This window comes from Pleurodeles waltl, chromosome 8, assembly GCF_031143425.1.
Source record: "Pleurodeles waltl isolate 20211129_DDA chromosome 8, aPleWal1.hap1.20221129, whole genome shotgun sequence".
Lineage (NCBI taxonomy): Eukaryota > Metazoa > Chordata > Amphibia > Caudata > Salamandridae > Pleurodeles > Pleurodeles waltl.
In genome coordinates, this window is record NC_090447.1 from 328,461,376 (window position 1) to 329,609,200 (window position 1,147,825).

The 1,147,825-nt window shown below is 46.2% G+C and overlaps 1 protein-coding gene across 2 annotated transcripts; it reads right to left on the reverse strand.

The window, feature by feature from the left end:
- Positions 1-31,413: 31,413 nt before the first annotated feature.
- On the reverse strand, positions 31,414-740,970 carry KDM6A (lysine demethylase 6A). 2 transcript variants are annotated; one of them, XM_069204189.1, is made up of 30 exons: positions 738,921-740,970; positions 738,696-738,759; positions 633,045-633,153; positions 617,792-617,841; positions 611,408-611,466; positions 586,412-586,532; positions 574,800-574,854; positions 562,672-562,706; positions 553,743-553,836; positions 514,955-515,081; positions 483,791-483,889; positions 463,991-464,210; positions 463,351-463,485; positions 462,768-462,923; positions 407,352-407,447; positions 398,197-398,301; positions 385,120-385,506; positions 357,841-358,619; positions 356,053-356,182; positions 334,823-334,928; positions 325,766-325,971; positions 306,593-306,657; positions 306,436-306,510; positions 284,175-284,323; positions 264,576-264,690; positions 187,121-187,308; positions 114,511-114,652; positions 61,338-61,464; positions 32,326-32,496; positions 31,414-31,866 (listed from the first exon to the last, which is right to left on the reverse strand). In XM_069204189.1, exons 1-30 carry the CDS (start codon positions 739,403-739,405, stop codon positions 31,837-31,839), a joined length of 4,680 nt encoding a protein of 1,559 aa, XP_069060290.1. In that variant the 5' UTR covers positions 739,406-740,970; the 3' UTR covers positions 31,414-31,836. The 2 variants fall into 2 exon arrangements, with proteins under 2 accessions (XP_069060290.1, XP_069060291.1); XM_069204190.1 differs by lacking the exon at positions 463,351-463,485.
- Positions 740,971-1,147,825: the final 406,855 nt, after the last annotated feature.

Below are 1,147,825 nucleotides of genomic sequence, written 5' to 3' on the forward strand. Positions count from 1 at the left end.
TTCCACGCCAGTCTACGCGCAGATCCGGAGAGAGCTACCTCAGTCATTTTTTTGACTATGTCAACACTTTTGTCGAAGTTTTTGATGAGTTCGTGGATGCGTCGAGGGATGTCCCGCAAGACCGGATTCAAGCCCTGCGACTCCTGTCACCAAACTATGTTGGTGACGGATCTGCACCTCGTGTGTCTTTGATGCCTGGAGCGCGATCACGACCCAAAGCCATGCTCCGAGTGTCAGGCCATGAACCTGAAAGCTTTGAGGGAGTGGTTCCTAAAGTTCATATCGGCCTGACACTCTACTCCGCGGCGCTCATGGTCCCATTCGAGAGGAAGGTCTCGAGACCGCCGCGGAGTCATCACCACTCCTTGTCCTCCAAGTCATCAGGACATTCGGGTCACAAAAAAGAAGTCGTCGAAGAAGGACAAGCCTTCTTCAACTTGACCCCGTCAATCGGATGATACGATGCGGGAAGAACGTCGATGCCTTAGGCCTCCATCAACAGAGCCTTCATCTGGGTCGGCTCTGCGCTTCCCAGACTTCCCGGGAGCCAGAGCCACCCCTGCCCAACTTAAAGAATTTTACGAGGCCATGAGCCTCATTTTTGGGCAGTCCGACCCGCCTTCGGGCACAGGTGAGTCGGTTTCAAAGCCGTTGGCTTCGGCCACTGCTCTGGAGGGCCCCTCCAGATCCAATCGCGGATCCGTCCCGGTGCAGGTCGTGCCACGGCGACCTTCCCTGGTGTCAGATCACCGACGTCAGTTGGACCCACAATGGACATCGATCCCATCCTCATACCCGACAACCCGGAGCCGGCACGATGTCGATCAACGTCGATTCCATTCTCTATGGGCTCTCCTGGGCCCAGGGTTGATCAAGACCCTTATTCTTGTGGGTATGGATACAGGGAGAGTATCGAGGGGACGCTGGACCCTTCAGAATACTAGCTTGACCCCCAAATGGCTTGGGTGAAGGAATTGGGTGTTGCCAGTGGTCTAGACACCTCCCCTGACACTGGTATGCTCTACCCTCCTAGCGTGGCTACGAAGGAGGGTGCTTCCATGATGGTGAGAAGGGTGGCTGAGGTCCTGGACCTCAAACTACCTTCTGTGGAGTTTAGACCTAATATCCTAACCCTTCTACTGACAGATTTCCTTTTGGGTACTTGGTCCAGACCGAGCACAGGGGCTCCTGTGAATAGGACGATTGCCAGCCGCCATCGGCCTGCACCGTCAGACCTGTAATTCCTCACTCAACACCCCACGCTGAGAGCCTTGTCATCCAGGCTTCTTCTTCATCTGGCGCATTCCCTGCCGCACCCCCGGATAGGGAATCAAAAAGACTGGATAATTTGGGGAAGAAGTTGTTTTCTTCAAACAGTCTAGCGCTGCGGTCCGTGAACACCGCATGCTTTTGGGCCGCTATTCCCATACTCTCTAGGATACGGTGGCACAAGCACTACCTGCAGTTCCGGAGGAGGCCCGGATTGTCCTTTCCCAAGCCGTAACAGATGGGAGGGATGCAGTGAAGTTCATGATTCGGTGTGGCCTGGATATAACTGACTCTCTGGGCAGATTGTTGCATCGACGGTAGCATTGAGACGCCATGCCTGGCTGAGAACATCAGGATTTTTAGGGGATGTCCAGCAATCCTTGATGGACATGTCCTTTGATGGCACACGTCTCTTTGGAGACAAGGCGGACTCGGCACTCGAGCGCTTTAAGGATTCCTAAGCCACAGCCCAGTCCCTTGGCCTAGCGCCCACACCTAGACTCCAGCAGTCCACCTTTCACCTTTTTCGTGGCTACGGAAAGGGCACCCTACCACGTCCTCCCACCTCCCAGTCACCGACCCGTGTATGCTGTACAGCCCCTACATGGCCGCGGGATCCCACGCCCCCAGAGAGCAGGGAGCCAGCGGGTCACCCAGTCCAAACCCGCTCCCTCTTCAGCCTCCAAGCCTTCCTAGTCCGCAGGTACATCAGGAGCCAGTGGGTGGCAGGATACGCCATCACCTGCCCCAATGGGAATCCATTACCTCGGACAGGTGGGTCCTCCAAATTGTCCGAAGGGGCTATTCTCTCTCCGACACATCTCCTCCAGCCATGCCACCTTCGTACAGTCGGATATCGGAGGATCATATGGCGCTTCTTCACGAGGAGGTCCAAGCCCTTTTGGACAAAGGAGCTATAGAGAGGGTTCTGTTGCCAGAAGTAGGTCATGGTTGCTATTCCCTCTACTTTCTGGTTCCGAAAAAGGACAAAGGTTTTCTGCCTATATTAGATCTTCGGCCCCTCAATCTCTTCCTCAAAAAGGAGAAGTTCAAAATGTTGATATTGGCTCAGGTCCTACCTGCCCTGGATCCCGGAGACTGGATAGTAGTGTTGGACTTGCAAAACGTATACTTCCACATTCCCGTCTTGCCGACCCACAGACGTTACCTATGATTTGTGGTAGGTCACGAGCACTTTGTTTACCGTGCTCCCCTTTGGCCTTACCAGTGCCCCTCGGGTGTTCACGAAAGTGATGGTAGTGGTGGTAGCTCATCTGCGCAGGTTAGGGGCCCCAGTCTTCCCCTACCTCGACGATTGGCTGTTGAAGGCAAACTTGCCCCAGACCGTCGTCTCCCACCTCCAGACGACGGGCAAACCTTTTGCATTCGCTGGGGTTCACTATCAAAGTGCCGAAGTCACACCTGACTCCTTCTCAGACGCTCTCTTTCATCAGAGCTGTGCAGTTTCGGGCATATCCTCCCGAAAAGCGAGTCCAGGATATTCGGGCTATGATACAGATATTTCAGCCTTTGTCCTGGATTTTGGTGAGAATGACTCTGAGGCTGCTGGGCATGAGGTCCTGCACCCTATGCGGGCTCTGCAGTGGGACCTGAAGTTCCATTGAACGTAGCATCAGGGAAATCTCTCTGACAAGGTCCAGATCTCGGACGGATCCCTGTCCTTTCCCCTACCAGATCTTACAGTCGTGACAGATGCGTCACTCCTGGGATGGGGGGCCACATGGGAGAGACAGAGATCAGAGGCATCTGGTCTCCGGCGGAAACTGGGCTCCATATCAATCATCTGGAGCTCAAAGCGATTCGACTAGCATTGAAAGCATTTCTTCCCTTTCTCAAGGGGAAAGAAGCACAGGTGTTCACAGACAACACCACCGCCATGTGGTATTGCAACAAACAAGGCGGAGTGGGGTCGTGGACCCTTTGTCAAGAGGCCCTTCGCCTCTGGACCTAGCTGGAACATCAGGGAATTTCCCTGGTGGTTCAACACCTGGCAGGCTCCTTGAATGCCAGAGCAGACAAACTCACCAGACGATGCATGGTCGATCACGACTGGCGTCTCCATCCGGAGGTGGCGCAAGGTCTCTTCCTGCGGTGGGGAGAACCTTGGTTAGACTTGTTCGCCTCCGTAGAGAACACGCAATGTCAGCTGTTTTGCGCGTTGGAGTTTCCAAGGCGGCACTCGCTCGTCAGCGCTTTTCGGCGCGAGTGGAATTTAGGCCTCCTGTACGCCTTTCCGCCTATACCACTTCTGCCCAGAGTTCTGAAGATCAGGCAAGACCGGGCCCAAGTAATACTTTGGGCTCCGGACTGGGCACGAAGAGTCTGGTATCTCGAGCTCCTGTACATGGCTATAGTTCCTCCGATCAGACTGACCCTTCAGGGGGGATCTTCTGTCGCAGCAGCAGGGGAGGGTCCTCCGCCTGAACCTGTCAACTCTGCTGCTTCATGCGTGGAGATTGAGCGGCGACAGTTGACGCCTTTTGACTAGCCACCCAAAGTCTGTGACGTTATCTTGGCAGCCAGGCGTCCCTCAACCAACACTGTATACGCCTGTCGTTGGAAGAAACTTGTGGCATGGTGCATCAACAAATCTGTCGATCCTCTATCTGTTCCTCTTTCTCAAGTTCTTCTCTTTATTCTTTCCCTTGTCCGGCAGGGTTCCACCTTGGGCACTCTTAAGGGATATCTCTCTGCTATCTCCGCTTTCTTGAGGTTACCAGATCAGCCTTCCTTATTTAAATCTCCCATAGTTGGGAGGTTTCTTAGAGGCCTCACACATCTCTTTCCTCCTATCCCATTCATCATGCCCCAATGGGATCTCAACCTGGTCTTAACATACCTTATGTGTACCCCGTTTGAACCACTTCACAACTGGCCTTTATGACTCTTAACTATAAAGACTGTCTTTTTAGTTGCCATTACTTCTGCTCGCAGAGTTAGTGAACTCCAGGCTCTGTCATCAAAGCCACCTTTTCTTGCCATACATCCTGACAAAGTGGTGCTTCACACGAATGGCTTCTTTTCTACCTAAGGTAGTGACTCCCTTCCATGTCGGACAGTCCATCTCCCTGCCTACCTTTTATGCACCCCCACATCCCTCTCATGAAGAGGAGAGACTCCACCGTCTGGACCCAAACAGAGCGTTGGCGTTCTATCTTGATCGACCCAAAGACTTCCAGGTGGACGATCAGTTCTGTGGGATATGTGGGTGCAAAGAAGGAAAAGGTGGAGCAGAAGAGGACCATTTCATAAAGGGTACTTTTATGCATCAAAATGTGCTATGCTCTGGCTAAAAAGCAACCTCCCGAAGGTTTGCGAGCTCACTCCACCACAGCGCCTCCTGCTACCACAGCACTAGTATGGAGCGTTCCAGTCCTGGATATCTGTCAGGCAGCAACGTGGGCATCTCTGCACACTTTTACCAAACACTACTGCCTAGACAATCAGGTCCAAAGGGACGGTTACTTTGGCCGTTCGGTCCTGCAGGACTTTTTGGTGTGATCTTGTTTCACAGTCCACCACCGGGGACGGTATTGCTCGGGGGTCTAGTCAAAGGTAAGGAATCTGCAACTATAAGTCTCTATCAGATGTAAAAGTTAATTACCTTCGGTAACGAAATATCTGGTAGAGACATACTGACCCGCCCATCCTCACCGCACTGCAAACTGATTTCTAGGGACAAGAACTTTCCATTAAGGGCCCTTGTTTTGGCGCACTACTCTGTTCTTCATGGCTCCGTTCTACTGAATGGAAAGTTGTGAAAAGAAACTGATGTCAGCACACCAGGGTGGCGCCTATGTACGACCGCGACGTCATCACGGCAAGCACGACGCCAACGACACCCGCAGAGGTACTGCTCGATAAATCTGTGGATCTAGTCTTACATCTGGGGAAATTCAAAGGTAAGGAATCTGCAACTCGAATATGTCTCTACCAGATATTTTGTTACCGAAGGTAAGTAACTTGTACAACATAGCCGGAATATCCTGGACTTACCGCTCAGAAGCATAAGCCCAAAACTGGGTCCAAAACTGTTCCGATGTAAGGGAGCATCTGAAAGGGAGTCAGGTGCTACACTGGTACCCTTAAAATGAACCCCAGTGAATGCAGGTGGTCTGCCGTAGTCTGGAGGTGGGAGCCGACAGCCTGGGGTGACCCCACCTTCAACAGCCAGTTGTCGAACTAGGGGAAGACTGAATCCCCTCATTTCCGCAAAAAAGCTGCAACCACTGCCATAAACTTGGTGAACACCGAGGGGTGCTGGTTAGGCCAAAGGATTAGCACTGTGAACTTAAAGTGCTCGTGGCCTACCGTGACCCGTAAGTTACATCTGTGGGCAGGCAGCACGGGTATGTGAAAATAAGTGTCCTGCAAGTCCAAAGCTACCATCCAAGCTCCTCAGTCCAGGGCAGGTAGAACCAGAGCCAGAGTTAGCATCTTGAACTTGTCCTTCTTGAGGAAGAGATGAGGGACCGAAGGGCGGAGGCCCAATAGCGAGAATAGCAACCAAGACCTACTTCTGGTACTGGAACCCTCTCTATGACTTCCTTGGCCAAGAGAACTGTAACTTCCTTGCAGAGAAGAGACAAGTGATCCTCCCTCATCCGACTGTAGGATGGTGCCATGGATGATGAAGTAGTTTCAAAGGAAAGGGAGTAGACCCTTCTGACTATCTGCAAAACCTACCTGTCTGACATGATGGATTGTATCAAAGCAGGTGAAGGCAGACTGGGGAGGGGGTGTGGGGTCACCGCGAGGCCCAAGTACCTGGCCGTAGCCCAAAAATCCTTGAAGCACTTGAGCGCAGACTCTGCCTTGTCTACAAAGAGCATGACCATCAACAAAGCTTGGACATCCCTTGAAAAGCCAGACGTTCTCAGCCAGGTGAGGCGCCTCAGGGCCACTGTCGAAACCGCAAGTCGATCCTGTTGAGTCCGCAAGGGACTGTGAACTTCACTGCACCTCTCCCATCAGTAACTGCCTGAGAGAGTACAGCCTGGGGCACCTCCAGGATCTGTAGCATCACTTATGCAACCGTATTCCACAGCGTGAGAGAATATTAGGCCGAAAGACATAAGGTGTTTATGGACCGCAATGCAAGGTTGGTGGAAGAAAACATCTTCTCAAGTGAGACCTACCTTTTGGATTTCCTATCTAGGGGAACAGAAGGGAAAACACCCTGGGAGGTGGAGGCTTGGATAACAAAGCTCTCAGGGGGCGGAGTGTTTCATAAGAAACTTAGGTCGCCTGGGGCATGGCAATGGTGGCGAGCAGCTGTCCTGTTCACAGGAGCCCCTGTGCTGGGTTTGGACCAGGTACCCATAGGACGTCTGTGAGGGCCTCATTAAACGGGAGCTGGGGTTCTGAGGAGGAAGCTCCCAGTTGTAGCACCTCTGCCAAGAGATTAGTCATGATGGCCACCAACGCAACTCAATGTCCAGGACCTCAGCCATCCTCCTCACCACCACAGATTAAGAAGTTTCCTCCTCTGTAGCCACGGTAGAGGGAGAAAGTGGTATCTGGAGAAGCAGCCAGTCTGCTGGCTTCACCCAAGTCTGTAGGCCAGTCCATAGGTTCTTCATGAAGCTTGAATTCTAAAGGGTCCAGCGACCCCTTCCATTCATCTTCAAAACCTACCCTATAAGAAAAGGGCTCAGGATCCGACCTAGGAGGCAAAGCTCCTGCCAGCGTCGGAATCAGCATTGTACAACGCCCATCTGACTCTGTGTCGGAGTTCGGGATTATATTGGGGATGGCACCGCTCGTGGGTACGGACAGAGCCTGGAGTGTTGGCATCAGGACTGGTGTGGTGGAAGGTAGTGTCGGGGCAGTAAGACTGATGCTGGTCTGGATCCAGGACTGGATCCTTGGGGGCCCCTAAGCGCAGAGGCAGAAGCTGCCAGGGTGGAACTCGAAGGGGCCCCTCCTGACTCCGTGGGGCCTGAAGGCACTCCAGCAGCGTCAGGCTGCCTAAAAATGAGGTGCGTGGCCTCATAAAACTCCCTGATTTGGGCAGAAGTCACTCCTTTCAGAAATGCAGGGAGGCACGTTCAGCCCAGGCGCATGTACAGCAGAGCGAGTGTCTTACAACGTTGACGCTCCCACATCTGGTCCGCTGATATACTAGGAAAAGTCAAAGAACATTTCAACTTCTTAGACTTCTTGTGCCTCGATTTACCCGATCACCTAAAGACTTGGAGTGGGACGATGACAATGGAGGACTCTGACAGATCCCAGGACCTTCCTTTTGACCGAGGTCCCGACTTGCACGGAGTTGAGCATCGGGCCGCCATCAGCTTTAGGTACTGCTCCCTCAAAGCCCTCGGATGCATGGCCCAACACTGAGGAGGACTTCAGGTCATGGTCACGCTCCAGGCACCAAAGACACATAAGGTAAGGATTTGTCATGGACACAGGGCCTGAAGCCAGTCTTCCTGGATGATACCAGTCAAAAAGTGACTGAGGGGTAGCTCTCTTCGGATCAGCGCTTGCTGGCGCAGAAAGAAAGGAACTGAAGTCAGTGTGCCTGGGTAGAGCTTATATAGGAACTGCAACGTCATACAGTGCTGATGAAGCTAATGACACGGAGCCGATCAATGCCACCTAACAGCACGCAGTGGTACTGCTCACAAAAATCTCTGGCATACAGGACCAGAGGGCACAGATTGCTCTTGAGGGGACTGCTGGGCATTGCAGAATTGTCTGAACAAGGAGCTGCCTGATGAAGCATGCCACTGAGATAGGTGGGTGAGGGCCCTTGCTCCTAAATTTAAATATTCTATCAACCTCACTTCCCTGAGGCTACACTAGCGGCGTTTTGCTCTTAGGTAATAAAAGACTTTAATGACCATGGTGAAGGAAGCAGGTTTCTCTGTGAATCGGCCATGCGGAGACAGGTCAAGTATATATCCCACTGGCCTCTTGTAGGTTCACATAAAATGTCATCATATGGTGGGGAGAATTCAACACCATCATCACAAAAACCTTGCTTGCATTGGTTAGAGGTCAAGCTGAACAGTTATTAGGGATCTGAGGGACGGCTCGGAGGTAAAGTTATAGTCTTACAGTCAGAGTGAATGCAGGCCGGACGCATAGAAACTGAGCTAGAACGTGATTTCAGCTATGTTCGAGATGGAATTAGCTCAGTCTGACAGAACAATGTGATTGCTGTCCTCCTCTAGTGTCACCAGTATCTTTGCCAGCATTAACATGCATGGACTTGGTATGTGTCTTTATGCCAGATGGGTTCAGGTGGCAGAATGTGTGGAGGGCTTGGGGCTCAACTGGAGGCCTCCACAGATTCATGGGACGTAGAGGATGCCAGAGAGAGACCGAATAGTGCAGGTGTGGGGTATGGCCACATTAAAAACCCTAATTTGTTGTGGCGTCGACAATGGACACAGACATTTGGTGACCCTTGATTTTGTTGCAGTGACGAAGATGGAGAGTTACGAGGCTCACTTGGTCTTCTTTTTAGAGTTTAACTTACCTAAATACTTTGACCACGACAATCACCTGTTGGAGAACTAGCCCTGAGAGCAGGAATGGGTCCATTTCATTGACTTCAAACTACAACTATGGAATGACTAACTATGGTGCTCGGCAATGTACAGCTTTGCTTTCCAGTCGCAGATAGTCTTCAGGTGCATCAAGGCTCACTCCTCATAGGACTTGTAGTTGGGGCCAGGCCACAAATACCAGTGACATACCTCAAGGAGATCTATCACAGAATCTGTTTGCAATAGACCTAACAAGGCTTAAACACTGCCGTTTTAAGAGGGGACATGTTGCCTTGCATACCGGATAGACATTATGAGAGGAAAAAAAAAAACTCTGTACAGGGGCTTGGAAATTAAAAAACTGAGGTGAAAGCACTGGGGTGGCACATGCATCTGGCTTCTTTTCACAACTTTCCATGCCAGAGAGTGGAGCCACAAAGAAAACTGACGACTGATGTGGAAAACCAGGGCCCTGGAAGGAGAAAACCTTCATCTTAGAAATCTATTTTCAGGGAGAATGGGTGGGTCGCTAAAGAATCTGCGGATGGAGTCTCTACTAGATAAGATGTTACAGAAGGTAAGTAACTTGTTCATCTGACAGACTCCGAGCCGCAGATTTTCTACCTTGGACTAGTTACCCAAGCAATATCTTCCGGGAGGTGAGTCTGAAAACATGATTTAAATTAGAAAGTCCTGAAGGAACGAACGGCCAAAGTGATCATCTAGATGGACCGGACTGTTCAGGCACTTCTGTTTCATGAACATGTGCAGTGAGGCCTGTGTTGTTGCCTAGAAGAAGTCAGGGACCAGAACTCTGCATGCTAACATAGTGGTTGCAACCTTCGCTTTGGTAGAATGAGCATGCAAACCCTCTGGGTGGTGCTCCTTGGCCAGTGTGTAGCAGATTTAAATGCAGAGCATGATCCATGGGGAGATGGTCCATTTCTGCATGGTCTTCCCTTTCTTGGCCCCAACATACCCCAGGAAGAGCTGGTTGCCCACCTGGAACGGTTTTGTGCAGTCAAGGTAGAACAACAATTCTCTTTTTGGGTCCAGCTGGAGGAGTCCCTCCTCTTCCTTAGAGGGATAAGGTGGAGCGTAAAAGGTATGCAAAGCGATGGGCTAGCCTATGTGGAACAGGGTGACTACCTTTGGCAAGAATGATGCTCGCGTTTGAAGGACCAGTTTTTGGGGAAAACTGAGATTTAGAGAGGCTGAGAAGACAGTGGCTGTAGCTCACTGACTCTCCATGCAGATGTAATTGTCGTAAAAAAAAAAAAAAAAAAAAAAAAAATCAGTCTATCAGTCTTGATGGTGAAGAGCCAAAGAGTGCAAGAATGAAGCAGCTCAAAGAGAGTGCACATTATGAAAGAAATAACCAAATTAGGGTCCCATTGAGGCATAACAAAGGGAGCGGGGGGGAAACGTGTTGTAGACCTTTAAGGAAACTATTTACAATGGGGGACTTGGGGAGAGGTCTGACCGGGCAGCCGCAGAAAGGCAGAGATGGTGGAAAATAACCCTCCAAGGTGTCCAATGCAGATCACTTCTGGGCTAGGGTAAGAATAAGCACAAAAACCTGGGAAAGAGGAGCAGATAAGAGATCAATTTGTTTTCTCAGCACACCATGCCAGAAAAATGTATTTCAACAGCCAGCATATACCATCTTGGTGGAAGGACGCTGGACTGCCAAGACAACAATGCAGGTTCAGGTGGAAGGTCAGAAGCTGTCAACTGTCACCACTCAATCTCCAAGCATGATGGCAGAGCACTGACAGGTTTGGGTGAAGAACCCTCCCCTGCTGCTGCAACAGAAGATTCTCACAAAGGGGCAGCCTGATTGGAGGACCAATGACCATGCTTAACAGCCAAACTCTCTGAGGGCAGTCTGGAGCCAAAAGTATGACTTGGGCCTGATAGTTACTAATCTTCTTGAGAACTCTGGGCAGAAGTGGTACAGGCGGAAAAGTGTGCAGGAGGCATGAGTTACATTCGAGACAAAGTGTCTCAGAGTGACAGGTGCCTTGGAAACCCATGTGCAAAACTGCTGACATTGTACGTTCAACAGTGGCGATCAGACCCAACCAAGGCTCTCCCCATTGCTGAAAGAGACCTTGCACCACCTCCTGATGGAGATGCCATGTGTGATCCGCTCTGCAGCTTCTGAATTCATCCACCCTTGCGTTCTGAGAGCCTGCCAGGTGTTGAACCATCAGGCCACTTGACAAAAGGTCCACAACCCTTGCCTTCCCTTGATGAAGGTAGCAAGGCTTTCAAATCCAGCTGGATCACTCAGAGCTCCAACAGGTTGATCTGGAGTCCGGATTCTGCCAGAGACCAGAGGCCTCTGATCTCCACCTCTCCCTGGTGGCCCCCCCATCCTAGGAGTGATGCATCCATCACTTCTGTTAGATTTGGTTGGGGAAGTGAGAGGGGTCTGCCGCTGACCCAATCACACTTAGTTAGCCACCACTGCAAATCTTTTGCAGATCCCTATCAGATCTGGACCATGTCAGAGATTATCCTGATGCTGCACCTACTGGAACTTCAGCTTCCACTGCAGAGCCCGCATGTGCCAACAGGCATGTGTCACAAGCAGGTTCCAGGAGGCTGTGAGGACCAGCAGCCTTAGAGTCAGTCTCACTGAAACCAAGGACAGAGGCTGACACATCGGTTTCATGGCCTGCATATCCTGGATTCGCCATTGGGAGGATAAGCCCAAGACTGCTGTGTCTAGAACAGCTCTGATGAAAGGGAGCGTCTGAAAGGGAGTCAGGTGTGACTTCGGCACATTGATAATGAACCCCAGAGAGTGCACTGTCTGGAGGTATGAGACGACTGCCTGGAACGAGTCAGCCTTCAACATCTAATTGTTGAGATAGGGGAAGACTTAGACCCCTGATCTCTGCAGATGGGCTGCATCTGGGCTGACGCCTGACTGCCTGACCCAAAGGGTCTTTGGGTGCAGCGTCTTCAGCCATGCAGGGGCTGGGAAGCATGCCGGCCATGGTGGCTGGGCGGGTAGAGGCACGACTGGAAGCTCCTTCCATGGCCATGAAAGGAGGAATGAGGTTGGTGTGGGGTCATCATGGAAAGGACCTAGCCGTAGCTCTGCTGTCCTTGAAGTGCTTCAGCGCGGAGTCCAGGTTCTCTCTGAAGAGACTGGAGCCATCAAAGAGTATGTCCGTAAGCAAAGCTTGGACTTCCTCAAAAGCCAGTCATCCCCAGCCAGGCGTGGCACTGTTAAGGCTACCAACGAAAAAACTGCTCTACCTAGCGAGTCGGTTGTATCCAGCCCACATCTGATTGCGAACTTTGCTGTGTCTCAGACATAGCTTGGGAAAGTATGGCCTGGGCCTCCTCCGGGACCATAGGCAGTACCTGTGCAACCAAATCCCAAAGGAAATGGAAGTAACGGCCCAAAAGGCATGCAATGTTCACAGACCACAATGCCAGGCAGGTGGAAGAAAACATTTTATTTCAAAGGGGTGCAGCCTTTCGTACTCCCTATCCAGTGGGGCGGTAGGGAATGCACCAGGATTACACAAAGTTGAGGCTTGGACCACCAAGGTTTCCATAATAGGGTGTTAGGTGAAGAAAGAGGGGTCCCCTGGGGTGGGCGATGGCTGTGGGCAATTGTCCTGTCCACAAGAGCCGCTGCTCAGGGCTTAGACCAGATACAGAGCAAGACGTCTGTTATCCCGGTCAGCCATTGGGTGGTCTTGCCCCAAATCTTTTGCCTGCTTGCCTCCATCTTGTTTGGATTTTTGCTCTGTTTGCCTTAGGACTCTGTGCAATTTACCACTGCTAACCAGTGCTTAGGTGCATGTGCTCACTGCCCTAAACATGGTTTGCTTGGCATATACCTGATTGGCATATCTAATTTACATGCAAGTCCCTTGTAGAGTGGTAGGGCCTTTAAATTAAATGCTAGCAGTGGGCCTGCAGTACCTGTTGTGCTGCCCACTTAAGTAGCACCTTAAAACTTATCCTAGGCCTGCAATAACAGCCTGAAGGCAGTGTCCCACTGCCATGTCGACTTGGCATTTAAAACCCCTTACCAAGCCTTAAACTCCTCTTACTATATATATGTCACCCCTAAGGTAGGCCCTAGGTAGCCCATAGGGTAGGGTGCTGTGTAATTAAAAGGTAGGACATGTACTTTTTAGTTTTACATGTCCTAGTAGTGAAAAAATCCTAAATTAGTTTTCTCACTACTGAAAGGGCAACCCCCCCCCCCCCCCCCAATATGGTAACATTAAGGATTCCTTATTAAAATTAATAGATTGAAATTCCTAAACAGAGGTGGTAGATATGTCATGTCTGATAGCTATTAACTTGTAATAATAAACCCTCTTTAATGGTAAAGTCAGAATTATTATTAAAAGTTAGAAAAAGACACTTTTTAAAAAGTTGGCATTTTCCTGCCCTTAGCCCTCTGTGCCTGTAACCTGCCTTAGGTCACATGACTGGGTGTAACTCACTGTTGGGCCATTGTGAATTCACCACAGACAGTTATATGATAGGGGATTAGCAGAGCCACTGACTGACTTGATGGGAGGAGGAGTGGTGGGGGGGGTGGGGTACTGGAGCTAAGCACAGCCCCACTTGCAACTGAATAGGCTGGGCTCTGCCACCACACAATAGGCTTAACAACCCTGTATTGTCAGTGAAGCCAGCTAGGAGTTAGGGCAGGGGAGGCAGGACATTTCTGGAACTTCAGAGACTGCTCCCAACTTCTGGAAACTTCACCCAACTTCTAGTAGCGGGACACCAGGGAATAAAAATAAGACTCTCAAACCTGCTCCTCACTTCACTACTGGACGTGCAGAAGGGCTCTCAGATGACTGCCTGTTGCTGTGACCTGCTGTGCACTCAGGCTGCTGCTGTACCTGAAAGGAGTGCTTTGCTGCCTGAAGCCTGCTTGGAACTTTCAGAGGCCAGGTCTGCTTTAGAGCCCTGCACCACTGCCTACACCCAGGACACCAGAAGTGACTCCAAGGGCTAATTTAGCTGGTCTCCTGTTCTGAGCCACAGGGACTTAACATGCTCCCACCATCTTCGGACTGCACCTGGACCCAGCCTGAGGGAGTCTTGAACCTGTAAAAGATCTCCATCCATGCCTGGACCCTTGGATGTGGTGCTAAAGGTACCCAGATGGTCATTTTCCAAAACTGAGGACTAGCTATTTTGTACCATAAACTTTACAAATTCAGACCTCTGGTTCTACTAATTTGATGTTTATGGTTTTGGAGTCAAATATTATTACAATTTTCTCTATTTTTCTAAAATTCTTTGGGATTTTTATTGTGTTGCTGTTTGTGTACTGCATTAACACATTGCCTCTAAGTTCAGCCTGACTGCTTTTTGTGCCAAGTTACCCAGGGTTAAGCACAGGTTAAATCAGTGACTTTGTGGTTCACCATGCAAGGGATTGTGGCTGTTGCTTGACCAGAGCTCACATCCCAGTCAACCAACAACCCAATTTCTCACTTTAGTGTTCAGCAGTGAGAATCAGGGCTTGTGTCTGTGCAGTGATACACACAAATCCCAGATAAATAGTTTTGCATCAGAACTGATTTCTTAAAATTCTCCTTAGTTTTTTTCTAAATAGAGCTACCAATACTGACAATCTCAGCAGGGCTGAGCTGCATAAGCTCCGCAAGGAGGGTGGGGGGAAGGATGGGGGGTGAATGGGGGCACAAATGCTTCCAAAGTGGACCTAGAGATAGCCCTCCAGGCCGATGAGGAGGTTGTGGGAAACCGGCACCCAGTAGCAGTACCCCCCCCTCCCACCCCCCCACACACACACACTTTTGCCTGGTTTCTGGATGCAAGTTCGAGTGCACTAGGATCCTGCTAACCAGGTCCCCAGTGCTGGTGTTTTCTTTCCCTAAAATTGCACAGGTACTGATACAATTGGCAACACCTTTAGCAGCCACTATAAGTTCCTAGTAAATTTTACTTAGGTACCCAGGGCATGAGGTACTAAGAGTAGGCCCCCAAGGGCAGCAGCGCATTATGTGCTAGCCTCAAGGGCCATGTATCCAGATGCACCCAGCACTGCCATTGCAGGCTTTGTCCCCAGGTGCAATCCCAAAATGCAAGCTCCACATGGCACATAGCCTGTGTGCCCCATCCACTATACACTGCATGCGTAAGTCACCCCTCTGGCAGGCCCTCTAGCCCTAGGGCAGAGTTCACTATACTGTATATGAGGGCATAGCTGCATGAGCAATACACTCCTACTGCCCCTTGCCAAACAGGGGACATGGTAAGTGAACAGAGCAGCCATTTTAAATGCATGTGCCGGACCCTGGTCAGTACGAGTTTCCCTCCCAGTACATGATGGCTACTCTGTACCCTGGGTTGTTTGATATCAAACAACTCAGAATGATAAATCTTAACTGGTACCAGTATTGTAATTATTACAGAATGTACCCAGGAGTCACCTTAGAGGTGGCCCCTGCAAAAACTAACCACCCTGGCATGGTTGCAGGCCTGTTCCAACCAGCCTGCCACCACCAGACAGGATTCTGGAGCCCTGGTGAGAGAGCTATTGCTCTCTGGGGCCAGAGAACAAAGCCCTTCCTGGGCAGAGGTGCTACCCCACCTCCACCAGGAATGCGTACAGCCCTGTCTAAGAGCTTCAAAAGGCTTACCCCTCTTGAAACTTAAACCCCAAGCCTGCTGCTAGAAGCAGATGCCCACCCATTGAAAACCCCTACTTTTGGCAGGAGTAATGGTGGGAAAACACACAAAGGACAGGAGGAATGGTCAGCACCTGCTTGGACCACCCCTAAGGTTTTGCATGCGAGGTGACATCTCCATTTTTTTCCTCCATCTTGCATGGCAGGAAAATAGCCAATCAGGTGTAGGTAAGTGATCCCTGCCCACAGGAAGTGGTCACTTAGTGGGTTTAGCCACCCTAAGATAAATTACCCATTGGTCACTACTAAGTACCCCCAAAATGCCCACTAAATACAGTATTTACTGGGCATCCGTAGACCAAGAAATCCGATTCTAAGGACACAAGAAGACCAGCAACAAAGAAGACACAAGGCTCGAGAACTGAAGACCTGCTGCACAAAGAAAAGGTGCTAAACCCTGCCTGCTGCAGCCAGGACTCGACATCGCCGCTGAGGGGTTGCTTGGATGGACTCTAGAAACCCCCAGAGGACTTCCACGCTTCTAAAATCGCCAAAGATCTCCTTTCAGAGTGAAGGAATCACTCAAAAACCACAAGGAACCAACAAGCCAGCGAGGTCCACTTCACTGACCAGCTGCTGGCCGCCGAACCGGACACCTCAGCCAGACCAAACTCCACTCGACAGACTGCAAGGACAAACCCTGCAAGTGGGCCAAGTTTGATGGCACTGCGTCCTCCAGCAGCTGAGCCATACTATTGCCCTGGGTAGTGGTCAGTTCACGTCGTACACCAAGAAGGACAGTCCACTCAGGACTGTAAAAAGACCAGGAGGAAGCCTCAGTCGAGAGACTTGAGAAAACATCAGGACCTCCCACTAGAGTGCCCCTGTTGACCTGTAAGCGACCTAGCTCCTGCTTTCAAAGGACATCTTTACGCACAGCTCCTGGCTCACCAATTTGCTCTGTACCCAGCTGCCCTGTACCAAAGATCCAGCTGTGCTCCAAGGGTCACCCACCCCTTGTGACCTCAACACTCCAAGGGGACCTACCTGACTTACCTTTAAGTCTGCCTGTGTAGTGCTTTTCCATGTAGCCTCTAGCAGGCCTGGCACCAGCTCCAAAGACCACTTCTCGCTTCTCCCGCTGGAGCCGGGAGCTGTTCAAACTTATGCAGCTGACCAATAGTGGCCACCAATGGCCTCAACTTACTTGCAAAAGGAGAACTTGGAAAAAGTACTGCCTTATTTTATGTCATTTTAAAGCATATCCACCATTGATTCCTATGGTGCGTAACTATGCACAAAAAGACTAAGTTTATTCAGCTTAAAAAATTAATAACTTAAAAATTACTTACCCGATTTTGATGATCCTGGTCTTAAAATGTTTATAAAAATCAGTAGTATTTTTGAAAATTGTTCTTGAGTTATTCTTTTGAGTATGGCTTGATTTAGTCATACTGTGAGTACAACACATGCTTTGCACTTCTCCAAGATTAGCCTAACTGTTTGACCAAGCTACAATACAAATTTGAGCATTAGGTGGTTTAGTTTTCACCCCTGTAAACCAACATGTGGTTGCCCAGACCCTCTGCACAGTGTGTCAAGTTTTGCACACTACATAGAGGGCCAGCCTCCTACAGAGGACAAGAGGATGCAAGCTCAACAGAGGAGGATGATCCTGAAGGGGACCTGGGACCAGATGAGGAAGACAACCCAGAACCTGAGGAGAACCCAGAGCTGCAAGAGGAACAGCCCTGCCCCCAGGATGGGGCAAGGAGCAGTCGATCTTCTAGAGGCCTTTCACAAGTAGAGTTAGAGGACATGATGGAGGACAGGAAGCTCAAGTTGAAGCTGGCCAAACTAAGGATGAAGGAAAAAAAAAAAGATCGTGCTGACTAACGAACTGAGTCTGAAGGAGCTGCACAGAAGAGCCAAGCAAGTGGAGTCCAGCAGCAATGGTGGTAGCGAATCAGCAGTGTCTACTGGAGAGGTGAAAGTTTGTATACCCAAAGACCTGGTGCCCAGTTATAGGGTGGGGGATTATATAGATTAATAGCTTTCAGCCTATGACGTAGCCATGAAGGCACACAGGGTTCTAGAAAAGCACATGGGGGTGGGGTTGCTTGTAAAAGTATGTTCCTCTGGTGGGAGGAACACTCCTGACACGGGAGATAGAAGACTAAACCAAGTATGCCCCCATGAGGGTCTCTGGGTTGACCCCTGAGAAATACAGCCAAAGGTTGAGGGACAGCCACAAACTTCCAAACCAGTCTTTGCTGGACTCAATTGATTATGCCAGCAACGCACTGAAGGGCTGGGTAAGGGGCAGCAAGGTAGGTGATTTCAATGGGCAGTACAGCCTAATTTTGAGAGAGCACATGCTTGATATCTGTTTTAGAACTGCACCAGCACCTAGTAGACAGCAAGCTGATTGAACCCATGAAGGTTGCTGAGGATGCGGACCTCTGGGTCACCACCAGTGTCCAAAAAGGCATCTGTGGTAAAGGGAGCAGGGACTCCTAAAGGGGTGGTCAGGCAGGGTTCCCTCCAGAAGAAAGCAGAGGGAGGTAAAAAGTAGTCACAAGGCCTTCAAAATAGTTATAGCAGGAAAGGGTCCTAATCCCATTCTGGCCACCAGAGAAGCAAGGCTTCTCAGACAAGAACAAACTCAACTCCAAGTGCTGAGGGTGTCATGACTGTGAGCACTACAGAAGTGATCCTAAGAGAGCACTGTCTCCCACTGGAGGTAAAACCCCATTGTTGGAAAATTGATTATTGGTAAAGGCAGGTAAGTACCTACACTTAGCAATAGGCCACTAATCTCCACTTAGGTCCGGTTAGGTCTCAATAAATTAAACCCAGCTCAATCCTTGGTAGCTTGGCAACGAGCGACAAGGCTTAACAAAGCAGTAAATAAGTAACACACAACAAAAATCTAACACCAATGTAAAACAGATTATATTTGTATCTTTAAAATGACACCACAATGATTAAAATTGGATAAGGGGAACCGGAGATGTGAATTTTTAAAGAATTAATGCTTTTTAGAGCATAGAAGCAACTAGCTCTCAAAGGATTAAAAAAGGTCACAATGGAAAGGAACAGAGTTCAGGCCACCCACAAGGTAACACTGTCACACTTTCAGAAGCGTTTCTTGATTCAGGAAAGTGGTCCACAGCACCAGCCAAGGGTCCAGAGGCTCTTGTTTGCCTCTTGGGGTCTGGGTCTACAACTCCCACAATGCACCTCTTCAACTTATGGAGTTGCTCCAAACGTCTCCAAACTTCTGGCTCTTCTTCCAGAGGTCCTTTTTGGGTCCTCGAAGTGTCCCCAACTTGAACCAAGGTTCCAGAAGCTCTGAGTTTCTCCTTGGGAGTTGGGACTACAATTCCCAGAATGCACCTGGTTAAAATCCTCAAATGGACGCTGGTTAGCTGGGCTCTGCTTGCAGGACTTGATGCAGGGACTCTGGGCAGCTCCTTTTTACCTGTAGCAAACAGGGAGTCCCTTCTTGAAGCAGTAGAAGACAGGCAAATACCTTTTATCAGAACATTGGAATGTTGGCAGCTCCATTGAAAACAATGGAATGCTCCGGGCTTTTACTGGCCGGTAAAAGCCCACAGCGCCAACATTCCAATGTTCTCTTTGTTCACAGCAAGAGCTGTGAACAAAGCCTCACGGAGCCCAAGGGGATTGTTTTATTTAATAGAACATTCTGCCATGAGTGGCAGAATGTTCTAATAGCCTTAGAACCCGCCGTAGCGGGCTCTACCGGCTATTAAAGGCCCTCTCCCTTGTTAAAGGCCCTTGCGGCCTTTAATAGCCGGTAAAGCCCGTTACGGCAGGTTCTAAGGCTATAGTGGTGATGCCCAAGTGTGCAGCTGGTGCAGTCCTTCATAGCACAGTTTCCAGGTGCAAGTCAGGGGTCCAGCAGGGCAGTCCTTCTGACGTTCTTCCTTGTTGGGATCTGAGGTGTGGGTGCAGGTCTGCCAGTTTTATCCTTGCTCCTGGGTGAAAAACATGGGGGTCTAGTTCTCCAATCAGGTGCAGGGTCCTTCCACCTGTGAGGACCACTTCCTGGAAAGTGTGGCAAATCAATCCCAAGAAGCAACATTCCTCAAAAATCCATCATGGCTGAAACGCATTTTTGGAGGTTACATCTGGCTGAACCCACCCACTGGTGTGGCTAAACATCTTAAACACACCCTCATCCTGCCCTCTCCTAATCTCATCAAGAAGGTGCCTAGTTGTGTGGGGTTGCAGGATGGGAGGGAGGTGATGGGCTACTCCAAATGTCCTTCCCTGCTTTTGAAGACCAGTTTGGCAGCCCTCCCCTCTTCCTGCTTCTCCATCTGCTGATGGAAGTTCTCCTCCCCCAGGCACATTCCTTTGTGTTCAGCCCAGGCTACCAGGCTGCCAGAGGCTGGCCAATGAGAGCAGAGCACTACAGGGCTGAAGTTGGCAACTTTTTAGGTAGAGTTTAAAACTCTTTATCTGAACTTGTTATATTAAATCCAACAGTTGTAAGTTAATTGGATACCAAACATGAGGTATCTGACACTTAAGGGGACTTTATGAATTAAAATAAAGTCTCCCCATTCTAGCCTATGGAGGCCATTCACTACAATGAAAGAAAAACTAATTTTGCTGCCCCCCCCCCTATAAAACTATTTCTATAAGGTCCCTGCTTATAGTTACATGGCGCCCAGCCCTAGGGGCACATAGGGCACACTTTAGGGGTGACATATGTACAAATAAGGTAGTTTAAGACTTTGGAAGTACTTTAAATTCCAAAGTCGAATTTGCATATAACTAATTTAAAAGCAGCCAGCAAAGCAGGCCTGCCTTTAAAATGACTCTGGACACCTCAGCAGTGCATGTATGTGTGCACTATCTATGCTGGGGTCCCTAAACCTACATGCCGTACCGTATACTAGGGACTTGTAGGTAGCCTAATTTGCATACTCATTTTATACAGAGCACAGGCCCTGGGACTGATTAGCAGTACCCAGGGCACCATCAGTCAGGAGAACACCAGCAAAAAGTGAAAAATTAGGGCAAAAAGTTAGGGGGCCTCTGCAATCAGCCCTGTTTTCTCACACCCAGGGTTAGTGAGTGTAGTGCTTGGGGGAGGAGATGGCCCCAGTTAGTTTGGGGGGGATGGAGGGGGGCAGGGGGGTTTGTCAGTGAGCTTACCCTAGTGTCCCTGGGTGATGAGTGTGCCAAAGTCCACATGCCTTCCAGTACTGCAAAATATAGGCAGTGAGCCAGAATGACTATGGTAAGGTGTCCTCAGAGCATGTAATTCCCAATACATTCCACCAGGGTGTAGTAGCAGATAACTGGGAGAACCACTACCTTATGGCTCAAATTCCCTTTGATAGGGGTGTCTCAAGTCTTCCGAAATTCACTATGAGCCCTGCCATGCCTGTAGACTGTCTACTAGGAAACGCCCTGGAGCTCACTCCCTGCAAGGAAGTGAAGCTCAGTTCCCACCTGGGAATTTTGGGGTTGCCTGAGTGGGTCTATGTGACCACCAGGTTCATGGCTACCCAGAAAGGGAGTCAAGAGGGTCTGGAGATGAAAAAATGGCCCAGACAACTGCCAAAGGAGGGAAGGGCAGGGGTTGTGGGAAACTAGCCCCCATTTGTCTCCCAGAGGAGGTAGCCAGAAGAGGCCACCCTTTAATCCAGTGAGGAAGACATTGCCTCCCTTGGTGACCTACCTGTGCTTGCAGGATGGCAAGCAGAACAGGGGCCCACAAAGGAAAAGTTCTGTAAAGCACAGGAGTGTCAACCCTGGAGGGCATTAGCCAGCAGGCTGAAGCCTAGGCAGCTGCTGAAACCTCTGGAGATCACCACATTTACTGGGAGAATGACCTACTGTACAGTGAACCCAAGGCACCCTTGCACGGGGCAACCAGAGATCTAGTTGCCCCCCAGTGCTAGAGCTTTTCTACTAAAGTTAACCCATGAGATTCCCCTGAGATGACATATTGGGCAGGACAAGACCTTTGCCTTGCTTGTGCCCCACTTTTACTGGCCCAGGATGAAGGTGTCCTCAGATGCATTCTGCAGGACTTGCATGTCCTGCCAGGTCAGTAGAAAGTCAGGGAAGAAGAGGAAAGCTCCCCTGCAAACCTTGTCATTTGCACCCGCTTTGAAAGGGTGAGCACCATCATCATTGGGACTCTAGACCCCAAGATAGCCTCAGGCAACAGGTTTATCCTGGTCTTGGTGGACCATGCTACAAGGTATCCAGAGGCTATACCTTTAAGAACCACAACTGAACCTGCAGTAGCCTAATTGTGATTTTTACCAGAATGGGTTTCCCAAAAGAAGTGGTGTTTGACAGGAGCACCAACTTTGTCAGCATATATGCAATCTTTGTGGAAGGAGTGTGGGGTTACCTTTACGTTCTCCACACCCTATTACCCACAAAACAATGGGCTTGTTCAAAGGTTCAACAAGACGCTGAAGGGCAGGATTGGGGGCCTGCTTGACCCCCTAAGGCAGAAGTGGGACTCCCTCCTACCATGCCTGCTCTTTGCTTACAGGGATGTACCACAGAAGGGGGTGGGTTCAGCCCCTTCAGGATTCTGTATGGTAACCAGGATGTGGTTAGTTATATGCTAACCTTCAGGAACAAGATGGCCAAGTTCTGGAAAAAGGCTGCTGAAAACTTAAATGCAAGCCAGGAGGTGATGAAGCAGTGGTACGACCAGAAAGCTACCTCTGTGGAACTCCAGCCTGGACACAAAGTGCGGATGATGAGGCCAGTAGAGCTCTGGGCCCCCAAGACCACTGGACTGGGCCTCATGAGATAGCAGAAAAGAAGGCGGATGCCACCTATTTGATGGACATAAGAACCCCCACATCAACCGCCTCAAACCCCACTATGAGAGGTCGGAGGTCACCATGCTGATAGTGACAGATAAGAAGTGGAGAGTGAACCTCTCCCTGACCTCTTGTCATCAAAAGAGCAAGATGGGCCAGTGGAGGGTGCAAACCTTTCCCTTACCCTGACCCCAGAGCAACAGAGAGACTGTCACCAGTTGTTGGGACAGTTTGTTTTCCCTCACTCTTGGGCTTACACTTTTGTGTACCCATGACATTGATACAAGAGAGAGCCCCCTTGTCTAAAACAAGATTTACGGACTGTCTGACAAGGTGAGGGTCAACATCAAAGAAGTCATTAAGATGTTGGGGTGATTAAGCTATTCGGTATCCCCTGGTCCAGCCCTGTGGTGCTGGTACTAAAAGCTCCCCCACGGGGCAGCACCCCAGAACTCTGGTTTTGTGAGGATTATAGGGGGCTCAACTCTGTCACCAAGACTGATACTCACCCTCATACCGAGCGGAGGAGCTCATTGATAGGATAGGTGCTGACAAGTTCCTAAGCACTTTTGACCTAAAATAAGGCTACTGGCAGATTGCCCTAACTGAAGGGGCCAAGGAGAGGTCAGCCTTCTCCACCCCAGAGGGCCACTATCAATTTAAAGTGATGCCCTTTGGGTTAAAAAAAAAAAAAAAAAAGCCCCTGCCACCTTCCAAATGGTGGTAAACTAAGTACTGTCTGGTATGAAGGCCTTCAGTGCTGCCTACTTAAATGACATAGCTGTCTTAAGTAGCAGCTGGAAGGACCACCTCCAGGAAGTGCTTCAAACCATGCAGAATGCAGGACTGACCAGTAAATGCCAGATGGGGCAGGGGTCCGTGTTTTTTTTTTTTAGGACACCTGGTGGGTGGGGGTAAGGTGCAACTCCTCCAAGCCAAAACAGAGACTATTTTGGCCTGACCGCCTCCAAAAACAAACTGAGGGGAGTATCAGTGTCTTCGTAGGGCAGACCTGGGGTTTTAGGAGAGTACTGGATTGGGGAGGAGGCGGCACAGGTCGGCACCAAACACACCCACAGTGGCACAGGGGGAGCCAGATCCAGAGTGCAAACTCAGTGTCATGCTCCCAATGCTTTTGAATGGGGGACCCCACGGGGGTCACATGTAGGCTGCAGGATGGGTCCAGGAGGTCCCCCTATTCAAAAGCTTTGAGCCCGATGCTCAGATGCACCCTGCCGCCCCTATGCCGCTGAGGGTGTTTGGTGCTGACCTGTGCCTCCCCGTGCTCTCCTAAACCCTCCCAGGTCTGCCCTAAGAAGATACGTGTACTTACCTGCTGGCAGATCCAAATCCAAGTGCCCTCCATAGGAACCCATTTTAAATCTTGCAGCAACTTTGACCTCTGCACCCGTCTGGAACTGTGTTGCTGGTGGTGATTGTTTGGGGTAAACCTAAATCCCAACCTGTGGACATCATAACCCCCAGACACTGGAACTGCAAGACTTGTACTTACCTCGAAACTGTACTGACTTTTCTCCCCCCCTAGAACTGTTTGAAAATTGCACTGTCATCTTTTAAAACAGATTACTGCTATTTATTTGAAAACCGTTTAACTTGCCAAATTGAAACAAAGTGGTGTGGATGCATATACTTGCTACTTACTTGCAAATGTACTTACCTAAAATCAGAATCTTGTGGTTCTAGAAATAAAGTAAAAATATATTTTGCTATATATAAACCATTTGTCTGGAGTTAGTCATTGAGTGTGTGCTTCTTTTATTGCCTGTGTGTACAACAAAAGCTTTGTGTAGGAATGTACCCTCTTTTTGTCATGGTTACCCACATTTTTGCCTGCTGCCGGTGTTCACTGGGATCCTGCTAACCAGGAGCCCAGTAACTGTGCTATTTACCTCTCAATTTGGTTACTTAGGACTTAGCACACTTCACAATTGGCATACTGGTGCCCCCATGTAAGTCCCTACTATATGGTACCTACGTACCCAGGGCACTGGGGCACCAGAGGATCCCCATGGGCTGCAGCATATATTATGCCATTGATGGGAGCCCATGGAAAATGTGTCTGCAGGCCTGCCTTTGCAGCCTGCGTGAAAAGGTGCATGCAGCCTTTCACCACAGTTCACTGCACCAGGTCACTAAGTCATCCGTATGGCAGGCCCTCCTAGCACAGAGGGCAGGGTGCAAGTACCTATGTGTGAGGGCACCCCTGCATGAGCAGAGGTGCCCCTGCAAACTCCAGCTCCATTTTCCTAGACTACATAAGTGCGGAGAAGCAATTTTACCAATGTACTGAACACAGGTCACTACCTCTGTCCAGCTACATAATGCTAACTCCGAACCTGGGCACGTTTGGTATCAAACATGTCTGAATCATACCCCAATACTGTTGGCAGTACTGACTGTATGATCCATGCACTCCAGGTGCTCCTTAGAGGACCCCCAGCATTGCTCCTACCAGATGACTTCTGTGGTTTTCTGGGCAGCCCACGCTGCTGCCACCCCACAGACACGTTTCTGCCCTCCTGCTGCTTAGCCTGCTCAAGCAGAGGAAGGAGGTACAAATGATTTACTTTGGGAGAAGGAGACAACACCCTCTCCCTCTAGAAATAGGTGTTACATGGCTTGGTAGCGGTAGCCTCCCCAAGCCACCAGTATGCTTTGAAGGGCACATTTGGTGCCCTCCTTGCTAAACTGGTTTGCACTAGTCCAGGAACACCTGGTACCCGCTCTGCCATGAAACTGGACAAAGGAAAGGGGAGTGACCACTCCCTTGTCCATCACCACCCCAGGGGTGGGGCCCAGAGCTCCTCCAGGTGGCCACATGATTCTGCCATCTTGAATCCAAGGTGGGTAGAAGCCCCCGGGAGCATCTGAGTGGGCAGGTCAGGCAGGTGACGTTACAGTCCCCTCCTGATAGGTGTCACCCTGCTAGATGACCAACCCCCCTTCTTGGGCAATTTAGGGTCTCCCTCCAAGATGGGTCTTCACATTTGACATGCAAGATTCCAGCGGGACTCCTCTGCATCGTTTGCTTCATCTTCTAGCCACCGGGACTGCTACAACAGTCTATGATTTCAACGACGACGCCACTCTGCAACATGGTTTCTCCGGCTCCTTCCAGCAACTGCAACATTTCCCTAGCTGTGCATCCTCTAAGGGTTATGAGTCTTCAGCCTGCAGAAGAAGCAAGAGGGAATCTGCCTTGGAGTGAAGGGGTCACTGCTCTGCATCCGCAAGCACCAACTGAAACGGCGTCCAGATGTATGGATCTTCTTTGCTGGAAAAACTGCGTGGGGCCTGCCACACAGGTGGTGGTCTGAAGTGGTGACCTCGGTCCTCTCTACCGGCTGTCCAACTTGGGAGATGGTGAGCCCTTGCGTCTACTTTCAGGACAGTACCCCCTTTGCACAGCGACTCTTGCAGCTACCAATATTGGTTTGTTCCTCCTCCAAGGGACCTTCAGGCTCCTTGTAGCCCGGGCCTCCAGCATTCTTCCCTGCAAAGTAGTCTCCAGCCTGCTGATCCAGCAACGTGGGACTCTTCTCCAGGAGTGCAGAGTGGCCCTCACTGCAACTCCTGTGCTTGCTGCCTCAGATTTGTCTGTGGGGGCTGCATCCTCGTCTTCCGACTCTCCTTACTGCTGAGGGTCACCTGGGAATCCCCCTCCTTGGGTTGAGTCCCCATGGACCTTGTTGGTCCCCGGCAGATCTGCAACGCATCTGCGACTTTTGCCTTTGCTAAGGCTTGTTGGTGATTCTCCAACACCACTGACTGACTGCAACTCTTCTTCCATCGTGGGATAGTGTCTGCATCACTTCTGAAACTCTTCTCCAGCTCCAGTGCTGCACAGCTGACTCCTTGTTTTCACCGTTGACCTGGTCCTGAATCTCCAGAAGGGTGGGTAGTGGCTTCTGCCTCAACCGGACACTCCAACTCGAACTAGACTTGGTCCCCTTCTTTTGCAGGTCCTCTTCTGTTAGGACACACCTTTGGTTTCTTCTAGTCTTGCTTGGGTTGTGCACAGTCCTTTTCCAAAGCTTACGTATGGGTTTGGGGAAAACGAGGTAGCTACCTCTTCTCTCCTGGTCACTTGGGGCACCCTGGTGCTTAACGTTTGGGGTTCCTAGTTCCTCCAGCTCCCCCCTACAGATATCACTTACTTAGTATATAGTTTGGGCTCCCTCTTGAGTCTTCATTATTTTCTGTTATTTCACTGTTTTCTATTGCTTTTCATGCCAATCCCTGACATCTAATGTGTATATAATAGTGTGTTTACTCACCCACTAGTGGAGTATTGCCTATACCATATTTTAGTAGTCTTCTTACCATAATAAAGTACCTTTATTTATGTAACACTATGTGGTTATTTTGTGTGCAAGTGTTGTGTTACTGTAGTGGTATTGCATAAGCTTTGCATGTCTCCTAGACAAGTATTGGCTGCTCATCCACAGCTACCACTAGAGAGCCCTGGCTTACTAGACACACTGCCTACACCTTACTAATAGGGAATACGTGGGCCTGGTACAAGGTGATAACACCATATTCGTTCACCACACACCAGGCCAGCTTCCTACACTTTGCACTACCCTCTGATAAGCTTAACTGCTCGACCATACTACCACAAAAGAGAGCATTAGTATTATCTACTTTAGCCTCTGATAAGCCGCTGAGGAACCCCTAATATAAACTTTATATCTCACCTAACTTTGGAATGGCATTAAGAGAGGGGCCTGGCCGTTGATTAAGGGTCATTTCTGATCGACACTGGAGGCGCTATGAAGGGTATGAACATGGACATGCCGTACAGCCTGCCAAAGGGGACCTAGTGCAAATGCCCTACACGGCGTTAAGAAACTCTGCAGTATCAGACCCCGGGGATGGGAAGCTGCAAGTAGGGAGCATACACCAGAGGCCTCTTGGGCTTGGATCAGATCAACCATAAGCTCTGGTGGTGGCACTGGCAGGGGTTGCAGGAGGAGGTAGGGGGTACGTTCATCAGCAGAGCTGGTTTGGAAGGTCCAAAATGTATTAAACTCCATCTACTATGATAAAGATCCTGTGAGTGTCAGAGGGTGCCTGGGTGACTTTACTCTAGCAGCACCTCGTTTTTTTTTTTTATGCTTCTTCTGTCCACTCCAGGAGTATAAAGATGGGGCCCGAGTGGGCTCAGAGGTAATGCCCATGTCTTTTGTTGTGGGCCTGTGCCATGAAAGGTTTTGCCTCCCTATCCCTAATTGTCTTGCGTTGCATACAGAGGCAAGACTCGCATATCTTAATGGTCTGACCTCAGACACCACAGCAAACAGTCAAGGTGGTGATAGTATGCAATCTCTCAAAACTTAAAGCTCAAACGCTTCATGGCAGGCATTCTAACACTGAGTGAGCGAGCTTTGGATGTTCATCAAAGGAAAAAAGAAAAAAAAGGGAACTTCTCATGCTGAACAAGCTGTTCTATGACGTAACTGGAGTTGTTTCTGGGGCCGACATGGATCCAGTGTTACCTATCAACGTCAAAGGCCTTTGCAGTTTTCCAAGTGCAGTTGGATGCCTCGGATAATTCAAAAGGTGTGCAATCTGCAAGTATAAATATCAAAATGCCCTTTATTGGCGTACATCATGCAAAAATGTTTCTGATCAATTGCTTCTCTATAGTGCTGAAAGGATGTGAAAAAGTTCATTGTTCAAGAAGGAACTAGTGGATATTTAAAATGGTTCGGGTGGAACCTCAGTCTAAGTTCCACCATGAAGGAGCTGAGGTATAGCTATTTCTTCCTGGTGCAGTATTTTGAAGAATCCCAGAAAGAGCAGCACCTGCACTTACACCAGAACATCTTGGGAGACTTTGGAGGAGGAAAGAGCAGGAGACAGAAAGCCTAGAATCTTGAAGTAGTGGCCAAACCACACGTCTCTGCAGGCACATAGTAAAGTCTCTCTAACTAGCAAATACAATAAGTCCCAAACTGGGTTAATATGCTCCCAAACCCCTGGGCCATAGTGCTTGCCTTAGTCTTGCTTCTATTTCTGAATGCTAGAGGAGTGTTTATAGATGCTACTGTACAACAACTGGATGCTGGAAAAGTGATATTGATGGCTTGAGTGGTTATCACTTACCACAACAAGCTGGAATTGTTTTTGTATGAAGCAGATGCTGGAGAGTAATGTGGCTTGAAGGTCAGAGCCAATAGAAATCAAAATAACAGTGTGCTGATCTGTAAAATTGGGAACGTATTAGTAGACTTTACAAGTCCTTTCAACAGAAAGTGGGTGGTTGGATAAGTGAGGAATCTGCAGTTAGATATATTCTACCAGAAAAGTTTTTCTTGAAGGTAAGTGACTTGCTCTGATAAGAGACTTCTAACTACAGATATCTCAACTTTTGAATAGATACCAAAGCAGTACCTCCCCAGTTGGCGGGTCTGGAGTTTAGTCACTCGCCTTGCCTGCCGATAGGGACTACACATCAGGTAAGTGAGAAACAAATTAAGGTCCCACTGAGGCATCAAAAAAAGTGTTGGTGGGGACATGTGGAGCAGCCTTTTAAAGAAACTCAGCACAAAAGATGATTTTAAAAGCTAATGCTGATCTGGCAAATGTAACCAGGACGAAAGATAACCCTTAACTGTAGCCACAACATGGCCTTGCTAGGCAAAAGACAGAAAATAAGGTTTTAGACAACTTTGCATCCAAGGGATGGATGTTACAGGGAACACCAGGCAAAAAAACGTTGAGAGAGATCAAAAGCATCAACTATCACAGTTCTCACTCCAAGCATGGAGGTGCAGTTAGTGTAGGCTGGGAAGCAGGAACCAGCCATTCTGCTGTGACAAGAGGTCAATTGGCCAAGAGAACCTGAACTTCAGAATATTGACAAGTAGTCCTTCAAGAGCTGTTGTGGTGTGGGTTGCAGGTCTGGGGGATGTGACAAGAAGGGCAAGGGGAACCATATTCCACAATCTGGAGCAAGCATTTGTTGGATGTGATACTACTCCACCCAGGGAGGTAGAAGTAATGAGGCCTCCCACCGAGTGATCATCTGCTGCTGAGGGTGACATAGGAAGTTTGGGGAGTGGAGTGGAAGGTGCTAGTATTTGGGAAGCAGGTAGTCCATGGGGCACTGGACGCTGTCAGCGTGATCCCCGGTCTCGGCCTCAAAAGGACTAGGATGCCTGTTGATGATGCAACACATGCTGATGTAACTCTGCCGGTATCCCCTACTGAACCCTCCATAAAGGCAAGATTGCTGGGGGAACTGTAGCATAGGCAGAGCTAGAACTAGAGAGCGAACAGTAGCTTTGTTCTCCTTAAATCTTTCTAAGACAAAGTCAGCCTTCTCTCTAAAGAGCCTAGAGTCACTGAAAGGCATGATTATGAAGGATTTTGGACTTCAGACTAGAAGCAGATGAAGTGTACAGAGGCCTAGCGGTGAAGCACCACACTGGTCCAGATTGCCCTATTCAGGTGGTCACATCCAAGCAAAAGCAAATTGAGTACTTTCCTGTGTCCTAGACATCCGTAATGAGGTGTTGCACGATTGGCCATGTCATCTTGGTCAATTGGCAAGCTATGCTCCACTCTGTCCCAAAATGCATGCAAACATACTTGGCATATGTCTTCATGTCCCTCAGATCCGCTTCATGAGGTATTTCTTCATGAGGTGTGTAAACAGCAGGTAGAAGTATCCACCAAAATGAAAAGTTATTTACCTTTAGTAACAATCTTTCCTGTTGGATACTCTACCTACAGATTCCAGAGACCCTGTTCACCTCCCCAGTTAGGTGTGTGAATGTTCTTTAGTAACTTAGTTCCGACTGATTATCTGCACTGGACTTCTGTTTCTTTCGGTAGCCCTGTCCCAAAGGATGGGAACTGACAACAGCACAATGGGTGGTGCCTTTTACGGCTCTGTGATATCACGTCTGTCCAAAAGCCAGAATGGGCACCGACAAGGAGCCACTTGGTGGCGCTGGAGAGCCATGTTACGTTTCAATTATCAGTCGGCAGCATAGGAGGATTCATGAGGTAAGGAGCCTGCGCACAGATGGATTACTCACCAGAACGATTATTACCACTGAGTAGCTTCTTCGTTGCTAAGCCATAGTCTTGTTTCATACTTAAAGAATCAAATTGGTTAATTTTCGATTTTACAAAATACAGCAGTACTGCATAATGGGCTTAAAAAAAAAAAAGAGATCAATGTAATATACCGAAAATGAAACCGAGTTGCGCTACTGCATGTATTCTAGTTAGTAATCAAACACCAACGAAGAATAACATTAGAGATCCTTTAAGATCCAATATCTCTATCTACATTACTTTACTTACAACCATGCTGTAGTTTGGGTTGCTATATTTTTCAAGCAACAGTTTATTACATTATTGCAATGAGCGTAATTTGACAAAACAGTCAGATGGTCTTAGAGATACATACTATATATGTATGTATATAGTTAGAAATTTTAAAAAATGTTTTAAGCTATACTTTACAGTAGACACCAATCTACCATATATGTTACAAACACCTTCAATGAGAAAATATAGATCTTTTGAACAACTTATAAACACTTGCAGATATATATTTATATATATATATTAATATAAATCCAGTCAGTTAAAAAAAACACAAGGCAGGATACTGTACATAGATTCTTGTTAAAACTCAAACAATAGAAACTCTTTAAACATTAAACAATTTTAATAAAAGTTTCTGTACAATGCTAAGCAGTTTTATTTACATATAGAAAATGTAATAGGAGAAGTGTTTGAAATTACACAACTCCTTAAAATTTCAATGGCAGGTAATCTGGAAAAAATAACAGCATTCCATACACAAATATTTTCAAGCAATAAATATGTATTTATAAATAGTGTAAATTTACATCAAGATTAGAAACAAATCACAAATCTGAAATTTATTCCTTAGTCTATGTGCAACCCATTTATCTTTGTGACTTGGCTGTTAATTTTTTTTTTTTTACATTTATTTTATTTAGGAAACCAAAGCAACGACCATCATGGTTTCAAAAACAAGACCGAAAAACATAAAAGCTTTAAAAAAAATTATCCCACCTAATTTTCACATTAAAAAAGTTGTCCAAGAAGACTTAAAATTCTCATCTATCTTATAAAGAAATGACCAACTAAGCTAGTACTTTTTCCAAGGGAAAAGATGAAAGGGTAGTGGAGGGTGAAAAAAAAAAAAAGAAATGGATGAAAAAATTGCAAAGAAAATGAGAAATACAAAAAGGTGGTCTTCAAGTCAGTAGTTTGTATATTGGTGCCAGTTTTGTCAGATATTTACAAAACATGGAATTATTATCTGAAGAACAGCTGGATCAGCATAATTTCAATAAAGTCCTTCTTGGATAGGAGCAGTACTTTGTCCTGTCCAGGTGGTTGACACTCCGCACATGGAAGGTTGCATAGACACAGCTTTCAGCCAGCAGCCTTGTGGGGAAAGCAAAAAATCCTTAAAAAATTAAAGTGGTGCAGAACTTCATAACTTCCTGAATATCAGAAACAATCTCATTTACTGTCCATGGAACAATGTCAGGATGAGGAAGATGGCAAGGGAGGAGCCTAAAAAAAAAAAAAAAAAGAAACAAATGGAATAATTTTCCCCACTGCAATCAAAACAATATTTAGGCTCATAAAGCCAAGTGTCTTTCTAGGCAATCATACTTCTGTAAAACAGTATCTAAACATTTATGTTTGGATTTATAGTTTATGTTAAACACTTTACACAAAGTCTTCACTGGGGAGTGACTGATATTTTGTCACTTTGAATGGCCCTTCAGCTTCCACACACTACAGAATTAGAAAGTGGCATCTATCACAATACTGCACTTTACCATACATGTAAATACATCAGCTCGTCTCATCTCTGCTTTACATTCCAGTGCTGACCCATTGATAGGTTAACATTAGAGCATAAGAGAATTTTTTTTTTTTTTTCTGTGCTCACGAGATCTTAGATGGGATTGATATTTCACCCATAAAGTGCACCTTTCCATAGACTCACGGCTTGCCTTTACTTACTATTGTAAACTGGTCGTAGATTTGCATTAGGTCCTCCAATTTGTATTGTTCTAGCACCACAAAATTTTCCAAGCCTCTACACATCTTACGTGCACAGTCGTGGCAATGTACGATGTAGGTCTTCTCAAAATTGCTCTCCTTAGTTACAAAAAGAAGATCAAAGACCTCGACCTATTGGAAACAAAATATTGACATTTTAGGGCTCTTTTTAATACTCAACAATTAATATGTGAGAAAACAAGCCTTATCAGCTGTGGACCTACATTATTAACTACTTCTCTAGTATTCTATTCCCCTGGGAAAGAGGATCCCACAATTTGGCTTAACATTAATAAACAGACTTAACGGAGATGCTGACATGAGTCTTGCATTAAAATCGTAACAATACCACCAGTATCCTTGTGAGTAATGACCAAAACAGGCACAGTACTTAGGGGCAGGGATGCTGAAAGGGAAAATTGATTAAACAGCAAAGGTTTACAAAGTATGTCCTGCCACATCTGGCATCAGCCACATACCAGAGGTATATATGGAGGACCATTTAGCAGTCTTACAGATTTCCAGGAGTGCAACTGCCAACAAACCTAAGATCCTGAATGTTGCATATTTGCCTTTGTTTCCATGCAGCAGACTCAGAGGCAATGTTTATGCTTTCCAAATGCCACATAATCCGTTTAGAGGCCTTTGAGAGTTCAAGAAACAAGAGAACAGAGCAAAGAGATGCACTGGGCTATCATCTATCATAGAAGCTATTTGGCTCCAACAAATAAGTTACTTACTTTTGTTAAAGCTTTTTCTGGTAGAGACTATCTAACCGCAGATTCTTCACCTTTTAAATACTTCCTTAAGAGTCTGACTGGATCTGGACACTTCTGAGTAGTATCTCTGTGCGGTAAAGTGGTGCCATGAGACACCACACTTATGTTGTTCCGCTCTGGAAATGACATGCAGAGCATGTACAGGCATTACTCCTGCACACTGAGGTCAGTGGCTTTCAAGACTGTCTGTGCCCAAAAATGTAGCCCCAGCAGCAGACTGACACTGACTAGTGTGCAAACAGGGATAATGGGTGGGTCGGTGAGGAATATGCAGGTAGACAGAGCCTTTATCAGAAAGAACATTACCAAAGGTAGGTCATTTGTTCGTCTGACAGATTTCTAACTACAGATTCCTTCCCCCCTGAACAGATACCAAAGTAATACCCATTCGGAGGTTGTTCTGTGAAGTGGCTCACACCAAAGACTCCTGTAGGACTGAGTGGGTGAACTGTCCATCACGGCGATCCTGTCTGTCCAGACAGTAGTTCTTCATGAATGTAAGCAGAGACGCCCAAGTAGCCGCCTAATAAATGTCCATGACAGGAACTTCGCTTATCAATGCAGTGGTAGCAGCCTGGGCTCTGACAGAATAAGTCCTTAACACTTCCCGAGGCTGCTTCTTAGCCAGTATGTAGCAGATCTTGATGAAGAGAAGGATCCAATTCTCTTCTGTGAACCCGACAAAGAGCTGATTGTTCACTCCGTGTTCTCTGGTATTATCAATATAAAAGCATTCTCCTCCTCTAAGAAGGGTGAGCTGGAGCAAGGAAAGTGATGTTTTTACTAATGTAGAATGGCATCGCTACTTTTGGAAGAAAGGATGCCCGAGTTCGTAAAACCAGTTTGTCTGGGGAGAAAGTGATATATGGTGGGTTGGGTCAAAGAACTTGGAGCTCACCAGCCATTCTGATATTATGGTAATGAGACACTTTTTGAAGGTGAGAAGCCAGAAGGGATAACTGTGCAGCAGCTCAAAGGGAGTGCGCATCAAATCTTATCAGGTTATAGGATCCCACTGTGGCATACATAGCAAAGTGAGAAATATGAAACAAATGAGGAGTCCTTTCAAAAAGTGCATCACAACAGGTGGTTTAAATAATAAAGGCGGAGCCAGCAACCGTAAGATGGCTGAACAAGCCGAAAAGTACTATTAAACTGTTCCCAAAACAGAGCCTTGCTGGGTGAGGGACAGATCAAACAAAACATCAGATAACCTGGCCTAGAAGTGGGGTCTATCTGTTGTGTACTGCACTAACAAATGCATCCCAACAGGTGTACACAATCTTTCTCTAGGGACCCATGGCTGGCAAGACGACATCAACCACCTCCAAAGGAAGGTCCAAGGTGTTCAACTATCGAAGCTCAATCTCCAAGCATGGAGGTGTATACTGCAGAGGGGCTGCTACAAGACCCTGCTCTGCTTCTGTGATAGTAGCTTATCTCAGAGAAGCAGCCTATCAGAGTACAGATCCAGAGCCACTAGAATGACTTGGGCCCGGTCAGTCCGGATCAGACTGTCAGAATTCTGCGCAGGAGAGGTATTGTCAGGAATGCATACAGGAGTCCAAGTTCCACTCAAGACTGAAGGCTTCTCCGAGGGACAGACACCTTTGGATATCCAACGTGGAGAACTGCTGACTGTGCGTTTTCAGTGGTAGTGCAGATCTAGCACCAGTGTTCTTCCCGTTAATGTAAAAGGCTTTACACCACTCTGGGTGTAACTGCCATTTGTGATCCACTATACCTCGACAGCTAAGTTGGTTTAAAGATCCCGCCACATGGTTAACCACCAGTAAGAGTCCTTGATGGCCCAGACATTTCCAGAGGTGCAGCACCTCATGGCACAAGGTCCACAATGCCAAACGCCATACAGAATCAGTACCACATGGTGGTGGTGTTGTCAATGAGCACCTGCACCAGCCTTTTCTTGATTGGCAGCAGGAAGGCTTTCAATGCCAAGTGGATGGCTCTCATCTCCAGAAAGTTATTGTGAAGCCAGGCTTCCACCGCATACTAGTGGCCTCTGATCTCCACCTCTCCCAAGTGTCTTTCCTAACCCAGAAGCGAGGAACTTTCACTGGTTGGGGAGGAAGACTGGTCTTCCGCAGACCTAATTGCGGTCAAGTAACCACCACTGCAGGTCTTTTTCAGTCTCCTCTGAGATCTGGATGTGATAGAGTTCTATTGATGTTGAATTCACTGAGTTATGCCACCTGGCATGCTTAGAACAGCAGGATGCAGGAAGCCATCAGTTCCGGCAGCCTCTGTCAACCTCACTCAAATCCAGGTGAGAAGCTCAAAGATCAGGATCATGGATGTAATGTCCTGGACTCTCCTTTCTGGTTGAAAGACAATACCAGAACAAGTCAAGAATGGCTCAGAGGAAAGGGAGCATCTGAAAAGGAGTCAGGAGAAACTTTATAGTCTGGAGGTGGGTGATGGCTGCATGGGATGAGCTTGCCTTCACCAGCTAGTCTTTGACACAGGGGAAGACTAACTCCCAAGTTATAAAGATGTCCTGCAACCATTGGCATCACTTTTTTGACACCAGTCAAGTCGACAAGGGAGGACAGCAAACTGCAAACGCTCCTGTACCACCATGAATTCCAGACAGCGCCTGTGGGCCTTCAGGACGGGGATACGAAAATAAGCATCCTGCAGGTCCAGTACCTCCATTCAGTCTCCAGAATCCAGGGCAGATGAGACCTGAGCCAGGGTGGTCCTGACAAAGCCGCAGAAAGATTGAAAAAGTCTGATGCAGTTGGTGTGGCAAAACCAGACAAGCCCAAGGAATGTGCTGTGACCTGCTTTCTTTGAAATGCTCCAGAGCAGAGTCTGCTTTATCTCTGAAAAGGCAAGTCCCATCAAAAGATAAGTCCATAAGGGGCGATTAATAATTGCCAGAGAAACCCGTTGACCTTAACCAGGCGTGCAACAGATAGTGACGCAAGTACCAATGGCTCATCCAATGTAATCCGTGACATTCAGGCCGCAACAGATGGTATATTTAGAAATGTCACAGCCATCTTATTTGGCTTGGGTCAATACCAGATGGAGATCCTCCGGGGCACCCAGAGGACTTGAGCTACAGAGTCCCAGACACCGTTGAGCGCAGTAGCCCAGAAGACAGCTGGCACTGACCAACAGGAGAGCTACATTTATGGAATAAAATACCCTCTTACGATAGGTCTACTCTCAAACTACTTATCTGACTTGATGGTTAGTCAGGAGTGTATATGAATTTGTCTTCTTGAGCTTGGTGGAAGCTTGCACCACCAAGCTCTCAGGGGATGGGTGTTAAGTCAGAAAAGCGGTGTCACCAGGGGCAGGATGATGGCACTGAGCTATCTGATGATTCACTAGGGGACCAGAGCAGGGTTTGACCCAGGGCTCCAAGGGTGTCTTTGAGGGCCATCAATGGGCACAAGGGGACCAGTACTGGAATGTTAGTCTTAACATCAAAAAGAAAAAAGGCACACTGTTGTCAGTTGTCTGTGATAAGAAGACCAAATAACCCAGTGGTTGATCAATATTTTTCATTATACAAGACATCATAGCCACGCCAACGTTATTTTACAATAAGCGGAACTTCAGGGCAAGCGATCTTGTAATACTTCACTGAATTCCATCCTCAGTTACATTGCGTGTTCGATTTCACATGATACGCGCTCCTGTGCTGAAACTATGCCATGAGACATTTTAAATCGAGAGAAACAGAAACAACTCTTTACAAATGAGGTTCCAAAGCGAACAGAATGGTTTTATTGTCCCTTACCAAAATGCGGTTTCGGCGATAATCGAGTGTGATTTTTTAGGATTGTATAAGAGCGTTCACCTCTTTCTGACATGTACAACATGGCTGTAAAGAAATGGCTCCCTGTTGCAGTTACCCCCCACTTTCTGCCTGATACTGATGCTGACTTGACTGAGAAGTGTGCTGGGACCCTGCTAACCAGGCCCCAACACCAGTGTTCTTTCACCTAAAATGTACCATTGTTTCCACAATTGGCACAACCCTGGCACCTAAAGAAGTCCCTTGTAACTGGTACCCCTGGTACCAAGTGCCCTGATGCCAGGGAAGGTCCCTAAGGGCTGCAGCATGTCTTATGCCACCCTAGGGACCCCTCACTCAGCACAGACACACTGCTTGCCAGCTTGTGTGTGCTGGTGGGAGAAAATGAATAAGTCGACATGGCACTCCCCTCAGCGTGCCATGCCAACCTCACACTGCTTGTGGCATAGATAAGTCACCCCTCTAGCAGGCCTTACAGCCCTAAGGCAGGGTGCACTATACCACAGGTGAGGGCATATGTGCATGAGCACTATGCCCCTACAGTGTCTAAGCAAAACCTTAGACATTGTAAGTGCAGGGTAACCATAAGAGTATATGGTCTGGGAGTCTGTCAAAAACGAACTCCACAGCTCGATAATGGCTACACTGAATACTGGGAAGTTTGGTACCAAACTTCTCAGAATAATAAACCCACACTGATGCCAGTGTTGGATTTATTAAAAAATGCACACAGAGGGCATCATAGAGATGCCCCCTGTATTTTAACCAATTGTTCAGTGCAGGACTGACTGGTCTGTGCCAGCCTGCTGCTGAGAGACGAGTTTCTGACCCCATGCGGTGAGAGCCTTTGTGCTCTCTGAGGACAGAAACAAAGCCTGCTCTGGGTGGAGGTGCTTCACACCTCCCCCCTGCAGGAACTGTAACACCTAGCAGTGAGCTTCAAAGGCTCAAGCTTCGTGTTACAATGCCCCAGGGCACTCCAGCTAGTGGAGATGCCCGCCCCCTGGACACAGCCCCCACTTTTGGCGGCAAGTCCAGGAGAGATAATGAGAAAAACAAGGAGGAGTCACTGGCCAGTCAGGACAGCCCCTAAGGTGTCCTGAGCTGAGGTGACTGACTTTTAGAAATCCTCCATCTTGCAGATGGAGGATTCCCCCAATAGGGATAGGAATGTGACCCCCTCCCCTTGGGAGGAGGCACAAAGAGGGTGTACCCACCCTCAGGGATAGTAGCCATTGGCTACTAACCCCCCAGACCTAAACACGCCCTTAAATTTAGTATTTAAGGGCTCCCCAGAACCAAGGAACTCAGATTCCTGCAACCTAAGAAGAAGAGGACTGCTGAGCTGAAAAACCCTGCAGAGAAGACGGAGACACCAACTGCTTTGGCCCCAGCTCTACCAGCCTGTCTCCCCACTTCGAAAAGACACTGCTCCAGCTACGCTTTCCCCAGGACCAGCGACCTCTGAATCCTCCGAGGACTGCCCTGCTCTAGAAGGACCAAGAAACTCCCGAGGACAGCGGCTCTGTTCACCCAAGACTGCAACTTTGTTTCCAAAGAAGCAACTTAAAGACAACTGTGTTTCCCGCCAGAAGCGTGAGACTTGCAACTCTGCACCCGACGCCCCCGGCTCGACTTGTGGAGAACAAACATTTCAGGGAGGACTCCCCGGCGACTACGAGAACGTGAGTAGCCAGAGTTGCCCCCCCTGAACCCCACAGCGACGCCTGCAGAGGGAATCCCGAGGCTCCCCCTGACAGCGACTGCCTGACTCCCAGATCCCGACGCCTGGAAAAGACCCTGCACCCGCAGCCCCCAGGACCTGAAAGATCGGAACTCCAGTGCAGGAGTGACCCCCAGGAGGCCCTCTCCCTTGCCCAGGTGGTGGCTACCCCGAGGAGCCCCCCCCCTGCCTGCATCGCTGAAGAGACCCCTTGGTCTCCCATTGATTCCAATTGAAAACCCGACGTGTGTTTGCACACTGCACCCGGCCGCCCCCGTGCTGCTGAGGGTGTACTTTCAGTGCTTACTTGTGTCCCCCCCCGGTGCCCTACAAAACCCCCCCTGGTCTGCCCTCCGAAGACGCGGGTACTTACCTGCTGGCAGACTGGAACCGGGGCACCCCCTTCTCCATTGAAGCCTATGTGTTTTGGGCACCACTTTGACCTCTGCACCTGACCGGCCCTGAGCTGCTGGTGTGGTAACTTTGGGGTTGCTCCGAACCCCCAACAGTGGGCTACCTTGGACCCAAACTTGAACCCCGTAGGTGGTTTACTTACCTGCAAGAACTAACAATTACTTACCTCCCCTAGGAACTGTGAAAATTGCACTGTGTCTAGTTTTAAAATAGCTATATGTGTTTTATTTGAAAAGTATATATGCTATTGTGATTATTCAAAGTTCCTAAAGTACTTACCTGCAATACCTTTCATTCAAAGTATTACATGTAAAATTTGAACCTGTGGTTCTTAAAATAAACTAAGAAAAGATATTTTTCTATACAAAAACCTATTGGCCTGGAATTGTCTCTGAGTGTGTGTTCCTCATTTATTGCCTGTGTGTGTACAACAAATGCTTAACACTACTCCTTTGATAAGCCTGCTGCTCGACCACACTACCACAAAATAGAGCATTAGTATTATCTCTTTTTGCCACTATCTTACCTCTAAGGGGAACCCTTGGACTCTGTGCATACTATTCCTTACTTTGAAATAGTGCTTACAGAGCCAACTTCCTACAATGGCCAGTTATTGAAAGTTATTGGGAGATCAGGAGGAACTCGTTTAGCAGTTTAAAGGGTCCAATACATCATAAAAAACACATGAACCGAATAGTTGCGAGTTTTCAAGTAACCAAATGCAATGTTTTTGACCACATGGGTTTGTCTCATTTATGATATGACACGCCTATACATTTAATATAATTGGGAGATGGTGCTGTATTTATGGGGCTGACCAAACAGGCTTATTATATACGTGCACTATTTGGCTTTATTTACTATCCCTCAAATATAGTAATATAACTTGCCAATTGATCCCAATTGATAGTGTACCTGAAAATGGTGTTTTATTTGACCTTGATAGCTTTATTTATGAACTCCCTGATGTATTGACGTAGAGTTCATCAAAGTGATTTAAATAGAATGCACTTATATGCTAATGTTTATAACACTGTAATTAACTTTCATGTTTTAATGGCATAAGTTTTGAATTCATTAGGTTATTCAAAGATAGAGTGTAGCTTCATTATCACATGGCGTTTCATATGAAACCCAACACACACAGTAACGGAGGATGAAATACTGGGTTTGCAATAAAATATGCCAAGATTGCTTCCCCTGTTCCCCTTCTGTGAAGGAATGAAATGTGCTGGCTATAGCTATGATGTTTTGTATAAAGAAGTATAAAGGAGAACGTACGGTCTTATCATAAACGACAGACAGTGTGCCTTCCCCCATTTTGACAAATGAACTTGGGCTACTTCAGGTTGCAGTTGTATTTTGAACATCTGAATATGGGTTGAAGGAGCATCTGTAGCCCGCATCTACATGAAACTATTCAGGGTTGTGCTGGGTTACCATTCTCTCCACAGCGGAGGATTTTGTGTATTCAGAATGTCGGTTCTGACCTACACTGTGGAAATCTGGAGGTAGGAAACCTCGGCTACCATCTGCATAACCATCACGCATTGGTACATGAAGGGACCCCATGGGCTACAATATGTATTATGCAACCCAAGGGAGCCCATGCACACTGTCTGCAGGCCTGCCATTTGTAGCATACGTGAACAGGTGCATGCACCCTTTCACTGCTGGTCACTATTTTACACTGTACTTCCCCACAAACTCCAGATCCATTTTCCTGTACTTTGTGAGTGTGGGGAAGGATAAGTTACTTACCTGTAAATCCTAGTTCTCTTCCAGGGGTATCCTCATCAAAGTCATAAACATTGAATATTCCCGCCCTTGTGCGGGGACCCCGGAGCATATATATATAAAATACATACATATTATCATGTGTAAAACAGCAATGCAGGCTATAATCATAAATAGGCTAAAATGCTTTATTTCTATGCAAGTTTTTTTTTTTTTTTTTATATTATAAAATCACAATAGATCATAAATATCTACCTAAGCCCCCAAAAACTGGACTTAGGGAAGTAAACAGCAGTAAATAGCAGAGAAAAATAGAAAAAACTACATTGAAAAACAATGAAGCATTCTTAGCCAATAGGCTGCATGCAGGTTAACACAGGAGAACCATAAAACTTTGGCACCGTGCCTTTAAGACCCTGAGCACCTCCAGTATCCCACCATGCCTCAGGGGTGAAGGGAAGGTGACAGTTGGTTCACAGTTAGGTCAGTACTTTTTTACGGTGACAATCTGTGTAACTGATTAGAAAAATAATCTGTCCTGCACTTCTAGGAGACTTGAGTCCGTGGAGGAGGGTGGGTTGTTTATGACTTTGATGAGGATACCCCTGGAAGAGAACTATGATTTACAGGTAAGTAACTTATCCTTCTCTTCCAGGGGATCCTCATCAATAGTCATAAACATTGAATAGATTAGCAAGCCCATTCCTAAACTCTGCGGACTGTCTGAAAGAAGTGCAGGAAAGAATATATATTCATGCAAATAGATTTCTAAGAGAGGCCTGCCCCACCTGGGCATCCGAGTCTAAACAGTAATGCTTAGTAAAGGTATGCACAGACTTCCATGTAGCAGCCTTACAAATCTCGGAAATTGGTACATTGTTAAGGAGGGCAGCAGTAGCCGCTTTTCCCCTTGTGGAATGCGCTTTTGGCCTAGCCAGTAATCGCTTATTAGCCAGTTGGTAAGAGTTAACAATACAAGACACAATCCATCTTGATATCGTTCGTTTAGACGCTGCCTCTCCTGTTCTTAAATGACCATAATTTAGAAACAAATGGTTAGAATGTCTAATCGGTTTTGTTTTGTCCAAATAGAATTTCAGCACTCTTTTCAAGTCTAAAGAATGCAATGCTTTCTCAGCCGGAGTCTCCGGATTGGGAAAGAAAGTCGGTAAAGATATAGTCTGATTGATATGGAATTCTGACACCACCTTCGGAAGGAAAGATGGGTGAGTTCGCAGAACCACTCTATTATCGTGAAAAACCGTGTACGGTTCTCTGCAAGACAGAGCCTGAATTTCGCTGACCCTCCTCGCTGAAGTAATGGCCACCAAAAAAGCCGTCTTCCACGTAAGGTGCTGTAAAGAGGCCTTGTGGATAGGTTCAAAGGGAGGGCCCATAAGCTTTGACAGGACTACATTCAGTTCCCATGGAGGAGAAGGTCTGCGAATGGGAGGAAAAACCTTTTTCAAGCCTTCTAAAAAATCCTTGACTACAGGTATCGTAAAGAAGGATTCCTGAGAAGGCGACTTACGATACGCTGTAATTGCAGACAAATGAACCTTAATAGAAGATACCTGCAGACCAGACTTCGCCAGATGAAGCAAATAGGACAGTATGACGTCCTCCTGAGCTCGTATGGGATTTATACCTTGTTGAGAGCACCAGATGTAAAATCTCTTCCACTTAAAAGCGTAAGAACGCCGCGTGGAAGGTCGTTTTGACTCTTTCAAGATGTTCATGCACTCCTGTGAGAGCCCTAGGTGCCCATACTGTAGGAATTCAGGAGCCATGCTGTCAAGCTCAGAGAGGGAAGGTTGGGATGTAGGATTCTGCCTTCCATTCTGCTCAGGAGATCCGGTCTGCACGGCAACCTCCTGTGAGGTTTTTCCGATAAGTTGAGTAGGTCCATGTACCAGAATTGGCGGGGCCATTGTGGCGCTATCAGAATCATTCTGGTTCTGGAGTTGTAAAATTTGTTGATTACTGCCGGTATGAGGGGAATCGGTGGAAAGGCGTAGAGAAATGTCCCTGACCAGTTGATCAACAGGGCATTCCCTTGAGATCCCGGACGGCAGAACCTGGATGCGAAGTCTGGGCATTTCTTGTTTGTTTCGTCTGCAAAGAGATCCAACTGGGGTCGACCCCATTGACCGAAGATGTCCTCGACGACTTCGTCGTGTAGGACCCAGTCGTGCGCGTCTTCTAGATGTCTGCTCAGGAAATCTGCCTCTACGTTTTGCTGACCTGGCAGGTGTACCGCTGTGATAGACATTCCCCTGGCCAGGAGCCAATGCCATATCGTTTGGGATTCTCGAGACAGAGGTAGTGATCTTGTTCCTCCCTGTTTGTTCAGGTAATACATTGTGGTTGTATTGTCTGTCTGAATTAGGAGAGATTTCCCCTGAACCAATGGAGAGAAAGATTTGAGAGCCAGATGGACTGCTCTGAGCTCCAGTAGATTTATGTGATAGTTCTTTTCCTTGTCGGACCACAGACCCTGAGCTTGGAAGGAACCCAGATGAGCACCCCAACCCTGAAGAGACGCATCCGTTACCAGAATGTCGGCTGGAATTGTCTGGTGAAACGGAGAACCTATCGACAGGTGAGGTCTGTGCATCCACCATTGTAGTGATTGAAAAGCCACTGCTGGTAGTCGAACTCTGTCCTCCCAGTGACCCGTCTTTTGGCTCCAATTGTTCTCTAATGCCTCCTGAAGGGGCCTCATGCGTAGCCTGGCATTCGGGACAATGAAGATGCATGAAGCCATGGAGCCCAGAAGCGATGTCACCTGACGAGCAGTAGGTGCATCGGCTGTTAATAGTTGTTGACACTTCCTGTGGATTGATAAAAGTCGTTCCTCCGAAGGATACACTCTTTGGAGCTCTGTGTTTAGTATCGCTCCCAGGTAGTGGAGGTTTTGTGTTGGAATCAGGGTTGACTTGTTGTGGTTGATTTGAAGACCTAGAGACTCGAAAGTTCTTAGTACGATGTCTCGATGTTCTCTCGCCTGATCCGGAGAGGAGGCCTTCACTAGCCAGTCGTCCAGGTAGGGGTAGACGAATATTTTTTGTCTTCGAAGATGTGCCGCTACCACTGCTACACATTTTGAAAAGACTCGGGGTGCAGACTTCAGGCCGAATGGAAGGACTCTGAATTGGTAGTGCTGTGACGCTATCTGGAAACGTAAAAATTTCCGATGTTTGGATGCTATTGGGATGTGAAAATATGCATCCTGTAGGTCGATGGAGCACATCCAGTCTCCCTGATGCAGTTGCGGGACAATCTGGTGAAGGGCTAGCATCCTGAACTTCTGTTTTCTTATGTACTTGTTCAGGAGCCGTAAGTCCAGAATTGGCCTGAAGAGGCCCTGTTGACCTTTTTTCGCCACCAGAAAGTAACGGGAGTACACCCCTTTTCCTTTTTGTGCCGGAGGAACCTTTTCTACAGCTTTCTTTTGTAGGAGTGCGAGAACTTCCTTGCGTAGCAGGCTGAGATGAGAAGGAAAACCTCTTGCTGGCGGCAAGTGTGGAGGAGGTTTTTTGAAAAGGAGAGAATAGCCATGTTCGACAATATTGAGAACCCACTTGTCTTTTGTGATGGAGTGCCACTCGTGAAGATGATGCGTAACACTTCCCCCCACCGGAGTGGTGCACAGTGCTGAGGGAAGCAATGCCTCATTGCTTTGTTGGTGTCTTTGCTGTAGACTGTTGAGGTCTACTTGACCCTCGGTCTCTTGTGGGTCTACGTGCCTGAAACAGGGGACGTCCCTGTCGTTGTTGTGGCCTCTGAGACCAGTGAGGGGTTTGAACCCTCTGCTGGAATGGTCGTCTGTCGTACGGCCTGTACCTCCGCCTGAAGTCTTTCTTACGTTCCAGGCCCACTGCCCTCATCGTGTCCACTTCCGTTTTCATTCGGGCCATCTCTTCATCCGCGTGGGTACCGAACAACGAATTGCCGCTGAATGGGAGGTTTAAAATGCGTTGCTGTGCTTCCTGCTTCAGACCCGTGAGCCGTAGCCAGGAAGACCTCCTAGCGCAGATTCCGTGCGCATACCCATGCGCAGCCAAATCCGCCCCGTCTGCCGCCGCGCTGATGACCTGGTTAGATACTAGGCCCCCTTCCTGCAAGATTTCCTGGAAGTCCTGTCTATCTTCCCTGGGCAACTTTTCTGTAAATCTGTGGAGTGAGTCCCACAGAGAGCGGTCATATCTGCCCAGAAGTGCTGAGGCGCTGGAGACCTTCATAGCAGATGCCGCCGTACCGCACATCTTTCTCCCCAGGGAGTCTAGGTGTCTGCTCTCCTTATCCGGGGGGACTGTGGAAGATGATGCCACAGAGTGTGTTTTTCTGGCTGCGGCTAAGATCACAGAGTCCGGTGGCGGATCCTTCCGCAGGAATAAAGGATCTTGCTCCGGAGCTTTGTATTTCTTTTGAATCCTAGCCGGGGCAGACTTGAGAGTGGCTGGAGACAGAAAAGTGTCCATAGTAGGTTGCAGCAAACCCGGTACTAGTGGCAGCAGTTTTCTCGAGACTGATCTGTGTTGTAGGGTCTGAAAGATAACTGAGGATGAGGTGGCCGGTTCCGGTACCTCAATATTTAGCTTCTGCGCTCCCCTTAGAAGAACCTCATTAAAAGTGGTGATATCATCCACCGGGGAAATCCTAGCAGGTGGAGAATCTGTGAGTGTGGGGGAGTAGCGCCCAACAGACGATCCTGAAGAAGACCAAGAAGGTGATCTTCTGCGTGGTGTTCGCGACCTGGTTCTCCTTCGGGAACGGGACCTGCTCCGAGAGGCTGTAGCAGAGTGTGCAGGTCTTGTGGTCGGCTGACGAGAAGCAGAACGAGCCCGTCCTGCTCTAGCTGTAGGCGATGGCGTTCTCGGTAATGAGGCAGTAGGAGAATACATCCTAGAGTATTGGGAATCCGGGGATGCTGCCGGTCTATTCAGGCTCTCTAACCATCTGGGTGATAGAGTGATGGGAGAAACATGCCCCGATGAGACCGCTCTGGAATGGGATGATGCACTCCTTATAGAGACCACCGGTGAGGGAGCTTTGTCCGCTGGCTCTACTGCCTGTGACACAGCTGAAGGTTGTGTCGACGTCGATTGTATCCTCGACGTCGAAGGTTGCGATGGCTGGTCTGTTCTCGACGTCGAAGGCCTTGACGTCGAAGGCCTTGACGTTGAATGTCTTGACGCCGATCGCGGGACCTGGACCTACTCGCCGTCGTGTGTCTCGACGTTGAGTGGCGAGTGGTCGACGGCGGATGTTCATGCCGTCGTGGTGGTTTTGGTGTCGTGTCCTTCGACGCCAAGGGGTGAGACGTTCTCGACGGCGAACGGGAGCGCCGGAGATGGCTCGACGCCGAACGGCGGCCTGCCGTCGACGGAGATGTACCCCTCTGTCCATGCTTCGACGCTTTGTCCTTCGACGTCGGTCTGGTCACCGTCGACGGCGATCTATGCCGGTGAGACGGTGGTGCCGATGACGTCGATGGAGAACAAACAGGCACAATCCTACCTGTCGACGTCGATCGGGCCATTCCTTCTGTTGTAGGTCTGGGAAGTGAAGAGGATGTTGACTTTTTCCTCTCCTGAAGCCCATGTAGCCTGATCTTCTCTCTGTCTTTGAGAGTCCTCCTTGACATGTTCTTACAATACTTGCAGGTGTCAGGACAGTGACTCTGTGGCAGACAGACAATACACAGAGAGTGTGGGTCTGACTGGGCTTTCTTCTTCCCACAAGAAGGACATTTTACAAAAAGAGATGGCATTTTCTGTCAAAAAAACTTCCCAACTCAGACAAAAGATGTTATCTGTCGAGTAAACAGGAAAAACACTATTTTTTAAGGATTTTTCTGAAGAAAAACTCAGAAAAACTGAGAGCTCAATGCTCCAGGATCCTCTCAGAAGAAGCCGGAAAAAAGAACTGACCTAACTGTGAACCAACTGTCACCTTCCCTTCACCCCTGAGGCATGGTGGGATACTGGAGGTGCTCAGGGTCTTAAAGGCACGGTGCCAAAGTTTTATGGTTCTCCTGTGTTAACCTGCATGCAGCCTATTGGCTAAGAATGCTTCATTGTTTTTCAATGTAGTTTTTTCTATTTTTCTCTGCTATTTACTGCTGTTTACTTCCCTAAGTCCAGTTTTTGGGGGCTTAGGTAGATATTTATGATCTATTGTGATTTTATAATATAAAAAAAAAAAACAAAAAAAACCAATTGCATACAAATAAAGCATTTTAGCCTATTTAGGATTATAGCCTGCATTGCTGTTTTACACATGATAATATGTATGTATTTTATATATATATGCTCCGGGGTCCCCGCACAAGGGCGGGAATATTCAATGTTTATGACTTTGATGAGGATCCCCTGGAAGAGAAGCCATTTTACACATTTACTGGACATGGGTCACTACTTATGTCCAGCTACATAATGGTAACTCTGAACCTGGGCATACCCCGATACTGATGCAAGCAATGGAAGTGTGAGTCCATGCACTCTGGGGGCTCCTTAGAGGACCTTCAGCATCGCTACCACCAGACTTACAGGGTTTTCCAGGCAGCCCAGCTGCTGCCAACCCTCAGACAAGTTTCTGCCCTCCTGCTGCTTGATCTGATCAAGCCCAGGAAAGCAGAACAAAGGATTTCCTTTGGGAGAGGGAGGTATCACCCTCTACCTTTGGAAATAGTTGTGACTGGCTTGAGAGGAGTAGCCTCCCCAAGCCACTGGTATGCTTTGAAGGGCACATTTGGTGCCCTCCGTGCATAAGCCAGTCCACACCAGTTCAGGGACCCCCAGTCCCTCCTCTGGCGCAAAACTAGACAATGGAAAGGGGAGTGACCACTCCCCCCGTCCAACCACCTCAGGAGTGGTGCTCAGAGCTCCTCCAGAGGGCCCCAGGGTTCTGCCATCTTGTTTCCAAGGGTGGCAGGGAACTCTGGGAGTATCTGAGTGGCCAGGCCAAGCAGGTGAAGTCAGAGGCTCCTCTGATAGGTGGTCACCTGGCTAGGTGACCGAGGCCACTCTTAGGGCTATTTAGGGTCTTCCTCTGGGGTGGGTCCTCCGATTCGACGTACAAGACTCCAGCAGGACTCCTCCTTTACTTTGACTTCTGGCCACTGGAACCGCAACTGGACTTCACAGGAACCTACAATCTGCAGCTATAGCAACGACTCTGCTCTGCAACATTTTTTCTCCGGCTCCTTCCAGCAACTGCAACATTTCCCTGGCAGTGCATCCTCGGAGGGTGGCAAGTCTTCAAGCCTGCACCAAAAAGCAAGAAGGAATCTCCCTTGGAGTGAAGGAGTCACTCCCCTGAATCCGTAGGCACCTACTGCAATGACTGGCTGCGTGGATCTCTTCTCATCCTGAGCTGCTTGGATCCTGCATCACGGGTGGTGGTCCAGAGATGTAGTCTTGGCCCTCTCTGCCGGCTGTCCAACTTTGGTGGAGGTAAGCCCTTGGCTTCCCATGCTGGGCAATATTCCTGTGCACCGTGTTGCTTGCAGCTTCCAAGGCTTGTTTGCATCTCCTCCGAGGGAACTTCAGGCTATGTACAGCCCCAGCCCTCAGCACTTCCTGTGGCGTGGGATCCCTTTCTTTAGTGCTGCGTGGGCTCTTTCTGCAACATGTGTCCCCATCCTGTGGGACTTCTGTGGGTGCTGCCTTTGCTCCTGTGCGCTCTCTGTGTCGCTGAGGGTCCCCTCTGACTCGTCCTCCTGGGCCTCGCTGGTCCTCCGCAGCACCACTTTTCCATTAACCGTGAGTATGCCTTTTGCCAAGGCTTGTTGGTGGAATACGGACACCCGTCTGCAATCTTCACTACAACGTGGGAACTCTTCTGCATTCTTCAGGAGTTCTTCTCCGGCTCCAGGGCTACAGTGCTGACCTGTTCTTCATCACTGTCGACCAACTCCCGCAAGTACAGATGGGTGGGTATTAGCTCCTACTCCTCCTGGACTCCACTGTGACTCTTGGACTTGGTCCTCTCTCTCTACAGGTCTTCCTCTCCAGGAATCCACTGCTGGTTATTTGCAGTCTTGTCTGGGTGTCTTCTTTATCTTCCTTTTGGGTGGTTTGTGGAATTCCAGTGACTTACCCTTGCTTTCTTGGTCGCTGGGGGTTACTGTGTTACCTACCTCTGTGGTTTTCTAGTACTCCCAGCTCCCCTCTACACATTCCACTTACCTAGGTGGGGGTCCTGTGTTCGCATTCCTTTTTTTTTGTATATGGTTTCAGCTTCCCCTACGGTCGCTATTGGTTATTGCTATTTGCACTGTTTTCTAACCTATTCTATGCATATTACTGTTTACTAGTGTATATAATTAGTGTCTTTTTTACCTCCTATTAGAGGGTTGCCTCTAGTATTTTGTGGTGATTTGTTCCAAAAATAAAGTACCTTTATTTTGTACAATTGAGTGTTTTCTTTCATGGTAGTATGTGCTGTGTGACTACAGTGGTTTTGCATGAGCTTTGCATGTCTCCTAGATAAGCCTTGGCTGCTCATCCACAGCTACCTCTAGAGAGCCTGGCTTCTAGACACTGTCTGCACTTCACTGATAGGGGCTACTTGGACCTGGTATAAGGTGTAAGTACCTTAGGTACCCACCACACACCTGGCCAGCTATCTACATCCCTGCACTCTTCAGGAGTGAATTTCCAACATGTTGCATCAGCATGGGAAGAGATCTGCCAGGAGTTGGTCAACATAATTATGCAAGTTAGTTTGTAGAGGTGCACATGGCGTTTCAACCCTCGTACTACCAGTTTCCACCTACTTGCCAACTCCTGTATTAGATTTGAGGAAAGATATCAATATCAGAATCAAAGTAGACTCCAAATCCTGGTATGCATCCTAAAATACGAGAGACTATTATCAGAGCTCTGACATAATATGAACAATATCACCTTACTGTATGACACCAAAAGGGACACAAGTTTTTTTTTTTTTTTTTTTTTAAGTAGAAGAAGAATTCTGAAGCAGCCTATCACAAACAGATATTCTATAAACTCCCAGACCACTAATTCATTTTGATTGAAAGGTCTCAGTTTACTGGTGAAAACTGAATTAGGAGTAAAAATATAAGTACCCGCATGTCCCAAGAAACTTCATGAATAGTTCCACTGCAAATATGACTATTAATCTATACAGGAAGCAAAACATCAAATATTTCACATGCCTTAGAGGAGACACATACTACAAAGCATGTAAAAAATGTCTTGTGTAAGCATATATGGCACACATGAGCAATAACATATTTCTAACTGAAGCTGAAATACGGCAAAGTATCCAAAACATACAAAGAAACCTACCCAAAAACAGTAAACCATGTTTTATTCTGGAAAAATTGTGCTGAACACTTTCATTACATCAGGATCATCACCAATGAGGTTTATGTATTCAAATTCTCGCCTTTATGAGCTTGGCTCTCAAAACCAAGCATGCTGTCTGAAAATGAGGATTGTGTAAGCCCTCGGGTGATTGAGGTGTTCATTCACAATCCACTTAATAAGAGCAAACATGAATCTCTGCAAAGAGGAGGCCATAATATAGTAATGTTTCTGACTATCCACATCATCCACGTTATCACAGACACTAGAGGAGAAAGCAGGAAGGCAATGAATAGGGTGAAAATAGATTTCACGGTGAGTCTTCCTACATAACATGGCAGAAGCTATTGTTCCTAAACTTCACAGATTAGCACTGTAGGAAAATGCCTCTCATGGCATGGTTACCCCCTAACCTTTTGCCTTTTGTTGATGCTAGTTATGATTGAAAGTGTGCTGGGATCCTGCTAACCAGGCCCAAGCACCAGTGTTCTTTGCCTAAACTGTTCCTTTGTCTCCACAATTGGCACAGCCCTGGCACACAGATAAGTCCCTTATGAACGGTTCCCCTGGTACCAAGGGCCCTGTGGCCACGGAAGGTCTCTAAGGGCTGCAGCATGTATTATGCCACCCTGGGGACTCCTCACTCAGAACATGCACACTGCCTCACAGCTTGTGTGTGCTGGTGGGGAGAAAATGACTAAGTCTACATGGCACTCACCTCAGAGTGTCATGCCCACAACCCACTGCCTGTGGCATAGGAAAGTCACCCCTCTAGCAGGCCTTACAGCATTAAGGCAGAGTGCACTATACCACAGGTGAGGGCATAGTTGCATAAGCTCCCTACAGTGCCTAAGCCAAATCTTAGACATTTTAAGTGTAGGGTAGCCATAAAGAGTATATGGTCTGGGAGTTTGTCAAACACAAACTCCACAGTTCCATAAAGGCTACAATGAATTCTGGGAAGTTTGGTATCAAACTTCCCAGCACAACAAATCCACACTGATGCCAGTGTGATATTTACAGAAAAATTCACACAGAGATGCCCCCTGTATACCAGTTCAATTCCTAGTGTAAGGCTGACCAGTTCCTGCCAGCCTGCCACATCCAGACGGGTTTCTGGCCACATGGGGTGTGTGCCTTTGTCACTCTGTGGCCAGGAACAAAGCCTGTAATATGTGGTGGTGCTTCTCACCTCCCCATGCAGGAACTGTAGCACCTGGCGGGGAGCCTCAAAGGCTCAACCCTGGTGTTACAGCGCCCCAGGGCACTCCAGCTAGTGGAGATGCCCGCCCCTCTGGACACAGCCCCCACTTTTGGCAGCAAGTCCGGAGGAGATAATGAGAAAAACAAGGAGGAGTCACCCACCAGTCAGGAAAGCCCCTAAGGTGTCCTGAGCTGAGGTGACCCCTGCCTTAAGAAATCCTCTGTCTTGTTTTGGAGGATTCCCCCAATAGGAATAGGGACGTGCCCCTCTCCCCTGAGGTAGGAGGCACAAAGAGGGTGAAGCCACCCTCCAGGAAAGTAGCCATTGGCTACTGCCCCCCAGACCTAAACACACCGCTAAATTGAGTATTTAGGGGCGACCCTGAACCCAGGAAATCAGATTCCTGCAACCTGAAACAAGGACTTATGAATGGACCTGAAAGCCCAGCAGACACGATGGAGACAACAACTGACTTGGCCCCAGCCCTACCGGCCTGTCTCCAGACTCAAAGAACCTGCACAGCGACGCATCCAGCGGGACCAGCGACCTCTGAGGACTGACCTGCACCTAAAGTACCAAGAACCTCCTGAGGAAAGCAGCTCTGTCCAAAAACAACAACAAGAAACCAACTTTAAAGAGACTCTTGCCTCACTCCGGGACAGTGAGTCTTCACATTCTCCACCAGACGCACCCGGCTTGAGTTCAGGAGAACCAACACCGCAGACAGGACTCCCAGGCGACTACAACGATGTGGACACCCTGAGTTGACCTCTCTGCACCCCCACAGCGAGGCCTGCGGAGAGGATCCAGAGGCTCCCCCTGACCGCGACTGGCTGGTAACAAAGGAATCTGACACCTGGACAAAGCACTGCACCCGCAGCCCCCAGGACCAAGAGGAACCACCTACCAGTGCAGGAATGCCCAGCAGGCAGCCCTCATCCTAGCCCAGTCGGTGGCTGGCCCGAGAAGCCCCCCTCTGCCCTGCCTGCATCGCCAGAGTGTCCTCCCCCCCCCCCAAAAACCCCCGGGGCCCTCCATTGCTTTCAACGCAAAACCTGACACCTATTTTGCATACTGCACCCGGCAGCCCCTGCCTGTGCTGCGGAGGGTGTATTTTGTGTGTCTGTGTCCCCCCCCAATCCCCCCCAGTGCTCTACAAAACCCCCCTGGTCTGCTCCCAGAGGACGCAGGTACTTACCTGTTAGCAGACTGGAACCAGAGCACCCCTGTTTCTCCATAAGCACTTATGTTATTTGGGCCCTCCTGTGACCTCTGCACCTGACCGGCCCTGTGTTGCTGGTGCTGAGGATTTGGGGTTGCCTTGAACCCCCAACGGTGGGCTGTCTGTGCCCAGGAGACTGAACTTTTAAGTGTTTTACTTACCTGAGAAACTATTACTTACCTCCCCCAGGAACCATTGGTTTTTGCACTGTGTCCACTTTTAAAATAGCTTATTGCCATTTTTGCCAAAACTGTGTATACTACTGTTTTAATTCAAAGTTCCATACTTACCTGAGTGAAGTGCCTTACAATTTATGTACTTACCTAAATTCTGAATTTTGTGGTTCTAAAATAAATCAAGAAAATAATATTTTTCGATATAAAAACCTAGTGGCCTGGATTTAAGACTGAGTGCGTGTTCTCATTTATTCCCTGTGTGTGTACAACAAATGCTTAACACTACCCTCTGATAAGCCTACTGCTCGACCACACTACCACAAAATAGAGCATTAGTATTATCTAATTTTGCCAGTATCAACCTCTAAGGGGAACCCTTGGGCTCTGTGCACACTATCTCTAACTTTGAGATAGTATATACACAGAGGCAACTTCCTACAAGCACTAAAACATTTTTTCATTATTTACTCATGAACCGGTTGTGTAATCTGTCACAGAGAACTACTGGTATTTTCTTGCCTAATGAAAAAGCAAGTACAAAGGACTGCAGAATCTAGGTACTAAGAAGCCGCTATTTGTAGATGTGTTACATCCCTCTTGCTCAGTTTCCAAAAATATAAACACGGAGAACAAGTTACTGACCTTGGGTAATATCCTTTCTAGTGGATACTCCAACCAATTAGTCCTCAACTTACTCCAAGGTGCCAGACTGGATCAGGAGATGTGTTTAGCAATGCTCCTGCATGCTGGGAGGTGGCTCCAGGTGTGTCTGCAGTGACTATCACGCTCCCACCCTAAGTCAAGAAGCAGATCTGCACAAATAATTCAACCCTGTACGGTGATGTCAGTTTCTCAATCCTTTATCTTTCATCCATAAGACATCGATCATTTCAAACAAAATATTGATGACAGATGGGGGATGTCTAACTTGAGCCCTTAGACTGAAAGGAGTTCATAGAATGAGGAGGAGGGAAGGAAGTGAGGAATCTATAGCTAGAGTACCCACAAGAAAAAGCTTTACCAAAGGTAAGTAACTTGTTGTTCTGATGGATACTGCAAACCGCAGATTCCTCGCCTTTAGATACAACAGCAGTATCTTGCAAAGGTGGAGGTTCAGAGGAGGGGACTCAAATGAGGTGTAGGTTATGAAGGCTTGGTGCAGGACCCTGACCTGTTGCTGTGAGACGAAGTCATCCCGCAGTGCATTTCTAATCAGGGGTAAATGGTGACCAAATTCAGCATTGATGCATTCTGAGCCTCGTAGTCATTCTCACTGCAACCCACAATGGAGCCCCATGGGATCCCAACCTGAATGTCCTGACCTGCTATGTCGCATGAAAAGCCTTGAACACCACTGAGTGCTGGATAGCCCCAATAAAGAGAATCTTCTGTGTGGGGATGGGGTAGGGCTTCAGCTTGTTTATCGTAAAACCTAAAGAAGTTAGGAGTTTGTTAGTCATAGAAGACTTACTGAGATAAGCTCACCTTGAACAACCAGTCGGGGAATGTGTACATGTATTCCTGACCTGAAGGTGGGCAGCAACCACTGCCAATGCTTTCATGAACACCTGAAGGGCCGAATTAAAGCCAAAGAGATTTCAATGAATTATGTGTGCTCCAACCCCACTGTCACCAGAATGACATGCCTGTGGGGCTGCAGGACAGGTGTATGAAAGAACAAGTTACTTACCTTCAGTAACACCTAATCTGGAAGAGACATTCTAGTTGCAGATTGCTTAAATTAGAATTTCCCCCAGGTGTCAGTTTGGATCCGATGGATTTTTGTCAAGCAGTTGCCTGAGCACCATTAAGTGGCTTTGTTCAGCTCTGATAGCATTATCACTTTCCATGCCAGAAGCCATAAAGACCGACTCTGGTGAGCCAGAACTAGGGCCCTGAAAGGGAAGCCCCTGTCCCTAGAAATCAGTTTGCAGAGCGAGGAGGATGGGTGGGTCAGTAAGGAATCTGCAGCCACTAGAATATATCTCTACCAGATAAGGCATTACCAAAGATAAGTTACTTGTTTATCTGATACAGACTTCTAGTTGCAGATCCTTACCTCAGAATAGATACCCAGGCAATACCATACCCGGAGGTGAGTCTGCAAACCAAGATCATACCAGGAAGTCCTGCATGACTGAACAGGCAAAGTCCCCAGCCCTCCGGACCCGACTGTCCAGGCAGTAGTGTTTTGTGAACGAGTGTAGTGATGCCCACGTTGCTGCCTCACAGATGTCCAGGAATGGAACTCCGCATGCTAATGTTGTGGTTGCAGCTGTTCCTCTGGTGAAGTGAGCGTGCAAACCCTCCAGGAGTTGCTTTTTAGCTAATGCGTAGCACATTTTAATGCAGAGAACAACCCAGCTAGTGAGGTTTTCCTCTGCACTGCCTTCTCTTTGCACCCACATAACCCAGGAAGAGTTGATCGTCCACCCGGAACTCTCTAGTATGATCAAGGTACAACGCCAATGCTTTTACTGTGTCCAGGCAGTTGAGTCTCTCCTCTTCCTTAGAAGGATGTGGGGCTGCATAAAATGTAGGAAAGGTGATGGATTGGACAAAACGAAAAGGCGTTGTAGGAAGCTGGCTTGGTGTGTGGTGAGTACCTATGGTGTTATCACCTTATACCAGGTCCAGGTATCCCCTATTATTGAAGTGCAGGCAGTGTCTAGGAAGCCAGGGATCTCTGGAGGTAGCTGTGGATGAGCAGCCAAGACTTATCTAGGAGACATGCAAAGCTTATGCAACTATGCACTAAAATCACACAGCAATTACAAACATTAAAGAACCACACAGTGTTACAAACATAAAGGTACTTTATTAAAGTAACACAAATACTAAAATACTGTATAGGCAATACCCCAACTTGAGGTAAGTAAACACACTATTATATACACATTAGCAATCAGTAAACTGCATAGAAAGAAACAGGCATTGATTAAAGCAATAGCAAACAGTGAGGGCCCTAGGGAAGGGCCAAAACATATACTAAAAAAGTGAAATATGAAAGGCAGCCTCGACCCAAGGAAGTGGAATCAATAGAAGGGAGCTGCAGGAACTAGGGACCCCAAGAGGTGATTACCAGAATTACCCTCAGCGACCAGGAGAGCAGAAGTAAGTACCTGGTTTTCCCCAAAACCAACAAGAGGACTTTGGAAAAGGATTGTGCAAGACCGGGACAATACTGGAAGAACCCAAAAGTGGATTCTGACAGAAGAGAACTTGCAAAGGAAGGGGACCAAGTCCAGTTCATCATGGAATGTCTGGTTGTGGCAGGAGCCACTACCCACCGTTCTGTAGATGCAGGACCAGGTCGTCAGTGGACAAAGAAGGTCAGCAGTGCGGCAAGGGAGCAGAAGAGGAGCTCCAGTAGTGATCCAAGTGATATCCCACATCGGTGTTCGTGATGCAGTCGGTCAGTGGTGCAGGAAAAACAAGAAACAAACCCTGGCAAATGCAAGAGTTGGAGAAGAAGGTTTTCATTTTGCAAGGCTGAAGAGGCCAAGCAAGTTCCAGGGGTCTCGTCCAAAGGAATGGAGCCCGGGGTGACCCTCAGCAGCTGGGATAGTCACAAGAAGAGGAGGCAGCCCCCACAGACGACCCACGTGCAGCAGGCATAGTAGTCACAGTGAGGACCACTCAGTACATCTGAGGAGGATTTCCACATCACTGGAGCAGCAGGCAGGAGACTGTGTGTTGCAGAAAGAAGTGCTGGGGGCCGGGGCTACCCGGAGCCGGAAGATCCCTTGGAGGAGGAACTAACAAGCCTTGGTAGCTACAAGAGTCGCGGTGCACAGGGGTACTGTCCTGCAAGGAGAGGCAGCATGCCAGAGTCAGGGGAGGTGTCAAGACCACTGGCTTCACCCAATTCATCTTCTAGCTGGAATTCTAAAGGGTCCAGCGACCCTTCCATAGTTTCACCGTAAGGGTCACGATCCAAAGTGGGGGAACAAAGTCCCAGTTGAAGGCTGATTCAGTGTTGAGTGACACCATTACCGCTCCAGATCGGAGTAAGGAATTAGTATGGGATCGACATTGATCGTGGGACCGAACAGTGTTGGAAGAGCTTACGTCCTTACTGGGGCCGGGGAAGGTTGCGATGGCACGACCGGCGTCAGCACGGATCTGGTAACAGATCCTGGGGTGCCCTCTGGAGCCGAGGCAGAAGCCACCAGCATGGAACCCACTGTGCCCAAAGGCGTCGCAGGATGGTCGGATTGCCCAAAGATGAGGTTCATGGCCACGTAAAGCTCTGAGTTGGGTACGGAAGGCTCCAGCTCCTGGAAAATTCTATGAGGCGCAGAGCCAGCCCAGAAGCAGGCTCTGAGGATGGAGGCCTAGAGTGCCAACCCTACTTCCACATTGCATCATCTGAACGATGGGGTGAAGTCGCATAACGTTTAGCCTTTTTCGATTTCTTGTGACCCAAATGTCCCGACAACTTGGCGTGGGAAAAGGACTAGTGGTGATGGCTCCGAGAACTGTCTTATGACCTTCTTCTTAAATGAGACTGGGAGCATGGCAGAGCCAAGCACCAGAAAGCTATTAGCTTTAGGGACTGCTCCTTCAAAGCATTTGGGTTTGTGGCACTCCGAGCAAGACTTCGGGTCATGTTCGAGCTTCAGACACCACAAGCACGAGGTGCGGATCCTTCACAGACATCATGCAGTGACATTCGACAAAAGGTCAAAAAGTCAGTCAAAAATTACTGAGGGTAGCTCTCACCTGGATCTGCTCATAGGCTAGTGCAGAAAGAAAAGAACTGACGTCAGCGTGCCTGGTTGGAACCTATATATGACCAACATTATTACGGCGACCACAACGCCAACGAAAGATGCAGAGTCGACTAACACCACCTGACGGTGCGTAAGGGTACTGCTAGAAGAAAAAACTCCAGATCTAGTCTGGCGCCTGGGGTAAATTCTAAGGTAAGGAATCTGTAACTACAAGTCTCTGTCAGATAAAAAAAAAATCTACACAGTCCTTTTAGCAAGGGTAGTCCTTCCAATGGGGTTTATAAATTATGTGGTAGAACCCTTTAAAGGAGCGCGCTCTCTCTCTCTCAAACGAGAAATATTTTGGCTTCTTACTCGATGATGACATTAGGGTGCCCAGTGGCAACGCCCCAGACGCTATATGCAAATGTTGTACTGATCTGACAGGAACATCTTGAAACACTGTCGAAAGAGCTTCAATCCAAAGACCATAGGTGGTGAAATAGGACCTAGAAGCATTCCATAATTTAATACCAGAGGAGCTCAACATGTATAGGTAAAGCACAGAAAAACAGGAGCCATCACCAGTCTTTGTCTTATATAGTCCGATGTTGTCATTTCCTGGACAGGACTGGACTCAAGTGGCGACAGACAGCTACTGCTGGAGGATAATTTAACAGATCTAGTTTTGTGCCTGGAGATACTCAGAAGGGGACAAGTATGTGGGAAGAGGTATATCACAAACAGGTCTCATGCATTCTAAATAAGACGAGTGGCCTTCATACACAAAAGTATTGTTCCAGTGCACAAAAATTTGGGTAGACTAATAGGCCAGGTGCATGCTATCCTTCAAAGACCATGAACAACATACTCTGCACATGGGCAAACACTATGCCGAAATAGTCAAGATTTTACTGAAAAGCTAGGTTCAGCCAGTGATTATTTTGGCTAAGGAACCAAAAATCATCCATCTACCTATGCGTTAGGTATGAATTTCTTTTAAGTGATTTACCAGTGCTGCATATACCATCAGAGTAGCTTTTACAAACGGATAAGAATGCATATCAAGTCTATGAAGCCCGCTACCGCATCTACACTGAGGACAGGATTTGCAACTTCACAGTTGTCTATGACATAAAAAGTGAAAGTCGAAGATCCTAGCAGCAACTGCTTTCTTGCCCAGGGCATAAAAAGCGGGAATCACTAGTCTTTTGAAAGGCGCGTCTTTTCTTCTAAACTTCTCAAAGTTTTAGGTCCTTCTCGTCCTTGAATAAATAACTGGTAATAGTGGGCATTGTAAAGACTCTATGAGAGAACTGTGGAAGAAGCACAGTGTCTAAAACCACGCCTGACTACTGAAAGAAATCAAAGTTCTTGTGTGCTATTCCTCCAAATGCAGCAAGCAAGGATTGTTTCTGATAGTAGGGTGGTGGCAGCTGGCTTTTTTTTGTGTGCAACTGCAGGATGAGGAAAATAAGCCAACTAATGATTCTGTACAGGTCTGCCTCGATTGAATTGATATACAGTGAGGTCTGGAATGGCAAGGAGTACACCTGGAGAAAACTTAACTGAAGGGCAGGTCATGCCCAGTCTTAGTATAATGAGTGATAATGCCATCATTTGAAAGTGCAAAAGCATAGATTTGCATTAATGAATATATTAATTACATCCTGTGCAAGTACAGTCAAAAGGATGACTACATTAAGGTCATATGCAATAGTATTCACATGTTCAAATGGTGAACTCAAGGTGTTAAAAGCTGTGTATCGGAAATCACACTCTTTTGGGGCAGGGGGAGGTAAATTAGAAGCTGGACATAGAATGCACAAGCTTGACTGCTCCACTTGACCCTCTTAACAATTCAAGGGTGTTTACTGAGGGCAGGAAATGAATCATTAAAAGCTAGTTCTAACCTATAATAGATTAATTCAGTTTTCAAGGGCTTATCCTTTCTGTGGCCAATAAACAACAAATCATGATGACATGTGGGGGCGGATTGTAGAACTCAGTAAGGTAACACGTTGAATGACTGCATTCGATACAGAAATCTGTGTGTAACCCGAGAGTCACAGGTTCCAAGCCTGGTGGGATGACTTAGCATGAAATCGCCCTAAGACTGAGTTTTAGGTAGTAACACCAATTATTAGTGCCCTGAGATGATTAATTTTGTACAACAAGCAATATATCATTCCACTTACGATTTCTCTGCGAATACAATACACAAAGAATCAACACATATGCTGTTTCCTCAGTCATTCAGAGGATTTACAGTGCCCAAAAAACTGACAATACAAAGAAAAAGAATGTATGTGGAAAATCTAACTGGTATTTGTTGATACTCAGCAGAAAATTAAGGTGAAACAGACTAGGCCAAATGCAACAGAAATAAAGCAGAGCTTTAGATTGTCTTGAGAACTCAAAATCTTTGCCAAGTAATAAGAGTGGTGACCACACATACTTGCAAGTAGCTAAATGATTTGAAAAAATTGAACAGAAGAATTCCATACAGGCCACGCTGCAACACCTTAAACAAACATGTACATTAGAAATGGATGCAAGCCATACAAGAAAGCAGGCACCAGGAGTGACTCACAGTGAAAAAACTACACTTTCTATGTAGAAAGGAGGATTGTTCATCAGTGTGCGTTGCACAGTCACTTCAACAGGAAGCAACATAAGCAATCCGAAATAAATTTGTTGACTAATTGATACAAAATAAATATCGAAAAGTGAATGACTATCTGGTGATTACTGGACATCATCACAAAACAATATCTAAGAGGACTGGATTCAATGGGAATCTTACTCTCAATACAATGATTAGTGAGTGTGCACTTAGACAAATAATGCGGTAGTCATTTAAAATGCATCTGCTCTTTAAAGTCCTACAAATGTGAACATTCACACCCCAATAGACTTTCCAAATAAGTGACCTCAAGCTTTGGAGTATCCTGTGTAATAGACATGGAGACTCCAATAATCTTGACAAGATTAGTGGTGCTTGAAGAAACTGTAAAGGTTTATGCTCCGCTTTCTAATAGACATACTTTGGGGAAAAAGGTCAATTGTTAATCAGAAAAGGGAGCAAAAATATTAATTCAGCACAGAAAATCATTTGGCATTGGTCACAGGATATGTGGCCCCCTAGCAAAGAAAACATAATCCAGATTCTCCTTAATACTGTGATAATTAAACATCACTGTAAACCTGATTATTAGAAAGTACTCCGTAAAATTGATGTATGCTGCATGGTTACAAGGAATAAGGAAACAGAAGAGCATGAAAAATGAATGTGTCCATATACTGACATAATTGGAAATTAAATTTGAGAAATGTGGGACTGGCTCAAACCGGGAAAGCAATGACAAATGACATTTAAAAAAACGAAAACAGAAAACCACATCACACTGCAAGTCCAACAGAGCAGATGGAACCATATCTAATGCTGCAGTCTATGCTCAAGAGCAGATGTAGAGAAAATTAAAAATCCTTTAAAGAAAGGATGCTGGAAAAAAGGGATTTTGGAAAAAAAAAAACCAAGCATATTGATAGACCACCTTTTAAATGGAATACAAATGTAAGCTAGTTTAGACAAAATTAGAAAAAGAGAATGCCATCTTGATCCAAAGTGAGGAAAATGGAGGTGGCGAGGTGGATAAATAAACCACATGGGGCACAAAGCCCAGGAAAAGTCTTCCATGTAAAGTCTCTCATGAAAGCGAGTTGTCCGTCTCCATAGATGGACTCACCTCAGATCAAGGGCTGTAGAAATGACGAGCGGATGCAGAGGTAAGGGAGAAGGAAAATGAGTTAATACCTTTTAAATACTGTTTCATCAAACCAATTTCTTGATGCAGGAAGTATCTACTCACCTCACAAATGTTACAGTAATGAGCAGGCTCATCCTTTGTTCGGCCATGCCATGCAATCTCTTTACCAGGCGCAATCAGCGACTCCCTTAGTGCCTGACACTGCTTCAAAGTTCTCAACAAACAATACCTATAACAAAATGAAAGTCAATGGCATTTACTAACAAAGGAATGAATCTTAACCTGGAATTTCCTACATCTTTTTTAAGCATAGAATTTAGGCAGCTTGCACTATTTTGCCAGCCTCATGGCTTCTCAAAAATTAATAATAAAAATACACATGCACTAATACTTACAAATATGGGCTTCAAATGAGGCCTCTATCGAATGGTATTTACAAGTACCATTCCACCTACCAGAGTATTCAGCACGGGTCAATGGGTCAACTTCATCCTGTGGCTGTGTTGTACTGTACGTGATGTAAATTTGCCTGACCAAGTGAACAAAGTTGCAGAAAAGGAGTGCACTTCAGTGCAAAGGCAGACACCTTTTTTTCTTTTGTATGTTGTGTCTGTTTTCAGAACCAGAAAAAAAGCCTTGCTTGACGAGGCCAGACCTATTAGTGTTGCCAATGCTTGCTCAGTCTGTCCATAAGCATTCATATCCAACGCCTGAACTTCATGTTACACCGTTAATGAATTACTCAATGATCTATCTGCAGAGTGCCATTTCCAAAGAGTTTGATCTCAAAGTTCTGAATGTGCCAAACATAGATTCCTCACTAATGGGCCCTGCACCTTCATGAAAAGTCAATGAACATTAAGAAACAAGCAATCTCAATATTTGGACTACTCATAAGTTAGGTGGGCCTCTAAACGTTTGAAAAAAAGGAATAAATTATTTCCAAAACATTTCACAAAATAAAGACGGCCAATGATGGAGATTCAAGTAAATATAAGAAAATCTAAAAGCAATAATTATCCGGATAGCACAGTAACAGGAGTTATCCGTCACAAAGTATCCAGGTGTCATTTTAACAAAACATTGGTTATCATTCTACAGTAAGTTCTCCAGCATTAACTTTCTTCTTCTAATAACAACATAAAATATATATGCAAACAATTGATGCTATTGTAACCTGGTGTGCACATTGTAATAGTTTAAAGTGTCATATTTTGAAGAGCAGCAATGTGCCACACCAGTGAGCTTTCATGTGACAGAATAAGTGGAAGACTAAAGGAATCTCACTGTTAAGTCAAGCCTCTTTCTTTTTAGTAAATCATTTTTATTAAGTTTTTCCAAAATAAAACAGCAACATATTCCCAACGCAATATATGTCACAGAGAAAAACACATCAATGTATAACGAAGAGTAACTGTCTATGTTCAACAGCCGCCAGTGTAGATTTAATGATATACTTCAGTAATCAATGCGTTAAAGACAGCAGCAGCATACTGTGACAGGTGGATAAATGTATGCATGCCGTAGGGGATAAAGGCAACAGTCTTAATAAAACGGATGGTGACAAACCCACGGTAGGGGGAGGAAGGACAGCAGGACATAGTGGTGGTTGAAGTGGGAAGAGAAAGGGGGATGTGAGTAGCACAGTAAAATGGACCTACTGGGCAGACGTAGTGTATGCCTTTTAAGATGGTCTAGATCTCCGGCTATGATGAGGATAGTGGGCTGTGCTGGCACGGCTAAGGGGGCAAGTCATCATCATTCTTTATATGCTAACTAAACTCCATCAACAGTACCCCAGTTTGGGGATATGGGTTGCTTGTGTAAGTGGTGAACTTCCTCGCAGCTGAGAGCATACTCCTACGCCACTGCCAATTTACACACTGCACCATACCAGGCCTCTAGCGGAATGGTGGTTGGGGTTCACCAGTGGAGGATAAGTGTGAGTTTAGCAAGGAGTGCCAAGGAGGCAACACGGATGCTCACTTTGGAGCGTTTTCAGTGTTTTAAAAATGCCTAATGAGCATGCTTCTCAGGTGTAAATGTCAGGCAGTTCTGTGACTGTCCTTAGGACGTCGTGGATTGTCTTCCAGTAGCACTGAATAGTGGAGCAAGTCCACAGCATGTGTTTCAGGTCCTCGTCTGGGGTTTGGCAGTGCGGGCAACTTGCTTGCACATCGAGGAAGTATTGGTTAATTTGGGTTGGGGAGAGGTATGCTCTGTGTAAAAGAAAGAAACAGTTGTATATTGTTAAAGCAGGAATTTCTCAAGGCCCGCTGTAGAGATTTGAGGGCCTTCTTAATCATGCAGGACTCTCCCAAATTCATCCTCCCATTTGTGTCAAAGTGAAGCCAGAGGATTCACTGACAGGTCTCTGATGGCTTTGTAGAGCCAAGTAACGAGATGCACATTCCCATGTTAAGCGTGGTTTGTACAACTAGAGGTGTGGGTTCTGTAACTATGGTGTGCCACAAAATTCAGTAAGCATGGACTGTGAAGGAGGAATTCACCTGGCAGAAAATGATATTCTGTCACAAGTTGTTCGAAAGATAGATGGTGGCCATCTCAAACAGGTCACCTATGGCATGCAGTGACTGGGTTCTCCAAGACAACATGACACTGCATATCCAAGGCAACATGTCACGCTGCGTATAGGTACCAGGGAACCTTGGGAGACTAAGCAGCAGAAACACCAGCGCATATGCTAGGGCACCCTTAGCTAGGCGACATGTGCTTGAGATGCAAGTCCAGGTCACCACTGTCTGCAACAGTTGGGATGTTGTGGGTATTGACCTTGGGAGAAAAAAAAATCCCGGATTGTGGATATGGAGAGAACTCCTGCATCACCACTAATCCCGCCCATATATCGTCCAGCAGTCCACCAGGAAAGCCACTGTATTGAGCTGATAAATAGTAGGCTTCGAAAGAAGGAGCACCTACCCCTCCCGGGTCCAAGGTAAATTTAATTTCCAAAGAGCCACCCAGTGCCTTGAGATGACAAATTGAGTTAACCAGCACGGTATCCAATTCCTGAAAGAAAGTGTGGGGTGGAATAACGGGAAGATTGGTAAAATAATAGAGGAGGTGGGGTACCAGAACCATTTTTGCCAGGGCTATCGGCCCAATTGGGGCCATGGGGAGTGATTGCCAGAACTGAATTTGTGTTCTAATACCCGGGAATGCCACGTGGAGATTACCTTCATACAGATCTACCAGAGTGTGATTATAGTCGTATCCTTAGGTAGTGGATAACCGCTCCTTACCAGCAAAGGGGGGTTTCTCCCAAATAGACTGGTTGTGCCTGTTGGGTTAGAATAGGGGGATCTATAGCCAACTTTTCCCAGTTAACGCACAGTCCTGCGGATGCAGCAAATGCAGCCAGGGTTTCTCGTGTAAGGGAGTGATCTAGTGCGATACCACAGAGATAGATCAGTAGGCCGTCCGCATATAAAGACACCAAGTGAGTCCTGTCTTCCAATGGTATACCCCCCATTGCGACCCTCCTTCCTTAATCATATGGCTAGGGGCTTCATCGTAATAGCAGACAGGGGTAGACAGAGGGCACCCCTGTCCGGTTTCCTATTGGACCTGGAAGGAGGCTGAGACGAAGCGTCCCAATTGCACTAGGTGTTGTTTTGTTGTATAATTTAGTGTAGGCCCGTACCTTGGGCTCACAACTAGCCAAGCAAGCACCTGAAAGAGGTAAGGCCATGTTAGGGTATCAAATACCTTCTCCAGGTCTAAAATTAGGCTTTTGGAAACCATCCTTTGACGCAGTCTTGTACATGAAAGGTGGCAAATAATTTGTGATGTACTTCATCCTGGGACAAAGCAGTTATGCTCCACGTGTACAAAGACCAGGAGGGCTTGTGCATTCCAAACGACAAAGGTTTTCCCCAGTAACTTGTAGTCCGCGCTAAGATCACTACTGGGTGAAACAATGGCAGTGTGTGGGGGCTGTGCCCAGTTTGCATAGAGAGACTAAGGAATTTGTACATCGAGGGAGGAAGTTCCCTAGGGGTCAAGACTGCCTCGTACAGTGCAGCCAGGTGGGGCACTAGGTGCTCTGAAAAGGTGCTGTAATACTCCAGACGAAGGCCATTCAGTCCCTGTGTCTTGTTACGGGCTAGATCATGGAGTGCCTGAACCACGTTCTCTTCAGTTATCTTAGCATCCAGGGCATGGCTAGTAGTGGTGGGGATACAGGGCAGCTCAATCCGGTAGCTCTGGTGAATAGCCAAGACTTATCCAGAAGGCAAGTGAAGCACATGCAATACTACTGTAGTCCCCCGGTCACTTATCACACATGAACGGAACCACACAGTGTTGCAAAAATAAAGGTACTTTATTATAGGCACACCAAACTAGACTACCATTGGTATACGTCCCGCTGGAACTATAAACACAACAATTACACACAGGTAAGTAATTAGGAAGAGCATAAATTAGCAAGAGCCCTACAGGGGGGCCAAACCATATACTAAAAAATGGAATGTGAACAGGTGCCCCCCACCAAACGGTATGGTGTAGTAAGAATCGCTGGGACAGAAGGAACCCCAAAAGGTAAGTATCTAGAAGATCCCCGGTGCCTGGGTGCAGAGAGATAAGTTACTTAGTTTTCCCATGGGGACGTCGTGATTGGAAATTGCAGAAGCAGGACTGGACCAGTGGAACCCAAGGGCGGATTCTGGGTGAAGAGGACCTGCAAAAGAAGGTGGCATAGTCCAGTCCATGCAGGAGTGGCAAGGAGCCAATGCCCACTTCTTCTGTAGTTGAAGGTACAGGTAGACGGTGATGGAAGAAGTCCAGCTGCGGGGTCCAGGAGCTGCAGAGAAGTCCCTGAAGTCACCTACAAGCTGTCCCTAAATGGTCGCTGGATTGCAGACAGGTCAGTGGTCAGGATGGCCACCAACAAGCAAATACAAGAGGAGCTGTTGGATGTTTTGAAGAGCTGTGGAGGACCAGCAAGGTCCTGGGGACTCGACCCTCGGAGGGGAGTGCGGCCTGACCCTCAGAAGACAGGAGAGCCAGCAGAAGCAGTCGGAGTCTCCACAAGGAGCCAACTGGCAGCAGGTACAGTAAGTTGCAGTGAGGGAAAGTCATCATACCTGAAGAGGAATCCCATGTCACTGAAGGAGCAGAGAGGAGACTGTCTTTGCAGAGGTAGAGTGCTGGGGGCCGGGGTTACTAGGAGCCCGAAGATCCCTCAGAGCAGGAGTCAACAAGTCTTGGTTGCTGCAACAGTCATGGTGCACAGGGATTCCGTACTAATGGAAGAGGTAAAGGCTCACCCTCTCCCACGTTAGGCAGAAGGCAGAGAGGACCCAGGGGATCCCTCAGAACCACCACCTGTGTTGGACAATATTCGCAGATCCGGAGGACTGATGATCCCACTAGCCGGACGCCGTTGCCTTAGGAGCCTGTGGACGCAGGGGAGTGACTCCTTCACTTCAAGGGAGATTCCTTCTTGCTTCTTGGTGCAGCTGACGTCTTGCCGACCCCAGAGGACGCACAGTCATAGAAATGTTGCAGATTGCCAACAGGAGCAGCGGAAACAATGTTGCAGGGAGATGTCTTCTCAGTCTTGTTCGGTTCCGGAGCTGCCCAGCAGCGGTTCCGGAGGCCAGGAGTAGAAGAGGTCTTTGCAGAGGAGCCCTGGGGAAATCTTGCATAATGAATCTGGGGACCCATCCTAAAGGGAGTCCCCAAGTAGCCCAAAAAGCACGTTTGGTCACTCTCTGGGGTGACCACCTATCAAGAGGGGTCTCTGATGTCAGGTACCTGGCACCCCATTAGATGCTCCCAGAGGCTTCTGCACATCTTGTTTCCAAGATGGCAGAACCAAGTGGCTATCTGGAGGAGCTCTGGGCCGGGAGTGGACACTCCCCTTTGTGTGTTTTGTGCGAGAGCAGGGACCAGTGGTCCCTGAACTGGTGCAAACCGGATTATGCAAAGAGGGCACCAAATGAGCCCTTCAAAGCAGTTTGGTGGTGCAGGGAGGCTACCCCTAGCCTTTTAACACCTATTTCCAACGGAAATCTCCCACAGAAAATCTTTTGTTATGCTGTTCTCTGTTTGAGCTGGTCAAGCAGAAGGCGGGCAGAATCATGTCTGAGAGGCTGCAGCAGAGCGGGCTGCCAGCAGACCCTGGAAGTCTGGAAGGAGCAGAACTGGAGGATTGTAGGAAGCTGGCTCTGAATATAGTAAATCAAAGTGATATATAGTGTGCACAGAGTCCAGGGTTCCCTGGAGGCTTGACAGAGGCTTAAGTAGACAATACTAATGCTCTCTTTTGTGGTAGTGTGGTCGAGTAGTTAGGCTTATCAAAGGGTAGTGCAAAGCATTTGTTGTAGACACAGACAATAGAAGAAGCACACACAATGACTTAACTCCAGACCAATGGTTTTATGTAGCAAATATATATTTTTTTAATTTATTTTTAGAACCACAAGATTTAAGTTGCAAGTAAGTACCTTAAAAGTTTTGTATTTCACACAGGTATCAACAGTACTTTGTTTGAAATAAGTAATACAGTTTTTGAATCACTGGCAACAATCTGTTTTACAAATGGACACTTAGTACAATTTTGAGAAACAGTTCCTGAGGGAAGAAAAGTTGGATTGTTTTACAGGTAAGTCAACACTTACAGTTTTAAGTCTCCAGGTTTTAGGAAGTCCACCGGCTGAGGTTCAAGTTAACCCCAAACACCCACCACCAGCAACACTGGGCCAGTCGGGTGCAGAGGTCGAAGTTAAGCAAATTCAACACGGGCTCCTATGGAGACAGGGGGTACACAAAATCAGGCATGCCCGCGGCTCGGAGGGCAGACCGTGGGGGGGGGGGGTGGGGGGGGGATTAGAAGAGCACTGAAGGGGCCATAAGTAGGCACCAAACACTCACCCTCAGCAGCATAGGGGCAGCCGGGTGCAAACAGGATGTCAGGTTTTCAAGGCTGGTCTATGAGGAGACTCCGGGGGTCACTCAGAGGCTGCAGACGAGGTCCAGGGGGGTGTCTTGGGCACAACACCAGTTGGACAGGGAGCAGGGCCGCCTGAACGTTGAGGCACCAGGGTTCGGGTTCTCCAAGGACTGGGGGCTGCAGCTGCAGTGTGTTCTTAGGTGTCGGTTATCTTCGTCCGGAGCTTCATGGTCAGGGGGGTCCTCGGGATTCCCTTTGCAGGTGCCGTGGTGGAGAGGTCAATCCAGGGTGGGCACTTGCTTGCAATCCCCTGGGGATTCTTGCTGGTTGGACCACCTGGACACAGGCTGTGGGCGTCGGGGGTACAGGGGTCAAGACTTGCGCATCTGGAATGAGGTGAGAGTCCTTGGTTGTAGGTTTCTTAGAGCCACTGTCCTTGGGAGTTCTTGATCCTTTTGGGTGCAGGGCAGTCCTCTGGAGTTGGGCAGAGGTCGCTGGTCCTGCCGGACGCGTCACTGGTCTTTTGAAGGTTCTTTGAAGTAGGAGACAGGCCGGTAGGGCTTGGGCCAAAGCAGTTGTTGTGTTCCTTCTTTTCTGCTTGTGGTTCCAGCTTAGCCGTCGTCCTTCTTGTAGGGCACCAGGAATCTGATGAGCTGGGTTCAGGGAGGAGGCATCTCTACTAGCTGGAGTGCCCTAGGGCACTGTAATCCGAGGCTTGAGCCTTTGAGGCTCATCACCAGGTGTTACAGCTCCTATAGGGGGGAGGTGTAAAGCACCTCCACCCAGGAAAGGCTTTGTTTCCGGCCACAGAGTGCACAAATGCACTCACCTCATGTGGTCAGCAACTTGTCTGAAAGTGGCAGGTTGGCACAGACCAGTCAGTCCTACATTAGCAGTTTGGCTAACATACAGGGGCATCTCTAAGATGCCCTTTGTGTGCATTTTTCAATACATCCCACACTGGCATCAGTGGGGGTTTATTGTGCTGAGAAGTTTGATACCAAACTTCCCAGTATTCAGTGAAGCCACTATGGAGCTTTGGAGTTAGTAATGACAAACTTCCAGACGATATTCTCAATATGGCTACATTGCACTTACAATGTCTAAGAATGGACTTAGACACTGTAGGGGCATACTGCTCATGCAGTTATGCCCTCACCTGTGTTATAGTGCACCCTGCCTTAGTGCTGTAAGGCCTGCTAGAGGGGTGACTTACCTATGCCATAGGCAGTGGTTAGTGGGCATGGCACCCTGAGAGGGGTGCCATGTTGACTTTGTCTTTTTCTCCCCACCAGCACACACAAGCTGCAAGGCAGTGTGCATGTGCTGAATGAGGGATCCCCTAGGGTGGCATAACGCAGGGTGCAGCCCTTAAGAGACCTTTCCTGGCCACAGGGCCCTTCGTAACAAGGGTAACTTTTACAAGGGACTTATCTGTGTGCCAGGGCTGTGCCAATTGTGGAAACAAAGGTACAGTTTTAGGGAAAAAACCCTGGTGCTGGGCCTGGTTAGCAGGGTCCCAGCACACTTTCAATCAAAATTGGCATGAACACTAGGCAATGTATGTATTTTCCTCTGCCCTCTCCTCCAGACTGTGGACTTGGTTCTGTAGGTCTTGGATAGCGCATGTTTTGCCTGGTATGCCTCTCAGATGGCTAATGCAAACGAAAGGTGAGAACTCTAAACTTTTGAAGTGGTCCATATCCCCACAGGGAATGGACTTTGTAGTGGAAGACAGACCTGGGACTGCCCAGGCCAATGCAGATGGCCTTTCCAGTTTTTTCCACTTAGACAATGAAGACTCTCTTGGGGAAGGTTAGTCTCATCCTCTTTTGTTTGGGGAGGAGGAGCGGGTTGTGTAGGAGAGTGCCTCTGTTGGCATGGTTACCCCCCACTTTTTGCCTGGTGTTATGAATGGTTGCAAAGAGGCCACTATGTTTATGGTGATCATCACCAAGGAACTGATTTCTGTGGCCAGCATGTGAAACCTTGTCTTGACTGAGACGTGGGAGTGTCCTGTAGTGGTCAATACTTGATTTAGTTTGTCGGATGTGGGCATTGTTGAGGTAACGTCTTTCTGCGGTGTAGCAGGAGAGGCAGAAGGCAGGCTGCGCCAGTAGAGGAGGGGCATGGGGTGGCTGAGCGGAGTCTACTCATAATGTAATAGAGACCACCAGGGAGGTGGAGATGAGGAAGTCGTGGCCGCTCATAACAGTAATGCGATCCCTCCCCTCTTGCACCCCAAACTGAGCGCCAATGCAGGGGGGAGGGAGGACGATGGAAGCTGATGGCCACTAAGTATTCATTGGCTCGGCACACAGTGACATATTCCTGGACTGTTCACTTTTCAATAACGTCCGTTGGTGCACCAATGTCCAGGCACTACACACCGGCAGGTTCATTTAAGGATGTCACCACAAGGGCAAAGTAGGGGCCCACCACAGTGCCGGGGACAAGTTTCCAGAGTTATATCCCCCAGCACACACTGATGAGCGTCGATGCAGGGTAAGGGAAGAGGTGAGAAGGCACCAGGCAGGCACGTGAGAGGCCACGCTGATTTTAGGTCAGAGAGCAGGGGATAAGCGTTGCTGCTCATCTTCATTTCCAGGATGCGGAGGAGGCAAGGCCCAATGTCCTCTGTAGTGGGCAGAGCAGCACCTGCACAATGTCTTCCGGACTCTCAGCAGGCAAGGCGTTCCACTGCAACGTGGAGTTTGACCAAGGTGGGACGCAGGTCTGGTGGGCCATTCCCTGCCTGTGCCCCCATAAAAGCACCGACCACAAGGCACGAAGTGTAGAAGCCCCATCCGTGTGGTTCGGGCCGGGAAGTAATCAGCCACTCGGGTCTGACACTGCATGGGGAGCCCGATTTTCACCGCTAGTGCTCCAGCTTGGTCAAGTAGTAGTTGCTGTGTCATAGCAGGGTCCCCTGCAAGGAAGGAGGCCTGGTTCCAGAAGGTAGACAATTTGTGAGCTGGCGAGTGGAGCCCTTAAAGTTTCACGTCCACCATCTTGGCAGGTCCAGCCACACACCCCCAAGACAAGCCTCTTATTTATTTTTATGTGAACATTAAACTAAAATGGCTCTCATTAAGAGTGATCTGAAATTCCAAAATGGGCAGTAATAGAAGCTATCTACTCCATCAGAAAGTAAAAGTTTGCAGGACCTGTGTAAAAAGTCAGCTAAACAAGTTACTTACATCCTGTAATGCTCTTCTAGTGAATGTTCTATCTAACCACAGACTCCTCACCTTAAGAATATTCTCCAGCCACCAGACTAGAACCAGACGTTTTCATGTGAGTGCCATGTGACTCCTCATGCAGCTTCTGGGGAGGACTTAATTCCTCCCAGAAGTGATAGAGCAGAGCATCAATCCTGTGCGCCGACATCAGTTTCATAGTTCAACTTGAGTCATTCTGTGTCCTCTGACACAGAGCATAAAACAATGGGGGTACCAGTCTTCAGCTCTCTAATTTACTATTTTTTTGGATGGTAAAAGAACACGTTACCAACCTTAGGTAATTATCTTTCTGGTGTATAACCCACAGATTCTTCACCTTGTGAATACCGACAACCTTGATCCGATGATGCTCTCAGCAATTCCCTTGCGTGTCAGTAGATAGCACCGTGCGGGTCCGTCTCACTGTGGAAGGGACATCGGGGCCTCTGCAGAACCACTACCTCTGTGCGAGGACGTCAGTTTCTATATAATTTGGCTACACCATCAAACAGAGCCGTTAACATCAGAGTGCAGATCTTATTTGCATGCACTTGAAGACCCCATTCCACAGAATGGGGAGGGGAGTGGGTCAGTGAAGAATCAGCGTTGAGATACAGTATACACAAAAGAGATCATTACAGAGGGTGAGTAACTTGCCCTTTTGATGGATACTTCGGACTGCAGAGCTTTGTTGAAGGGGGTGGAGATCTTTGGAAGGAAGGCAGCTTTTGTTATAAGAACCAGCATGTCTGTAGAAAAGTTGGTATTCGGCTGCTGGACTAACAGAGCTTGTAGGAAGCTGGCTCTAAGTGGTATGTCAATAACTAGATCCACTGTGTAAAGAGTCCACAGTGGTTCCCCAGTGAGTGGACAGGGGCTTGCTATGCAATCCCAAAGTGCTCTATTTGGAGATAGTGTGGTTGAGCAGCCTTAGGCCTAACACTGGTGTGCAAGACATTCACAAATATACGCATAAGTCAATAAATGAGACAACACTCAAAAAGGAGATCCACACTTATTTATAAAAATAGCAAGTATCTTTATGTATGTTTAGGCATAAGAAAAAATAGTTTGGGTAAGTATGTTTTTACATAGGAATTCGTTTCACTTTAAAAAGTGGACACAGTGCAATTTCATGCTATCCTAAGGGAAGAAAAAAGTTCTGCAAACACAGAGTACAGCGACTTACTAAACCTATCTCAAGGAGTTAAGGTGAGTGGTGGGCAAGGTCCAAGGCAGCACCAGCAGTACACCACCAGTGACACAGGGGCGGCCGGGTGCAGGGTGCAAAACAGAGTTGGGTGCCCAGAGCATTTCAATGCAGATCGGTCACTGCGAAGAGAGGCTGCAGGCTCTGGCCAGGAAGCCAGTCGGTCTGAACCAACAGCAGGACTCAAGCCTCATGATGCTCAGGCACAGGTAAGCACCTTTGGCCCTCTCTCCATGGCTCAGGGATGACTGGTGCAGAGGTGCCTTCAAGTGTCAGGTTTTCCTTAGTGGAGCGGTCGCAGTAGAACCGTCGGGGAATACAGGAGGGGGTGAAACCACAATGGACTCAAACTCTGGAGGGCTGGGGAACCTTGTTGGCACCCGTGGCCCACTTCAACTTGAGCCGTAGGCGACGGGTGCAGTGGTGGCTTCAGTTGACAAGTTTTGGTGGTTCTGGAGACTTCAGAGTCCCTTCTTTGCAGTTTGGAGGAGAACAGATCGCTGTTCATGGGAGGTCTTTATTGAAGGCAGGCAGTCTTCCCAGGTTTGTGGAGTCAAAGCTGCAGGACAACTACTTTGGTGCACATTTCGACAAGGGATGAAGGCAGGACGGCGGGGTTGGTACCAGGTCAGCTGCTTCTTTTTATCCTCTTCTGCTTTTGAGACTCTTCGGTGCCCTTGGTCGTCTTAGGTCATCAGGATTGGCTTCTCTGGTGCTAGGGGCTCCCTTAAGTACTGAATTTAGGGGCATTCCGGAGAGTGTAGGATGGATACACCTCTCCGAAAACTAAAGTTCCCGCCTGTCCAGGTGCAAAATGGGCCCTGGGGCAGTGGGTCAGCATCTCCTTTGTGAGGGAAACCTGATCTGCATACCAAGGGTGGTGGGCTTCCTTGAGGCTCCCCGCCATGGAATGCAGATTTGCAGGCCATCCTGTTGGGTGGCAGTACGTAATATCCCTCCCAGAACAGGCTTTGCAGCTGACCACCCGAGAGCAAAGGCTCTACCCTTAGGAGGTCAGACTCTTGTCTGGTGATGGCAGGCTGCCTCAAACTAGTCCGCAAGCACACCAGAGGCTGGTAGGTTTTCAGGGGACACCTCTAATGTGCCCACTGGGTGCATGGACTGATAAATCCATCACTGGCATCAGTGTGGGTTTATCAATATGAGATGTTTGATCCCAAAGACCCCTATCTTCAGTGAAGTCATCATGTAGCTGGGGAACTCGTAGTGACCAGTGTCCAGCACATGTATTTAAAATGGCTTCACTGTTAACTTACTATGTCTGAGAATTGACAAAGACATAGCAGGGGCATATCTGCTCTTGCAATTATGCCCTCACATGTAAAAATGTGCACCCTGCCTTAGGGATGTAAGAGGTGCTGTATGGGTGACTTGCATATACTGCATGTAGTTTTAGGGGAAATAGAGCACAGGCTGTGTGCCATGTTGTGTCTTCACTTTTGTCTGCACCAAGACACAGCCTAAAATAACAGCTTGTTCATTGTGGGAAAGTACCCTCTTTTTGGCATGGTGGGCCCCCACGTTTTGCCTGCTATCAGTATGCTTAGACTGTTTTCACTGGAACCCTGCAAAACCAGAACCCCAGTGATTCGGCTCTCCCTCTAAATTTGGTTGCCTAGGACTTTACTCACCCCACATTTGGCATACTGATGCCCCTTCTAAGTGCCTAGTATATGGTACTTGCGTACCCAGAGCACTGGGGCACCAGGGGTTCCCCATGGGCTGCAGCATGTACTGTGCCACCCATGGGAGCCCATGCAAAATGTGTCTGTAGGCGTGCCATTGCAGCCTGCTTGAAAAGGTGCATGCACCCTTTCACCACAGGTCACTGCACTATGTCACCCCTATGGTATGCCCTCCTAGCCCAGAAGGCCAGAGGGCCAGGTGCAGGTCCCAATGTGTGAGGGCACCCCCTACACCGGCATAGCAGCCCTTGCGAACTCCACTTCCACTGCACTGGACTTCGTAAGTGTGCGGATGTGGGCACTACTGAGATAACGCCTCCAAACCTAGGGTTGTTTGGAATCAGAAACATGCCGGAATGATACCCCAACACTAATGCCAGTACTGTTGATTTCATGCACTCTGGGGAATCCTTAGAGGACCCCCCCAGTATTGCTCCTACCAGTCTTCTAGGGTTTTCCAGGCAGCCCGCGCTGCTGTCACCCCTCAGACAGTTTTCTGCCTTCCTGCTCCTTGACTAGCTCAAGTAGCTTAAGGCAATGAAAAGAATTACCTGTGGGAGAGGGAGGCAATTCCCTCTCCCTTGGAAATAGGTGTTACAAGGCTTGGGAGTGGTAGCCTCCACAAGTCACTGGTTTGCTTTGAAGGCCACATTTGGAGTCTTCCTTGCATAAAACGGTCTGCACCAGTCCAGGGACCCCCAGTCCCTGCTCTGGTGCTAAAAACTGGACAAACGAAAGGGGAGTGACCACTCCACTGTCCATCACCACCACAGGGGTGGTGCCCAGAGCTTCTCCAGGCGCCACTTGATTCTGCCACCTTCAATCCAAGGTGGGCAGAGGCCCCTGGGAGCATCTGAGTGGCCAGGTCAGGCAGGTGACATCACAGCCCCCTCCTGATAGGTGGTGAACCTGCCAGGTGATCAATCCTCCTTCTTGGGCTATTTAGGGTCTCCTTCTTGGGTGGGTCCTCAGATTCGATATGCAAGATTTCAGCAGGACTCCTCTGCATCATTTACTTCATCTTCTGGCCACTGGGATTGCAACTGGACCCTCAAGGAACCAACAATCTGCAACCTCAGCAACGACTCCACTCTGTAACATTGTTTCTCCAACTCCTTCCAGCAACTGCAAAATTTCTCCGGCTGTGCATCCCCTGAGGGAGACGAGTCTTCAGCCTGCACAAGAAGTAAGAAAGAATCTTTCTTGGAGTGAAGGATTCACTCCCTGCATCTGCAGGCACCAACTGCACGACGACTGGCTGCGTGGATCTTCTCTCCTCTGGACCTACTTGGATCCTGCATCACAGGTGGTGGTCTGGAGTGGTCCCCTTGGTCCTCTACCAGCTGTCCAACTTGGGAGACGGTAAGCCCTTGCCTCTCCTTGCAGGACGGTACCACTGTGCACCGCAACTCTTCCAGCTATCAAGTCTTATTTGTTCCTCTTCCAAGAGATCTTCAGGCTCTGTGTAGCCCCGGGCCCTAGCACTCCTTCCTACACAGCACAGTCTCCTGTCTTTGGCTCCAGCAATGTGGGACTCCTCTTCAGGTGTGCTGACTGGGCTTCACTGCGACGAAAGAAGAATGGCAATTCCACTGACTGACTGATGTGAAATGGTGAAACCACTTTGGATAGGAATTTTGGGTTTGTCCTAAGTACTATTTATTCTTGTGAATTTGGAAGAAAGGTTCTCCTAAAGTAAATGCTTGGATTTCACTAACTCTCCTTAAGGAACTAATTGCTACTAGAAAAGCAACCTTCCATGAGAGAAATCAGAGAGCGCAAGAATGCATGGGTTTCAATTGTGGAACCATATGTCGTGTGAGCACGATGTTAAGATTCCAGGCACGAGCTGGTGGAACCCTAGGTGGAATAACTCTTAAGACCTTCCATAAGAGCTTTTAGGACAGGTATTTTAAACAAAGAAGCATGCGGTCTGTTTTTGAGGTAAGCTGATATTGCTGTTAAATTAATTTTAATAGATGAGTGTGCTAGATTTGCTTTTTGTAAGTGAAGCAAAAAACAATATCCTGTACTGATGCTTTTAGTGGATCTCTGTTTTTGGGTTGACAGTAGTATACAAAACGTTTTCATTAGCTGCATGGCACTGTCTGGTTGCAGGTTTACGGGCTTCTTTTAGAATGTTCATACATTCTGATGGAAGCTGCAGATATCCAAACTCTATGACCTCAGGAGCCAAATCGCCAGGTTCAGCACACTGGGATTGGGATGTCTGATTTGACCTTTGTTCTGAGTTAATAGGTATGGTCTGTTTGGAAGTGTGTGATGTGATACTACAGAAAGATCCAACAGTGTTGTGTACCAGTGTTGACGTGCCCACGTGGGAGCTACGAGTATCATAGTGAGGGAAGTGTGACGGATCTAGTTGACCAGAAATTGAATTAGTGGGAGAGGGGGGAAAAGCAGAAGCAAATATCCCTGACCAATTGATCCATAGAGAATTGCCCTTGGATTGAACATGTGGGTACCTGGATGCGAAGTGTGGGCATTTTGCGTTTTCGCTTGTTACAAAGAGATCTATGTTTGGTGTTCTCCACATGCGAAAGTACTGTTGAATCACTTGTGGGTGAATCTCCAATTCGTGTATTTGTTGCTGGGTCCTGCTTAAGAGGTCCACCATTTGGTTGTGTATCCCTGGAATGTACTCTGCTAGTATCTGAATGTAATTGTGAATTGCCCATATCCAAATTGTCTGTGCTAGAAGGAACAATTGAGATTAGTGTGTCCCCCCGTTTTTGCAAATAATACACTGTTGTCATTTGTCTGTTCTTATCAACAGTGTGTGTGTGTGTGTGAGATCTGTGGTTGGAATGCTTTGAGTGCTAGGAACACTGCTAGCAATTCCAAGTGATAAATGGGGTAAGTTTGTTGAATTGAGTCCCATTCTCCCTGTATAATTGAGAAGGGTTCCCCAACCGGTCATTGATGCATCAGTGGTGACTATGGTCTGTGGCACAGGGTCCTGAAACAGCCACCCTTTTGATAAGTTGGTATGATTCCACCATTGTAGAGAATTGTAAGTTTGGCAGTCCAACAACACTAGAACATGAAGTTGACCCTGTGTCTGAGACCATTGTTGCAAGATTGCAAGAGACTGTTGTAGGTGTCGCATGTTTAGACGTACATTGGGTACTATTGCTATGCACGATGCCATGATTCCCAACAGTCTCCCATTCGCCCCCCTGACCCCTCCCCCACCCCTCCTACCTCATATGGCGGCCGCTGCGCGATTGGCGCGCCGGAGGCGCGCCAGAGGCAAGCCCGTCTGCGCCTGGCCCGCGCCCAGCGCCACGACCCCTGGTCCCCAGCTCTCCCAAGCCCCGCTGACCCGCTACGACCCCACCACCCTCCACGTCCTCAACCTAGGACGCTCCAACACCTGCTTCCAAGCTCACCCCAAACGCACCCATGGACCCTTCGCCTGCAACTCCTGCAAACGCACCTTCCACCACGCAACAACCACAACCACAAGCCCACGCGCCATCAACGACCTCAAGTGCATCCTAGTCAACGCTCGCTCCGTCCACAAACACGCCATTGAACTCTGGGACCTCCTGGACTCCATAGCACCAGACGTCGCCTTCATCACGGAGACCTGGATGAACGCATCCTCGGCCCCTGACATCGCCACTGCCATCCCCGAAGGCTACAAGATCTCCAGAAAAGACCGCACCAACCAGGTAGGAGGAGGTATCGCCATCGTCTTCAAAGACTCCATCAGCGTCACCACCTCCACCGAAGACACCCCTCTCGCCGCTGAACACCTGCATTTTCAGATTCGCACCGATCCGAGGACCACCCTCAGAGGATCCCTCGTCTACCGTCCTCCCGGCCCACGCGCCCCTTTCAGCGACGCCATCGCCGACTTAATCTCCCCGCACGCCCTCGCCGGACTACATCCTCCTAGGTGACCTCAACTTCCATCTGGAACAAAACAACGACCCCAACACCACCACCCTGCTCGACAACCTCGGCCTCAAACAACTGGTGAACACCGCCACCCACATCGCCGGACACACGCTTGACCCCATCTTCTCCGCCAGCAAACACGTCTTCTTCAGCCACGCCTCCGCCCTACACTGGACCGACCACAGCTGCGTCCACTTCACATTCCGACGCGAGACCCGCCACCTCCGCACCCAACCCATCCCTCGTCGACAGTGGAACAAGATCCCCGAAGAGCAACTCTTCTCCGCACTCGCCGCCAACCAACCCACCCTCACCACCGACGCAGCCCTCAACCTCACAAACTGGATCTCCAACTGCGCAGACATCCTTGCTCCCCTCAAACGCACGCATCGACAGACCAACACCAAAAAACCTCTCTGGTTCTCTGACACCCTCAAAGAATCAAAGAAAACTTGTCGCGCCCTTGAGAAAGCCTGGCGCAAGGACCGCACCACTGACAACATGACCGCCCTCAAGAACGCTACCCGCGAAAACCACCACCTGATCCGCGCTGCCAAAAGGAACTTTTTCACCGACAGACTGGACAAAAACAGACACAATAGCAGAGAACTCTTCAGCATCGTCAAGGAGTTCTCCAACCCCTGCGCCAACGCCGTCATGCCCTCACAGGATCTGTGCGAATCCCTCGCCACTTTCTTCCATCGCAAGATTAGCGACCTCCACGACAGCTTCGGACACCAGACCCAACCATACACCACCGAACCGCCATCCACGGCCATCACCCTCAACAACTGGTCCCACATCAACACGGAAGAAACCAAATCCATCATGAACTCTATCCACTCCGGCACCCCTTCGGACCCCTGCCCGCACTTCATCTTTAACAAAGCCGACGACATCATCGCCCCGCACCTCCAGACCGTCATCAACTCTTCTTTTTCTTCTGCTACCTTCCCCGAATGCTGGAAACACGCCGAAGTCAACGCCCTACTAAAGAAACCTACGGCTGACCCGAGCGACCTAAAAAACTTCCGCCCCATCTCTCTTCTGCCTTTCCCAGCCAAAGTAATAGAGAAGACCGTCAACAAACAGCTGACCACCTTCCTGGAAGACAACAACCTGCTCGACCCCTCACAAACCAGATTCCGAACCAACCACAGCACTGAAACCGCCCTCATCTCAGTCACTGACGACATCAGAACCCTGATGGACAACGGTGAAACAGTCGCCCTCATTCTGCTCGACCTCTCGGCTGCCTTTGACACCGTCTGTCACCGCACCCTAATCACCCGCCTCCGCTCCACCGGGATCCAAGGCCAGGCCCTGGACTGGATCGCCTCCTTCCTCTCAAACCGTTCCAAAGAGTTTACCTCCCTCCGTTTCGCTCAGAACCCACCGAGATCATCTGCGGCGTACCCCAAGGCTCATCACTCAGCCAGACACTTTTCAATGTCTACATGAGCCCCCTCGCCAACATCGTACGCAAGCACGACATCATCATCACCTCCTACGCCGACGACACCCAACTTATACTCTCCCTCACCAAGGACCCCACCAGCGTCAAGACCAACCTACAAGAGGGTATGAAGGACGTCGCAGATTGGATGAGGCTCAGCCGCCTAAAGCTGAACTCTGAAAAAACGGAAGTCCTCATCCTCGGCAACACCCCGTCCGCCTGGGACGACTCCTGGTGGCCCACGGCCCTCGGCACCACACCGACCCCCACAGACCACGCCCGCAACCTCGGCTTCATCTTGGACCCTCTTCTCACCATGACCAAGCAAGTCAACGCCGTGTCCTCCGCCTGCTTCCTCACCCTCTGCATGCTCCGCAAGATCTTCCGCTGGATCCCCGCCGACACCAGAAAAACCGTGACCCACGCCCTCGTCACGAGCCGCCTGGACTACGGCAACACCCTCTATGCCGGGACCACAGCAAAACTCCAAAATCGCCTGCAACGCATTCAAAACGCCTCGGCCCGCCTCATCCTCGACATACCCCGCAGCAGCCACATCTCCGCACACCTGCATTGGCTCCCTGTCAGCAAAAGGATCACCTTCCGACTTCTCACCCACGCACACAAAGCCCTCTACGACAAGGGACCGGAATACCTCAACAGACGCCTCAGCTTCTACGTCCCCACCCGCCTCCTCCGCTCCTCTGGCCTCGCACTCGCTGCTGTCCCTCTCATCCGCCGCTCCACGGCGGGTGGGAGATCTTTCTCCTTCCTGGCGGCCAAGACCTGGAACTCCCTCCCCACCAGCCTCAGGACCACCCAGGACCACTCCGCTTTCCGGAGACTCCTAAAGACCTGGCTGTTCGAACAGCGATAACCCCCCCTTTTTCCCCTAGCGCCTTGAGACCCGCACGGGTGAGTAGCGCGCTTTATAAATGTTAATGATTTGATCTCATGATAAACCTTACCGTGTAAGTTTAATTTTATTGTATTTGAGATATGAGACTGTGGAAATCGAGAATTCTCTGTGGGTTTGGGTATGCTAATGCTGACTGAGTATTCAGAATTGCTCCCAGATACAGCTGTATTTGGCTGGTTGGAGATGGGATTTTTGGTAATTGATTGTAAGGAAATGGCTCCCTGTTGCAGTTATCCCCCATTTTTTGCCTAATACTGATGCTGACTTGACTGAGAAGTGTGCTGGGACCCTGCTAACCAGGCCGCAGCACCAGTGTTCTTTTACCTAAAATGTACAATTTTCCCCACAATTGGCATACCCCTGGCACACAGATAAGTCCCTGGTAAAAGGTACCAGTGGTACCAAGGGCCCTGTGACCAGGGAAGGTCCCTAAGGGCTGCAGCATATGTTGCGCCACCCTAAGGGACCCCTCACCTAACACATGCACACTGCCATTGCAGATTGTGTGTGTTGGTGCGGAGAAAAAGGCAAAGTCGACACGGCATCCCCCTCAGGATGCCATGCACACAAAATGCTGCCTGTGGCATAGGTAGGTCACCCCTCTAGCAGGCCTTACAACCCTAAGGCAGGGTGCACTATACCACAGGTGAAGGCATAGCTGCATGAGCAATATGCCCCTACTGTGCCTAAGTCTATTCTTAGTAATTGTAAGTACAGTGCGGCCATATTAAGTATATGGTCTGGGAGTTTGTCAAAAACGAACTCCACAGCTCCATAATGGCTACACTGAATACTGGGAAGTTTGGTATCAAACTTCTCAGACTAATAAACCCACCCTGATGCCAGTGTTGGATTTATTACAAAATGCACACAGAGGTCATCTTAGAGATACCCCATGTATTTTACCCAATCCTTCAGTACAGGACTGACTGGACTGTGCCAGCCTGCTGCTGAGAGACAAGTTTCTGACCCCCTGGGGTGAGAGCCTTTGTGCTCTCTGAGGCCAGAAACAAAGCCTGCACTGGGTGGAGATGCTTAACACCTCCCCCTGCAAGAACTGTAACACCTAGCAGTGAGCCTCAAAGGCTCATGCTTCGTGTTACAATGCCCCAGGGCACTTCAGCTAGTGGAGATGCCTGCCCCCTGGACACAGCCCCCACTTTTGGCAGCAAGTCCAGGGGAGATAATGAGAAAAACAAGGAGGAGTCACCCACCAGTCAGGACAGCCCCTAAGGTGTCCTGAGCTGAGGTGCCCCCTGCCTTTAAAAATCCTCCATCTTGGTTTTGTAGGATTCCCCCAATAGGATGAGGAATGTGTCCCCCTCCCCACAGGGAGGAGGCACAAAGAGGGTGTAGCCACCCTCAAGGACAGTAGCCAATGGCTACTGCCCTCCCAGACCTAAACACACCCCTAAATTTAGTATTTCGGGGCACCCAAGACCCCAGAAGGGCAGAAAGAAAGGGAAGAAGGGAAGAAAGAAGGACTGCTGACCTACAAGCCTGCAGAGAAGGAGGAAGACGACAACTGCTTTAGCCTCAGCCCTACCGGCCTGTCTCCAACTTCAAAAACCTGCTCCAGCGACGCATCCGACAGGGATTAGCAACCTCTGAAGCCTCAGAGGACTGCCCTGGACTACAGGCCCAAGAAACTCCCGTGAACAGCGGCCCTGTTCAAAACCAGCTACTTCTTTGCAACAAAGAAGCAACTTCCAAAGACTTCACGTTTCCCGCCGGAAGCGTGAGACTCTACACTCTGCATCCAATGCCCCCGGCTTGACCTGCAGAAGACCAACACCTCAGGGAAGACTCCCCGGCGACTGCGAGCCCGTGAGTAACCAGAGACGGCCCCCCTGAGCCCCCACAGCGACGCCTGCAGAGAGAATACAGAGGCTCCCCCTGACCGCGACTGCCTGTAACAAGGGACCCGACGCCTGGAACCAACACTGCACCCGCAGCCCCCAGGACCTGAAGGAACCTAACTTTGACGCAGGAGTGACCCCCAGTGGACCCTCTGCCTTGCCCAGGTGGCGGCTGTCCCAAGAAGCCCCCCGTGCCTGCCTGCACCGCTAGAATGACCCCCGGGTCCCTCCATTGAAACCTATACAAAACCCGACACCTGCGTTGCACACTGCACCCGGCCGCCCGTGCCGCTGAGGGTGTGTTTTGTGTGCCTACTTGTGTCCCCCCACCCCCCAGTGCTTTACAAAAAAACCCTGGTCTGGCCCCCGAGGACGCAGTTACTTACCTGCTGGCAGACTGGAACCGGAGCACCCCTGTTCTCCATAGGCGCCTATGTGTTTTGGGCACCTCTTTGACCTCCGCACCTGACCGGCCCTGAGCTGCTGGTGTGGTAACTTTGGGGTTGCCTTGAACCCCCAACGATGGGCTGCCTATGCCCCAGGACTGAGACTTGTAAGTGTTTTACTTACCTCCTAATCTAACCTTTACTTACCTCTCCCAGGAACTGTTGATTTTTGCACTGTGTCCACCTTGAAAATAGGTTATTGCCATGTTTACAAAGACTGTACATGATATTGTTTTCATTCAAAGTTCCTAAAGTATCTAAGTGAAGTACCTAACATTTAAAGCGTTTGATGTAAATCTTGAACCTGTGGTTCTTAAAATAAACTAAGAAAATATATTTTTCAATATGAAAACCTACTGGCCTGGAGTGAGTCTGAGTGTGTGTTCCTCATTTATTGCCTGTGTGTGTACAACAAATACTTAACACTACCCTCTGATAAGCCTAACTGCTCGACCACACTACCACAAAATAGAGCATTAGAATGATCTACTTTTGCCACTATCTTACCTCTAAGGGGAACCCTTGGACTCTGTGCACACTATTTCTTACTTTGAAATAGTATATACAGAGCCAACTTCCTACAGAAACCTAGACTGTGTAAGGTATGGATTGTGTATTGTTGATGACAGGTTTGAACAGGGCTGGCTTTTATGAGCCAGTCGTCCAGAGAGGGAAAGACATGTATATGTTGCCTTTTGAGGTATGCTGCAACTACTGCTAGGCATTTGGTGAATACCCTTGGTGCTGCTGTTTCTCCAAAGGGAAGCACTTTGAATTGGTAGTGCTTGCCTGCTATGACAAATCTTAGGTATTTGCGATGAGCTGGATGTATGGTAATATGGAAGTAAGCATCTTTTAGATCTAATGCTGTCATTTAGTCCTGGTTTTGTAATAGAGGAATGACATCCTGAAGAGTGACCATATGGAAATGCTCTGAGAGAACATACTGATTGAGGGGTGTGAGATCTAGGATTGGTCTGAGCTTACCATCCTTTTTTGGTATAAGGAAGTATAGAGAATATACTCCTGTCCCTTATTGAGGTATAGGTAACATCTCTATTGCACCTTTGAGTAGAAGTGATTGTACTTCTTGTTTTAACAAGTTGAGGTGTTGTAGAGAAAGACTGTGCGAGCAAGGGGGAATGTTTGGTGGAGTAGAGATGAGTTCTAGGCAATAACCATTCCGGATAATTGACAGCGCCCATTGATCTGATGTAATGTTGTGCCATTGTTGGTAGACATTTTGCAGTCTTCCTCCACAGGAGATGTATACTGTGCAGGGGTGCGTAGAAAGTCACTGTTTGGAAGAAGTGGAGGCACCCCCTTGTGGATTTACCTCTACCTCTAAAGTTGTTCCCTTTGTAGGATCCTCCGAAAGATCCTCTGGTGTAATATTGTTGTCCCTGCTTTTGTTGGGACTTACAGGGCTCTGATGTTGATGGTTTAAAACCACTTCTGAACGGGGGCCTACGTAAAGTACCCCGAGCAGGTGTTGTATAAAGGGCACCTGTACCCTCAGCTGTTTTAGAGTTCTTTTTTAAAAATATTTTTTACGGTGGTATCCACCTCTGCTCCAAATAATTGCTGTCTGTTAAAAGGCATATTGAGGACAGCCTGCTGTATCTCAGGTTTGAATCCTGAAGTTCACAAACATGCATGCCTTCTGATGACAACACTACCAACAACCATGTGAAGAAACAGGGTGTAGGTGAGGGTGGTGGAGTATCAGGTGGTGGAGAAGTGGGAAGCAAAGGAGAATGTGGTGGTGAAGGCTGATGTACTGCCTTTGGTTTCTCCTTGTGCTTGAATATTTTGGCAGGTGAAGGTCCAGCTTCTAAAATCTCTTGGAATGAAAATGTCACTTACCCAGTGTACATCTGTTCGTGGCATCAGTCGCAGTAGATTCGCATGTTCTGCAATAGCTCGCCATCTGGTGTTGGGCCGGAGTGTTACAAGTTGTTTTTCTTCGAAGAAGTCTTTCGAGTCACGGGACCGAGTGACTCCTCCTTTTGTCTCCATTGCGCATGGGCGTCGACTCCATCTTCGATTGTTTTTCCCCGCAGAGGGTGAGGTAGGAGTTGAATTGTAGTAATAGTGCCCATGCAATGGAGTGACTAAGTATACACCTATTTAAGGTTGAGATGATACATATATAAATAATTGAAGGTAACTTCCAAACTGCTACAGGCTCCCGGGGAGGCGGGTGGGCACATGCGAATCTACTGCGACTGATGCCACGAACAGATGTACACTGGGTAAGTGACATTTTCAGTTCGATGGCATCTGTCGCTGTAGATACGCATGTTCTGCATAGACTAGTAAGCAGTTATTTCCCCAAAAGCGGTGGATCAGCCTGTAGGAGTGGAAGTAGTCTGAAATAATGTCCTTAATACAGCTTGACCTACTGTGGCTTGTTGTGCGGATAACACGTCTACACAGTAGTGCTTGGTGAATGTGTGAGGCGTAGACCATGTGGCTGCCTTACATATTTCTTGCATTGGGATGTTTCCTAGAAAGGCCATGGTAGCACCTTTCTTTCTGGTTGAGTGTGCCCTTGGTGTAATGGGCAGCTGTCGTTTAGCTTTAAGGTAGCAGATTTGGATGCATTTAACTATCCATCTGGCTATACCTTGTTTTGAAATTGGGTTTCCTGCATGAGGTTTTTGAAATGCAATAAAGAGTTGTTTAGTCTTTCTGATGTTCTTTGTTCCGTCAATGTAATACATCAATGCTCTTTTGACATCTAATGTATGTAGTGCCCTTTCAGCTACGGTATCTGGCTGTGGAAAGAACACTGGAAGTTCCACTGTTTGATTCAGATGGAACGGTGAAATAACCTTTGGCAAAAATTTAGGATTGGTCCTTAGGACGACTTTATTTTTGTGTAGTTGTATAAAAGGTTCCTGTATAGTAAACGCCTGAATCTCGCTTACTCTTCTCAGGGAAGTAATGGCGATGAGAAATGCCACCTTCCAGGTTAGGAACTGTATGTCGCAGGAGTGCATGGGTTCAAAAGGTGGACCCATAAGTCTAGTTAGGACAACATTTAGGTTCCATGAAGGAACAGGTAGTGTTCTTGGTGGTATAATTCTCCTAAGGCCCTCCATGAATGCTTTAATGACTGGTATTTTATATAGGGAAGTTGAATAGGTAGTTTGCAGGTATGCAGATATTGCTGCAAGGTGAATCTTAATGGAAGAGAAAGCTAGGTTAGATTTTTGTAAGTGAAGCAAGTAACCCACTACATGTTCTGGAGTTGTGTGTAATGGTTGTATTTGATTAATATGGCAGTAGCAAACAAACCTCTTCCATTTACTTGCATAGCAGTGCCTGGTGGATGGCCTTCTTGCTTGTTTTATGACTTCCATACATTCTTGGGTAAGTTGTAAGTGCCCGAATTCTAGGATTTCAGGAGCCAGATTGCTAGATTCAGCGATGCTGGATCTGGGTGTCTGATCTTTTGGTTGTGCTGTGTCAACAGATCTGGCCTGTTGGGCAATTTGATGCAGGGTACCACTGATAGGTCTAGCAGCGTTGTGTACCAGGGTTGCCTTGCCCAAGTTGGTGCTATCAATATGAGTTTGAGTTTGCTTTGACTGAGTTTGTTTACCAGGTAAGGAAGGAGAGGGAGAGGAGGAAAAGCGTAAGCAAATATCCCTGACCAGTTCATCCATAGGGCATTGCCTTGGGATTGTTTGTGTGGGTATCTGGATGCGAAGTTTTGGCATTTTGCGTTCTCCCTTGTCGCAAACAAGTCTATCTGAGGTGTTCCCCAGAGTTTGAAATAAGTGTTCAGAATTTGGGGGTGAATTTCCCATTCGTGGACCTGTTGGTGATCTCGAGAGAGATTGTCTGCGAGTTGATTTTGTATCCCTGGTATAAACTGTGCAATTAGGCGAATTTGGTTGTGAATTGCCCAATGCCAAATTTTTAGTGCTAGCAGGCTTAACTGCGTGGAGTGCGTCCCTCCCTGCTTGTTTAGATAATACATTGTTGTCATGTTGTCTGTTTTGACGAGAATGTATTTGTGAACTATTATTGGTTGGAAAGCTTTTAGTGCTTGAAAAACTGCTAGAAGTTCTAGGTGATTGATATGCAGTTTTGTTTGATGTACGTTCCATTGTCCTTGTATGCTGTGTTGATCGAGGTGTGCTCCCCACCCTGTCATGGAAGCATCTGTTATTACGTATTGTGGCACTGGGTCTTGGAAAGGCCGCCCCTTGTTTAAATTTATGTTGTTCCACCACAGAAGCGAGAGGTAAGTTTGGCGGTCTATTAACACCAGATCTAGAAGGTGACCCTGTGCTTGAGACCACTGTGATGCTAGGCATTGTTGTAAGGGCCTCATGTGCAGTCTTGCGTTTGGGACAATGGCTATGCATGATGACATCATGCCTAGGAGTTGTAATACCATCTTTGCCTGTATGTTTTGTGTTGGATACATGCGTTGTATGATGGTGTTGAAATTTTGAATTCTTTGTGGACTTGGAGTGGCTACTCCTTTTGATGTGTCTATTATGGCTCCCAGGTATTGTTGTACCTTGCGTGGCTGAATTTTGGATTTTGTGAAATTGACGGTGAACCCTAGTTTGAAGAGGGTTTGTATGATATGATTTGTGTGATTTGAGCACTCTATTAACGAATGGGCCTTGATTAGCCAGTCGTGTAGATATGGGAACACATGTATTTGCTGCCTTCTTATGTGTGCTGCGACTACTGCTAGACATTTGGTAAAGACTCTTGGTGCGGTTGTTAATCCGAAAGGCAGTACCTTGAATTGGTAATGTATTCCTTTGAATACAAACCTTAGGTATTTCCTGTGCGATGGGTGTATTGGTATATGGAAATAAGCATCCTTGAGGTCTAAAGTTGCCATGTAGTCGTGCAGTTTTAGCAATGGCAATACTTCTTGTAGTGTGACCATGTGGAAGTGGTCTGATTTGATGAAAGTGTTCACTACTCTGAGGTCTAGGATTGGTCTCAGCGTTTTGTCCTTCTTTGGTATCAGAAAGTACAGTGAGTAAACTCCTGTGTTTATTTGTGTGTTTGGCACTAATTCGATTGCATTCTTTTGCAATAGTGCCTGCACTTCTATCTCCAGGAGATTGGAATGGTGTGTTGTTAAATTTTGTGCTTTTGGTGGTATGTTTGGAGGGAATTGTAGAAATTCTATGCAATAACCATGTTGGATAATTGCTAGAACCCAAGTGTCTGTAGTGATTTCCTCCCATGCTTTGTAATAATGACCTATTCTTCCCCCCACTGGTGTTGTGTGGAGGGGGTGAGTGACATGTGAGTCATTGTTTAGTAGTAGGGGTTTTGGGGCTTTGAAATCTCCCTCTATTTCTAGGGAATTGCCCTCCTCTATATTGTCCCCGAAAACCTCCTCTATACTGTCCCTGGTAAGTGGACGGTGTTGCTTGTGAGGTGCTGGCTTGTGTGCTTTGACCCCGAAACCCCCCTCGAAAGGGCGTTTTACGGAATGTGCTGTAATTCCCTCTGCTCTGCGGGGAGTAGAGTGCGCCCATGGCTTTGGCAGTGTCCGTATCTTTTTTGAGTTTCTCAATCGCTGTGTCCACTTCTGGACCGAACAGTTCTTTTTCATTAAAAGGCATATTGAGAACTGCTTGTTGAATCTCTGGTTTAAATCCAGACGTTCGGAGCCATGCATGCCTTCTGATAGTTACAGATGTATTAATTGTCCGTGCAGCTGTATCTGCAGCGTCCATGGAGGAACGTATCTGGTTGTTGGAGATGGTCTGTCCCTCCTCAACCACTTGTTTTGCCCTATTTTGGAAGTCCTTGGGCAGATGTTCAATGAGATGTTGCATCTCGTCCCAGTGGGCTCTGTCATAGCGCGCAAGTAGTGCCTGAGAGTTCGCGATGCGCCACTGGTTTGCAGCTTGTGCTGCGACTCTCTTACCAGCTGCATCGAACTTGCGGCTTTCTTTATCTGGGGGTGGTGCATCTCCAGATGTGTGAGAGTTGGCCCTTTTCCTAGCTGCTCCTACAACAACAGAGTCTGGTGGCAGCTGTGTAGTGATGAAAACCGGGTCCGTAGGAGGCGGCTTATACTTTTTTTCCACCCTTGGTGTGATTGCCCTACTTTTGACCGGCTCCTTAAATATGTCTTTTGCGTGCCGGAGCATACCAGGGAGCATAGGCAGGCTTTGGTAGGAGCTGTGGGTGGAGGAGAGTGTGTTGAACAAGAAATCATCCTCGACCTGTTCTGAGTGGATGCTTACGTTGTGAAATTGTGCTGCTCTAGCCACCACCTGAGAGTACGCGGTGCTGTCTTCTGGTGGAGATGGCTTTGTAGGGTATGCCTCCGGGCTGTTATCTGACACTGGGGCGTCGTATAGGTCCCATGCGTCCTGATCTTGGTCACCCTGGCTCATGGTGGTGTGAGCTGGGGAGTGTGATGGAGTTTGTGCTGGTGAAACGTTAATCACGGGCGGAGGAGAGGGTGGTGGTGTAACTCTTTTCACCACTTTTGGTTGTGGTGCTTGTTCCGTCTGGAACTCCAACCTTCTCTTTCTCCTAATGGGGGGAAGGGTGCTTATTTTTCCTGTCCCCTGCTGAATGAAGATACGCTTTTGCGTATGGTCCACATCAGTTGCTTGTAGCTCTTCCTCAAACCTATGCTTTTGCATTTGGGAGGTTAGCGAGTGCTCTTCTGTATAAGAGCCTGAAGCTGGGTCGCTTGCAGTTTGTTTCGGCATCGAAACTTTGTGTGCGTGTTTTTTCGGCTCCGAGGTGACTTTTTTCCTTTTCGGGGCCGAAACCTCTCGGCGTCGATCTGTTTCGGTGCCGCTGTCTCGGCGTCGAGCCGTGTCCACACCGGCATCTCGGTGTCGAGGCTTGTCTCCAGCACTTTCTCGGTCCCGAGAAGGCTGCGTGCCGGTGTCTCGACCGGAGTCGGACGATCTCGGCACTGTTTGGGCCTTTTTCGGTGCCGACGGTCGGTCACCGAATTTATGGGTCGAGCCATGGCCTGGTGGCAGTGGCGTCCCCTGGGCCTTGTAAATGTTTCTTTGTGTGGTTTTCGACGTCTTACTCACGGTTTGTGTATCGTCGAATCCTTCGGAGTCTGAGTCTTGGATCGAGAAGGTACCTTCTTCTTCCTGTTCCTCGAACTCCCGTTGGGCTGTCGGTGCGGACGCCATTTGAAGTCTTCTGGCTCGACGGTCTCGGAGTGTTTTTCGGGACCGGAACGCACGACAGGCCTCGCAGGTGTCTTCGCTGTGCTCAGGTGACAGGCACAGGTTGCAGACCAAGTGTTGGTCTGTGTAGGGGTATTTATTGTGGCATTTGGGGCAGAAACGGAACGGGGTCCGTTCCATTGGCGTTCTTCAGCACGCGGTCGGGCCGACCAGGCCCCGACGGAGGATCGAAAAACTACCCCGAAGGGCACCGGAGCTCTTCGATCTTCGATGCGGTGTGGAATCTAAGTACGCCGATCCCGAACGCAACAATACCGACGAAAATCTTCCGAAATTAGCTAATTTTCCGTTCCGAAACTCGGAGCGACAGGAACACGTCCGAACCCGATGGCGGAAAAAAAACAATCGAAGATGGAGTCGACGCCCATGCGCAATGGAGACAAAAGGAGGAGTCACTCGGTCCCGTGACTCGAAAGACTTCTTCGAAGAAAAACAACTTGTAACACTCCGGCCCAACACCAGATGGCGAGCTATTGCAGAACATGCGTATCTACAGCGACAGATGCCATCGAACATATAATTTCCTCTTAGTTGTAGAAGGAGGAAAAGCAATAATCCTTCCAGTATCTTTATGGATGTGGATTTTGTGCTGTTTATCATCCATCACTTCAAGTATGGGTCTTATCTCTGAAATTTCTTCTGCAGTTGGAGCATATTTCTTCCCCACAGGTTTTAGCTCTGAAAGTTAGGAGACTGAGTGTTTTAATTTGGCCGAGAATGTCGGCTCCGAAATAGATGGTAGCTTTTACAGCTCTGAGGTAGAAGATGGATGTTTCGACTCCAAGGTGGAAGCCTCCACTCTGAGTCGATCTCGAAACAGGTGTTGAGCGCTGTTCGGTCAACGCCGGATGTATCTTGGACCTTTTCGGTGCCGAACCAGAGGGCTGGTCATCGAGATGTATCTTTCGGGTCCGACCATGGCTGGCAAGCAGTGGTGGATCCAAGACCATTTGTGATTCTTTTTGGTTGGTTTTTGGTGATGGGAAGGGGCTGGCGTACTCATGTACTGTGCCACTGGCAATTGGCTGTCCCCATCGAAGTCTCGGTCAGAATCTGCAATGGAAACTGTAGTCTGTGCTTGTTCCTCTCCAAAAATGTCAGGCGTTTGCTCTGACGACTTGGATGTCATCTCTAACGTGCTCTTCGATCCCACAGAGTTTTCTTGGACCGGAAGGATCGACACGCCTCACAGGTTTCCTCCTTGTGATCGGGAGAGAGGCAGAGGTTGTACACCGAGTGTGGGTCGGTGTATGGGAAGAGGGCAAAAGCAAAACTGAGTCCGATCCATCAGCCTGTGTCGAAGTAGGCCCGAGAAGGGCACGGTCACCCGAAAGGGCATTTAATCGATCCCATCTATACAATTGGATCGAATATAGTTAGGCAATGCGATCGAAAAACGATATTGGTGTTTAGAGAAAGAATAGAAAAGTTCAGGTAGTACTGAATCAAGATCTACCGGAGCGAGAGGGAACACGTCCGAACCAGACGGCAGGAAGAAAACAATCTAACAAAGGACTTGATGCCCATGCGCACTATCACCAAGAGGAGTCACTCAATCTCGTGACTCGAAAAACCTTCTTAGAAGAAAAACAACTTTTAACACTCCAAGCCCAACACTAGATGGCGGACTTATGCAAAGCATGTGTATCTGCAGCTACACATGCCATCAAACATTTATATATACACACATACACTGCACTTACCGCCAGTTGGGGGGACTGCCTATAAGTAATTCAGTGTTGTGTTACCATAATAAAGTACCTTTATTTTGGTAACACTGTGTGGTTTGTTCATGTGTGATAAGTTGATGTGTGGCTATAGTGGTATTGCATAAGCTGTGCATGTCTCTTCGATAAGTCTTGGCTGCTCATCTGCAGCTACCTCTAAAGAGCCCTGGCTTCCTAGACATTGCCTACACTTCACTAACCGGGGATACCTGGGATAAGGTGACACCCCCATAGGTGTCCACCACACACCAGGCCAGCTTCCTACAGTCATGTGCTTGGTAAGGGGTCCCTCAGTGTTGCACAATTCAAGCTGCAGCCCTATGGAAGCCTCTTTAGTACCTCAGGCTCTTGGAACAAGGGGTACCATTTACTAGGGACTTACAGAGGGAGCTAAAGGGTTTGCTAATTAGGGAAACAATGGTACAATTTTGCAAAAGGGATCTGGCACTGGGGACCTGGTTGGAAGGAACCGATTGCACTTTCAGTCAAAATCACATCAGATACCAGGCACAAAGTGGGGGTAACCATGTCAAAAAGAGGCGCTTTCCTACAGAGCTTTTAAGTTGCTCATGTGAAATGCTGATGTTATTGCTATGATGACTGTAGTTTTAATGTGTCAAGAGACATAAGGACCAACTGTGCATTGGTTCAAACAGGACACACAAGTAAATTAAGGTCCTACTGGGGCATCACAAATGTTGTTGGCAGATACAGAGAGCAGCAACCATTAACATGCAAGGCTCTGTAGAGCTAGAGAAACACAGAATCACAGAATAACAGTATGTCAGTATGTTAAGGGAAGAGCACCAAACAACAAATGTTCCCAGCGTCCCACTGTTATACTGTTTTAGTTGTGTTGGGGCAGGGGGTGGCGGGGGGAGGGGGGAATGCCTGCCAAGATGATCATAACTACTACAGGAGGAAAACTGAAAGCCACCAACTATCCCTGCTCGAACTTCCTGCAGGGAGGTGGAAGCTGTGCAAGCCCCTACACCTCTGCTACAACAGGACAGAAGTTCATGAACATAAATTCCAGACAACACATTCTCCTTGCCCAGTCTAAAGCCACTAGGATGACTTGAGCTCAGTCACCGTTGATCTTTTTTGGAACTTTGGACAGGAGAAGCAGAAGCGGCAAGACATACAGGAGTCCTGAGCTCCGATCCAAGTGAAAGGTGTCAGAGTGAGAACTGTCTTGGGAACCCCAACAAGCGAAATAAATGACTTGTGCTTGATAAAGCCTTTTCTGGTAGGGAGCATCTAATAGCGGAGTCCTCTCTTAGAATGTTTCCCACTCGCCAGAGAGGACCTCAAAAATCTTGAGCAATAACTACAAGCGGGTAGGTGACGCTGGTGACTCCGTGTCAACATCATCCGCTTTGGATGTGACGTGTGCAGTGCATATAAAGGTGCAATTCTGTCACACTGACATCAGTTTCTTTTGCGACTATTTCTGCACCAAAAACACAGAAACATGAAAAAACCAATGATGAACCAGTGTGCAGTGTCTAAAGGAATCTTTTAGGTGAAGTGCCTAGTTTGCAGAGCAGGGAGGACAGGAGAGTCGGTGAGGAATCGTTTTTCAGACAAAGTCTCTGCCTGAAAAAGTGATACTGAAAGTAAGCAACATGCTTTTTTGATAGAGAACTCTATTTTCAGAATCCTTACTTTAGAATGTTGTAAGGATCATGCCTTCTAGAGCAGACACCCTTTTTTTTATTTCAGTCTGAAGACATTATTGAACATGTAACAAGTGATGAATTGCTATTTCATCACATGCATGTTTCTGCATGTACTTTTATTACTTAATTTACCCTCCATAATTCTATTTTATCTATTTTTATTAACTTGCTTTAGGCTTCTTTCTCTTAGTTTTAGGTTCTTAAACATAGGTTCCATTTTAGTTATAGTCTCAGTTTTAGTTAGCCTGTCCAGCTTGTTTACCTTTGGCTTACATACTGCATGTCATTATAATGTAAAATCTTAAGTTCTGACTCCATTTTAAATAGGCCCAAATCCATCTGAAGCAATGGGAGGCCGCCATCTTGGGCAACAGGAGGTCACCATTTTTCCTCAAGTTATGCAGAATCATCTCTGCCTTTTACACTTTCACAGTTGGAAAGATAGACAGAATCTGCATCAAAGCCATTCAGATATAGACCTCAACAAAAGCCCCAGTGTGACACCAGTCTGGGACAGGTGCCTTTTTCAAGGTCAAATAGCCATAATCCAAACAATGTAGTCTATATTGGCATATTTTTACCTTATTACATCCACTGATGTATATGATTGTCAAAACATTTCAGAGATGACATTACAAATTCCATCTCAGATAGGATACTATATTTAAGGACTACCACTTGACCACTCAGTTGGGAAAGAAACTTTATCCAGGTCACCGATCCAGAGGAGCACATCATCAGGTTCCATCTCGACAAAAGAAGCCTCCAGCAAGACTCCTGGGGCTCTGCGAAGCATTTAATTCTGTCTGTCTTACTGAACTGGTGTCATTCTCACACAGACGCAATCTCCTAGCTCTTGGACCTGTGCTTGAAAAAGCTAATTAGCTACTCCATCATATATCTTTTTTTTTTTTTTTAAACCTATTTTAAAATAAATATGCTGAAATATATATCCCTTTTCTAGTGATCTTGTGTCTAAATCATTAATGAACAATTGTTTGGATTACCACTGCTTCCAGTCAGTAACTTAAAAAGCAATGTCACTATCGCATTAATGTGACCAAATTAAAGTCCTACTGGGGCATAAGAAAAGGAGTAGGCGTGAACAGATACTGTAAGCCTTTAAGAAAATTTCCCAAAATGGATGACTGAAGCAGAGAGGGCTGATGCAGCAACTGCAAGGGATGTGCAAGAGGGTCAAATGTGTTGTGAGGGGCACCAAACCACAAACTTGTTTTAATGGCAGGAGCATGCTGTCTTTGTTGAGGGATACTTGGCTGCCACAATAACATTCTAGATTTCGTAAGATTAAGGACGCTCAACTGTTACTACTCAATTTCCAGACATGAAGGCATAGAGTGCGCAGGTGAGTGTTTTAGACCCTGCCCTAGTGTTGGGACAGGAGATCCTCCTGAAGGGGCAGCCTTATCAGAAGACAAACACTCAAATCCAGAAGAACATGTAACTTAGCTTGGGTAAGGCCTCATCTGGTAGGGACATATTCTAGCTGCAGATTCCTTACCTTAGAATTTCCCCCAGGCGTCAGTCTGGATCCAGAGATTTTTCTTGAGCAGTACCTCTTCACACTGTCAGGTGGCGTTGGTCAGCTCAGTGTCCGTCGTTGGTGCTGTGTGCGCCGGATATGACATTGTGGGTCCTATTAAGGGACCACTCTGGCGTGCTGTCGGTTTCTTTTCACAACTTTCCATGCCAGAAGTGATGAGCCATGAAGAACATGGACCACTAGTGTGTAAGAACTAGGACCCTGAAATGGAAGCCCCTGTCCCAAGAAATCAGTTCGCAGAGTGGGAAGAATGGGTGGGTTGGTAAGGAATCTGCAACTACAATGTCTCTACCAGATAAAGAATTGCCAAAGGTAAGTAACTTGTTCATCTGATAGAGACTTCTAGTTGCAGATTCCTTACCGTAGAATAGATACCCAAGCAATAACATCTCCAGAAGTGAGTCTGCGAACCAAGCTCATACTAGGAAGTCCTGCACGACCGAAAGGGCAAAGTACCCGTCCATACGGATCAGACTCTCCTGGCATTAGCATTTGGTGAACGTGTGCAGAGATGTCCACGTAGCAGCCTGACAGATTCCAGCATGGCCCCTCCCCCCCTTACCTATTATAAATGTAACTTGCCCTGGGGAGGTGGCGGTCCCAGGGCCTAATATATGCCCTAGGAGATGGGCCCTGTGTGCCCCTTCCTTTTTTTAAGCCCCCGGGGGCATTTTGCATTCCACTTTATTAATATATGGTTTGCCCCCCACCCCACTAAAGGGCCCTGTACATTTTATGCTACTTCGGCTTATTCTTTGGTGTATATAGTGTATGTAGATATCTCCAAAGGGCGATGTACCAATGCTGGACTAGTAGTTAATGCTGTAATAAAGAATCCTTTATTTTTGCAAACACTTGTGTGGTTCTTTCTTGTGTGAGAGTTACTGACTTCTGAGGCACTGCAAGTACTTCACATACCTCCTGGATAGGCATCACCTGCTCGCCTCAGCTTCCGCTAGACAGCTTTGCTATCTGGACACCTAAACACTCTCTCTAAAGGTTGCCTGGACTCAGTATAGGGTGCCACACCATAAACTGAGCAGCCTCCTACAATTGCTGAATATGTTGTCCTTATCATAAATGAGTTTGAACAAGTTACTTATCTTTAAGATCTTTCTTTTCAGGTTCTACCTGCACATTCCCACCCCACGAATCCTGCAGGCTCCAGAATGGATCGGAAAACGTTGCAAGCAACTCTCCTGTGCAGATAGGTGGTGCTTGATTCTGTAGATGTGTGCTTCCACCCTGGACATCACATACCTGAAGCCATCAGGACACCACCCCAGGGCCCTAAATTCAGTGATAAATTGACACAAGTGCCATTCTTCTCCCAGATGGTGGGTCTAATGAAATGGTCACACCAAGAAATACTGCCACACAGATCTTGGAAAATGGCCATCTCTACGGATTTTCGAGTCCAAGCAATAGACCCATGTAGCAGCCTGACAGCGATCTAATATAGAGACGCGTTTGAACAGTGCAGAAGAAGGCACAATCGTCCTGGTAGGGTGGGCAGATACTTCAGGAGGTTACTTTTTGGCAGGCATAGAGCAAATCCTAACACAGTACAAGTCACCTGGACTATGCCCTGCTATAGACAGCCTTGTTTTTTGGCACCAACACAGCCTATGAATAGCTGTCACCAGTACGGAAGAAGTCACTTACCTTTGGTAACTAATTATCTGATAGAGACATGTTCTAGTTGCAGATTCCTTACCACAGAATTTCTCCCAGGTGTCATACTGGATCTGGAGATTTTTCTTCCAGCAGTACCCTTGCACGCCATCAGGTGGCGTCGGTTATTGGTGTTGTGGTCGCCGGGATGTCGCGGTAGTATACTGGCGCCACCACGGAGTGCTGACAAATTTTTTTTCACAACTTTCCACGTCAGAAGCGCAGTGCCATGAAGAACACAGACTATGGTCAGCCAGAACTAAGACCCTGAAAGGGAATTCCCTGTCCCTTGAAATCAGTTTGCGGGGAGGATGGGTGGGTCAGTAAGGAATTTACAACTAGAATGTCTCTCTACCAAATGATTTGTTACTGAAGGTAACTAACCTGTTCATTTGATAGAGACTTGTAGTTGCAGATTCCTTACCTTAGAATAGATACCCAAGAAATACCATCCCCGGAGGTGGGTCTGTGAACCAAGATCATATTAAGAAGTCCTGCTGGACCAAACGGTCAAAGTAGCGGTTCCTGCGGACCTGACTGGCCAGGCAGTAGTGTTTAGTGAACGTGTGCAGGGACACCCACGTTGCTGCCTGACAGATGCCCAAGACTGGAATTCTGCATGCTAAGAGTGGTTGAAACAGTTGCTCTAGTAGAATGAGCACTTAAACCCACAGGGGGTTGCTTAGCAAACCATAGCACATTTTGATGCAGAGAACAACCCATATAGAGGTGGTCCTTTTCTGCACCACCATTCCTTTCTTCGCACTCACAGAATCAACAAAGAGTTGATCGTCCACTCAGAAGTCCTTGGTACAATTAAGGTAGAACACCAATGCTCTTTTTGGTTCCAGACAGCGTAGTCTCTCCTCTTCACAAGAGTATGTGTTGTTGAGTGAAGGGTAGGAAAGGTGATAGATTGGCCTGCATGACAAGGCGTGACCACTTTTAGTAAAGAGGCCCTGGTACGAAGCACCACTGTGTCAGGATGGATAGAGATGAAGGGTGGCTTCTAAGAAAAAGCTTGCACCTCACTCAATATGCACAGAAGAAGGCAGTTTTTAAAGTGAGAAACCAAAGAGGACAATTATGAAGAGGCTCAAACATAGTACACATGAGGAAAGTGTGTACCAAGTTCAAAACCCACTTGGACTTTATTAACGGGGTAGGTGGAAACATGTGGTAAGACCTTTGAGGAATCTCCCAACAAAGTGAGATTTAAACAAGGAGGGTTGACTAGGTCAAACGAGGAAAGCAGAGATGGCAGACAAAACCCTTAAAGGTGCCCAAAGCAGAGACCTGCTGGAAAGTACAAACAAAAGAACCTTAGACAGAGATGCAGTAAGGGGATCAGAAGACTTCTTGTTACACCTTGGCACAAATGTATTCCAAAAAAAGGCTTATGCCGTTGTGAAGGTTCTCATTATCCTAATGAGACTACTGGATTCGGGCGGCAGAATCACTTGCATTGCGGGGGACTGAGTCTGATCCCACACCAGGTGACACCTGTCGGCCTAATCCAGGTTTTGTTCTGGCTAGTTAGCAGTGCCTCATCTCCACCCAAGATCAGGGATGGTTGGGCAATTGAGCACATGACACAAATGACTCCTCAGGAAAATCGTGGTCATTCAGATCTCATCTGTTTCTCTCAGTTACATTAGTCTCACATATGCAAGGACAATCACAGGGAAAGTATAATTCAATAAGGTTTTATTGGAGCAACTGCATCTTAGATAATAAAGCACGTATGGCAATAATTAGAACGATGAAGCATGACAGGATTAAAATTGTGAAAAGGAGAGTAAAACACAAAAATAACGCTTCCATGTTGTCACTACGGTTTTCAAGAATAGTTCCTACCTAGACTATGTTAGAGCACAGCATGTCAAGCACTATTTCTGCTCTTCAGGTTCCCCTGGGAAGACATCTCTCATACCCAACCAAAAGGCCTGTAGTCTATATAAGCAGCTGCAGCGAAGCACTCAGCAATGAGCATACAGTCGTGGTCATCTGGCTGGAATCTCCCTCTAACGTATATGGGTCAAAGAAGTGTTTTTATAATAAAACAGCTGATGTTCCAAGAAAGGATCCCCACATAAGAGTATGTTTCTGTGAACATTAGAGACAAAGCATACCACTGTTGCCGGCATCTGTCTTACTGCAGCATTGAGAAAAGCACAGAGTGAAAGAAATGTCTTGTTTAAGAACACAGTGCCAACCTAGGCAAAGAACAGCTAGATGGAGAAAATAAAACAAGACCACAAATGTGGCTATTGTCAAAATAATAAAAACGAAGCTGAATAAAATATATCTACGTTAAAGTGCACAGCGACAGGCCTAGTATGCTCAAATTTTGTGTATAAAACCGTAGCTAAAATGACTACACAACACAGTTTGCTGGAGGGATGCTTGGCTGCCAAAATAACATTACAAACTTCATGCGGAACGTTGAAAGCAGTAAAATGGCACCACTCAATCTCCACGCAAGAAGATGGAGCCTGGACAGTTTCGGTGAAGAACCTTCCACTGCTGCTGCTACTACTGAAGTAACACCCGAAGAGGCAGTCTGAGTAGAGGATCAATGGCCATGCTCAGGATATCATACCATTCATGCCCAGTCCAGAGCCAACAGAATGACTTGGGCCTGGTTATTCTTGATCTTCTTGAGAAATCTGGGCAGAAGTGGCATTGGTGGAAAGGCGGATATGAGGCCCGAGTTCCACTTGACACAAAAAGCATCACCGAGCGAGTGCCGTCTTGGTAGCTCCAACACACGAAACAGCTGACATTGCGCTTTCTCTGCAGAGGCAAACAGATCTAACCTAGGCTCTCCCCGCTGCTGAAAGAGACCGTGTGTCATCTCCAGATGGAGACACCATTGGTGATTGACCATGCATTAACTGCTTAGTTTGTCTGCTCTTGCATTCAGGGGGCCCGCCAGATGTTGAACCACGAAGGATATGCCCGGACGTTCCAGCTACGTCCAGAGATGGAGGGCCTCTTAAAGGGTCCATGACCCCACCCTGCTTGTTTCAGTACCACACGACAGTGGTGATGTCTGAACACCTGCACCACTTACCATTTGAGAGAGGGAAGAAATGCTTTCAATGCAAGGCTGATCGCCCTGAGCTCCAGAAGGTTGATGTGGAGCCCAGACTCCGCCAGACACGAGATGCCACAGATCTCTGCCTCCCCCATGTGGCCGCCCCATCCCAGGAGTGACACATCTGTCACTACTGTGAGATCTGAGTGGGGAAGGAAGATGGATCTGCCTTTGCCCCAGTCACGGTTTCAAAAGCCACTACTGCACATCCTGCACAGTTCCCAAGAGATCTGGACCATGTCTGAGAGATTCCCCTGACGCTGCACCCAATGGAACGTCAGAGCCTGCATATGCCATCTGGTATGTGTGACCAGCAGGGATCCAGGAGACCATGATGCCCAGCAGCCTCAGAGTCAGAGTCGTTCTCACTGAAGCCTAGGACAGAGACTGAAACACTGGTATCATAGCCTGAATATCCTGGACTCACCCATCGGGACTATAGGCACGAAACTGCAGTGTCCATAACAGCTCAGATGAAAGGGAGCATCTGAGAGAAAGTCAGGTGTGACGTTGGCTCTTTATATTCAACCCCAGTGAATGCAGGAGGTTCGGCGTAGTATGAAGGTGGGAGATGGCAGCCTGTGGCGAGCCCGCCTTCAACAGCCAGTCGTTGAGATAGGGGAAGACAAACCCCTAGTCAGCGCAGATGAGCTGCGACCTCCGCCATTACTTTCGTGAACACCAGAGGGGCACTGGTTATGCCAAGGGGGGCACAGTGAACTGTAAATGCTTGTGACCTACCACGAACTGCAAGTAACGTCTGTGGGCAGGCAGGACGGGAATATGGAAATGTGCATCCTGCAAGTCCAACGCTACCATCCAGTCTCCTGGGTCCAGGGCGGATAGGATCTGAGCCAGAGTAAACATTTTGAACTTCTCCTTCCTGAGGAAGAGAATGAGAGACCAGAGGTCTAGGATAGGGCAGAGGCCCTTGTCCATTTTGGATACCAGAAAGTAATGGGAATAACAACCATGACCTACTTCTGGCACAGGGACCCTTCCCTATGGCTCCCTTTGCCAAAAGCTGTAACTTCCTTGCGGACAAGTGCCAAGTGATCCTCCATCATTCGATCATAGGATGGCGGCATGGCCGGAGTGGTAGTCTTGAAGGAGAGGGAGTAGTCTCTTCGGACAATTTGCAAAACCCACCTATCTGTCGTGATGTACTCCCAGTGGGGCAGGTGATGGCAAATCATGCCGCCAACTGGTCCGTGATGGAGTGATGGACGAGGAAGGTTTGGAGGCTGCAGGTGGAGGTACTGGGTTGACTGCTGGCTCCTGGATCCACAGGAACGTTGCCTTCCACATCCTCATCCATGCAGAGGCTGAGCAGCGTGCGCAGCATGGTGGCTGGAGGGAAATGGATGCGGCTGGGTGCCCTTTCCACAGCCACGAAAGGGGCGAAAAGCAGAATGAGGGGGACGAGGAGGAGGCCAAGGGACTAAGCCGAAGCCCGGACCCCTCAAAGTGCTCGAGCACAGAGTCCACTTTGTCTCAGAAGAGATGAGTGCCATCGAAGGGCATATCCATAACCAGTTGCTGGACATGCCCCGAAAAGCCATACGTCCTCAACCAAGAGTGGCGTTGTAGGGCCACATCTACGCAACTGATCTGCCTAGTGAGTCGGTTGTGTCCAGCCCACAACGAATCATGAACTTAGCCATGTCCCTCATGTCAGCAACAGCTTGGGAAAGCATGGCCCGGGCCTCCTCCAGAACCTGTGGCAGCACCTGCATGACCATATCCCATAAAGTATGGGAGTATCGGCCCAAAAGGTATGCAGCGTTCACGGATTGCAATGCCAGACTGGAGGAAGAGAACATTTTCTTCACAAGTTGGTCCATGTAATAAAGTAACATCTTTCTGACCTAGCTACCCCCACTTTTTGCTTAGTGTCGGTGTAGTTTGACCGTAGTGCACTGGGATCCTGCTAATCAGGACCCCACGTGTCTGTGCTCTCTTCTCTAAATTTGGTTGCTGGTAAACCTTTTACACCCACAATTGGTATATTGATGCACCCATGTAAGTCCCTAGTCTATGGTACTTAGGTACGCAGGGCATTGGTACACTAGGAAAACCCCCATGGGCAGCAGCCTGTATTGTGCCACACATGGGGGACATTGCAAACTGTGTCTGCAGGCCTACCAGCCTGCGTGAAATGTTGCATGCATTTTTCACTTCAGATATAAGGCTGGACTTATTTCATGGTCACTGCACTTAGACACTAAGTCACCCCTCTTGTATGCCCATCAGCCAAAAGGCAGGGTTAATGTCCCTAAGTGTGAGGGTACCCCTGCATGAGCAGGGTATTCCTACAAACTCCAGACTCCATTCCCTGGGCTTTTTAAGTGAGGGGAAGCCATCTTAAGGCATGTAGTGGCATGGACACTGGGCAACACAAGTGGTTCAAGTAGATAATGACTTCTCTGAATCTAGGTATCAAACATGTTGGAATCATGCAACTGCACCAATTCCAGTGATAGTTGCATAATCCCATGTACTCTGGGAGCTCCTTAGAGGATCCACCAGTTCTGCTTATGCAGCCTTACGAGGTCTAGCTGCCATTTCACGCAGGCTGCCATTTCACGCAGGCGGCAATGGCAGACTTGCAGTCACAGTTTGCATGGGTGCCAAAATGGATGCTGCAGCCCATGGGGGGACTCCTTATGTACCAATGTCCTGGGTAACTAAGTACGATATACTAGGTGTTGTAAAGTGCCCCTTGGGCATGGTTACACCCCCACGTTTTTCCTGATATTGATGCTGACTTGACAGAGTGTGCTGGGATCCTGCTTACCAGGGCCCAGCACCAGTGTTCTTTCCCTAAAAATGTACCTTTGTTTCCACAACTGGCACACCCATGGCACACAGTTAAGTCCCTTGTAAAAGGTACCCCTGGTACTAAGGGCCCTGTGGTCAGGGAAGGTCCCCAGGTGCTGCAGCATGTATTATGTCCGCTGGAAGATCCCTCACCAAGCACATGCACACTGCCTTTGCAGCTTGTGTGTGAGGGTGAGGAGAAAAATACAAAGTTGACATGGCACCCATCTGAGGGTGCCATGCCCACAAACCACTGCCTGTGGTATAGGTACGTCACCCCTCTAGCAGGCCTTACAGCCCTAAGGCAGGGTGCACTATACCACAGGTGAGGGCATAGCTGCATGAGCAATATGCCCCTACAGTGTCTAAGTCCATTCTTAGACATATTAAGTGCAGAGTAGCCACATTGAGTATTTGGTCTGGGAGTTCATAATTATGAACTCCACAGCTCCATAATGGCTTCACTGAATACCTGGAAGTTTGATATCAAACTTCTCAGCACAATAAACCCACACTGATGCCAGTGTGGGATTTACTGAAAAATGCACCTAGAGGGCATTTTAGAGATGTCCCCTGTATGTTAGCCAAACTGCTAGTGCAGGACTGATCAGTCTGTGCCTGCCTGCCACTTTCAGACAAGTTTCTGACCACAAGGGTTGACAGCCTTTGTGCACTCTGTGGCCAGAAAAAGTCTGTCCTGTGTGGAGGTGCTTCACACCTCCCCCCTGCAGGAACTGTAACACCTGGCAGTGAGCTTCAAAAGCTCAAGCCTTGGGTTACAGTGCCCCAGGGCACTCCAGCTAGTGGAGTTGCCCACCCCCAGACAAAGCCCCAGTTTTGGTGGCAAGTCCGGCGGCAAAATTAGGGAAAAGAGGGAGAAGTGACCACCCCACAGCCAGGACCACCCCTATGGTGTCCAGAGCTTAAGTGACCCACTCTCTGAAGATTCCTCCATCTTAATTTGGAGGACAGGGACCAATAAGGTTAGGTCTGTGCCTCCCTCTCCAAAGGGAGTGGACACAAGAAGGGTGTAGCCACACTCGGGGACAGTAGCCATTGGCTACTGCCCTCTAACCCCTGCAACGCCCCGAAAATCCAGCATTTACAGGCTTCCCTGAATCCAAGTCGTCAGATTCCTGGCGACCTGACAAGAAAGGAGGACTGCTAAGCTTAACCCCCAGCAGAGAAGAAAGACGCTGCAAACTGACTTGCCCCCAGCCCTACCAGCCAGTCTCCTGCTTCATAGAACCTGCAACAAGAAGGCGACACATCCAGTGGGACCAGCGACCTCTGCCAAGCTCCAGAGGACTGCCCTGCACCCTAAAGGACCAAGAACTCCTGAGGACAGCAGCCCTGTCCACAAAGAAACTACACCAAGAGACTCCAGAGCCTCCCTGGATCCGTGAGTTTGGACCACTCTGCACCCGACGGCTGTGGCCGGTGACAAGGTGGCTCAACCAGCTAGAGGGAGTCCCCGGGCGATTGTGGGCAAGTGCCCACCCTGGGTTGACCTCTACACCCCTCCATGATGACACCTGCAGAGGGTATCCAGAGGACCCCCCCTGACCACGTAGTTCTGGATGGAGATATCCGACGCCTAAAAGACCACTGCACCCACAACCCCCAGGCCTCCGGTGCAGCTATGTTCAACAGGTGGCCCTTCTCCCTATTCAGCCTGCAGTTTGTCCAAGTAGACCCCATGCACCCAGCCTGCAGCTCCGTGACCCCCTCCCCCGTGCTCCTCTAAACCCCCCAGGTCAGCCCCCTAATGTCGCAGGTACTTACCTGCAGGCAGGCCTGATTCAGAGTGCCCCCAGTCTCCATAGGAGCCCATGTTACATTTGCCTCAACTTGACCTCTGCACCCGGCCGGCCCCGTGTTGCTGGTGGTGAGTGTTTGGGGTTAACTTGAACCCCAACCTGTGGACTTCCTAACCCCTGGAGACTGGAACTTTAAGTCAAGTACTTACCTGTAAAACATTCTAACTTTTCTGTCCCCCCAGGAACTGTTTCAGAAAATTGCAGTGTGTCAACCTTTAAAACAGATAATTGCCAATATTTTAAAAACTGTATAACTTATCAATTTCAAACAAAGTACTGTTGATATATGTGTGAAACACAAATCTATTGTAGTACTTACCTGCAACTTGAATCTTGTGGTTCTAGAAATAAATTATTTTTGCTATATAAAAACCATTGGTCTGGAGTTAAGTCTTTGAGTGTGTGCTTCTTTTACTGCCTGTGTAACCTGTCAGAACCCTGATGGACAACGGTGAAACAGTCGCCCTCATTCTCCTTGACCTCTCGGCTGCCTTCGACACCGTCTGTCACCGCACCCTAATCACCCGCCTCCGCTCCACTGGGATCCAAGGCCAGGCCCTGGACTGGATCGCCTCCTTCCTCTCTAACCGTTCCCAAAGAGTTTACCTCCCTCCGTTTCGCTCAGAACCCACCGAGATCATCTGCGGCATACCTCAAGGCTCATCGCTCAGCCCGACACTCTTCAATGTCTACATGAGCCCCCTCGCCAACATCGTTCGCAAGCACGACCTCATCACCTCCTACGCCGACGACACCCAACTTATACTCTCCCTCACCAAGGACCCCGCCAGCGCCAAGACCAACCTACAAGAGGGTATGAAGGACGTCGCAGATTGGATGAGGCTCAGCCGCCTAAAGCTGAACTCTGAAAAAACGGAAGTCCTCATCCTCGGCAACACCCCGTCCACCTGGGACGACTCCTGGTGGCCCACGGCCCTCGGCACCGCACCGACCCCACAGACCACGCCCGCAACCTCGGCTTCATCTTGGACCCTCTTCTCACCATGACCAAGCAAGTCAACGCCGTGTCCTCCGCCTGCTTCCTCACCCTCCGCATGGTCCGCAAGATCTTCCGCTGGACACTAGAAAAACCGTGACCCATGCCCTCGTCACGAGCCGCCTGGACTACGGCAACACCCTCTACGCCGGGACCACAGCCAAACTCCAAAATCGCCTGCAACGCATTCAAAACGCATCGGCACGCCTCATCCTCTACGTACCCCGCAACAGCCACATCTCCGCACACCTGAGACACCTGCATTGGCTCCCAGTCAGCAAAAGGATCACCTTTCGACTTCTCACCCACGCACACAAAGCCCTCCACAACAAGGGACCGGAATACCTCAGCCGACGCCTCAGTTTCTACGTCCCCACCCGCCTCCTCCGTTCCTCTGGTCTCGCACTCGCTGCCGTCCCTCGCATCTGCTGCTCCACAGCAGGTGGGAGATCTTTTTCCTTCCTGGCGGCCAAGACCTGGAACTCCCTCCCCACCAGCCTCAGGACCACCCAGGACCACTCCGCTTTCCGGAGGCTCCTAAAAACCTGGCTATTCGAGCAGCAGTAACCCCCCCTTTCCCCTAGCGCCTTGAGACCCGCACTGGTGAGTAGCTCGCTTTATAAATGTTAATGATTTGATTTGTGTGTGTACAACAAATGCTTTGCACTACCCTGTGATAGGCCTAACTGCTTGACCACACTACCACAAAAGAGAGCATTAGTATTATCTACCGTAACCTCTCTGTTAAGCCTGTGGGGAACCCCTGGACTCTGTGTACACTATATCTCTTTTTGATATAATATATACAGAGCCAGCTTCCTACAGATGGTCACCCCACAATTTTTGCTGTCAGATGCAATGGTTTTCGGCCTGGCAGTGTACTGAGGCCTCCTAACCAGGCCACAGTATTAATGCTCTTTCCCTTAAATTGTATGTTGAATTGCATAGGCCGATTGGCAAGGACCTTAACACCCCTGTAAGTCCCTAGTAAATGGTACCTAGGGTATCCAGGGCAAGGGAGGTAAAGGTGGTCACCAGGGCTGCAGCACTGATTGTGCAACCTTGAGTACTCCAAGTAAAAAAAGACGGCAGAGCTGCCATGTCAGTCTGCATGAGCAGCCTGCTGCTGGAGTGAGACTTTGCCTATACCACGTGCAGGCAGAGTCCCTGTTACTGCTCATGGACAGGTCAGTCACCCCCTAAGGCAGGCCCCCTCTAGCCCAGGAGGCAGGTTGTACTGTCCCATGAGTGAAGACCTATGTGTAGAAGCACATATGCCCCGTGCTGGCATTTAAAACGCAATGCTGGCTTGTGTAACCAGAGGTCCATTGGATAACATGGGGTATCATCTGCCCACTGCTCAGAGGTCCAGCTCTGCAATGGCCCAGCCGAAACCCGTCGTGCTTGGTATCAAACACTGTGCTTTTTAACCCTGAACATGATGCCTATGTTTAGAATTAAAAAGCGGGTGCCCACCAAGTTAGAGTCCTGTACTGTTTTGGCAGGCTCTCCCGAGCCTCTGCTACCACAGACAGGAGTCTGACAACCTGCTGGTGGTGCTAGCACCTTGGCAGGACTCACGACAAAGGGGGCCTAAGCAGGAAGGTCACACCTCCTCCCACCCAAGCAGGCTAGTGAAATAAGAATCAGGGTGGTGAGCCTCAAAGGTTTCCCCCACCTTTGATGTGTAAGTAGCTGTTCCCCCAGTGGAGGACAAAACCCTTTCCACCCTGCCCGGCGAGGCAGGCAGGCCATTAGCTATGCAGGAGGTGTGCACCCCCAAAGGACTAGCCACACCTTGAAGGTGGGCTAGGAGGTCTACACAGCCAAGGGAGAGTTCTGCCATCCAGAGCAGACTCTGAGAATAGTGGGTTCTGGGTTTATAAAGTGACGTACTAACACAGGAAGTCGTCACTTCAGGGGCGGATTAGCTGCAGGGACTAGTAGCCTGTTGGCCAATGTCCCTCACACCCTTAAACACCCCCTAAACCAGGACTTAAGGGGCTCCCCTGGCACCAGAACTCAGATCTGACCTGGAAAAGAAGAAAGAAGCACAACAACAGGACCTGGACTCCAGCCCCAGCGCAAAGAGAAGGACACAGAGTGGACTAAGGAGACCAGTACTGGAACCGTGCCCCCAAAGTGTGCCCAGGATGAAGACTCGTTTGTCCCAGCAAGAGAGACACCAGTGGACACCGAGAATCCAAGGAAGACTTCCCTGACTGGTGGTACCAGTCCCCTGTAAACTGCAGGAGTAAAGGTGGGCTGAGATTTAAGAACTGTGACCAGACACGCTCTGCATGCCTGAGCTTAAAGAAACTCTGTGCCCAGCATCTAAAGAGTGGGAGTAAGGCCTGTGCCAAGTTTCAAACCTCTACTCCCTGCCAAACAACCTCCAGCTCCCAGAAAACCTGTGGACCACCCTTGCAGTTACCAAAGCTGGTCTATCGCCTGCCCACAAACCGACAGCCACATGAAGTTTTCAGACTCCAGGGCACCCCTGCAGCATAGACACGGATGTCAATATTGACCCCCCTCCTGTGGGTTTGCAGCCTAAAGGAAGTGACTTCGACTGGAAAAGCAAATCTTCTTTGGTAACACCAGCCTAGTGATTGGCAGCTAGAAACTATCTCTGCACCCAGAGCGACCGGACAAGGTGATGAAGATGTATCTGTCGATTCCTAGTCACCAAAAGACCTCTACATCTGAAGGGTAGAATGTGAGTCCACCCCAAGTCCAGGTTTGCAACGGAGTGCCAAATGCACCAGCCACTGTGGACCGTTCAGCACCAAGGACAGCAAAGTCACCTCTCCAACTGGACTCCCTAGGCAAGTTAGCAAAAGTCTGACTGTTGAGTTCAGGCAACCGCAGAACCTCAAGTTCACGCGGGTTTGTATGAAATCACCCTACAAGTGCCCACTGCTATTTTCCCCACAGACTTCAATGGAAGCCCTTTAAATCTACAAAATACTGTATTTTCTAAAGCCAACCGAGAAGCAGGCTGTAAGGACGGAGGCCTAGAACGACAACGTTCCTCCCATGTCACATTGTCCAAGCGAAGGGGTGAAGCTGAAGAACGTTTGTTCTTCGACGACTTCTTTTTGTGACCCGAATGCGTCAAGGCCTTAGAGGACCAGTGGTGATGGCTCCACAAGTGGTCTTGTGACTTTCCTCTCGAGTGATACCAGGAGTGACACAGAGCCGAGTGCTGGGCCGCCATGAGCTTTAGGGACCACTCCCTCAAAAGCCTTCGGGTTCACGGCCCAGCACCACTCCCTCAAAAGCCTTCGGGTTCACGGCCCAGCACTCGGAGCACTGCTTCAGGTCACGCACCAAGCACATGAGGTGTGGATCTGTGTCTGACATCATGCCATGACAGGAGTCACATGGCTTGAATCCGGTCTTGCGGTAAGACATCAACGCACCACAAAGGTCAAAACTTTTACAAAAATGTTGAAAAGTCAAACAAAAAGAGTCTAAAAGGTAGCTGTTCTCCAGATCTGGCCATAGGCTGGCACAGAAAGAAAAGAACTGACGTCAGCACGACAGGGTGGCGCCTATATATGACCCAAACATCACTGCGACCACAACGCCAATGATGGAGGCAGTCGACTGATGCCACCTGATGGCGTGCAAGGGTACTGCTCAAAGAAAAAACTCTGGATCCAGTCTGACGCCTGGGGGAAATTCTAAGGCAAGTAATCTGCAACTAGAAGTCTCTATTAGATTTCCCAGACTATGTACAAGATGACAGCTCCAAGAGGGCCGGCACTATGAAACCTGCTCTCGTTCCACTGAGGAGGGGAAAGGGTAAAATATAGGCAGGTTGATGGACTGACCCACATGAAACCAGGTCGCCACCTTTTGAAGGAAGCAGCTTGTTTCCTCAAAACTCCCTAGGAAAAGGGAGGCTGACTATGTCTGCAACTCACTTACACAGAGCCGAAATTATAGCAGCCAGGAATTGTGTCTTTGTAGTCAGTTAACTGCTGTAATGGGCAGCAATGCATGAGCTCAAACTGACACCCAATGAGCAAAGTCAAAAGCAAATTAATTGTCCCATTGAGACATAATGAACCCTGAAGGGGGAAATGTGTAAAACAACCTGTTCAGGCACTGCACAACTGGGGAGTTGGAACAGGGAAGGTTGGTCTGGTACATGAAGGCTGAAAGAGCCGAAAAGTAACCTGAGCCAAGTGAGAAACTTTGCTGCGCTAAGAACAAAATAAACCCTACCACAGGTATGCCTCAAGGGGATCAATTTTCTCCCCAGCACTCCAGGATAGAAAACTAGCCACATGCTGAGGGTAGACAGATTTTATAGAGGTGAAGTGTGCCAAAAGATTGACAAACACCTCTGTCGGTAGATGGAAAGGACACAGAATGCCTCAGTCATTCTTCAGGAATGATGGGGGATGTTGTGAATCTGCCCCTCCGACTGCTGAAAAGGTTGATCCTGAACAGCAGCAGTGAGAGCGAGAGGAAATATGTATTGCAGGAGAAAGTCCCAGCTCAGATGGAACACATCTCCTGGAGCTCTTTGCAACATAATCTGGAGGGCGCAGAACAGTGGGCAACGAACACTGACACTAGTGGGGAAAATGTGCACCAGAAAATGTCCCAGAGAACAAAGATGGACTTTACAACCTCTGGATGCAGGCACCATTAACACTCAGCAAGACACAGACTCAGGATATCGGCCTTCCCATTCAGGGAGCCTATTAGTACTTGGCAACCAGCCAGATTCCATGAGACCAAGCCCACAATTTCAGCACTTCTAAGGGATTAGGGGTGAACTCACGCTGTCTGCTTGTTGACAAACCACACTGCAGTAGTATTGTCTGTAAGGATTTGGATGGACCAACCATAAGTGGATAAATGACCAGAAGCTCCGTTAGACTGATATGGCAACTCTGCTCTACTGGAAACCAGTCACCTGATCTCCAGGTTTTGAGATGCCCAACAACTCTAGGTTGGAGGTATCGGTCACCACTGTGGAGAAGGGCTGAAGGGTCTCCCACAACAGATTCTGCCGTACCATCCACCAATCAAGATGTGTTGCTCCCTCCAGGGTGATCCAGATGTCTGCCAATGTGCACCAATAATGAAAACAGTGAATGTGGAGACACCAGTGAAAGTGGAGACATCTGTGAAGGAATCACATGTATAAGAGCATGAGTGACTAGAAGCACGTAAAAAGCCAGAAGACCCATCAGGGCAAGGACTGTCAGGGCAAGGAGAAGAGATCCATCTGAAACATCCAAATCATATCCTGGGTGTCCAGAATCCTCCGGGGAGGTGGGAAAGCTCTGAGAAAAATAGTGTCTGCACCAATAAAGGTGCTGCTAGGGATTTAGCTGAGACTTCGGTAAACTGATGGAAAACCACAAGTTGAACTGCAGGGCAGCTGTAGGATACAGAAGACCCAATGCCATAAGCGAGGGGTCTGCCTCCACCAGCCAATTGGCATGGTATTGCAACACTGATATCCCCGCCATGCGTAAGTGCGACACTGCCATTATCATGGTAGAAACTAGGGGTGTTGATGTCAATCTGAATGGGAGGAGTGGGAATTAGTACTGGATGGTGCCTCGAACAAAGACCAAGTACCTCCTGTGTAACTGTAGGATGTGGATGTGAAAATACACGTCCTGCAAGTCAAGGGACAATATCCAGTCTCCTACTACCAGAGCCAAAAGAACCCATACGTGGAACAACATCTTTAATTTCACTCTGTGGAGACGTGTATTCAAGATGCTGCAGTGGCGAATAGGCCAAAGTTCACAGTCCTTGGCTATAGGAAAATAAGGTTAATATCCCAGCCCAGTCTCTTGTTCTAGGCACAGCTCCAATGTTCAGCAGGGCCAAGACTTTCTGTTGCAGAATACAAATGTACTAGTCTGACTGAGTTGAAAGGATGAAGCCTGGAAACTACCTGGAAATTAAAGACTTAACTTTTCTGTGATTTGCAGGACCCACCAGTCCGTTGATGGCTTGCCAAGCACTCATGTGGTGATAACCTACATTCCACAGGTCGGGTGTCTTCCCTTGATGGGGAAGCTAAAGTGATTCTGCAGTCGGAGTAGGGGAGGAAGACAAGTGCTGGTATTTTTCAGTCCTTGGATCTGATGCACCCTCTATACTGCCAGAGAAGTTGGTTTGGCTCCTGCTGTACTGGTGGAGAAGGCTGACGAGGGCAAAAAGGCATGGAGTATCCACAAAACTGTGTAAAATCAGTGTGCAGAGAAAGCCAATATGAGAGAATGAGCCTTGGCCAGACCTTATTGAAAAAGTTCAAGGGAAGAATCTGCTTATATGGCAAACATGCAAGAGCCATCAAAGGGCATGTACATCAGCTTTGTCTGTGCACCCCCATCAAGCCTGTAGAGCAACGCCAGGCAAGAGTTCTCATGGCTACTGAATAGCCCATTAACCTTGCCATTGAGTTCAGTGTCCAAATCTGCTTTTAAGATTTGCCACACAAGGGTGGACTGAAAAGCCGAACTGCCAGATGAAAAAAATATACTTCCCTTCCTGCCCTCCCCCACACACACAGACAACTGTATCTTTTTAGAGTCCACCTCAGGACGTGCATTGAGTCCAGGGTCTGCTTACTGCAGTGTGACATCTGCACCATCAAGATTTCAGTAAAACTGAGCCAAGAGAATGCTGGTATCACCTGGGAGGCAATCATGTGACATGGCTCACTACCAGGGAGAAAGATGTCTTGCCCCAAACAGTCAGAATAGGCTCATTAAATGGGAGCTATGCCTCTATCAAGCGACTTGCAGAACAATCTCTAAGAGATTAACGAGGTTATGTTCCACAGAAGGAGTTCAAGGACCTCCGCCGCCTTCTTCAGGACTGCCATATTTGAAGCCACTACTGCAGAGTGAGACTGAGAAAGGCACTCCCATTCCACTTCTGGGAAGGTATCTAGTTCACTAGTATTAGAGGGCTAGGTAGTTTCGGGAGTCAGTATTTTTAGGAGGGAGCAAGTAAGCCACTTCATTATCACTATCATGATCAATGATGTCCAGCTTCTGTATGTGGTCAAAATATGTACAAAAGACATCACCCAGATAGTGCTCATTTCTAGGGAAAGGTCAGCTCTGACATTCTTACAGGGCTTCCTCTGCTAATCATTGCACCTGCCACCCTTAAGTCATGAGGACTTATGCTAGATTTTGGAATAGGATCTGAAGCATGTGTCGTCAGTGGTGTTGGGGGCCAGTGGATGAGCTACCACCAGAGCCTCTGGCACAGCATAGGTTCAGTATGGAGTCAGCAGGGCTCTTTGAGGAGGGTCACTTGGGTTTATGGCCCAGATGAAGAGACTGACTGTGGTTGTCCAGTCAGGGGCCATGCTGGATCCCAGACGCCCAAGGGGAAAGTACAGCGCTACAAATCAGCACCAACTTGGCCTAGCTGAATGCCACAATCTGCATCAGAAAATCCTGGTACGCCAATGAGGGGGTACTGAATAAGAGCCAGCACTGCCGCCAGGGTGATCACTGGAGGCAATGCAGGATCAGATGCCGGGGTGACCTCTACCAACTCAAGTTCTGAAGAAAATTCTGACACTTAAGTAGGAGAATTGCAGAGTGCCCTACCCCCTAAAGTGGGATTGGTATCTTTACGCCCAATAACATCTTCTGCAATGTTTCACTGCTTTCTCTTTTTGTCATTAGATGACCTGGATGAAGCTGAGAACCTGGACTTCAAGCACAGCCTAAGCACAGCCTGGTGCTCATCACATGCCTGCAGCATTAAGAGCTTTACCTCTCACTCTTTAATGGCTTTACAGTGCATTAAAACATACTGGTCCCACTACATCGAGTCATGCTTTGACCCAAAGGAACAAAGACAGACATTGAGAGGGTCCAAAACTAACAGTTATCTATAGCAGGCACAACAGGGTTTGAATGCAGACTTTCCTGGTGGAATCATCCTGCCTAACACTGCAAAATATAATTTTCTTGGTATAAAACATTCCAAAGAAAGTCACTGTAGATGTGCATTGAAGGCTGCAGTGTTATCTTGTCTAGGGTGGAACAAGACATCAAGACAGAGCAAGTGCCGACTACTGACAGTCGAACCTTTTACTGATCCAGATTAGCAGCTGGAGAGAGTCAAGATGTGAGCAAACTGCAGGTAGAAGTATCCATCAAAAACAAAGTATTTTTTATTACAAACCAGTTTCGTCAATACTGAAGAGAGCTACAGTGAGTTTTCCTGCAGAGGGTAAAATACTGAAATAGGTGGGCCACGTGAGATCTTGGTCTTCAACTTTTTATTTACTGGGATCTCTGCCTTTTCATGCTTCTTTTAGAGAGTGGAGGTGGCGGTTCATTTAGCACTGCTTACTCAGAAGATTAAGGATAATGTCTCAGTTGGCTCTTCGTTTTGCAGAGCAGCTCTGTCAGAGTATTTTTCTTTTTTTTATCTCAACAGGCAAAACAATCAACAGCAGTAGGAAACAGGTCCCAAAGACCAGAACTACGTATTGTGTCATCTGGCAGGACAAACGCTCCCAAGTTGAAAAATATCTTACCTGACCTTACCAGTAGCACAGTCTAGAGAACATTCTTTTTTAAAGTTCTCAGCAAACTGTGCTGTATAATTTGTTCAGAAAGAGCACAATCACCTTTCACTTGGAGGTTTTGAATTGTGGCAATCTCGGATAGAAGTGGAGTTCAAAGCCTCCGCATGTCCTTAGCATACTACAAGATCATACAAAGAGGAAGAAATACATTGTGCAACATGAAACAAGTGTATTCCCTTTCAACTGCTGTTAACTATCTCCCAGTCGGACAGCTTTATGTTTGTGAATTTATGCAAGATCCAATGCCAAAAAACAAGAGACCGTGATCTCATGGGAAAAATACATCACACTATATGACTTGAGTTTGACAATGCATTCTGTTTTATTGTGAAACAATATTCACAAACTCTGGAATGAAACTGAGATTTACAAACAAAAGTAGCTGAGATGGTTTACTCACTTGACCATTTCAAACAGTTTTGGATCCGATATCTTGATATTGCGTGCCATGTTCCAAGAAAGATGAACCATGGGAACCAGAGATTTTACACACTGTAATTTGTTCCATTCGTATCGTTCCACTGCCAATTTATATTGGTAAGCTACAAAAAACACATTAATACAACAGATTTATCAAATATATTTGTTCAGAAACTTATCAAGTTCAACAGTCTCATGCTCTTAGAACATCAAATGCTGAAAAATGTATTATCTATGAATGGAGAATTTTGTGGTTTACAAAAGATTTATTTAAATTTTGGTCTATTTGTGATTTATTGCTAGACATTTGCACTCCAAATCTGCTCACTAAAAAATTACGATATGTTTAGGCCATAACCAAGGTACACTAATGTGTCCATATTTAATAAAAACAGAAGAACTGAGCTTAAATATGCCACAGATTGTTTGAAAATGGCCCCTGATAGATGTGACCACTGCTAATGTCTATAAAGTTTTCTTACCTAAAATATTGAAAAGCCATAGGCTGATGAACCATATACACAAACAGGATTTGAGAGATTAAAACATGAACTTAAGTATAACTTGCAAATTCGTTTTTTCTTTTCACTACTGAAGCCACTAAAACATGATGATTTCCCAAAACAACAATAAAGAGGACTTTGGTAAATGTTACATATGAATATGAAAGGAAAAGACCAAATCAAACCGAACAACCAGATGGAGCAGGACATAAGCACCACATGTAAATACAAAGAATCCCTCTACAGACAAGCTTCTATAGATTCATGTGCTATTTGAAAAGAATGGTTATATGTGCTTTACAGGACAAAAGAAACCGAAGAAAGTTTGAAAAGCTAATCTTGACAATTTTTTTTTTTTTTTTTAGAATCACGAATGGGTTTCAACAGGTTGATGTAACTAACCTAGTGAAAGCCTTTCCTTAATGAAAAATGTCATTCTTCAGCCTGTCTTAGGCTCTGGTGAGGCAGGGTCCCATTACCCCCTCTTTTCCTTTTTATTTGTTCAAGGGGGGGGAGAGGGGGAAGGGATAGATGGGGAAATCAAGCTACCTCGCCTCCTGATCCATTCACCAACACCCCTACGTTCCAGGCCCATTGTGCTTTTCTCCTCTCCTGTTTTACTCCTGATTCTACCTCCCAAAGCTCAAGCCACACCACTCCATCCTCTATACCCACCCCTTTTCACCTCTCTGTCACGCTGTCCTCTATCTTCCAGCATTGCCTATTTTGTAGGTAGCTAATAATGAAAGGCTAATCGCAGAGCTTTTACTTATTTTTTTATTTTTAATAATAAATGAGCATTTACCCTTTCCTCAAAGATATTTTATTTTCTGGGGAAAGGCATTTTATCGTTTTAACTACATTTAAAATGAAGTTCTGTGAGGCAGTTTTCATGAGGCTTACTTTCTTAGATTTAAAAATATGTCACAATGATGGATTAGCAAACAGAATAGCAACAGTGCAGGCTGAGAATGAGATGAAGCATCTGATTAGATCATTCAGGCTTCTTATCAAATGCTAGTTTTAATAGGGGGATAAAGCATCCAGGAATGATGTGCTACATTTCTGTAACCATTTCCATTAGGCTGCCTTGCAAATTTCATTCAGTGGCATTTTGCCATGAAAGCCATCCTAGTCTTCTGACTGCAGGTATATACAGAGGAAACTGTCTCACGACTGTGTAGAACTGGCACAGAACAGCATAAGACTGAACCAGACGATGAAAATAAATCTAACAATGGAGTTGATGAAAATGCACATTACCAGCAAGAGAAGTCATCAAACTACCATGTGACTCAAAAGACTTTCTGCAAAGAAAAACAACTTGCACACATTCGAGCCCAACTCTAGATGGGAGGTAGGATTATGCTAAGCATGTGTATCTACAGCCACACATGCATCCAGCAGAGCGTTACTGAACGTAAGTAATTTGTTCTGAAGTCAAAAGACACAATAATAACCGTATCAGCTCGAAGGGTCTGTACATGAGAAACGTTAAGAACAAATTAAGATCAGCATCAGAAACATCTATCCTTCCTTTTAGAAGTTTCATCACAATAGAGGATTTAAACAAGGATGGTTGACCCGGCAAACAAAGAAAGGTTGAAAGGGCAGAGAAATAACCTTTAATAGTGGCTACTGGAAGGCCGTTGGAGCCAAACATAAAACAAACAAACATCCGACAGCTTGGTTTGGAAAGAGTCAATCATATAGACACATCACCAGACCACAAATCTTCCACAGCACCTTGAATCAACAGACTTTTTGAAAGTTCTTCTAGAAAGGAGAATGACACCATTACCTCAGGAGGCAGATCAAACAGTCAACTTCTGCTGTTCAAATATCCACGCATCAAGGTGTAGATTACGCAAGATCCGATGCTGGACCTGCTGCGACCCAGAAGTTCCAGGTGTTAAACTCTCCTGGCCAAAACCAGGGCCACTAAGATGGATTGGGTCCAGTAACTCCTGATTTTGTTTCAGAACTCGAGGCAAGAGAAGCGATGGCGGGAAGTTTGACAGGAGTCCCATGTCCTATTCCAGCTGAAATGATTTGGTGTTTTTGCAGAAACTCTAATGCGCAAACCTTTGTTACTGTGGACTCTCGTGATTGGCAAATAGATGTAACAAAGATTCTCCACACTGTTGGAAGATGTCCTGTGCCACTTAGGGATGAAGACGCCATTGGTGATTTGCCAGATTCTGCCTTGTTGGCTCGCCCACTATGGCATTCTGTCAAGTACTACGCAACCAGGGAAACACCCTGCTGTGCCAATCAACTCCAGAAGTAAAAAGCTTCCTGACACAGGAATCTGATTTTCCCCGATTACTGCAATATAACATGCTTGTGGTGTTGTCGTTTAGGACCCACACCAGCCTCCCCCTGATGAATGGCAGGAAATCATTCAGTTAGACAAATGACCTGCAGTTCCAAAAGATTGATATCCAGCAGGACTTTAGTCTGAGACTAGTGTCCTCTGATGCCCACCTCCCACTAACAATCTCCCCAACTCAGTAGTGACATGTCTGTCATCACCGCTTGTTCTGGCTGGGAAACAAGAGGCTAGTTACTGGGCCAATTGCATTTGAGAAGCCACCACTGCAAATCATGAGTGGTCTCTTCCGAAATCTAGATGTCATTCTACAGATTTCCTGCAGAGCACACTGGAACTTCAGATTCCATTGCAGAGCCGCATGTGCCACTTGATGTTGTTGACCAGGAAGATGCAGGAGGCCAAGAAGCCTCAGAACTTCTCCAGAAGAGAGATCCAGGACTAGTGATGATATATCAGGATCATAGCACGAATGTACTGAACTTGCTGCGATGGAGAAAGGCCTTTAACTGCACTGTATCCAAAATAGCTCCATTGAATGACAGCCTCTGCAAAGGAGTCAGGTGTGATTTGGGCTAATTGATCATGAATCCCAACAATATCAAGAGGAATGCAGCAGCTGAGGAAGTGGTCTAGAACTGCCTGTGGTGAGCCCACCTTCATTATCCAGTCATAGTCTTCAAGGTAATGGAAAAATGGTATCGCTCAACCTCAAAAAGTGTGCCATGACCACTGCCATCACTTCCATGAACATCCAAAGAGCACTGTTGATCCTGAAGAGAAGCACCTCAAACTGAAAGTGCTCCTGGTCAACCTTGAACCACGGGTAATATCTGTGGGACTACGGGACATATACAAGAAAACACGTCCTGCAGATCCAAGGACACCATCCAGTCTCCTAGGTCCACAGCAACCAAGGTCTAAGCCAGTGTTAGCATTTTGAATTTGTCCTTCCGCAAGAAGGTATTCCGGAGATAATGGTCCAATATAGGCCATAGGCTTCAGTAAAATGGAAAAAGTAAGTAATCTCGCATCTTTCTCACTCTGAAACCCTCACAATAGCACATTTGAAAAACAACACCTCCATTATTAGAATATAGAGGTGCTCCTTTGAAAGATATTCAGACACAGGTGGAACATTTGGCAGAGCAAAAACAAAGGGGTAGGGCATAGTTCTTCTAAATGATTTTTAGGACTCATCTGAGGGACCTGATGGATTTTCACTGCAGCAGAAAATATTGAATCCTGTCCCTATTGGATGGGTGTGCACCGGCTGCAGGGGAAGGCGGACAGAGGGAATTGCTGACCTAGGTGGCATGGGTGCTGCATGTCCGATCCACGTCCCCAGCTTTACTAACAATTGGAGTGACTGCTGCAGCAGTTGGGGGCAAGTGTCGCTGTCTATAAGGCTAGTCCCAAGGAGACACTTCTGAATTTTCTTAACTGATGTGGGAATTGCCTGGCAGGGCTCAAGAGACCAAAGGATAATGTTGTGGCTCTATTGTCTTTAAAATGATCTAGGGCAGAATCAACTTTCTCACCATAAAGACGTGAGCCATCAAAAAGGCATATCCATGTGAGAGACTTATACATCAACAGAAAAACCTGAGCAACGCATCCACGCTTTGGCACACGTAGCCCAATGCTGGTGCAAATCACCCATCCCAAGCAATCAGAAGTAATCAAGTTCAGCATAAATCATGTATTTGGACATATCCTGACCATTATGAATTGTTTGTGCCAGAAATATTTTCTAGGGTGTTCCAGGACTGCTGGCAATATCTTGCGAGCAAATTTAACAAATAGACTGGTCCAAGTGGAAAATCTAAGTGTGTATCAAGGGAGGTCTTTTGTATATTCATGTTAAAATTGTCACCATTATCTCCCTCTAGTGGTTGTGTGAATAATGGAGCCTCTGCTGGTGCATCTGTGCTGGTAGAGGCATTGTTACAGAGTCAGATTGCATTACGACTGGTTACACCTTAGTAATTGTAGGAAACTGTGTTTTTGTTGCAGTAGTCCCCCCATGGTTTGCCTGGTATTTGATGCAACTTTCCTGCTAACCAGTTCCCCAGTGCTCCTTCCCCAAAAACAAGACAACTGGTCACTTGATCCCTAGTAAGTGGTACCTTTGATATTTAGGGCATATGTTATAAAGAGGGTCCCTTAGAGCTGCAGCATAGCTTGTGCCACTCTAAGGGACCCAGCACCAAACTCATACAGAATGCCACTGCAAGCCACGTGACGAGGTGCTCTAAAAAGTGAAAACACAAAATGACACACTTGTGTGCAATGGCCCCAAACCCTTCTGTATACTATTTGTAAGCCACCCCTTCACCCGGCCTTCCAGCCCTAAGGAAGGGTGCATTATATTACATGTGAGGACATATTTGCATGAGCAGATATGCCACTGTGCTGGCCAGTTCAATTACTGTCAGTACAAGTGACCAGAGAAGCCATTTTGAACCATGTACTGGACGCAGGTGAAAACGAGTTTCCCAGCTACATAATGGCTTCACTGAAACCTATGGTGTTTGGTATCAAACACTGCATACTAATAAACCCACACTTATTTCAGTGTTGGATTCATTAATACATGAAACCCAGAGGGTAACAGAGGTACCCCCTGAAAACCTAACGACCTCTAGTGATTTGCTGACTGGTCATGGCCAGCTTGCCACCACAGACATGTTTCTGACCCTCTGGAGGTAAAAGCCTCTGATTTCCGAGGTCAGAAACAAAGCCTACTCCAGCAGGAGGTGCTATCAGCTTTCCCTACATGATGGCTAGTAAAACTGCATACCAAGGTCAGGGACTTCAAAGTCCCTGCTGCCTTTGATACGCGACCCCAGCTTCCCGCAGACCTGGGAGAGGCAACCTCCTGCCCTGAGGCCCATCTGGAAATAGGACAGGTAGGAAATTAGCTATGCAGGAGGTGTGTTGCACTGCCAGGCTGGACACACCTCTATGGTGACCAGCCTGAAGAGAATATGAAATTAGGAATTCCACAATCTTGTGTGTGCTGGATTACAGAATTCTGGGACAGGGTGAAGCCCACTCCCCACAGGTAGTGGTCATCCAGGGGGTGTAGTGACCCCAAGGGTAAGTAGCTCTTTGGCCGACTACCTTTCACTCCCTTAACACCCCCTAAATTGAGTACTTAGGGGACCCCCTTGATACCAGAACTTAAGATTTCACAACCAAGGAGTGCAACTGACTTGTGCCCAACCCTGCCAACCTGCCTGCTGCACCAGGTCTTCGTGGAGCAACTGACTCGTCCTGCTGCCGTGCAGTCTCCAAGAAGCACGGAGAGCTGCCAGTGCTTCATCAATTGCCAAAGAAACTCCCTTGGAGTAGAGGAGCAACTCCCCTGCAGTCCCGGGCACCAAACAGAACCAATACCTGAAATACCAGATCCCTTGCAGCAGTCAGGGTTTGTGCTGTCCAGACTGGGCACAAACGACAAGGAAAACCAACCTGCACATCAAGGGACAGTGAGACCCACATTGTGAGTGGCCCAGCTGTCCCGTTTGCCCCTCTTCAGCAGAAACGAAGACAAAGAAAGAGCCTCTGACACCTCAACGTGCCTCCGCACCTGTGCCCCACAACTCTAAAATTTGGTTGCCTAGCACTTTTGTGCATTCTACAATTGGCATACTGGTGTCCCATTGTAAGTCCCTAGTATATGGTACTTAGGTCCCCAGCGCATTGGGACATCAGGGGTCCCCCATGGGCTGCAGCATGTATTATGCCACCCATGGGAGCCCATCCAAAATGTGTATGCAGGCCTGCCATTGCAACATGCGTGAAAAAGTGCATACACCCTTTCACCACAGGTCACTACACCAGGTCACTGTAAGTAACTTCTACAATACGCCCTACCAGCCCAAAGGGCAGGGTACAGGTCCCTGTGTGTGAGGGCACCCCTGCACGAGTAGACGTGCCCCTACGTACTCCAGTTCCAATGTACTGGACTTCATAAATGCAGGGAAGCCATTTTACCAGTGTACTGGACACAGGTCACTACTGTACCCCCCCTGTTTTTGCAGACAATATGACCACAATGTATTAACACTATTTTGTTTGTGATTTGTGTCAAACGCTTTGAGTGCTATGAATACTGCTAGTAATTCCAAGTGGTTTATGTGATAAGTCGGATTGAGTCTTATTTCCCATGTATAGTCAGGTTGTTGAGATGAGCTCACCAACCTATTATTGATGCATCTGTTGTGAGTATGGTCTGAGGCACAGGGTCCTGAAAGGGCCGCCCTTTTGATAGGTTGGTGTGATTCCATCATTGCATAAAGTGGTAAGTTTGGCAGTACAACAACACCAGATCCTGAATTTGACCGTGTGCCTGAGACCATTGTTGAGAGAGACATTTCTGTAGTGGCCGCATGTGAAGTCTCTCATTGGGCACTACTGCTAAGCATGAAGTTATCGTGCCTAATAGTTTCATTATTAACTTCACTGTATAAGTGTGGTTGCATTGTAGTTGTGATATGTGAAATGCTTGAATTCTGACTGGATTTGGGTATGCTAATGCTGATTAAGTTTTCAGAATTGCTCCTAGATACGGTTGCATTTGTGATGGTTGCAGGTGAGATTTTTGGTAATTTAAAGCGAATCCTAGATTGTATAGGGTGTTTATAGCGTACTGAGTAGGTTGTTGAGAAATCTGAATAGTACTGGCTTTTATGAGCCAGTCATCGAGGTATGGGAAGACATGTATGTGTTGTCTTCTGAGGAATGCTGCAACTATGGCTAAGCATTTGGTGAACACCCTTGGTGCTGTTGTTACTCCGAATGGTAGCACTTTGAATTGGTAATGTTTTCCTGCTACAACGAATCTTAAATATTTTCGATGTGCTGGATGTATATGAATGTGGAAATAAGCATCCTTGAGGTCTAATGCTGTCATGTAATGCCATTTTTGTGGTAGGGGAATGACTTCTTGTATAGTGACCATATGAAAGTGTCCTGACAGTATGTATAGATTGAGGGGTCTGAGATCTAGGATTGGTCTGAGAGTATCATCCTTTTTTGGCATGAGGAAGTATTGTGAATATACTCCTAACCCCTGTTGGGATATAAGTACTATCTCTAAGGATCTATTGAGCAGTAGTGATTGTACTTCTCATTTTAATAGAATGAGATGCTCCTGAGATAGTTTGTGTGAACGAGGTGGAATGTTTGGTGGAGTGGAAATGAGATCTAGACAATAACCATGTTGGATAATTGATAGAACCCACTGATCTGTAGTGATGTTGTGCCATTGTGGATAGACATTTACCAGTCTTTCTCCGACAGGAGATGTGTGCTCTGTGGGGATGGTAAGAAAGTCACTGTTTATTTGATTGAGAGGAACCTCTGGAAGTGGACTGTTTACCTCCCTCTATTGTTGGATCCTCTATAGGAGGCTCTAAATGATCTTCTAGTGTAGAACTGTGAGGATTGTTTTTTTTTGGGAGGTTGCTGTTTCCGTAGCTGATGGTTTGAAACCCCCTCTAAATTGTAGTCTACAAAAAGTACCTCTGGTATGTATGGTGTACAACGCATCCATGGCTTTAGCTGTTTCCGAATCTTTAAGTTTGTCTATGGTTGTGTCAACCTCAGGGCCTGTAGGAAGTTGGCTCTGTATGTGCTATTTCAAAGTAAGGAATAGCATGCACAGAGTCCAAGGGTTCCCCTTAGAGGTAAAATAGTGGTAAAAAGAGATAATACGAATGCTCTATTTTGTGGTAGTGTGGTCGAGCAGTAGGCTTATCCAAGGAGTAGTGTTAAGCATTTGTTGTACATACACATAGACAATAAATGAGGTACACACACTCAGAGACAAATCCAGCCAATAGGTTTTGTTATAGAAAAATATATTTTCTTAGTTTATTTTAAGAACCACAGGTTCAAATTTTACATGTAATATCACATTTGAAAGGTATTGCAGGTAAGTACTCTAGGAACTTTGAATCATTACTTTAGCATGTATACTTTTTACATAAAACACAATAAGCTGTTTTAAAAGTGGACACAGTGCAATTTTCTCAGTTCCTGGGGGAGGTAAGTTATTGTTAGGTTTAACAGGTGAGTAAGTCACTTACAGGTTTCAGTTTTTGGTCCAAGGTAGCCCACCGTTGGGGGTTCAGAGCAACCCCAAAGTTATCACACCAGCAGCTCAGGGCCGGTCAGGTGCAAAGGTCAAAGAGGTGCCCAAAACACACAGGCTTCAATGGAGAGAAGGGGGTGCCCCGGTTCCACTCTGCCAGCAGGTAAGTACCCGCGTCTTCGGAGGGCAGACCAGGGGGGTTTTGTAGGGCACCGGGGGGGGGACACAAGTCAGCACAAAAAGTACACCCTCAGCAGCGCGGGGGCGGCCGGGTGCAGTGTGCAAACATGCGTCGGGTTTTCAATGGAAGTCAATGAGAGATCAAGGGATCTCTTTAGCGTCGCAGGCAGGCAAGGGGGGGGCTCCTCGGGGTAGCCACCACCTGGGCAAGGGAGAGGGCTTCCTGGGGGTCACTCCTGCACCGAAGTTCCGTTCCTTTAGGTGCTGGGGGCTGCGGGTGCAGGGTCTTTTCCAGCCGTCGGGAAATGGAGTTCAGACAGTCGCGGTCAGGGGGAGCCTGGGGATTCCCTCTGCAGGCGTCGCTGTGGGGGCTCAGGGGGGACAACTTTGGTTACTCACAGTCGTAGAGTCGCCGGAGGGTCCTCCCTGAGTTGTTTGTTCTCCACCAGTCGAGTCGGGGTCGCCGGGTGCAGTGTTGCAAGTCTCACGCTTCTTGCGGGGAGTTGCAGGGGTCTTTAAATCTGCTCCTTGTAACAAATTTGCAGTTCTTTTGGAGCAGTGCCGCTGTCCTCTGGAGTTTCTTGTCTTTTTCGAAGCAGGGCAGTCCTCAGAGGATTCAGAGGTCGCTGGTCCCTTGGAAAGCATCGCTGGAGCAGGTTTCTTTGGAAGGCAGGAGACAGGCCAGTAAGTCTGGGGCCAAGGCAGTTGGTGTCTTCTGTTCTTCCTCTGCAGGGGTTTGTCAGCTCAGCAGTCCTTCTTCTTGTTAGTTGCAGGAATCTAAATTCTTAGGTTCAGGGGAGCCCTTAAATACTAAATTTAAGGGCGTGTTTAGGTCTGGGGGGTTAGTAGCCAATGGCTACTAGCCCTGAGGGTGAGTACACCCTCTTTGTGCCTCCTCCCAAGGGGAGGGGGTCACATCCCTAATCCTATTGGGGGAATCCTCCATCTGCAAGAGGGAGGATTTCTAAAAGTTAGAGTCACTTCAGCTCAGGACACCTTAGGGGCTGTCCTGACTGGCCAGTGACTCCTCCTTGTTGTTTTCTTTGTTTCCTCCAGCCTTGCCGCCAAAAGTGGGGGCCGTGGCTGGAGGGGGCGGGCAACTCCACTAAGCTGGAGTGTCCTGCGGTGCTGTGACAAAGGGGTGAGCCTTTGAGGCTCACCGCCAGGTGTCACAGCTCCTGCCTGGGGGAGGTGTTAGCATCTCCACCCAGTGCAGGCTTTGTTACTGGCCTCAGAGTGACAAAGGCACTCTCCCCATGGGGCCAGCAACATGTCTCTAGTGTGGCAGGCTGCTGGAACCAGTCAGCCTACACAGATAGTCGGTTAGGATTCAGGGGGCACCTCTAAGGTGCCCTCTGTGGTGTATTTTACAATAAAATGTACACTGGCATCAGTGTGCATTTATTGTGCTGAGAAGTTGGATACCAAACTTCCCAGTTTTCAGTGTAGCCATTATGGTGCTGTGGAGTTCGTGTTTGACAGACTCCCAGACCATATACTCTTATGGCTACCCTGCACTTACAATGTCTAAGGTTTGGCTTAGACACTGTAGGGGCACAGTGCTCATGCACTGGTGCCCTCACCTATGGTATAGTGCACCCTGCCTTAGGGCTGTAAGGCCTGCTAGAGGGGTGTCTTACCTATACTGCATAGGCAGTGAGAGGCTGGCATGGCACCCTGAGGGGAGTGCCATGTCGACTTACTCATTTTGTTCTCACTAGCACACACAAGCTGGTAAGCAGTGTGTCTGTGCTGAGTGAGGGGTCTCTAGGGTGGCATAAGACATGCTGCAGCCCTTAGAGACCTTCCCTGGCATCAGGGCCCTTGGTACCAGGGGTACCAGTTACAAGGGACTTATCTGGGTGCCAGGGTGTGCCAATTGTGGAATCAAAAGTACAGGTTAGGGAAAGAACACTGGTGCTGGGGCCTGGTTAGCAGGCCTCAGCACACTTTCAATTCAAAACATAGCCTCAGCAAAGGCAAAAAGTCAGGGGGTAACCATGCCAAGGAGGCATTTCCTTACACAACCCCCCCCCCCCCCCAAACGAAAGAGGATGAGACTAACCTTTCCCAAGAGAGTCTTCATTTTCTAAGTGGAAGAACCTGGAAAGGCCATCTGCATTGGCATGGGCAGTCCCAGGTCTGTGTTCCACTATAAAGTCCATTCCCTGTAGGGAGATGGACCACCTCAACAGTTTTGGATTTTCACCTTTCATTTGCATCAGCCATCTGAGAGGTCTGTGGTCAGTTTGAACTAGGAAGTGAGTACCAAAGAGGTATGGTCTCAACTTCTTCAGGGACCAAACCACAGCAAAGGCCTCCCTCTCAATGGCACTCCAACGCTGCTCCCTGGGGAGTAACCTCCTGCTAATGAAAGCAACAGGCTGGTCAAGGCCATCATCATTTGTTTGGGACAAAACTGCCCCTATCCCATGTTCAGAGGCATCTGTTTGCACAATGAATTGCTTGGAGTAATCTGGAGCTTTTAGAACTGGTGCTGTGCACATAGCTTGCTTCAGGGTGTCAAAGGCCTGTTGGCATTCTACAGTCCAGTTTACTTTCTTGGGCATTTTCTTGGAGGTGGGTTCTGTGAGGGCTGTCACAATGGATCCATATCCCTTCACAAACCTCCTATAGTACCCAGTCAAGCCAAGGAATGCCCTGACTTGAGTCTGGGTTTTTGGAGCTACCCAGTCCAGAATAGTCTGGATCTTGGGTTGGAGTGGCTGAACTTGGCCTCCACCTACAAGGTGTCCCAAGTAAACCACAGTTCCCTGCCCTATCTGGCATTTGGATGCCTTGATAGAGAGGCCTGCAGATTGCAGGGCCTTCAAAACCTTCTTCAGGTGGACCAGGTGATCCTGCCAGGTGGAGCTGAAGACAGCAATATCATCAAGATAAGCTGCACTAAAGGATTCCAACCCAGCAAGGACTTGATTCACCAACCTTTGGAAGGTGGCAGGGGCATTCTTTAAACCAAAGGGCATAACAGTGAACTGATAATGCCCATCAGGAGTGGAGAATGCTGTCTTTTCTTTTGCTCCAGGGGCCATTTTGATTTGCCAGTACCCTGCTGTTAAGTCAAAGGTACTTAAGAATTTGGCAGCCCCTAATTTGTCTATTAGCTCATCAGCTCTAGGAATGGGATGAGCATCTGTCTTGGTGACAGAGTTGAGACCTCTGTAGTCCACACAAAACCTCATCTCTCTCTTTCCTTCTTTGGTGTGAGGTTTGGGGACTAAGACCACTGGGCTAGCCGAGGGACTGTCAGAGTACTCAATTACTCCCAATTCCAGCATCTTGTGGACTTCCACCTTGATGCTTTCCTTAACTTGGTCAGACTGTCTAAATATTTTGTTTTTGACAGGCATGCTGTCTCCTGTGTCCACATCATGGGTACACAGGTGTGTCTGACCAGGGGTTAGGGAAAAGAGTTCAGCAAACTGCTGCAGGACCTTCCTACAGTCAGCCAGCTGTTGGCTAGAGAGGGTGTCTGAGTAGATCACTCCATCCACTGAGCCATCTTTAGGGTCTGATGAGAGGAGATCAGGGAGGGGTTCACTCTCAGCTTCCTGGTCCTCATCTGTTACCATCAACAGATTTACATCTGCCCTGTCATGGAAGAGCTTAAGGCGGTTCACATGGATCACCCTCTTGGGGCTCCTGCTTGTGCCCAGGTCTACCAAGTAGGTGACCTGACTCTTCCTCTCTAGTACTGGGTAAGGGCCACTCCATTTGTCCTGAAGTGCCCTGGGAGCCACAGGCTCCAGAACCCAGACTTTCTGCCCTGGTTGAAATTCAACCAGTGCAGCCTTTTGGTCATACCACAACTTCTGGAGTTGTTGGTTGGCCTCAAGGTTTTTACTTGCCTTTTCCATGTACTCTGCCATCCTTGAGCGAAGGCCAAGTACATAGTCCACTATGTCTTGTTTAGGCTCATGAAGAGGTCTCTCCCAGCCTTCTTTAACAAGAGCAAGTGGTCCCCTTACAGGGTGGCCAAACAGAAGTTCAAAGGGTGAGAATCCTACTCCCTTCTGAGGCACCTCTCTGTAAGCGAAAAACAGACCTGGCAAGAGGACATCCCATCTCCTTTTGAGTTTTTCTGGGAGCCCCATGATCATGCCCTTTAATGTCTTGTTGAATCTCTCAACAAGGCCATTAGTTTGTGGATGATATGGTGTAGTGAATTTATAAGTCACTCAACACTCATTCCACATGTGTTTTAGGTATGCTGACATGAAGTTGGTACCTCTGTCAGACACCACCTCCTTAGGGAAGCCCACTCTGGTAAAGATACCAATGAGGGCCTTGGCTACTGCAGGGACAGTAGTCGACCTAAGGGGAATAGCTTCAGGATACCTAGTAGCATGATCCACTACTACTAGGATGTACATATTTCCTGAGGCTGTGGGAGGTTCCAGTGGACCAACTATGTCCACACCCACTCTTTCAAAGGGGACCCCCACCACTGGAAGTGGAATGAGGGGGGCCTTTGGATGCCCACCTGTCTTACCACTGGCTTGACAGGTGGGGCAGGAGAGGCAAAACTCCTTAACCTTCTGGGACATATTGGGCCAGTAGAAGTGGTTGACTAACCTCTCCCACGTCTTGGTTTGTCCCAAATGCCCAGCAAGGGGAATATCATGGGCTAAGGTCAGAATAAACTCTCTGAAACCCTGAGGCACTACCACTCTCCTAGTGGCACCAGGTTTGGGATCTCTTGCCTCAGTGTACAGGAGTCCATCTTCCCAATAGACCCTATGTGTTCCATTTTTCTTGCCTTTGGACTCTTCAGCAGCTTGCTGCCTAAGGCCTTCAAGAGAGGGACAGGTTTCTTGTCCCTTACACAAATCTTCCCTTGAGGGTCCCCCTGGGCCCAAGAGCGCAACCTGATAAGGTTCCAGCTCCATAGGCTCAGTTCCCTCAGAGGGCAGAACTTCTTCCTGAGAAGAGAGGTTCTCTTTTTCTTGTTGTGTTGCAGCTGGTTTCCCAGCTGACTTTCCTTTTCTCTTGGTAGGCTGGGCCATTCTTCCAGACTCCAGCTCTACTTTTTCACCCTGAGCCTTGCACTGTGCCCTCGTCTTGACACACACCAGTTCAGGGATACCCATCATGGCTGCATGGGTTTTCAGTTCTACCTCAGCCCATGCTGAGGACTCCAGGTCATTTCCAAGCAAACAGTCTACTGGGATATTTGAGGAGACCACCACCTGTTTCAGGCCATTGACCCCTCCCCACTCTAAAGTTACCATTGCCATGGGATGTACTTTAGTTTGATTGTCAGCATTGGTGACTGGATAGGTTTGTCCAGTCAGGTATTGGCCAGGGGAAACCAGTTTCTCTGTCACCATAGTGACACTGGCACCTGTATCCCTCAGGCCCTCTACACTTGTCCCATTAATTAAGAGCTGCTGCCTGTATTTTTGCATGTTAGGGGGCCAGGCAGCCAGTGTGGCTAAATCCACCCCACCCTCAGAGACTAATGTAGCTTCAGTGTGACACCTGATTTCCTCTGGGCACACTGTTGATCCCACTTGGAGACTGGCCATTCCAGTTTTAGCTGGATGGGAGTTAGAAGTGGTATCTTTCTTGGGACAGGCCTTGTCTCCAGTTTGGTGTCCAGACTGACTACAGCTACGACACCAGGCCTTTTTGGGATCAAAGTTTTTACCCTTGTACCCAGAATTGTTTTGTGAAGAGGCTCTGGGCCCACCCTCCTGTGCAGGTTTTTGGGGGCCTGTAGAAGACTCTTTACTATTTTTGTTTTTGGCTGTCTCACCACCTTTCCCCTGGGGAGGTTTTGTGACCCCTTTCTTTTGGTCACCCCCTGTGGAAGTTTTGGACACCCTAGTCTTGACCCAATGGTCCGCCTTCTTTCCCAATTCTTGGGGAGAAATTGGTCCTAGGTCTACCAGATGCTGATGCAGTTTATCATTGAAACAATTACTTAACAGGTGTTCTTTCACAAATAAATTGTACAGCCCATCATAATTACTTACACCACTGCCTTGAATCCAACCATCTAGTGTTTTTACTGAGTAGTCTACAAAGTCAACCCAGGTCTGGCTCGAGGATTTTTGAGCCCCCCTGAATCTAATCCTATACTCCTCAGTGGAGAATCCAAAGCCCTCAATCAGGGTACCCTTCATGAGGTCATAAGATTCTGCATCTTTTCCAGAGAGTGTGAGGAGTCTATCCCTACACTTTCCTGTGAACATTTCCCAAAGGAGAGCACCCCAGTGAGATTTGTTCACTTTTCTGGTTACACAAGCCCTCTCAAAAGCTGTGAACCATTTGGTGATGTCATCACCATCTTCATATTTTGTTACAATCCCTTTGGGGATTTTCAACATGTCAGGAGAATCTCTGACCCTATTTATGTTGCTGCCATCATTGATGGGTCCTAGGCCCATCTCTTGTCTTTCCCTTTCTATGGCCAGGATCTGTCTTTCCAAAGCCAATCTTTTGGCCATCCTGGCTAACTGGATGTCCTCTTCACTGGAGTTATCCTCAGTGATTTCAGAGAAGTTGGTCCCTCCTGTGAGGGAACCAGCATCTCTGACTAGTATTTGTGGAGTTAGGGCTTGAGAGGCCCTGTCTTCCCTAGATAGGACTGGTAGGGGGGAATCTTCCTCCAATTCACTATCTTCATCCTCTGTGTTGCCATCCACAGAGGGGTTGGCTCTTTCATACTCTGCCAACAGCTCCTGGAGCTGTTGTTTGGTAGGTCTGGAGCCCATTGTTATTTTCTTTATTTTACAGAGTGACCTTAGCTCTCTCATCTGTAGATGGAGGTAAGGTGTGGTGTCGAGTTCCACCACATTCACATCTGTGCTAGACATTATGCTTCTAAAAGTTGGAATACTTTTTAAGAAACTAAAACTAGTTCTAGAATCTAATTCAAACTATTACCAAACTTTTAAACTCTAAAAGAAATGCTAACAGGGACTAACACAAGGCCCTAGCAGGACTTTAAAGAATTTAGAAAAATTTCAAATTGCAAAAATCAATTTCTAATGACAATTTTTGGAATTTGTCGTGTGATCAGGTATTGGCTGAGTAGTCCAGCAAATGCAAAGTCTTGTACCCCACCGCTGATCCACCAATGTAGGAAGTTGGCTCTGTATGTGCTATTTCAAAGTAAGGAATAGCATGCACAGAGTCCAAGGGTTCCCCTTAGAGGTAAAATAGTGGTAAAAAGAGATAATACTAATGCTCTATTTTGTGGTAGCGTGGTCGAGCAGTAGGCTTATCAAAGGAGTAGTGTTAAGCATTTGTTGTACATACACATAGACAATAAATGAGGTACACACACTCGGAGACAAATCCAGCCAATAGGTTTTGTTATAGAAAAATATCTTTTCTTAGTTTATTTTAAGAACCACAGGTTCAAATTTTACATGTAATATCTCATTTGAAAGGTATTGCAGGTAAGTACTCTAGGAACTTTGAATCATTACTTTAGCATGTATACTTTTTACATAAAACACAATAAGCTGTTTTAAAAGTGGACACAGTGCAATTTTCTCAGTTCCTGGGGGAGGTAAGTTATTGTTAGTTTTAACAGGTAAGTAAGTCACTTACAGGTTTCAGTTTTTGGTCCAAGGTAGCCCACCGTTGGGGGTTCAGAGCAACCCCAAAGTTATCACACCAGCAGCTCAGGGCCGGTCAGGTGCAAAGGTCAAAGAGGTGCCCAAAACACATAGGCTTCAATGGAGAGAAGGGGGTGCCCCGGTTCCACTCTGCCAGCAGGTAAGTACCCGCGTCTTCGGAGGGCAGACCAGGGGGGTTTTGTAGGGCACCGGGGGGGGGGGGGGGGGACACAAGTCAGCACAAAAAGTACACCCTCAGCAGCGCGGGGGCGGCCGGGTGCAGTGTGCAAACACGCGTCGGGTTTTCAATGGAAGTCAATGAGAGATCAAGGGATCTCTTCAGCGTCGCAGGCAGGCAAGGGGGGGGGGCTCCTCGGGGTAGCCACCACCTGGGCAAGGGAGAGGGCTTCCTGGGGGTCACTCCTGCACCGAAGTTCCGTTCCTTTAGGTGCTGGGGGCTGCGGGTGCAGGGTCTTTTCCAGCCGTCGGGAAATGGAGTTCAGACAGTCGCGGTCAGGGGGAGCCTGGGGATTCCCTCTGCAGGTGTCGCTGTGGAGGCTCAGGGGGGACAACTTTGGTTACTCACAGTCGTAGAGTCGCCGGAGGGTCCTCCCTGAGTTGTTTGTTCTCCACCAGCCGAGTCGGGGTCGCCGGGTGCAGTGTTGCAAGTCTCACGCTTCTTGCGGGGAGTTGCAGGGGTCTTTAAATCTGCTCCTTGTAACAAAGTTGCAGTTCTTTTGGAGCAGTGCCGCTGTCCTCAGGAGTTTCTTGTCTTTTTCGAAGCAGGGCAGTCCTCAGAGGATTCAGAGGTCGCTGGTCCCTTGGAAAGCGTCGCTGGAGCAGGTTTCTTTGGAAGGCAGGAGACAGGCCGGTAAGTCTGGGGCCAAGGCAGTTGGTGTCTTCTGTTCTTCCTCTGCAGGGGTTTGTCAGCTCAGCAGTCCTTCTTGTTAGTTGCAGGAATCTAAATTCTTAGGTTCAGGGGAGCCCTTAAATACTAAATTTAAGGGCGTGTTGAGGTCTGGGGGGTTAGTAGCCAATGGCTACTAGCCCTGAGGGTGAGTACACCCTCTTTGTGCCTCCTCCCAAGGGGAGGTGGTCACATCCCTAATCCTATTGGGGGAATCCTCCATCTGCAAGATGGAGGATTTATAAAAGTTAGAGTCACTTCAGCTCAGGACACCTTAGGGGCTGTCCTGACTGGCCAGTGACTCCTCCTTGTTGTTTTCTTTGTTTCCTCCAGCCTTGCCGCCAAAAGTGGGGGCCGTGGCGGGCAACTCCACTAAGCTGGAGTGTCCTGCGGTGCTGTGACAAAGGGGTGAGCCTTTGAGGCTCACCGCCAGGTGTCACAGCTCCTGCCTGGGGGAGGTGTTAGCATCTCCACCCAGTGCAGGCTTTGTTACTGGCCTCAGAGTGACAAAGGCACTCTCCCCATGGGGCCAGCAACATGTCTCTGTGTAGGCTGACTGGTTCCAGCAGCCTGCCACACTAGATAGTCGGTTAGGTTTCAGGGGGCACCTCTAAGGTGCCCTCTGTGGAGTATTTTACAATAAAATGTACACTGGCATCAGAGTGCATTTATTGTGCTGAGAAGTTGGATACCAAACTTCCCAGTTTTCAGTGTAGCCATTATGGTGCTGTGGAGTTCGTGTTTGACAGACTCCCAGACCATATACTCTTATGGCTACCCTGCACTTACAATGTCTAAGGTTTGGCTTAGACACTGTAGGGGCACAGTGCTCATGCACTGGTGCCCTCACCTATGGTATAGTGCACCCTGCCTTAGGGCTGTAAGGCCTGCTAGAGGGGTGTCTTACCTATACTGCATAGGCAGTGAGAGGCTGGCATGGCACCCTGAGGGGAGTGCCATGTCGACTTACTCATTTTGTTCTCACTAGCACACACAAGCTGGTAAGCAGTGTGTCTGTGCTGAGTGAGGGGTCTCTAGGGTGGCATAAGACATGCTGCAGCCCTTAGAGACCTTCCCTGGCATCAGGGCCCTTGGTACCAGGGGTACCAGTTACAAGGGACTTATCTGGGTGCCAGGGTGTGCCAATTGTGGAATCAAAAGTACAGGTTAGGGAAAGAACACTGGTGCTGGGGCCTGGTTAGCAGGCCTCAGCACACTTTCAATTCAAAACATAGCATCAGCAAAGGCAAAAAGTCAGGGGGTAACCATGCCAAGGAGGCATTTCCTTACAGGGCCAAATAAATATTTAACAAAAGGCATGTTTAACACTTCCTGTTGTATTTCAGGTTAGAAACCTGAACATCTTAACCAGGCATGTTCTTCTAATAAGGGCACTGGTGTTAACTGATGACACAGCTGCATCTATAATAGATTCAATAGTCTTATTAGATATTGCTTGCACTTCATTTACTATTTGTTGTCCCCTACTTTGGAGTTCTGGAGGGAGGTATTGTAATAGCTCCTCCATTTCATCCCAGTGTGCCCTATCATATATAGCCAAAAGAGCTTTTGAATTGGCTATTCTCCAATGATTTGCAGTTTGTGAAGCTACTCTTTTCCCAGCTGCATTTATTTCCCTACTTTCTTTACTTGGAGGAGGGGCATCTCCTGTAGCCCTTTTTCTTGCTGCACTAACTACAATTGAATCAGGAGGTAATTGGGTTCTTATAAACACTGGGTCTGAGGGTGCTGGTTTATATGTTTTATCCACTCTAGGAGTGGCTCTTGGAAAATATCAGAAGCATGTCTGAGCATTCCTGGAAGCATTGGAAAACATTTGTATTGTTTATGTGTAGACGCTAATGTGTCAAAGAAAATCTTGCTCTATTTGATCTGTATACATTTGCACATTATGATAGGCCGCAGCTCTAGCCACTAATTGATTGTATACAGTATTGTCTTCTGGTGGCGCGGGTCAAGCAGGATATAGATGGGGGTCATTTGGTAGAATGGCATCAGAGTCATATGTATCACATGGATCTGCATCCTGCTGGTCATCACGAATATCCCTATGTGGTGATAATGAGGATGCATGTGGTGGTGGTCATTTTGCTTCATATGTGGGTGATGGTGGTGGTGTAGAAGGAATAACAGGAGAATGTGGTGGTGAAGGCTGTTTACGTTTTATAGCCTCTTCCTGTTTATCTTTGAAGACCTTTTTTGATGGAGGTATCTTTAGAAGTTAATTTCCTTTTAAAGGACATTGATTGGAGGGGAGGCAATTATTCTTCCAGTGTCCTTTTGAATGTGTATTTTTCGCTGCTTAGCGTCCATCACCTCTAAAATAGGTTTTATGTCCATGGATGTATGAGTAGAAGTAGTTTGCTTACTACCCGTGTCTTTCGACTCAACTTTAAAAGTTTGTGTTTTGTTCGAATCGAAAGCATCGGCTCTGAAGGTGGTGTCGATTTTTTCGGCTCCAAAGACGTGCTTTTTGATTTTCGTAGGAGTCTGTTTGGTCAATGCTGAATGCACTTTAGTCTTGAATCTCGGTGCCGAACCGGATATACATGTCTATACTTCAGAAGATTACTTTCTTATTTGACAATATTCCCTCACATTTTGATAAAGAAGTTATCCTAAAACTGCAGGCAAAGATCTCGTCATTTATTTGGGCCAGCAAAGGTATTTGCCTTTCCTGGAAAAAATTGAGAAGGAAGGTGGGTGTTGGGGGTCTGGTCCTTCCTGATCTACAGTTGTATCGTTGGTCTTTTCAATTAAAGAATAATAGGATGCTGTTGTTGACTCCAGACCGCTCAATAATGGGGTCTATGTCCAGGGCAATGTTGAGAGGCTATCCTGTAAGCTGCTTCTCCTATAAGTTCGGGGCTCCAAAATTTTACAAAAAATTTACACTGAAATATCTACGAGCAGCTGCCGTTAGTTGGTACAAAATAAGATCCTTTCTTGGTATCTGTTACTATGGCAAATTAGCCACCATTTGGGATTCACCAGGGACCCCAGAGTGTCTATTGGATAGCTTGGCAGTGCCCTTCAAACACAGTGGAGTTACTAGATGGGGACAGTTAACTGAAGATGGGCAAACTTTGAGCTGGGAGTTTTGGAACAATAAGACAAGGGACCATATCTAGATTCATGATTTTTCAGGTGAATGGGTGGCTTAAAGGTCAGGGGGTCTTGGCCCAGACCCCACCCCAATGGAGCAGGATTTGCAGGTAGCTGGCGAATAAAGGAAGGAAGTCTCTCAATGGTATCAACATCTTCTATCGAGAGTAGAGAATGTGTTGCAACCATTATATAAGAAAAATGGAGTGGATTTCTGCCTGAGGAGGAGCTGGAATAGTTATGGCAAGTATCCTTGGCTACATTATATTCAGTGGTCACATCAGCAGCGTTAAGAAGGAACCACCTTTTTACCCTTCACAAATTGTTTTGGACCCCCGGGAGGTTGGCAAAGATAAAGAGAAGTGTCTCAGCATCAGAGTGTAAACGGTGTGGTAGCTTAGAGGCAGATGATGTTCATATGTTTGCCACCTGCTCGAAATTAAAAGGATTCTGGTCGGCGGTGGGTAAGAATCTCTGACTCTCTGGGTTCTGTAGTTGAAATGACACCCACCTAATTATGTTTGGGATTCTGACCTTGGACACGGACCCTCCCTCCTCTTTTCCTTTTCCTCTTCCTTTCTCCAAGTTATATCAAAGAAAGCTGGTGTTTATCTAATATTACTTGCAAGAATGGAATTTGTTAAAGTTGGGCTCAATCCCCCCCCCCCACAAACTGGAAGAAGTGTAGGTCTGTTCTTTTCTTTAAAGAAGTAGATAGAAGAGAAGCAAGGCGGTTTGGGAATCAGATTTGGGAGCTTTAAAGATATGAGGTGTTTAATATGCATATTTTCTGATTATGTATTCCTGACCTGGCTAGGTTGGGAACTGGTCTCATCCTATGACCCAGAGGGTAGTGTCTTCCAGGACACATGAGGTAGGCGGCACCTGACCAGAGTTCAATGGTGAAATTTTTAGGAGGAGAAAAAAATAAAAAATATAAAAACAAACAAAAAAAAAAACTAAATGATCTGCTGGCGTCACAATTCTCTTATCGATGATCTACAGATAGACACAGATTACACACGGAATGTTGATCGGTGTACGGAAATTTAGCACAACACCGAGGGCTGAATTGAAACGGAGCTCATTTCATTAGACCTACATTGAAGTAGGCCCTAAAAGGGCGATGCCCTTGTAAGGGTGAGAAATTCGACCCCAACTGTCTAAATCGGCTCGAGTATAGATGGAAACAAGATCAAAACAATAACGACGATATTATAGAAAAGGCAGAATAAGGTCAGAAGTACGGAACTGAGATTCACTGGAGCAAGATGAAACACGTCCGAACCTGACGGCGGAAAGAAAACAATCTAACAAAGGACTCAATGCCCATGCGCACTATCACTGGAAGGAGGAGTCACTCGATCTTGTGACTCGAAAACCTTCTTTGAAGAAAAACAACTTATAACACTCTGAGCCCAACACTAGATGGCAGACTTATGCACAGCATGTGTATCTACAGCAACACATGCCATCAAATATATACACATGGAAAATGTCACTTACCCAGTGTACATCTGTTCTGAGTTAACAGGTCTGGTCTGTTTGGAAGCTTGTGATGGGGCATTACTGACAGATCCAGGAGTGTTGTGTACCAGTGTTGGCGTGCCCACGTGGGGGCTATAAGTATCATGGTGAGAGAAGTGTGACGCATTTTGTTGACCAGAAACTGATATAACGGGAGAGGGGGGGAAGCGTAAGCAAATACCCTGACCAATTGATCCATAGAACATTGCCCTTGGACTCAGGATGTGGGTTTCTGGATATGACGTTTTGGCATTTAGATTTTTCGCTTGTTGCGAAAAGGTCTATGTTTGGTGTTCCCCACATTTGAAAGTAATATTGAAGTACCTGTGGGTGAATCTCCCACTTGTGTATTTGTTGTTGCATCCTGCTTAGAAGGTCTGCTAGCTGGTTGTGTACTCCTGGGATATATTCCGCTAGTACGTGAATGTGATTGTGATTTGCCCATTTCCATATTGTTTGAGCTAGAAGGTACAATTGGGATGAGTGTGTACCCCCTTGTTTTTTCAGATAACACATTGTTGTCATGTTGTCTGTTCTTATTAAGACTGTTTAGTGTCTGATCAGGTTGAAATGCTTTGATGGGCAAGAACACAGCTAATAATTCCAAGTGGTTTATGTGGTAAGTTGATTGTACTGAGTCCCATTCCCCTTGTATCGTTAGATTGTTGAGATGGGCTCCCCAACCTGTCATTGATTCATCCGTTGTGATTATGGTCTGTGGCACTGGGTCTTGAAAGGACCGCCCTTTTGTTAAGTTGTTGTGATTCCACCATTGCAGAGATTTGTAAGTTTGGTGGTCTAACACTAGATCCTGTAACCAACCCTGTGACTGAGACCACTGTCGCGAGAGACACTGTTGCAGTGGTCTCATGTTTAGTCTCGCATTTGATACTTTTACTATACATGATGCCATCATTCCCCATAATTTCATGACAAATCTTACTGTGTAAGTTTGGTTGACCTGCATTTGTGCTATGAGGTGCTATGAGGTATTGAAAAGCTTGTATCTGTTGTGGATTTAGGTATGCTAATGCTGTTTGGGTATTGAGAATTGCACCTTGCAAGATGGAGGATTTCTAAAAGTCAGAGTCACCTCAGCTCAGGACACCTTACGGGCTGTCCTGACTGGGGAGTGGTGACTCCTTGTTTTTCTCATTATCTCCTCCAGCCTTGCTGCCAAAAGTGGGGGCAGTGGCCTGAGGGGCGGGCATCTCCACTAGCTGGGATGCCCTGTGGCGCTGTAACAAAGGGGGTGAGCCTTTGAGGCTCACCGCCAGGTGTTACAGTTCATGCAGGGGGAGGTGAAAAGCACCTCCACCCAGTACAGGCTTTGTTACTAGCCACAGAGTGACAAAGGCACTCTCCCCATGTGGCCAGCAACATGTCTGGTGTGTGGCAGGCTGGCAAAAACTAGTCAGCCCACACTGGAAGTCGCGTATGTTTTCAGGGGGCATCTCTAAGATGCCCTCTGGGTGTATTTTTACAATAAAGTGCACACTGGTATCAGTGTGCATTTATTGTGCTGAGAAGTTTGATACCAAACTTCACAGTTTTCAGTGTAGCGATTATGGTGCTGTGGAGTTCGTGTTTGACAGACTCCCAGACTATATACTCTTATGGCTACCCTGCACTTACAATGTCTAAGGTTTTGCTTAGACACTGTAGGGGCATAGTGCTCATGCACCTATGCCCTCACCTGTGGTATAGTGCACCCTGCCTTAGGGCCGTAAGGCCTGCTAGAGGGGTGACTTACCTATGCCACAGGCAGTGTGAGGTTGGCATGGCACCCTGAGGGGAGTGCCATGTCGACTTACTCATTTTCTCCCCACCAGCACACACAAGCTGGCAAGCAGTGTGTCTGTGCTAAGTGAGGGGTCCCTAGGGTGGCTTAAGACATGCTGCAGCCCTTAGAGACCTTCCCTGGCATCAGGGCCCTTGGTACCAGGGGTACCAGTTACAAGGGACTTACCTGGGTGCCAAGGTTATGCCAATTGTGGAGACAAAGGTACAGTTTAGGGAAAGAACACTGGTGCTGGGGCCTGGTTAGCAGGCCTCAGTACACTTTCAAATCATAACTTGGCATCAGCAAAGGCAAAAAGTCAGGGGGTAACCATGCCAAGGAGGCATTTCCTTACACACCTAGATAAGGTTGAATTTGTGCTGGTTGAAGATGAGATTTCTGGTAATTGATTGTGAACCCTAGTGTGTGTAGGGTATCTATTGTGTGTGTTGCTGGCATTGTAGAATGGTGCTGTATTTTATTATCCAATCGTCTAGATAAGAGAAGACATGTACGAGGTGTCTTCTGAGGTATGCCGCTACTACAGCCAGACATTTTGTGAAAACTTTCGGTGCTGTTGTTACTACAAAGGGTATTACTTTGAATTGGTAGAGGCTGCCTGATATTACAAACCTTGGTACTTGCGGTGAGCTGGATGTATGGGAATGTGGAAGAAAGCGCCTTAGATCTAACACGGTCATGTCATCTTGTTTTTGTAGCAGGGGAATGACATCCTGTAGAGTGACCATGTGAAAATGTTCTGACAGGATATATAGATTTAGAGGTCTGAGATCTAGAATGGGTCCGAAAGTACCATCCTTTTTTGGTAAAAGGAAGTATAGCGAGTATACTCCTGTCCCTTGCTGTGAGATGGGAACCATTTCTATTGACCTCTTTTTTTTTTTGTAGACCAGTGTATTCTGGAGAGAGTCTGTGAGAACTAGGGGGAATATTTGGTGGAGTGGAGATGAGTTCAAAGCAATAACCACTGCAGATAATTGAGAGTACCCACTGACCTGTGGTGATGTTCTGCTAGTGAGAATGGAAATGTTGCAGTCTTCCTCCCAAAGGAGGCGTATGGGATTGTGGGATGTTTGGGAAGTCATTGTTTGGTGGGTGTGGAAGCACCCTTTGAGGCTCTAAATTTTCCTCTGGCCATGAGTTTCTATCCTCTGTAAGAACCTCTTAAATGTCCCTCTTGAATAGTACTGCTGTGCTTGTTTTGGATGGGAGGTGGAAGCTTCTGCTGTTTGGGTTTTAAAACCTCCCCTAAACTGTGGTTTCCGAAAGGAACCTCGAAAAGGTGTGGTATAAAGGGCTCCCATGGCTTTTGCAGTATCAGAGTCTTTCCTGAGTTTTTCAATGGTCGTGTCTACCTCTGGTCCAAAGAGATGCTGTTTATCAAATGTCATATTAAGTACCGCCTTACCTTAACCATGCATGTCGTCTTATTGTGATGCTGGTATTAATTCCTCTAGCTGCAGTGTCAGCTGAATCTAGAGCAGACCTAATCTGGTTATTTGTTATAGCCGGACCCTATTCTACAATTTGCTGTGCCCTCTTTTGGTGTTCTTTGGGTAGGTATTGCAAGAATTCTTCATTTCAGCCCAATGCGCCCTGTTGTATCTTGCCAACAGGGCCTGGGAATTGGCAATACATCATTGGTTGGCTGCCTGTGTTGCCACCCTTTTACCCGCAGCATCTAATTTTCTACTTTCTTTGTCAGGGGGTGGGGTATCCCCTGAAGACTGACTATTGGCAAGCTTCCTGGCTGCACTGACCACAATATAATCTGGTGGTAGTTGTTGTGTAATGTAGATTGGACCGGTTGGTGCAGTCTTGTATTTTTTGTCAAACCTTGGAATTAGAACCCTAGCTTTAACTGGTTCTTTAAATATGTCCTCTGCGTGCCTAACCATACCAAGAAACATTGGTAAGCACTAGTATTGCTTATGGGCTGAGGATAGTGTATTCAAAAGAAAATCCTCTTCTAAAGGTTCTGCATGCATTTGGACCCCATGGTATGCAGCTGCCCTAGATAACTTGGTTATAAACCGTACTATCCTCTGGTGGGGATGGTTTAGTAGGGTAGAGATCTGGATCATTAGATGGTATAGGATCCAAATCGTACATGTCCCATGGGTCTACAGTGTCTCTCTGTGAATAAGTATGGGAGAGTGATGGTGACAGTAGTGTTGGTGGAGTGATGGGTGGTGGTGAGAAAGAAAGCTGCAGTGAATGTGGTGGAGAAAGCTGAAGAGGTGTTGGTTCTTCCTTTCACTTGAATATCTTTGCCGGTAGTGGGGCAGTATCAGGAGTCTCTTGAAATGCTAACTTTCTTTTAGTCTGTGGAGGTGGAGAAGTAATAATTTCCCCAGTCTCTTTGTGGATTTGTATTCTTCTCTGCTTGCTGTCCATAACTTTAAAAATTGGTTGAATGTCAGATTCCTCTATTTGATGTTTAGAGGTTGTTTTTGTGCCCTTAGAGGAACGTTCAGTGGATGTTTTGGGCACATGTTTCATTCGGGTCGAAAGTCCTGTTTCTTCCGTATAGGATGTTGTTTTCAGCTTCAAAGTGGATCCGAGGTGTTTCAGTCCCGAAGCTATTAGCCAAGGTTTCGGCTCCGAAGATTGTGGGCCTCTGCTCGGTTCGGAGGTTGAGGTTCGTATTTTCTTGCTCGACTCCGACACCGAAACAGACGTGGGCTGTTGATGGGGTGTTTTGGCCTTTTTCGGCACCCAACCCAGGGGCCGGTCGACGTTTAGTTTTTTTTCGGGTGGAACCATGGCTTGACAGCAGTGATGCACCCAAGGCCTTGATTGATTTTTTAAAAGTGGGTGTTGGGGCAGGTGTACATACTGCGCTGCGGCAATTGGCTGGCTGTTGTCTTCTGATCCTTGTTCGGAGTCGTAGTCTGGGATCGAAACTGCCGTCTGTAACTGCTCCTCTTCAAGGGTGTTGGTGGACTCTGTGTGCTTCAACACCATCTCCAGTCTTTGTGCCCTTCGACCGCGTAGTGTTTTCTTCTATTGAAACGAGCGACACGCTTCACAGTTTCTCACGATGTTCAGGAGAAAGGCAAAGATAACAGAGCAAGTGCTGGTTGGTATATGGAAATTTAGCGTGGCACCGATGACAGAATCGGAATGGAGTCCGATCCATCAGTCTATGGCGCAGTAGGCTCGAACGGGCCCAAGGAAAGAGCATTTTCTTGATCCCAACGGTACTATCAGATCTATTGTAGAAGAAACAGCATTCAAAAACAATACTGACTGTATGAGAAAAGTTATTGTTAATATAGAGTTTCCGAATTTAAAGTCTCTGAGCGAGAAGGAACACGTCTGAACCCGACAGCGGAAAGAAAACAATCTAACAAAGGAGTCGATGCCCATGCACACTATCACCGTGAGAAGGAGTCACTCGATCCCGTGACTCGAAAAAGGACTTCTTCGAAGAAAAACAACTTGTAACACTCCGAGCCCAACACTAGACGGAAAGATATGCACAGCATTGTGTATCTGCAGTTACACATGCCATCGAACACACACATATTTTTATATATATATATATATATATATATATATATATATATATATATATATATATATATATATATATATATATATGTCACTTTCCCAGTGTGCATCTGTTCGTGGAATGTTCCGCTGCAGATTCACATGCTGTGCACTGTTCCTGCCATCTAGTGTTGGGCTCGAAGTGTTACAAGTTGTTTTTCTTCTAAGAAGTCTTTTCGAGTCACAGGACCGAGTGACTCCTCCCTTTCGGCTCCATTGCGCATGGGCATCGACTCCATCTTAGATTGTTTTCCTGCATAGGGTGAGGTAGGAGTGGTAGAATGAGAATAGTAAAGATGTCCATGCAATGGAATAGATATGTATGTACATAGTTTAGTCTAAAGGAATGTGTATTTACATATATACAGTTTTCTAAATGCAACTTAAACGACTACAGGCTCCCGGGGAGGTGGGAGGGCGCATGTGAATCTGCAGCGGAACATGCCATGAACAGATGTACACTGGGTAAGTGACATTTTCCGTTCGATGGCATGTGTAGCTGCAGATACACATGCTGTGCATAGACTACAAAGCAGTAATCCTCCCAAAAGTGGTGGTCAGCCTGTAGGAGTTGAAGTTGTTTGAAATAATATTCTTAGTACAGCATGTCCTACTGTGGCTTGTTGTGTTGCTAAATCATCTACACAGTAGTGTTTGGTAAATGTATGAGGTGTGGACCAAGTGGCTGCCTTACAAATCTCCGTCATTGGTATGTTACCTAGAAAGGCCATTGTTGCCCCTTTCTTCCTAGTGGAGTGTGCCTTTGGTGTAATGAGTAGTTCTCTTTTAGCTTTTAGGTAACAAGTCTGTATGCATTTAACTATCCATCTGGCTATACCTTGTTTGGATATAGGGTTACCAGCATGGGGTTTTTGGAATACGACGAACAATTGTTTAGTTTTCCGAAATGGTTTTGTTCTGTCTATATAGTACATTAGAGCTCTTTTAATGTCTAACTTATGCAGCGCTCTTTCTGCTACTGAGTCTGGCTGTGGGAAGAAGACGAAGTTCCACTGTTTGGTTTAAATGAAACAGTGAAATGACCTTTGGTAGAAATTTTGGATTTGTGCGGAGAACCACTTTATGTTTGTGTACTTGAATAAAGAGTTCCTCAATAGTGAAAGCCTGTATTTCGCTAACTCTTCGTAGTGAGGTGATAGCCACTAGAAATGCTACTTTCCAAGTTAAGAATTGGATTTGACAAGAATGCATGGGTTCAAAGGGTGGGCCCATGAATCGTGTAAGTACAATATTAAGATTCCACAAGGGTACCGGTGGTGTTCTTGGCGGTATGATCCACTTTAGTCCTTACATGAAGGCTTTAATAACTGGTATTCTAAATAGTGATTTTGTGTGTTTAATCTGCAAGTAAGCAGAGATTGTAGTGAGATGAATTTTGATGGAAGAAAAAGCGTGATTTGCTTTTTGTAGGTGTAGTAAATAACCCACAATGTTTTGTATGGAGGCATCCAACGGTGGATTTCGTTTGCTTGGCAGTATAAAACAAACCTTTTCCATTTATTAGCATAGCAATGCCTTGTGGTAGGTTTTCTTGCCTGTTTAATGACTTCCATACACTCATTTGGAAGATTTAGATAGCCAAACTATAAGACTTCATGAGCCAGATTGATAGGTTGAGCGTTGCTGGATTGGGGTGTCTGATCTGTTGTTTGTGTTGTGTTAACAGATCTGGTCTGTTTGGGAGTTTGATGTGAGGTACTACAGAGAGGTCCAAAAGTGTGGTGTACCACGGTTGGAGTGCCCACATTGGTGCTATGAGTATTAGTTTGAGTTTGTTTTGACTCAGTTTGTTGACTTTGAAAGGAATGAGTAGGAGAGGGGGAAAAAGCGTAAGCAAATATCCCTGACCAATTGATTCATAGAGCATTGCCCTTGGGGGTGTGGGTACCTGGACGCAAAGTTTTGGCATTTTGCGTTTTGTTTTGTTGCGAACAGATCTATGTCTGGTGTCCCCCACTGGTGAAAGTATTCTTGTAGTATCTGGGGATGTATTTCCCACTCGTGAGTTTGCTGGTGATCTTGACTGAGATTATCTGCTAATTGATTGTGAATGCCTGGAATATATTGCGCTATTAGGCAAATGTTGTTGTGAATTGCCCAATGGCAAATCTTTTGTGCTAGGAGGCATAGTTGTGATGAGTGTGTCCCCCCCTGTTTGTTTAGGTAGTACACTGTTGTCATATTGTCTGTTTTGGCAAGAATGTGTTTGTGAACTAGAAGAGGTTGAAATGCTTTTAGTGCTAGGAAGACTGCTGGCAGTTCTAAGTGATTTATGTGTAGTTGTCTTTGTTGACTGCCCCACTGCCCTTGTATATTGTGATTGTTGAGGTGTGCTCCGCACCCAATCATTGATGCATCTGTTGTGAGAATGGCGTGAGGCACAGGGTCTTGAAAAGGCCGCCCTTTGTTTAAATTTACAAGGTTCCACCATTGAAGCGAATAGTGTGTTTGGTGGTCTATCAACACTAGATCTTGGAGTTGACCCTGTGCCTGCGTCCATTGTTTTGCAAGGCACTGCTGTAAGGACCGCATGTGTAGCCGCGCGTTTGGGACAATTGCGATGCATGATGCCATCATGCCTAGGAGTTTCATGACAAATCTGACTGTGTAGTGCTGGTTTGGTTGTATGTTTGATACCATGGTTTGGAATGATTGTACTCTGTGGGCTTGGAGTGGCAATCGCTTTTTGAGTGTTGCTCCCAAGTACTGTTGCAGTTGGGATGGTTGTGAGATTTTTGGTAATTTATAGAGACCCCTAGTCTGTGTAGGGTATCTATTACATACTGTGTGTGATTTTGACACCGTTGTTGAGTGTTGGCCTTTATTAGCCAATCGTCGAGATATGGGAATACGTGCATGTGATGTCTCCTTATATGGGCCGCTACTACAGCGAGGCATTTTGTAAACACTCTGGGTGCTGTTGTTATCCCGAAGGGCAAAACCTTGAATTGGTAATGTTTCCCCTGTATGACAAATCTGAGGTATTTTCTGTGAGAGGGATGGATGGGTATATGGAAATACGCATCTTTTAGATCCAGTGTTGACATGTATTCTCCGTGTTTTAGTAAGGGGACTACATCTTGTAGTGTGACCATTTGGAAGTGTTCTGATTTGATGAATAGGTTTAGAGTCCTGAGATCTAAAATTGGTCTTAGCGTTTTGTCCTTTTTGGGAATAAGGAAATATAGGGAATAAACCCCTGTTCCCTTTTGTTGGTGAGGTACTAGTTCTATGGCTTGTTTTGTTAATAGTGCTTGCACTTCTATTTGTAACATGTCTAGATGTTGCGCCGACAGTTTGTGCGCTCTTGGGGAATATCTGGAGGAAAATGTGTGAATTCTATACAATAACCATGTTGGATAATTGATAGGACCCATGTGTCCGTGGTTATGTCTGAACAATGTTTGTGGTAAAATGTTAGTCTTCCCCCCCACTGGTGATGTGTGTTGTGGAAGGGTGACAGGCAAGTCACTGTTTGTTATTAGTGGCCTGCTTAGTGGGCTGAAACTTTCCCCTTGACCTTGGGAATTGTCCCCTGAAGGACCCGCAAAACCCCCCTCTCTGATATTGGGATTGGTAGGTGGGTTTTGCTTGAGAGGTGGAAGCCTCTGAAGGCTGTTGTCTGAAACCTCCCTATATTGCGGTTTCCTGAATGTCCCTCTATATTGGGACGAGTAGAGCACGCCCATGACTTTGGTCGTGTCAGTGTCTTTCTTCATATTTTCGATGGCTGTGTCCACTTGTGGCCCAAACAGTTGTTGCTGATTAAATGGCATGTTCAGTACTGCCTGGTGTATCTCAGGTTTGAACCCTGAGGACCTTAGCCAAGCGTGCCGTCTAATTGTGACTGCCGTGTTCACTGTTCTTGCAGCAGTGTCTGCGGAATCCAATGGCGAACAAATTTGATTGTTCGATATTGCCTACCCTTCCTCTACCACCTGTTGAGCCCGTTTTTAATATTCCTTGGGGAGATGCTGGATGATATCACTCATCTTGTCCCAATGAGCGCGGTCATAATGTGCGAGGAGGGCTTGAGAATTTGCAATACGCCACTGGTTGGCAGCTTATGACGCCACTCTCTTTCCTGCTGCGTCAAATTTCCGACTCTTTATCTGGAGGTGGTGCATCTCCTGATGACTGTGAGTTGGCTCTTTTCCTTGCAGCACCAACCACTACACAGTCCGGGGGAAGCTGTTGTGTGATGAACACTGGGTCCGACGGGGTGGCTTGTACTTCTCCACCCGCGGTGTGATGCCTCTCCCATTCACAGGCTCTTGAAAAACTTGCTGAGCATGTTTAAGCATGCCTGGGAGCATAGGCAGGCTTTGGTAGGAGGCATGCGTGGAGGCCAGGGTATTAAAGAGGAAGTTGTCCTCCAATGGCTCTGAATGCATGCTAACATTATGGAATGCAGCAGCTCTGGCCAAGACCTGGGTGTATGAGGTGCTATCCTACGGTGGAGACAGTTTTGAAGGGTAGCACTCAGGGCTACTGTCCGAGACAGGGGGACCGTAGAGGTCCCAGGGGTCTACATCATCTTGCGACTGCACAGTGTGTGTGGGTGACTGTGCAGTGGGCGTGGCAATAGGTGACCCAGTCCTTTGTGGCGAATGTGGGGGAGAAAGTTCTGGCGAAAAATGGCGAGTTAGCGATTTTTCCCTGGCCACTTTAGCTCTTGGCTGATCAGTCTCTGATTGTTCCTGGAAAGCCAGCTTTATCTTGAATTTGAGAGGAGCGGCAGGTTGGATCTTCCCAGTATCCTTTTGGATCTGTATCCGTGCCTGCGTTTGATCAAACTCTTCAATTTTAAGCTCCTCCTCAAATCTGTGCCTCTCTTTTAGCTGCTTAGAGAGCCCATGTTCTTCTGTGTACGAGGTCTTTTTTGGCTCCGAAGCTGGATTTCTCGGCACCGAAATGCCCATGCTGATGGAAGGCCTCAGCTCCGAAAGGCTCTTTCGAGGCTTAGTTGACTCGACAAGACGGTGCCGAGGTTTTTTGACACCGGGCTCTCGGCTCGAGTCCGAAGACTTTGACACGATTTTGCCCTTTTTCGGTGCAGAAGGTGTTGCTTGGTCACCGCTTTGTTTTTTATGAGTCGAGCCATGGCCTTCAGGCAGTGGCGTCCCCGAGGCCTTATGTTTCTTAGGCTGACTGTGGGGTTGGGTCGGGGCAGGCGTACTCACTTGTTGGACTGCTGTAGGTGGTCGGTCTCCGTTGGAGTCGTCAGAGTCCGATCCCTGGATGGAGATAGCCATCTCCTCCTTTTCGACGTGTTCCGAAGTTTGACGCCATCTGCATCCGCCTCGCCCTCCGATCCCTCAAGGTCTTCTTTGATCGAAAGGACTTGCAGGCCTCGCAAGTATCTTCTCTGTGCTCCGGTGACAGGCACAGATTACAGACCCGATGCTGGTCTGTATAGGGATACTTAGCGTGGCACTTCGGGCAGAAACGGAAAGGGGTCCGGTCCATTAGGCTTCTACGACGTCTGTGGTCGGGCCGACCAGGCCTCGGCTGGGCACGGAAGCCCCGAAGGGCCACCGAAGCTGTGTCTCGTCGGTGTCGATGGAAGATGTTTCCTGATCGCAAACAATACTGTTGCTTTTCGAGAATTTATAGTATTTTTCCGATTCGAATAACGGAGCAAAGAGGAACACGTCCGAACCCGATGGTAGAAAGAAAACAATCTAAGATGGAGTCGATGTCCATGCGCAATGGAGCCGAAAGGGAGGAGTCACTCGGTCCCGTGACTCGAAAAGACTTCTTCGAAGAAAAACAACTTGTAACACTCCGAGCTCAACACTAGATGGCAGGAACAGTGCACAGCATGTGTATCTGCAGCTACACATGCCATCGAATATATATATATATATATATATATATATATATATATATATATATATATATATATATATATATAATGTCACTTACCCAGTGTACATCTGTTCGTGGCATGGGACGCTGCAGATTCACATGCTGTGCATTATCCTGCCATCTAGTGTTGGGCTTGGAGTGTTACAAGTTGTTTTTCTTCGAAGAAGTCTTTTCGAGTCACGAGATCGAGGGACTCCTCCCCTTTCGGCTCCATTGTGGATGGGCGTCGACTCCATCTTAGATTGTTTTCCCCGCAGAGGGTGAGGTAGGAGTTGTGTATATAGTAATAGTGCCCATGCAATGGAGTAAGTATGTATGTACATAATGTGTCTAAAAGTGATATATATTTACAAATTTACAAGTTTTATCAACATATATATATAATTTTATCAACTTATAACGGCTACAGGCTCCCGCGGAGGCGGGAGGGCGCATGTGAATCTGCAGCGTCCCATGCCACGAACAGATGTACACTGGGTAAGTGACATTTTCCGTTCGATGGCATGTGTAGCTGCAGATACACATGCTGTGCATAGACTAGTAAGCAGTTATCTCCCCAAAAGCGGTGGTTTAGCCTGTAGGAGTTGAAGTTGTTTGAAATAATGTCCGTAATACTGCCTGTCCTACTGTGGCTTGTTGTGTTGTTAACACATCTACACAGTAATGTTTCGTGAATGTATGAGGCGTAGACCATGTGGCTGCCTTACAGATTTCTGCCATAGGTATATTTCCTAGAAAGGCCATTGTGTCGCCTTTCTTTCTAGTGGAGTGTGCCTTCGGTGTAATAGGCAGGTCTCTTTTAGCTTTAACATAGCAGGTTTGATTACACTTTACTATCCATCTGGCAATGCCTTGTTTGGATATTGGATTTCCTGCATGAGGTTTTTGAAAGGCTACAAACAATTGTTTTGTTTTGCGAAATTGTTTTGTTCTATCAATGTAATACATTAGTGCCCTTTTGATGTCTAATGTATGTAATGCTCTTTCGGCTACTGAGTCTGGTTGTGGAAAAAAGGACTGGGAGTTCCACCGTTTGATTTAGGTGGAACGGTGATATAACTTTTGGTAGAAATTTGGGATTTGTGCGTAGAACCACTTTATGTTTGTGTATTTGTATAAAGGGTTCTTGTATAGTGAATGCTTGTATTTCACTTACTCTTCTAAGAGACGTGATAGCTATTAGGAAGGCTACTTTCCAGGTTAAGTATTGCATCTCACAAGAATGCATGGGTTCAAATGGTGGACCCATGAGTCGAGTTAATACAATATTGAGGTTCCATGAGGGAACTGGTGGTGTTCTTGGAGGTATGATTCTCTTTAGACCCTCCATAAATGCTTTTATGACCGGGATTCTAAAGAGTGATGTTGAATGTGTAATTTGCAGATATGCAGATATTGCTGTAAGATGTATTTTAATGGACGAAAAAGCTAGCTTTGATTTTTGTAAGTGTAATAAATAGCTTACAATGTTTTTTGTGGACGCATGTAGTGGCTGAATTTGATTATTATGGCAGTAATAAACAAATCTTTTCCATTTATTTGCGTAACAATGTCGTGTAGTAGGTTTCCTAGCTTGTTTAATGACCTCCATACATTCTGTGTAAGGTCTAAATGTCCAAATTCTAAGACTTCAGGAGCCAGATTGCTAGATTGAGCGATGCTGGATTCGGGTGTCTGATTTGTTGTTTGTGTTGAGTTAACAGATCTGGCCTGTTTGGTAGTTTGATATGAGGTACTACTGACAGATCTAGTAGTGTCGTGTACCATGGTTGGCGAGCCCAAGTTGGTGCTACTAGTATTAGTTTGAGTTTGTTTTGACTCAATTTGTTTACTAGATACGGAAGAAGTGGGAGAGGGGGGAAAAGCGTAAGCAAATATCCCTGACCAACTCATCCATAACGCATTGCCCTTGGAGTGAGGGTGTGGGTACCTGGATGCGAAGTTTTGGCATTTTGCGTTTTCTTTTGTTGCGAATAGGTCTATTTGCGGTGTTCCCCAGTTTTGAAAGTAGGTTTGCAGTATCTGGGGATAAAGTTCCCATTTGTGTATCTGTTGGTGATCTCGACAGAGTGTCGGCCAACTGGTTTTGAATTCCTGGGATGTATTGTGCTATTAGGCGAATGTGATTGTGAGTCGCCCAATGCCAAATCTTCTGTGCTAAGAGACACAGCTGCGATGAGTGTGTCCCTCCCTGTTTGTTTAGGTAATACATTGTTGTCATGTTGTCTGTTTTGACAAGAATGTGTTTGTGGGCTATTAACGGTTGAAATGCTTTTAATGCTAGAAACACTGCTAGTAGTTCGTTGATTTAAATAAAGTTGTCTTTGTTGAGTGTACCATTGTCCCTGGATGCTGTGTTGGTTGAGGTGTGCTCCCCACCCTACCATGGAAGCATCTGTTGTGATCGCGTATTGAGGCACTGGGTCCTGGAAAGGCCGCCCTTGGTTTAAATTTATAGGATTCCACCATTGAAGCGAGGAGTGTGTTTGGCGGTCTATCAACACTAGATCTTGAAGTTGACCCTGTGCTTGTGTCCATTGTGTCGCTAGACACTGTTGTAAGGGCCGCATGTGTAACCTTGCGTTTGGGACAATGGCTATGCATGAAGACCTCATTCCTAGAAGTTTCATCACAAACCTTACTTGATACTGTTGATTTGGGTGCATGCTTTGTACTACGTTTTGGAATGCTTGTATCCTTTGTGGACTTGGAGTGGCAATCCCTTTTTCTGTGTTCATTGTTGCTCCTAAGTATTGTTGTATTTGACACGGTTGTAAGTGTGATTTTAGGTAGTTTATTGAGAACCCTAGCTTGTGAAGGGTTTCTAAGACGTATTTTGTCTGTTGAAGACACTGTTTCTGAGTGCTGGTTTTCATTAACCAATCGTCTAGGTACGGGAATACGTGTATGTGCTGTCTTCTGATATGTGCAGCTACTACTGCAAGGCATTTTGTAAATACCCTTGGTGCTGTTGTTATCCCGAATGGTAACACTTTGAATTGGTAGTGTACTCCTTGGATTACAAACCTTAAGTATTTTCTGTGGGAAGGATGTATGGGTATATGGAAGTAAGCATCCTTGAGGTCTAATGTTGACATGTAGTCTTGTTGTTTGAGCAAGGGAATCACGTCTTGAAGTGTCACCATGTGAAAGTGATCTGATTTGATGTAAAGGTTTAATGTTCTGAGATCTAAGATGGGTCTCAGTGTTTTGTCCTTTTTTGGTATTAGAAAATACAGGGAACACCTGTTCCTTTCTGATGGTTGGGCACTAGTTCTATTGCCTCTTTTTGTAAGAACACTTGGACTTCTAGTTGTAATAGATCCAAGTGCTGTTTGGACATGTGTGCTTTTGGAGGCACATTTGGTGGTAATTGTAGGAATTCTATGCAATAACCATGTTGGATAATGGCTAGGACCCATGAGTCCGTAGTTATGTCTTCCCAATTTTTGTAATTATTTGTGAGTCTCCCCCCCACTGGTGTTATGTGTTGGGGATCTGTGACATTGGAGTCACTGTTTAGTTTGTGGGGTTTTTGGGCTTTGGAATTTCCCTCTTGTTTTAGGAAACTGTCCACCCCTATATTGACCCCGAAAACCTGGTATGTGGGTCTGGCCTGTGAGGTTGAAGGTTCTGTGCTTTGGGCTCGAAACCCCCCTCTAAAGTGTGGCTTCCTAAAGGTGCCTCTGCTCTGTGGGGAGTAAAGCGCGCCCATGGCTTTGGCCGTGTCCATGTCTTTCTTTAGCTTTTCTATAGCTGTATCCACCTCCGGCCCAAACAACTGTTGTCCATTAAAAGGCATATTAAGCACAGCCTGCTGGATCTCTGGCTTAAATCTGGAGGTGCGTAGCCATGCATGTCATCGAATAGTGACTGCCGTGTTCACTGTTCTGGCGGCTGTGTCCGCTGCATCCATAGCCGATCGTATCTGGTTGTTGGAGATACGTTGGCCTTCTTTCACCACTTGTTGTGCACGCTTTTGAAACTCTTTGGGAAGATGTTCAATGAAATGGTGCATTTCGTCCCAATGAGCCCTGTCATATCTTGCCAATAAAGCTTGGGAATTGGCAATACGCCATTGATTGGCTGCTTGTGCTGCAACCCTTTTACCTGCTGCATCAAACTTTCGACTTTCTTTGTCGGGTGGTGGTGTATCCCCAGAAGTCTGAGACTTTTCTGGGCTGCCCCTACTACCACCGAGTCAGGTGTTAGTTGTTGCGTGATGTAGACAGGGTCTGTAGGGGGATGTTTGTATTTCTTCTCCACCCTAGGTGTGATGGCTCTGCCTTTGACGGGGTCTTGAAACACCTGTTTCGCGTGTTTTAACATACCTGGTAACATAGGCAGACTCTGGTATTGGCTATGTGTTGATGACAGGGTATTGAATAAAAAGTCATCCTCTATAGGTTCTGCATGTAGTGCTACATTGTGAAAAGTAGCTGCTCTGGACACCACCTGCATGTAAGCAGTACTGTCTTCTGGTGGTGATGGTCTTTCCGGGTAGCAATCCGGACTATTGCCAGATACTGGTGCATCATATAGATCCCATGCAACTGGGTTATCCGGGCTCATCCCTGTATGCGTTGGTGATTGCATCATTGGGGGTGTTGCAACTGGTGACAGTTGTGGTGAGTGCTGTGGCGAAAAACGTGGTGGAGTTTTTTCTTTAGCCACTTTTGCTTTTGGCTGTTTTTCTGTTTCTTGGAAAGCGAGTTTCCGTTTCATTTTAATTGGGGGAAGAGTTCTTATTTTCCCTGTGTCCTTCTGAATATGGAGCCTTCTTTGTGTATAGTCTGGCTCTCCCATCTCTAATTCTTGTCCAAATTTATGGCCTTGTAGTTGTGATGAAAGGCCTTGTTCTTCTGAATATGAGCTCTGTTTCGGCTCCGAGGCTGGGTGTTTCGGCACCGGAACCTTTTCCGCAGACTTTTTCGGCTCCGAAGCCACCTTTTTCGGTTTCGGGGTACCGATATCTCGGTGCCTAGTTTGGTCGGAGCCAGTATCTCGGTGCCGAGTATACTCTGTGCCGGTATCTCGACCGGAGTCGGATGTCTTTGACACGTGTGTGCCCTTTTTCGGTGCCGATGGTTGGTCACCGTGCTTACGGGTTAAGCCATGGCCTGCCGGCGGTGGCGTCCCCTGGGCTTTCATTATCCTTGTGTGAGTTTTGGCCGGGGCAGTTTTACTCACGGTTTGTTGCCTCGCCGGCTGCTCACTTTCGGCCTCGTCCGAGTCCAGAATGGAGGAAGTCTCCTCTTCTTCGACGTCGTGGTGTCCTGCTGGCGTCGACGCCATTTGAAGCCTTCGAGCTCTCCGGTCCTGTAGCGTCTTCTTCGACCGAAATGCCCAACAGGCCTCGCAAGTATCCTCCTTGTTTTCGGGGGACAAACACAAATTACAGACCAAATGCTGGTCTGTATAAGGATACTTATTGTTGCATTCGGGGCAGAAGCGGAATGGGGTCCGTTCCATGAGCCTTGAAGACGCACGCGGTCGGGCCGACCAGGCCCCGCCGTGGAGTGGAAGCCCCGAAGGGCTACCGGAGCTCTTCCTTTCTTCGGTGTCGATCCGCTATTACTAACCCGATACCGAACGCAAACAATACCATCGAATTTTCCGAGATTTAACTAACTTTCCGAACCGAAACACGGAGCGAAGAGGAACACGTCCGAACCCGATGGCGGAAAGAAAACAATCTAAGATGGAGTCGACGCCCATGCGCAATGGAGCCGAAAGGGGAGGAGTCCCTCGATCTCGTGACTCGAAAAGACTTCTTCAAAGAAAAACAACTTGTAACACTGCGAGCCCAACACTAGATGGCAGGATAATGCACAGCATGTGTATCTGTAGCTACACATGCCATTGAACATATAGATCTATATATTGTGTGTACTTACCTCCAGTTGGGAGGACTGCCTATAAGTAATCTAGTGTGATGTTACTATAATAAATTGCCTTTATTTTAGTAACACTGTGAGGGTCCTTTCATGTGTGATAAGTTGCTGTGCGACTTTAGTGGTATTACATAAGCTTTGCATGTCTCCTAGGTAAGTCTTGGCTACTCAGCCACAGCTATCTCTAGAGAGTCCTGGCTTCCTAGACACTGCCTACATTCACTAATAGGGGTTGCCTCGACCTGGTATGAGGTGCCAACACCATAGGTGTCCAGCACACACCAGGCCAGTTTCCTACATCAGGGACGTGATGAGTTATTCTAAAAACCAAAACTTAAGACCTTAAATAAAAACAAGTTGAAATATTCCAACCCAACACTAAATGAAAGGACAGCGCATAGTATATTATCTACAACACCGCCTGCAAAAAAGGAAACTTTAGAGGACGATCTAGTGGAAAAGCATGCATTTATTTACAGGTCTTTCATTCTTTTATGTGTGAATTCAAAAAAAGCTGGTCAGTCTATCTACCTTTGATTTGTCAACAGAAAAAGAAGCAGAGAAAATGGCAATACTGCTCATGGAACCGCTGTTTAAATCTTTGACACTGAACATGCTTTTAAGGTAGAGTTAGCTTGCTACTATATTCTACCTTTTATGAATATCAGATAGAAAATGGAAATGATACTTAATTGTGATTCTATAGTTCTTGACTATGCGTATTCCCTCTGCAGTAATACAAGTCCAATTCACCCATCAATTTTAAGGATCACAGATCTTAAATATGTAACTGCAGCTGGAAATTTTCCTTATGCTGCAAAAACAACCTGTCACTCTGGTAGGCATGAGTTGAGAGTACAGGCTTCTAAGGTTCTTAAAAAGGACATCTACCTGGGGAGAGAGTTCCAATGTTTGGGTTGTCATTTGAGAAGGACTGTAGGACTGTGCCACCATGGTTTCCTGAAGGAGAGAATTTCAGGGCACTGACTGCTTGCAAAATGCTAGGGTCTATTAAGGCTAAAGGATTAAGTTACCAACCATCGGAAGCCCTTTCTGGTGAATACTCTATCCACAGATTACTCATCTGGATCCAGAAATGCCTGCATGCTGAACAATGGCACCACTGACCTCTGCTGGTACTTGGTTACGCTGACTGAAATGTACCACTAAGCCGTATAAAGGAGCCATCCCTGCATACTAAGGAAAATGTCACTTACCCAGTGTACATCTGTTCGTGGCATTAGTCGCTGCAGATTCACATGCTGTGCATAGTCCGCCGTCTGGTGTTGGGTCGGAGTGTTACAAGTTGTTTTTCTTCGAAGAAGTCTTTTCGAGTCACGAGACCGAGGGACTCCTCCTACTTTGGTTCCACTGCGCATGGGCGTCGACTCCGTGTTAGATTGTTTTCCCCGCAGAGGGTGAGGTAGGAGTTGTGTATGTTAGTAATAGTGCCCATGCAATGGAATGAATAAGTATGTACAAAATGAAGGTTAAAGTAATATATTTACAAATGTACAAATGTTGAAGATTACTTCCAAACGGCTACAGGCTCCCGGGGAGGCGGGTGGGCGCATGTGAATCTGCAGCGACTAATGCCACGAACAGATGTACACTGGGTAAGTGACATTTTCCGTTCGGTGGCATGTGTAGCTGCAGATACACATGCTGTGCATAGACTAGTAAGCAGTTATCTCCCCAAAAGCGGTGGTTCAGCCTGTAGGAGTGGAAGTAGTTTGAAATAAAGTTCTTAGTACAGCTTGACCTACTGTGGCTTGTTGTGCAGATAACACGTCTACACAGTAGTGCTTAGTAAATGTGTGAGGCGTAGACCATGTTGCTGCCTTACATATTTCGTTCATTGGAATATTTCCTAGAAAGGCCATGGTAGCACCTTTCTTTCTGGTTGAGTGTGCCTTTGGTGTAATAGGCAGCTGTCTCTTTGCTTTAAGATAGCAGGTTTGGATGCACCTAACTATCCATCTAGCTATACCTTGTTTTGATATTGGATTTACTGTATGAGGTTTTTGAAATGCAATAAATAGTTGTTTTGTTTTCCTAATTAGTTTTGTTCTGTCAAGGTAGTACATTAGTGCTCTTTTGATGTCTAATGTATGTAGTGCTCTTTCAGCTATTGAGTCTGGCTGTGGAAAGAACACTGGCAATTCTACTGTTTGATTTAAGTGGAACGGTGAGATGACCTTTGGTAAGAATTTTGGGTTGGTTCTTAGAACTACCTTATTTTTGTGTATTTGAATAAATGGTTCTTGTATAGTAAATGCCTGAATTTCACTTACTCTTCTTAGAGATGTAATGGCAATGAGAAATGCAACTTTCCACGTTAGATATTGCATTTCGCAAGAATGCATGGGTTCGAAAGGTGGACCCATGAGTCTTGTTAAGACAATATTGAGGTTCCATGAAGGAACAGGTGGTGTCCTTGGTGGTATAATTCTTTTTAGGCCTTCCATAAATGCTTTAATGACAGGTATTCTAAATAGGGAAGTTGAATGAGTAATTTGCAGGTATGCAGATATTGCTGCGAGATGTATCTTTATGGAAGAGAAAGCTAGATTTGACTTTTGCAAATGTAGTAAATACCCTACAACATCTTTTGGAGATGCATGCAATGGTTGAACTTGATTATTATGGCAGTAGAAAACAAATCTTTTCCATTTACTTGCATAGCAGTGTCTAGTGGATGGCCTTCTAGCTTGTCTTATGACCTCCAAACATTCCTGTGTGAGGTTTAAGTGTCCAAATTCTAGGATTTCAGGAGCCAAATTGCTAGATTCAGCGATGCTGGGTTTGGATGCCTGAATTGTTGCTTGTGTTGTGTTAACAGATCTGGCCTGTTGGGTAGTTTGACATGAGGTACTACTGACAGGTCTAGTAGTGTTGTATACCAAGGTTGTCTTGCCCATGTTGGTCTTATTAGAATGAGTTTGAGTTTGTTTTGACTCAATCTGTTTACTAGATATGGAAGGAGAGGGAGAGGGGGAAAAGCGTATGCAAATATCCCTGACCAATTCATCCATAGAGCATTGCCTTGAGATTGCCGGTGTGGGTACCTGGATGCGAAGTTTTGGCATTTTGCGTTTTCTTTTGTTGCAAATAGATCTATTTGAGGTGTTCCCCAAATTTGGAAGTAAGTGTTCAGGATTTGGGTGTGAATCTCCCATTCGTGGACCTGTTGGTGATCCCGAGAGAGACTGTCTGCTAGCTGGTTCTGGATCCCTGGAATAAACTGTGCTATTAGGCGAATGTGGTTGTGAATTGCCCAATGCCATATTTTTTGTGTTAGGAGACACAACTGTGTTGAGTGTGTCCCCCCCTGTTTGTTTAAATAATACATTGTTGTCATGTTGTCTGTTTTGACCAGAATGTATTTGTGGGTTATTATGGGTTGGAATGCTTTCAACGCTAGAAATACTGCTAACAATTCGAGGTGATTGATATGAAACTTTCTTTGATGTACGTCCCATTGTCCTTGTATGCTTCGTTGATTGAGGTGTGCCCCCCACCCTGTCATGGAAGCATCTGTTGTTATGACGTATTGTGGCACTGGGTCTTGGAAAGGCCGCCCTTTGTTTATATTTGTACTGTTCCACCATAGAAGCGAGATATATGTTTGGCGGTCTATCAACACCAGATCTAGAAGTTGACCCTGTGCATGTGACCATTGTGATGCTAGGCACTGTTGTAAAGGCCTCATGTGCAATCTTGCGTTTGGGACAATGGCTATGCATGAGGACATCATGCCTAGGAGTTTTAATACCATATTTGCATGTACTTTTTGTGTTGGATACATAGCTTGTATCACCTTGTGAAAACTGTGAACCCTTTGTGGACTTGGAGTGGCTATCCCCTTTGTTGTGTTGATTGTCGCTCCTAAGTATTGCTGTGTTTGACACGGCAGAATGTGTGACTTTGTATAGTTGATGGAGAAACCCAGTTTGCAAAGGGTTTGTATAACATAATCTGTGTGGTGTGAACACTTTGTTAGCGAGTTGTTTTTTATTAACCAATCGTCTAGGTACGGGAACACGTGTATTTGCTGCCTTCTGATATGTGCAGCTACTACTGCTAGACATTTCATAAAGACTCTTGGCGCGGTTGTTATTCCGAATGGCAACACTTTGAATTGGTAGTGTATTCCTTTGAATACGAACCGTAGGTATTTCCTGTGCGAGGGATGTATCGGTATATGGAAATACGCGTCTTTTAGATCTAAGGTTGTCATGTAGTCCTGCTGTTTCAGTAGTGGTATTACGTCTTGTAACGTGACCATGTGAAAGTGTTCTGATTTGATGAAGGTGTTTAATGTTCTGAGATCTAATATCGGTCTCAGAGTTTTGTCCTTTTTTGGTATTAGAAAGTACAGTGAGTAAACTCCTGTGTTCTTTTGTGGACCTGGTACTAATTCTATTGCGTCTTTTTGCAGTAATGCTTGAACTTCTAGTTGTAGAAGGTCTAAATGCTGTTTTGACATATTTTGTGTTTTCGGTGGGACGTTTGAAGGGAGTTGGAGAAATTCTATGCAATAACCATGTTGGATAATTGCTAAGACCCAATTGTCTGTTGTTATCTCCTCCCAAGATTTGTAGAACTGGCTTAGTCTTCCCCCCACTGGTGTTGTGTGAAGGGGTTGAGTGACTTGTGAGTCACTGCTTGTTTTGAGGGGTTTTGGGCCCTTGAAATTTTCCCCGGTTTCTTGGGAATTGGCCCCCTCTGTATTGGCCCCGAAAGCCTCCCCTTTGATACTGTCCCTGGTAGGTAGACGGTGTTGTTTGTGAGGTGCTGGCTTGTGTGGCTTGACCTCGAAACCCTCCTCTGAAAGTTTTGCGAAATGTGCCAAATGTGCCTCTGCCCTGCGGGGAATAGAGTGCGCCCATGGCTTTAGCTGTGTCAGTGTCTTTCTTTAATTTTTCAATTGCAGTGTCCACTTCTGGTCCAAACAATTGTTGTTCATTGAACGGCATATTGAGCACTGCCTGTTGTATCTCAGGTTTGAAGCCGGATGTGCGCAGCCATGCGTGCCTCCTTATCGTTACAGCAGTATTTATAGTTCTTGCAGCTGTATCTGCTGCATCCATAGAAGAACGGATTTGGTTGTTGGATATGTTTTGTCCCTTTTCAACCACTTGTTTTGCCCGTTTTTGGAATTCTTTGGGGAGGTGCTCGATGAGATGCTGCATCTCGTCCCAATGGGCTCTGTCATATCGCGCTAGGAGTGCCTGCGAGTTGGCGATGCGCCACTGATTTGCAGCTTGTACTGCAACCCTTTTCCCGGCTGCATCAAACTTTCGGCTCTCCTTGTCTGGAGGTGGTGCGTCGCCTGATGTGTGCGAGTTGGCTCTTTTACGAGCTGCTCCTACGACAACTGAATCTGGTGTCAGTTGTGATGTAATAAAAGCAGGGTCTGTGGGTGGTGCCTTGTATTTCTTCTCCACCCTTGGGGTTATTGCTCTGCTTTTAACTGGCTCCGTAAAGATTTGTTTAGCGTGCCTTAGCATTCCCGGGAGCATAGGAAGGCTTTGATAATTGCTATGGGTGGAGGACAGGGTGTTAAAACGGAAGTCATCCTCGATAGGCTCTGAATGTAGCGATACGTTATGAAACTCTGCTGCCCTAGCTACCACCTGAGCATACGCTGTACTGTCCTCAGGTGGTGAGGGCTTAGTGGGGTACGACTCAGGGCTATTGTACGATACTGGGGCGTCATAGAGATCCCATGCGTCCTGGTCATCTTGGCTCATGGTGGTATGAGCTGGTGATTGTAACGGAGTCTGTGCCGGTGATATATGAGTTGCCGGTGGTGGAGAGGGTGGTGGAGTTACCTTCTTTACCACTTTTGCTTGTGGTGTTTTTTCTTGTTGTTGGAAATCTAGTTTCCTTTTTCTTCTGATTGGGGGAAGGGTGCTGATCTTCCCTGTACCACTTTGTATAAAGATCCGCTTTTGCGTGTGATCTACAGCTGTTGTTTGTAATTCCTCCTCAAATCTGTGTTTTTGAAGTTGGGAGGACAGTGATTGTTCCTGAGTAGGAACTGGCTTTCGGTTCGGTTGCTGGGCGTTTTGGCACCGAAACCGTGTCTTTTGTTGTTTTCGGCTCCGAAGAGATTTTCCTCTTTTTCGGTGTCGTACCTTCTTGGCGTCGACCATCTTCGGTGCTGCTATCTCTGTGCCGAGCAGCTTCGGTGCCGCTGTCTCGGTGTCGACCCTTTTCTGCGGCAGTTTCTCGGTCCTGAGATTGCTACGTGCCTGTGTCTCGACCTGAGTCGGACGATCTCGGCACCAGCTCGCCCTTTTTCGTTGCCGATGGACCGTCACCTACTTTATGGGTTGAGCCATGGGCTGTCGGCAGTGGCGTCCCCTGGGCTTTGTCTGTTTTTCTGTGTGATGCTTGTTTCGACGTCTTACTCACGGTTTCTTCGACGTCGAATTCTTCGGAATCCGATTCGTGGATGGAGAATGTTTCTTCTTCTCCCTCTTCCTCGAACCGTTGTTGTCCTGTCGGCGTGGACGCCATCTGCAACCTTCTGGCTCTTCGGTCTCGGAGCGTTTTTCTTGACCGAAACGCTCGACAGGCCTCACACGTTTCTTCTTTGTGCTCGGGTGACAGGCACAAGTTACAGACTAAATGTTGGTCTGTATAGGGATATTTACTGTGGCATTTAGGACAGAATCGGAACGGGGTCCGTTCCATCAGTCTCGATGTTGCACGCGGTCGGGCCGACCAGGCCCCGACGGCGGATTAAAATTACCCCGAAGGGCTACCGGAGCTCTTCAAGATTCGGTGTCGATTCTAATCTAACCCGATACCGAACGAAACAATACCGACGAATCTTCCGTTGATTCTGACTAACTTTCCGACCCGAAACACGGAGCGAAAAGGAACACGTCCGAACCCGATGGCGGAAAAAAAACAATCTAACATGGAGTCGACGCCCATGCGCAATGGAACCAAAGTAGGAGGAGTCCCTCGGTCTCGTGACTCGAAAAGACTTCTTCGAAGAAAAACAACTTGTAACACTCCGACCCAACACCAGACGGCGGACTATGCACAGCATGTGTATCTGCAGCTACACATGCCACCGAACCTTAAGTTTAAGAACTGGACACTTCATAGCCAAGAATACAGAGCTTGACTAACAGAATTGAACTTTCACTAGCAGTGAATAACAACCAACTTGGGGCCTTCATATACAAAAGTCTGCTCCACAGAATGGGAAGGAAGTCAGTGAGTAGAGACAAATATACTAAAAAAAATTCTTGGTCTCTTTTGGGCCAAAAATATATAGTGTTTGTTTTTTAATACATCAATGGCGTTTCAACCCAGGGGGAGGGTTAGTTAGGTCGCATCAGGACAAGCAGCAACAAGGGGGCCATCTGAAACAAATGATGAAAATCTAGACTAAGAATTTGCAAAGGGTGGTCTGATAAGAAATGTTGAATCAATTAACTAATACTACCTGGCCCCGAGGTAAAACATCAGTCCCACTGGTCAAAAATTAATAAGCAGCCCCAAATATAATAAAATATTTTTCCTCTACTATAGTTGTTTGCTAAGAAGAAACATACCTGTATTTGTTTTATGTATGGTTATTGTTCTTCAAATTCACTGAGGACATTGTGCATTACATTTTATGTGATCATTGGATGAAGAATTTTGCATTGGTTTATGGAACAAACTTTGTAAGGAAATGCCTCCTTGGCATGGTTACCCCTTGACTTTCTGCCTTTGCTGATGCCAAGTTATGATTTGAAAGTGTGCTGAGGTCTGCTAACCAGGCCCCAGCACCAGTGTTCTTTCCCTAACCTGTACCTTTGTCTCCACAATTGGCACACCCTGGCATCCAGGTAAGTCCCTTGTAACTGGTACCCCTGGTACCAAGGGCCCTGATGCCAGGGAAGGTCTCTAAGGGCTGCAGCATGTCTTATGCCACCCTGGGGACCTCTCACTCAGCACAGACACACTGCTTACCAGCTTGTGTGTGATGGTGGGGAGAAAATGACTAAGTCGACATGGCACTCCCCTCAGGGTGCCATGCCAACCTCACACTGCCTATGGCATAGATAAGTCACCCCTCTAGCAGGCCTTACAACCCTAAGGCAGGGTGCACTATACCACAGGTGAGGGCATAGGTGCATGAGCACTATGCCCCTACAGTGTCTAAGCAAAACCTTAGACATTGTAAGTGCAGGGTAGCCATAAGAGTATATGGTCTGGGAGTCTGTAATACACGAACTCCACAGCACCATAATGGCTACACTGAAAACTGTGAAGTTTGGTATCAAACTTCTCAGCACAATAAATGCACACTGATGCCAGTGTACATTTTATTGTAAAATACACACAGAGGGCATCTTAGAGATGCCCCCTGAAAACATACACGACTTCCAGTGTGGGCTGACTAGTTTTGCCAGCCTGCCACACACCAGACATGTTGCTGGCCACATGGGGAGAGTGCCTTTGTCACTCTGTGGCTAGTAACAAAGCCTGTACTGGGTGGAGGTGCTTCTCACCTCCCCCTGCAGGAACTGTAACACCTGGCGGTGAGCCTCAAAGGCTCACCCCCTTTGTTACAGCGCCACAGGGCATCCCAGCTAGTGGAGATGCCCGCCCCCTCCGGCCATGGCCCCACTTTTGGCAGAAAGGCTGGAGGAGATAATGAGAAAAACAAGGAGTCGTCACTGACCAGTCAGGACAACCACAAAGGTGTCCTGAGCTGAGGTGGCTTGGACTTTTAGAAATCCTCCATCATGCAGATGGAGGATTCCCCCAATAGGATTAGGGATGTGCCCCCCTCCCCCCAGGGAGGAGGCACAAAGAGGGTGTAGCCACCCTCAGGGCTAGTAGCCATTGGCTACTAACCTCCCAGACCTAAACACACCCCTAAATTGCATATTTAGGGCCCCCCAGAACCTAGGAAGATAGATTCCTGCAACCTGAAGACGAAGAAGGACTGCTGACCTGAAGCCCTGCAGAGAAGACTGATATACCAACTGCTTTGGCCCCAGCCCTACCGGCCTGTCTGCCCACTTCAAGAAAAACTGCAACAGCGCCGCGTCCCCCAGGGTCCAGCGACCTCTGATGCCTCAGAGGACTACCCTGCATCTAAAAGGACCAAGAACTCCCGAGGACAGCGACCCTGTTCCACAAAGACTGAAACTTGCAACAAAGAAACAACTTTTAAAGGACTGCACGTTTCCTGCCGGAAGCGTGAGACTTTCCACTCTGCACCAGACGCCCCCGGCTCGACCTGCGGAGAAACAACACTACAGGGAGGACTCCCCGGCGACTGCGAGCCCGTGAGTAGCCAGAGTTGACCCCCCTGAGCCCCCACAGCGATGCCTGCAGAGGGAATCCAGAGGCTCCCCCTGACCGTGACTGCCTGCTTCAAAGAACCCGACGCCTGGTAAAGGCACTGCACCCGCAGCCCCCAGGACCTGAAGGATCGACCTCCAGTGCAGAAGCGACCCCCAGGTGGCCCTCTCCCTTGCACAGGTGGTGGCTACCTCGAGGAGCCCCCTCCCCCCTTGCCTGCCTGCTTCGCTGAAGAGACCCCTGGGCCTCCCATTGAAACCAATTGCAAACCCGACGCCTGTTTGCACTCTGCACCCAGCCGCCCCTGTGCCACTGAGGGTGTACTTTTTGTGCTGACTTGTGTCCCCCCGGTGCCCTACGTGTCCCCCCTGGTCTGCTCTCCAGAGTCGTGGGTACTTACCTGCTGGCAGACTGGAACCGGGGCACCCCCTTCTCCATTGAAGCCTATGCGTTTTGGGCACCACTTTGACCTCTGCACCTGACCGGCCCTGAGCTGCTGGTGTCGTAACTTTGGGGTTGCCCTGAACCCCCAACAGTGGGCTACCTTGGACACAACTTTGAACCCTGTAGGTGCTTTACTTACCTGCAAAACTAACCAATACTTACTTCCCCCAGGAACTGTTGAATTTTGCACCGTCTAGTTTTAAAATAGCTTATTGCCATTTTTGTCAAAACTGTACATGCTATTGAGTTGATTCAAAGTTCCTAAGATACCCGAGTGAAATACCTTTCATTTAAAGTATTGTTTGTAAATCTTGAACCTGTGGTTCTTAAAATAAACTAAGAAAATATATTTTTCTATACAAAAACCTATTGGCCTGCAATTGTCTGAGTGTGTGTTCCTCATTTATTGCCTGTGTGTATGTACAACAAATGCTTAACACTACCCTGTGATAAGCATACTGCTCGACCACACTACCACAAAACAGAGCATTAGAATTCTCTTTTTGACACTATCTTACCTCTAAGGGGAACCCTTGGACTCTGTGCATGCTATTTCTTACTTTGAAATAGTACATACAGAGCCAACTTCCTACAAACTTGATAAGCTATTGATTCAAGCTCAAGGTGGCCATATATTGCATTAAGTGCTGTGGGTTATTTAACTTCATATTTTTATCAAATGATACCTAAGGGCACCAGAGTATAGTTGTCAATTTCTCCCCAGGTTCCCTGGGTTTATGGGTAGCTCTTGTTTGAGGAAGATGTTTAGTCTTGAGGCAGACATTCTGAGGGTGAGTCAATGACATATGCTCCTGACACGAGCAGCACAGCTTGAAACTTGTGTTGAAGAACTTGAAGTCAGTGAAAAACCAAAATCAGTAGTCCGGAACGGAAGACGTACACAGTGCCTATACAGCGGGCCACCATTGTGCACTCTGTTCGTTTTCGTGACTTAGTTCAGGAGCGCAGAGCCACAATGAAGACTGACAACTGGTGTGAATGTCTAAGGACCTTAGAAGGGTCACCCATACAATGTAATTAGTTTGTAGAGCAGGGAGGATGCAAGGGTCAGTAGGGAATCTGTCACTAGATAGTCTCTACCAGATAAGGCATCACAGAAGGTAAGCTGTTCTTCTGATCGAAATTTCTAGCTGCAGATACTTACCCTTACAATAGATATCCAAGCAATGCCTTCCCGGAGGTGAGTATAAAAAACTGATTTAACCAGAAAGTCCTGCAGGACCGAATGGGGAAAGCTCTTGTTACAGGAGACCTGTCTGACCAGGCAGGAGTGCTTGGTAAACATGTGCAGAGATGTCTCTGTTGTTGCCTGACTGATGCCCACGAGAGGAACTTTGTGAGCTAATGCAGTGGTCGCAGTCTTGGCTCTGGTGAGGTGAGTACTCAAGCAGTCAGGGGGTTGCTTCTTTATGCAAAGTACTATCTTGAGATGGTCCATTTCTGCACAGTTTTCCTTTTCTGGGTCTGGCGTATCCTACAAGACATGATCACCCACCTCTCTTGAGTGGCTGAGGTAGAATGGCAATGCTCTTTTTGGGTACAGACAGTGGAGCCTCTCCCAACGCACACAACAAAGGAAGAGGAGGTAAAGTTTAAAACGAAGCACCACCCCACTATGGGAAACCATAAGTATTTTAAAATTGCCCTCACCCACTAAATAGTGGCATGCTTCATCATTGGGCGTGCGACAACACTCTTGCGCAGACCAACGCTTTGAGTAGAGCAACTTATTTTTTTTTGGGGGGGGAGTTAATTAACAAGTTAATAACCTTCAGTAATGCATTATTTGGTAAAGACTACCTAGCCACACATTTCTTATCTTCAGAATTTCCAGGTGTCAGCTTGGAATCCTGAACTTTTGCTGAGCAAAACCCCTGCGCGTGCCATCGTTCAGATCCGTCTCATTGGAGCGGTCTGTGTTGTCACAGTTGCCTATAAAGGCACCACCCAGGCGCACGTACGTCAGAACTTTTCCACCAACTTCCACATCAAAAGCGCAGAGCCAAGGAAATAAATAGTCTTGCCTATGTGAAAAACTAGAGAGCCAAAAAGGGGCAAACCTTAACCGTAGTAAATAAGTCAGCAGAGCATGGAGGCATGGGTAGGTGCAAGGAATCTGCAGCTAGATAGTCTCTCTGCCAGATAACGTGCTACAAATGGAAGTAATTTGTTCATCTGATAGAGACTTCTAGCTGCAAATTACTTACTTTTAAAATAGATAACCAAGCCATAACCTCCTGGCAGTTTGCTGTGGACTAATTCACCTTAAACTAAAAAGTCCTGCAGGACCAAACAAGCAACGTTCCCGTCTCTGCGGACCTGACTGTCCAGGCAATAGTGTTTGGCAAATGTGTGCCGAGATGCCCACATTGCAGCCTGACAGATGTCCAGGAATGGCACACCTCTTGCTAACGCAGTGGTAGCAGCCTTTTGGGATTTCATGGGTTCTGGGAGGGCTTCTGTGTTCACAGTGACCATAGCTAGTGTAACAGGCACTGCAGCTTGAATGTGTGTGTTTGACACTTATTTACTGCTGATCTTTAGCAGCCAATCATTCAAATATGAGAAGATATGAATGGCGTTGCAGAGCAAGTGTGCAGCCACCAATGTTGGGCAAGATTTGGGCTGTTGTGTTCTCAAATGGCAGAACTTTGAACTGGTAGTCTTGCCCACTTACCAAAAAGTGCAGGTAGCAACAACGTGCCGTAAGTATGAGGGTGTTGAAGTAGGCATAATGGAGATCGAGGTTCCCCATGTGATCTCTTGTGCAGAGTAGCAGTATGACATCCTGCACAGTAGTCATTTCGAAGTGCTCTGAAAAGGTGTAATGGTTCAATAGCCTGAGGTGCAGGACTGGCTGTGAAGATTCACCCTTTTTGGTGATGAAAAAGTAGCAGGAGTAGACACCCAGCTCTGCTGGTGAGAGGGCAACAGACTGATAGTACCTATGGCAAGAAGCACCTATGCTCCCATTCTGCAATAGTTTTAGATGGTCTTGAGACTGTTCGGCAACAAGGTTGTATGTTTGGTGGGCTGTACTTCCAAGAGGACCCACTTGTCCGAGGTAACTTTATTTTGTTGTGAAAGGAGTAACCTTAAGCACCTTTCAACACACCCAGATGGAGTGTTGCAATAACGGTGGTATGATGGGCAAGTCACTGGAGGTAGAAGCATCTGTGCAAGAGCACCCTCTCCCTTTCCTATACAGTTTCCACTGTAGCGGCCTCACCTGAAGGCCTGGGTCCCTGGCAATCCTGAAGGGATTTGGGTTGCTGGTATCCTTGCTTTAGAAAGGGTTTTAAGTCTTGGCACCTTCTCTTGCCTGCTGCTTTCAAAAGGGAGACATGGGTAGTTTTGTCTGCAGAGCATCCACGGCCTTAGCAGCCTCTTTATCACCCCTGATTTTCTCAACAATGTCTCTCCTTAAGCGCCAACCTGATGCCTGCCATCAAAGAGGATGGTAATGAGGTGCTACTGAAAATTCGGTATGAACCCAGACAATTTGAGTCATGCGTAGGGCCTCAGCAGAACACTAGTATTTTTCTCCCTCGAGGCAGTGTCAATGGAGTCCAGAGGCATGGCATATTGGTTGAGAAACTTTTTTCCATTTGCTACAAGTTCTGTTCCAGTTTCCAATAAGCCTGAAAAGGGAGTTTGACCAATTCCTCCATCTATAACAGTGGTTGTATATAAAGAGCAGTTCAACTTAGTTGGCGGCCACCCAATCTTCTTCCCCTCCTTGCCTGGAGAATGTGCATCATCTGGTGCTTGGGCAGAGGCTCTTTTCCTGGCTATGTACATCACCAAGAAATGTGATGGGACATATCCCCTAATGTGCACTTGGACGTCTGAGGCAGCCTTACATTTTTTTCTCCACCCTTGGGGTGATGACTGTTTCCTTGACTGGATCTTCGAAGATATCAGTACTGCAGTTGGTCAAGCTTTGCTTTTTAGCACTGGCAAGTACTAAATAGACATCAGTATTAGGGAGAGTCTATACTAAGAAGCCTTCTTCCTCTTGAGCAACATGCAGCGTAAAACTTGTAGTGCTGTATTGCCCATTGGATAACTGCATGATACACAGGTGTCATGTGGGGTTGGCCGGGTGGAGGCTTAAGCAATGTAGGGCTCTACGACTACGACAGCACTCTCTCTTGGGTCCACATAATACCAAGGATCACCCATAACCCTGAGTGGCAGAGAATGTTGGTCTCGGTCATGTGGATCATAAGGGCTCCCTGATCTAAAGCAACATGGTCAGAAGAAACAGACAGCTATTGTGACTGAGGGGGTGGCCATTTCTGAGGTTTTGGGTGACGCTGGAGCCTAAAAGGAGCGAGCTGGATGGTGGACTAGCAACTACGCTTTTTGGGGGAATGGAACAAACCACAGTATCTCCAACATCTTCTCCTCAAAGGTGAGTTTCAGCTTTTTCCTTGGCTGTAGTGGGAGAATCCTCCCATGCGGGGCTGAGCAAGCTCATATTTTACTGATAGAGGGAAGGATAAAAATATTTTGCTGTTTAAGGTCAGGCACCTCTGGAAGCTCAATGGTGACAAGGGATTTGTTCTATCAAAGTTTTGATGTTAAGAGTTGTCTCAGAGCTGGTTTCGGACTAGATTTAGATTCAAAGGGTATATGGCCCTTGACTGTCAGCCGGTGTAGGTGGGTGCTGATGCTCAGTGCCATTTGCTGAAGGATTCTCTGGAATCAGGGTTGCGAGGTCCTATGCCGGTACCCTCACCCAAAGGTCAGTGACTCTTTTGGCTTATCTGGGGGCTCGAAAATCAGCTCCCTCTGGGGAGGTGCTCGTCCTCGAGGTGAGAGCATTAGCTACCTACCTGTAATTCCAGTTCTCCAATGCTGGTATCTTTCATATATTCACACGCTTGAATCATTTCCCTTTGTTAGGCTGGTCAAACACTGTTGTCGAGGCCTATGGCTATTTTAACACTGTTTACTGCTATTTAACATGGGGAATAATTCAAGCATGTAAATATTTGCATATATGAAAAATCCAATGCTGGAGAAGCTGCATTGAAGTAGAATCCATGTGATCACCGATACAGCAGTTTGTTTTTCATTCCTGGGCCTGAATCCCTACTGGCATGCACCAAAAGGTCTTGAAGTTATAGACTATCCTAAAGCTGGAACAGGAATGTCCAAAAGAGTTAAAAAAAAATAGGGTGGAATCTTTGATCTGGTATATTGTGGGCTAAGGGAGGAGTCACAAGATATCTTAAGGTTGCAGAAAAACAATGTGAAAACTTCTACAGCCAAAATTAGATGGCAGTACTATGAAGAGCATGCATATCTACAGCGGCACATGCTACACATGTGACTCCTAGCCCTTCTTGTAGGATTCTTCTTTAAGACAAACAATCCACTTACCTCCCCAACTCAATATCAGGATAGTATACTGTATAAAGTAGGAACCCTGAGTCCCCACTAAAATGAACAGGAGAACCAGATAATGCAAAGCACAATGGGACGTTAAAGCTGATAGACGTATTAAAGAAATTGCCCTCTAAAAAAGTTTCTTTTAATTTAGATCTATTTTAACCATGTGTTTCGATATAGGTTCTTCAGATAGGGTTTCTGATGTTCGGCATCGCAAAACTAGGATTTAAAAAAACGAAGTATCCCTCTTGAATCTTGCATAGTGCAAGGTCTGTCCGACAACATTAGGCTAGTATTCTGGAAACCGCTACCCACTAATAATTAAATTATACAATAAAATCATGTACGTACAGTCAACATAGGTCACTTAGGACAAGTCAAAACAATGTCTAAGCATGACTGGAGTATATAGAAAAATAGTGAACTAGCTTATACTTTGAGTTAAGCAGAAGAAACATCAAAGTACCATTCAGAAAGTTTTAATGAGCTAAAGCTGGTGGAATCTGCATTTAAACACAGTATACAGAATACTCTGTTGTGAAAGAGGAGGAAGAAAATGAACTATTGGTGATGATCCAAAATCTGTAACAACAAATATATGGAAAGAAAAGCAAATTGAGAGTGTGGTACAACTTCAATTTTTAAGGAATGAGGCAGTGTATAATTTGGTTATGTAACCACTTGTTATAGATTGCAATTGTTACCAGTCTTCATTTTAGAATAATACTGGAATAAACAAAGCCATGGCATTCCAAATCTTCGATACCTACCACATTGTAGTAATTCAGTATTGAGTAAACTTAATGGGAAACTGCCCAGTAAGAGCACAAAGTGACAATACAATGAGCAAACAGCAAAATGGACAAACACACAATAATGGGAAATATTGAGACATGTTTTGAGAAATCCATATAAACAGCAATACAAAGAACAAATACTGATTAAGAAATATAGCTCTTTATTTTCTACAGACAGGCCAGAAGTATACATGGAAACTAGTCACTGGAGTGCCCCTTAATTCTCCAACAAAATAGATACCTCAAAAAGGGAGGATATATTTATTGGTAATGCAAAGAGTTCCATATATTTATTTGATCATTTCGTTCTGTGTTTCTGCCTTCAACACTTCTATGAACAAGCATTGGCAAAGCTGATAGGTCTCACCTTTGAGACCTATTGGCATTGCCAATGCTTTTAGTGATGCTGTACATCATGGGTTTTGTAAACATTTTCCCAGGGGCCAGAATCTATGGTCTGTGGTGTGGCCAAGGGTAGCACTGCTACCAGCAGAGAGTGGGCTCCAGAGAGAGGTCGATTTAAGGTGAGCATAGGCGTAGCAAAGCATGTACATGGTGTGGACTGTTAGTCATGGAGTTACTTTGAGGGTTTCATTCTAAACTGCTAACTAAAGTATGCCCCTAGTCTCTTGAAAAGACAGATTTCACAATAGTGCTATGCTGTATCTTAATAACTATCCTTCTACAGAGTCCCAGTTTGTTATCGCTACATTCAGAGAATCAGGCGGAGGAAGGAACTACAGTGATTACTGAATTGGAATGAAACAATATTGGGCCTCAGTCTGCTTATTTATCCAGTTGCTTACCTGTAAACATTAGGAATGCATCAAAGTTGGTATAAAGTGCCATGAAAAGTATTTGACAAAGACCCCAACCCCCCCTCCCCCCCAATCCCACCTTCCCCCCAAATCAGCCCTCTGCCAACTTTGCTGAAATATGCACTGTAAGTGCTGTTGGTAAAAGAAGCATTTTGGGTAGTTCTTCCAATTGTTGTTTGCAAAGTCCCTTAACAGGCTTCCTTTATTGTTTTTGATTATATCACTGTATTTTTTGATTGTTCAACAAAGTCCATGAATGTGTCCCATCACTGTTTTCAGTGGGTTCCATTAATATCAGTTATGTTATTTGAGATGTGAATTACAAATGGTAATACAGTAATCTGTACATATGCTTTACTGATGAAGACTAGACTTTCAGCACTTGTGTGTTAACACTCAATACTGCCGTAAAAGCTGAGAAACACACACCAGATATTTAAGTAAATTATATTTAAATTAAAGTATATTACTTCCTTCAAAACCTGTGTAGAAACAGGATAGTTAAAAAGTCGAATACCAACAAGGGCTCATACTTGAAAGACATTTTGTAACTGATATGCACCAGTGGTGCTGGAACACTTTTCAGAGAGGGGCAGCTGCTATTAATGAACAGCAATATTCACTTCCAAGAACCTTCCAAACGCTTCTTTGCTGGGTTCACACTAGTACACAGAGCAGGGGCCACACCTTCCCGTATCCGGCCCCTAAAGCCTGGAAAGACCTCCAGCAACACATCAGAGCCTCATCATCTCTTCTTGACTCTTGCAAGAAGCTGAAGACCTGGCTTTTCGAGTAAGCCCTCCAGGGAAGACATCTCACACTTGCTACAAAGCACCTGGACACATTCACGGGTGATTAGCATGCTATAAAAACACAGATAATGCAAACTTTTACAAACTTTTAAACTCTAAAAGAAATGCTAACAGGGACTTCCACAAGGCCCTAGCAGGACTTTTAAAAATTTAGAAAAATAGCTCAAATTTCAAAAATCAGTTTCTAATGACAATTTTTGGAATTTAGTCAGGTGATCAGGTATTGGCTGAGTAGTCCAGCAAATGCAAAGTCTTAGACCCCACCGCTGATCCACCAATGTAGGAAGCTTGCTCTGTATATACTATCTCAAAGTGAGAGATAGTGTGCACAGAGTCCAAGGGTTCCCTTTAGAAGTAAGATAGTGGCAAAATTAGATAATTGTAATGCTCTATTTTGTGGTATTGTGGTCGAGCAGTAGACTTATCAGAGGGTAGTGTTAAGCATTTGTTGAACACACACAGGCAATAAATGAGGAACACACACTCAAAGACTTAACTCCAGGCCAACAGTTTTTATATAGAAAAATATATTTTCTTAATTTATTTTTAGAACCACAAGTTTAAGATCTGAAGTAAACACATAAAATGCAAGGTACTCCGCACAGGTAAGTTAGGAACTTCGTATTAGAGCAATAACATATGCAGTTTTTGTTAAAATGGCGATAAGCTATTTTAAAAGTAGACAGTGCAAAAAATCAACAGTTCCTGGGGGAGGTAAGTATTGGTTAGATTGTGAGGTAAGGATAAGTTACTTACCTGTAAATCCTAGTTCTCTTCCAGGGGTATCCTCATCAAAGTCATAAACATTGAATATTCCCGCCCTTGTGCGGGGACCCCGGAGCATATATATATATAAAATACATACATATTATCATGTGTAAAACAGCAATGCAGGCTATAATCATAAATAGGCTAAAATGCTTTATTTCTATGCAAGTTTTTTTTTTTTTTTTTAATATTATAAAATCACAATAGATCATAAATATCTACCTAAGCCCCCAAAAACTGGACTTAGGGAAGTAAACAGCAGTAAATAGCAGAGAAAAATAGAAAAAACTACATTGAAAAACAATGAAGCATTCTTAGCCAATAGGCTGCATGCAGGTTAACACAGGAGAACCATAAAAACTTTGGCACCGTGCCTTTAAGACCCTGAGCACCTCCAGTATCCCACCATGCCTCAGGGGTGAAGGGAAGGTGACAGTTGGTTCACAGTTAGGTCAGTACTTTTTTACGGTGACAATCTGTGTAACTGATTAGAAAAATAATCTGTCCTGCACTTCTAGGAGACTTGAGTCCGGGGAGGAGGGTGGGTTGTTTATGACTTTGATGAGGATACCCCTGGAAGAGAACTAGGATTTACAGGTAAGTAACTTATCCTTCTCTTCCAGGGGATCCTCATCAATAGTCATAAACATTGAATAGATTAGCAAGCCCATCCCTAAACTCTGCGGACTGTCTGAAAGAAGTGCAGGAAAGAATATATATTCATGCACATAGATTTCTAAGAGAGGCCTGCCCCACCTGGGCATCCGCTCTTGCATCCGAGTCTAAACAGTAATGCTTAGTAAAGGTATGCACAGACTTCCATGTAGCAGCCTTACAAATCTCGGAAATTGGTACATTGTTAAGGAGGGCAGCAGTAGCCGCTTTTCCCCTTGTGGAATGCGCTTTTGGCCTAGCCAGTAATCGCTTATTAGCCAGTTGGTAAGAGTTAACAATACAAGACACAATCCATCTTGATATCGTTCGTTTAGACGCTGCCTCTCCTGTTCTTAAATGACCATAATTTAGAAACAAATGGTTAGAATGTCTAATCGGTTTTGTTTTGTCCAAATAGAATTTCAGCACTCTTTTCAAGTCTAAAGAATGCAATGCTTTCTCAGCCGGAGTCTCCGGATTGGGAAAGAAAGTCGGTAAAGATATAGTCTGATTGATATGGAATTCTGACACCACCTTCGGAAGGAAAGATGGGTGAGTTCGCAGAACCACTCTATTATCGTGAAAAACCGTGTACGGTTCTCTGCAAGACAGAGCCTGAATTTCGCTGACCCTCCTCGCTGAAGTAATGGCCACCAAAAAAGCCGTCTTCCACGTAAGGTGCTGTAAAGAGGCCTTGTGGATAGGTTCAAAGGGAGGGCCCATAAGCTTTGACAGGACTACATTCAGTTCCCATGGAGGAGAAGGTCTGCGAATGGGAGGAAAAACCTTTTTCAAGCCTTCTAAAAAATCCTTGACTACAGGTATCGTAAAGAAGGATTCCTGAGAAGGCGACTTACGATACGCTGTAATTGCAGACAAATGAACCTTAATAGAAGATACCTGCAGACCAGACTTCGCCAGATGAAGCAAATAGGACAGTATGACGTCCTCCTGAGCTCGTATGGGATTTATACCTTGTTGAGAGCACCAGATGTAAAATCTTCCACTTAAAAGCGTAAGAACGCCGCGTGGAAGGTCGTTTTGACTCTTTCAAGATGTTCATGCACTCCTGTGAGAGCCCTAGGTGCCCATACTGTAGGAATTCAGGAGCCATGCTGTCAAGCTCAGAGAGGGAAGGTTGGGATGTAGGATTCTGCCTTCCATTCTGCTCAGGAGATCCGGTCTGCACGGCAACCTCCTGTGAGGTTTTTCCGATAAGTTGAGTAGGTCCGTGTACCAGAATTGGCGGGGCCATTGTGGCGCTATCAGAATCATTCTGGTTCTGGAGTTGTAAAATTTGTTGATTACTGCCGGTATGAGGGGAATCGGTGGAAAGGCGTAGAGAAATGTCCCTGACCAGTTGATCAACAGGGCATTCCCTTGAGATCCCGGACGGCAGAACCTGGATGCGAAGTCTGGGCATTTCTTGTTTGTTTCGTCTGCAAAGAGATCCAACTGGGGTCGACCCCATTGACCGAAGATGTCCTCGACGACTTCGTCGTGTAGGACCCAGTCGTGCGCGTCTTCTAGATGTCTGCTCAGGAAATCTGCCTCTACGTTTTGCTGACCTGGCAGGTGTACCGCTGTGATAGACATTCCCCTGGCCAGGAGCCAATGCCATATCGTTTGGGATTCTCGAGACAGAGGTAGTGATCTTGTTCCTCCCTGTTTGTTCAGGTAATACATTGTGGTTGTATTGTCTGTCTGAATTAGGAGAGATTTCCCCTGAACCAATGGAGAGAAAGATTTGAGAGCCAGATGGACTGCTCTGAGCTCCAGTAGATTTATGTGATAGTTCTTTTCCTTGTCGGACCACAGACCCTGAGCTTGGAAGGAACCCAGATGAGCACCCCAACCCTGAAGAGACGCATCCGTTACCAGAATGTCGGCTGGAATTGTCTGGTGAAACGGAGAACCTATCGACAGGTGAGGTCTGTGCATCCACCATTGTAGTGATTGAAAAGCCACTGCTGGTAGTCGAACTCTGTCCTCCCAGTGACCCGTCTTTTGGCTCCAATTGTTCTCTAATGCCTCATGAAGGGGCCTCATGCGTAGCCTGGCATTCGGGACAATGAAGATGCATGAAGCCATGGAGCCCAGAAGCGATGTCACCTGACGAGCAGTAGGTGCATCGGCTGTTAATAGTTGTTGACACTTCCTGTGGATTGATAAAAGTCGTTCCTCCGAAGGATACACTCTTTGGAGCTCTGTGTTTAGTATCGCTCCCAGGTAGTGGAGGTTTTGTGTTGGAATCAGGGTTGACTTGTTGTGGTTGATTTGAAGACCTAGAGACTCGAAAGTTCTTAGTACGATGTCTCGATGTTTTCTCGCCTGATCCGGAGAGGAGGCCTTCACTAGCCAGTCGTCCAGGTAGGGGTAGACGAATATTTTTTGTCTTCGAAGATGTGCCGCTACCACTGCTACACATTTTGAAAAGACTCGGGGTGCAGACTTCAGGCCGAATGGAAGGACTCTGAATTGGTAGTGCTGGGACGCTATCTGGAAACGTAAAAATTTCCGATGTTTGGATGCTATTGGGATGTGAAAATATGCATCCTGTAGGTCGATGGAGCACATCCAGTCTCCCTGATGCAGTTGCGGGACAATCTGGTGAAGGGCTAGCATCCTGAACTTCTGTTTTCTTATGTACTTGTTCAGGAGCCGTAAGTCCAGAATTGGCCTGAAGAGGCCCTGTTGACCTTTTTTCGCCACCAGAAAGTAACGGGAGTACACCCCTTTTCCTTTTTGTGCCGGAGGAACCTTTTCTACAGCTTTCTTTTGTAGGAGTGCGAGAACTTCCTTGCGTAGCAGGCTGAGATGAGAAGGAAAACCTCTTGCTGGCGGCAAGTGTGGAGGAGGTTTTTTGAAAAGGAGAGAATAGCCATGTTCTACAATATTGAGCACCCATTTGTCTTTTGTGATGGAGTGCCACTCGTGAAGATGATGCGTAACACTTCCCCCCACCGGAGTGGTGCACAGTGCTGAGGGAAGCAATGCCTCATTGCTTTGTTGGTGTCTTTGCTGTAGACTGTTGAGGTCTACTTGACCCTCGGTCTCTTGTGGGTCTACGTGCCTGAAACAGGGGACGTCCCTGTCGTTGTTGTGGCCTCTGAGACCAGTGAGGGGTTTGAACCCTCTGCTGGAATGGTCGTCTGTCGTACGGCCTGTACCTCCGCCTGAAGTCTTTCTTACGTTCCAGGCCCACTGCCCTCATCGTGTCCACTTCCGTTTTCATTCGGGCCATCTCTTCATCCGCGTGGGTACCGAACAACGAATTGCCGCTGAATGGGAGGTTTAAAATGCGTTGCTGTGCTTCCTGCTTCAGACCCGTGAGCCGTAGCCAGGAAGACCTCCTAGCGCAGATTCCGTGCGCATACCCATGCGCAGCCAAATCCGCCCCGTCCGCCGCCGCGCTGATGACCTGGTTAGATACTAGGCCCCCTTCCTGCAAGATTTCCTGGAAGTCCTGTCTATCTTCCCTGGGCAACTTTTCTGTAAATCTGTGGAGTGAGTCCCACAGAGAGCGGTCATATCTGCCCAGAAGTGCTGAGGCGCTGGAGACCTTCATAGCAGATGCCGCCGTACCGCACATCTTTCTCCCCAGGGAGTCTAGGTGTCTGCTCTCCTTATCCGGGGGGACTGTGGAAGATGATGCCACAGAGTGTGTTTTTCTGGCTGCGGCTAAGATCACAGAGTCCGGTGGCGGATCCTTCCGCAGGAATAAAGGATCTTGCTCCGGAGCTTTGTATTTCTTTTGAATCCTAGCCGGAGCAGACTTGAGAGTGGCTGGAGACAGAAAAGTGTCCATAGTAGGTTGCAGCAAACCCGGTACTAGTGGCAGCAGTTTTCTCGAGACTGATCTGTGTTGTAGGGTCTCAAAGATAACTGAGGATGAGGTGGCCGGTTCCGGTACCTCAATATTTAGCTTCTGCGCTCCCCTTAGAAGAACCTCATTAAAAGTGGTGATATCATCCACCGGGGAAATCCTAGCAGGTGGAGAATCTGTGAGTGTGGGGGAGTAGCGCCCAACAGACGATCCTGAAGAAGACCAAGAAGGTGATCTTCTGCGTGGTGTTCGCGACCTGGTTCTCCTTCGGGAACGGGACCTGCTCCGAGAGGCTGTAGCAGAGTGTGCAGGTCTTGTGGTCGGCTGACGAGAAGCAGAACGAGCCCGTCCTGCTCTAGCTGTAGGCGATGGCGTTCTCGGTAATGAGGCAGTAGGAGAATACATCCTAGAGTATTGGGAATCCGGGGATGCTGCCGGTCTATTCAGGCTCTCTAACCATCTGGGTGATAGAGTGATGGGAGAAACATGCCCCGATGAGCCCGCTCTGGAATGGGATGATGCACTCCTTATAGAGACCACCGGTGAGGGAGCTTTGTCCGCTGGCTCTACTGCCTGTGACACAGCTGAAGGTTGTGTCGACGTCGATTGTATCCTCGACGTCGAAGGTTGCGATGGCTGGTCTGTTCTCGACGTCGAAGGTCTTGACGTCGAAGGCCTTGACGTTGAATGTCTTGACGCCGATCGCCGATCGCGGGACCTGGACCTACTCGCCGTCGTGTGTCTCGACGTTGAGTGGCGAGTGGTCGACGGCGGATGTTCATGCCGTCGTGGTGGTTTTGGTGTCGTGTCCTTCGACGCCAAGGGGTGAGACGTTCGACGGCGAACGGGAGCGCCGGAGATGGCTCGACGCCGAATGGCGGCCTGCCGTCGACGGAGATGTACCCCTGTGTCCATGCTTCGACGCTTTGTCCTTCGACGTCGGTCTGGTCACCGTCGATGGAGAACAAACAGGCACAATCCTACCTGTCGACGTCGATCGGGCCATTCCTTCTGTTGTAGGTCTGGGAAGTGAAGAGGATGTTGACTTTTTCCTCTCCTGAAGCCCATGTAGCCTGATCTTCTCTCTGTCTTTGAGAGTCCTCCTTGACATGTTCTTACAATACTTGCAGGTGTCAGGACAGTGACTCTGACTGGGCTTTCTTCTTCCCACAAGAAGGACATTTTACAAAAAGAGATGGCATTTTCTGTCAAAAAAAACTTCCCAACTCAGACAAAAGATGTTATCTGTCGAGTAAACAGGAAAAACACTATTTTTTAAGGATTTTTCTGAAGAAAACTCAGAAAAACTGAGAGCTCAATGCTCCAGGATCCTCTCAGAAGAAGCCGGAAAAAAGAACTGGCCTAACTGTGAACCAACTGTCACCTTCCCTTCACCCCTGAGGCATGGTGGGATACTGGAGGTGCTCAGGGTCTTAAAGGCACGGTGCCAAAGTTTTTATGGTTCCCCTGTGTTAACCTGCATGCAGCCTATTGGCTAAGAATGCTTCATTGTTTTTCAATGTAGTTTTTTCTATTTTTCTCTGCTATTTACTGCTGTTTACTTCCCTAAGTCCAGTTTTTGGGGGCTTAGGTAGATATTTATGATCTATTGTGATTTTATAATATAAAAAAAAAAAAAAAAAAAACTTGCATAGAAATAAAGCATTTTAGCCTATTTATGATTATAGCCTGCATTGCTGTTTTACACATGATAATATGTATGTATTTTATATATATATGCTCCGGGGTCCCCGCACAAGGGCGGGAATATTCAATGTTTATGACTATTGATGAGGATCCCCTGGAAGAGAAGTAAGACACTTACAAGTCTCAGTTCCTGGGCGTAGGCAGCCCAACATTGGGGGTTCAAGGCAACCCCAAAGTTACTACAACAGCAGGTGAGAGCCGGTCTGGTGCAGATGTCAAAGAGGGGCCCAAAACACATAGGCGCCTATGGAAAACAGGGGTGCTCCGGTTCCAATCTGCCAGCAGGTAAGTACCTGCATCCTCGAAGGGCAGACCAGGGTTTTTTTGTAGAGCACTGGGCGGGGGGGGGGGGGGGGGGGGGGGCACAAGTAGGCACACAAAACACACCCTCAGCGGCACAGGGGCAGCCGGGTGCAGTGTGCCAAGCAGGCGTCGGGTTTTGAATAGGAATCAATGGAGGGACGGGGGGGGGGGTGCACTCTTGCAGTGCAGCCAGGACACAGGATGGCTTCTCAGGCTAGCCACCAACTGGGCTAGGCAGAGGGTCGCCTGGTGGTCACTCCTGCACTGAGGTTCTGTTCCTTCTGGTCCTAGGTGCAGCCCTTGTTACAGGTAGTCGCGGTCAGGGGGAGCCTCTGGATTCTCTCTGCATGCATCGCTGTGGGGGTCTAGGGGGGTCGTCTCGGGCTACACACGAGATCGCAGTCGCCTGGGAGTCCTCCCTGTGGTGTTTGTTCTCTCTTACTCGAGCCGGGGGAGTCGGGTGTAGAGGGTGAAGTCTCATGCTTCCGGCGGGAAGAATAAAGTCCTTTAAAAGTTGCAAAGTTGTTGCTGGTGTTGAGCAGAGCCGCTGCTCACGGGAGTTTCTTGGTCCTTTGGTTCAGGGCAGTCCTCTGAGGTCGTTGGTCCCTGATGGATGTGTCGCTGTTGCAGGTTTTCGAGTCAGGAGACAGGCTGGTAGGGCTGGGGCCAAGCCAGTTGTTGTCCCTGCGGGGCTTTTAGGTCAGCAATCCTTCTTTCTCCAGGTTGCAGTAATCTGATTTTCTAGGTTCATGGTCGCCCCTAAATACTCAATTTAGGGGTGTGTTTAGGCCTGGGGGGCAGTAGCCAATAACTACTGTCCTGGAGGGTGACTACACGCTCTTTGTGCCTCCTCCCTGTGGGGAGGGGGGTACATCCCTAATCCTATTGGGGGGGAATCCTCCAAAACAAGATGGAGGATTTCCTAAGGCAGGGGCCACCTCAGCTCAGGGCACCTTAGGGGCTGTCCTGACTGGTGGGTGACTCCTCCTTGTTTTTCTAATTATCTCCTCCAGGCTTGCCGCCAAAAGTGGGGGCAGTGGCCAGAGGGGCGGGCATCTCCACTAGCTGGGATGCCCTGTGATGCTGTATCAAAAGGGGTGAGCCTTTGAGGTTTACCGCCAGGTGTTACAGTTCCTGCAGTGGGAGGTGAGAAGCACCTCCACCCAGTACAGGCTTTGTTCCTGGCCACAGTGACAAAGGCACTCTCCCCATGTGGCCAGCAACTCGTCTGGTTCTGGCAGACTGGCAGAAACTGGTCAGCCTAACACTAGAAATCGGATTGGTATACAGGGGGCATCTCTAAGATGCCCTCTGGGTGCATTTTGCAATAAATTCCACACTGGCATCAGTGTGCATTTATTGTGCTGAGAAGTTTGGTACCAAACTTCCCAGATTTCAGTGTAGCCATTTTGGAACTGTGGAGTTCTTGTTTGACATACTCCTAGCCCATATACTCTTATGGCTACCCAGCACTTACAATGTCTAAGGTTTTGCTTAGACGCTGTAGGGACATTGTGCTCGTGCACATATGTCCTCATCTGTGGTATAGTGCACCCTGCCTTAGGGCTGTACGGCCTGCTAGAGGGATGACTTACCTATGCCATAGACAGTGTGAGGTTGGCATAGCATTCTGAGGGGAGTGTCATGTTCACTTACTAATTTTCCTCCCCACCAGCACACACAAGCTGTGAGGCAGAGTGCATGTGCTGAGTGAGGGGTCCCTAGGGTGGCATAAGACATGCTGCAGCCCTTAGAGACCTTCCCTGACATCAGGGCCCTTGGTACCCCTGGTACTATTTACAAGGGACTTATCTGAGTGCCAGGTCTGTGCCAATTGTGGAAGCAAAGTACAGTTTAGGGAAAGAGCACTGGTGCTGGGGCCTGGTTAGCAGGGCCACAGCACACTTTCAATCATAGCTTGGCATCAGCAAAAGGCAAAAATTCAGGGGGTAACCATGCCAAGGAGGCATTTCCTTACAACCACACTTTCAAATTACAAAATGTGTTTCATTTGTGCTTTCACAACTGCTGATATATTCTTAAATATTAGTACAGGTTATTTAAAGGCATTTACATTTTCTTGTGTGCTAGAAAGATATGACATCCTACAACCTTTCCTAAATATGACATCCTACAACCAAACTAGATTACTATAGGCACACACCCTTCTGGAGGTAAGGTCACACAAAATATACACAGGTAAGCATTAGGAAATAGCATAAAATAGCCAGGACCCTATAGTGGGGGCCAAACCATATACTAAAAAAGTGGAATGTGAGAATGGGTCCCCGCCACCAAAGGATATGGAGTAGTTACCAAGGGCTGGTAGAGAGTGGAACCCCAGGAGGTAAGTATCTAGAAGACCTGCAGAGATCAGGAGAGGAGAGGTAATTTACCTGATCATCCCATAGGCTAACATGGGGACTCATAAATGGAATACTGCAAAAGAAGGACCAGGCTGGTGGAATCCAATGGTGGATTCTGGAAGAAGAGGACCTGTAAAAGAAGGGGACAGAGACCAGTCCATGCAAGAGGATCACCAACAAACACAAGCAAAGGCAAAGGGAGCTGTTGGGAGATTTGCAGAGCTGAAGAGGACCAGCAAGGTCCTGAGGACTCGACCCTTCGAGAGAAGTCCGGGCTAACTCTCAAAAGACAGGAGAAGCCAACGAAGCAGTCGGAACCCCCATGAGCAACCCACTGGCAGCAGGCACAGTAAGTCACAGTGAGGACCAGGCTGCAAACCTGAAGAGGAGTCCCATGCCGCTGGAGCAGCAGAGAGGAGACTGTCCTTGCAGAAGTAGAGTGCTTGGGGCCAGGGCTACTTGCAGCTTGTTGACTCCTGCTCCAAAGGACCTTCAAGCTCAAACAGTCGCGGTGCACAGGGATTCGGTCTTGGAGGAAGAGGCAAAGACTCACCGTCTCCCAAGTTGGAAAGAAAGCAGAGAGGATCCCTCAGAACCACCACCTGTGTTGGAGAATCTTTGCAGCTCCAGAGGACAGCAGATCCCAATAGCCGGAAGTTGTAGTCCTGGGTGCCTGCAAAAGCAGAAGAGTGACTCCTTCACTCCAAGGGAGATTCCTTCTTGCTTCTTTGGTGCAGCTGAAGTCTTGTCAACCCAAAGGATGCACAGTCATGGAAAAGTTATAAGTTGCTGACAGGAGCAGTGGGAAAAATGTTGCAAGGAGAGGTTGTCTCTGGGTTGCAGTCTTGTTCTGTTCCTGTGGAGTCCAGCAGCGGTTCCGGTGATCAGGAGCAGAAGTGGTATGAGCAGAAATGGTCTTTGCAGAGGAGTTCTGGTGGAATCCTGCATGACGAATCTGGGTACCCCACCCGCAAGTGAATACCTAAATAGCCCAAAAAGGGGCTTGGTCACTCTGCAAGGTGACCACCTATAAGAGGTGATCAATGACATCTGCCTAACCTGACCAGTCAGATGCTCCCAGAGGCCTCTGTCCATCTTGTTTTCAAGATGGCAGAAACAAGTGGCCACCTGGAGGAGCACTGGGCAGCACTCCTGGTGTGGTCATTGCCAGGGGAGTGATTACTCCCCTTTCTTTTGTCCTGTTTCACACCAGAGCAAGGACCAGGGTTCCCTCGACTGGTGCAAACCAGATTATGCAAGGAGGGCACCAAATGTGCCCCTCAAAGCAAACCTGTGGCATGGGGAGGCTATCCCTCCTAGCCCTGTAACACTTATTTCCAAAAGGAGAGGAGGTTGCACCCTCACCAACAGGAAATCCTTTGTGCTGCCTTCCTCTGCCTCTGCTGGTCAAGCAGCAGGAGGGCAAAATCCTGTATATGGGGCTGCAGCAGCATGGGCTGCTCGCAGACCCTGGAAGACTGGTGAGAGCAATACTGGGGGGGGGTCCTCTAAGAAGCCCCCAGTGTGCATGGAATAATGCCACCAATACTGGCATCAGTATTGGGGTATGATTCAGACATGCTTGATACCAAACATGCCTAGGTTCGGAGTTACCATTATGTAGCTCGACCATAGTTAGTGACCCATGGATAGTACATAGCTAAAATGGCTTGCCCGCACATAGGAAGTCCGGGGAATTGGAAGTGGAGTTTGTAGGGGCACCTCTGCTCCTGCAGGGGTGCCCACATACACATGGACCTGCATCATGCCCCTTCGGCTGGAAGAGCCTACCGTAAGGGTGACTTAGTGACTTGATGTAGTGGCCAGCAGTGAAAGGGTACATGTACCTTTTCACACAGGCTGCAAATGGCAGTCCTGCAGACAGTTTTCATGGATTCCCAAGGGTGGCATAATACATGCTGCAGCCCAAGGGGGACCCCTGGTGTACCAATGCCCTGGGTACCAATGTTTCATATACTAGGGATTTACAGGGGTACACTAGTATGCCAATTGTGGGATGTAAAGAGTACCAAGAAAACCAAATTTAGAGGAGACAGCACAATAACTGGGGTTCTCATTAGCAAGATCCCAGTGAAAACAGTCTAAGCACACTGACAACAGGTAAAAAGTGGGTTTTAACCAAGCCAGAAAGAGGGACTTTCCTACAAACATATGTTATCCAAGGGATATGCAAGCCCTTATCTTGGGAGAGACAATCCATTATTATTTCCTTTGTTAAAATAGGCTCTGGATTTTTCCAGATCGAAAGCCAATGTACAATCTGGCGAATCTGAATCAGATCCTCAAGATAAGGCAACTCAAGTTCTTTATGACTAATGTAGGTAGCATCGGATGCAGGGAGTGATAATACCCTGGGAAGGAATCTATTTTCTTCTTTTTTGAATTCCCGTACAATTTGATGTGCCCCAAACCTCAGCAGCATAGACAGAAATTGGGACTTATAAATAAGGAGCAATAACATTAATGAACCTCCCCCCAGAGGGTTGAGGGAGGCTACATAAAGCCCTACCAGCCTTAGAAAATACGCCTGTGTGATGGGCAATGCTAGCTGACCAAAGGACACCTAAATACGGGAAAGTGCATTTACTAGTCAGAGAGTCAGGACCAATAGACAATGTAGTCAGTATTTTACACTTTTAGGGCCAAAGGACATAATATGGGACTTGGTGAAATCAGTCCTAAGATCAAGTGAGGACATAAAATTAACAAAGGCCAGCACAGGGCGGCGCAGCTCCTTTGGAGTCCGTGCCATGAGCACCATGTCATCTGCTTACAAAACAGCTAGAATGGGCTTTCCCCCAATTATTTTAACATCTTGAGTAGCACCTGTATATATAAACCAGAGGGGCCAGCACACAGCCCTGCCTGACACTGCAGTAAATTTCAATATCTCCAGAGACCTCCCCTGATTGCCTGATGAAGACCCTTGCCTTCATTCCCTCATGCAAGAAGGCTAACATATGTACCAGGACATCATCAAGCATCCCCAATCAATCAACATGAGCCACAATTTAGCACTGTTGACGCAGTCAAATACCAAAGTCAGGTCCATAAAAGTGAGATGCATGGATGATTGTTTATCCACGGTATATTCGCATAACACCAGGTTAAGGTATTGTTCTATGGTGCCTACTAACGTCTGAACCCAAATCGAAAACCATTTAAAATGGACCCAGCATCCACCTACACCATGACCGATATATATAATCCGACCAAGTAGTTTAGCCAAGCGAACAGTCCCCCTTTTTAAATTTGGGGACTTAAATAGACATTCACCATGAAGTTGGTAAGGTGGCATGCAGCAAACTATTAAAGATTTTCATGAGAAGTGGGGCCCAGAAAGGGATATAGAATCTGATCAAATCAATAGGTAACCCATTTGGGCAAGATGCCTTACTACTTTTACTTAATTTGATTGCAAGCTCTACCTCTAACGATGTAACAGAAAAATGAGAAACTAATGACAAATCGCCTATGAATGAGGCAGCAGAAGGTGGTGCCGGGTACATTTCTCTGAAATGCTCCTCCCACTTACTACTAGTAATATTACAAGATATTTAATTCAGAGACAATGGCCCAAAGTAGCTTCCAACAACCCTGATGCGAAGCCTGTAGGAGCATCCTTTGGTCCAGCCATTAATGCAGTTAGAAGTGCCCTATTAGCTGCAGAGCATTAAGCATTAAACCATCTAGAATTATCAGGGGTTGGTTCCACCGACATAAGTAAGCTCTCCTCCATCTTGCCGCAAAATTTAACAAATGCCTCAACCAACTGGATGCCAGAGTCCTCATCAGATAAACATGAAAATACTAAACTCAGATTGTCCCTGATAAGTGTATTAAAAAACTGATCTGCATTACACAATCTTCAAGCCACCCTCAGATTATCGGTAGAGGGCTAGAGATTATAAGCATCCACATCCCACCTAAATTTGTTCTTATGTAAGACAGCCAATTCAATTGCTATTTGATTATGGTCACTAAAGGTCTCCGGAACGACTGTACCATGTTTAAGATGGTCAACCAAATTGTCAGTAACAAAAACAATCGATAACAAACGGGCTCACATTCCCCTTAAATGTAGGAACTTTACTGCAATTTGGAGACAAAACCGCTAGTACATTAACCATACTTGCAACATCAAGAAAGTATAGTAATTCATGGCCTCAAGAATCAGTCCCAGAATTTATCGTTGTATGAGCAGGTTTACCGCGGGTCTCAGATATACTGACCACATGTACATTAACACCATCAGCCAAACATAGGTAAAATAAATGTCCCGCTGTCACTGTCCACTAAGTCTGAAATACATTCAAATAATAATGGAAAATTTGAATTCGGGATGTGTAAGGAAATGCCTCCTTGGCATGGTAACCCCCTGACTTTTTGCCTTTGCTGATGCTAAGCTATGATTTGAAAGTGTGCTGGGACCCTGCTAACCAGGCCCCAGCACCAGTGTTCTTTCCCTAAACTGTACCTTTGTCTCCACAATTGGCACAACCCTGGCACTCGGGTAAGTCCCTTGTAACTGGTACCTCTGGTACCAAGGGCCCTGATGCCAGGGAAGGTCTATACCACAGTTGAGGGCATATGTGCATGAGCACTATCCCCCTACAGTGTCTAAGCAAAACCTTAGACACTGTAAGTGCAGGGTAGCGATAAGAGTATATGGACTGGGAGTTTGTCGAACACAAACTCCACAGTTCCATAATGGCTACACTGAAAACTGGGAAGTTTGGTATCAAACTTCTCAGCACAAGAAATGCACACTGATGCCCGTGTGCAATTTATTGTAACATACACCCAGAGGGCACCTTAGAGGTGCCCCCTGAATACCAACCCGACTTCCAGTGTAGGCTGACTAGTTTCTGCCAGCCTGCCACACACCAGGCATGTGGCTGGCCACATGGGGAGAGTGCCTTTGTCACTCTGTGGCCAGGAACAAAGCCTGTACTGGGTGGAGGTGCTCCTCACCTCCCCCTGCAGGAACTGTAACACCTGGCAGTGAGCCTCAAAATCTCATTCAAATCCTGAATGACAAAAGTTTATGCCTCAATAACCAATATTTAACCTTCTGCAGAAGTCTACTCCATGACTCCTGCTGGCCAACTTTCAGGACAGGAACCTCGGTCCCCACTAATACATAGGGAAGCGCTGCAGAGGGAAAACTCAAAATATCTTTACATGGAGCAGAAACAATCAATAGATGATTGACCAGAACGGTTACCAAGACGTACGAGAGGGCCAGATTGAATCACAGGGGCCAGTGAATGACCAGTAACATTAACATTATTAATAGCACTAGTAACAGATGACCTCTCAGGGAACCCCTCAAGTGGAGGAGAGGTTGGGAGGTCTCTGTGAAGGTCTGAAGATGAAGATAACTACACAGACAGACAGGGGTACTTTCTCCTCTGCATCAGGCTGGACAAAGAGGGAGAAACCAGAAGAAAAGCTGGCATCAGCTGCTGGTGCTGTCTCTGACGCCGCTTATATCGACAGTGGACAGAAACGAAGTGGCCCATCATGACTGGTGGGTTTAATATGAAAATAAGTAAGCAATGGGAGGAACTCATTCCTAGGTAAGCTTTCAGTATGTTCCCAATATGCCTCTGCAAACAGACAGCCGCACTGTCTGGTAGGATTTGACCTAAAATCAATGTCGGTTAACCAGTCTTTTGTGGTGATTAAAGACACTTTGCATTACAAATAATTTCAGTTTTGCTTATATGCAGTGAGATTCTTAAAGTATATGCAGTGAGATTCTTAAAGTATATACATAACAAAACATACTTAACTGTCAAAAGCTTTTGTTGTAGGACTGTGGATCACCCGGGCAACAACTAATAATATATCTGTTTAATTCAAAGACTTTTCCAAAATATTTCTATCTAATATATATAGTGTATTGTACCTGTTAGAGGACCAACATTCCAAGCAATATTATTGCACCAGCCAATTGCTTGTACCCAATGAACTGTTCCCGCATTTATCCATACTAAATCACCAGGGCGTTGAATAAATCTGTAAACTGGGACATTCGCTTCATAGAGATCTTCCAGGTTGGGCCACCAAGACCCTAGTAAGAAGTTGATATTATTTCTAAAACAGAAAAGAAAAGGGTAGCATTAAGCATCATTAAAAAGCAAGCGAAAAAGGACCCAAAACAATATCACTGTCTATTCACAGTACACACATTCTCTAAAATCACAATCATATCAAGATAATGCCATGAGTGAACATTTTACCACTTGTACTAAAGTTGTATGGATACATTTAGCAAGAAAACAGTTTCAAGTCTTCTGGACTAATTTCCTGTCTTTGCCAGTAGAACACTGGGAGGCTGAATACACACAGAGAACAAAAACATGAGATCTTCCCTGATCTAATTTAGAAAAGGAAAAACTAGCCTAGAATGTGACTTCCAGGCCTGCTTGGTGGAAACCAGAATCTGACCTTTTTCCATAATGTCTTGTGTGGCACTGCAAAGGGATGTTTTTAGTGAATAAGAGCATAAAGGATCTTGCAGTCAAAAGTAAAGTGTACTGTCATCAACATACTGGTAAAGTTAGACAAACGGACCACACGCTTAACACTTAACTTACATTGCACGAAGAAGTGTACTTGGCTGCTACCAAATAGGTGAGTCAAGTCACCCGAGCAGGGCCTTTTCAACACAGAACACTGAAAATGAGTTGTATCCTCTCCAGTGGGCTCGAAGAAGTTATAACTAGATACAAAGAAGCACTGAGCATTACCTAATTTCTGCACGCAGTGTCATAATGATCCTCAAGTGACTTGGTCAAGAGAAGAAACAAACATATTGTAGGAAGCTGGCCTGGTGTGTGGTGAGCACCTATGGTGTTTTCACCATATATCAGGTATCCCCTAATAGTGAGGTGTAGGCAGTGACTAGGAAGCCAGGGCTCTCTAGAGGTAGCTCTGGATGAGCAGCCAAGATTTATCTAGGAGACATGCAAAGCTTATGCAATACCGCTGTAGCCACAGCACTCACACACAAAAGAACCACAGAGTGTTACAAAAATAAAGGTATTTTATTATGGTAACACAAATACTAAAATACTGTATAGGCAATACTCCTCTAGCAGATCAGTAAACACAATATTATATACACATTAGATGTCAGGAATTGGCATAAAAAGCAACACAAACAGTGAAGTGACAGAAAATAATGAAGACCCTAGGGGGAGACCACATAATCTACTTAGTAAGTGGAATGCGAGAGTCAGTGCCCTACCCAAGGAAGTGGAATATGTAGAGGGGAGCTGGAGCAAAAGGTAAGTACCAGAGACTCCCCCCCCCCCCCCAGAGACCAGAAGAGAAGAGGTAAGTACCTGGTTGTTCCCCAAACCCACAGGTAAACTTTGTAAAAGTTCTGTGCAACACCCAAGCAAGACTGGAAGATGGACCCTGACAGAAGAGGACCTGCAAATGAAGGGGACCAAGTCCAGTTCGTGTTGGAATGTCCGGTTGGGGCAGGAGCCACTACCCACCCTGGCGGTGAGCCTCAAAGACTCAAGCATGGTGTTACAGAGCCCCAGGGCACTCCAGCTAGTGGAGATGTCCGCCCGAGACAGCCCCCACTTTTGGCAGCAAGTCTGGAGGAGATAATGAGAAAAACAAAGAGGAGTCACCCTCCAGCTAAGACAGCCCCTAAGGTATCCTGAGCTGAGCTGAGGTGACCCCTGCCTTAGGAAATCCTCCATCTTGCCTTGGAGGATTCCCCCCAATAGGATTAGGGATGTGCCCCCACAGGGGGGAGGCACAAAGAGGGTGTAGCCACTCTCAAGGACAGTAGTCATTGGCTACTGCCTCCCAGACCTAAAGACACCCCTAAATTTAGTATTTAGGGACGACCTTGAGCCCAGGAAATCAGATTCCTGACTACCTGCAACAAGAAGGACTGCTGACCTGAAAGCCCCGCAGAGACAAAAGACAACAACTGACTTGTCCCCAGCCCTACCAGCCTGTCTCCAGGTTCAAAGAACCTGCACAGTGATGCATCCAGAGGGACGAGCGACCTTGGAGGTCTCAGAGGACTGACCTGCACCCAAAGGACCAAGTAACTCCTGTGGACAGTGGCTCAGCAAACCATCTTAAAAGGGACTCCAGCCTCACTCTGGAAGTGAGAGTCCCCAACACTCTGCACTAGACACCCCGACTCGTGTTCAGAAGAACTAACTGCAGAGAGGACCCCCAGGCGACTCCCACGACTTGGACACCCTGAGCCGACCTTCCTGCATACCCACAGCGACGCCTGCAGAAAGGATCCAGAGGCTCCCCCTGACTGCGACTGCTTGGTAACAAAGGAACAAGACTCCTGGAAGAAGCACTGCACCCGCAGCCACCAGGCCTGAGAGAAACCAACTACTGGTGCAGGCGGCCCTCATTCTTGCCCAGTTGGAGGCTGGCCCAAGAAGCCCCAATGTGCCCTGCCTGCATCGCAAGAGTGACCCCAGGGTCTCTCCATTGATTTCTACCTAAAACATGACACCTACTTTGCATACTGCACCCGGCCGCCCCTGAGGCTGTATTTTGCGTGCCTGTTTGGGACCCCCACCCCCTCCTACCCACCCAGTGCTCTACAAACCCCCCCTGGTCTGCTCCCCGAGGATGCAGGTACTTAGCTGCTTGCAGACCGGAACACCCCTCGTCTCCATAGGTGCCTAAGCTAATTGGGCCCTACTTTGACTTCTGCACCTAACCGGCTCTGTGTTGCTGGTGCTAGGTGTTTGGGGTTAACTTGAACACCCAACGGTGGGCTGCCAATGCCACAGAGACTGAACTTGTAAGTGCTTTACTTACCTGAAAAACTAACCAATACTTACCTCCCCCAGGAACTGTTGATTTTTGCACTGTGTCCACTTTTAAAATAGCTATTTGCCATTTTTGCCAAACCTGTGTATATTTGTTTTAATTCAAAGTTCCATATTTACCTATGCCAAGTACCTTACAATTTATGTACTTACTTGAATTCTGAATCTTGTGATTCTAAAATAAATTAAGAAAATAATATTTTTCTATATAAAAACCTATTGGCCTGGAGTTAAGTCTGAGTGTGTGTTCTCATTTATTGCCTGTGTGTGTACAACACATGCTTAATACTACCCTCTGATAAACCTATTGCTCGACCACACTACCACAAAGTAGAGCATTAGTATTATCTTTTATTGCCACTATCAACCTCTAAGGGGAACCCTTGGATTCTGTGAACACTATCTCTCATTTTGAGATAGTATATACATAGCCAACCTCCTACAAGGAGGAATATTGACGTCCCACCTGAGGCGGCAATAACTGGGAAGGGTGAGGAGTAAAGGTGGTCAATGATAAGCGAGTCATGATACTCCTGTGAGGAATGAGACCCACACCTGGTTAAACAGGGCTACCTGATCTTGTAGGTCATGGGTGGCTATTCGAATCATTGCCTCAATCCACTCTTCTGGGGCAGGGAAAACCGTTGACATCCAGTGCCGAGAGGATGCAGATCTTTGCTGTTGCTAGCGCCGTATGCAGCAATCTCTGTTGCGGTCGCAACAAGGTGGAGAGAGGCCCCATGCCATGTAAGAATATGAGAGAGGGTAAGCAGTGACTAGAGTGGTATGGAATCTTTTAGGGAGGAGCTCACTGTTTCCCATAGGGGTTGGGTCGATGGACATTCACATTTGATATGTAGTAAGTCACATCGGGTCTCTGGGCATTGCCAGCAATTCGCATGTGGCAGGAGTCCTGCTCTGTGCAGTTTCAGAGGAGTCCAGTACTAGTCATGGATTACCTTACAGTCGGGCTTCCCGAGTACCTCTGTCTAGGGCGCCTAGGATGTCTGACCAGTCCTTCGCGGTATAGTCTGTCTACAGTCAGGTCTGCCACTTTGAGTGCAGTGTTTCAAGGAGGGGTTGCGAATAGAGGTGACGCATAATTACTTCGTCTAGGCCTGCCATTAAGCCTTTATGGCGACCCCATGTATTTAGATAGGTAACCACAGGTGAGGTCTTGAGCTCCCAGGGGGCGGAACCATATATTGTCGGAGACAGTATTTGAGTTGCAGGTAATGCCATTCTTGCCTTGGGTGGAGAGTACTCCTCTCGTAGGTTACCAAATGACTTGGGTGTCCCCTCTTGTATAACCTAGGCTATGCAATCAATACCAGCTTGGCTCCACTGTGGCCAATTGAGGGCAGTTCCCCCTATCCACAGGTTATTTCCCAAAATGGGGGCCTGGGCATGTAGAAAGGGATGTATTTCTAGTAACTGGTGTGCCCTGCACCATGCTGCACGCACCGCTGTTAGTATTGTGTTGGCTGGGCTGGACTGTGAGGGGCCATTACAATACAGGCCACTAAGACTGCCAGGACGGGAGAGCAGCAGTTTCTCTGTGGTTAACCATTGTGGTTGTCCGGGTAACATGTATGCCAGTTGGAATAAATGGAGAGCAAGGGAGCAATGTTCCACCGAGGGAAGTTCTAGGCCCCCATAGGAGCGACGTGTAATTATCTTTGCCGGTGTCAGTCATGGGCGTGTAGAATCCCACACGAAAGTCCTGCAGCATCTATCTGCCTGAGGGTTGAGAGGGGCACCTGAAGTGGGAGAATACCTAGAACATAGGTAAAACGCAGAAGCGTGACCATTCTCACCACCTGGACACTACTCCACATGGAGAGGACCAGTTGTAACCACTTTGCAAAGTCCACTTTCATGCGAGCTACGATGTGGTCCAGATTATCTGTCACCATACATTCTAAATCCCAGGTGACAACTACACCCAGATATTTGAGACGGGTCGCGGCCAGCGGAACTGATATCCATGTATTGCGGCTCTCGTCGTCATGAGTGAAAGGGGCAGTGCTTCGCTCTTGTCCCAGTTCACCCGATAGCCAGATAGAATGGCAAATCCATATATGATCCCCAGTAAAGCGCAGGGATCTCATCAGGTCAGTCAGGGTGAGTAGTATGTCATCAGCGTATAGGTATACTGTGGAGGTCCCACCTGTCAGGGGTATTCCTGTAATCTGTTGAGATTGGCGGATAGTAGCCGGGAGGGGCTCCATTGCTAGCAAAAACAAAAGCGGCGAGAGAGGACAACCCTGCTGCGTCCCCCCTGTAGGAAGTTGTCTCTGCATATACTATCTCAAAGTGAGAGACCGTGTTCACAGAGTCCAAGTGTTTCCCAGAGAGGTAAGATAGTGGCAAAATTAGATCATTCTAATGCTTTATTTTGTGGTAGTGTGGTCGAGCAGTAGGCTTGTCAGAGGGTAGTGTTAAGCATTTGTTGTACACACACAGGCAATAAATGAGGAACACACACTCAAAGACTTAACTCCAGGCCAATAGTTTTTATATAGAAAAATTGCTTGTCAATTTATTTTTAGAACCACAAGTTCAAGATTTGAAGTAAATACATAAAATGCAAGGTACTCCACTTAGGTAAGTTAGGAACATTGAATTAGAGGAGTAACATACACAGTTTTAGTTAAAATGGCAATAAGCTATTTTAAAAGTGGACAGAGTGCAAAAATCAACAGTTCCTGGGGGAGGTAAGTAATGGTTAGTTTGTCAGGTAAGTAAGACACTTACAAGTTCAAGTTCCTGGGCATAGGCAGCCCACCGTTGGGGGGTTCAAGGCAACCCCAAAGTTATCACACCAGCAACACAGGGCCGGTCAGGTGCAGAGGTCAAAGACGGGCCCAAAACACATAGGCGCCTATGAAGAACAGGGGTGCTCCGGTGCCAGTCTGCCAACAGGTAAGTACCTGCGTCTTCGGAGGGCAGACCATGGGGCTTTTGTAGAGCACTGGGGGGAACACAAGTAGGCACACAATACACACCCTAAGCGGCACAGGGGTGGCCGGGTGCAGTGTGCAGAGCAGGCATCGGGTTTTGTATAGAAATCAATGGAGGGACCTGGGGGTCACTCTAGCTGTGCAGGCAGGGCACGGGGGGGGGGCTTAAGGAGGTGTCAGGTTTTAGGTAGAAATCAATGGAGAGACCCTGGGGTCACTCTTGCGATGCAGGCAGGGCACATTGGGGCTTCTTGGGCCAGCCACCGACTGGGCTAAGCAGAGGGTCGCCTGATGGTCACTCCTGCACTGAAGTTCAGTTCCTTCTGGTCCTGGGGTCTGCGGGTGCAGGTCTTGGTCCATGCGTCTGGTTCCTTGTTACAGGCAGTCGCGGTCCGGGGGAGCCTCTGGATTCTCTCTGCATGCCTCGCTGTGGGGATCCAGGGGGGTCATCTCGGGTTACTCACAAGGCCGCAGTCGCCTGGGAGTCCTCCCTGTAGTGTTGGTTCTCTGGAGCTCAAGCCGGGGGCGTCGGTGTAGAGGGTTAAGTCTCACCCTTCTGGCAGGAAGAGTGAGTTCTTAAAAAGTTGATTCTTTGTTGCAAAGATATTGCTGTGGCTGAACAGTGCCGCTGTTCTCAGGAGTTTCTTGGTCCTTCGGGTTTCAGGGCAGTCCTCTGAGGCTTCAGAGGTCATTGGTCCTTGTCGGATGCGTCGCTGTGCAGTTTTGAGTCAGGAGACAGGCCAAAAAGGCTGGGGCCAAAGCAGTTGTCTCCGTCATCTCTGCAGAGCTTTCAGGTCAGTCCTCCTTGTTTCAGGAATCTGGTGTTCTGGGGTGCACCTAAATACTGAATTTAGGGGTCTGTTTAGGTCAGGAGGGCAGTAGCCAATGGCTACATGTGTGCCTCCTCCCTGAGGGGAGGGGGGCACATCCCTGATCCTATTGGGGGAATCTTCCAATCTCAAGATGGAGGATTTCTAAAGGCAGGGGCCACCTCAGCTCAGGACACCTTAGGGGCTGTCCTGACTGGTGGGTAACTCCTCCTTGTTTTTCTCATTATCTCCTCCAGCCTTGCTGCCAAAAGTGGGGGCAGTGGCCGGAGGGGCGGGCATCTCCACTAGCTGGGATGCCCTGGGGTACTTTAACAAAAGGTATGAGCCTTTGAGGCTCACCCCCAGGTGTTACATTTCCTGCGGGGGGAGTGAGAAACACCTCCACCCAGTACAGACTTTGTTCCTGGCCACAGAGTGACAAAGGCACTCTCCCCATGTGGCCTGCAACTCGTCTGGTTGTGGCAGGCTGGCAGAAACTGGTCAGCCTAGCACTAGGAGTTGGACTGGTATTCAGGGGGCATCTCTAAGATGCCCTCTGGGTGCATTTTACAATAAAGTCCACACTGGCATCAGTGTGCATTTATTGTGCTGAGAAGTTTGATACCAAACTTCCCAGACTTCAGTACAGCCATTATGGAACTGTGGAGTTCGTGTTTGACAAACTCCCAGACCATATACTCTTATGGCTACCCTGCACTTACAATGTCTAAGGTTTTGCTTAGACACTGTAGGGGTATAGTGCTCATGCACATATGCCCTCACCTGTGGTATAGTGCCCCCTGCCTTAGGGCTGTAAGGCCTGCTAGAGGGGTGACTTACCTATGCCACAGGCAGTGTGAGGTTGGCATGGCACTCTGAGGGGAGTGCCATGTTGACTTAGTCTCTTTCTCCCCACCAGCACACACAAGTTGTGAGGCAGTGTGCATGTGCTGAGTGAGGCGTCCCCAGGGTGGCATAAGGCATGCTGCAGCCCATAGAGACCTTCCCTGGCATCAGGCCCTTGGTACCAGGGGTACCATTTACAAAGGACTTATCTTGAGTGCTAGGGCTGTGCCAATTGTGGGAACAAAGGCACAGTTTATGGAAGGAACACTGGTGCTGGGGCCTGGTTAGCAGGTTCCCAGCACAATTTCAATCATAACTGGCATCAACAAAAGGCAAAATGTCAGGGGGTAACCATGCCAAGGAGGTATTTCCTTACAGTCCCACTTCGAATTGGGAAGGGATCTGTTAGAAAGCCCCTGCAGTTGACCTGTGACATGGGGTGGTCATAGAGCAGGCGAACTTTGGCAATTAATGAATCTCCCAGTCTGAATTTTGACAAAGAGGCGAACAGATTAGCCCATTCAATGCGGTCAAACGCTTTGTCAGCGTCTAGGGACAGGGCAAGAGCCTTTTCCAATATGTTCCTGGATTCCCAAGAGAACCCAAGTGGTTTCCAGAGGGGCGTTCCAGCATGAACCCCACCAGAGTGTGGTGGATCAAGGACAGGATAACTTTACGCAGGTGGCCCGCCAAAACGCTAGCAAGTATCTTCATATCCCCATTCAGGAGAGATATGGGTTGAGCCATCTCGACATTCCTCACTGAGTGCCTCATGGACAGCGTTAATTGTCTGTTCGCCGGCCCACTTGTAAAATTCCACAGGGAAATCATCTTTACCTGGCGCTTTATGGTAGGGGAGATTGGAGATGGCTTGCTGTATTTCTGTCCTACTTAACTCTCCATCAAGGAGGGTGTCGCAGTCAGCCAAGAGGCAGGGCAGATTAGTATTATTTAGGAAGGCCTCTATTTGGGCGGAGTCAGACAGATTCCAGGGTGTATAAACGTTGATAGAAAGTCACTAATTCATTAATGTCCTGCGGGCATGTGATTATCTCCCCATTTGTGGATGTGATGGCCAGGATGGTTAGGGCAGCCTCTCTTTGACAGGGCTGTGCCGCTAACAATCGTCCAGCCTTCTCCCCTTGCTCATAGTGCTGACCCTGCAGGCGTTAGAGCATATTGGCTTGGGACGTGTAGAGCTCGTTATGTGCAATGCAGGCGCGTTCCAGGGAGAGGCACGTTGACAAGCTTCCCTGTTTGTCTAGTGCCGCATCTCACATCATTTATCCTCTTAGGGTCGCTTTTGCTGCAGCCCATAGAACCCTCTTGTAGGCGACAGTGCCGATATTTTCACATGTGTGAGTGGACATATGGGTTTGCAGGCACACTTTGCCCTGGGGAGATCTGTAGCGTTGAACAGTAAAGCACCAGGGTTTGTGTCCTAGATGCGTCAGACCTAATTTGATTAATAGCTGAAGTGGAGAGTGGCCCGAGAGAGACCACATTCCAGTATGCAAGTGTCTTGTATTTGGGTCATTATGTTGGGCAACACTAAAAACATAGTCCAGTCGGGATTGAGTTCCGTGTACAGGCGACAGAAAAGTATATTCCTTGTCGGTTGGGTGTGTAAGCCCCCAGCAGTCCACTAGTCCAGTATCTGCCATCACATCAATTAGGAGAGCTCTGTCATGATTATTAACATCGAGAGGACCTGTCCTGTCCAATACCACGTCTAGTGCCAGGTTCCAGTCTCCACCTATAATATAGCAAGTTGCTCCTATTTCGGCCAGAAGGCGGATGAGTTGTAAGAAAAACAATCTTTTAGGACCGGTTGGTGCGTATATGGAACCCATACAGATCGAGGAGTCTCCCAGCTTTATTTTGGCAAACACATATCTCCCTTCTGGGTCCACCCATGATTTCTTGACAATTATGGGCAGCGTCTTACGTAGCAGTATCACAACCCCGCATTTCTGTGGGGCGCCACCCCCGACTCCTGTTGCCTAGGGCAACACCTGAAGAGTACCTTTCCCACCTAGTCTCTGCGCAGTTTACTGGATTCTACGCTGGCAAGATGCGTCTCTTGAATAAGAGCTATGTCAGCCTGTTTGGATTGAAGGTAGGACAATATTTTTTTCCATTTTACAAAATGCATCAGGCCATTAACATTCCAGGAGACTATCTATAGTGGGTGGGCCGCATTAGAGACAGGGCCAGCCATGGTAATGGGATCAAGATGAATTATGCAGGTAGAGAGGAAGAGGGAGGCGCCCTGCAGAGCAATGTAGTTAGTAACGAGGTGGATTAGGGGAAGGGGGAGTGACCGGGACAGTCCCTTGGTGTGTGGAGGTATATGGGGGAGGGTAAAGGTAGAGGAGGGGGGAAGAATCCGGGTGGGATAGAGGGAGGGGGGGGGGGTGGGGGGGGAGGAAGGGAGAGAGACCGAGGTAAGACTGAAAGGAAGGAGAAAACTGGGCTAATGAAGGAAGCAAAGGAGCAAAGCTCCAAGGGACCGGATCTGTGGACTGCAGGTCCAAACCTAAGGGGCCTACACACACACAGCTAAGTGGACCTCGACCAGGGATGGGACATCAACAGCCCGCCACCACGGAAAATCGCAAAAGAATAGTCTTTCGGGATTGAGCATAGCCTTGGAGGACCAGAGAGGGGTGAACTGCCTGGAGGGGGCGAACCGCTGTGTTAAACAATTACTTCCAGGGCAGGGATTTTAGAAGCGTGGGGTGGGAGGTCAGAGAGGAAAAGAAGGGTGATGGCAGTCCTGTTAACATGGGCATACTACATGGTCGTGAGTGACAGTGATACCCCTGGATCGTGTGGTTGTAATGACTGTGATAGGACTAGAGAGGGTTTGGTCTTCCTAATGTCGCCAGTAGGGTGAGCAGACGGCATGTCAACAGGGCTGCATCGCTGTAACATTGTTCTTTTTAGCACTCTCTGTTTTGGTCTTTAGAGAGTCTGTGGTCCGTACGTCATGTCTAGGAGCCTGCTCGTCACATGTGTAACAATACCATGTATGGGTTGCTATGCATCAGTGCCATAGCTGCAGCATGGACTTAAGAGGTCATCTGGATGGTGGTCCCTCTCAAAAAGGTTGGGGGGTGGGGGGATTGGTGGGGGGGGGGGAGGAGTGGTAGTTAGAGTAGATCTGGAGGTCACTAAAATGGAGCAACTGCACTACAAGGAACAGCTAACAGTAGAATACGGTACATGTGCCAATGCATACATAGCCGACAGGTAAGGCTCAATCTAAATCTGATTGTTACACACTTAGAATGTGATAAAAGGTACCAGAAACATAACATCGTATCATCAACATGTGGTCAGATACTCATCTGTCTCATGGTCCTCCAGCCTCTCGCATTGCAGCTGCAATTTCAGGTGGAAGTCGAGATGGGCTTCAGGGGAGAACAAGATTTGTCTCTGTCTGATAGCTGTGTGTGGAGAGCCACTGCTTGTAGTACCTGCCCCCTGTCGTCATGTGTGTTTACAAGTCTCTCTAGGTCTCTGCCTCTAAGACAGTGGTCTGATTTGCATCGGTCTGTTCCTCCCTGGATGTTTGGTGGAGGTGAAGTACTTCGGCTGGCACTAGGTGGTCTCAGAGGCCGGACTGGGATGGTTCTTGTTTCCATGGATTGGGGCTGTAGGCTGTCCAGGAAAAGTCGCAGATCCTCTGGATCAAAGAAGTCCTTGGATACGCCGTTCTTGGTGATCCACAGTCTTGCTGGTTCAAACAGGCCATATTTCACTTCCAGTGGTCGCATCCAGGGTCTGAGAGCTAGAAACTCTTTCCGACAGTCTCCTTGGAGAAGTCAGCCATTATATGAATCTCATATCCTTCCGCACGGAAGTGTCCATGCGCTCGGGCCGCTAGGAGTAGTTGACGGGCCTGTCCATGTCTCAAGAGACAAGCGATGATCGGACGGGGCCTGGAGGTTCCATCTTGTCTCTTTGGACCCAATCGGTGTGCTCTCTGAAATTCCAATGGCGGGTCGAAGGTTATGTCGGTCAGTTTGGGGAGGACGGCTCTAAGGAAGGCTGATGTGTCTGTACCTTCTGCGTGTTCCGGAAATCAAAAAAGCGGACGTTGTCCCTGCGGCTCCTGTCTTTTAAGTCTTTAGCTTACTATGGAGGAACAAGAGGTCCTGGTCCTTGTCTAGGACTGTGTGAATATGGTCCTCCAAGGTCGTCATTCGATGCGCCAGTCCTGTTACTCGAGACTGGAAGCCTGCTATATCTAAGCGCATAGAATTTGTCTCCATTGTCAATGAGGTTATAGTAGTGTCCATACCTTCAATTCTACGGCTCACCGCTGTGATCTCCTGATGTATTCGTTCCATGGTTACCACCTACACTGGGTCGGTCATGGTGTGGGACTGTACTGGCGGGTGCGGTCCTGCGGCGGGGGATGCAGGCTTTGAAAGTTGGAGGGCTTCAGAAAAGAGTAGTAGTCTTGCTGGTTTCCCTGAGGATTTACCTGTTTTGCCACCGGGCATCACAGGACTTTGGAGTGGAGATAGCCCTCAGGGCCTGAGGTTTAAGACTCAATCTGTGGTCCGAGGCTATCTGGGGCAATGAGAGCACATACAGGGCACCAGGTTCCCAGTACCCAATGTAGCCATTATGGAACTGTGGAGTTCATTTTGACAAACTCCCAGATCATATATTTAATATGGCTACCCTGCACTAAGAGTGGACTTAGACACTGTAGGGGCATAGTGCTCATGCAGCTATGCTCTCACCTGTGGTATAGTGCACCCTGCCTTAGGGCTGTAAGGCCTGCTAGAGGGGTAACCTACCTATGACACAGGCAGTGGGTTGTGGGCATGGAACCCTCAGGGGGATTCCATGTCGACTTTGCCTTTTTCTCCTCACCCACACATACAATCTGAACTGGCAGTGTGCATGTGTTAGGGGAGGGGTCCCTTAGGGTGGCACAACCCATGCTGCAGCCCTTGGGGACCTTCCCTGGTCACAGGGACCTTGATACCACTGGTACCTTTTACAAGGGATTTATCTGGGTGCCAGAGGTGTGCCAACTGTGGAAGCAATGGTACATTTTTAGTGCAAGAACACGGGTCTGGGGCCTGGTTAGCAGGGTCCCAGCACAATCTGTCAAGGCAGCATCAATATCAGGCAAAAAGTGGGGGGTAACTGCAACAGTGAGCCATTTTCCTACAACAACTTATGAGGTTAAGCTCAGGGAGCAAAGGTAAGGAACTGGGCACTGATCAGCACCACACCAACAAGTCACATGGGACAGCACTGGGGCAGCCGGGTGCAGACATGCAATAAGGTGTTGGGTGCTCAATGGGAGTTGTATCTTGTGACAAACAGGCTGCAGGCTCTGGTTAGGAAGCCAGTCAGGCACAACAAGCAGAGAAAGTAGGAGATTTGGGGTCCTCAGGGACGTGGGTGCATCTTTGGTCCTCTTTCACTGTGTCCATGGGCGACAGATGCAGGGGTGTCTTTAGGGGTTGTGTTTTCTTGTACGGGAGCACTCGCAGTCAGGAGGTCCAGTATGTTGAGGCTGCAGGCGTCATCGCGGAGTGCAAGATGGGTTAGACCACACTTGGCTCGGTCTCCAGGCAGCTGGGGAACCGCATTGGCACCTAGGGTGCAGTGGTCACTTCAGGTGTCAGGTCTTTGGGGTTCAGGCAGCTGAAGATTTTTTTCCTTGACATTTTCGCTGCAGGGCAGATCCGCTGCTCATGGGAGTCTTGAGTCTTAATGGAAAGCAGGACAAGCCCTTAGAGGTCAGCAGGCTGTCTGGCATGGTCAGATGCTGCTTCTTTTCCTCTTCTGCGGGAGCAACTCATCTTTGTCCTCATTGTCTTAGGTCATCAGGATCTGAGTTTCAGGGTTTAGGGGCATCACCTAAGTACTCAATTTGGGGGCATTATAAAGAGTGCCAGGTGGCAGCCAATGGCCTGCCCACCTTTAAGGTGACCACACCCTTTCTATGACTACTTCTGCTGGGAAGTCGGCGTAACCTTAGTGGCCTAAGATGAGACTCGCCCCCCTCCTCTCTGACCCCACACCTACCCAGTTCCCCAGTGATCCTCCCTCAGCCCTACTCTATTCAATGTCTAAATGGCCCGCTGGCCGTCATCGTCAGAAGTTAGTCTCCTACGCCGACGACACCTAACTCATCCTCTCCCTATCCAACAAACCCAAAACAGCCAGGCACAACTTCCGCAAAGTCATGGAAGCAGCCACCAACTGGATGAAAATCAGCTGCCTTCAACTCAACGCGAACAAGACCGAAGTACTCATCATGGGCCCCCAACCCGACACGTGGAATGACTCCTGGTGCCCACCCACCCTTGGAAGCCCACCCACCCCCTTGAACCAAGCCTGAAACCTCAGGATCATCCTGGGCTCCAGACTCAATATGGACTGCCAAATCAGCTCAGTCACATCCACCTGCTTTCGCACCCTCTGCCTCTTACGCAAGACCTTCTAATGGATCCCCCTCGAACACAGAAAGAACGTCACACATGCCCTCATCACCAGCAGACTGGACAATGGCAACGCGCTCTACGCCGGGATCAACAAGAAACTCACCCGCAAACTACAGAACATCCAGAACGCCACCTCCAGGCAGATCCTCGGCCTGCCCAGACACTGCCACATCTCTCAACACCTGCACACAGTTCATTGGCTTCCAATAGAGAAAAGAATTACCTTCAAGATCCTCACCCACGCACACAAAGCCCTCCACAACACTGCACCAGCCTACCTTAACTGGCGACTCAACTTCCACGTACCCCACAGGACCCTACATTCAGCCCAGCTCTCTCTTGCTGAAGAACCTCGCATCAGGAAAAAAAAGAACCAGAACCTCTAACCAGGACTGCTAACCAGGATGCCAGTGACTGTGCTCTCTCCTCTAAATTTGGTTACTGATAACTTTTTCTCCCCACAATTGGCATACCGTTCCTCCCATGTAAGTCGCTGGAGTATAATACCTAGGTACCCAGGGCATTAGGGATCCAGGAGATCCCTATGGGCTGCAGCTGTTATTCTGCCAACCATAGGGAGCCCATGCAAAGGGTTCTGCAGGCCTGCCATTGCAGCCTGCGTAAAACGGGTGCATGCACCCGTTTTCACTACAGGTCACTACACCAGGTCACTGCAAGTTTCCCTATAGTAAGCCCTCTCAGCCCACAGGGCATGGTGCAGGTACCTGTGTGCGAGGGCACCCCTGCACTCGTAGAGGTGCCCCGACAAACTCCAGATCCATTTTCCTGGACTTTGACAATGTGGGTACGCCATTTTATGCATGTAGTGGACATAGGTCACAACCTATGTCCAGCTACATAATGGTAACTCCGAATCAGAGCATGTTTGGTATCAAACATGTCGGAATCATACCCCAATACTGTTGCAAGTATTGGAAGTATGATTCCGTGAACTCTGGGGTTTCCTTAGAGGACCCCCTGCATTGCTGGCACCAGTCTTACAGGTTTTACCTGGCAGCCTGGCTGCTGCCACCCCTCACACAGGTTTCTGCCCTCCTGCTGCTTGATTTGATCAAGCCCAGGAAGGCAGAACAAAGGATTTCCTTTGGGAGAGGGAGGTAAGACCCTCTCCCTCTGGAAACATGTGTGACTGGCTTGGGAGAGGTAGCCTCCCCAAGCCACTGGTTTGCTTTGAAGGGCACATGTGGTGTCATCCGTGCATTAACCAGTCCACACCGGTTCAGGGGCCCCCCAGTCCCTGCTCTGCCACGAAACTGGATAATGGAAAGGGGAGTGAGCACTCCCCTGTCCATCACCACCCCAGGGGTAGTGCCCAGAACTCCTCTAGGTGGCCACTTGATTCTGCCATCTTGAATCCACGGTGGGCAGAGGACTCTGGGAGCATCTGAGTGACCTGGTCAGGCCGGTGACATCACAACCCCCTACTGATAGGTGGTCACCCTGCTAGTTGACAATCCCCCTTTTAGGGCTCTATAGTGTCTCCTTCTTGGGCGGGTCCTTAGATTTGACATGCAAGATTTCAGCAGGACTCCTCTGCAACGTTTACTTCGACTTCTGGCCACTCTAACCACAGCTGGACTTCACAGGAACCTACAATCTGCAGCTCCAGCGATGACTTAGCTCTGCAACATTGTTTCTCTTGCTCCTTCCAGCAACTGCAACATTTCCCCAGCTGTGCAACCTCTGAGGGCGGCTAGTCATCAGTCTGCACCAAGAAGCAAGAAGGAATCTCCCTTGGAGTGACAGTCACTCCCCTGCATCCGCAGGGACCAACTGCAACCGGCTGCGTGGGTCCTCTTTCCGGCAACTCTGCGTGGATCCTGCAACACAGGTGGTGCCCTTGAGTGGTCCCTTTGGTCCCTTCTACCAGCTGTCCAACTTTGGAGGTGTTGAGTCTTTGCCTCTCCTTGAGGGACAGCACCCCTGTGCACTGCGACTCTTGCAACTACCAAGGCTTGTTGGCTCTTCTTCCAAGGGATCTTGAGGCTCTGTGTAGCCCCGGCCTCCAGCACTCTTCCCTGCAACATGTGGTCTCCTGCCTGCTGCTCCAGCGACGTGGGACTCCTTTCCAGGTGTGCTGAGTGGGCCTCACTGCAACTCCTGTGCCTGCTGCCGGTGAGTTGCCTGTGGGGGCTTCATCCATGACTTCTTGTTCTCATGGCTGCTGGGGGGGGGGGGGGTTGGGGGCTGGGACTCTCCTCTGAGTTAAATCCCCTCGGACCTACCTGGTCCCCGGGCAGCTCTGCAACTCTTGCCTTTGCCAAGGCTTTTTGGCGTTTTTTTCATACCACTGACGGACATCAATCCTTCTTCCGACATGGGACATCAACTGCATCACTTCTGGAACTCTTCTTCTGCTCCTGTGCTGCATGGCCGACCCCTGGTCTTTACTGTCGACCTGGTCCTGCACCTCCAGAAGGGTGGGTAGTGGCTCCTGCCCCAACCGGACACTCCAACGCGAACTGGACTTGGTACCTTTCATTTGCAGGTCCTCTTCTGTCTGGATCCATCGTCTGCTTCTTTAAGTCTTACTTGGATCTTGCACAGTCCTTTTCCAAAGTTTTTCTGTGGGTTTGGGGAAAAAAAACAGGTTCTTACCTCTTCTCTCCTCTTCTGGGACCACCGCTAAACTCCAAAAACCCCTGCAACGTATTCAAAACACCTCGGCCCGCCTCATCCTCGACTTACCCCTCAACAGCCACATCTCCACACGCCTGAGACACCTGCATTGGCTCCCAGTCAGCAAAAGGATCACCTTCCGACTTCTCACCCACGCACACAAAGCCCTCCACAACAAGGGACCGGAATACCTCAACCGTCGCCTCAGCTTCTACACCCCCACCCGTCTCCTCCGTTCCTCTGGCCTCGTACTCGCTGCCGTCCCTCGCATCCGCCGCTCCACGGCAGGTGGGAGGTCCTTCTCCTTCCTGGCAGCCAAGACCTGGAACAACCTCCCCACCAGCCTCAGGACCACCCAGGACCACTCTGCATTCCGGAGACTCCTCAAAACCTGGCTTTTCGAGCAGCACTGACTCCCCCTTCCCCCTAGCGCCTTGAGACCCGCACGGGTGAGTAGCGCGCTTTATAAATGTTAATGATTTGATTTGATTCTCTCCTGGTCGCTGGGGGGCCTTTTTGGTACTTACCTTTTGGGGCTCCTGGTTCCTCCAGCTCCCCTCTGCATATTCCACTTACCTGGGTGGAGGTCCACCATTCACTTTCCATTTTTTTAGTATATGGTTTGGGCTCCCCCTAGGGTCACTACTGTCTATTGTTATTGCACTGTTTTCTATCACTTTCTATGCTCATTCCAGACAACTAAGGTGTATATATTAGTGTGTTTACTCACCTGATAATAGAGTATTGCCTATATAGTATTTAAGTATTTGTATCACTAAAATAAAGTACCTTTCTTTTTCGAACACTGTGGTTCTTTCGTGTGTGAGTGCTGTGTGACTACAGTGGTACTGCATGAGCTTTGAATGTCTCCTAGATAAGCCTTGGCCACAACCACAAGCTACCTCTAGAGAGCCTGACTTCCTAGACACTGACTTCATCTCAATAATAGGGGATACCTGGAACTGGTAAAGGGTGATAATACCATAGGTACTCACCAAACACCAGACCAGATTCCTACATTCTTCTGCCAGAATCCACCTTTGGGTTCTTCTAGTCTTGTTTGGGTCTTGCACAATCCTTTTCCTAATTTCTCCTGTTGGTTTTGGGGAAAACCAGGCTCTTACCTCTGCTCTCATGGTTGGCACTCTGGTACTAACCTCTTGGGGTTCCTAGTTCTTCCGGCTCCCCTTTAACGACTCCACATCCTTGGGTGGGGGACTGTACCTTGCATACCACTTTCTTAGTATATGGTTTGGCCATCCCCTAGGGCCCTCATTATTTTCTATTACGTTTGCTAATGCTTATTGCTTTTTATGCACTTTACTGATTGCTAATGTGTATATAATAGTGTGTTTACTTACCTCCAGTTGGGGGGACTGCCTATTAGTATTCTAGTATTTGTTTTAACCTAATAAAGTACCTTTATTTTTGTAACAATTTGTGGTTCTTTCATGTGCGATAGTGCTGTGTGACTATGGTGGTATTGCATAAGTTTTGCATGTCTCCTAGGCAAGTCTTGTTGCTCATCCACAGCAACCTCTAGAGAGCCCTGGCTTCCTAGACACTGCCTACACTTCACTAGTAGGGGATACCTGGACCCGGTATTGGGTGATAACACCATGGGTGTCCACCACACACCACGCCAGCTACCTACATCAGCTACTTAACCTGACCAGTCACATGCTCCTAGGGGCCTCTGCACACCTTGTTTCAAAGATGGCAGAATCAAGAGGCACCTGGAAGAGATCTGCGTACCACCCCTGGGGTGGTGATGGACAGAAGAGTGGTTACTCCGCTTTCCTTTGTGCAGTTTCGCAGGGTCCTGAACTGGTGTAAACCGGATTATGCAATAAAGGCACCAAACAAGCACTTCAAAGCAGTCTGCTGGCGTGGGGAGGCTACCCCTCCCCAGCCCAGTAACATCTATTTCCATGGGAGAGGAGGTTGCATCCCCTCTCCCACAGGAAATCCTTTTTTCTGCCTTCCCCTGGGTGAGCTGGTCAAGCCGCGTGAGGGCAGAATCCAGTGAGGATCTGCAGAAGCGTGGACCCCTGGTATACCAAAGCCCTGGAAACCTAAGTACCATATACTAGGGACTTACAGGGGTACACCAGTATGCCAACTGTGGGGTGTAAGAAGTACCAAAGCAACTAAATTTGGTGGAGAGCGCACAGTCACTGGAGCCCTAGTTAGCAGGATCCCTGTGAAAAGAGTCTGAGCACACTGACATCAGGCAAAAAGTGGGGATAACCATGCCAGGAAGGGGCGACTAGCCTACAGACTGCATCCTAAAAAAACTTTGACGTCTTATATCTTGCCCAAACTACAAAAGTCAGCATGGACATCATGCCACAGGATATGGCGGGCATGAGATCGGACATGAATCAAATAACTGACAAACTGTCCGCAGCTAAACAGTGCATTAGCAACCTTGATGACAAATCTCTATCTGTAAAACAAAGACCTTCGCTCTCTCCAAAAAACCTCAACATTGGTCCAAAGCTCAATCCCTGAACTGAAAGACAAATATGAGAAGCAACATAAAACTTCGGCTTTCCTGAGAATTGTGAAAGACAGCATGGTTCTTGCATCATCTTTCTGAAGAAATGGATCCCTTGCCACAATAAGATCTCCTTTGATAACCGATGAAGCTTGAGAGAGCACATCGCATTCTGACCAGAGGAAACAACCAGGAAACTCCATCTGGGCCACCCAGACCGATCATCTGCAAACTTCTCCGGTATCAACATGATGAGCTAATTTTGAAATTCATATGCAAAAACAGATCCATTACCTGGGAAGTCCAATGAATCACCATCTCCCAAGACTATGCCAAACCCACTGTCCAAACAAGGGAAGGCTTCCTCTCTCTCAGACCCAGGCTTCAGAGCATTAACATTCTGTTTTCTTTCTCAGGCCCTGCCAGATTCAGTTTGATCTATAAAGGCACCCCACACATCTGTTCCATGATAAACGTGACTTGACCACCTTTCCTTGACAACATCCAAGAGGCTAAGATGGACACTTCTTCTAACACAGGGATGTTGTTATGTATTAATACCTTACCTAATACCTCTATTGCATTTCCTACTACAAAGTCAGTTTCTTATGGGCTTTAACATCCTATGTTTATCACAAACAGTCTCCATTTGATTCCCTTCCTACACATCTAGATATTTTAGTTTTTTCTCTAAGATATATCTCACAACACACACAATGTATATACTAGCATTTCTAGCCGTCTATGACCACAGTTTTCTCATCTTAACCATCAAACAGTCTTCACGCATGTAGGCTGCAATCATGGTGCTACACTATCATTAGGTTATCACTAGATAGTCAATATAAAGCACACTACTACTACATGACGAAACGTTATGCTACTAAAGTCTGTTTGACAGATGATTACCTCTAAATGTAGACTGATTTCATGATGACATACAGTTAAATGTCATGCTGTTCATAAAGTTTCACTGTTCGACTCTAATGCTGTAACCCTCATGATAACCGTTAATTGTTGTAACTTGCCAAAAATAGGATCAGCTGGTCCTATTCCATGATCTATAACCAGTATTATTCAGTAGCTTTCAGAGCTTCATAGTGATATGTAACGCCTAATTGCGGCAGCTTTTTTAGTTTCACAATAACCATTCCCTGTCATAACTTACCAAATGTTGGATCAGGTGGTCCTTTATCATGCTCTATAAACAGCCTCACTTCTTGACAGTAGCTTTTCAGAGCTTCCTACTTAACAACTTAGTTATTTAATTTTTGTTTGGGCTCATTTACACATACACGAAAACATACTGTGGCGCCCTGGAAGAGGTCTAGCCCCTTCCACTGGGTTCCGCGCATTATCCTATTCCAGGTGTGTGTGTGTGTGTGTGTGGGTGTGTGGGTGTGTGTGTTGGCAGGGGGGGGGTGTGTGTGTGTGTTGGCAGGGGGGGGGTGTGTGTGTGTGTTGGCAGGGGGGGTGTGTGTGTGTGTGTGTGTGTGTTGGCAGGGGGGGGGTGTGTGTGTTGGCGGGGGGGTGTGTGTGTGTGTGTTGGCAGGGGGGGTGTGTGTGTGTGTGTGTTGGCAGGGGGGGGGGTGTGTGTTGGCGGGGGTGTGTGTGTGTGTGTTGGCAGGGGGGTGTGTGTGTGTTGGCTGGGGGGGCGTGTGTGTGTTGGCTGGGGGGGCGTGTGTGTGTTGGCTGGGGGGCGTGTGTTGGCTGGGGGGGCGTGTGTTGGCTGGGGGGGCGTGTGTTGGCTGGGGGGGCGTGTGTTGGCTGGGGGGGCGTGTGTTGGCTGGGGGGGCGTGTGTTGGCTGGGGGGGCGTGTGTTGGCTGGGGGGGCGTGTGTTGGCTGGGGGGGCGTGTGTTGGCTGGGGGGGCGTGTGTTGGCTGGGGGGGCGTGTGTTGGCTGGGGGGGCGTGTGTTGGCTGGGGGGGCGTGTGTTGGCTGGGGGGGCGTGTGTTGGCTGGGGGGGCGTGTGTTGGCTGGGGGGGCGTGTGTTGGCTGGGGGGGCGTGTGTTGGCTGGGGGGGCGTGTGTTGGCTGGGGGGCGTGTGTTGGCTGGGGGGCGTGTGTTGGCTGGGGGGCGTGTGTTGGCTGAGGGGGGCGTGTGTTGGCTGAGGGGGGCGTGTGTTGGCTGAGGGGGGCGTGTGTTGGCTGAGGGGGGCGTGTGTTGGCGGGGGGGCGTGTGTTGGCTGGGGGGGCGTGTGTTGGCTGAGGGGGGCGTGTGTTGGCTGGGGGGGCGTGTGTTGGCGGGGGGGGCGTGTGTTGGCTGGGGGGGCGTGTGTTGGCTGGGGGGCGTGTGTTGGCTGGGGGGCGTGTGTTGGCTGGGGGGGCGTGTGTTGGCTGGGGGGGCGTGTGTTGGCTGGGGGGGCGTGTGTTGGCTGGGGGGGCGTGTGTTGGCTGGGGGGGCGTGTGTTGGCTGGGGGGGCGTGTGCGTGTGTTGGCTGGGGGGGGGGTGTTGGCGTATGAAATGAGTGGGTTCTATTTGCTTATTTTACTCTAGGTCGAGACACAAGCACTTAGATCTGTTAAGTATTGTGGGCCTTTAACCACGCCCACCTCAAGCCCATCACTTTCACTCATTCATGGGCTTGTCTTTAAAAAAATCCCTGGATATCATTGGTAACTGCACTACGTTTGTCCTTCCTTGGGCAGTTTTGTTACTGCCTTGCAGACTGATCCTGTTACTTGAATAATTGCATGATTGCCGATACACTTCAACATGGGTGAACTATTTTTTTCTTTTGTCTCTCCCCTTCGTGCTCCATGGCATTCAAGTCCCACACAGCGCCAGAAGCGCGAACTTCATCAGCAGTATTGGAGCGCTGGTCACATTGTTCACACTGACTGTAGAAAGTTGGCCTGGTGTGTGGTGGATACCTATGGTATTATCACCTTATACCAGGTACCCCCTTATTAGAGAAGTGTAGGCAGTGTCTAGAAGCCAGGCTCTCTAGAGGTAGCTGTGGACGAGCAGCCAAGACTATCTATGAGACATGCAAATCTTATGTAATAACACTGCAGTCACACAGCACTTACACACATAAAAGAACCACACAGTGTTACAAAAATAAAGCTACTTTATTTTAGTGACACAAATACTAAATTACTAGATAGGCAATACTCCAATAGAAGGCAAGTAAACACTATAGTATGTACAGTAGCAATCCGAAATTGGCAAAAAAACGTGATGGAAAACAGTGAAAAGCAATAGGCAATACTGAAGGAGACCAAACCATATACTAAAAAAATGGAATGCGAAGGTCGGGTCTCCGCCCAAGGAAGTGGAATTGGGAGAGGGAAGCTGGAGGTGCGAGGAAACCCAAAACGTAAGTACCAGAGTGCCCCCCAGCACCCAGGAGGAAAGAAGTGAGTTAGTGGTTCTAACCAAACCAACCCACTGGACTTTAGAGAAGGATATTGCAAGACCCAGACAAGACTGCAAGAAACCAAAAGGTGGACTCTGGAAAAGGAAGATCTGGAAAAGAAGGAGACCAAGTCCATTTCACAGAGTGTCCGGTAGTGGGGAGCCACTGCCCACTCATCTGTGGATGCAGGGGCTGGTCGATGGTGAGACGAAGACTGTCATCAATACAGCACTGGAGCAGACAGAGTTCCTGGGTGATACAGTTGACGTCCCATGCCGGATGAAAGATTGCAGTTAGACTGTGGTGTAGAAAAACCACCAACAAGCCTTGGCAAAGGTAAATGTAACGGTTGGCGTAAAAGTGGAGCTGCCAGGGACCAGCGAGGTCCAGAGGGACGTCCTAGGCGACACTTAGCAGTGCAAGGAGTCAGAAGAAGACAAGGCAGCCCCCACAGATGGCCCACAGGCAAGGAGCCTAGGAGTCACAGTGAGGGCCACGAGGCACACCAGATGAGAGGTCCAACATTGCAGGAGAAGCACACAAAAGGCTGTGCGTTGCAGGTAAGAGGGATGGGGGTGGGAGCTACACGGAGGATGAAGATCCCTTGGAGGAGATGCCAACACGCATTGGTAGCTGCAAGAGACGCAGTGCACGGGGCTACTGTCCTGCGTGGGAAGGCAAGGACCTACCTTCACCAAAGTTGGACAGCAGGCAGAGAGGACCTCGGGGACCACTACAGACTACCACTCAGGATCCACGCAGCTCAGGACGAGAGGAGTTCCACGCAGCTGGTCATCATTGCAGATTTTGCCTGCACATGCAGGGAAGTGACTCCTCCACTCTACAGGAGAATCCTTCTTGGTGCAGGCTGAAGACTTGCTGCCCCATCAGAGGATGCACATCCGCAGAAATGTTGCAGTTGCTGGAAGGAGACGGAGAAATAATGCTGCAGGGCGAAGACATTGCTGTAGATTGTAGGTTCCTGTGGAGTACAGTTGCGGTTCCAGTGGCCAGAAGTCGAAGTAAACGTTGCAGAGGATTCCTGCTGGAGTCTTGCACGTCGAATCTGAGGACCCACCCAAGAGGGAGACCCTATATAGCCCTGGAAGGGGGACTGGTCACCTAGCCAGGTGACCACCTATCAGAAGGGGCTGTGACGTCTCCTGCCTGACCTGGCCACTGAGATGTTCCCGGAGGCCACTGCCCTCTTTGGATTCAAGATGGCAGAATCGAGGGGCCATCTGGAGGAGCTAGGGTACCACCCCTAGAGTGGTGATTGACAGGGGAGTGGTCACTCCCCTTTCCATTGTATAGTTTCACGCCAGAGCAGGGACTGGAGGTCCCAGAAGCGGTGCAGACTGGTTTATGCAAGGAAGGCACCAAATGTGCCCTTCAAAGGATACCAGTGGCTTGGGGAGGCTACCCCTCCCAAGTCACGTAACACCTATTTCCAAAGGGAGAGGCTGTTGCCTCCCTCTCCCAGAGGAAATCCTTTGTTCTGCCTTCCCGGGCTTGAGCTGTTCAAGCAGCAGGAGGGCAGAAACATGTCTGAGGGGTGGTAGCACCTTGGGCTGCCCGGAAAACCCCAGAACGCTGGTAGGAGCAATGCTGGGGGTCCTCTAAGGAGTCCCTAGAATGCATGGAATCCTACAACCAATAATGGCAACAGTATTGGGGTATGATTCGACATGTTTGATACCAAACATGACCAAGTTCGGAGTTGCCATTATGTAGCTGGACATGGGTAGTGACCTATGTCCAGTACACATGTAAAATGGCATCCCAGCACTCACAAAGTCCAGGAAAACGGGGCTGGAGTTTGTGGGGGCATGTCTGCTCATGCAGGGGTGCCCTCACACACAGGTACTTGCACCCTGCTCTCTGGGCTTGGAGGGCCTACCATTGGGGTGACTTACAGTGACCTAAAGTGAAAGGGTGCATGCACCTTTTCACGCAGGCTGCAGGGGCAGGCCTGCAGACATTTTACATGGACTCCCAATGGGTGGCATAATATAGGCTGCAGCCCATGGGGAACCCCTGGTGCCCCAATGCTCTGGGTACCTCTACTAGAGACTTATAGGAGGGCACCACTACGCCTAATGTGGGATGCTTGTGGTCCAAACAAGCAAGTTTAAAGGAAGAGAGCAGTCACTGGGGTCCTGGTTAGCAGGATCCCAGTAAACACAGTCAAAATGTAATGACAGCAGGCAAAACGTGGGGTAACGATGCCAAAAATAGGTTACTTTGTTACAGTAGGAAGCTGGCTCTGTATATACTATATGAAAATGAGATATAGCGTGCACAGAGTCTAGGGGTTCCCCAGAGGCTTAACAGAGGCTAGAGTGGATAATACTAATGCTCTCTTTTGTGGTAGTGTGGTCGAGCAGTTTGGCTTATCAGAGGGTAGTGCATAGCATTTGTTGTGCATACACAGACAATAGAATAAGCACACACTCAATGACTTAACTCAAGACCAATGTTTTTATATAGCAAACATATCTGTTGTTAATTTATTTCCAGAACCAAAAGATTCAAGTTGCAGGTAAGTACATAAATTAATACGTATTTCACATATGTATCAATACCACTTTGATTGTAACTGGTAAGTTGTACAGTTTTTGAATAAATGGCAATAATCTGTTTTAAAAATTGACAGTGCAATTTTCAGAACAGTTCCTGGGGGGAAGAATAGTTTGTACGTTTTGCAGGTAAGTACAACAATTACAGTTCCAGTCTCCAGAGGTTAGGCAGTCCACTGTTGGGGTTCAAATCCCAAACACCCACCACCAGCAACACGGGTCCGGCCAGGTGCAGCGGTCAAAGTTGAGGCAAGTTTAACATGGGCTCCTATGAAGACAGGGGGCACTCCATTTCAGATCTGCTGGCAGGTAAGTACCTGAGTCTTCGGAGGGCAGACCTAGGGGGTTTAGAGGATCACTGGGGGGGTACCACAAGCAAGCACCAAACTTATACCCTCAGCGGCGCAGGGGCAGCCAGGTGCAGTGCCAAACAGAGCTTCGGGCTCCTAATGCATTCTATGGGGGACCCCGGGGATTACAGGGATGCCGCAGGCTGGGTCCAGGGGGTCGGTTTGGAAAAACCACAGGCTGGATAAGTAGGAGGGCCGCCTTCTGAATGCTGCTGCACTGGTGGTCAGGTTCTCCAAGGCCTGGGGGCTGCGGGTGCAGTGTACCTTTAGGCGTCGGGTCCTCTGGATTCACACTGCAGGCGGCGTGAGGGGCAGGAGAGGTCAACCCAGGGTGGGCACTTGCTCGGAATTGTCTGGGGATCCTCTCTAGCAGGCTGGACCACCTGGACATGGGCTGTAGGTGTTGAGTGCAGAATGGTCAGGGCTTGCGGATTCAGGGAGGCTCTGGAGTCCTTTGATGTTGTTTCTTTTAAGACAGGGCTGCTGTCCATGGGAGTTCTTGCTCCTCTGTGATGCAGGGTAGTCCTTGGGAGCGTGCAGAGGTCGCTGGCCCCGCAGGATGCATCAGATTCTTTTGCTGGTTCTTTGAAGCAGGGTACAGGCCGGTAGGGCTGGAGCCAAAGCAGTTGCTGTCTTCTCTCTTCTCTGCTGGGGCTTCAGCTTAGCAGTCCTCCTTCCTTCTTGTGAGTTCGCCAGATCTAACAAACTAGATTCAGGGGAGCCCTTAAATCCTGGATTTAGGGGCGTTACCAGGGGTCAGAGTGCAGTAGCCAATGGCTGCTCTCTCTGAGGGTTTGCTACACCCTTGTGTCCACTCCCTTTGGGGAGGGGGACACAAGCCTAACCCTATTGGTCCCTGTCCTCCAAGCTAAGATGGAGGATTCTGTAGGGAGGGGGTCACCTCAGCTCTGGACACATTAGGGTTTGTCGTAGCGGGGTGGCCCCTTCTCCCTGCTTTCCCTAATTTTCCTGCTGGACTTGCCAAAGTGGGGCTTTGTCCGGGGCGGGCAACTTCACTAGCTGGAGTGCCCTGGGGAACTGTAATAAGAGGCTGAGCCTTTGAAGCTCACAGCCAGCTGTTACAGTTCCTTCAGGGTTGAGGTGTGAAGCACCTCCAACCAGGACAGGCTTTGTTTCTGGCCACAGAGAGCTCAAAGGCTCTCACCCATGTGGTCAGAAACTAGTATGGAAGTGGCAGGCTGGCACAGACTGGTCAGTCCTGCACTAGCAGTTTGGCGAACATACAGGGAGCATCTCTAAGATGCCCTCTGGGTGCATTTTTCAATAAATCCCACACTGGCATCAGTGTGGGTTTATCGTGCTGAGAAGTTTGATACTAAACTTGTCAGTATACAGTGAAGCCATTATGGAGCTGTGGAGTTCATAATGTCAAACTCCCAGACCATATACTAAATATGGCCACACTGCACTTACAATGTCAAAGAATGGATTTAGACACTGTAGGGGCATATTGCTCATACATCTACGCCCTCACCTGTGGTATAGTGCACTCTGCCTTAGGGCTGTAAGGCCTGCTATAGGGGTGACTTACCTATGCCACAGGCAGTGTGGTTTGTGGGCATGGCACCGAGAGGGGTGCAATGCTGACTGCCTTTTTCTCCTCACCAGCACACACAAGCTGCAAAGGCAGTGTGAATGTGTTTGCTGAGGGGTACCCCAGGGTGGCATAATACATCCTGCAGCCCTTGGGGACATTTCCTGGCCACACGGCCCTTGGCACCATGGGTACCTTTTACAAGGAACTTAACTGTGTGCCAATTGTGGAAACAAAGGTACAGATTTTGGGAAAGAACACTGGTGCTGGGGCCTGGTCAGCAGGGTCCCTGCATACTCTCAATCAAAGTTGGCATCAATATCAGGCTAAAAGAGTGGAGGGTAACCATGCCAACAAGGGCACTTTCCTACAGACGTGCAGCGCAGTCAGGTTGTGGCCAGGCAGGTAGATGCCTGGGTCAAAGGCTGCTCCTCTTCTTTGGTACCCCGCACCCTCTCTTCTGCGGCAGTCTTGTACTCGGCACCCCTGACATGGGCCTAGATCGGGCAGCCGAGCAGGCCCTGCAGCTGATTTGGCTCCACCCGTGGCTCACACTTAGCGCCGCAGGGCTGATCTGGGCACTGAGAGCACCTCCACAGTTGGACCCTCCTCTATGCACTCTCTAGCCTGCATCTGCTCTCACCTCGCCTGCCTCCTGGGGCGGCATGGCGCCCGCACAGGTCCTGTCCAGCCCACGGCCCCCAAGGGTCAACCACCAAGCCTCCGTCGGCTCCGTTTCTCACCTCAAGGGTCTAGAAGCTCTAAGGGCCGTCGAGCACCAACCTAGGCAGGTCAATATGCCTGTTCCCTCGATATGGCACAGCAGGCAACGGAGCCCGCTCATAACCTCTAGGGTCTCCGCTGTTCACAGCACAGCCCAGCCAAGACTATGCGCGGTCACCATTTTTTTTAGTCCGCTGGGGAGTTCCCTAGGCCTCTCATATTTTCAGGCTCAATGGTGTCTTTGTGGTCTTCACCTTCATGTTTCCGTTTGCAGGGAATCAGGAGACCAGGACACGCTGTTGAATGCCAAAGTAGGGCCCGAAATTCAGACAATTATAATGGATTGTGCCCCGGCCTCAGAAGCCTCAAATGTGCGGCCATCTTGCGTGCTGGCTCTCTGACACCCCCACCATTCAGTCCCTTTTAAGTTCTCTCATGGCTGGAACTTTTGTTTTACAGCTGAGGCTAATATGTGTTTTAAAGGCCTTGTTTGTAATTTTATTGCTGTAGGCCTGCCAGCCCTGAAAATGTGTAATGCATTACACCCTCTAGGGGCTATGTATATGGTTACATTGCAATACTTTGTAATTTTATTTTTACATGGTTATGCCCTCTAGGAGCTAACTATATGGTAACATGACCATGTTTCTTACAAATGACATTTTCAATGTGGTGTCCTTTACGGGCTGTTCTGAGCATTGCAGTCTAATGCCAAACGTTTATTTCTGATAAAGGTTTTTATTGGGTTTATATGATAATAGTATATATTTTATTAATCTCTCCTTATTGCAATTATGGCCATGATTCAGATTAACTTTACATCTGTATTACACTATGACTGTACTAACACCCTTGATATGTCTGGGTGACCGTTATAGTTTATTTCTCTCGGTACTCCTCCTTGGCGGTCTTAGTTTGGGAATTGTGTTAGCCAACCAGCACCTCGAATGGTAGGGTGGTGAAAGTGGTATTCTATTGGAATTAGCATGGCAGATTTAAATTAGGATGCTGAATGGCAACATTTTCATTTTTGGGTGGAGATAGAGAAAGGTAAATGGAAGTGCTTTCATTATGTGCAGAGCCACTAGAATTATGTGGCTGGAAAAGACCAAATTATGAGGCAGGGTTGACCAATTTATGTAGAAAGAAAGGTTCAGTTATGAATTTACTACGCCAATAGCTCTAATGCGAGATCCATTGTATTGCAAAAGCTAATGTCTCTTTCTTTTTGTCTTTTCTTTCCTGGTGATTATCCTAACCTCTGTTTCAAGCTGAAGACAACCCAATTTTGCAAAGAGCACAATGTCAATCCCAGCAGGTTTAACATACTCAGTAGGGAAAATGTTATTTACCAGCAGACATCTGTTTGTGGCATGTTGTGCTGTAGATTCACATGCTGTGCATAACTCGCCATCTAGTGTTGGGTTCGGAGTAGTACAACTTGTTTTTCTTCGAAGATACTGAGTCACAGCATTGAGTGATTCTTCCTCTTGGTAATAATGCGCATATAGAGGGGGCATATTATTAAATTGCAACATCTACATGCGTCGGGGGAGGAGGAGGGGGCATGTGCATCTACAGCATTATGTGCCACTAACAGATGTCTACTGGTAAGCAACATTTTCAGTCCAATGGCATGTGTAGCTGTAGATACACATGCTGTGCATAGACTGTAAAGCAGTCCCTCCATAAAGCAGTGGCTAGAGTGCAGGAGTTCAAAAAAGTATTTTAAGTACAACTTGTCCAACATTTGCCTGTTGTAGTGCAAATAGGTCTACACAATAATGTTTTATAAATCTATGTAGTGTGGATCATGTTGCTGCTTTACAAATATCTGCTATGGGTATGCTACCTATAAATGCCATAGATGCACCTTTTTTCCTAATTGAGTGTGCTCTAGCTGGTATAGGCAATTGTCATTTACCTTTACTATAGCAAGTCTGAATACATGGGACTATCCATCTAGCTACAGTTGTTTTAGATATAGATTCTCCTTTGTGTGGTAAGGAGAAAGCCACAAAAAGTTTTGTTTTCCTACATTTTTTTGTTCTATCTATATAATACATAAGATCCCTTTTAACATCAAGAGTATGTAGAGCTCTTTCTGCTACTGAATCTGGTTGTCGAAGGAAAACTGGTAACGCTATTGTTTGATTAATACGGAATTGTGAAATTATGTTTGGACGGAATTTTGGATTTGTTCTTAACAATTTTTTCTTTATGAACTTGAAAGAAAGGGTTCTTCTAAAGTTAAAGCTTGAAGCTCACCGACACGTCTAAGGGAGGTGATAGCGATTAATAAAGCTAATTTCCATTAAAGGAATTGTAGGGAACAGGAGTGAAATGGCTCAAACAGTGGAGACATAAGCCTTGTGAGTACAATATTAAGATTCCAAGATGGGGCTGGAGGAATTCTTTGCGGAATTATTATTTTTAGTCCTTCCATAAATGCTTTGATAACTGAAAATCTAAAAAAAAAAAAAAAAAAGAAATATGTGTTTTGAGGATATGCAGCTATGGCTGCCAAACAAAGAATAAATGAGTAAGCTAGATTTCCTTTTTGCAATTGTAATAAATATTGTACAATGTCTCGTACTGTTGGTTTGAAAGGGTCAATGTTTTTTGTTTGACAATTGCAAACAAACCATTTCCATTTTGCTGCATAACATTGTCTAGTTGTAGGTCTGTGTGCTTGTCCAAGGATATCCATACATTACTGTGGTAGCTGTAAATATCCAAATTCTATGACCTCAGGAGCCATATCGCTAGGTTGAGTGATTTGGGATTTGTATGTCTTATTTGACCCTGTTCTGTGCCAGGAGGTCTGGTCTGTAGGGAAGCTTCTGTTGCGGAACAACTGAGAATTCCAAAAGCGTTGTGAACCATGGTTGACGTGCTCATGTATGGACCACTAGAATCATGCTGAGGGAATATTATTTTATCTTCTGGACCAGAAAGGGCAAGAGTGGGGGTGGCAAGAGTGGGGGTTGAGGGGGGAAGCGTAAGCAAATATCTCTGACCAACTCATCCACAGAGCACTGCCTTTGGACTGAGGGTGTGGGTACCTGGAAGCGAGGTTATGGCATTTTTTATTTTGCTATGTTGCTAATAGGTCTATTTGAGGTGTTCCCCACTTCTGGAAGTACTGAAGAAGAACTTGTGGGTGGAGTTCCCACTCGTGTGTTTGTTGCTGCATCGTGCTTAGCAGGTCTGCAAAGTGATTGTCTTTCCCTGGGAGATACTGTTCCACCATGTCAGTGTGGTGATGAATTGCCCATTTCCATATTGGTTGTGCAAAATGGGACAGTTGATGAGATTGTGTCCCCTCTTGTTTTTGATGATAGTATATGGCAGTCATGTTGTCTGTACGTATCAACACTGTCTTGTGTTGCAATTGTGAAAGGGATGCTTTCATTGCAAAGAATACTGCTTGCAGTTCCAGGTAATTGATGTGAAAAGACTGGTGAGTATTGTCCCATATACCCAGAACTGTGACGTTGAGGAGATAAGCTCCCCAACCAGTGTTTGAGGCATCTATTGTAAGAGTGAGCTGAGGCACAGGGTCTAAAAAGCCCCCCCCTTCATGAGGTTTGTGGTGTTCTACCAATGCACACAGCAATAAGTCTGGTAGTCCAACAACACTAGGTCTTCCATTTGACCCTGTGTCTGAGACCATTAACAAGTGAGACATTGTTGAGGAGGACGCATATGAAGTCTGGCATGAGATACTATGACAATACACAATGCCATCATCCCTAACAGTTTCATAACAGTTCTTACTGTATATGTTTAATTCTGTTTCAATGTAGCAATAAATGTTTGAAAAGCCTGAACTCTGTTGCAGATAGGAATTGGTGCAGTTTATGGTGAACCCCAGAGAATGTAGGAGACAAAGTGTAGTTTGAGTGTGGCTTTGACACTGTGTGAATGAGTTGGCTTTGATGAGCTAATCATCTAACTAAGGGAAAACATTAATTTGTTTTCTTCTGAGACGAGCAGCAACTACTGCAAGACATTTTGTTAATACTCTGGGATCGGTTGTGACTCCAAATGGCAATACTTTGAATTGGTAATCTTTGCCTGCAACTACAAATCTTAGGTATTTCCAATGTGCAGGATGAATGGGAATGTGAAAGTATGCGACCTCTAGGTCTAATGTTAAATAGTGACCATATGAAAGTGTTCCGATAGGATGTAGTGATTTAAGAGTCTGAGAGGCCCGATGTTCTTGGGTATTAGAAAATACAGGGAGTAAATTCCTGTTCCTTGGTAGTGTAGTGACACTGGTTCTATAGCCCCTTTTAGAAGAAACAAACGTACTTCTTTGAGAAGAGTGAGATGATCTTGTGAGAGTTTTTGAGTTCAAGGGGGTATATTTGGTGGAGTGGAAATGAGTACCTGACAAACATTTTGAATAATTTGAAGTACCCATTTATCTGTGATAATTTGAGACCATTGGGGGTAAAAAAAAGTTGCAACCTTTCCCCTACAGGAGTAGTGTGGGTTATGTTATGTTTTGTTTTAAGTCATTGTTTAGTAGCAGATGAGGAACCTCTAGCTGTAGATGGGCTTCCTCTTCCTTTGTTATTGCTACCTCAATAGGATCCTCTAAAGTAACCTCTGGTGTATTGAGAGGTGGGCTTTGTTTGAAAGAATGTTTCTGAAATGATGATCGAAAGCCCCTCGTAAATCTGGTGCGACGAAAAGAAAAGTACCATTATGTGTGCTGGCTTGCAGAGCTCCCATAGCTTTGGTAGTGTGATTGACTTTTGTTTTAATTTTTCATGTGTGGTATCCACTTGTGGCCCAAATAAATGCTGTTTATAAAAGCGTATGTTTACAACTGCCTGTTGTACTTCCGGTTTAAACTCTCAACATCTGAGCCAGACATGGCGCCTTATGATGACACTGTTAACATTGCGTTCTGCTGTATCAGCAGCATCAAGAGCACATCTAATAGAACTGTTGGAAATTGTTTGTCCCTCATTTACACTTTCTACCCCCCTCACCCCTTTTCGATGCTCTTCTGGTAGATATTGTAATAGCTCCTCCATGGCATCCCAGTGTGCTCTATCATACCGGGATAACAATACTTGTGCATTTCCAGTTCGCCAGTGATAGGCTACTTTAGCTGCCACTCTTTTCCCTGCTGCATACAATTTTTAACTTTATCAAGAGGAAGTGTGTCTCCTGCTGATTGGCTGTTAGCCCTTAATTTTTTTTTTATAAATAAAGGATCAGTGGGTGCAGCCTTGTATTTTTTTTTGATCCAGTCTGGGAGTGATAACCCTTGATCTAAGTAAGCTCTTTAAATATTTCATCTGCGTGCCTGAGCATGCTTGGAAGTATTGGAAGGAATTGACTTTCTTTACGTGTTGCTCCAAGGGTGTCAAATAAGAAATCCTCCTTTACTGGATCTGGGTACATATATACATTGTGAAATGCTGCTGCTCTAGCTATAACCTGTTGATATGAGGTGGAATTCTGAGATGAAGACCTAGCTTGGTAAAGATCTTGATCATTTGGCGTAATGGATCCGGATCAAACTCATCCCATGGTACTCTAATGTATGCCCTAAATCCTGAGCCCCACCAGGTGGTTAACTAGATGAGTGAAACCTAAAGAAGGGGGAGATGTTGGTGGAGAACTATGTTGTGGAGATGGAGGTGGAGAAGTTTGAGTATGAAAAGGAGTCTTTTCTTTGGTACTCTTTTTTGGAGACAGAGAGGAATCAAGACTCTCTTGGAAAGTTAATTTCCTCTTTAACGGTGGCGGAAGTGAGGCTATAACCCGCCCTGTTCCTTCTTGAATTTGAAGCTGGCGCTGCCGAGCACCCATGACTTCTAGAATTGGTTCCACCTGTGATGTAGTGGTGGTCATAGACTGTCCAGAGTCACTGAAAGTCTTTTCTGATATTTTTGGTTCCAAAGTTTTTTGTGGACGGGAAATCTTTGGTGCTGAAATTATAGCTGGATGTTTTTTCTTTTCTGATGTGCTGAAGTGGTCGGAACCAAAGTTGTCAGCACTGAAGCACCATGTATTTTCAGTCTTGTCGGAGCCAAAATGGAGGCACTGGAGTTCGATGCAGAAGATTTCTCTTTGTTTTTTTTTGGTGCCGAGCTGGAATGGGAGGGCATCCAAATGCTTTTCTCAGCTCTGACCATGGATGGAAGGAAGTGGCAGACCGGTGACCTCTTTTGATGGTGTTTTGATTGATGGAAAAGGAGTCATTTTACTCAGTTTGTGTTGCCTGCAATGGCCGACTCTCGATGTCCAACTGCACATCAGAGTCAGAATCTTCAATGGAAAAGGACCCCTCCTGTTCCAATTCTTCTTGTGCAAGCTCATGGCCCAAGGAGTCCAGTTTGTCATCTAGATGTTGAGACGCTATTTCCATCCGACGAGTTCTTTGATCTCTAAGTGTCTTCTTTGATAGAAAAGAGTGCCACGCTTCGTAGGTCTGCTCAATGTGGTCAGGAGACACAGATTACACATCTGGTGGTGGACGGCGTGTGGAAATTTTGAGTGGCATTGAGGGCAGAACCGAAATGGAGTAAGTTCCATTAGGGCAGCATACTTCGATGTCACGTGGAAGAGTTAGGCCTGAAAAGGTCTTGAGAGGGCCTGTTTTCACCACAAAGGGCAGATTTTCTTTTATTTTGAGTGTAGAAATGGATCAGAAAAAATAAAGTACTGAAGAATACGCAATCAAAAAATACTCACGATGATAAAAAGGGGGAAAGAATCTTATTTTAGAATGCATGGAGCCGAGAACTTAAGGTGAGAGGAACAAGTCAACCAGATGTCAGAGAGAAACAATCTAACAAAGGACTTGATGACCATGCGCAGTATTACTGAGAGGAGGAGTCACTCAATCCCGTGACTCGAAAAGTTTAGTCAAAGAAAAACAAGTTGTACTACTCCAAACCCAACACTGGATGGCGAGCTATGCACAGAATGTGTATCTACAGCTACACATGCCATAGAACATAGGTGTTATATGTCAATTCCATTAGCTGGTTCCGCATCCCACAACACATGGGGATGACCCTAACCATTCATGATTTTCAGGACCCTCAGCACATCTATGTCAAAGTGTGACTCCATAAAATTCTTTCATTTAATACAAAAGGGCTAAACCATCCGGTAAAAAGGAGGAAAATTATCGAATACAACTACAAATTCAGATGTGACCTTATACTACTACAGAGGTCTAAACTAGCTTCCTCAGATATATCCTCTTTTAATGCCTCATAGTTTGCTGAAATCATAGGTTCACCCACACATAAAAAGAAAAATGGGGTTCTCACCGTCATCACTAAACAAGCAGATATTACTGTTCCAGATACACTCGGATCAGAACGGAAGATGGATACACAACAAACTTTAAAAATCTGACAAAAAAATTGTATCTACTCAACATTTGTGTGCTGAATACTAAAAATATAGACTTCTGGAAACACACTGACAAACTGATATCAAATCTCCGTAATGACTCACATCTGACAATAGGCGAAGATTTCAACCTTTTACATGGCCCCAGCATCAACCGTAGTTCCAGAGCCAAATTTAGACCATCTCTATCTCAAAAACGACTTCGGAAAATATGCTTCAGCTTTTTCCATGTTGATGCATGCCGCACACCCAGAGAACTAGGGACTATACGTTTTATTCCTCATAACACGTTCTCTGGAATATACCAAATATTGGTATCCAATAACATAGCAATGATGATCTCCATTGAACTCACATTGGTCTCTGATTACACTGCCTTCTTCGGACTGGGCCACAATCACCCCAAAAAACAAATCCTGGAGACTTAACTTTGACATTTTACAAGATAAAAACCAACCTAAAAAAGACACAAAAATCAGAGATGACTGGTCTCCTCAAGTTCGCTGGGATTTGTTTACCACCACCATCAGGGGGGTAGTCATAGGCATCAGCACTCATTAATATATCTGCAAAGGTCAGTTGGTAACATTAGACACCAAAATAAAACAACTAGAAATCCAACTATATTCAGAGACAGGAACACTCGTACTGGACACCCTAAACAGTAAAATATGACTATAAAACTTCTCAGCTCCAAGGCAGGCCAATGGGAGACAAAATTCAACTCCATAAAAACTATGTGCTGGCAATACCACTGGGAGACTCAGAGCGTTACTTAAAAACCAAACAGAATACCTCACAAATGACCCAAGTCAGACACAAACAAAGTAAACAACACTTAGATGCAGGATTGATGTACCCTAAAAAGCTAAATTTACTCAAACTAGATACCCATTCCCAGTCCTTGCTCAACCAGACCACTGCAGATTCCAAACAGTCAGCACAGGAAAATGCAACTCATGGCATGGTTACCCCCCTAACTTTTTGCCTTTGGTTGATGTTAGTTATGATTGAAAGTGTGCTGCAACAATCCTAACCAGGCCCCAGCACCAGTGTTCCTTCCCTAAAACTGTACCTTTGTTTCCACAATTGGAACAGCTCTGGCACACAGATAAGTCCCCTGGTACCAAGGACCCTGTGGCCAGGGAAGGTCTCTAAGGGCTGCAGCATATATTATGCCACCCTGGGGACCCCTCACTCAGCACATGCACACTGCCTCACAGCTTGCGTGCGCTGGTGAGAACAAAACGACTAAGTCGACATGGCACTCCCCTCAGGGTGGCTTGCCCACAACCCACTGCCTATGGCATAGATAAGTCACCCCCTCTAGCAGGCCTTACAGCCCTAAGGCAGGGTGCACTATACCAAAGGTGAGGGCATAGTTGCATGAGCACTATGCCCCTACAGTGTCTAAGCCAAACCTTAGACACTAAGTGCAGGGTAGCCATAAACAGTATATTGTCTGGGAGATAGTCAAACACGAACTCCACAGTTCCATAATGGCTACACCGGATTCTGGGAAGTTTGGTATCAAACCTCTCAGCACAATAAATCACACTGATACCCGTGTAGGATTTATTGAAAAATGCACACAGAGGACATCTTAGAGATGCCCCCTGTATACCAGTCCAAACACCAGTGTTAGGCTGACCAGTTCCTGCCGGATCCAGACGGGTTTCTGGCCACATGGGGTGAGTGCCTTTGTCACTCTGTGGCCAGGAACAAAGCCTGCACTGGGTGGAGGTGCTTCTCACCTCCCCCTGCAGGACCTTTAACACATGGTGGTGAGACTCAAAGGATCAAGCCTGTTCCAGCGCCCCAGGGCACTCCAGCTAGTGGAGATGCCCGCCCCTCCGACACAGCCCCCACTTTGGCGGCAAGTCCGTAGGGGATAATGAGAAATACAAGGAGTCGCCGCCCACCAGTCAGGACAGCCACTAAGGTGTCCTGAGCTGAGGTGACCACCTGCCTTAGGAAATCCTCCATCTTGTTTTGGAGGATTCGCCCCCCCAATAAGATTAGGACTGTGCCCCCCTCCCCAAAGGGAGGAAGCACAAAGAGGGTGTAGCCACCCTCCAGGACAGTAGTTATTGGCTACTGCCCCCAGGCCTAAACACACCCCTAAATTGAGTTAGGAGCGACCCAGAACCAAGAAAATCAGATTCCTGCAACCTGGAGAAAGAAGGACTGCTGACCTACCGGCCTGTCTCCAGACTCGGAGAACCTGCACACAGCGACACATCCAGCGGGACCAGCGACGTCTAAGGACTCAGAGGACTGACCTGCACCTAAAGGACCAGGAAACTCCTGAGGATAGCTGCACTGTCCAGAAACAGCAACAAAGAAACCAACTTTAAAGAAACTCTCGCCTCACTACGGAAGTGTGAGTCTCTCAACTCTGCACCTCCCCCCACCCCCCCCGGCTCGAGATCAGGAGAACCAACACCGCAGAGTGGACTCCCACGCGACTCCAACGAAGTGGACACCCTGAGACGACCCCCCTGCACCCCCACAGCGACGCCTGCACAGAGGATCTAGAGGCCCCCCTGACCGCAACTGCCTGGTAACAAAGGAATCCAACGCGTGGACAAAGCACTTCACCCGCAGCCCCCAGGGCTGAGAGGAACCAACCAGCGGTGCAGAAGTGACCAGCAGGCAGCCGTCATCCTAGCCCAGTTGGTGGCTGGCCCGAGAAGTCCCCCTTGTGACCTCCCTGCATTGCCAGAGTGACCCCCAGGTCCCTCCATTGATTCCAATACAAAAACAAACGCCTTGTTCACACACTGCACCCGGCCGCCCCTGTGGGTATATTTTGTTTGTGTGCCTGTTTGGGACCCCCCCAGCGCTCAACAAACCCCCCCCTCTGGTCTGCTCCAGACGACGCAGGTACCTATCTGCCGGCAGACTGGTACCAGAACACCCCTATTCTCCATAGGTGCCTATGTTATTTGGGCCCTCCTTTGACCTCTGCACCTGGACAGCCCTGTGTTGCTGGCGCTGAGGGTTTGGGGTTGCCTTGAACCCCAAACGGTGGGCTGCTTATGCCCGGGAGACTTAACATTTAAGTGCATTACTTACCTGAGAAACTATTATTTACCTCTCCAGGAACTGTTCATTTTTGCAGTGTCCACTTTTAAAGTAGCTTATTGCAGTTTTTGCCAAAACTGTGTATACTACTGTTTTAATTCAAAGTTTCATACTTACTTGTGTGAAGTACCTTACAATTTATGTAATTATCTAAATTCTGAATCTGGTGGTTCTAAAATAAATTAAGAAAAGGATATTTTAATATACAAAAAAACCCTATTGGCCTGGAGTGAAGTCTGGGTGTGTGTTCTCATTTATTCCCTGTGTGTGTACAACAAATGCTTAACACTACCCTCTGATTAGCCTACTGCTCGACCACAGTACCACAAAATAGAGCGTTAGTATTTTCTAATTTTGGTACTATCAACCTCTAAGTGGAACCCTTGGACTCTGTGCACACTATCTCTCACTTTGAGATAGTATATACAGAGCCAACTTCCTACAGTCAGCAATTAAGTCCCTCAAGGTTAGAAAGACCCCTAGACCAGATGGTCTCACTGCACAATTCTACAAGTCATTCACTGAAGGATTTTGTCTGCCTCCTTTGTTTCTTCCATGATTATGCAGTCATGGGTTACACTGGAGAGTCCACAGTTGAAGCCACCATAGCTCTACTCTCTAAGGAAGGTAAAGACCACACATATCCCCCCAAAAAATATGGAGCAATTTTTGGTCATCATTTTAGACTGCAAGCGCTACGCTAAAATTCTGGCTATGAAGGCAATAGTACCGCTCCTGATTGGTCTGAATCAAGACGGCTTCCTCAAGGGCAGACTCTTCAATGATAACATCAGGCTCTTAGGACATGTACTACAGGTTTCCAAATCCAATAATATTCCAACTGTGCCATAGCACTTGACGCAGGAAAAAGAATTCAATAAGGATGCATGGCCCTTTCTGAAGTCCACAATGTCCTGCTTTAACTTTGGTGTTTCATTCATAAAAATGGTTATGGCCTTATATTCAAATCCCAGTTCCAGAAGCAGGTCTAATGGAGTACTATCTGACACTTTCCCTCTCAAACAGGGTTCAAGTTAGAGATGCCCTTTATCACCCCCCCCCCCTACCCCCACCCCCAACTTTCTTCCTAGCTATCTAACCACTTCTGGTGTTACTTAACTAACAGCAGAACTCTATAGGGTTAAACATCAATTGTAGTTATTTCAAAACCACAGCATACATGAGTGACATACTTATTGTAACTAAGCACGCAGGCATTGCCATCCCTGAAATTATGATCAAAATGGAGGAATACGCTGCAGTTTAGGGCTACAATCTTAAAGATAAATCAGAGGTCCGTCCATTCAATAGTATCTGCATCAAGAAAGTGCTGATAAACTCTGGTTTAGCTTGGAAACCCATATTTCTCAAATATGTAGGTCTCAAATTTAATGACAGCCTCACTGAGCCAATCCAACAAAGTATCCCTAGTACTCCAGAAAGTACAAAAATGCCTAGAAGGATGGTCACCAATATTAATGACCTGGTGGGGCAAACTTGAATCCAATAAAATGGTTATTACTCCGATCATTATCTACTTACCAAACATGTACCTGATTCTGTGCTTGGATCAACATTTTCACCACAGACCGCTTTCCAAACAAATTAATTTGGAATTCTAAAAAACCCACAGTTCCCTAAATAAACTTAACACCTAGGCAGTGCCAACCTTACTGACTTTTGAAAATACCTACTCGCCTTATTAGTGGCCTCAAGGTGCAAAATAGTTAAACACTCCTGACTTTACTCTCTCATGACTCTCTTGAACTATTAACAGACAACCTGCCCTTAACATCCCTTGGCTGTCCACAAAGACCATCCTATTCTTGACAACTTGATTCTAAAACATACTATACAGACTATCTCGATATTAGTCTGTCAGATGTTAAAATAAAACAGTCCTTCCAGGCCTCAATCTGGTCAATGACAAGAAACTTGACCCTAATCTCTCCATCGGTGACACATGGAGGTCAAAGAAAATCTCTACGGTAGGCAATCTTGGCTTCAAACTTCACCCTCTACTGTTCCGCAATATTTCATAAACATTTGAAATATCACCTTCTGAGTTTTATGAATTTCTCAAACTTAAAGTAGCCATCTCAAAACACAATTGCTTCTTTTTAAAACTGCCTCGCTCCCAACCCACCTATATGTACTTAAGAGGGGTGGTCATTTAGGCTCTAAGATCTACACAAAATCTAGATCCATAACGACTTCAGTATGTGACACTGCCCTACCGAAACACAGGGACTAGTCTCATGACAGCTTATCTAACCCATTGGACATCGAATGGCCTAGATTATGGGCTTACCCATTCACCTGTAACACTACTCCAAATCTCGCACAGACCAAACTACATATCCTAGAAAGAACTTTCTATACTCCACACCGACTTATCAAACTAGGTCTTATGGACAAGGGTTCTTGGTAGAGCGGCTAATGAGGACCTTCGCCACATGCTGTATGACTGCCCTTTGGCACACATTTATTGGACTAAAGTCCACAACACCATCAACAATATTTTCCAAACTACCCTTTCCAGGAATATTTCATTCTCAATCTGCAGCACCATTAACCCCTCCCAAACAATGGGCCTGGAAATTGAAGAATTATTACTTGTTCACTTACTAGTCACCCTTGCTCACAAAACCATCCTCTCCTCTTGGAAATCATTGGGGAATGTCTCCAATACCACATGGTGGGAATGGCTGAGATATGTTAGAGGTGCAAATTCTATTCTCTCCACACATTACCCATGGATATCGGCTCATAGGGCCCTATAGAACTACCTTGACTGCTACCTAGAATTAATTAACTTCCCATAAGAAGAGTTGTCTACACTTCTCCTATCCAGTTCATTTACAGCTCACTACACTGGTTCCTACCCGTATCCTCTACATTTTATAATGCTACATTACTGAAAGTACCGGACACGTCTGGACAAACAGCTATCCACCTCCAAATCAATGTTGGATAATCACCTTTCTAGTCTTTTCCTTTTCGCCTTCCTTCCTGCTAACTACCTTTCCTACTTTGCTGCCACTCATACTATTTTTTCTCATTATGGTTGTGCATAAGAGACAGTAATACATCGCTGAGTCCTATGTTACATATGTAACATCAACTTACCTTCAAACATGCATCTCTGTGTTAATATGTTATGTAAAGAATACATTTAGCTCATGATTATCAGCCAGTCGTTTTTTATGAATTAAAGTACTTAAACATGTTGTAATTAAAAAAAGACTGGTTTATCAGAACACCAGGGATATAAAAATTGCAAAGTAGAATTAAAATGTACAACTTTTTCAAGATTTGCATTAAAGATCAAGTTACTTACCTTCGGTAACACATTATCTGGCAGGCAGAGACAATATCTTGCTGCAGATTCCTTACCTTAGAATTTCTCAGACGTAAGAGTGGATCCGAAATGTTTTCACCTGGGCAGTACCCCTGCGTGCCGTCGGGTGGCTTAGTTCGGTTCCGCATGTAGGAGTCACTGGCACCAGAAGTAACGATGCAGTCACCTATAAAGGCGCCACCCAGTCGCACGGAAATCAGTTACTTTTCACGACTTTCCACGGCAGAAGCACAGAGCCATGAAGTGAACTGACGAGTGTGTGTTCAAACTAGTCCCTGAAAGGGGAATAACCTTAGCCCTAGAAGTCTGTCCGCAGACTATGGAGGCATAGGTGGGCCTGTAAGGAACCTGCAGGTAGATATAGTCTATACCAGAAATCGCGTTACTGAAGGTAAGTAACTTGTTCAGCTGTCGATTTTTTTTATCTAGACTAAGAAGTTCTGCAGGACCGAATGAGCAAAATGCCAGTCTCCATGCCAGACTGTAGCTCCATGAGCCCACACTGTAATTGCAGCTTTTCCTCTGGTAGGATGGGCTTTCAAGCTCTCAGGAGGTTGTTTTTTTTAGTCAGGGTGTAGCAGATCTTCATACAGAGAACAATCCAATGCAAAATGGTTTGCATCTGCACTGCCCAACCTGTTTTTTTTTTTTTTTTTTTTTTTTTTAGCTCTGACACAGCCCATGAAGAGCTGGTTGTCCACCCGGAACTCTTCTGTGCAATCTACGTAGAATGACAATGCTCTTTTTTTGGTTCAGACTGTGGAGTCGCTCCTCTTCTTTAGAGGGGTGTTGAGGAGCGTTAAAGGTGGGCAGGGTGACAGATTGTCTCAAATGGAATGGGGTCACCACTTTCGGGAGGAAAGAGGCCTGAGTGAGAAGCACCACCTTGTCTGGAAACACAGTAACATAGGGAAGCTTGGATGATAAAGCCTACAGCTAACTAGGTCACTAAGAAGGATGTCTTGATGGTAAGCAGCCGGAGGGGACACTTATGTAGCGGCTCGAAAGGAGCACACATAAGGTAAGTGAGAACCAGGTTCAGGTCCCACTGAGGCATGAGGAACGGCAAAGGAAGAAAAACATGTACAAGCCCTCTGAGAAACCAATTTACAATTACGGACTTAAATAAAGAGGGTGGGTCAGGCAGCCGCAGGAAAATGGACAGAGTAGAGCGATAACCCTTAAAAGTGCCCAGAGCAGAGCCATGCTGGGCAACACTAAGAATGAAGAGAAGAATATCAGAAAGAGGGTTGATAGACTTTTCTGTACAATATTTTACAAAGTGTTGCCTTTGGCAGTGCAGGAAAGTGCCTCTTTTGACATGGACCCCCTCCACACACACTTTTTGCCTGGTTTCTGGTGTGATTTTGAATATTACTGCAGTGGGTCCCTGCTAACCAGGTACCCAGTGGCAGATCTCTTTACCCAAAACTGCGCGATTGTTTAGCACAATTGGCAAACTCTTTAGCTACCACTGCAAGTCCTTATTAAATGGTACCCCTGGTACCTAGAACCAAGGGTATTAAGGAAAGTCTGAGGGCTGCAGCGGCAATTGTGCCACCCCCAGGTACCCCTTACCAATCCCACACAGTGCTGCCATTGCAGAATGTGTGTGTTGGTGCAGGCTAAACTGAAAACACGACCTGCAATACACCACTGTGGTCCAGATCCTGTGACACTGCATGTGCCGGGTCCCAGTCACCCCTAAGGCAGGGTGCATCCAGGCACATGTGAGATCATGTATACATGTGGAAATATGCCCCTACTATGTGTGTTGATTCTGTGACATAGTAAGTTTACAGGGAAGCCATTTTAAATGCATGTGCTGGACACTGGTCATTATGAGTTCCCCAGCTACATAATGGCTTCTCTGAATTCTGAGATGTTCGATATGAAACATCTCTGAATAATAAACCCTCACTGTAGTAAGATGGGTTTCTGGTTGTAGTACCCCCCCCCCCCACACTTTTTTTGGCTAGTGTCACTGTGTTTAGACTGTAGTTCACTGGGATCCTGCTAATAAGGGCCCAAGTGTCTGTGCTCTCTCCACCACAAAATGTGGTTGCTTGGTAACATTTTACACCCACAATTGGCATACTGGTGCACGCATTTCAATCCCTAGTATATAGTACTTAGGTATCCAGGGCATTGGTAACCCAGGGGTCCTCAAGGGGCTGCAGCATGTATTGTGCTACCCATGGGGGCCCATGCCAACTGTGCCTGCAGGCCTGCCATTGCAGCCTGCGTGAAATGGTGCATGCACCCTTTTCCTACCAAACCTGATCACTGCACTAAGACACTTAGTCACCCCTCTGGTAGGCCCTTCAGCCCAAGGGCAGTGTGCATGTCCCTATGTCTGAGGGTAGCCCTGTATGAGCAGGGAGCCCCCTCCAGACCACAGGCTCTTTCCTGGACTCTTTAGGTGTGGGGAAGCCACCTTAAGGTATGTAGCGGACACTGGTCAACACAAGTGGTCCAACTACATAATAGCTTCCCCGAACATAGGCATGTTTGTCATCAAACATGTTGGAATCATGTCACTACACCGATTCTAGTGTTAGTTACATGAAGCCATGTACTCTGGGGGCTCCTTAGAGGATCCCCCAGTTCTGCCTGTGCAGCCTTATGGGGTCTAACTGCCAGACCACCCTGCTGCTTACACCAGACTCTGTTCTGCCCTCCTGCTGGTGAGCCTGACTCAAGCTGGAGTGGCAGAACAAAGGATTTCCTGTAAGGGAGAGGTGTGACCACCTCCTCCTGTGTATTAGGTGTCTAAGGGCTGTGGTTGGGTGGCCTATGAGCGCCACCAGACTGCTTTGAAGGGCATATTTGGTGCTCTCCTTGCATTATCTGGTTTGCACCAGTTCAGGAATCCCCGGTTTCCGCTCTGGCGTGAAACTAGTGGGGACAGGGGAGTGACCACCCCCCTGTCCCGCACCTCCCCTGGGAGGTGCAGAGAGGTCTGCCAGGTGGCCACATGATTCTGTCATCTTGGAAACAAGATGGGCAGAGGCCCCTGGGAGCATCTGACTGGTTAGGCCAAGTAGATGACGCCCCTGACCCCCTCTAATAGGTGGGTCACTGCAGAGAGTGACCAACCCCCTTTCTGGGTTTCTTAAGGACTCCCTCGCGGGTGAGAACCCAGACTCATCGAGCAAGCCACCCCAAGCAACTCTCTGCAAGACAGTTTCTGTTCCTGGTGTCAGGAACCACTGCTGGGCTGCTTTAGAACTGAAATACTTCTGCTAGGAAGGCTCCCATTGCAACATTGTTTCTCCGGATCCCGCAAGAATTCTGCAACATCCAAGGCTGTGCATCCTCCAGGGTCACAAGAACTATGTTTGCACCTGGAAGCACAAAGGAATCTCCCTTGGAGTGAAGGAGTCACTCCCCTGCAACCGCAAGAACCTTAAGACTACATTGACCGGCTGGTGGAGTCTGCTGTTTCACATACATTGAAAGGCTCTGCTTCACAGGTGGCTTCCTCTGGGTTCTGCTCATCTTCTGACCAACTTGGAAGACTGTGGGCCCCTGTTCCTGCCACTGGACTGTAATCCCTGTGCCCAGCAACTGTTTCCTTACCAAGGTTTGTTGACTTTTACTTCAGGTGATCTTCAGGCGCCTAGAAGCCCCAGCCTCCAGCACTAGGCAACTTGAAGATCAGCCCCTGTCCTACAACACCTGCGATATAGGAATTCTGCCTTGTGCTGCTGAGGCCTCCTTGTGACTCAGTGTCCTTTGCCTGTGGGTCACTCCTGGGGGCTCTATCAACTTCTGCTGGCCATCCTGTGTGCTGAGGGCCAACCTTGACTCACCCTCATGGGAAGGGTCTACTGGACTATGCTGGTCCCCAAAACTTTGCAAATACTTCTCAGCTCCTGCTTGCAGTTGCCAGTGCTTGTTGGTGACCTGGCTGGTCAGTGACCCGCCTGCAATCCGACGACCGTCGAGGGACAGCTCGTAGGCGACTCCTGGGATCTTCTGCAGCTCCTGGAACTCGCAGCTGGACTTCTTCCACTGACTTGCAGGAACTTCACCTCCAGAAGGGTGGGCATTGCCATGCCACCTGCACAACCTGGACACCTCCAAGGGTGCTGGACTCTGTCCCCTTCCTTTGCAGGTCCTCCACGTCTGGATTCAGTCCCTGGGTTGCACCAGCCTGGTCCATGGGTTGTGACAGAAGCTGGACAATCAGAGGCTTCCACTGACTTCAGAGAGAGTCCCTTCTCCCCTCTACATCTGGGTCCCTGGTGTAGGTACTCCTGTCTTCTGAGTATCTGGGGGTGGAAGCACTTCATCATTCCTCTTGTCTGCTGGTTTCCTCTGGGTCCACTAAGAAGGGTTCTGAATTCCACAAAATCCAACCACTACTTCCTGTGTTAGCCTATTGGACGACTGGGTGGGTTAGTACCTTGCACCTAGTCACTAGGGTACCTACCATACTTCTGCCCCAGCTAACTACTACCTTTACCTTGGTTGGGGTCACTATTTCACATTCCACTTTTTTAGGATATGCATATGGCCCTCCAACGGGGCCCTGTAAATTTCTATGTTATTTCTGGTGGTTATTGTGTGTACATATTGGGTGTACATATCACCAAAGGGGGATATACAAATGCTGGTCTAGTAGTAGTGCGGAATTAAAGTATCCTTTATTTTTACAACGCTTGTGTGGTTCTTTCTTGCGAGTGAGTTACTGTCTGACTACAGTGGTATTGCAAGTGCTTTACATTCCTCCTGGATAAGCTTCAGCTGCTCGCCTCAGCTACTCCTAGAGCGATTTTGCTATCTGGACACCTACTCACTATCTGTAAGGGCTGCCTGTACTCAGTATAGGGTGCCACACCATAGGTGTACACCATAAACTGAGCCAGCCCCTACACTCACTGACCGCAGTGAGGGATTTATTTAAAAAATGCACCCAGAGGTGCCCCCCAAAAACCTACTCAGTTACTGCTGTGTTCACTGACTGGTCCAAACCAGTGCAGCCACCCTAGACAGGTTCTGCTCCCCTAAGTTTAGTGCCAAAGCTCTCAGGGGCTCAGAACAAAGGCCTGCTCTGGACAAAGGTGATAACACCTCATCCAGAGCAAACTGGACATTCCAGGGCAGGGAGCTTTAAAGGTCTTGCCACCTTTGCCATTTGGAGAGACCTGGGTTACATTTCAGAGATGAGCAACCCCCCCGTCCTGACCCCACATTTTGTGGCAGCACAGGTGAGAAATTAGGCAGATTGGTGGTGTGCCCACTTCAAGCCAGTCCCACCTCCAAGGTGAACGAGCTGCAGTGGACACTACTTTTCAAATTCCTCCATTTTGTTTGGAAGGAATTAGGCCATTAGGGTTATGCCCACTTCCCAGTGAAAGTGGTTCTAGAAAGGGTGTAGTCACCCTTAAGGTGGTCAGTCCACTGGCTATCGCTCGGCACTTCCTGTAACACCCTGTAGGAAAATGGCTCCTTATTTAAGTCCCCTGCCATCTCCACTCGCCCCTACACACTTTTTGCCTAATATTGACGCTGACTTGACAGAGTGCGCTGGGACCCTGCTAACCAGGCCCCAGCACCAGTGTCGTTCACTAAAAATGTACCATTGTTTCCACAATTGGCACACCCCTGGCACCCAGATAAGTCCCTTGTAAAAGGTACCAGTGGTACCAAGGGTCCTGTGACCAGGGAAGGTCCCCAAGGGCTGCAGCATGTGTTGTGCCACCCTAAGGGACCCCTCACCTAACACATGCACACTGCCACTGCAGATTGTGTGTGTTGGTGGGGAGAAAAAGGCAAAGTCGACATGGCATCCCCCTCAGGGTGCCATGCCCATATAACACTGCCTGTGGCATAGCTAAGTCAACCCTCTAGCAGGCTTTAAAGCCCTAAGGCAGGGTGAACTATACCACAGGTGAGGGCATAGCTGCATGAGCAATATGTCCCTACAGTGTCTAAATCCATTCTTAGACATTGAAAGTACAGTGTGGCCATATTAAGTATATGTTCTGGGAGTTTGTCAAAACTAACTCCACAGTTCCACAACGGCAACAATAAATACTGGGAAGTTTGGTTCAAACTTCTCAGAATAATAAACCCACAATGATGCCAATGTTGGATTTATTAAGAAATGCACACATAGGGCATCTTAGAGATGCTCCCTGTATGTTTCCCAATCCTTCTGTGCAGGACTGACTGGTCTGTGCCAGCCTGCCACTGAGACACGAGTTTCTGGCTCCCTGGGGTGAGAGCCTTTGTGCTCTCTGGGACCAGAAACAAAGCCTGCACTGGGTGGAGGTGCTTCACACCTCCCTACTGCAGGAACTTTAACACCTAGCAATGAGCCTCAAAGGCTCAGGCTGGTGTTACAATGCCCCCAGGGCACTCCAGCCAGTGGAGATGCCCACCCCCTGGACGAGACCCCACTTTTGGCGGCAAGTCCAGAGGGACAATGAGAAAAACAAGGAGTCTCCCCCTCAGCCAGGTCCACCCCTAAGGGGACCAGAGCTTAAGTGACTCCCTCCTTGAGAAATCGTCCATCTTGCTTTGGAGGATTAGGACCGATAGGGATGCGCTTCCCTCCCCAGAGGGAGTGGGCACAAGGAGGGTGTAGCCACCCTCAGGGACAGTAGCCATTGGCTACTGCCCTCTAACCCTAACACACCCCTAAGTTTATTATTTAGGGGCGACCCTGAATCCAGTTCTTCGGATTCCAGATGACCTCACAAGAATAAGGACTGCTGAGCTGAAAACCCAGCAGAGAAGAAAAGGAGACGATAACTGACTTGGCCCCAGCCCTACCAGCCTGTCTCCTGCTTCAAAGACCCTGCAACTAAGAAGCGACGAGTTCTGCAGGACCAGCGACCCCCTGAAAAGCCTCCAGGGGACTGCCTGCATCACCGAGGACCAAGAGCTCCTGTGGGCAGAGGCTCTGCCCAACAACAAGAAGAAGACAGCTATCTTTAAAGGGACTCCTACTTCACTCCAGAAGCGCGAGTCCCCAACACACTGCACCCGATGCCCCCGGCCCGTGTCCAGAGAAACAACTATCCAGAGAGGACCCCCACGTGACTCAGATAACATGTGTACCCTGGGCTGACCTCCCTGCACCCCCACGACGACGCCTGCAGAGGGAATCCTGAGGACACCCCTGACCGAGACTGCCTGGGACGAAGATATCCGACGCCTGGAAGAAGCACTGCCCCCACAGCCCCAGGCTCGTGAGAACCCGACCAGCAGGCGGCCCTCACCCATGCCCAGTTGGTGGCTTGCCCGAGAGGCCCCCTGTGCCCTGCCTGCAGCACCTAAGTGACCCCCCGGGTCCCTCCATAGAGTTCTATTGAGAACCCGACACCCTGTTGGCACCCTGCACCCAGCCACCCCGTGCTGCTGAGTGTGGTTTTTGGGCCTACTTTGGGCCCCTGCAGTACTCCTCCAAAACCCCCTGGTCTGCCCTCCGAGAAGACGGGTACTTACCTGCCAGCAGACTGGAACCGGAGTACCCCCTATTTCCATAGGCACCCACATTATTTTTTTGCTCCTGTATGACCTCTGCACCTGACTGGCCCTGTGTTGTTGGTGCTGGGTGTTTGGAGTTGCCTTGAACCCGCAACGGTGGACTACCTACACCCCTGAGATTGAACCCATAAGTGTGGTACTTTCCTCTGAAACTGTACTGTACTTACCTCCCCCAAGAACTGCTGAAAATTGCAGTGCCCCATTTTAAAATAGCTTTTTGCCATTTTAATGAAAACTGTACAATAGTGAATGTATTCAAAGTCTCAACTATTAATATGCAAAGTACCTTTTATTTAATGTACTTACCTGCTAAATGAACCTTGTGGTTCTAAAAATAAATTAACAAAATAATATTTTTCTATAACCTATAGGCCTGGAGTCAAGTCATTGAATGTGTGTTTTCACTTATTGCCTGTGTGTGTACAACAAATGCTTAACACTACCCTCTGATAAGCCTAACTGCTCGACCACACTACCACAAATAGAGCATTAGAATTATCTATTATTGACTCTGTCAAGCCTCTTGGGGAACCCCTGGACTATGTGCACACTATATCTCATTTTGATATAGTATATACAGAGCCAGCTTCCTACACACACACCTAAACTGAGTATTTAGTAAACACCCCTGAAACATAGAACTCCGATACTGAGGAGGACAAAGAAGAGTCGCCCCGCAGAAGAGGAAGAAAAAACAGCTGAACCGGTAACGTCTGGCCTGCCAACTGACCTCACCGAACTCTGCACAAAGAGACTCATCCTGCAGCTGCAGCTTCAAGAAACCCAGGAAGCCTGCCTGCCTTTTAATAAGCCTAAGATTCCGGTGAGCAGCGGACCAGCTCAGCAACAAAGTATCCAACAAAGACCCCACACCTGAAGTGACTGCTGTACCAGACGACCTTGACCCTGTGAGAAGCTCACCAATGGTGCCTGCAGGGCTCCTGAGCTGTCCTGAGCCAGAGTCCACCCGAGAGTCACCTCTCCAGGACTCACCCAACTCGTCTACAGCCCCTCCACGCATGCCCCCCTCAACAGCCTGGTGGAGTGAGAAAATCCAAAAGCTACAGCAACCATTGCACCTCTGACACCGGATCCCAGCTGATGTGGGTCATAAGTGCCAACGACATTCCTCAGCTCCTGCCGGACTCCCACATTACGACTGCAGCCTCAACACGCGGGACCCCCCCCTGACTGCGAAACCCAACGCCAAAGGACACCCCTGTATCCATCGCCCCTGGGCTCTGGACACAATGACCAACAGTGCACCTACCTTCCTGGACATCTCAAGTCTTCGACCTACCTGACTGTCGTCCCTGACTGGCTTCCAAGACAGAGCCTGCAGTCTGTCTTTGTGAGGACCAAACTCCAACTGTAAACCATTGGGCACCGACGCCTTATTGTACCTCTGCACCCAGCCATCCCGGTGCTGCTGTGTGTGACCTGTGGGTGTGGTTCTGTTCAATGCCCAGTACTTACCTTAACTTCTTGAGATTGGCTTCTTAAACCATTGTTAACCCTGTGTTTGCTGAACACTGTTTTTCCTCCACAGGATAACATTGAGAGAACTCTGAAAATTGCACTGTCAACTTAACCCAACACCAGCAACACGGGGCCAGCTGGTTGCAGAGGTTACAAGTGAAGCAAATTCAACGTCGGCTCCTATGGAGACAGGGGCACTCGGTATTCGATCTGCCAGCAGTTAAGTACCTGCCTCTTTGGAGGGCAGACCTGGGTGGTTTAGAGGAGCACTGAGGATGGGGGGGAAGGGGGGTTGGGGGGGGCTGGGTCCCCACAAGCAGGCACCGGGTGCAAACAAGGTGTCGAGTCTCCAATGGTTCTCTATGAGGGGACCCCGGGGATCACTCAAACCACAGGCTGGACAGGGAGGAGGGCTGCCTGCTGAATGGTGCTGCACCAGAGGTCGGTTTCTCCAAGGCCTGGGGGCTGCGGGTGCAGTGTGTCCTTAGGCATTGGATATCTTCGGCCTGTGCTTTCATGGTCAGGGTGATCTAGGAATTCCCTCTGTAGGCATAGGGGTGGTGAGGTCAACTCAGGGTGGGCACTTGCTCGCAATCACCTCAGGATCCTCTCTAGTTGGCAGGACCACTTGGACACGGGGCCTGAGCTTCGGTTGCAGAGTGGTTAGGACTCACGCATTCGGAGTGAGGTTGGAGTTCTTAGTTGTTCCTTTCTTCTTGGACAGTACCGCTGTCCACGGGAGTTCTTGGTTCTTTTGGGTGCAGGGCAGTCCTCTGGAGCTTGGCAGAGGTCGCTGGTCCCGCTGGATGCATCGCTGTTCCTTGCAGGTTCTTTGAAGCAGGAGACAGGCCGGTAGGGATGGGGCTAAAGCAGTTGTCTTCCTTTTTCTCTGCTGGGGGTTTCAGCTAAGCAGTCCTTTTCAGGTCACCAGGAATCTGATGACTTGGGTTCAGGGGAGCCCTTGAATCCAGTATTAAGGGGCATTGCAGCGGCCAGTAGCCAATGGCTATTGTCCCTGCAGGTGGCTACACCCTTCTGGAGTACACTCCGTTTGGGGGAGGGGGACGCAATCCTAGCCCTATTGGTCCCTGTCCTCCAACTTAAGGTGGAGGATTCTGCAGGGAGGGGGTCACCTCAGCTCTTGACACCTTAGGGGTGGTCCTAGCTCTGGTGGTCACGCCTCCCTGTTTTCCCTACTTTCCCGCCAGGCTTCCTGCCAAAAGTGGGGCTTTGTCCAAGGGGCGGGGACTCCACTAGCTGGGGTGCCCTGGGGCACTGTATTACGAGGCTTTAGCCTTTGAGGCTCACCACCAGGTGTTACAGTTCCTGCAGGTGGAGGTGTGAAGCACCTCCACCCAGGACAGGTTTTGTTTCTGACAACTCCGAGTACAAAGGCTCTCACCCCATGTGGACAGAAACTTGTCTGAAAGTGGCAGGCTGGCACAGACTGGTCAGTCCTGCAATAGCAGTTTAGCCAACATACAGGGGGGGCATCTCTAAGATGCTCTCTATGTGCATTTTTCAATAAACCCCACACTGGCATCAGTGTGGGTTTATTGTGCTGATTAGTTTGATATCAAACTTCCCAGTATTCAGTGAAGCCATTATGGAACTGTGGAGTTCATAATTACGAACTCCCAGACCAAATACTCAAAATGGCTACACTGTACTTACAATGTCTAAGAATGGATTCAGACATTGTAGGGGCATAGTGCTCATGCAGCTAAGCCTTCACCTGTGGCATAGTGCACCCTGCCTTAGGGCTGTGAGGCCTGCTAGAGGGGTGACGTACTTATGCCAGAGGCAGTGGTTTGGGGGAACGGCACCCTGAGAGGGGTGCCATATCAACTTTGCCTTTTTCTTCCCACCAGCGCACACAAGCTGCAAGGGCAGTGTACATGAGCTTGGTGAGGGGTCCCCTAGGGTGGCATAATACAGGCTGCAGCCCTTGGGAACATTCCCTGACCATAAAGGCCATTGGTATCATGGGTACCTTTTATAAGGGACTTAACTATGGGCTAGGGGTGTGCCAATTGTGGAAACAAAGGTACAGATTTTGGGAAAGAACACTGGTGCTGGGGCCTGGTTAGCAGGATCCCACCACACTTTGTCACAGTTGGCATCAACAGTAGGCAAAAGGTGGGGGGTAACCATGCTAACAGTGGCACATTCCTACAATACATATATAAAAATAATTGTTATTTTTCTAAATTGGTCACGGATTTATTCATTTTGTGCCTCATTTATTGACTCAGAGTACAACAAAAGCTTAGCACTACCCTCTGATAAGCCTAACTGCTTGCCCACACTACCACATATAGAGCATTAGTCCTATCTACTTTTGCCTCTGCAACACCAATTGGGGATCCACTGGACTTTCTGCAATGTGTATTTTGTTTCAGTGCACTATATAGAGAGCCAGCTTACTACAGGCATGCACATACAGTTTTGGTGGAGGGACGCCTGGTTGCCAAAATAATGTTACAGATTTCAGTAGGAAGGTCAAACGTTATCAACTGTCGCCGCTTAATCTTCACACAGAGGCGGAGAGTTGACAGGTTTGGGTGGAGGACCCTTCTCTGCTCCTTCAACAGAAGATGGCACCGAAGGGGCAGCCTGATCAGAGTACTGATGTTCATTTTCAGAAGCTCTGGATGTCAGACTCTTTGTGCCCAGTCCAGAGCCACAAGAATGACTTGAACCGAGTCATTCTTGATCTTCTTGAAAACTCTGGGCAGAAGTGGTGGGTGGAAAGGCATACAGGAGGCCTGAACTCCACCAAAGACAGTCTCTGAACAATAGCCGCCCCGGAAATGCCCACACCCACTACTACTTATATTATGTGTTCTCTTCTGAGGCGCACAGATCTAAACAATGTTCTCCCACTGCTGAAAGAGTCCTTGTGACACCCCCAGATGGAGACACCACTCGTGATCCGCTAGCCATCAATAGCTCAGTTCGTCAGCCCTGGCATTCAGAGTGCCTACCAGGTGTTGAACCACCAGGGTTATGCCCTGCTGTTACAGCCATGTCCAGAGGCTCAGGGCCTCTTGACAAAAGGTCAAAGACCCCACCCAGCCCTGCTTGTTGCAGTACCACATGGCGGTTGAAGGAAGTTGGCTCTGTATGTGCTATTTCAAAGTAAGGAATAGCAGGCACAGAGTCCAAGGGTTCCCCTTAGAGGTAAAATAGTGGTAAAAATAGATAATACTAATGCTCTATTTTGTGGTAGTGTGGTCGAGCAGTAGGCTTATCCAAGGAGTAGTGTTAAGCATTTGTTGTACATACACATAGACAATAAATGAGGTACACACACTCAGAGACAAATCCAGCCAATAGGTTTTGTTATAGAAAAATATCTTTTCTTAGTTTATTTTAAGAACCACAGGTTCAAATTCTACATGTAATATCTCATTCGAAAGGTATTGCAGGTAAGTACTTTAGGAACTTCAAATCATCAAAATTGCATGTATACTTTTCAAGTTATTCACAAATAGCTGTTTTAAAAGTGGACACTTAATGCAATTTTCACAGTTCCTAGGGGAGGTAAGTATTTGTTAGGTTAACCAGGTAAGTAAGACACTTACAGGGCTTAGTTCTTGGTCCAAGGTAGCCCACCGTTGGGGGTTCAGAGCAACCCCAAAGTCACCACACCAACAGCTCAGGGCCGGTCAGGTGCAGAGTTCAAAGTGGTGCCCAAAACACATAGGCTAGAATGGAGAGAAGGGGGTGCCCCGGTTCCGGTCTGCTTGCAGGTAAGTACCCGCGTCTTCGGAGGGCAGACCAGGGGGGTTTTGTAGGGCACCGGGGGGGGACACAAGCCCACACAGAAATTTCACCCTCAGCAGCGCGGGGGCGGCCGGGTGCAGTGTAGAAACAAGCGTCGGGTTTGTAATGGAAGTCAATGGGAGATCTAGGGATCTCTTCAGCGCTGCAGGCAGGCAAGGGGGGGGTTCCTCGGGGAAACCTCCACTTGGTCAAGGGAGAGGGACTCCTGGGGGTCACTCCTCCAGTGAAAGTCCGGTCCTTCAGGTCCTGGGGGCTGCGGGTGCAGGGTCTCTCCCAGGTGTCGGGACTTAGGATTCAAAGAGTCGCGGTCAGGGGAAGCCTCGGGATTCCCTCTGCAGGCGGCGCTGTGGGGGCTCAGGGGGGACAGGTTTTTGTACTCACAGTCTTAGAGTAGTCCTGGGGTCCCTCCTGAGGTGTTGGATCGCCACCAGCCGAGTCGGGGTCGCCGGGTGCAGTGTTGCAAGTCTCACGCTTCTTGCGGGGAGCTTGCAGGGTTCTTTAAAGGCTGCTGGAAACAAAGTTGCAGTCTTTTCTTGGAGCAGGTCCGCTGTCCTCGGGAGTTTCTTGTCTTTTCGAAGCAGGGGCAGTCCTCAGAGGATGTCGAGGTCGCTGGTCCCTTTGGAAGGCGTCGCTGGAGCAGGATCTTTGGAAGGCAGGAGACAGGCCGGTGAGTTTCTGGAGCCAAGGCAGTTGTCGTCTTCTGGTCTTCCTCTGCAGGGGTTTTCAGCTAGGCAGTCCTTCTTCTTGTAGTTGCAGGAATCTAATTTTCTAGGGTTCAGGGTAGCCCTTAAATACTAAATTTAAGGGCGTGTTTAGGTCTGGGGGGTTAGTAGCCAATGGCTACTAGCCCTGAGGGTGGGTACACCCTCTTTGTGCCTCCTCCCAAGGGGAGGGGGTCATAATCCTAACCCTATTGGGGGAATCCTCCATCTGCAAGATGGAGGATTTCTAAAAGTTAGAGTCACTTCAGCTCAGGACACCTTAGGGGCTGTCCTGACTGGCCAGTGACTCCTCCTTGTTGCTTTCTTTGTTCCCTCCAGCCTTGCCGCCAAAAGTGGGGGCCGTGGCCGGAGGGGGCGGGCAACTCCACTAAGCTGGAGTGCCCTGCTGGGTTGTGACAAAGGGGTGAGCCTTTGAGGCTCACCGCCAGGTGTTACAGCTCCTGCCTGGGGGAGGTGTTAGCATCTCCACCCAGTGCAGGCTTTGTTACTGGCCTCAGAGTGACAAAGGCACTCTCCCCATGGGGCCAGCAACATGTCTCTAGTGTGGCAGGCTGCTGGAACTAGTCAGCCTACACAGACAGTCGGTTAAGTTTCAGGGGGGCACCTCTAAGGTGCCCTCTGGGGTGTATTTTGCAATAAAATGTACACTGGCATCAGTGTGCATTTATTGTGCTGAGAAGTTTGATACCAAACTTCCCAGTTTTCAGTGTAGCCATTATGGTGCTGTGGAGTTCGTGTTTGACAGACTCCCAGACCATATCCTCTTATGGCTACCCTGCACTTACAATGTCTAAGGTTTTGTTTAGACACTGTAGGGGTACCATGCTCATGCACTGGTACCCTCACCTATGGTATAGTGCACCCTGCCTTAGGGCTGTAAGGCCTGCTAGAGGGGTGTTTTACCTATACTGCATAGGCAGTGAGAGGCTGGCATGGCACCCTGAGGGGAGTGCCATGTCGACTTACTCGTTTTGTCCTCACTAGCACACACAAGCTGGCAAGCAGTGTGTCTGTGCTGAGTGAGAGGTCTCCAGGGTGGCATAAGACATGCTGCAGCCCTTAGAGACCTTCCTTGGCATCAGGGCCCTTGGTACTAGAAGTACCAGTTACAAGGGACTTATCTGGATGCCAGGGTCTGCCAATTGTGGATACAAAAGTACAGGTTAGGGAAAGAACACTGGTGCTGGGGCCTGGTTAGCAGGCCTCAGCACACTTTCAATTGTAAACATAGCATCAGCAAAGGCAAAAAGTCAGGGGGCAACCATGCCAAGGAGGCATTTCCTTACACAACCCCCCCCCAAACGAAAGAGGATGAGACTAACCTTTCCCAAGAGAGATCTTCATTTTCTAAGTGGAAGAACCTGGAAAGGCCATCTGCATTGGCATGGGCAGTCCCAGGTCTGTGTTCCACTATAAAGTCCATTCCCTGTAGGGAGATGGACCACCTCAACAGTTTAGGATTTTCACCTTTCATTTGCATCAGCCATTTGAGAGGTCTGTGGTCAGTTTGAACTAGGAAGTGAGTCCCAAAGAGGTATGGTCTCAGCTTCTTCAGGGACCAAACCACAGCAAAGGCCTCCCTCTCAATGGCACTCCAACGCTGCTCCCTGGGGAGTAACCTCCTGCTAATGAAAGCAACAGGCTGGTCAAGGCCATCATCATTTGTTTGGGACAAAACTGCCCCTATCCCATGTTCAGAGGCATCAGTCTGCACAATGAACTGCTTAGAATAATCTGGAGCTTTTAGAACTGGTGCTGAGCACATTGCTTGTTTCAGGGTGTCAAAGGCCTGTTGGCATTCCACAGTCCAGTTCACTTTCTTGGGCATTTTCTTGGAGGTGAGTTCAGTGAGGGCTGTCACAATGGATCCATATCCCTTCACAAACCTCCTGTAATACCCAGTCAAGCCAAGGAATGCCCTGACTTGAGTCTGGGTTTTTGGAGCTACCCAGTCCAGAATAGTCTGGATCTTGGGTTGGAGTGGCTGAACTTGGCCTCCACCTACAAGGTGGCCCAAGTAAACCACAGTTCCCTGCCCTATCTGGCATTTGGATGCCTTGATAGAGAGGCCTGCAGATTGCAGAGCCTTCAAAACCTTCTTCAGGTGGACCAGGTGATCCTGCCAGGTGGAGCTAAAGACAGCAATATCATCAAGATAAGCTGTGCTAAAGGACTCCAAGCCAGCAAGGACTTGATTCACCAACCTTTGGAAGGTGGCAGGGGCATTCTTTAAACCAAAGGGCATAACAGTAAACTGATAATGCCCATCAGGTGTGGAGAATGCTGTTTTCTCTTTTGCTCCAGGTGCCATTTTTATTTGCCAGTACCCTGCTGTCAAGTCAAAGGTACTTAAGAATTTGGCAGCACCTAATTTATCTATGAGCTCATCAGCTCTTGGAATTGGATGAGCATCTGTCTTGGTGACAGAATTGAGCCCTCTGTAGTCCACACAAAACCTCATCTCTTTCTTTCCATCTTTGGTGTGAGGTTTGGGGACTAAGACCACTGGGCTAGCCCAGGGGCTGTCAGAGCGCTCAATTACTCCCAATTCCAGCATCTTGTGGACTTCCACCTTGATGCTTTCCTTAACATGGTCAGACTGTCTAAAGATTTTGTTTTTGACAGGCATGCTGTCTCCTGTGTCCACATCATGGGTACACAGGTGTGTCTGACCAGGGGTTAAGGAGAAGAGTTCAGGAAACTGTTGTAGGACTCTCCTACAATCAGCTTGCTGTTGGCCAGAGAGGGTGTCTGAGTAGATCACTCCATCTACTGTGCCATCTTTTGGGTCTGATGACAGAAGATCAGGGAGAGGTTCACTCTCTGCCTCCTGATCCTCATCTGTTACCATCAACAGATTCACATCAGCCCTGTCATGGAAGAGCTTAAGGCGGTTCACATGGATCACCCTCTTGGGGCTCCTGCTTGTGCCCAGGTCCACCAAGTAGGTGACCTGACTCTTCCTTTCTAGCACTGGGTAAGGGCCACTCCATTTGTCCTGGAGTGCCCTGGGAGCCACAGGCTCCAGAACCCAGACTTTCTGCCCTGGTTGGAACTCAACCAGTGCAGCCTTTTGGTCATACCAAAACTTCTGGAGCTGTTGGCTGGCCTCAAGGTTTTTGGTTGCCTTTTCCATGTACTCTGCCATTCTAGAGCGAAGGCCAAGTACATAGTCCACTATGTCCTGTTTAGGCTCATGGAGAGGTCTCTCCCAGCCTTCTTTAACAAGGGCAAGTGGTCCCCTTACAGGATGACCAAACAGAAGTTCAAAGGGTGAGAATCCTACTCCCTTCTGTGGCACCTCTCTGTAAGCGAAAAGCAGACATGGCAAGAGGACATCCCATCTCCTTTTGAGTTTTTCTGGGAGCCCCATGATCATGCCTTTTAATGTCTTGTTGAATCTCTCAACCAAGCCATTAGTTTGTGGATGGTATGGTGTAGTGAATTTATAAGTCACTCCACACTCATTCCACATGTGCTTTAGGTAGGCTGACATGAAGTTGGTACCTCTGTCAGACACCACCTCCTTAGGGAAACCCACTCTGGTAAAGATACCAATGAGGGCCTTGGCTACTGCAGGGGCAGTAGTCGACCTAAGGGGAATAGCTTCAGGATACCTGGTAGCATGATCCACTACTACCAGGATATACATATTTCCTGAGGCTGTGGGAGGTTCTAGTGGACCAACTATGTCCACACCCACTCTTTCAAAGGGAACCCCCACCACTGGAAGTGGAATGAGGGGGGGCCTTTGGATGCCCACCTGTCTTACCACTGGCTTGACAGGTGGGGCAGGAGAGGCAAAACTCCTTAACCATGTTGGACATATTGGGCCAGTAGAAGTGGTTGACTAACCTCTCCCACGTCTTGGTTTGTCCCAAATGTCCAGCAAGGGGAATGTCATGGGCCAATGTTAGGATGAACTTCCTGAACAGCTGAGGCACTACCACTCTCCTAGTAGCACCAGGTTTTGGGTCTCTGGCCTCAGTGTACAGGAGTCCATCTTCCCAATAGACCCTATGTGTCCCATTTTTCTTGCCTTTGGACTCTTCAGCAGCTTGCTGCCTAAGGCCTTCAAGAGAGGGACAGGTTTCTTGTCCCTTACACAGCTCCTCCCTGGAGGGTCCCCCTGGGCCCAAGAGCTCAACCTGGTAAGGTTCAAGCTCCAAAGGCTCAGTTCCCTCAGAGGGCAGAACTTCTTCCTGAGAAGAGAGGTTCCCTTTCTTTTGCTGTGTTGCAGTTGGTTTCCCAACTGACTTCCCTGTTCTCTTGGTAGGCTGGGCCATTCTTCCAGACTCCAGCTCTACTTGTTCACCCTGTGCCTTGCATTGTGCTCTTGTTTTCACACACACCAGTTCAGGGATACCCAGCATTGCTGCATGGGTTTTTAGTTCTACCTCAGCCCATGCTGAGGACTCCAGGTCATTTCCAAGCAGACAGTCCACTGGGATATTTGAGGAGACCACCACCTGTTTCAGGCCATTGACCCCTCCCCATTCTAAAGTAACCATTGCCATGGGATGTACTTTTCTCTGATTGTCAGCGTTGGTGACTGTGTAAGTTTTTCCACTCAGGTATTGGCCAGGGGAAACCAGTTTCTCTGTCACCATGGTGACACTGGCACCTGTATCCCTCAGGCCCTCTATTCTAGTCCCATTAATTAAGAGTTGCTGTCTGTATTTTTGCATGTTAGGCGGCCAGACAGCTAGTGTGGCTAAATCCACCCCACCCTCAGAAACTAGAGTAGCTTCAGTGTGGACCCTGATTTGCTCTGGGCACACTGTTGATCCCACTTGGAGACTAGCCATACCAGTGTTACCTGGATGGGAGTTTGGAGTGGAACCTTTGTTGGGACAGGCCTTGTCTCCAGTTTGGTGTCCATGCTGTTTACAGCTATGACACCAGGCCTTTTTGGGATCAAAGTTTTTACCCTTGTACCCATTGTTTTGTGAAGAGGCTCTGGGCCCACCCTCCTGTGCAGGTTTTTGGGGGCCTGTAGAAGACTCTTTACTATTTTTAGTTTTGGTTGTCTCATCACCCTTCCCCTGGGGAGTCTTTGTGACCCCTTTCTTTTGGTCACCCCCTGTTGAAGTCTTGGACACCCTTGTCTTGACCCAATGGTCCGCCTTCTTTCCCAATTCTTGGGGAGAAATTGGTCCTAGGTCTACCAGATGCTGATGCAGTTTATCATTGAAACAATTACTTAACAGGTGTTCTTTCACAAATAAATTGTACAGCCCATCATAATTACTTACACCACTGCCTTGAATCCAACCATCTAGTGTTTTCACTGAGTAGTCAACAAAGTCAACCCAGGTCTGGCTCGAGGATTTTTGAGCCCCCCTGAACCTAATCCTGTACTCCTCAGTGGAGAATCCAAAGCCCTCAATCAGGGTACCCTTCATGAGGTCATAAGATTCTGCATCTTTTCCAGAGAGTGCGAGGAGTCTATCCCTACACTTTCCAGTGAACATTTCCCAAAGGAGAGCACCCCAGTGAGATCTGTTCACTTTTCTGGTTACACAAGCCCTCTCAAAAGCTGTGAACCATTTGGTGATGTCATCACCATCTTCATATTTTGTCACAATCCCTTTGGGGATTTTTAACATGTCAGGAGAATCTCTGACCCTATTTATATTGCTGCCACCATTGATGGGTCCTAGGCCCATCTCTTGTCTTTCCCTTTCTATGGCTAGGAGCTGTCTCTCTAAAGCCAATCTTTTGGCCATCCTGGCTAACAGGAGGTCATCTTCACTGAGAGCATCCTCAGTGATTTCAGAAATGTGGGACCCTCCTGTGAGGGACTCACTATTTCTGACTAACACAGTTGGAGACAGGACTTGAGGGGTCCTGTTCTCCCTATTTAGGACTGGAGGAGGGACATTGGCCTCCAAGTCACTAATTTCTTCCTCTGTGATGTCATCATCAGAGGGGTTGGCTTTTTCAAACTCTGCCAACAGCTCCTGGAGCTGAATTTTGGTAGGTCTGGAGCCAATGGTTATTTTTTTGATATTACAGAGAGACCTTAGCTCCCTCATCTTAAGATGGAGGTAAGGTGTGGTGTCGAGTTCCACCACATTCATCTCTGTATCAGACATTATTTTGCTAAAAGTTGGAAGACTTTTTAAAGAATCTAAAACTGTTTCTAGAATCTAATTTCAAACTTTTAACAAACTTTTTAAACTCTAAAAGACAATGCTAAACAGGGACTTAACACACAAGGCCCTAGCAGGACTTTTAAGAATTTAGAAAAATTTCAAATTGCAAACATGAATTTCTAATGACAATTTTGGAATTTGTCGTGTGATCAGGTATTGGCTGAGTAGTCCAGCAAATGCAAAGTCTTGTACCCCACCGCTGATCCACCAATGTAGGAAGTTGGCTCTGTATGTGCTATTTCAAAGTAAGGAATAGCAGGCACAGAGTCCAAGGGTTCCCCTTAGAGGTAAAATAGTGGTAAAAATAGATAATACTAATGCTCTATTTTGTGGTAGTGTGGTCGAGCAGTAGGCTTATCCAAGGAGTAGTGTTAAGCATTTGTTGTACATACACATAGACAATAAATGAGGTACACACACTCAGAGACAAATCCAGCCAATAGGTTTTGTTATAGAAAAATATCTTTTCTTAGTTTATTTTAAGAACCACAGGTTCAAATTCTACATGTAATATCTCATTCGAAAGGTATTGCAGGTAAGTACTTTAGGAACTTCAAATCATCAAAATTGCATGTATACTTTTCAAGTTATTCACAAATAGCTGTTTTAAAAGTGGACACTTAGTGCAATTTTCACAGTTCCTAGGGGAGGTAAGTATTTGTTAGGTTAACCAGGTAAGTAAGACACTTACAGGGCTTAGTTCTTGGTCCAAGGTAGCCCACCGTTGGGGGTTCAGAGCAACCCCAAAGTCACCACACCAACAGCTCAGGGCCGGTCAGGTGCAGAGTTCAAAGTGGTGCCCAAAACACATAGGCTAGAATGGAGAGAAGGGGGTGCCCCGGTTCCGGTCTGCTTGCAGGTAAGTACCCGCGCCTTCGGAGGGCAGACCAGGGGGGTTTTGTAGGGCACCGGGGGGGGACACAAGCCCACACAGAAATTTCACCCTCAGCAGCGCGGGGGCGGCCGGGTGCAGTGTAGAAACAAGCGTCAGGTTTGTAATGGAAGTCAATGGGAGATCTAGGGATCTCTTCAGCGCTGCAGGCAGGCAAGGGGGGGGTTCCTCGGGGAAACCTCCACTTGGTCAAGGGAGAGGGACTCCTGGGGGTCACTCCTCCAGTGAAAGTCCGGTCCTTCAGGTCCTGGGGGCTGCGGGTGCAGGGTCTCTCCCAGGTGTCGGGACTTAGGATTCAAAGAGTCGCGGTCAGGGGAAGCCTCGGGATTCCCTCTGCAGGCGGCGCTGTGGGGGCTCAGGGGGGACAGGTTTTTGTACTCACAGTCTTAGAGTAGTCCTGGGGTCCCTCCTGAGGTGTTGGATCGCCACCAGCCGAGTCGGGGTCGCCGGGTGCAGTGTTGCAAGTCTCACGCTTCTTGCGGGGAGCTTGCAGGGTTCTTTAAAGGCTGCTGGAAACAAAGTTGCAGTCTTTTCTTGGAGCAGGTCTGCTGTCCTCGGGAGTTTCTTGTCTTTTCGAAGCAGGGGCAGTCCTCAGAGGATGTCGAGGTCGCTGGTCCCTTTGGAAGGCGTCGCTGGAGCAGGATCTTTGGAAGGCAGGAGACAGGCCGGTGAGTTTCTGGAGCCAAGGCAGTTGTCGTCTTCTGGTCTTCCTCTGCAGGGGTTTTCAGCTAGGCAGTCCTCCTTCTTGTAGTTGCAGGAATCTAATTTTCTAGGGTTCAGGGTAGCCCTTAAATACTAAATTTAAGGGCGTGTTTAGGTCTGGGGGGTTAGTAGCCAATGGCTACTAGCCCTGAGGGTGGGTACACCCTCTTTGTGCCTCCTCCCAAGGGGAGGGGGTCATAATCCTAACCCTATTGGGGGAATCCTCCATCTGCAAGATGGAGGATTTCTAAAAGTTAGAGTCACTTCAGCTCAGGACACCTTAGGGGCTGTCCTGACTGGCCAGTGACTCCTCCTTGTTGCTTTCTTTGTTCCCTCCAGCCTTGCCGCCAAAAGTGGGGGCCGTGGCCGGAGGGGGCGGGCAACTCCACTAAGCTGGAGTGCCCTGCTGGGTTGTGACAAAGGGGTGAGCCTTTGAGGCTCACCGCCAGGTGTTACAGCTCCTGCCTGGGGGAGGTGTTAGCATCTCCACCCAGTGCAGGCTTTGTTACTGGCCTCAGAGTGACAAAGGCACTCTCCCCATGGGGCCAGCAACATGTCTCTAGTGTGGCAGGCTGCTGGAACTAGTCAGCCTACACAGACAGTCGGTTAAGTTTCAGGGGGGCACCTCTAAGGTGCCCTCTGGGGTGTATTTTGCAATAAAATGTACACTGGCATCAGTGTGCATTTATTGTGCTGAGAAGTTTGATACCAAACTTCCCAGTTTTCAGTGTAGCCATTATGGTGCTGTGGAGTTCGTGTTTGACAGACTCCCAGACCATATACTCTTATGGCTACCCTGCACTTACAATGTCTAAGGTTTTGTTTAGACACTGTAGGGGTACCATGCTCATGCACTGGTACCCTCACCTATGGTATAGTGCACCCTGCCTTAGGGCTGTAAGGCCTGCTAGAGGGGTGTCTTACCTATACTGCATAGGCAGTGAGAGGCTGGCATGGCACCCTGAGGGGAGTGCCATGTCGACTTACTCGTTTTGTCCTCACTAGCACACACAAGCTGGCAAGCAGTGTGTCTGTGCTGAGTGAGAGGTCTCCAGGGTGGCATAAGACATGCTGCAGCCCTTGGAGACCTTCCTTGGCATCAGGGCCCTTGGTACTAGAAGTACCAGTTACAAGGGACTTATCTGGATGCCAGGGTCTGCCAATTGTGGATACAAAAGTACAGGTTAGGGAAAGAACACTGGTGCTGGGGCCTGGTTAGCAGGCCTCAGCACACTTTCAATTGTAAACATAGCATCAGCAAAGGCAAAAAGTCAGGGGGCAACCATGCCAAGGAGGCATTTCCTTACAGCGGTGTTGTCCATGAATACTTGCACTATCTTCCCATTGACAGAGGGAAGAAATGTTTTCAATGCTAGCCTGATCGCCCCGAGCAAGCTCCAGCAGGTAGATATGGAGTCCTCTGAGCGCCACCTCTCCCAGATGGACATCCCATCCCTGGAGTAACGCATCTGGCACTACTGTCGGATCTGGTTGGGGAATGGAGAGGAGTCTGCCTTTGACCCAATCGTGGTTCTTCAGCCACCAGTGCAGGTCTCTTGCAGGTCCCTCAGAGATATGAACCATGTTGGAGTTTCCCCTGATGCTGCGCCCACTGGAATTTCAGGTTCCACTGCAGAGCCCGCAGATGCCATCTGGCATGATTTACCACAAGATGCAGGAGGCATTTGAGGAAGAGATTGACAGTTTACAGGTCTAGAATAGGACGAAGACCCTTGTTCTTTTTGGGAATCAGAAAGTAGAGGGAATAACAACCACTGTCTACTTTAGAAATCAGAACCTCTTCGATAGCTCCCTTGGCCAGAAGAGCTATAACTTTGTCTTGGAGCACAGACAGATGATCCTCCGCCAGCCATTCGAGTTGGGGGTATAGTGGGAGGAAAAGATTGGAAAGGGAGGGAGTAGCCTCTCTGAATGATCTGCAAGACATATTTGTCTGATGTTATGGACTGCCAGTGGAGGAGGAGATATTGGATTCTCCCTCCAAGTGGGCTACAGGGTCGGAATGCACCATGTCGTCACACAGCTTGGAGAGCTTGAGCAGAATGATGATTGGCATACGGCTGGCATGGTAGCATGCCCCTTACGTAGCCGCAAAAGTCAAACTGGGGGCGAGGTGTCAATGAGAGGCCCAAGGAATTGTCCGTAGCATACAAGTCCTTGAAGTACTCCAGTGCAGAGTCTGCCTTTTCTCCAAAGTCACGTGTCCAGTCGAAGGGCATGTCCATGAGGTTGGCATGGACATCCCCTGAAAAGCCAGATGTTCTCAGCAAGGCATGGCATCACAAGGCCACTGTCGATGAAACCTCTCTGCCTAGCGAGTCAGTTGTATACAAACCACACCTAATGATGAACTTTGCTGCAGCTCTCCCGTTTTTCACTGTTTGGGAGAGGATGTCCCGGGCTTCCTCCAGGAGCAGTGGCAGCACTTGCGCAACTATATCCCACAGGGTATGGGAATAATGGTCCAAAAAGCTTGTGGTGTTCACAGACTAGAATGCCAGGTTGGCAGCAGAAAATATCTTCTTCCCAATTATGTCCAGCCTCTTGGATTCCCTGTCCTGGGGAGCAGCAGGAAATGCACCGATCTCTGCCCCTGTTCTTGGCTGAAACCAACTTCCCAGGAGGACATCAGTCTGTGTTTCATTAAAGGAAATAGGGGTGTGGATAAGGAAGCCCCACGTTGAAACACTTCAGTCAAGAGGTTAGTCTTGATTGCCACCGAGGGAAGTTCGAGGTCAAGGACGTCCACTGCCCTCTACACCACTATTACATAAGATGCGCCCCTCTCTGTAGGCACAGGGGGTGGAGAGAGCAAGCCAGTATCTGGAGAGGTGTCCATTCCACTGGCATCTCCTTGTTTCTCATGAAAGTCCAACAAAGTTGGGGTCTCAAGCTGGAATTCTAAAGGGTCCAGTGACTCCTCTCACTTTGCTCCCAAGTGTGGCTCCAGAAAACACTCAAGCAATGACCAAAGGGCCCGATGGAGCTGGAATCAGTGTTGACTGTTGCCATTCTGACTCTGAGTCCTCAGGGATGATAATGGGGCCAGTGCTGCCAGTGGGCACTAACAGCATCAGTGTTGGGACCAGTGCTGGAGAAGGTCACATTCGCACAACCGGTGCCGGTACGGATCAGAGATCGGATCCTTGACACCCCATCGGAGCAGAGGACAAAGCTGCCTGTGCAGAACCTGATTGGGCCTCTTCTGACCCTGTGGGCCTGATGTTGCTCCCAGAGGGGTCAGCATGCTCGAATATGTGCCACATGGCTTCGTGGAAGTGATTTCTGGCTCCCAGAAACGGGGGAGCCGCAGAGTCGGTCCTGGTGTTTCGTCGGCCAATGGACACAGTGAAGTCGAAGTCCATTTAGACAACTTCATCTTGTGCCTCTTTCCAAGTGTCACAAGGACCTCAAGTGGGACGAAAAGGACTTGGGGCTCCTGAAGCAGTCCTGCGAGCTTCTCGATCAGGACCGAGACCATCTATGAATGGCGATCAATAGTGTCGACTGCCTGCAAGCAGCATTAGGGACCGCTCCCCAAAGCCTTCAGCGTCATGGCCCGGCAGTCCGAGCACGACCTCAAATTGTGGTCGCACTCAAGACACCATAAGCACTCAAGGTGGGGGTCCATAACAGACATGGAGAGGTGACATGGCTTAACCCTACCTTATAAGATGACATCCTCAATGTAAGGAAATGCCTCCTTGGCATGGTTGCCCCCTGACTTTTTGCCTTTGCTGATGCTATGTTTACAATTGAAAGTGTGCTGAGGCCTGCTAACCAGGCCCCAGCACCAGTGTTCTTTCCCTAACCTGTACTTTTGTATCCACAATTGGCAGACCCTGGCATCCAGATAAGTCCCTTGTAACTGGTACTTCTAGTACCAAGGGCCCTGATGCCAAGGAAGGTCTCTATGGGATGCAGCATGTCTTATGCCACCCTGGAGACCTCTCACTCAGCACAGACACACTGCTTGCCAGCTTGTGTGTGCTAGTGAGGACAAAACGAGTAAGTCGACATGGCACTCCCCTCAGGGTGCCATGCCAGCCTCTCACTGCCTATGCAGTATAGGTAAGACACCCCTCTAGCAGGCCTTACAGCCCTAAGGCAGGGTGCACTATACCATAGGTGAGGGTACCAGTGCATGAGCATGGTACCCCTACAGTGTCTAAACAAAACCTTAGACATTGTAAGTGCAGGGTAGCCATAAGAGTATATGGTCTGGGAGTCTGTCAAGCACGAACTCCACAGCACCATAATGGCTACACTGAAAACTGGGAAGTTTGGTATCAAACTTCTCAGCACAATAAATGCACACTGATGCCAGTGTACATTTTATTGTAAAATACACCACAGAGGGCACCTTAGAGGTGCCCCCTGAAACTTAACCGACTATCTGTGTAGGCTGACTAGTTTTAGCAGCCTGCCACAAACCGAGACATGTTGCTGGCCCCATGGGGAGAGTGCCTTTGTCACTCTGAGGCCAGTAACAAAGCCTGCACTGGGTGGAGATGCTAACACCTCTCCCAGGCAGGAATTGTCACACCTGGCGGTGAGCCTCAAAGGCTCACCTCCTTTGTGCCAACCCAGCAGGACACTCCAGCTAGTGGAGTTGCCCGCCCCCTCCGGCCAGGCCCCACTTTTGGCGGCAAGGCCGGAGAAAATAATGAGAATAACAAGGAGGAGTCACTGGCCAGTCAGGACAGCCCCTAAGGTGTCCTGAGCTGAGGTGACTCTAACTTTTAGAAATCCTCCATCTTGCAGATGGAGGATTCCCCCAATAGGGTTAGGATTGTGACCCCCTCCCCTTGGGAGGAGGCACAAAGAGGGTGTACCCACCCTCAGGGCTAGTAGCCATTGGCTACTAACCCCCCAAACCTAAACACGCCCTTAAATTTAGTATTTAAGGGCTACCCTGAACCCTAGAAAATGAGATTCCTGCAACAAGAAGAAGGACTGCCCAGCTGAAAACCCCTGCAGCGGAAGACCAGAAGACGACAACTGCCTTGGCTCCAGAAACTCACCGGCCTGTCTCCTGCCTTCCAAAGATCCTGCTCCAGCGACGCCTTCCGAAGGGACCAGCGACCTCGACATCCTCTGAGGACTGCCCCTGCTTCGAAAAGACAAGAAACTCCCGAGGACAGCGGACCTGCTCCAAGAAAAGCTGCAACTTTGTTTCCAGCAGCTTTAAAGAACCCTGCAAGCTCCCCGCAAAAGGCGTGAGACTTGCAACACGGCACCCGGCGACCCCGACTCGGCTGGTGGCGATCCAACACCTCAGGAGGGACCCCAGGACTACTCTGATACTGTGAGTACCAAAACCTGTCCCCCCTGAGCCCCCACAGCGCCGCCTGCAGAGGGAATCCCGAGGCTTCCCCTGACCGCGACTCTTTGAACCTAAAGTCCCGACGCCTGGGAGAGACCCTGCACCCGCAGCCCCCAGGACCTGAAGGACCGGACTTTCACTGGAGGAGTGACCCCCAGGAGTCCCTCTCCCTTGCCCAAGTGGAGGTTTCCCCGAGGAACCCCCCCCTTGCCTGCCTGCAGCGCTGAAGAGATCCCTAGATCTCCCATTGACTTCCATTACAAACCCGACGCTTGTTTCGACACTGCACCCGGCCGCCCCCGCGCTGCTGAGGGTGAAATTTCTGTGTGGACTTGTGTCCCCCCCGGTGCCCTACAAAACCCCCCTGGTCTGCCCTCCGAAGACGCGGGTACTTACCTGCAAGCAGACCGGAACCGGGGCACCCCCTTCTCTCCATTCTAGCCTATGTGTTTTGGGCACCACTTGGAACTCTGCACCTGACCGGCCCTGAGCTGCTGGTGTGGTGACTTTGGGGTTGCTCTGAACCCCCAACGGTGGGCTACCTTGGACCAAGAACTGAACCCTGTAAGTGTCCTACTTACCTGGTAAAACTAACAAAAACTTACCTCCCCCAGGAACTGTGAAAATTGCACTAAGTGTCCACTTTTAAAACAGCTATTTGTAAATAACTTGAAAAGTATACATGCAATTTTGATGATTTGAAGTTCCTAAAGTACTTACCTGCAATACCTTTCGAATGAGCTATTACATGTAGAATTTGAACCTGTGGTTCTTAAAATAAACTAAGAAAAGATATTTTTCTATACAAAAACCTATTGGCTGGATTTGTCTCTGAGTGTGTGTACCTCATTTATTGTCTATGTGTATGTACAACAAATGCTTAACACTACTCCTTGGATAAGCCTACTGCTCGACCACACTACCACAAAATAGAGCATTAGTATTATCTATTTTTACCACTATTTTACCTCTAAGGGGAACCCTTGGACTCTGTGCATGCTATTCCTTACTTTGAAATAGCACATACAGAGCCAACTTCCTACATTGGTGGATCAGCGGTGGGGTACAAGACTTTGCATTTGCTGGACTACTCAGCCAATACCTGATCACACGACAAATTCCAAAATTGTCATTAGAAATTGATTTTTGCAATTTGAAAAGTTTTCTAAATTCTTAAAAGACCTGCTAGGGCCTTGTGTTAGATCCTGTTTAGCATTTCTTTTAGAGTTTAAAAGTTTGTAAAAGTTTGAATTAGATTCTAGAACCAGTTTTAGTTTCTTAAAAAGTATTCCAACTTTTAGAAGCATAATGTCTAGCACAGATGTGAATGTGGTGGAACTCGACACCACACCTTACCTCCATCTACAGATGAGAGAGCTAAGGTCACTCTGTAAACTAAAGAAAATAGCAATGGGCCCCAAACCTACCAAAGTACAGCTCCAGGAGCTTTTGGCAGAGTTTGAAAAGGCCAACCCCTCTGAGGATGGCAACTCAGAGGATGAAGATAGTGACTTGGAGGGAAATTCCCCCCCTCCAGTCCTACTTAGGGAGAGCAGGGCTTCTCAAGCCCTGACTCCACAAATAATAGTCAGAGATGCTGGTTCCCTCACAGGAGGGACCAACAACTCTGAAATCACTGAGGATAACTCCAGTGAAGAGGACATCCAGTTAGCCAGGATGGCCAAAAGATTGGCTTTGGAAAGACAGATCCTAGCCATAGAGAGGGAAAGACAAGAGATGGGCCTAGGACCCATCAATGGTGGCAGCAACATAAATAGGGTCAGAGATTCTCCTGACATGTTGAAAATCCCCAAAGGGATTGTAACTAAATATGAAGATGGTGATGACATCACCAAATGGTTCACAGCTTTTGAGAGGGCTTGTGTAACCAGAAAAGTGAACAGATCTCACTGGGGTGCTCTCCTTTGGGAAATGTTCACAGGAAAGTGTAGGGATAGACTCCTCACACTCTCTGGACAAGATGCAGAATCTTATGACCTCATGAAGGGTACCCTGATTGAGGGCTTTGGATTCTCCACTGAGGAGTACAGGATTAGGTTCAGGGGGGCTCAAAAATCCTCGAGCCAGACCTGGGTTGACTTTGTTGACTACTCAGTGAAAACACTAGATGGTTGGATTCAAGGCAGTGGTGTAAATAATTATGATGGGCTGTACAATTTATTTGTGAAAGAACACCTGTTAAGTAATTGTTTCAATGATAAACTGCATCAGCATCTGGTAGACCTAGGACCAATTTCTCCCCAAGAATTGGGAAAGAAGGCGGACCATTGGGTCAAGACAAGGGTGTCCAAGACTTCAACAGGGGGTGACCAAAAGAAAGGGGTCACAAAGACTCCCCAGCAGAAGGGTGATGAGACAACCAAAACTAAAAATAGTAAAGAGTCTTCTACAGGCCCCCAAAAACCTGCACAGGAGGGTGGGCCCAGAGCCTCTTCACAAAACAATGGGTACAAGGGTAAAAACTTTGATCCCAAAAAGGCCTGGTGTCATAGCTGTAAACAGCATGGGCACCAAACTGGAGACAAGGCCTGTCCCAAGAAAAGTTCCACTCCAAACTCCCATCCAGGTAACACTGGAATGGCTAGTCTCCAAGTGGGATCAACAGTGTGCCCAGAGCAAATCAGGGTCCACACTGAAGCTACTCTAGTCTCTGAGGGTGGGGTGGATTTAGCCACACTAGCTGCCTGGCCGCCTAACATGCAAAAATACAGGCAGCAGCTCTTTATTAATGGGACAAGTGTAGAGGGCCTGAGGGATACAGGTGCCAGTGTCACCATGGTGACAGAGAAACTGGTTTCCCCTGGCCAATACCTGACTGGAAAAACTTACACAGTCACCAACGCTGACAATCAGAGAAAAGTACATCCCATGGCAATGGTTACTTTAGAATGGGGAGGGGTCAATGGCCTGAAGCAGGTGGTGGTCTCCTCAAATATCCCAGTGGACTGTCTGCTTGGAAATGACCTGGAGTCCTCAGCATGGGCTGAGGTAGAGCTAAAAACCCATGCAGCAATGCTGGGTATCCCTGAACTGGTGTGTGTGAAAACAAGAGCACAGTGCAAGGCACAGGGTGAAAAAGTAGAGCTGGAGTCTGGAAAAATGGCCCAGCCTACCAAGAGAACAGGAAAGTCAGTTGGGAAACCAACTGCAACACAGCAAAAGAAAGGGAACCTCTCTTCTCAGGAAGAAGTTCTGCCCTCTGAGGGAACTGAGCCTTTGGAGCTTGAACCTTATCAGGTTGAGCTCTTAGGCCCAGGGGGACCCTCAAGGGAGGAGCTGTGTAAGGGACAAGAAACCTGTCCCTCTCTTGAAGGCCTTAGGCAGCAAGCTGCTGAAGAGTCCAAAGGCAAGAAAAATGGAACACATAGGGTCTATTGGGAAGATGGGCTCCTGTACACTGAGGCCAGAGACCCCAAACCTGGTGCCACTAGGAGAGTGGTAGTGCCTCAGCTGTTCAGAGAGTTCATCCTAACATTGGCCCATGACATTCCCCTTGCTGGACATTTGGGACAAACCAAGACGTGGGAGAGGTTAGTCAACCACTTCTACTGGCCCAATATGTCCAACATGGTTAAGGAGTTTTGCCTCTCCTGCCCCACCTGTCAAGCCAGTGGTAAGACAGGTGGGCATCCAAAGGCCCCCCTCATTCCACTTCCAGTGGTGGGGGTGCCCTTTGAAAGAGTGGGTGTGGACATAGTTGGTCCACTAGAACCTCCCACGGCCTCAGGAAATATGTATATCCTGGTAGTAGTGGATCATGCTACCAGGTATCCTGAAGCTATTCCCCTTAGGTCGACTACTGCCCCTGCAGTAGCCAAGGCCCTCATTGGTATCTTTACCAGAGTGGGTTTCCCTAAGGAGGTGGTGTCTGACAGAGGTACCAACTTCATGTCAGCATACCTAAAGCACATGTGGAATGAGTGTGGAGTGACTTATAAATTCACTACACCTTACCATCCACAAACTAATGGCTTAGTTGAGAGATTCAACAAGACATTAAAGGGCATGATCATGGGGCTCCCAGAAAAACTCAAAAGGAGATGGGATGTCCTCCTGCCATGTCTGCTTTTCGCTTACAGGGAGGTACCACAGAAGGGAGTAGGGTTCTCACCCTTTGAACTTCTGTTTGGTCATCCTGTAAGGGGACCACTTGCCCTTGTTAAAGAAGGCTGGGAGAGACCTCTCCATGAGCCTAAACAGGACATAGTGGACTATGTACTTGGCCTTCGCTCTAGAATGGCAGAGTACATGGAAAAGGCAACCAAAAACCTTGAGGCCAGCCAACAACTCCAGAAGTTTTGGTATGACCAAAAGGCTGCACTGGTTGAGTTCCAACCAGGGCAGAAAGTCTGGGTTCTGGAGCCTGTGGCTCCCAGGGCACTCCAGGACAAATGGAGTGGCCCTTACCCAGTGCTAGAGAGGAAGAGTCAGGTCACCTACCTGGTGGACCTGGGCACAAGCAGGAGCCCCAAGAGGGTGATCCATGTGAACCGCCTTAAGCTCTTCCACGACAGGGCTGATGTCAATCTGTTGATGGTAACAGATGAGGATCAGGAGGCAGAGAGTGAACCTCTCCCTGATCTTCTGTCATCAGACCCAAAAGATGGTACAGTAGATGGAGTGATCTACTCAGACACCCTCTCTGGCCAACAGCAAGCTGATTGTAGGAGAGTCCTACAACAGTTTCCTGAACTCTTCTCCTTAACCCCTGGTCAGACACACCTGTGTACCCATGATGTGGACACAGGAGACAGCATGCCTGTCAAGAACAAAATCTTTAGACAGTCTGACCATGTTAAGGAAAGCATCAAGGTGGAAGTCCACAAGATGCTGGAATTGGGAGTCATTGAGCGCTCTGACAGCCCCTGGGCTAGCCCAGTGGTCTTAGTCCCCAAACCTCACACCACAGATGGAAAGAAAGAGATGAGGTTTTGTGTGGACTACAGAGGGCTCAATTCTGTCACCAAGACAGATGCTCATCCAATTCCAAGAGCTGATGAGCTCATTGATAAATTAGGTGCTGCCAAATTTCTAAGTACCTTTGACTTAACAGCAGGGTACTGGCAAATAAAAATGGCACCTGGAGCAAAAGAAAAGACAGCATTCTCCACACCTGATGGGCATTATCAGTTTACTGTTATGCCCTTTGGTTTAAAGAATGCCCCTGCCACCTTCCAAAGGTTGGTGAATCAAGTCCTTGCTGGCTTGGAGTCCTTTAGCACAGCTTATCTTGATGATATTGCTGTCTTTAGCTCCACCTGGCAGGATCACCTGGTCCACCTGAGGAAGGTTTTGAAGGCTCTGCAATCTGCAGGCCTCTCTATCAAGGCATCCAAATGCCAGATAGGGCAGGGAACTGTGGTTTACTTGGGACACCTTGTAGGTGGAGGCCAAGTTCAGCCACTCCAACCCAAGATCCAGACTATTCTGGACTGGGTAGCTCCAAAAACCCAGACTCAAGTCAGGGCATTCCTTGGCTTGACTGGGTACTACAGGAGGTTTGTGAAGGGGTATGGATCCATTGTGACAGCCCTCACTGAGCTCACCTCCAAGAAAATGCCCAAGAAAGTGAACTGGACTGTGGACTGCCAACAGGCCTTTGACACCCTGAAACAGGCAATGTGCTCAGCACCAGTTCTCAAAGCTCCAGATTATTCTAAGCAGTTCATTGTGCAGACTGATGCCTCTGAACATGGGATAGGGGCAGTTTTGTCCCAAACCAATGATGATGGCCTTGACCAACCTGTTGCTTTCATTAGCAGGAGGTTACTCCCCAGGGAGCAGCGTTGGAGTGCCATTGAGAGGGAGGCCTTTGCTGTGGTCTGGTCCCTGAAGAAGCTGAGACCATACCTCTTTGGGACTCACTTCCTAGTTCAAACTGACCACAGACCTCTCAAATGGCTGATGCAAATGAAAGGTGAAAATCCTAAACTGTTGAGGTGGTCCATCTCCCTACAGGGAATGGACTTTATAGTGGAACACAGACCTGGGACTGCCCATGCCAATGCAGATGGCCTTTCCAGGTTCTTCCACTTAGAAAATGAAGACTCTCTTGGGAAAGGTTAGTCTCATCCTCTTTCGTTTGGGGGGGGGTTGTGTAAGGAAATGCCTCCTTGGCATGGTTGCCCCCTGACTTTTTGCCTTTGCTGATGCTATGTTTACAATTGAAAGTGTGCTGAGGCCTGCTAACCAGGCCCCAGCACCAGTGTTCTTTCCCTAACCTGTACTTTTGTATCCACAATTGGCAGACCCTGGCATCCAGATAAGTCCCTTGTAACTGGTACTTCTAGTACCAAGGGCCCTGATGCCAAGGAAGGTCTCTATGGGATGCAGCATGTCTTATGCCACCCTGGAGACCTCTCACTCAGCACAGACACACTGCTTGCCAGCTTGTGTGTGCTAGTGAGGACAAAACGAGTAAGTCGACATGGCACTCCCCTCAGGGTGCCATGCCAGCCTCTCACTGCCTATGCAGTATAGGTAAGACACCCCTCTAGCAGGCCTTACAGCCCTAAGGCAGGGTGCACTATACCATAGGTGAGGGTACCAGTGCATGAGCATGGTACCCCTACAGTGTCTAAACAAAACCTTAGACATTGTAAGTGCAGGGTAGCCATAAGAGTATATGGTCTGGGAGTCTGTCAAGCACGAACTCCACAGCACCATAATGGCTACACTGAAAACTGGGAAGTTTGGTATCAAACTTCTCAGCACAATAAATGCACACTGATGCCAGTGTACATTTTATTGTAAAATACACCACAGAGGGCACCTTAGAGGTGCCCCCTGAAACTTAACCGACTATCTGTGTAGGCTGACTAGTTTTAGCAGCCTGCCACAAACCGAGACATGTTGCTGGCCCCATGGGGAGAGTGCCTTTGTCACTCTGAGGCCAGTAACAAAGCCTGCACTGGGTGGAGATGCTAACACCTCTCCCAGGCAGGAATTGTCACACCTGGCGGTGAGCCTCAAAGGCTCACCTCCTTTGTGCCAACCCAGCAGGACACTCCAGCTAGTGGAGTTGCCCGCCCCCTCCGGCCAGGCCCCACTTTTGGCGGCAAGGCCGGAGAAAATAATGAGAATAACAAGGAGGAGTCACTGGCCAGTCAGGACAGCCCCTAAGGTGTCCTGAGCTGAGGTGACTCTAACTTTTAGAAATCCTCCATCTTGCAGATGGAGGATTCCCCCAATAGGGTTAGGATTGTGACCCCCTCCCCTTGGGAGGAGGCACAAAGAGGGTGTACCCACCCTCAGGGCTAGTAGCCATTGGCTACTAACCCCCCAGACCTAAACACGCCCTTAAATTTAGTATTTAAGGGCTACCCTGAACCCTAGAAAATGAGATTCCTGCAACAAGAAGAAGGACTGCCCAGCTGAAAACCCCTGCAGCGGAAGACCAGAAGACGACAACTGCCTTGGCTCCAGAAACTCACCGGCCTGTCTCCTGCCTTCCAAAGATCCTGCTCCAGCGACGCCTTCCGAAGGGACCAGCGACCTCGACATCCTCTGAGGACTGCCCCTGCTTCGAAAAGACAAGAAACTCCCGAGGACAGCGGACCTGCTCCAAGAAAAGCTGCAACTTTGTTTCCAGCAGCTTTAAAGAACCCTGCAAGCTCCCCGCAAAAGGCGTGAGACTTGCAACACGGCACCCGGCGACCCCGACTCGGCTGGTGGCGATCCAACACCTCAGGAGGGACCCCAGGACTACTCTGATACTGTGAGTACCAAAACCTGTCCCCCCTGAGCCCCCACAGCGCCGCCTGCAGAGGGAATCCCGAGGCTTCCCCTGACCGCGACTCTTTGAACCTAAAGTCCCGACGCCTGGGAGAGACCCTGCACCCGCAGCCCCCAGGACCTGAAGGACCGGACTTTCACTGGAGGAGTGACCCCCAGGAGTCCCTCTCCCTTGCCCAAGTGGAGGTTTCCCCGAGGAACCCCCCCCTTGCCTGCCTGCAGCGCTGAAGAGATCCCTAGATCTCCCATTGACTTCCATTACAAACCCGACGCTTGTTTCGACACTGCACCCGGCCGCCCCCGCGCTGCTGAGGGTGAAATTTCTGTGTGGACTTGTGTCCCCCCCGGTGCCCTACAAAACCCCCCTGGTCTGCCCTCCGAAGACGCGGGTACTTACCTGCAAGCAGACCGGAACCGGGGCACCCCCTTCTCTCCATTCTAGCCTATGTGTTTTGGGCACCACTTGGAACTCTGCACCTGACCGGCCCTGAGCTGCTGGTGTGGTGACTTTGGGGTTGCTCTGAACCCCCAACGGTGGGCTACCTTGGACCAAGAACTGAACCCTGTAAGTGTCCTACTTACCTGGTAAAACTAACAAAAACTTACCTCCCCCAGGAACTGTGAAAATTGCACTAAGTGTCCACTTTTAAAACAGCTATTTGTAAATAACTTGAAAAGTATACATGCAATTTTGATGATTTGAAGTTCCTAAAGTACTTACCTGCAATACCTTTCGAATGAGCTATTACATGTAGAATTTGAACCTGTGGTTCTTAAAATAAACTAAGAAAAGATATTTTTCTATACAAAAACCTATTGGCTGGATTTGTCTCTGAGTGTGTGTACCTCATTTATTGTCTATGTGTATGTACAACAAATGCTTAACACTACTCCTTGGATAAGCCTACTGCTCGACCACACTACCACAAAATAGAGCATTAGTATTATCTATTTTTACCACTATTTTACCTCTAAGGGGAACCCTTGGACTCTGTGCATGCTATTCCTTACTTTGAAATAGCACATACAGAGCCAACTTCCTACACTCAACAATTGAAAAGAGTTGACAAAATGACGAAATAAGCCTGTCAAAAAGAGACAGAGGGGTAGCTCTTCTCCGGATCAGCGCTAACTGGTGCGAAAAGAACTGACATCCGCGCGCCTGGTTGATGCCTATGTACGTGACTGTGATGTCACTTCCAGCGCCAACTGTGCCACGTGGAACCGAACAAAGCCACCAAATGGAGCGCAGGGGTGATGCTCATACAAAAAGTTTCTGGATCCAGTTTGACGTCTGGGAAATTCAAACATTAAGGAATGTGCAGCTAGAAGTCTCTATCAGATCAAGTGAATTATGGCGTAAACTATATATGGTTCATGTTTTATAATAACTGTGCCTTACAAATCTATCACAGTGAAAGTGTCTAGTTAAGCCTCTAATGAGAGGTCGTTTCACACAACATTTTTGTACGGTACCACGAGCTAAAACAAGCACATATTTGTCAAACAACATTTTTTTTGTTAGAATACTTACTTTTCACAGAAGTCATTCAAAACGTTCCAATATGCCTCAGGAACCACAAACCACTCACAGTCACCAGGGCCAATATTAATGTTCACAGAACAAAAATTGTTGTTTTCTTGATGACCTGAAATCAAGTACCAAAACAATTTTATACCTCAACACATTTGTTTCCCCTCAAAAGTGAAAAATAAACGCTTTCCCCTGGTTATTATATCCCCAACTCGAATTTGAGTTCCCATATTAGAAAAACATTACCTGACGTGAACACATTTTCGTTGGAACCCTGTGAAGGGCCAAGTGAGTATGGTTCCATGGGCTATTAGTGTACTCAGATACTATTACAATGAGTCTTGAGTGTAAGCAGGTATTAGGATTGTGTGTAAGACTGCTGATCAAAGGGGTATGTCTGAGGTATCGGGGTTATCAAGAGAACTGTGATGAGGTCAAAAGATTCACCTAAACATGGCTGATAGGTCAACTGACTTCCTACACTCAGTGGTCTCAATGTGGATGGAGATGGGAAAGGGAGCACAGGATCACCTATGGGACAGCCCTAGAAGCATCGGGAAAGACCTAGCCTTTTTCGCACTAGATATCAAACATCCTAACACCTGCTTCAGTCAAGCTCAGCTGCAGGGACAGCAATTGACAATTAGTACCCATTTTAATGGTAAATGAGTTTAGAATGTTGTAGGAAACAGGCCTTGTGCGTGGTGGGTACCTAAGGTACTTACATCTTATACCAGGTATCCCCTCTCAATCAAGTGTAAGCAGTGTCTAGAGGCCAGGCTCTCTAGAGGTACCGGTGGATGAGCAGCCAAGGCTTATCTAGGAGACATGCAAAGCTCATGCAATACCACTGTAGTTGCACAGTACTTACACACATGAAAGAAAACACTCAGGTGTACAACCATAAAGGTACTTTATTTTTGGAACACAATACCACAAATTACTAGAAGGGCAACCCTCCAATAGGAGGTAAGTAATTCACTAAATATATACACTAGTAATCAGAAATAGGCATAGAAAAGGTTAGAAAACAGTGCAAATAGCAATAATCAATAGTGACCCTAGGGGGAGCACAAACCATATAATAAAAAATGGAATGCGAACACAGCAGCCTAACCTAGGTAAGTAGAATGTATAGAGGGGAGCTGGGAGTACTAGAAAACCACAGATGTAAATAAGACAGTATCCCCCCAGTGACCAGGAAAGCAGGGTATATCACTGGATTTTCCCCCAAACAACTCAAAACGGAGGACAAGAAGAAAAAGATAACACCCAGACAAGACTGCAAGAAAACCAGCGGTGGATTCCTGAAGAAAGAAGTCCTTTGGAGTGAGGGGACCAAGAGTCACAGAGGAGTCCAGGAGGAGTAGGTGCTACTACCCACCCAACTGTACTTGTAAGAGTTGGTCGACATGGATGAGGAAAAGGTCAGCACTGCAGCCCTGGAGCCAGAGAAGAGTTCCCGATGGATGCAGATAACCCACACTGGAGTGAAACTGAGGGGAAATCCACACAGCCTGTCTTCGTTGCAGCCAGGTACCTGTAGCTACAGGGGAGTAGTGCCATCACCCCAATGGAAATTCCTTCTTCTTGTGCAGGCTGACGAGTCACAGTCTTCAGAGGTTCCACAGCTGGGGTAATGTTGCAAAGCTGGCAGGAATTCTGGATACAATTTTGCTGAAGAATCTTCCTTGTGGATCTGCAGATTGTAGGTTCCTGGAGGGTCCAGTCGCAGTTCCGGAGGCCAGAAGTCAAAGCAGAGGTTGCAGAGGAGTCCTGATGGCATCTTGCAAGTCGAATCTGAGGACCCACCCCAGAGGAGGACCCTATGTAGCCCAAAGAGGAGCTTGGTCACACTACCTAGGTAACTACCTATTAGAGGGTGCCTCTGAAGTCACCTGCCTGGCCACTCAGATGCGCCCAGAGATCCCGGTCATCCTTGGAATCAAGATGGCAGAACCCAGGGACCCTGTGGAGGAGCTCTGGGCACCATCTCTGGGGTGGTGATGGACAGGGGAGTGGTCACTCCACTTTCCATTGTTCAGTTTGGCACCAGAGCAGGGACTGGGGGCCCCTGAACCAGTGTGCCCTGGTTTATGCACAGAGGGCACCAAATGAGCCCTTCAAAGCAAAGCCAGTGGTTTGGGGAGGCTACCCCTCCCAAGCCAGTCACACCTACTTCCAAAGGGAGAGGGTGTTACCTCCCTCTCCCAAAGGAAATCCTTTCTTCTGCTTTCCTGGGCTTGATCAGATAAAGCAGCAGGAGGGCAGAAACCCATCTGAGGGGTGGCAGCAGCTGGCCGTGAAAACCCTGTAAGACTAGTGGTAGCGATGCTGGGAGTTCTGTAAGGAGGCCCCAGAGGGCATGGGATCATACTTACAATACTTGCATCTTTACTGGGGTATGATCACAACATGTTTGATACCAAACATGCCCAGGTTCTGAGTTACCATTAAGTAGCTGGACATAGGTAGTGACCTATGTCCGGTACATATATAAAATGGTGTCCCTGCACTCACAAAGTCCAGTAAAATGAGGCTGGAGTACGTGGGGGCACCTCTGCTAGTGCAGGGTTGCCCTCACACACAGGTACCTGCACCCTGCCCTCTGGGCTGAGAGGGCCTACCATAGGGGTGACTTAGTGACTTGGTGCAGTGACTGTACATATAGTGTGCACAGAGTCCAGGGGTTCCCCACATGCTTAACAGAAGGCAAGTAGATAATACTAATGCTCTCTACTGTGGTAGTGTGGTCGAGCAGTTAGGTTTATCAAAGGGTGTACACAGAAAAAAAGAAGCACACACTCAATGACTTAACTCCAGACCAATGGATTTTCTATTGTAAAAATATATTTTCTTAATTTATTTTTAAAATCACAAGATTCAAGCTGCAAGTAAGTACCTTAAAAGTTTCATATTTCACACAGGTATCAACAGTACTTTGTTTGAAATAGGTAAGTAATACAGTTTTTGAAATATTGCAAATAATCTGTTTTAAAAATGGACACAGCAATTTTCAGAAACAGTTCCTGGGGGCGGGGAAGAAATGTTAGGTTGTCTTACCGGTAAGTAGAACACTTACAGTTTCAGTCTCTGGGTCTTAAGAAGTCCACCGGTTAGGGTTCAAGTTAATCCCAAACACCCACCACCAGCAACACGGGGCCAGCTGGGTACAGAGGTCAAAGTTAAGCAAATTTAACGTAGGCTCCTATGGAGAAAGGGGGTACTTGGAATCAGGCCTGCCTGCAGGTAAGTACCCACTGCTAGGAGGGCAGACCAAGAGGGGATTAGAAGAGCACTGGAGGGGCCACAGGTAGGCACCAAACACACAACCCTCAGCAGCACAGGGGTGGCCAGGTACAGGGTGTAAACGGGACGCTGGGTTTCCAATGCTGGTCTATGAGGAGAACCCGGGGTCACTCAGTCTGCAGGCAGGGTCAGGGGGGTGTTTTGGGCACAGCACTGGTCAGACAGGGAGGAGGGCGCCCTGCTTAATGTAGGTGCACCGGGTGTCGGTTTCTCTAAGGCCTGGGGGCTGTAGCTGCAGTGTGTTCCTAGGCATCTGTTATCTTCGTCTGGAGCTTCGCGGTCAGGGGGGTCCTCAGGATTCGCTCTGCAGGCATCATCGTGGAGGGGTGGAGAGGTCAATCCAGGGTGGGCACTTGCTCGCAATCGCCTGGGGTCCCACTCTTTCTGGGTGGACCACCTGGACACGGGCCGTGGGCCTCAGGTGCACAGGGGTCAAGACTCAGGCATTCAAAGTGAGGTGGGAGTCCTTGGTTGTAGTTTCTTTAGACAGACCTGCTGTCCTCAGGAGTTCTTGGTCCTTTTGGATGCAGGGCTGTCCTCTGGAGTTGGCAGAGGTTTCTGGGCCCGCTGGACGTGTCGCTGGTCTTGTTGCAGGTTCTTTGAAGTAGGAGACAGGCCGGTAGAGCTGGGGCCAAAGCAGTTGTCATCTTCCTTCTTCTGTGCTGGGGGTTTCAGCTTAGCAGTCGTCCTTCACCTTGTAGGTCACCAGGAATCTGGTGAGCTGGGTTCAGGGAGGCCCTTAGATCCTAGATTTAGGGGCGTTTTAGGGGTCAGGGGGCAGTAGCCAAAGGCTACTGTCCCTGAGCTTGGCTACACCCTCCTTGTGCCCACTCCCTTTGGGGAGGGGGGCACATTCTTATCCCTCCTGGTCCCTGTCCTCCAAACCAAGATGGAGGATTCTGCAGGGATGGGGGGGGGGGGGGTGGCTCACCTCAGATTTAGACACCTTAGGGGTGGTCCTGGTTTTAGGGGTCAGTAGCCAATGCACACTGTCCCAGAGGGTAGATACACCCTCTGTGTGCCCACTCCCTTTGGGGAGGGGGGCACATTCCTATCCCTATTGGTCCCTGTCCTCCAAACCAAGATGGAGGATTCTGCAAGGAGGGGGTCACCTCAGCTTTGGACACCTTAGGAGTAGTCCTGGCTGGAGTAGTCACTCCTCCCTGTTTTCCCTAATTTTCCCACCAAACATGCTGCCAAAAGTGGGGCTTTGCCCCCCCCCACCAGCACACACAAGCTGCAAAGGCAGTGTGCATGTGCTGAGTAAGGGGTAGCCTAATACATGCTGCAGCCCTTAGAGACCTTCCCTGGCCACAGGGCCCTTGGTACCATGGGTACCTTTTTATAAGGGACTTAACTGTATGGCAGGGCTGTGCCAATTGTGGAATCAAAGGTACAGTTTTAAGGAAAGAACACTGGTGCTGGGGCCTGGTTAGCAGGATCCCACCACAATTTCAATCAAATTTGGCATCAATATTAGGCAAAAGGTGGGGGTAACCATGCCAACAGTGGCACTTTCCTACAGTGACTTGTAGTGAAACTGGGTGTGTGCACCCGGTTCACGCAGACTGCAAAGGCAGGCCTGCAGAACCCCCTGCATGGGCTCCCTAAGGGTGGCAGAATAACTCCTGCAGCCCGTAGGGATCATCTGGAACCCCAATGCCCTGGGTACCTATGTACCATATACTAGGGACTTACATGGGGGCACCAGTATGCCAATTGTGGGGTGAAAAGGTTAGTAGCAACCAAATTTAGAGCAGAGAGCATAATCACTTGGGTCCTGGTGAGCAGGATCCCAGTGAACACAAAAACACTAACAGGCAGAAAATGGATGTAACCATGCCAAGAAAGATGGCACTTTCCTACAATAATGTTAAATCCGAACCAAGGCATGTTTTTTTTTTTTTTTTTTTTTTTTTTTTTTAAATCAAACATGCCCGAATTATACTGTAGGAGGCTGGACTGGCTTGTAGTGAGTACCAAGGGGTACTTGCACCTTGCACCAGGCCCAGTTATCCCTTATTAGTGTATAGGGTGTCTAGCAGCTTAGGCTGATAGATAATGGTAGCTTAGCAGAGCAGCTTAGGCTAAACTAGGAGACGTGTGAAGCTACTACAGTACCACTTAGTGTCATATGCACAATATCATAAGAAAACACAATACACAGTTATACTAAAAATAAAGGTACTTTATTTTTATGACAATATGCCAAAGTATCTTAGAGTGTACCCTCAGTGAGAGGATAGGAAATATACACAAGATATATATACACAATAGCAAAAATATGCAGTATAGTCTTAGAAAACAGTGCAAACAATGTATAGTTACAATAGGATGCAATGGGGAAACATAGGGATAGGGGCAACACAAACCATATACTCCAAAAGTGGAATGCGAACCACGAATGGACCCCAAACCTATGTGACCTTGTAGAGGGTCGCTGGGACTATTAGAAAATAGTGAGAGTTAGAAAAATAACCCTCCCCAAGACCCTGAAAAGTGAGTGCAAAGTGCACTAAAGTTCCCCTAAGGACAAAAGAGTCGTGTTAGAGGAATAATGCAGGAAAGACACAAACCAGCAATGCAACAACTGTGGATTTCCAATCTAGGGTACCTGTGGAACAAGGGGACCAAGTCCAAAAGTCACAAGCAAGTCGGAGATGGGCAGATGCCCAGGAAATGCCAGCTGCGGGTGCAAAGAAGCTTCGACTGGACAGAAGAAGCTGAGGTTTCTGCAGGAACGAAAAGGGCTAGAGACTTCCCCTTTGGTGGACGGATCCCTCTCGCCTTGGAGAGTCGTGCAGAAGTGTTTTCCCGCCGGAAGGACGCCAACAAGCCTTGCTACACGCAAATCGTGCGTTTGGCGTTTTTGGACGCTGCTGGGGCCCAGGAGGTCGCAAATTGGACCTGCAGAGAGAGGGGACGTCGAGCAAGACAAAGAGCCCTCACTGAAGCAGGTAGCACCCGGAGAAGTGCCAGAAACAGGCACTACGAGGATGCGTGAAACGGTGCTCGCCGAAGTTGCACAAAGGAGTCCCACGTCGCCGGAGACCAACTTAGAAAGTCGTGCAATGCAGGTTAGAGTGCCGTGGACCCAGGCTTGGCTGTGCACGAAGGATTTCCGCCGGAAGTGCACAGGGGCCGGAGTAGCTGCAAAGTCGCGGTTCCCAGCAATGCAGCCCAGCGAGGTGAGGCAAGGACTTACCTCCACCAAACTTGGACTGAAGAGTCACTGGACTGTGGGGGTCACTTGGACAGAGTCGCTGGATTCGAGGGACCTCGCTCGTCGTGCTGAGAGGAGACCCAAGGGACCGGTGATGCAGCTTTTTGGTGCCTGCGGTTGCAGGGGGAAGATTCCGTCGACCCACGGGAGATTTCTTAGGAGCTTCTGGTGCAGAGAGGAGGCAGGCTACCCCCACAGCATGCACAAGCAGGAATTCAGTCGAGAAGGCGGCAGGATCAGCGTTACAGAGTTGCAGTAGTCGTCTTTGCTACTATGTTGCAGGTTTGCAGGCTTCCAGCGCTGTCAGCGGTCGATTCCTTATCAGAAGGTGAAGAGAGAGATGCAGAGGAACTCGGCTGAGCTCATGCATTCGTTATCTAAAGTTTCCCCAGAGACAGAGACCCTAAATAGCCAGAAAAGAGGGTTTGGCTACCTAGGAGAGAGGAAAGGCTACTAACACCTGAAGGAGCCTATCAGCAGGAGTCTCTGACGTCACCTGGTGGCACTGGCCACTCAGAGCAGTCCAGTGTGCCAGCAGCACCTTTGTTTCCAAGATGGCAGAGGTCTGGAGCACACTGGAGGAGCTCTGGACACCTCCCAGGGGAGGTGCAGGTCAGGGGAGTGGTCACTCCCCTTTCCTTTGTCCAGTTTCGCGCCAGAGCAGGGGCTAAGGGGTCCCTGAACCGGTGTAGACTGGCTTATGCAGAATTGGGCACATCTGTGCCCAACAAAGCATTTCCAGAGGCTGGGGGAGGCTACTCCTCCCCTGCCTTCACACCATTTTCCAAAGGGAGAGGGTGTCACACCCTCTCTCAGAGGAAGTTCTTTGTTCTGCCATCCTGGGCCAGGCCTGGCTGGACCCCAGGAGGGCAGCTGCCTGTCTGAGGGGTTGGCAGCAGCAGCAGCTGCAGTGAAACCCCAGGAAGGGCAGTCTGGCAGTACCAGGGTCTGTGCTACAGACCACTGGGATCATGGAATTGTACCAACAATGCCAGGATGGCATAGAGGGGGCAATTCCATGATCATAGACATGTTACATGGCCATATTCGGAGTTACCATGGTGAAGCTACATATAGGTAGTGACCTATATGTAGTGCACGCGTGTAATGGTGTCCCCGCACTCACAAAGTTCAGTGAATTGGCTCTGAACAATGTGGGGGCACCTTGGCTAGTGCCAGGGTGCCCTCACACTAAGTAACTTTGCACCTAACCTTTACCAGGTAAAGGTTAGACATATAGGTGACTTGTAAGTTACTTAAGTGCAGTGTAAAATGGCTGTGAAATAACGTGGACGTTATTTCACTCAGGCTGCAGTGGCAGGCCTGTGTAAGAATTGTCAGAGCTCCCTATGGGTGGCAAAAGAAATGCTGCAGCCCATAGGGATCTCCTGGAATCCCAATACCCTGGGTACCTCAGTACCATATACTAGGGAATTATAAGGGTGTTCCAGTAAGCCAATGTAAATTGGTAAAAATGGTCACTAGCCTGTCAGTGACAATTTGGAAAGAAATGAGAGAGCATAACCACTGAGGTTCTGATTAGCAGAGCCTCAGTGAGACAGTTAGTCACTACACAGGTAACACATTCAGGCACACTTATGAGCACTGGGGCCCTGGGTTACCAGGGTCCCAGTGACACATACAACTAAAACAACATATATACAGTGAAAAATGGGGGTAACATGCCAGGCAAGATGGTACTTTCCTACATATACCACAATACTAATGCCAGTATTGGTGGTGTGATTCCATGCACTCTGGGGGGTCCTTAGAGGACCCACCCACCCAGTATTCCTCCTAGCAGTCTTGCCGGGTTTGCAGGCAGCACTCACTGCTGCAGTCCCTCAGACAGGTTTGTGCCCTCCTGCTGCTTGCCCAGCCCAAGCAGGGCAAGGCAGAACAAAAGGATTTCCTGCGAAAGAGGGGATGCAACACCCTCTCCCTTGGAAATAGGCTCAAGAGGGGTAGTCTCCCCACGCCACCCGCTTGCTTTTAAGGGCACATTTGGTGTCCTCCTTGCATAATCCGGTTTGCACCAGTCCAGGGATCCTGGTACCTTCTCTGGCGCAAAACCACACAAAGGAAAGGGGACCACTAGGATAAGTTACTTACCTGTAAATCCTAGTTCTCTTCCAGGGGTATCCTCATCAGTCATAAATATTGAATATTCCCGCCCCGTGCGGGGACCCCGGAGCATATATAAAATACACACATGTATAAGTATGAAATATACAAGAAAAATATATTTTTTTTAGTAGACAATTTTCATACCAAATTCATGCATACATGTGCATAACAGCAATGCAGACTATACTGATAAACAGGCTAAAATGATTTATTTCTATGTTTTTTTTTTTTTTGTCTTTTTTTTTAAACACTCTTATAAAATTACAAGAAAAAACGAAAAACCTTTCCAAAGCCCCATAGCTGGGCCCAGGAAAAGAAGCACTAGCAACATCTGTGAAAAAAGAGAAAAAACTACATTGAAAACAATAGAGCATTATTAGCTAATAGGCTGCATGCAGGTTAATACAGTAGAACCACAAAATTTGGCACCGTGCCTTTAAGACCCTGAGCACCTCCAGTATCCCACCATGCCTCAGGGGTGAAGGAGAGGTGACAGTTGGTTCACAGTTAGGTCCGTACTTGTTTACGGTGACAACACATCCTGCATATTAGATAGATGGTCTGTCCTGCACTTCTAGCAGACTTACGTCCGGGGAGGAGGGTGGGTTGTTTATGACTTTGATGAGGATACCCCTGGAAGAGAACTAGGATTTACAGGTAAGTAACTTATCCTCCTCTTCTAGGGGATCCTCATCAATAGTCAAACATTGAATAGATTAGCAAGCCCATCCCTTATCTCTGCGGACTGTCTAATAGAAGTGCAGGAAAAAGACATACACTATGCAAACAAATTTCTCAGAGACGCCTGCCCAACTTGGGCGTCCGCTCTGGCATCGGAGTCCAAACAGTAATGCCTAGTAAATTTATGTACAGATTTCCATGTAGCAGCCTTACATATTTCAGAGATTGGCACATTATTAAGGAGGCAGCAGTAGCCGCTTTTCCTCTTGTCGAATGAGCCTTAGGCCTAGCCAATAACTGTTTGTTAGCCAATTGACATGCAGTAACAATACATGAAACTATTAATCTAGATATTGTTCGTTTTGAGGCTGCATCGCCTGTTCTCATATGTCCGTATTTACAAACAGGTGGTGAGATCGTCTAATCAATTTGGTCTTATCCAGGTAGAATTTTAGTACTCTTTTCAAATCCAGGGAGTGCAATGCTTTCTCCGCTGGAGTACCCGGATTGGGGAAAAAAGTTGGTAGTGATATAGTCTGATTGATGTGAAAATCCGACACCACCTTTCGTAAGAATGATGGATGAGTTCTTAAAACGACTATTTCCATGAAAAAACGTGTACGGTTCCTTGGAGGACAAAGCTTGAATCTCACTGACCCTCCTCGCCAAAGTAATGGCTACGAGAAAAGCGGTCTTCCACGTAAGATGTTGTAAAGAAACTTTGTGGATAGGCTCAAAAGGAGGGCCCATGAGTCTAGATAATACTATGTTCAGTTCCCATGGAGGTGAGGGTTTTCGAATGGGTGGAAAAACTTTCTTAAAACCTTCTAAGAAATCCTTGACTACTGGCATTGTAAAGAAGGACTCCTGAGAAGGTGACTTACGATACGCTGTAATGGCAGATGGAGCAGGTAAGACAATATGACATCCTCCTGAGCAAGAATAGGATTCTGACCCTGCTGACGACACCATATGTAGAATCTCTTCCACTTGAACGCGTAAGAGCGCAGCGTGGAAGGCCTTCTGGACTCCTTTAAGATGTTCATGCATTCCTGCGAGAGCCCTAGATGCCCATACTGCAGGAATTCAGGAGCCATGCCGTCAAGCTCAGAGAGGGAAGGTTGGGGTGAAGAATCTTGCCTCCCAGCCTGCAAAGGAGATCCGGTCTGCACGGCAGCCTCTTGTGCGGTTGTTCTGATAGGTTTAGGAGATCCGTGTACCAGAACTGACGAGGCCATTGCGGGGCTATGAGAATCATTCTGGTGTTGGATCTGTAGAGCTTGTTTATCACCGCTGGTATGAGGGGAATCGGTGGAAAGGCGTAGAGAAATATCCCTGACCAGTTGATCAACAGGGCATTCCCTTGAGACCCCCGGACGGTAGAAACTGGACGCGAAGTCTGGGCATTTTTTGTTTACCTCGTCTGCAAACAGATCTGAGGCTGACCCCATTAAACGAAGATGTCTTCGACGACGTCGTCGTGAAGAACCCAATCGTGGGCGTCCAAGGGTTCTGCTTAGGAAGTCCGCCTCCACGTTTTGGTGCCCTGGGAGGTGAATCGCTGTAAGAGACATTTCCCCTCGCTATGAGCCAATGCCAAATGGCTTGAGATTCCCGAGAGAGGGGCCGGGATCTCGTCCCTCCTTGCTTGTTCAGATAATACATTGTCATCGTATTGTCCGTCTGCACCAGGAGAGACTTTCCCTGAATCGATGGAGCAAATGATTTGAGAGCCAGATGGACCGCTCTGAGCGCCAGCAGATTGATATGGTACGACCTCTCTTTGTTGGGCCACAAGCCCTGAGCTTGGAGGGAACCCAGATGAGCTCCCCAGCCCTGAAGCAATGCATCCGTTACCAGAGTGTCGGACGGGAGTGGCTGATGAAAAGGAACTCCTACTGACAGGGGATGTCTGCGCATCCACCATCGTAATGATTGCTGCGCTCCTACCGGAAGAAGCATTTTGTCCTCCCAGTGGCCTGTGTGTTGATTCCAGTTTTCCTCCAGAACCTCTTGAAGAGGTCTCATATGCAATCTGGCGTTCAGGACAATGAAAATGCAAGAGGCCATGGAGCGCCCAACAGAGGTCACCTGACGGGCCGTAGGCGCGGGGGAACCCAGAAGGTCTTGACACTTCCTCCTTATTGATAACAGTTGTTCCTCCGAAGGATACACTCTTCGAGCTCTGTATTCAGTATAGCTCCCAGGTAGTGGAGGGTTTGTGTTGGGATGAGGGTGGACTTTTGAAAGTTGACCTGCAGACCTAGGGATCGGAAGACACTGAGCACAATGTCCAGATGGTCTTTCGCCTGTTCCGGAGAGGAGGCTTTCAGTAGTCAGTCGTCTAGGTATAGATAAATGAAGATTTTCTGCTTCCTTAAATGCGCCGCTACCGTTACTACACACTTGTAGAATGCGCGAGAGCAGATTTTAGGCCGAAAGGAAGCACCTTGAACTGATAGTGTTGGGAGGCTATCACAAATCGTAGGAATTTCCGATGCTTGGGAATGATTGGGATATGAAAATACGAATCTTGCAGATCTATGGAGCACATCCAGTCTCCTCGATGCAGTTGAGGGAAAATCTGGTGAAGAGCCAGCATCCTGAACTTTTGGTTCCTTATGTATTTGTTCAGCAGCCTCAAGTCTAGAATCGGTCTGAAAACTCCTTCTGACCCTTCTTTGCTACTAGAAAATAGAGGGAGTACACCCCCTGTCCTCTTTGAGCAACTGGAACCTTTTCTATCGCCTTTTTCTGTAACAGAGAATGAACCTCTTTGCGTAATCTCATGTGAGCAGGTCTGGATTTGGTTGGTGGCAAGAGAGGAGGAGGTTGCCGGAAAAGAAGAGAGTATCCACTCTCTACAATGTTCAGCACACCATTTGTCTTTTGTTATGCCATGCCACTTGTGAATGAACGCTGTGATACTTCCCCCAACCGGAGTGGTGTACGGTGCTAAGGGAAGCGAATCCTCATTGTTTTGCAGGGGCTTTGGGGGTAGAATGCTGAGGTCTGCTTGACCCTCGGTCTCTTGTGGCTTTGCGAGACTGGAAGAGGGGACAAAGCAAAAACAAGTGACGGACGGAATGCTGAACATTGTCAAACACTCACCCCCAGTCATAGATCTGGGTTTAATCCATCGTTCTTTTGCTCACCATGCCACCCCAGTTTGGACCCAGCCATATGCAAATCAGTCTTGACCCTGTTTCTCATGGGAACAGTCCAGACCGAACTGCCAAGCCAGGTCCTCACTGGACCGGAAACAAGCATCCTGGGACCGGTTTCGGGGTTTCACCCCTCATCAGCCAGGCTAGCTTGAATCCAGTGGCATGGGAAGCACGGGACCCACGTCTGGGCATACCCTTCCCACTTAGGGCAACAAAGCCAAAACAACAAGTGCATATGGCTGGGTCCAAACTGGAATGGCATTGGCAGCAAAAAAACTATGGATTTAGGCCCAGATCACTGTACTGGGGGTGAATGTTTGACAATGTTCAGCATTCCGTCCACCACTTGTTGTTTTTGGAAGAGGGGACACCCTTGTTTCTGTTGTGGTCTCTGGGACCAATGAAGGGTTTGAACCCTCTGTTGGAACGGGTGCCTGTCGTAAGGCCTATACCTTCGCCTGAAGTCTTTCCTCCTCTCGAGGCCCACAGCCCTCATGGTGTCAACCTCCGCCTTCATACGCGCCATCTCATCATCCGTGTGGGTTCCAAATAGCGAGTTTCCGTTAAACGGAAGATTCAAGATAGACTGCTGTGCTTCCTGCTTTAATCCTGTGAGTCTCAGCCAGGAAGCTCTTCTCGCACAAACCCCATGCGCGTAACCATGTGCTGCCAAATCTGCACCATCTGCTGCTGCACTGATGATCTGATTGGACACCAGACTTCCCTCCTGAAAATCCTGCCTGTCCTCTCCAGGAAGCTTTTCTGAAAACCTGCTCAGCGAATCCCAGAGTGACCGATCATATCTGCCTAGGAGCGCAGAGGCGCTGGAGACCATCATCGACGCCGCCGTGCCACACATCTTCCTCCCCAGAGAGTCCAGGTGTCTACTCTCCTTGTCCGGTGGAACCGTAGAGGATGACGCCACTGAATGCGTCTTACGGGCTGCGGCCAATATGACCGAGTCTGGTGGTGGATCAGCCCTGAGAAACAAAGGATCTTGATCGGGGGCTTGTACTTCTTTAAGATCCTACCGGGAGCTGAACGGAGGTTTGCTGGTGTTAAAAAAGTCTCCATGGTTGGTTGGAGAAGACCAGGCACAAGCGGTAACAATTTCTTTGAAACCGCCCTGTGTTGCAGGGTTTCAAAGATTACCGACGAGGAGGTTGAAGGTTCCGGGACATCAATATTCAGCTTTTGTGCTCCCCTGAGAAGAACCTCGTTGAAAGTTGTGATGTCGTCCACTGGGGAAACTCTAGTTGGTGGAGAATCCGTCAGAGTCGGGGAGTAACCTCTTACTGAAGACCCCAACGATGTGGACCAAGAAGGAGACCTTCTGTGACGGCGCGATCTTGATCTTCTCTGGGAGCGTGACCTGCTCCTAGATCTTGTTGTAGTGCGCCGAGGCCTAGTGGCAGACTGGCGAGACGAAGAACGAGCCCGTTCTGTACGCGCCGTTGGCGATGGTGTCCTCGGGAGAGAAGCCAATGGTGAATACATTTGCGAGTATTGAGAGTCTGGAGAAGCAGGCGTTTTGTTCAGACTCTCCAACCACCTTGGAGATAGGTTTATGGGCGAGATGTGCCCAGACGATGCGGCCCTCGACCGCCTAGTTGATCCACTCCTTATGGAGACCACTGGACTTGTTGGAGTGACGTTCTTGTCAGCCGGTGGTTGCTGAAGCTCTTCCCCTTGAGGGATAGGCAGCACCTGTCTTGACGTCGAAAGGTGTACCGGCGTCGAAGAAATTACCATGGACTGCTCAGGTCTCGACGTCTAGCGCCTCGACGGTGACCGGTGGTCCCTCGAATGTGATCGGCTCGACGTCGTATGCTTCGCGGTCGAGTAATGGGCCGCTGACGACGGAAGTCTCTGCTCTCGCCGTTGAGGCGATCGACGTCGTCTTCCGTGCCGTCAAGGGATGTGAGGCCTTCGACGGCGTATGAGCACGGCGGTGCTGGCTCGACGTCGATCGGTGGGTTGCCGTCGACGGAGATCTGCTCTTATGATGGCTATGCACCTTCGACGTCGTATCCATCGACGTCGGTCGGGTCGCCATTGACGGCGATCTGTGACGATGCGACGGTGGCAGCGAGGACGTTGACGGGGAACAGACAGGAACCTTCTTACCAGCTGACGTCGATCTAGCCTGTCTCTCCTGAGAATGGCTTGTTGACTGCCTGGGAAGTGAAGAGGACGAAGTTTTCTGCCTCTCATGAAGACCATGAAGCCTGATTTTCTCTCTGTCTTTCAGAGTCCTTTTTGACATGTTCTTGCAGTGTCTGCATGTGTCAGGGAAGTAGCTCTGAGGCAAACACACAATACAGAGAGATTGTGGATCAGACTGGGCCTCCTCCTTCCCACAGGAAGGGCACTTCACAAAAAGAGAAGGCATTTTCCAGTCAGGAAAAAATCCCCTCACTCAGACAAAAGTGAAAAACGTTGAGTGAAGATAGAAAAACACTGCTTTTGAATATTTTTCTGTGAAAAAAACCCAGAAAAATTGAGAGCTCAGAAGAAGCCGGAAAAAAGAACTGACCTAACTGTGAACCAACTGTCACCTCTCCTTCACCCATGAGGCATGGTGGGATACTGGAGGTGGTCAGGGTCTTAAAGGCACAGTGCCAAATTTTGTGGTTCTACTGTATTAACCTGCATGCAGCCTATTACCTAATAATGCTCTATTGTTTTCAATTTAGTTTTTTCTCTTTTTTCACAGATGTTGCTAGTGCTTCTTTTCCTGGGCCCAGCTATGGGGCTTTGGAAAGTTTTTTCTTGTAATTTTATAAGAAAGTGTTTAAAAAAAATAAAAACTCCATAGAAATAAAGCATTTTAGCCTGTTTATCAGTATAGTCTGCATTGCTGTTATGCACATGTATGCATGTATTTGGTATGAAAATTGTCTACTAAAAAAAATAATATATTTTTCTTGTATATTTCATACTTATACAGGTGTGTATTTTATATATGCTCCGGGGTCCCCGCACGGGGGTGGGAATATTCAATGTTTAGGACTATTGATGAGGATCCCCTAGAAGAGAAACCAGTCCATCACGACTGCTTCTGCTGGCTCCCCAGACTGCGGTGGGTCAGTCCAGACTCCTTACTGGTCCTCTTCAGCTCTGCAAATCCTCTTCTGGGCGGATTTGCTGTTGGTAAGTCTTGTTGGTGGTCCTGACCACTGACCTGACGACCAGAGTGGGACAGCTTCTGCACGACTTCAGGGACACGTCTTCAGCTCCTGGCCTCCACAGCTGGCCTTCATCATCCACCGTTGTCCTGGATCTTCATTCAAGGAATGGTGGGTAGTGGCTCCTCCCCCACCTGATTGCTCCTACGTGGACTGGGCTGTCTCCCCTTCTTTTTGCAGGTTCTCTTCATCTGAAATCCACAGTTGGGTTCCACTGGACTGGTCCTGTCCTTGAAAAGTTCCTTTTGCAAGTCCCCTTGTTAGTCTTTGAGAAGACCAGGTAACTTACCTCTGCTCTCCTGGTCACTGGGGGTCATTTAGGTACTCATCTCTGGGGTTCTGAGATCTCCCAGCTCCCTTCTAACAATTCCACATCCTTTGGCGGGGGACCTAACTTCGTATGCCACTATTTTAGTATATAGTTAGCGCCCCCCCCCCCCATGGGCCCTAGTTATTTTCTACAGTTTCTTACCAATTTTTGTTATTTTTATATCCTAATTCCGAATACTTGCCATGAAAATATAGTGTTGGGGGACTGTCTATAATTAATCTATTTCAGTCCTACTGTGACTTATTTTTGCAACACTGTGTGGTTCCTTTCATGTAAGATAAGTTGCTGAGTGACTGCTGTGGTATTGCAAGTGCTTTACAGTCCTCCTAGATAAGTCTTGACTGCCCACCACAGCTACCACTAGAGAGCCCTGGCTTCCTAGACACAGGTTTCACTAACTAATAGGGGTTGCCTGGACCTGGTATAGGGTGCAAAACTATAGGTGTCTGAAGGAAGCTGGCTCTGTATATACTATCTCAAAGTGAGAGATAGTGTGCACAGAGTCCAGGAGTTCCCCTTAGAGGTTGATAGTGGCAATAATAGATAATACTAATGCTCTATTTATGGTAGTGTGGTCGAGCAGTTAGGCTTATCAGAGGGTAGTGTTAAGCATTTGTTGTACACACACAAGCAATAAATTAGAACACACACTCAAAGACTTAAATCCAGGCAAATAGGTTTTGTATAGAAAAATATTATTTTCTAAATTTATTTTAGAACCACAAGATTCAGATTTCAAGTAAGTACATAAATTGTAAGGTACTTAGCATAGGTAAATATAGAACTTTTAATGAAAACAGTAATGTACACAGTTTGGCATAAAAATGGCAATAAGCTATTTTAAAAGTGGACACTGCAAAATTCAACAGTTCTTAGGGGAGGTAAGTATTGGTCAGTTTTTCAGGTGAGTAAAGCACTTACAAGTTCAGTCTCCGGGGCATAGGCAGCCCAAAGTTGGGGGTTCTAGTTAACCCCAAACACCAAGCATCAGCAACACAGGTGCAGAGTCCAAAGTAGGTCCCAAAAAGCATAAGCGCCTATGGAGAACAGGGGTGCTCCAGCTCTAGTCTGTTAGCAGGTAAGTATCTGCATCCTCGGGGAGCAGACCAGGGGGGGTTTGTAGAGCACTGGGCGGGAGGTGGGGTGGCATACAAAATACACACTCAGCGGCACAGAGGTGGCCGGATGCAGTGTGCTAACAAGGTGTCGGGTTTTGAATTGAAATCAATGGAGGGACCAGGGGTCACTGGCGATGCAGGCAGGGCACAGAGGGCTTCTCGGGAAAGCCACCGACTGGGCTAGGATGAGGGCCGCCTGCTGGTCACTCCTTCACCGGTAGTTGGTTCCTCTCGGGCATGGGGCTGCGGGTGCAGTGCTTGGTCCAGGCGTCGGGTTCCTTTGTTACCAGGCAGTCGCGATAAGGGGGGGGAGCCTCTGGATCCTCTCTGCAGGTGTCGCTGTGGGGGTGCAGGGAGGTCGACTCAAGGTCTCCACGTTGTTGGTGTCGCCTGGGTGTCCTCCCTGCGGTGTTGGTTGTCCTGGACTCGAGCTGGGGGTGTCGGGTGCGGAGTGTGAAGACTCACGCTTCTGGCGGGAAGTGAGAGTCTTTTTAAAGTTGCTTCTTTGTTGTAAGTTTGTTTCTGTTTCTGAACAGTGCCGCTGTTCACGGGATGTCCTTGGTCCTTTAGGTGCAGGGCAGTCCTCTGAGTCCTCAGAGGTCGCTGGTCCCGCTGGATGAGTTACTGTGCAGGTCTTTGAGTCTGGAGAGAGGCCAGTAGGACTGGGGCCAAGTCAATTGTAGTCTCCGTCGTCCCTGCTGAGCTTTCAGGTCAGCAGTCCTCCTTGTTGTTGTAGATTGCAGGAATCTGACTTCCTGGATTCAGGGTTGCCCCTAAATACTCAATTTAGGGGTGTTTTTAACGTCTGGGAGGGGGTGGGGGTGGCTACACCCTTTTTGTGCCTCCTCCCTGAGGGAAGGGGGGCACATCCCTATTCCTATTGGGGGAATCCTCCCAACGTATGATGGAGGATTTCTAAAGGCAGGGGTCACCTCAACTCAGGGCACCTTAGGGGCTGTCCTGACTGGTAGGTGACGACTCCTTTGACCTCTGCACCTGACTGGCCCTGTGTTGCTGGTGCTGTGGCTTTGGGGTTGCCTTGAACCCCCAACGGTGGGCTGCCTATGCCCAGGAGACTGACTGTGTAAGTGCTTTACTTACCTGAAAAACTACCCAAAACTTACCTTCCCCAGGAACTGTTGATTTTCGCACTATGTCCACTCGTGAAATAGATTATTGACATTTTAACCAAAACTGTGTGTATGTGTGTACTACTGTTTTAAAATCAAAGTTCTATACTTACCTTTGTGAAGTACCTTGCATTTTATGCACTTACCTCATATTTGAATCTTGTGATTCGAAAATAAATTAAGAAAATATATTTTTCTATATAAAAACCTATTGGCCTGGAGTTAAGTCTTTAAGTGTGTGTTCCTCATCTATTGCCTGTGTGCGTACAACAAATGCTTAACTCTACCCTCTGATAAGCCTACTGGTTAACCACACTACCACAAAATAGAGCATTAGTATTACCTAATTTTGCCACTATCAGCCTCTAAGGGGAACCCTTGGACTCCGTGCGCACTATCTCGCACTTGGAGATAGTATATACAGAGCCAACTTCCTACAATACCTTTACTTCTCGATTCATCAGGACGACCAAGGATTCATCCCGCATCTATGCCTATTGTACTTCTTAATTCAGGCGGATACATTCAAGATCAAATTTACGATGCTGTGCCTAAGCCAGGGGACTGATTTGAAAGCCTGGATTTCCAGCATGGCTTCTACAAACTTCCAGTTCTCCCTTGGTCTCAGGTACTACCCAAGATTCCCAATGCTATTAGTTTGTAGTCTTGCATTTCGGGCTCACAACCCAATATTATTAATGTTAGGTGAGGTAGAAGTGGGGAGGGTCAAATAGGCTTTGTCACAGCAGATCTGGCAGAGGAAACCTGCTGGTGACTTTTTGATCCACTTTTGCCTTGAAAGAAGCTGTAAATTTGATGACATGTCTTGACCAGCTGTGAGAGTTATTTCTTCTGGGACTGCTGATCTCTGAAACTGGCCCCTGAATGTTGTCTATTGCTAATGCAATTGCAAAGCACGCAAATACAGGTTTCCCGAGCTGACTGTAGCCCTGCTATTCTTGAGGGCTGCAGGGAGGAATCAGCCTTTTCACTGAAAAGCTGCTTGGCAAGACTTTCAATTTTAAAATGACCAGTTAAAAAGCAAACGCGTGCTCCTTTCATTTGTGCATCATAAAACATCACTTAATTTTACTCTGGAAAGGGGAACTATCCCTGGAAACTTTCTGCATGGCACTTACAGAATAAAATTATGAAAAGGAGAATTACTAAAAATGTCAGGAGGCAAAGAGTTGGAAATCAGCAGTGTGATTATTCTTTTTTTTTGGAAACATCATAAAGGAAGGTGCCTTATTGCGCACTGACATCACGCAAAACATGACCAAATTAAAACCAAAGGAACAGGGCATGTTCAAAACGTAACTTGCCTGGTGTCCTGCATCCAGGAACTTTCATGTGCAGCTGAACTGTGTTCATTCCCATAACTGTGTGACCAAGATGGCTTAAGAGATTGCCTGCCGACACAACACGTGCGAAAGCAGGAAGTTTGGTCAGTTCGCGGAGTTGTAACTTCCACCTGAGGAAAGGAAATAGATGCACATTAAAACCTCAGAAATGTACAGTGACTAAATAGTTTTCCAAACATTTCTAAAAATAGGAATTTTGCAACATTGTTACTAATGCAGCCACACCTTTAGTCGCTTGCGTTTTTTATCAGAAGACAAATCCAGGAATTCAGACACTACACTGTTTTGCCATATATATGGAAACTCACAAATGTTATTTAAATGCACTAATCCCACTAAATATATGGACTTCAGCAAAAAGAAATTAAGTTCTTTAACTGTCTGCGGTCCATTTCAATTACAATTTCAAAAACTGCAACAAAACCATGGCTTATTTGAAGGAAATGAAATTGAAAGAGTTTATTAAAGATTTTCCCCATTAACCATGTATTTTTTAGGTCGAGCACAAGCGCTCTGATGTGTTGTAATCTATCTGTGGGCTTTAACCACATCCATTGAACGCCTATCACTCGAGCATGGGCTTGCCTTTCAAAAATCTTATCATTGGTAAATGCTTTATGTTTGCCCCTCCTTGGGGCAGTTTTGTTACCGCCTTGGCCATCAACTCTGTTACATGGATAATTGCATGTCTGCCAATACGTTTGACTGCAAGCAAACTTCTTTTTCCTTTTGCGTGTCTCCTTCACGCTCATGGCGGCTGTGGTGGTTTGAATTGGCTTGCTTATGTCAACTGTTTTACTTTTAAATTTCAATTTATGTGGCAAAAAATTCCAGTTAAGAATTTACAACATTAATAGCTCTAACTCGAGCAAATTCAAGACCCATTGCAATGCAAATGCTTGTTTTGCAATTTATCAAAATATTCACTAGCCCCACTGTCACAAGTAAAACATGCAGAAGTATTTCCATACATTGAGTTGAGGAGATGTCAAAGCAAATGTTTCAGCAATGCCACTGGAGGGAATGCTACTTTATCTCTGACCAAATTAAACTGGCATAACCTCAGTAAATATCTGACCATCAATACTGTAAAGGGGAAAATACATTTCAGAAGAAAATATAGAAATCCAGATTTTTTAGTTTGTTTTTTTAACTAAGACAGTTACAACATATAAGCACGCTATGTGAAGGGAATGCATCATTTTAAAGGAAATCTTCTAATAAGACTTTGTTCTGCTACTAATACTTCCTTAACCAAGCACAAAAAGAACTACATTCGCAACTCTGAACTGTGCAACAGAAACAACAAGTTTTACTGAGGATTAACTTAAAGTGACTAAATACCCAGGCATGATTAGTGCACCTTATATGCCCAACAACTTAATCACTTCAGTGAAAAGAACATTCTGTAGATACCTATAAATCAAAGAAAGTGGAGGGCAGTTTGCAAACAGAATAATAGATTACTTCAAGCGTGGGTGTTGGTAAGAAATAAAAAAATAAAAAGAGCAAAATTCACAAAAGAATAGTTTTTAAGTGGTCTAACAGTTGATAGAAATGGAGAACAATGGCATGATATTTTCACACACAAGCCCACAGGGATGGGTCTGAGCCAGCAGAGGTTATAGGCACATTTATTTTTTCTGGTGTTCAAAAAGGATAAGTTACTTACCTGTAAATCCTAGTTCTCTTCCAGGGGTATCCTCATCAAAGTCATAAACATTGAATATTCCCGCCCTTGTGCGGGGACCCCGGAGCATATATATAAAATACATACATATTATCATGTGTAAAAACAGCAATGCAGGCTATAATCATAAATAGGCTAAAATGCTTTATTTCTATGAAGTTTTTTTTTTTTTTTTTTTTTTTTTTTTTTTATATTAGAAAATCACAATAGATCATAAATATCTACCTAAGCCCCCAAAACTGGACTTAGGGAAGTAAACAGCAGTAAATAGCAGAGAAAAATAGAAAAAACTACATTGAAAAACAATGAAGCATTCTTAGCCAATAGGCTGCATGCAGGTTAACACAGGAGAACCATAAAAACTTTGGCACCGTGCCTTTAAGACCCTGAGCACCTCCAGTATCCCACCATGCCTCAGGGGTGAAGGGAAGGTGACAGTTGGTTCACAGTTAGGTCAGTACTTTTTTACGGTGACAATCTGTGTAACTGATCAGAAAGATAATCTGTCCTGCACTTCCAGGAGACTTGAGTCCGGGGAGGAGGGTGGGTTGTTTATGACTTTGATGAGGATACCCCTGGAAGAGAACTAGGATTTACAGGTAAGTAACTTATCCTTCTCTTCCAGGGGATCCTCATCAATAGTCATAAACATTGAATAGATTAGCAAGCCCATCCCTAAACTCTGCGGACTGTCTGAAAGAAGTGCAGGAAAAGATATATATTCATGCAAATAGATTTCTAAGAGAGGCCTGCCCCACCTGGGCATCCGCTCTTGCATCCGAGTCTAAACAGTAATGCTTAGTAAAGGTATGCACAGACTTCCATGTAGCAGCCTTACAAATCTCGGAAATTGGTACATTGTTAAGGAGGACAGCAGTAGCCGCTTTTCCCCTTGTGGAATGCGCTTTTGGCCTAGCCAGTAATCTCTTATTAGCCAGTTGGTAAGAGTTAACAATACAAGACACAATCCATCTTGATATCGTTCGTTTAGACGCTGCCTCTCCTGTTCTTAAATGACCATAATTTAGAAACAAATGGTTAGAATGTCTAATCGGTTTTGTTTTGTCCAAATAGAATTTCAGCACTCTTTTCAAGTCTAAGGAGTGCAATGCTTTCTCAGCCGGAGTCTCCGGCTTGGGAAAGAAAGTCGGTAAAGATATAGTCTGATTGATATGGAATTCTGACACCACCTTCGGAAGGAAAGATGGGTGAGTTCGCAGAACCACTCTATTATCGTGAAAAACCGTGTACGGTTCTCTGCAAGACAGAGCCTGAATTTCGCTGACCCTCCTCGCTGAAGTAATGGCCACCAAAAAAGCCGTCTTCCACGTAAGGTGCTGTAAAGAGGCCTTGTGGATAGGTTCAAAAGGAGGGCCCATAAGTTTTGACAGGACTACATTCAGTTCCCATGGAGGAGAAGGTCTCCGAATGGGAGGAAAAACCTTTTTCAAGCCTTCTAAAAAATCCTTGACTACAGGTATCGTAAAGAAGGATTCCTGAGAAGGCGACTTACGATACGCTGTAATTGCAGACAAATGAACCTTAATAGAAGATACCTGCAGACCAGACTTCGCCAGATGAAGTAAATAGGATAGTATGACGTCCTCCTGAGCTCGTATGGGATTTATACCTTGTTGAGAGCACCAGATGTAAAATCTCTTCCACTTAAAAGCGTAAGAACGCTGCGTGGAAGGTCGTTTTGACTCTTTCAAGATGCTCATGCACTCCTGTGAGAGCCCTAGGTGCCCATACTGTAGGAATTCAGGAGCCATGCTGTCAAGCTCAGAGAGGGAAGGTTGGGATGTAGGATTCTGCCTTCCATTCTGCTCAGGAGATCTGGTCTGCACGGCAACCTCCTGTGAGGTCTTTCCGATAAGTTGAGTAGGTCCGTGTACCAGAATTGGCGGGGCCATTGTGGCGCTATCAGAATCATTCTGGTTCTGGAGTTGTAAAATTTGTTGATTACTGCCGGTATGAGGGGAATCGGTGGAAAGGCGTAGAGAAATGTCCCTGAACAGTTGATCAACAGGGCATTCCCTTGAGATCCCGGACGGCAGAACCTGGATGCGAAGTCTGGGCATTTCTTGTTTGTTTCGTCTGCAAAGAGATCCAACTGAGGTCGACCCCATTGACCGAAGATGTCCTCGACGACTTCGTCGTGTAGCACCCAGTCGTGCGCGTCTTCCAGATGTCTGCTCAGGAAATCTGCCTCTACGTTTTGCTGACCTGGCAGGTGTACCGCTGTGATAGACATTCCCCTGGCCAGGAGCCAATGCCATATCGTTTGGGATTCTCGAGACAGAGGTAGTGATCTTGTTCCCCCCTGTTTGTTCAGGTAATACATTGTGGTTGTATTGTCTGTCTGAATTAGGATAGATTTCCCCTGAACCAATGGAGAGAAAGATTTGAGAGCCAGATGGACTGCTCTGAGTTCCAGTAGATTTATGTGATAGTTCTTTTCCTTGTCGGACCACAGACCCTGAGCTTGGAAGGAACCCAGATGAGCACCCCAACCCTGAAGAGACGCATCCGTTATCAGAGTGTCGACTGGAATTGTCTGGTGAAACGGAGAACCTTTCGACAGGTGAGGTCTGTGCATCCACCATTGTAGTGATTGAAAAGCCACTGCTGGTAGTCGAACTCTGTCCTCCCAGTGACCAGTCTTTTGGCTCCAATTGTTCTCTAATGCCTCCTGAAGGGGCCTCATGCGTAGCCTGGCATTCGGGACAATGAAGATGCATGAAGCCATGGAGCCCAGAAGCGATGTCACCTGACGAGCTGTAGGTGCATCGGCTGTTGATAGTTGTTGACACTTCCTGTGGATTGATAAAAGTCGTTCCTCCGAAGGATACACTCTTTGGAGCCCTGTGTTTAGTATCGCTCCCAGGTAGTGGAGGTTTTGTGTTGGAATCAAGGTTGACTTGTCGTGGTTGATTTGAAGACCTAGAGACTCGAAAGTTCTTAGAACGATATCTCGATGTCTTCTCGCCTGATCCGGAGATGAGGCCTTCACTAGCCAGTCGTCCAGGTAGGGGTAGACGAATATTTTTTGTCTTCGAAGGTGTGCCGCTACCACTGCTACACATTTTGAAAAGACTCGGGGTGCAGACTTCAGGCCGAATGGAAGGACTCTGAATTGGTAGTGCTGTGACGCTATCTGGAAACGTAAAAATTTCCAATGTTTGGTCGCTATTGGGATGTGAAAATATGCATCCTGTAGGTCGATGGAGCACATCCAGTCTCCCTGATGCAGTTGCGGGACAATCTGGTGAAGGGCTAGCATCCTGAACTTTTGTTTTCTTATGTACTTGTTCAGGAGCCGTAAGTCCAGAATTGGCCTGAAGAGGCCCTGTTGACCTTTTTTCGCCACCAGAAAGTAACGGGAGTACACCCCTTTTCCTTTTTGTGCCGGAGGAACCTTTTCTACAGCTTTCTTTTGCAGGAGTGCGAGAACTTCCTTGCGTAGCAGGCTGAGATGAGAAGGAAAACACCTTGCTGGCGGCAAGTGTGGAGGAGGTTTTTTGAAAAGGAGAGAATAGCCATGTTCAACAATATTGAGCACCCATTTGTCTTTTGTGATTGAGTGCCACTCGCGAAGATGATGCGTAACACTTCCCCCCACCGGAGTGGTGCACAGTGCTGAGGGAAGCAATGCCTCATTGCTTTGATGGTGTCTTTGCTGTAGACTGTTGAGGTCTACTTGACCCTCTGTCTCTTGTGGGTCTACGTGCCTGAAACAGGGGACGTCCCTGTCGTTGTTGTGGCCTCTGAGACCAGTGAGGGGTTTGAACCCTCTGCTGGAATGGTCGTCTGTCATACGGCCTGTACCTCCGCCTGAAGTCTTTTTTACGTTCCAGGCCCACTGCCCTCATCGTGTCGACTTCCGTTTTCATTCGGGCCATCTCTTCATCCACGTGGGTACCGAACAACGAACTCCCGCTGAATGGGAGGTTCAAAATGCGCTGCTGTGCTTCCTGTTTCAGACCCGTGAGCCGTAGCCAGGAAGACCTCCTAGCGCAAATTCCGTGCGCATACCCATGCGCAGCCAAATCCGCCCCGTCCGCCGCCGCGCTGATGACCTGGTTAGATACTAGGCCCCCTTCCTGCAAGATTTCCTGGAAGTCCTGTCTATCTTCCCTGGGCAACTTTTCTGTAAATCTGTGGAGTGAGTCCCACAGAGAGCGGTCATATCTGCCCAGAAGTGCTGAGGCGCTGGAGACCTTCATAGCAGATGCCGCCGTACCGCACATCTTTCTCCCCAGAGAGTCTAGGTGTCTGCTCTCCTTATCCGGGGGGACTGTGGAAGATGATGCCACAGAGTGTGTTTTTCTGGCTGCGGCTAAGATCACAGAGTCCGGTGGCGGATCCTTCCGCAGGAATAAAGGATCTTGTTCCGGAGCTTTGTACTTCTTTTGAATCCTAGCCGGGGCAGACTTGAGAGTGGCTGGAGACAGAAAAGTGTCCATAGTCGGTTGCAGCAAACCCGGTACTAGTGGCAGCAGTTTTCTCGAGACTGATCTGTGTTGTAGGGTCTCAAAGATAACTGAGGATGAGGTGGCCGGCTCCGGTACCTCAATATTTAGCTTCTGCGCTCCCCTTAGAAGAACCTCATTAAAAGTGGTAATATCATCCACCGGGGAAATCCTAGCAGGTGGAGAATCTGTGAGTGTGGGGGAGTAGCGCCCAACAGACGATCCTGAAGAAGACCAAGAAGGTGATCTTCTGCGTGGTGTTCGTGACCTGGTTCTCCTTCGGGAACGGGACCTGCTCCGAGAAGCTGTAGCAGAGTGTGCAGGTCTTGTGGTCGGCTGACGAGAAGCAGAACGAGCCCGTCCTGCTCTAGCTGTAGGCGATGGCGTTCTCGGTAATGAGGCAGTAGGAGAATACATCCTAGAGTATTGTGAATCCGGGGATGCTGCCGGTCTATTCAGGCTCTCTAACCATCTGGGTGATAGAGTGATGGGAGAAACATGCCCCGATGCTCTGGAATGGGATGATGCACTCCTTATAGAGACCACCGGTGAGGGAGCTTTGTCCGCTGGCTCTACTGCCTGTGACACAGCTGAAGGTTGTGTCGACGTCGATTGCATCCTCGACGTCGAAGGTTGCGATGGCTGATCTGTTCTCGATGTCGAAGGTCTTGACGTCGGAGGTCTTGCCGTCGAGTGTCTTGACGCCGATCGCCTATCGCGGGACCTGGACCTACTCGCCGTCGTGTGTCTCGACGTTGAGTGGCGAGTGGTCGACGGCGGATGTTCATGCCGTCGTGGCGATTTTGACGTCTTGTCCTTCGACGCCACGGGGTGAGACGTTCTCAACGGCGAACGGGAGCGCCGGAGATGGCTCGACGCCGAACGGCGGCCTGCCGTCGACGGAGATGTACCCCTGTGTCCATGCTTCGACGTTTTGTCCCTCGACGTCGGTCTGGTCGCCGTCGACGGCGATCTATGCCGGTGAGACGGTGGTGCCGATGACGTCGATGGAGAACAAACAGGCACAATCCTACCTGTCGACGTCGATCGGGCCATTCCTTCTGCTGTAGGTCTGGGAAGTGAAGAGGATGTTGACTTTTTCCTCTCCTGAAGCCCATGTAACCTGATCTTCTCTCTGTCTTTGAGAGTCCTCCTTGACATGTTCTTACAATACTTGCAGGTGTCAGGACAGTGACTCTGTGGCAGGCAGACAATACACAGAGAGTGTGGGTCTGACTGGGCTTTCTTCTTCCCACAAGAAGGACATTTTACAAAAAGAGATGGCATTTTCTGTCAAAAAAGACTTCAAACTCAGACAAAAGATGTTATCTGTCGAGTAAATAGGAAAAACACTATTTTTAAGGATTTTTCTGAAGAAAAACTCAGAAAAACTGAGAGCTCAATGCTCCAGGATCCTCTCAGAAGAAGCCGGAAAAAAGAACTGACCTAACTGTGAACCAACTGTCACCTTCCCTTCACCCCTGAGGCATGGTGGGATACTGGAGGTGCTCAGGGTCTTAAAGGCACGGTGCCAAAGTTTTTATGGTTCTCCTGTGTTAACCTGCATGCAGCCTATTGGCTAAGAATGCTTCATTGTTTTTCAATGTAGTTTTTTCTATTTTTCTCTGCTATTTACTGCTGTTTACTTCCCTAAGTCCAGTTTTTGGGGGCTTAGGTAGATATTTATGATCTATTGTGATCTTATAATATAAAAAAAAAAAAAAACTTCATAGAAATAAAGCATTTTAGCCTATTTATGATTATAGCCTGCATTGCTGTTTTTACACATGATAATATGTATGTATTTTATATATATATGCTCCGGGGTCCCCGCACAAGGGCGGGAATATTCAATGTTTATGACTATTGATGAGGATCCCCTGGAAGAGAAACATATTTCAAGTTTGTGTCTGCAATCCAAAGTTCAAAACTTCGCATGAGCACATACAGCCACTTAAATGCCACTTGCTGTTCCACCTTCTAGATGCCTTCATCTGCATGTCATAGGGAGGAAGTCGACAAAGCCCACAGTAAAGCTGGCCAAGAATAAAGTCCTCTAGTCAGAGGAATGCTGGATCGCTTGATAATCTTTCATTTCAAAGAGGTTATCAGATCTCAATATTTCTTAATTGGTGTGCTACACAGAGATTTTACAGGGACATCCTTCGACCTTTGTTGGTATTTCCAAGCCATTTATCAAACAAAACATGTTTTTCTACCTGAGAACTATAGAACAAGTTACTTATCTTCAGTAACACATTATCTGTTAAAGACCATCTAGCTGCAGATTACTTACCTTTGCATTTCCCCAGGCGTCAGACTGGATCCAGAAACTTTTGCTCGAGCAATACCCCTGGCGTGCACCATCAAGCAACGCTGCTGAGTTCTGCGTGGTGTTGTCTGTGCCAGAAGTGACTTGGGTCACCTATTTAGGTGCTGGCCAGGCGCGCAGGCATCAGTTACTTTATTCACAACTTTCCACGCCAGGAGCGCAGTCATGACAAGAAATAGCTTGTGTGTCCAATCAAGGGCCCTGAAAGGGATCACCCTACCCTATCAAATGAGTCCACAGAGTGGGGAGGCAAGGGTGGGTGTAAGGAATCTGCATCTAGATAGAGTCTCTACCAGATAATGCTAGTCTGATCGCCCGGAGCTCAAACAGGCTGATGTAGAGCCTGGATTCCGCCGGAGACCAGAGTGCTCTGATCTCCAGCTCTTCCAGATTGCCACCCCATCCCAGAAGAGATACATCTGTCATTACTGTGAGGGCTGGTTGGGGAAGGGAGAGGAGTCTGCCTTTGAACCAATCGTGGTTCCTAATCCATAACTGCAGGTCTTTGGCAGTGCCCTCACACCTGGACCATGCTGGAGAGATTTCCGAGATGCTGCCCCCATTGAAACCTCAGGTCCCAATGCAGAGCCTACACATGCCATCTGGCATGATTTACCAGCAGAATGAAGGAGGCTATGAGGCCCAGGAGCCTCACCGAAACATGAGTATCATAATCTGAATATCCTGGATTTGCTGCTCGGAGGATAAGTCCGAAACTGCAGTGTGTCCAGAGCAGGTCCTAGGAAAGAGCATTTGAGAGGGAGTCAGGTGTGACTTCGGCACGTTTATAATGAATCCCAGAGAATGCAGAAGGTTCGCTGTAGTCTGGACGTGGAAAATGACAGCCTGGGACAAGCTCGCCTTCAACAGCCAGTCGTTGAGGAAGGGGAAGCCTGAAAACCCTGACCTGCTCAGATGAGCTGCGACCAGTGCCATCACCTTGGTGAACACCCGAGGGGCACTGTTAAGGCCAAATGGCAGCAAAGTGAACTGAAAGTGTTTGTGGCCTGCCTTGAACCTTAGGTAACGTCCGTGGCCAGCAGGATGGGAATATGAAAATACACATCGTTTAAGTCCAGTGTTTCCAACCAATTGTCTAGGGCATACAAGACGTGGGCATCTTGAACATCTTCTTGAGGAAGAGATTTCCGGTCTGTAGGTCTTGAATGGCGTGAACACCCTTGTTCTTTTTGGGTATCATAAAGTAGCTGGTGTAGTAAGCTGGGTTCTGGTTGTATTATTCCCCCACTTCTTTGCCTAGTGTTAGTATGCTTTTGACTTTAGTGCACTGTGATCCTGCTAACCAGGACCCCAGTGCTCTCCACCCTAAATGTGGTTGCTAGTAAACTTTACACACACAACTGGCATACTGGTGCACCCACATAAGTCCCTAGTATATAGCACCTGGGTACCAAGGGCATTGGTACACCAGGGGTCCCCCATGGGCTGCAGCATATATTGTGCCACCCACGGGAGCCCATGCAAACTGTGTCAGCAGCCCTGTCATTGCAGCCTGTGTGAAATGGCGCATGCACCCTTTCACCACCAAACGTGACCACTGCACTTGACATTATAAGTCACCCCTCTGGTAGGCTTTTCATCCAAGGGCAGGGTGCAGGTCTCTAGGTACCCCTGCGTGAGCAGGATGCCCCCTACAGACCCCAGGCCAATTCCTCGACTTTGTAAGTGCAGGGAAGCCATCTTAAGTATGTAGTGGACACTGGTCAACATGAGTGGTCCAACTACATAATGGCTTCCCCGTACCTAGGCATGTTTGGTATCAAACATGTTGGTATCATGCAATTGCACCGATTCCAATGTTATTTGCATACCATCATGTGCTCTTGGGGTTCCCTAGAGGATCCCCCAGTTCTGCATGTGCGGCCTTACAGGGTCTAACGGCCAGCCCGCCCTGCTGCTGACCCCATACACTGTTCTGCCTTCCTGCTGTGAGCCAGGCTCGGGCCAGAGGAGCAGAACAAAGGATTTCCTGCAAGGGAGAGGTGTGACCACCTCCCCCTGTGTATCAGGTGTCTAAGGATTAGGGTGGCCTCTGAGTGCCAAACTGCTTTGAAGGGCACATTTGGTGCCCTCCTTGCATATTTCAGTTTGCACCACTTCAGGAACCCCCGGTTCCCGCTCTGCCACACAATTACACAAAGGACATGGGAATTTTCACCCCCCCCCCGTCCAGCTCCTCCCATAGGGAAGTGCACAAAGCTCTGCCACGTGCCCACTTGATTTCGCCATTTGAAAGTAAGTTGGGCAGAGGCCCCTGGGAGCATCTGACTGGTTAGGCCAGGTAGATGACGTCCGTGACCCCTTCTGATAGGTGGGTCAGTGCAGAGTGTGACCAACCCCATTTTAGTGTTACTTAAGGGCTCCCTCGCAGGTGGGTCCTCTGAGTCGTCGAGCAAGACTCTAAGCAACTCTTTGCAAGACATCTTTGCTTCTGGCCTCTGGAACCACTGCTGGTCTTCATTGGAACCAAAACAAGTAAGTCTGCTTCTCGTGGGAAGGCTACCACTGCAACATTGTTTCTCCAGATTCCACAGGAATTCTGCAACATCCAAGGCTGTGCACCTTCAGGGTCACAAGGAATCTGCTTGCACCTGGAAGCACAAAGGAATTTCCCTTGGATGGAAGGAGTCACTCCCCTGCATCCGCAGGCACCTCAAGACAACGTCGACCGTCCCATAGTGTAGGAAAGTACCCTCTTTTTAGAATGGTTACACACACTTTTTGCCTGCTGACAGTGTTTTGACTGTGTCCACTGGGATCCTGCTAACACGGACCCAGGGACTCTGCTCTCTCCCTCTAAATGTGGTTGCCTAGGACATTGCAAATCCCACAACTGGCATACTCGTGCCCCCATATAAGTCCCTAGTATATAGTAGCTAGGTACCCAGGGCATTGGGCACCATGGGTTCCCCATGGCCTGCAGCATGTATTGTGCCACCCAAGGGAGCCCATGCAAAATGTGTCTTGCAGGTGCATGCACCCCTTCACTACAGGTCACTGCACCAGGTCACTCTAAGTCACCCCTATGGAAGGGGCTCCTAGCCCACAGGGCAGGGTGCAGGTACCTGCGTGTGAGGGCACCCCAGCATGAGCAGAGGTGCCCCTAAGAATTCCAGCACCAGGTCCTTGGACTTCTTAAGTGTGGGGAAGCTATTTTACCCGTGTACTGGGCACAGGTCAATACCTGTGTCCAGCTACATAATGGTAACTCTGGGCATGGTTGGTATGAAACATGTCAGAATCACCCCAATACTGTTGCCAGTATGGGTTGTATGATTCCATGCACACTAAGGGCTCTTTCGAGGACCCCCAGCATTGCTCCTACTAATCTTCTGGGGATTTCCGGGCAGCCCATGCTGCTGTCACCCCTCGGACAGGTTTCAGCCCTCCTGCTGCTTGACCAGGAACCACAACTGCACTCTTCATGAACCGGTAAGACAAACTCCCGGGACAACCTCACCTAGCAACATTGTTTCTCTGGCTTCTTCCAACAACTGCAACGTTTCACCAGCTGTGCAACCTCTATTGTTGGCAAGACTTCAGCTGCACTAGGAAGCAAGAAGGAATCTCGCTTGGCGTGAAGGAGTCACTCTCCTGCATCTGCAGGCACCTACAGTAACGACAGCTGGCTGTATGGGGCTGCTCTTCTCTGGAGCTGCGTGGATCCTGACTCACAGGTGGTGGACTGGAGTGCTCCCCTTGGTCCTCTCTGCCCGCTGTCCAACTTGGGAGACAGTGAGCTCTTGCTTCTCCTTGCAGGACTGTACCCCCGAGCACTGCGACTCTTGCAACCAAGGCTTGTTGACTCCTGCACAAAGAGATCTTGAGGATCAGAGTAGTTCTGACCCCCAGCATTTCATCCTTCCAAGGACAGTGTCCTTTCTGCTGCTCCAGCAACATGGGCCTCACTGCAACTTACTGTGCTTGCTGCCAGTGGGATACCTGTTAGGGCTGCAATGACTTCTGCTGAATCTCCTGAGTGCTGAAGGTCAGTCGTGACTCTCCTCCAAGGGTTGAGTCCCCTAGACCTTGCTGGTCCGCTTCAGCCTTGCAACTCTTCTTTTGCTCCTCTTGCATTTTCCAAGGTTTGTGGCCGACAACCGACATGGGACACCATCTGCACCGCACCAGGACTACTCAACAGCTGCTGGACTCCACAGCTGGTCGTCTTCTACCACCATCGACCCGGATCTTCATTCACAGAAGGGTGGGTAGTGGCTCCTGCCCCAACTGGACACACTATTGTGGACTGGACTCTGTCCCCTTCTTTTGCAGGTCATTTTCTTCCAGAATCCACCTTTGGTTTCCTCTGGTCTGGTCCTGTTCATGCACAATCTATTTTCCAAGTCTTCTTGTTAGTCCTTGGGAAAACCGGGTACTTACCTCTGCTCTCCTGGTCACTGGGGGGTCACTAAGGTACTCACCAATTGGGGTCCAGAGTTCTACCAGCTCCCCTCTAACTACTCTATAACTTTGGGTACAGGACTTAACTTTGCATTCCACTATTTTCGTATACAGTTTGGCCCTCACCTAGAGCCCGGATTGCTATTGTGTATGTATATGGAAAATGTCACTTACCCAGTGTACATCTGTTTGTGGCATGTTGCGCTGCAGATTCACATGCTGTGCACTGTTCCTGCCATCTAGTGTTGGGCTCGGAGTGTTACAAGTTGTTTTTCTTCGAAAAAGTCTTTTCGAATCACGGGACCGAGTGACTCCTCCCTTTCGGCTCCATTGCGCATGGGCATCGACTCAATCTTAGATTGTTTTCCCCGTCATAGGGTGAGGTAGGAGTGGTAGAATGAGGATACTAAAGATGTCCATGCAATGGAATAGATATGTATGTACATAGTTTGTGGTAAAGGAATATTTGTTTACATATATACAATTTAAATGCAACTTAAGCGGCTACAGGCTCCCGGGGAGGTGGGAGGGCGCATGTGAATCTGCAGCGCAACATGCCACGAACAGATGTACACTGGGTAAGTGACATTTTCTGTTCGATGGCATGTGTAGCTGCAGATACACATGCTGTGCATAGACTACAAAGCAGTGATCCTCCCGAAACTGGTGGTCAGCCTGTAGGAGTTGAAGTTGTTTGAAATAATGTTCTTAGTACAGCCTGTCCTACTGTGGCTTGTTGTGCTGCTAACACATCTACACAGTAATGTTTAGTAAAGGTATGAGGTGTAGACCAAGGGGCTGCCTTACAAATCTCTGTCTTTGGTATATTACCTAGGAAGGCCATTGTTGCTCCTTTCTTTTTAGTGGAGTGTGCCTTTGGTGTAATGGTAAGTCTCTTTTAGCTTTGAGGTAACAGGTCTGAATACATTTGACTATCCATCTGGCTATGCTCTGTTTGGATATAGGGTTACCAGCATGGGTTTTTTGGAAAGCAACAAACAATTGCTTAGTTTTACGAAATGATTTTGTTCTATGTAATACATTAGCGCTCTTTTTATGTCTAATGTATGCATAGTGCTCTTTCTGCTACCGAGTCTGGTTGTGGGAAGAAGACTGGGAGCTCTACTGTTTGGTTTAGATGAAACGGTGAAATGACTTTTGGTAAAATTTTGGGATGTGTACGGAGAACTACTTTATGTTTGTGTATTTGTATAAAGGGTTCTTCGGTAGTAAACGCCTGTATTTCGCTAACTCTTCGTAGTGAAGTGATGGCTATTAGAAAATCTACCTTCCAAGTTAAGAATTGGATTTGGCAAGAATGCATGGGTTCAAAAGGTGGGCCCATGAGTCGTGTAAGTACAATAATAAGATTCCACAAGGGTACTGGTGGGGTTCTTGGAGGTATGATCCTTTTTAGTCCTTCCATAAAGGCTGGGATTCTAAAAAGTGACTTTGTATGTTTAATCTGCAGGTAAGCAGGGATTGCAGTGAGATGAATTTCGATGGAAGAAAAAGCGAGATTTGCTTTTTGTAGGTGTAGTAAGTAGCTCACAATGTTTTGTATGGACGTCTCTAACGGTGTCATTTGCTTTGCTTGGCAGTAGAAAAGAAAGCTTTTCCATTTATTAGCATAACAATGCCTTGTTGTTGGTTTTCTTGCCTGTTTAATGACTTCCATACACTCATTTGAAAGGTTTAGATAGCCAAATTCTAAGACTTCAGGAGCCAGATTGCTAGGTTGAGCGATGCTGAATTGTGGTGTCTGATCTGTTGTTTGTGTTGTGTTAACAGATCTGGCCTGTTTGGGAGTTTGATGTGAGGTACTACTGAGAAGTCAAACAGTGTGGTGTTCCACGGTTGGCGAGCCCACGTTGGTGCTATGAGTATTAGTTTGAGTTTGTTTTGACTCAGTTTGTTGACTAGGAAAGGAATGAGTGGGAGAGGGGGAAAAGCGTAAGCAAATATCCCTGACCAACTGATCCATAGAGCATTGCCCTTGGACTGAGGGTGTGGGTATCTGGATGCGATGTTTTGGCATTTTGCGTTTTTTTGCAAACAGATCTATGTCTGGTGTCCCCCAGCGGTAGAAGTAATCTTGTAGAATCTGAGGATTTATTTCCCACTTGTGAGTTTGCTGGTGATCTCGCCTGAGATTGTCGGCTAACTGATTGTGAATGCCTGGTATATATTGTGCTATCAGGCGAATGTTGTTGTGAATTGACCAATGCCAATTTTTTTGTGCTAGGAGGCATAGTTGTGACGAGTGTGTCCCCCCGTCCCCCCGTTTGTTTAGATAGTACATTGTTGTTTGGGTCCTACTTTGACCTCTGCGCCTGACCAGCCCGGTGTTGCTGGTGCTGGGTGTTTGGGGTTGACTTGACCCCCCAACGGTGGGCTGCCTATGCCCAGGAGACTGAACTTGTAACTGCTTTACCTGCCTGAAAAACTAACCAATACTTACCTCCCCCAGGAACTGTTGATTTTTGCACTGTGTCCACTTTTAAAATAGCTTGTTGCCATTTTGGCAAAACTGTGTACATTACTGTTTTAATTCAAAGTTCCAAACGTACCAGTGTGAAGTACCTTACAACTTATATACTTACCTAAATTCTGACTCTTGTGGTTCTAGAATAAATTAAGAAAATAATATGTTTCTATATAAAAACCTATTGGCCTGGAGTTAAGTCTTTGAGTGTGTGTTCTAATTTACTGCCTGTGTGTGTACAATAAATGCTTAACAGTACCCTCTGATAAGCCTACTGCTCGACCACACTACCACAAAATAGAGCATTAGTATTATCTAATTTTGCCACTATCAACCTCGAAGGGGAACCCCTGGACTCTGTGCAAACTATCTCTCATTTTGAGATGGTATATACAGAGCCAACTTCCTACAGTGGTGGATCAGCGGTGAGTTCTAAGACTTTGTATTTGCTGGACTCCTCAGCCAATACCTGATCACATGACTAAAATTCCAAACATTGTCATTAGAAATTGATTTTTGCAATCTGACAATTTTTTCTAAATTCTTAAAAGTCCTGCTAGGGCCTTGTGTAAGTCCCTGTTAGCATTTCTTTTGTAGTTTAAAAGTTTGTAAAAGTTAGGATTTAAGTTCTAGAAGTAGTTTTTAGATTCTTAACTTAGATTCTTAACTTAGATTCTTAACTTAGAGAGCAATAATGAGTCAATCAGATGAGACAGTGATGGAACTCAACCTTACACCTTACCTGTATCTAGGGATGTCAGAGTTAAGGTCTCTCTGTAAAACAAAAAAGAGAAAAACTGGGTCCAACCCTACCAAGGCAAAGCTCCAGGAGCTCTTGGCAGAGTTTACAAGGGACCACCCCTCTGATATGGAGGATACTCCTTCAGATGGGGAAGTTAGTGAACAGGAGGAAGAACTCCCCCCTCCTGTCCTAAATAGGGAGGACAGGGCTCCTAGAACCCTGTCCCCAGAAGTCATAGTCAGAGAGCCTGGTTCTTCCACAGGGGAGACCAGTAACTCTGGAAGCATTGAGGGCAGCCTCAATGAAGATGACCTCCTGTTAGCCAGGATGGCCAAGAGATTGGCTTTGGAGAAGCAGCTCCTAGCCATAGAAAGGGAAAGAAGAGAAATGGGTTTCACTCCCATAAATGGTGGCAGCAACTTAAAGAGGGTCAGAGAGAATACTGACACCCTAAAAATCCTCAAAGGGATTGTAACCAAACATGAAGGTGGTGATGATATCAGCAAATGGTTCACAGCTTTTGAGAGGGCTTGTGCAACCAGAAAAGTAAGCAGAATTCACTGGGTAGCTCTGCTTTGGGAAATGTTCACTGGAAAGTGTAGGGACAGACTTCTCACACCCTCTGGTAAAGATGCAGAATTGGATTCTCAACTGAGGAGTACAGGATTAGCCGCCTAAGATGCAAAAATACAGGCAGCAGCTCTTGACAAATGAGAATAGAGTAGACGTCATGAGGGATACAGGTGCAAGTGTCACCATGGTGACAGACAAACTGGTTTCCCCAGGACAGTACCTGGCTGGGCAGACATATCCAGCCATAAATGCTGACAATCAAACTAAAGTCCATCCCATTGCAAGGGTAACTTTAGAATGGGGAGGGGTCATAGCCTGAAAATAGTGTCCTCTGCAATCCCAGTAGAATGTTGCTAGGGAATGACCTGGAGTTCTCGGCATGGGCTGAGGTGTAGCTCAAAGCCCATGAAGCCAAGCATCCCTGAACTGGTGGGTGTCAAGACTAGAGCACAATGCAGAGTACAGGGTGAAAAAGAAGTGCTGGAGTCTGGAATAATGGCCCAACTTTCGAAGAGGAAAGGAAAGAAGACTGGGGGACCAGCTTCTGCACAGCAAAATAAACAATACCTCTCTTCCCAGGAAGATGTCCTATCCCCTGAGGGATCTAAGTCTATGGAGCTGGAACCTTATCAGGTAGAGCTCTTGGGCCCAGGGGGACCCTCAATGGAACAGCTGTTTAAGGGACAAAAGAATAGTCCAACTCTTGAAGGCCTAAGACAGAAAGCAGCTGAGCAGGAAAAGTCAGTGGAACCCACATGGTCTATTGGGAAGATGGACTCCTTTACACTAAGGCAAGAGATCCCAAACCTGGTGCCACTAGGAGAGTTGAAGTGCCTCAGGAGTTCAGGTAGGTCATTCTGACCTTAGTCCATGACATTCCCCTTGCTGAGCATTAGGGACAAACCAAGACTTGGGAGGGATTAGTCAACCATTTCTATTGGCCCACTATGTCCCAGAAGGTTAAAGAGTTTTGCAGCTCCTGTGTCACCTGTCAAGCCAGTGTAAAGACAGGTGGTCATCCACAGGCCCCCCCTCATTCCACTTCCAGTGGTGGTGGTCCCCTTTGAGAGAGTGGGAGTGGACATAGTGGGTCTACTTGAACCGCCCACAGTATCAGGGAACCAATATATACTGGTATTAGTGGATCATGATACAAGGTACCCTGAGGCAATTCCCCTCAGGGCCACTTCTGCCCCTGCATTAGCCAAAGCAGTCATAGGTATTTTTTATTTTTATTTTTTTCCCCCAGAGTTGGATTTCCTAAGGAGGTGGTTTCTGACAGAGGTACCAACTTCATGCCAGCTTACCTAAAACATATGTGGAATGAGTGTGGGGTGACTTACAAGTTCACCACACCATACCATCCACAAACCAATGGTCTTGTAGAAAGGTTTAACAAGACATTCAAGGGCATGATCCTGGGGCTCCCTGAAAAACGCAAAAGGAGATGGGATGTCCTCTTGCCATGCCTGCTTTTCGCCTACAGAGAGGTGCCAGAGATGGAAGTAGGGTTTTTCCCTTTGAGCTTCTTTTTGGCCATCCTGTAAGGGGACCACTGGCACTTGTAAAAGAAGGCTGGGAGAGACCTCTCCATGAGCCTAAACAAGATGTAGTCGACTATGTTCTAGGTCTTCGCTCTAGGATGGCAGAGTACATGGAAAAGGGAAGCAAAAACCTTGAGGCCAGCCGACAACCCCGGAAGTTGTGGTATGACCAAAAGGCTGCAATGGTTGAATTCCAACCAGGGCAGAAAGTCTGGGTTCTGGAGCCTGTGACTCCAAGGGCACTTTAGGAAAGATGGAGTGGCCCTTACTCAGTGCTAGAGAAAAAGAGCAAAGTCACTTACATAGTGGACCTGGGCACTAGCAGGACACCCAAGAGGGTGATCCATGTTAACCCCCTTAAGCTCTATCATGACATGGCAGATGTAAACATGCTGATTGTTACTCATGATGATCAGGAAGTAGAGAGTGAACCTCTCCCTGACCTCCTCTCAACTGACCCTGAAGATGGCTCAGTAGATAGAGTTGTCTACTCAGACATCCTCTCTGGCCAACAGCAAGCGGACTGCAGGAAAGTCCTCTAGCAGTTTGCTGAGCTCTTTTCTTTGACCCCTGGTCAGACACACCTGTGTACCCATGATGTGGACACAGGCAGTCTACCTGTCAAGAATAAAATATTCGGACAGTCTGACCAAGTCAAGGAAAGCATCACGGTAGAAGTCCACAAGATGCTGGAATTGGGAGTGAAATAGCACTCTGACAGTCCATGGGCTAGCCCAGTGGCCTTGGTCCCCAAACCTCACACCAAGGATGGAATGAGAGAGATGATGTTTTCTCTGGACTATAGAGGGCTCAACTCTGTCACCAAGACAGATGCTCACCCCATACCAGGGGCAGATGAATTAATTGACAACTTAGGTGCAGCCAAAATCTTAAGTACCTTTAACTTGACAGCAGAGTACTGGCAAATCAAAATGGCACCTGGAGCAAAAGAAAAAACAGCATTCCCTACACCTGATGGGCATTATCAGTTTACGGTTTTGCCCTTTGGCTTAAAGAATGACCCTGCCACCTTCCAAAGGTTGGTGAATCAAGTCCTTGCTGGATTGGAGTCCTTTAGTGCAGCATATCTAGATGATATTGCTGTCTTTAGCTCCAACTGGCAGGATCACCTGGTCCACCTGAAGAAGGTTTTGCAGGCCTCTCTATCAAGGCATCTAAATGTCAGATAGGGCAGGGTACAGTGGTTTACTAGGGACACCTTGTAGGTGGAGGCCAAGTTCAGCCACTCCAACCCTAGATCTAGACTATTCTGGACTGGGAAGCTCCAAAAGCTGAGACTCAAGTCAGGGCATTCTTTGGCTTGACTGGCTACTACAGGAGGTTTGTGAAGAGATATGGATCCATAGTGACACCCCTCACAGAACTTACCTCCAAAAAAATGCCCATAAAAATTAACTGGACCTTGGACTGTCAAAAGGCCTTTGACACCCTGAAAGAAGCTTTGTGCCCAGCACCAGTTCTAAAAGCTCCAGACTATTCTAAGCAGTTCATTGTGCAGACCGATGCCTCTGAGCATGGGATAGCAGCAGTCCTATCCCAAACCAATGTTGATGGCCTTGACTACCCTGTTGCTTTTATTAGTAGGAGGCTACTCCAGCGAGCAGCGTTGGAGTGCCAGTGAGAGGGAGGCCTTTGCTGTGGTTTGGTCCCTAATGAAGTTGAGACCATACATGTTTGATACTCACTTCAAAGTTCAAACTGACTACAGACCTCTCAGATGTCTAATACAAATGAAAGGTGAGAACCCTAAACTGTTGAGGTGGTCCATATCCCTACAGGGAATGGACTTTGTAGTGGAACACAGAGCTGGGACTGCCCATGCCAAGGCAGATGGCCTTTCCAGGTTGGCCAGCAAAAACTAAATTCAGCACAGGATCAAACAACAGGAGGTCAGAAGCCAAAGAGAGAGGGGAAACCATGCCAGGAGCTGACAGGTCTAACAGCTATGAAGCCAAAAGGGTCAGTCACAACTTTTGGTGGCAAAGCTGGGCTAAAGGGAGGATGTGTAGACCAGAAGATGTCCAGCATAACCTGCAAAAAACTCCCACCTGGGAAGGGTCAGAAGAGGCCGGAAACTCCAACTCCAGAACCAGTTCAGAAGTAAAGGTCGAGGATGATGGCTTTGGTGAACCTCACCAGGCTCCCTGAATGGTTTAGAGATGGAACATTTCTTGGACCGCTTCCCTCCAATGGTGTGTTTTGTTCAGCTTTTTTTAAGTACCGCTCGGAGGGAGACTCCCCACCTTAGGGAAGAGAGGGACCCTTCCAGAGTTCTTGATGGAGATCACAGGCTGAAGTGCCATGATCCAGTCCCAGGCCTTCATGAAGGTACCACTGGGGTGTGAAAGGGACATATGTTTATGACTACCTTGACAGGGCTTAAACAAAGACACATTAGGACAAGACATTTGACCTAAGTATGCTGCAAAATGTTCATATATTGGAGGAGGATTTAGCAGAATAAATAAATAAATAAAGTAAGGCCAGAGCTCTGTATCCCTACACAGAAAGTACTGGATATCACACCAGCACACCAGGTGGCACTGTATATGGGCCTGTACAGTCATCTACGGGGCAGACGGCTTCAACTGCCGTCACACGCCAGCACTGGCAGTGCTGAAGAGCAACTGACAACAAAAAACACTTCCAAACCCAGCCTGGTTTCTGTTTAGATTTATAAGGTAAGGGATCTTCAGAAGGAGTGTTTATCAGAAAGCCAACATTAGTATTAAATATGACTGACATCATTAAGCAAATGCATTTCAAAGATGATAATGCAAACAAGTGGGTGCACACTCAGTGCCACCTGTCTCTTTCTGTCATCTATGCATGTGCTCTTTTTTTGGTTTCCCATGCTCACAGTGCCATATGGCACCAACATACCCAGTAACAAAAAAGAAACAGAAGCATCATTTTAGGGAGTTAATAAGAGATTTGGTCTCATGTTAGCAGTAAGTGTCAATAGTGAGCTATTAAGAATTAATCATAAAATTTTATGTGTAAAACACACTTTCACCCAGACGTGGATCTTGGCACTGAATAAGAGATGTTAGTTACCCAATTCAAAGGTTCATATTTGGCTCTCAAGGATGATAGGCTGGGTGGACTTATTTTAAGCACACCACTTACGTTAATTTTGCCTATTAGTATACTATCATCAGGAGCATCATCACATTTTAGGTGTAAAACCACCCAATGCAGACAGAAAATAAGGTATATGATATCACATTATGTGTAAAAGCTGTACATCAGTAAAAGTAGAGATGCAAATGTACCCTTGTTGCAATATCAGTAGGGCACTTGAAATACTATTGTAAGCTCAAACACTTGTGTGCAAAAACACCACTGGTAGAGATTTGAAAAGGAATGTGGAAACATATAGGAGTACAATTGCCAGTGTACTACAATGCATGGACACTTCACTATCCATGTCCTGAAATAGGATACACTCTTTATGTAGGCTGGCTAACAATGAATGGCTAATAAACTAAAATACTGCCTAGCCTGACTTAAAAATTCATTAACAATTTCTTCAAACAATGGCTAAAAAGAGATGACACTAAGAACCTCTCTGTGTATGTTTTTGGTGTTGAGAACATGGGCTCTGGCAATGCTAAAGCAGTTACTAGCTAGACTTAAAGTGTCTCAATTTGAGTGTCTCAAACATGGAAGGGAAACAAAGCCAGCCAAAGGAGGTGGAATTGCATTCAATGTTCTGAACTAGATGTCCATTTATGAGAGAAGTGGAAAGGCTGAAATGGCAAAATGGGAGCAATGAACACACGGATACAGAACTGCCCGTATCTTTACCACCAAATATGGATTACACATTGACAGGGAGGGAATGGCTGGAAGATCGCCAGTGTCATATCCATTCAATAAAGCAATTTACATAATTTAAGTATTGCAAGAGTATGACAGAAACTTAAGAGGCTTACTTTTTGTCATCTGATAAGTTAATATTGGTCCCGTACTTGATTGTTTTAAAAGGTCCTTTCTTCCTTCTTCCAACGCTGAAACATGTAGACAAATGCATTACAAAAACATCAGACAATTATAAAATTACTGCAAGGGGACTATGTGAACTGAACATACTTATCTGAAGATGTAGATTCACTATCAGAGTGGTCCTTATGATGACTCTTTTTCTCATTTTCCTCCTGTGAACACACATATAAAGACTTTTAGGGAATTTTGTAGAATATTGACAAATGTACAGTACCACATTTTTCACCAAACCGAGCAGTCGCAAAGTCAAGCACTAGCGAAGGTGAATTCTGGTGTTGACACTAACTTGGACACTTGCTACCGTTAGTAAAAGGGTGTCTGCCTCACAAGCCTCGCTGACTCATTAGGTAAACGTTGACAAGTAGTTAGGGTCTGACTCAAAAGGTGAGGCAGGGGTAAGTCTTGGGTACAGAATTCCACATTTATGACAATTGCAATGCAGATGTCAATGCCTAGCCAGAGTTATGAGGTGGTGTAAATTTGCACCACTATCAAGGAAACATTAATTGCCAAGCAATCAGTTTGATGATTCTAGTTTTTAGATTTACACGCTGTGCATACTGAAGGCATCGAGGTCAAACTTACTGCTTGTTTTTCTCAGAGTTTAAAAAGAATACTCTAGCAGTCTGGCATAGGAGTGTCTGGAGCACAGACCACTGTCTGACTCTTCCTCAACAAGGATTCTTTTTAGTCACATGTATTTTGCCTAAAATACCATGTATTATGACCCTGGCGCTTGGGACACGAGTTGCATCTATATTGAAAAAGATTCTTTAATACCTCTTGCACCACTGCATCATCTAAGAAGCTATGCTCACAAAAAGGTCAATGGTGATTTCCAAAATGCATACAGGGCTTGAAAGCTGGTCTGACAATACACCCACTCATGGAGTGGACTATAATTTTCCAAGGCAGCTGTCCATCTGGTGAATGGGTTGGCAGTACTCTAGAAACCTAGCTATGTAGCCTTGCTCACAGTGTGCCCAAGTCCGGGATAGTGTTAAAGCTCCAAACAAATTAGTTGCAATCCTCTATGCCCTGGTCTTGTAGCCATAAAATGTATTTTTAAAATCAAGGCTATGTAGCACACACTGCCATAGATTTTGGAGATTTAGAACATTAGCAAGGGCACTGACTAAGGGAAAAAGTTAACATCTAATGTGTCTGCAACTTTACCTTGTGAATGCAAAACGAAAATTAGTTGACTTTTGTACGAAAGTACCCTCTTTTTGGCATGGTTACCCCACTTTTTGCCTGCTGTCAGTACGCTTTGACTGTTTTCACTGGGATACTGCAAACCAGGACCCCAGTGATTGTACTCTCATCCTCTCAATTTGGTTGCTTAGGACTTTGCACACCCCACAATTGGCATATCGGTGCCCCCCCATATAATTCCCTAGTATTTGGTACATTGGTGCCCAGGGCATTGGGGCACCAGCAGTTCCCCATGGGCTGAAGCATGTATTTTGGCACCCATGGGAGCCCATGCAAAATGTATTTGCAGGCCTGCCATTGCAGCCTGTGTGAAAAGGTGCATGCACCCACCACTCACGCACGTAACGTGGCATCATACTTGACTCGTCTCGCTCCATGACCCAGCAAATCAACGGCATATCATCCTCCTGCTACAACACCCTTCGCATGCTACACAAGACTTTCAAATGGATCCCTTTAGAAACAAGAAAAACAGTCACCCACGCCCTCATGAGCAGCAGACTGGACTAAGGCAACGCCCTCAACGCAGGGACCACAGCCAAGCTTCAAAGAAAACTCCAGCGAATCCAGAACGCAGCCGCACGTCTCAACCTCAACCTCCCTCGCCACAAACACATATCTATCCACCTCAGATCCCTACACTGGCTGCCCATCAAAAAAAGTATCATTTTCAAAATCCTCATCCACGCTCACAAAGCCCTCCACGACACTGCACCGGCCTACCTCAACGAACGAGTAAACTTCCACATTCCAACTCAGCAGCTCCGCTCGGCCGACCTCGCCTGTGCTAGAGTCCCCTGCATCCAACGCACCACCTCTGGTGGCAGATCCTTCTCCCATCTCGCCGCCAAGACCTGGAACTCCCTTCCCACCAACCTACGCAAGACCCAGGACCTTCTAACCTTCAGAAAGCACCTAAAAACATTGCTTTTCGAACAGTAACCGCTCCCCCGCGACTTGAGACCCTACCGGGTGTGTAGTGCGCTTAAGAAATGATTTGATTGATTGATTGATTGATTGATTCACTACAGGTCACTGCACCAGGTCACTGTAAGTCACCCCTATGGTAGGCCCTCCTAGCCCAGAAGGCAGGATACAGGTACCAGTGAGGGAACCCCTGCATGAGCAGAGGTGCCCCTACAAACTCCAGCTCCATTTCACTGGACTTCGTAAGTGCCGGGAAGCCATTTTACCCATGTACTGGACACACCTGTGTCCAGCTACATAATGGTAACTCCAAACCTGGGCATGTTTGGTATCAAACATGTCGTAATCATACCCCAATACTGTTGCCAGTATTGGTAGTATGATTCCCTGCACTCTGGGGGCTCCTTAGAAGACCCCAAATATTGGTCCTACCAGTCAACTGGGTTTTTCCAGGCAGCCCACGCTGCTGTCACCCCTCAGACAGGTTTCTGCCCTCCTGCTGCTTGACCAGCTAAGGCAGAGGAAGGCAGAACAAATGATTTACTGTGGGACAGGAAGGCAACACCCTCTCCCTTTGGAAATAGGTGTTACATGACTTGGGAGGGGTAGCCTCCCCAAGCCACTGGTTTGGTTTGAAGGACACATTTGGTGCCCTCCTTGTATAAACCGGTTTGCACCAGTCTAGGGACCCCCGGTCCCTGCTCTAGCACGAAACTGGACAAAGGAAAGGGGAGTGACCACTCCCCTGTCATCTCCACCCTAAGGGTGATGCCCAGAGCTCCTCCAGGAGGCCACTTTATTCTGCCATCTTGAATCCAAGGTGGGCAGAGCCCCCAGGGAGCATCTGAATGGCCAGATCAGGTAGGTGACCTCCTGATATGTGATCACCCTGCTAGGTGGCCACTCCCCTTTCCTGGGCTATTTGGGGTCTCCCTCTTCGGTGGGTCCTCAGACTCGACGCAAGATTCTAGCAGGACTCGTCTGCATTGTTTACTTCATCTTCTGGCCACTGGGACTGCAACTGGACACTCCAGAAATCAACTATCTGCAACTTCAGCGAAGACTCCACTCTGCAACATTGTTTCTCCAGCTCCTTCCATCAACTGTCTTCGGCCTGCACGAGAAGTAAGAAGGAATCTCCCTTGGAGTGAAGGAGTCACTCACCTGAATCTGCAGGCACCAACTGCAACAACGACCGACTGCGTGGATCTGCTCTCCTCCGGAACTGCATGGATCCTGCATCACAGGGGGTGGTCTGGAGTGGTCCACCTGGTCTTCTCTACCAGCTGTTCAACTTGGGATACGGTAAGCCCTTGCATCTCCTTGCAGGGCTGTACCATTGTGCGCCACGACTCTTGCAGCTACCAAGGCTTGTTTGCTACTCCTCTAAAGGATCTTTAGGCTCCAGGTAGCAAGGACCCCAGTACTCCTCCTTGCACAGCACAGTCTGCTGTATGCTGGTCCAGTGAAGTGGGACTCCTCTTTAGGTGTGCAGAGTGGGCCTACATGCAACTCCTGTGCCTGCTGCCTGTGGGGGCTACCTCTTCTTGTGACTCTCTCAGCTGCTTAGGGTGACCCTGGATCCCCCCCTTCCTCGGGTCGAGTACCCCTGGACCTCACTGGTCCTCTTCAGCCTTGCAAACCTTCTTCCCAGTCTCTTGCATTTTGCCAAGGCCTGTTGGTGGTTTTCCAGCACCACTAATCAACTGCATCTCGACAACCAGCGTGGGACATCACTTGCATTACTTCTAGGACTTCTTTTCATTTCCTGTGCTGCACTGCTGACCTTCTTCGTCCACTGTCAACCTGGTCCTGCACCCACAGAAGGGGAGGGGTGAGGGGGGTAGTGGCTCCTGCCACAATCGGACACAACATCACAAACTGGACTTGGTCCCCTTCCTTTGCAGGTACTCTTCAGGATCCACCTTTGGGTTCTTCCAGTCTTGTCTGGGTCTTTCAAAATCCTGTTTTCCAAAGTCCTCCTGTTGGTTTAGGAGAAAAACAGATACTTACTTCTGCTCTCCTGGTCGCTGGGGGGAGGTCACTAGTACTCACATTTTGAGGATTCCAGGTCCTCCAGCTCCCTTCTACTGATTCCACTACCTTGGGTGGGTGTAGGAAGTTGGCTCTGTATATACTATTTCAAAGTAAGAAATAGTGTGCACAGAGTCCAAGGGTTCCCCTTAGAGGTAAGATAGTGGCAATAGTAGATAATTCTAATGCTCTATTTTGTGGTAGTGTGGTCGAGCAGTAGGCTTATCAGAGGGTAGTGTTAAGCATTTGTTGTACACACAGGCAATAAATGAGGAACACACACACTCAAAGACTTACTCCAGGCCAATAGGTTTTTATATTGAAAAATATATTTTCTTAGTTTATTTTAAGAACCACAGGTTCAAGATTTACATCAAATTTTTTAATGTAAGGTACTTCACTTAGATACTTTAGGAACTTTGAATGAAAACAATATCATGTACAGTCTTTATAAAAATGGCAATAAGCTATTTTCAAAGTGGACACTGTGCAAAAATCAACAGTTCCTGGGGGAGGTAAGTAAAGGTTAGATTATGAGGTAAGTAAAACACAAGTCTCAGTCCTGGGGCATAGGCAGTCCACCGTTTGGGGTTCAAGTCAACCCTAAAGTTACCACACCAGCAGCTCAGGGCCGGTCAGGAACTGAGGTCAAAGAGGTGCACAAAACACATAGGCGCCTATGGAGAACAGGGGTGCTCCGGTTCCAGTCTGCCAGCAGGTAAGTACCTGCGTCCTCGGGGGAAGACCAGGGGGGTTTTGTAGAGCACGGGGGGACCCAAGTAGGCACACAAAACACACCCTCAGCAGCAAAGGGGCGGCCAGGTGCGGTGTGCAAAGCAGGCGTCAGGTTTCAGGTAGGAAATAATGGAGGGACCCGGGGGTCACTCTAGCAGTGCAGGCAGGCAGGCACGGGGGCCTTCTCGGGACAGCCACCACCTGGGCAAGGCAGAGGGTCGCCTGGGGGTCACTCCTGCGAAGTTCGGTTCCTTCAGGTCCTGGGGGCTGTGGGTGCAGTGTTGGTTCCAGGCGTCGGGTCCCTTGTTACAGGCAGTCGCGGTCAGGGGGAGCCTATGGATTCTCTCTGCAGGCGTCGCTGTGGGGGATCAGGGGGGTTGTCTCTGGTTACTCACGGGCTTGCAGTCGCCGCGGAGTCCTCCCTGAGGTGTTGTTTTTCTGCAGGTCGAGCCGGGGGCATCAGGTGCAGAGTGTAGAGTCTCACGCTTCTGGCAGGAAATGTGAAGTCTTTGGAAGTCGCTTCTTTGTTGCAAAGAGGTAGCTGGTTTTGAACAGGACTGCTGTTCATGGGAGTTTCTTGGTCCTGTAGTCCAGGGCAGTCCTCTTGAGGCTTCAGAGGTCGCTGGTCCCTGTCGGATGCGTCGCTGGAGCAGGTTTTCGAAGTTGGAGACAGGCCGGTAGGGCTGGGGCCAAAGCAGTTGTTGTCTTCCTCCTTCTCTGCAGGCTTGTAGGTCAGCAGTCCTTTCTTCAGGTTGCAGAAATCTCCTTTCCTAGGTTCTGGGGTGCCCCTAAATACTCAATTTAGGGGTGTGTTTAGGTCTGGGAGGGCAGTAGCCAATGGCTACAAGTCCTTGAGGGTGGCTACACCCTCTTTGTGCCTCCTCCCTGAGGGGAGGGGGGGGCACATCCCTAATCCCATTGGGGGAATCCTCCAAACTCCAGATGGAGGATTTCTAAAGGCAGGGGTCACCTCAGCTCAGGACACCTTAGGGGCTGTCCTCACTGGTGGATGACTCCTCCTTGTTTTTCTCATTATCTCCGCTGGACTAGCCGCTAAACGTGGGGGCTGTGTCCAGGGGGCGGGCATCTCCACTAGTTGGAGTGCCTTGGGGCATTGTAACACGAAGCCTGAGCCTTTGAGGCTCACTGCTAGGTGTTACAGTTCCTGCAGGGGTGAAGTGTGAAGCACCGCCACCCAGAGCAGGCTTCATTTCTGGCATCAGAGGGCACAAAGGCCCTCACCCCAGGGGGTCAGAAACACGTCTCAGCAGCAGGCTGGCACAGACTAGTCAGTCCTGCACTGAAGGATTGGGTAAAATAAAGGGGGCATCTCTAAGATGCCCTCTGTGTGCATTTTGTAATAAATCCAACACTGGCATCAGTGTGGGTTTATTATTCTGAGAAGTTTGATACCAAACTTCCCAGTATTCAGTGTAGCCATTATGGAGCTGTGGAGTTCGTTTTTGACAAACTCCCAGACCATATACTTAATATGGCCACAACTGTACTTACAATAGACAGTGTAGGGGCATATTGCTCATGCAGCTATGCCCTCACCTGTGGTATAGTGCAGTCTGCCTTAGGGCTGTAAGGCCTGCTACAGAGGTGACTTACCTATGCCACAGGCAGTATCTTGTGTGCATGGCTTCCTGAGGGGGATGCCGTGTCGACTTTGCCTTTTTCTCCCCACCAACACACACAATCTGCAATGGCAGTGTGCATGTGTTAGGTGAGGGGTCCCTAAGGGTGGCACAACACATGCTGCAGCCCTCAGAGAACTTCCCTGGTCACAGGGCCCTTGGTACCACTGGTACCTTTTACAAGGGACTCATCTGTGTGCCAGGGGTGGGCCAATTGTGGAAACAATGGTACATTTTTAGTGAACGAACACTGGTGCTGGGGCCTGGTTAGCAGGGTCCCAGCACACTTCTCAGTAAAGTCAGCATCAGTATCAGCCAAAAAGTGGGGGGTAACCACAACAGGGAGCCATTTTCCTACAGTGGGGGACTGCCTTTCAAGTTTTTAGTATATGGTTTGGCCCTCCTCTAGGGCCTTGTTTACCTATACTTTTGCCAATGCTTATTGCTTTCTATGCTCTTTACTTATTGCTAATGTGTATATAATAGTGTGTTTACTTACCTTCAGTTGAGAGATTGCCTATTCAGTATTCTAGTGCTTGTGTTACTAAAATAAAGCACCATTATTTTTCTAACACTGTGTGGTTCTTTCTTGTGTGATAGTGCTGTTTGACTATAGTGGTATAGCAAAAACTTTGCATGCCTCCTAGATACATCTTGGCTGCTCATTCACAGCTACCGCTAGAGAGCTTTGGCTTCCAAGACACTGCCTACACTTCACTAATGGAGGATACCTGGACCCAGTATAAGGTGTTAACACCAAGGGCGCTCACCACACACCAAGCCACTTTCCTACTTTTTATTATCCATCCTGCCCGAGGTGACACCACCTGGATAACAGTTGCAGTAAAGCCTTGAGAAAATACTGTATCGGTTGGATGAATACAGCGGCACAACCGGGCTTTATTCTGTTGAGGGTGATGACAGATGCACTTTTATGGACAGGCGTTGCAGTTCCAAATTTGCCAAGCTCAGCAGAAACCGCAATGTTTATGAGGTTTACACAGTGCTGGATGCAGGGCAATCGCTAAACACCAGATTCCTCCATTTCTAATTCAAGTAGTGCTGGTAGATCCGGTGCTGGAGCTGGCTAGTCGACCATGAATTTCTTGAACAATTCAAAGTCCCCAAACAGTAGGACCTACAAAGAGGTGCAACCCAATGCCAGATTATGAGGACACCCCTGCTTAGTAGATGATTGTTCACAGTTTCACTTAAAGTGAGGACGTCTCAACATAAACAAGGGAAACTATGTTTACCTCACGCGATTTGGAGTTGTCAGGGTCATCTGACAACTGCACTACAGAGGCCTAGGCACCTGCCAATGCAGCAGAGTGAAGAAAATCCCAGCTATCGTAACAAAGTTTCAATTCTATTAAGGAAACGGAGGTGAGGATTACGCCTTTTCTTTCTTTTATGAACATCAGCCAATATTTAAACCTTCAACAGACTTCATTTCCCATAAAGTACAAGTTACATACCTTCAGTAACGATATATCTGGTAGAGACATATTCTAGCTGCAGATTCCTCACCTTTGAATTTTCCTCCAGGCGTCAGACTGGATCTGGAAATTTTATTTCGAGAAATACCCAGCACTTCGGTAGGTGGCGTCGGTTGACTCCGCAGGCGTCGTAGTCGCCGTGATGACGTTGGGAGTAGTACACAGGCACTGCTTCAACGCAGTGACCACAGTTTATTTTCAAGACTTTCCACGCCAAAGCGCAGCCGTGAAGGACACTGAAATTGGTGCACCAGAACAAAGGCCCTGAATTGGAAAGCCCTGTCCTTACAAATCAGTTCGCAAGCTGGTCGGTAAGGAATCTGCAACTAGAATATGTCTCGACCAGATATATTGTTACTGAAGGTAGGTAACTTGTACATCTGATAGAGACTTCTAGTTGTAGATACCTCACCTTAAAATAGATACCCAAGCAATGCCATCCCCAGAAGTGGGCTACGATGCAACATCATACTCAAAAGTCCTGCAGGACCGAACGACCAAAGTAGCCGTCCCGACAGACCTGACTGACCAGGCAGTAATGTTTAGTAAACGTGTGCAAGATGCCCACGTAGCGGCCTGGCAGATGATATGGACAGGAACTCTGCATGCTAACGCAGTGGAAGCTGCAGTTGCTCTGGTGGAATGAGAGCGCAAGCCCTCAGTGGATTGCTTCTTTGCCAAAGCGTAGCACATCTTGATGCACAGAAGTACCCCCATCAAGAGATTGTACGTTTTCGCACCGTCTTCCCTTTCTTCGCATCCACATATCCAACAAAGAGTTGATCGCCCACCTGGAAATTTATAGTATGATTGATATAGAATGCCAACGCTCTTTTTGGATCCAGGCGGTGGAGTCTCTCTTACTCATGAGAAGGATGTGGAGGTGCGTAAAAAGTAGGCAAAGTGATGGACTGGCATAAATGAAAAGGCGTAACGTCTTTGGGAAGGAAGGAAGCCTTAGAGCGTAACACCACTTTGTCAGGGTGCACAGACAAAAATCGGTGCTAAGGAGAAAGAGCCTGAAGCTCATTCACTCTGCGAGCAGAAGTGATGGCAACAAGAGAAACAGTTTTGAAACTAAGGAGCCGTAAGGGACAATGGTGCATTGGCTCAAAGGGAGTACACATTAAGCAAGTACAAGACTGAGGTCCCAGTGAGGCATGATAAACAGAGTGGGAGGAAACAAATGGGTGAGACCCTTAAGAAATCGACTAACAATAAGACACTTAAAGAGTGAAGGCTGATCAGGCAACCTAAGAAAGGCTGAAATAACCTTTAAGGGTACCCAAAGCAGAGCCTTGCTGGGCTAACAAGAGAATGAACAAAATAACCTGAGAAAAAGGACCAGAGAGGAGATCAACCGATTTTTTGGTGCACCATGCCACACATTTATGCCAACGACAGGCGTATATCAGTTTTGGTGGAGGGACACCTGGCTGCCAAGATAACATTGCAGACTTCGGGTGGAAGGTCAAAAGCCGCAAACTGCTGCCGCTCAATCTACACAAATGAAGGTGGAGATTGGACAGGTTCGGGAGGAGAACCGTCCCCTGCTGCTGACAAAAGAGCCTCCCGAAGGAGGAATGGTGGCCATGCTCAAAAGCTCTGGATACCATACTCTCCGTGCTGAGTCCGTAGCCACCAAGATGACTTGGGCCCGGTGGGTCCTGATCTTCTTGAGATCTCTGGACAGAAGTGGTATAGGCGGAGAGGCATAAAGGAGGCCAGAGTTCCACTTAAGACGAAAAGCGTCCAACATGCAAAACAGCTGACATTCCGCTTTCTCTGCAGAGACGAACAGATCTAACCAAGGCTCTCCTTACTGCTGAAAGAGACCTTGCGCCACCGCGAGATGAAGATGCCATCCGTGATCGCCTATACATCGACTGCTGAGTTTGTCTGCTCAGGTGCTCAGAGAGCCCTGATGTCCTGATGTGTCAGCCATGACTAGAGGCATATCGCCTCCTGACAGAGGGTCCAGGACCCTACCCCGCTCTGTTTATTGCAGTACCACATGGCGGTAGTGTTTTCTGTGAACACTTCCACTACTTTCCCTTTAAGAGAGGGAAGAAATGTTTTAAACGCAAGCCTGATCGCCTGGAGTTCCAGAAGATTGCTATGGAGCCCAGACTCTGCCGGAGACCAGAGGCCTCTGATCTCCGCCTCTCCCATGTGGCTGCCCCATTCCAGAAGTGACGCGTCAGTCACTAAGGATAGGTTTGGTTGTGGAAGGGAGAAGGATCTGCTGCTGACCCAACGCAGATACGAAAGCCACCACTGGAGGTCTTTTGCAGTCCCCTCCGAGATCTGGACCACGTTGGAGACTTCCCTGATGCTGTGCCCACTGGAACTTCAAGCTCACTGCAGAGCCCACATATGCCATCTGGCATGTGTCACTAGCAGGATGCAGGAGGCCATGAGGCCCAGCAGCCTCAGAGTCAGTCTCACCGAAAACCAAGATAGATGCTGAAAGATCTGAATCAGCCTGAATATCCTGAACTTGCTTTTCGGGAGGATAGGCCAGAAACTGCACCATGTCTAGAACAGCTCTGATCAAGGGGAGTGTCTGCGAGGGAGTCAGGTTTGACTTTGGCACGTTTATAATGAACCCCAGTGTGTGCAGGAGGTTCGCCATAGTCTGAAGGTGGGAGACAACCTTCTGGGTTGAGTCTGCCTTCAACAGCCAGTCGAGGTAGGGAAAGACAAACCCCAACCTGCGCAGATGAGCTGCAACCACCGCCATCACTTTCGTGAACACCTGAGGGGCACTGGTAAGGCCGTAGGGGAGTACGGTAAATAGAAAGTGCTCGTGACCTACCACCAATCGTAGGTAACGTCTGTGGTCAGGCAGGATGTGAATATGGAAGTAAGCATCCTGCAAGTCCAACACTACCATCTAGTCTTCTGGGTCCAAGGCAGACAGGACCTGAGCCAGGATGAGCATTTTGAAATTTTCCTTCTTGAGGAAAAGATTGAGGCCCGAAGGTCTAGGATAGGACTTAAGCCCTTGTCTTTTCTGGGCACCAGAAAGTAGTGAGAATAACAAACAACCTACTTCTGGCGCAGGGACCCTCTATGACTCCCTTGGCCAAGAGAGCTGCAACTTCGTGGCGGAGGAGTGCCAAATGATCCCCCGGTATAAAGTTGACTGATGGAGCCATGGCTAGTGGGGCAGATTCGAAGGGGAGGGAGTAGCCCCTTTGAATGATCTGCAAAACCCACCTGTCCGTAGTGATGGATTCCCAGTGGGGTAGGTGATGGCGAATCCTGCCGCCAACTGGACCAGAGTGAGGGGACGGACTGGGAGGGTTTGGAGGCTGCAGCAGGGGCAGGGGTGGAATGGGCAGATCTATGGTTTCCTGTCCCATGACCTTGTGGGATTCTGCGTCCCCGGCCACGCAGTGGCAGAACAGCATGGGTGGCATGGTGGCTCAGAAAGGGACACAACAGGGAGCCCCCTTTGTTGTGGCAAAAGGAAGACTGTTGGGGACAAGGGGCAGTGGAAAGGCCAAGGGACCGAGCCGAAGCATGGGAGTCCTTCAACCTCTCCGAAGCCAAGTCCGCCTTCTCTCCAAAAAGACGGGAGCCATCAAAGGGCTTATCCATTCGAGTCTGTTGGGCATCCCCTGAGAAACCAGATGTACGTAACCAGGCGTGGTGCTTCAAGGCCAAAGTCGTCACAACCGATCTACCTAGAGAGTCAGTCGTGTCCTGACCACATCTGCTAGTGAACTTTGCCGTATCTCTCCCATTGGTGACAGCTAAGGAGACAATAGTAGTGTCTCCTCTGGTATCTGCGGCAGAACTTGCATGACCATATGCAACAGAGAGTGGGTATAGCGACCCAAAAGGCATGCCGTATTCACTGACCGCAGCGCAAGGCTGGAGGAAGAAAACATCTTCCCAAATTGTTCCAGTCTTTTTGATTCCCTCTCTGGAGGTGCGGAAGGTAATTGTAGGAAGTTGGCTCTGTATGTGCTATTTCAAAGTAAGGAATAGCATGCACAGAGTCCAAGGGTTCCCCTTAGAGGTAAAATAGTGGTAAAAATAGATAATACTAATGCTCTATTTTGTGGTAGTGTGGTCGAGCAGTAGGCTTATCCAAGGAGTAGTGTTAAGCATTTGTTGTACATACACATAGACAATAAATGAGGTACACACACTCAGAGACAAATCCAGCCAATAGGTTTTTATATAGAAAAATATCTTTTCTTAGTTTATTTTAAGAACCACAGGTTCAAATTCTACATGTAATATCTCATTCGAAAGGTATTGCAGGTAAGTACTCTAGGAACTTCAAATCATCAAAATTGCATGTATACTTTTCAAGTTATTCACAAATAGCTGTTTTAAAAGTGGACACTTAGTGCAATTTTCACAGTTCCTGGGGGAGGTAAGTTTTTGTTAGTTTTACCAGGTAAGTACGACACTTACAGGGTTCAGTTCTTGGTCCAAGGTAGCCCACCGTTGGGGGTTCAGAGCAACCCCAAAGTCACCACACCAGCAGCTCAGGGCCGGTCAGGTGCAGAGTTCAAAGTGGTGCCCAAAACACATAGGCTAGAATGGAGAGAAGGGGGTGCCCCGGTTCCGGTCTGCTTGCAGGTAAGTACCCGCGTCTTCGGAGGGCAGACCAGGGGGGTTTTGTAGGGCACCGGGGGGGACACAAGCCCACACAGAAATTTCACCCTCAGCAGCGCGGGGGCGGCCGGGTGCAGTGTAGAAACAAGCGTCGGGTTTGTAATGGAAGTCAATGGGAGATCTAGGGATCTCTTTAGCGCTGCAGGCAGGCAAGGGGGGGGTTCCTCGGGGAAACCTCCACTTGGTCAAGGGAGAGGGACTCCTGGGGGTCACTCCTCCAGTGAAAGTCCGGTCCTTCAGGTCCTGGGGGCTGCGGGTGCAGGGTCTCTCCCAGGTGTCGGGACTTAGGATTCAAAGAGTCGCGGTCAGGGGAAGCCTCGGGATTCCCTCTGCAGGCGGCGCTGTGGGGGCTCAGGGGGGACAGGTTTTTGTACTCACAGTCTTAGAGTAGTCCTGGGGTCCCTCCTGAGGTGTTGGATCACCACCAGCCGAGTCGGGGTCGCCGGGTGCAGTGTTGCAAGTCTCACGCTTCTTGCGGGGAGCTTGCAGGGTTCTTTAAAGCTGCTGGAAACAAAGTTGCAGCTTTTCTTGGAGCAGGTCCGCTGTCCTCGGGAGTTTCTGGTCTTTTCGAAGCAGGGGCAGTCCTCAGAGGATGTCGAGGTCGCTGGTCCCTTTGGAAGGCGTCGCTGGAGCAGGATCTTTGGAAGGCAGGAGACAGGCCGGTGAGTTTCTGGAGCCAAGGCAGTTGTCGTCTTCTGGTCTTCCTCTGCAGGGGTTTTTCAGCTAGGCAGTCCTTCTTCTTGTAGTTGCAGGAATCTAATTTTCTAGGGTTCAGGGTAGCCCTTAAATACTAAATTTAAGGGCGTGTTTAGGTCTGGGGGGTTAGTAGCCAATGGCTACTAGCCCTGAGGGTGGGTACACCCTCTTTGTGCCTCCTCCCAAGGGGAGGGGGTCACAATCCTAACCCTATTGGGGGAATCCTCCATCTGCAAGATGGAGGATTTCTAAAAGTTGGAGTCACTTCAGCTCAGGACACCTTAGGGGCTGTCCTGACTGGCCAGTGACTCCTCCTTGTTGCTTTCTTTGTTCCCTCCAGCCTTGCCGCCAAAAGTGGGGGCCGTGGCCGGAGGGGGCGGGCAACTCCACTAAGCTGGAGTGCCCTGCTGGGCTGTGACAAAGGGGTGAGCCTTTGAGGCTCACCGCCAGGTGTCACAGCTCCTGCCTGGGGGAGGTGTTAGCATCTCCACCCAGTGCAGGCTTTGTTACTGGCCTCAGAGTGACAAAGGCACTCTCCCCATGGGGCCAGCAACATGTCTCTGGTGTGGCAGGCTGCTGGAACTAGTCAGCCTACACAGACAGTCGGTTAAGTTTCAGGGGGCACCTCTAAGGTGCCCTCTGGGGTGTATTTTACAATAAAATGTACACTGGCATCAGTGTGCATTTATTGTGCTGAGAAGTTTGATACCAAACTTCCCTGTTTTCAGTGTAGCCATTATGGTGCTGTGGAGTTCGTGTTTGACAAACTCCCAGACCATATACTCTTATGGCTACCCTGCACTTACAATGTCTAAGGTTTTGTTTAGACACTGTAGGGGTACCATGCTCATGCACTGGTACCCTCACCTATGGTATAGTGCACCCTGCCTTAGGGCTGTAAGGCCTGCTAGAGGGGTGTCTTACCTATACTGCATAGGCAGTGAGAGGCTGGCATGGCACCCTGAGGGGAGTGCCATGTCGACTTACTCGTTTTGTCCTCACTAGCACACACAAGCTGGCAAGCAGTGTGTCTGTGCTGAGTGAGAGGTCTCCAGGGTGGCATAAGACATGCTGCAGCCCTTAGAGACCTTCCTTGGCATCAGGGCCCTTGGTACTAGAAGTACCAGTTACAAGGGACTTATCTGGCTGCCAGGGTCTGCCAATTGTGGATACAAAAGTACAGGTTAGGGAAAGAACACTGGTGCTGGGGCCTGGTTAGCAGGCCTCAGCACACTTTCAATTGTAAACATAGCATCAGCAAAGGCAAAAAGTCAGGGGGCAACCATGCCAAGGAGGCATTTCCTTACAGTAATGCACCTGAGGATGCCTGAATGACAAGGCTCTCAGGTGTGGGGTATTGGCGCAGAAATGTAGGGTCGTTCGGGGCAGGCTGATGGCGGCGTGCGATAGTCCTGTTCACAGGAGCCCCCGTGTTGGGTCTGGACCAAGTACCCAAAAGGACATCAGTGAGGGCTTCATTGAATGGAAGAAGAGGCTTAGATGTGGAAGCCCCTGGTGGAAGCACCTTTGTCAGGAGATTAGACCTGACCAGAACAGTATGCAGCTCAAGGCCGTGGACCTCAGCCGCTCTACTGACCACCATGGAAGAAGTTGCTCCCTCCGCTGTAGCCATGTGAGGAGACAGCATGCCAGCGCCTGGAGAGGTATCCAGACCACAGGCCTCGCCCAAATCCTGTACCCAGTCCAAGTTAGGGTCATCCTGGTATTCATAAGTGCCCAGGGACCCTTTCAACCCTTTCCTGAATTCGAACCCATAAGAATAAGGGTAAGAATCTAACCTGGGGTGAATAGGACCCATCGAAGACAGAGGTGCCAGTCTGACTCCGAGTCGTATGTGATCAGGATGACATCGATGGTGGGCACCACCGATATCGGGAGTGTCGACAATCGAACTGGCGCCGGGGAAGGTCTCAATGGTACGACCGGCGTAAGTGCGGATCCGAGAGCAGATCTGGGGGGGGGATTTCGGTGGCTGGAACCCGAGGCGCGGAACCCAAAGGCCACCCAACCGAACCCCTTGGGCCCGAAGGCGCCATAGCAGGGTTGGGCTGCCAAAAAATGAGGCGCATGGCCTCATAAAACTCCATTAATTGGGCAGGGGTCGTCCCAGCTACTGGAAACTCAGGGAGGCACAGAGCGGACCCAGAAGCACTTTCCTAAGACAGAGGCCTTGAGCGTTGACGCTCCTCTCAAATTGCATCAGCCAAGCGACGAGACGAAGTCAAAGGGTGATGGGATCTCTTTGACATCTTCTTACCTTGGCCCAAAGACTCTGAAGAAGACGAGTGGTGGTGGCTCAGCGACTGGCAAGGGCAGTTGCTCTTCTCCAGGGGATGTCAAAGTCCTCTTCTACCACAGGCGACAGCAGCTAAAACGCAACCAAAGATTTGGCTCCTGGTAAACTATCAGCCCAGTGATGGCACATTGGACTTCCTCAGTGTCCAAATTTAAATACCCCAAAGATCCAGTACTTGCCACAGCTAGGAAGCATGAGACATGAGCTAACACGCAGCCTTTTTCAAAATGCATGAAGTGAACCTTAGAACTTGCCTTTGCTACCAGGAGGCGACCTAAGGGCTTTGTCGTTATTTTTTGGTTATCAACATAAATGCTGCCATGCATTCACACATATGCTCAGCAGCCATGCTGTCATAGAGCTTCTCTTGGTGAAACTCAATTACAATAAGGCTGTCGTGTAATAACATACAAATAAGGCACCCATCCTGTGACAGTTTGTAAAACAAACTTCATTACAAGATGTCTGACATGAATGTATGGTGGCCATCTTTACCTTGAGTTTATTACACATCCAAAGCCAATATATGAGTGAGCTGGTATGCCAACAGATAGTGTATGGGGGAGAGGTTCCAGCGATATGGGTTATGCGGGCCACAAGATGCATTGGAATAGTGAGTACGAGGGTGGGGTAAATTAGTCACAGCATCACAGTGGAGAGCTTACAAAAGGGGACTAACAAAAAGCCCCAAGTAAACTTCCATGAAATGCCAGGTCTTTAAGGATAGCTCACTCAGGCAATGATAACTTTTAAACAAATTCCACCAGCCAACACCTGAAGAAGCTTGACAAAGCCCATTCTTACGTGATGTCTGTATATGTGTGTGTGTATGTGTATCGGTCAGACACAAAAGGAGACAGGAGGAATGCTTTAAGATAGTCTACCCACTGGAAATCACTAAGGGAGCATGTCACTCCATTGCTGAGTGTCAGATTACCCTAACAAGGCTGGAAAACAGTCTAGGGGTGTGTTCCTCTTTGGAGGGGGCTTTGACTGGAAGTTTGGGAAGGGATGGTCCGATGAGAAGCAGGGTTAAAACTGATTTGCATAAGGTGGGACTCTGTAAAGTGGTGGAATGGGTGAAAAACAAAGAGGGACTGCCAGTAGTTTAAACTATTTGTAAGCATCCACATTTCTCTTATACCTACTCAGTCCCATTTTCAGGAAAATTAAGTGAAGTCCTGTGCAAACTGAAAAAAATGCAACCTTCAGCAAAACCATTATATTATGTATTCACTCACACACACTGTCTCAAAGGATAAAGGAAAAGAAATCTGAAGATGGAGGCAATGCACATGGGCCTTGTGGGGTTACACTCAAATTCATGGATGCGGCCTGTGGTAGAAGCCCCAAAGTCGAAAAATACACAATTGAATCAAGAATAGGTTCAGGCAGCAAAACAATTCACAGAACATACAGGCCACCTACATGATAGCTGGCAAAGAGCCAGACATGAGAGACTTGATTATTATTGACAATGGTAAGGTGGTAGGCAGTCAACCTGCAGAATCAACCTGAGTCCTCTACCAATCACCTCAATCTGCCATCAGGGAGAATAGCCACCTTTGCTCAAATTAGGGGTACAATTTCTAAGCGCAGCCTAGCTCTGCGCCTAAACAGCAAAGGAATTAAATTAAGTATCTGCAGAGCACTCAAGGATAGTCAAGTTCAGTGGAGAAAAATACTGAGCAGGCTTGATAAAACTTACAAGGCAAAGTGGCAGTTTTTCTAATCCAAGCATGCACTCCTTCGAACCCCGCTGCTGACAACCGGGTGGGTCAAAACCAGACCCACTTTAAAATGAATTTAATCTAGATGGCATCACTCTTCTACAAGTTTCTGAGGTATCCTGGACACTTAACATCTGACTAGAAATCTCCTCAATTTGTTTTGTAAAGCCTTAAAAGACAAAGATTCTTAGATGGAACAAACTGTATATAGCATAAGAAAGAAAGGGATAACAGTGGTATATTTTGGGCCAGCACGATGTAAATCATGTCTCTAAGAAAAGTATTATGAAATCATCAGGGTAACTGGATAGCTTAACATGGTGGTTATATTAAGTCGCTATATGCTGTGATGTAAGAAAGGCACTTGTGGGACATTTCCACATTGCACAATGAATTTTAGGCTTGGTAAAGAAGTTTTATATTAAGCACCACTTAACAGATGAAGAATCTACCTATTTATAACTCTGGTGTTTTGGAAATTTCTAAGGATGTAAACGAAGTTCATCTTGTTTACCTTGCACATTATGCTATTAATCTTTTTTCCTCTAAGAATGGTGTTTACAATAAGGCAATGCCTGCTGAAGTGTTGATTAATGTATCTGGTTTATATTTGTCCTTTTTTACTATTTAATGTTATGGTTTTAATTAACTAAATAACGTTTACCTTATCTGTATGGAACACGGTTATAGTGCAGGAGGTAAATGCACTTTAAGTGCAGATCATCAGTATCGATTCCTGAAGGTCACAGGTTTTTGCAGGATCTAAAGAGTGACTTTTTTTGGGCTCAAGAGGCGTTTAAGCCATTGCCACAAAAAGGTAGTGGTAAATACCTGGCAATATCAAGCCTCTCCCTGAAACTGCTCCTAAGAATCTTTTTGAGAAGCCAAGTGGTCTGGAGGAGGTATTGCAAGCAAAAATGTAGAAACAATCTCTTCTCCCTTTCAGAGAAGTTGCTTGAAAGCAGTCACAGTTAACATGAACAAGTACAAAATAGCTACTGAAAATGGTTTTAGAGCAGGACTCAGTAAGTATACCCTTTACATGGCATGCAGAATTGCAAGTCAATCTACGTGCTTTCATGAATGCAGTCTTTTTCAGTATTAAGCCTTTCACACTGACTCATGAGCAGACCAATCTAACAGTCAAAAACAAGACAGCCCACAAATCTTTAACAATGCTGCTTAGAAGGGTGAGAGAATTGTGCTGCTAGAGTACAGGTGTTAGGTCACTACACTGCCAACTCACTTCACCGCCCTAGTCACTCATATGGCAGCCTTTACGGTCCAAGTAATGCTCTATGAGCTCAGAACAACTGTATGTTTGTCCCATCTTCATTTGATTAAGGTTGCAAGACTTGAGAAAGCCAGAGCTGGTGGCCACACATTATCCTACGAAAGATCAAAAACAATCTTTTCTTTAATACCAAACAATCAATATTTCTCTAGCTTAGCTTTAACATCCACATTGTTATTCCTTGATCTACACTTTCAACCTGTAATCAGTAACATCAATATGTTTATTTTATCTGTTACAGCACTGAGAAGGCACTATGGAAATGATACGTTCCACGAAAGCATCAATAACCTTTGTAAATCAATTAAGAGACGGTCCGAGGCAGCTTTTGATTTCATTTAATGGGTTTCATGGATGCCTTCCCACACTTGCAGTGATTCAATACTATTTCCATAGGAAAAAGAAACCGCTTCACTAGCGCAACACCAGAATAGAAAGCATAAACAAAATAGTAAACAAAGTGAAATAAATTAATTTAATGCAAAACAAAGCAGACACAATAGCAAAGTATTAAGAGTAACTCATGCAGACAAACCTTCAATGACTCCTGGAATGAAGAGGCCTGGTACTGTGCATAGTTCGATATAGATGTATGAGAGCGACTACTTTCACAACGCCAGATTTTCTTTGATCCAGTGGAGTCCCAATTTTCATCTGAAGGTTGTAGTAACTGTGTTCTCACTTCTACGATGTTTTCATTATTTGCTTCCACTAATGTTTTTGTAGAGAAGAGTCCTAGATCTGAGATGAGAAATAGCCTGCCTTATTATGAATCAAACACAGAATCCTGAGTAATGAAGTTACTTAGTATTTTATCTGAGGTTTCAAACACTGATGGAATCCAATTTGGACAGTCAACCAGAAGTTATGTAAACCTGAAGTAAACATCAAAATGGAGCAGCCAGAGTGAATGTAGTGTTCACTACGTGTTAGATACATTAAGAGCCTATATTCAATTATTAGGCACAGTATTGATTAGTTTATCCTAAAAATGTTTCAATCAGATTCAGCGTAAAGGCATGAAAAAAAAGACATGACAAAATTAGTGAGTAAGAAAACAAGTTACTTACTTGTAACTACAGTTTTCCAGTATTGGTATCTTTCATAAATTCACATGCTTGAATCATCCCAGTCGTCAAAGTGGGAGTCCCACGGTACATAAAATAGCAATAATTAACAAATATTTTTTTTCTTCCTATAGGCTATAATGGAAATACCAGCCACTCATATAGCCTATCCAAGTCCTTTTGTGAAAGGGACCCAACCTGCCTGCTGGCCAGTCAGGCACCAGCACCCTCTAGAACACTCTCCAGAGAAGCGCTCCTTACCTCAGATTTTCCAGCACGAGTGTGAAAAGATTATAACCTGAGAGGAAATTGCGAGCGTCTAAGGGGAGGAGGGTGGGTCGCATGTGAATTTCTGAAAGATACCAATACTGGATAACTGTAGTTACAGGTAAGTAACTTGTTTTCTTATCCAGTATTGGATCTTTCATAAATTCACATGCTTGAATCTGAACAGCCAGCAGTACTGCTGATAAATATGATACTCGCAGTGGATGGAGGGTGCGAGCATAGAAATCCTTTACAACCTGTATCAAATAGCTAGCTCATAAATCTTGTATTATGAACTTCACATCCCGCCATCTAGTGTTGGGCTCGGAGTGTTACAAGTTGTTTTTCTTCGAAGAAGTCTTTTCGAATCACGAGATCGAGGGACTCCCCCCCTTTCGGCTCCATTGCGCATGGGCGTCGACTCCATCTTAGATTGTTTTCTTTCCGCCATCGGGTTCGGACGTGTTCCTTTTCGCTCCGCGGTTCGGAAAGTTAGTGAAAATCTCGGAAAATTTGACGGTATTGTTAAGCATGTGTATCTGCAGCTACACATCCCATCGAACATATATATATATATATATATATATATATATATATATATATATATATATATATATATATATGGAAAATGTCACTTACCCAGTGTACATCTGTTCGTGGCATTAGTCGCTGCAGATTCACATGCTGTGCACATCCCGCCATCTGGTGTTGGGCTCGGAGTGTTACAAGTTGTTTTTCTTCGAAGAAGTCTTTTCGAGTCACGAGACCGAGGGACTCCTCCCATTTCGACTCCATTGCGCATGGGCGTCGACTCCATCTTAGATTGTTTTCCCCGCAGAGGGTGAGGTAGGAGTTGTCTATGCTAGTAATAGTGCCCATGCAATGGAGTGAATACGTATGTACATAATGAAGTTTAAAGTAATATATTTACAAATTTACAAATGTTCAAGATCAACTTCTAAACGGCTACAGGCTCCTGGGGAGGCAGGTGGGCGCATGTGAATCTGCAGCGACTAATGCCACGAACAGATGTACACTGGGTAAGTGACATTTTCCGTTCGATGGCATGTGTAGCTGCAGATACACATGCTGTGCATAGACTAGTAAGCAGTTATCTCCCCAAAAGCGGTGGTTCAGCCTGTAGGAGTTGAAGTTGTTTGAAATAATGTTCGTAGTACAGCTTTACCTACTGTGGCTTGTTGTGCAGTTAACACATCTAAACAGTAGTGTTTGGTAAATGTATGAGGCGTAGACCATGTTGCTGCCTTACATATTTCGTTCATTGGAATATTTCCTAGAAAGGCCATGGTAGCACCTTTCTTTCTGGTTGAGTGTGCCTTTGGTGTAATAGGCAGCTCTCTCTTTGCTTTAAGATAGCAGGTTTGAATACACTTAACTATCCATCTAGCAATGCCTTGTTTAGAAATTGGATTCCCTGTATGAGGTTTTTGGAAAGCAATAAATAGTTGTTTTGTTTTTCGAATTAGTTTTGTTCTGTCAATGTAGTACATTAGCGCTCTTTTGATGTCTAATGTATGCAGTGCTCTTTCAGCTACAGAATCTGGCTGTGGGAAGAACACTGGTAATTCTACCGTTTGATTCAAGTGGAACGGTGAGATCACTTTTGGTAAAAAATTTGGATTTGTCCGTAGAACTACTTTATGCTTGTGTATTTGAATAAATGGTTCTTGTATGGTAAATGCTTGAATTTCACTCACTCTTCTTAGAGGTGTGATGGCAATCAAAAATGCAACTTTCCATGTTAAGTATTTGTAAGGAAATGCCTCCTTGGCATGGTTGCCCCCTGACTTTTTGCCTTTGCTGATGCTATGTTTACAATTGAAAGTGTGCTGAGGCCTGCTAACCAGGCCCCAGCACCAGTGTTCTTTCCCTAACCTGTACTTTTGTATCCACAATTGGCAGACCCTGGCATCCAGATAAGTCCCTTGTAACTGGTACTTCTAGTACCAAGGGCCCTGATGCCAAGGAAGGTCTCTAAGGGCTGCAGCATGTCTTATGCCACCCTGGAGACCTCTCACTCAGCACAGACACACTGCTTACCAGCTTGTGTGTGCTAGTGAGGACAAAACGAGTAAGTCGACATGGCACTCCCCTCAGGGTGCCATGCCAGCCTCTCACTGCCTATGCAGTATAGGTAAGACACCCCTCTAGCAGGCCTTACAGCCCTAAGGCAGGGTGCACTATACCATAGGTGAGGGTACCAGTGCATGAGCATGGTACCCCTACAGTGTCTAAACAAAACCTTAGACATTGTAAGTGCAGGGTAGCCATAAGAGTATATGGTCTGGGAGTCTGTCAAACACGAACTCCACCGCACCATAATGGCTACACTGAAAACTGGGAAGTTTGGTATCAAACTTCTCAGCACAATAAATGCACACTGATGCCAGTGTACATTTTATTGTAAAATACACCACAGAGGGCACCTTAGAGGTGCCCCCTGAAACTTAACCGACTGTCTGTGTAGGCTGACTAGTTCCAGCAGCCTGCCACACCAGAGACATGTTGCTGGCCCCATGGGGAGAGTGCCTTTGTCACTCTGAGGCCAGTAACAAAGCCTGCACTGGGTGGAGATGCTAACACCTCCCCCAGGCAGGAGCTGTAACACCTGGCGGTGAGCCTCAAAGGCTCACCCCTTTGTCACAGCCCAGCAGGGCACTCCAGCTTAGTGGAGTTGCCCGCCCCCTCCGGCCACGGCCCCCACTTTTGGCGGCAAGGCTGGAGGGAACAAAGAAAGCAACAAGGAGGAGTCACTGGCCAGTCAGGACAGCCCCTAAGGTGTCCTGAGCTGAGGTGACTAACTTTTAGAAATCCTCCATCTTGCAGATGGAGGATTCCCCCAATAGGGTTAGGATTGTGTCCCCCTCCCCTTGGGAGGAGGCACAAAGAGGGTGTACCCACCCTCAGGGCTAGTAGCCATTGGCTACTAACCCCCCAGACCTAAACACGCCCTTAAATTTAGTATTTAAGGGCTACCCTGAACCCTAGAAAATTAGATTCCTGCAACTACAAGAAGAAGGACTGCCCAGCTGAAAACCCCTGCAGCGGAAGACCAGAAGACGACAACTGCCTTGGCTCCAGAAACTCACCGGCCTGTCTCCTGCCTTCCAAAGATCCTGCTCCAGCGACGCCTTCCAAAGGGACCAGCGACCTCGACATCCTCTGAGGACTGCCCCTGCTTCGAAAAGACAAGAACCTCCCGAGGACAGCGGACCTGCTCCAAGAAAAGCTGCAACTTTGTTTCCAGCAGCTTTAAAGAACCCTGCAAGCTCCCCGCAAGAAGCGTGAGACTTGCAACACTGCACCCGGCGACCCCGACTCGGCTGGTGGAGATCCGACGCCTCAGGAGGGACCCCAGGACTACTCTGATACTGTGAGTACCAAAACCTGTCCCCCCTGAGCCCCCACAGCGCCGCCTGCAGAGGGAATCCCGAGGCTTCCCCTGACCGCGACTCTTTGAACCTAAAGTCCCGACGCCTGGGAGAGACCCTGCACCCGCAGCCCCCAGGACCTGAAGGACCGGACTTTCACTGGAGAAGCGACCCCCAGGAGTCCCTCTCCCTTGCCCAAGTGGAGGTTTCCCCGAGGAATCCCCCCCTTGCCTGCCTGCAGCGCTGAAGAGATCCCGAGATCTCTCATAGACTAACATTGCGAACCCGACGCTTGTTTCTACACTGCACCCGGCCGCCCCCGCGCTGCTGAGGGTGAAATTTCTGTGTGGACTTGTGTCCCCCCCGGTGCCCTACAAAACCCCCCTGGTCTGCCCTCCGAAGACGCGGGTACTTACCTGCAAGCAGACCGGAACCGGGGCACCCCCTTCTCTCCATTCTAGCCTATGTGTTTTGGGCACCACTTTGAACTCTGCACCTGACCGGCCCTGAGCTGCTGGTGTGGTGACTTTGGGGTTGCTCTGAACCCCCAACGGTGGGCTACCTTGGACCCAGAACTAAGCCCTGTAAGTGTCTTACTTACCTGGTTAACCGAACAAATACTTACCTCCCCCAGGAACTGTGAAAATTGCACTAAGTGTCCACTTTTGAAACAGCTATTTGTGAATAACTTGAAAAGTATACATGCAATTTTGATGATTTGAAGTTCCTAAAGTACTTACCTGCAATACCTTTCGAATGAGATATTACATGTAGAATTTGAACCTGTGGTTCTTAAAATAAACTAAGAAAAGATATTTTTCTATACAAAAACCTATTGGCTGGATTTGTCTCTGAGTGTGTGTACCTCATTTATTGTCTATGTGTATGTACAACAAATGCTTAACACTACTCCTTGGATAAGCCTACTGCTCGACCACACTACCACAAAATAGAGCATTAGTATTATCTCTTTTTACCACTATTTTACCTCTAAGGGGAACCCTTGGACTCTGTGCATGCTATTCCTTACTTTGAAATAGCACATACAGAGCCAACTTCCTACAGTATTGCATTTCATAAGAGTGCATGGGCTCAAAAGGTGGACCCATGAGTCGTGTTAAGACAATGTTGAGGTTCCATGAAGGAACTGGTGGTGTTCTTGGTGGTATAATTCTCTTTAGGCCTTCCATAAATGCTTTTATGACTGGTATCCTAAATAATGAAGTTGAGTGCGTAATTTGCAGGTAAGCTGAAATTGCGGTAAGATGTATCTTTATTGAAGAGAAAGCTAGCTTTGACTTTTGCAATTGTAGTAAGTATCCTACTATATCTTTGGCAGATGCGTGTAAGGGTTGAATTTGATTATTATGGCAGTAATAAACACATCTTTTCCACTTATTTGCATAGCAGTGTCTAGTGGTAGGTTTCCTAGCTTGTCTTATGACCTCCATACATTCTTGTGTGAGGTCTAAGTGTCCGAATTCTAGGATTTCAGGAGCCAAATTGCTAGATTCAGCAATGCTGGATTTGGATGTCTGATCTGTTGTTTGTGTTGTGTTAACAGATCTGGTCTGTTTGGTAGTTTGACATGAGGTACTACTGAGAGGTCTAGTAGTGTTGTGTACCAAGGTTGTCTTGCCCATGTCGGTGCTATTAGTATGAGTTTGTTTTGACTCAATTTGTTTACTAGATATGGAAGGAGAGGGGGAAAAGCATAAGCAAATATTCCTGACCAGCTCATCCATAACGCATTGCCCTGAGACTGATCTTGTGGGTACCTGGATGCGAAGTTTTGGCATTTTGAGTTTTCCTTTGTTGCAAATAGATCTATTTGTGGTGTTCCCCAAATTTGGAAGTAAATGTTTAGTATTTGGGGGTGAATCTCCCATTCGTGGATCTGTTGGTGATCCCGAGAGAGATTGTCTGCTAACTGGTTCTGAATTCCTGGAATAAATTGTGCTATTAGGCAAATGTGGTTGTGAATCGCCCAATGCCATATTTTCTGTGTTAGGAGACACAACTGTGTCGAGTGTGTCCCTCCCTGTTTGTTTGGGTAATACATTGTTGTCATGTTGTCTGTTTTGACAAGAATGTGTTTGTGGCTTACTATGGGTTGAAATGCTTTGAGCGCTAGAAATACCGCTAACAGTTCTAAGTGATTTATGTGAAACTGTCTTTGCTGTATGTCCCATTGTCCTTGGATGCTGTGTTTATTGAGGTGTGCTCCCCACCCTATCATGGAAGCATCTGTTGTTATTACGTATTGTGGCACTGGGTCTTGGAAAGGCCGCCCTTGGTTTAAATTTATACTGTTCCACCATTGAAGCGAGATGTATGTTTGGCGGTCTATCAACACCAGATCTAGAAGCTGACCCTGTGCTTGTGACCATTGTGATGCTAGGCACTGTTGTAAGGGCCGCATGTGCAATCTTGCGTTTGGGACAATGGCTATGCATGAGGACATCATGCCTAGGAGTTTTAACACCATCTTTGCATGTATTTTTTGTGTTGGATACATGGCTTGTATGACTTTGTAAAAATGTTGAACCCTTTGTGGACTTGGAGTGGCTATCCCTTTTGTTGTGTTGATTGTCGCTCCCAAGTATTGCTGTGTTTGGCACGGCAGAATGTGCGACTTTGTATAGTTGATGGAGAACCCTAGTTTGTAGAGGGTTTGTATGACATAATCTGTGTGGTGTGAACACTTTGTTAGGGAGTTGGTCTTGATTAGCCAATCATCTAGGTAGGGGAACACGTGTATTTGCTGCCTTTTGATATGTGCAGCTACTACTGCTAGACATTTTGTAAAGACTCTCGGTGCGGTTGTTATACCGAACGGCAACACTTTGAATTGGTAATGTATTCCCTTGAATACGAACCTTAGGTATTTCCTGTGCGAGGGATGTATCGGTATGTGGAAATATGCGTCTTTTAGATCTAAAGTTGTCATGTAGTCTTGTTGTCTCAACAGTGTTAATACGTCCTGTAGCGTGACCATGTGAAAGTGTTCCGATTTGATGTAGGTGTTTAGTGTTCTGAGATCTAAGATTGGTCTCAGTGTTGTGTCTTTTTTTGGTATTAGAAAGTACAGTGCGTAAACTCCTGTGTTCTTTTGTGGACCTGGTACTAATTCTATTGCGTCTTTTTGCAGTAATGCTTGAACTTCTAGTTGTAGAATGTCTAAATGCTGTTTTGACATATTCTGTGTTTTTGGTGGGACGTTTGGAGGGAGTTGGAGAAATTCTATGCAATAACCATGCCGGATAATTGCTAAGACCCAAGTGTCTGTTGTTATCTCCTCCCAAAATTTGTAGAACTGGCTTAGTCTTCCCCCCACTGGTGTTGTGTGAAGGGGTTGAGTGACTTGTGAGTCACTGTTTGGTTGGTGGGGTCTTGGGACCCTGAAATTTTCCCCGGTTTCTAGGGAATTGTCCCCCTCTGTATTGGCCCCGAAAGCCTCCCCTTTGGTACTGTCCCTGGTAGGTAGACGGTGTTGTTTGTGAGGTACTAGCTTGTGTGGTTTGACCTCGAAACCCCCCTCTGAAGGTTGTTTTGCGAAACGTGCCAAAAGTGCCTCTGCCCTGCGGGGAATAGAGTGCGCCCATGGCCTTAGCTGTGTCAGTATCTTTTTTCAATTTTTCAATTGCCGTGTCCACTTCGGGTCCAAACAATTGTTGTTCATTGAACGGCATATTGAGCACTGCCTGTTGTATCTCGGGTTTGAAGCCGGATGTGCGCAACCATGCGTGCCTCCTTATGGTTACCGCGGTATTTATTGTTCTTGCAGCTGTATCCGCTGCATCCATAGAGGAACGTATTTGGTTGTTGGAGATATTTTGTCCCTCCTCAACCACTTGTTTTGCCCGTTTCTGGAATTCTTTGGGTAGATGCTCGATGAGATGCTGCATCTCGTCCCAATGGGCTCTGTCATATCGCGCTAGAAGCGCCTGCGAGTTAGCGATGCGCCACTGGTTTGCAGCTTGTACTGCAACCCTTTTCCCAGCTGCGTCGAACTTGCGGCTCTCCTGGTCTGGAGGTGGTGCGTCGCCTGATGTGTGCGAGTTGGCTCTTTTACGAGCTGCTCCTACGACAACTGAATCTGGTGGCATTGTGATGTGATAAAAGCAGGGTCCGTGGGCGGTGCTTTATATTTCTTCTCCACCCTTGGAGTTATTGCTCTGCTTTTGACAGGTTCTTTAAAGATCTGTTTAGCGTGCCTTAGCATTCCCGGTAGCATAGGGAGGCTTTGATAATTGCTATGGGTGGAGGAGAGGGTGTTGAAAAGGAAGTCATCTTCGACAGGCTCTGAGTGTAAAGACACGTTATGGAACTCTGCTACCCTAGCTACCACCTGTGCATACGCTGTACTGTCTTCAGGTGGTGAGGGCTTAGTAGGGTACGACTCAGGGCTATTGTCTGATACTGGGGCGTCATAGAGATCCCACACATACCTTGCGTTCCCAGGGCGATCTAATTTATTGATATTAAGCCCAGAGGCAGGGGTCAAGAGCCTGCCCCAGCCTCAATCGGGTCCTGTGGGATAAAAGCACTGGTTTTATGCGCCTGCCTGGTGCAGTGATGCAGAGAGTAAGCAGTCTCCCTGCTGCAGAGACTGCTGGATCTAGACTAGATGCCTAGGTATACTTATTAAGAAGAGCCATCTCTAGGCAGAAGTACCCACTGGAAGGCTTTGGTCTGTGTATTGGCTGAGGAGTTACAGAAAAGCTACATATTTCAAAATAAGGTTAAGCACATACATTAATGTGGAAGCAGGTGTGAATTTGAATGGTCCTTATCAACTAACCTGCAGTAAGAGTGCCAAAACATTAAATACTAGCTTAAACAAAGCCATGATACAACACTTACCTAATTTCAGAGCTCCAGCAAGGCCACGTATTACCGTAACAGGGTTATTTGGGTTCGTACAAAATTGATGCAATGGTGGAAAGAAAGCATCACGTTTACTCTCCAACTGCAAAATTATAAAATGTTACATTTTCAAATTACAGAAGCAATTTGTTTGCCAACAGGAACACAGTAATACACAATAAACATTTAGGATTGATCTCATTACCACTATCCAAACATTCTATAAGGTTTGTCATTAAAGAGGATGGAGAAATTGGTTTTCAAGTGTTTAAAATCCCATACTCGCAACCTGAAAATGGGATAGAAAAAAGTAGCAAGAAAAATGTAAAGGGCATTTATAAAAGACCTTCTGGCCTCAGGTGCTATGCTTTCCTTCATTCTGAAACTCAAACTACTTTGTGGCTTATATTTAAGGAACAGAACAATGGGCAACCAAGTATCTACTAAACAAAGGGCACATTTCCTTCTGGATCTTGCAACTCAGAAGATCACTTTAGTACATTCACCAGGTCAAACAGTGAAAAAAGTGATTATTCCTTCAAACAAACAGGAATAATCACTAAACACATCAAATATAATTAGCATTATACACACACAGAGATACGACATCTTGCCACATTAAGTATAGTCAATCAGAACCTTTTAGAGAGGCAATCCCAGATAGCCAGGAGTACTAAGAGGTCATAAGATGCCAGGAGGGCAATGAAAATGTAACAGAACAGTTTCATAATAAAAAAATCTACCTACATTACCTAATGAGCACAAATTCTAGAGAATGTGTTTTATTAACTTTTTCAGTTTATACATTTTCAAACCTTGCGACTGAAAATCAAAACACCATAATGAAACATGCTGCAGCAGTGTATTTTAAAATAAGTGGGTAGACTATAAAGCTATCCAAATTAGCCAAGGTATTTCCATTCCCAGAACAGCAGGAAAGAAATGATAATGAAAAACTGTCAGGAAGAGACTCACAGCTTAAGGAAAAACATGCTATAGAAAACAATGGTTATGTGCTGTTTTATTCCTCCCTGGCCTTAAAGCATAAACTATACTGAGTATGTGGGACTGTGAGTGCTTTTCTGCCTATGTAATAGTCTTTTCCAAGAGTGGAACATTTATGCCGGATTCTTTTGAAGAACAACACTGAAGAGTTAAGTGATATGATGGTCTATTTTAGTCGTTATGAGCAATTATTACTGCTTCAAACACCATCAGCTGACATCTTGAAATGAGTTCTGCTTGCGAGGAAGATATGTGCTCTCAAATTATGTAAATCTTAAAACTTGACTTAAACTTAAGATTGCACCACACACATTTGGAAATGAAAATGTCACTTACCCAGTGTACATCTGTTCGTGGCATCAGTCGCAGTAGATTCGCATGTTCTGCAATAGCTCGCCATCTGGTGTTGGGCCGGAGTGTTACAAGTTGTTTTTCTTCGAAGAAGTCTTTCGAGTCACGGGACCGAGTGACTCCTCCTTTTGTCTCCATTGCGCATGGGCGTCGACTCCATCCTCGATTGTTTTTCCCCGCAGAGGGTGAGGTAGGAGTTGAATTGTAGTAATAGTGCCCATGCAATGGAGTGACTAAGTATGCACTTATTTAAGGTTGAGATGATACATATATAAATAATTGAAGGTAACTTCCAAACTGCTACAGGCTCCCGGGGAGGCGGGTGGGCACATGCGAATCTACTGCGACTGATGCCACGAACAGATGTACACTGGGTAAGTGACATTTTCAGTTCGATGGCATCTGTCGCTGTAGATACGCATGTTCTGCAATAGACTAGTAAGCAGTTATTTCCCCAAAAGCGGTGGATCAGCCTGTAGGAGTGGAAGTAGTCTGAAATAATGTCCTTAATACAGCTTGACCTACTGTGGCTTGTTGTGCGGATAACACGTCTACACAGTAGTGCTTGGTGAATGTGTGAGGCGTAGACCATGTGGCTGCCTTACATATTTCTTGCATTGGGATGTTTCCTAGAAAGGCCATGGTAGCACCTTTCTTTCTGGTTGAGTGTGCCCTTGGTGTAATGGGCAGCTGTCGTTTAGCTTTAAGGTAGCAGATTTGGATGCATTTAACTATCCATCTGGCTATACCTTGTTTTGAAATTGGGTTTCCTGCATGAGGTTTTTGAAATGCAATAAAGAGTTGTTTAGTCTTTCTGATGTTCTTTGTTCTGTCAATGTAATACATTAATGCTCTTTTGACATCTAATGTATGTAGTGCCCTTTCAGCTACGGTATCTGGCTGTGGAAAGAACACCGGAAGTTCCACTGTTTGATTTAGATGGAACGGTGAAATAACCTTTGGCAAAAATTTAGGATTGGTCCTTAGGACGACTTTATTTTTGTGTAGTTGTATAAAAGGTTCCTGTATAGTAAGCGCCTGAATCTCGCTTACTCTTCTCAGGGAAGTAATGGCGATGAGAAATGCCACCTTCCAGGTTAGGAACTGTATGTCGCAGGAGTGCATGGGTTCAAAAGGTGGACCCATAAGTCTAGTTAGGACAACATTTAGGTTCCATGAAGGAACAGGTAGTGTTCTTGGTGGTATAATTCTCCTAAGGCCCTCCATGAATGCTTTAATGACTGGTATTTTATATAGGGAAGTTGAATAGGTAGTCTGCAGGTATGCAGATATTGCTGCAAGGTGAATCTTAATGGAAGAGAAAGCTAGGTTAGATTTTTGTAAGTGAAGCAAGTAACCCACTACATGTTCTGGAGTTGTGTGTAATGGTTGTATTTGATTAATATGGCAGTAGCAAACAAACCTCTTCCATTTACTTGCATAGCAGTGCCTGGTGGATGGCCTTCTTGCTTGTTTTATGACTTCCATACATTCTTGGGTAAGTTGTAAGTGCCCGAATTCTAGGATTTCAGGAGCCAGATTGCTAGATTCAGCGATGCTGGATCTGGGTGTCTGATCTTTTGGTTGTGCTGTGTCAACAGATCTGGCCTGTTGGGCAATTTGATGCAGGGTACCACTGATAGGTCTAGCAGCGTTGTGTACCAGGGTTGCCTTGCCCAAGTTGGTGCTATCAATATGAGTTTGAGTTTGCTTTGACTGAGTTTGTTTACCAGGTAGGGAAGGAGAGGGAGAGGAGGAAAAGCGTAAGCAAATATCCCTGACCAGTTCATCCATAGGGCATTGCCTTGGGATTGTTTGTGTGGGTATCTGGATGCGAAGTTTTGGCATTTTGCGTTCTCCCTTGTCGCAAACAAGTCTATCTGAGGTGTTCCCCAGAGTTTGAAATAAGTGTTCAGTATTTGGGGGTGAATTTCCCATTCGTGGACCTGTTGGTGATCTCGAGAGAGATTGTCTGCGAGTTGATTTTGTATCCCTGGTATACTGTGCAATTAGGCGAATTTGGTTGTGAATTGCCCAATGCCAAATTTTTTGTGCTAACATGCTTAACTGCGTGGAGTGCGTCCCTCCCTGCTTGTTTAGATAATACATTGTTGTCATGTTGTCTGTTTTGACGAGAATGTATTTGTGAACTATTATTGGTTGGAAAGCTTTTAGTGCTTGAAAAACTGCAAGAAGTTCTAGGTGATTGATATGCAGTTTTGTTTGATGTACGTTCCATTGTCCTTGTATGCTGTGTTGATCGAGGTGTGCTCCCCACCCTGTCATGGAAGCATCTGTTGTTATTACGTATTGTGGCACTGGGTCTTGAAAAGGCCGCCCCTTGTTTAAATTTATGTTGTTCCACCACAGAAGCGAGAGGTAAGTTTGGCGGTCTATTAACACCAGATCTAGAAGGTGACCCTGTGCTTGAGACCACTGTGATGCTAGGCATTGTTGTAAGGGCCTCATGTGCAGTCTTGCGTTTGGGACAATGGCTATGCATGATGACATCATGCCTAGGAGTTGTAATACCATCTTTGCTTGTATCTTTTGTGTTGGATACATGCGTTGTATGATGGTGTTGAAATTTTGAATTCTTTGTGGACTTGGAGTGGCTACTCCTTTTGATGTGTCTATTATGGCTCCCAGGTATTGTTGTACCTTGCGTGGCCGAATCTTGGATTTTGTGAAATTGACGGTGAACCCTAGTTTGAAGAGGGTTTGTATGATATGATTTGTGTGATTTGAGCACTCTATTAACGAATGGGCCTTGATTAGCCAGTCGTCTAGATATGGGAACACATGTATTTGCTGCCTTCTGATGTGTGCAGCGACTACCGCTAGACATTTGGTAAAGACTCTTGGTGCGGTTGTTAATCCGAAAGGCAGTACCTTGAATTGGTAATGTATTCCTTTGAATACAAACCTTAGGTATTTCCTGTGCGATGGGTGAATTGGTATATGGAAATAAGCATCCTTGAGGTCTAAAGTTGCCATGTAGTCGTGCAGCTTTAGCAATGGCAATACTTCTTGTAGTGTGACCATGTGGAAGTGGTCTGATTTGATGAAAGTGTTGACTACTCTGAGGTCTAGGATTGGTCTCAGTGTTTTGTCCTTCTTTGGTATCAGAAAGTACAGTGAGTAAACTCCTGTGTTTATTTGTGTGTTTGGCACTAATTCGATTGCATTCTTTTGCAATAGTGCCTGCACTTCTATCTCTAGGAGATTGGAATGGTGTGTTGTTAAATTTTGTGCTTTTGGTGGTATGTTTGGAGGGAACTGTAGAAATTCTATGCAATAACCATGTTGGATAATTGCTAGAACCCAAGTGTCTGTAGTGATTTTCTCCCATGCTCTGTAATAATGACCTATTCGTCCCCCCACTGGTGTTGTGTGGAGGGGGTGAGTGACATGTGAGTCACTGTTTAGTAGTAGGGGTTTTGGGGCTTTGGAATCTTCCTCTATTTCTAGGGAATTGCCCTCCTCTATATTGTCCCCGAAAACCTCCTCTATACTGTCCTTGGTAACTGGACGGTGTGGCTTGTGAGGTGCTGGCTTGTGTGCTTTGACCCCGAAACCCCCCTCGAAAGGGCGTTTTACGGAATGAGCTGTAATTCCCTCTGCTCTGCGGGGAGTAGAGTGCGCCCATGGCTTTGGCAGTGTCCGTATCTTTTTTGAGTTTCTCAATCGCTGTGTCCACTTCTGGACCGAACAGTTCTTTTTCATTAAAAGGCATATTGAGAACTGCTTGTTGAATCTCTGGTTTAAATCCAGACGTTCGGAGCCATGCATGCCTTCTGATAGTTACAGATGTATTAATTGTCCGTGCAGCTGTATCTGCAGCGTCCATGGAGGAGCGGATCTGGTTGTTGGAGATGGCCTGTCCCTCCTCAACCACTTGTTTTGCCCTATTTTGGAAGTCTTTGGGCAGATGTTCAATGAGATGTTGCATCTCGTCCCAGTGGGCTCTGTCATAGCGCGCAAGTAGTGCCTGGGAGTTCGCGATGCGCCACTGGTTTGCAGCTTGTGCTGCGACTCTTTTACCAGCTGCATCAAACTTGCGGCTTTCTTTATCTGGGGGTGGTGCATCTCCAGATGTGTGAGAGTTGGCCCTTTTCCTAGCTGCTCCTACAACAACAGAGTCTGGTGGCAGCTGTGTTGTGATGAAAGCCGGGTCTGTAGGAGGCGGCTTATACTTTTTTTCCACCCTTGGTGTGATTGCCCTACTTTTGACCGGGTCCTTAAATATGTCTTTTGCGTGCCGGAGCATACCAGGGAGCATAGGCAGGCTTTGGTAGGAGCTGTGGGTGGAGGAGAGTGTGTTGAACAGGAAATCATCCTCGACCTGTTCTGAGTGGAGGCTTACGTTGTGAAATTGTGCTGCTCTAGCCACCACCTGAGAGTACGCGGTGCTGTCTTCTGGTGGAGATGGTTTTGTAGGGTATGCCTCTGGGCTGTTATCTGACACTGGGGCGTCGTATAGGTCCCATGCGTCCTGGTCTTGGTCACCCTGGCTCATGGTGGTGTGAGCTGGGGAGTGTGATGGCGTTTGTGCTGGTGAAACGTTAATCACGGGCGGAGGAGAGGGTGGTGGTGTAACTCTTTTCACCACTTTTGGTTGTGGTGCTTGTTCCGTCTGGAACTCCAACCTTCTCTTTCTCCTAATGGGGGGAAGGGTGCTTATTTTTCCTGTCCCCTGCTGAATGAAGATACGCTTTTGCGTATGGTCCGCATCAGTTGCTTGTAGCTCTTCCTCAAACCTATGCTTCTGCATTTGGGAGGTTAGCGAGTGCTCTTCTGTATAAGAGCCTGAAGCTGGGTCGCTTGCAGTTTGTTTCGGCGTCGAAACTGTGTCTGCGTGTTTTTTCGGCTCCGAGGTGACTTTTTTCCTTTTCGGGGCCGAAACCTCTCGGCGTCGATCTGTTTCGGTGCCGCTGTCTCGGCGTCGAGCCGTGTCCACACCGGCATCTCGGTGTCGAGGCTTGTCTCCAGCACTTTCTCGGTCCCGAGAAGGCTGCGTGCCGGTGTCTCGACCGGAGTCGGACGATCTCGGCACTGTTTGGGCCTTTTTCGGTGCCGACGGTCGGTCACCGATTTTATGGGTTGAGCCATGGCCTGGTGGCAGTGGCGTCCCCTGGGCCTTGTAAATGTTTCTTTGTGTGGTTTTCGACGTCTTACTCACGGTTTGTGTATCGTCGAATCCTTCGGAGTCTGAGTCTTGGATCGAGAAGGTACCTTCCTCTTCCTGTTCCTCGAACTCCCGTCGGGCTGTCGGTGCGGACGCCATTTGAAGTCTTCTGGCTCGACGGTCTCGGAGTGTTTTTCGGGACCGGAACGCACGACAGGCCTCGCAGGTGTCTTCGCTGTGCTCAGGTGACAGGCACAGGTTGCAGACCAAGTGTTGGTCTGTGTAGGGGTATTTATTGTGGCATTTGGGGCAGAAACGGAACGGGGTCCGTTCCATCGGCGTTCTTCAGCACGCGGTCGGGCCGACCAGGCCCCGACGGAGGATCGAAAAATTACCCCGAAGGGCACCGGAGCTCTTCGATCTTCGATGCGGTGTTGAATGTAAGTATGCCGATCCCGAACGCAACAATACCGACGAAAATCTTCCGAAATTAACTATTTTTTCTGTTCCGAAACTCGGAGCGACAGGAACACGTCCGAACCCGATGGCGGAAAAAAAACAATCGAGGATGGAGTCGACGCCCATGCGCAATGGAGACAAAAGGAGGAGTCACTCGGTCCCGTGACTCGAAAGACTTCTTCGAAGAAAAACAACTTGTAACACTCCGGCCCAACACCAGATGGCGAGCTATTGCAGAACATGCGTATCTACAGCGACAGATGCCATCGAACATACTATTTTACTAAAGACTTTTTTAAAACAAATATAACATTAACTGTACTGCCTCAATCTAGATGAACACTCTATGCAGAAGGCAGCAGTAATGAACATTTTAAACTTCTCAACACAAAAAAAGATTATTCTAATAATGGTGGAAAGCAGATTTAAGGCTTTTCCAGCTTACTGGGAAAGCCTAGGATTTGATATAGGCAGTCTGATACACAAAATAGGGCCATCATTATTGATCTAGCAGAATAAATCAAATATGCTGAGGAAATCAATTTAAGAGTACTGCACCAGTCCAGTCAGGGTATCCCACAAGGGGCTTTCTCATCCAAGAGGTAAACTGGTTGAATAAAGCATTTAAAAGAGTAGCAGGAAGGAAACTTTGTGGAGAACTTCTATTTGTGCTGCACTTAGCAATGCCAGATTTAGTTGCCCTCTCAGGTCGCGTTGATTCTTTTAATGTGGTTAGACTATCAGATTTTTGGAAAATCTTTTTTCTTTTCTTTTGCTTTCTTTATTTATACATGTTTTGTGTTATAATTACAACAATGAACCAACTGACGTCTGTAGGAAAGTGCCATCTTTCTGGCATAGATAGCCCCACTCAGTGAGTTTAGATTTTAGTTTAATGGGATCTTACTAATTAGGACCCCGTTAATTGTGCTTTCTTCCCCTAAATTTGATTGCTAGTAAACTTTTTACACCCACAACTAGCATACAGGTGCACCCATGAAAGTCCCTAAAATATGGTACTTGGGTACCCAGGGTACTGGTACACCAGGGGTCCCCCAGGGTGCATGCCCCTAGGTGTGAGGGTAACCCTGCATGAGCAGGGTGCCCCTACAGACTCTAGGCCAATTCCTGGACTGTAAGTGCAGGGAAGCCATCTTAAGGTTTGTAGCGGACAATGGTCAACACAAGTGGTCCAACTACATAATGGATTCTCCGAACCTAGGCATGTTTGGTATCAGACATGTTGGAATCATGCAACTACACTGATTCCAGTGTTATTTGCATACCACCATGTACTCTAGGGTTTCTTTAGAGGATCCCCCAGTTCTGCCTGGGCAGCCTCTCGGGGTCTAGCAGCCAGCCTGCCCTGCTGCTGGCCCCAGACAACGTTTGGCCCTCCTGCTGGTGAGGCTGACTCAGGTCATAGAGGCATAACAAACAATTTCACGCGAGGGAGAGGTGTGACCACCTCTACCTTTGAAATCGATGTCTTTGGGCTGGAGTGGCCTCTGAGCACCACCAGGCTGCTGTGAAGTTCACATTTGGTGCCCTCCTTGCATAATCTGGTTTGCACCAGTTCAGGATCCCCAGATTCCTGCTCTGGTGCAAAACTGCACAAAGGGCAGGGGAGTGTCCACCCCTCCTCCGGCTCCTCCTCTAGGGAGATGCACAGAGCTCTGCCAGGTGGCCACTTGAGTTTTGTCATCTGGGAAACAAGTTGGGCAGAGGCTCCTGGGAGCATTTGACTGGTTAGGCCAAGTAGATTACATTCTTGACCTCCTCTGATAGGTGGGTCACTTCAGAGAGTGACCAACTCCCTTTTAGGGTTATTTAAGAGCTACCTAACGGGTGGATCCTCAGATTCGTCTAGCACGCTCCCCAAGGAACTCACTGCAAGACATCTTCTACTTCTGGGCTCTGAAACCGCTGCTGGGCTGCTTTGGAACCGAAACAAGCCTGCTTCTGGTGGGAAGGCTCCCTTTGTCACATTGTTTCTCCGGATTCTGCAAGAATTCTGCAACATCCAGGGCTGCGCATCCTCCAGGGTCACAAGAACTCTGTCTGCACCTGGAAGGACAAAGGAATCTCCCTTGGAGTCAAAGAGTCACTGCCCTGCAATGACAGGTACCTCAAGACAACGTCGACCGGCTAGTGGAGTATAAAGTCCCACAGGCATCCAATGACTCTGCATTACAGGTGGTGAATCTTTGGCCTCCTCTGGGTCCTGCTTGTCTTCTAACTAACTTGGGAGAATGTGGGCCTCTGCTCCTGCCACTGGACTGGAAGTTCTCTTTAGGAAAAAACTTTAGTTTTGAAATCGGCTCAAGTATGTCATTAGAGAACATCAGCAAGTCACCCATTATCCTACTACATCCTGGCTCGGGTTAGGAAATGTTCCAACTGCTTTCTAATGCCCAATAAGTTGTTTTATGTGCCAAAAGATGCACAAACATTTGCAAATCGATTGGTCTGCATGAAGACTGCAACACATTTTCATGGACAAACCAATTAGGACGCCAGGATCCACAGATCCCACAATGACCACAGAGAAGAAAAGCTTCTTCTACCAATCAGATCTGTTTTTCTGATTTTTTTGACAAGGCACATTTTCAACACAACAAAACTGTTAGGGACATAGGGACTTACGCTCCACTCTACTTTAAAGCCATTTGGGTGTGGTTCCCCCTTTTTTTTTTTTTTTTTTAAGTAGAAGAGAGAAAAATTACTGAGACAAAATAGAAAACATTAATTTGTCTGCTCCTTTCACTTTACCACCTTGTGGTGGATCTGTAGGCGCTGTCAAATTTCATGTAGATTCATCACACCATGCAAAAATTATTAGCAAATCAAAAATGCATTTGCAATCAACTTAGAGTAACCAAAAAGTACATATTTTAAATCATGATTACATTCCAAAACAGTGATTTTCTATTAAAAAGCATTGTTTTCACAATTTTAAAAATCCTAACAAATTGTGACTACAAGATTCCTTGCTTTTTTTCAAAACTAAAACACTGGAATGACTCTTGCAAAATCAAAGAAGAACACAAGCTGGAGCAAAGTTGGTGCAAATCTGACCACTAAGTGCAGTAGATTATACCCTATGACAATTATGCGCAAATTCACTTTAAAGACCAATTGGACACACCTTTCAAAATTATGTAAAATTAAGCTGATGGGGTGGATTTCATACAATCACATCAAAGGACGACAACTTTATTGAAAACTGAAATCATTTTCTATAAGGAGACCAATGTAATCATAACTGCAGTGTCAGAACAGAGGCACTCAGATTCAGGGGCCTCGTCAGATGGTTGGTGACCAGGTAGATGCCCAGAGATACAAGTCTTCTCTGCCCTGTTTGTTGCAAAACCACATAGAATTCATGTTGTCCATGCCATGAGAACCTGCACCAGGATCTTCGTGGTGGATAGCAGGAAAGCTTTTAAGGCCAGACTTAAGACACAGAACCTTCAAAGGTTGATGTGGAGGAAGCCCTCCATTAGAGATCAAGGGATGCCGATCGCCAGAACCCCCAGATGACCTGCTCAACCCCAACCAAGCAGTTATGCGTCCTCCAACCTAGGTGGTAAGACCGATGGACCAGCAACTGTCGCAGATCACGGGCAGTCCCCTTCGAGACCTGGACAGTATAGTAAAGGCAGCTTGGATGCTGGGTCCACTTAGATTTCAGGTTCTACTGTATGTGCTACCTGGTGTAACTGGCAAGGGAGATGCACTGGCCTAAGAGGTTAAGAAGCCTCAAACTTACCCTTACTTCCAGGATAAAGTCAAACATCAGTACTGGTGAGACTGAAAGGGAGCATGGCAAATTGAAAATGCTCATACCCCACCTTGACCTGCAGGTACAACCTGTGGGACTACAGGACAGGTAAATGAAAATGCATATCCAAAACGTTCAAGGACAGCATCAAATCTCCGGGGTTGAGGGTATACAGGATCTGAGCCAATTTCAGCATTCTGAATTTGTCCTTCCGCAGGAATGCACTGAGGAGGGGGGGAATCAGAGGCCCGAGCTAGGCCTGGGGCTCAAGACCTTTTTTGGGACAAAGAAGCAGCAGTACATTCTCTGGCACCAATTGGAAAGCAACAGGTGTAACTCTTGTAATAAGAGGTACAGACAATATTACCACAGTTGTTATGGTGTGGGAGAGATACTGGGTGGGGAGGAAATAAAGAGTAGGGCCTAGCTTTGTAAATTATTTGCAAAACCTATCTGTCAGAATTGATGAATTGTCAAATGAAGGTAAGTGCTGGTGCCTGCCAAACACTGAATGGGCATACACCGCTGAGTTCAAACTAAAGCAGTTTGCTGGCCACTATGGCAGGTGAAGAGGCTCTGAAAGAACTGAACTGGCTAGGAAGGCTGTCTGTAAACAACACACTCCTGGGTATTGCCCCTACATTTATAGAATTGGAATGGAAACTGTTTTGCCCAGTGAACAGCCTCAAGGAATACACTGCAGCTCCGCTATCTTTTAAGAGTTACAAAGAGTTGAGACGCATCACACACCATAACCCTTAGTATTGCCTGTATGGTCAATGGAGAATCAGGTGGACTTCATCCACTCATGTCTTAAGCACAACAATGCAGTCTGTGGTATCTAAGCATGCTCAAAAAACATGCTTGGCCACATCCTGTCGGTCATGGACTCTCTGTGCCAGAGAGCCAATAAGGTCCTCCCTGACTACTGGCAAGATCTTGTTGGCGTGCCTCAGACATGTGGCATTTACAGACCGCAATGCCGGGTTAGCAGACAAACTTATCACTCATTCTGTATTCTCTATCCAGGGGGACTGGGCTGGAAATAAATTGGGGTTCACCTTACTGACAAGGTCCCTACAGTGAGACTCAGTAGTAGGGTGCTTGGAAAAAAATCTGGATAACCAGGTGGCAGCATTTATCGACTGGCCAACTTCTGGTTAAAAGGCTTGGTTTCAACCATGTAGTCATTATGGTATCAATAAGGGCACAATTAAATGGGAGCAGGGTCTCATATTGGCAGCCCAAGCTGCACAATTTCTAGCAAATCATTGCTTTTTAGTCATGGCAGCAGCTGCAATTCTAGTACTTTGGCTGTCCTCCAAACCACCATGGCAAATGTGGCACTTACTGCTATTGTGTAGAGGTAAACTGTCTCTGCGTCCACTCCCACAGGTCTTTTGTAAATAAAGGTATAGGCCATCAGTAATACAATAAGGAGCGCAAGCCATCCTACTGACCATCATCAGTATCCTGATGTGCACTTTGCTCTGGTACAGTATCAGAGTCAGAACCAAAAGAAATTAAGCCTCTGCTGAAAGCTGCAACAAATTAGAGGCACTGGGTTAGAGCCAAGTTGCATGACAACTGGCTGTGCTTTTGTAATTCTGTAGCACATCCCTGGCAGAGCTCGAGCCACTGTCAATTCTGAATCTGACATGGGTGTTGGCAATTCATAATCCACTAGTCAGGACGGCAGGAATATGCATGGATCTCAGGGCTGGTCTGGACGCCTGTACTGCATCAATACAGGTTGGGTAACTGGTCCCAAGTGGAGAGGCGGGGATGGGGAGGAAACAACTGTAGGCCTTTGTAGTTCTATGGGGCCTGAAGGCATGTCAGAGGGAGCATGAAGAACAGTGATGACTTGTAGAATGATTTCTGAAGGACTCAATCTGCTGTGTTGACATTGGCTAAATGAACTCATGGAGCATCAGGATCAACTGAGATATCATTATGGAACTGGAGACAATGAAGAAGCGGAACTTGTATCTTGACCCCACACGCCTTCTCACTGAGTCAGAGGGGCAGGATGGGGCCAAGTCCCACTTCACTTGGTAAATTAACCAAAACTTTTCAGCAAGAAGTTGAGCAGTTGAGAGTATGGCCATGGGGACCGGGCCCACAACTAAGAGCAGGATCTATGCTAAAACCACAACTTAATGTGTTCCGCGATGTACAACTTCACCTCAAGTCTTTCATGAAAATCAGGCTTTTTGTTGCAGTAGCCCCCCATGTTTTGCCTGGTATTTGATGCAACTTTGACTGAAGTGCACTGGGGCCCTGCCAACCACGTCCCCAGTGCCAGGGTTCCTTCCCCCAAAAATGTCCAATTGGTAACTCCTTTAACACCCTTTGTAAGTCTCTAGTAAATGCTACCCCAGGTAACTAGGGCCTGGGGTACTAAAGAGGGTCCCTAAGGGCTGCAGCACGATTGTGCCACTTTAAGGGACCCCTCACCAAGCACGACTGTGCCACTGCACGTTGCGTGGATTGGTGCAGACAAAAGTGAAAACACAACACAGCTCACAGCCTGTGTGCCATGTCCCCTAACACTGCATGCAATATGTAAGTCACCACTACAGAAGGCCTTACAGCCTTAAGGCAGGGTGCATTATTTTACATGTGAGGGCATATCTGTAAGAGCAGCTAGGCCCCTGCTATATCTTTGTCGATTCTCAAACATAGTAAGTGAACAGTGAAGCCATTTTAAATACATGTGCTGGAAACTGGTCAAAACAAATTCACGAGTTACATGATGGCTTCACTGAAGATTGGGATGTTTGGTATCAAACATCTCGTATTGATAAGCCCACGCCAATATCAGTGTTGGATTTACCAATACATGCACCCAGAGGGCACCTTAAAGGTGTCCTCTGAACACCTACCAGTCCCTGGTGTGCTCACTGACTACTTTGAGCAAGCCTGCCACCACCAGACACGAGTCTGGCCTCCTAGGATGAGAGCCTTTGCCCTCAGGACGCCCAGAACAAAGGCCTGTCTGGGAAGCTGGTGTAACACCCCCTCTTACAGGATGACCTGCTGATTAGCCCCCTTGGGTCGGCAGCTCCAACACAGTAAGTGGTCATATAGGGGTCCCAAGGATCAGTAGCCCATTGGCTACTACCCTACACGCACCTAATGCCCCTAAATTCAGTATTTAGCGGAGCCCCTGGCACCAGAAAAGCAGAACCTGCTGACTTTAGAAGAAGGACATAAAAGAGCCGCAGAAGAGGAGAAGCAACAAGTGACCTGCCCGCTGGACTTTCTGCATCCCTTGTTAAAAACTGTACCAAAGTCGACTCGTTCTGCAGCTGTTGACTCCAGAAACCTGGGAGGACTGCCTGCCTTTGAAAAAGACTCAAGACCTCCTGGGAACATCAGTTCTGTTCTAAATAATCTCCAAAAGAGAAGACTGAGATCTCTGAAACTTCCAAGACCCGCTGCCACCAATGCACCAGTCGCCTCTGTCCCAAGCTGAAGTGGACCACTGGAGTCAACAGAGTTCCCCAGCCCTCCAGAGTTCGAGTTCACCATGGTTTCACCCCTCTCGGACTACTGATGCCACCTGCAGCCTTTGCAAGCAGGCCCCCTCAACGGCAACTCCTCCAGTAAGAAAAAAAAAGGCACCTCAGCATCTGTCGAACCTGGGCATTGGAGAAGAGGATCAAAGAAGATGTCCCCCTGTTCCTGAGCATCGCAAAGCCTGAGCCCACTTGCTGGTTCAGCCCAACTGGCTTCCTAGCCATAACCTGCAGCCTCTTTTTGCGGTGACTGATCTCCACTGAAATTCATTGGGCAACAGACGCTGAAAACCACGGCTGCATCCGGATGCCCCAGTGCCTCTCAAAGTGACCTATTGGTGCTGCCTTGGACCTTTCCACATACTTACCGTAACAGAAGGTTGGTCCTGTAAGTCGCTAAGTACCAGTTTGCAGAACTTGTTTTCCCCCCTACAGTATAACATTGCAAAACCCAAATTGCACTGTGTCCACTTTTTAAAGTTAAAACAATTCCTATGTAAAACATACATACTTGAACAATTTTTCTCTGATGCCTAAACATATATAAAGATACTTGCTATTTTTTTTATAAATTGGCGTGGATCTACTTTTTGAGTTAGCCTGCCATAGGGGTGACTTATAGTGACCTGGTGCAGTGACCTGTGGTGAAAGGGTGAGCGCACCTTTTCATGCAGGCTGCAATTGCAGGCCAGCAGACACATTTTGCATGGGCTCCGATGGGTAACAAAACATGCTGCAGCCCATGGGGAACCTCTGGTGCCCCAGTGCTCTGGGTGCCTAGGTACCACATACTAGGGATTTACATGGGGGCACCAGTATGCAATTGTGAGATGCAGAAAGTCAGGGGCAACCAAATTTAGAGGGAGGGAGCACAGTCGCTGGGTTCCTGGTTAGCAGGAACCCAGTGAACAAAGTAAAAAACACACTGGCAAGCAGGCAAAAAGTAGGGATAACCCTACCAGAAAGAGGGATCTTTCCTACAACAGTGAAGACCAGGAGTCGGCTATGCAGCACAGCATGGGAAAGTACCCTCTTTCTTGGCATGGCCATTTTCTGCCTGTTGTCAGTGTGTTTGACTGCGCTCCTCCTAACCAGGACCCCAGCAGTTTTGCTCTCTCCTGTAAATTGTACCTTTTTCTCCCCACAATTGGCATACTGGTCCCCCCAATGTAAGTCCCTAGTGTATGGTACCTAGGTACCCAGGGCATTGGGGTCCACCAATAGGAAGCCCATGCAAAGGGTTCTACAGGCCTGGCATTGCAGCCTGCGTGAAACAGGTGCTTGCACCCATTTTCACTACAGGTCACTGCACCAGGCCACTGCAAGTCACTCCTATGGTAGGCCCTCTCAGCCCACAGGGCAGGGTGCACGTACCTGTGTGTGAGGGCAACCCTGCATGAGCAGAGGTGCCCCCACAAACACCAGCTCCCTTTTTTTGGATTTCGTGAGTGTGGGGAAGCCATTTTACCCCTAGGTCACCACCTATGTCCAGCTATATAATGGTAACCTCGAACCTGGGCATGTTTGCTATCAAACATGTTGGAATCATACCCCAATACTGTTGCCAGTATTGGTTGTATAATCCCATGCACTCTGGGGGCTCCTTAGAGGACCCCCAGCTTTGCTCCCACCAGTTTGCATGGTTTTCCCAGGCAGCACCCCTGCTGCCATCCTACAGACAGCTTTCTGCCCTCCTGCTGCTTCAACAGTTCAAGCCCAGGAAGGAAGAACAAAGGATTTCCTTTGGGAGAGGGAGGCAACACCCTCTCCCTTAGGAATTAGGTGTTACATGGCTTGGAAGGGGTAGCCTCCCCAAGCCACTGACATTCTTTGAAGGGTACATTTGGTGCCCTTCTTGCATAAACCGGTTTGCACCAATCCAGGAACCCGTAGTCCCTGCTCTGGCGCAAAACTGGACAATGGAAGGGGAAATGATCACTCCCCTGTCCATCACCACCCCATGGGTGGTTCCGAGAGGTCCTCCAGGTGGCCACTTGATTCTGCCATCTTGAATCCAAGGTGGGCAGAGGCCCCTGGGAGCATCTGAGTGACCAAGAAAGGCAGGTGACATCACAGCCCCCTACTTATAGGTGGTCACCGTGCTAGTTGACCAATCCCTTTGTTAGGGCTATAAAGGGCCTTCCTTTTGGGTGGGTCCTCAGATTCAAAATGCAAGATTCCAGCTGGACTCCTCTGCAACGTTTACTTCAACTTCCGGCCACTGGAACTACAACTGGACATGACAGGAACCTACAATCTGCAGCTCCAACGACTTCGCTCTGCAACATTGTTTCTCCGGCTACTTCCAGCAACTGCAACTGAAGATTTGCGGCCCTCAGAGGGTGCACAGCCAGGGCTGTGCACCCTCTGAGGGCGGCAAATCTTCAGTCTGCACCAAGAAGAAAGAAGGAATCTCCTTTGGAGTGAAGGAGTCACTCCCATGCATTGGCAGGTATAAACTGCAACGACGACCGGCTGCGTGGATCTTCTCTCCTGCAACTCTGAGTGGATCCTCCAACACAGGTGGTGGTCTGGAGTGGTCCCCTCGGTCCTCTCTACCAGCTGTTCATCTTGGGAGGTGGCGAGTCTTTGCCTCTCCTTGCAGGAAGGTACCCCTGTGCAGCGACTCTTGCAGCTACCAAGGCTGGTTGGCTCCTCTTCCAAGGGATCTTCAGGCTCCGTGTAACCCCAAATTCAAGCACTCTTCTCTGCAACAGTCTCCTGCCTTCTGCTCCAGTGACAGGAGCTCCTTTCCAGGTATGGGGAGTGGGCCTCACTGCGACTCCTGTGCCTGCGAGCAGCCTGTGGGGGCTGCATCCTCAATTTCTGGCCCTCCTCACTGCGGAGGGTCGCCTGGGACTCCCCTCAGACCTTCCTGGTCCCCAGCAGCGCAGCAACTCCTCTCCTGCAACTCTTGCCTTTGCCAAGACTTGTTGGAAGTTTTTCCACACCACTGACGGACTGCAATTCTTCTACTGACGTGGGACAGACGCCATCACTTCTGGAACTATTTTTCTTTTCCTGCGATGCATAGCCGACTCCTGCCCTCACAGTCGACATGGTCCTGCATCTCCAGAAGGGAGGGTTAGTGTCTCCTACCTCAACCGGACTCTCCAAGTGGAACTGGACTTGGTCCCCTTCATTTGCATGTCCTCTTCTGTCAGGATCCATCCTCTGAACCTTCCAGTCTTGCTTGGGTCTTGAACAGTCCTTTTACAAAGTTTAAGAGTGGATTTGGGAAAAAACAGGTACTTACCTCTTCTCTCCTGGTCGCTGGGGGGGCACTCTGGTACTTACCTTTTGGGGTTTATAGTTCCTCCAGCTCCCTTCTACATACTCCAATTCCTTGGGTGAGGGCCTGCTGTTCGCATTCCATTTACTTAGAATATGGTTGGGTCTCCCATAGGGTCTCTATTATTTACTGTTACTTCACTGTTTTCTATTGCTTTCTAAGCCCACTGCTCATTACTAATGTGTATATACTAGTGTGTTTGCTCACCTGCTAGTAGAGGATTGCCCTTTACACTATTTTAGCATTTGTGTTACCATAATAAAGTACCTTTATTTTTGTAACACTGTGTGGTTCTTTCATGTGTGTAAGTGCTGTGTGACTACAGTGCAACTGCATAAGCTTTGCATGTCTCATAGTTAAGTCTTGGTTACTCATCCACAGCTACCTCTAAAGAGCCTGGCTTCTAGTCACTACCTACACTTTACCAATAGGGACTATACCTGGACCTGGAATAAGGTGATAACACCATAGGTGCTCACCGCACACCAGAGCAGCTTCCCACAACAGTCAACCTGGTCTTGCATCTCCAGAAGGGTGGGTAGTGGCTCCTGCCCCAACTGGAAACACAAACTGGACTTGGTCCCCTTCATTTGCAGGTCCTCTTCTGTCAGTGTAGGAAGTTGGCTCCGTATATACTATTTCAAAGTGAGAGATAGCATGCACAGAGTCCAAGGGTTCCCCTATGAGGTTAGATAGTGGCAAAATTAGATAATACGAATGCTGTATTTTGTGGTAGTGTGGTCGGCAGTAGGCTTATCAGAGGGTAGTGTTAAGCATTTGTTGTACACACACAGGCAATAAATGAGGAACACACACTCAAAGACTTACTCCAGGCCAATAGTGTTTATATAGAAAAATATATTTTCTTAATTTATTTTAGAACCACAAGATTCAAGATTTGAAGTAAATACATACAATGCAAGGTACTCCACATATGTAAGTAAGGAACTTTGAATTAGAGCAGTAACAAACACAGTTTTAGTTAAAATGGCAATAAGCTATTTTAAAAGTGGACACAGTGCAAAAATCAACAGTTCCTGGGGAGAGGTAAGAATTGGTTAGTTTTACAGGTAAGTAAAGCACTTACAAGTTCAGTTTCCTGGGCATAGGCAGCCCACTGTTGGGGGTTCAAGGCAACCCCAAAGTCACTGCACCAGCAACACAGGGCCGGTCAGGTGCAGAGGTTCAAGGAGGGCCAAAAACACACAGGCGCCTATGGAGAACAGGGGTGCTCAGGTTCCAGTCTGCCAACAGGTAAGAACCTGCGTCTTCGGAGGACAGACCAGGAGGGTTTTGTAGACCACTGTGGGGGACACAAGTAGGCACACAAAACACACCCTCATTGGCACAGGGGCAGCCGAGTACAGTGTGCTGAGCAGGCGTCGGGTTTTCAATTGGAATCAATGGAGGGACCCGGGGTCACTCTAGCGGTGTAGAGAGGCCACAAGGGGGCTTCTCCGGCCAGCCACCGACTGGGCTAGGCAGAGGGCCGCCTGATGGTCACTTCTGCACTGGAGGTTGGTTCCTTTTCGGGCCTGGGGGCTGCAGGTGCAGTGCTGGGTCACGGCATTGGGTTCTTTGTTCCAGGCAGTCACGATCAGGGGGATCCTCTCTGCAGTGTTGGTTCTTTGGAGCTCGAGCTGGGGGCTTCGGGTGCAGTGTGTAAAGTCTCACGCTTCAGGCGGGAAGAGTGAGTTCTTTAAAAGTTGCAAAAAAGTTGCAAAGTTGTTGCTGTTTTTGAGCAGTGCCTCTGTTCTCTGGAGTTTCTTGGTCCTTCGGTTCAGGGCGGTGCTCTGAGGATTCAGAGGTCACTGGTCCCTGTCAGATGTGTCGCTGTACAGGTTATTTGAATCTGGAGACAGGCTGGTAGGGCTGGGGCCAAGTCAGTTGGTATCTATCGTCTCTGCGGGGCTTTCAGGTCAGCAGTCCTTGTTGTAGGTTGCAGGAATCTGATTTCCTGGGTTCTGGGTGTATTTAGGTCAGGAGGGAAGTAGCCAATAGCTACTGTCCTGGAGGGTGGCTACACCCTCTTTGTGCCTCCTCCCTGAGGGGAGTGGGGCACATCCCTAATCCTACTGTGGGACCCCCTCCAATCTCAAGATGGAGGATTTCTAAAGGCAGAGGTCACCTCAGCTCAGGGAACCTTAACCTAACCACGTGCTTTGTGTTTGCCAAGGCTTGTTGGCGGAATCTAGCGATGCAAACCAGACTGCATTCATCCATCCGGCATGAGACATCTTCTGCACCAACCAGGAACCCGCATCTGTCTTCTTGGGTGCAATTATGACTGTTGCTACTCACTGGTGGTTCTCCTTTTGCCCCTTCATCTGGGTTAGCAGGGGCTCCTGTTCTCCCTGGACTCTTCAGTGCTTCTTGGACTTGGTCCCCTTCTTCAACAGGTCTTCAGGTCCTTGAATCCATCGTTGGTTCTTGCATAATCTTCTTTCTCATGTTCTTGTGTGTTCTAGGAAAGTTACTGTGAGTTACTCCTGCTTTCCTGGGCTCTGGAGTGGGTTCTATTACTTACCTTTGGTGTATTCTAATACTCCCAGCGCCCCTCTACACACACTTGCCTAGGTGGGAACCTGACTTTCGCATTCCACTTTCTTAGTATATGGTTTGTGTTCCCCCAGACCCATTTCTAACTATTGTGATTTTCACTAGTTGCACTGTTTTTACAGCTATGTCTGCATTCTAGTGAATATACTGTGTATATTACTTAGCTCCCTATGTGACTATAGCCTCTAAGGTATTTTTGGCATTTGTGTCACCAAAATAAAGTACCTTTATTTATGTAACACTGATCATTTTCTTTCTTGTGTCCGAGTACTGTGTGACTACAGTGGTACTGCATGAGCTTTGCATGTCTCCTAGTTAGGCCTTGGGTGCTCATCCACACTACCCCTAGAGAGTCTGGCTTCTAGACACTGTCTACATTTCACTAGTAAGGGATACCTGGAGCTGGTATAAGGTGTAAGTACCTTTTGTACCAGCTACACACCAGGCCAGCCTCCTACTAACTGGCAGTTATTCGCAAAGTTTTCTTTAATGAGTGCCATATGGTCCAAGATGACAGCAAAGAAATAAAACACAATAAAAAATTATCTTTGCAATGTTTGAACTACCAAGTCTTTCTGTTGTATCAGAGTGAAGATAATATGTAAACATGTCTAATGGAATGAAAACAACACTTATTCTAGCCTGATAAAAATGGAAGCAGACTTGATACTTCCAGTGCATCCAAACACACTTTCTTTCCTTCCTCACAGCTCTGCTTACCCTTCACTTTCCCAAGGTGCATTAGATGACCAGAAAACAAACATTACGCCTTTTAATTGCTGGAGTATCTTAAGGCCTGGGTAGCCAGGCTTGGTCACTTTTTTCCCCACATTTAACAAATGGATCAAGTGACATACAAATCATAAGTAAGCAAACTGTCACATCCTTACAACAATTAACAGAGGATCTTTACTGTGTGTGTTCAGAATTCATAGGAAAAAGCAACAAAGTATGTTTAAATTGTGGAATATATGATTTGTATTACTTCTGGCATTTAACACATGACAAAGTAAGCGAAACATGGGAATCACACCAATAACCAAGATAATGCATTAAACAAATCTGTAAAAAGATGTGTGTGTACTTCCAAAAATATAGTAAATTCCACAGATATTGTATACTTACATAAATACTAGGTGTAGGTGGATTCAGTTTGTCCTTTGGCAAAGGAGGGTATGGTGGAGGTGGAGGACGTGGGGGCGGGCATTTATCCAACAAAAGTTTACTGTTCAATAAACCATTTTTATGCAAATGCCTGAAGAAAAAAATACAGCAGACATGGAGAATTAAAAATGGAACCTAGCATTTGCATATTGCCCCTAAACAAACAAACTGAGCATGACAAAAAACAGTCAACAATAGGTGTTGAGGTTTTTCACTGAGACAAAGTTCGTGTCAATACTATCCCACCTGAGCAGCCATCTGCAAACTATTGCTTGTAGTCTTTGTCAAGTACAAAGTTTTGCTCTTGATCGTGCTTTGAGAAAATTAGTATCTCTGCACTAAAGTACAAATAAACCAAGTGAATGAGAAGCCATAGAAACAAGACAGTTGTGTTGCCAGCAGACAAATTGCTTTTTCTTTAAAAAAAAAATCCAAGACCAACCTTCGATACAAAAATTGTTAGGGCCAGATGTAGCAAAGGGTTTTTCCCATTCTGTGTCAATGGGAAACTGTGTTCGTACATATGGCCCTTAGTCTCTTAATATTGTTCTGCCTTAGAATCGAGCTGCACTCAGTTTTGGGGCACAAAATAAAGCCTGTGGAGACTCTATAATTTTATATTTATATTAGTTGGGGAGTTGTGGAGGAGGGACCTTTGTATTTTCCTCTTAATTTCCATGATAAGCATATCAAATTGGACATTGTCAAAGTTAAGAACAGCAACAGAAAGGCCGTATTCAATGTATTTTAGGAACTGGATATCCACGTACGGACAATGGAGGATTTCAAGATAGTTTATTTCTGCTCAACCAATAAATAATAATTTTAACATTTTATTTCAACCCTTGGCAGCACTAATTTACATGTCGCACTCTAAACTATTCACTATGTCCAACAGTAGGCTACTGCCGTTTTTTTCTTTTAAAAAGCAATCGGCATACCTTTCCAAAGTCATTGGTGCTAATAGTCTTTGCAGGCCCGTTAGGAGATCAATATTGCCACACCTAAACTACACTAACTGTTGTGCATACATGGTATCTTTTGTGGCTATACCAGTTTGGACTTTTCATTTGGTTAAAATAGCAGTTTTACACCACAAACTGCTGAGAGGGGAAGATGCAGGCAAGTTGTTGGACACTGAAGGAAAAAATGCAGATCTGTGAAAAGAATAATATAAGAATACTGCAGTGCAGGTGCAGAGAAATGACTCCCAAGCGTCAGTAATAACAGATTAATCAATGCAACAGCTACTGGCAGTCATTTCATTATCCATCCTAGACAGTGTTAGCACTCACTAATAAAAATGTTGAAGGCGTTCCTTGCCAAAGAGCAGTAAAATAGCAGCAAGCATAAGTGCCTGAAATCTCGGAGAGATGTTGAGAGATCAAAACCTTGATGGGATACACCCATTTTAAGTAAAAGTTTGCATATTGCTTTCCGCCATCTCTAAGTATTGAGGGGACCTTGCGAGAATAAGAAGGCAGCACTAAACCTATAACACATGAATAAGTTACATGTATGAAGGACTCATAACAGGATATTTTCAGGCACAGGAACTGAAATGGGCATCATTTTCTTCATTCACGTTTTTTATGAAGCTTTTAACTCATCAAGCTAAAATGAAAGCAAAACAAAATGTCCTTTGTTACTAGCCGGGAGTAATAATGGCTAGAAAAATACCTGTTCTTGGTTATATTTTAAAACATGTCGAGAATGCATGCATAACGATCAGTTACGAAATTCACTTACCTGCACGCTTTTAAAACCTCAATGGAGTTGGGATATATGGAAACAGACAGTGATGGTGTAGTTTGAAGATTGTGTTTATGGTAAAATTGTAGAGGTTCAGTTTTCATGGGGCTCTGAGAGTCCTCCAAAACCTCTCCATTAACTGTAATTAGTCCACTGTGAGGGCTATTAAGGCTTGTAACACTGTTAGTGGTAGTCTGTTCGATAGATTTTGGAGAAGGTGTCGCAGTGGACATGGCTGAACAAGGTGATGAAGCAAGAGAATTCTCAGTCTTTGTATGAACAGCTGGATGAATGTTATTGAGTTTGTCACATGTTACAGCACCCACGTTGTTACTGGATTTTCCCATCAACAAGGCAGAGAGCTGAGGATTGTCTGAACTAAGTAAACCTGGTGACTTCGGATCTCCATGGCTAGGGCTAGAAACAGCATCTATAGTCACCTGATTTACATGATTAGGAAGTCCCTCCACACTGGCAGTGCTGTTAGGCGTCAATTCAGAGTGCCTTTTTGTTTCAGGCACTGAAGACGAGTTTACTGAAGGCTTGCTCTCTTTGGTTAAGGAAACGCCTTGGAGTCCACCTGAGGTAGCAGTGTGAGAGGAAAGGTGATTGAGAGCAGCCCCCTGTGTTAATGAATTGCTAGGCATGGTAGGATTTCCAACCTGATTTGAAATACCAGTGCCAGCTCGATGGAGATGCTGGGAAGGCCCAGTGGAAGAGAGAGGTCGTTCACCATTAGGACCTGCCAAATGTGAACTCTGACTTTTGTGAAGGCCCTGGAAGGCAGAAAAAAATTACATGTTTAGCAAAACGGATTAAAAGCCTCGTGGCATTCAATGTGCCGAGAATACACTATTTAATTGTTAAAGAAAAGGTCATTCTATTCAGGTGCAATTTGTGCCATGCAAGTGAACATGTCTGTAACCTGCAACACTGCAGACTAATACAAAATTATGTGGCCCAGCTCCACATGTATACAGATTTAAAGAACATAAAAGCAGCAGAAGTGATTACAAATTCCAAATTTTTTATCTACTCTAACATCTAATACTTTAATCCATAAGTTTATGATCGGTCTGAAGCGTCAACAAAGTACAGTGCATGAAAGTAATTTATTGCAGCGCATCACAGGAAAGCAGATTTATAAAAAAAAAATATTTTCTAGGTACACTAGCCATTTGTACATTTACTGTAAGGTTGTGTTCATGGCAGGGGGTAATAGGTTTCTATGGTTACCCGTAGCACATGTGTGCTCTAAGAACTGCAATACTGTATTAGTGTGAACATTACAGGTGTCCGCCTAAGTAGTGGCAGAATTACTGAGTCTTGCGACACTATGGGCGCCACAGAGTGTGGTGATCTTCAGACCACCAGACTCGTGGTGGCAGTCAGGACCACCTCTGTTGTAGCGGTCCGACCACCACAGTAAAACCCTGGCGGTCTGTCCGCCAGGATCCATGATCCCAGGAGCCTGACGGTGGCAGAGATCATAAACCGCCAGGGTAGAGCTGCATGCAGCGCTGCTCTGTGGATTACGACCCTTTTCTCCGTCGGCCTTTTCATGGCGGTAACACTGCCAAAGAAAACAAGCAGTGACCTATTGTCTAACTGTAAATGTTTATGCACTTTAGGAGCCCAAATCATGCACCTCCAACAGCATGAATTCTATTTTTGTGACACAGATTGTAAAACAACAAGTTACTTACCTTTGGTAGCACGTTATCTGGTAGAGACAACATCTAGTTAGAGATTCCTTACCTTTGAAATTCCCCCCAGACTGGATACTGCAAATTTTCTTGAGCAGTACCCAAGTGCGCTGTTAGGTGGCGTCTATCAACTCTGTCCGTGCTGTCTGCACCAGATAGGACGTTGCGGTTCCTATATAGGCTCCACCTCGCCATACTGACATCAGTTCCTTTTCACAACTTTTCAAGCCAGAAGCTCAGAGCCATGAAGAAGCCTCACTACTGGTGCATCAACACTAAGGCCATGAAAGAGGAATCCCTGCAGCTAGAAATCAGTTTGCAGAGCAGGGAGGATGGCAGGACTGGTAAGGGATCTGCAACTAGACACTGTCTCAACCAGATAAGGTATTACCAAAAGGTAAGTAACTTGTTCATCAGAGAGACTTCTAGTTGCAGATTCCTTACCTATGAATAGATACCCAAGAAATACCATCGCTGGAGGTGGGTCTGTGAGCCAAGATCATACTAGAAGGTCCTGCAGGATAAAACAGACAAAATACCTGCCCGACAGACACACCTGTCCAGGCAGTAGTGTCTGATAAACGTGTGGAGAGAAGCCCAAGTTGCCGTCTAACAGTGATCGTGGCTGTAGCTCCGGAAGAAGGAGCACACAAGCCTTCAGGTGGTTGATTTGTGGCCAGTGCGTAAGCAGATCTTAATGTAGAGTATGACCCATCTGATGATGGTCCGCTTCTGCACTACCTGACATTTCTTCGCACCCACATAGCTGAAAGAGTTGATCATCCAACCAGAACTCTTTTGAACGATCGAGGTAGAAAGCCAACGCTCTTCGAAATAGAATCTCTCCTCTTCCTTACAGCCACGTGGGGGTGCGTAAAAAGTAGGTGTAGGAAGCTGGCTTTCTATATACTATCTCAAAATTAGATATAGTGTACACAGAGTCCAGGGGTTCCCCAGAAGCTTAACAGTGGCTAAAGTAGAGAAAACCAATGCTCTCTTTTGTGTTAGTGTGGTCGAGCAGTTAGGCTTATCAAAGGGTAGTGCAAAGCATTTGTTGTACACAGACAGACAATAAGGGAAGCCAACACTCAATGGACTAACTCCAGGGCAATGTTTTTTATATAGCAAAACTATATTTTGTTAATTTATTTCTATCGCCACAAGATTCAAGTTGCAGGTAAGTACAATTATAAGTACAAGTCTGGGACCCTCTGGATTCAGGCTGCAGGCGTCGTTGTGTTGGACAGGAGGGGTCAACCCAGGGTGAGCACATGCTCAGAATCGCCTGGGGCCCAGCTTTAGTCGGTTGTGCCACCTGGACACGGGCCATGGGTGTTGGGTGCCAAGTGGGCAGGACTCGTGGAAATAGGTTGGTTCTGGAGTCGAGTCCTTTGTTAAGAGTTTCTTTCTGCAGCATGTGTGGCCTTCTTTTAGCAGGGCTTTAGAAGCTAAAGACAGGCCGGTAGGACCAAGTCAGTTTGCATCTTCAGTCTTCTCTGCTGGGGGCAGCTTAGAAGTCCTCCTTTCATTTTTCTTGTGAGGTCGCCAGGAATCTGATGAGCTAGGTTCAGGGGAGCCCTTAAATCGTGGATTTAGAGGCATTACAGGGGGCAGAGGGCAGTAGCCAATGGCTACTGCTTCTAAGGGCGACTACACCCTTCTGGAGTCCACCCCTTTGGGGAGGGGGACACAGACCTAACCCTATTGGTCCCTACTGCGCCAAACCAAGATGGAGGATTTTACAAGGAGAGGGTTACTTCAGATCTAGACATCTTAGGGGTGGTCCCAGTTCAAGTGGTCACTCCTTGTTTTCCCCAATTTTCCGGCCGGACTTCCCACCAAAAGTGGGACTTTGTCCACGGGGCAGGCATCTTCACTCGCTGGAGTGCCCTGGGGCACTGTAACAAGAGGCCTGAGCCTTTGAGGCTCGCTGCCAGGTGTTACAGTTCCTGCAGGGGGGGGGGGGTGAGAAGCACCTACACCCAGTTTAGACTTTGCTTCTTGCCACAGAGAGCATAGAAGTGGCAATCTGGCACAGACTGGTCAGTCCTGCACTAGAAGTTAGACTAAAATACAGGGAGGGCATCTCTAAGATGCCCTCTGGGCCCATTTTTCAATAAATCCAGCACTGGCATCAGTGTGGGTTTATTGTGCTGGGAAGTTTGATACTAAAACTTCCCAGACTTCAGTGAAGCCATTATGGAGCTGTGGAGTTCGTAATGACAAACTCCCATCCAATATACTTTACATGCCACACTGCATTTACAGAATGGACTTGGACACTGTAGGGGCATATTTCTCACGCAGCAATGCACTTGCCTGTGGTACAGTGCACCCTGCCTTAGGGCCTGCTAGAGGGGTGACTAAAGTATGCCACAGGCAGTGGTTTGTGGGCATGGCACTCTGAGAAATGTCCACTCTATGCCTTTTAGTGTGGCAATCGAGCGGCTACAGTTGATAGCTTTTTGACCTTCCTCCTCAAGTCTGCGGCATAATCTTGGCAGCCAGGCGTCCCTCCACCAAATCCTATATGTGTCATTGGCATGGTGCACAGACAAGTCTGTTGACTCTCTCTCTGTCCCTCCTTCTGAGGTTCTGTATATTTTTTCCTTGGTCCAGCAGGACTCTGTTATGAGCACTCTTAAAGCTTATCTGTCTTATTTCCTGCTTTTTGTTTTAGATTGTCTTATCTACATTCTTAGTTAAAGTCCCCTATTGTACATAAGTTCCTCTCGCATACCTTTTTCCTCCATCCCCATTCATTATGCCCCAATAGCATCTGTAGGAAGTTGCCTCTGTATATACTATCTCAAAGTGAGAGATAGTGTGCACAGAGTCCAAGGGTTCCCCTTAGAGGTTGACAGTGGCAAAATTAGATAACACTAATGCTATATTTTGAGGTAGTGTGGTCGAGCAGTAGGCTTATCAAAGGGTAGTGTTAAGCATTTGTTGTACACACACAGGCAAAAAATGAGGAACACAAACTCAAAGACTTACTCCAGGCCAATAGTTTTTATATAGAAAAATATATTTTCTTAATTTATTTTAGAACCACAACATTCAAGATTTGAGTTAAGTACATAAAATGCAAAGTACTTCACACAGGTAAGTATAGAACTTTGATTTAAAACAGTAGTACACACAGTTTTGGTTGAAGTGGCAATAAGCTACTTTAAAAGTGGACACAGTGCAAAAATCAACCGTTCCTGGGGGAGGTAAGTTTTGGTTGGTTTCTCAGGTAAGTAAAGCACTTACATGTTCAGTCTCCTGGGCATAGGCAGCCCACCGTTGGGGGTTCAAGTCAACCCCAAAGCCACAGCACCAGCAACACAGGGCCGGTCAGGTGCAGAGGTCAAAGGAGGGCCCAAATAACAGACACCTGTGGAGAGCAGGGGTGCTCCGGTTCCAGTCTCCTAGCAGGTAAGTACCTGCGTCATCGGGGAGTAGACCAGGTGGGTTTTGTAGAGCACTGAGGAACGGGGGTGGGACACACAAGCACACAAAACACACCTTCAGTGGTACAGGGGCGGTCGGGTGCAGTGTGCAAAGTAGGTGTTGGGTTTTGTGTCGAAATCAGTTGACTCTGGCGATGTAGGCAGGGCACAAGGGGCTTCTCGGGGCAGCCACCGACTGGGCTAGGATGAGGGCCGCCTGCTGGTCACTCCTGCACTGGTAGGTGGTTCCTCTCAGTCCCAGGGGCTGCAGGCGCAGTGCTTAGTCCAGACGTCAGGTTCCTTTGTTAGCAGGCAGTCGTGGTCAGGGGGAGCCTCTGGATCCTCTCTGCACGCATCGCTGTGAGGGTGCAGGGAGGTCAACTCAAGGTGTTCACGTCGTTGGAGTCGCCTGGGAGTCCTCTCTGCGGTGTTGGTTGCCCTGAACTCGAGAGGGGGCGTCGGGTGCAGTGTGTGAAGACTCACGATCCTGGCGGGAAGTTGGAGTCTCTTTGAAGTTGCTAGTTTTGTTGCTGTTTCTGGACAGAGCTGCTGTCCTCACAAGGTTCTTGGTCCTTTAAGTGCAGGTCGGTCCTCTGAGTCCTCAGAGGTCGCTGGTCCCGATGGATGCATTGTTATACAGGTTCATTGAGTCGGGAGACAGGCCGGTAGGGCTGGGTCCAGGTCAGTTGTCATTTCCGTCGTCTCTGTGGGGCTTTCAGGTCAGCAGTCCTCCTCCTTTCTTCAGGTTGCAGGAATCTGATTCCCTGGGTTCAGGGTCGCACCTAAATACTGAATTTAGGGGTGTTTAGGTCTGGGGGATAGTAGCCAATGGCTACTGTCCTGGACGGTGGCTACACCCTCTTTGTGCCTCCTCCCTGAGGGGTGGGGGCACATCCCTATTCCTATAGGGGGGAATCCTCCAAAAGCAAGATGGAGGATTTCTTAAGGGAGAGGTCACCTCATCTCAGGGCACCTTAGGGGCTGTCCTGACTGGTGGGTGACAACTCCTTGTTTTTCTCATTATCTCATCTGGAGTTGCAGCCAAAAGTGAGGGCTGTGTCAGGAGGGGTGGGCATCTCCACTAGCTGGATGCCCTTGGGCGCTGTAACAGGCATGAGCCTTTTGAGGCTCACCATCAGGTATTAGAGTTCCTGCAGGGGGAGGTGAGAAGCACCTCCACCCAATGCAGGCTTTGTTCCTGGCCACAGAGTGACAAAGGCACTCACCCAATGTGGCCAGAAACCCGTCTGGTTGTGGCAGGCTGGCAGGAACTGGTCAGCCTAACACTGGTGTTTGGACTGGTATACAGGGGGCATCAGTGTGGATTTATTGTGCTGAGAAGTTTGATACCAAACTTCCCAGATTTCGGTGTACCATTATGGAACTGTGGAGTTTGTAATTGACAGAATCCCAGACCATATACTCTTTATGGCTACCCTGCACTTACAATGTCTAAGGTTTGGCTTAGACACTGTAGGGGTATAGTGCTCATGCAACTATGCCCTCACCTGTGGTATAGTGTACCCTGTCTTAGGGCTGGAAGGCCTGCGAGAGGGGTGACTTATCTATGCCATAGGCAGTGGGTTTTGGGCATGGCACCCTCAGGGGCGTGCCATGTCGACTTAGTCATTTTCTCCCCACCAGCACACACAAGCTGTGAGGCAGTGTGCATGTGCTGAGAGAAAGAACCCCAGGGTGGCATAATACATGCTGCAGCCCTTATAAATCTTCCCTGGCCACAGGGCCCTTGGTACCAGGGGTACCAGTTACAAGGGACTTATCTGTGTACCAGGGATGTGCCAATTATGGTAACAAAGGTACAGTTTAGGGAAAGAACACTGGTGTTGGGGGCCTGGTTAGCAGGGTCCCAGCACACTTTCAATCATTACTAGCATCAAGAAAAGGCAAAAAGTTAGGGGGTAACCATTCCAAGAGAGGCATTACCCTACACTGGGCAACATGCATGGCATGGTGGCTGGTTGGGAACTGAAGTGGTCTGAGGTCCCTTCCCTAGCCACAAAACGGATTAAAGGCAGACTGAGGGGGAAGAGGGGCCCCTGCAAGGCCCAAGGATCTGATAGTAGCTCGAGAATTTTTGAACAGCTCTTGTGCAGCGTCTGCCTTGTCTGTGAAGGGACAGTTGCCATCAAAGGGCACATCCATCAAAGTAGCCTGGACATACCCTGAAAAGCCTGACATCCTCAGCCAGGCATCAAGTCTCAGGGTCACTGTTGACTAAACAACTCTGGTTAGTGAGTCTGTGTCCTGTCCGCAACAGATGATGAACTTTGCAGTGTTTCTCCCATCAGCAACTGCCTGAGAGAGTAAAGCTTGGCCCCCTCCTTGACCTATGGCAGCACTTGTGCAATCATATCCCACAGCGTGTGGGATAACAGCCCAAAAGGCATGCAGTGTTCACGGACTGCAAAGCTAAGATGGTGGAAGAAAAAAATAATATTCTCCCCAAGTTTACCCAGGATTTTTCGGTTCCCTATCCAGGGGGTGTGGAAGGTAACACACCCTGGGAAGTGGAGGCTTAGATAACCAAGCTCTCAGGGTTAGGATGTTGCATCAGAAAACGTGGTTCCCCTGGAGATGGGCGATGGCGGCAAGCAATTGCCCTATACACACGAGCCTCTGATCTAGGTTTGAACCCGGTATCCCAGTAGGACATCCGGGAGGGCCTCCTTAAACGGGAGCATGGGTTCGGAGGAGGAAGCTCCAGGTTGAAGCACCGCTGTCAGGAGGTTAGTCCGGACTGCCACCGAAGACAACTCAAGGTTCAAGACTTCAGCTGCTCTTCTCACTATCATAGAATAGGAAGCTACCTCCTCTGTAGCACAATCAGGGGAGAAACCATGCCAGTATCTGTAGAAGTATTCATTCCGGTGGCTTCACCAATGTATGTACGCCAGTCCATAGAGTCTTGGAGTTGATATTCTAAATGGTCCAGCGACCCCTCCCATTCTTCACCATAACCACGCCCATAAGAAAGGGGCTCAGGATCTAACATATGAGGCAAGGCTCATGCCGGTGTCTGATTTGCCATCCTACGACATCCATCTGGCGCTGTATCAGAGCCGGAGATAAGAACGGGGATGGTGCCGCCTATGGGCATGAGCGGTGCCGGGATCATCAGCATCGGGACGGTTATCGAGGAATGTCTGAGTGGTATGACAGTGTAGGAAAATGGCTCCTTGTTGCAGTTACCCCCCCCCCCGGGACTTTACGCCTGATATTGATGCGGACTTGACTGAGTGTGTGCTGGGACCCTGCTAACCAGGCCCCAGCACCAGTGTGTACCACAACTGGCACACCCCTGCCACACAGATAAGTCCCTTGTAAAAGGTACCAGTGGTACCAAGGGCCCTTTGACCAGTGAAGGTCCCCAAGGGCTGCAGCATGTGTTGTGCCACCCTAAGGGACCCCTCACCTAACACATGCACACTGCCACTGCACATTGTGTGTGTTGGTGGGGAGAAAAAGGCAAAGTCGACATGGCATCCCCCTCAAAGGGCCATGCACGCAAAATACTGCCTGTGGCATAGGTAAGTCACCCCTCTGGCAGGCCTTACACCCCAAAGGCAGGATGCACTATGCCACAGATGAGGGCATAGCTGCATGAGCAATATGCCCCTAAAGTGTCTAAGTCTATTCTTAGTCATTTTAAGTACAGTGTGGCCATATTAAGTATATGGTCTGGGAGTTTGTCAAAACGAACTCCACAGTTCCATAATGGCTACACTGACCACTAGGAAGTTTGGTATCAAACTTCTCAGAATAATAAACCCACACTGAAGCCAGTGCTGGATTTATTAAAAAATGCACACAGAAGGCATCTTAGAGATGCGCCCTGTATTATACCCAATCCTTCAGTGCAGGACTAACTGGTCTGTGCCAGCCTGCCACTGAGGGACGAGTTTCTGACCTCCTGGGGTGAGAGCCTTTGTGCTCTCTGAGGCCAGAAACAAAGCCTGCACTGGGTGGAGGTGCTTCACTCCTCCCCCCTGCAGGTACTGTAACACCTAGCAGCGAGCCTCAAAGGCTCAGGCTTCGTATTACAATGCCCCAGGGCACTCCAGCTAGTGGAGATGACCGCCCCCGGACACAGCCCCCACTTTTGGCAGAAAGTCCGGGGAGATAGTGAGAAAAACAAGGAGTCATCATCCCCTCAGCCAGGTTCACCCCTAAGGTGGCCAGAGCTGATGTGACCCCCTTCCTTAGAAAATCCTCCATCTTGCTTTGGAAGATTTAGCCCAATAGGAATAGGGATGTACCCTCCTCCCCAAATGAAGGCGGCACAAGGAGGTTGTAGCCACCCTCAGGGACAGTAGCCATTGGCTACTGCCCTCCAGCCCTAACACACCCCTAAATTTAATATTTAGGGGTGACCCTGAACCCAGGAAATCAGATTCCCGACGACCTCACAAGAAGGACTGCTTAGCGGAAACCCCAGCAGAGAAGGAAAGGAGACAGCAACTGACTTGGCCCAGGCCCTACTGGCCTGTCTCCTGCTTCAAAGAACCTGCAGAAGAAAAGCGACGCGTCCTGCAGGTCCAGGGACCTCTGAAAAACCTCCAGAGGACTGCTTGCATCCCAGAGGATCAAGAACTCCCATGGACTGCGGCCCTGTCCAAAGAAGAACAGAAGAAGAAAAAGCTTCTGAAGGACTTCCTCCTCACTCCAGAAGCACGAGTCCCCACCACTCTGCACCCGATGCCCCTGGCCCATGTCCAGAGAAACCAATGCCGCAGAAAGGACCCCCAGGCAACTCCAACGACGTGTTCACCCTGAGCCGGCCTCTCTGCACCTCCATGACGACACCTGCAGAGGGAAACCAGAGGACCACCCTGACCGCGACTGCCCGGTAACAAAGAAACCCGACGCCTGGAAGAAGCACTGCACCTGCAGCCCTCAGGCCCATGAAGAACCAACCACCGGTGCAGTAGTGACTAGCAGGCGGCCCTCACCCTTACCCAGTTGGTGGCTTCCGAGAAGCCCCCCCCTGTGCCCTGCCTGCATCGTCTGAGGGACCCCTGTGTCCCTCCATTGATTTCAATACAAAACTCGATGCCTTATTTGCGCACTGCACTCGGCCGCCCCTGTGCGGCTGAGGGTGTATTTTGTGTGCCTGTTTGGGACCCCACCAGTGCTCTACAAAACCCCCATGGGCTGCTCCCCGAGGACGCAGGTACTTACCTGCTAGCAGACTGGAACTGGAGCACCCCTAGTCTCCATAGGCACCCATGTTGTTTGTGCCCCTCTTTGACCTCTGCACCTGACCGGCCCCATGTTGCTGGGTGTTTGGGGTTGACTTGAACCCCCAACGGTGGGCTGCCTATGCCCCGGAGACTGAACTTGTAAGTGCTTTACTTACCTCAAAAACTAACCTGTACTTCCCTCCCCCAGGAACTGTTGAATTTTGCAGTGTCCACTTTTAAAATAGCTTATTGCCATTTTATGCCAAACTGCGTACATTATTGTTTTCATTCACAGTTCTACTTATACATATGCAAAGTACCTTACATTTTATGAACTTACTTGCAATTAGACCCTTGTGGTTCTAAAATAAAGAAAATAATATTTTTCTATATAAAAATCTACTAGCCTGGAGTTAAAGACATTAAGAGGGTGTTCGCATTTATTGCCTGTGTGTACACAACAAATGCTTAACACTATCCTCTGATAAGCCTAACTGCTCAACCAGACTACCTCAAATAGAGCATTAGTATTATCTATTATTGCCTCCGTCAAGCCTCTTGGGGAACCCCTGGACTCTGAGCACACTATCTCTCACTTTGAGATAGTATATAACGAGCCAGCTTCCTATAGACAGATATCAGTCCAGATGCAGGAATGGATCCATGGGTGGCCCTCTGTGCTGAGGTCAAAGTCGCTAGTTCAGAACCTGAAGGGACCACATTTTAATTCTCAGGCCTAAAGGCACTCCAGTGGCGTCAGACTACCCAAAAATGAGGCACATGGCCTCAAAACCTTTAATTGGGCAGGGGAGCTCAGCTCCAGGTAACTTGTGGGGAGGATGCGGATTCAACCCAGGCACAGGCTCCACAAAGCGAGGCTGAGAGCATTAAATCTCTGACTACTTAGACTACTACTTCTGCCTCAACTTACCCTATCACCCCGAGGACTTGGAGTGGGACGACGCAAATGGAGGACTCTGAAAGATCCCAGAACCTTCCACTCCACTGAGATCTTGACATGCGGAGTCGAGCATCAGGCTGCCATCAGCTTCAGGGACTGCTCCCTCAGAGTCTTCAGATGCATGGCCTGACAATAAGAGCATGACTTCGAGTCACTGTTGCGCTTCAGGCACTAAAGACACACAGGGTGCAGATCTGTCATGGACATCACCTAATAACAGAAACCGCAAGCCTTGAACACGGTCTTCCTTAATGACATCCTTGACACAACAGGAGTTGAAAAATCAAAAGAATCTTCGACAAAAAGTAAAAAGTAAAAAAAAAAAAAAAAAAAAGCCAGTCAAATATGACTGAGGGGCAGCTGTCCTCGGATCTGCACTAGCTGGTGTGTAAAGAAAAGAAATGTCAGCACGCCGGAGTGGTGCCTATATACGAACAGCAATGTCATCCTGTGGAGACAATGGACACGGCCCGGTTCAACGTCACCTAATGGCACGCAGAGGGTACTGCTCAAGAAAATTCTCCAGATCCAGTCTGACACCTGGGGAAAATTCAAAGGTAAGGAATCTGCAACTAGCAGTCTCTATCTGATACCTTATTTGTTGACTTTGTGTAAGCGAGAAAAACTATAACTGGGCTCTCTCAATACAACAAACCTAATTCAAATGAACAGCTACAGAAATGGACTATTGCATTGCCAGGAGAATTTTTCTTTTTTTTTTTTAAACAAAGATCAACCAACAAAAAATTGGCACAGTCGCTTAACATTATTCCTCTTTATGACAATCCAGAGTCAACCCTTCAACACTCAGTTCTAGAACATGGTGCCAAATTCACTTAGCAACTGTCCTATTTTTAAACTGCCCTATGCTACGAGGGAAAAGTTATGAGAACAAACTGAAACCTTGGTATTCTTCTGATCTCTTGAATTATAAAACTAAGACGCTTCCAATAAATTAAATCACAAGTATTGTCTCCTTTTAAGCCGATTACCACAGCCAAGAAGGAGACAAAATACAGAATTACAGCTGACGAACAGTGAATAAGGGGATGTTCTTCACAGAAGGGTTCAGAGTCAACACAAATAGACATCGACGGTGAGGTGATGGTCTCTCAGAACCCTGAGGTGAAAAGCATCCCTGTTATTACTCAATGTTACCCAACCACAACTTTAAGAATGGCTTCGCCCCCTATCCCAAAAATAAAAAAATTACCTGCACCTAAATCCAGTACCTATGCTTGGTTTGGGGAATCCTAGGCTATGACACTACACAAAAAGAAAAAGAAAGAAAGAAAGAAGGAAAGAAAAAGGAAAGGAAAGGAAGAAGGAAGGAAAGAGTGAAGGAAAGAAGGAAAAAAGAAAGGAAAGAAAGGAAAGAAAGAAAGAATAGTATTCTACCAGCTTTATTTAATTTACCTTCCACTCCCAAATGTGAGGAAAAAAAAAAAAGTACCTGTTATCCTACCATCCAGTAAATATCCTCTCTGCATGTACCCTTTACGGCTCCCACTCAATCTAAAATAAAAAAAATGTTGACCTGTCACCTACACACAGCCCTTTTGTATTCCTGCACCTTCATCAACCACTTATACATATTAAAAAAAAATATGGTCTCCTGACACCCTTTGCATCTTCCATCCCCTTACTAAAAGCTTTGCTCTGCATCGTAATGGTGAACCAATTTTCACACTGTTGCAGATATGTATACTTCTATAGAGTTCACATAGCCAAAAGGTATTGAATCGGGCAGGATCAAACAAGCATAAAGTCAGAGTGAGAGGTAGGTGGGTTGAAGAGGTGCATCTTCAACTACTTTCCTAAGTTGGAGCAGCATTGGGGTGTTCCTGATGGATACAGGGGAAGTTCTTTTTTTTTTGGGGGGGGGGGAGTTCTTAATCTACAGTCTGATGGTGTCCTGGCTGCATGTGTGGCGAGAACCACCGGCATGTTATACGTTTTCGTTCCCTCTTCTGACCACATGGGTTTGTAGACTGAAGGCCTGCGCAGAAAGATGGCAGTGGTTTACAAATAATAGTTTCATGTCAAACTCTACCCACAGCACTCAAAATTATTTTAAAATATTTTTGGCTGGTAAATTAACATTGAGAGGCACTGAATTCTTCTCAAAAGTTACATAGCAAGTACCTCTTTAGAAAAATTAAATTCTAGCAACTTTTTTTGCCTTCTTGGTATAAGTGATTGGTGGGGCACTTGTGGATTCATTGTCTGAACAGCAGCACCTCTAGTTGAGGGCATTTTTTCCCTACATAATTAAAGTCAGCCTTCCCCCCCCCCATCTCACAGGGTTTTGGAATGCAAAGTCGTGCAGATGCCACAGTGCATTTCTTATGTTAATAATTTAGGAAGCAGCGGCAGCAAAAATAAGAATCACTACCAAAATAATATTTGACCATGGGCTCTGAAAATGTTTTTATACTTTAAAGAAGTAACAGCCGTATTAAGGCAACAGTTCAATCCTGGTCAAGAAGAAAACCAAAGACAAATATCACCGCACAGCATAAAATAAGCTGAGCCTATTCCAAACTAAACCATTAAAACTCTTGAAGAAAAAAAGCATGGTTATGTCCTAGTAAGTTCCTGATTCTCCGTGTGTAAAAACTCAGACCTAGTATAGGCTTTAGAGGGAGTGCCCATCACATTCACCTAATTCGTTGAAACTCTAAGTTTCAAATGAGGAGAATTGGCAACTAAAACACTATTGTTTTGTCTATGAGCATGCTAATACTGTTTTTTTTTTGTTGCTATGAAACAAACACTGAGGATACTATCCTGATGACATAAGCACTCTCTCCCTGTCACACCCAGACACACTAGTTTATCAATTAACAGACACCAACTGACCTGTACTCCAACCAGGCTGAGTAAAACAAACACCATATATGGCACACAAATACATTTGTGGCACTTCAAAGCAGCACACCTCTAAAGCATTCAATCTTTTTTCCAATTTAAATAGTACAAAGAGTCCTTCTCAGCACACAGAAATACAACGTAGAGCACCCCACAACTCCACCACCCCCCCCCTCCACACTGTAAATCTAATGCCCTTCAGGCTGTATCAGCTGAATTAATTCAAGACTGAAGAAATTGCCCTGCATGAGGAACTTGCAAATCAAAACACAGAAGACTGCCTGCATGAAATACCAACAAGTTATACAATTGTGTACTTATTTGCACAGATGTTCACAAGCGTTCACACCTGCAGCAGGAACCACTTCATTCCACAAACTAGGTAATGGTTACAAATCTTCCAGAATGGGCCTGGCTTTACCCATCACGCCGGAACTGGTTTCCCCACCCACACATGTATGTGCCTCAATGGCAAAATCAGCACTTCCACCACACCCAGTCACTACTTCCCCTGTATGGGCATCTCATGTTGTCATACATGTGCCCAGACTGAACTCCCTTTCCTATAACCCCAAGCTTGTGTCTTCTCAAGCCTGAATTTTTGTCTTCCTCTGCATCACACACTGCTGGCCAACCTTTTAACTCTTGATTCATCTGCCCTCACTGCTTTTTCAACTGCCCCCACTCCTCAATATTTCTTTTGGTCCCTTTTCTCCTTCCTTCTACACTTCTATTGCCTTTCTTACCTTACCTCCCGTTTCGGACTCCACTCCTAATCTTCCTATTCCTATCTTCCTCACTATCAAACAACCACTTCTTATCTCCACCACCTACTCATCCCTACCTCAAAATACCTCATGGTCATCCATTTCTTTCTGTTTCAGCGTTCCGGCTCTTTGACTTTCCCCACTGTAAGAAGCAGTGTTAGCAGCTTACAGCAGGTCCAGCCAACCCCTGTTAGTTAACAGGGTCTAGGAAGCCAGGGCTCTCTACTGGTAGCTGCAGTGAGCAGCCAAGACATATCTAGGAGGAGAGTAAAGCACTTGCAATACACCACAGTAGTCACTCAGTAACTTATGTCACATGAAACGAACCACACAGTATTGCAAAAATAAAGGTACTTGTTGGACCTGGCCCTTTTACAGGGTCATTCCCCAGACGTTTTGCTTTTTGCCTCCTTATTTTTCTGACCTTTGTTGGCTGACGTTTTGACTCTGAGCACTTTTTCACTGCTAACCAGTGCTATAGTGCATGTGCTCTCTCTTACAAATTTGATATGATTGGATTATACCTAATTGGCATATTTAATTTACCTATAAGTCCCTTGTAAAGTGGTATCCCTATACCCAGGGCCTGTAAATTAAATGCTACTAGTGGGACTGCAGTGCTGCTTGCGCCACCCACTGAAATAGCCTGTCAAACCTATCTAAGGCCTGCTAGCGCAGAGCCTGTATGCGCAGTTTCCTGCCACAGGGACCTGGCATCTAAATTTACTTGCCAGGCCCAGAACTCCCCTTTTACTACATGTAAGTCACCCCTAAGGAACGCCCTAACTAGCCCTTTGGGCAGGGTGCCATGTATGTAGAAGGAAGGACATGTGCCATGTTGTGTGGCCTGTCCTGGTAGTGACAAACAGCCTAACTTGGAGTATCACTGCTGTGAGTGCTGCCTCCTCATAGGATTGCATTGGAAATGCCCTGCCTTATGTGTAAGGGGTATTGTCTAATTTATGAGGGGTAGCATAGGCATGTTTGGTATGGTTGTGACAGTGGTAAGAAATGCTGCTTACTGGTGTAGGTGTATTTTTTATTACTATCACAGAAATGCCACTTCTGGAAAGTGCGTATTTATCTGTGCTTTATAACTTTGGTTTTTTGCAGCTTGTCTACAATCAACGTCTGGGCAGCCTGACAGTTGGGGCTTTGTGCATACTACTCAGACAGCCTGAACACAGGGAGGGTGGAGGTGACACAGAGGTGCATCTACATATTGTAAAGCCTTCCTGGGCTGAGAGAAGGGAGAGGCGGGGCACACCTGCATTTGTAAAGACTGTGCCCCTGGCCTCACACAATAGGGTCGTTAACCCCCCACTGATGTTTGGAGCCTGTGCTGAAAGGGGAGAGGGGGCACTCCCGGAACCAGCTGTAACTAGCTGGAACCTCCTCTCCCTACCATTGTGAAACACTGTAAGAACCGACTATAAGAATAGGGGAATTTTCCCCACTTTTTGAACATTCTTGGAACTTGAAACTGGACACAGAACGCTGATAAATGGACTCACCAGGAAACCACCTTGGACTGCTGCTGTTGTGCTGACCTGTGACCTGCCTGGTCACTAGGAGGACCTGCCACCATCTGCACCCCTTTGTGGTGGTCTGTAGTTGGGCCCACCAGCCCAGTGTTCCTTTGGCTCCTGATTGCTCCCAGGGGCAGGGTGCTGCGCCCCTGACCCCTGCACCGATCTCTGATGGCTTTAGCGCTGTAAAAAGCACTTTGTTTTGGTCTGCAGAAATCACCGCCTCAGCCAGGGCTTTAATTTTGCCCTGAGCGCTCTAAATGCGATTTACCTTCGCCACAGGACACCGCCGCAGCCCGGGGCTCCAAACTTATTTCAGCGCTTTGGAAGCGCTTGATTTATTCCCCCGAAATCACTGCCGCAGCCGGGTTGGTCAGTTTCCTCAAAGCGCGGTGACCGCGCTGCGCTCAGTGCCCCCGGGGCACACAAACAACGGATCCGGAGCAAGCGTGCTCCTCTCGGTCACGACGAGGCTCCTCCCGCTGCTGGGAGCGCCCCCGGGGCACCAGCCGCCTACGATACCACAAAGGAAGCCTCCCGGCAGCTTGGGAGCGGCTTCCCTGACTCGCGCACCACATCGGGTGCGGGTGAGTCTTTCCCTCGGGCCCCCCGGAGGGGTCCGAGCTCCCTTTTATTGTACGGCAGAATTCGGGGAAGGCGTGGGGAGCGCCCCTTCCCCGGTCGCTGCACTAGGAGCGGGACGCTCCTAGTTTTTGGTATCTTTATTCTACTCGCTGAAATCGGGAAAGGAGACCTCAGCGAAGGTCCCTTCCCACCTTTACGCCACAACTTGTTGCTGGGCCACGCCTGGCCCCCACCCCACGGACAGGGTGTGAGGAGGCCGAGGCAGGCCCCCCACCACGAGGCATGCCCCCTTTTCGCGCACAGGAGCGCAGGGGGCCCCCGTGTTTGTCGCTAGGCACTGAAAGTGCCTCTTCTACCAGGAACCAGGTACTCTCTAGGAAATTTAGGCTCTAGGAGCCTAATACAGCCTTGTGGATGTTTACTATTTTCTACCTGGTTACTGTTTCTACATATATGTGCTTATGTTCTTTTTATGGGCATGTCTGGCTGATATGTAATTATATGACTTGTGATATATTCTCTAATGGTTTCTTTATTTAGTAATTGTTCCTGACAAGTGCATATACCTTTTACTATAATTCCTGACTACTGCTCATGTTGCAGAATCCTGAGTACTTACATGTTCTAATGCGACAACTGCATATTCCTGCAGAGTATTAGTAACTTGTGTAACATTCTGACAACTGCTAAGGTACCAGGGTATTATTCATGTGTAATGTTGGTCTAATTATTGTAAAGAAATGGCTCCCTGTTGCAGTTACCCCCCACTTTTTGCCTGATACTGATGCTGACTTGACTGAGAAGTGTGCTGGGACCCTGCTAACCAGGACCCAGCAACAGTGTTCTTTCACCTAAAATGTACTTTTGATTCCACAATTGGCACACCCTGGCATCCAGGTAAGTCCCTTGTAACTGGTACCCCTGGTACCAAGGGCCCTGATGCCAGGGAAGGTCTCTAAGGGCTGCAGCATATCTTATGCCACCCTGGGGACCCCTCACTCAGCACAGACACACTGCTTGCCAGCTTGTGTGTGCTGATGAGAACAAAACGAGTAAGTCGACATGGCACTCCCCTCAGGGTGCCATGCCAACCTCACACTGCCTATGCAGTATAGATAAGTCACCCCTCTAGTAGGCCTTACAGCCCTAAGGCAGGGTGCACTATACCATAGGTGAGGGCACCAGTGCATGAGCACTATGCCCCTACAGTGTCTAAGCAAAACCTTAGATATTGTAAGTGCAGGGTAGCCATAAGAGTATATGGTCTGGGAGTCTGTCAAACACGAACTCCACAGCACCATAATGGCTACACTGAAAACTGGGAAGTTTAGTATCAAACTTCTCAGAATAATAAACCCACACTGATGCCAGTGTTGGATTTATTAAAAAATGCACACAGAGAGCATCTTAGAGATGCCCCCTGTATTTTACCCAATTGTTCAGTGCAGGACTGACTGGTCTGTGCCAGCCTGCTGCTGAGAGACAAGTTTCTGACCTCATGCGGTGAGAGCCTTTGTGCCCTCTGAGGACAGAAACAAAGCCTGCTCTGGGTGGAGGTGCTTCACACCTCCCCCCTACAGGAACTGTAACACCTAGCAGTGAGCTTCAAAGGCTCAAGCTTCGTGTTACAATGCCCCAGGGCACTCCAGCTAGTGGAGATGCCCGCCCCCTGGACACAGCCCCCACTTTTGGCGGCAAGCCCAGGAGAGATAATGAGAAAAACAAGGAGGAGTCACTGGCCAGTCAGGACAGCCCCTAAGGTGTCCTGAGCTGAGGTGACTCTGACTTTTAGAAATCCTCCATCTTGTAGAAGGAGGATTCCCCCAATAGGGATAGGAATGTGACCCCCTCCCCTTGGGAGGAGGCACAAAGAGGGTGTACCCACCCTCAGGGCTAGTAGCCATTGGCTACTAACCCCCCCAGACCTAAACACGCCCTTAAATTTAGTATTTAAGGGCTCCCCTGAACCTAAGAATTTAGATTCCGGAAACTACAAGAAGAAGAGGACTGCTGAGCTGAAAAACCCCTGCAGAGGAAGAACAGAAGACACCAACTGCTTTGGCCCCAGTCCTACCGGCCTGTCTCCTGCCTTCCAAAGAAACCTGCTCTTGCGACGCTTTCCAAAGGACCAGCGACCTCTGAATCCTCAGTGAACTGCCCTGCTTCAAGAAAGACAAGAAACTCCCGAGGACAGCGGCCCTGCTCCAAAAGACTGCAACTTTGTTTCGAAGGAGCAGATTTAAAGACCCCTGCAACTCCCCGCAAGAAGCGTGAGACTTGCAACACTGCACCCGGCGACCCCGACTCGACTGGTGGAGAACCAACACCTCAGAGAGGACCCTCCGGCGACTCAGAGACTGTGTGTAACCAAAGTTGTCCCCCCTGAGCCCCCACAGCGACGCCTGCAGAGGGAATCCCGAGGCTCCCCCTGACCGCGACTGCCTGAACCTAAAGTCCCGACGGCTGGAAAAGACCCTGCACCCGCAGCCCCCAGCACCTGAAGGAACGGAACTTCTGTGCAGGAGTGACCCCCAGGAGGCCCTCTCCCTTGCCCAGGTGGTGGCTACCCCGAGGAGCCCCCCCCCTTGCCTGCCTGCACCGCTGAAGAGATCCCTTGGTCTCTCATTGAACATCATTGAAAACCCGACGCGTGTTTGCACACTGCACCCGGCCGCCTCCGCGCTGCTGAGGGTGTACTTTTTGTGCTGACTTGTGTCCCCCCCTGGTGCCCTACCAAACCCCCCTGGTCTGCCCTCCGAAGACGCGGGTACTTACCTGCTGGCAGACCGGAACCGGGGCACCCCCTTCTCTCCATTGAAGCCTATGTGTTTTGGGCACCTCTTTGACCTCTGCACCTGACTGGCCCTGAGCTGCTGGTGTGGTAACTTTGGGGTTGCTCTGAACCCCCAACGGTGGGCTACCTTGGACCCAAACCTGAGACTTGTAAGTGATTTACTTACCTGCTAAAACTAACAATAACTTACCTCCCCCAGGAACTGTGAAAATTGCACTGTGTCCACTTTTAAAACAGCTATTTGTGTTTTATGTGAAAAGTATATATGCTACTGTAATTATTCAAAGTTCCTAAAGTACTTACCTGCAATACCTTTCAAATGAGATATTACATGTAGAATTTGAACCTGTGGTTCTTAAAATAAACTAAGAAAAGATATTTTTCTATAACAAAACCTATTGGACTGGATTTGTCTCTGAGTGTGTGTTCCTCATTTATTGCCTGTGTGTATGTACAACAAATGCTTAACACTACTCCTTTGATAAGCCTACTGCTCGACCACACTACCACAAAATAGAGCATTAGTATTATCTCTTTTTGCCACTATCTTACCTCTAAGGGGAACCCTTGGACTGTGCATACTATTCCTTACTTTGAAATAGTGCATACAGAGCCAACTTCCTACAATTTTGTTTTGTGCAATACAGATTATTTTTACATAGCTCAGTGTTGTGTTTACTTTGTGGTGTACATTTTGCATCACGTGTGTTGTGGGTTGTGCAAACGCTTTACACATTGCCTCCAGGTTAAGCCTGACTGCTCGTGCCAAGCTACCAAGGGGGTGAGCAGGGGTTATCTTGGACGTGTAACTCCCTAGCCCTGACTAGAGTGGGTAGGTTCTGCCTGGCTGAGGTGCATACCCTAGCCAACCAGAAACCCCATTTCTAACAGTACTTTATTACAGTAACACAGAACTAGATTACGTATAGGCAGACCCCCCAACTGGAGGTAAGCATACACTACATACACAGTAGATACTAGGAATTAGCATAGAAAAACAACAATCATTGGTAAGAAAAAGCAGAAAATAGCCTGGGGCCTATTTTTTTTTGGGGGGGGGGGGGGGGGGGGGCAACACCATATACTAAAATAGTGGAATGTGAAGTCTGGTCCCATCCAAGGATGTGGAGTAGTTAGTAGGGCGCGGGGACAACTTGGAACTCTCAGAGGACCTAGGTGATCTCACGCAACCAGGAGAGCGGAGGTAAGTTACTTGGTCTCCCCATAGACTAACAACAGGACCTGGAAAAGGAAGTTTGCAAGAACAAGACCAGCCCAGTGAAACCAAACAATGGATTCCGGATGAAGAGGACCTGCAAAAGAAGGGAACGGAGCCCAGTCAAGCAGGAGTGTCCAGGTGGGGCAGGAGCCACTGCCCACTCTTCTGTGGAAGACGATCTGGGTCGATGGTGGAAGGTTAAGGTCAGCTGTGAAGCCCAGGAGCTGCAGAAGAGTCTGAAGTCATGCAGAAGCTGTCCCACGCCAGCTGGCGGGCTGAAGATGGGTCAGTGGTTAGGAGGACTGCCAACAAGCCTCGGCAAATGCTAATCTAGACAGAGGAGTATTTGAAGGGCTGAAGGGGGACAACCAAGGTCAAGGGGATTCGACCCTTGGAAGGGAGTCCGGGCTGACCCTCAGCAGTCCAGAGAGCCAGCAGAAGCAGTCGTTATCCCCATAGGCAACCCATTGGCAGCAGGCACATCAAATTGCAGTGAGGGCCAGTGAGCACACCTGGAGAGGAGTCCCACGTCGGCTGAGCAGCAGAGAGGAGACTGTCCTTGCAAGGATAAAGTGCTGGAGGCCAGGAAGACTTGGAGCCTGAAGATTCCTCGGAGAAGGAGTCAACAAGCCTTGGTTACTGCAAGCGTTGCAGTGCTTACGATTCTGTCATGCAAGGAGAGTCAAGGGCTCATCTTCTCCCAAGTTGGACAGAAATCCGAGAGGACCAAAAGGCCTACTTAGAATTACCACCTGTGTTGGAGGACCCACGCAATTCCAGCAGAAAGCAGATCCCAGAAGCTAGACATTGCGGTCTTAGGTGCCTGCGGATGCAGGGGAGTGACTCCTTCACTCCAAGCGAGATTCCTTCTTGCTTCTTTGGAGCAGCTGAAGTCTTGCCGACTCCAGAGGATGCACAGCCATGGAAAGGTTGCAATTGCTGGAAGAAGCTGTAGAAACAATGTTGCAAGGCGAGGTTGTCTCAAGTGTTGCAGGCTTGTTGGGTTCCTAAGAAGCCCAGCAGTGGTTCCGGTGGCCAGGAGCAGAAGGTCGATACAGAGGAGTCCTGGTGTAGTCTTGCATGCCGAATCTCGGGACCCACCTGCAAGGGAATCCCTAAATAGCCCAAATAAGGAACTTGTTCACTCTGCAGGGTGACCACCTATCAGAGGGGGGTCACTACTGTTAGTTACCTGTCCTGACCTACCTGATGCTACCAGGGGCCTGTGCACATCTTATTTTCAAGATGGCAGGATCAAGGGGCCACCTGGAGCAGCTCTGGGCACCACCACTGTAGTGGTGATGGGCAGGGAAGTGGTCACTCCCCTTTCCTTTGATAGTTTCGTACCAGAGCAGGGACCAGGGGTCTCTAGACTGGTGCAAACCGGATTATGCAAAAAGGGCACCAAACGTGCCCTTCAAAGGAAGCCAGTTGTGTGGGAAGGCTACCCTTACCCAGCCCAGTAACGCTTATTTCAAAGGGAGAGGTCTTGCATCACCCTCTCTCACAGGAAATCCTTTGTTCTGCCTTCCTATGCTTGAGCTGGTCAAGCAACAGGAGCGCAGAAACCTGTCTGAGGGGCTGCAGCAGCGTGGGCTGCTCACAAGCCCTGGAAGACTGGTAGGACCAATACTGGGGGGTCCTCTAAGGAGTCCGCAGAGTGCATGGAATCATGCCATCAATAATGGCATTAATACTAAACAGTAGTGGCCAGTACAATGGTAAAATGGCTTCCACCGCACTTACGAAGTCCAGTGCATTGAAATTGGAGTTCGTTGGGGCACCTCTGATCATGCAGGGGTACCCTCACACACAGGGACCTGCACACTGCCCTGTGGGTTGAAAGGGCCCACCATAAGGGTGACCTATAGTGGGCTCAAGCAGTGACCAGCAGTGAAAGGGTGCACACAACTTTTCACGCAGATTGCAAATGGCAGACCTGCAGACAGCTTGCATGGGCTTAAATGGGTGGCATAATACATGCTGCAGCCTATGGGGGACCCATGGCATACCAATGCCCTGGGTACCAAAGTACCATATACTAGGGACTTACAGGGGTACACGAGCATGCCAATTGCGGGGTGTAAAGGGTACCAAAGCAACCAAATTTAGGGTAGAGAGCACATTCACTGGGGTTCTGGTTAGCAGGATCCCAGTGAAAACAGTCTAAGCACACTGATAACAGGCAAAACGTGGGGGTAACCATGGCAAAAAGAGTGACTTTCCTACACCTGCTATTCTTGACCTTTTATTTATTGACATATCGCCAAAAGAGGCACATGGTATTGACTGTGTAAGGCAAGAACTGCCTGAGGGAAATACTTTTCATGTCTTGGAGTCCAGACTTTGGGACTAGCATTTCCGTAGGGGCAGCAGGAAAAGGCACTGAGGGTCAGTTTTGCCAAAACGCTTGAATCTCAAGGTTTTGAGGGGAAGTGTGAGCTAACAAGAGCTGCGGATCAGAAGGTGCAGATCAGTGGTGGCAAACAACCTTCAAATTAACTGCCACAATAAGGGATTCTCTGATGCAACAAGTGCCAGCTCTACCTAGCAAGGCCTCAAGTTATATGAGAGGTTACAGAGCAGCAGTGAAAGTCACTAGCATTTATGTCAGGATGTTGAATTTGGCTTCTGCAATCGCAAAAAAGAATTCTAGCTATTTAGCTGGTTTGCACACAACACCGAAAAAAACATACAACCACCAAGAGACGGCCTAAAGGATACTGCAGGGAAACCTCTGATTAACCACCAAACAAGACCCAGAACAGCAGATGCCTCCAACACCACAGAAGCAGAGAGAACAGCTCACCATCAAAAGCTAAAACCCGCTACAAAATGAAAAAAACAAAAAAAACAGGGCAACAACATGTGTCTGGAATGGTGAAGTGTAGGTTTAAGAGGACAGTACATAAAAGTACAACAACAAAAAAACAACCCCAAAAACTGAAAGAGCAAAAAGGCAAACCAAAAGCCCGACTCTGCCTATAACCGGTGTGGTTTGACCCAAAGACCAAAGGGATTAAAAACACTAGGTTGAGAGGGTAACATCTCAACTAGAACGAGCATGACCCACACTGGAGCCTCTTACAGGACCTGGCCCTTAAATAATTATCAGAAAACCCAGATTCTCCAAGAGCTGACATGCCAAAGTCATATCTTCTTCAGACTAGCTGGAGGTACAGCCAAACCAAACGTCTGCAGAGAAAAAGCAGCACCTTCACAAAAGAGGTGAGAACCATCAACAGACAAATCCAATAGAAAGGTAAGAACCTCCCCAGGAAGGCCTCAGCAGTACAAAGAGGCAAAACACAGGGACTAAGATGAACCCATGGACCTGGTGAAAGTCTGCTAAATCAAGGCAAAATTGGAGAAGTTGTCTGGAAATGCAAAATCCACTCTATACCACCTCCAGAAAGGGCCACTGAATGATTTGGAAGGGACAAAACTATTATTTTCTGAGCATCTCTTAAAACGTGTGGGAGAAAAGAACTAATAATACCATGGAAGTACAAAAGCGGAAGGGGAACCCACCGAGAAGAAAACCTTCAGAAAGCATTAACATGATTTACAGGTTGTCAGATATAGTTTATAGTAAAGTTAATAAAAAAAACCTTCACAATTAAAAGCTAAAAATGATAATGCACAAAAGAGTGAAAATGTAAATATCCATTGTCAAAAATAAACAAACCCCAATCCTGGACACCCCCGGCCTCTGAATAAAGTTCACCACAGCATTTTTGCTGAAATGCATACGTTCGTACAAAACTCGCGCCAAAGCAATGTAAAATGCGGCACCAATTTAAAAATGTGTACCATAATTAGTGTCTTCAACATATGACCTAGACACATGGACGTCACTGAGAGGTCGCAGATGCGATCCCTGGTGTGCCCCTTGCGACCCCTGGCTGCCTGTGCGAGGAACAGAAATTTGTCACCTGCAGGGAACGTAATCATATAAAGCACATTCGGAAAACAAAATGCTGCCATGTTACACCATTAGTATCCTGGGGCTCCTCTGTGAAGTGCCCTAAGCTTACTTTGCAATTTATGCACAAAGGTATTAGAATAAAACAAAAAACTAAACAGCAACAAACTTGACATTACTCGAGCTTTGTCATAACTGCACTGATATAGCTGCCACTGTAAGGCGTTTAACACTGTGTACTCCTATATGACTCGCGATACTCAATGTGACATGTATACTTTGCAAAGTTTCCCTCTGTTGTTGCTTTCAAAAACAATAAAAAGACATAAAAGTAACTCAAAGTAAAAAATTCCATAGGAAATGTACTTTTTTTTTACATTTTCATGTGCTATTAATTTGATATTTTTGTAAAACATGCAGGAAATGAGGAGGTGATGGCAGTGATAAACTAGAACATGATCACAAACTGCATGCATCAAGTCATATTTTCAAAGCATTACATGATTGCTTTAGACTTCATGTCCTCCCCAACAATGTTAGTGGCATATAAATTAACCCGTTCAGAGCGCATAGCTTCTTCATCAACTTGTGCATAATTTAATTTGTTTTTTCTCAAGGTAGGTGAGTACATTTGGCCATAGTTTCAAGAGCTTCAAATGAGTACATGTTTGTACATTTTTATACATGCTTGCATTAAGCTTTAAAAATGGACGTAGCTATTTCCAAATACAATCACAAACGTGTGCATCGACTGGGTTGCAGATGGGTGATGGAGTGATTTCAAAGAAGGGAGCATGCTACATTGATGAAGCAAAAGCTAAGGTTCTACAAGTTTCCAGAACAGCCTTAAAGTTAACATCCGTTCAAGTGACGGATGTTACTTTGTCACAGACACGATTTGTCAGCCCAACTGCTTGAATACTCACATTAGGCAAGAAGTAGACCACTGCCTTTTCTAACTCATCGCTTACATGATCAGCCGGGACTGACATTTTAGGGACCTATTATTTAAGACGCTTAAAATCTTTTGCAAGATGGACTAATCACTATTTGTATAGTTAAGGCAAAAAACGATATGTGGATTACTAGATAAAAAAGCAGATAACTCTAAAACATGCTGCTGTAAATAAAGAAGTACAAGCTTCTTTGGCATATAACATTTTGCCATTACAAGAACGAGTAGAAAGAAAAATATACAGCAACACTGACCAGCTTGGTAAAAAAAACAGAAAATGACTGTTTAACATCAAAGCAAAAGTCTATCAATTACATTATGAATAATCTCATGAGACACTGGAGATGGATACGATCTGCAAAAAAACACCTGATCATTTTGATATTGTTTTCTTTAATAGGCATATGCAAAAACAAATGCATTACTACCTCAACTCTAAGAAATTATCCCTTTGAAATTGAAGACGTCTCATTATAATGATAGTAAAATCTTGAAAAAGGAAAAGTGGAGGAGTTGTGGAGGAGTGAAGGATCAAACGAGCACAGTGGAGGGCATACGAGGGATAAAGCAGGCCAACAAATGTCACAAATAAAAGAAAAGAAGGACAAAAAACATTGAGAGATAGGGAACGGGTGAAACAAGCAAAGGCAACATGTCTAAATTTAGTGTGTTAACATACAGCACTAGCACATTAAAACAAGATATATGAGTGAGCCACCGGAGCAGAAAGAGAGGTCTATAGTTATTAGGTAGTCCCTCATGAAGTCCAATGCAAGCATTCAAATGGACGTGGAAGGATACATTCAAACTGCCAAAATCCGTGTGTGAGAAATAAATACACCACTGGCATTTAAGTGAAGGTGGAAGGATACATTCAAACAACCAAAATCCACATGTGAGCAATACATACACCACCGGGCTGAGCAAAGACACGACTGACAAAGTCTTATGCCAATGGCTAGAATAGGCTCATGAAGAAAGCAAAGTGACAGACCCAAAGCACAATCAACTTATACTTTAAGCAAAAGGCCCTTTTAACAGATGTACTATCTTGGCATAGCCCTAAATGGAGGGATGCAAGACAGTGAGACAGTTTACTACAAAATGCAACTAGGGGAAAAAAAAACAGAAGGAAAAAAACGAGTGAAGGAAACACGATAAAAAGGAGATAAATATGAAATTATAAAAAAGAAAGAAAAAAAAGGGGGGTAACATCTAAGCAGTAAGTATTTTTTTTATTAATGATTTCTATTTGTTGATTAAACTCAGAACAGATTTACAAATTACAGTATCAAATTTACACTAACATGCATAAAAGGAATCAGTTACCTGAGCGGAGTTAGTTAGTTGGTTTTTCCACGGCTCCTCTGCGCTGCCAGCCAGGTTTGTGCGGTTATGAGGTAGAGTGAGTACGGTTCGCTGCAGATAAGGCACATTTCCATTACTTCCACTTACTGTTACATGATTATTGCCTATTGAAAGTGAATCTGGGCTACTCAAGAGTCCAGCTGTGCTGCAAGGAACATGACCTGCTGAAATGGGTCCATTAGCCATAGGCTGCCCAGGGCAGGAGAGACGTATTCCAGGCTGAGTAGGTACTCTGGCTAGCGCCACTTGAGGCTGACCAGGGGGAGAGTTCGTAGGCAATGATGAAGCAGCTGTTGGCCCGTTAGTAATTCCAGTACATCGTACCTGCGCTGCTCCTCCTTGTCTCATCTACCCCCCCCCAAAGAAAAAAAACGAGGTTAAACACAAACACCCACAAAGATTAACAAAATAAAATATCTGCCACATTAACAATAGCTTATTTGGCAAGTTATGTAAAAATATCAGGAATTTAACAGGAGTGACTCATAAAAAATAACTGTGTCGTAAATGTAATTATAAAATACATTACAAGGTAGCTTCACCACCTTGTGAACATGAAACATACTTTGGATTAATGTAAAGTTAAAAACTTAAAATACAAACTTTGTACTGCCTGCATTTATATAATGCAAATTGCCCGGCTGTCTCTTGGCACTTGCTTAAAAACAAAACAAAAAAATTGAAATCAGTAATACAGCTTTTCTGCCACGCAGCTGCTGCGAAATTGCCAAGGACCTTAGCACATATTCTACGATGAATTATCACTATCTTTTCAAACTCTTAATTGTACATTTCGGGGAGAAAGTATAAAGTTGCAAGCGACTTGTGAGTCGTATTCCAAACGGCTGTCAAATCCAGAACTTAAAATAGCAACTCCTGAGTTGGCATGCGAGAGCTGTGCTTTTCTCCCCATAACTGCTCCGGTTTTTCTATTCCTCCCCATCTCCACTGCCCTTTAGTCGCCTTTGGAGTGATGACCCACGGCTGTGGAATCTGTTTTCCCCCTTGGCATTTCTCGCAAGTCGGAGCCTACTGCAAGTTTCAAGATGGCCAACAAGCCCTTATCCAGCTAACCACATTTCTAAAAGTGTGGAAACGTGGTTTACCCAATTTGAGAGTCAGTTGCATATTTAAATGACAGAAATCTACAAACGTGGTAATACTTCATCTACACAATTTGTGAATGCTACTATCTCATAAACTACTGAACAGATTTACATCAAACCCCCCAAAGAACACTGAGAAAAGCTCTACTTTCATGCCAAGTTTAGTGTAAATCTGTTGGGAAGAAAATGCCACCTGCCCCAAGAGCCCAACTGTACTGTTGTCTGGATCCCTAATACTTATTTTTGTTGTCATAGGCAAACATCAGACCCCACTATCTCTTAATTTCTTTTAATCAAAGAACAGAAATGGATCTTTAGACTTCAGAGCCACATTAATGGGCTCAAGGATGACATTCCTTGTTCATCGAGTCCATTAAAATTTATCACGCAGTGGTTATTCCAGGGCTTCAATTAAACTCTTGGAATACTTTAAGAGATAGACAGAGTCCGCAACAGTAGTATTTTTCTAGATCTTAGACTCCTTTCTTCAGCGCAGTAGTGACCACTACTATAAATATGTACATTGCTTTTTCCCCATAACAGTTCCTTTAAGGTTGAAAGAAAGAACCCCAGAATTGAGCAGTCTCCCATAAGAGCATCACATGACATTTTGAGTTTGCTAGCTGACCTTTGTGCCTTTAATGTATATTCCACCAAAGTTGAGTTATGGTTTGGCGAGATGGTGTGTGGAGACAATAACATCCTGAGACACATATTTCCTTGTATATGTTTATAATTAGTGGTTCTCCCTAGTTTTCTCACCACACTTTGTTCGGGGACCTGCTTTCATAATTTCATATATAGGTACGAGCCCTCCACACTTACCAGTTAGTCTCTCAATCAAGCTTAGAGACCAGCATTTATGATATGAAATGCAGTATGAGCATTTATACCATTAATTAAGCATGTTTTCATTGATTTTGCTTCCTTACGCTATTAGGGAAATATGCTTCCAGGTGCTCACAGCCTGTATCATGTCGAAATTCGGTCGACTTTAGGCAGATAGATCACAGGCGGATCTGTGAGCCTTCACTAGATCTCCCAGAATTTATTTAAGGTCGGAGGCCAGCTTTCATTATTGCATATATAAGTATGAGTCCTCCATACATCTTAAGTTGAGTCCCGCATTAAAGATTGGAGACCAGCATTCATGGTTTTAAACATGCTATGGGCATTTATACTATTGCAGCATGTCCAAATCTATTTTGGTTTCTTACACTAGTGGTTCCCAACCTGTGGTCTGGGAACCCCAGGAGGTCAATGAAGCCTCTTCAGGTGGTTCGTGGCTGCTTAGAAAATGAACTAATATTAACAGATTAATTAACTCTAGATAAATAAAGTGGCTAAATGTACAACTGAAAATTAAAAACATACAGTTAATGTCAAGGAATTTGAAACTGGAGACTACAAATGAAATGAGTATACTCAGATTGATTCGTGGGAGCAGGGAGCTGCATCAAACAGAATATAGTAAGGACGATGTGTGGCTTCAATTGAATTTAGCAAAGCTCCAACCTTCCTATTAAAAGTACCTGTTTTTATTTTGATTGCAAATTAAATAAAACGTGCGATCATTTCTGTATGTGTGTGATGGAATGCTTGTTTCTGTGTTTTTGGTGTATTGTTTTGTGCTTCAAATCATCAACAATGTTTAAGCCTGGGTGCCCGCTTCCAGTAATGAATCACTAATACCAATAATAATTCAGTGGGGATCAAGTAATGAGAGTGGGGGTCCAGAGAAGTCAAAGGTTAGGAACCACTGTCTTACACTACTAATGGAATTTATATCACAGTTCTCACAGCCCACTACCATGTTGCATGTTCTGACAATGTTTATGCGTAGCAGGAGGCTCTATGATCATTGAAGGAAGCTGGCCTGGTGTGTGGTGGATACCTATGGTACTTACACCTTATACCAGGCCCAGGTATCCCTATTAGTGTACTGTAGGCAGTGTCTACAGGCCAGGCTCTCCAGAGGTAGCTTTGGATGAGCAGCCAAGGCTTATCTAGGAGACATGCAAAGCTCATGCAATAACACTGTAGTCACACAGCACTTACACACATGAAAGTAAACACTCAGTGTTACAAAAATAAAGGTACTTTATTTTAGTGACAATACCAAAGGTACTAGATAGATAACCCTCCAATAGGAGGTAAGTAACACCCTAGATATGCACATTAGTAATCAGCAATAGGCATAAAAAGTGATAGAAAAAAGTGCAAATGTAAATAGACAACAGTGACCCTAGGGGAGCCCAATCCATACGCTAAAAAAATGGAATGTGATTACAGGACCCCCACCTAGGTAAGTGGAATGTGTAGAGGGGAGCTGGGGGTACTAGAAACTCCTAAAGGTAAGTACCACAGTGCCCACTAGCGACCAGGAGGAAGGGAGTAAATTACTCGAGTTTCCCCAAACCACCCAAAAAAAAGAAAATTAAGAAAATGCAACACCCAGACACGACTGCAAGAAACCAGCGGTGGATTCCTGAAGAGGAAGACCTGTGGAAGAAGGGGACCAAGTCCAGAAGTCACCCAAGAGTCCAGGAGGAGTAGGAGCCACTACCCACCCAGCTGTGGATGCTGGAGTTGGTCAACGGTAGGAGGAAAACGGTCAGGAATGCAGCCCTGGAGCAGGTGAAGAGTTCCTGGAGGATGCAGTCGACATCCCACGCCGGATGGATGACTGCAGTCGGCTAGTGGCGTGGAAGAGCCATCAACAAGCCTTGGCAAAGGCAGAAGAAGCAGTGATGAAAAAGTGCAGACTACATAAACATCAGTCATGACTGTTCTGAGATTGCAAGCTGTTTGAAAGAGAATTCATAGGACCGGAGGAAGATAGAACCGCACCTCAGTTAATGTTTTTTTGTGTTACCTTTTTATGCACCATGGTAAAATGGCACTGGTGTTATAGTTGCACTAGTAGACACCAAAAACAAACAGGAAAGTGCTTACCCAGCCATTCACACAACCATTCCCTAAATTAATTCAAGGTAAGCACACTTTTATATCTTAGCAGGCAATCTACAACTGCGAGAACAAAGGACACTGAGTGCACTGATTCTAAAAATAAAGGTTACTTTTACCCTCAAGCCTGATCTAAACATTTCTACCAGTTTACAAATCTGCTAATGAGTTCTAGTTTTTTCATAAACGCTAAATAAACTGCTGTGGCACACAGAGTATCTTACAGAAATTACTCTTATCTATACAAATAGCAAGCAAGTTGACACCAAGTTTGCAAGAGTGTTAGTGTAAAGAAATGGCTCCCTGTTGCAGTTACCCCCCACTTTTTGCCTGATACTGATGCTGACTTGACTGAGAAGAGTGCTGGGACCCTGCTAACCAGGCCCCAGCACCAGTGTTCCTTCACCTAAAATGTACCATTGTATCCACAATTGGCACACCCTGGCATTCAGATAAGTCCCTTGTAACTGGTACTTCTAGTACCAAGGGCCCTGATGCCAAGGAAGGTCTCTAAGGGCTGCAGCATGTCTTATGCCACCCTAGAGACCCCTCACTCAGCACAGACACACTGCTTCCAAGCCTGTGTGTGCTGGTGAGAACAAAATGAGTAAGTCGACATGGCACTCCCCTCAGGGTGCCATGCCAGCCTCTCACTGCCTATGCAGTATAGGTAAGACACCCCTCTAGCAGGCCTTACAGCCCTAAGGCAGGGTGCACTATACCATAGGTGAGGGTACCAGTGCATGAGCATGGTACCCCTACAGTGTCTAAACAAAACCTTAGACATTGTAAGTGCAGGGTAGCCATAAGAGTATATGGTCTGGGAGTCTGTCAAACACGAACTCCACAGCACCATAATGGCTACACTGAAAACTGGGAAGTTTGGTATCAAACTTCTCAGCACAATAAATGCACACTGATGCCAGTGTACATTTTATTGTAAAATACACCACAGAGGGCACCTTAGAGGTGCCCCCTGAAACTTAACCGACTATCTGTGTAGGCTGACTAGTTCCAGCAGCCTGCCACACTAGAGACATGTTGCTGGCCCCATGGGGAGAGTGCCTTTGTCACTCTGAGGCCAGTAACAAAGCCTGCACTGGGTGGAGATGCTAACACCTCCCCCAGGCAGGAGCTGTAACACCTGGCGGTGAGCCTCAAAGGCTCACCCCTTTGTCACAGCCCAGCAGGGCACTCCAGCTTAGTGGAGTTGCCCGCCCCCTCCGGCCACGGCCCCCACTTTTGGCGGCAAGGCTGGAGGGAACAAAGAAAGCAACAAGGAGGAGTCACTGGCCAGTCAGGACAGCCCCTAAGGTGTCCTGAGCTGAGGTGACTCTAACTTTTAGAAATCCTCCATCTTGCAGATGGAGGATTCCCCCAATAGGGTTAGGATTGTGACCCCCTCCCCTTGGGAGGAGGCACAAAGAGGGTGTACCCACCCTCAGGGCTAGTAGCCATTGGCTAATAACCCCCCAGACCTAAACACGCCCTTAAATTTAGTATTTAAGGGCTACCCTGAACCCTAGAAAATTAGATTCCTGCAACTACAAGAAGAAGGACTGCCTAGCTGAAAACCCCTGCAGAGGAAGACCAGAAGACGACTACTGCCTTGGCTCCAGAAACTCACCGGCCTGTCTCCTGCCTTCCAAAGATCCTGCTCCAGCGACGCCTTCCAAAGGGACCAGCGACCTCGACATCCTCTGAGGACTGCCCCTGCTTCGAAAAGACAAGAAACTCCCGAGGACAGCGGACCTGCTCCAAGAAAGGCTGCAACTTTGTTTCCAGCAGCTTTAAAGAACCCTGCAAGCTCCCCGCAAAAGGCGTGAGACTTGCAACACTGCACCCGGCGACCCCGACTCGGCTGGTGGCGATCCAACACCTCAGGAGGGACCCCAGGACTACTCTAAGACTGTGAGTACAAAAACCTGTCCCCCCTGAGCCCCCACAGCGCCGCCTGCAGAGGGAATCCCGAGGCTTCCCCTGACCGCGACTCTTTGAATCCCAAGTCCCGACACCTGGGAGAGACCCTGCACCCGCAGCCCCCAGGACCCGAAGGACCGGACTTTCACTGGAGGAGTGACCCCCAGGAGTCCCTCTCCCTTGACCAAGTGGAGGTTTCCCCGAGGAACCCCCCCCTTGCCTGCCTGCAGCGCTGAAGAGATCCCTAGATCTCCCATTGACTTCCATTACAAACCCGACGCTTGTTTCTACACTGCACCCGGTCGCCCCCGCGCTGCTGAGGGTGAAATTCCTCTGTGGGCTTGTGTCCCCCCCGGTGCCCTGCAAAACCCCCCTGGTCTGCCCTCCGAAAACGCGGGTACTTACCTGCAAGCAGACCGGAACCGGGGCACCCCCTTCTCTCCATTCTAGCCTATGTGTTTTGGGCACCACTTTGAACTCTGCACCTGACCGGCCCTGAGCTGCTGGTGTGGTGACTTTGGGGTTGCTCTGAACCCCCAACGGTGGGCTACCTTGGACCAAGAACTGAACCCTGTAAGTGTCTTACTTACCTGGTAAAACTAACAAATACTTACCTCCCCTAGGAACTGTGAAAATTGCACTAAGTGTCCACTTTTAAAACAGCTATTTGTGAATAACTTGAAAAGTATACATGCAATTTTTATGATTTGAAGTTCCTAAAGTACTTACCTGCAATACCTTTCGAATGAGCTATTACATGTAGAATTTGAACCTGTGGTTCTTAAAATAAACTAAGAAAAGATATTTTTCTATATAAAAACCTATTGGCTGGATTTGTCTCTGAGTGTGTGTACCTCATTTATTGTCTATGTGTATGTACAACAAATGCTTAACACTACTCCTTGGATAAGCCTACTGCTCGACCACACTACCACAAAATAGAGCATTAGTATTATCTATTTTTACCACTATTTTACCTCTAAGGGGAACCCTTGGACTCTGTGCATGCTATTCCTTACTTTGAAATAGCACATACAGAGCCAACTTCCTACATTGGTGGATCAGCGGTGGGGTACAAGACTTTGCATTTGCTGGACTACTCAGCCAATACCTGATCACACGACAAATTCCAAAATTGTCATTAGAAATTGATTTTTGCAATTTGAAAAGTTTTCTAAATTCTTAAAAGACCTGCTAGGGCCTTGTGTTAGATCCTGTTTAGCATTTCTTTTAGAGTTTAAAAGTTTGTAAAAGTTTGAATTAGATTCTAGAACCAGTTGTAGATTCTTAAAAAGTATTCCAACTTTTAGAAGCAAAATGTCTAGCACAGATGTGACTGTGGTGGAACTCGACACCACACCTTACCTCCATCTTAAGATGAGGGAGCTAAGGTCACTCTGTAAAATAAAGAAAATAACAATGGGCCCCAAACCTACCAAAATACAGCTCCAGGAGCTTTTGGCAGAGTTTGAAAAGGCCAACCCCTCTGAGGGTAGCAACTCAGAGGAAGAGGATAGTGACTTGGAGGAAAATTCCCCCCTACCAGTCCTATCTAGGGAGAACAGGGTCCCTCAAACCCTGACTCCAAAAATAATAGTCAGAGATGCTGGTTCCCTCACAGGAGAGACCAACACCTCTGAAATCACTGAGGATAACTCCAGTGAAGATGACCCCCTGTTAGCCAGGATGGTCAAAAGATTGGCTTTGGAAAAGCAGCTCCTAGCCATAGAAAGGGAAAGAAAAGAGATGGGCCTAGGTCCCATCAATGGTGGCAGCAACTTAAATAGGGTCAGAGATTCTCCTGACATCCTAAAAATCCCAAAAGGGATTGTAACAAAATATGAAGATGGTGATGACATCACCAAATGGTTCACAGCTTTTGAGAGGGCTTGTGTAACCAGAAAAGTAAACAGATCTCACTGGGGTGCTCTCCTTTGGGAAATGTTCACTGGAAAGTGTAGGGATAGACTCCTCACACTCTCTGGAAAAGATGCAGAATCTTATGACCTCATGAAGGGTACCCTGATTGAGGGCTTTGGATTCTCCACTGAGGAGTATAGAATTAGATTCAGGGGGGCTCAAAAATCCTCGAGTCAGACCTGGGTTGATTTTGTAGACTACTCAGTAAAAACACTAGATGGTTGGTTAACTGGAAATGAAGTGTGTGACTATGTTGGGCTTTATAATTTGTTTATGAAAGAACACATTTTAAGTAACTGCTTCAATGAAAAGTTGCATCAGTATCTGGTAGACCTAGGTCCAATTTCTCCCCAAGAATTGGGAAAGAAGGCAGACCACTGGGTCAAGACTAGGGTAACCAAAACTTCCACTGGGGGTGACCAAAAGAAAGGGGTTACAAAAACTCCCCAGGAGAAAGTGGGTGACACTAGAAACAAAGAAAAAGAGTCCTCTGTAGGCCCCCAAAAACCAGAACAGGTGGGTGGGCCCCAAGACACAACCCAAAACAAAGGTGGGTACCAGGGTAAGAACTGGGATGCCACTAAGGCATGGTGCCACAACTGTAAACAGTCTGGGCACCACACCAAGGACACTTCTTGTCCCAAAAACAAACCCCAGAACAAAATTCCTGGGGTAACCAGTGTAGCCATGGGAGATGACTCCTCAGATGAGGAGGTCTTCCTAGCCTTCAACTGGAAACAGGGCCCAACAGGTGAGTTGGAGATTCCAGAGGGAAGTAGACACTTCCACCACCTACTGGTGAATGGAATCCCAACCACTGCCCTGAGAGACACTTGTGCCAGTCACACTATTGTGCATGACAGGCTGGTGCTCTCAAACCAGTACATCCCAGGTGAGACTGCCAGGGTAAGAGTTAGCCTAGACAGGGTCACTAAGAGGCCTGTGGCTTTAGTGCCCATAGAAGTGGGTGGCACTCTTAGCTGGAGAAGGGTAGTAGTCAGTACAGACCTCCCCCTTGATTGTCTCCTTGGAAATGACTACCCAGAGGTTAGTCAGAGCTCAAGAGAGGAACTGGTCCAGTGCCAGTCCTCTCCCAAGGATTCTGGAAGTCCTGCCTCTGCAGTAAATGCAAGCAGGCCCCAGAAGAAGAAGAAAAGAAAACAGAGTAGGAGGGGTGGACAACCTTTAGCCAAGGTTACAGCAAGCCAAGGAGATTCTGCTCCAGTAGGGGAGAACTCCAAAAATGGCCCTGATAAAGTCCAACCTGACCCACAAGAAGTCCTGGCTAGTCAGGCAACTGTTAAACCTGAGTGGGTGGCTCCTCAGCTAACAGAAGAAAGAGTGGAAGAAGGGTGTTTACTACAAGATGTGGTAACCCCCCACTCCAATACAGCAGACAGGCAACCTGAACCCAAAGAAGCCTGTAACTTAGCCCCTTCCCTTTTAGGTGAAGAGCTAAAGGTGTGGTTCTGGGCACTGACAGCTGTCAGTGGCCTCTGCTGGGTGTTAGCCTTTATGGCTGCACTATCCTTAGCATGGTGGTCTGACCCCATGCCAAATAGCAAGTTAGGCCCCCTGACCCTATTGGTCATGGTGGGGTTACTCCAGCTCTGGGTAACCTCTCTGGGTAAGCTAGGGGTAACCCTGGCCAAGATAAGGTTAGCAGAGGTGGATACCTCTAAGACCAAAATAGAAAGAATGGGTGGAGACATTGAAGAGGCAGACAAGAGGCAATTCAGACTAGGTCCTATCACTGTGGAAGTAGGTCAGTTCCCCAAAGGGAATGACCTGAACAGAAGGATGTAAGGCAGAGTAGGCCCTGCAACTAACCAGCCTATTTCTCCTACTCTTCCTCGCCTGACAGACTAGGAAGACTCTCCCAGCTTGGGCTGAGTCTCCTGGCCTGTGGGCTGGGGGGGGCTTGTGTAAAGAAATGGCTCCCTGTTGCAGTTACCCCCCACTTTTTGCCTGATACTGATGATGACTTGACTGAGAAGAGTGCTGGGACCCTGCTAACCAGGCCCCAGCACCAGTGTTCCTTCACCTAAAATGTACCATTGTATCCACAATTGGCACACCCTGGCATTCAGATAAGTCCCTTGTAACTGGTACTTCTAGTACCAAGGGCCCTGATGCCAAGGAAGGTCTCTAAGGGCTGCAGCATGTCTTATGCCACCCTAGAGACCCCTCACTCAGCACAGACACACTGCTTCCAAGCCTGTGTGTGCTGGTGAGAACAAAATGAGTAAGTCGACATGGCACTCCCCTCAGGGTGCCATGCCAGCCTCTCACTGCCTATGCAGTATAGGTAAGACACCCCTCTAGCAGGCCTTACAGCCCTAAGGCAGGGTGCACTATACCATAGGTGAGGGTACCAGTGCATGAGCATGGTACCCCTACAGTGTCTAAACAAAACCTTAGACATTGTAAGTGCAGGGTAGCCATAAGAGTATATGGTCTGGGAGTCTGTCAAACACGAACTCCACAGCACCATAATGGCTACACTGAAAACTGGGAAGTTTGGTATCAAACTTCTCAGCACAATAAATGCACACTGATGCCAGTGTACATTTTATTGTAAAATACACCACAGAGGGCACCTTAGAGGTGCCCCCTGAAACTTAACCGACTATCTGTGTAGGCTGACTAGTTCCAGCAGCCTGCCACACTAGAGACATGTTGCTGGCCCCATGGGGAGAGTGCCTTTGTCACTCTGAGGCCAGTAACAAAGCCTGCACTGGGTGGAGATGCTAACACCTCCCCCAGGCAGGAGCTGTAACACCTGGCGGTGAGCCTCAAAGGCTCACCCCTTTGTCACAGCCCAGCAGGGCACTCCAGCTTAGTGGAGTTGCCCGCCCCCTCCGGCCACGGCCCCCACTTTTGGCGGCAAGGCTGGAGGGAACAAAGAAAGCAACAAGGAGGAGTCACTGGCCAGTCAGGACAGCCCCTAAGGTGTCCTGAGCTGAGGTGACTCTAACTTTTAGAAATCCTCCATCTTGCAGATGGAGGATTCCCCCAATAGGGTTAGGATTGTGACCCCCTCCCCTTGGGAGGAGGCACAAAGAGGGTGTACCCACCCTCAGGGCTAGTAGCCATTGGCTACTAACCCCCCAGACCTAAACACGCCCTTAAATTTAGTATTTAAGGGCTACCCTGAACCCTAGAAAATTAGATTCCTGCAACTACAAGAAGAAGGACTGCCTAGCTGAAAACCCCTGCAGAGGAAGACCAGAAGACGACTACTGCCTTGGCTCCAGAAACTCACCGGCCTGTCTCCTGCCTTCCAAAGATCCTGCTCCAGCGACGCCTTCCAAAGGGACCAGCGACCTCGACATCCTCTGAGGACTGCCCCTGCTTCGAAAAGACAAGAAACTCCCGAGGACAGCGGACCTGCTCCAAGAAAGGCTGCAACTTTGTTTCCAGCAGCTTTAAAGAACCCTGCAAGCTCCCCGCAAAAGGCGTGAGACTTGCAACACTGCACCCGGCGACCCCGACTCAGCTGGTGGCGATCCAACACCTCAGGAGGGACCCCAGGACTACTCTAAGACTGTGAGTACAAAAACCTGTCCCCCCTGAGCCCCCACAGCGCCGCCTGCAGAGGGAATCCCGAGGCTTCCCCTGACCGCGACTCTTTGAATCCTAAGTCCCGACACCTGGGAGAGACCCTGCACCCGCAGCCCCCAGGACCCGAAGGACCGGACTTTCACTGGAGGAGTGACCCCCAGGAGTCCCTCTCCCTTGACCAAGTGGAGGTTTCCCCGAGGAACCCCCCCCTTGCCTGCCTGCAGCGCTGAAGAGATCCCTAGATCTCCCATTGACTTCCATTACAAACCCGACGCTTGTTTCTACACTGCACCCGGTCGCCCCCGCGCTGCTGAGGGTGAAATTCCTCTGTGGGCTTGTGTCCCCCCCGGTGCCCTACAAAACCCCCCTGGTCTGCCCTCCGAAAACGCGGGTACTTACCTGCAAGCAGACCGGAACCGGGGCACCCCCTTCTCTCCATTCTAGCCTATGTGTTTTGGGCACCACTTTGAACTCTGCACCTGACCGGCCCTGAGCTGCTGGTGTGGTGACTTTGGGGTTGCTCTGAACCCCCAACGGTGGGCTACCTTGGACCAAGAACTGAACCCTGTAAGTGTCTTACTTACCTGGTAAAACTAACAAATACTTACCTCCCCTAGGAACTGTGAAAATTGCACTAAGTGTCCACTTTTAAAACAGCTATTTGTGAATAACTTGAAAAGTATACATGCAATTTTTATGATTTGAAGTTCCTAAAGTACTTACCTGCAATACCTTTCGAATGAGCTATTACATGTAGAATTTGAACCTGTGGTTCTTAAAATAAACTAAGAAAAGATATTTTTCTATATAAAAACCTATTGGCTGGATTTGTCTCTGAGTGTGTGTACCTCATTTATTGTCTATGTGTATGTACAACAAATGCTTAACACTACTCCTTGGATAAGCCTACTGCTCGACCACACTACCACAAAATAGAGCATTAGTATTATCTATTTTTACCACTATTTTACCTCTAAGGGGAACCCTTGGACTCTGTGCATGCTATTCCTTACTTTGAAATAGCACATACAGAGCCAACTTCCTACAGTTAGGAAATGCTGATTCAAGTATTTAAGAATAGGCACAAATTCAAGATGGATACATCATCCAGTTATGCATCCAAACAGAGGCAAAATCACAGATTTTTCTATGTGTTCAGCTTGCACCCATAGGCAAGTAGATGCAAAACGTGATGCATTTCGGATCCAAACAAAGGTGGCCTTCTAAACCACTTAAAACACTATGCCCGATTGCAAGAACGTGCTGATGCAAATGTTATAACTGTCCCAGCATTCAGCACACGTTAAGATTTAAAAAGTTCATAAGTTGTGACTAATTTTCGCACGTTAACTGGCACTGCTAACACCTGTACGTTACTAAAGTATTTTTCATTAAAAATTGTTCAAAACTACTTTCCATTACCGAACATACTTAACTCAACTGTGTATCACAGCAACAGCGGTTTTGTGTTACATTGTACAAGCAATAGTAACACAAAACTATTCATTTAAAGCAAACTTAAACAATATTTTTCAAAGAACACACTGAAACAAGCACATACCTGCTGGTGCTGTTGCATTAAGACAAACTGATTCTCAAGCTGATCCAGCATCAGCTTCTGTGAAGGGTTTAGATTATTCCTGTTCGCTCGCAGCTGTTCCAAGTGCTTTGAGAATAAAACAAAGCACCATAAGGATTGTTTAAAAGATAAATTAAACCATGCAATTTGCATTACAACTAATATGGCATGCCAAGTTATTCAAAGCCTGTTTGCAAGAATGATTTGCTCACTCAGAAAAGAACAAATTACTTACCTCTGGTAAAATGTACCTTCCGTAGATACTGATCTTTCAATAGAGTCATGTTCTTGCATCACTTTAGGTTAGATGCACAGATATTTTAGATATTCACCAACACTGGCACTGGGTGATGCTGCTGATGACTCAGCAAAGGATTTGAAGTTGTCATCTCAAGAAATGATGACAGGGATACTAATTACCATCACAGCATCATACTATTGAGCATCTATTTCATTCTGCAAGTATTTGGTTATCACTGTCCTAACTGTTAAATGGCAGTCTATTTAATATATCTGTTTTCCTCTTTATTTAAGTGTTTAAGTACATTAAACATTTACAGAGGTAGAACCACTATTCTTTGACTTACATTAAAGGGGTCTTTAAAGGAACCAACTGACAGAAGTGACATCAACTCTGCCTTTTCTGTGACTCAAGAGTAGGGAGTTATTTCTAAAGAGATAGAGTTGTCGGAGAGAGGGCCCTCTTTGTCTTCTCGGTCTCCTCCCCGGGCCCTGACCAAAACTCAAAATGTGGGTGTATTTCAAGAACTGGGGGACTCAGAGATAGATGTGCTGCCAGAATCACGGACAGTTCAACATTCAATACCACTCACCCCTCCGGTTGTTTGCAATACCCCACATATAGAATTTTCAATTGGCTCCTATTAAAGGTGACGCAGTGACCCCCGAAAGTCAAAGATGGGGGAAAGAAAAGCACTGATATTACAAGATCAAAAAAAGCAAAAAACAACAAAAGCATGTTACTCATTGTAATGAAGAGTTCTGTATGGAAGCCGTGGAGTGGGGGAGACCCACTGCCTGATGGTGGGAGACTAGTATCCTCACAGGAGGACTTCTACTCCCATATAGGACGTTTGATTAATGACCTTTTGAAGCCAATTTTGTCTCATCTGGGGAAGATTGAGGACCAACTTAGCTAGTTAACAAGTGTCATCAGTAAGGTCCATTTACAGATTCCAATCGTGTCTAACCAGATCCAAATAGATGATGTTTTAGAAGTCGGGCAGTGTGGCTCAGCTGTCAAACGTGCAAGCCAAGCTGTTCCACGTCTCCCTTTCTCAACGTATACCCTCTAGTTCTTTCAACACTTAGAAGCCTGTTCCCCCCTCTAGGGACAGGTCAGAAGGCCCTAGGGGATCAGACCAAAGAGTTCAACATGAGTTTATATGCAGAGCAGCAAAACTGTCAAATTACTCAAATTTGGTTCCCCCCCAACTAAACCCAAAGGGGCCCTTAATTGCTTACATCTTCCCCCCTGAGAGCACCCCGTAAACCTCGATTTTGGTGGGTGTTCGACCTCTGGAAAAAGGTAAGCCTGAGGATTACAGGAGTCTGATGAATAAAGCCACGTTTTGGTGCACGAGGAATGCTAATTGGAACTCGGGAGTCCTTAGTGATCTTATAATGGCCTGCAGAGTTTCGCCTGGTTGGTCCCACGTTGAAGACTATTGAAGGGGATTGTAATGTTTAAAACTTCAAATATTCTGAGAGTGTTCTTATTCTACTATCACACCTAAGTTTTTTTTTTTTTTTTAAACTCAAGCAATAGTAAAATAAAGGCACGCCCACTGGGTGTCTTTTACCCACCACCTTTAGGTAAAGTTTCCAACTTGAGTCAGTGTAGGTCTCATGGACGCTCTAATTCCTAAAGGCCGTCTTTTAAGCCAAGCTGGCCAATATCATAGGTTTGTCCCAATTGTTATGATGTCCTATCATGTGTATCAGATAATGATTGACGCCCAGTACAGTCGCTGATTCATGAATCAGTGTCCTTCTGATAGTAGAGAGAGTTCCACTAATAGTTTGGATTTTGTCTCTACAATTTGTACCGCTATCCCAGAATCACCTGTACGAACAAGGGCTTTAGAGAATTACCATGATTTTCAGTTTTTATGATGAAACATTGCAGGGGGTTGGGACAAACTTATGAATAAAGATTGGGTTAACTACATTAACAACTATGATATTATATGCTGCCAGGAAACCTGGGCCACTAAGTAAGGGTAAGATTGCAGCGCTGGCCCAGTATTTTTGATATTACACTTGCAAAAGGCTTCTGTGTTAGATAGGATTCTAATTAATTTTTATTACAACAATTTTTCTTCTCAATCTGCGAAAGTAGTTGTAAAAGTATGGGGATTTTAACTTGGTTAAATGACGTTTTAGTAGCTAACATATTTGTGGTTTTACTATTTTGTGGGGGCGATATTGGTCACTTTACACATTCAGCCTAAGGTAATGCTATAAATAAATTGATGTTGTCTGATAATTTGATAGACATAATAAGCCAGAACCTCCAAAACGTGTGGGTAGAGACAAAGGTAGTGTAATTTACTTCATTTTGCTATCCACTAATCTAGTGTGTAATTTGTGGGATCTTGAAGTACTCCCCTCCAACTTTCTGAGACTGTAACCCAATCCACTTTCGGTTGGCTTTTAACTTGGGCTCTAGCAGGGAAGAAGAAGCTAGGTTACCCATCAGTTATATCTCAAATAGAGGAACTTGTTCAAATTAATCCAGAAGAGCTATTTAAGAGTTTGGTCAAAGATGAGGCTAATGACATTGTTGGCTGTCTGTCACTAGACAGGCCTCCTGAAGACATATTGGCATGTTTTAAAAAAGTTAGTAAGGCTATAGCGCATCATTTAGTATCAGATAGACCTTCTAAAGTGCGTCAAGGGAAATCATGGTTTAACCATGAGTGCATGGTTAAAAGATGTGGTACTCAAAGCTTTAAAAAAAAAAAAAAACAACAGCCCAAAAGCCTCGTAATGCGGTGGACCATAACAAGAGGCAGACTGGCTTATAAGCAAGCCCTACATAGCAGGAAACAGGAATTTAGAAGTAAGGCTTGGAATGATTTGGAAAGAGCAACGGCAAAGTATTTAACAGATCACAAGCTCTTCCAAGAAATTGTTAGTCAGCCTTTTTTTGACTTATCGCCCTTCAGATGGGATTATTATGGTTTGGATGGAGCATTTCACTGATATTTTTAATCCTGAAGCATTTCCCCTAGAACCAGGGAAAGATAAAGAGACCCTGTCCACTGTACTGGAAGAGGCGTGGCTAGCAGATGCGGCTGATTATATGTCAGTTGTGAGAGCAATTCAGGGCACTGCCAATGGTAAGGCTCAGGTTCGGACAGGGTCCCAACATACCTTTATAAACGTAATATAGACTTTTGGGCCCCACTGGTGCCGACTATTTTGAGGGCAGCGTTCAAGGGAAACCTCAGACCTGTGGTAAGAGTCCGTAATAGTCCCTAGTTTTAAGAAGGGCGTTTGGAATTTACCCTCCTGTTACTGCCCAATCTCATTATTAGATTCTACAGCTAAGATTTTACGGTGGCCAATCTTAGCTAAATTAGAGGCATAGGCTGAATCATCATCTTTCTTTTCCTGCATTGCAGTATGGTTTTAGGTCTTGCTTGGGGACTGGTGAGCAAGCCCTCAATTTGGATCAAGTATGTGAAAGCCAGGAGAGGTTCTCTTCACATGGCACTCATGGACCTCTCCGGTGCTTTTGATCTAGTCGACCAAGAGGTTCTCTGTGAATTAATGAGTCGGGCAAGAGTAAATTAATCATTGCTGGATTTAGTCAAGCGGCTCCACACTGACACGTCAACTAAAAGTCCATTACACGCTCTGAGGAATGTACAGTGCCGATTACGGTGTGAGGCAGGGTTACATTGTAGCTCCCTTCTGGTTCTATATGGTAATATATGCTAGATATTAATTCTTTAGGCATCATTTTAGAATAGTATACACATGAGGTGCCCCGTTGTTGGTGCGCAGGCTGTTCCAGTCCTATTGTATGCGGACAATGCCTTTTAATTGGGTCTAACAGCCAACAGCCTGCAAAAACTATTAAATGGATTCAACGACTTTATGACAACTTTAAAGCTTAAAATGAACTATCAGAAATCCTTTGTAATGGTTAGTGGGCCAGAAATATCAAAACAAAGTTTTAACATTTGAGGGATCCAATCAAGAGTATGCCTTTGTTTTTTGATACTTGGGAATCTTTTTCGATGCAAAGCGCTCTTGGGAGAGGTTGGTGGTTCAAACAGCAGCTAACCTGGGGGCAGCTTGTGATTCAATTTTTAGATTTGTCAATAGGCTAGGCTCCAAGCTAATTAGGGAGATGTTGCAGTTATATAGGAGCAAATGTCTTTTGATTGGTGTATATGGGCCTGGTGTTTGGGGGTCTGTCCTATCAAGGAAGCTCCAGGCTGTTGAGAACAAGGTTTTATGTCTTCTTTTAGCAGAGCTACTAAGTACGGCAAGTTTTGTTATCCACCTGGAAACGGGATCGGGGTTTTTAGAGGCCATTGAGGACAAGGCTTCTTTATTACTCTGGATCAAACTGTGGAGTACTCCAATACAGCACAATCCAATGCAAGATGGTACGCTTCTGCACAGAATTCCCTGTTTTTTTCACTCATGTGTACCCCACAAAGAGCTGATCGCCACCAGTTGTCTTTGGTGTGACTGATGTTAAAACAGTGCTCTTTTGGGGTCCAAGCAATAGTCTCTCCTCATTGGAGGAATGAGGCGGATCAGAGAACACAGGCTGGGTGATGGTTTGACCGACAAGTAATGGCGTCAATTTTCAGAAGTTAGGAGGTTCTAGTTTGCGGAACCAGCTTATTGGGGAAGAAGGTGGTGTATGAGGGATAAGCCTGAAACTCACACATATGCAAACTATGGCGAACAAGAATAGTCTTAATGGTGAGAAGCCTGAAAAGGGCAGCTGTGGCTCAGCTCTAATGGGGAACACATTAAACAAGTAAGGGCAGGATTGAGGTTCCACTGGGGCATCACAAAGGGAAAAGGGGAAAAACGTGTTGTAGCACTTTCAGTAATCACATCACAACTGTTGATTTAAACAAGGAGGGCTGATCAGGCAAACGTAAGAAGGCAGCGAGGGCTGTAAGATAACCCCTGTGTGCATTAGCAAGGCCTTGCCCAGTGAGAGACAACAAATAATAAAACATCAGAGTTAGGCCTCTGGGCAGGGGAGGCATGTCAACCTAGCGAGTGTTGCACCATAAATTTATCCTGACAGGCATATACAGTTTTTGTTGCGGGACCCGTGGGTGGCAAAATGACATCAGACACTATCAGGGGAAGGCAAAGGTGTTTAGCTGAGCAAGAAGGTTGCAAAGGCCTGGGTGGAGCGCTATGCCCTTTTGCTGCACCTCACGTCCTCCCAGAGGGGCAGCCTCATTAGATAATATAGGCTCACGCCCAGGAGGTCTGGATACCAAACTTTTCATGCCTAATTCAGCGACACTAGTATGACCTGGTCCCAGTCTATCCTGATCTTGAGAACTCCAGGCAGGAGTGGTATCAGGAAGAAGGCATACAGGAGTCCACAGTTCCACTCAATGCGGAACGAGTCTCTGAGCAAAAGAAGTTTTCTAAACTCCAATGCAAAGAACTGCAGACATTGCATGTTCTGAGCAGGCAGCGAACAGATCGAGCAAAAGTTTTCCCCTTTCACGGAAGAGACCTTGCACCACTTGCAGATTTAACTGCCACTAGGGCACAAACAGCTGAGCTTGTCCACCATGGCATTCAAAGATCCTGTCATTTCTAAAGGCACATGGCCTCTTGTCACATCGTCCTGGGGCCCTTGGATCGTCACTGCAGAGCTTACATATGCCACCTGGCATACTCGACCTGCAGGATGCAGGAGGCCATCAGCCCCAGGAGCCTCCATGTGAACCTCCCTGAAATCCAGGACCGAGGCTGAAAGATGGGTATCATAGCCTGAATGTCCTGGACTATCTTTTCCAGAGTAAAGGCAAGAAATCGAATTGTGTCTAGATTGGCTCTGATGAACGGAAGCATCTGAGAAGAAGTTAAGTGTGACTTCAGCACACTGATCGTGAACCCCAAGAATGACAAGATCCTCGTTGTAGCCTGGAGGTGGTGGACGATTGCCTGGGGCGAGCCATCCTTTACCAGCCATTTGTCATGGTAGGGGAAGACTTGCGCCACTGACCTCCAAAAGTGAGATGCCACCACTGTCACTTTCGGGAACACCCGAGTGGCATGACCAAAGTGGAGCACAGTAAGTTGAAAATGTTCCTCCCACACAACAAATTAAAGTTAGCACTGATGGGGCGGCAGGTGGGATTATGGAAACAGATTTCCGGAAGATCCAACACCACAATCCAGTCTCCCAGGACGGGAGCAGAAAAGACCTGGGCCAGGTTCAACATTCTGAACTTCTTTCAGGAGGAAGGCATTGAGAGGGCGAATATCTAGATTAGGCCAAGGACATGAATTCTTCTATGGCACCTAAAAGTAGCGGAAACAGCAACCACACCAAGCTTCTGGCACCAGCACCCTCTCTTTCGCATTTTTGGTCAAAAGGGCTTGCATTTCCTGCCACAAAAAAAAATACAGTTCTCCGTCTGTCGCTGCAGTGGCTACAAGAGGTCTGATGGGGAAGAGGGAAAGGCACAACCTTTTAAGAATTTTTGCATTACCCACCTGATCAATGTGATTTCTGTTAACTAAGATAGAATTGGGGGATTCTGCCTCCCACCAAGTGGCTGCAATCCTGTAAGGGTACACGGGTAGGCAGTGTGTAGGGGGGAGCAAGGGCATTTGGGGTGGGGTGGCAGACAGTAGCATACTGACCTTGGCTGCGGGGGTGGTGGGCCCCACTGCCTCTTCCACTACACTGCTAGGGAGAGACAGGCTGGTGGTAGCGAATGCCTCGCCCAAAGTCACAAAAGGAATGCTGAAATTGTTGCTGGCGATGCTGGTTAGAAAGGCCCAAAGAGCGAGTAGTAGCCCTACTCTCCTCGAAGCGCTCAAAGGCAGAATCAGCCTTGCCATTGAACAGGCGAGTCCCATGAAACACCATCTTCATAATGGAGGACTGGATACTGCCTGAGAAACCAGATGGCAACACTGGTGCCAACACTCCAACAGAGTCTGAGGTGTCCAAGCCAAAACTTATCATGAAGTTAGCTGCATCATGATCATCCTGAATGGCCTATGACAGAGCGAAGGTCTTCGGGAACACCTGAGAGGACTTGTGACACTGAATCCTAAAGGGCAGGAGTATAAAGGACAAGCAAACAGAACACATTAATTGACCGCAAGGACCAAATTGGCTCATCAGAAGAGGCGTTTTCAGAATATCTCCACTCACTTGGATTCCATGTCAAAGGGAGTGGTAAGAAAATTGCAGGGGTTAATCCAGCTGGTGGAGGACTGCACCACAGGACTCTCAGTAGAAGGGTGGTATGACAAAAACTGGGTCGTCTGGAGCAGAGCGATGGCATCTGGCAATTTGCCAGTTAACAGAAGGGTTGGTACAAGTCTTAGCCCAAATTCCTAATAGGGTGTCAGTCAAGGTGTCATTAAAAGATATGGGAGGATCAGAAGCAGTCTAGGCTGCAGGACTTCCATTAGGACGTTTGTTTTCACCGCCATGGTGAGCAGGTGGAGATCAAATACTTTGCCCAACCTACACATTACCATGGTATATGAGTAGGATACAGATTCCTCCATGGCTGGAACAGGCAGGGAGGAATGGGCTAACTCAGTGAAGTGTCCAGCCCTCTAGCGTCTTGCAATTCCTCAAAACAACTGTCATTGGCATAGGGCTGAGAGAACTCATTACCCTGCTCAGAATCGTTATGGTCCATTCCAAAAAACAGATTGTAAAAAGTGTTGCCTGCCTTGTGTATTTGGCTGCGATGTTGGTCAAATTTGGACTGGCATCAGAAAGGACAAGGAGGTCCACCTATTAAGGCGGCAAAGTTGCATCGGCATTGACGTACCCAAGCCAGGATTGTGTTAGGGATGCTAAAGGTGGCTTTGGGACTGGAGTTGAGGGCAGAAGCAGCTCAGAGGGTCCAGATGGAGTCAATGGCAAAACCACCGGCACTAATGCAGGTGGAAGGCCCCTCTGCTTCATAGGGCCCAAATGAGTGCGAGAAGGTAAAGAATGAAAGAGCCAGAGTATAGCTGAGTGATACTCTATCTGGATTAAGGTCATGGATACTTGAAAAATCTGCTTCCAAGTCAGTCGACCCACATGCTTCATTAGGGGAGTGGGAATGGCACAAAGGAGCGGAACTCCTGTTTGACTTATGTTTCTTGTGCTTACCTGAAGATCTGGAGTGCAACAAAGACTGGCCTCAAGAACAGCTCAGTTGGCTCTGGAATTCACTGGTAACGAGCTTTAGTCTTGGAGCAGGACTTGGGAATGGTCCTGACAGTGTCTTGCGCTTGGCAATGCAGATTTTTGCAACACGTTCTCTGATGGCCGTCGGGTTCATCGCCAGACAGTCTCAACAGGTCTTGGAGTTGTGGCTTGACCCCAGAGATCACAGGCAACCCTGGAGGGAATCTGCCATGGACAACTGTTTGTGACAGTTTTCAGGGCTTAAGACCTGTCATCTTAGGGGGTGACATCCCTTCCATACTGCTGCATTTTATGATTTAAAAAATAAAAATAAATAACTCAAGAACCTTTCTCAGAGATGACAGAAGCTCCAGCTCCAAGCAGAAATGACATCAGCACACAAGTGGTGCCTTTACAGGTCCCACACATCACTTCTGGAGCAGAATGGCATCAGTGCAGAGCCGAACAGTGTTACCTTCCAGAGTGCCAAAGTGCTAAGATAAAAGTTTCTGGAAACAGTTTGACGCCTGGGTAATAATCAAAAGGTGGGTAATCTACAGCTAGAAGTCTATCAGAATGAAAGGTACCTATTTTATAGCCCATGGAAGACCTAAGTCTGATCTACCATGACTAAAACCTGCAGCTTGCACAGAGATTTCAATGTGACATGCCTAGTATTTTAGAGTAAAGAATATCTGAGTATTACGTGAATTAGCAATGGTAAAATGTCAGCAATAAATACCTGTAATTTCTGTGGTGTCATACACCACGAATTAGTTTGTTGTTGTACCGGTTGCTGTGACGTAGTATGCCCACTGCTCCAAGGATCTGAAGTGTTCTACAAAGGCAAAATGTAAATGAAGACTTAAAATAAGCAGCATATTCTTTTGAACTTAGCCCTTCTCAAACAAAACAAAACTATTGAATATAATTGCAGATTAACAGTAATGAATTTCATTTTGTGGTGCTACTATGAAATGTACCTCTTGACCTGCGAATCCTTATTGACATTTGGGCTTATCACTACTGAGCTGCTTATAATGTCCGAATCAAATCGAACCAAATCTGGAGCCTAGATTTCACCCAAAATTAGTGATGAACAAATTACTTACATTTGGTAACAACATTTCTGGTCAACACTATTTAATTGCAGATTCCTCACATGAGAATACACCTCAGGCGCTAGATTGGATCCCAAAAAAATCATGAGCAGTAACTGAGTACTGGTATGTGGTGCTGACGGCTCGGAGTGGACATCTACACCAGATGTGACATGAACAATGCCTATAATGCACCACTTCAATCCGCTCCCACAGAGGAGGAACCCCATCAAAATAGCGGAAACCAGTGTGCTGAAGCGAAGAAGAATTTTTCAGAGGAAGGAGTACAGTCTGCAGAGTGGGGAGGAAGGGAGGGCTGGTCAAAAATCCACAGTTAGAGTCTCGACCAGAAAAGGCGTTATCAAAGGTAAGTTGCTCTTCTGGAACAGACTTCTAACTGCTATTTCCTTACCTAAAAATAGGCACCACAGCAATAACCTCCCTGGAGCAGGGGCTGAAAACTGACAAACCAAAAAGTCCTGCAGGAGAGAGCAGGCAAAACACCCCTCTCAACTGACCTAACTGTCCAGACAAGAGAACTCTGTGAACTCATGTAGCAACACCCACATAGCTGCTTGAAAGATGTCTAGGACAAGAACCTTGTATGCGAACTCCGTAGTCTTGGCTCTGGTGGAGTGAGTCTTTAAGCGTTCTGGAGGCTGCTTATTTGCTAATGCATTGCGGAAATTTTATGTAGAGTACAATCCATCAAGAGATGGTCTTCTTCCACACAGTCTTGCCCTTCTCTGCTGCGGGTGAATCCAATGAAAACCTGATAGTCCAGTCACTGTTCATTGGTACAATCGATCTAAAAACGTAATGTCCGCTTTGCATTTAGACCCTGGAGCTTCTACTCCTCTTTAGATGGGTGAGAGCAAAGAATGTTAGACAGGTCATTGCCTGACCAACGTGAAATGGGGTCACCACCTTCAGCAGAAAGGGGGCATGCATTTGGCGAACCACTTTGTCCCAGTAGAAGGTGTAGGAAGCTGGCCTGGTGTGTGGTAAGCACCTATGATGTTATCACCTTGTACCAGGTCCTTGTATCTCCTAATAGTTAAGTGTAGACAGTGTCTATGAAGCCAGGGCTCTCTAGAGGTAGCTGTGGATGAGCAGCCAAGACTTATCTAGGAGACATGCAAAGCTTATGCTATACCACTACAATCAAACAACACTTACACACATGAAAGAACCACACAGTGTTGCAAAAGGAAAATGTCACTTACCCAGTGTACATCTGTTCGTGGCATGAGACGCTGCAGATTCACATACTTTGTACATCCCGCCATCTAGTGTTGGGCTCGGAGTGTTACAAGTTGTTTTTCTTCGAAGAAGTCTTTTCAAGTCACGAGATCGAGGGACTCCTCCCCTTTCGGCTCCATTGCGCATGGGCATCAACTCCATCTAAGATTGTTTTCCCCGCAGAGGGTGAGGTAGGAGTTGCGTATATAGTAATAGTGCCCATGCAATGGAGTAAATATGTATGTACATAATGTGGTTTAAAGCGATATATTTACAAATTTACAAATGTTCAAGATCAACTTAAAACGGCTACAGGCTCCCGGGGAGGCGGGCGGGCGCATGTGAATCTGCAGCGTTTCATGCCACGAACAGATGTACACTGGGTAAGTGACATTTTCCGTTCGATGGCATGTGTAGCTGCAGATACACATGCTTTGCATAGACTAGTAAGCAGTTATCTCCCCAAAAGCGGTGGCTCAGCCTGTAGGAGTTGAAGTTGTTTGAAACAAAGTTCGTAGTACTGCTTGTCCTACTGTGGCTTGTTGTGTTGTTAACACATCCACGCAGTAACGCTTGGTAAACGTATGAGGCGTAGACTATGTGGCTGCCTTACATATTTCAGTCATTGGAATATTTCCTAGAAAGGCCATGGTAGCACCTTTCTTTCTAGTTGAGTGTGCCTTTGGTGTTATAGGCAGTTCTCTTTTTGCTTTGAGATAACCGGTTTGAAAGCATTTAACTATCCATCTGGCAATGCCTTGTTTGGATATTGAATTCCCTGAATGAGGTTTTTGGAAAGCAATGAACAGTTTTGTTTTTCGAATTTGTTTTGTTCTGTCAATGTAGTACATTAATGCTCTTTTGATGTCTAATGTATGTAGTGCTCTTTCAGCTACAGGGTCTGGTTCTGGAAAGAACACTGGTAGTTCTACTGTTTGATTTAAGTGGAACGGTGATATGACTTTTGGTAAGAACTTAGGATTTGTTCGTAAAACTACTTTATGCTTGTGTATCTGAATAAAGGGTTCTTGTATGGTAAATGCTTGTATTTCACTTACTCTTCTTAGAGATGTGATGGCAATTAGAAATGCTACTTTCCATGTTAAATATTGTATCTCACATGAGTGCATGGGTTCAAACGGTGGACCCATGAGCCGTGTTAAGACAATGTTGAGGTTCCACGAAGGAACTGGTGGTGTTCTTGGTGGGATAATTCTTTTCAGGCCCTCCATAAAAGCCTTTATGACTGGGATCCTAAATAGTGAAGTTGAGTGCGTAATTTGCAGATAAGCTGAAATTGCGGTGAGATGTATTTTAATGGATGAAAAAGCTAGCTTTGACTTCTGTAAGTGCAGTAGGTAGCTGACGATGTCTTTAGCAGATGCGTGTAAGGGTTGAATTTGTTTATTATGGCAGTAATAAACAAATCTTTTCCACTTATTTGCATAGCAATGTCTTGTGGTTGGTTTTCTAGCTTGTTTTATGACCTCCATACATTCCTGTGTAAGGTCTAGATGTCCGAATTCTAAGACTTCAGGAGCCAAATTGCTAGATTCAGCGATGCTGGATTTGGGTGTCTGATCTGTTGTTTGTGTTGAGTTAACAGATCTGGTCTGTTTGGTAGTTTGACATGAGGCACTACTGAGAGGACTAGTAGCGTTGTGTACCAAGGTTGTCTTGCCCAAGTTGGTGCTATTAGTATGAGTTTGAGTTTGTTTTGACTCAATTTGTTTACTAGATACGGAAGGAGTGGGAGAGGGGGAAAAGCGTATGCGAATATCCCTGACCAACTCATCCATAACGCATTGCCCTGAGACTGATCCTGTGGGTACCTGGATGCGAAGTTTTGGCATTTGGCGTTTTCTTTTGTTGCAAATAGGTCTATTTGTGGTGTTCCCCATCTTTGGAAGTAAGTGGTTAGTATTTGGGGTTGAATCTCCCATTCGTGGATCTGTTGGTGATCTCGAGAGAGATTGTCTGCTAGCTGGTTCTGAATTCCTGGAATGAACTGTGCTATTAGGCGAATGTGGTTGTGAATCGCCCAATGCCATATTTTCTGTGCCAGGAGACAACTGTGTTAAGTGTGTTCCTCCCTGTTTGTTCAGATAATACATCGTTGTCATGTTGTCTGTTTTGACAAGAATGTGTTTGTGGATTATTATAGGTTGAAATGCTTTCAGCGCTAGAAATACTGCCAGTAGTTCTGAGTGATTTATGTGAAACTGTCTCTGTTGAGTGTCCCATTGTCCCTGGATGCTGTGTTGGTTGAGGTGTGCTCCCCACCCTATCATGGAGGCATCCGTTGTTATTACGTATTGAGGCAATGGGTCTTGAAAAGGCCGCCCTTTGTTTAAATTTATAGTATTCCACCATTGAAGCGAGGTGTATGTTTGGCGGTCTATCAACACTAGATCTTGAAGTTGACCCTGTGCCTGTGACCATTGTGATGCTAGGCACTGTTGTAAGGGCTGCATGTGCAATCTTGCGTTTGGGACATGGCTATGCAGGAGGACATCATGCCTAGTAGTTTCATCACTATCTTGACTTGTATCTTTTGTTTTGGGTGCATGGCCTGTATTACATTGTGAAATGCCTGTACCCTTTTTGGACTTGGAGTGGCAATCCCTTTTGTTGTGTTGATTGTCGCTCCTAAGTATTGTTGTATTTGACACGGCTGAAGGTGTGACTTGTTGTAGTTGAGTGAAAAACCTAGTTTGTGAAGGGTTTCTATGACATACTTTGTGTGTTGTGAGCACCGTTCCTGCGTGTTGGTTTTTATTAACCAATCGTCTAGGTACGGGAACACATGTATTTGCTGTCTTCTGATATGAGCAGCCACTACTGCCAAGCATTTTGTAAAAACTCTTGGCGCAGTTGTTATCCCGAATGGCAACACTTTGAATTGGTAATGTACCCCTTGGAATACAAACCTTAAGTACTTTCTGTGTGAAGGATGTATCGGTATATGGAAGTACGCATCCTTTAGGTCTAGTGTTGTCATGTAGTCTTGTTGTTTGAGCAATGGGATTACATCCTGCAGTGTCACCATGTGAAAGTGATCTGATTTGATGTAGATATTTAATGTTCTGAGATCTAATATAGGTCTTAGAATTTTGTCTTTTTTGGGTATGAGAAAGTACAGTGAGTAAACTCCTCTTCCTCTCTGATGAATTGGTACTAACTCTATTGCATCTTTTTGCAACAACGCTTGGACCTCCAGTTGTAGAAGATCCATGTGTTGTTTTGACATGTTGTGTGTTTTCGGTGGGACATTTGGAGGGAATTCTAGAAATTCTATGCAATAACCATGCTGGATAATGGCTAGTACCCACATGTATGTTGTTATTTCTTCCCAGTTTTTGTAGAACTTGGTTAGTCTCCCCCCCACTGGTGTTATGTGTTGGGGATTTGTGACATTGAAGTCACTGTTTATTTTGTGGAGTTTTAGGACTTTGGAACTTCCCTCTACTCTTTGGGAACTGTCCCCCTCTATATTGTCCCCGAAAACTTCCCCGCTGGTATTGGCTCTGATAAGTGGGCCTTGTTTGTGAGGTTGTGGGTTCTGTGCTTTGTCCTCGAAACTGTGATTTCCGAAATGTGCCTCTGCTCTGTGGTGAGTAGAGTGTGCCCATGGCTTTGGCCGTATCCATGTCCTTTTTAAGTTTTTCGATAGCAGTGTCCACCTCCGGCCCAAACAAATGCTGTCCGTTAAATGGCATATTCAGCACAGCTTGTTGTATTTCCGGCTTGAATCCAGATGTACGCAGCCATGCATGTCTCTGTATTGTTACTGCTGTATTTACAGTCCTAGCAGCTGTGTCTGCTGCATCCATTGCTGACCGTATCTGATTGTTCGAGGTACTCTGTCCTTCCTCCACCACTTGTTGTGCTCTCTTTTGGAACTCCTTGGGCAAATGTTCTATAAAATGTTGCATTTCGTCCCAATGAGCCCTATCATATCTCGCCACCAAGGCCTGTGAGTTGGCAATGCGCCACTGGTTGGCTGCTTGTGCCGCCACTTTTCCCCGCTGTGTCGAACTTTCGAATCTCTTTGTCTGGAGGTGGTGCATCTCCTGAGGTGTGTGAGTTCACCCTCTTGCGCTCTGCCCCTACCACCGAGTCTGGTGTTAACTGTTGTGTGATGTACACAGGGTCTGTTGGTGGCGGTTTATATTTTTTCTCCACCCTTGGAGTAATGGCCCTTCCTTTGACAGGCTCCTCAAACACTTGTTTGGAGTCTTTTAGCATTCCAGGTAGCATGGGTAGGCTCTGGTACTGGCTATGTGTGGACGAGAGTGTGTTAAATAGAAAGTCGTCTTCAATTGGCTCTGCATGCAGGCTGACATTATGAAACGCCGCTGCTCTTGACACCACACCTGTGTGTAGGCGGTACTGTCCTCAGGTGGTGACGGTCTAGCTGGATAACAGTCGGGACTGTTATCTGACACTGGCGCATCATAAAGATCCCACGCGTCTGGATCATCCTGACTCATCCCTGTATGAGTTGGGGACTGCATCATTGGTGGTGTGGCTACCGGTGATGGTTGTGGAGAGCTTTGTGGAGATGGTGGCGGGGTTACTGGTCTTGCCACCTTTGCCTGTGGCTGCTTGTCTTTCTCTTGGAAGGCAAGTTTCCGTTGCATTTGTATCGGAGGGAGAGTACTGATCTTCCCTGTCTCATTTTGAATGTGGAGCCTTCTTTGGGTGTAATCTGGCTCCATTGTCTCTAGCTCCTGTCCAAATCTATGTGTTTGCATTTGTGAGGACAGGCCTTGTTCCTCTGTGTAGGAACTTGTTTTCGGTTCCGAGGCTGGATGTTTCGGTACCGAAACTTTTTCTGTCGCTTTTTTCAGTTCCGACGACACTTTTTTGCTCTTCGGCGTAGTGATCTCTCGGTGCCGACTTGTTTCGGTGCCGCTCTCTCGGTGCAGAGATTGCTCTGACCCGGTGTCTCGGGGTCGAGTCTGCTCTGTGCCGGTATCTCGACCGGAGTCGGATGACTTCGACACATGCATGCCCTTTTTCGGTGCTGATGTTCGGTCACCTATTTTTCGGGTTAAGCCATGGCCTGCCGGCGGTGGCGTCCCCTGGGCTTTAGTTGTCTTTGCGTGAGTTTTGTGTATCAACGTCTTACTCACGGTTTCCAGCGTCTGTTCAGGATCGACCTCTTCCGAGTCCGAATCCTCGATGGAGAAGGTTTCCTCTTCTTCCTCCATGTGTTTTTGTCCTGTCGGCACCGACGCCATCTGTAGTCTTCTTGCTCTTCGGTCCCTTAAGGTCTTCCTGGACCGAAACGCTTGACAGGCCTCACAGGTATCCTCCTTGTGTTCTGGAGACAAACACAAATTACAGACCAGATGCTGATCTGTATAAGGATACTTGTTGTGACATTCGGGGCAGAAGCGGAATGGGGTCCATTCCATTAGCCTTGAAGACGCACGTGGTCGGGCCGACCAGGCCCCGCCGGGGAATCAAAAACCCCAAAGGGCCGCCGGAGCTCTTCAAAATTCAGTGTCGATCTGTTGTAACTAACCAGATACCGAACGCAAACAATACCGTCGAATTTTCACTAACTTTCCGAACCGAAACGCAGAGCGAAAAGGAACACGTCCGAACCCGATGGCGGAAAGAAAACAATCTAAGATGGAGTCGACGCCCATGCGCAATGGAGCCGAAAGGGGAGGAGTCCCTCGATCTCGTGACTCGAAAAGACTTCTTTGAAGAAAAACAACTTGTAATACTCCGAGGCCAACACTAGATGGCGGGATGTGCAAAGCATGTGTATCTGCAGCTACACATGCCATCGAACATAAAGATACATTATTATAGTAACACACATACTAAAACACTGTACAGGCAATACCCCAACTGGAAGTAAGTAAACACATTATTATGTATTAATTAGAAGTCAGTGATTAGCATAGAAAGCATTAGCAAATAGTAAAAACAAAGCAAATAAAGAAGGCCCCAGGGGGAAACCAAACCATATACTAAGTAAGTGGAATGTGAAAGGAAGTTCCCCACCATAGGAAGAGGAATCAGTAGAGAGGAGTAGGAGGACCTAGGAACCCCAAAAGTTAAGTACAAGGGTGTCCCCCAGCAACCAGGAGAGAAGAGGTAAGTACCTGGCTTTTCCCCCAAACCCACAGAAGAACTTTGAAAAACGACTTTGAAGACCCAGACAAGACTGGAAGAAACCAAGGGTGGATCTTGACAGAAGAAAACTGCAAAAGAAGGGGACCAAGTCCAGTTCGAGTTGGACTGTCCAGCTGTGGCAGGAGCCACTATTCACCCTTCTGTACATGCAGGACCAGGTCGACGGTGAATGAAGAAAGTCAACAGTGCAGCACAGGAGTAGAAGAGGAGTTCCAGAAGTGATGCCAGTGATGTCCCACGTCAGCGGTTTTGTTGCACTCAGTGGTGCTGGAAAACGACCAACAAGCCTTGGCAAATGCAAGAGCCGGTGAAGAAGGTTTTGCAAGGCTGAAGAGGACCAGCAAGGCCAGGGGACTCGGCCCAGGGAAGGGAGTCCAAAGTGACCCTCAGCAGATGGGAGAGTCACAAGAAGCGGCCCCCACAGGCGTAGTAACAAACATGCCTGCTCATGCAGGGGTGCCCTCACACAGAGGTACTCACCTCACTGATGTAATAGCAGTGTAAGAGTAAGAAACTACAAAGAACTGTGCAGAAGCTCGAAAGGTAAGCACATCAGGTACTCAAGGCCTAGTATAGCCAGGATACTGACTATTTCAGACAAGATTACATTAGTGACTGCTGCCTACAGAATTGCTAGCAATGATCACCTCAGCACATCAGGCAAAGTCACCAGCAGTTTTGTCAAAAGATTTAGCAATTGTAATATTGAATGCCTACATGTCACAGCAGCCATATACCTCATGCCCAAGCCCTAAAGAAAGAAAATCAGTAATAAGTCTAACCAACGATGAATGAATTAACATTTAAATATCAGTCTTAGTTGTATTTTTCTGCAAACACAACCTGATTAGTTCTGAAAATAGACACTGTACGTTTAAACATCTCTTTTAAAATCTGTAACCATATTTAATTAAATCAAACAAAAGTTTTTAATTTACTAGCATGCACTACTCACAGGTAAGTGGAAAGCTACTTGTTGGCAAACCCCATTCTACTGTTTGCAGTGTACCAGGAATTAGCCTACATGTTTCAAATCTTTGGGGGAATGTCACAGACAAATACCTGTTACTGATGCCCCCTTGGTCTCCCTACATTGCCTTGGGTTGGGCCACGACTCCCAAAGCCTGCTCAGACTATCAATGCACCCAATGGCGATACATGAAAGAGATGGCAGTTCCTTGCACTGTGACGCCAAAAGAATGTCATTCCCGCCCTGGAGGACAGTCTTGCTCCTTCAGCCATTCACGGGCCCGCCTCTGGAACTGTTCACTCAACGGCCCCTCCTTGTGGTTCCTTCAGGGCAAGGGTGAAACACATGGAAAATGTCACTTACCCAATGTACATCTGTTTATGGCATGTAGTGCTGCAGATTCACATGCTATGCATAGCTCGTCCGACATCTAGTGTTGTGCTCGGAGTGTTACAAGTTGTTTTTCTTCAAAGTCTTTTCAGAGTCACGGGATCGAGTTACTACTCCTCTCGGTTACAGTGCGCATGGGCATGGGCTCCATTGTTCCATTTTTTCCCCCGCAAAGGGTGAAGAAAGGAGTTGTAGAGTATAAGAATATAAAGAGATGTCCATTCAAGTGTAAATGTATCTACATATGAACAAATTTTAAACTTGAACGACTACAGGCTTTCGGGGAGGAGGGAGGGTGCATGTGAATCTGCAGCCCTACATGCCATGAACAGATGTACACTTGGTAAGTGAAATTTTCCGTTCAATGGCAGGTGTAGCTGCAGATACACATGCTATGCATAGACTACAAAGCAGTTAGTCCTCCCAAAAAATAGCGGTGGCTAGCCTGTAGGAGTTGAAGTTGTTTGAAATAGTGTTCTTAAGACATCTTGGCCTACAGTGGCCTGTTGCTGTGAGAAAACATCAACACAATAGTGTTTAGTAAAGGTATGAGGTGTAGACCATGTGGCAGCTTTGCATATATCAGCCATTGGTATGTTTCCTAAAAATGACATTGATGCACCTTTCTTTCTTGTAGAATGTGCTTTAGGAGTGATCAAAAGTTGTCTTTTTGCCTTGATGTAGCATGTTTGTATGCATCTAACAATCCATCTTGCTAAGCCTTGTTTAGATATAGGATTTCCTTTATGCGGTTGTTGAAAAGCAACAAAAAGTTGTTCTGTTTTCCTTAAGTCTTTAGTCCTATCTATATAGGACATGAGAGCTCTTTTGAGATCTAGAGTATGAAGAGCTCTTTCTTCAAAAGAGTCTGGCTGTGGGAAGAAGACTGGCAATTCCACTGTTTGGTTGATGTGAAAAGAAAATACTACTTTTGGTAGAAATTTTGGATTTGCCCTAAGTACGACTTTATGTCTGTGTACTTGCAAAAAGGTTCTTCAATAGTGAAGGCCTGTATTTCACTAACTCTTCTTAATGAGGTAATAGCTAAAAGGAAGGCAACTTTCCATGTTAAGAATTGAATTTGACAAGAGTGCATGGGTTCAAAAGGTGGGCCCATGAGTCTGGTAAGTACGATATTTAAATTCCAGGAAGGAACAGCTGGTGTTCTGGGTGGATTAATTTGTTTTAATCCTTCCATGAATGCTTTAATAACAGGAACTCTAAATAGAGAAGTGGGTTGAATAGTTTGTAAATAATCAGATATTGCAGTAAGGTGGATTTTGATGGATGAGAAAGCTACATGTGATTTCTGCAAATGAAGTAAATAGCATACAATATCTTGTATAGATGCTGATAGTGGTTCAGAGTTTTTTAATTCACAGTAGTAGACAAATCTATTCCACTTGTTTGCGTAACACTATCTAGTAGTAGGTCTACATGCTTGTTTAATTACTTCCATACATTCTGATGGAAGCTTTAGGTACCCAAATTCTAAGACTTCAGGAGCCAAATCGCCAGAATGAGAGCACTGGGATTTGTGTGCCTCATTTGACCTTTGTTCAGTGTTAACAAGTCTGGTCTGTTTGGGAGTTTGGAAAGAGGTACTACAGACAGATCTAAGAGTGTTGTGTACCAATGCTGACGTGCCCACGTTGGGGCTATGAGTGTCATGGTGAGTAATGTTTGACAGTTTGCTGACCAGAAAGAGAAGGTGTGGGAGAGGGGTAAAAGAGTAAGCAAATATCCCTGACCAATTGATCTATAGAGCATTGCCCTTGGATAGGGGATGTGGGTGTCTGGATACGAAGTTTTGGCATTTTGTGTTTTCGCTTGCTGCGAATAGGTCTATTTCTGGTGTCCCCTACTTTTGAAAGTATTTTTGAAGTACTTGGGAGTGAATCTCCCATTCGTGAGTTTGTTGTTGATTCCTACTTAGGAGATCTGCCACCTGATTGTCTATCCCTGGAATGTATTGTGCTAACAGATAAATGTGATTGTGAATTGCACATTTCCATATTGTTTGGGCTAGTAGGGACAGTTGAGATGAATGTGTCCCGCCTGGTTTATTGAGGTAATACATGGTTGTCATGTTGTCTGTTTTTATAAGAACAGTCTTCTGTTTGAGAAGAGGTTGAAACGCTTTTAGGGCAAGAAATACAACTAATAATTCTAGGTTATTTATGTGAAACTGTTCCTGTTTGGCATCCCATTCTCCTTGAATGGTATGATTGTTTAGATGAGCTCCCCAACCTATCATGGATGAGTCTTTTATGATTATGGTCTGAATAACACGGTCTTGAAATGACGCCCCTTCATTAGATTGCTGAGATTCCACCACCGAACGGATAGTTTGCCGGTCCATCAACACTAGATCTTGAAGTTGACAATGTGCCTGAGACCATTCTTGTGACAGGCACTATTGTAAGGGCCTCATGTTTAGTCTTGCATGTGGAACTATAGCTATGCAAGATGCCATCATCCCTAGAATTTTCATGATAAATCTTACAGTATATTGTTGATTTGGATGTATTTGAGGTATGGGATTTTGGAAAGCTTGTATCCTTTGTATATTTGGATATGACAAGGCTTTTTGAGTATTTAGAATAGCACCCAGGTAAAATTGTACTTGTGCTTGTTGAAGGTGTGACTTTAGGTAATTTAGAGTGAATCCTAGAGTATGTAGGGTTTCTATCACATATTGAGTGTGCTGTTGGCATTGTGTAAAATTGCTTGATTTTATTAGCCAGTCGTCTAGATATGGAAAGACGTGAATGTGTTGTCTTATTAAGTAGGCTGCTACTACTGCTAGACATTTTCTGAACACTCTTGGAGCTGATAATGTTTTCCTGCTATGACGAACCTGAGGTATTTTCTGTGAGCTGGATGGATGGGTATATGGAAATACGCATCTTTGAGGTCTAAAGCAGTCACGTAATCTTGTTTTTGTAGTAGTGGAATGACATCCTGCAGAGTTACCATGTGAAAATGGTCTGACAAGATGTATAGATTGAGGGGTCCGAGGTCTAATACGGGCCAGAGAGTGCCATCTTTTTTGTGAATGAGGAAGTATAGTGAGTATACTCCTGCTCCTTGTTGACACTGTGGAACTAATTCTATTGCTTGCTTTAACAGTAGAGATTGTACTTCTTGTTTTAACAGAACTGTATGTTCGGGGACAACTTGTGATATCGTGATGGAATGTTTGGAGGGGTGGATACTAGTTCTAGGCAATAGCCATTTAGGATAACTGATAATACCCAGTTGTCTGTGGTGATATTTTGCCAATGAGAGGGGAATTGCTGTAGTCTTCCCCCAACAGGAGATGTGTGGAGTGGAATGGAAGGGAGTGAAGGAAGTCACTGTTTAGACTGTGATGTTTGTTTAGAGGTTTGGAATTTAACTCTATTCAGTATTGACCTCTATAGGATCCTCTAAACCCACCTCATTGATACTGGGTTTGTTGTGATTGCTTTGTTTGGGAGGTGGAAGCCTCTGAGGATTGTGGCTTAAAACCTCCTCGAAACTGTGGCCTGCGAAAGGAGCCTCTATAATGCGGCGGTGTATAAAGCGCCCATTGCTTTCGCAGTATCCAAGTCCTTCCTCAATTTTTCAATAGTGGTATCCACTTCTGGGCCAAAGAGGTGCTTTTTATCAAAAGGCATATTAAATACTGCCTGATCAATTTCTGGTTTAAAACCAGAGGAGCGTAGCCATGCATGTCTTCTGATTGTGACAGCAGTGTTTATACTCCTTGCAGCTGAAGCAGCAGCATCAAGGGCGGATCTTATTTGATTATTGCTAATCGCTTGCCCCTCTCCTACTACTTGTTGTGCCTTTTTTTGATGCTCTTTTGGGAGATGCTGTATAATGTCCTGCATTTCATCCCAATGGGCCATATCATACCTGGCTAAGAGTGCCTAAGAATTTGCAATTCTCCACTGATTTGCTGCTTGTGTGGCAACTCTTTTCCCTGCTGCGTCAAATTTTCGACTCTCCTTATTGGGAGGTGGTGCATCTCCTCAAGACCGAGTATTTGCCCTCTTTCTTGCTGCACTGACTACCACTGAGTCAGGAGGGACCCGGTGAGTAATATAATCTGGTTCCAAAGGTGCAGGCTGAAGGTGCAGGCTTTTATCAATTCTAGGTGTGATAATCCTAGCTTTTACTGGCTCGCTAAAAATTTGGTCAGCGTGTTTAACCATGCCTAGTAACATTGGGAGACACTGGTACCTTGAATGTGTAGAAGACAGTGTATTAAATAAGAAATCTTCTAATGGCTCTGAATGCATGGTTACCACATAAGCTGCTGCCCTGGATATTACTTGGGTGTATGCAATGGTATCTTCTGGAGAAGGTTTTGGTCGGTAAATATCTGGGTCATTATCTGGGATAGGATCAGGGTCGCAGGGATCCCATGGATCAACATGCCACAAACAGATGTACACTGGGTAAGTGACTAATATATGGAAAATGTCACTTACCCAGTGTACATCTGTTCGTGGCATTAGTCGCTGCAGATTCACATGCTGTGCACATCCCGCCATCTGGTGTTGGGCTCGGAGTGTTACAAGTTGTTTTTCTTCGAAGAAGTCTTTTCGAGTCACGAGACCGAGGGACTCCTCCCATTTCGACTCCATTGCGCATGGGCGTCGACTCCATCTTAGATTGTTTTCCCCGCAGAGGGTGAGGTAGGAGTTGTGTATGCTAGTAATAGTGCCCATGCAATGGAGTGAATACGTATGTACATAATGAAGTTTAAAGTAATATATTTACAAATTTACAAATGTTTAAGATCAACTTTTAAACGGCTACAGGCTCCTGGGGAGGCGGGTGGGCGCATGTGAATCTGCAGCGACTAATGCCACGAACAGATGTACACTGGGTAAGTGACATTTTCCGTTCGATGGCATGTGTAGCTGCAGATACACATGCTGTGCATAGACTAGTAAGCAGTTATCTCCCCAAAAGCGGTGGTAAAGCATGTAGGAGTTCAAGTTGTTTGAAATAATGTTCGTAGTACAGCTTGACCTACTGTGGCCTGTTGTGCAGTTAACACATCTACACAGTAGTGTTGGTAAATGTATGAGGCGTAGACCATGTTGCTGCCTTACATATTTCGTTCATTGGAATATTTCCTAGAAAGGCCATGGTAGCACCTTGAGTGTGCCTTTGGTGTAATAGGCAGCTCTCTCTTTGCTTTAAGATAGCAGGTTTTAATACACTTAATTATCCATCTAGCAATGCCTTGTTTAGAAATTGGATTCCCTGTATGAGGTTTTTGGAAAACAATAAATAGTTGTTTTGTTTTTCGAATTAGTTTTGTTCTGTCAATGTAGTACATTAGCGCTCTTTTGATGTCTAATGTATGTAGTGCTCTTTCAGCTACAGAATCTGGCTGTGGGAAGAACACTGGTAATTCTACTGTTTGATTCAAGTGGAACGGTGAGATCACTTTTGGTAACATTTTTGGATTTGTCCGTAGAACTACTTTATGCTTGTGTATTTGAACAAATGGTTCTTGTATGGTAAATGCTTGAATTTCACTCACTCTTCTTAGAGATGTGATGGCAATCAAAAATGCTACTTTCCATGTTAAGTATTGCATTTCACAAGAGTGCATGGGCTCAAAAGGTGGACCCATGAGTCGTGTTAAGACAATGTTGAGGTTCCATGAAGGAACTGGTGGTGTTCGTGGTGGTATAATTCTCTTTAGGCCTTCCATAAATGCTTTTATGACTGGTATCCTAAATAATGAAGTTGAGTGCGTAATTTGCAGGTAAGCTGAAATTGCGGTAAGATGTATCTTTATTGAAGAGAAAGCTAGCTTTGACTTTTGCAATTGTAGTAAGTATCCTACTATATCTTTGGCAGATGCGTGTAAGGGTTGAATTTGATTATTATAGCAGTAATAAACAAATCTTTTCTACTTATTTGCATAGCAGTGTCTAGTGGTAGGTTTCCTAGCTTGTCTTATGACCTCCATACATTCTTGTGTGAGGTCTAAGTGTCCGAATTCTAGGATTTCAGGAGCCAAATTGCTAGATTCAGCGATGCTGGATTTGGATGTCTGATCTGTTGTTTGTGTTGTGTTAACAGATCTGGTCTGTTTGGTAGTTTGACATGAGGTACTACTGAGAGGTCTAGTAGTGTTGTGTACCAAGGTTGTCTTGCCCATGTTGGTGCTATTAGTATGAGTTTGAGTTTGATTTGACTCAATTTGTTTACTAGATATGGAAGGAGTGGGAGAGGGGGAAAAGCGTAAGCAAATATCCCTGACTAGCTCATCCATAACGCATTGCCCTGAGACTGATCTTGTGGGTACCTGGATGCGAAGTTTTGGCATTTTGAGTTTTCCTTTGTTGCAAATAGATCTATTTGTGGTGTTCCCCAAATTTGGAAGTGTTTAGTATTTGGGGGTGAATCTCCCATTCGTGGATCTGTTGGTGATCCCGAGAGAGATTGTCTGCTAACTGGTTCTGAATTCCTGGAATAAATTGTGCTATTAGGCGAATGTGGTTGTGAATCGCCCAATGCCATATTTTCTGTGTTAGGAGACACAACTGTGTCAAGTGTGTCCCTCCCTGTTTGTTTAGGTAATACATTGTTGTCATGTTGTCTGTTTTGACAAGAATGTGTTTGTGGCTTATTATGGGTTGAAATGCTTTGAGCGCTAGAAATACCGCTAACAGTTCTAAGTGATTTATGTGAAACTGTTTTTGCTGTATGTCCCATTGTCCTTGGATGCTGTGTTGATTGAGGTGTGCTCCCCCACCCTATCATGGAAGCATCTGTTATTACGTATTGTGGCACTGGGTCTTGGAAAGGCCGCCCTTGGTTTAAATTTATACTGTTCCACCATTGAAGCGAGATGTATGTTTGGCGGTCTATCAACACCAGATCTAGAAGCTGACCCTGTGCTTGTGCCCATAGTGATGCTAGGCACTGCTGTAAGGGCCGCATGTGCAACCTTGCGTTTGGCACAATGGCTATGCATGAAGACATCATGCCTAGTAGTTTCATCACCAGTTTGACTTGTATCTTTTGTTTTGGATACATGGTCTGTATTACATTGTGAAATGTGTGAACTCTTTGTGGACTTGGAGTGGCAATCCCTTTTGCTGTGTTGATTGTCGCTCCTAAGTATTGCTGTGTTTGACACGGCAGAAGGTGTGACTTTGTGTAGTTGATTGAGAAACCTAGTTTGTGGAGGATTTCTATGACATATCTTGTGTTGTGAACATCGTCTTAGCATGTTGGTTTTGATTAACCAATCGTCTAGGTACGGGAACACATGTATTTGCTGCCTTCTGATATGTGCAGCTACTACTGCTAGGCATTTTGTAAAAACTCTTGGTGCAGTTGTTATTCCGAATGGCAACACTTTGAATTGGTAATGTATCCCTTGGAATACAAACCTTAGGTACTTTCTGTGTAAAGGATGTATTGGTATATGGAAATATGCATCCTTTAGGTCTAGTGTTGTTATGTAGTCTTGTTGTTTGAGCAGTGGGATTACGTCTTGTAATGTAACCATGTGAAAGTGATCTGATTTGATGTAGGTATTTAATGTTCTGAGATCTAGTATAGGTCTCAGACTCTTGTCTTTTTTGGGTATCAGAAAGTACAGGGAGTAAACTCCTGTGTTTATTTGTTGTTTTGGTACTAATTCTATTGCTTCTTTCTGTAGCAATGCCTGAACTTCTAGTCCTAGAAGATCTATATGCTGTTTTGACATATTGTGTGTTTTCGGTGGGACGTTTGGAGGGAATTTGAGAAATTCTATGCAATAACCATGCTGGATAATTGCTAAGACCCAAGTGTCTGTTGTTATTTCCTCCCAATGTTTGTAAAACTTGGTTACTCTCCCCCCCCACAGATGTTATGTGTTGGAGATTTGTGACCTTGAAGTCACTGCTTGTTTGGAGGAGTTTTGGGACTTTGGAACTTTCCTCTATTCCATTGAAATTGTCCCCCTCTATATTGTCCCCGAAAACCTCCTCGCTGATACTGGCTCTGGTAAGTGGGCTTTGTTTGTGAGGTTGTGGCTTCTGTGGTTTGCCCTCGAAACCCCCCTCCAAATTGTGTCTTTCGAAATGTGCCTCTGCTCTGTGGGGAGTAGAGTGCGCCCATGGCTTTGGCCGTGTCAGTGTCTTTCTTAAGTTTTTCGATCGCAGTGTCCACCTCCGGCCCAAACAACTTCGGTCCGTTGAATGGCATATTCAGCACAGCTTGCTGTATCTCAGGTTTAAATCCTGATGGAAGCAGCCATACATGTCTCCTTATTGTTACTGCTGTGTTGACAGTTCTAGCAGCTGTGTCTGCAGCATCCATTGCTGACCGTATCTGATTATTGGAGATACTCTGTCCTTCTTCTACTACTTGCTGCGCTCTTTTTTGGAACTCCTTGGGTAAATGTTCAATAAAGTGTTGCATCTCATCCCAATGGGCCCTATCATATCTGGCTAACAAAGCTTGCGAATTTGCAATACGCCACTGGTTTGCTGCCTGTGCCACCACCCTTTTGCCTGCAGGATCGAATTTTCGACTTTCTTTATCTGGAGGTGGTGCATCTCCTGAAGCATGAGAGTTGGCTCTTTTGCGCGCTGCTCCCACTACAACAGAGTCTGGTGTTAGCTGTTGTGTAATGTACACTGGGTCTGTTGGTGGCGGTTTATATTTTTTATCTACTCTTGGAGTAATGGCTCTCTCTTTAACAGGCTCCTCAAAACTTGTTTGGAGTGTTTTAGCATTCCGGGTAGCATAGGAAGACTCTGATATTGGCTGTGTGTGGACGACAGTGTATTAAAAAGAAAGTCGTCTTCAATGGGCTCTGAATGAAGGCTGACATTATGAAATGCCGCTGCTCTCGACACCACCTGTGCGTAGCCTGTACTATCCTCTGGTGGCGATGGTCTAGCTGGATAGCATTCTGGACTATTATCTGACACTGGTGCGTCATAAAGGTCCCATGCGTCAGGGTCATCTTGACTCATTCCTGTATAAGTTGGGGATTGCATCATTGGTGGAGTGGCTACCGGTGATGGTTGCGGAGAGTGATGTGGGGATGGTGGCGGTGTTACTTGTTTAGCCACCTTTGCGTGTGGCTGTTTGTCCTTGTCTTGGAAGGCAAGCTTGCGTTTCATTTTGACTGGAGGAAGAGTGCTGATCTTCCCTGTATCTTTTTGAATAAAGAGCCGTCTGTGTGTGATCTGGCTCTATTGTCTCTAATTCCTGTCCAAATCTGTGTGTCTTCATTTGTGTGGACAGTCCTTGTTCCTCAGTGTCGGCTGCTTTTTTCGGCTCCGACGAAACCTTCTTTACTTTCGGCGTCGTGCTCTCTCGGTGCCGACCCGTTTTGGTGCCGCTGTCTCGGTGCCGAATCTTCTCTGAGCCACTATCTCGGGCCCGAGATTGCTGTGTGCCGGTATCTCGACCGGAGTCGGATGACTTCGACACCAGCTCGCCCTTTTTCGGTGCCGATGAACGGTCACCTATTTTTCGGGTTAAGCCATGGCCTGTTGGCGGTGGCGTCCCCTGGGCTTTAGCGGTCTTCTTGTGAGTTCTTGGTTTCGACGTCTTACTCACGGTTTTCGGCGTTTCCTTGGGATCGATCTCCTCAGAGTCCGAATCCTGGGTGGAGAATGTTGATCTGTATATGGATACTTGTTACGGCATTTTGGACAGAAGCGGAATGGGGTCCGTTCCATCAGCCTTGAAGAGACACGTGGCCGGGCCGACCAGGCCCAGACGGGGATCGAAAAAAACCCAAAGGGCCACCGGAGCTCTTCTTAATTAGGTGTCGATCTGTTGTAACTAACCCGATACCGAACGCAAACAATACCGACGATTTTTCCGAGATTCTAACTAACTTTCCGACCCGAAACACGGAGCGAAAAGGAACACGTCCGAACCCGATGGCGGAAAAAAAACAATCTAAGATGGAGTCGACACCCATGCGCAATGGAGTCGAAATGGGAGGAGTCCCTCGGTCTCGTGACTCGAAAAGACTTCTTCGAAGAAAAACAACTTGTAACACTCCGACCCCAACACCAGATGGCGGGATGTGCACAGCATGTGTATCTGCAGCTACACATGCCATCGAACATATATATACATATATATATATATATGGATAAGTTACTTACCTGTAAATCCTAGTTCTCTTCCAGGGGTATCCTCATCAAAGTCATAAACATTGAATATTCCCGCCCTTGTGCGGGGACCCCGGAGCATATATAAAATACACACATATAAAATATGAAATATGCACAAAAAATTTATATAGCATTTTTAGTAGACATATCTTTCATACTAAACTCATATATACATGTGTAAGACAGCAATGCAGGCTATAATCATAAACAGGCTAAAATGCTTTATTTCTATGACTTTTTTTTTTTTTTTTATCATTATAAAATTACAATAGAGAATAAATATCTACCCAAGCCCCCAAAACTGGGCTTAGGGAAATAAGCAGTAGTATTCACTAGAGAAAAAGAGAAAAAAAACTACATTGAAAAACAAAGGAGCATTCTTAGCCAATAGGCTGCATGCAGGTTAACACAGGAGAAGCATAAAAACTTTGGCACCGTGCCTTTAAGACCCTGCGCACCTCCAGTATCCCACCATGCCTCAGGGGTGAAGGAGAGGTGACAGTTGGTTCACAGTTAGGTCAGTACTTTTTTACGGTGACAATCTGTGTAACCGATTCAAAGGGTAGTCTGTCCTGCACTTCTAGGAGACGTGCGTCCGGGGAGGAGGGTGGGTTGTTTATGACTTTGATGAGGATACCCCTGGAAGAGAACTAGGATTTACAGGTAAGTAACTTATCCTTCTCTTCCAGGGGATCCTCATCAATAGTCATAAACATTGAATAGATTAGCAAGCCCATCCCTAAACTCTGCGGACTGTCTAATAGAAGTGCAGGAATAGATATGTATCATGCAAACAAATTTCTCAGAGAGGCCTGCCCCACTTGGGCATCTGCTCTTGCATCTGAGTCCAAACAGTAATGTCTAGTAAATGTATGTACAGACTTCCATGTAGCAGCCTTACAAATCTCAGATATTGGAACATTGTTAAGGAGGGCAGCAGTAGCCGCTTTTCCCCTTGTGGAATGCGCTTTAGGTCTAGCTAGTAGTTGTTTGTTAGCCAACTGGTAAGCATTAACAATACAAGAAACTATCCATCTTGATATTGTTCGTTTAGATGCTGCCTCTCCTGTCCTCAAATGACCATAATTTACAAACAAGTGGTTGGAATGTCTAATCAATTTTGTTTTATCCAAATAAAATTTCAGCACTGTTTTCAAATCTAGGGAGTGCAACGCTTTCTCCGCCGGAGTCTCCGGATTGAGGAAGAAAGTCGGTAGAGAGATAGTCTGATTGATGTGGAATTCTGACACCACCTTCGGTAGGAATGATGGGTGAGTTCGCAGAACCACTCTATTGTGGTGAAAAACTGTGTTCAGTTCTTTGGAAGACAAAGCCTGAATTTCACGGACCCTCCCCGCGGAAGTAATGGCTACCAAAAAAGCTGTCTTCCACGTAAGGTGCTGCAAAGAGGCTTTGTGTATAGGTTCGAAAGGAGGGCCTATAAGTTTTGACAATACTATGTTCAGTTCCCATGGAGGAAAGGGGCTCCGAATGGGCGGAAAAACTTTTTTCAAACCTTCTAAGAAATCCTTGACTACTGGTTTCGTAAAGAAGGATTCCTGAGAAGGTGTCTTATGATAGGCTGTAATGGCAGACAAATGTACCTTAATAGATGATACCTGCAGACCGGACTTTGCCAGATGGAGTAAGTAAGACAATATGACATCCTCCTGAGCCCGTATGGGATTCTGACCTTGTTGACAGCACCATATGTAGAACCTCTTCCACTTAAACACGCAAGAACGCCGCGTGGAAGGTCGTCTGGACTCTAAAGATGTTCATGCACTCCTGCGAGAGCCCTAGGTGCCCATACTGCAGGAATTCAGGAGCCATGCTGTGAAGCTCAGAGAGGGTAGGTTGGGATGCAGAACCCTGCCCTCCATCCTGCTCAGAAGATCCGGTCTGCATGGCAGCCTCCTGTGAGATTGTTCCGATAGGTTGAGGAGATCTGTGTACCAGAATTGACGGGGCGATTGCGGCGCTATGAGAATCATTCTGGTGCTGGATCTGTAAAGTTTGTTGGTCACTATCGGTATGAGGGGAATCAGTGGAAAAGCGTAGAGAAATATCCCTGACCAGTCGATCAACAGGGCATTCCCTCGAGATCCCGGACGGTAGAACCTGGATGCGAAGTCTGGGCATTTCTTGTTTACTTCGTCTGCGAAGAGATCCAGTTGAGGCCGACCCCATTGGGCGAAGATGTCTTCGACGACTTCGCCGTGTAGGACCCAAACGTGGGCGTCCTCTAGGTGTCTGCTCAGGAAATCTGCTTCCACGTTTTGTTGACCTGGTAGGTGAACCGCTGTAAGTGACATTCCTCTGGCCAGGAGCCAATGCCAGATTGTTTGGGACTACCGAGATAGGGGTAGGGATCTCGTTCCCCCCTGTCTGTTCAAATAATACATTGTGGTTGTATTGTCCATTTGTATTAGGAGAGATTTCCCCTGAATCGATGGAGCAAAAGACTTGAGAGCCAGATGGACCGCTCTGAGCTCCAGCAGATTGATGTGGTACTTCTTTTCGTTGTCGGACCACAGGCCCTGAGCTTGAAGGTGACCTAGATGAGCCCCCCATCCCTGAAGAGACGCATCCGTTACCAGAGTGTCGGATGGAATTACCTGGTGAAACGGAGCCCCTTCTGACAGGTGAGGTCTGTGCATCCACCATTGCAATGACTGACGTGCTGCTATCGGTAGCCGCACTCTGTCCTCCCAGCGACCTGTCCTTTGGCTCCAGTTGTTCTCCAACGCCTCTTGGAGGGGCCTCATGTGCAGCCTGGCATTTGGGACAATGAAAATGCATGATGCCATGGAGCCCAGCAGAGATGTCACCTGACGGGCCGTAGGTGCGTCGGATTTTAACAGGTCTTGACACTTCCTCTTTATTGATAATAGTCGTTCCTCCGAAGGATACACTTTTTGGAGCTCTGTGTTTAGTATAGCTCCCAGGTAGTGGAGGTTCTGTGTTGGAATCAAGGTGGACTTTTGGTAGTTGACTTGAAGACCTAGAGACTCGAAAACCTTGAGCACAATGTCCCGATGGTTTCTCGCCTGATCCTGAGAGGAAGCTTTCAGTAGCCAGTCGTCTAGGTATGGGTAGATGAACATTTTTTGTTTTCGAAGATGTGCCGCTACCACTGCCACACATTTCGAGAAGACGCGGGGGGCAGATTTCAGGCCGAATGGTAGCACTCTGAACTGATAGTGCTGTGAGGCTATCTGGAAGCGTAAGAATTTCCGATGCTTGGGAGCTATCGGGATGTGAAAATATGCATCCTGCAGGTCGATGGAGCACATCCAGTCTCCCTGATGTAGCTGAGGGAAAATCTGGTGAAGAGCTAGCATCCTGAACTTCTGTTTTCTTATGTACTTGTTCAGAAGCCGTAAGTCCAGAATCGGTCTGAAAACGCCCTCTCGGCCTTTTTTCGCCACCAGAAAATAACGGGAGTAAACCCCCTTTCCTCTGTGCGCAAGTGGAACCTTTTCTATTGCCTTCTTTCGTAAGAGGGCGAGAGCCTCTTTGCGCAGTAGGCTGAGATGAGATGGATTGCATTTGGCTGGTGGCAAGTGCGGTGGAGGTTGTTTGAAAAGAGGAGAGTAGCCATTTTCGACAATGTTGAGCACCCATTTGTCTTTTGTGATATAGTGCCACTCGTGAAGAAAATCTGTGATACTTCCCCCGACCGGAGTGGTGCACAGTGTCGAGGGAAGCGAGATCTCATTGCTTGGCCGGCACTTTTGGTGTGGACTGTTGAGGTCTACTTGACCCTCGTTCCCTTGTGGCCTTATGAGCCTGAAAAAGAGGGCATCCCTGCCTTTGCTGTGGCCTCTAGGACCAGTGAGGGGTTTGAAACCTCTGCTGGAAAGGGCGCCTGTCATAAGGCCTATACCTCCGCCTGAAGTCCTTCTTCCTTTCCAGGCCTACTGCCCTCATGGTGTCCACTTCGGTCTTCATGCGTGCCATTTCTTCATCCGTATGGGTACCAAACAGAGAGTTCCCGTTGAATGGAAGATTTAGGATACGCTGTTGTGCTTCCTGTTTTAAACCAGTCAGTCTCAGCCAGGAAGACCTTCTTGCACAGATTCCATGTGCGTACCCATGTGCAGCTAAGCCTGCCCCATCTGCCGCTGCGCTGATGACTTGGTTGGATACCAGACATCCCTCTTGCAGGATCTCTTGGAAGTCCTGGCTGTCTTCCCTAGGTAACTTTTCTGTGAACCTGTTGAGAGAGTCCCACAGAGAACGGTCATACCTGCCCAGGAGTGCAGACGCGCTGGAGACCTTCATTATAGATGCCGCCGTGCCGCACATTTTTCTCCCCAGAGAGTCTAGATGCCTGCTCTCTTTGTCCGGTGGGACCGTGGAGGATGATGCCACCGAGTGAGTTTTTCGGGCTGCGGCCAATATTACTGAGTCCGGTGGCGGATCCGTTCTTAGGAATAAAGGATCCTGTTCAGGCACTTTATATTTTTTCAAAATCCTAGCCGGAGCAGATTTGAGGGTGGCTGGCGCTAAAAAAGTGTCCATGGTTGGCTGCAATAAACCAGGCACTAGCGGCAGTAGCTTTTTCGAAACTGCTCTATGTTGCAGAGTCTCAAAAATGACTGACGAGGAGGTAGATGGTCCGGAACCTCTATATTTAACTTCTGTGCTCCCCTGAAAAGTACCTCATTAAAAGTAGTGATGTCATCCACCGGTGAGACTCTAGCTGGTGGAGAATCTGTTAAGGTGGGGGAGTAACGTCCGACGGATGACCCTGACGACGACCAAGAGGGCGATCTTCTGTGTCGTGATCGTGACCTAGATCGTCGCTGGGAACGTGACCTGCTGCAAGATGCTGTAACAGAGCGCCCAGGCCTCTTGGTCGGTTGACGAGAAGCAGAACGAGCAAGTCCTGCCCGCGCTGTCGGTGATGGTGTTCTCGGGAGAGAGGCAGTAGGAGAGTACATTCGTGAATACTGCGAATCCGGGGAGGCCGCTTGTCTATAAAGGCTCTCCAACCATCTTGGTGACAATTTGATGGGTGAAACATGCCCCGATGATGCCGCTCTCGAACGAGATGAATCGCTCCGTATGGAGACCACTGGAGATGGAGCGGCCTTATCTGCTGGCGGAAGGCGATGTTCTACTCCCTGTGAGACAGGTAAAACCTGTGTCGACGTCGACGGTTGTGCTGACGTCGAAGGGCGCGCCGCCGGTTGTTCTTGCCTCGACGTTGAGTGCCTTGACGTCGAACGGCGATCTCTGGACCTCGACCTACTTGCCGCCGTGTGCCTCGACGTGGATCGGTGGGCGGCCGATGGCCGATGTCGCTCTTGCCGCCGTGGCGATCTCGACGTCGTGTCTCGACGTCGGGGGCGTGAGGCCTTCGGTGGCGAACGGGTACGCCGGTGATGGCTCGACGTTATCGGCGGGCTGCCGTCGACGGAGATATGCCCCTGCGATGGCCATGTTCCTTCGACGCCGTATCCTTCGACGGCGATCTATGGTGGTGAGATGGTGGCAGCGACGATGTCGACGGGGAACAAACAGGTACTTTCCTACCTGCTGATGTCGACCTAGCCATTCTCTCCTGAGAGTGGCTTGTTGGCTGCCTGGGAAGCAAAGAGGATGATGTTTTCTGCCTCTCGTGAAGCCCATGAAGCCTGATCTTTTCTCTGTCCTTCAGAGTCCTCTTTGACATGTTCTTGCAGTGTTTGCAAGTGTCAGGGCAGTGACTCTGAGGCAGGCACACAATACAAAGAGTGTGTGGATCTGACTGGACTTTCTTCTTCCCACAAGAAGGGCATTTGACAAAAAGGGAAGGCATTTTTCTGTCAGGAAAAAACTGCCAAACTCAGACAATGATGTTAGATGTCGAGTAAAACAGGAAAAAACGCTGTTTTAAAGTATTTTTCTGAGAAAAACTGAGAGCTCAATGCTCCAGGATCCTCTCAGAAGAAGCCGGAAAAAAGAACTGACCTAACTGTGAACCAACTGTCACCTCTCCTTCACCCCTGAGGCATGGTGGGATACTGGAGGTGCTCAGGGTCTTAAAGGCACAGTGCCAAAGTTTTTATGGTTCTCCTGTGTTAAACTGCATGCAGCCTATTGGCTAAGAATGCTCCATTGTTTTTCAATGTAGTTTTTTTTCTCTTTTTCTCTAGTGATTACTACTGCTTATTTCCCTAAGCCCAGTTTTGGGGGCTTGGGTAGATATTTATTCTCTATTGTAATTTTATAATGATAAAAAAAAAAAAAAAAAAACGTCATAGAAATAAAGCATTTTAGCCTGTTTATGATTATAGCCTGCACTGCTGTCTTACACATGTATATATGAGTTTAGTATGAAACATATGTCTACTAAAAATGCTATATATATATTTTTCGTGCATATTTCATACTTTATATGTGTGTATTTTATATATGCTCCGGGGTCCCCGCACAAGGGCGGGAATATTCAATGTTTATGACTATTGATGAGGATCCCCTGGAAGAGAGAGATGTGTATATATATATATATATATATATATATATATATATATATATATATATATATATATATATACATATATATATATATATATATACATATATATATATATATATAAAAATGTGTGTGTGTGTTCGATGGCATGTGTAGCTGCAGATACACATGCTGTGCACTGTTCCTGCCATCTAGTGTTGGGCTCGGAGTGTTACAAGTTGTTTTTCTTCGAAGAAGTCTTTTTGAGTCACGGAACCGAGTGACTCCTCCCTTTCGGCTCCATTGCGCATGGGCGTCGACTCCATCTTAGATTGTTTTCCCCGCATAGGGTGAGGTAGGAGTTGGTAAAATAAGGATACTAAAGATGCCCATGCAATGGAGTAGATATGTATGTACATAGTTTGTAGTAAAGGAATATTTATTTACATATATACAATTTACATGCAACTAAAACGGCTACAGGCTCCCGGGGAGGTGGAAGGGCGCATGTGAATCTGCAGCGCAACATGCCACGAACAGATGTACACTGGGTAAGTGACATTTTCCGTTCGATGGCATGTGTAGCTGCAGATACACATGCTGTGCATAGACTACAAAGCAGTAATACTCCCAAAAGCGGTGGTCAGCCTGTAGGAGTTGAAGTTGTTTGAAATAATGTTCTTAATACAGCCTGTCCTACTGTGGCTTGTTGTGTTGATAACACATCTACACAGTAATGCTTAGTAAATGTATGGGGTGTAGACCAAGTGGCTGCCTTACAAATCTCTGTCATTGGTATATTACCTAGAAAAGTCATTGTGGCACCTTTCTTTCTAGTGGAGTGAGCCCTTGGTGTAATGGGTAATTCTCTTTTAGCTTTAAGGTAACAGGTCTGAATACATTTGACTATCCATCTGGCTATGCCCTGTTTGGATATAGGGTTACCGGCATGGGGTTTTTGGAAAGCTACGAACAATTGTTTAGTTTTACGAAATGCTTTTGTTCTGTCTATGTAATACATTAGCGCTCTTTTTATGTCTAATGTATGCAGTGCCCTTTCTGCTACTGAGTCTGGTTGTGGAAAGAAGAGTGAGTTCCACGTTTTGGTTTAGATGAAATGGTGATATGACTTTTGGTAAAAATTGTGGATTTGTACAGAGAACCACTTTATGTTTGTGTATTTGTATAAAGGGTTCTTGGATAGTAAACGCCTGTATTTCGCTAACTCTTTGTAGTAAAGTGATGGCTATTGGAAAGGCAAGAATTGGATGTGACAAGAATGCATGGGTTCAAATGGTGGACCCATGAGTCGTGTAAGCACAATATTAAGATTCCACGAAGGTACTGGTCGTGTTCTTGGAGGTATGATTCTTTTTAGTCCTTCCATAAAGGCTTTAATAACTGGGATTCTAAAAAGCGACTTGTATGTTTAATCTGCAGATAAGCAGATATTGCAGTGAGATGGATTTTTATGGAAGAAAAAGCGAGATTTGCTATTTGTAAGTGTAGTAAATAACTCACAATGTTTTGTATGGAGGACTCTAACGGCGTGATTTGATTTTCCTGGCAGTAGAAAACAAACCTTTTCCATTTATTAGCATAACAATGCCTTGTTGTCGGTTTCCTTGCTTATTTAATGACCTCCATACACTCATTTGAAAGGTTTAGATATCCAAATTCTAAGACTTCAGGAGCCAGATTGCTAGGTTGAGCGATGCTGGATTGGGGTGTCTGATCTGTTGTTTGTGTTGTGTTAACAGATCTGGTCTGTTTGGTAGTTTGATGTGCGGTACTACCGAGAAGCCAACAGTGTGGTGTACCACGGTTGGTGAGCCCACGTTGGTGCTATAAGTATTAGTTTGAGTTTGTTTTCACTCAGTTTGTTGACCAGGAAAGGAATGAGCGGGAGAGGGGGTAAAGTGTAAGCAAATATCCCTTGCCAGCTGATCCATAGAGCATTGCCCTTAGACTGAGGGTGTGGGTACCTGGATGCAAAGTTTTGGCATTTTGTGTTTTGTTGCAAACAGATCTATGTTTGTGTCCCCCAGTGGTAGAAGTAATCTTGTAGAATCTGGGGATGTATTTTCCACTCGTGAGTTTGTTGGTGATCTCGACAGATTGTTGGCTAACAGATTGTGAATGCCTGGTATATATTGTGCTATCAGGCGAATGTTGTTGTGAATTGCCCAATGCCAATTTTTTTGTGCTTGGAGACACAGTTGTGACAAGTGCGTCCCCCCCCTGTTTGTTTAGATAATTCATTGTTGTCATATTGTCTGTTTTGACAAGAATGTGTTTGTGGACTAGAAGGGGCTGAACGGCTTTGAATTCTAGAAAGACTGCTAGCAGTTCAAAGAGATTTATGTGAAGTTGTTTTTGTGGACTGTCCCACTGACCTTGTATACTGTGATTGTTGAGGTGTGCCCCCCAGCCAATCATTGATGCTTCTGCTGTAAGTATGGTCTGAGGCACGGGGTCTTGAAATGGCCACCCTTTGTTTAGGTTTGTGGAATTCCACCACTGAAGGGACATGCATGTTTGCCGGTCTATCAACACTAGATCGTGAAATTGACCCTGTGCCTGTGACCATTGCTGTGCAAGGCACTGTTGTAAAGGCTGCATGTTTAGTCTTGCATGGGGGACAATGGCGATACAGGATGCCATCAAGCCCAATAATTTCATGACAAATTTGACAGCGTGCTGTTGGGCTGGCAGTATTTGTGGCAATATATTGCAAAATGCTTGTATTCTGTGTGGACTTGGGCTTGCAAGCGCTGTTTGCATATTTAGTGTTGCCCCTAAATACTGTTGAATTTGTGCAGGTTGCAGGTGTGATTTTTGGTAGCTTATGGAGAACCCTAGGTTGTGTAGGGTCTGTATTACATAATGCGTATGGTTTTGACACTGTGTATGACTGTTGGATTTTATTAGCCAATCGTCAAGATATGGGAAGACATGAATGTGTTGCCTTCTTAGGTAGGCTGCAACTACCGCCAGGCATTTTGTGAATACTCTGGGAGCTGTTGTTATTCCGAAGGGAAACACCTTGAACTGATAATGCTTTCCTTGAATCACAAACCTGAGATTTCCTGAGCACTAGATGGATAAGTATGTGAAAATACGCATCTTTGAAGTCTAATGTTGCCATGAAATCGTACTGTTGAAGTAGTGGGACAACATCCTCTAGTGTTACCATGTGAAAGTGTTCTGACAGGATGTGAAGATTGAGGGTTCTGAGATGTAATATTGGTCTTAAGGTTCTGTCCTTTTTGGGAATGAGGAAATACAGTGAGTAAACCCCTGTTCCCAGTTGATTTTGTGGCCCTGGCTCTATTGCTTGTTTGAGTAATAGAGATTTTACTTCCTGTTGCAACAGGGCGATATGTTGTGTGGAGAGGTTGTGTGGTTTTGGTAGAATATTTGGTGGGGTTTGCGCCAATTCTATGCAATAGCCATTGCGGATAATTGATGATACCCAGCTGTCTGTGGTAATGGGTAGCCAATTGTTGTGGAACCTTTGCAGTCTTCCCCCCCACAGGGGAGGTGTGAATTGGGAAGGGATGGATCAAGTCACTGCTTTGCCTGTTGTGAGGCTTGTTTCGCTGACTGATATTTTCCCCTGCCTCTGGGGTACTGGCCTCTGTAAGTGCTTTTGAAACCACCTCTTTGATATTGAGGTTGGTAGGCCGACTGTTTGTGAGGTGGATGCCTCAGGTGTTTGGGTTCTAAATCCACCTCTGTATTGGGGCTTATGAAAGGATCCCCTGTATTGTGTAGTATACATGGCTTTAGCTGTGTCCAAATCTTTTTTCATTTTTTTCATTAGCGGTGTACTTTTTGTCAATCCTCGGTGTTAGAACCCTAGCTTTAATTGGTTCTTTATATATTTCATCTGCGTGCCTAAGCATTATGAGTTGAGGATAGTGTATTAAAAAGAAAACCCTCTTCTAAAGGTTCTGCATGCATTTGTACCGTATTGTATGCAGCGGCCCTAGATATGACTTGGTTATAAACCGTACTATCATCTGGCGGGGATGGTTTAGTAGGGCAGAAATCAAGATCATTAGATGGTATAGGATCAGAGTTGTACATGTCGCATGAGTCTACAGTGTCTCCTTGTGAATAAGTATGAGTGTGATGGTGACGGTGGTGGAGTGATCGGTTGTGGTGTAAAAGAAAGCTGTGGTGAATGTGGTGGAGAAAGCTGAAAAGGGTTCGGCTTTTAATTCGTATTGAATTTTTTTTGCTGGTGGTGGGGCAGTATCAAGAGTCTCTTGAAATGCTAACTTTCTTATAGTCTGTGGAGGCGGAGAAGTAATAATTTTTCCACTCATTTCTGGATTTGGATTCTTCTCTGCTTACTGTCCATAACCTCTAAAATAGGTTGAATGTCCGACTCCTCCATCTGATGTTCAGAGGTATGTTTTGTGCCCTTAAAGGAATGTTCAGTGAATGTTTTGGGCATTTGCTTAATTCGATTTGAAAGTCATGTTTCCTCTGGTTAGGATGATGTTTTCGGCTCTGAAGTCAAACCGAGGTGTTTCAGTTCCGAAGCTCTTGGCCGAGGTTTCAGCTCTGAAGCAGACCGTACTATTTTCACATCCGATGATTGTGGGCTTCGGCTCAGTTGAGGTTTGATTTTTTCGGCTCGACCCAGACAACGAAATAGGTGTGGCCTGTTGGAGTGTTTTGGCCTTTTTTGGCGCCGAACCCAAGGGTCAGTCAACAGTTTTTTTCGGGTGGAACCATGGCTTGACAGCAGTGATGCACCCAAAACCTTGCTTGATTTTTTAAAACTGGGTGTTGGGGCAGGTGTACTCACATACTGCGCCGCTGCTATCGGCTGGCTGTCTTCGTCTGAACCTTGCTCGGAGTCTGAGTCTGGGATCGAAACTCCCACCTGTCCCTGCTCCTCTTCGAGGGTGTCGGTGGTGGACTCTGTGTGCTTGACACCATCTCAAGTCTTCGTCCCTTCGATCGTGTAGTGTTTTCTTCGAACGAGAAGACCGACACGCCTCACAGCTTTCCTCACGATGTTCCTGAGAAAGGCAGAGATTACAGACCAAGTGCAGGTCAGTGTAAGGAAATTTAGCGTGGTACAGAGGACAGAATCAGTATGGAGTCCCATCCATCAGTGTAGGAAGCTGGCTCTGTATATACTATTTCAAAGTGAGAGATAGTGTGCACAGAGTCCAAGAGTGTATAGTGGCAAAATTAGATAATACTAATGCTCTATTTTGTGGTAGTGTGGTCTAGCAGTAGGCTTATCAGAGGGTAGCGTTAAGCATTTGTTGTACACACACAGGCAATAAATGAGGAACAGACACTCAAAGACTTAACTCCAGGCCAATATTTTTTTATATAGAAAAACATAAGCACACAAAACACACCCTCCCCGGCACAAGGGCAGCCGGGTGCAGTGTGCAAATTAGGCGTCAGGTTTGCTATTGAAAGCAATGGAGGGACCCGGGGGTAGCTCAGGTGATGCAGGCAGGGCACAGGGGGGCTTCTCGGGCCAGCCACTGACTGGGCTAGGATGAGGGCCGCCTGCTGGCCACTCCTGCACTGGTAGGTGGTTCCTCTCGGTCCTGGGGGCTGCAGGTGCAGTGCTTGGTCCAGACGTCTGGTTCCTTTGCTACCAGGCAGTTGCGGTCAGGGGGAGCCTCTGGATCCTCTATGCTGGCGTCGCTGGGGGGAGGGGAAGGGGGTGCAGGGAGGTCTACTCAGGGTGTCCACGCCATTGGAGTCGTCTGGAAGTCCTCTCTGCGGTGTTTGTTGTCCTGGACTCGAGGCGGGCGCGTCGGTACAGAGTGTGAAGACTCATGCTTCTGGCGGGAAGTGAGAGTCTCTTCAAAGTTGCTTCTTTGTTGCAGGTTTGTTTCTGTTTCTCAACAGTGCCGCTGATCACGGGAGGTTATTGGTCCTTTTGGTGCAGGCCAGTCCTCTGAGTCCTCAGAGGTCGCTGGTCCCGCTGGATGTGTTGCTGTGCAGGTTCTTTGAGTCGGGAGACAGGCCGGTAGGGCTGGGGCCAAGTCAGTTGTGGTCTCCATCCTCTCTGCAGGGCTTTCAGGTCAGCAGTCCTTTTTCTTTCTTCAGGTTGCAGGAATCTGATTTCCAGGGTTCAGGGTCGCCCCTAAATACTCAATTTAGGGGCGTGTTTAGGTGTGGGGGGCAGTAGCCAATGGCTACGGTCCTTGAGGGTGGCTACACCCTCCTTGTGCCTCCTCCCTGAGGGGAGGAGGGGCACATTCCAATTCCTATTGGGGGAATCCTCCAAAATCAAGATAGAGGATTTCTAAAGGCAGGGGTCACCTCAGCTCAGGGCACCTTAGGGGCTGTCCTGACTGGTTGGTGACGACTCCTTGTTTTTCTCATTATCTCCTCCGGACTTGCGACCAAAAGTGGGGCTGTGTCCAGAGGGGCGGGATCTCCACTAGCACTCCAGCTGCGGCGCTGTAACACCAGGCTTCAGCCTTTGAGGCTCACCGCCAGGTGTTACAGTTCCTGCAGGGGGGAGGTGAGAAGCAACAAAGGCACTCACCCCATGTGGCCAGAAACTCGTCTGGTTGTGGCAGGCTGGCAGGAACTGGTCAGCCTAACACTAGGAGTCACACTGGCATCAGTGTGCATTTATTGTGCTGAGAAGTTTGATACCAAACTTCCCAGATTTCAGTGTAGCCATTATGGAACTGTGGTGTTCGTAATTGACTCAGACCATATACTCTTTATGGCTACCCTGCACTTACAATGTCTAAGATTTGTCTTAGACACTGTAGGGGCATATTGCTCATGTAACTATACCCTCACCTGTGGTATAGTGCACCCTGCATTAGGGTTGTAAGACCTGCTAGAGGCATGACTTACCTATGCCACAGGCAGTGAGAGGTGGGCATGGCACCCTGAGGCGAGTGCCATGTCGACTTAGTCCTTTTCTCGCCACCAGAACAAACAAGTTGCGAGGCAGTGTGCATATGCTGAGTGAGGGGTCCCCAGGGTGGCGTAATACATGATGCAGCACTTAGAGACCTTCCCTGGCCACAGGGCCCTTGGTACCAGGGATACCATTTACAAGGGACTTATCTGTGTGCCAGGGCTGTGCCAATTGTGGGAACAAAGGTGCAGTTTAGGGAAAGAACACTGGTGCTGGGGCCTGGTTAGCAGGATCCCAGCACACGTTGAATCATAACTGGCATCAATAAAAGGCAAAAAGTTAGGGGGTAACCAAGCCAAGGAAGGCATTTCCTTACAATCCGGCTATGACACAGTAGGCCCGAATAGGTCCAAGGAGTGTGCGGGCGCCCAAAAGGGCATTTCCTTGATCCCGATGGTACTATCGGATCGAGTGCAGAAGAAAAAAACATGTTTGAAACCCCAACGGTATGAGAAAAGTTAGATGTAATATAGAGTTTCTGAATCGAAAGTCCCGGAGTGAGAGGGAACACGTCCAGACCCGACGGCGGAAAGAAAACAATCTATCAAAGGAGTCGATGTCCATCTGCACCATCACCGAGAGGAGGAGTCACTCGAAAGACTTCTTTGAAGAAAAATAACTTGTAACACTCCGAGCCCAACACTAGATGGCGAGATATGCACAGCATGTGTATCTGCAGCTACACATGCCATTGAACATATATACATATATATATAAATACACACATATATATACATACACACACGCACATATATTCTACTATGTCAAGGAATTCTGGGGCATACATCTGACATTCAAGGATAGTCAAGGAACCGAAACCAAACAAAATGCAAAGCAATTCTATGGCGACCAAATATTTTTTCTTAAAAAACAAAAGAATGGATTCACGCACAGGATGGTGGAATAATGTACTGCATGTGAATTAAAAAAAGAAACTTTTCAAAATCAGTACTACAAGCAGCAACTTCTTCTGCATCGTAGGATCATCACTGATAGCAAACTAAAAACGAAATGGTAACTTAGTAGGAGACGTTTTGCAGCCTGAAGAGTTTTCTGGATTCACATGCTTTGCATTATTCCACCATCTAGTGGGTGGTTTCGGAATTGTCTTTAATTATTCATGGGATTTTTTTTTTTTTTTTTTTTTTGGTGAGCGTCGACCATCATTCTGTGGTATGCCAGTCCCCTGTATTACATCAGGCAGCACCCTGGATGTTCCTGTGTGTAGTAGCCATCTTCCAATTCTTTATTCTCCATTTTTCTTTTTTTATTTTTTCCCTTTTTTCTTTTGTTATTCCGTTTTTTCACCTAGTTATATTAACCTCCTTTTTCTAGGGCGGTGGTTGGGTCGCATATGAATCTAGAAATCTTCAGGCTGTAAAACTAGTCCTACTGGTAAGTAATCATTTCATTTTGCAGCATGAATCCTCTTCTAGATTCACATACTTTGCATTAGATTATGTAGCGGTATCCCCTTCTTGGAGTTCGGTGTGGTGAAATGAGGTAGTGTTTGCAAAAAGGTGCTGTATTACTCTTTGTCCCACCTGGGTCTTTGTTCATTTGAACATCCACACAATAGTGTTTTGGGAACGTGTGAGTATTTGCCCATGTCGCTGCAGTGCAGATTGGTTCCACAGGTATGTTTGCTAGGGACGCTATTGTTGAACCCCTCTCAGTTATTAAATGCGCCCTTGGAAGTGTGGCTAGCATCAAACCTCGAGAAGCACATATTTATTGTTTTTACAATCCATCTTGATAGTGTTAATTTTGTTACTGGTGACCCACCTGGTTGCCCTTGAAGGATACAAATAGTTGGTTTCCCTTGTGAAAATCTAGTTTCTTGTAGATAGTATTTTAAGGACCTTCTTACGTTCAAAGTGTGTAGGGCTCTTTCCATTCCAGATTCCTTGAAGAACATCAGTAGTTGTATGCTTTGACATGGAAACTGAATATCTTAGGTAGGAACTGGGGGATTGGTCGTCAGGACCACCTTGTCTCTTTGTCTTTGCAGGTATGGTTCCTGTTTTGTTAGTGGTTGTAATTCGCTGACTCTTCACAGTGAAGTTATAGCAATTAGTAATGAGTCCTGAGTGTGAGTGATTTGAGAAATATTTTGCGCAGAGGATCAAATGGCATTGTCATTAATTGCATTAACACTGTGTAAGTTCCACATTGGTGCTGGAACTGATCTTGTTGGAGCAATTCTCTAGGATCCCTCTAAGAACCTCTTCACTACTGGTGATGTGAAGAAACTATCACTCAAAGATCCTCTGGTATAGGATACTATTCCTACTAGGTGTACCTTCAATGAGAAGTAGGTTAACCCACCGTCCAATCGATGAGAGAGAGAGAGGTTATTACAGTCTCAAGTCTTGTATGTTTCCATTTTCTTGTATGTGCACCAGTGGATAGATCTTTTCCATTTTGCTGTGAAGCATGTTCTTGTGGTAGGCTTTCTTGCTTCCCTAAGAATTTCCATTTTGTAGGCATTAGATGAAGATTTCCGAACTATGTAGTAAGATGCCATGCCACTAGGTTGAGTTTTGTCGATTCCTGGCGCTACACTTTTCACCCTTGCATTGTTAGCAGGTCCTTCTTTGTTTTAGTTTGATCATTTAACCCCTGGACAACTCTAGCAGTTCCGAGTGCCAATACTGTCTGGCCATTGGAGGGTTATCAGGATGAGACTCATCCCTGGCTGTTTGGTTTTCTCCAGTAATTATTGTATTAAAGGGATCAATAGAAAAGTGCAAGCAAATCTCCCTGACCAGTATAGTGACAGTATTCCTCTCTGACATGTGGTGTGGAAAGCTGGAGGCAAAGTTTTGACATTTTCTGTTTTCTGCTGTTGCCAACAGGTCTACTGTTAGTATTCATTAGTCCCTGAATATCCTTTTCAGCATTTCTTGATCTAGTTTTAATTTGTGTGAACTGCCTTCCTGTCTGCTTACTCAGTCCACATCTGTTTTCCTTTCCGGGTAGGTGGACTGTGAAGAGGTTGATCCTCCATGAAATTTCCCATTGCCAAATCATCCCATGCTTAGTATGACCTTGTGCCTCTCTGCTTGTTCAGGCAGAACACAGTTGTTGTGGTTTCTGTTTGTATCAGAGCTGTCTTCTCCATGATGGGAGTCTGGAAGCCTTTCAGAGCCAGCAAGGCTGTCAGCTCCATGAAGGTGATGTTTCAACGTATCTGCGCTGTTCCACAGTCCCCGTATTTTCAAGTTCCTTGAAGGCGCACCCCAGTGCTTGTGAGATGCGTCTGCTGTGATGGTCACTGTGGGAGTTGATGTCTTGAATGGTCTTCCTAGGGTAATTTGTTTCGATTTCCACCATAGTGCTTCCCCATGTATCTTTGCTTTGAGAACCACTAGATTCCTCCCCCCCACCCACCCAAACTCCCAGAGGCTAGTGACCATTTGTTGCAGAGCCATTCTTGAAAGGTCATATATGCAGTCTTGCATGTTAGTAGTGAAATGCATGATGCCATCATGCAAAATAGTTTCACAACTGTCCTCAATGTCAGAGACTGCACCTTCTGGTAAAGGTGAACTTTGTCTGCCATTGACTTCGTCCTCTTTGAGACAGCGTATGTTCTTGTTGTACTTGAGTTTAAAACACCTTTTCTTATTCCAGTTGAGGCGACGATGTTTTGTAGTTTATGGAACATCCCAGTCACTCTAGCTTTGACATTGTTTGGATGTCTCCGGCATTTCTGCTTGGTCTTTGCTTTTACAAGGCAGCCGTCCAGCTATGGGTTTACATATATTCTTTTCCTTCTTGGGTAGACTGCTACTGCAGCACAGAACTTTTTAAAGGCCAGAGGTGCTGACTTTATGCCGAATGGTAGCACTGTGAGCTGGTAATGCAATCTAGTACAAATCTGAGATACTTGATTTAGTTACGTGTAGGTAGGTGTCCTTGAGGTCTCGGTTTGCCATGAAATCTCCTTGTAGGACGGGAATGTCTCCTTGAAGTGTTGTCATTTTGAAATGTTGAGTGCCAATTGTAGTAAGCTGGCATGGTGTGTGGTGGGTACCTAAGGTACTTACACCTTATACCAGGGTCCAGGTATCCCCTCTTACTGAAGTGCAGGCAGTGTCTAGAAACCAGGCTCTCTAGAGGTAGCTGAGGAGGAGCAGCCAAAGCTTATCTAGGAGACATGCAAAGCTCATGCAATACCACTGTAGTCACACAGCACTTACACCCATGAACGAAAGCACCCGGTTGTACAAAAAAAGGTGCTTCATTTTTGGACCACAAAACCGAAAAATACTAGACGGGCAATCCTCAAATAGGAGATAAGAAATACACAAAATATATACACTGGTAATCAGAAACCGGCACAGAGAAGATTAGAAAACAGTACAAATAGCAATAACCAATAGTGACCCTAGGGGGAAGCACAAAACATATACTAAAAAAATGGAATGGGAACACAGGGGCCCCACCTAGGTAAGTGGAATGTGTAGAGGGGAACTGGGAATACTAGAAAACCAAAGAGGTAAGTAACTTAGTTACCCCCCCCATCGACCAGGAGTAAATCACTGGAATTTCCCCAAACCACTGAAAAGGAGAAAAAAGAATAAAAGAAGACTCCCAGACAAGACTGCAAGAAATCAGTGGTGGATTCCTGGAGAATAAGACCTGTGGAGAGAGGGGACCAAGTCCAAAAGTCACAGAGGACTCCAGGAGGAGTAAGAGCTACTACCCACCCAGCTGTACTTGCAGGAGTTGGTAGACGGTGAAGAACAGGTCAGCACTGCAGCGCTGGAGCCGGAAAAGAGTTCCTGATGGATGCCGAAGATGTCCCACACTGGACTGAAGATTGCAGATGGGTGTCGGTGCAGGAATTCCACCAACAAGCCTGGGCAAAGGCAAACTCCTGGTTAGTGGAAACGTGGTGTTGCCAGGGACCAGCAAGGCCCACCCAGGATGCCTCAAACCCAGGAAGGGGAGTCACATTGGACCCTCAGCGTCACAGAGTCCACAGGATAAGAGGAGATCCACGCAGCCAGTCGTCGTTACAGCAGGTGCCTGCGGATGCAAGAGAGTGACTCTGCCCTAGGACTAGATTGAGCATCAGTCTTTGTGACTGTAATCAACACAGAATCCAGATCCCTTTTCCCATTTTGGGAGAGAGGTTTTGGAACCAGCACTACTGGGCTAACCCAGGGGCGGTCAGAGTGCTCAATCACTCCTAGATCTAGCATCTTTTGCACCTCTCCTTTGATGCAGTCCCTTGCATGGTCAGGTTGCCTGTATATTTTACTTTTAATAGGCAAACGGTCCTCTGTGTCAATGGTGTGTTCACACCATTTTGTCTGACCCGGGGTCAGAGAAAACAGTTGTGAGAACTGCCATTGGAGGTTCCTGTAGTCCTCTTTGAGACTCAGAAAGGCGGTCTGCTAGGATAACTCCCTCCACTGACCCATCAGCTGCAGTAGTGAAGAGATCAGCGAGAGGGTCACTTCTTCCTGTCCCTCATCAGTGACCATAAGCAGGGTCATATTATCTGTCATTGTAGGGCTTAAGGTGGTTCACATGAAGCACCCTGAGGGGACTTCTGGGAGTGCCAAGGTCCACCAAGTAAGTCACCTCACCCTTTTTCTCCAACATAGTGTGGGGACTACTCCACTTCTCTTGGAGTGTCCTGGGAGCCACAAGCTGCAGGACCCACACTTTCTAACCTGGCAGGTATAACGTTTAGGACACCCTTAAGGTCATGCCAATGCTTCGGCAGTTCTGAAGGTTTGTAGTGGCCTTTTTCATATACTCAGCCATCCTGGATCTGAGGCCAAGTACATAATCCACAATGTCCTGTTTAGGGAGCTTAAGAGGTTGCTTCCAGCCATCCCTTACAAGTGCAAGTGGACCCCTAACAGGGTGTCCCAACAGAATTTCAAAGGGGCTGTAGCCCACTCCTTTCTAAGGAACCTCCCTGTAGGCAAAAAGGGAGACATGGCAGGAGGACATCCCATCTCCTTCTGAGTTTTTCAGAGTCTCCCATGATCATGCCCTTGAGAGTTTTGTTAAACCTCCCTACCTTACCACTGGTTTGGGGGTGGTGAACTTATAGGTTAAACCACATTCCTTCCACATTCCCTTAAGGTATGCAGACATGATGTTTGTACCTCTATCAGACACCACCTCTTTTGGGAAGCCCACCCTGGGGAAGATTCCCAGGAGGGCTTTTGCCACTGCAGGAGCTGTAGTGGTCCTTAGAGGTATAGCATTTGGATACCTGGTGGCATGGCCCACCACCACCAGAATGAACCTGTTTCCAGAGGCAGTTGGTGGGCCTAGGGGGCCAACAATATCCACCTAAACCCTCACAAAGGGAACCACTGGTAGTGGGATTAAGGGGGCATCTGGAGTACCACCTGTCTTGCCACTGGCTTGACAGATGAAACAGGAGTAACAAAACTCCTTTGTATATTCTGACATATGGAGCCAGTAAAAGTGAGGGACAAGTCTGTCCCAAGTCTTGCTATGCCCCAGGTGACCTGCAGGGGAATGTCACAGACAAGGGTTAACACAAATTCTCTCTACTGCAGAGGTACTACCAACCTCCTGGAGGCACTAGGTTTGGGTTTCTTTGGCTTGGAGTATAAATGGTTGTTGTCCAAATACACCTTGTGGATGCCACTGACATCCCCTGCTTCCTGAAGGACAGCTTGCTGTCTTAACCCTTTCAGTGTGGGACAGGTTTTCTGTGCCATACTGAATTCCTCCCTGGTAGGCCTCCCTGCGTTAAGAGCTCAGTTGTGTCAGCTTTCAACTCTTTAGGTGTATGTTCTGCCAAGGCGGTGGATTCCTCCTCCTTAAAGGGGGAATCCTCACTGGAGGGTCAGGGAGGGGGCAACTTTTTGCCCTTTCTACCCTTGGCTTTGGCGCCTCTTGGGCCATTATTGCAGGCTCCAAAATTCCTTTCTCTTTTTCCTTTTTTGCCTGTGCCCTGGTCAAAGCAAAAATATGCCCTGGGGTGCCCGGTACTGCTGCATGAACCTTCAAATTCACTTAAACCAAAGCTGAAGTCTCCATGTCATACTCCAAGAGACACTCCACAGGTAGGTCTGTGGACACTACAACTTTCTTTGGGCCAGCAACTCCACACCCCGCTGAAATCAACTGCCATGGGGTGGCACACAGTGCTGTTGTGGGTGTCAGTCACTTGGTACTGATGACCAAGTAGGTGTTGCTCAGTGGATATCAGTTTTTCAGTCACCATAGTGACACTGGCACCTGTCCCTGTAGGCCTCTGCCTGAACTCCTTTTATTAAGGGTAGCTGCCTGAACGTGCCCATGGTAAGGGGGGACAGGCAGCAAGGGTGGCAAGATCAAGGCTCACCCTTGTTCTGACCCATTTGTCTGCCTTCTTTCCCAATTCTTGGGGATAGGTCAGATCTGGGTCTACCAAGTACTGGTGCAACAAATCAGACACAATTGATAAGTATATTCTCTCTCAGAGTAAGGTTGTATATGCCCTTAGTCACTAACTTTGCTGCCATGTAACCAGCCCTCCAAAGCTTTCACAGAGCAATCCACAAAATCAACTCAATCCTGGGAGGACTCTTTTCTTGTCTCCCTCAATTTTATCCTGTACTGTTCTGTGGGGAGACCAAAACCATCCAAAAGAGCAGACTTTAAAACGGTGTTTTTATCAGCATCTTCTTCCCTGACAGTAAGGAGTCTATCCCTTCTCTTGTCAGAGAAGGACAGCCAAAGGATAGCAGCCCACTGCCTCTGCGGGACCCTCTGTACTTTACAGGCCCTCTCCAGAGCAGAGAACTACTTCTGGATGTCATCCCCTACCTTGTAAAATGTGGGGGGGACACACAACTTTGTTAAGGTTTCTAGAATCAAGAGAGTCCTCTCTGACCTTATGTTCCCTGAAACCAATGTTGCTGCTGCCACAATGGGGTGCTAACCCCAACCCCTGCCTCTCTCTCTCTACTGAGAAGGCCTCCCTATCTACGGCTAGCTGTTGCAGCCTCAGCTTGGCCCCCTCGTGTCTCAGTTTCCGGAGTTCCATCTTTAAGGAGTACTCTTCTGGAGTCGCGCAGCATGTTTCCTCAGACACTAAGGTGGCATGAGTGGACAGAGGAGGATCTGACCCTAGTGTTACTGACCCACTGTGCACAAAGAGGGACCTACTAACATGGCTTTCCCTCACACTACCTGTAGTGCTCCAAGCTACACTACGGGGCTTACTAGGGACCCTGTGATCCGCTGAGGGACCCTCCTGATCTTCCTCAGTGTCCAGATCTTCTATTTCTAACACTACCTACATCCTCCTCCCTCTCGTACTGGCCACCAGCATGGTCCTGGTCATCCTGGAGGAGAAGGCCTAGGAGCAGACTCTTGTTAGGGTTCCTCCCTGTCTTCAGGTTCCTTTCTTTGCACTTCTCCCTCAGCTCCTGAAAGCTCTCATAAGGAGAGTCCATAGCCTGAGATGTGCTCTGTCCTGAAGACATGGTCCTGTTAGAGTGGGTTAGGGTGTGCCCAAACTCCTTAACTTCTAGTCTCTCAGAGAAGTTTGGAATAAGGGCTCTGCTTAGACCCCTCTCTTACCCAAACCCCAGAGACTATGTCCTGAAACTAGGTATGAGTGTAGATCCGTAGTTAGTAAGTGGTCTTTCCTGTGGAAAGTACCAAGTGACAGAGTGGTATGGTAATTGCAAGTGCTTATCTCACCGCTGCACCACCAATGTAGGAAGCTGGTCTGGTGTGTAGTGAGTACCTGAGGTACTTACACCTTATGCCAGGTCCAGGTATCCCCTCTTAGTGAAGTCTAGGCAGTGCCTAGAAGCCAGGCTCTCTAGAAGTAGCTGTGGATGAGCACCCACAGCTTATCTAGGAGACATTCAAAGCTAATGCAATACCACTGTAGTCACACAGCACTCACACACATGAAAGAAAACAGGTACTTTATTTTTGGATCACAATACCACAACATACTAGAAGGGCAATCCTGCAATAGTTTACACTAGTAATCAGAAATAGGCATAGAGAAGGTTAGAAAACATATTAGTCATAGAATGAGCCCACACAGCACTATAGAAAAGGATCCCAAGTCGCAGGATAACCACGCAGAGGGCTGTGTGTCGCTGTAAGGAGTGCTGGGGGCTGGAGCTACACGTAGCCTGAAGATCCCCTGGAGGAGATGCAAACAAGCCTTGGCAAAGAGGACTACTCTGGACCACCACGTGTGATGCAGGATCAACGCAGCTCAGGATGAGAGGAGGTCCACGCAGCCGGTCGTCGTTGCAGCAGGTGCCTGCAGATGCAGGGGAGCGACTACTTCACTCCAAGGGAGATTCCGTCTTGGTGCAGACTGAGGACTTGCCGCCCTCAAAGGATGAACAGCCGGGGAAATGTTACAGTTGCTGGAAGGAGCCAGAGAAACAATGTTGCAGAGCTGAGTCATCGCTGTAGCTGCAGATTGTAGGTTCCTATGAAGTCCAATGGCCAGAAGATGAAGTAAACGTTGCAGAGGTTTCCTGCTGGAGTTTTGCACATCGAATCTGAGGACCCAACCAAGAAAGAGACACTATTAAGCCCAGGAAGGGAGATTGCTCACCGAACTAGGTAAGCACCTATCAGGTGGGGGCTCTGAAGTCACCTGCCTCAACTGGCCACTCAGATGCTCCAAGTGTTCCCTGCCAACCTTGGAAACAAGATGGCAGAACCCAGGGACCCTCTGGAGGAGCTCTGAGCACCACCCCTGGGGTGGTGATGGACAGGAGAGGAGAGTGGTCACTTCCCTTTCCATTGTCCAGTTTCGTGGCAGAGCAGTGACTAGGGGGTCCCTGAACCGGTGTGTACTGGTTTATGCATGGAGGGTACTAAATGTGCCCTTCAAAGCATACCAGTGGCTTGGGGAGACTACCCCTCCCAAGCCAGTCACACCTATTTCCAAAGGGAGAGGGTGTTACCTTCCTCTCCCAAAGGAAATCTTTTGTTATGCCTTCCTGGGCTTGATCAGATCAAGCAACAGGAGGGCAGAAACCTGTCGAGGGGTGGCAGCAGCTTGGGCTGCCTGGAAAACCCTGTAAGTCTGGTGGCAGCAATGCTGGGGGGTCCTCTGTGGAGCTCCCAGAGTGCATGGAATCATACTCCCAATATTTGCAACAGTATTGGGGTATGATTCTGACATACTTGATACCAAACCTGCCAAGGTTCGGAGTTAAAATTATGTAGCTGGACATAGTTAGTTACCTATGTCCAGTACAGGGGTAAAATGGAGTCCTCACACTCACAAAGTCCAGGAACATAGATCTGGAGTTAGTGGGGGCACCTCTGCTAGTGTGGGGGTGCCCTCACACACAGGTACCTGCACCCTGCCCTTTGGGCTGAGAAGGCCTACCATAGGGGTGACTAACAGTGACCCGGTGCAGTGACCTGTACTGAAAATGGGTGCATGCACCCATTTTACATAGACTGCAATGGCAGGCCTGTAGAACCCTTTGCATAGGCTCACTATGGGCTGCAGAGTAACTGCTACAGCCCATATGGATCCCCTGGAATCCCAATGCTTTGGGTACATAGCTACCATATACTAGGGACTTACATGGTGGGAGGGGGTGGGAGTGTACAAATTGTGGGAAGAAAAAGGTACACGTGGTTTGGCCTCTTCCTTTTTCTTTCGCTCGAAATGACTGTGCCAGGATGTTGCCATTGTTTGTACACTGATTGTGTGCCCTGAAGAAAGCTGCCTTGAGCCTGTTGCTGCTTTCACCCTGTGGAAACCATGTTTACCTGTTGCCATTCTTGTCGTGCTCTCTTGTTGTCCTTTTTAATCTGTTGTAAGGACTCATCCACTGCTTGGCCAAAGAGGGTGTTTCCTGTGAATGGCATGTTTAAAATCTATGCCTGCAACTCTGGTTTAAAATCTGACACTCAGCGAGGCATGCCTCCTTAATGTGGTGCAGATATACATCTGCCTGCTGAGAGTATCGGCTGATATTTAAGGCATGTATCTGCAATATTACATCCATCCCGCTTGAATGTCTTGGCCCTCTTCTTGTATTCCTCATAAAGGTGCTGCATGAGCAACTCTCTATTTTCACTACTGATGGCCGTATCGGATCTGAAGTGCATTTGAGATTGCAATATGCCACTGCGTTGCGGCCTCTCCATGTCCCTCAAGACCATGTCTAGGAGCTTACTCTCTCAGTGGACCCACTGAGATGGGAGCATTACTGTGCTTCTTGCAGTCAAGAGGATTATAGTCTCTGCAGGTGCATTCCCCTGTAAGTATCTTGGGTCTTGAGTTAAGGGTTTATATTTCTTCTCAACTCTTGGTCTAACTGCCTTGGCAGTGGCTTGCTCTTTGATTGCCTCCTTCCCCCGATCCAAGATGCTTGGCAGGTACAAATTACCCTTGTGAGCAGGTATTTGTGCCTTGAAAAGGAAGCAAGAGTTTTTTTTCCCCATCCAGTTGTACTCCATAGGTGTCAGCTGCCCTCATGATAAGACTACTGTACAATGAGAAGTCGTCGGGGGGAGATGGCATTGAGGGGTAGATATCCACCCCTCCTTCTGTGAAATCTGTGTCCATCTCAACCCATGACTGGTCCCCGAAGTCCACTATTTCTTCAGTTTCTTCTGTGTAACAGAACTCCTCCTCCGGTTCTTCCTCCTGTAGCTCCAGTGTGTTTCTGGAGCTTCCAAGGCAGATTGGTCGTCTTCGAAGGTTTCGTGGGAATTCGAAATTCCTTCAAGGAGTCGTTGAATTCTCGTTTTCTTTGTAGGAGCATCGCCATTTGGCCTCCAGTCTTCTCTTCCTCTCGATCCTCGTGCACCTTCTTCTTGGCATCAATTGTCCGTGACGGTCTTTTCTTTGGCATCAACGGTTCGGTCATCAAGGTTTTAGTCCCTCCTTTGATCCCTCTCACACTAGTGTCGATGTTGAGGGTTTCAAAGTGTTTTGACTGTCTCAGTATCCCCCCCGCTCGGGATCCGTGGCCCTCTTTAGTTTTTGGCTGACATTCGGTCAACCTTTTGAACGCAGAGGCAGTGGTCTTGGATGTTTTGTCCAAGGACTTAGTGTTCAGTGCCTTTCAGTGTTTTCATGACCTTTTCAGAGTCCATCGCCACCTTCTTATCCGCCTGTTTTTTTCTCAGCATCCTTGGTGTATGTTTTGGCGTTCGACTCCCAGCCATATGCAGTTTCGGCTTCCTCAACACAGTCATCGCTGGACAGGACCAAGTCTTTCAGAGATACATGTGGTCTTTGAGTGACCATGATGTGTTTTTGCAGCCTTCGTCTATGATTTGCCCTCAAGGTTTTTGGCACGAATATGACGCAGGCCTCAAAGTCCTCGTCCGGATTGTCTTTCGAGAGGCAGAGTTTGCAGACCTTGTTGGGGTCTCTTTGCACCAACTTGTGGTACTAATTGGGAAATAATTCAATCGGGGTATTTTCCATGTCCCCTACCTGCCCTTATTCTACAACCACATGGCTGGCTCTGGTAAGATCCCTCACTGGGAAAAAAACTATTGATACAGATCCCCTTCTCTCTTTGCATCCCCTTTGTGGTTTTCAGTGACATAGAAGATTTTCTTGACAAAAAAAGGATTCATGCTGCAAAACTGCGACTGCCCTCATGGCAGCTGGACAAAAAAAAAAATATTTATCTACTGTAGCCTAAGTGCTCTCTAATTCAAGGTAAATCACAGAGTTTTCTAAGCAGCTTGACCTACAGTGGGAGCCTGCTTTCGTATATGAATCAAGATAATAGTGTCATGAAAGTCTAGACTGACTTTCAAGTAGTTGCCTTACAAATGTCCTAAATAAGAATCTTTCAACTGGTCTGCAGTATCTGCTTTCTCTGTGGTTGACTTAACTGCTGGCGCCGTGGTAGAGGATTATTAGCCAGTTGATAACATATTGATTTACATGTTACTACTCTATTAGGATGAAACATTGTACAAAGCTGCACATCTGATAGGGCTTGAATCTCACTAACCTAAGGGGTGGTGCGGTTGCTGTTGGAACAGCAGTATCCCTGGGTAGATACTGCAATGAATCCTTGTGACTGCGTTCTAAGGTGATCCTATCAGTTTAAAACAAAGCTCAACTCTCTGAGCAAAGATGGAGTTCTGAGTGAAGTGGAGACATTCTTTGGAGCTTCTAAAAGTCTCTAACAACAAATCTTGGGAGAAAAGATGCCAGATGTGGATTTTTCTTTCCTGTGAGCAGTTATCACAGTCAGATGGACATTCAATGGACCACAACTTGAACTGCAAATGTGCCTGGCATCACACTTGCGGAAGACTGGTATCATCCTGGCAGGAAAGAGGATTATAGTTTTTTTTCCTGGCACCAGGGTGCTCTTCCTTTTGAATAAATAGCAGGCTCTTGTTGAAGGATGTTGGCTTTTAATAGGATATCTATGCATGACTGAGGTAGAATCAGATGTCTGTATTATCTGATCTTGGGAACTGTGCTGATGTCCGGTGCAAGTGGAGTAGCTGGACTGGAGACCAGGTCAACAAGTTCAGTTTGCATGTTAACACCTGTGTGATTTGACTAAAATCTGTGGCACATTCTTCACAAATCTGGCACAATACAGATAAATGTTGATGACAGGAGTTTTAGAATGACTGCAGGTAGTAACAGATTTAGTGGAAAGGCATAAATTGTCTGACCAGTGCATCAAAAAGGCATTGCCCAACGAGCTTGGTTGCTGGAGTATGGATGTAAAGTTTTGGCATTTTGGGATTTCAATGTTGTGATAAGGTATGTCTTTGGAAAGCCCACTCTACGAAAAAAGATCTGATGAAGCATGTCAATGAGGACTCCTTTCTGATTTATTTTGCAGAATCTGCTTAAGAATTCTGCTTGATGGATCAAGATTCTTTTCAATTGTACCCTTTAATGGCAGGCCCTCAGCCAAGTCCCACAACCAGATCTTATGAGACTTCGACAAAAGGTCTCAATCTTGTGCCCCCTTCTTTGTGTAGGTGGTGCATGAACACTGTGCTGTCCGTTTGAAGAAGCACCTAGTTCATTGTCAGAGAAGGTAGGAAGCCCTTACAGATAGAAGAACTGCTTTAATTAACTGATACGATGTGAGCTCTTTAATGACCACTGGCTTTGTATGGACAAAGCCCAAAGATGTGCTCCCTATGCTGTCACAGCTATCTGTCACAAAAGATTGAATAGGAGGCTCTTGTTGGTAAAGGCTCCCTCAAAGTAGCTTTGCTCCCTAGTGCCACCACGAGAGGGATTTGCTCTGCTGGTATAGAGATTTGGAGTATGTGGTTCCAACTGGTGTTCCTCAGAGACCATTGGTCTCAGAACACTGCTGGAGAGTTCTCAATCTTTTATTCAGGACAACAAAAATGCAGGAAAGCCACTGGCTCAACGCACTCTTGCTCTTGGCACTGGCAATCTTTTAAAGATTATGACCTGTCTCCCAAATTGATTACACACTCTCCAAAGGAAACTTTTCCTTGTTCATTGTTTATGGTTCCCAGCAGACAGAATTAGCTTAAAAAGGAATGCAGTCTTCTTCAGAGCATTTATCTGTACACCGAGAGTGAACAAAAGAGGCTTTGTGCTCTTGAAGTACTGCTACGTTATATGTGCACTGTCAGTTTTTAATCAACCAATGAACCAAAACTCCTTGACAAAACTGGTGGGCTACCTCTACTGCTAAGCAATTTGTGTTAAAGTGTAAGCAGGAACCTTTCCGGCTCACATTCACTCACCTTGTCTGAGATGAGGGAAAATTTGATGGAGCACCACCATGCAAAATAATTCCATTTTGATCCACTTGTTAGCCTTTTCGCAGATCCAATCCTGGTCTGAATGCCAACTTCGGGTCCTTTTTCTGAATGAGAACTTATTGACAAGTTCATATTTATCCTTTTAGAGACTGATTACACTGCACACTTCTTTAATAGTATGGAAGTTTCCTTTCTTAAGGCGAATAACAAACCTCAAGGTTGGCTTTGTTGGAACTGGTAGTGGAGTTGTACTAAAGCATAGCGAACATCCATGCTTTACCATATTTAGCAACTCCACGTCCTTTGTATTATTTCCCACATCTTCCAGGTGCCAACATAGGACTTCTCCCCACTGAAAAGGCAAACGAAAGGTGAGAGGAGGATATTGAGATAAAACTCAAGGTTGTTGAAGACTAGTGCCCTGAGGTGTTTTGCTTGGTAATATTGTTAGGGCCAGGCAGGGATTGAACTACCTGTAAGTATTTGTCGCAGTGTTTTTGTTTAAACTGAGATCTGAAGAACTGCTTTTTTTTGTGCTTTTTTTTTATAATTCAAGATCCAGTCGTGTGTCTGCCCAATTTTTTATCCAGACCATTATCGCTTCAGTATCAGGTCAAACAAAGAAGTCTGAAAACAAAAGGTTCAGCATCTTCAATTGGACATCTGGTTAGTGAGGTGAGGCACAACAAGCTGACCTCCTCCAAGTGTAGCCATGGCAGCACCTAAATGTTGCCAACTCGGGTGAGTCTAAGGCAAACCAGATTACTTGTTTGGGCAGAGATCCTTTCCTCATCACCTTCTTAAAATCTGGTCTCAGAAGTTCTTCAGTAAAAGATGTCATGCCTTCCCTAATTCCTCAACGATAGTGGCTAAAGAGGGCACTCTTACTAAATGCCTTGTGTGCCTCAGTCACTGTACCACATATTTTCCTTCCCAAGGTAGACATTCTCTTACTCCCCCTGCCAAGGATGCAGAAGATGTCAGAGATAAGGCATGCATTCTCACAGATGACAATGCCGAAGTACTGTTTCAGGTCTAATTTTAAGAAAACCGGATACGGTGGATGGTTGTTTACAACACTTTAAAACGTGTGGTTTTGGGAAGTAGCAGGTCTAAGAAATGTTTCAGTTGCAGATGCCAACAAACCTGGTGATAGTAGTAGAAGTGGTCTGGGCATTGCCCTAAACTGTAAAGTCTCTGTAATCACAGACAGTTCTTTGTGGTACCTCTAAAGAATGTTCGACTCCTCTAATTAGAGCCTCATCAGAGAAGGTGATGATATCCATTGATGCGACTCTTGTTGGAGAACCTGCAGGTGAAGTTGGCGTTTAGGAAGCCTGTGTATTTCCACATTGTGAATGTGACTAGAAGACAAATGATGATTTCTGACTTTTGTAACTATTAGGTGGGTGTGGGGAGTCCATTTAATTGAAAGGAAAATGCAGAGCGCAAGGAGAAGAACCAAAGATGTTTTTCATAGTGGAGCCATTGATGTCGGACGTGATCCCATCGTTGGGGGTGAAGGAACCCAGAGATTAAAGTGGATTATGTGCAGGGTCTTCACCAAGAATAATAAAATAGGGAAGTTCCATAGGTTGTGGAGATGGCTCCGCTTCAGGTGTCAACCCTAAATGCTGTCTTTCAGACAAGATACTCAATAGCAAATATCTCAAAGTCTATTGAGGTGATGTCAAGAAGAGGGGTGACTGACTCAGACACCACCTGAGGCAATGCAGAGTGGCTAGTGTGCACCGACAGGGAGCGTGACAGTCGAGGATTTCAATGGAAAAGTTGATGGCAGCAAGCATGTAGAATGCTATAATTTTGAGAACTTGGTTGAATGGGAATGGTGAAGATGCCTCATCAACGTCGAGCTGGTCTTTGACAGAAAGCATATTGGGGCTGATGCTTTTAATAGAAAGGATGTGGTTTTAGACTGACCTAGACAACTGAAGTAAAGTGTGGCAATAGGTTTCTCACCCTTTCCTGACCTCTTCTCCCTGGATCTACCTTACTGGGGGTATTTTGGAATTGATGTACTTAGACCTGACATCCTGACACTTAATTTTAAAAACATGTCCAGGGTTTTTAGGACAAAGGTCAAGTTACCCTGAAAGGAGAAATGAAATCTAAGCTCTTGTTAAGTAAATTGTTTGCTTCGTTCAGATGGCAAAGGAAGAGTTGGGGATGGAGGCCAGGAAGTGTGTGGGGGGAGCGAAAGAGAATACACACACATATACAAAAGGCTATACAAAGTCGGAACAGGCCAGATATAAAAGTAAGGTTTCAGTTCTACTTTTATGTCTGCCCTCTCCCGGTTTTCCCTTCTCATACCTGGTCAATCTGAACAGATGGCACCTTCTCAGTGGAAGCTGCATGTACAATGAGAGGACGTACGTGGGGAAAGTACCCTCTTTTCGGCATGTATACCCCCACTTTTTGCCTGCTGTCAGTGTGTTTTTGACTGTTCACTGGAATTCTGCTAACCAGTGCCCCAGTGACTGTTCTCTCTACATCTAACTTTGGTTGCTCAGGACTTAGCATACCGGTGCCTACATACAAGTCCCTAGTAAATGGCACTTAGGTACCCAGGGCATTAGGACACCAGGAGTTCCCCATGGGAGCCCATGCAAAATGTGTCTGCAGGCCTGCCATTGCAGCCTGCATGAAAAGGTGCATGCATCCTGTCACTGCACCAGGTCACTCAGGCGTGTGAAATTTAATAAAATATCTACTTGTCCATGGAAAAGGTTGCTTCTTAAATCTACTTGTCCTGTACAAAAATAAACTTGTCCCTTTGGTGCCATGTAGTGCGGCAACAAATTACGGCAGCAATCTCATTATGTAGGAGCTCTGATAATATCCTCTCTGATTATGCCAGGGATACTACTATAGTAGGGCTTGAATACTTGTAATTTCAATCCCTACCATAGCAATTTCCTTATTTTTGCCACCTTCTGCAAATTACTTGGGCTGGAGGAAGCAGTAAGCAATAGTTCCAGGGATAGAATGCCTTTGAGTCTGCAAACATACTAACTTCCATGTTTTAAGGATTTTCACCATCTCCGCTCTAATCTTTTCCAATAATGAGAAATATTGGAAATTTACTTCTGACAATGGCAGAAGTAGAAGTTCTTCCAGAGTTGGGAAAAAAAGAGGGTGGAGGGAAAGTGAATTTGTAAATGCTCAATAGATTTTCACATGAGCAAACCTACACATGCATATTTGCTTATGCTAAAATACAGTTCACAAATGTTTTCTAGGAGTACAATTTCCTGGTCCCTAATTAGGTCTGGTGTTAAGACGTTTTGTTTATATTAACCTTATATTTCTCCATCGGCTGGCTTTACTGTGAGTGATCGCATTCTGCTCTTCCACAAAGAGCATATTGACACACAAAGTAGTTTTGTTCAGTGCCAGGAACTACTGTGGCAATCAGTGGCATAACAGAACTGGAGGGGGGCCCCCTTGCAAAGAACATGGAGTACCCTCCACCCCACCCCTAGACTGACTCAGGGTGCTGTGCTGAGAGCCTCCCAGGAGGTGGGCTTCAGGGCCTTTGTTACGCCACTCGTGGCAATGTGTGCTTTTTGGACCAAAAACTTTTTTTTCTTTTTGCCAGTGTTTGTTACAGTGGTGAGGATAACAATAAAGGGGCATCTTTAAAAGCCCCTAGCGCCATCTACCGACACAGCGTCATTTATTTGATGCTAATATTTCTTTAGATGGCAAAAAACCCAACGCCATATTTACAAAGTGGCACAATGCATGCGCTGCGCCACTTTGTAAACCCTTGCACCACATTATGCCTCTGCCAAGAATAATGTATGCGGCAGGGGGTGGTGGGGGGTGGTTGTGAGTGGACAAGAAAATGGCACAAGGAAATCTAAAAGATTTTCTTGTGCCATTTTTTCCCGGCACTTTTAAAGCCTATTCAGAGCAGACATTAAATGGGGGCATACAATAATTTATAATGGGTGTCATAAAAAACGCTATTGCCCCCTACCCTGTGCCATGGTACCCTGTATTTTAAATACGGCACACACATGGGGGCAGTAAAGGACGAAAGAAAGGTGGTTCCTAAATATGCCTCTAAGTGTTTCAAAAGACATGTAAAAAAAAAATACAAAAAACACGCACTGATGAAACCAAGACTCAGGTGTCAGATCGGTTGGCTTTGCCAGTGCTTGTTTATTTTCATGCTTCTCATAATCTTGTTTAAAATGGTTATACTGATTTTCCATTAGGAATTGTTTTTGGAAATGCTAGCATGCATCAACACGTTTTTCTGACACTTCAAAGAAATAGCACCTAAAATTTCATAGTAGCGAAACGTTTTTGTTTCCTACTTGCATTTTTTGTGGACATTTTATTTTGAAAGCAAAGCTTCGGCAAACATTTGCATCTAATCAGAGAGCATTCTGGGAGCATTATACATAGCCTCAAATTGTTAAACTTTTCAAATGTGTGTACACTTTTTTTTTTTTACTGGAACCACTGCCAGGAGTGCAGTGTGACCTTAAAACGTTTACGTACAGCACTCACCCTAATAATGAAGGTTTTTAATTAATGAACCGTAAATACAAGTTTGAACAGCATTAGTATATGGACACAGATTACCTGAACTGCAGACAGTTCCCTTCTCTGTAAACTGGAAGCCAACGGGTTTGTGCTGCAGGGGGTTGGGCCTACTTGTCCCAAGGACAAAATAAACATGAAAACTTGTTGCCCTTGACCTCTAACAATATGTCCCGGGCATCGGGAGATAGGAATACCACATCCCAGTCACTGGAAGTCACCTCTATGGCAGGCCCTCCTAGCCCAGAGGGCAGAGTACAGGTACCTGTGTGTGAGGACACCCCTGCTTGAGCCAGCTGCCCCTACAAACTCCAGCTCCATTTCCTTGGACTTCGTCACTGCTGGGAAGCCATTTTACCTGTGTACTGGACACAGGCCAATACCTGTGTCCAGCTACATAATGGTAATTCCAAACCTGGGCATGACTGGTATCAAACATGTCAGGAATCATACCCCAATACTGTTGCAGTACTGGCTGTATGATTCCATGCACTCTGGGGCCTCCTTAGAGGACCCACAGCATTGTTCCTACCAGTCGTCTGGGGTTTTCCAGGCAGCCCACGCTGCTGCCACCCCTCGGACAGGTCCCTCCTGCTGCTTGACCAACTCAAGCAGAGGAAGGCATAACAAAGGATTTCCTTGGGAGAGGAAGGCAACACCCTCTCCTTCTGGAAATAGGTTTTACATGGCTTAAGAGGGGTAGTCTCCCCAAGCCACCGGTATGCTTTGAAGGGCACAGTTGGTGCCCTGCCTGCATAAACCGTTTTTTTTTTTTTTTTACCAGTCAAACGACCCCTGTCCCTGCTATGGCACAAAACTGGACAATGGAAAGGGGTGTGTCCACTCCCCTGTCCATCACCACCCCAGAGGTGGTGCCCAGAGCTTCTCCAGATGGCCACTTGATTCTGCCATCTTGAATCAAAGGTGGGCAGAGGCCCCCGGGGGCATCTAAGCGGCCAGGACAGGCAGGTGACGTTACAGCCTCTTCCTAATAGGTGGTCACCCTGCTAGGTGACCAATCCCCCCTTCCTGGGCTTTTTAGGGTCTCCCACTCGGGTGGGTCCTCAGAATCAACATGCAAGATTCCAGCAGGACTCCTTTGCATTGTTTACTTCATCTTCTGGCCACCGGGACTGCAACTGGACCCTCCAGGAACTGACAATCTGCAACTCCAGTGACGACTCCGCTCTGCAACATTGTTTCTCCGGCTCCTTCCAGCCACTCAGCATTTCCCTGGCTGTTCATCCTCTGAGGTGAAACGAGTCTTCAGTACGCACAAGAAGTAAGAAGAAATCTCCCTTGGAGTGAAGGAGTCACTCCCCTGCATCCGCAGGCACCAACTCCAACAACGACTAGCTGCATGGATCCTCTCTACTTCGGAACTGCATGGATTCTGCATCACAGGTGCTGGTCTGGGGTTGGTCCGCTTGGTCCTCTCTACCAGCTGTCCAACTGGGGAGACTGTAAGCCTTTGCCTCTCCTTCCAGGACAGGACCCCTGTGCATCTCGACTCTTGCATCTACCAAGACTTGTTTGTTCCTTCTGCAAGGGAACTTCAGGTACCTGTACTGCTGAGGGTCACCCCAGGACCTTCCTCTTTGGGTTGAGTTACATGGGCCTTGCTGGTCCTCTTCAGCCTTGCAAAACCTTCTTCTCAGACTCTTGCATTTGCCAAGGCTTGTTGGTGGTTCTCAAGCACCACTTACTGACTCCATCATGACTATCAACGTGGGACATAACTTGCATCACTTCTGGGGCTCCTCTTCTGCTCATGTGCTACACTGCTGACTTTCTTCATCCACCGTCGACCTGGTCCTGCATCCACAGAAGGGAGGGTAGTGGCTCCTGCCACAGACGGATACTCCAACTAGAACTGGACTTGGTCCCCTTCATTTACAGGTCCTCTTTTGTCAGGATCCACCTTGGGTTTCTTCCAGTCTTATCTGGGTCTTCCACAGTCCTTTTCCAAAGTCCCCCTGTGGGTTGGGGAGAAAACTAGGTACTTACCTCCTCTCTCCTAGTCACTAGGGGAACACCTTGGTACTTATCTTCTGGAGTTCCTAGTTCCTCCAGCTCCCCTCTACCAATTCCACTTACTTGGTATATGGTTCGGTCTCTCCCTAGGGCCTTCATTATTTACTATTGTTTTTACTATTTGCTATTGCTTTCTATGCTAATCACTGACGTCTAATGTGTGCATAAGTGTTTACTCACCTCCTACTGGAGTATTGCCCATACAATATTTAAGTATTTGTGTTACTATTATAAAGCACCTTTATTTTTGTAACAATGTGTGGTTATTTCATAAGTCTAAGTGCTGTGACACTGTATTGGTATTGCACAAGCTTTGCATATCTCCTAGATAAGTCTTGGCTGCTCATCCACAGCTACCTCTAGAGAGCCCTGGTTTCCTAGACACGGTCTACACCTCACTGATAGGGGATACCTGGACCTGGTATAAGATAACACCATAGTTGATCACCACACACCAGGCCATCTTCCTACAACATACAGGTCTTATCACTTTTGCCGGCTTTGCCCTGAAATTGATCAACCTGCTTAGGAATCTTATTTCTTCTGTGTCCTCTAAAGCCCTTGTCATTTTCTTTGACAAAATGAGAAGTACGTCACTTAATGACAGGAGAGGGGGTTTACCAAACAATATGTGGATAACAATCAGCTTTCTTTCCACAAGAGGGGCCTTTCACAAAGAGAAAGCATTCTGCCAGAAAAAAGTACAAACAAATAAGACAAAGGGTTACACTCGGTGGTTGTATATATATATAAGATATAAACATCTCTGAAAATATGAGATGTGAAACACCCAAATGTATTAGAGGACCTATTTTCACACAAGCCTGATAGAAGAACTGTCTGTGGGGCAACTGCTAGTAGAAGGCAACTGCCAGTACAAGGCATCAGATAGTGTAAAGTCCTGGACCTTAAAGGGGCATGAGATCTTTCCTCAACTCATAGGCTTATTAAGGGTGCTTTGCAGCACATAAACATGTTGGACTGTTCAACCCATCTATCAATTCATGCAAACAAGTGTTACAAGATCCTATCATGCAACAGGGGATTTTTCTAAACTTTAGGACAATAAAATAATATACTATGATGCAGAAGCTGGTCTACAGACGTGAGCAAGCCTATAGTGAAGCTCTGTGAACTTAAGCATTTTTCACCAAAATAACAGACTTACAGCTCAATACAGTGAACCAAGAACAGGACAAGCGCACATTACTCTCAACACATGAATAGCTAATTCAGACTTCGATCTAAAATGGTAATCTCGGAACCAGGTGGAAAGTTATCTTCATGCACACAGTACCATGAAATCACACGAATGGCAGAATATGTGCAACACAAATTTGGAGATACATAACAGAAGAATCCCTTGCAAGTAACACGTTAAAAACACTGATATGATAGTTGGTCAAGACACCCATCTACCTTAGCTGGACTAGATGTTCTTTTCCTTTTTGCTGGACTGGACAGGTCATCTACTTGGCTAGAAGGAACCATGTGTAGTGACAAGGATTGTTGTGAAACTGATGTTTGACTGAGACCCAATACGGGTTCAGTATTCGGATGATGAGGTTTACAAGCCTAAGAGCAGAAACAAAAATTAGATTTTTTTTGTTTTAAACTATTTTTTCGTATGCTACAAGCAATGAACTACAATGTAAAAGCAACAAAGGTAACAGAATGAAAAATAATCTTCATGAATAATGAATATCACAATCAAAATGTCAGTGAAGAAACATGAACCTTTCCTTTGTCATACACACTTAAATTTCCATACAAAAAGTAACATTTTGCTCCATCAGAAACTTCACAAAGTTCTCTCTACTGGTTCCAAAATCAGCTTCACGTTCTGGTCAAAACCCTCTGCGAGTAAACAACGGCTTTTTAAGTTAGACTTTATATTTCAAATTACTGAAAGCCAGTCCTGCACTCCACAAAAATAAAGAAACTAAAGATTGAAAAGAACTCTTAAAGCTGGGCACCTGCAGAACATAACCCAACTTCTCACCTGCTGTGCTGAGTTCATGGCACCCTGCCTGGAGGTAAGCTCTGCGGGTATTGGTAGGCTCCATGCCTCCTCAATACTAGGAAGTAATTTAGTTTTATTCTGGAGACTACCTTGTAGAAGGTTACACAACTGAGCCTAGGAGAAATTATGTAAAAAGCAAATTTAACACGCCTACTTTAGTAAGAGAAAGTCCACTAAATCTTACTAAATTCTGTTGATGATTATGTTTTACAGAGCATAAGAATTCAATCTGGGAAAATTCAGAGAGGTACGAGAGAGAAAAAGACGGTGACCAGAATATAAATCTTTTTTGACAAATTGAAGAGATGAGCTTTTAGATTACAAGTATAATTCTTTCCCAATTTCTGAAATTGTAAACAATGGTACAATACGTCCTCTTGACTTTCTAATATATGCTACTGCAATATCAATGGACATAAACTGAGTTTGTGTGCCAAATGCATGTTTTAAACAATTATGCATAAATGAACAACTAAAATGTAAACATTACAAGGTGCTTGACATATGGAACACAGTGACAAAACAGATTCATGAAATTAAATATTCAGCAGATTCTAGCCCCCCCACCCCTCCAAACTAACCCAGCTAATTAAATATATTAGAAAGCATAATGCTTTACCTGTAAATACTTAATCCGTGCTACAAGTGCAGAGGTATTACTACAATTTTTGCTTCTGGTTGCATTCAAGTAGCATTTAATAGCATCCTGAGGTTGGTTACAGGACTCGTACAGTGTGCCTAGATCCATCCAAGCTGCAGCATGACCATGATCTAACTGAACAGCACAAATGTAGGCCTGTAAAGCATCCATTGGCTGATTCTGCTGCTGATACAGCACACTGAAACAGAATCACAGCAAACAGAGCTCACTGATTTTACATTGGCTAGTTGTAACTAAATACATTTTAGTCTGTTGTATTTGTAATCAGCAACTACACATCTCCACTGACCAAAAATGCAATTTCAGAAAAAGTTAACACATTTAAAGTTTTTTCCAATAAGCATTACTCTCAACCGAGACATGTTATTAAAAGCGTATGTTCAAGTGGAACAATCAAGAGCACAATTTGACAAACTGCAACAGTGCCATGCCCTCCGATCCCTTATAGATGAGGAAATAAGTTGCTTACCTGCAACTACAATTCTCTGGGACTACTTATCTTGGATAAATTGGACATTGGCGAATTATCCCCCTATCTCAGGCTGGAAGTCTCCACAACATTAACAGTAAAAAGTGTAGATATGTCCTTATACAAAAGCTCCACCTTTTGAGTGCATCCCTAAAATTAGACTTGGGTGCTTAACATTAATGGCATCACCAAGTGTTGCCTACAAGTCAGAATGTTGAGGCCAATCTTGCTGAAGGACAGACCGCTGGAGGATGCTTGTGGACGGGGTCCATATGATCTCTTGTCAATTAAGTAAAATTCTCAAATACTACAACAGTGTAAGGAAATGCCTCCTTGGCCTGGTTACCCCCTGACTTTTTGCCTTTGCTGATGCTAAGTTTTGAATTGAAAGTGTGCTGAGGCTTGCTAACCAGGCCCCAACACCAGTGTTCTTTCCCTAACCTGTACTTTTGTTTCCACAATTGGCACATCCTGGCATCCAGGTAAGTCCCTTGTAACTGGTACCCCTGGTACCCAGGGCCCTGATGCCAGGGAAGGTCTCTAAGGGCTGCAGCATATCTTATGCCACCCTGGGGTCCTCTCACTCAGCATAGACACACTGCTTGCCAGCTTGTGTGTGCTAGTGGGGATAAAAAGACTAAGTCGACATGGCACTCACCTCAGGGTGCCATGCCAACCTCACACTGCCTATGAAGTATAGATAAGTCACCCCTCTAGCAGGCCTTACAGCCCTAAGGCAGGATGCACTATACCATAGGTGAGGGCATAAGTGCATGAGCACTATGCCCCTACAGTGTCTAAGCAAAACCTTAGACATTATAAGTGAAGGGTAGCCATAAAAGTATATGGTCTGGGAGTCTGTCAAAAACGAACTCCACAGCACCATGATGGCTACACTGAAAACTGGGAAGTTTGGTATCAAACTTCTCAGCACAATAAATGCATACTGATGCCAGTGTACATTTTATTGTAACATACACCCCAGAGGGCACCTTAGAGGTGCCCCCTAAAAACTTAACCGACTACCCGTGTAGGCTGACTGGTTTTAGCAGCCTGCCACACTCCAGACATGTTGCTGGCCACATGGGGAGAGTGCCTTTGTCACTCTGTGGCTAGTAACAAAGCCTGTACTGGGTGGAGGTGCTTCACACCTCCCCCTGCAGGAACTGTAACAGCTGGCGGTGAGCCTCAAAGGCTCACCCCCTTTGTTACAGCACCCCAGGGCACTCCAGCTAGTGGAGTTGCCCGCCCCCTCCGGCCACGGCCCCACTTTTGGCAGCAAGGCCGGAGGAGATAATGAGAAAAACAAGGAGTCGTCACTGGCCAGTCAGGACAGCCCCTAAGGTGTCCTGAGGTGAGGTGACTGACTTTTAGAAATCCTCCATCTTGCAGATGGAGGATTCCCCCAATAGGGATAGGAATGTGCCCCCCTCCCCTTGGGAGGAGGCACAAAGAGGGTGTACCCACCCTCAGGGCTAGTAGCCATTGGCTACTAACCCCCCAGACCTTAGTATTTAAGGGCTCCCCTGAACCTAGGAACTCAGATTCCTGCAACCTAAGAAGAAGAGGACTGCTAAGCTGAAAAACCCTGCAGAGAAGACGGAGACACCAACTGCTTTGGCCCCAGCTCTACCAGCCTGTCTCCCCTCCTTCTAAAGACATTGCTCCAGCGACGCTCTCCCCAGGGACCAGCGACCTCTGAATCCCCAGAGGACTGCCCTGCATCTAGAAGGACCAAGAACTCCCGAGGACAGCGGCCCTGTTCACCCAAAAAGCCACTTTGTAACAAAGGAGCAACTTTAAAACAACTTGCGTTTCCAGCCGGAAGCGTGAGACTTGACACTCTGCACCCGACGCCCCCGGCTCGACTTGTGGAGAACAATCCCTTCAGGGAGGACTCCCCGGCGACTGCGAGACCGTGAGTAGCCAGAGTTGCCCCCCCTGAGCCGCCTGCAGAGGGAATCCCGAGGCTCCCCCTGACCGCGACTGCCTGCTTCTAAGATCCAACACCTGGTAAAGACTCTGCACCCGCAGCCCCCAGGGCCTGAAGGATCCGACCTCCAGTGTAGGAGCGACCCCGAGGTGGCCCACTCCCTTGCCCAGGTGGTGGCTACCCCGAGGAGCCCCCCCCCCCTTGCCTGCATCGCTGAAGAGACCCCTTGGCCTCCCATTGATTTCAATTGAAAACTCGACGCTTGTTTGCACACTGCACCCGGCCGTCCCGTGCCGCTGAAGGTGTACTTTCTGTGTGGACTTGTGTCCCCCCGGTGCCCTACAAAACCCCCCTGGTCTGCCCTCCGAAGAAGTGGGTACTTACCTGCTGGCAGACTGGAACCGGGGCACCCCCTTCTCCATTGAAGCCAATGCGTTTTGGGCACCACTTTGACCTCTGCACCTGACCGGCCCTGAGCTGCTGGTGTGGTAACTTTGGGGTTGCTCTGAACCCCCAACGGTGGGCTACCTTGGACCCAAACTTGAACCCCGTAGGTGGTTTACTTACCTGCAAAAACTAACAAACACTTACTCCCCCCAGGAACTGTTGAAAATTGCACTGTGTCTAGTTTTAAAATAGCTATATGTGATTTATGTGAAAACTGTATATGCTATTTTGCTAATTCAAAGTTCCTAAAGTACCTACCTGCAATACCTTTCATTTGAAGTATTACATGTAAATCTTGAACCTGTGGTTCTTAAAATAAACTAAGAAAATATATTTTTCCATACAAAAACCTATTGGCATGGAATTGTCTCAGTGTGTTCCTCATTTATTGCCTGTGTATGTACAACAAATGCTCAACACTACTCCTTTGATAAGCCTACTGCTCGACCACACTACCACAAAATAGAGCATTAGTATTATCTCTTTTTGCCACTATCTTACCTCTAAGGGGAACCCTTGGACTGTGCATACTATTCCTTACTTTGAAATAGTGCATACAGAGCCAACTTCCTACAAACAGTGTCTGTATCGTCTTGGAATTTAACAGTTATAATGAGCAACCTAGTATAAATGAACAAATTAAGTACCTGGTATTTAGGACACACTCCATTACCTGTAACTTGGAGTTTATAGAATTAAACACTAAAAACACGACATTGTGAGTATACTAGCAGCATTTTTGCCCGCTTTCAGAATTATTAACTGATGTATATCTGCCGTTGTCACCGAGAGGGTGCTCATGCAGCTGGACCATTGTAAGGCACGTGTTGTAGATTTCCGAAAATGACAAGCCTGAAAATAGAAAGGAGGTGTGCAAACCACATGCCTGACGTATGTATCTGTATGTGGTCTCGTTGCCAAGCAACACCCTCATACTATGCACAAACCACATGTCTGCTGTGCGCATCATCAAGTAAGGTCCCGTTGGAGAGCGCCCGTTTGGATAACCATCTTGAATCATGGATTGGAAAACAAAACTCCACCATTCAAAACGCCCCGAAGTGGAAAGCAGAGGAGGAGGAGGTGAGGAATCTCTGTAGAATGTGAATTCAAGTACTCACGGATTGATTCTACGGTCCTGGTGCTATTTCAGGATTTGGATAATTAATCTGAGACAATTTCAAGAACTTACTGGAGATATTATGGAGTTTAATTGACTGAGCAGCAGTTTCCATATCTCTGTGGATATCTCTATTGGAGGGATTTGGTTGGTTTTATTTAATTTCTAGGACTGGAAACCTTTTGGTATTAATTTGGATACCGGTGATATCTTTCTTTACAGTGGAACAGTTTGGTATTGACATCGAACACCAGTGTGGCGCTCTCTCCTTATCACTTCCAAATTCTTTCTTCATCACTGTGCTTTACTGTTTCTCTTATTCTTTCCTTAAAATGTAAAATGTTACTGCACCAGCGTTTTTCTTGCCACCCCTGGAGATCCTCCTGTATGGTGGCAAAAGTGTGAAAAATGTATTCAGTCATTTGACAACGGTGTCTGGTATCTCATTTAGTTCTAAGAGGAAAATGTCAATGTTGATTCAAGGTCTTACAGGACAGGATGTCTTTGAGCACCTCCCCCGACATTTCAGATGAGTCTGAAAATTTTAATGAATACTCAATTTGCTTCAAGAAATTAAACTTGCATCAGCTCCCTAAAGGGAGCACTATTCTCGAACGTTATCACTTTAAGAAAACAATATAACGCCCAGGAGAGTCCATGGATAGAATTTGTTACTTACCTGCAATCCCCGTTTTCCAGTATTGGTATCTTCATAGATTCACATGCTTGAATCATTCCCCTTCGAAGTGGGAGTCCCACGGTATTATAGTGAGCAGTATATATCAGTATAATAGGCTGTAAAGGGAATACAAAGTTCATCTTAATAGTTTATCCATGTCCATAAGGTATGTAGTGGACACTTACCAACACGAGTGGTCCAACTAAATAATGGCTTTTCCGAACAGAGGCATGTTTGGTATCAAACATGTTGGAATAATGCAAAACCATTGATTCCAGTGTTAGTTGCATGATGCCATGTACTCTGGGTGTTCCTCAGAGGATCCCTCAGGTCTGCTGTACAGCCTTACGGGGACTAGCTGCCAGCCCAGGCTGCTGCAGACACTGTTCTGCCCTCATGCTTGTGAGGGAGCTTCAGGCCAGAGGAGCAGAATAAAGGATTTCCTGCAAGAGAGAGATGTGGCCACCTCTCCCTCTGTATTAGGTGTCTAAGTGCTGGGGTGGGATGGCCTCTGAGCACCACCAGACTGCACGAGAGACTGGTTTGCACCAGTTAAGAATCCCCCTATTCCTTCTCTGGCAAAAAACTACACAAAGGACAGGGGAGTGGCCACCCCACTGTCCAGCTCCTACCCTATGGACGTGCACAGAGCTCTGCCAGGTGGCCACTTGATTCTGACCATCTTGAAAACAACATGTGCAGAGGCCCCTGGGAGCATCTGACTGGTTAGGGCAGGTAGATGACATCCATGACCCCCTCTGATAGATGGGTCACTTCAGGGAGTGATCAACCCCCTTTTAGGGTTAAGGGCTCCACATGGGTAGGTTCTCAGATTCGATGAGCAAGACTCTCCAAGGAACTCTCTGAAAGACAGCTTTAGCTCCTGGCCTCTGGAACCACTGCTGGTCTGCTTTGAAAATGAAATACGCCTGCTTCTGGTGGGAAGGCTTCCACTGTAACATTGTTCCTCCAGATCCTGCAAGAATTCTGCAGCATCAAGGGCTGTGCATCCCCCAGGGTCCCAACGACTGTCTGCACCAGGAAGTACGAAGGAACCTCCCTTGGAGTGAAGGAGTCACTCGCCTGCATCCACAGGCACCTCAAGACAACGTCAACCAACTGGTGGGGTCCGCTGTCCATGGTCATCAGTGGTCTGTAACTCTTCTTCAAATCTGTGTTTGCGCATTTGAGAGGACAGTGATTGTTCCTCTGTATATGAGCTGGCAGTTGGTTCGGTTGCTGGTCGTTTTGGCACCAAAACTGTGTCTCTGCTTGTTTTCGGCTCCGAGCCGAATTTTTTCTTTTTCGGTGTCGAGCTTTCTCGGCGTCGATCTTCCTCGTTGCCGCTGTCTCTGCGTCGAGCAGCTTCGGTTCCGCTGTCTCAGCGTCGATCTTTTTCGGCAGCACTTTCTCGGTCCCGAGATTGCTGCGTGCCTGTGTCTCGACCAGAGTCGGACTATCTCGGCACCAGTTCGGCCTTTTTCGGTGCCGATGGACGGTCACCTACTTTATGGGTTGAGCCATGGCCTGTTGGCAGTGGCGTCCCCTGGGCATTGTCTGTTTTCTTGTGTGGTGCTTGCTTCGACGTCTTACTCACGGTTTCTTCGACGTCGAATTCCTCCGAGTCCGATTCATGGATGGAGAAGGCTTCCTCTTCTTCTCCTTGTCCCTCGAACTCTCGGTGTCCTGTCGGAGTGGACGCCATCTGCAATCTTCTGGCTCGCCGGTCACGGAGCGTTTTTCGGGACCGAAACGCACGACAGGCCTCACACGTTTCTTCCTTGTGCTCGGGCGACAGGCACAAGTTACAGACCAAATGTTGGTCTGTATTTGGATATTTATTGTGGCATTTAGGACAGAATCGGAACGGGGTCCGTTCCATCAGTGTCGATGTTAAACGCGGTCGGGCCGACCAGGCCCCGACGGGGGATCGAAATTACCCCAAAGGGCTACCGGAGCTCTTAACGATTCGGTGTCGATTCTATTCTTACCCGATACCGAGCGAAACAATACCGACGTAGTTTTCCGAAGTTAAGACTATCTTTCCGTCCCGAAACCCGGAGCGAAAAGGAACACGTCCGAACCCGATGGCGGAAAAAAAACAATCTAACATGGAGTCGACGCCCATGCGCAATGGAACAAAGGAGGAGGAGTCCCTCGGTCTCGGGACTCGAAAAGACTTCTTCGAACAAAAACAACTTGTAACACTCCGACCCAACACCAGACGGCGGACTATGCACAACATGTGTATCTTCAGCTACACATGCCACCGAACATATATATATATATAAAAAAAAAAAAATACTAAGAGTGAAGACTGACGCTAGTGCATGGATGCTGAATCAAAAGGGAATACTGCATCATGGACAGTCAGAGCTCAATGATGTGTTTAAATGCAGAGTCCACACCTCACAGGTTGTCACTGCTTGGTATTCTACTAAAAAGTACCTGAAACTACATATATCTAACACTGAATGAACTCTACCACAAACACTCATTCTCCAAGTTGCTACCAGCTAACCTTTTTAGGAAAGAACCTCTAGACAACATTATGAGCTTCTCAACAAAAGCCTAAATCCCTTTGAGAATTACTACAAAGTTCTCTTTGAAAGATTTTTATTTTTTTTAACCAGCTGATGAACAAGTCGCTAACCTTTGTTAACAAATTATCTGGTAGAGACATTCTAGTTGCAGATTCCATACCTTAGAATTTTACCCAGGTGTCTGTCTGGATCTGGAGATTTTTTTTCAAGCAGTGCCCCTGCGCGCCATTGGATGACGTCGGACGAGACTGTGTCTGCCGTCGGCATCGTGGTCGCCAGATATGACACTGGAGGTCCTATAAAGGCACCACCCCTGCGCACTGTCAGTTTTTTTTTTTTCCCCCACGGCTTTCCAAGCCAGAAGAGCAGAGCCATGAAGAACACTGACTCTGGTGCGCCACAACTATGGCCCGAAAAGGGAAGTCCATGTCCATAAAATCAGTTTGCAGAGTGGCGAGGATGGGAGGGTCAGTAAGTAATCTGCAACTAAAATGTCTCTACCAGACAATTAGTTACCGAAGGCAAGTAACTTGTACATCTGATAGAGACTTCCAGTTGCAGATTCTGTACCTTAGAATAGATACCCAAGCTACACCATCCCCAGAGGAGAGGCTGCGAACCAAGTGCAAACTAGGAAGTCCTGCAAGACCTAACGGACAAAGTACCCGTCCCTTCGGACGTGACTGTCCAAGCAGTAGTATTTGGTAAACGTGTGCAAGGATGCCCATGCTGCTACCTGGAAGATGTCCAGGACCGGAACTCTGTGTGCTAACACAGTGAAGGCAACTGTTGCTCTGGTACAGAGAACAAGCAAACCTTCTGGGGGTTGCTTTTTAGCCAATGCGTACCACATCTTAATGCGGAGAACAACTCATATAGAGATGGTTCTCTTCTGCAATACCTGAGCTTTCTTCACACCCACATAACCCACAAAGAGTTTATCATCCACCCGGAACGCTTCAGTACGATCTAGATAGAACACCAATGCTCTTTTTGGGTATAGGAGTTGGAGTCTCTCCTCTACCATAGAAGGATGTGGGGGGGGGGGGGGGGGGGGATATAAAGTAGGAAAAGTGACAGACTGGCCTACATGAAAGGGTGTTACTAACTTAGGTAGAAAGGAAGTCCTGATAACTATCCACCATGGCAAGGTGGATGGAGATGAAAAGTGGCTTCAAAGACAGCCTGCAGCTCACTCACTATTCAGGCAGAGGTGATAGCTACATGAAAGACTGTTTTCAGAGTAAGGAGACAAAGTTGGCTGTTGTCAAGTGGCTCAAAAGGAGCACACATCAGAAAAGTAAGAACTATGTTTAAATCCCATAGGGCATGATTAATGGGGAAGGAGGAAATAGATGGGTAAGACCCTTAAGAAATCTTCCAATAATGGGAGATTTAACCAAGCAGGGTGTGTCAGGCATTCTGAGGAAAGTCATGATGACAGACAACCCTTGAGGGTGCCCAGAGCAGAGCCCTGCTGGGCCAGAGAATGAACAAACAAAAGAACCTCAGAAAAAGGGGCAGAGAGGGGGTCAAGAGACTTGTCTGTGCCCCATGCCACAAACCTGTTCCATCGACAGAGCATACTATTTTGGCGGAGGGACGTCTGGCTGCCAAGATAACATTACAGACTTCAGAGGGAAGGTCAAAAGCTGTCAAGTGCAGATTCTCAATTTCAATGCAAGAAGGTGGAGACTGGACAGGTTCAGGTGGGGAACCATTTTCTCCTGCTGCGACGAGGATCCTCCAGAAGGGGCAGACATATCGGAGGATCAATGCCCATGCTCAAGAGCTCGGGATATCATACTCTTTGTGCCAAGTCCGGAGCCCCAAGAATGACTTGGGACGGTCATTCTTGATCTTCGAGAACTCTGGGCGGAAGTGGTATTGGCAGAAAGGAGTCCTGAGCTCCACTCAAGACGAAAAGCACTGCAGAGCAAGTGCCGCCTTGAAAACTCCAACGCACAAAATAGCTGACATTGTGCATTCTCTGTGGAAGCAAACATATCTAACCAAGGATCTCCCCACTTCTGAAAGAGACCTTGCACCACGTCCGGAAGGAGGCACCATTAATAATCGATCAGGTATTGACTGCTGAGTTTGTCCACTCTGGCGTTCATAGGAACCGCCAGATTTTGAACCACCAGGAAAATGCCATGATGGTCCAGCCATGCCCAGAGGTGCAGTGTCTCCTGACAAAAGGGTCCACGACCCCATCCCGCCCTGCTTGTAGCAATACCACATGGCAGAGGTGTTGTACGTGAACACCTGCACCACTTTTACCCTTGAAAGAGGGAAGGAATGCTTTCAATGCTAGTCGCCCTGATCCCCAAAAGACTGATCTCTGCCTCGCCCCAGATGGCCACCCCATCCCAGGAGTTGCTCCCTCTAAATTTGGTTGCTAAGAACTTTATACCCCCAACAACTGGCATACTGGTGCCCCCATATAAGTCCCTAGTACAGGGGTCTCCAACTAGTAGCTCGGGAGCTACTAGTAGCTCGCCAGCTACCTCGAAGTAGCTTGTGGAAGCCCATGCCAGTAGGTCAAAGGGCAGGTCTGGGCAAACTGAAGGAGATAGTGAGTCACATTTTAAGGTCCTTGGAGTCCAAATCAAAAAACCAATGTCAGGTCTCCACACAAACACACACTGACAGTTCACTGTAGCCGGATGGTCTGTAGCATGTCCACATGTTTTCCCTTGCAGAGCATCAATGTCCAATACAGATTAGTTATGTTGTGTACCTCGTTCTGTCAATCACAGTGTGCAAATTAACATGAGGCCAACTAAGAATGGCAGAAGAAGCAAGAGTAGATTTGCGTTAGTGGGGGCTGCAAGGAGTGATCTATATTGGCAATCTTATTGGACGTGGTCATCTTTAGAGCTGTGCAAAATCTGCCTAATTTGATTTCGTACGTAAAGAACAGAGTATTGAAATGCAAATCTATCATTAAGCACTATATTTTAGCACAAAATGTGCCCGCTTGTCAATTTTTTAAGCTAGGATACTGTTTTCACAAAAAATTGCAAAAAGCACAGCTGCCGCAAACAGGGGTGCTTGCGTCTGTTTGCATTTATCCAGCACTCCAGTGCAATTTCATTACATGACATGCTGTAATTTTTAATGTTATAACAAGCGTACCACAAAAATACGCTGGTGTAATTTAAATTTCATCCTGGCCTAGTCATATTTTAACAGTGATAATATTCATGAATAGCCCAGGTTGATATTAATTGACCAAAAGTAGCTCCTGTCATAGAAAAGGTTGGAGACCCCTACCCTAGTATATGGTACTTAGGTACCCAAGGCGCTGGGGCACCAGGGGTTCCCCCTTGGCTGCACCATGTATTGTGCCATGTACGAGAGACCCTGCAGATGGTGTCTGCAGGCCTGCCATTGCAGCCTGCGTGCAAAGGTGCATGCACCCCTTCACTACAGGTCACTGCAAGTTACCCCTATAGTAGGACCTCGTAACCCAGAGGGCGGGGTGCAGGTACTGGTGAGTCAGTGCACCCCTGCATGAGTAAAGGCCCCCCTACGAACTCCAGCTTCATTACACTGGATATCGTAAGTGCGAGGAAGTCATTTTGCCCGTGTACTGGACACAGGTCTCTATCTGTGACCAGTGACATAATGGTAACTCCGAACCTGGGCATGTTTGTTATCAATCATGTCGTAATCATACCCCAATACTGGTGCCAGTATTGGTTGTATTATTCCATGCACTATGGGGGCTTCTTAAAGGACCCCCAGCATTGCTCCTACCAGTCTTCTGGGGTATTCCAGGCAGCCTGCACTGCTGCCAACCCTTAGAAAGTTTTCTGTCCTCCTGTTGCTTGACCAACTCAAGCAGAGGAAGGCAGAACAAAGGATTTCCTGTGGGAGAGGGAGGCAACACCCTCTCCCCTTGGAAATGGGAGTTACATGATGTAAGGAAATGCCTCCTTGGCATGGTTGCCCCCTGACTTTTTGCCTTTGCTGATGCTATGTTTACAATTGAAAGTGTGCTGAGGCCTGCTAACCAGGCCCCAGCACCAGTGTTCTTTCCCTAACCTGTTCATTTTGTATCCACAATTGGCAGACCCTGGCATCCAGATAAGTCCCTTGTAACTGGTACCTCTAGTACCAAGGGCCCTGATGCCAAGGAAGGTCTCTAAGGGCTGCAGCATGTCTTATGCCACCCTGGAGACCTCTCACTCAGCACAGACACACTGCTTGCCAGCTTGTGTGTGCTAGTGAGGACAAGACGAGTAAGTCGACATGGCACTCCCCTCAGGGTGCCATGCCAGCCTCTCACTGCCTATGCAGTATAGGTAAGACACCCCTCTAGCAGGCCTTACAGCCCTAAGGCAGGGTGCACTATACCATAGGTGAGGGTACCAGTGCATGAGCCTGGTACCCCTACAGTGTCTAAACAAAACCTTAGACATTGTAAGTGCAGGGTAGCCATAAGAGTATATGGTCTGGGAGTCTGTCAAACACGAACTCCACAGCACCATAATGGCTACACTGAAAACTGGGAAGTTTGGTATCAAACTTCTCAGCACAATAAATGCACACTGATGCCAGTGTACATTTTATTGTAAAATACACCCCAGAGGGCACCTTAGAGGCGCCCCCTGAAACTTAACCGACTATCTGTGTAGGCTGACTAGTTTTAGCAGCCTGCCACAAACCGAGACATGTTGCTGGCCCCATGGGGAGAGTGCCTTTGTCACTCTGAGGCCAGTAACAAAGCCTGCACTGGGTGGAGATGCTAACACCTCCCCCAGGCAGGAATTGTCACACCTGGCGGTGAGCCTCAAAGGCTCACCTCCTTTGTGCCAACCCAGCAGGACACTCCAGCTAGTGGAGTTGCCCGCCCCCTCCGGCCAGGCCCCACTTTTGGCGGCAAGGCCGGAGAAAATAATGAGAAAAACAAGGAGGAGTCACTGGCCAGTCAGGACAGCCCCTAAGGTGTCCTGAGCTGAAGTGACTCTAACTTTTAGAAATCCTCCATCTTGCAGATGGAGGATTCCCCCAATAGGGTTAGGATTGTGACCCCCTCCCCTTGGGAGGAGGCACAAAGAGGGTGTACCCACCCTCAGGGCTAGTAGCCATTGGCTACTAACCCCCCAGACCTAAACACGCCCTTAAATTTAGTATTTAAGGGCTACCCTGAACCCTAGAAAAATTAGATTCCTGCAACTACAAGAAGAAGGACTGCCTAGCTGAAAACCCCTGCAGCGGAAGACCAGAAGACGACAACTGCCTTGGCTCCAGAAACTCACCGGCCTGTCTCCTGCCTTCCAAAGATCCTGCTCCAGCGACGCCTTCCAAAGGGACCAGCGACCTCGACATCCTCTGAGGACTGCCCCTGCTTCGAAAAGACAAGAAACTCCCGAGGACAGCGGACCTGCTCCAAGGAAAGCTGCAACTTTGTTTCCAGCAGCTTTGAAAGAACCCTGCAAGCTCCCCGCAAGAAGCGTGAGACTTGCAACACTGCACCCGGCGACCCCGACTCGGCTGGTGGAGATCCGACACCTCAGGAGGGACCCCAGGACTACTCTGATACTGTGAGTACCAAAACCTGTCCCCCCTGAGCCCCCACAGCGCCGCCTGCAGAGGGAATCCCGAGGCTTCCCCTGACCGCGATTCTTTGAACCTAAAGTCCCGACGCCTGGGAGAGACCCTGCACCCGCAGCCCCCAGGACCTGAAGGACCGGACTTTCACTGGAGAAGTGACCCCCAGGAGTCCCTCTCCCTTGCCCAAGTGGAGGTTTCCCCGAGGAATCCCCCCCTTGCCTGCCTGCAGCGCTGAAGAGATCCCGAGATCTCTCATAGACTAACATTGCGAACCCGACGCCTGTTTCTACACTGCACCCGGCCGCCCCCGCGCCGCTGAGGGTGAAATTTCTGTGTGGGCTTGTGTCCCCCCCCGGTGCCCTACAAAACCCCCCGGGTCTGCCCTCCGAAGACGCGGGTACTTACCTGCAAGCAGACCGGAACCGGGGCACCCCCTTCTCTCCATTCTAGCCTATGTGTTTTGGGCACCACTTTGAACTCTGCACCTGACCGGCCCTGAGCTGCTGGTGTGGTGACTTTGGGGTTGCTTTGAACCCCCAACGGTGGGCTACCTTGGACCAAGAACTGAACCCTGTAAGTGTCTTACTTACCTGGTAAAACTAACCAAAACTTACCTCCCCTAGGAACTGTGAAAATTGCACTGTGTCCACTTTTAAAACAGCTATTTGTCAATAACTTGAAAAGTATACATGCAATTTTTATGATTTGAAGTTCCTAAAGTACTTACCTGCAATACCTTTCAAATGAGATATTACATGTAGAATTTGAACCTGTGGTTCTTAAAATAAACTAAGAAAATATATTTTTCTATAACAAAACCTATTGGCTGGATTTGTCTCTGAGTGTGTGTACCTCATTTATTGTCTATGTGTATGTACAACAAATGCTTAACACTACTCCTTGGATAAGCCTACTGCTCGACCACACTACCACAAAATAGAGCATTAGTATTATCTCTTTTTGCCACTATCTTACCTCTAAGGGGAACCCTTGGACTCTGTGCATACTATTCCTTACTTTGAAATAGTGCATACAGAGCCAACTTCCTACATTGGTGGATCAGCGGTGGGGTACAAGACTTTGCATTTGCTGGACTACTCAGCCAATACCTGATCACACGACAAATTCCAAAATTGTCATTAGAAATTGATTTTTGCAATTTGAAATTTTTCTAAATTCTTAAAAGTCCTGCTAGGGCCTTGTGTGTTAAGTCCCTGTTTAGCATTGTCTTTTTAGAGTTTAAAAGTTTGTTAAAAGTTTGAATTAGATTCTAGAAACAGTTTTAGATTCTTAAAAAAGTATTCCAACTCTTAGCAGAATAATGTCTGATACAGAGATGCAGGTGGTGGAACTCGACACCACACCTTACCTCCATCTTAAGATGAGGGAGCTAAGGTCTCTCTGTAATATCAAAAAAATAACCATTGGCTCCAGACCTACCAAAATTCAGCTCCAGGAGCTGTTGGCAGAGTTTGAAAAAGCCAACCCCTCTGATGATGACATCACAGAGGAAGAAATTAGTGACTTGGAGGCCAATGTCCCTCCTCCAGTCCTAAATAGGGAGAACAGGACCCCTCAAGTCCTGTCTCCAACTGTGTTAGTCAGAAATAGTGAGTCCCTCACAGGAGGGTCCCACATTTCTGAAATCACTGAGGATGCTCTCAGTGAAGATGACCTCCTGTTAGCCAGGATGGCCAAAAGATTGGCTTTAGAGAGACAGCTCCTAGCCATAGAAAGGGAAAGACAAGAGATGGGCCTAGGACCCATCAATGGTGGCAGCAATATAAATAGGGTCAGAGATTCTCCTGACATGTTAAAAATCCCCAAAGGGATTGTGACAAAATTTGAAGAGGGTGATGACATCACCAAGTGGTTCACAGCTTTTGAGAGGGCTTGTGTAACCAGAAAAGTGAACAGATCAAAGTACTTACCTGCAATACCTTTCAAATGAGATATTACATGTAGAATTTGAACCTGTGGTTCTTAAAATAAACTAAGAAAAGATATTTTTCTATAACAAAACCTATTGGCTGGATTTGTCTCTGAGTGTGTGTACCTCATTTATTGTCTATGTGAATGTACAACAAATGCTTAACACTACTCCTTGGATAAGCCTACTGCTCGACCACACTACCACAAAATAGAGCATTAGTATTATCTCTTTTTGCCACTATCTTACCTCTAAGGGGAACCCTTGGACTCTGTGCATACTATTCCTTACTTTGAAATAGTGCATACAGAGCCAACTTCCTACACATGACTTGGGAGGGGTAGCTACCCCAAGCCACCGGGATGCTTTAAAGGGCACATTTGGTGTCCTCCTTGCATAAACTGGTTTGCACCAATCCAGGGACCCCTGGTTCCTGCTCTGGTGCGAAGCTAGACAAAGGAAAAGAGTGACCACTCACCTGTCCAGCACCACCCTGAGGGTGGTGCCCAGAGCTCCTCCAGGTGGCCACTCGACTCAAGGTGGGCAGAGGCCCCTTGGAGAGTCCGAGGGGCCAGGTCGGGTAGGTGACGTCAGAGCCCCCTCATGATAGGTGTTTACCCTGATAGGTGACCAATGACCCTTCCTGGGCTATTTAGGGTATCCCTCTTGGGTGGGTACTCAGATTCGACGAGTAAGATTCCAACAGGACATTTCTGCATGGTTTACTTAATCTTCTGGCCACTGGGACTGCAAATGGGCCCTCCAGGAACCGCCAATCTGCAACTACAGTGAAAACTTTGTTTTGCAACATTGTTTCTCCAGCTCCTTCTGGCAACTGCAACATTTATCCAGCTGTGTATTTTCTGAGGGCGGCAAGTCTTCAGTCTGCACAAGAAGTCAGAAGGAATCTACCTTGGAGTGGAGTCACTCTCCTGCATCCGCAAGCACCAGCTGCAACTGTGACCGGCTGCGTGGACCTTTTCTGCTCTGGAGATGCATGGATCCTGCATCACAGTTGGTGGGCTGGAGTGGTCCACTTGGTCCTCTCTACCAGCTGACTAACTTGGAGATGGTAAGCCCTTGCCTCTCTCCTTGCAGGACAGTACCCCTGTGCACAGCAACTCTTGCAGCTACCAAGGACTGTCATCCTCCTCCAAGGGATCTTCAGGCTCTGTGTAGCCCTGGCCTCCAGCCCTCTTCCCTGCAAAGCAGTCTCCTGCGACATGGGACTCCTCTTTAGGTGTGTTGAGGGAGCCTCGTGGGCCTCACTGCAACTCTTCTGCCTGCTCCCAGTGGGTTTCCTGTGGGGCTGCCCCTCTTCTTGTGACTCTCCCAGGTGCTGATGGTCAACCCGGGCTCCCCTCCTTGGGTCAAGTCCCCTGGACCTCGCTGGGCTTCTTCAGCCTTGCACACCTTTTTCTCCATCTCTTGCATTTGCCAAGGGTTGTTGTTGGCTTTCCAGCACCAATAACCAATTGCATCTCTACTACCAACACAGCACATTACTTGCATCACTTCTGGGACTCCTCCTCAGCTCCTGTGCTGCACTGCTGACCTTATTCGTCCACTGTCAACCTAGTCCTGCACCCACAGAAGGGTGGGTAGTGGCTCCTGACACAACCGGACACTCCATCTTGAACTGGACTTGATCCCCTTCCTTTGCAGGTCCTCTTCTGTCAGGATCCACCTTTAGGTTCTTCCAGTCTTGGTTGGGTCTTGCATAATCCCTTTCCAAAGTCCTCCTTTTTAGTTTGGGAAAAAACAGGTACTTACCTCTGCTCTCCTGGTCGCGGGGGTCACTCTGGTACTCACCTCTTCGGTATCCTAGTTCCTACAGCTCCACTCTACTGATTCCACTTCCTTGGGTGGGAGACTGCATTTCACTTTTGTTTTTTAGCATTTGGCCCCTTACTGTTTGCTAATGATTTTAGCAATGCCTAGTGCTTTCCATGCTATTTACCGATTGCTAATGTGTATGTCATAGTGTGTTTATATACCTCCAGTTGGGGGATTTTGCCTATTCAGTACTTAAGTATTTGTGTTACTCTAATAAAGTACCTTTATTTTTGTAACACTGTGTAGTTCTTTTATGTGTGCTGTGACACTAAAGTGACATTGCATAAGCTTTGCATGTCCCCTAGATAAGCCTTGGCTGCTCATCCACAGCTACCTCTAGAGAGCCCATGCTTCCTAGGCACTGCCTAAACTTCACTAGTAGGGGATACCTGGAGCAGGGTGATAACACCATAGGTGCTCACCACACACCAGGCCACCGTCCTACACCCCTAACCTGCACAGATGAGCTGCAACCACTGTCATCACTTTGGTCAACACCCAAGCGGCGCTGGTAAGGCCAAAGAGGAGCACGGTAAAATGAAAATGCTCTTGCCCTACCACGAACCGCAAGTAACGTCTGTAGGCAGACAGGACGGGAATATAGAAATACGCGGCCCGCAAGTCCAACAATATCATCCAGTCTCCTGATTCCAGGTCTGATAGGACCTAAGCCAAAGGGAACATTTTTTATTTCTCCTTCCAGAGGAAGAGATTGAGGGAGCGGAGGTCTAGGACAGGGCAGAAGCCCTCGTGCTTTTTCGGGGACCAGAAAGTAGCAGGAATAACAACTAAAACCCACTTCTGGCACATGGACCCTCTCTATTGTCTCCCTTGGCCAAGAGAGCTGTAACCTCCTTGCAGAGAAGTGGCAGGTGATCTTCCGTCATCCGATCGTAGGATGGCGGCATGGATGGAGGGTAGTCTCATAGGGGAGGGAGTAGCTCCTTCGTACTATGTGCAAAACCCACCTGTCTGAAGTGATGGTGTCCCAGTGGAGCAGGTGATGGCGAATCCTGCAGCCAACTTGTCCATGGTGGGGAAGTGCCAGACTAGTTAGTTTTAGAGGCTAGACCGCTGGCTCCCGGATCCGCACGGATACTGGATCCCCTGTCCCCAGCCACACAGCGTGAGCAGCATGGTGGCTGGTAGGGAACAGACATGGCTGGGCGCCCCTATCGTAGCCACAAAAGAGGTGAAAAGCAGACTGAGGAGGGCGAGTGGCAGCTGTGAGGCTAAGGAACCAGGCCATAGCCCAGAACGCCATAAAAAAAATGCTTCAGCACAGTCTGCTTTATCTCCTAAGAGATGGGTCCATCAATGAGCATGTTCATCAGGATGGATCGGACATCCCCTGAAAAGCCTCCGTAACCAGGCATTGCGCCTCAAGGTCACTGTCAAAGCAAGTGATCTGCCTAGAGAGTTGGTCATCCCAGCCCACATCTGATCGTGAACTTAGCTGCGTCACTCCTATCAGCAACAGCTTGAGAGACACTTGCCCGGACCTTCTCCAGGACCTGTGGCAGCACGACCCCTAAATACTCTCACCAAACAACTACCCATAAGAATAGGGGTCAGGTTCCAACATCCCCGCCGAAGTCAGAATTTGCGCCAAGGCACATCACTCTGGCTCTTTGTCAGAGTCAGCAATGAATATAGGATTGACGAAGTCCGTGGGCCTGGGCAGCACCAGGAGCGCCAATGCCAGAAAGTCATCGGGAAAGTCCGCAGTGGTACAACCACAGCCGGTGCAGAACCTAAAAGGACCCCTACCAATCTGAGGGGTCTAAAGGCTCTCCAACAGGGGCAGACTGCCCAAATATAAGGCACACAGCATTCTAAAATTCTTTCAATTAGGCAGGGGTGGCTCCGGCTCCCAGAAACTCAGGAGGCGTGCCGGCAACCCAGGTGTAGGCTCCAAAGACGGAGGCCTAAAGCGAAGACGCTCCTTTTCCTGCATTGGGTCGTCCAACCAACAGGGTGAAGGCGAAAAGTACTTGTGCTTCTTCAATGACTTCTTACTCAAAAGCCAGACGATATGAAATGTGACAAAGACGAGCAGTCTCATGACCTTCCTCTCGACCGAGTCCATGAGCGATGCGGAGCCAGACGCCGGGCTGCGAGTAGCTTTAGGGACCGCTCCCTCAAAGCCTTCAGACTCATGGCCCAGCAGTCAGAGCACAACTTTGGGTTGTGGTCACGCTCCAAACACCACAGGCACGCTACATGCATATCTGTCATCGACATCATAGGGTGACAGGAGTCGCAAAGCTTGAAGCTGGTCTTACGGTACGACATCCTCAATGCACCAAGAAGTCAAAACAGACAAAAAGTCAAAAGGCCAGTCAAAAAGCAATTCAGGGTAGCTATTCTCTGGATCTACGCGAATGAAGGCGCGGAAAGAAAACAATCGACCTCGGCCACCGGGTGGTGTCTATATATGACCTGCGACTACATATCTGGTGACCACGACAGACGCGGAGTCAAAAGCACACAGGGGTACACTGCTCAAAGAAAAATCTCCGGATCCAGATTGATGGCTGGGAGAAATTCTAAGCTAAGGAATCTGCAACTAGAAGTCTCTATTTGATTTTTTATGTTCCACAAGCAGCCTGGGAGCTTGACCTGGCCCAGAGATTTCAAAACAACATGTTGTACCAAGTGCTAAATTCAGCAGAGATTTGACAAAATACATATTTACAGAAAAGGTAGTTGGGGCAATGAACAGTTCTACAAACATCAAAGTGATGGCAATGTTAATTTTTAGTAGGTATAACAAGAAGCACCAACGGGGCCTATCGATCCTTCTCAATGTGTACTCCAGTTGATTTTCCTTTACTTGAAAGGGGCTGAGGGCCTACTTCAAAACAAAACTGAGATATCAAGCTCAAAAGATGTGCTCCACTTTACTGTTCAAACAGTTTGAATATACCTTTCTGTTCATTATTGGGAAATCAATACTGGAAAAGGTTTAAAACTACACTACAGTGGAGTAACGAAAACGATGTGATGACAAACTCTTAGCAGTGACAATCAAACTTTGTGCCATTGGGTTAGCAATTGTGATAACTGCAAACAAAGCAATAGACTTGTAAGCTATTTGTATGAAAACAGCAACGCATGATGGTTTCATTAACATTTGCAGTTCACAAGACAGAATACATACATCTGAAACAATTTGACTAAAGCTGTGAATATTTTAAGTGCATTTAAACATATCAAATTCTGTGAACACTTACCCTATTGAACACCATGTGTCCGCACTTGCTTCCGACTTATCAATTGACTGTCTGTAGGATATGAAGGCATCCTGAACTTTCCCAATACTGGAATAGCACCTACAAGAAACAACTTGGTAAATTTTGATAGTATTTGAGGCATTTATATGTGATATTTCAGTGGAGCTGGTATGGTATGCATGTTCGGAGAGTAACATCTGTAAAAGGATTTATGTAAGAAAGTACCCTCTTTCTTGGCATGGTTACCCCTATTTTCTGCCTGTTGTCGGTGTGTTGGACTGTGTTCACTAGGATCCTGCTAACCAGGACCCCAGGGATTATGCTCTCTCCCTTTAAACTTGGTTACTTGAACCACGTACACCCCATGTAGGAAAATGCCACTGTTAGCACGATCGCCCCCCACCTTTTGCCTAGTGTTGAAGACAGCTTTGATTGGATGTGTGCTGGGAGCCTGCTAACCAGGCCCCAGCACCAGTGTTCTTTCCCTAAAACTGTACCTTTGTTTCCACAATTGGCACAGCCCTGGCACACAGATAAGTCCCTTGTAAAAGGTACCCATGGTACCAAGGGACCTGTGGCCAGGGAAGCTCTCTAAGGGCTGCAGCATGCATTATGCCACCATCAGGGTCCCCTCACTCAGTATATGGACACTGTTTGCAGCTTGTGTGTGCTAGTGGGGAGAAAAGACAAAGTTGACATGGCACTCCCCTCAGAGTGCCATGCCCACAAACCACTGCCTGTGGCATAGATACGTCACCCCTCTAGCAGGCCTTACAGCCCTAAGGTAGGGTGCACTATACCACAGGTGAAGGCATAGCTGCATGAGCACTATGCCCCTACAGTGTCTAAGGACATTGTAAGTGCAGGATAGCCATACTGATTATATGGTCTGGGAGTCTGTCATTACGAACTTCACAGCACCATAATGGCTACACTGAATACTGGGAAGTTTAATATCAAACTTCTCAGCACAATAAGTCCATACTGATGCCAGTATGGGATTTATTGAAAAATGCACACAGAGGACATCTTAGAGATGCCACCTGTATGTTAGCCCAACTACTAGAGCAAGGCTGACCGGTCTGTGCCTTGAACCCCCAACGGTTGGGTTACCTATACCCCGGAGACTGAACCCATAAGTGTGGTACTTACCTCAGAAACTGTACTTTACTTACCTCCTCCAAGAACTGTTGAACATTGCACTGTGTCCACTTTTAAAATACCCTTTTGCCATTTTAAAGAAAACCATATACAATATGGATTCTATTCAAAATCCTAAGTATTACTATGTCAAGTACCTTTCATTTGATGTACTTGCTTGCTAAATGAATCTTGTGGTTCTAGAAATAAATTAACAAAAGAATATTTTTCTATATAAAAACCTATTGGCCTGGACTTAAGTCATTGAGTGTGTGTATACAACAAAGGCTTAACAATACCCTCTGATAAGCCTAACTGCTCGACCACACTACCACAAATAGAGCGTTAGTATTATCTATTATTGCCTCTGTCAAGCCTTTTGGGGAACCCCTGGACTCTGTGCACACTATATATAATTTTGATATAGTATATACAGAGCCAGATTCCTACACCTACATTTGGTATACTGGTGCCCCCATGTAAGTCCCTAGAATATGGTACCCCAGGGAATGGGGGGTACCAGGGGATTCTCATGGGCTGCAGCATGTATTGCGGCACCCATGTGGAGCCCATGCAAAGTGCATCTGCAGGCGTGCCATTGCAGCCTGCGTGAAAGGGTGCATGCACCCTTTCACTACAGGTCACTGCAAGTCACCCCTATAGTAGCCCCTCCTAGCCTAGGAGGCAGGGTGCAAGTACCTATGTGTGAGGGCACCCTGCACTTGTAGAGGTGCCCACATAAACTCCAGTTCCATTTTCTAGGACTTCACAAGTGCGGGGACGCCATTTTACGCGTGTACTGGACCTAGGTCACTACCTATATCCAGCTACATAATGGTAACTCCGAACCTAGGCATGTTTGGTATCAAACATGTCTGAATCATACCACAATACTGTTGCCAGTGTTGGAAGTAAGATTCCATGCACTCTGGAGGCTGCTTAGAGGAAATCCAGCATTGCTCGTACCAGCCTTCTGGGGTTTTTTGGACAGCCCAAGCTGCTGCCACCCCTCAGACAGGTTTTTGCCGCATGCTGCTTGAACAGCTCAAGCCCAGGAAGGCAGAACAAAGGATTTCCTTTGGGAGAGGGGGTAACATCCTCTCCCTTTGGAAATGGGTGTTACATGGCTTGGGAGAGGTAGCCTCCCCAAGCCACTGGTATGCTTTGAAGGGCACATTTGGTGCCCATCGTGCATAAACCAGTCTACACCCCTTCAGGGATCCTCTAGTCCTTGCTCTGACGCAAAACTGGACAATGGAAAGGGGAGTGACCACTCCCCTGTCCATCATTACCCTGGGGGTAATACCCAGAGCACCTCCAGAGGGTCCCTGGGTTCTGCCATCGTGAATCCGAGGTGAGCAGGGACCTCTGGAAGCATCTGAGTGGCCAGGTCAGGCAGGTGACGTCAGATCCCCCTCCTGATAGGTGGTCACCTAAGCTAGGTGACCAACACCCCTTTCAGGGCTATTTAGGGTCTTCCTCTGGGGTGGATCCTCAGATTTGGCTTGAAAGATTCCAGCAGGCCTCCTCTGCAACCTCTACTTCTAGCCACTGGAACCGCTAGTGCACCCTCCAGGAACCGACAATCTGCATCCACGACAAAGACTCTGCTTGCAACATTGTTTCCACAGCTCCTTCCTGCTTCAGCAACATTTCCCTTGCTGTGCATCCTCCCAGTAAAGCAAGTTTTCAGCCTGCACGAGAAGGAAGAAGGAATCTCCCTTGGAGTTAAGTCTTTGATGCAGCTTAGTGAGCTCTTTAAAATCAATTGCGGTGAGGACTATACTTATAAAGAAGCTTTGACCAGTACAGACAGCTACCACTGCATTATTTTAATGGATTTCTTCAACTTTTCTTGCAGGAACAAACTTGCTAGAACTCACATCAGCAGCACTTCACGCAGAGGTTTTACTTTATTCTGGAGAATGGGAAATTTGAAGAAAACTATTCTGGAGATGATTTCTCCAAAAACCATTTTTTTTTTTAACTGAACGACAATGACCATGTTGAATCCATGCTGGTAAATGTTGTCCATGAAGAGAAATTCCTTCCAGTCTTTTTAATTCAGGAACTCATTTTGTGTTTCCTTTTCGTGGGGAAAGCCCTGTATCCCATTTCCTCTCCTTTGTTGATACTGTCTACTTTGTAGGGGAGGACCTAAACATGCTACCCTCCCTTCTCAGGACCTCATCTTTTTCCTCCAAAGCCTCAGGTGTGTAGTGTGACGGTAGCTTCTATGTTGAGATTCAGGCTTAAGCCAATACTCTATTTCATAGTCCATATGCTTTAACATGATGGGTGGAAGACTTCTCCCTGGAAAGAAAATTGTACTTACCCAGCAGACACCTGTTTGTGGCATGGAGTGCAGTAGATTCACATGCTCTGCATACTCCTGCCATCTAGTGTTGGGTTCGGAGTGTTGTAAGTTGTTTTTCTTAGGAGAAGCATTTCTGAGTCACAGGATTGAGTGGTGACACCGTCTCAGTGATACTGCGCATTGAGTCCTTTGTTAGACTGTTTCCCGCAGGTGGGTGAGAACGCATATAGAGGAAATATAGAGAAAGATGTCCATGCAAGTCTATCTACATATGTACAAACATATACAAATATAAGGTAACGAACCACCACAGGCATCCTGGGAGGAGGGACGGCGCATGTGAAACTACAGCACTACATGCCTCAAACAGATGTCTACTGGGTAAGTAACATTTTCCGTTCAATGGCATATGTGGCTATAGAAACACATGCTCTGCATAGACTGTAAAGCAGTCCCTCCATGAAGGTGGTAGCTAGTCTGTGGGAGTTAGTTGTTTGAAAAGGTGTTCCTAATACATCCTGCCCTACACTCTGGCTTGCTGACATACTTGTATACCTACACAATAATGCTTTCTGAATATATGTGGTGTAGACTAAGCAGCTGCTTTGAAATGTCAGCTAAAGGAATGTTTCCTAAGAAAGCCATGGTGGCTCCTTTTTTCCTAGTAGAATGTGCTTTATGAGTTACTGATAACTGTCTTTTTGCGTGAGCATAACAAGTTTGCATGCATTAAGCTATCCATTTGGCTCTACTATTTTTAGATATTGGATTACCCTCACGTGGAACAGAAAAACTACATGTAGCTCTTTAGTTTTCCAGAAGTGATTAGTCATCTCAATATAGTACATGAGCACCCACTTTACATGTCAAAGTGTGGAGGGCTCTTTCTGCAATTGAGTCAGGCTGGGAGAAGAAAACGGTAACTCAATGGTTTGATTGATATGGAATTGAGAAAACACTATGTAGGAACCTTGGGTTTGCACGAATAACCACTTTGTCTTTGTGCATATGCAAGAAAGGTTCTTCTAATGTTAAGCATGAAGATCACTAACATGTTTAAGTGATGTAACTGCAGCTAAGAATGCCACTTTCTAGGAAAGGATCTGCAAGGTCCAGAAGTGTAGTGAACCATGGCTGTGGTGCCAAGGTGGGATCTACAAGGATCATGGTGAGGGACATTTGTCTCATCTTCCAAAACAGGAATGGAATGAGGTAGAGAGGTGGAAAAGCATAAACAAATATCCTGGACCAGTTAATCCATAGAGCACTGTTCTTGGAAGAAGGGGGTGGGTACCTGGACAACTCCCCGGCTAAAACAACTGTGTGACAGGTGAGGAAGGAAAGTTTTCAGGGATAGAAATATTGCCTGAAGCTCCAGATAACGGTCGTGCATGGTTGGATGACTGAGATCCCAGAGTCCATGCACTGTGAGGTCCGAAAGATACACGACCCAACCTGTCGGATACATCCATGGTCGGAATGAGTGGGAGGCTCAGGGTCTCCAAAAGGTCGCCCTTTTAATAGGTTGGTGGTGTTACACCATTGCAGAGAGCAGCGAGTATGGCGGCCTAACAACACTCGATCCTGAAGGTGAGTCTGTGACTGAGACCAGTGACGAAACAGGCAATGCTGCAGGGGACGCATGTGAAGTCTGGCATGAGGAACGAATGTAATACAGGATGCCATCATTCCTAAGAGTTGCATGACAGTCTTGACTGTGTAGGTGAGATTTTCCTGAAATCGGGGAAGCATTAGCTGAAAAGTGTGAAAGCATGCTGGGCTGGGGTATGCTAACCCTAACTCTGCACTGAGAACAGCTCCCAGATATGGTTGAAGATATGGTTAAATCTGAAGCAGTTGTAGGTTGGACTTGAGAAAGTCGATTATGAACCCTAACTTGTGATGTCGGTTCAATGTTTGGGTGTCGGACTCAGCAGAGAGGAGACTGTCCTTGCAGAGGTAGAGTGCTGGGGCAGAGGCTACTTACAGCCTGAAGATCCCTCGGAGCATGAGTCAACAGCCCTTGGTTGCTGCAACAGTCGCGGTGCACAGGGATTCTGTCTTGGAGGAAGAGGCAAGGACTCACCGTCTTCCAAGTTGGACAGAAGGCAAAGAGGACCGAGAGCACCCCTCAGGACCGCCATTTGTGTTGGAGAATCTTCCCAGGTTCAAAGGACAGATGATTTAAGCAGACGGATGTAGTTTCCTTTGGTGCCTGCATATGCAGGGGGGTGACTCCTTCACTCCAAAGGGGGATTTCTTCTTCCTTCTTTGGTGCACCTGAAGTCTTGCCAACCCCAGATGATGCACAGCCATGGAAATGTTACAAGTTGCTGACAGGAGCCGCGGAAACAATGTTGCAAGGAGAGGTCGTCTCGGTAAAGCAGTCTTGTTCGGTTCCTGTGAAGTCCAGCAGCAGTTTCGGTGGAAAGAATAAGAGGTCGTTGCAGAGGACTCCCGGTGGAGTCCTGCATGCCAAATCTGGGGACACAACCGCAAGGGAGTCATTAAATAGCCCAAAAAGGGGCTTGGTTACTTTGCAGGAGGGGTCACTGACGTCATCTGCCTAACCTTACCAGTCAGATGCTCCCAGGGGCCTCTGCCCATATGGTTTTCAAGTTGGCAGAATCAAGTGGCCACTTGGAGCAGCTCTGGGCACCACCCCTGGGGTGATGGACAGGGGAGTGGTCACTTCCCTTTCCTTTGTTCGGTTTCGCTCCAGAGAAGGTACCTGGGTTTCCTTGACTGGTGCAGACTGGATTATTCAAAGTAAAATCAGTGGTTTGGGGAGGCTACGTCTCTCCAGTCTTGCAACACCTATTTCCAAGTGAGAAGAGGTTGCACTCACCCTCCCTCAGAAAATTCTTTGTTCTGCCTTGCCCTGCTTGAGCTGGTCAGGCAGCAGGAGGGCAGAATCCTGTCTGAGGGGCTGCAGCAGCGTGGGCTGCTCGCAGACACTGGAAGACTGTAAGAAGCAATACTGGGGGTCCTCTGAGGAGCCTCCTGAGTGTATGGAATCATGCCACCAATACTGACATCTGTACTGGGGCATGATTCTGACATGTTTGATACCAAACATGCCTAGGTTCAGAGTTATCATAATGTAGCTGTGCCAAAGGTAGTGACCTATGGCCAATACATAGCTAAAATGGCTTCCTTGTACTTACGAACTACAGGAAATTGTAACTGGAGATTGTAGGGCCACCCCTACTTCTGCAGGGTGGCCACACACACAGGGACCTGCATCCTGCCCTTTGGGCTGGAAGAGCCTACCATAGAGTTGAATCTAGCACAGTTCCAAAGTGGACCAAATGATCCTCCCAAAAGGAGCTAAAGGAAGCTATATCATCTAGATGAGCTGCACTGAAGCTTTCCAAGCCTTGGAGAACTTTGTTCACCACCCTTTGAAACGTTGCAGGGGTATTCTTCAAACCAAAGGGCATTACAGTGAAGTGATAATACCCATTATGTGTTGAGAATGCAGTTTTGACTTTTGCAGCATCAGATAACTTGATCTGCCAATATCCTGCAGTGCACTTAAATGTGCTGAGATACTTGGCTGCAGCCAAAGTATCTCTTAGTTCATCTGCCCTTGGAATTGGTTGGCCATCAGTCTTGGTGACTGCATTGAGGCCTCTGTAATCAACACAAAACCTCACATCCCCTTTTCCATTTTGGGAGAGAGGTTTGGGTACCAAGACTACAGGACTAGCCAAAGGGCTGTATGAAGGCTCAATGGCTCCCAACTCCAGCATCTTTTACACTTCTGCTTTGATGCATTCTCTGACATGGTCAGGCTGCCTACAGATTTTACTTTTTACAGGCAGACAGTCACCTATGTCAATTTCATGTTCACACAAGGTGGTTTGTCCAATGGTCAAAGAAAAGAGTTGTGAGAACTGATTGAGGAGATATCTGTAGTCAGATTGTTGCTGGTCAGAGATGCAATCAGCAAGGACTACTCCCTCCACTGATCCATCAACTGGGTTGTGGGATAAGAGGTCAGTGAGAGGGTCACTCCTCTTCCTGACCTTCATCAGGGTCCATGATCGAAGTCATGTTAGCCCTGTCATAATAAGCCTCCGGGTGAGTCACATGAAGCACCCTGTCGGGGCTTCTTGGAATGTCTAGGTCAACCTAATAAGTGACCTTACCCTTCTTCTCCACAATGGTGTGGAGGCCACTCCATTTATCTTGGAGTGCCCTGGAAGCCACAGACTCCAGGTCCCACACTTTCTGTCCTGGCTGGTGAACAGTCAGCACAGCCTTTTGGTCATGCCACTGCTTTTACAGTTCTTGGCTGGCCTCCTGGGTTTTGGTTGCCCTCTTCATGTACTCTGCCATTCTAGATCTTTGGGGAGTTGCTCACAGCGATCTCCTACAAGAGCAAGTGGACCCCTAACTGGGTGTCCAAGCAGAAGCTCAAATGGACTACAGCCACTCCCTTCTGTGGAACTTTCTATACGCGAAGAGGAGGCAAGGCAATAGGACATCTCATCATGCATTTTTTTTTTTTTTTTTTTTTTTTTTAAAGAGAGTCCAGTGACCATGCCTTTTAAGGTTTTGTTAAATCTTTCAACTAAACCATTTCTTTGTGGATGGTATGGGGTGGTGAATTTATATGTTACAACACTCTCTTCCGCATAGCTTTCAGACATGCAGTTTGTACCTGTAACACCATCTCCTTAGTAAAACCCACCCTGGAGAAAAATCCCAGGAGGGCCATGGCCACTTCAGTGGCTGTAGTGGTCCTAAAGGAGATTGCGTCTGGGTAGCTGGTGGCAAAGTCCACTACCACCAGTATAAATCTGTTTCCAAATGCAGTTGGAGGGCCCAAGGGGCCAACAGTGTCTATCCCCACCCTCTCAAAGAGTACCCAACCACTGTAAGCTGAATTGGTACTGTTTTGCCACTGGCTTGATAGGTAAAACAGGAGCAACAAAACTCGTGCTCTTAGAAATATAAGGCCAGTGAAAGTGAGAGACAAGTCTGTCCCAAGTCCTGCTTTGCCCAAACGGTCTGCAAGGGGACTATCATGTGCTAAAGTCAATAGGGACACCCTAAACATTTGAGGAATGACTAACCTCCTGGTTGCACCATGCTTTGGGCCCCTTGCCTCAGAATAAAGGAGGCCTTTGTCCCAGTAGACCTTGTGTCCCACTGACATTCCAGCTTCCTGAGCGGCAGCTTGCTGCCTCAGGCTTTCCAGAGAAGAACAGTACTTCTGTCCCAGGCTAAGTTCCTCACTGGTGGGTATCACTGCATCTAAGATCTCAGTTGTATCAGCTTTAAGCTCCTCTGGGGCAGGTTTCACCCAAGGGGAAAGATTCCTCTCCATGAGGAGTGGGACTCTTGAGGGGGGTGTGGCTTGCCAGCCAAGATGGCGGACGCGAGCTAAGTGCGCTCTGCGGCGACACCCCATTTATCTGTCCATTATACAGATTTGGGGGGCCAATCGGAACGAGTGCCAGCACCCAGCCGACTGCTGAGCCCCCCTGGAGTAGGGGGAGCGATTTGGAAGCACAGCGGGTTCACCTAGACTGTGGTCGGGAAACCAGCCTGTGCGCAGGGAAGGGGGGCGTGGCCTGCCCCGAAGTTGTCGCTCTGCCTGGAACAGAGGGGCCTGGGCCTCCGCAGCAGATTCTCCAGGTCTGAGACCCGCCGCAGCACTGGCCGCTGGATTGGACTGACGATGGAGGTGCCGAGGCCGCCTAGTCAGAGTTGAGCGGCTACCCCGATTGGCCTTGTGGACTTGACCGGACGTGGCTTGGGCCCCGCGGGCGTTGGGTGCACGAGTCCTGCTGCAGCCGGGCCACCGGGGTGCTGGAGATGGGTCTAGGGGGACGACGCCTGGGTGGAGGGTGGAATGTAGTGGAGTCCTGGACCTGTCAGATGGTGAAGGCCCGCAGGGGTCCAACTTATTAGCGATGGTGGAGAATTTGGGGGGGGGGGTAGAGTAAGTGGGATTGTGCCAGCAGCAGAACCCAGCTGAAGTGAGCGGTCACTGCCCCGTCTGGCCAGCCTTCCCATCCAGCCCACTTTGGACCAACTGGTCAATATCGATGATCGTTGCTGTAACCGGCGCATGGCAGGGGTGAGCCGGTGAGACCCCCTGTGCGGACGTATGCCGAGGTGAAGGGGGCTGCTTGTGCTGCTGCGCCTGACTGCAACGCTGCACATGCAGGCAGGCCCCCTATATGGACGCTCCTACGAGTGAGCCCACCCCTGTGGCTTGTGTTGCAATGCTAGGCCTCCCCCCAAAAGACAACATGGCGGGTCGCCTCTGCTCTGGAAACACAGCCACACTGCAAACGCCGCAAACGGAGACTCTGTCCCTAGATGGCAATAAACTGTATGCGGTGCTGGAGGCAGTGGAACGTATAGGCACCTCTTTGGAGCAAGCACGAAGCTCGTTGGAGGGTAAAATTGACAAGGTGGACAGTGATCTCACCCTTTTGCATGTGGATCACCGCAAGCTAGCGGATAGAACCCGCACGCTAGAGGACCAGCTCCAGGACCAAACGCCTAGGACGGACCAACTGGAGTCTTCGCTGCAGAATGCATTGGACCGAATAGAAACTCTGGAACACTGTGTAGAAGATGCAGAGGGTTGCGCCAGACAATCTCAGAATTATAGGCCTACCGGAAGGCGCGGAGAACCCAGACGCAGTTGCCTACACTGAGTCCTGGCTCCGTGAGCTGCTGCCGAAAGGCTAGCTGACGTCCCTTTTCTCGGTTGAGCGAGCCCACATGGTCCCTACTAGGGCCCGCCATCCGGGCGCTAGATCGAGGCCATTCCTTCTCGGGCTTTTACACTATGCAGACAGGGGCATTATATTACAGGCGGTGAGAATGCTGCCTGCAATCCGAGTGCACAACAGCCCAGTTATGATTTTCCCTGACTACACCACTGCTGTGCAAAGAGCGTGCATCCTTCCAACCGGTCAAGCGCAGACTCCGCTCCCTCAAACTGTCATACTCCCTTCTCTACCCGGCCAAATTGCATGTAGTGGCAGACAAAACGCACTTCAACACACCGGAGGCGACATCGGACTGGTTGGAATCTACGGGATTGATCAATCAGCGTGACCCTGACACATCTGAGTCGGCAACTCAGGACCTTCAACCCCGTAAACGTAGGAATCGTAAGAGGCAAGTGGCTGCCTTGGGAGAGGTGTGACACGCTCCTGACCTGGAACAAATTATGCAGGAACGCCGCTGTGCATTGCAGACCGTGACAGCCATCAGTGTCTTATCAGTAGCTTTGGGTGGAGAGGCAGACTTGACTAATTCCAGCGGCGCAGGGAGTTCCTCCCCTGGGACGTCTTCTGCGCTCGGGTCATCCCACCGCCCAGCGGTGACACCTCAGACAGCTGATGAACTACTCTGACTTTACCCAACTATTACAAAATTTACTGCTTAGCAACTAGCTGTAAAGTTCCATGTTAACTGTATAATTCGAATAACTATAGCTGACATACCACATAACTCAATATTGCGTGTGACTGAATGTGCGTTTGATGCTGCTGATTCTGCTCTTATGGCCATAGAGACCAGAGACCCCGGGCAGAGGGAGCAGAGACCCCGGGGAGAGAGGGAGCAGAGACCCCGGGGAGAGAGGGAGCAGAGACCCCGGAGAGAGAGAGAGCAGAGACCCCGGAGAGAGAGAGAGCAGAGACCCCGGAGAGAGAGAGAGCAGAGACCCCGCTATAAGTCCTTCTCTGCTACACTCGCACCTCGCCTTCTCTGCCTATATGAACAGGTGCTACAGGAGGCGGCCCTGCCGGCTTCGCAGTGCAAGGCATTGCTGGTGTCGCTCCCTAAGCCAGGCAGGGATCCCTCTGAACTGGGCTCCTACAGGCTGCTGGCGATGCTCAATACTGACTACAAAATATTGGCTAAGATCCTGGCAGTTCGTTTGGCACCCTTGGTCCCGAAACTGGTGCACTCAGACCAAAATGGCTTTGTGCCAGCACAGGACACCTCACACAATATCCGACACCTATTTAGAGTCATGCACTACTCAAACACGAGATTGGCCTCGAGCGGGATGCCTGGTTCTCGACCTGGAGAAGGCCTTTGACTCTCTGGAATGGTCTTACCTATTTGAGTCGTTGCGCCGATTTGGGATCGCCCCACATTTCCTGCACATGATCCAGCTGTTGTATACCCAGCCCCGATCTAGGGTTAAGGTTGCCACATTTATATCTGGTCCGATAGAGGTGGGCAGAGGTACCAGACAGGGCTGCCCCCTCTCTCCCTTGCTGTTTTCTTTAGCGATGGAGCCTCTGGGCTGTGGAGTTTCATAGGGCAGGGCAGGCCTGGGGCATCCCATTGGCAGATGGCCTACACATCATATCTTTATATGCAGACAATCTTCTTTTGTACCTCTGAGATGTGGACCACATCCCTCCCGATATTGCAGTAATCCTACACCGTTTCGCCTCACTCTCCGGTCTAAGTGTCAACTGGGCGAAGTCCTGCCTTTTCCCCTTTGATCCTGGACTGCCAGACCCGGGGCTGAGAATTTCTGGAACAGCTGTCCCCTGGCAGCCCAGGACCTTCCGTTATCTAGGCATACAGATATTCCACGCGGAGAGGGACCTCCACGATGGTAATCTTCGCAGAGCAGTGTCCTCTATACGATCACAGATGACTTTCTGGCAAACTTTGCCACTCTCGGATGCCGGCAGGATTGCCTTCTTAAAATGGTGGTACTCCCTTGCCTCCTAGACTACTTCTCCAATTTGCCCTACTATATCCCGGCTGGCTTCTTCCGCAAATTGGAATCTAGAAGGCGGGAATTCATCTAGAATAAAGGCCGTTGTAGAGTGGAATTGAAAACACTTTATCTGCCCCTTACCCAGAGTGGCCTCTCGGTTCCGGATATGGAACATTATTACCTGGCTTCCCAGCTTCAGTGGGTGGCACGTTGCCTGGCAGGCCTTCAATTAAACAATACTGCAACCAATTCCCCTCCCTGGACGCTAACTCGGATATCGCATCTCTTTCACCCACTTACCATGACACTGCCTCCTGCGGAGCTGCTACTAAGCGTGGCTCACCGCTGTTACCGTAGGTCTCTGTGCCACACAAGTGACTATTCCTTATGCACCAGCATTGGCCTTACTCGGTGTGCAGCGCGGCGCAACCCTCACAACTACTGCTGAACTGGGCCCTTGGCACGCAGCTGACCTCCACACACTGGGTTATCACTATAACAAGGGTGTCTTTTTGCAGTTTGATGAGCTCCCGACGGAGATGGGGCTACCCCCAGGGCAGTTTCTTTTGTACAATTCCTTGCTGAGGGCGCTATTGCGTAGATGGGGGGCTATGACCTCCGAGCCTCCCACGCATCTGCTAGTGCAATACTTACAAGTTATGTGACAAGGCAGGCACCTGATACATTGGTTTACTGATGCTCTTCGGACACTTACATTGAATGCCCATACCACTTTGCGAGCCGCTTGGGAGGGTGACCTAGCGAGGCCTTTCACTGACGTCACTTGGTCGGGGGCACTCTCCAGCCATACTAATGTCCCCCGCAATGCCAGATTCCACCTTATTCAATTTTACATAGTCCACAGAGCTTATCTCACGCCAGCCCGCATTAACAAATATTTTAATCGCACAGACACCGCTTGCCCTCGCTGCAATTTAATTGGAGCGGATTTCCTCCATATGCTCTGGTCTTGTCCTTCCTTAAGCACTTACTGGCATGGAGTCACCTCATCCCTATCCACATACATGTCACGTCCACCGCTGTTAAATTGTGGCTCCTGTCTCTTGGGCCTCTTTCCTAGAACCAAAAAGCAAAAAGCAACCACAAGGTTCCTAGACTTAGGACTTCTGACAGCCAAGCGTCTCATCACTAAACAGTGGAAATCCACTGAACCCCCAATGGTGCTGGCCTGGAGGCGCTCCTTTGTGATATGGGCGGAGGGAGCTGCACTGCGACGTGAGGATGCCCTGGGCATATGCAAGTACCCCCTGTCCAATAGTTGTGATAAAATGTTGGCACAACTGCGTAGGACAGAACACAGCATAGATAGTGACAGTGCGGTGCCGCCCGACGCCGAACTGGTGCCAACTTGACCCCGGTTTATGCAGAATCTATCACCTGGTTGCATATTGCTGTGCCTTCTCTCATAGGTTCCTGATGCTCCCACTTGATTGTCCCTAGTCCGATGTGGCCCAGATACGAGTGGTACCGCAGGGACAATACTGAATTGAAAGACAACCGGGCTTCGGGACTGGGAGGGGATGGGGACGGGCTCTAAGTTTTGTTGTCAGGTTCACTAGTTTTATGTAATTCTAGCTCTTATTGTTCAACTCACATTTATAATATTGGCTGCCTGTACAAGGGGCCCCGTTTACACCAGAGTTGCACGGATATGGACTTATCTAGTAGTCGTTCAGACTATGTAGCCACCACCGCCAAGAAACTATCTTCCGGTGCACTCTTGGATTTTTGTTACTCTAATACAGCTGTGCAAATGGTTCTCACTGCAATCATCTCATTGTGCCGATCGGATAGCATTGTTTCCTCCTCTAGGACTTTGATTGTATATACAATGAAAGTACCACCTGTATCTAAACTGCATTAATTTCAATACATTCTGTATGGTATGAACTGGAGCTATGTTCTTTGTCCAAAAACTAATAAATGTGTTTTTTTTTTAAATGAGGATTGGGACTCTCACCTGAAGTATGGACGGGGGCATAGTAATGTGACTTTTTAGCATGGTCAACCAAACATTTTGGCTGTTGTCAGTGTGCTTAGACTGTTTTCACTGGGATCCTGCTAACCAGGACCCCAGTGATTGTGCTCTCGCCTTTAAATTTGGTTGCCTTTACACCCCACAATTGGCACACTGGTGTACCCCTGTAAGTCCCTAGCATATGGTACTTAGGTATCCAGGGCACTGGTATACCCAAGGTCCCCTTTGGGCTGTAGCATGCATTATGCCACCCATGGAAGCCCATGCAAACTGGTGCATGCATACTTTCACTGCTGCTCACTACACCAGGTCACTAAGTCACCCCTATGGTAGGCCTTTCCAGCCCTAAAGACAGGGCGCAGGTCCCTGTGTGTGTGGGCACCCCTGCAAGAGCAAAGGTACACCTACCAACTCCAGTTCCAATTCCCTGGAATTCCCGACTGCAGGGAAAACATTTTAGCTATGTACTGGCCATATGTCACCACCTATGGTCCAGCTACATAATGTTACCTCTGAACCTTGCCATGTTTAATATCAAACTTGTCAGAATCTGACCCAATACTGAGGCCAGTATTGCTGGCATGATTCCATGTACTCTGGGGGCTCCTCAGAGGACCTCTCAGTATTGCTCCTACCAGTCTTCTAGGGTCTGCGAGCAGCGCACGCTGCTGAAGCCCCTCAGAGAGGATTCTGCCCTCCTGCTGCTTGACCACCTCAAGCAGGGGAAGGCAGGACAAAATATTTACTGTGGGAGAGGGGGTGCAACTTCCTCTCCTTTGGAAATAGGTGTTACAAGGCTGCGGAGGGGCAGCATCCCAATGCGACCGGCTTGTTTTGAAGGGCACATTTGGTGCCCTTCTTGCATAATCCAGATTACCCCGGTTCCTGCTCTGGCGCTAAACTACACAAACGAAAGGGGAGTGACCATCCTTCTGTCCATCACCACCACAGGAGTGGTGCCCAGAGCTCCTCCAGGTAGCTACTTGATTCTGCCATATTGAAGCCAAGATGGGCAGAGGCCCTGGGAGCATCTGAGTGATCGGGTTGTGCAGGTACCGTCAGTGACTCCACGACCTTGCAAAGTGACCAAGCCCCTTTTTGGTCTATTTAGGAACTCCCTTGCAGGTGGGTTCCCAGATTCGGTGTGCAAGACTCCACCAGGACTCCTCTGTAACAACCTCTATTGCTCCTAGCCACTGGAATTGCTGCTGGACTTCACAGGAAACGAACAAGACTAACACCGAGACGACCTTGCCCTGCAGCATTGTTTACACGGCTTCTCTCAGCACTTAGCAACATTTCCACAGCTGTGCATACTCTGGGGTTGGCAAGACTTCAGTTGCACCAAAGAAGCAATAATTAATCCCCCTTGGAGTGAAGAAGTTACTCCCCTGCATCTGCAGGCAGCAACATCTGGCTGCTGAGATCTGCTGTCCTCTGAAACTGCGAAGATTATCCAACACAGGTGGTAGTTCGGAGGGATCCTCTGGGTCCAATCTATCGTCTGTCCAACTTGAGACGGTGAGCCCTTGCCTCTTTCTCCAGGACAGAATACCTGTGCACCATGACTGCTGCAGCAACCAAGGCTTGTGGACTCTTGCTCCGATGGATCTTCAGGCTCAAAGTAGCACCAGTCCCCAGCACTCTAACTCTGCAAGAGCAGTCTCCTCTCTGCTGTTCCAGCAACGTGGGACTCCTTCAGGTGTGCTGTGCTGGCCTCACTGCGGCTTAAACTGCCTGCTACCAGTGGGTTGCTTGTGGGGACTCAGACTGCTTCTACTAGCTCTCCTGCCTTCCTACAGTCAGCCAAAACTCCCTTCAAAGGTAGAGTCCCCAGGACCTTGCTGGTCCTCTCCAGCCCTGCAAATCTTCTGCAGCTCCACCTTGCCTTTCCTTGTGCTTGTTGGTGGTCCTCCTGACCACTGACACATTTGCATCCCGGCAACCGTCGAGGTACAGCTCCTAAACTACTTCAAGGACTCCCCACCCCCCAGCTCCTGTACTCCGCATCAGGCCTTCGCCCATGGAAGGGTGGGCATTGCCTTCTGCCCTGCCTAAACACTCCTGCGTGGACTGGACTCTGCCCCCTTGTTTTACAGGTCCTTTTCATCCGGAATCCACCATTGAGTTCCACTGGTCTAATCCTGTTCTTGCATTGTTTTAATTTAAGTCCCCTTCTTAGCCTAAGGGATGACCAGGTAACTTACCTCTGCTCTCTTGGTCACTGGGGATCTTCTGGATTCTCACCTTTTGGGGTTCCATACTCTCCCAGCCCTTGGCTAACTATTCCCTATCCTCTGTTGGAGGACCCATCCTCCCCCCGCCACCCCGGCAATCCCTCTCACAGGGTCTGTAGTATTTCTTGCTATTTCTAAAGTTTCTATGCTAATTCCTAGTACTTACCTCCAGAGACGGGGATTGCCTATAGTTTTCTAGTTCAGTGTTACTATAATAAAGTACCTTTATTTTTGCAACACTGTGTGGCACCTTTCATGTGTGATAAGTTACTGTGTGACTACCATGGTATTTTAAGTGCTTCACACTCCTCCTAGATAGGCTTGGCTGCTCACCACAGCTACTTTTGATGATGGGTGAACCAACAAGAGTAAATGGCGCTGCTTGTCATATATCCACTATATTTCAAATGCTAATGATGGTGCACTTAAAAGGAGATCACCCTCTGCATCTTGATCTTAGTGACAAATCACTAATGGTTAAATACATATATGTAAGGCACACATCCAACAAGTCCATTTAAATTAATGTCCATATCTTTATTCGATAATTCGACCACAATTGTGCATATCCTTATTCTTAGAATCTTGAATTTCCAGTCAGTTGGTATTCCGTCACTACCAAAGTTCACCAACATCCATGCTTGCCAACACGTGTTTCGTCAGAGGTGTACCCCATGACTTCCTCAGGGCTGTAATTAATACATATATTTTAAATTATCTATACAATCCATATCAACCACAACATTAATCAGAAAATTGTAATTAGTGTTCTTCCTTCATGCAAAGAGTGGGAAATATATTTTGTAGCAATTCATGCCACCTCCTAAATAAAAATATTACGTGAGGTCCATGTATTGCAAAAGTGCTCAATTGACACTATTAATTAGAAATGTGTGCACAACAATCTTCATGCAATTACAATAAAGGGATTAAAGAAGCAACCAGACATTTTTAAATAGACAACTCAGTACTTATTCCATATTTACAAATGATTCACCTCCTTTATATGACCAAAATCGATTTTACACATAATGTTGCCATATGCCATGGACAGAAGTCCTGCCCTACTCAGGAAAGTCTTAGGCAGAAAGCTGCTGCTCAGGAAGCAGGGAATGTCAGTGGGGCCCAAAAGGTCTTTTGGGAAAATGCCATCCTTCATTCTGAGGGAAGGAACTCCAAACCTGGTACAACCAGGAGTTGGTCATCCCCCAAAAGTTAAGGGTGTTACCAATGACCTATGCACATGACATTCTGCTTTCAGGCCATTTGGGGCAAAGCAAGACTTGGAACAGACTTGTCTCACTTTCACTGGCCTCATGTCTGAAGACACAAAGGAGTTTTGTCGCTCCTGTGTGACCTGTCAAGCCAGTAGCAAGACAAGTGCCACTCCAAAAGCTCCCCCCCTCTAATTCCACTACCAGCGATTGGGGTACCCTTTGAGAGGGTGGGGATAGACATTGTTCGCCCCTTAGACCATCCAACTGCATCTCGGAACAGATTTATACTGGAGGTGGTGGGTCATGCCACCAGTTACTCAGAAGCAATTCCCCTCATGACCACTACAGCCCCTGCAGTGGCCAGGGCCCTCCTGTAAATTTTCTCCAGGGTGGGTTTTCCTAAGGAGGTGGTATCAGACAGAGGTACAAAATTTGTGTCTGCACACCTGAAATATATGTGGAAGGAATGCGATGTGACATACAAATTCAGCACTCTTTATCATCCACAAACAAAAAGGATAGTTGAAAAACTCCAGAGGCGATTGGATTTCCTATTGCCTTGCTTGCTCTTCACCTACAGGGGCGTTCCACGGAAGCAAGTGGGCTACAGTCCATTTGCGCTTCTGTTTGAGGACCCAGTTAGGGGCCCCACTGCTCTTGTAAAAGAGGGTTGGGCGCAACCTCTCAAACGCCCCCAAGTAAGACATAGTAGATGCTGTACTTTGCCAGCCAAGAACTGCAGAAGCACTGGCATGACCAAAAGGCTGTGCTGGCTGTTTATCAGCCAGGGCATAAAGTGTGGGTCCCGGAGCCTGTAGCTCCCAAGGCACTCCAAGATAAGGGGAGTGGTCTCCAAAACATTGTAGAGAAGAAAGGTGAGGTCACCCATTTTGTTGAACTGTGTACTCCTATAATCCCCCATAGGGTGCTTTATGTAAATCGCCTGAAGCCTTACTACAACAGAGCTGACATGACTTTGTTCATTGTCACTGATGAAGGTCAGGAAGAAGAGAGTGTCCTTCTCTCTGAACTCTTCTCCCACAACCCAGCTGATGGGTGAATGGAGGGAGTAGTCCTTGCTGACTTCCGCTCTGACCAACAACAATCTGACTGCAGAAATCACCTGGACAAACCACCTGATGTGAACATGACACTGACATAGGCAACAGTCTTCCTGTAAAAAGCTAAATATATAGGCAGCTTGACCATGTCAGAGAATGCACCAAAGCAGAAGCGCAAAAGATGCTCGAGTTGAGAGTAACTGAGCCTCCAGATAGCCCTTTTGCTAGTCCTGTAGTTTTGGTACCCAAGTCTAACTCCAAGAATGGAAAGGGAGAAAGGAGGTTTTGTGTTTATTACAGAGGCATCAATGCCGTCATTAGAACTGATGCCCGACAAGGGTAGATGAACTGATAGATACTTTGGCTGCAGCCAAGTATCTCAGTACATCTGATTTGACTGCAGGCTACTGGCACAACACTATCTGAAAATGCAAAAGTCAAAATAGCATTCTCAACACCTAGTGGGCATTATAATTTGCCCATGATGTCCTTTGGTTTGAAGAATGGCCCTGCAAAATTTAAAAGGGTGGTGAACAAAGTTCGCCAAGGCTTGGAAAGCTTCAGTGCAGCTCATCTAGCTGATATATCAGTCTTTAGCACCACCTGGAAGAATCACCTGGTCCACCTTGGGATTGTGCTATAGGCCTTAGAAAAGGCAGGCCTCGCTATAAAGGCATTAAATGCCAGAGAGGGCAGGGAAAAGTGGTTTATTTGGGCCACCTAGTAGGTGGAGGCAAAATTCAACCACTACAGGGCACAATCCAAACCATCATGGATTGGGTTGCCCCTACCACTCAAACCCACGTCAGTGCCTTCTTAGGCCTGACTGGGTACTACAGGAGGTTCATAAAAGGGCATGGCTCCACTGTAGCCCCCTTAAATGACCTCCTATCCACAAGGATGCACAAGAAAGTTTTGTGGACAGCTAGCTTTCAGAAAGCCTTTGATGACCTGAAACAGGCCATGCTCTGCTCACATTCTAAGAGGCCCTGACTATTCATAACAGTTGATTGTCCAGACAGATGCTTCTGAGGTACGGATGGGGCAGTATTTTCTCAACTTAATGAAGAGGGTGAGGATCAACCTGTTGCTTTTACAAGTAGGTTGACCCCCAAAGACAAGCATTGGTCAGCCATTGAGAGGAAGGCCTTTGCTGTGGTCTGGGCCTTGAAGAAGCTGAGGCCATACCTGTTGGCACTCACTTCCTTGTTCAAACAGACCACAAGCCCCTCCTACACCTTAAGCAGATGAAGGGTGAGAATCGTAAATTGTTGAGGCGGTCCATCTCCCTACAGGGAATGGACTGTACAGTGGAACATAGACCTGGGAGTGACCACTCCAAGGAAGAGGGACTCTCCGATATTTCCACTTAGACAATGAAGACTCAACTGAGCAATTTTAGTCTTATTGTCCTTCGTTTAGGGGGGAGATGGGGTTGTGTAGGAAAGTCACTTTTTGGCATGGTTACCCCCACTCGACGTTTGTTGTCAGTGTGCTTAGACTGTTTTCACTAGGGTCCAAGGGAGATTGCTTTTTGATTCTTTGGTGCAGCTGAATTGTTGCCAAGCTCAGAGGATGCACAGCCGTGGAAATGTTGCAAGCTGCTGACAGGAGCAGCGGAAACTATGTTGCAAGGAGAGGTTTCTAACTGTTGCAGTCTTGTTCAGTTCTTCTTCAGTTCAGCAGCGTATCCAGTGGTCAGGAGCAGAAGAGATCGTTGCAGAGGAGTCCTGGTGGAGTCATGCACACCGAATATCGGGGCCCACCCGTCAGGGAGTCCCTAAATAGCCCAAAAAGGGGCTTGGTCACTTTGCAAGGTGACCACCTACCAGAGGGGGGGTCACTGACGTCATTACCTTATTGGTGGCGTTTTCAAACACTGACTGAGTGCACTCTTCTTCCAAAGTGGGACATCGTGTGCATCACTTCCAGAACTCTTCTCCTGTTCCTGTGTTACATAGCTGACTCCTTGCCTTCACCGTCGACCTGGTCCTGCATCTCCAGAAACACTAACTTGACTTGGTCCCCTTCATTTGCAGGTCCTCTTCTGTAGGATCCACATTTGGTCTCTTCCAGTCTTGCACAGTCCTTTTCCAAAGTTTACCTATGGGTTTGGGGAAAAATGCGGTGTTTACCTCTTCTCTCCTGGTCTCAGGGGGCACCCTGGTACTTACCTTTTGGGGATCCTAGTTCCTCCAGCTCCCCTCTAAAGATTACACCTCCTTGGGTGGGGGACTGACTTTCGCATTCCACTTACTTAGTATTTGGTTTGGTCTCCCCCCAAGGGTTTCCATTATTCTGTTATTTCACTGTTCCCTATTGCTTTCTAAGTCAATCTGTAACTTCTAATGAGTATATAATAGTGTGTTTATTCACCAGCTAGCTGGGTATTGCCTATACAGTATTTTAGTACTTGTGTTACTATAATAAAGTACCTTAATTTCTGTAACACTATTTGGTTCTTTCATGTGTGCAAGTGCTGTGTGACTACAGTGGTATTGCATAAGCTCTGCATGTCTCCTAGATAAGTCTTTGTTGCTCATCTACAGTTTCCTCTAGAGAGCCCTGGCTTCCTAGACACTGTCTACACCTTACTAATAGGAGATACCTGGACCTTGGATAAGGTGACAACACCATAGGTGCGCACCACACACCAGGACGTCGGAGCCAGAGTCTTGAATGGAGAAGACCTCCTCTTGTTCCAGTTCCTTCTGTGCATGCTCTTCCTTAAAGATGTCTGGGGTGTCTTCTGGGGAATTATGCAACATAGTCAACCTAAGCGCTCTTCGATCTGGATCGGTTTTCTTTGATCTGAAAGATCTGCCAGCATTGCAGGTAGCCTCCTGGTGATCATAAGGGAGGCACAGATTACATACCTGATGATGGTCGTGTGGGCGAATTTGGAGTGGCACAGAGGGTAGAAACGAAACTGTGTCCATTCCATTCTCTTTGGTGAATTGTGTGGAGGAAAGCCCGAAATCGGCCAAGGCTCAGCCCGAAGGGTGCGCAGTCAGAACTGGGCCAGGCGACTTGGAAAGTTCAAACGCAAAAGGTGGAAGCTTGCGACCAAAAGAACAATACAGTTGAATAAAAGATAGACAGAAGGAAAGCTTTGGACTGGAACAAGTTGAAAACGGAGCAAACATATAAATGCATGAACCCGACAGCGTAGAGAATACAATCTAACAAACGACTAGATGCCCATGTGCAGTATCACCGAGGAGGAGGAGTCACTCAATCCTGTGACTCAGAAATGCTTTATCAAAGAAAAACAACTTGTAACACTCCAAAGCAAACACAAGATGGCAGGAGTATGCAAAGCATGTGTCTCTACAGCCACACATGACATCAAACATATCTTTCTATGGGATGCAGACTTTTCTTTTGACAGGGATTGAAGCTGGACTCCCTAATGTGACACAGTAGCTTCAGTGTGCATTTGTGCACATTTTTGCAATATAGATTTGGCTCACACTGTTAAGCACTATGAAATTTGGGAATTGGTAGGTGTCTGACCCAAGCATCTGCAGTTTGTACTATGAGCAGTGCTTTAAGTATGAATTTATCCTAAAGGACAAAATTCTTAACGAAGGAAACTAAAAATAGGTGAAAATCCAACATAAAAATTATCAAATTCTGGATACTCAAATCTGTGGAACAGATGATCCATGGCTGGTGCCACAACTACATCCCCCCTAGCACCAAGAAGCAGCTATCACTAGGAAAATTGAAAAAAATATCTGGATCTAGCCTGACACACAAAGGAGATTCAAAAATGAGTCGGCTGGAAAAGGTAGTACTCCAGATATCTTGGAGATGAGGTAGCCTCTGTGATTCCTAATCTACCTCTTAACTCACCATACTTTCAAGTGTAAGGTCTTGTCCCCTCAGATTTCTCCATCCATCCTTTGCCTGTTCTTTGTCAACCAAAGGTCTAGAATCAGCAATTGACAACCTAATATTGTTACAACTAGTGTTACAACCACTTTGGGAAAATCATTCACAATCCTTCTTCCTGAGGTCCATCGCCTTAAGACTTTTGAGATAACGTTATGTCACCAGCACAAATTACACAAAAGCAAATATTGGGGCATGTCACACTTTGTTGTTTAATGGTCCTGTAATGCTATGGCGACTAAACCAAGAGTACAGAATTGAAACATAACTGTCGTCCGATTTGTAATGTCGACTATGCCATATCATCGTGTGCAGGTGAAAACCCATAAGAACTTCTACAAAAGCATGATAAACATTAAATATTAAGCAATTTCGTTTTGAGGGAAAATAGAAAAATCTTAAGATTTTCCTTTACATGTTCAGCCTGCAAACAGATTTACCATGTTTTGCACTAATACAAAAACCCTGGATGTTCAATAAGAGGAAAAAAAAAACTGTAGTTCTGTTTAAGTGGAGCACACAGGAACATAAATTAATGTATAGGGGAAACCTCATTAAATTTAAGAAAACAAATTCTTGCTCCAAGCGTGCCAACACATATTGGGATAGTAAATGTTAAAAATTCAAGGAGTAGCTCCAAACCCTTTTATTTCTTTTTTATTTCAAATCATTTGTATTGAAAGTATATAAAATACAAAAGCAATACAAATAGAGAGAAATGAAAATGTCACTTACCCAGTGTACATCTGTTCGTGGCATCAGTCGCTGAGATTCACATGTTCTGCAATAGCTCGCCATCTGGTGTTGGGTCGGAGTGTTACAAGTTGTTTTTCTTCGAAGAAGTGTTTTCGAGTCACGGGACCGAGTGACTCCTCCTTCTGTGCTCATTGCGCATGGGCGTCGACTCCATCTTCGATTGTTTTCCCCGCAGAGGGTGAGGTAGGAGTTGTACTATAGTAATAGTGCCCGCGCAATGAAATGTGTAAGTATGTACCTATTAAAGGTTTAAATAATATATATACAAATGTACAAAATTGAAGGTAACTTCTGAACTGCTACAGGCTTCCGGGGAGGTGGGTGGGCACATGTGAATCTCAGCGACTGATGCCACGAACAGATGTACACTGAGTAAGTGACATTTTCAGTTCGATGGCATCTGTCGCTGTAGATACACATGTTCTGCATAGACTAGTAAGCAGTTATTTCCCCATAAGCGGTGGTTTAGCCTGTAGGAGTAGAAGTTGTCTGAAATAGAGTTCTTAATACAGCTTGACCTACTGTAGCTTGTTGTGCGGATAGCACATCTATACAGTAGTGTTTGGTGAATGTGTGAGGCGTAGACCATGTGGCTGCCTTACATATTTCATGCATTGGGATGTTTCCTAAAAAGGCCATTGAAGCACCTTTTTTCCTTGTTGAATGTGCCCTGGGAGTAATGGGCAGTTGTCTTTTTGCTTTAAGGTAGCAGATTTGGATGCATTTAACTATCCATCTGGCTATACCTTGTTTTGATATTAGGTTACCTGCATGAGGTTTTTGGAATGCAATAAATAGCTGTTTAGTCTTTCTGATGTTCTTTGTTCTGTCAATGTAGTACATTAATGCTCTTTTGACATCTAATGTATGTAGTGCTCTTTCAGCCACAGAATCTGGCTGTGGGAAAAAAAACTGGTAGTTCTACCGTTTGATTTAGATGGAACGGTGAAATAACTTTTGGTAAAAATTTAGGATTAGGTCGTAGGACGACCTTATTTTTATGTATTTGTATAAAAGGTTCTTGTGTTGTGAACGCTTGAATTTCACTTACTCTTCTTAGAGATGTAATGGCGATGAGAAAGGCAACTTTCCAGGTTAGGAATTGTATTCCGCAAGAGTGCATGGGTTCGAAAGGTGGGCCCATGAGTTTTGTTAGGACCACGTTTAGGTTCCATGAAGGAACAGGTGGTGTTCTTGGTGGTATAATTCTTTTAAGACCTCCTATGAATGCTTTGATGACTGGTATCCTATACAAGGAAGTTGAATAGGTAGTCTGCAGGTATGCAGATATTGCTGCAAGGTGTATTTTAATAGAAGAGAAGGCTAGCTTTGCTTTTTGTAAATGGAGCAAGTAATTTACTATATGTTTTGGAGTTGCGTGTAGTGGTTGTATCTGATTATGATGGCAGTAACAAACAAATCTTTTCCACTTACTTGCGTAGCAGTGTCTAGTGGATGGCCTTCTGGCCTGCTTTATGACTTCCATACACTCTTGGCTAAGTTGTAAGTGTCCGAATTCTAGGATTTCAGGAGCCAGATTGCTAGATTCAGCGATGCTGGATCTGGGTGTCTGATCTGTTGGTTGTGTTGCGTTAACAGATCTGGTTTGTTGGGCAGTTTGATGTGGGGTACTACAGAGAGATCTAGCAGTGTTGTGTACCAGGGTTGTCTTGCCCACGTTGGTGCTATTAAAATGAATTTGAGTTTGTTTTGACTCAATTTGTTTACTAGATAAGGAAGGAGAGGGAGAGGAGGAAAAGCGTAAGCAAATATTCCTGACCAGTTCATCCATAGGGCATTGCCTTGGGATTGCTTGTGTGGGTATCTGGACGCGAAGTTTTGGCATTTTGCGTTCTCTTTTGTTGCAAATAAGTCTATTTGAGGTGTTCCCCAGAGTGTGAAGTAGGTGTTTAGAATTTGTGGGTGGATTTCCCATTCGTGGACTTGCTGGTGATCTCGAGAGAGATTGTCTGCCAGTTGATTCTGGATCCCTGGAATAAACTGTGCTATTAGACGAATTTGATGGTGGATTGCCCACTTCCATATGTTTTGAGCTAATAAGCTTAACTGCGTTGAATGTGTTCCTCCTTGTTTGTTTAGATAATACATCGTTGTCATGTTGTCTGTTTTGACAAGGATGTATTTGTGGATTATGATTGGTTGGAAAGCTTTTAGTGCTTGAAAAACTGCTAATAATTCTAGATGATTTATATGCAGTTTTGTTTGATGTATGTTCCATTGTCCTCTTATGTTGTGTTGATTGAGATGTGCTCCCCACCCTGTCATGGAAGCATCTGTTGTTATTACGTACTGTGGCACTGGGTCTTGGAAAGGCCGCCCTTTGTTTAAATTTATACTGTTCCACCATAGAAGCGAGAGTTAAGTTTGGCGGTCTATTAACACCAGATCTAGAAGGTGACCCTGTGCTTGAGACCACTGTGAGGCTAGGCACTGTTGTAAGGGCCTCATGTGCAGTCTTGCGTTTGGGACAATGGCTATGCATGAGGACATCATGCCTAGGAGCTGTAGTATTGTTATTGCTTGTATTGTCTGATTTGGAGACATGTGTTGAATGACTCTGTTGAAATTGTGAATTCTTTGTGGAGTTGGCGTTGCTACTCCTTTTGTCGTGTCTATTATGGCTCCTAGATATTGCTGTACTTTGCTTGGCTGAATGTTGGATTTTGCAAAGTTGACGGTGAACCCTAGTTTGTAGAGGGTTTGTATGACTTGATTTGTGTGGTTTGAGCATTGTGTGAGCGAAGTGGTTTTGATTAGCCAGTCGTCTAGATACGGGAATACATGTATTTGCTGCCTTCTGATGTGTGCAGCGACTACTGCTAGGCATTTTGTGAATACTCTTGGAGCGGTTGTTAAACCAAAAGGCAATACTTTGAATTGGTAATGTATTCCTTTGAATACAAACCTTAGATATTTTCTGTGTTTTTTGAGCAATGGTAACACTTCTTGTAGTGTGACCATGTGAAAGTGGTCTGATTTGATGAATGTGTTTACTACTCTGAGGTCTAGAATTGGTCTCAGTGTTTTGTCCTTTTTTGGTATCAAAAAGTACAGTGAATAAACTCCTGTGTTTATTTGTGTGCTTGGTACTAATTTTATTGCATTTTTTTGCAGTGGTGCTTGAACTTCTATCTCTAGAAGCTGTGAATGGTGTTTTGATAAATTTTGTGATTTTGGTGGTATGTCTGGAGGGAATTGCAGGAATTCTATGCAATAACCATGTTGGATAATTGCTAGGACCCATGTGTCTGTAGTTATTTCCTCCCATGCTTCGTAATATTGATTTATCCTTCCCCCCACTGGTGTTGTGTGGGGGGGGTGAGTGACGTGTGAGTCACTGCTTGTTGGTAGTGGTTTTGGGGCTTTGAAATCTTCCTCTATTCCTAGGGAATTGCCCTCCTCTATACTGGCCCCGAAAGCCTCCCCTGTACTGTCCCTGGTAGGTGGACGGTGCGGACTGTGAGGTACTAGCTTGTGTGGCCTGACCCCGAAACCCTCCTCTAAAAGGTGTTTTGCGGAAGGTGGTATAAGATCCTCTGCTCTGCGGGGAGTAGAGTGCGCCCATGGCCTTGGCAGTGTCAGTGTCCTTTTTGAGCTTTTCTATGGCTGTATCGACCTCCGGACCGAACAGAAGTTTTTCGTCTACTGGCATGTTAAGTACTGCCTGCTGAATTTCTGGCTTGAATCCAGACGTTCTGAGCCATGCGTGCCTACGGATGGTAACCGACGTATTAATGGTCCTTGCGGCTGTGTCTGCTGCATCCATAGAGGAGCGTATTTGATTGTTGGAAATGTTTTGACCCTCCTCAACAACCTGTTTTGCTCTTTTTTGTAGATCTTTTGGGAGATGTTCAATGAGATGCTGCATCTCATCCCAGTGGGCTCTGTCGTATCGCGCTAGCAGCGCTTGTGAGTTTGCGATGCGCCACTGGTTTGCTGCTTGGACAGCGACCCTCTTCCCGGCTGCATCGAACTTTCTGCTTTCTTTATCTGGGGGAGGTGCATCCCTAGAAGTGTGTGAATTTGACCGTTTTCTGGCAGCCCCTACCACCACAGAGTCTGGTGGCAGCTGAGAGGTGATGAATACAGGGTCCGTAGGAGGCGCCTTATACTTTTTGTCCACTCTAGGCGTTACTGCCCTACTTTTAACTGGTTCCTTGAAGATCTCCTTTGCATGGCGTAGCATGCCTGGGAGCATAGGCAGGCTTTGGTAGGAGCTGTGGGTGGAGGAGAGGGTGTTAAATAAAAAGTCATCCTCTACTTGTTCAGAGTGTAGTTCCACATTATGGAACTGTGCTGCTCTAGCCACCACTTGTGAATAGGCTGTGCTGTCCTCAGGTGGTGATGGCCTAGTTGGGTATGTGTCTGGGCTGTTATCAGACACTGGTGCATCGTACAAGTCCCACGCGTCTTGATCTTGGTCATCGTGGCTCATGGCGGTGTGAGCTGGCGAATGTGACGGGGTGTAAGTTGGCGAAGCCGGAGTTACAGGTGGAGGCGAGGGAGGAGGTGTTACCTTCTTTGCTGTTTGTTGCTGAGGAGCCTCTAGTGCTATAAACTGAAGGTGTTCTCTTTCTTTTGACAGGTGGAAGGGTACTGATCTTCCCTGTCCCCTGCTGAATAAAGATACGCTTTTGCGTGTGATCCACTTCAGTGGATTGCAGTTCCTGTTCGAATCTGTGTTTTTTCATTTGTGAAGACATAGAATGCTCTTCAGTATAGGAGCCTGAAACTGGGTCTGTTGGTGCTTTTTTCGGCTCCGAAAACCCTGTTTGTCTTTTCGGCTCCGAGGTAACCTTCCTCTTCTTTTGTGCCGAAAAATCTTGGCCCCTATGGTCTTCGGCGCCACTGTCTCGGCGTCGATTCGTGTCGACACCGAACTCTCGGTGTCGATGCTTCTCTTTAGCACTCTCTCGGTCCCGAGGAGGCTGCGTGCCGGTGTCTCGACCGGAGTCGGACGATCTCGACACTGAATGGGCCTTTTTCGGTGCCGATTGTTGGTCACCGGTAATTTGGGTTGAGCCATGGCCGGTTGGCAGTGGCGTCCCCTGGGCCTTTTTGCCTTTTTTAAGTTCTGATCTCGACGTCTTACTCACAGTTTTTGTATTGTCGAGTTCGTCGGAGTCTGAATCCTGGATGGAAAAGGATTCCTCCTGTTCCTCTTCTGTCTCGAACTGTCGATGCTCCTTTGGCGTGGACGCCATCTGCAGTCTTCTCGCTCGACGGTGGCGCAGAGTTTTTCGGGACCGGAACGCCCGACAGGCCTCACAGGATTCTTCGCTGTGCTCGGGTGACAGGCACAGGTTACAGACCGAGTGTTGGTCCGTATAAGGATATTTGTTGTGGCATTCAGGGCAGAATCGAAACGGGGTCCGTTCCATCGGTGTTGTTCTCCACGCGGTCGGGCCGACTAGGCCCCGACGGTGTGCCGAAATCTACCCCGAAGGGCACCGAAGCGCTTCGATGTTCAATGCGTCGTCTTGTGTGTTTATCTCGAACCGGATCGCAACGATACCGTCGAAAATCTTCCGTTTTCAGCTATCTTTCCGTTCCGAAACTCGGAGCGACAGGAACACGTCCGAACCCGATGGCGGAAAGAAAACAATCGAAGATGGAGTCGACGCCCATGCGCAATGAGCACAGAAGGAGGAGTCACTCGGTCCCGTGACTCGAAAACACTTCTTCGAAGAAAAACAACTTGTAACACTCCGACCCAACACCAGATGGCGAGCTATTGCAGAACATGTGTATCTACAGCGACAGATGCCATCGAACATATAAATATGTGGCTCAGTGGGATTTGAGTAGGATATGATATATATATGGATTTTGTAGGATAAACCTAGCATAACAAGCAATGTAGGAGAACTGGGTACTAAAATTGCTTACAACAATAATAACTAAACACATTGCAGATGGTCTATAGAGTGAGATAACCATGGTATAGTATTAAGAGTTTAAGTGAAGGAAGAGGAAAGACAAAAACATGAATAGTAGAGAGGAGGATAGATAAAAGTAGCAGGGATAGAGAGGAAAAAGTGTGGGGGCAAGGGGAGTGGAGGAAAGGAAGGGGTGGCTGGGCTTCAGGGGATGGTGAAGGTGGATTTATTTAGTGTATAGTGTCTGGGATAAGAAGTGGAAAAAGGGGGGGGTGAGTAGTACTGGATATGTAATGTTAGCTCAGGAATAGAAAAGACTATGGAGGCATATGTTTAGTAGGAGTCTAGTCTTATCCAGATTTTTCATTTTTTCTTTGATATTTTCATCCATGTATTTAAGGAATTATCCACACACCCGCTGAAATGGTCCCATGCACACCAAGTATGGATTGATAACTTGGATAGGGGTTCTTCCATTCTGACAGAACCGATTTGTGACCGGTTAAGACTAGTATGTCCAATTAAAGGAGTTCATTTAGACAGTGCTTTACTCTGGGGAGATGGGTAGAGATAGAGATTAACAGGTGCTAGGGAAGCGAGATCAGGAGACCATTTTGTAAGCAGAATCTGGGAGATTGTATCACTGACCTCAGATATGAAATTTGTTAGAGCATGTGCAACAGAGGAGCATGTGTTGTAAATCTTTGGTCTTGCCTTCTGCAACTCCAGCAACAATCTGTGTCCCTGACTCAGTTTGAAGAGTTTGGGGAGGGTCCAGAGAGCCAAATATACAGTCCACAGTCTGCACTGTGGCAAGGAGGATGCAACCTTCTTAGTTATCAGGTTCCATCATATGGCAAGACCAGTTTAGGGTTGTTAATGGGAGACATTTCCTTTGTCTAAAACAGATTCCCATTTCCCCTGATTTGATTTTGTGATGGTGGACTATTTCGATAATAAGATAGAGTAGATTCTGGATGCTTAGTGCTCACCTATAGCCATTTTCCTCAGTATCACAAGAAGGACTGGTATATTTGGGAGGGAGGGTTGTGCTTAGCGATGATGGCTTTAATTATTAGAAAGTTATTAAAAGTCTTTCTGCTAGATTGAATCTGAGTTGGGAGAATGGCTTAAGGGTTGACAGGGAGCCCAGGTCTCCTACAAAAATGAAGCCTTTTTGTGTCCAATTTTCATTCCCTCCGTTTTGAGTTATTATTATGCCATAGCGAGGCAAAGTTAGGGTATTTTATTAACAAGTTTGTTCCCAATTTTCCAAAGTGCCTGTGCTGTGACAGAGAGAACAAGAGATGAGTTGTCTATCTTTTTGGTAACTACTAAAGATATGAGAAAAAAACAGTAGGGCAAGCTTGTGCTCTACAGTAAGCCAGGTTAGTGACAAGGTACAGAGTGAGTTAAACCAAGAGAGGCCTGGTCTTGCTAGGTATGACTTTTGGTATCAACGATAGTTTGGGCGGCTCAATCCTCCAAGTTTTTTTTCGTAGTCTTAGTTTCTGAGAGCAATTTTTGGCGTCAGCATTGTGAAAGAATTTTGTTGAGAAGGAGGTCCATCTTTGTGAAAATGCTGCCTGATAGATGTATCGGTGGCATGCTCATCAGAAAAATAATGAGTGGGGACATCATTATTTTGATCCCTCCCCCAGGTGATATCTGGTCATCCACTTATCTAACAGATGTTTAATCCGAGGGACAGAATGTTTCACTGATCAACAATTATTTTTTTTTAAGTTCAAACATTTTATTTAAGTGGAGCACACAGTAATAATAATGAATGTATATGAACACCTCACTACAATTTAGAAAAACAATATTTGGCTCCAAGTGTGCCAACACACACCATTAAGATGCTCATCAAGCCAAAATGTTTAAGGATTAGCTTGAAATCTCAAGTATTTCTTACCTTCCAAGGAAATACCAAGACTGACCAGAGTTAGGATCTGCCTCCAATGATTTCTGGAGATACTGAATCGCATAGCTTTCCTTGGTTACTTTCTCTCCCAACTGATCCACAGTATGATGCATCCAACCTATTAAAACAAAGACAATTAAGCAACGCCTGATAAACTGGAAATAATTTCGGCTGTGTAATCAAAGTTCGCGCAATGCAACTTACCAACACTGCAACATATTAAGTCTAGCTAGGAGGAGTAATAAAGAAGCCATTAAATCTTGTTTTTGTCACATTTACTCTGTGTTCAGAGACAGAGGTCAAAAGTCAGTTTGTCTTACAATTAATTTTCCTTCTCAATGTAGAGTTCCAGGATTTTGTCAGGTTTTTCCTAACACAACATTTAAATAAATAGCTAAGTCAATTTCCAAAATATATTTCAGTAGTTATGATAGCCCATTGTTTGTACTTCTGTGTAATGAAAAACAATATTTTCATAGGATGAAAACAAATCAGAACACTTTACTTGGTTATGTGCAAAGAATAAGTATGTTTTCTGAAACCCGATTTTCACAGATTGTTAATACATTATATAGTTTTATCAGTTGAGCTTCAAATTAGTGGGAATATTTTTTACATTTGCTGGAAAGGTACTGTTTGTAAATGACAGTGTGCCACCACATCATGCTTTAGTAATATATTTATTAAAAGTGAGTGTTTAAAGATAAACAGAGAAACATTCCTGCCCTGATGGCAATACTAACAGTAAACTAAGAGGCAAGTAATGGATCATGTGTTCCCTATATGTGGGCTAGATTATTTGTATACATGCAGCAAACGTTTAGTCTATTTAATCAAACAAAGCCGTTTTTTGTACAGCAGAAATGCTGAGCTCACATATTTGAAGGCACCCTCATATTTGACAATAAAGAAAAAGGCTACTCTGTAAATTAAAAAAGTGGACTAGGCCTAGTAACATTTTTATGATTTTGAGAGGCCTGGAACGTGTGGTACATGCTACAAGGGAGACTAGAGTTGAAAGCAAAGAATTTACCAGTGTTTGAGTGTAGGAAGCTGGCCTGGTGTGGTGAGCACCTATGGGGGTTTCACCTTATACCAGGTCCAGGTATCCCCTATTAGTGAGGTGTAGACAGTGTCTAGGGACCAAGGTCTCACTACAGGTAGCTGTGGATAAGCAGCCAAGAATATTCTAGGACACCGTCTACACCTCACTAATAGGGGATACCTGGAACTAGTATAGGTGCTCACCACACACCAGGCCAGCTTCCTACACAGATTCATTGATATCCAGCTTTTTCCACAGTAGCTGCAATTGGGAATGCTGTATCAAAGTTAAAAAATTAGGAACACTGCAAAGCTTTTAGCTTGGAGGCATCAATTGCAAATTATACCCAATATAGTTCACCTGATCACATTTTCTCCAATACGGACTCATACACAACCAACACTGTTTAGGAATAGGTTTATCACCTTCCTGCAAAATTGATCTGTTTATAAAGGTGTCTGATGCAAGTGTGGTAAATCATATTACATAGCAAACTGAGGATGAAAAACTAAATTTGCATAATCAACAGAACCCATAAGCAATATGAATGCTGCTCAGGGTTTGGAATTTGATCTTTGTGGATGTTTCTGATACAGTTTCCTTTGGCTAGGTGTGAAGAAAAGTACAATTAAGGGATTTTTAATGCGACTCAACCATTGAGTACCCAGAACTAAGTCTTCCTTCATTTGACACGTGGACAGAGCTTACTCCGCCACTCAATGTTCTAATCAAAAAGTGATAATCAAGAATCTGGTGAGCTATGAATCCTTTGAAAGAACCATGCCCCGCCACATACAGCCACAACACTATCCTTCCCAGATAACTGCTCAATGCATCCCCACAATTATAGCTTCTACCCTCCATGCCTAGGCCACTGGTATGCCCTTTTCACAATTATATTTTAATATGGTCTAGAAAAGGTCTCTGTAGACACATTACCCTTCATTTTTACCCCTCAGTACCCCAGCCTGCCTCAAGTGCTCTTAAATGATCTCTACAATTCACAGTTCTTCCAACTGACTTACTGCATAACTGAGGTGCCCCTTTCCTCCAGCTCACCTCAAATACATTTATTAAGTGTGTGGGTTCCAGGTTGTTCACACAACCCTGTAGTAGTCACCCCACCTAACTATGAGGATATCCATGGGCTCCCACACCATGCTGTGCCTTATATTGTGCTTTTAAACAATTAGAACTACTTTCTCAGTTCCTGCACCACACTGCTTCCAGAGCCCACCTAAGCACTTCACCTTTACAACACCAATTTGGATTTTATAGAATAGGGTCAAGAAGCACTGCAGCATCAGGTGCTCATCCACTTTTGAGCCACAACCATCCAACCTCAATTCGACAACCCCAATATGGAACCACTACTTAGTTTTTCTTTTTCTGTAAAGTACAGCACAGTACGCAGAAATACCGATCCATCCCACTTCAGGCCTAGAGTCCAAATACCCATGAACTCATCAGCAGCAGCCTCGACTATGACCATGCACTCTACGCCGGCATCACACAGAAACTCCTAACGAAACTACATAACATCCAGAACAGCTCCACCAAACTCATCCCAAGCTACAGTCATCACCAGCCACCTGAGAAACTTTCACTGGCTACCTATCAACAAAAGAATTACCTTCAAGCTCCTCATACATGCCTGCAAAGCCCTCCATAATGCCAGACCTGCATACCTCAACCACCGCCTCTGCTTCTGCACTTCTACATCAGACATCTCCGCTCCGCCCAACTAGCCCCAGCCACCATACCAAGGATTCACAAGACCATGGCTGGAGGAAGATTCTTCTCCTACCTCACTGCGAAGACCTGGAACTCCCTGCCTCTGCACCTCTGGCAATCACCATCGCTGCCATTATCCAGGAAGAACTTAAAGACCAGGTTCTTCAACTAATCCGCAGCTTTCCTACCTGCACTGTCCACCCGCCCCCCCCCCCCCCCCTCCACCACCACCACCCCCCACACACACTCATAACCACTATCTGGACAACGATCCAAAAGAAAATCACAGTTCACAGGAGACATGAGAAAAGGAAAGTGGGTAAGGAGACTGTTCAGAGGAGAGGAACTTACTGACTAAAAGTAGGATAGTGATATTTACTCACCATTGTAAATTAAATATATTCTGTTAGTTCTCTACAATGTAACGTATAGCGACCTGCTGATTTCTTTTGGTCAAAGTAAAATTGTAGCAGGCCAGGTGACCAAGTGCAGCCAATGTACTACTATGTGATCCTTGTTGTAAAGTCATTTTACTGTTCCACTAGAGATTTAACTGTAAAAACAGATCTCCAGTACTGGATCTCTGATGGATTCACATGCTATTGGAATTGTCCTCTATAATAAGCTTGGAGTTCTACATGTAGCTGAGCTCATTTTTAAGTATATTGATTGTCTTCAGTGAGCTCTTCCCACGTTTACAGTCTGAGCATATCAAGTACTTATACAACACAGAGCAAACCAACGGAAGCAACTGTCAAGGAGGGTGGGTGAGCCTCAAATCTATAAAAAGAGAACAATGCTACAGAAAAACCTTCAAAAGAAAGTAACATTCTTTTTCGATCACTGGATCAGTTAATGTTTTTACATTCTTTACATGCAGTTTACATACGACATGCAGCATTGATTACCTCAGAGACAGGTGAAAAGTTGCACTATTGTAAGAAGACCATGTTCACTCCTCTTGGCTCATTCAAGCATTGGCCTTCTCGTCAGCCAGGTCTGCAAGTACTTTGTAGATGTCCACTAAAGGAGTGTTGGCAATGAAAGCCACTGTGGTTAGCCTCTTATCAAGTGTGGAGGGGAAATGTCCTTTACACGTTGCAAACAACAGACATTTAGCACGCAAGCGTAACCATGCTTGCCGGAAAAACGCATGGCTTTCTGTGCCTTAACCACACATGTGCCAAAATATGAATATGCGTGGTTAAGGCACAGAAAGGGCCAGAGTGGATTCGGAGAGGATGCGGTGAGTTAAGTGGGGGCAGGGGTGGGGTTTAGGTGAATTAAGGACTAGGGGTGGGTGGGGGTGACCGGGCTATTTTTTTATTTTATTTTTATTTTTTTTAAGGGGTAGGGATTTGGGTATTTTTTAATTATTATTTAGGACTTAAGGTGGGGCAGGGTCGTTTATTTGTAAAGGGGTGGGGGAAGGTTTAAATAAGAGCAGGAGGAGGAAGGAGAGAAGAGGAGGAAGGATCAGGAGAGGACGCAATGAGATAAGTGGGGTTGGGGCAGGGTTGGTGGGTAGTTTTTAGCAGTGAGGTGGATTTAGGACTTAAGGTGGGTAGGGGGTGTCTGTAGTTTAGTTTTTAGGACTCAGGGTGGCTGGGGTGGTCGGGGTAATTTAGTTTTTAGGGGTGGGATCGTTTTTTTAGGGCTTAGGATGGGTGTGGGGGTTCCGTGTAGTTTAATTTTCAGGGGCAGGGATTGTGGGGTCGGTATATATGGAAAATTTCACTTACCCAGTGTACATCTGTTCGTGGCGTGAGACGCTGCAGATTCACATGCTGTGCATTATCCTGCCATCTAGTGTTGGGCTCGGAGTGTTACAAGTTGTTTTTCTTCGAAGAATTCTTTTCGAGTCACGAGACCGAGAGACTCCTCCCTTTCGGCTCCACTGCGCATAGGCGTCGACTCCATCTTAGATTGTTTTCCCCACAGAGGGTGAGGTAGGAGTTGTGTATATACTAAAGGTGCCCATGCAATGGAGTAAGTATGTATGTACGTAACGTGTGTAAGACTAGTATATATTTACAAATTTACAAGTTTCATCCAACTTATAACGGCTACAGGCGTGAGGGCGCATGTGAATCTGCAGCGTCTCATACCACGAACAGATGTACACTGGGTAAGTGACATTTTCCGTTCGATGGCATGTGTAGCTGCAGATACACATGCTGTGCATAGACTAGTAAGCAGTAATCTCCCCAAAAAGCGGTGGCTTAGCCTGTAGGAGTTGAAGTTGTCTGAAATAATGTTATTAGAAAAAAGGTGGTTGATGCTAAACGTCGCACATCTGAAACAGAAAGCTCCAAAGTCATACAACGTATGTAAAGTCTTATACACAGTGCCAACCTGGTAGGGAAACCCAACCACAAAGGGTTTCAGAAGTACACAGAAAACACAGGTGGAGACAAGCAAGGACCACCTATGCCACGTGCTGTAAAGTACAAAATGCAAGAAGAAGAAAAAGGCAGACCAGGGCACTCCAAAAAATATAATATAATGATAAGTCCAAGATGAGTAGAGTTGCAAAAGATATTTTAATCCTTGATAATAGGAAAGAAGACACGGTATTCCAAGGTAATCGTGTCCTTAAGTGAGACAAAACATATGAGAAATCAGAAAACAGCCAACACGTGTTTCGTCCTCACTGACTTTTTCAAGGCTCAGAGATTAGGGTTAAAAAGAAAGGCCAGTTCATATCAGTGCTTCTGTTGATTCTGTTGCTAGCTAGCTACATGCACCACGGCAGCGTTATCATGCGCTGCGTTCGACCGCCTGCACCGTCTCCGTCTCTCTGACTCTCGGATCCTGGAGTTGTACAGGCTGGGTCCATCTCTACCCTCATGTTAGCGTTATCTTGGACTACGAATACACTCCATGTTACTTTTCCTTGAAGTTGGAAAGCTACGTATCTTTTTTACACAAGGGTCAGCCTTACTTTCAGCGGGACTATTCATCTATTGTGGATATAGAATTACTTCTGAGAATCAACAGAAGCACTGATATGAACTGGCCTTTCTTTTTAACCCTAATCTCTGAGCCTTGAAAATGTCTGTGAGGACGAAACACGTGTTGGCTGTTTTCTGATTCCTCATATGTTTTGTCTCACTTAAGGACACGATTACCTTGGAATACTGTGTCTTCTTTCCTATTATCAAGAATTAAAATATCTTTTGCAACTCTACTCATCTTGGACTTATCATTATATTATATTTTTTGGAGTGCCCTGGTTTGCCTTTTTTTTCTTGCATTTTGTCTGAAATAATGTTCGTAATACAGCCTGTCCTACTGTGGCTAGTTGTGTTGTTAACACATCTACACAGTAATGTTTTGTGAATGTATGAGGCGTAGACCATGTGGCTGCCTTACAGATTTCTGTCATAGGTATATTCCCTAGAAAAGCCATTGTGGCGCCTTTTTTCCTAGTGGAGTGCGCCTTTGGTGTATTAGGTAGATCTCTTTTTGCTTTGATATAGCAGGTCTGAATACATTTCACTATCCATCTGGCAATGCCTTGTTTGGATATTGGATTTCCTGCATGAGGTTTTTGGAAGGCTACAAACAATTGTTTTGTTTTGCGAAACTGTTTTGTTCTATCTATGTAATACATTAGTGCTCTTTTAATGTCTAACTTATGTAAGGCTCTTTTGACTACTGAGTCTGGTTGTGGAAAAAAGACTGGGAGTTCCACTGTTTGGTTTAGGTGGAACGGTGATATTACTTTTGGTAAGAATTTGAGATTTGTACGGAGAACCACTTTATGTCTATGTATTTGTATAAAGGGTTCTTGTATAGTAAATGCTTGTATTTCACTTACTCTTCTAAGAGATGTGATAGCTATCAGGAAGGCTACCTTCCAAGTTAAGTATTGCATCTCACAAGAGTGCATGGGTTCAAATGGTGGTCCCATGAGTCATGTTAACACAATATTGAGGTTCCACGAGGGGACTGGTGGTGTTCTCGGGGGTAGGATTCTTTTTAATCCCTCCATAAATGCTTTGATGACTGGGATTCTAAAAAGTGATGTTGAATGTGTAATCTGCAAATAGGCAGATATTGCTGTGAGATGTATTTTAATAGAAGAAAAAGCTAGTTTAGATTTTTGTAAGTGTAATAAGTAGCTTACAATGTTTTTTGCGGAAGCATGTAGTGGTTGAATTTGATTATTATGACAGTAATAAACAAATCTTTTCCATTTGTTTGCATAACAATGTCTTGTAGTAGGTTTCCTAGCTTGTTTAATGACCTCCATACATTCTTGTGTAAGGTCTAAATGTCCAAATTCTAAGATTCAGGAGCCAGATTGCTAGATTGAGCGACGCTGGATTCGGGTGTCTGATCTGTTTGTGTTGAGTTAACAGATCTGGTCCGTTTGGTAGTTTGATATGAGGTACTACTGACAGGTCCAGCAGTATTGTGTACCAAGGCTGGCGAGCCCAGGTTGGTGCTATTAGTATTAGTTTGAATCTGTTTTGACTCAATTTGTTTACCAGATAAGGAAGAAGTGGGAGAGGGGGAAAAGCGTAAGCAAATATCCCTGACCAACTCATTCATATCGCATTGCCCCTGGACTGAGGGTGTGGATACCTGGACGCGAAGTCTTGGCATTTTGCGTTTTCTTTTGTTGCGAATAGGTCTATTTCTGGTGTTCCCCAGCGTAGAAAGTAAGTTTGTAGGATCTGGGGATGAATTTCCCATTCGTGTGTTTGTTGGTGAGCTCGACTGAGATTGTCGGCCAACTGGTTTTGAAACCCTGGGATGTATTGTGCTATTAGTCGAATGTGATTGTGAATTGCCCAATGCCAAATCTTTTGTGCTAAGAGACAGTTGTGATGAGTGTGTCCCTCCTTGTTTGTTTAGGTAGTTGTAGGAAGTTGGCTCTGTATGTGCTATTTCAAAGTAAGGAATAGCATGCACAGAGTCCAAGGGTTCCCCTTAGAGGTAAGATAGTGGCAAAAAGAGATAATACTAATGCTCTATTTTGTGGTAGTGTGGTCGAGCAGTAGGCTTATCCAAGGAGTAGTGTTAAGCATTTGTTGTACCTACACATAGACAATAAATGAGGTACACACACTCAGAGACAAATCCAGCCAATAGGTTTCTATATAGAAAAATATATTTTCTTAGTTTATTTTAAGAACCACAGGTTCAAATTCTACATGTAATATCTCATTCGAAAGGTATTGCAGGTAAGTACTTTAGGAACTTCAAATCATCAAAATTGCATGTATACTTTTCAAGTTATTCACAAATAGCTGTTTTAAAAGTGGACACTTAGTGCAATTTTCACAGTTCCTAGGGGAGGTAAGTATTTGTTAGGTTAACCAGGTAAGTAAGACACTTACAGGGCTTAGTTCTTGGTCCAAGGTAGCCCACCGTTGGGGGTTCAGAGCAACCCCAAAGTCACCACACCAGCAGCTCAGGGCCGGTCAGGTGCAGAGTTCAAAGTGGTGCCTAAAACACATAGGCTAGAATGGAGAGAAGGGGGTGCCCCTGTTCCGGTCTGCTTGCAGGTAAGTACCCGCGTCTTCGGAGGGCAGACCCGGGGGGTTTTGTAGGGCACCGGGGGGGACACAAGCCCACACAGAAATTTCACCCTCAGCAGCGCGGGGGCGGCCGGGTGCAGTGTAGAAACAAGCGTCGGGTTTGTAATGGAAGTCAATGGGAGATCTAGGGATCTCTTCAGCGCTGCAGGCAGGCAAGGGGGAGGTTCCTCGGGGAAACCTCCACTTGATCAAGGGAGAGGGACTCCTGGGGGTCACTCCTCCAGTGAAAGTCCGGTCCTTCAGGTCCTGGGGGCTGCGGGTGCAGGGTCTCTCCCAGGTGTCGGGACTTAGGATTCAAAGAGTCGCGGTCAGGGGAAGCCTCGGGATTCCCTCTGCAGGCGGCGCTGTGGGGGCTCAGGGGGGACAGGTTTTTGTACTCACAGTCTTAGAGTAGTCCTGGGGTCCCTCCTGAGGTGTTGGATCGCCACCAGCCGAGTCGGGGTCGCCGGGTGCAGTGTTGCAAGTCTCACGCTTCTTGCGGGGAGCTTGCAGGGTTCTTTAAAGCTGCTGGAAACAAAGTTGCAGCTTTTCTTGGAGCAGGTCCGCTGTCCTCGGGAGTTTCTTGTCTTTTCGAAGCCGGGGCAGTCCTCAGAGGATGTCGAGGTCGCTGGTCCCTTTGGAAGGCGTCGCTGGAGCAGGATCTTTGGAAGGCAGGAGACAGGCCGGTGAGTTTCTGGAGCCAAGGCAGTTGTCGTCTTCTGGTCTTCCTCTGCAGGGGTTTTCAGCTAGGCAGTCCTTCTTCTTGTAGTTGCAGGAATCTAATTTTCTAGGGTTCAGGGTAGCGTGTTTAGGTCTGGGGGGTTAGTAGCCAATGGCTACTAGCCCTGAGGGTGGGTACACCCTCTTTGTGCCTCCTCCCAAGGGGAGGGGGTCACAATCCTAACCCTATTGGGGGAATCCTCCATCTGCAAGATGGAGGATTTCTAAAAGTCAGAGTCACCTCAGCTCAGGACACCTTAGGGGCTGTCCTGACTGGCCAGTGACTCCTCCTTGTTGCTTTCTTTGTTCCCTCCAGCCTTGCCGCCAAAAGTGGGGGCCGTGGCCGGAGGGGGCGGGCAACTCCACTAAGCTGGAGTGCCCTGCTGGGCTGAGACAAAGGGGTGAGCCTTTGAGGCTCACCGCCAGGTGTCACAGCTCCTGCCTGGGGGAGGTGTTAGCATCTCCACCCAGTGCAGGCTTTGTTACTGGCCTCAGAGTGACAAAGGCACTCTCCCCATGGGGCCAGCAACATGTCTCTGGTGTGGCAGGCTGCTGGAACTAGTCAGCCTACACAGACAGTCGGTTAAGTTTCAGGGGGCACCTCTAAGGTGCCCTCTGTGGTGTATTTTACAATAAAATGTACACTGGCATCAGTGTGCATTTATTGTGCTGAGAAGTTTGATACCAAACTTCCCAATTTTCAGTGTAGCCATTATGGTGCTGTGGAGTTCGTGTTTGACAGACTCCCAGACCATATACTCTTATGGCTACCCTGCACTTACAATGTCTAAGGTTTTGTTTAGACACTGTAGGGGTACCATGCTCATGCACTGGTACCCTCACCTATGGTATAGTGCACCCTGCCTTAGGGCTGTAAGGCCTGCTAGAGGGGTGTCTTACCTATACTGCATAGGCAGTGAGAGGCTGGCATGGCACCCTGAGGGGAGTGCCATGTCGACTTACTCGTTTTGTTCTCACTAGCACACACAAGCTGGCAAGCAGTGTGTCTGTGCTGAGTGAGAGGTCTCCAGGGTGGCATAAGACATGCTGCAGCCCTTAGAGACCTTCCTTGGCATCAGGGCCCTTGGTACTAGAAGTACCAGTTACAAGGGACTTATCTGGATGCCAGGGTCTGCCAATTGTGGATACAAAAGTACAGGTTAGGGAAAGAACACTGGTGCTGGGGCCTGGTTAGCAGGCCTCAGCACACTTTCAATTGTAAACATAGCATCAGCAAAGGCAAAAAGTCAGGGGGCAACCATGCCAAGGAGGCATTTCCTTACACAACCCCCCCCCAAACGAAAGAGGATGAGACTAACCTTTCCCAAGAGAGTCTTCATTTTCTAAGTGGAAGAACCTGGAAAGGCCATCTGCATTGGCATGGGCAGTCCCAGGTCTGTGTTCCACTATAAAGTCCATTCCCTGTAGGGAGATGGACCACCTCAACAGTTTAGGATTTTCACCTTTCATTTGCATCAGCCATTTGAGAGGTCTGTGGTCAGTTTGAACTAGGAAGTGAGTCCCAAAGAGGTATGGTCTCAGCTTCTTCAGGGACCAAACCACAGCAAAGGCCTCCCTCTCAATGGCACTCCAACGCTGCTCCCTGGGGAGTAACCTCCTGCTAATGAAAGCAACAGGCTGGTCAAGGCCATCATCATTTGTTTGGGACAAAACTGCCCCTATCCCATGTTCAGAGGCATCAGTCTGCACAATGAACTGCTTAGAATAATCTGGAGCTTTTAGAACTGGTGCTGAGCACATTGCTTGTTTCAGGGTGTCAAAGGCCTGTTGGCATTCCACAGTCCAGCTCACTTTCTTGGGCATTTTCTTGGAGGTGAGTTCAGTGAGGGCTGTCACAATGGATCCATATCCCTTCACAAACCTCCTGTAATACCCAGTCAAGCCAAGGAATGCCCTGACTTGAGTCTGGGTTTTTGGAGCTACCCAGTCCAGAATAGTCTGGATCTTGGGTTGGAGTGGCTGAACTTGGCCTCCACCTACAAGGTGGCCCAAGTAAACCACAGTTCCCTGCCCTATCTGGCATTTGGATGCCTTGATAGAGAGGCCTGCAGATTGCAGAGCCTTCAAAACCTTCTTCAGGTGGACCAGGTGATCCTGCCAGGTGGAGCTAAAGACAGCAATATCATCAAGATAAGCTGTGCTAAAGGACTCCAAGACAGCAAGGACTTGATTCACCAACCTTTGGAAGGTGGCAGGGGCATTCTTTAGACCAAAGGGCATAACAGTAAACTGATAATGCCCATCAGGTGTGGAGAATGCTGTTTTCTCTTTTGCTCCAGGTGCCATTTTTATTTGCCAGTACCCTGCTGTCAAGTCAAAGGTACTTAAGAATTTGGCAGCACCTAATTTGTCTATGAGCTCATCAGCTCTTGGAATTGGATGAGCATCTGTCTTGGTGACAGAATTGAGCCCTCTGTAGTCCACACAAAACCTCATCTCTTTCTTTCCATCTTTGGTGTGAGGTTTGGGGACTAAGACCACTGGGCTAGCCCAGGGGCTGTCAGAGCGCTCAATTATTCCCAATTCCAGCATCTTGTGGACTTCCACCTTGATGCTTTCCTTAACATGGTCAGACTGTCTAAAGATTTTGTTTTTGACAGGCATGCTGTCTCCTGTGTCCACATCATGGGTACACAGGTGTGTCTGACCAGGGGTTAAGGAGAAGAGTTCAGGAAACTGTTGTAGGACTCTCCTACAATCAGCTTGCTGTTGGCCAGAGAGGGTGTCTGAGTAGATCACTCCATCTACTGTGCCATCTTTTGGGTCTGATGACAGAAGATCAGGGAGAGGTTCACTCTCTGCCTCCTGATCCTCATCTGTTACCATCAACAGATTGACATCAGCCCTGTTGTGATCACGTATTGAGGCACTGGGTCTTGGAATGGCCACCCTTTGTTTAAATTTATAGGATTCCACCATTGAAGCGAGAGGTGTGTCTGGCGGTCTATCAACACTAGATCTTGAAGTTGACCCTGTGCTTGTGTCCATTGTCTTGCTAGGCACTGTTGCAAGGGCCGCATGTGTAGTCTTGCGTTTGGGACAATGGCTATGCATGAAGACATCATGCCTAGAAGTTTCATGACAAACCTCACTTGGTAGTGTTGGTTTGCCTGTACGTTTAGTATTGTATTGCGGAACGCCTGTACCCTTTGTGGACTTGGAGTGGCAATCGCCTTTTGAGTATGGAGTGTTGCTCCCAAGTATTGTTGTATTTGGGATGGTTGTAGATGTGATTTTTGGTAATTTATAGAGAACCCTAGTTTGGGTAGAGTTTCTATCACGTATTGTGTGTGAAGAAGACACTGTTTCTGAGTGCTGGTTTTTATTAACCAATCGTCCAAGTAAGGGAATACGTGCATGTGCTGTCTCCTGATGTGAGCGGCTACTACTGCAAGGCATTTTGTGAATACCCTTGGGGCTGTTATCCCGAATGGTAACACCTTGAATTGGTAATGCACGCCTTGGATTACAAACCTTAAGTATTTCCTGTGGGAAGGATGTCTGGGTATGTGGAAATATGCTACCATGCGAAAGTGATCTGATTTGATGTAAAGATTCAGTGTTCTGAGGTCTAATATGGGTCTCAGCGTTTTGTCCTTCTTTGGAATTAGGAAATACAGGGAGTAGACACCTGTTCCTTTTTGATGGTTGGGTACTAGTTCTATTGCTTGTTTTTGTAACAATGCTTGGACTTCTAGTTGTAACAGGTCTAAGTGTTGTTTGGACATATTGTGTGCTCTTGGGGGCACATCTGGTGGCAATTGTAGGAATTCTATGCAATAACCATGTTAGATAATGGCTAGGACCCATGCGTCCGTAGTTATGTTTTCCCAGTTGTGGTAGTATGTGGTAAGTCTCCCCCCCCCCCCCCCACTGGTGTTGAGTGGTGGGAGTTTGTGACACTGAAGTCACTGTTTGGCTTGAGGGGTTTTTGGGCTTTGGAATTTCCCCCTTGCTTTTGTGAATTGTCCACCCCTGTATGTTCCTCGAAAACCTCCTCTTTGGTACTGGCCCAGGTATGTGGGTCTGGTTTGTGAGGTGGAAGGCTCTGGTTTGTGCAAGAAACCCCCCCTCTAAATTGTGGCCTTCTAAAAGTGCCTCTGTTTTGTGGGAGTAGAGCGCGCCCATGGCTTTGGCCGTGTCCTTTTTGAGCTTTTCGACTGCCGTATCCACCTCTGGCCCAAATAATTGTTCTTGGTTGAACGGCATATTTAGCACAGCTTGCTGGATTTCTGGCTTAAAACCCGAGCTCCATAACCATGCGTGCCTACGAATGGTTACCGCAGTGTTCACTGTCCGAGCTGCTGTGTCTGCCGAGTCCATTGCAGACCTTATTTGGTTGTTGGAAATCGCTTGTCCTTCCTCAACAACCTGTTGGGCACGCTTTTGGTATTCTTTGGGCAAGTGCTGTTTTATATGCTGCATCTCCTCCCAGTGTGCCCTGTCGTAGCGAGCCAATAGAGCCTGTGAATTGGCAATTCGCCATTGATTAGCTGCCTGTGCCGCCACACGCTTGCCTGCAGCATCGAACTTCCGACTTTCCTTGTCGGGCTGTGGTGCGTCTCCTGACGATTGGGAGTTTCCCCTTTTCCTGGCTGCTCCCACGACCACTGAGTCTGGTGTTAGTTGCTGCGTTATAAAGACAGGGTCCATTGGGGGAGGTTTATAATTCTTCTACACCCTAGGCGTTATGGCTCTGCCTTTCACTGGGTCCTGGAAAACCTGTTTGGCGTGTTTTAGCATGCCTGGAAGCATTGGTAAACTCTGGTAAGAGCTGTGCGTGGATGCCAAGGTATTAAACAAGAAGTCGTCTTCTATTGGCTCCGCATGCATTGCTACATTATGGAAAGTAGCTGCCCTTGATACCACCTGCATATATGCAGTGCTGTCCTCTGGTGGTGATGGCCTTGCTGGGTAGCCAATCGGGACTATTGTCAGAGACCGGTGCATCATAGAAGTCCCATGCATCCGCGTCTGCTTGTGTCATCCCCGTGTGTGTTGGCGACTGCATTGGGGGTGTTGCTACCGGGGACAGATGCGGTGAGTGCAGTGGTGAAGTCTGTGGCGAAAACCTTGGTGGTGTTTTGTCTTTTGCCACTTTTCCTTTTGGCTGCATTTCCGCCTCTTGGAATGCAGCTTTCTTTTTATTTTGATTGGTGGCAGAGTTTGAATTTTACCAGTCTCTTTCTGGATGTGCAGCCTCCTTTGAGTATGGTCTGGGTCTCCCATACCCAATTCTTGCTCAAATCTGTGCCCCTGCATCTGGCTGGAAAGCCCGTGCTCTTCTGTGTAGGTGCCTGTTTTTGGCTCCGAGGCTGCATGTTTCGACACCGAAGGTTTCGGTACACTCTTTTTCGGCTCCGAGGAAACCTTTTTAATTTTGGGGGTGTCGAATTCTTGGCGTCGAGTTGTTTCGGTGCCGGTATCTCGACCGGAGTCGGATGTCTTCGGCTCTTGGGAGGCCTTTTTCGGTGCCGATGTTTGGTCACCGTGTTTTCGGGTTAAGCCATGGTCTGTTGGCGGTGGCATCCCCTTGGCCTTTATAATTTTCGAGTGGGTCTTGGCCAGGGCAGATTTACTCAGTTTTCGGCTGCGCCCTCGGCTGCTCAGTGTCTGAGTCGTCCGAGTCCGATTCGTGAATGGAGAATCTCTCCTCTTCTTCGACGTCAATCTGTTCGGCCGGAGTCAATGCCATCTGAAGTCTTCTGGCTCTTCGATCGCGTAGGGTCTTCTTCGATCGAAATGCCCGGCAGGCCTCGCAAGTATGCTCCCTGTGGTCCGGTGATAGACACAGATTACAGACCAAGTGTTGGTCTGTATAAGGATACTTTGCGTGGCAATTCGGGCAGAAACGGAAGGGGGTCCGGTCCATGAGGTTTGGAGATGGACACGGTCGGGCCGACCAGGCCCCGCTGAAGAGTGGAAGCCCCGAAGGGCCGCCGGAGCGCTTCTTTCTTTCGGTGTCGATATGCTAACACTAAACCGGTACCAAGCGCGAACAATACCGTCGAATTTTCCGATACTAGCTAACTTTCCCGATTCGAAATACGGAGCGAAGAGGAACACGTCCGAACCCGATGGTGGAAAGAAAACAATCTAAGATGGAGTCGACGCCCATGCGCAATGGAGCCGAAAGGGAGGAGTCCCTCGGTCTCGTGACTCGAAAAGAGTTTTTTGAAGAAAAACAACTTGCAACACTCCAAGCCCAACACTAGATGGCAGGATAATGCACAGCATGTGTATCTGAAGCTACACATACCATTGAACATATATATATATATTTTTTTTTAAGGCTCAGGGCGGGCGGGGTGGGTCGGGTAGTGTAACTATTAGGGGTGGGGATAGTTTTGGGCCTCAGGGCGGGTGGGGGCGGTGTATAACAGAACCACGCATGCTGTTTCCACATATGCCTTTACTAGGCATGCTTTTACAGTGAAATTTGTTCTGAAGGCATCCATGGAAGTGACACGGTCGTGGTTCCGACTGCGTAGTTAAGGCATGCGTTGTTCCAGCATGCATGAATCTGTCATACAACCAGTGTGGTGTGAGTTACTCTTTCTAGTAGGTACATACTGGCTCTCTCGCAGAAGATTTATGCAGCCCAGAAACCATCTTACTACAGTAGCACTTATCTCAAGATTTTCCCTACCTGAGCCATCAACCCTAGAGGCCTGGTAATGTCAATGCAGTAGCCAATCACCCTTTTGACAGCCTGTGTTTGCAGCAATAGCTCTGTTGAAACAATGTCTGACATGAAAAACACCAGCAAGGACACTGGCTGGTTGTGCAGAAACTGACACCATTTATGGTGCCAACTACAGATGTGTCTGCAGTGTGACCATCTAGCTGAAGCTTCATGAATAAATGAGACGTAGTAAAGGTCCGAGTCTCCCCTTTACCCCTACTCTTCTGGCCAACGTAACAGCCATCAGCGAAACCATTTCCAACTTCAGGTAATTTAGATCAGTCTATTGTTTTAGACTGAAATGATGCAGATAATAAACACTAACATTCCAACAGATCACCAGTCCCCAAACCAGAGCATGCACAGCAGACCTCTCAGAAAGTCCATTATCACAGGGTGAAGGAAGAAGGTGAAGTGATAAGGCTCTTTCCTGCACTGGGCGTCTCCCAAATAATGCACTCTTACGGACTCACGTTGCAATCCCAACTTTAACAAGGCCACCTGATATAGCAACAGTTACTCTGGCTCACGTAACTGGTGCAGAGCGATCTTTGCTCACCAAGCAAAGGACAGCTTGTAGTTTAGCAATAAGTAGCACTGGTAAAAGTAGGCATGGATCTGAGCTAGCATCCATAGCTTCCTAGGACACAGCCAGGTGTTTTATTATAATTTTAAAAAATGTACAGCCGAACTCACACAAGGAGACTGGGACACGAAGTTCTGAAGCTAAACAAAGTTTCTTACCTGTAGGTGAAGTTTTGCAGCTTGACTAATTTTCTGGATTCAAATGCTGCACATTGTTCCGCCATCTAGTGATGGGGCCTGAATTCTCCACTATTTTTTATTCCTCTCTTAGATTTTTGTTTGTTGGTGGGCATCAATGGAACCTCCATTTGGTGCCCAATGTGATGTCCTGCTTTCTCCGGATGTTCCCGCCTTTGGTTTCCTCTTCCCATTGTCCACATGGAGGTGGTCAGGTTGCATGTCAATCCAGAAAATTCTTCAAGCTGAAAAACTACACCTACAGGTAGAAACTTTACATTTTGCAGCATGACTCTTTCCTGGATTCACATACTGTGCATTGAATTTGTAGCAGTTTTAACCCTGTGGTGGCTGGGTTGAAGATTGGTATTGAGTTTTAACATGTTGAAGAACCCTTTGTCCTACTTGTGCTTCCTTGTTTATCTGTATGTAGATACAGTAGTGTTTTGTAAACGAGTGTACTGATGACCACGTTGCTGCTTTGCAGATTTCCTGCAACAGTGTATTTGCCAGAAAGGCAATGGCTGCCCCATTCTCCCATGCTGAATGTGCTTTTGGTGCTATGGTTAAGGTTTCTCCTGCTCATTGTTTGCACAACCCATCAGCAAATGATATGAACAGTTGCTGTGTCTTTCGGTTTGGTTTTGTATAGAGTACATAATGGCGCATCTTGCGTCTAATGCATGCAAAGTTCTTTCAGCATGCGTCTATGATTTTTAGGGAGGAAAAAAAAAAACTTCGGATTTTTATACTTGAATATGAAACCGTGAAATGACATTTGGCAAGAACTGTGAGTCTTTTTTTATGACAATCCTGTCCTTGTGAATGTGAAAATAAGGCTCTTGTATTGCGAGTGCTTGCAATTCACTTACTCTGGGCAGAGAAGTGATAGCCAATAAGAAAGCAGTCATTAAAGTTAGCATTTGTAATGTAGCCTTGTGCAAAGGTTCAAAGTGTTTTTTTCATTAGTCGAGTACCACATTTAGGTTCCGTGCGAGTGTTGGCACCTTTCTTGATGGTGCTATTCTCTTTGCACCCTCCAAAAAACTTTAATACTGGTGATGTGAAAAAACTTCTTCCATTAGGTCCTCTTGTGTAAGGTGCAACTGCTGCTATGTGAACCTTTAACAATACATACGTTATTCCTGTACAAGGTAAGTTAAATATTTTAACACTGTCTTCTTTGTGTTTTCCCCACTATTCCCTCTTTAACACACGATAGTGAATATCTTTTCCATTTTGCCATGTAACATTTCCTTGTTATTAGCCTTCTTGCTTCTACCATTGTTTTTTCCAATAATTTTAAATGTCCGAATTCTATATCTTCAGGAGCCATGCCGTTAGATTCAAATATTCTGGGTGCTTTGCCCTTCCGTTTTCCATTGACAAAAGATTTTACTCTTTTGGTGGACTTAGAAAACTTCCTTGTGCTAGTTCCACTAGCCATGAGAACCATGCTGCCTTGCCCACGGGGGGGGGCAATCAAAATGAGTGTCATGTGGCTTCTTTTGCATCTGCTGATGACTTTGTGCAACAGCAGGATGGGGAAAAGCACACACAAAAGTCCCAGACTAGTCTGTCTAAAGTCCATGCCCATCATCAATTGGCGGCCTGATGTATGTGCTGCGTCCACTGCAGATTTTAAGCAGGTGTTGGCCATGTTCCTGTCACTTTCTGCTAGATGTGTTGCCCTTTTTTTGGCATTTCTCAGTGTAGTAATCTAGCGCTTTACACAGTACACCAGACAGAGGTATACTGTGCAAAGAGTCTAGGTATTCCCCTACAAGTGGACAGGGGCTTGCTCTATCACTCCAAAGGTGCTCTCTTAGGCAGTAGTGCGGTTGAGCAGCCTTAGGCTACTCAGAAAGGAGTGGTAGACATCCGTTATAGGCACACAGTCAAATGATGTATATGATTCAATAAGGAGATCCACACTAATGTACAAATATAACATGTATCTTTATATAAAGTTTAGGCACCAGAATCGCGTGTCTGACTACTAATGTTCCCACCTGTCTAGGCACCTCTGAGGGAAGCCAGACTAGCATACCAAAGGCGGTGGGCTCTGAAGTTCCATGCCTTACTAATTCACAGGTCATCTGTTGGAAGAGTTGTGAAAAACCCCTGTCAGAGTGGGCTTTCTTCCTCACCACCCGAGAGCCTAGGCTCTCACCCTTGGGGATCAGACATGCGCCTGTGCTGGCAGGCTGGTTAAGGCCATTCAGCCAGCATACTGGTAGTTTTTTCAGGGGGCACTTCCAAGTTGCCCTCTGGGTGCTTGTATTAATGAAACCATCACTAGAATCAGTGAGGGTTTATTAATATGAGATGTTTGATACCAAACATCCCTGATATCAGGGATGCCATCCTGTAGCTGAGAAACTCGTATTGACCAGTGTCCAGCACATGTACTTTAAATGGTTTCCCTGTTCACTCACTATGTCTAAGAATCAACAAAGACATAGCAGGGGCATATCTGCTTGTGCATATATTTCCTCACGTGATTTAATGCACGTTGCCTTAGGCCTGGAAGGCCTGCTGTAGGGTTGACTTACATATATTACAGGCTGTGTGCCATGTCCTCTTTTCATTTTTGTCTGCACCAAGACTGGCAGCCTGAAAAGGCAGTCTGCATGAGATAGGTGAAGGGTGCCCCTAGGGTGGGACAATACATGCTGCAGCCCTTAGGGCACATCTTTGATATCCATGCCCTAGGTACCTGGGGGTACCATTTATTAGGGCACACAGGGATGCCCAAGGAACTTCCAATTGGGGAACAACTGTACAGTTTAAGGAAAGAGATCTGGCACTGGGGACTGGATAGCAGGAACCCAGTTGCACTTTCTGCTGAAATTGCATCGAATACCAGGCAAAAGGTGGGGGTGACCATGTAAAAAATGGGCACTTTTCTACACTCAAGGTGCTTCATGAGTTCCCCATCTCCTCTCAATGTTGATGGGAGTGTCTGAGTAGTGTGTTAGAATTTGCAGTGTGCCACTGGTTGGGGACACTCCATTCAAACGTATGTCTCATGACGTCCTCTCTTTTACTCTCCTTATCGGGAGGCGGTCCAGAGGTTGAGGGAATGTTGCCCCTCTTCCTAGCTGGGAACGTGATTATGGAATCTGCAGGGACAGAACTGCTAATGTAGTCAGGATCCTTGGAAGAATATTTATATTTTTTCTCAGCCTTTGAAGTCGCTGCTTTACAAGTGGCTGGCTCTTTCAAAGTTTCCTTTCCTTGGTTGAGGACTCTAGGTAGCATCGATAGGAACTGGTTCCTTACCTGACTAGGCAACACTGTTTCGAGCAGGAAACAAAATTGTGGCTCGTCTTTCTCTAGTTGTACATAATGCTTGTTAGCTGTGTGCTTGATTACCTGGTTGTTCATTCCAATGTCATTCAGAGGCGAGGGCCTCAACTGAAAGCTTATAACTCCTTCATTTTGTGGGTGTTTGTAGGTTTTGCTACTGTGGTTGGCTGTATGCAAATTCCTCTGAACTCTGATAAATCCTTGCTTGTTGTTCTTCACAGAACATTTCTTTCTCCTCTTGAGGCTTAGGCGTGAGCGGAGGTTGAAATTCTTTAACTCCCTCTCCGTTGTTTCCTTTGGTGGAAAAGTTTTCTCGAGATCCTGAATTCCTTCAGACTCTCGTCAAAATCCTTCTGGAGAAGGGCACTTATTTTGGCATTGAGTCACCTCTTTTTCCCCAAGGTCAGTGGCCCACTTTTTGGGAACGAGGCTCAGAGTTACTTTTCAGCATTAAGGGACTCGACATATTCCAGTTATCCTTCTATCAATACCATCCATTCAAAAGTATGCCAGTGGGATGCTCCCACTATCAAAGAGGGAACATTCCAGGGTTGAAAGCTTCAAAAGCCAAACCACATTTGTAATGCGACCCAGGTCTCTCCAGAGGATGGAGATGACCGAAACCCCAGCCCTCCCTTTTGGCGGCAGCACAGGCAGGAAAATTAGTCAGATTAGGAGGCGTGTCCAATTCATGCTAGTCCCAACCCCTTAAGGTAAACAAGCTGAAGTGGACACTACTTTATAAATTCCTCCATCCTGTTTGGGAGGAATTAGGCCACAAGGGTAGGGTTATGCCCACTTCCCAGCGGAAGCGGTCATTACAAGGGTGTAGTCACCCTAGAGTTGGTCAGCCCACTGGCTACCACCTGGCACTCCCTGTAATGCCCCTAAATTGAGTATTTAGGTGGCACCCCCTAAACCCTAGAACTCAGATCCTGATGACCTACGATGACGAGGTCAAAGACGGGTTGCTCCCGCAGAAGAGGAAAAGAAGAAGCAGCTGACCACGCCAGACTGCCTGCTGACCTCAAAGGATTCTGCCCAAGAAGCCAACTCGTCCTGCCTCACAAAGACTCAAGTCTCCCGTGAGCAGCGGACCTACCCTGAAACAAAAACTTCAAGGAAAAGGATCTGCAGCTGCTGGAACCCTAAAGACCTGATACCTAAAGTGACCACTGCACCCTAGGTCCATCCTGGATTCCCTGACGTCTGCAGCCTCAACACACCACATCCTGGACTCCTTGACGATGCCTGCAGCCTCAAACCGCCGGACCCCCTGACCACGAGTGCTCCCGGACGTGAAAACCCAACTCCTAAAGACACCCCTGCATCCATCGCCCATGGGCACAGAAAAAGAGGACCAAAGGTGCACCCACGTGTCTGAGGACCCCAAGTCTACTACATTTCCTGCTTGTTGTCCCTGACTGGCTTCTTGCTAGAGCCTGAACCACTGAGCATCCGATACCTTACTGCACTCGGCTGCCCCAGTGCTGTCCGGTGTGACCTGTTGGTGTGGTGCTGATCAGTGCCCAATACTTACCTTTGCTCCCTGAGCTCCACCTCATAAGTCGTTGTTAACCCTTTGTTTGCTGAACATTGTTTGTCCTGCAAATGATAACATTGAGAGTCTCTGAAAATTGCATGAAATGATGATTTTTGAAACTGCAAAGTATTTATGCTTAAAAGTCTACTTACCTGATTACAAAGTTCTTGGGTTTGAAACCTGTATAAAAACGAATTATTTTTCTAAATTGGTTTCGGATTCATTCTTTGAGTGTATGTCTCATTTATTGCCTGTGTGAGTACAAACAAATGCTTAGCACTACCTTGTGATAAACCTAACTGCTCGTCCACACTTCACAAAATAGAGCATTAGTCCAAGCTACTTGTGCCTCTGCAATACCAATTGGGGATCAGATGGACTCTCTGCACAGTGTACTTCATTTTAGTGCACTATAGAAAGAGCCAGCTTCCTACACTGGGGAATCCAGATTTGTTTACTTTTCCTAAAGGGTCAGTATTGCTCTAAGTAGGTATTGCTGTAAGATGATGATGGCCTTCTACCCATATGACAGTGGTACCTGGTGTCCTTGATCCATACACAGACTCTCAACCTTCAGAGGTCAGATTCCGACGAGCTAAGAAGCAAAGGACAAAGAAGAGTCGCACCTGCAGAAGAGAAAAAGCAGCAGCAGCTGACTTGGTACCGGCCCCACCTGCCTGTCTGGTGACTTCGACGGACTCTGCCCAAGACAACGACCCGTCCTGCAGCGGAGCCTCCAAGAAACCTATGAGGACTGCCTGCCTTCCATAAAGACTCAAGACTCCAGCGAGCAGTGGATCTGCTCTGCAACAAAGTCTCAAGAAAGGACTCAGCACCCTGCAGGAACAGTAAAGATCAGACACTCGAAGTGACCTCTGCACTCGACGTCCATGACAAAAGGTGAAGCCAACCAACGTTGCCAGCAAGGTTCCCCAGCTGTCCAGAGTCGAAGTCCGCTCAGGTTTCACCCCTCTTGGACTCCCTCCAAGTTGCATGCAGTCTCTGCACGCAGGCCCCCTCTCCCATGCCCTTGTGGTGACAGAAAACCCGGTACCTACAGCAACCACTGCACCAGTCGCCCCTGACCCCATCTGAGGTGGGTCAAGGTTGCCAATGATGTTCCCCAGCTCCTCTGAGATTGAGTCCACCCAGGATCTCTAATCCACCCTCCCACCCCCCAACCATTGGATTCCCCGACGACATATGCAGCCTCAATGCGTAGGTCTCCCTAACTACAAGTGCTCCCGGACAGAAAAACCTGATGCCAAAGGACACCCCTGCATCTGTCGCTTCTGGAGAAAAGGACCAAAGGTGCACCTACGTCCCTGACTACCCAAAGTCTACAACCTACCTGGTTGTTGTCCTCGACTGGCTTCCTAGCCAGAGTCTACAGCTTGTTTGTCCCGAGGTCCAACTCCCATGGAAAACCACTGAGCACTCAATGCATTACTGCAAACCCTGCACCTGGCTGCCCAGAGTGACCTGCTGGTGTGGTTCTGATTAGTGCCCGGTACTTACCTTAACTCTCGGAGAAAGGCTTTGTAAGTCGTTGTTAACCCTGTATTTGCTGAGCATTGTTTTCCTCCATAGGTTAACACTGAAGAACTCTGAGAATTGCACTGTGTTGATTTTTTTATCTGAAAAGTATACATGAATAAGTACTTACCTGATTACGAAGTTCTATGGTTTGAGGAATATATTTAAAAAAGTGTTATTTTTCTAATTTGGTCTCGGAGTTATTCTTTGAGTTTGTGTGTCATGTGTTGCCTACGTGAGTAAAACAAATGCTTAGCACTACCCTCTGATAAGCCTAACTTCTCGCCCACAGTACCACAAAATAGATCATTAGTCCTATCTAATTTTGCCTCTGCAAACCAGTTAGGGCTCCATTGGACTCTCTCCAAGATGTACTTCTTTTTTAGTGCATTATATAGAGAGCCAGCTTCCTACACTATTCTAGAGCAAAAACGAAAGCAAGTGTTCTCAGCTTGCACTGTGCCTGAAATTTGCCACTCTACATATCAGAGCCTTGTGCGTATCCCACCCATGGTGTCCATATAATCAGTTTTTCTTTTAGGATGCTGCATAACTTAGGACTTTGGGGTAACACTACAAGCTGTACTTTCCCCACTCACAAGTGACAAGGGTGAACTCAGTTCAATGCACCTGCAACGAAAGTGAACGGCAGGTTACTGCAGCCCCTTAAAACCCCATTTAATGTGTAATCGACATTGAAGTATTGCTTTTGGATTACTAACAACACCCTAAAGAGATCAGGGGTACCATGGAAACAGAAATTAAACCTTATTTCGTTATCCACAATATCATACACACTGTACTAAGAAGGAGTACATCCAAAACAACTACACAGAATATTATAAAACCAGCAAGAAGGCACGTTACGAATAGCGAGAATAAAATGAACATTTATAGGATTGTTTAAAATGTCATTTAAATCATCATCTAAAACCTCTTAACATCTACTTCTATGTGCTATACTGTGATAGCATGGAAGAAAGACCAATTTGCAGTCTAGAGTTTCTTAGGGAAAGAAGACGCACGGCATACTTTGATGAAAGCAAAGGCAGTCTTTATCAGTGGAGGCATAGAGACCGAATTCCTCACGACCAGCAAACACACTGCAGTAGCAGTCAGTCTTCCTCCGCGACTCAGCATTGTCGGGTTCAGGTGAGATGTACCCTTTGCTAAGTGTGCTAGCAGTAGGTGAGACCGTCTCTGGCAGGACCTCTGGTGACAATTTGGACAAAGGACCTTTCCTGACAAGTGGTCAAGTGGTATTCCTTATATACTAAATATTATCAGAGACTGGAATGTCTGTCACAAATTAGTCATCAAGTGATGCACCCTACACATCAGTTCAGACTACACTATCTTGGAAGTATGTTGATATGCGTTCCTAATCAACCTTGACATGATGGGAAATACCCAAAAAGTCGCTTTGTTAGTTGTATCTGTGTCATTATTGATCAATGGGCTTGACATTTTCACAGTTCTTAGAAAGGTAAGGTCAGGAGCCATCTGTATCTAATAGCAGTCATGACCATGAATGTGCATGGATTGGGAAAGATGGGGACCTCCATTAGTCAAGGCCTACATAGGATGTAATCAGACCTTAGGGACTTTACATCAAAAAGATTTGTATGTATCTATATTAGTTGCCTGCGAAGCACAGTCAACATGTGGCTTTAGGAACCTAGAGATAACCAGCATCCCATCATGCTCAGCAGGTGGCAGTTGCTTCCGTTCTTTTTTCCAGCTTCTGTTGATAGGATCCTGGGGCATTGAGCTCGGTCTTTTTAGTTTTTTTCTCATTAAATCTTTCTGGTAGAATTTAGTGACACTTTTACACAACCGTTTTCATTTATCCCTGCCATTTTCAGTTTTGTCCTGACACAGAAGTAAAGTGTTTTGTCAAATGAAATGCCTTCTTTATTTGACAAGTGCCCTGCCTGTGGAAGGAAGGCCAAATCAGAACCTCACAAGGTCTGCATCATCTGCCTTCCACCATATCATGTTCCTGACTTGTCATCACTACAGGAACTTTTCGCAATGCACCTTACAAGAAAGGGAGATCTGCCTCCATGGGACTGAGGTGAGATGGAGACAACAAGCACAGGGTTAAGGTGGGACCTCAAAGCGAGGGGAAGGTAATTATTCCACCAGGGCTCCTAAATCAACCTCAGAAGGAGGTGGGAGGTCTGAAAAGAGGATTCCAGCAACAAAAAAAAAAAGACATATGTCTTGGTTAACGTTGACGCTAGCGGGACTGACATCGAGAAAGACATTGGTTGTCGTCAAGACAACACCAGTCAACACTGGTCACCATTGACGCAGAGGAGTGTTTTGTCATCAGGAAGGACTGGATCGACGTTAAGGCATCGACAGCGGTGCACATTAAGGTGCAGATCGACGCCAAAGTGTCATAGCAGAATGTCGATGTCGAGGAGACAGAAGAGAAGCCATTTACTCATCCTAGACTCTCAATATTCAAGAATCTATTCTCATTCACCCACTGTACTACCATGTTCACCTCCACCACCGCCAACTCCCCCTCCTCAGTCTCCACCCCAACCATCACCACTACTGCCATTGCCACTGCCTCTTTCACCACCACCTATACCCCAGCGCCCCATACAATGGCGCCAATTCGACCACCTATGAAGGTTCCTTTACCATGCCATATAGATCACGCTTCCAAACGGGCCAGCGCTCTCACCATCACAGACGCCATAGTTCCAGATGCTCATCACCAACTTCACACCAATCTCACCAGCAGCATCGTTCGCACCAATAAAGGTGACTGATCTAGATCTCACACAAGATCCGATAACAGATCTAGAGATACTACCTTGACCTCTATGAGAGGATATTCTCTGACAGTGTCTGACTCTACCACCTTCTATCTCTCCAGTGGACGATATCACTACATTCCAGGAGGACCTGGAATGTGGAGCTGCCAAACTTAATATACAGATGTCGGTTCCTACACCCTCCAACATCTGTGGTATTTGAGACATTACACCAACGGGAATCCTCAAGGCCACTACTGCCACTGGTTCGTGGCCTCCTAGAGCCAGCCATGGAGCTTTTTTTGACACCGTCCACAGTTAAGCCTGCTCCATCAAGGATACAAGAGAAATACTGACCTCCATAACAAGATCCTATATTCCTGCACTCTGATCCGCCTCCAGACTCTGTGGTTATCTTAGCAGCCAAAAAGTATCATTCCACTTGATCATCATTGGTTCCTCCTGAGAAGGAGACTAAAAACTGGACACTGCACACTGCAAAGTCTGCAGCACTGCCGCAACAATGAAAGGCTACACTCTCTTCAGAAGTCACACTGGTGATGATATGAAGCACATGAATAGGGAGATGGAAACCCTAAACCAATGGCTGTAGAGAGACAAAAAGAGCAGAGAAAATCCTGCTTTTACCCTCAGAGGATTCAAACCCCTCAATGGCATTAAGGTTGACCTCAGAATTAACACCAAAGACCTTACCAACAAAAACAAAAGCAGACGAGATGAAGATCCAACCAACAGCCTGCTCAAGGCGGTAAATAAGCAAAAGGATCCAAACAATGATTCATTTCTCTCTCTTTTCCATTACCCACTCCAGTAGGGAGAACCATTTCTCATTATCTGGCAGAGTGGCATATCTTAATATTCCAATCGACAAAAGACATAGAATGTTCTTGAGGTTTGTTGTGGGGCAGGACCTTTATCAGTACCACGTACTTCCATTTGGCCTAAAGTCAGCAACCACAACACACTCCAAGTACGTGGCAGTAGTGGTGGTCCACCTCAGAAAACATTGATTCTTAGTCTACCCAGACGATTGGATAATAAAGGCATCAACGTCTCAGGATCCCCAACTTCATTACAACTGGACCTGCGATCTCCTTCAACAGTTGGGTCTTCATCACAAATCAACACTGTAGGAAGCTGTCCCCTTATGTGGTATGTAAATACAGTGTAAATGGTCCAGGGGTTCGCCAGTGAGTAGAAAGGTCTTGCTATGCAATCCCAAAGTTCTCTCTTTAGAGGTAGTGTGGTTGAGCAGGCTTAGGCTTAACACAGAGGAGTGCAAGCAAGCTAAAAATACACCCAATAGTCAATAAATGTGACACCACTCAAAAAGGAGATCTACACCAATTTATAAACATATCAAGTATCTTTATATATGTTGGCGCATCAGATCAGTTAAGTACATTTTTAAATAGGAATTCATTACACTTAAAAAAGTGGACAGTGTAATTTCGGAGCTCTGCAAAGTTATCCTATGGGAGAAAAAAAAAAGTTCTGCAAACAGGTAGAGTACAGTGACTTACAAGACCAATCTCCAGGAGTTAAGGTGAGTAGTGGGCAAGGTCCAAGGCAGCACCAGCAGAACGCCCTCGGCAGCAAGGTGGCAGCCAGATAAAGAGTGCAAGACAGTGTTGGGTGCCCAATGCATTCCTGTGGAGATCGGTGACTTAAAAATAAAAAATAATAAAAGAGGCTGCAGGCTCAGGCCAGGAGGCCACTCAGGCTGAACCAACATTGGGGCTCAGGCCTCATGATGCTCAGGCACAGGTAGGCACCTTTCGTCCTCATCTCCAAGGCTCAGGGGCAGCTGGCACAGGGGGGTCGGATTTTTCTGAACTGAGTGGTCACAGTAGAGGGGGGCTGTGTGCAGAGGCTGCAGGTGACGTCGGGGAGTCCAGGAGGGATTAAGCCACAATGGACTTGCGCTCTGGAGGGCTGTGGAACATTGTTGGCACTGGTTGTCCACTTCAACTTGGGTGGGAGACGGCAGGCGCAGTGTTGACTTCCAATGTCAGGTTTTGGTGGTTCCAGAGGCTTCAGTGTCCCTTCTTTTGGCGTTTGCTGAAGAACAGATCCACTGTTCATAGGAGGTCTTGAGTCTTTATTGAAGGCAGGCAGTCCTCCCAGGTTTCTGAAGTCACAGCTGCAGGACGAGTCGACTTTGGTGCCGATGTCGACGATGGGCACAGGTGGGGTTAGTACCAGGTCAGCTGCTCCCCCCCCCCCCCCTTCTGCTTTCACAGCACTTCTGTGTCCTTGGTCTTCTTAGGTCATCAGGATCCCCTCCTCTGGTGCCAGGGGGTCCCCTAAACACTGAAGTTAGGGGTGTGTAGGGTAGTAGCCAATGGACTATTGATCCTTAGGGTCACTATGCTCTGTATGTGACCACTTTCTGTGGGAAGCGGACATAATCCTCTCCCAGAAATCCTAAATATGCCATAATAAAGAAGGCCACTTCTGAAAAATTGTGTTCACCTTGCAGTAGCCCACATTAGGGGTGGTACTAGCCTGGGGGTGGCATACCGGACTAGATAATTTTCCCATCTGACCAGGTGCTAAGGGGGGCTCTGGATTTAAGGGGGGGGGGGTTCTTTCTCTCCCGTGAAGGGAGCAGATTACAATTTTAGACGGCAGCTTCTTTGAAGCTCACCGGCCCAAGGAGGCTAATCAGCAGGTCATCCTCTTGTGGGGGGGGGGGGGGGGGGGGGGGGGGGGGGGGGGGGTGCGGCACAGGCCTTTGTTCTGTGCCATCAGAGAGCAAATGCTCTCACCCTAGGAGGTCAGATTAGCATCTAGGGTGGCAGGCTGGCAGAAACGAGTCGGCAAGGACGTCAGAGGCTGGTAAATTTTCAGGGGGCACCTCCAAGGTGCCCTCTGGGTGCATGTATTGGTAAATCCAACACTGGCATCAGTGTAGTTAGTCAATAAGAGATGCTTGATACCAAACATCCCTATCTCTATCTTGTGAAGTCATCATGTAGCTAGGGAACTAATTTTCACCAGTGTCCAGTACATGATTCAAAATGGCTTCTCTGGTCACTTGCACTGGCAGAAATGTAACTGACAAGCACAAGGGCATATCTGCTCATGCAGGTATGCCCTCACATGTAATATTAAGCACACTGCCCTAAGGCTATCAGGCCTGCTGTACGGGCGACTTACAAATATTACATGCAGTGGCAGCTCACATGGCACACAGTCTGTACACCATGTTGTGTTTCCACTTTTGTCTGCACCCAGACACGCAGCCTGGAGTGGCAGTCAGTCATGTGCTTGGTGAGGGGTCCCTTAGGGTGGCACAATTTATGTTGCAGTCCTTAGATACCCCCTCAGTACCCCAGACCCTAAGTAACAGGGGTGTCATTTACCATGGACTTAGAGGGTGCTAAAGGATTTGCTAATTGGACCTTTTGGGGGGAAAGAACACTGGCACTGGGAACCTAGTTGGCAGGGGCCCAGTGCACTTCCAAGTTGCATCAAATAACAGGCAAAAAGTGTGTGAGGGGTGTACTGCAAGTTAAAAGCCCATCTCCCTACAAACACCTATCCTGGTTCAAAGCAAATAAACACCTATCATGGTTTAAACCTTGCATTAATTGGGAGCCTCCATCAACACCAAAAGAGCTAGTGGGTCCTTCCGAGAAAAAACTTATCAATCCTTCAGAAGTGTCACTCATTCATAAAAGTCTCATCCGACAGAGGACAGTGTCATCTCTTCTCAGCGGCGGCCTGCATCGTCCTCACACGGAATGTCCATCTCCACAAATGACCTCTCCAAGAATGTCTCAAGGACCAGTGAAACCAATTGACTGGCAACTGGGATGACATGACAAAACTATCCCTGAATGTGAAGCAGTCCCTGAAATGGTGTTATTCTCCAACCAACCTGCTTTGAGTAATGTCATTTCATCGCAGGTTCCTTCTCAAACAATAGTGAGAGATGGATCACTACTAGGATGGGGAACCCACATGGATCACCTCCAAATTCAGGGCAAGAGGTCACAGAGAGATGACCTATCACATCAATCACCTCAAGCTATGTGCAAGTCCATCTGGTGCTGAAGGTGTTTGTCCATCGTTCAAAACCCAGTCCCTGCCTGCCCAGAAAGACAATACAACCACCATGACCTACCTGAAAAAGCATGGAGGGACGAGGTCCTGGCCTTGTCTCATGAGGAAATGGCTCATAGCCAGGGACCTGATTATCACAGCGACACACCTTCCAGGTGTCCAAAGTGCTCAGCAGAGTTCCGCAAGAAAACCACAAATGGGTCTTGCACAACAATGTCATACAAAACATCTTCAAGCTGTGGGGGGCACTCCAATCATCGAACTGTTCGCCACCACAGAAAACAATCTAGCACAGCCAATAGGTCTCACCTTTGGGGCCTTGTAAGCGTTTAGCCATGTATTACAAAAGCTGCAAGATTACAAACATCACAAAGTATATAGAGCAACTGGTCACATTTTGTATAACAGCAATAGCTGTGCTGGCCAATTTTTTATTTTTGTGTGCTTGAAACTTTGTGCTTATAATTGGATTTAAAAAATAAGCGTGTTAAGGTGATCTGACTAACTTTGCGATATATCTAAAAACAATGCAACACAGGGGAGGGTAGGGCATGGCGCAACATACAAAGCTGCAGACTTTGGGACTAGGGAACCGCGTTTGAGTCCGGGGTCGGCTCTATTTAATAAAAAATAAATAAAAAAATGGCGATTGTTAAAATAAATATGAAACAAATAAACAAAAAGTAAAGGCTTTTGGTAAATTGCTTACTTTTGCCTACAGCCAGGAGACTGTTGCTCCTCACAGCCTAAAAGTTTAGGAATGGTAGGTTGAGAATTCTTGCTTGTTACCCCACTTCCCAGTCTCTCTCCCTTGTGCAAGCTCACTCTCCCTGTCAGCCTCTAGCTCAATGCGGCAGCCATTTGTAAGGCAATCATACAGCACTTGTAAGAAGTGGTGTAACATACAGAGCTACTGACTTTAGGACTAGGGAACTGTATTCAAGTCTGAGGTCGGCTGCATTATTTACATTAAAAAAAAAATACAGATCGTCAAAAATAAATTAGTAACAAATTGCATGAAGCGCTGTCCACAAGCCAAGAATTGGCACAAGAAGAAAACACCTACACACGTGGCGCAAAGACCAAAGGGGCGCACGACAAGTAGTGAGGTGTGTGGAAATCCACAGGGGGAAATGCGTGTATATAGGCTCCCAGGCCAAGGTCACCAATAAACACAACAATCCTAAACCAGAAGCCGAGGCAAAAAAATACTAGTGCCCAGAAACTAACGTATATGGCCGATTGCGAACAAAAACAAGGGAATTTTAAAAAGCACATGAAGGAACCAATCATAAGCAATGCGGGGTGCTGAAGGCCCATAAAATAGATACAGCATGTCGAGAGACAGTGCATGTGCTGCCTAGGCTCGACCTAAAAATGCCGAAGCTTCGCCTCAAGGTACTTTCAGCCAAGGACAATGAGAAATGCTCTTCGGATCGACTGCTCCAGCAAATTTCTTTATACCTTTCTGCCAATTCCCCTGATCCCATCAGCCCTCATCAAGTTTTCCCACTCAAGAGCCATGATAATCCTATTAGCTCTGGAGTGGCTACATCACTGATGGTTTACAGACCTTCACTGGCCAGAGCGTCCACATCTCAAGCTCCCATGCAGACCAGACCTGCTAATGAAATTTAGAGGCCTGATGGTACAGCCAGGCCTATCCTCGAATTTGGCTGCATGGCTACCGAGCTAGTGCAGTACAGATATTTGAACTAGACAAGATTACATGGAGATCCTCAAGGAGGCTAAGCTGCTTTCAACCCGTTCCGCTTATGCCCCCAAGTGGAATAGATTTTGCATTTGTTGTTCCTCCAAGAACGTGGACCCTACAACTTGCCAAGATGTCATTCTTCCATACTTGCTACCCCTGGTAGAAAATGGCTTGCAATTCTCTTCCATAAAGGTTCACTTGGCACCCCTTACTGCCTACAGAAAATGTCCTTCACAAACACCTTTTTTTAAGAATCCCTGTAATAAAGGATTTTCTAGAAGGGCTGAAGAAGGTTTTCCCTCCCATAAGGATTCGTTCACTTCCCTGGAAACTCAACATAGTCCTTCCACGACTTATGGAGGACTCTTTCAAGCCCATTCTCAAGGCATCCCTACAACATTGGTCTTAGAAAACAGCTTTCCTTGTAGCAGTAACATCAGTCCGCAGGGGTAACGAGACCCATGCATTATGTTCTCACGAACCAAACACAGTCTTTCACTCTAATAAAGTGGTCCGGAGAACTCACCTGAAATTCCTCCCTAAGGTTATTTCGGATTTCCACATCAATCAGACCATCTCATTACCAACATTCTTTTCAGAATCCCTCTACTCCAGCTGAAAGAACACTTCATTCCCTAGATGAGAGGAGAGTCTTGAATTTTTATCTTGATAAGGCATGTGGTATCCGCAGATCAAACCAATTGTTATCAACAATGGTCTAGTCATAATTAGGTTAGCCACTTATAAGCAATTTATTTTCCAAAGGATAGTTTCCTGTATCCTGAGCTGCTGTCAAAAGGCTAACAAGATACTATCAGCTAGACCAAAAGCTCACTCCACTAGGAGTAAAGGGCTACTGCAGCTTTAATGATTAATATCCCTACAGCATATATTTGCAAAGCAGCCACATGAAGATCTGTTCACACATTCACCAAGCACTACTGCCAGTAATCAGATGCTAGAGCCAAGGCTCAAGTAGGACAAGTGTAGGAAAGTACCCTCTTTTTGGCATGGTTACCCCCAATGTTTGCCTGCTGTCTGTGTTTTGACTGTTCACTGGGATTTTGCTAACCAGGACCCAACTGACTGTGCTCTCTCCCTCTAGATTTGGTTGCTTAGGACTTAGCACACCCCACAAGTGGCATACTGGTGCCCCCATACAAGTCCCTAGTATATGGTACTTAGGTACCCAGGGCATTGGGGAACTAGGGGTTCCCCATGGGCTGCAGCATGTATTGTGCCACCCAAGGGAATCCATACAAAATGTGTCTGCAGGCCTGCCACTGCAGCCTGCACAAAAAGGTGCATGCACCCTTTCACCAAAGTTCACTGCACCAGGTCACTGTAAGTCACCGCTATGGCAGGCCTTTCTAGCCCAGAGGGCAGGGTGCAGGAACCTTTATGTGAGGGCACCCATGCATGAGCAGAGGTGCCCCTACGAACTCAAGCTCCATTTCCCTGGACTTAGTAAGTGTGGGGAAGCAATTTTACACGTGTAGTGGACATAGGTCACTACCTGTGCCCAGATACATAATGGTAACTTATAACCTGGGCATGTTTGGTATCATACAGGTCAGAAACATACCCCAATTCTGTTGCCAGTATTGATTGTATGATTCCATGCACTCTGGGGGCTCCTACCAGTTTTCTGGGGTTTTACACGCAGCCCAGGCTGCTGCCACCCCTCAGGCAGGTTTGTGCCCTCCTGCTGCTTGACCAGCTCAAGAGAAGGAAGGCAGAACAAAGGATATCCTCTGAGAGAGGGAGGCAACACCCTCTCCCTTTGGAAATAGGTGTTACACGGCTTGGGAGGGGTAGCCTCCCCAAGCCACTGGTATGCTTTGAAGGGCACATTTGGTGCCCTCCATGCATAAACTGGTTTGCACCAGCCCAGGGACCGCTGGTCCATGTTCTGGCGCAAAACTGGACAATGGAAAGGGGAGTAACCACTCCCCTGTCCATCACCACCCCAGGGGTGGTACCCAGAGCTCCTCCAGGTGGCCACTTGATTCTGCCATCTTGAATCCAAGGTGGGGAAGAGGCCCCAGGAAGCATCTGAGTGGCCAGGTCAGGCAGGTGATGTCAAAGCCCCCTCCTGATAGGTGGTCACCCTGCTAGGTGACCAATCCCCCTTTCCTGGGCTATTTAGGGTCTCCCTCACGGGTGGTTTCTCAGATTCGACGTGCAAGATTCCTGGACTCCTCTGCATCGTTTACTTCATCTTCTGGCCACCAGGACTGCAACTGGACCCTCCAGGAACCGACAGCATGTAACCCCAGTGAGAACTCTGTTCTGCAACATTGTTTATCCAGCTCCTTCCAACAACTGCAACATATCTCTGAATGTGCATCCTCTGAGGGTGACAAGTCTTCAGTCTGCACAAGAAGCAAGAAGGAATCTCCCTTGGAGTGAAGGAGTCACTCCCCTGCATCCACAAGCACCAACTGCAATGAAGACAGGCTGTATGGATCCTCTCTCCTCCGGAACGGCGTGGATCCTGCATCCCAGGTGGTGGTCTGGAGTGGTCTCCTTGATCCTCTCTACCAGCTGTCTAACTTGGGAGACAGTAAGCCCTTGCCTCTCCTTGGAGGACAGTACCTCTGTGCACCGCAACTCTTGCAGCTACCAAGGCTTTTTTTGTTCTCCCTCCAAGGGCTCTTCGGGTTCTGTGTAGCCCCAGCCTCCAGCACACTTCCCTGCAAAGCACAGTCTCTTGCCTGCTGCTCCAGCGACGTGGGACTCCTCTCCAGGTGTGCCGAGTGGGCCTCACTACGACTCCTGTGCCTGCTGCCTACCTGTGAGTCGTATGTGGGGGCTGCCTCCTCTTCTTGTGACTCTCCCTGCTGTTGAGGGTCACCTCAGACTCTCTTCTTTGGGTAGAGTCCCCTGGACCTTGCTGGTCCTCTTCAGCCTTGCAAAACCTTCAACCACTCCTGCATTTGTCAAGGCTTGTTGGTGGTTTTTCAGCACCACTGACAGAATGCATCACAACCCCTGACATGGGACATCACTTCTAAAACGCCTCCTCTGCTCCTGTGCTGCACTGCTGACTATCTCAATCCACCGTCTACCTGGTCCTGCATCCACAGAGGGCTGGGTAGTGGCTCCTGCCACAGACGGGCACTCAAACTGGACTTGGTCCCCTTCTTTTTCAGGTCCTCTTCTGTTAGGATCCACCTCTGGGTTCTTCCAATCTTGTCTGGGTCTTGCAGTCTTTGTCCAAAGTTCTCTTGTGGGTTTGGGGAAAAACCAGGTAATTACCTCTTCTCTCCTGGGACATCTCCTTTAGGGTTTCTAGTTCCTCCAGCTTCCCTCTACTGATTCCCCTTCTTTTGGGTGGGGGACTGCCTTTCACATTCCACTTACTTCCACATATGGCTTGGTCTCCCCCTAGGGCCTCCACTATTTACTACTGTTTTTACTATTTGCTATTGCTTTCTATGCTAATCACCGACTATTAATGTGTACACAATAGTGTTTATTTACCTCCTATTGGAGTACTGCCTATTCAGTATTTTAGTATTTGTGCTACAAAAATAAAGGTACTTTATTATAGTAACACTGTGTGGTTCTGTCTTGTGTGTAAGTGCTGGGTGACTGTAGTGGTACTGCATATGCTTTGCATGTCTCCTAGATGCATCTTGGCTGCTCATCCACAGCTACCTCTAGAGAGCCTGGCTTCTTAGGCAGTCTACACCTCACTAATAGGGGATACCTGGATCTGGTGTAAGGTGATAACACCAGAGGTGCTCACCACACACCAGGCCTGAGGTAACAGACATACATATCATTCATGCATCACCTCAGAAAGAACTGAAGCAACCACCGCCAGTTGAGCACGTGGGGTTACTGGTGGTCTCTAGGTTCTTTAAGGCACAGGCTCTATTTTTAACTCTTATGACAACATTTAGGGCCACAGTGTCCTGCTTTCCTTAATCTTTATACTCTATCAAAAAAGGGTTTGTGAAAGACATTTATGCTGTTTTACATTAAAAAAACATGAAATTATATACATAATTCTCCTGGCCGTTTTTTTTTTTTTTTTTTTTTCTTAAGTACAAGATGAAGAATTAGACCATTGTAGCCTTCTCCTATTGGAAGCATAATATTTTTTCTTAAGTGACTTTGCAGGCCTTTCTGAAGAAACAATTGAGAAGATATATTGTGCAAAAGTGTGAGACTATTCAGTACTTATGACTATCAATGGAGATCCCCTAGGAGAAAACTGAAGCTTCTTAGAGTTACATCTTTAATGAGTGTTAATCCAGCGACAAATCAATTTTCCAGATTTTTAGAATCAGGTGATATTTGTTGTGGCTGTGTTTCAAGCACCAAAACACTTCCCAAAAGAGAAATAACCTAGGGATGGCCATTATCAACGTTCTGGAACTCCAAGGAGCAAACATCAGATGACCCAACTTTGGTGAAGCCCTGTGCTCCTGAGACTTTGGAATTTGCTAAAGCAGGGAGAAGCAGTGCCTTTCACTGTGTTTTACTGACAGATGAAGTCCGTTTGTAGGCAAGGTGTCCCAATGTTAATCATAATCGGTTGTTTATTTCTGCTCTTCCATGGGCACCATGTGAACCTGAATGCCTTGCTTAAGAAGCTCTGCAGTTGATTGAATTGGTGGACCTTAAACTGGGTCAGGCCGTGATGCTGACGGTGGTACAGGTGAAGGTACATTTGACAGAATAAAAAAGGTCTGGGCAAGGAAGCCTTGAGAAGACCTGCTACTTCAAAAGCGTCCACGTCAAGGAAATTAGCTGAAACCTGGACAACAGGAGGTGCTGGATAGAAATTATATTTGCAGTCTATAGGCTTCTTCATACATCAAACATTCTGTGAAGCAATTCATGCTTAGTTTATGAGGGTCTGTTGCTGCTTCAATGTCTCTTACTTGTCAGTGAGGACTTAACCCCTTACTCTACTCACTCATCAAACTCTTATCTGGAGTAAGGTTCATTCAAGATCCATTGGCAGGGTGGGTGACTGCTGTGGCTTTGACAGATGAAACGTACACTGGCAGAAGAATGGAGGAGACAGCAAGGAGCTGAAACGCTCATGACTAGCATCTAATAGGGATTAATATACAAGATGACACTGACATTGTCTTCTCAGCAAACATTTATTCCACTGTTTCAACAAACATGAGTCTAAGACACTTTTGCTAATGTTAGACAAGATGAGTTTTTTTTAGATTGTCGACAAAGTAGTTATTGAAGGTGTGGAAGACCTATTCACCACAGTAAAGGATTTTCTTATGACTGACATCATGGATATCGTCTGCGACAATGACATGGCATAGCTAAACAATGTCTTAAATGTTTGTGGCATATACTGTGACAATCCAGATAGCAAAACAATGAAGATTTATAGACGTTTCAGTCCTCAAAGATGAGTTGTTGTTCGTCTCAAGCAAGAAGAAAGGTCCTGTTGAGACTAGGTGCCTGATCAATCATTTAATGGAACTTAAGACTACAGGTTGAACCACAGCATGTTCTGCTGGTTAAAGTCATCTGCCATGCTTCCTCTTTGCAAGAGCAATCTGCAAATTAAGGTTCTTGCTAGGAGTGGGAAAAATTGCATGACAAATGTTCAAGAAATTACTAAAAATTTCACTTTTAGAGCTAATGTGCCTTGTTCTTATCTCATATGATATAAATATTATATTTCATGCAAGGGTATGCCTCTCACACAAAGTCATGCTAGATACCGGATGGAGAATAGCATGAACAGAAAATGCTTCTCAGCAGAAATAATTATCCAAAATTGTGTAATGCTAAATTTTGAGGAGTTTCCTGAATTTTGCCTTCTGTGTAATTGGGTGATTTTGCTAGCTTAAATTATATTTTGCAATCTTAAGTTTTATTTCACCAGGCCTACTTCTCATCTTAAATGAGCAGCGGTGCCCTTCCTGACAAAAGCTACAAAAATTAGATGACAGTGTATTTTCAGGTCAACTGACAAGTTAATACCTTCAAAATGCAGCTGATGGCCAAAGGGCATATAATTCTGTCTTTCGTAAGAAAAAACATTTTTAATGTTTCATCTTCAAATTGTCAAGTCAACATCCTGCTACTACTACTTTTTGAGCACCAAGAAGTTCAGCACTGTGTGTGCATTACAAATAAATATAAAATATATATGAAGAGCGTTTGGAGCCTGACCAAAGCACTGATTCAGAATGAAAAGTGCCTTTTTTCTCCACAATGCTCAAAGTTCAGTTGTGTCTTTTTTGGATATTATAGGAAGTGGCAGATAAGGGGCACTGAAAGGATTCCTCATGTGAAGGATATGCACAAATGCAAATCCTATCTACACTCTCTCCAAAAGTCTTTTCTGAGAGGGTCTTACAGTTTAAGGTAATGTGATCTGCATGAAACCAACCCACTGAACATACAATGCAAATTTATGCCCAACGTGTTACGCAGGGTTTAAAAAGATTTTTTTCCCTGTTTCAATGACATTTCATCTGTGATGGGAGAGTTCCATTCCCCTTGGCCCTAGCCTTCTAGGAACAAAGGAAAAACTAGTTAATATCATATCCTGTAACTAGGGGTGAGAAAGATGCAAGAACTAAGAGCAATGTCCGGGAAAAGTAACATAATACTATGGGGGTTATTCCAACTTTGGAGGAGGTGTTAATCCGTCCCAAAAGTGACGGAAAAGTGACGGATTTACCACCAGCCGTATTACGAGTCCATTATATCCTATGGAACTCGTAATACGGCTGGTGGTATATCCGTCACTTTACCGTCACTTTTGGGACGGATTAACACTCCTCCAAAGTTAGAATAACCCCCTATGTTTCTTGTGAAGTAGACGTCTTATGTGACCAGAGCTCTTGAGGATTCTGGTTCAATTGATGTGCAGTACAACATTTGAGCTTCGCAAGCCATGCAGGGTTGGAGGGCGAGGGTAGAATTTGAGTTGCCCGATGTAGATAGAGTGCACAAAGTGCAATGTTAAATTTGTACATATTACTGCTGCTCTTTTAACATTTACTACCAAGCACAGCAGTCTTGTGAGGAATACTTTAAGTGTCCAACGCTGGACAATGGGAAACATATACATGTTTAAATTAAGTTTAAAGAGTGGGGGCGGAGAGTGCTCATAGGGGGGCACAGAATAGACTTCCATGCAGGGTCTAACCTGTGACTCATTCTATAATCTTCAAAAGGGAATTATAAAAACTCTTCTTTATATCTATATGTAAATAAGTATATAAAAAATGTACCTAAACCAACAAGTTGTGTTTCTTCACTCGTTCACAATGAAATGTTAAAAAAGCGTTAATGTCTGTACATACCTAACTGTTGCAAAACAGTTGCCTTGACCTGGGCAGGAAGGTTTTCCGTCTGCAATAGTTGTTCATATGCTTCTTTTGCAGAATGATACTTTCTCTGCAGAACAGTAAATGATAGTTAATAGAAATGCCTTGCTCCTCAAGTACACGTCACAAAACGACAACAGCCTGCACTTTGAAATATTATTCTATTTCGAGACATCCATGAACCACTGGTATGGTAGATAAATCGTGAAGGAAAAACTGTTTTTGGAAGGACCACTACATTCCTGATTGCGGTCCCGTTCATGCCCTGAGCACTGCTGCAAGCATGGTTTCCTAGCAAAATTGCTAGAAAAACTGTTTAAAGAGAATAAAGACTACATTTCTCATATGCGTGCAATTTATGCTGCATGTGCAAATTAGAGGATTCTTTGCGAAGACTAGAGTCTGCTTGGATAAGGTATCATTGTATGAAAGGTGACTCATGTCTTTTTTTTGCTCAGGAAAGTGAACAGATTGTTTTAAAAAATATATGCTAAAAGGGGTAATAGTCCTACCACTGTACAGTGGCCAAAACAATGTCCTCTTGTGTAATATATAATGTGGTATGGAAAACTGAAAAAAAAAACAAAAAAAAAACACATGTTTTCAATATTGAATCTCAAGTTTTAAAAATGTTTAAAATTAGGAATCCATCTATTCTCACTCATGGACTATAGCATGCTACACAGAGCGAAAGACAAGCTGTTGACTTTCCTTCACGTAAATGGACCAATAATCAGCCACTCCCTAACTTGTCAGATGTGGTGTGCGGTTCACTCAGCAGTTACTTCCATAAAAGGAACTTGAATTAACCAGTTGCTCAACAAAGGATAAGATTAACATGAACAAGTGTCCTCTAAGTACTCACAGCAGACATTGTGTGAATGCTTGAGACATAACTGTGCGGCTGAAGAGGAGTATATGAAGCTAAAAGTGCAGTTCTCCCCTCATGAGTATCACAATGCACATGCCTCAAATAAACAGGTAGCTGAAATACATAATTACTATAAAAAAAGGAATGTGTTTCTAACCAGTAGACATCTCTTCGTGGCATGTAGTACTGTACATTCACATGCTGTGCATAAGCTTGCCATATAGCGTTGAGTTCGGAGTGGTACAACTTGTTTTTAATCAAAGAATGTTTGAGTCACAGGATTGAGGGGTGACTCCTCTCGTTGTAGTGCGCATGAGCATCAAGTCCTTTGTAAGATTTTTTTCTCCACAAGCGGAAGAGTGACGTAGTGTGGAAAGAGTAAAAGAGAAAGATGTCCATGCACATACAAAATTTATATATTAACATAAATACAACGGCCGCAGGCATCTGGGGAGGAGGGAGGGAGCATCTGAATCTATAGCACTACATGCCATCAACAGATGTCTACTGGTAAGTAACATTTTCCATTCAGTGGCAGGTGTGGCTGTAGATTCATAGGCTGTGCATAGACTGAAAAGCAGAGTCCCTCTATAAAGCGGTGGTTAGCGTGCGGGAGTTGCAATTGTTTGGAAAAGTGTTTTAAGTACTGCTTGGTCAACATTAGCTTGTTGCCTTGCTAGTACACCTACACAGTGTTTTGTAAAGGTGTGTGGTGTAAACAATGTAGATGCTTTACAATTGCTGCATATGAAAGCCATTGAAGAACCTTTCTTCCTAGTAAAGTGTGCTCTAGGTGTGAGTGGTAAATTTTGTTTTGCTTTAGCATGTTAAGTTTGAATACACTCGACTATCCACCTACCTATACCAGCTTTTGATGTAGGGTTTCCTTTGTGGGGCAATGAAAAGGACACAAAAAGATGTTTAGTTTTTTTCTAACTGTTTAGTTCTAAGCCTTTTTTTTTTTTTTTTTTACATCAAGAATGTGTAGAGCCCTTTCCGTCGCAGTGTCTGGTGGGGAAAGAAAACTGGTAGTTCAATTGATTGACTGATTGATATGAAACTGAGAAACTAACTTTGGTAGGAACTTAGGATTACTACTTTTTCTTTGTGAATATTGAAGAATGGTTCTTCCAGGGTTAAAGCCTGGAGCTCACTGACACCTCTAACGGAAGTGATAGCCACTCGAAAAGCTACCTTCCATGTAGGAATTGAAATGAACAGGAATGTAGTGGCTGAAAAGGGGAACGAATGAGGCTTGTGAGAACAACATTAAGGGTCCAGGATGTTGCCAAAAGCACCGTTGGTGGAATGACTCCTAAGTCCTCCCATAAATGCCTTAATGAATGGAACTCTAAATAAAGAAGTATGATGTCTATTTTGAAGATATATAGCTAAAGCTGCTAAATGAAGCCAAATGGAAGTGTAAGCTAAATTAGCGTTTTGCAAATGGAGTAAGTAAACAATCTGTTGCACGGCTGCTTTGAGAGGGTCAATGTTTTTCAGTTGGCAGTAGCAGAAAGTATTTCCACTTTGCTGCATAACATTGTCTAGTTGTGGGTCTATGCTCTTCTTTAAGAATGTTCCCACATTCTTGCAGTAGTTGTAAATATCCAAATTCTATGACCTCAGGAACCATATTGATAGGTTGAGTGACTTGGGGCCTGGATGTCTTATTTGTCCTTGATTCTGTGTTAGAAGGTCCAGCTTGTTGGGGACCTTTTGATGTGGAACTAGTGAGAGATCCAAAATTGTTGTGAACATGGCTGATGTGCCCACTTGGGAGCTACAAACATCATGGTGAGGGAAGATTGTTTGAGTTTCCAAACTAGAAAAGGAATGAGTGGGAGAGGCAGAAAAGAGTAAGCAAATATCCCTGCCCAACTTATCCATAGAGCATTGCCCGTGGACTGAGGATACCTGGATGCAAAGTGTTGCCATTTTGAGTTTTGCGCGGTGGTAAATCGGTCTATTTGAGGTGCTCCCCATTTTAGAAAGTATTGTTGTAGGAATTGCAGGTGGGCTTGCCATTTGTAGAATTGTTGCTGCATCCTGAGTAGGTCTGCCAACTGATTGCCCATTCCTGGAAAATACTGTGCCATTACGTGAATGTTGTGAAGAATTGCCCATTTCCATTTTGTCTGTGCAAGATGGGACAGCTGAGATGAACGTGCCTCCCTTCCCCCTTTTTTGAAGATGGTATATGGCAGTCATGTTGTCAGTACTTACTAGCACTACTTTGCAAGTATGGAAGGAACACCCTCATTGCTAGGAGGGCTGCGTGTAACTCCCGGTGATTGATGTGCAAGGACTATTGAGTCATATTCCATAGGCCTTGTACTGTGAGGTTGTGGCGATTAGCTCCCCAACCGGTCTGATGTGTCTTTAGTAAGAATGATCTGAGGCACAGGGTCCAATAAGGGCCACCTTTTCATAAGGTTTGTGGTATTCCCCCACTGCAGCGAGCGAAGAGCTTGGTGGTCCAACACTAGCTCTTCAAGTTGACACTGTACGTGAAACCACTGACGAGAGTCACTGTTGAAGGGGCCACGTGAAGTCTGGCATGAGGTATGATGGCAATCAAGGAAGTTATCTTCCCTAGCAGGCTCATGAAAGTCCTCACTGTCTATGAATGGTTTTCTGTTAACTGAGAAATCAAGGAGGGAAAACTATGAACACAGGCTGGGCAACACTCGCACTAATTGTGTATTGAGAACAGGACATAGATAAGGTTGTATCTAAAGTAGTTAGAGATGGGATTTTAGATAATTGATTGGGAATCCCATAGTGTGTAGGAGATTGTGAGTTGAGTATGATGTTGACATTTTTATAAGGTGCTGACTTGGATAAGTCAGTCGTCCACGCAAGGGAAAACATGAATGTGATGTCTTCTGAAGTGTGTGGCAACTACTGCAAGACACTTGGTGAATACTCTGGGAGCGGTTGCGACTCCAAAGCGTAAGACTTTGAACTGGTAATGTTTTCCTGCCACCACAAATCTGAGGTATTTGCAGTGTGCTGGATGGATGGGTTTGTGAAAGTAAGAATCTTTTAGATTGAACGCTGTTATAAAGTTGCCTTGTTGGGGAAGGGTAATGACATCTTGAAGAATGCTCTGATACAATGTAGTTGTTTAACGGTCTGAAATCCAGAATTGGCCTGAGTGAAACGTCTTTTTTGGGTATAAAAAAGTATAGGGAGTATACTCCCGAACCTTGATGTTTTAATGGGAATGACTCTATAGCTCCTTTGAGGAGAAGCGATTGTACTTCTTTGAAAAGAATGAGATGTTCTTGTGAAAGTGTGTGTAAGGGGGTATATTTGGTGGAGTGGAAATGAGATCCAGACAGTAACCATTTAGGATAAAGGAAAGAACCTACTCGTCGGTGGAGGTATCAGACCATTGTGGGTAAAAATGTTGAAGTCTTCTCCCTACAGGAGTGGTGAGTGGTGGAAGGTGGAGGCAGTCATTGTTTGGCAGTGGAGATGGAGATTCTAGAAGTGGATGTCTTTCCTCTGCCTCTAGTATTGTTCCCTCTGTGGGAACCTCTATATAATCCCCTCATATAGGATTGAGGGGAGATGTACTCCTCCAAGCATCAGTAGCAGTGGGGCCAGTATTTCATATGAATTATTCTCACACCACGTGCCAGGGGTACAAACAGTGTTTGTTTTTTTAATATCCATGCAACTCGTATCGTTTGATAGATAAATGATACACGTTCCATGGATATAAAAAACATACACTTTTTGTGACCCTGGCACGCGGCGTGACAATCATTGTGACGCCACGTGCCAGGGCCAGAAAAAGTATGTGTTTTTTTATATGAGAGAATCCTCTTGTAAGCATCAGCAACATTGGGGCCATTATTTCAAATGGATTAATGTCATGTATGCCGTGAGAATAACTCATATGAAATACTGGCCCCACTGCTGCCAATGCTTAGAGGAGGAAAGCTCCTCTAAGCATTGGTAGCTTTGGGCCAGTATTTCTTGTGAATTATTGTCACGCGTGCCAGGGGTACAAAGAGTGCTTGTACCCTCCTTGCTCTCTCTTCCCCACCCCCACCCCCACCCCCACCCCCACCCCCCCCCCTTAAAAAGCTCTTTTCGTGCCTGGGCCCTTTACTGAAGTGCCAACGCTCTCGGCTCTTTCCTCCAATCCCCCCCTGCCACTCCTGTCCCTCATCCCCCTTTCTTGCACTGATTGTTGGGCAGGGGCATAGATTGGTCAGAGAGGAATGCAGATTGGTAGGGGCACTAAGAGAGAGAAAGAATATTATTTTGTGAAAAAATAGCATTTTTGAAGTATTCCCAAACAGAGTGAAGGAGAGAATGTGTGTGCCTTTCTGTTTGTGTAAAATTCAATGGAAAATCCTGGAGACACCTCACTGCACCGACTAAAAACCCCTGTACCCAACTATTTATCACAAGATACATTTGTTAGGGGAGTGTACCTCCGGTCCTCTCCCCTCCTCACAGAGAAGTCATCACTCTCCCTGGTCTGTGTGAGAGAGGCCAAGCAGAGGTGAGAGGCTCCACACCTGGCGCTACTGCTGGTTCCTCACAGGCCCTGGGTTACTTCAGAGCCATCGTGTGCCCTGCTGGAAGCAAGGAGCCAGGAGTGAAGCTTATCTAGGGAACTCCAAGTATTTTGTTCAAATCACAGTTTGGCCTCTGAAGAAATTAAGCTTAAAGTAAATGAAGCTGGGCGTTGGGAGGGTCTCTAGGAAAAATCTGCGAGTTGCTTGGACGTTAGTAGCCCACGACCATTTTCATTGACCAGAAGTAGCTCTCACTACAGAAAAGGTTGGAGACCCCTGCCCTACAGTGTCTAAGTCAATTCTTAGACATTGTAAGTGCAGTGTGGACATATTAAAATCATGGGCTGGGAGTTTGTCATTACGAACTCCACAGCTCTGTGATGGCTTCACTGAAGACTGGGAAGTTTGGTATCACACTTCTCAGAATAATAAACCCACACTGATGCCAGTGAGAGATTTATTGTAAAATGCACACAGAGGGCATCTTAGAGATGACCCTTGTATTTTACCCAACCCTTTAGTGTAGGGTTGACCGGTCTGTGCCAGACTGCAACAGACAAGTTTCTGACCCCATGGGTTGAGAGCCTTTCTGCTCTCAGGGGTCAGGAACAAAGCCTGCTCTGGGTGGAGGTGCTTCACACCTCTCCCCTACAGGAACTGCAATACCTGGCAGTGAGCCTCAAAGGCTCAGGCCTCCTGTTACAGTGCCCCAGGGCACTCCATCTAGTAGAGATGTTGCTTCCCTCCTCCTCCCACCTCCACAATACCTTGCCTAACCGCAGCTTCAAGTCTCCTGCTACCAAAAGGCGATGCATTATGCAGGACCAGCTACCTCTACAAACCACCAGAGAACTGCCTACCCAGCAGAGGACCAAGAACTCCAGAGGACAGCGGCTCCGTCCAGAAGAAATTTTCCAAACCGGCTCCAGAACCACCCCAGATCCATGAGCTCTGCCCACTCTGCACCGGATGAGTACAGCCCGTGTCCAGGTGGCCCACCGGTCCAGAGAACGTACCCAGGCGATTCAGACCTCAAGTCCACCCTGGGTTGACCCCTCATGGACGACACCTGCACTCTGAATCCGGAGAAACCCAGTGACTGCGACCCGGATCAAACAAAGATTCCTGACACCCACAGGTACACCTGCACCAGCAGCCCCCCGGCCTCGGGAAATCCGACCGACTTCCAGCAATGTCCAGCGGGCACCTCTCCTAACTGTCCAGCCTTTGATTTTCCAGAACTGACCCCCTGGACCCAGCCTGCAGCATCTTTGTGACCCCTGGGGTTCTCCCATTGAAAAGCATTTGGCACCTGACGCTGTGTTTGCACCCTGCCGGCCCTGTGCTGCTGAGGCTGTATATTTGGTGCTGACCTGTGGCCCCCTCCAGAGCTCCTCTATACACGCCAGGTCTGCACCCTGAAGTCCCGGGTACTTATCTGCAATCTGTTTTCTTCGAAGTCCCCCAGTCCTCATAGGATTCTATTGAAAACCAGGCGCCAACTTTGACCTCTGCACTCAGCCAGCCCTGTGTTGCTGGTGATGCACTGTTGGGGCTAATCTAAACTTTAACCTGTAGACAACCTAAACCGTGAAGACTGGGATTGTAAATTGAGAACTTACCTGCTAACTGTGCTAATACTTTTTTTTGCCCTAGGACTGCATTGGATCCTTTGAGAAACTGCATTGTGAAATTATAAAATTGAAAAGTATTACTTACGTGTAAACCGTTTTACCTGCAAAACCTAAACAAAGTACCTTTGATATATATGCTTGATACATACTTACAATTGTAAGTACCTGTAACAAAGACCTTTTGGTTCTAGTAATGAAGTAACAAAATATATTTCTGCTATATAAAAATATTTGCCTGGAGTTAGTCATCGAGTGTGTGCCTCATTTCTTGACTTTGAATGTACAGCAAAAGCTTTTCACTAACTTCTAATATGGCTAACTGCTCGACCACACTACCACAAAAGAGAGCATTAGTATTACCTATGTTATCCTCTGTTAAGCCTCCGGGGAACCCTGGACTCTGCACATGACACCGTTTTTGGCAGTTTTTGGCACAGTATATACAGTGCCATCTTCCTACAGTGGGTGCAGGGACCTTTGTACTCACGGTCTGCGCCAACTGCAATTCTTGGCTCTCGATGTCGGACTGAATGTCGGAGCCTTGAATTGAAAAGGCATTCTCTTTCTGTGGTTCCCTCCTACACGTGCTCCTCCCCGATAATATCTGGTGTGTCCTCTGGAGCCTGAGACGCCATTTTGAGTCGGCGAGCTCTTCTGTGCCGAAAAGATCAACAGACATTGCAGGTTTGCTCGTTGTGGTCGGGGGAGAGACACAAATCATACACCTGGTGTTGATCTGTGTGGGAACTTGGAATGACATTGAAGGCAAAAGGGAAATGGAGTCTGATTCATCAGGTCTGCAGCATATCCAGAAGAATTGTGTAGGAAGTAGGACCAAAAAGGGGCACGAACAGCATGAAGGGTGGGGCAGAGGTGTAGGGAGGGCAATCAATTTCGAGAGTGAAAATCGAACCGAGGTTAGTATGCGAAAGAAATGCGCTCAAAAACAATACCATTGCAGGAAGGAAGACCGAGAGAAACCGGTTTAGGGTTGTTTCAAGCCGAGAACTTTGAGCAAGAGGAACACCCATCCAAACCTGATGGCAGAGAAAAACAATCTAACAAAGGACTTGATGCACATGCGCACTAGCACCTAGCGTAAGAATCACTCAATCTTGTGACTCAAAAACATTCTTAGAAGAAAAACAAGTAGTACCACCCCGAACCCAACACTAGATGGCAAGCTTATGCACAGAATGTGTTTCTACAGCCACACATGCCATTGAACATAAATTTCCTCTGTCTGAAGAGAGGGATATTATGATAAAGGGAATTCTTAAAATCTTCATGATCATGTACTTGATGAACGTTTAACAGCCTAGACTGTCCTAAGCTTTTGTCTTCCTGTGCCATCAGAAAAAAAAACTAGGTTGCTTAACTGATTCTTTTGTTAATCAGTGCCAACATACTTCCTGGATGAAGAAGCGTGGCAAATTTGTCCTTTGCATTTAGATGACTTCTCAAACCTAACAATGTACTGCCTATAATTATACCATGTCCAGGATACAGTACCCACTGGTCTGAATGAATTTGTTCCAGTTCCATAAGAATCCTCCATTAACCGTATTCCCTCACAGTCCTCTAATTGAGCATTGACACTGCCACCTCTAAACATACATAAATACCTTGAACCATCTGTAATAGTAACTGTGTCAGGTGTTAAGATGAATGACTGAGTGGTGTAAATACTGTACTCTGCAGATACTGTAATCTTAACATGGTCAATTCCACACATTTCACTACAATAAAAACAATTCACATGCTGACACAAAAAGTGCATCTAAACTTCCAGTTACAATTCTTTCGCACTGTTTTAGTAATTGTAGTTTAAGCAAAGGGAAAACAAATAAGGGACTCACCTGAGTTTCATACAAGTGAGCAGTGTGAAACTGAACTGCAAGACAAAAAACTAATATTAGTCATGAAAGCTTCAACATTAAAAAATAAAACCTTATAAAATGGGCAGCATCTAAAAAACAATGAGTATGAGCAAATGTTTATTCTACAGATATACTGTGTCTTCACTATCTAGAAAAATCCTAGTGATGGCGAGGATTTACAAAAACTGTAAATTGGAATCTAATATCTGTTCACCTTCTTTGAGCCCTGTCCATACCTGGGAATCATTATGAAATGAAGTCCAAAACAGATATTAGTCATAACTCAATGTAAAAAATGGTCTGGCCTCGAGGTCTTTGACGCACACTACTGTAGAAAGAAAAGTATATTCATCACATGACCAGAGGGAACTGTGGGTCGGTGGCTGCCATGCAGAGTGTAGGAAGCTGACTTGGTGTGTGGTGGACACCTATGGTGCTTGCACCTTATAGCAGGTCCAAGCAACCCCTATTAGTTAGTGACAGTGTCTAGAAGCCAGGGATCTCTAGTGGTAGCTGTGGTGTGCAGCCAAGACTTATCTAGGGTGAGTGTAAAGCACTTGCAATACCATGGCAGTCACACTAACTTATCACACACGAAAGGAAACACACTGTGTTACAAAAATAAAGGATAGTTTATTACAGTAGCACTTAACTAGATTACTTATAGGCAGTCCCCCAACTGGAGGCAAGTACACCTTAAGTACTAGGAATTATGGAAAAACAAGCAGCATTGGCAAGAAATAGTAGAAAATAGCTGGGACTATTTAGGGGGTGGGGGGATGGGGGGGGGGGGTCGCAGGGGCGGCAAACCATATACTAAAATAGTGGAATGCTAAGTTAGGTCCCCCACCCAAGGATGTGAAATAGTTAGAAGGAAGCTGGGAGAACTCGAGACCAAGAGTTGAGTGTACCTAGGTGACCCCCAGCAACCAGAGGCAAGTTACCTGGTGTTCCCAAAGTCTAACAAGGGGACTTGGAAACGGAAGATAGAAGGACCAGTCCAGTCCAGTGGAACCCAACGGTGGATTCTGGAAGAAGATGACCTGCAAGAGAAGGGACCAGAGTCCAGTCCATCCAGGAGAGTCCAGGTGGGACAGCAGCCACTACCCACCCTTCTGTGTCTGAAGATCTGTGGATGAAGATCTAGGTCGACGAGGGAAGATGAGGATCAGCTGTAGAGCCCAGGAGCTGCAGAGGTCCTTGGAGCTCTGCAGATGATGCCCCACGCTGGTTGCTGTGGCAGGAGTACCACCAACAAGCCTTGGCAAATGCAAATCTGGGCATAAGAGGATTTGCAACAAAGAAGGGGACCAGCAATTTCCAGAGGACTCAACCCTTTAACTCAGCAGTTGGTCGAGCCGGAAGAAGCACTCACAGCCCTCACGGGCAACCCACTGGCAGCAGGCACAGTAAGTGAGAGGCGCAGTCAGCACACCTGGAGGGGAGTCCAACATCGCCGGAGCAGCAGAGGCGTGACTGTCCTTGCAAGGATGAAGTGCTGGAGGCCAGGGCTACTTGGAGTCCGAAGATCCCTCTGAGCAGGAGTCAACAAGCCTTGGCTGCTGCAAGGGTTGCAGTGCACAAGGGGGGTACTGTCCTGCAAGGAGAGGCAAGGGCTCACTGTCTCCTAAGTTGGACAGCTCATAGAGAGGACCAAGGGGACCACTCAGACCCACCACCTGTGTTGGAGATTCTTCTTGGAGCCGGATGGCAGAAGATCCAAGCAGCTGGTCGTCATTGCCTTAGGTGCCTGTGGATGCTTCTTTGCTGCAGCTGAAATCTTGCTGACCCCAGAGGATGCCCAGCTGTGGAAATGTTGCAGTTGCTGGAAGGAGCTGGAGAAACAATGTTGCATGGCGAGATCCTCTGGGGAGTTGCAAGCTTTTTTGGTTCCTGAAGAGTTCTGTTGCGGTTAGTGGTCACTTCCCTTTCCTTTGTGTGCTTCGCTCCGGAGCAGGGACCGGGGGTCCCCCTCTACATGCAGCTTCTATCTGTATTTGCGAAGAGTATGCAGCATTGTGGTCATTAAATGTAGTTTGTTTATTGGGTGTCTACACACATGCCTTCTAGGACATGGCCAGCCAGATTTTGCCAGCAGTCCCGGAAGTCAATTGATGGTGGACAACACACAGCCAAGTGTGGTTTGTGCTGGCCTTGATTCTACAAATTGCCCGGGAAGGGCATTTTTTTTTTTTTTTTTTTAACCAGTTTTGTAGTCTGCTGACACGCATGGATGTGTCCAACAGATTTTTTGGAGATGTACACGCTTCTGTCATGGATATGCTCTTTGGTGCATGCCTGACTGGTGTGAAAGCTGCTTATGCCTTGGAGCTTGTTAAGAAAAGATGAGTCACAGTGTGTGCTACTTGGGGTTGACCCCTCCGTGCCAAGCAGTTCCTGCAGCACTTAAAACATTTTATGTGCTGGGTGGCACCTATATAAGAATGACAACGTCACTTTTGGCGCGGACGATGCTGATGGCAGAGAAGCCGATCAGTGCCACCTACCGGCACGCAGGGGTACAGCTCACAAAAATGCCTGTTGACCTGGTATAAGGTGCAAACAACCCAAGTGTCCACCACACACCAGGCTTGCTTCCTACACAGAGCCAAAGAGATAATGGACCCTCTGCTGACGCATCCTCCAGAAGGTCAAAGTTAAGCTGCACGACAACCAGTCACGATTTTGTAATCTCAGAGCGCAACATTAGTCAAGATCGTAATCGTAGTTAAGAGGGCTAGGTAGTCAGAATAAGAATGGGATCTTTTTCTGGCACCTTTCTTGGGATAGGAGTTGCTCAATTGCTCTACTGCATCGTTAATGCATAGTCCGTTTACATCGGCATGCGTACATTTAACTCTGCTTTTGAGGAATTGGTGGTTACTTTCTAACAAACTCTATGTAATATCTGAATTGTATAATGTTTAGTAGCGACCTGCCTGTTGAGATGGATTGCTAATTTTGCAGCCAGTCCTTGATTCTGTCAACTCCTGCTATTATAAGTAATGCAGGTGTCCCCAATAAGTTATAGGTTAGAAGTAATGCTTCCTGTGCTGCTTTGGCCTCCTGGTTTTCTTCTTGAGTGAAAATACTGTCTTCCTGGGTTGTTCTTGTACTGCTGTGTTTGCCCTTGAACACCCCTGGATAGGATCGGTCTTTGTGGCCTATCCCTGTAGGGCATTATGTCCTCTTATTGCCAATCGTTGAACTCTAACAAAAGGAACCCCTCATCTGCAAGTGCTCTTATCAGCCCTGCAGTATCACTGGCCTTCTTTATTCACTCCACAGTTTAGTACACTGAGGGGCCTTTTAAAATGTTATCCAATAAACGATTTACCAATTATGTTTACCTGAATTTCATTTCTAAACCCTGAAACTCTTAACCAGGAGTGTATTCTGAGAACACTCACTGTGAGGAGTTAGCCACATCCAAGTCCAACATTAAGCAATTCTGATGCCTTTATGAAGTATGGATTTTACCCACTTTTGCTATTCGTCTGGAAGGTGTTGAAGCATATATTTTAATATCTTCTCACTGTTAGTGCACTTATACATTCAGCAAAGTATTAGAGTTAGATGTACGACACTTTTCTGGATATTGCCTCTAAAATCATCTGGTGGTGGTCCATGTGCATTTGTTGAGTGGCTGTGCTAAAAATCAGAACCGGGTTCTACATGTAATACAAGCCATATCATGATGTGCCTGGTTCAACAGCAACGAAGGTCTTATGAAAATTTTAACAATTCAGAGCTATTAGGGTCCAATTATACTCATGTACCCAGCAAATCTCAGTGATACACAACTCGAAGAGACTTTGAAAATCTAGAAGCTGCATGGTTGACCGTGTTACAGCCTCTCAAGTAAAATAAGCAACCTGCCTCCCTTAATGGGGGGGGGGGGGGCAAATGCACACCCACAGGCCAATCACCCCGAAAGACCATTAAGAAGCCGGATAAGGGTAGGCGTGGCTACGGGTGTCAAGATGGCGGTTGCACTCTAAGAGTACTCTGGACCCCTCCGTCATCCGCCCGAACAATCCACCTTCTCTGCCCCCACTCTCTCAATCACGGAACCCCCGGGCGTGCTCTGGCGACTGGTGCTCCCGATCGGCCGTGAGCCGCAACACCCGGGGCTCGCGCTCATTCGGAGAGGCTGGTCGGGCCTGCGGCAGCCGAGACCAGGGCTCCCTGTAACGCCTTGCGCTCCCGGCCTGGACGCTTGCCGGGCCGGGCGCTGCGGAGGCGCATTGACTGCTGGCGCCCCCCGTGGAAGCGCTGCACCGACTGTGCTGCCGGGGGTCGAGGCGGCTGCCGGCGGTGGTGGCTGATACCCACCTGGTGCCTTACGGAGCAGTTCCCCCTGGAACGAGCAACATCTGGAACTCGCGCTCCGTCAGAGGGTCTGGTTGGGCCCGCGGCAGCCAGGGCCTCCAGTGGGGCCTTGCGCTCCCGGCCTGGACGCTTGCCGGGCCGGGCTCCACGGAGGCGTGTCGACTGCTGGTGAACCCACCCCCCTCCCCCCCCGGTGGAGGCGCTGCACCGGTTGTGCGGCCGGGCCGGCCGCTCATCGGCTGCCGGCGGCAGCACCTGATCCCCACTTGGTGTTTTTTTGCGGGGCAGCTCCCCCTGAAACGAGTTGCTCCTCCCGGATGGTGGGCGCAGGGTGCTGGGGCCAGCCCCGAGCACGGGAGGAGGCAGCGAGGCCCTGCCCCAGCTGAATGTTCGTGGACAAAGGGCCGAGGAGGACAGCGGGATAGGCACCAGTGACGCGCCGGCCGGTGAGACCCACGGGGGCCCCCTCCTTGTTTTCTTGACGGGGCTCGGGGTTGAAGAGTGGAGAAATAGTCTTCCCCCCCCCCCCCCCCCCCCCCCCCCTTCCTTATTACATCCGAGACCCACTGGAGTCTGGGGAGTGCTGTGCCCCACAGCTGGGTCCGGATTGGGACCAGAGGTCGGCGCCTGGACGGAGACAGGGGCGAGGGGACATTCGGTCCCCCAGGCACCGCATCGCAATACCTGGCAGACGGCAGAGACTCCAGGGACACCCCCTCCAGACGCCCTGGGATCAGAAGTGGTCCTAAGTCAGCAGGACAAGGCCGGGAGCGACTGGGGTGAGTCCCCCCCTCCTCCTGCCCTTCTTGACGCGGTGGGCGACCCTGCCCCCTGGGGACCACGGGGCCCGGGGTGCCGTGGAGGTGTGCTGGTTGGGGCCCGGTTACCCGGACCTGGGGGGGGGAGGGGGACTGGTGGTCGGCCGCTGCTCCGGAGGAGACCATCACGGGGACGCCCCCTGACTCGTTGGCCTGGCGAGGACGACACCCCCTCCGGGTTGGACCGCGCCACGGCGGCCTTGCTCAATTCCTGAGTGAATCATGGGGAAGGACAGGGCCTCCAGACAACCGCAACCGTCCCAACAGAAGATCGACCAATTTACTACACCGGCGGCCTCTCTGGCCGGGGATGGGCCCCCGCCTGGCGAGCCGAACCCGGGGGGGGGGGGTCAGTGCTATCCTTCAAGCAATCCAAACATCACAGCAGGCATTCGAAACCAAAATTGGGGAGGTGAGAGAAGACTGGGGCCTCCTCAGACAAGACCTTAGAAATGCAGTGGGCCGGATCACGGAAGTGGAAAGTCGCGTATCACAGACCGAAGACGACCTGGCGGACCTTAGGACCAAAGTAGCTCAGCTGCAAACTCCGACTGGTTAACTGTATCGCCGGGCCGAAGATGCCGAAAATCGCTCCAGGCGCAACAAGCTACGCTTTGTCGGTTTCCCGGAGGGAGCAGCGGATAGCAAAGCCCCTGAGTTTCTGGAGGGCTGGATCAAGTCCTGGATGCCGGAACACACCCTCTCACCATGGTTTGCAGTTGAGCGGGCCCACAGGGCTCTGGCCCCGCGGCCCCGCCGAGCGGGCCTAGGAGACCCATGATCGCACGTTTTCTTAACTTTAAGGACCGCAATACCATCCTTAGGGAGGCCAGACGCTCCCCCGACCTCCTCTGGGACGACCACAAAATTTTGATCTTTCCTGACTACAAGCAGGAGGTCCAGACCCGCCGTCGGTCATACGAACAAGTAAAACAAAAACTCAGAGCGATGCAACTTTCCTACATGCTCCTCTTCCCCGCACGCCTCAAAGTTATCCTGCCCGGCAAAGCGCACTTCTTTGAGTCACCCGAAGAGGCATGGGACTGGCTCACGGAGGAGGGAGCGGTGAACCGACGGGGCCCCATGGGCCCGCCTGGGGGGCCCTGAGAACTGGAGCTGGGGCCGGCCCCCGACTGGACACACGGAGAGGTCGCAAAAGGACAAGGTCCAGACGCGGAAGGCAGAGGAGTGCCGACGCCCCGGCAGAGGATGACAAGAACAATGAACCAGACATGGACTTCTGAGCGATTGGGGGGCGGGGGTTCCCGAGAGGCCCCGGGGCAGGAGGGGGACCACCTGAGCCAATCCCCTACACTTGATTAAGGTGGTTTCACGCACTGGCTTCCATCATATTAGGGGGGGGACAGCCACACTTGGCACTGATCCGTGCAGATGGGAGCGGGGGCACACACACAACGCAGCGCGATAAATTACAGTAATATCCAAGGTTTGGCTAATAGCAGCCGATTGCAACTGATCCGACTGTAAGGAGGGGTCCACTACTCCACTTAGGGACAGTCCATATGACTGTGACACCCCAGTTGGGTACTTGGGCGACAGATGCTTCCTGGGTAGAAGTATGGGGTGGGGGGAGGTTGGGAGGGGTAAATGTTTCTTTAAGGTTTAGTAAAGTTGTTTTGATAGGTTTATTTTGTTGCACCTACTACACCGATCCTCTTCGCTTAGAACATTCGCCTCTGGGACCCCAGACGGGCTCCCGACATTTCACGATCTCAGCACTATGTATACAGCTCACTCACTGACAAGTTCTCTCATGGAATATAAACGGGCTATTAGACAAAATCAAGAGATCCGCGGTGTTCAGCACCCTGCGCAGGTACGCCCCGTCATTGGTCTTGTTGCAAGAAACTAATCTCCTCGGCACTAACCGTCCCATGCTGGCACTTGGGGGCTATAACAGGGTCTACCATGCAGGATTCTCAAGGGGCTCTAGAGGGGTGGCCATCCTTTTCCATCGCACACTACCTATGGTGGTCACAGCCACACATTCAGACCCACAAGGTAGATTCATGGTAGTAACTAGAACGCTACACGGCATACCATTTAATGTAGTGAGTGCTTACGCCCCCCCAGCTGGGCTCAACGCCTTTTTACTTACGCTCCGTCGGGTTCTGACAGACCTCCCTCAAGGTACTACACTGATAGGTGGGGACTTTAACTCCGTCCTGGATCCCAGACTGGATGTCTCTGGGCCAATATCCACCACTCGGTCCGGGAGGGTGTCAAGTGTAAGCGGGTGGGCTGCCAGTCTGGGTCTGTGTGAGGTATGGAGGGCCTGGCACCCCAGGGCGCGACAGTACACGCATACATCAGCTGCCCACCAATCTCAGGCCAGAATTGACCTTGTGTTCATGCCTGCACTGGATACCTCCAGGGTCACCAATGCCAAAATATTACCGTGGGGGGTCTCGGACCACTCTCCTGTGCGAATCAGACTCGGAGGTATCGACCCAACCCAGCGCCCGATGTGGCGCATGAACGCATGGCACCTACAAGAAGAGAAATATACCCTCGAGATTAGGGATCATCTCACACAATACTTTGACCAAAACCTAGGGTCCGTACAATCTCCGAGCACGATCTGGGCTGCATATAAAGCTTCACTCAGAGGCCATGCCAAACACCTCGTCCGCGTCAGGGAACGCGCCCGCGATTCACAGGTGGAGAAACTCGAGGCCAAGGCACTACACCTTGAACGACTAGTTACCACAGCCGCCTCAGCATCCGTCCTGAGACGCCTTACCATAGTCAGGGAAGAGATAAAGCAATTAGTACTGGAATCTGCGAAATACTCCTGGAGGGCGTCAATGGCACGTGTGTATGGTTGGGGGGACAAAAACGGTAAACTCCTGCACTGGCTGGCCTCGCGTCCACTAGCCGATAGAATTATCCCTGAAATTACGGACGAAATGGGCTCAATTGCGAAGACACCTAGCGAAATCGCTAAGAGCTTCGCCTCCTACTATGCGCAATTATATGCGAAAAGCCCCCGCCCTCTGGCCAAGAAGGAATCCCCCTCCTAGACGACATCGTCCTCCCTAAAATCTCACAAACAACCAGAGAAAATCTAGACGAAGTCATAACGCTTGCTGAAGTCACAGCAGCAATAGCCAGCTTGTCAACAGGCAAAACACCCGGCCCAGACGGCTTCCCATCGGAACTTTATAACAGGTGTGGGGATATTCTGAGCCCTCACCTGCTCAATATGTATGACGAAGCCGAGAAGAATGGCTGTTTTCCCTCCGGGACTGATCAAGTCATGATAGTGGTGATCTCGAAAACTCAACCTCCGTCTCATAATCGTTCGGCATACAGACCTATCTCTCTCTTAAACACTGAGATTAAGGTGCTATCCACCATACTCGCCGGTTCTCCCATCACTGGTACACCCTGACCAGTGTGGATTTATGCCATCGCGTAGCACCAGACACTGCATTAGACGACTGCATGTCACCCTGGCACACCGAGGGACCCTGACCCGATCTCCCTTGGCCCTTCTTCTGCTCGACTTCGAGAAGGCCTTCGACACTGTGGACTGGTCCTATCTGGATCACGTGCTACGGAGCAACGGCATTCGGACTAAATTCCGTGGTCTCGTAAAGCTACTATACTCCAACTCAACCGCGCGGGTCCGGGTGAATGGGGTGGCGTCAGCCATTTCCCATTCGCCGTGGAACACGGGAGGGATGCCAGTTGTCCCGCTACTATTTGCATTAGCAATAGAACCACTAGCGAGATTGATAAGGGAAGACCCCCTGTTGGAAGGTTGGTCATGTACGCAGACGACGTCCTCATTTACCTCTCTAACCCTGCCATGAGCGGTCCACGGGTCCTACAACTATTAGACCTTTTCTCATAGGCCTCTGGCCTGACCTTAAACCCGGGAAAATCCCTGTTGGTCCCCTTGCACCCCTCTAGAGACTGTGTCGACTGGCAACAAAATATCCCGATCCGCCGCAATAGCTTTAAATACCTAGGCGTACACATAGCCCTAATTGGCATGGGAATTAAACATCACTCCGCTCATTAGGAAAGTTAGAGATGACCTCCAACGGTGGCGGAGTTTACCCATCAATTTACTGGGCAGGATTGCGCTTTATAAAATGATACTTCCCAGGTTCCTATACCAACTACAGAACTTCCCATACCTAGTCCCCCGAAAGTGGTTCAAAGAGGTGGAATCAGCGGCACGCCAAATCCTGTGGCACGGCTCCCGCCCTAAACTGTCCCTCGCTACCTGTCAAGAGAGATCTATGACGGAGGGCTGGGAATGTCTAATATCTACTTCTATTATCTGGCAACACACTTACTAGTAATTAATGACTGGATGGGAGGGGGCTGGTCGGACCCGGCGTATAGGCTGGAACTCCAAACAACGGGCTACAAAGGGATTTTTAATGCACTGTATGGGGACCCAATTCCACGGAATACCCCAGAAGTGACTAAAATGACTCTCACAGGGTGGCGGGCAGCTCAAAAGGTGTCGGGCTGGTGGGGTCGCCTCACCCAACAGACTCCTCTTTGGAGGGGGAGGTGGTTGGCAGAAGTCTCCACACTGGAGGGATTCCAGAAATGGGACACTATTGGAATCTCCACCCTGGGGGACATCTGGGAAGGGTCACACATACGATCATTTGGGGAGCTCCAAGAAATGTATTCGCTAAACAATACCCAATTTCATAAATACTTACAACTTAGACACGCCTTACTCGCACACGTGCGACTAGGGGACGAAGTCCCAGGGAACAGCCCGCTGGAAGCGAAGGTCCTGATGGGAAGCCTGGGAAAAGGAGTAATCTCTCAGTTGTACCGCTCCATACTCACCAACACCTCTCCACCCCTCGGGGGACTCCGTTTAAAGTGGGAGGGCTGGGTGGGCCCTATAGATGAAGTAGACTGAAGAGAAGCATTGATGGCCCCCCCGATCACTGGCCATCTCCTCCCGATTCCAAATGCTACAAACCCTCTACCTACACGCAGCATACCTCACCCCAAAAGACTCTTTAAAGCAGGCCTCCGGTCCACACCCGACTGACCCCGATGCGCCAACCCAGAGGCCGATTTTTTCCATATGGTCTGGACCTGTCCAGTCATAGAGACGTACTGGGAGGCAATTATAGGTGAGGTTTCAGAAGTCCTACAATCCAAAGTGGAGATATCTCCTACACTGCTCCTGTTGGGGGCCATGGGGGAGATGGGTCTGACTAGGGCGAACCAAGCTTTCCTGTGAGTGGCGTGCTTGGTGGCGAAGAGAGACATCATGGCAGATTGGAAAGCCGAAACAGCACCGGCCCTGGCCAAGTGGAGGCGGGGGTGGATTGGTGCGCACAATGCGAAAAACCAATATATGAAGCAAGGGGATGCCCTGACAAGCATAACAGAGTATGGGGGAAATGGGAAAATGCATTAGATAGCTAGCCTGTGTATGCCCATGGGAGACGAAACACACCAGCTTCAGATACGACGCTTCTGTGACGAGGGAGCTGTAACTAAGATGCATACTTGCATTATGTTATTCATTGTATCACTGATCTATGGATTCAAAACTGGATGAATACACGCACTCCGCGTATGTGGGGGCATGTGGGGACCGGGGGGTCGGACGTTGAACTTTGGTTTCATGGTGCCATTCTATTTGTATTTGTGTTTGCAATTCCCTTTTTTCTTTTTGTTTATCTTGTTTAAAACTAATAAAAGTTTTTTATAAAAAAATAAAAAGAAGCCGGATAAGATTGTATTGATGTAAATGCCAAACTTTGTCGATACGAGCCGCATCAGCCTCCGAAGCGGACCAACCCAGTGGACACCCTTCATACCCCTGGTCTCATTGCAACATACACTGCCCACTTCTCCTGTTAATCCACCAGGTGAACAAGGCTCACACACTACTGATGACAGCAGCATCCAGTTATTGAATCGTTACTTGTTAGCACCACTATATCCTTTTTCAATACTCCTGGCTAAGGTCAGAATGGGATACTACCAGTGAACCTACACCTAGTTTTGTTTACGTACCAGAAACAGATGCTTCTGCTGTGGAAGTGTGGGGATGGGATTTTTGGGGATATATGTTCTATGTTTTTTCACCTTCTTGTTTTAGAAACACATACATCACACCTCGGCTGTAGCCATCCATCATGTTGTGTTATCTACTTCTGTGGCCCACCCTCAAACTGTTTGAGCATGCCTAAAATCAAAAACAATTACCATTCTCCCCATTCAGACACCAACATCTCATGGTCATGAATGTGACTAACCTATTGACATGGAACATTAGTCTAAACAACTTGATTAAAGGCGGTGCAGTGATGTGATTTGTAGAACACCCCTCTCCAGCTGCCCTATTCCTACAGGAGACACACCTCCTGAGCACTTATTTCCCAATCCTCGCTCGCTACAGCTATGATAGGCTACAGATACAACTGAGGCTCTAGAGGGGTTGTGATTATACCATGATACCGAAGGACTCTTCTGGGTCTGGGGGAGGGAATGAGGTGTGGGATGGGAGGGGAGAGTCTATTGGGGAAGGGGGAATTACATTATTGGCTTGACTCCATGGGACTGGGTGACGCATGGCGAATATGGAATCCAGACACTCTTATTTACGCTCACATGTTTGCTGCGCACTAAACTTCGACCTCCCTACAATCACCTCACCCACAAAACCAGCTCTCTCATACTTCCCAGTTGTGCCTTTAAGTACAAAGCTAGAAGTAATTAAATGTTTCTGAAAAACCAGATTTTCATGCCACTATACCTAGAATTCTGTTTAGCATTAGTGTGGCATGTCTCTAAACATAAAAGGATTTGCAAAACGGACAATTTCTACTTTTTATATGAAGCTACTTGATTACTTTGAACATTAGCACATGGCTATTCCTTGCAAAGGGATACTTTCAAAAAATTGAGCTGACCTTTTTAAAGTAATGTACTTACTTTCTGGTTTGGACAAAGTGCTGGAATTGCAGTCAACCAATGCCAACTTAAAATGCTGTAAATGGAAAGAAAAACATGAAGGTATTCAAAACTTTAAGATACAATTACATCAATGTAGATGTAAACATAGCCCTAATTAAGATTTAGCGTTCTGGTGGTACATACTACACACACAAGATACATCTCATCACTTCTCTTATGCAAGTGCATCAGAAGACAGCATGACATGCTGTACCAAAGTAAAAAAAAAATTAAAAAAAAAGAAATGCTCATCCACTATCTGATTATGGTTTATAATGCCCTTAACATGTGTTACTGCAGATAAATCACTCTGAAAAACCCTAAGGTACCGATTTTTGATGAGTGTGCGAGAGAGAGAGAGCGTGCGAGAGAGGAGAGAGGAGAGAGGAGAGAGGGGAGAGAGGGGAGAGAGGGGGGAGAGGGGGGAGAGGGGGGAGAGGGGGGGAGAGGGGGGAGAGGGGAGAGAGGGGGAGAGAGGGGAGAGAGGGGAGAGAGGGGAGAGAGGGGAGAGAGGGGAGAGAGGGGAGAGAGGGGAGAGAGGGGAGAGAGGGGAGAGAGGGGAGAGAGACTCCAGTTCTCACGTAGGGGTATTTATATGATAGTCATAAGCTTTGAACAGTTCCGCCTGCTTGCGGGAACCCCGGAGCCCTTTTTCCAATATAACTTCTCAAATGCTCATGTCAAATCATTGTTAACCCATAATTTGACCCTAAAACACCCCTATATCACCCCTGCTGGGGTCAGGGTACCTCCACCCTTAACCCTTCTACCACTTATTTCTATTATCAGCCCTGGGGACCCTCTCTCATAAAATAAAATGCCGACGCAACATTCTAGTTTAGAGTGGGCAGCCAATTACAGTGGTTCTATTGGCACACGCATTTGCAAAAATTCACAAATGTATAGCTATATTGAGATATACAAATTTTTATGTTCCCTAATTTCTCGTAAACACTGAACGAATTTACACCAAATAACCAAAAGCATGATCTGCTTATGGAAAGCTAGCTTTTTGCCAAATTTGGTGTAATTCCGTCCAGCGGTTCGGGCTGTAATCATGTCTAAAAGGTCCTAGGGGAATTAACATAGCGCAAACAACATTTTTTACCCCTCTTTTTCACAGCCCCCAATTGACGTGTGCAAGAAGAATCACTGGGTTACTTTTTTCGGGGAATTTTCATGTAGAATTATCAAATGGTGCCAAAGATTTAGGCAAGCCAAAAAACTCTATGGCAACATGGTTCTAACTATAACTACCTGCTGGTGGCTGCCAGTAGGCTTTTTATATACAAATACCTCCCCCTAAGTGGCAGTGGTTGCCACTAGGTAGTTATAGTTGGAACCTAGCTTCTATCGAAAAAAGCTTTTTTGTTTTGATAAAAACATTGGCGCCGTTTGATGAATCATCACAAAGTTTTACAAAAAAATATGAGACTCACTTCAGAGACCATCTGGAAAGTTTTGGGGTGATCCGTCAAGCGGGAACCAAGAAAAAGGAGGGGTTCCAAAACGATTTTATGCCATGCATTTTTTCATAGGGATTTTGGACCGGAATAACGCCCCGAACCACTGGAAGGCATTAAACCAAATTTGGCAGAAAAGTAGCTCTTAGCCCAGAAAGCACTCTTTTTGTTATTTGGTGTGAATCCATTCAGTAGTTTTTGAGAAATTAAGGACAAAACTAATTTGCATATACAGGGATGCGTAGGCTCAGCAAACCCTACCGATGTTGTGCTGAGATCTGATTGGCTGCCAACACTGCAACATGGAAGTTTTGGCAGCCATGTTGGGACTCGGCTAAAGAAAAAAAAAGTTTTTAAAAAAAGAAAAAAGGGGCCAGGGTAGGGATAACCTGACCCCTTAGCTCTGGTGCGGGGTTCCAGATCCACTGATCCAATGAAAATTCAACCTCGCTTGTTTAAATGCAGCCCCCAATTGGGAAGGTCCCGGGGGCACTGAAACTTTGAATGTTGCGGGGGCCCCCCCCAGCAGCCTGGAGGACCATCACCTTCCCGGAGAAGAATTAGTAATGAAATGCAGGAGGGAGGAAGGTGCCCACCCCAGGACAAAGCTGTTTGCTCTGACTTGGCAGGAGCCCTTGGTCAGGCCCTGCAGTCGACTCCACCATGCACAGCCTAAGGCCATGCAGGCGCAAGATTGAGTGGTTGGGAGGTGGTTGACCACAAGCCCTGGAACCAATCGCCACCATGCTAGGCCAAAGGCTGTGCACGGCGTTTGTTGGATTAATGTATAGTAATGAAAATTGCTAAAAGTAAAAAAAAAAATATATATATAGGTATTCACACAAAAAAAAAAAAAAGGTTACATGGACATTATAGTTAGGAAACAATTTAACAAATATATAAATTCACGTAAAGAACAAGGGTTACAAGGATGTAGATAGGGTCACATTTTAGAAGTACAAAACCACAGCAATTCACCTGTTATAGTTAGTTGAGCTAACTTGTGCCCTTGCCATGCACTGTTAATTACCTCACAAATTACAGCACTCATGACATCTTTCATTTCATTGAGAATAACAATGTAATACTTGCAGTAAATAACTTTAGCATGTGAATTTCTATGATTTTGTACTTTTAAAATGCAAGCCTAACTATAACGTCCCTGAAACCGTTAGTTTTTTTAAATGATATATATATATATATATATATATATATATATACATACACATATACACACACAAACAAATACAGGCACAGATATATACATATTAAAATACACACACACACACACTACCTTAATTTCACAGAAATTAACCCTCAACGGGAAGCACTTCAGATATACACAAAGGAGGTGCCTAAGTTCAACGTCTACTTCTGTAGAGTACTAATCATTCTAATTTCTTCTGCATGGTCAAGGCAAAGCAAGAGTTTTTTCTTTGCATTTTCACCTTGAAATATTATCTGTAAACTTTCACGGAGGTGTTTATATACTTGCTTTTTTTAGTGCATTATCTCAAGAATTGCCTGTGATGAGTGGGTTCTTTCTTAACTGCTGCTGAGAGCCAACCCCCCCCCCCCCAACCTGGCTCCAGGGTTAGGTGGTTATAAGGGGCTGGCCAAAGACCAGGCCCTGCGGCCAACCTCCACCAGGCACGGCCTTTGGCAGTGGTTGGATTAACGTATAGTACTTAAATTTACGTTACAAAAAACAATAGAAATTCACTGGGGGGAAAAAAAAAACCAAAAAAAAACAAAGGTTACAGTGATGTTATAGTTAGGCTCACAGTTTAAACATACAAAATCATAGAAAGTCAGCAGTTATAGTAAGGATTATTTTCAAGTAACTAACTTGTGCCCTTGTCATCCACTGCTAATTACCCCACATATTCCAACACTCATGACATCTTTGATAATATCACTGATAATTTCTATGTTCTATATTAGCAATAAAGCTCGGGAGGAAAAAAACGCATAGGATAGGGATATAGGAGGGAAACCTTAAGCAAATATCTCAAACCAGTCTCTGGGCATTCCCCTTGGAGCATGTCTCTAAAAAACTGGATGAAAAGTGTGTGCATTATATGTCTTCCGCAATGGCGAAGGAGTTGAAAAGACGCTAAACTAGTATTTCTTGCCAAAAACCAGTGATAGATCTTTTCTTCAAAGGAAAATTAATCTAACTCCCTTTTGTGCTGATGTACGACACTGTCAGTGCTATCATCTAAAGCAGATTGAGAGTGGAGGATAAAGATGAGCGGTATGAACTCAGAAATTAGCTCTATTCTAATGATGTGATACATCTACTCCAAAGGGTACCACTTCTCAAGCCAAGATATTGACTCATGTAGACTCCTTATCGTTTCAACAAACAAGTTACTTTCCTTCTGTAATAATCTTTCAGAGGCCTATTCAACCTGCAGATTCTTCACCTCCTGTCTCTTCCAGGTGCCATAATTAATCTGAGAGAAAAAAGTCACAATAGCTCATCACGGAATCCTGGAGTCATGTTGTACGACTATGGAGGTATGCAGGGTGGGTTGGAATGAAACTATAGGAAATAGCCATGGATGGCGATGGATAGTACCTACTGGTCTGAGGTTGCACACAACATTGCAGCAGCTAGGACTTTAGTCGTACCCAGAGAGGAGCCTCACCCATGAGCAGCTCCGATGTCGCAACATCTGTTTCACTGTAACCACCTCTTTAGGATTTGTTTCTTGGGCTGCTGGCTCCTGAAAGGACATCAAATGTGGTTGGTATTGAACACGAGGAACAGATTATGCCGCCTTGAAGCGAGCAAAGGTCTGCAAATTCTGTTGTGCACTGGTACAGCACACACATCACGCCTTAGCGGTAAAAGCGCACTTTATTTCTCTAACATCTTGTCAACTTGATCGTCGAAGAGATGCTAAGTCGAATGCTGCTCCACTTCAGGACCAACATCAAATATCTTAAGTAGGCATGGAGGAGAACTAGCAATCTCGTATTACCTGTCTTGAAGGTGTGTTCTTCGCATCTAGGGCACAATAAACATTGATATGGTAGTCATGTCATTTCCAAACAATTTTCTTGGACCGGAAGGTGTCTCAAGTCGAACACAAGCTTTTGGTGTGGTGTCTCTAAAGACAGGTTATGAACCAGAAGTTGGTCAGACCACAGGGATTTATCATTGCACGAAGAGCAGAACTTAAAATGTGTACACTCCAAATACACCACCCAAATGAGTCATTCTGATACAACTTGGTCCCCCATTGCAGATTCCTGTGTTTAAGTCCAGGGGCAACAGTTACAATTGCCTAACTAACCTTGAGTTGCCATAGAGATGGAGACCTGTACTGACAGGCTTTAAACAGAGAAAATATTTATTTTACACGCAAAAGATGAGCAAGCTGACAAAAAGAAAACGGGCAACTGTAGAAAAAAATCTATACGGAATTCCAGTCCGTTACATTTGTATCAACCACAGGGTACACAATAGACAGAAAGAACCAGAGTTGAAAGACTGAGCTACAATTATCTCTGAAAATTAAAATGGTACTAAAGACAGTAAAACACTGCAAAAATATTAAGAGAAAGCGCTTAATTTAGTTCAATGCTTATGAGAAAAGTCCAAACAATTGGCAGACTGTATGTGTTTGAGGTATTTTGAATTTGTTCTACAAATCTGCTTCTAAAACATTTAAACATGTTTTGATTTAGTAGGCAAGTTTTGATTTACTTTATTTTGAGAATTTTCAACCTCTGTTTTTAAATGTTTTCCGGAACTCTGCAATTCAATTAGATTAATTCAGTGTTTATGATTAATAATGAAGATCCCTTGTTAGAGAAACAAACTTGAACACAGATGGCATTACACCTCAGTCAGGATTACGTTGTCCTCAAGTAAATCAGGGAAATGAGAGAGAAACTGGGCAGAGTAGGATTTCTAAGGGGGGGGGGGAGGACGGTGTGGCTACTGCCTAAGGAAAATGTCCGCCTAATCGGAGAGCTCGGACGTGCCGCAGGACAAACAGCCACTTTAAACAGTGCTCAGCAAATAGAAAGGTGTGGTGCTTTCAGTAACATCTCTTATAACCAAGTGCTCCAGAAGCTGCCTTTCAATGCCTGACCCTAAAACGTCTCACACCAAGACTCCACATAGATGCATATTCGACTACCCCAGCATCACTACGAAAATCCTATCCCTAAATGCAAGCAATTAGTGGCATTACTCTACAGCACTCTACAATGGTAAGCACCTATAATATATAAAACTAACCCACTAACAGAGCAAGTATGGCACAGGCCCTCCCATCGTATGTCTGAACCTAAGATGGCCAACTCCATTTAATGAACTCTCTCTAAAGCATGCTCCAGAAATTTTTCACTTCTAAACTACACATGCTGGGATACTGAATTTCTCCACCTCAACAGCAACCCAAATTGCAGACAGGAGGGGACTGAGAATAATCCCTCACACTCCAAAGTACCGTACCTTGCAATTCAACAATCTGCATTGCGGCACCATATAAAATTATTTAAGTGTTATTAACCCAGGAAGGATACACAATTCTGCAACTCGCCCTACCTCCCAACATTTGGTGCCTCCGTCAAACATATTAAGGACTACCGAAGCCCCACTAGGTGCACCCAACGCGAAGTATACAGTAAGGTCCGCTCTCAAAATCGCAGACCCCAAACTGCACAACCCCTAAGAAGCGAGGGGAGGTCTGAAAACACCAAACCAGCACACAGGAGACACAAGCAGGACCCCCCCCCCCCCCCCCCCCCCAGATGACCCCATAAAATCTAAATCTGAACTCCGCAACTCTAGACTTAATTATGCAGAAACTCGACATGCTACATGTGCTTGCTCAATCGACAAAATCCACCACAGAAACGATACAGAGCAACCTTGAATCTTTGAATCAAGAAATGATACAACTGGGTGGCAGAGTCTTTGAAACAGAATCACGGATAAACCTCCTGGAAGACCACAATCACAACATTGTCAACCACCACCACAAGACTGGCCATCACCAAGCTCTAAAACAGAAATAGAGAGGGCACCTTACGGATCTTTGGACTTCCTGAATGTAGCGAAAGCCAAGCTCTCTCATGTGCAACCTTCATTGAAAAATGGATCCCCCAAGTGCCCACACTTAAGCCCGCAAACAGCAAAGCTCCAAGAGCCCTCATTTTCAGACCCCTACACTACTCACATACTGAAGCCATCCTCACAGAGATAAAGGAAAATATAGAGAATTAAGTGGCAAGGCACCTCTATTGGGATCTTTCAAGATTATTCCAAAGACACTGTCATGAAACGAAAGGCGTTCCTTTCACAAAGGAAAAAACTCTGACAGATTGCTCAATACAATTTGTTTATAGGTCCTGCACAAATCAAAACTTACAACAGCAATACCATCATTTTTTAAGACTCTAAGAAACTGGACTCCAACGTTGCAGAAACCCAAGATGACTTCTTAAAAACTCGGAACGAATAGCTAACACTTAACAAGAATACTTCCTACTAACTTTCACTAACTTGCTACTCACTTAGTAACATACGATAATCAGGCTGCCCACAAACGCCCCAGATAAAACCAAACTCATGTTCTTCCCATAACATTGCAGAACTCTGATCGATCCATGGGATTGACACGTGGGCTTCATTTTTCCATAATAACTATAACAGGCCGAAATACATTTTTTTCAGTTGCTTCCACTTCTTCAAACCAAGACAGAATAAAGTGGTCAGCAACCTACAAAATCTTAACTAAACTAACTAACTAGCACCTACTAATAACCTAGCAATAAACCTAACAACCTACTGTTAACCCTACCCAATGGTAAGATTTCTCTTCTTCACTGACTGGCACTATATCTCCATATTAATGACATTCAACCTGCTCTGGTTAAATTGGATATTTTATAACTGCCTTCAACCCGATGACGGAATTATAGCAATGTTTAATCTCCTCAATGACAACATAATTTCGATGTATCTAATCTCATAGTGGCATCAATGAATATTGATACGAGCCTTACATTGATAATATACAAATCTAGTGCCATCCAATGGGTACTTAGCTGTTGTCCAATTGCTATTGAAACTGCGTTTTGATCCACAGGTTGGACGATACAAAAATCACTAATGTTTGTCCGCACTACCTGCAATACAGTAACCTGGGTGTACTCAACCGACTCATATCGATATGTGTTTAATCTATGTTGAGAATATGCTGGCACTAGGTGAATATTATGCTGGTAATAGGTTGATCATTTGTTGGTTCTAGGCAGACACCTTAATGATAACTTGCTGAAACTGTTAGCTCTACACTGACACAATGTTGATATTATGTTAGCAATATGACAGTAAGTGGAGAATTTACTGCAAACTGTATATTGTACTTCTTAATTATGAAGCACATCGGGTACCATTTTTCACAAACCTAACCACTGACATAAAAACTTAACTCAGCAGAAATAATGACACGTGTCACCAACACACACCCATCCCACAAGTGGCCACCTCACTCCACAGAAATATTACCCTTTCTCTATATGCTACAACTACTATACCTGGAGATATATTATTATAAACAAAAGAATACACATTATCCACTCTCACTAAATGGCAACTAATTCACTAGGCACCACTATGGAAACAACACCAGGCACTCTAGCCACCATACAAAAACAGGCAAACATACCATACTTAGACACTGATGTGATACTTAACACACTACCTATTCTATACAGGGTGCAGCAAGACAGCACTCTAGAACTAGGACTGACCACTACAGGCCTCCATCGCTCAGCCCAGTTAGATTTTGATACCTCTCCACGGTATCTAGATTCTCATCACAAATATTTAATAATCACTATACTATCATTTTTTTCTCCATTTTCTTTTTACCATTCATATATTTACTCCTGTACTGTACTACTCTATCTCCTTTCCCTCCTCCTTATCACTTCCCATTCTCTCACCCATTCCTTTTAACTTCACCCATGCCAACCCTTCAAACTCACCCGCCCACTAGACCACCCACCCTCTCCCCCACCCACCCCCATATCACCGGCAAACAAGAACTAGCATTTAGCTGGTTACATCAACAATAAGACTCACCTCCCACAAAAATGCAGAACATAAAGTTACTCTCCCTTAATGTCAAGGGTCTAAATCACCCAACCAAACGACAAATCCTAGTTTATACACATTAACTTGAGAGGCCTCACTCTCCTTAAAGAAATTAAGGTGGCCATTAAAAGAGGCAATTCTCCTACAAAAAACAAAAAAGCATGGGTTAGTGACTTAGCATACGCCCCAGCCAGAAATAAAAAAAATGGGTTTCTCACCCTTATCTCAAAAGCCTCTGGCCTCACTATCCTCTCCTCAGAAGCAAACACCAAAGGCCGATGGCTTCTTACTAAAATTACAGAAGGACACCACTGAAATCATAGTCAACAACATCTATAATCCCAATAATGACAACCCTCAATTTACCCTGGGACGTAACCCTTGACAGGAATTCTGCATGTCAATTTAAACCCAACAAATCCCATAAACATATGCTAAACATGTGCAATTCTCTTAAAAATAAAAACATGTAGAGACTATTCAATCCCACAGGGAAAAATTACAATTTTTTCTCCAATCTGAACAATACATTCTCTCGCATCAATTATATCAATTGACTAAACTCCCATTCCAGCCACCTCTTCCCCAACGACTAAACCAATCCTAGTCTCAGACCATACCTGCATTTCATTACTTGATATCGCTTGCACTACATCAGGAACAAAAACACAGAATGAACAACCTTCTCACAGAGGAACCCTCCTTCAAGGAAATTTAATTTAAAAAAAAATAAAAAGAGATCAATGAATACATATCACTCAATAGGTCTTCAGGTCCAAATGCACAAATCTGGGATGCCCTGAATTGCACGGGCACGTGACTAAACTTATGTCAAGAAAAAACAAACGAGACAACAAAACCTTAGACAAACTAGAACTAAAAATAAAAGCATTAGAGAAAGATCTCAAACGTACCAAAGACAAAACTCAATTAAACAATCTAATTAAACTCAAGTATGAAAACAACAAGATTCTGAGTAACAAATCTCACCTAGTAATCCAAAAATACAAAGGCATACGTTTCTGTAGACATAATAAAGCTGGCAAAATACTCATTAAAAAAAAACCTGTCCGAAGACCAGAATAACCTCTATAACCAAAGAACATAGCATCACATCGACAAACGAGAAGGACATCTTAAATACCTTTGAAAAATATTACCATACCCTATACTCCAAGACTAACAACATCTTATGACATATGCTTAAACTACCTCAACAAAATAAATGTAACTAAGATAGATGAATGAACAAAAGAATCACTAGAACAGCCAATTTCTCACAAAGAAATCATAAACGAGATCGAAACAAGGAAAGCCAGGAAGGCCCCGGGCCCAGACAGCTTCCCAGCATCATTCTATCAAACTTGGGATACCCTCCCTAATCACTCCCTTAGAAGACTTATTCACCCACTTCTCCTCTGACTCTGTTAAGGGCTCTGCTGGGGTGGCACCAGAATTGTTATACCAAAAGAAGGGAAAGACCCATCCAATCCCAAGAACTACTGACCCATATCCCTCAAACACAGACTGCAAAATATACACGAAGATCCTAGCCTTCAGAATAGAACCCATTCTCCAAAACATAATGCAATCCTCTCAATCAGGATTATTCAACAGGAGATTCAGTGCAGATGTTATCAGATTTTTTAACCATGCGATTAGAATAGGCAAACTACTGCACCAACCAACTTGCGCAATAGCACTAGATGCAGAGAAGGACTTTGATAAGGTATCGTGGACCTTCATCCAAGCCTCACTCACCACCTTCAACTTTGGCCCTGCTCTCTCAAAAATGATCCTTGCTCTAAACAAAGAACTGAAAGCTAGAATAAACATCAATGGAAAGTTGTCTAATCCCATTCACCTCCAACAAGGAACCAGACAAGGCTTTCTTCTCTTCCCTCTTCTCCGCTCTTTTACTCGGACTCATTAATCTACAACTGAGGTACCTTAATCATTCACCGCAACATCAAAAAACACTACGTTACAATCCATACAATGATTAACTTCACCACTGCAAACAAATACACTTATCCCTACCCTCTACTTTTGTAAATGTGGACCGACTCCTCATGCTATACCATAAAATACTGTTCCCCACTTGAATTAATGGTACCATATAATAATGTATTGTATCTTTTCATTTGTTATTTAATTTTCTAATTGTATAAAATCCCAATAAAACACTCTTGAAATTTGTGTCCGAAGCTAGCCACTAATTGACAGGAAGTAACAGAGACTAATTTTTGTAATCTCTAAGACTACATTGCAAAGAGATAACCCAATCTGGGCATTTTGAGAGAGAAGGTGCAGTGACAACTGATGTTGAGCTTTATGCAATCAATACCTCACAGCAACTTAACTAGTAAATGCAAGCAGGCAGGATAAAGAGCAAGATTAAAATGAGAAGTGAGGCTTGTTTGTGCAGTCAGTGGAGCACATTACCTACTTGCTGAGGGGACCGCTGCAGACCATCTATCAAATGTGTTACTCCTTCAGGAATATATGGCCAAGTAACACTATGTTCTATAGTGTATTGTGCCTGCATTGATGCAAACTGTTTACATGATAATGTGAGATACAGACAGCGGGAAGCTTAATTGCATGGCTACATTTACTGGCTTTTGGTGCTGTTTCTAATTGCTGGAGGGCGAGGTGTGACGGGGAGAGGAGGCTGCTGTATCTGAAGTGTACTACGTCGACATTTCAGTATGTTACAGTTCCAAAAATGATCCTTAAAGAAAGAACACCTGAAATTAATCTCCCCATTGTACCGATCCCAATACATTAGACTTATTTATTCAGCAGCTTGCTAGCGGATGCATTTTCAAATGAATCAAGAAGTACAAAGAAGTCAGACAGTTTCAAGATAAAGGCCCTGCAAAAGCTGTGGGGTGAGCTTTAGAAAAGAATAAATCAAGTATATATTTTAGTCTTCAACCCACCAATAAGATATATTGCACAGTAACTTTACAATACTGACTAAAAACGACAACACCTACCTTTAAGCTAGATTCGTAGTCTGTGTTCGCTTTAAACATCAATCCAAGTCGTAAATGAATTTCCTTGGCTTGACAAAAACTGGGGTCGATATAAAGCACCTCCTGAAATGCTTTGATTGCCCTGTAAGACAGAGGTGTAAAAAGGAGTAACATTGTATTCCTTATTTTTGAATGCGTTAACAAGAAAGTGCACACCAATAATACATTAATCGAAGTTGTGATGAAATATATGTTGGTAGGATGGAAGGAAGAAACATACTTTTTTTATTTATCAAACCTGCACAAATAAGAAAGTTACTTAACTGTAACTTCAGTTTTCCAGTATTGGTATCTTTCATAGATTCACATGCTTGAATCATCCAAGTCATCAAAATAGGACCCCCACAGTAAAAGTAAATGTAAGTGTAGAATGTATACAACAATGTTAATGACATCCACTTTAATAGTGTATTCACATCATTATAAAAAAAATCCAGCCAATCAGTAGACAGTTCCCTTTATAGCCCTCATCACAGAGGCTCCGTTCCCTCATGTTTTCCAGCACAGGGGTGATTCATACCTAGGGAAGCTAAGGGGAGACTCTATGGGGAGAAGGGTGGGTCATATGTTCATCTATGAAAGATGCACATACTGAAGAACTGAGTTACAAGTAACTTTTTCTTCTCCAGTATTGGATCTTTCATAGATTCACATGCTTGAATCAAAGTAGCAAACAGTACAAAGAAACTCATATATATATATATATATATATATATATATATATATATATATATAAAATATGTCACTTACCCAGTGTACAGCTGTTCGTGGCATGTTCCACTGCAGATTCACATGCTAGGCACAGGTCCTGCCATCTAGTGTTGGGCTCGGAGTGTTACAAGTTGTTTTTCTTCGAAGAAGTCTGAGTCACGGGACCAAGTGACTCCTCCTTTTTGGCTCCATTGTGCATTGGGATCGACTCCATCTTAGATAGTTTTCCCGCAGAGGGTAAGGTAGGAGTGAGAGTGTAAAGAGAGAGATGTCCATGCAATGCCTTGGACGAGGTGATCTTGTGCTCCCCCCATGGGCCCCCCACCCACACCCCCAGTCGTGGATTGAAGGGAAATCCCTTCCTCCTTCTCCTCCTCCTCCTCCTCCTCCTCCTCTGACAATCACAGAGGCCTCCTCCATCGCGCTGGAAGCTCAGCAAAGCATTTCTCTTACAATCACGTGGAGGAGGCTGGAGAGGCTTCAAAGGGAAGGAAATGAATTTCATTCCCTTTGAAGTCTGAGCGTTTCAAAAGCCAGATTGTAAAGCAATCTGGCTTTTGAAACGCCCACTAGACACGAGGGATTTATTTCCTATTTGGAACTTGGCATAAGGGAGCGACCCATTGGGCAAGGGTCGCTCCAGGGGGGGGGGGGCATTTTTTTAAGGCCTTTTCTGCCCCCCCTGGCGGCAGAAACCTCTAGGCACCAGGGATTGATTTTTTTTGTTTGTTTGTTTTGTTTTATTTTAGTTTTTAGAGGTGGGGAGCGACCCCTTAGGCAAGGGTCGCTCCCCTGGAGGGGCAATTGTATTTAGGCCATTTCTGCCGCCTTTGGGGGCAGATACCACTAGGCACCGGGACTCTTTTTTTTTTTTTGCGGCAATGTCACGCAAGGGTGCGCCCCTGTAGGCAAGGTTCGCTCCCGGGGTGGGAGGCAAATTGTTTTTAGGACATTTGTTTTTTGTTGTTTTACAGATGGTGAGCGACCCCTTAGGCAAGGGTCGCTCCCCTGGACGGGCAATTGTATTTAGGCCATTTCTGCCGCCTTAGGGGCAGATCGGCCGATTTTTAGGTCAATCTGCCCCCAAAGGAGGCAGAAACCACTAGGCACCGGGGATCTTTTTTTTTTTGTGCCATTGTCACGCAAGGGAAGCGACCCTGTAGGCAAGGGTCGCTCCCGGGGTGGGAGGCAAATTGTTTTTAGGCCATTTCTGCCCCCCCATGGGGCAGATCGGCCTATTGTTATTAGGCCGATCTGCCCCCAGGGGGCAGGGCGAAATTAATTTCTTTTTTTCTTTTTTTTTTTTTAGAGATGAGGAGCAAGGGTCGCTCCCCTGGGGGGGCAAATTGTATTTAGACCATTTCTGCCCCCCTTGGGGGCAGATCGGTCGATTTTTGTTAGGTCAATCTGCCCCCATGGGGGCAGAAACCACTTAGGCACCAGGGATTGTTGTGTGTGTATGCATGTGTTTTCTTTTGGGAGGCAGCCCATTGGGTAAGGTTCACTCCCCATGGGAGCACATTCCTTTTAGCCATATCTGCCCCCCATTGGGGGGCAGATGGGCCTATTTTTGGAAGGCCCATCGGCCCCAAGGGGGGGCAGAAAGCCCAACAGAGGCCAGGGAAGTCTTTTTGCCAAAAATAAGAGGGTGGGGGTATGGCCGTACACCCACCCAAATAAATGGGGCCAAAGTTGTTCTGCCCACTAGTGGGCAGATGGGGCAATTACCCCTGATCCACACCCGGGGGGGGGAGGAAGTCTACTAGATGCCAGGGAATTTTAAAAAAAACTAAATATTGGGGTGGTGGCTACCAACCAGTATGTGCCTGGTTACGCCCCGACCTCAACTGAAGGGGGTAACAGCCTTTCAGCTCTCCCCACACTCTAAAACATCTTATCCCACAGCAAGCAAAGGCATTTGATTATTTTGGGTTTTAGTTTTACATTTGGGCCATGAGAACTTGGCTTACTCTCAAAATCGTCCCACTTGGAATGGTGAGGGCTGCACTTTGGGACGATGCCATGTAGAAAAATCCACAAGACCTAGACACATCTGAAAACTAAACATCTGGGTGATTCCAGACTGGTGGGTTTCACATGCACCCCGCACCATTTTTGTACCCACAATCCCCTGCAAACCTCCAACTTTGCTGGAAATCACACATTTTTCCCACGTTTGTGATGGAACCTTCTGGAATCTGCAGAAATCCACAAAATTCCTGCCACCCAGCATTGTCTCATCTACACAGATAAAAATTCTGCTGCACTTGTCAGCCTAAAAATGTTTTTTTTTTGCAAACTGCCCTTTTGGACCCCCTTTGTTCCCTCTCAATATCGACATGTTTTTGGCTCTTCCCTTTCACAAGCACTTGGCCCACCTACACAAATGAGGTATCATTTTTACTGGGAGACTGAGGGGAACATTGGGTGGTATGAAATGTGTCCCAGTGCGGTGATCCCACACAGAAATGTGGGAAAAAAATGTTTTTTTAGCTAAATTTGAGGTTTGCTGAGGTTTCTGGGTAAGAAAACATAGGGGGATCCACACAAGTCACACCTCACTGGACTCCCTCGGTGTCTAGTTTTCAGAATTGTCTGGGTTTGGTAGGTTTCCCTAGAAGGCTGCTGAGCCCAGGACCAAAAAGGCAGACGCCCCCGTGCAAAAACAGGTAGTTTTGTATTTGATCATTTTGATGTGTCCACGTTGTGTTTTGAGCCATTTCCTTTAGTGGCGCTAGGCCTACCCACACAAGTGAGGTACCATTTTTAACGGGAGACTTGGGGGAACGCTGGGTGGAGGGACATTTGTGGCTCCTCTCAGATTCCAGAACTTTCTGTCACCGAAATGAGAGGGAAAAGTGTTTTTTTGGTCAAAGTTTGAGGTTTGCAAAGGACTCTGGGTAACAGAATCTGGTCAGAGCCCCACAAGTCACCCCATCTTGGATTCCCCTAGGTGTCTAGTTTTCAAAAATGTGCTGGTTTGCTAGGTTTCCCCAGGTGCTGACTGAGCTAGAGGCCAAAATCCAAGGTAGGCACTTTGCAAAAAACACCTCTGTTTTCTGTGAAAAAATGTGATGTGTCCACGTTGTGTTTTGAGCCATTTCCTTTCGTGGGCGCTAGGCCTACCCACACAAGTGAGGTACCATTTTTATCGGGAGACTTGGGGGAACACAGAATAGAAAAACAAGTGTTATTGCCCCTTGTCTTTCTCTACATTTTTTCCAAATGTAAGGCAGTGTGTAAAAAAGACATCTATTTGAGAAATGCCCTGTAATTCACATGCTAGTATGGGCACCCCGGAATTCAGAGATGTGCAAATAACCACTGCTTCTCAACACCTTATCTTGTGGCCATTTTGGAAATACAAAGGTTTTCTTGTAACCTAGTTTTCACTTTTTATATTTCAGCAAAAGAATTGCTGTATACCCACCCGGTATAGAATAAAAACCCATTGCAAGGTGCAGCTAATTTATTGGCTCTGGGTACCTAGAGTTCCTGATGAACCTACAAGCCATATATATCCCCGCAACCAGAAGAGTCCAGCTGACGGTACAGTATATTGCTTTAAAAAATCTGACATCGCAGGAAAAAGTTAGAGTAAATGTGAAGAAAAATGGCTGTTTTTTTACCTCAATTTCAATATTTTATTTCATTTCAGCTGTTATTTTCTGTAGGAAACACTTGTAGGATCTACACAAATGACCCCTTGCTGAATTCAGAATTTTGTCTACTTTCCAGAAATGTTTAGCTTTCTGGGATCCAGCATTGGTTTCTCACCCATTTTGGTCACTAACTGGAAGGAGGCTGAAAGCACAAAAATAAATAGTAAAAATGGGGTATGTCCCAGTAAAATGTCAAAATTGTATTGAAAAATTGGGTTTTCCAATTCAAGTCTGCCTGTTCCTGAAAGCTGGGAAGGTGGTGATCTTGCAACCGTAAACCCTTTGTTGATGCCATTTTCAGGGAAAAAACTACAAGCTGCCATCTGCCTGTTTTCCCATTAAAAAAAACAAAAACAAAAAATATTTCACTGTATTTTGGCTAATTTCTTGGTCTCCTTCAGGGGAACCCACAAAGTCTGGGTACCTCTAGAATCCCTAGGATGTTGGGAAAAAAGGACGCAAATTTGGCGTGGGTAGCTTATGTGAACAAAAAGTTATGAGGGCCTAAGCACGAACTGCCCCAAATAGCCCAAAAAAAGGCTCTGCACAGGAGGGGGAAAAGCCTGGCAGCGAAGGGGTTAAATAAAGGAATGTTTATATACATATGTACAAATTTTAATTATAAACTTAAACGGCTACAGGCTCCTGGGGAGGTGCAGGTGAATTTGCAGCGGAACATGCCACGAACAGATGTACACTGGGTAAGTGACATTTTCTGTTCGGTGGCATGTGTAGCTGCAGATACACATGCTATGCATAGACTACAAAGCAGTAACCTACCCTAAGCGGTGGTCAGCCTGTAGGAGTTGAAGTTGTCTGAAATAATGTTCTTAGTACAGCCTGTCCTACTGTGGCATGTTCTGTTGCTAACACATCTACACAGTAATGCTTGGTAAAAGTATGAGGTGTGGACCAAGTGGCTGCCTTACAAATTTCTGTCATTGGTATCTTTCGCAGAAATGCCATTGTTGCTCCCTTTTTTCTAGTGGAATGTGCCTTTGGCGTAATGAGCAGTTGTCTTTCAGCTTTCAGGTAACAAGTTTGTATACATTTCACTATCCATCTGGCTATGCCTTGTTTGGATATAGGATTACCATTATGGGGTTTTTGGAATGCGACGAACAACTGTTTAGTTTTACGAAATGATTTTGTTCTGTCGATGTAATACATTAGAGCTCTTTTAATATCTAATGTATGCAGTGCTCTTTCTGCCACTGAGTCTGGCTGTGGGAAGAAGACTGGGAGTTCCACAGTTTGGTTTAAATGAAATTGTGAGATGACCTGGTAGAAATGTAGGGTTTGTGCGGAGTACAACTTTATGTTTCTGTACCTGTATAAAGGGTTCTTCAATAGTGAATGCTTGTATTTCACTAACTCTTCGTAATGAAGTGATTGCCACTAGAAATGCTACTTTAGAAGTTATGAATTGGATCTGACAAGAATGCATGGGTTCAAATGGTGGACCCATGAGTCGTGTAAGTACAATGTTAAGATTCCACGAGGGTACTGGTGGAGTTCTTGGAGGTATGATGCATCTTAGGCCCTCCATGAAGGCTTTAAGGACTGGTACCCGAAATAGGGATTTGGTCTGTTTATTTTGCAAATAAGCAGAAATTGCTGTGAGATGTATTTTGATGGATGAAAAAGTTAGATTTGCTTTTTGTAGGTGGAGTAAATCACCTACGATGTCTTGTATGGACGCATCCAAAGGTGTTCTGTGTTTTGCTTGACAGAAAACAAATCTTTTCCATTTGTTAGCATAACACTGCCTAGTGGTAGGTTTTCTTGCCTGTTTAATGACTTCCATACACTCTGTAGGAAGATTTAGATAGCCAAACTGATTTCAGGAGCCAGATTGCTAGATTGAGCATCGCTGGATTGGGGTGTCTGATCTGCTGTTTGTGTTGCGTCAGCAGAACTAGCCTGTTTGGGAGTTTGACGTGTGGTACTACTGACTAGCAGTGTGGTGTACCATGGCTGGCGTGCCCACGTTGGTGCTATAAGTATGAGTTTGAGTTTGTTTTGACGCAGTTTGTTGACCAAAAATGGAATGAGTGGGAGAGGGGGAAAAGCGTAAGCAAATATCCCTGACCAGTTGATCCATAGAGCATTGCCCTTGGATTGAGGGTGTGGGTACCTGGACACAAAGTTTTGGCATTTTGCGTTGTGGTTGGTGGCGAACAGATCTATGTCTGGTGCCACCCGCGAAAGTATTTGTGGAGTACCTGGGGGTGAATTTCCCACTTGTGAGTTTGTTGGTGATCTCGACTGAGGTTGTCTGCTAACTGATTGTGAATCCCTGGAATGTATTGAGCTATCAGGTGAATGTTGTTGTGAATTGCCCAATGCCAATTTTTTTGTGCTAGAAGGCAAAGTTGTGATTAGTGGGTTCCTCCTTGTTTGTTTAAGTAGTACATTGTTGTCATATTGTCTGTTCTGACAAGAATGTGTTTGTGAGCAAGAAGAGGTTGAAAGGCTCTTAGTGCTAGAGAGACTGCTAGCAGTTCTAAGTGATTTATGTGCAGCTGCTTCTGTTTGCTGTCTCATTGTCCCTGAATATTGTGATTGTTGAGGTGTGCTCCCCATCCAATCATCGATGCATCTGTTGTGAGAATGGCGTGAGGCACAGGATCTTGAAAAGAGCGCCTTTTGTTTAAATTTGTGGGATTCCACCACTGAAGCGAATTGTGTGTTTGGCAGTTTATCAACACTAGATCTTGGAGATGACCCTGTGCCTGCGAACATTGTTTTGCAAGGCATTGTTGTAAGGGCCGCATATGTAACCGTGCGTTTGGGACAATGGCTATGCATGATGCCATCATGCCTAGGAGTTTCATGACAAAACAGACAGTGTAGTGCTGATTTGGCTGGATTTTTGGCAACATGGTGTGGAACGATTGCACTCTTTGTGGGCTAGGACTTGCAAGGGCCTTTTGAGTTTTGAGTGTAGCTCCTAAGTACTGCTGAATTTGTGATGGTTGCAGGTGTGATTTTTGGTAATTTATTGAGAGCCCTAGTGTGTGTAGGGTATCTATTACATAACGTGTGTGATGTCGACACTGTTTTTGAGTGTTGGCTTTTATTAGCCAATCGCCGAGATATGGGAATACATGCATATGTTGTCTCGTTATGCATGCCGCTACTACGGCAAGGCATTTTGTAAAGACTCTAGGGGCTGTTATCCCGAAGGGTAATACCTTAAATTGGTAATGTTTTCCTTGTATAACAAGCCTGTGGTATTTTCTGTGAGCTGGATGGATGGGTATGTGAAAAAACGCATCTTTTAGATCCAGTGTTGGCATAAATTCTCCCTGTTGTAGCAATGGGACTACATCCTGTAGTGTCACCATGTGAAAGTGTTCTGATCGGATGTAGAGGTTGAGAGTCCTGAGATCTAATATTGGCCTTAACGTTTTGTCTTTCTTGGGAATAAGGAAATACAGGGAGTAAACCCCTGTTCCTTTTTGATGAGGCACTAGTTCTATGGCTTGTTTGAGCAATAGTGCCTGTACTTCTGTTTGTAACATTGCAAGATGTTGCGATGAAAGTTTGTGCGGTTTTGGGGGAATGTCCGGACGAAATTGTGTGAACTCTATGCAGTAACCATGATGGATAGTACCCATGTGTCTGTTGTGATATCTAACCATTGTTTGTGGAACATTTTCAGTCTTCCTCCCACAGGGGTAGTGTGTTGAGGGAAGGTGATGACAAAGTCACTGTTTGTTGTTAGTGGCTTATTTTGAGGATTGGAATTTTCCTCTAGATTTGGGAAACTGTCCTCTGTAGGATCCCCAAAATCCCCCTCTTTGATATTGTGTCTAGTATGAGGGTTTGGATTGGGAGGTGGGTGGTTCGGAGGGCTGTGGCCTGAAGCCTCCCTTATATTGAGGCTTCTGAAATGTGCCTCTGTACTGGGATGAGTAAAGCGCTCCCATCGCTTTAGCAGTGTCTGCATCTTTTTTTATTTTATCTATGGCTGTGTCCACTTGTGTGCCAAATAATTGTTGCTGATTAAAAGGCATGTTGAGGACGGCCTGTTGGATTTCAGGTTTAAAACCTGATGACCTGAACCACGCATGCCTAATGGTGACAGACGTATTTATAGTCCTTGCAGCTGTATCAGCCGAGTCTAGCTCTGAACTTATCTGGTTGTTTGTAATTGCCTGTCCCTCCTCTACTACCTGCTGGGCTCTCTTTTGGTGTTCCTTGGGGAGATGTTGAATAATGTCCTTCATCTCATCCCAAAGAGCCCTATCGTAACTAGCGAGGAGGGCCTGCGAATTAGCTATGCGCCACTGATTGGCTGCTTGCGACGCCACCCTTTTCCCTGCAGCATCAAATTTTTTGCTTTCCTTATCGGGAGGGGGTGCATCTTCAGAGGACTGCGAGTTAGCCCTTTTTCTCACTGCGCTGCCCACTACTGAATCGGGGGCAGCTGTTGTGTGATGTACACTGGGTCTGAGGGTGGTGGTTTGTATTTTTTTCCTACCCTTGGGGTTATAGCCCTTCCTTTAACCGGCTCCTGGAATATTTGCTGGGCATATTTGAGCATACCGGGGAGCATGCGTAGGCTTTGGTATGTGGCGTGGGTTGAGGACAAAGTATTGAATAAGAAGTCGTCCCCTAGAGGTTCTGTATGCATGCTCACGTTATGGAAAGCTGCTGACCTAGCTAGAACCTGTGTATACGAGGTGCTATCCTCAGATGGCAATGGCTTAGATGGGTAGCACTCTGGACTGTTGTCTGATACTGGGTCATCATAAAGATCCCATGGATCTGTGTCCTGATGTGACTGCATAGTGTGTGTAGGAGACTGTGCAGTGGGTGTAGCAGGTGGGGAGACCGTTTGTTGAGGAGAGTGAGGAGGAGACTGGTGAGGAGAAAACTGGCAAGGCGGAGATTTGTCTTGGCACTTTAGCCTTTGGCTGATGAGTGTCCAAACGTCCATAGAAAGCCAGTTTTCTTTTAATTTTGAGAGGAGGTGCTGTGAGGATCTTGCCAGTGTCCTTGTGGATCTGTATCCTGGCTTGTCTGTCATCGAAATCCTTCATTTGTTGTAGCTCTTCCTCAGATCTATGGCTTTCTTTTAGTTGTTTCGAAAGTCCATGCTCCTCTGTGTAGATCTGTCTTTTCGGCTCCGAAGCTGGTTTCTTCGGCACCGAAGGGCCCGGGGTGGTAGTTGGCCTCGGTTCCAAAAGTGACTTTCGGGGTCTCGACGGGTCGGTACCGTATGGTTTCGGAGCTTGTGTCTCGGCTCGAGTCTGAAGACTTCATAGCGGGTGTGGCCTTTTTCGGTCCTGAAGGTGTTACTTGGTCACCAGTCGATTTTTTATGGGTGAAGCCATGGCCTTCCGGCAGTGGCGTCCCAGAGGCCTTATGTTTGGCCTTGGTCTGGGTAGGGGCAAGTGTACTCACATGCTGGCCCGCTGTCAGTGGTCGGTCGACGTCAGATTCCTCGGATTCGGAACCTTGAACGGAGATGGCGGTGTGAATCATCTTCTTCCGCGTCGAGGTGTTCGGTGTTTTTGGACGCCATCTGTAACCTTCTCGCTCTTCGGTCTCGCAAGGTCTTTTTGGAACAGAAGGATTTGCAGGCTTCACAAGTATCCTCTTGGTGATCTGGAGACAAACACAGATTACAGACCAGATGTTGATCTGTGTAGGGATACTTGGTGTGGCACCGAGGGCAGAATCTGAAAGGGGTCTGGTCCATGAGGCTTTGACGCTTCTTGCGGTAGGGCCGACCAGGCCCAAGTTGGGCGCGGGTGCCCCGAAGGGCAACCGAAGATGTGTGTCCGCCGGTACCAAGGTGTCGATGCTAGATGGGACGCGATCGAGAACAATACCAATGATTTTTGATGAATTATACGTTTTTCCGACTCGAACAACCAGAGTGAAGAGGAACACGTCCGAACCAGATGGCGGAAAGAAAACAATCTAAGATGGAGTCGATGCCCATGCGCAATGGAGCTGAAAAGGAGGAGTCACTCGGTCCTGTGACTCGAAAAGACTTCTTCGAAGAAAAACAACTTGTAACACTCCGAGGCCAACACTAGATGGCAGGACCTGTGCATAGCATGTGTATCTGCAGCTACACATGCCACCGAACATTATATATATATATGTATATATATATATATATATATATATATATATATATATACACATACACACATATACATATACACACACACACACACACACACACACACACAATTTGCAGATGGTAGGCAACAAATCTAGGTAGACTTACTCAACCAAGCCATTGTTATACCAGAAATATATTTATATAGTCAAGAACACATGAAATCAATGGAGGCTCACCTTAGTGGAATAGATGGCAAAGCACTGCTTGACCAACAGCTGAATCACTGCGGTGAGCTGATTCTAGACAATAGTACTGCATAAACAAATGAACTCTTAAGTCGCAGCCGGACATTTTTTCCAACGGCACTTTAGCAAACAAAGCAGTTAATGTGGAGACTGCTCTGGTTGAGTGCGCTTTGACTATCTGATAAAGTCTTTCCCACCTTTCAGTGGCAAAAATGCATTGCTGCCGAAATCCATTGAGCAATGGTTGCTTTAATTAATGTGACCATAGGAAAGCAACAGCTGAGTTGTTCTTATGATATGTTTTGTGCAATGTAAATAAAACTTGAGGTACCTTTGAGATTCAGCATGTGCAAAGATATTTCTGCCTGTGATGTTCGATTCGGGAAGATCAATATTATAGGCTCACTGAGATGAAAATCCAAGGGCACTTTAGGGATGAACCTTGGATTAGTCTTGAGAATTACACTATCATCTGTAAAACTCAAGAAAGGCTCGAGTTATAAAAACATAAATCTCGCTAACCCTCCTAGTAGCTGTCAGAGCCAAGGGTAGAGCGATCTTGCAGGTGAAAAACTTGGTCTATTCAGTGTATGGGTTCAAAACGCAGTTTCATTAACCGACAGGACTGCGTTTAGGTGCCGTTCTGGTGGAAGAACCCTCACTGGAGGCAAGTATGTAAACAATCCTTACATAAATTGTTTGACGATCCTGTTGAAGCACAAGGAGAGAAAATGCTCTGAAAGAGTATATGGAAATCGCAGCCAGCTGCACTTTAATAGAAGAATGAACCACACCTCACTGAGCCAATCGAAGAAGATATGGCAGAATCTGCTCAGGCGTATTCTTGGAGATGGTGTAAGTTTTACTTCCGACACCAAATGCGGAACCTTTTCCATTTTCAATCTGTATGTCTGATGTAAACCTGCGTGTGCCTTCCAAAGAATGTTCCAGCACTCCTGAGAAAAGTTCCGGTTTTGGAATTCACTGATTTCTGGTGCCAATCGCATAAGTGGAAAGAAGTCAGGTCTGGGTGCGAGACCTGGTGTCTGTTCATTTTCAATACCACCAGTAATGGTCTCAGGTGAATGTGGGTGGTCTCTAAGAGAAGCGGGAGTTACGTGAACCAGTGTTGTCTGGGCCACCTGGGGGCTATGAGAAAGATGCAACACTTCTCTACTTTGAGCTTGCGGTTAACTTTTGGGATCAGAGGTATCAGGAAAAAAGCGTATGCAAAATCCCGGGCCATCTGACTGAAAAGGTATTCCCTCACGACCCTGGAGGTGGATACCAGCTTGCCAAGAACTGGTATTTGTGGTTCTCTTGTGTTGTGAAAAGATCCAACAAGGGTTTGCCCCCTAGAGAGAATATCTCCTCAAGTGTGGATTTGTCCAGCTCCCATTCGAAGCAAGCTGGCTTCGTCCTACTCAGCCTGTCTGCTAAGGTGTTGCTTATTCCGGGAACATGTTCCGTCCAGAGAGTTATCAAGTGCCTCATTGTCCAATTCCAGATCGTCTGTGCCACTTTAGAAAGGGGTAATGATCTTGTGCCCCCTTGTTCGTTGATAGAGTGCATACTGCGGTATTGTCTACACGTATCAACATCGAGGCATCCATTATTCATAGCAAGAAAGCTTGGAGGCAGAGATAAATCGCTTTGCGCTCCAACTGATTGATGTAGTTGGAGACCACTTCCCTTGAATTTGTAAATCCTAAAGGTGTCCACCCCATCCCTTGAGAGAAGCGTCCGTGGTGATAACAGTCAGGAACCTGACGCAGAAAGAAAGACCTTTGGAAAAATTGGTGCAGCAGAGACCACCATTTTAGAGCGGTTACCTGTGGTGTAATCCTTACTAGGTCGAAGGATACGTATGTTTGCAACCACTGCTTGTTGGGCTCCTCTATTAAAGGCCTCAACTTTAAGCGAGTAAAAGGAACTAGATCTATAGATGAGGACATCACCTTTAGAAGAGACTTGTACAGACGCAATGAAACAGTTTTTTTGTTTGCAGTTTCAGATTAACTTTATTCTGTGTCCTGTCCAAAGCTGCTCCTAGGAACACTAAGTTTGTTAATGGCGTAGTCAATTAATTGAGATGATTGACCATGAGCCCCAATTTGCTCAATAATGTCAGGCAAGCTGAGGTGGCTTCCATCACTTGACTGGCTGTGGGTGCCTTTATCAGCCAGTCATTGTGGTACTGGAATACCTGGTATCCAGTGCTTCTCAGTTAAGCCGCCACGGGAGTGAGGCATTTCTTGAATATACATTGTGCTGACTTGAGATCAAAGGGAAGAAACTAGAATTGGTAATGATTGCCGGCTACCGTAAATCTCAGGAATTTTCATGCGGTTCCATCAGCAAACCTGGGCTGTTGATAACACACTTTGTAGAATCATTCTTCTTCCTCAAAATCCTGGCACTTAACCCTTAGCTCCAAGGGACTATGTGCAGTTCCAAATGGTCCTTCATCCTCAGAGTACTCTACATCCAAAAGGTGGCTTGAAGGGTATGGAGACATCTTACTGAGAGAGGGGTGCTCTGGGTTTAAGAACCTTTTGGAAATTTTTATGATTGTCGATTATGTTGTCAACAACGTCATCGACCTCTTCATGGCTGTTAATAGTGGCAGAATCTTAGCCTGTGTGTCGGTCATCGGCGGGGTCGTCATTGAGGACACTGACAGTGGGACGGTCATGAGCAGGGCTGTTGTCGATGGCAGTATCTGCGGCATCAACAGTTTCCGCAAGTCTTCGTCACGTAACTGAGTCCAATGCAAAACTGGAAGGCATCGTCATCGGTGATGTCAATGTAGTGCCTGCCCTCGTTGTCGATGGAGACTTCAAGGCCTTTCTAGATTCATTTGTGGATTCCTTGTCATAGGATCTTTCCCTCTTGCTTAACCTTCTGTGACAGGTCAACGAAATGTCACTGTCCTCTTCAGACCTGATTGATAGTTTAGATTTAGACATCTGAAGCCACAGAAGAAGCCTCCTCTCAGTCTTTTAATGTTTTCACAGAAAAGGTATGACAGATCTTACAGTATTTCAACTTATGTTGAGGGTGCAGGCAGTAAATACAATCCTGGTGGGGGTCCCTGTATGCAGTTTTCTTTCCCCACAAGAATTACAGGGTCTAAATAGCCCATTTCTTTTTCTTTCCTTTTTTTTTTTTAGGTGTTTCAGACATATTGCCAATAAAGTAAGAAAGCTGACAATACCAGTTTGTAGAGAAAACTGAGAGGAGCTCAGGGATCTTTCCTTCAAACAAAGTGTGGTAGAAGATCTGAGGGAATGGAGCCTCTGTGATAAGGGTTATATAGGGAACGGTCACCTGACTGGCTGGACTTTGGGTCTTTTTTAATAATTTGACTAAGCTATTAAAGTGTATGCCATTTACACTGCTTCCTAATGTAGACACTCTACACTGCTACTTAATGGTATTGTGGGACTCCCATTTCAACAACAGGGTTGATTGAAGCATATGAATCTATGAACGAACCAATACTGGAGAAACAAGACTAACAAAAACTAGCACTGTTCATTAATTTCAGAAAGTCACAAATAGGTTTTGTAGCTGTTGGTTACATGAGGATATTTCGCTGAAACCTGGGGTAGCCAGTAAATACTGTATACCTGGGGTGTATTGCCATTTATCACTTGTGCCACAAGTCCATGAAATAAGCATACTTCAATCTTATACCTAGGTATTAACTCTGAACTCCAAGATTTTTTATTGGTAGCTTGGGTGAGACACTTAGGTGTACTCCAAGAGGTCAAATTAACTATAGACAGTAAAATCACGGTCCCATGTGCATCTATAAAATGTCTATGTACATAGAGAAAAAAACAGGGATGCTAAATAAGACTTAAACAAGAAACCCAGCAGTTTTCTAACCTCCTGAAGCTGAGAGAAGCCCAATATTTTAACCTAGAACTTACAAGTTTCAGCCACAAGAACTAGGTTTAAAATCAAAAGCAACCAATTGCAGACGTCAATTTAATTTTTACGTTTAGCTTCCACGATCTAGAAACTTACAGCTCACTAACAACGAGTTAAATTACAATTCAGTCAATTGATTGACAATGTGTTGTTTGGATATGACATTTGCAGTATCGACCCTGTCCACCTTGTTAGCAAAGCATGCAAGTACTACAGAGATGTGGGAAATAAATCACTGCGGAAAGGTCAACTCAATCCAAAATCATTTTAAGGGGGTACAGCTGGTTGGAAAAGTGAAACTATAAAGTTGTAACTCTCCAACTACATCCCATGGGTTTCCTGGGTGCACATCTCTCTGAATTGCCAATGCCTTTTAGTCAGGCCTGAAGTCACCTTGGAAGGGACAACTAGCAGACATGTTGCTGGTTCTTTTTTGTCCCGTCCCACTGTTTCCTTGTTCTAGCTTGATGAACAAGTTACTTACCTTGGGTAAAGCTTTTTCGCGTGGCTACTCTAAAGAGCAGATTTCACACTTTTGAACATACCCCAGTCACCACTGTGAATATAGAAGTTTTTCTTCACAGTGCTCCTGCGCACTGCTAGGTGGTGTCATAACTCTGCGTTGGGTCCATACCACCCCAGAGACACGGACACTGGCCCTGTTGACCCCACCCTGAGTGACATCACCCTGAGGTCCTAAGACCCCAAGCACAATTCTCTTGTCCACAAGTCTCATTGTGGTCCCAGTAGATCACCGCTGTTGTCACATTGTCCCCTCTGGTCCCACATGCCTGTGTTACCTTTCTATCAGCAACTCTCTATCAGTGTCTGTGTACATGCTGGACCACTCTGTCCTTACTTCAATCTCTGCCATGCTGGGGCAGCTTTTCCTGTGGCAGAACAAGAGACTATGATCTGTTTTGCAGGGCTGATATCCTTGATACTTGGTGTGGAGATGGAAGGGGGACAGACTGCTGCATCGTGTTACATCAAAAGAGGGCTGTTGTCCTCAGGTCCGACTGTTGTGCCTCCTCTAGGCCTGGAACAGTCCCTCTGCTTGGCACCAAGTCCCCCAATTTGTGCTGCCTCCCAGGAATTTGGTGATTTCCTCTAAAGCACACGGATGCTGTCCCACCAGTGCCTTCTATGGTTACTCGTCAGTGCAAAAAAGCAGCCATATTAATTTACTTTGTGTGGCCTCATTCCTTTTCTCCTGTTGCCACAGAGCTCCTTCAGCTAAATCAGGTTGCCAGTCAACTTGCCACTTTTAATGACCATGGTGATTTTTGAGCCACACAAGGGACACATGAACCATGGACAGGTAGCAATTTTCCTGTGCTGGGCAGCAGCTCGAGGATCAGACATCTGCCATCTTGTATGCTAACCATGTCTTTGTAGTGATTTTAATGCCTGTGCAGACTAAGAGATAAAACCAGGATAAGTGCTGGCCCCACATGTGAGCAAGTGGGCTGGGCACAGGCACACCTTCAGCATGCAGCAGCACCCAAATGATGCAGGTGGACTAACATACATGCAGCTGTACACCCCCAGGCTAGGAAAACAAGCCACCCTAAAAAAAATGCACCACATTAGATGGCTGCCACATTAATGAAAACCAAAGAATCACTCAAAAGCACAAAAAATGTCACAATGAATGTTCAAAACAGTGTACATACAGAAAGTGACTAACACCCTCTTGAGACCAGCTTCCCCAAACGTAGAATCGCAGTGCTATTGAAAAAAAACAATAATTGGCACACTGAGCACTCACTGTCCACCCACAGTAGGTGAGGCTCGGCACTCTGAGAACCTTCACAATAGGCACTGATCCTAACCAATGAACTTCTGGATCAAGACCTAAATATTTATCTATAGGTACACTAACAATGACTAAAATATGCTCTTACATCTGCATCACTGCCACCCTAATGGAGCAGACTGAAAGGCAGACATTACATTCTTAATCCATTCAATAAAGCAATACTGATTTATCGTTTCATGACTAATGTAGAGCGTGGTCTAAATAAGCCTTGCTTTAAGATTGCATTTTTGTATCAAAGTGTACTACTGTTGGTGTAGTCACACTACCTCAGTTGTCCATTACTGTAGGGAAGAACCTGTTTTTGTATGATCTCCAACATCAGATTTTGGACTGATGCTGCTGGTTTTTCAACTCCGTTGTGCACTAGGCACTGATGTCCAGGCACTAGTGCACATGCTCTGATCCCATGGTATGTGAACAGTTGGTTATTACTCGATTGGCTCATTTAACTTGCTTATAATTCTCTACTGTATAGTACAAGTGGTACCCAGGGATACAGGTTAAATGCCCCTAGTGGATTGCAGTACTTAAATTGTGCCACCGCTAAAGTGACATGGTGAAAACAGGATTCTAGGCTGCCACTGCGGTCTAGTCGGCAGCTTTAAACCTGCCATCTTGACAAGTACCAACAAAAAAAAAAAACACTGTCTAACCATGTCAAATCCCTCCTTTTAATATTAACAGGACACCCCTGGGGGAGGCCTTGGTAACCCAGGAGCTTATTAAAAAGGACACGTTCCTTTTGTGCTTAACATGCCCTGACAGTAAGAACACAAAATTGCCTTTTTTACTGTAGCATGGCCGGTGGTCCCAATAGTTAGCATGGAGTTCCACTAGCCACAGTGTTAAGATCCATTTGGGCCCATCAAAGATATTATTGCAGGGTATCAAAATAATTGTTACATTATACCAGACTCAATGCTGAGATCGGATTTAAGGTAATTTGTAACAGAAAGTTGACTTTAAAAAGTAGGCTTTCCTGACTATCTGCAGAAGTTTTCACCGAGACAACAAGCTTCCCGGCTAGGAACTGTGAAGCACTCCCAGGAACAAAGAAAACTGCTCCATGGAGGAGGAGTGACCTTTTCCAGCAGGATGACTACTGGGGAATGGACAAAGATGGCCTGGCTTCAAAAAGGCTACTGCCTCAGTGAAGCAAATGGCAATCACTTTCGCCTACCCACTATTTTGGGTAAGCAGTGGTGTGTCTAGGTCTCCACACAGGAGAAGGCAGCTTGGGCCATTTTGGATTCGGGTAGAGGGGGCATCCTGAACTTTTTTGGTGGCCAAACCCCCAGAAAGTAATGTGAAGTAGGAAAGGTAGCTTTAGAGAAACTATTGTCCCATTGCCAAGTGAGTCCTCCCCTCCCACAAATGAGGGTGGCATAAAAGTGGTACACTAGACCACAATCCTCAGATTACTACCGGACTGGAAGACGACAGTGGAAAGAATTACATGCTGGTCCCTCAACTCAGCAAAGAGAGGCTGACCCAAAAACCGGAATGCACCTGCTGCACCAGGGATGTGGAACTCCTGACGCCCCAGACATATTGTTTGGGGTCAAGGGCAACAAGTTTTCATGTTTTTTTGTCCTTGGGACAAGTAGGCCCAATCCCCTGCAGCACAAACCCTTTGGCTGCCAGTTTACAGAGAATGGACTGTCTGCAGTTGAGGTAATGTGTGCCCATATGTTAATGGTGTTCAAACTTGTATTTATCGTTCATTATTAAAAAGCCTTTATTATAAGGGTGAGTGCTGTAAAAAACGTTTTAAGGTTACACTGCACGACTGACAGTGGTTCGAGTTAAAAAACAAAATATACACACATTTGAAAAGTTTGACAATATGAGGCTAAGTTTAATGCTCCCAGAATACTCTGATTATATGCAAATGTTTACAGAAGCTTGTAAGCAAGAGTGATTTGCTTTCAAAATAAAATGTTCCGAAAAAAAATGCAGGTAGTAAACGAAAACCTATCGCTAATATGAAGTTTTAGCTATTTCTTTTAAGTTTAATTTAGTAAAATGCGTTGATGCATGCTAATATTGACAAAAAATATTCCTAATGTAAACTCAGTGTAACATTTTCCACAAGATTATGGGAAGCATGAAAATAAAAAAAGCACTGGCAAAGCTAACCGATCCAACATTTGTTGAGAAGCTTTTGGTTTCGTCAATGCACGTCTTGTTTTGATGTGGCTTTTGTAACACTTTATAGTTGTGGGAGCTGCCAGGCCCTCACCACTGTAACGAGCACTGACAAAAAGCAAAGAAAAAAAACTTTTTGGTCTCAAAAAGCACACTTTGCCACTAGTGGTGTATCAAAGTTCCTGCAGTCCCCGTGGTGCAGAGACACCCCACCATGGGAGCCCCTCAGCACAGAACCTGCCCTGTATGCGTCTTTGTAGGGGGAGGTGGGGTGGGGTCCATGTTCTTTACAGAGAGGCCCACCTCCAGTTTTGTTACACCACTGATTGTCACAGTAGTTCCTGGCACTGAAAAAAAACTGTGTGTACCAATAATCTCCTTACAGAACAGCAGAATGTGATCACTAAAAGTAAAGCCAGCCGATTGATGGATAGGGAGAGAAATAGAATATTAATAAAAACAAAATGTCTTGGTCAACGCCAGACCTAATTAGGGACCCAATTCTTAAAGAAAGTCACAAAAGTGCACACATGCTATATGTCTTTGATTTAGTGGCTTTCATGAATTCACAAGAACTTACATAAGTAGACAAGAAAATCATACCCCTAGAAAATATCTGTGAACTGTATTTTAGCACAAGCACTTATGCTTGTGTAGATTTGCTCATGCGAAAATCTATTGATCTTTTACAAGTTCACATTTACTCCAACTACTTTTGTTCCCAATCCTGGGAGAACTTACTTCTGCCATTGTCGGGACTAAATTTCCAACATCTCTCAGTATGGGGAAAGATTAGAGAAGAGCTAGTGAACATCCTTAAAAACATACAAATTAGTGGGTTTGCAGACAAAGGCATTCCAGCCCTGAAACTATTGCTTACTGCTTCCACAGCCCAGGTACCTAGATCTGCGGAAAGGTAGCAAAATAAAGAAATTGCTATTGTAGGGATTGAAATTGCAAGTATTGAAGTCCTACTATAGTATTTGCACTGGCATGATCAGCGAGGCTATTATCAGACCTCTTACAGAATGAGATTGCGGTCATAATTTGTCGCCCCACTACATAGCACCAGAGGAACAAGTAGATTTTCTTTTTTTTTTTTTTAAGACAAGTAGATTTGAGAAGCAACCTGTCCCCTGTACAAGTAGATATTTTATTAAATTTCACACCCCTTTGCACCCAAGGGCCCAACAAAGAAGACAGTGCCTGGTGTGCCCTCTCATGGAAAAGAGCTCCAACTGTGCCAGGATTGAAAAAGGAACCCCAAAAGCTAGTTGGCTAGCCTCCTGTTAAGCTTCAGGACCACCATAAGCTTAAGGAACCTGCACCTCTCGAAAGCCCAGGTGCCAGGAAGGCCTGCCCATCACTGGAAGATGAAGTGCCAGCTGGGTAACTGAGTCCAGACTTTCCTGAGGTGTCCCGAGCACAGGGGACCCACAGCTAATGTTGAAATGGGCTCTGGTGCCCAAAAGAGAAGGATCTGCTCACCTATAAGAAATCTCTGACCCTGCTGTAACCAGGATAAGTGCTGACCAGCGGCATCTGGACCTGCCCTGGCACCCCTGCTAAGTGGACAGAGTTCTGAGGCGAGAGATGACCCCCTGAAGTTCGTGGTCACCCGGGTGGCCACAAGAAAACTCGCTGCAGCCGTTCAGCATCCTTCATCCTCAGCATCAGGACCACTTCTTGGCTAGACCATGTTAAAGGAGAACCCTTGGGACCTAAAAAATGCTATGACATGAACGCCCTCCCACCCCAAGCTGAGTGGTCCCTGTGCCTCGCTCCAGCCTGTTGTGGCTAGTCCAAGAGGCTATTAGCCTTTTGGCTACAAACCGCTTGCCACAATTTATTACAACTTCAAGATTAGACTCAAAGTATTTTACTTACCTTTAAAAATCATTTCTCTGGTTCCTCACAATAAATTGTTGTTTCAGTGATTATTTAAAGCTTGTAATTCTATTTTTAGGGTCGAGCCTGCGTTGCATGCGCTCGCGCATGCGTATCGCAGCGAGACGCTTTAGTTATTAGAAAAGGGCTCGGAGCCCTGTCGACATCACGTCAGTGTTTTTCATTGGTTCGTGGGCTTGCCTATTAAAATCCGCTTGCTTTCATTAGTCGAAGGCATGCACACGTCATGCCTTTTCTGGTGGCTAGCCCTCCTCAAGCGCATATACCAAGTACAGAAAAAATGCGAGGCTCGCTGTTTTCTGTCCGGCTCGTGGACTCCTTTTTCTCTATTTTACTAGCGCGATTTCGCTTGGCAGAAGTCGAGCGATTTACACAGTTAATTGCACTTTTTCGGGTTACGTATATAAATACACTTTTGCTGATAGGTGAAAAGTCGGGTTAGGAGTTTACAACGCTATCAGCCCTAACATGAGCAAATGCGAGACCCGTTGCATTGCAAATGCTTGTTATAACTGTGTTAGATTTTTACTGTGTCTTCTTTCTCACCTGTTTCGGTATTTTAAAATGCTTTACACTTGTTCTTTTGATTAAGCATGACTGCTCTATGCCACATCTACCCAACGTGAGCTAAGGGTTTTCTGAAAGAAACTTAACTGGACTTGAAAAATATTGTGAAATTTTTACATGGCGAGGTCTCACAACCACACCACATGATCTATTTTCCTACAATGATGTTATAAAGACAAGATGTTGATCTCGATTACGTAACATGGATATAAGAGTAGTATGAAAGGGTAGGGGGAGGTACAGATGCACTGCTCAATATATAAACAAGTTATTGACCTTTAGTAACACTCTTTCTGATGTACAATCTAACCACACATCTAAACACAGACGTCTAACCCACTTAGGTGACAGACAAGATTTAGAATTCATTTTTTTTACATCAATTGCTTCCTCCGTGGTAACAGGTACCATTATCATACTCTGTGGAAATCTAATTTGAAGTCCAGATGTTAACTTGTACAAGAATGTCATGCTAACACTTTGTAGTAAAAGAAAAAAAGATATATATATATATATATATATAAATATAAAAAACATTCCATACATCTGTAAAACACGAAGCATCAGATATGTCAAATATGTTCTGTGATATACACTTCAGGTTCCTTGCCTTATGAATCAGTACCCTCAATAACATTCACCCCCCCACCCCCCAACCCTGAAGGTGTTTTTTCTGAGGAGTGAACTTTACACCAGATTGACTTGCTGGACTGAGGAGTCGAAATGCATGTCCCTACAGACCTAAGAGTTGTTGCAAGATTAACTGTCAAAGTGAGGACTGACAGGTTCGAACAGTTGATATTGGCAAAAACACAAAGGTTCTACTACTGCCTGCTTTCCGACATATGCCACAGATATTTTAGGTAAGCTCCACTGAGGTTCTGTTTTTTTCCCCTCTCCAGTGCTGCCAACTATCAGACTAAATGTAATAGCAGAACAAATTCTAAAGATGCTCCCATGGTATAGGTATTAGGAGTATCCAGATGACATCACTGGACAATCTTGTTACAGACATGCTCTGCGTTAACACCAACAACTTAATAATTTCTCAAATATAAAAAATGCTGGATTCAATTACAAAATGTTTGGATAATACAAATTATGTAAATCTCTAGAAGGACCTGGGGGGGTTGATGGAAAAAAGTACGAAGAAAGCTTCTGGTTTTTTTTCCCCCCTGCAGATGGCATCAACACGGGGTTTGCTGTGCTAAATTCACCATCTTTCTAGCTTTCAGAAACAGGCAGACTTTAATCAGAAAACCACATTTTTCAACCCTGTTTTGTGATTTTACTGGGACAAAACATTTTTTCTATTTTTTGTGTTTTCAACCTCCTTGCAGGTAGTGGTAGAAATGGTAGTGAAACCAATGGTGGAACCCAGGAAAACTATACACTTCTGAAAAGTAGACAACATTCCTAACTCAGCAAGGGGTCCTTTGTGTAGATTCTTCATGGTTTTCCATAGAAAGTAACAGTTCAAATAAAACAAAATATTAAATTAAGTTGAAAAACACAGCCATTTGTCTCGTTTTCATCTGTAACTTCTAACTGTGGCAGATGTTCGAAAGCAATATACTGTTACTATATTCTCCCTCATTTATCTCACCCTGCTCCTATGATCTCCCTAACCGTTTCTACAGACTCTTCCCTCCTCCATCCCCCCCTTTACTCATCCCAAGCCTAAATCTTATTACCATAAACTCCCAATTAACACTTCTGGATTCTTCCCTCCTCCACCCCTCTATTACTCCAGTCAATTTAACAAACTCTCATATACACGGCTCCAACTAACTCATACTAAAACTGTACTCCTTTCCCAATACTAATCCACCACTAATTCCTTTTGGGTTCCGGATTAGCGTGCTACTCGCCAAAAAGCACATTGACTCCTCGTCAGGGGTAGTAAGCGATATATAAATACTATCACAATTACAATTATAGTGAAGATCTGCACTAGCAGTCTGTTTTTCCTGCTTTGCAATAGATCACAACACGGATATAGCTTGTTACAGAAACTCTTGGATGCAAAGTTCTTGCACTACACAGACAACCAAGCAGAAACAAAAAGTGAAAAAGAAAGGAAATATCTTAGAACGCAAACCTGTTACAGATTCTGTGCATCAAAAACATCTTCAAGGATTTGCTTATACATATGGAATAAACCATACAATTGGCAACTAAATTAAACATACATGTGAGTGCAATGAAGGAGCAGCTGGTATAAGATTATTTTTAACATAAAATCGATTTGTCAAAAAGATGTGGGAGACCAATGGAAAAATGCATGTATACTCATATGATTTTGGAAACCAGTATAGAAACAGGGACATCTCTATACGCCCGAAAGTCTCTTCTTTGTAAAAGTCACTAGATGGTTATTAAAATAAGAAATTGCAGTTTATGGATGTTGTGGGGTTCTACTGAATAAAAGCAGTATAAAATTATCTGAATCCATTATAGTACATTTGGAGTACCATTTTCCTAGAAAACCAATACAGATGTGAGATACCTCCAAACACTTTAAAAGATCTGTTTAAATAAAAGTGACAAAGCTATAAAGTCTGACTCCATTTTAACTATGTTACAACTCCATTTTCTATATTTCTGCAGAATCATCAAGTCTGCCCTTGACACAGAAGTAGTCTGTTCTTATCTTTCCAAGAACTGTAAAAGTGTCTAGTCATTTAGATGTAGACCTCAACAAAGCACCTGATGCAACATCAGTCTCGAACAAGTGCCCAATTATCTCAATTTCAAAATCAAACAAAGAATAATTGTCAAAATAGTTTAGTCTGAATTGTTGTACTACTACCTTATATGTTTAAAGGAATGCAAGCTAAATTAGCATCGCAATGTTTAATGGTTAAATCAAACTTTCCTAAGATGACACTGCAAATTCCATCTCAAATAAGATTTGGTGTATATAAGGACTGCCACTTAACCACTGGGTTAGGAGAGGTCTTCCTCCCCAGATTATCGCGAAACAAGATACTGCCGGACCACAAAACGATCAGTCTTGCCAGAGATGCTGCTGCCGTATCAAGCTTTCTACTGAAAGTTGATATCAAGTCTGGGAGGAGTTGATGCTGATGCTAAACTCATGTTTGCCCTTTGCAGGGAACACAGCCTCCCTGGCTACCGATCAAAGTAGTGTTCTGTTATGAACATGGTATGGAGTGCGGCCATTATTTCCAAGAAAATCGAGCTCCAAGTGATTCTACTTTCCATGCTCTCCTAGCATAGCACACAGAAGTAGGTTTTAGGATGTTAGGTATCTAGAGGACATTTTAACCATGTTAGAAATGCCTTTATTATTTTTTGTTGTTCGCAAAGTGCACTTGTGCTGTTTTAATCGCATTCTGTGGGGTTATTTTAGATGGGCTGAGCAACAAGGTGAATCTGTTGAAATAAACAAGCTATTTAGTTGAAGTGTCTTCATCTTAGCGGGGGCGTGTGCGTGAGTTTGTGTGATTGAAGAAGGTTTGTTTCTGATCACCGCAGTATCCCTTGATTCCTGTTTAGGGGCTGTTAGAGACCCAAAAGCATTGACGCCATTTCAACTATGTACTTGATGGACTTCTGTGGGCTACAAAAACCTGTTTTGCACATTTAAGTGTGGTGCACTGAACTAAGTTCACTAATATCATCCGTGGGTGGGATAGCAAACCTTGCATACCTGAACTAGAGACTCAGTTTACACAACAAAAGTTTACTATTTAATAGTACCTAACATTTTCTATTAGCTTGTTAAGCACAGAACTACACTGTATTGAATGTACCTGCACAATCAGTTTGTTAAACAAATCTGCAAGGATAAGAAACATTAATGCAAAAAACAAAATAAAAAAATGAACAGTTCAAACTTACCACTGAAATGCATTGTAATGGAAGTAGACCAAACCAAGGCCGTAGAGAAAGGCAGTATTCTGTGAAGAAACAATTTTGAAAGCTTCAACCATACTGATAACTTCAACGGTGTCTGCACCTTCCAACTCAGACAAGGTAGCAAGGATTTAAAAATAGAGGCATGAAAAGGATAGCAAGACAAACATTTGCAGTTTTCAAAAATGTCTGGATTTGGTAGATTCCCCTAGTTGACCGCTGCAACCTCACCCTGGACAAAAAAAACACAAGTGCCCCCCAACCCCCCTTTTAGTAAAAGAAAAAAAAAACCTACAATCATCACAAGCTTCAGGGGAGGATGGTGAGAGCATATTCTTTTACAGAGCTACACTGTGAATAGATGCTTATGGGGTAAAATTTTCCAGTCGTAGTATGATTGGCTGTAGATACACATGCTCTACGTAGACTGTAAAGCAGTACCCTCTGTAAGCGGGGGCTTGCAAGTAGATGATATAGAGCAAAGACTTAAAACTGTACGGGCAACTAAAGCCTGCTGATGGGCTAAGATGTTTACAGAGTAGTGCTTAGTAAAGGTGTGTTGTGTTCACCAAGGCGTCGCTTAGCAGATGTCAGCTGGAATGTTCCCTACGAAAGCCATGTTTGCTCCTTTCTTACGAGTGGAGTGTGCCCTGAAGGGTACAGATACTACTCAGTTTTGTGGTAGCAAGTTTGGAAGCACTCAACTATCCATTTTGCTCTACCCTGCCTTGGTGAAGGGTTAACCTAGTTTGAGCATATGGATCTTTCTGCTACTGAATCTGTGGTGAAAAAATGCTGGGAGCTCTATAATCCGATTCAGGTGTAAATTCAAGAGAACACTTTTGGGAGAAATTTAGGATTGGTCCTGAGACCGCCTGACCCTGTGAACCTGCATGAACTGGTTTTGTAAGTTGAGTGCTTGCAGTTCACTTATGCATCTGAAAAAAAGTGATGGTCACTACACTAAGAAGGCTACCTTCCAAGAGACGATCCGTAATGGACACAAAAGTAAAGGATCAAAGGGTGGCCCCATGAGCATCAAGAGGACTACTTGCAGGAGGCGTTCAAAGTCTGAGTCTCTTAAGACTTCCATGAAAGCCTTGGTCACTGGAATGACTGTTCCCTGATTAGCATGTAAGTGGCTACAGCAGCACAGCGAAGGTATATTGATGTGTAGGGGAGTCCTGACTTTTGGAAATATGAAAGATAATGTCCAGGTTTTTGGAAACACAGTTGTGTACAAAGCTTTTTATATTTTGCCACGTGGCAGGCGTATGATGGGGTCTGCAAGCTTTCTGTGGAAGGTCTTGCATTCCAGGGAGAGACCAAGATAGCCAAACTCTAGGACCTCAGATGCCAGCCTATCAGGTAGAGCCATCAGGGACTTGTGATCGCGGTTCAGATGGGGAATCTCACTACTTAGAAGTGGAAGATCCTTTACCAGAGCCACCTCTTTCCTTCCCTCTATTATTTTCCACGAATGCACCCTTGGTGTAATCCCTGCTGGTGAAGGGTGTACTACTGTCTCAGGAAGGGCTGAGTCAAGTTCGCAGACGTGGTCTTGGCTTCTCCTTTGTGTTGCTTGCTAGCTAAAAGAAACTTTCGCAGAGTGAGTACCCAAGCTATCCACAGACCTGACATTCTCTATATTCTGCTTTATCTTCCCTCACACCTTGTCAACTTGGATGCGAAAGAACGGGAGGCCAACAAGAGGCTGCTGAACGTCAGGTTTGAATACAAAGATAGGTATGACTAAGGACAACACTGGTGTTGATGCCCTTGGAGGCGGAGTTTGTAGCATTGCATGCACGACTACTGGCATTCAAGACTGCCTTGCATGTGGACAGCATCTCCTCCCCTCTTCCTTCCTGTACTATGCAGCCAGGTATTTGGTGAGTTCTTGCCGCTCCTCCCACTGAGGCCTGTCAGTTGTACCTGGAGAGGAGTCCAACTGATCAGGTTCTGCACCAGAATGTTGCTGCACCTACCACCACTCTCACCCGCCGCGTTAAGCCTCTTCCTCACATCAGGTGGAGAGATTCACCTGTGTCTTGGGAAGAGCTTTGTTGAAGCTGTGTGGACCACCAGAATCGGCAGGGATCAAATGACTGATGTAGACAAGGTCAATGGCAGAGGGCTTGTATTTTTTTCTCTACTCTTGAGTCTTACTCACCCAAATTACAACTACTATAGGCCCTTTACATTTTATAGGACAGATTTGATCATGCCTTTCATCAGGGGCAAAAACTGGACTGCGAGCTGGGACTTCCACTAGGAAGTGCTCTTCCTTCTAAACATTGAGCATGTCCACCTTATGATGTGGAGCAACCCTCTGAATGACATCATGGTAGGTGGTTTTATCATGCAGTAGGGAAGCCTTAACAGGGTAGTAGTCCAAGTCAGGATAACCCAGGGTGAGCAGGGGTGAGACAGTAGTCTCCTAATGGGTTATACAGAGACTAGGGGGCAGTCCTGTGGGTCAAACGGTTCACATGGACTGCCTGGATCTGAAAAGATGTGAGGGGATCCCTCAGTGGCTAGTGGAGGCAGAGAAGGTGTGTGTGGGAGAATGGTGGTGGTGAGTTGGAGAAATGAGGGAGAGCTACAGGAGGTGGTAAAGGTGGTACATATGAAGAGGACTTGTACCTGTGTCTTTGGTGCCAGGTCTAGTGGGGCCTCTTGCAAGGGAGTGCATCTGAGGGCTTCGGCAGAGAGCAGAAGTGATTTTGCTGAAATGTTCCCAGTGACTGGGTGAATAAAACAATGTATCTGCCTGGCATTGAGCTGCTCTTGGGAAACTGCAGATTCTGTGCCTCAGACTCCTCAGATCCAGCTGTTGACAAAGGTTTCAGTCAACAGTATCTTTGGTGCTGGCTTTAGTGATGCCCTTGGATGGAGCTGGACTCTGGCAAGCAAAGCCCAACACCCGTTTGGGGATGCTTGGTCAACTCTGAAGCCTTCTTTGATTGCCAACATGAAGGGCATGGAGGTGGCACTTTTTTATTTCTGTACTCATGACACTATGAATGACTGCTGTGGATGTGGTACTCTATCACAGCACAGGAGCTCGTGTGACCCCGATTTATTTGCATGGGTCTTAGAGAAGGGTGTTGAGCTTACAACCATCTGCCTGTTCTGGAATCAAGGTCTGGATGTTTTCAGCGTCAGCTCAAGTTGTTTTTCTTTGTCGTACTCTGAGCAGCTTGAGGAAACAGTATCTGGTCTATGTGATGGCTGCACAGATGGGATGCCTCAAGGAACTCCATCACCTGCTTCGGCGCAGCAGGAGTCTTCTTCAGCAAGTTAACCAGAGTCTCGGATGTTGTCTGCTGGTACATTGCACAGACACCACAGGACACTGTGGCATGATTTCTCAAGTGTTGCTACAGCAAATCAAGAACAATTGTGGAGAAAGGCAAAATTTGCAGTATTTGTGCAACAGGTACATGTGCCCATCACAAAAATACTGTGGCCCATCCACCAAACCAGCACAACACCCATGAGCTTGGGAATGGTATGTCTGATACCAGAAACAGTGCAGAGTACAGGTTACAATTTGTGCTCTATGGCACCATTTTTACCTGTCGAAAGGCAGGTCCTATCTAATCGGAGTACCAAGCCTGAAGAACAAAAGACATGCTGGCTGATTATTTCCACTCAGACTCCTTGTCTAGGTGAGTTGAGGGAAATGTGTTGGGATTAGAGTGGCTGGTGGAAACCTGCATCACTTGAATTTCTGGCAAGGAATGCGGCGAAAGAAAAACCGGGTTACCAATAGCAGGCAGATAACGCCTTTCAATCTGTCTACTGACTGGAGGGCCAGAGAAAGATTTAGTCCAAGGCCCCAATATGGTATCTGTCAGTGCCTCGTTAAAATTATATGTTTGCCCAGGCAGGAGAACTTCTGTAAAGACATTAGTTTTCACCTCCAAGGAGGGGAGCTGGAGGACAAGTTCTTAGGCTGCCCTACGCATTACCATGGCGTACGAGGATTCTTCAGTTGTTGAACCACGGGGAGAAAAAAGACCTGTCTCCAGGAAGGAATGGAGGCCACTAGCCTCCTCTAAATCCTCGTACCAATTGTCATCTTGGTAGGGCAGAGTAAACTCATCACCTGAGTCAGAGTCATAAGTTAGTCTCAAAGAGGGAATGGAGAGAATGTTCCAAGACAAGCAGAGGCCTAGCCGCATTGGGTGGATTCATGCATGGCACCGCACCAGGTCTCCCCAGTGTAAAGACTGTCAGAAAGAACAATCAACCCACGTCTTAAGGCAGCAAAGTCAGCTCTGGAGTGCCTGGGATGCGCTCTAGCCCTGACAGGAGATTTGGAACATGATTCGTTAATTCGAAGGCAACGTAAAAGTAGAGGGCTCAACTGGCGCTGAGCTGTCAGCAGTACCCGAGGTGGAAGGCTTCTTAGCTTTTTAGAGCCCAAAGGCTCGCCAGAGGGAGTCAGCAGAGATTCAAAGAGCTGAACCATAGCTGTGTGGAGCTCTTTGATCGTATGCAGTGAATCATGTGCAGTCTCCACAGGCCTAAAAGCAATGGCTCAACCCCAGGCACCACAAGACACCTGATGGGGATCTATCACAGACATTTGCTTGCAACAGTCCCTACAAGGCTTAAAACCTGCCACTTTAGGGGGTGACATCCCTTGTACACTGTAGAAAGTTAGTTTGAAATAGAGGTAAATGCTTCTGAGATGCACAGAAGTTGTGCCGATATAGCCCCCACACACAATTTTAGGACAAAGCGTCAGTGCGGTGCCACATGGTCTCACCTGATGGCACACAGAGGTATGACTGAAACATTTCTTGTTTCAGTCTGATGCCTTCGGAATATTCAAAAGGTGAGGAAAAGACAGCTAGAAGTCTTTTTGAGAAGTTAGCTCTGTTCCTGGAATCTCGGTCACAGATTCAACTATAGTGTTAAATGAAGCATGTGTAAGGATATGAACAGTGACAAATTTATCTGAGGAAGACATGCCATCGAAACAGAATCAAGTTTAATTTAAAACATTCAGCAGAAAAGTGGCCAATTCCTATGTTTTGGGGCATAAAATTGTAGAATGTCCTTAGTGCATTATTATCTTCGAGGTCTATAGCAGGTCATTTGATATTTAGTGTTAGAACATACATATTTGGGTACAAATATTAAAATGTCTGCCTTCTATATTAAAACAGTCGCAATAAACCGAAGTTAACTGGGTTTACTCTCAAGCAGGGCCTCAGATCTTGCTTGTGATATTATTTGCCTTCTTTCTTTTAAGGTGCGTAATTTGTTATTTGAATAAGTGTGCCGCTATATGAGGGTTACAACTAATTTAAATAGGATTTTTAATCTTTCCTTTACTGGGAAAAGGCATTTTCAAAATAAACTATAAACTGACACTGAAATTAAATGTGATAATAAAAAACAACTGTAAACATGCTGGTCAGCTGTGTCTCTTACTGGATCAGCAAGTAGCTTTCAAATATTCACAAAAAACAGCACACTGTTCAACTGGAAGCATCAGCATGTCTAACAATGCAACATGAAACGATGTAACCTATGCCAGCTGAGTCCTTGTGAAGCTTTAAGAAGTCAATTTCCGATACCACTTCAAATACTGGACTTGAAGTCAGACGAACATGTATAACCAACCATAGTGCATCAAGCTTAACAAGCACTACTGTTCAAACGTGTAAAACAGAGAACAAAATGGCATTAAAAATGAACTACCTATCAACCCAATCTTGAACAAGAGCTAGAACACAGTAAAAGACTAATGGATGGAAAGAAGTGGCTAATACAGGAGTAATAAATGAGACAATCAAGGGCAAAATATTTTCTCTCTACTGGATGCAGACACGCCCTTTATACACCAGGGCTATTTTCATGAATAAGAGACAATGCAGTCACAAACTTATATGTTTGGTCACAACTCAAAGACTTTAATCTTTTGTACGCATATTGTGATCATGTCAATTGGTACAGCGTTTGTATTTAGCACCTGGCTACAGACCGCTTTAGCTGTCTGTTGCAAGCACTAGTATCAATATGGGTCACAGTATATTGTGGATGGTTAAACACTTGGAAAACAGATCTTATAATCATTTTCTGTTTCACACGTACAGAATCATGGTGCCACCCAGAGACAACTTATGTGTATTTTGGGAATGCATTAATGCAAGCCAAGCCAGATGCACTGGCATTTCCACTACAGGTTTTACTCTACGATGAATGAGAACTTTCCCCACCTGTATTGTGGCTGCTAGGGGCCTACACAGTAAGCAAAACCACTATCTATAGTTTATTTCATTAACAAAAACATATCTTTGGATTATTAGGATTCATTCACAAAAGCAGAAGTATAAATATTTTACTAACCTTCCAGTAGTCCAATTGTAAACTGTAGTATCTCTGGTACGCAGACAATGCTGAAAAGGAATAATAATTCATTTATAAAAATATGTACAATGTATCTCACATACAAGATTTTAAGTATGCAAAGTCAATAAGTGAATCAGTAAATGGACATTAGTTTAGATCTCATTTATTTCCAACAGCCTGCTGTCATGCTAAATTTCAAAGTGAATAATAGTTGCAGTTAAGAAAGCACTGGAGAGTCTGCGCAGAGAAATGTATTATGAAGATCTAACGTTACTTTTGGCAAGCTATATTTGCGCCTGGGTTACTCACCTGTACTTCTAATTCTTCTGTGTTATCTAAACAATTCACATGCTTTCAGGATTTCATAGTATTCAGGTGACTAATGTATTTTTACAACATCTGAACGGATGAGGTTAACGAAATGTTCATCCTAAACACCAACCTTGAACATGAACAACAGTCTTTAAAATAATGTTCTTGGTTACTTTTGGCTATATGTTAAGTATGTGGAGTTACTCAATAACTATAGAACTTTCGAGGTGACTAGTGGGAAGGACCTCAAACTCAAGTTTGGGACGTTTATGTGGAGTGACTTAACTAAACAGTAATGATGGCCTCCGATCAAAAGGCCTTTGAAATGTATCCCTCATCTCTGAATGGACATTTCAGCTTTAAACCCTTCGCTGCCAGGCATTATCCCCCTCAGGTGCCAGGCCTTTTTTTGGCTATTTGGAGCAGGGCGCGCTTAGGCCCTTCATAACTTTTTGTCCACATAAACTACCCACGCCAAATTTGAGTCCTTTGTTTCCCCAACATCCTAGGGATTCTAGAGTTACCCAGACTTTGTGGGTTCCCCTGAAGGAGACCAAGAAATTAGCCAAAATACAGTGAAACTTTCGTTAAAAAAAAAAAAAAAAACATGGAAAAAAGGGCTGCAGAACAAGGCTTGTGTTTTTTTTCCCTGAAATTGGCATCAACAAAGGGTTTGCAGTGCTAAAATCACCAGGTTCCCAGCTTTCAGGAACAGGCAGACTTGAATCCGAAAACCCAATTGTTCAACACAATTTTGGCATTTTACTGGGACATACCCCATTTAAAAAAAAAAACTGTGCTTTTAGCCTCCTTCTAGTCAGTGACAGAAATGGGTGAGAAACCAATGGTGGATCCCAGAAACCTAAACATTTCTGAAAAGTAGACCATATTCTGAACTCAGCAATGGGTAATTTGTGTAGATCCTACAAGGGTTTCCTACAGAAAATAACAAATAAATAAAATATTGAAATTGAGGTGAAAAAGAAACCTGCCATTTTTCTCTACGTTTTACTCCAACTTTTTCCTGCAATGTCAGATTTTTTTAAAGCAATATACTGTTACGTCTGCTGGACTCTTCTGGTTGCGGGGATATATAGGGCTTGAAGTTTCAGCAAGAACCCTAGGTACCCAGAGCCAATAAATGAGCTGCACCTTGCAGTGGGTTTTCATTCTATATCGGGTATACGGCAATTCATTTGCTGAAATATAAAGAGTCAAAAATAGGTATCAAGAAAACCTTTGTATTTCTAAAACGGGCACAAGATAAGGTGTTGAGGAGCAGTGGGTATTTGCACATCTCTGAATTTTGGGGTGCCCATACTAACATGTGAATTACAGGGCATTTCTCAAATAGACGTCTTTTGTACACACACTCTTATATTTGGAAGGAAAAAATGGAGAGAACGACAAGGAGCAATAACACTTGTTTTGCTATTCTATGTTCCACCAAGTCTCCAGATAAAAATGGTACCTCACTTGTGTGGGTAGGCCTAGCGCCCGCGACAGGAAATGCCCCAAAACACAAAGTGGACATATTACATTTTCCCAAAGAAAACAGAGGTGTTTTTTGCAAAGTGCCTACCTGTGGATTTTGGCCTCTAGCTCAGCCGGCACCTAGGGAAACCTACCAAACCTGTGCATTTTTTAAAACTAGAGACCTTGCGGAATCCAAGACGGGGTGACTTGTGGGGCTCTCACCAGGTTCAGTTATCCAGAATCCTTTGCAAACCTCAAAATATGGCTAAAGAAAACACTTTCCTCACATTTCTGTGACCGAAAGTTCTGGAATCTGAGAGGAGCCACAAATTTCCTTCCACCCAGTGTTCCCCCAAGTCTCCCGATAAAAATGGTACCTCACTTGTGTGGGTAGACCTTGTGCTCGCAACAGGAAATGCCCCCAAACACTATCTGGACACACAAAAATTATCAAATAGAAAACTACCTGTTTTTGTGGGAGGAGGTGAGGGGGTCTGCGTTTTTGGTCCTGGGCTCAGCAGCCATCTAGGGAAACCTACATTTCTGAAGACTAGACACCCGAGGGAGTCAAGGGAGGTGTGACTTGCGTGGATCCCCCAATTTTTTCTTACATAGAATCCTCAGCAAACCTCAAATTTAGCTAAAAAAAGAAATAAAAAATCACATTTTTCCCCACAGTTGTGTGGGATCACTGCACCGGGACCTACCACCCAACGTTCCCCTTAGTCTCCCGGTAAAAATGATACCTCACTTGTGTAGGTGGGCCAAGTGTTTGTGAAAGGGAAGAGCCAAAAACACATTGAAATTGAGGTGGAACCAAAGAGGATCCAAAAGGGCAGTTTGAAAAAAAAAAAATTTTAGGCTGACAAGTGCAGCAGAAATTTTATCGGTATAGATGAGACAATGCTGGTTGGTAGGAATTTTGTGGATTCCTGCAGATTCCGGAAGGTTCCATCACAAAAATGTGTGAAAAATGTGTGCTTTCCAGCAAAGTTGCAGGTTTGCAGGGCATTGTGGGTAAGGAAATGGTGCGGGGTGCATGTGAAGCACACCACCCTGGAATCAACTAGATGTTTAGTTTTCAGATGTGTCTAGGTCTTGTGGATTTTTCTACATGGCAGCATCACAGAGTAAAAAAAAAAAAAAGTGCAGCCCTCACCATTCCAAGTGGGACGATTTTGAGAGTTACCAAGCTCTCATGGCCCAAATGTAAAACAAAAAAACTAAAATGTACTCTTGCTTGCCATGGGATAAGATGTTTTAGTGTGCGGGTGAGAGCTGAATGAATGTTAGCCCCTTCAGTTCGGGTGGGGGCATAACCAGGCCCATAAAAGTTTGTAGCCACCATCCCACTATTTTTAATTTTATTGTTTTTATTCCCTGGCATCTAGTAGACTTTCTGTCCTCCCCGAAGTGTGGCCCGGGGTTAATTGCCCAATCTGCCCACTGGTGGGCAGAATAACTTTGGCCCCATTTATTTTGAGTGGGGGTATGGCCATACCCCCAACCTCTTATTTTGAAAAACAAATCGTCCCTGGTCTCTGGTGGGCTTTTGGGCCTTCCAAAAATAGGCCAATATGCCCCCAAGGGGGGCAGTTATGGCCAACAGTAATGTGTTCCCATGGGGACCGACCCTTGACTAAGGGTCTGCCCCCCCCCCCAAAAAAAAACACACACATACCAATCCATGGTGTCTAGAGGTTTCTGCCCTCTTTGGCAGAAAAGGCCTAAAAATATCGTGACCCCCCTGGGGAGTGGCCCTTGCCAAAGGGGCCGCTCCCCTTATGCGTTAGTATAAAAAAATTACAATTCCCTGGTGTCTTGTGGTTTCAAAGCTCCATTACCATATATGATAAATCCTTTCTGTGCTAGCACTAAGTCATGAGCACATGGCTTGGCCAAGGACCATTACCATGTCCACAGTACTAACTGGTACCAGTACAGAATGCATCTATAGTACAAACAATTATTTTTAAAGCTTATTATGAAGCAAATCTACAATTAATTCTCTGAAAACAAAAATTCATTCACCCACACTGGATCGTAGGTTGGTTTCAGAGGTTTTTTTTTGTTTCGTTTTTTTAATGTGATGCAGAGTAGTGTGGAGCGGTACTGAACAAAAGTGGGGCATAGAGCGAGAGAAGAGTGGGGCAGGGCAGGGGCCCAGAGCGGGCAGGCGCGTAGAGCAGGGTGTGGAGACGGGCATGGAGCAGGGCAGGGCATGAAGCAGAGCAGGGCATGAAACAGAAGAGAGTATAGTGGTGTAATGTCATGCAGTGGCATTGTTGTGCAGTAGAGAGTGTGGTAGTACACTGCCAATAGAGAACACATTTTCAACTGAAATGACCATTACATCTGCACAGTCATATAGTTTTATTGATAAAACTATACAGAGCACAAACATTATTGTGTGGAAAAGGTATCAACTTTAGACTGTATTAAATTATTTGTTCACCGCACTTCAAAATCACAAAAAAACATTGTTAATAAAATATAACATCGTACAGCCTTCCTCTAGCACACCCCAGTACTCAGCATGACTGTCACATGAATCCTTTCAATTTGAAGTCAGAAAAAGAACAGTAAACATCAAGCTCCCTTGGAAGAGATCCTGGTGTCTGTCCTTGGTCTTTGAAAGCACAGTAAATGTGACAAGACAATTACAAAATGTAAAGTCCTGTTTACAGAAAGTGCACGGTCGTGGAAGAATACAGTAAATGGGCTATGCTTCACAGGAGGGACAAAGTCATACTGGGGACCCTAAAACAAATTAAGCCACCAAATAGCAACAAGCAACTGAGTTACAAAACAAAGCCAAAAGGTGGTGGTGGTGAGCAATGGGCAAAATGCATTCCCAGGGAAGCTTTACAAATGTCCCTATGAAGTCTTTGCAAACCAGAAAGCTGTGCTGTAGGCTTTGACCTAAAAAACAAGTGGGATAGAAAAAGCCTAACAAACCTTGGATTTATTGCCAGGGGTGTGGAATTTATTAAAATATCTACTTGTCCAGGGGACAGGTTGCTTCTCAAATCTACTTGTCCTGTAAAAAGATCTACTTGTCCCTTTGGTGCCATGTAGTGTGGCGAAAAATTATGGCAGCAATCTCATTATGTAAGAGCTCTGATAATAGCCTCTCTGATTATGCCAGGGCTACTACCATAGTACGGCTTGAATACTTGCATTTTCAATCCCTACTGTAGCAATTTCCTTATTTTGCCACCTTTCTGCAGATCTGCACACTGGGGCTGGAGGAAGCAGTAAGCAATAGTTCCAGGGCTGGAATGCCTTTGAGTCTGCAAACCTACTAACCTGCATGTTTTAAAGATTTTCACCAGCTTCTCTCTAATATTTTGTCATAATAAGAAAGGTTGGACATTTACTCCTGACAATGGCAGAATCAGAACTTCTTCCAGGGTTGGGAAGAAAGTGGCCGGAGGGAAAATGAACTTGCAAATGCTGAATAGATTTTCACATGAGCAAATCTAGACATGCGTATTTATCCATGCTAAAATACTGTTCACAAATATTTTATAGGGGTACGACATATACCATGGGTGCACTTTTGTGACTTTCTTTAAGAATTTGGGGCCACATGTAGGTAGGTTCAGATTTGCGACCTGCAAATTGCGAGTCAGAGCGACTCGCAATTTGCGAGTCGCAAATCCGAATGTAGGATGGTGTCCCTGACACCATCTGTGATTCACAAGGGCTTCGCAAATGCCCACCTAGTGAATAATCATGAGGTGGGTCGCAATTTGCGACCCCCTTGCGAATAGCGGCCCTTCCAGGGATGGTGGCCTGCTGGAGACAGCAGACCACCATGTCTGCGACTGCTAACTTAAAGGAAAACGAGATGCATTACAAAAACGAAAAATGAAACGTTTTCGTTTCATTTTTTTAGAGCTCTGCCTGCTCTGAAAAAATGTCTACAGTGACATTCACAATGGAGAAGGGGTCCCATGGGGAACCCCTTCCCTTTTGCGAAAATGTTAGCACTCATTTGAAATGGATGCAAACTGCGATTGGTTTGCGGTCACAAAACAATCCTACATTGCACTACGAGTCGCAATTAGGAAGGGAACACCCCTTCCTAATTGCGAGTCGCAAACCCGTTTCGCGATTCGGTAACCAGGTTACTGAATCGCAAAACTGGGTTTGTGCATCGCAATGTGCTTTTTGCACGTCGCAAACAGCAAAAGTCGCTGTTTGCGACATGCAAAAAGCTACCTACATGTGGGTCTTGGTCCCTAATTAGGTCTGGTGTTAACAAAGACATTTTGTTTTTATTAAACTTCTCTTTCTCTCTCTTTCGGCTGGCTTTACTATGAGTGATCGCATTCTGCTCTTCCACAAGGAGCATATTGGCACACAAAGTAGTTTTGTTCAGTGTCAGGAACTACAGTGGCAATCAGTGATGTAACGAAACTAGAGGGTGACCCTTTGCAAAGAACATGGAGGAACCCCCTCTCCAGACTCACTCAGGGCAGGTGCTGTGCTGAAGGGGCCCCCTGGAGGGCAGCTGCGGGGCCTTTGTTATGCCACTGGTGGCAACGTGTGCTTTTAGAGTTCAAAAACTTTTTGGGGGGTTTTTGCCAGTGTTTGTTACAATGTTGAGGGCCTGGTAGCTCCCACAACAATAAAGTGTTACAAAAGCCTTGTCAAAACAAGACACGCATTGATGAAACTAAAAGACTTATAAAAATATGTCAGACCAGTTGGCTTTGTCAGTGTTTGTTTATTTACATGCTTCCCATATTCGTGTTGAAAATGGTTACACTGATTTTCCATTAGAAATATTTTTGGGAAATACTAGCATGCATCAACACATCATTTGCATCTAATCAGAGAGCATTCTGGGAGCATTATACTTAGCCTCATAGCCTAAACTTTTCAAACATGTGTATACACGTTTTTGGTTTTTTTTTGTACTGGAACCAACGTCAGTAGTGAAGTGTGACCTTAAAACATTTATTTACAGTACTCACCCTAATAATGAAGGCTTTCAAATAATGAACCATAAATACAAGTTCGAACAGCATTATCTTTTGGAAACACATTACCTCAACTGCAGAGAGTTCCACTCTCTGTAAACAGGCAGCCAAAGGGTTTGTGCTGCAGAGGGCTGGGCCTACTTGTCCCAAGGACAAAGTAAACATAAAAACTTGTTGCCCTTGACCCCAAACAAGATGTCCTGGGCGTCGGGCGATAGGAATTTCACATCCCTGATTGCACTATTAGAAGAGGAGAGAAAAATCTGGTAAAAACTCTTTTCAAACCCACATGACTAAAATGGATCCCAGTTCAACTTGGGATTGGTTAGTGTATCAATGTGTATATGACAGATTTGTTTTTGATGGCTCATGAAGCTATGCTTGCCCACTGCAGTGTCACGTAGGGTCTCATTATTCTAATGACTATTGGATTTTAAGCGGCAGAATCACCTGTGATGTGGGAGACTTAGTCTGACGTACTACAGGTGACACCTGTCGCCCCAATCCGGGTTTTGCTCCGGCTAACCGGCAGTGCCTCATTTCTACCCAAGGGCAGGGAGGATTGGGCAGCTGAGCGCATGACAACTGATTTCTCAGGGAAACCGTGGTCACTCAGGTCTTATCCGTTTCTCTCAATTACATTAGTCTCACATACACAATGACAGACAGAGGCAGTATAGGTTTCAATAAGATTTTAATGAAGCGACTGCATCTTAGATAGCAAAGTTTGTGCTGCAATAACCAAGGCAATACAGCATAACAAGATTAAAATGGTGACAAGGAGAGTAAAGCTTAGAAATAACGCTACCATATTGTCACTAGAGTCAATAGACTAATTCCTACCTAGGCTACATTAGAGCACAGAGTGTTAAGCTCTAATTCAGCCCTTCAGGTTCCCCTGGGAAGACATCATCCCCCATACCTGAGCTAAGGCCTGAAGCCTGCATAAGCAGCTGTTGCGAAGCGTTCAGCAATCAGCATAAAAGTCATGGTCATCTGGCTGGAATCTTCCTCCAACGTGTATGGGACAGGGAAGTGTTTTTATAATAAAACAGATGATGTACTGAGAAAATGTCCCTATGTAAGGATGTGTGTTTTTCTATGAAAGTCAGAGACAAAACGTGTACCACGTTCACCGGCAACCTATCTTACTGCAGTGTTGAAAGAAGCACAGAGTGAACAAGAATGTCTGGTTTAGGAACATAGTGCTGGCCTAGGCAAAAACAGCTAGATAGAGAGAAATAAAACAAGACCACAAAAGTGGCTATTGTAAGAATAATAAAATGAAGCTGAATAAAATATATCTAGGTTAAAGTGCACAACAGCAGGCCTAGTATGCTAAAATAACGTGCATTGAGCTATAACTAAAATGAATACACAACAGGAGGCTGCACTGTTTTTGTTAACTATAGTAGATACAACGGGCAGACAGTCCAAAACTGTGGAAGAAGCTGATAGTAAATAAACCTTCAATTTAAATTTAAGCTAAGAAACCTGAGTGTCCATGCAAATAGAGTGCAGGGGGACATATTAACACCTGTGATTAAGACAGCCAATGGACTCAAGCAGGGATGATGCCTTGCTATGTGCACATTTAATCTATATGTTGGAAGTTTAACATGCCACATAGTTTCATTAATGCTTTCCGCTTCAACTCAGGCATAGATTTCACCAGGTCAGAAAGAATACTTGATTCCAATATTCTTAAAAGCAGCTTGATCATGAAGATGAAGGTCATAGCCTTTGTTAAAGACAAAGTAACTTTTTCTTGGTTCAAAACTGGACAAGTTAAATGTGGTGTTATTTCTGACAGCCATTTAAGTTGAACACCGCCCATTCAGGTTCTTGCACAAACAGAACTAATGAGGATTTCTCATTTTAATAATCAACATGGTGAATGCACCCCTTGTGCCCCTTTTGAAAGTTTACAAGGCAAAGATAATTTCTGTATTTTTTCACTGTTCTCCCAATTCATTCCTTTAATTGCTGCAATATTACACAACGTAACAGGGTTTGGAAATGATTTACCCAAGTCCATTCAACCATAACATTTGATGTGCCTTATATGATATTCCAGCTATCGCTAAGCGAGCATATATTTTAGCTCATTAAATCTGTACAAACACTTTTAATCCATCCAAAACTTTAGGTTCAATTATTTGAAAGGATATGGAAAACTCAAAGTATTAAATAATGCTCACTGTACATAGTTATCTGAAGTGGTACAATTTGTAAAGCAACAGATAGCCTGGAAAATGAGAGAAAATTGAATTTGGGGACTATGCCTTGGCTAGGGCCCAAAGTTAGAAAGAAAAACTGCTTCTTCGATGAATTCAGCGTTTTCACTGCAATTTGGAAGTTTGTTGGAACATGCAGGTTCTTCTCAACAATCCAAAAGTCAAACAGCATTGAAAATAATGATATGCCCCACTGACGGTCTTTTGAGACCAGGATGTCTGACCCTTCATTTAAATCCTGAAGTTGGACCAAAGTACAAATGTACCTCATGTGGATTTTCAAAAGAGGTTACTCTTCATGTTAGGTTTGTATGTGCTGCATTAATATCACAATGGAAATTGTACTTTAAGAAAATATTTATCACCCACTATAAGAGTATGACTAGAAAGGCTTTCTAGTTCCTCTATGCATCTCGTATTGTCAGTTTTGAAGTGCCAAATGATTTTATTTTTGGTTTTGAGGACTGTATGAAAAATGATCAACTACTACTTTTAAAGTATTTCCTTCCTAGGACTCATGTTAAAAGTATTGAAGAACCTGAACGAAGCTTTTAACAAATTAGGGTGCAGTAAGTGTCTTACTGGCAGTCTCTGCTCCTCGGACAGTACCCCTGCAAGTTAAGACAGGTCAAAAAGCAGAAATTTAACAAGGTAGTTTGAGACGATAAACCATAGTTACATTTATAAGCAGTCATCTATTAATGTAGAAACTGCTTCTCAATTCCTGTATTTTACTCACATTCAGAAACAAGCATTTGCAATGCAACTGGTCTCGCACTTGCTTGAGTTAGAACTACTGACATTGTAAATGCATAACTGAACTTTTCTTGTCACCGAAATTGGTCAACCCTGCCTAATATTTTGGTCCTCTCTGCCACACAAATCCAGTGGCCTTGCATATAACTAAAGCATTTCATTTCCTTCTTCCTCTGCTATTGAAATCTAACTCTATGAAAGAACTAATATGGAGAATACTGCCATTTCTACGTTTAGTTTTTAATTGTACACAGCGCTCAAAATTCACTGTAAATTGTGAATCTAAAAACACATGACAGACAACCACACACATGCCGCTTATTAAAATACAGAAAGGTGGCAAGGATTAGGTGCTGTACTAAACCAGTTATGTTCCAAATTAAAGTGATGCCCCTTGATACAATGCTTTACAACAGCAATCTAGGTTGAAAATAAGTGTTTTAACTATTAGATCAAACTCAGTAGGAAAAACGAGGTATTAAAAAAATAAATTAAAAAGAAAAGAACACCACAAGGAACGCTGCTGGTCGCTCAATCCGACTGCCTTTGGCTCGTTAAATCAGACACTTAGACATGGCCATCTTTTCTCATAATACAGACAAAAGAAAATGGAAAAAAACTATCCCTGCAGTTGGATAAAAAGAAAGAGCTAGGCGGTGACACACAACACAGCATGCTGGATCCCAGAAGAGAAGATAAAGCAGCAGATCATGGCACCCCAGTGGGGAACTGATGCAAACAATATTTTCGCCCCTCGGCTCTGCATAGCGTGCCCAATTTTGTCCGTAATTCCGGGCAGAGATCCAAGGCAACAGCACAACAACTAGTCTTACAAACGTTGCCTACAGTGACTTCAGGGATTAAGGCCCAACTGGAATGGGGAGATGTGGCCAGAGCTGTCGACTGTTGAATTGAGGAACCAGGTTTTAAGTCCAGACGCCTGCTGAACAGCCTATAACTGTGGGCAAATCACTTATAATTCCTGTGTTTAAAAACAAAAAATATGAATCAGACCTTACGTAATGTAATTTGATACCAATGTTAAATGCTTTAACGTCCTTGGACCGAGTTAGAGCTATATTAAACTGCAGAATAATTTAAGAAGGCTGAGAAGGAAAATACAGATAACCAGGAGGTTTGAAGTCGCCCAATTAAAAACAACGTACTTTGCAGAAATTGTCTACGGGGGCACAACCCTCCTCTTCAGTAGAAGTTATAGACTGCTGATCCTAGACAGCCAGACAGCTCTTCCAGTGTAGAGGGCAAGTGGCCATTGGCCGCCGCATATTTTACCGTAACTTGCAAGCAGCAGTAGATGCAGCTTCCTAGGCAAGGTAGAATCAGCAAGAAGCAGAGCACTGCTGCCCATTCCTAAAGCAGGCAAACAGCGGAAGCCTTTGGGCTGCACAGACAAAAGCAACAGACAACGCAGGCTACACAAGCTCTTCAATTTAAAGCACAGTCTCCCCCAACGCTGTACCCGAGAAAGACCAAGGTTATGTACTACATTCCACCCCCAGCGTTAGACACTTAATGGATAGAGTCGTACAGACAGACACCCAACCCACAAAGCCTAGTGCCGTACAGACACCCAACCCACAAAGCCATACACAAATCGCAGGGGGACAACAGGGTGATGAGGTGCAGCGCGAGAGTACTCGGGACAGCAGTGATGTGGCATAACATACAGAGCCGCCGACTTTGGGAAAGGGAACCGGGTTAAAGCCCGACGTTGGCTCTCAAAAAAAAAAAAAAGATATATATATATATATTTATGTATATATAAATAAAATCTGATCTAAAAATAAATTCAGTAACAAATAAAACGAAATAAATAATAGCAATCAAAAGGGAGATACGTAGTGTGGGCATGTGGAAGTCCACAAAGGAAGCGTGCTAAAATTGAATTGAGCACCTGTAATGTTGTGACACGGGGAACCATTAGCAATAGTGCTGAGGCAAAAGAAACAACATACGGCCATGCAATGCAAAGCGACGAGGCCAAAGAAATAAAATAGTGCACCTCACCAAGGTATATGGCCTACTGAGCAAGAATCCATGTAACAGGGTCAGTCCCCAAGGCGGTAACAAAGCAGCCTCAAGGTGGGACAAACGTAAAGCACTCACCAACGACATCAAGGGATTTTTTAAAGGAAAGCCCACGAACAAGTGAAAGTGATGGGCTTTAGGTGGGCATGGCTGAAGCCCACAGATGGATAACAAGTCAGAAAAACAGTGCTTGTGCACTGCTATGCTCGACCTAAAAAACAAAAAACTGCAGTGCTTATTACTATAAACAGTTTTAGCATAATGACCTTGCAGTATTTCAAATTTAATACAATTTCTCCAGATTGTCAATTGATACTGCTAGAGATTTATTAAAATCACTAGGTTTTATGCCCTTGTTGATCACTTTGTAGCATGTGGTGTCTGTACATGTTCTTTTTTGTTTTAAGTATGTCAATCTCTTGGTTTCTAAATATGAGAAAAACAATGAAAACAAATTGAGAAGCTGTTTCTACATTAATAGGCCACTGCTCAAATACAGAAGTATGATTTATTTAGTGAATGGGACTACAGCTTGTTTTGGTGACCTTAGAAAACAACATGCATTTTATTTATTTACTGATAATTGGCATGCAGTGCGACCTTCTTGACAACCACCTAGGAAGACGCCATAGTGTGAAAGAAAAGACATTTGCACACCTTGCCAACTATGTATATACATTGTTGAACTCTTAAGCTCTCTAGTGGCAGCCTAATATTTCACAGCAGCTCAGTGCTGCTGCCACAAACTGTGTCAGTGTGTGTTGTATCTGCAAAACATGCCTTAAATAATAAGCATGGTTACAAAGCAGCTAAGATTGACAAGTAGTATTTTACCACTCACCAATACAAAACTTAGCATTCAAAAACATCTGCAAAATAACGTGGACCGTCCCAAAATTAGACAACGTAACAGCTAACCAATGTCTAAAGCTGGCTCACCGAAACAAGCCATTGTCTTAAAGGGTTGACACAAATGCCTTTCTGTACAGTGTGTTTTGTGCAGCTATGAGAATTAGCAAACAGCTAAAGCTATTTACGCCCAGGCTTAAAAAGAATGGGAAGGTAGACAAGGTAGAAAATACTGGAGAGAGTAGGGTAGAGATGGCCATCAAGAGAGAATAAGAAGAATACCACTCTACACAGTGAGGGTCAGAAGGAACAAGGATGCCAGAAGTAGGAAGAGAGATAGCTGAAGAGAGGGTCAAGAACGTTGAAACGGCAATGGGCAAAACTGCACACAGAGAAAAAGCAACAAAAAAAAAAAAAGGGAAATATGACAAGGGAAGGAGCAAAACAGAAGGAAAGGTACAAGAATGGAGACATTTGAAGCAAGAAAAGGAGATGAATAGAGAAAAAAAGGACAAATTACTAGTCTGCAGTGCATCGCACCAAATACCCACAATCGAGAAAAGAGAAATGGCAAAGAGAACAAACTAACAGAATCAATAACTCCTCACACATGAGTCTTAAACGGCTCATGTCAACAGGAAATGCAGCAGACAAAAATTACTTTATGAAGCTGTAACTACAGAACATTTATTGTAGCGCAGGTGGTATCACTAACTGAAACATTTTCTAAACAAGATCAGCACACTGGGTAGTGTTGCCACCCACGAACAGCCTTTTACAATCAGTACTGCACATCAAATGAGCCACATATGTAGAAAGAGCAATGATTTCCATTGTGCAACATTAGTCTAGCTTTCTCTCCAACAGGCTCAATCTACCCTTCACATAAAGAAGAATTTACATTCATTCAGTAATACTTTTTCTGTTAGAGACTAACTGCAGATTCATCACATTTTGAATTTCCCCAGGAAATGTTCCAGTACCTCATGAGGTGTCCAGGCCATAGGCACCCTGAAGGTCTTTGAAAACAGTCTCATTGCCATAAAAACCATTAGTATGTTCACAATCATCATTTTGGGGGTACATTTCTGTGTTGGAGGGAGCATAGGGTTGCATTCTAGGGAGGATGTTGAGCCTCCGAATCAGCAAAAGCTTTTGGTTCTAGACCAGGCATCTGAGAAGTTGGTATTGGCGACAAGGCTCAGGCCTGTGGAGTCTGTTGTGGTACCACAATCAGCATGGGGCGTTCTGCTGAGGCTGGACCCAGGGGTGCCAGACTTGAGGGCAGGTACAACCTCGACTGGAGGCCAAGTGATGCAGCTGGGGACGGATCTGCAGATGGGGCTCTAACAGGCAGCCCTTTCAGACTCTATGGATCCAAAGGTTCTCTGGAGTGATCCGTCAGGCTATCAAATCTTGTTCATGGCCTCTCTGAGCTGCCGCATTTTAATCAGCCATAGCAGTCTGCTATAGTACAAGGTTGAGCAGTAGCCCTTCAGAAGTCCGTTCAGCAGAACAACTCCAGGGCATCGAGCTACTCCAAAAAGGTGCAAGAAGCAATACATCGGCAAGCCATGTTTGAACTTTTTGTGCTTCTTATGTAACTATCGAGACTTACCAGAACTCCGTGACTTCGATTTCCACAACTTGTATGAGCAGCCTCAGGAACAAATGCATCTGCGCCCTCATCCTCTTCTTGGACTTCTTGCAAAGATCGGCAACTGTGGATTTTGATTCACAGCTGCAGGTAACATTACCGTTTATTTTCATGCAGCAAGGGCGCGACTCCATGTGGTGAGAGGCACCAAAGCCAGACAAGAGTCGTCACATACATTTGTTGTGGAAGTCATGACCGCTTAAAAACTTTTCACTTTGGAGCTATAGCTGCACATTGTGTAAAGATGTATTGGGAATTTTTGTGAGGCAAAAACAGAGAGAACTGCTGGCTCCGGATCTACATCAGAAGGTGTGGAAAGAAAGGAACTCATCAGCACACAGCGGTGGCGTATATATTGGGAGACAGAGATCATATCCACGGACGGAGCAGATGAAGAGCCACAAAGCGCCACCTGTCGAAGTGCAAGAGAATTGCAAAAAAGTTTCTGGAACCAGTTTGGAGCTGGGAAAACTCACAAGGTGAAAGCTCTGCGGTTAGAAGTCGATCGGAAAAATAGCTTTGCGTGCACGCAGTTGAAATGAAAATCACAAGTAAGGAACAAATGCTCTACAGGTAGGACAAAAGGAAACGAGGATGAGACACGTAAGTAGCATTCAGGTGGAAGCTCATTGTATGACTTTACAGATGAAACTCACGGCTTCTACATTTTAAAACGTTGTAAGTCTGCATCTGCATATCTGTATTCTAACAAGGAAGTTAGCAACCAAAATGAGTGTGTGTAACCTTGAGAGTTTAAACACCAGTATTAACATATTTGTTTTTGATTTTAAGAATTAATGATGCTCAACCAATTGTAATCGGAGCAGTTTCACATCATTTTCTTTAGGCTGTAAATATTAAGTATTTTTAAATTCATTAAACAAGCAAAGTTTTGTTTTTTGTTTTTCAAAAAAGTGTAATACCTTTTGGATACTCTTCCAACAAGAGGTTGAAATGACCTAGCTGACAAAAGAAATCTGACTCTACTTTTCCTTCAGATTTCAAGATTAATGACTCGTAGCAGCGGACAGCCTAAAAGAGAAGAGAAATGTGCACATTTAAAAAAGCGATCAAGTTAAAGTACTCAAATACATGTTCTTTTAAACATACCATTTATATTCTTATACTTGTCAACAAACCAATGCAAGTATCCAAATAAATAAGCCAAAAACCTGCAACAAACTGATGAACAATGGCATTCTGCATGTTTAATCTTGTGACACATAAAACAAAGGCATAACAAAGCATTTAGAAACAAACGCAGAACCACAAAGGTTCACTCTTGCCCAAGATCATGTTATGCAACATGAAAAACCGGTGGCTTATGCTAGAAGGTTCGTACATCCAGCACATGTATGAGATTTCCAGGGGACATTTGTGTCCTGTAAAGATGAAGTTATACTGTGGGTGCCATACTGGTTTTACACCCAACCACCAAGGGTGTGAGTTGTGCTGACTGGAAAGCCAATCAGAACTAGGGTAATTCTTACAGAATACCAGGGCACATCTGTATAGTCCACAATGTACATGTAAGTAATAAGGTGTAAACCAAAGTCCAATATGCGTTTTTGTAGTCGGTTAGGGTTTATTCTTCTTAAAAGACAGTACATTCCAAAAGCCAGCAGGCACGTGTTTTGTTATCTAGACTTTCTCAGGGAATAGATTCCTGACGATAATGTCCACAAGTTTTGGGAAATAACTGTTCCCTCAAAAGTAGTAAATGTGAAAGCAAGTTACTTACCTTTGGTAACACTTTTTCTGGTGGTTAGTGTATCTACCTGTGGATTCCTCATCTTTTGAATATCTCAGTGTGCAGGGCTCGACAGAAACTGTTGCCAAGCTCTCCACGTCGATGAGCATGTCACAATCAATCAATGAATCAACCAGGAATTTGTAAAGCGCACTGCTCACCCGTGAGGATCTCAAGGCGCTGAAGGGGGGGGGGGAAGGTCTGCTACTGCTTGAACAGCCAGGTCTTCAGAAGTTTCCTGAAGGTAAGGAGGTCTGGCGCAGGTGGGTGGGAAGAGTGTTCCACGTCCAATGGAACGGCTTCGCACGCGACTCCGTCTGACATTATCGGAGCCATAAGAATTCCTTGCAGGCATGCTGACGGCAGTTTCACCCACTTTTTTCTGTGCCTTCGAGGCAAACGGGTGAACATCAACATCATAAGCACAGCTTGTGCGAACTTAACTCAAACATTTATATACATTTATATCTAAACATACATTCGGTATATACGATTTCCAATATATACAACATATACCAACATTTTTCTTCTTCTTCTTGGTGTATCCAGACAAGCAAAGGGGAGGCTGGTGGCTCAATGAGGAATCCACAGGTAGATACTGTATCCACCAGAAAAAGCGTTATCGAAGGTAAGCAACTTATTTTGCTGATGGATACATCTAACTGTGGATTCCTCAACTTTTGAATAGAGTCCCAAAGCAATCCTGCACTCAGAGGTGTATGCCTGTCAGCTATACCAAGACGTCCAGCAAAATGGAAAAGGCAAAATGACCGTCACTACACACTTCGGAGTCCAAGCAGTAATGCTTTGCAAAAGTGTGGCGGGAAGCTCAAATCACCACCTTGCAGATATCAACAACAGGAACACCTATAGCCAAGGCCGATGTAGTAGCCTTAGCTCTCATCAAATGAGCTCTTATACCCTCAGTAAGTTCTTTCTTAGCCAAAGCTTAACAGTTTGATGCAAAGGATGACCCACCTTGAAAATATTCTTTTGTGGACGGCTTTGCCCTTCATCTTGCCTGCATAGCCGATGAACAGCTGATGGCCCATTCTAAATTAACTCGTCCTGTCCATGTAGAAGCTCAACGCTATGTTTGGATCCAGACAATGCAGCCTTTCCTCCTCCTTAGAGGGATGGGGAGGAGGGTAAAAGGTCAGAAGAGTGATGGACTGCCTTAAATGCAGAGGGGTCACTACCTCTGGAAGGAAAGCCGCCCTAGTTCTCAGAACCACATTGTTGAAATTAAAAGTGGTAAATAGGGGTTTAACACTCAGAGCTTTCAGCTCGCTAACACTTCTAGCAGACGTGATCGCCACTAGAAAAACAGTCTATCGTAAGGAGCCTCAACAGGCAACTATGTAAAAGCTTAAACAGTTTACCCATCAGGTATGTTAAAACCAACTTTAAATCCCACTGAGGCATGATGAACAGAATAGGGGGCGGGGGGAGCAACATATTATTCAAACCCTTAAGAAACTTTAAAACTATAAGGGACTTAAACAATGAGGGTTGGTCAGGCAAACAAATAAATGCAGGTAGGGCAGACAAATAGCCCTTCAATGTCGCAACTGCACAACCTTGTTGTGCTAGAGAAAGAGCAAAGTTCAAAACACTGGATAAGTGAGCCTTTAAAAGGGTCAAAATATTGTTCTTCACACCATTTGACAAACTTGGTACATGTACCAGCATAGACAGTTTTGGTGTAGTGTCACCTGGCCGACAGAACAACATCCACCACATCAGAAGGAAGAGAAGTACTAAGGTTGCCCTGTTTGATTGCAGGCATATAGGTGCAGGCTCTGGAGGTGAGGTTGTAGAACCCGTTCCTGCAACTGCAAGAAGAGATCTGCCCTGTGAGGGAGACTGAGCAGAGGGCACAGTGAGAGTTGTCGGTCTGTGTGCCACACCCTTCGGGCCAATCAAGGGCTAATAATGTAACACAGGCCCGGGTCTTGGCGAATCGTCCTCAGAACCCGAGAAATCAATGGTATGGGTAAATGGATAAAGCAACTGGATGCTCCAGTCTAACAGAAACACGTCCCCCAGCGCTCCCTGCATAGGATACTGGAGCTTGCGGAACAGGCATTGCACCCTCTTGCGAGTGGCAAACAGGTCTGAGGCACCCCCATAAGTAGAAGACGTGAAGAACAACCTCCAGAAGGAGTCGCCACTCGTATTCTGCTGAAAACTGCTTGCAGGAACTGAACGCAAATATTTTGAGAACTCCAGCTAAATAGTTATCTACAATGCAAATCCGATCGTCCTGAGCCTAGGACCAGAGTCGTAGAGCCTCTCTGCAGAGAAGATATGACCCTACTCCTCCCTGTTTATGTACCACATTGAAGTAGTGTTGTCTGTCAAGACTTGTACTGACTGACCACAAATTGAGGGGAGGAAGGCCTTGACAGCCAGACAGCGCTCGCAATTCCAACAGATTGATGTGAAACATCTGTTCTTCTGGAAACCTAAGTCCCTTGATCTCCAGATCCCCCAGATGTGCTTCCCACCCTACAGTAAAAGCATCCGTTATCACTGTGGTCAACTGAGTTTTCCCTTGCGTCAGGTTGCCGTCCACACTCCACCACTGAAGATCCACTACAGTGTCCTCGGAGATCCTTATAGACTCGGAGATCTCCGTTGTGTTAAAATCACTGCTTCCAGAGGCACCACTGGAGAGCCCTCATGTGCCAACGTGCGCGAGTGGGCCAACAGAATACAGGAAGCGAACAGACCAAGCAGGTGTAGGACCTTTAGGACTAGATCATCCGCTCCTTCCTGAAACATCGGAATCATAGCCTGAATGTCTTGAATCCTTTGAGGAGGATAGGCAGGATTCACTGCTGTGTCCAGTACTGCTCCCATGAACAAGAGGCACTGAGAGGGTTCCAGGTGAGAATAGGCCCGTTTAAAGAAAAGCCCAGGTTGAACAACAACTGGGTCGTCACCTGCAAATGGTGCAGCCCCAACTCTGGGGACTTGGCTTTGATTAACCAATCGTCCAGGTGAGGGAATACTGGTATTCCCACCTTCTGAGAAGTACTGCAACCACGTCATTACCTTCGTGAAGACTTGAGGTGCGGAAAAAAGTTCAAATGGAAGGACAGCAAATTGGTAATGCTCCATCTCTACCATGAACCGGAGATGCTTCCTTTGTGACTGCAGAATGGAGATGTGAAAAAAAGCTCCCTACAAGCCTGTGGAAACCAACCAGTCCTCTCTTCAGAGCAAGGGTCAGCATTTTGAACTTTTCCTGCCTGAGGAATAAATTCAAAATCCTTAGATCCAGGATTGGGTGTAAACCCCCGTCCTTTTGGGAATCAGGATATATCTCAAATAACATCCCTGACCCCTTTCCTGCTCCGGAACCAACTCCACTGCTTCCTTCAAAAGAAGTGTTTGCACTTCCTGCTGAAGCAAACGATGTTCTTCTGAACAATAACTGTGCTGGGATGGAAAGTGAGGGGGAAACTCTTGGAAGGGTAGGGCATATCCTTTTTCGACAATGCTTAACATCCAATTGTCTGCTGTTATGGACTTACAACATTGTCGAAAATGGATTAGACATCCTCCCACTGGGAAAGCGTGCTAGGATTGCTTTCCTGCACCAGTGGCCGGGGATGCGGAAGAGGAGGACCTATACAGGGGATTGGCCGGCTGCTGATACAGCCTCCCTCAAAAGGAGTATGTACAACAAAATCCTCTGAACCTGCGTGGCGGTCTGTAGGCCTATGAGAGAGACTGTAGGCCCAAAGTTTTAACCATTGTTTTGCTTCACTTAAACCGTTCAAGGGACAAATCTGCCTTAGCTCCAAATAGTCTTGACCCATCTAACTGTAAATCCATGAGGGTATTCTGAACACTGGTGGAGAGACCCTAAAGCCTCAACCATGCATGTCTCCTGGTGGCAACGAAGTCCCCATTGCCCTTGCCACAGTGTCTGCAGTATCCAGTCCAGATTGTATGACCTGCTTCGCTGCAGCCTGGCTACCACTCAAAAGCTCTGAAAAATGCCCTTGTAATTCCTCTGGTAACCTAGGATGAAGCAATATAACTAAGTCCATAAGGATATATCAATCTATCAAACGTGGCATTTACCAATTTTAATGCCATGCTACCAGAGGAAAAGACCTTCTTAGCAGTCCGTTCCGTCCTTTTTGATCCTCTATCCCCTGGGGCTGAAGGAAAGCATCCATGAGCAGACCTGGAGGATCAAGATGCCTGCACCGCCAGACTCTTGGTCATTGGATGCTGACTCAGGAATGCAGGATCTCATGGAGCAATCATATCTCCTACCTTTTGCTCTCGATACTGCTGGAGTTGACACAGGTTTCTGGCAAATCTCCAGCAGCAGTTCTGTTAACGCCTTGTTAAAAGGCAGCAAGGGCTCTGAAGAAGAGACTGAAGAATGAAGGACCTCTGTTAACACATTAGACCTCATCTCAGCTGTTCGGAGAGACAAGTCCGACCTATCAGCTGCCTTCCATACAACTGTATGGTATGAGGTCAATATAGGTGGAGGCAAATCCTGTGGGGACAACAACTCACCTTCCTGGATGTCCCAACCTTGAGCCGAGGCTAGATATTGCTCCTACTCCAGCTGCCTCAAAGCTTCTGTTCTGGATCTTAGTCTCAATTCCAGCAACAGCAGCAGAAGCGAACAGAAGACGCCTGAACTGGTGCCGGTGACCTAGGTACTGGAGATGCAGATGGTACTGAAGAGAGTGATGCGACCTCGGCTGAGACCTCTTCGATGTCGGTACAAGTGCCACTGGCACCGACAATTCCTGCCAAGGATCAGTCGGTGAGAGTGTCATCTTCCAAGGTGCTGACGAAGGCCAAAGCAACAGGGCCATAGGCAAGAAGGGCATGATCACAGCCTGCTGGTGAGACCCCGGGAATCCTCCCAATGAAAAGGACATTGGACACCTGGGGCCAGCAGGCACACCTGAGGGAGACAAGGCCCTGGTGAAAATGCCATACAAGGCATTAAGGAAACAGGATGAATCTGCCCCAGGAGCCTGAAAGCTCGGAAACTCTTGCTCCTGCTAAGGAGACTGAGAAGGGCTTGATGCTGGTCGAATTTCTTACTCCTCCCAATCCGGGGGGGGGGGGGGGCACAGGAGAAAATTACAGCAGCTCCACCAGCGAAGCCTGAATCTCCACTAGCGACAATGCCGGGGACCCTTCAGGTAACTTCAGAGAAGGCGTACGAAGCTGTGGAGTCACATCCTTGGGGGATCAGCGCCAAGGACTATGGCGTCGTCTTTTCTTTTGTGTCTTTCTGGATGACCTTGACGAGCAACGTGATGGTGACTGAGTGAGGCTGGGACCTCTGTAGACTTAGTTTTTCTTTCTTCTTTACTTTTGCAAGAAACAGCTTTGCTTCCCTCTCCTTTAACGGTTTGGGGTCATGCTCTGACACAAAAAAAACTCCCTGACATTGTGGCCCTAACTCAAGCACCACAAAAAGTCCACATGCAGACCAGTCACAGACATTCGACCCCCACACTCTCTGAATGACTTAAAACATGATTTCTTCAGAGGAGACATTGTCTCAAACAGAAGAAAAGACGACTTCCCTTTTCGATACAGTATCACCAACGGAGAGCCAAGAAAAACCATTACAAGTCGAAGGTGCGGAAAAAAGCAAACTGACGTCAGCACACCGGCGAGGATTTCTTACCGCTCCGATGACGTCAGACTGAGTTACGTGCGGAGCCGTTCCATTGTGAAGTCCTCGTCGATGAGGAGAGTTAGGGAAAAGTTTCAGTTGAATGCTGCGCACTGGAATATTCAAACGGTGAGGAATCCACAGTTATCCATCAGAAAAGGGTGGCCGCGTTAACTTTAATTCACGTACTGCAAAGCACACGTTAGTGTGAATGTTCCGCAATACCCTACGAAATTTATTGAGACCTTTAATTATTTTTTCCTCCAATAATTGCAATATATCCTGTGAAACGGAAATTTAATTCAGAGTTGAAGAGAATCCTTGGGAATAGAGCAATTTTGATACTTTGTATTCAAGTCCAGGTGAGATCACTTTGGTGTTAGGCCTACTTAAAACCAAGTGGAAGGCAATTAAAATGTCTAGTCCATGCACATGTGACGTGAACGTCTATGTTGCAAAGACAAGACAAAATGTTTAGATGATGCCTTTAAATGTTTGTCTCATCACGTTGGGGGGACGTGACAGGTGGAGTTTGAAGGAGAAGCAGAATAGATATTAAGGCTTCCTATAAGGTAACAGGTGACATGACTAAAATAAAAGAAAACGCAAAATATTATGAAACAAGCATGTATCAAATTAGAGCATATTGGCAATACGTAGTCGATAAAGGCTTAAATCATGCAGCGAAGGAAAAAACATACTTACACCAGAAATGCTAGCTGTGCTTTTAAGCTTAAAAAATTTAATATTGCAGAAGCGGATTTAAACACAGGAATGACTAATGCAAAGTCAAGAGTTAGTTGCATGTCATTCCTCCAGAGGCACCTTTTGTGAAATATTTACAGATCTTGAGATCTGTATGGGCCAGTCCACCTACATCCATTTGTACGTTCACTTCAAACGTTTTTGCATATTAAATTGTCTAGTCTAATATATTCCTGTTAGTAATGTGACAGTCTCACGATGTAATAGCAAAGCACCACAGAAATGTCTAAGCCTAATAGATCAGGAAAGAAGAAATATCATTCCTTTCTGAGGAAGGAGGAGGCTAGAACAGCTCACTGGACAGGATGGGAGACCAGAAAAAATGCACACAAGGTTCCAGTTATAACATTAACTTTATAAATCTATTTTTTGTTTTTAATATACAAACTGCCATTACAAGATGTGTGTCAAAGCTTTCAATCTCACTAAGGACAGACAAGCACTGATTGTCCAACTCAAAAATAGTACTGCAATACGTAATACAACTGAGTTCTTATCCAGGTTTATTAATAGCTTAACTCAAGGTTATGTTCCCTTCTGAGACCATCAAAGGTGTAATTCTAACATTTTACTCTCCAAAATCAAGGGTGACTCCCTTCAACTTAAACTTTGATTGGCAGAACTCAATTGCTGAAAAGAGCCTGAAATGGGCTCTCTGATCTATGGGACTGTTCATGTCAAGTATTTTTATTGCTACAGCTCGTATTTATTGTATTTGTTTTCCTGTTGATGTTCATGTCTGCATAGAAAGTTAATAACCCTTGTCTCCCACTTGCCTGGATAGATAGGTTTCTACCAACAGGAGTAGCTGATTGAGGATACATAAGTTAAATTAGAAGCCTGCAAGTTAGACGTTGCCAAACAGCATGCAAGGAAACATCTAAACAGGTTACACAAAAGTTTCAACCACTTGTGCTAGAATCTAGACAGCATCATCTTGTGTACCCCTCTACAGATTGCTGCTTCTCTTCGCGTTACCTGAGCCTTAGATCTTTCTTGCAGACTTTTTTTGCTTTTGATAGTTGATTAATATTCAAGATACAATCCACAGGGCTAGAATTGCTTAGTGACCTTGCAATATGCGCATGCCTGCAATTAAAGGACAGCTTTTTTGATAGCCTACCTAGTCTCAAAAAGCAACCTGACAAAAAAAGTGATTGGGTGTAAATTCAGACATTGGCTCAGAGAGAAGGTGGCTCCTCAACTTATCAAGTACTACATTTGGTTCCTAGGGTTGAGATAGGAGTCTAAACTAGGGAATATGCTTTACAGCCCTCCAAAGAAATAGTTAATGGCATCTTCATGCTCAAAACGGAGCCACATGTGCTCTACTAACAGACAACAAGCATTAGGATTCACCAATATCCTTATGATACTACACACTACTTGAATCTCCCTGCTGCTTCAGATATTCAATGCCTCAAACGCTATCTGCCCACTTTTTTGATTCTGAGGGAGTGGGTTGTGAGTCTCCAATTCTGTCTTGGGCCAAACTTTCCTGCCTTTTGTTGTCAAGGTTTCACCGGCCTGCGCGTAAACGTGCCCCATCCGGGTCCTTGGTAATTTCTAAGGAATTCAGGAATCTAAAGAAAGCGTGCAACAGACTAGTAAGGGCACTCAGGAAAAGTCCTGACTCCAAATGTTTACTTATTAAATATAAGCAATTGAGGAAAGACTACAGGAAGGCTGTTTACGATGACCAGCAATCCTACCTTAATCAGTTTTGGGGTAAACTCTTAAGAGCAAGCAAAGACTCAAATCCTAGGAAACTTTGGTCCCTTATTAACAATCTAAATAGAAATCAAAGAGTCATTGGCATTGCTAACATTTCTGAAGGAGTTTGGACATCTTATCTGATGACCCACTTTTCTGAAAGTAAGTTGGATGGGAAATCATTGAAAGTGGGGGCTTATAGCCCTAATTCCACTCTGTCTAAGACGTGTCCCATGCCCTTTGGGTCACCAACTCCAATACAGGGGGTGAAGAAATCCTTTCAATTACGCCTTCCTCATATTATCTCGAGGGCTAAGCAATTTGGAGCTCCCGGCCCCAACGTTTTCCCGCAGGCAGGATCCTCTATTTTGGGCTAACCATCTTGCCCATCTGTTTGAGCACTGTCTTTTGACTTCAACAATTCCTGAGTCTTGGCGGGGTGCCATTCTTCATCCCTTACATAAAAGTGGTTTAAGGTCAGATCCCCGCTAATTTTAGGATGATAGCCCTGCTGGATAACGAGGCAAAGTTGTACGCCAGTCTTTTGTTGCAAGATCTTCGTGCCTGGGCTGACTCAAAGGCCCTAATTCCTGCTGTTCAAATAGGGTTTTCTGCTGGCTCAGGCACTTCAACAAATTTGCTAGCACTCTCTATTTTGATCGACAGGACGTTTTTTAATCAGGCTTAACGCTGAATTGCTGCTTCGTTGATTTTAAGGCGGCCTTCGGCCGGGTCCCCTGGAACGCTTTGTGGGCTAAACTGCAGAATTGGGGCATCCCCCCAGTACTCCTTGGTGCCATCATAATTCTTCATACAAATACTTGGGTTCGTATTTAGCTCGGTGATGGGTTTCTCTTTCTAGAAAAATCCCCACCTTTTGTGGAGTGAAACAGGGCTGTGTGCTTGCTCCTCTTCTTTTTAATTTGTTTATTGCAGATCTATCACCATCCCTCGATGTTGTTAATTCTCATTCCCCTAAGTTTGGCAGCCTTAGGCTCGGTCATCTGCTTTATGCCGATGACCTTGTACTATTTAGTTATACTAAGATTAGCCTTCAACGGCTGCTTTATCAACTTGCATCTTATACTTCCGAGAATCAATTGGAAGCTAATTTGCTTAAAACCAAAGTGACTTCCTTTGGTAGGAAAAAAACATTCAGGTTTCAGTTGGTATTATAAAAGCTGTAAACGTGTCTCCGACCAGTCTTACAAATATTTAGGGGTGCATTTTGACTGTAGGAGCAGTTTTGTTAAACAGAAGAAGGAGATCAAACTCAAAGCTGTGGCATTGCAGGCGGCCTTATCCAAATTATCCCAAGCTTTAAAGGGGCCAACTTTTCTTCCCTTAATGGAAGTTATGAGAGTAAAGATTATCCCTTCATTGGTCTATGGTCAAGAAATTCTGTTAAAATCTATAAGAGTGTGTTCTATGTTCCGCGCCTTGCCTCACCTGCGCAGGTACGGTTGGAATTTGGGCTTCTGGATTTGGCGGCAGTTGGTGCTGGTCCTTTTTTGAAGCTCTGTCATAAGCTGCGCAGTGCCAGACGGCCGTTTAGAGGCAGTCCTGTGGCAAGAAATCAGTGAATCCAAATCGAAGGGATCATACTTACATTTTATGGCCAAATGCAAATGTCGACTGGGCGTTGATGATCTATGGGAAAGTAACTCCTCCCATTCTGTGTTCAAATTAGGCGTACAAAGGCTTGTTCAACAGTATTCGTATCACTCAGATCGTTCCCTTCTTGTTCAACGGAAGCATGCCTGGTCAGTAATTAATTCCTTTAAGCCAGGTATTCCTTCTAGCTTCTTTTCCTGTTCTTATGGGTTTCAGTTGAAAAGGGAGTTTTTGGCCATAAGGATGGGTGATTGGGATTTTTTTAAATATCTACCTCAATGGTGGCTATCCTCTGGGGAAGGGGTGATATGCAGAGGCTGTAATAATGTGGAAGAGACTCTAGATCATGTGGTCTGACTGTGTCCAGCTTTACTTAATGAGCGTAGATCTTTGCTTCGACGCAAATGGAATGAATTGGGAATTCGCTCCTGTCGACAGGCTATTATTCAGTCTCTGGACCCTGCTAACTCAATGCTAAATGTGTTACTGATGAAATTTGTTAAAATTGCTCAATCTAAATTTAGAGAGCACTGCGAGCAAAGGATAGGCAGGATTGGAATTTGCTCTTGCCACACCGTTGCTGTTGTGGATTTTAATGGCATATGCTGGCACTCATTGTAGTCTTTTTTAATGTACTTTGCACTTTAGGGCCTGAGCTTATGTATTTTATTTTGTTATGCATTATGTAGCGTTCATGGCTTGGTGGTTTATTTTATTTTTATATTCAGGACTGTTTTTATATTTTTAGGTAGGAATGCTTTCTTGTTATTATTATGTGTGTTCTAATTAGGATGTGTTTTAGTATGTATTTAGCTTCCGCTTGTATTTGCATTTCTTTTTCCTTCTGTCCAATTGTATTGGATTTTATTATCTATACAATAAGTATGCTTACATTTAGAATTTGTTATTTGCCAGGAACAGCAAACAAGAAATACTAGAAACCTGGCTCAATCACATGACCTTGACTTCTTCGTACCTCAACTTTCACCAAATGACTCTGATTCACCCAGGACACCAACCTCATCCTAAAGTAGCTAATTAAAAATAAATAATTTTAAAAAAGCCTGGCACCAGCCCTCTGTTCTAAAGAAAGCAAAACTGCTTCTTCACAGAATCAATTTCAGAACTATTGTTCTTGCCCTGAGTCCCTGCAACTGGATGGTGGCAAGCCCTGCTGCACAACTTCCTAGACGCCACACTGGCAACCTTTAATGTCATCCTCTCACTAGCAGCACGGGTCATCCAGGGCCCGAAGAAATAAGACAACCGAAAAATGTAGTCAAATTCGAAGAGTGCAAGCTCCAGCTAATTGAAGGCCTTTCACAAAATAGAAAATCGCTCTCCGAAATTACCAGCGAGCTCTCATCAGCAGATCAGATAAAGGCGAGCGTATCAGTTAACACTAGTCTTACAACATAATTCTAAGACTCACATCATACAGACTGAGGTAAAAGAATTGTTCTGGAGATACAACAACCGAAAGCAGAGACAAATGCAGCAGTAACCTCCCAACCTCATTCTCACCCCGAACACATGGGCTAAAAGTACACAACAATAGGAAGTGTCGGTTGTGGAAGAATCATCACATAGTGCGTAAAATGTGACTTTTTTTTTTTAACATATGAAATGTTAAGTATCACTGAAAGATGTAGATTCCCTTTTAAGAAAACAAACCAAGGCAGAAAAGGAGAAATAGGAACTACAGTTGATGGATGGGGCATTGGAGGAGGGAGCAAGGCCATGTGGGAGTGAGGAGACAGTGCAATTTGGGGAGGTGGGAGATTTGGCCATAAGTGTGTTACCACCACATCTAGGGAGTATTAAGATCCTCCTTGTTGAGCAAAGTTCACTAGCCACTGAAAAGTTGCTGGGTTCGTTAAGAGTTAATTACAGAAAAACACAAAAGAGGAATACAAAATTGAGAGCTAAACGTGCACTGGATAGTGGTTTATTTAACACACAATCTACCATATCCAATCACAGTCATGGTGGGGGAGGTTAGTTTCAAACTTAGCAACATAGAACTACACACTTTTTTGTAAGATTCATGGCATGGAAAGTCAGGTGGATCAATTCACCCAAAATCACCACAAACCTGAAAGGCAAACAGCACGGACATGCAAGATGTACTATGCCTTCAAGGGATGCATTAAGACCCGAAGAGACAAAGCACACAAACAATTATAGCTAGTGCAGCTACATGTCACATCCAAACAAAAAGTGAGTGGAGTGTTTATGTCAATACAGAGACCTGCCCTTCAAAACTGAGAAAGTGATAAATGAAAACAAACAGGTAGATGGTGGATTGTGATAGGAACATTACATATCTGAACTCAATTATAAATTCAGGCATGTAAAACATGATTCAAGAAAAAATTCTCACTTCCCAACTACAGTGGGCAGACTTCAAATGGGTACATGCACTGACTAAAGTTAGACATCCACACAAAAAGATACTTAAATGGAGGAATGCCTAAGCAGCATTAGAAATCAACCTACTAGACACATTGAGACCACTACAGTCCGAAGACCGTAACCATTTCTCAAGCACACACCAATCTTACTACTAAATAAACATGATATGGGGAACATACACCACAAATTGGAGGCCACAAAGGATAGATCTAGTCCGGTTACCTAAAAAGCACAAAACTTGGAACTTTAATCATATTCTACTAAAAGACAATCCATAAATCTGAGACAGACTCACAAATTGAGAAATAATTCACAACGAATGATGACACCACATTCAGAGCAGTACAGAGACATTTTTCAAATCTGTGGTGAGGAGGAAATTAATTCCAGCTAAAACAGAGTAGAGAAGAATACAGAATCTAACGAAAACACCAACATGGCTAAAGAGTGGAGGGGCGTGGTTTGGCCACCAAACAGAATGGCAGCCTGAGGACAAAGCTCTGCGCGCCAAGATAGATTTCAGCTACGACTGGGGTAACACGCGCCTCAGGCAGCCTCACAACGGCTTCCCGGGACTGTGAGATGTGCAGCCCGGGGAAATAACAGATTTCCCCAGCAAGATATGATGCCCGCGACGTCATCGGACACAGACCGCTGGAGGCCTCTGACGGCACGGCCGACCGCGGCCTAAAGTGAGGGGCCTGCCCGCCGAAGGAAATCCCTTCGTAAGTCTTGGAACCACAGCTGCGATCTGAACAGCGCGACTGAGACCACCAGCAAAGAATAAGGCGCCGGGAGGCGTGGGGGTGAGTGGCAAGGCCATGTGGGAGTGAGGAGACAGTGCAAACAGGCTTGAGGCTCACCAGAGGCCCATGATCGCAAGCCCGATTACGACTTCAAACGAATAACACAAGAGAGAGTAGAGAATCAACGACGGATAAGTACTGCGGCCACACCTTGAACAAATAAAATAGAGGACAAAACTACCTGTCTACGAATAGCACTGAGAGTCAAACAAAAATCTCTTTGAACCACCCACGGGCAGCGATGCAAATTCCGGCATATTACCATGATAAAAACGACACACACCAAAGCACACCACAGGAGGACATCTTGGAGCCACAGGGCGTATGGGCCGAGAAGGCGACAGGGCCCCCTCTCCCCCGAGGCGCACACAGCGCGTAGAACGAACAAGCTTGAGGCTCACCAGAGGCCCATGATTGTGTGCCCGGTCACGGCAAACGAAGAGCACGAGAAAGAGTAGAGAATCAACGAAGAATAAGTACTGCGGCCACACCATGAACAATTAAAATAGATGATAAAACTACCTACCTACGAGGAGCACTGAGAGTGAAACAAAAATCTCTTTGAACTATCTACCTTGTAACATAGCACTGACGCTACGGTCTGGAGAGGCATAACCTGAGACACATAGCCCCGAAGACATCACCGCGTACAGTGCAATAATTAGAGGCCATCAATATACAACCCTACAATAGAACGCTAGGTGGCCATTACTAACGGGACCACCAACTTCCCACCCCCACCCCACAAATATTCCACCTCCTCTCCCAAGTGCCACAACCTACAGGACAGAGGAAGGACGACCGGCAAACTACGACCTCATCGTACACACACGACGACATCTATCACATAGAGCCTCCTACATCCCAGAAGAAATGCCCAACGGGAAGCTTTTAGGCAAGCCTTACAGACAACTCTATCACACAATCGAAACCCACGACAATACAAATGGCAACACCAGGGTCAATATCCACACCAACAGACCCCTCTGCCTCGGAAGCCACGGAACGTATACTACAGGAGATTGCCTCGTGGGACGTCGTCTCGAAGCAATGGATCAGAAGATCACGGACTTAACCATAGCCTCTTCCTCCATCCGTGCAGCTATAGCAGGTTTCAAAGACACAGCGGATGCCCTGGACAAACGCCTCACTACGGTGGAAGATCGAATGGCGACACTACCAGATCAAGAAATCGAATTACGATCCCTCCGAGCAAACGTAACAGACTTGGAAGACCGGAGCCGCCGAGACAACATACGACTCTTCGGAATCCCAGAACGCAAAAATGGATCTGACACCAAGGCTTTTCTACAATCACTCCTGCCCGACCTCTTCGGTATTGAATTTTCACTGCCACTGGAATTCCAAGGGGCGCATAGAATAGGACCTCCTCACAACGCTACCTCCGACAAGCCACAGCCCATCATAGCATGTTTTCTAAGACATGATCAGGCTCGACAGGTCCTATCAGCAACTAAAACACAAGGACCAGCCTCTTTGAACAGCCATGAGATCAGAGTAGCGGCCGACTTCTCCAGGCTGACGAATGAAAAGAGAAAAGCGTTCCTAGCCTTCAGACCGCAGCTCAGGAAACTAGACATCAAATATGGCCTTTTTGAACCCGCAAGGATGTGGATCAACTATCGTGATAAATCCAAAGACTTTACGGAACCGGAGGATCTTTGCTTATTTCTCAATGATCTTATCTCACACCCCATGGACGTTTCATCAGGACAAGAAGACTCCAATGCCTCCCAGACCAGGAATAACCCCCCTGATGCACTGTTACGAGCCCAGTCGCAAAGCTCTGCCTCACACAAGAGAGACAGAATGTATGACCGCCTTCCCAAGCCACAGGACAATCGGGACCAGGTGCGATAGGCAGTAATAGACCACACCCAGGACATGGGTAGGGACAAATCCCGCTCCCCACTGTAGCCGTCACTGGACGATCACACAGACCATTGAACTCCGAGAATACTTAGAACACTGAAAGAACGGACACTCATCTAGTAAGCAACCTGCTTTTCATCGGACAGATAAGTGGCATGCCCAACTGTTCTGAGCTAAAGTCGCACCATTGATGGGGAGGTTTTAAAGAGTAATGTCTGTCTATCGGCTAGGTCTTCCCTAATCAACCTCAGAGGTATAGCTGAGGCACCTACACAGATCTTTAGAGACAACCCTGAAGGATGTCAAAACGGTTTTAAATGCATAATTTCAAACCCTATACTCAGCTCTAAGCACGCATGACCGGGTCTTCCTCAAACTCCCCACACGCTCATCTGCTTCTGAATCTGGACTCCTTTGTATTCAAACCCCAGTGATATTATTATCATTATGTCTATACCCGCACCACATAACACACTGAGGCTGACTACTAACCCCCCTCCAAAATCATCGAAGAAACACTGATCTAACCCCCATCATATCTATATCTCATAATAATACTCCCTCGGCGCGCGGACTCCACAGGTACGAACCCGCAGATTAACAGACTAACTGATAGCAGGTTTCCTTTTTCCCTTCCTTTTGTTCTTTTTCTAGGTCTTTCTCTCACTTTTTATTCCTTAGTGAATACATTTTTCTTCTCTCCGAGTTAGGAGCCTTTCAACCTCACTTCTACTCTCGTAACTCCTACTCATTACCCCTGGTGACCGAGGGGCCTAGACACATCCCGTCTCTGTCCCCTATATTATATTATATCACGCCATCCCCCCACTACGCGTCCCTGAATAGCTAGTATCAATATAATATTTCCCCCCCCGTACCCACCCCCTGACCACACATTACAGATACATTATACGGAATACACCTTATCCACGTAGCATACATGGAAACGACAACGCCGCTCACAATCGTCTCCTGGAATGTCCATGGTATGACCAACTATGTCAAATGACAGAAAGTACTATCCTATTTACACTCTAAACATGCAGATTTTGCCCTGTTGCAGGAAACACACCTTGACTCAGCAGAATCTGAAAAACTTCGTAGAGACTGGGTCGGTAAGGTACTCTATAGCGGTAAGCCGCCCGTATCTGACAGAACACAGGGTACTGGGAGGAAATGCGGGGTGGCAATCCTCATACGTCGCTCACTGCAGTTCCGACTGCTTAAAACATGGCACGACCTAGAAGGCCGTTATGTCCTAGCCAAAATCAGGATAGGTCTTTCCACGATTTGCATAGGCTCAATATACACCCCCAGAGGCTCCAAGCACACTTTCTTCCTCTCTCTTAATCGACTGCTCACACAGATTGGCGCCTCTCAATATGTACTGGGCGGAGGCTGGAACATTGTACAAGATGCTATCCTTGATCGCACAAGCAGCCTTGACGCATGCAATAATTCAGACAGGGCCCTACTCCACGAAGTCCTTTCCGACCATGGCTTGCTAGATTGCTGGCGCTTATTACACCCTTCAGACCGCCAATACACCTTTCTCTCTCTAGTACATGGAACCCAATCGCGACTAGACTACTTTATGATCGACCAGAGACTGATACAAGCGATAAAACTGATGGATATCCTTACGGCCGCACTATCGGACCACTCCCCGGTCCTACTAACACTGGAACTAGGAGTGATCAAACACGGCCATAAACCATGGCGCTTTCCCAATTCCAGATATAGAACCCTAAAAGGAAAGGAACTACTTAAAACCCACTTAGCTACCGACCTAAAAGATAAAGGCTCGGTATCCTCACCCCAACTCCTATGGGCGGCAGCAAAGGCAACTATTAGAGGTCAACTAATGCGTGACGCTGCCATTGCCAACGCCCGGAAAAGAGAACAACATGCCAACCTAGAGGACAGGATAGCCCATGCGACCAGAGAATATACGCAAACCCCCACTCCATCCAATCGCCGCCATCTTGAACAAGCTAAAATGGAACTCCACTCCCTATATACCTTGCGGGCAGGATATGCATTGCAAAGGCTAAAGGGCCGACATTATGAACACGGCGAGAAAGCAGGCCGTCTACTAGCCGCCCAACTACGCCAAAGAGAAATTACATTAGCCATACCAGCACTCACTGGCCGAAACAACGACCTCCTCACGCACCCACAGGCAATTGCGAATGAATTCGGCAACTATTACCAAGCCCTATACACCCCAGAAACTGTAGAAGCCAATGACCGCCTGAACACTTTCCTACAAGGAGCAGATATACCCTGTCTTTCGACAGAAGGTAGGGTACTCCTAGAAGGTGATATTAGCAAGATAGAAATTCAACAGGCGATAGCCAATCTATCGTACCACAAAGCCCCCGGGGAAGACGGCTTTACGTCCGAATTCTATAAATGGTCTGGGACAGAGACAGTGGAGACCCTATACAACGCTTTCCAGGGAGCGGACCGCACGGGAACCCTATATCCTATCTCCAACAAAGCCATTATCACAGTTATACCCAAACCAGGAACAGACCCCCTTCTTTGTGGGAGCTACCGCCCCATATCACTACTTAATGGAGACACTAAAATCTTAGCAGCGATATTAGCAACCCAATTGAAAAAAGTAATCCCCTCTCTGATCCATCACAACCAGGTGGGCTTTGTGCCAGGCCCCTCATCAAGGAATCACCTCCGTACACTATTCCATACCATATGGACAGCACGAGACTCCCAGGAAGAAGCCCTTGCCCTCTCATTGGATGCAGAGAAGGCATTCGACTGCATAGAATGGTGGTATATTTTTGAAATATTAAAACGCTTCGGACTATGGACTAACTTCATTAATAAAATACGACTACTTTATGATTCCTCAACAGCTCAGGTGAATTGTGGAGGGTTCCTATCTGACATCTTCCCGATCTCCAGAAAAACACGACAGGGCTGTCCACTATCCCCACTATTATTCTTGCTAGCAGTCGAACCCCTTGCGGCGGTAATTAGGAACTCCGATGTAATATCAGGAATCCCAATCCCGGGCGGATGTTCCACTATCTATACGCAGATGATATCCTATTCACACTCACCGACCTATCCAATTCCCTACCAGCTCTCAAACAGATATTGACAGAATTTGAACAGCTTTCGGGCTATAGGATAAACTGGGATAAAAGCGAGGCCCTACCCCATCCCCTATAACAACCTGCTCCTCCCTACAAGATCCGCTGGTTAAATGGAAACACGCACGGCTTCGTTACCTAGGTATTGATATAAATAGAGGCCTAGAAAACATAGTGACAGATAACTTAAACCACCTAATCAATAACATAAAACGAGACTTTGAGAAATGGAAACAATTAGGATTCTCCATGTGGGGTAGAGTACAGGCGGTGAGAATGGTAACCCTCCCATGATTTTTACATGTGCTGGGTATGCTCCCATTATACATACCACTAACCCTCCTCTGAGAGATAGACCGTTGCATTTGCGCCTTTGTCTGGGGATCCATGCGCCCACAACTACCCAGAGCCACGTTATTAGCACGACGTGAATTTGGAGGTTTAAATCTCCCTTCCATAGAACACTATTCTTCAGCATTACACCTATCACAGATGACCCTCCTACTCCCAAACGGACGGGACCCACCACTCTGGTTAACAGTGGAAAGGGCAGTTACAGGAGTTCCGCACGAACTACAGATACTATACAGCACGGACATGCTCGACCGACGAACTACTGATCACATGATAGGGGCCATGAGGAAAGCCTGGTGACACAGGCGCACTGCTTACTGGAAATAGACCCATATCTCCATGACAGAGACCCCCCCCTATGGGGCAATAAAGGACTCCAGATAGGAGGTAAGACCATCCACTGGTGGGACTGGTATCAAAAAGGCATCATAAGACTAGACCATCTCGTCTCTGGAGATAATTGGAAGACGTTCAGGGAACTACAGGGAGAATTTGACCTCCCCGATCATTACTCATGGCGCTATCTACAGTTGCGACACTGTCTGATACAGCGACTAGGACGATCCCCCCGGCGATTAACACGTTCACCAATACTTCAATACCTAGAAACAAGGGGCCAAATGAAAGGGGCTGTAGTATCGGGGCTACAGTCGGTGCTGAATCAACACCTTTTCTCACTACCACTATTTAACTCCCTTAGAGAAAAATGGCAAACCCGGCTACAGAAAGATTATGACCTAGAAGACTGGGCCGAATTAATTGAGGCTGGAGACCGAGGAGCCCATAAGGCCCACCTGAAATTCTGTCTTTTCAAGACCCTACATGACTGGTACTGGACCCCACAGAAACTATGCACAGCAAAACTCCTGCCCCACGCATCCTGTTGGAGATGCCCCAACAAACATTGCGATCTTACCCACATCTTACATGAATGTACTGCTATACAACCTTTCTAGCGGGCGATAGGACACACTCTCAGAGAGTTATTGCCCTTACCGCCAATATCTCTCACGACCCCAAATCCGACTATTGCATACTGCATTAGCCACAGCCAAATTATGTATCCTCAGACATTGGCGGGCGGCGGCCACTCCCTCCCACGAAGAATGGATTGGCGCAATGTACCAGGCAGCCTCCCACGAACGCCTCATATATGACCTACAGGATAAAACTGATATATTCCTACAAACGTTGTCACCCTTCCTGCCCAATCTGATGACCTAGGTATATCCTGTGACAGACCACCACAACCATTTAACTTATGCAAACACAAATCAATGCCCACACATGAATATACATACCATAACCTTCAACTATACTGTACACTCTTTATTTTATATTGCCCCACCATCCCTAGTAAATTATCATCATTATCATCCCTGACTACAGCTAGACCGCCTTACCCCCTTCAATCCCCTCCCTTCGTCCCCGTCCCCTTCCCCTCCCCTCGGTCACCACTACTACGAACACCACTGCCGCCATAGCGGCTCCCATTATTCTTCTTTCTATTAGTGTCATTATCATCATAATGGATACTATTACACCCTAACTTCTTACCTAGGTATCAGTTCTCATGGAGTCTTCCTTGACCTCTCGGTAAAACTATCCTCCCTATGAGTCCCTAAGTTCCTTGAGGACGGGATGCTACTAGACACAGACACGAATACTCTCATAACGATCCATCTCTGTTCAAAAGGTACACTATGTCACAGAGAAGCTATACTATTGATATAATATAATAATATAATATTAATATACCGCAGTTAACCTATGATATGGATATATCCAACATTTATGGCGGTATATCCTTTGCAGACGAAGTTCAAACAGTTGCAAGATTGATACATTTTATCTGTTTGGAGATATGAGACCACTATGCTATTAATACTGGCTCTTAAATGTGATTATTAATGCTGGGACAAAGCACGTCTTTCTGTGTTTGACATACTGGTATACTATGACTGAAGACTGTAAAGGCGGAGTACCCCTAAAGACGGGAGAAGTTTTGTTAATTTTGTTAACTTATCCTTTGCACATGACTTGTGTTACGAAATATAAACAATGTCTATAATAACAATAAAAAATTATAACACAAAAAAAAGAAAACGCCAACATGAACAGGAATTTTTTGAAAGAACTCTTAAAACCCACAAAGACGTTACAAATAGGGAGGTTAACAAAAAAAGAACAGTATTAAAGAGTAAGAGCTGACTTGCTAGGATTGAACAAGAGAGAAAGAGGATTGTGTTCAGCTACAAGATTCACAGATTCTCAACAGACTTGGATTCTTGTTCTCCAATTGGGAATGGATGGTGGCTAAGGAGGGTGTGAACACTGTTTTGATAGTTGGAAATGTTTGAACGGACATATTTGAAAAAAAATAATACATATATCGGGAAAACAAGAAATGTGATCAAATCACTATCCTGATAGCCAAAACAGTTGCAATATTTTCAAAGCCATCCTTGCCAGCATCCCGCATATCTTTCAGCGAAGATCACCAGTTCTGGTGGATTTTGGCACACCTGCTGCCAGGACACCATTAAATTGCAGGCTAACAAGTGTAAACAAAGTAAGGAAAAAAAAAACAAGAAATTAGGCCTTTTTTCAGTTGTACACCCAAGATCCGGAACACTTTACCCAGTATCAATTCAGAATCGCGTAAACACTGCTCCAATCAAAGAGTTGAAAACACACCTCTTTAAACAGTCCACAAATCAGCTTCCTCTCCTACCACTCACAGACTAAATGCTTGTCTGATCCAGTACATAGATATGCTGCCGTTTATTTAGGTGTGCACTACGAAAACACACATACAACCCCCCAACTTAGTTTCGCTGGGTCTCCAGAGTGAGGTACCAAGCATATGGGTTTTTGTGGGAGTTTTTTCCCCACAGGCAAAAACTGGGTGCAGGACATTTTGGAAATTTGCTAAGTAACTGCAAGCAAAATGTTCTTTCATAATACCAGTACTTTGCTCTCCGATATCATACCTGGGTTGTATGGACATATATCACAGCTATATAGTTTTAATATTTACACACATATCTATACATTCTAAGCTTTGCATTACTGAATGCCAAACTACGGTTATCCAATCTGGCTGGCCACAAGATCATACTAAACAAGACAGATGCCTTCTTTTCAGTATTTCATTTTTTTTCACAAATCATGGGAGCTTCTTTTTGTTTTCTCAACAGAGAAATATAACTCCCCCAAAGTTTGAGCAAAATCTCTGTTCCCCTTGGTATTTCGAATGTGGGGTTCTCAGTCACTTGTGGGTTTTCCACGGATCTGAACTGGGGTCCACACATTATGCACCAGGCAAGGTTTTTGATGGAGAAAATATCATTTTATGGCTTTTTTGGGCACAAGGTCAGCCAGTACACCGGGGGGCCTACCAACCCAAGCCATTTTGTAAAATTGGAGGCAGAGAGGAATCCACTGTGATGTGACTTGCATAAATCGCAACAAGTTGTATTACCTAGAATCCACTGAAAATTTCAAAGTAGATGGGATTTTTTTTTTTGTGGGGGGGGGGGAACGATGACTGACAGAAAACTCCAGAACTTCAGGCAAATGGAAAAAAAAGATCGTATCATCCACTGTTCCCACTCTTCCACTGATAAAGATTGTAACCAACCTCTGTGGGTGGGCCTACCACACAGGGCAGGAATAGGCAAAAACTGTAACCACATGAACACAACAATGGCACTATCTTGACCTTTGTCACCTATAAGATGTGTTGTTTTGTCAGTTAGAATAGGCTCAGCTAAATATGAACAGGGCCATTGGAATTATGTGATTATGTGGACACAGCATTTTTCACATAATTATGTATTTGCGGCATTCGCCACAGACCCTCATCCGCTGCATAATCTGCAAATTTTACCAAAACACATTTGTTTCTAGCTCCAACAGTTCAAAAGTTACTAAAAATGCAGAGACATGTTGCCACGCTAAGGAAGGTCCTTCAGAAAGGTTGACTGGTCCCTTTCTGTTGCTTATTGCTGTATGTGGGTGTTAAACTGGTACTAATGAGGTGAACCTATGCCCAGACATCGTCAGCAGGGGGGAAGTGACAAATACAGCTGCATAATTTGCCTTTTCTTATGCCATATGTTAGTCAACCCTGCCACATAATTTGGCCTTAATGCTGCATAATTCCAGTGGCCCTCAATATGAGATCCTGTTTTTATTGTTAGACCTGTGAGAAAAGTGGTTGGTTGAAATTGTTTCTGTCCACACATTCTGGGACTTTACATAACAAACAGGTGCAGAAATATATTTTTTAAACTAATATTTGAACTGTGCATGTAATTTTCAGTAAGAAAAAAGTGGTACAATACTCTCAACCCACACCTCTACAGACTCCTCTGGGTGTTTAGTATTGCAAAATGTCTGGGGCTGGTGGGTCTTCCTATGTAGTGTACAACTCCAGGCTCAGATGTGTTTTATTTATGCCCACCAAAGAGCCAGACGTGTAAGCTAAGAATAAATTCCATTAGCATCCAGGCCAGTGGTTCCCAACTTTCTGCCTTCTGTGGATCCCCCACTCTAGCATTAATGCTGATTTGAAACACAAAACAGAGAAAAAAAGCATTCAAAGACCTACACAAAAGCTAACACAGTTTATTTAATTTGCAAACAAATCTAAATAAAAAAATTAAAATTGTAATAGGAAGGTTGGAGCATTTCTAAATTCAATTGAAGCCTCACATCCTCCATACTATATTCTGTTAGGTGCACGTGCACTGCTCCCACGAATCAATCTGAGGATATCAATTTAATTTTTAGCCGCCAATTTTACATTCCTTGACATTTACAGTGCATTTAAACATTTTCAATTGTACATTTAGCCACTTTATTTATATACACTTAATCTGTTAATATTATTTCATTTTCTAAGCAGTCGCAGACCCCCTGAGGAGGCTTTGCGGTCCCCCAGGGGTTCCCAGATCACAAGTTGTGAATTACTGATCTAGGCTAACCACTGTGGCACAGGCGTGTATGTCTAACCCCCAGCAAGAAGTCAGGTGCAGTTGGGTATTATTCTGAGGCAAAAAAGAAACCTGGCATCTGGGTGCTTGCTGGGGCTTGGAACAGCAGCCTACCAGGCCAGGAGGGCACCATTTCTCCAGAAGCACAGACGCTGTACAGAGAAAGTTGAGTCAGAAATTAAAGAATTTAAATTAACAACCGAGCAGCTGATTCACAAGCAGTTCACGATATTTATATCAGCAAAGACTGCCCCAGCTATCTCTCAGACAATCTCTTAGGCCAGGAAATGAGACAGAGGTGATCCTCAAGGTTTCACCGAGGCCCTTCGAAGCACACTAGCAGCGTCAAGGACAAAGAGGTCTCACAACAAGATGCTGCACATAACAGTCCGCCCCCTGAGCTCTGGACAGAAAAGATGAAGGCTAATGATATTCCAGACCCAGCACCCTTAGGTCCTATGGCAGGTGTGTTGATGAACTTCTGTCTGGCATGCTTTCCTGTTCAAGGTGTAGTCCTGCAAAACCTTCACCCAAGCAGGTAGGGCACTGCCTCTCCAGGCAGTCCAGTAAAAACCTGTGCCAACTTCGTGAATGAACAGTCAGTAGCCCAGCACTGCCCCTGTATCTCATGAGTTGCAGTGCCACCTTAGATTGAAGAGGGATCCTAGAAGAGTGAACGGGTCATGAAGATCAGTTCTTGTTTTTAAAAAAAAAAAAAAAAAAGAGCTTTGCTATCCAATTAGCTCTTCAGCAAAGTTTGAGTTTTAAGGTCACCCACAAACACCAGATGCATTACCATAGTGAGGGCCATGGACATCAGCAGCATTCCCCAAGCTGGTTCCAGCCAATTCCGGTGTCAATATCTATCTGGACCACAAAGGAGACCGAATCTTTTGTGAGAGAGTGGAGCTGGAAGAACAGGTGAACAGAGTGCGCTCTGGCAGGAACTTCAGGCCAAACAAACTACCAAAGTAGGAATCGGGACATCCCCATCCACAGGACACTGTAAGCAGGTTCTAAACAATGAGAGAATGGAAAGAATGCCAATGTAAAGGGTTTCAAAGGCACTTGGTGTGCGCCAGTCTTGAACAAAGTCCTTCTTCATTTTGTGTACTATCTACACACCAAAGTCAAAATTATTCCATGCTCAGCCAAAAATGCACACAGGCTCTACATTCATCCGTTGCCACAAACGTACGCCGTTCACATGTAACTAGGTATGGGGAAAATGTATGACACCGGCATAATTTTGAAATTTTGCGTTATGCTTGTTTCAGGAAATTCCCGAAATGACTCCCTTATGCAATTTCATATATTATGGGTTGTCTGTAGTAAAAAAAAGAAATAAGCAAATGGCACAATTTGCAGAAAACTTTTACTGTGAGTGCAGAGGAACAACTGAACGTGAACGTGAGTGGCTGTTTGCGGTGCTCGTGTAACTGCACCCTGGTATTAAAAACTGCCATAAGGGTGCATCAAAAACTGACGTAAAGACGCATTTCGAACCAAAATATAGAGCAAAAACAGTCTCGCATTTCTTATAATTTTTCATAAAGGTGCTATAGCAAATTTGTGAATTTCATACACTTCTACTTACAACATACTGAGATTGGAGTGAAAGTCCAATTTAAAAATTGCTGGCAGAAGCTTTTAATTGGAAATGCAGTCAGTATACATGTCTTTTTGAAGGAGGCTGGTAAAAGCACGAGGACTTGAACGTAATCAACACTTTTACAACTGCCGGTCACACAAAGCACAGGTAGAGATAGTATCCACCTATGAAAGAAGTGGCACAATTTCAAACAAAGATTTCAATTGATGTAAATGGGAAACCCTAAAGTCAGCAAGCAGACTCACAGAGGAGGTTGGGGAAGCGGGGATGTAAATAGGAAAAGCCTACTAAGAATAACTGGGGATAGAGGAATACATGGGTGCACACTCTCCAGAGGTATGTAATGGGCATTGTCTCCCCAACACTGCCACACATTTTGCTACAGTTGGTACTACTGGAATTATTAGTAGCACAAGTACTTACAAAAACAAAACAAAAAAATCACTGACTTAATACTACCTAAAGTAGTGCTCCAATTGTGCATGGAGGCATATGCTGATACTACTACTGGAACTGTTAAGCTACTATGACTACTAGTGTTAAAAAGACCAGAATTACTGATCATATTCCTGGAAGTAAAATCCTTATAGTATGATTTGGCTACTCATTCTACTAGATAAACCATTGCTTTTAACTCTACAAATACTGCTGCATGTAACTATATATTTACGCATTCACCCATAACCCCAACCCCATTCAGTCATCTCCTCATTATGCACAGCCTTTATCCTCACTACCTTCAGCAACCCAAGGACATTGACAACTATGAAAAAAACTGATGCATTGGCAACTCTATGAAATGGGAACTTATGGAAATCTGAAATTATGAAAATCTGCCTAGTTGGGTAAACTATTTAAAAACAATTCTATTATTCATCCCATCATGGACGTCAAGACCAGAGAAATAATAGTATGCCGTCAAAATAAAATAATTGTTAAACAATTATCTCTGACCTTTGTACAACTGACTACTTTAGTAGCCCCAACAGTGGCCATCAGATACAGAAGCCTAGTTGTATCCATATCAACAGATCTCCCCACCATGTCTCACTCATATCTATGCCTCCTCAGGACCACAAACTTTAAGTAACAGGTTTGATAACACAGTGAAGTATGATCATAACAAATGCGATTAAGGGACCTTTAGAGCTGCTTAAAGATGCATGCTTTAAAAACCCATAAGTTGGGTCCCTTTCTATTGTTTTCATCCATCACACCATTCCCCATAATACAACCACACCTCATTGGTCCTCACTCACGACTCACGACATGAACAGTTTCTATATAGAATCGTAACAGACCGCACCCTTCCAACCACAAATCCTACAGGGTGTAGCATGCTGCCCTTGTAGTCAAGTACATAAGCTCCCCACACAGGGCTAATAAGGCGAAATAATAATGTTGCAATATAATGCTATACACATTTGTATCAGAAGGATAAGATTTGATCACATATGCAATATTCAAGCCTTTTTCATATTGTTTGAAACTTTGAGATTGTCAATACAGTAACGAGAAAGAACCATTAAAATTACTTTTTATTCAACTAAGCCTAGTGGTAAAGAATTTAGATAGCCAGTCTATGAGAGAACCTAGCCTTCTTCCAACCTTCGGAGCAGGGTTTCAGATGCTTATTGAAGTTAAGTTACATTTATTTATTAACATAGTTACTGAAAACCATTGAAGTAAGATACAATAAGCAATAAAATCAAAAACATTAACAAATTTAATTTAAGATAAGAGCACCGGTTCGCTCAAGTAGTTGTAGCAGCAAGACAAACTTTATAAGGGTCACTGCATGGAAATGTATAAAAAGTACAGAGCAGATCAATAAAACAAATCTGGTTGAGCACTTATCCTTGGTGAATCGTCTGTGTGTTTTAGAGCCCGTGACCCCATTGAAACAAGACCCCAGGAATAACAACGGCTGCATCACCAGTAAAATGATGAAGGTTAATTAAAGTGCAGGGTGAATAGAATTAAGTATAGTAACACGGAGGAAAATGGAGAAATATCGGCGGCGTCAGATGCTGACCATTCATTGTGCATCAGTTCAATAATGTGCAGAGGGCGCACAATCTAGAGTGCCAATGCAACGGGCTTCAGATGTAGACATAGGCTCCAACTCAAGGTTAAAACGCAACAATTAGGAGTACTATTTAGCTTGTGCTCCATTATTTTTTTCAGTTCCTAGATCTCTGCGTACCTCATCCCATCAATTACACTATAAATGAATTCATATTGACAAATACCACTAGTTAACTTCATACCCATAAAACATGTATACATTTACACAGACATAAAAGACAGACAATTAAAAACATTTTATCCATTACTAATTTACCACCACAAAAACAATAATACAACAGTTGCTCGCTGGGTCCAAAATGGAAAATTACTATTGGTGCTTTTGTCATCTCAACATTAACTTAAAAAGCCCCAGTGTGGTCTCCACAATAAGTGAGACTGGTTCTGAAGTTATAAGTGAGACTCTTTAAACGTGTTTACTAATCAACTCCAGTCTTGGACTGCCCATCAAATAGGAGATAGTGGATAATCTCCTCGGAGCCTTTGATGAAGGCATGGTGGGACTTTTGGTCATGAGCTTTGACAAAGTCCATCACAACCTACAAACGGAGCTGCTAAACTATCAAGCCTTTAGTAGGTGTTGTCATTTCCAAGCCAGAGAATGCAACACCCAACCAATGTGTCATGCAATTGCTATTGCCCTCAATTTGTATGCAGCCACTAACTTAACCTTATTAGCAAGCATCAGGTGCTGCACTACAGGTATGATAAGGCTATTTTGATGAAGATAAAGGTCAGAAGTTATTAACCCCAATTTAGAAGCTTCATCAACAATTAAAACAAATCTCTCACCAGGATGGCATTTTTTGAGTTGCTAATAACTTTGGACCTGTTAGATGAAACTTTTTTTAAAAAGGTGCTACTTCTTGACTAGTTTGCGCATGGAAAGTGTTGTGGTGATCAGTCAAGCAGGGGACAAGAAACAAACAAAAAAAAAAAGGTGGGGGGGGGGTCCAAAATGCAAAATTCCCATGCATTTTCCACTGACCTCATTAGACAATGCAACATCAAAGACAACTGAAAGTAACTACACCAGATGTAGCGGGAACTGTGCTTTTTGCAATTTGGAGTAAATCCGTTCAGTAGTTTTTGAGAAATTAATGGTAAAAAAAAAATAGACATCCAGGCAGCTGATGTCAAGATATGCTCTGATTGGCCAATTTAAAGGAGGCTATTCAATCCTGATTGGTTCGGTTCAACCTAAAGAACGAGTTACTTACCTTCGGTAACGATTTTTCTGGTGGATACATTAGCTACCTGTGGATTCCTCACCTAATGAATACTCCCATGGCGTCAGCATTCGACGGAAATCTTCTTACTAGTCTCTGCACGTCGACGAGGACGTCACTCTAGCCCACGCGACGCCGTCTGACGTCATACAGGCAATAAGAGGTCCTCGCCGACGTGCCGATGACGGTACCAACATTTTTTACGTGCATGAGAATAATAATAACCCAATGTAATGAAAGAGCAAAGCAACATCTCTTAATATTGTAAATCACACAACATTGCAATAAAATAGCTGTAGATTTAATATAACCTTTTTTTTTTTTTTTTTAAACAAATAAATATATTTATACATACGAATCATGTATATACACAATATATATAGATTTATATATAAATATACACATATATACAAATATCATATATGCAAAATGTATTGCAACTTTGAAGACCAAAAGGAGCACACTCAAGGATTGCTTGGAGAGTCCAAAAAGGCAACGGGGAGGCGGGTGGGACCGTGAGGAATCCACAGGTAGCTAATGTATCCACCAGAAAAATCGTTACCGAAGGTAAGTAACTCGTTCTTCTGATGGATACAACTACCTGTGGATTCCTCACCTAATGAATAGAGTCCCAAAGCAGTACCACGCCCGGCGGTGGGTGCCTAAATGGTCAAACCAAGAAATCCTGCAGCACTGACCGTGCAAAATGACCGTCCCTTCTGACCTCAGAGTCCAAACAGTAATGTTTCACAAAAGTGTGAAGGGACGACCAAGTTGCGGCCTTGCAGATGTCGACCACAGGAACACCCCTGGCCAAGGCCGAAGAGGCCGACTTAGCTCTGGTGGAGTGAGCTCTAATGCCCTCAGGCGGATCCTTCTTTGCCAAAGAGTAACAGATTTTAATGCAAAGAACAACCCACCTGGAGAGTGTTCTCTTGTGGACTGCCTTTCCTCTCCTCTTGCCCACGTATCCGACAAACAGCTGATCCTCCAGCCTGATATCCTTCATTCTGTCGATATAGAAGCTCAACGCCCTTTTTGGGTCCAGGCGATGTAGTCTTTCTTCCTCCTTTGAAGGATGAGGCGGAGGATAAAACGTGGACAAAGTGATTGTCTGAGCCAAATGGAAGGGTGAAACAACCTTCGGAAGGAAAGCAGCCTTGGTCCTCAACACCACCTTATCCCCATAAAACGTTATATAAGGGGGTTTAACCGATAAGGCCTGCAACTCACTCACTCTCCTTGCAGATGTTATAGCTACCAGGAATACTGTTTTAATAACCAAATACCTTAAGGGGCAAGAATGCATAGGCTCAAAAGGGGACCCCATAAGGAAAGTCAGGACCAAGGACAAATCCCATTGAGGCATAACGAATGGTTTTGGAGGATATTGATTCAGAAGACCTTTCAAGAATCTGAGAACAATAGGGGATTTAAATAACGATGGTTGGTCTGGAAGACAAATGAAGGCTGACAAGGCCGACAAATAACCCTTAATGGTAGCCACTGCACAACCTTTCTGCGCTAGAGACAGTGCAAAAGACAAAACATGTGACAGATGAGCATGTAAGGGATCAATCTGTCTCTCTCCACACCACATAACAAATTTAGACCACCTATTAGCGTAGATAGATTTAGTGGAGTGTCGCCTGGCCGCTAAGATAACATCCACTACATCAGGCGGGAGAGAGAAGGAACTCAGGTTGCCCCGTTCAATCTCCAAGCATGTAGGTGCAGACTCTGGAGGTTGGGGTGTAAAACCTGCCCCTGCGACTGCGAGAGGAGGTCTGCCCTGAGAGGGAGACGGAGCGGAGGGCACAGTGAGAGTTGGAAAAGGTCGGAGTACCATACCCTCCTTGGCCAATCCGGAGCTATTAAGATGACTTGGGCCCGGTCTTGGCGAATTTTCCTCAACACTCGAGGAATCAAGGGTATGGGGGGGAAACGCGTAAAGCAACTGGTCGCACCAGGTTATCTGAAACGCGTCCCCCAACGCTCCCTGCATCGGATACTGGAGGCTGCAGAATAACGGGCAATGCGCGTTCTCTAGAGTGGCAAACAGATCTATCCGAGGAAACCCCCATATCTGGAAGATTAGACAGACCTGATCTGGATGGAGACGCCACTCGTGGTCTGCCGAGAATTGGCGACTGAGACTGTCCGCACGTACATTCAAGACCCCGGCCAGATTATTTGCCACCAAGCAAATCTGATGGTCCTTTGCCCAGGACCATAGCCGAAGAGCTTCTCTGCAGAGAAGGTACGACCCTACTCCTCCCTGTTTGTTTATGTACCACATCGTGGTAGTATTGTCCGTCAGGACCTGTACCGACTGACCACGAAGGGATGGGAGGAAGGCCTTGAGAGCCAGACGTACAGCCCGTAACTCCAACAGATTGATATGAAACACCTGTTCCTCTGGAGACCAAAGCCCTTTGATCTCCAGATCCCCCAGATGAGCTCCCCATCCTAGGGTGGAAGCATCCGTTATGACCGTGGCCACTGGTGGCGACTGCGCGAACGGCTTTCCCTGTGAAAGATTGTTGCCCGCAATCCACCACTTTAATTCCACAGCAGCATCTCTGGAGATCTTGACAGTACCTTCTAAATCTCCCTTGTGTTGAGACCACTGCCTTCGGAGGCACCACTGAAGAGCCCTCATGTGCCAGCGAGCATGCGTGACCAACAGAATGCAGGAGGCGAACAGACCGAGCAGACGAAGGACCTTGAGGACTGGAACTACCGCTCCATTTCGAAACATTGGAACCAATTCCTGAATATCTTGAATCCGCTGAGGCGGAGGAAAGGCTCGACCCAATGTTGTATCCAGTACTGCCCCTATGAACAGGAGGCGCTGAGAGGGCTCCAGGTGAGATTTGGGCACGTTCACCGAAAAGCCCAGGTCGAACAACAACTGGGTTGTTGACTGCAGATGATGCGACACAAGCTCCGGGGACTTGGCTTTGATCAACCAGTCGTCCAAGTAAGGGAATACTGCTATCCCCTTCCTTCTGAGCTCCGCCGCAACCACTGACATCACCTTTGTGAAGACTCGAGGTGCTGAAGTAAGACCAAACGGGAGGACCGCAAACTGATAGTGCTGCGACCCTACCACAAACCGGAGATACTTCCTGTGCGACTTGAGTATCGGGATATGAAAGTAAGCATCCTGCAAGTCGACAGACACCATCCAATCTTCCTTGTTCAACGCCAAAAGCACCTGTGCTAGGGTCAGCATCTTGAACTTTTCCTGTTTGAGGAACCAATTCAAGATCCTCAGATCCAGGATTGGTCTCAACTGACCATCCTTTTTGGGAATCAGGAAGTATCTTGAGTAACAACCTCGACCCTTTTCCTGCTCTGGGACCAACTCTACCGCGCCCTTTGAAAGGAGGACTTGAACCTCCTGTTCTAGCAACAGGAGGTGTTCTTCTGAACAATAAGATGGGCGGGGCGGGATGAGGGGCGGGAACTCCCGAAAGGGAAGGGCGTAGCCTTTCCCCACAATGCCGAGAACCCAAGTGTCCGTTGTGATAGACTTCCACTTGTGGAGAAAATGCTGTAATCTTCCCCCTACAGGAGAGGAGTGAGTGGGAAACGGTGGAAGCCTAAGGCTGCTTCCCCTGCTGCACCCCTCCAGAGGACGAGGAAGAGGCAGAGTGCTGTTGAGAGGCTCCTCTGGTACGGGCCCCACCCCTCCCCTCCCTCTAAATGACCTATAGGGGAGGGAAGAGGAGGGTTGCTGGAACCTCCCCCGAAAGGAAGAGGAAGAAGAGCCACGCCCAAATCCCCGAAACCTCCCGAAAATTCTAGAAGAGGCAGAGGAAGAAGGAGCTTGCAGTCCTAACGATTTGGCTATGGCTCTGCTCTCCTTAAATCGTTCCAAGGCCGAATCTGCCTTGGCTCCAAACAGTCTGTCCCCATCAAACGGGAGGTCCAGCAGGGTCGACTGCACATCCGCAGAAAACCCTGAGTTTCGGAGCCAGGCCTGTCTTCTTGCCACCACAGCCGTGCCCATCGCCCTGGCCACCGAGTCGGTCGTGTCCAGCCCAGACTGGATAATCTGGGTCGCGGCAGCCTGGGCGTCCGAGACCACATCCAAGAGACCCTGGGGGAGCTCCGTAAATGAAGACGAAATATCATCCATCAGAGCATGGATGTACCTCCCCAGAATGCACGTTGCGTTGGTGGCCTTCAACGCCAAACTGCATGACGAAAATATTTTCTTGGACTGCGCATCCAGTTTCTTGGAGTCTCTGTCTCCAGGCACCGTCGGGAAGGAACCAGGCGCTGACTTTGAGGAACAGGAGGCTTGCACCACCAAGCTCTCCGGCGTAGGGTGTCTAGAGAGAAAGCCAGGGTCAGATGGTGCAGCTCGATACCTCCTGGCCACAGCCCTATGAACGGCCGAGGAAGACACCGGCTTCTTCCACACCTCCAACACCTGATCCAGCAAAGCCTCATTAAATGGCAAGAGAGGCTCAGCTGCAGCAGAGGCCGGATGCAATACCTCTGTCAGCAAATTCTGCTTCGCCTCTGCCACCGGCAAAGGCAGGTCCAAAAAGCTCGCTGCCTTCCTCACCACAGCATGAAAGGAAGCAGCCTCCTCCGTATATTCCCCTGGAGATGAAAGGTCCCACTCAGGGGAAGTGTCCAGCCCACTGGCTGTATCCAGACCATGTAGTCCGTCTCCAGAGTCCTCAATCTCTCCCTCCTCTAAGACTCGCTGGTACTCCTGTTCTTCTAAAAGACGGAGAGCACGCCTCCTCGAATGAAGTCTCTCCTCGATACGCGGAGTCGACATGGCCTCCGCCGACGTCGAAGAACGGCGCCGATCTCCAGAAGCATCTGACGCCGCGTCCGGCGCCACAGGCAGCTTCGGCGCCGAGGTAGGAGCCGGAGGACGAGGTCTTGGAGCCGATGGACCAACCGGAGTCACAGGGCAAAATCCTGACTTCGACGGAAGGGCAACCTCCGGGGCCGAAACATCCGAAGCCACCGGAGCGGCCACCGACGCCGGCGCCGAGCCCACATTCCCAAAAGGGAGAAAGGGCATAAAGGGTGCCGGCCGAAGAGGCGCAGTATCACCCAACGAAAAGGCCAAGGGCCCTGAAGGACCAGCCGGAGCAGCTCCTGGAGCCATCTGCTGAAAGATGGTATACATCGCATTAAGAAACGCGGTACTATCGGCTCCAGGAGTGGGAAAAGCCGGATACTGGGGTGCCTGGATCGAGGGCGACCCCAACGCCGGCCTCGACGTCTGCGACGCCGGAGAAAACACAAGAGGCTGCACCACCTCAATCACCGACGCCTGACCAGGCGAAGTCGGTGACGCCGGAGAGGGCAACGGCGTCGATGGATGCGGCGTGACCGTGGGGCTGACCTCCCAAGTCCTCCGACGCCGAGCCGAAGGTGACCGCGAACGAGACTCCTTGCTGGAATGACGTCGTGAGTCTCTACGGCGCCGGGAGTCTCGATGACGCCGGTGAGACCTTGGCGAAGAAGACTTCTTATGATGTTTCTCCTTCTTCTTTGACTTTGCCATGAATAACTTGGCCTCACGCTCTTTGAGGGCCTTCGGATTCATGTGTTGACATGAATCGCAAGTCGAGACGTCGTGGTCGGAGCTCAAACACCATAGACAGTCGGAGTGAGGATCTGTAACTGACATCTTGCCCCCACACTCTCGACAGGGCTTGAAACCAGACTTCCTCTGAGACATTATTACCGCAGAGAAGACTACGCAGCAGACAATACACTGTAACCACGAAGGTAACAGTAGCTCCCTCGAAGATAACCGTTTCGAATGCACGGAAAAAAGGGAACTGTCATCGGCACGTCGGCGAGGACCTCTTATTGCCTGTATGACGTCAGACGGCGTCGCGTGGGCTAGAGTGACGTCCTCGTCGACGTGCAGAGACTAGTAAGAAGATTTCCGTCGAATGCTGACGCCATGGGAGTATTCATTAGGTGAGGAATCCACAGGTAGTTGTATCCATCAGAACAATATGTTTTGGCAGCCATTACAAGACTCAGGGTCTTGGTCTCTGTGTCCCGTAAAAGAATTAAAAATTAATATACAAAAGGGTGCAAAACGAGTGCACCCAGACCCCAAAATGCGTGTGTGTGTGTTGGGGGGAAAGATGAGAGGGGTGTCACGAAAAGGAGCCTGCATAAAGGGTGATAACAGATTTAGTTACAATAGAAAACATTTGTTGGTGGTATCAATATAATTGTAGGAATTGTGGTATGTTCTAAGGTGGTTTTACCCTGTGATAAATGCTGACCTTCTGGTGAGAGGTCATGAATCATGTTTCACAGAAAACTGTTTTCTCATGATTTTCCCAAAGGGTATGGAAGGTCCTCCAGAAGCTAAATTTAAAGCATATATTCTGTAAAAGTCTGACATTCAGTAAAACATGTACTTGCATCAGGAGCAGCTGGTCAGTCGATTACCCTGTGTTCTACTGCAGCCTCCCAGAGTGTACTAAAGAATAACTAGAGCGCTAACAGTCTTACTTATGACAAAAGTATGGCACGACTGAAGCCAGCTGGAATCAAGCTGGTAAAACGTAAAACATTTCATTTAGAAAGGAACAAAATGAGGGGGTTCATTTTGTCATATAAGGTATTGTTAGTGCTGAACAGAGCAAAATCAGGACACATTTTAAATTAGTTTTCAAATAACTTCCTCTTCTATTTCATTAAAACATTCTGACATGCAGACTGAAACATGCACTTTCAACACCAGCAGCAGACTGCCAGTCAACACCCTGGTGCTAAGCAGCTTTACCAGTAATGAGCAACCAGAGTTCTAACATTCTCAATTGATGCCAAAAAGTTGGCATATCTGAACACTATCTTGGTAGAACTGATGTACAAAACTGAAAGCATTTTCTACTGAGGGATACTGCAGTAAATGAGGAAACTAGGGCGCTTCATAACAGGTGAAGAGGCGGGTGCGCTCCTCACCTGGTTTGGATGTGGTGCTGAAGTCTGTAGGTCTCCCCTCTTTTCAAGAGCAAGGCAGCAATATAAGCACATTGGGTGGTGGCCTCCATCTCACGTGCAGGTCGGGTGCGTTAAGAGAGCAAGTCAGTGGGCAAGGTATATGCGTCAGTTCCATGACTGCAGTGAATCAGTCACCACTAGGAGTCACAGATTGACACGCTTGCACCCGCTCTAAATGTGCAGAAATGGTAGGCTCACAATGTCGTCAACCTGGGAAAAGGCATTGCTGCAGCGGATTGGACGCTGTCAGCTGCACTAGAGGAACGAACATTGGGAACACCCAACAAAATGGCGGCTCCAATGTGCAATGTAGAGACGATCATGATACTTGACTCTAATGGGGATATAGCAGGTTTGCAGTGAGCTGTGTGCACAGAGGCAGCTGGCTCATACATCTACCTGTAATACAAATGAAGGTGGGCAACAGTGGGTGCAACAACTGGTATCCATGTGGGTTAGACCCCATGCTGAACAAAGTTCAGAGATGGGATGTTGATAATGGCACATTACAGGAGTCACACGAGTTAGCCCAGGGTGGTTTAGGGCTGCCAGGAACCTTGCATACTAAGAGGTAATATGTATATTACTTTGAGAACAATGGGGAGCGAGAGATGGAAGGGTATAATCTTGGCAGGCAACCCACTGCAGCTGGTAGTTTGTGTGTGACGCCCCTTCTGGACTGGACGGTCCTGAGGAGCAGTGCTTTCAAAAGGCATGAACTTGCTGCCACTAGTGTAAGAAAGCAGCTGGGGGTTAGAGCACCCTCTGGGCGCCGGACTGATGGGAGAGTAATTGCCGATGCGTCCTGCTTGAGATCGAGGGTCATGCTCGAAGCTTTTGTTGTGCTGGAAGGATGCTCACATAATAGAGAGTATCCACGCACCAGCCGGGGCGCTGGAGGTTTTGTGGGCTTCCAGGTTTGGAAGCAGAAATCTTGGATTTTGAGGACAATTTGGAGGAGGGTGAAGTTGTGGATGATTTAGTTCCTGCATCAGTGGTTCGCAATGTGACAAGGGAGGCAGGGGGGTCTGCAAACACTTGTATAAGTTTTGATGTCTTACAGAAGCAAGTGTCAAAGACAGTACAATGTGATTTGGGTGCTGATACCTTGGACAAGAGGTTGCTGAGTCAAAAGCAGTCTGTTCCTAGAGGTAACCAAAGAATTCTGGGAGGTATATATCAACTGGGGAACAGATCAAAGATTGTCTGAGCAGCCTCAGGTGTAGTGGATCATACTCCTCAAAAGGAGATGGGCAAAAAATCTGAAGTCTGCTCTAGACAATCCCGAAGTGGTTAGAGCTAAGTTATGAAAGAAATTGGCTCAAGGAAGAATTGTAGGTCCACTTTCCTATTTACCTCTGCCAGATGTGTCCAATTTATCTTTGGGGGGTGGTTCCTAAAAAACAGGCAGGGGAATTTAGGCTCATTCATGTTTTGTCCTGGCCGGTAGGAGGTTCTGTTAACGATTTTATAGCCCAAAAGGAATCTACGATACATTATGCTTCGGTGGATGAAGCTATTGCTGTGGAGTAGATGCGGAAATGTACAGATCAGATTTCAAGTCTGCTTTTCGACTGTTGTCTGTGCACTCAGATGATTTTTCTTCATTGGGTCTACAGAATGATGGTTTCATATTTATTGATAGGTTTTACCTGGGGCTGTTCTGTTTCACGTTCCCCGTTTGAAATATTTAGTTCCTTTTTGCAATGGTTCTTTCAAAGTCAGAGTAGAGTATGCGATGTTGCGCATTATCTGGATGATTTTCTTCTCATGGGCAAATAGGGTTCTGATAAATGTAGGCGAGCATTAGAGTTTTCAAGCAGCCATGGAGAAATTGAGAGTTCCCTTGGCCCCAAAGAAAACTGAAGGCCCTACTATTTGTATTACTTTTCTTGGAATTCAATTTGATTTAAAACCTAAGGAGGTCCATTTACCTAAATACAAAGTAACCAAACTCATTTCTCTCTTGGAGGAAGCGATGTGCAAGCCTAAATTGGAGTTGAGGCAAATTCAATGTCTACTAGGTCATTTGAATTTTACGTGTTTGGTAGTGCATGTTGGCAGTGTCTTATGCAGGCAATTGGGCTTCTCCATCAAGGTTACTGTCTTGCCACAATTGTTTACGTTTACAGGCCAGCATTCAGGCAGACCTTAGGATGTGGATCCCTTTTCTCAAGGATTTTAACGGTGTCATACTCCACCCCCTCTTGAAGGCAGACTTTGAACAAAAACTGGTATCTGCTTACCTGTTTGAGCACTCAGTCAACAAAGGGGGGGTTTGGCCCCTGAGGTCCAACAGGCTGACCACAAGAATCCTTCTGGATAAGGCTTTCCAATGTCAAAATGTGGACTTTTCTTTCTCTCTGCCCATCAAAAACTACTCCAGTCTTCTGTCTTGGTTTCACTTTTATTTATGACCGGGAACCCTGCTGAAGTATCGCATGAAAGACCCATTCGGCAAGTCTCAAGGCATAATTGACTGCACATAACTTCTATAGATTTAAAACACAATGGTTTGCTCCCTGCCACATTACACTGCTCACCACAAGCACATCTGCTGATCAAAGTCACACTATCCTGTTTGTACGGAGAGTGTCAGTTATTCATGCCAGGGCTAACCACTAACTTCCCTTGAAGCCATATATGCTCAGCTTAGTACAAAGGTCAGTAGGTTATTTTTTGGACACGTTTGTGTTCTTTGTACCAAAAGTCACGATCCCCACCCTGTGACTATCACATGTACCGAAACTCCAGTTTCAGCACATTTTACTGGTGAGTCTCTGTCTCACATATATGTTTTTTGTACAAGATGGAGTCTGTGACTTGCACATCTACTGAAACTCCGATTTCAGCACATTTTACTGGTGAGTATTTCTGTCTCATGTATATTTTTTCTAACAAGGTGGAGTCTGTTCACAAGATGGAGTTACTGTACAAATTTCTGTCTCCACACAAGTTCATCCAGAGTTGACCGATATTACCCTAGACTGCACACAGAGCGGGCTGTTCATCTGGTTCCTCAGGCATGCCATAGGATACATTAAATCGCCTCCACTACTATAGACAAAATGAGGCAATTATGGCAGCGGTACGAGACAAAGCCCCCATTCTATTTGAGTGTGTGAAAGTTTTGCTACATCAAGACCTCTCCCCTATCACAATGCACAGGTACAGAACCCTCAAGGTGGCTACCTCCTTCGTACTTGAAGGAAGAGTGGGGACACCCGTTCCACCTCATTTTCATCTGTAACCAAGAGACTCACACCATCTGCATGATACAGGAAGCCTGTTCCATGCTAGTGTTGGAGGAAGCCCAGACAAATGCAGACAGGGGATGCCCAGCAGCAGGGAATGTGTCCGATGCTTGGTGCAGGGCGGCCAGACGCATAGACCCTTGCACAATACTACACACAAACCAACAGCCAACAACAGACAGCGACAAGGCACTACATTGATACACCTACAGACGCATGTTGGGCCACAAACCTCTACACCTTAACACCTATACCTCAACAGAACTATGGGAGTCCCTGCAGAGCGCCCCCTTGTTGGGTCCCACTTCTCATATCCTCATGGCATTGAGCCCTTCCCTGGAGGCCATGTGAGGCAGCTGCCACTCCCAGAGAGACTGAAGCGCCTGTGCTGGGAGGAGCAGGCATCCCCTTTCTCCAAAGACCTCATGTTCAGACGCAGTGTGCCATGACCCCTCACAAAACTGCTAAATGACTCATGATGGGAGAGACGGAGTTCTTTGTTTTCACCCCAGTTCACCCTTGCTCCATATCAAGGGCCTATCCACTGCATCAGCCACCAACCCGGACAGTCACAGACTGTAAGCACTACCTTGACTTAGTGAGATGTTGTCCCTAGGGGTTGGGCGCTAGCTATCATTGGTCCCCCACTTAACATTCTGAGCCTCAATATGAGATGCATTAACACCCCCAAAGAAGTGTTTTTTCAATGCTCTCTATGATTATCAGGTCCGACTGCAACATTTGTCTCCTGCCGGAGACACTTCATCTCATGGAGGACTGGAAGACAATGCACTCTAGATGGTTTGACAGACAATCCTTTTCCTATGGCCTGGGGAAGAAGGCTGGGGTGGCTATCCTCTTGGCAACTAAATTCCAGCAGGGGAAGGTCACCCCCACACAAGTCGAAATACCTGGGAGACACCTCGCACTTAGGCTCTCCTTGCCTAAACATGTGTAAACAATTGGAACACCGTACGCCCCAAACGACCACCAGGGGCACTTTATCCTTGATGCCTTGCGCCTTGTCACCACAATCAGTAGATGAAGATATTATAGTGGGTGGGGACTTTAACCTGGAGCAGAACACGTACTTAGATCGACACAGAGGTCAGGTCAGTATGGGCCTCTCTTAGATGAGGGCATTCGCTGGCTATAAGAAGTAGGCTTTACAGATATTCAATGAGTTAGGAACCCCACCTCACGGGTGTACTACACTTCCACCTTGCATTAAACATATGCTCAGCTAGATTACTTCTTAGCAACCCCCAGCCTTACAGCTGCTATAACTCGAGAAGATATAGGCACCTCTGCTTTGCATGATCACTGCCCTATCACAATGTTCTTCCATGTACATGGGCTTCTTATTTCACACAGAGCATGGTGTCTCAACAATATACTTCTCACATATGACCCCACATAGAGGGACGTGCGGGAGGCAATTACACATTTTTGTCAAATATACAATACACCCAACTCATCCACCTCCCTCCTCTGCAATACAATGAAAGCAGAGCTCCGAGGAATCTTCATACCAATCTCGGCGAGATTAAACAAAGATAGTTAGGACAAATACTCCACCCTAGAGTCTTGGGTGAAGGAACTGAAAGAGGCACACGCAAACACCGTGGCACACAGGTGGCAACATCAGCTAACACTTGTTAATGAACAATTTAAGGCCCTAAGATTCAGTCAAGAATTAGTACGCCCTTGTTTGCACCAAGCCGAACTATTATGAGGGAGGCAATAAAGCCGTCAGACTTCCTGCATGCAAGGTAAGGGCCCAGACTCTTAAAATTAGGATTTGAGCGATCTGGTTGGAAGGGGGACCACAGAGCGACCACGATAAGATATAGATGGGGCGTTTAAATGCTTCTACACAAACCTTTACACAGCAGAAGAAACAGACCCACAAGAGGCCCTAGCTTACTTAAACTGCACACAATACCCACCTGCTGGCAGGAGAGGCTTCCCCGTTGAAGGCCAATATCCATCCTGATGAGGTCTTATCAGCTATAGCACACCTGCCACCCGGGAAGTCCCAGGGCAGGATAGACTTACATACGGATTTCACAAGTTATTTGCTATCCAATTTGCCCCAATCCTTGCCCACCTATTTAACTCCATCAGTGAAACAGCATATTCACTGACCCCATGCATGAAGTGGTGATCACAGTGCTGCCCAAACCTGGAAAGGACCCCTCTCTACAGACTCTGCTTTTTGTATCGGCAGATATCCTTATTTAATGATGCTGCCAAACTTTTAAAGAGTATTCTAGCGGCACACCTCAATCCCTACATGCAAAGCCTCACAGACCCAGATCAATCTGGCTTTATTCCAGAGACATTGCAGTGATAATAAATTAAGCGTCTACTCCATTTAATTGATAATGTGACCGCGTGCTCCTGCTCTTCTCATGTCAATAAATGCAGAAAAGGCATTCGACTGGGTGCATGCATTGGCCCTTTCTGCAATAAACTCTGGCAAGAGTAAGCTTAGGACCTGGCTTTTGGTCACGGATATGGTGCAGCTATGCGAACCCCACTTTCCATGTGCGGTGGGGGGTGGGAGGGATGAGGCAACAGACTGCCATCACAGAGCTCCGCAATGTCTTGAGGCACCCACCAGGCATGGCTGTTGTCCCCACTCATATTTCCCCTCCATATGGAGACCCTGGCTAAGCGTGTACAGACAGACCCCATGATACAAAGCATCACCATAGGCCGCCATGAATGTAAGTTGGCGCTGTAGGTGAACAATGTCCTAGTGGCAATCACCCAGCCCCTGTCCTCCCTGCTGGCCCTCCTACAGGAGCTAGAGGCCTTCTGTAAAGTCTCTGGCTTCAAGGTCAATACACAGAAACCGCATGCCCCAATCTTACCATCCTCCAGCAGATAGAGTGCAATTGGGCCTCTCGTGGCTGGGCAAGTTGACAGCAGTGAAAATGACGGCTTCCTAATATTCTGTAGCATGCAGGCTCTTTCTTTATGCCGATCTCTACTGCTACTAGATAAATTACAACACACACTTGAGACCTTTACTTGAGACCTTTACTTGAGACCGCGAACATTTGTGGATGGCACGGAAAAATATGTCTACTTGCACATCACGGAGGGTGGCTGAGCACACCACATCTCTCCCACTACCATCTAGTAGCCTAGGTGTGGTATTTAGTGGAATGGAATAGAACACTGATGGAGAAACACTGGTGCTCCATTGATCAGCGTAAAGCTGGGGTCCATATTTGGAAGATTTCAAGGCTCCCTAAAAAACACAAGCCTCAGTGGGTCTACATCTCCCAATGGTAAGGGTGATGGCAAGGGGTGAGTGTCACTAAACAATTCTCATATCCCTCGCCACTGACACCCCTCATTGGTAACCCAGACTTCCTGCCAGCTTTCTCTGGGTGCGACTTCCACACCTGGCAGGATGCCAACTGCAAGAGACTGGGAGACATTTTCAACCATATAACCCTCATGGATTTCCTAACGTTGCAATCAGAATATGGTGTACCATCTGAGGAACACTAGTGGTGCATTATATTTAAACAGTCACAAACTAAGATCCGACCGCTAGTATGCAGCTCACTGCCTTCAAAAAGGGACTCAAAGGAAGACGACAAGGGCCCCCTCTCAGACATCTACAGCTTTCTCAATAAAGCCCCCTCTATTGAGAAATCACATGCGCAGAAGAGGTGGAAAATAGAGCTTGATTGCCAACTCACGGCTAAAGAATGGTCAGACACTCTACAGGCCATGCACATCCTCCATTAGTGCTGCAGGGAAAGAAGCAATGATGAAGATAACCCACTGCTGGTATTAGCTAGACTGGCTAAGTGGCAAAGAGGCAGCTCGGATGGCTACTGGGGCCATCACGGCCATCCGGGTACCCTGGTCCAACTCTGGGGTTGCCCCAAACTCAAACGATATGTGGGAGAAGTCATAAAAGACATTAATGATATCTTTAACACAGAAATCCCACCCTTCCCCAGCTTGGTCTTCTTGGGGTCCCCTAATGCATTTACCTACCCATTATGATTGCACAAAGGAAAAGTCATAGTTATGGCCTTGTGCTCAGCAAAGCATGTCCTCACAACTGAATTGGGCCCTAATACTAGGCTGACCCACTCCGATTGTCTGCATAAACTGCGGGACCTTGGTGGGATGGAGAAAGTCACTGCTTTTCGGGATCATAAATTGCCACAATGTGACAAAATGTGGGGCTCCTGTGTTCAATTCCTGGCTCACGAATTTTGAGAGTTGACCTGCCCGCCAGTATTTATGAATACTTCGACTTACGGCAGGCCAGAAACAGCAGAATGCACAGCTAATAGTTTGAATATGAGCGACTGGCATTCCCTGGCACACAGCCCAGTATACCTGGAACGCTGGAGATGATTTAATATCAGTAACAGACTACTGGACTGGAACTACTGAACATACCCTTTTCCCCTCAAACCCCGTTTCCCTTTTCCTCTTACATTTCACCCCTTTCTCAACCTTCCCTATTTCCCAAGTTATGATTCTGTACCCCCCTCAATGGCTAGTAGGATGAGGGTGAGAGATACTTTTAAAAATTGAATAAAAACAGATTCGAACGATTATGTCCAGAACAAGTTAGTGTAATAGGTGAGGATGAATTTCTCTAGTATCAAAGAAAAAATGGCTCATGGACATAGATTTCTAACAAAAATATGAAACATAACAAATTTGGTGGGGAAATTAACTACATTTCTAATTGATTTACTATGACAAACTACATTGACAATGTCCATTTCTGAGCAGCTGGAAAGTCTGAAAAGCCACAGATTAAAACAAATAGGACAAACGTGATAAGTAAAGTCCTCAGGCCTAGTTTAATATGAAACATTTATATCAAGCTGTTTTGCTTATCAAAATATGATCCAGATAATGTGTTAAAGTATGTAAGGGTGCATAATTTAATTAAAGTAAAAACAAGCTGCTCAGAACCCTCGGTGAGTTTGGATGCAAATAAAACCATTTGATATTGCCTGTAAGGGCCATCTTGTTAGAATCATGGCATTTTTGTCTTCTGATGGAAACTTTTATAAAGGTTCTTGTTTGTACAACAGTTAGAACCAATGCCATGAGCCTGAAGATATCTACCATTGGCAAGTAAGCTATTCACTTTTGTATTTTCAGTTCAACATGTTGCTTTAAATTGTAAAATCCATACAAGCAAACAATTTAAAGGGCTAAAATAAGAAAAGGAAGGGAACTGCAGATGTGGTGCTCCAAACTGCAAGCCCTAGTTTTATCATTCTTATATGGCTAATTGTTAGGGTATGAATTTTGTTACATACAGTACCACAAAATAAAATCTGGGACGAATCTGAACCATCAGTCTCCTTTGACGATGACAGAGCCTACCCTATCTTGCAAATAAAACAGTAAAATAACAGCAAGTTGATAATAAATTAAGGAAGTTGTCATAATTAGATAATGTGAAAAACTCTCCTCCAAAAAACTCTGAATCGGCCACTACGAGCTAGTGCCTCACCAAGTTACCTGGCTTTAAGTAATTACACCCATCATTTCAAATCATTCAACATATTTAAACATATTTAAGTACTATTGAAATCCTCCCTTTGTAAGTTTGGAGAGGACAGCAACAGCAATCAAAACCTTAGGAATCTGTACCCAGAACCGTGGATTTAGTTTTCCATTGCTTGACACAGTATCAGTCTCGATTGCTGAACTAAGACAGATAATGACTGCAGCTTAAAAGACAAACCAAAATGGGTCCTCAAAGCAATCAATACCGTGCTACCACATGACTGACTCTCCTATTCAAGATATCAATTGACAGAAAAAAAATTGCAATTACTACATATATAAACTAGCTCTCCTAATCATCTTGCCCAAAGTCATAAACCAACACACTGCACTGAAGGATCTCCTGTGTAACAATGTGTGCACATATAACAATGGGACAATTAAAAGTATACATTGAATAAACTATCCAAAGAGTATTTCAAATTAATCTGCAACAAGATTTAAATCTTCTGGAAAAAAGGTGAATTTCAAGCAACTAGGTGAAAGAATGGAATCAACAAAGTGGTGAAATCAATTATGAAGAAAATTACAAACTAACTTCAATTGGAGTCAACATAATTGGTGGCAATGACCGAAGTCTGGAATAAGTAAACTGATTACATTTGGCCAATGAGACAACTGAAATCTTTGCTCCAGCCTCCCTTCATCTTGGTGTTGGACATTATTTATACAACACCTTTCAATGGAAAGAGATGGACATTAAAGGGAATAGTGTTGGGTATTAAACCTACATTAGAAATTTAAACTAGCTAGTACTATTTGGTTTAAACATAAAACTTGAAAGGACAAAGATCAATGAGAGATTCTTGCTTACAAAAAAATAAGCAAAATTTGGCAAGGTCTGACCAGGATTTAGAAATAGAAGCAAAGCAGGCAGAGAGGAAGCAGCGGGGAATGTGGTACTTGCTACTACAGGCTTTTTACGCAATTCTACTTGCAGTAGCCTCCGACTGCAACAATTAACAGATTGGAATTCTAAGAAAATCAACTGCTAGACTAACTTGCTTTTGTTTGTCATTAAAAAAAAATGAAATAAAAAAATTAAAAAAAATAAAAATAAAAAGCAGACACGGATGTACCAACTAACCAAGTAATGATGTAAAGCAGCCAAAGCCATAGATTTACCAACTAAGTCCACATCTATCAAAATGTCACAAGGAAACAAGCAACTGGTCTTTAAAAAAAAAAAAAAACACTACACTTTACAGACTCCATTTTACCGCTATGTGGAATATAAAAACTGAGGCTGAACGGTCAAATTCTTTCGAGATTAAGTTCGGCACCTCTGAGCCCTGTAGAGGACCTATAGTTTGGCAGAGACTGGGCAAGGTAAGATAGGTGATTGGTGGTTTGCAAGTAATGTACACTAACTTGCAGCGGTTACACTTCTTGGACTACTATGGGATGACACTACAACTGACCAACATTAGCTGTGCCTCATTAATTCACACAAGTGATCGCGACTAACGTTTTTAAGTCAGATGACCAATTTGAGGAGTAAGCAGCATGGGTAAGGCAGAAGCCAAGCAAGGCAAGTTTACGTTTCAGCACCAAAAATATATATATATATTTTTTTAAAACAGTTTGTATGAGTACACATCATGGGTCCCTCTGAGCTCTCTGAAAGCCGGTGAAACCGATCCTACAAATGCAGACATTAAAGCTATATTCCTAGATATGAAGTCCAGTCTAAGGGTGATAGACATTAAAATAGACCATCTTAAAGCATGAATGGACTTGATAAAGGATTGTCTAGAAAACATAGCAATCAACTTGGATGAGGTGGTGCACAGGATCTCGGACCTGGAAGATAGTACCCTAAGACATGCAAATTCGCTACAATGACTGGAAAAGGAAATCAGTAAAATAACTGCAGAGAATGAGAACCTCAATGAGCAGACAAACAAAAATAAAATTCCTTCTTGGGTCCCTTTCAAACATTTTCTTTTCTTAAAGAAACTTTATTGGGTTTTCAACATAGTAAAAGCACACAATCCTATCGGGGACTTTAGTCCGACAATCAATTAGATAGGCATAGCATTTCATGAACAACAACTGCACCTGCAGAATGCGTTGCAACATGCACTGACTGTGTACATTCATGGTGAGTAACAAAGCATCTTGTATGTGGGTACTAAGTCCCCAATCACCTACTGTAGCACTCATCCAGCAACCCCTTAAACCCCAACTACCACACACCCCAGCCCATACCCCCTTGTGGTGTGTGTCCATAATTGACTTCTGATTGAGCAAGCACCAGCAGCTGCAGTTATGTAAGAAAATTCATCATGGTATTCCCTTCCACCATAGCATCTCCTAGTGGATCACAGCCGTGGAATGCACAAGGTCACACATTCTATTTCAAGACTTACCATTGCAAGCATGCCTGAAGAGAGCATCTAAATTAGTTCTCTAATGGAGTTTCAGGTGCCTGGTGTTGCAGTTGATCCACAAAAGCCTCCCAAGCCCTGGCCGCCTTCATAGTGCCCCACCCACTCCGGGCACTCACAAGTCAGGTCGTACTCTCAAAGGATGCCCACCTAATGAGCTCCTTATGTCAGATAACTATGTTCAGCTCGCAATGGTTTTTCCAGTTCCTTGCAGCCGCTCTTCCCCCCCCCCCTCCCCCCCCCCCCCCAAGATAAAGGCCAGGTCCAGAAATTTGCTAGTTATCTTAGTTTTGGCCATATGGGGAATCATGTGTAACAGGCAAGTGATGGGGGCGTAAGGGATTGTTCTTTCAGTCACCTTGGCCAGTCTGCCAGTAATGGCTTCCCAAAAGTCTGTCAGGTGTGGCCAGCCCTGGAACATGTGGCAGAATCCTGCCGCCTTCTCAGCACAGAGGGCATTTTGCATCTGTGGTGGCAAAGTATTTATTTATTCTGCTAGACGCCCTGTGAAGAACATAAAAATTAATAAGTCTGAACCTGGCATTTTGTGTCTCCTCACACATGCATTCCAGAGTATGCTCCAAGTCCTCATCTGGGAGGCTGGTATCTAAATCCTCCTCCCATTGGGTTTTTAGTCATAGCAGGAGTTGATCAAGGTCATTCCTCAATCTACGGTACTGGCAGGTCACAGTTTTGAAGGTGCATGAAGTAGTCACCAGATACTGACAGCTGGCAGACGGCCTTGCTTCCGCCATATCCTGCTTCCCATGTTTACAGATAGCTGCAGTGACTGCCCTATGAAGGAGAAACTGCCCTTGTGGAAGGTTATATTGTTGACAACAACTCAAACAGGAGGAGCACCTCATCCTCAAATAGGGGCCCCATCATAGTCATCCCCATTTCACCCCACACCTACAGTCCACACCAATCCATGCCAAGCCAGAAACTACAACAGTAGGTCCAGGGAATACAGGACAGGTGTCTGTGCTTTCAGTTGGCTCCTGGACCAGCAGCGTCGCAGGGTCTGAGTTTCTCGGTTGTCTGCAATCTCCCGGTGCAGAATCCTAAGTACTAGGCATGCCAGTAGCCCAACATACAGAGTCAAGGGGAGTACCTCTCTGGCTACATAATGCCTGCCGGCTATCCATTGGGTTAGCCACAGCAGCTGTGCTGCCAGATAATAAGACTCAAAGTCTGTCCCGCTAGACCACCCTGGTCTTTGGAGGATAGACAGCGCCACTGTGCAGCAGCCCGAGCCCCATAGAAAAACAATTAGGATGGAGTCTATGTCCCTGAAATAAGCTTGGGGTATCCACACCAGCAGCGTTCAGAAGAAGTAGAGCAGATGGGAAAGGGCGATCATCTTCAGGAGCGCCACTCTGCTCTCAACTGACAGAGGCAATGTCAGCCAAAAACTCCATACTAGCTCTCAGGTTCTGGAATGCTCTACCCACATTACCTTCCAGGAGCTAAATGTGGGCCCATAAATAAGTTGGCATCTAGGTTCCCAAAGTAAGGGCCCTAAGCCTTCTGGAAGCAGGCCAGTGGGGCACACTGGGAATAAACAAGACCTATTCCAGTTAACTTTAAGACCAAAGAGATTGCTAAAGTGACCCAGTAAGTCTCGGGCCCCATCCAGATCCATCCCAGTAGCCCATAAGAAAAGCAGAAGGTCATCCGCGTATAGGGCTATTTAATACGTCTGACCCAGCATCATAATGCAGAGAAAGACCCCACTAGACCTGGCGGCGCACACTAAGGGCTCTATGGCCAGGGCGAACAATAGAGGTGACGGGGCAGCCAAGTCAGGTGCCTCTCTCAATGCTGTAACTGGTGGAGATTGTATGTTCTGTTCGGACTCTGGCTGAGGTCTCCATGTACAGGAGCCTCCCTCATCCAGGAGATAAACCTTAGCCTAGCCCAAAGCGTGCCAACGCCATATAGCGGTACGGCCAATCAAGGCCTTCTCGATGTTGACAGCGAAGACAGCAGCATCAGTGTCGCCGGTTGCAGTGACCTCCAAAATCTAAAAGAGCTTACGTATATTATTGGCCGTATTACAACCTGGGATGGACCCCATCCGGTCACAATGAGTAAGAGAGGTCATAAGCAGGAGTAGGTGGGAGGCTAGGATTTGACTTAGAATTTTGTAGTCAGAATTCTTTATGGACTGTGTGTGGTAGGCCGGTCCTTGGTTGACTTAAATCGCTTCAGGAGAGGCACCATAAGGACCTCACATTGGGGGGGGGCGGGGGGGTGTATGAGGAGGGGGTAGTCTAGTCTCCTGAGCCACTCTATAAAATTCATTGTGGTTAGGGGGCCAAACTCTCCACATAGGTGCAGTAAAATTCCACCGGGAATCCATCCATTCCCCAGGGTCTTATTCTGAGACAGGGATTTCAGGGCCGCTCGTACTTTCGATACAGTGATATCACCCTCGGCAGGTTCAGAGGGGCCAGAAAAGCTTCTCTCTCTCAATCAGGTCAACTCGTCAGGTACTGCTGAACAGCCTAGTGTAGTATTCTCTAAACTCCCAATCAATGTCATCCTGGTGGTACACCGTGTCACCCGCTGCAGTGTCAATTTCCACTATAATCGAAGCCCGTTTTGCCGGGTTCACCAGTCATGCCAGGAGACTCCCAGCCCTGTCCCCCTCAGCATGAGCTCACACTGTGTACGCCAGGTAATCAAAGCATTGAACCACTCCGTGTGTTCAGCTACTTTCTCCGTGGCCTCCAATAGCTCGTGCTGAATGTCAGGATTGGCCAGGCCTACACTGCTCACAATCACGCAGGGCTGCCTCTGTGTGGAGGATCTCCGATAGCAGAGTGCTCCGGATCCCCACCATTTGGCAATGCAGCATCCCCTAAGGACTGTTTTGAATGCCTCCCACTTGACCTGCAAAGTAGAAGCCATCCCTCCATTGTCCAACGTAGTGCGTAATGCATGACCCCATAGCGTCGCAATAGACAGGGTCCTTGAAGGATTCAGGATGCAACTTCTATGACGGGATACCGAGGCCCCAGTTTAAACCCAGCAGCTAAGGGTTAGGATCTGAGATTGTCCGGGTGAGATACTCAGCAGAGACCACCTGTTCATGGATCTCCTGGGTGCTAAGGAAGGTGTCCAAGTGAACATGCAAGTCATAGAGGGAGGAGAAGATGTAACAGTCAACAGCGCCATGTGTCCAGTAGTCCCCACTCCATTTGCCAAGCTGCAAACACCCGGGCCACCCGATGCACAGGGGAATCCGGCAAAGGGGGATGAGAACGGTCTTGGGTCTCCTCCACTGTACAGTTATAGTCACCCCCTAAAATGGACAGATCCAATAACTGCGGTGTCGGGGCCCAAGAAAGGTCACCAAAGAAGGATGCATGCTCAGCACGGAGTCCATAATCGCTGCTGAGAACTATATCCCTGCCGCCCAACTGCCCAGCTACCACTGCATAGAATACCTCTGAATCTATCATTTGGAGAGTGCACTGGAAGGGGACTCCCGCCCTGAACCAAATATTCGCAAAGACTGAATATGTGGTTAAGTAGGCCTGAAATATGTGCTGCAAGGCCGCCACCTCCTTAGCGATGTGGGATTCCCGCAATAGTGCTTGTGTGCACCCACCTCCTAAGTAGGAAAAGACCTTGTGACATTTATGCATTGTGTGCAACCCCCAAAATTCCAAATCAAGAGTTTATAACCTGCAGCAGTAGCCATCAGCTAGCAATGCTGCAGAGTTGTAGAGCCTCTGGTAGCATCCGTGCAAGGCTGGGAATGAATAGCCCTTCTCCAGTTAGCCGGCGCCTGTGCCATGGGACACACACCAATCTCAAACAACCATTCCAACAACAAAACAAATCCAAGAAAGCCCCCTTTCAAGGACAAGTAGGAACAAGCCCCCATCCAAACAGATGATCAAAATAGAGGTCAATTTCCAGGTGTTGAGAAATCCACACAACTGTCAGTCTGGGAGGGTCAAGAACATCAGCTCACCTCCCCTGCAGGTCACGCCCCATCCAAGTCCCCAGATGGAAAGAAAAAAAAAAAAAAAACTTTGGTTCAATGCTACATTATTGGCAGGCCCCCAATGGCACTAAGGATTGGTGTTAAAGTATCACCTCCCCACTGCCTAAATGGGCTGGGAATCCCCCAGGACCTCCACTACATCTGCCACCTGTTAATCAATAAATTGGAGCCAGTACACCAAGATAGTCCGAACAGATCGTCCGCTGTGCGTGCAGTCACCACCGGAAGCTCTTCAGTAGAGTTCCGAACTACTATCATCATTGTTGCTTGAAGTTTCCAAGGCCCTGGAGCCATCCCCCCCACCCCAACTGCTCCTGGTGCAAGAGATCTAGGCACCCCGCCACTTGCACTTTCCACATTGAATCCCGACTGGAGTCCGCTTGTAGGTGTGCCTCAATTCAGTTCCACACCTCCTGAGGTGTATTGAAGAGTTCTCTCTGGCACGGCCACCCTCCGGCAAGCCGGGAATAGCATGGAGTACTGCTCTCCCCTCTGGCGCAGCTGCCGTTCAGCATTCATGAATTAAGATTACTGTTTTTGAATTCCCTTTGTGAAATCAGGGAAAATCATGATTTTGTGGTTGTCTATGCGGTGGTTGGGCTTCTTCCAGGCTTGGGCTAAGATATGGTCCCAGTTGCTGGAGTAAAGAAGATGCGCCAACACAGAACGTGGTGACGCTCCAGGGGCAAGTGTTTGAGCCAGTACCCTATGCGCCCACACAAGGGCATAAAAGGGGGGATAGGCCCTCTAGGGGCCACCTCTTCTCGCAGCCAGCACTCCAGGAAAGACAGCATATCTTGTCCCTCAGAATGGTCAGGTAGGTTGACGAGTCAAATATTGTTCATTCTCAATCTACTTTACAGTCCTCTGCCCTAATTTCTAGCAGTCAGACCTTGGTATCCATGGTGGTGAGTCTCTTGTGTAAGCTAGTAGCTTTGGGGTGAAGTGGCTCCGCTCAAACACCTCTTACTTCAGGCATGGAGGTCCAGCTGGCGCAGCCCAACTGGAGCAGCCGCCTGCCCGCGCCACAAGCCTCAGGCTGATACTTCCCTCTCGTGGGTGCGTTTATCCCCTCTGGATCTGGGGCTGAGCTGGGCAGGGATCCCTCCCCCCCAGTCCCTGCTGCTCCCCAAGCCATCAAGAGTGTAGGGCGCACCAGGAATCTGGGAAGGAGCACATCCCCCTGGTAGAGAGGTTCCCCCCACAATTGACTCATGTTAGCAGCGGTCCACTCTGGGCCTAGGTTGGTCCCCGCAAGCACCTCAGCACAGGTGCTCCACACGCCGCAGGCCTGGGGGTCCGGCAGTCGAAGCCTCACCGGTGCAGTTGCCCACCTGTCGCCCAGTCGGGCAGCTTTCTCAGTGCCCCCACCACCTTTGTAGGCTTCCGGCAAGGGCGTGGGGAATATGGAAGAAACTCGCCCCTAAAAGCACCCCGCACAGCTCACCAACATGCCACCAATCAGGGTCATCAGGTTCCAGTCTTGCAGCCACCCAGCCACCATCTTGTGTTCACGGTTCAGGCCGCGCGCTCACTCCTCTTCCAGACCACACTCAGGTGTCAACAGGCTCCATCAGGGATCTTTCTGCAGCTACACAGCCTCCAAGGGCCCAAAGGGATAAAAGGGGAAAAGTTGGGGGCCCATCTTTTAAGGGGGATCACTGTTATTGGGGGAGTCACCGGAAAGGAGCTGCAGAGCCCACATCCTACCTCATCAGCATCTAGCCACTACACCCTCTCTTTCAACCAGTCTGTTAGTGTGGAAAATATACAGAGGCGCTGCTTGCTGATCTTTTTGGCAGGTCCAACATTTCAGATCTGTTAGTAGTGGAGAGATCACACAGGGCCCTGGACCCCAAACTCACTTCTAGGAACACCTCCATGGACCGTTACCACTGCACTTAAAGTACAGTACTGTAACACCGCACTTCAAATGCCCAAGGAAAAAGGACCTCTCAGTCACCAGGGCTGTGACGTAGCTCTTTTACCCAGGCTTCTCAATGACGCTACAGGAGGCCGAAAGGGAATTTGGCAAAGCCAAAAAGCTGCCAAGGACAACACGACAAGTTCACCATGCTGAATCCTGACAGGCTGAGAGTTCAACATATAAAATTTAAACAGGTGCTTGTGAACCCCAAAGATGCAATGAGATTTGCCACAACTGTCACCAGAGATGCAATGGAGTCAAGCCATCTCCAAGCAGAGCACACACAAGACTCAGAGGATGATTGATTCTTCGAAACCTTCCTGTTGTTCGAATGCTCCTATTACTAGAAGTCCCCCTAGCTTGTGCTATTGATGAACACACTAATTAGACAATCTTACATCTCATCAGTTGGCAGATTTTCACACAACTGAAACATACCTTATGGGCCATATGCACATTATGACCAGATTTAGGTTATACATCAATGTTGGAGAGCAAACGGCATAAGTGGCAGTCAGGAATATCGGCTTGAAGAGTGGGGATGGTGATGGTCCCTTACTATGCTATATGCCTAAAAGCTTAAATATTGGAAGGCTGGGATGTTATTGGGAATTTTATAACTGCAAGTTAGAAATGTCAGTGTGTGTGTGAGGGAGGGGCAGCTTATGCTGAAGTTAAACAGGCACAGATCAGATAGGTGATTTAGCATGATCGGCATGTCTTCTCTTTCATACACAATGGAGCCAGAACATTTCTTGAAGAGGAAAAAGATGTGAAGGAGATGATCCTAGCCATTCCGGGGTTGGGCAGAGGTAAATTCCCTGGCTCGGATAGCATTCCAGCAGAGTTTTAGACTATCTTGGCTCCTCCTCACTTGGATTATCTGAATCCAGAAACAGTGGACACAGGACAGTTGTCGCCCCCATCCCTCCCCCTCCCTCCATCCAGACACCCTACCCTCCTTTATTAGTTAAGCACTAATAGGGTTATTAGTTAAGCACTAATAGGGTCATCTTGAATTCAGGTAGAGATCCCCAGGACAGTGGTTTATACGGACCACTGTCCCTCATGAATCAAAACAAGAAGATTTTTGCTCATGTAGCAGCTAAATCGGTTAAACTCACTGATGAAGTGTCTGGTGCTACCCTAACATTCTGTTTGTATGCCAGTCTGGCCACTTTTAAGCATCTAACAACATTTTGCCCAAATGTTTCCCTTACCGAAGCCTTCCACTACTTAAGAACTCTCCACACTGGGGTGACAGGGTAGATAAGTATCTGATAATATACATCTGGTCATCCAGGATAATTAGGGTCTAGTTATGGACAAGCTGAGTGTGCAAGTAGAACAATGGATCATGCGACCATGGCAGGTCGTACTGCCCTAATTAATATGCCGGTCCTCCACAGATGTCTACTTAATAACACTCCCTACCCCTCTTCCCCACCCCGACAAAAAAACACACATAAACGCCCTTGGTAAATCCCTCTTCTCAATACTCCAAACACTGCTTGCTAAGCTGGTATGACGAGGGAAGGGCCAGAGACCTGAAACAGTTGGGGTGGGGGCGGGTCTTTAAGCCCAGGGAAGGTATTATCACACAGTCCAATCTCATTATGTGATATATTGGTTTGACCAGCAATGCAAAGCGCTGTATTTACCAATAGAAAAGAACCAACCAAGGATGGCGATTATTTTAGCCTAGTTTAGCTTGCTCTGTGCCCAGGATACTGCAGTTAATCCAGACCATTTGCTGTACTAACTGGTCAATATCTACTATGGCTAAAGGGTTTCTCTAATCCCTAAAAATGTCACTATAGGATAACCGCCACTCTGCCCCAACAGTAGACAGAGGAGTGAGAGCTAGGTTGGCAAAAGCAGGTCTCCTAAGTAGGTCGACTATACACTGCAGGTAAGTTCATAACATTTGAACAATTTAAAGGTTGAAAGGTACTCACCCCCACAGATACGTTTGATTACTTTAGACTGAAAAACACAGCATGTGCTCTGTGGACTTTGTTCCCAGGTGAACCAATGGACCGCATCGCAATTATGCAAATGATCAAAGACTTGCGCGTGCGAGGATAGATATCTAGGATATATAGATTATTCTCAGATTTCCTCGTCACCGCGAACACAATTACTCATCAAGCGCAGACTGATTTGGTTGAGCGGATAGATCCGGACATGTGAGGTTGTTATTGTACACAAATAAAAAAATTATATCTATTGACTACAGGAATAAGTTAGTACATTTTAAAGTTATCGACAAGTTGCACTGCTTTACTAGCCTTCGGTATAGAATTGATCCAAATAAACCTACCCGTTGTGAATGTTTTAGACTAGAGTCTGTGGGCTTTTTCCTTCTTAGTGTGGGAATGTCCTATAATCACGACATACTGAGCAGCTGCTGCTTGGACCGTTGGGGGTTAGTAGGGTGCCGAACAGACTGCTCCCCCAGGATGCTAGGATACATCAAGCGCACCCCTCTGACAACTAGGAGGTGGTTGGCAATCTTGATGGCAAAATGTAGATTGCTGAGAACATGGATGAGAGGACCAGTACCCAGGACTGAAGACTGGTTAAAAGATGCTATTGTTGGCGAAATCGGTCTAACAAGGTCTCTGTGTTAAACAATGTAAAGCTTTTTCCTATGTGGTTTGGTCACATAGTTCACAACATAAACACATTCCCACTTTAAGTACTTTGCTTTACAAAGTGTTACAGTATACAAAGCCCTATCCATCTGTAGTTGCCATCGGGTTTATGTTAATGTCTATCAGTTATCAGCGATAGAACTACTTCATAAGCGGAATAAGAACTGCTGCCAAAATGAAAGCCCAAAAGCAATGTCCATAACTGAGCAAAGCAAAAAACACTGCACTGTATTGCTTTTTCGATTTTTTGTGTGCAATTGTTGAGCTCCAGAAGACAACGCCAGCCAAACGTAAAAACAGCACTGCAATGATATGCTAAGACAGATGCAGAATGATTTTCAACATCACTGTAAATCATGTTGTACAGCCTTCAATTCTACTGAAGTAGATTTGCTTACACTTTACAGCAATGTGGAAATTTATAAAATATCTGCTCGCCCATGGGATGGGATTCTTCATAAATCTACTAGCCCTGTGTAAAAAAAAAAAAAAAAAAAAGAAAAAAAAAAAAAAAAAACACAACACTTGTCCCTTCACTGCCATGCAGTGAGGTGACAAATTATGGCAGTGTTCTCACTGAATCATACTTCTGAAAAACAGGCTCTCTGATTATGCCAGGATTTACATTATAAGCAAAGTTTGCATTATAGCAATGCCTTGATTTTTCCACCTTCCTGCAAATCGACATGCTGGAACTAGTGAGAGGTAGTCATTCCAGGGTCAGAATATCCTTTTGGTTTAGTGCATACCTGCAAACTTGCATGTTTAATGATTTTTATCAACTCTTCTTTAATCTCTTCCAACACTGGGACACATAGGAAATTTACTCCTGACAAGGGCAGAAATAAAACGTATTCTCCGTGGCAAAAAGGGTGCTTGTAAAGAAAGTGAACTTGCAAACACTAAGCAGATTGTCACACAAGTGCATGCATATTTGTTTACAAAAAATGCAATTCACAAAGGAGTTCTGTTTCCAGGCTCATTTCAGCAAGTACTTGTAAATTCATTAAAAGGTGTAAATCTTCACTAATGCGATGACGTACCACGGGAACTTGTGACAAATTTGACCCTAATTACGTTTGGCATTACCAATGCCATTTGTTTTTATTATTATAATGTACACGAATAACTTCATTGTGAGTGACCGCATTCTGCTCTTTCACAAGAAGGACATCAGCACACAAAATAGTTTGTCAGTTCAATTGACTACTGTGGCAAGGTGTGCTTTTTGAGACCAAAGCATTTTTGCTTTTAGCCAAGGTTTTTGTCACATTGGTTCATGGCCAAGCAACTAACAACTACAATGTTTTGCAAACCCTATTTTAAAAACAAAACTCATTAACAAAAGCAAAAGGCTGGCCAACACCGCCAGACCGACCGTCTTTGCTAATACTTATTAATTTCCATATATTCTTTAACTGTGCCAAAACTGGTGTACACTGGTTTCCAATTATTAGTTTTGGAAAAACTAGCGTATATCAAATACATTTTATTAAAGGATGTTGCAAAGAAATGGTGACTACAAATTGCACAGTTAAGCACAACGTTTTTTTCTAGTTGCTTTTTGTGTACACTTTCTTTTGAAAGTAAAGAATCACCAATCTTGCTTTCGGGGTTCTGTGAGTAACTGCATTTAATCACAGTGCGTTCGGTGAGCATTACAAGTAGCCTCAAATTTGTTTGTGTGCATTTTAATAATTAAATAAATATACTGGAATCACTGTCATTGGTGCTAGCTGAGTTCACAGCATTTCCTTACAAAGCTAATCCTATAAACACTTATCAATAATGAACCAAAATACAAGTTTAACATCATGAACATATGGATGCTGATCTTATCTCAACTGCAGACAATGCTCTTTCACGGACCCATGTGGTGCTGCATACTGGCAGCCAATGGATTGTGCTGTAGATGGGTTAGACCTACTTGTCCAAAGGGCAAAATAAATAAGAAAAATGGATGTCCTTAACTCCAAATAATATGTCCTGATAGTTGGGCAATATGAATTCCACAACTGTGTCTTTAATCCAATTTCTATTTTAATTTAGTCTAACAATTTATAAACATCAGACAGGACATATCTTGCAATACAGTAAAGGTTGCCTGGGGGATGTCCCATGAATGACTTTGAAGAGTAACCTTAACATTTGTACAGCGTCCCTTGTTTACAGAAAGTCATCCTGCTTGAAGGGATTTCTGGGGACAGTGTTATTCTTGTTAGACAACCAGACTTCAGGAATAATCCAGTCTGCAGATAAGGAATGAGTTTCAGAGCTTTGATTATGCACAATTGGATAAGAGCACAGATGTGTGTATATGTAGGATCAGGTCTCTGAAGGACTGAGACTGGAAAAAAAAATAATAATTATAACTGCATTAAGGGGTTAAAAAAAGAAACACGTAGGTTTCCAGTACAAGTTACAAATATCAGTGTAGCGGGGAAAAGTAGATAGAGCTAGGAGCAGAGATGGTGCCGGGGTAGAGAAAATATAGGACTTCCATCTTCAAAAAGTTTGGCACAAGAGTGAAAGGCAGTCCATTGATGAATGATATGAAGACAGATACATACATAACTTGGAGAAGGTTAGAAAATTGATGTCACTTCTGGGAGCCGCATGCATACAGGTGGCGGCGTACTCTGGAAATACGTCAAGAATTAGGAGATCAAATGAGATACTATGCATCACTTCTGGAATGTGGATGATGTGAATATCTCAATCTAGACATTCAGCAAGAAATCCTTCTGGAACTAGGAATAATGTTGGACACAAGGGTATAGGTTCCTCTCTCAGCCCAACGTTTTTTCCCCCCAATCAGTGTGATGCGCAGAGCATGGACATCACACTGATTGAAAGGAAGATCATTGTGACATCATTGGCACAGACTAGTTTCACTTTGACCGGTACTCAAACAACATACCTCAGACCCCAAGCAGAGATCCAAACAGAAAGCGGTACAGCTGGAAAGAGAATATCATCCCCCTTCGTGCTGCACATCTCCCTAGTTGACTGCTGTATTAGAATCCCAGCAGAACAGCAATCTCTGAAGCAGTGGTAACACACATTAGAAACTAGGGAGGGGTTGGAAGGGAGCTGCCCACAAGCATGCCCCTCCCCCTTCCCCCCAACCACCCTGGTTCCAGCAGAAATCCCAATCCCAAACACCAGGAAAATGGCTAAAATAATAAATAAAAAGGGAAGTTAGAGAGTGGACCAGGGATCAGACAGATGCCAATCCTATAATCAGGGCCACTGGAATTAAGTTATTTTGGGGTCACAGAACTTTTTGCATAATTATGTTTTCCCTCATTTCCCACACAATCCATCATCTTCTGCAAAATCTACAGATTAACAACAAATGGTTTCTACCTCAAATGGATAAAATTTACTAAAAATACAGTACATGTTGCCACACTGTGGAGGGCCCTTCGCAATGATTAATAGGTCACCATTCACTTGCTTTCTGCTATATTTGTTTGTGAAACTGGCACTGATGAGGTGAAACCTTTGCCTGGAGAGTGCAAAAATGGCAAAATAATTAAGTAATACTATCAACAAATGTGCCATTTAACTGCCTAATTTGCCTTTTTCCTCAGCTTAATTTAGTGAGCCCAATGGCAAAATCTAGTCCTACCCTACAGCAGAATTCCAATGGCCTGCCTATAATAAACATAGCAGTCTTTCTGCAATCTTAGAAGCCCTACCCACCCTTTTACTCTCACCCCTAATAGACACCATGGAAAATAGTAAAAAGACAACAAAACAAAAAAAAGAAGGGGCAGGGACAGCCAGTCCAGGAATTGGGCTCCTGCCCGCACACCTTATGAAGTGTGGCAACATAAGGTGATTGGAATATGAATTTTGTGTATCCAGCATATCAGAACTTTCTCTCAGAATAATGTTTACAGGACTTTCTTTGTTAAGAAAAAGTTGAGGGATCTACATAAGTCATGCCATCCCAGAGTTTACTTTGAATCTGATTTCACAAATGTCTGTTAAGGAGGTTTCCCCAAGGGGCTGCCAAGCCTGGGCCCAAAATAATGCAGCTACCCACATGGCCAAAATGGGCACATCTATATGGAAATAATTTTTATGCTCAAGTTGCATTTTAGGGCCTTTCATGCTGAGGGCGACAGGCCCAGCCACAGAAGTCAGGTACCATTTTTGTTGGAAGTAATGTGGGAATACAGAATGGCAGAACACCTGTGATTAACAACTGAATTTCTTTCCATATTCTGGCTTCCAAATGTAAGGAAGTGGCCTAGAAAGAAAACGTTGTTCAAAATGCCCTCTGAATCTCATGATAGCATGGGTAACCTACATTCAGAGTTGTACAAATATCTACAATTTCTAAACTAGGTACCTTGGGCACATATCAAAAAGGTATAGGTTACCATCCTATCCATTTTTCATTTTACCATATAAACTGCCTGTCTGGTCTGTACACAATAAATATCTTTAACAGTTGCAGCTCAGTTGATGGCTCAGGGTAACACATATAATTTTTGTGACCAGAAAGGCCTGACAGATTTAACATATGAGGTGTGTAAATTGACTATTAAGCAAAATAGTAAAGATTAAATGGCTGTCTGCTAATGATATTTGTAATAATGCAAATTTTTCCATTTTATATTTAGAAAATTAGTTTCTTTCGGAAAACCACTACCGGTCAACCACAATGGCCCCTTGTCTACTTTTCAGAAATGTATAGCTTTCTGGATTCATCACTGCATCGGGTTTCCCACTTGTTTCCACTACAAACTGCAAAAAGGTAGAAACCACAAAAAAATTAAATATCAACCATTACTTAGAAAAACTGCAACAACAAAAAAAAGATGGTGAAAAAATGAGCCTATTACTCTGCTGTTTCTGGGAGCTGAAAAATCGTGATTTTAGTACAATAACTTTTTATTGATGCCATTTCCAGAGAAAAAAAAAACATACCACTTTTTTTTTAACCAATTTGACTAAAAATGGGTATAATTTGTCTATTTTCTCAGTTCTGGCCATGGGAATCCACACACACTGTTGGGGGGTGGGTACACATTTGGCATGGATACCCCTTGTGTAAAAACATGAATTAATAAAGGTTATGAAGGATTAAGCATCAAGTGCACCAATCATAAAGAAAACCTTAGGCGCTGAGGGGTTAAGTCTTGCTTGAAGGAATACACTACTACATTCAACATTGGGAATTGTGATAATGGTAGCAGGGCGGTTATTTTTTAAATACTAAGGAGATTAATATTTATATTATATGGACACATGCCTTGCCAAATCAGATTACATAGTGAAGTATGTATAAAATGACAAAAGATATGGCATATGAAAGTCAGCCTCTCCATGCTCTTTAGGATTTAAATCCTGGTAGGCTTGTTTAACAATCGAACAATTACTTAACTAGTCAAGATCCATTAATCTTTAAAAATGGTTTGTTGATGTCTTTCAGAAGGTCATCCCAAGAGGGCACCACAAAGGTGCATTGCTGGCCTCGGAGCCCTCGAGCTGTTAAACATAGTGGACGGGAGGGGTTTCTGGAACCTGAGCCCAGCAGACAGGACAGAGGATGGTACGCAAGGGTTGCATGTGGCACAGGGCTGTCCAGGACTCCGTTGAGGATTACCCTGCTCCAGTAGGCCCGTATGGTGCAGACGACAGCCGGAGGAGGGCACCCAGCATGAATGAGTGCGCAGGATCCAGGAAAATAGGGATTCACCTGACTTGTGCCTAGGTGGATTGTTAAGATGGCACGGCAGCCATAGCTGTGGGGCTCAACACTGAACAAAGCAGCAGAAGACTGACTCGGCCTCGTCTCTGTTTAAAAAATTACGCGTGGGCCTGTAATGGGAGCCTCCTATTTGAATTAAGTGCTGCAGAACAGAGCTTGGAACCTTTCATACTTAAGCTCTGGCCTATGTCTGCACCTTGTTTCAGTCCACTTGCAATTACCTCGCTGCGTAGGCCTGCTCCCCAATGAAAATAAGCAGGTAAGCCACAGGGTGATGAGTTTGGAAGACCTCTATAAGTTTAAAGGTGCCACAAGCTGTGACATTGTTGAATGCTGCCAGCTCTCTCATGTCCCCGAGTACAGCCTAGGTGGGCCCCTTTCATCATGTATATCAGAAGACAGTGGCTGCCCCCCACATAGATTTCCTAACAGCTTTCTGAGCAAGCTGAGTCCCAAGTGCCAGGAACTGCCATTCTGACTGGTGAGGTTGATCCCTCTTGCACCAATACCTAAAGGAGCCCGTGCTGCTGTGCATTTCCAGTGACAGAGAGTGCACTCATCATGATTGTTGAGCAGAGCAAATCAACTGGGGGGATGGGGGGTGCTGGACGATAGGGGTATGGGGAGGCTATGGAGAAATCACTGCATGCCCCAAAGGAGGAGGCAGTAGGGGGAAGCCTCCTCCAATACCTGAAAAGACATAGGCATGAGGGCAGAGATGCAACCACCTTGAGACCCAGGAAACACTTGAACGGACAGCAATATGGATGTAACCAAGAAAGACCTGATGGAGTTTCTGCACATTTAAGTTGAAACTATGCCAAGACTTTGATAAAAAAACATGGCTAATATGAGAGTTGACATGGGTTCTAAAATACAAGACTTGCACAGAGGCAGATTCAGTGGTACAAAGCATTTTGGACTCTGAAGCCAAATTGGATACCTTGGGGAAGCAGCACTTGGCCACATCCTCCCTTTCTACTGCTCAACAATTAAAAGCCACCCTGGACAAGCTGGAAGATTTGTAGAATTTGTCTTGACCTGATGCACCAATTTGGATGCATATGGACTGCAATGTTTTTGGAATTACTGGGAGAAGACTGTAGTAAGTTGTGGTGTAGTGTAGCCATTTTTAATGTGGCTTTCTGCGCGTTTGCTTAAAGTATTAGGCCTCTGTGCACTTTGCCCTAGATGCATTTTATTTAGCCTTGCACTGTTATTTTACAATAACCAGATTCACGGTCTTGTTTTATCTTTTTCTATCACACTGTTTAGCTTACTTCCGCACTGAAGTTCTCAAACAATACATTCTTGATCGCTCTGTGCTTCAGTCAAGGATACAGTCTGGTACATTGCCAATAGACGTGGTAGAAGTTTAGTCTTTAGGGTTCGTAGAAAGTACACATTCTGACATAGGGACGTTTCTTAGAACACCAGCGTGTTAGTTATAAAAACACTTCCTAGTCCTGGTACACGTAAGAGGGAGATTCCGACCAGGAACCCACAACTAGATGCTGACTGCCCTGTTGCAGATGCTGATCCCGATCACAGGCCTTTGCTCAGGTATGAGGGTCGATGTCCTCCCGGGGGAACCTGAAAGGAAGGCTTAGAGCTTAACATGCTGTGCTCAAAATAGAACTTAGAAGAGAGAACGTAATCTAGTTGCACTATGATAGCATTATTCTTATGTTTCACTCTCCTCGTTACTGTTTAAATCCTACTGTGTTGTATGGTTATGGTTATTGCAGCTCACGCCTTGTTATCTAAAAGGCAGTTGTTTTATTAAACCAATCATTAAAACTTAAACTGCCTTTGTCATTTGTATATGAGACCACGCTGTGTATGAGAGAACTGGGTGGGACCCGAGTGACCACGACTTCCCTGGGAAGCACTAAGAGGTCATGCGCTCGGCTGCCCAATTGTCTCTTCCCTTTGGGAGAGATAAGGCACTGCTAGTTAGCCGGAGCTCAACCCGGCCTTGGGGTGACAAGGGTCCTTCGCCGTGGGTTAGAGTTAGTCCCCCACACTGTGAACGATCTTGCCGCCCAAAAATCCAGTAGTCTCATTAGACTAATGAGAGCCTACGCGACATGGCGCCACCAACGATTGGTCTGGCTCCAATTTACGGGTCCACCAGTCTCTCTCGGTCTCATATTCTAATGATCCCTCAGTTCATTTAACGGAGACGTCCGTGGCACTGAGGACTTCCACCACTGCGATATAGGTAATCCTAATTATAGCGGATGGTTGTTCAAGCTTGAACCTTAAAAGGAAAGACCCCGTTTTGGTGTGCCTTCTCTGAACCATCGCTGTTTTTCTAATGGCGAATCCCCAGGTAATACAAATCGCTCTTAATATGAGACAGCCGCTCACAGCACATTTGCTTGCACATGGTCTTACGATCCAGGGTGGTCCAGTCACGTTTGTGGTGGCCGCCCATGCAGCCTATAGAACAGAACTTTTCTACTCCTGGGTCACATTTCCAACAGTTGATGGGAATACAAATACATTTCATACATATACAGTTGCGAACGCGGCTGGCCAGTACAGGGCGTAAGCATACCTAGAGATACCTCTATCTTATCAAGAACATAATAATTGGCTTGATGGCGCCCTACCCCATACAATATTGCCAGTAAGGTTAGGTCCAGTGAGTAAAGATGGTCCAACCTGGCCTTTATTGGCCACATATACACCACATCCTGCGGTTGCAAATATGCCGGTGGCTGAAGTTCGTCGTTTATATACAGATTTAACGGCTACATATAGACGCTTAGTACAATTTGTGATGCAGACACTAAAAACAAACCCAGCGCATGCTGCTCCAGCACAACCACATGCAGTAACACCAGGTATAAACCCGGTGACTGTACACTCTATCATGGGTAAAGTTCCAGCAAAACGGGAGGAGACTCCATTTTGGCTGGCACAGAAAATTAATGCGCTGGATGCGGTATTTCCCCCATACGGGACCTCAGGACAAACATAGAATATTAACTATGTGTTTACCATTTGGCATGGTTCATACAGTGGAACATTGTAATACATGGGGAACGGTGTTTGCCGCGCTCTATACAACGGCACACGGTACACCGACCTTGTCCAACCTACCAGAAGTGCTTAAACAAATTCAGGATGAATACGGGGCTGCCCCAGCCTTAGATTTAGGAATGCAACTGATGGGCAACTTTGCCACGGTTTCTTCAATAATACTAAGTAATCTTAAAGGGGAGGCAGTTGCTCTTGCAGTGTGTATGCGTCTTCGTGGCGTACCGCAACTAGATCAAGAGCGGGAATTGCCAAAAATAATAGCGGAAACATATTCCAGTATCGGTCGAGATAGCCTAGGGGCTAGACCGCAAAAACCACAGTTTCAAGGAAAAATTAGTAAAGACAATGCTAAACAACAACCTGAGGGTAATCAGAAGCGCTGGGAGAAAAAACAACAGACACCTAAAAAAGAAAGGGGAGAATCTCCGCATACGGAGACCCCGCAGAATAGGTATAATCTCAGAAATAGGGATAATCTGAAAACGCCTGATAGATATCAATTCACTGATACACGCCAATCTTGTTCCTTTCAGGACTCATCGGAAAAGAGAAATGAGAGAGGTGGGCGGTCAGAGCGGAGAACAGAGTACGTGAAACCAAGACAGGAATCACAACGCTCTTCGGAGGTTTCTGTCAAGAAGGAAGAGAAACCGATACAACAAAAACAACAGTTTAAAAAGAAAAAGGTGGTGGCTGTCTCAGTTAGACATGCCACACAGGAAGAGAGTTCTCTTGAAGAACAAGACATGGGCACTAGCACTGCTAGACAGCGCGGCAGAGGTCACAATAGTTCGCCGGAATCTTCTAGAGCATCTGGAGGTGAAAGCAACTGATGACTTCATACAAGTTGAAACAGCAGATATGCGTGTCTCTGAACCCGATAGGGTGTATACAGTGACTTTACAATTGGAAGGAGACATTGAACGCACGATACACGCAATACTTTGGGATCGTGTAGTCAAGATATAGGACATTTTGCTGGCTGAACAGGATTGGCCGCCTGACTTTGTCTGCACCTGCCCAGTTGGGGAGGAGGTTATTAAACCTTCGCTCTCACCACTTGTTCCAGGGGAACTCGCAGAGTCCTATTGCATCAAGTGGGCTCTAGCACAAGCACCTGCCTTACATAGAAATCACGTAGGGTGGGATAGGGATTCTCAATATCATGTAATTCCGATTAAAGGTGAACCTCAGCCACAACCGCAGTATCCCATAAAACATGAAGCAAGGGCACCGGTGAGAGAAATACTTACGCAATTGGAATACCAGGGGGTGATTGAACCCTGTGTCTCACTGATGAATAATCCCTTATTCCCTGTAGCTAAACCGGACCATTCATATCGAATTTTGTTAGACTACAGACATTTGAACGGACATACACGTACATATGCTTTACAAAATTCACATAGCGCCGCGCTGATGAATAACACTGTGCGGAAAAAATATAAAACGACTTTAGATATCTCGAATGTATTCTTCTGCCAGAATATAGCACCTGGATCAGGGATCTCACAAGCTTTAGTGCATTAGGCTCCCAGAAAAAATTCTGGTGTTTGCCTCAGGGGTATAAGAATAGTCCGGGACTGTTTGCGGCTCGTGTGACGGCAATTTTACACGAGTTGGACCCTGAAGCATTGTCATATGTAGATGATATATATCTCACAGATGACGAGTTACTACAACATTTAAGACAGGTAGCCCGCATTGTTGTGGGGTTAGCCAAAACTGGCTACAAATGTAACTTCAAAAAATCTAAAATTGCCTTCCTCAGCGTCATATTCCTGGGATATGAGCTGTTGAATGAAGGCAAGAGCCTAGCGCCACAATTTTTAGAAAAGTGTGCACAATTGCAACCACCTTATACGATTAAGAAACTCCAATCGTTGTTGGGCTTTCAAAATTTTGGCAGAACATACATTCCTGATTATGCTACACACAAAACCTTTATACGAATTAATCCGTCCTGATTTTTCAAGCAAATTCTGGACAATTGAACATACACATACTCATCGGGAGTTACAAGCAGATCTAGCTGCAAAACATTTACATACACGGGACAATAAGACGCATTTGGTCATCAGGGTGATAGCTGGGGCCATTGGGTTTATGTATGTCACATTTAATGAAGGTGAGACAGTCCCGATTGGATACAAGTTCCACTTGTATTTGGCTGCTGAACAACGATTTGCACCCACAGAGAAAATTCTCACTGCTGTACAGATGGCTGTTATTAAAGAACGACCTCTTGCCCAGGGTAAACGCATTATTGTCGTTTCCCCTATTCCGGCCCTGGAGGCTGTTACAAAAGCTAGCGTTCCTAACGCAAAAGCACTACACCCTCGATGGATACAATGGGCAACGTCTTTAACAGCCACTGATGTAGATTACATTTTTGACCCAAAATTACAAACTCAAGAATTTCTGCAATATGAAGTTGAATATCCTGTTCCCTCTGACACGTTGCCTATTGATCAATATCAAGTAGTCATGTACACCGATGGCTCTGCGCAACCGGCGGTGGGAACAAAACACCAATATTCTGCTGCATGTGCAGTAGTGAGCGGCCATATGGAGGGGGAGAAATTCTGCCCCCAACATACTTATACACAAACCTTAGGGGATTGTACGGCACAATTGGCTGAGCTGAAAGCTCTATTGATGGCATTAGAACATACAGATCCGACACAGTTCACACTGATTGTTTGTGATTCGTATTATTGTGTCCAGTCTTTTAATGAATACCTACATTACTGGCGCTTGAATGGGTTCAGAGATTCAAAAGGCAACACCATAAAACACAGACTACTGTGGGGGAAGGTAGCAGACCTGAAGGAGACGCTACCTAAAGTCCATGTTGTACATACTCTTGGACACAGCGCGTTGGAATACAAGTTGCTGGGAAAACTTTGGCTGATGAAGCCGCAAAGTAGGCAGTGGTAGTTACCACTGTGGCCGCAGTGACTCGTTCGAGTTCCAAACCAGACACAGAGATTCTGGCTGCCATAAAAGCTACGGTTGATGGCACGCCCTATCCTAAAGGATTTCCTAATAAATATCAATACTTCATGGGAAGTATGTTCAACGCTGAGGTTAAAATACCTAGTGTAGGCATACGCGAGATCCCCAATAAAGTTGTAAGACCACAATTGATTAATGCAGCGCATGAGGGAGTGGCATCTGCACATGCTGGCTTGGCCGCCACAATTTCTCTATTACAGGCCCATTACTGGTGGCCTGGTCTCTATAAAGAGACTAAGCAGTATGTCCTTTGTTGTGACATCTGTCAACAAATTAAAGTTTCAACAGCTAAGCGCCCACCGCAGACACCCCTCTTAATATCCAACAGACCATTACAATGTGTGTACTTGGATCACTGCGATTCACTCACACCGGATAGTGCATACAAATATATACTAGTAGCTGTTGAATCTTGCTCCAGATGTGTGGGTGTGGCCACAGCGCTCAGCTGACACTCAGACTTTTATTAAAGATATGCGTGTCTTTGTCGGTACATATGCAGTTGCGGCATTCCATTCAGACCAGGGCCCTGCTTTTGCCTCAAGGGCATTCAGGGACACCATGGCTTAGTTGGTGGTCCAGCTCCAGTTCTCATCTCCATTTCATCCCGGGTGAAATTCTGTTGTGGAGTGATTAAACTGCGATTTAAAGCAATCCTTAACAGCCAGAGTCTTAGGTATGGGTTGTAGTTGGCTAACCCACCTTTATGGAGTTCAGAGAGCACTGAATAACCTGCCTAGAAGGTCCCTAGGGGGTCGTACTTCATATGAGTGCCTGTTCGGAACACAAATGTTTGTTCCTGGTGTGGAGGCGGCGGAAACGCCTTTTGACATAAATGATCGTGTCACTGTTTTGCAGGAATTACAACAGTTCAGTGAAGATAATTCTTCTAAAAGCGCTGCCTCCACAGGAATTAAGGATGTGCCAGTAACACCTACTGGTTGGATTCCCAGAGTTGGGGATCTTGTGCGTGAAAAGGTCGCAGTGAAAAAATAATTTGGCCCTTCTTATTGAGCACCAGTCCTTGTGTTGGGGATACACGGAACGAGAACTGTTATTTTGCCACCGTTGCCAGGTGCCAAAGAAATTTGCTTTGTCTCTATTGACAATGTCAAGTTACAACATGTGGCCGATTCTGCACAGCAGACCAAGAGGAACGCCCAGTAGTTCCCGAATCCCTCTCACTACTGGGGAAGATGTTCCGCTTCAAGTTATCTATACCAACACTGTTGCCTCTCCGAGCTTGGGGAGGGTGGATGATGATCTCGCATTAGTTCCACTGACAACAAATAACTTAGATACATTTGATCGAGTCACAATGACTACCGACGTGGCGGATGGTGCTATCTACAGTGTACCACCGCGAGAAACATCAACTCCTCCATTGAATACGGCGACACCTTTTGCACGAACTGCCTCTGGGTACTTTGCCAACAACAACGATGGTCTATCGGACTAGTTTGCCTCTTCAACTACTGACCCAGGTCCACGTAAGCTGATGTGTTGGCTTAAAGATACGTATTTTGTTTTTCCTTGGAACTATCTGTGGCTTTTATTGACTATGTCAGCATTTTTTCTCTGGATAGGGTTTGTCATTACCTTTTTTTGTTGATACATGGTCATTTTCTTCCTGAGAGATCAGCGGTTGAACAGGTGGAGGAGGTGTTGAAGCCACATTTTTCATCACATAAGGTTCGAAGAGACTTGTCCTTTGTGAACATTTCTGCAGTACCAATTCTGGACGGGATTGTGTGGGATAAAGTAATGTTTGATATATACGGTCCCACTGAGATAATTCAAATACCTTATGTCCTAAAGTTATCTATGAATGATATAGTAATACCAGGCATTGTATCTGATGATTGGGATGTAAAGACAGTTGATTCCATAATGACTGAATTACAATATTATACTGTCTATGAAAATGAAGATGTTTACCAGTTTAAAGACAACTATGGTGACATGTTTTGCTATAATTATTATGGGCACCATTTTATACATAAAGCAAGTAGTCCAAAAACGATATTTGACTATACGCAATGGGAGCATTGCCCAACTCCCCCGCAAGGGAGTTCCAAAATGTATTCTAAAAAATTTATGTATTTTTCTGGGCATCATCAAATGAATGCTAAGTCATATTATTTTAAGTTAACTCCGTCTAGAGATAAGCAAATGTTGTTGACTAATACGAAATTCATATACTCAGATTCTTTTGTTTCCCGACTGTCGATTGAAGGTTATGAATATTGGTGAAATAATGTTGATTTGAAAAGTGTTCGGGGAACAAAACATTGGCAGACAAAGGGAGGAGAAACATTGTTTAGAGCATGTCTCATTCCCATCCAAATGATTTTTTTTTTAAATGAAACAGTACAACAGACTAGCTGTTTGGGCTTAGCAACGATTAGAGAATTGAACATTCCTAGTATACCTGTCCCTGCAAAAAATTAATAACTGGCAGAAATACATAAATGCCACTTTTAGTGAGCTTACAGACTGGGTCCAGAATGGTACATTTAACACTTCTATGACACGTCCGGGCGGGTGGGTATTGTGGCCTATAGACACCAATGGGTGTCATCAACATTTTGTCACCTCCTCTGGGGGTTTCAGGACGAGTCGGGCAGATCCTCGATATATATCACCAGAACATGCTGAAATAATTACTACATATAGTGTGGGTAAATTGTGCCAACAATGGTTAAAATCATCCTCACTAGATGCAGTCAAGACACATCTCACTCTCCTGTCTAATAACACTGACTTGCAAGATTTTCTGTCAGGCCCGAAGACACCACGTAGGAAGCGTTTCTTGTACGAAGTGTACAATGAAATATGGAAACTTTCCCAACAGGAGGCTGCAGCCCGGTTAAGGCAGACAGATCAAGAAAATTTGAAAAAGTCATTAGCTGTTGTGGATAATGGAATTCACACCTTGTCCGACCAAATATATACAATTAACAACATTGTTTCTTCTGCTATAGACATTATACGATCTGATATGTCTTCTTTATATCATGGACAAAGTCAGACCAGGTCCATTATGCAGTTGGGTTGGACACTTCAGACATTGAAGGCGGGTCGCGTTCCGTGGCAGCACATCAGTGCCAGGGAGATATTTTTTTCCTTTAATTTAACGCAACAACAACAACTAATGGCTAAGAAGGAGGCGACTTATGTCATGCTGAACATTGAAAAATTAGAGAGATTGCCTTTTACTGTGGCCGCCATCCCCTCTGCAGAGTGGTTAATACACTGGGTTATTAATCTGCTTATTTCTACGTTACAGTTCACTTCTTGTTTGAAATATGTTCCGGTAGGCAGATATGAGAAGTTGGGAGATAGTTATATCCATGAGGTGTGGGAGCTTCCCTTCTTGTACAAATGTCTCAACGGCATGAAAGAGGTCTTTCTTAGCGGTAGTGAATGCCAGACTTCAGTCAGCCATTCGATGATTTGTAAGCAGCTGTCCTTGCATGGGGCATGTAATGCCTCAGTTGCGAATTTGGCTTGCTATCTGAAGGGAGTTCCAGTCCCCTTGATTAAACGCACATTCCAGGTGCTTTCAAACGGCAGCTACGTCCTCCTCAATAGTGAAGACTGTTGTGGCATGCGGGCCAGAAAAGTTTACGTTGTTTCGGTCACTAAGGTCGTTACTTGCTGCAGGAGTGTGTTGTTTCCCCCTACTAAATTAAGGGAGGTAGCAGATATCTGGCCTCACATTGCTACTTCCAAGGTGAATTTCGACAAGTTAAGTAGACTTAAGGCTTTATTGTTTCAGAAGCATGTGGCCTTTACATCTGCACGCGAGACTTACGCACTTCAGGTGGCAAGGTCATCAGCCGAAATACAGTCCCTGTTAAATACCAACTTTCCGAGCCACTTTGGTGAACTCGTGGGACTTATATTTAATGCATCCAGCGCGGCTGGAGTAGCACATTTTTTCAAAGCCGTTGGTGTTGGTTTTGTTCACACCTTCTCTTCCATATTCGGTTTAATACCTTCGGCTATTCATTCAATTTTCGGAAGCATTTTTGGGGGATTTCCGATAACTTTGGCTTTATAACCTGGCATTTTGCTGTTGGGGTTGTTTTTCCGCAATGGCTGTCCCGCCGCAACAAGGACAAATGTGGGCGCTCCCATCAGCGCAGCTGTGTCGTGAACGCATGATGCAGCACTTTGGAGCAACACTCCTGGAACATTTGGAGTGTGATTGGTCTCTGTCATTCAGACCGGTTTTGGATTGTGAGCAGCCCGTGTTTCGGTGCCGTTGGTGCTCTTTTGAACATGCACTAGACGTCTGTCTCGCACAGCAACGCCCCCCAGTGGTTGATGCTGATCTGTTGATGTTCCCGATAAGGGCTCATTCCCAGACATGCGCGCTGCGGCTGCGTTTGCTTCGTGAGGCTGATTACGAGTTACCCTTCCTAGAGGAAGTTGATATTAACTCGTCTACTGGCTCTGCACGGGATGCTGCCTTGGTTGATACTGGGGCTTTGGAACACACCTGCTCCTTGATAGTCTTTGGCGTGGATTTTCCGGTTTTGTCATCTGACGAAGTGGAGAACCTCCTGCTTTCGATGACCACTGTTTAAATTGGATATGGTCTCAATTAACATTGTTACATGAATTTGGCTCTTAGCCGCATGCTTATTTTTAAATTGAGGATTGATGTGCTTTGGTGTCCTCTTGACTTGTTGAAATTCTGTAGGGTTTTAATTATCTTTTACCTTAGGGCATTTTTAGCTTCGGCTTAAACCACTTTCTACCGACAAGGGGAGGGTGTAGTGTAGCCATTTTTAATGTAGCTTTCTGCGCGTTTGCTTAAAGTATTAGGCCTCTGTGCACTTTGCCCTAGATGCATTTTATTTAGCCCCGCACTGTTATTTTACAATAACCAGTTTCACTGTCTTGTTTTATTTTCTTCTATCACACTGTTTAACTTAATTCAGCACTGAAGTTCTCAAACAATACATTCTTGCTCGCTCTGTGTTTCAGTCAAGGATATAGTCTGGTACATTGCCAATAGACGTGGTAGAAGTTTAGTCTTTAGGGTTCGTAGAAAGTACACATTCTTACGTAGGGACGTTTCTTAGAACACCGGCGTGTTAGTTATAAAAACACTTCCTAGTCCTGGTACACGTAAGATGGAGATTCCGACCAGGAACCCACAACTAGATGCTGACTGCCCTGTTGCAGATGCTGATCCCGATCACAGGCCTTTGCTCAGGTATGAGGGTCGATGTCCTCCCGGGGGAACCTGAAAGGAAGGCTTAGAGCTTAACATACTGTGCTCAAAATAGAACTTAGAAGAGAGAACGTAATCTAGGTGCACTATGATAGCATTATTCTTATGTTTCACTCTCCTCGTTACTATTTCAATCCTACTGCGTTGTATGGTTATGGTTATTGCGGCTCACGCCTTGTTATCTAAAATGCAGTCGTTTTATTAAACCAATCTTTAAAATGTAAACTGCCTTTGTCATTTGTATATGAGACGACAATGTGTATGAGAGAACTGGGTGGGACCTGAGTGACCACGACTTCCCTGGGAAGCACTAAGATGTCATGCGCTCGGCTGCCCAATTGTCTCTTCCCTTTGGGAGAGATAAGGCACTGCTAGTTAGCCGGAGCTCAACCCGGATTTGGGGTGACAAGGGTCCTTCGCCGTGGGTTAGACTTAGTCCCCCACACTGTGAACTATCTTGCCGCCCAAAAATCCAGTCTCATTAGGATAATAGAGCCTACGGGACAGTGGCTTGATAAAATTAATTGGGCTGGCCCCAGGAGGGTCGACCAACAGAGACAAGGAGACATCCTAGTTAAGTTTCAATCTTTCTCAGGGAGGGGATGGGGTGAGGGAGTATTTGGGGGAAGGGTGAACAGATATTAGCTTACTCCTCTGCACTCCACTCCACTGTATGCACTTGAAACCATAGTTACAAGCTGGAATCCCCAGCCCCGCCAAGGGTCAGCTACTTGGTCCTTCGGTGGACAGCAAGCCTTGGGCGTTACGAACTTCACTGAATGCAGGAGGCACAATATGTTAGTTGGCATTTGCAGGTTGGGGGGAGGGAGGTGGGGCGAGTTAGAGGCAGGGATGTAGCTCTACCTTCTCTGGATCCAGTGGCTGGCCTGGGAGGAGACCTAGCTCTCCCCGGGGGTAAGCATGAGGTGGGGAAGGAAGTTCCCCTGCTCATTAACATGTGGCTATGGGGGGCAACACTCTGACCACAGCCACAAGAGGAGGTTTTGACCCATTTTCCTGTTTATTTTAGTATAATTGTTTATCAGTAGGTTTTGTTTCATACAGGAAATGGAGATTCATTGAAGTTCAGTATTAGTTTTTATTGTCTCGCCACTTATTCTGCTTAAGTATTTGGAAAAGGCTCTGAGATCAGTAGCCACGTATTTGCTTACGGGAGACCCACTTGTTGCAAAAGGATCAGGTTAAGTGTAGAAAGGGCACATAAGCCTAAGCTTTTTTGCCTCAGCATGCAATCTACAACGAAGAGTGCCATCTTTCCCAGCATTTCCTCTTTACAATATCAACGGGCAAAGAAGACTAACGCCTAATCTTGACCGGGTCACTGTAGGGACACAAGTTCATGTTAGGTATGGTGTACACCCCTAACCCTCAACAATTCTCAGGATACATACTTTTAACAGTTTGTGGAACCTTTTGAAGTTGGCATGGGTAAGGATTAATAATCACATATCCATCGAAAGCACTCTTGCGTCAATTATGTATTAGATAGTGAAAGTTCACATAGCAAACCCTGCCATAATAGCAATTTCCTATCATTCCCCAGTAACTACAAACTTGGGGAACAGAGTGGGGGGGAAACACCATTATAACTGGCATTTGCATTCTTTGCGGTCGATTGAGCCAGTGATTCCGGATTAAATTAGCCAACACACAGATGGTAGCTTCCAGTTGAACAAGGTACAGGGGTCCCTACGAGTGGTGTTTGAGACTCTCTTAAAGCAGTAATTTGAGGTCAACGAATTGCAGCAGCTCTTAACGTGTTCACAAATTGGAGATCCCCACATTAGAACAAGAGATCAAGGAGGTAGACCAAGAAAGGACCGAGAACCCCACACTGAAGAAACCAGTGAACGAGCAGCAGCCAGGGGGTACCTTTATACTAACTAAGCTGAACTTGGCATTTTGCAGTTTTATAGAACCTACATTAACATGATAAGGTGGGTACAAAGTTAGCCAGGCTGGTTAGACGGAAGCAAGAAAATAAATATGTTAAGGAGATCCAGTCTCCTTAGGACAGGAGGCTATCACAATTTCTCTATTTCATTAAGAGGTCTGCCACATTTACTTAGATCTGTACTTCAGGGAAGCTGGTCAAGAATCTTAACAATTAGCTTAACTGGTTGATGTCCAGCTTCCCCGGTTACTGAGGCGCAGAGGAAGGCCCTGGACATGTCCGTTCAGTTTGAATAGTTGAAGGCAGCAATAAAGGCATTCAAGCTCAAAGCCCTGGGACCTGAAGGGTTCACTGCCCAATTTTACAAATTATTCTCGGGCAGGACAGAACCTAAGATAGGAATCTGTTCATGTATTGCACAGAAGCAGTCTCCATTACTCCTTCAATGATAGAAGTCATTATTTTTTAACTTTCCCCCAAGCCAGGCAAGGATGTGCAAAATGTGCTTACCATCCCTTTCGCGCTTCCGAACATCAATGCTGAAATTGTATACAAACATTTTAGTGACCCAATTAAATGAGATCTTTCCCTCTCTGGTACATGCGGACCAGATCAGATTTGTACAAAGAGGTCAGATGCACGATAACTTTAGAGCCACCATCCACCTGGTCGAAAACACATCACTTAAGACATTCCTATCTATTCTGCTACATTAGATGCATATTAGCCAGACTTGTCAAACTCTCAGGCTGTACAGCAGCATTAGGCAGGATGTTTGTTGTGCTCCCCTTTGATTACTCCTCTTCAAAGAGCCCCTAGACTGCTGCACCCACCAATCAGAAGATGTAGTTGGAATCAGGTTTGGCTCTGGGGAATATATACTCTCCATCTATGCAGATGGCGTGTTACTAATTCTCAAACTGCTCTCTTTCTGCAGTGACAGTCCTCCTCCACTCCTTCACATCAGTCTCTAGTTGTAAAATCAATTATGATCAATCTGAAGCTCTGAACTTGGCTGTGCAAGATGCAGAGGTGCCCTCCTTACTCTGCAACTTCCCCTTCTGCTGGGTAAAGAACTCCATCAGCTATCTGGGAGTGAAGACCACTAGGAGCCCAGGAGAGCTATTCCAAGTAAACTATCCCCCTGCTAATGTCTACAACCTGACAGGGCCTGCAGCCCAGGGGAACCAGGGCAAGGGGAGGGGGGAGGTGTAGTGTGTATGTGTGTGTTTTTGATCTGTTCTAAGCTCTTCCAGTGTGGGCCAAAAGGGAACATCTACAACAGTTTCAACAGCATTTGGTGCTGTTTGTGTGGAGGGGAAAGGATCCCTGGCTGCCTCAGAGGCTACTAATGTAAAGCAGGGAGGGCAGACAGATTTGCATTGCCCAACATCGGTCTTTATCACACAGTTGTCAGGACCGTAATAACACGTGGGCGCAACTGTTCACATGTTGCAGCCACCATTGCTATGAAACCACACATCTTGTGTGGTAAAAGTCATTTTCTTAAAAGATTAGGCCATTGGTGATATCATTGTCCTGATTATTTCTCAAGAACAGTGAAATGAACATTTTGCATCTTTGTCACATCGCGCATCGCCGTCATTGAAGAATCAGGAAGTAAGGAGGGACTTCAAATCCCAGCCTCCTCTGATACTAATTATTTTTGGGTGTGGCCAGGCTATAAATACCTGCCACACCCGTTCAACCGACGCTTCCTATTTTGAGCGTCTACGAGGAGCGAGTCCCGTGTATGCAGCTGACAAGATTTCTTGGAAACCAGTCCTTCATTTCACGAGCGCCGGCTCGCGGTGGTGAGAAATTTCCTTTTGGGTCCTGTGCAAGCAGCTGACAAGATTTCTCGGAAACCTGTCTTGTTATTTAGCGAGCGGCCGGCTCGCGGTGGTGAGGAATTTCCTTTTTGGCATACCTGTCCTTTCCGTGAACTCAAGGTTTATTGCACTAAGGAAACGCTACGAAAATGTAGCTTAGCAACAGTGTGTCCTTCGGGTTTCGATTTCATGGTAAACAGTATTCTCCGGGGCATTTTCTTTTTTTGAAATAAAGTTACATGTTAATAGATGCTTCGTTTAGAAAGAGTGTGTAAATTGTTTTAAGGATTTAAAAGCGCTCATTTCATTCCATAGTATTATAGGATTTTCTGTGCTAATTAATATAAAAACTAAAGTGAAATATTTTTGTTTCTTCTGCGTGAGAGATTTTGAAGAATCTATGGTGTCTTTGTTTAATGACTATGAAGCAAGGTATTCTGGTGGAATGATTCAACTCATTGTTTTCTAGATTTCTGGACTAAGAGTGGCGCGGAATTTAATTTTAAGAATATATTCTTAGGTAAAATTGTTCTTTGTTGAAAGACATTTATAGGAATTAGCAGGATCATTGATAGATAGTGAATCTTTATAATTAATGTCATTTTTGCATATTCCGTATTAACCCTTTCCTTTTCAGATCTCCTTCCTTGCTGTTCCTTCCCGATTACCCCTTCCCCCGGCTGGGCCACTCGAAAGTTCAGCGCTATTACAGCATCTGACTTTGGTGTTGCCTGGAAGTGGGACCCATATTCAGCATCGTGCAGATCCCGAGAACTTGGACCTCCTGACAGAATAGGAAGCCCACGAGTTTTCTCTTCTCTTGATCTGCACGATAGCTGGCGAGATGACTACCCTAGATACAGTAATGCAGGCATTAACACAATTACAAAAAGAGTTACAGGATTCTAGGAATGACACTGCAGCCTTAGTTAATAAAGTCACTCAATTACAAGCTAAGGTGGATAATCCTGGAGGAACATCTTTACCACGTTTACCTCCCTCTCCCACCAATGTAGCCGTCAACGTTCCTACGCAGATACCGTCGGCTGCCCCTGAACGATTTTCTGGAGATGTTAACAAGGTTCAAATATTCCTTACCCAAGTGGAGTTACATTTCACTTGTCGTCCAGCTGCCTTCCCTGACCCACAGTCTAGAATTGCCTTTTTGATTTCTTACTTGTCAGGAGATGCAGCCAATTGGGCAGTTCCCCTAGTACGACAAGATAGTCCTTTGCTTTACAATTGGCGTCGATTTGTGGACGAATTTGAAAAAGTGTTTGATCGACGAGCAGTTACTATGTCGGCTGATAAGGAACTATTGGAGCTACGACAAGGAAACAAGGACCTTATTTCTTATCTCTCACAATTTAATCGGTTGGTGGTTGAAACAGCTTGGCCCGAAGAAAAGAGCTGCACTTTTTTAATCAAGGTCTTAAGGAGGAATTAAAAGATGTGTTAGCTCAAATCGATCCTCAACCTAAAACATGTACAGATCTAATAAATCTAACTCTAAGACTCGATCATAGACTTTCTGAAAGAAAAGGAGATAAGAAAAGACCAAACCGCAGTACTTGGCATCAAGATAAATATCGTCCCTCTACTTTCTCTATCTCCTCAGACAACGCTAGTGAACCAATGGAAATTGGAACACTTCGTCAACCATTAACGAAAGAAGAGAAAGAACAAAGACTTTGCAAGGGTTTGTGTTTATATTGTGGAAAAAAAGGACATTTCGTAAGAGATTGCTTAGCGAAACCTAAAAACAAAGTTGACTCTTGTCAATATTAAGAGTCAAGTTGCTTCTGTAGAAAATATTAAGGAAAACTAGTGAACCCAAGAGATAGAGAAGGGAATCCCTTGGGTATTCTTACAATCCCTTCTGTACATTCTTGTTCAAATCAACAGAATAGACATTTCCGTATCTCAATACAGCTTTTGATTATGGATAAATGGCAAGAAACTTTTGCACTAATAGATTCAGGAGCCACTGGAAATTTTGTGGACTCTCAAACTGCAAATCGTTTTTACTCGCATGTCAAAAGAAGATAATACCTGAAAGTGTACAGGCTGTGGATGGCAGTGAACTCGCTGGAGGCCCAATCACTTCTCAAACCTCCCCAATTCAAATGATGTGTTACAATTCCAATGGTAATCAACATTTTGAGCAAATACAGTTTGATGTTATCAGAGCCCCTCAATCTGGCTTTATTTTGGGTATGCCTTGGCTAAGACTACATAATCCCCTCTTAGATTGGAAAAATAACACTAACATTCTCATCATCTCATTGCTCAAAAACTTGTTTTTCTACTAAACCTTTTATTCAACAGATTGCTACTGCAGCAGAAAAAACAATAACATTACCATCTCGATATGCCACATTTGCAGATGTTTTTAGTGAGCAAGCAGCTGGTACGTTACCACCCCATCGACCGTATGATTGTCAAATTGATTTGGTGCCAGGATCTGTGATCCCTAAATGTAGAATTTACGCTCTTTCTGAAAAAGAAAATCAAAATTTACGGGAATATCTTGATCAATGTTTAACAAACAATTTAATTAGACCCTCATGTTCTCCAGCAGCTTCTCCTCTGTTCTTCGTTCCCAAAGCTAATGGTGATTTGAGACCTTGTATTGATTATAGGACTTTGAACAAGATTACCATAAAAAATAAATATCCTTTGCCCTTAATTCCCATACTATTGGATCAAGTCAAGGATGCTGTCATCTATACTAAACTTGACCTCCGAGGGGCTTACCATTTGGTCCAAATACGAGAAGGAGACGAATGGAAAACAGCATTCAAAACTCGCTATGGCTTATTTGAATATCAAGTAATGCCCTTCGGTCTTTGTAACGCTTCTGCTGCCTTTCAATATTTTCTTAATGACGTCTTAAGAGAATATTTAGATCTATTTGTCATTGTTTACATAGATGACATTCTAATCTACTCCAGTGCAAAAGAATGCCATAAAGAACACGTGAGGAAAGTACTACTAACTCTACGAAAATATCATCTATACTGTAAACTTAGTAAATGTGAGTTTCATACGGAAGAAGTAGAATTTTTGGGCGTCACTCTAACACCAAAGGGAATACAAATGACCGACCGGAAGATTCAAGCTGTCATGGATTGGCCCACACCTAAATCTGTCCGAGATGTCCAGTGTTTTCTGGGGTTCGCCAATTTTTATCGGCGTTTTATTGATCATTTTTCCCAAAAAGTGGCCCACATTACAAAATTACTTCGCAAAAATACCCCTTTTCATTGGTCATCACAAACTGAAGAAGCCTTCCAGATGTTAAAACAAGCTTTTACCACGGCCCCTATTCTAGCTCATCCACGGAGTTCAGACCCGTTTATAGTGGAAGCAGATGCTTCTGATGTAGCAATTGGGTCCATTCTTTCACAAAGACACCCTACTACAGGACAATTACATCCCGTGGCTTACATGTCCAAAAAACTTAACACAGCAGAACAAAATTATACTATTGCAGAAAAAGAACTGTTGGCGATACGTGCAGCATTCAAGGAATGGAGACATTATTTATCTGGAACAATCCATCGAATCACAGTCTATACCGATCATAGGAATCTACAATTCATGAGTTCAGCTCGAGTACTGACCCCTAGACAATTGCGATGGATGTTATTTTTCGCTGAATTCGACTTTGTTGTTACTTTCAGACCAGGTAGTGATAACAGAAAGGCTGATGCTTTAACCAGACAAGACTCTACTTTAGTACATTAAAAACCTCAACCAATGCCAATCATTAATCCCTCTAAAGTTATATGTTTAATAGCTGCTGACGAATTTCTGGATTCCATTCGTACTCACTTCAACAGTACGGAATGGTCAACCTGGCTGAAAAAGGGCACTGATTATTCAATACGACAAGGTTTACCCTTTCATAATTCTAAAATCTTTTTACCCACGAAAGAGTTACAACGTACAGCTTTTCAATGGTTGCACACACATCCAGTAGCAGGCCATCCAGGACCCCGAAAAACTCTCGAACTTCTGAAAAGATATTTTTGGTGGCCCACTTTAATTAAAGATATTAAACAAATGATAGAATCATGTGCTCGTTGCAAAAGCTCTCATGTTAAACCAAAGGGATTATTAATACCTTTACCAACTCCTAATTCCCCATGGGAACATATTTCAATGGACTTCATCACAGGTCTCCCTGAAGTCAACCATGTAAACACGGTATTAGTAGTCATAGACAGTCTTACTAAATATGCATATTTTATCGCCTGCAAAGGACTTCACACATCAAGCGTCCTGGTCAATCTTATTCTACAGAATATTGTGCGTCTCCATGGTCTCCCAAAGGTTATTCTGTCTGACAGAGGCTCTCAGTTTTCGGTACATTTCTGGCAGAAGTGGTGTCAGGCTTTACATATTGATTCTAATCTATCTACAAGTTATCATCCACAAACTGACGGCCAGACCGAAAGATTAAATCAAACATTAAAACAATATCTGCGCTGTTACGCAGAAGAAGATCCTTCTTCTTGGCCTTCGCTTCTTTGGCTTGCAGAATTAGCCTATAATAATTCTTGTCATTCTTCAACAAAAAACACTCCATTCTATGGTCTTTATGGTCAACCTCCTCGTATTCTACCAGTTGATTTCCCAAGCTCTACAGAAGAGATGCCTGCAGTACAAGGGATGTAATCACATTTAAAAAAGATTCACTTACAACTCCAACAAAATCTTCAACAAGCCAAAATAAAATACAAACAATAATATGATAAGAAACACCAAACTTGTCCAGAATACAAGGTAAAAGACATGGTCTGGTTATCTACAAAGAATTTGATTTTTAAAGACAAGAGTGCATTTCATCCAAAATTCATTGGGCCATACGAAATCCTCCAACGTCTCAACCCTGTAACATACAAATTAATACTACCCCCGTCTTTGCGAATTCATCCTGTTTTTCACACCTCTTTACTTAAATCTGCCATTACAAAGAATAAAACACGCCCTCCACCAATCCTTGTTCAAGATCAATGGGAATATGAAGTACGAGCCATTCGAGATTCTCGATTTCATGGTCATTCTTTATGGTATTTAATATCTTGGAAAGGTTATGGTTCTGAAGAGGACTCTTGGGAACCTGCTTCACAAATTCATGCCCCACGGTTGATACGTCAATTTAATCTCCGTTACCCCAATAAACCAAGTCCGCGCCCACATCTGGGGAGGGGGTGTACTGTCAGGACCGTAATAACACGTGTGCGCAACTGTTCACATGTTGCAGCCACCATTGCTATGAAACCACACATCTTGTGTGGTAAAAGTCATTTTCTTAAAAGATTAGGCCATTGGTGGTATCATTGTCCTGATTATTTCTCAAGAACAGTGAAATGAACATTTTGCATCTTTGTCACATCGCGCATCGCTGTCATTGAAGAATCAGGAAGTCAAGAGGGACTTCAAATCCCAGCCTCCTCTGATACTAATTATTTTTGGGTGTGGTCAGGCTATAAATACCTGCCACACCCGTTCAACCGACGCTTCCTATTTTGAGCGTCTACGAGGAGCGGATCGCGTGTAAGCAGCTGACAAGATTTCTTGGAAACCAGTCCTTCATTTCACGAGCGCCGGCTCGCGGTGGTGAGAAATTTCCTTTTGGGTCCTGTGCAAGCAGCTGACAAGATTTCTTGGAAACCTGTCTTGTTATTTAGCGAGCGGCCGGCTCGCGGTGGTGAGGAATTTCCTTTTTGGCATACCTGTCCTTTCCGTGAACTCAAGGTTTATTGCACTAATGAAACGCTACGAAAATGTAGCTTAGCAACAGTGTGTCCTTCGGGTTTCGATTTCATGGTAAACAGTATTCTCCGGGGCATTTTTCATTTTTTGAAATAAAATTACATGTTAATAGATGCTTCGTTTAGAAAGAGTATGTAAATTGTTTTAAGGATTTAAAAGCGCTCATTTCATTCCATAGTATTATAGGATTTTCTGTGCTAATTAATATAAAAAACTAAAGTGAAATATTTTTGTTTCTTCTGCATGAGAGATTTTGAAGAATCTATGGTGTCTTTGTTTAATGACTATGAAGCAAGGTATTCTGGTGGAATGATTCAACTCATTGTTTTCTAGATTTCTGGACTAAGAGTGGCGCAGAATTTAATTTTAAGAATATATTCTTAGGTAAAATTGTTCTTTGTTGAAAGACATTCATAGGAATTAGCGAGATCATTGATAGATAGTGAATCTTTATAATTAATGTCATTTTTGCATATTCCGTATTAACCCTTTCCTTTTCAGATCTCCTTCCTTGCTGTTCCTTCCCGATTACCCCTTCCCCCGGCTGGGCCACTCGAAAGTTCAGCGCTATTACAGCATCTGACTTTGGTGTTGCCTGGAAGTGGGACCCATATTCAGCATCGTGCAGATCCCGAGAACTTGGACCTCCTGACAACAGTATCCCAACTGGGAATAGCCATTCAATGGTCAATAGAAGAATCTGAGAGGAACTGGAGAGACACAGATCACGCCAGTCCACCGACCCCTCTGAGATTTTGTCTGGCAAGATAAAAAAATAAAAAAATAAAACATTGGCCTCTGAAAGCCTACTTAAGCACCCCTGTGAGCATGACACTGCAGGCCTAGGACATTGTTGTGAAGGTTTGCGGCCTGGTGCCATACACTGTATACCACATTCCACTATAATGAAGACTTCACCCCAGCAGCAGGCAGCCACGTTTTTAAAAAGATGTAGTGTTTTGTAGGATGATCTCCAATACATTTGATTTCCCTCTGCCCAAGACATTTTTGCACTGTAAAACAGAATTTCACCTCTCAGAGGAGGGACGTTTACGCTACACTCAGCACAAGCATTGGGTCACCAATCCTATAGACTTTGCTGGCAGCCAGTAGGGACAAACCCATGATTGAGTCAGTTTTCCTAAACTGGTGGGCACTGAAGGCATCATCACTAATTTACAGGGAGAACCACTTGCACGGGAAGCTCCCCAAGCATTATCTCACAACAAGAAGTGGGAAAGAGTTCTAGCCAAGCAAACTTCGCAGAAACAATGAGAACGGCAAAGCAGTGCCAAACTGCCTGACTACGTCAGTCCTGGACACAGAAATCCATTACAAAATATGGTCTTGTTATATTACTTCTTCCCACCTACACAGAATATTGCAGAAGACAAACCGCACCTGCTGGTGGAGTTGCAAGGTTAGAGGAGATGAGATGCACATTTAGAGGCAGTGTCCACTGGTCTGCCCCTTCTGAAAGGGGTTGCACCCCTATTAAAGAACATTCAGGGGTAAACAATGCCATTTGCCCAATAAGTCAAGTTGCTCGGTTTGAGACCTGTTGAATTTGAAATGCCCAAAAACGAATGTTCATGCTTGGCCAATGTACTGTATGATGTCGCCTCTGTATGTATTTTGATGTTATGGAACTACCATTATCGCCCAACTATTTAAAAGATAAAATGGATGTTTCTCTTTTGTTAAAATTCTCAATAAAACAGATTGTGAAGAGTATTTGTCGATAGTATCTGCTATGTGCAATGTTTAAAAAAATTCAAAGCTCATTGTTTGATTAGAAGGATTTACATAGTCAGAAGCAATCTATGTTTTATGTTACTATTCCATTGATAACACCATGTGATAAATTAAGTCTAAAGAATAGACAATTCTATCAATATTGGTTGTAAGAAAAGGAGATCGGTTAAAATGACTTTCCAAATTTTAGATAAAAATCAACTTTAATTACACAATTAAACTGGTGTCATGTGCTTCACTATCTCCCGGTTTCAGATTGTATACCTTTTTTTTTTTTTTTTTTTTTTTTTAAATGCATCCAAGCATGTACAGCTCTAACTCAGAACATGGTATAAGGAGTAATTAAAAGCTTACATTAAAAAAGCCTTGAGAGAAACGGAAGGCCAAAGGCATAAAGAAGTTTCCTTACTGAGCCGAGTCTGACAAGTCCCATCCCTTTTCACTTAAAAAACAAATCCTAAAGCAAGATTATTGAAGGACGACTACTCCAAGACATTCCGGTACAGAGAGGGTTAAAAGTGTAATAAATTCAATAAAACCCTAACAGATTCATCAAAGCCAAGATACATCATGCAGCTGACTATTAAAGTAGCCAACAGCATCTGCCACAAAAGAATACACCAATCCCTAAGGGGCAACAGTTTATCTACTAACCTAGCAGATGCATACATAACTGGTAAATCCATCCAACTTCAGGACAACAGAATTTTACTTCTGCTGCTCTATCAATAAGCTAGTGATCTATCCAAGATAAGTACCAGACCATACCCTGCTCACAAGTTAAGTCAAGACTTCAGTGTTGTGGAAACTTTAAAGCTATGGTGAAGGTCAAACTATGCGAACTGCTGCAAATTCACAAAACTTAACAATAGCTTCATGCAAAAAGAACACTGAGCAGAATTTGTGTGTGCCAACTCCATCAACTCAGGCTGTTCAGTTTACAATTTATGCGAATGACATGTAAAAAATAACAGTTCTAATGTATGCCGCAAAAGGATGCCACTGATGTTAAACGGAAATATCAGAGCGGAAATGTAGCTCTATTCAAAATTAGACAGGCCTTCCTTTATGTCCAGTATATCTAACAAACTTTAAAGACTAACATATGCAGCGTAGAAGTGTCAATCTCCAGCTGGCCATAACGTGTGGTTCAACTGAACAGTTAAGCTCTAAGATGACTGGCGAGGTGGTGGTCCCAGCGGGGAGGGGGCGGGCATTATGCAGCCCTCCTCCCCAAACATCACCTTGGTTAAGGAGGGGCCCATGGTCACCCCCCCAAATAATAAATCCATCCAGCCGGAAACTTGCCCACCCAGCGGCAAATAAAAAACACAAGCACGGGAAAGAGCACATTTTGGCGGATTCGCATCACAGAACTGTTTTTTTTTTTTTAAATTAAAAAAAAATAATCTTTTTTGGCTCAGACCCCACCATCAGGCCTTCTGTTTATTTTTTTTATTTTTTCTTGGGACTCTGCTGAGTCAGAGTCCCAAGATGGCTGCCAACACTTCCTGGTTCAACTGTTGGCAGCCAATCAGAGCTCAGCATGAGATTTGTGGGATCCACAGACCCTCTGAGTCCTTAGAAATCTATATTTCTTTTTTCTTTATTAAAGCAAAAACTACTGAATGGATTTCTACCAAAGAAAAAGATGTTTCTGGACCAAGCTTTAGCTTTTTTGCCAAATTTGGTGTAATTCCATTGAGCGCTTCATGCTGCAATTGTGTCTAAAATTCCTACTGGGAACTGCATGGGGAAAATGCATTTTGGGAAACCCCACCCCTTTCTCCACCCCCACTTGACGGATCACTCTGAAACTTTCCAGACAGTAGATGAAGTACTCAAGACACTAGTTTTGAAAATTTCATGACAATTCGTCAAACACCACCAAAGTTATAGGCAAAACAAAAAGTGCTTTTTCTATGGAAACTAGGTCCTTACTATAACTACCTACTGGCGACCACCAGTAGGAGAATATATATATATATATATATATATATATATATATATATATATATATATATACACACACACACACACACACACACACACACACACACACACACACACATATATACATACATATATACATACATACACACACACCACACCCCCCCTCACCTCAACCCCATCCATTGGCAGGTAATTATAATAAGGTAAGCTGTTCCTATTTTGCTAATAACTTTGACACCATTTAACGAATCTCCACAAGACTTAACAAAAAGGTATTACTTTTTCACTAGTTTGTGCAAGGAAAGTTCCAGAATGACTTCAAGGACTTCTGCAAAAACAGTTGAATAAAATTACACCAAATTTGGCAGGAAGCTAGATCTTTATACGCAGATAGTATTTTATTTGATTTGGTGTAAATTCGTTTAGTACTTTTTGATAAATTAAGGTTACAAAAATAATTGCATACCTGGATGGTTGGGCTTGATTGAGAATCAAGAGAGTCCCTTCCAAACCAATAAAAAAAAAAAAAAAAAAAAAAAAATAGAAGGCTTCGATAGGTCCAGGGAACTTTATATTCCCCTACTCCACACCCTGCCCCCGCTCCTCCTGGGTCAAAGTCATTAATGTCATTTGAGAGGTCATCAGTCAAAAGTCAGTTGAAGTATCTTTATTTCAGGTAATAAAAATCATTACATTTACTGCATAGAAATCAGCGTTAAACTATTAAGGTCTTGAGATATATATATATATATATATATATATATATATATATATATATATATATATATATATATATGCACAATAAAAGAACATCATAATGTTTCAGCTATACTTTCAAGCTAAATGCAAGGTATTAGTGAAATTACACTAAAAGGTAATATACATAAAGTTAAATATCAATTCAGATAGCATCAACATATTCCTATCTTATTTCCATAGTCAACGGAATGATTCCTGCCCTTTCCAATAACAAATGCAAAGAAAAATGATATGAATTTACTGAGCAATGCACCCACATATCTGCAGCACTCATCTGCTATAAATAGTGGGTTCTGACAACCACATCTGGGGGGGGGAAGGAGGGGATATTGCTGTGCGGCCTGCCGGGAACTCTGTGTCACGCCCGGTCTGCACTTTTATCTGCCCTCTCACGTGTGCCTAGGGCTGGCCACTAAACATTCATCTACAAGGGGCTGCCTATGCTGCCACGTTTGAAGGACCACGACACCGTAAAGGAGCTGTTGCCTTGAGCAGGGCACGCTTGCCAATATTTTTCTGTCCTCAGAAATGTGGCAGCACGGGCAGCCCTCTGTGTCCGAAGCAGGCAAATAAGGTCAGGCAGCGCGGTCGAGCTGGGGAGCAAAGAAACCTGTGATTAGAGTTGTGCAGCTGGCTTAAGCGAGTTCTCCCATCAATGAGGGCGTAGGGGGTGATGCCTATTCAGTGGCAGAGTGTATCAGGAGTCCAGAGTGCAAAGCAGAGGACTGCGCCGTGGGGGTTCAACAGAGCCAAGGGGGTGGTCATCAGTAGCAAAGGCCAGCTGGACATGACATATATGCAATGTTGCAGTTCCATCAGTGGACATCTGCTCTCCTACCACCTCCATCTTCATATATGTACAGATTTTAGAAAGTAAAATTGACAACGTGACTACAGACCTCAATTTGCTTCATGCAGACCATCGCAAATTGATAGATAAGGTGCATGCTACCAAACAAGTTCTTACTGATCTGAAACCAAAGATGCGCAAAATGGAGACATCAGTGCAAGCATTGACAGAACGAGTCAGTGCCCTGGAATATTGCATGAAAAATGCATAGGGTCGCTGGAGGTGGAACAATGTCCGCGTGGTTGGCTTTCTGGAGGGAATGGATGGATCGGACCCCACTACCTACGTATAGCGCTGGCTGAGTGAGCTGTTTCCTCCAGAAAACGTTACACAGATTTTCTCTGTGGAAAGCGCCCACCTCTTTCCGACAAGGCGGCTACTTCATCTGCTCCATTACCGTGACAGGGACTCTATAGCAGTAAAACGCCACCTGCGAGAGTTGGATACAAGTTACTCACCCCTATTCCCGGCATGCTTGAAAATTATCACAGATGGAAAAATGCATTTCTTTGACTCACCTCAAAAAACATGGGACTGGCTGGAATCTGCAGGTCTACTGACTGCAAGCCAAACAACATGCAATGTTGTGACACCAAGTAAACCAGCCATCTCTCGTGGTCGTGAACCTCATCCACACCGCCGAACACAAGAAAAGTCCACAAATGATCTAGAGGAGATTATAAATGAGTGACGCCGTGCTCTGCAGATCGTGGCTACACTCTGCGACCCCATGCAGGAGGCAGAGCCTGAAGATGTCAGCGATGATGGTTCCTCAGCCTCTTGGCCCTCTGGCACAGACTTGATTGCCCCTCGACTGCCGCAACACCCCCCTTACTTAGCTACATATCTTGTTCAATTTACCAACATCTGTTGTTCAGACGTCTGGATGGAAACATGTTGTTACCCCACTCTGTTGGCATTTATGGTTACATGTTTAGGACTTGTTTTCTTGCTCTGCGCCACTTACCTCTGCAACCCGGCTCCACCCCATACAATCAGTTTTTATTGTTGCTACACGCTGCTGCCCTACTAGATGGATACACAGCGGCACCCCGCTGTACCACACCTCACAGTTCATATGACCCACTTTAACATGGTCACCTGGAACATTAGGGGAATGCACACTCCCTCACGCCATTTTTCCGTCCTCTCATCTCTCAAACTCCATTCTGCCCACAATGCACCATCACAGGAGACACATTCAAACCAATCAGAAGCCATTAGGTCACAATGAAGGCGGCGTAGAGAGCTATTCAGTACTAATATCTCCTCCTACACCAGATGGGTCTTACTCTCGGTCCAAACAGGCACCCCCTTGGTGGCAGAGTATGTGAACACAGATGTCAATGGCCAGTATGTGCTGGTGCGGGGTTTTCTACATGGCCGTCAGGTACTTCTGGGCTCCATCTATGCCCCCTATTCTTGCATACCCTATCTGAGGCACCATCTCAGTGGAGTGAGCTACCATGGCTCAAAGGAGGTGATTTTAATTGTATCCCTAACATTGGCTTAGATCGCTCCACACCCTTTCCCCCCATTGCCTCACACACCTACTGCATATAATGGCCAGATGCTACATGACTGGCTCCAACACTGGCGACTAGTTGACATCTGGCACTTTCGCAACCCACATACCAAAATATACTCATCTTTCCCCCTCTCCAGATTAGCTGCATGTCCGCATAGACAGATTGGTCGGAATACCCTCCTTGCTCCCCTAGGTTTCACACATTGATTAACTAGGTCGCATGCATTCAGACCACAATACGCAACACATGCTTAAATCTTAAATATCTTTATTTCGGCTAAGAGCCATAAAAGCAATTTAGGAGAAGAATTGTTAATGCATATAGTCATTAATTTAAAAAGTTAAAACTTGGATAAGACTAATCTAAAATGATACACAGTTGATAGCTGTTCAAATACTAAAAATATTTACAAAACACTAGAAACGTATATTCAGTCTTAAAAACATGCAACTGGTTAGTATCAGTCTATAATGTCATACTATTTGCAACCTATCGGTCTATGCAATCTTAATAAATCATGAATCTAGCCAGACATCTTAGCAAAGTTACAAACCAATCAGATGTAAACTCTCTCTGGATCCAACTGCCCAGGCACATTGAAGATACCTTGTTACTACAAACACTACCTTGTCACTTGTATCACTTGTCAGTATACGGAGAGATTCTCTATAGTTCCTTATACCAAAAAGTCCACATAAAGGGGATAATCCACTTTCTCCTGGGAATTGAGTATCTTGGACAGAAAAAGACAAAATGGGCCATAGTCTCAAGCTGTGTCGGACAAAAATGGCAGAAACCAGGAGTACAGTCAACCTTGTTCCACCTCGTGGTGTATAAAAATAAAAAAAATAAAAAAACTGTAAGGGTACACAATGGAACATACAGAAGTTGCTTAACAGAGACATTGCTAGCATTGAACAAACAGTTCTAGAGTATAAGACCCAGGCCATAAACAGTCCTGCAGCTGCAAACCAATTACACTGCCCACTCGGCCCACACCCATGACTCTGCTGACAAAAATGGCCGGTTATCAACTTAGCTTATCCAGCAAAACCAACCCAGATAACCCATTACAGCATTACTCTCTGCTTCGGGTACTTTTCTATACACTTAACAAGCTATACACAACAAACTAATGCATTACTACACAGATTTAGATCACTCTGCCTCAGACACGAGTCCTGAAGAATTTGGCTCTTCTCCACAACGTCGATGCCCCACATTACCTCACTCCAATAAGCCCAGTTGGATGATCCCATCACGCCCTCCGAGTTCCAGGAGGCAGCTAGAGCGTTGGCGGACGGCAAGTCCCCAGGCTCTGATGGGCTCCTTAGTTTTATAAAAACCTATGCGCCCATACCTTCTATGCAACTAACGATGTACGAAGTAGCCCTTTCAACAAATAGCCTTTTTGCTTCTCCACGGGAAGCCATCCTCATTTCCCTCCCTAAGCCAAACAAAGTTCCACTCTTATTAAGTTCATATCGACCCCTGGCCCTGCTCAATACGGATTATAAGATCTTAGCCAAGATCCTCATAAATCGCTTGGCCTTGCGGGTACCAACCTTGGTTCCCCCCAGACCAAAACGGTTTAGTGCCAGCCCATAACACTTCCCTAGATCTGCATAGTTTTTTCTGCGTCATGATTTACTCCAGGCAGGACTAGCCCAGAGATGGATGCATTGTATTAGGTGTGGAAAAGGCTTTTGATTCACTGGAATGGAACTAACTTTTCAACACATTACATCAGTACAATATTGGACACCGATTCCTCCGGCTAGAAAAACTGTTGTATACACACCCACTGATCAAAATCAAAACGGGACCTTTTATTTCAGCCCCCTTAGCTGTACACCAAGGCACAAAACAAGGCTGCCCGCTATCCCACTTACTCTTCCCCTTACCAATCGAACCCCTAGCTATTACACTTCAGGACCAAGGAGGCCCACGGGGCATCCCTTTAGGAGACAGGACCCACATTATATCTTTATATACTGACAATATATTACTTTACCTCAGAGACACATACACTATCCCCGCCACACTAGCTTTAACGCTAAAGAGGTTTGCCTCCCTTCCGGGCTTAAGGGTCAGCTGGGTTAAGACTTGTCTATTTCCATTTAAGTCTGATGTCCCTAACCCCAATTTTTTTCTCAATGGTGTGCAGATGGGCTGGCAATCGAACACCTTCCGCTACCTCGGTGTCCGCATATATCATGTGTGATGTATTTTTGTGGTGCTTTCACTGTGTTATTGCATGATTTATTGCACAAATACTTTACACACTGCCTCCCGAGTTAAGCCTGACTGCTCAGTGCCAAGCTACCGGAGGGTGTGCACAGGATAATTTGGACTGTGTACGACTTACCCTGACTAGAATTGTGGTCCCTACTTAGACAAGGGTGGGCCAACCAGGGAGGAATTCGGCAAAGCGCAGAAGTAGTGCCCCACTCTTGAGGGTTTGAGGTGACAGGTCGCAACCCAAGCAGCAGGCAAAGCCTCTGGTGATCACCAAACCTACCGGGAGAATGATCTCCTCTACAGTGAGCCTAAGGTACCGGAAGCTGGGGCCACACATGTGCTGGTGGTCCCCAGTGCTACTGGGCCTTCCTACTGGGTCTGGCTCACGACATCCACCTGGCGGGACATTTGGAGCAAGACAAGACCTTAGCCAGGCTTGTCACCCACTTCTATTGGCCCCGAATGTGCCTCAGATGCCTTCTGTAGGTCCTGCCCAACCTGCCAGGCTAGAGGGAAGACATGGAAAAGGCTCAAGGTCCCTTTGATCCAACTCACCGCGTTTGCACCCCCTTTGAAAGGTTGAGAATAGACATCAATAGTACCTTGGACCACATAACTGCCCTAGGCATCAGGTTTATCCTGGTTTAGGTGGACCAAGCCACTCGCTACACAGAGGCGATCCCTCGGAGGACTGTGACTGCACCGGTGGTGACCGGAGCTCTAATGGGGATATTTACCCGTGTGGGATTCCCAAAGGAGATTGTGTCTGACAGAGGCACACACTTCATGTCTGCGTACATGAAGTCCATATGGGATGCGTCTAGGGTAACCTACCGGTTCCCCACCCCTTACCATCCTCAATCCAATGGTCTTGAGGAAAAGTTCAACAAGACCCTGAAAGGCATGATCACAGGCCTACCTGGGGTGTAAGTGGGACGTCCTCTTGCCATGTCTTCTCTTGCTTATAGAGGTGCCACTGAAAGGTGTGGGGTTCAGCCCCTTTGAACTGCTCTATGGGTACTCTGTCAGGGAACCCCTAAGCATAGTGAAAGAGGGGTGTGAGTAAGCTCCCCCCCCCCAGGATGTGGTCAGTTACATGCTGGCCCTCCGCAACCAGATGCAACGTTTCTGGAATCAGGCCAAGAGCAACCTCGAGGCCAGGCAAGAGATGATGAAGCGATGGTATGACCAGAAGTCCACCCTGGTAGAATTCTCACCTGGTGACAAAGTATGGGTAATGGAGCCAGCAGAGCCTAGAGCTCTCCAGGACCGTTGGACTATCCCATTTGAGATCAAGGAGCAGAAGGGGGAGGCCACATACTTAGTGGACCTCAAGTCTCCTAGAAACCCCCAGAGTGTGCTCCAACAGATCCGACTGAAGACCCATTTTGAGAGGTCTGAGGTCAGCATGCTTCTCGAAATCCGACGCACACCTTCCTTTTTCCACGCATCGCCTCCTCTGCATTCTACGTGCGTGTAATTTTGATGCATACCAGGTACACTGTGCACACCAGAGACATTTGTTGATTTTTACAGACTCTTCTTATCATTGCAAAAGTGATATTCCAACTGGTGCTTATTAAATCTTGATTGTTCTGACCTCAATTTACTCAGATAAATATCTTATATTTTTCTAAACCTGTGTGGTGTATTTTTGTGGGGTTTTCACTGTGTTATTGCAGGATTTGATGCACAAATACTTTACACATTGCCTTCTAAGTTAAGCCTGACTGCCCAGTGCCAAGCTACCAGAGAGTGGGCACAGGATCATTTGGATTGTGTGTGAGACTTACCATGACTAGGATTGTGGTCCCTACTTGGACTAGGGTGTATACCTTTGCCAACTAGAGACCCCATTTCTAACATGTCCACTGTGTCTCTTCTGCAGACACAAAAAACATAGAACCACCTCCTGTTTTCCAGACTTAGGTTTCATAGTAGACAAACGCCTCATTACCTACAGGTGGAATTCTCCTGAACCCCCACCAATAACGGCCTGGATAAGCTCAATGCTCAACTGGGTGCAAGCAGAGTGTGTCACCAGGGGTGTGGAATTTATTAAAATATCTACTTGTCCAGGGGACAGGTTGCTTCTCAAATCTACTTGTCCTGTAAAAAGATCTACTTGTCCCTTTGGTACCATGTAGTGTGGCGACAAATTATGGCAGCAGTTAATAGCCTCTCTGATTATGCCAGGGCTACTACCATAGTAGGGCTTGAATACTTGGAGTTTCAATCCCTACTGTAGCAATTTCCTTATTTTGCCACCTTTCTGCAGATCTGCATACTGGGGCTGGAGGAAGCAGTAAGCAATAGTTCCAGGGCTGGAATGCCTTTGAGTCTGCAAACCTACTAACCTGCATGTTTTAAAGATTTTTACCAGCTTCTCTCTAATATTTTCCCATAATAAGAAAGGTTGGACATTTACTCCTGACAATGGCAGAATTAGAACTTCTTCCAGGGTTGGGAAGAAAGTGGCTGGAGGGAAAATGAACTTGCAAATGCTCAATAGATTTTCACATGAGCAAATCTACACATCGTATTTACCCACGCTAAAATACAGTTCACAAATATTTTATAGGGGTACGACATATACCATGGGTGCACTTTTGTGACTTTCTTTAAGAATTTGGGGCCACAAGTAGGTAGGTTCAGATTTGTGACCTGCAAATTGCGAGTCGCAAATCCGAATGTAGGATGGTGTCCTTGACACCATCTGTGATTCGCAAGGGCTTCGTAAATGCCCACATCATGAATAATCATGAGGTGGGTCGCAATTTGCGACCCCCTCACGAATGGTGGCCTGCTGGAGACAGCAGACCACCATGTCTGTGACTGCTTTTCAATAAAGCAGTTTTTTTTGTAATGCAGCCCGTTTTCCTTAAAGGAAAACGAGATGCATAACAAGAACGAAAAATGAAACGTTTTTGTTTCATTTTTTCAGAGCAGGCAGTGGTCCACAGGACCACTGCTTGCTCTGAAAAAATGTTTACAGTGGCATTCACAATGGGGAAGGGGTCCCATGGGGATCCCTTCCCTTTTGCGAAAGTGTTAGCACCCATTTGAAATGGGTGCAAACTGCGATTGGTTTGTGCCCGCGGCCACAAAACAATCCTACATTGCACTGCGAGTTGCAATTAGGAAGGGAACACCCCTTACTAATTGCGAGTCGCAAACCCGTTTTGTGATTCGGTAACCAGGTTACTGAATCGCAAAACTGGGTTTGTGCATCGCAGTGTGCTTTTTGCACGTCGCAAACAGCGAAAGTCGCTGTTTGCGACATGCAAAAAGCTACCTACATGTGGGTCTTGGTCCCTAATTAGGTCTGGTGTTAACAAAGACATTTTGTTTTTATTAAACTTCTATTTCTCTCTCTTTCGGCTGGCTTTACTGTGAGTGATCGCATTCTGCTCTTCCACAAGGAGCATATTGCCACACAAAGTAGTTTTGTTCAGTGTCAGGAACTACAGTGGCAATCAGTGACGTAACGAAACTGGAGGGTGCCCCTTTGCAAAGAACATGGAGGAGCCCCCCCTCCAGACTCACTCAGGGCAGGTGCCGTGCTGACGGGGCCCCCTGGAGGGCGGCTGCGGGGCCTTTGTTATGCCGCTGGTGGCAACGTGTGCTTTAGGAGTTCAAAAACTTTTGGGGGGGGTTTTGCCAATGTTTGTTACAATGTTGAGGGCCTGGTAGCTCCCACAACAATAAAGTGTTACAAAAGCCATGTCAAAACAAGACACGCATTGATGAAACTAAAAGACTTATAAAAATATGTCAGATTAGTTGGCTTTGTCAGTGTTTGTTTATTTTCATGCTTCCCATAATCGTGTTGAAAATGGTTACACTGATTTTCCATTAGAAATATTTTTGGGAAATACTAGCATGCATCAACACATTTTACTAAATGACACTTCATTTGCATATAATCAGAGAGCATTCTGGGAGCATTATACTTAGCCTCTTAGCCTAAACTTTTCAAACATGTGTGTACACGTTTTTTTTTTTTGTACTGGAACCAACGTCAGTAGTGAAGTGTGACCTTAAAACATTTAATTACAGCACGCACCCTAATAATGAAGGCTTTCAAATAATGAACCATAAATACAAGTTCGAACAGCATTATCTTTTGGAAACACATTACCTCAACTGCAGAGAGTTCAACTCTCTGTAAACAGGCAGCCAAAGGGTTTGTGCTGCAGGGGGTTGGGCCTACTTGTCCCAAGGACAAAGTAAACATAAAAACTTGTTGCCCTTGACCCCAAACAAGATGTCCCGGGCGTCGGGCGATAGGAATTCCACATCCCTGGTCACCCTCCACAGAGAAAACAACCTTGGTTTACATAAATATCCCATCGTGAACCACTAGGACACCATACTAAGTGAGCTCCAAATGGATGCCCATCGTGACAGTGACGCGAGCATGCATTAGAAAACACAGATATTTCACAATTCAGCATTGCCTTACTTCCTTTTCACACTTGTTACTGAGCATCCCTGGCAATCGTGCACCTCCAAGTTTTCAAATACGTACACATGGGGTGTGGCAGTGCTGTGGTTGATGTTTGGGGAATTTGAGGTTTCATATTAAGAGTTAAAAAAAGAGCAGTTGCTTAAGTTATCTTTTCAGTGCAGTCTATACAGTCCTTACGATGTGTCAGGCTACAAACTTATTACGTTTGTAGCGGCATACCACTATGCTGCATGTTATTCTTACAAACGCACATTGCAAGACATCAGTTTATTTAGCTCCTTTGGTCAAGATATACAAAGTTGAGATACATACCCCCGACACTATTAACTTTGTTGTTTGATACTATGCCTGTACTTGTGAACTCTGTTCATTACCTACACTAATTCTGTATTGCCTAATGGAAAATCAATAAACAGATCCAAACAAAAAAGTACAGTGGGATAAACAGATATATAACATAGTACCTATGATTTTGCAGCGTCACTATTTTCTAAATTCCTTAGCTAAACCTGAGTGGCGAGATGGATAGTAAGATGTTAGCTGAAAGTGCATTGTGATGAAATTAAAAACTAGAAACTTACCCATAAATATAGTTTGCAGTTATTGCTGTGCCTGCTGCATAGGGGATATAAATGATGTCACAGAAATATATACATGCATTAGTTAGCATTTTCACAAATAAACGTAGCTTAATCCGCCAATATTAGATTTAAGACAAACAAAAGAGTAATGGGGAACTATATGCGTACTTCTTTATTTCATTTATAAATTATCTATATTAACAACTAAACTGATAAAAAATAAAAAAAGCATACACTGTAACTCTGCAAAAATCATGAGATTATGTATTGCCTCTAAAAATAACTGTCAATAGCAAAGTAAATATTTACTCTTAAAAAAAGCTGCAGATAATGGGAGCAAAAACTTTTAGCACTGGTGAGAGATCTTGTAAAATAAATGAGTGAGACAGCCTGGGGGAAAGAAAGTAAACAGCAAAAGCACAGTGGAATCTGAAATTCTATTAACCCAAGTAGTAGTTTCTATTACCCGGGGTAGAACATGCTCAGCTATATAGGACAAGAACTTTGTAAATTCCTTGATTCAACTACAGCCATACTTGTTATGTACAATAACTCAACTGCACTGGGAAATATTTCAATTATTTAAATAGTGTAGCTGCAACTATCATACTCTAACAGTCCTGTCAGCATTCTCAATGCACTAATATCTTTAGGGGGAACAATTATGTGACAGACCATATTATATATTATATTAAACAGTCTTTTTACTAAGAAAAATTATTTCTGAGCTGTCTCCACGCAAGCAGTTATCCTGTTTGAGTATTATTGAATTCAGTTTACAATGATGAAGATAGTTAGGACTAAAAAAAATAAAACAAACTCAACACTGGAGGAAATTATGCAAGTGAAATTCATTGAATCTAGAGCTACACTTCAGGTTCATCTCCCTAATGAAGTGGAAGAGGGCAGACGCCTTTGGTTGGAGGACATTTCAGAGTGGACTGAAATCTATCTAGATATAAAAATTCCAAACCACTATTCAAAGAACACCCATCCACAGCCTAAACCCTTGTTGCTGAAAGAACACCCAAATCAAAGATGAAAAAAAAACAAGATTAGAAAGAAAATGGCAACAACGCTAACAATCTAATAAGAAAACTGTTCTTACTACATTAAAGGTTGTACAATTCACTTATTAGAACAGAAAAAGGAATTGTATGACAAATCACCTCATCTTCACATACACAGAAAAATGCATGCAATGTAACAACCTGCAAACACTGATACAGCTTAGTAGCCCAGCATCTCATTCCTTATGCAATGAAACTGCAATTCCCCCCCCCCCATACCAACAATTATAGTGAGAAAACTTGATTTGAAAGGCTCAAGTTAGGCAATCCAAGTCTGCTGCATGTCATAATAAAGTCCAACGCTTACTTCTGTTAGCTTTTTTCCCCCAATCATTGTGGTAGAAACTACGAACATAGTAAGTGAACACAAAGTCTTTGGACATAAGCTAAACAAACATTTACCAAAATATCACTCTTCTTCCAAAGTTACACTTAATTTACCAGCTGGGATAATGCACCCCAGATCTTGGTTCAAAGCGGCCAATATCACCTCAGCTGTTAATGCTGCCAAAGGCCGATTAAACCAATTTCTCCAACTGGAGGCATATCTCTTATCTCCCTTAGCTTTCCAGTCTTCAAGAACAGACAGTAAAACCACAAACTCACACACATAGAGATGTATCAAAATGAGAACCACCACAATGAAGGACAGTCTTTCAACCTTCCCACAGCACTGTGTCAGTCACAATAGCTATCACGGACAGCCTTCGAACTATTGCAGATGGCAGTGGTGTTGGAACCCTCATCCACAAAATTGTGCTGAACAAGCTAATGGTAGGATAAGAGTTAACACTGGTCTTGGGTGAATAACAAAGCAGGCTGTAAACCTTCAGCCATACCTCTAGCATTATGTTAAGGTGTGCCACAAGGAGTCACCTAAGTGCTCTAACATTTATCTTCTTCAGTTCGTGAAGCTACTTAGATCATGAGGTTCTACAACTATGCTGACAAACATGATACTCAAGAACAAGCATTCCTCCAGAGGGTTTTGGAGACAGATTTGTAAAAAATAGTTAATACAAAGCCCAACATTAGTAAGACAAAAAATGAGGCTGAAATGAGCTCCAAACAACAGCTGACCAGAGTAGCTTGTGTGTTCCACCTTAGGCCAATGTGCCAAACTAATAAAGTAAAAAAAACATACTAGTCTGGATATACTGTGAACGGTCTATGGAAACCCAAATCAATAAAGCTGTGAATACTTATTTTAATCATCTTCCATGCTCAAAGAAAATGTCTGACTATTTTAACAATCTGCAAAAGAGCAAGCTATTTTATCAGTGGTTCTCTCTGATTTTCGTGAACAGATGCCTCCGAGTTAACAAAAGGTATGTTGAAAATATTGTTGCAACTTCAAAATACAACAGTTTTAATCCCGACCAGACCTAAAAGGAACATGTTGTGTCACTTGAGTAAGTTCCACCCTGGGTTCCAAATGAACAGCATACTCAATTTTAAGTACTCTGCATTACACACCAGGTAATATTACATAGGGCTTATTTTTTTTGGGAGCCAACACTTCAGTAGATAAAAACCAATCAGAAACTTAAAATCAGATGGCATGTTTGAGCAAACTGGGAGGCACATGCCTCAGGTATGTGCAGCAAAACGATCACACTTTCTCTACTGGCTCTGTATTTGGAAATTAAAACGTCTTTGTAACTGCAACCTCAACAGGTATCTTCTTTACACTACTTTAAGTCCAAAATCCCCTGGTTCTCAGTACATGCCATAATATAAAATCGTACAGTAAGGTAAAATTGTGCATTTAACGATAAACAATTCAAATATTCAAATACAAAAATGGACTAAACTAGTAACCAACCATAAAAGTAACCTTATTATTAAAAAACAGACGCAATCTCACTTTGCTATACCTGAAAACCCACTCCTGCTAACATCCACCATTCAATGTATAAAGCGATATAATTATCATATATACAGAGTCAGCAAATTTTAGCATCAGGAGCTAGTTTGATCACCTACTTCCATATCATAACCCCCCACTTGCAGAATCATGTGCTTAACTAAGTGCAGAGTGCACGTTCATCATTAAGTTGTTTACACTAAAGGTTTTAAATATCAGTAGCAACCACTTTCTGCAGACATCCACCATGTTTTTGCGAAAATATATTGGCTAACAAAATGCCTATTTCCCATGCTATAATTACAAACACCACTGTTATGTCAACATGCAGGACTTCACCATATGGTCTCTTGTTGGGAGGATTCCAAGTGTAAAATTAGGATATGAGGTGTGATATGCCTCAGGTCGAATACAATCTAGTTATCAGTTCAAGACCAATATTTTCATTTTGGATCAGGTAACTGCATGCAAGATACCCATACTTAATGTTGCACACAGCTTTCCCGAGTTTGTGGACCAAATATTTCTCCTTAATTCAACTGACTGCACCAGTCACAGTAAGAACAGGTTTGTTCAATAAATGGACAAATCCCAATTTCACGCGTGTCTTTTTTATAGGCCCCAACAAATAGTTTGCAGCAGCTCCTGGAAGGATGCCTCTAACATGGATATGAGGTAGACTCGATAGGTTGCTTTCTAACTGCGCCCAGAATAATTTTCTAACTTCATGGCCTTTGTGTAATCCCTTAGTTTGGTGCCAGAGATAGCCAAAGCAACACTTTTGCCTATATACTGGGAAATGTGCGCTACGTGACGGACAGTCGATCCTCTGCTCGCATCTCAACACTGCAATAGACGTCTGCCTTAACATAATGGCAACTTTTGCTCTATGAGAAATTGAGTAAAGCTTATGGTTTAGATATGGGGAATTGTATACAATACCTACTTGCTCTTGGAATGGGTTGCTTCATAAATCTACTTGTTGTTTAAAAAAAATAAAGTCCCTTATGTGCAATGCTGTGAGTTGACAAATTATGGCAGCATTCTCATTTTTGGAACTCTGAAGACAGCACTTCCAATTATGCAAAAAAATATATTATTATATATATATATATATATATATATATATATATATATATATATATATATATATCACAGTTAGAATTTTAGTAATACCCTGTTGCCACCGTTTGCAAATATACATACTGGGGCTGGATGCAGCAGTGGTTCCAGGGTTGGAACTCCCTTCAAATCTGTGCACCCCTACAAAGTTACATGTTTAAGGGGTTTCACCAACTCTTCTTTAATCTGTCCCCACAGTGGGACAGATTGGAAATTTACTGCTACAAGGGCAGAAGGAAAAGTTCTTTCAGGGTGGGGAAAAAATGGTTCTATGAAAAGTGAACTTCTAAATGTTCAGCAGATTTTTTTCATGAGCAAATATGTGCACACATTAAATCACATGCAAATGCTATACAAACCTTTTCTTGTTGTATGACTTTCAGGACTATTTCTGTAAATTCTCCAGACTTCATAAAAGTTGAAAATCAGCAACAACAAAAAATTAATGCACTTTTGTGCTTTTATTAAAGAACTAGGCCCTGATTAGGTCTAGCCTTTGTTTTTTTGTTTTATTCTACGCTTAGAAGAACTGTCAGACAGCCCTCTCCAACCATTGTTCTGTTTCTGAATTATTCACATGTTGCTCCCTCTTAATACAGCATAAGGGAATGGGTCAGCCTACTTCAGCCATTGGCAGCCTTCACTGTGGGCAACAGCATTCTGCTCTTCCACAAGGAGCAGATCTGCACACATTAATTATGTCCATTCAGTGCCAGGTGCTCCTATGCCAATGTGCGTTTTTGAATGCATTTTTTCCCTTTTAGACAGAATATATATGTGTTTGAGTGCAGGGCAGCTCCCCCAGCAATGTTTTACAAGAACCAATCAATACACACACATTAACAAAGACTGCCAATGTATGCCAGACCTATTGGCTTTGCCAATGTTTGTTTCCCCTAATCTATCTGAAATCGTTTTTACACTGATTTGCCATTATTAATCTTTACTAGAAATATTGCATTTTATCTAACAGGCTTTACTAGATGATGCTTCAAGGAAATGGTAACTTCAATTGCACAATAGTTTAGCAAACGGTTTTCCATGCTCCTTTTGGTGTACATTTTGTTTTGAGAGCAAACAGTCAGTAATCCTGCTTCCAAAGCATTTGCACCAATTTGCATCTAATCAGTGAACATTTTAAGTAGCGTCAAACTGCTAAACTTTGAAAATATTTGAACACATTTTCCTACGGAAACTATAGTCAGTAACGCAAGTCAAGCTATCTATTTCCTTAGTGAGCTCGCCCTGATCATAAAGGCTTTGCATTAATGAACCACATATACAAGTTTGAACAGCTCATACATATGAATACAAATCTTACTTTAGTTGCAGACAATGCTCTTTCACAGATCCATTATGTTGTACTGTAAAATGATACCCAATGGGTTTGTGCTGCAGAGGTTGGCCTATTTGCCTAAAGGTTAATAAACATGACAACTTTTGGTCCTTGGTCCCAAAAAAACATGGCCTGGGCGTCAGGCTACAGGAATTCAACATCCCTGTAACACCACCACATATAAAAAGTATGGTGGGCCAAATTACATGCCTACAGTCCAATAGGCAAGAATATATTTCTAGGGATTAGAAAGCAGACACCATTAGAATTACGACATAGGAGGAACAATACTTAGTATATTTCGCGCTTCTACATATTCAGTCTGACATGGAAAACTGCCTGGGAAAAAGCTACTTAGGTAGATCAGTTCCGGAAATTGGCCATTGCTGAAATCTATACATCTCCTCAACACCAGGAGATTGATTCTGCAGTGCAAGTTACACTGTACAAAGCCTATAAAAAAAATGTAGGTATGTTTCTTTCAGACGGAACTGAAGGGGTGCCCCGCATTCAGTTTAATTAAAACCTCAAATGCAGCCATTATTTTCCAAGCAGCAACAGATTCTGATGAAAAAGCACAAAGCAATGTCCCAGTTCAAGTCCAGTTCTTTTTTGATGTAATGAGGAAAGAGGTGAGGAAAACCTCTCAAGCATTTTCGCTGCATACAAATTAAGAGGCTGTAATTCCATACAGCAAATTATTCTATTTTAATTGTTATTCTGTTTCATCCAAATATGTGGTTCACCTGCCCCCAAAATCCAATTCCAGTTTTTTAAATGCAAAAAACAGGTTAAAAAATAAAATAAATAAATTGTAGTTTGGCTCCTTTCGTTTCACTTGTAACGAAACCGAGTGACGCACTTCCAGAGAGCAGACAGTAGGTAGGCTTTCCCCTAGGGAATGTTTTAGTTTAGAAAAAATTGTTAGACAAAGAAAAAAACAAAAATATATAATCAAGCTTTCCAGGGATTCCCTCACGGTGACTATTAAAGAAAGGTAGGTAGCATCTAGTATTAAGGTACCCAAAGTTGAAATCTTATAAGCAGCCTACATAAGGGATAGAATTACTTTTCAACATTGAAGTTGTTTCATACAGCTGCTGTCGTGTAAGAAAAACAAACTCCAGAATCCGATGAAGTTGTCCTCGCCCTAAAACTGCCTTTCATGGATAAATGGTATTTATGCAGCAACTTGGCTACCAAGCCAGACTAAAACCATGGGGAGCTAAGGCTGATCAAAGCGAGTAAGCATATAGAGAATAATGGTATGTGGTCCAGAACGAGGTTAAGAATGGGAAGGCTTCAATAAAGAGCTTCAATCCTGAAAATCTTACTTTACAACTCGATTCACTTTCCAAATGGAAGTCACATTTAAAACTTAATAACAAATCATTAACATGATGTTCGCACAATGTCAAGGTTGATGAAGAGGGACGTTCAACAAAACATGTAAAACCATTCCTTGGTTACCAGGTGGTAATGTGACCCTTGTCTACAACAGGGACTGCATAACCTCAAGCAAGACAGTTCGCACTCGATAGTCAGTCAATCAATCTCTCCATCATAAATGCAGCTATTAAACGTTTTCATATTTATCAAAGTCATTGGCCACAAGACGATAACCATTAAATTGACTGCATAACACATCAAAGCATTCAATTCGCATGTTTATTATTTTTATTAAAGTCGAAGTTTCAGAAAACTTTAAAATCTAAAATAAACTGCATTTTTTTTTTTTTTTACTTAAGAAATTAATTACGGCCATGGCAAATACTAAGTTCTTCAAAAGAAATGCATCGCTACACAAAAATGTTGAAGTTGAAAAATGTTTTAACTACAAATTAAAAAAACAAAGTGATTATGTACATAATCTCTGAGCCATTACGTTAAAATCACGATGTCAATAAAATGAAGCTAAAAAACAACCTATACAACTTGTTGTACCTTCAAGGTTGCACGGACAGCTATCAAACTGCCAACTTAAAACCAAAAATAGACTCATGATAGGAGACTGTACCAGGAAAGTTAATACACACATCAGAGCCACTCTTCAATAAAAGGAACATTGTAGTGTTTAAGCTAGTTTTACGATCAGAACTGTCACAAACGAAAACCTCCGGGCAGAGGATGCAACCACTGGCAAAAGTAAAAAGATGTCAAATGGGAGGGGAAGGGTTGTTTTTGGACGGTCCTATATGCACCTGCAAGTATTCAACCCAGCAGCAGGAGTGGGCAGCGGTGCTGAGAAGTCACTCACACGAAATGTCGCCGATCACAGTTTTGAAAGGGCAGGTACGAGTGAATTTCGAACACACGGCTGCATGAGAGCAAAATTCTAGTCCTAATATAGGCTACAGAGCCCATTCTGTCAAAAGGTCTTGTTCTGTGCATTTTTTTCCTGCCATCCCGGCCCATGTACTGGGTGGTGTTACTTAACTCTGAAACGTCCACAGGTTCACGTAAAAGAGAAGAGACAACATAAAGGCAGATGTAGCTCCTCCCAACAACTTAACAAGAAAAGAGCACAACTTGCTGTTGACGGCAACGCAGCGATTTAAAAAACACTTAACATTATAAATTAAGTTCACCCCAGTAATTCCATGATAAATAATCTGGAGAATTTTGCAGTGAGTAAAAAGCACAACACGAGAGAAACTAGAAAAAAAAAACTAGTACCTTAGCAGCGAAAAAAAAGCATAAAGAGGGAAACAATTTCCTACAAGGGAAGTGAAGAGTTAAGTACAGATGGGGGAGGGTGTCCAAATACAAGGGAAGGCATGTTTAGCACAGAGAAATTACAAATACAGATAGAGTGAAGTACAAGTGGGAAGAACGCACATTACCACATGGCAGATGCGCCATGGTTACAAAAAATGCACGCATGTAAAAAAAAAAAGCACAATCAGGAGAAACAAGGAACAACAACGGTGGAGAAAGTTCAACTAAAGCATAAGAGCACTTCAGAATACAGTGCACCTGAGAGTAAAGCCAAGTACATATGGATGTGAACGGATAAGGCTGCGCGCGCCCACATGGGCACCGGGAAGATACACATATGCAGGAGGAAGTGTGTGCACGCAAGAGGGGTAAAATGTAGTCGCCCATCTATTCGAGGAGCATACATGTCAATGTTAATAGGAAATAGGTATACAAGTGACTGTAGGCCAGAGATGGAGTGTGCAGCTGACTGCAATGGAAGAGACGTAAGTCTGAAACACACTGAATGGGAAAGATATGGAAGTACCAAACTCAATGCACCCACTCACATATGCGCACGCAGGAGCCTGACCCATCCCAGGGAAAAGAAAATGGGTGTGAGCCAAACTGCAAGAGAATGGGGTGCACTCACTTGTTCGGAGAGTGCGCACGAGAACCAAAGACAATACACTGTTAACATTCTAAACAAAAGGAACAGAAGCACAACTATAACGATGCAAGAACGTGAAACCCTCACAAGCTGTCATGAAAGATCTGGACCATTCTGTCAGAGTAACATATACGGGACACATGCGAACCCAACTACGAAGACTTTCTCCGCTCTGTCAGAGGCCCCACAAGCCCGAAGCTCTCAGTGCCACTCCGCTGACAAGCTTACCTTCACCAACAGGGCCTTGGATCTGGCGCCATCTTCATGAAGCCTCAGTAACCCGTACAGGCGGCTGCAAGAAGAAGAGAGACGCCGTTACAGGCGGCTCAGGCTGCAGCGCGGCGCAGGGAGCCCTGGGCACAGCTCCCCGGGGGAAGGTGCGAACAATGGTCGCGCACCGCTAAAGACAACTGCCGTTTCAGATCTCGCCAGCTACAGTAATCCTGGACCCACCTGTCGATGCCGGCCAAAGCCTCCCGTTCCGCGGCCGTCAGGTTGGGGCAGTCCTCCTCCTCCGGCTCGCTGGCTTTTCCCGCCGCCATTTTCTTTTCCTCATCACAGAGAGTGGCGGAGGCAGCGAAAGCAGCAGCAAGCGACACCCCACAGGACTTCATGGGAGCAGAGCCGCGCGGGGCAGCAGTGGAGGACGCTAGTGCGCGGCAGCCTCCAGGGGAGGGAGCGGCCGCATCGGACTCAATCCAAAGCTGCTTCCCGGGATCCCGGCGCCCGCCGCGGACATGATCAGCGGACGCGGAAAGAAACCGGGGCTCGGAGAAAAGATGACACGGCACTCCCGATTTTTTTTTGTGTGTTGTTTTTTTTTTGTGCGATGAAACAACAAACTTCCGCAGCCAGCACAAAGTTGTTGTAATTGTGTGACACACTCGCACGGCGAAACCACGCCGCCGCCGTGACCCGCTGCCCCCGCCCTTCCCCATGCGCAGCCAATGATGGTCCGTTGCTTCGATCACGTTACCTTTGTTGACTTACGTCAACTCAATAGCCCCCTCAGTTCCTTCGCTATGGATAGAGCGAAACCTACCATGCTGAAATATGCCCGCCTCCGATGTTCAGTTTTGATTTGTGGGACTTGATATAGGAACCCCCGTCGCTGCTGCCTGCCTATTGGCCGACTCAGCTGTCTTGTCCTACTGTCTTGATCTACAGTGAAGCTGAATTACTTTGAATTTGGACGCGAGGAAGGTGTACGGATTTTGGAGGTTGTACGGATTTGCTTTCCTTGTTGGAATGGTGATTATCCGTGAGCTAATTACTGTTCATTTGTATATTGTGAGATTAATTTCCACGGGGTACGTTTGATCTTAACTTTCCATTATAGTGTCCGAATATACAACCGGATAGAAGACTGATTAGTTTTTTTCTGGTCTGAAGCACTTGCAGTGAATTGGCTTCTAGAGGAGATTGTCGTTGACATCTTTACTTGTCTGCTTTTATTTTTACCAGGTAGAACTGATTGAATGCTACATGAAACACACGTAGGGTAATAACAGGCGGAAAAAAATGTATTCGGATCACAAAACTTAAATAGGTCTTTCCATGCCCTTGTAAAACTCAGGATTTGTTACGCATAAAGACAGTTGCATGTCTTTCCCAAAGGGAACAAGATAACGTCAACGAAACTAAAGCACGTAGTCGTTGAAACAAATACCAGTGAACGCAGAAAAGATTTTTGGCAAATGGAACCAGTTCATTTGCCTCAAACCGTTCAACTTGAAGGCCCACTCCCATTAGAGTTTTCCTGACAGGACTGTTTCTGCGCAAGGTTATGGTGTGGCATCTGGTACGTAATAAAGTATGTGCATCTGGACATAGCTACTGTACCAGCATCGTTCTCAGCAGTTACCTCGCTATTTAATAAGCAATGTATCCACTGAAAAGCTTTTGTTGAGAGTCCTGATTCCGTTTCTAAACTGTTAGAGAGCAAACATTATTAATAAAAACGAATTACTAAAATGCAGTGTCAAATAAGGTGAATTTAAAGGCCTAACTGAAAACCGTGCGTTGGAAAAATAAATGTGCAGCTTTAAAAGTGACTGACCTGGTGTCCACCACAAAGTGTTTTATATGAAATAATAATGTTTAATGAAAAAGTATTTTGATTAATCATAATTTATCTTCTTTAGTACATATAATTATTAATGAATTACAGAACTAAAGGTTTGAAATTATTCAAATGTTTTGTTTCCTGCATGTGTTAACACTAGTGAAAAGGCCTACATTTTAGTATTTTCTATAAGCACGATGGTTAAACGTTGCTGATTTAAGTGAAATGTTTGCAAGTAGTTTATTAAACACCATGTGTGACTTGCAAAACGGAAAAATTATATTCTGTTCTTTCGTATTTCTGCGAGATAATAATTGTACGTTTTAACAGTGGGCTTCAGTGCTCAATGTCATGTTCCATGTTGTTTTTTATTTCGTAATATTTTACAGGCGCTGTCGACCACAGAGGAGGGTAAGAAGAACAGAAAGAGATACATCTGAAGCACAGATGAAAGTTTATTGGCTGCTCACTAAACCACCTCATAGTCTTGTCCAATAGAAGCCTAGGTAGTAACTTTTTGGGACTTTAATTTAGCAATCTTTAATCAATATAAGTCAGTTTCGTTTTTCATTCAGCTCCATGCAGTTCATTCAGCTCCATGCAGTTCGGCTCTTTGCTCTTGTCTAACAGTTCAATTACTTTAGGCCCAATCTCCCTGAACTGTTTTCCAATTCATGTTCCTGATGCTGTCTGAAGAAAAGACTGTAAATTGATATCTCATTTAAGAGAGGCATAACTAATGTGCATTTATTTTTCCTTTAGAAAATCCAACCACACGTTTTTAGTTAGTGCCATAGTAGATGTTTCCCAAAATAATTTTTGTCTTGTTTTATTTTTGCAGGAATCCCAAACATGCTTTTCAAATTAGAGTAATAGCTAGGGATGCCTGACCTAATATTTGATTTTAAATGTTTATTGATTGTGATTATTTCAACTGCACAAACTAAATGTATGCAGTTTCTATTTTTCACTTTCACTTAATTCTGCTGTTATTCTGTGTCGTTCTCTTGAAATATCTAATGTTAAATGCTTAAACAAGATTGTGATTGTTTAGACATTTTGAACAACCCGTGTTGTTTATGTATTTCTATCTTTTAGTCTTGCGCATGATTCACATGACTTTAGCATTGTTAATTTAAGGGCAATAAATGTTTAAACTTTACTAAACTGGTGTGGTGATTCATGGCCACATAGGTCATGGTGTGTTTAAATTACTGACTCATTATTGCATATTTCATTATTGTTTAATGGCTATTGGTTCTCTTTGTTTGGTTGGATGTTCTCTTACACCTCTCTGAGTCAAAAGATTTGAGTCGACCTCTGAGGGTAGTAGATGTCTCAACCCTGTTACATGACACCTTATCATAATAATATAAAATAATATCAGGTCTCACACCCACAGAATATGGTAGCAGAGAGGATGGTTTTGTCTCAATAGGAGAGAAACATCCTAATAGTGAGAGATTTGGTTTCGCCAATGCTTGTTGAAAATTTAGATTTTTGTTTTGGAAATTTGGTTTTGCAAATGCTTGTTATATGGTATGTTCCCAGTGTTTAAGTTCTGAGTAGGGTTTGCGCTTGTAATGCTCTTGAAAACCACAGGTGAATTCTAATGTATGTGAAAAATGGGGAGTTTGTGTTATCCAACGTAGTTTGATTAGGGATTTTGCGTACTCCAAATGGTGAGTGTAGGGAAGTTGGCGTACTTCAATTGAGTGTGGCTCTTTGTGATCAAAAATTGCCCACATGGTTGTTGGTGTACGGACCCTGCGTGGTCTAAGACTCGGAAGTTTTGTACAAGTGCAAGAAATACTTTGTTGTTGTTATAACTTGTTTGCTGTGTTTGGTCACTTGGGCTTGGTTGACAAATAGTATTCCCAGATTGTGTGTTAACCCCTTCGCTGCCAGGCCTTTTCCCCCTCCTGTGCCAGGCCTTTTTTTGCCTATTTGTAATAGTTCTCGCTTAGACCCTCATAACTTTTTGTCCACATAAGCTACCCACGCCAAATTTGCGTCCTTTTTTTCCCAACATCCTAGAGATTCTACAGGTACCCAGACTTTGTGGGTTCCCCTGAAGGAGGCCAAGAAATTAGCCAAAATACAGTGATTTTTTTTTTTTTTTTAAATGGGAAAAAGCGGCTGCAGAAGAAGGCTTGTGTTTTTTCCCCTGAAAATGGCATCAACAAAGGGTTTGCAGTGCTAAAATCACCAGCTTCCCAGCTTTCAGTAACAGGCAGACTTGAATCAAAAAACCCAATTTTTCAACACAATTTTGGCATTTTACTGGGACATACCCCATTTTTACGATTTTTTTGTGCTTTCAGCCTCCTTCCAGTCAGTGACAGAAATGGGCATTGAACCAATGCGGGATCCCAGAAAGCTAAACATTTCCGAACAGTAGACAAAATTCTGAATACAGCAAGGGGTAATTTGTGTAGATCCTACAAGGGTTTCCTACAGAAAATAACAACTGAAAAAAATAAAAATTGAAATTGAGGTAAAAAAACAGCAATTTTTCTCTACGTTTTACTCTGTAACTTTTTCCCGCAATGTCAGATTTTTGAAAGCAATATACCATTCCGTCTGCTGGACTCTTCTGGTTGCGGGGATATATAGGGCTTGTAGGTTCATCAAGAACCCTAGGTACTAGCCAATAAATGAGCTGCACCCTGCAGTGGGTTTTCATTCTATACCGGGTATACAGCAATTTGTTTGCTGAAGTATAAAGAGTGAAAAATAGCTATCAAGAAAACCTTTGTATTTCCAAAATGGGCACAAGATAAGGTGTTGAGGAGCAGTGGTTATTTGCACATCTCTGAATTCCGGGATGCCCATACTAGCATGTGAATTACAGGGCATGTCTCAAATAGACGTCTTTTTTACACACTCTATCATATTTGGAAGGAAAAAATGTAGAGAAAGACAAGGGGCAATAACACCTGTTTTGCTATTCTATGTTCCCCCAAGTCTCCCGTTAAAAATGATACCTAACTTGTGTGGGTAGGCCTAGCGGCCGCGACAGGAAATGCCCCAAAACACAACATGGACACATCCCATTTTTTGACAGAAAACAGAGCTGTTTTTTGCAAAGTGCCTACCTGTAGTTTTTGGCCTCTAGCTCAGCCGGGGCACCTAGGGAAACCTACCAAACCTGTGCATTTTTTAAAACTAGAGACCTAGGGGAATCCAAGATGGGGTGACTTGTGGGGCTCTGATCAGGTTCTGTTACCCAGAATCCTTTGCAAACCTCAAAATTTGGCTAAAAAAACACATTTTCATCACATTTCGGTGACAGAAAGTTCTGGAATCTGAGAGAAGCCACAAATTTCCTTCCACCCAGCGTTCCCCCAAGTCTCCCGTTAAAAATGATACCTAACTTGTGTGGGTAGGCCTAGCGGCCGCGACAGGAAATGCCCCAAAACACAACATGGACACATCCCATTTTTTGACAGAAAACAGAGCTGTTTTTTGCAAAAGTGCCTACCTGTAGATTTTTGCCTCTAGCTCAGCCGGCACCTAGGGAAACCTACCAAACCTGTGCATTTGTGAAAACTAGAGACCTAGAGGAATCCAAGATGGGGTGACTTGTGGAGCTCTGACCAGGTTATCTTACCCAGAATCCTTTACAAACCTCAAAATTTGGCTAAAAAAACACATTTTCATCACATTTCGGTGACAGAAAGTTCTGGAATCTGAGAGGAGCCACAAATTTCCTTCCACCCAGCGTTCCCCCAAGTCTCCCGATAAACATAATACCTCACTTGTGTGGGTAGGCCTAGCGCCTGCAACAGGAAATACCCCAAAAGACAACGTGGACACATCCCATTTTTTGACAGAAAACAGAGGTGTTTTTTGCAAAGTGCCTACCTGTAGATTTTTGCCTCTAGCTCAGCCGGCAGCTAGGGAAACCTACCAAACCTGTGCATTTTTGAAAACTAGAGACCTAGAGGAATCCAAGATGGGGTGACTTGTGGGGCTCTGACCACGTTCTGTTACCCAGAATCCTTTGCAAACCTCAAAATTTGGCTAAAAAACACATTTTCCTCACATTTCGGTGACAGAAAGTTCTGGAATCTGAAAGGAGCCACAAATTTCCTTCCACCCAGCGTTCCCCCAAGTCTTTCGATAAAAATGATACCTCACTTGTGTGGGTAGGCCTAGCGCCCCCGAAAGGAAATGGCTCAAAACACAACGTGGACACATCAAAATTATCAAATACACAACTACCTGTTTTTGCAGGGGGGCGCCTGCGTTTTTGGTCCTGGGCTCAGCAGCCTTCTAGGGAAACCTACCAAACCCAGACATTTCTGAAAACTAGACACCCGAGGGAGTCCAGTGAGGTGTGACTTGCGTGGATCCCCCAATGTTTTCTTACCCAGAATCCTCAGCAAACCTAAAATTTAGCTAAAAAATCACATTTTTCCCACATTTCTGTGTGGGATCACCGCACTGGGGCACATTTCATAACACCCAATGTTCCCCTCAGTCTCCCGGTAAAAATTATACCTCATTTGTGTAGGTGGGCCAAGTGCTTGTGAAAGGGAAGAGCCAAAAACATGTCGATATTGAGGGGGAACAAAGGGTGTCCAAAAGGGCAGTTTGCAAAAAAAATTTTTAGGCTGACAAGTGCAGCAGAATTTTTATCGGTATAGATAAGACAATGCTGGGTGGTAGGAATTTTGTGGATTTCTGCATGGCAGCGTCCCAAAGTCCATAAAGTGCAGCCCTCACCATTCCAAGTTGGAAGATTTTGAGAGTAAGCCAAGTTCTCATGGCCCAAATGTAAAACCAAAACCCAAAATAATCAAATGCCTTCTTGCTTGCTATGGGATAAGATGTTTTAGAGTGCGGGGAGAGCTGAAAGACTGTTACCCTTTCAGTTGAGGTGGGGGCGTAACCAGGCCCATACTGGTTGGTAGCCACCACCCCAATATATATATATATATATATTTTAATTCCCTGGCCTCTGGTGGGCTTTCTGCCCCCCCCCCCCTTGGGGCAGATGGGCCTTCCAAAAACAGGCCCATCTGCCCCCAATGGGGGGCAGATATGGCCAACAGTAATGTGCTCCCATGGGGCGTGACCCTTACCCCATTGGCTGCCTCCCTAAAGAAAGCACATGCATACGCACACACCCACACACCAATCCCTGGTGCCTAAGTGGTTTCTGCCCCCATGGGGGCAGATTGGCCTAACAAAAATTGACCGATCTTCCCCCAAGGGGGGGCAGAAATGGTCTAAATACAATTTGTCCCCCAGGGGAGCGACCCTTGCCTAATGGGTCGCTCCCCATCTCTAAAAAAAACAAAAAAAAAACACACAAAATAAAATTTGCCCTGGCGCCTAGAGGTTTCTGCCCCTCCTGGGGGCAGATCGGCCTAATAACAAAAGGCCCATTTGCCCCCAGGGGGGGCAGAAATGGCCTAAATAAATTTCCCCCCTCGGGGAGCGACCCTTGCCTACGTGGTCGCTCCCCTTGCGTGACGTTGGCGCAAAAAAAAAGATCCCTGGTGCCTAGTGGTTTCAGCCCCTCTTGGGGGCAGATACACCCAAAATCCGCCAATCTGCCCCCAAGGGGGGCAGAAATAGTCTAAATACAATTTGCCCCCCAGGGGAGCGACCCATGTCTAAAAAAAAAACAAAAAAAACAACAACAAAAACAATTTTTTTTGCCATGGCGCCTAGAGGTTTCTGCCCCCCCCGGGGTCAGATCGGCCTAATAACAATAGGCCGATCTGTCCCCGTGGGGCAGAAATGGCCTAAAATAAATTTGCCCCACCCGGGGAGCGACCCTTGCCTACAGGGTTGCTCCCCTTGCGTGATGTTGGTGCCTAGTGGTTGACCCAAAATCCGTCGATCTGCCCCCAAGGGGGGCGGAAATGGTCTAAATACAATTTGCCCCCCAGGGGAACGACCCTTGCCTAATGGGTCGCTCCCCATCAAACAAAAAATTTGCCCTGGCGCCTAGAGGTTTCGGGCCCCCGGGGGCATATCGGCCTAATAACAATAGGCCGATCTGCCCCCGGGGGGGGCAGAAATGGCCTAAAATAAATTTGCCCCCCCACCCCTTCGGGGAGCGACCCTTGCCTACGTGGTCGCTCCCCTTGCGTGATGTTGGCGCAAAAAAAAAGATCCCTGGTGCCTAGTGGTTTCAGCCCCCCTTGGGGGCAGATTGACCCAAAATCCGCCGATCTGCCCCCAAGGGGGGCAGAAATGGTCTAAATACAATTTGCCCCCCAGGGGAACGACCCTTGCCTAATGGGTCGCTCCCCATCAAACAAAAAATTTGCCCTGGCGCCTAGAGGTTTCGGGCCCCCGGGGGCATATCGGCCTAATAACAATAGGCCGATCTGCCCCCGGGGGGGGGCAGAAATGGCCTAAAATAAATTTGCCCCCCCACCCCTTCGGGGAGCGACCCTTGCCTACGTGGTCGCTCCCCTTGCGTGATGTTGGCGCAAAAAAAAAGATCCCTGGTGCCTAGTGGTTTCAGCCCCCCTTGGGGGCAGATTGACCCAAAATCCGCCGATCTGCCCCCAAGGGGGGCAGAAATGGTCTAAATACAATTTGCTCCCCAGGGGAACGACCCTTGCCTAATGGGTCGCTCCCCATCTCTAAAAAAACAAAAAAAAAATAATTTGCCCTGGCGCCTAGAGGTTTCTGCCCCTCGGGGGCATATTGGCCTAATAACAATAGGCCGATCTGCCCCCGGGGGGGGGGGCAGAAATGGCCTAAAATAAATTTGCCCCCCACCCCTTCGGGGAGCGACCCTTGCCCATGGGGTCGCTACCCTTGCATGACGTTGGCGCAAAAAAAAAGATCCCTGGTGGGCCTAAATACAATTTGCCCTTCCAGGGGAGCGACCCTTCCCTAAGGCGTCGCTCCCCATCTGTAAAACAAAAACAAAAAAAATCCCCGGCGCCTAGTGGTTTCTGCCCCCCTTGGGGGCAGATCGGCCTAATTAAAATAGGCTGATCTGCCCCCCAGGGGGGCAGAAATGGCCTAAAATAAATTTGCCCCCCAGGGGAATGACCCTTGCCTAATGGGTCGCTCCCCTTGCGTGAAATTTGCGAAAAAAGAAAAAAACTCCCTGGTGTCTAGTGGTTTCTGTCCCCCTTGGGGGCAGATTGGCCTCATAAAAATAGGCCAATCTTGAAATGGCCTAAATGTAATTTGCCCCCTAGGGGACGACCCTTGCCTAAGGGGTCGCTCCCCACCTCTAAAAACAAAAAAACAAACAAAAAAAAAAGATCCCTGGTGCCTAGAGGTTTCTGCCTCCCCTGGGGACAGATCGGCCTAATAATAGGCCGATTTGCCCCTGGGGGGGCAGAAAAGGCCTTTAAAAAAATGCCCCCCCCCCCCGGAACCGACCGTTGCCCAAGGGGTTGCTCCCTTGTGCCAATTTTCAATTTTGAAAGAAATCCCTGGTGTCTAGTGGGCGTTTCAAAAGCCGGATTGCTTTACAATCCGGCTTCTGAAACGCTGAGAGAGACTTCAAAGGGAAGGAAATTCATTTCCTTCCCTTTGAAACCTCTCCGGCCTCCACCACGTGATGAGAAGAGAAATGCTTTGCATTTCTCTTCCGATCGCGCTGGAACCTGAGCTTCCAGCGCGATGGAGGAGGCCTCTGTGATTGTCAGCGCGCGATGCGCGCTGACGTCACAGGCGGGTCGGGGGTGGAAGGGGAAGGGATTCCCCTTCCATCCACGACCAGGGGGTGGGGATCCCATGGGGGAGTGCTAGCGCTCCCCCCGGTTCCCGGGTGCAGGACGAGGTGATCTCATCCAAGGCACCCGGGAACCGGTGCCTTGGACGAGATCACCTCGTTCAAGGCACAGAAGGGGTTAAGGGAGTGTTAGTTTGACAGATACTTGGTGATTCCTGAGAGATCAAGGAGGATCTGTTATTAGTCAAAGGGTGAAATTTGCTGGTCGCATTTTACTTGTGAGTGAGAGAAAGCTAAAGCCGCGCGAGTAGCTGTCAGAGCTAAAAGCCGCAGTCAAAATATCCATAGAGGTTCAAAAGTGATTGTGCTCCTACCTGTAGTAAGCAGACTAGTGGGTTTGTTGACTTTTCTTTGGTGCTCGGAATAGTTTGCATTTAGTTTCTGTGTGAATCTGGTTTGAAGGCTCGTCTGCAAGCCTTGATCAGCCACTGTGTGAGTGAGTGTAACGTCACTAGGTACGCACTGTGATAGGTCCGTTGGTGAAAAGGAACCATGAACGGATTGGTGGACAACTGTGAACAGTTATTGGTAGAGAGAAGCCTGCAAAAAATATTTGGGCATTGAATTACTTCCTGTTTTGAATTTAATTTATAGTTTTGAGTCAATTAGAGGTGAAAATTAACATTTTCAAAGCCTTAAAGAGTGCGATAAGAGGAGAGGCTTTCATTCCAGTCAGAATAGGAGAAATTGCTCTGCCAGAAGGTACACCCGCATACATAGTGATTGAAGAAAAAGGTCCATCAGCATGTATTTGGTTAAAACAGTGGTGCAAAATAACCGAAAAGGAAGTGTAGGAAGTTGGCTCTGTATGTACTATTTCAAAGTAAGAAATAGCATGCACAGAGTGCAAGGGTTCCCCTTAGAGGTAAGATAGTGGCAAAAAGAGATAATTCTAATGCTCTATTTTGTGGTAGTGTGGCGGAGCAGTAGGCTTATCAGAGGGTAGTGTTAAGCATTTGTTGTACACACACAGGCAATAAATGAGGAACACACACTCAAAGACTTACTCCAGGCCAATAGTGTTTATATAGAAAAATATATTTTCTTAGTTTACTTTAAGAACCACAGGTTCAAGATTTACAATCAATACTTTAAATGAAAGGTACTTCACTCAGGTATCCTAGGAACTTTGAATCAGCAAAATAGCATGTACAGTTTTGGCAAAAATGGGAATAAGCTATTTTAAAATTGGACACAGTGCAAAATTCAACAGTTCCTGGGGGGAGGTAAGTATTTGTTAGTTTTTCAGGTAAGTAAAGCACTTACAGGGTTCAAAGTAGGGTCCAAGGTAGCCCACCGTTGGGGGTTCAGGGCAACCCCAAAGTTACCACACCAGCAGCTCAGGGCCGGTTAGGTGCAGAGGTCAAAGTGGTGCCCAAAACGCATGGGCTTCAATGGAGATAGGGGTGCCCCGGTTCCAGTCTGCCAGCAGGTAAGTACCCGTGACTTCGAAGGGCAGACCAGGGGGGTTTTGTAGGGCACCGGGGGGGACACAAGTCAGCACAAAAAGTACACCCTCAGCGGCACAGGGGCGGCCGGGTGCAGAGTGCAGACAGGCGTCGGGTTTGCAATTGGTTTCAATGGGAGACCCAGGGGACTCTTCAGCGAAGCAGGCAGGCGGGGGGGGGGGGGCTCCTCGGGATAGCCACCACCTGGGCAAGGGAGAGGGCCACCTGGGGGTCGCTTCTGCAGTGGAGGTCGGATCCTTCAGGTCCTGGGGGCTGCGGGTGCAGTGTCTTTACCAGGCGTCGGGTTCTTTGAAGTAAGCAGTCGCGGGCAGAGGGAGCCTCTGGATTCCCTCTGCAGGCGTCGCTGTAGGGGCTCAGGGGGGATCAACTCTGGCTACTCACTGGCTCGCAGTCGCAGAGGAGTCCTCCCTGTAGTGTTGTTTCCCCGCATGTCGAGCCAGGGGCGTCGGGTGCAGAGTGGAAAGTCTCACGCTTCCGGCGGGAAACGTGTGGTCTTTAAAAGTTGCTTCTTTGTTGCAAAGTTGCAGTTTCTTTGGAACAGGGCCGCTGTCCTCTGGAGTTCTTGGTCCTTTTAGATGCAGGGTAGTCCTCTGAGGCTTCAGAGGTCGCTGGACCCTGGGGGACGCGTCGCTGTTGCAGTTTTTCTTGAAGTGGGGAGACAGGCCGGTAGGGCTGGGGCCAAAGCAGTTGGTGTCTCCGTCTTCTCTGCAGGGCTTCAGGTCAGCAGTCCCTCTTCGTCTTCAGGTTGCAGGAATCTAGTTTCCTAGGTTCTGGGGAGCCCCTAAATACTGAATTTAGGGGTGTGTTTAGGTCTGGGAGGGCAGTAGCCAATGGCTACTGTCCTTGAGGGTGGCTACACCCTCTTTGTGCCTCCTCCCTGAGGGAAGGGGGGCACATCCCTATTTCTATTGGGGGAATCCTCCAAAATCAAGATGGAGGATTTCTAAAGGCAGGGGTCACCTCAGCTCAGGACACCTTAGGGGCTGTCCTGACTGGTGGGTGACTCCTCCTTGTTTTTCTCATTATCTCCCCTGGACTTGCCACCAAAAGTGGGGGCTGTGTCCAGGGGGCGGGCATCTCCACTAGCTGGAGTTCCCTGGGGCATTGTAACACGAAGCCTGAGCCTTTGAGGCTCAGTGCTAGGTGTTACAGTTCCTGCAGGGGGGAGGTGTGAAGCACCTCCACCCAGAGCAGGCTTTTGTTTCTGTCCTCCGAGAGCACAAAGGCCCTCACCACATGGTGTCAGAAACTCGTCTCTCAGCAGCAGGCTGGCACAGACCAGTCAGTCCTGCACTGAACAATTGGGTAAAATACAGGGGGCATCTCTAAGATGCCCTCTGTGTGCATTTGTTAATAAATCCAACACTGGCATCAGTGTGGGTTTATTATTCTGAGAAGTTTGATACCAAACTTCCCAGTATTCATTGTAGCCATTATGGAGCTGTGGAGTTCGTTTTTATCAAACTCCCAGACCATATACTTAGTATGGCCACACTGTACTTACAATGTCTAAGAATAGACTTAGACACTGTAGGGGCATATTGCTCATGCAGCTATGCCCTCACCTGTGGTATAGTGCACCCTGCCTTAGGGCTGTAAGGCCTACTAGAGGGGTGACTTACCTATGCAACAGGCAGCATTTTGTGTGCATGGCATCCTGAGGGGGATGCCATGTCGACTTTGCCTTTTTTCTCCCTACCAACACACACAATCTGTAATGGCAGTGTGCATGTGTTAGGTGAGGGGTCCCTTAGGGTGGCACAACATATGCTGCAGCCCTTAGGGACCTTCCCTGGTCACAGGGCCCTTGGTACCACTGGTACCTTTTATCAGGGACTTATCTGTGTGCCAGGGGTGTGCCAATTGTGGAAACAATGGTACATTTTAGGTGAAAGAACACTGGTGCTGGGGCCTGGTTAGCAGGGTCCCAGCACACTTCTCAGTCAAGTCAGCATCAGTATCAGGCAAAAAAGTGGGGGGTAACTGCAGCAGGGAGCCATTTCCTTACAGGAAGGGAGCTTAGTGTTTCCTGCTCATGGAAGTTTTAATATGAGAATTTTCGAAAATTTAAGAAGGATACTTTACTAATTAAAACCCCCCTCCAAGACCAGCACAATTCGAAGCCTTAGCTATTTGGGAGTTAGTAACCAGACAACAAGAGAAGTTAAAATTTGAGAGACAAATGAGAAAAGTTGAGAAAACATTGCTAGAAGCAAAATGGGTGTAAGGAAATGCCTCCTTGGCATGGTTGCCCCCTGACTTTTTGCCTTTGCTGATGCTATGTTTACAATTGAAAGTGTGCTGAGGCCTGCTAACCAGGCCCCAGCACCAGTGTTCTTTCCCTAACCTGTACTTTTGTATCCACAATTGGCAGACCCTAGCATCCAGATAAGTCCCTTGTAACTGGTACTTCTAGTACCAAGGGCCCTGATGCCAAGGAAGGTCTCTAAGGGCTGCAGCATGTCTTATGCCACCCTGGAGACCTCTCACTCAGCACAGACACACTGCTTGCCAGCTTGTGTGTGCTAGTGAGAACAAAACGAGTAAGTCGACATGGCACTCCCCTCAGGGTGCCATGCCAGCCTCTCACTGCCTATGCAAGTATAGGTCAGTCACCCCTCTAGCAGGCCTTACAGCCCTAAGGCAGGGTGCACTATACCATAGGTGAGGGTACCAATGCATGAGCATGGTACCCCTACAGTGTCTAAACAATACCTTAGACATTGTAAGTGCAGGGTAGCCATAAGAGTATATGGTCTGGGAGTTTGTCAAACACGAACTCCACAGCACCATAATGGCTACACTGAAAACTGGGAAGTTTGGTATCAAACTTCTCAGCACAATAAATGCACACTGATGCCAGTGTACATTGTATTGCAAAATACACCCCAGAGGGCACCTTAGAGGTGCCCCCTGAAACTTAACCGACTGTCTGTGTAGGCTGACTAGTTCCAGCAGCCTGCCACACTAGAGACATGTTGCTGGCCCCATGGGGAGAGTGCCTTTGTCACTCTGAGGCCAGTAACAAAGCCTGCACTGGGTGGAGATGCTAACACCTCCCCCAGGCAGGAGCTGTAACACCTAGCGGTGAGCCTCAAAGGCTCACCCCTTTGTCACAGCACCGCAGGACACTCCAGCTAGTGGAGTTGCCCGCCCCCTCCGGCCCCGGCCCCCACTTTTGGCGGCAAGGCCGGAGAAAATAATGAGAATAACAAGGAGGAGTCACTGGCCAGTCAGGACAGCCCCTAAGGTGTCCTGAGCTGAGGTGACTCTAACTTTTAGAAATCCTCCATCTTGCAGATGGAGGATTCCCCCAATAGGGTTAGGATTGTGACCCCCTCCCCTTGGGAGGAGGCACAAAGAGGGTGTACCCACCCTCAGGGCTAGTAGCCATTGGCTACTAACCCCCCAGACCTAAACACGCCCTTAAATTTAGTATTTAAGGGCTACCCTGAACCCTAGAAAATTAGATTCCTGCAACAACAAGAAGAAGGACTGCCTAGCTGAAAACCCCTGCAGAGGAAGACCAGAAGACAACAACAGCCTTGGCTCCAGAAACTCACCGGCCTGTCTCCTGCCTTCCAAAGAACTCTGCTCCAGCGACGCCTTCCAAAGGGACCAGCGACCTCTGAATCCTCTGAGGACTGCCCTGCTTCGACGACGACAAGGAACTCCCGAGGACAGCGGACCTGCTCCAAAAAGACTGCAACTTTATCCAAAGGAGCAGCTTTAAAGAACCCTGCAATCTCCCCGCAAGAAGCGTGAGACTTGCAACACTGCACCCGGCGACCCCGACTCGGCTGGTGGAGAACCAACACCTCAGGGAGGACCCCCGGACTACTCTACGACTGTGAGTACCAAAACCTGTCCCCCCTGAGCCCCCACAGCACCGCCTGCAGAGGGAATCCCGAGGCTTCCCCTGACCGCGACTCTCTGAAACCTAAGTCCCGACGCCTGGAAAAGACCCTGCACCCGCAGCCCCCAGAACCTGAAGGACCGGACTTTCACTGCAGAAGTGACCCCCAGGAATCCCTCTCCCTTGCCCAAGTGGAGGTTTCCCCGAGGAAGCCCCCCCTTGCCTGCCTGCAGCGCTGAAGAGATCCCTTGATCTCTCATTGACTTTCATTACAAACCCGACGCTTGTTCTAACACTGCACCGGGCCGCCCCCGCGCCGCTGAGGGTGAAATTTCTGTGTGGGCTTGTGTCCCCCCCGGTGCCCTACAAAACCCCCCTGGTCTGCCCTCCGAAGACGCGGGTACTTACCTGCAAGCAGACCGGAACCGGGGCACCCCCTTCTCTCCATTGAAGCCTATGCGTTTTGGGCACCACTTTGAACTCTGCACCTGACCGGCCCTGAGCTGCTGGTGTGGTAACTTTGGGGTTGCTCTGAACCCCCAACGGTGGGCTACCTTGGACCAAGAACTGAACCCTGTAAGTGTCTTACTTACCTGGTAAAACTAACAAAAACTTACCTCCCCCAGGAACTGTGAAAATTGCACTAAGTGTCCACTTTTGAAATAGCTATTTGTGAATAACTTGAAAAGTATACATGCAATTGAAATGATTCAAAGTTCCTAATGTACTTACCTGCAATACCTTTCAAACAAGATATTACATGTTAAATTTGAACCTGTGGTTCTTAAAATAAACTAAGAAAAGATATTTTTCTATACAAAACCTATTGGCTGGATTTGTCTCTGAGTGTGTGTGTACCTCATTTATTGTCTATGTGTATGTACAACAAATGCTTAACACTACTCCTTGGATAAGCCTACTGCTCGACCACACTACCACAAAATAGAGCATTAGTATTATCTCTTTTTACCACTATTTTACCTCTAAGGGGAACCCTTGGACTCTGTGCATGCTATTCCTTACTTTGAAATAGCACATGCAGAGCCAACTTCCTACATTGGTGGATCAGCGGTGGGGTACAAGACTTTGCATTTGCTGGACTACTCAGCCAATACCTGATCACACGACAAATTCCAAAATTGTCATTAGAAATTGATTTTTGCAATTTGAAAAGTTTTCTAAATTCTTAAAAGACCTGCTAGGGCCTTGTGTTAGATCCTGTTTAGCATTTCTTTTAGAGTTTAAAAGTTTGTAAAAGTTTGAATTAGATTCTAGAACCAGTTTTAGATTCTTAAAAAGTATTCCAACTTTTAGAAGCAAAATGTCTAGCACAGATGTGACTGTGGTGGAACTCGACACCACACCTTACCTCCATCTACAGATGAGAGAGCTAAGGTCACTCTGTAAACTAAAGAAAATAGCAATGGGCCCCAAACCTACCAAAGTACAGCTCCAGGAGCTGTTGGCAGAGTTTGAAAAGGCCAACCCCTCTGAGGATGGCAACTCAGAGGATGAAGATAGTGACTTGGAGGGAAATTCCCCCCCTCCAGTCCTACTTAGGGAGAGCAGGGCTTCTCAAGCCCTGACTCCACAAATAATAGTCAGAGATGCTGGTTCCCTCACAGGAGGGACCAACAACTCTGAAATCACTGAGGATAACTCCAGTGAAGAGGACATCCAGTTAGCCAGGATGGCCAAAAGATTGGCTTTGGAAAGACAGATCCTAGCCATAGAGAGGGAAAGACAAGAGATGGGCCTAGGACCCATCAATGGTGGCAGCAACATAAATAGGGTCAGAGATTCTCCTGACATGTTGAAAATCCCTAAAGGGATTGTAACTAAATATGAAGATGGTGATGACATCACCAAATGGTTCACAGCTTTTGAGAGGGCTTGTGTAACCAGAAAAGTGAACAAATCTCACTGGGGTGCTCTCCTTTGGGAAATGTTCACAGGAAAGTGTAGGGATAGACTCCTCACACTCTCTGGAAAAGATGCAGAATCTTATGACCTCATGAAGGGTACCCTGATTGAGGGCTTTGGATTCTCCACTGAGGAGTATAGGATTAGATTCAGGGGGGCTCAAAAATCCTCGAGCCAGACCTGGGTTGACTTTGTAGACTACTCAGTAAAAACACTAGATGGTTGGATTCAAGGCAGTGGTGTAAGTAATTATGATGGGCTGTACAATTTATTTGTGAAAGAACACCTGTTAAGTAATTGTTTCAATGATAAACTGCATCAGCATCTGGTAGACCTAGGACCAATTTCTCCCCAAGAATTGGGAAAGAAGGCGGACCATTGGGTCAAGACTAGGGTGTCCAAAACTTCCACAGGGGGTGACCAAAAGAAAGGGGTCACAAAACCTCCCCAGGGGAAAGGTGGTGAGACAGACAAAACTAAAAATAGTAAAGAGTCTTCTACAGGCCCCCAAAAACCTGCACAGGAGGGTGGGCCCAGAGCCTCTTCACAAAACAATCCTGGGTACAAGGGTAAAAACTTTGATCCCTAAAAGGCCTGGTGTCGAAACTGTAGTCAGTCTGGACACCAAACTGGAGACAAGGCCTGTCCCAAGAAAAGTTCCACTCCAAACTCCAATCCAGGTAACACTGGAATGGCCAGTCTCCAAGTGGGATCAACAGTGTGCCCAGAGCAAATCAGGGTCCACACTGAAGCTACTCTAGTCTCTGAGGGTGGGGTGGATTTAGCCACACTAGCTGCCTGGCCGCCTAACATGCAAAAATACAGGCAGCAGCTCTTTATTAATGGGACAAGTGTAGAGGGCCTGAGGGATACAGGTGCCAGTGTCACCATGGTGACAGAGAAACTGGTTTCCCCTGGCCAATACCTGACTGGAAAAACTTATACAGTCACCAACGCTGACAATCAGACTAAAGCACATCCCATGGCAATGGTAACTTTAGAATGGAGAGGGGTCAATGGCCTGAAACAGGTGGTGGTCTCCTCAAACATCCCAGTAGACTGTCTGCTTGGAAATGACCTGGAGTCCTCAGCATGGGCTGAGGTAGAACTAAAAACCCATGCAGCCATGCTGGGTATCCCTGAACTGGTGTGTGTAAAAACAAGAGCACAATGCAAGGCACAGGGTGAAAAAGTAGAGCTGGAGTCTGGAAAAATGGCCCAGCCTACCAAGAGAAAAGGAAAGTCAGTTGGGAAACCAACTGCAACACAGTCAGAAAAAGAGAACCTCTCTTCTCAGGAAGAAGTTCTGCCCTCTGAGGGAACTGAGCCTTTGGAGCTTGAACCTTATCAGGTTGAGCTCTTAGGCCCAGGGGGACCCTCAAGGGAAGAGCTGTGTAAGGGACAAGAAACCTGTCCCTCTCTTGAAGGCCTTAGGCAGCAAGCTGCTGAAGAGTCCAAGGGCAAGAAAAATGGAACACATAGGGTCTATTGGGAAGATGGACTCCTGTACACTGAGGCCAGAGACCCCAAACCTGGTGCCACTAGGAGAGTGGTAGTGCCTCAGTCGTTCAGAGAGTTTATTCTGACCTTAGCCCATGATATTCCCCTTGCTGGGCATTTGGGACAAACCAAGACGTGGGAGAGGTTAGTCAACCACTTCTACTGGCCCAATATGTCCCAGAAGGTTAAGGAGTTTTGCCTCTCCTGCCCCACCTGTCAATCCAGTGGTAAGACAGGTGGGCACCCAAAGGCCCCCCTCATTCCACTTCCAGTGGTGGGGGTCCCCTTTGAAAGAGTGGGTGTGGACATAGTTGGTCCACTGGAACCTCCCACAGCCTCAGGAAATATGTACATCCTAGTAGTAGTGGATCATGCTACTAGGTATCCTGAAGCTATTCCCCTTAGGTCGACTACTGCCCCTGCAGTAGCCAAGGCCCTCATTGGTATCTTTACCAGAGTGGGTTTCCCTAAGGAGGTGGTGTCTGACAGAGGTACCAACTTCATGTCAGCATACCTAAAACACATGTGGAATGAGTGTTGAGTGACTTACAAATTCACTACACCATACCATCCACAAACTAATGGCTTAGTTGAGAGATTCAACAAGACATTAAAAGGCATGATCATGGGGCTCCCAGAAAAACTCAAAAGGAGATGGGATGTCCTCTTGCCATGTCTGCTTTTTGCTTACAGAGAGGTGCCACAGAAGGGAGTAGGATTCTCACCCTTTGAACTTCTGTTTGGCCACCCTGTAAGGGGACCACTTGCTCTTGTTAAAGAAGGCTGGGAGAGACCTCTTCATGAGCCTAAACAAGACATAGGTGGTCATTCTGACCTCGGCGGTAAAAGGCGCCTACCGCCGGTCAGAAATCCTCCATAATCCCGCCGCGGTCGCGGAAACCCGCCACGGTCATTCTGACCCGCAGAAGGCAAACCTCCGAAAATCCGACAGCCACAACAGACCGCCAGACCAGCGGTCGGCGGAAAAGTGGAGGTGACAAAACCTCCACCGTCACGCCAACAGAAATACGCCCATGCCATTACGACCCATGAATCCACGCGGCGGTCATTCAAACGCGGTATTCCATTGGCGGGACACACCGCCGCGGTCAGAATACACACAAACGAACAAAACTCAGCCACATTGGACGATTTGAATTCCACACACCTGATACACATACACACACCACTCCCACACACACAATACAATATAAAACACACACCCACATCACCCACAAACCCCTACGCCAAAAAATTCTGAAAGAAGGCCAGAGCGAGACACCACCATCCACAAACTAGCAGCCACAGCCACTCCACACCATCACCCACACACTATCCACACACAAAACAACACACACCACCACACTCAACACACTTAACTACACATACTCCACCCCACACATCATACACACCACCCCATGGCACCCCAAAGACACCCCCGCTTCTCAGACGAAGAACTCGGGGTCATGGTGGAGGAAATCGTTCGGGTAGAGCCCCAGCTGTTCGGCACACAGATACAATACACCAGCATTGCCCGGAGGACGGAGCTATGGCAGAGGATTGTCGACAGGGTCAACGCTGTGGGACAGCACCCCAGAAATCGGGAAGACATCAGGAAGCGATGGAACGACCTACGGGGGAAGGTGCGTTCCATGGTATCCAGGCACAACATCGCCGTGCAGAAGACTGGCGGAGGACCCCCACCTCAACCCCCACAATTTACAACATGGGAGGAGGAAGTCTTGAACATCCTGCATCCTGACGGCCTCGCAGGAGTCGGCGGAGGAATGGATACTGGTAAGTTGAAGCTTCACTACTGCTTCCCCCCCACCTGCATGCCAAATCATACCCCAACCCTCACCCCCATCCTCGAACCCCACCCTCACCCCCACCCCCATCCTCACCCCCACCCCCACCCTCACCCCCACCACCATCCTCACCCCCACCACCATCCTCACCCCCACCCCCAGCACACCTATTCCCTGCCAATGTCTCACCATCACAACCCACACATCCCAAAACCTAGGCCTGCATGCGTCCACTAAGCATGGACACCCATCACCAAAGCATGCCCAATGCATATACACATCCCCCCCACAAGCCACCCTCACCAAAGCCCCCACACACGAATGCCAGCACTTGGGGACACGGGAACCCACAGATACACCCATATGCCACACATTGAAACTATAACCTTACCTCTATACCCCTGCAGGACCCGACCGTCAACACACCGCCGCGGAGGGCCCAGAATTCTCCACACCCCCCACCCAAGAGGCCGTCAGCGATGACAGCAGCTCTGTCGACCTGGACACCGATGACCAGCCCGGACCATCGGGGACCTCTGGACAGTCGGTTCCCCTCACACAGGCCCAGGCCACTACAGACCCAAACCCCTCTGGGAACACCAGCACAGCTCCCACCCAGCGGGCCCATGCCTCTGTCTCCAGGGCGCGTCAATCTGCGGTGTGTCTACCACTACAGGGCACCCAGGATAACCCACCACCCCAACAACAACAGGGACCTGGGGGCAGTGGTAGTGGGCACACCGGCCAGGGGGCAGAGGCCCAGGGAAACAGGGCAACTCGGAGGGCAGCTGTGCGACAGGGGGGGGACGGGCCCAGGGAACCCACTCTCCACGAGGCCCTCACCACCATCATGGGAGCATACAACCGCTCCGAGGAGACGATGGCGACGGTACTGGCCCGGTTCCAGGAGATCCAGGTACTGCAGGAGGAACACTATCGGGGGTACAGGGAGGACATCAGAGCCCTCACCTCCACCCTGGTTACCATGGTAGGGCTGCTGCAGGACCTCGTCAACACCAGGACGGACACTCAACAACACCCAAGGGCCCCTGCCACTAGCCTGGACCAAGAACAGCCAACCACCTCCGCCGGCGCTAGTGGACAGGAGGCCCCCGCACAGCAGCAACCCACCAGACCCCCACCTCCTGCAGGAGAAGAACCACCCCGCAAGAGGGCCCTGAGATCTCGCAAGAAGACAGAGTAGGATGTCAAGACCCCCGCCAGCAATGGATACCACCTGATGTCATCCCACTGTCCCACATTGTCACCCTGTCCATCCTTGAACTGCCCATGCTCCATCTCTCCACAGGCCTCTGGACAATGCACCTGTGTGACTGTTACTCTGGACTCTGCCATGGACATTCCTTCACCATAGCCCCCACCCACTTGAAACCACCCATCCCATTTTGAGCACTTAAATAAACACCTATTTTGCACAAAACTATCTGGAGTCTGGCTGTGATTTCAATATATTGTAATTGACATGACAGTGCAAATATGTCCTTGTACATAGTGAAGTCAACAAACAGCTGCCACAAAGCTGTAGTCCATGGGGAAACGAAGCACAGGACTCGTAGTGGGGACCCCAGATCTGAAATAGGGAGGGAAAAGCCACAACTCAGTCATCATACACTGGGGCAAATAGACAGGCAGCAGAGATGCAGGAGAGTAGTTCACATTTACTAAATTATCTTTGAATTGTTACCTGTGTCCTATTGGAAGTACTGTTCAATGATTCTGTCCCTGTTGTCTGTTTCAGCCCGTCGTCTTCCTCCTCGTCACTCTCCTCAGGTTCCACCGCTGCCACAACACCACCGTCTCGACCATCCTCCTGCAGGAAAGGCACCTGGCGGCGCAAAGCCAGGTTGTGAAGCATGCAGCAGGCCACGATGATGTGACACACCTTCTTAGGTGAGTACATTAGGGATCCACCTGTCATATGCAGGCACCGAAACCTGGCCTTTAGGAGGCCAAAGGTGCGTTCGATCACCCTCCTAGTACGCCCATGGGCCTCATTGTACCGTTCCTCTGCCCTGGTCCGGGGATTCCTTACTTGGGTCAGTAGCCACGACAGGTTGGGGTACCCAGAGTCCCCCAATAGCCATACACGGTGTCTCTCTAGCTGTTCCATCACGTAAGGGATGCTGCTATTCCTCAGGATGTAGGCGTCATGCACTGACCCAGGGAATTTGGCATTTACATGCGAGATGTACTGGTCAGCCAAACACACCACCTGGATGTTCATTGAATGGTAACTTTTTCTGTTCCTGTACACCTGCTCCCTGTCTCTTGGGGGAACCAAAGCCACATGGGTCCCATCAATGGCACCAATGACGTTGGGAATATGTCCAAGGGTGTAGAAATCACCCTTCACTGCAGCCAATTCGCCCACCTCAGGGAAAATGATGTAGCTCCTCACGTATTTCATCAGGGCAGACAACACTCTGGATAACACCTTCGAAAACATGGGCTGAGACATCCCAGAAGCAATTCCCACTGTTGTCTGAAATGAACCACTTGCCAAGAAATGGAGTACTGACATGACCTGCACCAGAGGGGGAATCCCTGTGGGTTGGCGGATGGGGGACATCAGGTCGGGCTCCAGCTGGGCACACAGTTCATGTATAGTGGCACGGTTAAGACGGTAGGTCAGGATAATGTGGCGTTCTTCCATTGTCGACAGGTCCACCAGCGGTCGGTACACGGGAGGATTCATCCGTCTCCTCGCCAAACCCAGCGGACGGTGCCTAGGAAGGACAACATGGAGCACACAGTCAAGCAACCCACAGGTACGTACTCACAGCTAGCACAGTAAACGATTCTCTATGCAGTGAATGGCGTGTCTGAGTGGCTATGCAAGGCCTAGGCCTGTGTGACGCAGTTGAAATTGAGCCATGTGGGCCCTGGAAATGGCGGCTGCCTGACCTGTGAAGTGTGACAATGGGATGTGAGGTCAATGCGCTGGCGTGGCACACCGCGGCGGGCGGCGGGCGAAGACCGCGGCGCGAAGCCGCATTGGTTAACATTGAAGCCTATGGGTTTCAGGAGCCAATGGCGAAGGGCGCCGGCGGTGGCGGGACGCACCGCCGCGGTACGCACCGCCGCGGACGTGACCGCCATTTTCTATCTACTTATCCACTTGCGACTTGAACTTTCACAGGAGAGGACCTATACTGCAAGTGTTGCTGTGACCTCGGTCTGGAAGGGACAATGGCTGCTGCGCCTGGGGAAAGGGCCCCTGCCTTCACTGGAGAGGAGTTGGAGAAACTTGTGGATGGGGTCCTCCCCCAGTATGCGCTACTCTACGGTCCTCCAGACCAACAAGTGAGTTTAATTCAATCTGGATTTGGGGCCACTGGCTGGCTTGGGGGCCTGGCGGGGGGCCTGGCGGGGATGGGGGGGCATGTTGGGGCTGGCGGGGGGCCTGGCGGGGATGGGGGGGCATGTTGGGCCTGGTGGGGGGCATGGCGGGGGGCCTGGCGGGGATGGGGGGCGTTGGGCCTGGCTTGGGGGCCTGGCGGGGGGCCTGGCGGGGATGGGGGGGCATGTTGGGGCTGGCGGGGGGCCTGGCGGGGATGGGGGGCATGTTGGGCCTGGTGGGGGGCATGGCGGGGGGCCTGGCGGGGATGGGGGGGCATGTTGGGGCTGGCGGGGGGCCTGGCGGGGGGCCTGGCGGGGATGGGGGGCATTGGGCCTGGCTTGGGGGCCTGGCGGGGATGGGGGGCATGTTGGGGCTGGCGGGTGGCCTGGCGGGGATGGGGGGCATGTTGGGCCTGGTGGGGGGCATGGCGGGGGGCCTGGCGGGGATGGGGGGGCATGTTGGGGCTGGCGGGGGGCCTGGCGGGGATGGGGGGCGTTGGGCCTGGCTTGGGGGCCTGGCGGGGGGCCTGGCGGGGATGGGGGGGCATGTTGGGGCTGGCGGGGGGCCTGGCGGGGATGGGGGGCATGTTGGGCCTGGTGGGGGGCATGGCGGGGGGCCTGGCGGGGATGGGGGGGCATGTTGGGGCTGGCGGGGGGCCTGGCGGGGATGGGGGGCATGTTGGGGCTGGCGGGGTGCCTGGCGGGGATGGGGGGCATGTTGGGCCTGGTGGGGGGCATGGCGGGGGGCCTGGCGGGGATGGGGGGCGTTGGGCCACTGGCAAGGAAAATGCAGACAAACTTGAACGTGGTATTTCTCCCTCCCTGTACGTGTCACATAGGTCCGCGCCCATGAGAAGATCGGGATTTGGCGTGCCATCGCCAAGGAAGTCCGGACCCTGGGGGTCCACCATCGACGGGGCACCCACTGCCGCAAGAGGTGGGAGGACATCCGCCGCGGGACCAAGAAGACCGCCGAGTCTCTGCTGGGGATGGCCTCCCAACGTAGGCGGGGTGCCTGCCGTCAACTGACCCCCCTGATGTTCCGGATCCTGGCGGTGGCCTACCCTGATTTGGATGGGCGCGTGAGGGCAGCACAGCAGACACAAGGGGGTGAGTACAAGCATTATCTACTCTGTTGTCGCGCAGTGGAGGTGTCTGGGTGGGGGAGGAGGGCTGTGGGTCCCCCTAGGCCAGGGCGATATCTGTAGGCTGGGCACCCCCGTAAGCCCCTGTGTCCCCAGCCACCACCCTCAGTAGTTTGTCAGTACAGCCATCCCTGGGCCGTGTCATCCATGGGTGCAGTTGTCAACTCTAGGCGTGTAGGGCATGTTCCACGGAATGCGTAGCGGACCCCAAGTGCGCAACTTAGTGCAGGGGGCATCTGTGTCTGTCATGTCCGCTAACTGTACCGGAGATCCATGTACTCAATATCCCTTTATTTCTCTCTCCCCCCCCCCTTTTTGTTTGTCTTTCTGTGCTTGTGTGCATCAGCATCATCAGGCGGAGGAGAAGTGGCATCGGGGCAGGAGGGAGCTGCATCTCACATGGCCCAGGAGGGCCATGCCACAGAGTCAGACTGGACCAGTGAGACGGAGGGCGAGGGGAGCTCCACAACGGGGACGACTGGACCCTGCAGCGACACGGACACGTCCTCGGAAGGGAGCTCCCTTGCGGGGGTGGCACCATCCGTGCCCCCCGCCATTACAGGTACAGCCGCCACCCAGCGCACCATCTCCGCCCTCCCAGCAGCCCCTCAGCGTTCGCCCCGTGCCCGCTCTGCCAGGAAGCCGGGCATCTCCTTCGCCCCAGGCACCTCAGGCCCTGCCCCTGTTACCCCCGCTGCCCTCAGTGAGGAGGTCATTGACCTCCTCCGAACGCTCATTGTTGGGCAGACTACCCTTTTGAATGCCATCCAGGGGGTGGAGAGGGAGGTTCATCGCAGCAATGCGTACCTGGAGGGCATTCATTCGGGTCAGGCTGCCCATCAGCGATCGTTCCAGGCTCTGGCCTCAGCACTGACGGCAGCCATTGTCCCTGTCTCCTGCCTCCCTCTACTAACTCCCTCCTCCCAGTCTCCTGTTCCTCTGCCTGTCCCACCCACACCATCAGACCAGCCTGCACACACCTCAACACCCAAGAGAAGCTCATCCAAACATAAGCACCACAGATCACGCAGACATTCACACACGCAACATTCCGATGCAGACATGCCAACAGTCACTACCACCTCTGTGACCCCCACCTCCTCGTCTCCCTCCTCCCTCCCTGTGACGTCTACACTCACACCTCCATTCACCTCACCATCAGCCAGTGTTTCCATCACCAGCACACCCTCCACTCCAGTCCGCACACGTGCAGTCACCACCCCCACTGCCATTTACACGTCCCCTGTGTCCTCTCCCACTGTGTCAGCCACCCACCCACCCAACAGCCATCCACCTCACGACAGCCTATCCCTCCTGCACCTGCACCCAAAGACAGCAAACGTGACTCACCTACAACCACATCCTCTCCCTCCACTCCCATTCCCACTGTACCTACCACTCTCCATTGTCCCAAGAAACTCTTCCTCGCCACTGCTAACTTCTTTCCTGACCCTGAGCCCCCCCTCCTTCTCGTCGGGGTAAGAAGAGCACCTCAGCCACCACCAGGACTGCAGCCCCCTTGACAAGGGTGCAGGGGTATTGGAGCCCACCAGCCCGCATGTCTGGATCTTCGCCCAGCAGCAAGGGGACAGCCAGCCCACCGCCTGGGAAGAGGAGCAGAAGGCGGAAGGGGCGCCGCAGGAGCCCGGCTTCTACATCCCCCCCGGACACCACCCAGAGACAGTCACCAGCCACAGCTCCAAAGGGAGGAAAGGGCCACAGACTCCCGACTAAGGAGGGCAAGGGCAGCAAGTCGGAGAGGTCAGGCAGCAGGCCTGCTGCCCAGGAGGAGCCCACCACCCCCATAGCCGCTGCCCAGGGAGGACCCAGCCCAGCTGGCCAGGAGGGCCCCACCACCCACAGCCCAGGTGTGCATTGAAGGAGCACCATCCCCGCTGCCCAGGAGGGCACCACCAGGCAATGAGCAGTTGGCCATAGACCGGCCGCCGTCTCAAGCCCCGCTGAACTGGGCCCCGCCGTCTCAAGCACTGCTCCGCTGGGCCCCGCCGCCTCCAGCACCGCTGAACTGGGCCCGCCGTCTCAAGAACCGCTGAACTGGGCCCCGCCGTCTCAAGAACCGCTGAACTGGGCCCCGCCGTCTCAAGAACCGCTGAACTGGGCCCCGCCGTCTCAAGAACCGCTGAACTGGGCCCCGCCGTCTCCAGCACCGCTGAACTGGGCCCCGCCGTCTCCAGCACCGCTGAACTGGGCCCCGCCGTCTCAAGACCCGCTGAACTGGGCCCCGCCGTCTCAAGACCCGCTGAACTGGGCCCCGCCGTCTCAAGAACCGCTGAACTGGGCCCTGCCATCTCAAGAACCGCTGAACTGGGCCCCGCCGTCTCAAGAACCGCTGAACTGGGCCCCGCCGTCTCAAGAACCGCTGAACTGGGCCCCGCCGTCTCAAGAACCGCTGAACTGGGCCCCGCCGTCTCCAGCACCGCTGAACTGGGCCCCGCCGTCTCCAGCACCGCTGAACTGGGCCCCGCCGTCTCAAGAACCGCTGAACTGGGCCCGCCGTCTCCAGCACCGCTCCGCTGGGCCCCGCCGTCTCAAGAACCGCTGAACTGGGCCCGCCGTCTCCAGCACCGCTCCGCTGGGCCCCGCCGTCTCAAGAACCGCTGAACTGGGCCCCGCCGTCTCAAGAACCGCTGAACTGGGCCCCGCCGTCTCAAGAACCGCTGGACTGGGCCCCGCCGTCTCCAGCACTGCTGAACTGGGCCCCGCCGTCTCCAGCACCGCTGAACTGGGCCCCGCCGTCTCAAGAACCGCTGAACTGGGCCCCGCCGTCTCCAGCACCGCTCCGCTGGGCCCCGCCGTCTCAAGAACCGCTGAACTGGGCCCCGCCGTCTCAAGAACCGCTGAACTGGGCCCCGCCGTCTCCAGCACCGCTGAACTGGGCCCCGCCGTCTCCAGCACCGCTGAACTGGGCCCCGCCGTCTCAAGAACCGCTGAACTGGGCCCGCCGTCTCCAGCACCGCTCCGCTGGGCCCCGCCGTCTCAAGAACCGCTGAACTGGGCCCCGCCGTCTCCAGCACCGCTCCGCTGGGCCCCGCCGTCTCAAGACCCGCTGAACTGGGCCCCGCCGTCTCAAGAACCGCTGAACTGGGCCCCGCCGTCTCCAGCACCGCTCCGCTGGGCCCCGCCGTCTCAAGAACCGCTGAACTGGGCCCGCCGTCTCCAGCACCGCTCCGCTGGGCCCCGCCGTCTCAAGACCCGCTGAACTGGGCCCCGCCGTCTCAAGAACCGCTGAACTGGGCCCCGCCGTCTCAAGAACCGCTGAACTGGGCCCCACCGTCTCCAGCACCGCTCCGCTGGGCCCCGCCGTCTCAAGAACCGCTGAACTGGGCCCCGCCGTCTCCAGCACCGCTCCGCTGGGCCCCGCCGTCTCAAGACCCGCTGAACTGGGCCCCGCCGTCTCAAGAACCGCTGAACTGGGCCCTTCAAGGCAAGACCCGCTGAACTGGGCCTTTCAAGGCAAGAAGCGCTGAACTGGGCCCTTCAAGGCAAGAAGCGCTGAACTGGGCCCTTCCAGGCAAAAACCGCTGGCCCTTTGGCAGACGTGGCAGGGCAGGATCTATCTCGGGCAGGGCTGCAGGATGTCCTCTGGCCAACATGCCTCCTCCAGTGGCAGTGGGGTCTGTTATGGACTGTTTGGACTGTGGCTTTGCACTCCCCAGGATGGCCCAGTGGGCAGGCGACCCACTGTATGGACTGTATGGACTGTGGCTTTGCACTCCCCAGGATGGCCCAGTGGGCAGGCCACCCACTGTATGGACTGTATGGACTGTGGCTTTGCACTCCCCAGGATGGCCCAGTGGGCAGGCCACCCACTGTATGGACTGTGGCTTTGCACTCCCCAGGATGGCCCAGTGGTCATGGAGTCCCCTCGTGGATCTGGCGTCGTGTACTCAAGTGGCTGAGGTGCCCCCCCTTCCCTTCCCCCTGAGGTGCCTGTCCTATTTTCTTTCTGATGCCCCTGCAGTGTTCTCTCCGTGGAGTTCTTGTCGTGGGACTGGGCCTTGCCCCTTTGCACAGGACCCCTGTGGTCCACGGACAGTGGTTGGACTACATTTAGTAGCTGTATATATTTTGTACATAGTTTATTTATTTATTGGGATTACTGGTGTCCATATTTCAATATATCTGCCCGTTTATGATCTCTTCTTTTGGTCTTTGCATTATTTCGGGGGGGGGGGGGGTTTGTGGGTTGTGACAGTGATCTGTGGGAATGCATTGATGTGTGTGTTGTAGTGGGTATGGGTGGGTGGGTGTGTGCCGGTGATCTTTTCCCTCCCCTGTGTCGTAGGTGCAGTACTCACCGATGTCTTCCGCGCCGCCGGGCGTGCTCCTGGTATATGAGCAGGTATAGGAGTGCGGGGATGACCTGCAACTCGGGTTCCATACTGCCGGAATCTCGCGTGGAGTGCGTAGAGGTGAGCGTTTTCCCGTTCGTAGTCTGTTTCCGCCGTGTTTTTATCGGCGGTGCTCCCGCCCCGGAAAAGGTGGCGGATTGGTGGGTCGTGATAGGGTGGGCGGTACATTGTCTGCCGCCTGGCTGTTGGCGGGGACCGCCGCACTGTTTGTTTGTTCCGCCGTGGCGGGCGGAGTGTTAATGCGGCGGGCTGTGTTGGCGGTTCCCGCCAGGGTCAGAATTGCATATTTTGGACCGCCGGCCTGTTGGCGGCTTGGCCGCCGCATTATCACCGACCGCCAGGGTCAGAATGAGGGCCATAGTGGACTATGTACTTGGCCTTCGCTCTAGAATGGCAGAGTACATGGAAAAGGCAACCAAAAACCTTGAGGCCAGCCAACAGCTCCAGAAGTTTTGGTATGACCAAAAGGCTGCAATGGTGGAGTTCCAACCAGGGCAGAAAGTCTGGGTTCTGGAGCCTGTGACTCCCAGGGCACTGCAAGACAAATGGAGTGGCCCTTACCCAGTGCTAGAAAGGAAGAGTCAGGTCACCTACCTGGTGGACCTGGGCACAAGCAGGAGCCCCAAGAGGGTGATCCATGTGAACCGCCTTAAGCTCTTCCATGACAGGGCTGATGTAAATCTGTTGATGGTAACAGATGAGGATCAGGAGGCAGAGAGTGAACCTCTCCCTGATCTTCTGTCATCAGACCCAAAAGATGGCTCAGTAGATGGAGTGATCTACTCAGACACCCTCTCTGGCCAACAGCAAGCTGATTGTAGGAGAGTCCTACAACAGTTTCCTGAACTCTTCTCGCTAACCCCTGGTCAGACACACCTGTGTACCCATGATGTGGACACAGGAGACAGCATGCCTGTCAAAAACAAAATTTTTAGACAGTCTGACCATGTTAAGGAAAGCATCAAGGTGGAAGTCCACAAGATGCTGGAATTGGGAGTAATTGAGCGTTCTGACAGCCCCTGGGCTAGCCCAGTGGTCTTAGTCCTCACACCAAAGATGGAAAGAAAGAGATGAGGTTTTGTGTGGACTACAGAGGGCTCAACTCTGTCACCAAGACAGATGCTCATCCAATTCCTAGAGCTGATGAGCTCATAGACAAATTAGGTGCTGCCAAATTCTTAAGTACCTTTGACTTGACTGCAGGGTACTGGCAAATAAAAATGGCACCTGGAGCAAAAGAGAAAACAGCATTCTCCACACCTGATGGGCATTATCAGTTTACTGTTATGCCCTTTGGTTTAAAGAATGCCCCTGCCACCTTCCAAAGGTTGGTGAATCAAGTCCTTGCTGGCTTGGAGTCCTTTAGCACAGCTTATCTTGATGATATTGCTGTCTTTAGCTCCACCTGGCAGGATCACCTGGTCCACCTGAAGAAGGTTTTGAAGGCTCTGCAATCTGCAGGCCTCTCTATCAAGGCATCCAAATGCCAGATAGGGCAGGGAACTGTGGTTTACTTGGGCCACCTTGTAGGTGGAGGCCAAGTTCAGCCACTCCAACCCAAGATCCAGACTATTCTGGACTGGGTAGCTCCAAAAACCCAGACTCAAGTCAGGGCATTCCTTGGCTTGACTGGGTATTACAGGAGGTTTGTGAAGGGATATGGATCCATTGTGACAGCCCTCACTGAACTCACCTCCAAGAAAATGCCCAAGAAAGTGAACTGGACTGTGGAATGCCAACAGGCCTTTGACACCCTGAAACAAGCAATGTGCTCAGCACCAGTTCTGAAAGCTCCAGATTATTCTAAGCAGTTCATTGTGCAGACAGATGCCTCTGAAAATGGGATAGGGGCAGTTTTGTCCCAAACAAATGATGATGGCCTTGACCAGCCTGTTGCTTTCATTAGCAGGAGGTTACTCCCCAGGGAGCAGCGTTGGAGTGCCATTGAGAGGGAGGCCTTTGCTGTGGTTTGGTCCCTGAAGAAGCTGAGACCATACCTCTTTGGGACTCACTTCCTAGTTCAAACTGACCACAGACCTCTCAAATGGCTGATGCAAATGAAAGGTGAAAATCCTAAACTGTTGAGGTGGTCCATCTCCCTACAGGGAATGGACTTTATAGTGGAACACAGACCTGGGACTGCCCATGCCAATGCAGATGGCCTTTCCAGGTTCTTCCACTTAGAAAATGAAGACTCTCTTGGGAAAGGTTAGTCTCATCCTCTTTCGTTTGGGGGGGGGGGTTGTGTAAGGAAATGCCTCCTTGGCATGGTTGCCCCCTGACTTTTTGCCTTTGCTGATGCTATGTTTACAATTGAAAGTGTGCTGAGGCCTTCTAACCAGGCCCCAGCACCAGTGTTCTTTCCCTAACCTGTACTTTTGTATCCACAATTGGCAGACCCTAGCATCCAGATAAGTCCCTTGTAACTGGTACTTCTAGTACCAAGGGCCCTGATGCCAAGGAAGGTCTCTAAGGGCTGCAGCATGTCTTATGCCACCCTGGAGACCTCTCACTCAGAACAGACACACTGCTTGCCAGCTTGTGTGTGCTAGTGAGAACAAAACGAGTAAGTCGACATGGCACTCCCCTCAGGGTGCCATGCCAGCCTCTCACTGTCTATGCAAGTATAGGTCAGTCACCCCTCTAGCAGGCCTTACAGCCCTAAGGCAGGGTGCACTATACCATAGGTGAGGGTACCAATGCATGAGCATGGTACCCCTACAGTGTCTAAACAAAACCTTAGACATTGTAAGTGCAGGGTAGCCATAAGAGTATATGGTCTGGGAGTTTGTCAAACACGAACTCCACAGCACCATAATGGCTACACTGAAAACTGGGAAGTTTGGTATCAAACTTCTCAGCACAATAAATGCACACTGATGCCAGTGTACATTTTATTGCAAAATACACCCCAGAGGGCACCTTAGAGGTGCCCCCTGAAACTTAACCGACTGTCTGTGTAGGCTGACTAGTTCCAGCAGCCTGCCACACTAGAGACATGTTGCTGGCCCCATGGGGAGAGTGCCTTTGTCACTCTGAGGCCAGTAACAAAGCCTGCACTGGGTGGAGATGCTAACACCTCCCCCAGGCAGGAGCTGTAACACCTGGCGGTGAGCCTCAAAGGCTCACCCCTTTGTCACAGCACCGCAGGACACTCCAGCTAGTGGAGTTGCCCGCCCCCTCCGGCCCCGGCCCCGGCCTCCACTTTTGGCGGCAAGGCCGGAGAAAATAATGAGAATAACAAGGAGGAGTCACTGGCCAGTCAGGACAGCCCCTAAGGTGTCCTGAGCTGAGGTGACTCTAACTTTTAGAAATCCTCCATCTTGCAGATGGAGGATTCCCCCAATAGGGTTAGGATTGTGACCCCCTCCCCTTGGGAGGAGGCACAAAGAGGGTGTACCCACCCTCAGGGCTAGTAGCCATTGGCTACTAACCCCCCAGACCTAAACACGCCCTTAAATTTAGTATTTAAGGGCTACCCTGAACCCTAGAAAATTAGATTCCTGCAACAACAAGAAGAAGGACTGCCTAGCTGAAAACCCCTGCAGAGGAAGACCAGAAGACAACAACTGCCTTGGCTCCAGAAACTCACCGGCCTGTCTCCTGCCTTCCAAAGAACTCTGCTCCAGCGACGCCTTCCAAAGGGACCAGCGACCTCTGAATCCTCTGAGGACTGCCCTGCTTCGACGACGACAAGGAACTCCCGAGGACAGCGGACCTGCTCCAAAAAGACTGCAACTTTATCCAAAGGAGCAGCTTTAAAGAACCCTGCAATCTCCCCGCAAGAAGCGTGAGACTTGCAACACTGCACCCGGCGACCCCGACTCGGCTGGTGGAGAACCAACACCTCAGGGAGGACCCCCGGACTACTCTACGACTGTGAGTACCAAAACCTGTCCCCCCTGAGCCCCCACAGCGCCGCCTGCAGAGGGAATCCCGAGGCTTCCCCTGACCGCGACTCTCTGAAACCTAAGTCCCGACGCCTGGAAAAGACCCTGCACCCGCAGCCCCCAGAACCTGAAGGACCGGACTTTCACTGCAGAAGTGACCCCCAGGAGTCCCTCTCCCTTGCCCAAGTGGAGGTTTCCCCGAGGAAGCCCCCCCTTGCCTGCCTGCAGCGCTGAAGAGATCCCTTGATCTCTCATTGACTTTCATTACAAACCCGACGCTTGTTCTAACACTGCACCCGGCCGCCCCCGCGCCGCTGAGGGTGAAATTTCTGTGTGGGCTTGTGTCCCCCCCCGGTGCCCTACAAAACCCCCCTGGTCTGCCCTCCGAAGACGCGGGTACTTACCTGCAAGCAGACCGGAACCGGGGCACCCCCTTCTCTCCATTGAAGCCTATGCGTTTTGGGCACCACTTTGAACTCTGCACCTGACCGGCCCTGAGCTGCTGGTGTGGTAACTTTGGGGTTGCTCTGAACCCCCAACGGTGGGCTACCTTGGACCAAGAACTGAACCCTGTAAGTGTCTTACTTACCTGGTAAAACTAACAAAAACTTACCTCCCCCAGGAACTGTGAAAATTGCACTAAGTGTCCACTTTTGAAATAGCTATTTGTGAATAACTTGAAAAGTATACATGCAATTGAAATGATTCAAAGTTCCTAATGTACTTACCTGCAATACCTTTCAAACAAGATATTACATGTTAAATTTGAACCTGTGGTTCTTAAAATAAACTAAGAAAAGATATTTTTCTATACAAAACCTATTGGCTGGATTTGTCTCTGAGTGTGTGTACCTCATTTATTGTCTATGTGTATGTACAACAAATGCTTAACACTACTCCTTGGATAAGCCTACTGCTCGACCACACTACCACAAAATAGAGCATTAGTATTATCTCTTTTTACCACTATTTTACCTCTAAGGGGAACCCTTGGACTCTGTGCATGCTATTCCTTACTTTGAAATAGCACATACAGAGCCAACTTCCTACAATGGGATAATGAGAAAAAAAACCTACAGGGTATTGGAGTGTGTGCTGCAATTATACAAGAGAAAGTGAACAGTGTCAGACCAAAGGCTAAAAACAATAAGGATCATGAAGAAACTGAGTTGAAGTTAGATGAAGCTAGGAAGTCATTGACTTATTATAGTGACTCCGGTGATGATCAATTTATAACACAATTATTGAGAAATCGTCCTCCTCCATATGCAGCACAAGAGAGAAGTCCAGGTACTAGTACTAGTCCAAATGCACCACTTCCAGTAGTGGTAACGCAAAGCCACGCACAGGTCGCAACTAATGTTCCTGCTATTACAGTTAATCAGACTCCTGTGATTTAATCTGTAGCACAACCTGTAGTTTATTCTACAATTCTTGTTGTGAGTTCTGCACAAAGTATTAGGGTACTAGTGGCACCACAGATTGCACAAAATCAAGTGATAGCCCAGGTGGAGTTTACACCTAATTCAGTGACTCCAGTGCAAGCTCAGACAATGCCAAGGTGTACTCTAGTAACAGTAAGGCAAATGAGTTCCTCAGTACTTACAGGTCAGAGTTCTGGAGTAATTTACTTGAGAAATCAGAATGCTCCATCAAGTCCAGAAGCATTAACAGTTACTGTCACTATTGGTCCAGTTGTTCCATTGTATGCCCAGGGAAATAATGAGAATTATGTACAGAATCTTTTTAATACAAATTCAGAAATGGAGAAACTCAACACTACTTCAGTAGTTATGTCTCCAATTAATCAAACTTTTGATAGAACAGGTCCGCTTATAGACTTAACTTATTCCAGGACTTCACAAAATTTGAAGAAGTCAAATTCAGATTCTAATTAAATTTTGATGATGCTTGAGAGAGTAATAGGTCCGCCATGTAATACACCACAATGTGTACCTAATGTGAATAATAATGTTTCTTTACAAGGCTTGACAGCTGCGAAAGCTGAATTAATTTCTAATGATTTTTCATATATTATGGATTAAGAATTTGCATGGAAATAGGTTAGCATAGAAAATAATGTGCGATTTGGAAAATGTGCCCTCTCGAGTGGCCGTCATGAAATACGTATTGCTTTTAGTGAATACATATTTTTTATTGAAGTGTACTTGTAGAGGAAATGGTAGTAGTATGTCACATTAATGATTTACTGTAATACTATGTACTTGCCTTATATAATATAGACCTTAAAGTTAGCAAGGTTTGGGCCTAGTCTGCACAACCTCATGTCAAGCTGCAATGTTAAATAAAATAGTGGGAAAAGTAATGATTTCATGGTTCACATTGTGCTGACCAAACATTTTGCAGATGTCTTTAGCTGTCTCATGAGAACTGCCTGCTAGAATGTCTTGTTCTAGGAAATGCTACATTGTAGATTTGATACTGTAAAGCACGTTTTAATGATACTTACAAATGCATTTACAAAGGAGTTTAGACACGGAGAGTCGGAGTGAAAAATCAATGACCAAAGGTCTATTTATTTTTGCTGCAGCAAAGAGGACAGATTTACAACTGGCATCCCCAGCCCGAAGTAAAGTGTGCTGGCATGGTGCATTCAACAGTGATATTTATACTCGTACATCGAAGGATACATAAAGTAAGTAAATAATGATATACGTCATACAGGAATTTTAAGGAGGGAATCAGTTTCCACACACCGGTTCCCGTCCCTGCTTTGTCCTCGACTCCCTTCTGCAGCTGTCTGACTTCCCATATTCTGAGAACCCTTCAAAGGATTGCGTGGTTCAAAGGTATAGATATCAACCTTTCCCTCCCCAAAATACAACAGCCGAGGTCGGTTAGTTATTTTTACCACATGATTATAATGAGTAACGTGCCCCAGCTAGGGAAAAAACCCAGCTGCGAGCCCGTGGTGGAACCAGGCTTATTTTACTTAAACAAATATATATATAAGATAACATATGCGATAGGCAGTGCGTTCAGAGAGGGAACTCAAACTAAAATGTCTTAAAGGAAAAAGGAGCAATACAAAATGGATTCTTACAATCTGCCCTTTTTGAGTTTTCTCTCAAACAAAACCAACGTTTTTAAAAGGAGTTCTAAGTCTCCACATATATGTTGAATTTTACTCCTACGTCCCTGGGGACATAAACAACCGATGGGTATGAGCAACCAGTATCTTTAGTGAGAATAGTGGGATCAATAGCCATTAGGGAATTCATCTCTTCTCTCTGCATCATAGTTCGATTTGTTTCCTGTATTTTAACTGGAGGAGGTTTACACATTTTTAAACAGGAACATAAAACAGGGAAGCACTGAACTAACAGACAGCTTAATATAATAGCTATTATTATCAAAAATATGTCTTTAAACAACCAGCCCCACCCGCCGAGCCAAGACCATAGCCATGATAAGCTCAAATTGCCTCCTTCATATTGGCCCCCCTTTTCAAATACCTGTACTGCTTCTTTTATTTTCCCAATATCCAATTCTATCTCTGATGATTTGTTAACAAAGTAGCAGCATTTTTGCTGATACTGATGTTGAATTAAAACACATACGCCTCCTTGTTGTACCGTAATTAAATCTAGAGCAAGACTATTTTGTATAGCCAATTGAGCTGCAGAATTTATTTCTAGCTGGACACTTCCTATGGCCTCCCTAGTGGCGTTAAATGCAATGGCTAATTCAGCAGACATGTTCATCATTGCCAGCTGTAAGTCGAAAATTCCAAATCCTGGAATAAGAACATGTAGTACTTGAAATACCCAGTTCTTTCGTTCCACCAATATAGGCGTCCCTTGTTTGTACCTATGAGCAAAACTCCCCATGTTTAGGGACTGGGAAGATGATATATTTGATAGCACAGTAATGTTGGGTGCTAAGTATGCCAGTGAGCATATCCCTTCCCAGTTTAGAGGGAGTACTTTATATGCAGTTCTTCCACATATAAAATACATGCCTCCCTGGATTTGTGAGTTTATAATGCTGTATTTTACTCGGGGCAAACCCACACCCTCGGTGTGTCATGCTCAGAACTATTACAATACTAGTAATCCGTCCAAATTTCATTTAGCAATGATACATTTGCCCAGGGTGCAAGATAGGAACATCTAGCCGTCCAGAGGGGGCCAAGGAAAACCTATGACAATATTAAAGGTGAATTCTTCCCATTTCTATTTCGTTCCCTTGAGGGATCATATAACAATCCTTCTGGATATACCAGAACCTCCTCTCCTCCCACCACCAGGTTCCAATTATTTACAGTTTAATTGTGCTGAGTTCCATTAATTAATGCGGTTCAAATTCTGCCCAGTTTCTCCTCTCCTTCAGGATCCCAGTTCCCCGTGTTATTATCAAATAAGAAAGTGTAAACCCATTGTTCAGGTTGGACCTTCCCCATGTATTTTGCCTCTGGATTTTGCCCGTAAGAATGAGTACCAAAACATATGGGAAACATTTTAAGTGTGACATTCTCTCCAGGAATCGGGGAAAGCTTGTATTCTGCCTGGGTATTAGGGAGCAAAACACACCTAGGGTACCACTGGTATTCTCGTTGGTCACATCTCCAAGTGGTATTGGGTACAAGACACACTTCCCCTCTTTCATATTCGCCTGGTGGTACTGGTACTTCTGAAAGGCATATAGGGTCCTCAGGGTGTCTAGACAAGTGCGGCAAATCCAGCAGTCAGTGAGACTCCATGTTTCAGCCAACTTTCCATGAACCTTTATCAATGGATGAAAGGTGGGATTTTGAAACAATGATGCAACACCGCTGGACATTATACATATTAACATGAGGGTCACTAGGTACTTCATTATTGTTTTGTAGAAATAGTTATAAGACCACTCTTCTCTATTCTCTCGAGGGATATTTGTCCTGCCAAAAGGATATATTTTCATAATTTTATTCTACTCTCCTCCTTGTTCCTACTACCTTTCTATGATGCCATTTTACTCGTCTCCACCACCTATGTGTGTTCAAAAATATACCCACACAATTACCAAATATCCAAATTCAAAATATTGAGACCACTATACTAATAATTATATATATATATATATATATATATATATATATATATATATACACAAATAGATGAGTTTCCTTCAATGTTCACAACCCACTAGAGTTCAGCAGCGCCGTGCTTCCCACTCTAACAGTTTTGCTGCACTAGTTGGTCCATAAACTAGTTTTTCGAACACTGGACAATAGGTGTTGGCTTGATCCTGGGTCCCTTGATCACTCCTTGTCGGGTTTTTACTCCTGATGGGAGCTCAACTCCCAGTGAGTAGGTTGCAATACTTCAAAGCTCATCTCCAGTATAGTTTGTTAGTTTGTTCAATATTTCAGCAAAAAGAGGGCAGAGGCCTACAATTGAAATCAGGTCGGTGGTGTGCTGTGTACTTAACAGAAGAGGCACCTTTCCCGCTGGGACTACAAGCCGCACCAACCCTAATGACTGGCCGCTTCTGTAGAACTGGTATTGGTTTCTCTCATTACACTGTGGATAGCCACAGAACTGTTAACCCCACTTACACACTTTCTTATAACAGATAATATTGTTGCACAAGCTGCATCCCACTATGCTTGTGTTCTCGTTGAGACAGTGTTTATACTGACCAATGTTCTGGTATTGTTGCACAGGCTAGTCACCAGTGTTCATGTTCATGCTGAGGTTTTAGTCAGCACAATCATTTACAACCTCATCGCCCAATGGGTGCTTGACAACAGTGAGGATAGCTTGTTTTAGTGCTGGTACATCAGGGGCATCGGAAATACCTGTGGCGTTGAAAGCGGGGAACTGTATTTCATGAAGGCAAGTGTGCCGTATTCTGCTGAGCAAACGATTCCTTGGCCATTCAGAGGAGACCTCAGTTTGTATTTCCAAGCTGGGAGCTATCAGGGTGATGTAAATATAATTTTCCATGGGGGTCACCACTTTACGCACCTTCAGAATTCTGTTCATTTGGGTGGGCGAGGACGCAGGTTGTATCGATGAGTTTGTTGATCTTCAAATAGCAAACCTTCGTCACTGGGCTGCTGTATCACCTCATGAGCAGAAATGGTAGTACTTGAATCATGTGGGGGTGTCACCTGTCTCCCTGCTTCACTATAGTCAGGAGACAAAGGTAATTCTGCTGCTGGAGTAGATTGTAGTGGAATCGGTGCACGCTTACAATGGCTAGCATATATCCAGTTTTTCCTTCCTTCCACTTTCACTGCCGTCTGTGTTGCAAGCAGTACCTGGGCTGGCCCCCGCCACCTAGGTTGAAGACTGTTGGTTCTTTGAAAGTTCTTTGTCATAAGCCAATCCCCCGGTTTGAAAGGATGACCAGGGCCCTCGAGAGGAGTCAGTTGGCTGGCCTTGACCTGTTGGTGGATCTAGTCAATTGTTTACAATAGTCTACAAACAAAGGATATTGTACTTCAGAAAGCTTCTTTGGTCGTTGTACCCCCCAGATATTGGCTGGCCTTCCCATGACTATTTCATAAGGGGATGATCGTGACTTGCTACTGGCAGTTGTCCTAATGGACAGCAACGCTAGGGGCAAAGCATCTGGCCATTTTAAATTGGTCTCAGTACAAATCTTGGTTATTTTGCTCTTCAAAGTGTAATTATACCTTTCTACTAGGCCTGCTGATTGTGGGTGATTTGCAGCATGAAATCGCTGTTTGATGTGAAAGGGCAGTACAAACTTTTCCCATCACCTCATTAGCTAAATGAGAGCCATTGTCACTCCAGACTAATCTAGGTAATCCGTATCTAGGAAAGTACTCTTTGAGTAGAATCTTGGCGGTAGAGAGGGCAACATTGTCTTTTTTAATGGGTAGGCCTCTATCCATTTTGAAAACATACATACTACCACTAACACATGTTTCAGTTTGTTACATGGTTCCATGTGGATACAATCCATCTGAATAGCTTCAAAGGGGAGATCAGGAGGAGCAAAATGGCCAGGGGGCTTAGGGGTCCCTTTTCCTGCATTGTGCACTGCACACACCATACAACTCTTGACCAGGTTATTAGCAGCTTTGGATATCATAGGATTACTCCAAACGTGGTCCAAAGTTGTCTTGATGCCTTGGGCACTGATGTGTGCAGGACTGTGGGCCATAGTAACCACAGCGTGTACATAACAATTAGGTAACATCCATCTTCTGTCTGTGTCATCTGTGTAACAACCCTCACTGTCCAATCTACTGTTCTTCTCCCACTGTTCCTGTTCCTCTGTTGTTGCTTCTGCTTGAATGTCTCTCACACACTGCAAGGTATTGTCTAGTACTTCGTTATTGGGCTCCCCACTGGTACTACTCTCAACATATGCATTGTTAAATGGTGCTTGTGCTGTTGCTTTCGCTTTAGAATCGGCAAAAGCATTTCCTTTTCCTATGTCATCAGTAATTTTCTTGTGGGCACTACACTTAATGATTGCGACCTGACGGGGCAAGCCGAGAGCATTCAGAAGTGCCACAATCAAGGTGCCATGCTGAATGGTAGTGCCATGTGACGTGATAAAGCCTCTATACGCCCAAAATTATGAGCTACTCCAAACGCATACTGGCTATCAGTGTAGATATTAACACTAAGATGTTGTCATGATACTTCAATTCGATTTCCTCAGAAGCAGAAGATAACTCCTCAGTCCCGATCCGAGCTACTCACAACGAATATTAATCCTTCGTGCTGAGTACCCCGGAGGGGGAAAGGGGAATGGGATGGTAGAGAGACTGCCACAGAGATGATGAACGCCAGTACTCAGTCTGCCTCTTCACATCTATGATTGGATACAGCACCTGCAAGAGTCACAGTCGCAATTACTAGGGACATACAACATCAGTTTTTCACTTTCTACTCTCAACACTTAATTCTCTGTAATTCTATTATTTCTTCACTCACCCTGAGTTCTCTGTAGCCTTGCTTCTCTCTATAAATGATAGCTCTTCTTAAAAAAAATGCTTATTACTGATTCTGGAAGAACTTCTCAACCTTTGTTAGAGATTGGTTTTTATGTTGCTATATATATATATATATATATATATATATATATATATATATATATAGTTGGTGATAATGCGTTCTTCAAATCAGCTGATGTTATTTAATTTCTCCAGTCTTATTGTGACTTCTGTCAATACTTGTATTTGTAAATGCTTGTTTATTAAAGTTTGTTTCTCCTTTCTTACTTCGACATTTGTTGATAACTTGTAGTTGTAAATGCTTGTTTATTTAAATTTGTTTCTCTTTTAAACTCTATTTTGGTTTATTACCATTAAATTTGTAAATGCTTATTTGTTAACAGTTCGTTTCTCCTTTAAACTTGGCCTTTGTTTATAACCTTGACATTTGTAGATACTTGCTCTTTTAAAGTTCGTTTTTTCTTTGACTTTAATATCTTAAACAAGAACCTTGTAAACATAAGGTTAATTCATACATTAACTCTGTAGCCTTGCCGACTTCCACGGGAACGGTCTACTATCAAACTCTTCGAATAAACCTTGACAATATTTATCCGTTTTCTGTAATATAATCTTCAAATGTAATTTTACCTCACAGGAGATTCTGTTCTGAAGCGCGCGCTCTCTCTCCACACAGCTGATTCCTGTCAGACCTCAGTTGAAGTGCAAGGCTTCCAGCTGGAGAGCTCGTAACCTAGCAACCAACCGATTGCAAGACTAGAACTGTAACTAACCTTCAGGACTCACAGCGGCCATCTTGGATCTTCTCTTCTTGATTCTTCCTTTGAAATAAGCGCAAGATTACTCTGCAAACCTTCTTCCAGGTTGGGCTTTGCTGTCTCCACTGAGGATATCTCTTGGCTTTTCTCATGCACTTCTTTGATTTGACTTGGCAAGTTTGTGTGGTCATGACAGTACTCCCCCTCAAGGAACAGTTCTCCAATTTAGGTTTGCTTGGGTAGGTTCTATGAAAGTTTCTCACTAATATTGAAGCATGTACATACTCGTGCGGCTCCCAGGATCGTTCCTCTGGACCATAACCTTTCCAATCAATTAGATAATAAAGATGGCCATTACGGATTTTGGAATCTAAGATTTGATTGACCTCATACTCTTCTGCAGAGCTAATCTGGATAGGAATTGGAGGGGAGTTTTGACGTAAATTTGGAGGACTGTTCTTTAACAAGGAGACATGGAAAACAGGATGTATCTTTAGATGAGCTGGCAACTACAATTTAACTGCCACTGGATTGATCATCTTGTCAAATTTGAATGGGCCTATAAATCGTGGCTGAAATTTGCGATTTCCTTTGAGACGTAAATGACGAGTGGATAACCAAACTTTGTCTCCTTTCGAATAAATGGGGCTCTCTCTTCTTTTTCTATCAGCCTGAGTCTTATATGAGTCTTTTGCTTGAATGATGTTTTTTTTAGCCCTAACTAACGTGGTCTGCAAATCCCTCACCATCTCTTCTACTGCAGGCACTGAATCCTCTTCTTTACCCAACATTACATTAGGATGTCTACCATGGTTCAGATAAAAGGGGGTGAACCCAGTGGTGGAATGAACAGCATTATTGTAAGCAAATTCAGCTGCCCACATCAACTCGGGCCATTCCTTCTCTTTATTGAATACATTGAGTCTTAAATACTGTTCTAACTCTTGATTCACTCTCTCTGTTTGCCCATCAGTTTCAGGATGGTAACTGGTAGAGTAACGAGAATCAATTCCTAATCTTTTACTAAAGGCCTTCCAAAAGCGAGAAACAAATTGGGACCCCCTGTCTGAAACTAGAATTTTTGGGATACCATGGGCGCGTACTATGTGTTGTGTAAACAACTGTGCAACCTGTGGGGCTCGAGGGATTTCTTTCAAAGGAATGAAATGCGCCATTTTAGTGAAAGTGTCTACAAAAACTAGGATAGTGTTAAAACCTTGGCTACTAGGGAGGTCCACTATAAGATCCATAGTAACAGTATGCCAGGCATGGGGTGCAGTGGGCAAAGGTCTTAACAGACCTTGTGAAGCTGTTCTATTTGATTTCCCTCTTTGACATTTGTCACAAGTTGACACATATTGTCTTATCTGAGTTTTCATTTTTGGCCACCAAAATTCTCGTTGTATTAGATTTTGAGTCTTTTGAATTCCTTTGTGTCCAGCCAATTGATCGTCATGATAAGCCTGAAGAATTTTTTCTTGCAGCTCCACAGTCGGAACATACAGTGCACCTTTAAAGTATGGCAAACCTTTTTTGATTTCTCTTCCATGGCCTTCTTTGGACTACTTCAGCATTCCTTCGAATGTTAAGTTTTCTTGAATTTCTTTGTTTACATTTTCATACAATATGGCAGATATGAACTTCTCTTGTGGAATAATCAATTCTTTTTCTGGAGGCTCTTTAACTGCACCGGTATCAATTCGAGATAGAGCATCTGCCTTCCCATTTACTTTTCCTGGTCTGAAAGTGATAACAAAATCAAAGTCTGCAAAATATAGGGACCAACGCAGTTGTCTAGCTGTTAGAGTTCGAGCTGATTTTAAAAACTGTAAATTTCGGTGGTCCGTGTAAACGGTCACTTTATGCTTAGCTCCCAAAATGTAATGCCTCCACTCACGAAAAGTTTCTTTGACTGCCAATAGCTCCTTATCCGCAATTGAATAATTTATCTCTGGTGGTGTTAATTTTCGAGAGAAATAGGCCACTGGATGTAATTGACCTGTATCTCTATGACGCTGGGAAAGGATACCTCCTATGGCAACATCTGAAGCATCTGCCTCCACATAATATGGCTCATCTGGATTGGGGTGGAGCAAGATTGGAGCTGAGACGAAGGAATTCTTCAAAAAATTAAAAGCATTTTCAGCTTCTTTTGTCCACTCAAACTTCACTCCTTTCTTCAACAATCGAGTAATGTGTGTAACGGTTTGAGAAAAATTGGATATGAATCTTCGATAAAAATTAGCGAACCCCAAGAAACTCTGGATCTCCTTGACATTGCAAGGAGAAGGCCAATGTTGCACTGTCTTTATCTTGGCAGGATCCATACTAACTCCTTATGGTGACAAAATGAATCCTAAGAACTCAACTCGTTCCACATGAAATGCACACTTCTCCAATTTTACATAGAGATGGTTTTCTTGCAACCTTGTGAGGATGGATCGAACATAGGAAATGTGCTCCTGTAGATTGTCGGAAAAGATTAAAATGTCATCTATATAAACCACGGCAATCCGGTCAAGGAATTCTCGTAATATATCATTAACGAAATGCTGGAAGGCAGCGGGAGCATTGCATAACCCATAATGCATCACTTGATATTCAAATAATCCGTATTGAGTCCGAAAAGCGGTTTTCCATTCATCCCCTGAAGCCACTCGAATCAAATGATATGCTCCTCGCAGGTCCAATTTGGTGTAGATTCTAGCATTCTTTACTTGATCTAATAAAACTGACACTAAAGGCAGTGGGTATTGATTCTTGATGGTAACCTGATTGAGGGCTCGATAATCAATGCAAGTTCGAAGACTCCCATCCTTCTTTGGTATGAAAAATAGTGGGGATGACACTGGAGATTCAGAAGGACGAATAAAACCATTAGCAAGATATTGATCCAAATACTCCTTTAAATGTTGATTCTCTGCTTCGGTCAATGCGTATATTCTGCTACATGGCAATATCGCACCTGGCTCCAGTTCAATTTTGCAGTCGTAGGGTCGATGTGGTGGCAATTTCTCAGCCTCCATTTCATAAAAAACGGCAACTAAATCCTCATATTCTTTTGGGATTTCTGCTGTCTTTAGTGCACAGATCATTGAAGAGTGTGATGATAAACAGGCCGCTTGGGACTTGGTGGACACTTCCACTCCATCATGAAAGCAATTCTCTTTGCAGTAAGAGGAATTCATCTTGATCGTTCTTTTGCTCCAATCATTTTGTGGATTATGTTCTGTAAGCCAGGGCAGACCCAAAATGAGTTGAAATTGTGGAGCATCTATCAAATGAAAGATTATCTGCTCCTGATGTCCACCAAAACCTTGCATCTGAATTGGTTCGGTCTCATGGGAAATGGGTCCTGAAGAAAGATTGGTTCCATCCACAGCTCTTACTACTTCCAAAGTAGATTTCTTGATAAATCGAATACCCATTTTACGAGCGTATTTGATATCACAGAAGTTGCCCGTAGCTCCAGAGTCTATCATAACTGAGATCCCTTGAATTTCCTTCTCAAGGGTCTTAACTGATACTGTTTGCACCAAATGTGGCGCTGCGGTTTGTAAGGTATTCGCCACTTGTTGATCTAAAGGAGTTGTCTTGGGTTCTGCTTTCATGAGGGCAACTCCCTCTACTGATGAAGCTGGCCTTTTCCCGACTGAAGAGCTTTGGGTTTCTTGGGACAGTTTTTAACAAAATGCCCAGATGCACCGCAATATAAACATAGTTGATTCACTCTTCTTTTCTCTTTTTCTTCCTTAGATAAAGGACCTCGGATGGAACCAATTTGCATTGGTTCTTCTATTGTTATCCCTTCTCCGGCTCTCGTATGATCATTTCTTACACGATCAATTCTCAGGGGAAATGGTCGATACTCTCTTCTCTTTTCTGCTCTTCGTTCAGTTAACCGGTGGTCAATCTGTAACACAAGATCAATTAACTCCGAAATTTCGGTGGGTCTATTTGGAACTTGTGCTAAGGCATCTTTCAATTCATCTCTCAGGCCACGATAAAATATGGCGGCTCTTTTTGACTCCGGCCAGGCAGTCTCTACAATGAGTTTATTGAAATGAGCCAGATAGGCTACTAGATCTTTATTACCTTGCCTGATTTCCAGTAGTTCATTGTCAGTGGCTTGAGCTGCAGTTCGCCGATCAAATATTCTTAAGAATTCTTCCTTGAAATTTTGGAAATTATATAAAACAGGATCATTTCTGGAAATTATTGGCATGGACCATGCAGCCGCATCTCCTGTCAGATAAGACAATATAAATGCCACTTTGGACTGGTCTTCGGAAAAAATGACTGGTCTACATAAAAAATGCAATGAGCATTGGGTCAGAAAAATCTGCGCCTTATTTGGATCCCCACCGAAGCGCTTAGGTTGAGCCAAAGGAATAATAGGGGAAACCGCATGAATTACTTGAGTGGATATACCTGCAGACTGTGAAGGGCTAGGGATTTGTGAAAACACAGATTCATTTGATTTAGCGGTGTTCCCTAACTCATTTATTCGCTGTTTTATTTGGACTGTTTCTTCTATGGTGTTATTTAATTGTTTCTGTAACCCTTCCAAAACGGTGGCTAATGCTTTTATATCAATTCCTTCTGCCATTCTGCTCAGGAGGAAATCTGTTTTTTTCCCTAAAATTAGGGTGATGGCACTTCAATCTGTCAGGATACTTCAATTCGATTTCCTCAGAAGCAGAAGATAACTCCTCAGTCCCGATCCGAGCTACTCACAACGAATATTAATCCTTCGTGCTGAGTACCCCGGAGGGGGAAAGGGGAATGGGATGGTAGAGAGACTGCCACAGAGATGATGAACGCCAGTACTCATTCTGCCTCTTCACATCTAAGATTGGATACAGCACCTGCAAGAGTCACAGTCGCAATTACTAGGGACATACAACATCAGTTTTTCACTTTCTACTCTCAACACTTAATTCTCTTTAATTCTGTTATTTCTTCACTCACCCTGAGTTCTCTGTAGCCTTGTTTCTCTTTATAAATGATAGCTCTTCTTAAAAAGAATGCTTATTACTGATTCGGGAAGAACTTCTCAACCTTTGTTAGAGATTGGTTTATATGTTGCCATATATATATATATATATATATATATATATATATATAGTTGGTGATAATGCGTTCTTCAAATCAGCTGATGTTATTTAATTTCTCCAGTCTTATTGTGACTTCTGTCAATACTTGTATTTGTAAATGCTTGTTTATTAAAGTTTGTTTCTCCTTTCTTACTTCGACATTTGTTGATAACTTGTATTTGTAAATGTTTGTTTATTACAGTTAGTTTCTCCTTCCTTACTTCGACATCTGTCGATAACTTGTAGTTGTAAATGTTTGTTTATTTAAATTCGTTTCTCTTTTAAACTCTATTTTGGTTTATTACCATTGAATTTGTAAATGCTTATTTGTTAACAGTTCGTTTCTCCTTTAAACTTGGCCTTTGTTTATAACCTTGACAGTTGTAGATACTTGCTCTTTTAAAGTTCGTTTTTTCTTTGACTTTAATATCTTAAACAAGAACCTTGTAAACATAAGGTTAATTCATACATTAACTCTGTAGCCTTGCTGACTTCCACGGGAACGGTCTACTATCAAACTCTTCGAATAAACCTTGACAATATTTATCCGTTTTCTGTAATATAATCTTCAAATGTAATTTTACCTCACAGGAGTTTCTGTTCTGAAGCGCGCTCTCTCTCCACACAGCTGATTCCTGTCAGACCTCAGTTGAAGTGCAAGGCTTCCAGCTGGAGAGCTCGTAACCTAGCAACCAACCAATTGCAAGACTAGAACTGTAACTAACCTTCAGGACTCACAGCGGCCATCTTGGATCTTCTCTTCTTGATTCTTCCTTTGAAATAAGCGCAAGATTACTCTGCAAACCTTCTTCCAGTTTGGGCTTTGCTGTCTCCACTGAGGATATCTCTTTGCTTTTCTCATGCACTTCTTTGATTTGACTTGGCAAGTTTGTGTGGTCATGACAGATGTTCACTTATTTCACAAGCTCTGGTGAGGGCAATTCTGCAGCCTTTGCTGAATCTTGCGTGATTTTATGAGATTCAACCACTGCTTTTAATGTGGTGACTTCATAGGCTGCAGTGGTTGTACCGTCTGGTAACTTGAAGCAAGACCCATTACAAACAGCTCCCCCTGTGGATCAGATAGGGGAGTATCTGTTAAGTCTACCTGTCCCTTGATTTCTTCCTCAGTGTCAAAAATGCAATTATGATCAAATTCCACATTGTCCTGAGGGAGGGGTAGTAACGTAGCTGGATTCAAGACATTGCACCGCTTCAAAGTGATATTTGGACTGAACAATGTTAATTCATAACCCGTTAGATGAGCACTGGTGAGGTGCTGCGTCTGTGTCTTGTTTAACAAAATATCAACTGCATGAGGAACCATCACAGTGAGCGGATTGCCACCAACAAACCCATCACTTTGTTTCACCGCAGCAGCTGCAGAAGCCACTCCTCTAAGACAAGTAGGCAAAGCTTGTGCCGCAGTGTCCAAGGTGGAAGAGAAGTATGCACAAGGGCGTTGTATCCCACCTTGATCCTGTGTCAAAACAGACAATGTACAGCCATGCTTTTCATGCACAAATAAAACAAATGGTTTGCTGTAATCCGGATTACCCAATACAGGAGCAGAGCACAACGCCTTTTTTAGTTCCTGAAAAGCCTCCTCACATTTGTCAGTCCAAGTTACAGGAGAGGGCACACCTGAAAGTGTCAAGCCAGTCAATGGTTTCGCTATAAGTGAAAAATTTGGAATCCACTGTCTGCAAAAAGATGTAGATCCCAAAAATGCTCAGAATTCAGTGTGGGTGCGTGGTGCAGTCATTGTATGAACCAGTTTTATTCTGTCTGGATGTAATCTCCTTTCCTCCTTAGAGAGGCGGTGTCCTAGATAGGTGACCTCCTCTCTATAATACTGCAATTTTGGGAGGGACACCTTATGGCCTAGGAATGCTAAATGATGTAATAATGCAACAGTATCAGTCTTACATTGTGCCATGGAATCTGAGGCAATTAAAATATCATCAACGTACTGCAACAGTACAGAGCCTGAAGGTGGATTGAATTGGTCTAGTTGACGTTTAAGACATTGACTATATATACTGGGACTCTCCACAAACCCTTGTGGAGCTCTCGTCAGTGAGAATGATCTACCAAATATTGAGAAACTGAAAAAATATTGGCTTTCTGAGGCGATCGGAATACTGAAGAAAGCATTCTTCAAATTGATGACTGAGAAATAACACGCAGTGGGTGGGATCATGGTGAAAAGACTATTCATGTCTGGAACCACAGGAAACTGGGGAATGACTATTTTATTTATTTCTCGGAGATCAATAACTAGTCGATATACCGTGTTATCAGTAACTGATTGCTCAACATCTGATTTATTAGGATCACTTTGTTTCTTGACAACAGGGAGGTTCGGGCTGTTACAGGGGCTGCCCACTATTTCCTTTATTACACCTGCATGCACGAGGTCAGCAATGACTGTCTTGAGCACCTTTTCGCTTGCTTTAGTTAATTTGTATTGAGGAATAAGAGGTAGCCGGGCACCTTGTTTGATTTTTATTACATTAGGGTCGATATCCATAATGCCTACATCATTTTTGCCTTTGGCCCATAAGCAAGGGTCTACTTCCGCTAGCTCTGGGGGTAAGGCGCATTCCTGTGAAAACATGCACCGGGTAGGGGCAATGCTATCCATAGTTACATAGACACCATCCATTGAACATTGAATAACTGCATTTAATTTCTTTAACATATCTAATGCAAACAAGTTTTCATTGCAACCTGAGGCTAAGGAGAGTAGTGTTTGCACTGTAAATGGTCCTACAGTTACTCTCATAGGCGCTGAGATGGGGCTCACCACGGGGATCCCAGAAATCCCAATTGACGTGGTATGAAGTCCAGACAGGGGAGCCCCGGGGACTGCAGCATGTGCAATAGATGTTCTGGTGGCGCCAGTATCTAGAAGAAACTTATGGCCCTCTCCTCTGATAGTTACGTCGATATAGGGACCTCTCTGATCTACAGGAATACTTACTCCCCCCTGGCCCTGTCTGTGGCTTGCCTAGTAATTGTATAATTAAAAAAAAGAATCATCAGCATAATATTGTCGTTAAAATGCATTGTCAAAAATGTTAGTGTTATGCGGGACCTGGTTTACATTCTGCAAATTCTGACCATTTCTGCCTCTTCCTCGCCCTTGTGTGTTACCTGACGCATTCCTTATATCAAGTGACATGTTCTGTCTCCCTTCCAGCAATGGGCAAGTATCACGCCAATGGCCATCCTGTTTACAGTAGGCACATTGGTTGATATTCAATCGGGGGTCTTGGGGTGGTGCAGATACACCTCGCCCTCTGCCCCTTCCCCGTCCCCATGGTGGGCCACCCCTCAGCTGAGGGAATGGGTCCCGCTGTAATAGTACCTTTTCCTTCAAATCTTTTACTGACTTCTCCTTCTTTTCTAACTTCCTTATACCTACTCTCATAATATTGTGCCATCTGTAAAATTTCTGCCTGGCCCTTTGTCATCCACAAATTCTCTGTTGCTTTTAATTTTTGTGATATTTCAGGTAGAAGGCCATTGACTAAGCGTTCCACAAATAATGTGACACCAGTTACGGTGGCGAGATCTTGATCGCTAAAATCTATGAACGCTTGTTCAATTCTACTAAAATAATCTGGGACATCTTCATCTGTTTTCTGTTTATAGGTGGCAAGTTTTCCCCAGTCCACAGTTTGAAGGCTTTCTAATTTAGTCCATATTCGGTTAGGTAAGTTTAAAATATCCTGATGAGGCAGAGCTCCTGGTGCCCTGCCTGCTTCATGTGCTTCTAACACCCCCCATGTAGCTCCCAAGGTAGGCGCATCATCTACTCTTCGAATTTTATGCCAGACTTCAGGGCCCAATAAGACACCAAAAAAATAGACAATGTCCTTGAGAGTCATGGTGGTGGAAGAAATAGCAATTCTAAGGTCCAAATAGAATCCAGCTGGATTCTTTCGAGGATCTGGTAAGTCTTTTTTTATAGCCATTACCTCCTCCCTTTTCCATGGGATATGGACAAACTGAGCCACGGGGAGGGGAGGTGGTTGTTTGGCGTCAGCTGCAGCTGCAATTGCAGCCGCAGTGGGAAGATCAGGGTGTACTTCCCTCATTGGGTATTCCTTGTCATACGTATTGAGAACATCTTCTCTGGCTACAACACAAATGCGTACTCCCTCAGTTATGCCCTTATTATCAAGTTTACAAGCCACACTGTCACGCCAACATCAGTTTAATTCCTGTTCATAAGGGAGAGGAGTAGAGTCGTTAGTACAAGAATTCCAATCCTTCTCCACTTTTTCATTCATGTACTGAATTGCTAATTGCTGCCCAAAATGTGATATTTGTTATGCTGTGTGCATAATATCGGTGTGAGTGTAAATAGGATTTGCCATCCAAGTCTCTGACTGATTTTTGATAACCCGTTTTTCATCCTCCCCAATAGTGGAGTGTGTACTAGGGGGCGAAATCGACTTCATGGGTGTACTCCACATGGATGACAGTGGATGAATGGTTGTATATTGTCGACGTTGTCTATTTGAGGTATTAGGGGCAGAGGACATTATTGGTAAACTTGCAGTGCTCGTGGGCAGTGGTGGAGCAGGGGGCGGAGAAACTTGGACTTGGGCTGGGGTCTGTGATTGCTGTGGCACATGCTGATGTGGTGGTACACCTGGATTTCCCAAATTCTGCCCTTGCCCTTGCTGCTGTTGCTGTGCCCACATGATAGGTTGGACTACTGCAGGGGGGGTGTAAGGTGGAGGTGCAGTGGGGCTATTATCTAACATCTGTAGCAATACCTCGTCTTCTTCTAATGCATGTTTGGATTCTGTCTGTTTTGATACATAACTTCCCTCCACCTGGGCTCTATGGACTTTATCTTCAGACTCAATTCTTTTCTGGGTTTGGGAGTGGTGGTATTGCGCCGCTTTTTGTATTATAGTTTTTATTTTTTCTTTCTCTACCAATTTGTCCACCTTAATTTTCCTTTTGGTATGCTCAGTCTCCTATTTTCTATGTACCTCAGACATGTGTTGTCTAGCCTTTTTATGAAACAAACATTCCTGCAGGCAGGTTATTTTCTTTAAATCAAAAGATCCATCCTCCGGCCACTGGAGGTCAGGACAATGTCTAGAATATCTGCGCAATATAGTGTTATACAAATTATTTTCGAAACCATAATCCTTTAACATGTCCCACCCTGGTGTTCCCTCTTTTGGGATCAGTTGTTTTTTGTCTAAACGTGGAACACGATTTCGGTGAAAACAATGACATAGTCTTTGCCAGCAATTTTTATTTCCCATGTCTAACCTTTTAAATTTCAAAATGTGACATGCAACAAGGTAACTTTCTCAAACCCCTTTTATCAAATGCTTACCAACCTACAAATTGGTCCAGGCCTGGACAAAATATTCAAAATTAACAAAAACACGTGTAATACAAATTGTCAAACGGTACCTTTTACAAATGCAAATTTACCAAAAACTAATTATTCCCAAATTGATAACAGTTATCTAAAACAGGTATTCTCTCAAATGCAAGTTAAAACAGACAAACGGTCAGCGTGGAACAGTCTCACCTGATTATCTGCTTTTTCCCAGATCTCTCTCCGGCAGCCCTTGTCAGACTAATCAGTTAAGTTAAAAGCCGATGTTGAGGATCTTCGCTGGGACGTCGTTAAAAGTGGGGGAGGCCTGCCCAGTGGATAAGATGCAGCTGCTTTGAAACTATGTCTTTGTGCAGGGGCCCCTGGAATCTACACCTCCGGAACGGCGTCCACCCACTCGCAGCACGTCTCGTGACAGCGCTACTGAAGACATCCACTTGAAAATCCCGGACTGGCCCCCAATTGTAAAGCACGTTTTAATGATACTTACAATTGCATTTACAAAGGAGTTTAGACACGGAGAGTCAGAGTAAAAAATTAATGACCAAAGGTCTATTTATTTTTGCTGCAGCAAGGAGGACAGATTTACAACTGGCATCCCCAGCCCGAAGTAAAGTGTGCTGGCATGGTGCATTCAACAGTGATATTTATATTCATACATCAAAGGATACGTAAAGTAAGTAAATATTGATATACGTCATACAGGAATTTTAAGGTGGGAATCGATTTCCACACACCGGTTCCCGTCCCTGCTTTGTCCTCGACTCCCTTCTGCAGCTGTCTGACTTCCCACATTCTGAGAACCCTTCAAAGGATTGCGTGGCTCAAAGGTATAGATATCAACCTTTCCCTCCCCAAAATACAACAGCCGAGGTCGGTTAGTTATTTTTATCACATGATTATAATGAATAACGTGCCCCAGCTAGGGAAAGAAACCAGCTGCGAGCCTGTGGTGGAACCAGGCTTATTTTACTTAAACAAATATATATATAAGATAACATATGCGATAAGCAGTGCGTTCAGAGAGGGAACTCAAACTAAATGTCTTAAAGGAAAAAGGAGCAATACAAAATGGATTCTTACAATACGTGAGACAGCGATGTTTCCAGGAACCAACAATGAATGCACTGACTGGTTTACGGATTGTAACAAGAAAAGTTAGCTGACGAGTCTTACGATGGGAACAGAAGAAGAGGAACAAATTATCAACATGTGAAAGACAGTTTAGTTATATCTTCGATTTGGGTTTTAATTTCTATTGGATTAACTTTAAACATATAATTTTCTGCCGAATGACTGTATAGGAAGTTTCTTTAGGAAAATCTAACTTAGCCCAACTACACAGGGGAAAGGGAGCTTTTCCATTCTGATTTTCCCTGTAGTGGTTCTTTGTGAGGAGTTGAACAGTTCCTGGTGACGTTATTTCTAATTTTTACTTTATTGCTTTAATTACTAATGGTGGATGCAGACCCCTTAGAGATTGCTTCTTAAAGGGTTCAGGTAGCCTAAAGTTCCCTGAGTCTGAGCCATTCCCTTTCATTGCCCTATTGATGAAGTTGACCAGACGGATGTCCAACTAACGAAGAGAAATCGCAGCTTGCTGATCCATATTAGGCGTGGTATAGCAAAATGCTGTTGTCCTTGTAGATTTTGTTCTTTGTTTCTAGGTACCAACTGCTATTTTTATAGAGCCATAGTTTAGATGTTTTCCAAACTGTCTTTTGACTAAAATTGTTTTGCATGAAGCCCAAACATGCTATTCTAATCAGCAGGTTAGTTATGAAACCCTGGAAATGTTAACAAATTGCTATTAACAAATAGTTGATATTGTTCACCTGTTGAATCTAGATATGTCGTTTCTGTTGCTCAAGTTGTGTTGCTATTAATTTGTACTGTAACTCTTAAATGCTTAATTGCAAATGCTTTGGTTAAATTGAGATTCTTTAGAAGATTCGGTCATCCGGTGTTATTGATTTATGTTTATAACTTTGTATTGAGACTAATTTACGTGATTTTAGCATTGTTAACACAGGGAAATAAACTTTCTAACTTTTACTAAAAGGTGTGGTTATTCGTGGCCAAAGGGGTCATGGTGCGTAAAGATTATTGACTCAAGATGAAATGGCTGTTTATTGATCATGTTGAAAGGATTTTCATTTAAAGGTGAAGCTCAGAGTGGAATCACTCCAAGCGTAGTTAAAAGGTCCAGCGAACCTCTAACCTGTCCCCTTATAAATTAAACTATAAAAGACCAAATGAGGTCAGACGCGCTCACAGATCTTGGTCTACAGTTGGATGGTTTATCTCATTGTGAGGCCACTATAGGTTGGATGGTTAGTCTCCTACAGAGGCCACCGTAAGGTCCTTTTTCTCCTTAGAACTTGTTAAAAGAGTTGAATGATTAGTCACCTTAAGAGATCACTATAATTCACAGATTTAGTAGGAAAATTGGATGAAGCGACTCCATGAGACGTCACTGTAACGCCAGTGGTAAAGGAAAATTTCCAGATTTGGTAATACAAAGTGAAAGGACTATGGGCCTCATTACAACATTGGCGGGCGGCGCTTGTAACCGCTGGGCAGCCGCCAATGCAGCCGCACTCACGCGGTGCCCATTTTGACATCCCCGCTGGGCCGGCAGGCGGAAACCGAGTTTCCGCCCGCCGGCCCAGCGGGGATGTGGGCCGCAACATGGAGCCGGCTCCAAATGGAGCCGGCGGTGTTACGGCCGTGCGACGGGTGCAGTTGCACCCGTCGCGCTTTTCACTGTCTGCTATGCAGACAGTGAAAAGCTGCATGGGGCCCTGTCAGGAAAAGGCTGGCGGTCGGGGACTCGTAATCCCTTGGGCAGCGCTGCAAGCAGCGCTCTCCTGGCGGATTTCTACCGCCGGGGCCGCGGTCGTAATCCCCCAGGAAGCACCTCCAGCCTGTTGGTGGTGCTTCCGTCATTTTAGCCCTGGCGGTCTCGTACCGCCAGGGTGAAAATGACCCCCTATGTCTCCCTAAGAACCTACCATGCCTTTCCCAAAACCTTGAAGTTTGTCAGTGCTTGTTTGAAAATGTTCTCAGTGTTTCTAGTGGCAGTGTGAATGAAGTAGGTTTTGTGCTTGCACAGCTTAAGAAATTTGCAGGTAAAATGTGAGGTTTGAGAGTGTTTAGGGAGTTTGCATACTACAATGAAGTCGTTTAAGGAGTTTGCGTACCCTGAAGTGTGAGAGTAGGGATGTCGTCGGACTTCATATGTGTGTGGTGCTTTCTGGTCGAAAATTGCCCACGTGGTTGTTGGTATACGGACCCTGCGTGGTCTAAGACTCCAATTGTCAAAGTGTATGAATACTTGGTTTATGTTGTAATTAGTCTGTTTAATAGGTCAATCGGTCGTGGTTGACAAACTCATAGTGCGTGTTAAAGTGAGTGATAGTTTTTTTACGGAGATTTGGTGAGTCCTGTGTGCACCAGGAGGATCCACTGATCAGTTGAGAGTAAAATTTGCTGGTTGAATTTTGCTTATGAGTCAGGGAAACTGAGATAGAAGGGGTATCTGTCAGAGCAAAATGCTGCAGTGAAAAATCAGTAGGGTTTCTGAAGCAATTGTGTTACCTACTTGTAGTAAACAGACAAGTTTGTGTGTTGATTTTATTTAGTGCATATTCGCATTTAGTTGTACGGATCTGAGTTTGAGAAGGCAAGACGAACGGCTTTGTCAGCCAACATACATGTGAGAGTGACATTACGGGAGCTGCGCTGCAATAGGTTGGTTAGTGTGAAAAGCCACAACCAAATTAATGGACAACCGTGAAGTGTAATTGGTTGAGAAGGCAGGCAAAAAGGATTTTGGGATTGAAATTCACTTCCTGATTAGATTGAAAGTAGCGTAAATTACAGAAAATGAAATTTATCAAAGCTTTAAAGAGTTCCCTAAGGGGAGATACGTTAATTCCAACTAGAATAGGAGAAATTACACCACCAGAAGGTACACCCGCCTACATAGTATTCGAAGAACAAGGTGCTGCGCCATGCCTTTGGCTGACACAATGGTGGAAGGAAACAGGGAGATGGGAGCTTAGCGTTCCCTGCCCATCGAACATTTAATTTGAGGATTTTCGAGAATTTGCAAAGAGTGCTGTATGATTTGAAACCCCCTCCAAGATCTGCACAGTTTGAAGCATTAGCTATTTTGGGAATTAGTGGCTAGACAGCAATAGAAATTTGAGAGGAGAATGAGGAAAGCTGAGAGAACTTTAGCAGAGGCAAAATGGGATAGTGAGCAGAAATTTTGGAGAACTGAGACTTTACAGGGAATTAAAATGTTTCCTGCAATTACACAAGAGAAGAAGAGCGAAGCTAGAAAAGGTACCAAGAAGAGGGATTCCTATCCTTCTGATGAGAAAGACCAGAGACCAACCGAGTCTAGGAAAACTTCGATTTTTGATGAGGATGCAGATGATGACAGGTTTATTTTGCAGTTACTGAGAAATAGTCCACCACCATATGCAGCACATGAAAGAGGTTCAAGCACTAGTGAAGATCCTACAGCTCCAATACCAATTGAGTCCACATAGAGACAGGTTAGCCATAATGTCCCTACCACTTCTACGATTCAAGTGCCTATGCCACAGATTGACATACCCAGAATTAATCCAGATGTACCTATTATAGATACTGCAACAAACATAGGTGGTCATTACAACCCTGGCGGTCGCTGTTAAAGCGGCGGTAAAACCGCCAACGGCCATCAGTAAAAAAAATGGAATTACGACCGCGGCGGTAACCGCCAACAGACAGGCGGAGGACAATGTACCACCCACAGAATTACAACAGTCCAATCCGCCACCTTTTCCGGGGCGGATTCACCGCGAACAAAAACACAGCGGAAACAGGAGTTGGAAGGGAAAACGCTCACCTCTACACACCCCACGAAGAACCAGGACACCATGGAACCGGAATTTCAGATACTCCCAGCCTTTATCTTCCTGCTCCTCTACCAGGAGCACGAACGCCAGAGGGAAAACACACTGACACACACACGCAATTCGCAACACCCCCACCCTCACCCTCACCCACTACAACACACACACAAATACAGCATGATACATTACAGGTACACCCCCAACCCTCCCTGGAAGAATGCAAGGACTAAAGGAAATGAGTTTAATAAATGTAATATATTCAATTACATAAATCAAAAAAATTTGCATATATATACATTTACACTATAAACTATTATATACACCAAGAACACAAGTCCAAGGGATTCCACCATCATAGTCCGTGGACCACTGGGCCCAAAAGGCATGGGCGAGGCCCACACTCAATACCCGAACAAGACGGAGAGAACACTGCTGGGGCATCAGATAGAAATAAAACAGGCACCTCAGGGGGAATGGTAGGGGGGCACCTCAGCTGGATGAGTGCACAACGCCAGATCCAGGAGGGGGCTCCATGCCCACTGTTCAATCCTGGGGAGTGCAAAGCCACAGTCTCTCAAGTCTCTACAGTGGGTGGGTTGACCACTTTTCAATCCTGGGGAGTGCAAAGCCACAGTCTCTCAAGTCTCTACAGTGGGTAGGTTGCCCACTGTTCAATCCTGGGGAGTGCAAAGCCACAGTCTCTCAAGTGGATAACAGTCTCCACTGGTTCTGGAGGGGGCTTGGTGCCCAGAGTGCTTCATCCTGCCAAGGACAGAGGTAGTGGATGTAACTCTCCACTGGTTCTGGAGGGGGCTTGGTGCCCAGAGTGCTTCATCCTGCCCGTGGCGGCCTCAGTAGCGTTGTAATCATTGGCGCTCACTGTCCTGGGGTGGTGCTGGCGGTCTTCTCCTGGGCAGCGGTGCTTTTGGCGGTCTTGCCCCGGGCAGCGGTGCTGTTGGCGGCGGGGTCCTGGGCAGCGGTGCTGGTGGTGGTCTTGTCCTGGGCAGCGGGGCTGGTGGCGGTCTTGTCCTGGGCAGCGGTGCTGCTGGTGGCGGTCTTGTCCTGGGCAGCGGTGCTGCTGGCGGCGGGGTCCTGGGCAGCGGGGCTGGTGGCGGTCTTGTCCTGGGCAGCGGTGCTGCTGGCGGTCTTGTCCGCCGTGCTGATCTTCCCAGACTTGCCGGTTTTACTGTGCCCCTTCCCCACCTTGGATGGTGTCGCAGCTGTTTCCACACTCCCAACTGTACCCCTGGGAGCCACTTTGGTGGCTGATTTCTTTCCCCTCTCCCGCCGGGCACTGGCCAACTTTTTATGTTTGACAGGTGGGGGACTGTCTGCGCTCTGGCTCCTTGCGACACTGGCTGCCCTGCTGCTCTCCAGAATCCGGTGACTACTGGCACCACTGGTCCCGCCGATGTTGTGGCTGAGGTGCTAGGTTGGGACCTGGAGAGTCGGGCCCTAGGAGACTGAAGGGGTGGGGAGGTGAGGGAAAGAGGTCAAGGTTGGCCAGGAAAAGTTTCTTAGGAACACTGGGACGGGTAGCTGGAGGGGGTTTGGAAGTGAAGGAAGAGGTAGTGGTGGTAGGAGGTGTACGTTTGGTGACTTTGGGTGAAGGTGCATTGGCTGGAGGCTGTCGTGAGGTGGATGGCTGTTGGGTGGGTGTGTGGCTGCGTTTGTGTACCTTGGGAGGTGGCCTCACAGACACACTGGGAGAGGACACAGGGGATGTGTGAATGGTAGTGGGGGTGGTGACTGCACGTGAGCGGGGTGTGGTGGTGGGTGTGCTGGTGATGGACGTAGTGGCTGAGGATGTAGTGCATGCAGGTGTGAGTGGAGACGAGACAGGGAGGGAGGAGGGAGACGAGGAGGAGGGGGACACAGTGGAGGCAGTGGATGTTGGTGTGTCTGATGATTGCGCGAGTGCCTGTGGGATGTGTGGTGCTTATGTTTGCCAAAGCTTCCCTTGTGTGTTGAGGTGTGTGCATGCTGGTCTGATGGTGTGCTAGGGATAGGCTGAGGTACAGGGGTGTGGGTCTGGGCGGAGGAAGTTGGAGGGGGAGGCTAGAGATGGGGACAATGGCTGCCATCAGTGCTGAGGCCAGAGTCTGAAAAGCTCGCTGAAGGGCTGCCTGACCAGAGTGAATGCCCTCCAGGTATGCATTGGTTTGTTGCAACTGCCTCTCTACACCCTGGATGGTATTCAAAATGGTAGACTGCCCAACAGTGAGGGACCTGAGGAGGTCAATGTCCTCCTCACTGAGTGCAGCAGGGGTGACTGGGGCAGGGGCTGAGGTGCCTGGGGCAAAGGTGATGCCCACCCTCCTGGGTGAACGGGCACGGGGCAAAAGCTGAGGGGCTGCTGGCAGGGCGGTGCTGGTAGGAGGGGTGGCGGCTGTAATTGTAGATGTGGGGGGCACAGATGGGCCCGCCACCGCAAGGGAGCTCCCATCAGAGGAGGAGTCCGTATCGCTGGTGTCAGCTCCTATCCCCGCCGTGGAGCTCCCCTCGCCCTCCGTCCCACTGGTGAAGTCCGATTCCGTAGTGTCGCCCTCCAGGGCCATGTGGGATGCAGCTCCCTCCTGCTCTGGTGCCACTGCTCCTCCGCCTGATGGTGCTAATGCACTCAAGAACAGGGAGACCACAAAAAGGGGCGGGGACAGAAGAAAGACATGTTGAGTGCATGCAATACCGCTACCGTTGGCGGACACGACAGACACAGAAGCCCCCTGCACTACGCCACGCACTTGGAGTCCTCTTTTCAATCCCAGGGACATGGGTTACAAGGCTATGCCCGATTTCTGCACACATGGATGTCACAGGAGCCTGACTAGGTGTAGTTGGCACTGTACACAGGTGGGGTGGGGTGCCACAGGGCCTGCCTTAAGAAAGGTCCTTGCCTACTAAACTCGCCCTGGCCATGGGGAACCCACAGCCCACCTCCCCCACCCAGACACCTACAATGCGCGCTGAATCAGCAGAATGAGAGTGTACTCACCCCCTTGTGGCTGCTGTGATGCACTCAAGCGCCCATCCAACTCCGGGTACGCCACCGCCAGGATCCTGAACATCAGGGGGGTCATGGTGCGACGGGCACCCCTCCCACGTTGGGAGCCAGACCTGATGTCAGCTATCCGCTATCCCACAGGAATCCCCCCTCAAGTGCAGGTGCTGTCAGTACTCCATTTCCTAGCAAGTGGGTCTTTTCAAACAACAGTGGCCATAGCATCAGGGATGTCCCAGCCTATATTTTCTAAAGTATTGTCCAGAGTGTTGTCTGCCCTGCTGAAACACATGCGGAGCTACATCGTTTTCCCTCAGGTGGAGGATTTGCCTACAGTGAAAGGTGATTTCTATGCCCTGGGACATATCCCCAACATCATAGGTACCATTGATGGGACACATGTGGCCTTGGTACCCCCTCCCCCGCAGGAGTGAACAGGTATACAGAAACCAGAAGAGTTACCATTCCATGAATGTGCAGATGGTGTGTTTGGCAGACCAGTACATCTCCCAGGTTAATGCAAAATTCCCTGGCTCAGTGCATGACGCTTACATCCTGCGGAATAGCAGCATCCCTTATGTGATGGGGCAACTCCAGAGGCACCGGGTGTGGTTATTAGGTGAGGACATGGACCCAATACAGTGGGAATAGTTGTCTGGGTCTGTGGATGTCCCTATGAGTTAGTGTGTGTCTAACAGTGGTCCCTCGCCATTTGCAGGTGACTCTGGTTACCCCAACCTGTCATGGCTACTGACCCCAGTGAGGAATCCCAGGACAAGGGCAGAGGAACGCTACAATGAGGCACATGGGCGAACTAGGAGGATTATAGAGCGGACCTTCGGCCTCCTGAAGGCAAGGTTCCGGTGCCTCCATATGACAGGTGGTTCCCTATTCTACTCACCAAAGAAGGTATGCCAGATCATCGTGGCCTGCTGTATGCTTCACAACTTGGCTTTGTGCCTTTTCTGCAGGGGGATGGTCCAGATGGAGGTCTTGTGGCAGCTGTGGACAGCGAAGACGAGGAAGCAGAAGAAGAGGACATCGACAACAGGAACACGGTAATCATGCAATACTTCCAGTGAGACACAGGTAATAAGACAACACTGCCTGCTACATCTGATTTTAATCTACTACCTCTCTACTGTCTGTCATTTTCACCCAGTGTATGGTCACTGAGTTGTTACTTTCCCTTATGATTTCACAGATGTGGGTCCCACTGTGTGACATCTGCTTTGTTTCCTCATGGACTAGAGCTGTGTGACATAGGTATGTTGACATTACATTTCAAAGAGCATTTTGCCACTGTAATTGCTAATACACTATTTTGAAATCACAGACAGACTCCTGATTGTTTTGTGCTTTAAGGGTGTTTATTTAAGTGCTCAATATTGGAGGGGGTTGTAAAATGGTGAGGGGTGATGGTGGAGGAATGTCCATGGCAGAGTCCAGTCTATTAGCCTCACAGGTGCATTGTCCAAAGGGGCATAGGAAGTGGAGCTGGGGCAGTTTAAGTATGGACAGGGTGACAAGGTGGGACAAAAGGATGACAATCAGAGTGGTCTCATTTCTTGGCGGAGGTCTTGGCATTGTTCTCTGTCTTTGTCCTGGATCTCAGGGACCGTTTACGTGGTGGTTCTCCCTCTGCAGGGGGTGGGGTGCTGGTGTGGTGGTCTTGTGGCGGTGCCTCCTGTCCACTAGCGCCGGCGGAAGTGGTGGGCAGTTCATCGTCCAGGCTAGTGTCAGGGGCCCCTTGTTGTGCCACAGTGTCCCTCCTGGTGTTCACAAGTTCCTTCAGCACCCCTACAATGGTGCCCAGGGTGGAATTGATGGATTTGAGTTCCTCCCTGAAGCCCAAATACTGTTCCTCCTGCAGCCGCTGGGTCTCCTGAAACTTGGCCAGTACTGTTGCCATCGTCTCCTGGGAATGGTGGTAGGCTCCCATGATGTTGGAGAGGGCCTCATGGAGAGTGGGTTCCCTGGGCCTGTCCTCCCCCTGTCGCACAGCAGCCCTCCCAGTTCCCCTGTGTTCCTGGGCCTCTGTCCCCTGAACCGGGTGCCCACTGCCACTGCCCCCAGGTCCCTGTTTTTGGGGTGGTGGGTTAGCCTGGGTTCCCTTTAGTGGTGGACACACTGCTGCTTGACGTGTCCTGGGGACAGAGGTATGGGCCCGCTGGATGGGTGCTGTGCTGGTGTTTCCAGAGAGGGGAAGCTCTGTAGTGGCTTGTGCCACTGTGAGGGGAACTGACTGTCCCGAGATCCCAGATGGGCCGGGCTGGCCATCTAGATCCAGTTGGACAGAGCTGCTGTCATCACTGTGGGCCTCTTCTGTGGGTGGAGTGGACATATCTGGACCCTCCTGTCTGGTGACGTTGGGTAGGGGTCCTGCAGGGGTATAAAAGCATGATTCTTTCATCTGTGTGTGCCATGGTGTGCGATGGGTGTGTGACCGTGTACCCCAGTACTTGCATTCCTGTGTAGGATCTTGTGTGATGATGGTTTAGGGGGGTGTATGGGTATGTGCAGTGGCCATGCTTTGGTGATGGGTGTCCATGCTTTGGTGTTGCATGCAGGGCTTGGGTTTGGGATGTGTGATTTGTGATATTGGGACATGTGTGAGGAGTTGGAGTGATGAGTGTGAGGGCGAGGGTATGTGATGGCATGCAGGTTGGGTGGGGGATGAAGTAGTAAAGATTTGACTTACCAGAGTCCATTCCTCCAGCTACTCCTGCGAGGCCCTCAGGATGCAGTATAGCCAAGACTTGCTCCTCCCATGTTGTTAGTTGTGGGGGAGGAGGTGGGGGTCCGCCGCCAGTCCTCTGAACCGCAATGTGGTGTCTTGAGACCACGGAACGCACCTTCCCCCGTAGGTCGTTCCACCTCTTCCTGATGTCATCCCTAGTTCTTGGGTGCTGTCCCACTGCGTTGACCCTGTCTATGATTCTTCGACGTTGCTCCATCTTGCTAGCTATGGCGGTATGCTGCACCTGTGATCCGAATACCTGTGGCTCTACCCGGATGATTTCCTCCAGCATGACCCTGAGCTCCTCCTCAGAGAACCTGGGGTGTCTTTGCGGTGCCATGGGGTGGTGTGGGTGATGTGTGGGGTGGTGTGTGTTGTGATGTGTGGGGTGATATTTAGAGGTGTGTTGTGTGAGGTGCGTGGATGTTATGTGAGTGATGGTGTTGAGTGCCTGTGGATGCTAGTTTGCAGATGGTGGTGTCTCTCTCTGGCCTTCGCAATTGTGGTCGTAGGGGTTTGTGGGTGATGTGGGTGTTTGTTTTATATTGTATTGAGTGTGTGGGAGTGGTGTGTGTATGTGTATCAGGTGTGTGTATTTCGATTTGTCCAATGTGGTTGTGTTTTGTAAATGTGTGTGTTTTTTGAGCGCGACGGTGTGTACCGCCAATGGAATACCGCAGTTGAAAGACCGCCGCGTGGATTCGTGGGTCGTGATAGTGTGGGCGTATTCCTGTTGGCGTGACGGTGGAGGTTTTATTATCGCCAGTTTATCACTGAGCTTTGGTGTGGCGGACTTGTGTGGGTGTCTAGATTTTGGCGGATTCCGGGCTTTGAGTCATAATGACCGTGGCGGAATTCCGCGGCCGCTGCGGTGTGTAGGCGGTCTTCTGCACGGCAGTAAGCGCTTTTACCGCCAATGTTGTAATGACCCCCTTAGTGCCGACAGGACAAGTTGCCCACATGAGACAAGTTTATCAGAAGCCGACTTTGATCCATATGGAGTCTACCCCAAATTTAATATCTCCAGTACAAACACAGACGATCCTGAGATACACCCCCATTACAGGATCACAGACCGAGATGTCTGCATTGACAAGTCCAAATACATGAGTAACGAACCCAAGAGATCCAAATGCCTGATCAAGTCCAGATGCTGTGTCAGTACCGGTTACCATAGGCCCAGTTATACATTGTTTGCCCAGAGAAACAATAAGAGCAGTGAACAGAAAATCCTGAATCCAAGCATGGAAAAGGAGAGGTTCCATAAAAACCCGGGAATAATGACTCTTATGAGACCAACATCCGATGGAACAGGTCTCTTAATTGATTTGAGTTCTTTTAGGATTTCTCCAAATAATCAGGGGAGATTCGACATAGGTTCCAATCCAAGTATGGTAAGACCAAAGACCCCCGAGCCAAACGTTACAGCAAGTGCCCGGTGTAAGAAATAACAGCATTTCATTAGAAGTTTTAACAGCTCAGCAGTTAACTGAATGTTAGAGAAGCTGGGTAGCACACAGGGAGATTCCAGCTGTGGAAGTGCCCTGAATTTGACCAGGCTTAGACTAGAAACAAGACTTGATTGAAGGAACGGTAAGGATAGATAGAATTGACTCATACCGTGTAGAGGAGTTGCGTTATTTGTGCAAACTGATTACCAACAAATCAGGAATAGTCCATCAGAAATTAGCAGACCAGGCAGAAAAATATGACATAGAAATTGAGAAAACAAAGCACTTAAAGAGGAGTTATCGATTAGTTTGGCTCAAAGGACTTTGAGAACATGAGAATACCAGGAATGAAAATTCACACTGGAGATTTAATTCAAAACTTTCAAACAAGGGGAGCATTAGATAAGTGGGAAGGCAGATGGGTGAAGAGAAGAGACAAGAAGAAAAGGGATTCTGGGAATCTTACTGCAAATGTGCAGCAGGTTGAAGACATAGAGAAAATATTACCAATGAGAGAAATTCCAGGAGGGAATTTTGTTCATGTCCCTTGGAGCAGGAGTGACATATTGTCGTTTACTAATGATTATCCCAGGTTGAGAGAGAAGCCAGTGGAATAGTACCAGCAAACAGATGGGTTTGTGAAACTCGCAAAATGCCCGTTGGAGGATTTGAACACCCTGCTAGAAATAGCAGACTTATATAGGTCGAATACAAGAGTAGTGTAGATTGGCCAACAAGAGAACCTCTGAGAGATCCAGCTACAGGTGCACCATCTCCTGACGTAATGAAATGTGACTATAAGGTGATTGAATTTTTGAAAACGAGAATATCAACAGGCAGAGAATAGACAGGACAGCTCAGGAAGGGAAAGAGTCAACACATGCATACTATGAGAGATTGTTGCAGGCGTTAGCATTACAGTGGTACAGAAAAAAATCAAGCCGAAAGCCATAATTCATTTTGTGTCCAGGTTTGTTGAAGGATTGAGACCCTAGATTAGCCAGATGATTAAGGGTCATTTGATTTGTTGGCAAGCAGAGCCGATTGATGAAGTGTTGCAGTATGCAAAGTACTGTAGTGATGAGATTGAGTTGAAACAGAGAAAGTTGAAAGAAAAGACGGGGCGTGGCCTGGCCTGCCAGCAAGATGGCCGTCACTCCATGAGGCTCTGCCGGGCTTAGGGCCTGCGTTGTATATTTATCCTGGCAGAGCGGCGGATCGAGCGATCGATTAGCGCTGCCGCTCACTTGGACGCTTGGTGCTTGGCTGGGCCCGAGGCAGGCCGCTTGGAGTGGTTGCCCCGGCTCTTCAGAGAGGGGCCTGGTGGTGCGGCGTGGCCTGTGGGGCATTCTTTCTCCCGGCTCGGGTGTTAGGCAAGCGGGCTGGGGGGCGTGCCGTAGGCCCGAGGTGCGGAGCATTTCGGTGGGGGCGTCCTTGCCCTCCCTGCTGTGGCCGGAACGGCGGCTGACTCGAGCCGCGGCCTGGAGAGGAGCTGCGGCCTGGAGAGAGTTGGGGCGCGCGTGCGCTGAGCGAAGAAGACAGCCGTGGCTGCCGACGCTGGCTGGGGACAGGGCTGAAGTTGCAGCGCGCTTTGGATTCTGGCACCTGGTTGACTTTGCGCTGCCTGTGTCCCCTGAGTCTGCTGGCGGCTAATAGACTGCGGCTGCTAGTGGCCTGGGGGTGGACTGGGGATACCCTGCGCGGACTGGTGGTCGCGTGGTGGGCCCCTGGTGTTCCTGGTGCCTGGAGATTGTCGCCGGCTGGGTCGGCCCGGAGGAGGAGGAGGCTGGGAGAGATTGTATATCTACTGGAGCTGCGGAATCCTTCACAGCTCTGACAACTTTATAGGCTGATACACCCGTGAAGTGGCAGGTCAGTGGAGTGGAATGCGGGTCTGGGGCCGGGCCCTGTGTCACTGATCTCTCTTTGGACGCCCCACCTGGGCCTTGTGTGCGTGCAATTGCAAGGGGCTCCGAGCTGGGACTGGACTCTCTTGGCTGGTGCCCTGTGTGTGCTTGGGTTGCGGCCTGGTGCCTCCCTTTTGCCCTGCCCGGTCAGGACTGCTACGTCGTTGGTACATTGCTGCAGGATCATTGGTGGCTGACGGGATCGGAGCATGGGCAAATCTGAACAAAAACAGTCCAGGCTTAACTTTGAGGGTGGAAAGAAGAGAGGTGGTGCCTCATCTTCCATGCCTGGCGGTGAGAACTCTGAGGCTGGGAGCTCGGATGCCTCGGTCAAGGCTATGTTTTTGGATCTCAAGAACAGCCTTGCAGGTATAAACGCCAAACTTGACCATGTCACTGTGCAGCTGGACCGCATTAGGGCCCGGGTGGATGATCATGACTCTAGGTTTGAACAGCTGGAGTCGCGGACATCTGATCTGGAGGATCGTCGCCATGGGGATCGTGAACAGCTTTTGTGGATGGAGCGCGTCTTAGAGGTTATTCGTAACAAGAATGAAGATTTGGAGGCGAGGTCGTGCCGCAACAACGTCCGCATAATAGGTCTGCCGGAGACTACTGTTATGGGTCGCATGGAGGGCTTTGTAGAGAGCATGCTCTCTGACCTTTTTCTGGTGAACTTTCTCGGCTATTGGTGGTTGAGAGGGCTCATAGATCCCTGGGCCCTCGGCCCCCGCCTGGAACCCCTCCACGTCCCATTATTGCCCACCTGTTGAATTTCCGGGATAGAGATACTATTCTCAGGCTGGCCCGGGAACGATGACCTGTAATTTATAAGAATTCTGAACTCAATTTCTTCCCTGACTATACTCCGGGTGTGCAGGCGGCACTGCGTGCCTTCTTACCTGTCAAGCGCACGCTGAGAAAAACCAATGCGAGGTTCACGCTGTTGTACCGTGCCAAGCTAAAGGTGCGACACGATGGGAAGTCACTGTTCTTTACTGATCCAAAGCAGGCAGCGAAATTTGCAAAATCAGTGCCCAAGCGATCGGAGGCTTCGGGTCTTGAGAGTCCTCGGCCTGAGCGTGCCGCCTTGAGTGACAATGACTGATATATGGGAGATTGGTGGCTGGGGGGACTTCTTTGTGATTGTTGGGGTATCATATGTTATGCTCCCCTGTCATGCGTGTCTGCTCTGCCGTTCTACTTTGCTGTTTGGCCCTTTCGCCCTTCTCCCCCACTCTTAATGGGATGGTGGGTTGGATGGCCTGGCTTACGCCCGTGGGATGAGTCCTGTTTCTTGTATTCATATTATTCCATGGTTTTTGGTTGATGTGGGGGTTTGGGTTTCAGCTTCGACCCGATTGGGGGGGGTGCATGGGTGGTGGGCCAGGGAAGTTTGTATTCTGTGCTGTGGTTGTTTTCCTTTCCTTTTCCTTTCTTCTCTTTTTTCGTTTGCTGTGGCAGGTGGGTGGGGGCAGTGTGATGGTGAGACACTGAGAGATTGTGATGGGCTCGAGTAAGGTGACAGCTGTTCGCTGTCTTACCTGGAATGTGCGTGGGCTGGGTGATGGGCGTAAGGCGCGCCTCATGTCGGCTTATGTCAAATGTCATGAAATAGATATTTGCATGCTTCAGGAGATGCATTTAGTCACTTCAACGCAGGACAGGCTGAAGGCTGGCTGGGTCAGGTAATTCCACTACGCTGTATTCTCGCATGAGGGGTGGCAATCTTGTTGTGCAAAGGGCTGCAGTGGCACACTCAGAAAGGTGTTGTCGATCCTGGTGGTCGCTATGTTGTGCTGAGCGGCACGTTACTGGACAGAGCTTGTAGACTTGTTTCTGTATATGGTCCTAACACGGACGATCCTGAGTTTTCCGTGAACTGTGGCGATTGGTGTAGTCGACGGGCAGTGGCGCGGTGATTTGGGGTGGATATTTCAATGTGATTTTGGACCCTGTGGCGGATCGGGAGAGTGTGGCTCGTGTACAGCATGTTGCGGCCGCGAGAGCTCTGTAGTCAGTGATGGGCGATGGCGCTTTGGTGGAATTGTGGAGGGTAAGGCATGGTGCTGCTAGAAAGGGCACGTGTGTCAACTATGCGCACAGTAGATGGTCCCGTATTGATCGCTGGTTGGGCACGAGGGACGTGGAGCTCTGGACTAGTTCTGTGGAGCACTTGCCTCGCACTCTGTCGGACTATTCGCCGGTTCAGCTGGTGCTGGAGGTGCCCTGTGGATTGGAGCGCACCTTTTTGTGGCAGCTGCCGCAGGGGCACTATGGGATAAGGTGTTCCGGGAGGAAATTCGTGAGGCCATGCTCCACTTTTTTGCTGACAACTGTGGGTCAGTGAGCTCCGCTGGTACCTTGTGGGAGGCATTCAAGGTGGTTATTCGTGGGGTGTACCTCTCGAAGCAGCATGGTGCACGCTGAAGGCGCTGAGGCGTGAGCTGGCGGATCTGGAGGGGCGGATGGCGGAACTGGACCGGCGGTTGGTGACGGACTGGTCCAGGGCGGTGCTTGCGTAGTTGCGACGCGCGGTGTCTTTGTACGAGGAGGTCTCTCTCTGGGAGATCTGCTTCCTTGGGCGTTACGCCCGGGTGTGGCGATATGGCGAGGGGGAGAGGGCTGGCCGCACATTGGTGAACATGCTGCGCAGACCATGGCCAGTAACTATGTTACTGAGATAAACGGTCCCGGGGGTGCGCATGTGATCGGGACGAGGGACATTATGCAGGCTTTTACCAATTTGTTTGTGAGTTTATATTCGGAGCCGACCGAGTTAGACCCGGCTGCGGCTCAGGCTTATTTCTCTGACATTGCTCTCATCTGGTTTGATGATGCTCATCGCGCGTATTTTGACACACCGTTTTCGGTGGAGGAGGTTGTTGCCGCGATTCGCAGTTTGTCGATTGACAAGTCCCCGGGGCTGGACGGTTTGACTCCTGCATTTTATAAAGAGTACTCTGATATTCTTGCACCTTATCTTTTAGAGGTGTATGCGGAGTCGCTAGAGACCGGAATTCTTCCTGCCTCACTTCGTGAGGCTTTAATTGTCACAATGCCCAAACCTGGCAAGGATCCGCACAGCTGTGACTCTTAACGTCCGCTTTCTATGATTAATATTGACAACAAAATACTGGCCAAAATGATTGCGGCGCGATTGCAGCCCTTGCTTCCGAAGCTGGTGCTTCCAGACCAGTCTGGGTTTGTGCCAGGTAGATCCACATCCCATAATATGTGTACGTTTTTTGCAGTGATGGGCACTATGGGGGTCGAGGAGGAAGTGGCTGTGGTGTTCTTTGACGCCACTAAGGCCTTTGATTCTCTGGCATGGGACTACATGTTTGCGTTGCTCGCTAGAGTTGGACCGAGTGCGCACTTTGTGAAATGGATCCGATTGCTGTACTCGTCCCCCACCGCCAGCCTGCGTCTGAATGGGTCTATTTCTGATTCCTTCCCGGTCGCCCGTGGAACTCGCCAGGGATGCCCTCTGTCCCCGCTACTTTTTGCCATGGCTAAGGAGCCTCTTGTGGCATGGTTGCGCCAGCACCAGTTTAATAGGGGTCTCCAGTTCAGACAGCGGTCTATTCTGATATCTATGTATGCTGACGATATTGCGCTGTATGTTCGTGAGCCGTGCAACAACCCGGACGTTCTGCTAGATGAAATAGTACGCTTAGGTTCCTTTTCCGGAATTAAGATTAATTGGTCTAAGTCTGTGGTGCTGCCTTTATCCGCGGGGGTGGCGAACTTCCCCTCTCTGTACCCAATTGAATGGGTGGACGGCCCTGTCTGGTATTTGGGGGTCTGGCTGAGCTGTGATATAGGAACCCTCTAGCTGGCTAATTATGGCAAGGCACTATCGTGGTTGGAGGGGAAAGTTGAGGCGTGGCGCTCATTACCGCTCTCGCTGACAGGTCATATAGCTATTGCGAAAATTGTGGTTTTGCCAAAGTTTCTGTATTTGTTTGTTAATCTCCCGCTCCCACTCCCAGCGAGTTTTCTACGACGTCTCCTCTCTGCTCTGATATGACTGGTTTGGGCTAGTGGGCAACCTCCTATTGCCTGGGAGAAGTTGACGTTGCCATTCGAGCTGGGTGGCCTTGCTGCCCCGGATCGTGAGCTATACTATTATTGTGCTCAGGCACACTTTGCGCATTACTGGCTGCGGCTGGTCCGCTACCTGCCACACCCTGCGCCGGAGAGTGATTCGGCATGGCCGTACGACTTGGCCCGTGTCCTGGGCAATCCCTCCCGGCCTCGAGCTCGAGGTGTCGACTCTGGGGCGAGCTCTGACTTCGCTCCTGCACTGCCTGTTCTTTTGGTTGCAGATCTTGCGATGTTTCGAGATAGGCAGCTGCACGATTTTCTCTGTCATTCGGGCTTGACTGAGTTGGGGGACTGGTTTGCAAACGGGCAATTGATCTCCCCGGGAGAGGTGCTAGAGGATGGATGCGCTACCGCGCTACAGCGGCTCTACGTGTTGCTTGTCTGCTTGATGCTGCGAGCGCGATTCTCTGGACTTAATGACCCACCAGAGGAGTGTCAAGCATTGGAAGTGCTGTGCCGTGCTCAGACGCCACTTAAACTTATCACTAAACTGTATAACTATGTGTTGGAGAGGAGGGGGGACTTAGGTGCGTCGGCCAGGGTGCGATGAGAGGTGGACGTGGGTGAACCTATATCTGAGCAGGAGTGGCGAAGATGCTGTGTGCACATGAGAGCTTTGTCACCCAACTATAGGCTCCGCCTGATCCACTTCAAATTTCTGCACCGCCTATATTATACTCCTAGCGGTCTCTGCTGGATGGGCCTGCGTGCGGACGCATGTTGTGAGCAGTGTTGCGCGCCTGATGCTGGGTTCTTACATCTCGCGTGGGAGTGTACCGAGGTGCATGCTTTCTGGGTGGAGGTCGTGAGGATGATTGAGGAAATGACTGGGTTGGAGCTGCCCTTGTCCCCCAGACTGGCGTTGCTTGGATGTGAGGATGAAGTGCGGCGATCCCATAGACAGCTGGTGGGTCTTCTCTTGCTGCTAGCCAAGCGCAGAGTGGCGATATGTTGGGTCCGGGGCAGGGCCCCTTGTGTATCTGATTGGTTGCGCAATGCCTCCTTTTGTCAGGGGCAGCTGATGATTTTTGGGGAGTTGACGCCGGAGGGGTCCCGGCCAAGGGATATCTGGGCTCTGCTGCGCTCCTTCTTGGATGCCTTATAATATGGATGTGTTGACATTGCAAGATTGCCTATGCGTCTAGGAACGTTGTGCGCTCTCGCTCTTCTCTCTGGGAGTGGAAGTGTGACATTGGTTGTTGTATGTGCCCCTATGTTTTCTTTCTGCCTGCCTTTTTTCCTTTCTTTTCTTTACATTCTTTTCATTCCCATGTTCTATTTAGTTGTTAGCTCGACGGACTAGGTGTGAACTGCCCTGAGATCAGGTTGCCGTGGTCATGTTTATCTAGCCGTGACTGGGGTCCCTAGTGATGTGCGGGGAGCCTTGCTCGGCACATGGACTAGTGAATTATTGCATTTTCTCTTCACAGGTGGGGCCCAGGACTGTTCGGGGCTCGAATTTGATGTACTTGTGTAATCAGTTCTGCGGGCTGTTTTGTTTCTGTATTGTTGTATGTTGTTTCTCTCTAATATACAATAAATAAATAAATAAAAAGTTGAACGAAAAGGCAATTGTGATGCAGACTAAAGCGGCACAATCGGGAATTCAGGGAAGTTTTCCACAGCAGCAGCAAGGAACGATGTGGTTGCCGAACCAGGCGAACGGTAGAGGTCACAGTGGAATTGGAAATGTGAACCGTGGTCCTGATTTCAATACTGTGGTTACTCATAATGATGTGCAAGGGATGAAAAGAATGTTACCATGTCACGCTTGCAGAGGCCTTGGACATTGGAATCAGGAGTGTCTGATGCTAGCGCAGGAAGGTGTTGTTCAGCAGACTAACAAAATCAATTCTTTTCCACATATGAGAGGACCAAGAATGAGAGGTGAAAATTCAATTTTCCAAAATAATGTGAATCAGGTGCAAGGTTTTCAGCCTATGCAACACATGTAAATGCCACGTTTGCAGATGCCCCAGTCACAGCGAATGCAATCCGAAGTTCAAATGTACCTTGGCCTCAAATTCTAATACCGCAAGCCCCAATGGAGCAGCAGCAGGTGATGCTTCCCCAGCAGGTCACAGGTCAAAGGTTTAACCTCAGTAGGAACACAATACACCAATGCCCATTACACAGTGAGGCTGGAGTAAACAATGATTGGGTGAGGAAAGTTCAGATGAAGAAGAATGTGTGTTGGCAGCTTCATTAGAGGTAGATCAGAGAGGTCCATACGTGAAGGGAAAGGTAATGGGTCACAAAGTTTCATTTCTTGTTGACACAGGAGCTACACGTTGTACAGTGAGAACTGAAGAAGTTCCCAACTTACCCCTTTCAGGGAAAATAGTAGAGATTGTAGGAGTCACAAATCAATATTTAACAAACTCAATTACAGAGCACGTTTCAGTTCAAATTTAAAACTTTAGAGGACTGCACAAGTTCGTAGTTTGTGATTCAAGTCCGGTATCCTTACTAGGGAGAGACTTGCTATGCAAAACAAGAAGTTCAATTACTTGTTCAAATGATGGAATTGGCATTCAGACTAACAATGATGATGAAGATAACTTGTCCACAAGAACAGATTGTGACACTGTGAGTGAGGAGTACCCTGTGATCAGTTTCTTTCCAGTTTTTACAATACGAGATCTTCCTTCTGGCTTACAGGGAACAGTTAAAATGAAGACGTAGGCTTTTGCAGGAAGAGAGATTGGTCTAATCAAAGGAATTGAGTCAGTTAAGGTCTAAGTCAAGCCAAATGTGATTTTTCCCCAGATTCCTCAATACCACACGACACATAACACAATTGAAGGGATTGCACCCATAATTGCAGAATTTGTAATCCAAGACGTTTTTTTAAAAAAAAGTGTTGAGCAGCCCATGTAACTGACCAATAATGGGATTGCGAAAACCATGTGGGAAATTTCGGATTGTATAGGACTTGGGGAAAACAAATTATATTGTGATTAAATGTTGTCCTGTAGTGCCAAATCCAGCAGCGATCTTGCTTCAGATCCCATGTGATGATCAGTGGTTCACTGTCACAAGCATTCTTTTCTGTACCTCTTCACGAGGAAAGTCAATTTCTCTTCTGGTTTAAATTCTTGGATCAAGTCTTTTGTTAGTGCATAATTCCTCAAGGGTTTTCAGAGTCACCGTCCATTTTCAACCAGATCCTTAAAAAGAACCTGGGGTCATTTGAATTGCCTTTCCAATCGGCTTTGGTACAGTACATTGATGATTTATTGGTTGCTTCAAAGATGAGAGAAACATGCAAGTATGATACTATTGCCTTGTTAAATGACTTGGGAAAGAATGGACATAAAGTGTCCCCAGTAAAATTACCATATTGTCAGAACGAAATAAAGTATTTGGGACACCTAATTGAAAAGGGAACCAGAAAGATTTCCAGGGAAAGGGTTACTACCATATTGCAGATGAATCCCCCAGCTACACATAGAGATGTCAGAATGTTTTTGGGCATGGTGAGCTATTGTCACCAGTGGATTCCCAACTTTTCAATAATTTCAAAGCCATTGCAGAAGCTGACTCACAAAGAAGTGACTGATCCCTTAGTGTTAGGTCAAGCTTGCATGAAAGCCTTTACTGAATTGAGAGAGAGTCTGTGCAAAGCCCCGGCACTGGGAATGCCTGACTACACAAAACCCTTCATGTTGTTTTGTCATGAGAGTGATGCATGTTCTTTGTCTGTTTTACCACAAGTCCATGGTGGTATAAAGCGCCCAGTAGCATATTTTCCAGCTACGTTGGACCCAGTTGCAGTGGCACTACCTGCCTGTTTGCTCAGAGTAGCAGCGGTTAGATCAAGCCTCGCTCAGAATGAGAGCATTGTGATGGGACATCCTTTAACTGTTATGGTTCCTCACTCCATAGAAGTTTTGCTTACCCAAACCAAGACCAAACATTTAACCAATGCTAGGTTGACCCGCTGTGAAACTGTAATTATAGGTTTACCCAAAGTAACTCTGAAAAGGTGTACAGTGCTCAAACCAGCAACTTTGCTTCCAAAAGAAAATATTGAAGTTGACAAATTGAAGGAAGTTGAACATGACTGTCTGGAGATTACTGATTTGTGCGCCAAACCTAGACCTGACATTAAAGATACCAGATTGGAAGAAAATTACTATATTATTTTTGTTGATGGTTCCTGTTAGAGAGATAACATGGGAACATTGAGAGCAGGATATGCTGTGTGCACAATTTTTGGTATACTCAAAGCCTCTTGGCTTCAGGGAGTTTATTCTGCACGAGTAGCTGAGTTGGTAGCCCTTACGAGAGAATGCCATGTCTCTGCACATCTTAAAGTTACTATGTATACAGACAGCCAGTATGGATTCGGAATAGTCCACGATTTTGGCCAGCTATGGTCACAGAGAGGTTTTCTGACCTCTTCTGGTTCACCAGTTAGAAATGGTGAAAAAATTATGAATTGTTGCAAGCTTTACAGATGCCTGAAAAAATTGCAGTGGTGAAATGCAGTGCTCACCTGAAATCACAAGATTTTGTGTCAATGGGAAATGGATATGCAAATCAAGTCGCAAGGTTCTGCGCATTGAACTGTATATCGTTCAAAGACAAATAGGAATTGTTACCTGAGGGAGAAATATGTACCAGTTATGCCTTAAATGTTATTGACACCTAGAAAGAATTGAAAGCGCTTTAGGATAATGGTGACAAGGAGGAAAAGAAAACTTGGTTAAAGTTGAAATGTGTTCAGTGCGAAGATGATGTTTGGGTGTCCGGAGAGGGACAAGTGGTTTTACCAAACAATTTGTTGACACAGATGGCTAGACATTATCATGGTCAAGCACATGTTGGAAGAGATGCCATGATTCGCACATTTAAACAATTTTGTTTTAATCCAAAGTTTAGACAGGTTGCCGAAGCAATTTACCATTGTTGCATTATCTGCCAACAGATGAATGTGGGTAAAGGGACTGTGGTCAATATGAGCCATATTGGAAGAGCGGGAGGTCCATTTAGCAGAATGCAGATGGATTTTATTGAGATGCCTGCATATGGAGGATTGAGATATGTGTTGGTGATTGTATCTTTAGTCATTGGATTGCAGCTTACCCTACACAAAGAAATGACAGCCTTACAGTAGCAAAGTTATTGCTTAGAGAACTGATACCTCCTTTTGGGTTTCCGGTCTCTTTAGAACCAGATAAAGGAAGTCACTTCAACAATGAAGTAATTAAATTGCTATGTTCACCTTTAAACATTGAGCAGAAGTTGCATTGTTGCTATCACCCTGAAGCCTCAGCAAATGAACGGTACCACGAAGTCAAGAATTGCAAAGATGTGTGCGTCCAAGAATCTAAAAATGCAAGACGCACTACTGTTAGTTCTGATGAATATGAAAAACACAGGTGACAGAAAAACTGGACTGTCGCCACATGAAATCCTCATGAGCAGAGCAATGAGATTGCCAGCGGTTCCTGCCAAAGCTCTTGTGAACATAACAGATGATATGGTGTTGGACTACTGTGCTGCTTTACTCTTCAGGATATCAAAACTATGCACTTCAGGATATTTTAAGGCACAATGTAAAGCAATCACTCTCAAACACCTTCGTAAGTAGAATAATCAAGTTTATTTAAGGGGCAAGTTCTCAGCTAGCAAAACCAAACCACACTAATATATATATATATACATCAGGAGAATAACATGAGAATAATGATAAAGATATAAGCACTCTGTGAATAATTGCAAGAGTAAGTGCATATAATACAAGCACACACAATATACCTCAATGCTCAATAGCATGAAAATGACTGCAAGAATAAGTGCATATTACGCGCGCACACACAATATACTTCAATGCTCAATAGCATGAAAATGACTGCAAGAATAAGTACACATTACGCGCGCACACACAATACACTTAATAAATTGAAAAGCTTCACCGAAAAGAGCGTCTGCATCCCTCCGCCGTACACAAAGCTGGGGAACCCAAATCAGCTGACACAGGGAGCCTCTGTTCGGGACAATCAGTCCTCCTGGCGTTGCGTCCAACCCAGAAGAGAGTTCCTAAACCAGCCCATCTAGGCCCCCAACTTTTATAGTATTTACTAACGCCCAGGAGTCTTTTCTAGAAAAAGACCCCCTCCTTTACAAATTGTGCAATCGGCGGTACCTTGTTCACCCTTCGAGACGTCTCCTCAGAACGGGCCAAGTTCCCAGGAGAGGACTCCAAGGTGAAGCTTGCATTCCTCCTTGTGTACAGGCGCATCCCCCTGTTGTTCTAACTGATAGCTCGTGGAATGTAAATAGCGCCCTTCGTACCAGGCAGATGGAGCGAAGTTGAGCAGAAAAACACCCCACCCTTCAGCTTGCCGAAGCTTGTGGAAAAACACAGAACAGTGCCTTACGCAGCGAACCAGACTCGACAAAATGGAGTCGTGAACCAAAATGGAAGCGAAGGCCAATGAAAGCAGAGGCCAATGGTCCACACTCTGCACCACTGTTTACCTTGCACGTAGTGCTGCCGCATGCACGTAGTGCATGTAGCAATACATCTCCACCCTTGGACCATTTGGCCAACTTACAACTAAGTATATCCTATAAGCTGAAATGGCAATGCTCTTGGGCGAAACTGAGATAGAAGGTTAGGCACGCACTGAATACAACAACATAATGAAATTAAAATAACTGTTATGATAATGATTACACCAAAGATATAACGCGGTTGGCCTAAATTAGGCAGCCATCCAAAAGCCCAATCCCACCACCCCTTGTCAACATCCTGCTGCACCCCCTTCACCAACTTATGCAGGGCCTCTATGTGGGAGTTGATTGATATGGAGTGGTCGGATAAATTGAAGCAACATAATCCTTCAAAATCACTGCAGCCATGGTTGTGTTTAAGCAGTAAATAATCAATAGCAGCGCGATTCTGCAAAGCAGCTCTTCTAATTCCCTGTACATCTAATAACAGCTCAGCTAAGGCAGCTGATGTATAGTTAATTTTCTTGACTACTAAACATGCAAGTTTATTAATAACTCTGGTATTATATACTGCAAGTCCTGGCACCCCTACGATAGAACTAGCTAAACTAACATATTCTGTTTTGGACAGCAATGAAATTTCAGAATCACAGTCCGTAGGTAATTGAATAGTGTCTCTGGTATAGCGAGGGTGTAGAGCAGTATCCATGGGAAACATGAGAAAGCCTAAGCGTGACCAGGCACAAGGCCCTCCGGTTAGATTGGCTGGAATATAAGTAAAAGAAAGATTACCACAAGAAAAGAGCCAACCTTTAGGCAACTTAACATTTTGAATGTGGCTGGCAGCAGGCACCACATGTTGGCAAAACATTGAATTATTTACATTCAAACAGGTTAGGTCAGTCCGTGAGTGGCACAATGTCCGTTGTGCAGCAGTTAAGTTTTTGTCTCTTTTCTCCAATTTGAGCTGAGCACATTTACCTATTTTCATAGGATCACAGGTCAATGAATAGCACACATCCCCATTTGAGATGTTAAACGTGAGTATAGATGTCATGTTCCTCCACAACCGCCTGCCCACCTCCGGGCAATGACGGCAGTACTCATAGAGTGACAGATGGGAGCGAACGTCACTCACATCCACCATTCCATCCTGGTTTGTATTGTTAAAGATGTGTAATAATACAGCAGCAGGAGTGGGCACTGCCACTAGACAAGTGGTAATCAAATCTTGAACGCTTTGCATGTTACTCATACAGAAGTGAGATATATTCAGCACTTCCTGCGCTAGATGAATCCAAACATTGTTCGGTTGATGCAGCAGCGTTGGCATCTGCGGCTGACGGTTGAATTTTTGGGCTATGAGCCCCTCCCGCTCCCCGGTGGAGTCTCCCGAACGGGCTCCATACACCACACTCATGGCACAGGCACTCCACAGGATGATCTGAAAAGAACAAAGGACAAAACACGTATTATCATTCTCGCAGATAGCATTTGTCAGCGGGAACATGTTCCCATTTGTCTTGACCAGGTCGCATAACTACCAGGACATTGTCTGGTCCAGTGGCGATGACATCAGCGGGTTGAGGAGGGTTATTTGGGGATTCAATCCACACTTTGGCCCCTGGGTTCTTGTCAGTAGATCCGAACCCTCCTTTGCCTCTCACAGTGAGAAGAGCTGGGGCGCTCCCCTTCTTAACAACACCTCCATAAACCGGCATAATGACAATTTGGGCAACGCGATCACCAGGTTGCACCACTAGGTCTGTGTCACCACTGTTCAAGAGAATGACTTTCAACTCGCCTTGGTAGTCTGCATCTATCACGCCTTCTAAAACTTGGATGCCCCTCAAGGCAAGCCCAGATCGAGGGGCGATCAGACCGTAATGCTCAGGGGGAATCTGAATTCCCACCCCAGTTTCAATCAGAGTGATGTCTCTAGGTTTCAATCGATGCATGTGTAAAGCATGTAAGTCAAGTCCTGCAGATTCTGGTGTAGCTCGATATGGGGCCAAAGCTCCTGGAGCTGTTTCCCAATACACAATGGTATTGCTCGTTGTAAACGGATTAATCTGCAAAGCAGGTGTGAGCATTCTCATGAGAGGTGTCTCAGCATTTGTAAGGGGTCGGTTGTTCAAAATTTGCAAAGCATCATACAAATTATCCCTCCACCCCTTCAGTGTCCCATCATTCAGTTTACGCAATTGTTCTTTCAGCAACCCATTCATTCTCTCAATCAGTCCCGCTGCTTGTGGGTAGTAAGGTATGTGAAAAATCCACTCAATATTGCGTTGTGCACAATAGTCCTGCACTAGTCTGCCCTTGAAGTGGCTGGCGTTATCACTTTGAATCTGGAGTGGCACTCCATAGTACAGAATCAACAGATCTAGTGTTTTCAGGGTGCTCTGCTGAGTTGCGCGCTTGCAGGGAAAGGCTATGAGATAACCAGAGTAAGTGTCTACCACAGTGCAGGCATACTGACACCCTCTGCTCACTGGCATTGGTCCAATGTAATCAATCTGCCAAATCTGTCCTGGCAATTTACCTCTACCTAGCTGGCCTCTCACCACCTGTGGGACCGGTCTGTGCTGTGCATGCTGACAAATGGGACATTCAGTGATTGCTGTTTTAATCAAATCTAGGGGAAGATGCATCCCTCTAATCTCAGCCCACCTGTGAGTAGCCTTTTCTCCAAGATGTCCGCATTTCTGGTGTGCCCATTTAGCCATTCCCACCAAATCAGAACTCTGCGCCTCCACTTCAGCCTCTTGAATCTTGGCTCGATCGTCTGCAAGACAATTGAACCATCGGTCTAATGAATCAGTTGGACAGTGAGCGTCCACATGATAGACAGTCACGGTGCTTTGAGGTAACATTTCCCAGATCTCCTGCCATAACTCCTTCCCCCATACCTCTTTGTTATGGATTTTGTACTGATGTGCATGCCACGTGGGAAGCCAAGTAGCTAACCCATTGGCGGTAGACCAGGAATCTGTATAAATGTGACATTTTCCGGGTAGCTCCTGTTTTAAAGCCTGATACACGGCATAAAGCTCTGCATACTGGCTACTTTTTCCCTGTCCTGTAGTTGTCAAAAGCTTCTTGGTAACAGGATTATAGGACACTGCCTTCCAGTGCCTTTTCGCTCCAACATATTTTGCTGAACCATCTGTGAACCACACATGTTTTTTGTCATCTGCAGACAAGTCTGCGAACGGCTGGCCCCACCCTACTGGGGATTCACACACTGAAGGTACATCATGCAACATTCCGGAATTCTCCACTGGAGCCTGCGCTACCTGCTCATGCAAAACGGCGGTCCCTTTTGGACCCGCTCGTGCCCTGTCCTGGACATACCATTTCCATTTTATAATGCTGGCTTCTTGCACATGTCCAATTCTATGAGTTTTTGGGGAACTCATCACCCACTGCATGATGGGAATTTCAGGCCTTAAAATCACATTGTGTCCCAGTGTAATTTGCTCAGTATCAACCAGGGCCCAATAGCAGGCCAGCAGCTGCTTCTCAAAGGGAGTATACCGCTCTCCTGCCTCAGGTAACTTCTTTGTCCAAAATCCCAGGGGCACCCTCTTTCTTCCTTGTTTTTGCCATAAACTCCAATTGGCATACTGCCCCTGGACTGTCACATTCAACTCAATGTCTCCCTCTCGAATCGGCCACAAATCCAAAGCATGCTGAATGGCGTCTTTCGCCAATTCAAACGCGCGCTGCTCCTGCTCTCCCCATTCAAACGCATTTTTCTTTCGTGTAACTTTGTACAATGGGGCCAAAATCTGAGACAAATGGGGTATATGTTGTCTCCAATACCCGAATAGTCCAATAAAACTCTGGGCTTCCTTCCGATTTCGCGGTACTGCGAATTCCTTAATCTTTTGTTTCACTTTTGGCAACACTTCTCTGTGTCCCTGATTCCACTGAATGCCCAAAAATGTCACGCTCTGAGACGGTCCCTGCACTTTCTCGGGGTTAATCTCCCACCCTTGATTCTGCAAATGTTCCACCACCCTGTCTAGCTGAATTTGCACCTGTTCTTGCGTCTCTCCCTGCATCATCACGTCATCTATATAGTGGGAAATTTGCACTCCAGGAACCACTGGTACTATATCCAAATGCTCTGCCACCAGCCGGTGGCAGATAGTGGGGCTATGTAAATACCCCATGGGTAATCTACAGAAGGTGTACTGACGCCCCGCCCATTGGAATGCCAGCTGAGGCTGGCTCTCAGTAGCTATTGGTATCGTAAAGAAGGCATTGGCAATGTCAATGGTTGCATACCAAGTCCCACTGTGTTTCTGTATGTTCTCAATCAAGGTAATGGTGTCTGGGACCGCTGCAGTCAGAGGAGGTGTATGTTTATTCAATTGGCGATAATCAATGCAAATCCTCCAACTGTTATCACTTTTACGAACAGGCCAGAGGGCATTATTCCACGCAGTGGTGATGGGAACTATTACCCCGGCCTCTAGTAAATCATGTATAGTCTGGCTAATCTCCTCATGTCCTCCCGGTATTCTGTACTGTTTCATTTGAATCACTTTAGTAGCTTGGGGAAGTGTTACCGGAGGAATCTTCAACAGCCCCACCCTTGCGGCGGCTATTGATATAAATCTTTTGGAACCAAATTGATAACATCCATCTTCCAAATGTAGGGTCATCCCTTTCAAAATGTCAATTCCAATAATGTATTCGGGAATGGGCACAATCAGGACAGTGTATTCTCTCTTTGGAAGTGCCCCTATTTTCATGGGAACCACTATCTGCACTGCCGGGGTTTCTTTTCCGCCCAATCCCGTAATGGTAAAGTACTGTCCCCTGAATTTTCTTGGATTGCCATGAATCAAGGTGGCCTCCGCTCCGGTGTCAACGAGGGCTCGAACTTTTTGAACATTTCCACGTTTCCAATAAATTTCTACTTTGACATGAGGTCTGTTATCTTTGCGAGCCCATCCCGGCACCGGAGTTTGGCCTGTTTCCTAATCTATTTTCACTCTGCGCACATCAGAGTCTGCCCAAGTCAAATCTGGATACAGTTTGCGGTAATTCTCAGGGAACTCCTCCTCCCTGTCTATGCTTCGCAACCTCTCTGAGCTTACCAGCTCCCTCTCCCACTCTCTTCCTCGAGTTTTCCCAGAACCTGTCAGTTCCCGGTCTCTCTCCCTGCTCCGGGTTCCCTCTGCGCTTCGGTGCTCTTCCTCCCAATTTCCGTCCTCTGGGGATCTCTCTCTACTGTGGGGTTTTCTCCCTCTCTCCCCCTTTTCACTCTCACGCTCCTCCCCTCCTGCTTTTCTCTGGTTCACCACTTTGTTATCCTTCTTGTTCCCTTTCCTACTCCCCTCCTTTTTATCCAAACCGCGTTTGCGGTACATTTCCCACATGTCCTTGGTGCTTATCCCATCAATTTCATTCCTGGTCACCCCATCTCGCATCAAGGCCTGAAACATGTCTCGCCTTGTCACCCTGTTGTTATCAGTACGATTCTCAGACCGTGAATTCCTCTCTGGCTTAGCCCATTCTCCTAAATCACTTAACTCACGCACCGCTTCTACCACCTGAGACAATGGGTTACCTGTCTGATTAATTAACAAAGTCATGATGACATGCTTATATGCAGGAGGAGCGGCCCTAATCAGCCGGTTTCGCACAGACACACTTAAAATTCCATTCATCAAATCATGGGCATTACCCATAAAGACAGCTGTTTTCATCCCTTCTTCCTTCAATCTCTGTACTGCATCTCTCAAAGTATACCAAGGTTTATCATTAGGCGGCCAGTCTGACTCTGTCGGATACTTCTGAGCACACCCTTGCGCCGCTAGCTCTAACAAATTGGTCATGGGACCATTCCCTGGATAGGTTCCAAACTCATTTTGAATAACCGGGTGTGTACTTAACATACAAAGCCTCGGGGCGTCGCCGTGATCCAATTGGACCCCCTGGCCCCCCATATCGTGCACCCGCACCAACCACGTAAGCAATGTTTCCCCAGACCTCTGTCGAAATCTGTCTATCACATCACTTAGTTCTTGCTGTGTATAATCCTCCAGGGCATCCAACATCACCCCTCCAGGATTAGCTGGGCTATGCTGTAACTTTCGCCGATATATGGGCTGCGCACGGACAACATTCCTGCGCTCTGTCTTCTCCTGTCTAACATCTTGGCAGTCATCGCCCCCGGACCCATCTGAAAAATCAGATGTATCCCAGATGTTTCCATCCCAAAATTCAGGGTCAAAGGCTAATCCTGCCTGAGAGATAGCTAAATGCACCTTCTTTTTATTAACTTTCCCTCTTCGTTTCTTGTGTTTATATTTAGCTACGCTAACAGCCGTTCTCTCTGCAACCAGTTGGTACATTTCCAACTTATCACTTAATAATTTATTTTGACAAGCTAGCATGGTAGAGGAATTTCGGGCTTCCACTAACTCCTTCTCCAGCTGCTCGTGGTCTTTTTGTAACTGTAAACATTTTTCATACAACTTTCGGTACGCAGAAAGCAAGATCCAGCCTCGCCTCCCCAACGCACAAACCTCCCTTCCCTTGTCAATTGAAACTTTCCGTAAACAAATGAGAAGATCTTCAGGTTCCACATTTAACATACACGCATTCCAATTTTCACACAAACCAGCACAACGTGACCATTCCTGAGCTAATAGTTTATACGGAGCGATTTCCCACCCCGGTATCTCTATGTCTGGATTTGCTACCTGAGAACCTGCTTTTGAGCTCGCTTTGATCTTATTAAGCATTTCCCCTTTTTTTTTTTTTCGAATCCTGCAAACGACTACGCCAATTTGTGCTGCTTTACTCTTCAGGATATCAAAACTATGCACTTCAGGATATTTTAAGGCACAATTTAAAGCAATCACTCTCAAACACCTTCGTAAGTAGAATAATCAAGTTTATTTAAGGGGCAAGTTCTCAGCTAGCAAAACCAAACCACACTAATATATATATATATACATCAGGAGAATAACATGAGAATAATGATAAAGATATAAGCACTCTGTGAATAATTGCAAGAGTAAGTGCATATAATACAAGCACACACAATATACCTCAATGCTCAATAGCATGAAAATGACTGCAAGAATAAGTGCATATTACGCGCGCACACACAATATACTTCAATGCTCAATAGCATGAAAATGACTGCAAGAATAAGTACACATTACGCGCGCACACACAATACACTTAATAAATTGAAAAGCTTCACCGAAAAGAGCGTCTGCATCCCTCCGCCGTACACAAAGCTGGGGAACCCAAATCAGCTGACACAGGGAGCCTCTGTTCGGGACAATCAGTCCTCCTGGCGTTGCGTCCAACCCAGAAGAGAGTTCCTAAACCAGCCCATCTAGGCCCCCAACTTTTATAGTATTTACTAACGCCCAGGAGTCTTTTCTAGAAAAAGACCCCCTCCTTTACAAATTGTGCAATCGGCGGTACCTTGTTCACCCTTCGAGACGTCTCCTCAGAACGGGCCAAGTTCCCAGGAGAGGACTCCAAGGTGAAGCTTGCATTCCTCCTTGTGTACAGGCGCATCCCCCTGTTGTTCTAACTGATAGCTCGTGGAATGTAAATAGCGCCCTTCGTACCAGGCAGATGGAGCGAAGTTGAGCAGAAAAACACCCCACCCTTCAGCTTGCCGAAGCTTGTGGAAAAACACAGAACAGTGCCTTACGCAGCGAACCAGACTCGACAAAATGGAGTCGTGAACCAAAATGGAAGCGAAGGCCAATGAAAGCAGAGGCCAATGGTCCACACTCTGCACCACTGTTTACCTTGCACGTAGTGTTGCCGCATGCACGTAGTGCATGTAGCAATACAACTACTACAAGGGTCTGGCTGATGTGGTTCACTCTTTCTCTCATCAGGTGGAAGCCACCACACTGCAACCGACTCAAGATCGAAGCCACAACCTGAGAGCGGGAGATTGGGTTGTGATCAGAAAACAAGTGAGGAAGACTCGCTTGGAGCCCAGGTAGAAAGGGCTGTATCAAGTAGTATTGGTTGATACTACAGCTGTGAAGTGCGCTGGTGTTCCGAACTGGAGTCAAGCCAGCCATTCTCAGATAGTACCTTGTCCTTTGGAAAATGAAGAAGAGTTGTTGAGAGTACCAACAACTTCAGGACAAGCTCCAGAATCGGAGAAGGAAACTGGAGAATCAGAGACTGAATCTGAGCAGGTCGAAGAAAGTGTAAACACTCCTGTGAGAGACGAAGTGGAAGACATACAGGAGAGTGACAGTGAACCAACCTCAACTGAGGTAGCAGGAGAGTCTAGTCAGAGAAGGGCTCTCCCAGAAGTGGACGATCTTGAAAGACAAACCGAGCAAACAACAGACCCCGAAGTGGAAGGAGTTGAGGAAGATCAAAGCTAAAACAATCAGACTCCTCCTGAACCAGTCGCAGGTGTATCAAGTGAAAATCCTGCAGAACAAAGAGAAGTTACAAGTCCGACACTGAAAAGAGCATTGACAAAAGGTCCACAGAAAGGAGATAAGTGGCCGAAATCACAAGCCAAGAGGAAAGAAGCAATTACAGTGACAACAATTGTAGAAGAAATACATAACATGGAGAAAAGGCTTGAGCAATGGAGAGCCTAATGGAGATCAAAGGTTGAAAAGGAAGTGAATTGCAAATCGGAGGTACGCAGGGGCCTGAATGGGTGTATGCAATGACAAGTGAATGACAGAGTAAATTTTGTCTTTTTGTTTTGATCGAGAGATCCTAGGTCAATATTTTGGTACGTGAAGAAGATCAAAAATTGAACTTTGTAAAGTTGTGAAACTAAGAAAAGTGAAAAAGAGACAATTGAAAGTAACCAGAAGAGACATTTTTAAAATAACCTGATTTCATAAGCTGCTAATCCGATTTGTGGCAACATTTGCCGATTTTGACATGTTACCTATCTTTGACAAAGTCCTGGAAAAGAGATTGAAAGCTGTAAATAACTGCTAAGAAGATTGAAGATTTTGTTTAGCTTTTTGCTGCATAGTTATATTTTCTTTTCTACTTTCTGATTCTTCACAGATCATGAGTAACCACAACCAACAGGTTAGGAACGATAGGTGCTGTAAATACATAGGTATTGAGTTGGCGATCGTGTGCATAATATTGTGTTTGGTATTGAATGTGAGTATGGCCTTTCTTGATAGGGTTGCAGCTAACCATAGCTCTGCTTTAGAGACGACTACTAAACTTAGAGAATTAGATAAGTTTAGGATAGGCGAGGAGTATTTGCACATAGAGTGCACAAATAATTCTTGTAATGTTTTCTGTCGCCTATTGCATGAGTATGTTGAAGGAATGTTATGTGTGCACGCAGATTCCTTAATCAGTGGAGGAAGGGTTTACTTACCATAGTTTGCCTCTTACTTATGAAATAGGTTGTAGTCTTTTACTAACAAGATTCTATAACCAAGAATAAGTTCAGTATTTTTAGTCAAATCATGACTTGGTGTTCTCGTCTGTTCCTATAACTAAGTACCTGAGTAGAGTAGCTAAGGAAAACAATATAGAATTATTGAGTTTTTTTTTTTTTTTAACCTACATTGACATTTGGCACAGCTTACGCTCACAGAAACAACCTGACCTGCTGGCTTACACCTACAGAAAAGAGTTTCTTAGATCAGGCTGATGACTGGAGAAAGGCATTAAAGGACAAGTTAGAGAAAGGCTTAGAGAAAAGGACATTTAGAAATGATCATGCATTTAGCAAAATAAAAACACAAGGGAAATTAGCTTTAGATGTACAACACATAGGGAAGCTTTGTGTGAATGCAGACATGTGTTTCTATTCCAGAGTAACTGGACTTTCATGTTAATTGGACAAGACCCAGCAATTTCAGGAGTTATTCTGAATTCTTTGAAAATGTGAAAGTTGTCTCCTATTCTGGATAACATGCTGGCTAATTTTTCCAGAGCTGTGATCCTAGTGGATACAGAAATGGCTGCAATAAAATCTATGACTCTTCAGAACCACCTTGCTTTAGACATTCTTTTAGCAAAGGAGGGCGGATTTTGTAAAATGCTGAACTCGCAACATTGTTGCTTCTTTATAACTAACAATAGTGAAGAAATGAGAGGCTTTATTAACAATCTGACTAAAAAAAACGCTGATTTGAAAGAGTTGAAAGAACCTGGAGTTTGGGAACAGGTTGGCAAAGGTTTTGCTTCTGTGGGAAATTGGCTGGGCAACATAGGGAAAGGGATAATTTTGAAAATAATAGAGATAATATTGATTGTTGCCACTTGTATAATTGGAGCATGGGGAAATTATAAATTGTATCATGTGATTATAATGAAGTTGAAAGATGATCTGAGGAGGGAAGAAATAAAAATGGAGAAGTACTTTCTAGAAATTTCAAAAAGGGAAAGAAGATGAAAAAGTTAGAGAATGCAAACTTTAGATGAAAAAAAAATTGTATGGAATGATGTAAGGTGTAATGAACTATTTAACTATTTAGTCATCAGAGGAGGGATTGTGAAGCTGAATTAATTTCAAATAATTTTTTATTTATTATGGTTTAAGAATTTACATGGAAATAGGCTAACATAGAAAATAACGTGCAATTTGGAAAATGTGCCCACTTGAATGGCTGCTATGAAATACGTATTGCTTTTAGTGAATACATATTATTATTAATTGAAGTGTACTTATAGAGAAAGTTGTAGTAGTATGTCACATTAATGATTTCATTCTATGTACTTGCCTTATATACTATAGGCCTTAAAGTTAGCAAGGTTTGGACCTAGTCTACACAACCTCATGTCAAGCTGCAATGTTGAATAAAATGGTGGAAAAAGTAAGGATTTCATTGTTCATACTGTGCTGACCAAACGTTTTGCAGATGTCTTTAGTTCTCTCATGAGAACTGCCTGCTAGAATGTCTCGTACTAGGAAATGCTACATTGTAGATTTTATGCGTGAGATAGCGATGTACCCAGCAGCCAACAATGAATGCACTGACTGGAGATTACAACAAGAAAAGTTACCTGACGAGTCTGACGATGTGAACAGGAGAAGAGGAGCAAATCTTCGATATGTGAAAGACAGTTTAGTTACACCTTAGATTTGAGTTTTAATTTCTGTTGGAATAACTGTAAACGTACGATTTTCTGACCAGTGACAGTGGGGGAAGTTTCTTTAGGAAAATCTAACTTAGCCTTACTGCACAGGGGAAAGGGAGCTCTTTTCTATTCTGATTTTCCCCTTTTTGAGAAGTTGAATAGTTCCTGATGACTTTATTGCTTTAATTGCTAATGGTGGATGCAGACCCCTTAGAGAATGCTTCTTAAAGGGTTCAGATAGCCTAAAGTTCCCTGAGTCTAAGCCATTCCCTTTCATTGCTCTATTGCTGAAGCTGACCAGATGGATGTCCAACTGACGAAGAGAAATTGCAGCTTGCTGATCCATATGAGGTGAGGTATAGCAAAATGCTGTTGTCATTGTTGTAGATTTTGTTCTTTGTTTCTAGTTAGCAACCGCTGTTTTTATAGAGCCATAGTTTAGATGATTTCCAAATTGTCTTTTGACTAAAATTGTTTTGCATAAAGCCCAAACATGCTATTCTAATCAGAGGGTTAGTTAGGGAGCCCTGAAAATGTTAACAAATTGCTATTAACAAAGAGTTGATATTGTTCACTCGTTGAATCTAGATATATGTCATTTCTATTTCTCAAGTTTTATTGCTATTTATTTGTACTGTAACTCAAGAATGCTTAATTGTAAATGCTTTTGTTAAATTGATATTCTTTAGAAGATTCAGTCAGCCGGTGTTATTCATGTATGTTCATCTTTTGGTATTGAGACTAAGTTACGTGATTTTAGCATTGTTAATATGGGGAAATAAACTTTCTAACTTTTACTAAGAGGTGTGGTTATTCGTGGCCAAAGGGGTCATGGTGCGTAAAGATTATTGACTCGAAATTAAATGGTCTTTTATTGATTATGTTGAAAGGATTGTCGTTTAAAGGTGAAGCTCATAGTGGAATTGCTCTTAAGTGTAGTGAAAAGGTCCATCAAACCTCTAACAAGCCCCCTTATAAATTAAACTATAAAAGACCAAATAAGGTCCGACGCGCTCACACAGCTCAACAGTTAACAGACTGGTTGGAAAATATTGGTGGAGTGAAAACTGTTGCTGAAAGGGAGCGAACACTGAATCTGGCAAATTGAATTAAATGATTGAGGGAACTATTGAATTAACTATAATTTATTCATGTAATGTAGATGAGTTATGCTTCATGTGTAAAGATGTCACAAACAGAGGAGGACTGGCACATCAGAAATTATAAGAACTTGCAGAAAAATATGAAGTAGACATTGAGAAATGAAAACCATTGGAAAGAAGTTACAGATTAAAATTCGATTCAAAAGACATTGAGAGCATGAGATCGCCTGATATGAAAATTCATATTAAGGAATTAATCCAAAGTATTTAAACATGGGGAGCTTTGAATAAATGGGAAAGCAGATGGGTAAAGAAAAGAGATCAGAAGGAAAGAGAGTCTGCGTATTTGAACTCTGCTGACACACAACAGGCTGATAGTCTAGTAAAGCTATTACCAATGAGAGAAATTCCTGGAGGGAATTATGTTCATGTCCCTTGGAGCAAGAGTGATATTTTGTCATTCACAAATGACTACCTGAGATTGAGAGAGAAACCAGTGAAATGGTACCAGCAAACAGATAGGTGTGTGAAACTCGTGAAATGTCTGTGGGAGGATTTAAATACTCTGTTAGAAATATGGTCCCAACTGAGTTATGGGTCGAATGCAAAGGGAGTGTTGACTGGCCAACGGGAGAGCCTCCAGGAGATCCGGTTACAGGTGCACCATTTCCTGATGTAATGGAAAGCTATTACAAAGTGATTGAATTTTTTAAAACAAGAATTAACCCTAAAACATTGATTGGCAGAGAATTGATACAACAGCAAAGGAAGCAAAGAAGTCAATAAATGCATATTATGAAAGGTTGTTAAAGGCATTTGCACATTACAGTGGTACAGAGACAATTGAACCTAAAGGCATGATTCATTTTGTGTTCAGATTTGTTGAAGGATTGAGACATGAAGTTGGCCACATGCTTAAGAGTCATTTGATTTGCCAAAACCAGTTGATGAAGTATTGCTGTTTGCTAAATTCTGCAGTGATGAGATTGAAATGAAGCAGAAGAAACTGAAAGAAAAGGTAGTGGTGATGCAGAATAAAGCTGCGCAATCAGGGATGCAGGGAATTTTTCCACAGCAGCAGGGAAACATTCAAATGATTCAGAATCGGGGACAGACGAGAAGTAATATTTTTCCAAATTTGAGAGAACTGAGAATTTGAAATCCTAATTTAAATGTGCAGAATATTAATAATCAAATGCAGATTCCACAGCAAATGCAAATTCCCCAACAGCAAGTGCAGCTGCCACGTTTTCAGGTACCACAATAACAGCAAATTTAACCGCAAATGATACCACAACAGCAACAAATGCAAATACCTCAAGCTCCAATGACACAGCAGCAGGTAGTGGTTCCTCAGCAGAACATGGGTCAAAGATTAAGTCAAAACAATCAGTTAATACAGCAGTTTCTATTATCCAGTGAGGATTAATTGAGTGATGAAATTGTGAGTGAGAGTTTGGATAAAGAAGAATGTGTGCTAGCAGCTTCATTAGAAGTGGATTAAGGGGTCCTTACGTAAATGGAAGAGTAATGGATCATAAAGTCTTATTTTTGGTTGACACAGGAGCTACACGCTCTACTGTCAAAACTGCAGAAGTTGTTAATGTGCCACCTTCTGGAAACACAGTGCAGGTTGTACGAGTAGCAAATCAATTCCTGACAAATAAGATTGCTAAACCAATTCCTTTTAAAATTTGTACTTTTGAAGGCTTGCACAAATTTCTAGTCTGTGACTCAAGTCCAGTATGCCTTTTGGGAAGAGATCTGTCGTGCAAAACAAGATGTTCAATTACTTGTACAAATGATGGAATTGCCATTCAGACAAATAGTGATGATGAAGAAGAATTATCCATACCAATTTACTGTAATCCAGTTAATGAAGAATTCCCACTGATTACTTTTTATCCTGTATTCATAATACAAGACCTACCAACTGATCTACAAGATACAGTTACTTTGAAAGTTTGGGATCTTTCTGGGAACGTCAGTGGTCTAATTAAAGGAGTTAAACCAGTTAGACACAGTCAAACCTAATGCAGTTTTCCGTAAAACTCCTCAATATCATATGGCACCAGATATAATTGAAGGAGTTACTCCTGTAATTAATGATTTTGTTAAACAGGGAGTTTTGAAAAAAGTGCTAAGCAGCCATTGTAATTCACATATTATGGGTTTGCGAAACCAAGTGGGGAAAAATTGGTATTGTTTAGGATTTTAGAAAAAATAATGAGATTGTGGTCAAATATTGTCCAGTGGTACCCAATCCAGCTGTGATTTTGTTCCAAATTCCATGTGGCGCAGAATGGTTCACAATAGTGGACTTGTCACATGCATTTTTCTCAGTGCCTCTAGATGATAGCCAATTTCTTTTCTTTTTCAAATTCTGCAGTTGTGTGTATTGTTGGTGCAGAATTCCGCAAGGCTTTTCAGAATCCCAATCAATATTCAATCAGGTGTGGAAAAAGAATTTGGAATCATTGGAAATGCCTTTCCAATCAACATTTGTTCAGTACATTGATCATTTATTGGTTGCTTCAAAGACACAGGAAGCATGCGGGCAAGATACCATTGCTTTGTTGAATCATTTGGGTGAAAATGGACATAAATTGCCCCCAGCAAAATTACAGTACTGTCAAAAGAATTGCAATACTTGGGCATCAGATAGATAAAGGTGCAAGGAAGGTGTCCAGAGAAAGGGACAACTATTTTACAAATGAATCCTCCTGTTACTCAAGGAGATGTTGGGATGTTTTTTAGGAATGGGTAGTTATTACCCCCAATGGATTCCTAATTCTTCTGTTACTTCAAAGCCACTGCAAAGATTGACCCACAAAGATATTACTTATCCCATACCAATCGATGAAGTTCGTATGAGAGCTGCTTTTATTGAACTTACAGAGAGTCTGTGCAGAGCACCAATTCTGGGAATGCCTGATTACACAAAACCGTTTTCATTGTTTTGCCGTGAACGTGATTGCTGTGCACTTTCTGTCCTAGCACAGGTACATGGTGGCGTATATTGCCCTGTAGCATATTTTCCAGCTACTTAGGATCCTGTTGCTGCAGCTCTGCCAGGCTTTTCTAAAAATGTGGCAGTGGTTGGATTGAGTCTCACTCAAAGTGAGAGCATTTTAATGGGACAATCTTTAAATGTACTGGTCCCTCACTCAGTTGAGGTCTTACCTACCAGAACCAAGGCGCAGTATTTGACAAATGTCTGGTTGACAAAGTATGAGTTGTCAATTTTAGGATCCCAAAATGTGACCCTCAAGAGGTGCACTTTATTTAATCCTGTAACCTTGCTACCAATACACAATGTTGAAAATGTGAATGTAAATGTAAAAGAAGTTGAACACAACTGCCTAGAGGTTACTGAGTTGTGCCCGAAACCCAGACCTGATATTCAGGATACTCCGTAAGAGAAAAATGATCAAATAATTTTTGTTGATATTTCCAGTTTGAGAGATAATGCGGGAACGTTGAAATTTTGGTGTTCTCGAAGCCTAATGGCTTCAAAGAGTATTTTCTGCACAAGTGGCTGAATTGGTGTCTCTAACTAGAGCATGCTGTATTTCTGCACAACTTAAAGTTATGATTTTTACAGACAGCCAGTATTGATTTCGTGTTGTGCACAACTTTGGGCAGTTGTGGTCCCAGAGAGGTTTTATGACCTCTTCTGGATCATCGATTAGGAATGGTGACCGAATTTGTGATTTGTTACAAGCTCTGCAATTGCCTGAAAAAATTGCAGTAGTGAAATGCAGTGCTCACCAGAGGTCAGGCGATTTAATCTCCATAGGAAATTCTTATGCGGATCAAGTTGCTCGGTTCTGCGCTTCAAACTGTGTCACTTCTAATGAGGAATGGAAACATTTTAGTGTAATGAATACTGATGAGACAAGTCAAAGTTACCTACTGACAGTAATTGATACTTGGAATGACATAAAGAGGCTCCAGGATAAGGTTCAAGAAGATGAAAAGCGAGATAAAATTGGGTTGCATTCAAAGAGAATTGATGATATTTTGGTTTCAAATGAAGGGCAGGTGGTTTTGCCAAACTGTCTACTGATGCAAATAGCTACATGCTATCACGGTCAAACGCACATTGGCAGAGATGCAATAATTAGAACATTCAAACAATCCTGATTAAATCCAAAGTTCAGATGCAAATGGATTTCATTGAAATGCCTGTGTGGTGGTTTGAGATACGTGTTGGTTATTGTACATTTAGATTGAAGTCTACCCCACACGTAGAAATGATAGTATCACAGTAGCAACGCTTTTATTTAGGGAGTTGATACCTAGGTTTGGTTTTCTAGCCTCTTTAGAATCAGACAGAGGAAGTCACTTCAATAATTCCTATGTTCCGCATCAAACATTGAGCAGAGGCTGCACTGTAGCTATAGCCCTGAAGCTTCTGGCTTAGTAGAGCCAATGAATGGCACTCTGAAGACTCAACTAGCAAAAGTGTGTGCAACTACTAGTCAGAAATGGCCTGATGCTTTACCTTTCATCTAAATGAGCATGCGAAGTACACCTGAAAGAAAGACTGGGCTCTCTCCCCATGAAATCCTAATGGGCAGAGCAATGAGATTGCCAGCTCTTCTTGCAAATGCACTTGTACACATAACAGATGACTTGGTGCTGGATTACTGCAATGGTCTAGCTGATGAGGTTTGTTCTTTTTCTCACCAAGTGGAAGCTACAGCCGTGCCACCATCCCAGGATCAATGTCACAGTCTTAGGGCTGGAGATTGGGTGGTGATCAAGAAGCACAAGCGAATACTTGCTTGGGACCGAGGTGGAAGGGACCGTACCAAATTGTTTTGGTGACAATGACTGCTGTGATGTGTGCTGAATCCCAAACTGGATTCACGCCAGTCATATTCGTACAGTGCCATATCCTTTGGATGATGAAAATTCAGTATTGCTGAAAGCACTAGCAGAAGTTATACAGTCTCAAGAAGAACAAGTGACAAAAGCAAACCAAGAGACTGCAGAAGTAAAAACAGTGCAAGATCCAGGTATTCCTCTGACAGATAAAATCGAGGACAATCCTGAAACTCCTTGATCAGGAGAGATAGAAGCGGATGTAGCAGGAGGGTCCAGTCTAAGGAGGACTCTCCCAGAAGCAGACGATTGAGAAAATCAGTTGAAACAGATCACATTTCCTGAAGTAGCAGAGAGTGGAGTTGAGTTGAATCAAAGTCATAGAGATTTGACTCATCCTGAAGTGGCTAATGGTGCAGATGAAACAAGTCAAATTTATGCTGAACCAAGACAAATCACAAGTCCAGTTTTGCCATCACTGTCTAGAAAAACTATGAAAGGAGACAAGTAGCCTACGCAACATGTGACAACTGAAGAGTTTCTAATTTGTTATCGACTATAAATGAGAAAGCGGAAGAAACAACAGAAGGAGCAGATCTGAGTGAAAGAGAAACAAGTGCAAATCAAAGATCAAAAATAAAAAGAGTTGCAAGTCGAAGATACTCAGGTCTTGAATGGGCGCACCTTGCAGCAGATGAGTGAGAACACAAGTTTATGCCCTTTTGACCGTGAAAATCCAATTCAACATTCTGGAAATTGAAATCGCATTCGAACTGAATTTTGAAATCACATTGCCAATTGAACAAGAAAGACATTATACACTAAAAGTAATAGTTAGTGATCAGCAGATGATGATCTACTGAGAGACATTTGAAAAACTGACTTGACAAAGCTGCTAAACTGATTTTTTACAACTTCTGGAGAATCCTGAAAGCTGCTGTAAATAATCACAAAGAAGACTGAAAATTATTTTAGATTTTTGTTTGGCTACATAGTTAAATCTATTTTTCTTTTTCTTTCACTTTTTGATTCTTTACAGGTCATGGATACCAATTGCAATCGTAAAAGAAATAGTGAGTGTTGCAAATGTATGTGTGTGTTGGATTTGCAGTTGTATGTGTGTGTTGATAAGTGTGCTGTTGATTGTAAGTATGAGTATTTCTGATAAATATGAAACTAATTATAGACCTTCTCCAGAGACTACTACACTTTCTAAATTCAAAAAGTTTAATATAGACATGAAATACTTACACTTATAAAACTCACAAGGAGCTCTTTCTTCTAATATTTGCTGTCGCTTATTGTACGAATGTGTTGAGCCAATGGATGTGAGAGAATGTTTGTACGGAAATTCCTTCATCAGTACAAGAAGGAAATACACATCATAGCTTACCAATAACATATGGAGTTAGTTGCAGTCTCCTGTTAACAAGGTTCCATAATCAAGAATATATATATAATATTTCTACTCCAGCTTTAACGTTGTCTTCTCTTTTGTTCCAGTTAACCAACCCTTAAATAGTATTGCTAGGGCTAGAAACATTGACATTGTAGGAGGTTTCTTTGAGCCTACACTAACATTTGGTGCTGCCTATGCACGTAGAAATAATTTAACGTACACTTTCAGCAGTGGAGAAAACGTTCCTGGATCAAACTGATGATAGAAGAAAGGCAATGAAGGAGAAACTAGAGAAGGGATTAGTGAAACATGCATTTAGGAATGATCATGCATATAGTGTCACTAACACACAAGGGAAGCTTGATTTAGATTACCAACATGTAGGAAAGCTTTGTATATACAAGCCACAATCCAGAACTGATACTAAGTTTGTGGGAACAAGTGAATGCAGACATGTATTTCTTTTTAAGAATATCTGGGATGTTATGCTGAATGGACAAGATCCTGGGGTTTATTACATCTGTGGAAAATGTGCTTATTCTCGTCTCCCTAGGGGATGGTATGTGACTTGTTAACTGGGAGTAGTCTTTCCTAAGATTTATCGAATTGATGACATAGACAACACACATGAAATTCAAAGACCAAGATCCAAAAGAGGAAGTAATTCCGTAATAGTAGGAGTTGCTCTGATTGACATGAGTATTAGAAAGCTGTCTACCATTGTGGATGAAATGCTTAGCAGATTTTTCTGGAGCTATAATAATGATGGATGCTGAAATGGCTGTGGTACATTTGATGGTTCTTCAGAACTGTCTTGCGTTAGGCATCTTTTTTAGCAAAAGAGAGCTGAGTCTGTAGGGTGCTCAAAGCACACACAACATTGTTGCACTTTTGTCCCGGATAACAGTAACGAAATTAGGAGCTTCATTAAGAATTTGACGGATCTAAATTCTGACTTGAAAGATCTGAAAGAGCAAGGTGTGTGGGAAAATATAGGCAAAGGTTTCACTGAAATGAAAAACTGGTTAGGAAATCTTAGACAGGGTGCTGTGGGAATGATACTGAAACTATTACTACTAATGGTTGTATATCTTACTTGCATAATCAGATTTTACAAATTGTATAGATTCATACAAAGACAAAAGATGAAAAATGTACAGAGGAGGGAGGAAATTAAAATGGAAGAGATGAGAAGCAGATACTTTTGTGGTTTGAAAAAATTTGAAGAATGGAGAAAACCGAGAAAACCTAATAATATATTAGACAAAATAAGTTTTGAATTGTCTTGTTAGTATTAATGCAAGTATTAATGTATATTTCTTTTGTGTCAGCACATTTAGGGCCAGATGTAGCAAATTGCAAGTCGCAATTTACAATGCAGAACGGTGTCTCATACCGACTATTGGCACTCGCAAACATGGAGGCCTGCTGTAGTCAGCAGACCTCCATGTTCGTGACTGCTTTTAAATAAAGCAGTTTTTTTTTTTTTAAGTGTAGCCCGTTTTCCTTAAAGGAAAACGAGCTGCACTTAAAAAAAAATCCGAAACCTTTAGTTTCGGTATTTTTTCAGGGCAGGTAGTGGTCCATTGGACCACTACCTACCCTGAAAAAATAATTTGTGGTCCTTTCACAAAGGGGAAGGGGTCCCATGGGGACCCCTTCCAATTTGCGAGTGGGTTACCATCCACTTGAAGTGGATGGTAACTGCGATACCATTTGCGACTGCATATGCAGTCGCAAATGGTATTGCATGCCACTCCGAATCGCAAATAGGAAGGGAACACCCCTTCCTATTTGCGATTCTGAAATGCATAGTGCGAGTCGGTCCCGACGCGCAATATGCATTTCTGCATCGGGAAATGCGATTAGCGAGTCGCAAACGGCAATTTTTGCCGTTTGCGACTCGCTAATCGTTTCCTGCATCTGGCCCTTAGTCATCAGAGGAGGGATTGTTAAAGAGCAAACTTTATTCATAAAAAGCAGTGTGAAAGTTATGTGTATTTAAAGGCCTAACTGAAAATGTGTGTTAGAAAAATAAACGTGCAGCTTTAAAAGTGACTGGCCTGCTGTTTACCACAAAGTGTTTTATATGAAATATTAATATTTAATGAAAAAGTATTTTGATTGATCATAATTATATGTAGTAAAGAAGATGAATTATTAATGAATTACAACACTAATGGTTTAAAATTATTATTAAAATGTTTTATCTCCTTCATGTATTGGCATTAGTGAAAAGACCTACGTTTTAGTATTTTCTAGAAGCACGATGTTTAAATGTAGCTGACTTCAGTGAAATGTTTGCAAGTAGTTTATTAAACATCCTGTGGGCCTTGCACAGTGGAAAAATTATGTTCTGTTCTTACTTGTTCTATTTCCTCAAGATAATAATTGTAAGTTTGAACAATGGGCTTCAGTGCTCAATGTCATGTTCCATGTTGTTTTTTTATTTTGTAATATTTTACTGAAGCTGTCGACCAGAGAGGAGCATAAGAAGAACGAAAAGAGATACACCTGAAGCACAGATGAAAGTTTATTGGCTGCGCACTAAACCATTTCATAGTCTTGTCCAATTAAAGCCTAGCTAGTAACGTTTTGGGACTTTAATTTAGCAAGCTTTAGGTGTTCTAAGTCAGTTTAGTTTTTTCTTCCAGCTCCATGCAGGTCAGCTCTTTGCAAGTTGCTCTTGTCTAACAGTTCAGTTACTTTAGGCCCAATATTTCTGAACTGTTTTCCTTTTCATGTTCCTGTTGCCTGATGCTGTCGGAAGACATACAGTCCCTGCACTCTGCTGAAGAACAGACTGCAAGTTGCTGTCTCATTTAGGAGGGGTATAACTAATGTGCATTTATTTTTTCTTTGCAGCTTTTCCCTTTAGAAAATCCAGCCGCATGTTCTTGGTTACCGCCATAGTTAGATGTTTTCCAAATTACTTTTTGTCCTATTAATTAGAGTAATAGTTAGGGATGCCTGACCTAATATTTGATTTTAAATGTTCATTAATTGATTGTTGTTGGAAATGGCCCTTTTTGCAGGGTTATCCCCAAACATTTAGGCTTCTTCCTCCTATTTTTCTGATTTTGTTTTTGCTGGTTTATTATCTCTGCACGCTTTACCACTGCTGATCAGTGCCTAAAGTGCAAGTGCTCCCTATGTACATTGTATTGGTGACTGGTTTATCCATGATTAACATATTTGATTAATTCATAAGTCCCTAGTAAAGTGCGCTATGTGTGCCCAGGGCCTGTATATCAACTGCTATTGATGGGCCTGCAGCACTGGTTGTGTCACCCACATGAGTAGCCCTGTGAACATGTCTCAGACCTGCCACTGCAGTGGTTGTGAGAGCAGTTTTAAATTGCCAATTTGACCTGGCAAGTGTACCACTTGCCAGGCTCAAGCCTTCCCTTTTAATACATGCAAGGCACCCCTAAGGTAGGCCCCCAGGTAGCCCCATGGACGGGGTGCAGTGCATTTAGAAGGTAAAGCATGTACTGATGTGTTTTACATGTCCTAACAGTGAAATACAGCCAAATTCATTTTTCACTGTTGCAAGGCCTATCTCTCTCATAAGTTAACATGAGGGCTGCCTTTAAATAACTTTTAAGTGCAGTTCCCCTTTGGGAGCAGACAGAGTAATGGAGTTTGAGGTCTCTGAACTCACAATTTAAAAACACATCTCTTTGTAAAATTGTCTGTTTGAAAATACCACTTTTAGAAAGTGGGCATTTTCTTGCTTAAACCATTCTGTGCCTCTGCCTGCTTGTGTATTCCACATCTGGGTCAGACTGACAGTTGGGCTGTTTGTGAATCTCCACTAGACAATGACACAAAGAGAGCTGGGGTGTAACCTGCATATCCTGATGGGCCATCTGGTCTAGAGTGGAGGAAGGAGTTGTCACACCTGAAAGGATTGTGCCTGCCTCACACAATGCAGTCTCCGACCCCCTGGTGTGTGTCTCGGGCCAGGCCCGGGCAAGGCAGAATCTTGTCAACAACAGAGACTTTCCTTTGAAGTTGGCATACTTCAAAGGCAGAACTGGATATAAGTAGTGGACCCAAACCCCCAGCCTTTCAGAACACATCTGTATTAAGAGGAACCTCTGCCAAGGAGAAAAGCCCCTTTGCTGTGTGTGCTTTGCTGAGTTGGGCTGCAGTTGCTGCTTCTGCCTTAAAGAGGGCAAAAACTGGAATTTGGTGTGTATCCTGCTTGTGAAGTTTCTCCAAGGGCTTGTAGTAGAGCTTGCCTCCTGTTGGAAGTCTCAGGGATATCAAAGCCTTCAGCTTCATCTGCCTACAGCACTGGGAACTGAGGCCCTCATTACGGATTTGGCCATCTTTTGGCAAGACCTCTGTGCTGGCGGCTGCCAAAAGACCACCAGTGATGGCAGTACAGTGACAGCCGTATTACGAGTCACAAACTGAACACCGCCCAAATACAGCCACAAATCCTAAACCGCCAGGCTGACTGAGGGCGGGAGAGAGACGGTCCCACCACCAGAACTGCCACGCTGACAAAATCCCTCCCTCCATATTACAACCCACAAATCAGCATGGTGGTCATTGCACGTTGGAAAACCATTGGCATGGGGAATCACCATGGTCTAAAAATCACCTCCACCTGAACCCGACACCACATTGGACAGCCCAAATACCAAATACCCCACACCTGACACACCTGTTCAGTGCGCTATGTAACTCACCCTCACACCCCCACACAATCCTTTTCAAACACAACTACTGACAGTGACATCGAGGAGCACACCAACGGAGGACACTGCACATCGATACCATGGCACCAACACACTTCCCACATATCATACATCACACACCACACAACTGCACCAGCAACACAACACACACATTGCCACTGCACACAAACACCAGATACCACCAGCACATGCAACCAAACGCCTCCAGCACACCAAGCACCCTACAAACATCCCCACCCACAACACAACCACCATGTCCTGTCAGAAGCACCCACATTTCATAGATGATAAGTTGAGGATCATGGTAGATTAAATTGTCATGGTAGAGCCACAAATGTTTGGAGCTCAGGTCCAGCAAAGCTTGATAGCCAGGAAACTGGAGTTATTGTGGAGGATCATTGACAGGGTCAACTCAGTGGGCACCCATCCACGCACAAGGGAGGACATCAAGAAGAGGTGGAACATCCTACGGAGGAAGGTGCATTCCATGGTATCGCGTCACCAGATTGCCACCCACAAGACTGGCGGTGGGCCCCCACCTTCTTCCCCTGAGTTCACATCGTGGGAGGAGACAGTCTTGGACATACTGCATCTGGAGGGCCTGACTGGAATCATCCGAGGAATCAACTCTGTTAATGGAACAACACTCCTTAGGCACTAATGCATGGATACCAATCACAATGCCAAGCACCACAACTCCCACAATGCATCTTTCCTTACACATCAAATGATCACACTTCCCACACATCACACACCACACAACTGCACCAGCAACACAACACACACATTGCCACTGCACACAAACACCAGATACCACCAGCACATGCAACCAAACGCCTCCAGCACACCAAGCACCCTACAAACACCCCCACCCACAACACAGCCACCATGTCCTGTCAGAAGCACCCACATTTCATAGATGATAAGTTGAGGGTCATGGTAGATGAAATTGTCATGGTAGAGCCACAAATGTTTGGAGCTCAGGTCCAGCAAAGCTCGATAGCCAGGAAACTGGAGTTATGGCGAAGGATCGTTGACAGGGTCAACTCAGTGGGCACCCATCCAACGCAGAAGGGAGGACATCAGGAAGAGGTGGAACATGCTACGGGGGAAGGTGCATTCCATGGCATCATGTCACCAGATTGCCATCCACAAGACTGGCGGTGGGCCCCCACCTTCTTCCCCTGAGTTCACATCGTGGGAGGAGACGTTCTTCGACATACTGGATCTGGAGGGCTTGACTGGAATCATCGGAGGAATCAACTCTGGTAAGTGAACAACACTCCCCAGGCACTAATGCACGGACACCAATCACAATGCCAAGCACCACAACTCCCACAATCCATTCTTCCCTAAACATCAAATGATCACAGTCCCACTTCACAGTGGAATACCTGCATGGAAAACCATAGCACATGCCACACCAACTGGATGCTTCCACTGCATTCCAGCACATGGCAATGACAGCAATGCTATCCACTATCCTCTACCCTCAATGGAACATGGAATCAGTGGCACAATCCATCACCCGCAAGTAATGTCTGCAGTGCTGCATCTGTCATTGCGATCAGTGGGAAGCAAGTCAAGCTACTCCATGCAACAGACATTGATACAAACAAGTACATCTCAACAATGTAACTCCTTCCCTTTCCATTCACAGGTCCCGCTGCCACTGCCACCCGGCAGCGGATGCCGGAGACACACAGCCCTCCCGGGGATGAAGGCCCCAGTGGATGTCTGGATATTGACGACTTGCCTTGGCCATCTGGGACAACTGGCGAGCCACCACCACCAGCCTCACCCTGGACACATTGGAGTCCCCCACCTATGTGGCTACCACAGCACAGCCAACCGTTCAGCCCCAAACCTGTGTCCCAAGGACACTTCAATCAGCAGTGTGCCCCACAGTACAGGGACTAGTGTCAAGGCCACACACCTAAGACAATGAAGGTCCTGGTGCAACTGGGAGTGGGCACATTGTACCAGGGGCAGTGGGAGGGCAGCTGTGGCCCAAGGGATGGGGCACCCACACCAAACGACTGGCCAGGAGGCCATCTCCCAAGTCCCAAGTCCTGGGAGCATACCACCAATCACAGAACAATATGGGCCAGCTCCTCACAATGGTGCAGGAGAACCAGAGGCTGCAGAGGGAATACCACCAGGAGGCCATGCAGCAGTGACAGACCCTCAATGCCACCATGGCCTCCATTGCAGCGGTCCTCAAGGAACTGACCACCATCCTGTGTGCGTCTTCCACCCACCAGCAGGCCCCTTCCACTGGCCACATTACAACAGAGCCCTCCACGTCTGTGGCAGATAATGGAATGGAGGCCCTTCCAGGGGACCTGCAAACCACCAGCACCCCTCCTCCTGTAGCTGAGGAGCCTCCATGCAAGTGAGGACGTCCATAGAGACATGTTTCAGGACCTGATGCCAAGACCACTGCCAGGAAGTTGACTGTCCACTGTCGTCGCGCCATTTTTCCATGACCCCTTGGATACAGGACCTGGACCACCTACAGCTGGGACAACTACTCTGATGATTTCACCCACCATGACCCCACTCATCACCTGTTGCACTTGTGAATCAGATTAAACACATTTGTGCACAACTACTGCCTATGTGTCTTTACAGTAATAAGTAAGACTTTCTGTTGTAAACATGCCATAACAGTCAACCCATTGTCCTGCAAAAGTCTGTGTGATAAACAGAAGGGGGAGCAATCTGCAGCAAGGATGATAGTAGAATAGACATGTTCTGAATAAATGTGTCAAGGGAGGCAACAGGTTAGGCAGGAACAAGAGCTGCACCACACGAATGCCCGGCAAATAGACCAAGACAGGGACAACTATCACAATCAGAGACAATGTCGAAATCCCCAGTGTGATTTGGCAGGTGGAATCTCAAACGATATGCCCATGTCAGATCGACATTTCCTAGACATCCATACCCAATGATCCTTCCCTCACAGCTGACAAAACTCAACGTAAGGCATGTTCCACAGCCAGTAACAGTTAGGTTACACATTCTCCCATTGTGGACTGTGAGGATAAGTAGCAATACTGATGACACCACTGTGTTTGGCACTTCAATTGCAGTTGACATAGCAGTACAGGGAACATAGAACATGAACAATAAATTGCATAAGTGATGCAACAGAACAGCAGAGTGAAAATAGCACTGACATTTGAACAGTAACACCTCCTCTGATGGGCAAAATGTCCCCCCCACCCAGAGGGAGAGCTGCACTCAACACCTCTACTGATGACAGGCACCAGGAGGAGCACAAGGCAGACAGGAGTACACGTCACATACAAAACAGTTAACACCTGTTTCTCATGGGAAGTATTGTTGAATTAACTCTGCTCTGGAGTCAGCTGCTTCCTCATCATCTTTCCTCCTTATCACTCACTATGCCCCCTTCATCAGCCACTGGCCCAGCTGCCACCTCCTCTACATCCAGCAATGGGATGTGACGTCTCATGGCCAGATTGTGTAGCATGCAGCAGGCAACAACGATCTGGCAGACTTTAAATGGTTTGTAGAGTTGGGCACCTCCAAAGACATGTAGACACCAGAATCTGGCCTTCAGTTGCCCAAAGGTCCCCTCGAAGATGCTCCTCACCCTGCCATGGGCCTCACTGATACGGTTTTCAGCGTCTGTAGTCGGATATCTCACAGTTGTCAGCAGCCAGGGAAGGTTAGGGTAGCCAGAGTCACCTGTGTGCACAAAGGTTAGATCCATCTCAATACCGGTGGAGACACTGGGCATATTATGAAGAGAGGTGAGATTACAGGGGCACACATACTATTGGATACATAGCGATGAGCCAGGCCCGGTCCCTCTGTACTTGTGCCATCATGTGTGGAACATTGCTGTTCCGCAGAATGAATGAGTCATACACAGAAACAGGGAACTTGGCTGTTACCTGCGAGATATATTGGTCAGAGAGACACACCACCTGGACATTAATGAAATTAAAAGTTTTTCTGGTTCCTGTACACTTGTTCATTTATTCTGGGTGGAACCAAGGCAATGTGGGTGCCATCTATGGCCCCTATCACATGAGGGACATGTGCCATATCTTAGAAGGCAGCTTTGACAGTGGACAAATCTGCACGTTGGGGAAACCTGATGTAGCAGGGCAGATGTTTGATCAAAGCACAGAGTACATCCTTCAACACATTACTGAACATCGGCTGTGACATCCCTGCTGCCAAGCCCACTGTAATCTGAAACGAGTCTGAGGCAAGTAAGTGGAGAACTGACAACACCTGTAATGTGGGAGGGAGGGATTGCAAAAGGATGATGTATGGTAGGCAACAGATCCGGCTCCAGCTGGGTACACAGCTACATCATGGTCTGACGGTTCAGACGATACGTCTGTATGACCTGTCTCTCTTCCATGGTAGCAAGGTCAACTAGGGGCCAGTACACAGGGGCATGTCTCATTATCAACATGGCACCGTATCTGGGAATAGAAGAGAGGAGAACTTATAAGTTGATGTATTCAATGTGTGCACATAGTCTATGCAGTAGTCACTATATTTCATTCATGACACACCTAAAATTCAACCAGTAATCACTGATTACATGTAAAATGGCAGCCGCCTGTCTTCATGCACAGGGCAGATGAAAGGTGACCTCATTCTGTCATCATGGCGTTAGGCGGTCTCAACCGCAGTGCAAGTCCTTATTTGATAACATTGTTGCCTATAGGAGACTGGCTGGGGCCAGTGGTGATCACCGCCTGTGATGACCGTCATTTACAGTGGCATAGCTCACTAGATCTCTGACACTTGTGCAAGCAAGACCTTCACTGCATGTGCTGCTGTGCTCTGACTCTGAAAGCCAATTTGCCACGTACTGCAGGGGATAGGGTCCCAACCTTTACCCAGGAGGAGCTGTAGAAGCTTGTGAACAGGGTCCTACCCCTGTATGGACAGTTTTATGTGGCACCAGAGCAGCAGGTGAGTCTTATGTCACTGTCTTGTCTGATAGTGATGTGTGTGAGGATGAAAGGTGTTGGGATGAGGCAGATGGAGTGGATGCATGGAGATGGGTGAGGATTCTGAGCGTTAGTGGCGTGATGACACGTGAGTGTGGTCATGAGATTCTGATGTGTGATATCCACTGCTGTCCCTGTGATGCCAATCTGTATGACTTTGTCCTTATGTCTGTGTTAACCATGTAGGTCAGCACCCATCAGGAAAAGGGGTTTTGGTGTGCCATCGTCAAGCAAGTGCAGACCCTGGGGGTCCATAGCTGGCGGAGCACCCACTGCAGAAAGTGGTGGGAGGACCTGAGACGCTGGGCACGTAAGACTGCAGAGGCCCAGCTGGGGACGTCCTCCCAAAGAGGTAGGAGTGCCCTTCGGACCCTGACTATCCTAATGGCCCTTATTTTGGTTGTGGCCTACCTTGAGGTGGATGGCGCTTGAGGGCAGCGCAGCCGACACAAGGGGGTAAGTACACACTCACACTTTGTTAATGTAATGCTTGTATGGCTTTGGGTTGACTACTAGTGGGAAGACGTAGCGTAGGTCATTGGTAGATGGACGTCGACTATGGGGATCAGCCACCCTAGCAGGTTTGGTTTCAAAGATGTGTGCCCATACCATGCGACAGTGACTTATGAGGGCATTTCGTTCCAATTTGGGATTTGCATAGTCACCCTCAACGCAGTTTAAGAGCTCAGCTCCTACCATCAGTACACCTGAGGTGTCAGGGCATTGCCATCAGTATCAGCCTACCACGGTGACAGAGGTAATTAGTGAGTCCTCATCTGCCATGTACTGTATGTGTAGCTAGGCACAGTGGACCCAGATGCCACTGTGCTATTTGTCAATGGATAGGTGGGCATGCTACTTATCCATGCAGGATACTGTTGAGTAAGGGGTACAGGATATGTCTCCATAAACGACCATGAGAATGTGACAAGCACTGGGCAAGTATGACTAGTATGACCCTCATCAAGTACATGAGTGCTATTGCTCCTCCATCATCAGTTTACATCAGCATTGCTGTAGTTTCCCCCATGGTGTCCTACTGTTGTAGCATGTATATGTGAGGGTGTGGCATGCCATGGCATAGCAGCAAATAATTATGTTGTTACTCTGTGTGAATGTTGTGTTGGTATTGACCCATTGCACCCTGTCTTTCTCTGCCACCCTCCCTCCCTCTCTTCTGTCTTTGTGTTCATCAGCATCATCAGGCCAAGGGGCACCGGCGAGTGGGGAAGCTGCAGCCCACGAGACCCAGGGTGCTGACTTTAGCAGAGCTAAGGGGAACAGTGGGACAGAGGGTGAGGGGAATGCCACGGGGGAGACAGAATCCACAACATCTTCGGATTCCTCCCCTGATGGATGCTTCCTGACGGTGGCAGACCCATCTTGGACCATTCCAGCACCGTCCTTGTATGCCACCCCCCCTTACCAGCACCATCCTCCCTGAAGCTCCCCACCCAGTTGCCTGAGCCTGCTCGCCCAGGAAGGTGGGCATTTCCTTCGCTGCAGGCACCTCTGCCCCTGCCCCAATCAGCCCTGCTGCCCTCAATGAGGAGGCTATTGACCTCCTGAGGTCCATCTATGTGGGGCAGTCAACCATTGTGAATGCCATCCTGGGACTGGCCTCACAGATGCAGCTGTCCAGTGCCTACTTGGAAGGCATTCACAGTGCCCTGGCTGCCCTGCAGATATCCTTTCAGGCTCTGACCTCCTCATTGACGGTAGCCGTAGCCAGTGTCCCTTCTTCTTCTGTCCCCCCTCCAACTACCTGTTCCCAATCCCACAGCCCTCTCCCCTCACCCATCCAAGGCACACTTTCATACCATCATGCACCCACATCAACAGACATGGATCGCAAGGACAAACACAAGCACCACAGAAGACACTACCGCCATGCACACACGCAACAGACACATGCAGACACAACAACATCCACTTCCTACACGGACTCCCCCACCACCCTCTCCTCACAGACACCACACCACTCATATCTGCAGTCACCAAATCATCACTCCCAGATCAAGTCACAAGTGTACTCATTCCCACCATCACCACAATCGCAGACACCATACATGCACCCCATACACCACATGCGTACTCAGCACAACTGTCAACACCCTCACATGCAGCACATCCACCCTACATGCAGGCACCACCACAACATACATTCACACATCTGCTCTTCCATCTCCCTGCATCTCCTCCTCCCCTCCTCCCATTACACCTAAACACCCACACTCACCCACCCACCAGTCACATAGCACACATGGCATCCACGCTCGCACCTGCACCCAAGACCTCTCACCGTACACACCTCACAACCACTACCACTCCCTCCACTCCCAAACAACCTTGTGCCCCTAAGAAATGTTTCCTGCAAGAGTTTTCCCTGTTCCCTCCCATTGTCCCAGTCCCTGTTCCCACCCAAGCGGCCTGTTACCCTCCCCAAATCCCTGCCTTCCACCTCCCACTCCTCCCATGGTCCCCCTGGTACAAACCATGCCCCTCCTTACCTAAGACTTCTACCCCCACAAAGGCCACGGTTACCACTCCCCCAAAATCAAAGTCAAAAACTAAACCCCCCAACCCAAACCAAAGGACCCCACCTCCAAACCCCCTACTAAGGACCCCCCTTACCTCTGAGGTGCCTGCATTCCCCATTGATGCTCCTGCCATGTGGAGGCCACCTTGCAGTCAGGATTCAAATTGGGGCCATGGACATTGCCCTGTGTGGCTGGGGCAAGCAATACAGTTGGACTGGCCAGTAGGCCTATATTGTATTGTATATAGTTATTTATGAATTGGGATTTGCAATATAATATATCTGCACCAGAGACCCCTTCATGTCCACGGTAAATAACTTGTCCTGGCTTTCCTTCCACATGTGTGGTGCATATGTGCAATGTGTTGTGTGCGGTTTGTGTGTGAGTGTGTGTGTTGCTATGGGTGTTTGCGTATGTGAGTGGGCGTCACTAGCCATGTGGGTGTGTACTAATGGCCTTCCTTCCAGTGTGTGCTAGGCGGGTGTACTTATGGTTAGTGCCTTCATCGCTGTTGCTGGTTCTGGACTTATATGACCAGCAGGCCCATTGGGAAGACTTCCAGTTCGGGTTCCATGGCGGCTGCTGATGTGCCTGTTTTCCTGAAGGTGAGGGTCCCCTTTTATGTGTGTTTCCGCCAGGCTTTTCGTGGCGGGCAACTGCAGCAGAAATCCTGGCGGTGTGCGGCCTTGTAATATGGCAGGCGGAAACATGCTCCTCGCCAGCCTGGAGATGCCTACCGCCGGCCATGGCGGCCCGTCTGCACTAGCGGGATTGGCAGTGATTTGGCTGTGTTCCGGTTGGAACACCGCTATGGTCATAATATGACAGTCTACTCCGCAGGGCCCACAGCATTGTGACCGTCACCTCCACCGCGGCGGACCTCGGAACGCCAAACTCATAATGAGGGCCTGAGTGTTTTGTGCTGCAACAGAAGAAAAAACACAGTGGCGCCGTCATTGACGCCGCTGGCTGCACCGTGACCTGACGACATCACACAGAGCAATGTTGCATGTCACACTGCAACCCTGGTCTCACTGACGACGCCACCTGAGGCCGTCACCGAGTTGCTGCTTGCACCATGACCTGTGTGCCCCTCACTCCACATCGCCTTGCTCGCACCGTAACCTTGGCATCCCCAACAACAACGCTCCCCGCTGACATCGACGCAGCTGCCTGCACCATGGCCTGGGGATATCACTTGTGAGGTACACAACGCACCGTCCCGTTACGCACCGCAGTCCCGGTCCACAGATGTCCCTCTCTGCACCGCAACCTGTGGGCACCACACGGACCCCGCCCGCACCACATCGCCGCCTTGGGCCTACCGACGACAGTGATTCAGCAGTGACAATGCCGCTGAATGCACTGTAACCTGGAGACACAGCACATCGCACCGCCCTGCTTCACACCGCAGCCTTGGTCTCACCGACACTGCAGGACGCTGTGACAGAACGACTGCCTGCACCGTAACCTGTGCGTATCGCACTTCGAATTCGCACTGCAGCCCCGATGCCATCCAGGCCAGCGCTCTTGACTTCGTCATCAGCCCAGAGTTCAATTCTGACACCATAGATGGCCTGCAACACCACGGCCGGCCAGACGGAGCTATTGACTTCAAGGAACTGCATTTTTAAGTTAATTCTTGCAAAATTCATATCTTCATTATTGTATGTTGGATTTTTCTTGTTTTGATCTTGTTTTACGCAAATAATTATTGGCTATTTTTCTAAAACTGGAGTGGTGTCATTTTGTAGTGTTTTAATTGTATTACTGTGTGTTACGTGCAAATGTTTTACACATTGCTTCTGAGATAAGCCTGACTGCTCGTGCCAAGCTACCAAGCGGTGTGAGCAGGGGTTATCTGAGCTGGGTATCTCCCTTAGCCTCACTAGAGTGAGGGTCTCTACTTTGACAGGGTGCAAACCGACTGCCAACTAGAGACCCCATTTTCTAACAATTGTGAATAATTCAACTGCACAAACTAAATGTATGCTGTTTCTATTTTTCACTTAATTCTGCTGTTATTCAGTGTTGTTCTGTTGGAATATCTAATGTTAAATCCTATAACAAGATTGAGATTCTTTAAATGTTTTGGACAACCTGTGTTGTTTATGTATTTCTATCATTTGGTCTTGCGCATGATTTACGTGACATTAGCATTGTTAATTTAAGAGCAATAAAAGTTTAAACGTTACTAAGTTTCATGGCCACATAGGTCATGGTGTGTTTAAATTACTGACTCATTATTGCATATTTTGTTATTGTTTGATGGCTATTGGTTCTCCTTGTTTGATTGGATGTTCTCTGACTTTTGTCTGAGTCAAAAGATTCAAGTCGACCTCTGAGGGTAGTAGATGTCTCTACCCTATTACGTGACACCTTATCATAAAAAAATAAAATAATGTAAGGTCTCACACCCTCAAAACTCAGTAATTGAGAAACCCACTCATTATGGCCTTTCCAAAGATAAATCAAGTTTTCTCCTTTTAAGAGAACAATGCTAGGTCTTTAAACATCAAACGGACCTAAGAGGACTTGATAATATCATACCATGTTCCTCCCTGCCGTGGTGATGGCCCAGGGACTTGATCAAGTGCATCAACATAATGTGAGACACTGCAACACTTTCTTGCGATCGCTATCAAATTCTCAATGAGTGGTCACATTTACATGACAATGGAATGTTGTTTATGTTATGCAGATTTGTAGAGCACACTATCACCCGGGAGGGTATCCTGGTGCTAGGTAGGTGAGTGTCTGGGCACACCAAGGGCCTAGTGGGACTACTCAAAATCCCAGTTCTAAAGCTTCTTGTGGAATTTAAGATGTGCAGAGGTGGCTCTTACGTGCAGCAGTTGGTCGTCCTATGCTTTAGGAGCAATGTAGATGAAGGCTCTACTCCCAGATCCAGTTTTCTGTAGGTGTGGGATTTGTGCAAGTAGGAATTAAGACGAGCAGAGGTGTCTGGAAGGTTTGTAAAAGAAAATGCAATTGTGGACTTATGCTTCGCCAGTGTTATGTAGTTCCTTGAAATTGTGAGTGAGGAGTACATCTTTAGGGATGAGATTTTCATTTTCTTGCCCCCTTCAAGACATCATATGAAACAAGCATTGGTAAATCCAGGGGTCTCACTTATACAATATCTGTTGTCATTGTCAATTTTTTTAGCCATCTACAACATTTGTACAAAATTATTATTATTAAATATTTATATATCCTAAATATCTATATGTGTGTGTGTGTGTATATATATATATATATATATATATAATTATATATGTATATATATATATATATACATATATTTAGGATATATTCTATAATTTGTATAAAATATATATATAATTGAAACATGATAGTGCAATAACATTTGTATGGTACTTGTGGAAAACACTTAAAGTTGTACACTCAAAAAGACACCACACACGCAAGCCCCAGGGGTGGGTAGATGGAGGCAGTGGTAAACTTCAATTTCTTGAAGCAATGTGCCCTAGGATGAGGCACAAAACAGCATAACAGTAATGCATTCAGTTTAGGACAGGCAGACTCGATAAGTGGGTTCTAGGGAGAAATTAGAAATTTACAAAGATTTAAAAAATTCAGAAGGGCTCAATACAGAAATCACAAATGGAAATGCATTAAGTGATTGCTAGGAAGGCTTTCAGTAACAGGGCAATACAGAATAATAAGGAAAGTCAAGATTTGCTCTAAGACCGGAATGAGATGCAAATCATTCTTCAAGAAACCTCTTTTTTTTCCAAACCATATTTTTTTTCCCCTCAGTGTTCAGTGGCTTTGTTCAGTACCTAAACTCAAGATTTGTATTTCTTCATTTGGGTATTTTGCACAGTTCAAAATCTTTAGAGTCGAAGTTGCATGACCATTGGGATATACAATACTTCAAGGTGGCTCTTCTTCAGAAAGGAATCATCAACAGTAAATTGAATTGTAGTCTTTCACATCTGACTCTATGTGTTGATACTGATGCAAGATACACCAATTCAGTTGAAGCATACCTTCTATTTGGAATTATTTCTTAGGATCCCTTTAGCAGCAGGCAATTCACTAACACTGTTCTAGATTATTTCAGTTATCTCTGGTTTTTCTCTTTCATTTTCCCAGTGTCTCTTTTTGCAAGTTTTATTCACTCCCTTAGGAGATTAGTGGTCCTCTCGAGGTAGTCTTGTGTCTTCACCTATGGCGACTGCTGAGTCTTCAAACACACAAAAGGTGATGGGAAGATGCTCGCAATAAATCTGACCACTGGCAATCACTTGAGGTAGCATTCCAACCCATCACTCTTTTGCCCCCCCATGCCACCTCAGATTAGACCCAGCCGTATGCAAATCAGCAAGGAACATATTACAAAAGGAGGAGAGAGTGCACTGCCTGGCATACCAGCACACAATTAGCCTAGATGCTTTGTGGTAAATGCAGTGCATGATAGCACTCTCTTCAGTTGAAACTCTTTAGTGTTCACCATTTTTGGTGCAACCAGGGATGCATTTCTCTAGACGTGTTTCAGGATTGTTGTCCTCCTTCAATAGAGAGTAACAAGTGTAATTTGGGGGTGCTGCAAAGCAGCTCATACTTTTCAGGTTTAATACAACTCCCAGAGCACAGGTGCATCCTAGAGCTTGACAACCAGTAACTCAGCAAGGAGCCCATCACAAAAGGAGGAAGCATACTGCCTGAAGAGCAACTATCCTGAAACATGTCCAAAGATGCCCAGAACTGGCTGCGCCAAGATTTGCAATCACCGGAGCCTAGCTAGGTCCTATTACGAGAGATAGTATTTTGCTTTGCGAACTGTAGTTTTGTATATTATGTAATTTTAGGTCTGTGTGCCTGATGGCTGCTTTGTGGGAAAACTTAAGTTCAGTACAGAATGCATAAGTTGGTTACCCTGAGAAGAGTCCTGATTGGTTCACTAGGTAAAAATGTTTCTGATGCTATAGGTCTGATCTGCGTATTATAAAAAGTTATGGTAAACGGAGTAGGCCTGACATACCTATTGTGAAAAGTATATGTTAAAATCAATGTGTATTTAACAGTGGGTTATTTCTATGTAGTAAAAGCATCAGATACATATTTTGTAATATGAAACGTCTTATTACCTTTATAGAGAAGGTTTTTGATGTTGGTTACTGCCTCCAACAAACCATGAGGGGGAGGAGACATTTCTGCACTGTAGTAATTCTTGCCAGAAACTCTTCTTAGATATCTGCCAGCATCGTGTAATAAAAAAACCATTAAAAAAATCGATTTCTCTCCCTATATATCTTCATTCAATCGCAGTCAGCGTTCGCACTCACAAAACAAAGAAGCAGCACACCAAGAATTTCCCACACCAGGATGTTTTGGTTCAGAAAGGAATGGCCCATTTTGGTTATACTGAAGCCTTTGTCAAATTCATGTCACTATCAACGGTCAATAAAAGGCATACCTGTTCATAGATATGGAAAACATGTTAGAGTAGATGTAATCTAGCCATATGATTCTCCAAACAACTAATACAAAGGAAATTAATAGAAAATAATATTGTCCTGCAAACAGTGTTAAGTAATGTAATGTAGTCTAAAACAAATTTCTAATCTAACATTCATGGTTTCAAGGCATCAAAAACCATATAGGGGGTTATTCTAACTTTGGAGGAGGTGTTAATCCGTCCCAAAAGTGACAGAAAAGTGACGGATTTACCACCAGCCGTATTACGAGTCCATTATATCCTATGGAACTCGTAATATGCCTGGTGGTATATCCGTCACTTTACAGTCACTTTTGGGACGGATTAACACTCCTCCAAAGTTAGAATAACCCCCATAGTGTATTAAGACACAGACATAGAAAACATCCTACAATGGGTATGGCAAATGTAACCAAATAAAAATCACATGAATATCTATGTGCCATTAATTTCATAACAGTCCACGATAATATAACCTCCAACTTACCATGAAAACAGGAATCATGCTAGGTCAATAAATCATAAACATCGACAAAATACTGTATCAAAACATCAGAGGCTATCCTTTTAATATATAAAGGTCACTGTCAGTGAATTGAATGTATTATAATTAATCATTATGAATTATTTGCTTCCTCAATCATTGTAAAAAATAAAAAAAATTCATTGAAACCAAAATTCCCTAAATCGGCAATCAATAAAGAGGTGCAGGCACTATGATATAAATTCCAAACTTAATGCACTCTAAAAAAGCTACACGAACCAGAGAGTTACATGATTAGACAATTTAAGTGCAATAGGTGTGTGAATTAATAAAATGTTAATTAATCTCAGTGAAAATTAGTGAAAAAACATGTAAACCTGGACTGTATTTTCTCAAAACATTATCAATGAATTCTCTATGCATTATACTACCCATATTAAAGCACAATGAATATCAAACAACAATGTTGCGGCTTTGTGGAGGGGCACGGACTAAATCAAGCCTTTCAAATACAGTAGTCCAAATATCACGACCACCATGTAATCCATGCACATTGAAAAAATACAGACTTCTAAAACGATTCTATAAGGGTAAAGTAATGAGGACTGGGATACGGGAGTACAGTATATAATTTCTGTAGAACAAGAGAAAAAGGGGAAATTAGAGCATGAACCCGATGCCAATATGATATGAACTGCCAGTTCTTCGCTATGCACTGCTAATTACCCTAGATATAACATCACTCATGACATCTATGACATAATTGATAACATCACTTTACATTTAAACTATAACAGCTGAAATATGTGGTTTTGTGCATATAATATGCGAACCTAACTATAACATCCCTGTAACTTTTGGTTAAATTTTTTTATATATATATATATATATATATATATATATATATATATATATATATATTATCAATTTGGGTCAGCTTTTTTCTGCCACTGGTGTCATTTGCCCTACTTCCATCTGTGACTGCTTAGAGAAATGGATCAGTCCACATCAGTCACTGGCTGTCTTGCCCAGTGAATGACAGCAGGTTCTTATCACGTGTACATCCACCTTAAAATAAGTGTCCTTCAGTGTCTATGTTAATTGGCAATTCCTTTAGTTTTCATTTATTCCTTTTTATATCCCCCCCTTTCATTTCTTTTCTTCACCTCTCTTTATTTTAATGTTTCTTAACAGGATACTTCAGCTCTCCAGGCAGTGCTAAATGGTCACTTGCCTGTGGCTCATTTAATCTGCAGTGCACCACATCCCATACTGCCAGTCCTGACAGAGCATTTTGGAATACTGTTGTCCATAGTTTATCACTGTTTTGCCATTCCAAGATGGCTTACTTGCTGGTTCTAAATGTGGCTGCCAAGCTGGAACTTAAAAACAGCAACAGACTATTTACAATACCTCTGCAAAATAGGCATCCAGTGCCACGTTTTTTTGTTATTGCAGGCATATGCCTGTCATATTTAGACAGCAGTGTATTTTCTTTTTTTACTTCTATTTTTTTTTTTTAACCCCTAAGCTGCTGGGCCTTTTCCCCCAGTGCTAAGCCCTATTTTGTCTATTTGGGGTAGTTTATGTTTCGGGCTCCAGAACTTTTTTTCCACATAAGGTATCCACACCAAACTTGCATCCTTTTTTCCCAACATCCTGGGAATGCTAAAGGCACCAGGGTGTCTGGATTCCCTTGGAGGGGACCGAGAAAATAGGCAAAATATTGCAAAATACTGAGGTTTTTTTAGAAAAATTGGGAAAAAGTGCTTCAAATAAGTGATTTTCCCCTAAAAAGGACATCCACGGTTTGCTGTACAAAAGTCATCATGTTCCCAGCGTTCAGGAACATGCAGAGCTAAATCCAAAAACCGAACTTTGTACCACACTTTTGGCATTTTTTTAAGAGACAGCCTATGTTCCCTATTTTTTGTGCTCGCCACCTTCTTTCAATTTGTTGTTGAAACCAGTGTGAAACTGATGGGTGATCGAGGAAAACTATAGATTTCTGAAAAGTACACAACATTCCAAATTCAGCAAGGAGTCATGTGTAGATCCCTCAAGTTTTCTCAAGGACAATAACTGTTAAAATAAAGAAATATTGTTAATAAGTAGGGGAAAAACTGGCATTTGTGACAACATTTTCAGCTGTAACTCTTTGTCAGGCTGGCCGATTGACAAAAGCAGTATACCATTATGTCAGCTAGACCCTCCCAGTTGCAGGGATAATGTAGGGTTTGTAGGTTCTCCAAGAACCCAAGGTACCCTGAGCCAACAACTGAGCTGCACCGTAAAATGGTTTTTCATTGCGTACAGAGTATAGACCAATTATTAAAGCAAAATAGGCAGAGTGAAAAATGAATATTAAGGACAAATATGTATTTGTGGAAGGGGCACAAAATGTAGAGTTTAGAGGCTGCGGGTGTTTCTACATCTCTGTATTTGTGGGTACCTGATTTGGAGGGTATTTTTCAAAAATGTCATTTTTCTTATACACTGGCTTGCATTTGAAAGGCACAAATGCAGCAAAATTCAATTGGTAGTATCAAATGTTCTACTATTCTGTGTTTCCACAAGTCTCCTGATAAAAATGGTACCTCACTTGTGTGGGTAGACCTAGTACCCGCAACAGGAAATGGTCCGAAACGCGACATGGATGCAGAACATTTTTCCACAGCAAACGGACCCTTTTTAGGTTTCACCTATACACTCGCTCATTTTTAAAGAAATTCATTTGTATAATTGGATGACGTTTTATTTTGAATTGTTATCCTCTCAGTGACTTATTTTATGGTTTTCGTTCTGGCCAGCGGACAGTGGAGAATTTTGAGCAGTAGCACAATTGTACGATTGCTTATGGAAAGGCATGGGCAGTCTAGTCCGTCTTATACTTCCATAGCAGACCGGGTCAAGCCAGCTGAGCAGCGACATAATGTACAATGCAGCTATTTAGATTGCGCCAAGGGTGCATTCGCTGCTCTCTCTGGTCTTATCTTTGCTCTGAGCATGGCTCCGGGGCGGCAGCTGCCCTTTACCAGCGTGGCCCAGGAGATCACAGTGCCGCAGAACGCTTTGATATGCTTCGTGCACTGGGAACAGGTGTCTCAGGGTTTCAGGTGTTTGGGGCCTTGGGATAAGGTGAGTGATGTGTTCTTCTCTGGCAGTGTTTGTGCACCTACACTTCTCGGAGTTTGTGAACCCTTATGTAGTGTGTTACCCTCACCCTGGTAGATCCTATGATTGATATGCCCTGTGTAACTGTTTCCTCACATAAATTTGGTGTCCACACACTTTCTTATCATCGTTGACTTGTTTTAAGGTTAGATGTGTTTTCGTTTTGAGATTGTTTCCTACTGTTTATCTTATGTGCTGTAGAGCAAGCAACTAAATAAAAATACAAAACGGGCCCTGCTTTTTAGGTTTAGCCTGCAAAGCTCTAGGAACCCCTCTAAACACTTAATATTGCTACATTGTATTACTAAACAGTGCAGTTATCTTGCAGGCACTAGGGTCATGATTTTAGTGGTGCAGCAGATGCATTGGCACCAGGGCCAAAAGTTGTCAGAACTCCTCTAAACACCAGATATTGCTATATTTTACTACTAAACAGGCATTCACAGGTGCAGTTATCTTGCAGGCATTAGGGTCATAATTTGAATTTGAATGATGCAGGAGGTGCAGTGGCACAAGGGCCACAGGGTGTCAGAACCAGTCAAAACACAGATTATTGCTAAATTTTGCTTCTAAACAGGCTGTCACAAGTGCAGTTACCTTGCTGGCAATAGGCAAATCTTCCAGGCAGCTCTAAGGTAACTATAACTTGCGCACCCCCTCGATGCACAGTTTTTCGTCAAAAATGTTGCTGCAAATATTACATTGCTATTATCATTGATGTTATAAAAAATGTCATGAGTGCCTCAGTTTGTGGGGTAATTAGCAATGCATGGGGAGGGCGCGAGTTATAGTTGCCTTAGGGCACGAGTTATAGTTACTGAGATAACTATAACAGGTGCATTTCTATTGTTTTCTACGTTTAAAATGTGAGCCTAAGTATAAATTCCCTATAACCTTTGTTTTTTAAGTGAATTTCTATGTTTTTTAATTCTGTTTCCTAACTATAACGTCCTTGTAAGCTCTATTTTTTATCAGTGAAGCTCTATGTTTTTTTAACATACAATAATTTTAATTACTATACATCAATACAACCACTACCACGTACGTCCTTCAGCTGTGTGCGATGGCGGTTGACTACAGGGCCTGGCCTTGTGTCCAACCACCTATAACTACCCAACCTTACGCCATGCAGAGCGCAGTGGGGTTGGCCATATGGCCTGGCCGGCGGCCAACTTCCATAACCACCCAACCCTGGGAGACAAAGGGAAAGAGAGTGCGATTTAGACTTTGATGAGATATACTTAGAATGAGATATTTCCGGAAAAATTGAAAATGAAAATGTTTTTCTCAATGCAAAAGAGTGAGATCACCTTTCAGTATGGAACTTAAATACTTTGAGTTCAATAGAAACTAAATCAGGAAATGACCACAGACTCACCTACACTAGAAACCTTAACCTTTAATGTGCTTGTTTGAGACCTTAACCACTAGGCCATAGGTGACGCCTTACTGTGCATTGTCCAGACATAGCTATGACATTCAACCCACAGATTTCAAGGGAAAAAATATTTCAGTGTTCTATTACTATGAATGTTTAACAGTGAAAATAAAAGAAATTAAACAGACACACTGGAAGCAATACTAGGATTTGAACCTTCAGCATACTGAGTGACAGCACAAGACCTTCACCTTGAGGCAGAAGTGACTCTGCTCTGCATCCAAACATAATTGTAACATTCTTACCAAACTTCTAACTAGTCTGACCCTTTGAAGTCATTGTATGGAGAGACCATTACAATATCAACCTGTCTCTCTCTTTAATTCTTTTCTGTGATGGAAGAGAGAGTGAGAGTGACGGGCCCGTGGGGGGAGCCTAAAGACCCCTGCGGTCCTAGCTGGGTCCGCACATCTTGCAGGTGCCGATATTGATCTCACAAGCAGGGATCTGCTTCAAATAGTATCTCCTTGCTTGTGGGAGCAATGTTTTCATGTATTTCCCTGCAGGAAGAAGTGACTCTGCTCTGCATCCAAACACAAATGTAATATTCTTATCAAACTTCTTACTAGTCTGACCCTTTGAAGTCATTGTATGGAGAGACCATTGCAATATCAATTTCTCTTTCGCTTTCACCCCTTTCTGGGACGGAAGAGAGAGTGACAGGCCCGTGGGGGGAGCCTGAGAACCCCAGCGTTCATAGCTGGGTTCCCATGTCCTGCGGGTGCCAACATTGCTCTCACAAGCAGGGATCTGCTTTAAATAGTAGCTCCCTGCTTGTGGGAGCAATGTTTTCATCTATTTCCCTGTACTAATATTTGCATGCAGGGAAACTGATGAAAACTTCACTTTCTGCAGGTGAGAGCTGTTTGAGATATGCCCCTGCATTCTGTTTGATTGAAGCCCTGGGGAGGTGGTGAAACCCAGGGCTGGCAGGGGCCGCACAGACCCCCACGTTCATTATAAATAAGCTGCGGGGATGTGGCAGTCCCTGGGACCTCAAAAAACCATAGGAGAAGATACCCTTGCACCCATCTCCTTCATTTCAAAATGCCCCTGGGACATGGCCCACCCACAGCATAAAAACAAAAGCGGGTTGTTTTTTTTTCGTTATTTTTTTGGCTATGCATTTGCAACAAAAACATGTTTTTTTTCTTTTTTCTTTTTTTTTTTTGGCCCTCCGGGGTCCCACTGGGGCCACAGCACCGAAGCTAAGGGGTCAAGGTGTCCCTAGCCTGGCCCCTTTTCTTTTTTTTTTCTCACTTGTTTTGGGACTCTGCTGAAGCAGAGTCTCAGGATGTCTGCCAACACTTACAAATTTGAAGTGTTGGCAGCCAATCAGAGCTCTGCAGCTCCGTGCATGATCTTGTCATTATTCTCCTAGTCGTCACGGCCACAGATATACAAATTTATTTTCCCTTTGATATCTCAAAAACTACTCAACGGATTTACACCAAATAGCCAAAAGCACAATCTGCTGAACAAAATCTAGCTTTCTGGCAAAATTGGTGTAAGTTTGTCCAGCAGTTTAGGCTGTAGCCGTGTTCAAACCACCTATGGAAATTAAAATGGGAAACGCACATTTTTTGACACACACCCCCTTCTTAGTAAAGTCAGAAAAGCTTGTTCTATGGAAACATGGTCCTAAATATAACTAGTGATGATCGCCACTAGGTAACACATACCTATATATATATTTGGTACAAAACAGGAGAGATGGATCCCCATAGGCAAGCATTTATTTAAGGGTTCATTTAAGTTAAAGAAAATAAGTAAAACGGTGTCCCTTAAATTCAGAAACATCTTTTGTTTTAAAGACTTTTTGCAGCAAAAGTGTCAAAATGTGATAGTCTGTTCAGAATTCAAAAAGTGTATAGCATTAACATGCAGAAACATTTTACCATAACACATCAGATTATATCAGTGCATTGAGAAGTAGTTTTATAAGTGATAGTTTTCAAACATGAATTTAGAAACTTTCATTCTCTTCACCAACCCCCCATCTTGACAACATTGCCAAAAGTGAACTAAAATGGAAGTCAGTTGTTATGTGCCATCTTTGGGTAGCCTGGGTTTATATTATACATGAGCAACATTGTGGTTTATTAAATCAAACACAGGGAAAGGTTGCGTACAGCACACATCCTTTAGTCAAGTATTTTGAGATCCTCCTGTAATGTAAAAGGAGGGAATGTGAAAAAAAACAATTGTCTAGGATCACACAATTTAGTTAAGTGGAGAAGCCGGGATTAATCCCAAGTTTTTGGTTTCACATTGTGCAATTCAGACCCTAGCTGTGTCTGCCTAACTTCCCCTTCCCCCACCTGACTGCTAATCTCCCCCAATCCCAGACTGCCACCCGGCTGGAATCAATGTGGCCCTCTGCCACACCATAGGCCAAACTTTGTGACCCCTGGGAAAATGTTGTGAGTACCTGTAGGAAGCTTGCCTGTTGTGTGGTGGGTACCCAATACACTTACTTACACCTTATACCAGGTCCAGGTATCTCCTCTTAGTAAAGTGTAGACAGTGTCTAGAAGCCAGGCTCTCTAGAGGTAGCTGTGGATGAGCAGCCAAGACTTAACTAGGAGACAGGCAAAGCGTATGCAAAACCACTGTAGTCACACAGCACTTACAAACATGAAAGAAAACATGCAGTTGTACAAAAATAAAGGTACTTTATTTTTGGAACACAAAACCACAAAATACTAGAAGGGCAACCCTCCAATAGGAATACACTAAATATATACACTAGGAAACAGTAATAGGCATAAAAAAGGGTCGAAAACGCTGGAAATAGCAATAACCAATAGTGACCCTAAGGGAAGCCCAAATCATATATTAAAATAATGGAATGTGAACACAGGACCCCCACCTAGGTAAGTGGAATGTGTAGAGGGGAGCTGGGAGTACTAGAAAACCACAGAGGTAAGTAACACAGTACCCCCCAGCGACAAGGAATGCAGGAGTAAATCACTGAAATTTCCCCAAACCACCCAAAAGGAAGGAAAATAATATACCCAGACAAGACTGCAAGAAACCAGTGGTGGATTCCTGGAAAAGAAGACCTGTGGAGAGAGGGTACCAAGTCCAAACGTCACAGTGGAGTCCAGGAGGAGTAGGAGCTACTACCCAACCAGCTGTACTTGCAGGAGTTGGTCAACAGTGAGGAAGAACAGGTCAGCACTGCAGCCGTGGACCCTGAGAAGAGTTATTGAGGGATGCAAAAGATGTCCCACGCTGGAGAAAGATTGCAGACGGGTGTTGTTGCAGGAATTCTACTAACAAGCCTTGGCAAAGGCAAATTCGCAGTTAGTTGAAAAGTGGTGCTGCCGGGGACCAGCAAGGCCCGGGAGGACTCAACCCAGGAGGGGGACTCACAGGGGGCCCTCAGTGACAAAGAGGACCCACAGGAGCAGAGGCAGCATCCACAGGCGTCCCACATGATGGGGAAACAGAAGTTGCAGAAGGAGCCCACGCAGCACTGCAGAAAGGGATCCCATGCCGCAGGAGAACGATGCAGAGGGCTGTGCGTCACAGGAAGGAGTGCTGGGGACTGGAGCTACACGTCACCTGGAGATCCCTTGGAGGAAATGCAAACAAGCCTTGCCATCTGCAAGAGACATGGTGCAGCAGGGTACTGTCCTGGGTGGGAAGGCCAAGGCCTACCTCCACCAAAGCTGGACAGCTGGCCGAGAGGACCAAGAGGACTACTCCGGACCACCACTGTAATGCAGAATCCATGTAGCTCAGAATGAGAGGAGATCCACGCAGCCGGTCGTCATTGCAGCAGGTGCCTGCGGATGCAGGGGAGTGACTCCTTCACTCCAAGGAGGATTCCTTCTTCTTCTTGTGCAGGCTGAAGAGTTGCTGTCTTCTGAGGATGCACAGCTGGGAAAATGTTAGACAGCTGGCAGGAGCCGTGGAAACAAGGTTGCAAAAGAGTCTTCTTTGGGCAGTGCAGCGTTGTAGGTTCCTGGAGGGTCCAGTCGCGATTCCAGTGGCCAGAAGTCAAAGTGGAGGTTGCAGAGGAGGCCTGATAAGGTCTTGCAAGCTGAATCTGAGGACCCGCCCAAGAGAGAGACCCTAAATAGCCCTGAAAGGGGGATTAGTCACCTAGCCAGGTAAGCACCTATCAGAAGGGGGCTCTGACATCACCTGTCTGGCCTTGCCGCCACTCAGATGCTCCCAGAGTTCCCTGCCAACCTTGGAAACAAGATGGTAGAACCCAGGGGCCCTCTGGGGTGGTGATGGACAGGGGAGTGGTCACTTCTCTTTCCATTGTCCAGTTTCGTGCCAGTCCCTGAACCGGTGTGGACTGGTTTATGCACGAAGGGCATAAACCGTGCCCTTCGAAGCACATGAGTGGCTTAGGGAGGCTACCCCTCCCAAGCCAGTCACACCTATTTCCAAAGGGAGAGGGTGTTACCTCCCTCTCCGAAAGGAAATCCTTTGTTCTCCCTTCCTGGGCTTTGTCAGATCAAGCAGCAGGAGGGCAGAAACTTGTCTGAAGGGTGACAGCAGCTTGAGATGCCATGAAAACCTTGTCCGACTGGTGGCAGCAATGCTGTGGGTACTCTAAGGAGCCCCCAGAGTGCATGGAATCATAGTTCCAATACTTGCAACAGTATTGGGGTATGATTCCGACATGTTTAATAGCAAACATGCCCAGGTTCAAAGTTACCATTATGTAGCTGGACATAGGTAGTGACCTATGTCCAGTACATGTATAAAATGGCCTCCCAGCACTCAAATGTCCAGGAAAATGGGCCTGGAGTTTGTGGGGGCACCTCTACTAGTGCAGGGGTGCCCTCACACACAGGTATCTGCACCCTGCCCTCTGGGTTGAGAGGGCCTACCATAGGGGTGACTTACATTGACCTGGTAAGGTGACCTGTAGTGAAAACGTGTGCATGCTCCCGTTTCATGCAGACTGCAATGGCAGGCCTGCGGAACCCTTTGCATGGGCTCCCTATGGGTGGCAGAATAACTGCTGCAGCCCATAGGGATCCCCTGGTACCCCAATGCCCTAGGTACCTAGGTACCATATTCTAGGGACTAACATGGGGGAGCAGTATGCCAATTGTGGGAAGAAAAAGATACAGTTATCAAGTTAGAAGGGAGAGAGCATAATTACTGAGTTCCTGGTTAGCAGGATCCCAGTGAACACCGTCAAACATACTGACACTGGCAGAAATTTGGGATAACCATGCCAAGAAGGAGGGCACTTTCCTACAGTACCCATGGTTTAAAAGAATCTAGGCCTCATAAAATGGAACATATGACAACTAATTTCCGTCTTAGTTAAATAATACCATTATCCCCTTCCGCTTTGAGGCAGTATCTAACATGGTCAGTGTGGTGGGCTGATATGCGAGCGGAGCAAGCAGAGTCAGAGAGGTCGTATATAGGTTTTATGCTTTAAGTTTTTATTCTCTGTTTCTATTCACAGGATATTCACTTGTTCAGAGTATATAGGTTTGGTAAGTCTCTGGTTCTGTAGCTTTTCTTAATTTGTTTCTTTCTTCCTTAGGATTCCTCTCCCTCTGGTCTGTCCCGGCGGTGGAAGATGTGGACGTCTCCCTCAGATTCCGGGCATGAAGGAAAAGAAAGAAACGGGTAAGTCCCTCTGTGGGATCGGGTTTTGTTTATTGGGTTTAAAGAGGGAAGGGCAGCAAGCAGGGCGGGTCCGTGAGGGGGTGTTGGATGTGGGGTTTGGGGTTGCAGTGTCGGTTCCTTTTCTTCCCCTTCCCTTGTATCTCAATAACCCTCCCCGGCTTCCTCCCGCCTCCCTGGTGCCCTTTCCCAGTGATCGTGCTTCCCCGTAACCCTCCTGCCCCTAAGAGGGACCGTACCTTCATAAGCCACGACCCTCCATGGTCGTGGCGGGGTTCTCGCGTCCTCGGCGTCTCTCCCTTCGCGATCTCCGGCGTCTCTTCTCTTCTTCCGAAGTTGGGCTCCTGCTTCTCTGGCGTTGCTGGTGATATGGCTGCTCCCGCGGTCGGCGTTCTCTCCGTCTCGTTCCTCCCCTTAGGATCGTTGGCCTTCCTCTTTTCACCGCCCCGAACCCGGAAGTCGCTGCAGCTGTTACGGCGCGGCGTCCCCTCGTTGCCAGGGGAACGCAACGCCGTCTCGGGAAAGCCTGCCGAAGAATGGCGGATCCTGGGCAATGAAGACGCGGTCTCCGTGACCCGTCTACAGTCAGGTTCCCTGTAAATTTTACTTTCAATAGGCAAACTGTCCCCTGTATCAATTGTGTGTTCACACCATGTTGTCTGACCAGGTGTCAGAGAAAACAGTTCTGAGAACTGCTCTAGGAGGGTCTTGCAGTCCTCTTTCTGAGACTCAGAAAATCAGTCTGCTAGGATAACTCCATGAGCCATCAGCTGCAGTGTTGGAGAAGAGGTCAGGGAGAGGGTCACTTTCTTTTTCCTGTCCCACTTCAGTGGCCATGAGCAGGGTCATATAAGCCCTGTCATAGGACTTAAGGCCGTTCACATGAAGCACCCTGTGGTGGCTTCTGGGAGTACCTAGATCAACTAAATCGGTGACCTCACCCTTTTTCTCCACTATAGTATGAGGACCACTCAACTTGTCTTGGAGTACCCTGGGAGCCACAGGCTCCAGGACCCACACTTTCTGTCCTGGCTGGTACACAGTTAGGACAGCCTTCTGGTCATGCCTCTGCTTCTGTAGTTCTTGGCTGGCCTGAAGGTTTTTAGTGGCCTTTTTCATATACTCAGCCATCCTGTATCTGAGGCCAAGTACATAATCCACAATGTCCTGTTTGATGGGTTGTTCCCAGCCTTCCCTTACAAGAGCAAGTGGATCCCTAACAGGGTGTCCAAACAGAAGTTCAAAGGGGCTGTAGCCAACTCCCTTCTGAGAACCTCCCTGTAGGCAAAAAGGAGGCATGGCACTAGGACATCCCATCTCCTTCTGAGTTTTTCAGAGAGTCCCATGATCATGCCCTTGACAGTTTTATTAAACCTCTCTACAAAACCATTGGTTTGGGGGGGGTGAACTTATACGTTAAACCACATTCCTTCTAAATGGCCTTCAGGTATGCAGACATAAAGTTTGTACCTCTGTCTGATATCACTTCTTTTGGGAAGCGCACCCTGGAGAAGATTCCCAGGAGGGCTTTTGCCACTGCAGGAGCTGTAGTGGTCCTCAGCGGTATAGCCTCTGGAAACCTGGTGACATGGTCTACCACCACCAGTATACATCTGTTTCTAGAGGCAATTGGCGGGTCTAGGGGGGCAACAATATCCACCCCAACTCCCTCAAAGGGAATGCCAACCACTGGCAGTGGAATTAGGGGGGGTCTGGGGTGTCACCTCTCTTGCCACTGGCTTGACAGGTGACACAAGAGCAACAAAACACCTTTGTATCTTCAGACATGTGGGGCCAGTGAAAGTGTGGGATAAGTCTGTCCCAAGTCTTGCTTTGCCCCAGGTGACCTGTCAGTGGAATGTTATGGGCAAGGGTCAACATAAATTCTCTGTACTGCAGAGGTACTACCAGCTTCCTGGTTGGCACCAGATTTGGGTTCCCTTGGCTCTGAGTATAAGAGGTTGTCTTCCCAATACACCCTGTGGGTGCCACTGAAATCCCTTGCTTCCTGAAGGACAGCTTGCTGTCTTAACCCTTCCATTGTGGGACAGGTTTTGTGAGCCATACTGAATTCCTCCCTGGCAGCCCCCCGCACCTTCAAGTTCAGCTGTGTCAGCTTTCAACTCTTCCTGTGTAGGTTTTGCCAAGGGAGTGGATTCCTCCTCCTCAAAGGGAGAATCCTCACTGGATGGTGGGGTAGTGGGAAGCTTATTGCCCTTTCTACCTTTGGCTTTGGGAGCCTCTTGGGCCATTATTTCAGACTCCAAGTTTCCTTTTTCTTTTGGCTTTTTGGCCTGTGCCCTAGTCAAAGCAAAAATATGCCCTGGGATGCCCAACATGGCTTCATGGGCCTCCAACTCTACTTCAGCCCACGCTGAAGTATCCAAGTCATTTCCTAGTAGACACAGTACAGGTAGGTCTATGGACACTACAACTTTCTTTGGACCAGTAACCCCCCTCCCACCCCCCCCCCCAGCTGAAATCAACAACTGCCAAGGGATGGCACACAGTGTTGTTGTGGGCATCAGCCACTTGGTACTGATGACCAAGAAGGTGTTGCTCAGGGGACACCAGTTTTTCAGTCACTATAGTGACACTGGCACCTGTGTCCCTATAGGCCTCTGCCTGAACACAATTTATTAAGGGCAGCGGCCTATGCTTACCCATGTTAAGGGCACAGGCAGCAAGGGTGGCAAGATCAATGCCCCCATCTGAGACTAAAACAGTCCCAGTAGTCTTCCTAACTAAGCCAGCCCCCTTCACACTTCCTAAAGTGAGCCCAACTACACCCGTGGAAGGGCTATTGTTACCTGATCCACCACTACTGCTGTTACTAGGGGCACTAGTGGTAGAGGTGGGGGTTGTAGTGGTAGATGATGTGGTGCTTTTCTTTGGGCAGGAGCTGTCTCTTGGTCTATGGCCTTTGTTTCTGAAAACATAGCACCAAGGCTTCTTGTTATGGGAAGAGAAGGAAGAGGTTTTCAACCCACACCCAGAGAAGTTTTGTGGGCCTCATGGGGTGTCCTTACTTTTGTCTTTGTCCCCACCCTTGTCCTGAGACTTACCTATTTCCTTTTTTCCTATCTTTGTCACCCCCTGCGTGAGCTTTTTTGATCACCCTTGTTCCGACCCATTTGTCTGCCTTCTTTCCCAATTCCCAAGTCAGATCTGAGTCTACCAAGTACTGGTGCAACAAATCAGACACACAATTATTAAGTATGTGCTTTCTCAGAATAAGATTGTATAAGCCCACATAATCAGTGACCTTGCTACCATATAACCAGCCTGCCAAAGCCTTCACATAGCAGTCCACAAAATCAACCCAATCTTCAGAGGACTCTTTCCTGGTCGCCCTGACTTTTATCCTGTATTGTTCAGTGGTAAGACCAAACACATCCAAAAGAGCAGACTTTGACACAGTGTAATAATCAGCATCTTCCTCTCGGACAGGAAGGAGTCTATCCCTTCCCTTGTCAGAAAAGGAGAGCCAAAGGATAGCAGCCCCCTGTCTCTGGGGGACCCTCTCCAGAGCAAATAACCACTTGTGGATGTCATCCCCCACCTTGTAGGGGTGAACAACTTTACTAAGGTTTCTGGAATAAAAAGAGTCCTCCCTGACCCTAAGCTTCCTGAAACCAAAATTGCTGCTACCGCCATGGGGTACTAACCCCAACCCCAGTCTCTCTTTCTACTGTCAAGGCCTCCCTGTCTAGGGCTAGCTGTTCCTGCTGCAGCCTCAGCTTGGCTTCCTCCAGTCCCAGTTGCCTGAGTTCCCTATCCAGAGAATCTTCCCTTGGAGTTGTGCAATGGGTCCCCTCACATAGCGAGAGATGTGAGAGTGGGCAGAGGAGGATCTATTCCTATTTTGGGGTACCCTTTGGACCAGCCCTCTAGGGACAAAGGTGGGCCTACTCTTGTTCTCCCCCTTTGCACTACTGACAGTGCTCCAAGCATTACTGTGGGGGCACCTAGGCTTTGCCTGATCCTCCCTGGGTATATCCTGACCCACCTCAGTGGCTAAGATCTCTTTTTCTGGCACTGGGGGTCAGAGTCTACTTCATCTGGCTCCTCCTGGCTGCCAGCATGTTACTGTTCATCCTGGAGGAGCAGGCCTAAAAGTAGATTCTTGTTGGGATTTATCCCAGCCTTCAGCTTTCTTTCTGCACACAACTCCCTAAGTCCTTGGAAGGTCATTTCCTCATAAGGAGACTCTATGACCTGAGTTGTGTGCTCTGCTGAAGACATGTCAGCTAGCTAGAGTGGTGTAGGATCCCTGATTACTCTAACTAAGTCCCCAAAAAGAAGTCTGGAGTAAGGACTATGCCTATAAGCTTCTCTTACTCAAACCCAATAGAATGTTTCCTGAAACTATGTATATAGAATGGAGCCCTAGCTAGTAAGCGGTCTTTCCTGTGGAAAGTACCAAGTGACAGACTGGTAAGGCAATTGCAAGTGCTTATCTCACTGCTGCACCACCAAAGTAGGAAGCTGGCCTGGTGTGTTTTGGGTACCCAAGGTACTTACGCCTTATACCACATCCAGGTATCCCCTCTTAGTGAAGTGTAGACAGTGCCTAGAAGCCAGGCTCTCTAGAGGTAGCTGTGGATGAGCAGCCAAGGCTTATCTAGGAGACATGGAAAGCTCATGCAAAACCACTGTAGTCACACAGTACTTACACACATGAAAGAAAACACTCCGTTGTACAAACATAAAGGTACTTTTATTTTTGGAACACCATACCACAAAATACTAGAAAGGCAACCCTCCAACGGGAGGTAAGTAATACACTAAATATATACACTAGTAAACAGTAATAGGCACAGTAAAGGTTCGAAAACAGTGCAAATAGCAATAACAAATAGTGACCCTAAGGGGAGCCCAAACCATATACTAAAAAAATGGAATGTGAACAGACGACCCCCACTAAGGTAAGTGGAATGTGTAGTGGGGAGCTGGGAGTACTAGAAAACCACAGAGGTAAGTTACACAGTAGCCCCCAGCGACCAGTAATGCAGGAGTAAATCACTGGATTTTCCCCAAACCATCCAAAAGGAAAGAACATAAGAAGACACCCAGACAAGACTGCAGGAAACCAGCGGTGGATTCCTGGAAAGAAGGCCTGTTGAGAGATGAGACCAAGTCCAAAAGTCACAGTGGAGTCCAGTAGGAGTAGGAGCTACTACCCACGCAGCTGTATGTGGAGGAGTTGGTGAACGGTGAGGAAGAACAGGTCAACACTACAGCCCTGGAGCCGGAGAAGAGTTCCTGATGGATGCAGAAGATGTCCCACGCTGGAGGGAAGATTGCAGACGGGTGTCAGTGCACAAATTCCACCAACAAGTCTTGGCAAAGGAAAATTGGCAGTTAGTGTAAAAGTGTTGCTGCCGGGGACCAGCAAGGCCCAGGAGGACTCAACCCAGGAGGGGGAGTCACAGGTGAACCTCATCTATCTAGAGGACCCACAGGAGTGGAGGCAGCACCCACAGGAGTCCCATAGGATGGGGACAAGGAAGTTGCAGAAGGAGCCCACGCTTCACTAGAGAAAGGGATCCCACACCACAGGAGAACCATGCAGAGGGCTGTGCGTCGCAGGAAGGGGTGCTGGGGACCAGAGCTATACGTTGCCTGATGATCCCTAGGAGGAGATGCAAACAAGTTTTGGCAACTGCAAGAGACACAGTTCATGGCAAGGCAAAGGCTTAACTCCACCAAAGTTAGACAGCTGGCATAGAGGACCAAGAGGACTACTGTGGACCACCACCATGATGCAGGATCCACGAAGCTCAGAATGAGAGGAGATCCATGCAGCCGGTCATCATTGCAGCAGGTGCAGGGAAGTGGCTCCTTCACTCCAAAGGAGATTCCTTCTTCTTCATGTGCAGGCTGAAGAGTTGCTGTCTTCTGAGGATGCACAGCTGGGGAAATGTGGCAAAGCTGGCAGGAGTCATGGAAACAAAGTTGCAGAAGAGTATTCTTCGTGGATTGCAGTGTTGTTGGTTCCTGGATGGTCCAGTCGCAGTTCCAGTGGCCAGACGTCAAAGTGGAGGTTGCAGAGGAGTCCTGCTGGAGTCATGCAAGCTGAATCTGAGGACCCACCCAAGAGAGAGACCCTAAATAGCCCTGAAAGGTGTATTGATCACCTAGCCAGGAGGGGGCTCTGATGTCACCTGCCTGTCCTGGCCACTCAGATGCTCTCAGAGTTCCCTGATGTAGGAAAGTACCATCTTGCCTGGCATGTTACCCCCATATTTCACTGTATATATGTTGTTTTAGTGTATGTGTCACTGGGACCCTGCCAGCCAGGGCCCCAGTGCTCATAAGTGTGCCCTGTATGTGTTCCCTGTGTGATGACTAACTGTCTCACTGAGGCTCTGCTAACCAGAACCTCAGTGGTTATGCTCTCTCTGCTTTCCAAATTGTCACTAACAGGCTAGTGACCAATTTCACCAATTCACATTGGCATACTGGAACACCCTTATAATTCCCTAGTACATGGTACTGAGGTACCCAGGGTATTGGGGTTCCAGGAGATCCCTATGGGCTGCAGCATTTCTTTTGCCACCCATAGGGAGCTCTGACAATTCTTACACAGGCCTGCCACTGCAGCCTGAGTGAAACAACGTCCACGTTATTTCACAGCCATTTACCACTGCACTTAAGTAACTTATAAGTCACCTATATGTCTAACCTTTACCTCGTAAAGGTTGGGTGCTAAGTTACTTAGTGTGTGGGCACCCTGGCACTAGCCAAGGTGCCCCCACATCGTTCAGGGCAAATTCCCCAGACTTTGTGAGTGCGGGGACACCATTACACGCGTGCACTGTACATAGGTCACTACCTATGTACAGCGTCACAATGGTAACTCCGAACATGGCCATGTAACATGTCTAAGATCATTGGGGAGACAATTCCATGATCCCCCGAGTCTCTAGCACAGACCCGGGTACTGCCAAACTGCCTTTCCCGGGGTTTCACTGCAGCTGCTGCTGCTGCCAACCCCTCAGACAGGTTTCTGCCCTCCTGTGGTCCAGCCAGGCTTGGCCCAGGAAGGTAGAACAAAGGACTTCCTCAGAGAGAGGGTGTTACACCCTCTCCCTTTGGAAAAAGGTGTCAGGGCTGGGGATGAGTAGCCTCCCCCAGCCTCTGGAAATGCTTTGATGGGCACAGATGGTGCCCATCTCTGCATAAGGCAGTCTACACCGGTTCAGGGATCCCCCAGCCCTGCTCTGGCGCGAAACTGGACAAAGGAAAGGGGAGTGACCACTCCCTTGACCTGCAGAGCTCCTCCAGTGTGCTCCAGACCTCTGCCATCTTGGAAACAGAGGTGCTGCTGGCACACTGGACTGCTCTGAGTGGCCAGTGCCAGCAGGTGACGTCAGAAACTCCTCCTGATAGGCTCTTACCTGTGTTGCTAGCCTATCCTCCTTCCGAGGTAGCCAAACCTCCTTTTCTGGCTATTTAGGGTCTCTGCTTTGGGGAATTCTTTAGATAACGAATGCAAGAGCTCATCAGAGTTCCTCTGCATCTCTCTCTTCACCTTCTGCCAAGGAATTGACCGCTGACTGCTCAGGACTCCTGCAAAACTGCAACAAAGTAGCAAAGACGACTACTGCAACCTTGTATCGCTGATCCTGCCGCCTTCTCAACTGTTTTCCTGGTGGTGCATGCTGTGGGGGTAGTCTGCCTCCTCTCTGCACTAGAAGGGCCGAAGAAATCTTCCGTGGGTCAACGGAATCTTCCCCCTGCAACCGCAGGCAAAAAAAGACTGCATCACCGGTCCTCTGGGTCCCCTCTCAGCACGACGAGCGTGGTCCCTGGAACTCAGCAACTCTGTCCAGGTGACTCCCACAGTCCAGTGACTCTTCAGTCCAAGTTTGGTGGAGGTAAGTCCTTGCCTCCCCACGCAAGACTGCATTGCTTGGTACTGCGTGATTTGCAGCTGCTCCGGCTCCTGTGCACTTTTCCAGGATTTCCTTTGTGCACAGCCAAGCCTGGGTCCCCGACACTCTAACCTGCAGTGCACAACCTCCTGAGTTGTCCTCCGGTGTTGTGGGATCTTCTTTTGTGAATTCGGGTGAGCTCCGGTTCACTCCTCTTCGTAGTGCCTGTTCCGGCACTTCTGCGGGTGCTGCCTGCTTATGGGAGGGCTCCCTGTCTTGCTGGGCGCCCCCTCTGTCTCCTCACGGAAGTGGCGACATCCTGGTCCCTCCTGGGCCACAGCAGCATCCAAAAACCCTAACCGCGACCCTTGCAGCTAGCAAGGCTTGTTTGCGGTCCTTCTGCGTGGGAACACCTCTGCAAGCTTCTTCACGACGTGGGACATCCATCCTCCAAAGGGGAAGTTTCTAGCCCTCTTCATTCTTGCAGAATCCACAGCTTCTACCATCCGGTGGCAGCTTCTTTGCACCCTCAGCTGGCATTTCCTGGGCATCTGCCCAATCCCGACTTTGTCGCGACTCTTGGACTTGGTCCCCCTTGTTCCAAAGGTACTCTCGTCCGGAAATCCACTTTGGTTGCATTGCTGGTGTTGTTGTTTCTTGCAGAATTCCCCTATCACGACTTCTGTGCTCTCTGGGGAATATAGGTGCACTTTACACCTACTTTTCAGGGTCTTGGGGTGGGCTATTTTTCTAACCCTCACTGTTTTCTTACAGTCCCAGCGACCCTCTACAAGCTCACATAGGTTTGGGGCCCATACGTTATTCGCATTCCACTTTTGGAGTATATGGTTTGTGGTGCCCCTATGCCTATGTGCTCCAATTACAATACATTGTAACTTTACACTGCTTGCATTACTTCCTTTTGCTATTACTGCATATTTTTGGTATTGTGTACTTATATCTTGTGTATATTTGGCATCCTCATACTGAGGGTACTCACTGAGATACTTTTGGCATATTGTCATAAAAATAAAGTACCTTTATTTTTAGTATATCTGTGTATTGTGTTTACTTATGATATTGTGCATATGACACCAGTGGTATAGTAGGAGCTTTGCATGTCTCCTAGTTTAGCCTAAGCTGCTCTGCTACAGCTACCTTCTATCAGCCTAAGCTGCTAGAAACACCTCTTCTACACTAATAAGGGATAACTGGACCTGGCACAGAGTGTAAGTACCCCTTGGTACCCACTACAAGCCAGGCCAGCCTCCTACATTGGTTGTGCAGCGGTGGGATAAGTACTTGCAACTACTTACCACTTTGTCATTTTGTACTTTTCATAAGAGAAAAATATACAAAACAAGTGCAGTGTATGTACACCTAACCAAAAAGTTTTGCTTTTCTTCTCTTACTCTAATTGCTAAGTGCTGAAAAGTACCTCTAAACTTTCAAAAAGTTTCTAAAAAGTTGAAAAAGTTTTTTTTCTGTTTCCTTAAAAAGTCCTGAAACTTTTTCTTTCTTTTATCTGTCCCTAAACCTTTTTCTATCATGTCTGGTACAGGTCCTACTCTTGACCTGGCCAGCTCTGCTTAGGACCACCTTAACTGGAAAGGTGTAAGGAGTCTCTGCATTGATAGAGGTTTAGGGGTAGGGAAGAATCCCTCTAGAGAATTGTTGATTAACATGCGCATTGAAAATGATAAGGCCTTAGCGGGCACATCTGTTGAGAAGTTAGGAGATGGTTCACACTCTGATTCTGGGGCAGCCCCAGCTAGAATGTTAGATGGTATTCTTTCCAACCTGCCCCTTAGCAGACCTCCTAGCATAACTGGTACTAATGTGAGCTCTCATCACAGTAGGGATGTCATTCCTTTAGGCCAGGTTGTTAGGGTGCCAACTGTTAGGGACAGGTCTCCTTCTGTTATTTCATATCATTCTTCTGTGCCAAAGCATGCCCAACCCACCCACCCTGATGACAGAATGTTAGAAAGGGAACTCAATAGATTGAGAGTGGAAGAGACCAGGCTGAAGCTTAAACAGCAACAGCTGGCTCTAGACAGGGAATCTTTAGACTTAGAAAAAGAAAGACAGAAGTTGGGGTTTGGACCCCATGGTGGCAGCAGCAGTATTACAGATAGTAATCCTGTGAAAGAGCATGATTCTAGGAATCTGCATAAGATAGTTCCCCCTTACAAGGAGGGGGATGACATTAACAAGTGGTTTGCTGCACTTGAGAGGGCCTGTGTTGTACAGGGTGTCCCTCAAAGGCAGTGGGCTGCTATCCTATGGCTATCTTTCAGTGGAAAGGGTAGGGATAGGCTCCTTACTGTCAAGGAAAGTGATGCCAATAATTTTACAGTTTTGAAGAATGCACTCTTGGATGGATTTGGCTTAACCACTGAACAATACAGGATTAAGTTCAGAGAAACTAGAAAAGAGTCCTCACAAGACTGGGTAGACTTTGTTGACTATTCAGTGAAGGCCTTGGAGGGGTGGTTACATGGCAGTAAAGTTTCTGACTATGAAAGCCTGTATAATCTGATACTGAGAGAGCATATTCTGAATAACTGTGTGTCTGATTTGTTACACCAATATCTAGTGGCCTCAGATCTGACCTGTCCCCAAGAATTGGGAAAGAAGGCAGACAAATGGGTCAGAACAAGAGTGAACAGAAATGTTCATACAGGGGGTGACAAGGATGGCAAGAAGAAGGATGGTAAGTCTTCAGACAAGGGTGGGGACAAATCTAAAAATGAGTCTTCATCAGGCCCACAAAAACACTCTGGTGGGGGTGGTGGGTCCAAATCCTCTTCTAATTAAGTAAAGAAACCATGGTGCTATTTATGTAAAGTAAAAGGCCATTGGACAACTGATGCCAGTTGTCCAAAGAAAAGCACCAAGCCTCCCACTACCACAACCCCTACTGCCACACCTAGTGCCCCTAGTAATAGCAGTGGTGGTGGGAGCAAACCTACTAATAGCCAATCCAAGGGAGTAGCTTGGCTCACTTTTGGTAATTTAGTTGGGGTTGGTCTTGTTAGGGAGACCCCAGAGGCTGTGTTAGTCTCTGAAGGTGCCATTGATTTGGCCACCTTAGTTGCTTGTCCCCTTAATATGGATGAGTACAAGCAACTTCCCCTAATAAATGGTGTTGAGGTTCATGCCTACAGGGACACAGGTGCCAGTGTTACCATGGTAATAGACAAACTGGTACACCCTGAACAACACCTACTTGGTCACCAGTACCAAGTGACTGATGCTCATAACAACACTCTTAGCCACCCCATGGCTGTTGTAAATCTCAACTGGGGGGGGTTACTGGTCCAAAGAAAGTTGTGGTTGCCTCAGATTTACCTGTAGACTGTCTACTAGGGAATGATTTAGAGACATCAGCTTGGGCAGAAGTGGAGTTGGAGGCTCATGCAGCAATGCTGGGCATTCCTGGGCATATTTTTGCTTTGACAAGGGCTCAGGCCAAAAAGCAAAAAGGACAGGGTGACTTGGATCCTGGAACAATGGACCAAGTGCTCCCTAAAGCTAGGGTTAGTAAGGGTAAATCCCTAACCACTATCCCTCCCTCTACAGAAGATTCTACTTCTGAGGAAGAAGAATTTCCCCCCTGTGCAGAACCTTCACCAGAGGAGCTGGAAGCAGACACTGCTGAGCTTTTGGGTGGAGGGGGGCCTGCCAGGGAGGAGCTGAGTGTGGCACAGCAAACCTGTCCCACATTAGAGGGTCTAAGACAGCAAGCTGTCAAACAGCAAAATGGGGATGTCAGTGACTCACATAGAGTTTACTGGGAGGACAACCTCTTGTATACAGAGACAAGGGACCCTAAACCTGGAGCAGCCAGGAGATTGGTCATTCCCCTGCAATACAGAGAGTTCCTCCTAACTCTAGCCCACGACATTCCCTTGGCTGGACATCTTGGGCAAATTAAAACATGGAAAAGGCTTGTCCCCCTGTTTCATTGGCCTAGGAGGTCAGAGGACACAAAAGATTTTTGTAAGTCCTGTGTCACCTGTCAAGCCAGTGGCAAAACTGGTGGCACCCCAAAGGCTCCCCTTATTCCACTGCCTGTGGTTGGGGTTCCCTTTGAAAGGGTAGGGGTTGACATAGTTGGCCCCCTTGACCCTCCTACTGCTTCAGGCAATAGGTTTATCTTGGTGGTAGTGGACCATGCCACAAGATATCCTGAAGCAATTCCTCTAAGGACTACTACAGCACCTGCAGTGGCAAAAGCCCTCCTGGGAATCTTTTCCAGGGTGAGCTTCCCAAAAGAGGTGGTATCAGACAGGGGTAGCAACTTTATGTCTGCATACTTGAAGGCCATGTGGAAGGAATGTGTGTAACATACAAATTCACCACACCTTATCATCCACAAACAAATGGACTGGTAGAGAGGTTTAATCAAACTCTCAAAGGAATGATAATGGGACTCCCTGAAAAACTCAGGAGGAGATGGGATGTCCTGTTACCTTGCCTCCTTTTTGCTTACAGGGAGGTACCCCAGAAAGGAGTGGGCTTCAGCCCCTTTGAACTCCTATTTGGACACCCTGAAGAGGTCCTCTAACACTTGTAAAGGAGGGTTGGGAACAACCTTTAAAAGCTCCTAAGCAAGACATAGTGGACTATGTACTCTGCCTAAGATCCAGAATGGCTGAGTACATGAAAAAGGACAGTAAAAACCTTCAGGCCAGCCAAGAGCTCCAAAAGCAATGGCATGACCAGAAGGCTGTTCTGATTCAGTACCAACCAGGACAGAAGGTGTGGGTCTTGGAGCCTGTGGCCCCAAGAGCACTCCAAGACAAATGGAGTGGACCCCACATCATTGTTGAAAAGAAGGGAGAAGTCACCTACTTGGTTGACTTGGGCACTGCCAGGAGTCCCCTTAGGGTGCTCCATGTCAATCGCCTAAAACCCTACTATGACAGGGCTGATCTCACCCTGCTCATGGCAACAGATGAAGGACAGGAAGAAGAGAGTGACCCTCGCCCTGATCTCTTCTCTTCCACAGAACAAGATGCTCTAGTGGAAGGTGTAGTTTTAGCAGACTGTCTTACTGCTGAGCAGAAAGACCACTGCATAAATCTCCTGGGTCAGTTTTCTGAACTCTTTTCTACTGTGCCAGGCACCACATCTTGGTGTGAGCACACTATAGATACTGGAGACAGCATGCCTGTCAAAAGTAAGATCTATAGGCAGCCTGACCATGTCAGGGACTGCATAAAACAAGAGGTTCAGAAAATGCTTGAACTGGGAGTGGTTGAGCACTCTGAAAGGCCATGGGCCTCTCCTGTGGTGCTTGTACCAAAGCCTCACTCTAAAGATGGAAAAAGAGAAATTAGGTTTTGTGTAGACTACAGAGGTCTCAACCAGGTAACAAAAACTGATGCTCACCCTATACCCAGGGCAGATGAGCTCATAGATACACTGGCATCTGCCAAATATCTAAGCACCTTTGATTTGACTGCAGGGTATTGGTAGATCAAGTTATCAAAGGATGCTAAAGCAAAAACTGCATTTTCGACTATTGGAGAGCACTACCAATTCACAGTAATGCCCTTTGGTTTGAAAAATTCACCTGACACTTTTCAGAGGTTGGTGAATACAGTCCTGCAAGGGTTGGGGGCTTTTAGTGCAGCATATCTAGATGATACTGTATAGCTGTCTTTAACTCCACCTGGGATGATCACCTGGTCCACCTGTGGAAAGTTTTGGAGGCCCTGCAAAAGGCAGGCCTCACTATCAATGCTTCAAAGTGCCAGATAGGGCAGGGGAAAGTGGTTTATATGGGACACCTGGTAGGTGGAGACCAGATTGCACCACTTCAGGGGAAAATCCAAACTATTATAGATTGGGTTCCCCCTACAACTCAGACCCAGGTGAGAGCCTTCCTAGGCCTCACTGGGTATTACAGGAGGTTCGTAAAGAGCTATGGCTCCATAGCAGCCCCTCTTAATGACCTCACCTCTAAGAAAATGCCTAAAAAGGTATTGTGAACAGCTAGCTGTCAGAAAGCTTTTGAGGAGCTGAAACAGGCCATGTGCACTGCACCTGTCCTAAAAAGCCCATGTTACTCCAAGAAATTCATTGTTCAAACTGATGCATCTGAATTAGGGGCAGTCTTATCACAACTCAATTCTGAGGGCCAGGATCAACCTGTTGCTTTTATCAGCAGGAGGTTGACCCCTAGAGAAAAGCGTTGGTCTGCCATAGAGAGTGAGGCCTTTGCTGTGGTCTGGGCACTGAAGAAGTTGAGGCCATACCTGTTTGGCACTCACTTCATTGTTCAGACAGACCACAAACCTCTACTTTGGCTAAAACAAATGAAAGGTGAAAACCCTAAATTGTTGATGTGGTCCATATCTCTACAGGGAATGGACTATACAGTGGAACATAGACCTGGGAGTACCCACTCCAATGCAGATGGACTCTCCGGATATTTCCAATTAAACAATGAAGACTCATCAGGTCATGGCTAGTCTTATTGTCCTTCGTTGGGGGGGGGTTGTGTAGGAAAGTACCATCTTGCCTGGCATGTTACCCCCATATTTCACTGTATATATGTTGTTTTAGTGTATGTGTCACTGGGACCCTGCCAGCCAGGGCCCCAGTGCTCATAAGTGTGCCCTGTATGTGTTCCCTGTGTGATGACTAACTGTCTCACTGAGGCTCTGCTAACCAGAATCTCAGTGGTTATGCTCTCTCTGCTTTCCAAATTGTCACTAACAGGCTAGTGACCAATTTCACCAATTCACATTGGCATACTGGAACACCCTTATAATCCCTAGTACATGGTACTGAGGTACCCAGGGTATTGGGGTTCCAGGAGATCCCTATGGGCTGCAGCATTTCTTTTGCCACCCATAGGGAGCTCTGAAAATTCTTACACAGGCCTGCCACTGCAGCCTGAGTGAAACAACGTCCACGTTATTTCACAGCCATTTACCACTGCACTTAAGTAACTTATAAGTCACCTATATGTCTAACCTTTACCTGGTAAAGGTTGGGTGCTAAGTTACTTAGTGTGTGGGCACCCTGGCACTAGCCAAGGTGCCCCCACATCGTTCAGGGCAAATTCCCCGGACTTTGTGAGTGCGGGGACACCATTACACACGTGCACTGTACATAGGTCACTACCTATGTACAGCGTCACAATGGTAACTCCGAACATGGCCATGTAACATGTCTAAGATCATGGAATTGTCACCCCAATGCCATCCTGGCATTGGGGAGAAAATTCCATGATCCCCCGAGTCTCTAGCACAGACCCGGGTACTTCCAAACTGCCTTTCCCGGGGTTTCACTGCAGCTGCTGCTGCTGCCAACCCCTCAGACAGGTTTCTGCCCTCCTGGGGTCCAGCCAGGCTTGGCCCAGGAAGGCAGAACAAAGGACTTCCTCAGAGAGAGGGTGTTACACCCTCTCCCTTTGGAAAAAGGTGTCAGGGCTGGGGAGGAGTAGCCTCCCCCAGCCTCTGGAAATGCTTTGATGGGCACAGATGATGCCCATCTCTGCATAAGCCAGTTTACACCGGTTCAGGGATCCCCCAGCCCTGCTCTGGCGCGAAACTGGACAAAGGAAAGAGGAGTGACCACACCCCTGACCTGCACCTCCCAGGGGAGGTGCCCAGAGCTCCTCCAGTGTGCTCCAGACCTCTGCCATCTTGGAAACAGAGGTGCTGCTGGCACACTAGACTGCTCTGAGTGGCTAGTGCCAGCAGGTGACGTCAGAGACTCCTCCTGATAGGCTCTTACCTGTGTTGCTAGCCTGTCCTCCTTCCTAGGTAGCCAAACCTCCTTTTCTGGCTATTTAGGGTCTCTGCTTTGGGGAATTCTTTAGATAACGAATGCAAGAGCTCATCAGAGTTCCTCTGCATCTCTCTCTTCACCTTCTGCCAAGGAATCGACCGCTGACTGCTCAGGACTCCTGCAAAACCGCAACAAAGTAGCAAAGACGACTACTGCAACCTTGTATCGCTGATCCTTCCGCCTTCTCGACTGTTTTCCTGGTGGTGCATGCTGTGGGGGTAGTCTGCCTCCTCTCTGCACTAGAAGCTCCGAAGAAATCTCCCGTGGGTCGACGGAATCCTCCTCCTGCAACCGCAGGCAACAAAAGACTGCATCACCGGTCCTCTGGGTCCCCTCTCAGCACGACGAGCGTGGTCCCTGGAACTCAGCAACTCTGTCCAAGTGACTCCCACAGTCCAGTGACTCTTCAGTCCAAGTTTGGTGGAGGTAAGTCCCTGCCTCCCCACGCTAGACTGCATTGCTGGGTACCGCGTGATTTGCAGCTGCTCCGGCTCCTGTGCACTCTTCCAGTATTTCCTTTGTGCACAGCCAAGCCTGGGTCCCCGACACTCTAACCTGCAGTGCACAACCTCCTGAGTTGTCCTCCGGCGTTGTGGGATCTTCTTTTGTGGCTTCGGGTGAGCTCCAGTTCACTCCTCTTCGTAGTGCCTGTTCCGGCACTTCTGCGGGTGCTGCCTGCTTCTGTGAGGGCTCCCTGTCTTGCTGGGCGCCCCCTCTGTCTCCTCACGCAAGTGGCGACATCCTGGTCCCTCCTGGGCCACAGCAGCATCCAAAAACCCTAACCGCGACCCTTGCAGCTAGCGAGGCTTGTTTGCGGTCTTTCTGCGTGGGAACACCTCTGCAAGCTTCTTCCCGACGTGGGACATCCATCCTCCAAAGGGGAAGTTTCTAGCCCTCTTCGTTCTTGCAGAATCCACAGCTTCTACCATCTGGTGGCAGCTTCTTTGCACCCTCAGCTGGCATTTCCTGGGCATTTGCCCAATCCCGACTTTGTCGCGACTCTTGGACTTGGTCCCCTTGTTCCACAAGTACTCTCATCCGGAAATCCACTTTGGTTGCATTGCTGGTGTTGTTCTTTCTTGCAGAATTCCCCTATCACGACTTCTGTGCTCTCTGGGGAATATAGGTGCACTTTACACCTACTTTTCAGGGTCTTGGGGTGGGCTATTTTTCTAACCCTCACTGTTTTCTTACAGTCCCAGCGACCCTCTACAAGCTCACATAGGTTTGGGGCCCATACGTTATTCGCATTCCACTTTTGGAGTATATGGTTTGTGTTGCCCCTATGCCTATGTGCTCCTATTGCAATACATTGTAACTTTACACTGCTTGCATTACTTCCTTTTGCTATTACTGCATATTTTTGGTATTGTGTGCATATATCTTGTGTATATTTGGCATCCTCATACTGAGGGTACTCACTGAGATACTTTTGGCATATTGTCATAAAAATAAAGTACCTTTATTTTTAGTATATCTGTGTATTGTGTTTTCTTATGATATTGTGCATATGACACCAGTGGTATAGTAGGAGCTTTGCATGTCTCCTAGTTCAGTGAAAGCTGCTCTGCTATAGCCACCTTCTATCAGCCTAAGCTGCTAGAAACACCTCTTCTACACTAATAAGGAATAACTGGACCTGGCACAGAGTGTAAGTACCCTTGGTACCCACTACAAGCCAGGCCAGCCTCCTACACCTGACAACATTGGAAACAAGATAGCAGAACCCAGGGACCCTCTGGAGGAGCTCTGAGCACCACTCCTGGGGTGGTAATGATTAGGGGCGTGGTCACTGCCCTTTCTATTGTCCAGTTTCGTGCCAGAACAGGGACAAGGGGTCCCTGAACCTGTGTGGACTGGTTTATGCACGGAGGGCACCAAATGTGCCCTTCAAAGCATACCAGTGGCTTCGGGAGGCCAGTCATACCTATTTGCAAAGGGAGAGGGTGTTACCTCCCTCTCCCAAAGGAAATCCTTTGTTCTGCCTTCCTGGGCATGATCAGATCAAGCAGCAGGAGGGCAGAAACCTGTCTGAGGGGTGGCAGCAGCTTGTGCTGCCCAGAAAACCCTGTAAAACCGGTGGTAGCAATGCTGGAGTCCTCTAAGAAGCCCCCAGAGTGCATAGAATCATACTCCCAATACTTGCAACAGTATTGGGGTATGATTCTGACATATTTGATACCAGAAATGCCCAGGTTTGGAGTTACCATTATGTAGCTGGACATAGGTAGTAAACTATGTCCAGTACACGCGTAAAATGGTGTCTCCGCACTCACAGAGTCCAGGAAAATGGGCCTGGAGTTTGTTGGAGCACCTCTGCTAGTGCAGGGGTGCTCTCACACACAGTTCCTGCACCCTGCCCTCTGGGCTGAGAGGGCCTACCATAGGGGGAGATACAGTGACCTGTAGTGAAAATCGGTGCATGCACCAGTTTCGTGCAGACTGCAATGGCAGGCCTGCAGAACTCTTTGCATGGGCTCCCTATGAGTGGCCTAATAACTGCTGCAGTTTGTAGGGATTCCGTGGCACCCCAATGCCATGGGTACCTTATACTAGGGACCTACATGGGGAGACCAGTTTGTCAATTGTGGTAAGAAAAAGGTACAGTTACCAAGTTAGAAGGGAGAGAGCATAATCACTGGGGTCCTGGTTAGCAGGATCCCAGTGAACACAGTCAAACACACTGTCAACAGGCAGAAATTGGGGGTAACCATGCCAAGAAGGAGGGCACTTTCCTACAGTACCCATGGTTTAAAAGGATCTAGGCCTCATAAAATGGATCATATGACAACTAATTTCTGTCTTAGTTCAATAATAACATTATCAAGTTGGGGGACTGGGGCAGTAACATCATATTTAAAAACTATCACTTAATAAATGCCTCTCGGTTCACTGAAATCATAGTGATGCATTATGGTGAAACACTTTTTTGAATTTTGAAAACACTCTCTCATTTTTATGTGATGTTTGCTGCATGATTTACATGCTAAACATGCCCATGGCTCGGTTTGTCCACACACTCCCAATTTCTTAGCTCGAAAAACAAAAGTGATGGGATTCTGTAGGATCACTGCATAATTTTTATAGCAAGAAGTGGTAGTTGTCAATGTCCAAGACAATGTTCAAGACAAAAAGGTTATCATAAGTCTGGTTCCTTGGGTTGTACAGAAATGTGTGCTTTTGTGATACTAATCAACCTTTTAAAGCCTCATTGTGACTGTCACCACGGTTTTTAGAAGATTGGCTTCTAAGGATTTGATCATTTTTTTGTTTCTCAGGTAGGCCTTTGAGAGGGATTGAATTTTATTAAAATATTAGTGGCATAGAAGTTAGCATTGGTGACTAGTAAACCTACATTTAAAAGCCTAACAGAGAAAAATAGCACAAGATGTAAAATATGCACGTTTGAATTTGGTGGACAATGTGGCAGCCATTCGTAATAGACATCACGTTTAACATGAGAGATTTTGCATTCATATTAAATGTAATACTAATGTGAATTAATGTTAAAAGTTTTTTTGACTAGATGTAGTAGTGTATTAAGTGTACTAAGATGACTATTAGAATTGAAGTAGTAAATTAACATGAATGAATTGTTCTTCTATTGGTTTAGATGGATTTAATAACGCAAATTACATGTGTGCAGAAAAGTGAACGAACATTTAAATAGTTATAACATGTCATAAATAATTTTGCAATTAAATATTTTGCTTTGCATATTTGAATTGAATTATAGGGTGCTCCATAGGTTTTATTAATGTTTTCATTGTAATAATGTGTATTAAGGCTTTCTTAGCTCGATTAGGCCTGAAAGATTCATTTTGCAGCAGTAGAGCAAAATTATTTCCTTATTCTGTTCTCTCTGACCTGAATTATTTCCCTACCTTGCTGAAGTGATATTGAATGTCCATTGTATTGAAGGTGAAGAACGTGTTTCAGTAATAGTTATGTAGCAATATTTGTTCTAGCTGTCGAACATAAAAGGAAACTCATGATTCTCATTTGAACTTTGTTTGCTTATTTTGTGTGTTGTGAGAAAGAATCTTGTAATATTTGGTTGGAACTGTGTGAAATCATTGAAATGACAATGCACTTTTGCTGAGAAAAATCCGAAATAGTTGGAAACTTGATGGTGCCACCAGCAGCGATTGTACGCCAAATCTTGTGTGAAGGGTGAGCCCTCCTGAAGGACCAGTCGCTGGATCGTGGTTATTTCTAATTAGTGAGAGATTTTAAAACTTGGAGTTATTCAACACCTGCCTCAAGGTTGTCTAGAACTCTATCAGAGTCCATCTGTTCTTGCTTTACGTTTGTTGTTGTTATTCCCTGTCTTCTCCAAGTCCCCTGAGGAGTTTCCCTTTAGTCTTAATTACGCCATCTGTTATGCAGTTCAGTACTAATTTGCCCAACTAATTCTGAACTGTTAATCTATCCTATGTGCAGTGTGTGTTCTGCACTGTCCTGAAGCTGCTGTCAAAAGATGACTAAAGAAAGTGACAGTTGTAGCTGATAAAGTATTGCTGTCTGCTGTCCCATAAGGAGAGGTATAAATAGATGTGGTTTTGTGTTCCCTTCTCAGTTTAGATAATTACAGCAGCATATTTTATAGAGAGTAACTTAAATTATTTTTTTATTTCTTTTGATTTTGCCCTCAAGTGTTAGTCCGTCCCCGTACATGCAAGTCTAAATTTATGTTAGTGACCTGAATGGCCCAGCCCTCAAATCTGAATTGTATTGATTGTATTTAGATGATTTATTGATGCCACCCTCATCCGCTTTGAAATCTGACGGTAATGCGCATTTTGTGTTGTTAATCTACGTTATTCTTTTAGAGTATTTGACAGTATTGATGTTTAGTAGGTTAAATCTCTTTAGGCGTTTTGGTCAGCCAATTATTTTCATGTATGTTTATACCAGTTTTGTGCACCATATACATTACATTGTTTTTGGGTTTGTAATAAAGCACTGAAACTTCATTCGGTTTGGAGTTTAATTTAGTGTTAAATTGTTCATGGTGTTCAGATTTGTTCACGTTATGATGTCATTGATTTGTGATTGAATGAATCTGACTACTACACTCTTCACCAAGTCCAAAGATCCAGTCATCCTCTATTGGTGAGAATAGTGTTGGTGTCTCACCAGCACGTTTGTGGGTTCTGAACATGAGGCGAGGAGAAGACCTTCCCGCCCAACACGCCAACAGTTTTAGTAGAAGAGTTATGGTTTTGTCTTGTGAGGAGGAGAGTCAGAACTTGCCCATATTGTGATCAAATTCCAGTTTTGAGTTACAAGCAAATTGTATGACTTTGAATAGGGTTTGCGCTTGCAATGCTGTGGTTAGTTTGCGATGAAGTGTGATGTATGAAGTGAGTAGGGTGTTTGCATACTCCAAATAAGAGAGTGGGGAGTTGGCGTACTCCAAGTGAATGTTGCGCTTTGTGCCAAAAATTGCCCATATGGTTGTTGTTGTAACGGGTCTTGCGAGGCCTAAGACTCCGGAGTATTGTACAAGTGTATGGATACACGTAATTAATTTATTGTCTGCTGTAAGGTGTTGGTCGATTGAGCGCTGTGGGCAATATGAGTAGAATTCATTTGAGTGCAAGAATTGTTGGTTGGTATTAGGTGAATCCTAAGTGCACAAGGAGAATCAGTGGCAATCAGAGTGAGATTTGTGGGTCAAATCTTACTTTCGTTAGTGAGAAAACCAAAGCTGGAAGAGTAGCTATTTGTCCGCAAGGCCACGGTCAAAAGTTCTGTACAGCTTTCAAAGCGTTTGAGTCCTACCCATAGTGAGCAGGCAGGTTTTGGTTTTGTGCTCGCCGTATTCACATTTAGGTTTGTGTGAGAGCTGTATGAGATTGCTCTGAAGTGAGTCGCAGCTGCAGAGCAAAGTGGTGACGTAATTTGGCCTGCCCTGGGTTAGGTCGATTGGTGAGAAAAGTTGGGCATGGATTGGTGGACAAGAATGCCCTGCTCTAGGTTGAGAACAACTTGTGAAAGAGATTGTGGGATAGCAATTACTTCCTGTTTTTGTAGAATTTGTTTGTGAATTAACTTTGTGTAAAAATGAAGTTGAGGAGTGCGCTGAGGGGAGATGTTTTTATTCTAGTTAGAGAGGGTGAACCTACTCCACCTGAGGGTACACCATCATTCGAGGTAATGGAGGCAGAGCAGAGAATGTGGAGAACAAATATATTACATTTAGTGAAGTTATTTCCAGCAATTACACAGGAAGGTGAAGGAAGTGTCAAATCTAAAGCCAAAACAAAATCTGATGAAGATACGGAACAGAAATTGGGTGAAAATAAAAGAGTAGCAGATGTTGAAAGTGATTCAGATGGTGAACTCATAACTCAGTTGTTACAGAATCGTCCCCACCGTATAATGCAGTTGCATCAGTAAGCCAGAATGTAGTCCCGAGTGTTGCCACAGCTCCAGCTGCACAAAGCCAGGTTCAGATAATTCCAAATGCACCTTCTGCTAATGTTGCACAGGTGCCAGTGGTTTATCCGACAGTTCCAATTGTTAATACAGCTCAGAATGTCACAATTCCAGTTATGGCATAGACAATTCAGAATACAGGAAATACTCAGTTTGAGTCCACACCTAAAATACAGACACCTGCACAAGTCATGAGACAGACAATGCCTATGTATTTACCAGTAACGACACCACAGAATGTTGCTACAAATCAGTCAAATCAAGTTTGTGGTACAGTATTAACTGGACAAGGTAAAGGATTAATGCTCCCATCAAGTCAAGCAAATTTGTCAGGGTCAGATGCATGGAAAGTTCCTGTGAAAATAGGTCCAGCAGTCCTGCTGTATGCCCAGGGTAATAATGGGAGTGGTACCCAGATTCCAAATCCAGTATTAGCAATGAATTCACCGTTTGGAACTAATGCAGAAATAGAGAGACTAACCATTACTGTGCCAGTCACAAGCCTTATAAATTCATTTGGTTTGAATCATACATATGATAGAGTAGGTCCACCGATTGATGTGACATGTCCCCCTGGTCTACAGATTCATCTTTATTAGTTCAGGAGCAGGCTATAAGAACATCCTGTATTCATCCAGAGCCCCTAACTAGAGATAATAACATTAGTTTACAAGGGTTATCAGCACAACAATTGACTGAATGGTTAGACAATTTAAGTGGAGCATCAGTTCCAGGAAACAGGCCTGAGGGAGAAAACATTGAACATGGCTAGACTGAAATTGGGATTAAATGAAATGATTGAAGGAACACTTGAATTGGACAGATTAGATTCTTATATGGAAAATACATCGCGCTTCATGTGCAAGGTTGTTACTCTTCAAGAAGGACAGGTTTATGAGAAATTAACCAATTTGGCTGAAAAATATGAAATCGAAATGAGTAAATCCAAACAGTTGAAGAAGAGTTACAGATTAAAATTAGATTCAAGAGACATTGCAAACAAGAGACCTCCTGGAATGAAAATTCACATTAAGGAGTTGATTCAAAGCATTCAAACATGGGGAGCATTAGATAAATTGGAAGACAGATGGGCAAAGAAAAGAGAGCAAAGGAAAAAGCTGACTGCATCTTCAAATGATGTACAGCAGGCTGAGGGAGCTATAAATATGAGGCCAATGAGAAAAATTCTGGGAGGGAATTTTGCTCATGTCCCATGGAGCAGAAGTGACATACTGTCATTTACACAAGATTGCACAAAATTAAGGGAAAAACCAGTGGAATGGTACCAGCAAACAGAGAGGTTTGCAAAAGTTGGGAAGTGTTTGTGGGAAGATCTGAAAAACTTTGAGATTGTGGTTCCAGCAGATTTGTGGGTTGAGTCTAATTGGAGTGTTGATTGGCCAACGTGTGAGCCGCCAAGGGATGCAGTAACAGGTGAACAGTCAGAAGAAGTGATGAAAACCTATTACAAGGTAATTGAGTTTTTGAAAATGAGAGTTTCCCCTAAAGATATTGATTAGCAAAGAATGGACAGGACATCTCAGGAGCCGGTTTATGCATGTTATGAGAGATTGTTACAAGCATTCAAGCAGTACAGTGGCACAGAGATTATTGAACCAAGAGGCATGATTCATTTTGTGTTTAGGTGTGTTCAAGGAATCATTTGATTTGCTGGCAAGGAAAACAGATTGATGAAGTGTTGCATTATGCAAAATACTGTAGTGATGAAATTGAATTGAAGCAGAAAAGGTTAAGGGAAAATGCAGTGCTGATGCAAATTAAGGGCCTCATTGCGACCCTGGCGGGCGGCGGAGGCCGCCCGCCAGGATGCCGCCCTCCATAATACCGCTCCGCGGTCAGAAGACCGCGGAGGGTATTATGAGTTTTTCCCTGGGCTGGCGGGCGGTCTCCAAAAGACCGCCTGCCAGCCCAGGGAAAAACTCCCTTCCCACGAGGATGCCGGCTCGTAATCGAGCCGGCGGAGTGGGAAGGTGCGACGGGTGCTACTGCACCCGTCGCGTATTTCACTGTCTGCTACGCAGACAGTGAAATACTAGCGGGCCCCTCTTACGGGGGCCCCTGCAGTGCCCATGCCATTGGCATGGGCACTGCAGGGGCCCCCAGGGGCCCCACGACAATCCTTACCGCCATCCTGTTCCTCGCGGGCGAGCCGCCAGGAACAGGATGGCGGTAAGGATTGTCAGAATCCCCTCGGCGGCGCAGCGAGCTGCACCGCCTTGGAGGATTCTTAGGGGCAGTGGAAAACCGGCGGGAGACCGCCGGTTTTCCCTTTCTGACCGCGGCCAAAGCGCCGCGGTCAGAATGCCCAAGGGAGCACCGCCGGCCTGTCGGCGGTGCTCCCGCCCCCGTTGGTCCTGGCGGTTCTCTACCGCCAGGGTCATAATGAGGCCCTAAGTCTGCTAAAGCAGCAGGTATGCAGGGTTCGTAAGGAATGGTGAATGTAGGAGGATTGTAGGGAACACAGCAGCAAGGAAATATGGTGCCTCAGTATAGAGGTAGAGGTCGTGGAATTCAAATAGATGCTAATGTGGTTGATGTTCAAAATATGAAGAAAATGCTTCCCTGCCGTGTGTGGTTATGTCAGTTTTGGAAACAGGAGTGTCCCTTTAGTAATATAAATAATTTGGTGGAAGGTGGTGGTGTTGCATAGATTGTTGACAACAGTCAATTTCAAAATCAAAGAGTTCAAAGGCTCCAAAATCAAACATGAATGTTCCTACTGGAGCAGTCCAAATGTAGGTTCCCCAGCAACAAGTACAATTTCCCCAACAGCAAATTCAAGACCCACAGCAAATGCAGATACCACAATCTCTGATGGCACAGCAACAGGTAATGGTTCCTCATCAGAATGCGAACCAAAGAACAAATGCAAATGTAAATCAGTTAGTCACACAATACCCATTGATTGATTTCAGTGATGATAAAATGAGTGAAGAATACATGAGTGAGAGTTCAGAAGAGGAAACGTGTGTTGACTGCCTCACTTGAGGTAGATCAATTTGGTCCCTATATGAATGCGAGTGTTATGGGTTATGGTGTTTTATTCCTGGTTGACACTGCAGCATCTTGTTCCACTGTAAGATATGCAGAAGTCCCAAATGTGCCCCTTTCAGGAGGGACAGATCAGGTTGTAGAAGTAGCAAACCAGCATTTGGTAAAACCCCATTACAGAGCCCATTACAGTTAAAATTGAAACATTTGAGAATCTGCACCGATTCATAGTCTGTGATTCTAGTCCTGTGAGTCTGTTAGGAAGAGCTTTGCTATGTAAAGTAAAATTCTCCATTACGTGTACAAATGAAGTTATAGCAATCCAAACAAACAGTGATGATGAAAACTTCAAGTCAGACTGATGAGATGTATCATTTTACTAAATTGTTTACTGCTGTGACAGTTAAAGGCTTACCTGATGAATTACAAGAGACAGTAACGCTGAGAGTTTGGGATCTTTCTGGAAAAGATATTGGACTCATTCAAGATGTTAAACCAGTCAAGGTGACTGTAATGCCAAATGCAGTTTTCTCCAGAACGCCACAATATAACATGATTCCAGAAGTGATTGAGGGAATTATACCAGCCAGTAATTGCAGACTTTGTTGAGCAGGGAGTATTAAAGGAAGTGATGGGCAGCCCATGTCATTCTCCAATTATGGGATTGCGAAAGCCAAGTGGGAAATACCGCATAGTTCAGGATTTGAGAAAGGTGAACACAATTTTGGTATCCTGTTGTCATGTAGTGCCAAATCCAGCAGTGATTTTATTCCAGTTTCCATGTGAAGCAGAATGGGTTTCAGTTATCAACTTGTCACAAGCATTTTTCTCAATGCCTTTACATGAGGATAGTCAATTCCTTTTCTCAATCCGATTTGATAACTGTGTGTATTCATGGTGCCGCACTCCACAGAGATTTTCAGAATCTCCGTCCATTTTTAATCAGATTTTGAAGAAGAACTTAGAGTCTTTGAACATGCCATTGCAGTCTGCTTTAGTGCAGTACAATGATTACCTGATGGTTGCGTCCAATACACTTAAAGCTTGCAGACAAGAAAGCATAGCGTTATTGAATCATTTGTGTGAAAACGAACATAAGATTTCCTCCACCAAGTTACAGTATTGCTAAAAAAGAGGTAAAGTATTTGGGTCACCAAATACAGAAAGGTGCAAGGAAAGTGTCCTGAGAGAGAGTTGCAGCAATTATGCAAATGAATCCTCCAGTTACACAGAGAGATGTCAAAATGTTTTTGGGCATGGTGAGCTATTGTCCCCAATGGATCCTGAATGTTTTAGTAATTTACAAACCACTGCAGAAACAAAGACACTACAGACCCAGGCCCCTTCAATGAGAATGCATGAAAGCTTTCACTGAGCTGAGATAGAGTTTGTACAGAGCTCCAGCTTTGGGAATGCCTGATTACACTAACATTTTTGCACTGTTTTGCCATGAACGTGATGGTTGTGCTCTTTTTGTTTTGACACAGTTGCATGGAGGAACAAACATACCTGTGGCATATTTTTCTGCCAGATTGAATCCTGTTGCTGCTGCTTTGCCCAGCTGTTTAAAAGCCGTGGCTGCCACTGGTGTAAGCATAGGTCAATGCAAAGGCATTGTGATGGGGCACCCCTTAACTGTTTATGTCCCACATTCAGTTGAGGTTCTTTTGAACAGGTTCAAAACTCAATATTTGACCAGTGCACGTCTCACCCGTTATGAGTATTTGACCTTGGATCAGCCAATGTGACGGTCAAGAGGTGTGCTATACTAAACCCTGCCACATTATTGTCTGTAAATGTTAATGATTCAAATAACGTTAATGAAATGGAACACGATTGCCTCGATGTCACTGAACTGTGCGCCAAACCCAGACCTGATATTCAGAATGCTCCTTTACAGGAGAATGATCAAGTTGTATTTGTTGATGTCTTAAGTTTAAGAGACAACAAAGGTTCTCTGACAGCTGGTTATGCAGTCTGCACAATCTAAGGAGTAGTCGAAGATTCATAGCTTCATGGAGTTGTTTTTGCCCAAGTTGCCGAATTGGTTGCTCTTACAAGACCATGCTGCGTTTCTGAGCAGCTCAAAGTGACAATATTAACCGATAGTCAATACGGATTTGGTGTTGTACATGATTTCGGGCAGTTATGCCACCAGCAAGGTTTCATGACCTTGTCAGGATCACCCATTCGAAATGGTGAAAGGATTCATAGTTTGTTAAATGCTTTACAATTACCGGAGGGGATTGCAGTAGAAAAGTGCAAAGCCCACCAGAAGTCCAATGATATGTATCGTTGGGCAATATCTATGCTGACCAAATTGCCAGAAATTGTGCACTCCATCGCGTCACATTTAATGAACTGTTGAGTGGTGGAAATGACACCAGTGAGACAAATCAAAGTTTCTTCATGTCAGTGGTAGATACCTGGGATGAAATCAAGAGGTTGCAGGAAGAGACAGTAGAGGAAGAACACAGAGGTTCAACAAAACCAGGTTGTGTTCAAAGGGAGGGAGATAATGTCTGGATTTCAAATGAAGGGAAAGTTGTGTTGCCAGATTGTTGAATTTGATGGCTAGATATTACCATGGTCAAGTTCATCTTAGCAGAGATGCAGTGATCTGCACATTCAAACAGACATGGTACAGTTCTAGATGTAGAATGATTGCAGAAGCGGTCTGTCACAGATGTGTTACTTGTCAGCAGATGAATGTAGAGAAACTTATAGTGGTTAATTTGAGCCACTTTAGCTGATCGGGGGGTCCATTTAAGAGGATACAAGTTGATTTCATTGAGATGTCTGCTTGCAACAGATCGAAGTACGTATTGGTTGTTGTGTGTGTTTTTTCCCATCGGATCGAGGCGTATCCATCACACAGAAATTATAGTGTTACTGTAGCTAAGCTGCTGCTCTGGGAACTGAGACTCAGGTTTGGGTTCCCGATTTCTTTGGACTCAGATCAAGGAACTCATTAAAAAAATTAGATCATAAAGTTGTTGTGTGCAGCACTGAACATTGAGCAAACATTGCACTGCAGTTACAGACCTGAGGCATCTGGATTGGTAGAACAGATGAATGGAACACTGAAGGCTTGGTTGGCAAAGGTTTGTGCCTCTACAGCGTGAAATGGCCTGGTGCATTACCACTTCTCCTGATGAGCATGCGTAGCACCCCTGACAGGAAGATAGAACTGTCTCTCCACGAGATTCTTATGGGGCGTGCAATGAGGCTACCAGCAGTACCTGCAAATGAACTTATGAACATAACAGATGACTTAGTGCAGGATTATTGCAAAGGTCTGGCTGATGTGGTTCGCTCTTTGTCTCATCAGGTTGAAGCAGCAGCAGTTCAAACGGCTCAAGAACAGTGCCACAGCTTGAAAGCTGGCGATTGGATTGTAATAAAGAAACATGTAAGGAAGACCTGTCTAGAGCCAAGGTGGAAAGAACCGTATCAACTTATCTTGGAGACCTCAACAGCTGTGAAGTGTGCTGGTCTTCCGAACTGGGTACATGCGGGCCACACACACAAAGTTCTGTGTCCTCTTGAAAACACAGAGTCTGATCCCACAAGAGCAAATGCAGAAGAAGGAGTTCAGCTCAAACAACCTGTGAGTACTGGACAAGTGGCTGAATCAGAAATCATGCAAAGTAGTGAAGGTGCAAGCAGCCTGCATGCAGACAAAAGTGTAGGAGAGCAAAGTCAAAGTCAACTGATTCCTACTAGCACAGCAAATGTTGTAAACACAGTTGCACATGAAAAGAACACTGTGAAAAGAGATGAATGTCCTGCAGCTGCAGATGAACTGGTTGCTGATAAACTCCCATCAATAATAGAAGCAGTCAAAGAGTTAAATCAGTGTAAAGATGGTGCTATAAGGAGAGCGAAAAGGAAGAGTGCCATGTCACAGATACATATTCACTTGAATGGATCTAAGTTTTCACAAATGAATAGGAGAACAAGTTTATGGCCTTTTGTTTTGACTATGAGAATTCAGTTAAACATTCTGGAACTTGAAATTGCATTCAAACTGAGTTTTGAAATAACCTTGCTAATTGATCAACAAAGACATTACACTCTGGAAGTGACCAAAAGCGATCATTAGACTGTGTTCTATTGAAAACGAATATTGAACTACTTTTAAGGTTTTTTAGTTGAATCTTGTGAACATTATTGAAGAGCGAGAATTGCTGTAAATGGTGCAAAGACTTTAAAAAGCCGGTTTGGTTTTGATTTTTATTAATTTTTGCTTTTATATTTTTTATTTTTTATTTTCTCATCTGTGAAGACACAGAGTTGAAGGTTCTCCCTTTATAAAGCACCTGTAAGCTCCGCCCGCTGAACCACGCCCCCGTCTACACTCGTAGTAGGTATTGGAATTCCCGCCTCTTACCAGGATGATGGACAGCTTTCCAAAACGACCCCACTGCGTTTACCGACGATTCCGGTGGTGCGTTGTTGATGCGCAGGAGCACATATCCACAAAAACGCACCAGTAACAATCACATTGCCGAAGGCACACAAGGTTGCTGGAAACGTTTCTCCCTTGGTCCATCACGTAGCCTCAGTGTACAACATAAACGGGGCATATAAAACATGCTAGGTAACGCTTACTGAATTACTCGTAGAAAATAATCCGGTTGGGTAGGCCACGATGCTCATTTTACAGACACTAAACCTCAAAGGAAGCACTTACAAATATAAACGTAGCAGGTGCCCCAGTTGAAGCTCAGCTTCTGGAAAGGACATGCCAACCTAAGTCTTGGGCTTGGCAAAGATAAAGCAAGGCTGTGCGCTCAGAGATTCCAAAGCAGAAAACAATCTAGAATCCTTCCTGGAGGTGAACTAATGATGTACTGGAGCGTAATCTGTATCTGACTGTGACGCGCGGGTCCTATCTTCCTCTCCTGGAGACACAGAGTTGAAGGTTCTCCCTTTATAAAGCACCTGTAAGCTCCGCCCGCTGAGCCACGCCCCGTCTACACTCGTAGTAGGTAAAAGAATTCCCGCCTTTTACCAGGATGATGGACAGCTTTCCAAAACGACCCCATTGCGTTTTACCGACGATTCCGGTGGTGCGTTGTTGATGCGCAGGAGCACGAGGACATATCCACAAAGACGCACTAGTAACAATCACATTGCCAAAGGCACACAAGGTTGCTAGAGACTTTCTCCCTTGGTCCATCACGTAGCCTCAGTGTACAACATAAACGGGGCATATAAAACATGCTAGGTAACGCTTACTGAATTACTCGTAGAAAATAATCCGGTTGGGTAGGCCACGATGCTCATTTTACAGACGCCTAAACCTCAACAGGAAGCACTTACAAATATAAACGTAGCAGGTGCCCCAGTTGAAGCTCAGCTTCTGGAAAGGACAAGCCACCCTAACTCCTGGGCTTGGCAAAGATAAAGCAAGGCTGTGCGCTCAGGGATTCCAAAGCAGAAAACAATCTAGAATCCTTCCTGGAGGTGAACTGATGATGTACTGGAGCGTAATCTGTATCTGACTGTGACGCGCGGTTTCTATCTTCCTCTCCTGGAGAAACAGAGTTGAAGGTTCTCCCTTTATAAAGCACCTGTAAGCTCCGCCCGCTGAGCCACGCCCCGTCCACCCTCGAAGTAGGTAAAGGAATTCCCGCCTTTTACCTTTTTACCAGGATGATGGACAGCTTTCCAAAATGACCCCACTGCGTTTTACCGCCGATTCAAGTGGTGCGTTGTTGATGCGCAGAAGCACGAGGACATCTCCACAAAGACGCACTAATAACAATAACATTCCCAAAGGCACACAAGGTTGCTGGAGACATTTACCCCGTGGCCCATCACGTACCCCTAGTGTACAATATAAACACAAAATCGTTTTTGTAGTAGGTTCTCCCTTTATAAAGCACCTGTAAGCTCCGCCCGCTGAGCCACGCCCCGTCCACCCGTGAAGTAGGTAAAGGAACTCTCGCCTTTTTACCAGGATGATGGACAGCTTTCCAAAACGACCCCAATGCGTTTACCGCCGATTCCGGTGGTGCGTTGTTGATGCTCAGAAGCAAGAGGACATCTCCACAAAGACGCACTAGTAACAATCATATTGCCAAAGGAACACAAGGTTGCTGGAGACGTTTTTACCCCGTGGCCCATCACGTACCCTTAGTGTACAATATAAACGGGGCGCATAAAACATGCTAGGTTACGCTTACTGACATACTCGTAGAAAATACTCCGGTTGGGTAGGCCACGATGCTCAATTTTACAGAAACTAAACCTCAAAAGAAGCACTTACAAATATAATCGTAGCAGGTGCCGCAGTTGAAGCTCAGCTTCTGGAAAGGACAAGCCACCCTAACTCTTGGGCTTGGCAAAGATAAAGCAAGGCTGTGCGCTCAGAGATCCCATATCAGAAAAAGATCTAGAATCCATCCTGGAGGTGAACTGATGATGTACTAGAGCGTAATCTGTATCTGACTGTGACGCGCAGGTTCTATCTTCCTCTGCTGGAGACACAGAGTAGAAGGTTTCTCCCTTTATAAAGCACCTGTAAGCTCCGCCCGCTGAGCCACGCCCCGCCCACCCTCGAAGTAGGTAAAGGAATTCCCCGCCTTTTACCACGATGATGGACAGCTTTCCAAACGACCCCACTGCGTTTACCGCCGATTCCGGTGGTGCGTTGTTGATGCTCAGAAGCACGAGGACATATCCACAAAGACGCACTAGTAACAATCACATTGCCAATGGCACACAAGGTTTGCTGGAGACGTTTTTTACCCCGTGGCCCATCACGTACTCTTACTGTACAATATAAACGGGGCGTATAAAACATGCTAGGTAACGCTTACTGACATACTCGTAGAAAATACTCCGGTTGGGTAGGCCACGATGCTCATTTTACAGAAACTAAACCAATAACAATAAAATACACACACACTCTTTTAAACCTGTCTGACTAAGTATTTTTTACCCATGATTCAAGTTATGTATTGTATGTGCATATGTGTGTTTTATTCATGTGTGTGTGTGTATAAATATATATATATATGTGTATGCATGTGTATATGTTGTTTCTGTGCCTGGCATGTTTGTGGATCATTGCATGGCTCCTGATATCTATGAATTTCTGCTCTCTTTTTATCACACTTATCTACCCATCACTCTTATGTCATGTCTCTATCAAACTATCCTCCATTCTCACTCGGACTCATCCGAAATCCCTTCGACCACTTTCATCTCCTAAATATCTCTGCCTAAGCTCTTCCCCTCCACCTCCACATCTAACTCACCAAACCTCACTCTACCTATGTGACCTCCCACACAACCCTACTAAATTCTCCTGCATTCGTCTCACCCTACTTCTATGCTCTCCCTAACCCATCCACATCCTCTTTCCCCTCCGCTCCCCTATTATTCATCTCAAGCCTTTGGATTGAGTAAATGAAGGATAAACTCCCAATTAACACTTCTGGATTTCTTTCCTCCTCCACCCCTCCATTACTCCAGTCAATCTAACTAACAAACTCTCATATCTGCAACTCAAATTAACTCATAATAATACTAAAACTGTACTCCTTATTAAATTATACTAATCCATCACTAATTCTTGTTGGGTACTGGAGTAGCGTGCTACTCATCGAAAAGCGCTTCGACGCCTCGTCAGGGGTAGTAAGCGCTATATAAATACGATTACAATTACAATTACAATCTAATTCTATTGAAGCCATGAACCCAGGATAGGGCAAACACAGTAAAAGGTAATATGTGCGCATTGGTTTAATTATAGTATGTATGATTGCGTGTGTTTTATTGATTGCAGGAATTAGTGTTTCAGTGAAAGGAGATATGCAAAGCACAGCAACTCCAGTGCAGAGAATGACAACAACCAAGCAGGATACATTCTATATTCTATAAGGATGAGAGATTGCTGCACTCAGATGACACAAAGGGAGATTTTTCTTCCAATGTTTATTATAGTTTGCTGCATGAGTATGTGTACACAATGAATATGCATGATTGTTACGTGTGTACACAAATTCCTTTGTCAGTACAAGACGGAATAACTTATCACAGTTTACCATTGACATATGGCATTAGTTGTAGTTTGTTATTAACACGTTTGTACAATCAAGAGTATATTCAATATTTCTATTCTGACGTTGATTTAGTTTTCTCTTTTGTTCCCATTAATCATCATTTGAGCAGCATTGCAAAGGCTAATTAGATATAGTAGGTGGGTTCTTTGAACCTACATTAATATTTGGCACACCATATGCACTCTGGAATAACTTAACATGTCTTCTTACACAGGTAGAAAAGGAGTTCATTAATCAAGTAGATGATAGAAGAAAAGCAATGAAAGAAAAGGTAGATAAGGGTATAGTTACCAAGAAGAAAACAGTCCCAAACGCCTGATATACAAGGATCCCTCGCTTTAGATTGGCAATGTGTAGGAAAGCTTTGTGTATATATAGACCGTAATTGAAAACTGACAGTAAGTTTGTGAGGACAAATGAATGCAGAATGCAGATATCTGTTCTTGTTTAAGAACGCATGGAATTTTATAGCAAATGGACAAGACCTCACCATCTGGGGTAAGAACGCTTATTACAAGTTACTGAAAGGGTGGTATGGCAATGTTATTTAGTGTTTTTTCTGGAAATCTACCAATCAGACAACATTGACAATCCAGCAGGGATTTAAAGATTTAAAATGAGAGGAGCAAGTGATTCAGAGATTACAGGAGATATTTTTGGAGCTTTTATTTATCAGTGGGTGTGATGTTGAATGATATAAAGATAAGGAATATATCAACGATTGTAGATAACATGTCAACTGATTTTTCAGGTGCAATACTCCTAATGGACAATGGTTGTGGCAAGGTCTATGATTTTGTAGAATCACCTTGCGTTAGACATCCTTTTAGCAAAGAAAGGTGGAGTCTGTTGAGTTTAAAGTCACAGCACTGCTGCATTTACATTCCTGATAACAGCAAGGAGCTAAGGCGAAACCTATCTAATCTTACAAATCTGAAAAATGACTTAAATGACCTGAAGCAGACAAATGTTTAGGAGATAATATTTATTTTTATTCATTTTTTTATTTTAAGAGTTTTCTATAGCGCTGGCAAGACCGAGAGGGTATCAGAGCGCTTTACAACAGAATAGATAATAAACACAAGAAAAACACATGAAAAGTCTAAGAGTCACATTACAGACTGATATTACAGAGGGGTTGTCATGAACAGAAGGGTAGCCATCCGGGGATGGTGGGGTGGGGAGTGAGAGACCCTTTTTGATGTGAGGGTTGGTTTAGGAGGTATTCTTTAAGTAGCTTCTTGAAGATCAGATGGGAAGGGTTCGATTTGATGTGAGTGGGTAAGGAGTTCCATATTCTCTGAGCGTTGTTTGAGAAGGAGCATGACCGAGTTTTTTGCTTGTTGGATTTCGGTAGGAGGAGGAGGAGTGAGTTTGTGCTTCTCAGAGATCTGGTTTGACCAGCTTTCACTAGTTTATTTGCGAGGTATTCAGGTTTCCCAGTGTGAAGGGCTTTGTGGGTTAGGCAAGCAGTGCGGAACAGGCAACGGACCTCGATCGGAAGCCATTTAAGACTCATCAGGGCTGGGGAGATGTGGTCATATTTTATATATTATTATATATATTATTATTATATTATTTATATTATTATTATATTATATGAAGAGTGGATCTCATAGGGGCGAGTCGAGATTTGGCTGTGCCAGTAAGGATGGAGATCCCATAGTCTAGTTTTGAGAGTGCCAGTGCTTGAGTGGCCTGTTTGAGGTCATCCTGGGGAATGAAGGATTTGATTTTGTGTAGAAGTTTAAGGCTGAGGAAGGCGTTGTTCGCGTTAGTCTTGATGTGGTCCTGCATAGTCAGGTTGGAGTCCAGAGAGATTCCCAGGGATTTGACCGTGCTAGACGGGGAGAGGGTACATTTGAGAGCGTCTATGGATTTTAGCCATTCTTGCAGTTGAGGAAGCTGGTTAGATTTTGAGAGGAGGAGTATTTCCGTCTTGTCGTGATTTAGTTTGAGATGGTTATGAGAGAGCCAACATAGGGCTTCTTTAAGGGTATTGTTTAGACGGTGAATGTCTTCTAAGGAGGATAGCTCAATATAGAGTTGCGTGTCATCCGCATAGAGATGGAAGGGGATATTGGCTCGAGTAAGGATAGTGGTAAGAGGATCCATGTAGATGTTGAAGAGAGTTGGAGAGAGGACAGATCCTTGGGGGACCCCTCTGGTAATTAGGGAGGTGGGTGAGGTTGAGTTGAGAAGTTTTACTTGTTGCGTTCGGTTTTGTAAGAAGGAGGAAAACCAGCGGAGGACAGTACCTTCAATGCCTAGTCTCTTTTGGAGGGAGTCGAGAAGGAGTTTGTGGTCGACAGTGTCAAAGGCCGCTGTTAGATCAAGGAGAATCAGTAGGCAGGGTCGGTCGGAGTCAAGGGAGTTGTGGAGGTCGTCTACTATGTTAAGGATGGCTGATTCTGTGCTACAGCCTTTCTGGAAGCCTGATTGAAGAGGGTTGAGGAGGTTGTTGTTATCGATATGATGGGTTAGTTGTTGGAGAACACGTTCCTCAAGAATTTTGGCAAGGAAGGGAAGGTTGGAGACAGGTCTGTAGTTGTGGAGGTTGTTCGGGTTGGCTCCTGGTTTCTTTAAAATCAGCGTGATTTGGCCTAGTTTTAGGCTGTCGGGAAACACACCAGTCTGAAGGGAGCTATTGATGATCATAGTCCATGTAGGGGAGAGGGACTGGTGGAGTTTTCTTGCCAGGGAGGAAGGGAGGGGGTCGGCTAGGTGGGAGGAAGTTTTGGAGGTGGACATAAGTTTGGAGATGTCCGAAACCAGGAGGGGTTGGAAAGCTCTCCAGCTTGCGGGGGTCAACAGCTGCGTCCGGTAGGGGAGAGTGATTTCAGTTTTAGGGGGCGGGTTGTCGGAGAGGTATGGAGCAGGGATAAAATTGTTAGTGGAAGGAAGGAGGGGCATATTGCTAGGGGGGGGTGTCCAGTACTAGGGAAAGTTCAATCTCAGTGATTTTATTGTTGAAGAATTTGGCAAGTTAACGCAACTGTCCATGGTAGTAGGTAAGGGTTTGGGAGCAGGTTTGGTAGTTTGTTGTTTAATGATGTTAAAGAGCTCCTTCGGGCGGTTTATGGCTCTGTCAAGTGCATTCCGGAAAAAGGAGCTTTTTTCTTTGTGTATGTGTTTTTTGTAACTTCTCCGTGCTCTTCTGAGCTGCTCCAAGTGGGTGGAGGAGGGGTCGGATCTCCAGAGTCTTTCAGCAGCTCTAAGTTGTCTTCTCTCTGAATTTAGATCATTGTTGAACCAGGCTCTGGAAGGGGTGTTTCGCAGTCTTTTCAGTTTTAGAGGGGCTAACTGATCAAGTATGGTGGTTATATTCGAGTTTTATTGGGTGGTTAAATCCGTAGTGGAGAGGTTGGTCGAAGGGGGGGGAAGGGGGGTGATTTTTTCTTCCAGTGTAGATAGGGGGATTTGGCTGACATTTCTTTTCCAACTAAGTGACTTTTGGGGATGGGTAGTGAGTTGGGAGATACAGTTGAGATGGAAAAGGATGATGTGATGATCTGACCAGTCGACAGGAAGGATATCGTCGACCGTGAGTGAATCTTTATGCGCTATTATCGCATCCAGTGTAGAGCCTTTGATGTGGGTTTGGCCTTTGCAATGTTGGGAAAGGTTGTTGCTGTGAAGAAGGTCATTTAGGGTTTGGATGAGCGCATTGTTCTCATCGTTCCAGCGGAGGTTGAGATCACCCAAGATAATGAAGTTGGGGTAGGAGAGGGAGCAATGCGTTATTAGGTCACCTAGGTGGTCGGCAAAAGGTTGGGTGTTACCAGGGGGTGGTAGAGAAGGTGGAAGGTCACCTTAGAGTTGTTGCTGGTCTTTGTAGAGGCGTTCAGGTGTTCACAGGAGTTGAAATTGAAAGAGTCTTTCAAATCTATTTCTATGGTATTTTTGTGGATGATGGCAATGCCTCCCCCCGGGCGGTCCTTTCTCTCTTTGTTGGAAATAGAGTAGCCAGGAGGGACGAGGGTGTCCATGATCAGTTGCGAGAGTTCGGTCAGCCAGGTCTCTGTGATGAATGCAATGTCAATGTTATGGTTGAGGATAGCGTCAGCAAGATCCGTAGCGTGTTTGACTGCTGGCCTGCAGTTTATGAGCATGCAGTTAGTGCTCGGATGGATCTTTGGTTCTGGCCTGGAAGGGATTGAGGGGATATTAACGAGGTGAGCAGGGGGTCTGGGAGAGGGAGGCTGTATATGGTGTCTCCTGAGGCCAGTGATGACCTGTATGTTTGATGGGGGATTCAGGATAGGGAGGGGCGGGTTGTAGGAGTGAGCGAGTTTAGTAGCTTCATTGTGAGATAAAGGAGAGATTGTTCTTCTTGGTCTCGAGGTGTTTCGAAGAAAGGGTCTAGAGGGCCAGCAGATACTCTGTGGGGAGTTGTTGTCCGACGGAGGCGTGTGTGTCTGGGTCGGCACGGGGAGTATCAGTGGGTTGTGGCTTCTCGCTATCATGTTGATGCCTTGAATGATGAGTTCTAATTGTGATTCGAGGTTGGAGAGTCGTTCATTAATTTTTGAGGAGGGAGTGAGTTTGTGCTTCTCAGAGATCTTGTTTGACCAGCTTTCACTAGTTTATTTGCGAGGTATTCAGGTTTCCCAGTGTGAAGGGCTTTGTGTGTTAGGCAAGCAGTGCGGAACAGGCAACGGACCTCGATCGGAAGCCATTTAAGACTCATCAAGGCTGGGAGATGTGGTCATATTTTTTAATTCCGTCACTACTGTAGTCTGGCAGCTACATGAAGAGTGGATCTCATAGGGGCGAGTCGAGATTTGGCCGTGCCAGTAAGGATGGAGATCCCATAGTCTTGTCTTGAGAGTGCCAGTGCTTGAGTGGCCTGTTTGAGGTCATCCTGGGGAATGAAGGATTTGATTTTGAGTAGAAGTTTAAAGCTGAGGAAGGCTTGGTTCGCGTTAGTCTTGATGTGGTCCTGCATAGTCAGGTTGGAGTCCAGAGAGATTCCCAGGTATTTGACCGTGCTAGACGGGGAGAGGGTACATTTGAGAGCGTCAATGGATTTCAGCCATTCTTGCAGTTGAGGAAGCTGGTTAGATTTCGAGAGGAGGAGTATTTCCGTCTTGTCGTGATTTAGTTTGAGATGGTTATGAGAGAGCCAACATAGGACTTCTTTAAGGGTATTGTTCAGACGGTGAATGTCTTCTAAGGAGGATAGCTCAATATAGAGTTGCGTGTCATCCGCATAGAGATGGAAGGGGATATTGGCTCGATAAGGATAGTGGTAAGAGGATCCATGTAGATGTTGAAGAGAGTTGGAGAGAGGACAGATCCTTGGGGGACCCCTCTGGTAATTAGGGAGGTGGGTGAGGTCGAGTTGAGAAGTTTTACTTGTTGCGTTCGGTTTTGTAAGAAGGAGGAAAACCAGCGGAGGACAGTACCTTCAATGCCTAGTCTCTTTTGGAGGGAGTCGAGAAGGAGTTTGTGGTCGACAGTGTCAAAGGCCGCTGTTAGATCAAGGAGAATCAGTAGGCAGGGTCGGTCGGAGTCAAGGGAGTTGTGGAGGTCGTCTACTATGTTAAGGATGGCTGATTCTGTGCTACAGCCTTTCTGGAAGCCTGATTGAAGAGGGTTGAGGAGGTTGTTGTTATCGATATGATGGGTTAGTTGTTGGAGAACACGTTCCTCAAGAATTTTGGCAAGGAAGGGAAGGTTGGAGACAGGTCTGTAGTTGTCACGGTGTAGGTACTCCTCAGACTCGGTGTGATGCAAACAAGGTCCACCTCCTGACACCACCAAGTCACTGATAAAAAACCACAGTGCATTGGAGTAATCAAGCGAGGGAAGGAAGGGGAAGGATCAGCAGGGACGGGATAACTGTAAAGAAAAATACACAGTGTTAATTATCACATTGTCTGTCTATTCTCATAAGGTCTCACTAAAACCAAAACGACCTGGACTGCCCATAACTCATAAGGGCAGAACTAGTCCAAAGCCTGACTATGTTCCATCAGCATCACCAATGGATGCCCCAAGCCACCTACGGCCACTAATAATCACCTAAGGGTCTCACCGCCCTTCCTCCTAAACAATAATACAGAACGTATAACGAAACGAACATAAGGAGAAAGAATAAGGTGAAGAAAATCTATTTTGTACTTCTTCCTATGATTCAGTTAACCCACTAAGCCTTTCGTTAGTGTCACGTATATTTGAAGAAGTACTTCGTTCATCTCTCAGTGAATGTTGACAAGAATGATTTGTCCCGGCTGTTTGGAATCCTGCAAACAGTAAATCTCATTCTGAATCGCCGCCAACAAAAGCCAAAAGATTATGTCTCATAAGATCGCCGTTCCTTTATTATGGTACCTCAAAAGTAAAGTGCTCCAATTTATGACAGTCACTCCCAACCTGGCCGTAGGGAATGCAGAAATAAAGAAAGGCGATAGCCTCCGGCAAGTAGCAAGCTTGCCGCTTACCACCTTCTTAGTACTCGGAATTCGAAAGGAGGAGCAGCTCGGAACTCCTTCTGCCGGTAAAAGGTCAGTTTCCAGGAGGGGGCCTTGCTGAATCTCATTCCCCTTTTCGGGCCGCCGATGAGTTCCCCCCTGGGGAACGCCGTTCGCTCCTACTTCGTTGAGGCTCCGACCTGCCTCATTAGCACAAATAACGCACACCCTTTCCAGGGTGCGCCGACTTTTACGCGATCTCTACCGCGCTGGGCTTCATGGAAAGTGTAGTCCTTAATGACTACAATCTCCCGATCGGCCCTGTAGGCGCCGGCTAGCACCTGACAGTACGCCCACCTCCAAAGCGCCTCCTAGGGCCAGGTTTAGAGGGATGACAAGCATGAAACCGTTGCACCGCCCTAGGGGCATGAACATTGCCTTCCGGCTCCCATGAATCCTCCTCGGCCTCATACCCTTTCCACGACACCAAGTACCATAACTTGCCCCCCCCGTAGTTTGGAATCCAACACTTTGCGCACCTCATACTCCAGCTGTCCGTCTCTAACCACCGGAGGCACCGCCCGCCGGGTCGCGGACAGAGCTGGCTTCAAAAGGCTGCAATGAAACACCGGATGGATTCTTAAGGAAGCAGGTAAGTTGAGACGGTAAGCCACAGGGTTTATCTTGCGTACCACCTCATAAGGACCAATGTAACGAGGATGAAAGATGCTACGCATCTTAAAACGTATATACTTGGTGGAAAGCCACACTCGGTCCCCTGGCTGGTACACCGGCCCCTCACGCCGATGTACATCACCCCATTTCTTATACTGTTCCTTGGCTTTATCCAAATTAAATCGTATTTTCTTTTGCATGGATTGTAGGTTCTTAATCATAGCATGGACAGTAGGTTGATCCGTGACATCCCGAGGTATGATTATGGGCAACATCTCCGCGTGGAACCCTGTGTTAGCCCGAAAAGGAGACTCCCTTATCGAGCTATGCCAAGCATTGTTGTACGATAGTTCGGCCAGCCATAGCAATGACACCCACGATTCCTGCGCGTCTTTTGCATAGCACCTCAGATATTTCTTCAGGGTTTGGTTGAGACGCTCCGTCTGGCCATCGGTTTGTGGGTGAAAACTGGTGGATAGGGCGGATTCAATGCGCAGAACCTTGCACCACATGCGCCAAAACCTAGCAACGAACTGGGGGCCTCTGTCTGAAATAATGGTTCTTGGTAAACCATGTAATCGCACCACTTGAGACAGAATTAGATGGGCGGTCTGACTTGCTGTAGGTAGGTTTCTACAAGGGAGAAAGTGACCCATCTTGGTAAGACTATCAATTACCACCATGATAGCATTGTACCCCTGATCCATTGGCAATCCTACCACAAAGTCCACGCTGATGGTTTGCCATGGTTTTTCCGGAGTGGGCAAAGGCATCAGCTTGCCCTGACTCTTCGCGTTTTCTCCCTTGGATCGAGCACATATCTCACACCGAGCTACCCATGTCGCAACGTCCTTAGCCCAACCTTTCCACTTGAAATGTCGTTGCACGATTTGCGCAGTTTTGGTGTACCCCGGATGACCAGCTGTTACCGCATCATGACACCAATTGAAGGCTTGCATTCGAAGTTCAGGTGTTGGTAAATACAAACGATTACCTTGCAACGGTATTCCGTGCTTAAGGGTACGGTCCTGACTTACTTCGGCCCACTCCTTCCACTGAGCAGCAGACTTATGCTTAGAGACCTTTTCTAGGAAGTGAGATATATGAAGGGCACAAAGCACTTTTTCCGGTTGGATGATTGCTTCATCAGGTCTTGAAGTGACGTTCCTCGCATCCCTTTGTCTAGACAGTGAATCTGCCTTGCGATTGTCGACCCCAGGACGGAAGGTTACTACAAACTCATATTCTGAAAAGAACAGCATCCACCTCATTTGCCGCTGGGTAAGCTGTCTAGCCTCCTTCATATACTGCAGGTTTCGGTGATCAGTATATACCGTGACCGGGTGTTGGGCCCCCCAGAGATAGTGTCTCCATTCCTGAAATGCCTTCTTGATGGCTAGTAGTTCTTTTTCTGCCACCGTATAATTGAGTTCCGCAGAAGATAGCTTCTTAGATAAAAACGCCACCGGATGAAGCTGTCCTGAGGTCTTGTTTCTTTGGGATAACACAGCCCCAATGGCTATATCCGAGGCATCTGCTTCGACTATAAAAGGTACTTCTGGCTGTGGATGCTGGAGTATAGGCGCTGAGCAGAAGGCCTGTTTTAAGAAGCAGAAGGCCTCCTCTGCCTCCTCTGACCAAACAAAAGACACTCCCTTTCTTAGCAACCTTGTTATAGGTGACACAATGTGGGAAAAATGACAGATGAATCTTCTATAGTAATTAGAAAACCCCAGGAAGCATTGCACGTCTCTCACACTAGTGGGTACTGGCCACTCTTGAACCGCCTGTATTTTTCTTGTCGACATGCAGAACCCTTCCGGGCTTAAATCCACCCCCAAGAACTCAACCTTCTGTACATGGAACTCGCATTTGCTCAGTTTGCAATAAAGATGGTGCTGTTGCAATGCTTGGAGTACTAGGGAAACATGTTCCATGTGCCGCTCTAAGGAGGTAGAATACACCAATATGTCATCTATATAAACGATCACAAAGTGGTCTACGTATTCTTTGAGAACATCGTTCAGAAAGTATTGGAAAGCCGCCGGGGCGTTACACAACCCGAACGGCATTACCAAGTATTCAAACAGGCCATAACGGGTCTTAAACGCCGTCTTCCATTCATCCCCTTCACGGATTCTGACCAGATGGTAAGCCCCCTTCAGATCTAACCTTGTATAGATAGTTGCCTCTTTCACCTGTTCCAATAACACAGGAATGAGGGGAAGAGGGTATCTATTCCTTATCGTGTTTTTGTTCAGCATTCTATAATCGATGCAGGTTCTCAACTCTTTATTCGCTTTAGCTATGAAAAAGAGTGGAGAAGCTGCCGGAGAACAAGATGGTCTAATGAACCCGATTTCCAGGAAACGGTCCAGATATCTTCGCAAATGTTTGGTTTCTGGGTCTGATAGAGCATATACCCTACAAGAAGGAAGGAGTGCTCCCGGAATCAAATCTATCTTGCAATCGTATATACGATGGGGTGGCAATGTCTCCGCCTGACCTTCGTCGAACAAATCCTTGAACTTGGCGTAAACAGAGGGCAATATCACCGCTTTCTCCACCACTGTGGCCAACTGTAACCCTTGAGCCAACGCTAACGCGGGGGGGTTATCATATAAGGAATCGACTTTCTCACTCCTCACGGACTGAAAACTAACCGTCTTGGCTTGCCAATCGATAACAGGATTGCTCTTTCTTAGCCAGGGCATTCCCAAAATTATTTCATACTGAGGAGCCTCTATTATATCTAGCCTGATTATTTCTCTGCGTGCCGGAGATACTCCACTGAAAACCAACCCCACATCCTCAGTTTGTTCAGTAAGGGGTCCAGACTTCAGTGGTGTACCGTCAACTGCCAACACAATTTCGGGGTTCTTTCTTGGAATTCTCAGAAGTCCCAGTCTCTTAACCACCCCTTCATCTATGAAATTTCCCGTGGCTCCTGAGTCTATCATTGCCCATACAGGATGGTTTCGATCTTGGGACACCAGCTCTACGGATAACAACAGGTGTGACGCCTTTTCTTCTGGTGGCAAGAGGGTTAAAGAAGTCAACCGGAACCCCGATAGGGGTTCTATAAAGGGCAAATCCTCTTTCTCTGATATCTTCCCTGACGTCACCGCGGCCTTTTGAGTGGGGGAGTAGGAGAACCTTTTTCTTGGTTTTTGGGGACATTCTCTCACATAATGACCCTTCCTGCCGCAATACATGCACAACCCCTGTACCCTCCTACTCTCTTTTTCGGCCTTTGACAGAGGTGCCCTAACGGCTCCCACTTCCATAGGTTCCCCGCATAAATCAGGGGAATTAGGAACTGGTCGCCCCTCTCTTTCTGGAATGACCGGCCGCCTATCACCCGCTCTACGCTCTCCCCTTCTCTCTGCTAGCCGATGATTCAATCTCAAGGTAAGATTCACAAGTTCAGTACACGTGGAAGGCTGTGGATCTATTTGGGCTAGGATATCCTTCATGTCGTCTCTTAATCCTTGATAATAGAGAGACATTCTCTTCTCCTCTGGCCACTCTGATTCCGCTACCAGTCTATTGAAGGTGGTAAGATAAGTAACCAGGTCAGACCTCCCCTGTCTCAGTTCCAACAGTTCTCTATCAGCACTAAAGGTGGTTGTTCTGTGATCAAACACCTTCTCAAAGGCCGACCGAAAGGCATTCCAATCCGATAATAATGGGTCATCGTTTCTAACTAACGGCACTGCCCAGTTGGCTGCATCTCCCGAGAGATAAGAAATAGCGAACATTACCCTGGAAAGGTTAGAGGGAAAAGACGCCGGTCTACATGAGAATTGGAGAGACAATTGCGTTAAAAAAGCCTGAACTTTCCTGGGGTCCCCTGAAAACCGTTCCGGACTGGCCAAAGGAATTGGAGGGGAGACGTTCACGGTTATCTGCGGTGTAGATGCTGAGGCATCGAAGGGATTCCTAGTAAGCCTTTCTACCTTGTCCCTTAGTGCCGCTGCCTCCACCCTAGAATCTGCCAACTCTTGCTGCACTAACACTAACGCCTGTAAGACATCATCCATAGATGCCATCTTTGTATCACACCGAGCAGGAGGAGTATTATTCGTGGGTGCGTTATTCTGTCACGGTGTAGGTACTCCTCAGACTCGGTGTGATGCAAACAAGGTCCACCTCCTGACACCACCAAGTCACTGATAAAAAACCACAGTGCATTGGAGTAATCAAGCGAGGGAAGGAAGGGGAAGGATCAGCAGGGACGGGATAACTGTAAAGAAAAATACACAGTGTTAATTATCACATTGTCTGTCTATTCTCATAAGGTCTCACTAAAACCAAAACGACCTGGACTGCCCATAACTCATAAGGGCAGAACTAGTCCAAAGCCTGACTATGTTCCATCAGCATCACCAATGGATGCCCCAAGCCACCTACGGCCACTAATAATCACCTAAGGGTCTCACCGCCCTTCCTCCTAAACAATAATACAGAACGTATAACGAAACGAACATAAGGAGAAAGAATAAGGTGAAGAAAATCTATTTTGTACTTCTTCCTATGATTCAGTTAACCCACTAAGCCTTTCGTTAGTGTCACGTATATTTGAAGAAGTACTTCGTTCATCTCTCAGTGAATGTTGACAAGAATGATTTGTCCCGGCTGTTTGGAATCCTGCAAACAGTAAATCTCATTCTGAATCGCCGCCAACAAAAGCCAAAAGATTATGTCTCATAAGATCGCCGTTCCTTTATTATGGTACCTCAAAAGTAAAGTGCTCCAATTTATGACAGTCACTCCCAACCTGGCCGTAGGGAATGCAGAAATAAAGAAAGGCGATAGCCTCCGGCAAGTAGCAAGCTTGCCGCTTACCACCTTCTTAGTACTCGGAATTCGAAAGGAGGAGCAGCTCGGAACTCCTTCTGCCGGTAAAAGGTCAGTTTCCAGGAGGGGGCCTTGCTGAATCTCATTCCCCTTTTCGGGCCGCCGATGAGTTCCCCCCTGGGGAACGCCGTTCGCTCCTACTTCGTTGAGGCTCCGACCTGCCTCATTAGCACAAATAACGCACACCATTTCCAGGGTGCGCCGACTTTTACGCGATCTCTACCGCGCTGGGCTTCATGGGAAGTGTAGTCCTTAATGACTACAATCTCCCGATCGGCCCTGTAGGCGCCGGCTAGCACCTGACAGTAGTTGTGGAGGTTGTTCGGGTCGGCTCCTGGTTTCTTTAAAATCAGCGTGATTTGGCCTCGTTTTAGGCAGTCGGGAAACACACGAGTCTGAAGGAAGCTATTGATGATCATAGTCCATGTAGGGGAGAGGGACTGGTGGAGTTTTCTTGCCAGGGAGGAAGGGAGGGGGTCGGCTAGGTGGGAGGAAGTTTTGGAGGTGGACATAAGTTTGGAGATGTCCGAAACCAGGAGGGGTTGGAAAGATCTCCAGCTTGCGGGGGTCAACAGCTGCGTCCGGTAGGGGAGATTGATTTCAGTTTTAGGGGGCGGGTTGTCGGAGAGGTATGGAGCAGGGATAAAATTGTTAGTGGAAGGAAGGAGGGGCATATTGCTAGGGGGGGGGGTCCAGTACTAGGGAAAGTTCAATCTCAGTGATTTTATCGTAGAAGAATTTGGCAAGTTAACGCAACTGTCTGTGGTAGTAGATAAGGGGTTGGGAGCAGGTTCAGTGGTTTGTTGTTTAATGATGTTAAAGAGCTCCTTCGGGCGGTTTATGGCTCTGTCAAGTGCATTCCGGAAAAAGGAGTTTTTTTCTTTGTGTATGTGTTTTTTGTAACTTCTCCGTTCTCTTCTGAGCTGCTTCAAGTGGGTGGAGGAGGGGTCGGATCTCCAGAGTCTTTCAGCAGCTCTAAGTTGTCTTCTCTCTGAATTGAGATCATTGTTGAACCAGGCTCTGGAAGGGGTGTTTCGCAGTCTTTTCAGTTTTAGAGGGGCTAACTGATCAAGTATGGTGGTTATAGTCGAGTTTTATTGGGTGGTTAAATCCGTAGTGGAGAGGTTGGTCGAAGGGGGGGGGAGAAGGGAGGTGATTTTTTCTTCCAGGGTAGATAGGGGGATTTGGCTGACATTTCTTTTCCAACTAAGTGACTTTTGGGGATGGGTAGTGAGTTGGGAGATACATTTGAGATGGAAAAGGATGATGTGATCATCTGACCAGTCGACAGGAAGGATATCGTCGACCGTGAGTCTTTATGCGCTATTATCACATCCAGTGTAGAGCCTTTGATGTGGGTTTGGCCTTTGCAATGTTGGGAAAGGTTGTTGCTGTGAAGAAGGTCATTTAGGGTTTGGATGAGCGCATTGTTCTCATCGTTCCAGCGGAGGTTGAGATCACCCAAGATAATGAAGTTGGGGTAGGAGAGGGAGCAATGCGTTATTAGGTCAGCTAGGTGGTCGGCAAAAGGTTGGGTGTTACCAGGGGGTGGTAGAGAAGGTGGAAGGTCACCTTAGAGTTGTCGCTGGTCTTTGTAGAGGCGTTCAGGTGTTCACAGGAGTTGAAATTGAAAGAGTCTTTCAAATCTATTTCTATGGTATTTTTGTGGATGATGGCAATGCCTCCCCCGGGCGGTCCTTTCTCTCTTTGTTGGAAATAGAGTAGCCAGGAGGGACAAGGGTGTCCATGATCAGTTGCGAGAGTTCGGTCAGCCAGGTCTCTGTGATGAAGGCAATGTCAATGTTATGGTTGAGGATAGCGTCAGCAAGATCCGTAGTGTGTTTGACTGCTGACCTGCAGTTTATGAGCATGCAGTTAGTGCGCGGATGGATCTTTGGTTCTGGCCTGGAAGGGATTGAGGGGATATTAACGAGGTGAACAGGGGGTCTGGGAGAGGGAGGCTCTATATGGTGTCTCCTGAGGCCAGTGATGATCTGTATGTTTGATGTGGGATTCAGGATAGGGAGGGGCGGGTTGTAGGAGTGAGCGAGTTTAGTAGCTTCATTGTGAGATAAAGGAGAGATTGTTCTTCTTGGTCTCGAGGTGTTTCGAAGAAAGGGTCTAGAGGGCCAGCGGATACTCTGTGGGGAGTTGTTGTCCGACGGAGGCGTGTGTGTCTGGGTCGGCACGGGGAGTATCAGTGGGTTGTGGCTTCTCGCTATCATGTTGATGCCTTGAATGATGAGTTCTAGTTGTGATTCGAGGTTGGAGAGTCGTTCATTAATTTTTGAGGAGGGAGTGGGTTTAGGGGTGGGGGAGTGGGAGATAAGGTTCCTCTTAGGTAGGGGCTGGTTCGACTGTTTCAGATGGGTTATAAGATCCCTGGGCAGAAGGTTAAAGGAGGCTGTCGTGGGGTGAAAGGGATTAGATTCAGGGTAAGGGTTAGAGGTGATGGAGGGGCAGGCTGGAGATGAGTATCTCTACGGTTCAGCGAGTTTGGTCTTGAGGAGAGCCGGGGAGAAGAGGGGTAGGAGGGGAGACAGTGGAGGGGGAGTCGTGGGGAGGTTCGGGGAGTGGAGAGGTGTTATGAGGGAGGGTCGAGGAAGTTTGGGATGGGGAGACAGAGCAGAAGTTGTGATTGAGAGTTTTGGGGTTAGGGGAGTAAGGGGCTTGGTTAGGGTGAGAGGGGATGATGGGGATGGAAGGGTCAGACAGGATGTGGCTGGCGACTCTGGGAGCAGGGGATGGTGTTGGGGGGGATAGTGGAGTGGAGTGTTGAGGGGCTAAGGGGGGATAGGGGAAGAGGGAGGGCTGACTTAAGGGAGGGGAATAAAGATTCAAAGGCACAGAGGTTGGAGTCATTTGCTTGAATCATGATGGTTCCATTTCTGAAAATGGAGATGATGATGTTTCCCTGGAAAGCCGGAGAACTGGAGATAGAGAGTTTGCAACCGTATGGGATATTAGTCGTTTTGGTGGGGAGGAGGTGACTAGTGAGGAGGGTGTTCCATTTAGCAGGGCGTTTTGTGAAGAAGATAAGATCTGTCTTTTTCGGTCCTTTTTGGGCATTGTAATAAGTGTCTACGAAAAGTAGCTCCGGGTGTTGCCTGATAAGTTTGCGCTTAAAGTTTTTCAACGCAGAGGAGGAGAGGTGGTTAGGGGGGGATATGGAGAAGGAGTTGGGCCCGTGGGGTTTAAGGAAGGGGGAGATGGGTGAGATAGTGGATCCTGTGGGGATCGACATTGTGTGAAGGTAAGGAGGCCAATGCTCGTAAGGGGGTTAAAAGGACACTAGATGGGGTGGAAAGTGGGGAGGGGGGTAAGATAGGAGGGACCTGGGTTGGGGCCCTAGACGGGGGGGTCGTCGGGAGGACGTTCAGATAGTCTAGGACGAGTAGCTCCAACAGGGGTTAAGAGGTCCTACAGATTGCGGCAGGGTAGGGAACAGGGGAGATCCAGAATAGAGTGTTCGTGCTGGGAGATGGGCGGACACGGAGCGATCTAGTGGGATGGGGTGGGAGGGAGACCACTAGTTAAGCAAGAAAGAAGGGTGGGCGGCTTGCTGCGGTGGACCCACTGACATTGGTTATGGGGAGGGGAAGATGGTCCCAGGGGGAGGTGGACGCCAGGGTTACAATGCTTCGGTCAAGGGTGTTGGGAGAGGAGGGGTCTACAAGGTTACGGACGAGGAAAGGGCAGAGGATATTCCAGAAAAAGTGGACCAGGAAATGACTCTCCGTGAACAGTTTCGCCTATAAAGCAGAGAAGGACGAGGGAGGGTCGAAGAGGGTCAAGGGGGGTCAAGAACGGGGGAAACAGGGCAGGGTCAGCACCATAGTCCCAGTAGAAGATGAGGAAAATAACTCACCGGGAGCTCCAGATCAGGAAGTGTGGTCCTTGGTATGGCACCAATGAGGCTCAAGATTCCAGCGCTCGTCATGCAAAAGCTCCAATAGGGAGAAAGGAACCTCCTGCTCTGAGGGAAAGGGGGTCACGGCAAGAAGTGTCAGCACCGTGCATCCGAAACAGGTGGCCCAGAACAGGGAGCAATCAGGGCCAGATACCAGTGGGAGCCAGCCGCAACCGAGGTGGGCTACAAGGTTAGGGTGAGATCAGGGCAGGATCCAGGTGGAAGGAGGAGGGCTTCAAGGACCAGTGGGGAGAAAATGGGGCCCCCAAGGGGGGTTGGTGCGGCGGCCCAGAGACCTGCGGTGCAAGTCAGGCAGGGGACCCTACACCTGGGGTCCACAGGGGACCGGCACTGGGGGTCAGAAAGGGCAGCCTCGCTGCCTGCTGGCACGGTGATTGTAGACCGAGTGCGGATGGTGGTCGAGAACTTCGGTCAAACAGCTGTCCGCCCGGCTCCGGGAGTCGAAGGAAACAGGCAGAACCCAGTGCCCAATCTGTGCCCGTTGCCTCCGGTGCTGAGCACCGGCATCCATCTGTGAGGGCCAGGGCCTATTCCCATGCCTCAAGCATACGCTGCGAGCAAAAGACACATATGTGAAAGACGGAAGAAGGAAAAACCAAAAAGCATCACAAAGGGAGAAAGCCGCAGGATGAGCCGAAGGGGCAGGGGTGGCCGCAAATGGATCGAAGAGGCCCGGGACGGCCCCAGGACCATGCTGCCTCAGCACCCAGCGCTGGCAGATCCAACCACAGCAGCCTCGCGTTCAAGAGAAGGGCCCTGAGCTCCGGCACCTCACAACTCACAAATTAAGCACTGGGAGAACCAAAACAGCAGCCAGAGCAAAGTCCACGGAAACTCCCTACCTCAGACGGGCGGCTCCTTGTGAGAGACTCCCCCCGGGCTGGAGTCAGGGATGGCGAAGCAGCTCCTCCTGGGTGGGCAGCTCCTCCCGAGCTGCAGCCGGAGAATAGGCTCCAGCGACGCGGAGACCCGAGCCTGGGTCGGCCCCAAGATCGGCTCCAGCAACCTTCCCCAGGCTGCAGGCCTCTCGACAAACGGCTCCTCCCGCTCCGGAACCAAAGCAGAGATCGGCTCCTCCCAAAGTTGAGCCAAAGATTGCGGGCAGGCGGCTCCTCACGGGTAGAAGCCGGAGATGGCGAGCGGGCGGCTCCTCTAGAGCTGGGGCCAGAGTCGTGGCTCCGGAGGAGTGGAGACCAGGTCCTGAGTCCGTCCAGAACCGCCAGAAGGGGGCAGCTTGCCGGCGGGACCAGGGACGTGGCTGGTAACCCAGGAATGAGGACCTGGGTCCTCGGCAGCCTCAATGCAGGCAGCGAAGGCAGTCTGCCTGTGGGACTGGTGAGGCGCAGGGGTCCTGGACGACAACCGATCTACGATCCTCGTCCGAGTCAGCAGAGTCCAGCGGCAATCGTCGGCGGGGGCAACCGAGGAAAAAAAGAAAAAAAGACCAGGATTTTCACAGAAAGTGACCCCGTCCCTCGGGAGCTCCATAAGGTGCGTCCATCTAGGCGGCCATCTTGCATCTTTATCATCAATAATAGGTGGAGGATTCTTGAAGGTAGGATCTTGATTTGCAGATTTAGGAAATGGATTTGTGAGAATGATCCTGAAACCTTTATTGACTGTGACAGTGTACATAATTTGTGCACTTGGATTTTACAAGGCTTATAATTTCTGGAAAAGACAAAAAGTACATAATAGACAGAGGAGGGAAGAAATGGAAATGGAGAATATGAGAAACAGGTATTTTCAGACGACGAAGAGAATTGACAAATATGGCAAACATAGATCTGTGCGTTATCAAATTACAAGGTTTTGATTTGTAAATGAGAAAGTTCTTTTGTGACTGAATAGATTCCCGTCAGAGGAGGGACTGAGAGAGATCGAATTTTTTAGTGGCAAAGAAGTTAGCATTTGGTGAATAATTAACCTACAATTAAAAGCCTGACAGAGAAAATAACACAAGTTGTGAATTGTGCATGTTTGAATTTGGTGCACCATGTGGTCCCAATTCCTATTAGACATCACGTTTAACATGAGAGATTTTGCATTCATATTAAATGAAGTACTAATGTGAATTAATTTTAAGGGTGTTTTTATTAAGATGGATATTAGAATTGAGGTATTAAATGAACATGAATAATTGTACTTATACTGATTTAAATGGATTTAATAACGTGAATTACATGTGTGCAGAAAAATAAATGCACATTTAAATAGTTCTAACATGTTGGAAATAATATTTGCAATTAAATAATTTGCTTTGCATATTTGAATTGAATTGTAAGATGCACAATAGGTTTTATTAATGTATTGATTGTATTAATGTGTATTAAGGCTTTCAACTAGGCCTGAATGATTTATTTTGCAGCAGTAGAGGGAAATGATTTGCTTATGCTGGTCTCTCTGACCTGAATTCTTTCCCTAGGCTGCTGATGTGATATTGAATGTCCTATTGTATTGGAGGGGAAGAACATGTTTCAGTATTAGATATGTAGCAATAGTTGTTCTAGCTGTCGAACAAGACAGGAAACTCATGATTCTCATTTGAACTGTGTAAGCTTATTTTGTGTGTAGTGAGAAAGAATCTTTAAGTAACAAATAATGAGATAATGTAATTTTTGTTGGAACTGTGTGAAATCATTGAAATGACAATGCACTTTTGCTGAGAAAATCTGGAATACTTACAAAATTGATAGTGCCGCCAGCAGCCATTGGACGCCAAATATTGCGTGAAGGATGAGCCCACCTGAAGGAACAATCAATGAATCATGGTTATTTCTAATTTGTGAGAGATTTTAAAACTTATAGTCCACTCCTCCCTCAAGGTTGTCCAGAACTTTGTTAGAGTCCGTCTGTTCTTGCTTTAAGTTTGTTATTGTTATCTCCTGTCTTCTCCATGTTCCCTGAGGAGTTTCCTCTTAGTCTTAATTGCTCCAAAAATTATGCAGTTTAGTACTAATGTGCCCAACAAATTCTGAACTGTTGATCTGTCCTGTGTGCAGTCTGTTATCTGCACTGCTGCAGTCATCTGATGACGGAAGAAAGTGACCATTCTAGCTGATAAAGTATTGTTGTCTGCTGTCCCAGGAGGAGAGGTATAAATAAATGTGGTTTCTTGCTCCCTTTTCATCTTAGATGATTACACCAGTGTATTTTATGGAGAATAGCCCTCGCTTGATGATTTTCCTAAATTATTTTTGTCTCGTCCTTTGATTTTGCGCATATGTGTTAGTCCATCCCAAAACATTCAAGTCTAAATTTGTGTTAGTGACAGGAATGGCCCAGCCCTGAAATCGGAATGTTATTGAATATTATTGAATGTATTTTGATGATTTACTGATGTCACCCTCATCTGCTTTGAAATCTGACTGTAATGTGCATATTGTTTTTAGCCTATGTTATTTTTTTAGAGTGTTTAACAGTATTGATGTTTATTTGATTAAATCTCTTTAGACGTTTTTTGTCAGACACTGATTTTTATGTATGGTTATAACTTAGTTTTGTGCACCATATACATGACATTGACTTTGGGTGTGTAATAAAGCTTTGAAGCTTCATTCGGTGTGGAGTTTAGTGCTAAATTGTTCATGGTGTTCATAATTGTTCATGGTATGATGTCATTGATTTGTGATTGAATGAATCTGACTACTACATTCTTCACCAAGTCTAAAGGTGTAGTTGACCTCTATTGGGCAGAATAGTGATGGTGTCTCACCAGCACGTTTGTGGATTATGAACCTGAGGTGGGGAGAAGACCTTCCCAGCCAGTGCGCCAACACCTTATCTCTGGTGCTATGAATATACACACAATTATAGATTTATCCTCCAAAGCTGGAGGACATATATATATATATATATATATATATATATATATATATATTTTTTTTTTTATCTTAAGATGATATGGTTCAGTTTAACAATTCTGCGCTGTATATGTGTATATTGCAGTTGCAACTAAGTAGTTGTAGTTAGGACCTACCTTATATATTAAAAAGCTGTTTTTTACTTGCCTATATCTTTGGCCACTTAATGAATCTTCACAAAGGTTTCCAAAAGAAATCAACAGTCACTTCAGCTGCTGTTTGGAAAGGTTTGGGGTGAGCCATCAAACGGGGGCTGAGAAAAAATGGGGGATAAAAAAAGAAGTATATCTCATGTTAATTCCCATAGGGATTTTGAACATCAATAGCACCCGAACCACTAGAAGAAATTACAGCAAATTTGGCAGAAAGGTAGCTCTTGGTCCTAAAAGCACCCTTTTTGTTATTTGGTGTAAATCCATTCAGTAGTTTTTGTGTGTGTATATATATATATATATATATATATATATATATGTATATGTGTGTGTATATATATGTGTGTATATATATATATATATATATATATATATATATGTATATATATATATATATATATATATATATATAGGGACTTGAAGGTTCCGAAAACCCTCCCGCTCTCGTACTGAGATCTGATTGGCTGCCAACACTTCAACCAAGGAAGTGTTGGTGGCCATCTTGGGACTCAGCTTCAGCCGAGTCCTGAAAAAAAAAAAATGTACAAAAACAAAAGGGGTCAGGGTAGGGACACCCTGACACCTCAGCTCTGGTGCTAAAATATCATTTAAAAAAAAAGTTTGCAGCAAATCCAGCCAACATTTTTTAAAAGAAAAAAGAAGCATGGCCTCCTGCGCTACTTAACTCTGAAGCCCCCGGGTGGGTGAAGTCCCAGGCGCACTGACATTTTAATGTACCCCACAGCCCTGGGGATCACCACCTCCTTGGGGCAAAATCAGGTTCCCCCCCACCCCACAGCCCGGGGCACTAATCAAAAGTAATGCAGGGGCACCTCCCTCTCTTTGACAACGATGCCAACTCTCACAGGAGATGGGGAGCCAGCTGGGACCGCAAGGGCCTTCAGGCTCCCCACACGGTCCCCTAACATTGTCAATGGGTCCTGGGATGCACCCAGGTCACATGTCTGGGCCGCGATAGGCCTGTGGAGGGGGTCAGTGCGGCCCCCCTCCCCCAAAATAAAATTAAATAATTGGGGTCAAGTTACTCATTACTAACTACTAAACAGGCAGTCACAAGTGCAGTTACCTTGCAGGCTTTAGTAGTTACTAATTCAGTTTGCACACTTTCAGAGGAAGTAGAAATGTTGTTTGACTTAATACATTTACTCTGGTTCTCATGGACAATCAGGGTGTTCCTTGTGTAGTATTTATAGGTTCCCTAACAAGCGCCTCAAAATCCAGCCAAGCCTTCCACATTTTGCCACACAGGGTACTCTGTGACAAGGTGGCATATGTTCTGTCCACCAGTATGAATAGTGTGGGGACTTATCAATCGGCAAACAGAACACCTACCACATTCTGACAGCAGATAAAGGTGTCTGGCAGGTATTAAATGATTTCCTGAAGTGGAGGAACTTAAAATTCTGCAGCTGCTTGCCTAGCAAAGGAATGGCCCATGGACAGTTGGTATCTATGCACAGCCATTGAAAGGTTTACCTAGCGGCAACTCCACCTCAGTCATTTTTCCAGTCATTCACTTTAGTATGATACAACACGAAGCAAGTAGGAAAACATATGGCTGGCTGAACTGGGCACTGGTGGCAATCAACACAACTCTCCTGTCTCTTTCCCTGCCTCGAGCAGACTTTGCAACAACAACATGGTTGATCCTTTTTAGGTGCAAAACTTCAATTTTAAACAATGAACATGTTCTCAAGGCTATTTTCACTGTAGCAAAGTGCGGCTTTTCAATAGGAAAGCACAGGTATGCAGTATTAAATACCAATCTGGATCTTTTGAATGGGACAAGCTAGAAAAATAAACACCTATTTTTAATAGTTGTTAAAATCCACTTCAATTGTGATGTCAGATTTGTTCTACATATTACGGAAAGTAACTTTTACAAGGTTTCTTTAACCTGCCTGAAGCCCCTGGAAGCTATATCTGCATTCTGCTATCCCAATACGGCCAGTCAGCAATTGGCATTTAAATAGGTGTGAATGAGGTATGAACTTTCTCCTAGGAGCAACACAATAGGTTAACCTGAATGGTCAGTGATGACCCCTCTGAACCTGACAGAATATGCAGGGGGTTCTGGGAGGATCCTTTTTGAGAATGAGGTGTCAAGTCTTGCTTGGATGTCGAATCCTAATTGACAGGTCTGCTGAGACTTTTCATAGGACACTTAGGGTGCAGTTCAAAGAGGCCTCCCCTCGCACAGGTTTATGTTAGCTGTCACTTAGACGGGGACCTTCTATTGTCTTCCCAGCCAGTCAGTCCCCAATCACAGTGAGCCTCCTTTGACATTACAGTGCACCAGCCTGTTTGACAGGTTTAATAGGTTTACATAGAACATATAGGGCATATTTCAAAGGAGGGAAACAGAATGCCAAAACAGTTTGTGTGTATCCACTTTCTGGGTGCCGAAAGCTCAGCTTTGTTATATCAGACCTCTGTCTCTGAGATTGTTGGGTGTACAAGGACTGCATAAAACTGAATTTTGGTGTTAGATGTGGGAGGACACTGGGATTACCATTGGTACACTCCCAACACACATACACACACACACACACACACACACACACACACACAGCCCTCAGAGCCTAAGTTTAGTCTGTCTGAAGATTTTGACCATCTTGAGAGTTCCCAAAGTAGGTAGGAGTAGCCCCAGGAACCTTTAAGCCATTCATTAGGGCATCCCCAGGGGTCATTCCCACCCATCAGCTTGTGCCAGGCATAAATGTGGCAACTCCTGGCAATCACTTCAGAACACTCCTGGGCCTGAGGAAGATCAGAATAGAACTGAACCTGCTGTCTGCCTTCTCTCTTGTGCGTAGGACAACAAAGTAGACTCGGGGCCATAAAGCTGACCTCATGTTAAAGCTACAGGGACACAACAAGCGACTAGAGGCATTTTCATGCAACTGCTGAGCTGACCAGAGGCGATTAGATCTAGATTAGACTCTGCTGCCACCCTGTAAGTCTCTACCTCCCATGAGGGGCTTTAGTAGCATGTTTGTATTGATTGGGACTTAAACGACTAAAGTCAAAAGGTAAAATGTTTCACTAGGACAAAGCTAGTTAGTATATCCGATCTGGACTCCAATGTGGTCAGTGTCAAATTGCACCTAGATCCTGTTCTATTGCAAACATTTACTATCATTGCCACTTTGTGCTTCTTGACACTATTTCTACTTGTAACTTTAAAAATTCATATCTGCAGATCCCCTTATTAGATTTCTGTCATTTTGTTTATTATATTTTACTCTATTTTTCTAATCTGTTTTGGGATTTCTATTGTTTTGCATCTACTTACTGATTTAGTACTGGATAAATACTTTACAAATTGCCTCTAAGTTAAGCCTGTCTGCTCTGTGCCATACTTACCAGAAAGTTGAGTTCAGTTTTATTTAGCAACTTTAGTGGTTCACCCTGGCAAGGATTGTGATTTTTATTTTAGGTAAGTATTTACCCCTTAACTAGGAACCAGATTTCATACTTGTTTAAAATAGGAAAAATACCAAAAATATAATTTACATAAATAGATTTCTAATATGAGGAAAGAAAAAGTGCAAGATGCGTCATACAAGAACAAGTAAATAGAAGCAGATTATATTATTTTTAAAATAACTCATTAGCATAACCAAGAATAAGCTTAGCCATTAATTATTTTATGGCATACCAGACCGTTCACAAATTAACACAGCTTGGATCATTCTGAATTATAGAGTTTTCCACGCCACATTGAAATATGTATTCTTGCCACCACACTTTGGCATTTGGTGGATCCCTCTGATGTGTGCAACTTTGAAAGGCTTAACAATAATGGCACAATAATATACATCAACCAGTGAAGAAGGAATTCACCCTGAAAGTCCTAGTATAATCATTTCAGGATCCCAACCAAGAGTGACTTTAATCAGGGAATTAGGGTCACAGACTACTCAACCCCCATATGCTTTAATAAGTAGACATAAGAGAAAGATGTCAATTGTAGCTGCCTCCCTCTTATGAGAATTAAAACACTGAAGTTTAAGATCCCGCTTATAAAGACAGAAAAAAGTATCATGGGTAGTGTTCAGTAATTTAAATGTATGTACTCTTGGACCAGAAACATTAAGAACAGAGTGAGAGAGACAGTATTACTCAATTGAATATTGTCTACAGAAACAGCAATACACAAGCACCTCGTCCATTTGGAGGTAAGACTCTAAAATGTAACCATGTGTTTGGATTTAGTATTTTATAAAAATGTGCCTATCATCCCTTTCCTAGATGTTTTGACAGCATATTCCAAGAGCTATATGTAAATTTATTATCAGGCAATTAGAGAGAGTCTAAAACCTACTGAGTTTTAAGTTTCTAAATAAGCCCTGTGTGACGGGCTGGCTTTGGATCGCCCGCACATGGACGGGACTAGTGCTGGCGCTGCCACTCGTGCTCCTGACCTTCCCGGCCTCCCGTCCCGTGATTGGTGGAGTGGACTATGGGCGCGGGATGCCGGGAGGTCAAATACCCCGGTGTCCGCACATACAGGAAGAGGAGGAAGAAGAGACGAGTCCGAGGAGCCGGAGGTGGATTGCGAATTCCCCACAGACGAGGAAGACAGAAGTCGGAACCGCGAGCGGAGTTTTGAGACGAAGAGCCCCTGTCCATCGAGTTCAGGGGCATCCGGCTGGAGGCCTAACAGCAGGCAACCGGGAGGATGGAACGCTGCGCCCCGCCACGCTTCTGGAGAAGCGTGGCAGAATCAGGTGCGTGGGCCATTGCCCGAAAGGTGAGAGAGTGGAAGAGTGAAGGGGGGGGAAGGAGAGAAATAAGGGGGGGGAGGAGGAGAATTCACCATACGGGCACTTAAATAAAGGGGGGTAAAGAGAAAAGAGAAGAGAGAGAGAAAGGAAATGACCTGGGGAGCACTATCACTAAAAGCACATCGAAGCATCGTAGCATCAGTAGGTATCACAGAAGGCACCGAGCGCACGATCCTACAGCCGCAGAAGAAGATAGACAAGACATAGATCCAGATAAGAAGAAAAGGAAAAGACGAAGGGGAGAAAGAGAATAGCCTAGAATGCACCGATAAAGAGAAAACCCCAGAGAAAGAGTATCAGAGAAGACAAGACTATAAGAGAGTGAAAGTAAAGAAAGCTCACCAGGAAAGGAGACAGGAAGTGAGAATAATAAACCTAACTGGGGGCCAAACCCTGACCACTTACCTCTGTTGTTCTGTTCTCTCCACATACACTTCCCGGGGACACCTGTGAAACGAGGAGACAAAAGAGAAGAGTGAAGGACAGACTACGAGAGACGAGCCTCCCTGTCCACGTCTGGAGAAGATAGCCTCAGATCTACCTTGCCTGTAACCTACAAAAACCTACTAATAAAACCCTTTGATATAAAACACGTGTGCTCTGAGTGCTTCCACCGCGCCAATCCGGTCACAAGTGGTGTCAGAAGTGGGATTTTGAAGAATCGCCGCCATGGAAGAGAAGGCTTCAATGGCTGATGTAATAGCACAGTTGGCAGAAGGGCAGCACCACCTCCAGTTGATTTGGGAGCAACAAATGAAAGAAGCCAAAGAGGAGCGTGAGGCGTTGCAGACAGCACTCAAAAGCCAGGCAACAATTATGGCAAACAACCAGCTGGTGCATGAAACAGCTCTGGGGAAGCTTACGGACACCATCGCCCATACAAAAGTACACGCCAATGTACCAAGTGGTGTGCTGCAATGTTATCAGGACCAGGAGGACCCAGATTCTTTCTTCACGAACTTTGAGAGAGTTGCCAGCACAGCTAATTGGCCTGAGGACAAATGGGGCCAGTATATCGCCCCCCTACTCACCGGCCACTTGTAGTCAACTTACCAAGCCATTAATCCCAGTGGTACCCTACCCTACAGGGAAATCAAGAAAAACATTTTAGAAAGAGTTGGGTTAGATAGTGAAAGTTACCGCACCAGGTTCCGACAAGTGAAATGGCAGCAGCAGGAAAACCCTTGCACTTTATATTATAGAGTCCAGTACGCAGCGGGGAGGTGGTTACATCCCACGGAGAGAACCAGAGAAGAAATGTTTGATGTGGTAGTTTTAGAACAATACTTGGATGCCTTACCATCTACCACGCAAAACTGGGTAAGACAACATCCCGGGCTCAGTAATGAAACCGCAGTGGAACTTGCCTGCGCCTATCATAGGGGTCCAGATTTCCGGGCCTCAGTTAGTCGAGCCCCTCCACCTCCTGTACGACCAGTCATGCCTAGAAATACTGCCCATCGGCCAGTGTTAATCCATGGCCCTGACCGTTCCCAACAAGCTGCCCCGGTGGCTTCTGGATACTCGGGCACAGGACCTCAGTGTTATAACTGCTCAGAGTGGGGACATATCGCCCGGTTTTGCCCCCATAAAAAAGATGCAGAAGAACCTATGGAGATTGGGGTGACCAGAGGGAGAGTGTTCTGGTCTGGTGGGGACAAACCAAAATATACTCTCCCCATAATCATCAATGAGGTAGAAAGAATAGCCCTGATTGATTCTGGGTGTAGCCAGAGCGTGATCAGGAGGGATCTGGTATTGCCTGGTCAAGAGGATTCTGGAACACAGGTCCTAATCGCCTGTGTGCATGGCGATCAACGGTACTACCCACTGGCCACCATAAGATTGAAGTGGAGGGAAAGCACTGAGACCCTACGGGTTGGGGTAGTATCCGATTAGACGAGGACATGATCCTGGGTACTGATTATGAGGATTTTCCCTCTCTATTAGAGAAAGCAGGGCAAGAACATCTCTTGAGAACCTGGTGGAAGGAGGCACCCACAGGATTGGATAAGGAGGAACCCAAAGAAGCATGGGTTATCCTCAGTAAGAGACAGAAACGGGAACAAAGACGATATTATGCACAGAACCCTCTCCCACAAGATGGGCACAAGGTTACTGGGACAGTTTGTACAATTACAGGTGACTTCCGACGGAATCAGAATGAGGATCCCACTTTGAAACATGCATGGCAGCAGGCATCATACATGGCAGCAAAGCAATACACAAACGCTGTGGGATAGCGTAACTGGATGGACGGAATGCAGAATCAATCAAACATTCACCCCCAGTCACAGATCTGGGTTTAATCCATCCATTATTTTGCTCACCATGCCACCCCAGTTTGAACCCAGCCATATGCAAATCAGTCTTGACCCTGTTCCTCATGGGAACAGTCCAGCCCGAACTGCCAGGCCAGGTTCTCCCTGGACCAGAAACAAGCATCCTGGGACCGGTTTCGGGGTTTCACCCCTCTTCAGCCAGGCTAGCTTGAATCCAGTGGCACAGTGAGCCCGGGACCCACGTCTGGGCATACCCGGCGCACTTAGGGCGGCAAAAGCAAAGCAAAACACAAACGCTGTGGGATAGCGTAACTGGATGGACGGAATGCAGAATCAATCAAACATTCACCCCCAGTCACAGATCTGGGTTTAATCCATCCATTATTTTGCTCACCATGCCACCCCAGTTTGAACCCAGCCATATGCAAATCAGTCTTGACCCTGTTCCTCATGGGAACAGTCCAGCCCGAACTGCCAGGCCAGGTTCTCCCTGGACCGGAAACAAGCATCCTGGGACCGGTTTCGGGGTTTCCCCCCTCTTCAGCCAGGCTAGCTTGAATCCAGTGGCACAGTGAGCCCGGGACCCACGTCTGGGCATACCCGGTGCACTTAGGGCGGCAAAAGCAAAGCAAAACACAAACGCTGTGGGATAGCGTAACTGGATGGACGGAATGCAGAATCAATCAAACATTCACCCCCAGTCACAGATCTGGGTTTAATCCATCCATTATTTTGCTCACCATGCCACCCCAGTTTGAACCCAGCCATATGCAAATCAGTCTTGACCCTGTTCCTCATGGGAACCAGTCCAGCCCGAACTGCCAGGCCAGGTTCTCCCTGGACCGGAAACAAGCATCCTGGGACCGGTTTCGGGGTTTCACCCCTCTTCAGCCAGGCTAGCTTGAATCCAGTGGCACAGTGAGCCCGGGACCCACGTCTGGGCATACCCGGCGCACTTAGGGCGGCAAAAGCAAAGCAAAACACAAACGCTGTGGGATAGCGTAACTGGATGGACGGAATGCAGAATCAATCAAACATTCACCCCCAGTCACAGATCTGGGTTTAATCCATCCATTATTTTGCTCACCATGCCACCCCAGTTTGAACCCAGCCATATGCAAATCAGTCTTGACCCTGTTCCTCATGGGAACAGTCCAGCCCGAACTGCCAGGCCAGGTTCTCCCTGGACCGGAAACAAGCATCCTGGGACCGGTTTCGGGGTTTCACCCCTCTTCAGCCAGGCTAGCTTGAATCCAGTGGCACAGTGAGCCCGGGACCCACGTCTGGGCATACCCGGCGCACTTAGGGCGGCAAAAGCAAAGCAAAACACAAACGCTGTGGGATAGCGTAACTGGATGGACGGAATGCAGAATCAATCAAACATTCACCCCCAGTCACAGATCTGGGTTTAATCCATCCATTATTTTGCTCACCATGCCACCCCAGTTTGAACCCAGCCATATGCAAATCAGTCTTGACCCTGTTCCTCATGGGAACAGTCCAGCCCGAACTGCCAGGCCAGGTTCTCCCTGGACCGGAAACAAGCATCCTGGGACCGGTTTCGGGGTTTCACCCCTCTTCAGCCAGGCTAGCTTGAATCCAGTGGCACAGTGAGCCCGGGACCCACGTCTGGGCATACCCGGCACACTTAGGGCGGCAAAAGCAAAGCAAAACACAAACGCTGTGGGATAGCGTAACTGGATGGATGGAATGCAGAATCAGTCAAACATTCACCCCCAGTCACAGATCTGGGTTTAATCCATCCATTATTTTGCTCACCATGCCACCCCAGTTTGAACCCAGCCATATGCAAATCAGTCTTGACCCTGTTCCTCATGGGAACAGTCCAGCCCGAACTGCCAGGCCAGGTTCTCCCTGGACCGGAAACAAGCATCCTGGGACCGGTTTCGGGGTTTCACCCCTCTTCAGCCAGGCTAGCTTGAATCCAGTGGCACAGTGAGCCCGGGACCCACGTCTGGGCATACCCGGTGCACTTAGGGCGGCAAAAGCAAAGCAAAACACAAACGCTGTGGGATAGCGTAACTGGATGGACGGAATGCAGAATCAATCAAACATTCACCCCCAGTCACAGATCTGGGTTTAATCCATCCATTATTTTGCTCACCATGCCACCCCAGTTTGAACCCAGCCATATGCAAATCAGTCTTGACCCTGTTCCTCCTGGGAACAGTCCAGCCTGAACTGCCAGGCCAGGTTCTCCCTGGACCGGAAACAAGCATCCTGGGACCGGTTTCGGGGTTTCACCCCTCTTCAGCCAGGCTAGCTTGAATCCAGTGGCACAGTGAGCCCGGGACCCACGTCTGGGCATACCCGGCGCACTTAGGGCGGCAAAAGCAAAGCAAAACACAAACGCTGTGGAATAGCGTAACTGGATGGACGGAATGCAGAATCAATCAAACATTCACCCCCAGTCACAGATTTGGGTTTAATCCATCCATTATTTTGCTCACCATGCCACTCCAGTTTGAACCCAGCCGTATGCAAATCAGTCTTGACCCTGTTCCTCATGGGAACAGTCCAGCCGGAACTGCCAGGCCAGGTTCTCCCTGGACCGGAAACAAGCATCCTGGGACCGGTTTCAGGGTTTCACCCCTCTTCAGCCAGGCTAGCTTGAATCCAGTGGCACAGTGAGCCCGGGACCCACGTCTGGGCATACCCGGTGCACTTATGGCGGCAAAAGCAAAGCAAAACACAAACGCTGTGGGATAGCGTAACTGGATGGACGGAATGCAGAATCAATCAAACATTCACCCCCAGTCACAGATCTGGGTTTAATCCATCCATTATTTTGCTCACCATGCCACCCCAGTTTGAACCCAGCCATATGCAAATCAGTCTTGACCCTGTTCCTCATGGGAACAGTCCAGCACAAGGGGTAGGTCCCACATTCCTGATTCGTAATAACCTATTGTACCGGAAACCCTCAGCAAAGGGGGAAAAAGAATTACAATTAGTCGTACCCAGAAGTCACCGCCAACAGGTGTTACAATTAGCCCATGGGGACAACTGGGAATGACATTTGGGAAGGGACACCTGTGAAACGAGGAGACAAAAGAGAAGAGTGAAGGACAGACTACGAGAGACGAGCCTCCCTGTCCACGTCTGGAGAAGATAGACTCAGATCTACCTTGCCTGTAACCTACAAAAACCTACTAATAAAACCCTTCAATATAAAACACGTATGTTCTGAGTGCTTCCACCGTGCCAATCTGGTCACACCCTGCTTGGGCATTCCATACTTCAGCAGTTCTTCAAATGATAGCCAAGAGCGGGGACCTACCATATGACTTAGGGTCTTAAGCTGTATGCTCCACCAACAGGATATTTAACTATTTAACTCTCTTGTATGCAAGGAGGTATTTTCGGATTGTAGCCCAACAAAGTATGATAATTAAAATCGGAGATATTATAGAGTTTCCTAATATTATATAATATTTTGTGAAATACAATGAATGTCGTAGATCTGGTGTGTTTAAAGTAATGAGTGTTGATGATGCCTTTTAGGTGGGATGAGCAACTGGTCAGTGTTTTGGTAATCTGGACATACATCCCCCAAAAGCCATTATTTTCTTCCCATGACCCCCAAGTTAGCCTAAACTCAAAGGAATAGATGTAATGAAGCCAAAGATACACCTTGCAATTGCAAGATAACTGAAGAAACATGAATTGGACACTGCAGTTTATTTTACTACCAAAATAAAATCTTCCAGCTACCTTCATTTTTTTTAAAGAGTGCCTTTGGGAGATAGAGCAGGATAGAGCTAAAAATATACAGGCAACGGGGTGAAATATTCATTTTAATAAGATTGCACCTACCAATAAGCCTCAAATACAATGTCTGATTTATTATGCAGACAATCTTATAACACTATCAATTTTGGCAAATACCTGAACTTCCCAATATGTGGCTAACTTGGAAAAACAAATGAATGGTAGAATGGCACTACCAAATGTATATTAGACATAATCTGTGTGTTTTTTTATAATCAATTTTTACCCAGAAACCGCTAATTTGTTCCAGCTAGCTGCTCCATTACAACAAAGGCGTCATCTTCAGAAAAAAAAACCTTCATCAGCATAAGCCAGTAATCTATTTTTTAACTTGTGCAGGTACAATGATGTAAAAGCAATAGGTGTTTTTAAAGCTTGAATAAATGGCTGGAACGTGCAAACAGCAGCAGTGATTGGGGACTGCCTCACTTTGTTCTGCAATTAATAGATAATACATCAGAGAAGCCCCTTATACAGATAATACATGCAGTCAAAGAGGTATTAAAGGTGATGACTCTGCCCATAAAATTCAAGCCAAAACTCATGCGGGTCATGGTGGACCAGTGGTTCAAAAGAACCGCCAGGAAACTTTATAAAATGCCACTGGGAGTAGACCTAGCATTGTATCCTTACCGCAGTCGCCCAGCAGATGATCAGAACATCAAGAGATTCCCACTGTGAGATTTTCAGCTCCTGAAAGTAACCTGTTTGCATGTCCCTTTCAGTCTGTTCTCAAGGGGGCGTGGTGGTGTGGGGGCAAAGAGTATATCAGAACGAAACTGGTTAAATGCACCCCTTATTCCCGAGGCCTTTGACCTCAGCCAGATTCCAGATTCTGTTTCTGCTGTTATTACCTTTGATCTGGAATGCCAAGAGGTGTACCAATTCCTCACCATTCTCAACGTATAAGTGCTTAGGAACATGTGCTTTCCTATTTACCATGTCCCAGATACTTTTTCCCAGCAACATTCGAAGATTACTCAATTGTTCAAATATTTAACGTTTTTGAGACCCTGGTTGCTTACCATAACTATTAAAATAGTACATTTCCATTTAAAAACGTGGAGCACAGGCAAATCTTTTACGTTTTTTGTACTTTCCTTTGTTGACCTGCAGAATTTAAGGTCTGACCACGTGCAAAAGCCTTCAGGGGATGACAAACCTTTGTAACAGAAATTGAACCAAGATTAGTCTAAATAAATTAGCTAAGGGAATCCTCCATGAATCTAACACACATAGGCCCTCATTACAGCTGTTTCGTCGGATGCACTGCCAACAGGCTGCTGGTGCAATCCATGGAATTACGACTGCGGCGGAAGCGCCGCGGTCGCACCGCTGAGACCGGCAGTTTACCGCCACGTTGATCCCGGCGGTTGTAATCCTCCAGGGCAGCGATACTTGCAGCGCTGCCCAGGGGATTACGAGTCCCCCTCCCGCCAGCCTTTTCATGGCAGTAGGAACCGCCATGAAAAGGCTGGCTGAAAAGGGAGTTGCGGGCCCCTGGGGGCCATGGAGCTTTTCACTCTCTGCATAGCAGAGAGTGAAAAACGCGACGGGTGAAACTGCACATGTTGCACTGCCGCAACACTGCCGGCCGACATCCCCGCTGGGCCGGCAGGCGGAAACTCGGTTTCAGCCCGCCGGCCCAGCGGGGATGTTGAAATGGGCACCGCAGAAGTGCGGCTGCATTGGCGGCCGCGCGGCGGTTACAACTTGGCGGGCGGCGGTTGCCACCTGCCAAAGTTGTAATGAGGGCCATAGAGTCCAAATGTAGTTTGCTGTCAAAAGTCTAATCTAGAAGAGAACGCGGGGTTTTCAAAATTGCTGGGCTTGATGTAAAGAGACAAAGGCCCTCATTACAACCCTGGTGGTCGGTAATATAGTGGCGGTAATACCGCCAACAGGCCGGCGGTAATAACTATAAAATTATGACCACGGCGGAAACTGCTCAGACAGACAGCCACTTTAACACACCGACCGCCAGGGCGAAATCAACAGGCACCACATCGGTAACCGCCTGCAGCCAGGCGGAAGACAATATTCTGCCCACTGTATAATGACACACCAATCTGCCACCTTTTCTGGGGTGGTACCAACAACCTCAAAAGCCTGGCAGAAACACTGCACTGAAGGGAAACAACTCACCTCTGGAGACTCCAGGAAGAACCACGCCGCCATGGAGCCCGAGCTGCATGTGTTCCCCATGCTCTTCTACGTTCTTCTCCACTATGAACACCAACGCTGGCGAAGACGACCACAGTAAGTACTGCCGCCTAGCACACAGGGGAGTGATGGAGGAAAATGAGAGTGCCACACACACGCAACACCCCCACCCCAACACCATACACACAAGCAGATGCAGTAACATTACATATTCACCCCGTACCCCTCAGGAATAATGCAAAGACAACTACAATAGAGTAAAAAGGGTATAATAAGATAAATAAAGTAGGAATAAGTGCATCAAAATCAAAAAGTATATACATATTTACAAATCAGGGGACACTGCCCAGACCTCAATGTTCGTCGGCCACAGGGCCACATCACCATGTCCAAGGCCCTGCCTCACTCCTGCAACAACACGGAGAGAACACTGCAGGGACATCAGGTCGAAAATAGTCAGGCACTTCAGGGGGATGGAAAATGGGGGGGGGGCACCTCAGCCAGAAGATGGTACAATGCCACTGGTCCTGGAGGGGGCAACAAGCCCTGTGCTCGATCATGGGGAGTGCAAGGCCACAGTCTCTCAAGTGGATGACTTGCCCACATGCTCTGGAGGGGGCAACATGCCCTGTGCTTGATCCTGGGGAGTGCAAGGCCACAATCTTTCAAGTGGGTGACTTGCCCACATGCTCTAGAGGGGGCAACATGCCCTGTGAGCTCCATCCTGGGGAGGATGGGGTGAGTGGATGGCTTCTCCACTGGTTCTGGAGGAGGCATCGTGCCCTGTGATGCAGAACCTGGGGAGTGCAAGGTCACAGTCTCTCACCTGGGTGTCAGACCCACAGGATTTGCAGGGGCCAGGCCGCACAACAGCCCATGGATGCAGGACTACACTCTGTCCACCGGCGGTGACGATTGCTCAGTGGTGGCAGTGGTGGTGCTGCTGGTGGAGCTGGCAGTGGTGGGGGGAGGCTCCAGCTCATCCCCTGCAGCCTCGGACAGCTGCCCACTGGGGCTGCTGCTGCTAGTGGCACGCAATTTCTAAACGACTGCCGCAATTGAAGGGAAATTCTTCTCCAGTGCCGGGTGCACGCCGTGCGCGGACTTGATGCGCGACACGGCAGAAAGACCCCTTTTTGGGCTAACTGCACACAGTTCCCCTTGGCTTAAACAAGATTTAGGACCAGTCAAAGCAATGTTGTCCCCTTGTAGTCCTGATGAGGCCTATACTGAAGGGGCCGAAACGCGTCAACACTTTGTGGATTTTGGCGAGGTTGGGTATAAAGTGTATTTGACCCTCCAGAGTTTCACCACACATTGCAAGGAACCCCAAGAAGAAATTGATAGGTGTCCAGCATTTGTGGGTAGAGGAATCCACAACCATCGCACTTGAGTGGATTACGACCATAAGTGATCTACGTAACCACCACCTCTTTTTGAGGAGATTAATTTGGGACAATCTACAGACGGTGTATTATTCATTTTGTGATTTTTTTCATTATATGTTTTCTAATTGTTGATGACCTGTAATTGGAATTTCTTGTGTCATGTTTTAGTATAATTAGGATATTCGGTCATTTTGAGTGTTTCTTCCATCGTCCTGCTTTAAATGTTTAAATACATTTTGCAAGGAAATTATATCTCGAAGAGAGTATTTTTCACTCTTTTTCGTTGGAGATAGGGTAACTAATCCCGGCCTTTTGACCAACCTTGTTTTGTACTTTGTCCTCTTACCCAGGTCAGGTAGGGTTTGTTGGGTAAACCTCTTCTCTTCTATAAGTTTGAGTACACCATGGGTACTCACAAACATTTTCACAGGGGCCGCAGAGTTTGGTCTTCAATGTGACCGAGGGCCGCACTGATTGCAGCAGGGTGGCAGTCGGGGGTTGGTAGTAAAGTGGGTGTAAGGGACGCAAAGCTATACTTCTAGTGTCTGAATAGCACAACATGAAACCATAAACTTGGGAATAATCACAGCTTCTCCACTTAACCAAACTGTGTCATCCTAAGCAAATGTTTTATTTCACTTTCCCTGCTTTTTGTTCATTATCACATATGAGGGCCTCGCATGACTTTAGGATGTGTGCTGCACAAAACATTTTTGTATTTGATTTAATAAACTATAATGTTTTTGTATAATTGAAACCTAGGCCACCGAAAGAGTGCACATAGCTGACTTGCCTCGTAGCTCATCAAAGGCATTGTTTTCGGAGTGAGAGATGGGGGAGTGAATGTTTCTAAATTCTGGTTAGAAAATTAACACTTTGAAAAAATATATTTCTTCAATGCACTGATATAATCTGGTGTAATAAGGTGAAGTTTCTGTGTGTTAATGAAATACACTTTTTGAATTTTGAGCAGACTTGATCGTGCTTTTACATTTTTGCTTCAAATATGTCTTTAAAAATGAAGGTGTTTCTGATGTTACATTATACAGAACCCCTCTCTTATCTCTTTTCTTTAACTTCAACTCGCCTTAAATAAATGCTTGCCTGTTTATTTAAATTTTTTTAATGTTAGTGCCGAGTCTAGTTAAGAGCAGCCCAGTGCTGCTGGGCCGCATGTAAAGGTCGAAAGGGCCGCATGCGGCCCCCGGGCCGTACTATGAGTATCACTGGAGTACACCATTTGAGGTGTGAGGCTTCGTTTACTCTAAAACACTCCTTTAGTACTCTTTCCAACGGAGCGTTGGAAATGTTTTACTAAATTGGATGTGCCAGCACGAAAAAGATTCACAGTTGTTTTTTTATATATTATATATATATATATATATATTTTTTGTATATAATATTTTTGTTGAAGAATGTCAGAACCCCATACAGTCTGTTATACAGAGGACCAGATCTCTAAACTTTTAGAACTCCCCTCATTACTCAGTGGGGACCTTCCCCCAGTGAGACACCAAGATTAGATAAAATTGAAAGGTTAAAGCAATTGAAAAATAAAAATATACGCACACAACTACATGCACAGGTTCTACTAGAACACTTAAAAAATAATACCATTCCACAAGGTCTACAGGTGAAAAACATACCAGTTATTTTTATAGGTGACCCGACATACCTCACAGAATTTAGCGGAGTGGGCACTAAGAGATTGGTTAGCGCTTTCAGTCGAAACAGCCTTAAGGATCAGTGAAACAGAACTAACGGAAATAGCCGAGCTAGAACAGGAAATTTCCACAGACAGCACGATTCAGAATGCCCAACAGCTTTTAGAAAATATTAACGAAATAATCGCTGATTTCAAGATCAATACTATCAACCAAAAAACATCCAAGTTGTCAAGAGATATAAAAAAAAATCAATATTATAACAACATACCCATATTTAAGAGAGGACTTTTATAAGAACAACAACCCCAATACTTTAAACTTACAATATCAAACAAGGTCCCGTAGGAAGTTTATCACTTTTTCTGATACATCCTCAGACTCAGATCTAGAAGCACAGGGAACATACTCCACGGCTCAACATTTTTTAGGCAGAGGCAGCGAGAGAGGAGCAAGAGGGGGTGGGACACCGAGAGGACAGTTTCAAGGCGATGGTGGCAGTGCTGGCAGTGGTGGGGGGAGGCTCCAGCCCATCCCATGCAGCCTCGGACAGCTGCCCACTGGGGCTGCTGCTGCTGGCAGTGCTGGCAGTGGTGGGGGGAGGCTCCAGCCCATCCCCTGCAGCCTTAGATGGCTGCCCACTGGGGCTGCTGCTGCTGGTGGCGGTGATGGTGGCGGTGCTGGCAGTGGTGGGGGGAGGCTCCAGCACATCCCCTGCAGCCTCGGACTGCTGCACCACCATAGTTGGTGGTGGGGGCTCCAACTGAATCCCAGCACCAGGCACCTTGTCTCTACTGCCTGCTGTTGCAGGCCCCTTGCCCTTCCTTCCTACATCTGGGGCTGCCTCCTTGCCCTTCCTTCCTGTAGCTGGAGCTGACTCCTTGCCCTTCCTTGATGCACTTGCAGCAGGCACCCTTTCCATCTGGTTGGCTGGTGGCCGGGATACTTTCCCACCTGGAGTAGTTGGGGACACTACTGTGCCCGTAAACTGGGTGGCTGAGGTGCTTGCCTGGGTTTTCACCACCCTGGCCTGACATGAGGGACGGGGGGAGGGCTAGGGAAGAGGTCAATGTTGGCAAGGAAAAGCTTCTTAGGGACATTGGGGCGGGAAGAGGGAGATGGTTTGGGAGTGGAGTGGTGGTAGGAGGTGTCTGCTGTGTTTGGGTGCAGGTGCATGTGCTGGATGCTGTTGTGAGGTGGATGGCTGTTGGGTGTCTGAGTGCTTGCATTTGTGTTCTTTGGGAGGATGAGGCACTGACACAGTCGGAGAGGACACAGGGGACGTGTGCATGGATGTGGGGATGGTGACTGCCAGTGAGGGTGTGTACTGATAGGTGTGCTGGTGATGGTGGTAATGATGAGGATGTAGTGCATGTAGGTGTGAGTGGCGACACAACTAGGAGGGAGTTGGAGTACGAGGAGGGGGCCACAGTGGAGGCAGTGGATGTTGGTATGTCTGATTCTGGATAGTGTTTGTGTGAGTGCCTGTGGAATTAAGTGTGGTGCTTGTGTTTGCCGTGTCCACTCTTGTGTGTTGTCCTGGGTGCATGCTTGTCTCACTGTGTGCTTGGTATAGGTTGGGGCTGAGGGGAATGGGATTGGGAAGAGGAAGTTGGAGGGGGAGGGTGGAAACAGGGACAATGGCTGCCATCAGAGAGGAGGCCAGAGCCTGGATTAATCTCTGTTGGGCCGCCAAGCCAGTGTGAATGCCCTCCAGAAATGCATTGGGCTGTTGCATTTGGGCTGCCAGCCCCTGGATGGCATTCACAATGGTTGACTGCCCAACAGAGATGGCTCGCAGTAGATCAATAGCCTCCTCACTCAGGGCAGCAGGGCTAACTGGGGCAGGGCCTGAGGTTCCTTGGGCGAAGCAGATGCCCACTCTCCTGGGTGAGCGGGCACGGGAAACTCGCTGAGGGGCTGCTGGGAGGGCGGTGCTGGTACGGGGATCACGGCTGTACCTGTAGCTGGGGTGGGCACAGAGGTGTCCACCACCACCAGGGAGCTTCCATTGGAGGAGGTTTCTGTGTCCAAACTGTCCCCTCCTGTCTCTGCCGTGGTGCTCCGCTTGCCCTCCGCCCTACTGGTGCCCTCACCGTCGGTGGATTCGGCATCCTGGGTCCTGTGGGGTGCAGCTCCCTTGTCGCCGGTGCCTCTGCTCCTTCGCCAGATGATGCTAATGCACATAAGGACAGGGTGACAAAACAAAAAGGGGGGGGGAGACAAAGGATACACTTGGTCAGTGGCAGCACCAACACCACCGTTGGCGTACACAACACACTCACACACAGGGAACAGCCCTACGCACTAGGCAATGCACTACTAGTCACAATGCTAGTCACCAACCCATGGATAGGGACACCTAACGCCAATTGCAGCATACCTGAGACCCACAGATCCCTGCCCAGTAGTGGATGCCTACTAGCTTGGTTGGAGGACCTTCACATCAGAACCCTGCCCAACATGGGACCTACTCTGCAATGCAAGGCCTGGCCTGGGGGCAGCCACAGGGCCCCGAACCCCCACCCGGATACCACCCCACCAGGCATAAGTTGTAAATTGGGACACTGTACTCACCCCCTTGTGGCTGCTGTGATGCCCACAAGTGCCCATCTAGGTCCGGATAGGTCACCGCCAGTATGCCGGCCATCAGAGGGGTCATGGTTCGACGGGCACCCCTTCCTCGTTGGGAGGCCATCCCCAGCTGGGCCTCCGATGTCTTCCGTGCCCAACGTCTCAGGTCCTCCCACCGTTTCTAACAGTGGGTGCCCCCGCCTGCTGTAGACCCCCAGGGTCCGAACGTCCTTGCCGATGGCACGCCATATACCCTTCTTTTGATGGGCGCTGACCTGCAGGGAAATAGACACAGGGAAAGGTATTAGTTTGACCGTCCTGCCTGTTACACTCATGGCCCACCATGCCCATTCCCATCCCTATTAGCACAGACATGGCCCACCATACATGCTGTACGCTGCCCAGGGCCCATCCACCAACCCTCTACATGAGGCCTTCACACACAGCACTCCATCATTCACGCCCCATGCATCGTACTCATGGTGGACTCACCTGTTGGTCTGGAGGCCCATACAGCAGTCTGTACTGGGGTAGGACCCCATCCACCAGTCACTCCATCTCTGCCGAGGTGAAGGCAGGGGCCCTTTCCCCAGTAACACGAGCCATGGTCGGTTCCAGACACAGGTCACAGCAGCACATGCAGTGTAAGTCCTCTCCTGTTGAAGGTCAGGTAGCAAGTGAGTGCACAGATAGAAAATGGCGGTCACGTCCGTGGCGGTGCGTACCATCACCACCGGCGTACATCACCATTGGCCACTGTACCCCATTGGGCCCAATGATAACCAATGAGGAGTTGCACAGCGGTTCTCGACCGCCTCCCGCAACGGTGCGCAACGTCAGCGGAATTACCTAATTTCCACCTGTCCCTCCATATAGGACAGGCGGACGCGATTTCAGGGGGAGGTGCAGGCCATGGATCCTAACTGCGTCACAGTACACAAATGCACTATTTGGACATCTCCAACAAAATAATGTTGCAATCATAATATGCATTGAACTGTAATGGTTGGAATGTAGAGATAATGACCAGCTGCTCACTCTTTTGACCCATAGATTGCAACCACTGTGGATGGATAGGAAATGGAGACATCCCCCAGTGTACAGACCCCTGGTGGACTCGGCAACAATGGAGGACAGGCACATTATCATCACCTATAGACTTGACAAGGCCACAATCACAGAGCTGTGTGCCCAATTGGAGCCTGACCTAATATCTGCTATCCGTCACCCCACCGGGATCCCCTCTCTTGTGCAAGTCCTATCAGTGCTCCGTTTCCTGGCAACTGGCTCTTTCCAAGTGACAGTGGGCTTGGCAGCAGGAATGTCACAGCCAATTTTTTCAATAGTGCTGACCAGAGTGTTGTCTGCCATGATTAAACACTTGTGCAGCTACATTGCTTTCCCCCAGGTGGAGGATTTGGCCACAGTGAAAGCTGACTTCTATGCAATGAGACATATCCCCATCACTGGGGCAATTGATGGAACACTTACTGCATTTGACCACCCCCCCCCCCCCGGCGAAATGAACAGGTGTTCAGAAATTGAAAGAGTTTTCACTCCATGAATGTCCAGATGGCATCTCCCACGTCAATGCAAAGTATCCTGGGTCTGTGCATGATGCCTTTATCCTGAGGAATAGCAGCATCCCAAATGTGATGGCCCAACTCTAGAGGCACAGGCTGTGGCTAATCGGTGAGCCCTGGTTCCCACCCAGTGGATGTTGTTGTATGGTGTGGGCCCTAAGGGTTAGTGTGTGGCTAACAGTTGTCCCTCGATATTTGCAGGTGACTCCGGTTACCCCTACCTCTCATGACTACTGACCCCTGTGAGGAATGCCAGGTCAAGGGCGGAGCACCGTTACAAAGAGGCACATGGGCAAACAAGAAGGATTATAGAGAGGACCTTTGGCCTCCTGAAGGCCAGGTTTCGTTGCCTCCATCTAACAGGTAGAGCCCTGTGCTACTCACCCAAGAAGGTCTGCCAGATCATCGTGGCATGCTGTATGTTGCACAACCTTGCCTTGCTTCGCCAGGTGCCTTTTCTGCAGGAGGAGGAGGCTGGAGATGGCCGTGTGGCAGCAGTGGATCCTGTGGACAGTGAAGATGAGGAGGTAGAGGATTAGGATGAGGTGTCATGACCACACAAACTTGCCAAATCAAATCAAACAAATGCTTGAGAAAAGCAAAGAGATATCCTCAGTGGAGACAGCAAAGCCCAAACTGAAAGAAGGTTTGCAGAGTAATCTTGCGCTTATTTCAAAGGAAGAATCAAGAAGAGAAGATTCAAGATGGCCGTTGTGAGTCCTGAAGGTTAGTTACAGTTCTAGTCTTGCAATCGGTTGGTTGCTAGGTTACGACCTCACCAGCTGGAAGCCTGGCACTTCAACTGAGGTCTGACAGGAATCAGCTGTGTGGAGAGAGAGCGCGCTTCAGAGCAAAAACTCCTGTGAGGTAAAATTACACTTGAAGACTATTTTACAGAAAACGTGATAAATATTGTCAAGGTTTATTTGAGGAGTTTGATAGTAGACTGTTCCAGTGGAGGTTTGGCAAGGCTACAGAGTTTAATGTATGAATAAACTTTATGTTTACAAGGTTCCTGTTTAAGATACCAAAGTCAAAAGAAAAACAAACTTTAACAAGCAAGTATTTACAAATACCAAGGTTATAAACGAAGGACAAGTTTAACGGAGAAATGAATGTTAACAAGTAAGCATTTACAAATGCAACGCTAATAAACCAAAGTAGAGTTTAAAAGAGAAACGAACTTTAATAAACAAGCATTTACAAATACAAGTTATCGACAGATGTCGAAGTAAGAAAGGAGAAACTAACTTTAATAAACAAGCATTTACAAATTCAAGTTATCAACACATGTCGAAGTAAGAAAGAAGAAGCGAGCTTTAATAAACAAGCATTTACAAATACAGGTACTGACAGAAGTCAAAATAAGACAGGAGAAACAAACTTTCACAAGCAAGAATTACCAATGCAATAAACGTAATTGAACTCTCTAATGTGAAGTAGAAACCAACTAACATCAGCTGATTTGGAGAACGCATTATCACCAACTATATATATATATATATAGCAACATAAAACCAATCTCTAACAAAGGTTGAGAAGTTCTTCCAGAATCAGTAATAAGCATTTTTAAGAAGAGCTTATCATTCATAGAGAGAAGCAAGGCTACAGAGAACTCAGGGTGAGTGAAGAAATAATAGAATTAAAGAGAATTAAGTGTTAAGAGTAGAAAGTGTAAAACTGATGTTTTATGTCCCTAGTAATTGCGACTGTGACGCTTGCAGGTGCTGCACAGCTTTTGTAACAGTGATTCTTTTGTTACTGTGCAGTTCATAAGTTACAACTGTAATCTAGCACAGCGAGCTATAAAATACCATCAAAGAGCTGCATGCAAACTGCATGGCACAAATTAGAAAGTTTTTTTTTTCTCCAGTCTTTCATTTTCCTTATACTGCTAGAACAGGGTTGTTTGCATAGAAATACATTCCCATTATTAAAGTCAACACTACCCACTGTGTTGTGATCTGAATCCTGAGTTTGTGCTTCGCCAGACGAAGCATTCTTAGAAAATGCCTACCAGTGTGGATGACATGAGAAGCCTACACCTTGTAGTCCTCTATAAAGTGCTCCAACACCCTACACTGGTATGAGAGGTGCTACAAAAAAATGAACTACAGGTGACAAAGAGGCTATGGAAAGATGAGAGGCCCTTATGGTTTTATTTTATTTCTTAACCGCATATCCATGTGAAAAAGCTTTCCCAGATCTTATGCACCTAAAAAATAAAAAACAGAACTCGCTTGGGAAATGTTGAATCTGACCTGAGGATTCAGCTTCCCCAAATAAAACTAAACATTGAAAATATAGTTGCTGAGATGCAGCGCCAACCTTCCCATTAAGGGGGTTATTCTAACTTTGGAGGAGTGTTAATCCGTCCCAAAAGTGACGGTAAAGTGACGGATATACCACCAGCCGTATTACGAGTTCCATAGGATATAATGGACTCGTAATACGGCTGGTGGTAAATCCGTCACTTTTCCGTCACTTTTGGGATGGATTAACACCTCCTCCAAAGTTAGAATAACCCCCAAAATGTTTCGGATTTTTGCACATTTTTCAATATAAAATAATTATATCTTTAGTAATTCGAGTATTTGTTTGGTGTGCAGTTCTTTGTGTATTTATTCCAAATTACTGTTTTAACTTTTGAAATTTAAATTGTACAAATTGCTTGGGGGTCCCTGACTTCCAGTAATGGTTCAGTGGGGGTCCTCGGGAGTCAGAAGGTTGGGAACCACTGCCTTAGGTACAGATGTGGTTTCAGTTTCGATTGAGTTCTATCTAGCATGAGTCAGTTTAATCTGCTGGGGCCTTAAGAGCCTCAGAGGAGGAACTATCTGCTAGAGGGGGACATATTTCGAATCAAGATTTGGATACCATGAATGGAGGGGACAACAAACTTAATATAAGCAAAAAGACTGTCAGCAAAATGAAACAGACTATAAACAAGGTTGCCTTGTTGCCTCTTATTTCTGATACTGCACACCCTGTTTCTGCTTAGCAACTTTAAAGCTTTTTTTTCGTCAGAATCAGGGGCGGATGGGGCTGAAAGTAGAGTGGCATTGCTTCAATCTGTATCTGGGCAATGCTTACCCCTCTCAGACCTAATTATATTAAACCCTCAGGGGGTGTCTTTCAAGTCCTTGATGTTCTCTGTTTTACCTCTCATGACAAACCAGGCAACTTCCCCTTATCCAGTCCAGCGCACGCTGACATGGTCGCTTTTTTTCATTTTGGATGTGTCATGACATTTGCAGGCAAGCGATTTAGGCTCTTGCCTAACCTTGTTGGCCCAGAATGTGCAAACTCTACTCAAGACTTAAATCCTACTTCTTGTCCTTCCCTGCTTCAGGATATTTGGCACCATCTGATTCACCAATCATGAAGGGAGGTCAAGAAACCCAAGCAGGTCTAGATGGGCAGGATATCCTTTTCCTTTTCAGTCCTATCTGAGGCTGACATTTCAGTAGTGCCATCTGACTCTGAACTCGAACATACCGTAAATGGGGAGGTGGGAAGGGAGTCACTTCGGGTTAATCAGTGTGATCAATCTGTCATCTAGGCTGTACATACACTAAGTGTGAAAAGATAAAAAAGGAAACCTAGGGATGCTTTGAAGTGCTAAGTGGATCTCTTTCCCTGAGCAGACTGAAGAGCTACTCACTCAAATATGCTTACTGAAGATCTCCATCCCCGCTGTTCAAAGGAAAATTAACTTTCCTGGCATCACCCCTACTAATGCCCATATGAGGGATCATTCTGTACGTTCTTTCCAGAGGAGCACCTCTTCCATTCAGGGCTTGATGCCTGGGAGAACCAATAACTATGTGCTCCAGCCTCTCCAGCTGATGATTTGGCTAGCAAACCTACCCCAACTTCTATTTATGAGCTCATTAACTGCATAGGGAGGAATATAAAAACTTCACATTTTAAAAGCCAGGTGGAACTCCACAATGTGTAATTGAATATGGATATTATTCAAACTAGCCTGAATGAAATAGTCTCATTCCACCGCATTGACAGACTCAGTCCAAGTCATCCAAAGTCAAGTGGTGCTCATGAAAATATGCTAAAGAGTATTGTCTCAAAGATGGAGAACTGCTTGAGAAGAATCAACCTGCGTGCGCTAAGAATCCCGGAGAGAAACAAGGGGGATTATCCCAGGCATATAACGTTAATCTCTTTTCGCAATCGTTTCCGCAGCTAAGTGACTGGGATATACACAATCTTATTCAAAGGGCCCTCAGATTTCCCTTTCATAAGCCGAATAAAGGCAGAGCCTCGCAGTTCCCTCGTGCCATTCTTGTTTATGTAGGGAGTTTTATCCTAAGGCAACTCATCTTTCATGCGGATCGCCCGCGTTTTTTCCATTAAAATCTTGCAGGGTTGAATATCTGTTTGTAAAATCTGATTTTTGTCATCAGATAGAGGCGTGCCGCTAAACATTTTGGCAGAATGCCTACCCTCCAGAGAACTGGGCTACAGTTTCTGTTCTGGAGCCAGCTAAATTGTGAATAGGGTCAGACTTGTTTTCAACAACTCATTGAAGGCACAAGAGCTAAGCAATGACAAATCAAATCAAATCATTAACATTTATAAAGCGTGCTACTCACCCGTGCGGGTCTCAAGGCGCTAGGGGAAAAGGGGGGGGTTATCGCTGTTCGAAAAGCCAGGTCTTTAGGAGTCTCCGGAAAGCGGAGTGGTCCTGGGTGGTCCTGAGGCTGGTGGGGAGGGAGTTCCAGGTCTTGGCCACCAGGAAGGAGAAAGATCTCCCACCCGCCGTGGAGCGGCGGATGCGAGGGACAGCAGCGAGTGCGAGGCCACGGAGGAGGCGGGTGGGGACGTAGAAGCTGAGGCGTCTGTTGAGGTATTCTGGTCCCTTGTCGTAGAGGGCTTTGTGTGCGTGTGTGAGAAGTCGGAAGGTGATCCTTTTGCTGACAGGGAGCCAATGCAGGTGTCTCAGGTGTGCGGAGATTTGGCTGCTGCGGGGTATGTCGAGGATGAGGCGGGCTGAGGCGTTTTGAATGCGTTGCAGGCGATTTTGGAGTTTGGCTGTGGTCCCGGCGTAGAGGGTGTTGCCGTAGTCCAGGCGGCTCGTGACGAGGGCGTGGGTCACGGTTTTTCTGGTGTCGGCGGGGATCCAGCGGAAGATCTTGCGGAGCATGCGGAGGGTGAGGAAGCAGGCGGAGGACACGGCGTTGACTTGCTTGGTCATGGTGAGAAGAGGGTCCAAGATGAAGCCGAGGTTGCGGGCGTGGTCTGTGGGGGTCGGTGCGGTGCCGAGGGTCGTGGGCCACCAGGAGTCGTCCCAGGCGGACGGGGTGTTGCCGAGGATGAGGACTTCCGTTTTTTCAGAGTTCAGCTTTAGGCGGCTGAGCCTCATCCAATCTGCGACGTCCTTCATACCCTCTTGTAGGTTGGTCTTGGCACAGGATAATTTGGATTGTGTGTGACTTACCCCGACTAGAGTGAGGGTCCTTGCTTGGACAGAGGGTAACCTGATGCCAACCAAATATCCCATTTCTAACACACCTGTACCAAAAATATTGGTATTGTGAATGTCTGTGCCCATAAGTTTTTAAACATACCATAAGGCTAGCTATCATTACCTACTCTTTGGTTTCACATACCTCTGCTCTGTCCTTTCTTTATAGTGGTAAACTGAAATGTTTTATTCAGTCCCACTGCTACCTGCTTGTTTAGCTAGTAGGCATCCAACAGAGTTAATGATCAAGGGTACTGTAAGAAGTTGGGTTGTTGGTTGGGGGATGGGTATGTAAGCCCTTCTCAAGCAACAGCCATGACCCTTGCCAGGGTGAACCACAAAAAGGCACCAAATTAACCTCTGCTTAAATCTGTGGTAGCTTGGCACAAAAGCAGACAGGCTTAACCTAAGGGCAGTGTGTAAAGTAGTTATGCAACAGCAATGAAATGAGAACACAAGAAAAATCCCACACAAATTTAGAAAATTAGAGTCAAATTTAACAAATTATTTGATACCAAAATGACAAAAATCCAAAAATCTACTTAGTAGAACTGAGCACGAGTATAGTGCCTAAAAGCACAAAGTGCCACTCACGATTATCTGGTCATGTGAGGCTGGGTAAAAGTCACAGTTTCAGGCTGTCCGTGATGGATCGTGGGTCAGATACAGGGACCAGGTTTGTCCCACTGCAAAAGTTACCTTCTTAAAGTCTGGCGTAAAGAGTCCATTTAGAGGTGTAGGAGGCTGAGAAGAGCAGGGAGAGTGTTGCAGATGGTCATTGCTGTAGCCCAAAGATCAGGATGAGTGTCACACATAATGGTAGCTGTAGCAGGAAGATTCAGCCAGAAATTGCGGGTGGCTGTTGCTGGAGCTTTGCATTTGCCGTCATTAGGTCCTGTCGATGCTGGAGCGCAAAATGCAGATCTCACATTGTTGGCTGTCACTGTTGGCTGCGGCAGCACAAAGAGCTGGGTTCACTAGGGCTTTACGTTGGCACGAACAGGCCCGTTTGTGGTCGCAAACAACCCAAAACTCCAGAATTTCTCCTTTTCTTCCAGGGGGAGATAAATTGATGCGACACCAAAGGTCCAGGACCTGGGAGGTACCTTTTGGGGATCAGGAACTCACTCCAGGAGAGACCAGGAGGGCTAGGCAAGTCCAGTTGCAGATCCAGTGCACCATGATGAGTGGCACAATAAGTACTGCAAGCCCACTAGTAGCATGTAATTTATAGGCCCCGGGTACACGTAGTACCACTTTACTAGGGACTTACAAGTAAACTAAATGTGCCAATTGGGAGTAAGCCAATTTTATCATGTTTAAGGGAGAAAGGAAAAGTTTGGGTGTGACCCTACAAAGAGGGCCTAGTCCAGCAGGTTCATAGAGTTTCAGTGTCACTAAGCTGGTACCAGTACTCTTTCCAACATAGTTTAAAAAAGTAAAACATACTGTTTGAGTAGAACTGAATTGTCATAATGTTAAGATATGTACATACAATATCAGCACATTTTTGCTTTCAGAACTTTATGTATGTAGTCATCTTCGCTTCTATTCAGCAACATTTTAATGCCTGCCTATGAGCATGCTGCTGGCTAACATTTTAGGAAAGTACCTGGCAGAACTTTTTGATGTATAGCCTTAAACAAATAGCATAGACTATTCATCACAATGTTTGACCATTTGTAAACAGGTAATACAGGTAATGTGAGGTCATAGGTAACCCACTGAACGACATATTGTCTTTCCCTCTATGATGTATCCGTTCTGGTATACGGGCCTCTTTCCCTTGATTGTAATCGGTTTGCACAGGGTACAGGTAATAGCTCCAATCTAGGAAATTTCTGCCCTTTTTACCTTTGAAACTACCAGTGATGTTTCCCTGCCAGCCAAGCACTCTTTTACCTTCTTCAATGGGATCCGCTTTGGAACCCTCATCCTCACTGTGTAACGAACTGAAAGATTTGTTCTTGAAAAAAATTCAGAACATCTATAATATGTACCATCAGCCCTCTGAAACTGTCAATAATAGATCTAAGGGTGCCCTGCCCAGCACCAATCCATACTCGCTGAATGTGATTCATCCCATAACACTGGACAAGCTCACCAACATCATGGGGCTGGCTCTCCCAAGGATCCGGTCCCCCCGCATATCCTAGCCAGAGTAACAGATGAGATACTCCCTGCTCTGCTAGAAATGGTGAATCTCTCCCTAACTACGGGCTGTGTACTTAAGGCATGGAAATATGCCATGGTCAAAGCCCTGTTAAAAAAAAGCCCAATCTGGACCCCCTCGACCTGGGAAATTATCACCCGATCTCTCTCCATCCAGGGATAAGTAAAACTCTAGAGCAAACTTGTGAATCTTACGCTGTCAGAGTTTCTGGAAAATCATGATAGTTTATATTCCACCCAAATGGGATTTTGCCCTTATCACTGCACAGAGACAGCCCTTTTGACTAAAAGCCTACTAGACCAGGGAGGATCGGCAGCAATCATCCTTCTTAATCAAAACTCAGCTTTTGAGACTGTAAGCCATGGCATTCTTGTGAACAGATTACAGAGTGCAGGAGTCTCTGGTTCCGCCATAGCTTGGCTGATGTCCTTTCTTGAGAACAGGCCCTTTCAGGTCTTTTATAGGGGCTGTACTTCAGAAATCCTCCCCCTAAAATGTGGAGTTCCTTAGGGCTCCTCGTTGAGCATGACCCCTTTTAATTTGTTGATATCGTCCTTCCCTATGGTATCTCATTAGTCTCTTACACCACCAACATGGAACTGGTCTTCTCCCTCAATTCGAGTCAAGACTCCCCCGACCTTCAATGGGCCCCTACTTAGAGAAGGTGGCCAAGTGGATGAATAGCTCCTGTCTCAAACTAAACGAAGAAGACGACAGGGATCTTATGATCCTAGGCAACAACTTTAACTCAACTTTGGACCTTGGTTGGCCAAGCTGCTTGGGGAACTCTCCTTTCCCAAAAACATCTGTAAAGAGCCCTGGAATGTGGCTGAATAAATCCTTCAGATTTGACTCCCAGGCAAAAAAGCTTGGAGCCCCCTGCTACGATATGCTGAGAATGTTTCGGAAAATTCTCCCTCTTCTTCCTTCTACGTCGAAAAGGCTGGTAGCCCAGTCACTTGTTCTTGCTCGCCTGGACTACAGTAACTCACTTTACCTGGGAGCCCCCAAGGCCAGTATAAGAAAACTGCAGACAGTACAGAACCCTGAGGCTCGATAACTGTGCAATATTCCCAGACACCTATCTGCTAAACAAGCCCTGCACTCTCTTCACTGGCTCCCTGTGATAGAGAGAATCACATTCAAATCACTTTGTATGGTCCACAGGGCATTTCTTGGTAAAGGTCCTCTGATCTCCTGTTCCCTTGTACCCCCCTTTCTCCCAGGAGATCTCTACGATCCTCGAATGCACACTTGGCCAATATTCCCATCATCAAAAGGGTAAACCATGGTAGGTGAGCCTTCGCCTATAATGTGGCCAAATTTGGAATAGCCTTCCCCCCTCACTAAGATTGATGAAAAAGGAACTCGACTTTCGGAAATCTCAGAAAACTTGGCTTTTCCAATACGGGCTCTTCTAAGTCCCATTTCGATTCTGTGACACATTATCAGTGCTGGGATGCCTATAGGTAGCTATGTGCTATAGAAGTGCCATATAGAATAGATTATTTACTAAAAGCAAGGATTTTGAAATACTTTCTGTGGATGATCAGTGCTATGTATAGGGGACTCTGTTGAGTTTCTAGCTGTTTCATAATAGAGCAATGCCACCCTTGTCCTGCATCATTACTAATGTAAGACACTTAAGAAATACTGGGTTTGCTATCCTAGGTCACTTCACATGGTTCATTCTCTCAATCATTCAGTCGTACATTTTGGCTTGGTAGTCCGCTCCCTCAGTAGAAAGTGGTTTGATTTTCCAATGTTGTCACTTAAAACAAGATTCCTTGTATTCCACAGTTAACATATAAGTGGTCACCTATCACCATCACATTGTTATTAGGGTAAATGTGCTAGGTGCAGGCCAGGATTCCAGACACCTAGGACCTTCTAAATGATTTGCAGATGGAAGGTCCTAGGAAAGTTTAGTTAAATAAAACTCTACTTTTAAACTACTTCCATGAATGTTATCTTCTGATAAATTAGTCACAGCTCCTTCCAGTCTTCAGGTTCAGTCCCTATTTGCTGCTTAAATCTCAGAACTCTCCCTCTCAACTTTATCCTTTAATCAGCACAAACTTGGATGACTTTCCTGTCAGGCATTAAACAGACAGCATTCCATGACAGACCTCTCCCGTCTCTTTTGAACATTCTGTGCCAAGCACAGACAGTCACAGCAATCACACAGAAACACCCCACCAAAATGTTCATACCAAGGCATGCTATATAGGCAATAATGCAGAGGAAATACTCATGCTAAGAAAAACAATTGATATGCAGACTAGCTACAGTCACTGTCCTATCTCCTTTGCATAAACAGCCTACAACTAGTACCTTTTAGGTAGTACTTTTTTTGACTACGGTCCTTCTCACGTAAGATACCGCAGCTTAACAGACAGACGCCATCACATTCCCTTCATTTTCCGCTTTCCTGACTTGAATATATATCAACCCTGACAGAACATTTCCATGTCATTTCTCTTTGGATTCACATACTTTCCAAGCCAACATTCACTTCTTTTACTTAGACCATAACCTAGCAATTTTGTAAATAATTCTTCACTTTTCCTGGAGGAGGAATGCACAATAAAGGCATATGATCTGTCCAAATAAAGTGTGTGGCTCCTAAATTTTGCTGTTACGTATTTTTCAGTGCGAAATAACCTTTTTTGGATTGATGGTGTGTTTTGAAATAGTGTTTTTGTTTGTTAGTTTTCAAGCAATTTTATATCTATCATAAAACTAAATAATGTAAATATATTATCAGCAGTCACAACATATTACAATGCCTCAAAGTTAGTACATAGAATACAAAATAGAGTTTACTGGTACAGAGACACAAACTAAAATAGGGACATTGACATTGGGATGACAGCATTGGCACATGGACAATGACAAGGAAGATTTGACATGAGGCCATGACCACTGGGATACTGCCACCAACAGTGGTGGAACACTGACGGGAAAACAAAAATGATATACTGACACATCATCAAACATTAATTCTGAGACTCTGACACTTGGGCACTAGCTTTAAGACACTGACACACATCGACAGTGACGCAAACAGTAGAAACTGACACGTCCCACTGGCAGCAGCATTGAAACATTGACATTGGTTGGCGGCACTAGAACACCAATACTGACACAATGGGGTGGGTGGGGGGGGGGGTGACTTGACAACATGGTCGATAGAACGTGACCTCCTAGCCAGCCAGCGAGATAAAATGCTTTAATCCTGCTCTATCTTGCATTATCCTGCTCCACCGGGAGAGTAACGCATTACCAAACTATCCTCACTCCGCTTGTCCACTGCAGGACATCGTCATTGCCTGGAATGACATATGCTGCATCAGTGGCCTAGAGGGCCTCACAAGAGCGAGTAAACCACCACTGCGGCCCAAGCACAGGGGTGGGCCGTCTCGACTTTCCTGCTCATCTGCACATCCTTGGCCTGGGGAGACCTACCGTTTCGCATCCTGAGTGCCGCGGTTGCTACCGCAGCCCCCATGCACCGACGAAGGCGGAGGCACTCAAGCAAATCGTTCTGCCTCATCCTCTAGTGTGGGCTGAAAAGCACAGGGAGGTACGTGCTTGTAGTGTCGCATACCAGTGCTCTGCCAGGGCAGAGGGACCCCACTTAGGGGGCAGCCCATGACTGAGAAGCTCGCTCCTTTCCATCCAATGCCGATGGTGTGAGAAGCGGCACGCTGCTACCCCGCCATACTACGAGGAGCGGCGTGTAATGGCCGGTGGCATGGTGGGGCGGTGGAGCGCACCGCAACAAACACAAAGAAGCCAGGTTGCCGCAGCCTGCACTCTTGTAAATGGAGGCCTGCTAGGACACAGTACAATAAGGGTTCCGAGTCCTTGCGGGAGACCGGGGCCCCAGTGTACCATCAGGAGAAGGAGCTAATCCGCAAATCTGGTGATTGGCGAACATATACTTGGCACCATTACTTCGAGGAGTGCACATAGTCCCTCGCTGAGGGCCTCAACTTGACTGCCACCTGGGAGGTGTGCTCCTGTATTGCACCACTTGATGTCGACACACACTGCTCCCCAGCACTGCGGAAACTACTTATGACACAGGAGCAAGCTTGGACACCTATATTGTGCATGCTCCCAGTGCAGTGTTTTGGCATAACGTCGAGCGGGCCCTGAAATTCTTGCTTACCTGCCCTGTGCCCCAGGAGCGGCGGCACCTCCTGTGTCCACTCCATCTGGCGTCGTGGCTGAGACTGGCGGGTGCATAGTGTGATACACCAGTGGCGGAATTGACCCCACTCATGGTTGGGGACTGTACATGACCCAAGGCACTACACCGCATCCCAGTGTACTTTCTAGTGCCGCTTCCAGGGTCCCTCGGGCGACTGGTACCTCACCCTGCAGGACAGATTTGAAGAGCGGTGCCCTGCTTTAAACTCACATCACATGTCTGCTGGACATTCCAAATAAGGTAGCACGCGCAGGGCTCTGAACATAACTCTTTGGCACCCTCCCCCTCCATCAGGCCTCCCGCACTAATCGCTACCCACGCAACATGCGAGCATCATGGGGAAGCATGAACCCACATGCTTGCATGCCTCAAACACCATTACACAATATACCACGCCTCAACAACCCCCTCAAAGGTTGACAAGACAGTGAGGAATGTCGGAGACAGGAGACCCTCCAGGGTGGAAATATTAGCTAAGATACACAGGACCTGTTCTGCCCTAGAATACCTAATCAAGTCCGTATCCATAGATGTAAACTTGCTATGGACTGACCTTCAAAAAGTGGCAGACAAGGTTACGGTGGTGGAAACAAATATTACAATGTTACAAGGGGAAGTTCCCACCTTAAAGCATCAAATGGCTGCAGTAACGACCATGGCAGTGGAGCTGGGCAAATGGGCAGAGGACACTGAAGGCCAATCATGCAACAACAACGTTCGGATCCTAGGCTCTCTGGAAAGATCGGAAGGAGCCTCCACAGAGAACTTTATGGAAAACTAGGTGCAAATCGTTTTGAAACCACCCGGCCTCTTGAACTTGTTTGTAGTTGAGAGAGTGCCCAGGGCCTTGATACCCCTCCTCGACGGGAGCTCCCCCTAGAGCTAGAATAGCGAAAATATTGAATTACAATGACAGAAACTGCGGGCGGCACGGGATCTTTAGATTCCTCAGTACGAGAACAGTAAAATAACATCTATCCAGACTACACAAAACTGGTCCAGGAGCAACAAAAGATCTTTTCCACTGTTAAGCAAAAACTAAAGGCATTGAAATGACAATAAAGGCTACTGTACCCAGCTCCCCTAAAAGTCATTTTAACGACAAAGCTCACTTCTTCGATAGGCCAGAGGAAGTTTGGGAATGGCTGGAACTTAGAGATGGCCCCTCAACCTGTGGGCCTAGAGGCATTAAGTGGACAGCATGGGGTGCTCGTCCCAGCCAGGGGCTTCCCGCCTTGGCAATAATAACCCAAAACTCACCCCGGGAACTCTTAGGGTGCACATTGGAGAAGCTAGCACTATGCACCTTGCTACTATGACTCAATTGCTTGGAGAAACAGCCCCCTTCTCAAGAGTCTTTGGAGAAATCACCCTTGGCATCGCTGAGCCTCATGACAGACATGGTACCAGACACTTTAGCAGCCTGCAACAAGGAGACTGAACAGAGCTAAGTTCTATTGCTTTCGCTTTACAGCCCACCTCATGCACAACGGAAGTATCACATAGGAGCACTGAAAGGACGCAGTAAAGGGCTGGCCCTGAGCCATAATGACACAGAATGGTATTTGCCGCCCATGGCTTGTGGGGGGGGGGGACTTGAGGACTGCACGTGGAGCTTTTGACACTTGGCAGACCAATCTTTACAAATCATGGGTGGAGAATACTTTACTGACACAATCTATAGAGAGTACAATTACTTACATATATGCTTGGCTGGCGGAACTAAGTTAGAGTTGTTGGCCCCAGTTGGGCCAGGAGGATGGCTGTGCACTTTCTGGCACATACATGAGATGGGCATCAATTTACTCAAGGTTGATTTGTGTTTGCCCGCTGATCGAGGGGTTGGATTGGTCATATTTGTTTTTGGTTTCTGTCTTAACAATGGTTTTCTTGTTTCTACAGCAGTGTTTGGGCACAGAGAAGGCTGGATGGGGAGGTGATCCCAACAGTGAATATCATATAGATGATACAGGGTGACTACCAGATACTCACCTGGCATGTCTGGGGGTTGGGCACATACATCAAGAGACATAGGGCCAGATGTATCAAACTATTTTTGCATTCGCAAATGGTGCGAATCGCAAAATTCCATCGCTTGCGAATGCAAAATAGCTTTTCAGTATTTATGAAAGGCATTCGCAGAGCAATTTTAAGGAATTGCTAAAATAGCGATTCCCTAAAATTGTGAGTCTATTTAGCGAATCGCAAATTGCGATTCCCTAAATAGGGAATCGTAAATAGGGAATACCTATTTGTGATTACCTATGCACATGTATAATGCATTGAAAATACATGTTTTAAAGTGCCATGTAGCGCACACATGCCCCTAGGGCAAATGTGCGCTTTACATGTGCACCATTTTTTGGGGGGGCCATCAAAGGTGGTCTTAGGCCCCCAGCACCCTTGGATTTGTATTACCAAATTTGCGAATTCCTAAAAGGAATTTGCAAATTAGGAAATGCAAAATCATTCACACTTTGGGCCTTCAGACCCATAGGGATGAATGGAGTCTCATTCCCTAATAGCGATTCCCTAATTGCGATTGTGCATTTTAAGAAATCGCTATTAGGGATTCGCTATTTTCTTACATACCATTTTGCATTTCTCAAATAGCGATTTCCTAAAATTCGCTATTTAGGAAATGCAAATCGGTACTTTGATACATCATTCCTCAAAAGATATAAAATAAACATAGTTTGTCTCCAGGAAACACACCTGCATGAGGCAGGGACATTACGGCTAGCTAAAAAATAGAGGGGACAAATATAGCATTCCTCCTATTCGACATATGACCTTGGTACCCTGATCTGGGATCCTGTTTTCCTTCACCTACATGGAGGCTGACATAAATTGCGATATGTACTTTTACAGGGCACACTTGATGGCATGGAGGTGTCCTTGCTGACCAAATACGTGCCCGATAATAATGATGCTGGATTCTTCTACGCCATGCAGGACCTCATTTCCACTGCCCTAGATCCCCCCTTTGCTGGTTGAACGACTTTAACTGTGTACAAGAACCCTGCCTCGACAGAACACCACCCAGGGCCAGGACAACATCTAATATAACTAAAGCCCTCTATAACGTGATGCAAAATTTAGGATTAAGTAATGCCTGGAGATTGTCCCACCCCTCACAGCGAACATTCAATTGTCACTCTCCCACACATAACACTCACAATAGATTGGACAGAATACTGATGGGGGGGCCATCTCGCTTGGAGGACATTGAGGTCACACATTTAGCCTGGTTCCTGTCTGACCACTCCCCATTATCTTCCAGGTTAACCTGGGGGGACACATCCCACCTAGGGAGGTCTTGGCGGATGCCATTGGTCATTCTTGATTGGGTCAAGGGGTCCTGGAAAAAGCCCTAACTGTGTATACAGACATGAACTGGGGATCCAACCCCCAAAAGGTCAACAGAGTGGGAAGCATTGAAGGCGGTGATTAGGAGTGTCTGCCTAGGTCTTACATGTGGTGTGCGATGCCAGCTTCAGGCTGATAAACAAAAGGAAGAGAAGGAGCTAACCAGAATACAGGCTGTTTCCCCAGACACCCAAGGGCGGGAGGTTCAGAGTCGTAGGAGACTGAGTGAGCTCTGGGACCGACTTGACAAATAGACACTACGCCAGTCCCGTCAAAATTTTAATAGAGAAGGGAATACATCTGGCAGACTGTTAGCATGGATACTGCGCAAAGAGCAAACTCCACCATACATCACTCACTTAATCAACATTGACGGAGATAAGATCACACCTAGAGCAGCTGCCATCCACATGTTTCAACAACACCTACAACAAGTTTATGCTCCGGATTCTTGGCTGCCTTGGGTCTCACGTGGGTGGATCCGACGGTCACAGAGACATTGGAGGGCCCCACTGATGCTGGAGGAGCTTAGAGCAGAATTGCGGGCCCTTCCGCATTTAAAAGCCCCCGGTGGGGATGGTTTTCCCCCGAGTACTATTAAATATTTGCAGCGACTCTGATGCAATGGCTTTTGGAGGTCCTCCTGGAGGCTCACGGAGTGAGCAAGTTACCATAGTCCATGAGGGAAGGGGAAATATGCATGTTCCTTAAACCAGGTGGAGATAAAGCTGATCCATCCGCCTGTAGACTCCTCACAATGATCAACTCGGACATGAAAGTCCTATGCAAGGCACTGGCCACTCGCTTAGCACCACATATGTCCTCCGTGGTGCATAAAGACCAATGCGGATTTATACCATGACGTAGCACAAGCCTGAACCTGCATAGATTAACACATGTATTATATGAAGTCCAACACCGGCAGGAAGAAATGGCTTTAGTAGCCATTGATTTAGAAAAGGCTTTTGATACCATAGGCTGGTGTTACCTCTTCGAGGTATTGCGTACCAAAGGATTTGGCCCACAGATCTGCGGATGGATTCATTTACTATATACTGAGCCACTCGCCTGGGTGTGAGTCGGGAGGCACCATTCAGAACCATGGTCTCTGGGCCGGGGTGCTCGACAGGGCTGCCCACTTTCCATGCTTCTATTCGCGTTGGCGATAGAACCCTTGACGATCTGGACACGACAAGAACTGCAGCCCTGAGGGATACAAATAGGGACCACTCTATATATCATCTCATTATATGCAGATGATGCTCTGTTTTACTTGTCTTCCCCTCGTGAGGGTGTCCCTGCTTTATTGCAAATGTTAGAAGAGTTTGGGAACATATCTGCGCTACGTCTAAATAAGGCCAAATCATTGATATTCCCACTTGCTACGCTGGCCCCAATTCCCCTTGGGCAACTACCTGACATGGGAAACATCCCATTTCTGATATTCGGGGATCACAGTCGCACACACTTGCAAATTGCAGCAGGTTTTTCTTAATTTGGGGAGGGTAATAGAGGACCTAAAGAAATCAGTCCTATTCTAGAACACTTCATCACTCTCCCTGATGGGCCGCTTAGCCATCACCAAAATGGTCCTGCTCCCAAGGTTTCTGTACATGCTACAGAACTCCCTCACCATCGTTCCTCACAAAACATTTAGACAATTCTTGTTTCTCTATTATGGGGGGTAGAGGGAGATCCAGAGTTGGCTTGTCAACCTTAACAAGGCAATACGTGGAGGGGAGGCTCGACATACAGCACGTTGGCTGGACCCAGCTGATAACTGTTAAAAACACCTTCTCTCTGGTACAATGGACACCGGACAGCTGCCTGGACTCTTTATGGAGGGTAAGACCCTTATCCAGGGAGGCCCCATACATAGTTAGGCATACTGCACTGCTCTGGCACAGGTTCGTATGGACTGTTCTTATGCGCGCTCCATTTCACCATGAACTCCTGGTGTGGCTACTGAAACCGATCAACTATATGATGAATACCATGGGGGTTATTACAACTTTGGAGGAGGTGTTAATCCGTCCCAAATGTGACGGATATACCGCCAGACGTATTACGAGTTCCATAGGATATAATGGACTCGTAATACGGCTGGTGGTATATCTGTCACTTTACCGTCACTTTTGGGACGGATTAACACCTCCTCCAAAGTTGTAATAACCCCCCATGTCTTTTCAACAATCGGAAATGGTGGGGGTGTCAACAACTGGGAGCCTTATACCTAAACAAAACATTCGGAACGTTTGAAGAAGCTCAGGATGCCTTCTCTCTGGGACCGGGCCAATTTCTCCATTACACAGGTTTGATGGGTATGGCAGAGAAACCTGGCCAACCTTTCTGACCGCCCTGAAAGCAGTTCACAATCTTGGGTTACTCTTGATCTGTGGTGCAGGCAGTTATTTAATCTCATTATTGTACAAAGCTATGCGCTCAGATATTGACAGTCCGCCGCCGAGCGCTCGCCTTGTTGGTTTTGGCTAGGCAAAGAGCCCCAGAGTATGCCCGCTGGCAGGCTGATGTGTTGGAATGGATTGTAGCAGAGGAAACACACTGAAACGTAACTGTCAAAATGAAAAGTATTTGAGGACATACCTGAATGGAAAGAAATGTGCGATGTCTTCTAAGATCCAGAATCGGTCCTGACCTCCACGGATATTGAGGGTGAAGACTCAAGGGAAGACTGGGGCAGGAAGGGTTAGTAGTGACAGCGACACATGAGGATGCTACCACATCACGGTAGTAGGTATTGTTAATTGCCTTAAACACACACTGGGGGGTTGACCGGGGGTGAAAGACACTTTATTGAATAGTTGTTTATCTGCCTATGTGAACCACCAATGCTTACCTGTACGCCCTTATTTCGTTATAGCACGCCGAAACTGTATAGTTAATGAAAAATCCAAATAAAATGTTTTAAAAAAGCATAAAAAAGCACTGACACAGGAACTGCCAGTGGGGTCGTAGTCCCAGTTCAGAAGGACTGTTGAGGCAGCCACAGAGAAAAAGACAAGTATAGGGTGGGTGTCTGGACTCAAAATGAAATCACCCCCACTCACTATCATTCGTTTGTGGTCCAAACAGTACTTAATTTGTAAAAACATAAAGAAAAAGAAAGTCCTGAGCCCAGATATTTGTTTCTAGGAGCCCACAACCAGCACTACTAAATGCCAGAGTTGTTGAATATCAAAACAGGCTTCTTTTAATTTCACTGCATGCTTCTTTTCCCCACCACCTTTTGCTTCCTGTCTTATTTTCTTGCTTTTGCAGGCTCTTTCTCTTTGCTACTTTTCCCCTGTGTCACTGTTCCCTATCTCATCTTTCTCATTCTCCTTTTTCTCCCTTTTCTGCTTGTGTCTCTTTGGGCCTTGTGAGGTTGTACTAATCTTGTGCTCAGGATCCAATAGAGCTATTCTCTTTCCCGTCTCTCACCACCCCCACTAGTGACCCCATACACACAAATGTGATAGGAGCTGGGAAATGGGAGTGGTATTAATGAAAACGGAGACACAGAACTCCATCACTGTGCCTCATCAAATCTGTTGGTCAAAGACGCCTGCAGAATGTAGTGGATCTCTACATGACAACAAGATGTCATAAGTAAGTTGTCATTAAAAATGCTGAGCTTAATTGTAATTTTAACTCGATATACGTTAGCAATAGCTTTGTGTAACCTACTCTCTGTTGTTGGGTCTGTCTACTACTAAAAGTCAGTCCCAGCATTTCGAAGAGGATATTTAATGGCTAATTACTAGAATCTGACATCCATTTGTAGACCTTGAAATGCCCAGAAATACATAGATATTCCTAACCTCTAAATATTTCTTGTTAGACGTTCATTGGAGCAGAGGACATCCATGTTTTTAAAACAATGCCATATATTTGTAACTGATGTGCCTCCCATGAAATATCTGCACACAGGAAGTGTACCAACTCCTTCAGCCACCATTCTGCATTACCTTCGGAGACTCAGGAACCCTCAAGCTGACTTCTTGTATCTTCCTAGCCAGGGGTGCTTGCGTTCTCCCTTTCAAATGTGACTAAACTGGTATACACCTGATTTCCACCTTTAATTTGCTTAAATGTCACCCCTAGTATATGGTACCACCTGTACCCAGGACCTACAAATTAATTGCCACTAGTGGCTTAGGCACCCATTGTGCCACCCGCTAGAGCAGAACTGCAAAACATGTCTCCTGAATTGTCACTGCAGCCTAAGTGTGTCCCTGCTGTTTGAAGAATCTGAAGGAAGACTGGTCTGCTGGCATTAAACCCAGGACCCCAGAAGTGACTCCAAGAGTCAGTTGACCAATGTCATTTGTGAGCTGCAGGGACACAGCAAGCTTGCAGAGGCCTCTCTCCCTGCAGCTCACCAGTTCCAACTGCAAGTGTTGTGGACCCTGCTGCTGGCCTCTGGTAAAGAGAGTCCTAAACCCCAAGTGATGCCTCGAAGTCCTGAACCCATGGCTGGTGTTGGAGTGTATTCCTCCTGTTCCCACACTGCAAGAAGTAGGACTTGGATTTTTTTTCCAGCTTTCTGCCTGGCTAACTGACAAAGACTAGGATCGCTGTCGGAGCCGCAGCTGGCAAAGTCCCGGTCATCCTCACCTTGCTGGTTTGCCCCACTTCCAGGGCATGGACTTCGTCTGTTCACTTTCTTGCATTTGGCAACAACTGCACCAGGTCCCCGATCTTCAGCAACTCACCATCATCGAGGCCCCATTTGGATCCAGCATGTTTTGACAACGATTGGTGGACCTCTGCTTTTTCACCATAAAAGTTTCTAAGTCTGAAGAGAAACTTTCCACTGGGGTGAATCTGTTCTCTGTATTTGACCTGTGCTACATCGAAGATGGCCTTAAATGTTGGCTTTGACCTGGTCTAGTGCGAGCAGTTGACTGAAATTGTATTGTTTGGCACTATTTTTAATTCTTACTTTAAAAATTCATAGCCCCAGGTCTATTTATGGGATTTTTGTCATTTTCGTGTCATTCTATATCTTAAAATGTATTCTATGTTTCTAAATTGGTTTGGGATTTTTCTCCTGTTATGCTTTCATGTTATTGTTGTTTGAGAACAGCATAAATACTTTACACATTGCCTCTAAGTTAAACCTCACTGCTTTGTGCCACGCCACCAGATGGTTAGGCACAGCTTTATTCAGTCACTTTAGAGGTGGGTTTTCTTCCCCTCAACTAATGCTTCTATTCCTTACAGCTAGTAACACTGACACATCACAGCTGCAGGGAGTTTGTTAAATTCAATATTAGGGGTGGGTATTCAAGGCACTGTCTTAGCTTTGTAGGTTTAGACAGTGCCTTGGATACCTACCTTTGTACCATCATGTATAAAAGATGTCAACAGTGAATGATGACAACAAATGTAAAAGAATCTGGGCACTGACACAGCCATCATACACCTCTCCTCTCAGGTCACCCAGGATCAACAACAATATCACTCCCATGCTGAAGTGTGGAAGAAAGTCTCCCTGCAGGTAATGAAGGAGGTTATACTGTGCTACACGATACTGACTTGAAAACAAGATGCCCAATCTACAGCTTCTGCTGAAAAAAGGCGAGAAATAGTGTCTAGTTGCAGCGGTCTATCATCTCCAGCCTTTGCATTTTCATTTTTTTTTATTTTTATTTTGTTCTCCCCTTCCATTCTTTCCCTCCCCTTTTTGCCAGGTGTCCCCCCACTTCGCTAAGACTACCCTGTTTTTACCTTCTCTTTCAACTTGCTTTCTGTTATCCTGCCTGCAGTCCTCAGGCCAGTCAAGTCAGGTTCTCAGCCGGATTACTTCCAACACTGCAACTGAGTGCGTGACTCCAAGCTGAGGTGGAGGAGGGCAGAGAGATGACTTAAATGCTTGCAACAGGATGCAAAGGCAGCACGAAATGAGGTCTCTCTCATCGGATGTAGAATGGCACAAGCAGTAGAATTTTAAACCTAGCTCATGCGCTACAGATACTGCACATATAGTGATATTGCAGGTTTCATACCCACAAAAACTGGTATAGCATGGGCTGGATGATGAAATGTCATCACACAGAGCAGAGGTATACCTTAGGTAGCAATACTGTAAGATCCGCAGTAGGGGTAAAGCACAAAAATAGGAATGCAAGCTTCCTTCTAACACAGAAACATGGGCAGATGAGTGAAGCTTTCCTCCTTTGACAGGCACAAAAAAAGGCACAGTATATACAGCAACTCTGACAAACACTCTCAGGCAAAGCAGCTGCACCATGGAAGCTCGCTGGGCAGGCATCTTTCACACAAGATGGTGTATCACAGTAAGCAGCTGGGCAAGCCTCCTTCACATAGTTACAAGAAATAGCAGTGGAAACCTACCTCACAAAATAGGTAGAGGATGGTAGGAGCTGTGTGTAAACCGCCTTCACACAAAACATGCGAGGCATGTGCAGCAGCGCTTAAGACAGGTAGAGCACTGGAAGCAAGTGTTATGCAGATTTGCAGAGCACACTGTCCCCCGGGAGGGTATCCTGGTGCTGTAATGCACCTTCACAAAATATACAGCATGGACAACAACTGTGCAACCCGCACTCACACAGTGCAGCAGCAGAGTATGTCTACCTTACAAAATAGATGCAGGACAGAAAGCAATCATCACTACAAGCCCCCCTCCCAAAACATACACACTGCTAGCAGGGACAGGTGTGTACAAATGGCAAGGGGCATCATGTCTTGTGTCAGAGTTTAAGCAGTCCTTGATTGTCTCACCAGCTTGTCATGCTGTGATACTTACAGGCATGTTTTTGTGGTTACAAAAATGCAGAGTGCTATTGGATTAAATGTTAGACTGGTTATTGGTGTTACTCGTAGTGAGGCTCACTGGAAGCAACTTTATGTGTGCATGTAACGATTCTGAAGTGTGCTGTTTCAAACATTTGTTTTGTTCCATTGATCTTTGCAATGTATGTGACCGAGGAAAGTTGTTCAGTCTGTTCCTGCCTGCATTAGTGAAGAAAATGTAAAACTTACCCACACCACAGTTTATAGAGGGCTTCATGGTTAGGAGGAAGCTTCAGGACCATATTTATACTTTTTTAGCGCCGCATTTGCGCCGCTTTTTGACGCAAAAGCGGCGCAAACTTACAATACAATACTTACAATACAATTGTATTTTGTAAGTTTGCGCCGCTTTTGCGACAAAAAGCGGCGCAAATGCGGCGCTAAAAAAGTATAAATATGGGCCTCAGTGCCTTCCCCCATGTCCGAGACATATAGGCAGGCTACACACACATACTTTCTGTCTGCCTCTGGAATCAACCATTCTTTTTTTCTAGTCCAGGTCAGACGCCTGGCACAAGCACTTGCAACATTCAGCATAGACAACGCTGAGGTAACTCTACTTTTCATTCAGGTGATCTAGTGTTCCTCGCCCCTGAGAGGTAAACCTGAGGACAAGCCATCTTATAGCGTCACATAGCAACATTTTTCCTTCAGTTAGGCTGTATTTTGAGGCTGAATGTTTTCACTGTACATTGTATACATTCCAATGTGAATGCAGTTTGCTTAAATAATCTTAGTTTTAATAAATGCTGTGCCAGCTGCCTGAGTCGTTTGGAGGACAAAGCGTAATATGGGTTAGCCCTCAAATGCTCCTCCGTAGCTATGGCCATGCATGCACCAAAATCCTTTTTGGGATCAAATCACGCAAACAATACAAAAACCAAACAATGTACAACTAGAAAGAATCCCACAAACGTAGCTACTGGGAATGAAGCTTCGTCTTAAGAAACATTATGTTTTTATTGACTGTTTATTGAATAACAATCCCTAAATGTGACAGGAAGTGACATTGCCTCATGATACCAATCAGAATGCCGTTTGCCTGCATATACCCCAAGCCCCACAGCAACCATACAGGATACCCAACAGCCCAAGGCTGTGCTTCAATATCCAAGAAGCAACTTATATTGCAAGTTGGTGAATCCTGTGCCAGTAGATAGCAGCTTGCTCGAACCAGGAGCCCCTGGATCTTCATTTTTGGATGTAGTCCCTCTCCGTATATGTCCATCTGGTCTCTGTGGTAAATAATATTGTGCGGCCAGTAGTCCACTTTCTGGGGCGGACTGAGAGGCTCTCATCCAGCACATTGCTGCTTTAGCGAGCAACATTGCCATGCTTAAAAATCGTTGGGCTGTTGCGGGGATGTCTGTCGTAGCCCTCACGAGCAACAATAGCGGGCTGGTGATATTGGCTAATCGGTCATATTTTGTATCCCATCAAACTCCCGTGTCCAGTCCTTAATTTGAGCCGGTGATTTCCGGTGTGGGGCACCGACCGTTATTTTTGAGGGCCGGCGCTTATTTTTCTGCCTCAAGCATTTATTGCGAGCAAACAACACATATGGGAAAGACGGAGGAAGAGAAAAGCGAAAAAGCGCCACAAAGGGAGAAAGCTGCAAGAGTGAGCTGAAGGGGCAGAGAATGGCTGTAAATGGATTAAAGAGGCCTGATATGGCTTCAGGATTATGCTGCCTCAGTATTCAGTGCTCGCACATTTATTTGCAGGAGCCGCGTGTTTCAGACGAGAGCTTTGGGCACCGGCACGTTTTTATTTACAAATTAAGCACTGCCTCCGTCCAATAGCTGGTCAGCCTATGGCAGGCCCAAGCCGAAGCAGTGTGCATAAAGCCGACAGTCTGTCTACATATCTCGCATGCAGCAGTTGTGTTCAGGATGAATTGACATGCGTTCTGGGGTATAATAGAAGCTGTGAAAGAGTTTTAATTGTATTAGCTTATATTGATAGTTGAACAGTATTTGATGTGCTTGGAAGGAGCAAAAGGACCACATTTTGTAAGGTAGTGAGGATCTGCTCACTCTCTCTCATTCCTGACGTGCCAGGACTGAGTCATGATGCCTGCCTATCAAAGGTTCTGAATAGAGAAAGGAGACAGACGTCCCAGCATCAACTCGCTGTATATGTTTGGTGACCAGTGTGAGCTCTTTATGTGGATGTGGGAAACCCGGGGAGGTGGCCTTAGCAGCTAAGCGTGGTTGATAATAATGGGAGATGGCAAGGGGGGACTACACTCGTAGATTTGCAGGGATGTAAATTCCCCTCCAGGGAACAGGTCTCCCAAGACTCTCACCTGCACTGCGGTCAAGTAGGACTCCGTCTGGCAGCTAATTGTATAGGAGTGTAGGGGCCTGTGAACCTCGGGCAATAGTGGTGAGTAAAGAGTAAGGCATTTCACATTGGAAATAGCACGCAATTTGAGACTAAGCCCTTCGGGTCCAGTCTACCCGCTTACATCATCTGTGGTGCATGTGGGTGCAATGCGGATAGTCGAGAGTAAAGAGGCAGGATGGGGTAGAGTATATTCGATACAAACATGCATTAGCATCGGCCGTAGTTGCAGTCAGTACTTTACAAAGCCTGCACTACTTAATAGTAGATGTATGAGTCAGGAAGAGAGAAACCGCATTGCTTCATAGGACAGTTCAGCACTCACCATGTATGTGCACTTGCCCCCCTTTTTTCCCCAAACCAAGCAGAGAGCAAGTAGCTAGGTGGAAAAATACATAGGGTGTCTGAGGGGAACTTTCACAAATAGAGAAACGTGCATGTTCATCAAAGTGATTCGGCAACCGAAGTTGCTCTGTATCAGATTAGATATACCTCTGTAACAGAGATACCCAAGTATTTAACCTTGTCCTCCGAACACCTAAGAGGATAGCCTGTCCTCAGCACCGTAGTAACATCTGTAAGGGAGAACCTTTCAGATTTTCTCCAGTTAATTTGGAGTCCCGAAAAAGTACCATAGGCTAGAACTTTATTACAGGAGAGAGGGTACAGCTAGATTTCTGTAAAAGCAGGGACTGGTCTCCCGTCCATAGTCCCCTGTGCGCGTGACGCTTCCTATGGAAGCACGTCAGAGGCCCTGTTGCCAGTGCAAATGTCAACAGTGACAGAGGACAACACTTTGGGTGCCCCTCTCAGTGGAAATCAGGTAAGAAGATTGCATCCTGGCCCTTGGTGCAGTAAATAATAAAGTGATAATTTTAAGCAACTGGGCGCCTAACTTGAGACCGCACAAAACCTCCAGCATAAATGGCCATTCAAGAGCATCAAATGGCATCTAGAAGCATCGCTAAGGCTGGCAATTGAGGCCCCACATGCAGCAGAACTGTAAGCAAAGAACATAGATTGAAGTCTGAAGACCTTTGGGGGAAGAAGCCTGCTTGGTCTGGTAAAACTAAGAACTGCATGAGAGGTTGGATGTTGGTTGTGCAATTATTTTTGCAAAGTTTATCCATACTGAGGAGGGACAATGGCCAATATGAAGTGCATAGTGTTGGGTCCCTACCCGGTTTGGGTAGGGCGGCTACAACCCTCTCCAATGTGGTGGGAGGAAGATGTCCAGTCACTATAGCTGCATTGTAAAACGTGCGCACTGTAGAAGCTAGGATATCAGCACATGCCTTATAAAATTCAACGGGAAAGCCATCCTCTCCCATGGTTTTGCTCCTGGAGAGATCTTTGAAAGCAGCCAATGCATCCTCTAGGGTCAGCGGGGAGTTGATCAATTCCTGCATCTCCCTCTCCACCCAGGCCAGTGCAACTGCATCTAAGTAGGATGCAATATTTAAAGTTGTGTGGTGAGATCTGGAGGCATAAAGACTGGTGTAGTAGCAGGCGAAAGCAGTTACAATATCTGTAGCAGTAGATGATACAGCTCCGCTATCCATCTGGATGCTGGAGTTTTGTGTGGTAGGAGCCCAGGATTTAAGTAGCCTTGCCAGGTGTGTCACTCTCCTTTAATCGCTGCACTCAGGTGTGTTTCCCAAGATAAAATATTTCGCACTTCGCCCCCTTTCGAAATTCCTCAATTTGATCTTGTAACTTGGCAAGTACATTTTTTAAACAGGCCCAAACATAATCCCCTTTCAACCTAAGTTCTCTCTCTATACAGTCCATTTCTCCCATCAGGGACTTCAGTATGCCTGATCCATTAGATATTCACGTTCTCAGAAGAAAACCTTGTAGGCTTCCCACATGATTTCCTCCGAGTAAGCTGATTGTTCATTTAGACGAAAATATTCTAATGCAGAAGTTTTCAACTCAGAACAGAATACTGGGTCACACAGTCCAGTCGCCAGTTAAAAAAGCGTGGGGAATTCTTTGGATCCTCCAGAACAAGCAGTATTTGGGAGTGGTTAGATATGTTCTAGGGCAGATACAAACTCTCCGAACCCTAGTCAAGAGGGGCCTTGACAATAACTAAAAGTCAATACTAGAGGACATATCATGTACAGAACAATAGAAAGTGTAGACCCGTTGAGAGGGGTGATGTGTCCGCCAGGCAGCGAACAAATCTGCATCACCTGCAGGAATGCTTCACTCGCTTTCATAGGATGTCAAGTGTGGACTGATCGTCCAGTCTTTGTATTTCGCAAGTTGAGTTATTATGTCGTCAGTGAGCTCGAGAGCATCCAGGTTCGGGACAGAAACGTTGTCAAGGAGATTAGGTTGTGAACCAAGCTGACCTGCCAGCACAACCAGCCTCCCACTGCTGTTGGTCGGGCATTCTCCGGGAAGTCGGAGGCATTTGAAGAGAATTATCGGTGAGAGCCCCAAGTGGATAAAAAGACAGGACAATCGGAGGTTGAACGATGAGGTTCTTTAACATAGGGATGTCTAGATATGCCAGGACCTGCCGGACTTTATGGTGGTTATTCAGTCCGCGGATGTTCCAGCTGAGATCCTAACCATAAGGAGTAGGGAGCACAGGTATCTGTATATCAGTTTTCGGGGAGGCAACGTTTGGTTGGAAAAATAGACCAGAATAAGAAGAAGGTAAAAATCCTGGTGTCACCAACTTCGCATCAAACCCTCACCCCCTATGCCAACCCCAATTGTTAGCGACTACCCAAACAACAAGGAGCAAGAAAAGTGGAAAGAATCCCAAGATAGCATCAGTCGTCTATGCTAGGTACGAGACCCACGCGCAGGGGGCACTGTGGAGCATTAGCCAGCCTCCGAGAGCTCAGAAGAGTGAAAAGCCTTAGGCCCATATTTATACCTTTTTTGCGCCGCATTTGCAACGCTTTTTGATGCACAAGCGGAGCAAACTTACAAAATACAATTGTATTTTGCAAGTTTGCGCCGCTTTTGCGTAAAAAAATGACGCAAATGCGGCGCAAAAAAAGTATACATATGGGCCTTAGGTTCCAAGGCGCTAGATGTGATATAGAGGATGCCGCAATGTAACATCTGTATAGCTGGCACCGGTGTCAAATCCAAATATGTGTGTGCAGCCCTAATGAGAGGGAAAATGGGGAAAAAGCTAAAACACTTCAGCAGCACACCATGTAATATGGACAATGTGCAAGTACAAATTACTGATGCAAACTAGTTAATCATTGTTGCTGAGATTGGTGGTGCTACATATTTGGTCCCCCGAGGAGGCAGCCAGGAGGCCAGTCGTGCAGTGCTTTTGGGTCGGAAATGCAGACTGATAAAATCCAGAGTGTAGTCTGGTTGTGTGAAAAAGTGCACTTTGCCATCAATTTACATTTGCAGCTGGGCTGGATACAAGGTCATGTAGTATTTTATTGTGTGGGCATGCAGTAGAGTCTTGATAGCCTTAAAGGAATTTCTAGTGGCTTGGATTGTAAGTGTGAAGTCAGGATAGAAGGCGACTTGGGATCAATCAATCAATCAAAAAATGTATTAAGCGCGCTACTCACCCGATAGGGTCTCAAGGCGCTGTGGGGGGGGGAGGGAGGAAGGGGCTGCCTTATTACTGCTCATAAAGCCATGTCTTTAGGTGCTTTCTGAAAGTCAGGAGGTCCTGCGTCTTGCGTAGGTTGGTGGGGAGGGAGTTCCAGGTCTTGGAGGCGAGGTAAGAGAAGGATCTGCCTCCGTAGGTGGTGCGTTGGATGCGGAGGACTGTCGCGAGGGCGAGGTCAGCAGAGCAGAGGAGTCGAGAGGGTGGGTGGAAGTTCACTCGTTCGTTGAGGTAGGCCGGTCCAGTGTTGTGGAGGGATTTGTGAGCGTGGGTGAGGACTTTAAAGACGATCCTCTTGCTGATGGGCAGCCAGTGAAGGGATCTGAGGTGAGCGCAGATGTGTTCGTGGCGTCGGAGGTTGAGGATGAGACGTGCGGCTGCGTTCTGGATACGCTGGAGTTTCTGCTGAAACTTGGCTGTGGTACCAGCATAGAGGGCGTTTCCGTAGTCTAATCTGCTGCTGATGGGTGCATGGGTGATGTTTTTTCTGGTTTCTAGGGGAATCCATTTGAAGGTCTTCCGTAGCATGCAAAGGGTGTTGAAACAGGAGGATGGTATGGTGTTGATTTGCTGGGCCATGGAGAGAAATGAGTCTAGGATGATGCTGAGGTTGCGTGCGTGGGTGGAGGGTGTTGGGGGTGGTCCGAGGGCGGTGGGCCACCATGAGTCGTCCCATACTGTCTTGTTGGGGCCGAAGATGATGATTTCTGTTTTGTTGGAGTTGAGTTTGAGGTGGCTTGCTGTCATCCATTTGGCGGTGTCGAGGAGTCCTGCGTGGAGGTTTGTCTTGGCGGTGGAGGGGTTCCTGGTGAGGGAGATGATGAGCTGGGTGTTGTCTGCGTATGAGATGATGGTGATTCCGTGGGGGTGGAGGATGTTGGCGAGCGGGGCAATGTAAATGTTGAAGAGGGTAGGGCTGAGGGAGGAGCCTCAGGGACCCCGCAGATGATCTTGGTTGCTGGGGACTGGAAGGGAGGGAGGTGGACTTTCTGGGTTCTTTCGGCGAGGAAGGAGGTGAGCCAGTCTAGGGCCTTGAGTCGGATTCCTGCGTCGAAAAGGAGTGCGCAGAGGATTTGGTGGCAAACAGTGTCTAAGGCTGCGGAGAGGTCCAGAAGGATGAGTGCGACGGTCTCGCCCTTGTCGAATCTGGTTCTGATGTTGTCAGTGCAGGCAATGAGGGCGGTCTCAGTGCTGTGGTTCTTGCGAAATCAAGACTGGGAGGCGTCCAGTGCGTTGTTTTCCTCTAGGAAGTGAGACAGTTGGGCGTTCACTATCTTCTCAGCGACCTTGGCGGGGAAGAGGAGAAGAGAGATGGGGCGGTAGTTGGTGAGGTCTTCCGGGCCTGCTTTGGGTTTTTTGAGTAGTGCGGTGACTTCGGCGTGCTTCCAGGTGTCTGGGAAGGTTGCGGCGTTGAAGGAGCTGTTGATTACAGCGCGGAGCTGGGGAGCGATCATTGGGCTGGCCTTGTTGAAGATGTGGTGGGGGCAGGGGTCTGTGGGGAAGCCTGAGTGGATGAAGTTCATGTTTTTTTCTGTATCTTCTTCGTTAGTGGGGGTCCAGTTGTGGAGTTGGTTGGGGTGGGGGGTGTTGTGTTGTTGGCCAAGTCAGTGGTGGTGATGGGTGCGGATGGTGTGAAGCTGTTATGTATGTCTAAGATTTTGAGGTGGAAGTAGTTGGAGAGGGAGTTGCAAAGGTTTTGTGTGTGAGGGGGGTCGATGGTGCAGGATTTGGGTTTGGTGAGCTCTTTGATGATGGTAAAGAGTTCCTTGCTGTTATGTGATTACTATCTATGTGTTCTTTGTAGTAGGCCCTTTTGGTGGTCCGGATGAGTTGGTGGTGTTTGTGTATAGTAGTTTTGAGGGTGGAGAAGTTGGTCATGAAGGGCTCTTGGCGCCATGCTTTCTCAGTTTTGCGGCATTCACGCTTGAAAGTTTGGAGTTCATTGGTTAACCAGGGGGCGGTCTTGATGTTTCGGATGTTGTTGTTACTTTTCAGTGGGGCGAGGGAGTCTGCGCAGGTTGTTAGCCAGTGTGTGAGGTTCTGAGCAGTGATGGGGTCGTTAGTGGAGGGGGGTAGAGTTTGTGTGAGCTTGTCGTTTAGGTGTTCTATGGGGATCTTGTTCCACATTCGGTAGGGTGTGGCGTGTTGTCGGTAATGGGTGGGGGGTTTCCTGAAGGAGAAGTGGACGCAGTGGTGGTCGGTCCAGTGGAGATCAGTGGTGTGTGTGAATGTGATGTGGTTGCTGGAGGTGAAGATTGCGTCAAGCGTGTGTCCTGCTGAGTGAGTGGGTGAGGTGACCAGTTGTTCGAGTCCTAGGTTCATGAGGTTGTCTAGCAGGGTTGTGGAGTTGTGGTCGTGGGTGTTTTCCAGGTGAAAGTTGAGGTCACCAAGGAGAATATAGTCTGTGGAGGTGAGGGCGTGGGAGCTGATGGTATCAGCGATGGCGTCACAGAAAGGGGGGCGGGGCCTGGTGGTCTGTAAATGAGGGTTCCTCTGAGGGTGGTGTTGGCATTTATGTGAATAAAGAAGTGTAGGTGATCTGCGCTGTCTAGGGAGTCGAGGGTGTTGGTGGTGATCTTGATGGTGCTTTTGTGTATGATGGCGATGCCTCCTCCTGGTTTGTTTGTGCGGTCTCTGCGAGGATCCATTATAGTGCAAATCAAGGGTGGCTCTTTTAAGTCTGAGGACTTCAACCCAGTCACGATAATTCTATTATGGGTCTGGAAATGTGACCTGGCCAAGGCTTTGAAGCCAAGGAGCAATGAGCACACTCCTCGATGAAGACCAAGGAAAAGGAGTCCTGTCCAAGTAGTGATTCCAATAGTTGGTCAACAAAGAGTTCCATGTTTTAATATACATGATTCTACTATCCTCAAAATGTGAAGATTGTTGCACTGGGAGCGCCCCCTCAAGGTTCTCAGTCTTGGCCTGCAGTGCATTGATATCCTGAGTTAAACGAGTGACCGTGCTAGATAAAGTCTACTGCCAATCTTCTGCATCCAATATCCTGAACGCTGCTTGGGCTAATCACTGGTTGTGCTTGTTCATACACTGTTGAACGCAGAACATCCGGTTTGTGAGTGTGTCAGTTTTGGTTTTGATCATTTGAAGGCTGTCTTTCAGATCATGCAGCAGCACAAGCAACATCAGTGGTGCCAGGGTCCCGAGCCTCTGCAACATCATAAGGTGCATGCTTTTTCTCAAACTGCAGCTTCACTTGTCTATTGTCTGCTTTCCCCATTTTCGGCTTGGCGAAGTACCCAGGCAAGTGTGGCGATTTTTTCCATCTTGCAGTTCACACCTTGAGGACCAAAGCTGGGTCCAGAGGGGTCGTAGAGAAGGCCCACTCAGGAACACACAACATAAAGCAGCCAGATTAGCTGTCATGGGCGCGTCCATTGCAGCTAAGGGCAAGGTCCCGCAGAACCCATAAGCCCTGAGTGCTGGTACAATCTATTTTGGGGACTGGGTTCCACAGCTCGAACAATTAATAAATAAAAAGGTGGGGTTGGCCCCACCAACTCTTCGCCCGGCCCAGCGGTAATAGACTGTGGTCTGCTCCAACTCCAGTCCAACAGGAGGGCCCAGGGGCGGGTTTTACCCAGCAAAGCTGCCTATTGAAGGTGTCCACCCAGCAGCCAACCACTACTCTCAGAGATCTACTCCACACTCCCATCCGACTGCCCGATGGTAGAAGAGTGAGGCACCAACAGGCTACGGCTGGGAGCCATGATCAGGTGTAGGCCCAGGCCCCACTGGGGTTGACAGTCTCCAGCTGCCTTAGTGTCAGGTCCCCCACACGGGGCAGCCAAGAGTCAGAAGGGTCAGGAATCCGCAGGGTGGCGCGCCCCCAATGGGGTTGATAATCAGACAGGTGCTCTACAGCGGTCCACATTGCACTCTGGCAGGCTACCTAATGGCAGAAAGAAGGCCCCAATGAACTCCAGCCAAGTGTGGTAGCCCAGCACGGGAGCAGTCAGGACATAAGTGTCCATGGGGTACCAGCCCCCGTGTATGTGGCGTACCCACCCGATGGTGGTAAGTAGGCCTTGACATGTCCTGGTCAAGAGCAGTGGCCTGATGTGAACATGGGCCCTGCCGGGAGAGGTAACCAAACAACATCAGCAGGCAGCTCCCGGTTTCAACCCCGGTGAAGCACTCACACAGGTGCTAACAGGGCAGACTAACTATGCTGGCTGTCCTCCGTATTGGAAAGCAGCTATATTGCTGGGCGAGATTGCAAAGCTCTGGAGTCAAGCTGCCATCTACATACTCTGCTCTCTGGCACCCCAAGAAACATTAATTTGAAAAAAAGTTTATAGATTTAGCACTCATATTGGCTAAATGATTAGTGGGCTAGAGATGGAGGGTGGAGGTTCCACCAACCTGGGTGCAGTGGAATAGGCACTCATACAAGTGGGTGGAAGCAGAGAGCAAAGCTATAACCAATCACCAGCCATATTCAGATAACTAATTGGGACACAATACTTCTAAATTTGACCGGGAAGAATGACCTTACCGCCCAAGTTTCTGGATCCTACTGCTCATAGCAGCTTAGGACACACTACCCTTGGGTTTAGGGCATAAGGCAAGCATCCCTTTTAGGCTTGAACTAGACCAATGACATCTTCTTTTCCTCACCATTAATCCCCTATTTGATATTATCCTGTTCTTGCTGAAGGCACTTCTGCTCATCTCATCTCACCTGCCATGTAGCAAGTATTGCTAAATAAATGTTATTGATAGTACACTGTAAGTAGTACGACATTATAAAATGGGCATAATGGTGCATAAAAGCTAAAATGAGTTTGTTTGAGTTAATTTTATTGGATGTCTCTGGGATTCTTTGTTCTTTGGTTGTAGCTACAAGTTGTATACAATGGAAACAAGCTTGGATTTTAAAAACCAAACCCAATGCCCATCCACTTAGAAGATCAATGGTTACCCCTCATCCACCTCCAACAACTGATCAAAAAGCGGGAGATCTTCAATGTGTTATCTGTGGTTTAGCCAGAACAAGGGCCAAATGGACTGACGAAAGAGCAAAGTACAGAGTATGTGAGTCTCTAAAGCCAAAATATGTTTTTATTTGCAGCTAGTTTCTTCCAAGATTAAGTTTTCAGCCGAGTAGCTGATATAAACAGTGAGGTGAATGTAATTGCAGTACAGTGAGGTGAATGTAATTGCAGTGGATTTGTATGCCCACCCGAACTGCATGCATGCATACATACAAAAATATGAATGTACAATGAGCCCCCAGCAGCAACGTAACCGCCATCCTTCAGTAAAGTTTGCACTCTTTGAAAAAGCAAATGAAGTTTTAAAGACACTCTTGAGTGCTGGCCACCAGTTCACACTCAGTGAAATCAGAGAAATAATGGTCAACATTGATGAAACTGTATTGATCCATAATAATGAAATTAAGAGTTTTCTGGTGAGAGTTTAAAATTACAGAATTTGTTTTGGTCAGTCATACAAAAAGAATGAGCCACTTATGTTGTTTTCAGCTGATTTGACTCTTGGAGTTCTTACTACCAAATAAGATTACAGGATGCAGTAAAATCAGCAGGAACTGGGGTGTGGCCAAGCAAAATGACTGTCGGGACGCGTCTCTAGTGCGCTCCTCCGTCCCGGAATAATCCTAAAGGAATCCTGGGGTGCCTGACTGGCGAGGCACTCCCCAACAATAAGCGGCGGTGCCCCGACTGCTGTGGTGGGTCCACACCCTGCTTTTGGACACCGTTGGGCCCCCTGTTAGCTGGAGTGCAGGGGTTGGGCCTGTTCCGGGGCGGGCGCTGCCATGCTCCGAGTGCGGTGGGCCTTGTAACGGCCATCTCTGGCGGGCTCCTCCGCCTGACCCGTCTTGGTGCAGGCGCCTGGTTCTCCCAGGGGGGGACTCCTGATGCGGGGAGCCGGGGCGGGCGTGGAGTCTCGGCGCTCCCCGTGGCACGATCTTGGTGAGGAGGAGGCAGGTGAAGCGCCGCAGCTACACTTACAAACCACCTTATAAGAGAATTGGGGCCAGATATATCTCCCTCTGCGACGATGATCGGCCCGAGACCGGGACTTGGGGGCACTATACTTCGACGTTGAGGAGCGAGTGCCAGGGTGCAGGCAGCGCATGGCTTAATCTGGGCTGCAGAGGAGTGGCCTGGGGTGGCACAACGAACTGCAGCGCTTTCCTGCGGTGAGACGACAGAGGTCACCATTTTGGGAAGTGACGTGTGTCTGCTCTGAGCCGGTGGGGTGTCTTCTGCGGCCTTGGAGTAGCGTTGATGTGTGGAGGTCTGGGACCTACGACATTGCATGCAGTGAGCACACTTGACCCGTGCGGGGCTTGAGTTGGCGGCACAGCTACGTGGACATCATGCGCTCCCTTGGATATTCAGGGCCGAACAACTGATCTGCTTTATTTGACGACTGTTGCAGCTTAATGGAGCTTCATCTCTGCTTCTCGGAGTAAGGTACTGTGGTGATACTTCCTATTATTTCTCAGTTGATGGTGAGATGGGGCGGCATCGGCAGACTATGCCGTAGCAGGGGAACAATATGGAACAATATACTACACCTACCCCGCTGCCGCAGTGCCAGACGCATATGGGGGGCCTGGAGAGGCATTGGGAGCACCGGCTACTGCGGAGGAGCCCTCATGCGCTGAACTGTTAGCTGCTATACAGGGTGCTAAAGTAGCCCTGGAGGGGAAAATAGAAACGGTGGCGTCTTCGGGACGTGGGGTGGTCACTTCCACTACTGGTAGGGCTTTCCGGTGTTGGGGTTTAGGCTGTTGTCCTGGCAGCATACACACACATGGATCTACAGTATGTTTTTATGTATCTGTTTTACTGTTTATTTGGGGTGGGCACAGGGGTTTGGGGGCTTCTAGTTCGTACAAGGTTGCATATGTTTGATGTTTACAACAGCAGTGCATTGTTGAGTGCGGAATGTGTGGTAAGGACTTGTCTTGCCTTCTCCTTTTGGGTGGGAGGTGGGAGGAGGAGACGCAGGGGGATGGGATGATATGAACTCTTAACATGGGTCGGCAGATTAACATACTGACTTGGAATGTCAGGGGGCTGAAGAGCTATACGGAGCTATAGAGTACACTCCTTCCTGAGGCGACAAAAGGTTCATATAGCTTGTCTCCAGGAAACGCACATGACAGAGGAGGAATCACAAAAGTTGGCTAAAAAGTGGCAGGGTCAGGTGTTCTCTTCGTCCTTCTCCTCCTATGCAAGGGGAGTGATGATATGGATCGTGCCCGGGGTCCCTTTTACACATATCTACAGTGAAGTGGATGTGGAAGGGAGATATATACTTCTACAGGGTACATTGGATGGACTGTCCCTTACTATTCTCAATACTTATGCACCTAACATAGACAATAAGGCGGTCATTCTGACCCTGGCGGTCAAAGACCGCCAGGGCGGAGGACCGCGGGAGCACCGCCGACAGGCCGGCGGTGCTCCAATGGGGATTCCGACCGCGGCGGTAAAGCCGCGGTCGGACCGGCAACACTGGCGGGCTCCCGCCAGTGTACCGCCGCCCCATTGAATCCTCCAAGGCGGCGCAGCTTGCTGCGCCGCCGAGGGGATTCCGACCCCCCCTACCGCCATCCAGATCCCGGCGGTCCGACTGCCGGGATCCGGATGGCGGTAGGGGGGTCGCGGGGCCCCTGGGGGCCCCTGCAGTGCCCATGCCACTGGCATGGGCATTGCAGGGGGCCCCGTAAGAGGGCCCCTAAATGTATTTCACTGTCTGCTGTGCAGACAGTGAAATACGCGACGGGTGCAACTGCACCCGTCGCACAGCTTCCACTCCGCCGGCTCGATTCCGAGCCGGCTTCATCGTGGAAGCCTCTTTCCCGCTGGGCTGGCGGGCGGCCTGAAGGCGACCGCCCGCCAGCCCAGCGGGAAAGTCAGAATTACCGCCGCGGTCTTTCGACCGCGGAACGGTAACCTGACGGCGGGACTTTGGCGGGCGGCGGAAGGTCAGAATGAGGGCCTAAGTCTTTTTATGATAATATACCTGAAGTGCTGGGGGAGGGGGTTGACGCACCTCTAATATGGGTTGGAGATTACAATTGCATATTGGATGGTGAGATGGATCGTTCTCCGTCTAAATTGGGCACTAAACCATTAATGACGAGATCCCTCACAGAGGGTATGCACAATTTAGGGCTCTGGGATGGATGAAGAGAACTGCATCCGGAGAGTAGGGAATACAAATGTCATTCTAAGATGCACAATGCATATAGTCGGCTGGGCCGTTTCCTACTGGGTGGACTTGTTCACAGGTGATGGATATCAAGCATTTAGGAAGGATTTTGCCTGATCATGTACCGGTGCTGATGCACGTGCTGTGGGGATCCGATGCCAAAGTGACCCGCAGTTGGTGTATGCCTACGTCTTTTCTGATGGATGCTGGCTGTCGTGAGGAAATGGCGGTGGCCCTTAAGGACTATTTGGACTTGAATTGGGGTACGACCAACTCAAGGGGAACGGAATGGGAAGCCATGAAGGCGGTACTAAGGGGAGTATGTATAGGCACTACCTGTGGGGTGCGCAATAAAATGTAACAGAAACTTGCAGACTGGGAGAGTGCACTGGAGATGTTGCAGCACCGGGCGCCGGTAACCAGAGAGGTTGAGCAAGACCAGCTCCCACTGTTTAAGAAGGTCAGTAGCTGCTGAGACACACTAGATAAGATCACACTTAGATCATATAGACAGCGCCTCCATAGGGAGGGGGACAAGTCTAGCAAATTACTGGCATGGGTCCTCAAGCGGGAAGTTGAATCTCCTCCCATCCTATGCATTAAAAACACTGAAGGTGTGCAGGTTACAGTCGCAGAGATAGCCTTCTGGTCTTAGTGGAGCATTTGCAGGCTGTGTCCAGTGCTGCTGTGCCAAACCTGGATGTTGGCTTAGGAGAGTTTCTGCGGTGAATGTGACTTCCGCGGCTGGAGCCAGAGAGTTTGGAAAGTCTAGAGGCTGAGATAACAGTTGAGGAAGTGGGTGTGGTGGTAGAGGCATTGTCGAAATGTAAATCTCCTGGTGGGGATGGTTTCCTGATCGAGTTGTGCCAAACATTTTCTCTTCATTTTTGAGAGAGGTTGTTGGGGGTGTTTGATGAAGCCCAGGAACGGGGTGTTCTCCCGGAGACCATGCGCCAAGGCGTTGTCTGTTTAATGCTTAAGCCTGGTGGGGATTCGGATGACCCTTCCTCCTATCGCCCGCTCACTATGCTCAATAGTGATGTCAAGATTCTGTGTAAGATTTTGGCTACTCGACTGCGTGGAGTTAATCGGGGATTGGTACCTGATGATCAATGTGGTTTTATTCCTGGTCGTAGTTCGACTTACAACTTACGTCGTTTGGCACATGTTATGCATGAAACCTTGGGGCGGTGAACAAATTGGTTTTAGTATTGCTGGATCTAGAGAAGGCCTTTGATACGATGGAGTGTGACTACCTACTGGCAGTGCTGCCGGGAATGGGATTTGGCCCCCATTTTTGTGCTTGGGTTTGTTTGTTGTACACTGCTCCCACTGCATGAGTTCGGGTAAGTGGAGAGCTTTTGGAATCCTGGGCGATTGGTGGGGGGACCAGGCAGGAATGCCCACTGTCACCGCTCCTTTTTGCTTTAGCGGTGGAACCACTGGCAGTCTTGCTTTGTGAGGAATTGGTGACCTGGGGCATTCAGGTGGGACAGGTTACTCAAATCATCTCCCTATACGCTGATGATGCATTGATATACCTTTGAGAGCCACACATTTCGGTCCCTTTGTTGTTACAGTTGTTGGAAGAATTTGGGGCTATATCTGGTCTCTAGGTGAATAGGAAACAGTTGCTCCTGTTTCCTTTAGGGTCATTATGTGGTGCCCCGATGGAGGATTTGCCGGTGGTGGGGCTCAGGCGGGAGCTCAAAAGTTTTAGATAACTGGGCATATGGGTCACTCATACGACGGCACATGTAGCACACAATGTTGAGCAGGTGGTGACTGGTTGGGAGCGCTCTGTCTCGTTCTGGAATAAGCTGCCTCTCTCAGTGATGGGAAGGGCGGCTGTGACCAAGATGGTGTTCTTGCCGCAGTGTCTTTATCTTGTGCAGAATTCTCTGTTTCTGTTGGCAGCTCGGCTTTTCAATCGTCTGGACAGTTTGTTGATTTTATTGGTCTGGGCTGTCCGTCGTAGCAGGGTGGCGTTATCCATGTTACAAAGGGACATGGAAGATGGAGGCTTGGCACTCCCTAATGTTAGACTATATTATTATGCAGCACATTTACAACATGCAGCAAAGTGGATAACTCAGTCGGATAATTGGGAGAAGCGACTGTTCGCGGGCATGTCGGGAGGAGAGGCGTTGGTGCATGTATTGATGACGGGTGGTCGGTCGGAAACAGCTGTCCCCTATCTGGTCAAAACTACTGCAGGGATCTGGGAACAAGCTGTTAAGAAAGTACTTTGATGCGCCCCATTTGATAGGGAACTAAAGATTTGAAATCTAGCCCCCTTTAGGAATATTGACACTCTAATGTCAATGGATGCTTGGAGAGTGGGAGGCTGCCTGATGGCGGTTGATTTATACCTGAATGGGGAGTTTATCTAATTTCAGGAGGGGTGAAATACGTTTGGATTGAGTGCTTGTCAGTTCTTGTAGTATGCTAAGATTGATAGTGTGGCTCGAGAAGTCTGGTCTGGATTCCCGGTGGCCCCGACATCAAAGGTGTTGAATGGATTGATAAATTGGGGAGCGGATTCCCACTTGGTTACCCTGTTCTATAAAGCGCTGCATGGGGAACATGCAGGGGTGGAGTGTGCAGCGCGCAGCTAGAGGATGTGGATTGGGATATTGCGCTGTCTCTGGTGCGCATGGTTTCTTGTAACAACAGATTTAAGCTGTTGCATTTTAATTTTGTTCATCATGTATATCTTATGCCTGCTCGTCTTAATAAGATTGACCCGACAAGAGAGACCGGGTGTCCTAGATGTGGGGAGATAGGTGCCTCCTTTCTCCACATAGCTTGGTCCTGTAGGGAGGTGCAGCAATTGTGGTGGGTGGTGATTCGAAAGATAGACAGGGTCACCGGTTTGGGGCTCAAAGCGATGCCTTTGACTTGCCTATTAGGTGTACTACAGAGACCACGGGTAGGCGCGTCTGATATAGATTTGTACAGCTCGCTCTGGTGCTGGCTAAGCGTAGGGTAGCTATAGGCTGGATGAGTACACGCAGCCCATCCTTTCCTAGCTGGATCCATGATGTACTGAAATGGGGTGTTGCTAAATAGCAATACATGAGGATGACAAGTAGGGAGGAGGGGGCACTAATGGACATAACGGCTTGGAGTACACCATTAGAACGCTTCACAGGGATAGAGGGTCCAGTTCTGATTGGAGCACTGATGATGATTGTTGACAATGGAATGTTATGCTGTCCATAAAAGGTGACAACCAACTGTGGTGACATTGTAACGCTGGTAACTTGTATCTGAATGAATTGGTTACATGGGAGGTCCTTGGGTAAGGGAGGTGGGGGCTTCTTCTATGGCAATGATTGGATATGCTCCATGTTTCTGTCTGTATATGTCATCTTCCTCCGTCCAGGAGATCAACAGATATTGTGGTATCTTGCAATGATATGCACTGCTTTTTTTTTGTCTTTATGTGTTTTATATTATAAACTCAATAAAATAGAGTTATAAAAAAAAAATCAACAGGAACCATTTTAACAAACATCCTGAAAGATTTAGATTTTGGACTTAATTACAAATTTTGAAATGCCCCAGAGCTCTCCAAATCATGGGAGTCATGGGAGTGGCAGAACTGAAGCAGGAGATATTTGTATTGAGAGAGAAAAAGCTATTTGACATAATCACTAAAGCTAAACTTCCACGCTTTTATTGCCATAATAAGAGTTTCGTCCAAGCAGCCACTACAGAACAGGTTACAAAATAACAACTTTTGCAAGCACATATAGCGAAGGGTGTAGCAAAAGTAGGGGTGACTTTATCAAGGACATTCTGTTGCATGATCTTCTTCCAACAAACACATTATTTGATGGAGATGCTGCAAGCAAAGCAGTGAAGCACAAACCCGTACAAGAGCTCGAATAAAACTTTCACCTGAAGAATTTCAATTTAAGGAGTTGTCCTCATTTAAAACTGCTTTTGTTATGGAATATATGTCACAACTGCAAATGGTCAAGATTTCATCTATACAAAACTACCAAGAGGTTGTTCAGACTGTACTAAAGATACCAAAGTCAGTGTGCACCTTGCAAGAACTGCACATTGTCTTTGACAGTTATCTTGAACTATCAAAGAATGTGAGAGATTCAGGCAAATGTCTACAAGAGGAACAATTGACCTTGCCTGCATCACAAAAAAGTCAACTCCTACCCCTGTGCAACTTGATAAATTCTGGTCATCAACATCAAGCAAGATGAACTTGGAGATGCTAACTCACCAAAACATCGCTGATGCTTCAGTGAATACTGAATTTCCAATTATTGTGAGCGGAATGATTGTCAATGAGGAGTTAGTGCCTGCAGAGATATATTTAAAAGGTACAGGCCATATTGTACAAAATCTTACCAGTAAATTGTAGGAAGTTGACTTTGTGTTGTGCCACATGTTGTGTGGGCTGTTCAAAATGGTTCCAGTCATGTCACTGTACAATCAAATGACACACATGTTATTATTTTGCTACTTAGATTTGTTGCAATGTTCATAAGTAAAGTATTGTCAGAGTTATGGATATGTTATGGAACAGGCAAGAAAAGACACGTAGTACTTCTTCATATTCTGTACAAGTAATTTGACTCAGAGATGCCCAGTGTTCTTATCAAGGCACATATTCTTAAGGATGATGACACTATAAGCAAAGTTGGAACAAAGTTTGGAGCTTTAACTACTGAACCTATGCAGTTTCTAAAAGGATTTGCAGAGACAGAAGAAGAATGTGACTTTAAAGATGTAGATAAATACCTTGTGCATGTGTGGGAAATGAGTTCTGACTGTCACACATTTGACGATCTTCGGTACTGTGAGTGCTAGAGATTAGTTCTGCTTCCAGCGATGTTATATTCTGTTCATGGACACATTAAAAGAGCATCCTACGTGATCAGGTGTCTAAATGTTTTGGATCATGCATATGTAGAGAAATATCCAAGTGAATTGGATTGGGAAGATATTGATGGGGTGCTAAAACCTACGAAATTTCTAAAGCCTCTACCCACAGAACTTATAGGCACATGTACTTGCAAAACCTGTTGGTATGCAGCATTCTGCAAATGTATCACAAGTGATTGCCGAAACAAATAAAGTGAACTATGAAAATGTGTCTAAAAAAGTAGTGATATACATTATTTTTTTTCATATTCAGATGATAAACATTGTTTGGTGTATACATAAAAGGATTAAAAATCATTATTAATTGTTTCGTTTCTATATACGTCTTTTCTTCTTGTATTAAAGCCGCCATTTTGGAAAATGGAAAGGTTGCGCTGAGGAGTTGTTTTCTGTCTCCATAAGATTACTTGACCCCACAAAACCTATGTTTAAAATGAAGTACATAGGACTCATGGTTCCTGAAATATTGCATAATCACTGCAACACATCTGCCATTTTTAAATGTCGTCCAGAAAAAATCGGCCCGGGCCAGCAATGTCTACCCAAGCTAAATTATCCAAAACACAAATTAAAAATGAAAATCTCCAGACAACAATTTTTTATGGAGATATATCAGGAGGCCAGGATTATATAGCAGCCTTCAAAGGTGAAGTGGGTCCTTTCTGTTTCCTAAGGTAATGTAGAATCCAAACAGTACAACTAAAATATAGTTCTATAGTCCTTCAAAGGAACTCAGTTTCAGTTCTTCAAACTACTTTAGTTTTTTTTTAAATCACAACTTAAATCCTTAGAATACTTGTGTGTTTTCAATTTCACTTTCAAAACTCAAGCACCCTTCAAAGGTGAAGTGGGTCCTTTCTGTTTCCTAAGGTAATCAATTAATCAATCAATCAATGCATTTATAGAGCGCGCTACTCACCCGAGAGGGTCTCAAGGCGCTGGAAAGGGGGGGAGGTTACTGCTGCTCGAATAGCCATGTCTTGAGGAGTTTCCTGAAGGCGAGATGGTCCTGGGTAGTTCTTAGGTGTGCGGGGAGGGAGTTCCACGCTTTGGCTGCCAGGTAGGTGAATGATCTTCCACCGGCGGTGGTTCTGCGGATCCGTGGGACGGTGGCGAGGGCGAGGCTGGCTGAGCGGAGCTGACGGGTGGGCGCGTAGAACGAGAGGCGGCTGTTGAGGTATTCGGGGCCCATGTTGTGGAGTGCTTTGTGTGCGTGGGTGAGGAGCCTGAAGGTGATCCTCTTGTTGACAGGGAGCCAGTGCAGGTGTTTCAGGTGGGCGGATATGTGGCTGTGGCGAGGGATGTCGAGGATGAGGCGTGCGGAGGTGTTCTGTATGTGTTGTAGACGTTTCTGAAGCTTTGCGGTGGTACCTGCATATAGGGTGTTTCCATAGTCCAGACGGCTTGTGATGAGGGCATGGGTAACTGTCTTTCTGGTTTCGGCGGGGATCCATCGGAAGATTTTTCGGAGCATGCATAGGGTGTTGAAGCATGATGACAAGACGGCGTTGACTTGCTTGGTCATTGTCAGGAGGGGGTCCAGGATGAATCTGAGGTTGCGTGCGTGATCTGAGGGGCCACCAGGAGTCGTCCCAGGCGGATGGGGATTGTCCGAGGATGAGGACCTCCGTCTTGTCTGAGTTCAGTTTTAGGCGGCTAATGTAGAATCCAAACAGTACAACTAAAATATAGTTCTATAATCCTTCAAGGGAACTCAGTTTCAGTTCTTCAAACTACTTTAGTTTTTAAAAAAATCGCAACTTCAATCCTTAGAATAATTGTGTGTTTTCAACTTCACTTTTCAATCTCACCTTCCAAAAGGGAACAAATCAATCTCAAAATTCCAGGCAGTAGCAACAAAGTATCTTGATTGCCTTAAAGGTAAGTTCTGAATCACAAGGATACAAAACAGTGTGAAAGTTCTGCAAACTCATCGGAAATGTAGTGTTTGCCTTTAGATGCCAAAGCATAGTGTGCACCCAAGAAAACGCAAAGCCCTGTGTCATGCAGTGCCGACATTACGTGAGCACTGTCAGCCTTTTTTTTCCACTGAATTAACATGGCACCATTAAATCACAGTATTGTGCTCACATAACCTGCCAAGCCCAGAGTTGAGTTGCGCGGGTGACTTCACTGGTCGCGTCCACCACCATAAGTGTTCACGTAGTGAGGGGTGTTTTGGTACACCTCTTATCACAGTGCCCTTTCTTCAGGATCTGCATGCTGCTGAACAAAAGGCCCACCTCCCGGCGTCACCAACTCAGAAAGCTATTAGAGCACAGAGTTATGATGAAGCCAGGCGGGGGGAAGGGAATTAGAGTAGGGAACTGCAGGGAGAGAGATCTGAAAAGAAATGGTTAGAACAAATATGCATATACTCATTCATAACAGTATAGTTCACCAATAGACTCTTCAATAAAGGCGTCTCCGTGATATCAGATTGAGACCCTTTGTGAATTGGGCATAGCCCCTTCTTTGAATCATGGAACAAGAATAAACTGCAACCTCTGAACCTTGAGATGGCAAGAGCTTTGGACTATGGTCATACTCTGAATATCAATCATATACCAACTATGCATTCATAAGATAAACGTTTGATCTCAGCCTAGAAATTCTCAAAGACTTAAATATGTATCTCACATATTATGCTTCCCAAAAAACAATGAAAACTATAATTTGCTTATCTCCAAAACGTTTTCACATTTACTATCTAGGCCTGAAAGTTTTACTCATTGAACTTGAAGCGCTTTGTTCATTGGGCAGAAGTGCCTTGCTTGCTTTGTCTGAAGCACTACGCTCGTTATGCTAAGGGGGCACTTTACCCATGTGGCCTGAAGCGTTTTGATCCTCGTACCAAGACCGCTTTACTCATGTGTCCTGAAACGCTTTGATTGTCGTGCCAAGGGCGCTTTACTCTTGTGCCTTGAAGTGCTTTGCTCGTTGTGCTAAGGGGGTGCTTTACTCATGTGGATTAAAGCGTTTTGATCCTAGTGCCAAGACCGATTTACTCATGTGGCCTGAAACGCTTTGATTGTCGTGCCAAGGGCGATTTACTCATGTGGCCTGAAACGCTTTGATTGTCGTGCCAAGGGCGCTTTACTCATGAGACATGAAATGCTTTGCTCGTTGTGCTAAGGAACGCTTTACTCATGTGGTCCGAAGCACTTTGATCGTCGCACCAAGGCAGCGTTACTCTTTGAACCTGGAGCGATTTTATCGTCATGCCAGGAGTGCTTTGCTCTTTGAACTGAAAATGCGTTGCTCGTTGTGCTGAGGGGCACTTTACCTTTAGAAGTAACAACTCCCTTCAAGATTGGGCTCTTCAAGACCTTACCGCTATGAGTACGACCTACTCGTATCTGAATTCACCATGGAAACAAGGATACTCCGATTTGCTGTCAATCTGCCATGCAGGAAATATGCTCTTCTTCAGAGGAACCCGCACGAGGTCTGACTGCATCGAAGTCTTCAAAATGGTGAGCAATGTGCTTGGGTGTGGCTGGGCTTTATAGGCCTGCCACACCCCAAGATGGCCGCTGCCTCTAGAAACCTGGGAATTGTAGTCCATTCCTAGAATAGCATTGATAAGTGCATCTTGCCCGCCAATGTCCTGACCCTGCAGCTATATGAGCTTTACCACAGGGCAGGTGACGCTGATGACCACCTCTAGAGGAAGAGGGGATGACAAGTGGTGCGCATGAAGCACTGCAAATACGCACAGCGGAGTTTTGGGCGGGACCTGAACCGCGCACAGCCTTATTCCTGACATTACACCCCTCTCCCAAGCGCGGTCCGGGCCCGGCTTATCAGGATGGAGGAGATGAAAGCGTTGCACCAAACGTGGTGCATGGACATGTCTTGCAGGTTCCCATGAGTCATTTTCCGGACCGTATCCCTTCCAGGACTCTAGGTACCAAAGGGAAGACCCACGATATCTGGAGTCCAAGATAGATTGCACCTCATACTCCCAATGACCTTGGACTAATAGAGGAGCAGGTTGTGTGACACTTGAGGGTGAAGCAGTTTAAGAAGTGAAGTGTGAAACACCGGATGAATTTTCAAGGACGATGGTAATTTTAGTTTATATGTTACAGGGTTCACTTGTCGCAGAATTTCATAGGGCCCTATGAATTTTGGACGAAACATATTTTTATTTTTGAATACAAAGTTTTTTGTGGCTAACCAAACTCTATCTTTGTCTGTATACTGAGGACCAGGCTTGTGTTTTTTGTCATATTGCATTTTATATTCTGTCTTTGCTTGATGTAGATTTGTTTGAAATTGTAAATGTACCTTTTTCATGTGTGTTAACTTGTCCATAACTGCTGGAGTGGTTTGAGTAGAAGCAGGTAGCGTAACTGGCAAAATGTGCGGATGATGTCCATATAAACCATAGAAAGGAGCTGAGTTTATTAAAGAGTGGTGAGAGTTGTTATAAGCCATTTCTGCAAGCCACAAAAGATCCAGCCAGGTTGAAGGAGACTTTGTTGCATAACATCATAAGTATTGTTTTAGAGTTTGGTTTAATCTCTCTGTTTGACCATTCGTTTGTGGATGAGAACTAGTGGATAAATTTAAAGCAATTCGTAAAGCCTTGCACCATTAGTGCCAAAAACGTGCAGAAAATTGTGTTCCTCTGTCAGAGAGGATGACTCTTGGAAGTCCATGAAGGTGAACAATGTTTTCTAAGATGATAGTTGCTAGGCTGTCGGAGGTTGGGAGACCCTTACATGCAATGAAATGAGTGACTATCCACCACCACTAAAATGGTTGTAAATCGCTTTACTTGAGGAAGACCAATAATAAAATCCATAGAGATATGTTCCCATGGATGATTGGGAACGGGTAGAGGTATCAATAGACCTTTGGGCTTGATATGTTCGCTTTTGCATCTTGCACATACTTCACATGATTGTAGCATTTCCTTTAAGTCATGAACAAATGTAGGCCCCCAAAAATATCTTTTCATGAGTTCTAATGTTTTTTGAGGACCTGGATGACCTCCCAGAGGATGACTATGCAACCAATGAAAAGCTGTCTCTCTTAACTCCTCAGTAGGCAGGAATACTCGAGATTCGTGTAGAGGTAGGCCTTGTTGAATGGACCTTTTGTAACTTGGATCTTGTTGTAACCACTCTTGCTACTTGGTGATGTGAAAATGATTACGAATGAGATCAAAGAACTTCTCGGCTGCTATTAAACACAACACTTTTGAAGGCATTATAATAGGCATGGGTTTTTGTTCAGTATGAGTGATTTAAGAATCTTGCCTAGACAATGCGTCGGCCTTACGATTATCTACTCCTGGTCTAAAAGTCACTATAAAATCAAATTCTGCAAAGAATAGCATCCATCTCAGTTGCCTGGGAGTTAGTAGTCTGGCAGAGCTCATAAATTGTAAGTTTCTATGGTCAGAGTATACAGTTATGGTGTGTTTTGCTCCCAATAGAAAATGTCTCTATTCTTTGAAAGCATTGCGAATTGCTAGTAATTCTCTTTTTGCTATGGTGTTATTCTGTTCTGCTTCATTCAGTTTTCTTGATACATATGCTATGGGGTGCAATTGTCCAGTTTCTCAGTGACGTTGGGATAGGATGGCCCCAACAGCGACATCGGATGCATCGGCTTCCACAATGAATGGTTCTTCCACATTGGGATGAGCTAGAATGGGAGCTGAAGTAAAGGCCTTTTTTAAATCTTGAAATGCTTCTTTAGTCTCTTGAGACCAGTTGAAGACAGCCTTTTTTCCATAGCAATTTAGTAATTGGTGCTACCTTTTGAGAGAAGTGATGGATGAAGTGTCGATAAAAATTCGCAAAACCCAAAAAACATTGGATGTCACATACTGATTTTGGTGTGGGCCATTCTGATACAGCTTGAATTTTTTTTCCAGTTGTTAAAATGACTCCCAAAAATCCTACCTCTTTGGTATGGAATTCGCATTTACTTAATTTGCAAAACAAGTTATGGTTTCGTAGAGTTTGTCATACCTTTTTTACATGTTTTTCATGTATTTCTTCAGAGTTTTAATAGATCAATATATCCTCAATATAAACAATGACAAAGATGTCTAGGTATTCTCTCGGAACATTGTTTAGAAAGTATTGGAAAGCTGCTGGGGCATTACACAGACCAAACGGCATCACTAGATACTCAAAGAGACCATAACGAGTCTTAAAAGACGTTTTCCACTCATTTCCCTCTTGAATTTGAACTAGGTGATAAGCGGTAAGGCAAGCTTGGTGTAAATAACGGCGGATTTCACCTGGTCTAACAAGACTGGTATGAGAGGTAGTGGATATTTATTTTTAACAGTGATCTTGTTTATCGCTCTAAAGTCAATACAGGGTCTCAATTCGCCATTAGCTTTGGGTACGAAAAACAGCGGAGAAGCCGCTGGAGATCGTGATGGCCAAATTAGCTTGTTGGCTAAGCATTGATCAAGGTATTCTCGTAGGACTTGATTTTATTTCTCTGATAATGCATAGAGTCTACAATTTGGTATATTGGTGCTGGGTACCTGACCACAGCCAAGAATCGCAACAGTTCCTGCCCACAACAAACTTTGACCCACCCACCTCCTCTAAGATATACCGATCTGATGTGCTTCATAGTCAAAATAAGGACACTCTAAAACAACTCAAGATTATTTGAGAAAAGCCCTGAAGAAGTCGTTGGGGACAAAAGGATTATCCCAAGACGAAACACGTGTTGGCTCAATGTGTATGGCTCAAGATGTATCTTCATGACATTTATTGATTATCAGAAGATGTGATCCAATAAATCCTGGATGGAATTGGACTTTACAAAGACTGGCGTGATATTTAAGATTGCGTTCACTTGAACTTTACTCACTTGAATTTTGACCTGTTTGACCGCTAAAATGGATTAACTGTGTGAAATTTGTTATTTAACAAAGAAGTACGAGGGGGGACCTCACTTTATGTTTATTATTGGTGCTGGGTACCAGGTCGGTCTGACAGCCGTACTGCCTGTGAGGTGGTAAGGAGCTCGCTTTCCTTTCACAGAAAACATCATTATATTCTGAATACTGTGGTAGCAGCTCAATTTCCTTCTCAACTGCAGTAGCAATAGAGTGTTGAAGATTTCCTTCTTTATTTCATCTTGGTTAAAGACATTTTTTTAAACAAGAGGAAGAAGAAAAACGCGAAACCTGGTTGCGCCAGTCTATGCATGGATTGTGTAACATTAACCACGGCATTCCTAAAATAAAACCATATTGGGGTGCTTGGATTATATTGAAGTGAATTATCTCACAGTGGTTTAGATTCTCATCATCTTTGCAAATCATTTGCATTTGTGAGGTTTGTTTAGTAACGGTGCCTCCTGCCAATTCACTACCATCAACTGCATAAACAACTTCAGGAACCTTTTTCTTGACACTGGGTATATGCAAATCTAGTGCAGTTTGTTGGTCCACAACATTTCCTGTTGCCCCTGAATCAATTAGAACTTGTACACAATGTCTTTTTCCCTGTACAGTCAGTTGTACTAATTTCGAAAATGTGTTGGACATGAAGCGCCGCAAATACGCGCAGCGGAGTTTCGGGCGGGACCTGGACCGCGCACAGCCTTATTTCTGACACCCCTGTGGTGTTTCTTCTATATGGTTTTACCCCGTGGTCATATGACTATTGTTAATAAATGTAGTGTGACTGGCAGCCGTGGTCAGTGGTGCACAAACAAGAGAAGACCCCCTGACGTGCTGAGTGCTGTGAAACATAATTTCTGTGTGTGGCTTATTCTTTGAAATATGCCGCCCACACTAAACACTACACTGGCGACGAGGGTCGGTGCGCTCACCCTGTAAGTACGGGCATGGCAGCCACCCGTTTCTCGGAGTGGGTGGTGCCCGTGCTGCGGGCCGCAAAGAAAAATAACAATATTTGGGCCCAGCAAGCCGGACCGGTGTAAGGAGTCAATCCGCTCTTTGCTGGAGGCTCCGCTCATCGCCGTGGAGACACAGTACACCAGTGAGGGGCCCAGGCAGCGGTACCACTGTGGAAGGAGGCTGCCGGCTGCCGGGACAAGCTTATGTTGCAGAGGTGGTGCCAGTGGCTTTGTGGCTCCACCCCTTCTATTCAGCACTTGGAGCGCCGCACAGGAGACATGCTCTGGACGGCTGACAGGAGCTGTGTGTGATCCGAAAGGTGCTTTCGAGGAGCTGGCACCAGCAGTACCACACAAAGGTACACAAAAAAAAGAAGACCAAAAGAATGTACATTATGAACACGAGGGAAAAGGCAGTGTATGCAAAGGAAGAAAACAAACTTTGGTATTCAGTCACAAAGAAAAAAAATACAAGACAAGTAACAAACTATTGTGAACAAGCAAGCCAAAGGCAGACAGGCTCCCAGTGCAGGAACAGGTAGGGACATTTCATAATGGCAACCATACCCTCAATTGAGCCTTTTGTTGGGAGGGAGCACCATCTGCTCAATCTCCCAAATGGAAAGATTGGGTGGAAAGAGTGCTACTATTCTTTGAGGCCACAAAAGTGAAAAATTACCAAAAGAGAGCCATGATACTGCACCTAAAAGGTAAGGACATACATTGTACATCCAAGACAATTGCGGAAGCAAATCAGGGAACAAATCATTCAAGGGTGTGCCTCCATGAAATTGTGAGAACGCATCCTAGAAGAGTCAGGCAGATCTCTTACCGAAATCTTGACAATGGGACAGACTAAGGAGCTGTCCAAAGTAAGAGAGTCCCATATGGAATCAGTATTCCATAACCAATGTGTTCACGCCGGTGTCCACCACACTCATGCTCCAGAAACTGATGCCCCCGATGAGAACCTGTGATTGCTGTGGAGGACCTCCACACCAACTTCCGGAGTGTCCAGCCAAAGGAAAGAGACGTGCTGGGTGTGGCAAAATCAATCACTTCGTAAGAGTGTGTAAGTCAAACAAAGGCCGATCCACGCCCACCATGGTCAATGCTGTCCTAGAAGTACAGGACCAGGGCAGTGATATGAATGAAGACGATGGCGAGGAACATACAATCCACTCTGTCTTTACCATATGCACAGCCACTCACTTTGGCAGAAGGCTACCCTGATGCCCAATACTGATGGGAGATCACCATATCAAAGCAATTGTGGACACTGGAGCATCTGTCAATATAATGTCAATAGCTCAATACCAGGAGTTGATTCCATCTCCACCCCTAAGGCCTGCCAAAGTCAGAGTCTTTGCCTATGGGCAAGATCAACCCCTTACCATGAAAAGACAATTCGGGACCACAATACGCTCCCAAACATTTACTGCTCAAGTCTACGTAGCAGAGGAGGGCCAAGGTACATTGCTAGGATGCCATACCGCTGAAGATCTAGCCATCATCACTTTTGCCTTTGGAGTGTACCTGAAGTCCATAGGCAACATCTTGAAAATGTTCTCCCAGGTATTTGAAGGCATTAGCTGTCTGAAAAATAAAGAAATCAAGTTACATATCGATAAATCAGTGCAACCCGTTGCCCTCCGACATCAGCTCATTGCATTTCACCTGAGGCGAGTTGTCAAGAAAAAGCTAGATAACTTGAATCAGCTGGGATTATTGAAAAGGTAAAGGGGCCCACACTGTGGGTAACAATATGTGTGGATTTGTGGCTGCCCAATGCGGCAATTAAGAGCGAGTGCCATATTATCCGCACCATTGACGATCTCATAGAAGAGCTGAGTGGAACGAGTTGGTTTTTCAAGTTAGATCTGTGGTCAGGCTACCACCAACACGTCTTGGCTGAAGAGTCACAATACATTACCACCTTTTCCACCTACATATGCCTTTGGCTCTACAAGAAACTCAGTTTTGGAATTTTGAGTGACGCAGAAGTATTCCAGAAACACCATCCACAAACTCCTGGGTGACCTCCCTGGTGTCTTAAATGTCAGCAACTACATTCTTATACATGCGCGACTAGCTCAGAGCACAATGCTCAACTACAGAAAGTCCTTCACGGAATTTAAGAGACTGAATTAACGCTGCATAAAGAAAAATGTGAATTCCTGAAGCAGCAGCTTCATTTCTTCGGCTGTGTCTTCTCGTCGGGATGAGTGACTCCTGATCTGGGGGAGGTTGCTCCCACCCACTAATGTAACAGAAGTCTGCAGTTTCCTGGGGATGGTTAACTGAGAGATTTGACCAAGTCAACAGCCACCTGGAGCTGGGGTCCTGCTCAAAAAGAAGCTTTTAGGGCAACAAAAGAAGCCCTCTCAGCTGACACAACGCTGTGGTATTTTGACCTACGAAAAGTTACTACCATTGCTTTATATGCGGGCCCAAAAGGGCTGTGTGCTGTACTGATGCAAAGAGAGGAGGATGATGAATGGGCCCCCATTGCTTATGCTAGCCGGTCTCTCACGAGATAGAACATTGATATTGTCAGATCAAGAAAGAGGCCATTGCCATCCATTGGGGGTGCAGGCACTTCCACTTCTATGTATATAGTCATCCTTTTACAGCCACCACTGACCATAAGCTTCTCATTCCGCTGTTCAACAGGACTGCATCCAAACCACCACCACAAATAGAAAAATGTATGCTTCAACTCGAGGAGTATTGATGTCATGTGTAATATCGCCCTGGGGCGAACAATCCTGCAGACTATCTTTCGAGGCACCGTAGTGCTCCACTAGTGATGAAGAAGAGTGCCGCCAGGGAGACTAAAGAGTATGTGGAAAATGTGGTGGATCGGTTCTGACCATTGCCCTTCTCTTTGGAATCTCTCCGGAGAGTAACAGAACAAGACAAATGTCTTCAGAAAGCCATCACTGAAGTGAACACCAATCGATGGCATCTTGTACGGAAGCAGTGTCCACAGCTCACTGTAGAGGCTCAACGGGTCCTGAAGAGTCTCCACTATGTTCGTCAGGAGCTCACAGTGGATAATGAAGGGTGTCTCCTGAGAGGACACTGGTTGGTAATCCCCACTTGCCTCACTGATCAAGCCATTCAGCTGGCCCATGCTGGACATCAAGGTATGGTGAAAACCAAAAGCAGGTTATGAAACAAAGTGTGGTTTCCCCTGATGGATGAAAAGGTGGAGGCATTGGTGTGATCATGTTCATGGTGCCAAGCCACTGGCAAGCCTGCCCCAATAGAGTCTGATAGAGGGCCCAGACAACCCTGGGTATCATTTAGTTTGGATTTTGGGAGTCTCCCAGATGGGAAACACTTGATTGTGGTGATTGATGACTACTCAAAATACCCTGAAGTAGAGGTCATTGGGTCACTGACTGCTAGTGATGTAATTTCAAAACTGGAAAAAATGTTGGCCATCCATGGTTTGATAAAGGAAATAAAACTGACAACGGTATCTCATTTCAGGATTGTGACATTGCAGAATATTTGAACTCCATGGGAATTCACCACCAAAAGGTCACTCCCAGATGGACCCAAGCAAATGGGAAGTTTGAGAGATTTACGAGAATGCTGAATAAAGACATACGGATTTCCTCTGCCAATCAGACTGATTCTGAACGGGCCATATACTCATTCCTGAGACACTATCGACAAACTCCACATTCCACCACTGGGCAAGCCCAATTCATTTGTCTAAGGTCGAGTAGTGGCTGACTCATTCCTCATCACAGTTCTTGGGCCCTTGAGGCCACCATGGTTACCCTGCCTGGGCCCAGGGAAAGTTCTGCTACCCGTACCAAGTATGAGTTGCGGGACAACCAGTTACCCTCTACACGACTGAGGAACCACCTCAGTTGACTGGCTTCTAACTGTGTTTGCTGTGGTCCCCAGGTGCTCTGGAGTCTGGATTAGTGAGGCATTTGCATCTGAACTATTTCTGTCTGGACCCAGGCACCCCTGCAGTTCATGGTTGTGTTTTCTATTTCTTATTTTGTTGGAGGAATGTTGTGTTGCGCCGGTGACTTCACTGGTTGCGTCCACCACCATACGTGTTCACGTAGTGAAAGGTATTTTGGTACACCCCTTTGGTCACATGATTATTGTTAATAAATGTAGTGCGGCCGGCAGGCATGGTCAGTGGCGCACAAATGAGAGAAGACCCCTGACGTGCCGAGCGCTGTGAAACATAATTTCTGTGTGTTCCAGATTATTTGAAATGTGCCGCCCACGCTAATCACTACACACAGGAAGGTGATGGTGAGCCTGAGCCACAGATCATCACAGAAATGACACTCATCTGATCTTCATCCCAGTTTATTTTATGGCTGATTTCTCAGCTTTTTTTACTTGTTTGAACCGCTGCATTTTTACAACCTAGCCTTTACTATTTTCCCATAAACCCTGCAGCCTAGCAGCCTTTCCAATAATCTATAATGCCATTTTTAAGATTACCTTTATTTTACGAGGAACATTTTTCGTTATTCTCCAAGTACGCTATTTACCTAGCTCCTCTAAGTTACACTTGCCCTGAATTTGCATGTAAACAAAATATGGAGAAGATTGACTCTTGTTGGTGTGTGACATGTTGTCACCTTCACAACCCAGCTTTACCTCCTAACAGTATTCCTTAAAACTTCCTTCATTTTCCCCTTATTATTTTTAATTACCTAGCAGTATCCTAACTCAGGGAGGCACACTAAAGTGCTATATTCCCACCACTACATTCTTATCCAACTCCTATTTTGTAAGCCATTCTTTGAGTGAACCTATTTCTTTGTTCACCATTAAACAATAAGATTTTCGTTCCTTTCCTTTTTTCATGATTTTCCATTTTTGTTTTTAATTTACCAATCCTCGATATTTGTTCTAGAGGACTAACCCCTTGAACAACCTTGTATAATACTAGCACTACATGTATAATCTCTGACGTAGTCCCTTTATCATTCCACATCGGGTCAAGGCAAGTTCAATTTGCCTTTCACCTTTCACAAAGTTTCACTGATAATTACTTAATGATCTTTGTATGGGAATCAAGAACATGATCAGAATTGATGAAGGATTTACTTAACAGTTGTGAATTTTTGTTAAATTAGCATTAGGAGAATCCATTAATCAGAGTGATATTTTAGTTCATGCTCATTTCACTGAATAAAACAAAAATCAGCAAATGGCTCTAAGAAGCGCAGCTTTCTTTTACTAGGATATCTGAACCTGAATCAATCAATATTGGACACTGTGTAGATTTTAAATTCAAGTAGTGCAAGCACCTTATTTCCACCTTGTGTTCCTGACACATTGTTTTTCATTACTTTTACCTGAGGTATAGTGAAATCCTTCAAAATGAAAAAGCAAACCATCCTTTATTCCAGATCTCAGCCCCACTCCATATGCTGAATGTTCCCCTTACCTGGACCTTTCCCTGGTCCACTGTTGTGCCTGGTGGAATAATGTATATTTCTTTACTTGATAAAGTTCCTCCCTTCTTCATTATTCACATATCTGAAAACCTTCCCAAAACATTTACTCAGTATGTTGAAAACTACTGAAGGCTTATTTTAATTATTTCAACGTTAACAATTTCCCTCCCTTTACTCTTCTTCGGCTGCACTGACCTCCTGGTCGGTGTCTGCTGCCCTCCCCAGCTCCTCTGGCTGCTGCTGCCTCTGCTTCTTGCCTGGGATGAACTGAGAGTCTCTTGACTCTCAGTTCGAGGTCCTCCTCCACCCACAGGCTCGTCCCTGCGCCTCATGGTCTAGCGGCCATCAAAAGTATAATCCTTTTCTTTTCCTCTCTCTGTCGCTCTTTCACTCTTGCATTTTCTGCCTTTCTCTTCTATCATTTGCCTTTTCTTTTCTTCTCTCTGTCGCTCTTTTACTTTTGCATTTTCTGCCTTTTTCTTCTATTACCCTTTGTTTTCCCCTAGTGCCCCCTCCTCTTCCTCTGCCCCCCACGAAGCACCTTTCCCACCCTGCCTCCTCCCAGCTGACTGCTCCCCTTCTTAATGGCGGCCGCAGTACGCCCACGCCAAAGGCGTGCCAAAGGCAAGCCCGTCTGGGCCAATCTACACCTGGACCGTGCCCAGCACCAGGAGCCCTAGTGGCTTTCAGTTGAGATCCCCCCCAGCGCATTGATTGATTGATCACATCATCATGACACTTAAAATAAAATTATATCTGGAACTCTTATAACAATATATTTTTTTATGCATCGTTTTTATTGGTATTTAGGGCAATACAGTGACAGAGGAAGAGAACAAGAAAAAAGAAGAGACAGCTTACAAAATCATGTGGAAGCATCCTGTGCTCTTAGTCACCCAAAAAATGACAACCGCAGTTTACAACAGTATATTAGCAGCATTTAAACCACATGTCAAGACAGGCATTAAAGACTCGTGTTGGGGTCAATCCAGGAAAGAAGTAGTATATTGTGGGCAAAGGAGCAGTGAAACAGTATTTAAGTATAACAGAAGGGAGAATGACCACAAAATGTTAGGGGTCAAATACAGCTACAGGAATACTCTAACATTCCGAAGGGAGGGGTGTTGTATCTGGGAGGGAGGGGCAGAAGGCAGGGTTGCAAAGATAAAAGAAGGTAGGGTGGGATGTAGTCCAAGCAAGAGTGTTCTAATCTAGAGAAGTCATTTAGCAGAGGTTGCTAGATATAGACAAATTTAGCTTCTGTGTCTGCTATCTTGTGTGAAAGGTGTTCCATGGCCAATACATTCCAAAGGCGAACAAACCTCTGGGCAATTGGGGAGCGGTGACCTTATTCCAATGTAACGCTATAAATGTTTTGGCAGCACCCAGCATATGACTTATTTAGCACCAGTCGGGTTGTGTCATTGCTGTAAGTTTTGTAGGGCAGATGCCAAGGATTAACGTGACATAGGTAGGCGGAAGTTGAAAGCCTTTGACCCCTTTAACATGGCTAAGGACTTCCTTCTAGAATGTTGAAATGATTGAGCAGCACCACCAAATATGTAGGAAAACACCCGGAGGTTGTAGTGCAATGCCAGGATATGGGGGAGGAGGTGGGATGTATGGAACAGAGACTTGTCGGAGTGAGGTACCATCTCGTCAGCACCTTGTATGCCGCCTCGAGCTGGGTTATGCTTTTGTTAATTTGGGGGATGTCCCGCCATAGTTGTTCCTGGGAGAATTCTTCAGGTATACCGGTACGCTATTGTACTCAATAAGTGTGGGGGTGTGGAATGTTGAAGAACATGGTAAGTGCAAGAGGTTAGTCCCTGTTTCCCGTCAAATTATCGAACAAGAGTTTCAAAGGAGGTAAGTTGCCATATCACTCCCTGAACATTGAAGAGTCCAGTGGTGTATCTGATAGTATTGTAACCTAACGGCTTCAGGGAGAATTCCGTCATACATTGGTCAAAAGACTTGAAAGAGCCACCCTTGAAGAGGTCTCTAAGAGCATGGCAGTCCCCTTCTCCCCACTGAGTAAAGGAATGTGGCAGTAGGGCAAGGGTGAAGTCAAGGTTGCGCATTATGGGGGTATTTGGGGAGGGGCAGGTGGTAAGGCCTAGCTTCAGCGTGACTTTATCCCAGATTTCCAGGACTGTTTTCCTTGGAACTGTGATGTACATGCTTCTTGGCCTCACATATCGGAGAAGCCACGCCAGATCCCAGAGGGGCAAACAGGCCACCGCTCAGTCAATGTGAAACCAATGTTTCTCACTTTCCCTAGCGACCCATTCTGAGATGTAGCATAGGTAGGCTGCCCAGTAGTACTCAAGAAAGTTGGGGCAAGCTAGTCCTCCCCATCCCTGGGGAGCATCAGTGCAATATTCAAGGACCTAGGATGTTTCCCTCCCGAGATGAAGGTCTGTATATCCCTCTGGAAGTACATTATATCATCTTGTGAGATGGGGGTGGGCAGTGTTTGAAAGAGATAGAGAATTTTAGGAACAATGGGCATTTTAATAGCATTGAGGTGGCCTAGCCACGAGACCTGCAAGGGTTTCCAGCGGCAGAGCTCTTCTAAAACAGATAGCTTTTTCTCAGACCAATTAGCCTGTGCACAGGTCATTAGAGATGAGGTTAAATTCAGCCCAAGGTATTTGATGGAATGTTGGGCCCATTGGAAAGGGGTCAGGGCCTGCAGAGTGGGGAGGTGAGCCTTGGGGATTGTGTGGTTTAAAGCTTGAGACTTCGTCAAATTAATCTTAAAGCCTGAGACTTTCTCAAATGCTATCAGTGTTGGCACTGTAACTGGGAGAGAGGTCTCAGGCCAAGTGAGTGTGAGCATGAGGTTGTTGGCAAAAAGAGCTATCTTATGGATGGATCCTACAAAGTCGATGCCCACTACATCTTCTACTTGGCTGATAGTAATTGCCAGTGACTCAACTGCTAAGGCAAAGAGTAATGGCGCAGCTGGACAGCTTTGCCTAGTACCCCTTCCCAGAAGGATAGGAGATGAAGGACCCCGTGCTTGGGGATCAGAGTTATCTCCTCCTCCCACATGGTGGGGGTGAGACCTGTATCTGATGTAAATGACTTAAAATGTGCCAGCGTATGCTGCTGCAAATGGGGAAGGTATTCCCTACAGAAAGCTATGGAAAGGCCATCTGGGCCGGGGGTTTTGCCTAACGGAAGAGCTTTAAGAGTGCTTTGCTACTTGTGTAAAGTAATGGGAGTCTCAAGCAGGTCAGAGTGGAGGGGGGTCAAGTGGATCTCACCAGCAATCCTCCAGGTAAGCACCTATGATGACTTCGGAAACATCCTCCCCTCTATAGAAGGTGCAGTAGAAGTCTTGGAACGCCTGTTGTTTAACATATTCAGAAACAGCCCAAGAGCCATCTCCAGCCTGTATCTTAGATATATGGGAGTGTGTACATTGCTGCCGTAATCAGCATCCAATAGGGTCCACACCTTGTTCCCTCCTTCATAGTATGCTGTTTCAGGGTAAGCACTGATTGTTCCCCCCTGTTAATACGGTGTGCCCACAGCTTATCATCTAGTATAGCTAATTGTCGCTTGTTGTGTTTGTAGGGGACTGAATAGTTGATGCATTCCAATGCCTTAATATCGTCTGTCAGTCCCGTCTCAACCAATCGAGCTTCACGAGCTCGCGCAATGGCTATAGAAGATAGAGATTGTCTTATAGTCGCTTTGAAGCCATCCCACAGTGTGGTGTCTGGGTGTGAATTAGATTCAAAGTAATGGATAATATCTTTCCAAATGTCTTCTGCATCTACGTGGTCTCTCAACAAGTGTGGGGGAAGGCACCAGCATGTGTAGGCATGAGCTGTGGTCCCAGTCCACGTTAATTCTAAGTCGTCGAGGTCTGAAATAGATATGTCCTCATTATCATGGCTTACCAGGGCAGTCAAATACAATAGCCTAAGAACCAGCAAGTAGACTCCAGGTCCTCCGCCCTTTGTCAAGGGTCCAGATATATCCAGGTGTAGATTGTCTGTGAGATGTTGCAAGTGCACCATCAGTGGAGCAGAGAATTGTGCTGTTCCGAATTGGTCAAGATATGGACATGAGCCCACTTTTTACCAGTCCTAGACAGAGTCAGAGGTTGAGGGAGCGGGAGATGAGCTTCTCTCAAGGTTGCGAAGGAGTTGTATGATATCCTTCTTAGCTTCTCGAGATATGAGTTCTTTATTGTGTCTAGCTGAGCCCCTGGATTTCAGTGTAGTCCATGCAGGTCACTGGGTGGAACGAGTAGGAGAAAGTGGGAGAGGGGCTAGCATCCCATGAGTTTGGTTGGATTTTTACGGGTTGCTGGGCCTGCTTCAATGATCGTATGACCCGACGTTTGCCTTCCCATGGGAAGATGATGGCGAAGTGGTGCCCCTACTGGTAGCTAATGTTAAGCCCTCAGAGTCTAGTAGTGATAGGCGTAAAGTCTCTGTGATGTGGGAATGTAAAAGGGGCAAGACCTTGAAAGAGTTGAAAAGTATGACCTCTGAACACTAGACCTGCCTCCTTACGGGAAGCATGTAGAAGTGCCTTCTTTTTGGCAAAAAAGTGTACCCATGTTAAAATGTCTGGGTCCCTATCAGGACATCCCGGGGCCAACAGCATTTGGTGAGCTCTGTCCAACACTAGGGGGGAGGTGTCGGCATCACTACGAATGGCATGGAGTAGTTAACAGTGAAGGTCAGTATGTCTGTGACTTCAGTACTACTGGGGATCCCCTGAATGTGAATGTTGTTCCTCCAACTCCTATTTTTGACGTCTTCTTGCTTCATTTGTAGCTTGATTAGTTGTTCTTCCAGTGTCCCGACCCTGTGCCAGAGAGCTTCCTGGTCCTCAGTGCGACAGTCAAGTGTTTGTTCCAGATTGTTTACTTGCTTTCCTAGCCCATCAACATTGCGTCTCAGGGCGTGGATCCAGGACTTAAACTCCGTCTTGAGGGAGACAATTTTGGTGTGAAGTTCCTGGAGAAAGTTGTCCATATAGGCTTGAGTAATAGGCACGGGGGCAACATTGGAGGAAGCCATGGGTGTCAGAGATGTTTAATGCCACAGGAAGCTTACAGGTATTTCCTTTGAGGGATCACCTGATGTGTCCTTTGCTGTTTTGCCATGTTGCATGACAAGACATAGCAATCTGGGCTTAGGATTCTCCCCGAGGAAGCAGTCCACGGGGTCTCCAGTAGCAGTGGCAGGTAGACAGGTAGGGGCCGGTGGCAGACAGGGTTAAGCCTCAACTGTGGAGCAGAGCAGCCACCCAAACCGCTCAGATCTAAATATGCATTTGCATCCTGAGGCAGTAGAGGTGGCCAATGTGGATGGTGGGGATGTCATTATGTCCCACCCCCCAAAGTGTGCTGCAAAAAAAGAAAGGGGGGAGGGGAACGGTGCCCCAGGGAGAGCGATGCAGGTGAGACCTAATGAGTATGCGCCTCAAGGGTTGTGTCTATGACACCATAGAGGGCCGGCAGCATAAGCAAGTAACTCTCTATAGCTTGAGGGGTGGGGTTGCAAATTATGATAAAGAGAGAATTGGCAAGTTTACATAGAGGATCGCAGCCCAGCGCTAGCACCCGCACAGCAGGCTGGATCAGAGTCAACCAACCTTTTGGTGGAGATCTAACTTAAGTGTCCACCGATGCACCATTCCGTCCATAAGGGACTCCCTCCGCAGCCTCTGAGGGGTACCAGTCACTTTCCATAATGAGGGCCCTTGGGACACAACACAGTCTGTCTCCAGGCAGAAAGCTTAGGCAGTGAGGCAGGCACAATGTACACATCTAGCATGAGTGCCTGGGATGTGCCCCAAGCAACTTTACTCACCTGCACGGTCTCGCAGGATCGGGCCTCTGGGGTGCTCAGCACCTCACAGTGTTCTCAAGGTCACGCACTTCTGAGCCCCTGTCGGAGGCCGCAGTGCAGGCTGGTGGCATGGGAAGGAGCCATCTCCCATGCAGTCGGTCATCTGCAGGGCTCGTTATTTGTTGGAGGCTAGCATGGCACAGCACTCCCCAGTGCGGTCGCCACAATGTCTGTAAGGCTATGGGGCCCACAGTACTCCCGCTGCTCACATCTTTCTCAAGATGGTGAGACGCCACCCACTGGGTCTTCAGGGCGGGAGCTGCAGATGGATTCCAACAGCTAGGGGAGTGGATTGCCCAGGCAGTCCCCAGTACAGACCGTCAGCAGTCCGTCACTTCACGATGCAAGTCGCTGGGGCCAACGAAGCCCGAAGCACTGTTAGAGAGGCCCCACTGCAAATAAAGTAGAAGTAAGTTTTGCAGCAGCCACTGCAGCATCCACAGGTTTGGGGATGTCAGGATACTCGGCCTGGCATTTGAGGGCTAGATGTCTCATCTCTGGTGCCATAGATCATGGTTTATTGACCGTGGGGATTCAGAGCCCAGGAGAAGTGTGTCCTATGCCATGCTCGGCTAAGCCACACACCCACATTACAAATTTATACTGTGGGTGTCTATTTGATAGCTGTCAGAAAGTGGGTTATTAACTTCGGAAGGGGGGACTGTAACCAACTCATAGAACACACAGTGATCAAGTTTCAGTATAGGTCCCAGAGAAACTCTGCTCAACTCATGGTAGCTATAGCACAAGCAGCAGGCAATTTCTCAGAGGAATGTGTGTAATGTTCTACCAGTTTTAAAGTAAACGCAAAGTAAAATTTCAAACCAATTAAAAAAATCTAAGAAAATGTAGTGTGCAATATCATTAAAATCAGTTAATGGGAAATAGACTTACATCTTAAAAGTTTTAGGGCAAAATGCACCTAAAAGATAAGGCACCAATCTGTAGTAACGCTTTTGACCTGGACCTTAGCTTGATTTCAGACACTCTGAGATGGAGCAGAGGTAGATACACAAAGCAGATAATCTTTGGTTAAAGATTAGACTGCAGAAAGAAACACCTCTCTAGGTACAATATTGCACACAGACTTTGATTAGTTTTTAGTTCTGATTTTTCAGGTTCAACAGAAACTAAAGACTAATCAGAAGATCGCAACCAAGCACTGTACCTTAATTAAAGGCCAGAGGAGCAAGCAACCACAAGCCAGTTGTCTTGATAGGGATGTAGATGTATGCCTAGGCAGTGAAGTAGCCCACCAAAGGTACCTTTACCTTTAAAAAAATATTTAGTGCTGACTTGAGGTCGAGGGAGAACACCTGAAACTGGTCTTGGCCAGTGGGCATGGTAAATTGAATAAATATCTGATCATGAGGATGAATAGGGATATGGCAGAAGGCATCCCGAATGTCAGTAGAAGTTAGGACATTTCTGGGAGATGCTAGGAGATGATATGCTTCAGAGTATCCATGTATAATGTGGTAAAGACAATGAATTGGTTTAGTAGTTTTAGATCAGTGGTATGTTCCCAGGTGGCTTGGACAAGAAAAGGAAAACATTTGGTCCCCTGTTCTTCTGCAGACACATTAATAACCGCTTCCTTTGCAAGAAATTGCTGGATTCCCTCTTGTTTTAAGGCCCAGAACTTCGTGGGATCCTTTGCCCAGAATGTCACAGTGACCCCTAAATTGAGAGGTTTGGAGGAGAACTCCAACAGGTGACCTCCATGAACAATATTGAGTGCCCATATCTTTGTCACCCCTAGGCTCCAGGTAAAAGAGAACAGGTTGAGCCACATCAGTTAATGTCAGCTCCAAGTTTTTCTTCCAGGTTAAAATAGCAACCAATAGCCATGAACCTTCCAACTGTGTTACGAATTGATTTTGGACCCCAGTCCGGACAAAGACCCAGCAAAGAAACCCCTAGGGTTGAAATACGCTACATAGACTGATGATTTTATGAGGATAAAACATACTTTATTAGTTAATAAAAACCATAAAACGCATAGAAAAAATAAGCCAAGTTAGCAATACCACAGGTGTTCTTGCCCATTCCCCCAAAACCCTCTTCTGTTAACACACAAAAGCTCTTTTATTCAGTAAAATGAGGGTGCAAAGGTGTTGAGTAAACATACACATACTAAAAGAAAGGAAAAAGAAAAAAAATCATAACAACAATCATGTTAATAATACATCCTGTCAAGAACACCTGGCACCCAGAAACAATTCTTAGGCAAAAAATCCTACTATCCATTATGACATGACATATCACATTTAGTCTTTGCAAGCCAAACTATTGTACTCACAATCCCAGGGTGCATACCCCATATTAAAAACACCTAAAACCCGGGGGCGATTCCTAGACTGTGATCTTAGTGTCCATTACAACCTTACATATCACGTTTAGGCTTTACAGGCGGAATTTCCCAACGTTAAAATAATAATTCATTCAAATAAAACAACATGATCATAAAAACATCTCTATCCCTCACACTCCCTGGCATAGGAAGACAGCTCCTGCTCCTTTGTTAGCAGGAGCAAAGGGGTAGAGACAAGGGAAGCAAAGATTCTCAGGAATTGGACTAGCCCGATGTTTCACATTCCATTACTTGGGTCCAATTCTGACATGACCGCTGGCCTACAGGACCGAACTCCTAGAGCATTAAATTCCCTTCTCAGAAGGTCCCTTCTCTGTCTTTGGAGAACTGGACATATGCAGACCACATGGATCTATGTCTCCCTCATCTGGTGGCATAATCGGCAATCCTGGGATTGTGTCTCAGCCTCCTTTTTCCATTTAGGTAAAAAATCAAGGGTTGGAAGAACTCCCAATCTACAGTATGCTATAAAAGGCTTTATATTACAGGGGTAAAGGAGCAGACAGAATGGGTGGTTCCGTACCTAGTCTAGACGAGTATAAAACCAACCATCCATGAGATCTTTTGGATAGCTCTTTCATATCTCCTAGCCAACTTAAGATTTTAGCTGATTTATTTACTGCTTTATTAAAAGCAAAGGACGGCAGTGATTTACCCCATAATTCACCCAGCTCCAACCGTGCAATACTTTTTTCCAAATGCTCCTTGAAATTATTATTACCCCTTTCCAAATTAATTTCCTCCCAGACTAGATTAGCTAGCGTTCCCTTGGTAGCATGACTTAGTTTATAGCAAGCCTTAATAAAAGCAGCCAACCTATCCAGGGACTGCTTTACTAGGGACAATTCCAATCTAATTTGGGCCGGCGAAGCCGATCTGGGTAGCCGAAAGACTTGCTTATACGATTTAATTAATGGCCTATCTGACAGGGCCACCTCCTCTCCCCTCATTATTTCTGTACCATAGGAGAGAGTAGGTAGTAATTTAGCTCTCATAACTATGGTCATTGGCTTGAGAGGGCGCCCAAGGATTGATTTTGCTTAGTTCCCAAAAGCACGAGTTAGCTCTTGAGCCTTCTCCCTAATTAGTTCTCTGTGGCCCACAAATGTACCTTTTGGGTCACATCTGCCCCCCAGATATGTATATGCTGCTACTTCCTCTATATGGCACCCATTCAAATACCACTTATGAGATATACAGTAGAAGGTTTACGGTTAAGGAGGATTATTTTAGTTTTACCTTGATTTATTTCCAGATCGTTGGCCTGCACATATCCTCCTGAACTGACCAGGAGCTTCTGTAGACCTATCCTGGAGTTGCTAAACAGTACCAGCTCATCTACGTAAAGTAGGTTAGATATTTGGTGGCCGCCAATGGAGGGGGAGTGAGCTGGCTGGTTGTCTAAAACTGGAGATAAATCTGATATATGTAGATTAAAAAGAAGTGGAGCTAAAACACAACCCTGCTTCAATCCGGATGATTCCCTAATAGACCTAGATAGGTGGGAGCTGTCCCCAAGTTTAATTTTTACCCAGGAATTTGAATAGAGCATAACAATAGAATTCAATAAATTTGCTGGAAGCCCCCATTGCTGTAATTTTGCCCTCAGTTTGTTTCGAGGAACACAATCAAACGCTGCTTTAAAATCCACAAAGCACATATAAAGGGGCGTCCCTGTAGCCTTTGCTCTGTTAACTATTAAACTAAGACCCATAAGATTAGTTAGGGTGCCCTGCTTTTTAGAAAAGCCTGTTTGGTTAATGGGGAGCATACCATTGTCCAAGGCCCACCGTACTAAGTGCTGCAGGAGACCTGTAGAAAAATATTTAAGGTCCACATCCTATTAGACAATCGTTGGATGGTTGGGACGCTTTCCCTCCCTTATAAACAGGATGGATTACCGAGCCCCTCCAGCTGTCCGGGATTATACCTGTTGCCAAGATGAAATTAAACATAACAGTAAAGAAGACCACCCATCTTGCTGTCAACTGTTTAAACAGGGCCTGGGGTAGACTGTTAGGGCCAGGTGCACAGTCTGTATGTGATTTTTCTGTTATTTTTGTTAGTTCAAATGGGTGAATGTGATGGAGTCCTGGGCCTCTGACTCACCGGAGTCCTTCTCCCATTGGGCTGGGCTGCCATATGCTGAGGAAGCTTCCATCAGGTGGGATTTCAGGTATCCACCCACAATTCCTTGTTGATATTTGCGTTGTTGGCTGCCCTTTTCAATACTATTAACCAATCTCCAGAAACGTCTGGAATTTGCCGATGCCGATGCATAATGTAGTTTTTCCCATAGGGTTTCTTGTTTAGATTTTTTGAAAAGCCAAATGTCCAATTTTGGAGCTTCATTTCCTTCCGTAGAAATTTTAAGATGTATCCATCTTCTGGGTATTTCCGCAGTTGCCTCAAAAGCCTATTCACCACAGACTTCCTTAACCGTATTACACAAGGCATTCGTATGTTGTTACTATGTCCCAAATATGCACCCTTAGACCTAACCTTTGCCAGAGATTGATTAACAAGGTTTTTTGAGAGTGTTTCCCATATGGCAACTATTTTCCGAGGTTGGTTCGCCAAGCTTTCCAGGATCACGACTGCTTCCTCCGCTTGTGTTTTAACCGAACAGGAACTCCATTTTAGTCTCTTTTTTTTTCAGAACGGAGCTCACCCTTAAGGAGATTCGATTCTTCCTGGATACGTACTTTGCTCTGAACTGTGGTTATTTGCGGGTTATGGTCGCTGCCTGCATGATCTTGAATTCTGAAATCACTCACAAAATGAAATAAGGAAGCGCTTACCAGGGTATAGTCTAGGTGTGAAACCACCTTTTCGGAGGTTCTTGTCCAGGCAGGCGGAATGTCCGACGGTAACCACCCATTCAATGCAAAGAGACCTGCTAACTCACAGCTCTTAATAAACTTTTCACCAACATAGACTGGTATAGCCTAGAAGATCTATAACCTACTATAAAGGAAATGTAGTGAACAATAAAAGACACTTATAAAAAATCTTTGCGTACAACTCCCCTATCTGCACTCAAATAGCCCCTGATTGACCTCTACCAATGCTAACCTCTAATCCCCTGACTGCCACTAACTCTCCTACATTTTCTCAAATGGCTCCTACATCACTTTGAGTTCATTATCTATACAATTTTTTAATCTTTTATTTATATGACTATGCATAGTGCATATGTTCACTGATTTGTATGACATATGTTTTTTTTCTAATCATGGTGAAGAATCGTGGAGAGCACGAACAGTTGATGCATGTTTTTGAATAATGTATATTATTGAAACTGGACAAATGGCAATGTATCCAAGTTTTGGTGTAACAATATAATGTATGAAAATCATTATGCCTTGTTAAAATGTTAGATGCACAAACTTGAGGAAAGGAATTCCTTTGGGTTTATACAGTGATAGTATTACTTAATAATATGGATCCCTTGTTTATCCAGTTACACTTATCCTGAACTCCAACTCACTGAGGGCGGGGCCACGATATTATCACCTTATCAGGATTGGTTGCGGTGCCCTATGATGAAGAATGCCACAAAAGTGAGGCTGATGCTTCCTCAACCAATATGAGTGTTGGTTCTCTTAGGCCCTTTTTTGTAGTAGACCAATTGATCTAGTATATTATTCCATTCTTGGATGGTTTTCTACTTTCTTCCACTTCTGATTTGTGTGAGGCAGGCATTCTTTGCAGCTCTAATCCTCTTGTTGTTCTGCAGCTTACAGAGTGAGGACATTTTCAGTTTTCTATTTTGTCAATGCACCTAATTTATCTTCTAGCTCTGAAAATCATTTCTGAAAATAATATGGCGATCTTGCACACATTTTTTGCATTACCATTAAAAATATAAGTTTTTAGGCCCTATGCCTGACATACATACTCTAAACTGTTAGTCCTCTCTTGTTGGCCTACAAACAGGTCTGGATTGTATGTAAGATGTACGTACTGGAAATCACCAAACAGTGCACAGAAGGTACTAACTGGAAATTATTTGAATGTGGTCGTTACAGGAGGGCCACACACGAATACTGTGAATTACTCTTATCACTCAGCAGTGCATGCAACATGAGCCTGGTTAGAACATTTCCTGGTAGGTCATGTCCTAGTGAGTAGGGTTTATTCCTCATCTATTGGGCATGTTGCCTGCTTAGGTCATATTCATATAACAATTAATTTCAAGCTACAGGGCCCAGGATCCAGGCAGTGGTGAATGAAAGAGAACCTTCTAGCAGAAAAATCCATTGTTGACAACATCCAAGATACAGCCGTTATGTGCATGAGAATGGCACAGAGTACGTAAGTAATGGTGTTGAGTGGGATACACTGAAGGTAGTATTTCATGGGTGTCTGATTGAGGCTTTCTACTACGTAAATAGAGATAGGACAATCCATAAAGATCTACTCAAATTGAACCTCATGGTTCTTGAAAAAGCAAACATGGTGTCCTCCTCTCAGAAAATATGGAGGTGGGCGATAACACTCAGCCCATATTAAAATATTTTTTCATAGATAGAGTATAGAAAGCCTTCTTCAGGGTCAAAAGGAAATATTGGAGAAGTAACAAGACTGGATGGTTGGTAGCCTGTAAGTTTAGAGCTCAGATAATAAACTCCAGAGTAAAATAATATTGAGGTATATAAATGGCAGAGGCATAGGAGGGTGATAAAGACTAATTTTCAAAGCCTTTTACCAGGATATGTATAAAAGAGAGCATGCTAGTGAAAAACGTTCTCCAGGCTTAGAGACGGTCTCCTGCGCAAGTGGCCTCTCCAACGGATTAGTAGAGCTGGCAAAGGTTGTGAGGGTAGTTCTAAGCTAACTAAGTTGACATGGATGGCGTGATGCTCATTATTATAAGACATTTACCAAAATGTTTTCCTTCGTTCATGGACTAGCTGGTATAAAAAAAAAGAAATCTCAGGGTTTAAAATTAATTTCCAGATGTTAGAGGCCCTGAGCCTGACTACATCCAAAGATGAGGTGGCCGAGTTGAAAAGAAACCCTGCGTCCCATTGAAATGGGTGCACAATTCTATTAAGTACCAAATGATACAGTTCATACTCTCATTTTCCAAAGTTATGCAAATTAAATATAGCCCTCTCCTTAAAAGTAACAAAAGAAATTTCAGGTTTGAGACAAGTTATCTCCCTCTTGGTTTGGAATAATAGCTACAGTTTATATGTCCGTTCTACTCCAATGTTGTACCTCTTTCAGACCATCATCAGCACTGTTCTTCCTAATATCTTACAGAGTTTCCAGAGGATCATTCTTAATTTCCCATTGGGTGCATGTAAGGAAATGCCTCCTTGGCATGGTTACCCCCTGACTTTTTGCCTTTGCTGATGCTATGTTTTGAATTGAAAGTGTGCTGAGGCCTGCTAACCAGGCCCCAGCACCAGTGTTCTTTCCCTAACCTGTACTTTTGATTACACAATTGGCACACCCTGGCATCCAGGTAAGACCCTTGTAACTGGTACCCCTGGTACCAAGGGCCCTGATGCCAGGGAAGGTCTCTAAGGGCTGCAGCATATCTTGTGCCACCCTGGGGACCCCTCACTCAGCACAGACACACTGCTTGCCAGCTTGTGTGTGCTGGTGAGGACAAAACGAGTAAGTCGACATGGCACTCCCCTCAGGGTGCCATGCCAACCTCACACTGCCTATGCAGTATAGATAAGTCATCCCTCTAGCAGGCCTTACAGCCCTAAGGCAGGGTGCACTATACCATAGGTGAGGTCACCAGTGCATGAGCACTGTGCCCCTACAGTGTCTAAGCAAAACCTTAGACATTTTAAGTGCAGGGTAGCCATAAGAGTACATGGTCTGGGAGTCTGTCAAACATGAACTCCACAGCACCATAATAGCTACACTGAAAACTGGGAAGTTTGGTATCAAACTTCTCAGCACAATAAATGCACACTGATGCCAGTGTACATTTTATTGTAAAATACACCCCAGAGGGCACGTTAGAGGTGCCCCCTGAAACCTTAACCAACTACCTGTGTAGGCTGACTGGTTTTAGCAGCCTGCCACACTCGAGACATGTTGCTGGCCACATGGGGAGAGTGCCTTTGTCACTCTGTGGCTAGTAACAAAGCCTGCACTGGGTGGAGATGCTATCACCTCCCCCAGGCAGGAGCTGTAACACCTGGCGGTGAGCCTCAAAGGCTCACCCCCTTTGTTCCAGCACCACAGGGCACTCCAGCTAGTGGAGTTGCCCGCACCCTCCGGCCATGGCCCCACTTTTGGCGGCAAGGACGGAGGAAATAATGAGAATAACAAGGAGGAGTCACTGGCCAGTCAGGACAGCCCCTAAGGTGTCCTGAGCTGAGGTGACTCTAACTTTTAGAAATCCTAAGGTGTCCTGAGCTGAGGTGACTCTAACTTTTAGAAATCGTCCATCTTGCAGATGGAGGATTCCCCCAATAGGGATAGGAATGTCACCCCCTCCCCTTGGGAGGAGGCACAAAGAGGGTGTACCCACCCTCAGGGCTAGTAGCCATTGGCTACTAACCCGCCAGACCTAACCACGCCCTTAAATTTAGTATTTAAGGGCTCCCCTGAACCTAGGAACTCAGATTCCTGCAACCTAAGAAGAAGAGGACTGCTGAGCTGAAAAACCCTGCAGAGAAGACGGAGACACCAACTGCCTTGGCCCCAGCTCTACCGGCCTGTCTCCCCCTTTGGAAGAAAACTGCTCCAGCGACGCTTTCCCCAGGACCAGCGACCTCTGAATCCTCAGAAGACTGCCCTGCTCTAAAAGGACCAAGAAACTCCAGAGAACAGCGGCCCTGTTCACCCAAGACTGCAACTTTGTTTCCAAAGGAGCAACTTAAAGGCAACAGCGTTTCCCGCCAGAAGTGTGAGACTTGCAACCCTGCACCCGGCGACCCCAACTCGACTGGTGGAGAAACAACACTTCAGGGAGGACCCTCCGGCGACTCCGAGACTGTGAGTAACCAAAGTTGTCCCCCCTGAGCCCCCACAGCGACGCCTGCAGAGGGAATCCCGAGGCTCCCCCTGACCGCGACTGCCTGACTCCCAGATCCCGACGCCTGGAAAAGACCCTGCACCCGCAGCCCCCAGGACCTGAAGGATCGGAACTCCAGTGCAGGAGTGACCCCCAGGAGGCCCTCTCCCTTGCCCAGGTGGTGGCTACCCCGAGGAGCCCCCCCCCTTGCCTGCCTGCATCGCTGAAGAGACCCCTTGGTCTCCCATTGATTTACATTGGAAACCCGACGTGTGTTTGCACACTGCACCCAGCCGCCCCCGTGCTGCTGAGGGTGTACTTTCTGTGCTAACTTGTGTCCCCCCCGGTGCCCACCAAAATCCCCCTGGTCTGCCCTCCGAAGACGCGGGTACTTACCTGCTGGCAGACTGGAACCGGGGCACCCCCTTCTCCATTGAAGCCTATGCGTTTTGGGCACCACTTTGAACTCTGCACCTGACCAGCCCTGAGCTGCTGGTGTGGTAACTTTGGGGTTGCTCTGAACCCCCAACGGTGGGCTACCTTGGACCCAAACTTGAACCCCGTAGGTGGTTTACTTACCTGCAAGAACTAACAATTACTTACCTCCCCTAAGAACTGTGAAAATTGCAGTCTAGTTTTAAAATAGCTATATGTGTTTTACTTGAAAAGTATATATGCTATTGTGATTATTCAAAGTTCCTAAAGTACTTACCTGCAATACCTTTCATGCAAAGTATTACATGTAGAATCTGAACCTGTGGTTCTTAAAATAAACTAAGAAAATATATTTTTCTATACAAAAACCTATTGGCCTGGAATTGTCTCTGAGTGTGTTTTCCTCATTTATTGCCTGTGTGTATGTACAACAAATGCTTAACACTACTCCTTTGATAAGCCTACTGCTTGACCACACTACCACAAAATAGAGCATTAGTATTATCTCTTTTTGCCACTATCTTACCTCTAAGGGGAACCCTTGGACTCTGTGCATACTATTCCTTACTTTGAAATAGTGCATACAGAGCCAACTTCCTACATTGGTGGCAGCGGTGGGATACAAGACTTTGTATTTGCTGGACTACTCAGCCAATACCTGATCACACAACAAATTCCAAAAATTGTCATTAGAAACTGATTTTTGCAACTTGAGCTATTTTTCTAAATTCTTAAAAGTCCTGCTAGGGCCTTGTGTTAGTCCCTGTTAGCATTTCTTTTAGAGTTTAAAAGTTTTGTGAAAGTTTGAATTAGATTCTAGAACTAGTTTTAGATTCTTAAAAAGTATTCCAACTTTTAGAAACATAGGGGGTCATTCTGACCCGGGCGGGCAGCGGTCGCCGCCTGCCTGGCGGGAACCGCCAAATGGCCGCCCCGCGGTCAAAAGACCGCGGGGGCCATTCTGACTTTCCCGCTGGGCCGGCGGGCGCCCGCCAAGGGAGCGCCTGCCGGCCCAGCGGGAAAGGGCCTGCAACACAGAAGCCGGCTCCGAATGAAGCCGGCGGTGTTGCAGGTGTGCGACGGGTGCAGTAGCACCCGTCGCGATTTTCACTGTCTGCTATGCAGACAGTGAAAATCATGCTGGGGCCCTGTTAGGGGGCCCCTGCAATGCCCATGCCAGTGGCATGGGCATTGCAGGGGCCCCCAGGGGCCCCACGACACCCGTTCCCGCCATCCTGTTCCTGGCGGTAAAAAACGCCAGAAACAGGCTGGCGGGAAGGGGGTCGGAATCCCCATGGCGGCGCTGCTTGCAGCGCCGCCATGGAGGTTCAGCCCAGCCAGGGGAAATCCGGCGGGAAACCGCCGGATCCCCTTTTCTGACCGCGGCTTTACCGGCGCGGTCAGAATGGGCAATGAAGCACCGCCAGCCTGTTGGCGGTGCTTCCGTTGCCCGCGGCCCTGGCGGTCCAAGACCGCCAGGGTCGGAATGAGGCCCATAATGCCTGGTGCAGATGTGAATGTGGAGGAACTCGACTTCACACCTTACCTCCATCTTAAGATGAGGGAGCTAAGGTCACTCTGCAAAATAAAGAAAATCACAATCGGCTTAAGACCCTCCAAACAACAGCTCCAGGAGCTTTTGGCAGAGTTTGAAAAAGCCAACCCCTCTGAGGATGACAACCCAGAGGATGATGTTAGTGACATGGAGGAGAATTCCCACCTTCCAGTCCTAACTAGGGAACCCAGGGACCCTCAATCCCTGATTCCAACTGTGATAGTCAGAGATGCTGCTTCCCTCACAGGAGGGGCCAGCACCTCTGAAATCACTGAGGATAGCCTCAGTGAAGAGGACATCCAGTTAGTCAGGATGGCCAAAAGATTGGCTTTGGAAAGACAGATCCTAGCCATAGAAAGGGAAAGACAAGAGATGGGCCTAGGTCCCATCAATGGTGGCAGCAACATAAATAGGGTCAGAGATTCTCCTGACATGTTGAAAATCCCTAAAGGGATTGTAACTAAATATGAAGATGGTGAGGACATCACCAAATGGTTCACAGCTTTTGAGAGGGCTTGTGTAACCAGAAAAGTAAGCAAATCTCACTGGGGTGCTCTCCTTTGGGAAATGTTCACTGGAAAGTGTAGGGATAGACTCCTCACACTCTCTGGAAAAGATGCAGAATCTTATGACCTCATGAAGGGAACCCTGATTGAGGGCTTTGGATTCTCCACTGAGGAGTATAGAGTTAGATTCAGGGGGGCTCAAAAAACCTCGAGCCAGACCTGGGTTGATTTTGTGGACTACTCAGTGAAAACACTGGATGGTTGGATTCAAGGCAGTGGTGTTAATGATTATGATGGGCTGTACAATTTATTTGTGAAAGAACACCTATTAAGTAATTGTTCAAATGATAAACTGCATCAGCATCTGGTAGACCTAGGACCAATTTCTCCCCAAGAATTGGGAAAGAAGGCGGACCATTGGGTCAAGACTAGGGTGACCAAGACTTCCACAGGGGGTGACCAAAAGAAAGGGGTCACAAAGCCTCCCGAGGGGAAGAGTGTTGAGACATCCAAAAACAAAAATAGTAAAGAGTCTTCTTCAGGCCCCCAAAAACCTGCACAGGAGGGTGGGCCCAGAGCCTCTTCACAAAACAATTTTGGGTACAAGGGTAAAAACTTTGATCCCAAAAAGGCCTGGTGTCGTAGCTGTAATCAGCCTGGACAACAAACTGGAGACAAGGCCTGTCCCAAGAAAAGTACCACTTCTAACTCCACTCCAGCTAACACTGGAATGGCTAGTCTCCAAGTGGGATCAACAGTGTGCCCAGAGCAAATCAGGTGTCACACTGAAGCTACATTAGTCTCTGAGGGTGGGTGGATTTAGCCACACTGGCTGCCTGGCCTCCTAACATGCAAAAATACAGGCAGCAGCTCTTAATTAATGGGACCAGTGTAGAAGGCCTGAGGGATACAGGTGCCAGTGTCACCATGGTGACAGACAAACTGGTTTCCCCTGGTCAATACCTGGCTGGACAAACTTATCCAGTCACCAATGCTGACAATCAAACTAAAGTACATCCCATGGCTATGGTAACTTTAGAGTGGGGAGGGGTCAATGGCCTGAAACAGGTGGTGGTCTCCTCAAATATCCCAGTAGACTGTTTGCTTGGAAATGACCTGGAGTCCTCAGCATGGGCTGAGGTAGAACTGAAAACCCATGCAGCCATGCTGGGTATCCCTGAACTGGTGTGTGTCAAGAGAAGGGCACAGTGCAAGGCTCAGGGTGAAAAAGTAGAGCTGGAGTCTGGAAAAAGGGCCCAGCCTACCAAGAGGAAAGGAAAGACAACTGGGAAACCAGCTGCAACACAACAACAAAAAGAGAACCTCTCTTCTCAGGAAGAAGTTCTGCCCTCTGAGGGAACTGAGCCTATGGAGTTAGAACCTTATCAGGTTGAGCTCTTAGGCCCAGGGGGACCCTCCAGGGAGCAGTTGTGTAAGGGGCAAGAAACCTGTCCCTCTCTTGAAGGCCTTAGGCAGCAAGCTGCTGAAGAGACCACGGGCAAGAAAACTGGAACACATAGGGTCTATTGGGAAGATGGACTCCTGTACACTGTGAGTTCAGAGAGTTCATACTGACCTTAGCCCATGATATTCCCCTTGCTGGGCATTTGGGACAAACCAAGACGTGGGAGAGACTAGTCAACCACTTCTACTGGCCCAACATGTCCCAGAAAGTTAAGGAGTTTTGTGTCTCCTGTACCACCTGTCAAGCCAGTGGTAAGACAGGTGGACATCCAAAGGCCCCCTTCATTCCACTTCCAGTCGTGGGGGTCCCCTTTGAAAGAGTGGGTGTGGACATAGTGGGTCCACTTGAACCTCCCACAGCCTCAGGGAATATGTACATACTAGTAGTAGTGGATCATGCTACTAGATACCCTGAAGCTATTCCCCTTAGGTCGACTACTGCCCCTGCAGTAGCCAAGGCCCTCATTGGTATCTTTACCAGAGTAGGCTTCCCTAAGGAGGTGGTGTCTGACAGAGGTACCAACTTCATGTCAGCATACCTGAAACACATGTGGAATGAGTGTGGAGTGACTTATAAATTCACTACACCTTATCATCCACAAACTAATGGCCTTGTTGAGAGATTCAACAAGACATTAAAAGGCATGATCATGGGGCTCCCAGAAAAACTCAAAAGGAGATGGGATGTCCTCTTGCCATGTCTGCTTTTCGCTTACAGAGAGGTGCCTCAGAAGGGAGTAGGGTTCTCACCCTTTGAACTTCTGTTTGGCCACCCTGTAAGGGGACCACTAGCTCTTGTGAAAGAAGGCTGGGAGAGACCTCTTCATGAGCCTAAACAAGACATAGTGGACTATGTACTTGGCCTTCGTTCAAGGATGGCAGAGTACATGGAAAAGGCAAGTAAAAACCTTGAGGCCAGCCAACAGCTCCAGAAGTTTTGGTATGACCAAAAGGCTGCAATGGTTGAATTTCAGCCAGGGCAGAAAGTCTGGGTTTTGGAGCCTGTGGCTCCCAGGGCACTTCAGGACAGATGGAGTGGCCCTTACCCAGTACTAGAGAAGAAGAGTCAGGTCACCTACCTGGTGGACCTAGGCACTAGCAGGAGCCCCAAGAGGGTGATCCATGTAAACCGCCTAAAGCTCTTCCATGATAGGGCTGATGCGAATCTGTTGATGGTGACAGATGAGGACCAGGAAGCTGAGAGTGAACCTCTCCCTGATCTCCTCTCATCAAACCCTAAAGATGGTTCAGTAGATGGAGGGATCTATTCAGACACCCTCTCTGGCCAACAGCAATCTGACTGCAGGAAGGTCCTGCAACAGTTTGCTGAGCTCTTTTCCCTAACCCCTGGTCAGACACACCTGTGTACCCATGATGTGGACACAGGAGACAGCATGCCTGTCAAAAACAAAATTTTCAGACAGTCTGACCAAGTTAAGGAAAGCATCAAGGTGGAAGTCCACAAGATGCTGGAATTGGGAGTAATTGAGCACTCTGACAGCCCCTGGGCTAGCCCAGTGGTCTTAGTCCTCAAACCTCACACCAAAGATGGAAAGAGAGAGATGAGGTTTTGTGTGGACTACAGAGGACTTAATTCTGTCACCAAGACAGATGCCCATCCCATTCCTAGGGCTGATGAACTGATTAATAAATTAGGTGCTGCCAAATTCTTAAGTACCTTTGACTTAACAGCAGGGTACTGGCAAATCAAAATGGCACCTGGAGCAAAAGAAAAGACAGCATTCTCCACACCTGATGGGCATTATCAGTTTACTGTTATGCCCTTTGGTTTAAAGAATGCCCCTGCTACCTTCCAAAGGTTGGTGAATCAAGTCCTTGCTGGTTTGGAGTCCTTTAGTGCAGCTTATCTTGACGATATTGCTGTCTTTAGCTCCAGCTGGCAGGATCACCTGGTCCACCTGAAGAAGGTTTTGAAGGCTCTGCAATCAGCAGGCCTCTCTATCAAGGCATCCAAATGCCAGATAGGGCAGGGAACTGTGGTTTACTTGGGACACCTTGTAGGTGGAGGCCAAGTTCAGCCACTCCAGCCTAAGATCCAGACTATTCTGGACTGGGCAGCTCCAAAAACCCAGACTCAAGTCAGGGCATTCCTTGGCTTGACTGGGTATTACAGGAGGTTTGTGAAGGGATATGGATCCATAGTGACAGCCCTCACAGAACTCACCTCCAAGAAAATGCCCAAGAAGGTAAACTGGACTGTAGAATGCCAACAGGCCTTTGACACCCTGAAACAAGCAATGTGCACAGCACCAGTTCTAAAAGCTCCAGATTACTTCAAGCAGTTCATTGTGCAGACAGATGCCTCTGAACATGGGATAGGGGCAGTTTTGTCCCAAACAAATAAAGATGGCCTTGACCAGCCTGTTGCTTTCATTAGCAGGAGGTTACTCCCCAGGGAGCAGCGTTGGAGTGCCATTGAGAGGGAGGCCTTTGCTGTGGTTTGGTCCCTGAAGAAGCTGAGACCATACCTCTTTGGGACTCACTTTGTAGTTCAAACTGACCACAGACCTCTAAGATGGCTGATGCAAATGAAAGGTGAAAATCCAAAACTATTGAGGTGGTCCATCTCCCTACAGGGAATGGACTTTATAGTGGAACACAGACCTGGGACTGCCCATGCCAATGCAGATGGCCTTTCCAGGTTCTTCCACTTAGAAAATGAAGACTCTCTTGGGGAAGGTTAGTCTCATCCTCTTTCGTTTGGGGGGGGGGGGTTCTGTAAGGAAATGCCTCCTTGGCATGGTTACCCCCTGACTTTTTGCCTTTGCTGATGCTATGTTTTGAATTGAAAGTGTGCTGAGGCCTGCTAACCAGGCCCCAGCACAGGTGTTCTTTCCCTAACCTGTACTTTTGTTTACACAATTGGCACACCCTGGCATCCAGGTAAGACCCTTGTAACTGGTACCCCTGGTACCAAGGGCCCTGATGCCAGGGAAGGTCTCTAAGGGCTGCAGCATATCTTGTGCCACCCTGGGGACCCCTCACTCAGCACAGACACACTGCTTGCCAGCTTGTGTGTGCTGGTGAGGACAAAACGAGTAATTCGACATGGCACTCCCCTCAGGGTGCCATGCCAACCTCACACTGCCTATGCAGTATAGATAAGTCACCCCTCTAGCAGGCCTTACAGCCCTAAGGCAGGGTGCACTATACCATAGGTGAGGGCACCAGTGCATGAGCACTGTTCCCCTACAGTGTCTAAGCAAAACCTTAGACATTGTAAGTGCAGGGTAGCCATAAGAGTATATGGTCTGGGAGTCTGTCAAACACGAACTCCACAGCACCATAATGGCTACACTGAAAACTGGGAAGTTTGGTATCAAACTTCTCAGCACAATAAATGCACACTGATGCCAGTGTACATTTTATTGTAAAATACACCCCAGAGGGCACCTTAGAGGTGCCCCCTGAAACCTTAACCAACTACCCGTGTTGGCTGACTGGTTTTAGCAGCCTGCGACACTCGAGACATGTTGCTGGCCACATGGGGAGAGTGCCTTTGTCACTCTGTGGCTAGTAACAAAGCCTGCACTGGGTGGAGATGCTATCACCTCCCCCAGGCAGGAGCTGTAACACCTGGCGGTGAGCCTCAAAGGCTCACCCCCTTTGTTCCAGCACCACAGGGCACTCCAGCTAGTGGAGTTGCCCGCCCCCTCCGGCCACGGCCCCACTTTTGGCGGCAAGGCCAGAGGAAATAATGAGAATAACAAGGAGGAGTCACTGGCCAGTCAGGACAGCCCCTAAGGTGTCCTGAGCAGAGGTGACTCTAACTTTTAGAAATCCTCCATCTTGCAGATGGAGGATTCCCCCAATAGGGATAGGAATGTGACCCCTCCCCTTGGGAGGAGGCACAAAGAGGGTGTACCCACCCTCAGGGCTAGTAGCCATTGGCTACTAACCCCCCAGAGGTAAATACGCCCTTAAATTTAGTATTTAAGGGCTCCCCTGAACCTAGGAACTCAGATTCCTGCAACCTAAGAAGAAGAGGACTGCTGAGCTGAAAAACCCTGCAGAGAAGACGGAGACACCAACTGCCTTGGCCCCAGCTCTACCGGCCTGTCTCCCCCCTTCGGAAGAAAACTGCTCCAGCGACGCTTTCCCCAGGACCAGCGACCTCTGAATCCTCAGAGGACTGCCCTGCTCTAAAAGGACCAAGAAACTCCAGAGAACAGCGGCCCTGTTCACCCAAGACTGCAACTTTGTTTCCAAAGGAGCAACTTAAAGGCAACAGCGTTTCCCGCCAGAAGCGTGAGACTTGCAACCCTGCACCCGGCGACCCCGACTCGACTGGTGGAGAAACAACACTTCAGGGAGGACCCTCCGGCGACTCCGAGACTGTGAGTAACCAAAGTTGTCCCCCCTCACCCACACAGCGACGCCTGCAGAGGGAATCCCGAGGCTCCCCCTGACCGCGACTGCCTGACTCCCAGATCCCGACGCCTGGAAAAGACCCTGCACCCGCAGCCCCCAGGACCTGAAGGATCGGAACTCCAGTGCAGGAGTGACCCACAGGAGGCCCTCTCCCTTGCCCAGGTGGTGGCTACCCCGAGGAGCCCCCCCCTTGCCTGCCTGCATCGCTGAAGAGACCCCTTGGTCTCCCATTGATTTACATTGGAAACCCGACGTGTGTTTGCACACTGCACCCGGCCGCCCCCGTGCTGCTGAGGGTGTACTTTCTGTGCTAACTTGTGTCCCCCCCGGTGCCCTACAAAACCCCCCTGGTCTGCCCTCCGAAGACGCGGGTACTTACCTGCTGGCAGACTGGAACCGGGGCACCCCCTTCTCCATTGAAGCCTATGCGCTTTGGGCACCACTTTGAACTCTGCACCTGACCGGCCCTGAGCTGCTGGTGTGGTAACTTTGGGGTTGCTCTGAACCCCCAACGGTGGGCTACCTTGGACCCAAACTTGAACCCCGTAGGTGGTTTACTTACCTGCAAGAACTAACAATTACTTACCTCCCCTAGGAACTGTGAAAATTGCACTGTCTAGTTTTAAAATAGCTATATGTGTTTTACTTGAAAAGTATATATGCTATTGTGATTATTCAAAGTTCCTAAAGTACTTACCTGCAATACCTTTCATGCAAAGTATTACATGTAGAATTTGAACCTGTGGTTCTTAAAATAAACTAAGAAAATATATTTTTCTATACAAAAACCTATTGGCCTGGAATTGTCTCTGAGTGTGTGTTCCTCATTTATTGCCTGTGTGTATGTACAACAAATGCTTAACACTACTCCTTTGATAAGCCTACTGCTCGACCACACTACCACAAAATAGAGCATTAGTATTATCTCTTTTTGCCACTATCTTACCTCTAAGGGGAACCCTTGGACTCTGTGCATACTATTCCTTACTTTGAAAAAGTGCATACAGAGCCAACTTCCTACAGTGCAAACCTCAAAAGTAGCCAGAAAGCCAAAAAGCCTGGCAGTAGCAAACATCAGAGCGTAGTTTCTATGAAGGTTAGGATTCTGCATAGATTTCTCAGTTATCCTTCTTGACTGTGCCAAGAAAGGATGAATCCTCCCAGCAGCCACTGTGCCACCTAGCTTTTATTATACATATGAACGATGCCAATTTTGTACTTAAGAGGGTGGAGGAAAAAAAAACAAGGGCAAAAAAATCTCCTTCCCAATCTTGGTGATTCTTGAGTGCAGATGTGAGGGCATTCAGGGGTTGACAAGCAAGGCACCAATACTACCCTGAATTAGGATGGAGAAAGAGCCAAGAATAAGATCTTCAGGACAAGACAATGCACATAAGAAATCCAGCTGCAGAAAAGTTGATCAAACACCAGGCACAGAAAGGCTTCAAAGTGGGCGATGAACCTGCCGAAAAATAAAGGAACAAATGTTTTGCCATGCATCTATCAAGACAAAGCCTTCTTGTTTATGGTCTAGATAGGACATGACAGCAGAGGGCCAATGGTTTGCAGTCTCTTGGATAAGAATCTTCAGATAATAAAAAAGTGGCAGAATAGCTATCTTGGAAAGGCAAAGATTTAAGACTACTGCCACCTTTGTCGTCTTCAGGGTAAGTGTGTCTTCCAGGTGCAAGGAGAACTCAGTGTTTAACCTTTTCCATCCTTTTCAAGCTTCTGCACTTTGCCCATCACTGCCTCATGCCATATTTCCACAAGGCCTGTTGAATAGCCCTCCAGTGGCCACGGAGATGCTGTCACTGACAGAACAGTGCAGGAGAAGATACCATGACCTGCACTTAGCATGAGGCTTAGAGGCACGCTGCTCCTTTCATGATGCAGCGCTCTGCAAACTTGCAACTGACACTTGCGAGTCTCCTGTGCAAATGTAACAGTATGCTCCCTGCTAAAGCTTGAGGTTTGTCAGGGTGCCCCTGGATAAAGTGTCATGGAGAATTTTTCCAGCAAACCAGAAATTGAAGTCTCACTCAAAATATTCACAAATCACAGATCTTTTGAGCCTCATATTCTGGTTGCTCTTGTACCATAATTGGTGGTGGTTCAGGAGGTAGCCGATGGTAAAGATCAGCCACATGTTTAAAGTTGTGAAGTATGGAAAACAAAATGAGTTTTCCTGGTATGATATAACTTGATGTGCGGTAACAAATGGTCCATAATATTGTGGTCGAAATAGATGACAGGAAGAAAGCAAAATGATAATCTGGCTTTTACTCCAAAGGAAGCAAAGAATAAAAAGTTGATATTGACTTAGCTAGTTGTTTCATTTTGATTTTTGAATGATCTAAGCTTTTGAAAAAACAATTGTTATTGTTTCTGTAAATGATACATATAATCAGAAGGTGCTGGAACCAAAGGATCCAACCAAGTCAAAGAACGGAAAACTCTTGGATGAAAGACTTGCAGGGAATAAATGATAATGCCGTAGTGGTAGTATGAGTTGTGCTACTACAAGAAAGTTCTACAAATGGTATATATGAAGGGTAGTCATTTTGAGTGGCATTACAGTAACGACTAAAGAGATGTTTTCAAAACACACACAATACTGAGTTCCTCTGTTAGAAACAATTGTATGTGGTAAACCATGTAGATGAGCATTACATGTCAAAAAGCACTGTTTTATTTCTTCTACTGTAGTCAACATAGTCGAAGGGGAAATGGTTCATTTTTTAAAAGGGAACCATTATGATTTGAAACCCTTTAGAGACTGAAAGTTCCATTATGAATTTAGTAGAAATGTTGCAGCACGGATCAGGAACCACTGCTAAAGGCTGCAGAAATCCGAAAGATTTTGAGCAACTTATTTTGAGCATGAATGGGGTGAAAAATTACACATTCTTGAATATCAGAATGAATTGGTGGCTACCAAAAAGGTTGCAGAAGAAATGGTTTCTTACCTGTAACTCCAGTTCTCTCGTAGGGGTATTTCCATGATAGTCATAAGCATTGAATAGTTCCGCGCGCCTGCGGGGACCCCGGAGCACTGATGTGAAGTATATTCTTAAGTGCAAACACCAGCCGTTTAAAGAAAAGGTCTGTCAAAAAACACTTAAGAATAACATTGTGCAGCCTATGTGAACAGCTACACAGGCCAAATTGTTGAAAAGAAAATCAATAGTAGTGTAAATTCATGTTCAAACACCTATTTATTCTAGAAATGTAATAACAAATACATTCTCATACTTTATTTACACCTCTGATGAGAATAAAACAATGCAGGGCAGTGTAGCCCATAGGCTGCCATTATACAGAATGTAAATAGAGCTGTGCCTTTAAGAAAAGCAAAGTCTTCCTGTTTCCCATCATGCACAGCAAAAGGCAGTTGCCTCAGTTCTTTTTTGGAGGCTATTACCTGACATGAAGAAAAAACAAAACATTTGTTGGAGTACCCACCTCCATAATATTCATGTTCTATGTCAACTCCACCGGGGAGGAGGGAGGGTTGCTTATGACTATCATGGAAATACCCCTACGAGAGAACTGGAGTTACAGGTAAGAAACCATTTCTTCTCTCGTAGGGGATTTCCATGTATAGTCATAAGCATTGAATAGAGTAGCAAGCCCATCCCCATAACCGCGGTGGAGTCGATATAAGAATACTGAGAAAAACATGAATCATGCAAACAAATTCTTGAGCAAAGCCTGTCCAACCTGAGCATCTGCCCTAGCGTCTGTATCAAGGCAGTAATGCTTAGTAAAGGTATGGACCGACCTCCAAGTGGCAGCCTTGCATATTTCTGCCAAAGGGACATTTCTCATCAAGGCTACAGTAGCTGCTTTCCCTCTGGTCGAGTGGGCTTTTGGTCTACCACCAAGGGATTTGTTTGCTAACTGATAACATAACATTATACATGAAACAATCCACCTGGATAAAGATTGTTTAGATGTGCCCAAACCTGTTCTGATTGGGCCATAGTTAATAAAAAGCTGTTGTGATTTTCGTAAGCTTTTTGTCCTGTCCAAGTAAAATTTCAATACTCTCTTTACATCCAGAGAGTGCAGAGTTCTCTCAGCAGGAGTAGCTGGATTCTGAAAGAAAGTCTACCTTAGGTAGAAATTTTGGATGAGTTCTCATTACCACTTTTGCAGAATGAAAAACCGTGTAGGGTTCCTGAGCGCAAAGGGCCTGGATTTCGCTGACCCTACGCGCTGAAGTGATTGCCACCAGAAAAGCAGCTTTCCATGTGAGATGCTGCAGCGATGCCTTGTGTATCGGCTCGAATGGCGGCAGCATCAGACGTGATAAGACAACGTTCAGTTCCCATGGAGGAGAAGGCTTTCTAATGGGAGGAAAAACCTTTTTTAAACCTTCTAGGAAATCCTTAATAATCGGAATCCGAAAAAAGGAAGTTTGTGAAGGACTCTTTCTGTATGCTGTTATGGCCGCCAAGTGAACTTTTATTGACGACAGTTGTAAGCCCGATTTTGCCAAACTTAACAAGTATGGTAAGATAGATTGTTCTCCACAAGAAACCGGGTCAATGTTGTTGTGTAAACACCAAATGCAGAATCTCTTCCACTTGCTTGCATAGGCTGATCGTGTGGAAGGGCGTTTTGCTTCCCTCAGAATTTCCATACAGTCCTGAGGTAAGTTCAAATGTCCATATTGCACTAGCTCAGGAGCCATGCTGCCAAACTCAACGATGAGGGGTTGGGATGAGATATCTGCCCTCTGAACTTCGTGAGAAGGTCCGGGCGATATGGTAGCCTGATGTGTGGTTTGAGTGACCGGTGAAGAAGGTCTGGGAACCACCACTGGCGCGGCCACTCCGGAGCAATTAGGATCATTTTGGTCTGAGCATTGGACAGCTTCTGGAGAACTGCCGGAATCAGGGGAAGCGGTGGAAAGGCGTAAAGAAATGCCCCTGACCAGCTTATCCATAGGGCATTCCCCAGTGTCCCTGGATGGTAATATCTGGAGGCGAAGTTTTGGCATTTTTTGTTTTCTGGGGTTGCGAATAGGTCTGTAGAAGGGGTACCCCAGAGTGCGAAAATGGAATGAACGACGTCGTCGTGTAGTACCCATTCGTGGTTCTCGCTTATTACCCGACTGAGGGCATCCGCTTGAACATTCTGGATGCCGGGCAGGTGAGTTGCCACTAGCGACAGGTTCCTGGCTAGAAGCCAATGCCAGATTGTCTGGGCCTCTCTGGATAAAATTCTGGACCTGGTGCCTCCTTGTTTGTTCACGTAGTACATAGTGGCCACGTTGTCTGTCTGAAGAAGGAGAGTTTCCGTTCTCAGAGAGGGAAGGAAGGCTTTGAGCGCAAGGTGGACTGCGCGAAGTTCCAGCAGGTTGATGTGATAGAGACTCTCTTTCTGTGACCACTCGCCTTGGACTCGAAGATGTTCCATGTGCGCCCCCCATCCGAGCAGTGACGCATCTGTTACGATGGTTTGAGATGGAGGTCGTTGTTGGAACGGAATCCCCACCAAGAGATTGCTGGGCAAACACCACCACTTGAGGGATTGTAGGGTGTGAGGAGACAGCAGGACTTTGTTCTCCCAATCGTCCCTCAGTTGACACCACTGATCCTCTAGATTTTCCTGCAATGGTCTCATATGGAGACGAGCATTGGGAACCAGATGGATACAAGACGCCATTGAGCCCAGTAGAGAAGCTATTATTCTTGCAGTGGCTTGAGGTCTTTCCTGCAGTTGTTTGCACTTTTGGAGAATCGATAACCGTCGTTCCTCCGAAGGAAACACCTTTCCTAGCTTGGTATCTACAATGGCCCCTAAGTAATGCAACCTCTGAACAGGTGTTGCTGTTGATTTCAGAAGATTGACTTGAAGACCAAGTTTTTGTAGCAGTTGTAGAGTCCATTCGAAATGCTGCTGTGCCTCGAGATAGCTGGAGGCCTTTATGAGCCAATCGTCTAGATAGGGATAGACGAATATTCGCTGTTTCCTCAAGTGGGCGGCTACTACCGCCATGCATTTGGAAAAAGTCCTTGGCGCTGATTTTAGGCCGAACGGTAGAACTGCAAATTGGTAATGGCGTTTTCCGACAGTGAACCTTAGGAATTTTCGATGTTTCTTGGCTACTGGGATATGGAAGTAAGCGTCGCAAAGATCTATCGCACATAGCCAGTCGCCCTGACGTAAATGTGGGTAAATTTGGTGTAAGGCTAACATCCTGAATTTTTCTTTGCGAATCCATTTGTTTGCTGTCCTCAGATCTAAGATGGGACGAAACTCTTGTTTGTCTTTTTTCTGTACAAGGAAATATCTCAAATAAATCCCCTTCCCATGTTGGCTGATGGGAACGGGTTCTATGGCTCTTTTTTGCAATAGGATATTGACCTCTAACTGCAGAGCTTCGAGATGGTGGTTGGCTGTTTTGGGTGGAACAGATGGTGGAGAACTGGTGAATCTGAGAGCGTAACCATGTCTCACAATATTCAGTACCCAGGCGTCTGTTGTGATGCGTAGCCACTCGTCTAGATGATTTGAGATACTTCCCCCTACCGGAGTGGGTAACGGAGGAGGGGGAAGCAAAGATTCAGGGCCTAGACGTGGGAGTTTGTCGAGGTGTCTGGGTCTGAGGTGTTGAACGACCCCTTGTCGACTTTCTGGAGAAGCCCCTCTGATGCTGCTGCTGCTGCTGTTGCTGAGGGCGTGAAGACGACCAATGTGGAGCCTGATACCTGTGGGTGAACAGTCTTCTTTGATATGGGCGGAATCCCTTTCGCTGTTCTTTAGGTCGCTCTATGCCTACCGCTTTTAAGGTATCCAGCTCCGACTTCATTCTGGCCATCTCATCATCGGCATGAGAGCCGAATAAAGTGGAGCCTGAGAAAGGCAGGTTCTGTATCCTCTGCTGTGCTTCGGGTTTAAGCGATGTAAGCCGCAGCCATGCATGTCTCCTGAGCGCTATACCATGAGCATAGTTATGTGCGGATAGAGTTGAAGCATCTGCCGCAGCACTTATGATCTGGTTAGAAACCATTGCTCCCTCGCTCACGACCTCTAGGAAATCTTCCCTTTTGTCCCTAGGGAGATGCTCTGAGAACTGTAGTATAGAGTCCCAGAGGGATCGATCATATCTCCCTAATAAAGCAGTGGCACTGGCTGCTTTCATGGTGATAGATGCCGTCGAGCATACTTTTCTTCCTGCAGCATCGATCTTTCTGCTTTCTTTGTCTGGGGGAGCAGAGGAAGACGGTGACGTCGAATGCGATTTCTTCGCTGCCACTATAACTACCGAGTCTGGTACTGGGTCCGACCTCAAGAATAGAGGATCTTGCTCTGGTGGACGGTACTTTTTAATGAGTCTGGAAGGAGCAGACTTTGTTGTAGCCGGCGTGAGAAAAATGTCCATTGCCGGTTCAATAAGACCCGGAACCAGTGGAAGTAAAGGTCGTGAAGATGTCCTTTGATGCAAGGTCTCAAAGATTACTGATGTCGATTGGGCTGGAGCTGCTAGCGGGATATTCAGCTTGGTTGTCCCTCTCACTAAGACCTCCTGAAATGTGTTGACATCATCTATGGGAGACACTCTTGGGGATGGTGAGTCTGATAAGGTTGGAGAGTAGTCTCGTGTGGACGATGAAGAATGTCCATGATGTGATTGACGACGGTGCCTTGAGGTAGATGTACGTCTCGAGGAATAACCAGAACGTCCTGCAGATCGCGTTGGAGTCCTCGGAACAGGTTCTGGAGGAGGCGCCGGAAGAGGAGCCGTAGGTGTTACCGGCGTCTGTGGTAAAGGCGACTGCCTTTGTGAGAGCTGTGGTGATGCTGGAAGTAGGATAAGCGAGGCCGAGGATTCTGAGGTTGTATAAACCCTTCTAGGCCTCTTAGATGGTCTTCTCGACGTCGAAGCACTCCTCGACGTCGAACTGCGGTGACGCCGAGTGCCTCTAGACGTCGACTCGTCTCGCCGTTGAGAACCTCTCGACGATGAACCTCGACGTCGGTGCAGTGACGGTGAACGCCTCCGACGGCGAACACTCTCTCTCGACGGCGATCTCCCTCGCCGTGTCGACGGCGAGCCCGACTCGGATCTCCTTGGCGTGGACTGTGTTCGCCGTGTCGACGGCGACCCAGATCCTCTCGACGTCGGGTGTCTTCGCCGCCTCGACGGCGAAATAGCTGTCGACGGCGAACAATGTCGTTTTCTCGCCGGCGAAGCACTTCTCGACGGCGAACATGTTGGCGCCGTTCCCTGCTTCGACGTCGACGCTCTCGACGTCGTCGGAGATCTATGTCGTTTTTCAGCAGGTCTGGAAGGAGTCATGGAGGAAACAGGTTGAGCCCTGGTAGAAGTCTGACCTTCTCCTCGCTCTGTAGTGGAATGGCCACTTTTTCTCCTGTCCTCTTTCGCCTGGAGTCGGATCTTCTCTCTGTCACGAAGGGTTCTTCTAGAGAAGGTTTTACAGATGTCACACGACTCCGGTTTGTGGCTGGATGGAAGACAAATTATACAGACCCTATGTGGATCTGTTTTAGCCTTCTTTCTTCCACAAGAAGGACATTTATCAAAAAGTGAAGGCATTTCTAACTAGAAAAACCTCAAAATTCTGTCAGAATTTAACAGAAATCAGTAGAAAATGATCACTCAAAGGTAAAAACGTCGAGTGAAAATGAAATTCAGAAAATATTTCAATGAATTTCTGTCACAAAAGCTTTTGTGAGGTAGAGCTCAATGCTTCAGGGTCCTGTCAGCAGGAGCCGGAAAAAAGAACTGAGGCAACTGCCTTTTGCTGTGCATGATGGGAAACAGGAAGACTTTGCTTTTCTTAAAGGCACAGCTCTATTTACATTCTGTATAATGGCAGCCTATGGGCTACACTGCCCTGCATTGTTTTATTCTCATCAGAGGTGTAAATAAAGTATGAGAATGTATTTGTTATTACATTTCTAGAATAAATAGGTGTTTGAACATGAATTTACACTACTATTGATTTTCTTTTCAACAATTTGGCCTGTGTAGCTGTTCACATAGGCTGCACAATGTTATTCTTAAGTGTTTTTTGACAGACCTTTTCTTTAAACGGCTGGTGTTTGCACTTAAGAATATACTTCACATCAGTGCTCCGGGGTCCCCGCAGGCGCGCGGAACTATTCAATGCTTATGACTATACATGGAAATCCCCTACGAGAGAACAAGATCTAACACAGTTTTAAATCTCCTGCGGCCAGAACCAGCAGAATCAGGACACATGCACAACACATCAAGTACAAATCAGTATATCATATAAGTGCATGAATATCCTCTAACTCTTTAGAATACATTTTTAATAGGACTGAACAATTTCAACCATACTGTGACAGGGAATTAAAGGGAGATCATAAGTAAGTGATAACTGAATAGCAACATCAGCTAAAAGATTCTCTGAACCAAGGATATAGGTTATTGTCAAGGACTAAATGCAGTCAAAGTCTTTCAAGATTCCTTCTTGATTGTCTGAAGAGAGGGCAACTCCCTCAAGTAATCACTGTGACACTCTGCACAGTCATATGCATATGAAAGGTGTAAAGTGTCTCCTTAGGAGGGTCCCAGGTATGAAGGAAAAGCCACAAAGGACAGGCAAAACCTCTTTGTCAATATCTGTAATTCTTAGTTGAAGATGAGGAATGATAGAGTAGTTGAAAATTAAGGATTCAAAACCAACTTGAAGCAGTGTTGAGAAAGAGCCCAGCATAGATATTTCAGAAACAATGCAATCTAGAAGGAATCCTACTGTACAAAATTTATAACAAAATCCAGGACAAAAAAGGCTATTGTCAGTGTGATGAACATAATGAAAAATAAGGTGATTGGTTATTTGCCAGACATCCATCCCAATGAAGTATACAAAAAAGTGATCAATTGAATGCTTGAATTGGCCTTTGCAGCTGGTAATTGCTCAGGCTGCATTCCAGTTCATTGTCATTTTGCACACCAGGCCAACTCAGTTTGGACTGAGCCATATTCTAATCAGTCTTGACCTTGCTCCAATGGCAACAGCCCAGCCTGAACTGTGAGGCCAGGGCCTCCCTGAACCAAAATACAAGCAACCCAATACCAGTTTAGCCCTTATTAGGGCTCATGAGTCGGGTGTAGCTTACAAGCAACCCAAGACCAGTTTAGCCCTCATTAGGGCCCATGAGTCAAGTGTAGCTTAATTCCAGTGGGCATACTCATCCCTCTTAGGGCATCACACTGAAGTATATGTAAACAAGTGATGGATAGAATGACTGAATTGTTCTCAGCCACTGGTAATTACTCAGGGCTGTATCCAAGTCATTGTTATTTTGCACCCCATGCCACCTCAGTTTGAAACCAATCGTATGCAAATCAGTCTTGACCCTATATCCGACTGATGAAGAGCAACCCTGATTATGGGTTGCTTGTGTTCCATTTTGAGGAGGACCTGCCTTGGCAGTTTGGGCTGGACTGTTCCTGCTGGAACAGGGACTAGACTGTTTTCCAAATGGCTAGGTCCATACTGAGGTGGAATGTTGTGCAAAATAATGATCAACTGATTGTGTTTCTGGAATATAACTAGCACTAAGTTTACATCTTGATATTAGGTAAGATTATGGTATATTGTGTTATGTGTATTAATATAGTGCACTGGTCACTGGGGAAGGTATCCTGTCACTGAAGCAGGTGCTGTATGGGCTGAACCAGGGCTGAGGCTAGGTGAAGAGTGAGGTCTTCAGTTTCTTTTTTTGTTTTGCAATTCTTTATTGAACGTATACTGTGTTATGTGTATTAATATATTGCACTGGTCACTGGGGAAGGTATCCTGTCACTGAAGCAGGTGCTGTATGGGCCGAACCAGGGCTGAGGCTAGGTGAAGAGTGAGGTCTTCAGTTTATTTTTTTGTTTTGCAATTCTTTATTGAACATATTACAAACAAGAAAACAGCATCATGCATGACATTGACATTACAAAGGAGAATAACAAAGGAGTATAATAACGGAGCATAAGAAGCCTCCTCCAGTAGTAGTACACCCAGATCATTAGCAGTGACCTACAGTGCCATCATTTTATAAGATCTGAGAGGCATGGATGCAGGCTTGTATGAGTGCATGAATTACGTTCCTGAGAGAGGAGAAGAAAGAAAAAGGGTGAGAAGGAGGAGGATCAGAGGGGGAGACAAATATGGAGAGGTGAGAGGAGAATAGAAGAAAAAGTATAGAGAGATAAAGAAGGAAGAGGAGTAAGTAATAAAGGCAAGGAGAGAGGCAAAGGAGAAAGAGATGGAGAAAGAGAGAGGGAGGGTATGAAGAGGGTAGAGCTGGAAAGAAGAAATAGAATGAGGAAGAGAAAGCGAGAGAGAGAGAGAGAGCACGACCGGGTGGGTAATAGAGGGGGGGGAGGGGAGCAATGGAGAGGGGGAAAGGAATAGAGGAATGAGTGGGAGGTTCAACTATCTGCTAGCCGGAGGAAGGAGGCCCACATTTGTAGAAATACCTCTGTTCTATCCTGTAGGTTGTAAATGATACGTTCATGGGCAGCTGATTGGAACATTGATGAAGGCCATTCATCGTGTGAGAGGGGCAATGCTGCACACCAATGTCTAAGAATACAAAGTTTGGCCATGGCCAGCGCTGTGTGCAACAGGCAGAGTTGTATGTGGGACATGCCTTGGATATCACCAGTGTCGTGCAACAGGAGTACGGTTTTCGGAAGAGAAGGCGGTAAAGGCAAGACCTCCCTTAACATAACCCCAACTGCCTTACGGTATGGTGTATATTTGGACAGTCATAGAGTACATGTAGTTAAGTCGCAATGCGGGTGGGGGGAGTGCTAGCAAGTTGCGTGGGGCAAGAGTCCAGCTGTTCTAAGCTTCTGGGGTGTCCAGTACCAGTCGTGTAAGATTTTGAAAAGACAGAATTTCATTCTTGCCTCCTGAGCCCAGCTGTTCCCATGCCTCCAATAGGGCAGTCCACTCTTCCATAACATATTCTACCTGTAATTGGGTTTGCCATTTGGCCCTGAGGGAGGTTAGAAGGGGCAGGGGAATAGGTGCCGAATTAGTAGATTGTGCAGCCCCGACGTCACGCCCTGGAAGGAACCCCAGATTCATAAATACTCAAGCTCCAGTGAATGTTGTAGGGTCCACGGGCGTGTCCCCAATTGGCTCTGGAGACAGCGTGAGAGCTGTCGGTGTTGCTAACAGCATTAGCCAGGGAGCCCAAATTCAGCTTGTAACACTGGGAATGGCTTCAGCATCCCATTATCTAGGAGTTGATCAATAGATTGGATGCCCTTAGCCCACCAATCCTTCTAGCCAACCACTTTCCCCCCTATTAGTAAACCAGCATTGCCCCAGAGTGGTGCGTGTGTATGAATCCGTGGATCCATTCCCAGAAGGTGGTGAGCCTGACATCAAGAGTGCAGCATGGTCTGTACCACTGGATGAGCAGGTTGGGGAGGGGGCGCTCTGGAGCACATCCAGGCCAGGCCTGCAGCATAGGTGAGAGTGCTCGTTCTGCCCACAGCAGTTGGTCTGGTACACTTGGAAGCATGAAGACCAGCTGCGAAAGGTATAGCGCCAACGCATAGTGTTCTGCTGAAGGTAATCCCAGCCCTCTGCATTTCCATCGTGCCATACGAATTTACGTATGCAAGCATCTACCTTGCTGAGCATTGGCAGAGGTACTAGTAGCGGTAACAACCCCAGTACATAGGTGTACTGTGGCAAGGTGATCATGCATAAAGCTTGTACTCTCCCCCAAAGGGAGAGCCCCAGTTGGGACCATTTTTCAAAATCTCATTTGGTGCTGTCAAGCAGAGGTTCCAGATTGTCCTGCACCATCTGGTCTAGGCCCCTATTGATGAGGATCTCCAGATATTTAAGGTGTGATTGTTTCCAGGAAACTGGGAAGGCCGTTAGAGCTGCGCTCGTAGTCACCGGGGACAGGGGTAGAGCTTCAATATTATCCCAGTTTATTTTATAACCTGATAGTGCTTCAAATTCGGCCAGGATGGCTTGCAGTGCTGGGAGGGAATGTGGAAGGTCTGTGAGTGTGAGTAATATGTTGTCGGCACACAAGTAAATTGTGGAGCGTCCTCCCTTTATAGGGACACCGGCTAAGAGTGGTGACCGTCGGATAGAAGCTGTCAGAGGCTCAACTACCAGAAGGAATAGCAGCGGCGACTGTGGGCAGCCTTGCTGAGTTCCTTGTTTAACGGAAAACACGTCAGAGAGGAATCCCTCACAGTTCACCTGTGACGTGGGTGAGTCGTACAGCCAATGGACTTTGGTAATGAACCCCTCTCCCAGACCAAAATGTTTCAGGGTCTCAAAGAGATACTACCATTCTATCCTATTGAAGGCTTTCTGAGCATCAAGGGAGAGAGCCACTGCTTCCCCTTGAGAGCCTCTGGTGGCCCAGAGTGCATGTGCTAGGGTGCAAAGGTGATTCCTAGAGGATCATCCAGGTACAAAGCCAACCTGGGTGTAATAAATAAGGGATGAAATGACCTTTTTGAGGCGGCCGCCAAGACGCTAGCCAGTATCTTGACATCCCTGTTGAGGAGGGAAATGGGGCGATAGCTGCCGCATAATAAGGGGTCCTTCCCTGGTTTCGGAAGGACCGCTATGGACGCCCTGTTCGAAATAGGATTCAGAGAGCCTGTATTTTCCGCACCCCGGAAGGGTTCATAGAGGGAGTCCACCGTTCCCGCTCCCTTCCATTTGTAATATTCCGCTTGGAATCTGTCCTCCCCAGGAGCCTTGTAGTAGGGTAAATTGGATATGGTGTGCAGTATCTCTTCCTTGCTGATCCCTCCCCCCAGTAGCCCTCTGCCTTCCGCAGTGAGACTAGGTATCCTCAAAAAGCACAGCGAGTCTGTCATGCTCCGCTTTCGTTTCGGGGCTATAAAGGGTCCGATAGAAGCGCCCAAATGCACCAGCTATATCCTGTGGGTGTGTGAGGAGCATCCAGTCAATATCCCGAATGGCAGGTAGGTGACTTCACTCTTGCACTCCACCATCTCAAAAGGCCCAGTCCACTTATCCTGGAGTGCCCTAGGCTCCACTGGCGACATCACCCACACTTTTTGACCAGGTTGAAACTCAACCAGAGTGGCATTCTGGTCATACCACTGTTTCCTATCCTCCTGGCTTGCTTCTAGGTTCTCCTGTGCGAGACCCCTGAAGCGGACAGTCTGATTTCTCAAAGCCAGCATGTAACTAAATACATCCTGGGGGGCTTTACTAGGAGCTTTCTCCAAAGCCTCCCTCACCAGACTTAAAGGACGCCTCACAGGGTGGCCATAGATCAGCTCAAAGGGAATAAACCCAAGTGCCTTTTGAGGCACTTCCCTGTAAGCGAACAGAAGGCATGGCAAGATGAAGTCCCACTTCCGCCTCAAGGGCTCTGATAGGCCCTGGATCATGCCTTTCAAGGTGCGGTTCAATCTCTCAACCAGACCATTACTTTGGGGGTGGTAAGGGGTGGTAAAGTTGTAGGTTACCCCTCACACCTTCCACAGAGGCTTAATTTACATTGATATGAAGTTGGTACCCCTATCAAATACCACTTCCTTGGGGAACCCCATACAGGTGAAAACCCCCATCAGTGCATGACCGACCACAAGGGAAGTGACAGAATGGCTTCTGAGTACCAGGTGCCATGGTCCACCAAGACCAGGATGAACCTGTTGCCCATGGCTGTCTTGGGATCCAGAGGCCCCACAATGTCCATACCTACCCTTTCAAAGGGAGTACTAACACCAGGTAAAGGTTGGAGGGAAGCCTTACATTTCCCCCACTCTTGCCACTTGCCTGACAAGTAGGGCAAGACCTACAGTGGGCAGCAGAATGCTTGTGCATCTGGGGCCAGTAGAAGTGGGAGACAAGCCGCTTGTAGGTCTTGTCCTGTCCCAGATGTCCTGCCAAAGGCACATTATGAGCCAACCCCAGTAGGAAGCCCCTGAAGCACTGGGGTACCACCAGCATACGAGCTGACCCAGGCTCAGGAACCTTAGGCTCACTACACAGGAGGCCATCCTCCCAATAGATCAGGTAAGTACTGGGCTCCTCGCCAGCCGCCTGGGCTGCAGCCTGCTGCCACAATCCCACTAGAATAGGGCAAGTTTTCTGTGCCTCACAGAATGCCTCCCTGGTGCGGCCTCCTTCCTGCTGTCACTGAGACAGCTCAGGGACCTCCCCTAGTTCAGTCACCTGTTACCCTGTAGGCTCTGGGCGTCACCCTCAGGCTCTGCCTCCTCCCAGACTGTGGGAACTTCTGGGGCCGGTTTCCCACGCCCCCTCAATTCCTCTTCTTGGCGGTCCCCTGGGCCACTGTTTCAGGCTCTTGACCACCCTGGCAGGCTGCCATTGACGGGGTAGATACGCATACCCACCCAGGCAGACCCAGCATCTCCAAGTGAGACCTGTGTTCCACCTCCTTCCAAGGGGAATCCTCCAGGTCATTGCCTAGGAAACAATCAACAGGCATGGTTGGACTCACAGCTACTTTCAAGGAACGTGAGACCCCCCCATTCAAAGGGAACCTGCACCACTCTGCACAGGCGCTCTGAGTTGTTCACTGTAACTACTTGGTGAAGTACCCGGGGATCAATCTGCTCTTCAGACACCAGCTGACTCCTCACTGTAGTCACACTAGCTCCTGTGTCTCTCAGAGCCTCCACCCTCTGTCCATTGATGGTCACCCACTGCCTTTACTTTTCAGTGTTCTCAGGCACGAAGGTTCTCTGGACCATCTCACTGTCCCCTAGTGAGACAAGGGTCATCTCAGCTGGCTCCCACCCACCTGGAACCAACTCCTCCCCAATCGCTACACTAGCCCAACCCTGGGGCTGCGCACCAGTGGGTGCCGGTGTACTCTTGAGGCATTTGGGGTCCCCCCTCACATGACCCACTTGGTCACATGCATAACACTTATGTGGTAGTCCCCCTGCCACTGGCTTCCCTTTGGGGAACCATGGCTTCTTCTCACTGGGCGGTTGGGAATCTTTACCCTGGGAATCAGTTTGGGGCCCTTTACAGAACTTCCCCTGTTTACCCTAACCCCCCTTTCTTCTGAGAGGGACCCTGCCCACCCTTGGCTTGGTCTCCCCCATACCTCTTTTGGACCCTGGTGCTCTCCCAGCGGTCCGCTTCCTGCGCAAGCTTCCTGGGATCAGTCAGCTTGCTGTCAATCAGGTGCTGGCGCAGCTCTGGAAAGCATAAACTGTACAAGTGCTCCCAAGAAATCAGATTGTAAAGCCCCTCATACATTGTTACCTTACTGCCCTTAACACAACCATCCGGTGACCTGCAAAAAGAATCAACACATTCCAGCCATGTTTGGGATTCTTTCTTCTTATAGGACCTAAACTTATCCTTATACTGCTCAGGGGTGAGACCATACCTTGTGGGTAGGGCATCCTTCATGATAGTGTAGGTGAGATTCTGAGCATCCCCTAAGGCTGTCAGTGTATCCCTCTCCTCTACCTCAAAGTGCTTCCACAGACCCGCCCCCCCAACAAGCTTCAGGGACCAGATTCATGTGAATAGCAGACTCATACCGCTTGAACCACAAGTATATGTCATCCTCCATTTTGTAATCCTTCACAAGATCTTTAGGAATGTGCACCCTCCTCACAGGGTACACTGTGATGTGGCTGCCACCAGCCCTTCTAGACTGGCTCCTATGATCAGCTCCCTTAAGCTGAGCTCATGAGCCAACAATAACTTTTGATCCTCTATGGCCATCCTCATTTTCTCCAACTCACTCTGGTGCTCCCTCTATGCCTGTCTGTCCTGCAAGTCTTCAGGAGTCAGACCCTTAGATGAGACACTACCTGCCCTGGAGACCTTCTCCCTGGACATAACAGGCCCACCCACAATACAATTATGTATGGAATGCTCTTCCTCTTCCTCATCCTCCTCATCCTCTCTGTGCCCTTCAGTGTTCTTGGCTGTCACCCAGGCCCTCATCGCCTTTTGCAGCTCCTCCTTCTAGGATGATCTGTTAATGGGACAGTCAAAACCTTTACAGAACTGCTTCAACTGAGCCACTGTATAGCTCTCTAATTTATCTAGGTCAAAAGTAGCTCCAACTGATGCATTTCCAGATTGGGACATCATGAAAAGTCAACAAAAGTTAAAAGTTCCAAAAGGCAGAAAACAAGTTCCCAATGAAGTTCAGAAGTCAATCAAAGTTTACCACAAAATGGAAGTAGGGAAAAATCCAAAAAAGAAAAAAAGCCAAATCACAAGACAAGTAATATGTGGTCACATAGTGGTCTGCACAGAAAACAGTAGTATACACCTAATCACTTTATGTCAAGTACAAATACAAGTCCAATCCCAACCGCTGATCACCAATGTTAGAAATGGGGTCTTTGGTTGGCAGTCAGGTTACCCCCTGTCCAAGCAAGGACCCTAACTCTAATTAGGGTAAAAGAGAATCACCCTCAGCTAACCCCGCTCACCCCCTTGGTAGCTTGGCACAAGCAGGCAGGCTTAACTTCAGAGTGTAGGTGTAAAGTATTTGTACCAACACACACAGTAACTTAATGAAAACACTACAAAATGACACAACACAGATTTAGAAAAATAGAAAATATCTATCTAAACAAAACAAGACCAAAACGACAAAAATCCACAATACACAAGTCAAGTTATCAGTTAAAAACCAAAAAGTGTCTTAATGTAATTTTAAACACAAAGCTGTTAGCGTTGAAATGTACCTGGGTGCATCAAAAAAAAAACAGCACGGGCGAGTGTGCGTCAAAAAGGGCTTACGATGCGTCGATATCACTCACGAGCGAGACCGTGCGTCATTTCTCCTTCAGTTGAGTCGGCGTTTGTCATTTCTTCTCTCTGCAGGAGAGCGATGCGTCGATTTGAACCGCACTCTCGTGACCGGGCAGGCCTTGCGTAGTTTTTACACGCCCAGAGATGTTTGCATCGGAAATCCTGCTGCACGATGATCCGAAAACCACGCAGCGGGGTTGCGATCTCACCAGCCTCCGTCAGCGATGCTGTACGCCATTTCTCCAGCCGCGTGCATCGATCTTTCAGTCGCGCTGTAGGCGAGTGGCGATTTTCAGCTGTGAAGCCGGCGGCGCATCGAATTTTCAGTCGCGGAATGGAGTTGCGTCAATGTTTTCCCCGCACGGCGGTTGGTGCATGGATTTCTCACTCTTGGGCTCCCAGCTTCTCCTTTCAGGGTCCCAGGAACTGGATGGGCACCACTTGGCAGAGTAGGAGTCTCAGCAGAGGCTACAGGTGCTCGCGGAGAGAAGTCTTTGCTGTCCATGAGACTTCAAACAGGAGGCAAGCTCTAAATCAAGCCCTTGGAGAGTTCTTCACAAGGAGGAAGGCACACAAAGTCCAGTCTTTGTCCTCTAGCACAGGCAGAAGCAGCAACTGCAGGATAGCTCCACAAAGCACAGTGACAGGCAGGGCAGCTCTTTTTCCTCAGCTCTTCTCCAGGCAGAGGTTTGTCTTGGTTTCCAGAAGTGTTCTAAAGTGTGTGGTTTTGGGTGCCCTTTTTATACCCATTTTGCATTTTGAAGTAGGTTTACTTCAAAGCAAAGTCTCTCTTGTTTGTGAAATCCTGCCTTGCCAAGGCCGGGCCCCAGACACACACCAGGGGGTTGGAGACTGCATTGTGTGAGGGCAGGCACAGCCCTTTCAGGTGTGAGTGACCTCTCCTCCCCTCCCTCCTAGCGCAGATGGCTCATCAGGAAATGCAGGCTCTACCCCAGCTCCCTTTGTGTAACTGTCTAGCGAGAGGTGCAACCAGCCCAACTTTCTAAAAGTGGCATTTTCAAACATACAATCTTAAAATCAACTTTACTAAAAGATGTATTTTTAAATTGTGAGCTCAGAGACCCCAATCTCCACATGTCTATCCACTTCTAAAGGGAATCTACACGTTAATCATGTTTAAAGGTAGCCCCCATGTTAACCTATGAGACGGACAGGCCTTGCAACAGTGAAAAACGAATTTAGCAGTATTTCACTGTCAGGACATATACAACACTTTACTATATGTCCTACCTTAACCATACACTGCACCCTGCCCTTGGGGCTACCTAGGGCCTGCCTTAGGGGTGCCTTACATGTAAGAAAAGGGAAGGTGAAGGCGTGGCAAGTGGGTACACTTGCCAAGTCGAATTTACAGTTTAAAACTGCACACAAAGACACTGCAGTGGCAGGTCTGAGCCATGTTTACAGAGCTACTAAGGTAGGTGGCACAACCAGTGCTCCAGGCCCACTAGTAGCATTTGATTTACAGGCCCTGGACACCTCTAGTGCACTGTACAAGGGACTTACTAGTAAATCAAATATGCCAATCATGGATGAACCAATTACATACACATTTTGTATAGGAACACTTGCACTTTACTGCTGGTTAGCAGTGGTAAAGTGCCCAGAGGAACAAAAACAGCAAAAACAGAGTCCAGCACACATCAACAACCTGGGAAACAGAGGCAAAAAGTTAAGGGAGACCATGCCAAGAATGAAAAGTCTAACACTTCCTAATTTAAATCACGGGTCTGCATTGTCGTTTCTACTTTTCATTTTTTCCCGTTTATATTTCTTTCAGTAAAGCACAACAAGCCCTGCACGTTTCTGGGTGAAAAACATGCAGGGGTGCGAGAGGGGAAATGGCTCAGGATCTCTTCCTATTTGTTCAGGAGATTTGTAAAATAAAACGTGGGTGAAACCTGACAGTTGTTTTCACAAGTTACCCATAAAACCCTAAACAGTGTCCCGTAGGAATTTAGAAAGAGTCAACACTCATGGATGTTGGTGGAAGGTTACACAAAGTACTAAAGGCCATCATACTTAACGTCCTTTTCTTTTCCTGAGGTTACTGGCAGCAACAGCCTCCTGGAAAAACATACACAGAAGAAATAAAAAGGAAAAATTCCATCAATAAAGATGTTCCCTGTCACCTACTTAGAAGGCCTATATGTGTTCTCATCCATACTTCAGCACTTGTGTTAAACAATAAAACAACAAGATTAGTAAATCAACCCAGCCTCCACACCCATCTCTCCTATATGTGGTGTCAGAAGTGGGATTAGGTGATATGGAGGCTGTGGTAAACTGCGTAGCAGAAAGCCAACAGAAATTGGAAAACGTCATGGAAAAGTTCCTTACTACAGCTGCAGAGAACAGAAAATCTTTCACAAAGCATTAATCACCCAGGCATAAACCCAAGATATGGCCATGGGGAAACTGGCTGATGTAGTGGATCAACTGAAGGATCACACTGCCCTGCCATCAGTGGTTCTTCAAAAGTGCATGGTGGGGGAAGACCCTGATTTTTTCCTTAATAATTTTTAACCCATGGCTCAAGCAACAGCATGGCCCGATGTCTTATTGGACCAATATCTTACAAATGGCATACCAGGCTGCTAATCCACAGGGAACCACCCCCTACACTGACATCAAGGGAAGTATTCTCGAAAGACTAGGGGTGGACGATGAGACCTATTGAGTGCACTTATGACAGATCATTAAGGGGGTACAGGAGACTCCCAGGGGCTTCTACTATAGAGTAAAGGATATGACAGACAGGTGGCTCAAACCGATAACAGCCATCAAGGAGGAAATCCTCGAGAAGATCTATTTGGAACAATACTCAGCATCCTTACACCCACCTGTTCAGAAATGGGGGCAACAATGCTGTCAGCTGATCCTAGAAAGAGCTGTTGAGATTGCGTGCACCTATAACCAAATGCAAGAATTACAGAAGGAATGAGAGGAAGGTGGCTGGCGGACTTCGGGCCCAGGTCCAGGGAGACTACACAAAGTCATAATGACAAGGACATTGTAACTTTGATGCCTAGACCCACTCCCAGACCCTCACTTCCCAGTCCACAGTGCTTTCATTGTGGGGGTATGGGTTATATTGCCCGTCATTGTCCCTAGAAGGTAAAGCCTATAGATATAGGAATGTCAAGATCCCTGTACTAACCATCTTCTGGAAACCTCCCTATGTATCACTGTCTAAAGAAAGTGAATGGAGGATCTGTCTCAGCGTGGTTGGATACCGGATGTCACCAGAGTGTCATATAACCCCAACTGATTCCAGGGGAAGCGGACAACCCTGCCAGAATGGTGAACATCCAGTGTGTTCATAGAGATATGAAGTTATACTCCATGACTGAAATCCACCTCCAACACAAAGAGGACCCCATCATACCCCTGCGGTTGGGTCTAATTTCCCAACTGCCGGAATCCCTTATTGAGGGTACAGTTTAGCCTAGTCTAGAGACCCTAGTCCAAGAGACATAGAAAGTCAGAGACTCTTGGTGGGAGAACGCCCCATTTTCCCATGCTGAAAACTGTTAATGGACCACACCAAAAGAATGGAAAAGTCGAAAGCAGAAGAGGACAGAGAGATGGGAAATCCATACCGCCATGCCAATATATGGCAAAGACTTTGGGCCATATGTACGAATGCTTTTTCCCATAGACACAGAATGGGTGAAATCCTTTGGTACATCTGGCCCTTTGTTTGAAGTTCTGACTGCAGTTTTCATGCTACCCCAAGAGAGGAGCCCCTATTCAGGGAGGAATGGAGCACGGCTACTGAAAATTAGGACCCTCCGATAGTAGGTCCCCAATTCTTTACCCAAGGGTGGGTGGTTGTATAGAAAGGGGGGGAACCCAAATGCAGCTACTACTGATATCCACATCCTTCAGAGATAACGTGTTGTTTCTGGGCCACCACAATTTACTAAGGGCACTACAGCTCAGAAAAAAAAACAGAAAGAACCATATTGGATAGATTCTACAGGCCCGGCATCTATAGCCAGGTGAAGAAATATTGAAGAGAGTGCCAGGTTTGTCAAAAACATAGTCGCTAACACCCTTTGGGGGCTCCTTTGCATCCCTTTCACATAATCGAAGAACCATTCTCTAGGATAGGAATGCACATCATTGGACCCCTCCTTCCCTCATGCAACGGGTGTCACTATGTCCTCATTATGGTGGGCTATGCCACCCAATAGTCCAAGGTGGTGGCCCTATGGCAGCTCAATGCAGCCCACATAGCAAAAGCTATGATGGAGCTATTCACCAGGGTAGGTTTCACTAAAGAAGTGCTGACTAACCAAGGGACCCCATTCGTTTCCAGCTAGATGAAACAAGTATGTCAGCAGCTGGGCATTAAGCAAATACGTACTGCTGTATAACATCCCAAGACTGATGACCTCATAGAGACGTATCCTGCTGCCCTAAACAGCACCCTAGAAAGCTATTGGATGTGGAGGTCCAGAAATGGGAGGAGATGCTACCCCTAGCCCTTTTTGCTTATAGGTGTAAGGTCCAGAAAAGCACTGGATTCTATCCCTTTGAGTTGCTGTTTGTCCGACAGCCTGCACCTTACTAGACATGGTGCAGGACTAGTGGGACCAGGAAAAGGACAACACAGAACCCCTCCTAGAATATGTCACTAATCTTAAAACACATTTAAACCAGATAAGAGAAATAGTGAGAATCAATTTGGAAAAAGCCCAACAGGTACAGAAAACCCAATATGATAAAAAGGTAAAATTAAGGATCTGTCTGTAGGGGATCCAATCCTCTTTATGTTGCCATCCTCAGAACAATAAACTTCTATATCAATGCCAAGACCCTTACAGGGTGATGGAACAAATAATCTCCATTACCTACCATATTGAATTAAACGCTGAAAGGAGAGGGTCACAGGTCTATCACATAAACCTCCTCAAGAACTGGAAGGGACCGCTTCCGGTCCTGTTTGAAGGCCCAGGTGAAAAGAACGTATTGTTCTCCAATGTATTGATTCGGAAACCCTAAAATGGAATTGAAAGAAAGCTTCAAACCTCTCCAGGAGGTATTTTCCCTTCTCCTAGGATGAAACTCCATCATACACCACTCTATAAACATTAAACCAGGGGAGAAGGTGTGCTTAAGGCCACATAGAATACCTGAGGCCCGTAGACGGATCACTGAAAAAGAAGTGCAAAACATGCTACAAATGGGGGTTATCAAACCCTCTGTTAGTAAGTGGTACTTGCTGATCATCCTAGTACTAAAACCAGACAGGTCCATCCGCTTTTGTGTAGATTTTCGGGAGGTAATGAAGGTATCAAAGTTCTACACATATCCCCTTCTCTGTATAGACAAGATAATAGAGAGATTAAGAAAGAGTTGTGGCTGTGTTAAGATGGTGCGCACTTCCAAAGGATTAGCTGGCGTGAGATAGCAAAGCGCACAGATGCTCAAGTCTCTAATGTTGTGAGGAGTGCTCAAGTGGTATATCACCCAGCCACAGGGTGCATGGACTATTGCCTTGGGGAGGCCACAGTCGGTATGTAGAGAAAGGAAAAACCACGGCACATCGTAGATTAGTCGATAAGTCTGTTTATTCTTTTGTGCAAGAGCAGAAAAAACATTCCATAGCCCAGTAAGACATGTAGGCGTGATGTCAATAGGCCAACATATTTTTAACATTCAGGAAAAACAACAGCCGACACGTGTTTTGTCACAAATGACTTTTTCAAGGCTCCAATTTTTGGGGAAGTATTAAATATTTGACATCAAGTTCAGTTGGATGCTGTATTTATTCAGATAGAGCAAAGTATGATGCGTCCACAGACATGGTACCGGCGTCGCATGGTGTCTCAGGCACCATGCGACGCCGGTAGCAGACCCTAGAGACGTTATCCACATCTCCTACAGACGTATCATGGTCTGTGGATGTCCAAAAGGCCGACCGCAGAAAGGAATAGGTGCATAGCAGAAAGACGCTGACGTACAAGTGAGGAGAAGACAAGCGGAGTATCTAGCGGAAGCCCTGGGCAGCGAGAAGACTGGGAGAGAAGAGAAGGAGAGTCAGGAATCAGGACGAGCTATACCAACACCCTTGACAAGCTTCCAGAAACGTGGTCCGAGAGGTAGTGAATGCCGCCGGAAGACACAAATTGACCTGCCAAAACTTAGGAGAGTTGTGGCAGAGCGATGAGTGACTCTGGAAGGATAGTTGAATGCACTGGGGAGCAATCACACTGTTACGGGCTGATTGGAGTGCAATAAGATGGGAAGGGGGAGAAACACGTTTCTTTTGGTTGTGATTCCTTTTTATGCGCTGGGGTCCACCTTCCTCATTTAAATCACAGGTGTACTGTGTCATTCCTACTTCTCAATTTTCAGTTTGTATTTGTTTCTTTAAAGCATAGCAAGCCCCTCATTCTTCTGGGTCAAAAACACACAGGGGTGCAACAGGGGAAACTGCTCTGATCTCTTACTATTTGTTTAGGAGATTCATAGAATAAAACATGGTTGAAACCTGACAGTTGTTTTCACTAGTTGCCAGGAAAGCGGTAAACAGTGACCCCTAGGAAACTAGAAAGACTAGACAATTACAGTTGGTGGAAGGTTACACAAAGGCCCTCAATATGACATTGGTGGTCTTTTCCCAAGACTGCCAATGCCACGGGTACCAGTAGTCCGCCCGCCATAATATGGACAGTGACGGATTTCCGCCACAATTAGGGTGGAAATCCGGCAGTAGCCATGCTGGCGGGCGATGGGCCTGGGCGGTGCTACCACCTGCTCTGCCACCTGCTCTGCCTTGCCGAAAGGACGCTGCCAGACGCATTATGGCCATTCATATGGCCTGGTGGTGTCCTGCTGGCTGGGCGCTCTAGCGGTAGCAGCGCCCCTTCCCTGCCGGATGACCTCCTCGAAGAAGGTAAGTCAGGCGTCTGTCAGGGGTGGGCGGTGGAGGGAGGGGGGTGTTGTGTGCGAGTGTGTGTTTTTTCTGCGTATGTGTATGAATGTGTGTGTGCGTGTGTGTATGCGTCTGTGAGTGTTGTGGTATATGTGTGGTTGTATGCATGTATGCATGTGAGTGAATGCGTGTATGAATGTTACAATGAGTGTGTGTCTGCATGTCAGTGTGTATGCGTCTGAGCATGTGTGAGTGAATGCGTGTATTGATGAGTGTGAGTGAATGCGTGTATGGAAGTGGTGGTGCATGTGTTGTGGGTGTGCATGATTGTGGGGTGGGGGATGGGGGTGCGCTGTAATTTTAGGGAAGGTGGGGGTGCAGGGGTGTGGGTGCGCTGTGATTCTAGGGGGGTTGAGGTGGTTAGATGATTGCTGGGGGCATGAGGGAGCCTTATACTGGTGACAGGCAAGGAATTCCCTGCCACAGGTAGCCCTACCGCCATGGTTTTCGTGGCGGTGCTACCAACGAGAAAACCATGGCGGTAGGCCGGCTAATTATACCGCTGTCGGTCATGTGTGGACTGCTGGGTCTGAGATGCACATCTCCGGCCCGGTGGTTCATACCAAATGGCGGTATGAGTGGTGATGAGTCATAATGTGGTGGTATACACCGCCAGCCTGTTGGAGGTGATACTGCCACATTAACATGGCAGTCAAAAGACCGCCAGGGTTAAAATGAGGACCAAAGTCCTAAAGACCATCGTGCTTACCTCCCTTTTCTCTCCCTGAGTTTACCAGTGGTAATAGCCTCCTGGAAGGACATATACAGAAGAAAAGAAAGAAAAACACCATAAGTAATAATGTTCCCTGTCACATACCTAGAAGACCTACTGTGATCGTATCTATACTTAATGCTTCAGCATTTGTGTTAAACAATAAAACAGCAAGATTAGTAAATCAACCCAGTCTCCACTTCCATATATACACCCATCCCTCCTTTAGATAGCTATGTGGAAAAACCAAGATCATTTAAAACTCCCTGGCTGAAATACAAGACTGTTCATCTAAACCCTCCACATATTTAGAAATCTTAAAGCAAACCTTGCCTCCTTAATAGAAAGCTTTTATCTCAACTGCATCAACTTTTTCATGCTGAATTCAGTTGCAGGCAGCTGCTCCTTAGCCACAAACTGATGTCACAGATAAGTTTGTTTATATCCTATGTATTATGTATCCTCAGTTTTATCAACCAGGGGAAAGACAGCAGTGTAATATCAATTTTCACGATGTGATTTCCCCAGAATACCAGTCTTGTAATTGTTGCCTAAAATTCACAATGACGTTGTAAACCCTGCAGGTAAACCATTTGTCTCGTCTGTAGGGTCACAATTACAAAACACTTCACGTTACTTTCACTTATTCCTACGATCTTTAGCTGAGAGTTTACCATCACACATAAAAGATAGTGGAGAATTTTCTGAGACTGATAGACAATGGCAGTCAGAAGGGTGATTACCTCCTTATAAGTCTAAATGTTAATAGTCTGTACACTTTCATTCATCATAATTTATGTCTCCAAGCATGTCGCTGTATTTTGAGAGTGCAGTCGCTCTCTTTTCTTTTACATATGGAGATGCTGTCAGATATGATGTGGTTTTGTCTAGACAATAATTTTGTCGTCTTTGACAGATATTATTATAACCAGACCCAGGGCACACAATGGGTACCTGCTTTCCCCCCAGTTAAGCTATTCTGTTTTTTTATCTGGTGTTAAGAGGAGGTAGCCAGTAACACTTGTATGTATAAGACTAATGTAGTGCTCTGGGTTCATTACATAGATGAAACTTTTGTCATCTGTAAGATATCGAAAATGTCAGCCTTGAATTTTGTGCGTAATCTCAATAACAATGAGCTTAATTTTAATGTTACCAGCCATATAGACACACAATCCACAGACTTTTTCGACTTGCAAGTAGAGGTCAGGAATGTCAAACTCAGTACCAAACTATTTTGGAAAGAGACAGCTGGTAATGCTCTCGTCCATGCATCTAGCAGTCACCCTGCTAATTTGAGCAATACTATTCCCTATAGTCAATTGCTACGTGCGAGGAGAAACTGTAGTAGTAATGCCATGTTTCAGAAAGAAAAGGAAAGCATGCTTGAGGGATTTTGAGAAAGGGGATAGAAATCCAATGTTCTGCAGGGTGCTGAAGCTAGCGTAAAGGGCATCAAAAGGGAGAATGTGCTGAATAGACCACTGATATTCAAGAAGAAGGAGACCATAAGATTTATTACAACTTTCTGCAATACACATAGAGAGGTGAGAAAGAGTCTATGCAGACATAGGCACATCTGACACACTGATGAGATCATTTCAAAACATCTTGAGAACCACTCTAAAATCACTTTTAAGAAACGTAAGTCAGAGAAAAACATTTTATTTAGGAATCTGGTTACACATAGTCAACTGACACAGTGCATTACCTGAATATGAATGTCAAAAGATGTGTGAAATGTAAAGCTTGCAAACATAGTATTTACATCAAGGCATTTGAGATCCTTTGAATTAATAAGGAGTGTTCCATTATTAAGAGACTCTCTTGGAATTCTGATTTCTGTGTATAAGGCCCAAAATGCCTTTGTCGTAAATTGTACGTGGGTGGCACTGTTCATCAAGCAAAGTAACAGGTGCTTGAATATATGTGAGCAATATTTCATGAAGATAATGACAGGAATCCCCAAGGTGCCTGCTGTGTTATGTGTCAGCATCCCCAGGGATTAGGGATTAGGGTTAAATCATATCTCTAAAACCTTCATGTTTCTAAGTAAACATAATGTGCTGTGTTACACAATTAGTTTTATCAGTGCTTGTTTTACCAATGCTTGTTTGCTAATGTGAGCAGGTGTAGACATGTGCTTCTAATTGGGTGTGGTGACTCATCCACATGTGGAAACTCAACTGCTTTCCTGATTAGCTATAAATAGCAGAGTTAAGCATGCCTCCCTGCTTGGTTTTGTTTTGCTTCCTGATCTCAGCATCTGATTTGGCAGTCCAGCCCCTGCTGTCATCCTCGTATTCAGGACTTTTGAGGCAATTCTTTTCTTCATTCCTGTACCAGCTGACACCACGCATTCCTCCAGCACTCCGGAAAAGACTGCAGCTAAGTGACTAGTATTCTCCAGGGAGTTTGATCTTTGAGCACCGCGCTTTCCTAGAATAGCTGGTGTATTTCAGACCTCGTATTTTGGCAGAGTGCTTATCTTGAAGAGACAAATGCATTTCGGAACATTCTACATTAGTATTGTAGTTACTTGCCTAAATGTGCTTCAGGAAATCTGCTTGAGCTCAAGTACTACAAAAAGTGACAGTGCAATTTTAAAAGAGCATTTATGGGACTTTTCTTTCTCTAATAGCATAACTCTTGGATTTAAATTGTGTCATTCATGCCTGTGTTTCAGGTTTGAGGAATTTGCTTTTGAAGGGTTTTTCACACACACAGTGAAACCAAACCAAACCAAACCTTGCCACCCTAACTCTTTAAACCCAGAGTTGACATTTGTATTTCTTGGATTGTTTTTGTTTCTTTTAGTTTAGCCCTATGCATGCGTTATACATGATATAATTAATACCCTTGTTTGTCTTTCTTGTGCATGATAAGTGCAACCACAGTTCTAACTGTAGTGTGCAACAGTGAAACTCTGTGAATCCAGCCCTAGTGTCGCAGTACTTATTGTTATGTTACTCAGTGCATCCCGGTGTTCTTCTACCCTTCCTGTGCCCATATCAGAAAGAGAGATTCAGTTTCAAGGAAGTTGAGTGTACTAACTCTATCACTCTGTCAACAACTACCTGCCCCCCCGAAGATACAGGGTGCCTGGATGGACTGGTAAGACGTGGCAGTGTTTTGTCTCTTTCTCTTCCACTCTCCCTTTCCTTTTGGGACACCTGCCGGGGTTTCTGTGTCTACCAGGAAGTGCTGAGAGGTGTTCCAGGAGGTCGGGGGCATACTATCGCCCCTGCAGACATCCTGCTTTTCAAGTGAGTGGCCCCGTCTCAACAGATAAACAGTATCTGGTAGCCAGATATTATAAAAAATATAATTCCAGTGACAATAGTAAAATACAATTCTTGGTATTTGATAGAGTACTCCCTAAAGTCAGGGGAGGCAGTAGAACTCTAGAACTACAAAGGCTGGAATCAAGGTAAATAATTGATTTCAATACAGAAATCCCATTTGGCCTAAATTTGAATGAGGAACTGTCAGTGTATTTGGGTTAAAGGTTATGTTTCAGATATATCTATTTCTGGTAGCCACTTCAGGTTTTAAATTGTTTGTATCTTTTATACATTCTAGGTAGTGACTGTTTTGCAACTGCAACTGTAGCGGAGATGGGATCTAAGGTTTTGTTTATAAATCTAAAGTTGTTCAAAGAGCTAATACTTTGTGAATAACTTTACCTCAGTGGTTGCTTTAGTATGCTATTGAGTTTGCAAAGATGACCATTGAAATTGTATTTGTATGATATCTATATTATATCATGTTATGTAAGCCCATTTGGGCCTTAACTGTGGTTTACAATGTGGCCAATATTTCTGTGGAATATTTTTGTGGATTATCTTGGTCAGGATGTTGAAATACCTGCGCACTTGGGCTTAATGCAGTATATAAGAGGAGATTTTATTATGAGTTTCTGTTGAACAATCTCCTTGAGTGCTCCTGTTTTAACGTTCTTCTGACATTATTTTGCTTGTGAGTTCTCTCTTTGCACTCAAATTTTTAAGTGTTTGGAGTACACGTGAATTCACTTGCATATTTGTAAACTTTTAGAAATGTTTACAGTTTGCACTGTAGTCCACTATACAGTTCCCAGGCAGGGCTCAATTATTGACCACCACTATGAGTAAAGAGCTAGAACGGCACATTGATTAATTTTAGAGTTGCAACTTGGGCTTAACTGTGAAACGTTTGAACATTTTATGGCATCAATCATGTTAATCTGATGCACCCGAGTGCTTTTATAGATTAACTTGACTGTCATCTGGATGGCAGTTATGTAAATCCTTTTTCTTGGGGACTGTTTTGAAACATTGATGCTGCATTGCTGATACATGTTCAAGTATATGCAAAGGTGGAGAATTATGTATTACACATTGTTATTAGAACATTTGGTTTGATATCCTATTCGGTTCAAAGATGGTGTTCAATTTCAGATACTTTAGAAGCTCCGACTGCCAGAATTGTCTGCTGATTGTGTCACTGCACTCCTGTTTCACTGTATTTAAACTTTAAATGGCACCATTCACCAACCTGTGACTCAGGTGAGTGTTTTGCAGAAACGCTTCAGGTGCTGAGCTGCCAATAACTTACACCTGCAATCACCAGCTACCAGTGTGTATGTGCTTTTCTTTCAGAATCTGGCTGAAGGAAAGTATGATTTGGATTCAAGCAGGTTTCCCTCCCACATACCACTGTGACAAGCGACTGGAGGGACTTTGGGAACTAGCGGTCAGAAGATATATATATATATATATTTATATATCTATCTATATATATATATAGATATATAAATATAAACCATATTTATTTTTATCCACCATGCAGTGTTTCTGCCGCCTATTGCAGCCCTGCTCTCATACAGGGGTGACTTATTTCCTTGCATTTACACATCATCTTGTAAGTACAGTTGACAAAGACGTAGAAGAAATACTATTGCATTTAATATTTTCTATATATGTAAAATAATCTTAATGAGTGCTTTTATAGTCCATTAGTGGGATGTATCATTTTTTACATGCACTATGTATACTTTGTACAAATCACAATTAATTCTATTCCATAACTTTAGTATATATACAGCTCGTCTTCCACATTTATTTCTCATGCAGACTTTGCATCCAATTCAATTATGCACCTTGACTCCAACTCTCTTAGTGTTCTCTGTAGAATATTTTGTGATTGACTCAATCCCAAGAGACTCTAGAGGAGAGGACAGAAAGTGAAACTAAGCGAGTTGGAATGGATGGTTAATACAGCATTTCTACTTGATTTTGCTTGATTTCATCCAATAGTACCAATACTCTGCTTAGTACACCTTAACATAATTATTTTTAAGTCAATCATTATTTACTAAGTGTCTCGCCTAATCTACTGTTATAATTAATGATAAGTAATTGCAGAATTAGTAATCATCATCCTCTGCTTACAAATGCACCATGTAATAATACTGTATTCACTACTATAAAAACATAACTCTTCTTTATACATTAACACACAACATGTCAGAAATAACATTTGTTTTAAAAAATACAGCAATGTTGAGACAGATCATAACTGGTGTAAAGCACTGTAAAACAAGTGGCGTTAACAGAGACTACCACTGTCTCAGTTGCACCTGTACACCATCACAACATAAAGTAAACCCCACACTAAGCCACACAACTTCTGTAAAACACCCAGTAGCATAAGATAACAAAACACACACACCTTGATTTAGAAACTCTCCCATTTAATATAAACATTCTACTAGTACCATACAAATACATATCTATTGATGAATACAAAGAAAAACATTCAATTAAATTCCCTCCCACAAGTAGGAAGACATATGTCGCATATACACTCAATCCCAAGTAGCATATATGTAAGCAAACAGAAAAGTAGTCTCAAAAAGCACACCCCTACCTTAGTATATAATCACAGGAAGTGCAACCTAGACCTCCTTAACCATTATACAAACATTCAACTGTTACTACAGAAGAAGAGACCCACCATTGTGTTGCAAAAACATATTCATTACTTTTAGATTATATTGTGACAGACACAGTAGATCCCAGAAAACCTATTACAGAAATTCGTTTTAGTCCCATTACAAATAATCTACTTTCATATTAGAAAAATCAAAACTAAAGTCAACAGCTGTATCAGTGATGATGCCATCTGGGTGTGTCGTTTAACATGTCACCAGTGATATATTATGTGAGGTCATAAGTAGTGCTTGGCATTTTGAAATGTTTAGTTCTTTTGTTTCCTGGTCTTGTTTTAGAAATTACTGTATCATCATAAATTTATCATTTGAATTGTCCAGTGACAGACTTGTTCACTGCAGGTGTAATATACTGTACTTAATTCTGGATGATTATCACATACTTTATGCTATGTACTACTATAAAACTCAATAAAGATGGTTTAGAAATAAAAAGTAGTGCTTGGTAGGGGTGCAAGTCATGGTTAATTACCAAACCATGACTAGCAAATGTTTGCGGTTTTCAGTTTTTGTAACCATAACTGCACTTTAAATGTGCTTTTTCAGTGAATTAAATAGAGTCTATTTTTAAACACATTATGGCCTTATAAGCAAAGGTAAACATAACTTCACTTCTACCTTTGGTTTTTCTTTTAATGAAATTCTGTTTTTCTTTTTTGTTCATTGTATTCCGCATGGAGCTGTATATTAGAACTCGTCTTCTGTGTACAGCTTACCATCACTGTGCATAGACATTGGCTGTGTGCAATAGGGACTGACTGCAGGCCCTGTGCCCAAACTGGTGTGGGCAGCCAACACCTACAGTGAATGGTCTTCAGCCATGTGAAGAAGGTGTTGACTGCAGGGCATGCATCAAACAGGAGGTGGCTTTGGCTAACACTGCTGAATGTTAATTAAGACAGTGTTGACGATATACAAGCGTCTCTTGACTTTGACGCGGGCAGCATGTTTCACAGAGGGCAGGGGCAAAGCTGAATGGAAGGAGTCAGCTGCAGCAAGTCACGGCTGCGGTGAGAGCAGCTTACAGCTGGGATGGCTGTAGTTACAGTTGGCGATGGTGGCTGGCATCAACAGGATCGCGGAGCACTGTGAGCACTGAGAGCCAAGGCAGAGGGTGCCGCTACAGGGCTCAAGGCACAGAGAAGAGCCCTAGCATCGCACTGCACTGTTCTCTCCCCCCCCATGGTACATCGCCCTCTAGAAGTGCTCAGGCTGATCATGGGGGCTGTAGACAGCCTCCCCTGAGAAAGAGCACGGCGGCCCCTTGGAAGCGGCCCAGCTAGGACTGGGTGCAGCTTACAGGGCAGTCCGGTGTGCTCCTGCGTTGCTTCTGCCCTTTGCCCTCCATCTTCCTGGCATTGGTCTCAGCTAGAGCTTCCCTGGCAACTGCAAGCTGCTCAGGAAGTAATGGGACAGTGAGTGAACCTGTTAGACCCATATTCTAAAGAAATCATAGAACCCAGAGGAAGCTGTACGTGGTGAGCAGGGGCACTCCCTGCCCATAACAAAAAAAGCCTTGCTTGCTTGTGTGCCTGTGCCCTTCCTGTGTGTACCTGAACCTATACCTACGCTAGGACCTACCTTGCCTCTACCTACCACCTGCCACCTGCGTCTGCTACCTTTGCTCACCGCCCAAGGTAAATCCTGAATCTACTCGAACTTACTTGAATCTACCTGATAAGCAATATAGCAGGGGTCTGCGTCAGGTGGTTGCAGGCCACAGTGATCCTGGAGACAAGCCACATGGGCCACACGAGCCGGAGAGGCAGCAAAAGAGGGAGCAGCAGAGCAGCTGCAGTGTCAACTTGGTCCTGTGGCACAGCAGTGCCCTGGGCTGCAGAAGCCACCAGGCTGGGGTAACCTCCTCCCTGATTCATCTGCATACAATTGTCTATCAACGCAAACAAAAATACAAACCTAGCCAGTTGTTGATCCACCTGACTGAGCGATGCCCATGTTAACCATACCACATGGAGACTTACCTGCCCACTTGACGCTTAAACCGGACACGGAAGCCATGACAACAGCCTCCATCCTTTTGCACCAGTTGAAAAACTCCAACAGAGTATTTCAGACTGGCAGGCATACTGCCAATTCAAGGAGAACACAGAGAAAAGCTGATCCGAGACTCCCAGCAGGGCCAATTGTAATAAAAACAGAATGGGAAATGTAGTAGGTGGGTTGAGGGAACATAAGGTGCATAGAGATACACTTGATCAACACAAGCCAGAGACTGAGCCCTGTGGCATTCCAGTGAGAGGACTGCCCCAGGCTGAAGAGGAGTAAATAGGCATTGAGCCCCCAAAAGGCACATCAGCCCAAGCATGTGACTTGGCAAGCATGTGACTTGGCAAGGTGAGCGCGTGTGCCGCAGGCTTTTTATTCTCCATTTTAACATATTAAATTTAAATATATTTGAATTGTTTTTATACTCATCTACTTTTGTGGGGCTAACTTTGTTTTTGGGCATCTGGGAGTTCTTTTTGGTTTTCCATTTTTTCAGGAGTAAGGGCCGGTTAGAGCCCTACTTCCTGTTAGACCGTTAACTCATTGGTTAGCGTTCTAGACGCCACGGGTCACGTGAGCTTTGCTCTTCCAACCCGGCGCCATATATTCTCCTATAATTCGGCCTAAGGCAAGCCCGTCTGCACCCGTCCGCGTTTGCCCGGGGCCGGGGACCATGCCCAATTGCTGACAACTTGCACCCTTTCCCCTGCATATCTAAGTTCGTTTGCAGGTAAATCCTGCCAACATAAGATGGCCTTAGATTTTTCTACTGCATGGAACTGCAGGCATTGTAACTGGGAGATTCAAGCGCCCCAAACTATAGAGGAGACTAGAGCCCAGATCTCAGGGATAAATAAGATAGGAAGTAAACATGTACAAGATAGGTCTTTTAGTACGAGGCCCCTCACATATGCCCTGATAAATGCCTGTTCGCTTCCAAAACATAAAATAGAAATTAGGGAATTAATCGGGTCTAATAACATTGATTGTCCTTTTATTACAGAAACATGGGCTAAAATGGACTCTAATCCCGATTTTATTGAGGCTTCTCCCCCGGGATATACCTTCTATAGATTAGACAGGACAACTGGTAGGGGAGGAGGATTAGCGATCATTTGTAGATCAGATTTCACGTGTCAATGGAACAGACCTAACACCCCCACCCCCCAAGATATGTGAAGCAATGTATTTTAAAATCTATCAGCATAATTTTTTACTCCTTGAAGGATTATTAATTTATCGACCACCCGGACCATTTTTAAACTTTTTTCAGAATTGGACAGGTTTGTTAGAGCCCTTAGTTATGTCAACTAAGGCCATCATACTAGGTGACTTTAACATTAATTTTGATGAGATTCAAAACCTGCATATTAAAGAGTTTATAAATCTCATGACGGCCTTAGATTGGGAAATAAAAGTATCATCAGCTACACATATAGAGGGACATCTGATAGACAGGATTTTTGCCCGTACCAAGGACCAGCTGGCATTATTTAATGCCCCTTTAAGCTGGACTGATCATTTTCTACTGACGTTCAAATTCATGGCTGGCCTCCTACCCCAGGCACCTAATTGTAAAAGTAAATTGATTAGGCGCTGGGATCGCATTAAAAAAGAACAGTTAGTGCCCGCACTGGAAGAAGGATGGGAAAGGGCCAAAAAGCTGTTCCTGCCACCACTGGATAGTTTCAATCTGGGAATTGCTATTGCTGTGAACCAATTGGTCCCCCTTAAGGCCTATGATTCACGAAAAATAATAAAACCTAGTCAACCTTGGTTCACAAAGGACCTTAAGCTACTCCGAAGAAAGTATTGCCAACAAGAGCGGCGATGGAAATTGAATTCTACTTTGATTGAGAAAGAAAAATTAAACATTGCTCTCAAAAACTATAAAGGGGCGAGTATTAAAGCCAAATCTGAATATTACACCTTAAAAATTAAAGAGGCCTCTAATGCCCCCAGAGAACTCTTCGAGGTGATTAATGCTTTGACTCCCCCCCCCCCCCAATATTGTCAGAGTTGGAGAATTCACAGGAATTCTACAAATAAAGTAGCTCTGCACTTTGAAAACAAAATCTTACAAATCTATGCTAATTTTAATCACTGTGAGGAGAGAGCTGGCCATCTTGATATAGTCCATATTGATTCAAGTATGAACCACCCTACACTATCTGACTTTCAACCCTTACTTCCAGAAAGAATACAAAAGTTGATGTCTGAAATTAAATCAGGTTCTCCCTTGGACCCTTGCCCCCCTTCTATTATTCAATTAGCCCCTGATCTTGTTTCTACAGCCTTAGCTCCAATTTTTCATGAGGTTCTCACTTCTGGAGTCTACCCTGCTTCCTGGAAGGAGGTTACAGTAATCCCATTGAAAAAGAAACAAGATGGAATCAGCCAGGACCTTAATAACTTGAGTCCCTTTGCCTTAGTTCCCTTTCTGGCCAAGACTTTAGAGAAACACATTAACAGAGAATAAGCCAATTTCCTAATAGAGTCAGGAGGACTACATGCCTCCCAACATGGCTTCAGGAAAGCACACAATACAGAGTCAGCCCTCATTACCTCATCAGATTCGATCCGGAGAATGGTGGATGAAGGGCAAGGGGCTATTCTGATCCTACTAGACCTGTCGGCGGCATTTGACACCATCTCTCCGCAGATTATGATAGCCCGCCTATATCAAGCAGGTATTAGAGATGAGGCTCTTAAGGTATTGGAATCTTTTCTGATAAAGAGATGGACCACGGTAAGCTGCAGTGACTTTAAATCCCCTGCTTACCTCTTACCTTGTGGTGTCCCTCAGGGATCATCCCTTAGCCCCACTTTGTTTAGTTTGTATGTTGCTCCTCTGGCCAAATTGATTTGTTTGTTTGGTTTTAGACCAACCTCCTATGCAGACGATACCCAATTGACCACCCAGTTAACAAAAATTGGGAGGAAGTGGCTGATCGCTTTAATAAATGTATGCGTGAAGTCAATGGATGGATGAAGTCTAATTGGCTCAAATTAAACGTGACAAAACCGAAATACTTTGCTTTGGATTAGGAAATGAACTGTGGAATTCTCATTGGTGGCCGACCGACTGTGGCGCTCTCCCAGTTGCTATTTCCTCCACAAGAAACTTAGGGGTCATTTTCGACAACTGTCTCTGTTTTAGACTACACGTTAATCATATTGTGAAAACTAGTTTTTGGATATTAAAAATGCTAAAGAAAGTATTTCCCTTCCTTCAAAGGGAATGGAAAATTACAGTGACTTTGACTCTGGTGATGTCCAAATTGGACTACAGCAATGCCCTGTTGCTTAATCTAGACAAATCATCTCTAAACAAACTTCAGCTGATTTAAAATACTGCTGCTCGGGCAATCTTGAACCTCCCTCGGTCAGCTTCGGCTAGTGGCAGCTTAAAACAATTGCACTGGCTTCCAGTGGCCCAGCGCATTATTTTCAAAACCTTATGTTTGACCCACAAAGCAGCATATGGAAATGGCTCAAAATACTTGGCTTCTAAACTACTCTGGTATAGACATAAACGTTTTCTTCCCTCAGTAGGAGCTTTCAGAATTCAGGTTCCCCCTACCTATAAAGCAAAATGGGGAGATAAAGCCTTTACGGTGGCTGCATCTAAATGCTGGAATTCCCTACCTTTGACTATCAGGAAGGAACAAAAGTTTTTAGTCTTTAGGAGGTTAGTCAAAACATGGCTCTTTCCACGCTAATGCGTTCTTTTGACTTTTTTTCACTCAGTGGACGTGTCTCTTACCTTTTTAGCGCTTCAATGCCTTGGCCAGAATGCGCTTTATAAATACTAAGTACAAATACAATGACTAAAAAACACATATACTAGTATTTTACATGGATAAGGGCAGGCATGAGGTAAATCACAGGGACAACTATGTTGCAGTCAGAGCCAGAAGGGTAGAAGTGACAAGCCTCAGCCTTGAAAGGTCAATAATTGAGGAGATGGTGAAGCTGGCAGAGACCGCAATGGAAAAAAGCAATTGCTTAATGAACGATCACAACCTAAGCTTTCCTGCAGGAGAGACCGAAGGTATAGAGGTCATAGAGTCCTCATCAACTATAATTGATAAGCTAACTACGCTGGCAGAATTACTATCCACACAAATAAACCACTGCACAGGTGGGCTTTACACAAAATGGAAAACTGCCCTTCCAAAATGAGGTTGGGGAAATGGAAGATGAGGAAATTGCAGGCAAAGGCAGAACAAGAGGCCCTGAAGGGCAGGGCTATGTCTGAAATGGACGTACAAATGGGCAGCTAAAATCAAGGGTCCGTTGGCATTGGATGGCAGAGTGACACCAGCCAGAAGACTCTACAAGACAATACAATGGCACCCACACTATTGGGCACTGAGGGAGTCAAGTACGAACAACAGGAAGAGCAGTTAATTGCCAACGTGAGCCCTGCCGAGAGCATAATTGATGCACCATAAACAAGCGACCAGGCAAGAGGGACTATTTCAGAAGTCATGAATGAGCAAGTACAGCTTACATGGTGTCAAAAGAAAAATATTACGTAAATCACTGAAAAGAAACAATAGGCCCATTCACGATGGACAAAAACAATCACTCACTATACTGCAAGGACCAAACAAGCCAGTGAATGGGAGGGGGAATGGCATTGACAGCGGCACAGAGGGAGTAGAGACCTACCCAATTTTTCACCCAAAAATAGTGATAAAAAAAACATCCAAATAGTCACGTTAAGATTAACAACCCACACATATGGCAGAAAACAATTCTGCATTGGTAAGCACTGGTCTAGGTTTGCATTCGGATATACTGCGGAAAAAGGAAAACTACACCGGACGAGGCGCAGAATGCTCAGATAAAAACCTATGCACAGGCTGTGAATCCCAATAACAAAGGCACAGCCGTGGCGCAATCAAGCATTCAACACATCGAAGCTCTCAACGAACAGCACGAGTAAGCTAGGTCAACCGTAACACACCTTGAAATGACGAGGTCAGCTAACAATCGACAAACCGAAATGATCAAGGAGACATCATCAAAAGCCCCAAAAGATATGCAACGGTCCAACATAACAAGGTTGGTGGAGCAACCACACAATGAACAGGACTCCAAATCACACCATCTGTGGACCCACGCCGATATAGAGAAAGATGGCAACCTGCCACGTTTCACGTTTAATTGCCAATTAGACAATGTTGAGCATCAGACGGCATCTAAAATAGCATCCGTTATCTTCACTTCAAAATTTAAGATGATAGGGCCTTGGGACACTGTAAACAGGTGTACTATATCACATCTCCCAAACATCATACCCTCGCGTTCCTATCTTACATCGGAGCATTTGCTAACAGTGCAATTTACGAACCACGCCTGAATTGCGGCTGGATCAATCATAGGGTGTCCGCGCTGACAGTCATCCAATATTGCTGGCGAAAAAAATATTGTGGCAGAAACTAAGAAATTTAAGGAATGGGGCATCTTTGTTAATGTGCCAGTTATGGAAAAATACCCCCACATTCTATCAGAGAGACAACAAGCCGTGGCACAACATAAGAACTTTCACAACTTATCAGAAAAACAACAGGCCCCGGCACAAGATAAAGCAGCAAGTAGCAAGCAGGAATGAAGCAAGCAAGCAATGCCCCAGTCCCGGTAAAAAAAGATCACAGATCAACTGACAAGGGCTATAGGAGATAGCTTCCCCATGGGAGGGCCAATAGCCCACATAAACAGTTGCCGCATAGAACACCCTAATTGGTCCTAGCTGCCAGCAGCCCTTTCTAGCATCAAGAGGGAAAATGAGAAGGCACATACAGCCACGATTAAGTTCATAAGTTGGAACGTGGCAAGCTTGAACACTTTAATAGGTAATATAAATACCATGGAATATCTACACACTGGTGACATCCTATGCCTACAAGAAACATGATTGACTGTGCCTCTCTCCATCCCAGGGTATCATGCAATCTACACAATAGCTCAAAAGGAAAATCTTTTTTGAGAGACTGATGGATGGTCTCTCCATCTGTGTGAAATTCGACATGCAGGTAAAAGCAAAGGAATGGAGTTCTCCCTCCCGCGATGTGCAGGCTCTTGAAATTAAGGGCTTGGTAATGGACGGAATATCCACTCCTATGATGGTGGTAAACCTGTACCTAAAGCCACACAGCAAAGTGAAAACTGTGAATACCAGGAATATCACCAACCTGATAAGGACTCTCCTTTATGGTCACCCAGGACATGAGTGTATAGTGGCTGGCGATTTCAACACACGAAATGGGTCAACCAGTGACACGTTACAGGGACCCTTCCCAGAACATATTAGAAGCACGCATGAATGAGTTTGATTTGGGCTCGGCAGACTAAAAGGGCATTGTGGAGGGTATCCCAACCCCAACTTTCAAAAATATATCAACACTGGACTACATTTTTCTAAGCAAGAGCTTGCTAAGCAGATGCGAAAGGTACCAAGTCCAGCATAGAACCGAAAGTGACCACCACCCACTATCTACTGTGGTCAGTGTCAGGGCGAGATGCACAGGAGATACAATCTGGTTGGTCGACCACTTCCAACTAATGTCGGCCCACTAACTAAAAGAGTGAAACGGGACCCCGCCTACATGGTCAGGTACTCACGTTGGAAACCAGCCTACACTCCCCCAGCCCAGGAACATGAATTGAACCTTGTTGAGAAACACTGGGAGGCAATTATAAATAAGCTACATTCCTTCCCCAATGCCTAATAGGCACAAAGATCAACAGAGTATGGCCACAAAAAGAAGGCCACCCCCATATTTTGAGAGCAAAGAGTTCAAGGAAAGCGAAAGGACGTGCTGCCTTTCAGAGGTTCTCCACAGAAGAGGGACGGGCCCCCATATGTTAAGCAAGCTAAAAGAAGCAAGGAAAAAACATAAAATATTAGTCTGGATGATGAAACAAAAACACCTAGAGAAGGGATGAATACATATACACCCTGCTGGCACCCAGTAAGCCCAGGGAATTCTGGTGCTATGTTCACAGCCTGGCAAGCAAACCATGGGTAAGGAGAACGCTGTCCCAGCTGACAAATTGGCTGCTCAAGTATCAAATCTATACATATATCCTGCAAAAAAAAAGGATGCCATCAAAAACTCACCTGTTAATGCCCTAGAAAGCATGCAAGAGAGTACAATGGAAGTCCCTGAAATGCAGATGCTAAGCATTCTGAAGGAGATCCGGAAAGACAGAGCCTCAGGCCCAAGTGGCTCACTGGGGAGCATCTTTAAGTAAGAATGGGCATTTTGGGCACCCCACATGCAGAAACTGTTTAACGAATGCATCCTACTGTCTTGCCACCCCTGAATCGTGAAAAGGCTCTATCCTGCATCCAATTAATAAAAAAGGAGACAACACCACACCTGAAAACTACAGGTTAATAGCCATACTAGATGTAGATGGTAAGACCTTTGCGAAGGTGCTACTACGTGACCTGGAAGCCTGGATCAATGAGAACAATATTATTCTGCACTATCAGACAGTGTTCAGGCTGAACGCCTCCACTATGGACAATTTGATTGTCCTCTTGTACCTGGGGACCAAGGCCATCGCAACAATTGCGCCCCCGCTTCATGCCTGTTTCATCAATTACAGTGCTGCGTTCAATGGAATCAACCAGAACATCCTCTGGACCAAACTTGCAGAGTGGGGCATACAAAAGCAGCTCTTGGTGGCAATCACAGCACTGTACACTGACACATGGGTTCGAACTAAGATCACTCAAAACCATGCCACTGCAACAATATGTACAAACAAAGGTCTGAAGCAGGGCTGCATTATTGCTCCAACTTTGTTTAATTTATAGCTGACTTACGTGTGGAGCTGCTGAAAGGGAATACCTTCCCACTAAAATGAGGCCACATAATTTTACCTATCATACAGTATGCGAACGACGTGGTGTTATTGGACCAAACACGAATCGAGATGAAGAGGGCCTTGGGCATACTTCACATGTCCAACACAACGACTTACTGGCAAATGCCACAAAAATTCTGGTCTTTGGCCAAAAAAGCAAGAAACGACAGCTGGAATGGCAGTTGGGCCCCTTAAAGATAAGCTTGACTTGCAAATACAACTACCTCAGTGTTTGATTGTCAGATACCAGCAAATCCTTTCTGCATGCCAACGCATGGGTAGAAAAGGCAGGCAAAACAACATATGCAATATGTAAATTACATTATAATTTACAAATTCATTCATTGGTGGGGATCTGAAGAGTGATCCGGGTGAAATTCATACCCACTGTAAGCTATGGACATCCTACTTTTCCCGGTATGGTTACTGAGCCATTAGAACGCTGCAACACAGCTGTATATAGGAAAGTATTCAACATCCCCAAAACTACTTGGTGTACATTTATCTGCCTAGAATGTGGCCTACTGAAAATGGATAGTGAATGCAGAAAGGATATAATTAAATATAATTATATATCACCATTAAGTGGCCAGGGCAGACCCAGATTCAATGAGGTGCCTTGTGTGTGATATTTCAGGATAAAAAGAGCAGCTGGTTAAGGTACCTAAGTTGCGCTAGAGACTCACTGAACTTGACTTAAAAGTGTTTAACCCATCTACTTGTAACAACACAGCACTTAAAGAGGACCCTAAAAGAGCAGAGCAAGCACATATCCAGGGAAAAGGACATTAATGACATTGGAAGCAGTGGGGCTACATATACCACGTGAAGCCACCTGATGCCAGCCATATCTTAAAGCAGCCTTGGGAAGACAAGTCCTAAGTAACATTCTGCTGACCAGGCTGTTAAAACTGCCCATAAAGGAATATATGTCCTCCTAGAAGAACATCTCCCCAGGTTATGGAAAGTGCAGGCTGTGCGAATACTCATCGGAATCCGCAGTGAACATTATATGTTGCTTCCTAGCATTGTTCCTTTAGAGGCGAGTCTATCTAAGAGCTATTTTCCTGCAAAATGGCATTAGAACATGCAGAGAAGCCATGACATACATTTTTACATAAGATATTGCAACGGAACTAGCTTGGATCGGCAAGTTTTTCACCGCCACTGGACGGCTTTTTCGAGGTGCCCGCCCACCTCCGGGGACAGCCAACTGACAGCCCCAGGTGTGAACTTAACAAAGAAACTGCCTTGCTTGCTAATAATGGAACTCATGGCTACTTAATACCTGACATTGCACCTTCCCACATCGTGGCACTATGCACTTGAATGTCATGCATGTTTAGAAATGACTTTTGTATTAGCACGTTGCACTTTTGTGAATGGTCCTACAACTTGACTCCTGGCATTTGGGAAACAGATGCTCGGTATGGGATATTTAAGTGTATCTACGTATCTTATAAGAGACACACTTTTAATTGATATCATGGTATAATAAATACACTTTGAAGGTCATGCATGATTACTACACTTAGTACGGGTATGTGGCATGTCAGCAAACGGCCTATAACATGGTTCTTTGCATTTTGTAAACATATGCTTGGTAGGTGACATTTTAGAGACTGCACCCTGCACTCTGAAAGAGATGCTTGCTCACCATTGTTCCTGGTTTTGCACGTGTCACTTTAGAGAGCTCGCACTCCTGCCACTTATGCTGCTTGTCACTCACGCCGCTAGCCCTTGTTAGGTTTGTTGGACCTTTCTCTGAGCCTGTGGATAAGCCTTTGTAACTCAGCATGGTGCACTTTGAAAGTAGTGAAAACACCACAATGTTTTAATCTCCGAGAGGTGGTATTTTATAACTCAGATTGAGGACGTAGATCCTCGATTTTATAAGAGATCGCAAGCTCTCAATTTTTAGACAAGCGTATTTTATTTTGAATGTGCTTTGATGGAATTGTAAAGATTTTAAGTAATCATACAATAAAGCATTACATTGCATGACCAGATGTTACATCCTGCCCATAATGGCAGTCAACTCCTGCTGCATATGCCTGAAGGGTGTGCGCGACGGGGGTTGCCTGCAGGGCCTTTTCTCTTATGTAGTCTCCATGCTGCAGGGCCTGACATCGAAAGCACAGCTCACACACCAAATGTAATGCTCAGACTCTCACCCTTAATGAGACAGTTTTACAAATGTGAATAACCTTACAAATGAGGTTACATATCACATTGCGCATACCACTTTGATGGAGAAGCCTATGAATGTAGCACCATTCATTGGTTTGATTATGCGTTGATGTGTAATAAAAAATGTTTTGGAGTGGCTATCTATTGGTGTAAATGTTTTGAGGTCTTAATTCCTAACCATAATTTCACTTTAATTGGGGTTTGTGGTAATTATCTAAGGTTTTTAAACATATGTTGAGATGTTATCATCAAGGCTAATGATAACTTCACTCTAACCTTTCCTTTTTAAGTGAATTTTCGGGGTTTTTCTGGTCATATAAGGCGCCCGAGAGTTCTCCCCGTCCATCCCTCTGCACAAGTCTGAATGGAATTTGAAAACCATTAGCATGTTTAGTTTTCTGTCTCTATGTCATGTTTTATGCATATCTATCAAAGGGGGTCAAATTTAACCGGTGAGTGAAAAAAATCTTTGACATGCTATTGACTTTAGTGCCTTATTACAAATCTGCATGAAATTTGGCAGACCCCTTTTGTTTTTATTTTACTCATGATATGTTGAGTTTCATACATTTCCATCAAAGAGGGGTGGAGTTAAATAGGCTAGGTCAAAAAGTTATCACTTTGCTAATACCTTCGGGTCTGGTTAATGAATCAGCATATTTGGCAAACTGTTGGCAAGATAAGGTCAGTTTAGGAATCTCAAGCATCCAGCAGATCTGACAAAAGGAGCAATGTTAAAGGGGGAAGCTAAACTTTTTATTTGCTAATATATTTATACTGTAACATAGATCACTATGAAATATGGCAGACACTTGGCATGCTTAGCTTACCGTTATTATATGTGTTTCTTGCAAATCTGTCAAAAGGGGGGCACAGAGCCAGGATGTTCTCCTAGGAGGACATATATTCCTTTATGGGCAGTTTTAACAGCCTGGTCAGCATAATGTTACTTAGGACTTGTCTTCCCAAGGCTGCTTTAAGATATGGCTGGCATCAGCCAAACTCTGCTGTACATAGGCTTCTAACATGCATCATATGGGATGGCTGTAGGACATGGTCTGGATGAGTATTTGTTTTACATTTTTTAAAGAGTTTTGGACCCTGTCCTAAAGGGCTCATGGACAGAGCTTTGGGACAGCAGACTTGAAATGGATAAAAGGAGCTAAAATGTCCCCGCCCAATTGGAGTCTTTTATTTTAAAATATAGGTGCACTGATAGTCTGAAAACCTGGGTTTTAGGACTGTCAGCAGATTACCTTTCCAAATACCTCTAACTTTTAACCATTTCAAGCCTGACACATTATTGTAATGCTAATTTCCTGAAAACTACTGAATAGACTTACATTAAACCAAGGAAAAGCATTCTCTGTGAGAAGTTTTAGTTCCATGCCACGTTTGTTATAATTCCATTCAAGGTCTCTTTTTGAAACAGGGAGAAAAGATTTTTATTGGAGTTAAAGTGGGAAATCTGCTTTTTTAACCACCCCATTAAGTGTTCTGAACTTTGAAAGGTTTGCATGAAACTTAAATATCACGGGTAAGCTAAGCAAGCATGGTGTCTACCAGCTGTTGTTCAGGTCCATAAAACTGCACCAAAGTTAAAAATGAATTATTTTTTATCCGTTCCCTATTTAAATTCTACCAGCCCTTTTCAGATCTGTATGAAACCTGACATTCGTGCTCCTTGCCCTGGCACTGTCACCGCCTTCCAAAAATATGTAGATTCATTAAAGAACACCAAAGTTATTAAATAGTTTTTGCACCCATTTTAACTTTGCGCCTTTGATAGTTCTGTGCAAAACCACATACATCCACAGAAGACAAAGCTTGCTAATTGGTTGCCAGATTTTATGTGGATTCATCAAATGCCATAGTTATTAACAGGTACACTTTCTGTACAACCCCTATTTAAATTTGCTGCATCCACCAAAATTGAAAAACGCAAAGAATAAAGCTAAGTATTGTAGGAGGCTGGCCTGGTGTGTGGTGTGTACCTATGGTACTTACACCTTATACCAGGTTCAGGTATCCCTTATAAGTGTAGTGTAGTCAGTGTCTAGAAGCCAGGCTCTCTAGAGGTAGCTGTGGATGAGCTGCCAAGGATAATCTAGGAGATATGCATAGCTCATGCAATACCACTGTAGTCACACTTAGTACTTACACACATGAAAGAAAACACCCAGTTTTACAAAAATAAAGGTACTTTATTTTGGTGACACAAATACCAAAAATACCATAGAGGCTATACCCTTAGGAGGTAAGTAATACACAAATTATTAACACTAGTATGCAGAAATAGGCATAAAAACAGTTAGAAAACAGTGCAATTAGTGAAACACACTAGAGAGAAATAGCCCGAGGGGGAGCACAAACCATATACTAAAAAAATGGAATGCGAAAGTCAGTCCCCCACCTAGGTAAGTGGAGTGTGTAGAGGGGAGTTGGGAGTACTAGGAAAGCCCAAAGGTAAGTACAACAACCCAACCCCAACGACTAGGAAAGCAGGAGTAAATCACTGTAAATTCCCCAGAACACCCACTTAGAAGAAATGAAGAATAATGGCAAACCCAGAAGAGAGTGCGATACGCCAACAGTGAATTCCTGGACAAGAGGACCTGTGAAAGAAGGGGACCAAGTCCAAGAAGCTCAGTTGAGTCCAGGAAGGGCAGGAGCCCCTACCCACCAGACTGAAGGTGCAAGAAGTGCGTCGACCGTGTAGAAGGAGAGTCAGTACTGCTACCAAGAAGACAAAGTTGAGTTCCTGGAGGATGCAGGTGATGTCCCACGCCAGAAGGAGGATTGCAGTTGGGTTTGCATCTTCGGATTCCGCCAACAAGCTTTAGAACACGCAAAACTCAGACCAGGTGGACTCTACCCAGGAGGAGGAGTCAGAGGGGGCTCTCAGCAACACAGAGAGCCCACAGAAGCCCAGACAGCACCCACAGAAGTCCCACAGGAAGGGGACACAAAATTCGAGACAGAGGCCCACGCAGCACTACAAAAAAGGCTCCCACACCACCTGAGAACCACTCAGGGAGCTGTGCGACACAGTATGGAGTGCTGGAGCTGGAGCTTCAGGATGCCTGAAGAACTCTTGGAAAAGATGCCAACAAGCCTTGGCAGCTGCAACTTGTCGGGTCCTGGAGCGTCCAGATGCAGTTTCTTCAGTCAGAAGTTGAAGTGGAGGTAGCAGAGGAGTTTTGCTGGAGCCTTGCAATCTGAATCTGAGGAAACACCTAAGGGAGAGACCCTAAATAGCCCTGAAAGGGGGATTGGTCACCTAGCTGAGTGACCACCTATCAGGAGGGGGTTCTGATGTCACCTGTTGGCCATGGCCACGCAGATGCTCCTAGAGTTCCTTGCAGTCCTTGAATCCAAGATGGTAAAACCCAGGGACCCTATGGAGGAGCTCTGAGCAGCACCACTGGGGTGGTGATGGACAGGGGAGTGGTCACTCCCCTTTCCTTTGTCCACTTTCATGCCAGAGCAGGGACTGGGGGTGCCTGAGCCGGTGTAGACTGGTTTATGCAAAGAGGGCACCAAATGTGCCCTTCAAAGCATTGTCAGTGGCTTGTGGAGGCTACCCCTCCCAAGCCTTTAACACCTTTTTCCAAAGAGAAAGGGTGTAAAACCTCTTCCAAAGGAAATCCTTTGTTCTGGCTTCCTGGGCTTGAGCTTCTCAAGCAACAGGAGGGCAGAAACCTGTCTGGGAAGTGGCAGCAGCTTGGGCTGCCTGGAAACCCTCAGCAGGCTGTATTGGCAATACTGTGGGTCCTCTAGGGAGCCCCCAGAGTGCATGGAATCATACAACCAATGCTTGCAAAAGTATTGGGGTATGATTCCAACATGTTTCATACCAAACATGCCTATGGTTGGAGTTACCATTATGTAGCTGGACATAGGTATTGACCTATGTCCAGTACATAAGGAAAATCGCGTCCCTGCACTAAAAAAGTCTGGGAAAATGGGCCTGGAGTTCGTGGGGGCACCTCTGCTAGTGCAGGGGTGCCCTCACACACAGGTACTTTGCACCCTGCCCTCTGGGCTAGAAGGCCTGCCATAGGGGTGACTTATAAGTGACCTGGTGCAGTGAAAAGTGGCAGTGAAAGGGTGCTTGCACCTTTTCACACAGGCTGCAATGGCAGTCCTGCAGAACCCTTTGCTTGGGCTCCCTACAGGTGGCAAAATATATGCTGCAGCCCGTAGGGATCCCCTGGAACCGAAATGCCCTGAGTACCTAGGTACCATATACTAGGGACTTATAATAGACACCAGTGTGCCAGTTGTCACTGGGGTCCCGGTTAGCAGGATTCCAGTGAACACAGTCAAACACACTGACATCAGGCAGAAAAAAGGGTGTAACCATCATAAGAAAGAAGGTACTTTCCTACACATCACCACCCCCAAACGAAGGAGAAGAAGGCTGACCTTACCCAGATGAGTCTTCTGTGTCTAAGTGGAAATATCTGGAGAGTCCATCTGCATTGGAGTGGTTACTCCCAGGTCTATGTTCCACTGTAAAGTCCATACCCTGTAGGGAAATGGACCATCTTAACAATTTGTTTTTTTTTCCTTTCATCTGCTTAAGCCATAAGAGAGGTTTGTGGTCTGTGTGAAAAATGAAGTGAGTACCAAAGAGGTATGGTCTCAGCTTCTTTAAAGTCCAGACCACAGCAAAGGCTTCCCTCTATATGGCTGACCAATGCTTTTCTCTGGGGGGTCAACCTTCTGCTAATGAAAGCTACTGATTGATCCTGGCCCTTTGTATAAAGTTGAGAGAGAACTGCCCCAACCCCTGCCTCTGAAGCATCAGTTTGAACTATGAACTTCTTGGAGTAGTTAGGGCTTTTTAGAACAGGTGCAGAGCACATGGACTGTTTGAGTTCCTCAAAAGCTTTTTGACAGCTGGCTTCCACAATACCTTTTTAGGCATTTTCTTAGAAGTGAGGTCATTAAGAGGGGCAAAAATGGAGCCATAGTTCGTAATGAACCTCCTGTAATACCCAGTGAGGCCTAAGAAGGCTCTGACCTGAGTTTGTGTAGTAGGGGGAGCCTAATCCAAAAGGTTTTGGATCTTCCCTTGTAGTGGCTGAATCTGTTCCCCACCTACTAGGTGTCCCAGATAAACCACCTTCCCCTGCCCTATCTGGCACTTTGAAGCCTTGATAGTGAGGCCTGCCTTCTGCAGAGCCACCAAAATATTCCAGCGGTGGACCAGGTGATCATCCCAGGTGGAGCTAAAGACAGTTATATCATCTAGATATGCTGCACTATAGGCTTTCAGACCTTGGAGGACTGTGTTCACCAACAACTGAAAAGTGGCAGGTGCATTCTTCAAACCAAAGGGCATGACTGTGAATTGGTAGTGCCCTCCAATGGTTGAAAATGCAGTTTTAGATTTAGCATCTTCTGACAGCTTAATCTGCCAATTGCCAGCAGTAAGGTCAAAAGTGCTAAGATACTTAGCAGATGCCAGTGTATCTATTAGCTCATCTGCCCTGGGGATAGGATGAGCAACAGTTTTGGTTACTGTATCGAGCCCTCTATAGTCCACACAAAACCTCATCTCTCTTTTCCCATTCTGAGAGTGGGGTTTTGTGACCGGAAACACTGAGCTAGCCCAGGGGCTATCAGAGTGCTCAATGACTCCTAGATCCAGCATCTTGTGCACCTCTGCTTTGATGAAGTCCCTTACATCAGGCTGCCTGTAGATGTTACTCCTAACAGGTAGGCTGTCCCGTGTATCAATGGTGTGTTCACACCAAGTTGTTTGTCCAGGTGTAAGGAAAAACAGTTCAGAGAACAGCCCAAAGAGATTTCTGCAGTCTTCTTTTTGAGAATCAGAAAGGCAATCTGCTAAGACTACCCCCTCAACTGAGCCACCAGCTGCAGAATTGGAGAAGAGATCAGGGAGAGGGTAACTCTCTTCTTCCTGTCCCTCATCAGTGGCCATGAGCAGGGTTAAATCAGCCTGACGTAGTAGGGTTTTAGGCGGTTCGCATGAAGTACCCTGAGGGGACTTCTTGGAGTGCCAAGGTCTACTAAATAAGTGACCTCACCCTTTTTCTCCATTATGGTGTGTGGTCCACTCCACTTGTCTTGGAGTGCTCTAGGAGCCACAGGCTCCAGGATCCACACTTTCTGTTCTGGTTGGTTCACAGTCAGGACAGCCTTCTGGTCATGCAATTCTTGGCTGGCCTGAAGGTTTCTACTGGCCTTCTTTATGTACTCAGCCATCCTTGATCTGAGGTCAAGTATATAATCCACTATGTCTTGTTTAGGGGGCTCCAGGGGTTGTTCCTATCCCTCCTTCACAAGAGCAAGTAGACCCCAAACAGGGTGACCAAAGAGGAGTTCAAATGGGCTGTAGCCCATTCCTTTCTGGGGCACCTCCCTTTAGGCAAAGAGGAGGCATGGTAAAAGGTCATCCCATCTCCTCCTGAGGTTTTCAGAGTCCCTTATTCGTGCCTTTGAGTGTTTTGTTAAAATGCTCAACCAACACATTTGTTTGGAGATGGTAAGGTGTGGTGAATTTATAGGTTACACCACACTCTTTCCACATAGCTTTCAAATCTGCAGACATGAAGTTACTACCTCTGTCTGATACAACTTATTTTGGGAAACCCACCCGGGGAAACATTCCCAGGAGGGCCTAGCCACTGCAGGAGCTGTAGTGGTCCTAAGAAGTATGGCTTCTGGATACCTGGTGGCATCCACCACCACTAGAATAAATCTGTTTCCAGAAGCTTTGGGAGGGTCTAGGGGGGCAGCAATGTCAACCCCTTTCAAAGGGTATCCCAACCACTGGAAGTGGAATTAAGGGGGCCTTTGGAGTGCCACTTGCCTTGCCACTGGCTTGACAGGTGACACAGGAGCGACAAAACTCCCTGGTGTATTCTGACAAATGGGGCCAGTGAAAGTGAGGGAAAAGTCTGCCCCAAGTTTAGCGTTGCCCAAGGTGACCAGTGAGGGGAATGTCATGGGCTAAGCTCAACAGGAATTCTCTGTATTGCAAAGGTACGGCCAACCACCTGGTGGCACCGGGTTTGGGTTCCCGAGGTTCTGAATATAGGAGGTTGTCCTCCCAGTAAACCTTGTGGGTGCCACTGTCATCCCCAGCTTCCTGTTTGACAGCTTGCTGTCTCAAACCCTCAAGTGTGGGACAAGTCTGTTGAGCCATACTTAACTCCTCCCTGGCAGGCCCCCTGCACCTATGGGTTCAGCCTTGTCAGCTTGAAGTTCTTCAAGTATAGGTTCTGTCCAAGGAGTAGATTACTCCTCCTCAAAGGGGAATCAACAGTGGAGGGAGCAATAGGGGATACTTTCTTACCCTTTCTACCCCTGCTTTTGGGATGCTCTTGGTCCAAAGTTTCAGGATCCAAGTTCCTCTGTTGTCTTTGCTTCTTGGCCTGAGCCCTGGTTAAAGCAAAGATATGCCCAGGAATGCCCAGCATGGCGGCATGGGCCTCCAACTCTACTTCAGCCCAAGAAGAGTTTTGTGGGCTTGATGAAGACTCTTTCCTATCTTTGTCCTCACCTTTGTCATATGACTTACCACCTTCCTTCTTCTTGTATTTGTCACCCACTGTATGAGCTTTTCTGCTCACCCTTGTTGTGACACATTTGTTGCCTTCTTTCCCAATTCTTGGGGAGAGGTCAGATCTGAGTCTATCAAGTATTGGTGCAACAAATCAGACACACAATTATTCAAAATATGCTCTCTCAATAGCAAATTATACAAACCCTCATAGTCAGACACTTTGCTGCCATGTAACCAGCCTTCTAAATCTTTCACAGAACATTCCACAAAGTCAACCCATTTCTGTGAGGCCTCTTCTGGTGTCTCTGAACTTAATTCTATATTTTTCAGTTGTGAGACCAAAACCATCTAAGAGTGCAGTTTTGAGAATTGTATAATTGTCTGCATCCTCTTCTCTGACAGTGAGAAGTCTATCCCTCCCCTTGTCAGAGAAGGACAACCAGAAGATAGCAAGCCACTGATTTTGAGGGACCCTCTGATCTTTACAGGCCCTCTCAAGTGCAGCAAACCACTTGTAGATATCATCCCCCACCTTGTATGGGGGAACAATTGTGTGCAGGTTTCTGGAATCTAAACAGTCCTCCCTGACTCTGTAGTCCCTGAAGCCAGAGATGCTGCCACCATTGGGTGTTAACCCCAGCCCCTGCCTCTCTTTCTCCACTGCCAAGGCCTCCCTATCTAGGGCTAGCTGTTTCTGCTGCAGCCTCAGCCTGGCCTCCTCCAGTCTCAGTTTCCTGAGCGATTTATCTAGAGTCATCCCTTGGAGTTGTGCGGTGTGATCCCTCAGACACTGAAGTGATGTGAGAGTGAGCAGAGGGGGATCTATCCCTAGTTTTGGTGACCCTTTCTACTTACCCTCTAGGTGTGAAAGGAGCCCTACCTGTGTGACTTCCCTTCCCACTACCAGCTATGCTAGTTGGTCTGCTAGGAGTATGATGATCCTTCGAGGAACCCTCACCCATATCTAGAATGTCATTTTCTATCTCAGTGGGGTTAGGGTCTACTTCTTCCTCCTCCTGGCTACTAGCTTGATCCTGGTCATCCTGGAGGAGGCCCAAGAGCAGACTCTTATTAGGGTTCCTCCCCATGTCCACCTTCCTCTCTGCACACAGCCCCTTCAATTCCTTGAAGGGCATGTTCTCATAGGGAGAGTTAATGACCTCAGAGCTATGTCCAGCTGCAGACATGGTGTGTTAGGATAGTGTAGGGTGTACCTAACCTACCTAACTCCTAGTCCCTCTGAAAGAAGTTTAGAGCAAGGGCTTTGCCTATACCATAGCTTACCTAAGCTTTAGAGACTAGCCTTCTGCACCAGGTACTATGCACCAGGTGTCAGAGGGATAAGGCAATTGCAATTGCAAGTACTTATCCCACCACCAACGTAGGAGGCTGGCCTGGTGTATGGTGGGTACCTATGGTACTTACACCTAATACCAGGTCCAGGTATCCCTTATTAGTGTAATGTAGTCAGTGTCTAGAAGCCAGGCTCTCTGGAGGTAGCTGTGGATGAGCAGCCAAGGCTTACCTAGGAGACATGCAAAGCTCATGCAATACCACTGTAGTCACACTTAGTACTTACACACATGAAAGAAAACACCCAAAGGTACAAAAATATAGGTACTTTATTTTGGTGACACAAGTACCAAAAATACCATAGAGTCTATAATCCCTTAGGAGGTAAGTAACACACAAATTATATATACTAGTATGCAGAAAGAGGCATAAAAACAGTTAGAAAACAGTGTAATTAGTGAAAATCACAGTAGAGAGAAATAGCCCTTGGGGGGCACAAACCATATACCAAGAAAATGGAATGCGAAAACCGGTCCCCCAAAAGGAAAGCCCAAAGGTAAGTACCACAACCCACCGAGCGATCAGGAAAGCAGGAGTAAATCACTGTAAATTCCCCAGAACACTCACTTAGAAGAAAAGAAGAATAATGCAAAACCCAGAAGAGATTGCAAGACATCAACAGTGGATTCCTGGACAAGAGGACCTGTGGAAGAAGGGGACCGAGTACAAGAAGCTCACCAGAGTCCAGGAAGGGCAGGAGCCCCTACCCACCATACTGAAGGTGCTAAAGGTGAGTCGACGGTGAAGAAGGAGAGTCAGTATTGCACCCAAGAAGATGAAGTTGAGTTCCTGGAGGATGCAGGTGATGTTCCACACCGAAAGGAGGATTGTAGTTAGGTTTGCGTCTTCAGATTCGGCCAACAAGCCTTGGTACACGCAAAACTCGCAGTTAGCGGAAAGTGGAGCTGCCAGGGACCAGGAAGGACCAGGTTGACTCTACCCAGGATGGGGAGCCAGAGGGCCCCCAGCAACACAGAAAGCCCACAGAAGCACGTCAGCACCCACAGGAGTCCCACTGGACTGGGACACGAAAGTCCAGGAAGAGACCCACGCAGCACCATGAAAAAGGCCCCCACACCGCCGGAGAACCACTCAGGGAGCTGTGCGTCGCAGGAAGGAGTCCTGGGGGCTGGAGCTTCAGGATGCCTGAAGAACTCTTGGGAAAGATGCCAACAAGCCTTGGCAGCTGCAAAGGATGTGGTGCACAGGGGTACTGTCCTGTTTGGGCAGGCAAGGGCTTACCTCCACCCAAGTTGGACAGCTGGAAGAGAGGACCATCGGGACCACTTCAGTCTACCACCCGTGTTGCAGGATCCACACAGCTCAGCAGGAGTGGGGATCCATGCAGCCGGTCATCATTGCAGTTGGTGTCTGCAGAAGCAGGGGAGTGACTCCTTCACCCCAAGAGAGATTCCTTCTTCCTATCCTCAGAGGATGCATGACCGGGGAAATGTTGCAGTTGCTGGAAGGAGCCGTGGATACAATGTTGCAGGAGGTGTCTTGCTTCTTTGTTGCAGCTTGTCGGGTCCTGGATGGCCATCAATGTGTGAATGCCCCACCGATATCGCTAAACAGAAAGTGTTCACCTATCTGTAAGCCATGTATTCCAAGACAAAGGGAAGCCAGAATGTTGAGAATATAGACAACTTCTGTACCCACGGAATCAAAGAGTCTTTCCTGACAGCAACTCATCTAACGAGGCCAGGCTGACCGGTAGCATTTTATTGTGCTATCGGCCCAAGCTCTGAAGAGGAGGTCCGCAGCGTTTCGTGAAAGGCCTGAAACATTCTATCTGCCCTGTAATCCTCCAGACCATAAGTTGTAGAGTGCCTTCCAGAACTAGATGGTGAGAGTCCCTGATAGGATCTCTTAGGAGACCCAGAAACAGGGGTAGATGAATGGAAAATCCCAAGAAAGTTACATCAGAATAGGAATCCAAACTTGAGACCTCCGGATCGGGGTCACCACCACCAGGTCTGCTCGTCTTCGAGTTTGGGCTGCGAGCCTCATTGTAATGGAAAAAAGGGGACATGTGTAACGTTTCTCCATCATCCTCTCCTGCAGATATGCATCAGTTGCCGTTACATTGGGGTCCAGTCTCCAGCTGAAGTACCTGCGGAGCTGGTGATCCAAACAAGACGCAAAGAGATCCACAATGAACGAGTGCCACTGGTTTGATATGGCCCAGAACATTGGCGTATTCAGTGTCCAAACGATCTTGTCTCTCAAGTAATGTAACGGCCAACCCACCACTCAGTTGGCTGTGCTCAGAAGATGTTCTGCTTCTACCTAAAGGCAATATTCCCAGTAGCTCTGAGCCAGATCCAAGAGAGCTCTGGATTTTGTGCCACCCAGATGATTTATTTACAGGACTGCCGCCACATTTTCCATTATTAATAGGTCACACCATCAAGCCTTGTCCTTGGTCCAGCATCTCACCATTAAGGAGCCGGCGATCAGCTCGAGACAATAGATATGTAAGGATTGTTCTGAGGAGGACCATCTGCCTCTGCTTGCAAATTTCCCAGCCTGTGCACTGTCATCTGACTCTATCAATAAATCCGGTTGGGAACTGAAAATAGCGCGCCTATTCCTGGCCTCCAAGTGGGTGAGCCCCACTTTGGCGTTGTCCGAGAGGGTGACCCGTTGAAAGTACGTGAGACCCTTGTGGAGATGAGAAGCCTTGAGGCGCTGGAGGGCCCTATAGTGCAAGGGCCCTGGAAATATGGCCTGTATGGAGGAAGAGAGAAGACCCACTATCCTTCAGATCTATCTGAGAGATATGGTTGGTTTGGTGAGGGTTCTAGTAAATTTGTGTTGGATTTTGGAGGTCTTTCTAATGGAAAGGCTCAGAATATTCTCAACTGAATCCACCACGAATCCCAAGAATGTGAGGGTCTGTGTCAGAGTTTGGATGTATTTCGTCCCGTTGATAATAAACCCCATGGACTGAAGAAGGTCGATGGTTCTCAACAGGTGGGCTGACAACTTCCTCAGGCATTGAATGATGAGGAGAATGCCATTGAGATAAAAAATCATGCAGATACTTCTGGCCCTGAGGTGTTTCAACACGAGTTAAAGAACCTTGGTGAAGCACCAAGGTGTGGAGGATAGACCGAAAGTGAGGGTGGTGAATTCGAAGGTCTGGAGTCTCCATTGGAACTCCAGGAACCGAGGATGCAGCGGATATATGGGGATGGCCAGGTAGGCGTTGTTGAGATCCAGATGTACCAACTAGTTGTTGGTTGTCAGGAAGTTACGTAGGAAGTGAATCCCCTCCATTTTGGAGTGGCGGAAGACCAACCACTTGTTGAATTCCTGTAGGTTGATCACAGGACATTGACCCCCGCTCCACTTCTCCACCAGGAATAGGTTGCTGAGGAATCCTATTGGGTGGACTGCCACAGTAATGATAGCCCCTCCACATCGATAAAGGGGGCCTCAGTGTCTGAGAAGAATAGGGGCCGGGGAAAGGAGGGTTGAAAGGGGAGCAGTAGAACTCTTTGTGGAAACCCTGAATTGTTTGAATGACCCACGAGTCCAAAGTCACCACCCTCCAGTTGTGAACAAAGCATGCTAACCTGCCCTGAAGCTTTTTGTGAGAAACGAGGTGTACACTCACAGTGGGCGGTGGCAGTGTTACTGTCTCCTCTGGAACCAATTCTGGAGCCTCAGTGACAAGGGTAGCCTCTGCTGGGGTAGAAGCCCCCCAACTTGGATGTACCTGCCATTGGCCTCTTCTGGAGTCTTGACCTCTGGCAGAGGCTTAGTATTGAGGCCTGCTGACAGAGCACCCCCTCCCACAGCCAGCCCGGTGAAAACCTGAGGGGTAACAGTGTGTTTTTATCAAGGATTGGGCCTTATGAAAGGTGTTGAAAGTGGAGATGGATTTACTGAGCTCCTTCATGAAGGGTTCACCAAAACGTACCCCTTGTGCGACCTGGCCAGCCTAAGCGGTCGCCAGGTCACCCAACTTTGGGTCGATCTTTATCAGAAGGAACTTGCGCCTCTCAGTAGAGAGGGTACAGTTGGGATTCCCCAGGAAAATGATGGCTCGCTGGGCCCAGCCCGAATGGGTTTCTGGGGATATGAGAGCATCTGAGTCTTGGTGTCCTTAGCCATGTCGAGGATCCTTGGTAGGGGGCCTGTCCCATCCAGGAGTTTATCTTGACACGACCGCCAAGAATGGTCAATTCCCTTCTTTGGGTCCCTGACATATTTAGCCAAGAATGTGGCCCTCCTAGGGTCTATCTTGGGCGTCAGCTCCACTTTATCATCCTGTGTCTGATGGGGGCACTCTGCCTGCAGGTGGATGTGGATTTTTTTAACCAGCAGTTTGCTCAATCTGCCCACCACATAGGTGGCTACCTTTTCTGTTGGCGCCCAGTTAGAAAAATGAGGATGTAATAGGTCCTCTGATCCCAACATATTAGACTCAATGTCCCGGACTTCCGAATGACATGGGGGCAGGGGTCACCATTGAGTGTGGTAGCAGATGGGTGCCATGGCCTGTCAGGCTCTGCATCCTCTTCAGACCCTGCAGGAGAGTCATCACCCTCAGGAGAAGGGGAAGAGGGATGATCAGTCTTTTGTGCATCCAAACCTATCAACGCCCCAGATGGAGGTGGGGAGAGGGGCCAATGGTGGAACATGGCTCACAAAATCCTTTTTAAGCCTGGCAAAGGCATTCAGATCCACCCCGGGGTTGTGTATGTATTTGCGTGTGTTCTCGGGGATCTGCGCTTCCGGCTGCCTATAGGTGTATGGACCTGAGGTCCAAGAAAGTCTTCCCTTGGTGGGAGGGGTTTAAAACATATTTCAGCCATTTGCAAGAGTTTCTGATCTAAGTGCGCCACTTCGTCCGAGACCGCCTTATGAATGGAAGCATCCATCAAGTCACAAAACTCAACTGTGATTGGAAAGTAGGAGACAGAATTCTCTTCCATATATGAGTCTTCAAACTGATAGATCTTTTCAGAGGGCAGTATAAGGCTTGGGGTACCTAGGAAGAATATATGTATATAAGGTTCATGTTATTTGTAGAATTTGGCCGATGGCCAGTCAGAGTTAAGCCCCGGGACACCACGACCTTTAGGTGATTTGTCAGGGCTCTGTAGCGGTAATCACCGCCTGGTTCAGGGTCCCAATCTGTATGTAGAAGCACACTGCCTCAAAATGAGTGATCGCAATACAGACCCCTTAAAAGGGGTCTTATGACGCCAGGCGGGCCAGGGCTCGGATTCCAAGCACTCCAGAGCCAGGTGCACTGAAACAGGCTTTGCGGAAAGTCCCAAAATCGTGCTTAGCCCGCTGGTGATGTGGAGATATGAACGTGTCAAGAGACGCATTGCGTAGTCGGCATGCGCCCTCTAGCAGACGGAAGACTGCTGCATGGCCGCCCGATGCCTCTCCTGAGGCGAATCGTATAATTAGACGGCTGCCACGAAAGAGCGTTGGATCGTTCCATTGGCCACGTTATGTAAACAACTGCTAACAACAGCACAAGTATTAGCCATACACAATAAACATAAAATAAATAAGCAGTTATTACACATGGAGCCAAAATTATAAGAGTAGGCTTCAGGGACCCATGCAGTTAACTGTTGGCTGCTGGAGAAGCAAAGAAAGAGGAGGCAGGAGAGTCAATATGGGGCTATGAGAAGACACCCTCTTAGTTGATTGACTGGACTGAAGTTTTTTTTCCTATATTTCACAGGATATTAGGTTTATAGATGTTTTAAAATGGCTTCTGTTGAAATAAAGTGAAGAAAGGACAGCATAATCCTCATCATCCAGTCCTGATATAGAATTCCGTTCTGCTGTTTGTTTTGTATTGAGGAGCAAAAAATTGTAAAAGAGGAAAAATTATAAATGTCACTTTTGGGAACCCCCAATTGTTTGGTCCGTAAGTGAAAGATCTGCCTGCAACTTGCCATGAGAAACCCAACCTGTAAGTATTCTTCTTGTAAGTGTCATTCAGATTCTTGTAATGGCGCCAACTTTTTTAAGAAAACAAAAATGCCTTTTCAATGGAAAGTCCGGCCTAACCATAAATGCAAAGGCACAATTGCTGCTTGCATAAATGACACAGGCGTTATAATACACATACATTGGTTTGCTTATAAATTTCGTAACATTGGATGAATCTCCACGACGTTTGGCAGACATTTAGCATGCTCACTTCACTTGTAATGTTTTCAAATGCATGTTGATTCATGAAGGTGGAGGTACATTTACAGGAGCGGCAAAAAGTACTAATACATGGGATAACTTTTCAAGAATCAGCATTACATTTGGCAAAACCTTCGCATGTTTATTTTTCTCTTAATATGTCACCTTTTATGCAGATCAATGAATGGGGAGCAGATTTAAAAGAGGGTCAAAAATCTTTATTATGCTAATGACTTTGATGCATTATCACATATCTGCATGAAATCTGGCAGACTCATATCATGTTTGGATTACTCTTCCTATATTGCATTTCATGTATTTCAATCAGTTAGGCGCAGGGATAAATAGGGTGGGTCTAAAAAGTGTTGATTTGCTAATAACTTTGGTGCTCGTTAATGAATCGGCGTGATTTTTAACAGGTGGTCACCATGTTAACCCAGTGCAGGCATCTCATGTTAGCTGACAAAGGGGGCAAAGTTAAAGGGAGGGGTGTATCTTGTTTACTAATATCTTTAGTGCCATATCAAGCACTGGTATGAAATCGGGCAGACCTGTAGCGTGTGTAGCTTCCATTAAGTACATGGAGCTTCATGCAAATTCCTCAATATAATGTGCAATACCAGGCAGGAAAAAGTGTTCATTTCCTAATAATGTTCCAAATCTGCCATAGACTGCCAGCCACCACTGCAGGCAGCCTTTAAACATGCATGGCAGGCATTAGCCATAAGACCTTGTCTGTAGCCTGGCCGTGTATTTTTTTTAATACATTTTAAGGCTTTATGGATCCTGTTTCATAGGGTTTGGGGACCAAACGTTGGATTCGAAATAGACACAAAGAGCCAAAACGTGCCTTGTACAATGATGGGCTTTTATGTTTTAATCCAAGTGCAAAGACAAACCTGGGTTCAATGACTGTCCACAGACCAATAGTCCAGATATTTCTAAAGAATACCTCTTTCAAGCTCACCACCACATTATTTTAATCAATCAATCAATCAAAACAATTTGTAGAGCGCGCTACTCACCCGTGAGGATCTCAAGGCGCTGGGGGGGGAATGAAAGACTGGGGGGGCAGGGAGGGTCGCTGATCGAACAACCATGTCTTGAGGTTCTTTGGTTTTGCGAAGGTAGGTGGGGAGGGAGTTCCAGGTTTTGGGGGCGAGGTAGGAGAAAGACCTGCCTCCTGTGGTGGTGCGTTGGATGCGGGGGACTGTGGCTAGGGCAAGATCGGCTGATCGGAGGTTGCGTGTGGGAGTGTGGAAGTTGACTCTTTCGTTGAGGTAGGTTGGGCTGGTGTTGTGGAGGGATTTGTGTGCGTGGATGAGGATCTTGAATGTGATTCTCTTGTCTATGGGGAGCTAGTGAAGGGTTTTGAGGTGTGGTGAGATTCGTTCGTGTCGGGGGAGGCCAAGGACAAGGCGTGCAGCTGTGTTCTGGATTCTCTGGAGTTTGCGTTTGAGTTTGAGTGTGGTGCCGGCGTAGAGGGCATTACCGTAGTCCAGTCTGCTGCTGATGAGTGCGTGGGTGACTGTCTTTCCGGTTTCTGGGAGAATCCATTTGAAGGATTGTTTTAGAGTGCGGAGTGTGTGGAAGCAGGAGGAGGTTAGAGCATTGATTTGCTGTGTCATGGAGAGGGAGGGGTCAAGGATGATGCTGAGGTTGCGTGCGTGGTTTGCGGGTGTGGGTGCGGGTTCTAGGGTGGTGGGCCACCAGGAGTCGTCTCATGTGGTTTTGTTGGGGCCAAAAATGATGATCTCAGTTTTGTTGGAGTTGAGCTTGAGGTGGTTAGTGGTCATCCAGTTGGCAGTGTCGAGGAGAGCGGCGTGTAGGTTGGTTTTGGCGGTGGTAGGGTTGCAGGTGAGGGAGAGGATGAGTTGCGTGTCATCTGCATAGGAGAGGATAGTGATTCCGTGTGCTGGGAGGATGTTGGCTAGGGGGATCATGTAGATGTTGAAGAGTGTGGGGCTGAGAGAGGACCCTTGGGGGACTCCGCAGGTGATCTTGGTAGTGTTGGAGAGGAAGGGTGGAAGGCGGACTCTCTGGGTCCGGTCGGTGAGGAAGGAGGTGAGCCAGTCTAAGGCTTTGTGGCGAATTCCTATGTTGTGGAGGCGTGTGCGGAGTGTGTGGTGGCAGACGCTGTCAAAGGCTGCGGAGAGGTCTAGGAGGATGAGTGCGAAGGTCTTGCCTTGTCAACTTTGGTCCTGATGTCGTCAGTGCATGCGATGAGGGTAGTTTCCGTGCTGTGGTTTTTGCGAAACCCGGATTGTGAGGGGTCAAGAGTGTTGTTTGCTTCGAGGAAGAGGGATAGGCGGGCGTTGACTAATTTCTCTGCAACCTTGGCGGGGAAAGGGAGAGGGAGGAGGGAGATGGGGCGGTAGTTGGAGAGGATCTCCGGGTCGGCTTGTTTTTTTTTAGGAGAGCAGTGATTTCCGCGTGCTTCCAGGGATCTGGGTAGGTGGCGGAGTTGAAAGAGGAGTTGATTATGTTGTAGAGTATGGGGGCGATGGTTGGGCTAGCTTTGTTGTAGATGCGGTGTGGGCAGGGTCGGAGGGGGAGACGGAGTGGATGGAGTTCATGGTTTTCTCGGTTTCTTCGTATGTGGTGGGGGTCCATGTGGAGAGTGTGGTGGGGGGGTCGTGAGCGGGGGTTGGGTGAGTGAGGGGTGTGTGCGGTGGGTGTGTGTGGTATGAAGCTGTTGTGGATGTCCAGGATTTTGTGGAGGAGGTGGTTGGAAAGGGCGTCTCATAGGGGCTGTGAGTGTGTGGGGTCTATGTTGCTGGCTTTGGGTTTGGCAAGTTCATTGATGATGGTGAAGAGTTCTTTGCTGTTTTGAGAGTTGTTGTTGAGGCGTGACTTGTAGTGATCTCTTTTGGCGGTGCGTATGAGTTGGTGATGGGTGCGAATGGTGGTTTTGAGGGTGGAGAAGTTGGTTGTGGAAGGTTCTAGTCGCCATACTTTCTCAGCTTGGCGGCATTTGCGCTTGGAGCCTTGGAGTTCAGGGGTGAACCATGGGGCGTTCTTGATGTAGCGGTTGGTGATGTGTATTCTGAGGGGGGCTGGTGTGTCTGCGCAGGTAGTGATCCATTTGGAGAGGTTGTGTGCTCCTGTTTTGGGGTCGCTGGTGTGTGGGGGGTTATGGGCCAGTTGGGAGTTTAGTCGTTCTGTGGGGATCTTGTCCCACATGCGGTAGGGTGTGGTGTGTTGATGGTAGTGTGTGGGGGGTTTGGTGAAGGAGAAGTGGACGCAGTGGTGGTCAGTCCAGAGGAGTTCGGTGGTGTGGGTGTAGGCTATGCGTTGGCTTGCGGTGAAAATTGCGTCGAGCGTGTGACCTGCTGAGTGGGTGGGTGCGGTGACCAGTTGTTTGAGTCCGAGCTTGGTGAGGTTGTCTATGAGGGAGGTAGTGTTGTGGTCTTGTAGGTTTTCTAAGTGAAAGTTGAAATCACCGAGGATGATGTAGTCAGTGGAGGTGAGGGCGTGTGAGCTGATGCGGTCAGCGATGGTGTTGCAGAATGTGGGGCGTGGTCCGGGTGGTCTGTAGATCAGTGTACCTCTGAGGGTGGAGTTGTTGTTAATGTGGATGAGGAAGTGCATGTGTTCAGTGTTGTCGATAGTGTCTTGGGAGCTGGTGGTGACTTCAATGGTGTCTCTGTGTAGGATGGCGATGCCACCGCCTGGCCTGTTGGGGCGGTCTTTGTGTTGGAGTTTGTATTCCTTGGGGGTGGCTATGGCTATGTCGGGTTCTGAGGAGGGGTTGGTCCAGGATTCCGTGAGGAAGGCGATGTCAGGTGAGTGTGATGTGATGAGGTCCCAGAGTTCTATGGCATGTTTGTGAAGGGAGCAGATGTTGAGGAGCAGGCAGTTGAGGTGGTTTTGGTGCGTGGGGGTGTTGTTGCGGGGTGTGTTCTGGTTGTGGGCTGGTGTGCTGCGGGGTTGGTTGGTGGGGGCAGGGTGGGTGAGACTTATGTTGGGGGGGTTGTGTTTGTTGAAGGTAGGGTCGCTATGGTTGGTGTGTGGAGTGAGGGATGAGGAGCAGGAGAAGTGACAGGTGTGGCAGGTGAAAGGGCCATGAGTGTGTGTGGGGCTAGATGGGGTGCATGTGGGGCGGGGGCCTGGGTTGAGAGAGTGGAGGGTGAGGGGGGAGTAGGTGTGTCTGAGGGGGCAGGGGGACTGGCGGTGGGCACGGACGGGCGCAGACGGGCTTGCCTTTGGCACGCCTTTGGCGTGGCGGCTGCCATAAAAGGAGGGGAGGGTGGGAGTGGCAGCTGGGAGGAGGGAGGGCTCAACGAATGAGAGGGCTGGGGGGTGGGGCTGCAGGGGACGCAGCGGCGGGAAAATAAGGCACAGAGGACGGTGAGAACGAGGGGGGGAGGGGCCACAGGGGATGCAGCGGCAGGAAAATAAGGCACAGAGGACGGTGAAAACGAGGGGGAGGCGGGAGGGGCCGCAGGGGATGCAGCGGCGGGAAAATAAGGCACAGAGGACTGTGAGAACGAGGGGGGAGGCGGGAGGGGCCGCAGGGGACGCAGCAGCGGGAAAATAAGGCTCAGAGGACGGTGAGAACGAGGGGGGAGGCGGGAGGGGCCGCAGGGGACGCAGCGGTGGGAAAATAAGGTGCAGAGGACGGTGAGAATGAGGGGGGAGGTGGGAGGGGCTGCAGGGGGCGCAGCGGCAGGAAAACAGGAGAAGAAAGACAGATTGGTGGTGGAGCGGATGGCGGAGTGGGGAGCGACCTACCTGCAGAAGCAGGGTCAGGGTCAAAGGTTGCTAATTTCATGAAAACTACTAAATGAATTTACGTCAAATCAAGCAAAAGTCCCTCCTCCCTAAGTAAAGTTTTAGTTTCATGCAAAGTATGCTAAATTTTCCCTCAGGGTTTCTTTATTTAGCTAAGAGAAAATATACATAAGGGAGTTAAAAAATAAAACATTTGTATGCTCCTGGTTGGCAGATCTGCACAAAACTGCCCATGAAGAATTCAACTAGGATGGCCATTATTTTGGAACGTTTTGTGCAGGTGTATGGAATGGCACAAAAGTGGAAGTAGAAAACAAAAATGTATTTTCAATGGAAACTCTGACCTAGCCATTACTATGCATGTGCTATCATTGTATTACATAATACATGATAGGTACCTGTCAATTTCCAATGGAAAATGGTCTCTCTTTCTCGCTCCCTCTCTCACTCTTGCTTTCAGACTGAGTCCCCATCTGAAGCAAAGCATCTAAAACAGTCTAAAGATACCCTTAGAATGGTTTGGAAACGATTCAGCAGGATCCCACAGTACAGCATGTTGAAAGCAGCAAACATGTCCAGCAACACCAGTAGCGTGGCTGCCCCTGCTATGCAGCTTTGACAACTTATTTCTTCATACCTGTTTCTTTGCCTCATCCCAGGCTGAATCACAACTGTATGTATTCCAGAAGTCCTTTGGCCTCTGGGTGGTGTGTATCCTGAATGGTAACCACATTTTACATAGCTTTGTCTAAGGTCAGAGACCCTGCTAGTTTGCTGGATCCATCAGATCAAAAGAAGATTCAATAGAGACACGATCTCTTACAGGCAAGGTAAAATACTTGAATAATTGTGGTAAACCGTGTTTTAGGACAGTCCTTCAACAGAGTTCAGCGGCCTACGCTATAAAATGCACTCCCATTCACGCACAATTATGTTTCTAATAATACTATCCACCTCCGAAGGCACTATATTACAAACTCAGGAGTACTCTCAAGACAGTGGGCGTGGTGCTGATGTCCCCATATCGATCTCATAGCTGTACATGTTTTCTTTAGTAATAGTGTCTTTGAACTTCTGAACCTTGCTTTGGAAAACCTCCTGGATTCCTATCACAATGTTTGTCATATTAAAAATGGTGTTCACCTGGCTAACAGGATCTCAAAGTTATGCCTTTACAGTTTTCAGGTCTGCAATACTTTTGGAATGTTCCCTTTTTGCCGGTTCTATCTCATGGAAATACTATTTTCTCACTTCGTTCCCAGCTTTGTTTCCTGCTTCCCTGTGACATGGTAGGATAGATTTCCAACATTCCTCGAGGGGAGGCAGTTTGTCATCTATCACAGCCAAAGGGTAAGATAAATCGGATCCTCCACTGAATACAAAGGAGAATATATATCTTACTGTCTCCCCATCATATTTATGATCTGCCCAGTAACGTTCTTATGTTACTATGTAGGGATATTTTCTTCTGCTGTCCTTCACTGACAAATAATGACAAGCATTTGCAATGCAACAGGTCTCGCGTTTGCTCATGTTAGAGGTGATCGCGTTGTAAACTCCTAACCCGACTTTTCATCTATCGGCAAAAGTGCTTTTATGTATGTAACCAGAAAAAGTGAAATTAACTGCGTAAAGCGCTCGACTTCTGCCAAGCGAAATCGCCCTAAGAAAATAGAGAAAAAGTAGTCCACGATCCGAGAGAAAACAGCGAGCCTCGCATGTTTTCTGTACTTGGTCGCTGCGCTCGAGGAGGGCTAACCACCGGAAAAGGCATGACATATGCATGCCTTCCACTAATGAAATCAAGCAGATTTTACTAGGCAAGCCCACAAACCAATCAAACACACTGACATGACGTCGACAGGGCTCTGAGCCCTTTCCTAATAACTAAAGCATCTCGCTGCGATACGCATGCGCGAGCGCATGCAACGCAGGCTCGACCCTAAAAAAGGACATTAACACATGATTTGTCCCAAGCACCGTCTGAATCAATTCTTCGTCTTGTTCAGACTGTTAGATGACAAGATTCTGTCTGGTATATGTCCATTTTTATGTGAATATAAGATGATTCACAGCGCCTGACCAAAAGCCGCTAGGTAACGTAATAAAGAGGTAATTTTAGGATCGTATTAGTGTTCATCCCAGTTGTTGGATTACCCTGCTGTAATGAATCGCCAATTAAGTTTAATAAGGAAATTTAAGAGATCTATTAGTTCTTCCTCAAATCATTCACCTCCCTTGAGGGCTTGTACAAAGCACCAACCACCTATGCTTCCTATCTGAATGAGTGAGCTTCAAAGAATGACACAGGGACAGGTCGGTGGATTTGAAGGTTAGATTGTTTTGCTACAAATGCCATGTCTCTTCCTTGATCTTCGTTTCTGGTTCACATATGAGATGGTAATCGAGTAAACACAAATACTCGTACACTAGAAGCCAGTTGAGGAGAAGGACTTGGTGTTGGGGCAAGTTTTGACCAGTGTTGTCCTAAGGCCCCACCAAGACATATTTTAGGGCCACCTGTTTGCAAGTTTACTGCCCATTTTCTGCTAATTGGAGCCTGCATGATACCAAACAAACTTTCAGAAACTGTGTTCACACAAAAACAGTTGAAACAGGTTTTTCTATGGCCACAAAAATCCTTAAGATGCCAAAGGGCAAAGCAAGAGTGACTCAGAGGTAGAGGTTTCACAGAGGAGAGAGGAGGACCTATAGAAATACTGTAGAGGTGAGCTAGATAAAAAGAAAGTTTACTTTCCCAGGGGGCTCCTTGAGAGTTGAGGACCTTGGTCAAATGCTGATGACTCAGACCTTACCCCGTCTAAGTAAGGGCGCCATCCCAATGAACAATCCTAGGAAGATGAACACCTAGGGGGATAGGAAATGAGAGGAGAGAAAGAGGGGATGGGCTGGGCTGGAGCAAGAGGAAAGTTGTTGAAGTCTTCCCACCAACTTCAGCGCGCACTGACTCTATTTACCTAAAAGGATACAGAGCAAAAGGTGCATGAAATGCAAGAACGTATACCTAGCGCTTCAATATACCGAGACACTTGTTCCAGTTCGGCACTAAAGAGAGCTTGCCCGAGCCTGCTTTCAGTAAGTATCATGGTTCCTTCGTGATTTTGATTGTTGCACGTTTCTGGTTTTCTAGGGGTAAGTTAAGCACGATTTTACTGTTCCAGTTTTTACAAACTCTCTTTTAAGGGTCACACTAATTACTTTCAGTTTGGTACTTTACGAGATGAATGGGCAGTTGTTGTGACTGCCTATTTATTATCTTTGCCCTTTCCTCGTCTTCATAAACGACAGTGGCGAGTTTCTCTAAGGTGAGTATGTGGTCAGTTCTGATTTATTTTTGGTCTTGGGTGAAAGCGCTTCACATTTCTACCATCGGGTTAAATACAGTGGCTTTGGCATGATGATGGCCGTTTGTTTTGGGGTATGCTCTGGCAGTGTTAAGTCATTTAGTTTTGAATTTGCTGGAACGCGGTTTAATGGAACTACTGTTGGCTTTCATTAATCCATGGCTTGTCTTACAGGTGGTCCTCCTGGCTAGCTCCTGTGCACCTTTATGGTGTGGTTCGAGTTCCTAGAGAGGGATGCTGTTTGAGCAGGTCTGGGGACTCCAATGTGATACAGTTACCACGGGTACTTCTGGGCACTGCAGAAAAAATACACATGCGGATCTCAAATGCTTCTTTATGCTCTGGAAATACGTGTGTTATCTTTATGGGTCTACATTCAGAACAAGCTGAGGTTTTAGATTCTTGGCATGTGTATGAGGAGGTGAAAGGTATTGAATGGTGTACTTCTTGTACAGTTCTTTGTCCTAGTTACGTGCTCTTTTGACACAACCAGCGGTTAAACATTGAGTAATTAGTTATGAATGATGTGAGTCCTGCACACGTAATACATTTGAAAATGTTTTGTACTGGTAACTAAGTATTCCATAGTAGCCCTTGACTCTCTCGGGGTAGCTAAGGAGAACAGTCCACGGCCTACTCAGGGTGGTGGTGTGGTCTAGTTATTTCCATTTGCTGGTGTGCAACAACATCGCTGAATAAATTATTATCCAGCCTGTGCTTTTTCTTTAAAAACTATAATATTGTTTATTGTGCTGTATTACTTACACCTTTAAGGGACTCTTCAGTTTAAGTACCCTCTGTATTGGGTATTTTCAGTTTTTAAAGCAATAATGTTTTACCATTTGTTATGACACCGGATGTACCAGCTGCCACAAAGTAGGTGCACATGGAACAAATTGGAGGCTATACTGAACTATGCTTTTCTGTTCAGTGCCAGCCCGCCATTGGGGATTTTGTATTAGCTTATCACATAATTATTTGCACAGTTTATTTTTAACATGTATGGGACTGCATGACACATCAAGCCAAGACCTAGCAATTACCATCCAATCATGTTTTAAAGTGATTTGCTGTGATAGAAAAATACAAGGAGGACGGGGTTGTTATTGTTTTTAGAGACTATTTGAAATGTTCTATCTTGAAATTATGTGCGAATTACTGTCTTGTAACTCGAAGTGTATGATGTCAGATATGCATTGTCTTGTGGTTGTCAAGGAAAATTTGTTGACATACTGATTGGAGTCTGAAAGGGTTTAGTGCCAAAAGAAAAGTTCAACAACGGTGAAGAGATGAGAACCCACGTTCATCAGTTGTGTCAGAAATGTCTTTATTTTGAACTTCACAAAGTATAAGAAGTGAATCAAGTGACAAGATTTGTTGATTGGAGCTGTGACTGTTTGTGTCTTTCTTGAGCCCTTAGGAAGGGACAGTCTCAAAACACATTGACTGTTCTGCATTGACATCATATATTGAAGAAAATAAAGAGGATTTTGAAACATGTATGAGATGAATACTTCATTGCCTTGAAAAAGCCCCAGGTGGATTTACCGTAAGGGGCGAAACACGTGTCGGCTGATGCAACTTGTTCTACACTTTTTGGATTCCATTGGATTCTCCTTATTACATCCTTGTCACTTGATTCACTTCTTATACTTTGTGAAGTTCAAAATAAAGACATTTCTGACACAACTGATGAACGTGGGTTCTCATCTCTTCACCGCTGTTGGATTATTTTACGAAAGGGGTTATGGTCCATACCCCTTACACTTTGAGTTCCCACTGAATTACTTCGTTGAACTGGGCATTATAAGACTGGATCTTCTTGGACCATCTATACTCCAAAAGAAAAGTTGATAATCCGTAAATCACAGGTTTATTGGCCAAGTTGCCCCTACTAATGGTTAGGGGAGCAACCTTCTAAAAAAAAGGCAAAACCCACATTTATACCTTAAGATACACAAGATTTGAGTAGCATCACATCGGTTTCCTGCAATAAGTGCTAGCAGGTGCCTAGTCTGAGATCATGGGAATGACAGAAAATGGCCTTCAAGTATGTGTAGCTATTACTTGGCTGTATGCCCAGAGTATCTGACTCGAACTGGAGCAGCTAGACCAGTATGGTCTTTTTGACCTGCTCTATGGAGTGCATACTCTGCTGGCACTGTGGGCTGAGATGGATTCAATGGAAGGAGTTCCCACCCTTCTATGGCACTGGACCGGGTTCAGGGAGCAGGACTGATGGGCTTCAGAGCATGGGACATTCTTGGCATTTCAGAGTTAGGAGACAAATGGGATGATGTCCAGATCAAAATATCTTTGTAGCTAGCAGAAGAATCTGTGCTACATAAATCACAATTCTACCAGTACCTCCAGTTGCGACATGCCCTTACCACACACAAAGACCAGATCGTCTTCCACAGTCCAGGGTACAACTACAGAGGGTAGATCAGATGAGTATTTCTACAGTATGCTTTACAAAACTTTAGTTAAAAACATCCCAAACCCCTTGAAGAACTTACACACCTAGGCCTGGGACCACTGGAAGAGGCAGGTTGGACTGAGGCACAAATTGCCTTTCTCTGTCATGCAGTATCCATGTAATTCCATTGAATCCAACTGAAATGTTTCACAGAATATATATTTTTTTTTAAAGATGTTTTTTATTGAGTCGAATACAAGAACATTAACTTAACATTACCAGGCCAGAGATATGCAGTTGTGAATATAGATGTATAAAGAATATTGTACTTATAAATGCATATTAAACATGTAAATGATTTAGGCATATACAGCAATATAGTATCAAAGACTCCAAGTTTGAATAAAGAAAGAAGAAAGAGAAAGGGAGAGGGAGAAGAGCTATAGGGATAGAAAAGGGAATCAAGTGATAGCCATGTGGAGAGAGCGGTAATAGACATTAGTTACAGCGAATGTAAGATGAAATAAGTATATATAAGAAGAAAAACAGGAAATATATTGACATTTTTTAAAAAGGAGGAGAAAAATCAATCTCCTTCGCAGTGCGTGAGAGATAGTTACTTAATGGCAACCATAGCTGATGACGTTTGAAGAAAGTTCCTGTTGAATCAAGCTTGTAGCTGTCAAGTCTATGATGATAACATACAGAATTCCACCACTGTCTGAGAGTAATGTTCTCCGAAGATTTCCATTTAGAAGTAATAATAGAGATTGCAATAGAAAGCAAAAGGTCCATCAATTTTCCAAGAGGCCTGAATGAACTCCAGATATTGTGTATGCCACCCAAAAACAGTAATTCATATGACATTGGTAAGGAGATCTGAGCTATTGCTGAAATGCAAGACCATATTGAGGACCAAAAAGTAGACAGGGATGGACGAGAAAAAAACATATGAAAGTCAGTACCCTGCTGAGTGTGGCAGCGCCAACAATTGTCATTTTGTGCACGTTTGAGTTTGTAAAGGCGTACAGGAGTGTAGAAAAGTCTATTATAAAACAAATATAGGGTCTGCGTGAGGCTTGCAGTGTGTGCAGTGGAATGTATCTTATACCATATTCTATCCCATAAAAAAGTTGGCCAAACAACACCAAGATCTGATTCCCACAATGTCTCAATAGGTGATTTGAGACTAGGTGAAAGAGACATTCTTAAAAGTTTATAAATTCCAGCTGCCCTAGGATAATTAGAAGTTACGATCGGGTGTGGAGAGATGATGCAAGAGAAGAATGATTATGATGTATACGTTTATTTAGGGCCTCTTGGACCAGAGTAGAAAGAATGATATATTGAGATTTCATGTGAATAGGGAGATTATAAATTGCTGAGAGAGTAGTAAAAGGGATGAGAGAGTTTTTATGATATAATTGGGAAATTAGAAGAATACCTTTAGTCATCCAAGCCTTCCAACATATGGTTTTACCTTGTTTCCTAAGAGAACTATTGTGCCAAATAGGACTGTTAAAGAATTGATTAATGGGGGTGAGATGCGAAATAAAAAAAAGGTTTCAGTAAGTTGACTGAATGGGAGATAGTTCTGGGCAACCAGAATTTTGGGGGGTTAGACATAAATATAATGTGTTTATGGGAAAAGGGAAAAATAAATGTTTCTTCCAAAGAGAACCATAGCTTTTGAGGGGCATAATTGAGTGTAGATAAATAGGGATGTATTTGCTTAATGCCAAAAGATTTGTGATAAGTTAAAAAGTCAGGAAAATTAACTCCTCCTTAACTTTAGGAAGTTTTTTATTTCGAGAGAGAGATTCGGGATTGTTTATCGTTCCACAAGAACTTGGATAGAATTTTATCAATTGAACTAAAAAATAGTTTAGGTATCTTAATAGGAAGCATCATAAGGAATAAGTTAATGATAGGGAGAAGCATCATTTTAATGGTGTCCAAGCGGCCCCACCACGTGAGATATAACGGAGACCATTTCTGTGTGAGATCTACAAGCTTTGCAGATAAGATTTCTAAATTAGTCTTTAATGTATCCTTGAGTACCATACCCCCAGGCATTTAATCTTAGAAGAATTCCAAGTTAATCCTGCATTAAGGAATATAGAGCCAGTGCAATGAGCATTAAGTGGTAAGACCATTGTTTTGTCTATATTAAGTTTATAGCCAGATACATCAGAATATAAATTGGGCTCATGCAGGAATGCAGGAGGAGAAGTGTCAGGGTGAGACATGAACAAAAGAATATCATCAGCATATGCCATATGAAGAAGGGATATAAAATGTCGGAATTTAGTACCTAGTCCATGCCATTCCAATGTCTTCGACAAGAAACCCCAGTAGACCCTATCGAAGGCCTTTTCCGCATCCAATGATAAAGCTGCCAGAGGAATCTTAAGTTTAGATGCCTTGTTAATAATATTAAAAAAAGTAGGGGAATTATCTGCTACATTTCTATTAGGGATAAAACCAGATTGATGAGAATCAATAAGGTCAGGTATATATGGGAGTAAACGGAGAGCTAAAACTTTGGGATAGAGTTTACAATCAGTATTAATTAAAGATATGGGTCTATAATTTTTACAGCCAGTCGCATCCTGATCTTTTTTGGGAATAAGACAAATCATGGCCTCCGTAAATGAGCCAGATGCAGAACCTGACATTATAAAATGATTAAGTAATTGAAAGAGTTTGGGGAAGAGAGACTTAGCAAACTGCATAAAGAATTCTACTGTGAAGCCGTCTGGGCCTGGAGCCTTACCCTTGGGGAGAGATTGTAAAGCTGTATATAGTTCGGTAAGTTGTAGGGGTTGGTCTAAAGATGAGAGGTCAATCTGCAATTGGTCTCTTGGTTTGAGATTAGAGAAATATTGGTTGAGAGATTCAACTGTTGGTATGTGTTCTGGAGTGTACAGGTCCTTATAGTAAGAAGCGAAACACAATGCTATATCTTTATCTCTAAAGTGTTTAACACCATTGTTATCTGTGATAGATTTAATAGTTGTTTTTTCTTTTCTTTGTTTCAAATATCGAGCTAGAAGAGAACCAGCATTATTGTTACCACCATAATATCTGGCATTTATTTTCAGGAGGGTGCTGCATGCTTGTTCAGTGGTATATTGGTTAAACTCCATTTTAGCTGAGACTAATGCTTCAAGATGGGATTTACTAGTTTTGTGAGTATAGTATTCATGTTCTAGGGACTTTATATTTTCAAGGATGGAAGTCGATTTTTGTTGAGCAGACTTTTTTTTTGAGTGAGCGTAACTTATATGAAACCCCTAGAGGCTGCTTTGAATGCATCCCACACAAAATGAAATGATAGTTGATGACTATCGTTGATGTGGAAGTATTCTTCTATAAACTTACTGTAGGAAACAATAAAAGTAGCATCTTAAAGTAGAGAGTTATTAAACCTCCATGAAGATGTTTTAGAACCATTAAGAAAAAGATCAAGGTCAGAAATCACAGGAGTGTGATCTGAGATCAAAATAGCACCGATTTCAGAGTTGACCATATGTTGCAATAAACCTTTACTCAGAAAGATATAATCAAGCCTAGAATGAGAATGGTGGGTAGGAGAATAAAAAGAGTATTCCAAGAAGTCGGGTTTGCATATTCTCCAGGAATCAGAGAGAGAATGCTGTAAAATAAAAGTTTTTAAAAGCTTTGTGGGAGGCATGTGGAATGAAACGTGACGTGGAACGTCTGTCCAAAAATGGATCGAGAATTTGGTTGCAGTCACCACCTATTAGTAAATTGTTTGAGGAATGTTCAGAGACAATATGTGAAAGACTCTTCCAAAAATTTGGATCTGGATGTGTGGGGCCGTATATATTTAGGATAGTGTGATAGGGGGGGGTCAGTGGTACAGAGGACTCGGACTCGGACTTTTAGGGCCCCATAAGGGTGCTCCCAGGAAGAGAATCCAGATATTGTTCTAAAATGATGGCCTTAATGACGTCTTCGCGGTTAGTCCCTAAGGGCCCCAACCACTTCAATCCTAGGTCCTTTACCCGGTAGTAAAATGTACGTGGATCTTCATTCTGACTCCATTTAACTTAGCGGAACTTCATCCTATAATATTCAGTATCATGCCCCACTCTCTCAAGAATACTTTTCTTAATATCGGAATATGGGGTGGTGCCACCGGGATTTGCGGCCTGATAGGTGGACTGGAGGGTGCCGGTTAAGAGGGGAGCGATGTATTGGCCCCATCGATTTTCAGGCCATTGAGCTGAGGAGGCTACTCTCTCAAAGTTCGTAAAAAAGGAGTCGGGATCTTCGCCCTCTTGATACTTCTGTAGTACCGAGCTAGGCACATTCGGATGTACTTTGCTGGCGGCTATTGTATCGGTCAATTTTTGAAGGGCGGTTTCATTAACTAATTGATTATTGGCCATTATAGTGGCCTGACTCTTCAAGGCGGCTTGGAGGGCCTCTCTGTCTTCTCTGGCCTCCCTTTGCAGTGCCTCCCACACTAGTTGGAGGTGGCGTTGACCCTCTGCCAATTGTTTTATCATGTCCTCGAGTGTAGGCTTTTTCTCCATGTTCACCACACCTCTGTACGACTCAGGAGGGGGAAAAACTAAGATCCCACTTCTGACACCACTGTGATAGGGGGGGGGGGTCAGTGGTACAGAGGACTCGGACTCAGACTTTTAGGGCCCCATAAGGGCGTAAGTACCATTTATTTAGTTTGGTAAGGAGATTGGAATAATAATAATAGCTGTACTTCTTCACGATTTCTCTTTGGAGACTTTCTGGCAAAAACGCGGGTGGCTTTTATGAGTCTTTAATGGTCTTTCTTTTTCCTGTTCTTTAGGTGGCGTTCTCCAGACAGCTTCTTCTTGGTTCCCGTGGCATCTCGGAAAAACAAGAGGATATGTCTAGGTAAGTAGGGAGGTAGATTGCTAATTCTCCGATCTGTTAGTAAAAAGGGGGTTGTGAGGGAAGGAACTACAGGAGGTAGTGTGTTAGCCGAGGTTATGCCACCAATGAGGGAGCGGGCTGCTAAAGTGGCTATTTTAGGTAATAGGGTGGGAAGGTGTTCCGAAGTCCCCCGGTCCCCAACACCCAAAACAACCTGCCCTGTTCCTTCTGTGTCCTCCCCGCCCCCTTATCCCTCTACTGTCGGTGCCCCTTGAATATGGCCCGTACCTTGTTCAGCCACGACCCTCCTGGGTCGTGGCAGGGCTTCTCTCCTCCTCGCGGTTCTTCCTCCGCTCCTCCGCGTGAGCTGGGCTCCTGGTTCCCGTCACTCGTGTCGGTCGTCTTCTCACCCTCTCCGGTTGCTTTCCCCGTCTCTTTCTCTACACCGGCGTGGCCTTCCCCGTGTTCGGCGTCTCCTTTTCTTTTGGCGTCCTCGCGTCCTTCAGGTGCGGCAACCCGGAAGTCCGGTGCCGATAGGGTGTTCCGCCCCCACGGGTCCCCATGGCAACGCGGGACGGGGACGGAGGAGGTGCGCGGTCGGCGCCATGCCTGAGCGTCGGTAGGCGAGGTGGACGACACCCGCCTACACACCCCATCCCATGAACGGGACTGGTATAGGACCGTAGAATCCGGGCAGCGGGAGAGAAAGTCAGCGGGGCACTGGCTGGATCCAGGGATGTGACGGACCTGAAAGGTAAAGGGCTGGAGTTCAAGGAACCAGCGCAACACCCGGGAATTAGTATCCTTATGGGAAGCTAACCAAATCAGAGGGGCATGATCGGTATAGAGAACGAAAGGGCGTCCTAGGAGATAATACTGGAGACACTCTATTGCCCATTTTATGGCAAGACATTCCTTCTCAATAGTGGGGTAGTGGGCTTCCCTGGATAACAACTTACGGCTAATATAGACGATGGGATGGTCATGCCCTTGATCGTCGGGCTGTGTCAGGACCGCTCCTAGGCCGACGTTGGAAGCGTCGGTAAAAAGATGGAAGGGTCTAGAAAAATCAGGACATCTCAAAACTGGTTCGGTCGAGAGGGCCTCCTTAAGTAATTGAAAACCTTGAAGTTGAGAAGGAGAAAAAGAAGGGAGAGTGGCAGGATATTGCTTCTTTAGCAAGTCCGTGAGGGGGGCAGTAATGGTAGAATATTGAGGAATGAATTTACGATAATACCCCACCAATCCCAGGAAAGAACGAAGTTCCTTTTTGGTTCGGGGAAGGGGTATCTGTCTAATGGCGTCTACTTTATCTTTCTGAGGACGCAAAACTCCCATACCAATGACATACCCGAGATATGCTATTTGGGTTTGTCCTAGGACACACTTTGTAGGGTTGGCGGTAAGCCCTGCCCTTGCTAGGGTGGAGAATACTTTTTCTAGGTGTTGGAGATGTTCTGCCCAGGTTGTACTAAAAATGACAATATCGTCAAGATAGGCTGCAGTGAACTCTTGAAAGGGCCGTAGGAGTCGGTCTATCAAGCGTTGGAAAGTAGCAGGTGCCCCATGGAGTCCAAACGGAAGGACGGTGAAATGATATAATCCAGAAGGGGTTGCAAACGCTGTCTTTTCTTTGTCTTGTGGAGCAAAGGGAATCTGCCAATATCCCTTCGTTAGATCAATAGTGGACATAAAACGTGCATGTCCTATCTTTTCTAGGACCTCGTCTACCCGGGGAATAGGATAGGTATCGAAGAGCGATATCTCATTGAGCTTTCTAAAATCGATACAGAACCGGACAGAGCCATCCGGTTTCAGAACCAGGACGACCGGGGAACACCACGGACTCGTGGAAGGTTCAATAACGTTTAAAGATAACATCTTTGTTATCTCTCCCTCTATAAGAATCTTTCTTGCTTCAGGAATTCGATAGGGCCGGAGGCGTACGATTTGACCCTCGGGTGTTCGAATATGATGTTGGATCAAAGATGTCCGCCCGGGGAGTTCAGAAAAGAATTCGGAATGGTTTTTTATTAACTCAAGTAATTGACATTTCTCAGTGTCAGGTAGGGAATCATTGACACAAGGGTTTCTTTGGTTTTCTGGTTGGAGGGTGGGACAGAGGTTTAGCCCTAATGAGTTGGTCGGTGTAACTAGGTATCCCGTAGCAGGAAGGTCACTATTGTTCCCAGGATTTTCCCATTTCTTTAGTAAATTAATGTGATAGATTTGAGTCCGTTTAGGGTGATCGTTTAGTTCAATCAGGTAAGTAACAGGGGTGACTGCTTTTATAACTCGATATGGCCCCTGCCATTTTGCCAGTAACTTATGTTCAGAGGTAGGTCGCATGATTAATACCTGGTCGTTGGGTTGAAGAACCCGCAATTTCGTACCTTGATCGTAATAGTTTTTTTGAGTTTCTTGGGCTTTTTCTAAATGATGTCTTACATCCTCCCAGACCGCCTGGAGGTGTGACTTTAAATTGTGGATATAGTCTAGGAGGGGTCTCTCCTCATTGTTCTCTTCCTCCCACAACTCTGCTGCCATGTCCAGTAAATTACGGGGCTGTCTCCCGAATACTAGCTCAAACGGACTATGCCCAGTAGAGGACTGCTCGTGTGTCCTTATGGCATGAAGCACTAGGGGTAGTTTTTGATCCCAATCTTTTCCCGAATCGCTTACTATCTTCCGCAAGAGAGTTTTAATGGTGCGGTTATACCGTTCCACTAAACCATCTGTTTGTGGATGATATACTGCTGTCTTTATTTGGGTAATCCCTAGGGTTTTACATATCTGTTTCATAAGCCCAGATATGAATGGTGTCCCTTGATCGGTAAGAATTTCTTCGGGGAACCCAACCCGTAAAAAAAATGTTATCATGGCTTGTGCAACGGCCTTGGTAGTGGTACTAGTAAGAGGGATTGCCTCCGGATATCTGCTGGCATAATCAACCAGAACGAGGATATGGGTGTGGCCCTTAGTAGATGGTAAAAGAGGTCCGACCAAGTCCATGCCTACCCTTTTGAAGGGAGTATCGATAATAGGTAGCGGATGTAATGGGGCTCTCCTAGTGGCCCCTGGTTCTACTAGTTGACATTTTGGGCATTGGGTGCAGTACCTTCGGATATGGGCATAGACTCCCGGCCAGTAAAAACGTCTCAGTAAGTATTCCTCTGTTTTCTCTCGGCCACAATGGCCTCCTCCCAGCTGGTTATGAGCTAAGAACAATACCTGAGTCCGGTAAGGCTCAGGGACCACTAGTTGTCTCTTCTCGCCATTTTCCGTCGTGGAAACTCTATATAGTAGGTCCTTATGTACTATAAAGTGTGGACCTACCTCTCCGGTATGGGTAGGGTGTTCCGCCCCCACGCGTCCCCATGGCAACGCGGGACAGGGACGGAGGAGGTGCGCGGTCGGCACCATGCCTGAGCGTCGGTAGGCGAGGTGGACGACACCCGCCTACAGATGGTAAGAGAAATATTGTCAACTGTAAATGTAACAAGTACCCAGCGACCTTCTGTATCTTGATGCTGTGAAATTGTGGTAGGTTTGAGAGATTTATGACAGAGGTTAATTACCCCATTTTTGTTTGTGGTGGAAGGGGAGTAGAAAATGTTCCCCACCCATTGTTTTTTAAGCTTAATTGCCTCAGATTCGTTGAGGTGAGTCTCTTGCAACAAAGCAATGTGGCATTTCAAATGAGCTAGGTGAGATAAGACACGCTGACGTTTAATGGGGTGTTTAAGCCCCTTAACATTCCAAGTAACAGTTCTAAGTTGCATAACAAGAAGTATTAATAAACAACTGCTGTAACAAGGAAAAAAATAGGCATATCAATTTTGCAAAAGCAAAGAAATGGGAAAGAAATAAGATAGTAAAGAAAAAGAAAAGGAGGAAGATGAACTCCAGAAGTTGTATATACATGGATGTGGCAATACAGGGACTAAAGTCCACGAAAGCTAAAGAAGACAAGATAGAAAGTGAATACCCCGAAAGGTAGAGGGACGGCGGAGAACCTGAAAAGACAGGCAAGAGTGGCTTTAGGACAAGAGAAGAGATATTAGATATGAAAACATATGAAGGCGAGTTTCATGGAAGAAAAAAAAAACATACAAACGAAAAATGTACCATTCAGGAGACCAAATAACGTAATAACTACAGTAAAGGAGTGTGACATGAAGAACAATAAAAATCAAACCTTACCAGTGGAACGTGTAGGAGAACAATTTGGATGGTGAGAAAGGGATACGGTTGGGAAAGGAACATGAGGATTGCACAAAGAACACTATCTAAAAAAAAAGAAAGAAAAAAGGAAGATGCAGAGAAGGAAAACCATGGATATAAATACTAAACATAACCATTACTATTAAACTGGCCAGTAAAAAAAAAGAAAGGACATTAAAGACAAATTAAATTATATCTTCAAGTAATTGCAGATGCACCTAGTTCCATTGCTTCTGTTTTGTGTTGGTTAATAAAAGTTTGTAGTGCTGAAGGTTCCTCAAACGAGTAAGCTTTTTCCTTGAATGTAATTTTGAAAAGGCATGGGTGAAGAAGACCATATCGAATATTCAAGGATTTGAGTTGTGGACGTAAGTCCAAAAACTGTTTGCGACGTGCAGCTGTAGCAGGAGAGAAGTCTTGTGTGAAAAACACTTTATTACCTGACCATAGCAAAGAGACCTTCTTTTTTGGCTTCCAAGAGTATTTTCATCTAGTCAGTAAATTGGAGAAAGAGAATAATAATGGCTCTAGGATGTGCACGATGGCCAGTTGAAGTCTGTGGACCTAAACGATGTGCCCTTTGGATAGAGAGGGGAGAGGTAGAAGGCAAGCGAAGAATTGAAGGTATTGCTATTTGAAGGAATGCAATCATGTTAGAGCCTTCCGAACCTTCTGGAATCCCAAAAAGGCGAAGATTATTTCTCCTATTTCTATTTTCTAAGTTTTCAGTAAGCCTTTTAAGTTGAGCTATGTCCTTGGAGATCTGAGGATTGACAGTGTTACAATCTTCAAGGTTACTGACTCTCTGTGTCAGAGTACAAATTTGTTGTTCATGTTGGGACCACTGCTCCTCAATACGTTGCAAAGAGGCATTAGTGTCCATCATAAAGGGCTTTAATGCACGCAATTCCTCCATGACATCATCTAGATGTGCAGGTGATTTTGAGGGAGTATCAAGGTCTTTTTTTGGGCGCTTGACGGAGGAGGTGTTAGATGGTTTTTTCGCAATTGCGCCAGCAGCATGAGATGAAGAGGCGGTATTCTTTAAAAAGTCTGTAGCACTATCCATTGTTAAAGCTGATGGTAGAGAAGATTTAGTTATATGTATGCGCACCACTCGAAGAGGATTATTAGACTTGGAGGAAGAGGATGACTGGCTGCTCTGAGAATTATGTGACCTCCCCATAAAAGCCAGCAGAAATTTGGTAATAAGAAGCCAGCAATGTGAGGTGATTATGAATTTATATTACGATGAGGAGCTGCTGCGAGAAGTTTCCAACAACAAAGCAAAATATAATAAAAAATATATAAATAGAAAATCCTAAATTATTCTCTCACAACAGGCATGACAGAATACCACAGGAGCAAAGCACTTTACTGCACATAGTCAAACAATTGGTGACTAGTTTTAAGGGAACCTTCTGAAAAGGAAAAATCCCCTCCGTCAAAGGAAAGCATTTACCATGTTATGAAGAGCAATTTGAAAGAGCTCCTTGACAACAAGAGCTGCCAGTGAATACTGAAAGTTGAAAACCTCAGCTAAATGTGTTTGAAGAGAGGTCAAAAGTTCAGCTGGCTGTCAGAAGGTAATAAATATTCCATTGCAGAGAAAATTAGATTTGTAGAATGACATCCAGGCAAGCAGTTAAAAGTCAAATAGAAACATCTCTGTGAAAGTTTAGGTTTGTGCAGAGGCTTATGGAGTGAAACGCAAATGACGCAGATAAATAATTACCTCAGGCCCTCACATGAAGTCTCTGAAATGACTTCAAAACTCGATGTCTCTGTAAGATAAAGGCATATTTATGCAGCGGCAGAGCTCCAGTGCTCAAAAAAGCGGAAGAAATTAATCATTTTGATGTGAAAACATCTCCTTCCTTCCAGGAAGTGCTGAAGCCTCACAGAGCTCTAAAGAGCAGTGGCCATCTTGCGTGACCTTCAGCCACACCCCCCACAGAATATATTATGATTCCCATACTCTTTCATAAATGTCGAGGAGCCCCTGTCCCAGCTGCCTCAGATGCGGGTCAGAACTGGGTACCTTCTTTTACACAATATGGCTTTGCTCCAAGATTCAGAACTTCGGGCACAAACTAAACAAAACACTAGACCTAAAGATGCCACTATTTGGGTGAATGAAAGAATAGTATGTGGGGACAACGAGGCACTTACATGCTGGTGGCAATGGGTCTACTTGTGTGCAAAAGGGACATAGTGAGGTGCTGAAGAGCCTTGGAAGCATCACCACTTGTTTTATGTCTGTGCCTGTGTAAGATCAGTAAAAAGGTCCACTTAAAAAGATTTTAACCAGCTCTTTCTCTACCAACTGACGCATGGGGTCCAAAATGAGGAAGTGTCTGCACATAGGAAATGGGCACTTTCAGTAGTCAATATTAGTAGGAGCAAAAAAACGTACCTGAAGCAGGTCATAGTTACACTAATGCATAATACAAGAAAATACATTTCTCTGCTTTCACTGTCGCTCCCTCTTGCCCTATTTTATTTGTGTAACTCAAGGCACATCAATATTTATCAGTGTATTTGATGTAAATTCTAGATCACTTTAATGATGCTTTGAGGTTCTATAATCAAATTTCCCATCATCATGGTAATCATTGGCATCTTAGCCCGAGAATGGGCATAATGGCGATGTATTCTTGCCTCTGGCGAGACTTCAGATGGAGACAATACATACTAGGACAAGGATGTAAATCTATAAAAGAACAACAAAAACGATCAAGATATCTTCATGTATCTTTATTCCTCATCCTCTAAAAATAATTTTCAACCTTGACCACAGGTCTCACTCACTAATGCCCATGTCAGCATTAATTGCTGACATGTGTTTTGTATTTGACCTCTCTGTTCATGTTTACCAACAGAAATGTTCAGAATAAAGGTGCAGCTTTTGGTACTAATTATAGTTTGTTGTGCAACTGAGTAGAACGTAATTCCAGGGAATTTGCAGTTGAGTTTGTTAATTCCTCCCACACCTTGGTAGCTCAGTGTATTTCTTAGATTGACAGTCCCATTCCTTAGCTAAGGAACAAGATGGCAAAAAAAATAAAACAGTCTCAAACATGTCTGCACAGAGAAGGGTGGATGTGACGGAAAACGTGTGACTACAGATACAAGATAAGTTATAAGATAGAATCCAGGCTAGTGTTTAGGAAACCAAACATACATTTTGATCCACACAAAGAAAGTTCCAGCTTATTTACCAGTACCAATGTCTGGCAGCAGAGCTCCAAAAGGTTAGATTGTCCTTTGAAGATTAGCTTGAGAAAAGACAGGGAAAGGAATGGTTTTGTGTGTTTTGAGATGGACATATTGCATTCACAATACTCTATGAAGGTAAGCAATTTCAAAACTCACATACTAGATTTTGGGCAGTAGAGGCTAGATGAATAGTAGTGGACAAAATCTGTTGGCCAGGCAAGGGCGCTGCCTGATCTGCAAGGGAGTGATTTTGTCACATTCAGAGATGAAAAGCCCAGGCACCTGTAAATCATCACATTGTTCTTTCCAATCAAACAGGGTTGGAAGCAGTGGCACTTCACTGGTGGAGTGTGGTTGGCACATGTGCACATACCCAACATGGAGACAAATTCAAATCCTGCTTGTACTGCTCCAAGCCATGCTTGAAAGTGTTATATTCGTAGACTGATCATTTAGTGTGAAGGTGGGCAGCAGATTCACTTAGATTGATTTCTTCATTTTGCTGCAGACATATGTTGTTCAACCAAACAGACTTGCAGCTGAGAGGGCCGGCCACTCGCAGAAAGGCATTAGGTACCAAGAAGGCTTCCTGCTATGGGTGTGGCAGGTCATAGCCATGGGAAAGGAGAAAGGGGTGTATGCTGATGAAGTCTATCAGGAGGAAATGCAGGAGCTGAAACAGCTTTCTTCATTGGTCGAGTATCTCTTGATTTACTCTTCTTGGAATGTGACACATAGATCCAAGCAAGGCAGTCCTGTACTTTTATTTATTTATTCACGTACAAGTCTCTCTTGTATGGTTCTGGCATATTATTCTCAGACCTAGATGAATAATTTAACCTCAAAATCTGTCTGCTCTGGGCATTTTTGCATTCTCATTAAGCATTCAGCTCACAGACTTTCAGTTGTAATATCTTTTAGTCAAGATCTTCTTGACCCTTCGTCTGAGAAGAGAAGAAGGCAGCAGTCACAGTTCTTTGTGAATCTTCAGACCCATTCAGCTGCCTCCTCCCTGTACTGCTTTATAGAGTGGAAGAAATGTGAGTATTTTATCCTTACCTCTGCCCCTTGTCTTTTGTAACTTGTCTCTAGTAAATGTTGTTAGAATTTCTGACCCAAGTAGTCCATGCCCTTGTCTGAATTGGCATTGGGATTGGCTAAAAAGTCCTACTTCCCTCTGCTGGCTCTGTGGTGAACTCCACTATTCCCCCTTGAAGCTTCTGTGACACCAGGTGCTAAACAGTTGAATCGCTAATAGATTACTTATGACTACCGGAGATTGGCTCCTTATCTTCCAGTAGTGCACTGACAGACCACTAGCAGGAGGCGACAACATGGAAAAGTGCTGTACAGACCCACCCTTAGCCATACTGAATGTCAGCACTTCCACTACTCCTGCCGTTACTCCTTCCTTTCAGTCAGCCTGTGTTATGGGGAAGTTAGTGTCTTGATCAAATGGGAATCATATCATTAACCCTTCTCATGCTCAGATGCCGTATAACATGTACTCATCGTTATACGTAGGTTCTACTTTGGCGATTGTCATTTGAGGTGAAGGGCTTAGTTTTGCTAGTGAATAATGACATATGCCCAGCTGCAGGGCTGCTGTTCTTGGCTGTTTTCAGTGGACTGATGAGCAGTGCAGCTTGTACTTGAGAAGGAAGCTGCAGGGACAGCAAACTCGTTATTTGCAGCATTCTAAAGTCACATCATTATTCAGGTGCAAATCAAGTAAAGCTAGACATACTGGACGGATAGTAGGAGGATTCATTGGCCTACCCAATATGATCTCATTAGGACTCAATTTAGTGCCTGTTTCAGTTTGGTGGGTGGTTACTCAGTCACAAACGTGGTGGTTAACCTTTCCACGTTATTACAAGTGCCATAGGATATAATGCACTTGTAAAAAGGAGGGTGGGATATCTGTCATAATGGAGTAATGTTTCTGCCAGAGTCTAAATCAGGCCTTTAGTCTTTTGGCTAGGTTTGGCTCGAATGAACCAGAGTTCTAAGGATAAAACACTCAGCCACTTAAGACTTGCCTCTGTACATATTTTAGATAGACTGTTTTTCAAAGTCACATTTTACCATTCAAATCTCTCTGAAGACACTGGGTGCTAGGCACGATGAAAATACGTTGAATCCTTAGACCGTTACATACTTTATGATGCCAGTAGGCACTCCTGATCCAAAATGGGATTCCAAACCTTGAAATAAAATCACAGAGTAGTCTTTGGGCTACAGTGATATCATCAGCTGTGACATAAACATAAGAACATCACTGAGGAATCTGAATACGTTTTATCGGACTGCATACAAATTAGCCCAAAAGAGGAATGTAGCCAGCTGTGGTTCTTGGACACCATTACCAAAAATATAAGCTTGGCATACAAATTGGTGACAGTATTGATGAGCAATGTACAGGTAGTGGGATGCGAATGAGTGATAGCAGCAAAAATTAGCCCATCTCTGCCAACACAAGCAACAGCATGATCCAGTTTCATGTTTGTCTTGTCATAATCCATTGTGATGTTTCTGACACTTGTTCTTTACCAAGGTGCTCTTTTTGATGTCTGGAGCTTGCTCTTGTAAATTGGCAAGATCATTTAAGATGGAGATGGAGGGGTTTAATAACAATTCTAAATACTGTGTGGTGTATTCAGAGTATGGGCTCCACTTGGAGAATTACATTGCAGAGTTAAATTCCAGGAAAACAGGGGAAGGACAGGATATCCAAGATCTAGACAATACAGCTAAAGGTATAATAACCCCCGTGATCGGTTCTGCAGACAACTCTGATGAGAATGGACTAGTTTCCTGTGGTGGTTCAGTCAAAACTACGCTCTTGTCCTCAGCATCGCCCTTGGCAATATCTATAAAAAAGCTTGTAGGGAAGCATTTTAGAGTAAAGGCCTGATTTAGAACTTGGAGGACAGGTTACTCTGTCACAACGGTGATGGATATTTCGTCTGCCAAATTCTAAATCCCATTGAATATAATGGGATATAGATTTCAGCAGACCGGATATCCGTCACCATTGTGAGAGTTCTCGTCAGCCAAGTTCTAAATCAGGCCCAACTCAGACCAACTAATCTATCCATTCTCAACTTGATCTGCCAGACTTGCCAGATTTTCCAGGTCCAAGGCTTTCTTCTTTTTCCCCTAATCTGGTATTTGCAATACAGGGTTCCCTAAATCAAATGGACAACCTAGGCACTGGTATTTTGGGAGAGGATCCTGGTATAAGTGGGATGAGGGCCTGGCATCTAGGTGCCAGGCGGCGGTAGTCCTCAGGAGTCCCGTTATGAGAGAAATGGAGGTGACTCTCTTCAAAAGCATCTGGATGCCTCAGCTTGCCCCTCCTCATTAATGTTGGATGTGATCTTGTTGATTCAGAGAACATTACATGGAAAATTAGAATCCGTATTATTGAATACAGAAGCAAAGAATAATTAAGCAATCTTGTTAAAATTAATAGCAGTACAATTGAAAAGTAGCAATTCTTGCATACCTGCTCTTGTGATGCTGGTAGATGAGCATACTAAGGGTGTTGCTTCCATAACACAGGAAGAAAACACAGTCTTTGTTTCCCATAAGTCCATGCTGATAAAAAAAGGGATACCTCATATTTCACAAAAAACGTTTGGACTTTTAAATGTCTAAATATTAGGGCAGGATATAGAGGTGTGGAAAAAAATGTATTGCAGAAAAGAAAGGAAAGAATAAACATGAAATACACTTTAAAAGAGGGATAATGTTCACGGCAAACTACACAAACGAAGCAAGCAATAAGGCAGATCGAGCATGGGGCGGGGAAACAGAATACTGCAATATCAATGGAACAGAAAGTAGGAGTTGAAATCGGATTTTAACCAAGAAAGAGAAGGAACAGCAAGGTAGTAGTGCATAAAAGAATAAATGGCCCAACCTTTAGGGAAGGGAAGTGCACATACCCCCAAACAGCGAGACCACCAGGGAAGAGGCGGGTGGGTAAGTTAAGAAAGCCTCAAGTAATGGTGAAGGAGAATCTGTGGCTATATGTGGACACGCACAGCAAGGGAAAAAGATGCTCAAACTGAAACCATTAAATAGAGAATGCTTTCTGAGAATATTTAAGAATTGCAAAGGGTAGGTTTCTATTTCATCTGATGATATAAGGCTGGTTGATTTTACAAGTGAAGTAGGGTAAGACATCACAAATTCAGAGCTCTCATCCAATTAAGTAAAAAAAAAACTGATAAAGAGAAGGGGCTTTGAAAAAGATGGGCTTTAGAATAATCCCCAACAATTAGATCGAAAGGCTTCCACCTACAGCCTTCCTGTGTCAGAACACTGCCCTAATGCAGAAAAAAAATAGAAATGTGTGGAAGGTGGAAAAGGGTATAGAGTTGGTCAATACAGATAAGAGGATAAGGAAAGATTAAGGATAAAAATGTATATCAGTAAGTGTGAAGAAAATGAAAAAAATTGATCAATAAAGGATCACTATTATCAAGAAGAAAAGGTGAGGTTAGGTCTAAGTGATATAGAGTATGGGATATCTGTGCTCCTGAGTGGCCTTGGAGTTGTGAGATAGAATGCCCATGTGTTAAGGCGATTTAAATGTACAACGAATTTGGAGGAGGTGTTTAAGGCAAATTAGGTTATATTCATCCAGGAAACATGGTGTGCAGTGAGTCAATGACGTTTGAGGACTTTATAGATATAGATTCAGAGGCAAGAGTGAGAACGCAGTGGGGCAGCCCTCGGGAGGATCATTAACTTGAGTATCAAGAAGCATAGCACAGTAGGTAAAATAACTCCATTCTGGGTGCAATAAGGTAGCTATATGCAAAATAGATCCTTATTAGAACCCGGTCCAGATGAAAAATCTCATTGTATTGAACATGCACGTGCATGGGGGAGCGTTTTGTTTGGCAAGCATATCACCACTTTCTCACTAACAGTCACTTACATTCACACAGTCACACTCATTCTCACCGACTCATTCAATACTCTTTTTTTTGTGGCGCTTTTTAGAGCATTTATTGAAGAGCGGAAATAAATTTCCTTAGTGTAAATTACCTTTTTTTTTGCAAAGGAACAGCTGAAATGTGCATTCATAATCACAGCCTACACCCTGCCCAGCCTTTTCCATCCTTTTCATGGGGGTGTATATCCCTAAGTGGAGGAAGGTGCAGTGGATATGCAAATTCTTTTTTTTTTTTTTTTACTGAGCATAAATACCATAGAAATTAAGCAAGACAAAACATTGAGTAAGTTTTGAAAATGTTGGGTAAGTTGGGTAGCTGAGGCAGACATACAGAACAGCAAAGATCCTGAAATCATACAATGCTGCAAACAGTTCTCTGATGGATTATCAGGACCAGCTTCTTATCTTGGTAGTACAAAGCAAAAAGCACCTGAGAGTGTTCATTCTAAAGTCCTATAGCACCATATCAAGATGTAGTGATTCAGGAGTTGATCCCCATATACCCTTAAATTTTCGGACTGCACCTATTCGTTGAGCATATAGTTTTTCCTTAAAGCAAACAGCTTTCATTTTCGCCACCCAAGCCGCATAGGATGGTGGAAGAGGTGATTTCCATGCTTGTAAAATTAGTGATTTGGCAATAAACGAGGCTATAAATAAGATCTGCTTTGTCCAAATTGTTAGCTCGGGGTGACAGGAGGTGCCGAACAAAGCTCCCATAGAGTCAGGGATGAGTACATCCCGCACCTCCAAGCTAATCCACTGGAATATTCTATCCCAGTAATCTACACGCTTGGGACAGGTAAAACATAAATGGAGCCAGACGCCTTAAATATTAGAGCATCGCAGACAAAGTCCTGAAGTGGCCGGGAATGCTTTTATGATTTGCGCTGGTTTGAAGTATAGCATCCATTTTGGAAAAAAATGCCATTCTTTTAAAATTAGCCCCCCTTATTGCCTTATGAGATATATTATTTAAGTTCCTCCACAATTGTAGGTCTATCTTGCACCCAGTGGTGTTTTTGATCTTTGTCAAAAAATGAGGAACTATTCGAGATGCTCCGCTGAGAGATAGAGGGTTATATCGTCAGCAAACAGTTTCAGTTTGGGCGCATGTGAAATGGGAGGGAAGATAGAATTATCTTGGGGCAGTGCCGCAGCTAAAGGTTCAATGAAAAGCGCAAAGAGCACTAGAGAAAGGGGGCATCCCTGGCGCGTGCCTCAATGAACTTGTAAAGTTCCTGCTGTATGTGAATTGATCAAGATTTTAGCTTGGGTCTTGGAATAAAAATTTCACAGTACCTGGAAAAATTGCCCAGGAAAGTTAAACTTTGCTAGGATCCTAAAAAGCACCTCCCATTGAACTAGATCAAATGCTTTCTCGGCGTCTAGCATTATAATGGCTACTGGCTTGTAATTGTGGGAATAATAATCAATAGCTTGGATCAAAAAGTTAGTGTTGGTCACTAGCAGCCTGCCTGGCAGAAAGCCACACTGATCTTCATGAATTGTCTTGTGGTACTGAGGCCGTTCTTTGTGCCAGAATCTTTGCTAAAAGTTTATAATGAAAATTAAGTACGCTAATCAGACGATACGAGTCTGGTTTCTCAAACGGCCTATCTTTTTTTTTTTAAACTGATACTGGTGGCCCTTGTAAAAGATGCTGGTATCTCTGCCCTCTGGAGAATATTATTGAGAAGACTATCTAGAAACTCGACTATCTGACCTAAAAGAGCTTTATAGACTTCAGCCAGGAGGCCAACTTCCCCACATGCCTTCCCATTCGATGCAGCCATATTCAACTCCTTAACTTCAAGAAGTGAGATAGGTGTTACGCGTTTCGCCCAAGATGCCTCGTCTAGGTATTGATTGATCAGCTGGACATTAGTTGGAAGAGAGGAGGCATATATTTTTGAGTAGTGGGATAAAAAAAACTTTCAACATCTTCCGGATGGTTCACATGCATTTCTTGTCCCTCGTCAAGAATGGTCTTGATAACATCTGTGTTAGTTTTTTATTTCACAGGCCCGGCCAAAAAGGTACCCACATGTTTGTTCTCTTCATAAAGTCTCTGAAAGCTTATATGTTGATTTACTATCTCGCGAGATTTAAAGTGGTCCCTTAATTTACCTTGAGCCTTTTTCAGTCTTAAAGTTGCCTCTGGATCAAGAGAAGTCTAAAAAGCTCTTTGTGCTTGATTAAGCTCCTGTTGAAGCTTATAGCTTTTCTTTAGATAATTTGACCATATGAGGTTTATAAGATATTGTTTCCCCTCTTATGTGAGCCTTAAGTGCTTCCCAGATGGAATAAGGAAGCCGAGTCTTTGTTGTTCTTTAAAAAATCGGTAACCAACGTTTTAAGAATTTGTACCCACCCTTCATCTGCCAAAAGAGATTTATCCAGCGTGGACACAAACGGCCCTTGCCAGGCAAGTTAACATTAACCTGGGGAGCTGAATGATCTAAGAAGGGAGTGGCAAGAATAGAAGTGCCACTCCTCACCAAAAAAAACGAAATTAGTATAAAGTCAATTCTAGAGGCTGTATTATATCTTTTCGAGAAGCAGGTAAATACATAGTTCTGAGGGTGGTCAGCCCTCCATGGATCCACTAGTGCTAAATTGGCAATAATTTTACCCAGCCACAGGGAGACTCAAGGTTTATTCTGAGTTTTGTTCTTACGTGAGGTTTCCATCTGAGTGTCTGGAATAGCATTAAAATCTTCCCAAATGATGAAAAGACCGGGAAGTGTACTCAGAACATTATAAAGACCCTGAAGAGGGCTCAGATCGTCTTCGATTGGACCGTAAAAACTCACAAAGTGAATGTGGTCATTCAAGATGAGTGTGCTAATTATCACCCAACATGCCTGAGGGTCTCTCTGGATCCAATAGACTTTCCCAGGAAACTTGTGCATCACTAATACGGCCATCCCTCGGACCGCGGCATTGGTCGATGCATAGTAATTTAGGAAGTTTTGGCTGGTTGCCTTGACACTTTACATGAGTCTCCTGCAGGAGTAAAATCTGAGTTTGCGATGCCTCAGCCAATTCAGTATAGCAGCAAACTCTACAGGATTATTATCCCTGTTTACATTGCAAGAGATAACCTTTAGCTTACCCCATGACCCCCTTCTACCGGGCTGCATCATCATGCGACAGAATCATAGCCCTACCCCAACCCAGCTCTCCATACTTCTTTTTGATGTCTGCTCTTTTCCCCACCCTAGTGAATGACCCCCCCGACCAGAAGGGGAATAACTCTCGCCCTCCCCAATAGGGCCCAACCCATCATGACCCCACCAACCTGTGATCCCCGCCCCTCCCCTAGATTCCTGCCCCAAAACCCAAAGATAGAGTGCACTGACATGGCACTTCTGGAGCTAAGACCTCGGGAAAGCAGCAATGCAGAGCAAAGAACAAACAAAACACAGAGCTCGCTAATTCACTCCTCCCTGATAACACAATTCCCTGATACTATATAATTACTTTCTTAGCAACGGCAAGAAATTCTTTGCATCCTTCACGCCCTGAAAAATATAAGACTGCAATACTTTAAGTTTAGCTAATTGCACAATGCCAGCTGAAGCCCCAAGTCTCTTAAAATCATCAATGAGTCCAACAAATTCACAACACCATTGTGCGGCGGCAATAGACATGTCAGAAAAAACACAGAAACTGACGTTATCACCAGAGTTAAAGTTTCTCATTCTTATAGCCTGAGACAAGATTTGTTCCTTAATCCTGTAATCCCAGAAGTTTTCCAAAATGGTGCAGGGATACTTTGAATTAGTGGCATGTGTTGGAGGAACCCTGTGTGCCCGCATAATGAGAGATCATCTTTGGCCACGGCTTTATCTGAAAGAATACATTTATAGATGAGATTCGAGATCACTTTAGTCACTGACGATGATGATTCCACCTCTTCAGTAACCCCTATAAACCTCAAATTCGAACAACAGGTTTTCTCCACCTCATCCAGTTTAAATTGTAGTTCCTCAAGCTCTGATTGGATCTTTGATGTTGCTGACTCCTGTTGCTTTTTGGCATCCTCCAAATTCAAGACCCTCTGCTCTCCTTGAGAGACCCATGTAGAAAGATGTCCCAGCATGTGATGAGACAACAGTTACGTTGCCCGAAGATATAGCCGATTGTGGATAGGTGGAAGGGGATGGAGAACTTGTGAGAGGATATTTTCGTCAGAAGATATTGAGTCAGACAAAACATGGCATGAGCAAGGAATTTGCTGTTGTGCTGGGAGGTAGTTAACTGCCGTGAAAGTTTTCCTTGATCATAATAGTCTCTCTCTCTCCTTCTCCTTCTCTTTCACTTTTTCTTTTACTGCCCAATTGACATTTCCACTATTAGTAGAAAACAGAGGATATGAAGGCTTTTCTTTATGTTGTTCCGTATCAGAAGATAAGGCAAAAGGTAAAGTGGTGGCCGCATTTGTACTAGAGAGGGTCACCTGAGAATCGTTGGCCAGGTTACTCAATGTGGGAATGGAAGGTAGAGATAGAGGTTTGATGATCTGAGAGGCCTGCAACATCCCTAATTCTTGGCAGTCTAATGAGCTAGACCCGGGAAGAGCTGGAGGGGTAGTTAACAGATCCCGTAACCCCTCAGTCTCTTGAGGACTCATCTAAGTCTTGGTGGTTCGAGCCATGCCTTTGTCTTCTCATGGCCAGAGTCAGAGTCTTGGATTTGATCATTTTAGGAGTTTTACTGATAGTACGTGTCTTGGACCCTACATCGCGTGCCATGCTCTTCATTGTGAGATCAGGGAAACTTGCAGAAGATGCAGCTGTTGATGGAGATACTGCAAAGGAGCTGGGGAGTAGCAGGCCGCATCCGCTCTACCACAGACCGCTTCCATTGAACCCCAAGCACCTCGTTCGGCCCTGCAGAGCAGCTGAATGCTGCTGCAACAGGTTGCTCAATCTTTGGTAGGCCATTAGAAAATGACTCAAAAGTTTTATATCCTTTCTCTTCCCCTTCGCGCTAATTCAAAGATGATTGCTTGCTCCATACAGTCCAAAGGGTCCGTAATATAAAGATATAAAACCCTCCTACCACGCATTCCATGTGCGCATAGACCCACCGCCCTTTTATTTGATTGTGTGCTTTTAAGAGTAGTTGTGCAGAGTTGCCGGATGCAAAGTCTTATTGGGCGCGCACTCAGAGTTAAATGTGGGGCTAATACTACTTCGATCGGTTGCTCAATCTCCAATAGTTCATGTAAACAATGCCACCCAGGTATATCTCTTTTGTGCTACTGTGAATAATTTGTGCGATATGGCTGCGTGTATCCTCATTGGGTGCCTCATCGGGGAGAAATGTGGGACAAACACAAGACCTTCTTTGTATGCAAAATGACTCAAAAGTTTTTATTTTCTTTGCTGCGCATAGACCCAGCGCCCTTTTGCTTAATCCTGTGCTTCCACGAGTAGTTGTGCGGAGTGGCCGGATGTGAAATAACGTTGGGAGTGCACACAGGGTGAATTGTGAGAAATGTGAGGATAATACTACTTTAATCGGTAGCTCAATCTCCAATAGTTCCTGTACACAATGCCACAAAATACAAGACCCTCTTTATGGCTCAAAAGTTTGTTTCCTTTTCTTTTCTCACCACCCTCACGCTAGTTTGCAAATGATTGCTTGCTCCATGAAGTCCAAGAGTCAATGTACGCTCCTCCAGCCCCACATTGCAAGGTCCCAATGCCCTTTTTACTTATCTCGTGCTTGAGTTTTAATGCTTAAACGAGTAGATTGTGCAGCGTGGCCGGATGCAGCCGAAAGCGAAATCCGTTTCGGGTGAAATGCTGGGGAAAGCGGCAGCCGGAACCGAAACCGGCAATTCACTTCCGGATACACCATGCTGCCACCCGACAGCTCTCACAAAAACGGCAAGAAGCCTCAATCCTCCTGGAGCGCTGGGAAGAGTTTTTGGCCGGATCAGAGCCCCAAATCAGCTCTGGGACATCTGCGCATCCTCGCACAGCCCCTCCCCCCCATCTTGCTTGCTCCCGTGAAGCTCAGTCAAGGAGCATGACGGGAGCTCCTACTCACTCAATACTCACTCATTTGCATGCATTCATTTTCACTCTCTTGCACTCAATCTTACTCACTTGTTCTCACTCATTTACACACTGTCACTCATTCTTACTTGCATTCAATCACAATGAATTTCACCCTTTGTTACTCTCATTTCCTTATTCACTCATACCCACTGAAATTCAGTCTCATCTAGTCTCACTCACTACCTGTAACTGTCACTTTCACTAAACACACATGCTGACGTTCTAACCCATGTTTACACATAAACGCTCCATCTTTCACTCAAATGCGCTTTCATCCACAAGCACGCACATAACATACCCTTAAAAACATGTTTTTCTTACTTCAGCTTTCAGTGAAGGTTTCATTTGAGCTTCTGATGCTCCATTGTTTATTACAGAAATAGTGAATAATGATTGATTATTTACTGGTTGTGCAGTAAACAATGGTCTAAAAACAAGGCGGACAGAGCCACACTGGGTTCTTGGCACCGAGTTTGTCACAGCTGTATGGCCAGGGGCAGCAAAGGCAGTGCCAGCGGCCACAAGGGGCAAGCTAGAGTTCCCAGATGTGTCCCCTGGCAACTCCTAAATGATGACCATGACTAGATTACAAAAACACTCTTTGTACGCCAAAGATGAAAAGTGTTTATTCGTGGTACCAACCATTGACTATTTCGGTTCCAAGAATTCTGGGTGAGGTACTGGTATGGACACCGTGAAAGTCAAATTGGTCCTAAAATTGCTTTATCCATGAACTGAGCAAGAAGTATGGAGATTCATTGGTTTCGACATTTTTTCTACCATTATACAGCCCATTGTGCAGGCAACGAGAAATGAAGTGACTGTCAACTCAGTTTGTTTCTGTCCCGTCCTGGACATTATTGGCTGATGTCTATTGATTATCATATTGTTTTTATTAAATTACAATAAATACAAATTGCAAAAAAAGACATGGAGTGAAACGTGAATGTGGTAATGAGCAGGAACATACATTCAGCCAACTGGAAGGCCAGGTCACTTCTGCTCCCTTCTTAAAACATCCTCATGATCTACTCTGCTTTGTTTTAGATATTGATGCCTCCTCATTTACCACTCTGGTGGAGGAGTTGAGAGAGATCCTAAAACCAAAAAGCTGCATCCCCTTCCTTAATATTCCTGAACATAAGGTACATGGTGGTGGGAAAACAGGCCAATGGAAACTACCAAGCAGAGGGACATTAGACCTCTAACTGTAGAGCCGTCACTTACTTCCTGTGTCTGAAACCAGTAACATTGGTTGCATTAAGTGCGTGTTATTGGTCCAGCTAGCTGGCTGGCATCATATTCGTACTTACCTTCCCGTCTTCCAGCTGATTCAGAACTACCTACTCTTTCATCATCACAACAGTTGTGCCGTTCCTATAATTAGACAATTACATGATGGAGAACATCCTGCAGTGTGTTTTTCTCCCTCATTCCCCTTTCACTATTTTTCTCCAGAGCTCCATGACTGGTAGTATATTCCTCTCTTCTCACCAGCGTGTCTATCCAGGGTTGGCAGCGGCTTTTAGAGGGTCTACAACTCCGGAACCAGACAGGTGATATGGTGTAAATCCATTCACTAGGTTTTGACCTATAAGTCTTTAACAAAGTTTCTAAGCAGCCTTTTTGTATATCTGTGCTGTTTAAAATTGTGATACAGAAAATCATGAATCCTGTACTGTCAATCACACTTGAATTTTTTCTCAAATGTGACTGCCCAGTGAACAGGATTTATTTTTTTCCACCATCTTGAACGTTATGATCTTCAAGCTGTGGAAATAACAAATTCCACAGCACTCGCAGGGCACCAGGAGAGGTGCCTGACCCCAGGGGCCTGCAGGAGGGCACTCAGAGGCATGGAAAATGGTGATTAAAAACGATAGGTGGGCAGAACTCGTGAAGTTCTATTTGATGGATTTACCTAAAAACTCAGTGAAATTCTGTGGAGTTCTGCTTGTGGTGGAGTGCCACCCAGTCCTAGAAAAGATACAGAGCTAATAAAGGGCATACACGATCATTGGGAGAAATGGAAAAGTGGTGCAGCCCTGGTTCTGTCAGAGATCCCATAATGAGAACCGTATGTCTTCCACCTCCAGCATGTGACCCCAGGGTCCCTGAGGGTCAAGGCTGTGAACAGTGACACACCGAGTCCCAGGGATGAAAGAGCCTGTATCCCCGCCTTCTTCCCTGCCCCTGGACAGCTCTAGTGAACTCAAAGAGGTGTGGGTTAAATTAATGACTTATGACAAGGCCGAGGCTGGCCTGCAGCACAGAGACATTTCTATCAGCAGCAGGCTGGTGACAGAGAGAGAGGTGCAGGCAGGCAGGAGAGGGAAAGGTGTCTTGCCAGGAACGCTGGGCCCAAGGCTGAATGTTGGCATGGGGCGGGAGGAGAGCTGCCGCACTGGCCCATTGACCGCTGGTCCCAGAGTATGCAGTACATAGATTCTATTATGACATGAGGTGGCTGGGTGTGACAATAATACAAACATCATAGACCTGTAGTGACAACAAGCTGCTATGGAGTCCGCTACATGCGGTCTTCTCGAGTGGTTTCCATGAGGAGCTGGCTGCGAGCGGGCCTCCTTCACCAAGCCTTTCCCTGCGGCTCTTCAGACTGTCCAGCTCTGTTCTACTCCTCCCCCAGGCTCTACTCGAACCGCCAGCTGCATTTTCACAAAATTCCTTGGTGTCCAGGTAAGGAAGACTTCCATCGGTCGTAGGAAGTTGCGGGAGCTGCCTTGCTGATTGCATGCATTGTAATGTCCCACCTACCACTGGTTGTCCGTGATGGATAGGAAGTTGCAGGAGCTGCCTTACTTTTAGAGTCACCGTCACCGGTACTGATTGGATAAATTGTAGTGTCCTGCCTGCCATTGGTTGTCCGTGTTGGAGAGACGAGACCTGCCTGAGAGTCTGGTTGTTTATATGGACAATTTCTGTGCCTTGCGCATGCGCAGAGTTGAGGAATCGTCACGTGACCCGACAGCGTTTCCTCGCTAACTAGTGTGACTGCACGCTGAAGGGCACTTCTTCCTTTACCAAGATAGCAGCGGATGTGTGCCAGTGCTGCCGGGTATTGAGCGCACGGCAGTAAACTCCACTTCATTGGCAGTAGGCAGAGTTTTTGCTGACCTCTGCGATCCAAGTGGAGTGTCAAAACTCTGCAAACTCCACCTGTGGAGCGGATTTTCCCACCCACCCTTGTTAAAAACCTTGAATAAAGTCAGATTCACCACTGCGACAGCGTTATTTTTCAGAAATTTGGTATTCCACGTCCATTTCACGCCTCTGAAAAAGACACCTTTTTGAGTAGAAAAATCATGATTTTTTTGAAAATCGTTAATTTCTGCATAAACAATTCTAATAATGTGAGAAATGGGGGTAGGCTGCTTGTGGAAGGTTGAGTAAAGCTCTGTTGATATTTCCTGCTGTGCATGGTGTGTGCATTTTGCACATGCACATCGGGGTGGTCGTTCACAATGTATTTGGCAAAGAATTACTGCATACAACCAAAAACTTGCAGTAAGGGTTTGTTGCCTGCAGCTGGTTGGCAGTTCAGGTTGGACTTCTGGAGCCGGGTCAAAGCTGATATTTTTACGACTGGGTCTAATCTACGGGGGCAAAATATACAATTAACTGGGACGTGGCCTGAGTAATTACCAGTGGCTGAAATCAATTCAAGCATTTTATCCATCACTTTTGTGTATTCTTCACTGGTAGGCCCTAGGTAGGACAGGTATGTCCAGCTCCTGTGCTCAGCGTGCCAATGGAACTAAGCTGCAATCGACTGAATAGGCTGAAATCGGTCTTAAGTGGCGTGTGTCGCAGTTCACCAAAGGGGCTGTCTTAGCAGTTCAGGCAGCAATGTTTCTATTGGAAAATGAAAAAGGTTGACTTGCATAGGTCTATGTCTAACATAGGTGGCATGGTAGACAAAACATCCAATGGTCTTAAATACATCCCTAAGTAATTGCTTGTGTTCAGGTACAGTATCGACCTGGCTTGGCAGCTTGCACAGGAATGTTAATGTTGGAGGAGGACCAAGGCTGATTTGCACATGGCTGAGTCTAATCTGAGGTGGCGTAGTGGGCAAAAAAATTATGGACTGGGATTAAACTCTAATTAATTAAGAGTGGCTCAGATTAATTCAAGCATTGCAGGCATCCAATCCATCACTATTTTGTATTCTTTGTTGCAAAAATGGCACGGCTGAGGGTTGTGGAAACCCAAGTGTGTATTATTTTTAAAAAACATCTCTGAAAAAAAACCAGTTCGAATCTGGCCCTAGCTTAAATGTGCAAAACCAGTGAAAATTGACAAGTATGGTATGCAACGCACACAAGTCCTGTCATAACTCACAGCGACCACAGTGCAGTAAACACAAAACACCCATTTTAAAATGGTACAGGAAAAAAGACGGAGAACTAGAGGAACACATGGCACAGGAAGTCACACCACTATATATCTCACAGTCCATCTACATAGGACGGGAAATCACTGAATCTCCCATCATCAATCTGCACAGGAAGTGTCACCATTGCATTTCCCATCCTGCTGAACAGGGAGTAACATCAATCCCTGCATTCCTCCTACTTCAGTGATCTCTTCAGGGCATCCCATCACCCAGCACCTCCTACTACCAAAATCCACAGTGACACCCAGATGTAGATGACCCAGACACTCACATACCATTTGCACAAAACATATACCCTACCTTGTAATTATTCCACTAACTACCACACACTCTCAAACTACAGAACACACATTCCATCTCAAGCTTATCATTGCTCGCTTTACTGTACTAAAGCACAAAACATAACACACCTTATCACCAATCACAAGCTTGACACCATCTTCGCACATCCCAGACGTCCTTCTTCCCACAGGATGCAGCATCCATCGTATCCATCGTATGGACATGCACATAAGGTAGGAGGCCTTGCTATCATACATAAACCCTTGCAGTCCTGCACCCTAGGCAGGCAAGTAACACTCAGATTCATGGAGCTGCTGACATGTCATTTCCTACTCTTTGAAACTTAGACCACCACCTACTACCTAATCTACAGGCCTCTCAGTCAGAATAAGGACTTCACCGATGAATTCTCAGATCCTCTCACAACCACGTCCATCCGACATGCCCACAACACCCTCTTGGTTGGATGACCTCATCCTCCCAGACAACAAAAGCTCAAATAAAACAAACAAGAAAAACACACAAGAGACACCCTCTTCAACCTCATTGATACACTCAATATGATACAGTATGCCACATAACCAACACACACCAAAGGCCACATCCTCAACTTTGTCTTCTCAGTACCAACAACAATCCAATACAAATCACTCATACCCCAGGCTGGACCAATCACTTTGCCATGCACACTGCCATGCTTCGAGTCCTACAAAGAGACCAAGGTTAACACAGAAGATAAGACAATCCTTTGGATTCTTTGAAGAAATTCTCCATAGATAACCTAATGCTTGAACTCATCTCTCACCCCATTAACTCGACATCTGGCGTCAATAATCTTCTAAACAACTTCAATAATTTTTTGGAAAGCTCTGTGAACATCCAAGCCCCAATTACAACATACAAGAGCATGAGAAGCTTTCAGCACCCTGATACTCTAGAGACCTTGCGGCAATTAAAGATCCCTCTGCAGACAGTGAAAAAAATGGAAGAAAAACAGAATGCTCAAAGACCTCTCCATACTCAAGTGTCTCTGCTCAACATGCAGACAGTTCATCACATCAGCCAAAGCAAAGTACTATACCAACACCTTTGATGAAGCCAACAGAAGCAGATCGATGTTCAAGACACTGCATCAACCCTCTGCTGGACACACCAATTCCTCACTTCACAGAAAAGTGCAATGCCATGAACCACTTCTTCAGGGTAAAAATGCACAAGATCCAGCAACACATCAATGACATCAAGCCTGCTTCAATTCTTACATCCACCCTTCCAGTGGAATCCCCCAATGGTCCGCATTCAAAGCCCTATTTCTCCCATCTCTCACTGCCAAACTCCACTCTCTCAAAACCAATGAATGAGATGTCTTACCATTGTCCATCATCAAAGCTCTATGTGGGTTGCTCTCTTACCCCTTCTAACCAATGTTAATGTCTCTCTCACTCAAGGAATTCTCCCAAAAGCTCTCACGACAGCCAGATTCTCCCACCCCTAAAGAAACCTGCACTAAACTCTGATTACCTCACCAATCAGCGACCCATCACTCATCTACCATTCATCAGTAGAATCACGGAAAAAGCATTCTATGTTCAACTCCAAGATCACATCAATGCTACCAATTTCCTGTGCAACACACAAGCGCAAGCCAAGCCTCCAGTACCGTGGCACCTTAAAGGGCTTGCTTACAATAAATGATCTATCTGCAGACAGGAAAGAACATGAAAGAAAAACAGAATGCTCAAGGACCTGTTGACACTGAGGTTTCTCTTCTCAACATGCAAACAGCTCATCACATCAGCCAAAGCAAAATATTATCCCAACTCCATACTGAATCCAACAGAAGCAGAATGCTATTGAAGACAATCAAGCATTGCATCAACCCTCTGTCGGGTTGACCTATTCCTTACTACACAGAAAAGTTCAATGCCATCAACCTCTTTTTCAGTAACAAATACAGAAGATCCAGTAGCACATCAACACCAAGCCTCTTTCAATTCTTACACTCACCCCTTCCAGTAAAATACCCCAATGGTCAGCCTTCAAAGCCCTGTCTCTCCATATCTCACTTCCATACTCAATTATCTCAAAGCCACTTCTTATGAAGATGATGTCTTATCATTGTTCTTCATCAAAGCTCTATGTGGGTGTGCTCTCTTACCCCTACCTAACCATTGCCAATGCTGTCCTCACTCCTCAAGGCACCTTCCTAGAAACTCTCAAAACAGCTAGATCCTCCCACTCCTAAAGAAACCTGCACTAGATCCTAACTACTTCGTCAACTAATCACCCATGCACTCACCTACCATTCATCAGTAGGATCACTGAAAAAGCAGTCTATGTTCAACTCCAAGATCACATCCATGATAACCATCTCCTGCATGACTATTAGTCTGGCTTCAGATCATGCTGCCACAAGAACATTGTAAATAGTGCCCCTTTAACCACTGATGAAGAGACCCCTCCCTTTTGATATTCCTGGACCTCTCAGATTCACCCTCAACCCCAACCTCACCCTTAAGGAATACAATGACAAAAACAAAGGCAGCCTAGTATCAGCGCTCTCTTGTAAAGAAAGTCAAACCATTTCTTCCAGAAAGTGACTTCAGAGCTACTGTTCAAGCCCTGGTACTTTTGCATCTCAATGGTGGCAATGCCTTACTCCAGGGTCTTGCAGACTTCATACTGGCACCCCTTAGGGGCATTCTACATGCTGCAACACTTCTTATCGAGGGCCTGAAGAAATAAGATCACACCACCCCAATCAAGATGGAACTCCATTGGCTTCACAACCAGCTACATAATTTACTAAGCTACCATGACCAGCACCCCACTTATCTTGCAGATAAACTCACCACCTCGGATGCATATTGGCACAGCCAGGACACCGTTAGACTGAAGACTAAGAAGTGTAAAACCAGAAAAAGCAAGACAGCAAACCTGTTCCATCTATGCATCCAGTATCTGTAACATCACACCAATATCCATTAGGAGTGCCCCAATGCTGCTCCAATTTAGGAACGAGTTGAATACTCACTTCTTTAAAGAACACTACAACACAGTGCATACCCGTCCACAACTCAGCTTCCTCTCCCTCAAACGTTTTGACCATGTACAGCGATCTGCTGCATTTTTGCTAGGTTCTCACTATAGAAATGCTATATAAATACATGGGTGCATGGCTGGCAATGTGAGTTATGACGTGCAATATGTGCACTGCATACCGTAAACGGTAACATTTTCAGTTTGGGCACATCTACTACAATGCCACTCAGTCAAGTACATCTGTCACAAGCTTACAAGGAAAAGGCCATCGTTTCTTCTGTTCCATATATCACCTGCCCCTTATTACAAAATATGTTGCAGCAAGTGCACTTTCATGTATGAAGGCACAAAAAGAAACAGCTGAAAGCAGAAATACATTATACAAGGAAGAAAAAAGAAATGTCAGGAATCAGCAAGAGGGTTGGAGATCTGTGATTGCCCGATGAAACATCCAAGACTACCTGTGAAACGCATCACTATGACATTGGGGAGGTCCAACCTTTGAAGGCTGGGGTGCCATAACTACTAGTTTGGGAGAAGTCAAAGGTTGGGACTGGGCCACTCTCAGAAGCGGCACTAGATAAGCAAAGTATTAGCAACAGGATGATGCCTGCAAACTTTCCATGTTGCATTGGTTTGTCGCTTGCTGTCATAGTTTGTCTTATGAGTTCTGTGACTACTGGCCTGTACTTCATTTTGATTCTCTATCCTGTTTTTGCCTTGTTGCTTTATCTGTGCCTTATCCGTTACATTCATCTTCGAGATCTGGTGCATGAGACCCCTTCCACTGGCTTTCTTCCATGTTGGCTTATGTTCATAGCAGCCTGACATAATAACGGCGGTACGAAATATCGTTTTTATTTACATAATTGCTCCAAACTCATTGACGTGCATTAAAGGTGCTAACATCTCTGTGCTTCGTTTACATTTAGTCCACGGCTAACCTGTCAGAGAATACCCGACTACAATCCCGCTATCGTACAAGACACGAACCCTGGGAGAGTTGTGCCTAAATAGACCACCACGTGATATATTTAGCCTCCCTAAACCCCATTCTCCCTACCCTTTAGTATTTCGTTCTGCCTATGGTATTTACCTATGTACAAGAAGAATCACTGTTTGGGGAGTGGGATGGATTATCATCAGAACCTGCAGGTCCACATCCGCAAATCAGGACAAGAATTACCTCCAATCATAGACTTTTAGCCCACAAACATTAGACCAGGCTCTTAGATACACAGGCCCCCAAGTCATGTTTGTAAGCCACTCTCCCTTTATTGGCCCACATATTCCAATTAAAACACTTCTAGTGGCCAATACATTTGTGACAATTGCTGTATTTTGTGGCTGCTTGGTTTACTTCAGCATTTGTTTTTGTACTGTTGCTATTGATATTTAGATCTTTCACAGCACATGATCTGCCATTAGCACGGCATATCCGCCATTGTAGACAATAATTAAACATGCTTTCTCTGTAACTGAAAAACAGGCAGGCCACTACTTTGGGATTCTTAACAGAGGGATGTAAGAGAATAAAAATCAGCAAAATTGTATTATGAAGACCTTCATCTGTGTGCTGAAGCGTGGATGACTGTGATGCAAGTGTTTCTTGTCTTGAGTTGCATTTAGAGGGTACTATTGGGCATTGAAAACTCTAGGATATCAAACTAACTCCAGTTCTAGACTATATGTGGAGAATATTGAAAATTCCCTAAGTATTTTAAAACAAGGAGTAAAAGTGGTAATTTTGAATTGACCAAAGTGATGAGCTGAGACCACTGCTTAAGGCAAAACAAAAAAAACAAGTTACTTACCATCGGTAAGAATCTTTCTTGTGAATAATGTAACTGCAGATTTCTTACCTTTAGCATATTCTGAGGTGCCAGAGTGGATCCCGAATTCTTTAATGCAATTGCTCCAATGAGCTGCTATGTGGGGCAGCTGGACTCGGTGACAACCTTGTGCCTCCCCGGAAGAGATGGAGCGGAGCCGCATAAAGTCATTACCCCAGCAAGCTGATGTCAGTCTCTATCTTGTTCTCTTCTGTTCACTCAGACGTAGATCAGCTTTCACAAATTGTAAGCAACGGCCTGCCAAAAAACTAACTTCAAACCTTTTTAAAAAGCTAGATGTCCACTCGACAGAACCAGGAGTCGGGAGGGCAGAAAGGTCTCTGCCACTAGAGTGAGGATCCACCAGCAGGTAAGTAAATTAATTTTCTGAAGCCTAATTCTAACTGCAGATTCCTCACCTTTAGAATAGATGCCCAAGGAGTGAAGAGTCTGATGAGTGGACACAAACCAAAAAGTCCTGCACAACTGAGCAGCCATAATGGCTCTCTATGTGGGCCTAAGTGTCAAAACAATAGTGCTGGGTGAATATGTGCATGGATGCCCATTTTGCAAGGTGGCAGATGTCTAGGGAAAGAACACGCCTTGCTAAAGCCATTGTGGTGATTCTACCTCAGTGGAATAGGCTCAGAGACTCTCAGGGACCTCCTTCTTAGCCACAGTGTAGATTGTCTCATAGGCTGATCCACCAAGAGTCAGTCCTTTTGAGTACTGCTTTCTCTTTCTTGGCATCAACAAACTCCCCAAAAGTTGATTGTCAACCGGATACTGCTTATGTTCAAAATAAATGCTTAAAGCTATCTTGAGATCAAGCTGATAGAGCCTCATCTCCTCGTTCAAGGGATGTGGTAGAGAGGAGAAAAATGCAGAAGGATGATGGACTGACCCACATGGAAAAGTGAAACAACCTTCGGCAAGAAGGCAGCCTTGGTCCTCCTCCCCAATTTGTCAGGAAAGAAGGTGGCTTATGGTGGTGTACAGTGGCTTCACTGACAGTGCGTAGTGTTTACTATCAGGGTGCACAGAAGTGATTGTGATAAGAAATACTGTACACATGAAAAACGTGAGGGCAAAGTTAAGGTACCACTAAGGCATGATGAAAAGCTTTGGAGGAAAGATGAGTGTCAAACCCAGCAAGAAACGCATCACAACAGGTGATCTGAAAAGGAACGTTAGTTAGATAAACATAGAATAGTCAAAAGGTATGACATAAAATGTTTAACTATACTCATATCAAAGCCTTGTTTGAGCAGGGAGAAAAGAAAAACAATAAAACATCTGATAACTTGGCATACAAGGAATCAAGGCAACAGTCAATACCCCAGGCTACTAACCTTTCACAGCATCCTGAATAAATGGATTTGGTTCAGGAAACTTCTCTCCACGTGCGGATGTATAGATTGTGCCAATTCTGGTGCAGACCTTACCCTGCTGCTGGGACAGGAGGCCCTCCCAAACAGGTAGCTGGATTGGACAGCAAATGCTAATGCTCAAGAGATTAGGGTATCATACCCTCTTTGCCCAATGTGGGGCTATCAAGATGGCTTGGGCCGATGTTTCCTTACCTTCCTTAGAGTCATGGCAGCAGTGGAAATGCATATGGAAGGCTTTTGCCCCACTGCAGACAGATTGCATCTCCTAGGGATCTTCGTAGTGGAAATTCCAGTGACCAACAGTCTCAACACTGCACATTCTCTGTGTGGCAAAAAGCACCAATGGTCAAAAATGTTCTGAACCACACCGGAATAGAGATGCCATTCTTGGAATGCCAGACATAATCTGTTCAACTTGTCTATTATGGCATTCAGTGACCCTGCCTGATGGCTGGCTGACAGGAAGATTGCCTGCTGATCCAGACACCTCCAAGGGGAACAGCCTCTTAGCACAGGATCTACAGCCCTACACTGCCCTGTTTGTTTCAGTACCACATGGCAGTCGTGTTGTCCGTGAGGATCTGCACCAGCTTTCCCTCGATGGTTGGTAGATGGCATGAAGGTCCAGCAAGTTGCTATTGACCTGGCATTGTGCATGGGACCACAGACCCCTGATTACCTCTCCAAGTTGACCTTCTCCACCCAAACATGATGCATCCGTCACTCCAGTGATCTCTGAGTGAGGGAGGGGTAGTGGCCAAGATAGGTTGGTGTACATCTCCCACTACTGAAAGTGCCAGTCAGACTCTCTTAGTGATGCTCACACTGAAAACAGAGGTTCCACTGCAAAGTCTTAATTTGCCATCTGGTGGAAGGAACACAGAGAATGCACAAGGCTAGGAGCCCATGATCAACAAAACCCAGGATGGAGCATGAACCATCGGGATCATATCTTGAATGTTCTGGACTGGACACATGGATTGAAAGGCAGTGAACGCTACTATGTCCAGGATAGCCCCTTTAAAGGGGATCCTTTGCCTATGAGTTAGATGGGACTTTAGCTCACTGATAGAAAACCTCATAGATGACAGAAGAGTAACTGTGCCTGATGTTGGTCCATGACAGGCTGCGGCGAACTGGCCTTCAGCAGCCAGTTGTCAAAGTTTGGGAATACATGCAGGCCCAACCTATGACCAGCACCGCCATCACTTTTGTAAATACCTGAGGGGTTGAGATGGCAAACTGAAAGTGTTGTGACCCTCCATTAACTGCAGGTAGCGTCTGTAGTGCTGCAGGACGGGACAGGTATATAAATTCAGAGGTGTGGAATTTACTAAAATATCTACTTGTCCAAGGGACAGGTTGCTTCTTAAATCTACTTGCCCTATAAAAAAAATCTACTTGTCTCTTTGGTGCCATGTAATGCGGTGACAAATTATGAAAGCAATCTCATTATGTAAGAGTCAAAGATCAGTTGGGGAGCGGAAGGTTACCAGGACAGATATGGCAAATTGATGAGGTTTTAGGGGGATTGATTGCTGCAGATTACCTAGGAGAAATCTAAATTATGCTGACAAATAGAAGAGAGTCTGATTTATTCATACAGATTGGAGACAGAATTGCCCAACTTGTCAGAAGTGCAGTGAATGGAGGTTTGGTAAAGAAGGAGTCTGCCCCAGCCCTTCTGACAGTGCAAGGAAAGGGAAGCTGTGGTGCAGCAGATAAAAACCTCAGTGCTAAGGTGTGGGTTGAAGCCCCAGGTGACCCTCCAGAACATGCAGAAATTATAACAAAGGGCCCCAAAAACATCCTGCTGATTATAAAACACGGAAAGGAAGAAGAAGGGCACATTTCAGATGACAAATGTTATTTGCAAGAAAAGTCATACTTTTTTCTTTTGCAGATCCTACCACGACTCGCCACTGACCATGAGTGTGCTGTGTGGTCTCCCTTCGGGTATGTGCGTGTGGGGTCGGGGAATGGACCGAACCCCCAACCTGAACCTGATTGATTAAAGTACAAACCCCATGGATCCATTTTGCGCAACTGGCGCCTTCAGTTCAAGTTCAACTTGTTTGAATACATTCTTCCACTGGAACTAAGCAACCTTATCAGTTAACTGTCTGTGTTTTTTCGTGTGGAACACTGACTTTCGCTTACATTCCAGCAAACCTTTCAGGTGGACCGTGTACCTTTACATGAGTAAAAACTCATGCTACATCCACTTGCTATTTTGAAGACACTATTATCTCAATCATAGTATATAAGCTTCAGTCTTTTCATTGTAGATGTATCTGATGTGAAAGGTTATGAGATCAATATGTTAATCCACTTTCGTTGCTTTACAGTGCTTATAATGTTTTTTTGTTGATGTTTTTTGTTGTTTTTGTTTGAAATAAGAGGTATGTAAACAAAAATTCATTGGTCATAGGGTGGAGTGTGATGCTATTAATTGTGTTTGACCAATGACTTTGTGTTTCACCACTGCGCATATTAGTTGCTCATGGTTCATCAGTAGCACATTACATGTTGTATTTAGTTTAGCTGCCTATTGGCTGTAACATGACATTAGACATTACATTTGGTATTTGGGTTAGCTGCCTATTGGCTTTAACATGGAGTTAGCCATTACATTCTGCATTCAGTTTAGCTGCCTATTGGCTTTGACATGGCATTAGACATTACATTTGGTATTTAGGTTAGCTGCCTATTGGATTTAACGTGGAGTCAGACATTGCAGTTGAGACATTGCAGATGAGCTGTGTTTTTCCAAGCTGTGTTTTTCTACATGATAGATCAAGCTGTGTTTTTCACACCAGACCCTAGCTGATAAGAGCGCGTAGATTTTGTGTTTACCTCTCAATCCAGTCTGAGAACGAGTGAGGCTTGGAGAATTGGCCACTCTCCAAGTTTCTTCGGTTCTCACACTGAGTTTGCTTTTAAGGATGGCTCTGGACAACAGCAGAGTTAGATAGAAAATATCTTGACTTCAGACAGGAACGGACGTCAGTTGCCTGTCCCCGTTTGGGTAGAAAATCTCTTTCTCGCAATTGAACCGGAGTCATCAACTTGAAGCCCCAGAAAGATGAAGCTGAGTTATAGGCCCTAAAGCCCTGCCCTACGGTGATGCAATTTTGACTTTTATGCTTTGCTTTGAAGTTATGCTATAATATAATCACATGTATTTGCTGTGTGCATTGCAACTGAGAAGTACTTTGATATATTTTGTTTTCAATGCTGCGACTACTTGTGAACGTATGCTTCCAACCTACTAATTTCAGCTCTCAGGAACCTCGTGGTGAAGTAATAATAACAATAAATGTCTTCTTTAAACTAAGAAGTGCATTCCAGAGAGGTTTTGTAAGCTCGGTCATAAGATAAGAGAAGGAAAGCAGAACAGCACCAAAGCGCAGGTGGCAAGGGGCTTTCTAATCTGAGATTCCAGCTTGGCCCATAACAAAAGCCCTGTTTAAGGGGCCATCAGCCCTCCTTTTGTTGCAGTGGGATTCTGGCGGGGGCGGTACCTGGGGCCTAACACCTAGACACTTATGCAATGAAGAAGAAATAAAGGTGCACAACATATCACTTTACAAATACTTCAATTAAACTACTGTCTAACGGCATGTTTTTCACTTTGTTCGGTCCCTGTATACAATTGATATGCATGCACAAGAAGAATGTCTGATGTCTCAGTCTGTATGAGTATTTACACAAATAACAATTTAAATTTAAATACTACTATTTTTATAATTTCATTCTTCTATAGTGCTACACATATCATTTTAGGGTGTCAGAACACTTTATATCACAGCCACAATATAGATTGATAATAAAGCAAACAAGTATAAATCAATGTCAAGCTTGCATAACATATGTCCGTGAGAGTTACAAGGTGTAGGATTTACATATCGCACTTAGGCATTATGGGCCTGATTTAAATCTTGACTGAAGGGAATACTCAATCACAAACGTAACAGATATTCCATCTGCCGTATTACGATCCCATTATAAGTTATGGGAGATCATAATACAGTAGACAGGATATCCATCATGTTTGTGATGGAATATTCCATCCACCAAGAACTAAATCAGGCCTTATGGGTTAAGAGTGCATGGCCGGAGAAACACAGAGTCAATCAACCAATCAGTAATTTGTAAAGTGCTGCAAATAATCTGTGAGGGTCTCAAGGTGCTGGAGTTACTAGCTGCTACGTGGTGCTCAGTTAATTCAAACAACCAGATCTTGAGTCCTTTTCTGAATTGCTGGACTTATGAGGTGGTCCTGGAGTGCAGGGAAAGGTTGTTATAAGCTTTAGCTGTCAGCTTAGAGCTAGAGCGTCCTCCGCTGTTGGCTCGGTGGATCGGGCTGGCGTCTATTAGGAAGAGGGAGGTTGGTGGAAGGTCATGTGTTTGTTGACGTATGCTGGTCCTATTCTGTGCAGGACTTTGTATTCATGAATAAACATCTTGAACTGGCATCTCTTCTGGATCGAGAGCCAGTGTAGCTACTTAAGGTGGAGTGTGAGGTGGGTCTGTCTGGGGAGGTTGAGGATGAGTCTTGCCACTGAATTTTGAATTGTCTGTAGTCTCTTCAGGAGGCATGTGGTGATTCCTATGTAGAGAGTGTTCCCGTAGTCAAACCTGCTGATGACAAGGGCCTGTTTAATGGTCTTTCTGGTGTTGACTGGGAACCACCTGCAGATCTTGCGGAGCATGCGTAGACATTGAATGCAGGGTTTCAAATGTAATGCAGTGCTTAGGGTTGCCTGTACTAATAACACAATGTTACTATCCAAAGAACCCCCTTTTAGCAGATTTATAAATGACATATTGAGAAAAACAATAAGGTCTAAAAAAAAATGCAAATGTATCATAATGCACCACATTTTGTGATCGCATTACTTCATTATTTTGACATTTTACACTGATAATATTCCCTGGGAAAAGATTTCACCTTACTATTACCTGTTTAATACCCAAATACTGCAATAAACAACTGAACCCTTTGAAAAGGGTCTTTCAAGGCGCAAGGGCACATGATGCCACATTTTAGAAACTTTTGATCCGCTTTGGCTAGAAAAAGTTTTTTCAGTAAAATCTGCAGATTATGCAACAGATGGTGGATTATGTGGAAGGTACAGGAAACCCATAATTATGTGGAAAATTCTGCGGACTTACATAAATCCAATGGCCCTGGCTAAAACCAAGCAGTTTGCATGCAGGTCCCAGATGCCGGTTCATAACTCTGTGTGATATATTAGGACTGCAGTTTATGAACTGCAAGAAACAAAAGGATCTAAATGTTAAAAGCACTCACCTAACTACATAAAATAAAAATCTGTCATCTGCATGTTACCGGATGTGCTTTGCAGAATACACACTAACTCTCTATGCTACTTTATGAGTCATGACTAGACAAAACACTGAATACTCCAGCAAGTGCATTAACCACTAGAGTTATCTTTCCTTTATTATTATTACTATTATTCCCTGAGATTTACTTAGCATGCAAAGATATCTGCAGCAGGTGCTTTAATTCAATATGATATTTTATTTTTTAATGCTGCATTAGTGACTAATTAAGACATAACAGATTTACTGTTGTGTATCTCCTTGGCACCAATATCTTTGTGGCAGTTTAAAAAAAAATATATACTAGTTTACTTTCAGACTGCTTTTTATGACTCTTCCTCGTGACTCCACCTCATTTCGTTGCTACATTTTGACCCTTAATTTATGTGTTCCAGCAGTCAAGCTTTTCCAATTCCAGCACTGATGTAAAGATTATGCACAGGGAAGTAGGAAGGCAGTAAAACCATCTTAGGTCTGCATCGTGTCTGGCCTGTGATTTTTCACAGCATGCCAAGGGCCAGAAGCCTGGAAGGAATTGATAACGCATCCTGTCTTAAATAATTCATTAGTCTGGGACTCGTTTTAGGCCAATGAATCTTTTGACCCTGATTGAAAAACACCTCAGGACGAGACAATTAATCGACATAGCAATCAATAATATCATCAATACTCACTATAATAAATCGATTCAATTTGGATAATGGCATAAGTAAGAGTCAAATCACACCAAGATCTCTCAGTCATGAAAAACCACACAATATTTCGTAAGATTTATGAAATGTATTCCCTATTGATTACACTCTACTAGCAAGTTTATTAGTCTCAAAACCAGAAAACACATCAACACTGTTATAATGTGGCAACTTGAATAAGATTTCAGCAAAGCAAAAATCATAAACATTAGAACAAAACACGACGTCAACATGAATTAATCTTAGCAGAGTACCATTAGCGCGTTATTCAACAAAGCATAGATTCAGTCATTCGTCTATTTGCGTCCGTTCAGTGAACCCCTCAACTAACCTCGAAGTGGCATTAGCATGTTGGGCTTCATGCAAAACAATTTAGCAACACAAATTTAGAAAACATCTAACTATGGTCTCTATCAAAAGAAGCAGTTGGTACCTAGAAAGAAAAGGCAAACAGTCAATTACAATTTCATCATCATATAGTTACCCTCCGTAATGGGTCAGCATACAGAGTCAGTCTTCGTCCTCAGGACAAAAGTTGATTCGCCATCAGCCAAGAAACACAGCAAAGTTCAGTAAGACGGGCAATAAGGGACACTTCCCTCATAAGGAGGAAAAGTATGAATCAGGCAAGGCAAAGCAAGGATGGTTCGAAGAATTAAACCGCAAAGTCTTTAAGACAGAGTGGCAAAGTGTCTAGGCAATAGCAAAGGCACTTAATGGCTGATTTCTTCTTGTGCCCTGCGATTATATCAAACTTGTTGTACAGTCCCCTAATTTCCAATTGGGCAAGTTTTGGTGCACCATTGTCTCCATCCAATGGTTTACTTGTCGCCTCATTAAGATTGTCACCTCATAACAGTTCTCACGTAGTTTATTGGCTTCTGTAATTGACTCCCCCAACGGGTAGAATGTCAGGTACAATTTCATGTTCTCGCGGTCCTCTCACAGACCCAGTCAGTAGTTCCATTGTCTATACCAGTTCAGGCGACCTTGTACCTGTTGCAAGTTTACACTGTTGCATTAGGCAAGAATGTCTCCTTGAGCAAGTTGAGTCTCATGAGAAAGAATTTACTACGGTTACACACACCTTCTAGTTTCTGGAAAAGTACGGCTACATGTCCTTCAGCAAGTCAGCACATTGCACGTTAGAAAAACACATTTAATATGAAACCAGACAGCTAGGCCCGACTCATGCTAACTAAGGCCTAGGGATTAATTAGCAAAACCTTAACGTATAACCCTTGATATCAATACAAATCATGCATTAGTACATTAATATCTCAGTATTAGTCAGTTTCATTTATCATCGTATACGTTGGTGGCCACTCCCCGTAGGTACATTTCAAACACACGTTTAGTAAAAGCACATTAATACATTTTGCGGCATCATTATGCATTTATTTGTAAACATTTTATGTTAATTTGATTATAAAACTACACTCCAACAGAATCAGAAGGAAGAATGCAGAAACATATCCACTCTTGTTATTCTCCCGGAATGCAGCATGCCAGGAAGTCAGAAGATCGACATTTGTTGCACACTATTTAACAAGGTAAGCAGCCAAAATTCTGGCCTTTGTGTTCCTGAGCCATTACATCTGCCTTTGCCCCCCGCAACCTTGCCTTCCATTGGAGCTGATGTACATGCTGCACACAGACAAAAACAAGAAGTAAAAAGCCCAAGAGAGATTGCTGGCAGAGAGGAGTGGGTTGTATCCAGGTTCTTATTGTTCACTGAACAACAATTCAGTCTACTGAATTAAACACAAAATATTTTTGCCTATGGTCATGCAGTTTGGTCAAGTGGGGAAGCCGGGATTGATCCCAGGTTTTATGCTTTCACATTGTGTACCTCTACCACTAAATGGATGTGGTAGTTTGTGTTATTGATTGAGGGGGTGAACACCCTTGGCAAGCAATAACCTCAATCCTTATCAGGGTGAAACACAAAAGTCACTAAATCAACTGGGGCTTAACCCTCTGATAGCTTGCTACAAAAGATATCAGGCTTAAGTTAGAGGCAATGTGGAAAGTATTTATGCTGCACATAAACATTAATAAAGTGAAAAAACAACACAAGAAAAATCCTAAACCAATTTAGAAAAATAGATTATAATTTAATAAACAATTTGAGACCAAAACAACAAAAAAGAGTGCAACTGGATATATACAATTTCAAAGATGTAGGTAAGTATAGCACTTTAAAGAACAAAGTACCACTCACGGTCATCTGGCCACGCTAGACTGGGGAAAAAGTCACACGTTCAGGCTGTGATGAAGCGTGGGGCTGATTCGGGGACCAGGTTGTCCCTCTGAAATGGTTACTTTCTCAAAGTCTGGCTTGGAGAGTCCGTTTGCGGTGGAGGAGGTTGCAAGCAGCAGGAACAGCATTGTGTAAGGGTATTGCTGTAGTAGAAAGTAGGCCGGTGTTGAGGGCGGGCATTGCTGCAGCACAAAGATCCTATCGGATGTTGCAGATGGTCGTTGCTAGAGCTTCGCACTGGAAATCACTGAGGGCTTTCAGTGCTGTAGCATGAAGTGCAGATCTCGGGGTGCCGGTCTTTGCTGGTGGTTGCTGTAGTGCTAAGAGTAAGTTTCACCGGAACTTCATGTTGGTGATCACCGGGGGCAATAAGATACTGTGTGACCCATGCTTAAGTCCACCACAACGCTGCATTGACAGGAATTTTGTTTAAAAAGTTTACATATAACAGGAATATAGAGAGAAAGTTGACAAGAGAGTTTGTGGATAATATGGATATGCACCGAGTTGTGATTTTGATATATGAGAATTATGTGGAAAATATTTTTATTGTTTTAGCAGTCTGCCTTTTTAAAATGTAATGTTATGTTTTTAAATTAGTTGAAATTTAAAAAGCAACATTATTTTTACCTCTAAAGAGGCAGAAAAGTAATTTATATTTGGTTCAGACATTAAAACTGCATGTTCAGAAGGAGTGTTTTTATTTGTCTAATAAGGATGTAATAAGCACAAAAGGGAAATCATTTTAGGTTTGTTGATCCCTTAACCCTGTCCCTTTTGGCACAGAAGAGCCACTCTCCTTTGTTTTTGATAAACCTACAAAAGCCAACTGCCAACTATACTTAGTCATGTGATCCAGCATACAGAATTTTGGCTTAAAATATGACCACCATTAAAAAGAGTTTTACATTTCTATTCTTTTGAGACCAAACATGACTTTTTGACCTGTTCCCCATTAAAGTATATCACTCATTAAATGCAATATGGTATCCAAATGTTTTCCTCTCGGATAGATGTGCCTCATAGTAGTGAAAAATACATGTAAGAGTTTTCACTTCCAGAAAATGTAAAAGTATACGTTCAACCTTTTAAATACAGTGCACCCTGTCATATCGGCTGTTTAGGGCCCATCCTACATACACAAACACACACACACATATATCTATATCTATCTATCTATCTATCTATCTATCTATCTATCTATCTATCTATCTATCTATCTATCTATCTATCTAAATATATATATATATATATATATATATATATATATACTGTATATATATATATATATATATATATATATATATGCATATATATATATATTTAGAAATGGGGTTTCTGGTTGACTAGGGTATGCACCTAAGCAAGGCAGAACCCACCCACTCTAGTCAGAGTAAGGGAGTTACACATCCACGATAACCCCTGCTCACCCCCTTGGTAGCTTGCCACGAGGAGTCAGGCCTTCAGGCCTAACCCGGAGGCAGTGTGTAAAGCGTCTACACAACCCAGACAACATACGTGACGCAATATATACTCCACAAAGTAAACACAACACTGAGCTATGTAAAAATAAACTGTATTGCACAAAACATATTCAGACCAAACATTACATGTCAGTAATACCCTGCTACCTCAGCAGTTGTCACAACATTACACAGGTTACTAATACTCTGCAAGAATAAGCAGTAGTCACACAAGAACACATAAGTACTCAGAATTCTGCAACATAAGCAGTAGTCAGGAATCACATTACTACATAAATGCACTTGTCATAGACACATCATAAATATCCATAAAAGGAAAATTAGAGAACATATGGCAAATCATGAAGATATATAAGTATGTTATGCCCATAGAAGGAACATCCACACGTATAATAGCACATCATAAAATAAGCAGATTAACATATCATCCCCCAATGTCCATATTAGGATCATAAGAATGTATATGTCCAAAAAGTATCTGTGTTATGATGTAAAGACACTCCTAGTGCCAAGAGGATCGAAATGGGGGCCCCCTGGCGCTACTGTGCACCAAACGGGGCCACGTGTTGATCCTGGGGGTGGGGGTGGTATGTCCCCCCCCCCTGGTTTTTGGTGTCGGTGCTCCTCCTGGGGCCCACACTTAAATGGGCATGACACGTTCTGGGGCCTCCTCACGGGTCGCGACTGACTCTCCTTGGGGAGGGGAGGGCCAAAAACAACAGTAGGATATCCTGCAATGCCGGGGGCCTCTGGCAAGGCTTCCGCCCCACCCATGGTCTCTCAGGTCCACAAATCTGGGCTCCGGTGTGCAGGGGAAGCCTCCGATAAGGCTTCCTTTCCCCGCCTGGCTTCCAGGCAACAAAGCTCCGCCCACCCAGGCCGCTGCGGAGTGCACTTTGTCCTGGGGCATGGTAGGAGTGAGCTAACTCCTTTCCTTTGCTCGAGGATGCCCCGGGGGTCACAGGGGCAGTGCAACTGCGCTGCACTCAGACGTGCAGAGATCCTGAGTCGCGGCTGTGAAACAGACACTGAGTTGAGCTTCCTCAAAGTTCCGGGGACAATTCTGTGGAGCCCTGGTCGTGGTGATGAAAGGGGCGCAATGACGTGCTTTTCCAGCGCTGAGAAGCCCATAGATGCAGGGGGCAGGGGCCATGGCACCCAGCCCCTGGAGACAGAACAGGAGGGAGCACAGGGCGGTAAGGCCCAACAACAGGCCAGCACAAGGGGTGCAGATGATGGCAGATCCTCCTATTGACCCAGCAGGTCACAGGTCAGCACAGTAGCAGCACTCCATGGTGGTTCCTGGTAAGTTCATCTAGCAACGTTCTGTGTCCAGTTCCAAATAGGTTTCTTGTCCATTCATGTCCAAAAATCCCCTGTACTTATACTCAGTTCTGCAAAGCACTTTCAATGAGGAGGAGAGGGGTTTCAACCAGTTTCAACTGGTACTAGGAATGTTCCCTCTCTCCTCCAGCACAGGCTCCAAACATCAGTTGGGGGTAAACAACCCTTTTGTGTGAGGCCAAGGCACAGCCTTTACAAATGCATGCCTCTCCCTTCTCTCAGCCCAGGAAGATTATTCAGTATGCAGATGTACCTCTGTGACACCTCCACCCTCACTGTGTACAGGCTGTCTGAAAAGTATGCACAAAGCCCAACTGTCACTCTTCCCAGACGTGGATTGGAGTCAAGCTTGAAAACACCAGTCATAACCACAGAGAAATGCTCACTTCCTAAAAGTGGCATTTTTGTAGTAGTAATAAAAAATCCACTTACACCAGTAAGCAGCATTTCTCACTACCTTTATAACCATACCAAACATGCCTACGCTACCCCTCATAAATCAGACAATAACCCCTACACATAAGGCAGGGCATTTCCAATGCAATCCTATAAGAAGGCAGCACTGACAGCAGTGAGAAACCAAATATGCTGTTTGTCACTACAAGGACAGGCCATGCTACTAGGCACATGTCCTGCCTTCTACATACATAGCACCCTGCCCATAGGGCTAGCTGGGGCCTACCTCAGGGGTGACTCACATGTAGTAAAGTGGGAGTTCTGGGCCGGGCAAGTAAATTTAGATGCCAGGTCCCTGTGGCAGAAAACTGCACACACAGGCCCTGCGCTAGCAGGCCTGCGAGGTTTGAAAGGCTACTTTAGTGGGTGGCGCAAGCAGCGCTGCAGGTCCACTAGTAGCATTTAATTTACAGGCTCTGGGTATAGAGATACCACTTTACAAGGGACTTATCGGTAAATTAAATATGCCAATTAGGTAGGAGCCAATCATTCCAAGTTTACAAGGGAGAGCACATGCACTTTAGCACTGATTAGCAGTGGTAAAATGCCCAGAGTCATAACATCAACAAAAAAGGGTCAGAAAAATAAGGAGGAAAAGGCAAAACGTTTGGGGAATGACCCTGTAAAAAGGGCCAGGTCCAACATGACCCACTACCAGCCTAAGGCCAGGGGGGGCCAATCAATACCTTGATGGACTTCCCTGCTTGAGGCGACAGAACCAGGACCCTGGCCCGCAATTGCAGGGACATGATCCAGTTCTACACCAATCTGAACCCAGTTGGATCCCTGTCTATATTCCCCAGACAATCTAAGCTAAGCCATGGAGGCGTCCTAGTTGTCTGTGGCCAGAACCAGGTCACGGGCCATCCTGGGGCCTCTGGTCTCTGGAATGTCTCTGAGTGGGGGGGGGGGGGAGTGCCCCAGGTGCATAGCATCCTCTCTCCACACCATTTCAGGGGTTACACTCTGCCACTGGTCCTCCAGCCTAGGGATGGGTCCCATAGCCTGTATTGGGGTCGGGGGAGAGTACTTTCTCCCCCTACCCCTCCTTCAAGGGTTCCGCACCCCCATGTAGGAATGGTACCCCCAGAATCCAGAACTGCCAAGGCGCTGGTATCAGTCGTCCTGGTCAGCTCACCCACCAGTTCAGAGGAGCCCCTCTGTAACTGGTTTCCCAACCCAGGGCCCTTCCCCTCTGGCTGAGCTGGGGGTCAGGAAAGAGCCTTTCCTCCTCCTGCCCTTTCTTCTAGAGTTGCACACCCTCCCACCAGGAGTGATACCCCTAGAAGTATTGGTAAAGAGACTATGGACAGCTGTCTCTACCTCCAGGTCAAGGGGGTTGCCCATGACCTGGTTCTCCAACCTAGGGTCTGTACCCTTGGGCTGGTCATGAGTTAGGGGAGAGTCCTCCCTCTCCCTCAAACTCTTCAAAGGAAGCATCCACACCCTCCTTTGCAGGATGGTGCTGTTGGTCAGCAGGGCAGGTGGGACACTGGTTCCAGTTGTCCCTCCCACTCCTCCTAACACTAGGGGATCCCTTTCAGTGGATCGGTCTTTGGTAGCGATTAGTTTCCCCCCTGGGGCCCCCTCTGCGTACCATCCAGAACCTGCAACGGGGTACAGGCCCATCTAGGACCTGCACCCTCTCTGCTCAGAACCTTGTCAGGGTCGGTTAAGTTCCTGCCCTGGGCCCCCTGTGGGTGCCATCCAAAACTAGCATTGGGGTACAGGCCCGTCCAGACCCTGTACCCTCCCCGCCCAGAACTTGGCCTGGTTTACCCAGAACCTTCCCCACCCCTTGCTGGGGTGAACCTAAGCCAGTCCTTAGTGCCTTATCATTTCCTCTAGCACTCAGCCAGAGGTCGGCCTCCTTTGCAAGTTCCCTGGGGTCAGAGAACTTACGGTTCTCAGGTGTTGGCGTAGCTCTGAAAAACAGCAACAGAACTTGTGCTCCCTTACAATGAGATTAAACAGCCCTTCATAAGTGGTTTCTGTGCTACCCTCCACCTATCCTTGTAGTGCTTTGCAACAATTCCCCATGAAATCCTCCCAAGACTGCTGAGACCACTTTCTGCTGCCTCTAAACCTCAACCTGTAGTATTCAGGGCTGAGACCATAGCTTTCTATCAGGGCCTTTCTGATGAGGGGATACCCCTGCCTGTCACTCCCTTCTGGGGCCAGTACAGCATCCCTTCCCACCTCAGGAATATAGCTCTCTAGGACAGTTCCCCAATCCCTTTCAGGGATCCTGTGCGAAACTAGAGCTTCCCCATACTCCCTCAGCCACTGGCGTATGTTGTCCCCCTTCTTGAACCCAGGCACCAAGTCTGTGGGTAGGTAAGGGTTGTGCCTAACACTACAATCAATGCTGCCACCACTGGACTCCACTTGCAATGCTGGTGAGTCCAGATTTGTCAGACTGCGCTCTAGAGCGAGTATTTCCCTGGCAAAGACCCTTTCCACCTCTGCCATCCTCTCCGGACCTAAAGTCTTTTCTACCTCAGCCCGTCTCTCTTTTACAGCCAGCCCAGCTAGCTGAAGCCTCAGGTCCCTCTCTTCTCGCCTATCTCTGAAGTCCTCAGGCGACAGGGAATGGGAGGTGGTGCTGCTGCTAGGCAAGGACAGAGTAAGGGAATCCCTGTCTATGGGGTCCTCTCTCTCTATTGGTGTTCCTGGCCAGTCATCTTCTCCCTCAGTGTGTAACTCTCTGGGGTCACTGTCTCCATAGAGTGAGGACTGGGGATCCTCCTTCTCAGAGTCCTCACCACTCTCATGGGTATCTTCAGGGTTTCCCTCAAAACCATCCCCCCCTTGGGCCTCCTTTACTGTTGCTACCTCGTGTGCCTGCTCAAAATAATACAGGGCTCTCCTGAGGACCATTATATTGGATTCTCCATACATAACAGGTATACATCTCTTCCTGCAGAATCACTTTAACTCTTCTAGAGTGTAATACCACAACTCATCCATGTCAAAGGTAGACTCCATTTTGATGAAAGCACAACGCAGGCATAAAACAACCAGAGTCCAATGTGAAAGTATATGACAGAGGACTAATAAATAAAAATGACTGGTTTGAGAGAACAGGAGAATAATTTTAAAAAAGAGAATTAGAACATGTAGTGGTCTAAGTGCAATTTGTGGTGCAATAATGAGTCAAAATGGTATTGTGCAAGCGCAAGTCCTATCCTCACCGCTGACAACCAATGTTAGAAATGGGGTTTCTGGTTGGCTAGGGTATGCACCTAAGCCAGGCAGAACCCACCCACTCTAGTAAGGGAGTTACACATCCACAATAACCCCTGCTCACCCTTTTGGTAGCTTGCAACAAGCAGTTAGGCCTAACCCAGAGGCAATGTGTAAAGCGTTTGCATAACCCACCCAACACAAGTGACGCAATATAGACTCCACAAAGTAGACACAACACTGAGCTATGTAAAAATAAACTGTATTGCACAAAACATAATTAGACCAAACATTACATGTCAGTAATACCCTGCTACCTTAGCAGTTGTCAGAACGTTACACCGATTGCTAGTACTCTGCAAGAATAAGCATTAGTCAGGAATCACATTACTACATAAATGCACTTGTCATAGGCACATCATTAATGTCCATAAAAGGAACATTAGATAACATATGGCAAGTCATGAACATATATTAGTATGTTATGCCGATAAAAGGAACAGCCACACATATATATATAGTATATCATAAAATAAGCAGGTTAACATATCAGCCCCCAATGTTCATATTAGGATCATAAGAAAGAATATGTCCAAAAAAAACATGTGTTATGATGTAAAGGCATTCCTAGTGCCAAGAGGATCGAAATGGGGGTCCCCCGGCGCTCCTATGTGCCAAACAGGGCCACGTGTTGATCCTGGGGGAGGGGGGACAGTACGCACCCCCCTCTGGTTTTTCGTGTCAGGGCCCCTCCTGGGGCCCACGTCTAAATGGGCGCTGACACGTTCTAGGGCCCCCCCCCCACAGGTCGTGACTGACCCTCCATAGGGAGTGGGGGCCAAAAACAACAGTAGGAGACCCTGTGGTGCAGGGGGGGCCTCCGGCGAGGCGTACGCCCCGCCCGCAGTCTCTCAGGGCCAAAAATCCAGGCTCCGGTGGGCTGGTGGAGCCTCTGATAAGGCTTCCGTTGCCCCTGCCCTTCCACCAACACAGCGAGAGGCCTAGTGGGGCGGGGAGCCTCCGGTGAAGCTTCCTTTACCCGCCCGGCTTCCAGGCAACAAAGCTCAGCATGCCCGGACCGCTGCAGTGAGTAGGCACCAAGTAGGTGCCTGTTTGTGCCCAGGGGGTGCTCTGCGGAGCGCGCTTCGCCCCAGGGACACAGTAGGAGTGCGCTCACTCCTTTCCTGTGTTCGAGGGTGCCCAGGGGTGTCCCAGGGTCAGTGTGACCGCGACGCACTCGGACGTGCAGAGATCCTGGGTCGCGGCAGTGAAACAGACTCAGCGTTGCCGACTGCGATGCACTCGGATATGCAGAGATCCCGGGTCGTGGCTGTGAAACAGACACAGGGTTGCACTTCCTCAAAGTGCCGGGGGCAATTCTTTTGAGCCCGGATCGCAGTGATAAAAGGGGCGCAACGACATGCTTTTCCAGCGCTGAGAAGCCACGGCACCCAGCCCCTGGAGACAGAACAGGAGGGAGCACAGGGCGGCAAGGCCCAACAACAGGCCAGCACAAGGGGTGCAGATGATGCCAGATCCTCCTAGTGACCCAGCAGGTCACAGGTCAGCACAGCAGCAGCAGTCAAAGGTGGTTCCTGGTGAGTTCATCTAGCAGTGTTTCTGTGTCCAGTTCCAATTAGGTTTCTTGTCCATTCAAGTCCAAATTGTGGGGGAAAATCCGCTGTACTTATACTCAGTTCTGCAAAGCATTTTCAATGAGGAGGAGAGGGGGTTTCAACCAGTTACAAATGGTTCTAGGAGTGTCCCCTCTCTCCTCCAGCACAGGCTCCAAACATCAGTTGGGGGTAAACAACCCTTTTATGTGAGGCCAGGGCACAGCCTTTACAAATGCATGTGTGCCCCGCCTCGCCCTTCTCTCAGCCCCAGAAGACAATTCAGTATGCTGATGCACCTCTGTGACACCTCCACCCTCATTGTGTACAGGCTGTCTGAAAAGTATGCACAAAGCCCAACTGTCACTCTGCGCAGACGTGGATTGGAGTCAAGCTTGAAAACACCAGAATCATAGGCACAGAGAGATGCTCACTTTCTAAAAGTGGCATTTTTGTAATAGTAATAAAAAATCCACTTACACCAGTAAGCAGCATTTCTCACTACCATTACACCCATACCAAACATGCCCACGCTACTCCTCATAAATCAGACAATACACTCAACACATAAGGCAGGGCATTTCCAATGCAATCCTATGAGAAGGTGTAGTGATATTTGTGTTTTGACCACTGACTTTGTGTCGCACCACTTTGCACTTGGCTTAGCTGCCACTGTCACATTAGTAGTCACCAGTTACAGACTCCATTTTGTATTCAGCTTAGCCTTAGCTTGACTGCCACGGTAAAAGTGAGAATAGTTTTCCGTACAAAATATGTTATGCAATGTGTTTTCTATTCTGAATGTTCATTTCTCACAGAAGGGCTAGGACATAACGTAGAGGAGTCAGTTAGCAAGATAAGGATGTACTAGACTGATGTTTATGATACAGCAGGGAACGGTTTAGCTTTGGGAAAGACACCTGGGGATTTTGGCCAAGTTCCGACGTTTTTCTTTCAAAGCTCACCTAAAATGGCCAGCATTTGTTAATACATCTTACCGAGCGGAAGGGTTTTTTCCAGAAAGCTCCTTCCTCATTGTTTAAGATATATAAGAGACCCAGGTCGACAGTGGGAGATTCAGAGACCTCAATCAGGATTTAGATGTCGAATGCCTGATATATTTCCCATGAGGGTAGAGGTCTCTCTTTCTCGTTGCGGTCGAACCGTGGTCAACAAATTGCTGGCAGGAGAAAGATGAAGCACCAGGCAGGGCCTATGGTGATGCATTTTTATTAATTATTTGCTTTGCATTGTATATGAATATATATACATATATCAATATAGGTGTTTGTATCCTTGCATGTGTACATTTGCTGTTTATGGATTGAAGATTCTTTGTACATGGTCTTACTTCATTGTTGCATATTTTAAAAGTACACTTTTGACTATACAGGCCTTCCTTCACAAGCCTTGCAAAAAGATATAAGAAATCTCTTCTTCAGATTAAGAGGTGCATTCCAGAGAATCTTTTCAACTCCTCTCATTGTGTATATTTTGGCTCAGTCAGCAGTAAAGCAAGACAGAAGGCAGCACTCACAGCAGTGAGAAACCAAATAGGCTGTTTGTCACTACCAGGACAGGCCACACTACTAGGCACATGTCCTGCCTTCTACATACATAGCACCCTGCCCACAGGGCTAGCTAGGGCCTAACTCAGGGGTGACTTACATGTAGTAAAAGGTGAGTTCTGGGCCTGGCAAGTACATTTAGATGCCAGGTCCCTGTGGTGGAAAACTGCACACACGAGACAGGTTTGAAAGGCTACTTTAGTGGGTGGCGCAAGCAACGCTGCAGGCCCACTAGTACCATTTAATTTACAGGCCCTTGGTAGAGAAACAACACTTTACAAGGAACTTATAGGTATATTAAATATGCTAATTAGGTATAAGCCAATCATACCAAGTTTACAAGGGAGAGCACATCCACTTTAGCACTGATTAGCAGGGGTAAAGTGCCCAGAGTCATAATGTCAACAAAAAAGGCAAAATGTTTGGGAAATGACCCTGTAAAAAGGGCCAGGTCCAACATATATGGTTTAGGTCTGGCAAAAGGTTTATTTTGCGAGGTTGAAACAGCAGTTTAAAACTGCACACAGGCTGCAACAGCAGGCCATACACATGTTTAAAAAGGCTGTTTCAGTGGGTGACACAGTAAGTGCTGCAGGCCCACTAGTACCATTTAATTTACAGGCCCTGGGAACACATAGTACCATTTTGCCAGGGACTTACAAGTAAATTAAATGAGTCAAATGGGTGTAAGCACTGGTAAAGTGCAAAGAGTCCTAAATACCATCAAACATTTTTCAGAAATGGGAGGTGTGATGGTAAGAACATTGGGGGTGTCCCTGCAGAGAAGGCCAAGACCAACAATGACAATTCTTTATTTCTTCTGTTCTACATTACAAGTTAGTGCTTTGCCTTTAATTCTTGGTGGAAGAGGTTGGAGCATGGGTGGCAGGCGTAACCCACATTAAGTCAATTGTCATGTTCACCCTACATTTGGCCTAGATTGATGGAATAGTATACCTGGTGGAGTGGGCTTGTGGCAGAACTAGTTTGTTCAATCCTTGGGTAAAGGATGTTTCACACTTACAAAAGGCAACATTGTTTGATGAACAACTTACAAAAGAATGAATCTTCAGTCTAAAGCAGGTGTGGTGGTGTATATACTTCTTCTCCCTTTGCTTCATTTACCACTCCACAGTGTCTACAAGCATGCTGAATTGTTTCCAAACATGGCAAGGATGAAGATGTGGAAGCTAAATTGTGTACCCCAAAATCTGAACCTCAGTCAGATTTCCCACATTTTACTGGATCGGACACAGTGTTAAACCTTAATTTCATGCGGCAATGTGTCCCGTGTTAAGGCACCGTCCAAACATCAAATATTAGAAAATACAATGTATTAGTAAATAGGGTGAATTGAATGGGCCCAGTAAATACCTTTTATAGATCAATAAAAATTTAAATGGGTTTTTATCATAGAATTCAAAATAAAGCGATATAGAATCAATGCCTTTAAGGCCTTCAATAATGAGTTATACAGAGTATGCAAAACTCAGAAATTATTCTACGTTCCAAATGGGCTATACAATCAGAAAAGAAGAAGGCAACATCCTTAGAAGTATCTAGGTCAACAGGGAAATCTTCTGTCTCACCACCAAATCAACGGTTTCTAGACATGATTCTTGCATATGAAATTGCATATGCAAGAATAATGTATGAAATTACAGAAATACCAGTCTGACTGTAGTGTGAGCAAATGTATCATTTCATCAGCAAATCAGAGCACATGAAAAATAAACTTCACATTGCCTTAACACTTAAGCACTCACCCATTACATGAATAACAATTCATCACATTCTATGATAATGCCATCTGGAGATGCTATAACAAAATAGGATACATTAATAGCATGTTATGTGAATGAATAGAGCACAGTGATTCAATGGAAGAAACCTTAGGATGTTACAAGTCATAGCGGAAAAGAGGAGAGTTTATCACAATGTCACAATGTGGTGCAGGATTTCCAAGGAGAGATGGGGGTGGGGGAGAAGGGAAGAGCGGAATGAGTGGCAGACGACTTAGTTTTCAGCAAAACAGAGTCTGCAATAAAATTGGCCTATTTAACTTTCATTTTAAAAACACACTTCAACACATCAGAGAAAATTTGTTACGGGCAATAGCACTAAATCAGGGTATACATATGGAATCAAAAGTAAAAATGCATTCTGCTCAGTGCTAAAAATACACAGAATTATAACCTTATAAAAATCTGTTACAGAGCTCACAGAGTCCCATGCCTTGGCAACCGATCTCGCGGACAAGTCTTAGCACTGTTTTCTGCAGTTAGTATGGTCTCACTCCAGTCAATGTACACAACTTTAGGTGTACCTAATTTAACTCTGTGATTCTAATTACACCAATTTTTCTCAGTTGTGAAAGTTTGAGGTGGCGCAGCTATGATTCAAATGAGTTTACAGACAACACATAGGTCTCTGCAGTAGATGACTTTTAAATCAAACAGCTAAATTATCAGTTCACTACTCTGTTTAATATTTTACTATATATATTTAAGCCTTTTAGGGATTTAAGAATCCCCCGATGTTTTTTTTCTTTTCCTTTAATAATGTTGACCACTTGATTGTTGGTTACAGAAATGTCATTCCTGTATTCTTTTACTACTTTTTCTTATGGCGTTTTAAGGTGTGGTGTTAAATCTGAAGGAGTTGCGCCCACAGAGCATGCACAGCAAGTGCTGGCAGTCCGTGTACATAAGGTCCCCGGCTATACTAATGGCTGCAGTAACAACCCCCTAGCAGGCCCCTCAAACAATTGCACAAGAGAGTAATTTACAGTGTATGTGCTTTTTGTTAGTTATAGACCTGTGCAGGAGATTCTCTCCTGATTATAAACTAATATTAGACGTTTTCTTAAGATACTTTATTGACGATGTTGAAAATGAGATTACAGAAAAATTGCAACCTATTTTGAGGGCAATAAACACACTCCGAGTGACTGTAAAAGAGGTTTCAGCAACATGAACCTGATAAGTCACCTTTACAAAATGATTGCATACCTTTCTTCACTAATATTCATAAATCTGATGGGCCCTCCTCTGCCTTTTTGGAATCCACTGTCATATGTTAAAAGATAGCCGACAGCTCATCACCATGTGTATGATACTCAGAATAGGAAGGTAGATTCTATGTCAGGACCGGAAGCTTCGGATTATGCTATCTCTTTCTTTGCTGTCAACACACAGCAGCCAATAAAAAAAAACCAGAACTACAATTCCCAATATCAATACAGCCTCGTTATGACCCCCAATCAGGGCCCACCACCTGGTATATATATCCTCAATGTTATAGTCCATCCTCTTTCTTTGCTTCTTCACGCAGAGCTAAGTACTTTCACTTTAACCTTACAATTGCATTATTAACTTTCTGTGTATTTTTCTTGCGGCGTGGCTTTTTGCCTTCAGGTGTCTTTGTTGTTGTCAAGTGCCGTTCATACCCGCCACAATTTGAGTTATTTATGATATCTGCATAAATCTTTGCCAAATTCTACATGTGCCGGTGAGGAGTGCTAGGGGCGGCCGTGCTGTGTGGAGTGCAGTCCTCTTTCTGTTGCCGCCTTCGCGCATACGCACAAATCCATTTTTCGAGTTTGGTGGAAGCGCACTTCGGCATCAGAGAAACAGTTTATTTAGGGCTCTGTGCGCCCCCCGTTTTACGCCCGGAAGGGCTGAAATAAGTGAAAGAGCTTTGCTCAAGGGGATTTTGGTGCTGCCTCCTCTAATTTATTTCAGGTTTAACTAAAAAATACCGGCAGGACATTTTTAGCTCCCCTTTCAGCACTTGGGTGTCCCCCCACCCATTATATTTATATTGCACTGCCTTGGGACCTCTAACATATATTATTACCTGATTTGGCACTGACAAATATGGCCCAACAATACCCAGATGATGACCAGTATGGGGCTTATGATGCTGGACAGTATGATCAGCACATTGAAGAGCCCCTGGTGGAGGCTCTTGACTTCCACGTGCAATATTCAGTGAATAAGGCTTTAGTGAGAGCCTTGCGCCCTTTTGCGCAAACTACCTTCAAGTTTGGTGTTAGGCGATTTAGCGCAGGATCGAGGAACCCCTCCCCTACACAGGTCAATATAAATGAGCCTGGCCAGTCATCATCGTATGATCCTTTAGAGCAATCCATTAATGCGATTTTGAATGATCATGAGTACGAAGCCTTTAAGAGCCATAAAGCTACTCCGTCTTCACAGAATACCCTGAACACTTCTGATGACTCCAATTCTTCTGATTCAGACGATAAAACGTCCCCTGACAAAACCCAGGGCAAACGCAAGACGCACCATGCTGAGGATCCTTTGAGCTCTCACCCTAGGAAGAATTTACTTTTTGAACCTGATGCTCTAGTACATCCCAGATCTACTGAATGGACCCCCTGTCATGAATTGGCGCTGTATGTCCAATCTAGACTTCAGAAAAGTTTTGAGAAGGACATTCGCAGCACATTGCCTTCAGAATGCCCTCGCCCTGTCCTATCTGGAAAGGTTGCGGAGGCTCCTGAACTGGATCCTCATATGGTAACTTTTCTTAAGAAATACGCTAAGGATCCGAAAAAAGGTATTGATAGAGCCTGGAGGGGATGCCAGGACAAATTGTTGGATATTTCTGGTCCCCTCACAAAGATTTTAGATTTGGCTGTTCAAGCTAAGGAGACCCAAGAATCAATTGATCCCGACGTCCTGCTTGAATGGGCCCAAAGTTCCATTTGTTTACTAGACAATGCTAATTGCTCTATCTCCACGGAGTGTAGGAAGTCTCTCCTATTGCGCACTGACCCCAAGTTGGCAGACTTAGCCCCTTCAGACGCAGGCCCTGCGGCTAATGGACTCTTGTTTGGCAACAGATTCATCAAAGACCTGGCCAAGAACGTGGCTACCTTCTCGGCTTTGGATAAAGCCCAAAACTAAATCAAGAAGGTCATTAATAGTGGCCTTTTTCGCAGGGCCGGACGCTTTGGGGGTCGAGCGCCAGGCCGTTTCAATTCTCAGACCTCCCGTCCATATTATAGAGGCAGAGGCAACTCCAACTACCAAACCAACTCCAACTTTTATCCCTCGAGAGGCAGAGGTTACAGAGGTTGCAATCCAAGAGGACCTCATAGAGGAGGACAATACAACCAAGTTTCCTCTCAACCAGGTAACAATTCTTTCTCCCAAGGAGATTTTGTTGGGGGGCAGAGTGAGTATGTTTGTGCACAATTGGATGTTGATCACACATGATGCATGGGTGCTAGAGACGGTTGCAGGTTACCACCTGAAGTTTTATTCAACTCCCGAACAGACGTTCATTCCGCTCCCTCTCAGTTTTTCCCAACTAGAGAAGACTTTCATAGATCAAGAAGTAGAAGCTTTTCTTAGCAAAGGGGCCATTGTTCTTTCTCATCCTCATCCCAGAGGGTTCAGCAGTACTATTTTTCTGGTCCTAAAGAAAGGAGGGGGCTCACGCCTGGTGCTCAATCTGCGACAATTCAATGCGTGGATTGTGTATCGCTATTTCAAAATGGAGGGTATTCATCTACTCTGAGATCTTTTACTAGAGGGTGACTGGATGGTCTGTTTAGATCTCAAAGATGCTTATCTGACCATTCCTATATTTGTGCCTTATCATCGTTTCCTACAGTTCTTTTGGCGAAGCAAGTGTTACGAATTCTCAGCTCTTCCCTTCTGTCTGTCTTCTGCTCCTTGGTGTTTCACCAAACTCATGCGCCCAGTCATGCAGTGGCTCAGGGAGTGCGTCTCATAGTATATCTAGACAACATTCTTATCATGGCACAGGAGAAACGTCTTGTTCTTCTCCACCTTTACTGGACGATTCAATTGCTTCAGGATTTGGGTATCATTATAAACGCAGAGAAATCCCACTTAGAGTCCTCCCAAAAGATAGATTTTCTGGGGCTCAAGATAGATTCCATCTCGACCCAATTGAAACTCCCTTTGACCAAGAGACTAGCTATCAAGAAGGAGTTGAAGAGAGCATTGTCTGTACCTTCGATTTCCTTGAGGGTTCTTGCCCGATTGGTAGGCCTCCCAGCTTCGTCTATTCAAGCCATTTTTCCGGGCCCTCTACATTATCGGGCCCTCCAGAGACTGAAGAGTATGCATCTTCGAAATGGTCTTTCATATTTGGAACTGATTGTTTTATCTCAGGAAGCCCGAACAAAGCGTCAATGGTGGTTGGCTCACATGGATGCTTGGAACGCCAGGGCAATATTTGCCTCTGTTCCGGAGGTAGTCATAAAATCGGATGCCAGCAGATGGGTTGGGGAGCCAGATGTGGGCAGATAGAGACATGAGGTCAGTGGTCTCCGGAGGAACTACAGTTGCATATCAACTGCCTAGAACTTTTAGCAGGTTTGTTTGTGGTGAAGACCCTGTCCCCGCTCAAGTCGAAATGTTGTATCCTGCTGAAAATGGACAACATATCAGCAGTAAAGTATTACAAAAAACTTGGGGGGACGTGATCCAGGATGTTAGCGTAGATTGTGAAGGAATATTGGTATTTTTGTCTAGCTCATCAGATTTCGATCACAGCGGAATACATCCCGGGCAATGTGAATGTAGTAGCAGATTGGAATTCTCAATATCTCTGAGATGCCAGCAATTGGAGACTACATCCCAGAGTATTTCAGTTCCTGAATCACCTTTGGGGTCCTTGCATGGTGGAACTGTTTGCATCCCTCCTGAATACTTATCTTCCCTGCTTTTACAGTTGGAGGCCAGGTCCGATGGCTCTCGGGTCGGACGCCTTCCTTTATTCTTGGATGGGGAACTGAACTATGCGTTTCCCCTCTTTTCCATGATTCACTGAGTTCTCTCCCTGATCCTTCGTCAGAAGGTAGAGGTGATCTTGGCAGCTCCATGTTGGAAGGCCCAGTCACGGTTTTCAGTAGAATTGTCCCTGTGTTGTGCTGCTCCAATGCAAATTCTGAGATTGGTGGATCTTTAATTGAATCCAATGGGGCAACCTCATCCTCTCATTCTTAAGGACAAGTTGTTGCTCATGGCCTAGGAAAATTTCGGGATGCCACAGCAGGTCTCAGACATTTTGGAGGACACTAAATTCTTCCTCTCTCAATCCCTGGCGCCTACTTCACATAAAAGATATGCCTCCACCTGGAAGCAGTGGCTGGATTGGTGCATTCAGAGGAGTATGGATCCCTTGGGGACGTCAGTGCAGATGATTGCTAATTTCTTGTCTCAACTAGCAGCACAAGGTTTAGCCTATAAGACGATTAATAATTTTAGGTCGGCCATTTCGGCCAAGCATCCTCGAGTGGATAGCAAGTCTATAGGAGAACACCCTTTAATATGTACACTTTTACATGGTATCCGTTTAGTACATCCTCTTCAACCTAAGTATTCCTCTTTATGTGATGTAAATATAATTTTGAAATTCCTGGTCGCATGGGCAGCTAATGAGGGTTTATCAAGAAAGCAATTATCAGCAAAATTAACTATGTTACTTTGTCTGATTTCATGTTGGAGAGTGTTGGATGTCAAAGCCCTGGATATTGCAGGTAGGGTGTTTACTCCTACAGGAGCTTCTTTTCGGATTTCCAAACAAACAACATCAAATTCTACATGTATTTCTTATCCATGTTTTAGGGATAATTCAAAGTTATGTGTGGTGAATTGTTTAAAAGTCTATGAAGATGTTACTCGTGAACTTTGGAGGGATCATTCTGGTCAATTATTGATTTCGTTGCGTAAGCCATTTGGACCTGTGTCATCAGCGACTTTAGCTAGATGGGTCAGATGGTTACTGCAAGAAGCAGGACTAGATGTTTCTGTTTTTGGAGCTCATTCTGTTAGAGGAGCTATGGCCTCTAAGGCTTTTAATTCAGGATCTAGACAGGAGAATATTATGACAGTGGCTGATTGGTCTTCAGATTCTACCTTTAAGCTGTTTTATCATAAACCTGTTGTGGATGTAGCGTCTGGGGTTATAAACTAGCATAATCTGAAGCCTCCGGTCCTGACATAGAATCAAAATGTTCTATCTTACGCAACAAGAATTTTCAATTCTATTAAGGACACGGAGGTGAGAATTATCCCACCCGTGAAAGGGATAAAAACATTAACATAAAAATTTACATAAAAATGTATACTTAATGTCTATGGCATATTGTATTACGTGATAATTTGTCCCACCTTATGTAATGTGTTGTATTTTACCAGTTTTGGGGATATTACGTCAGTATTTCTTTTTCAGATGAGAAAACTTGAAGGAGTTCCACTGAGATCTTTCTGAGTTCCATCATGGAGAGCTGTTCGAATACGAGTTGCACCGTTGTGCTGTTTCAACTCCCTCTTTGGGAACATTCGGAGGGTTGGCGCCACGACTTCGCTGATTGGTGTTGGTTCGTGTTTGATTTTGGATATTTCTTGAGCAAAGAAAGAGGACGGACTATAACATTCAGGATAAATATATTAGATGGTGGGCCCTGATTGGGGGTCATAACGGGCTGTATTGATATTGGGAAATGTAGTTCTGTTTTTTTTATTGGCTGCTGTGTGTTGACAGTAAAGAAAGCGCTAGCATAATCCTCGCCTCTGTGTCCTTAATAGAATTGAAAATTCTTGTCGCGTAAGCTAGACAATTTTTGATTCTACTAGCGATCATGACAAAAGTCACCAGATGCATGGGATTGCATACATTTATCTTGTTAGTCACGTTAGGGATTCAGTGATGTAAAAGGTCTCACTAATTACTAATTTCTTATGGTTAACCATCCTTTAGAAATATAGCATGGTCGATGATGTCTGATTCAATATAAGCCCAGAATATCCAGTTATAACTGTATCTTTCGTAGGCAACATTATTTCCCATGCCTGGAATACCAAATGCAGTGTTTAACTTGCATTTTTTTGTATAATAGCCAAAGTGGGCTAGAATTGTCAATGTATACAATGGTGCTCTGCTAAGTAGGTTAACACATTTTATAGTTTTGATATTCAGAATTATACTTTAAAGCAGTTTTAATACAATGCACAAACTGTGCTTTGTTCTTGGTGCCAAGTTTAGTATGCCTAGCTTGTACCATTTAGTGGCTTGTCTTCTGTAGTTAGATACTCACCAAACATCATCCACCTTTGAGCTGTTAATTCCTTCAAGCAGGGAACTCAAGTCACAGACTGATCTGCTTTCACTTGTTAAATCTCATAATGCATTCAAATGCACTCTTAATAGAACCTTAGAGTGTTCAAGGTGAACTGTAATTGTAGAGCACAGCGAGGGGGCTGCCCTTCATATCTTAGGCTTGGGCGATTTTGCGCTCTCACCCCTATTATTATTATTTGACACTCCTCTGGGGGTACGCTATTTCGGTATATTTTTAGGCTGGCCCTGCGGTCCTATCTCCACCTTTAATAATCCTCTGAAGTGTGTTATATATACATATAGTTATATTTTGCTCTGTGTCTACGTCCCGGAGTGCACACTACATGGAGTCCTTTGAGGACCATGCCTATGCACCCTCTAACGTTTATTATTTGTTGAACTTCGAACTTGCTGATTTTAATAAAGTGAAGAAAGGACTGCGTAATCCTCGCCTGAAATAGAATACGAAATTTCCTAGCTATCGTGAAGGAAAGTTTCAATTCTATTAAGGACACGGAGGCGAGGATTATGCAGATCTTTCTTCACTCTTTATTCAATAGCAAGTTCAAAGTTAAACAAAACATGAACAAAAAAACTACAAGTTCCATGAGCCCGCCGCCATGGTAACGAGTATCCAATGAGGTGCCCTCCTTCACGTCGGTATAAATAGCCCGAGACACGTCACACTTCCTCGACTTCACTGCGGAAGGAATCCTGGTAGAGTCAATTGGTCGCAGTTTCGGAACCTAAAAAATAGGTATAATTAGATGCAAATCCGATAGAACACAGGAAACCTACCAAAGGCAACAAAGTTATGAACTTTAAAACACATATAAATGAAAATACATCTGAATCAAGTGTTTACCTGAAAATTAAAATATGAGCAGAATAACCAATAAACAAAGGCATAAACGCAAGTATACTACCTTGCTACGCAGATAGATGTAATCGGGAGGGAACATATCCGCGAAATGTATGTGGGTGGGATAATCCTCGCCTCCGTGTCCTTAATAGAATTGAAACTTTCCTTCACGATAGCTAGGAAATTTCGTATTCTATCACAGGACCGGAGGCGAGGATTATGCAAGTTCAAAGCTTACTTACCACCAGTGCGGCTGCGTCGTGAATTGGTTTAAAGTAAAACTTCTTAAAAGTAGACTCTGAAGACCAATCAGCAGCATGCATGATGTCCTCCAATCTGCCCCCCACTTGTATGGCTTTGGAAGCCATAGCTCCCCGAGTAGAATGAGCCCCAAAAACTCGAATATCTATGCCTGCCTCAGAGAGAATCCACCGAATCCATCTGGCAATGGAGGGAGAAGAAACCGCCCTAAACGGCTTCTTAATAGAAATCAACAATTGAGTCTCACCTGGAGGTCTACAAGAACTGGTCACTTCCTCATAGACTTTGAGACATCTAACCACACATAGCCTCGGGGAATCAGGAAAAACGGGATAGGACACCGACCTGGTATTATTCTTTGTTCTCCTTGCAATAGTAAACGTGACTCCTTCTGGAGTAAAGACTCGAGCGGAAACATCCAGTGCTCTGATATCTGACACACGCTTACAGGAAATGAGGCAGAGAAGCATGGCTAATTTTGCCGACAATTCCTTCATCGACAAATATTGGTTGTCCCGCCAAGAGGATAAGAGATTAAGAACCAAGTTCACATCCCAGAGCTCCGAATATCTAGGTTGTGGAGGTCTGGAGAGTCTAATACCCTTAAGGAGTTTACAAACCCAGGGATGCCCCCCAATCGGGAGATTATTCAGGGGAGGATGGCCCGCAGAGATGGCCGAGCGAAAAGAATTGATGGTGCGATACGCTAAGCCGGATGCAGCTAATTCCGCCAGGAAATTGATGATGTCGGCAATACTGGCCCCCATGGGATCGCAGTGTTTGCCCACACACCAACTAGACCACCTATTCCATGCTGATTTATAGCGTTTGCATGTACCAGGGGCCCAGGCTTGTGCGATGAAGTTATTAGCTTCCTGCGAAAGCCGGTTGTTTTGCCAACGATGCCGGAAATCTTCCAAGCTATGAGGGGAAGATGACCTTGAAGGATTAGAGGGTGGCAGGACCCCGACGGATCCAGGAGTATCGAGGGAAAATCCGGGAGGCGAAGAGGACACTCGCACGAGAGTTCCAGCAGAGTCGGGAACCATGCCTGTGATCTCCACCAGGGGGTTATTAGAATCACCGTCGCCTCTTGGCGGCGAACTTGAGCAGCAACCCGCGGGATAAGAAGAAACGGGGGAAAGCATAACCCTGAAGAGTGCCCCAATGTTGGAGAAATGCATCTACTGCCATCGCTCCAAAGATGGCCCTGCCATTCCATGCCTCCATGCGGTCCAGCCACCAACACAACTCCATCCTTGCCTCTTGAGACAGGGAGATCAACTCGGAGTACGTCACCCCTCGGCGAAGGTGAAACGCTTTCAAGCGCTGCAGGGCTCTGTAGTGTAGGGGACCCGGAAAAATGGCTTGAATCGAAAACGAAAGCAGGCCTACCACTCTGGCTAACTGGCGTAGAGAGATCTGGTCTCGTCGCAGGACCTTTCTCAGTTCCTTCCTTATCTTGGAAATCTTCGTCGCCGGGAGACTGAGAGATGCTGATCGGGAACCCACTAGAAACCCTAGGAAGACCAACGATTGAGTCGGAGTAAGTTGCGACTTCTGTTGGTTGATCACAAAACCAAGGTCCTGGAAAAGCGCAATAGCTGTGTTCAGATTGTACATCAACTGAGACCTGGACTGATCCATCAAAAGGAGGTCGTCCAGATAAATTATGAGGCGAATGCCTTGTAACCTCAGAGTTTCCACTACTGGATTGAGAAGTTTTGTGAAGCACCACGGTGCCGACGACAGGCCGAAGGGGAGTGTGGTGAATTCGAACACCTGGTTGTTCCATAAGAACTGCAGGAATCTGCGATGGGGTGGAAAAATAGGGACCGTGAGGTACGCGTCCTTGAGATCTAGACGAACCATCCAGTCCCCTTGTAAGAGGAGGTCGCGGAGCATGTGAATACCCTCCATTTTGAAATGTCTGTAAACCACCCATTCGTTGAAAGCACGAAGATTGATAACGGGACGAAACCCTTTGTCCTTCTTTTCCACTAAGAAGATGTTGCTTACGAAGCCTGTGGGGTGAAGGGAAGTAAAAGAAATGGCACCTTTGTGAAGAAGGGCCTGAACCTCTAAATCTATGAGTTCTGAGTCTTCTGCCGAGAACCCGATGGGCTGAGGCAGTTTCTCCTGAAATGGGGTACCCCAAAAATCTATTTGAAAACCTGAGACAGTTTGTAGAACCCATGCGTCGGAGGTAATGCGCCTCCAATTGTCCCTGAAAAACCTCAATCTCCCGCCAAAATTTGATGGGGAAAAAGGGATAAGCCTCACCCGAGGGACCTCCTGGGGCATTATATGCTCCTCGCGCATTCCTGGACCCTCTGCTTCTTCCCCTGCCTCTGTTGGGGAAGAAGGTTCCTTGTCTGCCGTCCCTCCAACCGTTGTTGCGGAAGGAGCTGGGGCCTTGCTGGAAAGGACGGCCGGAAGAGCGACCCCTGCCTCGCCCGGCCCCGCCAAAAACCTTGTTGGGGAAAACCTTCTTAATCGAAGATTGCGCTTTATCCAAAGCTGAAAA

What these genes read in the sequence shown, in the direction of transcription:
- KDM6A (XM_069204189.1), bottom strand. Translation starts at nt 739,405, where the DNA reads ATGGGGAAGGGCGGGGGCAGCGGGTCACGGCGGCGGCGTGGTTTCGCC. An exon ending in TGACACCACAGAAATTACAG is followed by an intron (nt 398,302 to 407,351) that starts GTATTTATTGCT and finishes TTATTCTCAAAG; the next exon opens with CACTTGGAACAGCTGCGAGC. An exon ending in CACCTACACCTAGTATTTAT is followed by an intron (nt 334,929 to 356,052) that starts GTAAGTATACAA and finishes ATAATTTTGCAG; the next exon opens with TTGGAGAGTAAACGTGATGC.